At 39.0% G+C, this 1,048,299-nt stretch overlaps 10 protein-coding genes, 6 long non-coding RNA genes, 3 other non-coding genes and 4 pseudogenes across 67 annotated transcripts; 13 read left to right on the top strand and 10 right to left on the bottom strand.

Moving 5' to 3' along the window:
* Positions 1-83,231: 83,231 nt before the first annotated feature.
* On the top strand, positions 83,232-172,288 carry STAT4 (signal transducer and activator of transcription 4). Its single transcript, XM_078071120.1, has 24 exons — positions 83,232-83,402; positions 85,904-86,032; positions 87,571-87,715; positions 136,263-136,361; positions 138,450-138,542; positions 139,422-139,500; positions 142,692-142,777; positions 144,283-144,434; positions 146,420-146,578; positions 147,287-147,379; positions 150,280-150,339; positions 150,651-150,668; positions 150,756-150,849; positions 152,898-152,942; positions 160,515-160,598; positions 162,157-162,255; positions 164,626-164,761; positions 166,286-166,335; positions 166,801-166,895; positions 167,181-167,317; positions 167,650-167,841; positions 169,192-169,258; positions 169,630-169,738; positions 171,252-172,288. Exons 1-24 carry the CDS (start codon positions 83,368-83,370, stop codon positions 171,276-171,278), a joined length of 2,283 nt encoding a protein of 760 aa, XP_077927246.1. The 5' UTR covers positions 83,232-83,367; the 3' UTR covers positions 171,279-172,288.
* LOC118518612 (uncharacterized) lies at positions 103,370-177,652 on the bottom strand. Its single transcript, XR_013447300.1, has 5 exons — positions 177,349-177,652; positions 166,811-168,159; positions 158,423-158,544; positions 152,674-152,788; positions 103,370-103,773 (listed from the first exon to the last, which is right to left on the bottom strand). It is a non-coding gene; the product is annotated as an uncharacterized LOC118518612 (long non-coding RNA).
* Positions 177,653-182,600: 4,948 nt separating this feature from the next.
* STAT1 (signal transducer and activator of transcription 1) lies at positions 182,601-225,329 on the top strand. Of its 5 annotated transcripts, none has more exons than XR_013447283.1 (26): positions 182,602-182,760; positions 183,051-183,203; positions 186,424-186,552; positions 187,458-187,602; positions 188,872-188,970; positions 192,155-192,244; positions 193,133-193,211; positions 194,168-194,259; positions 194,468-194,619; positions 196,849-197,007; positions 198,684-198,776; positions 200,811-200,870; positions 203,517-203,546; positions 203,637-203,730; positions 204,801-204,842; positions 206,119-206,202; positions 206,622-206,720; positions 208,012-208,147; positions 209,547-209,596; positions 210,312-210,406; positions 211,170-211,315; positions 212,768-212,953; positions 213,914-213,989; positions 214,920-215,022; positions 218,966-219,183; positions 223,979-225,329. XR_013447283.1 is itself a non-coding variant. In XM_036065516.2 (25 exons), the coding sequence occupies exons 3-25, from the start codon at positions 186,425-186,427 to the stop codon at positions 218,978-218,980; spliced, it is 2,253 nt and encodes a 750-aa protein (XP_035921409.1). In that variant the 5' UTR covers positions 182,602-182,760; positions 183,051-183,203; position 186,424; the 3' UTR covers positions 218,981-220,135. The 5 variants fall into 5 exon arrangements, 2 of the variants coding, with proteins under 2 accessions (XP_077927243.1, XP_035921409.1); XR_013447282.1 differs by having other exon boundaries at positions 223,963-225,329; XR_013447281.1 differs by lacking the exon at positions 223,979-225,329 and adding an exon at positions 220,157-220,436.
* Positions 225,330-226,511: 1,182 nt separating this feature from the next.
* GLS (glutaminase) lies at positions 226,512-306,508 on the bottom strand. Of its 3 annotated transcripts, XM_036065517.2 has the most exons (18): positions 305,886-306,508; positions 290,762-290,858; positions 290,297-290,418; positions 285,696-285,825; positions 284,532-284,611; positions 281,814-281,977; positions 276,167-276,225; positions 268,096-268,128; positions 267,943-268,001; positions 264,568-264,634; positions 263,968-264,018; positions 261,261-261,437; positions 259,241-259,372; positions 255,407-255,499; positions 230,998-231,059; positions 229,789-229,865; positions 229,639-229,702; positions 226,512-226,885 (listed from the first exon to the last, which is right to left on the bottom strand). In XM_036065517.2, exons 1-18 carry the CDS (start codon positions 306,281-306,283, stop codon positions 226,729-226,731), a joined length of 2,022 nt encoding a protein of 673 aa, XP_035921410.1. In that variant the 5' UTR covers positions 306,284-306,508; the 3' UTR covers positions 226,512-226,728. The 3 variants fall into 3 exon arrangements, with proteins under 3 accessions (XP_035921410.1, XP_035921415.1, XP_035921422.1); XM_036065522.2 differs by lacking the exons at positions 226,512-226,885; positions 229,639-229,702; positions 229,789-229,865; positions 230,998-231,059 and adding an exon at positions 251,717-254,359; XM_036065529.2 differs by lacking the exons at positions 226,512-226,885; positions 229,639-229,702; positions 229,789-229,865; positions 230,998-231,059 and adding an exon at positions 254,279-254,418.
* LOC144381642 (uncharacterized) lies at positions 305,297-506,660 on the top strand. Of its 14 annotated transcripts, none has more exons than XR_013447287.1 (5): positions 306,704-307,004; positions 310,327-310,436; positions 393,004-393,106; positions 472,320-472,401; positions 506,122-506,660. It is a non-coding gene; the product is annotated as an uncharacterized LOC144381642 (long non-coding RNA). The 14 variants fall into 14 exon arrangements; XR_013447286.1 differs by lacking the exon at positions 506,122-506,660 and adding an exon at positions 484,813-484,972; XR_013447290.1 differs by lacking the exons at positions 306,704-307,004; positions 472,320-472,401; positions 506,122-506,660 and adding exons at positions 305,297-305,450; positions 484,813-484,972.
* On the top strand, positions 424,805-424,912 carry LOC118554057 (U6 spliceosomal RNA). Its single transcript, XR_004926348.1, has one exon. It is a non-coding gene; the product is annotated as a U6 spliceosomal RNA (small nuclear RNA).
* Positions 477,564-478,223, top strand: LOC118554050 (ras-related protein Rab-3B pseudogene; annotated as a pseudogene).
* NAB1 (NGFI-A binding protein 1) lies at positions 492,823-541,280 on the bottom strand. Of its 4 annotated transcripts, none has more exons than XM_036121327.2 (8): positions 540,926-541,279; positions 529,550-530,387; positions 515,406-515,539; positions 512,092-512,143; positions 500,852-500,941; positions 499,011-499,173; positions 497,149-497,262; positions 492,823-495,344 (listed from the first exon to the last, which is right to left on the bottom strand). In XM_036121327.2, exons 2-8 carry the CDS (start codon positions 530,366-530,368, stop codon positions 495,256-495,258), a joined length of 1,461 nt encoding a protein of 486 aa, XP_035977220.1. In that variant the 5' UTR covers positions 530,369-530,387; positions 540,926-541,279; the 3' UTR covers positions 492,823-495,255. The 4 variants fall into 4 exon arrangements, 3 of the variants coding, with proteins under 3 accessions (XP_035977220.1, XP_077927245.1, XP_035977222.1); XM_078071119.1 differs by having other exon boundaries at positions 497,149-497,259; XM_036121329.2 differs by having other exon boundaries at positions 499,011-499,170; positions 540,926-541,278.
* On the top strand, positions 540,295-609,603 carry LOC144381643 (uncharacterized). Its single transcript, XR_013447298.1, has 2 exons — positions 540,295-540,917; positions 607,435-609,603. It is a non-coding gene; the product is annotated as an uncharacterized LOC144381643 (long non-coding RNA).
* On the bottom strand, positions 542,589-575,882 carry LOC118554052 (uncharacterized). 2 transcript variants are annotated; one of them, XR_013446781.1, is made up of 4 exons: positions 575,720-575,882; positions 558,135-558,221; positions 556,759-556,855; positions 542,589-542,881 (listed from the first exon to the last, which is right to left on the bottom strand). It is a non-coding gene; the product is annotated as an uncharacterized LOC118554052 (long non-coding RNA). The 2 variants fall into 2 exon arrangements; XR_004926344.2 differs by lacking the exon at positions 542,589-542,881 and adding an exon at positions 552,356-552,664.
* Positions 576,703-576,806, top strand: LOC118554059 (small nucleolar RNA U13). Its single transcript, XR_004926350.1, has one exon. It is a non-coding gene; the product is annotated as a small nucleolar RNA U13 (small nucleolar RNA).
* A 316-nt stretch (positions 609,604-609,919) lies between the features above and the next one.
* On the top strand, positions 609,920-616,672 carry LOC144381644 (uncharacterized). The gene is made up of 4 exons (XR_013447299.1): positions 609,920-609,962; positions 615,113-615,180; positions 615,521-615,605; positions 615,786-616,672. It is a non-coding gene; the product is annotated as an uncharacterized LOC144381644 (long non-coding RNA).
* A 20,719-nt stretch (positions 616,673-637,391) lies between these two features.
* Positions 637,392-662,466, top strand: NEMP2 (nuclear envelope integral membrane protein 2). 4 transcript variants are annotated; one of them, XR_013447280.1, is made up of 10 exons: positions 637,392-637,791; positions 647,033-647,148; positions 651,788-652,019; positions 652,146-652,218; positions 653,328-653,421; positions 654,236-654,350; positions 656,185-656,410; positions 659,388-659,564; positions 660,231-660,521; positions 661,504-662,466. XR_013447280.1 is itself a non-coding variant. In XM_078071114.1 (10 exons), exons 2-10 carry the CDS (start codon positions 646,177-646,179, stop codon positions 660,352-660,354), a joined length of 1,224 nt encoding a protein of 407 aa, XP_077927240.1. In that variant the 5' UTR covers positions 637,728-637,791; positions 646,057-646,176; the 3' UTR covers positions 660,355-662,466. The 4 variants fall into 4 exon arrangements, 3 of the variants coding, with proteins under 3 accessions (XP_035977223.1, XP_077927242.1, XP_077927240.1); XM_078071114.1 differs by adding an exon at positions 646,057-646,243 and having other exon boundaries at positions 637,728-637,791; positions 660,231-662,466; XM_036121330.2 differs by having other exon boundaries at positions 660,231-662,466.
* On the bottom strand, positions 645,253-645,356 carry LOC118554058 (small Cajal body-specific RNA 20). The gene has a single exon (XR_004926349.1).
* A 6,293-nt stretch (positions 662,467-668,759) lies between the features above and the next one.
* MFSD6 (major facilitator superfamily domain containing 6) lies at positions 668,760-737,523 on the bottom strand. 4 transcript variants are annotated; one of them, XM_036121325.2, is made up of 8 exons: positions 735,811-736,006; positions 711,550-713,149; positions 686,410-686,507; positions 674,098-674,259; positions 673,096-673,194; positions 671,471-671,751; positions 669,688-669,712; positions 669,312-669,528 (listed from the first exon to the last, which is right to left on the bottom strand). In XM_036121325.2, exons 2-8 carry the CDS (start codon positions 713,094-713,096, stop codon positions 669,518-669,520), a joined length of 2,223 nt encoding a protein of 740 aa, XP_035977218.1. In that variant the 5' UTR covers positions 713,097-713,149; positions 735,811-736,006; the 3' UTR covers positions 669,312-669,517. The 4 variants fall into 4 exon arrangements, with proteins under 4 accessions (XP_035977217.1, XP_035977216.1, XP_035977215.1 ...); XM_036121324.2 differs by lacking the exons at positions 669,688-669,712; positions 735,811-736,006 and adding an exon at positions 737,168-737,523 and having other exon boundaries at positions 668,760-669,528; XM_036121323.2 differs by lacking the exons at positions 669,688-669,712; positions 735,811-736,006 and adding an exon at positions 736,422-736,642 and having other exon boundaries at positions 668,760-669,528.
* LOC118554056 (U2 spliceosomal RNA) lies at positions 716,639-716,768 on the bottom strand (annotated as a pseudogene).
* Positions 736,659-739,702, top strand: LOC118554051 (uncharacterized). The gene is made up of 3 exons (XR_004926341.2): positions 736,659-737,246; positions 738,649-738,879; positions 739,517-739,702. It is a non-coding gene; the product is annotated as an uncharacterized LOC118554051 (long non-coding RNA).
* Positions 739,703-759,884: 20,182 nt separating this feature from the next.
* LOC118554044 (putative elongation factor 1-alpha-like 3 pseudogene) lies at positions 759,885-762,807 on the bottom strand (annotated as a pseudogene).
* Positions 762,808-770,788: 7,981 nt separating this feature from the next.
* On the bottom strand, positions 770,789-780,638 carry INPP1 (inositol polyphosphate-1-phosphatase). Its single transcript, XM_078071111.1, has 5 exons — positions 780,435-780,638; positions 778,044-778,104; positions 775,477-775,677; positions 773,306-773,480; positions 770,789-771,547 (listed from the first exon to the last, which is right to left on the bottom strand). The coding sequence occupies exons 1-5, from the start codon at positions 780,636-780,638 to the stop codon at positions 770,980-770,982; spliced, it is 1,209 nt and encodes a 402-aa protein (XP_077927237.1). The 3' UTR covers positions 770,789-770,979.
* A 47-nt stretch (positions 780,639-780,685) lies between these two features.
* Positions 780,686-1,036,749, top strand: HIBCH (3-hydroxyisobutyryl-CoA hydrolase). 20 transcript variants are annotated; one of them, XR_013447264.1, is made up of 19 exons: positions 795,993-796,207; positions 820,796-820,838; positions 838,648-838,785; positions 840,453-840,537; positions 843,015-843,095; positions 847,783-847,835; positions 873,955-874,033; positions 885,643-885,788; positions 888,591-888,677; positions 893,398-893,456; positions 894,168-894,249; positions 907,772-907,891; positions 912,373-912,406; positions 915,529-915,645; positions 916,559-920,615; positions 981,727-981,832; positions 1,012,848-1,013,203; positions 1,018,182-1,018,295; positions 1,036,266-1,036,749. XR_013447264.1 is itself a non-coding variant. In XM_078071110.1 (14 exons), exons 1-14 carry the CDS (start codon positions 796,008-796,010, stop codon positions 915,642-915,644), a joined length of 1,323 nt encoding a protein of 440 aa, XP_077927236.1. In that variant the 5' UTR covers positions 795,993-796,007; the 3' UTR covers positions 915,645-915,883. The 20 variants fall into 20 exon arrangements, 1 of the variants encoding a protein (XP_077927236.1); XR_013447263.1 differs by lacking the exon at positions 1,036,266-1,036,749 and adding an exon at positions 1,028,556-1,029,345; XR_013447266.1 differs by lacking the exon at positions 1,012,848-1,013,203.
* Positions 819,736-820,745, top strand: LOC118524992 (protein SET-like; annotated as a pseudogene).
* Positions 920,325-920,721, bottom strand: AKAP19 (A-kinase anchoring protein 19). The gene has a single exon (XM_078071113.1). It carries the CDS (start codon positions 920,719-920,721, stop codon positions 920,434-920,436), a length of 288 nt encoding a protein of 95 aa, XP_077927239.1. The 3' UTR covers positions 920,325-920,433.
* Positions 1,036,750-1,041,264: 4,515 nt separating the features above from the next.
* Positions 1,041,265-1,048,096, top strand: MSTN (myostatin). Its single transcript, XM_036075506.2, has 3 exons — positions 1,041,265-1,041,964; positions 1,043,780-1,044,153; positions 1,046,191-1,048,096. Exons 1-3 carry the CDS (start codon positions 1,041,592-1,041,594, stop codon positions 1,046,569-1,046,571), a joined length of 1,128 nt encoding a protein of 375 aa, XP_035931399.1. The 5' UTR covers positions 1,041,265-1,041,591; the 3' UTR covers positions 1,046,572-1,048,096.
* Positions 1,048,097-1,048,299: the final 203 nt, after the last annotated feature.

The raw sequence follows: 1,048,299 nt of genomic DNA, 5'->3' as shown, positions 1-1,048,299 counted from the left end.
GGCCAAAAGAATGAGCAAAATTATCCACCCTGGAACCCACATGGGATAGCAGGGACCGAATAGGCAGCATCTGTCGTGACTTATTACAGCCTACATGTTACACTAGGCCCCAGATCAATCCCCAAACGGAAGTCTTGTGTTATGGGTCTTTCACCACAGGAAAGCAGCATAAACATACATTCAACAATAACACTCCGTAAATCTCTGCCCCAATTATAGAACTTTATCTCATGTGGTGCCAATAAGAAAGACAGATATCTCAAAACAGCAGGAAATTACTGTTTCATGTGCAGAAACATTGAATACCACTGTAGAGAAATCTTTTAACATAAGTAAGACATGGAACTTTCTGCCTCAGGATAAATCCAAAATAAGGAAGACTCTCTCCAAATAGTGTCTAATAGATTTTTGTATTTTTAAAAAATGGGTGAAAGGGAAGAAAATAAATTCTTTCTAAAACTACATCCATAGGCCATACCCAGGGCATCTTGATTATGGATAGAAGAGTAATATGTGACCAAGAACTGTGTGGCAGGTTGGGGGAATGAGAGATTCTTAATCCGGGATCAATAATCCTACTGGGATTTACGTCAAAGTGTGTGTGTGTGTGCGTGTGTGTGTGTGTGTGTGTGTGTGTGTTTTGCATGTGAATGTGTGTGTGCACATGCTTGCTTACAATCGTGGCACTTAGGCGTATTTCTCTGGGGGGAGGATTCTGCCAGTCCTCAGATTCTCCCAAAAGGCTCTTGACTTCACCGAGGGCTACAGTCACTGTTGTATAGCAAATATTTCCCAGACTCATCAACAGAGATATGTTACTGTCAGGGGAGGTTCAAGATGACTGACCAAAACCCTATCACTGGAGTCAGAGGCAGCCGTGCCGGCAACCGGACGTGCCCACTCAGACGGGAATGAGAATCCTACTAACACATTCGTCTAAACACGTTTACCCGCTGATTGAGTTCTACACAAGGAAGATTCCATTACCGCTGTAAATCTGATAATCTCATCAGTCCAAAAATCAATTAAAATTTGCATACGTATTATATGATTATTATTTATATAAGTTACACTTTCAAGATTTAAGCTGTTGCTTAAGTATTATCTCTTCTCCAAGGATCGCTCACATTCTCCTCTGGTAGAGTGAAATAAGCAGTTGTAACAAATAACCATCCAAATATACAGTGGCATGAAAGCAATAATTGTTTCTTTCTTGTGCGTGTGTCAGTTTGAGGTTCCTGTTCAGTAGACTGCGCCCCGCCACGTGGTCATTTAGGATTCACTCCATCTTAAGGCTCTGCTACTCTCTGACTTCTTGTCATCTGCATTCAGCTTATGAGGACTTCGTAAGACTTGAGATCTGAGAGATTCAGAGAAGGTTATAATCTTCTTAAATTGATTTTAAATTACTGGTTTATTGTAAAAGGATATAACTCAGGAGCAGCCAGATGGAAGAGACACGTGGGATCAAATATGTGGAAAGGGGTGCAGAACTTCCATGCTCTCTCCAAGCACACCTCTCTCCCAGCACCTCCACGTGTGCCCCAAGGTGGAAGCTCCCGCTGTTTATTATTGCTATAATCTGGAGCCCCCCGTTCGGTCAGGACCCAGATGAGAAAACAGAAACTTCTAGAGGTGTTTCAAACGAAGGGATTTTAATTCAGGAACTTGTTATACATGTGATGGAAGAAGCAGAACCCAAGGGTTGAGTAGAGATGGTGAGGCTAACCTAAAGATTAACAAAAGTCAGAAGCCATCGACCCCCTCAGGCTGGAGGAACCCAGGGAGAGGGTGGTGTTATCAGAGCCTGGAAGAAAGAATCCTCACAGAGAAGTTAGGAGCACAGAGGGAGGCTTCCTGGCAGATGCTGAGACCACGAAGGGAGGGGCTATCTGACAGCAGCTGGAATCATGAAGACGCAGCCACTGCCAGAGAAACCACTCCAAACAGAAAGAAAGAAAGAGAAACTCCCAGCTCTCCCCTCAACCTTCTACCCATTCCTCCCATTGGCTCAGCCTATGTGGAAGCCAGAAAGCAAAAAAGCTGGAAAAGGTAGTCCTCTATGATGGAGAATAGAGCAAGGGAAATGCCAGAGCAACCAGGCGAATGACCAGCACATTCTTCTTTATGAAGACAGTGCTGAGATGAGTCTGAAGAGAAAAGCCACATGGCTATGGAGTTCTTCGTTGATGGACAGAAGGGAAGGAAGGGAGGTCAAAGGAAGAAAAGGAGGAAAGGAAGAGGAGGGGGCAAAGATTGGAAGTCAAGAAGAGATAGAAAGGGAGGGTCTCTCTCCAAGTCTGCTAGAGCAATAGCTCATCAGAGGCTCCATTCATGCCCACTGTACAGTGGTTTCTAGAACAGGCCAATAGGAGAATTACAGTCCTAAAAACCAGGAGAGTACTAAAATCCATACTTTGATGTAACTGAAGTTCGTTTGGACTCAATACATAATGGATTGAAATTAACGTGAATTTAATTCTTTCCTGTCAAAATGGAATTTAAATGTCTTTCAAGAGACTTATAAAGAGATTTCAGAAAGTCAAACCGCTGCAGGTCCTCGTGTTGAGCACAAAGGCAAAAAGAACTGAGAACAAACAAAGCAGCAGAAAAAAATGTGTGTGGGGGGATAGGGTGTGGGAGAAGGGAGCCCAAGGGATTTCTTTAGTAATGTTTGTTTATTGCTGCTTCAAATTAGGGAACTAATTTTGGACTGGAGCATAAATAAAGTAGTTCCCTGAGAAATAGAAGACTCTGGCTAAGAACACCGCACTGCCTGTAGTTAAGTGGGGGAAAGTCTATGTACACTCACACCTGGCTTGTTGATTTTGTGATGTTAATGCGCCTTTTTCTTTTACAGATTTCATGTATTTGAGAGAGAGGGGGAGAGAGAGAGTTTGTGTGCAAGTAGGGGGAGGGGCAGAGGGAGAGAATCTCAAGCAGGCGCCCGGCTGAGCACAGGGCCTGACAGGAGGCTCCATCTCACGATCGATGAGGTCAGGACCTGAGCCGAAACCAACAGTCTGACAAACCACTGAGCCACCCAGGCACCCCTTGCATTATTTTTCTTAATGTTTTCTGTTTATCTTCTATGCAGATAAATAACTGGTACCTCTGTCTTTCTTCACTCAGGTCCTTGTTGAGACCATCTTTTTAGAAGAAACAGGAGAAATGGGCATGATTAATTTACCTTTCACTTAGAGCTTCTGTGAGGACTAAATGAAGTAAACACTTCAGGCTTATAGGAGGCACTTGAGAACTTGTAGGTATAATGATTACCTTTTTAAGAAGCTTTAGGGGTGGAGAAGAGAAGAGAACCACTGAGCTCATAACTCAGGTTGGTGATTTAGCTGATCGTCATGTTCCATACCCCTGGAACGTGTATCAATTTTGGGGGGCACCATTCAGTAGCACTTGAAGGCCCAGTACTGGATTTCTGGTCCTGTAGACTGTACCTCATGGGCTGGTGTATGTGATTTTTGCCAAATGCGCAAAGACGTCTGGGCCCAACAGTATACTGTGGTTCAGAGCCTAGTGGAAGGTGTACATGGAACACTTGACGGGGTTTTGAATGAGGCCGGGTGTCTGGTGCGACGCAGCACCTCGCAGCAGGCTAGCTGGAGCACCGGGAAGGGCGCATCTCGGCTGTGGGCGTGCGGTTGCACAGATTCCACCCCACTGTGCACTGGGCCACGCTCAGCTGCCTAAGAAAGGAAGCAGAGAACCTGCCGGAAGCTCTACAGTGTATCACAAACTAATTTTGCCAAGATGAAGACCTCACCCAGGAATAGTTTTAGTTTTGGCGTTTGGTTTTTGAGTCACTCAAAGAGACTATTGCTATGGGAAGTTCCCAGTTAATATTCAGCCTCATCAAGTGAGTTTATTAATAGAAAGTAGTTCATGGCAACCATTTCTAAGGTACTGATAAATGCCTCATGTTAAAACAGCCAATGAGAGACACTGATCTTCTTATATGGATTTTCTTAAAATAGCAGCTTTGGTTCGACCTTTTACAATGTTGAAACCAGCCATTTCTGAAACACATCGCCTTGGCCATTCTTGTTGTAGTTTACAGGACACATTTTTCGAACTCATGAACGTATGGGTTCACGCTAGGGAAAAGCGATGTTGGTAGCACAGAGAGCATGAGATGCTATTCCTACCTTAAGGAGTTTATGACGATCAGCTAAATCACCAACCTGAGTTATGAGCTCAGTGGTTCTTTTCTCTTCTCCACCCCTAAAGCTTCTTAAAAAGGTAATCATTATACCCACAAGTTCTCAAGTGCCTCCTATAAGCCCGAAGTATTTACTTCATTTAGTCCTCACAGAAACTCTAAGTGAAAGGTAAATTAATCATGCCCATTTTAGAAAAATGGACTCTCAAATTCACAGATATTAAGTAATTTTCCCAAGAGGCACACAATTACGAAGCAGTGAGGCTGGGATTCAAACTCTTGATTTCAAAGCCCGTGCTCTTCACCACTATACTCAGGACGACCTTCCCCATTTGTGCACAGGGCCTGATACCTAGAAGGGGACCATGCTTGGTTTAATGCTCTGCTGTCAACTGTCTTGAAATTCTTAATGATTCTTAAGTGGTCCTTCATGTTTATTTCGCACTGGGTCTCACAAATCCTGCAACTGGCCCTGAGCATACTACATTTTCTGACATACTAGATGAATACTATATGTAGGAGTTTAAAATTCTTCAACAGTTCCTTCTCTAAAAGGTAGATCCAAATTCCCACTCCCCACTTGACTGTGGACTGGTCTTAATCACTCACTTCTAACGAACAGAAGATGGCAGAAGTGATGGTATGTGTCTTCGTGATCAATTTTAAATAAAAGTAATTGTGGCTCCTGCCTTGTTCTTGGGTCACCGGCTCTGGGAAAAGACAGCTGCCATGTACATGAGGACATTTGAGCAGCCCTTGGAGAGGCCTGTGTGGTGAGGACTGAGGCCTCCTGTCAGCAGCCATGTGAGTGAGCCATCTTGGAAGCATTCAGACAAGCATTCAGATGTCTACACCCCCTGGCCCAGAGCTCACCAGCAGCCTTGTGAGAAGGGCCGTGAGGTAGAGCCATCCAGAGAAGCCACTCCTTGATTCCTGACCCTCAGCAACTGTGTGAGATACGTCAGTTGTGTTAAGCTAGGATAACTTTTCATGCAGCGATAGATAACAAATACACCACATAATCTTGGAACCCAAGAAAAGAGAGGAAACTTTGATTAAAAGGTGAATACATGCATCAATATTTGGTGCAACATTCAAATTAATGTTATTGTCTCTCTTGTTTTATTCTAGGGGACATAATAGCCATGTTCTCCAGTGACTGTCAGAGGCTTCCTTCCACATGATCATTGTGTGAAGGTCTTCCTTTAATTTGGGGGCACAGCTTTTGATCATAACTCTTGACACTCTGTCCTGATTTTTAATCCACAGACTACCACACACCTTTTTTCCACAAGGACCACTTCCCTCCTGATGAAGAAGTCTCTTGATCTTGGTGCTCCTAATCCTGCCACACCTATGCCACATGGCCCGGAGTTGTCAGGGGGTCTGACTGCATTTCTTCCACCTGCCTAGCACGGAATGGGGCCCCCTGGGCTTGCCCCCCTACAGCTGCCTGGCTTTCCTGCTGCCACCCAACTCTGTGTGGTCCTGCCGAGGGCAGTAAGAAGGGGGTAAGCAGTCCCTACATGCTGCTGGACTGGCTCTGTTCCACACCCTTGTTCTTCAGGATCCAGTCCCGCAGGTTCATGGGAAAGGTAACAATGGCTCACACGTGACAACAGTCGACTCACTTGGAAAATAAATTCAACACCGTCTGTGCAATCACATCCAAACATGGCGTCATACATGTGAGTTCTAATTCAACAGCCTGGACGTTTAAAGTCTGATGCTGGAAGTCAAGCAATCCAGTTAGGGACTTCCCCCACGCGGCAAAACTTGAAGGGCTTGCCTGAACTAGAACCATTGGCAACAAATGAAACCAGACTTTGGCTCCCTCCTTCTGCATGGTAGAAAACTTTTATACATAAAAGGCAAATTATGACAACTTTCACATGGGAAGTTAGAGGAACGTAGCACCTTTTTTACAGAGCCACAAATGACTTAAATGACGTGAAAACTGTCTTGCATCAGAGGATGATGTGGCCTAGCCTTGTTGAAAATGTAGACTCCAGACCCTGATTCTTACTTGATTATAGTATATAAAGCAAAACGAGGGAGGATTGTGGTGATAAAAGTGGGGAGGAGGGGCAGTGAGGGAAGATATCTGTAGAACCAATCAGATACTCATTGTCACTTTAAAATGACTGCTTTTTCAAATAAATAAATAAATAAATAAATAAATAAATAAATAAATAAATAAATAAAATGACTGCCTTTTCTGATGGTAGATGCAGCCAAGTAAACTCAAGCCTAAAATGCCTAAATGAGCATTTTTTTGAGAAGAAGACATACGAGATTCGTTTGTTATCCTGACAATTTTGGTTTTTTCCAGTGCAGTGCCCTCTTCTGATTTCAGTTTTTTAATTGAGAGTTTCAGATGATGAGGATTGAGCCAGTCGATTCCCTAGGAAAGGTCCAGAGCCAGGAGCTCCCAAGAGAGGCCATCTCTGCTGCTCTCATTTTGGGCATGTCCTAACTTCCACGCAGACGGGATCAGAGCCACGAACACTTGTAAGGCCTAAGGTTATTGACTAAGGTTTTCTTTCTTTGTTTTGCTCTCTATCTCTTAGGATGTCAGTCTATAAGAGCAATATCTGTGATGTTCATAGCTGTGTTTTCAGTTCCAAGGACAGATCCTGGCACAGGGCAGGCATCAACCGATGAATGAAGGAAAAAAGGAAGAACCTTTTGGGGAAGGGAAAAACCCAAAACTAATGGGAGTAAATGAGACACATTGCTTCTGGATGTCCCCAGTGGCAACTCTAATACCCCAAACAGCCAGTAGCATTCTCCATCATTTATCCATCAACCAGTTAATGAGTACCTTGAGGGAAGACAGTATCTGCCACTCTTAGTACACTATGCTTCTTATTTCATCCATTCAGAATATTACCTCCCTCCAAGAGCTGAAGCCAGAAGCAATCCCAGGCTCAATTCCAGGACAAAGTCCCACGATTATAGTATTTTTCGAAGTATTTTTCCAAGGAAGGGCTACCTGTTTCACTGTAGAAAATACTGCTGAGCAGACACCAGCTACCTTTATGATTAAACCGATTCTGAATCTCAGTGCATATTTCCCAGGTGAATTCTTAGTAGTACATCAGAATATAGTTTCAGTAGATGGCATTCCTTTTCCTACTTATGTGTTCGAGCTTATTAGTAGTAGTAGTAGTAGTAGTATGGGAATGTTAGCAAAAATAAGGCAAAATTCCTATTTCAGGGACCTGGCTGGTTTTTTCCCCTGTTCCTTTTAATTTATTTACTTCCTGAGAGAAGAATAACAATTGATCTCTATCTAATGTTGTGGCCTCTGCTATTTCTCTAATTCTGGAAGCAAACTAAGGCCAATTTTTGAAAGAATAAATATGCCAGGCACCATGCAGTTGTTCTCTTAAAAGTGACCTTTTTTTTTTTTTTGCATCTCTTACTATGTATGTGAAAGGAAAAATCATATAATGCTCTCCAGAACCACATTTTATCTATCATATGGCAGATGTTAGTATGAATGAAGAAAGTATGCATAGAATGTTTGAAAAGTTTATTCTGAGGCATCTTCATCCTCTTCCTGAGGGGCCCCTTGCGGCTTACAACTCCACTATATTTGTCAGGCAAATGGAGGACTCCTTTGGGACTCTGAAAATGGTTCCCATCCTAACGCAGGTCTTTGTAGGACATTGAGGAAAGGGGGAGAGAATTAAAAATATTTTCCCAAGTCAGAAGACTTCTGGTCAATAGGAACAAATGTGGAATCTGGACAGATTCCAATCTTTCTTGAAATAAAATAATTTCAAGGTTTTCCTTATTTCTAAAACATCTTTCACTCCTGTAGGCAACATGAACAAACAATTGATAAATTTCCTTAACACAACAGCACAATCATGTGGGATAAAATAATCTCTTTGAGAGCAAGTTGCTTTTTGAAAAGTTCTTAATACCCTCCACTCTCAATTTTATTTAGCTTATTGATAGTTTTATGATCGCACAGGTGATTTGATTGTTTTTATACATATAGATGGGATGTGAATTATTATTATTATTTTAATGTACTAAGTCTATTTCAAACCCGTCTTAAAAAAATAATTACTGCTTGGGGTACTCAATGGAGCTCTGTAACCTCCATTAGTGTCCCTACAGGGCTCTGCAGGGAAGAAATCCTGCCCCGGACCTCCGCAGGGGTAAAATCATGAATGAAGCAAGAATTTCTTTTGTTTGTTTTTCCAGAAGAGATAAGGGACTGCAAAATAAATAAAATGTTTTACTAAAGCGAAAGAAAAATATATGGTTGCTTCTTTTCCTCACTGCCTTCCCAGGTATTCAAATGAAAAGAGAGAGAGCCAGGACATTCCTGAGGACCCTAACAAAATCTCAGAAATCACAGAGTTCCCAGCACCCTTTCTGGGCCTAACAGTTTCCTCATCTGTTAAAGAAGAACTAACATCTACTTCATAGAATAGCTTAAATACAGTGTAAACCACCGGGACAAACCTGCCACATAGTAAGTGCTCATTAAATGTTAGCTTCTGTTAAACATTGGAAATGACCCTGTATAATAGTGATTATAAGAGTCAAAGGTTTGTAGTTAGAATTGGTTCTAAAAAATCTCAGTAAGGATACAGAACTTTTGAGGATAAAGCATTTGGTCTGGCACTTTCCATGGCTATTTTATCTTCCAGCAAGCACATATGGATTGCTTATAATATGAGCTACTCTGCTGGGAGGGAGAAAGGTCAGAACCCAGGGCCTGTTGCCGAAATATTCACAGTCAAGGGACAAAAACATTCCTAAACCGGTTATTGCAATGCAACATGGCAAGTTCTGTAATAAAAATAATTATACCTATTATTTATTGACTGTGTTTTGGGGTGGGTCAGCATGTTGCAAATACTTGTTCTCACAACAATCCTATGAAGTAAGTGCTATTATTCCCATTTTACAGATGGGGACACAGGTTCAGAGAGGCTAAGTAGCTTGTCCAAGGTCACATACCTAGCAAATGATAAGGCGAGACTTTGAACTTGGTCTGTTTAAATCCAAAATCTATATTCTCGGGGCGCCTGGATGGCTCAGTCGTTAAGCATCTGCCTTCGGCTCAGGTCGTGGTCCCAGGGTCCTGGGATCGAGCGCCGCATCGGGCTCCCTGCTCCGCAGGAAGCCTGCTTCTCCCTCTCCCATTCCCCCTGCTTGTGTTTCCTCTCTCACTGTGTCTCTTTCTGTCAAATAAATAAATGAAATCTTTAAAAATAAATAAATAAATCCAAAATCTATATTCTTTTTTTTTTTAAGATTTTATTTATTTATTTGACAGAGAGAGACACCACAGGAAGAGAGGGAACACAAGCAGGGGGAGTGGGAGAGGGAGAAGCAGTCTTCCTGCCGAGCAGTGAGCCGGATGCGGGGCTCCATCCCAGGACCCTGGGATCATGACCTGAGCCGAAGGCAGACGCTTAATGACTGAGCCACCCAGGCGCCCCGAAAATCTATATTCTTAATCACATATTCTTAATCACTATATTTCTTCCCTAAAATATAATATAGAAATAGCAGTATTTATTATTTGTATTAAAATAATGAATCTATTGTTAAACATAGATTGTAACAATATTTGGGAGCACAGAGGGACTAGTTGGCTGACTCTGTTAGAGGGAAGATGGGAGAGCCTCAGGGAGGAGGTGACATTTAAGTTAAACCATCAGAGCTATTTTCATGGATGCATCATAGATTAGATTCAAATATATGTTTTATTTGATATCCCACCATGCAGCCACCAGAAATCTAATTTTTAACTTTTTCTCATCAGCAATACATTTTCAAATTTCTTTCATTGATGCGCTGTGTCTGGTCACTAAATACATTTTGTCATTGAAACTCTCAAATACCATCAACCCCTTTTTTAGGAGAAAGTATAAATCACACACACACCCTAATGTATCAGGGATTTCTTAAACATACTCCAATAGGTAATGATACATTTTTACAATGCATACTTAATGATATACACCAAAATGTTAACTACTCCTTTTTTTTTTTTTTTGACTACTTCTAATTTTACAGGTTCTGGGTTATTGGGCACAATTTGTTTACTTCCAAAATTTTGCAAATTTTCTCAGATAAACATTGTCAGTTTTACAATCAGATTATACATGTATTTAAAATAACGGGCAACAAAACCTCCCAGGTGTTGTCCTAAAGTCAATGCATGTTCAATCCATTCAACTACATCATGTCTGCACCTCCAATAACGAGCTACTTAATAACCAGGACTGCGCCCCATGAAGGGGTATGTATGTATGTGTGTGGTAGGGGCTTGACAAATATTTGTGATCTCTTTTTTTTCTTCCAAGATTTTATTTAAATTCAAGTTAGTTAACATATAGTGTAGTATTAGTTTCAGAAATAGATTTTAGTGACTCATCACTTACATATGACACCCAGTGTTCATTACAACAAGTACCCTCCTTAATGCCCCTCATCAATTTAGCCCATCCCTGCCCACCTCCCTCCATTAACCCTCAGTTTGTTTTCTATAGTTATGAATCTCTTATGGTTTGCCTCCCTCTGTTTTTATCTTATTTTATTTTTCTTTCCCTTCTCCCATGTTCATCTGTTCTGTTTCTTAAATTCCACATATGAGTAAAATCATTGTCTTTCTCTGACTGGCTTATTTCACTTAGGATAATACGCTCTAGTTGCATCCATGTCGTGGCAAATGGCAAGATTTCATTATTTTTGATGGCCGAGTAATATTCCACTGTATATATATACCACACCTTCTTTATCCATTCATCAGGTGATGGGCATTTGGGCTCTTCCAAAATTTGGCTATTGTTGATAGTGCTGCTATAAACATTGGGATGCATGTGTCCCTTCAAATCAGCATCTCTTAATATGACAAATGAATACTTGGGAGAACTTACAAATGAAGTCAGAGCTGAGAGACTCTTGAACTGATACTCTGGCAAATGATGTATAAACAGAAGGGCCATGCACATCCTATTCCATAGATGTTCTCACAAAACTGGGGCCTGTTGTGCATACGGTGCTGAACAGGAAGAAAAGAAGGCAGGAAGGGGCTACTTTCCAGCCTCGAGTATCTTGCGGTCCAGCTGTGGAGACCAGACATGAGTGCAAGAAAAGATAACTGGCAATATGTGTGCAGAGAATGCATCTCTTTTCACAAACTCAAGTGTGTAAGAAATGTAAGTTTTATTTCTCAGTAATAATGAAAAGGTACATTTCTTCAATTGACATCAGGTTCAGATTCTTCCAAGAGCAGAAATGTAAATCTTAGACAATTCAAAGACCTTCTTTCTCTTTGTCTGTGGTACCAGCTCTAAGTTTGAGGGAGCCAAGATGGTGGAGGAAGAATGGGGGAATAGGCAGGTGCCCAGGGTGGCATCCGCTGAGGTCTGTTGTCTCATCTGGTCATTGGGGATTGGCTACCCCGAGGGCTGCTTGGCCACACCTTGTTCCTATCCAAAGGGCCCCTCATGGTTGGTGACTGTCCTTGCTACCAGAGCTCTTCCTGAGGCCCCTGCATGTCAGGGGGTGTGGCCTGGAGGCAGCTGGAGGGCCTCTAGCAATTCTGTGCGCTTTATGAGCAAACTGGAATCATTTCCCAAAGCCACACCAAGTTTGGGCTGGGAGTGCTCTAAATTGAGACAGACTTCATCGGCAAAATGCACAGCCATTTGTAACCTGACATCTTGAAGCTTCCTCAAGCTCTCTCTGTAACTCGGGGCAGTTACCTCTATTTACCTGGGATTTCTGCTGTCTCTCTCCCAACAGTGAGGGCAGGGGAGATGTCTTTTTTTTTTCTAGGAACAAACTAGCAGCTCGTGTACTTTGTTTCCCCTCTGACACTCAGGGAAACATCATTCTTGACTCATCAAACAATCCTTTGGGGCGGAAAATCCTGTTCCTGCGTCATTGTGTAGTCTCTCAAATTCATTAACTTCACCCGAGAATGCCTTAGTCTCTGTAGGGTTTACACATTTGAACTCAAGTCAGGAAAATACTTACTTTTTCTCTGAGTCTGTGGATAGACTGCGCTCTAACTACACAATGAAGGAAGGGCTGTAGGGTTACAGGAAAATACATGAATCAGATTCTTAGGTAACAGGTCAGAGTATCTTGCTATTAATTGTTTAAATGAATGCTCTAGATAGTAGGGGAAGAGATAGGCAGGTCTAGACCTCAGGCAGGCCTGGGGCCCACTGGGACATACTCTTGAGAGCCTGACCTTCTCTTTGCTCAGTCTGGCAACCAAGACTCAAGCATGTGCTGTGGTTGTAGTTGTCTACTTTCTCCTGGTGGGTAGGCATGGGGGTAGCTAGAATTTCCACAATGGTTACGCAGGAAGAGAGATCAGAATAGAACAAAGCCTCCTGTGATTATAGAAAAGGGACCATTTTGCCCCATTGCAACTGTCATTCTGCAGGAGAAACCCTGGGGGAGACTCCTGGGTATCAAACCTCCACGCTGTGTTACCTCTCATCTTATATCACAATCTCTAAGCTTTTGAATTCTTTACCATCAGTCGTTCCTGTTGGTGTCGTTCATCCATTGTGCCACACATGTAAATGTCATAAGATATAAATCTAGTGAGCACATTTTATAAATATTAGTATTGTTATTCTTAGCAAGTCCAATCAATGACTTTGGATAAGTCAACCTCTTTATCCAACTAAATCTTACTAAATAAGAAAAATTCAGTAAGTACCTATTATGTACTAGGCACAGGACTCATGGCTGGCATACAATGAGAAGCAAAGCATGCATGGTTGCTACTTTCATAGGGCTTATGATCTGGTGGAGAAGACACAAAAATAATTTTTTAAAGATCACACAAAGGGGCACCTGGGTGGCTCAGTCGGTTAAGCCTCTGCCTTCAGCTCAGGTCATGATCCCGGTGGGGGGCCTACTTCTCCCTCTCCCTCTGCCCCTCCCCATGCTCACTCTCTCTCCTGCTCTCTCTCTCTCAAATAAATAAATAAAATCTTTTTAAAAAATAAAGATCACACAAATTCATGATAACTTAGAATAATTGCTATGAAGGAAAGTTCACAGAACTAGTCTGAAGGCAATGTTTTGAAGCAGTGAAGCAGTGACATTAAGCTGATACCTAAATATTAAAGGTTGAGTAGGGGTAGAGGGGCCTGGCTGGCTCAGTCTGTGGATAGAGTGACTCTTGGTCTCTGAGTCATGAGTTCGAGCCCCACCTTGGGTGTAGAGATTACTTAAAAATAAAATCTTAAAAAAAAAAAAAAAAGCTGAGTGGGGTTAACTTGATAGAACTTTTGAGGGCTAGGTGAGAGTGGGAGTTCAGGTCAAAGAAACAGCATTTTTCTTTTTTTTAAGATTTTATTTATTTGTTTGAGTAAGAGAGAGCATGAGCTTTGGTGTATTGATTATTTTGAGAAGGCACTTAAGAAACAGCATGTGCCCCCCCCCCAGGTAAAAGTAGGACATAAATTTCCCACAAGAGAGATGCCCTCTGTACCAGGAAAAGGAGAACATTCTTATCCCTGGAAACAAGATGAATCTGTATAAACAGACCCACTAAAAAACCCCTTATCTTTCATTAATTTCCCCCACATATTTAGCCATCACCATCCCACAGTTTACTGCCCCTGGCCCCAAACCCGTGTTTCTTTTAGCACATCTCCACGGTGTATGGTTCTTTGTTGAAGGGACATATAAGCTTCAGAAGTCTCAGCTTCTTTGGGTCTAGACTTCTTTTCTCTGAAGCCTCCCGTGCCACACGACACTATTAACACCTTGCAAAACCCGCCTGTTCTTCTGTTCATCTGTCTTTTGTCAGTTTAGTTCTCAGGCCCAGGCTCGGAACCTAAGGGGCCAGAGGACGTGTCCTCCCCCACACAGCTAAGATTCTGGGGGCCCTGATTTACGTCAGTCTTTTATTAACACCCCAAATGACCTTGCCCTCGTCTTCCTTGCTGCCATGTGCCCGGCAGCACCCAGCACCCAGGAGAGGGGCGGGCACGGAGCAGATGCTCAGCCACATGGGTGAGGGGATGCATCCAACACTTCGCCATCTCTGGCTAACCTCTACGGCAGAAGATCACGCACCTTCTATCTGTGTCATTGTACGTCAGGGGTCACCGACCTCAGCCGGGTGCTCATCTTGCTTAGTTTGCGCTGTGACCAATTCAAATCTTCCCTCCGCTCCCACCTCCCCTCGCTGACTGTCCACTGATGAAACGCTTTGTGTTTACGAGACAATCACAAGCACTATGTAGACACCAAACCAACTTCCAGCTACCAATGCTCCGAACATTCTTGAGTTTACTTCCTTCTTGTGCTTCTCAGGAGGAAGCGGTCCTTCCTCCCAGGTCCTGGATCCAATCCCCTGCTGCTTTCTGAGGGATCTTTCTCTTGCCTCTATTTTCAACATCTCTTTCTACTGGCTTTGCTGGATCCGCATTAAAATGGCTCATGTTTCTCCCATGGAAAAAAGCCCTCCTTCCAATTCATCTTCCCAGCCAAATTTCTAGAAGATGTTTTTCGCATATATCATCACCACTTCTTCACCTCACATTTAACTTCTCAGCTCACTGCATTCTGGCTTCAGCCTTCAACATGCCATAGAAACTGATCCCACCAACGTCACCAGTGACCTCCTTGTCCCCAAATCCAAAGAACACATTTTAGTTCTTAGCTTCCCTGACTTTCAATAGCTTTGAATACCATCGACCTCTTCCTCTTTCATAATCCTTTTTGGGGGAGGGGAACCGGGCCATCCAGTTTTCCTCCTACACCTCTGAGCTCAATCTCTGTTTTTGTTACTGGTTATTGATTCGTAATCTCTACCAACTTAGAAAATGGTAGAATTCGCTTGAGTGCTATCCCAGGACATCTTCCCTTCTTATCCTTGACTTTCTCCTTAGAAGGTCTCATTGGGGGCGCCTGGGTGGCTCAGTCAGTTAAGTGTCCGACTCTTGATTCTGGTTCAGGTCATGATCTCAGAGTCTTGGGATCGAGCCCCACATCAGGCTCTGCACTCAGTGTGGAGTCTGCTTGGGATTCTCTCTCTCCCTCTGCCCTTCCCCTGCTCACACTCTCTAAACAAACAAACAAACGAATGAATAAATAAAATCTTAAGGAAAAAAAGGTCTCATTTTCCATTAGAGTTTCCATTATATCTATATGCTGGTAAGCCCTAAATCTGGATGAATAATCACAGTATTTCCTGTGAGCTCCACACATACCTGTACTTTTTTAACAGCTCCTCTTGAATTTGGTAAGTGTCTCAGACTCAAAATATCCTGAAATGAACACAAGAACTTTCCTCCAAAATTGTTACATCTCCTCCAATGATTTCAAACTTGGGAAATGGCAAGATCATCAATCATCTTGTTGAAGCCACAAACCTCGACTCCCCCATCTCACTTCCTGCCATGCTGCTTCCGGCTGCCATCATCATTTGGCTAAAGTAATACAAAAGTTTTTGCCCTGGTCTCTCCCTAACCCATTTTACCTCCTCAATCCAGCCTCCCCAAGTCAGTCATAACAACCTTTTAAAACAATGCACATGATCATGTCTAAAATCCTTTAATACTTCTTTTTCCCCAACAGGCAACCTCTCCAGCTTCCAGCCTCTCTGTCCCACTTTTTCTCCCTTTTAGCCAGATGTACTGGAATGGTCTCAGGCTACTTCCCGCTTAGGGGCCTATGCAAATGCCATTTCTTTTGCCTGGACTGCTTGTCCCTCTTTTCGGCTACTTCCCTGGTTACCTTGTACTATCACTTCCTCTTTGAAGCTTTCCCTGAGCTGAAGACTAGGTTAGGTTCGTCTGTTTTACATTCCTGGAAGACTTTGCACATTTATAATGCTTACTTTTGTGTGATTATTTGTTTAACACGTATCTTCCCTGCTAGGTTAGAAGCTTCACGGGGGCGAGGGTAATACCTGCCCTGCTCATCTTTGCAGCAGAAGCACCTAGAGAAGTGAATCCCTCATTGCAGAGGCTAAATCCGTATTTCCTCTTCCAAGGACCATCTTACATCTAGTAACTAGTCACAGCTTCACATTAGCATTTAAGACTGAAACTCATCTTCTTGGTGGTATATTCTGAGCCAAGTAAAATGTTGATTACATTTAAGGGCTCAGTTACTGAAAGGTCATATTATTAATTCCATCTCATAGAACAGGCAGTTGGACCTTCCATGAGCAGAGCAGTTAGAACAGGTGATGCGGAAAGAGGTAGGTACCACGATTGTCCTCATTTCACAGATAAGGATCTTGGAACACAGAACGGTTAAGTAACTTGCCCAAGGTCATACAATAGTAGCTAGCAGGGCTGGGATTTGAAGAAACCGGCACTTGAATTTGGATTTGAAACAGACCTGCATCTGTGGACTACACCACGGTGACTATGCACCTGAGAACTTCCTCCTCTGACAGCAAAATAGGCAGAGTGCACTGACGTCTGGCTGCTCCTCAGTTAGCCCTGGATACAAAGCTGTGGGCCTGGGAAACCTGAGTCTTTCTGCCCAGGGCGCTGACAGAACGATAGGAAGTGTGCCCACACCTCGCAAGCCCCGCATTTAGAGGCGCGAGTGCCACCTGGTGGACACAGTTGTGCTCTCTTGGATCCTCTTTTTTTTTTTTTTGGAGATCCTCCACTTAACAGCTGTCTCTAACACAGCTCCACATTCATGTGGATTTTAGGGACTTAATATGTTAATAGATTGTTCTACAATGATATACTTAGGCACTATCCTAGGCTTCCTAGGGATGAATTCCTCTGTCTGTCTTTTTGTATCATATTTAATTTTTTTGAGTCCACACTAAAGTTTGACAAAAACAAATAGAAGAAAGTTCTTTGGGGGACACCTGGGTGGCTCAGTTGGTTAAGCGTCTGCTTTCAGTTCAGGTCATGATCTCAGGGTTCTGGGATGGAGCCCCGCTTAGGGCTCCCTGCTCAGTGGGGAGTCCGCTTCTCTCTCTCCCTCTGCCTACAGCTCCCCCTGCTTGTGCTCTCTCTCTCTCTCTCTCAAGTAAGTAAATAAAATCTCTAAAAAAAAAGAGAAAGTTCTTTGTCATTCAGCACTTTTTTCTTTTATCATACTAAGAAAGGCAGAATTTGTTTACAATGAGACTTAAATTTTGTGACTTTTTTAATTTTTAAAATGGTGATCATAGTAGCACTTACCTCAGAGAGCTGTGGTGAGAACGAAATAAATTAATCTGTAGAAAGTGAGAAGACAGTGTCCAGCACTCGATCAGCACTCAGTAAGTGTTGTCTGTTATTTGTATTATCCCACAGGGAAATTGGATACTTATCTTTTCTAGAGGATTAAGACAAGGAAACATTTCAAAATCTGGAATGCTCCAGAGTTACTCCCTTTGAAAACGAAGATGGCATAAGAGAGAAGTTTAGCCATTACATTTAGGCATACAATTGTGGATTCAAGTTTTCATTCATGCTGTAAATATTTCCTGAATGTCTACTGTATGCTGAGGAGGGCAGAAAAGCTATGGTGAGGGATGAGAGTCCCTACCTGCGAAGAACTTAGTCTAGGAACAGAGCGTATCTGTGGGCTGACCAAGCAAATAACCCGAGGATGATGGGTGCTCTGTCCCGAAGCAGATAGCAGAGGCACCTGATACAGTTTGCCCCTGGAGAGATGGACTTTGTCTCTGGTAGCCCCAGTGAGTGCTCCCTCCCCTCCTGGAGCATCCTCCTCCTCTAGCTAACTTTCTTTATCACCTTGGAACTCCCTCTCTCTCTCTCTCTTTCCAGTCACTGCCAAGTACTACGAGCTAATGTGAACAACCACATCTTCAGCTGTTGCCTAGTAACATCGTCCTTCCAAGGGGTATTTGCATTTCAAGGAAGAACTTTGGATCTATTCACAGTCCAAGCCCTAGACCAAAATGTCACCAAATGTCCTTTTTGACCCGAAGATTCTTTTTTTTTTTAAAGATATTATTTATTTGACAGAGAGAGACACAGCATGAGAGGGAACACAAGCAAGGGGAGTGGGAGAGGGAGAGGGAGAAGCAGGCTTCCCGCCTAGCAGGGAGCCCGATGCGGGGCTCAATCTCAGGACCCCGGGATCATGACCTGAGCTGAAGGCAGATGCTTAACGACTGAGCCACCCAGGCGCCCCAGACCCGAAGATTCTTAAACATAGTTCAGCAACACAGTCTATGGAATGGTGGACCAAGTGACCATCAGGGAAAAAATATTAGCAACGAATTTCAGGAAGCAACACACTTTCATGTTCTAATAGATGTGACTGTGCTTTGAACGCGGCACAAAGCACGACACACATACGCGATACTGTGCTCCCTGTGCTTGCGTGCTTACTCCTCATGCCGTGGGTATGGAGAGCTTCAATTTGGGAACGTATTTCCGGCTCCTGGGTCCAGACGTCCTGGTTATAACAGCTGTCACATAAACGAGCTCCATAAACGAGAGCCTCTTTTATGAGATAAACACTATCTGACTTTCTGAAAAGATCTCTCTGGATAAAACATTGAGTTGAAAGACTTAATTACATCCGTGTTACTCTTCAGGACCAAACAATATCACAACTCATAAACAGCTGTTTGTTCTTCTGACTGAAACATTAAAATCGTATTTTGTCATTTTTGTCAGCTTGTCTATCTGCTTCCTGTCTCATCCTTCCCCTCCCCACCATCAGTCATCAGGATGTAAAAAATAAAAACAAAGCTAAACTCTCTGATTCGGAGAGGAAAACTCCAGACTAGAAGTATATACTCTCATAAAACTAATGGTTGGGTGAACGGGGGTGTGAAAGAATTGTACTGTCAACCCATCAAGGTGGCCACAAAATCCTGACTGTATCATAGTTTGTTAGAATTAGCTCTCACGTCTTGATCTAGCATCAAATAGTAGATCCTAAGAGCCTACCTCCCCAAATCCCCAAACCTACCTCCCCAAATTCCTTTCCGCACTAGGCTTCCTGCTTGGCGTTTGCCAGAATTTCCATTGGGGAGCATGAAACAACAGAGCTGCTCTCCTCAACTTCTCCATTCACCATGACCCACACCCTCCCTCCTTCCCTAATCTGTCCAATTTTTGTTTTGAGATGAATAATATCACTTCCTCAGAATGAGATAGGGGATCCTATTATATAACTTGTTTGAGATCTTCCCAAGTTGCCCAGTTCCGTTAGAAAAATAATACAGCCTTAGCAAGGCACCAGGAACAGAACTTGTACACAATAGGTACTAAATAACCATTAGTGTAATTGAATTGAGTAGTCTAGGAGGGCACAGCCAAGTGGAGGCACAAGGAACCACTGGAGACTATCCAAATTCCACCACTGATGAACATGGCTAATTTATCCAAGATGTTTTTCTCCCAATAACTGACTTTCCTTGTCTAAGCATTTGTTGAAAAACCAGTCTGGCTCAAACTAAGAAGTTGCTTGATTAAATGACTAGGGATGTGGGAGGCGGCATGGACTCTCAAAAGATGACTTAAATTAACCTTACAATTACTGTATTCTGCCTGTATTTTCACAAGTGATCACTTTGTATTTTTTACACTCTCGCTGTGTAGTTTTTCCAGCGAGTCGAACCAGTTTCCAAGTCTAATTGGTATAGCATGAGTGTCCTCCTGGCTGGAAATGCTTCTTCTGAGCCACTCTGCTCTGTTCAAATTGCCCAATGCAGGTCAGGGTGAGGACTTGGGGGAGTACCTAGACTCCCCTTCCAGTGAGTGGTTGTTTCGAGCCAACCACAAGTTATAAGTTAATTGCTCTAGTCTCAGTAAAACTGGCTAATTCAACTTCTTATTTTAAAGTAAAAAATCTCCCGTAGTGTAGACAGCCTTAAATTAGCTACAGTTTGCAAATACTGCCCAAACTGTTGGGTCTTTCCAAAGTTACTCTGAAAACAATAGCGATGCTATATGGACAAATTACAAAAAGATGGTGAGATTTTTGTTTAAAAACAAATATAGGGAAGTCTGGTTGTGGTGAATTACAAAGCAAATTGAAGACATTATGGCCTAGAGGGAAGAACTTGTTGTGGAGTTAAAAAACAAAGATCTGAGGATGGGTTTAGCTGCCTCGTAGTATCATAAAGTGCCACACTTAAACACCACTCAAAGGCACTTGCTTTTATTTAATGATCTTGAAAGGTCACAAAGCAGACCTTCTAGGAAGGAGACATGTGGGTTTGCTTTTCCCTGTTCCCTGGAAACCACAGGAAACCACCAGCACACCAAGGATCAAATACAAACTATTTCTATCAATAACTTAAACAAAGAATTTTGTATTTCTAGTATGAGAACTATCACAAAGGGCAGATTTCTAAAGAAGCTAATACTATATATTTCTTTATATGATCCCTTGGTTTCAGCAATCTTGTCTTTGACATAGTTCGTGTTGACCTTTCCCCCCCTGCTGCCCTAATCCAGGTTCGCATCACCTCTTTTCCAGATGATCACAATTACCTCTAAATGGGCTCCCCACCTCCAAACTCGCTCCTGTCCAATCTTGCTTCCACAAGGCTGTCACAAATCAGAAGCTAAAGCTCAAAACCAAACAAAGCTAAACAATATGCTGTTAATGAATCTATACATAGGAGATAAAATTCTTTAAAAAGCAAGAGAATAATGAGCACAAAATACAGAGTAGTGGTAATCTCTTGGGGGAGGCAAGGATGGAAGAAGCAGATAAATAGAGCAATGGAACTGGAAATGTTTTAGTTCTTAAGTTGGATAGTAACGCTTACTTCTTACATTGCATAATGAGTTCACGAGTATCCACTCTACTATTCTGATTCAGAATTTATATATGTGATATATATTCTTTTCTAAGTGATCAAATACTACATAATATACTATTTTAAGTAAGGAGAGTGAAATTTGATTTAAAGGAAAGTATTAAGTGAACATGGGTACAGGTTATTATACATTATACATGGTGATAACATGAAAGTGATGGGAAAATGACTAATATATAGGAAACAGGGGCCTATGGAAACAAATCCATATTTCTTAGCAGATCATAAAAAGTACAGGTGGGGTCATGTTTACTTTTCCAACAATTTCCTCTCACTGCCTCCCTCCCAGACCTACCAAACAAACCATAATCTTTCATGTTTCACGCCCTTGCACGTGCTAGTCCATCCTGCTGAACTCTCTTCCTACTGTCTCTGCTTGATGAATTCTTACTCATTCTAGAAGACCCAGCTGAGATGTTGCCTTCCCAAGGATACTGAGCTACCATACTCTTTCCTTAGGCCGAGTTATTCCCTCTTTACATTTCCAGAGCATCCCATCTGTTCCCTACCCCCTGCTATCACACTCATGCACTGCATATTTTTAATCCATCTTTCTATCTAAATGATAAATTTCATGAGACTAAAACTTACTCAAATTTGCACCTCCAGTACCCAGGGCATTACATGGCATCAAGAAATAACTGAGAGACTGCTCACAACAAATATCCAAAAGCACATGAATAAACCTTTCTCCGCTTGAGATGCACTGTGACCTCCAGCTCACTTAGACTCCCAAAGAATACAGCAATTTGAAGACTAATTCTGTAATCACTGGGTGATTAAAGACAAATAGGCCAACACACTAAAGAGAGGAAAAGTTACAGAGGCAAAAATCCCAATGTTGCATACTGCATCAGAGAGGGACTGAGAAACTATCATTTAAACACATACGTATCTCCTCTCCATGGGTAAGTATGCATATGGAAACTACTGTTATCCTTAGCTCACAGAAGTTTCCAGAGCTTCAGTGACTGAGAGAGGCTGACAATGGGGTAGGGGAATGGCAGAGGAATACAGCAGATGAAAAGGAAAAGAAACATGAAGTCTTACTGGCAGTTCCATTGAACATGCGGTCTCCATGGCAACTCCGGGTGAGGAGAGGTTGGCATGAGCTATAACCACATCAGGATCACTGACCTTTGAAGCACATGGCCAGAGAACGGTGATGCCTGCATTAAGAGACTGCAATGAACAGCGCTGGATTTAGGTAAGAAAGTGGATCAAGGGCAACTCGTCTTGGAGGCCCTTCCATTTTCCTTCATCTTTCATTCAGTGATGATTTGCTTGGCACTACTATTTGACAGGCATGGTCCAAGGTGCTAGGAGATCACAATGGTTATTACAAGTTAGTCCTTCCTTTAATGACCTCACAACCTACTGGGTGGGGGGCAAATGGGACACATGTGTGAACACAATACAAACTAGAATTGATAATTATCCTATGTGAAGTATAAATCAAGAGATGTGGAAACACAGAGGAGAGAAAGTGAAGTCTCAATTTAAATGTATTGACAAGGAAAGAGTAAATAAAGGAGGTGATTTATCATCTGAGTATTGAGGAAGGACAGGAATGAGTTATGCAACAAAAAAGGAATAATGTGAGCAGGGAGTGAATTCTGGAAATCTAGGGCATAGTACACCCTTTCTGGAAGAATTCTGGAAGAATTCATTGGAAATCTGGAAGAATTCATTGGAAATCTTTGATTCCTGTCCAAATAACAAATACTCCTATGGCATCTCATACGTCTTTATAATACTTAGGAGAATTAGGCTACATCAGAGAAAACTAGAAGTCAGATGCCAGCACCAGAACCCTGTATTGTAGCAACAATGGTGCATTGCTACAAGACGTGGGCTGTCAGCACTGAGGGCAATAACAGACACTACAGGTGTGGGATTGTTTTGTTTTGTTTTTCAATTTATTTTGCAAAGGGCCTCAAGGTTGTGGGACTGGACTAATCATAATTCATGGTTCATGATACACTCTTCCTTGGTGAATGCATGGAAACCTTTACTTAATTTACTTGTTGATTGGATAGTTATTTTTATAATGTTACAAAATTTCTGCTTTTGGCAAAAAATGACAGAGTAACTGGTACTGGACTCGTGCCTTCTCTGTAAACAAGAAAATTGCATGAAGTGTAGAGAAAAAAACAAGCTTTCAGATATTGGAAAACAAGTAGTGCAGGGAACTGATCCCTGAGGAAAGGGACTCAAAGTCGTCCTATGATCACTCTGGCTCTCTATACGCAGGCACTTGCTAGACTGTGGGGCAAGCAGGGGAACCCAAGCAGAGTACAGAGGACTCACCGAGGTGAGGAGACAGAAAGACAGAATTCAGGAGAATGACAAAATCCAGACACACAACAATGTAAAATGACAATGTCCAGGATCTAATCAAAAAATACTAAAAAGAGATCATCTTTTTGATAATACAGATAATAACAGATAATACAATTCTAAAAACAGAAGAGGCAGGGAAATGCGACTTTTAATCAGGAGAAAAGTAAGTAACTAGGAGCAAAATAATTGTTAATTTCTTGTCAAAATTAACATGAGCCAGCAGATAACTAGCACACTGAAAAGCAAAACATGCTCCAGCATGCTGGAATTCTATACCTAGCAAAAATATCTTTATAAAATGAAGGGCATGGCCATTATGGACTTGATGAGCAATAGGGACGTGATGAGCACTGAGTGACATATAGGACTGTTGAATCACTTGTACACCTGAAACTAATACAACTAATGATATGTTAATTATACATACTTCAATAAAAAAGGAACAAAAGTATGATTTAGACCTTGCAGTCTTATAAGATTTCTTAAGAATCTTAAGATTTCTTATATAAGTTTTTTTAAAAAGCATCTTCTATAAACATTGATAAATTATATTGAAATTAATATATTTTGTTTATCAAAAGATATCTTAAAAGGAAAATGAAAGAGAAATGTGAAATTGAAAGAAAATATTTGCAATACACACATGATTAGTATCAAAATGACTAGTATCAGGAATAGTTTCTACCTATTAATAAGAAAAATACCTAAAATTAGGATAAAGAACAAAGGAAAATAATACATACAGCAGAAGCACATAAAGCCAATAAACATACGAAGAAACGGTCAATATTATTACTGATTGGAGAAATACAAATAAGGAACCCGATCATATACCATTTTATACCGATTTGATTGGCAAAAATACAACAGAAATGTTAAAATTTCTTTTTTTTTTTAAAGATTTTATTTATTTGTTTGACAGAGACATAGCGAGAGAGGGAACACAAGCAGGGGGAGTGGGAGAGGGAGAAGCAGGCTTCCCGCAGAGCAGGGAGCCCGACGCGGGGCTCCATCCCAGGACCCCGGGATCATGACCTGAGCCGAAGGCAGATGCTTAACGACTGAGCCACCCAGGCGCCCCAGAAATGTTAAAATTTCAAACGATAAGAGTCAAAAGTATTCGAGTTTGGCTGAAGGGTAGATTGTGTATTGCATAATAATCTTACAAAGGCACTTTGAAACTAAGCCCTGGAGGGTATTAAATACTAGTCGAAGTAGTTTAATTTGCGGTATCCAGGGCTGTAAGGTTAACTGCTGGCTACTAAGACCCTCTCAGTGGAGTGAGCAATACTTTGCCCAGAGCGGTGATCTGTGACTCAGCCTTCTTACCCACCTTCCCTGTTCTCTTCACAAACTGCTGGCCACAGGTTTTATGCCACAGAATGTAAAGCATGAAAGAAATTTTCTCCTTTTCAAATAATTTCTTATTTTGGCATGACACTTTCAGTACTTCATCCCAAAGGTAGGAAGAAGGTGGGGATTTCAGATAGTTGGGTAAGTGAGAGAAATTTTTATTTCTTCTTTCAGTAAAATGGACACCTTTATTGACAGACTGAAGCTTTTAGCCTCTCTCTCACATGCCTGGAAAGCCCCACAGGAAATAGTGCATTAGATGTAATCGTTTTAGATGAAAAAAAAAACTGTTTGTCTAAAAACTCAAGTTAGAGAAAGGAAAACTGTGATTAAACAATATGATTGAATAACAATAATGCTGTCTTTTATTCCAAAATACAATACTTTCCCAAAACACCCTTGTGTACTGTTTTATAGTCACGATTCTGAGAGGCAGGGTAAATACTATTAGTCTTTTTGATGAGACTAATAACTGAGACACAAACATGAAATGACTTGGCCTAAAATGGTCGGCCTCTTGAATGGTAATGCTAGGACCCAGACTCAGCTGTCCTGATCTCGAGCCCCTGTGGGCATTCTCTCTCTTCCCTCTACCCTGTCCTCTTTCTTCCTTCTTCCCCGCCACTCTCTCTCCTTTTTCCTAAATATTAACTTCAGTAACTTGTTGAAGTACATATTGATTGTGGAGAAGTTAGAAAAGCATAAAAAAGAAATTAAAATCACACACAATCCAACCATTCAGATAACAACTATTAAAATATTAGTCTGTGCTTTTTAGTCTTTTTCTTTGTGCCTCTGTATTTTTTTAAATAGGGAGCACACTTACATATAACTTTTGTCACATGCTTCTTCACTTGATGGGATAGTGTAAATATTTTCCCAAATTGTTAAATATTTTTCAAAAACAAAAATTTTATTGGCATACTATAATTTATTTGACCAATCCACTCTACTGTTATAGATTCCTTTCTCTTTTTTTTACGATTTATTTATTAATTTATTTAACAGATAGCGAGAGAGAGAGAAAAAGGGAAAGAGAGAGTGTGCATAAGCAGGGGGAGTGGGAAAGGGAGAAGCAGACTTCCCGCAGAGCAGGGAGCCCGATGCAGGACTCGATCCCAGGACCCTGGGACCATGACCTGAGCCGAAGGCAAATGCTTAACCAACTGAGCCACCTAGGTGCCACTGTTGTAGATTATTTTCAATGCTTCACCATTAACTATACATATATATAAATAAATCTTTGTGTACATCTCTGATCTTTTAATCATGACAAATTCTTAGGAATGGAATTTCTGGGGCACTTTTTTGTACTCTGAAACATGGCCATGGAGTACCAGCAACTTGATGTACATTGGAATTTTGGATTTCAGAAATGAAGTGGTTTTGGATTGTCTAGAGCATGACCATGGAGGTAGGTAAATAAACTGGAAAGCAGATTTTTACAAAATAGGATGATAGCATTCTATACATTGCTTGTGAGGGTATACACTGGGCTTTATGAGGAGGCACTTGGGCAAACTTTAAAAATTAAAAATATGCATGCCATTAGATTTAGCAATTCCTCTTGTATTTATTCGATAGATTTCCTTCTGCATGTGTGAAATGATGCACAGAGTTATTCACTGCAGCATTATTTATAAAACACTGGAAACAACCTACAGATTTATCAATAGGCATCTGGTTAAAAAGAATGTTACAGTTATTAAAATACAGAGTTAAGTTTTTTTTTAAAAAAAGCAAGGAAAAAACAGCAAAATAAAATACTACCGTTTGTGTGAAAAGATAGTGGTGGGGAGAACATACACAACCAACACAAATACATAAAATATTTAGTTCCGTTTACATAAGGTGGTTATAGTAGTTGCCTCTAAAGAGAACTGGTTGGTTGAGAGAAAGGGGAGGGGAAAAGCCTACTTTTCCTTGTCTGTCTCTCACTGTGGTCTGAGAGGTTTTTTTTGTTTTGTTTTGTTTTTAGTATGTGTGAGGAGAAGGGGCTCCTTGTGGGAGGAGGGGAGGATGGTCTCTCAGATCACACCACATATACCAGTCCCCATTTATGCTTCCCTGCAACTTTAGCTCTAGATTTTAGGAAAACAAGAACCAAAGGGGAGAAATAATGAAGAATGAACCATCTGCACTGAAGCTCTGGTTTGCTTCTCCTAGCTTTGGGAGTTTTGCAAACAACGAGAATGGGAAGAATAATATTCTTACCTCTCAGGGTTGTTTTGAGGAGCCGGTGAAATCACGAAATGCTTCATAATGGCAAAACAATATTAAAAAGTAAAGTGTTTATTCAACAAAGATTTCTGGAACATTACTATGTTCCAGGCACTGGGTTAAAATGGTAATTACTTTAGTATTTTATTAATCATTTTTCTTGCCTCTTAAAAATGTATGCTTATCATTGTTCATTTCTGTGGTTGTTTCTTGCTAAAAATCAGTTTGTCCATCTGTCTGTGTCCCTAATTTGTCCCCAGGTCCCCACCCACACCTGTCTTTTGTTTATATTCCATTAACTAGGACAGAGATCATCAGGAAGCCCAGGACCTGATTCAACCTCTAAACATGTTTTGTTTGCCCACAGAATGTTTCAATATTTTTGAGATGGTTGACTATTTTTTTTTTCATCAAGAGCTTTCAAAAGTCAGATATTTTACTTTTTTAGAAAAATCAGAAGACCTGGCAACAATTTGGGAAACGCTATGGGGTTTCCTCAAAAAAATTAAAATTAGAACTACTATAGGACCCAGCAATTCCACTTCTGGGTATTTATCCAAAGAAAATTAAAATACTAACTCAAAAAGATATACACACCCCCATGTTCATTTGCAGCATTATTTACAATAATCAAGATATGGAAACAACCTAAGTGCCCATCAATGAATGAATGGATAAAGACAATATGATATACATATCACATTATATATACATAATATTCCATATAGAATGGTGTATATATGAAACATATATATGAAATATTACTCAGCCATAAACAAGAACGAAATCTTGCCATTTGCAACAACATGGATGGACCTTGAGGACATTATACTAAGTGAAATAAGTCAGACAGAGAAAGACAAATACCATATGATTTCACTCATATGTGGAATCTAAAAAACAACACCCCCAAAACCAAGCTCATAGATTCCGAGAACAGATTGGTGGTTGCCAGAGGCAGGGAATAGCCGTGGGTGAAATGGGTGAAGGGGGTCGAAAGGTACAAGCTTCCACTTAAAAAGAAGTCAGTCACGGGGATGTACTGTACAGCATGGTGACTCTGGTTAATAATACTGTATTGCATGTTTGAAAGTTGCTAAGAGAGTAGATCACGAAAGTCCTCATCACAAGGAAAAACATGTTGGTAACTGTATGGTGACAGATGGTAACTAGACTTATTGCAGTGATCATTTTGCAATGGATGCAAATAACGAATCATGTCGTACACCCGCCATTCATATAACGTTATACATCAATTATATCTCAATAAAAAAATAGTAATAATGCAGTAAATAAAAAAAAAAAAAAAAAAAGAAGGAGGAGGAGGCCTGGCAGCAATGGGCCTCGGAGCAAGAGGCTGCTGAAGCCGAGCTGGGCTGCCCACCGGGGCTGGGCTCATCCCATCCTTTCCGGCCCCACGACATCCCCGCCTGGCCCTGTGGACAGCAGTTCTCTACACCTAGAGCAGGCAAGGACTGCTAACTCCTTTCTTGGCTTCCAAGCGCCTGTGGAAACAGAGGGGCTTTCCTATTCCCGTCAGCGATGGCCAGGTCGCCATCCGTGGCCCCACTCCAGCCCGCAGAGAAGCAGGGAGCATGGTCACAGCCCACCAAGGCGAGCGTGATTCAAGGGTTGGAAGACAGAGCCTCTGAGGCCAGTTTTAAGGAACTGGACTTTTCCCCTGGAACAGAAAAGAACAGAGGATGACTCCGTTGTCATCTTCAAGGGTCTGAGGGGTAATTATGATGGGAGTGATACCCAGCTGCCCTCCCCCCATGTTTATCCTGGGGCAGGAGGAATGCAGCCAAGCGGTAAGGAGATTTTAACTTTTTACTTGAGGCTGATAGAAGCCTCCCTCTGCCTCAGGCCAGGCTAGACTTTTCTGTCTGAAACAAAAAAATCAACTGGGTGACTCCTTGAATTCTTTCCCAACTTCAGTTCTTAATGTTTTCCTCTACCATATTCTCTTTTATTTCCAGAGGCTTACCAGAAGAAAGTAAGGATGGGCTTTCTTGAATAAGGAAACACAGTATGAATCACTGTAAAATTCTCTTTGGCAGCATCTAGCTTTGATGTTACCCCAGTAAAAAATGCATGGATACTCTTCCTAAACATACAATTAGGACACAGCTGGGAAAGTATTTAAGATTATTTTCCCAAGTTAACTTTTTACCAGTTAGATTGCTATGGGTATAGTTTGCTCAATAGCCTCAGAGAGAATGGGTTTGGAGGACTTCATCAAGTGCAAGTCTTATAAAAAAAAATTCCCTAGACTATCTATTCATAGTTGCTTTTATTTAGTTTTAAAGATAATAAGTTCTCATGTCTCTGCTCATTGTGAATTCTGTGAGTCTATGCAGAGGAGCTGGAGGGATTTCTCAAGATGTCAAAACTGCTGGACAGCATCTGGTATACTAAATTAGAAGCCAGACTCCAACAGATAAATGGTTCGCAGATTAACAATAGCTACCCTTTGTTGTGAGGCTAGTGGGTGCCAAGTGCTTCTCACGTTAATCTTCATAATGACCCTATGAAGGAGGTATCAATTTCCTCATTTGACAGATCAGAACACAGAGTCAGAGAGATGAGGAACTTGCCCAAGGTCACATAGCGAGCAAGTGATGACCTCCAGATTCAAATCCAGGTCTGCTTGACTCCAGAGTCTTGGTTTTCATGCCAAGGCCCTGCTCCCGGTTTGAGTATTCACTTTGTTAGGCTGTGCTAGCCCCCAGCACAGGTCCGTGCAACCTAACGGGTTCTTTGGGTCAGTCTCCTGATGTCATTGCTTTGCTCACGAGGAGAGCTCATTAGCTCTCCAGGTCAGTAAAAGCAATGGTTGACAGGGACACCATAATTAAACCGCCTTGCCACCTGCCTGCGGTTCCATTCCCCGTCCTCTCCATGTACTCATTTGTTGAATTCTTTTAGCCTGTAGCTTTAAAAAAAAAAAAAAAAAAGATTTTATTTATTTATTTGAGAGAGAGAGAGAGAGAGAGCATGAGTGGGTGGAGAGGCAAAGGGGCAAGCGTACTCCCCGCTGAGCTCGGAGCCCAACTCAGGGACATGGGGCTTGACTGGGGTGGGGCGGCTGCTCCATTCCGGGACCCAGAGATCATGACCTGAGCCAAGGTCAGACACTTAACCAACTGAGCCACCCAGGCGTCCCTAGCCTGCAACTTTAAATGCTCAGACCTCTGGCTTCTTCATTCCTGCCTGTCAGTGCCACCCTCCCTCAAGATTCTTTCAGCAATCCTGGCCCTAAGGTAGTGTTCCTTAAGGAGTGGTCCTTGGATCTTTTGCAACAACGTCACCTGGACTACTGGCTAAAACTGTAAGTGCTGGGCCTCACCATCGATCCACCAATTCGAAATCTCTGGGCGTGAATCTTCGTATGTAATCAGTACTCCAGGTCATGTTTATACACCCTACAATGTGAGAAGTACCGCTCCTAAAGCAGTCAATGGTTCTTAACCTCGGATGGATCGTGTAACCATCTGAGGAACTCATGCCTGAGATCCCCTTCTAGAGATTCGGATGTGTCTGGGGTGTCGCCTGCGAATCAGACTTTTTTAAGAGCTCCCCAGGGGATTCTTACGTCTAGCCAAGGCTGAGGATCGCTTTCCTAGACCCGGAACACAGCTTCTCACACGTGAGCTTGCATCATACTCACCTGGAGGGCTTGCTAAAGCACAGAGTTCTGGCTCAGTAGGTCTGGAGTAGGACCGGGTTCTTTGCATTTCTAACAAATTGCCCAGTGATGTTGCTCCAGGGACCATATTTTGAGAACCACTGATTTAGAAATTCTTGAATATTAACATGCATCACTGCTAGATTTTAAATAATTAAGGAAAAATCTTTTTGCTGCTTTGAAAGCTTCAGAGACACCTTTCCAGTCCTAATTTAAATAACTTTGCATATGTTAGGTTTGCCACAGACCAGATCAAGTCAGCCTTGTAAATAGAAGAATTATTAACCTATTTCTGCCCCCCCCCACAGGAGATTTAGATATTCAAGGGAGTGAGGGGTAGGGATCTTGCATTGGTGATTCCTTAGTATATGACTAGGAAGATCTATCTAATCCTTACGAGGGGAGATATTCAAAATATCTAACATGAGGTAGAACAGTTGTAAACAACAAGTGCCGCTGTATTAGTGCATACAGCCGCTACTCATTAGCCCAGGAGTGAGCTAATTGCTGCTTCCAAGGTCCACATCCAGGAAGTATCCCAAAAAGGTGAGACCCAGCCCTCTGCCTTCCTGCCTCCAGTCAGCTGGCTGGGACCCTGATATGATGGCTTTAGGAACCAGCTGGAACTGTGACAGTAAGACATATGCCCTGAGGATGTTGTGGTGGAGAGTTGGAAGGAGCCTGAATCCCTAAGAAATTCAAGATGTACCATACTCATCTTGGACGGCCCATCTCTGGAATTCTTACACATGAGAATCTATCTTGCTTTAACGCTGTTAGTTTTGTTCTAAATGTTAAATGCATCAAAATTTATCCTAATAGCTATGCTCAAAATAAACAAAAAATAATAAATTTTTAGTTTTGTGGTTACTAGAGACAGATACGTTTTGCCTGGGAGAAGGAACTTCTGACACCCCTAACAATGGAGACACCAAAAACAAACCAAAACAAAACCAGATAACAAATTAAAAAATCAATCAAATCTATAATATGTTTTCATGTAAATAGTTTTACATACCTATTGAGATAAATTGTCCTAGACCTTTTAGGTAAGCCCCAAGGGCATCAATATGCTACAGAAAATTGGGATCATCTGAATTAATAATTATGCTTGGAGTCATCAAGAAAAGAATAAATTATATTTAGTTTAAGAAATAGGAAATACCATAGGAATATTTTAATTCAAAATAGCTTAGTTGTTTTTTTTTTTTAATTTTGTTCACAAAAGAGAAAGCAAAAGAGATAGCAAGTTTTCTGGAAATTCTGTAATATGGAATAGCACATTTTTCCAGTTTGCAAAATAAGTGAGTTGCCACTGTGTACGATTCTGTCAGTTTGAACATGTGCTGATTTTATGTTAAGAATCATTTTCTTAAAATACCTTTACATTTAAGTATTGTATTCATTTCATTTGGTCGGCGTTCCAACCAGATCTACATTTCCCCCACAAAATAAAAATAAAAAAAAATTAAAGCAAAAAAAACACTACAAGATGATAGAGAACACAAAATCTCAATCTTGAGCCTTGACATCCACAAAATAAAGAAGTTATGCCTTTCCTGCTCCCTTTATTTCCTGGAAAGTTTTTGTGCTTCTATCCAAATTGTGTGAATTCTCACCTGAGGAATGCTGTACACAGATGGGTGGGGAAAGAGCCCGCTCTTTCTGGCAAGGAGCTGGAGCAGCCCTAAAGGCAATTTGATCTTTAAGCCAAACCCAGATAAATGAGAAACCTATTACAAATGGGAAATCTTCTGAGAATTTGCTGGCTATTTGTCGTTCTCCAAACAGAGCAAAAGATAGCAGTGGTATAAACAATGGAAGCAAAAGATTAAAGAAAAAAATGTTTAAATAAAATCCCTTGATAGTGCTCCCACCTGTGCAAAATAAGTGGAACTCTCCCCTCCTGTTGCTTTACCTTCCAGGAGACAGATGCTCCTTTACCATCCCCAACTTCCAGATTTCTTCCGGTCTCTCATCAATTATCACAATTTTTTTTTTCACTGATGTCTTCAGCTGCATGAAGGCAAGGACTGTGTCTCTCTTAGTCACCGTTATAGCCCCATTATGTGCCTAGCACATAGCCTGGCAGACAGTTAGGTACCCATTCAGATACTGGATGGGTAGATCAATGGATGAGAGCAAGAAATTTGGAGGAAGGTATGATCAGGCACATAGGCGAGGGGAATTTAACCAAAAAGTTATCTTTAACTCCCACACCCTCCAATCTAACTTTGACTCTACAAAAACATCAGGGCTCATTAAGAAAAAGGGAAGAGGAAATGTAAAGAGGAAAGAGAGGAAAACAAGATGGTAATGAGATGTAAATTAACCCATGGAAAAAGTTGACCAAATTGGTTCTTTAATATTCATCCTACACACACACACACACACACACACACACACATCTAATACACACAGCTGTCCAACACAAGGCAGATATTGCCACAAAGAATGGTTACTTTGAATATATTGTGTAAATTCGAAAATAATCAACAATATGCAAATATCTGCACCCCTGAGCCTGATAAGAGCCCCAGAAGAAACTTTCCTAGGTGGTGGTGTAAGACCCAGAAACCACCTTTGAGGTGGATGCATTTGCATTTTATACATCACTTTCCCTCCGGCTCTTTAGTGCTCTGGTTGCTGAGTAATAACAAGCCTAGAGGCTAGACAAGAAAAGCAGGAAAAAGAGGAAAAGAGGCCTAGTTTATCCAGAAACTGAGTAATACACCTGTAAGAGCATAAATGAAACCATAGCTTTATAACTGATTTCCTTAACTAGGAACGCACAGCTCAGCAAAATTAGAGCCACAGAGAGAGATGAATGGAAGAATGATGTAATACATGGTAGACATCACTGCTCCTAGTCAGTGTCTGGGATCCTCCTCTCCTAGATGTGTCACCATCTCTGTCTGCTGAACTTCAATGTGGCCATGTGATCCTCTCTAGTCAATAAAATGTGCGTGCAAGTGACACTGCTCACATCTGGGTGAGGCATTTAAGAGCTGGCGCATGACTCTCCATGGTCTTTTCTCCTCCTGCCAACTTGGTGGGTGGCACTCCAAATGATGGGAGTCTCCCCCAGGCTGGGTGCTGGAGTGAAGGTGACGTAGAGCATGGATCCACAAACTACAGCCCCTGGGTTGGCTGCCTGCTTTTATAAATAAAGTTTTATGGGAATACAGCCATACCTTTTAGTCTATGTATGCTTTCAAGTGACAATGGCAGAACTGAGTTGTTGGAACAGAGACTATATAGCCTGAAAACCTAGAATGTTTACTGAATGGCCCTCTAAGAAAAAATACGCCAACTCCTGATATAAAGCACTGCTCTCCCACCCCTGTTTATTTGAGGAGGACATGTAAGTTGAAGGGAGATACAAGTCTCTGTTATTTTAAAACAACAATTGGGGGCTTATTTGTTACTCATATATAACCCAGGTTATTCTGACTGATACAAAACTCTCAAAAAAGAAAATCACTCAATTTGTGTGTGTGTCATTAATAGAAATAGATTGTTCAAGCAACGTACCTGGCACTGAGTGAGCACTTGGAGGGTGTAGTTTCTCTTTTCTTCGTTGAGCATTCTCCTTTGAAAAGGGAGCTAGAACATTGATATAATCATGAATGGACTACATGTCAGCTCCCTCAGAACACATTGTCTGAAAGTGGTGGTTTTTCAACAGTTTTTAAGGGAAAGATGTTGACAAGACTGTTATTAAGATGGTTTAAAAAAACACATTAGAAGAGGCAGAGTGAAAGCAAAGGTGAGTCTGTTCAACACAGGGTGGAACCATCAGCTGTCAGAACACGAGGCGTCTAGAGGAAGAGGCAGGGTGGCCTCCCTCTGTCTTTGCGCCTGGGCTGCTGGAGCCTGGCTACACGTTTGAAGCAGAGGTGAAAAAGTTGAACCGGACTCACTGGCTTCAGTAATGAAAATGATTTCAGGTTTTGAATGGTTAAAAGGAAGTTTCTTTTTTTAACTCTGGAAGAAAGAAAGGTAAGGGAATGTTTGCTGAGTTTCTGATAAGAATACCAACAATGAACACGGTTCTAGCTCTTGTAATGACCCAGGCACTGTTCTCAGCACCTGACACATTTTAGCTCTTATAATTTTCACAATCTTATAAGTTGGGTGTTACCATTATCTTTAGTTTATTGATAAAATGGTGAAGCACAGGGAAATTAAGTAGCTTACCTGAAGTCAGCTCTTAGAAAGAGGTGAAGCTGAATTGCAATGCAGATGCTCTGGGCCCAGGGCAATGGCTCTCAGCCACCTTTTTTTGTTGCATGTCCAAAGACCTTGCCACTGGACTTGGGACAGGGTGTGAAGGCAAAGACACCTTGCTAGGCTGCTGTGTTTACTAGGGTATTTTTGGCTCTCTACATCAGAATGCCCAACTCAAACTGACTTAAACAATGAAGAAATTTATTATTTCATGTAATAGAAGTCAGGAGGAGGGGCAGTTACAGAATTGGTCAAGCCACTAGCTCATTGATGTCTCTTGCCTTCTGATTCTGTTGCCCACAGAGTTGACTTCACCTGAAGTCGGTTGCCATTGTCGTCCCTGATGGCCACCAGTAGGAAAGGGTGCATATGTGCTCCTTTGTTGCCACCCAGCTAGAAACAAATCCAGCCACCGTCTTCCATTCTTTCTGGGCCAAACTAGGTCACATGTTATGTCTGGGGGTGGCAGGGAAGGCTGACCAGGACAATGCCATCCACTCTTCAACTTAGAAAAATCAGGGTTCTTGGAGTGGGAGAAGGGGTCAATTCCCCTGAGGCCATCTGGCTGCATGGCGAAAAGACTTAATACCTGGGTTTGTTTAGGAAGGAGGATGGGGCTTCGATGGGTCAAACAACCAGCAGGGTCCACCAGCGGGTATCAGCTGAAGTACAACCAGATTTGGCAACTTGGCTCTCTCTGCCACCCTTTTCTTGGGGATCCTTCTACAGAGACAGTATATTGAAGTGGTAAAATTCATGCTCTCATTCTTATTGAATTTTAATTCTGCTATCTGTCCATCGACAAATTGCTTAAACTCTTGAAAGGTTGACTATACAGATGAGCAATGGCCAGATGATATATAAAAATAGAACTCTGATCAACAGCCTGCAGCAACCAGCCCAGAAAGCCAACCTGTTACCTATAGTAACCAGTCCGGGAAGTCAGACCATTGAATCTAGCAACCAGTGAATGAAACCAAATAACACCTCTGAAACATTGGTCTCAAATGGTCAGGACTTGGTTGACGACTGACAACCTCCATAATTTTTGCCTCCACTTCCAATTTAGGACTGACCAGAGAAAGCCACCTATGCTCCCATAACCAGTGACACAGGATGCCCTGCTTCTACTTAGCTTACCCACAGCTTCCCTGTGCCAACAGCGTCCAAGCAGGGCAGACTTGAAGCCTTCCCTTTTTTCCACTAAAAAGTTTTCCCACTCGTCTGCTTAGTCTCTGCCAAATACAAGTGATGGGGGCTGACTCCTTTGCTATAGCAAGCTCTGTGCTTGTTCTCATTTGGGTGACCTTCATTTGTTTCTACATGTTCTATGCTTCCGTTTCCTCCTCTATAAAGTGGGGATAATACCACTAATCCTGACTTCAAGGGCTGTGAAGATTAACTTAGATTGTGTATCAAAGCTCTTAGCATGTTCATTATTATGGACTGGAAATGAGTTCTGGAGAAATAATTGTTCATTTGACTATTTGATGGATAGGTTTATAGAGGGTGAAGAATCAGCAAAGATCACCAGAGGGCATGATTCAGTAAAGCCAAATACCATGCAGTCTAAGCAGAAAAGGCCCAGGGTTACCAGGTTGTTTCCCTATGAGGAGCTTTTGCCATACACTTCACATGAAGTGTCCCATGAGTGAGTGTGTCTGTGTGTCTTCGCCGACATCCATATGGGCTTCTCAGGGCAATGAGACTGGCCTGGATTGGGATGAACCAAAGGTGCCCAGTAGACTGCACTGTGGATAGCTTCCACTGTAAGCACTATTCCTTCCGCATAGTGGGTTGAGAGCAAATAGTTGTTAACTGACCGATCAAATAACAAGTGCCATTTACCACTGCTAAAAGTTTGAGAATTAATTTGAACTGCATGTGAAACTATTTTCATGTAGTCTAAAAAGCTAGAATTTCAAGGGTCTATGATGGAAACACTTCATTCCTCATAAATATTTCACACCACAGAAGTTACAATTCACTACCCCTACTGAAAGGAAGACAAGAAGAAATACAATGAAAATATAATGAGGAAGAGGAAGACACAAAGGGAGAGAAAGCAAGGCGCACACACACACACACTGAGGATGAGATTTTTTCCCATTTATGTTATGAGACACATGAACAGGGAAGCAAGGCGCTCCCATGGGAAAATGTCAAAGAACAGGACGGTATAAATGGCTTACAGAGAAGGAGGAGAGATAGGTGATTTATTCCCTTAATATTAATTAAGAAAATTTCTAAGCATTTGTTGTATGCACCATCCATGTTGTAGGTTGTTCTGATTAAAAGGAGTTAAGTGCCTGAAGGAAAGGTGGAGAGAGTACAGGTAGAAGTAACCATGCATATTCAAGATCACAGATACCTTATCCCTCAAACACCTCTCCAAATGATCAAAGAAGGTGAACAATTTTAAGGCAAAGTCGTGTTTAGCATCCTGACGCAGAGAAAATACAGAGACACCGGCATGAGGTAAATGGGTCAAGACTAGGTTTCTTTTAACGTGATTCATGGGGTCCCCCAGATTCATGGTGACCTCTTAGCATGAGAAAATCTGAGAGGCATCCCGCTCACTCAGCCATAGTCTGGACACTCACAAATGCATAAGCAGCACGGGATTGAGGGGGAAAACCACTACTCTGAAGGTGATAATTGTAGCCTCTGGCAAACTCTGGAGCTCAAAGAGATATCCTAAAAATTGGGCTTTGATCATCTGTAACAGAAAATAGTGAAGAATCAAAAGAGCCCCATTTCCTTTAAGTGATAAAACAGTGAGAAACAATAGGAGGGCAGAGAACTCACTGTGCTCTTCTGCTGTCTGCCTCGAGCAAGAGTGGTTTTTTTTAAAAGCTCAGACCTGATGTTTCAACAATTGCTGGGCAGATGTTTCCTCTGTGGGCTAGGTTCTGTGCTCACTCACTGATTCTCCATTTGGTTCTGTTACACTAATAACCCCACAGAGACCCCTCTCCTTTCATGCACAGTGAAGCAGTAACTCCTCATTCTCCATCTCTCCAGGTGAAGTGGCTGTTGTGTCAAAATGCTCTTGACACCCAGGAAGAGACCCACACAAATATACCCAACTGATTTTTGACAAAGGGGCAAAAGCAATTCAATGGAGACCAGATAGCTTCTCAACAAATGGCACTGGAGCAATTGGACATCAGAGGCGAAAAAAAGAAAGAAAGGAAGGAAGGAAGGAAGGAAGGAAGGAAGGAAGGAAGGAAGGAAGAAAGGAAGGAAGGAAGGAGAAAGAAAGAAAGAAAGAAAGAAAGAAAGAAAGAAAGAAAGAAAGAAAGAAAGAAATTAATTGAGCCTTGACCTAAACCTTACATTCCATACAAAAATTAACTCAAAAGGGATGATAGACTTAATGTAAAACATAAAACTATAGAACTTTTAGAAAAAACGTAGTAGAGAGTGCTTGGGACCTAAGACTAGGTAAAGAATTCTTAGACTCTTCACCCAAAACATAATCCATAAAAGGAAATATCAACAAATTGGACATGATAAAATTTGAAACTTGCGTTCTGTGAGAGCCCATGTGAAAGGATAAAAAGAAAAGCTACAGACCGGGGGAAAATATTTGCAAATCACATACATAGCAAAGGACTACTACCCATAATATGTAAAGGATCCTCAAAACTCAAGAGTTAAAAAAACAAGCAATCCAATTAGAAAAGGGGCAAAAAACATCGATAGACATTTCACCAAAGAAGATGTACAGAAAGCAAATAAGCTCATGAAGATGTTCCACATCATTGGCCATTCCAGAAGTGCACACTGAAACCACAATGAGATATCGCACACCTATCAGAATGCCCAACATAAAAAAGTGGTAATACCAAATGCTGGGGAGAGTGTGGGGAAACTGGACAACTCATACATTGCTGTTGGGAATATAAAATGATACAGCCACTTTGGAACACAGTTTGAAGGTTTCTTATAAAACTAAACATGCAACCATCTTTTGATCTAACAATTGTGCTCCTTAAGTATTTATTTCAGAAAAATGAAAACATATGGTCACATGGAAACCTATACACAAATGTTCATAGCTTTACTTGTAGTAGCCCACTCTAGGAATCAACCCAGATGTCCCTCCACAGGTGAATGCTTAAACAGTGGTCCATACACAACATGGAACCCTACTCAGCAATCAGAGGGGGTAGACTGCTATGATGGCTGCACCAACTGGGGCCAGTGTCTAGGGATTTCTGCTGAGTGAAAACAGCGGTCCCCGGAAGTTACATAGTGTCTGTTTATATAACATTTTTGAAATGACAAAACTTTAGAAATGGGAACAGATGAGTGGTTGCCAGAGATGAGAGACTGGGGAGATGGCACAAGGGAGGTGAGTGTGCTGCTAAAAGGAACAACAAAAGGGACACTTTGGGTGTTGGAACTGTTCCGTCTCTTAGCTGTGGTAGCCACACACCTACACAGGTGATCAGATTGTATAGAACTTAATACACACACACACACACATACACACACACACACACAAATGAGCACAAGTAAAACTGGGAAAATCTGAATAAGACTGGTATTTTGCATCAATGTGAATATTCTGGTTGTGATATAATATTATTTTATAATATTATTTATAGTTTAGCAAAATGTTACCACTGGGGGAAACTGGGTAAAGTGTACAAGGGATCTTTCTGCCTTATAATGGTATGTGAGTTTATAATTATCATACTTGAAAATACTTATATGTACATACATACATCATTGATGGAGAACAACCAAACTAACAACACATACTAGCAAACTAAACCAGGCCATTTTAAAGGTAATTCTGACCATTCTAGATATTTGTATGTTCACTTGCAGGCTGTGCTCCTATCAGACCCGAAGGAAAATTTTCTTTTCTTCTTTTAAATGGTTTGTATTTTTATCATAAGGGTAATATTTAATTGTAGAAAAGACGAAAAAATATAGAAAAAAAGCAAGGAAAAGAAAATAAAAATCACTTCTAATACCACCACCTGACAATAACTTGAATAGTATGCCTTTAAGAGATATGCTATAATATCATTTATTTTTGTTTTTTGCTATTTTTGAATTATAATTAATGCTTCCACACATATACTCTCATAACTATCAGAGGCTTTATTTCTTAGAATATACTCTTTTTTAAAGAATTTATATTTTATGGCTAATACCATTGTTATACATATGAATAAGATCAGGAGACTATATCAAAGTCAATATCCTGGTTATGATGTACTCAATTTTGTATCTGTGCGTACATGTAAAAGACAGTTCATCTATTCTAGTGCATAGCACTCATGAGCATTCCTGCTCCTCGTTTTTGTTATAACTCTGCATCCATGATCATATAGGAGGCCGGGCCCCCCAACATCTCTTCTAATCTCAGAGGCACCCGGGAATATCTCTAGTGCTGTTACTTAGATGGCTCTACTAAGGGTGTATATTCAAGGAGAGGCAGAAAATCCTTCAATATCTATTTAAGACTTGGAGATTGTCCCTCCTGGACTTCTGTGGGCTTTACCACACCTCTCAGGCCTGAGAAACACGTGCATTCAACAAACTTCCTTAGTATAAAAGGAAGGGGAGAAAAAGCCAAAAACGCACGCTGGCAGAAGTTCCAATTCAACAGCCCTTGCTCTGTCTCCATGAACTGGTAAAGTCTTCTTTTTTGGCCCCACTTGTGCAAGTCTGTAATGGATTTTCCTGGGCAGGAGGTAATAGACTTGACATTTCAGAAAGCCTCCAAAGGAGAATTCACTGGAAAGAACACCCTGCATAATTCAGAAAACAACAAAAGAAGTGCATGATTATATATTTCTCAGTCTGCAGCATCATGGTGCCCCAGAAGGGCAAGGGTCTTTCTCAGTCTAAAAGGGTGAAATGGGAGGCTCTGCATGCACGAGAGTAAGTGTGCTATTACTTCCATTCCGGGAGAGGTTTTTAGCAGCGAGCGTAGCACCTGGCAGGCCTCGGAGGTGAGCATCTTTTCGGTGGGAACACTAGTTGAAATGCTTTCCCTGCACTGCTGATGTGGCAGCCTTGCCTGGAAACTACCTACGATTTTTTTTTTCACACTTCACCGAATTGCATTTCATCTGTATTTTCCCTGCTGCATATCAATGGATCCTCCCATGGTGGAGAGGGATCGAAGGAGAAGCGCTGACAGACTGAAGAGATGCTGTTTTGCCTCCTGTCTATGGCTGTCTTCCCGCTCATGGTTTGATTCGCTATGAAATCAGAAGTGAAACTCTGCCCTTGGCAAGAAGCATCCGAAACGAGTGCCAGGACACACCGTGGTTGGCATCCAATCGTGGAAATTCAAGGCCAGCTCATCAGTTTCCTCCCACAGAGCTGGGGCAGATATTCCAACAAATTGGTGCCAGGCTAATTTAAGACATGATAGGAAACAGATTTTAGCAAGCCAGAATTATTTCTTAAATTTTCTCAGACCAGAAGTAAAAACAAAGAGCTAGGATGTTATTGGGAACATAAAATGCAAGGAGATCAGAACATCCAGTGCAGCTTCAGTAGCCTCAGAAACAAGGCTGTCGGAGGGTGGAACTCAGGTCTTCCTACTGTCAGGAGGGCAAGACTCTCCAGATGCCACTGAAGTCAATGTGTCCACCAAGGGTAAAGCAACTAGAGTTGCTAGAAATGGGGCCATTTTCAAGGAGCAATGGGTTTCTGGTCTATTGTCCTTCATGCATATTTTCCTTTATGACGGCTATGAACGCTGCCTCCGTAGCGGTGCTGAAAAGGGCAGTGAACATAAGATCCCAGGAAGAAGACCTCTGAGCCAACCCTGCAGAGTTGTTTAACACAAAAGATTTATAGACGGTCCCCGACGTATGATGGTTTGACTGAGATTTTTCTGGCACAAAAGCAAGACACATTCAGTAGAAACCATAGCTGGAATTTTGAATTTGATCTTTTCCCAGGCTGGTGATGTGACCTTGGGCAGCGCCTTGAGCCACAGCTCCTGGTCAGCCCCACGAGCCCGAGGGTAACAGCCGATGGGCTTATGGCCCTTCTGTACCCAGGCAGCCCAGACAGTTCTGCTTTTCACTTTCAGTTTGGTACTCAATACATTACATGAGATATTCCACGCCATATCATAAAATAGGCTCTGTGTGAGGTGATTTTGCCCAACGGTAGGCTAATGCAAGTGTTCTGAGCACCTTTAAGGTGGGCCAGGCTAAGCTACGACACTCGGTAGGTTAGGTGTATTAAATGCATTTTCGACTTAACAGTATTTTCAACCTATGACAGGTTTCTGGAGATGTAACCCCATTGTGAGTCGAGGAACATCTATAGAATTAAAGAAAGGCAATTAACTCTGTCTGGCACACTCACCTTTGTTTACTGCACTTCCCCTCTGTATTATATTCTATTTCATTTCCACAGATGAGGTCTTGCCTCTGGAAATGTAGATTCTCATAAAATTCACTTTGATCCAACAACAACACAGGCCAGTATTGTTTAAAAAAATTTTGCTCCGAAACCAACAATATTGCTTCAAAATTACATAACATCTTTTCTTGAATGTTCTTAAAATAGCTTCTAGACATGACCTCGCGAAACCAACACCATCAAAAATCTTTGATAAAGGCAAAAGTGGGGGGTACCAACTACTCTCCCCCTTCACCTGCCTTACCTATTGTATTGTGGAATAAAGCTTGAGCTGGAGGTGGGCAGTCTCTCTTTTCTGTTCACTGTTTGACTTGAGAGTGTCACCTCAGCTTTCTAACACTCATGCTTCTCATCTGAAAAATATGGAGGCTGAGCCAAATGATTTGCACAGAACTTTCCAGTCCTGTGTGTCTATAAGATTTTGAAGTGAGGAAAGGTTCTCATTAAGAGAAGTACAACACCAACTTGCTACACCTCTAAGAAGTGGGTTTAACTTTAAAATCAAGCTTTATGTCCTTGAAGGGAAAATGAATATACTAGGCCCAGTTTATATGCCACCCAGGTCCACTCATTCTTGCCTATTTTCCAAAGCCTGACTTTGGCCATCAGCCTTCTTCCCCGACCAGGAAGGTTCCAGCAGCCCATCCATTCTTGCAGTCTTAAGTCCTGCAGTCCTGCAGTCTCAAGACTTAAGTCTTAAGTCTCTCACCGCAAACTGAGAAGCTTCAACAGACACAACCAACTAAGGAAAACAGGCACTGCGGCCACATGCTGCCTGGATGGGACCTTCAGAAGCTCCAGCGGCTTCCTGGAGGTGGTACTGGAGCAACTTGGCTTGGGGGGAAAGTGACACAATGGCTCAACTCTGACCCGTTGGGGAGACAAGAAATGAGAGACCCTTGGCACATAATTGTCTGCGCCCCCTCCTGCCGCCAATAGACTGTTCCAAAATGCAGTACTTTCATTTGGTCCTTCTGAAGATGTCTGCTCAAGACCGAGCAACTAATCTGTGGTGAAGCTCTCTGGCTACCTTGGTCCTGAACCATCTTGTGATGGCTCTTCCTCATTCCCTGCTGTCGGAGGGCGGAGCTCAGGTCTTCCTATATACAGAAGGAAGGGCCGGTGTCCCTGTGGCCCAGAGGAGGAAGGGATCGATAGCAAGTCCAGGTTGCAGGGAAAACTGACCTGCCACTCAGGCCATATGACTAATCTGGTTGGAAGGTTCTAAAGGTGTCTGTGGGTAAGAATATTGTGTAGAACCTCTTAAAAGTCTCATTAGAAGAATCATAATACAGATCCTTAAGATTCTGGAGTAAAGCCATAGCTTTTGTGGGAGAGAACAAGTCCCTACTTAGAAAAATAGCATGATGCTGGTTACAAATAAACATTTAGTCCTCGTCATGGAACACCAAGTGACCATGAGACAGAGCTGCTCATCATGAGCTGAGTGGTGTCAGATCCAAGTCGAAGGCCACATGGGTATGACAACAATCCATTCAAAAACGGAAGGGAGGCATTCAGGATTAGACTGAAGTCAGCCCAGAACACCTGAGTAAATTACATGGACAAGTGGCTCCGGTTGGCTTCCCCTAACTCTGTTGTACCAGCACCTTTCTTTTAACCTGCATCTATGGCATCACTGGGGATTCCCCATGGCCAATTGACAGAGGTAGAAAGGACTTGGGTGTGGTTCACAAAAGGGTTGGTGTGATATGTTGGTCCTAGCCAGGAACAAACTGCTATTGTACTTATGAAAGCCCTCATTCAAGGCTGACCCTGACGCCAAGTGGTAAAAGACATCCTCCTGTCAGGCAGATTTAAGAACAATACGCTAATTGCTAATGAAGGAGACGTGGCCTGAGGAAAGGATAGATAATGATTCCTGAGCAGTGGAAAATGATTTGACAAGATGGTCAGTACTTATGAGGAGCAAGGTGCAAAGACATGAGGCAAGAATGGCTAGCAGAAATGTCTGTACATAGACTAGTGGGAGTGGACACAGTGCATACACATCTTTTATCGCATATTAAAACCTATTAGAGATCAACTATCTCTTTTTTTTCTTTTTTTCTAGAAATCAACTATCTCATACAAAGCTTTCAACAACCAAGTAGACAATGAATGGTGGTCAGCTTCTTACTGAGTCATCCAGTGTTTGTGCCATGGGGCCATGAAGCCATGGTGGCAAGGATGGAAACTAAGCATGGATCAAAACCCATGGGTTCCCTCTCACTAAGGCTGATCTAGCTGCTGCTGCTACTGAATTCCCTACTTCCAGGATCGGAGAATGATGAGCTTTGGATATGGCCTCAATCTTGGGAAGACCTGCCAGCCAGCTGGTAGCAGGTAAGTTACATCAGCTCCCTTCTACCTTAGTAAAAGCAGCTATTCTTACTTACCTAAAATGATACTCTGGAAACAGGTTTGCCTCCTGCCCACAGGACCTCTGCCAACACTACTATTTAAAGGACCTACAGAATGTCTGATCTACTCACACACAGATGACATTGCCTCAGAATAAGAGACTTATTTTACGGCAAAGGAAGTATAATAACAGGCTCGTGACTATATAGTTCACTAGTTTTAGAATGTATTCTATCACTCAGAAGCAACTAGCTTGATAGAATAGTGGAATGGCCTATAGAAGTCTCAGCTAAGGTACCTGCAAAGGGACAACAACCTGTGGACTTGGGGTACTGCCCTTCATGGTGTAATTGATTAGATAGATAGATAGATAGATAGATAGATAGATAGATAGATATCCCATATGATATAGGATTAACCCTGTTCTTCCATAAATCCAAGTGACCCACAAATAGAATTGTAGAATTTGAGTTTCTCATCCCCACAAACTTAATCTCTGCTGGTGTAGAGGTCTTAGGTCTCAGGGCCACAAGTTTCACTGAACTGGGGGCTACAACTGCCACCTGGCCCCTTTTGGCTCCATATGTCAGTGTACCTACAGGGGATAAGAGAACGGCTTTTAAGGAATTGACTCATGCAACTGTGGAGATACAAGTTCAAAATCTGCAGGAGGGTAGGCTGGCAGGGTGGAGACCCAAGGAAAAATTGCAGTTGAGTCCAAAGGCAGTCTGTTGGCAAAATTCCTTTTTTATCAGAGGGTATCTGTCATTTTTCTTTTAAGACCTTCAACTGATTGGATGAGGCCCACCCCCCACTATGGAGGGTAGTATGTTTTACTCAAAGCCTACTCATTAAATGTTAATCTCATCTAAAAAATACCTTCCTGAAAATACCTAGAATAATGTTTGACCAAATATTTGGGTACCATGACCTAGCCAAATGGAATAGAATTAACAATCACAAGCAGTAAGTAAATATTCAAGCACATGTAATTGGATTATAAAGTTGTCTCTTTGCATTGAGACAGTGAATTTATTTATTGAGTGTGCAACATAAATGCTTTGACTTGGTTTGTTTAAGGCTACATTTAATATACATAAGAGTGATTTGTCCTCTGTGAACCCCAAAGCAGGATCTGGCCCTAAGTATGGTCGATGAACACCTTAAAGTTTTGTGATACGTTGGGTTTTGAAGGTGGCCAATTTGTCTTGATTTTCCTAGGACTTTCTCAGTTTTGGTGCTAAAACTATACTTCCTCAGAGACTCCCCAGGACACCAGTCCCCATAGCGTGCTCGGCTTAAAATTCCCTTACTTCCCAAAAGGAAGAAGGATTTAGGGGTGGCTTGTGCTGGGAATAAAATAATTTACATTTGAACATGTGTGAATTATTTTACAATGCTTCCCACTTTCTCCTTGGAAAGAATCCTAAAACAAGCAAAGAGGACCAGCAATGCGACGTTGCCTCTGGGTGACTTAATCATTTGGCGTGGCTAACTGGGGACTTCACGAAGGACAGTCTCTCATCCAAAGAGAGCTTGGCAAGCTCTCATCCGAAACAAGGTTTAAGCTCACTTGTTTGTTTCTGTGGCTCTGAGGACAAAAGTCAGGACCTCTCTAAAGAGGTGGCTGCCCTGGTAGTGGACATTAAACCAGGCCTGTGATTGGTCCTGCCCTCCTCTAGGTCATAGGAGCCCCAGTGACAACACAGGAGTGGGTCCACCAGGTGGCCAGAGCCCTCCTGCGCAGACACATCATTCCACCTTGGCAAAGATACACTCTGTCATCCACATATGACATGTGACTGCTTCCCGGATCTATGGACTGGAATGGTGTGTAGAACAAAGTTCAGGATTCTAAAAATTATTGTGAGCCCTAGAGTTCCTGAATTTGGGGAAAATAGTTGAGAGGAGATGGGAGGATCCCACCTCCAAGTGCCCTGAGCCCAACTGCCCTTTTATTTACTTTACATTCTGGCTGCCCACACCTGGTTTTGTTTAATGACAATAGTCTCTGTATTGCTAAGCTGTTTGAGAAGAACAAAAATATGAGATACAGAATATTTGTAACATTTACCCATACAGATATGATTATGAATATTTTAAACCATTTGAGTGATCAAATGATCCTATGATGCAATATCTTAAACCACATCAATATTTGTGTCTTTTTCTCTCATTTCCAAATATAGCATTCCTCCACCTCCCCCCCTGCCTTTTTTACATTTTAGGGTTGAGAATTTGAATGGTTAGGTTCCCATTCCAGCTCTGCTCTTTTCTAGCTTTGGGACTGTGACGAGTAGATTGGAGTTACTAAAGCCTCTGTTTCCAAGGGTCTAACATGAGTGTACTAATACTGACCTTCTGGGCGCCGTGAGGAGTAGAGGAGGCAATGCACATAAAGTGCCCAGCATCTAGTTGCTTCATAAATGGTAACTAGCGTTCTAATAAACTGACCTCAAACCTTCACGATCGAGCCCTTGCATACCTCTGCAGTCTACTCTCTCACCACCCCCTGACAGTGCCCCCCCCATTCTGGCTTGAACAGCCCTCCAAGTCCTGGCAGGGCCTTAACTGACTTCCAGGATAAAGAAATTAAGGAGTTTTCTGAGGTTTTGCTATGCGTTTGGGAAGGATGGCCAAGGATGCTCAAAGTATGAATCTATCACACCAGTCTGTGCTTCAGATGCATGATTCTCATCTGCCTGTGTCTCATCTTCTTCAGCAGACTCCCCCAGGCTTCAGTGCTCCCCCACGCTTCAACTTAAGAGTCACCTCCTTACCTCTTACTTCTCCCATCTAGGTTAAGGGCCCCTCCTCTGCATCTTACCACAGAACCTATGAGCAGCACTATAAATGCGTGCTTTAACATTTGACCCCTCACAAGTCCATTGTAGCAAACACATTTCCTTCATGGTGTCTGTATGACCACAGCCTATTCCACATGCCTATTCCTACTCACAACATCTGGATGGCCATGTCTGTACAGTGTGACCCTCCAATCCACCAATCTACCCCTCCCCAGTCGAAACTGGAATAGTTACGAGCCCCTGACCCAAGGTCTCTGCTATGAATTATAATCTATGACTTGTCACCTATGGTGGTGGGTACAGTCCTATTGGTGCATCAGCATCACCCCTGAAACTCTAAAACAAATGCGTATGCTATGCTTTTCATTCCCAAAGATTCTGACTCAGTGGGTCTAGGGTGGCCCCATGTACTGGTACTCTTTTTTAGGCCCTTCTGGTGATTCTGATAAGCATCCAGGAAAAATGGCCCTCTAAGCTAGTAGCATAGAAAGAAGAGCTGGTCTAAATAGAGTCTATCGCAAATTTGAATGACAAAAAATGGAACGAACTTTACAATGAGCAGTGCAATGGAAAGTGACAGAATTTTGTGGGATTGAACAAGGGTTATGGAATGGCAAAGGCCCTTGTCATGTGAAGTTACTGGGGAGCAGAGCCCATGTGGATGGTGAAGAAGTTGGTCATTAGAGAGGAGAACAGAGCTGATGGGTAGAGAGAAGCCGGCACCACAAGAGACGAGAGACAAAGACAGAGATGGAGAGTCACAGAGAACAACAGGGCTAGGCAGAGAGATGGGGCAGAGGCGGAGAAAGGGAGAGATTGAGAGAGACCAACAGGCAGAGAGACAGAGAGCCCAAGCAAGAGAGAACCCTCCTTCAGCACAGCTGTCATCAGCCTACTCCCCCAAACTAGAAACCTCTGTGGAGTTCCCACTCATCATTGACATCCAGTCAATTCCACCTCAAAAACAGTCTCTGAAATGGCTTTTCCCCAATAATCCTGTGGCCACTGCCTTAGTCCCAGCTTTCATCAGCACTTGCTGAGAGCTCAGCAAAGCCCTCCATCTGGCCTCTTTCCCTCTCAAACCCGCCAGCCCAGGTCTATCCCCAACACTGTCGCTAATCACACCACCTCCTCCTCTCTGTATGAAACCACAAGCCTTCCCCGATTTGGCCAACCTGCCTTACTGTGTCTACAAGGTCCACCCTCCTACAAATCTTACACCCCTTCTAAGCAAATCAGGCCCTTGCCTTTGTAAATGCAGTTCCTTCTTTATTTGTAGCAATCATCCACTTGATCTTCAAAACCTAGCTCAAAAATCACCTCAGTGATGCCTTTTCACTCCTTCAGAAACTGTGAGCTTATTACAAAGCTCCTACCTTCCCCATTAGACCGTGAGCTCTTTAAAGAGAAGGACTCTTTTCTTTTTCTTTTTTTTTTTTAAGATTATTTATTTATTTATTTGAGAGAGAGGGAGCAGAGTGAGCGAGAACATGAGTGGGGCGGGGGGAGGCAGAGGGAGAAGCAGGCTCCCCACTGAGCAGGGAGCCGGTCATGGGACTCCATCCCAGGACCCTGGGATCATGATCTGAGCCAAAGGCAGACACCTAACCAAGGTGCCCCGAGAAGGACTCTTTTCCACTGATCTCTGACTTCCCAGGGCACGGGAGGCACTCTGTGACTGTGTTGTCAGGGACTGAATTTGAGGAATTGCAGGTAATGAGAGAACGAGAGTTACAGAGCCAGCCTTGTGTAGCACTCTGCATCCCTGGACTCTGCTCCTGGATTGTCAGTGTCTTATCTTCATCCATGTTTACATCCACAGAGCCTCTGGAAGCTCCCATCAGGTTTCCCCCAAAGCTCCATGGAAACCTCAGCAGAGGTTTCTCTGGAGGTGATAGTTCTGGGATGCAAAGAAGAGCAGATGGGGTGAAGCAGCCATTTGTCCATATAGGTATTTGGACTGCCTAGATGCATATAAGAACAATTTCCTTCTTTTTTACTTGGAATCCTAAGAAAATGCCTAAAGGAAATATGACAGCTTAATTTTGAGAAGGGAGAAGACAGAAATGTGAATGAACTTATTCTCCATGACCTGAGCCACTTATAGCCTCCAATAAAGCTTCTGGGAGGGGGAGGGGGAGGAAATCTGAGTACATTCAATGTTGAAAACAATCCTCCTGATGCAGAAATGCACATACAAAGAGTGATTTCTGACCAGCAAATTTTGTATAATTATATAAAATTTACTTTGCATATTTTGTCCCCTTTGACAGTGATGACAGATGAAACAAGGTTTTTGCTCACTACAGGAAGCTCAGTGGCATGCATCAGGGTGATTAACTTGGAAGTTTCTAGTGGATAAGCATGATTCTGGGGCTTATTGAATGTCACTTCAAGGACTCTCATGAATCCTAGTTCTTCCATTGGCTGAAAAAAATACTTGAAAGTTTTGAATTATGTGCTAAACGTTTTCATTTTGCTCATGACTCCCACTTGAGTCACTTGGCATTTGATGGAAAAGGAGTAGGGGCAGATCTCTGCCGGCTGAAACGAGAAAGGCTAGTCTGGGCAGAGCGTTTTGTAGGGTGCAGATCTGAGTGTAAGCCAACTATTTTTAAAATCCTCATTCTTGTAAGCTAGCTCATGGCCTCTCCATAAAGGGTGAGGAGATTCCAGAGGTACATATTTGCCATCTGGAGTGGACTGAGCAATTCATCTAGAAACCTGCATCACCGTGAACTTGAAATTAATCACAGTGATGAACAAGGAGAACATGCTGGGACAGAGAGGTCAGTTTCATTTGATAAGAATGGAACGCATGGTCTAGCTGGGAATGTGCTGACATTCATTACTTTCCGGAAAATTCTACACAGCCTTTCCCTCTGGAGTGGATTCCTGGGAAAGAAAAGAGCTCCCTGTGAGGCTATAACAATGAGAACCCCCTCAAAGCCATGGCTTTTGATGGTGTCCAGAATCACAATGATCCTAACACCATCAGATGCTGCTCTTTTTCATCCCGCGAGGGGAGACACCTCTCCATCCACGCCTATGAGGTTTCCTGTGTTTGCTCAAATCATGTCAGAAATAGAATGTCTAGTTTGTAATCAAGCACCAAAGTTGGAGCTGTTTACTACCAAACACATGGTTTTAATTTTGAAGCTCTCTGCTCCATTGTTCTCTAGCACCGTGAAGGGCTTGTAACTCTGCTAACTGGGTCTCCCACTTTGGCTTGGGAAACCTAGAGCAGATCTGGCTTAAACGCCAAGCAGGCTAGAGCCAATTTTGTTGGATTTTGGTTGCTGCTATTATTTGTTTTTGAAAGAGGCATGGACAGAAAAGAGTGCAGTGGGGATGGTATTTGAAGTTTGCTTTTGGTGTGTTAGGGAAATAGGCACCTATCCCTATAAAAGACAGTTCCTTCAAAATGTGAAAGAATTCCCCACTGTGTCAACTTAGCTCTTGAAACTGAAATGTTGGGGAAGCAGTAGAAATCTGTTAAGCAATCATAGACTGCAGGGGGTAAGAGAAGATTTGAAGTCATCAGATCGAATTCCTTGCTTCAGTAAGACCACAATCCATAGTTTTCTTTTGCATTGATGCAGCCTGGAAGTAGGTATTGTGGATGAGTCTAAGTCCTTATACTTCTCTGCTTCTGTTTCTTAGAACCCTCATTCACAGATTCTATTCTGTCTCTGAAGATGGCTTTTGAATCTGTATGTGCCGAGGAATTGACATCAAACAGGACTGGGTTAAATTCACAACTTTGCCCCTTAACTGCTGTTTGACTTTGTATAAGTTACTTGAACCCTCTGACCCTCAGTCTCTTCATCCATAATTATGGGGATAGTAATAACTATCTTGCAGAGATTATTTTAAGACTAAATGAGATTATGCTATTTTCCCTATTTGGATAATATGCACAACTCTTTTAAAATAAAATAATTATGGGGTGCCTGGGTGGCTCAGTTGGTTAAGCGTCCAACTCTTGGCTTCGGCTCAGGTCATGAGCTCAGGGTCATGAGATCGAGCCTCAAGTTGGGCTTTCTACTTAGCACAGAGTCTGCTTGGGATTCTCTCCCTCTCCTTCCCTCTCTGCCCCTCACCCTGCTCATGCTCACGCTTGCTCTCTCTCTCTCAAATAAATAAATAAAATCTTAAAGTAAATTAATTACGTGAAATGCACTGTTTACTAAAATTACTTTTATCATAGTGTTACTTCAGTAGGTACATATAAAATTAGGTAAAAATTCCTTAGGATATATACCCATCCCTACTTTCCACCAGGTACAACACAAATTTTTAAAATTAAATTTAAATGAAAATATAATCTATAAAATTCAAATTAACAACACAAATATAATATAAAGGATGCTTTGCTGAAATTAAATGCATTTACAATGTGAATTTGACCCAGTTAAGCAAAGGTCCATTTGAGTTCCGTGAGGCTGTAACATCAAGTTCCATGGCATTAAGTGTCCCAGGAATTCAGTTCGTCCCCAGAGAGTTCTCTCAGCCTCTTTGCCATGACATGATGTGTTGCAAGGCATTTCTCCATCCCTGTCCAAGACTATTGCTTGGGCTAAAGAGGGATCTTATTTACCCAGCTCCCTACAAGCCCAGCCAGGGCCACTGGGGACCCTACCAGGCCAAGCTCAGCCAGAGGGAAATTTCATTTTGGTGTTCAGTTGTGAAGAGTCTCACAGACACCCATTCTTGAGCGGGCCAGGGGACTCACACCCTTTAAAATACACCGAGAAATCTTCAACAGAGGAGCTATATGTTAGCTTTATCTTTTAGGAGATTGACTTTGGTGGAAGTTTTGAGGATGGGTTGGAGTGGCTGAGAATGAAGTTAGAGGAAGACAGTTGGGCCATCGAAACACTCCAAACTCATGAGCTTGACATTCAAAACACCACAACACTCACTGTTCACTGGCTTTATCCACTTCTATTTGCCAATCTGAAGCTTTTGCTCCTGCCAATACACCTCAAGTTACCTGCCTGAACACAGTGTTTTTCTGTCTATTTGGCTTGTACTCACACCTTTCTCTTCACTTATCATGTATTTTCCCAGTCCTTATCACAAATCCCAACCCCACCACTTAGAGTCCATCTTCTCCGCCAGTCTTCCCTGGTTTGTTCAAATTACCTGATAGGAACCATAAATTACCTGTATGGAGGTATTTTTGTTCAATATTAACATTTGTCTCTTCAGCAATTGGGAACAAATTTGATGGACGGGAGGTATCTTGCACAAGCTGACATCTCACCTGGTTTTAACTTATTACAGCTCATCGTTTACTGTTGGTTCTCAGTGATTTACTGAATTAACAGAGGTATAAATAAACCACCCGCTGATTTATCTTATGGACACCTGCCTACGGTTATAAGGAAATTATTTAGTAACTGCTTAAAATGTTTTACATCAAGTTCATAATGAAAAGTGAGAGTTCACTTAAGCTTGTCAGAGATCTTTAAATAAATTTTTAATGAGTTATTATGCAGGAGAACATAGACAACGAAAAGCCACAGAAAGTGAGAGAGATATAGAAACAGGGTTGCAAGAATAACAGTTTACTGATTTATAAGAAAAGTAAAAATAGAAGTGAACAGTGAAAAGTCTGAAATAATCTTTTCTCCGTATGTTTTTTTCATGTTTGTTTTGCCCCTGACTGTGAAAAAAACAAAATTGTGGGTAAAAGACAGCACTTTTGGTTGGTAGAAGCAGGGCACTGGTTAGCAACATATTGAAACTGTATAAAGCAATGCGTTTTAAAAAGTCAGAAATCTGGGATCTACAGACAAGGCTGGAATGATACTTTCAACTGTAAGTTAAAAATAAGTAAAAAATGAGCCAAATTGTGATTTAAAAAGCTGTTTAAGACATTAATTTTTCTTTGAATTTTTGTCCTAGCTTGTATCAGATCTTCCAAGCAATGGAAAAAGTAATCAAGACTTAGTTACATCCTAACTGTTATTCTTTGGATAATTTTTAACGTAGAATAGCCAGTACTGATGAGATCATAATCAAAATGCAAAACCTTCACCAACTGTTCATCATTTTTATTTTCTTTACACATATTAAGATGCCTTGCAAAAAGGAGGCATTTAATAAGTGATTGGTGAGTGAGTGAATGAGTGAGTGACAAATGAGTAAATAATAACGTGCAAAGCAGTCATCTAGTGAGAGCCCTTTGTCTTAATGGAACTAAACAATCTTCACAGGCCCATGCTTGAAAATTCAATTTTTTAAGGACAGAACTGGCATAGCATCTTCGACTGTCTTAATGCCCTTGGTTTTAGACCCCTAGCACAAGCGTGGCCCCAGTTCTGGTCTCTACCTTCATTACTCTACATTTGAGAGCGCAGTCTTGTCCCGGGTCCTCTGGCTTTTGGCTGTTTGATCTGCACCACCAGCCCCAGCTCTGATACTCAGCTGTAGTTCGCCCATCGTTTGTCAATGGATTCAAATATTAGACTGGTCTGGGGGAAAATGTAGTTCACGTAAAGTCAATACCTCGTTCTAGTCACATTATTCACTGTGGCAATTTTTCCCCTTGCTATACAAGTTGAGCTTACAGGTCTTTAATTTTCAGAACGAAACCTTCTTCCCTTTTATTATACAACCATTTTATGTTGGCTCTTTTCCCAGTGTGCTGGCACTTCCTCAGTCTGCCACGAAATGTTAAAGAATAACAGATGTAACCCTGCAAAACTTCAACCAATTCAGCAAGTTCACTGTGAAGTAAGTCATACTCCTTGTAGCTTTGAATACAGCTCCTTTATAAACAATCTACTGTCGGTTTCTGGTTCTCTTTCTGGGGCCCTCTGTCCTTATTTCTTCTCCATAGTGTGGTACTATATTGATACTCTATCAGTCAGGCAATAACTGGTTGCTTCTGATAGAAATTCATCCACAAGTTGCTTAAGGGGAGAAAAAAAGGAACTAGTTCCCTAGGTTAAGTGGGGCGTCCAGGGGTCCAGGGTTTTGGATACAAATAGATCAATGGACACATGTTGTCCTTATTCAGTAACATCTTCCGTAGATAAAAGAGGCCACTGAAAATTTCAGGTATCCATGGTCCTTACCACTCAGCATTCCAGAGAGAGAGTCAGACCCCCCCGCCATGGGTCCAAGAGCCTAGGTCGCTATGAGGAATAAAACATTGCCGGATGGAGACTTCTCTGTTCCTCACAACAAAGCCCAAAGTGAAGTGGGAATCTAGCAGCCAGTCTGGATAATTCTAGTCTGCCATCCCCGAATATTATAAAATCCACTTTGAGAATTTGAATTAGCTATGTATTTGAACTTAAAATATACCCAGGAACAAGGTAGACTCTCCAGGTGGTATAAAGACCAAAGCCTCAGGGTGAGAGACCAAGCATTTCAGCTGTGCTATTGAATAAACTCAGTCAGGTGAATAAGCAAGGCTGAACAATAGCCCTTTCTGAGCCAGAGTCTACACAATGCACTACACAGCAAAGGTGACAAACCCCCCAGACAGGAGGACTCTCTAGGACTTTTCTCTGTGTTGGCCTTGTCTTGTCAAGGTGTTCTCGGTAGTAACCTGACCTTGAGTTTTGCGCAGGCATAATTTACAAGAGTTAATTACCTTCCACCAGACAACATTTACTCTATTGGGTATCTCCAAAGAGAAGAGCAGCACTGTATTGGAAGCTCCCATTGAAGGGAATTAAGTAGGGCATGAGTGCAGCCAACTAAAACACGTTCGGTGCTTGGTCAGTATTGCTAGAGGAGACAACGAAGTCAGTGTAGTTCTTACTACTTGGCCATTTGCCTTAAATAGAGTGTTAGATTCCCTATCTGGGGATTCTGCCCTTTGCTGGAAAGAGGAGGTGACTGGATGATCTCATTGTTTTTTTTTTCCTTTGCCAACCTCTGTATGAAATCCATTGTTATCATTATTAAGCAATATCCGGTGGCTTTCTCTGGGAATGGCACAGGAAGTTAGGAATATACAGGGAATATAGGCTTCTGCTATGATGTCAGCATTATTTTAGTTTAAACATTTTTAGAGGAAAGCCCAGGTAAGCCAGACATCTTATTGACAATGGGGCAGTATTGCAGAGTGTGGGCAAGAGGACAAGACCCTTACGGTACACATTACCACCGCGCAATCATGTCAGAGTTTCATGTTCCATCTGATACGGCCACGCACAACAAGCTCTCCTCCCTGCATCTGCAGACTGAATGCCATTGAAAAGGGAGTTCGGAAGACAGTTCTTCAGTACATTACCATGGATCTCTGTATTTATGAGAATGAATGCTATTTTATGTAATAAATGATTATTAATCATTTTCATCATAACAGCACTTGTTAAAGATTACTCCTTCTCTTATAATTTCCTTGTGAATTTTTCTACCCCTTGTCGCAAATAAGGAAGGGAATGCAGAGGCCTTGCCTTTATGTAAGAAATGAGTTGGATTTTTAGAGAAACTTCTCTGGAAAAACCAGCCAGCCAGCCAACCAATAAGCAGTAATGGCTCCAGAATTTCCCAAAAGAGAGAACTTAAAAGTGGCAGCTTATTTGGAAGGGACCACCAGAGGACTTGTCTTGAAGGTGCATTTGCATACGGAGTACACCGTCTTTACTTAGATGACACATTTTGGTGGGTTATATAGCGAATGTTGTAGAGAGCAAGAGATGCTGGATATCTTGGCATTACTACTGTGTGCAAAGTGGACAAACCTAAATAAATAAAGTGCAAAGAAAGGTTTTATCTCAATTGACCAAATTCCTGGCTCAGATCTCACCTAGATATGAATCTAACAATGTCACCATTCAGGTATTCAGGTTAAGCAAAGCCCAGAATAAATCCCTGTAATCTTTTGACCTAAGTATTATTGTTCACATTCCCCTCTCCTTCCCCCTACATCCATCCTGGTGTGAAGTACTATCTAATACCTGGGCCAGAGCCCTTTCTGAGCCAGAGCCACAACTAGATCCATGGACACATGTTGTCCTTATTCAGTAACATCTTCCGTGATAAAAGGGTCTAGTTTATTAATTCTGTAAACCCTGTGATAGCTCAGGGACAAGACCATTATACAATCACAAATGACATAAGCCTAGAGAATAACACTCCTCCGGTTTAAATGTGAAAGGAGCTCAGAAGCCTGCATTTTTAGTCTCCTTGTGAGTTGGCTTCCCTGTGAGAAGAGTGCCCTCTGGTGTTTGGTTAATGTTCTAGCCTCCAAACCAAGGAAAAAATCTTTGCAACTTGACCAACAGAGAAAGATGTATGTAATAGGACCGGCTGTCCTTACAATAGCACTTTTCCATTAAAAACTGTGCTGTTTCTTGTGTGTTAGACTTTCCCCCTTTGCTCTAATCGAACATAAAACTAAGCAGGAACTTGGTAGTACACACAAAGATCAAGGCAGGCAGTAACCCAACAGGAAAGACATACATTTCTTGCTCCTCATTAACAACGACTTGAGAAGTCAAACAATTCTTAAGAGAAAGAAGATGACAACCCTTCATTTTTAAGATTTAGTTCTTTATTTTCACTCAGTGGAACTACATACATAGGTTCGCCTTCCGTGGGTCTGTGGAGGCATCTAATTTTGTTTAGTTTACTTTAGATGGTTTTTGGGCTGCACAGTCCTCAATAATTTCTATATATGTAAGAAAGAAGGATTTACCCTTCTCATGTCAGTTTTTTCACAAATTGTTTGTTACCGGTGGGTATTTGCTTTGGGTTTTTTTTTTTTTTTTTCTTGTAGCAAGGAATTCCAAGCTGGGGAAGTTCTGCTAGACGCTTTTTCTGTAAAGAGGAGTCATAACAGCCCTCCCAGTTTCCAGATAAGGATGCTAGTATGAAATGTTGGTGATAAAACTAAACATGAAGCTGAAGTTCCAACCAATTAAGTCTGCATCTGGTTGCCCCATTCTTTTAAGATCAAACTGATGAATGAGAAGAGGAGAGAAAGTAGCTGTTTTCGTTCACATCTTCCAGAATACTTGCATTCATCCTCTCTTGCTGTATAGAATAATGTTTGCCTTAATTCTCCTCTGTCTCCCCCTTCTCTTTCTCTCCTTTTTTGGGGGACCCTGAGAGATAATGTAGCTAGCATGTACCAGGGTTAGGTCTAGGAAATAGACCTTTAGAATGAGAAGACACGCGAGGAGTTGTCACATTTACAGATGTGCATTATTTGCTTAGAACAGTGTAAGTCGACACTGTGTTTTGTGGGATGTATGTGGGGGTGTGGGTTAAATTTTTTAAACTATGCCAACAATTGAGATTCAGTTTTTCATTAAAAATCTTGATTTGCAGCTTCTCCTGAAAGATTTTCCAGAGAAAAAAAGATTTTCGGGTACCTGTTAGCAAAGTTCTCCACAAGCCCCTTATCGGCCTGTTCCAGGAGGCCTCTGAGTTCCCAGCGCTGGCTTAGGGCCGTCCTTCATCGGAGGGCATCTGTTAACAACAAGATGACTTGCTGAGATGTTGAACTTCAGAGGGGTTCTATCCAAAGCCCTATCAGCTCCAGGTTGCTCACCTACTTTGCTCCTTCAAACCATAACATTAAATTTCATTCTGTCCCTCCCCAGTCTTTTCTTCCACAGCAGTCCAGTACAGCAATGTCTGTGGTTCACAGATGTTGCACCTTCTAACATCTCCCCCCAGCTTTTCCCTATAGTGACTCCAACACTAAAGAATCTGAGTCAGAGGTATAGAAGTAACTCAGAAGGGAGATACTGAAGCTCCCACCCAGGGACCTCAGTGTCCTCAAATGTCCCACAAAGCAAGTTAAAATTAGATGAAAGCATCACTTCCTCCAATTGGATGAGGCCCTGCACAGAGGCTCATGTCCTGGGAACTGGAGCAGTTTAAACTTCAGTCCTCACTCATCCTCCCAACCAGGTACCTTTTTGTGCAGTGAACAAACTGAACAACTGTTCCCAGATGTCCTGGTACCAAATAACCTCATCTATCATGACTCGCCCAAGGCATCTTTTCTTTTGTTCAGGTTATTTTCCTCCCTGCCTGGGAGGATGCTAGGCTTAGTTCTGCATCAGTTTCTTAGCTTTGTTAGGCAGGTAGAACATCCTTGCCCTTCGCCTTACCGAATCACCCTTCAGTCTTTCTGTGAACCATATCTCCTGTATTTTGTGACTTCTTCAATTCATTTTGGCCTTTAACTCTTCTGAATTCCTGTGACATTTATGCTTATTATTGTAGGTCAACTGAGCACTTATAGTTTCATATGTTTATTTTGTCTTCTCTGCCAATTTGATATATCCTCAAGAAGCTTCCTCTCTAAATCATTCTCATTGTGATCAGCACACTGTAGGAGCTCAGTAAATATTTCATACTGAATTGAGTGGATTTCCAAACAAATATATAGCTCTAGCACTTAAAAGAGTGTCTGGGGACTTCTGCTTTGAACATGATGGATTTAACAGGGATTAGAGTTGCCAGATACAATCCAAGAAGCCCCATTAAATTTGAATTTCAGACATACTTATGCTCTAAGTATTGACCATCCATATACTAACAAATACTTGCTGTTGGTTTGACATTCAGATTTAACTGAGAGTCTTGTTTTCTTTCACAAAAACTGGTGGCCCTTCCAGGGGTGGATTTACCCTCCTACCTTAAACAACTTAAAAAAGAAAAAAAGAAAAAAAACAGAAAAATAAATGAAACAATGGTTTTCAGGCATTGGCAAACAGAGGCAGTGTAAGAGAATGATTTCTGAGAGAAGTAAAGAAATGAGGCCGTCTTTCTGCTCCATCTTACTTTCTGGAGAAAGTTTCCACACTGCAGCGCAGAAAGAGAGAACTCAAGCAGAGCCTGGCAGTCTCCCAAGATGAAAAGACAGAGTTGAGAGTTTGGGGAGGCCACGTTGGTTAAAAAGGCAGACAGGGCACAGGGCAGAGCACCAGAGAGGAGACGGAGGAACACTCCCTTCAATTCTTCTGCTCAGTATTGATTAGTGCATGTGTGTGAGGGGACTACGCAGAGTTAGGGGGATAAAAACTAGAAAGGAGTGGGTAGAACAACGTCTAGAGCTCATGCAGAGCTAAGTATAGTACATATTTTCAACAACCAGAGTGGAGGAAGCTTATTATACACAAGGAAGGCAGAAATCATCAAATTGGGTAAAAAAGTAAGACCCAATTATATGCTACCTATGGGAAGCCCACGTCAAATAAAAAATAAATAAAGTTAAAAGTAAAATACTGGGAAAATGATATACCATTCTAACATGAATCAAAGAAAGCTAAAGTGGATATATAAATATAAAACAAAGTTGACTTCAGAGCAAAAAATATTATCACAGTTAAAAAGGGTCATTTCATAATCACACCAGGAAAAATCATCAATTGGACAAAAGAATCCTAAATGTTTATGCACCTAAACATAAAGCCTCAAAATACATGAAACAAAAAGTGATGCAAGTGGAGAAAAATTCAGAATTATAGCTGAAGATTTCAATACCCCTCCTAATAATAATAATTGAATAAATAAGCTAAAAATCTGGAGTGAAACAAAAAACATGAATAACACTATCAACCAACTCTACCTAATTACTATTGACAGAACACTCAACAGCCAGAGAGAACACATTCTTTTAGGTGCACCCTAAACATTGACCACGATAGGCCATATTCTGTGCCATAAAAAAAGACTCAATAAATGTAAAGTAATTCACATACTAAAAAATATATTTTCCAATCACAATGGAATTAAGTTAAAATAAATAATAAAAAGATATCTAAAAAAATCTCCAAATATTTGAACACTAAGTGACACACTTCTAAAACCAAACCAAACCCATACATCATAGAAGGAATCACAAGGGAAATCAGAAAAGATTTTGAAGAAAATGAATGAAAATTAAACTCTAATATATCAAAATTTGTGGGATAGAGCTAAAGCTATGCCAAAGAGGAACTATATACATGCTTATATTAGAATAATCAGTTACCTAAGCTTCTATCTTAAGACACATGAGAAAGAAAAGCAAATTGAAACCAAAGTTAGCAGAAAGAAATAATAAATGCAAGAGCAGAAATCAATGACATAGAAAGCAGAAAAACAATAGAGAAAATCAATGAAACCAAAAGCTTGTTCTTTCAGAAGATCAATAAAATTGATAAACTTCTAGTCAGATTGTCCTGGAAAAAAGAAAGCCACAAATTACCAGTATCAGGACTGAGAAGACTGACATTATTATAGATTAAAATTAAAAGAATAAAAAGAGAATATTATTAACAAATTTATGTCTACAAATATAACTACCTAGATGAAGTGGATAAATTCTTTGAATGATACAAACTATCAAGCTCACTCAAGGGGAAATAGGTAACCAGAATAATTTTCTCTCTAATAAAGAAAAAGAGTAGATCCTAATAGTCCTCATTGTAAGAAAAAAAATTGTAACTATGCATGGGGATGGATGTTAACTAGACTTATTGTGAAGATCATTTTAGCAATATATACAAATATCAAATCATTATGTTGTACACCTGAAACTAATATAATGTTATATGTCAATTATACCTCAATAAGAAAAAAAGAAATTTGAATTTCTAAGGTAAAAATTTCCCACTAAGAAAATTCCAGGCAGAGATAGCTTTATTGGTGAATTCTTTAAAATTTAAGGGAGAAATAATACCAATTCTACACAATCTCTTCTAGAAAACTGAAGAGGAAGAAACACTTCTCAACATATCCTGAGACTAACAACAAAATAAAACAGACATTACAGGAAAAGAAAGCTACAGACCAATATCTCTCATAAAAATAGAGCTAAAAATCCTTTTAAAATAATAGCAAATTAAATCTGGCAATATATACAAAGGAATATACGTCACAACAAAATGGGGTTTATTCCAAGGAATCTAAGACTAGTTTAACATTTGAAAATCAATGTAATTCATCATATTACCAGACTAAACAAGAAAAAACATATGGTCATATCAACAGATGTAAGAAAAAAAACACCTATATTTCCATATTTGTTCATGATAAAAATTCTCAAAAAAAACCCCACAAACAAACAAAAAACAAGGAATAGAAGTGAACTTCTGATCCTTGAGGAGAAAGATGGCGGAGGAGTAGGAGACCTGGATTTCGTCTGGTCCCAGGAATTCACTAGATAGGGATCAAACCATTCTGAACACCTACGAACTCAACAGGAGATCGAAGAAAAGAATAGCAGCAACTCTCTGAACAGAAAAGCGACCACTTTCTGGAAGGTAGGACGTGTGGAGAAATGAATCCGAGGTGATATTCAGGAAGATAGATGGCGGGGGAGGGAGGGGGCCTCCGTCAGCTGCTACCAGCAAGTGATAGAGCAGCGGAGCACAAAATCAGAAATTTTACAAGTCTGCTCCGCTGAGGGACATTGCTCCAGTGGCTAAGCGGGGGGTGGAACCCTTGCTGGGACAGTGTGGTCTCAGGACCCCAGGGTCACAGAAAGACCGGGGGTGCCTGAGTGCGGCAGAGCTCCCAGGTATCGGAGCGGGAAGCCAGCTGCAGAGAGGGAGCGGAGGAGCGGGTTCTCAGCTCGGGGTTGCCATAAACCGTGGTCCGCGGCACAGTCGGGCCACTGCTCCTCCAGCAGGGACCCAACAAGCGGCAGATACGGAGAGACTCCCCTTCCTCCCCCGGGAGGAGCGGCGCAGAAGCACACTGCAGGGATCTGCTGGGTTTGGAGACTCCACACCCAGTCGGGTGCCAGAGATAGAAACGTTCGGTCACAGGCCGGGTGAGCACAGGGTGCGGCCGGAGACCAGGGAGATGGGAGTGATTGATTGCTTTTCTCTGGGGGCTCACTGAGGAGTGGGGCCCTGAGTTCTCGGCTCCTCTAGGGTGGAGATTGGGAGGCCACCATTTTCACTCTCGTCCTCCAACCCTGTACAGAAAGCTTGCAGGGAACAAAAGCTCCCGAGAGCAAACCTGAGCAGATTCCTTAGCCCGGACCGGGCAAGGGCGGGGCAATTCCGGCTAGGGCAAAGACATTGGGGAACCAGGGCAACAGGCCCCTCCCCCAGAACATCAGCAAGAACAGCCAGCCAAGACCAAGTTTACCGATCAATGAGAATGGCAGAACTCCAGAGCTAGGGGAATACTGCACATAGGATTCATGGCTTTTTTACCATGATTTTTTAGTCTTTCAAGGTTAATTTTTCTAAATTTTCTGTATTTTTTTCTTTTTCTATTTTTTTAGTCGAATTGTTCTTCTTCCCTTTTTCAGCCAACATCTTATCAATTCCTTTTTTAAAATCGTTTTTATTTTTCATCCTTACACTCATATTCCACCCCTTCATTGTATTTACACTTATTTTTGTGTATATATATATATGTAAGTTTCTCATTCTTTAAAATTTTGGGAGGCAATTTCTTCTAACAGACCAAAATACACCCAAAATCTAGTGTGTGGCTCTGATATATTTACCAGCCTGATCATATTCTTTTCTTCATTTTCTGTTTTTTCCCCTTTCTTCCCCCCCCCCCCCCCCCCCAGTTTCAGGTCTCTTCTGATTTGTTTAGTGTATATTTTTCTGGGATCGTTGTTACCCTTTTAGCATTTTTTTAGCATTTTGTTCACTCATTCATTTATTCTCCTATGGACAAAATGACAAGATGGAAAAACGCACCTCAAAAAAAAAGAAAAAAAGGCAGTACCAACTGCCAGGGACCTAATCAATACAGACATTAGTAAGATGTTGGAACTAGAGTTCAGAATGATGATTATAAAGATACTAGCTGGGCTTGAAAAAAGTATACAAGATACTAGAGAATCCCTTTCTGGAGAAATAAAAGAACTAAAATCTAACCAAGTCAAAATCAAAAAGGCTATTAATGAGGTGCAATCAAAAATGGAGGCTCTAACTGCAGGATAAATTAGACAGAAGAGAGAATTGGTGATATAGAAGACCAAATGATGGAACATAAAGAAGCTGAGAAAGAGAGAGATAAACAACTACTGGATCACGAGAGGAGAATTCGAGAGATAAGTGATAACATAAAGCAAAACAACATTAAAATAATTGGGATCCCAGAAGAAGAAGAAAGAGAGTGAGGGGGCAGAAGGTATATTGGAGCAAATTATAGCAGAGAACTTCCCTAATTTGGGGAAGGAAACAGGCATCAAAATCCAGGAGGCACAGAGAAGCCCTCTCAAAATCAATAAAAATAAGTCAATGCCCCGACATCTAATATTAAAACTTACAAGTCCCAGAGACAAAGAGAAAATCCTGACAGCAGCTCAGGAAAAGAGGTCTGTAACCTACAATGGTAGAAACATTAGATTGGCAACAGACCTATCCACAGAGACCTGGCAGGCCAGAAAGGACTGGCATGATATATTCAGAGCACTAAATGAGAAAATATGCAGCCAAGAATACTATATCCAGCTAGGCTGTCATTGAAAATAGAAGGAGAGATAAAAAACTTCCAGGACACACAACAACAGCCCTACAAGAAATATTGAAAAGGGTCCTCTAAGCAAAGAGAGAGCCTAAAAGTAACATAGACCAGAAAAGAACAGAGACAATATACAGTAACAGTCACCTGACAGGCAATACAATGGCACTAAATTCATATCTTTCAACAGTTACCCTGAATGAAAATGGGCTAAATGCTCCAATCAAAAGACACAGGGTATCAGATTGGATTAAAAAAAAAAAAAAAAAAAAGACCCATCGATATGCTGTCTGCAAGAGACTCATTTTAGACACAAAGACACCTCCAGATTTAAAGTGAGGGGGTGGAAAACCATTACCATGCTAATGGACATCAAAAGAAAGCTGGGGTGGTAATCCTTATACCAGACAAATTTGATTTTAAACCAAAGACTGTAATAAGAGATGAGGAAGGACGCTACCTCATACTTAAAGTGTCTCTCCAACAAGAAGATTGAACAATTGTAAATATTTATGCCCTTAACATGGGAACAGCCAATTATGTAAGCCAATTAATAACAAAATCAAAGAAACACATCAACAATAATACAGTAATAGTAGGGGACTTTAACACCCCCATCACTGAAATGGACAGATCATCTAAGCAAAAGATTAACAAGGAAATAAAGGCTTTAAATGACACACTGGACCAGATGGACTTCACAGATATATTCAGAACATTCCATCCCAAAACAACAGAATACACATTCTTCTCTAGTGCACATGGAACATTCTCCAGAACAGATCACACCCTGGGTCACAAATCAGGTCTCAACTGGTACCAAAAGATTGGGATCATTCCCTGCATATTTTTGGATCACAGTGCTTTGAAACTAGAACTCAATCACAAGAGGAAAGTTGTAAAGAACTCAAACACATGGAAGCTAAAGAGCATCCTACTAAAGAATGAATGGGTCAACCAGGAAATTAAAGAAGAATTAAACAAATTCATGGAAACAAATGAAAATGAAAACACAACCGTTCAAAATCTTTGGGATGCAGCAAAAGCAGCCCTAAGAGGGAAGTATATAGCAATACAAGCCTTTCTCAAGAAACAAGAAAGGTCTTAAATACACAACCTAACCCTACACCTAAAGGAATTGGAGAAAGAACAGCAAATAAAGCCTAAACCCAGCAGGAGAAGAGAAATAATAAAGATCAGAGCAGAAATCAATGAAATAGAAACCAAAAGAACAGTAGAATGGATCAACAAAGCTAGGAGCTGGTTCTTTGAAAGAATTAACAAGATTGATAAACCCCTGGCCAGACTTATCAAAAAGAAAGGAGAAAGGACCCAAATCAACAAAATCATGAATGAAAGAGGAGAGATCACAACCAACACCAAAGAAATACAAACAATTATAAGAACATATTATGAGCAACTGTATGCCAGCAAATTAGATAATGTGGAAGAAATGGATGCATTTCTAGAGATGTATCAACTACCAAAACTGAACAGGAAGAAATAGAAAACCTGAACAGACCCATAACCAGTAAGGAAATTGAAGCAGTCATCAAAAATCTCCCAACAAACAAGAGCCCAGGGCCAGATGGCTTCCCAGGGGAATTCTACCAAACATTTCAAGAAGAATTAATACCTATTCTCCTGAAACTGTTCCAAAAAAAATAGAAATGGAAGGAAAACTTCCAAACTCAATTTATGAGGCCAGCATTACCTCAATCCCAAAACCAAAGACCCCATCAAAAAGAATTATAGACCAATATCTCTGATGAACATGGATGCAAAAATTCTCACGAAAATACTAGCCAGTAGGATCCAACAGTACATTAAAAGGATTATTCACCACGACCAAGTGGGATTTATTCCTGGGCTGCAAGGTTGGTTCAACGTATGCAAATCAATCAATGTGATAAAATACATTAACAAAAGAAAGAACAAGAACCATATGATCCTCTCAATAGATGCAGAAAAAGCATTTGACAAAGTACAGCATCCTTTCTTGATTAAAACTCTTCACAGTGTAGGGATAGAGGGTACATACCTCAATATCATAAAAGCCATCTATGAAAAACCCACAGCGAATATCATACTCAATGGGGAAAAACAGAGCTTCTCCCCAAAGGTTAGGAACACAGCAAAGATGTCCACTATCACCACCGCTATTCAACATAGTACTGAAGTCCTAGCCTCAGCAATCAGACAACAAAAAGAAATAAAAAGCATCCGAATTGGCAAAGAGGAAGCGAAACTCTCACTTTTTGCAGATATGATACTTTATGTGGAAAACCCAAAAGACTCCACCCCAAAACTGCTAGAACTCATACAGGAATTCAGTAAAGGGGTGGGTTATAAAATAAATGCACAGAAATCAGTTGCATTTCTATACACCAACAAGACAGAAGAAAGAGAAATTAAGGAGTCGATCCCATTTACAAATGCACCCAAAACCATAAGACCTAGGAATAAATCTAACCAAAGAGGCAAAGAATCTGTACTCAGAAAACTATAGAATACTCATGAAAGAATTTGAGGAAGACACAAAGAAATGGAAAACCGTTCCATGCTCATGGATTGGAAGAACAAATATTGTGAAGATGTCAATGCTACCTAGAGCAATCTATACATTCAATGCAATCCCCATCAAAATACCATCCACTTTTTTCAAAGAAATGGAACAAATAATCCTAAAATTTATATGGAACCAGAAAAGACCCCGAATAGCCAGAGGAAGGTTGAAAAAGAAAAGCAAAGCTGGCGGCATCACAATTCCGGACTTCCAGCTCTATTACAAAGCTGTCATCATCAAGACAGTATGGTACTGGCATAAAAACAGACACATAGATCAGTGGAACAGAATAGAGAGCCCAGAAATGGACCCTCAACTCTATGGTCAACTACTCTTTGACAAAGCAGGAAAGAATGTCCAATGGAAAAAAGACAGTCTCTTCAACAAATCGTGTTGGGAAAATTGGACAGCCACATGCAGAAGAATGAAACTGGACCATTTCCTTACACCACACACAAAAATAGACTCAAAATGGATGAAAGACCAAATGTGAGACAGGAATCCATCAAAATCCTTGAGGAGAACACAAACAGCAGCTCTTCGACCTCAGCTACAGCAACTTCTTCCTAGAAACATCGCCAAAGGCAAGGGAAGCAAGGGCAAAAATGAACTATTGGGACTTCATCAAGATAAAAAGTTTTTGCACAGCAAAGAACACAGTCAACAAAATCAAAAGACAACCGACAGAATGGGAGAAGATATTTGCAAATGACATATCAGATAAAGGGCTAGTAGCCAAAATCTATAAAGCACTTATCAAACTCAACACCCAAAGAACAAAGAATCCAATAAAGAAATGGGCAGAAGACATGAACAGACATTTCTGCAAAGAAGACATCCAAATGGCCAACAGACACATGAAAAAGTACTCACCATCACTAGGCATCAGGGAAATACAAATCAAAACCTCAATGAGATACCACCTCACACCAGTCAGAACGGCTAGAATTAACAAGTCAGGAAAAACAGATGTTGGCGGGGATGTGGAGAAAGGGGAACCCTCCTACACTGTTGGTGGGAATGCAAGCTGATGCAGCCACTCTGGAAAACAGTATGGAGGTTCCTCAAAAAGTTGAAAATAGAGCTACCTTATGATCCAGCAATTGCACTACTGGGTATTTACCCCAAAGATACAAATATAGTGATCCAAAGGGGTACATGCACCCCAATGTTTATAGCAGCAATGTCCACAATAGCCAAAGTATGGAAAGAGCCTAGATGTCCATCAACAGATGAATGGATAAAGAAGATGTAGTATATATATACAATGGAATATTATGCAACAATCAAAAAATGAAATCTTGCCATTTGCAATGACGTGGATGGAACTAGGGGGTTTTATGCTAAGCGAAATAAGTCAATCAGAGAAAGATAAGTATCATATGATCTCACTGATATGAGGATTTTGAGAAACAAGACAGAGGATCCCAGGAGAAGGGAGGGAAAATGAAACAAGATGAAACCAGAGAGGGAGATAAACCATAAGAGACTCTTAATCTCAGGAAACAAACTGGTTTGCTGGAGTGGAGAGGGGTGGGAGGGATGGGGTGGCTGAATGACAGACATTGGGGAAGGTATGTACTATGGTGAGCACTGTGAATTGTGTAAGACTGATGAATCACAGACCTGTATCCCTGAAACAAATAATACATTATATGTTAATAAAAAAAATTTTTTAAAGGCTTAAAAAAAAAGTGAACTTCCTTAACCTAATAAAAGGTATATTCGAAAAAATTACAGTTAACATACTTAATGGTGAGAGACTGAATGCCTTCCTCCCAAGATCAAGAACAAGGCAAGGATGTCTTCTCTCATCACTCCTATTCAACCTTGCACTGGAAGACCTAGCTAGTGTAATAAGACAAGAAAAAGAAATAAAGGGCAACAGATTGGAAAGGAAGAAATAAAAGAAATAAAACAGTTTCACAGAAGTAAAACGTATTCACAGATGTATGCTGACAATCCCAAAGAATCTACAAAACCCCTCTGGAACTAAGAGGGGAGTTTAGCAAGGTCACAGGATACACTGTCAATATACAAAAGTTAATTGTAATAAACAACTGGAATTTGAAATTTTTAAAAACCATGAAAAGTAATTTGATATAAATCTAACAAAAATGTTTAGGATTTATATACAAAGCATTAATGAAAGAAACCAAAGAAGGCCCAAGTAAATGGAAAGATATACCACACCTCTTTTTGATATTCCTTTCTTTTATTTCCTTCAGTATGACAACAATAAAAACCATACCTGTCATTCTGAAGCCTGAGGAGAAAGAGGAGGTATGCAACAGAAACAAAACATAATTTGATATAGATCATTAAACATGGGTCACTAGAGTCCACCAATAGAAATTTTTACTGAGCCCCTTTATTCTGTGCAAGTTTTGGGCCATGTTTTCTTCTCTCTCCCATTATCTCCCCCTCTTTAGCTCCCTTTGTATCTTTCTCTTTCCCTTCCTTTCTTCTTTTCTCTGCTCTCTGCTCCACATTCCTGGTTTCTATTTATGTCTTTAAATGGAGCCCTTAGATGTCTTTTTTTGCTTTCTTTTACTATCTCATACAGCTTAACCAAGGTTTTTTCCTAAGCAAAGATAGTTCTGTACCTAAAATATTTGAGAGAGAGAGAGATACGGAAATATAATCTCCTCTACCCTCTTCAACTTGGTGTTCAGATAGAATTGATGTACATTAAACCATTATATCGACTTTATATAACCACTTAAAAACATATAAATGTGAGCCATTATAATTATCAAGGGTAGTGACAACCTTGGTGAGAATGAAATGCCTCCTCAGGATGGACTAAGGTACTGAGGCACTCCGTCAGCCCTCTGTCGGTTCCGTAAACATTTCTTGAATAGGTGCTCCATGCCAGGTACTGTAATACAAAGAAAAATAACATGTAGTTCTTTTTCTAAAATTTTTTATTGTTATGTTAATCACCATACATTACATCATTAGTTTTTGATGTAGTGTTCCATGATTCATTGTGCACAACACCCAGTGCTCCATGCAGAACGTGCCCTCCCTAATACCCATCACCAGGCTAACCCATCCTCCCACCCCCCTCCCCTCTAGAACCCTCAGTTTGTTTTTCAGAGTCCATTCTCTCTCATGGTTTGTCTCCCCCTCCGATTTCCCCCCCTTCATTCTTCCCCTCCTGCTATCTTCTTCTTCTTTTTTTTCTTAACATATAATGTATTATTTGTTTCAGAGGTACAGATCTGTGATTCAACAGTCTTGCACAATTCACAGAGCTCACCATAGCACATACCCTCCCCAGTGTCTATCACCCAGCATTCCCATCCCTCCCACCCCAACCCCCACTCCAGCAACCCTCAGTTTGTTTCCTGAGATTAAGAATTCCTCATATCAGTGAGGTCATATGATACATGTCTTTCTCTGACTTATTTTGCTCAGCATAACACACTCCAGTTCCATCCACATCGTTGCAAATGGCAAGATCTCATTCCTTTTGATGGCTGCATAATATTCCATTGTATATATATACCACCTCTTCTTTATCCATTCATCTGTCGATGGACTTCTTGGCTTTTTCCACAGTTTGGCTATTGTGGACATTGCTGCTATAAACATCGGGGTGCACGTATCCCTTCAGATCCCTACATTTGTGTCTTTGGGGTAAATACCCAGTAGTGCAATTGCTGGATCATAGGGTAGCTCTATCTTCAACTTTTTGAGGAACCTCCATACTGTTTTCCAGAGTGGTTGCACCGCTTGCATTCCCACCAACAGTGTAGGAGGGTTCCCTTTCTCCGCATCCCCGCCAGTATCTGTCCTTTCCTGACTTGTTAATTTTAGCCATTCTGACTGGTGTGAGGTGGTATCTCATTGAGGTTTTGATTTGGATTTCCCTAATGCCGAGCGATGTTGAGCACTTTTTCATGTGTTTGTTGGCCATTTGGATGTCTTCTTTGCAGAAATGTCTGTTCATGTCTTCTGCCCATTTCTTTATTGGATTCTTTGTTCTTTGGGTGTTGAGTTTGATAAGTTCTTTATAGATTTTGGCTACGAGCCCTTTATCTGATATGTCATTTGCAAATATCTTCTCCCATTCTGTCGGTTGTCTTTTGGTTTTGTGGACTGTTTCTTTTGCTGTGCAAAAGCTTTTTATCTTGATGAAGTCCCAATAGTTCATTTTTGCCCTTGCTTCCCTTGCCTTTGGCGATGTTTCTAGGAAGAAGTTGCTGCAGCTGAGGTCTAACAGGTTGCTGCCTGTGTTCTCCTTTAGGATTTTGATGGATTCCTGTCTCACATTTGGTCTTTCAACCATTTTGAGTCTATTTTTGTGTGTGGTGTAAGGAAATGGTCCAGTTTCATTCTTCTGCATGTGGCTGTCCAATTTTCCCAACACGATTTGTTGAAGAGACTGTCTTTTTTCCATTGGACATTCTTTCCTGCTTTGTCAAAGAGTAGTTGACCATAGAGTTGAGGGTCCATTTCTGGGCTCTCTATTCTGTTCCATTGATCTATGTGTCTGTTTTTATGTCAGTACCATACTGTCTTGATGATGACAGCTTTGTAATAGAGCTGGAAGTCCGGAATTGTGATGCCGCCAGCTTTGCTTTTCTTTTTCAACCTTCCTCTGGCTATTCGGGGTCTTTTCTGGTTCCATATAAATTTTAGGATTATTTGTTCCATTTCTTTGAAAAAAGTGGATGGTATTTTGATGGGGATTGCATTGAATGTATAGATTGCTCTAGGTAGCATTGACATCTTCACAATATTTGTTCTTCCAATCCATGAGCATGGAACGTTTTTCCATTTCTTTGTGTCTTCCTCAATTTCTTTCATGAGTATTTTATAGTTTTCTGAGTACAGATCCTTTGCCTCTTTGGTTATATTTATTCCCAGGTATCTTATGGTTTTGGATGCAATTGTAAATGGGATCGACTCCTTAATTTCTCTTTCTTCTGTCTTGTTGTTGGTGTATAGGAATGCCACTGATTTCTGTGCATTGATTTTATATCTTGCCACTTTACTGAATTCCTGTATGAATTCTAGCAGTTTTGGGGTGGAGTCTTTTGGGTTTTCCACATAAAGTATCATATCATCTGCAAAGAGTGAGAGTTTGACTTCTTCTTTGCCGATTAGGATGCCTTTTATTTCTTTTTGTTGTCTGATTGCTGTGGCTAGGACTTCTAATACTATGTTGAATAGCAGTGGTGATAGTGGACATCCCTGCCACGTTCCTGACCTTAGGGGGAAAGCTCTTAGTTCTTCCCCATTGAGAATGATATTCGCTGTGGGTTTTTCATAGATGGCTTTTATGATATTGAGGTATGTACCCTCGATGCCTATACTCTGAAGAGTTTTGATCAAGAAAGGATGCTGTACTTTGTCAAATGCTTTTTCTGCATCTATTGAGAGGATCATATGATTCTTATTCTTTCTTTTGTTAATGTATTGTATCACGTTGATTGATTTGCGGATGTTGAACCAACCTTGCAGCCCAGGGATAAACCCCATTTGGTCATGGTGAATAATCCTTTTAATGTACTGTTGGATCCTATTGGCTAGTATTTTGGTGAGAATTTTTGCATCCATGTTCATCAAGGATATTGGTCTGTAATTCTCCTTTTTGAGGGGGTCTTTGTCTGGTTTGGGGATCAAGGTAATGGTGGCCTCATAAATTGAGTTTGGAAGTTTTCCTTCCATTTCTATTTTTTGGAACAGTTTCAGAAGAATAGGTATTAATTCTTCTTTAAATGTTTGGTAGAATTCCCCTGGGAAGCCATCTGACCCTGGGCTTTTGTTTGTTGAGAGATTTTTGATGACTGCTTCAATTTCCTTGGTGGTTATAGGTCTGTTCAGGTTTTCTATTTCTTCCTGGTTCAGTTTTGGTAGTTGATACATCTCTAGAAATGCATCCATTTCTTCCACATTACCTAATTTGCTGGCATATAGTTGCTCATAATATGTTCTTATGATTCTTTGTATTTCTTTGGTGTTGGTTGTGATCTCTCTTCTTTCATTCATGATTTTGTTGATTTGGGTCCTTTCTCTTTTCTTTTTGATAAGTCTGGCCAGGGGCTTATCAATCTTGTTAATTCTTTCAAAGAACCAGCTCCTAGTTTTGTTGATTTGTTCTACTGTTCTTTTGGTTTCTATTTCATTGATTTCTGCTCTGATCTTTATTATTTCTCTTCTCCTGCTGGGTTTAGGCTTTATTTGCTGTTCTTTCTACAGCTCCTTTAGGTGTAGGGTTAGGTTGTGTACTTGAGACCTTTCTTGTTTCTTGAGAAAGGCTTGTATTGCTATATACTTCCCTCTTAGGGCTGCTTTTGCTGCATCCCAAAGATTTTGAACGGTTGTGTTTTCATTTTCATTTGTTTCCATGAATTTGTTTAATTCTTCTTTAATTTCCTGGTTGACCCATTCATTCTTTAGTAGGATGCTCTTTAGCCTCCATGTGTTTGAGTTCTTTACAACTTTCCTCTTGTGATTGAGTTCTAGTTTCAAAGCATTGTGGTCTGAAAATAGGCAGGGAATGATCCCAGTCTTTTGGTACCGGTTGAGACCTGATTTATGACCTAGGATGTGATCGATTCTGGAGAATGTTCCATGGGTGCTAGAGAAGAATGTGTATTCCATTGCTTTGGGATGGAATGTTCTGAATATGTCTGTGAAGTCCATTTGGTCTAGTGTGTCATTTAAAGTCTTTATTTCCTTGTTGATATTTTGCTTAGATGATCTGTCCATTTCAGTGAGGGGGGTGTTAAAGTCCCCCACTATTATTGTATAGTTGTCAATGTGTTTCTTTGCTTTTGTTATTAATTGCCTTATATAATTGGCTGCTCCCATGTTAGGGGCATAGATATTTACAATTGTTAGATCTTCTTGTTGGATAGACCCTTTAAGTAGGATATAGTGTCCTTCCTCATCTCTTATTACAGTCTTTGGTTTAAAATCTAATTTGTCTCATATAAGGGTTTCCACCCCAGCTTTCTTTTGGTGTCCATTCGCATGGTAAATGGTTTTCCACCCCCTTACTTTCAATCTGGGGGTGTCTTTGGGTCTAAAATGAGTGTCTTGCAGACAGCATATCGATGGGTCTTGTTTTTTTTATTGAATCTGATAGCCTGTGTCTTTTGACTGGGGCATTTAGCCCGTTTACATTCAGGATAACTATTGAAAGATATGAATTTAGTGCCATTGTATTGCCTGTAAGGTGACTGTTACTGTATATTGTCTGTGTTCCTTTCTGGTCTATGTTGCTTTTAGGCTCTCTCTTTGCTTAGAGGACCCCTTTCGATATTTCTTGTATGGCTGGTTTCGTGTTTGCAAATTCCTTTAGTTTTTGTTTGTCCTGGAAGATTTTTATCTCTCCTTCTATTTTCAATGACAGCCTAGCTGGATATAGTATTCTCGGCTGCATATTTTTCTCGTTTAGTGCTCTGAATATATCATGCCAGTCCTTTCTGGCCTGCCAGGTCTCTGTGGATAGGTCTGTTGCCAATCTAATGTTTCTACCATTGTAGGTTACAGATCTCTTCTCCTGAGCTGCTTTCAGGATTTTCTCTTTGTCTCTGAGACTTGTAAGTTTTACTATTAGATGTCGGGGTGTTGACCTATTTTTATTGATTTTGAGAGGGGTTCTCTGTGCCTCCTGGATTTTGATGCCTGTTTCCTTCCCCAAATTAGGGAAGTTCTCTGCTATAATATGCTCCAATATACCTTCTGCACCTCTCTCTCTCTTCTTCTTCTTCTGGGATCCCAATTATTCTTTTTTTTTTTTTTAATTTTTTTATTGTTATGTTAATCCCCATACATTACATCATTAGTTTTAGATATAGTGTTCCATGATTCATTGTTTGTGCATAACACCCAGTACTCCATGCAGAACGTGCCCTCCTCAATACCCATCACCAGGCTAACCCATCCTCCCACCCCCCAATCCCAATTATTCTAATGTTGTTTCGTCTTATGGTATCTCTTAGCTCTCATATTCTGCCCTCGTGATCCAGTAGTTGTTTATCTCTCTTTTTCTCAGCTTCTTTATGTTCCATCATTTGGTCTTCTATATCACTGATTCTCTCTTCTGCCTCATTTATCTGAGCAGTTAGCGCCCCCATTTTTGATTGCACCTCATTAATAGCCTTTTTGATTTCGACTTGGTTAGATTTTAGTTCTTTTATTTCTCCAGAAAGCGTTTCTCTAATAACTTCCATGCTTTTTTCAAGCCCAGCTAGTATCTTTAAAGTGATGATTCTGAACTCTAGATCCGACATCGTACTAATGTCTGTATTGAGTAGGTCCCTGGCCGTCGGTACTACCTCTTGTTCTTTTTGTTGAGGTGATTTTTTCTGTCTTGTCATTTTGTCCAGAGGAGAATAGATGAATGAGAGAACAAAATGCTAACAGGGTAACAACGTCCCCAGAAAATATACTCTAAACAAATCAGAAAAGACCTGAAGCCGGGGGAAAAAGAAAAGGAAAGAAAGAAAAAAGAAAAAGCAAAAAAAAAAAAGAAAAAGATTAAAAAAAAGAACAAAACAAAAAAAAACAGAATATGATCAAATATGATCAGGCTCGTGCATAGATCAGTGCCACACACTAGATTTTGGGTGTATTTTGGTCTGTTAGAAGATAGTGCCTCCCAAAATTTTAAAGAAGAAAAACTTATATATCTACAAAAATAAGGGTTGATATGATGAAGGGATGGAATATGACTGTAAAGATGAAAATTATAAAAAAATTTATAAAAGGAATTGATAAGAAGTTTTTTGAAAAAAGAAAAGAGGATTTAAAAAAAAAGAAAGAAAAAAAGGGAGAGAATGTGATCAGGCAGGAGAGTAGAACAAAACCATACACTAGAGATTTAGGGTATATTTTGATCTGTTAGAAGAAACTATCTCAAAATTTTAAAGAGAGAACAACTTATATATATATGCCAAAAATAAGGGTAACTACTATGAAGGGATAGAATATGACTCTAAAAATGAAAAATAAAAATGTTTTTTAAAAAAGGGATTGATAAGATGTTGGTTGAAAAAGGGAAAAAGAAAAATTCAAAAAAAAAAACAGTTAAAAAAAATTAACTTTGAAAGACTAAAGAATCATGGTAAAAAAGCCATGGATTCTATGTGCATTATTCCCCTAGCGCTGGAGTTCTGCCGCTCTCATTGATCGGTAAACTTGGTCTTGGCTGGCTGTTCTCGCTGATCTTCTGGGGGAGGGGCCTGTTGCCGTGGTTCCCAAATGTCTTTGCCGAAGGCGGAACTGCTCCGCCCTTGCCCGGTCCGGGCTAAGTAATCTGCTCGGGGTTGTTCTCGGGAGCTTCTGTTCCCTGCAAGCTTTCCGTTCAGCTTTGGAGGCGGAGAGTGAAAATGGCGGTCTCCCAATCTCCGCCCCGGAGGAGCCGAGAACTCGGGGTCCCACTCCTCAGTGAGCCCCCAGAGAAAAGCAGTCAGTCACTCCCGTCTCCCCGGTCTCCGGCCTTGCTCCGTGCTCACCCAGGCTGTGACCGAGCGTTTCTATCTCTGGCACCCGACCCCGTCTGGAGTCTCCAAACCCAGCCGATCCCTACGGTGCGCTCCTGCGCCGCTCCTCCCGGGGAAGGAAGGTTAGTCTCCCTGGATCTGCCATTTGTTGGGTCCCTGCTGGAGGAGCAGTGGCCCGACTGTGCCGCGGATCACGGTTTATGGCAACCCTGAGCTGAGAGCCCGCGCCTGGGCTCCATCTCTGCAGCTGGCTTCCCTGCTCCGATTCCTGGGAGCTCTGCCGCACTCAGGCACCCCCGGACTTTCTGTGACCCCGAGGGTCCTGAGACCACACTGTCCTGCGAGGGTTTCACCCCCCGCTTAGCCACCGGAGTGACGTCCCTCAGCGGAGCCGACTTCTAAAAGTTCCGATTTTGTGCTCCACGGCTCTATCACTTGCCGGTAGCGGCTGACAGAGGCCCCCTCCCCCGCCATGTATCCTCCCGAATATCGCCTCAGATTCACTTCTCCACATCTCCTACCTTCCAGAAAGTGGTCACTTTTCTGTTCAGAGAGTTGCTGCTATTCTTTTCTTCGATCTCCTGCGGAGTTCGTAGGTGTTCAGAATGGTTTAATCCCTATCCAGCTGAATTCCTGAGACCAGACGAAATCCAGGTCTCCTACTCCTCCGCCATCTTGCTCCTCCCCCAACATGTAGTTCTGATCCACTCAATATTCAATTCTGAGAGAGACCAACATATGAAAAATACATTAAATGGAATAAGGTGGTTAACTGACCAGAAAAGTGGAATTTTGGGGGAAGAGTCTACAATTCAAATATCCTAGCCTGCTGTTGAAACTCATTTTCCAATTTGTGGCTCAGCAGAAGCACTCACCTTATACACAGTATAAGCAAGATGCTATAGAACCACATAATTTGCTAAATGGTTTGGAACTCTCTTGGCAATGTGGCCACCATCATGACACATGCAGGACTTTTAAATGCATGGCTAACTGTCCATATGTCCCAAGGGAAAGCTGGAGAATCAGAGTATACGCATCATCTTTAATTAATAGACTATACAATGAGCCTCTCTATTTTGGGATTCGTGTTTAGGTCCTTAAACTTACTTCTCCCATAGCTCTCTGAGACATTTATTTCTTTTCTTATATAAGCAGATAAAATTTTTAGTAAAGCCAAAAGATTACAAGTGTTTCTGGAGCCAGACGGTCCTGAATTTGACTCTGGAAACTGCCCCTTACCATCAGCTTACTGTTTACCAGTCCCTCTAGTCTCATGAAGCCTCATCTCTTTGTCAGTTAGAAATAAGAATGATACTTAATGCTGTGGAGCATGGTGAGGATTAGGTAAAACGATGCATGTAAATCTCAGTACTTTGTCTGGCATGGAGTTAGAGCTGCTGAAGTGCTATGATTGTTGGAAAGAGCGATGGGTCTTGTAACTTGCAATTATCCTGACGTGGCAGTAGAGGGAGTACCGTTGTTGGAAACTGGACTTGAGTATACTAACAAGATGGAGATTTAAAGCCATTTGTAAAAGGCGTTGTCTCTGTTCTGCTGGAGCTGGAGGGGCCTGCGTTCAGATGAGCTAAGACCCACGCCAGACCGTCTTGTCCCAATTATCCTTGCTGTCCTGCTCGTTTGATACTAACATGCGCTCCCGTCGAATTCAGTATGTCTTTCTGTATGTACACGTTCCCTTGTCCAACTTCAAACTCTAACTCCCCCTGGTTTCCTTAGGACACATTAGAGAGGAAGCTTGGATGGGACAGGTAAGGTGCTTCCACAAAAATGAAAACGAACAAATGTTTATATTCTTTGTACAAGCCTTGGGAGAAGGCGGAGCTGGCTTACAACCAGCATCAGGGAAAGTGATAGCCCCTTCTCTTCCCTCGCTGACTCCCACCCAAGCAGCTCTGCCTAGACATGATAGAAAAAGCAGTCAAGAAGGACTGACTGAATCCTCTCTGCCTCTGATCTACAGATGTGAACCTGCCTATCTCAGCTGACCTCTCTTCATCTCCACTTGAAACCCCATCTGTAGAATGAGGAAAGAAGGGAGGAGGGTTAACCGAGTCACTTTCTTTTTTTTTTTTTTAAGATTTTTATTTATTTATTTGACAGAGAGAGACACAGCGAGAGAGGGGAACACAAGCAGGGGGAGCAGGAGAGGGAGAAGCAGGCTTCCCACTGAGCAGGGAGCCCGATGTGGGGCTCGATCCCAGGACCCTGGGATCATGACCTGAGCTGAAGGCAGACGCTTAACGACTGAGCCACCCAGGCGCCCAACCGAGTCACTTTCAAAGTTCCTCACGACCTGGTTATTATTATTCTATTCATAGCAGCTATTACTGAATGTTTTCCCTTATCTCAGTCCTTACATTAGATCTTTGAATCTTCCCAGCAATTTCATGTGGGATGTAATGTCCCCATTTTTACAGAGTTTGAGGCTCAGAGACATTCAGTAGCTAATCTGACTTTGTACACCTAGAAAGTGGCACAATCAGAACAAGAATCTGTTTTTCTGCAAGTCTATAATCTGATATTTCCACGTTAAGATGAGACAGAAAAAAAAATTAGAAATAGGGATTTAACTAGGGCAAATTGGGCATCAGTTATAGGGGGAGAAGAATCTGTTGTGATCTTTGAGTTTGGTAAACTCAAAGGGATTTCACTTTAACGTGCTTTTCTTTGGTTTTCTTCCTCTTCTCCTTCTTCTCCTTCCTCCTCTTTCTTCTCCACCCCCCACCCCCCCCTTCCTTCTTCTTTGTTTTTGACTCTAAGGGACTGATGAAGCCAGGGTCAATGTAGGGCCAAGAAATTGGGACCTGGCTATTTAGACTTGATTCTAAGAAAGAAAAGTGGGCATAGAGATACCTGTTCTTAGAAGCCTGGCTCAGTTCATGAAATAGGAAGGTAGAGGTTTAAGGCAGATGCTTTAACCAAGGAAAAAAGTATTCATTTGAGCACAGATTCCCTCATGATATACCACTGGATAAACTGACTGTGGTGGATAAGATATGGTAGACAAAACAGAGGTTTCATAAATGTCTGTGGAATCTGGGAGGTAGTCCCCAAGACCTTTTTTAGGAAAAGCCACCTGTCTGTGAAAATAAAACTTTTTTTTAATTTTTTTAAAGATTTTATTTATTTGAGAGAGAGAAAGAGAGAGAACACAAGCAGGGCCAGGGGCAGAGGGAGAAACAGACTCCCCACTGAGCGGGGAGTCAGACATGGGGCTTGGTCCCAGGATGCTGGGATCATGACCTGAGCTGAAGGCAGACACTTAACTGACTGAGCCACCCAGGTGCCTCAAAACTATTTTTATAATAATAATGTTTTGCCTTTTCACTCTGTTGACATTTGCACTGATGGTACCAAAGCAATGGTGGGTAATGTTGGTGCCTCAGCATGAACAAAGGCAGCGATGCCAAATTATTCTAGAAGTCATTGTACTCTTTACCACCACACATTTAAAACTGTTTAAATGCCAGTTTAACTCAATAACGTTCTCAATGAAGCAGGAAAATTAATTTTGTTAAATTTTAAATTAATGTCTCGTAATATTCTGTCATAAAATGAGAAGTATACACATTGAGGTATGATGATTGTCTCAAAAAAAAGCACTTGTGTGATTGTCACAAATCATCATTCTTACTTGGAACAATGACTTGACAAACTATGGTTATTCAAACTTGGGTATCTGGAAGACACTTTCCTGAAAACGAACAGGGTGCAACTGTCACTTCAGGAAAAACACTTGGCAATGTCTGTTTCCAATAATAAAATTGGAGTTTTCAAGCAAAAATTAGAATTTGGAAAACTTGCATCCTCCCTCTGAGCTTAACAATTTCCCGATACTTAAAAACACTTTTTTTTAAAAGATTTTTTATTTTATTATTTGACACAGAGACAGAGATAGTGAGAGAGAGAGCACAAGTAGGCAGAGTGGCAGGCAGAGGGAGAGGGAGAAGCAGGCTTCCTGCGGAGCAAGGAGCCCACAAGGATGTGGGGCTCGATCCCAGGACCCTGGGATCATGACCTGAGCTGAAGGCAGTCACTTAACCAACTGAGCCACCCAGGCGCCCCTAAAAATACTTTTCTAATGAGATCCGTGGTGATATTAGCTAATACGATTTTCTGATTTGTATGATAAAGTGTGTCAGCATTTAGAAGACCTGTGTAATTTAGTGGATTCATAGTTTTCCAAAAAACCAATATGTGATACTACAAAATCATGTGTGGGTAAAATTTCCATTTAAAATACAAGATATGCCAACAGATTTTAATGTAACAGTATATTTAAAGCTTGCTGATGGAGTTTAACATTCCACAGTGCGCCAACCCTTAAAAAACTACCACTTATTGAGTTTTGTTGTCGCATCAAAGAAGGATAGCCACATTATCTGCAAAGGCTATTAAAATGCTCTTCCTTTTCCAGTTACGTATCTGTGCGAGTCCAGATTTTCTTCAAATACTTCAACCAAAACAATTGCAAAAGATAAAATGCAGAAGCAGATATAAGAATCCAGCCGTCTTTTCCCAACCTATACATTAGAGGTTTTTAAAAATGTAAATCTATGCCACTCATTCTCACTAATTTTTTTAATTTTTTAAAAAATGTAACAAAAACTTTTTTTAAAGATTTTATTTACTTAAGTAATCTCTATATCCAACGTGGGGCTCGAACTCACAACCCTGAGATCAAGAGTCACATGCTCCACCAACTGAGCCAGCCAGGTGCCCCCTCACTAATTTTTTTATATAAGAAATATACTGTTTTTCATTAAAAAATGTTTATTTTAACACATAATGGGTTTATTCTTATATTTTTTAATGAGTATTTTAATTTTTTTCCTCAGATTTAGTTTTAATACTGTAAATATGAATTTAATACAGAATAGTAGTACACAAAAATTCTTTGGAGCTGTCAACAATTTTTAAGAGGATAAAGGTGTCATGAGATCAGTTTGAAAACTGCCGAGGGAGTCCCGAGGTGAGGTCCTTAAAAGGAAGAAGAGAAAGAAGTCTCTGCTTTGTATAGCAGGCACTCAACAGTTGAGTATAACGATGATAAAGACAGGCAAAACCAGTATGACTAACACTGGAAGGCAGGAAGTGAAAAGTGCTAAATGAGTGGTCTAGATATGTGCTAATAGGGTAGCCACCAGCCACATGAGGCTATTAAACTCTTGAAATGTGGCTAGTCCAAATGGCGATTTCCTGAAAGTGCCAATTACACTCCAGACTTCAGAGATTTGGTATGAAATAAGGAATGCAAAGCATCTCATTAAAAATTTTTATATTGATTATATGCTGACATGTTAATATTCTCTATTATTGGATTATTTATAGCATTGAAATTAATTTTGCCTGTTCTTTTACCTTTTTTAATGTGGCTACTAGAAAATTTAAGCATGTGGCTTGCATTTTATTTTTCTTGGACAGCACTCATTTGGATGGGAAGTGTGATGAGAATTCAGAGCAGGAAAACGTTGCTGTGGGTTGGAGTCATCAGTGAAATCTTCACCAAGGATAAGGATTTCAAAAAAATTAAAAAAGACAAACCAAAAAACAGACTCTTAACTATAGAGAACCAACAGAGGGTTACCAGAGGGGAGGTGGGTGGGGAGATGGGTGAAATAGAGGAAGGGGATTAAGAATACACTTATCTTAATGAGCACTGAGTAACATATGGACTTGTTGTCTTGTTGAATCACTATATTGTACATCTGAAACTAATGTAACGCTGTATGTTAACTACATTGGAATTAAAATTAAATTTAGAAACAAGAGGGATAGGATTTCAGTAAGTAGACAAATGGGGGGAGGAAGCTGCAGTTGAAGGGAGCATCAATACTGAAATAGGAGAGTTCATCTAGGGAGCAGAACAGATTGGTCTGCCTCAGATCTTGGGCTCCTGGGTAGGGAGTGTGTGTGGGGGGGGGGGGGGATGAGGGGAGATTCCAGGATAGGTTGGGGCCAGATTGTACAGAATTTTGAGTGCCAAGAATTTGTGGACTTTTTCAGGACAGATTGCTTCCCCAGAGAAAACCAGACTCTGCCCCATAGCTTATGGGATAACCCAAATTAGGCATTTTCTTCAGGTGGGGACAGAGTAGCAGAAGCTCCTGGAAACTGCCCAGTGAGCAAGCAGCCAAGACTAGGCCTGCCTGACCAGGGAATAGAGTGATGCAGAGTGTGACTTTGGAGTGGACCGACTTATTTTTGTGTGTGCGGGAGGGACAGGGGTGGTGAATTTAAGCACGTGATCGTGCTAATAATGTCAGGAGGGAGAGGGAACCCCGGGTAAGTGTACCCGCTTGATGACTGATCTGAGAGTGGGAAAGCAGACCTTTACCTTGGTGAATTGCTGAAGACTCATGCATAAACAAATTGAGTCATTCTTTCTGCCTCATTCAGTCTATCTTCCTTTATTTTTATCTTTATTTTCCTGAATATTTAGTAGAACTTGTGTGTCGAGGGTTAACATCTAGCTTGGAAGAGATGAAGTCAAAAACCACCAGGGAGGGTGTGCAAACCCCTGGCCTCTTATCCAGGGTCAGAAGCTAACTCATTGAGTGACTCTGGTCACCTCTCTGGGCCTCAGTCTCTTCAGATACGAAAGAGGCATTAGAATCAGATGAGACCAAGGCTCCCTCCAGCTCTGTGATTCTAGAATAGGCCCATGTCACAAAGGGAGAAAAGCATCCCATAGCAACCAGGTACAGGGCTACTGGGCAGGTGGGAAGGAGGATGCTGGGCTAGTAAGGGCAGGCGTGAGTAGCCCGCACAGGAGCTGGCCCGAACCTTTGGGTGAGGCTGTCCTCCTCCTAGTGAGCAGACCCTGCTGGAATTGGAGCACGGTGAGATCTAAGAGTTTGATATTTTGGTCCTGGCACCCCTATCCCTCCCAGGGGCTGGCTCACCAGGGTGAGTGGAGCCTGAAAGGAGGAAGCCAGGAATTTACCTCTAGGCAAGTAAGTCTCTGGGGGGCGAAGGGGGGGGGGGGTTGTCTCAGATTATCTGGGAAACCACTGAAGAAAAGTGTGTGTAGCCCCCACCTACCCACCCACCTCCTGACGCCCCTGGGCCCCCGGCAGTTACAGGAGTGATTGGTGGGGATGAGGAGAGGGCGCCCTGCAAAGGGGCTTCGGCCTGATTGTTTCTGCTCTTTAGCATTTCTAGAATAGAGAGTGGGTGGGACCCGACTCAAGTAAAGTCCCAGAGACGCTAACACTGACGCACAGGAAAGCCTCAAGTGGGAGGAGAGATGCAAATCCCCTACTGACAATGGCGTCAGCGGCTTTGTCCTGGGGACTGTGAAGGGCGATTCTGACTCTGGACTTGACACCAACCTGGGACCTGGGCTGAGAGAGCCAGGTAAGTAGGCAGAGCACACCTTCGTGTTGCTTCTCCGGAGGAGCACGGGCCAGGAAGTGCTTATGCAGGATGCTGCTGAGGCTGTGCTCTTCACTCGGTGCTGTGACAGTCGCTTCACTTTAGCTGGTGTGAGGATGGGTGATTCGACACAGCGTCCGACTTCATGATCCAGAGACGCGCTCGGGCACAGGTCTCTCGGTGAGACTCGGGGGCTCAGCCCCCACATCTGCCCGGTGGGAGGGACACTTGTGGCTGATGCGGAGGTGTGTCCTCGGGAAGTGCTGAAAGTGAGCCCCTCTTCACTTTCTTAGCTTCTCTGAGCTACAGTGCCTGACGTTAGATTGAGTACCTGGCTTTCAGAAACAAGTCCGGAGCTGGGGTAGCCAGTGGCTGTGGCTTTGATGAGAGGGAGTGGTATTTTAGGGCATATCATCTCCATTGCAAGCTGCGTGTCCCAGAGCCACCGTGGCACTCTCAGCTCCCAGACAGCGTGACAAAATGCCCCTTTATTTAGGGGCATTATTTAGGGGCATTATATTAGGACATTCAAAGAGAATAGACAGGCACTCAATTTTCAGAAGAAATATTCCATAGTTTTCTTGTGATGGGAGAATGAGCCCTTAGAGAGTGAGAGCCAAGAAGGGAGCTAAGGATGACTAAAGGCATTTCTAGAGGCTTCAACAGAGAAGAAGGTCCTTGGACTCTACACCTTATCCTTCCCATCTTCAGCCTTAAGTTCAGCTCTCTGGAAGGTGGACCCAGGTCCTAGGAGTAATTTATCTAACTTTGGGACAAGTTAAGCCCAGTTAATTCTTAGTTAGAAAACAGATTTTCACCCAAATCATAGCAAGGATTTAAGAAAAGTAGTAATGACGATCGTAATGGCATTTTCAGCTCATGTTCTCTCACCATTATCTAGAATAAGTTGACAGGGATATAGCAGGACAATGTCATTATAGCATGGGAACAAATGTTCCAAGTCTGTGATATATATATCTATATATATCTCCAGCATCTGCAAAGACAACTGTGTCTGGTTTCAGGAGACCTCAGATCGGTCCTTAGGAGCTGTGCATCTTGGGTAGGAGTCATTTTGCTTACTTGTCACGCAGATTTTTTTTTTTTCATTTTTAAAGTTGGAGTAAAACTTACTCTCCACCTGCCCTATTCACAACCACATCAGAATTGCCACTCATTTAACAAGCACTTACTGAGACACTCACAATATACCTAGAATGGTGCGTGTAAAGGTCTTCAAGATATTAAGTGATATGAAAATAAAACATTATTTCTTTTCCTGGTTCCTTTCTTTTAGCAAAACATCCCCCTATTGATTTAGATCAGGGAAAAGGTGCCCCAGAATGGTTCCATTTGAAACCTGAGGAATCCATATATGAAATATATGAAATCTGTTATCATGACCTTCTGTAGGCAAAAGGAAATCTTAACTTACCTACAAGATAGGCTGAGATATTATGGTGATTAATCATGTAAAAGTTTTGTTCCTTTATCTAAAATTGCTGATAAAACTCTCAGAACTTTGACTTTGGAAAAAGTAAAATACTGTAACTTCAAGATGTTGTACTGATCTCCCTGAGTTAGGAAATGTTTAAAGCTTCTAAATTGGTGAGAATAGGATAACGTGGGGGAAACACATATTTTTGTTTTGTGAGAGGCTGCCAAATACATATCTAGTGTGGTTTCTTCCTCAATTAACCTGAGGGTTTAACCACTGTCAGTTGCATACCAGAGACTAATTAAAAGTTGACTTTAAAAGCTCTGCCCAGTCATAGTGAATCATCATACGGAGAAATATAAATATGTATTGATTCAGAGATATTTTGAACTGAAAGAATTAGAGCCCACAAAAATGCATACATGAAACTCTTCATAAAGCTAAGACCAAATTTGACCAGAGGTCTAGGAATATAAGTATGACTCTGGAAGCCAGACAAATCTGAAATAAAGAAAAAAGGATTGGGCAGTTAGACATACAAGAAGCTTTTATTGGGTGCTCCTCATACAGAAAGTCTAAAGAGGTCTGAGAAGGTGCAGTTGAGTATGTTTGCCTTCAGGTTGCTCAAAGTCAAGAGTGCAGATGGAGCAAGGGATAGGAAAGGAATTTGTTGAGAACACAGATTTGTGTGATAGATTGGAGCTGTTGAGGGGGAATGAAAGCTTTCTGGAGAAAGTTCTGGAGTTCCTATTAGAGCAAAGCAGGACATGGTTTGGGGATAGAGAACTTTTTTTTCTTTATAAGGGATGACTTAGGAAAAAGCTCAGAATTTTTATCTTTGGATTGAAAGCATTTCTCTTTACTGTTTTCTTATATAAGGTGACTATAAAAGAAAAATTTTTTCAGTTACTTAACTAATGGACAACATTGTCTTTGAAACCTAAGAGAGGGGTGTGGCTCAGTCAGTTAAGTGTCTGCCTTCGGCTCAGGTCATGATCCCAAGGCCCTGGGATCAAGCCCCACATCAGGCTCCCTGCTCAGTGGGAAATCTGCTTCTCCCTCTTCCTCTGCCTCTCTCCTGCTTGTGCTCACTCATGCTCTCTCTCTCGCTCTTGCTCACTCTCTCTCAAATAAATAAATAAATAAATAAATAAAATCTTTAAAAAAAAATCTAAGGGAAAAAAACATGTACCACAGTTATTAACATTATTTTTAAACTCTAATTTTACCTCTTCATTTATAGCATGTCTCAGTGGAATCAAGTCCAACAATTAGAAATCAAATTTTTGGAGCAAGTAGATCAATTCTACGATGACAACTTTCCTATGGAAATTCGACATCTGTTGGCTCAGTGGATTGAAAATCAAGACTGGTAGGATCAAACATTATTGTATTTTCCCTAGAGGTTGATGTACAAATGCGTTATGCTCTATCCCTGTGGATTTATTCTGTGATCTGCTTTTGACTGAGTAGGTGACTTCTTGCCGATAAAGAATTTTCTTCAAGGATTTGGAAAGCTTCTTCGAAGGAAGAGAATCTTTGTTCTTTCTGGTTTCATCGGTTGTAGATGAAAACTTAAGGCTTCTAGTGCCTTGGTTTTTTTGTAAGCCCAAATCCCAGTAATTTCTAAATATTAAAAAGCCAAGAAGTAAACCTGTTGTTTATCTCAATTTTCAGTTTACAGATGCAGTGTAAATAATTATTTTTTCTTATTATGTTTTATAATCATTCTTTAAAGCTCTATTTATCATGCACAATAATTTTTTTGCTTTGAATAATCCTCTTTTTATTGTGATAAAATATATGTAACATAACATATGCCATTTTAACCATTTGTAGATATATGGTTTAGTGGCATCAAGTATATTTACACTGCTGTGCAATCACCACTGTCCATCTCCAGAATTTTTTCATCTTCCCATAATGAAACTCTGTCCTCATTAACCAATAGCTCTTCACTCTCTGTACCCCAGACCTGGCAACCACCATTCTATTTTCTGTCTCTCTGAATATGACTCTAGGTACTTCATGTAAATGGAATCACACAGTATTTGTGCTTTTGCGGCTGATGTATTTCCCTTACCATATTTTTTTCAAGGTTCATTCATGTAGCATGTATCAGAATTTCCTTCTCTTTTTAAGGCTGAATGATATTCTATTGTAGATGTGTGCCACATTTTGTTTATTCATCTGCCAGTTAACACTGGAGTTGTTTCTACCTTTTGGTTATTGTGAACAAAGCTAATATGAACATTGATGTGCAAATATCCATTCAAGGTCCTGCTTTCAATTCTTTTGAGTATCTACCCAGAAGTGGAATTGCTGTGTGTAATTCTCTGCTTATATTTTGAAAAATCTCCATCCTGTTTTCCACAGCAGCTGTACCATTTTCCATTCCCACCAGCAGTGCACAAGGGTCCCAGTCTCTCCATATCCTCACCAACACTTATTATTTGGGGTTTTCAGTAATAGCCATCCTAATAGGTATGAAGTGGTAGCTCATGTTTTGATTTGCATTTCCCTAATGATTAGCGTCTACTTTGATGTGTACGGTTTAATTTGTAAAAGCCTTTAAATGCTTGTCACTGTGGAATAGATTGATCTCTTTTAAAATTAGTATGGTAAAAGGGCGCCTGGGTGGCTCAGTTGGTTAAGCAACTGCCTTCGGCTCAGGTCATGATCCTGGAGTCCCGGGATCGAGTCCCGCATCGGGCTCCCTGCTCGGCAGGGAGTCTGCTTCTCCCTCTGACCCTCCTCCCTCTCATGCTCTCTGTCTCTCATTCTCTCTCTCAAATAAATAAATAAAATCTTTAATAAAAAAAAAATAAAAAAAAATAAAATTAGTATGGTAAAAAAGTAGACATTCTACTAAGTTGTTTCCTGCTGTGTAATAACAGTTTTGTTTTTTAGGGAGGCGGCTTCCAACAATGAAACCATGGCAACAATTCTTCTTCAAAACTTGTTAATACAACTGGATGAACAGTTAGGTCGTGTTTCCAAAGAGAAAAACCTGCTCTTGATACACAATCTAAAAAGAATCAGGAAAGTCCTTCAGGTGAGAATGCATTCTACTTTTTCAAAAATGTTTGGATTTATGTGTCTTAAATTCAGCGAAGAAATCAAATCTGTACCCTTAATATTATTTTCAGTTCAGATTTAAGAGGGGAAATTTGAATTCTCTTATCATTTTAAATTTTATGCTCTATTTTATTTTATTAATTAATGTTTGTTTTTCGTGAAATTTTGAATCTGAAGTACACTGTAAGTGGGAGGGTGTGTGTGATTTGCATGTGACTATTTACTAGTTATGTTCAAAGTTGACAATGCTAGAACAGGGATTTCAAAGATAATAGGTTCATGGCTATCCCCCAGTCCTCTCTTGCCTCTCTCTCATGTAACAATTTAGTATTGTTTTCCCATTTGTAGATAGAGGCATCATGGTTGTATGTATCCTTCCAGAGTTGGTTCACAACTTACCTCCTCCAAAAGCGTTCTTGGTACGCACTAGCCCCTCGCTCTAGGTCTCTAGCCTCTAGCTCTCCAAAGTTTCGCCCAGGCAAAGCTCTTCCGTCTGTGGTCTGGGTTCTCACGACACCTGCAACACATCTGTACCATGGCACTTAGTATATTCTTCATCAGTGGGATTTCTGTGTGTTTGTCTTCTCCCCAAAACTGTGGACTTTAGTATTCAGCTTTGAATTCCCAGTGCCTACCATAAGACTGGATATAGTAGATATGTAATATTCATTGATTACAGGGATGAATGAATAAATGTAGTGAAACAAGTATCTAAAGAATTAAGGGCAGGCTAATACTGAGTTAAACTCAGAGGTGCTAACATACATAACGAACTCTGAACGTGAGCTGCTGTAATATTTCCTGAGTGTCTATACAATGTATTAGACAACATGAAAAATGCATGTGCCATTTCTCAGTGAGGCATTCTTAAAATCCCAAAGTTACAATGAATACATTTTTAGAAAATTTTACCTAGACTATAATAGAAATGTGCTGGAAGTAACTAACATTTGTGGGAGGGGCATGTATGTTGTTTTTCCTATTGTATGGATTGCACTGAGCCATCTTTGCCCTTGTAATCCCCTACAGGTTTGCAAAACACGTGGCCCAGGTAGGAAAATAGCTTGTTGCCAACAAAACAGGATTTTTCACAGCATAAAGCAAGCAGTATCTACAGAGATAAGACATTTAACCTTGGCTTTATTAGCTTAGGGCTCCAATCAATAAACCTAAAACAGGGGTGGGCATATTGCTACTCACAAGTCAAATGTGAGTAAGTCCCTGCCTGTTTTGAGGGCCCTTGACTAAGAATGGTTGTTACAGTTTTAGGTGGTTGAAAAAGCATAAAAATAAAATAAATACGTTTGTGACATGAAAATTCCATGAAATTCAAATTTTTGTATTTTTAGTGAACACAGCCATGCCCATTCATTTACATACTGACTCACTGCAATGACAGAGATTGGCCCCCAAAACGTAAAATAAAAATTTGTGTATGTGTATTGTGTATGTATCAATCATATTTATCTGGCCTAGAAGCAAAGGTCCTACAGGTCACTTGGCTAAAGAGACACAGATGGATAAAATGAATGATGCACGGTATGTGGAAATTCTGAAATTTGAAATTCTCAAAATGTGACCTTGGGCAATCACTTAATCTTTCTGAATGCTCACATCTTTTCATGTAAATGAGGATAATCCTTATTTACTTTTGGGGATTGTAAAGAAGACTGGAGTTTTTGTTCTGGCAAAAAAATAGGCTTCCAATAAATGGTTTTTGTTGTTGGTGGGGAAAAGAACAGGATTTTCTTAGGAGAAATCAAGGGTGAATTTACAGCCCATTTGGGGGGAGGTGGAGATAAGATTTTGAGGGAGTTCAAGAACCTGCAGTAACTCTCATTCACATTTCAACTCAAGCAAAAACTCTTCTGTATTTGTCACTGGCGCTCCAACATCTTATCTCTGTAGACCCCTCCCAACAAACTGCCCCAAGCTCCTCGACATCCCTGCCCCAGAAAAATAGATCTTCTTATTCCCAAACATACCAAACTCACTCTTCAAAGACTCTGAGCCTCTTTCCATGGCTAAGAATGCAATGCCATCCCTCTCACTCCAGCCCAGTTCCCAGTCATTCCTGGAGGACCTGTGGATGTCCCAGTGCGTCAAGGAAATCTTCACCCTCATCCTTCATGGAGCACAGGTTGCAAGATAACCAGCATCTCCTCTGTGCTGAATGTGTCTAAGCAGGTCACAAGCTCTTTGAAGTAAAAGCCTGACCTCCTTTTTTGACCTCCCTGCTCCCTCCGGTACCCACTGTGGTTCTCCTACAAACTAGGAACTCAAAAAACAGTTTGGTTGGTTAAGATATTTTGAACTGACAAAACACTTGCTCTTTCCTTCATTTTATAAGCTATACTTTTTGAGTATTTGTATTAATTCAGAGTTCAGTAAAAAATAGTAATAGAGAACATTGTCAACTATGGTTATAGACCTAAACAAACCTGCATTTTATGTTTCTTTTTAATATATCATATTCCCATTATTGTTTATTTTATTTTATTTTTTTTTGACAAGTCTTTTTGATAAAACAACACCCCCCGCTTCCCCAAGAATTAAAAGAGGAAAAGAACCTCCTATCAAAAGACTGTTGACATCGTGCTTATCCTGTTTGAACGTTTTCATCCTGAGATTTTAAATGCAATCCATGTTAACTATTATAGCAAAAAAGAGCAAATGATACAGTTCCAGGGGAATTAAACCGGTGTAAGGCAGATTTATTTTAGTTCTTTACAGAGCAGCTGAGTTCTCCAGTTTCAATATTGTAATTTACTCTGAGGTGGGAAGCAGTTGAACACTGATGTCCAGCTCACCTTTGCCCCTTTACGGGGAGGCAGCTTCAGGTCAAGGCCAGGAGTAAGGACTGCCTCAGGCTGAATCCTGGCTCTGGGATGCACTTGCTGTATAGCCCAGGGCAAGATATTTACACCCTCTGGCCTCAGTTTCCTCAGCAGTGGGAGCAGAATCACACTCGTTCGTACCCCAGGGGTGTTAGAAGCATTAAAAAATTCTGAAGAATGTGGTAAGCTTAGGATTTGCTAAAAAGAAATACCTGCCCTAGATATTTCAAGAATGCTTTGCCCTGTTCCTGGGCCTTTTTTTTTTTTTTTTTTTTTAACCAATAGACTATATTTTAGAGCAGTTTTGGATTTATAGAAAAGTTGAGCGGAAGGTACAGAAAGTTCCCTTATACTCCCTCTCTACCTGCCCCTCCCCAGTGTCCCCTATTAGAAACATCTTGCATTGCTGTAGTACATCTTTTACAATTGATGAACCTGTTGTGATAACGCTATTATTAACTTATGGTCCAAGGTTATATGAGGGTTTACTCTCTGTGCTGTCCAAATCATATATCCACCATTTCAGTTTCATTGCCCTAAAATCTCCTCTGCTCTACTAGTTCATCCTTCCTTTCCTTACCCCAAACTTCTGGCAACCACTGATCTTTTTACTTTTTCTTTGTCCTGCATTTTCCAGACTGTCATATGGAATCATATAGTCTGGAGACTTTTCAGATGGCTTTCACTTAGTAATATGCTTTTAAGCATGTCTTTTTGTAACTTGAGAGCTCATTTCTCATTATTGCTGAACAATATTCCCTTGTATGGATGTACTATAGTTTGTTGATCAATTTTTGGCAATTATGAATAAAACTGATATTAACATTCATGTGGAAATTTTTGGGTGGGCAGGAGTTTTCAACCCATTTGGGTAAATACCCAGGAGCTTGATTGCTGGATCTTTGTTCTTGGGCTTTCTATCACAAGCCTCTTTTCCTACTTATTCATCTTCCTCACTGTATCTTTGCCTGCTCAGGCTGCTATAACTGAAATATAATTGATTGAGTGGATTTGAAATAACAGACATTTATTTCTCACAGTTCTGGAATCAAGGAAGTTCAAGGTGCTGGCAGATTAGGTGTCTGATTCAGCTTCCTGGTTCAGAGACAGCTGCCTTTTCACTGGACCTCACATGGCCCAGTGGGGAGGGAACTCTCTAGGTTTTCTTTTCTTTTTTTTTTTTTAGTTTTATTTTATTATGTTTGTTAGTCACCATAAAATACATCATTAGTTTTTGATGTAGTGATCCACGATTCATTGTTTTTGCATAACACCCAGTGCTCCATGCAGTTTGTGCCCTTCTTAATACCCATCACGGGGCTAACCCATCCCCCCACCCCCACCCCCCTAAAACCTTCAGTTTGTTTCTCGGAGTCCATAGTCTCTCATGGTTCATCTCTCCCTCCGACTTCCCCCCCTTCATTTTTCCCTTCCTTCTCCTAATCTCTAGGTTTTCTTCTATAAAGATGCTAATCCCATTCATGAGGGCTCTACCCTTATGACTTAATCACCTCCCAGAGGCTCCACCTCTTAATAGCATCACATTAGGGGTTAGGACTTCAACATATGAATTAAGGAGACACAAATATGCAGTCCGTAAGAAATTTCCTCTCTATCTTTCTCCCTCAGAATGACATTTAAAAAATTAAAGTGGGGGCACCTTGGTGGCTCAGTCGGTTAAGCGTCCGACTCTTGATTTTGGCTCAGGTCATGGGCTCAAGCTCCATGTTGTGGAGCCTGCTTAAGATTTTCTCTCTCTCTGTCCCTCCCTCCCCATGTGTGTATGTGTGTATTCTCTCTCTCTAAAAAAAAAAATTAGAATGGTGCTTATTCATAATAAAAAAATAAAGTAATACAGAAAAAAATGCAAAAAAAATGTGAGATAATCCAAAATCTACTCCTACATATAACCACATTAATATTTGATGAGTGTCATTCCAGACATCTATACATACGTATGTGGATAGAAGGCTGCCTGTTGACACTTTGTACGCAGTGGTTACCAGAATTTTAGAAGTCTCCTGTGCCCCCTCTCCAGCTCCACTCTGCTTTCTTCCCAACCAGAGTAACCACTAATCTAAATTTTGCATTTATCAGTCTCTTCCTTTTTGTTACAGTTTTACCAAATATGTCGGCATCCCTAGAAAACATAGTGTATAAGTTTGCAAGTTACTGAATCTTACATAAATGGGATCAAAGTATATTATTCCTGACAATTTTCTTTCTTCACTTAATCTTGTTCCTAAGATGGATCCGTGTTGATGTGTGCAGCAGCAGTGTATTCATTTTCATTGCTACATAGTATTCCATTGTGTGAATATATCACGGCTTATCCATCTTACTGTTGACATGCATGTGGGTTACTTCTAGTATTCATTCACTATTTCAAACGATGTTGGGCTAAACTTGTGTGCTCCTTGGTGCATGAAATGTGCATGAAATTCTCTAGGATAGATACCTAGGAGTGGAATTGCTGAATCATGGAGTATGTACATCTTTAATTGCACTAAATAATGCCAAAATTGTTTTCCAAAATGGCGATACCAGTTTACACTCTCCTAATAGAGTAAGAGTCCTGGCTCCATATCCTTGTACATGCTCGTAGTGGTCATATATCACATATCAATCTGGTGGTATATCCATCTTACTTCTTCAGTTTAATTTTTTGTTCTTCTTCTAACTTCCTTATTCAAGTGCTTTATTTATTTTGAGCCTTTCTCTTTTTTTCTTATAAATGAATTTAACTCTGTATATTTTTGAGAAGTACTTTATATATTTTAATATGTAGTGCTTTCACTGTTCATTTTGAAATAGTCCATAATTTCAGTATTGACTTATAATTTCTAGATAAATTTAAAAACTGTCCCACTAAAAATACATAGAAATGCTAGATAAAATAGAACAGATTTTTAATTGCATAGGTAAGCTCCTCACATTAGAAGAAATTATAGAACCAAAAATGATTTTTTAACTGTAAGTAGGAGCTGCACTGGGGACTGTCATATATTCTTGGATTCTAGAAATACAGATCTCAAGCATAAAAGACATCAGAAAGAAAGAAAAGATCCCAAAAGTAGCAAGAGAGAACAAATATATTACCTACACAGAAATGAGAGACAAACTGAAAGCTAAATTTAAAACAGAAACAAGAAAGAGAAGAGTAGAATAATTTCTTCACAGAGCTGGAATACAATATCCATCAACTTAAAATTCTTTTTTTTTTTTTAAAGATTTTATTTATTTATTTGACAGAGCGAGAGAGCACAAGCAGGGAGAACAGTAGAGGGAGAGAGAGAAGCAGGCCCCCCGCCAAGCAAGGAGCCCGATGCGGGGCTCAATCCCAGGACCCCGAGATCATGACCTGAGCCGAAGGCAGACGCTTAACCCTCTGAGCCACCCAGGTGCCCCCATCAACTTAAAATTCTATACCCAGCTAAATTATTATGCAAAATTGAAAATTCACCACACAGATACTACTGAAGGAAATTGAACACAGGTGTTAAGCATGCATGGTAAAATTTCAAAAGTACCACTACAAGTGAAAATAGAGTGCAGAAGAAATTAAAAGAATAAAAAAAAAAAAGATTTAGAATCTGTAAAAAAAAAAAATTGAAATCCAAATAATGTCTATTAAATGGACAAAACTCAGCAGTTATTAGACAAATTGTGGATTGCCTCTAAAATACGAAATAACAAAAGATGATGAGATCAAAGAGGTGTGTGAAAGCTGTCTTGTAGAGAAGCTTATTCTGAGAGTAATGGGAAGCCATTGACAGGTTTGAGCAGGGGTGTAACATGAACTGCTCTGTGTTTTAAAAAGCTCACTCTGGCTGTTAAACAGACTGTTGTGAGTCAAGAGGAAATTGGAGAGACCTATTAGAAAATTCTGTTGATTTTTTTTTTCAATTAACATATTGAAAGGGTGCCTGGGTGGCTCAGTCGGTTAAGTGTCTGCCTTTGGCTCAGGTCATGATCCCAGGGTCTTGGGATGGAGACCTGTGTTGGGCTCCTTGCTCAGCAGGGAGCCTGCTTCTCCCTCTCCCTCTGTGTCCCCGCCCCTGTTCCTGCTGTCTCTGTCTCTCAAATAAATGAAATCTTAAAAAAAAAAAAAGAAATTAACATATTGAAGTCTTTTCCTGTTTTTATGGATTTATCACCACTTCCAAACTTCAACTTCAGAAGCTTTGGCTTTCTATACCTGTTACTGTGCTGTGGGGAGCGTAGATACAAGACAATGTTGGTGAATTAAACTTAAAAAAATGATTTAAAATATCCTTCTTTGATCCACTTACTGTTTTTCATCTTGAAATTTATGGCGTGGTTTTCTTTTTGTTACCATTTGCCAACCAATAAATGAATTCATCTCTTCATTTTCATACTTTCTGTGTCACTTCATGCTGGGCTTGTATTTTATAAATATTATATAGCAATCTTATTGTTTGGTCAACAAATATTGAATGAGTCCTTACTGTGTTACCAGTCACATTTTAAGCACTAGAGATGCTATTGGAGGAAGTCATGAAGTTCACAGTCTAAACAAGTCACACCTCCTATGTTTTGTTTTGTTTTTTTAAAGATTTTATTTATTTATTTGACACAGAGAAAGAGACAGCGAGAGAGGGAACACAAGCAGGGGGAGTGGGAGAGAGAGAAGCAGACTCCCCGCTGAGCAGAGAGCCCGATATGGGGCTCGATCCCAGGACCCTGGGATCATGACCTGAGCCGAAGGCGGCCGCTTTACTGGCTGAGCCACCCAGGCACCCCGATGTTTTGGTTTTTAACTTAGAGGAACTTCTATGGCCATTCCTCAAAACTTAGTGTTCAGGAAGTAAGGGGAAGCAGGCTGATAGAAAAAAATTCTCCATCAATTAGAAAGGTGTGTTCAGGGTTTTGGTGTTAACTCTGTGGTTAGCGATCCCACCACCCACCAGGTATTTTTCACCGACCAGGGTAACGATTCTGTTAATGAGAGTTTTAGACCCCACAGGTGAGGAGACACAAGTGTAACCCACATCTCACAAATTCTGCTCTCTGCATCACCGTGGCCTCCTCCTCAGAGGGTTTCTCATTTGGGTTTGCCTGAACAAAAATATGGGCTGGAGCTGAAAACTCCTCGAAAGTTGAGCAGATGGTGGATTCCTTCTCACCCAGGCTGCAAAAATCCTATTGTTGGTCCCGAGTATCAGGTGAAGTGAGATTTTTAACATGACAGGGTGGAGGATTAGAAATATTTTTGCAATAGGAAGGGAGAAAAAAAAAAAGCTGCTTTAACTGCTGATCTACTCTGAATTTGCCAGATCTTACCCTTTAACTCCTGCTACTTTCTCAGTTCACTCCTCTTCCTTCCCCTCTGTATACCACACGTAAAGAGAAGTGAAGGGGTGACTTCAACTTATGACCTGAAAACAACCCGATACCGCCACTCTGTGTTAACTCTGAAAGAGCTGAGTGGAGGGTTCAATTGTTCACCTCTCCTGCTGCTCATGAGCTGGAGCCAGTTTGTCTCACTCCACGGTTATTTCCCCAAGTCCCCTGCACGCACACCTCGAATCTGTTTTCATCTGAGATAATTACCGGGTGCTTATTTCTCAGAGGCTTAAAGACCTGCATATTGTGCTGTTGAAGATGGAATGTGAATTACTTGTCGAGATTTTGTTTGCTGCATAATTGGGATAGTCAACAGGAGGCAGATGGTGGGCATTGCATTCCTTGTCCTGTGCACATCACGCTGGAATGGAATCCAGCATGATCAACTCAAGATCCTACCCACCTGAAATTTCATTCATGAATCATTTTGTGTATATTCCTCCAAGCCTTTCTCTTATCGTATCCAAGGCTGCCTGGATTGTCCTCCTTCCTTATTGTCTTCTCTACCAGTTTATTACTTGAGTCCACAGTGATTTGTCCTTTCTCTGAATTCTGATTCTCTTTGACATGTATGCCAGAGCTTCTTTATGCTATAATGACTTTGTGTATAGTGCACATGTTTTTTTATTCCAAATGACAGTTTGGATATTTGAGAGTAGGCTCATATAGTTTGCTTTGGGGTATACTGTATCTACTCCATAGATATTTGTTGACTGAATATCGGTTCCATCATATGAATTTTAACATCAGGCTCTATTGATTGCTGAACATACAAGGTGACGAGGACATAGATAAAACCCTGATGTTCAAAAAGCTTGCAATTTAGGATGGAGACAAAAGTGCAAATAAATATTTATGATGCAGTGGGGTAAGGACCATGGGAGAATTATCTACAATCATAACTGGCAGAGTTGGGAACATCTGAGCTGATTCTAGAAGGATGATTCAGGACTGTGAAGAGAAGGGAAGAAAGGGAATCATATACAGAGAAGAAAAAAAACAAGAGTAGGAACATAATGAGAGAATGCCTATCCTCAAACAAGCTAAGCACTCAAAGCATTAAAAGGAGGTTATAAGAGGATCTTGAGTGCATGCTGAGCTGTTGGGACTTCAGCAATGGGGAGCGATCAAAGGTTTTTAAGCCAAAGTGTGGTGTAAATATATGTTTTTACTGAAAACATATCCAGAGCTAGTTTTCTCTCTAGGACGACCTGCCCCTTATCTACTATGGGTAAAGAAATATTAGAAAAGTCTCCTAAGGTTGAAAGTATTTTCTTTTCTCATTCCTACCCCTATATTTCCTTTCTTCAAATTATTTGAATTTAGAGAACTGAGCCAGAGACTGAATACATTTCATTTTTCTTAACACAAAAACTAGCTGTCGTGTGCTAAAGGAAAACAAAAACTAAACTATTCAGATGATGAGAAGTCAAGTCCAACCCTTGGTTTGGGAAACAGGAAACCCACAAAATCTGTCCAGGAGCTGAATGGGAACTCCACACACACTGATGTGGCCTGTGAATCCACTGGCCTGATGGACGGTAGCAGAGGTTTAGAGAGGAGCTGCCAACCCCAGAGCGAGCAGCTGCAACCAGGAAGAAAAATGGATTCCTACAGCCCATAGTGTGATGACTAACCATGCCATTGGGAAAGTGGGTCGAGACACAGATGTTAGCTGAGAAAGAGGATATGAGGATGTTTAGAGTCACAAGTTGACTTTTATTATCCCGTGGTTTCATTTGCTAGGAGTGTCGTGGTGGGTGTGAAGAAAAAATTGGGCAGATACTCATTTTAAAAGTAGGAGAATTTTGTCATTCTGCCAACAGTTTATTTTTTTTGAAGTTTTCTATTTTAGTTAGTTGTCCCTATCACATGAAGATGAAGACCCATAAGGAAGCTGTCTATACTGGTCTGAATCCATTATGATCTGGAGGCTTTCCAAAAAGATACTTAACCAAAACCAAGATAGTTCATAAAACTTGTTACCTTAAACATTTGCTTTTTGAAACACTTTTATGTACATTGTGCAGAAGATGGTTTAATAAACAAAAGCATACAAATTGGAGCAAAAACAAATCCCCTTGTCAACAAGTTAGAAACCAATTGTCAGTTTGAAGCCAATTTATGTTTATATGTAAAATTGTGGTTTGACTGAGTAATGATCAAGTAGATATCTGAACTTAGTAGATAACTCATTTTAGTTCATAGACATTGAGTGATTCCCTTTAACTGATCCAAACCACTTTAAAGGCTTCCATTTTAACTTATCAATGAGATGTTCATAATTGGAAAAGAAGTTGGTTTTCACACTAAGCCCACCACGCACCCTCCAGGCTTGCATTACTGCCTTTTCCAGAGATGACCGAAAGACAAAAGATTTGCCCAATTGATACCTATCTCTCCCTCTACCTTTTCCCAAAAATGAGGATCCAAATCCAAGTACTTGGCACATGGTTGATCTTCAGCACTCTATTACCATAATCCTCTGATTGGCTACTTTCATCGAGAACATAGGTCTTACTCTCCCAGCCACTGAGTGGGCTCCTAAGTGTGCATTGAGGTGCTAATGTGGTACGGATAGCCAAGAAGTATGTTGGTGGCTAAAAAATGAGAAGACCCTTTGTCTGTTTTCAAGAAGGTTCCTATTTTCTATCATCCAATCTGTGATCTCTGCCTCAGTGGAAAGATATGGGAGTGAGAAACAGAAATGGCTAGCAGCCTTTCATACTTAACAGGTTCTCATAACTTACCTCACATCTGTCAGAATTTACTTTGGAAAATAATTAATATCTCATTGATTCTCTGTAGCTCAACACACCATCAGCTCATCATATCTTCTCCTTTAGATTCTTGTATTTCTTTCCCTGAACAATAAAAAGTCTTCCCAGAGAAAGAGGTAGAGATAGAGGCAGAGACTGAGAGGGAGATAGAGACTTGATGGGAACGATGTGGAGGATAGAGTGGCAGAGGTGGAAACAGGGGCATGGAGACATTTGGACATTATTGCAATAGTTAAAAGGAAAGGAAACAGGATGCTGGGCAGTGACAGTGGGGACAGAAAAAAATGGGCTGGAGTTGTAAGTAATTTGGTCAAAGAATTGGCATGTAATGAGTGAACAGATGTGAAACATATGAAATGAGTGAGAAATAAGAGATGACCGAGGGTTTTAGTTTGGGTTATTATGTGGATATTGATGCGTAATGAAGATTGGGTTTGGGGAAGGAAGTGGGAAAGCTAGATGAGTTTGGTCAATTCTAAGTGGAGTGCAGTAGGAAGTTAATGGGAAGTGACTAGAAGTAATGTGTCTACGTACTTAACTGTCTCTTCCACAAGACTGAGAGCTCCTTGAGCACATTCATTTTTGCATCGCTAGTGCTTAACACAGAGCCCAGCACATAGTAGGGCTCAGTGTCTTGTTTAATAAATGAAGGGTTGAGCTGACATTGAAAAATGATTATTGCCGGGGCGCCTGGGTGGCTCAGTCGTTAAGCGTCTGCCTTCAGCTCAGGTCATGATCCCAGGGTCCTGGGATCGAGTCCCACATCGGGCTCCCTCCTCGGGGGGAAGCCTGCTTCTCCCTCTCCCACTCCCGCTGCTTGTGTTCCTGCTCTCACTATCTCTGTCTCTGTCAAATAAATAAATAAAATCTTAAAAAAAAAAAAAAAGAAAAGAAAAATGATTATTGCCTTATTGCAATGAGTATCCCTAACACAATGGAGCAAATGTCATGTCATTATTGAAAATGTAATTTAGAGCCCATAAGTGAAATTTAGATGATAAGATTTTCTTGTTGAAATCAACACTTTCTAAAAATACTTTATCTTAATTTTTCAGATACTTTTAAGCTATATGGTTCATCTGTGAGTTTTTTCAAATTGCTGCAAATCTCCAAAAAGTTTTCCAATATATTTATTGAAAAAAAAACTTCATGTAAGTGGGCCTATGCAGCTCAAACTCATGTTGTTCAAGGGTCAACAATACATTTATTCGGGTCTTCCGTGTTCTTCAATGCTCCTTTTAAACTTCCCATAAAATTACAGCATATCTTTCCTTAAATTTATCCCTGGAGATATATGCACCTCTATGTTTATTGCAGCATTATTTACAATAGCCTAACGATGGAAGCAGCCCCAGTGTCCATTGATAGATGAATGAATAAAGAAGATGTGGCACATATATATATATATATATATATATACACATATATATATATACACATATATAGTATATTAACATATATACTATATACATACAAAAAAATATTATTCAGCCATAAAAAAGAATGAAATTTTGACATTTACAACACCATAGATGAAGCTAGAGAGTATAATGCTAAGCAAAATAAGCCAGTCAGAGAAAGACAAATACCCCATATAATTTTCACTTGTATGTGGAATTTAAGAAACAAAACAAAGGGGGAAAAAAGGGAAAGACAAACCAAAAAAACACACTCTTAACTATAGAGAACAAACAGATGGTTACCAGAGAGGAGGTGAGGGGGGATAGGTGAAATAGGGGATTAGGAGTGCACTTGTGATGAGCACTGGGTAATGTATGGAACTGTTGAATCACTATATTGTACACCTGAAACTAATATAGCACTGTACGTTAACTATACTGGAATTTTAAAAAAAATTAGTAATGGGGGTCAAAAGGTAGAAACTTCCTATAAAATAAATGAATAAATGTGAATTTTTATAAAATAAGCCATGGTAATGTAAAAAAACTAGGGATTTTATTGATATTTTGAGGGATATTTTTTCTATTACATTTTCGATATGATTATTGCTAGTCAATAGGAATACTACTGATGTTTGAATACAAATCTTCCTGAACTCTCTTATTAATTCCAGCTTTATGCAGACTCTCTTTTATTTTCTCCAGACTATCATATCTGCAATAAGGAGAGATTTATTCTCTTCCAAGTTTCATGTTTATTTCTTTTTCTTCTCTTATTGATTAAGAATTCCATTACAATATTGAAGTGAAGCAGTCGTAACAGTTGAAATGTTTTATTAAGGTAATGCTTGCTGTAGGTTTGTGATGTTAAGGAAATTCCCTTATAATCCTGGTTTACAGAGATTTTTAGAAATTTTGATGAATATCACATTTTATCCAATGATTTTTCTGCATCTATTAAGATAATTATATACTTATCTCTATTAATCTACACTTAGTGTGTATGACATAGATTTTCTTATATTGAACCATTGTTATGTTCCTGAGATAAACTCTTTGGTTTTTATATACTGCCGAATGACTTGCTAATATTTTATATAGGATTCACATCTAATTGCAGATATATCCTTTTTTTTTTTTAGTCCTCGTCTGGTTTTGCTTTCAAGGTTATACTAACCTTATAAAATGAGTTGGAAGTATTACCTCTTCTTTTGTTCTCCAAAGCCGAGTTACCAGATGGGATACAAAACACAACCTAGTTTTTTCTTTATATATTATAAAGAAATATAGATATATTTTAAATTGTGTATATTTAAGGTGTACAGCATGATGATTTGATATACCTGCACATAATGAAATGAGATGAAATGAAATGAAGTACTACAGCCAAGCTAATTAATATATCATTCCCTTACATAGTTACCACTTTTGCGTGTGTGTTAAGAATACCTGAAATCTGCTCTCTCAGCATATTTCCAATATTCAGTACAGTATTATTAACTATAGTCCTCATGCTGCCCATTAGATGTCTAGGCTTATTCATCCTCCATAACTGCAACTTTGCACCCTTTGACCCGCAATCTTGCGTGCCCCTTTAGCCCTGTCCCAGTCTCTGGTAACTACATGAAACATCCATTTATTAGGTCTGTAATTTCTCTCAGCAATGTTTTACAATGTTTTATGTAGATCTTTCACGTCTTATGGACATACCATAATTTAATCAGTCCTCTAGACCTGGGTCTTTAGTTTCCAATTCTTACTCCACTTCACCTTTATAAGCGCAACGAAATCTAAAACCCTACATCTAACTTTTGTTTGTCATGTTTAAGTGCTATAATTGGAATCTAACACCCCTCATTCTCCCCTCCTACATTCTCATCTACAAACGAGAAATCAAAGAGCAGAGAAGGGCCCCCAGAGTGTCCCATCTTTTGGGTTTTAAAACCACAGCTGAACCACCTCAATCTGTTTCCTGTTATTCAAAATCTCTAGGGAAGGGTATTACATGCACAGACTTCAGAGCCTTTCCAAAGCCTTAACGACCTGGTCATCAGGAAAGGGCTCCTTTTGTCACTCTGCTCTTAATTGCACCCATCTTCCCATCGTTCACTTATCAGTCAATGGAAGAACTCCTCAATGAATGGAAGAATATTTGGTTCTCATTTTTAAAAACTAGTTCTTCATGCATTAGAAGACAGAAACTGTATTTGGGGACTATTAATGTCTTAGGTCTGTAGCTGTTTATAACTCTTTTTAGCTCTACGTACAGGTCCTAATCTCCAACCTTGTCAGTCAATTAATGAGCATGTGCTGGTTGGTAAACTGCTCTTTATAAGGCCTTGTAATAAGCATTGGTTTCAGGTCTCCTCTCAGAGAGAGCCAACTTTTATAAGCTATTGAGCCTCAGACGACATGAATCCAGAGCCATGTAGATAGTTTATCTCTGAGTTCCTTAGGTTATATCTTTTTGCTAATGTAGGTTAATAACATACCAACAAATTTTTTGAAAGATTTATTTATTTATTGGAGAGAGAGAAAGTGCAAGTGGGGAGAGGGGCAGAGGGAGAAGAGAATCTCAGGCAGATGCCCCCCTGAGGGTGGAGACTGACTCTGGGGCTGGATCTCGTGACCCTGAGATCACAACCCATGAGATCATGACCTGAGCCAAAACCAAGAGTTAGACGCTCAACCGACTGAGCCACCCATGTGCCCCATACCAACCAATTTTTAAAGAACTTTATTTCTTATTACAAAGGTGATCCAATAAAGTTTAGAAAATAAAAGATAAGTAAAAAAGGAAAAAAATTCATCTGTAATCCCATCTTTAACTGCTAACCACTGTTAACATTATAGTATATTTCCTGCTGATATTTCTACTTACATATATTTTAACTTATTTTAAAAATTAATATTGTTTTACCTCCTTCTGAAGCTTAATGCATTCACTTAAATGATTCAAACCACCATGGAATGGCATTCTATGCCATTAAATATTCTTTTACAGTGTCATTTGTATTCACCTATTAGTTGGACATTTATTACTTTTTTTCCAGTTTTTCACCAATATAAACAAGTGAAGCACACATACTTATTGTCAAAAGCCCATTCATATTTATGATTATTCTGTTAAGACAATGAGTCTTTTTTTTTTTAGGACAGTGGGTCTCAACTCCATGCATCAAAATCACCTGTAGAGTTGTTTTTATTTTTTTAAAAGATTTTATTTATTTATTTGAGAGAGAGAGAGAGAAAGCACAAACAGGGGGAGGGGCAGAGGAAGAAGCAGACTCCCCGCTGAATGCGGAGCCCAACACGGGACTCCACCTGGGGCTGGATCCCAGGACTCTGAGATCATGACCTGAGCTGAAGTCAGACGCTTAACTTACTCAGCCACCCAGGTGCCCCTGTAGAGTTGTTTTTAATACTGATATCCACTGTTGATATGAGTGTAAACTGATACATTAATGAGGATAACAATAGTTACTGTATTAAAGAACAGACAATAGGATGTTATTTATCATGCACATGACAGTCCAATGTTTGGTTATTGTGTGGATAAGAATACCTTATTCTTTTCCTTTTCATTGCGATTCAAGGATCCAAGTTCCTTCCATTGTGTGTCTTGGCTGCTCCAAATGGGACGGGATGTCTCTATAGATAGACAGGAGATAAAGAGAAAGAGTGTGAAGTCAACCATATCTTGGATTTCTTGGCCTAGAAATGACACGCCCTCTGCTTTCCGTTAGGAAGAGCTAGATGTGTGCCTCCTGCATCATGCAAGGAAGGCTAAGAAATGAAATTTCTGAACGGGCTGCCATTTCCCACTTCCAAGGGCCTACTGCATCCTGTCAGAGAGGAAGAAGGAGGTTTAGTGGACAGTTAGGTTTGTCTGCTACATTTGGTAAAACCATTTTGGAAAACAATTTGTCAGTCTCAAAGTTTGATGGGACTCAACAGTTCCATTTCTGAATGTTTATCTTACAGAAATTCTCACACAGGCAAAGAGAAGGATATCCATAGATATCCAAGAATGTTTATGTTTTTGTTATTTATAACAACAAAAATGTGAAAATGATCTCAAATGTCCATCTTGAAATGTCCACAACGGTGAAATGCATTGAATTATTTCAGTGCATGCAATAACTATTAAAATATTAGATCTGTATATCCTGAAATGGAAGGATGACAATAATATATGTTTTTGAGCAGAAAACCAAAAAAATATGTCCAGTGTGATTGCCCACAGGGAGTGAGGGGAGAAAGTGGAGGATGGGAGCTCTCACCGATTTTTTTAAACTTTTTTTATTACTTGAGGTTAAAAAAATAAACCCAAATTACATCAGCATTTTAAAACCCAGATTCCCAGACCTCACCCAAATCTACAGAATCAGAATCTCCAAGGAATAGGACCCAGAAATTTGTAGTTCATAAAAGCCTCACAAGCAATTCTGATAAATTGCCAAGGTTGAGACTACAGCCTTAGGATAAATTTCTAAAAGTGGAATTACTATGTCAAAGGATATGAAAAATGTTAAGGCTTTGATAAGAATTGCCAAATTGTCCTTTAGTAATGTACCAATTCACATTCCCACCAGCAGTGTGTAAAAGCTCATTCCATCATCAACACTGAGTAGTACAAAGTGTTTTAATCTTTCCCAGTTTGATAAATGAAAAATGGTATATCTGATTTATTTAGACATAAGCACTAGTTTGTTGCATTTGGTTCTCTTTGGGGAACATTCTGTCCTATCTGTCTTCTTGAATTATGTAGATTCATCCCCCTAAGTTAATGTTTCATTATAAAAATCACTTAGGGAACTTTTAAAAATGTAGGTTTTGAGCTCCCCACTTTCAGTTCTGATTGAGCAGGTCAAGGATAGGGTTTGGGAATATGGACAGGAGAGATTAGATCGGAGAGTTTACAAAGGAGAGATGTATCCCAAGCAGGAGCATCAGAAGAAAAGGGAGCAATGGTGGACTTAGAATATGGGTATTTCATATCCCTAGAATAGACCCTTTGCTCGTAACTTGCCCTGCCCTCTGCCCAGGACTAGGCTCCACTGACTTCCCAACATTCACCAAGCTCCAGCCCTAGTCGTCTCTATGTGTCATTAAAATTCACATCGATTTCTCTCCCTCTACACCCCCACAGCCCTTGGCGTCCAAACAGCTCATCCTGCCACTTAATCACACACTGCAATTACTTTAGATAGATGAGAATCGACTTACAGTAATAAAGATATAGTCTAATGAAATCTAGAGAAATATTATTTCAGGACAAAAAGAAATGCTCCAGGATAGCCTAGAAAATAATCCTGCAATAAATTACTTTTGTGTTGACACTAAATTAGAAGCAATGGCAACTCTATAGAAGGTGAAATTTGAAGTTGCACAGCCTTAAAGAATTAGAAACGAGTGCTTCTCTGTCAAACAAAGCAGAGGTCACTTTTTATCTTCCAAACTGGCAGAGATTAAAAACCCTTGATACCACTCAGGGATGATTGTGGTTTGAGCAACCCAGGTGATTCTTATGATCAGACCAGTTTGGGAAAGAGTGCCCCTCTGCTGGTGTTCTCAACATTGTCTGCTTATTAGAATCATGAGACACATTGAAAAATCAGCCATGCTCAGCCCTACCCCAGAGATTCTGTTTTAATTGAGATTTTTTTTTTTTAAAGTTCCTCTGGTGATTATAATGTATAGCTAAAACTGAGTCTCATTGTCCGAAGTAATACAAAAAAAAAAAAAAAATCTTGTGTAGATCTCACATAGAGCTAATTATTCTTTGCCACTTTAAGAGGAGGGGATATAGGAGTTGCTTTTCTAGAGGAAGTAATGGATTCCCAAAGATTTATTTACTATCTCCCTCAAATCTCTTGTCACTTGTGAAAAGTTTGTCTGAGTACATTTATTTTCATTTATTCAGTCATTCAGTCACTCAACAAGTATGCACTGAGGGGGTTCTCTGCCTGGAACACTGCTGATGTTGGGGATGCTGCCCTCATGATGTGTGTGATCTACCCAAGTGGAAATTCAATAATTGCAAGTAATTACACTGGAACCGAGTTTGTGAGTCAGCTCCTATGGTGTCCTGCTTTCACAATGAAAGTTAACCATCATGGACCATTTCTAAAACATGCCGCCTTTGTCTAAATTGATTACAATGTGCTTTAAAAAAAACTTTCCTATGAGGTCATTCCTTCTAATTTAGTGTAAATCTGCAATCATTTTATTAGAAGATAATTTTCCAGGCTACTCAGGGGTATTTCTTTCGAACCTGAAGTAATATTTCTGAAATTTTATTGGGCTATTTTTTATTATGACTGAGCTGATTCTTCTTTATGTAAACTTCAGATTGCAAAGTAATTGTACAGCAACAAGACATGAGGGGCATGTGAGTCCAGTTTGGAATGTAATGGGTGCTATGATCCTGTAGAGAAGGGTGGTACCAGGTCATAGGTCGAAAAGCATTGCATCATCAAACTGTTTCCTTCTTGTCAGCACCAGTGGACAAAGGGCACCTGTGATTTTCACTTCACCTTGGGAATGACAACAGTGAAAGGAAACCATAAAGATTTCCATTCTGCCAGTTATGGCCCTTACCACAAAGGGTTTCATGTTAGGAGCAGAGTACATTCCAAGCAAATGAAGTTTTTCTGATGATCCAAGAACATTCAAAGTTTTTTCCGTGACCATACTGTTCATTTGAACCACAGGTTTCATGAACACAGGTTCATTAGTCCATTTGACTAATCCCTTACTCCAGTGAGTATTAAGCAGCACAATAGAATGGACGCAATCTTATCTGACCTTTTCACATAGCCCTGCTTGACTCGGCAACAAAGGACCTAGTATGTAAAATCAGAGGACATTTTTAGATCCGCCCCCCCCACCCCCCGGCCAAGAACTGGTGTATATTGATTACTATATTTCTGATGTAACATATATAAGAAGACACCTAATTTATCAAGGGCTTCTTCACTATCTGTGGATTGGTAGGAAGTTATTTCTGAGGACTGAGGTCATGTGCTAACCCAGACTCCAAAATACTAAATGCAGGCTAAGAGTCTTATTGGAAACATGGAGCTGGAAGCTATTGAAACTGCTCCACTGGGAGCAGCAGTCTGTGCACAGATGAGGAAGCACCAAATGAGACACAATAGAAATGGCCCATAGGCTTTTGGGGAGTCCGGTAAAGTGGCATCAAGCACAAAATCAAAGCAGATGTTTGCAAAACAGTAGAACTTTCAAGGTGTTGAAGCAGGATGGACAGGTTACAGCGGAGGGACCAAGCGGAGGGACTTGTGGGGGACCCCTCTTAGAAAGCTGTGTGTCCTGGTGCTAGACTGCCTAGGTTGCTTTACTGGGAGTCACATTAAGTCATTATATGGACTAATAGCTGTCTTGGTTTTTTTAAATTTCCTATCTGCCTGTGAGCCCAAGCCTTTCCTCAGCTGAGATACATCCAGTTTCTTGACCCCTTGGGTCAGGATTGTTTATAAACCTGACTGCCATCGTGAGGCACAACATGGCCACCAGCTAGGAGGGCACCATTTGGAAGAAGGGAGAGCCCAGAGGCCACTGAAGTGCATCACTGAGGTCAGAACTTGTAAGCCCATCCAACTTCAGGCCTGTGTATGCATCTCTTGGAAATGGCTTCACCAGCAGACCGGAAGCTGGAAGAATGGAGATGCTCTTTTTGCCCCAGTGAGTCCTGTGTGGAGGAGGAGCTGTGTTCCAATACTTTTAGGAATTCTTATAAGCACTAGGTGAAAGCACATAATTGAAAGGAAGACCTCCTTTGTGCTTAGTTTGGCAGGAAATCTAGAGTTCAAACTGGCCTTTAAAAAAAAATACACTATCTGTCATCCTGCTTGAAGTCGTGAAAAACAAAACAAAACAAAACAAACTAAGGACACAACACAGATTAAATCCAACTCCTCCTTCAGAGCCCAGATCAAATCATACTTTCTCATTGAATCAATTCCTAACCTCGAAGAAGAATCATTTTCTTCCCTGGGCTTTGAACAAAGGCTTTGTTCACACCACTAATAAAGCAGACATCTCATGGCTGCTTACACATCTACCTTTTGTATTAGACTGCGAGTTTTTGAGAGCCAACAGCCAGGAATCACTTTGACAAACGGGCTCTTCGTGAACCGATTTTTGATGAATTCACCTGCAGGTAGAATTATATTTCATTCAACTTCGGTTCTCCAATACCTAGCATAACCTCTGGTATATAGCAGGGGCTCCGTAAGTGTTGGTGAAATTGAAAAACAGATAAATATTTTTCTCTTTATAGAAATAATGCATTTCCGCGCTTGTTGTCAAAAAATAAAATCAAAGTATGGAATATAGAGGGGAAAAATCAATAAATTTACTTTTTCAAGCACCCAGACTAATGTACATCAACACATCAGTTCTGAGAACAAAAAAGTAACAATAGATGACAACACAGAAAGTAAGACACATGACATTTTGCCAGTGAGGGTGGGAACCTACCTTTCACCCACCCAACAAAAGAGTGTGTCTGCCCAACTGAATTGGAAATAGAATTGCATCCTCTTCCATTTTCATATTTGCTGTCTCCCCACTCCCAAGGAATCCCCTAATCTCTGTACCCCTTAAGGCCAGTGACCCTATGGCAGGTGAAAGATTGTGGCGGGAGAGTCCTGGGGCTTTGATTGCAAACGGAAGTGGCGTCACAGGTGATGAGGTATGTCGTGATGGCGTTCTCACTAGAACTGACTTCATATTTCTAATAAATGTTCAGCTGAAAAATATACAGAGAATGGAAAACACGAATTATGCAACTGAGAGTTGTGATTTCCTGTTCAACTTTATGGAGGAGGTGAGAAAAAACAGTAAGAAACTATTCTTAAATACTTCTTTTTTGATGTATTGTTTCTTCTTTTAGTCTCCCCACTCTCTCTACTGTCCACAGAGTGTACTACATGATCTGTTTATTACATTGTGTGTTTAAGCATCTTAGAGAAACAACACTTTAGATATGGAAAGGACCTTAGGCATAATGAATATGTATGCAACAAGTAACCAGCAAAACGTGTGTGTGTGTGTATGTGTGTGTGTGTGTGTGTGTGTGTGTGTGTGTTTAGGGAAAGGAACATCTTGGTATATGGTCTCATTACCGTGACTTTGATAAAACTTCAAGCTTTACATTTTTCTAAGTTTTATGTCTTATTCAGCTTTAAAAATTGTATTAGTAGCTTAACATTGAGCACAACACCACTTAAGGCTTGAGGTTTTCATGACTTCCATTGATAATTATTCCCCCATCTCTATTGTAATTCCGTTGGATAAACTAAGTCTGAAGAGCTACCTAAGTTGTAAAACAATTGTGGCCCAGACTAAATTATAACAGCAGCTTCCTGTATGTATGTCACACCTTTGCTCAGACCACAGCTTTCTTAAGAAATGATGTATTTTAAACATCAGATTCGATAACTAGACTCTCTAGGGGAACCTCCTCCTGTCTATGGTAGTTTTGAGCAGAAGGGAGAAGCATGTCAAAAATCATATGCCTGACAGCATTTTCTCTGTATAAATCACTTTCTCTATTTTAAAAACCTGTAACATTCTCTGCTGCTTTTGAGTAAACTTCCTCTGTGGAAAAGTTACTTTCTAAAAAATTAAAAATTTCCACAGATTTTCATGATACAGGTTTCTGTAATTATTTTTCTCTATACTATTTCTCTGGTCATTTTGCTGAAACTCCCAATTTGGAGCACTCTGTAATTTTATCTGTAACTTAGTCGATCTCTTTTCAAACGACAACAAAAGGCAAAAGGTGGCCCCTCTTGCCTTCCTCCATCTCCCTGCGAGGCCAAAAGTTTCCTAGGTTTTTTTAAACCAATTCAGCCTTACTCAGATCTGGCTACCTTGTGTAAGCTTCTGAGCATTATTTATATATTAAAAAAACTTCTTTATTGTACAAATTCAACACTTTCCCTTCTCTTAAGTTCAATACATTTTGAATAAGTTTTTGTCTCCCATGCCTCCAGCCCTGCTCTGTGCCCCTACCATAGTTCTCAAGGGTAAAGGAACAACTACAATATAGGTACTCCAAAAGAAGCTCAGATTCAAAAAAGGGGAAGATGGAGGAGACGGTACTTGTTGGTTTCTAAGCACCCAGATCAGGGCCTGGCAATAATTGCTGTGCAGGGTAAACTGATGGAAGCAGCAAACGAATGAATGAGTGGCACCAGTAATGTCTGAGAGCAGTGGTCGTAAGGGTTTGGGGAGGATCTTCAGAAGCAGAGTGGGCAGGTGTTACACGTGGGCAAAACCGTGTAGGCAAAGGCACAGAGATAGGAAAGCAGTCCAGGGAGACAGAAAAGTCTGGGTCAGGCAATTTGTGGGCCTCCTTGGCCCACTCCCTAGAGTCGTGGGAAGATGGGCCAGAGCAACCGAGAACCATGGGAATGCCCTGCATGGGAGGGAGCACGGTGAACCGGCGGTGGGGTGTAGGGCAAAAGATTCTTTTCCTTACTCTTTGTTCTGCTATGGGACTAGAAGTTCTATGTTTAATCTGAGTCACAGAATAATTGTTAAATACTCTTCAGAAATGACCTTAAATTTTCCTCCGATGGTCTGTGCAAACAGCCCTAGGTCTGAAGCCAAGTGTCTTTTATTCCAGTTCCAATGCCACCCCTCAGTAGCTGGTTGACCTTACCCTCCCTTTGCTTCAGGTTTCTTAGCTGGAGAATGGGAGTAATAATAAGACTTACCTCACCTAGTTGATAAAAATAGGATGGAAAAATGACAACAGTAATAACTGTTTCATTTTTCATAGATTGATTCATTGCTTCTTTTGGGTTCATCATTATCCTACACTGTACATACGTTGCGCCACATGATCCATTTATATAAAAAATAGACACGCATACATATTTCACACACACGCATGTGTACGTCTCAGAATAATGGTGAGCTCTCAGTGTATGCTGGGTATACTGTGCTAACTACTTTCATTAGGTCATTTAATCCTCACAACTCTGTGAGGTCATTACCGCTGTTAACTCCATTTTATAGATGAGAAAACTGAGGCTTACAAAGGTCACATAGCTAAGAGGTGAGAGAACTAAGATACAATCTCAGTTTTTCTGAATCTAGACTCTGTGCCCCAAGAATTATACACAGGTAGATAATTTATCTCCAAATTTTGTCTTTATATTTCTCTGAAAAAATAGTCTATGATCATTTTAACAACTTTATCAAGATATAATGATCTACAATAAACACTTATTTGAAGTGTACAACTTGACAAGTTTTGACGTAAGTATCCACCCATGAAACCATTATTACAATCAAGATAATGAACTTATCCATCACCCCTAAAAGTTTCCTTGGGCCCCTTTGTAATCTGTCCCTCCCATCCCTCCCTGCCCTGGGTCCCATTCCAGGCAACCACTGATCTGCTTTTGCTCATTAAAGATGTTTGCGTTTTCTAGAATTTTAATATAAATAGAATCACACATTTTGGGCCCCTTTACAACTGGCTCCTTCACTCATAGTTATTTGGATATTTATCTATATTTCTTCATGTATCAACAGTTCATTCCTTTTTGTTAGTAGTATTCCATTGTATGGATGTACTGAAACTTGTTTATTTATGATAATTTTTATTCTCTATGCTCTAGAATATGCAAGAAGTAAAAACACCAGTTACATTCTTAAATTTGGTAGTATTCTGTTACTTAATTCATATTTATTTTAATACTTATTGTATACGTTTTCCTGAAATATTAAGTAGGTATCTAAATGGAAATGGAATGAGATAGGGAGTTAAGATAGGAGAGAGGAGAGGATGGATAAGAAGTATATCCCGGATGTAATATCACTGCAGTTTTTAATTTATTTTTATTTTTTATTTATTTTTTAAAAGATTTTATTTGTATGACAGAGAGAAAGAGAGAGCACAAGCAGGGGAAGCGGCAGGCAGAGGGAGAGGGAGAAGCAGGTTCCCAGCTGAGCAGGGGGCCCAACACGGGGCTTGATCCCAGGACCCCAGGATCATGACCTGAGCCGAAGGCAGACGCTTAACCGACTGAGCCACCCAGGCACCCTGCACTGCAGCTTTTTAAAACCATAAGTTAATTTTGAAATTTTCCCCTTATATGAATGCATATAAAATCTATACTTTTGCATTCTGTGCATAAAGTTCTACAATTGAAATATTATGTTTAAAATTAAAGTAATCCAATCTAGTGCTATAAACTATAGAAACTCACTCGGTGATACAGGTCTTCAGAACTGTGTCCATTGAAATTCATACGTCTTTTCTTCAGTGGTATCATTTTAAGTGGTCAGTAAACTCTTCCAGCTTAGGTACATGTATACCATGAAAAAATACTTTAAAGAAAGACAGATGACTCTCTTTTCAGATTTGCAAATTGCAAATCCATATGACACTCGGCTCCAGATGGTGTTGCAGAAAGACCTATGGTTGCCGGAAGGGCTGGGATCTGGCTCCCCAGAGCCTCAGATGCCCTGTTTGTCAAATAAGAACAAGGAGGAGGGCTGTGTTGGGCTTTTAAGTAAGAAGGCATTTGAGAGCACATGGTACATAGAAGATTTTATAAATGGTATTTCCTCTCCCTGCCCCTTCCAAGTTCTTTTTCCTGAATACTTCTTTAGGCTTCCAGGAAGTATAAGGGCTTTTACCCATTCCTGTTTTAACACTTTCCTTTTTTTCTGGTTTTGTGTGTGTGTGTGGTTTTTGTTTGTTTACTTTAGCACTTTTCATACACTTTCTTCCCAGCATCTATCACAGAGCCAGGCACATAGCTGGCCCTGGGATATTTGTTGAATAAATGCCCAAAGGAGACTTTTTCTTCCTAGCAATGGCATCAAACCAAATCCATGGTTGTGCAGACTGAGGAATAGGAGGGATTGTTTCATGGCCTTGTTCCCATGAGAAGCATGAAGGAGTGTCTGCCTGGGGAGCCCAGGCTGTGGTGTGGCTGGTGTTGGCTACTGGGCTTTGTTAGATGGTGCCGTGGTTAGATACTTTGGTGACAGGACAGATTGGAAACCAAGGGTTTGATGATTGTGGCCTTTGTGAATGGGACCCCTTGGGGAACATAACATGTTATTAAGGACCATTTGCATAGCTAGAATGTTGGCACACCCTCAGTTAGTAAACCAAATACCTTGCTATTGTGAGAAGCCCAAGTAAGTTTCCAGGGAGTCCATCAAGAGCCCTTTGTGAGACTTTAAATGCAAAGAAACTTGACCATGTTGAGTGAGAAAGAGAAAATGGCAAAATTGTTTCCAACATCAGTAGGTTCGCTTCGGCACCGTTCCTGGGTCTGCATGGGGGCCATTTTCCACCAGGGGTTTGTTCTGTGAGAAGTATACATGCGCTATGCCCTGGGCCTCCATCATCTGTACTCTCCCCGCTCCTCTTCCCCTCACAGAGGTGGGGGCCCAAAACGAAAGCCAGAGTGGGAACTCTAAGTGACCCCATAAAGCCAACGGTGGGGTTGTTTTTGAGAGATGGAGTGAGACATGGGAAAGAACAAGATGGAAACATTTTAAGAAGCACTGGAAGAAGAGGAATCCAATGCAATTTAAAAATTAAAGAACAGTGAATGTGTTTCAACGTGTCCCTCTACTATTACAGAAAGACTTCTGGAGGGGCACGGAAACCTGGTTTGAGTTCCAGGTCGGCCTCTGACAAGCTAAATGACCCAGGGAGGCCCCCTCCCTTCAAGAATGCGCAGTTCTCCTATCTGTGAGCTAGCCCTTCACAGTACCTGTCTTACCGAACTACTTGGAAGAGAACTAAATGGGATCAGAGTGAGGACAGACACATCCAACACAGAACTCACACAAAGACAGTTTTCAGTAGATCTTTGGGGCGTGAACGCCTGAAGGAGGCCTCTTCCTCTTTGACATGCAAAGGGAAAACATTCTGGCTTCCCTCCTCCTCTTTCAAAAAATATTTAACCATATTTCATGTTTCTATGAAAAGCTCCAAGAATTTTCATCCAAATTACTAGAATTCCCTTTCAGCCTCTGTTCGTTACTGGTAAAATGGGGACAATTCCACCTGCCTCCCAGGAACGCCTCCCAGGAACGCCTCCCCGGGATGAAAACCACAGGAAATCAGTGAAAGTACTCAGCGCACACCAGGTGTTCCATTGCTCAACTAAAGACGCTCCTTTTCTCAGCAACAGAAACACCCTATCACATTGCTAATACTTGTCAGTGTGTGAATAATTCAGATAAGTAGAGTCTCTTTGATAAATAGGAAAGTAAACAAAGCTAATATTTTTGTGATTTTCCATTTGAAACCAAGAGGTTTCTGTTTTTGCCAAATGGAAAAAGACGTGGCACGCATGCACTTTTATTTTTCCACATAGTTTAGTAGACGTGGAAAATTCAATTAAGAAAAATGATTTTGTTAGCCAATCTCTATCAAATTTTTAAGGGTAACTATGCTGTGTTTTAGAATTTTAGGGGAGTTTCCATCAGTGAATCGCGCGTATTTTGGCTGTGACCTTTTGGCTGGTTCAAACCAGGTCTGACCACAGAATCATGGTCCCAGGGCACATGTTTTCTCCCTCTAACCTATTCATCGCCCGTATTTTGCTGATGCTGCCCAAAAGATTGCCTTTTTTTTTTTTTAAGTGAGAAAAATTCATCCGCTTAGCTTTAAAGAACTTGCACGCATGAATTGAAGTGAAATAAGCAAGAGTTCACCCGTCCCCCCTCTTTCTTCCCCCACCACCTCCTGCTCTTTCTTCCATATTGGACTGACCTGTCCTAACACTCCAAAATCAGTTTCTGCACCCATCTCTTTGTATCACTGTAAGTGAAAAACATACGTTTCCAAAAGGATATTATTCATCTAGAATAATACTCTACCATTACATTTATAGTTATGTGTTCTGCTTCTTTCCAAATAAGTTCCCTGATGCCTGGTTGTGTCTCTATAAGTTCAACAGTGAACAATCTCTTTATTTCATCCTGGGTATGCTTCGTAAATTGCAAGAATACTTTTCAGGGAACATGGAAACTACCTCTTTTTTGTAAATTTATGGTCATTAACAAAGAAACATTCTGTAGAAATTGGGGCTCTTCAGCCTTTAGAAATTTTGGGGACTTCCCCACATAATAAACACTTGCTGAAAAACCAGAGCTGTCGTTGTGATTCTCTTCCTGTGACCATACAGTAGTAGAACAGCAGGAAGGGATGGTAATAACCTGGATTGAAACACTAAAAACACAAAGAAATCATGTTTTGAATACTTCCACTTAGCCTGGGTAAACTGAAGCCACACACAGTGACCTTAAGAAAAAATACCACATCAAAACCACAATGTGGAAAAAGAATTTAAAAGTTATAGCATACTCTCGCTGTGTCTCTCTCTGTCAAATAAATAAATAAATAATCTTTAAAAAAAAAAAAGTAATAGTATAATGTTTATGTGCACATGCGTTCATGAGTGAGACTACCTAGGGTTGCCTCCTGGCTCTGGCTTACCAGCTAAGTGACTTTGGGCAAGTGACTTAATCCCTCTGCTCCTTGCTGTCCTTATCTTCCCCATCAAATAAGGAGAGTGATAGCGCTGTGCCCTTATCACTGGGCTGTTAGAGAGCTGGATGACAAAATGCCTATAGAGCATGGTACCTAGCAGAAAGCCCTCAGTAAACATTCCTTAATATATGGCATCTAGAACTGACGATAAGTGACATGTTTCTTTAAGATTGGTAGCAGGATGGGTTGCCTGGGTGGCTCAGTCAGTTAAGCATCTACCTTCGGCCCAGGTCATGATCCCAGGGTCCTGGGATTGAGCCCCGCATCAGGCTCCTTGCTCAGCAGGGAGCCTGCTTCTCTCTCTGCCTGCCACTCTCCCTGCTTGTTCTTTCTTTCTCTCTCTCTCTGACAAATAAATAAAATCTTTAATTAAAAAAAAAAGATTGGTAGCAGGCAGAAAAATTATAAAGGAAAAATAAGGATGATTTGGTGGGTTTCAGCCCATAAACATGTTTTCAGCACATACTGAGGCCAACACACCAGGTTTAACCCTGGGGATAAAAGGATGACCATCACACCAAAGAGCTCAAAAGAACAAGAAGGTGAATCTCTGAAGCTTTTAAACATTTTTCATCTTACTGACCTCCCTGGACACTACATAAAAAAACACCTATATTTATTTTGTCCAATCACAAGTTTCTACTGATGAGGTTAAATGTATAGAAGTATTTGAATTCAGTAAATACACTGATCAATATCAACTCCAGTATCACTTCACCAACATCCTGGGTATATCACCAAGCACCGAACACGTCACCTTTTCAGACAGCAACATTCTTGTGCGATTCTCTTTATCTTTCTCACCTAGAGGGTTCCAGGAATGCTCCCACATAAAAATGAGATTTTTTCCACATACTGTACTATTCTTAACAGGATCTGGCCTAATTCGAATGCTGGGCACAGGCGCACTGTCACGGGGACACAGTCTTGCTCTGGCCCTGGAGCATGTATGTTTGCTTTGCCTAAAATGATTTGTTGACTCACGCGCACTTTTTTCAGAAAGCTCCTTGAATTGGACACATTTTAATTTTTTTTTCTAAGCAGCCACTAAACCATGAAACTTAAACAGAATTAGGCATGTGTTTTGATTTGTCTTCTGCTCTGCCAGGTTGGAAGAGTTCCCAGTACCAAGTGATTTATTTGGCAACACAACCGCAAAAGCACAAATGAGACCCCAGAGGTTACGAGCTCTTTTGTAAGATCTGTGTTCTGATGGATGGTTGATTATTTTTGACTTGAGACAGGTTGATAGCAAAACAAAAATTAAGAGAGCTAGCATTCTAACGCCATTTAATCCAACTCCTAATGTTACCGATGATTCAATTGAGGCCACAGTGACCTGACCGAAATGCCTCTCTCAGTAACAGAAAGCCGATTGACCGGTCATCTTCCTCCTGCTTTTGCTTCTGCAATTTTCACAGGAAACCCCAGTTACACACCCACCATCTCAGACCATCCCAAGCCCCCCTATGCTGATGCCAACACTATCCCACTCCAGAAGTTAGCGGTGATTTATTGTCAGCTCATCTCTACTAGCAGGGATCATTAAATACTATATTTAGAAACGAGGAGCAACCTAAATGTCCATAAGAGGGAAATGGTTCCACAGATTGTGCCTAGGGAGATAATTTAGTAGCTTAACCTTATTTAACACCATGTTTTTTAAGATTATTTAATGACATGGAAAAATAATCCTGGTGTGTTATTTACTAACTGTGGAATACAAACTTACATCTCAATTTTATATCATACTATATATATTTAAAAAATAATTTTAAAAATCTGGAAGGAGAAACATAAAAATGTTAATGATGCTTATCTTTAGTGGGTAAAATCAGGGATGATTTTTATATTTCTATGTATACTTTTCCTGTGTTTCATATATTTTATTCATTGATATGGTTATATTTATAATCTGGAAGACAAAGAGTGTTATTTCAAGCAATCCCCCATGTATTCATAATCAACTGGAAGAGGGGAGTTGGTAACTGTACAAACTATCCTTTTTTCCTTTTAATGAATATGTCAGCATGAATATGATGCATAATGTATGTGCCATCCACTCATGACTTTGGCTTGGGTAGGAAACTGTAAAGACTTTGGCATTTCTTTTGAAATGAGAACCACTGGACGGCTTTGGTAGAAGAGTGGCTTGACCCAACTTAGATTTTAACAAGATTGCTCTGGCTGCCATGTTTAGCCAGGTTAAACAAGGATGGTAGTGGTAGAGGAGGTGGTGAGAGAAGTTGGATTTCAGCTAGTTACACAACATGACGTTAGATTTTAAAAAGTATTTTCCCACAACCTATTCTTTATTATGTGGCAATTTAAATATGTCTTTTATATATATTTTATCAACCAAGTCTGCTTTTACCTTTCCTTTTCCAACACCTGCTCCTATACTAACAGTTGTTCCATCTCCATGGAGAGTAACCAAGGTTTGAGACTATGACTTTCAAAGACTCATAGAGGCAAACAGATTGAAATTAAAACTTCAAAAGCATAATATGAAAAGAAGAGATGGTACGTAAGATCGGGAATGTTTCTCAGGAGGGAAAAAGAGAAACTGGGGTAGAATTAAATTTGTGTTGGACCCAGGAAAGGATAGATTTGATACCACAAATAATAAATGGGCAATGTGGGAGGCACACTTGAAGCACACAGTGTAGGGAAGTGGAGGAAAATAGATTATGAAAAACAGAGACAGAAAGGCCAACACACACATAATTAAAGAGACCAAAACAAATGGAATAAAAATAACAGTCAAAAATATATTCTTAGAGGCACCTGGCTGGCTCAGCCAGTAGAGCGTGCAACTCTTGATCTCTTGATCGCAGGGCTGTGAATTCGAGCCCCACATTGGGTAGAGAGATTACTTAAAAGCAAAACAAAACAAAATGAATATAAATATAGATAGAAGAATACTTTTTCGGGTTGCCAAAAAAAAAAAAAAATTTGGAGGTAGAGTTGGGAGATTTAATGAAGGTATCCTACATTCCTTATTCTGACATGGAATTTCAAAAGCTTACCTTTTACTCCAGACACTATAAATGAGGTTTCGATCACAATGTCATGCAACCGTGGTGTGTTGTGATGAGTGCAAGTGAAAACGGCCGAATTAGAGTTGGAGCCACTGGGAATTGTGCATAGCCCAGCCCATGCTTTCAACCCCGCAGTGCATAGGGAGAGAAGCAGGTACGAACGTGAAACCACCCACCAGGTGGCTACAGTGGAAACACAGTGGAGAACCACTAGGTGCAAAAATAACTTCTGATAAAATCAAAGGTTAAAGCTAGAAGCCTGTCAAACTATCTGGATAAATTCCAAAAATAGTGGAGAAGGTGAAAGAAAAGAAGTATGGACTGTATAGCACAAGACAGGCAAAGAAATAGGAAACCAGGTGACAAAGTAAAACAAAATCTATTAAAAGCAGCAATGAATCCCAAGGGGGTTAAGCTCTCTTTAAAAACAAGAAGATTTTCACTTAGAATCAACACAGAAAATTCAATAACATGCTATTTACAAGCAACCCCTAAAATGAGGCTCCAGAAGAGTTAAAAGTAAAAAACAAGGCAAAGATCCATCAGGCAAATGCAGACAAAAAGAAAGCACGGTCAATATGTATGATGTGATTATAACATCATAAAATAGAAATGAGATGTAATAGCTGACATTTCTTTAGTACTAAGGACATGTAACATCTCGTTTAATGCTCAAGATGGTTCGGAGGTTGTTAGGTAATGTCAAATTCCAGTCCAAAAGCAATCATCAGGACAAATACGATATGGCTGTAAGAGACAATTTCAAATAAGCAGCTACCATTCACAGATCAGTAAGCAACAAAGCATTTTGAATCAACACGTAAAGCAAAAGTTATAATAAACACAAGATATAAGTCAAGTAGTAGTGGGACACTTTAACACACTTTTCTGTTTCTGACCTACCAAGCAGGCAAAAACAAATGAACAAGATCTAACTGCCATCATTTGATGAAGTTGGTTTAACAATATATCACAGCATTTTAATGGTGAAAATTGCAAATAATCTAAATGCCAACAGTGGAGAATTTATTAAACAAATCAGACTAGGGCTAGGATAACCTTTTAACAGCTATTAAAATGATATTGTAGATGGTTATTACACAGTTAAAATGTTAAAAATGATATTGTAGAGGTTTTAATGACATTATGATTATCAGTTAAATGGAAAAGCAGATACATAATGACATATAGGATGTGCTCTGAATTTTATTTTTTAAAGTGTGTATAAACATATGTAAATATATACACAGAGAAAATAACCTAAATGGGTACATCAAAATACTAACATCAGTTATCTCCAGATGTTGTGATTATGGGTAATTGTATTTTCTCACTGATTTTTCTACTTTAAAATTCTCTTCAAAGGGTATTTTACCTCTGCAATCAGAGAAAAACATAAATGACCTTTGTTTAATGATTGAGTGGGATCTTACAGACATCCCACTGATTCTCACAACCTAGGAGAGAAAGGGTACAGATTTCATAGGGGAGGAAATCAAGGCTCAGTGAGGTAATGTAGCTGCTTTTTTTTTTTTTTTTTTTTTATGTCATAGTTAATGGCAGGACTGGGGTAAAACCCTGACTTCTGATCTCAAATCCTGAGGACTTTCCAGGGCATCCTTCTGGGTAAACTGTGTCTCCACAAAGGCCTTGTACAAATGCTGCTGGTTCAGCATGTCAAGTGACCGAGGTCCTGAGGTAATAAAATAGAGAAACCCATACAGCTTAATAGGATTTTGCATCCAAGCTGATAGGAGAAGGTGACTATATTTAATTAGCTGTAAGTGAGCAAGAAACTAAGGCAATGAGATCAAACATTTTGATGGAAGCTGGAAGTGGAAACAGTCATGGAAGCTGGAGCCAGTCAGCTTCAAAGTCTCTGTCACCGAGGGACAAATTTTACCTGGTTAGCATCTTTTCTAGAGGTGCCCTGAAAGAAAAAGATACTTTAAGCATAAAGATGTTAGCGTGGCTTGCATTTTAGTCCTGTCTAAAGACCACTTTGAAGTGTCACCTTGGGCATCTGGAAACCAACAGTAGGATTCATTGTGTTAGAACTGGGTCTGTGACCTGGCTTCCTGTTCACAGTTGAGTGATAGGTCATTTGGGCACTCACTTTCCATTATTTATGAACGAAATTAGCAATTTTTCAGTTTCCCTTTCTCTCAGTTGCTAGATAGGTTGTATTAATATCTCCGCTGCAGTTCAAAATAGATTGCAGATTTTTGTTCAATGCACATTTACAGGGACACTTTGAGGGTTGCTTTGTAAATGTCAACAATCTTCAGAGAATGTTTATATTTCTTCAGATTGGAATGATTTTTCCACTTTTGCGTTGGGAGTTCTAATTTTCTAATTTTTGCCCAATATGTAAACTAATAAAAGTTTTTACTAATGGAATTTTTGTTGTGAAAATAGTTTTTAAATTTTTTTTTCCGACTGCTTAATAATACAAATCTTTGTAAGTATTCAAACAATGAAAAGTCTAAGAAGAAAATAAAAATCCTCTGAAATTCCACCAAAATAAGATAACCACTATGAAAATTTTGGTCACTGTCTTCTCATGCTTTTACTGAATACACACTCATAGAATTTACCATAAATTAGGGATTATACATGCTGCTTTTTGATTACAAACTTTTTTCTTTTTTCCCCTTATCTCCATCCATGCCATCACCCCCAAAGATATCATTGTTAACCAATGTGTGCTCCTCTATACCTATACCTGATTACTTAAATAAAATAGGAAAATGTACAATTTATGTGTATGTTTATGGAATTTTGTAAGTGGGGAAGTCAAGATTTTGTCATTTACAAAAATGAAGTTTTATTACTCGTTTCTCTGCTTTCCAAAATTTACATCACAGAAATCTCTAGATTTTAATGGTAGCAAATGGTCCATGGAGTGGATGTGCCCTGGTTATTGAGCCATTCCTGTTAGATGAGCAAGCATTTTACCTTCAGGTTTTCTCAATCATAAACAGTGTTGTAACAAACAACCTTGTGCATGCATTCTTATGGGCTAGTGCTCTTCTTTTTATGGGATAGATTCCTAGAAATGCACTTACTAGTCAAAGGCATAAGTATTTTAAATTTCAGGAGATAGTGTCAGATTGCTTTCCAAATAGGTTGTAAAATCTACATTTCCGTCAGTAAAGTGTATGAGGACCCTCTGCCCCATATCTCCATTAGCAATAGGTATTTTCATTCTTTTTCATTTTTGCCTGCCTGATGGTTGAGAAATAATACCTCTCTTTTCCATCTTAAATTTGCTTTTCTCTGACTGAGGCTGGGCATCCTTTCTCACAAATTATTGGTTATTTGGATGTGCTTTTTATCATTCTATTTACTTTCTTCTCTTGGGCTTTCTCATCAATTTCAAAGGATTCTTGATATATTAGAAATAAACCCATGCTTATATGGTCAATTCTTCTATGACAAAGGAGGCAAAAATATGCAGTGGAGAAAAGACAGTCTCTTCAGTAAATGTTGGGAAAACTGGACAGCTACATACAAAAGAATGAAACTGGACCACTTTCTTATACCATACACAAAAATACAAAATGTATTAAAGACCTAAATGTGAGACCTGAAACTATAAAATTCTGAGAAGAGAACATAGGCAGTAATTTCTTTGACATCAGCTGTAGAAACATTTTTCTAGACATGTCTCCTGAGGCAAGGGAAACAAAAGCAAAAGTTATAATTTTATATTGGGACTACATCACAATAAAAAGCTTTTGCACAGCAAAGGAAACCATCAACAAGGCAACTTCTTCCTGAATGGAAGAAGAAACTTGCAAATGATAAATCTGATAAGGGGTTCGTATCCCAAATATATAAAGAACTTAGAGAACTCACACCAAAAAACAAATAAATCCAATTTAAAAATGGGCAGAGGACCCGAGTAGACATGTTTCTAAAGAAGACATATAGATGGCCAACAGACACATGAAAAGATGTTCAACATCACTAATTATCAGGGAAATATGAATCAAAACCACGATGAGATATCACCTCACACCTGTCAAGAAACAAGTGTTGGGGAGGATGTGGAGAAAAAGGAACCCTTGTGCAGTGTTGGCGGGAATGTGATTTGGTACAGCCACAATGGAAAACAATGTGGAAGTTCCTCAAAAAATTAAAATGAGAAGTACAATATAATCCAGTAATTTCACTAGTGGGTATTTACCCAAAGAGAATGAAAACACTAATTCAAAAAGATGTATGCACCCCCATGTTTATTGCAGCATTATTTATAAAAGCCAAGATATGGAAGAAACCCAAATATCCATCCACAGATGAATGGATAAAGAAGATGTGATATAAATATACAATGAAATATTATTCAGCCATAAAAAAAGAATGAGATCTTGCCATTTGCAACAACATGGATGGACCTAGAGGGTATAATGTTAAGCGAAATAAGTCAGATAAAGACATTTCTCTCATTTCACTTGTGTGTGGAATTTAAGAAACAAAACAAATGAACAAATTAAAAAGAGACCAAAAAAAACCAGACTTAAATACAGATAATAAACTGGTGGTTGCCAAAGGGGAAGTGGGGGGGGGGTTGAAATAGATAGATAGATGATAGATAGAGTACAGTTATTGTAATGAGTGCTGAAAAATGTACAGAATCGTTGAAACATACTGTACCTTTGAAACTAATATAACATTATGTTAATTATACTTCAATAAAAAATGCTTAGTATTTTTAAAAATATATTTCATGGTAAATAACTCTTTGATATGAGTTATTAATATTTTCCTCAGTCTATCATATGTCTTTTGGCTTTATGACATCTTTTTCCATACAAAAAGCATTCAAGTGTAGTGAAAAATGCATCTTTTTTTTTAATATAGTTTCTGGGGCTCCTACTATGGCTACAAGTCTCCAAACTCTTCAATTATACGTGTTTTCCTAAATTTTTTTCTAACATTTAAAAAAAAATAAGTCTCAATCTAAATAGAATTCTTCTCAGAGAGAGCCAATGTTCTCTTCTGGATTGATATAGGTAAGTATACCAGACAGATTTTTAAAATAATCATTTTTTCCCCCACTGAACCTATGTTACTTTTCTCATGATAATTTTCTACTACTCTCTGGTATGTTCTACTAATTAGTTATATGTCAGTACTATTGATTATAATGTATATTTATGAATTAGAAATATACTTCATAGTATATGGGCAGTCCTCCTCCCCCCAACTTGGAGACAATGACCTGGTGGGTAATTGGAAGCACACACTCTGGTGTCAAATTGAATCCTGGCTTCAAGTTACTTAACATCTCTTTATCTTAGTTTACCTATCTGTAAATTGGGACGATAATATTTATCACAAACAGTTGTTTTGAGGATTAAATGAAGCAAAATAAAAAACACGTAGAAAATTTCCTGACATATTTTAAGCGCTAAAAAATTAGCCTTTACAATTTCTTAATTGCTGTGCAACATTTCTTTCGTATGAACGTTATTGACTCTTCCCTTTAACCCAAACCCTCTGAAAGCAACTCTTGTGAGTCTAACTTCAATTGCATTAAATATATTTTGGGACATTTAACATTTTGGGACAGTTAACAGTTTTATGATACTATGTATCACATCCTAGAATTCTGGTATGTTTATCCTATGCTATGTTTTTAATTTATGCCCTCTTAGATCTTGTTTAGTTTTTAAAGATTTTATTTATTACACAGCGAGAGCAGGGGGAGCTGCAGGCAGAGGGAAAGGGAAAAGCAGGCTCTCCGCTGAGCAGGGAGCCGGATCTGGGTCTCAATTCCAGGGCCCTGGGATCATGACCTGAGTCAAAGGCAGACACTTAACCAACATAGCCACCCAGGTGCCCCCTTAGATCTCGTTTAAAGTCTTCAATATGATGCAGTTTAAATCATATGACTTGAACTTTTCTTGTTAAATGTATTCCTAAGTTTTAAAAATTATTTTTTCTTATTATTCTGATTGTAACAATTTTCCCATTTCCAGTTCTAGATGGTTATTGCCAGTGTAAGAAGAAAAAAAAACATGTCATCATTCTGGAATATTAGAGCTCTTGTTTTTGCTGTACATACAATTATATCATCAGCAAGAGAGATGTGTGTATACCTTCTTTACCAAGATTGACATTTAATATTCCATTTTCCTGTCTTTATAGTCTTGTCTAAATACTCTGTAATTATGATAATGATGTATCCTTGTTATCACAAGAATAGAGGTGAAAGGGTGACCAAAGGATCTCACCAGACATAAGCCCAGGACACCAATTCCTTTACTATCAATAAAAGATGTGTCTTACCATACAGAAAGCAGGAGATTCAGCTTGGGTATGAACCCACTCGTGGGAGAACCCTCATGGTTCAAGTCTCCTCAAGGCAGCCTCACTACCAATGATACTGGTCAATCAGGGTGAGGATCCCATCAGGCCTTTGAGAAGCAAAGTTGCCATCTCCAGAACTATTTCCTACCTGCTGTCCTCTTCCAAATACTCTCAAGACTCTAGTTTCATCTTCCTGGCTACTAGGGACCCCATGAGTAATAAAAACTCTGGAAGTATTTAAAGACAGAGGCCTAGGGGCACCTGGGTGGCTCAGTCAGTTAAGTGTCCAACTCTTGATTTCAGCTCAGGTCATGATCTCATGTGCTGGGCATGGAGCCTGCTTAAGATTCTCTCCCTCCCTCTGCCTCTGCCCCTCTCACCCCCTCTAAAAAAAAAAAAAAAAAGGCCTTTACCAACACAGAGATTGAATAATATGCTTTTTCTATTATTTCAGTTAGGAGGAGATTATTGTAATTTATTCACCTCGTCATTTGATCATTCAACATGCATTTATGAAGTTCCTATAAGGGGATAGCTATTTCAAGATTAGTCTTGAAGAAGCCCAATCCCTGCTTTTGAAAGATGCAGAGTCTACATGGGGAATCAGATATAGAAATAAATAATGGAACTGCTGTGTGAGAAGTTTTACAACACAAGTAGGTATCAAGATGTGTGCAGGGCCTGGGATTTTATTCTCCTTTCAAGCTAACAAGTGAGCTTGTTATTGTTTTCATGGGTGCTAGAAAAAGACATGGCTCTGGATCAGAGAAAATAACTTTATTATATGCAGCAAAAGCAGTAGTGTGAGCTTCATGCTCATTTGCATTGGTTCCCCCACGTGCGCCAAGTCCTGGGGTGATGCCCTGGGCCCATCATAGCTGTCTGCACACTCAGCGGATTGTGTTACAGGAGAAGGACACTAAACTTGAGGAATTCACTGTTTTTATAGGTAGGGAAAGCAAGCCTGCTCTTTACCTGGCGGGGAGACTTTTTACCTCACTTAAGTTTGCTTGCAGCAAATACAACCCTGAAAAATGAGTAAAGAATGGTCAGGGCCTTGCACTCTTGCCATATCCAGCAAGTTCATGCAGGGACACCCAGGGTCCATGGCCGATTGCCTCTATCAAAAGTAAGTATAAGTGCCGGAGGAATTAAGACCTCAGTTGTCTCAGGAAGTGATTTAATCATTTTGTAATCAAACCCATGCTCATTTTCTGTTGGTTTGTCTATTTTTACCACTGCGGCTAGCTATCTTGAGGTTCCAATAGAGAATGGTTAGTCGTTGAACAGATTTATCATAGAAACTATTATAATGTCCAGGGAAAATAAAATTAAATGCAGCTGTGGCTCAAAGGGTTTGGTTAAATAAAAAAGGAATGCATTTTTTTAAAGGCAGTAATGAATTGGAAAGGTCATCGTTTATAGAATAAAATACACCTAGATTTGAAGGGTTTCTTCTTCTTAACTCCCCAGTTCTTTTTTGTTTGTTTGTTTGGGTTTTTTCTGTTTGGTTGTTTATTTTGTTTGGTTTGGGTTGGTTTGGTCACAGAGAGAGAGAGAGAGCGGGCGCACGGGTGTGCACGAGCAGGGAGAACCTTAGGCAGAGAGGGAAGCAGGCTCCCTGCTGAGCAAGGAGCCCAGTGTGGGACTCGATCCCAGGACCCTGGGATCATGACCTGCACCAAAGGCAGACGCTTAAGCGACTGAGCCACCCAGGTGTCCCCCTAACTTCCCAGTTCTATGACTTTCCACAAATGACATAACCCCTGGGCTTCCTAATATGTACCTTGCAGGTTACTGTCAGCATTAAAAACAAAGCCTATAAAGCCCCCTGCATATAATAGGTATTCAGTACATGGCAGGTTCTATTATAGTTATGTTCAAACATAAAAATGATAAGTAGAGTTTGTTAACATCTACCTTGTATTCTTCCTGTCATTTTGAATTAAGCAGTTCATTCATCTCTTAATTACAAGGCTGCGAATTCCCGAGGAGCACTAAATTTTAGTGAGCATAATGATCTAACTAGGCTCCAAACTCTCTTTTTTCCTCTTTTCAAAGCCAACAGTCATGTTTTACAAAAACCTTTGCCTAAATCAAGCAAAGAGAAAGATCTGATATGAAGTATATACATGTAATTTATCACTTCTTGTTTAGTTTTAATCATAAAAGTAACACATGCTCAATTATTTAAAAAAATTCTAATAATGCCAAAGAATTGAGGTAAAAGTGAAAATTTCCATTCCCCCCAACCCCATTTCCCCAAGGATAATCATCAATGAGAGTTTGATGTGTTCCTTCCAGGTTTTTTCCTATGCCTAGAGAGTGTAGTGTTAATTATTTTCTCCCAAAGATTGTATGAATTATGCTCAAGTGAAAGCACTATACTATTATTATTTCTAATTGCTAGCTTGTGGGTTAATTTTTTCTATTCAAAGCAGCTTTTAGTGTATTTATGTGCATGCACAAGTTAGTCCTAAAGAAATGACAAGAAAGTCCTTACTGTCTAATGTTCTGAAAGCCCCAAATACATACTCTTCCTTTTTCTGGAGTTTTACATTCGTGTAAATATATTTCCTCAGTCTTCATTGTCTTTATAATCAGTATCTTCATTCATTTCTGTGAAACCAATAGGAAGATTTTTATCTCCTATTTGACTTGCCATTTGTGAGCTTTAAACTCTCCTAACACCCCCAAGAGGCAACAAAGAAAACTCCTTATGTCTATAGAGCGCTTTACAAGTTACAAAGCTCTTTCTCAAACGTCTGCCATGTTGACTGTGACTCTATGATGGGCAAGCATTATTATCCCAACTGACTAATAGGACAATTAAAGCAATGAAGGTTAAAAAGTGACTTGCCTCAGGTCACACAGCTGGTACCAGCCACAAACCCAGGTCCCCTCAGTTGATTAGAGAGCTCTCTGGCTGCATCTCAGAGCAACTGTCCAGAATGAGTTGAGCCTTCACAGATGTAGAACATGGCTCAGGAAACATACTCAGAATTTACAGAAGACGTCTTGATTCCTTTAAGAAGTGTTTTCTTTTCATTGAAAAAATAAGCTAAGACAAGCTATATATACCTGCAGCTAATTTTTAGCTAGTTTATTTTAAGATGGATGTATTATTATCAGCATAAACAGAAATAAGGCATTAATCATTTCTATCCATGGAGACTCTATACCTCACTTCCTTTTTATCAAGAAAATCTTCGTGGTGACGAGACGATTTAAAACTAACTAAGCAAGAAAGGCAGGCAACTCTATTCATTTGAATTTGTTCATTCCTGCCAAGAGAAATAGCATAAGGATATGTGAGAACTGTGACTTCAATAAGATGACTTAAGAAATAAGCTTGATTTTTTAGAGCGGTCTTAAGTTTACAGAAAAACTGAGTGGAAAGTACAGAGAGTTCCCATCTACTCCCTTAGCCTCCCCTCACCCCTGCCAGAGAGTTTCCCCCATCATTAATATCTTGCATTCAGGTTGGTGCATTTATTACCACTGATGAATCAATAATACATCATTATTAAAGTCTATACTTTACGTCAGGATTCACTCTTTGTGTTACACAGTTCTATGGGTCTTATTTGCAGTCATATATCCACCATTACAGTCTCATATAGAAAAGTTTCTCTGCCCTAAAATCCCCTGTGCTCCACCTATTCATCCTTCCCTCCCTCTCTGCCCCCCAACTCCTGGCAACCATTGATCCTTTTACTGTCTCCATAGTTTTGCCATAAAGTACATAGCCTTTTTATGTTGGCTTATTTCATTTAGCAATGGTTTTAAGTTTCCTCTTTGTGTAGCATGATAGCTCATTTCATTTTATCACTGAATAATATTCTATCATATAGATGTACCAGTTTGTTTATCCATTCACCCATTGAAGGATATCTTGGTTGCTTCTAAGTTTTGATAGTTATGAATAAATTTGATATAAACATTTGGGTGCTGGTTTTGGTGTGAGCATAAGTTTTTAATTCACTTGGGTAAATACCTAGGAGCATGATTGCTGGATTGTATGGTAGGAGTATGTTTAACTTTGTCAGAAACTGCCAAACTATCTTCCAAAGTGGCTATACCATTTCAAAGTTCCTGTTGCACCATATCCTCATCTGTATTTGGTGTAGTGTGTTTTGGATTTAACCTTTCCAACAGATGTGTTGTGGTATCTCATAGTGGTTTTAATTATCATGAAAGATAATTGCTTTTTAAATCTATTAGAGTGATCCTTCTACAGCTAGGTCAGCCTTAAGACAACTAGATCAGCTCTTGTTCAAATTAGTGCGGTTTTTTCCACCATAGACATGTTCTTATGATTCTAGTGAGGAGATACTAGGTAGAAGCCATTTGGAAAAATCATGTGCTCAGAATAAAGGGAAGGAAATAGTAAAAGGCTGGAGCTGAGAGCATATTGTCAAGTAGAAATTGGCCAGTGTGTTTGGCGCTGGTATGGGGCAAGGATAAAAATGATTTAACAGCAGTATTTGGGATGATAAAAGGGAAGAGAGCTAATTGGCAACCAGAAATGTGCAGTAGATCGCAGATTGCCAATAAAAATGTGAATGAAAACATTTTACTCTGTAATTGGAGACAACTGCTTCATATCCCAGAGATACCATAACAGACCTGTACCTCTGAAACAAATAATACATTATATGTTAAAATAAAAAAAAAAAGAAGATAGCAGAGGCGAAGAATGAAGGGGGGGAAATCGGAGGGGGAGACAAACCATGAGAGACTGTGGACTCTGAAAAACAAACTGAGGGTTCTAGAGGGGAGGGGGGTGGGCGGATGAGTTAGCCTGGTAATGGGTATTAAGGAGGGCACGTTCTGCATAGAGCACTGGGTGTTATATGCAAACAATCATGGAACACTACATCAAAAACTAATGATGTAATGTATGGTGATTAACATAACAACAAAAAAAGAAATGTCAACGTTTGAGCATAATGTGGTTGTAGGTAGTTAAAAACAATGAGAAGTCAAAATGTCTCCCATTGAGATTGGAAGAGCTGGTATCGCAGAGGCGGGCGGTGCCCTGCCCATATCCCCTCGGGCCTCATCATTTTAGTTCAATGTGGTGGAGTCCCAGCATCTACCTTTCTTTTGCTTCAGGGCTAATGAAGACAGGAGTTGGTGTAAAAATACCCCATATCCCCGCAACCCTTGTGTAGATAGCTCTGTCACATGTTCTTCACTGGCTCCCAGCCCATCTTAGCCAATGACTTGATAACACCCCCTTTTCCGATGCCTTATTTTCTTTGTCTCAGTTACCCTCCCTCCCATAATTGTGTTTTTTGGACTGGAATTCATATTTCAGGATCAGCTTCTAGAGGAACCCAAGCTCAGACAGTTGTTGGTTACATGTTTCTGCAGAATCCCACATCCCCATTGATTACTACTGCCTCCCTCATTCAGGGCTCCCCCGAAACTTCTCCCTGTATTTGTCCTGGGACCCACTGCTTTCATCCTGCAGTTGCCAAGTCACTGCAGCCAGAAAACAATATCCGATCATTCTTGCACAATGCAGAGGAAATTAACTAAATATAGTGTTAACTCTTCCTCCTGTGTTTGCATTTTAAAGGGGATCCTTGGAGAAAGAACTCAAAGGAGTGAATGTCTAGTTGTGAAATCTGATTCTGTGCCACCTGAATGAAGGAGATTATTTTAAGCAAGACTTCTCATATCCTTTACCTCTGATTCTGGTACTCCTTGGACCTTTTGGGAGAAAAAAAGCAGATGAACTAGTCCCTCTTTAGTGATGAGTCAAAATTAGAAATTAGATGGAAGGGCAAGAGAAGAGGAATTTGAAGGAAAGCCAAAGAATTTAGTATAAAGCAGGAACAAGAATAAAACAGCATATTTATTAATTCTAAGACTACTTTTTTTCAGCATTTTAATCTCTGAAATGAAAATGCATCTTATAATCAATAGCATCTCTTACTTATTGTTGTCAGGTGGCAAACACAATGTCATTGTCATTGCCAGTGATGTGAAATTGGGTCACAGCTCTTCGTGTTGTTGTCACTTCAGTTGAATGATGTGCACTGTTGGCGTAGCATATGTTGAGTTTAATTGCTGTTTAAAGTGTCATCAGTAGAATACTGCTTTAGGATTGAAACAAATAGCTATCATGTATGCAGAATGGGGTGGGAACAAATCAGCAGGGTATAAATTTGATATTTGTTAAGCAAATTATTTGTCACTGGATGGATGATCCTAAATTCCATATTTTCATGGAAAGTAACAGTAAAGTGCTTTATAGGATGCAAGAAAGGAAGAAAGATACACATAGGCAGAAGAAGTCATGTTATATTTTATTATTGAGATTCACGCAAAAGGATTGCCTATCATACACAAAGCAACAGTGTCAAGAGAAATTGCCAAATTCCTCACAATAGGTGAATGCAATCTCAGTGTGATAGGAAGCCAGAGTAAATGAATCATGCATTGCAAGGAACTATCTTGAAGATGTATGATATCCGTTTATCAGAAACTTCCTGCTGATTTGGAACAGAATGCACTTAACTTCCAGCATGATGCCATTGAGGAAAAAGTTCAATATGTGTTTAATCAAATAGGTAATGCCTGGTGTGAGAATTTGTTTTCTTTGAGGAGACTTAAAATTACACTGTCAATGCAAAATGATCTTTAAAGGGATCAAGGATATGAGTTTGAGTTATGACAAGCAGTGTGTCACTGTAATCTTATACCTGCCAATTGCTGAAGTTACTGCCATATTTAATTTAATTTAAACAATGTCTAAGAAGAAGTTCTTTTAAAATATTATTGGGAGTGGACCCAAAGAGTATGGTTAATGGTTGAGCTGATAAAGGGCTGGTTAGAAGTCCTCTGGAATAGACATCCAGGAACCTACTATGTTTTCTAGTCTTCAGTGATTTTATGGACGTGTTTCTGAGCAGTTAAATAATAATTTCATCTAAAAGCATAGAGATATGGTTGTTAATCACGATGGCATGACTAGGCCACTACAATCCCTCAATGTTTCTGTCAACAAACCATTAAGGACCACTTGCAGAAGGAGTGTGAGTCCTGGTTCTTGTCTGAAGATTTTCTATTAAGAACTTCTGGTAAGATCAGGAAAGTGTCAGCATCAAAACTTACAGGATGGAGACAGTAGTTGTGAACACTTTAAGGAAATGCTGCCTCACGGATATTTTTGATGTCCCAGAGGACATTATTTTATGGAAAAATATGAATTCCAATGAGTCTAAGTTGAAAAGAGATTCAGAAAATTTGAATTCTAAGTATATGAAGAAGTTTTAGGAATACATTAACCAATTTACTTCACATGTATTTACCCTTTTTATATATGCACAGTACTGCTATGTGATTTTAAATATTTATATCTCCAGAGAAATAAATCCAGTCCTTTCAGTAAGGATAAAATAAAAATTCCAAGTGATAAAAAGCATTATGTCATAGTTTATATTTTTGCTTCAAAGCTAAAAGCATCATTAAAGTTCAGGTCACAGAAATGGGAGCCTTGACTCACTAGTAATGTGTAAGTTTGAGTGTATGTGACAGCACCACCAGGACAAAAAGCCACAGGATAGATTTTAACATACCTCTTTCAATAATTGATCAAATTAACCAGGAAACAAAATCCACAAGGATGCAGAAATTTGAACAAAACAATGAACAAACCTGGGTTAATGAGCCTGGATAAGACATTTGCAGTGAACAACTGCAGACTTGGCAATCTCCACAAGCTTATGAGAGGTGCATCTGCTGGGCCACAGAGCAAGTCTCAGCAAATTTTAAGTGGTTGAAGTCACTCAGAACATCTACTCTGATTAGAATTTTTTAAATCTATTAAAAAAATCAGTTAAGGAGCGTCTGGGTGGCTCAGTTGGTTAAGCATCTGACTCTTGGTTTTGTCTCAGGTCACGATCTCAGGATTGGCACGGAGCCTGCTTAAGATTCTCTCTCTCTCCCTTTCCCTCCACCCCTAGGGCCCCACTCGAGAGCTCACTCTCTCTCTCTAAAATAAATAAATAAAATCCTTTTAAAAAATCAGTTAAAAAACCAGAGAAGTTAAAAAACCAAACCCTATGTTTGGAAATTAACCAGTACATTTCTAAGTAAGACTTAGGATGAAGGTAAAATTCTGATGGAAGTTAGATGTTAGAAAAGGGAAAAAATGTTATCAATATTCACACAAGATACAATTTATGTATGTGGAAAATCCAAGAGAGTCTACAGATAAATTGTTAGAATTGTTGAGATATTAAAAACACATTATTAGAGTCAATAAGAGTTTAGCAAAGTTGCTAGCTTCAAAATCAATATATGGAAGTCAAATATATTTCTACATGCCAGCAAAAACAATTAGGAAAGCAAGATACTATTTATTTTGTTATCAAAATACCAATTATATGGAAATAAACCTCACAAAAAATGTGTAAGATCCCCATAGATAATTATAATGCTTAATAGAGAAACATTAAAGAAGACCCCAATAAATGGATTAGAATACAATTATAAAGATGCCAAGTCTCCCAAATGTATCTAAAGATATAGTACCATTCAAATTCTCAACATGGTTATATGTATGGGCGCAGGTTGACGAGCTGGTTCTAAAATTTATATGGAAATGCAAAGAAACCTACTTGACATCAAAATTTATTATAAAGCTCTTGTAATTAAAATAGGCTGTTGACAAAACAGAGATAGAATTCTAAGATGGAATAGAGTTCAGAAGCAAACCCATCCACATGTGGATCTTGACTTATGAAAGTGTTGGCCCAGCAGAGCATGGTGAAAAAACAGAATGTTCAACAAATACAGTCAGAACTGAGTATCCATATGAAAAATGTGAAAAAGACCTCTCATTATTAGCAAGCTCCAACTGAATTACAATGAAAGACAACACTATAAAGACTTAACAGAGGGAAAAAACCTCCATGACTGGAGGTTAGGGAAACATTTCATAAGTCATAAAAAGCACTAACCATAAAGAGAAGAATTAATAAGTTTGACTTCACTAAAATAGAAACTTCTATTCATTGCCACTTGGGAAAAGACAAGATACAGAGCAGAAGATATATGCACTATACATGCATGAGACAAGAGAGACACACAACAGAAAATGTGCAGTTTTTTTCTCTCTGGTGTTCTCTTCCTCCCACCAACATACGCTCAGGGGTGTTTTTTTGTTTTGTTTTGGTTTGGTTTGGTTTTGGTTTTGGTTGCTTTTTTTTTTTTTTTTTTTTGAGGTCCATATACGTGGTAACTGAAAGGTGAACATGACTACATCTTTGATATTTACAAAAATAAAAAGCACTAATTTGGTTTTGAATCTATAATGATCAATTTTCCGTAAGAAGTTTTTGTCTCATACATTTAAGGGAGGGACTAAGTTAGGAAAAATGCAAAAGGAAAGTGAAAAGATAGCCTAGATGGACACGATGGTGATCTTGTGCTCTGAACAAGGGAGAAAAATGAATAGTTTAACCTTCTAAGACATGAGGGGAAACTGAATCTGAAAGGGAAGGTAAACAGTACAAGTAGGAAAGGAAAAGGAAAATGTGCACAATGGAGCTGACAAATGTAGAAAGATAATATCTGAATGATCATGGAAAAGCTCCTATAATGGTGAGAAAAACAAGGACAAATAAGGGTGATTCTCAGGGTCTTAGAGGAACTCCAGATCTTGGACGGGAAGAGGAGTTTTCAAATTTACATAAGTAACAGAGCCTCCAAAGGAGCCCCAGAAGAAGCCCTTTATTTTTAACAATGGAATATTTGCAAAATAAAGGCAAAATGAGAAACCATTGTTTTTTCCTGGGAAGTTGAATGGAAGGTATATGGAAAACATCAGTAGATAGGAAAATTAACAACCAACAGGAACAAATTCTAACTAGAGAGAATCTGAAATTGTCAGCATGCAGAAATGGGAAATTTGGTATCTCTGCTTAATAAAAAGGATCATTTTAATTTCTTTACCTTATGAGCTTCTGTCAATTCATTTTTATTTTTTTCTTTGGAGCTTTCTGATTTAAAAGGGAAAAAAGAGTTTTGAAGCCTGTAGAATATGGAAGAGCAGGAACTCAGAAACTTGTTTACCCTCGTTTTACAAATAGATGTCCTAATTAATGTGCATCATCTAATAAAACTGTGGCAGCAGTGAAGGTCATAAAAATGTTTACAACCTCATTTCGTCCCTTGAAAGACCCTTTGGTTTGTCAATCTGTATAATCTGTGTAATCTTCCTTTTGATTAATTGTTAATTTCCCACTTTATGGATTGTTATTTTATTTTTTTTCTCTTATTGACCCGTTTGACCATTTCGTAGATAATTAGCACGTCCTTCAGAGAGGAGGGTAGAGGGAAACTAAATAAATGTATTTGTCTACATTTATGAAGCTTCCTGTTAACCCTGGCTTGGAAAAGGTCTATTAACAAAGACGTTTAACAGTATTGACTAAAATGATGGTGTTGTTGGGATTAGTCCTATAAACCAAGACAACTGAAACTCCTACAGGGTCTTGGCAGGTAAGGTAAATTATTAGTGCCTGGGTTTCTCAGTGGTGGATACAATGGCAGCTGTGGGTTGGGTAGTACATGCTCCTCCTGAAGGGATTATAATATTTAACTCACATGGTGTACCGACCGGCTGAATTAAGCCCATAGGCTGCCAGTTCCAAGTTCTGCACCATTAGCCCGGGTAGTAAAAAATGTATATGCTTAGGTGTGATAAAAATATTGTTGCTGAAATGTGTGATAGTCTCCCTCTAGTAAATTCGTATAGTTATAAGCTAGTCAACATGAACAACGGCAAATGGGGACCAAAGAATGCTTTAAGCTTACCACGGAGCACAGAGTGAACGGGCGAACGGCTGGGACCACCCCGGTGCATAATCATTTACAAAGAAGTAATTCTTTTACCTAGAACCTATCCTAAGCCTAAAATAAACGGATCCTCCCGAGTGTGTGTTCAGGGCCTTTCCTAAGGGGTGTTCAAGAATTATTTTTAATTATTAAAAATGATTTTTGAAGAGAGAGCAATATGCTCCATAGGAGTTTCACAATACAAGTTTCTGTGGCTTTAGAATAGATTGTTGAAACAAATCCCAAATAGTTTCGTATATTTATTGAGAGATTATTTTTGATTTACAAGTAGCGATGTTTTCATATGATGTATATATTTAAGCTTTTATGTTTGTTTTTGCTCACTTTTTTTCCAGGGAAAATTTCATGGAAATCCAATGCACGTAGCTGTGGTTATTTCGAATTGTTTAAGGGAAGAGAGGAGAATATTGGCTGCAGCCAATATGCCCGTTCAGGTAATATTTTCTGAACTTGTGGTCTTGTTATCACTTGGAACTCCATTTTTCTGAAACAGAAATTCTTACCTTCTTCCCTATCAGCTCCTTCTACCTGTGTTAATGGTGCCACCATCCTTCCAGTCACTTGGAATCAAGATCTTAGGATCATCTTCGAGTAATTCCTTTTCTCTGCCTTCATACTGAGATAATTACCAAGACTTTCTAGAGTTTGTTTCTGGACTCCTCTCTATACATTCTTTTCTGTTTCCATTGGTCACACTCTGGTCCATGGTCTTACAATATCAGTTGAGGAATATAGTTAACTGCCTCCCAGCTGAATTCCTAACTACCGTTTGGACTTTGCTTCCCTCAGCATGATTATCCTCAGGGATTGATCTTTGTCAAAACCTTCTATGGCTTCCGATTTCCTACCCTCCACCAGTCCAAAACTACACACAAAATTTTATCTTATGGAAACTCCATAAATACTTGCTTGTTGATTGTTTCAATGTACTTTGCCCTGCCGTATTTTAGATTATATTTTATCACACTATTCTCAGTGAATTCAGAGCCCCCATCAAAGACAAGTAGAGGGATCAATGAAGTCCTTGGGAATACTTTTTCAGTTAATCCTTATAAAAAGGAAAGAGTATGTAAGTAATCAATTTCCAGATGATGTCCTCCATAATTTAGTAAATCACACCACTATACGTATTTCTAAAGGTCCCAGGAAAGTATCTTTTTTTGAGCTGTTAAAAATGTTTAGACTTATTGTCGTGTTATGGTTGTTTTTGGAAAAATATGAAATTTTAACAATTTGCTCTTCTTTTTTAGATAAAGGATAATATTTTTATTTAATTTAAAATCTAAAGTATAGTGCTTCTAAAGTAAATATAGTTTGATTCAGTGCATTTTAGGTAAAAATTAAGATGCTGTTACTACTAATATATGATATTCTCACATATATTCTCAGCTATCCTTTTCTATATCCCTCTTATCTCCAGTCATTTTAGTATGTGTGTGTGTGGGGGGGGTGGGTGTGGGTGTTGTCTTCAAATGTCAGGTATCAGGCAAATTAGAAACTACAAACAGTCTGCCAGTACCACATACTACCACAAAAATTTCAAACCTTCAAACCAATATACAAATATATGGAAGCATATATATATGGAAGCATATATATATATATATATATATATATAGAGAGAGAGAGAGAGAGAGAGAGAGAGAGAGAGGGATTTTATAACTATTTTTCCAATCTGAAGAATGTGGTTTGGTTGAAAGAACACTTGATTTGTAGCCAACCACATTAGTTCTACTTGAGGTTCCACCACTGATTTGCTTAGTCAAGTCATCAGCCTTTCTAACCGTAGCTCTTCGCCCAACTCTAAGGCAAAGGTTGCTGACATTCTAACTGGGTATCTATGTGGCTTGATATCTAAGGAACACATTCAGTGTCTTTATATCTAAGGAACACTCAATGTTAGATTATTTGAATGACCAAGAAATGGTGCATGGAAAGGTTGGTTAGCCTTTCTATTTAACTAGGCTAACATTTTTAGATATTCTTTAGTGAACTCCCTTTGTTCCAGTGTAAAAGTAAATCTCATCCTAGCAGAGTCAACATCCCTAATTCTGAATTTAAGTCCAATTTAATGTAGTTTTGCTATACTCATTTTTAAATTACATGTATTCATTTTAGAGAATTTCAAAAGCAACGTAAGTCTGTTATAGAAAATTAGGAAAAAAAGTTTAAGCCACAAAATCATCTGTAATTCCACTTACATATTGATAATGTTTTGGTGTGTGTGTTCTTCCAATCATATGTACTTGAGTTTACATGTCTATACATATACCCATATATTTATACATACATATATATAAGGAAGAGGGATCATAAATACATGGTGTTTTTATAATTTGCTCTATTTCTTAACAACTTAATGCTACTTTAAATGTCATTAAATAAAGTATGCTTTTTAATGGCTGTGTAGTATTCCATATCCTATAAATTCAAACCTCATTTCAAAGTATACTACATATACTACACTTATCATAAACTTGTTTTATTCATATCATTGAAATTTCAAGACATTCTTTTTCCAGGGACCTCTGGAGAAATCCTTACAAAGTTCTTCAGTCTCAGAAAGGCAGAGGAATGTGGAGCACAAAGTGGCTGCCATTAAAAATAGTGTGCAGGTGAGTAAGCTCATAGAAACCAAGCAAGGCTAGCTATTGCCCCCAAACATCTAACTGTGCCCAAAGTTAGTCCTTACAGAAATCACAGGGCAATTTGATAATAAAATAACTATCTCTCACATACTATGTTCATATTAGAAAAGATTTCTTGGGGGGGAAACTTTTCAGCTTCAATTTACTGGAGACTGGGCCTACCCCACCAAACTCCATGCCTCTAAACCTTCACATTGTAAATCTCTGCATTTATCTATAAAAGTGAGGATGACCACCATCACAGGATTGCTGTGAAGGACTATGTGAGATAATGTAAGAAAGGCCTTTAGCCCAGATCTTGGCACTTAATACCTATTATGAGCAGACAGACATCACCAGGTTTGGAGAAGAGCAAAGTGAAATCTCAAAACAGAAACAGGACACATGGATATTTTTCTAAGAAGTAGAGAGGGGGAAAAAATGTAGACTGAATTGCCATAAACTACAGCAGATTAGAATGGAGACTTTAAGTGAAAAGATAATTGGTACGTTAATGCAGAGTTATATGGAACTAAAAGGGAAAAGGTATCCATATTCTCCAGCAAAAAAAAAAAAAAAGACATTAGTAGAATCATTTGGAACTAAATGAGAAATAAGAGGCAAGATGCTGAAAGATTTCCAAATGATCAGGAAGTGCAAATGGAAAAGCAGATTTAGTCTGGTTCTTCCAGTGCTATTCAACCTTCATGGGTATTGCTCTTTAGAAATGTAGGTTCTATACACTTAGTCCAGGACGTGACTGGAGGCTGGAAGCACCAAACAGCATACTTTGAAATACTGATGATGATGTTTCACTGACATGCTTAATTAAAACAACAGAGTGAGTATGTTTTCTTTTGTAAAAAGATGACAGAACAAGACACCAAATATTTAGAAGACCTGCAAGATGAATTTGACTACAGGTATAAAACAATTCAGACAATGGGTAAGTTTTTATTTTGTCTATAATTCTACTTAGGGACATAAAGACAACATGACTAGGATTTCCTCTTTATACTGACAAAATTGACAAACTGATCTACCTCCCTAAGGGAAGTGCTTTTGTTTTTGTTTTGAAGAGATAGTACAGGAGAGGAGTATTTTGCTTCCTCCTTTTCTTTCCATATAAATATATTTTTTTTACCAACCAATTCAAAATAAATTATAAAGCTCATGAGAAATCACTCCTACTTTAAGCACATATCTCCAAAAACTAAAAACATTCTCCTATAGAATCAAAACATCATTATCATGACTAAGAAAAGTAATGATAGTTGCCTCGTATGATCAGGAAATTACTAATGTCATCCCTAGGTGAGTTTTTTAATATGTTTTTTAAGATTGTAAGTAGAAACATAAGGCATCTGGCAGGCTCAGTCAGTAAAGCCCACGACTCTTGATCTCAGGTTCATGAGTTCAAGCTCCACACTGGTGTGGAGCCTGCTTTAAAAAAATTTTTTTTTAATTATAGGTAGAATGTGATTCACTGTAGGAAATTTGGAAAATAGACAAAAGCATTAAAAAATAAAAAATCACACAAAATTCCACTATCTGTAGATAAACACTGTCAAAATGTTAGTATGTCTCCTTCCAACATTTTCCCTATACGTTCAAATGCACACATATCTATTTATTTGCAACAAACTTGAGATAATCCTTTACATAGGTTTGTGTATTGCATTCTGAAGTTTTAAGTATTTTCCCATATCATAAAAATCTTCAAAAACATAATTTCAATAACTGTATAAATGTCAAAATGTAAGGACACTGCAATTGTTTGACTAGATCTTTGTGATTAAACATTGAGTTTGTTTACAATTTGATGTTTTTTTAAAAAATAGGAAGAATGAGAATATTTACAGTGTCTAAAATTTACAAGTAACAGGATTGATCGTTTGAAGTGTGTTCCCATTAGTGGAAGGATCAGAGAAATTCCAATTAGATTGAGATTAACAGGATTGTTAAAAGGATTGTACCAATGTTAATTTGCTGGCTTCGATAACTGTACTATGCTGATGTAAGATATTAGAGGAAGCTGGATAAAGGGCAGATGGGACCTCTACTATTTTTGCAACTCTTTTGTAATTCTAAAATTATTTTAAAATAATTCTTAAAAACAAATTGGATAGAAATCTTTTATTTACAGAAGCATCTTTAACTATTGAAATGTTAACTTAAAATTTATCTGGAAGGAAGTATGGATGATTGTGACCAAGCGCTTCACTTTCATCTCAGATTTAAAAGTGAGGATATTAGGATAGGAATCTTGTTCGGCATAGGTGAGGAGTGATGTGTTATCCTGGCATCTTCAGGATGTATTGACTCCCAGGAAATAATATTTAAAATGTTCGTAGTTGTGGGACACATGAGTGGCTCAGTCAGTTAAGCGACCGACTCCTGATTTTAGCTCAGATCATGATCTCAGGGTCGTGGGATCGAGCCCCGCATTGGGCTCTGCACTTAGAGCGGAGTCTGCTTGTCCCTCTCCCTTCCCCTGCTCGCTCACTCTCTTAAATAAATAAATAATCTTTAAAATGTTCATAGTTGCTTATATGTACAGTTTTTCCCTTCAGAAGAAATGGCACAAACCTGGGGATTATCAGAGCTTATCAGAGGGATCATGATCCTAAAAATGTTTACAACTGCCAATTTCACCAAGCGTTCCAGTCCACTGAAAGCAGTCTCACCCAGGGTGCCTGGGTGGCTCAGTTGTTAAGCGTTTGCCTTCGGCTCGGGTCATGATCTCAGGGTCCTGGGATTGAGTGCCGCATCGGGCTCCCTGCTCCACGGGAAGCCTGCTTCTCCCTCTCCCTCTCCCACTCCTCCTGCTTGTATTTCCTCTCTCGCTGTGTCTCTCTCTGTCAAATAAATAAATAGAATCTTTAAAAAAAAAAAAAAAGAAAGAAAAGGAAGCAGTCTCATCCGAAATCTCATATGTGAACCACCAATTTAAGAAGTAGGATGTAACAAAATACATTAAACAATAAAATTATTTTGGACTTAATATATGACAATTACTATAATTAGTGCTTCATGAGCATTACGAAGAATAAAAAATGCTCATTCTGTCACTAACATCAACTTTAAGTATTCATTTTGTTGGTTATAAGTGAAATGAAATGTTTTAAGTGAAATGAAAGACGCACAGGAAACAAGTTGTATCTTGCTGGTGAAGACTGAAAAGTATTAAAAAATGAAGTTTTGAGTTTATGAAAGACTATATATGAGCAAGATTTTGCTACACGTGGGATCTAGGAATTAGAAAGTTTGTGAATTAATACAACCAGGAATGATTTCCCGGATTTCAGTGCTGTTTTGTGGAGAAATTTGGCACAATGTTGTTTTGCGGTCTCTTTTTCACAATTACTCAAGTCAGACGGGCATTTCCAACCTTCACTCTGCATAAACAAGAGGGTTGGTATAAACAATCACTTGCTGTAGACCAATAAAGTTAAAGGTTCAAGTTAAAGAGTATAAATGTTTATTCCATGTCTCCCATTTAAGAGGATAAGCCATTTGGGGTTTTTTCAGTCAGAGATTTTTCTTACTTTGTAATTCTTTCCTACTTCTAGTTTTACTGTGAGGCAAGCCCATTTTGCAAAGGAAAAAAAAGGTGGGGGGGAAGCAAAGGATTTAGTCTTTATTAGTTCATGAGACTAAGTGGATAAAACTGCAACCCTTCCAGGCAGTTTTCTGTAATTCCTGGATAAAAAGTAGAGCGGGAACAGGTGGGTAAAGGGATCAGGAAGAATCAAATATGATTTAATAATGGGCACAAAGATGGCCCCTTTCCTACTTATGCCAGCTAGCTAGGGTTATTGTCAGTGTAGAGGTATCTAAAAAGGAATGCATTTCAAAAACCTTTTTAACCCTCTCCCCACCCCAAAAAGGAGAATGGTGTGAGGAATGGTCTTCTGTCAAGGTCTGTAAGATAGAGAGCTCCTCCCTGGCTTGCTTGGAGGTGATCCTTCTTGGCAAATGAACAGATAGGGACTTACTTTCAAGCTCTTCTGCAATGCCCGCATTTAGTCTCTTGTATCTTAGGACTTAAGGATGGGGACTGCATCAGACTTGGCTTTCGGGACAGAGAGCTTTGCCTTGGAGAGGACTCTAAATCTCATCTCTTTTCCTTCACAGATCAGGGGGACAAGAACAATGCCCTAATGAATCAGGAAATTTTGACTCTTCAAGAAATGCTTAACAGTCTCGACTTCAAGAGAAAGGTTAGTGGAGAACGTTAATTTGGCCTTTTGCCTATTTTTCTCCTTTTCCTATATTCTGCTCCCACTGAAAAGAATCAAGCTCTTGGATTCATTCAGTTTTATTTAAGCTGAATGAATAAACGGCAGTGTTTCTAGGAAGAGTGCCATACTGTTTGCCATGCTTCTCTTCCTAAGTTTACAAAGCTGGCCCTCTCTAGAGTTTATTTATCTTGTTTATGCAGTACATTTACTGTAGCTACCATTAATTTCAAGGCGAACATTTTACCCAGTTTTTATTTGCCACTATTTCAGACATGACCATTTTAGTTTCTGTACTTAATATGCTGATATGGGTTCTACTACATGTGTAATTAAAATATTACTTGATGGCCGCTAAAATTTTATTAGAAAAATCAACATTCCAGTTTCCACTCTGAAAAATGACCTCATGCTAAGTAATTGAATAGATTTCAGGATAGTTCACTGATAACTGAACGTATTCAATCTAACCTCCTTTCAAGGAGAGGAGAAAGCTTTTTCTGGCTCAATGAAATATTTTAAAAGAGGGGAAACATCTCTATTTCAACTTTCTATCTCTCCTTGAAAATAAATGCAATTGAAATTTGAGCAGTCACTGATAAATCAAGAGTTTATTTCTAAAAGTTCAGCTTCATTTTTTGTGCAGGAATTTGTGTGAGCACAAATAAATGTAAAATTTATTTTCACCCTACATTATAAACTTCAACAGTTAGAAATCAGATTTTAAACATGCAAATATTTAATCCAAGATAAGCTTAATGCATTTATGCATAATAGATCTATGCTATATGTTTTATGCGTGCTATCTTATTCTGCTTTAGAAATAAGATTTTAAGACAGAAGGAACCTTGGAAATAATTTGTTCCAATCACCTCATTGTATAGGTCAGAAGACCAAGTTCCAGCAAAGTTAAGTGGTTTTTCCAGATTCACGTGGCTTGTCACAAAACCAGGATAGGAATTCACACCTTCTAATCCTTAGGCCTTTGAAAGTTAAACTTCTCCACTATGCCTCCCTCAACCCAGATAAAGTCCTAAAAACACTAACACAGAAAGGCTCAAATTTTAGTCACCACATTTTAGAATAAATGCATATATTTATAAGAATACAAATTTAATTTATGTCTTTTTAAAAAGCAGAGATATGGCTGTATGACTAGAAGATTCAATATTGTCACAGGAGTTACAAATTCAATGGATTTGAATTTGTACTAGATGATATTCAATGATATTATGAGATAGTATGAGATTGTTAACTGCGATCATGCTTTTTCCTTTAATAACATTACTTAATTATAAGAATTTAATATGGGAAGTTGGAAAAGGCAGTGCTGTGATAAATAGAAGGTAGTATTTGATAAAATATTTGGTGAGAATTTTAACCAAGCCTTTATCCCCCAGGTCAGACAAATCATTTCACGGGTTGAATTATGAGTGACTTTGGTTGTATCTCACGAAAATCTTTTCAGTAGTCACCTTTGTTTTTAGGAAGCCCTCAGTAAGATGACCCAAATAGTAAATGAAACGGACTTGTTAATGAACAGCATGCTGATGGAAGAGCTGCAGGACTGGAAGAGGAGACAGCAGATCGCCTGCATCGGCGGGCCGCTCCACAATGGGCTCGACCAGCTTCAAAACTGGTAAAACGAATTGACTTTAGTTTCTAGTGAAAACCACAGGAAGTACAAAACTTCAGTTTCGCTCAGCCAGAGAAGGCAGGCTCAGACCAAAACATAAATTCATTGAGGTTATTGATGGTTTATTAGCCGCTGGGAACTCCACAGTTGAGAAAAAATAGATGCATACCATACGTATTTTTACTCTTATTCCCTTGGGGCCAAAAATAAAGCATCTGTAGAAATCTGTAGAATGCATAAGAATTGCTTAATTCTCTCCCATAATATATTAACCTTAAAAGACTCCAATGAATTTTTGAAACCAGCAATGAATACAACTTTCTATAGGGACGTAAGAAGCACTAGCTTCAAAAGCTTGGGAAAAGATATCTCAGTTTTTAAAGGTGTATCTTAAGAAGTCGGAATTAAACACTGGTTTTGTGTTTTGTGTTTTCAACAGAGTGATTTATTTTTGTATTTAAATGAAAAATCTCAAATGGCTCCTACGTACGACCTGACATCCCCAATGCATGTACATAGGCAATCATATGCAGATACTACCCTTTGTATTACAAGAACAAATGTTGATAGGGTTTTCCTCATCCATGCAACATAAAAATATTTGATTGAAAGAACACTTAGAAAAAAATAATGAAAAAGAAGGAAAACATTCAGTTGAAATCTATAATTGCTTTCAAAGGGTACAATTCAGTTCAGTGGAAATATGTCATAACTGGGGCCATTTGCACTGAAACCTCTGCCCTGCCGGGCCTTCTTCTCCAGAACAGTAAGGAATTGGGCTCTTTCTAAAACATACTGAGTGTGCTCGCTTCGGCCCCACATATACTAAAACGTACTGAGTGTCCTTGGGGAGATGCTTCTATTCTCTAACCTCACTGTAATAATAAACAGTAAATACATAATAAAAATAAAATATAATAATAAAAATAATAAACAACAAAGGAAGCAATCAAGAACTTAGCAGATAACAGTGCTTATACCAAAATCGGCGGGGGGTGGACAGATGTTTTTATAGCACTATGTGGGGAGTAAATTTCTAAGTAGAAAGAGCTGCTGTCGGGGCCAGATGGACTTACCAAGTCTCTCCAGACATCCCACCTCTTCTCTAGTTGACAGTCCCTTGGGTGTCCGTTTCAGGCTGTCTCTTCCCTAGACTTCGGGCCCAAGTTCCCACCTTCATTTCCAAGGTGAGATCACCACATAGTGAGTCAAACTCTAAGCCCGTACCTTTCTCCAGACAGATCATTTTTGGCCAATACTTAGGATTTGTAAAAAACATATGTTTTGTGAAAAACATAAAAAATTTCATATTGTTTTTTTTTCTTTAGTATTCTTGCATATAACATTCTTCATATCATGTATCTTTAAAGTTTTAAATTTGCTCTTTCTTTACCCATTAATGAGTACCATATCCTTAACATCTATATGTTTAACAGACTTTTAAACAAACATTAAAAGGGATTTGGTTCCTGATGTTGACAAAATTTTATAAATGATTTCTATAACTACAGGTATAAATGACAAAACATTGAAAACATTTTCCATCTGTCATGCATCTTAGAGGAAAAAAAGGATTGGGGAAATAAACATAAAGAACTGCCACTAACCTTTAATGGAATTAAGTGAATGATTTTGTTAATTGAATAATTATTTAATAATTTATTGCTTGCTAATGTGGTTAACAGTTAAAATGGTAGATTTTTTTTTAATGGAAAGGCCCCTTGCTTTTTTTTTTTTTTAATTTTATTTATTTATTTGACAGAGAGAGACACAGCGAGAGAGGGAACACAAGCAGGGGGAGTGGGTGAGGGAGAAGCAGGCTTCCCGCAGAGCAGGGAGCCCGATGCGGGGCTCGATCCCAGGACCCTGGGATCATGACCTGAGCCGAAGGCAGACAGACGCTTAATGACTGAGCCATCCAGGTGCCCCGGAATGGTAGATTGTTAAGTGGGAAAACTAGCTGCTGATTTTCATTTGCTGTTTGATAGCTTTACACTGTTGGCAGAAAGTCTGTTTCAACTCAGAAGGCAATTGGAGAAATTAGAGGAACAGTCTACTAAAATGACATATGAAGGAGACCCCATCCCCATGCAAAGAGCACATCTGCTAGAAAGAGTCACCTTCTTGATCTACAACCTTTTTAAGAAGTAAGTAAATTTAAATGTCTCATGGCAGCCTCAGTCCTGTGGAGTTGTAAGGACACCCTGGCTGGGGTTTTGGTGTTAAGGTGAAGGAAGGTAGGGAAGTGTTAAACAGTGAGCCTCAGGGTAAAGTGAATAAAGCTCCAGAGAGTTCCAGAAACATTTCTGCTCTTCACTATTTATTCAACACTTCTCCCAAAAGCTGACTCAGTTTTCTATGAGCCAAGCACAACATCCAGCTGAAGTTCATTTTTCACATTTTAGAAAAGGATTTCAGCAATTTCTTCTTAAGTATATATCCAAGAAATGAAGGGTAGAGGCCATGTTTAGGTGTATAAGTTCATCCAAAGGGGGAAAAAAAACCACTACTATGTACCAGGATTTCTAATATCCAGTTAAAAGATGGCATGAAATTAACATTTTACTTTATGATAAAATAGTATGATAAAAATAGGCTTTTATTCTCGACTCAAGGGTAACAAGAATTATTTACTGTTATTATTTAAAGGACAATCTTTAGGCATTTTTTCCATCTCCTGGTAATTATCTATGAGCAGTCTTTAGAAAGATTTGAGCTTAACGGAGGTTTGAATGTCTTGTAAATGTAGAAAATTTGGATTTTTTAAGAGGACAGCATCCTGTTTCTCTGTGGTTTTCAGCCTGTCGATATTTTCAATGCTTTCAAATGACGTGCTTTATTTCCTTTTAATCTAGCTCATTTGTGGTTGAGCGACAGCCATGCATGCCAACCCACCCCCAGAGACCGATGGTACTTAAAACTCTTATTCAGTTCACTGTAAAGCTAAGGTAGGCAGAATGTGCTCTATCTTTTCCTCTGTTTGTGGAGCCACAGCCACTGTTTAAATAAGACCAATTTCTCTCCTAGGGCCTTTCATTCAACTCTTCTGTATTAAGTGCCTCCTGCATGCCCAGCACTGAGCTATGGTAGATACCCTCAGAAATGTTAATATGAGGGCCCTGCTTATAAAGAATAGGACAGTAAAGATGAAGACACGAGGGATATTAGCATGAAAGGATGGAATCACAGTATCGGGCATCATGGGATCAATTGCTGAAAAGATTAACTTGGGAGAAGACTAGAGAGTCTGGAGAAGTCTTGTGGTCCTTTTGAGGAAGGACCTTGAGGGAGGAGCAGAGAAGGGAGGGAAAGTGGGATTGTAGGAGAGCGAGACTACAGAAATAATGACTTCCTGGGTCTGTTTTGCAAGTAAGTGAAGCAGGGAGAGGTAGAATTGAATAGATTGGGGACAGAATATGGAAGGCTTTGAATATCTTACCCAGGAAATAACAGTGGCACATTCATCCCCTATGATTGCCGAGCAAATAGCTTATAGGATTTTCCATGAAAACTCTCAACACTGTAATTTTCAATATATCCTTACTATGTACCGGATTTAAAGACATATGGCTTTTGAATTGTTGCTTTGTCTATGCATTTGATCCTTTCCATTAGCATGAGTAACCAAAATGTATCATTTTCCCTAATGACACTTAAAATCATGAATTTGAGCTTGAGATTTCAAAGATTTTCATCATGCATCAATCTCCAAGGCCCCCGAGCTTTAAATTCCTAATTAAGTTACCTCTGACCAGGACAAGAGGTGAAGATGCCACATAGTGATTTAGGGCCCCATGATAGGTTTTCTGATCCCATATCACTAGCAGAATTGTATTTTTATTTTATTTTATTCATTTCCATTTTATTGAGATGTAATTGACATACAGCATATAACATATAAACTTCTATAGTTTAAGCTGTACAGCATAATGACTTGGCTTACATAACTGCAAAATGATTACTACAAAAAGTTAACATCCTCAGAACTCCATTTTTAAAGAGGTGGCATTTTCTTCAGTGTGCATTTTAAATACTTTACATGAAATTCTTAATTGTTTCCTTTGCGTGAATTTTGCAGCAAGACTTAGGAACCAAGAACAAAAGCCAGAGACCAGGTTCTCTTTTAGAATTTCATGATTTTCAAGAGTTGTTCATTCTTCATCCCCACATCTCTATATAACCCAGAAGATAGTAACACTAAAGGGTAGAGGGGTGATGGGCATCCTACTTTTCCTTGAGGCACCCCCATAGATGATATGATAAGTCTAAGATGCTTTTTGGGACAAAAAGAGAGATGGGTAGAGATTGCTTAGCCAAGAGTTCCGAGTAGAAGAGGCCCCCAAATGGGCATCACCTTGCATGTTGTTTGAACCGATGACTGGGACATTGACCATTAGTCCCTGATTTGAGTGTTCCTGCTTTTCTCTTCCACCTGTTGGTTGGGTCCCTGTCCTTCTTCTCTGTGCCCTGATCTCCACTGTCTTGATAGATGATCATTTACTTAGTATTCAAGATTTTCCCTAAAACCCCTCCCTACCATAGCATCTCCTGTTTCAAAGGAAGGGGTGATATGGAACTCCCTTTAGTCATCAGCATCTTCCCGTGAATCAGATCCTGATCTATGATCCTTCCTACCCTATTTCACGTGACCTCCTCACCCCTCACTGCTAACAACTACACACATCACATTCTGAACCCTAAAACCAATCCAGTGCTTCATACAGAATTTATAAGGAACCTCCGTCACATTCTACCCACACTTTTGTTTGGGCTATCATCTATGATTATATTTCTCTAATGCCCATCAGTTGCTTATCACCATTCTCCATATTCCATCTACTATATTTAGCTGGACTTCTTCCTTTTACATGTAGCCATGTCCACACTTCTCCCTTCCCTACACTTCACTACACCAGCTCCCTAGTACCTAGGGCTGTACTGGGTGGAGATGAAGAGTTCAGTACATGCTGAGTGAATGAATGAGGTTTGGGATGAGTGCATGATTGGGATGAGTGAGTGAGTGATTGAATTAATATTTCTGAAACTGGACTGAACCCACAGAGAGGGTATATCAGAGGTTCCAACTTGAAGGAGTTGGGGAAAGCAAAAGAATAAAGGAGGAGCTGACACCAGAAGAAGAAATTAAAGGAATTGTTACTCTGATCTTTAATCACTTGTTTGTTTGAAGTTAGATCTTTTCTAGTTATGAACATTTTTGCTGTTACTTTCATAGTGTATTTAAAGATTGCAAATGCACTTGAATTGGAATTTTTCACATTCCATCAGAGGCCTGGTCTTTCTCAGTATTTTTAACCATAAAACAGTGATCATCAAGACATTTAGTTTTTCTAAGCTTACAATTTTTGTTATGGTATGAGAATAAAATGGGGCCATATGAATAAACTTGCAAAGAATTTTTCTTGTATTTATACATTTAACCCAAATGTGGGCTTTAGCCAAAATATATAGCTATTTTTCTGACCTAGCCAATGTATTATCTAATGCACGTCAGCTGAAAATACTTTCCAAATGTTTGTCAATACGATATTAAGTGGCTGGTGTCAACATCAGTAACATGACAAACTAAAGAAGAGTTGGACATTTTTATTTTTAATTATTTTTATTTTAATTCCAGTATAGTTAGTATATAGTGTTATATTAGTTTCAGGTGTGCAGTATAGTGATTCAACAATGAATTGGATATTTTTAAAATACAGTAACATGTAACTAGAGATAACCTGAATTTGATTTATATATATGACATAAATATATTTAAATATTTAAATATAAAAAGGCTCTTGGCACTTTTCATTTTTGCCTCTGATTCTTTATTTATGTGTCTTTCCAGACTACTAACAAAATTGCCAGAACTAAACTATCAGGTAAAGGTGAAAGCATCAATTGACAAGTAAGTTTCTAATTTCATTTTGAAACATGAAAATGTGAGACTTTTTAAAAAGAATTTTCCTCATTTTATAGAATAATTTCAAACTTTTAAATGTATTTCTCTAACATTACATATCAACGTACTTCAAATATTTGACTTTGAAGTTCAAACATTTAATAGAACTCCCAATGAAGACTTACTTTAAAAAATTTTACTATTAAGTCTTGAAATGAAAATTTATGACTATATTATACTATCCTCTAAAGTATCAAAGAAAGTTTTTACTAGATCTATAAAATAGCTCATTTTAAGGAATCTTCTTGGTTTTACAGGAACGTTTCAACTCTAAGGTAAGAAATTTATTTTAGAATTTTTTTGCTGTTCTCATAAATATATTTTATCTGAGACCATGTAAATAGCTAAGATATTCCCTCTAGCAATCGAAGATTTGTCCTTTGTGGAACTCATGTCAAAGCCATGTCCATTGAAGAATCTTCTAACGGGAGTCTCTCGGTAGAATTTCGACATTTGGTGAGTTCAATTACACAAACTTCTCCCCCTCCCCTAATCAGATACATATTCACAAATAGGCCTTATAAGTCAATGTATTTTGGGTTTGGGGGGTTTCTTGTATGAGATTAAGGGCCATATTGAGAAATAAAACATGCCGTCATTGAAGAATTAAAAATGTCAGAAAGAACACGGAACCTTAACTCAGAAGTCTGAGTTCTCAACAATGGTGATATGGTACCTAAATATAGACAGCAATTGGTCAGTATATTTTGATAATGATGACAGAGATAATTGGTCTTATAATGGATAGGCATTCCTGATTTTATTTTTTAAATCTCCCCGAGAAATGATATCCAGCAACATGTCTGGCCAAAGGTGCTTTCATTTTAGGAGTGGCTTGAGGAAGTAGGATGTTCCTGGGTATGGCAGTTGCATACAGTTTGCTTTGGCATGTCTAGAAAGCTTCTGACCCAGCCTCACCCTGTTGCTTCTTGTTTTTACCACTTCCTCTTAACCTAGAGTTCTCTTCCTGCTTTCTTTCTAATTCTTTGTATAGTTCTTAGATTCCCAAAGACTCTACCACTTTCTTGCCAGACGCAGGTTACTTATGGTTTATTAACACTTAGGAAGTACCTCACCTGAGTGTTGGGGCACCACCGAATCAACCTCAAACAGTCTTTTTAAAAGATAAAATTTAGGGGCGCCTGGGTGGCTCAGTTGGTTAAGCGACTGCCTTCGGCTCAGGTCATGATCCTGGAGTCCCTGGATCGAGTCCCGCATCCGGCTCCCTGCTCGGCAGGGAGCCTGCTTCTCCCTCTGACCCTCCCCCCCTCATGTGCTCTCTCTCTCTCATTCTCTCTGTCTCAAATAAATAAATGAAAAAAAAAATCTTTAAAAAAAAAAATAAAAGATAAAATTTAGGTTAATAGATATCTGCCCATACAAATTTATGCTGGTTTTTGGTTTTGATTTTGTTTTTGTTTGATCTTTAGTATTGAAGAGTAAATTTCTTTTTAACTGAATCCCTCCAGTGTGAGACTGATAAATAAATAAAGTGTAATGATGAGTCATATATTATACATCCTTATAACTAGCGCTCTTTTTGCTTACGTTCAATTTCTATCCTTAAGAAATTTTCAGTAATGGACAATGTTTGCTAATAAGTAAAGCTGTAAGAGAGGGCTTAACTTAAGAGATGTCTGTCTCTCAAAAAAGTCATGTGAAAAAGAACAAGGAACATACCAAAAAGTGGTTAGGTCTTTCTTCCAGCAGGTATAATATATAAATTAACAAAACCTTACTTTTTTACAGTCCACTTCTAGTTGCAAAGCATTTTTAAATATATTATCTTTTGCATAATAACTTTAATTGCTTTTTAATACAAAATTAAATGTAGAAAATCAGAGAGGCAAAAATTTAAAAATGAAAAATCACCTGTATCTCACTACCTTGTAACACTTTTAACTACTTTGATTTTCCTTCTTTTACACATAGATGTATATGTACTTTTTAAGTGGGATCAGATTGTACACACTATATAAATTGTTGTCTGCCTTTTTTTAAATTAAGTAATCTAGATCCTGACCATTTTTGTGTCCATCTCTACTGCCATTTAGTAGCTTCCTGTGCCATAGGGCACACTATCCCATCGTCTGTTTTCCCAGGCTTCTGTGTTGGACTTGGTTTCACAGGGATTGAGAATCATCACAGCTCAGCTCAGATCCTACTTTCCAGGTACAAAGGAGTGCTGAGTAGATTTTAAGACATCCCAGCATGATTTCCTCTTTCCAAAATGTCGGCTAAAAAACATAGTCTTAATAGTATGCCAACTTGTTCACTTACCTCAGTGAAAGTTTCTAAAGTGGCATCCCATGAGATGAAACAGAGAGCTTCTTTCTGTCGAATCCAGGCAAGTACCTTAGGTTTCCACGAATTAGAAGACATCTGGGTTACTGTTCTAAAAGGCAAAATTGTGGCCAAGAAAATCACTACAATAGGTATGACCAACTTGATATTTAATTGATAATGCTTCTCCATCTAAACGCTGTTATTCTTTTTTTGCAAAGCAACCAAAGGAAATGAAGTCCAGTGCTGGAGGCAAAGGAAATGAGGTACAAAATGTTTTCTATAAGATAATTTTTTAGGGAAATAACCTTATAATCTCTTGTTTTTACAAAGCTTTTAAACTGCCCTTTATAGTTTTATAGAAAGTCAAATTTGTGTTTCTCTGGTTACAAATTAAAGCTTGATAATTGCAGACAGTGTAAGAAATTTTGTCTTAAAAAGGAAAAAACAGAAATTGCATATAATAACAGCCTCTTTTTTTAAAGATCTTCTTTATTTATTCATGAGAGACAGAGAGATAGAGAGAGGCAGGCAGAGGGAGAGGGAGAAGCAGGCTCCCCCTCACACACACCCAGCACGGAGCTCAATGCGGGGCTCGATCCCAGGACCCCGGAATCACAACCAGAGCTGAAGGCAGATGCTCAACCGACTGAGCCACCCAGATGCCATAATAACACCCTCATAAAAGAATAACTATTAACATTTTGGTTCACATCATTCTAGACCTTTATCTATGTATATATTACTTTAAAATATATATATACACATTGTTTTATAACCTGCTTTCTTCCCCACATAACAATGTAAGGTGGACAGCTTTCCATAACCTTAATACTCTTGGAGAACACTGAAAGTGGTTGCGCTGTATTGCATTTTACAGGTGTGCCATAATGTCTTTAGTCAGTCCTCCGCTATTACAAGACACCTGAAAATCACTCATTTTCTGCAGAGAAGAGGCAAGTCTCAAACTTCATGACATATGATGTGAAAATCACACGGGAAAAACAGTCCTATTAATTTATGGTATCAATTACCTTGCCCTGACATGTAAGGTTTGCATTCCACTGGATGAACTGATTAACAGCACACACTGATGTGATCCAAGTGTTTGCATTTGAGTCAGTAAATGATAGAGCAGTCAAATCCTGGATTGCAAGTGGCCTTGGGGATCACCTGTTTAGCTGGCCTAGATGCTAGGGCGTATGCCTATGCCTTACATATTTGGAATTAGAAAACCTGGGTTTGAGTCCATTCTGACAGTGACTGAAAATGTGATCCTTCGCAGATGGAGAAATACTGCATATTTTTCCTCTAACAGATCAGGGTAGTAACGCCCAACGCTCTCCACTTGGAGATGTTATATGTGCAAGATCACCTACATAATGCTGTTGTAAAGCAGTGAGACTTATTTCTGGCGTGGCTGGTATGGGTTCAGTCTCCTAGCTTTAGAGTCACAGCTTCTAAGAGAAATTGCTTTGAATTATTTGGAAGGAAAAAGCACCTTATAAATCCAGCATTCAACTGCAATCAGGCTAGCCCTCCCCATAAAACCACAGAGATTGACCACAGCAGGTTTAATGCTCCACATTTTCCCTTCCAAGAATTCTTCATTCCCTTAATTGTGTCTTAAAGAGCATTTGCCCACCATCACAGCCCCAGGGAAGATGAGCTAAACCTTCCTCCCAGGGTAGGACCTTGGCGTAGGGCAGAGCGGCAAACGGAAGCAGAGCGGCAAACGGAAGCAGAGCTTTTGAGTTTAACGAGATTCTGGTAAACCAGATAAGTAGGAGTTATTGTTCCCACCTCAGAGAAATCCATAAAGATTTTCCAAACTTCCTAATTGAAACATTAGCACATTATAAATAAAAAGTCATTTCATGCATCTCACTGGAATTTTGGCCAGAGTTGCAAACATTTCATGCAGCGTCACATCCCTGAGCAGTATTTGCTAAGTCTGGATAGACTAAATACAATGCTTCTGAACGTTTCTTAAGTAAAACAGATCAACGGGAATAAATCTAAATAGCTCAACTCTCCAATACATTGTCATCTTTATAAATGTAAAATCAAAGTCTTGGGTTTCCCTAGAGAAGAAATCTACGTAAAATCATCTTCTACTATATAATAACCAAGCACTGTCTTATTAACACTGTCTACGTGTATTACTTTGAATGTATTTCCTCTTATTTCCTGATTAATAACAAAATGGTGCAGTCATGTCAGAATGATTTTATTCTTCCTTTTTTTCCCCAAGTTTGCTAGCTCAGTTTTATTTTAAGCTATTCCTTGAGCTCCCCCTGTTGATAGAATTGTAATATGACACCTAGGTACATTTAAAACACACCAGACCGAAAAGTTGGTTCACGTGCTACAGGAACTACTGAAAAGTCACAAAACATATGAAGTGGGCTCAGAAAGATGAGCAAAGGAATCAGGGGTTTGGCCAGGCAGTAGGAGCGATCAAACAAAATCAGGAAAAAGCTTGGGGAAGATCTAGCAATAAAGCGGAGTTCATAAAGTCATAGGGTCAGAGATGGTAGTAACCAAAGTGTCAGGAAAACAGGAGGCTAGGAGGGATGCCTGGGTGGCTTAGTCGTTAAACATCTGCCTTCCGCTCAGGTCATGATCCCAGGGTCCTGGGATCGAGTCCCGCATCGGGCTCCTTGCTCAACAGGAAGCCTGCTTCTCCCTCTGCCTGCCCTCCCCCTACTTGTGCTCACTCTCTCTCTCTCTCTCTGACAAATAAATAAATAAAATCTTTAAAAAAAAAAAACAAAACCAGAAGGCTAGGATATGATACCTCATTCTCAGATTTCAAATAGTAGTTGTTGCTTATCTGTGAGCATCCACGGCGGGAGTTCACAGCCTGATAAGAATGTATTTAACAAATCCTCCTGTGGCATTTACTGGGCCCTGAGAGCTTCAATGACCTTGATTTATATAATTCTTGTGACAATGCTATGAAGTAGTTACTATTAGTGTACTTATTTTAGGTAGGGAAACTGAGGCACAGAGTGGTCAGGCCAAGATTCAAACCATGGTAGTCTGGCTCCCCTGTCCATGCTCTTGGCCACTACGCCATGCTGTGTCTGGGATCATAAAACCTGCACTGGGAGAAGCGGCGCTGACCTCCTCCTGCCCGTCACCTCAGCGCACTCCCTCCATTTGTTGGGATTCCTAGAAGGGAGGTCTTTGCGACCGTGCGAGTAGCATCTCATCCTTTCCCCTGTACTCCGGCTGCTGTTCTTACTGTTCTCATTTTGCCCGCCCACTCAGAGATCCCATAGCTATCTCGCACCAGAAGCCTTATAAAGTTTAGAAGAAATTTAAAATAATGCTTTCTCAGGAAATTTTGTTGACCTCTCCCTTACTCCTCCACGCATCAGTTGGGGATTGGAAATAGCACCATGCTGGGGGCTGCCTCTTACAGGCAGCTGACCTTGTGCAAGCCACTTACCCTCACTAACTTCCAATTTCCTTATCTGTGAAATGGGGATCAGGTTGACCTGCACTCACAGGGTTGTTAATAGGACCAAATGAGATGGTATGTGGTGCGGTTCTTCCTGATCTGCCCTCCAGAGCTGCCCCTTTATAAAGAGTACCTATTTACATGGGTGGAGAAATATCTGTAAAGATGGTACCTGACTTAGGACAAACCGCTGCTCCTTCTCCTTCTCTACCCACCTGCCAAAGTGCTGGGCTGGGGCTGGTCCCTCTCAAGGGCCCCTGAGCACATCCTTCTCTGGCTCCAGGTCCCTGAGACCTCAAAACACCATACATGTATGCCCTTTTTATAGGATCACATGTCCTGGGTTCCTACTATCACCCCACCTGCCCCCCCATCTGATACACACACACACACACACACACACACACACATTGGGCCCCTCCTGTCTGCTTTTGTGGTTGTCAGAACTTACTAAATGATTGAGAACAAACCAAGATAGCATGAATGATAGTTCCCTAGGGGCGCCATTCTAAACCTCCCTAGCACCCCATGGCTGTTTGACTCACATTATCCACAAAGAGGTGGTCGGTCAAGATGTGCAGAGGTTCCTGGCTGTAGGACTGGATGAAGGGAGGAAGTTGCATTAGACCCATACTGTCCCAGAACAACCAAAGAGGTGCCTTGGGAGCCATCTCTGGATTTGGGAGGGGGGGCGTTGGTGAGAGGTGGAGCTCTGGGTCCCCCACCCCTGTTTCAGTCAAGATGGCTCTATTTTATATATTTTACAGATTGGAACCCAGATGGTGAATTTCTTTTCAAGAATTTGTTTCAAGGTTAAAAAACATTTGAAAACCATTGGATTTAGACAGTTTCTAAAGCTTTTTTGACTAAGGTTCTGTAATCTGCAAAAGTGCAACGTAGAGCATGGTCTTTACTTTTTTGTAAAAAAAAAAGGGATTTAATTCTAATGATTTGCTTTGCAATTTTGCAAACCCCCCCCCCCGCCCCCCCTCGGGAAATCAGTCAACACGCTGTCACAAAACCAAGATTAGCCACTGCTGCCTGCTTCTCCCGCCTTCGATCTTTCCTTGCAGAAGCCACCGCGAAGCCACAGTCCCTTCCCCTAGCAAACGGCCAGACTGGGGAGGCATCCGGTGGCCCCCGTAAAACAGACATTCCCAGGAAGCAGGCTTTCCCAGATGTCCTTCTCTGGCAAAAAGCTGGCTAGAGAGTCATTGTGGAAATGTGGTCACTGTTTGAACGGGCAAGCTAGTATCGCAGCCGCTCGAGTTTGCTCTTGGTCAGTGGGCTTTAACTGATAAATGACAGTTCTCGCCACAGACCGAGGTGTTGAGTAATTTTGTTTATGTGGTGGAAAGTCATGAAGCACAAAGAAGCTGTTAGTAAAGCCTGGGCGATTTGAGTTTCATTGAACAAAATAGCCAAACAGATGTTCTTTCAAGGGTCACTGTTCTCAAACACAGATACACTACTCACGGGCCAACTAGCCCAGGCATTTTTACAGAAAGTTTATTTCCTTCTGAACAATTCAAGTAGTAGCAACACTTTCCAAAAGAGACGTCAATACAAGAATAACACTAAAAATGTCGACTTTTTATGGGACACCCTCCATGCAGTCCCCGCCATAAACTGGGCTGAGAATAGTTGTTATTCTCCATTTATTTCCTATGATTCTGTGATTAAGGTCTATGTCTCATGTGATTGTACCGTTATTTTCCCCTTTATCATTGTTTCCCAGCATCTAAGCCAGATCCCAGCATCTAACCTAGCACATGATAGGTATTCAACAAATATTCATTAAGTGAATGGATTATTGTTAATTATTTTCTATTCCACATAGTCCTCCCCGTGCTACATTATCATAGATTACGGCTTGTTAAGAGATGAGCAAGGAGGGGCGCCTGGGTGGCTCAGTAGCTTAAGCAACCGGCTCTTGACTTCAGCTCAGGTCATGATCTCGGGGTCCTGGGATCCAGCCCTGCTCAGGGCTCCGTGTTCAGTGGCAAGTCTGCTTGTTCCTCTCCCTCTGCTCCTCCCCCACGCTTGCGCACTCTCTCTCTCTCTTTCTCAAATAAATAAATAAAATCTTTTTTAAAAAAAAGAGGTGAGAAAGGAATTTAGATGAAAATTAGCCTTATCCCAGTCATATCTCCTCAACAGAGGTTTCTTTTGAAGTCAAAAGCCATAACTATTTGTTAACATATTCTAGATTTCTAGGGTGTATTATTAGGCATTGAGCAGAGGAAAGAAAAAGAATATGGTGACATCTATACCTACCTTTCATAAGGTTGTGTATCTTTTTTCCAGGAGCCTGGTCAAGTAGTTCTGCCAGTTTTCCAGTTTCTTAGCAGATTATCCAATGTGTGCTTTTCTTTACAAGTACGACGAAGTCAATCCGTCTACATTATTCAGTGCCATATAATAAAAATATCATAAATATGAATATTTTAAATCCATAATCATTTCAGATGATGGCTTTTAAACACAGCCATTAATGGTGCATCTTATCTATGATGTTTTGCCCCGTCGACAAAGAATGGATCCTGGGAATGGGAAATTAAATAGTGTCCCTGGCTGGGACTACACTGATAAAGTAATAAAGACCGTGACCGATGGCCATGTGAGCTTTGAAAGTTAATAATGCTTCCTTTTGTCAGAGCTGCTTTTCTCCAGGCATGTGTATTATATGTCAGCTTCCTTGCTGGATCTCATTCTAAATGTGCCTCACAACTGCATCAGGGGTTTTAAGTAATCATTAGATATTAGTTTGAGGGGCGCCTGGGTGGTTCAGTTGGTTAAGTGTCCAACTTCGACTTAGGTCATGATCTTAGGGTCCTGGGATTGAGCCCCACGTTGGGCTCCGCACTCAGTGGGGAGTCTGCTTGAAGATTCTCTCCCTCTGCCCCTTCCCTGCTCTCTCTCTCAAATAAATAAATAAATAAATAATCTTAAAAATAAAAAAGAAATTAGTTTGAATCACTGAGGAAACTTCTCACCATCCACATACTAGTATTTCTTGATTTTTAAAAAAGTTTATACATTTAACTCCTGAATTTTTTTTTTTTAAAGATTTTATTTATTTGACACAGAGAGAGGGAGAGCACAAGCAGGGGGAGCAGCAGAAGGAGAGGGAGAAGCAGGCTTCCTGCCGAGCAGGGAGCCCGATGCGGGGCTCGATCCCAGGACCCTGGGATCATGACCTGAGCCGAAGGCAGACACTTAATGACGGAGCCACCCAGGCACCCCCTGAATTCTTTTTATAAGAGATTAAACTGTGGCTCTTTTATACCAGTTCTCTATACATATAAATTTCTCCCATCTTCACAGTATCATTACAGAACATATTTTGGTTTAGTCAGTATATTCAGTGTTAACATTAGTATGAATATATGAAAATTATTAACAGCTGAACCATATATCATAGTATAATTGTATTTCCATTCTTGTATTACTTCCAATTTACCCTGGATTTATAAGTTGCCTTAATTTCATTTTATTCGATCAGTTTATTTTATGTACTTATCACTAATGTAGCCCAAAACTTTTCTTCAAAACTTGAAAATTTCTTCTTTCTTTTTAATAAGATTTTTTTAAGAGATTTATTTATTCATTTATTTGAGAGAGAGAGAGAGAGAGAGTGCACGGCAAAGACAGGAACAGAGGGAGAGGGACAAGCAGACGCTGCTGAGCATGGAGCCTGATGTGGGGCTTGAACTCACAACTCCAAGATCATGACCTGAGCAGAAACTAAGAGTCAGGCGCTTAACTGACTGTGCCACCCAGGCGCCCTGAAACTTGAAAACATCTTGCAATATGGTCAAACAGGTCAATCTGAGTTTTTTGTTTTTTTTTTCTTTTTTCTTGGCAACATCCCCCTAGGAACTCTCCATCTCTTTCTCTAATTTGGACTGATTGCCCTCTGATTCTGTTGCACAATTTTTTTTTTTGGTTCTTAAAAAAACTTCCTTTCACTTTTTAAACAAATTCATTATGACACTGACTTGTTTCTGTTATATCTATACACATATGCATTGCTTTTATTAATAGTTTGTAAGCCAGAAGGACTAATTTTTTTTAAATTAAAAATAAAGAATTATTTGTCTGCATTAAACTGATGAAAATATGCTGGAATTTTTAAAAAGTGAAAAATTACATTGTTAGGGAGACTTAAAATCATTCTGTTTGTGGAAATAAGATTTCTCACTCTGTATATACGCTAAATAACTTTTTTTAAATAATAAGAGGGAAAGTTCCATAATAGGGAATGTTTGGGGCATTTACTTTAAGACTTTATTAATTTTTATAGAAGCAGGCCTAATAGGTAGTAGGAGTGCATTCGTAAGATAACAATTGATTTCTTTCTTCCTAGGGCTGTCACATGGTAACTGAAGAGCTTCATTCTATAACCTTTGAAACACAGATCTGCCTCTATGGCCTGACCATAGATTTGGAGGTAGGCGTCAATCAACTATTTACTAATAATATACTCAGTCATTGGCTGGCATTTATAGATGAAAGCTGAGTCTTTTCTAGGTTTTAGTACATTCCCTATTTTTTATTTTTGTTTAGAGTTTTGTTTAGAAGATTTAGTTTAGAAAACCATTATGTCAGATAGTTACTAATTAGTCAACATTCTATTATTAGAATGTATACTATTCTGGTTAAATATAAATGATAAGATCTCATGGGCAAAAAAAAAAAAGATCTCATGGGCATTATCAATTGGATATCTATTGAATAATTGCTTGCCCAGATTGCATGTTTGTTGGTTCATTTTCTGAGATCTTCTGAGTCACGAATAGTTAGTGGAAAGCCTAAAGAGAAATAAGTATCCTTAAACCATGTCACATAACGATATATTTTCAAAAATTTAACTTGTACATAAAATCCCTCAGAAGGAAAGCTTTTCTAATGTAATGAGTAAAGACAAATGATAGGAACATTAACGATACATTGTTTTGATTCTCTTATAACAGTCACTATTGTACTCAAAGAAGGAATAGAGCAATCTTGAGGATTAAATTGAACATGAGTGACTATGAGCTCCTTGAAGGCAGGGCATCATGACTTTGTCACTCCATTACCAGTGACTCAGTGCCTGGCCCATAATAGATGCTCAACATAGGTTAAATAAATGAATGAATGGGTGCATGAAGGAACAAACACAGTTTTACACACCCCGAATATGATCTTATTTGTGGGATGTATTGTTTTAGAGTTCTGCTTTTCCTTTTTTATCTTAATAAGTGTAAATATGTAAAAATTTTCCATAAATGCCTTCCTCGTCTCTTTTTCCTATACCTCTGTTTCCATGAGCTATTAAGCTGGGTATTTCACTGTCTGTAGAAATCTAACCACTGTTATTGAGAAGGGACTAATGTAAATTGATTGGTTTTGCACACTAGTCTGTGAAAGCCTGTTTAATCCATGAGGTTGAGAATGACAGTACGAATATTGCTAAGCTGAGTTCCACAGCAGACCAGGCAGCTCTGTTTCTCATAAAGCTTTGTACTCCAACATTGCTTACCTCTCCATCTTCTGCAGTGAAAATGCCCATGTCTAGTACTGACATTAATTAGATGTCAGATCATAAATTGAATATATTGATCCATTTCAAGATAAATTTAAAATTAAATTCTTTATAGTAACTTAGTAAGAGAACAGTGGCAAAATCAATGCAAGCTCTAATTTGTTGCATTTTGGGCTATATATGATGTAAGTATCAATATTTGTATAATGTCAAGGGAAGATACTGGAGAAGCTAACTGACCAAGCACTCTGAAAGGGTTCCTGTTTTTATGGCTTCTTTCATCCCTATACCTTGATTCATAGATGCTCAGAAAGTTCCCTTTCCTTCACAAGTCATTTTAGTAACCAGGGCAGTGTCAACACCAGGATTAAAGGAGTAGAGCTGGCTTGAGATAGCCCTGTAGGGGACAGGATCAAGTATCAAATCAGTGCAAGGTGCAACTACCTGTAATAACTGTGCTTTTTTTTCTCTTTTAAACCAGACCAGCTCATTACCTGTGGTGATGATTTCCAATGTCAGTCAGTTACCTAATGCTTGGGCATCCATCATTTGGTACAATGTGTCAACCAATGATTCCCAGGTAGGGTCTCTATTCCTATTTCTCCTCCTTTAATTCTATTTGATTTGTTTTATTGTCAAAACACCCATCTGCATCAAAAGATATATGTATGAATTTTGACTATATATTCGTATATCTATATATATGAAATTTGGCATGTCTTTGTGGGTTGTTTTCTTCCAGAACTCCAATATATTTAGTTGCATGAATCCTCTCTCATGTTATATTTAAAATGATATGTTTTGATGTACTTGGACGCTGGGAGAGTTCTGGCTAGCAAAACTGACGGACAGGTATTTGTTACTTCTGAGGGTCTGATCAGCTCCCAACTATGTGGATCACAGAGAGTTCTAGGCCCATCCTGTGGCTCTGTTAATTGGGCTGTGGGGAAACTTCTTGGTCTAGAATTTAACGTCTAACTGCTGTGTTTACCTCCGCAACTACTTCTGGTCACACCTCCACACAGACTTTTCTACAAAGGTAGAAAATTCGTTTCCAAATAAGTGACCTAGAATATCAACCAATCTTGCCTAACTGCCCTCTGACTCTACAAATTTTCCAGTTGATTATAGATTTAATCCATTCTAGGCTCAAGTTGGGTTTTAATGCCATCTGCTGGTTATTTGAAACATTGATCAAAAATTGGCCTCAAGTTACAAAGCTAGCAGAAAACAGATGCTCTTCTTAAAAGACAACCACGGAAGGGAGTGGCAAAAAAGATGAGTCAGCCCTTCGCCTTGTTCCCTCTTACAAAATCTCATTGTGTTGTCCTGGAAACCACCGAGGTCTAGAAAAAATAGGTCAAATATAAATAACATTTCTTCTTAATTCAAAGCAAATATTCACTCTTAAGATTTTTTTTTTTTTTTTTTACCTTAGGTTCTAGCAATAAGAACAGACATGATGAGTTAGCTCCAAGTGTTCTTTCCCTTTTTAAAAAATGTGCCCAATAAGGAAACAATATGGTAAATGACTCAGCCTGATGCCTTCTCATCCTCCGGTGCCCTGGCCTCTGAAACAGATTAACTCTAGAGAGGAGGCTGCAGAGGGTGCGTGGTGTGTCGCTTCCTCTCAGGCTGCACTGAGAGCAGGACCCACTAGAGAACTTATCTGGTCTTTAAAGCCAAGAAGTGCCTACACCCCTGGAATTACATGTCATGCCCCATTAGGAGCTACAAATATTCAGAGCTTTTCGTTCAACTTCAGGATGGAGGAAGAAAGATGGGTCACTTCTCTGTCCTCTGAGTACAGCACTGTTGCACTTAGCTTTCTTCAGCATCCTTCTTCTATAAGAAAGCCACCAAAGTTGTCCCACTAACCATCCCAGACTCTGCTCTGCTCCTGGATGAGGAATGTGGGAGTGCAGATCATACATAGCTTACAATGCAGATGCACAGCCTACTTACAGAGTCCAGCATAACAACGAACTCTGGTTTCTCTTCTTCACTCTCTTCTGCTTCAAAACCCAAGCCCCCAGACCTCGATTAGGTTCTATGCCTTTTGGTCATTTATCCAGACACAGTTCTCTGGTTCAGGGGAAACTGCCTCTCTAGAAATTCTTTCTCTCCATTCCCCCCCCCCCCCATCTCCCACTCCTTGTTGGATGCTGTATCCTCTTTTATTCCCACCTTCTGAAGTTTCTTGGATTGGTTCCTTTTCTTGCTGCCCAGCGTAGTTCATGCTTCTCCCTGTACTGCACTACATTACTCAGTTATTTCCCTCTTTAGGACATCTTTCTTGGCTTTCACACCTTCTGCTTTCCAGTAATCCGAGATGAAGTCTTCTTTTTCACTATTGTTGACGCAGTTTCTGGTACAAGCAATCTTGTTTGCAGTTAGTCATACAGAAGATTCTCTTGTCCAGATCAAAAGAAAAAGACTACTATACTGTTCATAAAACAGGACTCAGGGTAATTATGAATTCACATTATAGGGTCACCTACTTTAGCCTGAGACTTATCTGTTTTTGTGCTTTGGGATTCTTTGTTTGGTCAAGGTATAACTTATACCAAGCCATGATAAACTAATTAAATAACTTGATATAGATTTGCTTAAGATTAATATTATTTCAGAAAAGAATATTTGCCCAATGATTTGTTGGACAGTATTAAGTACTTGTATGAGTTGATTGATAGCCCATAGTCCAGGGAAAGTTAAGAGGTGCCCAATGATTCTTTCAAGGATAAGATGGAGCCGTATATTCTATTGGACTCAAGGATTAAGGAACTCTTTAGGAAAAGACAAAATCAGTGTCAATTAAAATGCACAACAGAGATGAGACAATATTCTGTATTAACTTAGATTGGCCTAAAGAGTTTGGAATTTTATATACTGAATTATAGTGTGTTCAATGTGATTAATGAATATCATCATCATTACAACTCTATTTCAGAACTTAGTTTTCTTTAATAATCCTCCATCTGCCACTTTGAGTCAACTCCTGGAAGTGATGAGCTGGCAGTTTTCATCCTATGTCGGCCGTGGCCTTAACTCAGATCAACTCAATATGTTAGCAGAGAAGCTTACAGGTGAGAGGGGGTAGATGTGGAAGACTTGCCTCTGTTTGGGGTACTCAAGCGTTTTAAAGAACCAGGTAATATTACTACTATTAATAATAATAATGATAGTCACAATTTATTGAGTGCCCACTGTATTGCCAGGCACAGAGCTAAATGTTCTGTTATCTTTCTTAGGAAAGGATAACTCCTTACTCTATCCACTTTATAGATGAGGATACTTAAGTTCAGAGGTTAAGTGACTTGCCATGGCTGCGTGGCTAGTACACAGCAGAGCCAAGACACCGGCCTCGCCTGTCCAGTTCCAAAGCCCCTTCTTTCCATTCCGCTCTTTGGTCTCCAGGGTGTTTTATGCCATTCCCACTGAGTGTAATGCAAAGCCTTAATGGTGCTTTGACTTTCATATTAATATCACAATGGTCATTAACCAACTCGACAGTAGCTGATTCCAGGACCAGGGAATTTAATAGAAATTAAAAGCCACCCAGGCAATACTTGATTGTCCATATCAAGAAAATTTCAGTTTTGACTAATATTTTTAAAGTTTGCAAAACAGACTCATTGGTACTTCCCGTAGTGACTATAGTGTAAGATTTTTCTAAAAGAATTTCAAAAGATATCTATATTTTGACAAGTCTAGGGTGAACATGCTTAGCACCAAAAAAGAGTTAAGATGGAGTTTGTGTACAGTTCTAATTAAAGTAGGGCCACAGATGCATCTGAGCATCAGTAGTGAAATCATGTGTGATTTGGCAAGTGATGCTGGGTTGCCACTTGGACCTACTATCTGATCAATAGGTATTTAAATAAATCAGATCTTTGGGGAATATTAAAACATTTAGTTAATGTAAATATGGTTTTTGAACTTATTTAGTTTATAAACTGCAATGGTAGGCATATTTGTTGAGTGAATAAAGTTTTTAAATGTGTAGTATAGATAGCAGCCATATCCTTTCAGATCTTTATCAGATTATCCTTATGAGTATAATTTCCTCAAAAATTTAGATAGAAACTCTTGTACCCTTTCATCACCCTGGGTCAAAGTAGTCAGTGCCTCCTTATTGCCTAATAGATCTCGAGTTCATTCTTTTCATAGTAATAATTAGGACTCCTCGTAATCTGGCCATATCTAACTTAAATTTATTTTATGTTTATTTACCAACATTAGACAGCTCTTGCTGTCTCCTATATAAGCCGGGTTCATGTCCACTATGCTTCATCTTACATTATTCTTACTAGAGTTTAGTTTCCTCCTCCTTCTCCTCTGATAATTTATATCCTATCTATCCATGGGGGCCTGGCCCTAGACACTCACCCTCTTTCTAAAGTTATCTTAGTTCCATTGAAAAGAACTTTTTCTTAGAAAATAGATTTCATGATATCTTACATTTTTATTGTTTCTAGCATTAAGTACACTACAAACCTATAACAGGTGCTTAAGGAATTTTTGAAAGGGGCTGGGTAAAATCTAAATTGAGCACCAAATTGAAAAGTCTAATTGTTTCATAAAAATCTCATTCTTTTCTTTTATTTTAGTCCAGTCTAGCTACAGTGATGGTCATCTCACCTGGGCCAAGTTCTGCAAGGTACAAATAGGGGAGCAAGAATATCATTTAGATAATTTTTTTAAGTAGTGCTTCTTTTTAAGCCTCCATATCATAATCTGGGATTTTGAGGATTTCCTGGATGCAGTTATTTTTTTTTAAACTCTAAACTATTGTCTTGTTTAAAGGAAATATTTTGGGGCGCCCTGGTGGCTCAGTCAGTTGGGCAGCCAACTCTTGGTTTCTGCTCAGGTCATGATCTCAGGGTCCTGGGATAGAGCCCTGCATCACATGTATCAGGCTCCCTGCTCAGTGGAGAGAGTCTGCTTCAGGATTTTCTCTCTCCCTTTGCCCCTCCCCCTTGCTTGCTTTCTCTCTCTCTAAAATAAATAATTTTTTAAAAAAAGTTTAAAGGAAGTATTTCATTGAAAAATGGAACTTGAATTATTGTATCAACATTAACTATTAAAATAATCATTGTCCTGACATGTTTGTTTATTACAATAGGAACACTTACCTGGTAAATCATTTACCTTTTGGACTTGGCTTGAAGCAATATTGGATCTAATTAAGAAACACATTCTTCCTCTTTGGATAGATGGGTGAGTTACAGGCTATATTTTCCATATGAGTTCATTAGGTTCTTATTTTTAAGCTGTTGGTTTTTTTCCTTTCAAGCGTGTTTAGTGATAGAGGGGTGGGGAATAGTTCAGTTTCTTACATTCTTCATAGAGTACTGATATTTACTTTAATCTTAGAGGAGTATTTCATTGACTTTTTATTATACTCAGAACAAATTTAGGTCTGTTCTTTGTGAATGAAATAAATACAAATGTAATAAATTACAGTGTTTGATCAGGTAAAACTATGCATTGTTCTATTTTTAGGTATGTCATGGGCTTTGTTAGCAAAGAGAAGGAGCGCCTCTTGCTAAAGGATAAAATGCCTGGAACCTTTTTGTTAAGATTCAGTGAAAGCCACCTTGGAGGAATAACTTTCACCTGGGTAGACCATTCTGAAAATGGTACATGATTTATACTTGTGAAAGTAGTACTGAGTTTGGTTATTGGTCTTTCAGTTTTCAGAAGTGTGTAGCATGGTGTTCTGTTTTTCATGTGTCCAGGGGTTTGAATATAGTTGTTACAGTTGTCCCAGAAGAGAGGCTCATGACTTTCTCACAGCCTGTGTGGGTGTCCTCAGTCACAAGGCACTCTGTGCCGTCCACACTGCAGAAAAGGGCTGGCATTGCTTGATAGCCAGTGACGTGAAGATGACGTGGGCAGGAAGAATGGCCCCCAAGAATGCCTGCAGGAACCTGAATGTACCTCCCTCCACCCACCCTTTCTGTTTTTCCAGGAGAAGTGAGATTCCACTCTGTAGAACCCTACAATAAAGGTCGGTTGTCTGCTCTGCCGTTCGCCGACATCCTTCGAGACTACAAGGTTATTATGGCTGAAAACATTCCCGAAAACCCTCTGAAGTACCTTTATCCTGACATTCCCAAAGACAAAGCCTTCGGTAAACACTACAGCTCCCAGCCCTGCGAAGGTTAGGTCCTTTCTGTTTGCTTGTTTTCCTCAGCTTTTGGCAAATAACCTCATATTGGAGTAAACGAAGTTCCTCTTTTTATGTTTACTTTGATTGTCATAAGACGTAGGGGGTATGTGAAGGTCAAAGCCTTAGAAAGCAAGTAGTGCGTCAACAGTTCCTGAAGAGGAACAGCTGGGCTGTCCAACTCCAGCAGAGTAGTTAGTAATCGGTGGCTGTGACCAGACTTCACACGGCTATGCGCCTTCTCCCAGCCGCCTGGAGAGCTTTGGCTTTCTCCTTCCTAAAACAGAAGTGGTGCTGACTTCACGTCTATGACTGGGAGAGAGGAAAAGAAAGAGGAGGTAATGATTAGAAAGCTGTTAAGGGTTAGGGAAGTCTGTTTTCTGCAAAAGAAGCCTGAGGTTTATAAGCTTTATATTTTTTACCTTACTGTAGTCTCACAACTCAGCTTGGGTAGTTTACTTGCCAGGGAGGGGCTAAGGGGTCAGTGCTTCATTCCCCACCTGCTGGCCTTCCAATAACTAGTCTTGACATGCCTGCCTTTCCTGGTTGTATCCTAAGGGGCTAAAATCACACCTGGCCAAAAGAAGCATTTGGTAAATATTTGTTAAATACACGAAAGAATATAAATAAAATTAGCTCTATAATTGTAATCTAAGTTAACAATTCTGTGTCTCTGATGAAAGTGTATACAATCCATTAAAATGTTCATCTATAGCAACTAAATCTATGAGCACCATCTTTTGGAATAGCCTACAATTGTCACCCACAGACGCTGACTTGCTGCTACCCTGCTGAGTTACTAGAAATCCCGCAATACACAAATCAATCAAATATAATCAAACTTGAACATAACTTTGAAGACAGGTAATATAGTTGCCTCCCACTTTTTCTCATGCATTTTGGAGACAATAATATGTAAAGTCAGATTAGGCCTGCCAAGAGATCTGTTTTTCTCTTCTTGCACATTTTATGTTCACCTAAAATACTGTTTCATCTATTCAACTAAAAATCTTTCTGAGTCACTAAACAATCATAATACCGCTCTTTTTTTTTTTTTAAGATTTTTATTTATTTGAGAGATAGAGACAGAATGAGAGACAGAGAGAGCATGAGAGGGGGGAGGGTCAGAGGGAGAAGCAGGCTCCCCACCGAGCAGGGAGCCCGATGCAGGACTCGATCCCGGGACTCCAGGATCATGACCCGAGCCGAAGGCAGACGCCCAACCAACTGAGCCACCCAGGCGCCCAATACCGCTCTTCTTTTTAACATTACTTATATTTGTCTAGACTTTAAAAAAATTTATCAATAATATTGATAACATTTTTTCCTGCCTTTCTTTTCCAGTTTCAAGACCAACAGAAAGGGGGGACAAAGGTTATGTTCCATCTGTTTTTATACCCATTTCAACAATGTAAGTAACCTTAGCCACATGTAAAATATCTCTTACTGAATTTATCTTTTTTTTAAAAAAAGCATTTCTACTCGGATAGAGCCGAGTACATATACCTGACAATAAAGCATTTTAATGCTCAATGTCCCATTTGCTTTAATACATAAAGCTAGTCTTCAGGAAGCACCATAGTCTACCATGACTGGAATTATAAAGTTGCCTTTTTATATGCCGTATATTCCAGAGTACGCTGAATGCTCTGATTTCAAACAATGAATTAGGCATCTCAGTGAAACAAATAGAGGAAGCCCTAGAAATGAGTTCCTGACACAGTGTCACCAGAAGCTATTATTTTTAATCCTTTTCAACATGCACCTTGTTATCTCTTTAAGCCGAAGTGATTCAACGGAGCCACATTCTCCATCAGATCTTCTTCCCATGTCTCCAAGCGTATATGCGGTGCTGAGAGAAAACCTGAGTCCCACAACAATTGAAACTGCAGTATGTTCCCTTTCTTTTCCATTGCTGGTCAAGGGCACTCCTAATGAAGCAAATGTGGCACCTGTTAATCAAAGGGGCTGAAGTTCTGCCTGAGAAGTGAGAAAACACTTTTGTTGGACCAAATCCATGAGCATCACACTGGGTGTGTCTGTATGTTCCTGTGGGTCACTGATAGGGGCACTGAAAACAGACACCTTCACTCATTTGAACTGCTTTAAGTTCTTTCCATCAAAAGCCATCAAAGGGCAAAGTATTCCTCTTCCTCACTCATGTACACTTTGTCCCTACTTCTGCCATTGGCCGCACCACTCTCCACCACTCTCCCACCTTAGTAGACAACATATATTAGTCACTATTTATAAACCTAGTTCAATATTTATTTTAGTTCAAGAACCACAAATTCCAATTTTTCTTAATTTTTACTTGCATTATTAGTCCTGTCCCAGGAGCTTCTTCAAGTAGTACATGAATTATAGTCAGTAGCAGCATAATAATACTCCTCTGAGAACTTAATCACAATCTTAAATGCAATAATGTGATTTAGGATGCATCCTATCTATTATTATTCCTCAATACCATCAAGTTAATCCAGTTTACATTCAGATGAACAGATGAGAATAATAGAATCTTAGAGGGACCCTGAGCCCCAAGAAATTTGATGTTGGGTGTTGGGGAGGAAAATTTTTACTTTACCCTTAAAGGTTCCTTTGGCTATCAAAGAATTAAATTGACATGAGATGGATTAATAAAAGAAAATCAAATAATTACTAATAAAGTACTAACAGGGGGGCCATAAGAATATGAGGCCCACAGACAAGCACTTGAGGCTTATATGCTATTCTGAGCTAAGGAGAAGGGGCTGGGACCTGGGACTTCAAAGGGATTGAAGACAATTCACAGGAAGATGAAAAGAGTAAATATTTCAAAAGCAAATGTTTGCTGGGGCATACAGAAACAATGGGGCACAGAGAAGAATTTTAACAAAAATTTTGTTAAGTTCCTCCCTGTCTACCACACCTAATTCATATTATACTGTAGTTATCTATGGTGATAACTCCCTTCCTGTAGCCAGTTTCTCTAACTAAATTCTTTTAGACAGTTAAGGGGAAGGTCAAAGTTTCTTCCTGAGCTTTTTGTTTCTTAAAACTACTCAGCCTAAAATAATCCACATGCTAAAAAGACACATTTTAGGGTGGCAAATTTTGCTCCTCTACGCGGGTTATAAACCAAGTGAGTTTTAGTCCTCTCAAAGATTTCCAGGGATGGGAAAACCCATAGTCTTGATCCAATGTTAGTTGTCTTAAATCATTTAGTTATAAGAGAACTTTTGCTACATTTTGCACTCATTTCCTCATTACATTTTTGTGGGATGAATTTTGTGAATGCTTACTAGTTAATTGGTAGAAAGATTGTGAAGTATTTAGTAGACAAAAGGGTGTTTACCTTAAAAATGATGACTTATTTGCAAAAACCAATAGTTTCCTCAAAAGTCATTTTCATTTTCCAATTTTAGATGAAGTCTCCATATTCTGCTGAATGACAAGATAAATTCTTGGCACTCAAAAGAAGGAAGCAAATGAAAAAGCTTAAAGACTGATCTTTGCCAACAATCCTATCTTATTTCTTCAGCTTTGTATATACCAGTTTCCAGGAAATGGTTGAAGTCTGAAGCTCTCCTCTCACTCGCCTGATACCACCAATTGGGAATGTCCTGACTGAAATGCTAAAAACCAAAGCTTCAGATAAACTTGCAAGATAAGACACTTTAAGAAACCAGTGTTAATATAACATTAACAAAAGACTCTTTTGTCTTTGTTTCATTTTTTATTTTGTTTCTCACATGTTACTTATGATTTTGGCTCTAGAAGGATTAAGTGTTAAGATTTCAGAATAGGTTACGAATGACATAGTCACACCTACATCACTCAAAGCCCAGCAAGAAGACCTTAGAGAAAAGCCAAATAAGCTTATGTCCTGAGTTCTAGAAGGTAAAAGCCATCACCCTAGATACCAGATAGATCCCTCTGGAGGACCCCTCTCTAACTTCTTCCACCCCTCTTCTGTCCCTGAGGCAAGCCATACAGAGAGAAGTTAATGTTTAATGGAAAAGATTTCAAAGAGAAAAAGGTTTTAATATAACCTTCTTTCTCAGAGACATTCCATCTTACCAATCGCATCCTTTATACCCATTCACATGTGCCCAACTGGATCCTATATTGTTCTTCTAACTCTGTACCTATACCAAGGCCAGTTCACTTACTCCTTTGCAAGCTCCTGATAGTACTCTTTTTTTCAGATTTTATTTATTTGAGAGAGAGAGCAAGACGGAGAGGGAGAAGCAGACCCCCCACTGAGCCCAGAGCCCGACGTGGGGCTCAATGTCAGGACCCTGAGATCATGACCTGAGCCGAAGGCAAGCACTTCACCGACTGAGTCACCCAGGCACCCCTTCCCGTGTCTGTTGGATGGAGGACCACCAGGCTAACTTGAGGGGCAGTCTCCCAATCTCTCTTCCACATGCCCAATTTTCTGCAATTCAAATATATCAATTGGCAACAAAAGTAGAAGAAATAATCGTAAACCTGGTTTAAAGTTATATCTTGATTGATATTTTGAATTATAAAATTATTATTATTGTTTTATCTTTAAAGAGGTAATCTACTATCAGGAAATAAACAATTGGATTTAGAAGCCAAAGAAGGTTGCAGAAGCTTTTCACTCCCTGGAATGTATTAAAAGTATGATGCACTCTTACTCAGCAAAATGTTTAAAAACATCTCAATATGGAGCCTGGTAGCAGAATGCCGAGGTTTCATATGTGATCTCAACCATCATCGTTATTTGAGGGCAGACGATACAAGGACATATGTAGTTTGCTCTCTCTAACAGACACAGAGGCCATATAGTAAGAAGAAGAGTTCAGTAAGTGGCTATTTGCACTTAGATTCAGAAAATCAAAACCAAGTTCTTGATCACAGTATAGAGTTACTTCCCAAGAGTGTGAGTCTTGCATTCTAGAAATCATCTTTGTAAGAGTAATGGGATTTTGTCAGAGGATTCCTGGAGATACCTGTTTAGTTGAGGCTAAGGTGTGCCACATGAGATGAAGTACAGTGAATGGGAAGGGCATTTAGATCACCGAATTTCCACCGAATCCTCCCCCGGAATATTTTTTTTTCTTACAACTGGCAGCAAATAAGTAGCATTTAACGAAATAAAATGTAGATTTATTTTTAAAATATTAATCACATTTTCACTCCTCCCCTCACCCATCCCAGACCAATCACAGATGTCCATTTTACTAATCCCTTGTCAAATTCTTTTTCACAATGACTCACTTTGACCCAACTGTACTGAGTATCAGTGCCTTTATCTGGAATAAATGTTGAAAGAAGGCAGCTTCCAGTGGACTTCCCCAAATCTTAAGGCAGCAAGGAAGGCCCCCCCAAACCCATAAGGAATGAGTATGCTTCTGGCAAATCCAAGGGATTTTTCTGTACCTCACATGTTCAGGAGGCCCAAGAGCTCCCTGCAGAAGAAGGAACAGAATTAGAGGTCAAACCAATTACTGCTATACTCCAGTAGATAACTGTAGTCCAGACTTAGTAAAGTGCCTGTGCACACACTCCAAATTCTGACAATTTTCTTCTTTTTTCAAATTGACCATGAGCATTGATTGATTTGACGGCTTGCATTTTTTAAAGATTTATTTATTTGAGAGAGAGAGAGAGTGTGTGCATGAATGGAGGAGGGGCAGAGAGAGAGAAGCGTCAAGCAGACTCCCACTGAGTATGGCTCCATCCCAGGACCCGGGAGATCATGACCCGAACCGAAACCAAAAGTCGGCCGCTTAACTGACTGAACCACCCAGGTGCCCTGACTGCTTACATTTTTTAAAGTCTGGCTAAAGGAAGTATAATATACACATAATAAAATTCACCCTTTTCTGACAGACCTATACAGTTGTGTAACCACCACTGTAAGCCATAGAACACTTCCACCAGAGTCCTCAAAGAGGACACTATAAAAACATGATGAAGGACATGCTCTGTGACATTCCTAGAGTAAATACAACAAACAATTCTATGCGGCTTCTTACGTACACAGAGGGTTCTATTTTAAATAAATCACATCATTTTACCCCCTGCTTATAATTTTCATATGGCTTCTGGTGCTCTGGATTAGCAGTTCTTACCTGGCGTGTATGGATAGAAATCTGGAGGTTCATGAGTTTGGATGGCAAACATCAGTCTATTTTCACAGACTTGTAATTGAAACTTAGAATTTCTTTCAATTAGGAATAAAGGCAACAAACCATGACCCACACATTTTTGTCACGTTACAGTTGTTACAATTACCTCAAACTATTGCTTATGCTAAGCACAATTTTGAAATCGCATTCGTCAGACTTGCTGCTAGATCTTATTTAATGCCAATAACAAAGAAGCACTTACATCACTATGTCACAAAGTTGCTTTCAATATTTTGATATCTGCATTTCAGTGTAGTTGGTTTTCTATTTAATCTCATGTATTTTATTTTATTCAACTAAAAGCATTACTCTTTGGAGTTAATAGGTTTCATCAGATTGACAAAGGGGCCCATGGCACAAAATTTAAGAATCCTAGCACTGGATGATGACCATAATTCTCAACAGATCTTTCTGAAGTCATACATTATTTAGTCCCTTCCTAGTCTTCAACTCATATCTCATCATCTCCCCCAACAATGGCTTTTCACCCTGCAAAACATACACACACAAGACTGAACTACTTTCAGTTTCTTTGATGGCCCGGGTTCCCTCCCCCTTCCCTCCACTGCATCCTCTCAATTCTCCAACCCCATCCCATCCACCCTGCCACCTGGATAACGTTCACACATCCTTCAGGTTCTAGAAAACCTTCTGCCGCCCCCCCACCCCGTGCACACCTGTATGACTCAGGTCACTTCACACCTCCTCCAGATGCTCTAGATGCCCCAGCACCATTCCTACCACCTTTGTTGTAAAGGAATATCAGCTGTCTTCTTCATTAGACTCTAAGAGAGCTCTGTACGTACAGGGACCAAGAAGACTTCGTTCAGAGTTCTAGCCCTAAAATCTAGCACAGTCTGCCCCTTAGTAATTTAATATTTGAGCACATAGAAGACAGTAATTAGTTCCTTTCTGCCTGCAAGACTAAGCTAGAATTCTCTTTACAATCCTCCAAATTCTAAAATTATGGAATAGTCACTAATATTACATGCAAATTGATTAACCCAAACATGCCCGTTACTGCTTCCCTCTACTTCACCCTACTCATAATTTCCAGACTCTGTAGAAATGCTCTGGATTAGATTGTCTGATTGTTAGCTCATTCTAACTTCTCTTTTATTTAGATATCTTCTATGTGCCCAACATCCCAAACATCTGCCCGTGCACAGATAAACCAAGTGCTCTTGAAATTTCCCTTTGCCTTTATTAAACTCACCGCCTTTATACTCCTACCCCGGGTAAAAGCCCTACACAACACTCTCTTACATGAGGCTTGAAAGTCATTCACTTAGATGCTTCACAGAACGCTGCTAATGGGAAGAAGCCTGGAAGCTGTCTAGACAGGGTGGAGATGGGGGAGAAGTTGGAAAGGGTGCGGAGGAGGGTGCTCTCATTCAAATCCTTTGGGGAATTTTTCAGAATACACATGCTCTTTATTCTCCTCCCCTCAATTCTAGCTCAATAGGTCTAGAGCCAGTGTTGAGGTCTGAATGGTTGAATTCACCTGTGATTCCTGATTCCAGCATTGGTCAATGGTGTGATGTGCTCATTAAAAAAATATTGAGATTGTGTATCAGGGACAGCCTTTCTCAACTCGGGTTTCCCATCTGAACCATAAGACACAGTGATTTGCTTGACTATTTTCTTAGTTGTCCCAAGGATGGTACCTAGTGCCATTCTAGGTATATAAGAGAGACAGTAATTCATACAGATGCCTCAGGGCACTAGCCTAATTCTTTCATGTCACAGCACAAAGTCCCTCCTGTTGTGAGAAGAGATGAAAACAGACAAATAATAAATGACAACTTTAATAAGTACTATGAAGACTATATAGAGTAGCGGGAAGAAGTGGTCAGTGAAGGTCTCTCTGGAGAGATATTTGATCTGAGGCCTAAAGAATGAGAAGGAGTAAGTCCATGGACACAGCCAGGAACACAGCATACTAAAAGAACAGTACATACATGAGACCCCGGCCGACAGAATCTTGAGTCCTTGAGGAACAGGAGGAAGCCACAGGGAGGGGAACATGGTGAGGCATGGAGGGACTGAGACAACATGGGTAGGAGAGAGGGGCAAGACCAGATCATGTAGGACTCTATAGGGAAAGCTGAAGGCTCTGGATTTTATTGCAAGTGCTATAGGAAAGAGTGGTGTCATTATTTTTGTTCCTTCATTATCTAAGTTTTCATTTGTTTTAAGTAAATATGAAACAAGGTTTCTATGGGAGAACTCTCCTTTCCTTCAATTTCACACTAACTTCATTAGTGTGCAACCTGAGCAGTTGCCCAGGGCCAGCACTCACAAGGACTCCATGCTTGGTTTAACGCTCTACTATTGCCTTCTTGAAATTCTTATAAGTTTTGAATAAGGGACTCCATATTTTCATTTTGCACTGGGCCCTGCAAATTATAGAGCCTGTCCTGTCCTTCAAACAGGGGGAAATAAACATCCATTTGCATTGTGGAAATTATGTAAAGAGCACTTGCTGGGGTGTTTGTAGCAGCCACGGGGATGGGCGCTCACTCTCACCTGAGACTGGAGGCTGTGGTATAGTAAGATGGATCCCTTCACACACTGGAAGTCCTAGGTTGGTGACTATGTCACCCTAAGTAGCTAGTATCCTTCGCTAGTGATGGAGCTGACCCCAAGAAACTCAGTCTGTGCCTCCCGGTTTCGTTCAGTAAGTCAGATAGCAGCCAGGACCCAAACTATTTCTCCTGGGCCTGTCAAACCTCTGAAATCATGGTGCAGTGACAAAACTATTCTCCTCCATTATTCTCCTCCCCAACTCCCTCTGCTATAATCGCCCTATGGGAGAAAGCAGGGGGCAAGAAGATCCCAGGAGGAAAAGAAGAGACCTTTTTGCAGATATAGCAGAAGGATTCCTGAAGAACCAGCCAGCCCTCCACCTTCACCTTCACACCAGCTGGGGGAGGGTCAGAGCTTGAAAGACAGAAGGATCTGAGTTAGCATGCGTACAGATTGTAGGATGGAGAAGAGGGAGGGAAAAGGGTGGCCTCCAGGCCAAGAGAAGGAAGAAAAGGTGGGAGTGGGATGGTTAAGGTTTCCAGCACCTTAAGGAGTTAGAAAACATTCCCCTCCCTCCTTCCAAAGTTAATGGGCACCCGCCTCCCCGCCTTTCATCTTGTCCTGGGCCACTACTCTCAGACTTAGCCAGCTAGAAGGACGCAGAGCAGGTGTCCACCGTCCCCGGGTAGCGTGCGCATCCTGCCTCCCGGCTCCAACCCCCCCACCCCATCCCCGGGAGGCTTGCGGGGCGGGCGCCGCTGAGCTGGCGGCTAGTCAGTGGGAAAATCCCCGGGCCCGCGCCTGCGTACTGCTCCCCGAGTCAACTTACTTTCGCTTTTCGGTTTCCTCCCAATTCTGCTCCTTCTCGCTCCAGGGCCGTTTCCCCGAAAGCACGTGGGACGGCTCTTCCGAGCATTCGCGTCCCTCCCGCCGCACGCCGGCGGGGCTGCTTTGGAACCGTTTCAAAACAGCCGACGACCTGCGCCTCCCAGCGTTCCGCATCCTGGGCCGGCAGGGGCTGCTGTGCAGAAAGCACGGGACTTCCAACAGGTCTTCGCAAGGGTGTTTGGACTCTGAATTGAAGTGTGCTCAGTATAGACATTTGTGAAAAAAAAGAAAAAAAATTATATAGCAACCCACCACCCTGAAACTTTAACATTTTCAAATATTTTCCCTCCGTCCCTCCCTCTTTCCCTTTTTGAGTGTTCCATGTATTTACATTTCTATATATTCTTACAGTAATAGGATAATGTTTTCTTTCCTGCATTTTAATTTAATTTTATACGTGGATATTTTCCAATAACTAGTCTTCGAAAGCATAACGTTCATATTCTAGGCATATGAATATAAAAAATCCAGAGAACTACAGAGAATTTTAGAAATCCTTAATTTTAATCCCGTCGTATTAACAGATAGCAAACATGGCTTACACTGATTAGGTGTAATTCCTACTATTGGATATAAGTTACCAACATTGCTACAATATTGGAAAAATTTGTAGCTGCCATTTTGAAACAGACCAAGGCCATCAAGACAGAACACAGAGGGAGTAAGTTTTTCCTGGGTGTGTGCCTAAGAACACAGCAGAGTGTACTGCGGGGGACTGAGAGACCCCAAGGAAAATATTCGTGGTGGGGGCAGGGCAATGGTACTGCACCACGCGAGAAATTCCATTTTACAATTCAGTAGCAGGACGCTTTGCTTTCCTCCATGAGGTCTGCGTCAGTGATCTGTTGCTACACAATAAACCAAACTCTCCTCAAAATTCAGTGGGGATAAAACAACAAGCATTTATCATTGCCTGTGAGTCTATGGTAGACTGAGCAGTTCTGCTCATCTGGGTCAGGTCTCTGATCTTGCTGTCTCACAGGTCTGAGGCCTAAGCCCTGAGAGCGGCACTATTCAGTTGTGTTCTGTGTGTTGTCTTATGCTGCGGCAGGCTAGGCTGACTTGCCTCGGAGGCAGGGCAGGGTTTGTGGAGGGGAGTATTACAAGGCCCCTTGAGGCCTAGGCTCAGAATGGCAGGACATCACATCTGCTGCATAATGTTGGTCAAAGCAAGTCTCAAGCCAGCCCAGATTGAAGGGGTGGGAAAATAGTCCCCACCTGTTGCTAAAAGGAGCTACAGAGTCACATTGCAAAAGTGAGTAAATAAAAGGAAGGAATAATGTGGCCGTTGTTAAAAACAATCTACTAGGAGATCCCGATTTCTTCTAATGAGAATTATAGAACTGATAATATCTATCTTTTTGCCTTGGTTTGTAAGCTGCGTTATATTCTTCATATGTATATTTGTAGCTATTGTATATATAATTAAATAAATACAAGCGAGTGGAAATCAAAGAAAGGATGAATGAAGAATAGGAATGATACTGTCTTCTCAATGACTTCTCCAAAATAAATAAATAAATAAATAAATTTGCTTCAAATAGGAGATGTGGGATGGCTTCTAAGAATCTTTCCACTATAACATCATGTGTATTTATGAGTTACTCCAGTGCTCTTAATCACTCACCATAAAATGTGGTTTCTAGACTCCTCACCATCCTTGACTCTCCTTTAAATAAACACCAGATGGGGGGTGCCAAGTAGTAAGTTTCATCTTACCTGCCATTTCTAATTGATTGCTAGTGAGTTACCAGATACAGTGTTGAAAAGTATTCCCAAGCTGGGCACTGGCAGCAAAGAGTACCCTGTCATTCGTTGCCTTTTAAAAACAAAAACAAAAACAAAAAACCCAAATACAGGTCTTTGCATTTACTGTGTTAAGTTTTATCTAGTTGGTTTCAGCACAGCAACATTCTATATACTAACATACTTTAGACTTTTGATTCTGTCATCTGTGAATTGGTCAGCTATTTCAGCAGGGGGGAAAAAACAATCTCAGGGCCTTCCAACATTGACCACAAACAAACACCTCTTACTCATGGGTGTGTGGGTAGGCTGCAGCAGTTCTGCCCCGGGTGGTAGGTTTGGAGGGGGGGCTCCACATGTCTCTGCCTCTAGGACTCAGGCTGGAGGAGCCGGGGCTGCTTGAGTCTGCCATCTCCTAGTGTGGAGAAGGAACACATGAGGACAAGTGGATCATACAGAACGTTCAAAGTCTCAGGTTGGTTATACCTGAGTGTACCTCATGTCTGTTCTATTCCATGTTGAGCCAGAGTGAACCAGGGCAAGGAGTGGGAAGGGAAAGAAACAAATGGAAAAATAATACAATCTATCAAACATGGTATCAGCTATTTTTTCCGGATTTGTGTCTTTTGCCATGCTGACATTGTTTGTATAGAGACACAGGTCCCTCGGCTGGCTGTTCTAAGGGGGGCTTCACACGGTTGGGCTTTTCACTTCTGGATCTCTTTTGTTCAGTTTTGGTTTTTTATTGGGTTGCTTTTTCAGCAGTCAGTATGTTAGTCACACTTATAAAATACATAAGCTTGCCCTCCTGGAACTTAGAATCTCGGAGGGAATAGGCTTAGACACTTCACAAACCATCATATAGGGAGTGTGTGGTGCTTGTTGACATAAATGGAGACACTCGTGCATCATATTATTTCAGAGACAAGATTAATCACCACAGGATGAGGTGGTTCCAGAAGGAGAATATAGAATTTGGACTTAGTTTTACAAGTTGGGTCAAGATTTGATAAGTAAAGTGAGTAAGGGGCAGGACATGCCATTTAGTATGTGCAGTACTTGCCAATGGTATGAGCGAAGGGACAGAAACAGGAGAATTAAAAGCCTGGGGATGGGAGCGGAATTAAAGATAGCGTTTAGTTGGGTAATGGGACAATGGGAGACAAGGCTGGGAAGAAAGGTGATGACATTCTGTGGAGGATCCAGACTAGCAGACAGAGTTTGTTTTTGTCATAAATGCAATGAGCGTTGTCAAGGCTCTTGAGCAGGGACTGAGTGTATCAATGTGGTTAAAGTTTTAGAGAAATTAATTTGGCAAATACAGTGGAGAGGAAAGGGATGGAAGAAGGCAGTCTATCTGGTCTCTGTTGTAGCATTCCAGTTCTGAAGTGATGAGAGCTACAGTAGAGTATGGTCAATGATGGTAAAATGAAGGAGGATAAAGACAGGGAAGGAGGCATCCATGGAACTTGATAACAAGTTCTGACTCTTCTTAGAGTCAGATTTTCTCAAACATTGTCTGGGCCCTTAATGCAGGTGAGTGGGAGGGGAAAGGTATTTTATAGTGGCCTGGTATCTCTTCTTACAGAAGGCAGCTACTTTGGTACCAAGGGTCATTCCTATCACAGATCAGTACTGGCTTTGTAAGGGTGAATATGTGAGAAGAAGGAGCGTATAGATGTGGGAAGAGAAAATTGTAATAGAAACACATATAAGCATATCTGTGGGAAATTATTTAGATCCCTTTCCTACCGAAGTTTGCCTTATTATTCAAGGCTTGATTCAAGTTCCATCTACTTGAAGGAGCCAATTTATCTTACGGGCAGACATTCCAATAAGATCGAATCTAGGCTGGCCTCTGGGATGTCTACCTGGGGGAGTGCCACTTAAGCTGAGTTTTTAGCTAAGACATAAAAGATGAGTTAGCCAGAAAAGAGGTTGGGGAAAGGGGATGTTGCTCCAAGGGGCTTTCCAAATGGAGAACTGCTGGTAAGAAGGTCCTGAGTTTGGGGAAAGAGCTTGGCATATTCAAAAACCAAAAATGCTGAAGTATGGAAAGGAAAGAGTGGCACAAGATAGGATTAGAGAAAGAGATAGGGGAACCAAGGCTTTGTAAGCTATATTAAGAAATCTGAATTCTGTAAAAGCCATCATGGGATTTTCAAGTTGGCAAACACATGATCTGCTTTGAAATTAAAAAAAAAAAATCACTCAAACTGTTGCATGGAGAATGGATTAAAAGGGAATTAAAGGCAGGGTACCTGGCTGCCTCAGTTGGTAGGGCATGCAACTCTTGATCTCAGGACTGTGAGTTCAAGCCCCACTTTGGGTGTAGAGATTAGTTAAAAAAATAAACTTTTTTTAAAAGGGGGCAATGAAGAGCTTAAGTGAGGCAGCCATTTGGGACTCTACTGCAATAATCCAAATGAGAAAAAAGTGGGGATGGTATAAGAGATGGAGAGAAGTTGATGAGACTTGAGGAATATTTAGCAAGAAGAATCAACAAGGCTTGAGGACCAGATGTGGGGGTTGAGGGAGAAGGCAATATCAAAAATGACTCCTAGCTCTCTGACATATGCCAATTCTAGGGAAAAAGGGCAGGTTTGAGGAGGAAGATGATGAGTTCGTTCTGAATGGAACTAGTTTGCAGAACTTATCAGACATCCAAGTGGAATGTCAAGTGACGACTATACACTTGCAGGTGTACAACATAGAGGAGAGGTGTGGACAGGATCCACAGGTGTGGACAGGACACACGTGTAGAAGCCCTTCACATCTAGAAAGAAACTGAAGCTCTGGGTGAGGTCATCACAGGACAGCGTGAGAAATGTGGGTAAAACTGACCAACATCTGGACGCTGACAACCTTTAACGTTGAACAGTTTGGTCGTGGAGTGAAGCAGAGATAAAGAAAGAGTGCCGTAGAGGTGGGAAGAAACAAGCAGGATGTTGTTTCATGGACAAGGAAGAAGTATTGAGAAAGGGAGGTGTCAACTGTGCCAAACGTTTCTGAGTGGTCAAGTAAGGTGAGCGCAGAAAAAACGGTCCCCTGGGTTTAGCAACAAGCAGATGAGCTGCTGAATTTAGCTTAGAGTTTAATGCCCACCTCTGTCTTCTGCCTTGGGTTCACAGATAGGGGTTTAATGCAAGGTTCTCCAAGTTTGGGCCTCTGCAAACACAGACTTCCTTTTAGTTGTTGTCTATGTCTAGAGGTAACCGCCAACCGACCAAGTTGCAACACAGAGCCGAGCTTCATGTCACCCCCCGCGGGGCCCTGCTCAAAGCCCAAGGAAGGACTCAGCGGGTTGGCAGTGCAGCGTGCCCCCGGAGGGGGGGAGGCAGCGGCCCTGCGGAACAGCCACGTCCGATTGGCCGCGCGCGGCAGCCGCCCGGTGATTGGCGGAGGCGGAAGGAGGCGGGGCGCCGGGAGCTGTCTTTTCTCCCAGCTGGTACTTTCGTTTTTCTGCACAGAGTCTGCGGAAGGTTCCGCCGCACCGGGGACGACGTCCGTCAGGCCCCAGACCCAGCAGAGGCCGACCGGGTGCGGGAACCCGGGAAAGGCAGCACCGCTGCGCCTCCGCACGCCGCTGTCCGACCCCGCGCGCAGAGTGAGTGGGCCTGAGTTTCCGGGTGCCGGTGGTGTGGGGTGTGCCAGGACCGCGCCGTCGGGGCCTGGCGAGGGCGGGCTTTGCAGGCGAATCGGTCATCCTGGAAAGAATGCGTCCCGAATACTCTCAGTGTCCTTCTTGGTGATGACTCGATTGCCCCTGCTCTAGCAGTAAAGAAGTCTTGTGAAATAGAATTTTCGCCCATAAAACACTACGTCTCCCCTTTTACCCCCCACTTTTCCTTCCTTCCCACCCACTTTCACCACAGTCACCTTTTCTTCTTTTCACAGAAAAGTTTTCATTTGCTTTGTGCCATCCTTGGAGAGCTGTCTAGGTTAGACGCTCACACCCTGTGCATGCAAACTCAGCAGTCTTGGCACCTCACGTGTATAGCTGCGGCTTGGGTTGGATCCTTAGCCCCTCGGTGGGACACAAGGTGACAGGTCAGTACTTGTTCATGAAAACGAATGAATGAGTGCATAATTTTGGAATCTTAATTCTGCATCTATGTTTAAAGATGAAGGAGCTTGATGTCTTCCTGGAATATAAAAGTTCCTGCAAACCCCCAAATGCTATTAGTCTTTTAAAAAAAAATTGTGACTAATACTGAGGAGTTTGGGTGATGTGTGTGTGTGTGTGTGTGTGTGTGTGTGTGTGTTTGACTGTGCTTTGAGTGTTGTAGGTATAGGTTGGAGAGGTTATTTTGTTATTTTTATGGGACAGAAATAAGACTTGAGCCTCCAGCACAATCCAGTATGCAACTGCTGCTTAATGAGGATGCAGAACCCAAACTTGGTGGAGCACAAAGGGTTTGCCCTTTACTTTCTAATTCAATATGAAATATACTAGATTTCAATTCAAAAACTTAACTGAGTACATACTATGTGCAGGACACTGTGTAATATACCGAAGATGTTTTGTTTTGTTCTGTTTAAAAAAAAAAAAGAAGACATGGTCCTGGCAGCTCTGAAACTTACATCCTGCAGGGGAGAAATCCTAGAGCTTTATAAGGAACTGATGCTGTCATAGAGGTACAGAATGCCGTGAGGCACAAGTCAAAGAAAGCTTAATTGTCTCTGGGTAAGTGCTAGACAGCTTTATGGAAGAAGGGCATTTGTATCTACCTTTGAATTACGGTAGGATTTAGAGGGGTGGAAATTCGTAGGGAGGCTGTTTTCAAGGGTGAGTGATAGCTGGAGCGGAGCAGAAATGTTGGGCATGGCCAAGACACTGTAGGTAATTTGGTGACTGGTTTGCTTTGTTAATGGATGAAGATAGGGTCAGGGTGCAAAGAACCTAGGAATGGGCAAACTGTAGCAATTTTGGGCAAGACAGTGATGTGGTCCAACTGCGTACAGCAGGAGGCTAGACTGGGAAGTAGTGTTGGAAGCAGAGGCAGGAGGTCTTGGGACTGCAGGAAGGAGTCCGCATAACATTGGAATTTGAGCCCGGTGATTGGGGGATTATCATGTCCCTCCTTGCGTTGGTTACGGGTTTTGTGAGAAGATGATATGGATTCTGGATTTGTTAGCATGAATTTATTAATCGCCTGCTCCGTGCTCTGTACTAGTTCATCCAGTCTTAACAACCACACTGTTGATAGGGAAGTGAGTTGCCTGAGGTCCTGCATCTAATAAGAGGTGTCATACCCCCTCTGGCTGACCCCCTGGCCAGCATATTTGCTTTAGGCACATCCTTATTAAACACCTACCAGGGTGGGGAGAGAGCCACAGATTTGGAGTCACCCACCCAGGTAAAATAATTTGAAGTGCAAAATCAAATTCCTATAGAAGGTGTGCCAAAGGGTGGGTTTGTGTCCATTTCTACTGGTATTTGTGAGCTTCAGCAGCTTGACTCCAAATTCCTGGAGCAGGTTCACCAGCTCTATGATGACAGTTTTCCCATGGATGTAGGTAACTAGCTTTATAGTCCCACTATATCCTTGCTTTTCTTTGGAAGGAAATTCGTGAAGTAGACATGACTTCATGCCTGCACGTACATGCTTGACCGCAAGCATGCATAGCTTTTCCATACCCTGCTTGAAAATCCAGACCCCTTCCTCAGAGGCCTGGTAGGACAAGATTCCCATATACCCACTCTGCATATTGTTGGCTGTGCACTGGTGTAAATCTTAAGTTATGCTGTGGTAATGGGAGGCTCTTCATTTTCCTCATAGATGTTAGGACTTCCTTAAATCAGGGTTTTGTTTTCATTTCCTTAGAACTGCTATGTAAAAATTGACTTACAGTTATCCAAAGAGGTAGCATTATTTTATCTTTTGAAATTATATTTAACAATGTTGTTTCAATCTTTATTTTTTTTTTTAAGAAAGAAAGAAAAAGGAATGCTTTTTCTTTTTTTTTTTTTCTTGTGTATTTCTTGTTGATTTCTTGACTTTAAATTGTTTTTTATTAACATATAATGTATTTTTTGTTTCAGGGGTACGTTGTTTCAATCTTTAAATTATTACTGAGATTTAAGAGTTTTTGTACTAGTTTTATTGTTCATAGTAGGCCAAGAAGAAAATCTGTTTTAAAAAGTATAGGACAAAAATAATTCATTTTAGCATATGAATCACAAAATGTAAAATACCAGTTTAAAATTCTTTGAGTTAAATCACAAATGTACTGTATTTCTTTTTTTTTTTTTTTTAAGATTTATTTACTGGGGCGCCTGGGTGGCTCAGTGGTTCAGTGTCTGCCTTCGGCTCAGGGCATGATCCCAGGGTCCCGGGATCGGGCCCCGCCTTGGGCTCCCTGCTCGGCAGGGAAGCCTGCTTCTCCCTCTCCCACTCCCCCTGCTTGTGTTCCCTCTCTCGCTGTCTCTCTCTGTGAAATAAATAAATAAAATCTTAAAAAAAAAAAAAAAAAGATTATTTATTTTAGAGTGAGAGGACCTGAGAGCAGTGGGAGGGTTAGCAGGAGAGGGAGAGACTCTCAAGCAGGCTCCCCACTGAGCTCAGAGTCCAATGTGGGGCTCAACCTCATGACCCTGAGATCATGACCTGAGCAAAAATCAAGAGTCAGACGCCCAACCTACTGAGCCGCCCAGGCACCCCAAAAGTACTGTATTTCTAAGAGAGCAACTTTTGGAGGGTTCTTGGGATTTGTCTGAAAGCAAATCTAATGACGTAATGTTTTCCATTTTTTATTCGATAAAAGTGCAGATTCATCTCAAAGTCATATTATGTGCCTGGCACTGTTCTGGAGATACAGCCGTGAACAGTCTGCCCACCCTCCAAATTCTTCCCTTCACGTGGGGAAAACAGACAGTAATCAAAATAAAAGAAAATATATGGTGGGTTAGCCGGTGGTAAGTGCTATGGAGGAGAACACATCAGGGGGTAGGGATAGTGTTTTATGAGGTGAGAAGTGATGTCAGTTTAAGTAAGGTGTCCAAAAAGGCTTCCCTGATATGTTGTTGACATTTGAGCAAAAGGCCTGAAGATGTGTTTTCTGGAGAAGAGAAAAAAACAAAACAAAACAAAACCTTAATAAAAACACAGACTTCCGAATATAAATACCATTTAAATAATATATTTCAGAGACAAATTATGTTTTAGATTAAGTAAGATATTTAAAAGAAGCATAATGCTAGATATGCCTTCTTTGTAACTGTGGTCTTCCATTCCTGACCTTGGTTTTGTGCTCTGTTTCCTTGTAGGATGTCCCAGTGGTATGAGCTTCAGCAGCTTGACTCCAAATTCCTGGAGCAGGTTCACCAGCTCTATGATGACAGTTTTCCCATGGAAATCAGACAGTACCTGGCACAGTGGCTAGAAAAACAAGACTGGTAAGGGAAGCTCACTTGAAGATCTTCTATGCTTTTAAAGTGATTAAGTGACTTGGAGCCACATTGGCTAAGAGATGAATCTCACTGTAGCCATTTGGATTATCTGTTGCAAAAGAATGTGTTGGTCTGAAAACTGGTGTTTTATCTCTACAAAGCTAACTGTGTTAGTCATTAAGTACTTTTATGTAGTTTTACCCATTTAATTATGATGTAGACTCCTAAATGCTTTGGACAAGTTAGGTAATGCTGGCGCCAATTATTTTCCACATTAGGATCCAGGTTAGAGAAGGAAGTAAGTTAAAAGAAGTAATGATAGCCGAATTATGGTAAAACGTTGATTAGAAATAGGAAGAAGGTAATAAAATTAGGGGGATATCTCTAAAAACTGATATGTATTCTACTTTAAAATTTACTATTTGCTGATTGCAAAAATTTTAAATGACATACAAAGTAAAGGTCCCTATTTTTTTCCCCTCCAGAGATAATTACCATTTACAGTTTCATGCAGAATCTGAGTTCTGGAATTTTTCATGATTATACAAACTGCTGTTAAAAGCTAAGTCAGTCTGAAAAGAAGAAAAAAAACCTAAGAGAACGCTTAAAATTTGGTTTCTTAAATAGTTTTCATTAGGAAAGCGATGTTTATTTTGTCTGTTTAAAGTAGTATCTAAAATAAAATGTATAAGGGGCGCCTGGGTGGCTCAGATGGTGGGGCATCTGCCTTCGGCTCAGGTCATGATCTCAGGGTCGTGGGATCGAGCCCCGCATCGCAGGGAGCCTGCTTCTCCCTCTCCCTCTACTGTTCCCCCTGCTTGTGCTCTCTCGCTCTCTCTGTCAAATAAATGGATAAAATCTTTAAAAAAATAAATGAATAAAATAAAATGTGTAAATTTTAAATCTCCCAGGGAGCATGCTGCTAATGACGTTTCATTTGCCACCATCCGTTTTCATGACCTCCTGTCACAGCTGGATGATCAGTATAGTCGTTTTTCTTTGGAGAATAATTTTTTGTTGCAGCATAACATAAGGAAAAGCAAACGTAATCTTCAGGTATGACCTGGTTTTTGCATTTTAGTCAAAATGTTCCCAAGCCTATATAAGAGTATTTTTTTCATTGAGCAAATACTATTGAGTTGAGCGTGCATTCTTTGGTATTTTTAAAAGTTTCAGAGATGGCAAATAAACTCTTTGTATAGCTAATATTTTATAGCATGAGCAAAGTAAAATATCAATTTATTTTGTAAACACATAAAGAATTCTCAGATTTAAGTGTATCACCTGTTAGGTGTCAGTAATTCTGAGAGAAATGTGATGCTATCACCTTGTCTTACTAACAGTTGTCGAAATTGAAACCCAAGGAAAAGGGTTACATTTTAAAAGCCGTGAGCTGTATTAACATGTAGAAACTCAAAGGAACATTAGTGATGAGTCCAGTCTAAGCCCTTGGTATACAGATGAAGAATAAATCCGGAAAGGTTTGATGTCCCTGAGGCCTGATACAGTCAGTGAATTGGAACTAGGCTCCACCTTTCCTTGCTTTTGGAGGAGTTGCCCTCCCATGGAAGAGAAAGTCAGAAGGAGTCAGGCAGGAGAGAATGGGCTACAGAGTTTCGGGAGTTTTTGAAAAGTACTCCCTTCAGCCTGGTTACCATATTTACCTGTGTAGTAACAGAACTTTTCTGTCTCCATGGAGGTGAGAGCGATCATTTTCTTGTTTCATACAACACAACCAAACTGTTCAACTTAGGTAGTTAGAAGCTTTTTCTTCCTTTGTGAACATATCTATGATTTTATAATACCAGTGACAGGGGAAGTCAGATGAAATACAGGAATTTGCTCTCCTACAGACTTTGCTTGAACATACCTGTTACAGAGGGCTGCGATTGCCAGTATTTTGACCCTGCTTTGACAAGGAAATAGAAAAACCGAAAATATCTTTGATCTAATTCAAAACAGAGACCAACAGATAAATTAATTGAGAAAGATCATAGGTAGTTTCTGTATCATTTGCATTGTCTCAGGATCCTAATGGAACATAAACGGCTTCAAGAACAACAGAAATTAAAGTAAAACTATTAGAGGAACCGTGTATGAAGATACGTGGTTTTTTAATCAAGAAATAATTTAGGTACCTGCACTTATTGGAAAGCTTTTGTCATAACTTATTAAAAGAATATTTTGATTTTACCAAAAATAGCTTGTATAGAATTTAATTAATACAAGGTGAGGCTTTTCAGTGGATAGGAAGAAATACAATTTATAATATACAATGGCTTAATCATTCTGAAATTTGTATTTATTTTAACAACCCACATCTAGGATAACTTTCAGGAAGACCCAATACAGATGTCTATGATCATCTGTAACTGTCTGAAGGAGGAAAGGAAGATCCTGGAAAATGCCCAGAGATTCAATCAGGTACTTTTTTTCTAATGGAAAACTGAAGATCATAGTAAAATAAAAATTCATTCATTTATCCAACTAATATTAACAACATCCTGTGCAAGGCAGCAGTGAATAGCCCTCTGATTTTATAGCCCCAGGAAATGGCAAAAATCAGATATGGAGATTTTGTAGACCCAGGCTTTAAGAAAGGACTATAATCTAATGGAAATCATTCTGATGATGGAGAGAGTTAATATGTAAACAAAATATTTTCAGATAGTGATGATTCCTATGCAGATACCAAAGCAGGATACTGTGATACAGTAACGGAGTATCGGGGATGGGGCTATGTCTTTAGATCAGGGTGAGGAACCTTCTCTGAGGCATGGGGCAGGGAAGGAACCAGGCAGGCCGAGGGAGAGGAAGTGGAAATGTACTCAGGAAAGGTGCAGTTGGTAGAGGTAAGAAGAAGTAGGCAGATTATGTTTGGGACATGGTACCAATGGGGCTTATATTGAAGGATCAGATGTGGGAGTGAGGGAAAGTGAAAAACGAGAGATGACTTGATGGTTTGCAACTTGAATCACTTGGAGATACTGTCCATCGAGCTGGGGAGGAAAGAAAAGACAGGAGGAGGGCTTTTGCAAGACATAGTACATTTTAGAGGGAAGAACAAGTTGATGGGAAAATCAAGACCTTTGTTTTGAGTAGGATCAAGTTACCTCTTAAATATATAAGACATCCAAACAGGGCATGAGTCAGATTTGTTTTAGCACCAAGATTTCTGATCATGGTTTTACTAATACTCATACAAACCTTCCTGGCGATCAGGGTTCAGATTTTTCAAATTGCCATGGCATCTGTTTACTCCCTTTTTGAGTGATGGGGTGCTGGGAACCACCCAGAAGGCAGTGAGACTATAGTTATGAAACCCCTGTGTGGGTTGTTCAGCTAAGACCCTTCCAATATGAGGGGGAGAATGCCAGAGTGTTAGAATTTAAGTAGCAGGGGTGAATGCCATTCTCTGTGCACTTTCTGGGCATTTGATCCAGTCCTTGTGAATCTGCTGCTTCCCTGGGCATTTAGTTCCTAGCACACGGGAAGCACCTTGCTGCACTAAGCATTTAGAGAGACGCATTATTTGTTCTCAACTCAAGCTAGTTCATCTGGTACCTGGCCTAGTGAACAGAAGTGCATATCAGTGCTGGCTGCCTGGTCTCCTCTGCAGGAGGTATGCTTGTCTTCAACATGCATTCTGCACCTGGGAGATTTTCAGCAGGACATTTTGATTGTGTGGGATTTTCATCTTAACAACACTATGCAGTGGGCTGGCCACGCCTGTATCTCAACCTGGAGAGGACCGCCAAGAGCAGAGACGGGCAGAAGAACAAACTGTGCACCTTGGCACCCAAGCATTTCTCTCCTCACATTTGGCCCTGATGCCCAGAGTTGGCATTGGGAGGCAGAGTAGGGGAATTCTCCTCTCCCAGATCAGCCTACTCTCCTGAGTATGCTTTGGGTCTTGAAGGCTTGCCAGCATTTTTCTCCCCTTTAAAAAATGTAGGTAATCTGGAGAGAGGATCATTTTAAGCCTCTCAGAAGACACCTGAGTTATCAGTGAACACCTGTAAGGAGGTTTAGTTGATTGTCCAGCTAAGAACAAGAGAAGCAAGACCTTCTTCACCAATACAGTTAGACAAGAGAGAAGCATGAGAGGCATAGGAATCAAAGGCAACATCATAGAGATATCGGCTCTCCCTGAGATATTCATAATTTTAACATGATCCCAATAGAAGTAACAAGTTTCTTTCTGAAGCTGTGAAAGTCATCAGGAAAATAAATGTGCAAGAATAGCAAAGAAACTCGTGAAAAAGCACAGCAATAAGATGGGCCCCACCCTATTAGATATATCCCAAACCCTCCACGGTCAAACGCTGTTCAGGGTTCGGGTTTAGGAAGAGAAAGACCCATGGGAAATCAGAGAAAATCTAGAACTTAAACCCAGGTATGTAAGGAACTTTGTGTGATAAAAGCGGCAAGTCAAATCTCTGGGGAAAACATGAACTTTTCACTAAATGTTGAGACAAGTGGACAGCCAGTTGGAAAAAAGTTAAAATGGTACCCACACTTCTTCACAGTAAACACAAGAATAAACTTCAAGTGGATTAGAGATCTAAAGGTAGAAAAAAAGAAAAAAAAAAGAAACCACCTAAGTGCTAGGTTAAAAATGGGTGAACTCCTCTCTAATCTCTCAATACGGAAAGGCTTTCTAATAGGGAAAATCCAGATATAAAAGAAGAAAATACCGGTAAGTTTGAATATGTAAAAATACCCACATAGAATCTGTGCTTGTAGGACTCCGTAAGAAAGGTCAATGGGCACAGTTTTTGCCATGGGAGGGGCTTTAAATCTAAACAAAATAGCATTTTCTAGAATCTAATCCATGTGAAAACAGTCTCATGTTTACCACTCTACCACCTGGGTCTAGGACGTTGTCTGACCTTGACTTAATACCTAGTAAGTCATGCTATGTGAATAAACCATGGAACACCTTAAATAAGGAACAAACACAGAGAGGCTGCTACATCTGAGTCTTCAGAAAGGATGAGGACTGCATATTCTGTGTCTGGGTTGAGAGTCATTATTACTTTCGAGTAGCACATATTCATTGAAGTCCTTAACGGCAGTGCTGTCCAATTCCGATAGGCCTCTGGATCGCCTGGGATCTTGTCAAAATGGGGCTTCTGCTTCAGTAATCAGATTAGGCACTGAGACTCTGCATTTCCGGCAAGCTCCCAGGTGGTGAGGTGCTGCTGGTCTGGGGACCACACCGGGAATCGCACGGCTTTACGACAAGTAAATACAGGGTTAATAGGAATAATCTTGTCTACAAAATTTGAGAAACCCTGAAGTAAACTTCTTATGTGGTACCACGCAACTGTATGAATTAATGGAAAATTCCAGAAATATTCTGTTTATAGTAGGCACGAACTGAGCCTAGTCTTTCTGTAGCCTTTTTAATAGTTTGCCAGCATTTTCCAGAGCCTCGAGAACCGAGCTATTTCTTGTCAACACTCATGTGGGAAGCTTGTAGGAAGTTTTAGAAGGTCTGGGAGGTAGGTGGTGCACAGGGTATGGACTCGACTTTGGAGAGTAACCATCCAGTAACTCTGCCAGAGGAAATCATAGTTGTTAACCCCTGCCCCTCCCATTCCAGGCGCAGTCGGGGAATATTCAGAGCACGGTGATGTTAGACAAACAGAAGGAGCTTGACAGCAAAGTCAGAAACGTGAAGGATAAAGTTATGGTGAGTACTGAGTCAATATATATGTTTAGCCTCTAACTTTTTTTGTAAGACGGAAAGGGTTTCAATGGCTCAAGCGTAAAGGTGGTTAACTGATTTCAGCTTTTAAGTAGTTGAGAAGAAGAGTTTTGCTGAAATTCCAAACCATACGTAAACAAATTAGTTAAACCAACGAGCAGATAGACCTTTATGGCCCCTGTTACAGCTTCAAACATTGAGCTTATCTCTTTCTTCCTTGCCAAGATTGTGCAGTAACTGTTGACTTTGCCCCATCACCCAATAAACTAGATGTTGCGACTCAAAATAGTCTTTGATGTCTGTGCTTCTCAAATTGGGGTGTTCCTGGGTTACACAGAGCCCCAGGACAAACATGGCCCATCTTTCTCAAGCACCTGTTTTATTCTTTTTTTTTTTTTTTTTTTTTAAGATTTTATTTATTTATTTGAGAGAGAGAGAATGAGAGAGAGCACATGAGAGGGGGGAGGGTCAGAGGGAGAAGCAGACTCCCTGCCGAGCAGGGAGCCCGATGCGGGACTCGATCCAGGGACTCCAGGATCATGACCTGAGCCGAAGGCAGTCGCTTAACCAACTGAGCCACCCAGGCGCCCCAAGCACCTGTTTTATTCTAAGACTGGGAAGGGGAACATTAAAGTAGAAATCAAGTGAGCCCTGTCTGAAAATAACCATCTTTTCCTCTTAAAAAAATTATTATATACTTATTAAGGAAATAGAGATTATTATGTATGTGATTAGAATTTTGCAGATGGAATCCATCTTTGAGGAAGCAGGATTGTTACCCTGGTTTTCTGAGTCCTATAGAAACAATAATCTATTTCCCAAAGTCTTTGGAAGCTGATCAGTGGGAAAACCTGTTTATGTCTTTATTTGTAGTGTATAGAGCATGAAATCAAGACCCTAGAAGATTTACAAGATGAGTATGATTTTAAGTGCAAAACCTTGCAGAACAGAGGTAAGAATTAACGTTTAAAGCAGTGCCCATTGGCTGTCCTTTTTTCTGTTGACACTAGATGAAGAAGGCAAGTATGTCTTCATATTTGCCAAATGCTTTATGGCTCTGAATTGATAGTCTTGGCTTCTTGATGATGCAAGCCAGGGTCTTAACCTCTGTACTGTTGACATTTTGAGCCAGATAATTTTTTGTTGTGAGGGGCTGTCCTGTGCCTTATAGGATGTTTAGCAGCATCCCTGACTTTTAGCCACCAGATGGCAGTAGAACTATTCCCTCATCCCCAGCGGTGACAGACAAAACTGTCTCCAGACACAGGGCTGGGGTGGGGGGGTAGGACGCGGCGGTGGCCAGTATCACCCCCCTGTCGACCACCACTGGTTATGTGTTACTCACTTTACTTGCTGTACCTAGCCCACTGACTGACACAGACCGGCAGGTGTGTGGAGTTTCCCTGCTTGAGGCCCCTGCAAACGTCTCCGCTCCATATGATTGCTGTAACCCGAGTGATCACTTGGAGGATACCAAGGTTAATCTGGAGAGATTATTAGGATAATTTAGGGAATAGTATGAGAGAAAGGGACCCCAACTACTCCTTCCTAATTGTGTACTTTTCTTACAAAGCTGCACATACACTTTGTATAAATTTTTTACCTGGGATTTTGAATTTTGTCACTTATATTCATTCAGGTAATATTCTGACAATGATTTAAGAGCCAGATGGTACTGTTTCCAGTTCACATGGGTCATTGAAAACAAGTACTTTGTTTCAGTTTATCCAGTTTTTAAACTTAAGACATTATTTTTTGTTTTGTTCAGTAAAAATTAAAGACCAAACTTTGATCTGTCACCAGATAGCATTTGGATTATATTTCTTCTAAGTGTATGTGAATCTTGGATTCAGTTGGTTTTGGTTTTTTTTACATTTATATTTTTCTGCCATCTCTCCCAATTCACAGAGCATGAAACCAATGGCGTGGCAAAGAATGATCAGAAACAAGAACAGATGTTAATCCAGAAGATGTATTTAATGCTTGACAATAAGAGAAAGGTAGTGATTCACTTTCCAGAATAACGTGTTGCTTTTATCACAGACTATAAATAATGGACTTGAAGTTTAGGATAGAGGAAAAATTATTTTTATAACCACTTGGCTTAGAGCCCCAGTTGAGATATTTGCTTTGCTTTAAAAAAATATATTTTTAAATTCAGTGATTAAAGATGAATTGACTTCACTTTGTCTCTTCCTCTCCCTTTAGGAAGTAGTTCACAAAATAATAGAGTTGTTGAATGTCACAGAACTTACCCAGAAAGCCCTGATTAATGATGAGCTGGTGGAATGGAAGCGGAGACAGCAGAGTGCCTGTATTGGGGGGCCCCCCAATGCTTGTCTTGATCAGCTGCAGAACTGGTAAGATTCTCCAAATCTGACTGGCCGACCCCATGAACTCATGAAGTGCACATTCGAGTTGTTGTTAGTTGAAAGGACCCCATCCAAACTTTGGATTGGACTTTAATGTAGTCCAGCCTCTTCTTGCTCTGGAAACACTTGAAAAGCACATGTTTTTCATGCCTGTGGCCAAGTTCAGCCAGGTTCTGCTTGGTTTGGAGCACTCCTCTCCCTACTGTGCCTGTCCCGTGGGATGCGTCATTTGTGCCAAAACACTGGTGACATAGTCGTCACATAACACATTTAACAGCGTGAACCCTAATGTTTTATTAAAAACAAAATAGCATGAGACAGTTTCCAGGCTTCCATGGAATAATAGTTTGGACCATTCATTCACTCATCCATCTAGTGAACCCTTATTAAATGCTGTATGCCAGGCACCGGGCTAGGACCTGGGAACACAGGATGGGTGATTCTTGGTCCTCACCAGCAAGGAGCTCTCCGTGTGGAGGCGGAAGGTAGATGCCCTCATTCTGTGTGGTAAAAGGTTGCCAGTGCTCTAATGAAGGGCTGCCCAGAGTTCTGTGGGGGACGAGGGAAAGAGTTACCAGGAGAGGTTTCTGAGAGGAAGTCATCTTGCACTGACTTGAGACTGAAGAGGAGTCCTTCCTGGAGACCAGGGAGGATACCAGCAGGGACAGAGGAGAGGAGAGGCTGGGCGTGAGAGGGGGCCTGCAGTACCCCATACTGTATGGCTGCAGAAGGGGGTGCCCGCAAGGGCAGGAAGAAGGGTGGAGGTGGCGGGAAGCTGGAGCCTGGTTGAGGAGGCTCTCACATGGTGCGAGGAACGGGACTTTATCCAGTGGGTGCCGATGAGCCAGGCGGGCTTTTTATTTAAGTGGAGGCTCACTTCTCAGGTTTTTTTTTTTTGCTTAGGTCACTCTGGCAGCGATCTGGAGGATAGACTAGAGACAGAAAGGCCAGCTGGGTGACTGTGAGCATACTAGTGTCGTCCGGGGGAGGGCCGACAGACCAGAGTGGATGGCAGAGGTGGATCAGAGTGGAGGTGAGGGGATGGTAGCCTGGAAGAGTTCCCAAGCGCCCAAGGACCAGAGATCTCAGGAGGTTCTCTGAATTGCTATTCTTAAAAATATTCACAATTAATACTTAGCCATTCATTTTTATTCTGTGAATCGTCTGCTCGTATTCCAAGTTTCTTGTTGGTTAGAGCAGAGCTTCCCAGCCCAGTGTGCCCCCATGGGCCTTGAGAGGCCCTGACCCCCCCCCAAGCCCTCCCGCTGCCTAGGCAGGCCCTGGGCTGTCTGGAGCCCCCTCATGGTCATTTAGGCCACAGCGAGCCTCTTCCAGAGCCACAAATGCCATCCGGGGGCCCCCCACTGTGCTGTCCACAGATTGTCTTGTTCAAGTGTGTGCCATGCCCTGAACAAAGTTGGGAAGCACTGGCTTAGGATACCTTTGGAGCTCGCCCACCTGCCATCAGCCTGCCTCTCCTTTCACGGCCAAGGGCTGCGCCTTGGGTGCTTTGAACTGGATTCGGGAAATGAAACCATGAAGCAAGGGAGATGTGTTTCATTGGAAGAAGGTTTTCCTCTGTCACTACTCCAGGGAGTTAAGCCACAGTCCCACAGCCTGACTTGGCGCAGAGGCCCTTTACTGGCAGGAAGGAGGAACCTGAAAGCAATCGCTAATTTCCTCCTTGGTTTATATTTTGAGCATCTAGACTGAGCGTCTTGCCGCCTTCTTTCGGTTCAGTAAAACGGTAACCTTTGTTCTCTCTTCTCCTACCTGGGGCCTGTCATTCCCTCACCGTGTGGCTTCCGCAGCTTGCAAGCTGCTCTCTTGCTCCTCTGTGTCCTGATACAGCACCTGCCTGGGCTCCTCGCTGCCTCCGGCATCACCCCTGACGGCGTTTCCTTTGCTGTGTCCCCTGCCTCTGCCTTCCTCTTTGCCCGGTCCCTTTAAATCCCAGTCGTCATGCAGGTCAGTAGAAATCACGGATCCCCAGCAGGCCCCATCTCCGTAGGTCTGGGCTGTAATCTGTTGGTTTCTTCTCCCCAGATAACACTCTTTAACGGCAAGGTGAACCTTGTTCTCTGTGTAGAGTGTGGCCGCACAGATAAGGGCAGGTGTTGCCTGGGGAGACCACCTGTGGGTTTCCGCGATTCCCTGTAACCCAGGCAGCTTTGAGACTGCTTCTGATCGAGGCCCCTGTGTCTTGTACCTTCCCAGGTTCACCATAGTTGCAGAGAGTCTGCAGCAGGTTCGTCAGCAGCTTAAAAAGCTCGAGGAATTGGAACAGAAATACACCTATGAACACGACCCTATCACAAAAAACAAGCAAGGGCTATGGGACCGCACTTTCAACCTTTTCCAGCAGCTCATTCAGAGGTAACTTGAGGGAGACTCATTTGCATCTTCTGCAACTGTTTTACCCAGGTGAAAATTTCATGGTGATTCAGATCGTTTAAAAGTTTAATAGGTTATGGACATGTTTTCAGGGCAGCCACCTCTTCCTAAATTCCTTGTCCCTACCATTGGCTCTTCATTCTTGGGGCCACCTAGCCTGATAACTTGTCCATTTTACTCCTCCTTCGCCTGGGGCCAGTATGTGCGGAGACCTGTCAAGTCTGTCCTGGTGCTGTTTGTCCCCTCCTTCCCACTCCAAGGCCTCATCATCCTCCTTCAGGCTCTCAGATCCTCTTGCTGAACTCGTGCATAGTCGCCTCCCAAGTGGTTCCCTCCTCAGCTCCTGCCTCCCTAGTCCCTGTGACGCTGTGCTTCCCGGAGCAGAGTCCAGCCTGGCTCTTTGTCACCAGCTTGCCCAGGTGGAGCCCCTCAGCTGGACACTTGTGCCCCACCTCCCCAGCCTGGCCCCAGCTGGCTGCTCCAGGGTGAGCTTCCACACACGCCTCATTTCCAGGCAGACCGCGTCCGCACCGAATCCAGTCACTTCACCCTGCCTCTCCTTGGTCCCCCGCCCCACAGCCGCCTTCTTTGAACCTCATCTCGACATTGTTTCCTCTTGAAAGTTTCAGCTTATATCTTGTCATGAAATCTTCCCAGAGTTCCCAAACATGTTACCTCCCTTCTAGATCCTCATGGCTCAGTTTTTATTCTTCTCCCATTCTGGATTCATTATGTAGTTGTGTATGTATTTCTGTCGTCTGTGACATAAATTGGAAGTTCTTGGAAGACAGAGATGTGCCTTTGTCATCTTTTTTCCCCCACAAGGACCTGGCGCAGTGCCTTGTCCATGGGCAGGTGTTCCAAATATGCTTAGTAGATAAATAAATGGCGCTGGGTAGAAGAATAGGGTTTATATTGCAATTTTTTTTTGTGCTAACGTGACATAATAAAAAAATATCTTTGGTTCCCTGTGGCTAATGTCCAAACAGGGATACCTCAGTGCTGTATTTGAAATAGTCAAGGATACTTATTTACTTGGGTTTTGGAATGCAAATGTGATCCTTTTTTAAATGAAAATTCATAGTTGGAAATGTTTATTAGATAATAAGTATTACTAAACAATTTTACTAGAAGGACAGTTTTCCAAAGGGTCCCGAAATATCCATGTCAAATTATGGTAGTAAGCAATGTGTTACATGGTTCGTTTTCAACTGTAGTGAAATTTCTTTTTATTTTTTGTTTTTGGTTATTTTTATTTTTAAGTTGAGATATGAGTGGCATACAACATTACATTAGGTTCAGGTGTACAACATAACGATTTGATATTTGTATATGTTGCAAAGTGATTGCCACAGTTAAATCCAGCTAGGAAATCTGGTTCTTCATGCAAATTCGTAAATGAACATAACCCAACTCAAGGTTTTCATTGTCGAAGGTGCCACGGGTCACCACAACTACTCTGATCTCACGTTGAGTGAAATGTGGTGTGGAGATTTCTGTGCTGACTAGCAAACCTCACTTTATTCGCAACTTGTTCGAATCTTCCAAACCGAGTTTTAGCTTGTGCCCTCGAACCCCCTCTCCTGTTTCAGGAAGACAGTTTGTACTGCCTCAGCCTTAATGGAAATGCTAATCTGCACTTTGCTTGGAATTTATAGCTCATTTGTGGTGGAAAGACAACCTTGCATGCCAACTCATCCTCAGAGGCCGCTGGTCTTGAAGACTGGGGTCCAGTTCACCGTGAAGTTGAGGTAACCAAGCAAAGATGGAAACGCTGCGCCTTGTGCCATGAAGTTAGCACCCCTCACTTCCTTCACAACAGTCACAGAGGGTGCTTTAGAGGAACAGTTTTGCAGTAGGCATTTCAGTGTGAATTCTTATTCGGAATATCTTATTTAGAATATTAAAAGAAATAGGAATATATCGTGTATTTATGTATACACACGCACACGCGATCCTCCCCCTGTAAATGTAAAGCACATTCACTGTAAAAAGGAATGCAAAAAGGCAGAACTGCCCCTAGTAGACGTGAAAGTTCCCAGCAGTCGTGTGCCTTCCTGAGTAGAAGCTTGTAACCTGGGCTTTACGTAGCCCCGAGACCATGTGCAGTGTGTGAACATGGACTCATGACACGTCTCTTTTTCTGGTGAATGGGTTCATAGCTTTCATCAGTGTTTCAAAGTTGTCCGTGATCTAAATATCTGTAGACCACTGTGGTAAATAGCCTAGTGTCAGTCCTCCCTCGCAGAATTCTGTCCATGTCTACACAAATACAGAAAGTTGCGTGTGTGTGTATATATATACATATATTTTCATACATAGATACATATGCACACACATACATAATATCATGTACAGGATTTTATTTTTAAAAAACTAGGGTTCTGGCCTGTTTTTCTCCTTGATCATAAATTGCAGAAGTGTTTCCACATGAGAACATAGGGCTGTCCTTTATTGAATGGCAAATTTCTTTAGCTGTTCTGCTGATGAGCACCTGGACTTGCCTTCAGAGTTGGCCTTAGTCCTTTCTCCTGGGGTGCTGCTGAGTTAGGTCCCGGCTGAGGCCCCCTGGCTGCTGGTGTTACGGCACCACACCCACGCACCCGCAGGGACCGGGAACTCACAGCTGGAAGGGGCATGAGAAGCCCGGTCCCAGCCACCTGCCCCATTAAGCGGAGCAGACCAGCGAGGGGCTCCTGCCCGAGGTCTCCCGCTCATCAGGGAAGATACACACACGTCTTAGTCCAGCATTCCTTCCTTCCATCTTTCCATACCACCCTGGAATGACTATAGATGTTAACCTCTTTTTCCTGATTATGGGTCAGAGTTCTTAGTTTTTCCCAACGGAACAAACATTAGATAAAAGTTTTAATAAAAAATATACATTTGCTATTTTTTGCCCATAGAACTGTCCCAAAGTAGAAATTTTGATAAAACCCAGTGTTGGCCAGGCTGCACGGGGAAGCAGGTGCCCTCGCTCACACTTGGTGGGAATGGAAGAGCTGCTGCTTTCTATCAGAATTTAGTGTGACAGCATTGCCCCAGCAATTCCACAGTTAGGAATTTATGCTGCGAATACACTTAAAAGAAATCCAAGTAGACATACATGGATGTCGATTCCATTGTTTGTCATAACTGGAGGGAGCGGAGGTTATTGAAATGTTCACCAATAGGGAATTGGCATAATAAATAAACTGTAATAGATAATTTTATTTTTAGGATTGGCTTCATTTTATTTTTTTATTTTTTTAAATTTTATTATGTTAATCAGCATACAGTACATCATTAGTTTTTGATGTAGTGTTCCATGATTCATTGTTTGCGTATAACACCCAGTGCTCCATTCAGTACGTGCCCTCTTTAATACCCATCACCAGGCTAACCCATCCCCCCTCCCCCCTCCCCTCTAGAACCCTAGTTTGTTTCTCAGAGTCCATAGTCTCTCATGGCTTTTCTCCCCCTCCGATTTCCCCCACTTCATTTTTCCCTTCCTACTATCTTCTTTTTTTTTTTTAACATATAATGTATTATTTGTTTCAGAGGTACAGGTCTGTGATTCAACAGTCTTACACAATTCACAGCGCTCACCGTAGCACATACCCTCCCCAATGTCTATCACCCAGCCACCCCATGCCTCCCACCTGCCACCACTCCAGCAACCCTCAGTTTGTTTCCTGAGATTAAGAATTCCTCATATCAGTGAGATCATGTGATACTTGTCTTTCTCTGATTGACTTATAATAGATAATAATTAAAGTAATAATGACTTTTATTTTTCTTTCCAGACTGCTGGTGAAATTGCAAGAGCTGAATTATAATTTGAAAGTCAAAGTCTTATTTGATAAGTAAGATATCTTTAATATTATCTAAGATACATACACTATTGAAATGCTGGTTCTGTTAACCAAACAAGGACTGATGCACCGGGGTTATTTATAAGTGATCCCAAGAGGGTTACATTGATAGTTCCCATTCTGGGCACTGGGAGCGTCCCCTAGAGCTGATAGCAACATGCTGGTGCCTTTTTAGACTATAAACGAACGAAAGCATGAGTGTGTTTTATGCATATGAGCTTGTAATGATCAAGTCTGAAAGCAACCGGGCCTGGCCTACTGGCCCTCCTTCCTCCTAGGGCAGCCCCAGAGGAGGAGGGGCCCTTGGTCAACCACAAGGCTGAAGACCGTGATTCTGCAGCCATTGTGGGGTTGTTTCTGGAATGCAGTTGACAGCATTTTACAGGGACTGTGTGGGGCCTGCTGGATCCACCCCTGTCTCTTCTGGACGGTAGGGACCCAGGAATGGGCAGGATCTCTCACAGGGTCTAAGTGGAGCCGTCCTACCCCATCTTACCCTGAGACCCTGGACCTGGACTAGCCCCGACCTAGCCACTGGCTCCTCTCCCTGCCCCCACCCTTGATATTTTTTAATGCTTTTGTGTGTAACATACTGGTTTAGCAAGTTTCAAAACCATTTATGATAATCCAAGTCCTTTTCCTCTGGTGTTTGTCTCTCCGCTCTGTCACAACATTCTTCCCTGTACCTCTGTCTTTCCTGCCATCAGCTATGGTGTCTCTGTGTATCGGCTTTTGCTGCTTAACAAATCACCCCAAGACTTAGGGGCTTAAAAACCCAAAAGCTTATGATTTCTCTTACTCTGTGAGCTGTAGGTGGTCTTTCTGGTCTGGGTCAGCTTGGTTGTTGCTGGGTGGTCCAGCGTGGGCTTGCTACATGTCTGAGGTCCTGGCTGGGATAACTGGGCCCTTGTCCGTGGGGCTCTCAGGGGCTAGCCTGGGCTTTTTCGCATGGTGATGGCATTGCAGGTGGGTACGGATAGCAGGGTGCGAGGCCTGCTGGGGCAAGGCTTGGAGCTCGTACAGCATCCCTCCCATCCATTCTGTTGGCAGAACCCAGTCAGAGTTACCTGAGGTTCAAGGGACAGGGAAATACACTCGTATTTCTTGAAAGGAAGAGTGGCAGAGATTTTATGGCCGTTAGGCCATGCTCTATCTGTCTTCTCTTTTGGTTTGTTATGGCTCTTTTGTCTTTTCTCTCTGTTCCAGCTCTGGGTTTTCTTCTTAGCTCTGGCAAGGTGGCTTTGTGTCACGCTGTTCCTTTTACTTTAAGTTCTTCCTCGCCCCCCAGCCGCCCCCGGAACTGGGGAAAGTTGGTCACTCGCATAGCTAATGGTGATTGTCACTCACAGAAATGTTGAACTTCTAGTTGAGATCGGAAAGGCAGCTGACCCAGGTCCCTGTGAGTGTGCTAATGATTTCCGGGCTGTGCCTCGGCCTGATGGGTACATGTGAGTCCAGGACATGACAGAGTCATCACAGCATTGATGTTAAGAGGCCAGGTTGCTCAAGATTTAACCTCAGATTTAAAGCTTAAACTTGACAGTTTCCCCAAATAATTGACTATTCTGGTACCTTCATAAAAGCATTAAAGATAATAGAGAATAAAAAGAAGGCTTTAGCCGTCACACTGGAAGTTCCCTAATCTCACAGCAGAGACAGCTCTCCGCTGCCCCGTGCTTAGCTCAGTGCCTCACGCAGGGCAGGTAATTGCTCAGGAAACAGCCAGAAGCATAGTGTACTTACGTTTATGGAGGGTGTGCTCTGTGCTCTTTCAGCCATGAACTAGCTTACCACTCAGTCTCCCTGAACTAGCTTACCACTCACAGTCTCCCTGAACTAGCTTACCACTCACAGTCTCCCTGAACTAGCTTACCACTCCCAGTCTCCCTGAACTAGCTTACCACTCCCAGTCTCCCTGAACTAGCTTACCACTCACAGTCTCCCTGAACTAGCTTACCACTCACAGTCTCCCTGAACTAGCTTACCACTCACAGTCTCCCTGAACTAGCTTACCACTCACAGTCTCCCTGAACTAGCTTACCACTCACAGTCCCCCTGAACTAGCTTACCACTCACAGTCCCCCTGAACTAGCTTACCACTCACAGTCCCCCTGAACTAGCTTACCACTCACAGTCCCCCTGAACTAGCTTACCACTCACAGTCCCCCTGAACTAGCTTACCACTCACAGTCCCCCTGAACTAGCTTACCACTCACAGTCCCCCTGAACTAGCTTACCACTCACAGTCCCCCTGAACTAGCTTACCACTCACAGTCCCCCTGAACTAGCTTACCACTCACAGTCCCCCTGAACTAGCTTACCACTCACAGTCTCCCTGAACTAGCTTACCACTCAGTCTCCCGTAAGGTTGGCGCTGGTAGCACCACATTGCACAAGTGCGAAACGTGAGGGCCGATGGATTATTTGCCCAGGGTCACTCAGCAATCCTCCGCAGAGCTCGTGTTGGTCGACCCCGGGTGGGGGGTGGGGAGGGAGGGAATGAAAGGACAGAAAACCCACAGGTATAGATTTTGTATTGGTTTTTTACTTATACATACACTTTTGTATTTTTGTTAAAGCTTGTTTCAAAATTTAAATACACATATATGATTTTACATATGTATATTTCTTTTTCAGAGATGTGAATGAGAGAAATACAGTAAAAGGGTACGTCAGACACTTTGTACTATATCTTGCTGTTTTTGTTTGTTTAAAAAGTTCCGAGCCTTTTAAGTATTTCTGCTCTGTATTGTCTAGATTTAGAAAGTTCAACATTTTGGGCACACATACGAAAGTGATGAACATGGAGGAGTCCACCAATGGAAGTCTGGCCGCAGAATTCCGACACCTGGTAGGGAGACCAGTTTTCCCCCTTTTTGGGTTCTGTCTGGCTTAGTAGGACTTCATTTTCAACACATGGCACCTGGTTCGCTGTGTGATGTGGATGGCACCCCCTGGGGAAGGCTTTCTCGAGTGTGGCTGTTGACTTCACTAGCTCTTGAGGAATCTTTGTTCCTCCTCCCTATCCCAGGCCTGTTCTGTTGCTGTTTTCTGCCAGTCTCTTCTCCAGAGATACTTTTTAGGAGCGTAGCAATCTCGGCAAAATATTCCATAAACCAGTGAGCACCTCAGTGATCTGTTCCTGGTGCCTCTGCGACCTCAGTGATCACTCACTCTAGCCTCTCATAGATTCCTCAGAATTGATAGTTGCCCCCACATCCTGACCATTCCTTCTCCCCACTCCAATTGTGGCAGGTCCCAGGAGTCTCTCCTCAGCCCATTACTCACATTTTCCTTTCTGGTGGTCTTGCCCACGACCGCTGCCCCTACCGCTTTATCTCCAGAGGAGTAGGCCCATTCTACCAAGGTGGTTCTGACGTGTTGCCACTGACCCTTGTGTTCTCCCTGGGCTGGAACCTGCAGGGAGGTTCACTGGCAACAGTTCTGTAAGCCAGCAAATTCACAGTTAGTGAAGCTAGACCTTATATGAGAGCCTCAGTCCAGACGTGGGAGTCTGATGGTACCCAGAGCTGCTCTCAGGGCTCCAGAATGCTTCCTTAAAACCTCAGGGATTGAAGTCTTTTTGAGGGCAGGCTTAGCTGTGCCCTGAGCCTGGGGAGCATGAAACAGCTAATAAAGCTTAAGGGGGATCATTCGGAAAAGTTTGCATATGGGGTTGGGGGGAGGGAGCAGGATGTGAATCCCTAGGATCCTTCCATGTTTGCATGGTGTCAGGCTGCTGGAAAAGGGCACTTAGGCTCATGAGCCCACACAGGGGTCACTTCATGTCTTGTTTTGCACTCTGAAAATCATTTCACATCCTTATTCTTTCTAAACCCTGACTTCAGTTTGATTTATAGATGAAAATAGCAACTGTGAGCATTATCATGCTGTTTACTAAGGTGGTTTCTTGTTCTATAGCAATTGAAGGAACAGAAAAATGCTGGCACCAGAACTAATGAGGTGAGTCCTTCTCTGTTTTGAATAGTCTCTAATCGGCAGGTGTGTGTCCAGGCAGGTTGGCTCAGTGCTCCTGAAGGCCGGGGGCACGTTGAAGAGGGGTTCAGACGCAGCAGGGAAGAGGATGAGCTTTGGGACACGGTGTATCTGTGATAACAGTAAAAACCCACGGCTTTCATGCTTTGTGCTTGTCAGATGATTTTGCACTCGAAGTCACTGGCCCCTCCCTGAAGCCACAGTGGAGTAGGTACAATGGGCCCATGTGCTACTCACATTTCACAGGCGAAGAAAGTGGATCACAGGAAGTTTGTAGGATGTAGCTGAGGGTACACGGGAATTACTGTGTGAGCTGGAACCAGAGGCCGGTTCGGGGCCTGCCGTGCTGAAAATGAAGTGTGGCAAGAGGGTTTTCTCACCCCTGCGTTCCCTACCCAGTGGCAGCATCTTTCTGTCCCTTTCCTTTTTACAGCCGGATCCTTGAGGAGGAGTGATGTTTGTAATGCATTAAAAAGTGAACTATGGACAGAGGACAGAATGTCTGGAGTTGCTTTGGTTTGGAACGATTTCAGCCTTGTGCCCCCATAGCAGGCGGTCCTTGCAACCACACCCAGCAGAGGTTGCGAGGAAGAGTGGGACAGGCACCGCCCGCCCCTGGCAGTGTCCCTGGCAGTGCAGCCCTGGTTTTGACCTTTACGCTCACCGTGACCTCCCCGGGGGCTTAGTTTCCTCTCCCGGGAGCAGAGAGAGCGGCCGCGCCTCTCCGGTTCTAAGTTGCTGGGAGGCTCACATGAGATAATGTGTATGAAGGCACTTAGAAAACTATTACATTTCTCCCTAAACCAGGGACTTTCTGACCCGACAGGCTTATGCAGATCAGTCCTTCCAGTAACTCATCCCTCTTGGAACGCGTGCGCTGTCCACCCGTCCGCCTGGGGTTGGAGCGGGGCGGCCAGGCAGCGGGCAGAGGGGCTGAGAGCCACGAAGCCTCACATCACCAAGAAACCCATTAGAAGCTGCTGTTTCCCTACTGACATTTCTTTCTGTCAATTTATAACCCTGGCCAGGCTTTCAGAAATCTAATCCTTGAGAGAACACGGAGATACAGTAATTAAACCTGGGATACATTATTGAAAACGGGAATTTTTTTTCTGAATTGCACTTGGTTGGGGGTTAGGCTTTCTGAAGCCTGTTGCAGTGCCTATGAGGCCCCCGAAAGTTGCAGGATGTGTGAATGAATCACTGTACTCCTTTCTTTTTTTTTTTCCTTTTCTCTTTTAAGGGCCCTCTTATCGTTACTGAAGAGCTTCACTCCCTTAGTTTTGAGACCCAGTTGTGCCAGCCTGGTTTGGTCATTGACCTCGAGGTGAGACTTACATGGTTCAGACATGGAAAATTTTATTTTTATTTCTCGGTTTTTGTTTTAGACATATTTACTTAATTGCTAAAAATGATGGTCTTTTTCAGCTAATACTATCTTGATGTTAATTGAATGGTTCGGGAAGCTAGAGAACCCAATTCAGCTTTAAATGCTACAAACTAAATGTTCTAGTTGAGGTGTCCTATGTTAATTTGTTATATGAAGCAGGGAGACTTATTTTTTAACTGAATGATATAACAAAAATAAGCTATGGACAAAAGAACTTAGCTTTACATTTTTAGTGTTCAAATATAAAATACGTGTAAATTTACAAACCATCCCTTGCTTAGTTTTGAGGCTACACAGTGGTCTGCAGGTGATATTTCTGTGATTCTGATGATATTAAGGTCTTTGTCATCTTTTAGACGATCTCTCTGCCTGTTGTGGTGATCTCCAACGTCAGCCAGCTCCCAAGTGGTTGGGCCTCCATCCTGTGGTACAACATGCTGGTGACAGAACCCCGGGTATGGAAAACACATCTGCTTTTGCATAGGTGTTAACTAGAGACCCCATCGTCTGGCTTCTGTGCATCTCACAGAGCTCCTCAGGGCCAGATGTTGAGAGAAATGTGACAACTCGAGTGGCTTTGTTAAGGATCTTTAGTAATTCTGGAAAAGGGAAGCATATGTATGTATCAGAAGTGAGAATTATGATTTTCCTTCTATGTGAATAAGCTCAGGCAATAGACTTCCTATAACTTTTACTGTGGAAGAATTCATTTATTGCTTTTCTTTAAAAAAAAGTGTATATATCTGCTCAACAAGCATGCTCCATTCTTTTTTTTTTTTTCTTAAAGATTTTTTATTTATTTATTTGAGACAGAGAGAATGAGAGAGAGAGAGAGCACATGAGAGGGGGGAGGGTCAGAGGGAGAAGCAGGCTCCCTGCCGAGCAGGGAGCCCGATGCGGGACTCGATCCAGGGACTCCAGGATCATGACCTGAGCCGAAGGCAGTCGCTTAACCAACTGAGCCACCCAGGCGCCCCAAGCATGCTCCATTCTTAAGTGTGGGTACTCACTGTTAATTAATTACGGCTGATTCTCGTTATTCCCTGCACGTACATTCTTGAAGGTCACTGTGAACACTGAATTAGCAAATGCTGAATGACTGCTACTGAACCTATCGATATGTGGCCTTGTTTATGTGGGCTTCTGTTTAAAGACACCTTATCTAATATATCTGTTGGTGTAGTGACATTGAGCTCATGGCCAACAGCACTGTAGCTCATGCCTGAACGAAGCGCATCTGAGTACAAGTATTTGCTCCGTAAGGCGCCCCGAGGCCATCTTGCACTTAGCAACACCAGACAGCCCTTCAGCGCTATCCTTGCAACCATTTTTTAAAAATGAAATTTTTAAAAAACAAACCCACAAAAAGGCAAAAAATGTGGCACTAAATAGACCTCGAAAAGGACACTCGCTTGTGGTACGAGAGCTGAAACAAGAAGGCAGCTGCTTCGTTTGACTCTCCTGGAAGCATCCATGTCAGGCGACTCCAGTCTTCACCACTCTATTCATGGCGTCCACAAATGACTCCAGAAGTGCCACGAGGAGCCGTTTGGGGGTTAAAGTGACTTTGCATGAGTAGGTTGAATTCACGAATGTGAACCTGCACATAACGAGAATCAACTGTGTTTCTCTTCTGTGAAAACTTGTGTGTGTCACAGAAACTAGAACTGAACTATGGGACAGATCCAGGGTTGAGTGCCTTGCTTGGGACCGAGGGTCTGAGCTTCCGGGTGTTTTTTTCTCTAGAACCTGTCCTTCTTCCTGAACCCACCATGTGCACGATGGTCCCAGCTCTCGGAAGTGCTCAGTTGGCAGTTTTCTTCTGTCACCAAAAGAGGTCTCAATGTGGACCAGCTCAGCATGCTGGGAGAGAAACTACTTGGTAGGAACTTTTTCCGTATATGAAAATTGAAACTCATAAAAATAGCTCGACTTGTTCCTTTCCCCTCTTTGCTCTCTATTTTGATCAAGGTAGAAGAGTGTTAAAAAAAAAAAAAAAAAAATCTCTTGGCTTTTCCAGCTGCAGCTTGTTGCAGCTAAATGAGAATTATAGCTCAACCTCGGAAGTAGGTATAGACCTGATAAAAAACTTAAATGAATCATTTCCCAATTATCTCATGTTAACATTACTGAGCAGGTTTCCTAAGGGAAATATTTTTGAATTATGTAAAATATGTTAGTTGTGGCTAAAAGAAGTTCCTTGATGAGAAAGATGAAGTCTTATTAACCTTGGGGAGAAAAAAGTAAGTCCCCAGTAAGTCTCCCCCGGGGAGAATAAGTAAGGTCCTGGGGCTACCCGCTGCATGGCATACACTCAGTGGTCAAAGCACATGGAGACCCTGCCCACAGCAGGATGACATCCTTGGCCAGCAGTTTTGATTGGTTTTGGCAGGGTCCAGGCCATGATAGAGAATTCCCGTTCAGTAGCTAATGTCATAGATTTATTAGTCTTCCACATAAGGAAATCAAAGACCTACTAGCCTCAAGGTCAAATCTTCAATGAATGGGAGTATCTGAACTATTTCTTTAAAAATCCACAGGCAACTTTTTTTTTTCCAGATTTGCTTTCTATACAAAGAATTGTGTATATTGCAAACACCAGTAGACTCTTCCTAACCAAGTGGCTCTCAATATGCCTTCTCGTGGCCACTTAGCTGTCACAGTAGGGGTCTTATGCCATTTAATAAGATGTAAGAAATCACCTCATTCCATTTCCTTATTTGGTGAGAATTAAGACAGATACCTTTTCTGCCTATAATGGCTTATTTGTGGTTCTCTCCAAAGAGAGATGACAGGCTCACCGCCTTGTACGGCCTGGGCTGCTTTAATTTGTGTAGCTGATAACCCCTAGGTTTCCTTCCCCTCTCTCATTTCTCTCACTTGGCTTTTGATCTGCATCAACCTCCCTGAGCCCATGTCCTATTTGGAGGAGGGCTGAGGAAAATGCCCAAATAAGCTTGAAAAGTCAAGGGTCAGTGAAATAGATCACCTAGGGGTGATCTTGGTCTTAGTTTAAAGCTTGAGAAAGCTCTGAAGGACCAGTGGGAGAGGAGCCTGCTGAGGAAGGAGGAAGAGGCAACTGGAGATGATACTGCATAGACAGGGACCAGATGAAGGCTTCTCCAGAAAGCACAATTAATTAGCATCAGTGTGTCTGAGAATATCAACCATGTACATACAGTCTTCCTCTTTTGGGTGTTGGCTCTTTGAGAGGAAATACAAGAGCCATCAGTCTAACCAAAGCTTCAGAGTCAATTTCTGTTTCTGTTTCATTTGGTTAGGTCCTAATGCTGGCCCTGATGGCCTCATTCCGTGGACAAGATTCTGTAAAGTGAGTACTGTCTGGGTTTTCTACGCTCTGAGTTCTCGCTCTCTGTTGAGGTTTTCATATTTTTTGCTGTGGTAGTTACTTATCTTTGTGCTTATTTTGGCATGTTTGTCCCTGGCCCGTGGAAACCCTAGGGCAGGTTGTTTACTTTCCTTCAGTGCAGAAGGTCAGTCTCCAAGTGTGAGTCTGACAGGAAGCGCCTGAGTGTGTGATAACATTCTTTCTATCTGAAATGAGTCTTCCATTTACCCACACCGGTCCCTTGCCTGGGAGCATTTTTGCCCCGTCCATGAGAATTGTGTGCTCTGTGCTGGCCTGGACGGCCCGATGGGCCTGATGAGTTTCCCCAAGCCTGCTCAAGCAGAGGGACCAGTTGGAGGGAATAATCAGACCCCCTGGGGTCACCAGACAGTGCTGACAAGCTCACACTACTGGATTTTACTAGTAGGAGGGCAGCTTTTGTTCTGTGATTCACCCTGGAGGTCATTCCCTGGCTGGTTCACTACAGTTTAGAGAAGGAAGCAGAGCCTGGCCCAGGAAAGAGAGAGCGTGGTGTCTGCATGCCCATAAGGGGAGGGGCGGCTCTGTAGGGGACAGACAGTGTTAGTTTTGGCAGCTGGGCAGGCTTTGCAAATTAAAATCCGACGGTGGGAAGAGGCATGGTAAGTCACTATTTTGAATTTCTTTGTTCCTAATGTGTGCATTTATACACTTGCAGGAAAACATAAATGATAAAAATTTTCCTTTCTGGCTTTGGATTGAAAGCATCCTTGAACTCATTAAAAAACACCTGCTCTCTCTCTGGAATGATGGGTAAGGATCATTGATAGATTTATTTTTGAAACATAATTTTAGGACACACCCCCTTACTGCAAGGCTGAGACCGGCCTGACCTGGACAGACCGCCTTATTTGACAAGACTTGTGTGCATCTCACAGGAACGGATGCTTCCAGGCTTTCTGGCTGGTCCCGTTGGGGCTTCATGATAGTGGAACCTCGTAAGATTAAACTTGCGCTCTCATAGTATATGGATATTCAACACTTAAGATTTTTTGAGCGCCATTCATGCATTCACTCCTTCAACAAAAATTTCTTAAGCACTGACTTGCTGTATTGCCCCTAGGAAAGAAGAAAAACCTTTGTAACTCAGTAAATTGTTTTTATCTAAATTATTCCCAGGGTCAGTTGATATTTCAGCAAAGGCTTTAACTTGTCAGAGGTGCTAGAACATGAAAATATATTGTCTGAGACATTTCCATGGCCTTTAAAAATCAAGTGGAAATAAAAAAGGTCATCAAATAAATATAAAAGGCTCATTAATCCAGCAAGTATTTACTGATCATCTATAGCATCCTATTGGCCCCGTGTTAATGATTGGTTTGCACTTAAGCAGACACGTGTATAAGCGAAATGCTACCTGAAGTGTCAATTAAATAGATGTTAAAGCACCCTAAAGGGTCTCTACATTTTTATCCTGTGTTCCTTTGTCAAGTTTCGGTAATCGACTTGGTCTGTAAGCTAACATGAAAACACGGCTGAAGCTCAGAGTGCCTCTCGGATCGCTTTCCGCCCGCAGGTGTATCGTGGGCTTTATCAGCAAGGAGCGGGAGCGCGCGCTGCTCAAGGACCAGCAGCCGGGGACGTTCCTGCTGCGCTTCAGCGAGAGCTGCCGGGAAGGGGCCATCACGTTCACGTGGGTGGAGCGCTCCCAGAACGGAGGCGGTAAGCCCTTCTCCCTCGCCGAGCGCCTGGGGCGGCCGGGGCGCCGGCGACGGAAAGCTTAGCCGCGCCCGAGCCTCGCAGAGAGGATTGAATACATTGCCAGGGAGAGCTGTGTGAGTCACGGCCTGGAGCGCGCGGTGGGCATGACGGTTTTTTTAAAAGACGAGGCCACATTCTTCTCTTTCTGTCAGGTTTGTCATCTGGAGAGGGAGGATGTGAGTCAGCGAGGCTGACAGGCAGTTTTGGGGAGGCCTGTGCGTGCAGGCGCACTGCGGGGAGCCCCACGTGGAGGCGCGCACGGGCGGGCTCCCCGAGAGGGGGCCTGCCTCCCACCCCGCCAGCAAACTTGGTTCTCGCTTGGGTTTCTGTTTCGCCAGATGAATTTGTGGCGGAAAGGCTCCGAGCACCTCCGCACCCCGAAGCCGGTTTCGGGGGAGGAGGCTGAACGGCAGAGATGAGAAAAGGACAGACACGTTTCTTTTCGCAGTTGCTTCTAGTTTGCGCTCTTTGAGGGGCTGAAGGAATCCAGCGACTTTCCTGCTTTCGGGGGAAAGAGGCAAAAAACAGGGCCTACTTTTCTTGTTGTATTTTTTTTTTTTTTTTTTTCTCCTAACGAAAATGCAGGAACGCTGGGATCAGGGCCCAGGGTGGGCAGAAGATGTTAGAAACGGCCTTTCATCCTCTCCCCGGGGAAGGGGGGGGGAGCCCCTACGGAGCTGAGAGATGGAGCGAGCCAAGCAGGAGGCAGAGCCGAGGAGAGCCTTGGCAACCCGAAAGCTTAGGCGGGGCGGCACGGGCTGCAGAGCTCTGGGACGCCCCGCAGAGGCTGCGGTTGCAGGGCAGGGTCCCCAGAGCGCCCAACAGCAGCCTCTGGAATGTGTGCGCCCAGACTGAGCTTCGGGATCAGTCAGGACGCAGGGTTCAAATGAAGTCTGGGAATAGGACCACGAGTAAATAAACGGGTTTATCGCATTAAAGATTAGAAGAAAAAGCAAATAGGATCCTTTTTTGTTTACAAATTTTTTCCGTGTATTGTCATTTATTTTAATAAAAAATTACATTCTTCAATCCGAAAAGAAAAGCAACCGGAGAATGAGCTTATTTTTTATTAATCTGTGACTTGAGCCAAGATGATCCAGTTAGTATTTCTTTGGGTGGGGACATCGTTAAAGATGCAGGCTACTGAAGATGTTTAATAAACCTTGCCAGGTTTACCAATCTCAGCAAATAATGATAAGTGCAGTGTTGTTGCATTGCCTTTATTTCTCCTGTTTCTCAGAAAGGATTATGATTTATTTAGAAATGAAGCAGCATGCTGTGTTATAAATCCTATATTGTGATTAGTTCTTACCGGGGGTCACTCAAATCCATAAAGTCTTGCAATGTTCTGTTTCTCTCCTCTGTTGTTTTGGGATAGTCCATGGGACTCACTTAGATCTTCCTCTTTTTTAGAACCTTACTTCCATGCCGTTGAACCTTACACGAAAAAAGAACTTTCTGCGGTTACTTTCCCTGATATTATTCGCAATTACAAAGTCATGGCTGCTGAAAATATTCCAGAGAATCCCCTGAAGTATCTGTATCCGAATATTGATAAAGACCATGCCTTCGGGAAATATTACTCCAGGCCAAAGGAAGGTAGGTGGGGGAAGTGAATGATCGGCGCCCTGATGAGTAATAGCACAGGTGTGATGAGGTTCCCGTTTCATCACTGTCCAAAGGTTTGCTGGAGCCCGGGTTTAGTCACACACACTGGCCTGGCCTTCCTGTAAGTGCCTGGTGCCGGCACAAGCTTCACCCCGGCTGTGTCCTCCTCCCGCCACTTTCTTTTGAATTGCTGTAAGCAGGCTTTCCAAAGATGGTAAAACCCAAAGTATAGTTGAAATATAACATGCTATTTGGCGTGATATAAACAGTAAGAAATGAACAAAGAATTTCTTATTTTAGGAGTGTCAAAAAAGTCCATTTCTGGTCTTGTGTATTTGTTACATTATTTTTTCCAATATTTTGGCCAACTGATTTATACCAGCCTGTTCCTGTTGAAATTGAGAGATCGAAGGCCCGGGAGAAGCAAAATGGTTCATTCAGGGTGATATGATGAATCTATGAGATGATACTATTTCTAGTGATTGTCATTAAGAGCGCTTCTCCATCTTTGCCGAATTGCATTTGAGATTCGGCTGCTCTGGTTTGGAACACGCCAACAAAGTTAACTATTTTCCAGAACCAGAAATGTCAATATTCACATAGTTGCTTTGGGCGGAAGATGTGTATATCGTAGCAGCCAGGCTGGGACCGCTAACCCAGATACACTTGGCACATTTTGTGCTCTGGCTTCTGTAGGATTTTAAGCCTGGGAAGGAGAGAGCTCACAGCTTGACTTCTGTCCTGGGCTCTTCGCCCTTCCCTCTGAGTTGTTTCTGCATTCCCACTGGAATGTGAGGTGACCCAAGCAGGGAAGTCACTTAAAGCTTAAAGCTCCAGGACCCACCCGACTGTCAGGGCAAACAGTAAAATTTTGATGAACGAGAACGTTGATCGTCTGTTCTTGGGTAAGGTCTGCTAACCGAAGGTTGTACCCGATGTGTTTGCTTCTAGCCCCAGAACCAATGGAACTCGATGGCCCAAAAGGAACTGGATACATCAAGACTGAGTTGATTTCTGTGTCTGAAGTGTAAGTGAACACAGAAGAGAGCCATGTTTAAAACCCGCAGGCCAGCCCCGCTCCTGGCTGGGGCCTGTTGAAGATGCTTGTCCTTTGCTTTCTCACTGTAGTCGCTGCTGCTGCCACCACAGTCGGACTTGTTGGAAAGATCCTGACTAGAGATCCTGGTGTCACTGCCTATCAGAATTTTACTGCCTTTATACAAAACAAACAAACAAACAAAAACAAAACAAAAAACCCAAACACCACCGCCACCACCACCACCCAAGGTTGTATTTAAGTCCCCCCCAAACTGATACTTTGAAAAAGTATAAATAAAATGAACAAAAATGGATCAGAGTGGGAAAGTAGTTCTTTTCAATGGAGGAAAAGGCCAAAGTGATGATTGAGATACATTTTTTTTTCGCTTGCTTTTATTTTGTTGTTTCATTTTATAAAAGGTAGACAAAAATTTGGAAAAATCATTGTCAGTTATTTGGCCTGCAGCACTGTCTTGGGGTGAATGGATGTAGCCTTCATGTAAAAACACTCTGGAGCAGCTTTATCTGCATACAAACCTCAAGGTAGGGACGAGGGACTCCCCAGACACGTCTCTGGAGCTTCTCGGGCCACACTCAGCCCCGAGGCGCCGGCCCCTCGGTGACGCGCTGCCCGCGCCGCCCGCACCTTTAACCAGGCAGGAGCGGCGCGGGTCCCAGGCCTGGCTACCTCTCGCTCACATCTCCAGAGTCCTGGACGTTTCCCAAGGGGCCGGGCTGGGGACAGGAGCCTCCCGCCATCTGTACTTTTCCAGATGTACTGCACAAGCGGGTGCACTGAGCCGAAATAAAGATCTCAAGGGATCATTCCATCGTAGGCCAAAGACGGAATGTCGAAGTTGGCACCACCGCTTTCACGATCTTGGTGTTAACATTTCCTTTTCCTTTCTCCCCATTTTAGTCACCCCTCTCGACTTCAGACCACAGACAACCTTCTCCCCATGTCTCCTGAGGAGTTTGACGAGGTGTCGCGGATAGTGGGTTCTGTGGAGTTTGACAGTATGGTGAGTACCCCGCGCGGATGTGTCGCCGCTCGCCGAGCAGGTGCTCTCTGGGGCGGGGAGGGCGCCCGGCAGCCGCTCGGCTCAGCTGCACGATGTCGGAAGGTGCCTCTGGCAGAGCCAGCGAGGCTGTTTTAGATCAGCCCTGCTAAGTCGGAGCCTGCTGTGCTTAAACAAGCTCCATCATCACCAGGATGCTTTATTCCTGGCACTCTGCACCTTCCAGAAACTAAATGGCATTTCAAATATTGAAAAATTCCGCCTCTGCCCTTTGAAGTTGTCCTTGTAGAAATTTCATATATTAAGGAACTCCCGTTTCTCTGATAAGAAAATGTTTTCCTTCGGCCTGTTATTTCAGCACTGTGTCTGGGTGCAGGAGTGTTATTTTTAGGAAGAGAGAGGACTGATGCTTGGCAGTTAACAGCCCTTACAGAGGCTTCAGCAGCGACAGCGGTACAGTTCCACCTGCTTCGTATTTGAGGACTGATTTGGGCTGCTCGCACCTGGGGTGGTCGGGCACTTGCCAGGAGTAGAAAGTTCTAGGAGTGAAAGAGTTATGAGTGTCATGACCAGAATAGGAACAGGGTTGTCCACAGAAGAGAGAATCTAGTCCCTCTGGGAAAATGTTTTTTCAGTAAATCAAATGGTATTGTTTGCCTGTCGGGCCGAAATCCTTCCTCTTAAAGACTTTTTTTGGTTGGCTGGAATTTTGCTGACACTGTTTAATTTTAAGCTCTTTTCCACGTGAAGCTATTCCAGTCTATTTGTTAAAATGTGTTTACTCCTTTAAAAAAAGTCCTCCCTGAGTTACTACCGTCCTTTCTTCGTCAGTTTCTTGTAACTGGTGCCTGGCACAGACCATTTGCTCAGGGGCGAGGAGGAGGGCAGGGCAGGGGAGGGAAAGGTGGAGAGGGTGCCGTCCTTCAGACACCCGGGGTTGTGTGGCCGTGTGTGCACGTGACATCAGTAACACCTGTTGAGAGTCAAGTTTCTGGTATGTAAGTTCTTTCTTAGTCCCTTTTTCTCACCTGAAGAAGCCCAGGCTCAACTCTTTAGAGACCGTAATTTCTTACACATTCCTGATTGTTGAGAATGAAAAAAGTCACTTCTGTTCCTGTTGGCAAGTGTAAAATGGACCTTTTCCATGGGCAAGGACGCATCCTCTGTTGGAATGTAGCCCCTGAGTCTGCTATAAAGTGCTTTCTAAGCCCGACTCAAAAATGGAACAAATATAAAGCCCTGTTCCAAGAGTGTAAGAGCTGTCGATGGAACCACAAAATGGCTGCCCTTCTTTATTGTGCTTTAGCAAGTTGCATTATCATCACAGTCAGCAGCACCATTAATAGGTGAGATTTACCGTGTACCGGGCACTCCGCCAGTAGTGACTTCATCAGTCTTCACAACCCCCTTCTGAGTTAGCGGTTATTGTTGTTCTCAGTTTTACAGTGTGGAAAAGGAGCGCCCCCCCCCAATCCCAAATTGTATAACTTGACTAAGATCAAACAGCTAGTAAATGGTGGAATGAGTATTTGAACCCACCCGGTGAGTCTCCAGCGTGCATACTGTCCGCTGTCCTGGAATGCCTCCCAGAAAAAGCAGAGCTTCATCGCGTTCAAAACATCCACCGCACAGAAACTGTTTGCACAGGACTCACTAGGTCTCACCCCAGTTCATTAGGACAAAGGCAGCATGGCCTTTGGATGAGAAGCCCGTGTTTGGGATTCAGAAGTCAGAGTTCCAGCTCTGTCATCACCGTTATTCCCCTCGGCTTTAAGAAAATGAGATGGATTAGTTGTCTCCATCTGTCAGACGGTGTGACTGACTTTCTCTGTGTTCTTGGGATGCTACTGGGAGAGTGATTTAAATTCTCTAAATACAGGCCAGGAAATGGACACCCCCCCCATAGCCATTCCATTCCAGATGACTTCATTCATGTCATGTGTAGGGCAGAAGAAGTCTGTTTTACACACAGGGCAGAAGTCTGTTTTACACACACACACAAAGTCTGTTTTACACACACACACAGAAGTCTGTTTTACACACCACACACAGAAATCTGTTTTACACACACACACACACGTAGGGCAGAAGAAGTCTGTTTTACACACACACACACACACACACACACACACACACACACACTCTCTCTCTCTCTCTCTCTCTCTCTCTCTCTCTCTCTCTCTCTCTCCAGGTTAAACCTTTAGAAGACTGAAGGAGCTAGGAGAGGTGATAATCTGGATAAGGCGCTGGCTGGACAAAATAGAAATTGGATTAGTACCCAAATTGGGTGGACTCTACTTTGTCTCAGATGATCTGTCCTTAACCTTGGCCATGATTTCCAGTCAGCATCTACCCCTGGCAGGAGAGCATATGCTCTGAAACAGAGCAGCCTCTCTCGGAGCTGGCTATTTCAGCCACGTCTGCAGCTTGCAGCTCTGGATTAGGGTCAGGAACAGGAGGACCGCAGGCCCCTGAGGAAACTGTCCAAGAGACACAGAGCACCAGTGTTTTGTGCAGGATGACTTGAGTGTTTGTTTAGTCTGGATTTCCTGTACAATAAACTTCTTCCTCAGGGACTACGTGAGAACTAGTCTACTCTCCTGCCGGCCTTTGGGCAAAGCTGATGATAACAGCAGGAACATTTATTAGCCATCCTCTCTTTCCATCTGCTACACTAGGCATTGTACATGGTATCTCATTTAATCCTTCCAGTACGTTCTTCTGCTTTGGAAGGACAAAGACCTTGAGATTTAAAGGGGTTGGGTCACACATGCCAGTAAGAGACGGTGACAGGATTTGGATCCAGGCTTTCTCTCCTTCTGTCTCTCTCTCTTTACCTCTCTCCAAAAGTCCACTCTCTTAACTATACATTTCAGCCACACACTGAAACATAGGGGCAAAACCTTCATTGTGCTTTTAATCCAAAATAATGTTCGTCAGAGCCCACTGTGTCCTACCCACCATTGACCACTTAGGATTAAAAATAATGGACTCATAGAAACAACTATAAATTCTTACAAATTCCGACTCCCTTGTTTTGGTCACTCTGTGGCTTCCTAAGTAGGTATTAAAGGAATTCCCCAAAACCTTAAAATAAAGGGCAGTTCCCAAGAGGCTTACAGTCTAGTCCTGTGTTTTTATTGGTATTCCGGGACGCAAGGAATTTTCTGTTTCAGAGGGCTGTTCTCTGCACTGTAGAATATTTAGCAGCGGCCCTGGCCTCTGCCCACTAGATGCCACGAGCACACCCGCACCCAAACCCAGGCACGACAATCAAACCTGTCTCTAGACATTGCTGCAGGACAGACTCAGCCCTGATGAAAAGCACCTGGCCCGAGGGGACAGCCCGGCAGGGACGTGAGCTGGGAAGTCGGTGGCAGGCTGGGATTGTTTGGACGCTCAATTTACTGCCCACAAGGTGCCCTGCTCCGGGCAGCTGGGCAGGAGGCACTGCGGGGGGAGGGGAAGGGCTTCCTCGTAATTCTCTGTCTCTAGTCTGTACCTGAAAGACATTCATTTATTATTCCTACTGCGTGGCCTTTAAGGAACATTCATCATCTCCCGCCCGCCCCCATCCCATCCTCCAGCTGGCACACAGCTCAGCACTGCCTCGTCCTTGTTTTGTGGGAGCAGATTTGCCACGTTGCTCTGCCCCCAGACTTGCATAACAGCAAAAAGCTTTGTGCGGCCTGGATGAATTGGCAGAATGAAGCCGGCAGGCTGCAGAGGAATAATCCATCAGCTTAGATGATATAAAAGGTCTCGATTAGTCCGGGAAAAAGGATAAACAGCACATGCTGAAGGCTCTCTAATTCCATGGTGGTTATTTGCTGTGGAAGTGTCTTCCTGCTACCCCATTGTAGAACTGACAGGCCGAGTTAGAGATGTGGATCTGCATTTCACAAGAGCTGTGTAATAAACTTAACCACATTTTATCTTTTTACAGATGAATGCAGTATAGAGCATGAATTTTTCTCATCTTCTCTGGCGACATTTTTCCTTCCCATCTGTGATTCCCTCCTGCTACTCTGTTCCTTCACATCCTGTGTTTCTAGGGAAATGAAACAAAGACGAACAAATTTGCTGCAACCTGTTGATAGCAAGTGGATTTTTCCCTAATTCAGAAACGTGTTACTCTGAAGGGCTTCATGCATCTTATGAAAGGTAAAATTGAAAGGCCCTCTCCGTAGAGTGGGTTTTACAAATGAACAATATCCGGATACACTGAAAACATCAGGGCTAAAATGAGAATCCTTGGGGACAGGTGAGGAGTCGAGCAGCACTTAAAATGCTGTGCACAAAGTCAGCGCCCAACTGTTACAGGCTGTTGGATAGATCACACAGTTACTTAGGGAACTTCTTGATGTAGGGTTGACAGATTTCTATTCTGGAGAATTCTTATTTGTTCCCTCTGCTTTAAATATGGCCGGAGGTTTTCCATTGGTTTACCTATGAAATCGTTCAAAGCTAAGTCATGCAGAATTACGTCAACTGTTTATCAAAGGTAGCCATCCTGTATCTGGGCAGGGGGTCAAAGTTGTGTACTTTATTTTATTACATTCTCCACACTGGCCATTTAAAGCTAAAGGCAAATTCTCTCCCTTGGGAGAGTTAGCTTTTCTGTTTGTTACGGCTTTATGATACTGGCTGGTATCAGGAGAAGGAAATACGTTTTCCAGACCCTTGAGTATTTTTCTGTTTAAAGCTTAATATCCAAAGCTGAATATATTCCACCTTTATCACGGTCACTAGTAAATGAAATTATCTTCACATCTCTGTCAAGGGAACCAGGCTATTAACAACTGCTCTCTCAAGACAAAAATCCTGTTACTCTTCAAAAAGTTGTAGTTAATCGTAGATCTAGACCAAATCTAGAAATTTAATTCGTGTTTCTTAAATGGGTTAATGTGTCTTTATTGTTATTAGCTGGTAGGTAGTCTTAGTCATAAAATTTTCAAATTGAGAAGAAAAAATAGGGACTGACAAGTAATTAACCAGAGATCATATGAGAATCAAACAATTTGAAAACTCGTCCTGTGTAACTGCATTGAGAATTGCATGTTTTTCACTGATAAATGTGTGTCTCGGACAAATACATTTGCAAATGGTTCCATTATCTCTCCTGTGCTTTTTCTAGACTGCTTTCTGGTGTTTCGTGAAGCGTGTTCTGTTACTCCCCGTCCTCCTTCACTAGCACTGACACCACCCACGTGGCTTAGCGGGGCGGGTTCGCAGGGTCCTTCCACAGAACGTTCGCAGGCTGCCGTCTCTGTAGCTGCGCCTTCATTTCCCCGCCGTCGCCACCTCAGTTCTATTAGTACGGAAATGCCATGTTTTTCGGGTGGGGATAAACTTTTCTCAAAGTCTATTTTAAAATTTAAACTATATGTATTGCATTAAATATAATCTGCACGTGGTGCTCTCCTCCTCTCAGTTTTTACGTAAGACCACTTGAACCTGACTGGCTTTGCATTGACTTTTTAAATTGAAATGAGGAAGAAACAAAGAAGAGAACATTAAAAAAAACATAGTGTTTCTAATTGTCGGCATTTAACTGCTAGTGTGTTTTGGCCCTTTGAGAACAACCTGGCGTGGTTTCGTTTTACCATGCCAGCCAAGAGATTTTGGTTACTTTTGAGAAGTACTGAAACTCTAACGTTAGTCTCTTACAAACAACTTTGGCGTAAAGATTTTAAAAGTTCCTGGCATTATGTGTAGGTTTGATGTTTTTTCTCATGTTTTTCTTACCTATGCTTAGACATACAAACATGTGAGTCCTTATTTTTGAGTAAGGCTGATAACACCACGTTCCTGAGCACTGCCCTTTCTTAACCCGCTTGCAGTCTGAACTGCTGTGGCCGATGGGGTCGGTGGAAGACAGGCAGGAAGCAGTATTGGAATGAGCTGCAGTGAGAGCCATGAAAAGCAAACAAAGTGCTTTGGTCTTGCTGACCACAGCTGCCTCCAAATGCACAAATAATTTGGCAGTTAGTGTGAAATGGATTTTGGTACTGCTAATATAAGTTTCTAACTTAAAAACACATGGCAAGTGGGACTCTGACTGGTCTCCAAAGCCACATCTCAGACCCACATCCCAAGATTAGAGGAGCTCTTTCCGAGGAGTCACTGCGCCCACGTCTAAAGGGGCCATTTTTCTCCAAAGATGTTGTAAGCTAGAAAGCCATGGCCTTCTGAAAGTAAAAGGCACCGTGTGCTGGAAAAAAAATAGTGTAATGAAAGACATAATCACCATTTAGACATAAATCTGGCAGGCTAGACTTAACTATTGTTTGAAGAGTTGTCAGGGAATAGTGGTATAGGCTTGAATGCTGGCATCCTAACAAATAGGACCTCTCTCATCTCTGTATCTGCAGTATTTACATCTAGGCAATATAAAGTTTCTTTATAATAAACATGGAGAACTGTATTTCTCCAGTAGGTAAGGCCCTCCCTAGCCATAAGTTTGTATTCATGTATAATTGATCATTATCATGAGTCACCACGTAGATCCTGGCTTACGGATGTTTGTGAGTTTTAAGAGTACTTCTGGTGTGGTGTTTGTCGAGGGTTTGATAAGCATAGAGCTGTTATGTACCACCTGAGAAGAATTTCTCCTTATTAAGGAAGGAGATTTCTGAGATGGCAATAAATGATTGAGCTATTTATTCAGCATTAAATGACTGAAAGCTATTTATTGCCTGTAAGCTAAAATGGAATATTAAGTCTCAATAAACAAAGGACTCCTTTCACTTCTGACTATCCCAGGGAAAACAAGAAAAAAAAAAACCTAGAAATTGTTTTGAAAACTGTGGTACCTACTGTTTGAACTGGGATGCTGTTCCCAAAGCAGGGGCTATTTACTTGAGTGGCTTCTTTTGGTTAGTTAAGACTCATTCACTATACTAGTTTGTCAAATATATATTGAGCACCTGCCATGAGCCAGGCACTATTCTAGATGTTTGGGAAACATTGGTAAACAAAAACAAAGATCCCTGCTTTTGGAGCCTAAGACGTTTTGAGATACTGGATCATGTATTCTAATTGCCTTACTTATGAAAACGTAAGATTTTGTGAAACATAGCCAGAAGCTACAGATAACTTAAATTGCTATATAAAACTTTGCACAATTTCAAGGAAATGGCATTTAAAACAGTTTTAGGAAGGCTAAAGATAATATGGTTTTTAGAACCTACTAAGATGAATTTATATAGCCCTTAAAAGATACTGACAATCACACTCAGCTTCCAAGTTTTGGTAAACTAACTTCAGGTTACATGCGTATGCTATACTGAGAAATTAAACCTCTTACTTGGCCAATTGAAAAAACTACCACACTTAAGCAGTTTTAAACGTATTAAATTTATATTGGGCATACAAAGATAGAGGTTCCTCAATGGTACCTTTGACAGGAAGCTAATAAAAGGTATTGTATTCTCATACTATGTAAATTCTGTGTTTCTGAGTGCCATCACACCACTTTAATGCCCTAGTGTTGGTGTGTTGGCAGCCTTTCCCCATTTTTTGTACAAGTATGAAGCAGTTTCTTTTTGTTATTATGAGTGCGTTTCGACTCAATTCTAGTAGGCTCTTTAAAAGACGTGGAGAGGGGCGCCTGGATGGCTCAGCCAGTTAAGCGTCTGCCTTCGGCTCAGGTCATGATCCCGGGTTCCTGGGATCGAGCCCCACATCGGGCTCCCTGCTCAGCGAGGATTCTGCTTCTCCCTCTGCCTCTTCCCCTGCTTGTGCTCGCTCTGTCTCTCTGTCTCTCTCTCAAATAAAATCTTAAAAAAAAAAAACATGTGGAGAGGCAGCTAGGGGCAGGGCTGGGGTGCATGGAGGCCTGGGATCAGGTTCAGGCTCCAGAATAAGAAATAAAATGTCCAGTCTTTGCCCCTTTGTAATAACTGATTTAATTTTCTAATCCTTCCCATCCCCAAACACACCCTTCCCAGATCTTCTAGTAATCACATCCTTTCTTTATATAACTATAAAATACCCCGTCCCCAAAAAGCCCCTTTTTAAAGTGCCACCTAACACATTCATGGGCTGCTTCCCTGTGCTATCTGGTCTGTGATTCATGAATTTACTCATTTTACTATGAAGGTTAGTAAGTGAAATTAGGAAGATTACCCAGCCCTTGTAAACAATCCCGCAAAACTAAGACGCTCATGTTGTATCAAGGATAAGCATAATTTAATGCTTCCATATCTGGTGTCACTCATCTATCTCTCTCCCCTGCACTGTGTGCTGCCTCTCTGTGGGGGTGTATATACCATAGCTCCTGGTGAGCTAGGCAAGGCTGAACACTGTAGCACTTACACTTGTCTTTAAAACTCCACAGACAGGTTTTTAGCTAACTTGCAACTAGCCCAGTTTTCTGTCCATAGTGGGCACAGTGTGGTAGGATGCAAAGAACATGAGACTAAGAGTTCTGTATCACAGCCCACTCTTGGGTCTCAGCTTCATCTATGAGAGTGGGATTAGATTAGAGATGTCTGATGTCTCTTTCAGTCCTAAAATGTCAGTAACGCAGACAATTCACACCGTCTGACTACTATGGCCAAGCAAATTACTTTGTGACAAACAACTTCGATAGTTGAAAATGGCAGTCATGGTATTCTCATACCATCTCTATGGTTAGAAAACCACACACTGAGCCTAACCGTGTAGACCAGGGGTTTCTGGCCTTGGAAGCGAATGCCATTCCATATACCCAGCTCATCCAACTCAGACCCTAGTGTGGCGGTACTAGATTCGGCTCCCTAAATAGATGTCAGGGCTTTGTGAAAACCACCTCTCTTCTCAAAGGAGGTTAGAACCCCTCCTAGTGAAGGACATGTTTAATGACTGAATTCTGTAGATACTGAGTGTGTCCTAACTGCAAAATGATAGTGTTCGCTTCTAGAGCACTGGAAACATGCCTGTCCCCCTCCCACCCTCAAGGATGAACTCCTTACAGGATCGTCCTCTCCATCATGGTGATAACTCCAGCTGCCGCCCTGCATAGTACCTGGCTCACAGGAGGCGTGAGAAATTGATCTGAGCCAACTAGATACAGTCTTGGATGCTCAGCAGAGTTCCCAACCCAGTGATGTAAGAAAACCTTAGTGGTTTTAAAAAATTCATTTTTTACAGGTTTTTTTTTTTTTGGATACATGTATTTATTACGCTGTAAAAAGCAACACTACCTGATTTCATTTAAAATAAATATTTCCCAATTTCAGAATACTTACAACTTATAGTTTTAAGATTAGATTCAACTTTGGGAGGTTCTGGAAGCAAATACATTCATAGCTGTACAATCCCCAGGAAGAATCTAAATCCAGCATCGGGTCATTCAGTCCCCACCCGACAGAGAACAGCATCAAATGGTCAACGGCAAATCCAGCTCTGCAGCTAAAGGGCAGTGTGGGGCAGTAGTGGGACACAGCACATTGCACCCCAAATGAGATCATTAGAATTGAGACCACCAAAAACAGCAATGTACACGAAGCTTTAAATAAACATGATCACAGAGAGCTCTCATGGTACAGAAAAAGCACTTAATGATCCTAAAGCCAAAACAAAAAGATCTTTGGAGTGTACTGATGGCGGCAGTTAAGAGCACAGTCAAAAGCACTGAAACCAAGAGTACTTGTTATTACCAGCCGACAGCAAACAGCCAGAGCAGGAACCAGCACAGTCATAAATAACCTCATGGGTAAATAAGGGCACATTTGACTAAACCACAAAGATTTTACAAAATAGTTTTGATCTGACAAAAAAGATGAAAACTCTGTTTCCAAACAACAGTTAGAACCTCTTTTCATTAAAGCCTCAAAATTGTTGGTAACCTTTAAGCCACACAATGGAATCATCTTAATGTTTCATTTTCATCACACAAAGCAAGCTGCTGTGTGAGCGAAGTTATTTCAGTTGCTTTCCGCTAAAGAACATCTACCGCATATATCTGCGGGGATAGTGCGGTTCCTCTACAGCATTTTGCAAATACTACCTGTCTGCATAGCTAGAGAGATCCGTGGGGCAGGAGCACAGCGGCAGGGACAGGTGCCCACCCACTGTATTCCCCACAGAAGCGCACACGTGGGCATGGCTTTGTGCCTGATGCGGCTTAGTTAAGGAATACTGGCCACGGTTCCTCCAAAGGAGGTGCTGTCTAGGAAACAGGGCAATGGCTGAAGCCACTGACTTCGACTGGAAGCAAAAATCAAAACATTTGGAGGCTGCTAGAGGGAGAAAGGGGCCCTTAGGCATGATAAAGGTTGGAAACAGCAGTATGTGCTGATAGAAAAGGAAAAAAAAAAAAAGAACTTGCTGAATTTGCTACATTATAACAGCTAGCATTCCTATAGTTGAGGATTTTGTTCATTTCGCTAAAAAGGACTTCGGAAAAGCCCACTTTTATGTGTATGTGCCTGTGTGTGTGCTTAATATCAGAAAGCCTCATTAGCAAACCCCTTTACCTCTGAGGTATGATAGGATAAAGCATAGGTGCAGTTCCTCCCCAAGACAGACAGTGGGTCTCAATTTAAAATGAGATGGCCTTTTCTTATTATTAAACTATAGAGTCCACCAACAATTACACAGTAGAGAATCAGGAGAAAACTGGAATGATCTCGTGGTCCCCCAAATAGAACAAATATCTTGATGCCTTTAATTACAGGCTTAAAAATAAATGTTAAGTGTAACAGTTCCCATACCATCATAATAACTTTGGTAGCTTAGAGCGCTGATCTGAATTTATCCTCAACTTTATCCTGGAAACTGAAACATATCTTAAAGAGCTGCGGCAGCACATCCCTTCCTTTTTTAGGTTGATGAATTTGACTGATGTGTACTTAGCTTAGTAATTTGTCTCTGGTTCATCGCCTGTAGACAAATGGCATAGTTGTAGTTCGGATGCCAGATATGTGAGGCATTTTCTGACTTTCGGTGGAAAACGTGAAGACTGCATAGTGTGCCAGCACCCACATTCCCAGCTAAAGCAAAGAGGCAAATAGCTAAATGTCTGGGAAGAGAGGCTGGACTAAGGGGCATATAGAAAAAGGAATTTTTTTTTCAAAAGTATTATAGAACTACATTCACATATATATTTTGGTCACCAAACATATCTTAAACAGATTCCCTGATAAAGTCTAATCAGAATTGGTCTATGCTACTAACAGTTGTTAACTATTTTAATTTTTAAAGAGTCACGCCATGAAGCTAGGGTGATGGGAGACATTTAAAACACATAACCCTAAGTGCATATAGTTGTTCGGACACTCAAACTAAATCTACATTTGAAGTCCTGAAAATCACACTCTTTTTGCTTCTGAAGGCAGCCTTGACCCATCTGGACAGACTGTACAACAGAACTTAATTTATAAATGCCTAAGTTCATCATACAAATTGAAAATTCACAGAACACACAAAAATAAATCCTGAAGACCACACAGTTAAGCTAGCATTGGTAACTATTTCTTTTACATCAAATTATACAATGCACGAGGTAAATATTGCTCACATTATGGAGGGAGATTGTTTTATTTCTATTTTTTCCCAAAGAGATCAGATTTGTCCTGTGTGTACAATGAAGAAAACTCCAGTAACACTGAAATGACAAATGTTGTAAAATATACATCACTACCAGATAGAAATACACATGTTCTTCATAATCATTTTCCACAATTAAATAGGTAAGTGATTTATATTTGGGGCTTAAGACCGTTATAACAATCCATCAAGATTCTTATGGACCGTTTGATTTTCTTTTCCGTTGTCGGAATCTCCTTGAGGCGTATACTGGACTTGGTATTCTTGGAGGATTTTAAATACATCGTGGTGTCCAAAGTGCAGCGCTTCATCCATGGGGGTGTTATTCCACCTAAATGGGTAGCACAACATGGCCTGGGTCGTTAGATAATCTCCATACAAAGATGATAATCCAGCGTTCCTAGATGCTAAATGCAGGCTTAAGGGCCATTCAAATTTGGCCATTTCATCAATGTTACAAGTAAAAATTGAGATACAGAAACGGATTCATAATTCAAAAAGTGGTCTCATGGGCCACTTGAGATATGGGGAGGAAGGGAAAGCGATCTTCTACAAATGGATCTTGTTCACGTATCTAAGTGCATATGGAGGGGAAGTTCTAGTGTGGACAGATACAATGGACTCCTCCGGGATGCCGGAAGTTTAATTTCATGAAAAGCCCACAGGATCGCTCCCTAAATAAAACGTCCAAGGAAAAGTCAGGTATATAACACCCATCACCCTATCCTTGGATTGAAAATTTGTGTTCCTGTCAATTCAAAATCACAACAAATCTCGGAAGTCTGGAGATGACTGTGACCTCATTAGAGCCCAGACACACACTGGAGGAGCAGCATCGGCCCCAGAGGGATTGACATTGTCCTCATCTCTGGTAAGGATGGGAACCCAGGGGCTCAAATGGACCACTGCACCACCAGAACAGTAACGACGCTTTCCATTGTTAAGTGTGTTTCTGGGGTGTGCTCCTCAGTGAGAGAGGTGAAGACTGAAGATAAGAGAAAGAGCTGCCAGCAGCGATTAACCAGCTCAACAGCCTTTGGAAAGAAGAGACAATGCTGTGAAACTCAACGCAAGTAAATGAGAGTGTGAGAATCGGTCCCCTAATTCTTGACAAACTCTTGAGCCTCTCTTCCTCTCTCCACTGAACTTCTCCATGGCTGCCAGGTGCTCAGCCTCCCACTTTGTCATGTGCTACTCTCCCAACCTTCTGGTTTTCCTTCTTGCCATTTCTTCTTTCCTTTCCAGCTCTGTCTTCAACCTTTTACCTCCTTAATGGGGTCACAGTATGGAACCAAAATGTTTTCTGAATAATCTCAAAAAAATATTTTTGGATAAAATTTTGTAATCTTCATTTTTAAAATCAGGTAAGTAACATTTTACATGTATCTTCATGTTTCTCCAAAAACAGCTCCTTTTCCACACTGGCCTTCATTAATTTAGGGAGTTGGCCTTAAACTGGGAGGTGGGGGAGGGGGACTGTTCAGGCATCTATAGCAAATACTTATCTGTCTTTCTGGAACAATTGAATGTTAATTGCAAGTTACATTTTTGACAACTCTTCCTCCATGAAATAATACAGACTGTCAACTTTGAAGAATACACTACATTCACTCAAGCCTATTTTACAATTTGAGGGGACACTGACTCTATGAAATGGAGAAAAGAGTTGTCTTGGTTTAGCTTATATTCTAGAGTAGTTGAATACCCAGTTACCAAGTTAGTTATTTAGCTAACTCCTGCCTATCAGATGGGTACGTCTACCACATTCCTAGAGGCCAATGTAGGGCAAAAAACAAAACACTTCATGATCCTTAGATATAAAGGATAAAATATAAAGCACAGTAAATGTTTCCAGCTTGTGTTAAATAGTGTTTTAGTTGGCATTATAAACACAGGGCACAAGATTGGGTGGGGGAAACACTCTCGTCAGTTTCTTGCTCTAGAAAGAGCTGGTGTGAACATTACATTTGGGGATACAAGGGAGGATTGTCCCTCTTAATATGAGATTTTAAAATATTGCCAGTAAAGGTCATGATGAAATAACCAAAGTGTTACCATACTTACAACACTAACAATTTTCAGACACTGACATCATAACTTTTCTGCATTTCTTGCAAGGAGCCTGAACTAATAAAACCCAAACTTCTCATTTAAAAAACAGTGAAACCAAGATCTAATAGCTAGAGAATAATCAACTTGCCCCAAATTTATTAATACAGTCCCCAAATATCCAATCCAAAACTCCTAATCATACTTCTCAAACCTCTCTATCAAGCATTTTCTCCTTCAATTCTTAGCCTTTATTCTCATTACTGACTCATCCTGTTACGTAACTCCAGTTACATGATGTGCAAGTGTGTGAGCAGAGAGTTGACTTTATATATTTATGTATGTAGTACAGCTGCACTCTCAAGCTTCCCATGACTGGCCACTTTGTGGAAAGCATTTACTTCAAGAGGAAAGGTGGTTTGCCAGGTGGACCAGGAAAGAGAGAGGAGAGAAGCAAAATATATTCCGAGCAGATTTCTCCCACTGCAGACAGAGCACCCTTCTCTCCTTTCCGTACCTTCAAATCTCATCTCTTCCCCAAAGCACTGATTTAAATTCAACTCCACAGAGCCTTCTAAAACTGACACCAGCCAAATCTAGGAATTTCAAGAAAGTCTAATATATTCATTTCAGCGTTCTGTGACAGTAATTTTCTTACACAATTTTAATATGCTCCTATAAATGTTTATCTTGTCTACCCTATGAAGTTAAAAGCCCCACAAGGACAAAATTCCTATTCTTTTCCAACACAAAGCACTGTTTTCTTTATACAGTGTATTGACTAACACACTAACCCGAAAAATTCTGAATAAGAGACCATCCTTAGATGAGAGATAGGATATGGGAGAGAGAATGATAAACCTAGCAGAAACAAGGTTTTTGTTTGTTGCCTTTGTAAGGTACCATAGCAAGTTGAAGAATGTCTCCAATATATACATGGTGGATTTAAATATATCATCAACTTAAATATTATAGCCCTGTATAATAAAACACGGACTCACCAATTACATGGTAGAAGGTAACATAAATGCTCACCTGTCCTTGGGGAAAGGGTTTACTTTGCACGCTTCCAGCAAAAATTTAACAACTTCAACATGACCTGTATCCAAAACAAAACAGGCAGATTTTAGTATTAAGTAGAAGTTACGTCTGGAAAAAAAAAAAGATGAATGGTTCATATGTTACCCTCTGCAGCAGCTACATGGAGTGCTGTTCTAGAGTCATAGTCTCGCTGTTCCATGTCCATGGCTGACAAAGCAAATCTGAAAATGTGTAAGAATAAGCTATTCGTGATCTATAAAATGTCATTCACCCTTGTAACATTTATCCCATCACTCTAAGGTCTTGTGAGACAAGTAAGTGCCATCCTTTATCGGGCTCACTAATGGGAACTTGAGAGCATGTTCAACTAGTACACAGGCCTCCTGGGTAAATGCCACCTCCCCTCTTTTCCTTAGCTTTGTTCTTTTTGGGTAAAAGGAAATGTTCACCAACTCTCATAGAATTCAGCTTCATTACATTATTGTTCAAAACTCAAGGATAGTGGCATACCAAAGTTTGTGCCTCAGAAGGGCAAGAAACTAACACCTACTACTAAAGTTAAATGTTTTTACTAAGGCTCCCATTCTGTAACATTTTATAGTGTACAGTTTACAAGTATAATCAGGAAACTTTAAAACAATTTTTTAAGGTGCACATTGTTCTATTGAGCTAAAACTGCCATAGAACATAACGGAAGTTTGAGGTGTACATGCTGGATCTGATACATTTATATACTGCAGTACGACTGCCACAGTAGTTTTAGCTAACCTTACTTCTATCCCATCATGTAATTATTCCTTTTTTCTGGTGAGAACAATTAAGATCTAGTCTCCTAGCAACTTTGAAGTTTATAATACAATACTGTTGATATAAATACTAATCAGACTGGAAGACAAAGGTAGAAATTAAGCATAAATATTTTTCCATGTTACAATTCAGTTGCTACTCTGTACAAGAGATCTTATGTTATGTGTGCAGTGCTATACAACCTTTCTAACCCTGGTGATCTACGAACACTAAATGCCCATTTTCACTCCCTCTTCACCCCCAAATGTGGGAAGGGGCGGGGAGAAGGGGACTGAGAAAGCATCATTCAACTCCAATAAAACACTAATTATTAGCCAGATTAGTTGAACGGTTACATTTGGGAGAACAGAGATCTGGGCTTTTTAGGAGGTAGAAAAGGACAAGACTGCACAGGGAGCGTAAGGCACTGGAAGTGGGGGGATTTAATATAAATTTGTTTGGGTCATTTTTATTAGATCAGCCTTCAAAAATGGCCATCTGCGCAGAAGCAACTTCATAAACTTGTGTAAACCGTATGCCGAGCCATACGCCACCGTGTTAACACACCTTCGAAGTGCAGACACGTCTCCAGTATACGCGGCAAACAGAAGGTTTATCACTGACTTCACCTGCGGAGAAAAGAGAGTTCAGGCATCCACGGGGGGAAATAAATAGACAGAATGTGCCACCATCACCGGCAAGTGCGCTCCATGTGCTCCGAACTCTTCAGCTGCGTCACACGCACAGTTACCACAAGTACACTTCTATCACCAAAAAGAACACACACGCGTGACTTTTTTTTTTTTTTAAATAGAGGGTTAGGAGAGAAAATTCATCAATAAAGATAAGCTACATGAAGGAGGGAGTGGAATGATACTGGCGCAAAAGTGGAAATTTGGGACCTGTGAAACATAGTTGGGGCAAATGAAAATTGTTTAGAACCTTTCTAATTTGGTTTGCCTCAGTACCGTGAGTGGACTTTTATACTCATAAATCATGCTCTATAAATGTCTAATCCCTGCCAGCAATCACTGTCTTCACCAATCACCAATCACCGGCTTCTCTGGAAATCCTAGGAGACAACATTCAGTATTAATCACCTTAAACTTAAGGACTATACTCCCCTGGAAAAACAGTCTTCAAGTCAATGCCCAGGTAGTATAAACTGGAGCATTCTCAGAGCCTAGGACACTGCCTCTGCTCAAAAGGTGGGTAAACTCCCCAGATTTTAAGTCACTGCTAATGAGTGCTTCAAGACTTCAAAGTGTATCTTCTTTTGACAGTTACCCACTTGCTTGTCCTTACAATTAAGGAAAAGGCTAGTTATCCTAAAAGGTCATTAGATTTTGGCTTGCTTTCATAGAGACTTTCTCCAACCCTGTTTTTGAGAAACTGTTGAACACACAATGTAAATACTTCATAAATTCCCACTTCCGTCTTTTGCAACTTCAGTATTCATATTGATGATCCAACTGACACTGGACTCAATGGTAGAAAACAGGAGTTGAATTGGAGGGATGGAAAGTAACCCAGCTATCCACCAACAAAGCCGTGGGCCTGGGAGCTGCGCTTTCAAGAGCTTAACCTGGACCTCTCCCCTTTCTACAATGGCTTCCCTTTCCCTGTGGCTTTCCTTTTAAATCAAGCTGGAACTAGCCATTGCTGGACTTCTCTAGGTCAGCATTTTCACAGTGTGTTCTGTAGAAACTGCACAAAGGATCTGTGGGGTAAAAAGGGTCCTATAGTCAGGCATTTTCTTAAAATATTAAATCCCCTTCTTGGAGATTCATGGGCCCATGAAAGGCTCTGTAAAGTTCTGCAATATAGGAACCTGTCTAGTTTAACACCCCCCGCCAAATTTTACTATTACTGTTGACGTTACTCCAGAAAACCTTCCTCTTACTCCTTCAGGCCATTAGCTTGCCTTCCAAGCCACCCTTACTGCTCCCACCCAGCCTGTGCCCTGTTGTCAGTCTCCTGCTAATCCTAAGTCCAGAACAGTGTTCTCCCTGGAGGTGGAGGGAGAAGCATCACGGAATCAAAGAGAATGTTCTAAAAGTATACAGAAGCATCTCTCCTCCCGTTTCTAATTGTCCTAATCCCACACCTCAGTCTGACACATTTTAGGAAAAACAGCCTTTTGACAAATGTCTCCAGGTGATTTTGATAGGCACTCTTCTGGGTTATAAACCACTGTTTCAAGTGCCCCCCCTTTTTTAATTGGATCCAATTGGAATCCCCAATTCCCCTTGTGCTCTTGGGCCCACAGAAAAAATACTGATGGGCTATTACAAATCATTCTTCATATTTCCAGCTGGTCTCTCATCATTGCTTGACAATTTTTTTTTTCTTATTGATTCCCTCTCGTTCTGTCTTCAGGCCTTCAATACCAGTGGTGCCCCCAAAGCAGATGACCCTGACCACAGCTGTACTTAGATAACTGTTCTCACTTCTCCCTCCTGTTACACAAAACATCTACTTCTAATACCTATTCTCCCTTCTTTCTCTCCAAACCTCGAAGCAAAACACATCTATCCTTTTTCACTTCTGAGACTAACTTCTTTACTGATTCCTTTAAACATATATCCTCCCAATCACCTAAACTTGCTCCTTGTTTCCAGCACCTTCAACCTTTCCCTCCTTCACTGGAACCCTTATTTCTCCCTTAATACATTAGGACACAACTTCAACCTGTTTTGAAAAACCAACATATAACCCTACTGCTACCCTCTCTCGGTGCATATTTTCTGAAAGTAGCTTGTATTGCCTCCTCACCCACTATTACCTCTACTCTCAAAAGCTCCAGCAGCCTTCCCAAGTCCTGCTTCTTGATGACCTCCCCACCAAGTCCTGCCCTCTAACTCCTTGTCTTCCACAGTGCTGATTACCCAGATCTTCCTCTAGTTTGCTGTGCAGAATCATCCCCCACTTCCCATTGCTTAAGAATACACCAAAGGCAGTCTCCATCCTTTTAGAGGATAATTTTCCTCAAAGGTCTCATACATTCCTTTCGCCAGAATGATTTTCCCAATCTACATCTTTAATCCAAATCTTTGTTCCTAAGCCTCAACTCAACAGCTCCACTTGCTCATCATGCTGCCATTTCAAACTCAAAAATAGCAAGCCTCTCTGCAGCTCTGATGGCTCCGCACCAGAAGTCCGTATCCATCTGCCTACTTGACACTGCCTCTAGAATGCTCAATAGGCACCTCAGACTTACACACAAAATAGAACTTGATTTCCACCGCCCAACCCCAGTTAGTTCCTCTTCTGGTCTCCCCCATTTGGGGATGACCCTACAATTCACCCAGTTGCTCGGGCCAAAAGCTAATTTATCATCCAGCGCTGCCACACTTGACTGCACCGGTTGAGCCCTCCTCAAGGATGCCTGGCCACATAGGGGTACCCAACCCACGCTCTTCTCACCCCGCTGTGGCGTCCAGTGCCCAAGTATATCTGATGCGAGGAAGGGAGACTTCCTCATACCAACGTGCTGACAGGGTCTGCTTATGCCAAGGCAGAACTAGCTTTTTTCTAATTCACACAAACCTACCAAATAGAGCCTGGTGATATTCCTTGATTCTGTTTCTCACAACCCACGTCTAGCTCATCAACACATTTGCTCTACTTCCAAAACGTATTTGGAATCCCACCACTTCTCACCACCTCCAGTAATATCACCCTAGGCTCACCTTATCTCACCTGGAGGACTGCCATCGCCTCCTAACTATTCATTCCTCTCAACCAACTCTGCTGCCACAGGGATCTTTTGAAAACATAGGTCATAGCACTCCCAGTGACTTCCCGTCATACTAGAATAAAATTAAGACTCTTTACCATGGCTTTCAGAACACTAAATGCCTTACTCCCCGGTTACATCGTGCATCTCATTCCCTATCACTCTGCCCCTTGCAGGTCTCCACCAGCTGGGTGGGCTCCTTGCCGTCTTCGGACCTACCCTTGCTGTGCTGGCTGGGGATGCGCTTTCCGCAGATAGTGAGGCTCCTGCCCTCATTTCATTCAGGTCTCTACTCAAATGTTATCTCACAGATTCTAAAATACTGACCTCTTTTTCATCATTCCGTATCCCTTACCTTGCTTTTTCTCTTCAGAGCACTTATTATCTGACATCATATATATGATATTTCACATTATATATTTTATATATATATTTAAATTTGTTTCTTGTCTCTTTCCCCCATTAAATGTAAGCTCCATGTGGGGCAGAAACCTTATTTTTACCCCATTATAACCCCAGTACCTACCACACGTAACAGTTGCTCATTAAATATGTGCTGACTCCAATCAACACAGTGTACACCTTAGACACACTCGATGTTAGACTTCAATTATACTGAAATTAAAAGAATATGTTTACTGACTAAATCAATATTCTCTCCCAAAGCATCAAATATTCAAATTGTTACCACCACCATTTGGGGGACTAAACTGTAATCATTATTAATTCTTCTACCTCCTTTAGCTTTTACTTCAAGTATCATTACCAAATATGTTCAGTTCACCCTAACTGGTGCCTCTACTTCTGGTTCTTCCACCCACCAAAACTTTCCCATATATTTCTACTCATCTTCTCAAAATATTGCTCTGATCATTAAAGGTTTCTCAGCATGGGAGTGTCAAAAAAAATCCCCAAATCATTTTTGATAAAATTTAAATTCTTTAACCTGGCACTCAAGATTCTTCACTCTGGCTAACTCTCTTTGCTCTCTCAACCTCCACAGAACAAAACTGTTTTTACTTACTGCTCTTGTTTTTATCTTTGTGTCAATGCTCCTTTTTCTCCTACCTCTAGATCCCTAATCAAACCCTTCCGTTCCTTCAAGGGCCAGCCGGAAAACCTCTGGAAGCCCCTTCTTTGCTACCACACTTCCTCAGGCATCTCATCCAGCAGTCACTCTCCATGTAACTTGTTGCCAGTTGCCTGCATGGTGTTCTGTGACAGCACGTGCCAAGGAGTCATCAATCAGACCCTGTATCTCCCACTACAACCCTGAATGTACCTTTTGCTCCTACTAAGCCATAGTACACACTTTCTATTGCCTGAAAGCATCTTTTCTCCACCCGTTTTCCACTGCAGTGTTATTCATAGCCCCTGTCTATGAGCTCTACTCCAACCTCTTCAATCAGGACTCATCTCTTTCTCCGACATTTCCCTCACCACGGCCCTATCACCTATGGCAGATTTACTTACGTATCTTATCTCCTCTACCACTCAAGAGAAATCAAGAGTTCCGAGATGGATACCACTAATACATTAACCCCATAGTTTTTATTCTTTAAAGTATATTAGTCCTTTTGAGCAATAAACCCTTGATGATTTTCAGTGACTGCATGCATAAACTCCCCTTTTTAAAATTCTGAATTTAGACCAAGCTGGTTTGAAGAGATTTTTTATATATTGTATGTGTCACTTAATTATTCAATATTTCCAAAGTTCTAAAACTCCTTATTAAATAAGGCCCAAGAGTGGCTGGTTTTAGAATATAATCAGTTCACTGAGAGTATAATAATACTTTATTCACAAGCATGTTTCAGCTCAGAGAGAGAAACACAAAATGAGGAAAAAAAAAATCAGAAAACTGTAATGTACAAAAGCTCTGTGATTTATCAGGGGAAAAAAATACTAGCTTGCCTTAAAAAAAAAAAAATTATTAGGGGGTAACATGGAAGCTTAGAATTCTTCCCATGAAAACAAGCTAGCTGCAGGGCTGAATTTAGTCCAAGTCATAGATCAAGACAAGAAGGAGCTTGATCACAAAATGAGTGCCATTCACTTCTAGACAGAAAAACACTAGGGGGGCGCACAAGCACTGGCAGCACTTAAAATTAAAACCACATTTACTCCAGCAAATAGCCACCTGTATTTTTAAGGTTTGCATAAATCATGAAATGAGCTATGAGTAGAATGCCAAGAAAGAAAATGGAACAGTTTAACAGTTTTGAGACAGCAGATGGAGGGTTATTTCATTTAGGGACAGTCTACTTCCTGGTCTTGTTAAAAGAGTTCCACAAGTATTCCCAGCTAAATTGGCACACCCTCTGGAATGATGAGCATCGTAAACCAAACTGAAGGATGAGGACACCCTCTGAGATGATTCGTGCAACTCCACAAATTTCTCAGTGAATAGATTAACCTGAAATAATCTAGTTTGACATAAGGATGTGGGTGTGCTAACCATTGATCAAGGCTCAATCCCCTAACTCCCCAATGGATACTTGGGTTATGTTACTTTTAAAATACATGTCAAGAAGGCCAGTGTAGAAAACAGTGAGTCAACAGTAACTGTCGAGATAGATTCATCTGCTGTGATGAATCACTCCTCGGTATAAAGCAGTGGAACATAACATAGTTCCACAGTAGCCCATATAAATGAAGGGCTCTGATGTTTAATGTATGTTTCTCCATAGTAAAGAGAAACTTCACTTGGGCAGGTAGCCACTAAAAATTTATAAATTAAATGTTAACCAGCTTTCCCTTTATGCTGCACATTTTCCAGTACTACTACATTTTCCCTATCAAATCTCTGTGTCAGAACCTGCCAGAACCAGACAACCTGATCTTAGTTTATTTATACAAAGTCATGACAACAGTAGGACAAAAATGTTACAGTTCACATGAGTTCATTTCACACTAGCATACTTGGCATATCGAAATTGTACTTTTTTCTCCAAAACAGCTAGAAGCAGTTGGAGAGTCTATCAATTTTACAATTCTAAAATAAGACATTCCTAACTCTCCAATCGTATCATTCTATTCATTTTAAGCCTGTTTAAAAGTTGAACTGTGTGACTTTTGTCTCCTTCTCCCAAATGCCTTAATTCTGTACAAGTAGCAATTAGAATTACATAATATCATTTTACATTTATATAGTGAACAACCTTGAAAAATACAACATTTTAAAAAGTTGTAATTGTTTTTGAACATTTCTGATAGGCTGGTTGTAAAATAAAATTATAGGTATATTTTATTTATTACTACCACTGAGGTTAAGGGCCTTGGCGCAAGGTCATATAGCATATGAATTAGTAATGTAGCTGGGCTACATTCTCAATTCTGTACAACTAGACCATGATGATGTGAGTCCTTAATAGACCTCAGACTGTTATCCAAAGGACAGAAGAAAAAGGATGAAATGGCAATTTAGCTCTAATCCATAAAGGTCCTTTGCTAAATATCAAAAGGAAGGAGGGGAGGCTGGGAAGGAAAGGTCGGAGAAGAGAGACAAAGAGGGAAGAAGGAAGGGAGGATTGATTCATTAGCTTTACTCCAAGTATTCTATTTCCAACTCTGTTACCAATTGCAACACTGTGGCTACCCTTGTTTTTCCTCATTAGTTTCTGTCTTCATACAAAGACTAATAATGCAGCCTTTTTGGAACGGCTTTAATGAAAAAAAAAAAAAGGCAGGTAACTGAAAAACCGTCCTTCCCTTCGTACCACTTCTAGTTTGACGTAAACCACTCTCTCATTTCCAGCTCACTACAGTATCTGTTGCCATGGGACAGATACTCTTCATCTGTTAAATAAACCATCATCACTCCAGATCCAGTTTTGTTTTAAAAGCTTCACGCCAACTTGGCCTTTTTGAGCCTTTAAATGAAAATAAGTTTTCAGCCTTCTTTCATAAATATTTTTCTTAAGGTCAGATTAAGAAATACAAAACTATTATAGTATAGTGAAAGAAAAATTTTAAGTTGTCATCAAATGTAAATTAATCTCTTACCAACAAGGGTAGAAATATAAACCTGCACAATGCGTATGTGAGCAAAGATACTTCCTCTTTTCCTTATTTAATACTCATATAAATATCATATGGACATGTAAAAACAAAATTATAGTACTTTTGTGATTAAAAAGTAGAAGGTGAGTATGAGGCTACATGCTCCTAAGCTTTTCCATTGACTTATTCAGACACAATTATTAATCTGCTATATATAGACAAAATTAATCCAAACTGACATGATCAGAGGATTAGAGAAAATCCTTTAAAGGAATAACAGTCCAGAAATTTCATGACATTTCCAAATTTTTAATGCAGGTGTTCATATAATAATTTTAATAGAGAGGAATAAATTGAATAGTAAATTTTACTCTAAAGAGGAGCATAGAAATTTCACTTACAAAATATAACCTCAAAATGGCAGCTCCAAACACTGCATTCTGCTTGATTAAAGAATAAACTCTCCTAAGCATACCATTTTCAAAATTTCTCAGTGAATAGATTAACCTGAAACAATTTTACTTATTCTTAAATTAAGAAGTCATGATTATATCAAAGAAATCTGACAACCCATAAAGACAAACATTCAGATTATATATTCTTTAGAAAAAAATAGCTAATATGAAGCACCTACTCTCTCTGGACTAAGTGCTTTAAGTATTACTATCTGTTATTATTCAAAGGACAAGAAACTGAAGGCTAATGAATTTAAATTAACTTGAGCAAAGTAATAATGCTGGTAAGTGACAGAGGGAGAGCTCATGCTCAGTATGACTGATGCTCGGGTCAGCGCTCTCGACCACTACGCAGTATCTATTGGGCCAAGAGATTTCCTAACAAAACCTGAGATGAGATTTCTGCACCAATACAATACCAAGACTAAAATCAGAAGACAGCAACTAAGAAACAGTTCCTAGGGAAATCAGAAATACTAATTTTCTATTGAGGTGCTAGCCAAAGGTATTTTGTTTTTAATTGAAAAGAAAATAGACGAACAAAACAAATCATTCAACTTGGCATATCAATGCCACAAAAGGAAAAAAGTTAAAGATATCTTCAGTCTCTGCATTTAAGTCTTTAAAAGTGAAATATGAGTTTTGGGTCAATGTCAAGAGAGCAAATATGATTGCTACACCATTAGCAGCAAATAAACAACTTATCTCAGTGGCTCATGTTATTCCGGTAAATGCCAGTGAATGGCCTAAAAAAATACCAGTGGGCCCATTAGCAACCCTCCTTTTAGATCCAAGCATAAAAGTAGCTAACATCGTATCTTTGTGTGGCATGACAAACAGCATTTCTACTTAAGAAGTCAGCAACAAATAGGAGGAAAATCGAAATAAGCAAGGGCAAAGGCAGCTATTTCCCTGAAGAACAGAAGTGCATTTTCCATGTGGCAAACCTAAGAGTATTTATATGGCACGGACAACTATCAAAGTTTCATACTCACTATCTTCCCGGCTCTCTTTCTCCCTTATACAAATATTTGTAAAACTCCATGAAGATTAGCTAACATTAGTGTGTTCAGATAGAGGGCAAGGTGCCACACTTCTGGCATGATAAAGTGTCATGTTCATTTATAATTATTATTAACTAAAAAAACAAGTAGGTAAAACCCCAAAGAGTCAAAGAAACTAAAAGCAAAGAATAAGACAGAAAGAGAAGAAAACAGTCACCAAATGCTTGTACATAATACTTTAAAACAAACAAACAAACAAACAAACAAACAAACAAAACAGGGTCAGGGCAAATAGAATCAAAAGATTCTCACACTGTCTGGTAGAAATTAAAAATAAATATACACAAGGTCCCTGAAAAGAGATGGGGTTCTCTTTCTGCCAAGAAACAAAACAAAGACTTGGCAGCAGTAGAGACAGAATTGTGTCTTCAGTTTAAAGGACCGATCTCTCCTTTGCATGCCCTAAATGTTGCTACAACAAAGCAAGGCACAGGGACATGAATATTCTGTAGTTATTCCAACCACAGTACATTCTTACTGACTGCTTTGATTTTAGAAAGAAATCTCTCATCTCCAGAGAGCCATACTTAATTCTCTACATTCTTTAATGTTTATTTTACAGTTCTACTGTGGGAAGTCTGACATGCCGACTTTACAGACAACACACAGAACAGGCACAATGACTGTCTATTTTTCTAGTGCTGTACACTTTTCAAAGCACTTTCATTGACATTGTAATATCATCAAATTATGCTAACAGGTTCCTCCAGCACATAACACAAGAAGCTGCTGGAGAATAGGATATTTTAAAGACCCTTAAAAATAATGCAATGTTTAACACTGTATAAGATATATATATATATATATATATATATATATATATATATATAGGCCAAAAAAAAAAAAAAATCACTCCAGCACCATTCTCAGGGCCTTATCATGAGACTGCTTAGCATGTATCTGTATTTTAACATTTATAATTCTTATCAGCAATATTTTATGTGAAGCAAGGCGGTTGGGCATGGCAAAATCATACACAGAACTCAGCTATTAGTGTAATCTATATTAGTTGAAAATTCTTTAAGTAGAATCAAATTCTAAAAGAAAAAAGCCTAAATGTAGGTCTTCTATGTAGGGAGGGTCTAAAGTAGATTCCAAAGCCTACCGTTAAAATCACTATCTGGTAAATGCTCTAAAATCCCTTGCCTGATCTTCTGCAGCTTCTGAACCTAAATTTGGAATGCAGCAATAGGATAATAGGGGGAGGGAGGCGGGTGGCAACAGAGCAGATTAGCATCACAGCAAATCCAGGGTTACCAACCTCAATACTATTCTGACAATGTTGCCATATTTTCTTCAGCTCTGCCCCACTCTTCAAGAATCAACATTTCCTATCTTCTTTATGCCCGGAAACCGCACAGCCTCCCTCCAACTCCACAACTCATTCTCAGCAGAAAGCCTGCTTTCATACTCTTCACGAAAATGGAAGCCAATGGGCAGAAACTTCAACTTCTCCCTACCATCTCTGCAAACCTACCTGCCTGCCTCTCAATGTCCTCTTTTATTGGAAGAGATGCTTTTCCTCCCACCAAACCTAATCCTCCACTTGTGCTGAGAGCTCCATTTCTTTCCAGAGACATCACTTTATTGGCCATTTCTGCTCTCCTGTATCTACCTCAAGTTCTCCTTCTTTACTGGGTCTTTTCTATCAGCAGCCAAACCTGCTCTACTCCAATAGTTCTCCGACCTTTAAATCTCAAAGCCAAGAAAATTTTCTTAACTGTGGGGAGAAGGTTACCAATATGGGCTGCTGATTTTTTATTTTCTGAGCACATACAATAAAAACAACCCTACCATCTACTGATATCATTTACTAAGTAAAAGGGCATTTTAACACCAAAAGAAAATTAGGAAAGATGTCTGCTTTGGTACAGTTGACTGTTCCAAATTTCTTACAATACTCTTTCCTTGACTTCTACTATGTTATGCTGGATTTTCTCCTAATGGGACATTTTTCCCTAGTGGGAGACTTGTGTACTGTTCTTTTAAAATGGGAGTTCCTTAAGGTTCCTTCGCATTCTGCACTGTCTTCCGGAGCAATCTCACACAGCTTGAGTTTCAAATCTACTCTCTTCATGCTAACAACTCACATAATTATATCTCCAACTCAGACCACTCTCCTAAGTTTTAAGCCTACATGTGATACTCAGCATCACTACTTGGGTATCTCACAAATATAAATACGTCAAATGGAAGTTAGTTTTCTCACACTGCCAATTGCCTACCTATGATCTATTCCCTACCCCATCCATGCTAAGAGAATCTCTATTAGTTAGGGATAGCAATGTGCCAACTAAAAATTCTTCCCTAGATTCCCTTGTAGCTAGTCTGGTCAGTAAGTGTCAGATGGGTTTCTGGGAACTTATCTGATTTAGGTATCCCTCTTTCTTTTCTTCTTCCACTTTGACCATACAAGTGAGGCTAAAGGTGGAACAGTTATCTTGCAACTAAAAGGTGACAGGCAGGAAATCTAAAGCCAACACACTAAGGTTGGTTGGAGTATATCTTACAGATGGCACACATCCCGGGTTTTCTACCCCCAGACTTGTTATGTTAGAAAAACAACCCCATTCATTTAAACCCCTACTAATCACACTCTTGATATCTAGCCAAACAGACCTTTAATTGTTACAATAACCAAAATTCATTTCTCCCTGTACTCTCAAGGTTGGCTTCTCCAGTGTTCTCCATCTTAGTAACGCAGCGCCATCTGCCCTATCACTTATACTAAAACCTAGTTGTCCACTTGACATCTCATTCTTTTCATCCACCAGATACTATCACCAAGTGCTGCCAACCTTCATCTGTTAAACACATCTCATATCCGTGTACCTTCTCACATCTATTTCCCCATTCTATCACATCTCATCTCAGGCCCAGAACTTCAACTAGTTCTGGGTTCAGTTCAATGCAGTATTCCCCCTGCATTCATTCCTGTCCTTCCCAGAGGTTAAGTTTTAGTGAAGACTGGTGTGCATGTTCTTATACTTTAACTACCTTGTACATTTATCTCATAAAGTCTTTTGTATAGGTGTATAAAAAGTGTCATTTGGTATATGCCATTTCACCTCCTTAATAAGTTAAAATGTCCTAGATCTACATGTATCAGTATGAACAAATCACTTATCACCATTTTAACTATTTTATTAATTATTCATTCAATATCTGCATCCTCTTCTAGACTGCAAACAAGCAAGGGTTTGATCATACTCATTAACTATCACATATCCTAAGTACTCTGTAGTATCTAGCATGTATCATGCAAGAGACAAATATTGGTTGAATGAAGAAGCAATTAGTGAACGAACAATAGGATAATGCTAAAGCTAATTTATATAAAATCTGAACTACTCCATCAAATTAAATTGGCTAAATATCTTAAACTGTGTGCTGCTTAAACAAAAACTAGTGAAATACTGAGATATAACTGGTTCTTAATAGGAAAAAAGGAAAAAAAAATTTGAAAAGTTACACATTTGCATTTATATAGCTGGATCTAATCTTAGACATTGGTAGAGGATCTATGTGTAATGCCAGAAATGAAGAGGAAAATACTCACACAAGAGGAAAACAAAATTCTTGGTATATAGAATAAATGAAAAGTTGTTTGATAACTATGTAAACAGGGACAAATAATACTGAATTGGAGACCTAAAAACCAAGAAATCAGAAGAGTCCTGGCCACTTTCTTAGAGCCACTTTAGTGGAAAAGCAACTCCATAAAAAGAATGAACTATTTGACCACTCTTATACCCTACTACATTATTATAAAAGCAATACTGGAAGAACAATTTAATTGGAAAATGGGTACATTTACCACCAGCTTCCCTAAGGGCATTGAGATAGGTAGAAGTTATTTTTTAGATATAATTTAATAGCAGAATTGTGTTTCTTCACAGTCCAGTACACATGGCATGTTTTTGTGATTTTGTTTATCTAACATTATCATTAAAACACATATACAAGAACTATAAATGACTATAGATGAGAATACAAATTTGTTTTTTTATCACTGAATCATTCTAGTTTGTGTACAAAAATAAATTTTATTCTAAAAATAAGTGCAGATGTGAACAATGAATTCATTTTTGGATATTAAGGTTTCAGATCATAGAACTCTTATATATAAGATTAATGAAAACCCCTACAATTGAGCTCTATGAAGTTTTATGGAGTCAGGGTTTATAAAGGTTTTAAAAAATTGAGGTTAGCTGACAGACATTTAAAGGAGACCCACAAAAAGATTTAAAATGATTTAAAAATGAATCTTCTAAGTTTTAAGGAGTTAAAATGAACATCAGCTCTTAATGCTAATATACTAATTTATATTTAATGCTGTAGGAATATACAATAAGGAAACTTTTTAAGTAATGAAAAACATAAGAAAGCTAAGCTAAAAAATTATTTCAGTGTAATAGTTGGGGCTGACTTGTTATCTACTATGGTCAATTATATTGGAATTAACTTTCCCACTTAGATAAACATTTTGGAACATAAATGTGCTGTCTGCTGAAAGTCCCCCAATAATTTCCCATCACATTTAATTTTAGTACAAGTATCTCTGGAGATAGGAACCTCTTTTCTATGAGTGAAATAAATACATGCACATTTGAAAATCAATTATAGGATACTGGTGACATGTGATGGAGACACTGCCTGCATTATATATGTTATAGTGAAAACTGAAATTATCACAAGATAACCTTGTTCAATATGAAATTTCCCTTTTTGTTCTGTCAAGGCACTCTGAAATTGTTACTGTCCTTAAATTTTCATGGAATATCCCAGTTTTATTAACAAGGAGACATAAGTTGCTCCACTTACATTTTGCAATGGGAAATAATATAGTCCATGGTCAAAACAATGGGCTCTGGAACCAAAACTGCCTGGGTGCAAATCCTGGTTCTATAGATCTAAGAGTTCTGTGACTTTAGGGAACTTACAAGATCTATATAAATCTATAGAGGTAATAATAGTACCTACTTTACAGACTTTAGAAGGATTAAAAAAATCTCAAAACATTGCACTGGTCACCGTAAGTGCTAAAAGTCATGCTATTCAAATTTTGATGTTACCAGGTTTCTGCTGATGGTGCACTGGGCAGGCACTGTTGCTAGAGTTGACTGAAATTACTGACACTGAAAGCAAAATAGGAAGTCTACAGAAAACTGCAAGATCCCCAGGTTAGCAAACTGGACTGCCTGAGCAAACTGAGATTACCTAAAATTTGGCCCACACCTTTGAGTACTGCTCACTGTATATTCAGTTCTAGTCTGCACACTGCTAAGCTTCTTGTGATCAGGGACTGGGAAAGGAACTCTAGGCTTCCAAGATCTTTGGGTACAGGCAGCAGGCATAAATGAGACATTCTTTTTAAAATCACTGCCAGTTTTAGGTACAAACGGTAACTTCAAACCTGTGATTAAGACTGTTTACAGATTAACCATTACCTATGTCAGAATGAATGAGAATGGTACATCTTCCTGAAGCCAATTTTACTCCAATTCTGGAGAAAAGGTTAGTCACAGAACTTGTAGTAAATACTATGTTTTAAAAAATATTAAAACAGGTAAAAAAGAATAAAATTTATGTAAATTTTTAAGGTAGAAAACAAGACTCAGAAGTTCATGCCAAAAAAAAAAAAAAAGTTCATGCCTTATATCACATTAGGTTACCTACCCAGATCCTATGCTCAACTTCCCAGCATTCACTGATCCTATTTAAGTCCAGAAAGCACTAGGTAAACCACAAGTTTCAACCTATTGAGAACTTCTGCGGAAGATCCTAAATCCTTAACTAAAACAAAATTCTAAAATTCACAATAGCACTGAATGGGGATTTTTGCAAAGCAAAAACTATAAAACTGAGTGCTAACATAGCAACAGCCCTCTATCCAGAGTCCCCAAATATGAGGTAAATGCACTAAATGAGACCATTACATGACAAAGCCCAACAATTAAGGGATATCAAATCAAGAGCAGCGCAGATTCTGTGGCAGACATATATGGTGGATGTAAAATAAAAGTGCACACAGAGACAAAATAAAAATTAAAGCTTCTCAAGTTTTTATTACTTGGCTAAAAACACAGCAGATTAGTTTTCTTTTTCCTTTGTTTCTCCTTCAGGTGAAAAAAAAATCATACGTACTCTAAGTTTTGTTGTAATACCATGTTTTAGTTGAAACACTTCACAAACACATAAGGAGAAAGTTAAGCTCTACTTCCCCACCTCCTTAAAACCATTCTCTAAAGTTTCTCTTTCAGGTAAAAAGAAGAGACATTAAGGCAGGAATATTTTATTGGTATGATTTAAAAGGATTAATAGTATTAGTCACCGTAGAATTTTAACAAAATCACTTGTTCTATAATTTCATCAAATGTTAATAAAGTTTCATTGTGCAAAAAATGTAACATTCACTTCAATCCAAAGTAGAAACAATATTATTTAGTTGATTTCTTTATTTATATTGTAAATCTTGTGCAGAGACCTGGACCCACAGATTTTGTATTCAAACTTGAAAGTAAAATAATAAATTATCAACCATAAACTTTATTATAATGAAAAAAAGCATGAATTTTAACACTCATGTTTTTAACTTTTTAAAGAAAATAACTCTTGAATGGCAAATGTCAACAATATTAAAAGATTTGGAAATGAACATATCAGCAATATGAAGGCTTGAAAATGAAAACCCATTTTATGAGTAACTTTGATATTTTTATGTTACCTCATTTTCAGCCAAAAATGAGTTATGAGAGGAAAAAGTTTAAAAAGAAAGAATACTTGAAATTAATTTATTTTGAATTTTTCAATTAGGATCTTTGTGAGTGACTGTGAGAAAGAAAGAACAAAACAACAAAACGTGGATGGAGTCCAATGAATAATTTATACCATGGTTTTATACAACATAATTAATCTCATTTAATGGAATTAAATGAATCCCCTCGAAGGATAATTGTAATTGCCTCTTAGTGATGATTTGTGAAAGGCACATACAAAATAATGAAAACTAGTAATTAGAAAAGTTTAACAAGAAGCTAAAGATCATAATTTCAATTTGAATTTTACAATGGAATGGTCCAAATATGAACAGTTAACTAGTATAACTGATGGGAGTACTTCAAGACCATTCTAATTTTAGTAAGTATAACGTGAAAACAAGCGGAGTTTATACTGATTAAGAGCCAGTCTCCTAAAAGGTGAGGTTCTCATCTATATAAACTTGTGGAGAAAAGAGCTACCCATCAGGCAAGTTTAAATTTTGAAAAGAAACCCATACTTTTTTTAAGAATAACATGATTTTAGGTTGTAACATTTCTAAGTCAACAAAGGCTTTTAAAAAGTAATGCTTTTCAAGAACAGCAATATAAATTTCCTTCATAAATAAAAAATAAAAATCCCAGAGCTATTAAATGGAGATTGGTGCTAAGGACAGTATACATGATAGAATAATATACTGACAAATGAGGTGCCTTGTTCTCAAGCCACCCAGAGATCCAAAAATGTAAAATAAAAACAAAGGAAATAAACTAGATATTTTGCATAGTATGTGCTGGGAAAAGCTAACTTGCAAAGAAAAAGAATTTTTCTTCTAGAAAACATTTATTTAGAACTCCAATAACCTTTTGCTAATTTAAACTTTTTACTTATATATTTAACCTAACCCCAAGGGAACTTATTTTAAAAAGCAAATGGTTCAACATTTATTTTTAGAGTCACATTTTTGCTACATTTACTTTCTTTCAAAGGTTCCAGGGTAATGTTTTATTTTTAGAACTACTGTATAATTGTAACATTCACTTCTAACTTTACTAGTCTTTATAAACTGTGGCATAAGACTGTTTACTAGAAAAATACAATTAAGTAGTTATAATATAAACACTGATGGGACAATCAGTTTGCCAAATAACTTAAAGTCATATTAACTATTGTCAATTATGCTTTTCATTACAAATAACCAATAAACAAAAGGCTGTCATAACAAAACACAAAACAGACCAACTCCATCAAAACAGAGAAAAAAATATTGTACATATGTTAACTGAGAAAGCAAGGTGCTAAGAAACCTGGAAAAGGGGGTTGGTTGAAGTGGGAGTTTGCACCAGATAAACTTTAAGATTACTTTCAAGTGCAATTATAGGATTCTTATCTATTTTATTTTTTTAGAGAGAGAGAGAGCATTTGTGCATGCAACTGGGGGAGGGAGAGAGAATCTTGGGCAGGCTCTACGCCCAGTGCAGAGCCCAACTTGGGGCTCAATCTCACAACCCTGAGATCATGACCTCAGCTGAAATCAAGAGCCAGATGCGTAACTGACTGAGCCCCCTGGCGCCCCTCAATTATGAAATTCTAATAAATTACAAGATTATGGTAAATGAAAGAACATCAAAGAACTAGAAAGTTTGAACTACGTTTTAAAAATAAAATAAATGCTTCAGCTGTTTATAGAATATGAACTAAAACATAACTCAGGGCTTCAAGTGGAATTACTGGACAGAGGAGATTTTTATTATATAAACAAAAATCACCAGTCATGTTAATATGGAAACAAATCTAAAACTATTTCAGGTAAGAACTTTTCCTTTTAAAAGCTAAGCCTTCCAGATAGATAATTTCAATCATCTGAGGTATTAGCATTGGAAGTATTTCAGCAAGGTAAATAACTTAATGAAAAAAATCATTATTTTTAATAATACTATGTCCAGAAAAATCAAATCCTCAGATATTAAAATTTGGCTTAAAAATAGATATACCAAGTTGTTCTTTATCACTGAGATTTAATTAAGTATTTCTGAGTTAGTAAATGAGATTTAGAGTTGAAAGTCTAATAATGGTGTTATGAGATCAATTGCCAAAATCTGTCACTTGATTACTCTTTCTTGTGAGCCTCCATACTGAACTGTATGGAGTTCATCACAGCATTTGGCACCAAGAATCATAATTTGTTCTTTCCTGTTTTTTTTAATCCCATACATAACAGTTCTCCGTAACAAGTAATTTATGCAAAAAAATACCACAGATACCACCAAAAAAACCAACACACGCAAGTGCTAATTTATGTCATTCATTTTAGTTAAAGGTTAATGTAATTCATTAGAAAGCCATTATAAAAGTTTAATCAACACAGGCTTTACACATTTTGCATATCTTAAAAATCTCTACAGCTACAGATTCTAAAAATCACTATAGTGGATCTACAATATACAAAATAAATGGTAAAGTCAACCTTAAAATTAATGACCTTTCATATTTCAAAATATAAATAAAAAAGAACATTTTAAAACTATAGTATAATATAATCACTTCATTAAATACAAAGATTTATGCTCAGTCTCCTTAACATCATCTATTTAAAAAGTAAGTACCTTTTCTATTACTATTTAAAAAATTAAGGACTCCTTAACATCAAGTTTTGCCAGCTCTGTTTTATGTTGGATAGATTTTGCTCTAGATGCCTTTATAGCAGTTTTAAAAACTCAACTAAAACAGACTAAGTGTAACTCTAAATTTCTTCAAGTCTGTATGGAATTCACTTTGATAAACTACTTGAGCAGGGGAAGAGAGAAGGAGAAAAGAACCTCTCCCAGTCCAATTAAATTCCTTCTATTTCTATGCAGTGTAAGAAACAAATGTTTTAAACTATGTTACAACTTGAAATAAAAGTGGTTGAACTTAATTTATTTGAATATATTTTCTTTTTTTTTTTTTTTTTAAAGATTTTATTTATTTGACAGAGAGAGACACAGCAAGAGAGGGAACACAAGCAGGGGGAGAGGGAGAGGAAGAAGCAGGCTTCCCGAGGAGCAGGGAGCCTGATATGCAGGGCTTGATCCCAGGACCCTGGGACCATGACCTGAGCCGAAGGCAGATGCTTAACAACTGAGCCACCCAGGCGCCCCTTGAATATATTTTCCTGTTTAATTTTGCCTTTGAACTCCATGACAGAGAATGGACTAAGGTGAAGTCTATCCTGAAAAAATCTAAGTGAAAATCTGAAGGATGGGCCATGATACTTCATAACAGCTGTATTCTCCAACATCCGGTTTTGGTTTTATTACACAGTGTAAATATTACATTTAATATAAAATAGTAAAGGAATGGAAGAGAAATCATGTTATTTTGAAAAAATTGCATTCTAGCATTTTCAAGATTGGTTAGGAGAAACACCCAAATTTTCACAAATGAAAAGTAAAGCACATTCTTAAAATAAAAATTGTGCACAATTTTTGGAATAAAACTATTCCATAAGCTGTTCAAAATGAGAAGTACATTATTTTTTTTAAGTGAATATAATCCTTCCATATAATAATTTTGGAAACTGCCATAAAGTCAACTTTCCACATGAAATTTGATGTTCTTGCTTTCCCTTTTATGGAGTTCCCCAATACTGTTACTCCTACTCTGACAGTGCAGGTAGTGAAAGGGCACAGAAAAAGAAAGCACAATCTTTAGAGTTAAAATGAACAAGTAAAATACCTTATATTTTATAAATCCTGGGGCAGCAAAAATGTTAAGAGTTATTCTATGATAAAACTTGGAATAGGAATAAAGCAAAGAACCATTTACACATAACATACTATGTGGAAAGGACTGCTGCTGATTTTCAGAAGATGGATGGATGGATGGATGGGTGAATGGATAGATGGACAGATAAACAGACACAGATAGATATACTCACAAACACATACATATAAACATGCACACATTATATATAAATTATCAGGATACAGACTGGCATATCAGTATGTATCAGTGTTTCTTTCCACATACATACATACATGCCTATAAAACTCTACACTGTCAGACCAAGACCACCAAGTTCTTTGAGTCACCTCTCTCTGACCTTTAAATGGATTAAAACAACAACAAAAAAATTCCAAATGTATCTTTAAAAGTAAACAATCATAAACATTACATTTTGAATATATCATGACACTTGAACTCCATATTTACTAGTCCCCAAAGAACTTTATCAAAAATCCCACAAATACCAATTCTTATAAACAATGGTATTTCCCTTTCAAATAGTTCTAAAATTCTACAGTATATTTGGGACATCTTCTCTGGATACAAATTATAGATATGGTCAAACAGAATAAAGTACAGTTGACCTTAAACAATGTTGGGTGGAGGTAAGGGACACTGACCCCTATGTAGTTGAAAATCTGCACATAACTTTTGACTCTCCAAAAACTTAACTACTAATAGCCTACGCTGACCAGAAGCCTTACGAAGAACATAAACAGTTGATTAAAACACATTTTGTATGTTTTAGTAAGCTGGAGAAAAAAAATTTAGAAAATCATAAGGAAGATAAAATACATTACAGTACTGTACTACAAATTAAATTATATAAGTGGACCCATGCAGTTCAATCCTGTGTTGAGAGTCAACTGTACTGTATTTAACCAATAATGCACGAAGCCTCATTATAATTTGGACTATGCTGTGTAAATATACAGAAAGAAGTAAGTTCCTTCTGAAAACTAAATTCCTTAAAAAGTAGTTAAGATGAATTTCTGTATTATAGTTATTCCACTCTAATACAAATTCTACTGTGAATGACAATTCTAAAGTAGTATTATGATACTCTTCATCTGATTTAGCAATATGATTTTCCTAAACTAGACAACAGATAAAACAACAGTGACACAGTGAATAACATCAGTGATACTCTTCCTCAGAAAGCAGAAACAGCATATAGGGTAGACTTTTGGAAGGTAGACAAATGGAAAAACAACAAAAAAAAAAATTGGGAGAAAAGTCTTTATTCAAATACTTCTAGTACAACCAATAGGAAATGTCCTCTCCCTCAAAAAACCCCACTAACTCTATACTTTGCTTAAAGATAAAAAAAATCAAACAAAGCCCTTTTGAGTATTTCTAGTATCTCTTCACAACAGCCTCAGAATTAAAAATATAAAACATTTTAATAGTATCTTGATAAAGGAAATTTTTTGTTAAAATTCAACTACTTGTACTTAAAATGCTAGAGTTGCTTTCATCAAAAAAAAAAAACAATAAAATCAGCTTAAAATAAATTTATTGTACAATACAAAAAGTAGGCATACTGGAAAATAAAAGGTACATTATTAAATATACAAAGCAAATGAAAGAAAGCTAAGTAACACAAATGTTTTAATCCAAACACTAAGATAAAATGCACAACATTTATGCTAAAAATAAAGTATTTCAGGAAGGATATGCATTTCAAACGAAATGTTAATAATAAAAAAAAGGAAAAACAAATGTGCTAATTTCTAAATGCTTGAATATCAAGAATCAGTAATGGCATGAAACATTAAATCCACAATACTGGGTACTTTTCAAGAACTTTATTTGAAAAGGTATTAAAAATACTGAAGGAATCAATTTAAAGAATGTCCTTAAATCTGGCAAAGATTTTCCTTCTTTTTTTTTTTCTTAAGGTAAATGGGGGCCTATTCACAGTATCTTCCCTCTTCTTCCATTTGGATACCTTCCTACAAAAACTTCTGGATGCTCATCCTTAACAAGATTTTTAAAACACAGTTAGCTTAGATAATGCTACTTCACTGGTAAGTGTGCACTTACCAACATAAGTGCCATAAATTAACAACATAATTTTTAAATCTATACATATGGACACAATAGGAAACATTAAATTTTCATTTTATAAAGTAAAACCAATCTCCAAATGAAATAGTAAAACGTAACAATTTAGAGCATAGGGGAAAAAATAAAACTTTTTCCCCAGTCTATCAATTAAGACATTCCCCAAACTGTAAATGGCTTTGGTGGAACTCATAGTACAAATGATACTGTTTAAAGGTGTTGCAGAGGCGAGGACTTCAAAAAAACCACTCCCGTCAATGGCCAACCCAGAAGTATCCAGTGAGATATGCATTTATACATTAGAGAAATATTCAAGTAACCATAAAATCCTTTAAAACTTAACATGTAATTATTTAAATATTTAAGTTTAATACTTAAGTTAGCCCAAAAAGCTTCTGACCAATCAATACCTTTGGAAGGGAACTTCTTTTTCTATTATCATAGTTCCCAAGCTCCAGACATCATATGATCAGGTTTTCTGTATTTATTTTGCACCAGTATCTAAATTACTCAGTGAAACCTTTTTTACTACACTATTATTTATTTTCATAGACGTTATCTACCACATTTATGCCATGACACTAAAAAAAAACAAACTATCAAGTTCTCCTTCTAGACCCCAGACCTCATCACTGCCCCTCCAAAATCTACAAGTTTAAGAATGGATAAAACAAAAACCAAGAACACCTTGTAGGTATGGGAAACTGTGGGGAAAACCGAAGAGCTATTTGGAAGAAGGAAGAAGTGTGAATAGGTCCTACAGAATCTTACAATCACTTTGCCAAGACAGACTTTAAACATTTTAAATTATTCAAAACAGTCCTTCTCTTAAAAACAAGTTTTGATTCTCAATATTGCATTTTATAACCAAACAAAAGGATTCAGATCTAACATTTTAGTAGCATACTTACTACCATCAGACTGAATTCATTTCCTAAGTACTCCAAAAGAGTTCAAATAAAACAAACTTCATGAGATGTTATTATAATTTATCATAAAAGATTCATTAGCATTTGTGAAATTATTAGGATAATAAAAATATTAAAAGCTAAAACCCAAGACTTCACCATTCATACTTAAATATAACACAGAAAAAGTAACGTGGATACGAAAATAAAATTGTTTAGGTAAACATTTCACTTGAAGACACCCACTGTTGCTCCTTCTGAGTAACCATTATAGCTTTTTAACAGTGAAATGTCATTATCTTACTTCTGAAATTCTTTGGCTGGAATGTTTTAGTAACATAAGACACTCCTGTACATGACAATTTTGACAGAACATAGAGGAATTGCAAAATAAAAAAAGCAAAGACATGATTTATGTTTTAAAGTGTTTGATAAAATTTAAAATGAAGTTTTAAAAATTTAAAGCCAATCTATCACTAAAAATGGCATAAAATGTAAACTTAAGCTAATTTTATAATCTACTGCTATATTAAATAATTTGGGATTCATTAATTTTGCCTTTTTAGTTTTGTATTTAGCATAGAAATAACTTTCTACTGCCCCTACAGACATCATGTAAGTTTTAAAACTGGGAAAGAAAAAACAAAATGTAATGAAATTTATGAGTTCAATGTGTGGGTTTTAGAACCAAAAAATTAAATATTTGTTACTATTTTAAAATAAGGATTAAGTTAAAATTTTAATTATACCATCGAAAAATTGAAAGGAATTTTTCCTTTTTGCATCTTCAAAAATAAAGCAAATTTGCTTTACTTATTTATAAATACTTTTTTAAAGACCAACAAATCCACTTTTTAATCTCTTATCTTTATACAAAGATTAAAAGGAAAAAAAGCTTTATGGCTCCAGCACCCAAGGTTGAGAACACAAAAAACTCAAATAAATATTTATAGTATGCAAAAAAGCTAAAGATGTTCGAGAGGTTAAATGAAGAACATTCTGAAACTAGAACCCATTTCTTTAGCTTTTCTCTCCCAGACTTTCCATTCTATATACTACAGTTGTAGAGATGTCCTCATTTGACTCAGGTGACACTTTTTTCCATACTGTCTCTTTTAAAGCAAGTTCTTGTTGGAGACTTTCATAGTCCAATGGTCCAAAGGAATGCTAGTTGTTCAAGCAACATACATAATTTATTAGTGCACTTGAGTGAAGAAAGGTCCAAGCTATAAAACGGTATTTTTCAATGAATGTTATTAAAATCTGTTAACATTTTCACCCACCACCATTTGATGTTTTGTTCCATGTTACTCATGTTGACTCTCATGGAAGTTTCTATTCTGTTGGCTTTGTATAATTCTCATATTATTAGAAGTTACTTTGATTGGAACAATAGGAAAATTTTCTTACTATGCGTAAAAATAATTTCTACTTATATAAGTGCTTCATATTAGCTTCAAGTCTAATTAGTTATTTACTATAAACATCCAGATGGGATGTAAAAGAATTTAATTAAAACTCAAAGCAAGTCCTTGTTCCAGTGAATAACTATGAAGACAAAAAAATCCTGTTCCTGAAATTTAAGTCCTGACTCTTAAATATTAGCTCTAAAAAAGTATATATATGCAATAATATGAAGCCAAACACACTGATAAATAAATATTACTTTAAGAGTGTCAAGAATTCTATATTAAACACTTTTTAAAGTAAAGTATTTCATTGGTAGTGGCCACTAAAACTTACTATGAGGCTTTGAAAGGTCTTTCACTAATACTATAATCCCTTTCCCATTTATATATCCATCCACATCAAAATAAACTTCAAGACTATAACTGACAAATATTAAGAGTAAAAACAAGGCTTTCTTTTATAGCATGTAGCTAGCACTCTCCAATGTTGCTTTCTTGGAACAGAATCAATTCTTTTTTCTTTTTAACAGAATCAATTCTTAAAAATATTGCTTAAAATAGCAGGAAAATGGGTGGTAGGGAAACTCTGCTGCTAGGCTAACCAGTTTAAATTTAAATAAAACAGCAATATCTATATACTACCATGTCCAGGGTAAAAATGTCAACAACTTGTGTATACTCATTTGTGATTAGCAAATATATGAGGCCACTAACAATTAAACTAAGTTCTATTCAAACAGGTGAATCTCATTTTCTTTCTCTGAGAAAAATATTACATAATAATCTAAATAAGAATTTTGCTTACCCTTTGATCACCACCTTCTCTTCGAGGATCAAGTTTTTTTGCAAAGTGTCTCAGATTATCATAGTTATGGAAATTACAGAGGGAAACAAGATCCTGTAAATAAACAGAACAGGTGTAAGAAACTGGCTATTCACTGGCCATTGTTTTTTCATATTTTAACAAATCACACTAATATTGTCCAACTTAACTACTATCTCATGGAAAATACCACTGCATGCTAATAAAGCGGCATGATGCATCAAGAAGAGAACTGAAATGAGAATGAAAAGACATGGATAAAAATTTTGAGAACACTGCTTACGAGCATGACCCTAGGGCTCAACCATCAAATTGTTTAACTTTCATTTCCTATAAAATGGGTACTATAGTAACAAGCCATATGAAAGAACTATTCTATCGAATACCCATAAAGCAACACAAAAATATAAATCAATATTCTGGTTATAATCTATTATAATCTATAAGCAATCCAACGTCATCCTCTAGTTTTTGTAAAATATAAAAAATTGAAAAATAAATCAGAATTTTAACTGAGAAAGTTTGCAGAAAAATTATGGCACTCAATAGAGATTCCATGAAGTAGTAAATGTACATAAAACCAGAAGCTGAAATATTAGCAAACTTGGGTAACAACATAAAATACTGAACTAATCAACAGTAGTAACAATTTTATTTTGCAGTGCTTATGTCCTCAAAAAAGAGACTCTTCAAGGTAGTTTATGGATAAAGATATTCAAACATGCAGATTAAATGATGATACAATAAACTATAATAATCTTAATTTATGTTGGGCTTTAAATTTAAACCTTTCCAAGTTTAATAACTTTAGCTGAGCTTTCAGAAACTGAAAACTATTTAAAACCATGACAATTAAAACATCAGTTTCAAATGTAATTTTCTATGGGAATGAGTATATGGGAGCTGTCTGATAGAAGCAATTTAAAGCTCCTCTATGAGTACTTCCACGGCTAACCCAGTAACTGGCAGACAGGCAGGCAGAATGCCAACAATCAATAAACTACTGAAATGAGTAAAAAAAATAGAATCACTGGATGGTTCCACTTACATGATCATTATCATATAACATCCATTCATGATAAAAACCTTCAACAAAGTGGGTTTAGAGGGAACATACCTCAACACAATAAAGAGCCTTATATGAAAAACCCACAGCTAACACCATACTCAATAGGGAAAAAAACATGAGAGCTTTTCCCCTAAGGTCAAGAACAAGATGTCCACTTTTATTCAACATAATACTAGAAGTCCTAGCCACAGCAATCAGACAACAAAAGAAATAAAAGGCATCCAAATTGGTAATGAAGAAGTAAAACTTTCACTATTTGCAGATGAAATGATACTCTATATAGAAAACCCTAAAGACTCCACCAAAAACTACTGGAACTGATAAATGAATCCAGTAAAGTCACAGGATACAAAATCAATATACAGAAATCCAATGCATTTTTACACCCTAATAATGAAACCACAGAAAGTAAGAAAAACAATCCCATTTATAATTGCACCAAAAATAGTAAAATACCTAGGAATAAACTTAACCAAAGAGGTGAAAGACCTGTACTCTGAACTATAAAACACTGATGAAAGAAACTGAAGACAACACAAAGCAACAGAAAAGACATTCCATGCTCATGGACTGGAAGAACAAATATTGTTAAAATGTCTACACTACGCAAAGCAATCTACAGATTTAATGCAATCTCTATCAAAACACCAAAAGCATTTTTCACAGAGCTAGAACAAAGAATTCTCAAATTTGTATGGGAACCACAAAAGACTCCAAATAGCCAAAACAATCTTGAAAAAGAAAAACAAAACTGGAGGCATCACAATTCCAGACTTCAAGTTATATTACAAAGCTGTAGTAATCAAAACAGTATGTTACAGGCACAAAGACACATAGATCAATGGAACAGAACAGAAAATCCAGAAATAAACCCATAATTATATGGTCAATTAATCTCTGATGAAGTACGAAAGAATACGCAATGGTTTAAAAAGACAGACTCTTCGGAGTGCCTGGGTGGCTCAGTCGTTAAGCATCTGTCTTTGGCTCAGGTCATGATCCCAGAGACCTGGGATCAAGCCCCGCACTGGGCTCCCTGCTTACTTGGGAAGTCTGCTTCTCCCTCTCCCACTCCCCCTGCCTGTGTTCCCTCTCTCGTTGTGTCTCTCTCTGTCAAATAAATAAAATAAAATCTTAAAAAAAAAAAAAGTTTAAAAAAATAAATAAAAAGACAGACTCTTCGGGACGCCTGGGTGGCTCAGTCGTTGAGCATCTGCCTTCAGCTCAGGTCATGATCCCAGGGTCCTGGGATCAAGCCCCGCATCGGGCTCCCTGCTCCACGGGAAGCCTGCTTCTCCCTCTCCCACTCCCCCTGCTTGTGTTCCCTCTCTGGCTGTCTTTCTCTCTGTCAAATAAATAAAACCTTTAAAAAGAAAAAAAAAAGAAAAAAGACAGACTCTTCAATAAGTGGTGTTGGGAAAACTAGACAGCTACATGCAAAATAATGAAAGTGGACCATTTTTTTAAACCATACACAAAAATCAACTCAAAATGGATTAAGGAACTAAATGTTAGACCTGAAACGATAAAAATCCCAGAAGAGATCACAGGCAATAATTTCTCTGATGTTGGCTGTAGCCAACATCTTTCTAGATATGTCTCCCGAAGCAAGGAAAACAAAAGCAAAAGTAAAGTATTGGGACTGCATCAAAATAAAGAGCTTCTGCACAGTAAAGGAAAACAATCAACCAAACTAAAAAACAACCTACCGAATGGGAGAAGATATTTGCAAATGACAGATCTGATAAAGGGTTAGTAACCAAAATATATGAGGAACTGATACAACTCAATACCCAGAAAAACAAATTATCCAATTAATAAATGGGCAGAAGATATGAAAAGACATTTCTCCAAAGACATGCAGATGGTCAACAGACACATGAAAAGATGTTCAACATCACTCATCATCAGGGTAATGCAAATCAAAACCACAATGAGATATCACTTCACACTTGTCAGAATGGCTAAAATCAGAAACTCAAGAAAAAACAAGTGTTGGTGAGGATGTGGAGAAAAAGGAACCTTTGTGCACTGTTGATGGGAATGCAAACTGGTGCAGCCACTGTGGAAAACAGTATGAAGGTTCCTTAAAAAGTCTAAAAAAAAAATGTTAAAAAAGAACTACTCTATATCCAGAAATCACACTATTTAGCATTTACCCAAAGAATATAAAAACACTAATTTGAAGGGATATATGCACCCCTATGTTTATTGGAGTCTTATTTATAATAGCCAAACTATGTAAACAGCCCAAATGTCCATCGATAGATGAGTGGATAAGGAAGAAGTGGTGTATACATATACACAATGGAATATTATTCGGCCATAAAGAAGAATGAAATCTTGCCATTTGCTACAACATGGATGAATCTAGAGACTATAATGCTAAGTGAAGTAAGCCAGTCAGAGAAAGACAAATACCACATCATTTCACTTGCATGTAGAATTTAAGAAACAAAACAAAGGGGGGGGGGGGAAGAGATAAACCAAAAACCGACTCAACTACAGAGAACTGCTGGTTACCAGAGAGGTGGGTAGGGGAATGGGTGAAACAGGTGAAGGGGATTAAGAGTACACTTATCACGATGAACACTGGGTAATGTATAGAATTGTTGAACCACTATATTGTACGCCTGAAACTAATACATCATTGTATGTTAACTATATCGGAATTAAAATGGAAAAAACTGAATCATTGGATGGTTCCACTTATATGACCATTATTTTCAGTAAGAAAATACACTTACATGACAGAAATGAATTCCCTTAACACTGTTGCCCATCTTGTCCAGAGGAGGAGACCAGCACATCATGCCCATGACATTGGGGACAACTAAAAGAATGCCCCCAGCAACTCCGGATTTTGCAGGAAGACCAACCTGAAAATAATTTGAAAAAAAGGATATTCATGTTAACATTTTAAAAAAAGAAAAGTTATGTCCAACAATAAGGGAATTGGTTTAAAAATTATGGTTTACATACACACAGGAGAATTCTAACATTACAAATGTAGAAAAGTATTTTTCAACATGTTTAAAATACAATAAATGAGAAAACACTATTAAACAGTTGAGATATATTTGAATATAGAAAAATTCGAAAAGATATACTCTAAGGATTAAAGTAAATTACATCTAAATTGTGGGGCTACGCATGTTTTTATTTTAGTCTTTTGGTCTATATTTTTTAATTCTATAATAAACATGTATCAAAGTATAAAAAATTACTTGGAAAAAATATTCTATGACTAGAGAACAATGAGAAATTATATCTTCTTAAAAGATTCTCTGTGGTATACTGTCAGAATTGTCTGAGGAATAGAAATAAGATGGTAATTCAAATTAATCCTCTTCAAAACTTAAGTTTGCATTATGCAACACTTGACAATAACTGTGATAAAAGACAATATTAATATCATCAGGGCAGTATTCATTAATGGCTTACTAACATTCCAATATTGACTACCTATCCTAGAAATAATCTTGCACAAAACCCAAGAGGAAAAAAAAAAATCACCTGAATGGGATATACCAATTTACCAGGAATACAAGATACAAGGGACAATGGTATGGATGCAATAAACAAAATCTATACCATGAGAAACTATACAGGATAAATGACCCAGTTTTATCAACTAAAAATAACAAGAAAAAAGAGAGGTCAAGGGGAAGAACACAGATTTTGAAAATAATAATAAAGGGAGATAAAACCAATCACAGTGTATGGCCTTTATTTGCATCCCAAGTCTATTATTATAGAAAATAATAATTTATAAGACAATCCAGATCATCTGAACACTAAATATTTTGATGCTATTAAAGATCAAGATGTTTTTATCTTTTTAAATGCAATAATGCTGCTACGGTTTTTTAAAGACGTCCTTATCATTTAGAATTACATATTAAACTACAGCAAGGGTGGGGAATAAAGATAAACAATATTGATCATGTATTGATAATTACTGAAGTTGAGTAGTGGGTAACATTAAATGCATTTCTCTATTTTTCTGTTTTAAAATTTTCAAATAAAAATTTTTTTAGGGCATTATGTCTTCACATAAGCAGAATGAGTTAGAAAGCCTATACATTTCACAAGTGTACAAAGATGCTCACAAGTGCACAACAGAGCTTAAAGCAGTATATTTTTGTTAAATATACTTTAAGTACTTTAAAATATCTATGACAATAACCATAGATGTTAAACATCACAATTATGTGCTCCTTCTGAACTTAAGGAATTCTTGAGGTACATAATCACCATAATGCTAAATATTAACAAGGAAAAGCAGAGAGGTCTATACTAACCTTGTACTTTGGAATGCCTTATAAGTAGAAGTGATGAGGTTCTATAAATTAAACTTCAAGTTCTTAAGAATATCTGGTAGAGGGGCGCCTGGGTGGCTCAGTCAGTTAAGCGGCTGCCTTCGGCTCGGGTCATGATCTCAGGGTCCCGGGATCAAGCCCCGTTTCAGGCTCCCTGCTCCTCGGAGAGTCTGCTTCTCCCTCTTCCTCTGCCCCTCCCCCTGCTCATGCTCCCTGTCTCTCTCTCAAATAAATAAATAAAATCTTAAAAAAAAAAAAAAGAGAATATCTGGTAGACTGCTTAACTCTATTCCTTACCAAGTCTGTAACAAATTAACCTTGAAAACAAGTCTCTCTCTCAAAAATTAATGTGCAGCTTTAGAACCAAAGTTCAAACTGTATTTTTAAAAGAACTAGTCCAGACTAGTTCCTTGCAGTAGAAAATTAAGATTAAACAATTACTTACATGGAAAGCAAACTGCCCTGAGAAATCATACATGCCACAGGAATGCATCAAACTCAGTGTATTTCGAACTGCTTCAGGGCTCAGTACTCTCTCACCAGTAATTGGACAGAAACCACCATTAGCCAGTGTTGCAGCCATCACACTGGCTGATTCACAAGTTACTTCAATGGAGCATAGCTAAAAGGAAGAAAAAAACTGTCTGAAAATCTGGGTTCACATTAATTTTTGTACTGCAGTTGACTTCTAAGGAAATCTGTTTCATCTAGTATTTCATACAGATCTGAAATCTTTCTTCCAAGGGGATTATTTTAATATAACTTGATAATATTCCAAAGATTTTAATTTGAACAAAGTTCAAGCCCCTTTACGGTTTATCCTGATTTGCCCAGTCACCTAGTCTTCTAATGGCAAAACTAGGATAGGAAGAGCCAGCCCCTAAGCACTAAGATTTGTAATTGCCCCAAGTGATATTAAAAGTTGTTTAAATATTAATACTTTCTGTTGGATACACTAACAATTATTTTTAAATCAAAAGAAAAAGGAGCCATGATATAGTTTTAAGATAAAGCAACAGACATCAGTATGATAAATAGCATCTACATGAGAAATTGCCACTTAAGGAAAAAAATGCTAAAATGCCTAACATTTCACTATAGCAAAGCTCAGCATCCCTATGTAGCAACATGCAAAAAATTAAGGGAAGAAAACTCTAAGATTGCTCTAGCCTGGATATTCTGTGTGCCTAAATCAAAATGCACTTATTAATATTCAAATACTTATTTGATACTGATTATGGCTGCTCAATAAATTATGATCAATAAAGAAGGCAAAGTCCAAGTACAATATAGTTTGAAATTTTTGCATTTAAATATAATCAAAATAATGGAAATACCTTATCATAGCAAACCCAAAATTACTCATAAAACTGAAACAATAAATATGCTCCATTTTATTTTTCCTTAACAGCAACCAAAACTGTGGGGGGTAGGGGAGAAAGGAGGGGAGAAGGAGGATGGGAAGAGGGAGCAGGAGGAGAAGACTAGGTTCTCAACTTGCAAGCTTTCCTTATTCATACTTCAAGACTGTACAAGAGGCACAAAAGGGGTCTGGAACAGTAAGAAGGAAAACTAATTAGCTATAGTGTATTAGGAAACTCACTGAGAACCACTTTTTGACTGACATTTACTTTTGTTTATTTATATTAAAATCTCTTCCCTATTTCTTCAAAACTACAAAACCTACTTACTATACTGACCCCAGACAGCAAAGACTTATAGTAGATTTAATCATGAAAGTCTTTCTAAAATAGATTTAAATTCCAATGATCATTTCCCAATTTAATCCTTAGTATTAACTGGAATTTTGTTTGTCATAAGATGATATACTACTAATTTTACAAATCCCAATTTGAGAGTACTTTCCTGATACCCTGATGGATGTTCAATTACATACAGCCCTCCTCCAAAAAAGTAAGGCTTCTATGGCCTTCTCTTGATTTTTGCCCAAAAGTGCAGACATTTCACAGTAGATTAGTAGCACCTAGGCTGTAACAGCCAAACTCAAGTATGTATACCAAAGGAAAAGAAGCATTAATGTATGGAAGAAATTCATATGGGCAGGGGGAAAATAGGGCTACTGGATAAAAGTAACTATGATGCTGTATTTTATGTTAACACCTTATAGCTTCAAAGGAATTTCACACACATCATCTCATATTATCTTCAAGGTAACGCAGAAAGTTAGGGCAAGCATGTGCTACACATAATGAAACTAGGTCTAAGTAACTGAAATTAGGTCACATGGCTAAAAAGTGGCCAGATTAGACCTTGATTTTATATTGATAGTCTGGATTCTCAATTCACAGTTCTTCACATTGGCAGATGACAAACTGCCATCAAAATCTACTTCATTATCAACCTCCCTTACATATTCTTGAAGATTACTACAAATTTGAAATTCAAGCACTTCTTCAAAAGTAAAGACAGACAAATGTAAGGTTAACTAGAAACCAATAACAATTAATTTGTTATTATGTGGCTTGACATTATATCCCATCAGAGGCACCAATGTTATTATATCTGTAGGAATGAATTGAAATGAAAACACAGGGAGAAAAAAGGGATGTCCAGGAAGGCTATTTAAAACTGAGTTCTAACTACATCAAAAACTAATGATGTAATGTATGGTGATTAACATAACATAATAAAATAAAATAAATAAATAAAATTGCATTCTATAACCACAGCAGATTATATGAATGACCCACTTCCCTCATGAATGTGGAGAGCTACTTTAAGTTAGAAAAAACCCACCATATGACACTGCAAAAATGAATTAAACCAACCGAGAAACTGCCTCTTTAAGATGCTGAGTATGAACCGTCTGATAAAGAAACAAATAAATCCTCCAAACAAAATTGAAAAGCTAAGAAATCGCTTAGTTTATAATAAGGACAAGCCTGGAGTTATACATCATTTTTGACACTTCTTAAATATGTTTTTACAGAAAAAAACTCTCTATTACATTCTGAGGCATGGCATTTTAGGAGAAAAAGACATGAAATTATCTTTCATGAAGGCTTTTTTTGGAAGGTCAATGGTAAATGTATTTTATCTTAGCCAGGAACCATGGTTTCACAGATATCTATATTCTGCAAAATGTGACATGCCCATTTATATATAAAATTCATAGAGTTAAAGTAAATTACCTGGAAATAGAAGTCTAATATACCAACCATGTCTGTGCCTTCTGGAAAACACTGAAAAAACAGAAAGGCAATTAAAAACAAGAATATATGCACATATGTAAAAGACACATAAAGATTAAATTTAAAATGTACACAAATGTTTCATCTTGAGAAAATAGCACATAACCTATAAACAGTATAAACATGAAATAATGAAGAACAATAAAGTAAAAGTACATCACATACAGATTTCTAAATACTAGTTTAACAATGATAAACTGATTCATAATTCATAAACTAAGTTACTGGACCACCCTCTTAAAATTTAAAAATCAAATGTAATCAACAATAGTCTGGCATTACACTTTTGGAAAAATGGGCTAATCCTTAAGCAAAACTTGCATTAATAAAACTAGTCAAATATTTGAATACTGCCAGATACTAAATCGATTTAATAATATTAACATTTTGATACCATTAACTCAAGAGTGTTTTGCGAAAACTTCTGCACCTTAACTAGTAATAGGTAGTTGCTTAAAATCTGTTGCTGAGTTCTTAACATACATCTTAATGTAATTTATTAAATAAAATAATTTGAAATAGAAATAAAAATTCAAAAACCTTTTTTTCTTTTAGGTAATATCCTATTGCAAAATTTCGATCTCCGCTTTCTCTTTCAGACTGAAACCTAGGAAGAAAAGAAAATTGCTCTATTTACTTATTTTCTGTAAGAGTATGATTGTTCTGTAGTTTAATTTGTATAGCAAAGTATAGTATAAAGAACACATTGACCTAAGAGTCAAGACTGCTAGGTTCCAATCCCAGTTCTGTCAATAGGCTAGCTATGTGTCTTGGGGAAGTTATTTAAGTGACAATTCTTTTAGCCTTAACTTCCTCAGCTATAAAAGGACTGAAATGAGCTAGGCCCTTTCTAATCTTCATATTTTATGAATAAAGAAGCTAATTTTAAAATTATCAAATATTCCACCATTAAAAAATATACTAAGAAGTCGCAGAATCTCTGGATCCTCCAAAAGTACAATAATCAATTCCAACTGAGGGAATCCATGGAAATTTCACTGAGAGAGGGACACATGAAATGGGCCTTTCAGCATTTGTTAGATTAACAGATTTCAGGGGGAAGCCTAGACAATGGAAAATTCCATGTAGCAAGAACAAAGTTAAAAAGTATAAAAGACAGGACTTCATTGAAGAATGGCACATATTCTGATGTATCTGGGAAATAGGGTTCATGGAGAAGAGTGGAGAAACATCAAACTAACAAGGGAGACTAGGACCACATTATCAAGACTGATAAATGCTAAAAATGGCTTCTGATTGCCAACAAAATGAAAGCTTCAAGGCTTTCAATCAAATTACCTTGTCAGATCTACATTTTAGAAGGATAACTCTGACATCAGTTTGGGAAAGGGAAAAAAGAAAGGATGACTGATGCTATTAGGAGACCAGAGTAGTAAGAGCCACCGAAAGCCTGAACTTAGGTAGTGGTGATAGGAATGGAAGGACAGGTATGATCAAACATGAGAGCAATTCAGCAAATCTTCCAACTTGATGGGAAAGAGGAGAAACAGGGTGAATGAAGTCTGGTACAAAACTCTAGATTTCTAATGCAGTCTACTGAAAGGATCGTGATACCAACTGATGGGAACCCTGGAGCAAAGAGCAGTTTGAGAAGAAAGAGAATGAGTTTTAATTTAGACAGATTTAATTTGCAGTACATTTGAGAAATCAACCTACAAGAGTCCAGAAGGCTGCTGACAAAAGAGGAACTGTAGGTGACACACTGTATTATCGATCATGGAGTGGGGGGTGGCAGTCCCCCCTACCTATACATTTTAATGTTCTTATGGTCAGAAAAACAATGCTGAATGTGGAAAAGCTCTTGAAAATAAACTCATCAACTTGCCATACCTTAAAAAAAAAAAAAATCAACATAGTGTACTAACTACTCAGCAATTATCACAATGCCTAGCATATAGCTCTGTGCAACAAACACTACATCAAGTGCCTATTATCTACCAGGTAACAGGAATACAAAAATGAATTGGAAGATATTCTATCCAGGTCTAAAGGAGATCAGAGTCTAATAGCGGTGATGGGGCAGAGAGACATAGAGTAAGCTCAATTAAATATGGTAATATGAGACCACAGAAGAGAGGTGAGATGAGATTCATGAAAAACTTCCTGGAAAAGATACTTAAGCTGATGAATAAAAGTTGGTACAACAACCTGAAAATTTTTGCCTCCTGAAACATGTAGTACAAAGTGTCACTTAGTTAGTAGTCATGTCAAAACTGTTTCAGCTTTATCTAACCACAGGAAACAACCAGACCTATTCAAAATGGAGAATATCCACTATAGCCAGATGCAGCCTACTGCCTGTTTTTAGAAATAAAGTTTCTTGGAAGATCACCTCATGTTGTCTATGGCTGCTTTCCTACCAAAATAGTAGAGATGAGTAGTTGCAACAGAGTCTATATGGCCCACAAGTCTGAAATATTTACTATCTGGTCCTTCACAGAGAAAATTAGTTAATTCCTACTTTGTAAAACAAGTGATTGACACTCCCAAAAAAAGCCATTTAATAAAACTTTATAAAGCAAGGGTATAGAGCAGGGGGACTCTTCTATTTTAATAAAGCAAAAGAGACTCATATAAATGTATTGTATGAACCTTGATTAATTCCTGGGGAAAAAGGCTGTAATAAGCATTTAAGGGACAGTTGGGGACATTTACATATTAATGATATTTTTAAATTAATGTTAATGATCTTAAATGTGTTGATGGTATTGTGGTTATGTAGGAGAATGTCCTTATAACATACTGTGTGACATATAAAAGTCACACAGTAATCAATCCTTATGAATACACATGTTGAGTTATTTAAGGGTGAAATGTTGAGTTATTTAAGGGTGAAATGTTGTGATATCTATAACTTTATTTCTATTAGTTCAGGGAAAAAATCCCAACATATACATGTATATTTACATATATGTACATATATAGAGAGATACACATGTTTTTAAACACTTCTATTTAAAGAAAGAGGTTGAGGAAAAGCAAATGAGACAAAATATTAATCAGAAAATATAGGTGAAAGATACCCAGATATTCACTGTTTATTATTTCGACTTTTCTGTAGACTGGCCAATTTCAAAATAAAAAATTGGGGTGAAAGTCAACTTAGCCAGGCAGAGAAATTAAGAGAGGTAAGACAGGGGCATCTGAGTGGCTCAGGCAGTTAAGCGTCTGACTCTTAGTTTCTGCTCAAGTCATGATCTCAGGGTTGTGGGGATTGACCCTGTAATGGGCTCCTCATTCAGCCTGGAGTCAGCTTGTCCCTCTCCCTCTGCTCCCCACCCCCCACCCCGGCTCACACACGCTCTCTCTCTCTCAAAATATATAAATAAATAAAATCTTAAAAAAAAAAAAAGAGGTAAAACATGTATTACAGGCAAAGAGAAAACTGAATAACTGTATCAGTAATTTTTTTTTTTTGAAGATTTTATTTATTTATCAGAGAGAGAAAGAACACAAGCAGGGGGAGTGGCAGGCAGAGGGAGAAGCAGGTTCCCTGCTGAGCAAGGAGCCCAATGCTGGACTCAATCCCAGGACCCTGGGATCATGACCTGAGCCCAAGGCAGACACTTAACAGACTGAGCCACCCAGGCATCCTTAACTATTAGTAATTTAAGGTAAAGTTGGATTCCCTTCAAATTCTATAATTACCCACAAGAAGTTTATCAAAACTGTTTAAAGCATTTATTTATTCACTGAAGTAAGCCCTAGAATCAATAAGGGAAAACAGATTAATTCTAAGTACACTGTGTATTATAATATAGAGAAAGCGGGGAGAGGGAGGTAGAGGGGAGGGACAAGACAGTATTTAAAACAGAATTCTATAATCTAGTTATTTTTGTTAATTTAAAGAGGCCTGGCCTATTATAAAAAACTTAAGTCATAAATCAGACTCACGTCGCATTACTGAATCCAACATATTCATTGCCAGCCATCTTATTCAAAAACTGCATCACCTATAAACCAAAATTAGAAAGTATTAGTAGTCAAAAAACAAATATATAAGGAATATAAATATAACATGAAAACTGAATTCCATATTGCACTTACATAGTCAAATTTTTCAGCATTATTCACTCCTTGCTGCAAAGAAATGAGACATAAATGTTAATATAAGCATCACTCTACAGTTAAGTTTTAAGTGAATATAATATCAAAATTCCAAACTGCTATCATTACAATTAATATATTGTACATTAGTACTTTTAAGACTAGGAAATACTCTAAAATAATTTAATATTTACATAAACTTTTTACATGTTTTTTTTAATACCAGTATGTTGAGAATGGATCTGAATTACAAAGGGAATGCTTTATTTTAAGTATATCTTTACCCAACCCAAAGTTACAGAATTTTAGTTACCCCAAATCCCCTTATCTTTCATGACAACACATAATATTCTAGAACATATGTTATTTAATTTCATATTTTAAAAAAACTTAAAATAAAGTTTCACCCTTAGAAAAGAATTGAGTATTTATAAATTATGGTTTTTAATTAAGAACAATCTACTTATATTTTTAAAATAACCTTAAACCAGCATTAGAGTTAGAAAAATGAGTTATGTTGCAGAACTAACTAATCTTTTATAATTCTAGTATATGCAAACATTCTGAATACATTTTGCTAGTGTAAAGAAAGCTCTACCTTTAACATCTCATTTGTTTTAACAATTCTTGAACTAAAAAAATATATATTCCATAGTCTCTAAAAAATTAGCTACATTTGAATTTAGCATTATGCCAATTCAGAGCATGGAAGATGTATTGTTTCATGACTTCTATTTCTGATATGTTAGCTACTGCAAATGTCAGTAGGAAAAACCTATGTAACGTAGATCAGTTCAAGTAGCCAAATGGTTTCATTTTACCTCGGCGAAGTTTACAAAGCAGTAAGATGTAGATCTGAAATCAAACGTATTAATTGGTGATGTGCACCCAATAGAAACAATACATCTCTAATTTTTAAAACAGGTTTAAAATAATTTGACAACTAAAAATTTAAAAACAAATTTCTTAACTTTACCCTCAAAAATTCCAAAACATTACACTTTAAAATTTTATTATGAGGGGAAAACCTGTACCAGAGAATTATTTAACTGAATAAAGCCAGGTTCATTCTCCACTTTACAAGTAGACTAGGATGTGGCTGATAATCTGTAAAACCTTACAAATCAACTTATTTAAAGAAAGGATGTCAATCACATATACAATCAGTAGCTGAAAAGAACACACTATTTCATCAAAATTAGGCATTAACAAAGCTTAAACAAGATAAGAATAATTTAGCTACAGCCATATTGTAATCACTATCTATGTATTTTCCCTAAAGTGCCTTTTGACATATTTTAAGTTTTCTTTCCTTATAATACACCAGAATTCAAAATGTAGAAATGTAACTCCAAAGCTGTTCAATGAAAAATAATTAAAAGAAGAAATTACCAACTTCATTGAACTGTTGCAGTTGTCAAAATATTCCATAGATCCTAATGCTGTAAAATATGTAACAACATTTAAACCACAAAAACCTTTTTAACCTTTGAGAAAGCACAAAAAAAAAAAAAAAAAAAAGAACAACTCTTTTGGAAAAGGATGTCAGCATTTGCATTGGGATGTTACATGTATAATTACCATTATACAATTAATCAATGTAAAATAGACAAGTTATACTGAACTTTCATTCTCTGACCTAAACTGTGCCCTACAGAACAAATACAATTTTCTTTATTTAGCTGTCATGTTTAATAAAAAGAAAAAAAAAAACCTTCCAACTCTAGACTATGGTCACATGCTTGGTCTACTTTGTAGCTTACTAAATTAAAGCACAATTGAGTTTTGCTTCTATGCTGTTTTTAAAAAACTGATATTTACCAATGTCAATCATTATATAACATTTTGGATAAGCTACTTGAAACGTCCTAGGCAGATTATATAAACAAGCAAAATAAAGTATCTCACTGATTTTTGTTGACCCAAGAAAGTTTTTCCCCAAAACTTCCCCATTTAAAAGTAAAAGCACTTGATTAATGTTTATTCTTAATATCTACCCTGGAAATAGTATTATTTAAGTCAATAAAATATATTTGCCCCTATATCTCTTGGGAAGATTCTGTGCACTCCAGGGATATATGGGCTCTAATAATCATCACAAAATGCTGTTATTTTAATTTCTAAAAAAATAACTGTATAAAGTTTATTTGCAAAGACGTGAGGGAAAAAGCACACATACACATACAAAATAGAGTAAACCCCCCAAAAGCAAAAATGTAAACTGTAAAAAAAAATCCATCATCATTATCTAGTAGTGGGGTACAGAGGGGTGGAAGAAGAGATGTTATGAATATCAGAAGCCAGGAATGGGTACATGGGAGCTAGTTACACTATCATGTTTATTTTGTATATGTTTGAAATTTTTCATAAAAAGTTAAAGAAAAAAGTGTTTGTTAATAATGTCCTATGTTAATTTACAACTGTTACTTTAGAATATTCTTTTCTTTTTGAAATAGTAATTGATTTTTAATTAGTTCATGTATAAGTAGATTATTTTCTACTCTTCCTATTTAAAATTTTTACAGATGTATGAGTTGAGAAATCTTGCTGACAATAGAGTAGTTAGAAATAGAAAAGGTTTTGTTATAGCAATACCACTCAGTTCTTTACATATAAAAGTCACACAGTAATCAATCCATCCTTAAAAATTCTACTTAATGCTCTTACTAACAACTTGATTAGATCCTCTGTCCATTTTGTTTAACCAAAGACCTAGAAACAACCTAGAATACAGAGGGCTGTTCCCACTCTTTACAATGATTCATACCCTCAATACCACTGACTCTAATATTTCAAAATGTTCTCTTTTGTTGGTGCCCAAGAGGCTTTTATAACCTGAAGCAGTGTACCATAGTAAAATTTGGGACGCATGAGAAGTATGCCTTCTTATGAAAACTGGGAGGAAATCTGGACCAAAGGCAGACTAATTTTAAGCAAGACATATATGAAAACTGAGATTTGCAAACTGATAGTCTTAAAACTATTAATGTCCCTTTGTCTCCTGGAAAAAAATTCCCATAACCAGGGATATGTTTATCCCAGTTTTTTTTTTTTTTTTTTTTTAAAGATTTTTTTTATTTATTTATTTGAGACAGAGAGAATGAGAGAGAGCGAGCACATGAGAGGGGAGAGGGTCAGAGGGAGAAGCAGGCTCCTTGCTGAGCAGGGAGCCCGATGCGGGACTCGATCCAGGGACTCCAGGATCATGACCTGAGCCGAAGGCAGTCGCTTAACCAACTGAGCCACCCAGGCGCCCCTATGTTTATCCCAGTTTTAAGTCACTGTACAACCATTATTAGATATGTTATTTTAATTTTAGAAAAAGTTACAGTGATATTTAGTAAGTACAGTAGGAAAACTTAAAAAAATAAATTGGAGAAAATATATTTACCAAATCCATTCACCAATTTTTTTTTTTTTTTTTTGGTGTGAAAAAGTGTTTTTATTAAGGGAAGGGGACAGGACCCATGGGCAGAATGAGCTGCATTGTGATTGTGAGGAGTGACTGATTATATACATTTAAGTTGTAGGGGGGTAGAGATAAAGGAAGTTTCTAAAGGGATTTTCATATGTTAAAGAAGACTTACAGGATCCTGGAGATTAAATGACTTTTAAAAAGCAAACCATGTTTTGTTTGAAAAGGGTAGTAATCAGATCGAGAGACTAGAAAAGTATACAAATTAATTTCTCTGTAAACATTCCTACACTAAGTTAAAGAATTTCCATTTCATTGAAGAAAATTTTATGAATGAAAATGTGATAAATAGGCACAGAGTTTTAAACATTGGCTATTAAAAGAATTAATATAACTATGTTGGAGTGTTTTTATAGCCTGTTTTTACAACATACTCCTGAACTCAATTATATATTATACATTAAAACACAGGTGAAAATATTAGTTAACAGGGACATATGCTAATAAATTTAATATAAAAATGATTCATTTGAAGTCCATGCATTAATCAGTTATTTTGTAAGCAAATCACTTGATTCCATTCATAAAGTATGGAGGTGTAAAAGCCAATTGAAAATTAGAGATCACAGAGGAAAGAGGCATAAAAGAGGCAAAAAGAAGTAACTGAAAATGATTTTATAGAATACTCTTTAATCTTGCCACAGAAAATGCTTTAAAGCTAAATAATACTTGGAGGATTTAAAATAGATATTACAGGTAAAAAATAATGTTCTAAATCTAGTATTATCTAGATTAACCTAAATATAAAGAGAAAAATTCTGTTGGCAACAAATTATCTGCCTTTCATTAAAAAAAAAACCTCAAAGAATTCAGCTGATATAAACATGGAGTGAATAAAACAATTAACACGATAAAGTCACCAAATCCAAGACATCATCCAGTGCTCCCCAGAGCCACAAATCACCTTAAAAGTGTGGCTCACAGGCACATTCAACAGGTTGCTGCTAACATAACCAAACTGAGCACTATATACATACTAACTAAATTCATCTTATTTTCATGGAGTATGACTGAATTGTCTTTTAAAAAGAAAAAATCTGATGTTTTAAATTTAAAAATACTTCTGATTTTTAAAAAAATCAGATTTCTTCAAATGACAAAAACTGGAAAATACTGTTAGAATAAAGAGAGACAAACACAGAAGACAATGTAACTTACTCTTTACCTTTAAAATAAAAAAGCAGAAGTATGGCAATTATCTTGAAATATGTTATCCTCATTTTCCCACCCTAACCCTCAAGTTATCCAAAGACCTTAACTTTTAAACTAAAACTAGGTGAAGTTTTTACCACTGCAAAGAAAAAAATTACATACGTAACTGCTATTTCATCCAGAGTTAACCGTGCTCCTTTCAAATTTATTTTTACTCTTCCTTTTAAATCAAGCAACCATATTATCATCATCAGATAAAACAAACTGCATCAAAAAGTATTCTTTTAAACTTAGTAGTTACCACAAAGAAAAAGAAAGGATATTAATTTTATAGTTTTTTAAAATTATGTGCATTTTAAGTACAAAATGACATTTGTGTTTTTTTTTTTGAAGGTATTTACCTATATAAGCTTTGTTTAAAATTTTAAATATTGGAGTTTTCCTATAAGTTTAGTAGTTAAGAATTTATGCAACAGGTTCCTTCTGTCCAAATCCTCCTTTTTTCCACAATCTGCTAATCCTTTTGAATACTTGCTCTGCCTCGTTCCCCCATTTCCTGAGGCTCATCTCCAATCCTACAAGGAAAAAATATCAATACTACAAAATTAAGAAATAAAGAGTCTTACTAAAGACTCTACTTAATTTTTTGGGGCGGGGTGAGAGAAGACTAACATGAGGAGAATGTTTTAATAGCACCAAATAAAGTTGAAGTTCGAAAGAAAAAATAGCCTTAAGGTCATCAACTAAAAGAGCTAAAAAACAAAATTTACATCTAGTAGCCATGGTAAAATATCCACGCTTTGGGTACTCAAATGCAAGCTCCTTGAGAAAAGGGTTATTAGTTCCTTACAGATAGCAGGTACTGACTAACGTCCAAAGAATGACCATATTACACCCACTAAAAATTAGATGTGACTTTTAAGCCAATAAACTGTTATCTTTTGTACAAGTTAAAATTAAAAAAATAAAACTTCTGCTTTTTGGACAATATAACTATGCTAGGTAAAGACAAAGATGTCATCAAGAGAAACAGCAAACACCTACATTAAATATGGCAGAATGAATTCTAATGAAGAGCAAACACATCAGATTTAGCTCAAGCCTGACTCTACTGCTGTCAGTCCCTGTCTAGTCTCAGTTTCTTCACCTCATCTATATAAAGTAAGAAGGCTGGACTTGAAGACCCTTCCGGCAATAGTTTTGTTACCTCAATTTCAATTACTAATTCATAAATATGTGATCATACAACCTTCACAGATAACACACCGATTTTTAGAGGAGTTCTGAATTCTTTAAAAAAAAAAAAAAGTCTAAAGAAGTATTACATTACATTACATACCCCTCCAAGACTTAGATGAACTTCATTAAAGAAAAAGAAAGAAATTTGTGAAACACTTCTAAAAACAAAACAAAAATGCCAAGAAAGTGACCTTAAATATGAACTATATCCCAAAGCCTCATTTTCAACTTTGCCGGTAAATTAAAAATGTTTATATATTTAAAATCACTGATCAAATTTATAAATACAAGATGACTCAGTTAAATTTTTGCACTGTTGGACACTGAACCACACTTATGTTGTGTATACGTGTTTTTTTCACTGTTTCATATAATGTGACTTTTATGGCTCATGACTGAACATGAGAAATGAAACTGATGAAGTGATGGTGTGATATGACCAGACATGCATTTCTCACATGCAGCATTTCAGTATAGTATATGAAACCCATGAATCATTAAACAAAAGATGTTTAAGTGCATGCAGTTAAGGAAGGCTTCTTTTTATCATTTACGTATGCCCTTTCCTGAAAATACTATTGGTGTGCTATGTTATTCTTTCTCCAATGTAAGAATTCTTCAACTTGGATTCACAGATCAGCTTTCAAAGGGTCTGTAAACTCCTTAAAGTTTTATAATCACCGTATGTGAACATTTTTCTGGGAAGACCCAAAAAAGGTTTGGAACCATTCTAGTGGTTTTCTCATCAAGCACTAATACATAGGTTATATTATCATAACTTTCCTTACCTCTAATTTGTTACTTGTTCAAATCTAAACAATTATTAAAGAGACTTTTCTCTCATCGCAACGTTTACTGAATTTCACTGTAAGGACCCATTCATACTTGTGTCCACCTCACACTACAAGGTAAGCAAGCTACCTGAAGGAAGGACTGTGCCTAGCACAGATTTGTATTATAATTTTCTACAACAAATATTCTCTCACCTCAAACTGACAACTTTTACCTTATGTAAAACAGTCATGAATAGCTAGATGTTATAATGGGCAAATAAAAATTTCCAGTCTATTAAAATTAGTTACATTAAAGAATAATACTTGGCTATAATACCTACCTCACTAGAGTTAAAAAGATTAAGTGGGCCAATGCTTACAAAGTATTTACGCTAAAATAACAACTAAACATACAGAATTCTTATCATAGTAGTCTTCTATTTTAAAGCCTTTTCTCATGAACATATAAAATTCATGAAAGAGGATTTCTAGTATACAAATTAGGTTAAGTTTTTATTAATTGGGCCAAAGGCATAATTTATATCCAAACATTCTTTGTGTAACCAGGGTATCCTGTCCTCACTAATGCATCTACAAAGCCATGTAGTTATATTTTTTTATGCTTGGAAAAGATAAGCACGGATTTACTGAAGAAAGTATATAAATATTCCAAACATAAATGAGATTTATTTGAATATAAATGAAATTTATAATTAGAAATTAAAAATCTAAACAATATCACACACTCATATCATTTTCAAATACTTATTCCAAACAACATTAGAGCTTCCAATTATTAAGGCAAACCAGACACTAAAACAATCAAAATCAAAACATACAATGTAAAACAAAGCATAGGAAAAATAATATAACTTAATAATTGGAATAAGTCTTACTTAGTTATGATAATAAGCAAAAGAAATGAAAGAAGTTCAAATGAAAATTGTGAATGTAGCTCCTGAGAGTAGAAAGGACTTCAGAATGTTCAAGGGTAAATGTACTTTGTCTTAACACAAAGTACCAGAACATTTGTTCCTACATATGCTGATGACAGTTAACAGTAAAATGCTTTTAATTGTGTTTACATCTGTTCATTTTCAAAGAGCCAAAAGGAAAGGGAAGAAAAAAATATCAAAACTTTAGGAAGAAAAACCTCTGTGCCTATTGTTCAGCAGAGACTTCTTTTTGAATTTTTGCCAGATCTTCAGGTCAAGAGTAACTGAGTAACTCTTACAATGAGTCATCTGTTTTTAATTTCATCCTTGAAATTACATTATTTATTTTTAAATAAGAATTTTAGCTTTATACCATAAGATTAATTTTTTTAACACCAAAACTTTTCATAAGTCTACATAATTAATCCAAGATTCATCTTTATGCCTTAGTTATTTTTAAAAACTTACTAGGTTAAAAGGAATTGTCAACATTTTACCTTTATTAATGAAGTCACAACAATTGCTCCAGCATTTACCATAGGATTGTGTGGCTTATCTATAAAATATAAAACAATAGCATTATTTCAAATACTTGATATCATTTTCTATGATGCATAGGTATTTCCCATGAACATACATCTATTTTCTTTATGTAAGATATTGTTACAGTTCTTTTATGGCAGGGGGAAAAGAGGGTGAAAGAATGCATTTAAGTCATTTACTTATCAAACCAATAATATACTTCTATAGTAACTATATAGGGAAACAAAGATTCATGTATCAAAAGACAGTGAATAGTAGTATTAAAGTACATCGAAATTTCCTAACTACCATTTACTAGCTATTTGACCTTGGGCAAGTAACTGAACTTCACTATGCCTCAATTTTCCCACTGTATATTGGGAGTAATAAATAGCATCAACACCTCAGTGAGTCATAATTCTTGAATGAATTAAAACACATGAAATGCTTAAATGTACATGGCACACTATTAAAAAATAACCTTGAAAAAAGCACATCTAGTATGAAACCACTCTTGCTTTTTAAAGTGCTTTATTTTGGGGGTGCCTGGGTGGCTCAGTTGGTTAAGTGTCTGCCTTTGGCTCAGGTCATGATCCCAGGGTCCTGCTCAGTGGGGACTCTGCCTACTTGTGTTCTGTCAAATAAATAAAATCTTTTTTAAAAAGTGCTTTATTTTTGTTTTTATGAATATACACATACACATGTAGAAAAAGAAAACAAACACTATAAAGGGATATACCTATGATAAAAATATTACAGGGGATTTAAATTATATTCTGTATTCTTTCTATATTTCCTGACAATAAAGATTTAAAAAATTATTTAAAATTTAAGTTCATCCAAAATCCTCTCTCTTAATTCTTACAACAAATAGAATTTCAAATATCAACTGATTACACTGATATCTGGGAAATCATGGCTCCTGGCTAAGATAAAATACATTTACCATTGACCTTCCAAAAAAGCCTTCATGAAAGATAATTTCATGTCTTTTTCTCCTAAAATGTCATGCCTCAGAATGTAATAGAGAGTTTTTTTCTGTAAAAACGTATTTAAGAAGTGTCAAAAATGATGTATAACTCCAGGCTTGTCCTTATTATAAACTAAGCAATTTCTTAGCTTTTCAATTTTGTTTGGAGGAGAGTTCATTGGCTTTTAGTATATTCATAGAGTTGTGCAACCATTACCACAATCCATTTTGGGATACTTTTGTCACCCCAAAAAGATACCCTGTACCCATTAGCGGTGAGTATCCATTTCTCTCCTACCCCTGGCAACTAGTAATCTACTTTCTGTCTCTATAGATTTGCCTGTTCTGGGGGTGCCTGGGTGGCTCAGTCAGTTAAGCATCCGACTCTTTCAGCTCAGGTCATGATCTCAGGGTCCTGAGATCCAGCCCTGCATGCTTAAGATTCTTTTCTCTCCTTCTACCCCACCCCCCCCCCAACACACACTCTAAATGGGTGAATTATATGGCATGTGAAGTATCTCCCAATAACATTGTTAAATTTTTCTTTATTTTAAAAAATAAAGACAAAAAATTAGGTAATTGACAGTTTACCAGTTTCCCCTCAATATAAGATCAACAATGTGATTTAGTAGCTATGGTTTAAACACTGTACATTTTGGGTTACCCATAATGATGATTAGTTCCAAACTGTAAATACTCTGATATTATATTAAATTTTAACATTTGGAGTATAGTATCAGAGTATTTACAATCAAGAGTTCGCCTATTCCAAATCTCACTAAGAGAAGTTTGCCTTCTCTGAGATCACACAAAATGAGAGCAATTACTGTCAAAGAAAAGTACTACATGGCAAAAGGGAGCTAAGAAACAAAAAATTTCCAATATTATTCACCTGAAAAAAATAAGATACAGACAGAAAACAATACGGAAATCAAGCTGTGCTAAATTAGTTTATATTTGTGTTTGTGCAGATGTTTATGCGTCTGTCCTTTTGCGGTTTTTTGACATCATGTTTAGGCTCTAGGGCCTTTACAAGGCAGCTAATGTGTGTATTCCAAATGGTACCACATAAATGTGTGCATTTAATATTTTCTAAATCATAAATATTCTGCAAATACATCAGCTGCATTCAAGATCTTTCAAAGAACACTAAAGCATTTCACGGTATGACAGTGCAACTTTCAGATGTAAGCAACTGCTCTCTCTGCCTTTGGCTCAAAAGCCAGACACCTCAGTGTTTGGAAACACACCAGATATTATAACACCAGCATTACTGCAGTCTAAAACCTCAGTCTAAAACCTATGACTGAAAAATCTACTTGCTTCCTGCTCCACTGTAGGTAGGGAGAATTGAAAGGTTCCATTTAGAATTTTTAATTAAAAAGTACTCATGACAGCAGAAATAACACTTAAGGCTAATTAATAAAAGCTACCATCTGAAGTAATGACATATATTAGCTTGGTATAATGACAAAATGGACTTGGGCAACATCTGAAATTTGTGGGTACTTTTAACTAAAATGCACAAAACTGTTTAATTTTAGCAAGTATTTGTTCTTTTCAAAGGAACAAGACATGGAGAAAGTTCTTTCATATTATACAAGCAAAAGCTTCTCAAACTGCTAAGCATATGAACCTTAAAAAGATATGGTTCATAACTGAGGCTAAGTCAAAGGTTGCTAATGCATATACTAAAGAACTAACAAGTATTAATTTCAGTTTAATATGGATATTTATATTTTAAGTATTATACTGGAATTTTAAAGGGCTATATAAAAATTAAGTATATTCTATATAGAGTTTAATCCTGCAGTGCCCACTTATCCAACCACCCAAACTTTGTTCTTTCTATATACAATTCAGTCCCTTTCTCAAATCCGTCACAATATAAACCAACATATATATTTTGGTTTCTGTCAATTACACACTTATAAGAGTTTGTATTTTTTCCTCCATGTATTAGAGTGGAAGAAGGCAATGTAAGTATTTGTTAATTAATCTAATTTCTACTGTAAGGTAGAAAAAGACTTCACTAGGAGACGGTTGTTTCCAAAATTGATTATCTCCATCAAGTAACTTATTTCCTCATTTATAATGACAGAAAGTGTCAGGCCAACTCTCCACCACAGGACTAAAATGTTTTTATGCTGTAAAAGCACTGTAAAACTACTGATATTAAAAAAGTACTGTAATTTCTTTATCTATTATATCCATATTAATCTCAACTTACCACAATCTTAGAAAGCTAGAATATAAATACATTTTTTTTTTCAATTTTGTAATGCTAGATGCACAGACACATGCACATACACAAAGTGTACAGTTTCACTATAAATCTACCTTTGAAGTTTTAAATATGAAGAAGACCTATAAATTGTTTTTATCTGGGGCTAGTTTAAAACCAAAACTTTGGAGCATAGACTCTATGCAGAACTTGGGAAGTAGTGGTACAGTGAGGCCTTCATTTTCCCATTACTTCTAAGACTCATGGTATTGCTTAGGTGGAGGGACTGGCTTGGAAAAAGTCAAAGAATATCAAGGTAAAACCTCTTGTTGAACTTTATGTTTCAGTTATTATAAACCAGTGCTAAATCCCTGAGTTCTTATGATTTTTTTCTTATAGACTACTGTGTCAGTAAATTATAATTTCTAACCTCATAAATCTACAAAACAAAAAAATGTATTACTTGCAATGTTAAGTTCATTTTCTCCATGCTCATTTTATTTATTTTTGTTTCTCAAATATTTCTTCACATTTGAATTCCTGTATTTGTTCATTTCTATTCTTTAAATACCTCTCTCAAAATAAATCACAATTCACCAGAACCATCTATATTATTCTATTTTGACTTATATGGGAAAATATTTTTTCTTGTAAAATGTTCAATCTTGATAGAACAAAAATATTAATTATTTCCATATTAAATCTGGATATCACTGGGTTTAATAAATAAGGTACTTCTGCATATGATGTGTCCTTATTGAAATTGTTAGTTTGTGATAATGTCCATAAAATCAAATGCAGCATCAGGACAGAAAGATTATGGTAAAATAGGTAAGAAAACATAACTGCTCTCAAAACAAATAGAGAAGCACAAGAAAATACCATTCTTTTTTTTTTTAAGATTTATTTATTTTAGAGAAATAAACAGGGCGCAGTGGGGAGGGGCAGAGGGACAAGCAGAGAGAGAATCTCAAGCAGACTCCCTGCTGAGCTCGGAGCCCCATGAGGGGCTCAATCCCAGGACCCTGAGATCATGACTTGAACTGAAATCAAGAGTTGAATGCTTAACCAACTGAGCCACACCCAGGCGCCCCAAGAAAATACCATTCTTATAACTTCATTAAAAAAATTAAATAAAACAATAATAAGTATAAGGCACATTTCATTTTTCATCCAGCACAAACAAAAAATGCAAAAGTATATTTCTCACAACCATTATTGCAACCACTAAATTCCTTCACTTTCTTTCTTTCTTTGATTCTATCTTAACTCATCACAAAATGAGAAAGACAGCATATGTAGGAAATACTGAAATATAGAAACCAATACATAGGTTGGTGTTTAGATTTAAAACCTCTATCACGGAAAACAAACAAACAAACAAAAAACCACCTCTATCAGGGGTGCCTGGGTGGCTCAGTTGGTTAAGCATCTGCCTTCAGCTCAGGTCATGATCTCAGGTCCTGGGATCAAGTACTGCATGGGGCTCCCTGCTCAGTGGGGAGTCTGCTTCTCCCTCTCCCTCTGCCCCTCCCCCTACTCATGCTCTCCCTCTCTCTCTCTAAATAAAGATTTATTTATCTCAAAGACAAATAAAATCTTTAAAAATAAATAAATAAATAAAATAAAACCTCTATCAGATCAAAAGTACTAACTACCTTTGTCCTCCCCCTTTGCTTTTGAATTCCTATTAAGCAGTGATACTTATCCAACTATTTAATACAAGATGTTTCTTTCAAATATTAAATGTTATGAAAAAGAAAAAGCAAAAATACTCATTATTTCAACCACAGCCACCATAAAAACATGTTATGTTGGAAGTTTTCAAATATATATAAAATACAAAAGTAGAAAGAATAAAACACCCATGTAGCTATCTAAGTTAGCCTCAGTAATTACTAACATGTAGTAATAATCACACCCAGCACTCCCAGCTATACTCACTTAATTATTTTACAGCAAATCCCAGACACTGTGAGATTTTACTACAAGATATTCTCCTATATGTGTTTAGGAAGTGAAAAGAAAATCTTACTCCCTGCCCCATCTTCTCCCTAGTCCATTTTCCAATGGTATGAGAGGCCTAAAAAAAAAAAAATTTTTTTTAAGTAGGTGATTAAACAAACTATGTCTGTGGGTTTAACAGAAACTCCATGAGAAATGAAAAAAAAGTATGAATGTTTTTAATTTTCTTCAAAAAAATTAAAAAATAACTTCTTATTTTTTTTAAGATTTGATTTATTTGTCAGAGAGAGAGAGCACAAGCAGGGGGAGCGGTAGGCAGGGAGCCTGATGCAGGGCTTGATCCCAGGACCCCGGGATCATGACCTGAGCCGAAGGCAGATGCTCAACCGACTGAGCCACCCAGGCATTAGATTTAAATAGGAAAATGGGGTATTTCTTTTTCTAACTTTTATGTAATTCTTACCATCTTCATTTAAAAACAGTTTGTTGAATCTTAATCCACTTGGCTCTTTCCCAACATATCGATGCACATATTCTGTTCCAAGATCATTAACAGCAATGGCATATTTCAAAGGTTTTACACAGGACTGAAGACAAAATGGAACTTTGGTATCTCCAATAGAATGCCTATTTAAAAGTAGATTTAAAAAATAATTAAAATCAACTGGAAAAAAATGTTTGAATAATTGGAGTTATTTTTACACGTTAATTCTAATTTACAAAGGTTTTCCCATAATTCAACCACAAGTTTACTTGGATATTAAAGAATAAATATAAATTTTAAGAAGAATACTGCAAATAAGGCAAAAACTTAAAAGTACGCAGGTAATAATATGGTTCAGAATTAGATAATAAATAAGTAATGTGAAAATTTTCCTCTGAGGCCAAGAGGGTATGGCCCTCCTTACTCCTACCTGTATTCAAGCATTAAAATGAACTAGCCCTTTTAGAAATCAGTCACCACTTTTTCACTCATAGGTTTAATCATGGCTATACCGTGGTGGTTAGTTTTTAAACAGAGCTCAGTCTGGGATTCAATACCATTCTCTGAGACCTTGACTATAAACGCCTCATCCTATGAACCATATCTACTCACAATTCCAGCCCTGTTAAAATAAACAGCACCCAGTTTTATAAACTGTATTAGAGCTGGCATTAATGGCACCATTATTACCATGTATCTAAACAATAGAACAAAAAGAAAGCTTTATATGTTTCCAAACTGGGATGTACATGAACTACAAGATAGGTTTAAAAATGGGAAAACTGTGACTGACCCCATCATAATGTAAGCTTCACAAGGGCAGAGATTTTTATTTTATTCAATGGTATCCCAGGTGCCCTGAACTATGCCCCAACACAGAGCACTCACTCATTCATTCAGAGTGAAACTCATTCATAGTGCAACTCGGTAATATTAACAACCACCCCTGGGCAAAATGGGGTTAGAGGAGACATCAAAGGGCAAGGAAACATCAGAGAGCCGGCCACCTTACTTCCAACTATATTATGGAATATAATACATATGTATAGATAGTAAAAATATATAATATTCTTCCTATCATGTTTATGAATAATTTCTAATTCAGACTATAACTTCAACTTGACAATGATTCTAAAACCTGACAAGAGCCTGTCTTATTACCTTTATTTAAAAATACATATGTTCTAATCCAAAGTCAACTTTTAAAATTCTCTAGATGAGACAACTAACCTAAAAGAATCATCACCACACACAGAGAATGTTTAAGAGAAAAATCATGTGCAAGCCTTGCATTATAATCATTTCCTCCAAATATAAAAATTTCCATTACCTGATAAACCATTTCCTCCAAATACAAAAACAGAGCTATCACTCCATACTAGAATTTGGTCCATAAGAATAAAGCCACGTCTTCTCGTGTACTTGTATCCTTTTATAGCACCCAACATTTAATTCAACACACAATTAATGGTTAGTACATTTTACAGGCCCAGATGAGAACAAAAGCCTGTCATAATGGAGAGAACAACAAACTAGAAGTTAAGAGACCCAGGTATTTGTTTTACCTCTGCCAGTATTAGAGGAATTTTCGGCCTCAGATACCTTAAGAATGAATGGGCTAAACCATATGTCTTTTTACTGTAAATACTTGAGGAAGATTATTGGTAAAAAATAAAAAGATCACTTAGAAGGTATTTAAGACTGAAAATTATGAGGCTAAATGACTTGTAGTTTTAACAAAATTTAGGATAAAATTAATCACTGGTATAAATTCATAAAGCTGTATACACTTAGGAGTTGTACACCATACTTTATGTAAGTTACATTTTAATTTAAAAAGAAATACTTTAGTAAAAAACAAAGGAACACAAAGATTATAACTCTGAGCTAAGCTTTCAAATGAATAAAAAAATTGATTTTTCTTTTTTGGCATAATTTTTCTGACTTGACAAAACCAAATTATAACATGATTAATAAATCCTTATATCTGGCTCACAGCATAATAAAAAGTCATTCTTGAAAAAATATTCCAGAACTTTATCAATTTTTCAAGGGCCTCACATAATTTATTGTTTTTAAAACCAAATCATTCTCTTTGAAGTGCCTTCACATCATTATCCTTTTTATAATTCTGCTAGAACGTCATTTGTCAATGGCTCTGCCTATAGCTTGAGCACTTCCCAAAGATCACTTTCATGGACTTACGAGATCCTGCAAGTTTGCAAATGACTTTTCACTTTGCAAATGACAGACGGAAAGACTATTATCATACTGTACTGTCTTAACTATCACACCGCTCATATCATGAGCATAAGCAACAATGACAGTGAGAGGCTGTTAATGTTAAACTAAGAAATGGGAACCAATTTGATTAGTGGTCAGTTCATTAGTGAATAATTTCATGTTTTGACAAGTCTGCTTCTCCTAAGAAAAACTGTAATTGCAGGTACTTGAAAAATAAATACTCAAATAACAAGACTACAACTGTGAATGAGATGAAATGCCTCATGAAATTTAGTGTAAGACTACTTCAGTTGAGTTTTTAAAAATTAAATTAAAATCTAAACTTATTTTCCTTCTTGAATTCCTATCATGTTATGGCTAATTTCCAACACAGAAAATGGTCCTCTCTACCTCATGCTGTTACGTAAAATTGAAAGCTTACAGTTGGTTTTCATGAATATTAAATAAACTCACCTCTGTCCATCTACTGTACACACAGACACACCCCACAAATCAGGACTGAACTTGGCTAGCTGAGGAATATAATCTGCAACCTATACAAAATATTGGGAAAAAATTAACAGAATACAAGCAAATAATATTTCTTCTATCAAAAAATTTATCTTAATTTAGCTTCCACTAATGAAGAGTTATTTTATAGCTCTCAATGGTTTTGTGGTCTATCTTTTATAATATTCATAAAAACTAAGGGCAGAAGAGATTTAAGGATTACAGGTAAGATCTAACTGACTTTTCTCAGTCTCCCTCATCCCGTATGTTTTCCAATGCATCCTCAATTCCTAGAAAAGCAGTCTAAAAGAGGAACTAAGACTTGATTTTTACATTGGGGAGGGTATGTGCTATGGTGAGCACTGTGAACTGTGTAAGACTGTTGAATCACAGATCTGTACCCCTGAAACAAATAACACATTATATGTTAAAAAAAAAAAGAAGATAGTAGGAAGGGAGAAATGAAGGGGGGGAAATCGGTAGGGGAGACGAACCATGAGAGACTATGGACTCTGAGAAACAAATTGAGGGTTCTAGAGGGGAGGGGAGTGAGGGGATGGGTTAGCCTGGTGATGGGTATTAAAGAGGGCAAATACTGAATGGAGCACTGGGTGTTATATGCAAACAATGAATCATGGAACACTACATCAAAAACTAACGATGTAATGAATGGTGATTAACATAACATAATAAAATAAAAAAAAGGTAAAGAAATAGAACTTCTTTAATCGAAGTCATGGTAGCAGGGTTTCATTTCTAAAAACTTTCAATACAGAGAAAAAATAAAACAGCCCTTGTTATTTTATTTAGAGAATTTTTTAAATTTAATGTTCAAGGATATCACATTTACAGAAATTCTTAATAAAGTTACTGTTTTTTTAATGAGTTAAAAGCCATTTCCATCATCTGAAAATAAAAAAGAATTCTTAAACTTAATATTTCTTTGTAGCCCAAATAACAAAATTGAATATTTAAAATATTTTAAAAGCATTTAATCCAGTAGCTTCACTTAGCTTAAATTTCTTAACTAGCAAAGCACAAGAAAACTCCACAACTTGAATTTCTATACCTCAACTTGAGCTGAATTAAGTGACTGGTTTAGGAAAATATTCACATCAAAAATGTTACCTTTCCTCCAGACTGCTTTTTAGCACTTTCAAATAACTCATCAATGTGAGAGGTAAAAGACATAAAGTCAGGAATGACAAACTTTCTTCTAAAGGCTTGTGTCAACAAAACAATGTTGCTTTGAACACATCTGTGGAATGTGAAAAAAAAATTAATTTACTGGGTGCCTTTCAAATATTAGTACTTGGTAATAACAATATTAATTAGGAGAATATTTAAACAATAGAGAAATTCATCATTTTATACAATAAACTAGAATCTATAAATTATACTTTCTGTATTATTTTCTTTCCTTCAAGCAGTCTTTCATGCAGTTTCTTGTAAGCTGTTGAACAAGTTAAAGAAATAAATGAGATTGCCTAAAAATTGTGTCAAAGATAAAATAGCAGAGCATTCTACCAGGTTAAATATCAAGAGCATCTAAAGACAAGTTTCTTAAGCCCACCAAGGTTAAGAATATATGTCAGCATGACATTTGGTGAACAAAAATTGGATTTTAATATGTCATAGCTGAGATCCTGTTTATTGATCCATTAAGTAACTTCAGACATATCCCTTAGTTCCTATATAACTATTAGTAGTATTTCACAAAAAACTAAACTTTATATTTTAACATTTTTGCTAAATTACAGTTTGAAAAATCTGTATTTCCAAGCTAACAAATAGAAATAAAATCAACTTTATTTAGTCAGATTAGAATAAAATACTTATTAAAATGCTTGTAACAATAATGTATAGTTTTAAAAAAATTATTTATAAAGAAGAGTAATTAACTTTACATTATATGAATCACCAAAAATATGAAATCATATTATTCTATTCACTATAAGATATGTAATACATTACAGAATAAAAAGGTCTCATTGTTAAAAACTATTTAAAAAGATAACGGTAAACCATGTGGATGGGAGAGCATGAAATCTAACGATTTGAACCAATATTCTGCTTTGTTCTAAAAGGACTTAAGCCAGAAAATCAATATATTAATGTAACCTTAAAGAAGAGCTTTTCAAATAGGTTACAGCAAACCATCTTCTAAGCTCATCTTCTTAAGAGTCTCAGTAACTCAGTAAGAGAAAGTCAAGCCACTAACTATGGAAAGTTATGTAACTGGATTCCTCACAGGTAAATGATGTGGTACTATATTACCTTCTTTGGGAAGAAAAAAAAAAATCCAAATTAGCATTTTTTTTTTAGTAAAAAGTAAGTTTCAAATACTATTCATCTGTTCAACCATGAAAATTTTGAGAAAGATGATTTTGAGAAAGAGGATTTCCTTACTTTATAGGTAAGAAAACTGTACCTATAAGTAAATAACTTGCATTAACTATAGAGAAATGAAGAACTAAACACTCAGTATTTCTTTTTTAGTTTTTATATCTCAGCATTTTAATTAAAATTGATCTAAATGAAACATCGAATTAAAATTAAGTCAGATTTCACTTTTAACTATTAATTAAAAATTCAGAGAATATACTCATTTGGTCAGTATAAAATTAAAATATTGATTTAAAATAATACAGGTTATTTCCAATGATAAAGATGTGTCCCAATTACAACATGAAAAATTATAGTCCTAATTTCCATTATTAACCAACATAGAAATAATTGACATCTCAGAGATAACAGATATTTACTTCAATAAACTTCGATAAATTATTTTCTCATAGTTTCAATGTTAATCTAAAAATTATTAAGCATGCCACTGATTTAATATTTAACGTTTTAAATAGCAATTCAATTTGCACATATGAGAGTTGTAAAGAAATTATACTAAAGAAAACATTTCTCAGCAGGAAAAAGTTAAAACAATTCCTGATCTTAAATCACTGTATCTGTATCAAAACTAAATCCTAATTTTTCAAAAAGTTATACATGAAAAAATATGAGGGCTGCCAAACTTAAATTATTAACCTACTACTATTTAACTATTTAAAATTAATCAGCACTTTTAAAAGGAAGCTTTATAATTAACAAACTGTACAGTCAGTGAAACTGGTTTGTTGTTTTCTCCTCTGCTAGAAGGTGCTGGTAAAGTTGTGGTAACTGACTTCACTGGTGAATTACTGTGGCCAACACAAGCAATCTTACCACTCAAAAAAGTGTCTACTGCAAACTGATGAAAATTACAGGTAGTAAATGTTTTCATTGGGAGTTATTTGAATACAGATGTCATGAAAGGAACTAGAAAATTAGAAGTCCTATATAAAAATGAATTCTGAGAAGGAAGGGTTCATACTTTTCAGCAAGTCATATCTTTCTCATGCTTTGTTTAGTTTCCTCATCTGTAAAGCGGGAATAATAATCTTTCTTCTTAAATATTTATGATTAACAACTATAATGCACATGCTTTAGAAAGTATCTCAGAATTTTTCATCAGTGAGATAATATAATGGATATGAATTAAAAAAAAAATCAATATACAAATGCAAGACTGCCATTCATTTCCCTCCAAAACAGAGAAGACCAAAAAATTATGATCACACATAAAAATAGCTCTAATATCTGTATGGTTAAAAATGCATAAATAAGGCATTCATTTTCAACATAATTTTCTACTTCTATCAGTTAAAGGATTATTAGCATTAAAAACAATTAATTATCTAGATGGGTACAGGCAGTCTCCAACTTTCAAACAGATTATGCTCCAAAGAGCATGCTTAGAACACACTTTCCCTTAAAAAACAAATCATATGTAATAGTTGTTTCTCAGATTACCCTCAAAGGCTAAATATATTAACCAACAATGTTTTTTAGGTAAAATCAACACACTGACTTCAACCAAACCTATCCACCTTTATAAATTATTTCTCTGAGAAAATGGAATTCCACTGTAACATCTCCTTCCCACCTGCATTGGAGAGGAGATAGTTTATTTAAGGCAACACTAAACTAGAAAACTTCTTATTTGGAAAAAATTCTCTGGAGCAATCACCTTTCTAGGTGACCCCAAAAGGTTAATAGTCAAAGGTTTTGAATTACTTCATTCTAGAGATGAAAAGAGAAATCATTATGCGTATAGATGGAGACTTTTCCATTGCCTGCTCATACAAAACACTAAGCATTTGTCAAGTTGGGAACTGCCTATATTACAATTCATCAATTTTTTTAAAAAATTGGATTAGTGTTTAAAATATGGTAATTGCTATTATTTTATAATTATAGGCAGAAAATTGTATGATTATGTTTCCTGGCTTCATAATCAGTATATTTGTTACTTTTAATTTCATATTTAAACATAGCAACATGTTGATAAAGCACAAAAAAATTTTAAACAGACTAAAAAGGTATAAAATACTTTCATTTAAAATTCCAAAGCAATTCCTCATACCTATTATCAACATATCCACCTACCATCTCTTTGACAACTTCATTCTCAGATACATCAAAATAACTCTTCAGAAGGCACCATAATCAAGAGTACTTTGCTCCGACAGTTCATGAATACTAAAAATAATCCTTATTGCAAAGGCACAGCTAACAAGAAATTATTTCCTCCCCTCCACAAAGAAACATATTTTGAGGATTCAAAATTCCTAACACCAATTCTAACATCTGAGTTAACAGAATCAAGAACCTTGTGGTAAAAAGACAAGAATCTAAAACTGTCAGCAGTGCTTCATAGCATGCCAGGAAACTCTGAAGAACCTCAGTTAAACACACCTTCAAATGACTTAATACTCTAGGATATTCCCAGGAGTTACCTAGGACAAATCATCCAGTCCCCAAAAGAAAATAAAAGAAAAAATAAATAAAAATACATACATACATAAAAATAAATTTTCAAGGGAAATGCTAGAATTCTTTGGATCTATCTCAACTTACCCTATGGTCTAGAAAAAGCCAATGTCTTACAGTAGTGTTTACAGTTTTATACTGGTTTTTACCTAACTCTTAGTAGTTTAAAATACCATTTACCTCTTTGGGATCCATTATAAACATGCTATCTTTTAAACCATTAAGAAATCAGACAAGTAGGAACACATTAATGAAGATAAATACTAAACAAATAGGCAAATATAGGAAAATCAAAATAAGTATGCTCATTCAACCAAATCAAGGCATTAATCTCTAAAGTGTCTTCAGTTTTTAAATATTCTGAGGGAAATAGAAGTAGTCAAAAGCCTATGTATTAATATGTCTGAAGAAAGAAGCAGACAATGGAGATATGTAAATCTAAGGAATACATGCTTTCTGAAGCCTTCTCATTTTATGATGTCATCTAAATCACCTTGTAGGAAAGAAACAGAGACCATATGGAAAAACCCTGTAAGACATGCAGATGAATTGGAGATCAATTTAAGCTGTGACAAGACAGAGTATGCTCTATTCAAACACACTGCAATTTCAAGATACTGTAAATTGGAAACATCCATGCCTACATTTCCTTAGAGCAGTTTCAAAGAAAGTCTACTCTTAGCCCCTGTGTGTTATAGAACTTTATGTGCACCACGTTCTTCAAACAATTGATGTTTATAAATCCCCCCTTTTTTTTCAGTTACACAGGAAGCACTGGCCTTCAAAGATGCAATTTTGTTTTAAAAGAAAAATCACCATATAGCATAGCAAATCACCATTAAAGGTTTGGCAGAAATTTTTACTTTTTAAAAAGATCTTTGTCTAGCATGACACCATCTGATGTTGTTTGAAGAGTTAATCTTAACATATCCATACACTCTTTCAACCTGGGATCAGACGTTCGCAATCCTGTAGATTTGAGTGCCTGTTTTTAAAAAAATAAGAGTTTGTAAATACATAGTGCAAATAATGTATATGCTTATTCCAACTACAAGTTTTTATTCCTGTATATAAAAACTTCTACCCAGGACCTGAATACGTATATGGGCATTTTAGTATCACTATTACCCACTTTCTGGACAAGTTTCTCATTGTTTCTTTCATTTTCTTTCACTGATTACCTTGAAATGAGCATGATGAAAATTTGAAAACATAATAACAGAAACAGCGTCAGATGACCTTTAAGACTACATTTCAATATTACTGTATTATTGATTCAGGATTACTGATTTTTAAAAAGTTTAAGATAGAAAAATATAAAAACGTACTGTAATAAATTTATGAACAGGTATTTTCTCTTGTCCTTCTGCAATTGTATAGAACAGCAAATCTTCCAAGCTAGGTAACAGACCCTGTTTTATTTTACTAAAGGGGAAAAAAGAAAACAAAATTAATCCTTGTGAAACATTCTAATGGATTTTAGGTATATCATTATTAAATAATCATTGAATCAGACTACAGCTGAGCTGATCTACTCATCAAGATTACTGTCATGATAAAGGCTAATTTACCAAAATCAAACCAGTTATAACTAAAATCACACCAAAAAAGTAGAAAATGACTTATTAATGAATATATTTTTTTAATCCCAGGTTTTAAAATCTTGATTACCATTTCTAGTGGTACTAATACCTAGTCATCTATTACGGTGATACCCTCTTCTACAGCCTAATACAACACCCAATACTAATTAAAGAGCTCAGCAAATGTTCAGGTAAGAGTCAATACTTTGTTTTTTGTTTTTTTTAATATGATGACTATATTTATATATTATTAAAATAGTTAACCTGATTGTAAAATCTGGGGGAGACAGCAATTACATACCGGACAATAAAGATTAGTGTACCAGTTTTGAATCCTAGCTATAATACTTACTAGCTGAGTCACCTTGGATAAGCTAAAGAACCTTTCCATGGTTCAGTTTCCTCATCTGAGAGGAGATAATAGTGCCTACCTCACTGGGCTGTTTGTTGTGAGGATCAGTTGACTGGAAACATTCAATACATTTAGAATGATGACTGGCAGAGAGTTAAGTACTCAATTGATGGTAATTGCAGTTAATATTTCTAAAGTGCTCTAGGCTTACATATATAGACCAAATGCCACAAATCACAAAGAAGACTGTTAGAATAAAATTTTTTACCGTAAAAAAATACATTAAAATCTTAATTAACTAATTAACTAGTATAAGATGCTATAATTAACCAAACATTTAAACAAAAAAGGAATTTTTTCCTATCCTATCCACTGAAAAATTTTCAAGTAAACAAACTATAATGAACTTATTATGTCTTTTATTTTTAGCTCTGAAACTATAACACATTTCAATATTCTGAACATCAATGACTATATTACAGTGATGTTACAAGAATTACAGATCCAAGGTAAAACAGATCTCCCCACCTATTAAAACGGGAGGGAGAAGTACATACATGTGTGTGGGGGGTGTATAAAATATTCTGGAAAAGACTTTATCTGTATTTCAAGAAAGAGAGAAAAGTAAAGAAAAAGGAAGGATGGAATACTCATTTTCTTAATTTTAGAACTTAATCCAGAACAATTCTGGACTAGCCATACTATAATGGCAAGTTTCATGGGAAAACTGTATACATTACTTTTGTAAAATAAACTGTCACAGAACTCAAGTCTGTTTAAAATTGTTTGTATACTGTTAAAAAGAGCTTTCTAGGTATCTAAATATTTCCTGGATTACCCAAAGATTACTTAATAGTTCCATACTTCAGTAAGACCATATGTACTTAATTATTTCCTAATATAATTACTTCCTTATTATTAGTGGCCCATATATTTCTATCTTAAAAGACAACAGAATACAGAGTTGGTTCACAGAACATGGACAGTTATACATGCACATATAAAATTTCTCCTAAAAGAAACATTAATGTTGGTATTAATATCATTTAAACTTGCTTTCAAAGCTGTTACACCAACTTTTAGATTTTAAAGTCAACCTTAAAATGTATCAATTTCATGCCAAAGTTTTTAAAAACTAACAAATAGGATTACCATAATTTAATGACATATCCTGGAAATATGAATTTCTATATATATAATGAAACAGGAGTTCAGATAGGTCAAGAAGCTTCCCAAAACTGCACAGTGGCAAAAATGTATTTAGAACCCATTTCTCCAAATCCAGAGCCCAAATTATTCACCACTACAGTATACTGGCTCTCAAACTTACTAGCTAGTTATTATTTTCATAAGGTATAATTTTTCTAGGTCTTACCCTGATCCAAACCATTAACAGCATTCAACAATACTGAAGACTTAATATTTAAAGAAAAATTGAACTAGCCATCAAAACAGCAGTGGAAAATAACAGACCAATTATTTACAGAAAATGGTTTGTCAAATAAACTTCAGATACTGGCAGTTTGTCACTAAAAAACTGCAGAATAAGCTTTCTATATATTTACCACACCAGTAAATGGTATTTGCTTTGCCTAAAAGCTAAGTAAATAACATAAAATATACACTTCTTTAGCTTATGGTACAGAGCACAAAAATTTAAATGACCATGTTATTGTCACAGCTAGCAAAAAAAAAGGTAAATATTTACTTGCTTTTGGATGAGACTAATTTTTATCCATAGAAGAGAGATTTAAGTCATCTCTAAAAAATGTGCTCACAAAATAAATAGGTCAAAATTGATAAAAAGAATGTACTACCTATCTCAGCATTTAAAAGCTCAGACTCTGATCTGAGAATGAGTTAGCTTCAACTCTCTGGTAAACAAATAAATGACAAGATTCTCCCCAAACTTTCAAGAGGAAGAAAGTACTCCAAAGATCTTTCTTGATATTACCCCCCTTTTCTCTCTCCAAATTTAATACAGCTTTGTGGCAACACTTCACAGTAATGTAGTTTGCTATTAAAATTCAAAAGGTAAAAACTATAGTTTTAAGCATATAGTAACTAAAAAATCCTTCAGGAGTATTTAAGTTTTAATGACAAAAAAAATAGATTATAGGAGACTTTCAAATCATTACATTAGCAACTACTGATAAACCTGAGTGAGCCATCCAGATTCCCTAGGGAAAAATATAAAATGGTTATGACATTCAGCAACTAAAATAAGATATACAGGGGCACCTGGGTGGCTCAGTCATTAAGCGTCTGCCTTCGGCTCAGGTCACGATCCCAGGGTCCTGGGATCGAGCCCCACATCGGGCTTCCTGCTTGGCGGGAAGCCTGCTTCTCCCTCTCCCACTCCCCCTGCTTGTGTTCCCTCTCTCGCTGTGTCTCTCTGTCAAATAAATAAAATCTTAAAAAAATTAAAATAAAATAAGATATACATAGAAGATCAGTATACCCAAAGAAAAAATCCTTGTTACATACCTTTTTATTCCTTCCCTTTTATTACCCCTCACTTCCTTTCTAATCTCTGCCCTTACGAGCCTTTTACCATCATTTTGTGCCTTCATTTATCCATTCCTTCCTCTACTTTACCCTTACAAAATACTTGCTTAGAATATAAGAATCATTCTTTAAGAAAATGAAAAAAAAAAATACCATGTATTTAACTGGCATCTATGACACGTACAGCTTTATGTTAGTTGTTGCTTACAGTCTAAATTGAAAATAGAAAACGCACATAATGAGGAATTATGAGAATGAGACTATGGGATCCACTCTGAAAAATTACTTCACTGTGGACTAATAAGGTAAAGTTTTTTTAGAAGACACCGAATTTCAGCTGGACTTGAAAGGTGGGGTAGGAGTTGAAAACACGGCAACAGAAAGGGATTTTCCAGCAAAGAAAACAGAACGACCAAAGCAATGAAGGTATGCATTCACTGGGTGTTTACAAAGAACAAGGAATGACTTAGGTGCCTGTTTCTACCTATGAGCTGTGAAAACACCTAATTTTCAGGGTTGAGAGAGATTTATATAAATTAAACAATAAATGAGGAGACTACCTCCCCAAAATTTACACGTGGAGTTTAAATTCAGGGCCAATACCTGCAACATGCAAAGAGGTACTGTCTTTGTTTACTGATCAATCAAATCAGTTACCCAATACCAAAGGACAATTTCAGCTTCTCAGTTTGGTATTCAGTTCTCTATATTTGGCTTTGTACTATCTATTCTTAAACTTTTAATTAATTAGACTCACCAACCTGTAAATAAATCCTGCTATTGTGCCTTTAATTTTTTATCTATATAAGCCTTCTGTTTATGACCTTCCTTTTCCTAACCCTTTAAGGCATCAATGATCATTTCAATTGTTTTAGAGGGCTTTCCCCAACGAGATTTTCTATACTCTTTTTAGCCTGCACTGGGTTGCATCACTAAGTTTTGTACATCTCTTATACAGCCTATTATGTGCTAAGCATTGGAAATATAAAGATGAATAAAGTAAGGATGCTATCTAGGAGAGCCAAGACTACAGCAACGTGGCAAGTACTATGACAGAAGTGTAAGAAAAGTATTAGGAAGTACAAAGTAAGCATTCAATTTTGCCTTGATGGGTGGGGGAAATCAAGTAAGTATAATTTGTAATTAGGAGCAATACTGCAAACTCTCCCTCATCAGTTCAAAATTTTATTAATTAAAAAACTCTAGTATCAAATGAAAGGAGGAAAATGAAAAGCAAGCCTTTACTAAGAACTGCAAAATGAGAAGAAAAAAATTGAAATCAACTATATTGTCCTATCTTTGTTAAATAAGATTTCATATTACCTGACTTCTCTAAACTATAAACCTTCAAGACTGGTGTATTACCTTCCTCAATTTTTTTTTCTTTTTTTTGCAGGGGGCAACTCCATGTAACTCGAATGCATAGTATAGTACAGTAAACCTATCAGGTAATCAGAAACTTTTTTCCCCAACTAGGTTTAAAAAAAAAAAAGTCCACTAACAATACAAAAGAAAGCTTTGGTATTTTTACTTACGTTGTCATTTTAAAGCAATGATCTTTAAAAAAAAAATGGAGTTGTTTTTAAATCAGTTTATCATTTTGAATTTAAAGTAATCTGATTGATAGTAATAGTTGTCCACCAACACCAGCAAATTAGCAGATTAAACCAGCTGAGACTCACAGATACAGAGAACAGCAGTGGTTCCCAGAGGGGAAAGGGGTTGGGCAGTGGGGACCAAATTGGGTGAAAGGGATCAAGAGGTACAAAATTACTTATTTTATAAAATAAGCTATGAGGATGTAACTTACAGCATGGGGAACACCATCAATAATATTGCATCAACTTTGTATGGTGACAGATGGTAACTAGACTGATTGTGATTAGTTCCCAATTCATACAAATGTGGAATCTCTATGTTGTACACATGGAACCCATATAATATGGTATGTCAATTATACTTCAATAAAAATTAATTAATTAAATAAACCTATGGGGTTGAGAGTTGAACTGATGGGGGCTGACCACGTATCATTATAAGTCTGACAGTCTGACAAGGTGATGAATTCTGCTTATTCTCCAAATCATTTTGCCCCAAGGCTAATTATTGGTGGAATTTAAAAACAAAACCTTACATATTTTAAGGCTTTACTGTTAAGAAAGGATCTCCTGCTATCTTAAAACCCCTATGTGCTAAAGTAAGGTTTACAGATAAAGACTCTGGTCTCAAAGCCAAGCAACATGTCTAATGTCACACAATTCTTAAGTGGATGGACCAGACTAGTCCTGGAAAGCTGGTCTTTGGTTTCTAGTCCTGGATACTTCCCAGTATACCACACCAACTACGCTCAGTTATTAGCCCTTCATTTTAGAAGGAATACCTGGAGTTTATTCAGAATAATGAAAAATACGACTCCTTACATACTGAAGAATTTCTAACCAAAATGTTAATAGGGGAATTACTTACGTTAGATACTTAAACTGTTGTTCAACCTTGTTAAAAATGCATCCTGTACAAAGTGAGGATGAGATTGTATTAAAATAGGGCTGCTATTCTGATTGGACTTTACTGAAACTTACTCAAGAGCATGCCAAAGTAAGCAGCACCAAAGTCATCTTTATGTGAGGAAGTGGCCAGGCTGTCCATATCAGCTGATGGCAATTTGTCCACATGTACAACTTTAGAAGTCTTAACAGGGCGGGGTGGGGGGCAGTCTCCTGGTCTCTGAGGGGAGGACAAGGACCTGGGCAGATCAAGTCCCTGATGTCCAACTCTATTAGTCCTTCCAACCACCTATTTCTTCAGTCAAGTATCTTTAATAAATCACTCTAGTTGTAAAAATACAGATATTATGTGAATTGTTATTTTAATCACTTTAATACCATTCTAGAAATGATGTCTTTGAAATAACTAAAATATGTAAGTAGAAGTTAATGTAAGGCAGACTTCAGCTCTGAAATGGAAGGTGCTATATTCTAAGGGAATGAACTCCAGTCAAGGAAGTATTCAAGCAGACATGAGTAACAATTTTCAGGGAGTATAACAGAAGAGGAAAAAACATCAGCTGGGGAGATTTTTTTTTTTTTAAGATTTTTTTTTTAATTTATTCATTGGGGGGCGGGGAGGGATAGCGAGAGGGAGAAGCAGACTCCCCGCCGAACAGGGATCCCAGAACCCTGGGATCATGACCTGAGCCGAAGGCAGATGTTTAACCGACTGAGCCACCCAGGCGCCCCGGGAGATGGGTTTTTAAGGTCTCCTCCAATCCTGTACCTAAGAAAGTAATCAATTCGGTACAGTATTTTATTAATCTAATAGTGGATAAAAAAACAAAGTAAGTCCTAATATTGTATGAACTTTAGTCATTTAGTTAGGCCATTTAGTATATGTGGCGAACTTATAAAATATATAAAATGAGGTAGAATTAGATGTTTTTAAAGTCACTTCCAAATCTAATTCTCAATTTTTAAGCTGCTAACATAGATGTCCTCCTAAATTCCTATACTAAAGACTATAAACTCACTCAGGAGATATAAATACACATACACACACACACGATCTATATTCACACATTTTATACAAAAGCCTAATTATCTGAATTCTTTTAAAAAAGAGAGAGTACTTTATGTCACTAAAGTGTAAACTTAAAAATGGTTAAGATAAAAAATTTTTATGTTATATGCATTTTATTGGAAAAATTTTTTTAAAAGCTAAAGTGAATTAGGTATGGAAGGTGAGAATAAGAGAAAATAGCCAAAGTGGAGACATAAAGAACAGGAACAAGATGTAGCAGCTGACACAAGATACAAAAATCCACAAAGGAACAAACTCATTCAAAGTAGAACCAGTCAGAATATGAGAGAACACATTACACAACTAAATACAGTTTAGTGCTGGGGCCACCAACAGCAAACTATAGCAGTGCCCCCTGTTTTTGTACGTAGTTTTATTGCAAGATAGCCATGCCTATTCATTTACCTACTGTTCATGACAGTTTTGCTAATAACAGCTAATTTGAATAGTATTAACACAGACCAGATAGCATGCAAAGCCAAAAATATGTACTATTTGGCCCTTTAGAGGAAAAGTTTGCCAACACTTGCCTGAGAGTATCACTATAGCCATGCTACCTCCCTTATGGTAAAACCTAAGTTGGAACAAGAAATGTTAAACTCTACTCATTATAACTTTTTACTGTAGCAAAACATATGCAACATTTTCTAAGGAGACTTACACCAAGAATAGTTTAGAAATAAAAAAAAGCTTGATGTTTGCGAATAGTGAATACAATTGGATAATGCTGATAAGTAAGAGCTGTACAAATCCACTCATGATCTTTTTTATTAACTTTTTAATGTAATGTAGGTACTTCCTGTTATATGTACCAGAAACAGGATATTAGGTTAGCTAATACAGCAAGTAGAGATTCACAATTTTAAAATTTAACAGATGTGGTTCTTCTAATTACAGAAGTTATATATGCAGTTGACGCTTGAACAACATGGGTTTTAACTATGTGGATCCACTTATATGTGGATTTTTTTAATAAATACAGTACAGTACTGTAAATATATTTTCTTCTCCTTATGATTTTAATAAGTCTTTTCTCTTGCTTACTTTAAGAATATAGCATATAATACATAAAACATAATAAAATATGTATTAAATTGACTGTTTATGTTATTGGTAAGGCTTCCAGTCCACAGTAGGCTATTAGTGGTTAAGTTCTGGGAGAAATCAGGGGATTTTTGACTGCGAGGGGAGGCTGGCACCCCTAACCTTTACATTATTCAAGGGTCAACTGTACTCATAATGAGCAATCTTAGTAACTCTAAAGAGGGAGGAAAAACATACCCATTCTCACAAACTACCACTGCTGATACCATTTCAGTTTATTTTCCTCAGATACTTTTTCTAAGCTTTTATTTTTAAAGCTTAAGGATCACTTAAGATAATACTGCGTAGAAAATTTTGTATTCTAACTTCTGGCTTACCATTTTCTTATACCCCAAAAGTAACTGTATACATTTTAAATGACTGAATAAGAGACTCTAATAGGGATGTATATATCGTCATTTACTTAACCATTCCACTAATGTTGAACACAAGTTTTTCTCCATTCTTCTCTAGTATGCATAATACTATGTCAAAAATATTAGTGAATACATCTTTCTACAACTCAGCCTAGATTCCTAAAAATGTATGAATATATTTAAAGTGTCATACAGTTTAAAAACTGTTCTTAAAAAGTTTGTACTCTTAAGAACTCCCACCAAGAATCCTAAGTGCCTATGTCACTCAGAATACCCTCATGAAGATAACAATTTAAAAATCTTTTTTAGGGGTGCCTGGGTGGCTCAGTTGGTTAACCATCTGCCTTCAGCTCAGGTCAGGATCCCAGAGTCCTGGGATAGAGGCCCGCATTGGGCTCCCTGCTCAGTGGGGAGTCTGCTTCTCCCTCTCCCTCTGCCCCACCCCCTGCTTGTGCTCTCTCAAATAAATAAATAAAATCTTTTTTTAAAAAAATATTTTTAGGGGCACCTGAGTGGCTCAGTAGGTTGAGCATCTGCCTTCAGCTCAGGTCATGATTTCCGGGTCCTGGGATCGAGCCCCACAGAGGGCTCCCTGCTCAGCAGGGAGTCTGCTTCTCCCTCTCCCCCATCCCTCCCCCCAGGTTGTTCTCTTTCTCTCTCAAAGGAATAAATAAAATCTTTTTTAGGGGCACCATGGTGCGCACTTGGTTAAGTATTTCGGCTCTTCGTTTTCACTCAGGTCGTGATGTCAGGGCCATTAGATCAAGCCCCGCGTGGAGCCCTCATTGGGATCCACACTCAGTGCAGAATCTGCTTGAGATTCTCTCTTCCCCTCCCCCCTCTATAATAAATAAATCTAAAAAAAAAAAAACTTTAGAGGTCTGTAATGGAAATTAGAAGGCAAAAATATATATGCAAATCCTGAAAGTTATCAACTTATTGTCCATTATGCAATATCAATAGCTCCATGTTTTAAAATTAGTACTTTCACTATAAATGTTTCTTTAGAAATCAGTAAGCAGTGTTACATACCAACCAGAGAATACTTCCCAAAGGAAGCCAAAATGACACATTAACACGCTCGTACTACATTGTAGGTGGCCAGAAAAATCACCAAGTACAATAATTAGTCATATGTACCATGTCTCATAACCAAAAAATTTTTATTTTATTTTTTTAAAGATTTTATTTATTTATTTGACAGAGAGAGAGAGAGCGCGCACAAGCAGGGGGAGAGGTAGAGGGAGAAGCAGACTCCCCATTGAGCAGGGAGCCCGAGGCAGGGCTCGATCCCTGGACTCTGGGATCACGACCCGAGCCAAAGGCAGACGCTCAACCGACTGAGCCACCCAGGCACTCCCCCCAAAATTTTATACCTGAGTAGATCCCAGGATAAAATCATAGTGTCTACCTAAAAGCTCTCACTTAGAGATATCAACAATTAGTAACTATTTTTACAAATATATCTGTTCACTCAACTTTCTTAAGCATTCCTCTTACTAGCAAATGACTTAAAAGGTGAAAAGGCAGACAGACAACTCCTTGATTTATACAGGATTTAAAGACTGAGCTCCTCAAAGAATGCAAAACCTACAATCAGACTTTTAGTTTCTACAGCCATAATTTTTCTTCACTTCATAATCACAAGGAAGTAGTATATCTTTTTTACTTATTTCAAATCTTTTAAAACTCAAACTCACAAATGTTTTCAACAAAGTTCTCTTCAAGATGACACTTAGCTTTTTCAGACTAAAATAGTGTCCCTCTTACCCATTACTTTTCCCTACCTACTGCCTCATAAAAAAAATTGAATTCAATTTGGTAGTCATTTCCTGAGTTAGTTGATTTTGAGTAGGCAGACTTCTTTGTAAACAGTAAAGCCTGAAAAGAAGCTAAAACTCAAAGAAACTAAAGTTCGAGATCTAATTCATGCTCTTTCAGTGAACTTCATCTAAAAATTAATAAGCAGTATGTAGTTTGTTAATTACAAATTACCACAGTTATATCCATGACTAAATAGATGCATGTGGTTTAATATAAATATCAGACAGCAAATAATGTTATGGTGTATGTTATGACTTGTCATTAAAAGAATGACTAAAACTCACGGATTAACTGTAATCTAGAAAAACATTTTTAATAGAGAAAATCACAAATAAAATCAGAGGGGTTCACCGAAATCCCCCAATTAAATATACTTTCAATCTTGATTTTAAGTGAATTGTTAACATGTTCACTTTTACAAATTAAAAGCAAATGCATTATTAAAGGATGACAGAATTTGTCACCTATTTCAGAGAGGTTTTTCACTTTAAAATGATCTGTATCTGCCAAATACTGTCTCAACTTCATTATCAATACTGTTGTATAGGCCCAATTCAGCGTTTGCTGAAATGCATAGGCATTTGATCTTACTTTGAGATTTAATTCTTACAGCATTATGATTCAATGATTCTTTGCCCCTCACTTTCCATTTAATAAATATTAACTACCAAAATAAGTTACACAATCCGAAGCTAGCTGAAAATATTTGTTTGCTCTTTCACTTTATATATATATGCGTATATATATATATATATATATATGTGTGTATATATATATATATATATATATATTTATTTATTTATTTATTTTTTAAGATTTTATTTACTTTGAGAGAGAAGTCGCATTCATGGGAGGTGGGGGAGGAGAGCCTTGATCCCAGGACCCTGAGATCATGACCTGAGCCGGAAGACAGACACTTACCAACTGAGCCACCCAAGTGCCCCTTAATATATATATACATATATATATATATTTTTTTTTTTTTTTTTAAGATTTTTTATTGATTTATTTGACAGAGAGAGACAGCGAGAGAGGGAACACAAGCAGGGGGAGTGGGAGAGGAAGAAGCAGGCTTCCTGCCAAGCAGGGAGCCCGATGCGGGGCTCGATCCCAGGACCCTGGGATCATGACCTGAGCCGAAGGCAGACGCTTAACGACTGAGCCACCCAGGCACCCCGATATATTTTTAACTATATGCACATTTAATTTAAAATATATTTTTAAATGCCATGACTTCATGCAGATGAGCAAACATTCAATTACTAAGTGCATCACGAGTATGCAGTTTTTGACAGATACTACCAAACCACCCTCCAAAATAGCTGAACTAATTTATACTTCCACTAGCAGTGTAAGAGTTCCTATTCCCCTAACCCTCTACATCACTTGATTTAACTTAACATCTGCCGATCTGATAGGGGAAAAATGATCTCCTTGTTTTAATGGAATACTGTTTCCTGTATTGTCAATATTGTACCCTGTATGAATTACCTGCTTATTAAAGAACATACATGTGCTGATATGTTCCCAGCCTAGTCCTTCTCTGTTATACCTTTTTCCTTCCTAATTAAACAATAAAATGTCCAAACAAAAGGTTAACAAAAATGTGCCTCATCCCCACCTGTTAGCCTTTTTCAGGGACTCTTCATTAAGACAGGATGCCCACTTCTGAGCTTTACAGAAATGAAGCATGGCATGCTTGATGGAGAACAGTGTGATAAAATGTCCATGCTGGGCAAGCATTTGGCATTAAGGTTGATCAAGAATACTGAATGCTGCAGCATGGTCTGTGATTTTGATATAATGCTCACTCCCAGCCTGTACTGGTATTCTGGAAGGAGAGTGGTAGTTTGAAATTAAAACTCTATAATTAATCTCAGAACAGTATGCAAAATAGATTGAAATGGGACAGAAGAATGAATATGGGGGCACAGATTTTAAATTTGGGTCATCAAATATGTAGAGATAAATGTGAGGAAAGAGTGTGGATGAGAGATGAAATATTACCATGAGAGTCAAAGCTGAGAGAAGACATATGCTGTTGAGAAGGCAGACAAGTGGGAAAGAAGCAAAGGCTTTAGCCTCAGGGTTTACTCAATGAGCAAATCCAAAAATGAGCCAGGAAAGCAAAGAGAACAATTTAAAAAACGAAGAGAGCCAAGCCAAGTGGTTTTCAAAATGATGAAATGATAGCAACAAAAATTAAGTGCACTACAGTCAAAACTGGGCAAAGATCATTACATTTTCTATAAGATATTTAAGATAGTAATAAAATCTTAAGCTAAATCAGGAATCTAGACCAGACTGAAGTTGGTTGAAGGAGATGGCATAGCCTAGGGTGACACTAGTTCAAAGAACTTGACTACGGAAATAAGATAAGTAGGTTAACTTGCTTATATCCCACCTCTTTCCAGAAAATAATACGGTAAGGTTAATAAAATATAGTCAGACCAAGTAAAGGAGGAAAAGGAAATATCTCAGCCCTGTTAATTAATAAAATTGCTATGGTTATTAAATTCACTCTGAGCTTACTGGTAAACAGGCCAAAAAGATAAACAGTGCAAATTAAATAGTTTCATATAAAAAGTACAATAATTTCTCAAGAGAAATTTTTTCTGGAAACTAAGAAACCAAAAGAAAATTCTCATGTGCGAGCCTAAAATTCAAAGGCCAATGTCCTTGTCATGTTTTACAATAAATGAAGCAATTTCCTTATTTAATAAAGTTATGTAGTATTTAACACATATCAAATATTGTCCTAAGCCTTTTACAAAATGTCAACTCATTTAATTTTCACATGGTTATTTCTTTTAATAATCCCCCATAAAACCTGGCAGAGTCCTGAGTGTTGGCATCCAGATGGCTTGCTGACTGAGGGATGAACTATGCTTTGGAAGCTGAGCATTAGAAAGGGATAACAGGATCAACTGGAAGCTTACCCTCCAGAATGAGAGAAATGTTTATCACATAAAGGCAAAATGGAAGGAGTCAAAGGAGGAAAGCTACATTTGGAAACCAGATCATTCAGGAATTCGAATCTTTAGTATGATTTAAAAATTTTTTGGCAATCTTGAGGCCAGTGCTCTTCAACTTTATATTTGGATTGGAGGCAGCTGGGGTTCACTCTTTAAATCCTTGATTGAAAGTTCTCAGGATGATCATATACTTGGATTGCTCCTGAGCCAGTCTAGCTATTACTCCAAACTTCGGTGGCAGAAAAATAAACTCCTTTGAACTAAGGTAAACAAGATTATCTTATTGGTCATTCAAACTCCCGGGGCATCTGAGCAAATATTCTTGAAGGATTCCCTCTCTAGACCGGTTTTCTTTGGTGGTTAGGATATAGTACAGGACAATTTTTATGTATCGTTGTCAGTAAGTATTAACTAAAGTGTTTCAAAGTTAAGGCTAAGAGATAATTTCTTATTCTGAACGCAAAGAAGCTAGAAACTTCTGAGCTCAATTTCCTATCTGACAAAAAGGAAAAAAAGAGGGACACTAAAGCCACTGAAGAGACACAGACTGGAAGACATTTTCAATAGAAAGCTGCTCCCATCCTATAGCCTTTAAGGACAACTTTTAAATGCTAGCAATTGCATTTTGCAATTCTGTAACTCTGGGCTCAGGTATTTAAATTAGTTCCAGGCCTGGTAAACCAGATGATAAGGTACAAGAGAGTACCAGATGAGATTAAGCACACACATGCTAGTCCTTAAAAAACATGAGAGAGGTAGAAATTTAACAGAAGTCTAGCTTTTTAGACCCTGAAGGGATTTAAATCATCTAACTAAAGATGTTAAATGACCTGCCTATGGTCCTAACTCTACTTTGCGGCACAAAACCATTATCACAGAATACCACAAATTTTGCCCATCACCAAGTGTGTTTTTTTTTAGTATATGTGCTGCCGAAGCAAGCACCCAAGTGTGTTTTTTTTTAAGTAACATTTTTCAGTCTGGGAAAACTTCAGCTTGGAATGTTTTAGGAAGGTGCCAACTTCAATTACAGGAAACGTTAAGCGGGCCTGAGATTGAAAATATAAAAATCAAACGACACTTTCAGTTTGACTTAAGGTGATCTGAGGCTGGAGACAGTAACATAAGCCACGGGGAAGCAAAAGAGGTCGCATAATGTCAGTAAAATGTCAGCAAAGTAGTAAAGTATAAAGAAAGCATACAGAAATATTTTTACCCACATTGGGAAAACCAAGTTTGGGTCCATTTATATTACACAAAATATCTAAGAAACTGCTTCACATATTGTGTAAGAAAAAACGATTTCGTTTTAAGTCAAAACTGTGTGGCATAGATGACTTAACATTCTATCACTATTTAAGTCACAAAAGCTACATAACTCGGATTTTTCATAGTGTTTTACCAGTCACATTTCATCTTGGCTATTTTTATTTTTAAAAATTCGCCCATCTCATGAAAGACATCAGACAGGCCAAAGCTGGTCCCCACTGCAAACAGGTAGTCTTGTACTGCGTGGCCCATCTCGGCCACATGACTCTTTTCCTCCTAATCTCGTTTCGAAAACATTATTTCCGGTGCCCCAGATGGCTTCACACCACGCCTGAAAGAGCCACTCCAGAAATACTAAGAATATTCCGCCACGCTAGGTTTCTAAAGAGATGGTGGCAGAGATCGAAGGAGGGCTGGCTTAGAGAGGAAACCGAGCCTGAAAAGCGACGAGTCAGGAGTCGGGAAGGCACAGGGTATGCTCAACACCCGACTCCTAAATGTCACTCGGTGGAGATGTTCGTGTGGCATCACCCACGGAGAGCTGGGCAGGCGGCCAGGTGCTGCAGCCGGGGAGCGGAGCACACGGCGCGGGCCAGGCAGCCGCAGTTCCCGGGCGGGGGACCAGGCCGGCCCCTCCGGCCCCTCCGGCCCCTCCGCGGCTCCTCCCGGGCGGTCCGCGCCGGGGGCGGGGAAGGGAAGTGGGGGCCTAGCGGAGGGGCGCCGGCAGGGAAAAGGCGCGGGCGGGGCCGGACCTAATCACATGGCGCAGACTGCGCAGGCCGCCCGGCATCTCTTTCTTTCTCTTTCTCGAACCTCCGCTCCCATCCCGCCCCACCGCAGGCCCCTCCCGGGCCCGCGCTAGGGCCCCACGCAGGGGGAGGGCTCCTCCGCCTAGCGGAGACACTCACTTTTCGCCTGAGGCCACCAGCTCCTTGCCCTCACTGTTGCCGAACGCGTCAGTCTCCCCGGAGCCGTCCTTGGGGCCGGGAGCCGACGGGGCCGCGGGCGGCGACGCCCCGGGTTGCTGCTGCTGCTGCTGCTGCGGACCCCCCTTGCCCAGCTCCTGCAGAATCTCCGAAGGGGAGCTAGACAGTCCCCGCGCGAGGGGCCCCGCCGGCCGGCCGCCCCCGCCCCACCACGGGTAGAGTCGCGCGGCGGCCGCTGGGCCCGCGGCCCCCTGTCCCCCGCCTTGGGGACGCCGGCACTGTGTGGCGAGGGGCTGTGCCCGCCTCAGAGCCGCGCAGGTGGCGGCGGGAGGCCGCAGGAGCAGGTCCCGCAGCATCGCCGAGCCTAGCAGTCGCATCATGCCGCTGGGTCTGTCAGCACCCGCTCGACAGGGGAGGATGCTCGGGGAGTGGGCTGCTGCTCTCCTCCGGTAACGCGGTCTCCGGTGGGACGCCGAGAGGGCAAAGGAGGACAGGAGCAGCGACGTGGGTGTGGTTTCGGTTCCGGCTCCCGCAGCTTCTGCCGCGCCACCGAGGCTACCCGGACCGCTTCTCCTCACGCCGCCGAGGACTCCGCACTGAGACTGAGGCGCAGGGGAGGGCCGGAGACATTCCGCGCTCACCCTCTCGGGGGCGGGAGGACGCTCGCGTCCTACCCCTTTTCCCCACTCCGATTGGCTCATATCCTCGACCTCTCTTCTGATTGGTGACTGGAGCAGTCAAATTTCTCTCCGCGCCGGGTGCGCGAAGAGTCGGGCGGGGGAGTGGCGGGCAGGCGGGTGGGGAGGGGAACCAAACTGACGTGTGAGGCGTGGGAGCCAGGCCGAGCTCTAGCTTAGTCCCTTCCCTCTCGCTTTGCCAACCGCGAGGCTGCGCTAGTTGGAAACTGGGGACTCAGGGGTCTCGACATTTACGAAACGGATTGGCTCCTGGACTCTGGGGCTTCGAACCCGTTGGGGAGACTGACGGGCAAGAGCCCCTGCAGCCGAGTGGCCAGCAGTCGGCGGGGTTGGCCGGAGCTGGCGTCTGGCTGGGCCGTCGGAGGTCGGCTGGTCCAAGCTTGCAGTTGGCCCCGGCTATCCGGTAAGGGCGTGAGGCGACACCTCTGGTAGCCGCGGTCCAGAGAAGCAGCCCCAGACGAGCCTCGTCTCCCTCCCAAATGTTACATTTACTTGAAACTTTCCATGGTTGGCCACTACCCAGATGTGAAGTGTTTTGGAAAAAATGAGCAAAATCCTTTCAGCTATGCGACTTAGCCATTTGGAGGGTTGGAGATCTGGCTCGGGTGAAGAGAGGGAGAAATTCCAGAATACGACTGCTTTCCTTTTAAAAAATTATTTTTTTAATGTACACTGATATCTCAAAAATATTTTTGGACAGCAGTGATTCCCTTAACACTAGTTTGCTGGAAAGCAAAATTTTGGATACTTTTCTATTTTAAAAGCTGCTTCATCATTTTAAAATAGGTGCATCCGAATACTGGTTCTTTAAATGGTTTCAGCTTAGTATCACTCTATCCATTTATCCTTTGGACCTGTGGAAAAAGAGCCAAGATTCTGATAAACTCTTGAGTTTTTCTCTGAGACTACCTATGCACTGCACAACATGACAAAAGGGTTTTAGAAGATTTCTCGAAAGAATTACGTTTAAATGCATAGATCCACAAAAGTTAATGGGATAATTTTTAAGAAACAGTATGTATGTCAGGTACATCATTAACTGATCACCAGATTTAGTAATCTAATGGGTCTTAAAATATAGTACTAGATTAATAGGAAATCTGGCTGTACCTAAAGGTTATGTGACCTTTGACATGTCAGTCTTGCCATGTTTAAATTTTTTCTGTCTGCTATTTCACAGGAAGAACCTGGAAAAAGCTATCATGTATAAATCACTTAATTGCCTTAAAAAAAAGTTAAGACAATTGCAAATTATTTATAGGGCTTTTATTACTACTTAAATGTTACCTGTCACTAAAATTTGAAGAGTCAAAATAATAATATATTCAGGAAAAGGAATATCAACTTTTGGAGGAAAGGTAACAAATACCAGCTCTGCCTAACCTTTCCAGTCTGATTTACCAATGGCATAAACCTGAATACTGTATGACCTCTTAGGTATAACTGGTTATCAGTTTTGACTGTCTCCTTTCTCCCAACCACATCCAGGCTATTGACAAATCCAGTTATTATTTTCCTCCTGGTTTTTCTCTTAGTTTCTCTAATTTTCAAGTGAAAATTCTTTCTAATGTTTAAAGGTTTAAATACTTTATAGTATACTTAACAAATATGGAAAGCAAACCTAGTAATGGATTGTTTTCTAGAGTTTCTACTTTCAGGGATGAGCTTATAAAAATGGACACATGTTACTCCTAACATTTAGAAGAACTTAGAGTCTGATGAAATTTAATCCCTTTGTGAAAACCACAAAAAAGTTATAGACAGCAAATTAAAACTACTATAAATAAAATTCATATTCTCATTTGATTCCTTTATGTTATATAATATTTTTAATCTTCAGTTGTTTTTAAATCAAAGACAACTGGGTAACCATGAATTGGAGTTAATTACTATTTCCATTAATTATTTACCTGTTATATTATATCATCATATAAAACAAAATCTATCCCTATAAAAACATTTTATACGCGTACAATAGTCCACCAACATATCTACAAATAGAAAATGGGTCTCCAGATTAACAGATGGCTAGATTGTCAGAGTTACTCATAGACTTCCTCTTTGCTACTATATTAAGTGCAGTCATCCCACAATAGGTTGTGGTCCCATAGCCATTGAGAAGGTAATGAACCATCCGAAGGAAAATTGGAATTTATGCACTTTGTTTCTGTTCTAACTAGAAAAACAATTCCTGAGTTCCTGAGTTCCTTTGAAGATTAAAAAAAGCTAATGTTTCAAGATCATAATGTAACCTATGTATAAGTTCCAGATTTTGCCTTTCACAAGAACTAAAAGGTTATGATTTGTTGACCTAAAGCTAGTAGAAAATAATTTGCTTAACAGCTTAAAAGAATTGACTTAAGTTGTTTGTTTGAAATTCTTCTATTAAGAGAATAGAGTAAGATTCAGGAAACCTCTAAACAGCTTCTGCTACTACTTCCCTTTCTTCTGTTGGTTTCCTGCTTTAACTAGCCAACTTCCTAGTCTTGCTGATAAATCCTGTCAACCATGACTTATTATTCCAAAGCTGAATTTAGATCTGTATTAAAGTAGGTATTATAGATCCTTCATCTATGCAATGGGGATAATATTAATATTTATCTCACAGGGTTGTGAGGACTAGATGAATCAATATATGTAAACCACTTAGAACAATACCAGTAGCATTTTATAAGTGCTAGCTATAAATAATATTATTATTATTCCATGAGTGAATAAAATTTGTTGTGCAGTGTGATTTTGTTGTCACATCTGTTATCGAAAAGCCAGAGTTGTTTTAAACCATCTAATCATAAAACATCATTTAAGAAGAAGTTAGCTCCCCAAAATGAGATCATTTACTCCATTTTTAGAAAACAAACCAATAATTACCAAAGTATCTTAAAATAGAAATAGACTGCTGCAAAGACAGTAAGATTAAGCAAAGCGGGGCTCAGTGCCCAAGATACCAACTATTTACAAATAACTGTTAAAAATTACTACAGAAAGAAGAATTGCTAGATTAAAAAGAAAATGTGCATGTCATATATAATTAAATCTAAAAATCTGTTAATTGCCACCTATGTAAATTAAACCTCTCTTCCTTGTAACATCACACAAAAATAGAGAGATTTTCATCAGATTTGAAGAGACTACTTGAATGGTCTCATCCAGAATATTAACTACATGAAATTATTTTTGTGGGTCTCCTGATGGCTGGAACAGGAGTGGGGTGGTAATCAGTTATTTTCCTTCATTTGGCATGGTATGGTAAAGATTTCAATTAGTTCAGTTTATAAAGTTAATGTTGGTTATACTTAGATCACAATTATATGCATGAGTTCTCTAGATATTTATTGATTTTTCAAAGTAATTTTAATTCTTATTTTTGGTAGTGTAATAGAAAATATTAAATTGGACTAAACCCCGTCTCAAAGATAAGAAAATCTTGCTTGTATGATTAGTAAAAACCTAAAAAAATGATTTTATAAATATTCTAAAAGTCAATCAAAAGGATACCTCCTTGAGAATAAAAATAACCTCTGTGGTAAATCAAATTACCGTTCCCAAATATTTATGTCCCTTCCAATGGGAGGACTTTACCTCTCACCTTGTTGAATGGCAGGCTTGGCCTTTTGCCTTAATTTGTTCAATGAAATATGAAAGGAAGGATGAGTGCCACATTGAGCAGGAACTTTAATAGTCATTACTTAGTTCTAACATCTCTCTCTTCCTTGTATGACAAGAATGGCATGTCCCAAAGAGGCGATGCCCCTTCACCTGGGTCCCAGTATGATGGAACAAAGTTGAAGATGACTGCAATTGATAAATAACATGAAGAGAAAGAAACCTTCCTGTAAGTAATTTCGATTTAGGGGTTATTACCATAGAATAACTTAATTTAGGTTAACTGATGTATCAGCCAACTTAAATGAAGACAACTTGGTCACCATGAGACTAATATGGATTACAAAGAGTATTTGAGGACTCTAAAAGATAGACAGTCAACCTCCAGAGCAATTGAAACTGAGTATCACTGGGGCGCCTGGGTGGCTCAGATGGTTAAGCGTCTGCCTTGGGCTCAGGTCATGATCCCAGGGTCCTGGGATCGAGTCCCACATCGGGCTCCCTGCTCCTTGGGAGCCTGCTTCTCCCTCTGCCTCTCTCTCTCTCTCTCTGTCTCTCATGAATAAATAAATAAAAAATCTTTAAAAAAAAAAAAAAAAGAAACTGAGTATCACTGAAGGGACAGTCAGAATAGGCATTCTCTTTCAGGGATGATTAAAACCAAAGTTCAGGTAGGAGGTGTTTGAGTGGTATTTCAATATATCATATATATTTAGATTTAATTAGGGAAAATTAGTGGTTTGAAGTATGAGCTTTATATCCATTATGCTATGTTAGTTTTATGCTATGAAATCTAATGTTGGTTCAGCATCTGAAATTTGTCACATTTTCTAAGTTCTGAAAAAGAAAAATGAGCCTGGTTTTTTGTATATTTATGCTCATCCAATGGTAAAATCATATTACCAATCCAGAAACCAATTACTGAACTCCACTGAAATTATGGAGCTAAATCCAAAATTCAGACATTTTTGAAAAACTATCCGAGTCCACAGTAATGTATTTTGACATTCTGGGGTAAAAAGAAATCAGTATTTATCCTTAATAGAGTATGGGTTCCTTCAAATACCTCTATACTTTTTAAGCATCTGACATTTATAATTACTGTGATTCCCTCTGTCCAATTATAAGTCACAAGAAGCTAACTCAACAAAAGAAAGTTTGGTTTGTGATTGAGCTGCTTCTCACAGTAACAATACCATGTGGTATGTTCTGAGGCAGAGCTTTATTCATATGCACCCCCAATAGTACAACAAACTGATACATAAAAAAACTCTCTTTATCAGTAGGAGAATGAATTAAAATAATGTGATATTTGCATATAACCTTAACATACATTATTTAAGATTAATACAGTATCATGTATTAAAGTAGGTAAGTCTCAAAAACAATGTTGAGAAAAAGCAAGTTTCAGCTGAATATGTATATTATGATGCCATGGTTATAAAATTGTATAACATGCAAAACAATATATTATTTATAGATTTATATGTGTGGTTTAAAAGTTTCAAATGTGTATAGGAATGATAAACATCAAATTCATTGTAGTGGCTATTATTTCTGGGTATTTATAATGAGAAATGGGATTGAAGAGATGTACACAGAGAACTTCAACTGTATCTGTAATGATTGATTTTTAAAAAAAATAATTTTTAAAATTTGAAGCAAATATGGTGCCTGGGGAGTTGATACATACGTGTTTGTTATATTCTCTCTCTTTTTCTATATTTGAAATATTTTATAATTAAAGAAGCTTTATTATAATGTTGAAAGCTGTTTCTTTTCTCTAACAATTATAACTGTAGAAAATATTACAAATCCAATTTTCACTTTTTAATGATTCCTTTTAAACTTTATCTAATTTTGCCTAATCAATGATGGCTACATCATTGGATGGATACAACTAGTAAGTAATATAGCTACTCTGTAAACATACTTCAAGAGTACAACCAACAGACAATATCCTTGAACTAAATTAGGTTTTACAAAAGGTAAGAGTGACTAATATTTAACTGAAAACCTTATAGAAAAAATTATTTGGTTCTTGGCTCTCTCAAACATAAATATGGAAGGAATACTTTCATTAATAAAATATGAATAAAACATATCCTTCCTTCCTTTGAAGCTAAGCTATTTATCTTTGTAACGTTCCTATTGGGGACAGGTGTCAATTGCTAAATTATATGTTATGAAAATTTTAAGTTAATAAAGTCACTCAACTAATACAGTGGAGTTGGCAAAGACTCACTCTCCAGCTAGATGTGGTCCTTGCCTTCTATTCTTTTGAGCCTTTGGACAAATGCCTACAGGAGACACGTTTATGGATACAAAAGAGCACAGAGCTCTTAAAAATCTTTGGGAATAATTTCCCCAGTGAAAGGCTCAGTAGGTAACTTGAGTAAAGCAGACTAGGTTATAATGCATTAGGGAATGATGAGGTTCTAGTAAATTAGAATTGGAATGCTCTTCTAAAGGGGAAGTAACTGATGTACTCTACCCAGCATTAGCTAAGTGGAACGCAGGCACAGTTAGCTAGACCTTTGGATTCTTTAAGATAATGCAGAAATATGATTTTTAAAAATAAAGTCTTCTGATTTATAAAAGTAAACAACTCATTCAATTTTTTTAACACCATACTAGTCAAACAAAACATCCACAAGAATAACTTGGGCCATGGTCCACCACATTTCCAACCCTGTCCTGAGCAATCAGATGATGATAGCAATGTAACTTTCTTTAAGCTTTGTTCCCCAGCACATATTCTACTCCAGATGATTGGTCCTAGCCATCCATGGAAATTCCATTCCCCATGAAACTGCTGCAGCTATATTGCTACCAAAGAGAGGAACTAACATAAGACAAACCCAACACACCAAGGCCAACAGAGTGGAGAGAGAGTCTAGAATCTCCATGACATTCATGAGCTACTGACATTCATGAGCAACCAGTTCTGATGCCTGCCCTCCTTTGTTATATGTGATACATTTCCTTATTACTTAAATCATTTTGAATCTGGGTTTCCATTAAGACATCCTGATTGATTCAAAATCACACTGTAGAAAATTCTTTCTGTGTCTCTCTCTTTGCCTTGAGTTACAATTTATCACATCCCCTTTCTCTCTCATTTTTTAACACCGCTAAATTATATATCTACGTTTAACCTATATGCATATTGTTTGAGGGCCACATGTGATAGCCTTGCACGATTTAAAGGGTAGAGTTGGAGTACACTGAGCATTAAGAAGCTTGCCCCAGTTTGGACTCTGAATCATTTCTGTAACTCTAGATTTGCTTCCCTTCTCTCCCAACAAAAAAATATTGAGCCATATTAAGTCAACCAGCTTTGTTTTTCTGCTAAACTAGACTTCTATACTTGCACCTTATTGGTTAGTGTTTGAATTTTAACTTGCTATCCTCCACTCTTGCCAAAATTATCAGTTTTCCTTCACCTAACTGACTTTTCTCCTTGGAGTCTGCTTACACCATTCTTATCATCTTGTATGTCCTAAGCCCCTTTCCCTCTACCCATCCCAATTCCACTGACCCTTCAAGGTCTCCATCTTACATCTTCATGATGCTCTCCAATTTCTTATATAACCTCACATTTACCCTCATAACAGTTGTTACCCTTATAACAGCCATTTGAGTTTGGCAGATAGGTACAATCTTATTTTGCAAATGTGAAAATTGACACAGAAATGTTAAATAATCTGTTCAGTATTTCAGTGACTTGCCTTAAAAGTAGCACATATTTCTTGATGCTGTGGCTTTTACCCCTACCATTGCCCCTTACTAATCTCATCTGGATATCCCTTATCTTTTCTAAGAACTCAGCTCAAATGGCATCTCCTCTGGGAAGCTTTCCCCGACCTCTCTAGGCAGAGTTAAAGGATTCTTCCTCTCCATATCAGGGCTTACTTGATAATATCTTCATTTATTGCATTACTCTATTTGTGTGCATCTCTCTTCCAGCTAGACAGGAGGATGTAGATCTTTTTGCTTTCAACATATCCACCATCATTTTATTTTTTTATTTTTATTTTTTATTTTTATTTTTTAAAAGATTTTATTTATTTATTTGAGAAAGAGTGAGAGTGACAGTGAGAGAGCACAAGCAGGGGTAGAGGCAGAGAGAGAGGGAAAAGCAGGTTCCCCGCTGAGCAGGAAGCCCGATGTAGGGCTCTATCCCAGGACCCTGGGATCATGACCCGAGCCGAAGGCGGACACTTAACCAGCTGAGCCACCCAGGCATCCCTCCACCATCATTTTAAATAACATCATTTTCAATAACTGAATTGAGGCTTAATTAACATAACATAGGACTTTATTAACTAGAAAATAAAGGAAATATATTTAAAAAATGAACCTTTCACAATTTTTTTTGAATCTTGAGTAAATTCCTCCTCTATCATATTTCACAAAGAAGAAGAAATTTATTAAAAATTCAAACTGCAAAAGGACCTTTATGGACACCTTGTTTTTAGTGACTACTGGCACCAACCACCATGGTGGGAGCTAAGATTATTTAGATGAGTAAGGAAGACATCATCTTTTGGTTTGAAGAGGTAGATGAAAGTCAGATAAATGTAAACTCTTAATTAAAATATATTAGTCTGGATGCTATAAACATTACATATATGTGTATATTCAATGGATAAAGATGATCTAGAAATGAATCTAGATCAAGCAAATCTAGAGTTACATAACATAGGTTATGAAATATTCTAGAAAGGTGGTAGCATTTACTGGTAGAAATCCAGATACATAAGGATTGACAAGGGCATTCTTTCAAGAACAAAAAAGAAATAAGTTAAATGGTAGGTTCAGGGAATTATAAGTAATCTGAAGTGGTATTAGCACTCTCTACTAAATATTTCCAGTATCCACCTGTGTTGGATTGCACATCTCTGCTTTCTTAAAGTTGAATGTATCCATGCAACTTGCTTTGACCAGGGAAATGTTATAAGCTTAAAAATCCAATGCATAATTTTCTACCGTCTCTTTCCCTATGTCCCTATAACTGTTAATACTTAAAGCTGGTGTCTGCTCTGTCTAGCTTGGTCTCTGAGGTCAGAGAAAGAAACTTTGTCATTTTAAGTTTCTGTGATTTGTGGGCTATTTTTTTAAGGTTTTTTTTTTTTTAATTAATTTGAGAGAATGGGAAGGGAGAGCACAGAGGGAGAGGGAGAGGGAGAAACAGACTCCCCACTGAGCAGAGAGTCTGACATGGGGCTCGATCCCAGGACCCTGAGCCAGGACCCCAGCTAAAGGCAGATGCTCAATCAACTGAGACACCCAGGTGCCCCGATCTGTGGGCTATTTTTACCACAGCAAAACATTCTCTCCTAATTATTCCATCTAATCTGAGAGGAAGGTGGGAGAAAGAGCACTGGATCGTAGAGAAGCCAGTCATATTGGCTGCGCATATAAAGGTCAGCCTATAAAATGACCATTTACCCAAAAGTATATGTCCAAAATATTTGACTCCATGAATTCAAATAAGCATATTTTATGCTTTTTCAATTGAATGCCATTTCTGACCAGCAGTTCTTATTTCCACAACTAATTCCAAAGTTGATAAATGTAATCTGAGTCAAAAAAATAAAAAACATGTCTTCATAATCCATCCTTAAGTTAATCTTATAGTTACATAGTCATTGACCTATGTGTTCCAGATGGGGAAAAAAAAAATCCAGAGTCACCTACAGCCTCGGTATTTATTAGCTACACTTGTATTGAGCACCAGATGCTATTACATTTCTGCATTTGCTATTTCATTTCTACGTACCAGGAGGCATAGTACAAATGAAAATGCTTACGACTTGGGGAGAGACAGGCTTAGATTTTAGTTCTAGCAGGATGTATTGGTTTCACACAGTACTGCCTTCATGGATTTTACCTCCCAGCTAACGTTCTTTACATTTTAATAGAGGTTTCTAGAAATAGTATCTTATCCAAGAGAGTGACTGAGGTAGTGATAACTTGACATTTCATGATAGGCAAAGACAGGAGCACATGTATGTTGATTATGAGCTTTGCTAACATCATACCTGAGAGGAGAAACTAAGAGGATAGTATATACTGTATAAGTAAGTTTATGTAGACAGAGGAGGAAATGAGGTAGGAAAAGGTCTAGACATAAAAGGTTATCCTAAATGGTAAGCATGGAAGGCTAAAGACCAATGAATAGGTTGGGATACAGATCTTAAGATACCAGCAAGACTGAAAGGAATACCAAAGAAAGAAGAGAGAAGAGAGGATGGGAAACAAAGGTGGACATTCTAAAGATAAACTTATTCTCCTTCATAACTGTGGTTTGTTCTCAATAATTTGTGACATGGGCCAAGGGAAGTGTCTTAAGTGTGTATACTCCCTAGTATCTGCCCAAATGTTGAGAGGAAAATCAAGTCCTTGTACAGTAAGAGATCCAATAAATAAATTTTAAGTCCAATTCTGAGGATTAAATTTATGTTTATATATTAAAGAGTTTAATAATGGATATAGATCTCTAAAGACTTTCTGAAGCGAGAGTGCGGCTGCTGGAATTCTAGCTCCAGCCTGGCCGTTACCCTGCTGGTTGACCTGGGTAAATCCCTTGACCTGTCAGTGCCTCAGTTCCCACATCTATTAAATGGAAGCTTGGCCTAAGTGACCGCAAAGGTGCCACGTGGATCTGAACTGTGATTCTGAGCATGTGATTCTGATTATATGCAGTTGTAACTTTTATCTGGAGATTATTAGACACTTACTGATGGGATCTCATGTATATTTGTTTCCAACAGATACTGTCAGAATTGCAGGTGACACATTGTAAATATCAAACAATGTTAAACAATGTTTTAAGTTCAGTGCCTGGACAAAAGCTCTAAGCAGCCTAGCACATGGCAGTTTTGCAAGAGCAAAAAGCTACACACACTCTTAGGTTAATAATCAAAGATACCGTTAAGGGGTGATATGAGAAGGGGCAAAAGAATACCCAGCCAAGAACCTCAGGGCTGGGTGGGAACCGGTCCCAGATGTGGAACAATGTCTCTGTAACCTGGTTGGTACAACTTCACTCTCAGTGGGGTTTCCCCCAGTGGTAAGCATTATCAGACAATAAAGGCAACTATATTCAAGGGTAATTCATGCATTGTGCAGCCGGCTGGCACTCAGGCTCATGGCAGGGGGCTCTGTAGTCACTCAGCATGCACGTGCTCACTGTTATTAGAAGCAGCTGTTGTCTCTGAAGAGCCCTGGCAATCAGACTCCAACTGTCTCCAGGACAGTGTTTTGGAGCAAACCTTAGTGTGTGCTTTCAGAGAACCATTAGCAAAAAGAGATAACCACAAGTAAATAAAAAGCAGGTGGACTGGTATGAATGGTGTTGCAGAAAAAATTTTCAAGTCAATTACCATAGGGTTTTCTTTTTTTTTTTCTTTTTTCTTTCTTTTTCTTTTCTTTCTTTCTTTTTTTCTTTCTTTCTTTCTTTTTTTTTTTTTTTTGTACTTTCTAAGGGGATGGGATATCTAGGCTCCACTTAGCTCTAAATAATAAACTCTTTCACTCCTAGCAACCACTGCCTGGAAAACAACCTGACAAAGAGATTAAAACAGTGAAAAGAGGTCTTCTGCACATTTAACAATGTTAAGAAAGGTTTTAAGAGAAAATCCTATAGTAGCTTTAATCATACATGGCTGTATCCAATATCTCTTGGATGAGCGGCCAGGGTCAGGAACTTCCTTGCTGCAAAAACACGTATAAACCCTTTTGTGATCACTGCATTTCTGGATATGACCATCACCTACCTACAGAATTTTATGACAAAACAATCATTGAGATATTATTGGTATGCCCCATGCATTAACTGCACAATAATAAAACGAATTGTACACAATTTTTTGCTTTTCCTACTGTTATCTGGGCAATTTATATAACCTTGAAGGGCCTCAGTTCCCCCACTTTGGGGGGCTGTTGTAAGAATTAAATGAGTAACGCATATGTATTGCTCAGTGGCAGGTCCATACAGAAACTCAACAGTTGTTAGCTCCTTGTCCCTTCCAATTCATTTCTATCAAGCTAGAATGATCTTAAACTATAAAATCAGATCATGTTACTCTCCTGCTTAAAACCCTTAATGGCTTCCCACTACATTTAGGATAAAATTAACAAGTTGTAACCTTCCCAACAAGGCTCCTTGGCTCTACCTAAATTATAGCTTCGTCTTCGGCCTGTCTCCCACTGAGGTTTATGCCCGGGCCACAACTGCCTTCTTTTGGGTCTTTAAATAGGCCTGACCTATCTCACGGCTCCTGCATAGTAGTAGCACAAAAGGAGATTTGGGGTGCTTTATCTCTTACAGTATGCATTGAGCCCATCTTTCCTTTGAGATGCACAACTGATATTTTATAAATCTTATGCAAAATTCTATGTCAAAGTAGCTTCTAGCCCACCACTCAAATTGCTGCCTCTAAGGCCCTCCTTTATTGTAATTTGGAAACTGTTACTGCTTCTGCACATGCGGCCCCCTCTGCCTGAAATCCTCACCTTTTCTCTTTGTTACTAACAAAATCTTACTCTTCGGGTCTCAGCTTAAATTGTCACCTCCTCAAATATGTTCCCTTGTTAAGAACTCTCATAGCACCCTGTTCTTTTCTTTCAAGCAAATGAGTAATCCTGTGTGACTATTTCTCCCCTACCAGACGGTAAGTTTCTAAGGGCCAGGTAGTATGGGTACTTCTCTAATGGCCACTGTCTGGCACAGAGAAAGCATGCAGGAAATGCTTGCTGCTAGAGTTCAAGATTTACTAACCAATAAAGTCCACCCAAAGATATAGTGAAAGATCTGTACCCCCTCCCCACCACCATGGAAAATTGGAGAACATGACTCCGGCCAAACTGATGTCAAATTTGGGTGTCCCCCTTGAGCCACATGCAGGAACCAAGAGAAAGAAAATGCTTCCATCAAAAGACCTTTGTATCCTGGCCTCTTCCTACTTCCTCTTTAATTCACTTCCTCTCTTTCACCCTGTTCACTGCATTTCAACATTCACAAATGGTTCTGGAGCAAAATTAAACTTTATGTAGAAAGAGGGATTTGAGAAAGAGGAAGTGCAGGGGCCACCACTATGAAAGTACAGATAAACTACAAGTACTGCCTCAAGGCACTCCCTCTCCTGAGCTCTCAGCAGAAATGTCCCTGCCAGGCACATCTTTGTACCTTGTTTCTAGCTAGCCTGTGTCACTTTGTCTTTGGATCATTTACCGATGGGCTAAGCCACCTGCTTTAGTTTCCTGAGTTGTGCTCCTGCATAGGTCTCTGAAAGGAAGTACTAGTACCCTTTTCTGTTTGGATTCTATTTTTAAACCATTACCTTTTAGTAATGAAAGCACACTTCATAGCCCACCACCTCTTCCAATAACTTAGGAAGCTTTTACTAGGAAACTGTGTCTTCTCTCCCTTCCTTCCATGACAATTTATGAAACGTCCCTAAGTGCCAAGCACTGTGCTAGGTACCATCTCTACTGCATTATCTGACCTTTGTAGCCTGTCTATATTGGCAGTCTGTCCTGAAGTTTCTTGTCCACTTTGAGTCTTCCTTCCTATCTGGCTTTGATTTTTCTTTAAGATTCCTCTCTCCATCCTGGTCTGACATCCTCCTACACACTCTCCCTGTTTGGAAACCGCCAATGTGGAAGGCAGCTCTTAGGGAAGTTCTTGGAGAGATTTCCATGTTGGTGTTTAAATGTATATTTACTATTTAATAGCCAGACCTGAGGCTGCCTCTGAGTGAGAACCCAAGGCCCTCCCTCTAAAGTATGAGAACACAGTGGCATTTGCTTTGTCAGGGCCCTCTGTGCTTTAACTTTACACAAAATTTCTATTCTTTCATTAGCTGAGGTTGCCACATAGTCAGGTATTTTTCTCCAGGATTTTATGGTATGTCTTGCCTATTAAATAAGATAAACGGAATAAGAACAGTCATGGTGCCAACTATTTTTACGCTATCTACCTCATTTGCATTATTTTCTTCCCTCACTCCAACTTTCTTTTTTAAAGATTTATTTATTTACTTATTTATTTGAGATAGAGGGCAAGCATGGGGGAGGGAAGGGGCAGAGGGAGAGGGAAAGAGAAACTCAGAGTCCTTGCTCAGTGTGGAGCCCGATATGGGGCTCGATCTCCCAACTCTGAGATCATGACCTGAGCCAAAACACTTAACTGACTGCGCCACCCAGATGCCCCTCACTCCAACTTTCTATGGCAGTTTTCCCCCTCCATGTTAAAACAAGTTTCTGGAAACATTCATGGAAATCCTTTATATATAATAGAGTGAATTTAAGAAATCATCTTCCAGGTATATCATTAAGTTTTATCTTTACAGAGTGTGAGGCTTTGGCAGTCCTCCTGGGCACCGTGACCCCACTAAAGCAATTTGCCCTTGTCTCCTCTAAAGTCACATCACAGGTCTGTCTGCTCCACCCATAAGTGAGCCCTGCTGTGTCCTGATGTTCCAAGCCCTCCCCTTCAGGTTCTAAGGCTTACCTCAATTCTCAGGGCACATTCCTCTTTTGCTCCTATTTACAGAAACTAAACCACTTCAGTCCTAATCTTGTAAAACCAAGCAAACTGTGCCCAGAAGGTATGAATGTCCATAGACTATGGACTGTGGTTTTATTTAGTTAGCAAAGAATAACTCCAGAAAGTTACCAAAGCTTCTACACACATATTTTCTACATTTTAGCATAACCTTTCATTTTGCAGGATCTTCAGTAGGGAGAAAAAGATGCCAAGAAATCCCTCTGTACTGAGCCTAAATTCCATGGATTCAGATGTATTATATATAATCCAAAAAAAATGCAGAATCATAGAATCAGAGGTCAGAAGGAAGGGAATTCAGAAATCTGGCCTGCTCCCCTGTTTGTTAATCCCCTCTATATAGCATTTCTCAAAACTGGCCATCCAGCTACAATTTTAAGAAAAAGATTTTTTAAAGAAATGGACCTAATTCGGGGCACCTGGGTGGCTCAGTCGTTAAGCATCTGCCTTCAGCTCAGGTCATGATCCTGGGGTCCTGGGATTGAGCCCCACATCGGGCTCCCTGCTCAGCGGGAGGCCTGCTTCTCCCTCTCCCACTCCCCCTGCTTGTGTTCCCTCTCTCGCTTTCTCTCTCTCAGTCAAATAAATAAGTAAAATCTTAAATAAAAAAAAAAAAAAAGAAAGAAAGAAAGAAATGGACCTAATTCTAAAACCCAAAGAATGTTCTGCAGACAGCCTGCATTGGAATCACCAGGATATTGCTAAAGGGTCCTTGGCCCTACCCTAGATGGACAGAATCCTAGGGTCTGGGGGTACATTCCAGCAATCTGCACCTGCAGGTGTTTCTTATGCATACTAGAGTCTGCATAAGTCTGGGACCCTGCATTCTGACAGAGATCAGCCAAGGCAGATTTACCAGGGCTGAAGGTCTTTTTATGGCTGTGCCTGCAGGCATTTTCACAGGAATGTGGTAAAACAGCTGCTACAAACTCACTCCCAACATTTTTTTTTTCCACATCACACTTAGAGAAGCCAAAAGCATTATGAATGTGGCAGATGCATAGGTTTTTACTTTCTGATGAAGATGAAGAAAAGGAGCTATTCCTTGGACCAGGGAGAGGGCGTCAGAACAGAAATATTAATACTACACCTGGTCCTGGTGAAATATGTTCCAGGCCCCCTGGCAGTATATCGAGGCAACCACACTAAGGGAAAATGTTTGAACATTAATGACAATCAGAGAAACGAATTTATTAAGGAACATAAGTAACTGATTCTAGGCAATGTGGAGCATATCATGATCAGCTTGTTCAAAAGATAAAAACATAAAGGTGGAGAGGTAGATTATAAGACAAGAATTTGAAAAGGAAAACAGTGAAAGGAATGTAGGCACAATTCAAGCCATAATAAAATAAGCGTTAGTAATTTAACCATTTCAACCAAAACAGCATATTTTTAGAATGAGGAGTGCTGCACAAGTCTCCCTTTGGAGGAGGCTCATGTTGAGCATTCCATAAAACCACGGAGGCTCAGAGCTCAGTATACAAGAGTCAGCTCTGTTGAAAATGCAAGAGCCAGAAATGACACATACCTAGCAGATGACCAAAAACTGACCAAAAACTAGCTGAGGGAGAACAGAGAAATCCATTCTTCTTTCTCCCAGAGAGGAAAAAGTATCAAACTATACCTCTCTTAACCTCCTCCTCCCTCCCTCCCCATAGAAAGAGCATTGGACTGGGAATTGAAAAACCTAAATTCTAACCCTGGCTCTGCTATTACCTGTATGTTTTTAACCACCAAATAGTCTTCTTGACTCTCGATTTCTTCACCTATATGTAATAGGGTGTCTTGGCTGAGATTTAACTTTAAAATTTGTGAAATTTTGTGTGTTTTTTGGTATCTACAAGTAAATATTCATTCATATTTAATATAGACTGTTACTTCTTTTTAGGGGGAAAAACCCCAGAGTGGTTTCTTTTAACTACACAAATATAAGGCAAGTACCCTTAATCTGAACAGGGTATTAAGCGTTCCAGTTTGGTAAGAGAAATGGCCGATTGTATAGCTTTGGGCTAGATATCTATCTCCAAGTTCTCTGTGTGAGTGTGTGTGTATGTGTGTTTACCTGTATTTCAGTAGTAGGGAAAGAAAACATTTTTTTGGAAGTATTTAAACAGCATTCCCTATGCTGTTTAATGCACAGAAAACTGCTGCTTCTTATTCTGTTGAGATAAGTTTTTGCTTAAAGGCGATAAAGAGGGGAAGAAATTCTACTGTGAGAGACAGTGGGTGCTAGCAGTGGGGCCTTGGAGGACAGTGGACTGTAGAGGGGGCATCCTCCCACCTACCGTGGTTTTGCTGGGTAAAGGCAGAATTAGGAGTGGGTCATGGACTGCTTAATAGTGCTTAGCAGAGATGGCAGCAGGTTTCTTAAGGAAGCTTAAGCTGCAGTGGACATTGGCAAGAAGGAGAAGAAGGACTTGGTTTGTCTCACATGTGAGGCACCCCTTCGGTGACTCTCAGAGAAGAAGGACTCGGTTTGTCTCACGTGTGAGGCACCCCTTCGGTGACTCTCACAGGGAGATACTTTTCATGTTGATGCAAGTGGTGTGGGCTGTAAGAATTGCCCTGGGGCGTTTGAAGTAAGCATTGTATAGGTAACGCAGCACTGTTCCATATACAGGGGCTGACCCACTGTGCAGGGCTGCCTGAAGAGAAGTAGGACCTGGGGACAGGATTGTTTGACATCCAGATGTGATATTTTCGCTCATCTTACATAACTTGCTTGCCTCCTGGAATCGGAGAGCCAACATCTAAATCCTGTCATTCTATCATTATATGATTAGCAACATCTTTAAATTCAGGTAATTACTTTTTCCTTAAATTTTACTAGTTGTTGCCTTATACCTTTCTCTATTTTAGCCCTTTTAATAGTAAATGGAATAACTTGTTTACATGACCCTCTTTCTCACCAGAGGGCAGAGGCTTATCTCATGAAATCTATCTCCTACCAGTGTCTCACTCACAACAGGGACTCAATAAATAGACCCAGGTCTTGGAGACCTGCATTTGCATTTTGGTGCCATATAATCCTGAGCAAATTACTGCTCCTTTATCTGAAAATGTTGACAATAATGCTTATGCCATGAAATCGATTTAATAATTAAATGAAATAATGGTCATTGTTGCTGGGCACACAATAAATGCATACAGATGACAGTTGCTATTAGCAGTCAGAGGTTATATTCAGAATGGCTCAGGGAGAGAATCATCTAGGGTGTTTCTGTTACATTAGAAAAAAGGAGTGAATGTTTTTCAGCTCATCCACTCCTTTGAGGGATTTCTATGTGCTAGGCACTCTGCCCAGGCACTGGAGATAGAGCAGTGTTAACATGGCCCCTGTATTCCTGGAACTCGAAGCAGTGACCATTTTCCGCACTGACATCTAACCAACACATAGACCATTAGGGAAGAAATATAATTGGCTTTCCTATCAACGTAACCAATAATTTAACCACCTATATAACTCCAAGTCAGCATCATTTTGTACCAAATGTTCAATATTTAAAATAGAAGCCCATCTTAACCCTTACTTTGGGGATAACCATTAATACTGCAAGAACATACTAATATTTTCAAAAGTCATGTTCCCAGGGACACCTGGGTGGCTCAGTTGGTTAAGCGTCTGCCTTCGCCTCAGGTCATGGTCTCAGGGTCCTGGGATCAAGTCCTGCATCTGGCTTGCTCAGCAGGGAGCCTGCTTCTCCCTCTCTCTGCTGCTCCCCCTGCTTGTACTCACTCTCTCTCTGACAAATAAATAAATAAATTCTTAAAAAAAAAGTCATGTTCCCTACCTTCCATCCTCTTAAAGTTACCACAGACTTTTAAACAAATTGTTTCACAATTTATTTCCCACATAATTTTCTTTTAAATAAATTGTTTTAAAATTTATTTTCACATGATTTTCTTGTCAGTCATGTTCTTTGAGCATTATTTAATAAAACAGCACTTTTATGAGCCTTTCATATGTATGTCTTTTCTAAAGGAAAACAAAAGGACTTTACTCCCCTGATGAAACTCTTTATAGCCCCTGAAACTTTGATCTACTTACCATAAACTAGAAATCTGTTTTGCTATGATGTTATCTAGTTTTTATTCTTACCTATATCTTTAAACCCTTTAATCCTAAGGCTATGAAATATTAATAAAATTAATACAAATTGACTTACTAGAAATTGTGTCAAGTGAGCAATTGTTAAAAAATCAATATTTTAGTGTGTTACCATGGCATTTGAGACATGGGACTTCTGTTCTCATTTTTCCTTATGTACTGATTCTTTAAAAAACGATTTTTGAATGAGACCAAATGTGACTCCAAAAATAGATGAAATTCTGAAGTTATGTTACCCCCAAAGGGAATAGTTTCTTTCAGGGATACTGTCATAATATTATAAAGATCAATGTCAAACCACCAAATGATTCCTTATTAAGCTGCCATCTGAAGAAAGCCTTTACTTTCAGAAAAATTTCCCATCTTTAGTCTGAATTCCTGACTTATGGTAAGGCAGTTGACTGGAATTAGTTTGAGAATGCTGAGGGGAAAGTTTACGTCTGCCTTTTCCCATTCATACAGTGTATTCCTGAACAGAGATTTGGTCGCTAGAGGTTCAAGGCTACTCACCTCCTGTGAGGCTGTGGTTAATAGAGTATGTTGTGCTTTCTGTAGAGGTGGTTCTAACTGGCTCTAAAAGGGTTGGCTAATAGTCATCACCAGTGTTATTCCACACATTTGGAAATGTGTGGGAGGCATGTTGGTTGTCACAGTGACTGGGCAGGTGGGGTAGCAGGGGAGATGCTAGTGGATTGAGATCAGGGATGCTAAAATTGCTTGCCACATACAATACCATTCTAAAATACAAAGAATTGTCCTGACCAGAATGCCACTTGCACCCTTATTTTGAGAAACATATTTTCTTCCAGTAGGAATTGTGGAAAACTGGGCTGAGCTTATTGAAACAGAGGATCCTACAAGGTAGGGAAGAAACCACCTGCCCCTTATGGGTTTTGGTAAGCATGTAATTAGGAACTCTTCCAAGCAATGCAAAGACTTAGCCCATTTTTGGGGTGCCTGGGTGGCTCAGTTGGTTAAGCAGCTGCCTTCAGCTCAGGTCATGATCTCAGGGTCCTGGGATGGAGCCCCATGTCAGGCTCCCTGCTCAGCAGGAAGTTTGCTTCTCCCTCTCCCTCTGCCCCTCCCCCCCCACTCATGCTCTCTTTCTATTTCTCTTTTCTCTCTCTCTCAAATAAATAAAATTTAAAAAAAGATTTAGCCCATTTTTTTTTATTCTCCACCCTCAGGACAGGAAAACAATGTTGGCAGCTCCTTAAATGATTTATTTGAGGGACACCAAATGACCCATCATGCATGTAGAAATCCCCACTGTAGAGTCACTTTTATGCATTAAGGTATTATCTCTAAAAAGAGAGTAAAACATAAGTATGTTACTCAAAGGGATAAAACTAGAACATACCTTAGCGTGGATTAGTTTTTCAGATTAGCTAGCCGTCACTGTGGCAACTAATCCCTAAGAAAATAGATCATAAGCAAGTAATATTGATAAGGACAGAATAAAAGAAGAGATTGGAAAGGGAAGAATTTCCAGAGGTGAGGCACAAGGAACTCTGAGAGACCAGGAGAGCAACTGGGTGCCTCAAAGAGATCAAAACAGGAGATATCACCTACACATTTTTGCCCATATTTGACCCATATTGCTGCTGCTATCAGTGTTCTGAAAAGAAATATTTCAATACCAAAATAAGCTTATCCCTTTGAAGGCAGAAACAATATCTTTTCTGTTATCTGCTTAATTCCACAAGGCTTTGCACAGTGAAGTCTTAATAATTTTTGACATGTAAGGAATCAAAAACACTACGTCTTAGATTGGCTTGCCAAAAAGCTATTAGATTCTAGGTTCAATAAAATACACAGCCACACAATGTTTTGTTTTGTGTTTTAGGCTCATGGTACAATTTTTAAGAGCATGAGTGCATAAGCTATTTTTTTAAGCATGAGGAATTCTTCCAGGTGTTTCAGAGGAAATCGAAATTGGATAAAAATGGACTTTAAAATCCACGTCAACATTCTATAGTTAAAAAGATTAGGCCACTTCCTCTTGTTTTATATAGAACCACAAATTTTAAGATTTGAAGCAATGTAAATGAAAACAACTTGTTCAAATAATACATGACCATGGTTTACACTGAAACTTGGTATTTTTCTCGAGTCATATAACAATAGTAGTAACAACAAGATGATTCTTAAAATGTTATAATACAAAGGTAAACAAGACATGAGTATTTTGTTTTAACATATTACATCTCAAATATTCTTAAAGTATACTCTTAAATTAGATGAAGAACTTAAGCTTCATGTTAAGAAATCTATCGCCACAGCTTATTATAAGCCCAAGATGTACACCTAGAAGTCTTGAAAATATACTCTTGAATCCTGTACATGTGAGAAAATTACTAAGAAGACCCTTGATTGAGTACAGACTATCAGCACCACCAACTGTCACTCTTTTTAATATTTTTAGTTTTAAAGGCACAACTTTGGATCTAAAGACATAGATAGCCTATGTAGTGTCTTTTTATGAATTGGAAAAAGTTGCCTGTTTTTAGGGGCAGATCAAGCCCTCCCCCTGCCTCCCTGAGCATGAGGTTTGGCAAGTCAACCTGAGTGTGGATTTCAGTTCGCCTGACTCCTCCATCGAGTGTCTGCATCATGCTCAGACTAAAGAGCTGTCTGTGGCAAGCCCTACTTACGTCTCATAGTTCAAGTCTTCTCACCTCTGAGGTCCATCTTCATTTTCTGTTAATTCTCATATTTGCCTTGACTCTTTGTTGACACTTTAGTATTCTTTTTCTGTCCCCCTTTTATCCTTTCCTACACTTACCTCCACCTGCTTCCTTAGAGAGATACTTCCTTAGAGCCGGAGGAGACTGAGGACAGTCGATGGCAGGAACTGTGGTGTTCACCCAGGGATTCCCAGTCTCTGGCATGTAGCTGGTATGGAGAGGAGCTCTGCTAATGTCTGATGAATGAACGAATGAATACATTTTAGAACTAAATATTATCTCACTAGTTAAGCAATTCAAGTTCACTTGATTTGTAGTGGCAAATCAATATTAAAACTCTGGACATAAGTAATTTCTCTGCTATTCTTACAGATTACGTGTAGAGAATTCAAATTCCAGATTGACTCTTCCTGACTCCTCTTCCAGAAAACCTCCTCCATCAAACTAGTTCTAATACTAACCTGTGTAAAAATTAACTAGTTAATCAAACTTGCTGGTGGAAAAATTCCATTTACTATATTTAAACTTAAGAAATTATGTTGGGAGTAATTGAACTGTATCATGGCAATAATGCATTAGTGCCTCACAGAATTAGTGTCAGTAATGAAATGTTGACTCTGCATTTTCCTCTCCAATTCTCTGGGTCCATTTGAAAATGTTATACACATTTAAAATTAGCTTTCTTGCAATTTCAAAATGTTTCTCATATCTCAAACACATATCATCAATTTATTTCCTTTTTGGTTTAATGTTAATAGCAAAATAGCTTAAAATGTCTGTGGATTAGAAGGTCCAATGATAGTAACAACAGAATAATTCAGGGACACTTTTACACTTGCACTGAAAGAGGAAAAATGAATATTTCAGAATTTCTTTTTTTCTGATAGTGGTAAATTCCAGTATTCAGAGCTTTTGAGCTCCACACACTTTCTGTGTTTGGGGACCGTACTAACGGGGTTGATTCTAAAGTATATCAAGACCACTAAAATATTTTTCTGAATCTACTTCACTGTTAACACAAATCTCCCTTCATATGATCCAGTGTCAAGAAGTTGTTGATTATGACTAATGCTATATAATAAATATTGAAGGAATGATAGAAAAAGATAATTACCATTTTATACTTTTCGCTGTAATAAGTTATTTAGAGGCGTGTGTGTGTGTGTGTGTGTGTGTGTGGAGAAAGGGAGAGATTGCAAATGTGGCAGGATGTTAAAAAGTATTGAGTCTAGATGAAGAGTATATGGATGCTTTTTGTATTTTTCTTTCAAGTATTTTATAGGTTCATAAATAATAAATTGGAAGAGGACATAGTTGATTAGAAATATTATATGGAGGCTGGGACTATAAATGAGAGATTTGGATATAAATATATGGGATTTGGTAAAATATGTGCTTTGATATAAAACACTTTTTTTTTTACCCCCTAACTCAAGAATAGCAGAACAAGATAACAAATCAGTCATTGGGTGTTTAAGTTTTGGATGAAATTGAGAGATAGTACATTTTGAAAACAAAATCAAATTTTGTTTTCATGGGGCTCCTGGATGGCTCCGTCAGTTGGGCCTCTGATTCTTGGTTTCAGCTCAGGTTATGATCCCAGGGTCCTGAGATGGAGCCTTGTCAGGCTCTGCGCTCAGCATGGAGTCTGTTTGAGATTCTCTCTCTCCATCTCCCTTTGCCCCTCCCCTGCTTGCTTGCACATGCTCTCTCGCTCTCTCTCTCAAATTAAAAAAAAAATTGTTTTCATTTATTCATTCAGCAAATAATTTTCTTGATCCCTATCATATGCCATTATGTTCTATGTGGTACAGAAACAGCTGTCAGGAAAACAGAAATATCCCACTCTTACAGAGCTTACAGTGTATGGAGTTGGTAACATCAATAAATACATAAAGAAATGAACAAAGTAATCATACAATGTCTGTCCTTTTATGACTGGCTTATTTCACTTAGTATAATGTCCCCAAGTTTCATCCGTGTTGTAGCATGTGTCAGAGTTTTTTTTAAGGCTGGTTAATAAGGGACTTACTTGTGTCATTTTGCTACTTGCTTTCTATATACTTTATAGCTTTTTTTGTGCCTCGTTTCCTGCATTACTGTCTTCTTTTGTGTTTGGTTGATTTTTTGTAATGAAATATTTAAATTCCTTCCTCATTTCCTTTTGAGTATATTCTGCATCATTTTATTTGTAGTTACCATAGGGATTACATTTAATATTCTAAAGTTATAACACTCTAACTTGGATTTATGCCAGCTTAACTTCAATAACATACAATAACTCTTCTCCTTTACATCTCCATCCTTACTCCTTTCAGTTGTTGACGTCACAACATTATATCTTTATACACTGTGTTTTTAAAACATAAGTTAATAATTTTTAAAAGTATAGTTCTAGAAGGGAGGGGGGTAAGGCGATGGGTTAGCCTGGTGATGGATATTACGGAGGGCACGTACTGCATGGAGCCCTGGGTGTTATATGCAAACAATGAATCATGGAACACTACATCAAAAACTAATGATGTAATGTATGGTGATTAACAACATAATAAAAAACAAAACAAAACAAAAAAAGTATATTCGTCTCTTAAATAACGTAGAAAAAAGTGGAGTTACAAATCATTGCAACAATAGCAATAGGTTTTATAATTGTCCATGTGTTTACCTTTATTGAAACCTTTATTTCCCCATATGGCTTCAAGTTGCCATCTAGTGTTCATTCATTTCAATATGCAGGATTCCATAGAGCATTTCTTGCAAGATAAGTCTAGTGGTCATGAACTCCTTCAGCTTTTTTTAATCTAGGAATGTCCTAATTTCTCCTTCGCTTTTGAAGGAATTTTGCCAAATATATTCTTGGTTGACAGGTTTTTTTTTTTTTCTTTTAGCACTTTGAATACATCAGCCCACTGTCTTCTGGTCTCCAAAGTTTCTGATCAGTTGCTTCTTTCTTGCTGCTTTCAAGAATCTCTGATTATAATGTGTCTCAGTGTGCATCTCTTTGAATTCATCCTACTTGGCTCTTGGAGCTTCTTGGATGTTTATGTTCATGTCTTTCATCAAATTGGGGGAGTTCAGGGGCATTATTTCTTCAAGTATTCTCTCTGCCCTTTTATCTCTCTCTACTCCTTCTGGGACTCCCACTATCTGTATGTTGGTCTGCTTGATGGTAAATCACAGGTCCTTTATACTCTGTTCACTTTTCTTCAATTTTTTTTCTTTATGTACCTCAGGCTCAATCATATCCATTGTCCTATTTTCAAGTTTGCTGATTCTTCTGCCTGCTCAAAAATGCCTTTAAATCCCTCTAGTGAATTTTCCATTTCAGTTACTGTACTTTTCAGCTCCAGAGTTTCTTTTTTGTTTCTTTTAGGTTTTCTATCTCTTTATTAATATTTCCATTTTATCATACCTCATTTTCTTAACCTTCTCTGCATCTTCCTTTAGTTCCTTAAGCATCTTTAAGACAGTTGTTTCAATGTCTTTGTCTAGTAGATCCACCATCACTTCTTTTCCAAGGACAGTTTCTGTTGGTTTAATTTTTCCTTTGAATGGGCCATACTTTCCTGTTTCTTTGTATACTTTGTGATTCTTTTTTTTGTTGAAAAGGGACATTTGAATCTAACAATTTGGTAACTCTGGAAAGGAAGATTCTCTCTCTCCCCCCCCCCCACAAGGTTTGCTATTTTGGTTTGTTGTAGGTTGTCTCTATGCTGGGAAATCAGTCTGAAATGTAAATTTAAGGTCCTTTCAGGTCTTTTCTGAAGTTGTGCCTTTGTCTGGGTATGTGTGGTGACTTTCTAATTTATCCTATATACATATGTGGTTGCTTTTGAATATCCTAGTCTTTAGTGTATGGCTCCCAAAGGGGGAAAAGAGAAAAATGAAGGGGGAAAAAAAAGGGTGCCAGTTCTTTAAATCCCCAGAAGTCCCTTCAACTGATGTGAGAGAGGCTTGCAAGAATGGCGGAGGTATAACAACAATGATCCCTGCCTCTTTGCCTGTGCCTCTGTGGTCAGAAACAACAATCAGCAATCAGAGAACAGATCCCACATATTCGGAGGACATGTTTTTTCCCCCCACCCTAGCTCTGGCAGACTGCGTGCAAGCTATTCTAGAACATGTGTGCAGCTGCCTGCCACAGGTCTGAGGGGTGGAGGATGGGAAGCTGCTACTGTGCTAAGAGCTGAAACCGTCTGAGATTAACCACAATTTACCATCCAATCCTTCCCCTGGAAGTTGTAAGCCTTCAATAGACTTTAGAATTTCAAAATAGTGACATCAGACATATTCTGCAAGTGCAATTGTTTTCTAGGTGGGGAGACAGATTTCTGTGCTTTATACTATGCCGTCTTCCCCAATGACTCTTGCCTAAAACCCTCAGGGTTATAAAAATAGCCATCTTTGGTCAGTTTGCCTCCCAGGCATTTTCGAAATTGTAATACCTTGTATTATATAGTGTTCTACACTTTGTTTTCATCACATGGATTATTTTGGTTCTTTACAACAACATGAGGGAAGTTGTAAGGTCAAATAGTATTATCCCACTCTTATAGTCAAGAAAATTGTGCCTTGGACTACAGTAAATAGTAATGGATACTCAGTGCGTGATAGAGTCATAACTCAAATCAAGCATTTCTCACCCCAAACTGCCTCTAGAGAGCAATAATAATTTCTCTACAATACCAGAAAGTTTGGCCCTGAACAATGAGAACAGTCTAGGAGTCTGGAATGAGAAATATCATCACAGTCAAAGCCATCCTTGACTTTGGAGACCATCAGTTGCTCTCTCTGCCTGTTCTGATTGTGAATGAACTCACAAAAAAATGAGAAGGCAAAAAAGGAAGAAGATGCTGTCTTTCTTATCCCTTCCAGCAGTTTCTTCCCCCCTGCTAGAGAGAGAACAAGGTAAGTATGAAGTTGGGAAACTCCCTCTAAGCAAGTTCCTCATGGCAGCTGTACAATTCTTGTTTTTACCTGCAACTAAGAGTGAGCAGATGCCAAATTTGTTTCAAGTAACAAAATATATAGCCTCTCTAGGAAGGACCTGATTCCTTCAGGATGTGGATTTAGGATGAATATTCAAATTTCTGTTTCAGCTAGAGGATAAGAACTGAGTTAGAATAAGCTAATTTAAAGTAGTTAAAGATTAATTTAAAATATATCAAATTATACCTAAAATTTTGTCATTTAAAATTATGTTGATCTCTATATTGGTGCTCAATTATTGTATTCCTTGATGGTGCAATGTCATTTTAACAAAATATGGCTGCTGGTTCTGACCATGTGATAAGATATTTATTGCCTCCTGGTGGTAGCTTTCTCAATTCTAGCTTTAATTTTAAGGGATGAGGTGACAATGAATTTCAGTGTTTGGCTCATTTGTGTGAGGAGCATAGTTCCGCTGGGTGGGCAAATTGCCCACTTCCAATATTTATGCCAATGCTTCCTTATATTGGCACAAATGGCCAAGGTGAAAATCAGTACTGAAATGGGAGTTGGTGATAAATACTAAAAATAAGTATTCATTAACACAGATATTTGAATGATAATCAGTACAATATGGAGTTATTTTTTAAGCACATATTATCAAATATTCAGGGTGTGTGCTGGGCACAGCTAAAGCAAGGAGTGCCAAAAACACTGGGTAATTGCCTTCGGCCCTCATGGTTGTAGGATTGAGCATCTGGACCATGACTCACTTGGGCAGTTAGCCAATTCCCCAACTGGTGCTAAAAATGACCTGAAAGATAGTTTTCTCATCTGTAAAATATGGGGATAATAATACTACCTGCCTTATAGGGCTATAAAAACTCAATGTTCTCAACACACTTTAGAGGGGGTATTTCTTACACATGAATATAGTGTCCAACCTACTGCCATACCCTTAGTCAGCAAGGCTGGCAGGTAAGACTGGCTTATCTTCTATTTACACCCTCTCCCCAGACTGGGTGTGGCTTTTCTGGGGCTTCCTCATTCTTTCTTTTAAGGTTAGTTTCTTTTAACCTGTTCCCATATAAAAATGTTTGGATCAGAAAGTGGAAGAGTACAATGTGATTTGGGCTGGTTTCCATTCCTACCCCAAAGTCAACCGTGTATTAGAGCACGTCAGTGTTGTGTCTGCTTGAAAGGAACTTGAATACTAATTTGTGATGGAAAATTACAGGAGTCCATGAGCAAAGTATTATTATAAAGTACTACCTTTCACAGGGGAATTGAGAGTGCCTTCGTATGGACTTTGCTTACTTCTTCTTTTTTTTTTTTTAATTGGGAGATTGAAACAGTAGAAAAGTCCCTAAGGTTCCAAACAAATAATTTAAAACTGTGAATTACTGGGCCCAAGAGTTTTTTGGCAAACAAATATAATACAAGAAATTCCCTTAATTAAAAAAAAAATCTTTTAGACATTCACTTTCATGTCTTTCATATTTAAATGTGAGAATGTATTAAAAAAAAAAAAGCACTACTAAAAATTAAAATCTACCCGCTTATGTTATGAGAGCTATTAACATGAATATTAAAGCAAGAAAATATTTTACTCCAAAGAGAATACACAGTATAGCATTATTAGTACCAAATACAAAGTGAAAGTATAAACAGTGTGAATGACTTTATAAATAAATATTGCAGCACTTATATATTCAAAGGACTCAGCAGAAAAAAATTATGTGCCTATTCAATGCTAAGATTTGTGGAGTTCCTCTTAATGAACTATTTTCAAATCCTGTTCACTTTGAAAATTATTCACATTGGTTTATGGTCATGCTTCATACTGAAATCATTTAGGGGATGATAGGCTTTGTATGTGATCATTACATAAAGGCAATAATATTTTGAACATGACCTTTGTGGGCCAGCGAGCAGGATTAAATAGGAAGTTATACAGGGATTGAAGAAGGCCTGTTAGGGAGGTAGAGAAACCAGATGGAATCTGAGACAATCTAAAATCAATCAAGACATTTAAGAAGATACCTAAGTATTTATGTAGCCATAGAGATGTCATGAAATCTTTCTTTGTGACAAAATATTTTCTCTATCCTAAGATAATACTGTAAGCAATAGAGCAAGGTAATGATTTTTCAAATAAATGTGTATTTTAATAAAACAGGAAAATGAGAAAAATATTTGATCTCATGCAGAAACTCCAAAGTCCTGTTTAAGAAATATGGAGCAGAGCAAGTTAAGCTATTAGAGAGAACAGATGGAAGCTTCCCCCTGAGATAATCCTGAGCAGAATCTTCAGTACCTTCCTGGAGAATTTTGAATCCATCCATCTTCTCGATTATTTATTTTTTTTTGGAAGAGAGAAATATTTATGCAATGAGTTTGTGTGAAACTGGCTGCTGTTCAGCTCTTGCAGAAACAAGCTGCTTACCTAGTTCCTGTCTGAAGGGCATTTATTTTTAATAGTGGAAATTGTACCAGCTACTCAATGCCTCACCTTCTCAGTGGAGGAAAAAAAAAAAGATCTTGAGACAGTCTCCTAAAGACTTTTAATTACACCTCAAGTAATTACATATTTGTATTACCAAATGTATACACACGTACGCAGAATAGAAAATACGTGGAGAAAGATACACAAACACATCTTCATAGACAAAAATAATTTATTAGCACATTCATAATAAAGATCTACATAGTTCTATGTGAAGAAGAATAAATTTAGGTTTCAAAGCCTCATATTAATTATAAATATATATGGAAATATAGACTGAAGTAAATCCCTGCTATAAAATGCAGTCTGAAATTCAATTTCAAAATTCAAGCACTTGTGTTTCACTGAAAAGAAGAATGACTTTAATGAAAAAAAAAAAAAAACTTAGTTCAAACATGCAAAAGATTCCAGTAACTTAAAAACTGTAAATACGAACCTCATTTTGTGTGTAGGCTTATACTTTTCTGAAGGCCATCCTTCCAGAGGGTCATGGCTGATACTCTGGAGACCACCTGAAAATGGTGTTTGGATTATTTGTCCTGAAAACATCTTCTGTCTTATCCTTGAACATCCATCTGCCACTTCTCTGCGCACTCGTCCAGTCTGGTGTCATCTTCCTGTAGGTTATCCTGCACTTGGCATTTTACTAACTGGAAGTTACATGTCATATGCCACTTCGGAGATTTCACACATATGCTCACCTCTGAATCATTTACCAAACCATTTCATAATGCCTTAGAGCCAATCCCTGGTGTTACCCCACTGTTTAAATCTCTTCATTCAGCGGGAATGGAATGTTAAGTGAAGTTTCAGCTGATGTCCTAAGGTATCAGGTATCTAAGTTAATTGTAAACTTATTAATTTTAGAGTTACAATGCTTAGGGCCCTTATGCACATCAGGGGCATAAGGGTGGTTTTATTGAGCATTTGAAAAATTGATTTTCTTTATGTCTTCTTTCCTTTTTTCTTTCTTTCTTTCTTCCTTCCTTCCTTCCTTCCTTCCTTCCTTCCTTCCTTCCTTCCTTCCTTCCTTCCTTCCTTTCTTTCTTTCTTTCTTTTTCTTTCTCTCTCTCTCTTTTTCTTTCTTTCTTTCTTTCATGAATTATGAAGTATCAACCCCACTTTCTTTAACTCAAGTCAAGAGTGAATCTTAAAGTAAGCCAGCAAAGTAAACTCTTCTTATGTAAGGGTAAGAAGAAAAGCTAAGTTTCTACAGAGATGCAGGGGAAAGGCCAGACCTATTGAATAAATATAAGTGGGCAATGAAAGAGAAAAAGTTGTTTTTCTGAGGACGTCCTATAAGGCAGGGCTTGTTCAATGCACTAATTATACATGCAAGTGCCCATTTATCTTTATCTTTTATTTAGTGCTTTTAGAGCAGTTCTTTATCCATAAAATTTTTTCTATGATGATTTTTGTTAAGTGTTTTTAGTATAGAATCTTATCAAAGACTAATACAAACATCACATTTATTGGTGTGCTCTCATTAAGATATTTAATCTTATTCTCAAAGAAGCCTAATATGTTACTTAGATATGATTTCCCCTTAATAAAATATGTTTTCTATCAATATGTCAAGTTTGTGCAAGTTTTCAGTGATCTTACACTCCATGGTAAATTCATCTTTAAAGCTTAGATAGAGGTGAGACATGCTGCTCCCCCTGGCTTTTTTTAAACCAATAAAAGTCAGAATAATAAACTAAGAAATAGAACTCAGAGAGGTAGTGGTCTCAAAGAAGCCAGTGGAGGAGAAAGTTTATAGAAAGAAGATCAATAGAGTCAAATGATGCAAAGACTTCAAGAAAGATAAAAAAGAGAAATTATGGTTATCTGGGGAGTCCAGGGTGATGTTTTCTTTTTCTTTCTTTTTTTAAGATTTTCTTTATTTATTTGAGAGAGAGAAAGAGAGAGGGAGAACATGAGTGGGGGGTGGGCAGAGGGAGAAGCAGACCCCACTGAGCAGGGAGCCCAATGTGGGACTCGATCCCAGGACCCTGAGATCATGGCCTGAACAGAAGACAGATGCTTAACTGACTGAGCCACCTAGACACCCCTGGAGTGACCTTTTCGAATGTCTTTGGATGGAGTGGTACTTTCTTATATTTTTTATCTCTTTGTTGAAGTTCTCACTGTGTTCAGCCATTCTTCTCCTAAGTTCAGTGAACATCTTTATGACCTTTACTTGAAACTCTTTTTCAGGTAAATTAGTTATCTCCACTTCATTAAGGTTTTTTTCTGAAGTTTTATCTTGTTCTTTCATTTGGAATATATTCCTCTGTTTCTTCATTTTGCCTGACTCTCTGTGTTGGTTTCTATGCATTAGATGAAACAGATACCTCTCCCAATCTTGAAGGGTTGGTCTTGTGCGGGAAATGAGCCATATCATTCAACCCTGCCCTAGTTCTTGGTTGTCTTTTAAGCCTTGTGATTATCCAAGCAGCCTATATTATTTTTAATAGCTCCCAGTAGTTGAGGATGTGCCAAGACCCATCAGTGTCCCAACGGAGAAGATCTTACTTAGCACTTACACCCATTCAGGCTGCCTGGAAACCAGACCCTCAGGCAGCAGCTTTTAAAGTATGCAAATTTATACAGTCCTGTGGAACTGCAAGTGTAAGCCCTGATGGCTACCAGAGTCAGGTGATCTGGAGGTGTCTCCTGGGCAGCAATCACAAAAATCAGGACTCCAGACAAGTGCATAAGCTCTTTTCCGGGAGATACCACCCAGCTGTAGCAAGGCAGAAGGAGAGCCCAAAGATGGCATCCTCAGCCTATATTCCCCAAGAACAACTCAGTAGACCCCTAGGTGTGCACCAGACTGAAAGCCTGTCCCTCAGGCCACAACTCCTGCACATGCAAATAGGCCTCTTTCACAGAAAGACGGGCATGTGCTTCAGTCCACTCTCTTTGCAGTGCCGTGGGGGTGGTAGCCTGCTAAGAATTATTTTTCCCATTATAGTAATGTAGGATCCAGAACACAGCCCCACCTAGCCACCGGAGCCAAGTAGTCAAGGAGCATTCCCTAGGAAGCAGCTGCAAAAGTTAGGACACCAGACAAAAAAAAAACAAAAAACAACAACAACAAAACAAAACAGGGCACCAGATACATGTAAGAACTTCCACCTGCGAGATACTGGCATCCTGGAGCACTGCAGAGGGACAGCACAAAAAGGTCCACTGGCTGTAGCAAAGAAGAGAGGGGCATAAAGATGGCACCCAATGGAAAATTTGTTTTTTAAAAAGAGCGAAAGATGGCAGCTTTTGGTTAGAACAAGGCAGAAGGAGAGCATGAAGATGGTGCCTACCAATCTCTGCCCCCAGAGAGTGTTCCTGCAGGCTCTTAGATGTGTGTGTTAAATTATATACCTGCACCTCAGGCCAACACTTTAATATACACAAATGAGCATCTTTCACTTAAAGTCTGAGCAGGATGCTGCCTCTGAGCTGGGCCCTGGGACAGGTGAGTCCCAGCACAGGAGCCCTTTAAGAACCATTTCTCAGATGGCTACAGTCTTGTAGGTCTCATGGATATAAGCCTTGTTGGTTTTCAAAGCTAGATGTTTTGGAGGCTCATCTCTCAGGTGCAGGTCTTAAAAGCGGGGGTGCCTGATGTGGGGTTCAAACTCCTCACTCCTCTGGCAAAAGCTCTGGGTTTTGAGTTCTCATCCAACATGGGTCACTGTGCTGGGACTGGGATTTATGGTGAGATTATATTCCAGCCTCTCCTACCCATTTGGATGTGGTTTTCTTCTCATTTGCCTGAAGTGTACTAGTTGCTCAGCCAGACTTTAGGTTTTTTTTCAGAGGAAGTTGTCCCATATGTAGCTGTAGACTTATTGTGTCTGTGGGAGGAGGTGAGTTGAGGCTCATTCCTATGTCACCATCTTAAACTGGAATCTGAATGGAGAGGTAGGTTGAGAAACAATAGTGAGAAGGTTGAGGAGCAAATACTAGGTGAAGAAGTGAGGATAAGGATGTTTAGTGCTTTTTCAGGAACTTTGACTTTGGAGGACAGAATGAAGAGGAAGTTTTTGTGTTTTTTAGGTCAGGAGACTTGAGCCTACATGGAGACTGAGGAAAGCACAGGAGTAAAGATGTGAGGGGTTAAATGAGTGTAACTGAGCCTGGAAGGGAGAGGAGGAAACACCCAGGAGGATGGGGCAAGTCTGGAAAGAATGTGTCCCCTTAGACAAGGGGGAATGTGCAAATATATAGTTAAATCTGAGGTGGGGAAGCTGGAAGTTGAAGGAGTTCACAGCTCTTGGTCTCAATTTTCTTTGTGATGTAGGCGATAAGTTCATCTGCTGAGTGGGTACATAAGTAGAATAAAGTTATGCCCTTCACAAGGGAAAGTGGAAGCTGAAATTCCAAGGGGGACACCTTTTTCTAACTCTTACGAAGGTATCAAAAAGACTAGCTACAGCCTTTGGTCAGAGCTTTAATAAGAGTGGTGAAACTTGGAAAAATATCAGATTCTAAGGAGGCATCCTACAAATGGTTGGCTAATTAGTTGAAGAAGATCTGAGCATTATCACAATTTGATCTAATCACTCTAACTTGGTTGTTGAGGGAAAAACAACCCTGTTGGGGCTTAAAAATCCACTGATCCCTTCTAAAGGAAATACTAATTAAATCTGTCCTTATTATACTTTAACTGAACTGTCATTTAGCAATTTTAAAGAGTGTCTTAGTTTTGGTCTTTGAGTCACTCAAGGCATTTGAGTGTTCTTGAGTTCTTTTTTGACAATGTCTAAATTTTAGTTGATATATTTAATACCCATTCTTCTGTGATATCTTAGTGAAGGCAAATTTCCCACTATTGGGGGCTGGCCTTGTAAATTCCCAAATTAGACCAGGCTTTTCTGGTGTTGTTCTGAAATAACTGAACTCTGGAAATGCCCATTATTGAGTCTTGATTAATTTTAATGAAAGCCATTTATGTAATCCTCTAATTAAAGTCTACAATGCCAAAGCACTGTTTCAGACATTGATATATATATATATATATATATATATATATATATATATCAGTAATGACACAGACTAAAAAATCCCTGCCCTTTGTAGCTTATGTCCTGTCTCTTGGATGTCTTATCCCTGGAAAAGGAATCTTGGAGTAGGAAAAAGGACAAGGAGAAAACGTTTGCTTTCTCTTGGTCTTGGGCATTAGGGCCTCAGCTCTGGAAAAGAAAAACATCCTCAAGAAAAATCTCAGTGTGGGGAGTAAGCCAACCCTACAACATGTAGGCAAGCCAGGGACCAAAGTAAGAGATGTCCAGTTCACTCTTATGGACTCTGAGGATGACTACATCTGGCATACGGTTTTAAGCTGTCATGGAAGTTCTTTCTATTACTCACCAACCCATCAGGCAAGTCTTGTCACGGATTATAGCCTGGTCTTAGATAGCACTGTGGAGATTTGAATGAAGGGCCTGGGGTCTCTGTGGTGGTGAAGTGGTACAAGAGGAGTCAGTGGCTGACAGTAATGAACTTTGGCTTGCAGAAGAACAGAGCAGCAGTCCAGCAATGGGCCTGGGTGGCAAGTCAGAGTGTATTTGTGAGACAAGAAAGCCCTTCCTGGGATCTTTCAGGAATATTTGGGAAGCGGAAGCTGGTAAAAGTCAGACTTCCTGCTATACGTATTTAATTAATAATTGATACATATGTTACCTAGTATTTCTGTTGTCTTTCTTTTGAAATTTTGTGGTAAAGGCACCCAACATTTCAGATCATCTTAAGAGTAATACAGAATGAGGAGCGCCTGGGTGGCTCAGTCGTTAAGCATCTGCCTTCGGCTCAGGTCATGATCCCAGGGTCCTGGGATCGAGCCCCGCATTGGGCACCCTGCTCAGCAGGAAGCCTGCTTCTCCCTCTCCTACTCCTCTCGCTTGTGTTCCCTCTCCGCTGTCTCTCTCTCTCCATGTTAAATAAATAAATAAAATCTTTAAAAAAAAAAAAAAGTAATACGGAATGAAATATATCCCCCAGAAATAGTCCATGTAACTAATTTCCCTGAAGAAACACACTGACCTTAAGAGAAATTTCCGAGTATGTAAAAAGTGAGAAATGCTAAGTTATACAGTGTTCAACCCTCATCTGTTCTTCCCTCTCAGATATTTGTGAAAATACTGACAAATCCACACATGTATTACCATAAAACAAATACTCCAAACACTTAGTCACATACACTTATGTGATAGAAGGAGGAAACTCACAGAACTACCTAAGACATATTATTAATTATCTATCATTTGCTGTTCACATTATTTAAGTTTGGTGCTTCCATAATGTAGAATGTAGGAGAGACTACACTGGGGGCTGTACAGATCAATAAGCACTGCCAATTGCTAAAGGTGATACAACTATAGAAATTTTTTGTACGAAGTTTGTAATGCTATGATCTCAAATATTAGAAAGCCTAAAGAGACCTCAGCTCTGTTTCTGTTGCTCTTATTATAACTCATATATATGGTTTTGGATGTAAGAGTCTTTCAAAAAGGTCACATACGATTCTGAGGTTGGATCAGGCCAACTAAGCAATATTATAATGGTCACAAGAATAGTGAAATTTGGTCAAAATTTGGAAAAATGTAAGAAGGGGGTGAAGAGGAGCAGTAATCTTTCTCCCTCCCTCCTTGTAGTTGATTACAAAAATGGCTTTAGTACTTTGCAGCTCCTACATCAAGAGGTGGAGTCTGTTTCCCCACCCAAAGATCAGGTGGGCAGCTCTTATAATTTGCTTTAGGCAAGAATGTGATGGAAGTGATATTTTGTGAGTTTCGAACCTGGCCTCAAGAAGCTGGGAGGCCAGCTTCTTCTTTTCTGCCCTTGAGACTCTTGTCCAGCATAGCTTGAGCATCCTGAGAGACCATGTGGAGCAGAAGCCTTTTCTATTTGAATCATCTTAGACCAGCCAACCTCAGCTGACCCACCAGCTGCCCACAGACACATGAGCAAGCCCAGCTGCACTATCAGCTGAGCCTGGTCAAGGCCAGAACCACTAAGCTGAGCCCTGTCCAAATTGCCAAACTGCAATTTAAGTCACAAAGTTTTGGGGTTATTTTATTAACTAGCAAAACTAACTGGTAGTTATGCATATCTCTATGAACCACACAGTTCAAAAATGTTACAAAGTAAATACTTCCTCGAAGTAAGTTAAAGTTTTATAGAGTCACCTAAGCCACTGCCACTAACTATGCTCATCTACAGAGAATTGCACCAGAATGTAAATCTATACACTACTTCCTTCATTAAGAAAGTCTTGCTGCAAAAAGTACATCAGCTAAATTCAATAGTGTGCATAATGACATATTTGGTTTCTAGTTGCAGTCTGTGAACCAAACTTTTGGTAACAGTGAACTAAGGCTTAGTGGTCAACAAATCTTTTATGATGTAAAGGACCAGATAATAAAAATTTTAGGGCCATAAAGTTTCTGTCAACTTTGTCATTATAGCAAGGAAGCCACCATAGATGATCTATAAGTGAATGGGCATGGTTACGTTCCAATAAAACTATTTGTAAGATAGGCAGCCAGCTAATTTGGTTTGTGGGCCATAGCATGCTAATCCCGGAATCCTAGGCCATTTCTGAGGTTCGTCCCCTCAAAGGTCATTATCATGTACGTTGTTGTTTTTTTTTTTATGTTAAAAGAATGTAGGCAAAGGCAAAAGAAAATCGGAGATACCCTTCTTTAGAGAGGAAAAACAAATGCCTGAAATAGTTATTTCAGTTGTCCAACACAGAGCCACCCAAAAGGATAAAATGAAACATGGAAATATGTACATAATTATTGAGAAATATATGGGAAATGAAGTAAGCAAGTACTGCTAATCAAGGCCCTTGTTAGCTAAATCTTGGGAAGAAAAATAAATATTCCAAGAAGCTTTCATTTCAAAATGTTGACATCTCAGGCACCTGGGTGTCTCAGTCGGTTAAGCATCTGCCTTCAGCTCAGGTCATGATCCCAGGGTCCTAGGCTGGAGCCCCAGAGTTGGGCTTTCTGCTCAGCAGAGGAATCTGCTTCTCCCTCTCCCTCGCCCCTGCTTGTGTGCTCTCTCTCTGACTCACTCTCTCTCTCTCAAATAAATACATAAAATCTTTTTTAAAAATGTTGACATCTCAAAGATACAGAACTGTTCATCAGTAAAGAGCTGGGGCATTCTTTCCCTCATTTTCTCCCTCCTTTTCTTCCTCTCTTCCTCTTTCTTTCCTTTTTTTTTTTTTTTTTTTTTCTCTTTTGCTCTTAACACAGAGGAAAGAATTTTTAGGCACAAATAAAAGCAACCAGTATTCTTGAAGAACAGGTTGATAAGAGCAGCTGTTAATAATTTATGGTTGCCTCATTTGATTCTCCTTCAGTGTAGTTTGGAGACAACACATTTCTGTGTCATTAAAGTATTAGACAACACCGTCTTCAGATTCACCCCAAGAATGGTCAGGGTGTGCCCCTATGTGGGAGTGTCAGGAAGAGGCACAAAAAAGAGATGTCAACCATTGCCATCCATTTCTCAAAAAGCATACTGGGCAGATTTCCAAATTCCTGTTACATTCTGTTGTGTTTTTTTTAAGGACAAGATGATTAGCTGCTTTGACAAATATACTCCTCCCTTATTAACAACAGCTGCTATCAAAAATCACTAGCATGAAATGAAAGTCTGAAGTACTGTGTGTCCTGTTTATTTCAATGAAATATGAAATCTATTTCTTAAGGATCTCAAGATCCTTAAGGATGAGACCTTCATTTTAAGGCATAGTGTGGGCTAGCGTTTTAAATGGTTTCCTTTATTTAGTATTTAATATTTACTCTACCTTTTGATTAAACCACTAAAAATCTCTAGCAGAATGCATGTGTGGGAAGAGTAACACATTGGGAATCAAAGTCAATCAATTGTCAGTCATTAACAATTTAGCTCAGACTGGTCACGTGGTTTTGCCAGAGAGAATGGACATGGTGCCATGGCCACCATGGAGAGTTAAGGGAGAATAAACCCAGAGAATGGGATAACTGGGATGCCTTGATGGAGTGTCACAGATAGGAGAGAGGGCTGGGTAAGTACATGAAATTGAGAGGCCATGTGGGAAATTAGAGAAAACTGGAGATAATGGCAGGGGCAAAAAAAAGGAAGGAGTCGCTGTAAAAAGAGAATGGATGTTAAATTTTGTTTACTTCCCAAATTTCCCTCAGGCTGGTCCTAGCCAAGAGAACCAACAATCACCTCTTGTGGTACAGGGGGAAAGGGACTCTGCTTATGCCACAGGGAAGAAAAGCCTTCACATCAGGAGTTTGAACATCCTTCTTCTTTTCTTTTTTTTTTTTTAAGATTTTATTTATTTATTTATTTGACAGAGAGAGCACAAGCAGGAGGAGCAGCAGGGAGAGGGAGAGGGAGAAACTGACTCCCCACTGAGCAGGGAGCCCAATGCTGGGCTCCATCCCAGAACCATGGGATCATGACCTGAGCCGAAGGCAGACGCTTAACCGACTAAGCCACCCAGGCACCCTTTGAACATTTTTCTTTAGCACACATCTCTAGGCTTATCTTCATTTGCCTTCCTAAACCTTCCCAGGAGCGGTGTTGTACCCCATTCTGCTCTATTCTTGACCACAGATTGAGGATTTCCAGGATCTTCCAAGCATCATTTTCTAACTGGAGTGTCACAAATGGCACTGATATATGTAATCCAAAGCTGTGGTTCATTCACTGTCCTCTGATGTTTACATTTTCCTGCCCGTGTATGTTCTTTCTGCTTTCCCTTTTTTCTTCCTTTCCTTTCCTTTTCTTCATTTCCTTTCCTTTTCCTTTCTTCCTTTATACCTCCTGATTTCTCCTCTTCCCCATCAATGTTAATTAACCCTTCAGGTGGGGTGTTGTCAGAGCCAAAAGCTCATGGCAGTAACTTTTCACTTTTCTCTTCACTGTTGTAGTCAATGCTTCCCTTTAGTCATTTGTAGCAAAATTCACTCCTTCAGAAGAAAAGGATGAGGAACATAAAAAATTTAAAGTTGAGAGGTACTACTTCAGATATAAAAATACTGGCCTTAGTTATCAAACATTCCATTTTCATTCTTAAAGTTGTCATATGAGTATAAGAACTTTTAACAGAAATATGGAATCCCAATGATTAATTCATTGATTTATTTACTCACTAAATATTTGTTGAGCAACTTCTATGGGAAATACTCTTTCAAGTGCTGGTAATACAAAGATAAGGCATGATCTTTGCCCTGGTGGAGGTTATCATTTAGTAGGGGAGCCAGATGTGTAAACATAAAATTGTAATACAGAATGATAAGTGCATAATGGCAGTATGTGTAAACTACTGTTTTGTTAAATGGAGGTAGTCAAGGACTCTCCTAGGCTGGGGCAGAAAGGGCTCCCTTGGGAAGAGATTTTGAGCAGAGTGATGAGAAATAATGGAATTCACAACCAAGAGGGAGGCATGAGCACTGACTCTAGTAAAGTTTGCCTTGAGCATGGAGTTCATGTAAAGGTTTAGTAGGAGATTTTAGCCCCAGTGGTAGCAGAGCTAAAAATGGAAATATGAGAGATGTTGAGGAACTGAAATGACAGAGCTCAATAATGTGGAAAAAGACAACAAAGATGATTCCCAGGTCTCTTCGTATGGAAAGAGGCTTAGATATTTAGTCCCACTTTTGACTAAATGCAAGAATCTTGTTCACAGTATTTCCAAATGATGGCTCACTTGCCTCTGTTGGGACCCTTCCAGGCATGGAAGCTGTCTGACTCACAGGCAGCAGCCTGCTTCAATCTGGACAGCTTGGATTTTAGAGAGAGCTTTACATTGACCTGGTATCTGTCTGCCCTTAAATTCCATCCATTGCTCTTAATTCTGCAAAGACTAGGTCTGTTTTCTTTGTTCTAGGTCTGGGCCTCTAGATTCTTAGAACAGCTATTTTATCTCTCCATAGTCTTCTCCATTCTTCTTCCTTCAAAACATTCCTAAGGCTCCAGGAAAATCCTGACAAAATCTCTATCGGTCATAATGCTGACATTCCAAAGAGGCAGCTTTTCACATTTTTCCAGAGATTGGATGTAGTGCCACAAGTGTTTAGTGCCATGACCTTAAAATATGAAACTCTCTGACTGAGTGGTCATTTGAAGTGGTCTGAATAGTCATTTGAAGTAACAGTCTTGTTTTATTACTGCAGAAGAAAAGAAGATACGGCTTTACTGTTGGAATGGCCATCATCAAAAAACAAGTGATAACAAATGCTGGCATGGATGTGGGAAAAAGAGAACCCTTGTGCACTTTTGTTGGGATTGTAAATTGGTATAGCCAGTATAGAAAACAGTATGGAAGTGCCTCAAAAATTTAAAAATAGAACTGCTAAATGATCCATAAATACCACTTCTGGGAATATATTCAAAGGAAATGAAAACAGTAACTGGAAATGCTTTTTCTGCATCCTGATGTTTATAGCAGCATTATTTATAATAACCAAAACATGGAAACAACCTAAGTGTCCACTGATAAATGAATAGATAAAGAAGCTGTGATATATATAAACAATGGAATACTATTCAGCGATAAAAAAATGAGAAAAATTCTTCCATTTGCTGCAACATGGGTGGAACTTGAAGGCAGTATGCTGAATAAAATGTCAGACAGAAGAAGACAGATACTGTATGACCTCATTTATATGTAGAATCAAAACAAAAACAAAAAACAAAAAAATTAGACAAAGAGACAAATTTGTGGTTGAGGAGATTGGAAGAAGGGGGTCAAAAGGCACAGACATCCAGTTATAAGACAAAAATCAGTACTAGGGATGTAATGTACAATATGATAACTATAGTTCACATTGCTGTATGATATAGAGGGAAGTTAGGAGAGTTAATCCTAAGAGGTCTCATCATCAGTTTTTTTTAACTTTTCTTTTTATTGTATCTGTATGAGATGATGGATGTTAATCATTTCACAATATATGTAAATCAAACCATCATGCTTTATACCTTAAACTTACACAGCAGTCTATGTATGTCAATTATTTCTCAATAAAACTGGAAAAAGAGTATGGCTTGATTCAAATAAAGTCAACATTTTAGACTAAGAGAATAAAATAACATTCAAGCTTAAAGTGATCTTTAAGATGATGTTATCTAAGCCTATTTTATAGACCAGGCAACATATGACTGCTTGATGATGATGAGTAAAATTATTTGTTAATAGGATTAGAAGACTAGTTGATGGGTGACTAGACATTCCTGTATTGCCAGATTAACACCAAACAGATTATTTTCTTTTTTTTAACTTTAATTCCAATATAGTTAACATACAGTGTTATATTAGTTTTAGGTGTACAATACAGTGATTCAACAATCCCATACATCGCCCAGTGTTCAACACAACAAGGGCAACTCCTTAATCCCCATTTCCTATTTCACCCACTCCCTCACCCATTTACCCTCTGGTAACCATCCATTTGTTCTCTATAGTTAAGAGTCTGTTTCTTGGTTTCTCTCCCCCTCTCTTTTTTTACCCTTTGCTTGATTGTTTAGTTTCTTAAATTCCACATATGGGTGAAATCATATGGTATTTGTCTTTCTCTGACTGACTTATTTCGCTTTACATACTCTCTAGCTCTATCCATGTCATTGTAAATGGCAAGATTTCATTCTTTGTTATGGCTGAATAATATTGCATTATATATATACACCACTACTTCTTTATTCATTCATCTATCAATGGACATTTAACTGTTTTCATAATTTGGCTATTGTAAATAATGCTGCTATAAACATCAGAGTACATATATCCCTTTGAATTAGTGTTTTTGTATTTTTTGGGTAGATACCCAGTAGTGTGATTACTGGACTGTAGGGTAATTCTATTTTTAACTTTTTGAGGAACCTTCATACTGTTTTCCATAGTGGCTGCATCAATTTGCATTCCCACTAATAGCACACATGAGGGTTCTTTTTCTCCACATCCTCGCCAACACTTGTTTCTTGAGTTTTTTATTTTAACCATTATGACAGGTGTGAAGTGATATCTCATTGTTGTTTTAATTTGCCTTTTCCTAATGATGAGTGATTGTTGAGCATCTTTTCATATGTCTGTTGACCATCTGGATGTCTTCTTTGGAGAAATGTCTGTTCATGTTTTCTGTCCATTTTTTAATTGGATTATTTGTTTTTTGGGGTATTGAATTGTATCAGTTCTTTATATATTTTGGATACTAACCCTTTATTGGATATGTCATTTGCAAATATCTTCTCCCAAACAAATATCTTGTTTCCTTCCCTGTGCAGAAACTTTTTATTTTGATATAGTCCTGATAGTTTATTTTTGCTTTTATTTCCCTTGCCTCAGGAGACATATCAGAAAAATATTTCTATGGCCAATGTCAGAGACATTACTGCCTGTGCTATTTTCTAGGAATTTTATGGTTTTAGGTCTCACATTTAGGTCCTCAATTCATTTTGAATTGATTTCTCTGTGTGGTGTAAGAAAGTGGTCTAGTTTCATTCTTTTGCATGTAGCTCTCCAGTTTTCCCAACACTACTTGTTCAAGAGACTTTTTCCCATTGCATATCCTTTCCTGCTTTGTGGAAGTTTAATGGACCATATAATTGTGGGTTTATTTCTGGATTTTCTGTTCTATTTATCTATGTGTCTATGTGCCAGTACCATACTACAGCTTTGTAATATAACTTGAAGTCTGGAATTGTGATGCCTCCAGCTTTGTTTCTCCTTTTCACGATTGCTTTGACTATTCGAGGTCTTTTGTGGTTCCATACAAATTTTAGGATTGTTTGTTCTAGTTCTGTGAAAGATGCTCTTGGTATTTTGATAGGGATTGCATTAAATCTGTAGACTGCTTTGGGTAGTATAGACATTTTAACAAAATTTGTTCTTCCAGTCCTTGAGCATGGAATGTCTTTCCATTTCTTTGTGTTGTCTTCAATTTCTTTCATCAGGGTTTTATAGTTTTCAGAGTACAGGTTTTTCGCCTCTTTAGTTAGGTTTATTCCTAGATACTTTATTATTTTTGGTGCAATTGTAAATGGGATTGTTTTCTTAATTTCTCTTTCTGCTGCCTCATTATTAGTGTATAGAAATGAAACAGATTCCTGCACATTGATTTTGTATCCTGTGACTTTACTGAATTCATTTATCAGTTCCAGTAGTTTTTTGGTGGAATCTTTAGGGTTTTCTATATAGACTATCATGTCATCTGCAAATAGTGAAAGTTTTACTTCTTCCTTGCCAATTTAGATGCCTTTTATTTCCTTATGTTGTCTAATTGCTGTGGCTAGGACTTCCAGTAATATGTTGAATAAAAGTGGTGAGAGTGGACATCGTTGTCTTGTTCCTGTCCTTAGGGGAAAAGCTCTCAGTTTTTCACCATTGAGTATGATGTTGGCTGTGGGTTTTTCATATATGACCTTTATTATGTTGAGGTATGTTCCCTCTAAACCTACTTTGTTGAGGGCTTTTATCAAATGGAAGTTGTACTTTCTCAAATGCTTTTTCTGCATCTATTGAAATGATCATATGGTTTTTATCCTTTCGCTTAATGATGTGATATATCATGTTGATTGATTTGTGAATAATAAGCCACACTTGCATCCCAGGAATAAATCCCACTTGATCGTGGTGAGTGATTTTTTTAATGTGTTGTTGGATTCAGCTTGTGAGTATTTTGTTGTGGATTTTTGCATCTGTGTTCATCAGAGGTATTTGCCTATAGTTCTCTTTTTTGTAGTGTCTTTATCTGATTTTGGTATCAGGGTGATACTCACCTCATAGAATGAATTTGGAAGTTTTCCTTCATCTTGTATTTTATGGAATAGTTTGAGAATAGGTATTAACTCTTCTTTAATTGTTTAGTAAAATTTGCCTGTGAAGCCATCTAGCCCATTTGGGAGTTTTTTTATTATTGATTCAATCTCCTTGCTGGTAATCGGTCTATTCAAATTTCCTGTTTCTTCCTGCTTCAGTTTCGGTAGGCTATATATTTCTAGGAATTTAACTATTTCTTTTAGATTGTCTAATTTGTTGGCATATAGTTTTTCATAATGTTCTCTTATAATTGTTTGTATTTCTGTGGTGTTGGTTGTTATTTCTCCTCTTTCATTTGTGATTTTGTTTGAGTCCTTTCTCTCTTTCTCTTTTTTTTAATGTGTCAGCTAGATCAATTTTATTGATCTCTTTAAAGAACCAGCTCCTGGTTTCATAGATCTGCTTTATTGTATTTTTAGTTTTTATATCATTTATTTCTGCTCTAGTCTTCATTATTTTTTTCCTTCTGCCATTTTAGGGTTCTGTTTGTTGTTCTTTTCCTAGCTCCTTTAACTATAAGGTTAGGTTGTTTATTTGAGATTTTTCTTGCTTCTTGAGGTAGGCCTGTATTGCTATAAAATTCCCTCTTAGAACTGCTTTTGCAATGTCCCAAAGGTTTTGAACCATTGTATTTTCATTTTCATTTGTTTCCATGTACTTTTTGATTTCTTTGATTTCTTGGTTGACCCATTCATTATTTAGTAGCATACTATTTAACCTCCATGTATCTGTGGTCTTTTCAGATTTTTTTCTTGTGGTTGATTTCTAGTTTCATAGCATTGTGATAAGAAAAGATGCATGGTATGATGTTGATCTTTTGAAGTTTGTTGAGATATGTTTTGTGACCTAATGTGTGATGTATTCTGGAGAGTGTTCCGTGTGCACTTGAAAAGAATGTGTATTCTGCTGTTTTAGGATGGAATGTTCTAAATATATATCTGTTAAATCCACTTGGTCCAGTGTGTCTTTCAAAGCTACTGTTTCCTTGTTAATTTTCTGTTTGGATTATCTGTCCAATGGTGTAAGTGGGGTGTTAAAGTTTCCACTATTACGGTATTATTATCAATTATTTCCTTTCTTTGTTATTAACTCTTTTATGTATTCGGGTGCATAAATATTTACAGTTGGTATATCCTCTTGTTGGATTGTCCCCTTTGTATATTTATATAGTGTCCTTCTTTGTCTCTTGTTACAGTCTTTGTTTTAAAGTCTATTTTGTCCAATGTAAGTATTGCTACCCTGGCTTTCTTTTAACATCCATTTGCATAATAAATGTTTCTCTATCCCCTCACTTTCAATCTGCAGGTGTCTGTAGGTCTGAAATGAGTCTCTTATAGGCAGCATCTAGATGGGTCTTGTTTGGGGCACCTGGGTGGCTCAGTCGGTTAAGCGTCTGCCTTCGGCTCAGGTCATGATCCCGGGGTCCTGGGATCAAGCCCCATGTCAGGCTCTCTGCTCAGTGGGAAGCCTGCTTCTCCCTCTCCCACTCCCTCTGCTTGTGTTCCCTCTCTCGCTGTCTCTCTCTGTCAAATAAATAAATAAAATCTTTTAAAAAAAAGAAAAAGGTGGGTCTTGTTTTTTTTACCCACTCTGTCATCCTATGTCTTTTGATTGGAGCATTTAGTTCATTCACATTCAAAGTAATTATTGATAGAAATATATTTATTGCCATTTTGTTATTTGTTTTGTGATAGTTTTTGTCATTTTTTTTTCTGATCTTTTCTTCTCTTCTTTCATGGTTTGCTGGTTTTCTTTAGTGATATACTTGGATTCCTGTTTCTTTATTCTTTGCATATCTATTAGTGGGTTTTGATTTGTGGTTACCTTCAGGCTTTTATATGACATCTTCTGTATATAGCAGTCTATATTAAGTTGATGGCTGCTTAAGTTTAAATTCATTCTTTAAAGGCTCCTCTCCCCCCACCCATCTTTTAGGTGTATGGTGTCATATTTTACATCCTTTTATTTTGTGAGTCCCTTGACTGATCGTTTGCAGAAGTACTTACTTTTCCTGCTTTTGTGTTTCCGAATTTTCATACTCTCACCTATGCTCCCTTCTGGCCTGCAAAGTTCCTGCTGAAAAATCTTCTGATAGCCTTATGGGATTTCCATTTTACGTAACTGTCTTCTTTTCTCTTGCAACTTTTAAAGTTTTTTTATCTCTATGTTTTGTCGTTTTGATTACTATGTGTCTTGGTGTGGACCTCCTTTAGTTGATTTTGTTGGGGGATTTCTGTGCTTCCTGGATCTGTTTCCTTCCCCAGATTAGGGAATTTTTCAGTTATTACTTCTTTTTTTTTTTTAAAGATTTTATTTATTTGTTTGACAGAGAGAGACACAGCGAGAGAGGGAACACAAGCAGGGGGAGTGGGAGAGGGAGAAGCAGGCTTCCCGCGGAACAGGGAGCCCGATGCAGGGCTCGATCCCAGGACCCTGGGATCATGACCTGAGCTGAAAGCAGACGCTTAACGACTGAGCCACCCAGGCGCCCCCAGTTATTACTTCTTTAAATAAATTTTCTGCCCCCCTTTCTCTCTCTTCCCTTTCTGGGATCCCTATAATGTGAATGTTATTATGCTTGATGGAGTCACTGACTTCCCTAAATCTATTCTCATTTTGCATAATTCTTTTTTCTCTCATTTGTTCGGCTTGATTACTTTCCAATACTTTTTCTTCTAGTTCATTAATTTGTTCCATTGCTTCTTCTAGCCTGTTATTTATTCCATCAAGTATATTTTTTATTTCATTTATTATATTCTTCATCTCTGATTGGTTCTTTTTTATGTTTTCTATCTCTTTCTTAAAGGTTTCACTGATGTCCTCCACTCTTTTCTCAGGTCCAGTGAGTACCTTTATGATCGTTACTTTAAATTCTCTATCAAGGCATATTTCTTCTTTTTTAAAAAAATATTTTATTTATTTATTTGAGAGCGAGCGAGTGAGTGAGAGAGCACAAGTAGGGGGGAGCAACAGAGGGAGAGGGAGAAGCAGGCTCCCCACCAAGCGGGGAACCTGATGCAGTGCTTGATCCCAGGACCCTGGGATCACCTGAGCCGAAAGCAGATGCTTAACCCACTGAGCCACCCAGGCGACCCAAGGCATATTTTTTATATCCATTTTGCTTAGGTCTCTTGCTGTGGTTTTGTCCTGTTCTTTCATTTGTGACATATTCCTCTGTCTCGTTTTGCCTAACTCTCTATGTCTATTTCTGTGTGTTAGCAAAGTCAGATATGTCCTTGTTCTTGAAAGTAGTGGGTGGGATGTGCGCTTTTAAGTAGGTAGTGCTTGTCCTCCACAGGGTATGTGCAGCTGCTGCAGAGACCAGGGTGGGCTGCACTCTGCAAAGCATGCACAAGTAGGGGAGGGGTGCAGTTTTAATAGGGTGCACCTGTCCTCTTGGGGTCAGTGTTGGCAAGGTTTGTGTGGGTCTTCTGGGGGAGGGGATCCACAGCGTGGAGCCTGAGGCAGGCCTGGCTGGAAGGGTAGGGGCATGGTATAAGTAAGTTAGGTAGTGAAGGCTGGTGCTGCACTGGTTCCCACAGGTGGCTGTGTGTTTATGATGAGGGGAAGAGGAGGGAAATGGCGTCTGCCAGTTCCTTTGTTCCTGGAGAAGTCCCTCAGTGAACTCTCAGATTAAGAACTAACTCTCCCTCCCATATGCTCCATGCACCTTTAAAACTGCTGCTTCCAAGCTATATCTCCGTGGGCTATTTGCTGTGCTGTCTCCTTAAGGACAGGTGCTCAGCTTCCTCTTGCCCTCTGGGTTCTCTCAGAGCTAAGCCCATTGATTTTTAAAGTTCCAGGCTTTAAGTCCCACTTATTGTAAGCACTCATGAAATTCAGTCCATCTGATTTTCAAAGCCAAATACTATGGGGATTTCTCTTCCCCTTGCAGCCTCCCCATTGTGATAGTCTGTTTCTTGCCCCCTCAGCAGCTCCCTCCCTTCGCCAGTCAGATCTTTGGGGTTTAGAAGTCCTCACCCTTCCTACCCTCTTTGACGTAGCTTCTTCTCTACAATTAATTATGGAGTTTGTTTGGCCAGTCTTTAGGTCCTTTTCTGGATTGTTTGCTCTGATGCAAGTGTTATCTAGTTACGTCTGTGGCACAAGGTGAGTTTAGGGCCCTCCTACTCTGCCATCTTCCCCGGAAGTCCAAACAGATTATTTTCTAGTCACAAAGGAAAATAACACTGTACACTGGGGGTATCCAGTGGTCATCACAATAAATGAACAATTAAGTTTCTAATGATGGTTCATCCATATAATATCTTCTGATGAGAGTCAACATGGAATACTTAACATCACCTATGATGTAATTTGGGCAAAAATGTCTAATTAGAATATACGAAGTTCAACAAATAGTACTGGGACAACTGAATATCCACATACAAAGGAATGAATTTGGAATCTTTCCTCACAACATATACAAAAATAATTCAAAATGGTCCAAAGACCTAAATATAAGCACTAGAATGGTAAAACTCTAAAAGGAAGCATATGTGTAAATCCTTGTGACTTTGGATTAAGCAATGGATTCTTAAATATAACATCAAAAGCACAAGCAATTTTTTAAAAAATTATTAATTAAACTTTGTCAAAATTAAAACCTTTTTTGTATCAAAGATCACTATGAAGAAAGTAAAAAGACAACATGTAGAATGAGAGAAAATGTTTGTAAATCATATATCTGTTAAGGGTCTAATATCCAAAATATATAAAGAAACAACCCAATTTTAAAAATGGGCAAAGGACTCAAATAGACAACCCTCTAAAGAAGATAGGCAAATGACCAATAGACGCCTGAGAAAGCGTTCCATATTATTATTAGGGAAATGCAAATCACAATGAAATACCACTTCACACCACTAAGATGAATATAATTTTTTAAAATGGAAAATAACAAGTGTTAGTGGGGATGTGGAAAAATTGGAAACCTCATACATTGATGATGGGAATGTAAAGTAGTACAGCTACTGTGGCAAACAATTTGGCAGTTTCTCAAAAAGTTAAAGATAGAGTTACCATATGAACCACCAATTCCACTTCTAGATATATACTCTAGATAATTGAAAACCTTTGTTCATTTAAAAAAATGTGTACAGGAATGTACGTGTCAGCATTACTCATAATAGCCAAAAAGTGAAAACCACTTAAATGTCCATCAGCTGATAAATGGATAAACACAATGTGGTACAATGGAATATTATTCAATGATAAAATGTAACAAGCACTGACACATGCTACAACATGAATGAACTTGAAAACATTATGCTGTGTGAAAGAAGACAGATACAAAAACAAAAGATTACATATTGTATGATTCCATTTATATTATGTGTCCAGAATAGATAAATTCATAGAAACAGAAAGTAGATTATGTTGCCAAAGGATGGGGGGAGAAAGATATTGGAAGTTATTGGGCTTCTTTTTGGGGTGATGAAAGTATTGGAATTAGGTAATGGTGTTGATTGCACAATATTGTGAATACTAAAAGTCACTGAATCCAACACTTAAAAATTGTTAAAATGGTGACTTTTATATTAAGTGAATTTTATCTTAATCAATTTTTTTAAAAACAGAATACACAGAGGGCGCCTGGGTGGCTCAGTCGGTTAAGCGACTGCCTTCGGCTCAGGTCATGATCCTGGAGTCCCGGGATCGAGTCCCGCATCGAGCTCCCTCCTCAGCGGGGAGTCTGCTTCTCCCTCTGACCCTCCTCCCTCTCGTGCTCTCTGTCCCTCATTCTCTCTCTTGCAAATAAATAAATAAAATCTTTAAAAAAAAAAAAAAAAAAAACAAAAAAAAAAAACAGAATACACAGAGTTTTAATGTGACTTCCATTTCACAGTAGATTCAGACAATAGGGAAACAAGCTAAATGATATCAGGTGGAAACAACAGGACAAACCCCGGACAATTGGACTGATCTTTAAAAGATAATAACAACAACATAAAAAGGTGACTGTGCTAGCATTTGAAATATATAGCAGAATACCCTAAGAAGTGTGTGCTTTAAGAGTAAGAATATAATGTTTTCACTGTTTTGTCTGTCCATGTTTTATTATTTTCCGACAAGCCCATATACTACTTCTATAATAAGTATATTTAAATTTCTTACTTGAGGTCATATAGCTAACTGGGAGAACTAAAACAATTCAGAAAAGTCTGAAAACTACAGGATAGGACTCACCCTTAAATATTGGCTCCAAGGAATAAGTTCCAAATGTCTGGGTTTGGAAATGGTCATAATATCCATATGTTGGTGTTAACATGAAGATTTTCCTATTTGTCCCTATATTTGTGTTTCTTTAAATATTCTCTCTCTCTCTCTCTCTCTCTATCTTTTGCTCCCTTTTCCTCCCATCCTTCATTTTTCCCCTTTTCTATCTTAATGTGTCCTACCCATCTCCTTTTTGTTTTCTTGGTTTCTTTCTTTGGCCTTTCTCTAAGGGTCTGCATCTTCCCTTATCCATTCCCTTGGAAGATGTTCTTTACTCAAGGAGAAAGCAATAGTTCTTAGGATCAGACCTTGGTTGCTTTGACAGTTAGCGGAGGAAGTTACTCTTTTCTAAGCACAGTCAGGGGATGTCAGTGTTGCCCTTCCAAACATAAAGACATCAAAGTTTGTAAGGGACTGTACTATAGGAGATAGTGGGTGAAACTCCTGGCTCCATCCATAGTTTGGATAATGGAACCTTAAACATAGGGAGAGGAGATTGGGGAAATTGGATGAAGTGGATCCTTTCTGCTTGTTGTTTATTTCAAAGGACAGATGTTTGTAGCCCTATAGGTAGAAGCTGATTAGATTTAGGGTTAGCTCCTGGCATTGTTTGATATCATAATTTATCTACAAACTGACCCAGCCTTTGAGAGCCTATGTGCCAGGTCAGGAGTCAAAGGTGGAAGTTAGAAAGACATGAAAGAACTCAGGAAGATTGATAACTTTGATAATTTTTTATATTTGATAAATAACAATGTATTTTATGAATTACAAGGTAAAAGGAAATTGTTTTATTATGAATATGTTGACTGGTGCATAGATTTTTAAAAATTTATTTATTTAACTACATAGTCATCTATAACTTGATTTTCCCCAGGCCTTGCCAGCCTGTAGTGTATACAAAGGGAGTTAAATTAAAAGTACATTTTGCATTGTTTCAAGTATATTACCCAATATTTACCCTACTTGCTCATGTAGGACCTCATATTCCTAAAAGATTTGCCCTAAAGTATTTCTGAGAATCTACACAGCATCCAATCAGCTATAATAAGGTGTTCTGCTGGGTTCCTCCCCTGGGCAGGATGGCTTTTTCCATCAGTGTTGCCTCATTCTCTGCCATGCACTGCCAATTTCCACCACTGCTTATCCATCGCACTACTACTTCCTGGACAGTACCTGAGAATCTGTGATGATTAATTTGTGTCAACTTGATTGAGCTAAAGGATACCCAAAGAACGGGTAAAACATTATTTCTGGTTGTGTCTCTGAGGGTGTATATGGAAGAGATTTGCATTTGAATTAGTAGACTGAGTAAAAAGCATCCACCCTCACCAAAGTGGGGCATCATGCGATCCATTGAGAGCTCCAATAGAACAGAAAGGCAGAGGAAGGGCAAATTCATGCTCTCTCTTCTTGAGCTGGGTATCCATCCTCTACTGCCCTTGGACACCTGAGTTCCTGGTTCTCACATCTTCAGACTCAGACTCAGACTAAAGTATAAATTGGCTTTCCTGGTTCTGCAGCTTACAGATGGCAGACTGTGGGACTTCTCAGCCTCCATGACTGCATGAGCCAGTTCCTACAATAAATCTCCTCTTAATATCTGTGTATATCCTATTGGTTCTGTTTCTCTGGAGAACACTAACTAATTCAGTTTTCTTCCCACAAGAGGCCAGATTTACACTATGATCTGGGACAAAGCAGGGAAGGACACTTTTCTCTATCTTACCTTACCCTCTTTTATGAGAAGGAGCTGCCTGTGCCTGAATGTCATACTGTAGTTAGTGAAAACTTTCAGCTTTAATAGACAGAAATCTGAGTGTGTTGGCCAGGGATAAGTGGCTCAGAACCACCTCTTCCCTCATTACTCTTTTTTGCTGATTATATGTGAACATAGAAAAAATTAAAATTAAAAATTAAAATAATACAGTGAAAATGGACTAATAATTTGGCACACATTTAAATGTCTATATAAACATATAATTTTTATATAAATGGAATCATTTTTATAAACTTATTTCAAAATAAAGATCTACTTATTATTTTTTGCATAGTCATGTAGTATTCTGTTGTTGAATGTGCCATAACTTATTTAGCCAGATGCTTTTTAATAGACTTCTATGTTGCTTATAGTTGCCTAATATAAACAATGCTGTTGCAAACATCTTGTACATGCATCTACTAGTTCCTTAGGAGAAATTCTTAGAATTGGTGAATCAATGGTGAATAAAAATGATTTTGATGGATACAAGAGAGAATTATCTAGAGTTTGTATCAGTGTGGAGGATAGGTTAGGAAGGTCTGAGACCCTCTGTCAGATGTAAATGAGGCTAGCTATTTTCCCTCACTTTCACTAGATAATGTCCATATTACCACTTTTTTTTATCTTTGCCAGTCTGAAAGGTTTAAAAAATGATTCTTCATTCTTTCTTTAATTTGAATTTTTAAAAAAATTTTAGTGAACATTCCAAATTTGTTAATTCTGTAATTTGCCTGTTCATATATTTTGACCATTTAGATTGGGGTGTTCAATTTTTAATTGATTTTCAAGGTATATTTATATATCAAATACTAACAAATATGTCAATATTTAATATGTAAATTTACCCCATAATTTCCTTGCTGAGGGTAGGCTCTCTCCAAGAAGCTCTTATTCCCCTTGAACAGACTTCATTTAGACCATCCTCACCAAATTTTTTTATTGAAGTATAGTTGACATACAATATTACATTTGTTTAGGTGTACAACATATAAATTTGACAAGTTTATACATTATGCTATGCTCACTACAAGTTTAACTACCATCTGTCACCATACAACACTATTACTGTATCATTGACTATATTCCCTATGCTGTGCCTTTTATTCCCATGACTTATTCAGTCCATAGCTGGAAGTCTATATCTCACATTTCCCTTCACCTATTTTTCCCATCCCTCTGCTCCCTTCCCTTCTGGCAACCATCAGTTCATTCTCTGTATTACAGGTCTAATTCTGCTTTTTGTTTGCTCATTTTGTTTTTTAGATTCCACATATATGTGAAATCATACAGTGTTTTGCTTTCTCTGTCTGACTTACTTGACTTAGCATAATGCCCTCTAGGCCCATTCCTGTTGTCACAAATGGTAAGATCTCATTCTTTTTTATTGTCGAGTAACATTCCACTGTATATATAGCACATATTCTTTATCCATTCTTTTATCAGTGGACACTTGTGTTGCTTCCATGTCTCAGTTATTGTAAATAATGCTGCAATAAGCATAGGTTTGCATATATCTTTTCTAATTAGTGTTTTCATTTTCTTTGGGTAAATACCCAGTAGTGGAATACTGGATCATAGAGTATTTCTATTTTTAATTTTTTGAGGAAACTCCATACTGAGGAACCTCCACAGTGGCTGCACCAATTTACATTCCCACCAATATTTCCTGAAGGGTTCCTTTGTCTCCACATCCTCACCAACACTTATTTCTTGTCTTTTTTATTCTAGCCATTCTGACAGGTGTAAGGTGATATCTCATTATGGTTTTGATTCGCATTTCCCTGATGATTAGTGATATTGAGTATCTTTTCATGTATCTGTTTGCCATGTCTTCTTTAGAAAAATGTCTATTTAGGTCATCTGCCCATTTTTAATTGTGTTTGTTTTGTTTGTTTGTTTTGGTTTTGGTTTTGGTGTTTTGGTGTTGAATATAAGTAAGTCCTTTATGTATTTTGGTTATTAACCCCTTTAATTTGTGTAGTTCTGATAGTTTATTTTTGCTTTTGTTTCCCTTGCCTGAGGAGTCATAGCTAGAAAAATGTTGCTAAGGCCAATATCAGAGAAATGACTGCCTAAGTTTTCTTCTAGGAGTTTTATGGTTTCAAGTCTCATGTGTAGATGTTTAATCCGTTTTGAATTTATTTTTGTGTGTGGTGTAAGAAAGTGCTTTGGTTTCATTCTTTTGCATATAGCTGTTTAGTTTTCTCAGCAGCATTTATTGAAGAGATTGTCTTTTTTGCCTTATATATTCTTGACTCATTTATTGTATATTAAATAACCATATAATCGTGGGTTTATTTCTGAGTTTCTATTCTGCGCTATTGATCTATGTGTCTGTTTTTGTGCCAGTACCATACTGTTTTGATTACTACAGCTTTATAGTGTATCTTAAATCTGGAATTGTGATTCCTTTAGCTTTCTTCTTTCTCAAGTTTGCTTTGGTATTCATGGTCTTCTGTGGTTCCATACAAATTTTAGTATTATTTGTTCTAGTTCTGTGAAATATGCTATTGTTATTTTGATAGTGATTGCATTAAATCTGTAGATTGCTTCAGATATGGACATTTTAACAATATTAATTCTTCCAATCCATGAGCATGGTACATCTTTCCACCTGTGTATGTTCTCTTTAATTTCTTTCATCACTATTTTATAGTTTTCAAAGTACAAGCCCCTTATTTTTTGGCTAAGTTTATTCCTAGGTATTTCATTATTTTTGGTGCAACTGTAAATGGAATTGTTTTCCTAATTTCTCTTTCTGCCACTTTGTTATTAGTGTACAGAAATGCAACAAATTTCTGCAAATTAATTTTGTATCCTGCAACTTTACTGAAGTCATTTATTACTTCTATTAGGTTTTATGTGGAGTTTTTAGGATTTTCTATGTATAGTATCATGGCATCTGTAAATACTGACAGTTTAACTTCTTTCTTACTAATATGGATGCCTTTTTTTTTTTTCTTGTCTGATCGCCATAGCTAGGACTTCTAGTACTATAATGAATAAAAGTGATAGTGGACATCCTTGTCTTGTTCCTATATTAGAGGAAAGACTCAGTTTTTCACCATTGAATATGATGCTGTGGGTTTCAAATATGGACTTTATTATGTTGAAATCTGTTCCCTCTAGCTTCACTTTGTTGAGAGTTTTTATCATGAATGGATGTTGAATTTGTCAAATGTTTTTTCTTCATCTATTTAGATGATCATATGATTTTTACCCTTTGTTTTGTTAATGTGGTGTATCACATTGATTTGCAAATATTGAACCACCCTTGCATCCCTGGAATAAATCCCATTTGATCGTGGTGAATGATCCTTTTAATGTATTGTTGAATATGGTTTGCTAATATTTTGTTGAGGATTTTTAATCTATGTTTATCAGGGATTTTGGCTTGTAGATTTTGTGTGTGTGGTGTCTTTGTCTGGTTTTTGTATCAAGGTAATGCTGGCCTTATATAATGTATTTAGAAAATTTCCTTCCTTTTCTATTTTTTGGAATAGTTTGAAGAGAATAAGTATTAACTCCTCTTTAAATGTTTGCTGAAATTCACCTGTCAATCCATCTAGTACTGGACTTTTGTTTGTTGGTAGTTTTTTGATTACCAGTTCAATTTTGTTATTAGTAATTAGTCTGTTCAGATTTTCTATTTCTTCCTGATTCAGTTTGGGGAGATTGTATATTTCTAGAAATTTATCCATTTCTTCTAGGTTGTCCAATTTGTTGGCATAGGCCATCCTCACCAATTTAATAGCCATTTCCGTATATGCCTAAATTTCTTCTGGAATTCTTGCTGTATAGCTACATGGTAGGGTATATCAATAAAATATGTACATAATAAAGTCACATTTATTTGAAATGAAAATTACAATATAGTTTGTGGTCTAATGGAAAAGTAAACATTCAAAATAAGCAGAGTGTGAGATGTAAGGTAACAGCACAATCAATTTAGAAGGCTTGCACACGTATATAGAAATTTATTAATCTAAGGCAGGAAGTGCAGACAATCCTTGGTGAGATTTAAAAAAAAAAATACAACCTGCCTGTCTCCCTCCCATTCTAACACTCCTTTGACTGCAGCTGAACTCCCTACCCACCCACATATCATAGTAGTTCTTAAAATGGCTGTACATTGAAATGATCTGGGGCACTTTAAAAACTAATCATTCCTGAGCCCTATTCCAGAAGTTCTGAAGTAATTGGTTTGTGATTGCCATGTTTTTAAAGCTCCCCAGGTGATTCTAGTGTACAGCCAGGGACTAAGCACTGTACCTGGCTTTGGGAGTAATTTAAGCTTAGACTGGAGAACTAAAATGACTTGTGGTGCAGAGCATACTGACTTTGCTGGTTCTTACCTCATTCTTCAATTCCAAAAATTGGACTTCTGCCTTTTCCCAACACAAAGTTCCCCATATTATTCATCCTTCCTTCCTCCCTTCCTCCCTTCCTTCCTTCCTTCCTTCCTCCCTCTTTTTATCCTTCTTTCCTTCTTTCTTTCTTACAAAATCCTGCCTCCTTGTGTCTGTGGGTACTGCTGCTACATAATATTTTCTTTTCTGGATTTTCACAAATTACTTATTCTTAAATCGTTTCACAGATGTACTTCTTGGGAGTACTCTGATATTAAACCCTAATTTGGTTTACCTCCTGTTGCTTTTCACTATACTCTGTACATCATGTTCTACCCAGATAGTTATTCATTTGTTTGCAGCTGGATTCTTTCTCATGATGTTTGACCTGTTGTCCCTAGGGGAAATGGCCTACCCCAGACCTTAGCCAGTTCTCCCTCTCCTAATGTGCAGATAATTTTTCTCTGCTTGATGGTGTCATTTTATAAGATTTGTAGTTAATGTTGTCAGAGGAGTATAGGAGAAACTTCCCAGGGCAACGGAGGTTATGAAAGTACCTCTTTGGGGGGGGGTGCCTGGATGGCTAAGTAGGTTGAGCGGCAGACTCTTGATTTTGGCTCAGTGAGGAGTTTGTTTGAGGAGTTTCTCTCTCCCTCTCTCTCTTCCCCTCCCCCCACTCACGTGCACTCTCTCTCTCAGATGAATAAATAAATCTTAAAAAAAAAAAAAAAAGCAAATTGGGAATTGGGACTTCCAGAATGAGGAGCTCTGCAAACTCTCTCCCCAGCAAAACAACTATATAACTAGTGAAAATTATTTTTAAAAATCATCTAATATCTCCTGAAATTTTCCTAAAGGCAGAATGTTTAACCTAGGCTTGGTAAGCCCAAATACTGGGGCCTTGCTTCCTCCTGCCCCAGCTACTTGAACCACTCCTAGAGAGGTTCCACATTGGCAAGGGTAAGCTGATAAGATCAGGGGCTACCATCCCTCACTTCCAGCATATGCACATATTGCTGGGTGTCATTCTGGGAGAATCAGGCTACTGTCCCTGCTCCCAGCTCCTATACAGTGGTTCAGAGATTCTGTTCATGGGGAGAGAACCAGAAGGCCAGAAGGACAAAGAGCCCCACACCTCTGCCTGAGGGGACTGAGTTTATTTGCAACAGAATATGGAAATTCCATGCTTAAGGGTGTTGTCAAAAAAAAAAAAAGAAGATTTTTGTGGAGAACAATTGAGAGGGTGCTGTTAGCCCCATGATACTGGTACTAACAAGCAAACACAATAGCTATAAATAATAGCACCACAAAGGGTGGGGCATGAAGCTATATAGTAGTAATGACAGCACATTTCCATATTAACTAGAATTGGTTTAGTAAAAATCTGAAGTAGATTTTAAGAAATATATTGTAATCTGTAGAATAACAATTAAGAAAATAACCCAAAAATATAATTTAAAAAATCATTAAAGGTATTAAAATGTTACATTATAAGAATATCCACTTAATACAAAAGAAAACAATAAAGAGGAAGAGAGGAATAGAAAGACATACGAAATTTAGAAAAAGAAAGCACAATGGTAGATGTGAATCTAAATATATCTAACACAAAATATAAGCATACAGATCATGAATGTGAATGAGCCTATAGAACATTCTACCCAACAACAGAATTTTTTTTCCTTAAGTGCACTTGGGACATTTTCTAGGATAGACTATATGGTAGGTCATAAACTAAGGCTCAGCAAACTTAAAAGAATTGAAATCATACAAAGTATATTCTCCAACCAAAATGGAATGAAACTAGAAATTAGGAATCAATAGCAAGGAAATTTGGGAAATTCACAAATATGTGGAAACTAAACAACACACTCCTAAATAACGAATGGGTCAAGAAAGAAATCACAAGGGTAGTTAGAAAATATTTTGAGAACAATGAAAATGAAACTTTGAATAAACATATGCCAACAAATTAGGTAGCTTAGATGAAATGAAAAGACACAAACTACTAAGTCTGTCTCAAATAGAAATTGAAAATCTGAATAGATCTATAAGAAGAGATTGCATTAGTTATCAAAAAACTTGCCACAAAGAAAAGTTCAGAACCAGGGCGCCTGGGTGGCTCAGTTGGTTAAGCAACTGCCTTCAGCTCAGGTCATGATCCTGGAGTCCCGGGATCGAGTCCCGCATCGGGCTCCCTGCTCAGTGGGGAGTCTGCTTCTCCCTCTGATCCTCTTCCCTCTCGTGCTCTCTGTCTCTCATTCTCTCTCTCTCAAATAAATAAATAAAATCTTTAAAAAAAAGAAAAAAAAGAAAAGTTCAGAACCAGATAGCTTTGCTGGTAAGTACTACCAAACATTTATAGAAGAATTAATGCCAATCCCTCATATACACTTCCAAAAAAGAAAGATGAGGCAATATGTCCCAAATAATTCTATGAAACCAGTTTTAGCCTGTTGTAGATGAAGACACTACACAAAAAGAAAACTGCTTATCAATATTCCTTTTGAATGTAATCACTAAATTCCTCAACAAAATATCAGCAAACCAAACCCAGTGACATATAAAAATAATTACACCCCACAACCAAGTGGGACTTATTTTAGGTATGGTTGGTTTAACATCTGAGTGTCAATTAGTGTAATACATGATAGCAATAGAATGAAGGACAAAAATCGATCATCTCAGTAGATGCAGAAAAGGCATTTTACAAAACCAGCATGTATTAATGATAAAGTTGGAATAGAAGGGAATGTCCTCTATCTGATGAAGGGCTTCCACAAAAACCCTACAGCTAGCATCATACTAAGATTTGGAAAAAGACAAGGATGTTCACTCTTGCCACTTACATTGAACATTGTACTGGAGGTTCTATATAAAGCAATTAGGCAGGAAAAAGAAATTAAAGACATCCAGATTGGAAAGGAGGAAGTAAAACTATATCTGCAAATCACATGATCTTAAGTGTAGAAAATCCAATGGAATCCATTAAAAGACTATGAGAATTAAGTTTAATAGATACATTCTTCCAGTAATAATTCCCTGACATGAACAGAGTGTCCAACAATTTAATTCAATACTGACACTAACTACCCAGAGTTAGTGCAAATCTGACAAGTTAACAGCTACTCCCACAGGACTGGCCCCACTTTAGACACCAGCTCCACGTGGGGGCTTCAGGCTACCCACACTTCTGCCCAACAGACTAAAATTTGGGGGTTACCATGACCCCCACTCAGGTTTCATAATTTGCTAGAACAACTCACAGAACTCAGGAAAGCATTATCCTTATAATTATACTTTTATTACAAAGGATATAACTCAGGAACAGACAAATGGAAAAGATGCATTAGACAAAATATGGAAGTGGGGACAGAGAGCTTCCATGCTCTCTCCAGGAGCACCACCTGCCCAGCACATCAATGTTTTTATGAATCCAGAGCCTTCCTAGATCTCATTATTCAAGAATTTTTATTGAGGTTTCATCATGTAGGCATGATTAATGAAATCATTGGCCACATGATTGAACTCAATGACCAGCCCCCCTCCTATCCCCAAAGATTGGGGGGTGGGGCTGAAAGTTCCAACCTTCTAATTATGTGTGTGGCCAACTCCTTCCTTGAAACTATCTATCTGAGGGCCCACCATGAGTCACCTTGTTATCATAAACTCAGATGTTATTATGAATAACAAAAGACACTCCTATCACTCAGGAAATTCCAAGAGGTTTTGAGCTCTGTACCAGGAACCAGGGGCAAAGACCAAATACATAACATATATTTTTATTACATCCACGTAAGCAATCCATTAAAAGACCATTAGAATTTAATAAGTTTGGTACAGTTGTAGGATACAAGATTAATATTAAAAAATAAATTTAATTTCTATATAGTAGGAATAAATAATCTGAAAATGAAATTAAGAGAACAATTCCACTTACAGTAGCATCAATAACAATAAAATAGGTATAAATTTAACAAAGTTAAGTGCAAGGCTTGTACACTGAAAACTGCAAAATTAGATATCACAAGTAAAAGAAAGAGGTTGGACTCCTACCTCACACCATATATAAAAATTGACTCAAAATTAAAACTAAAATTAAATGCAAAGACTATAAAACTCTTAGAATAAAACACAGGAAAAATCTTAGGACCTTTGGATTTATATATAGATTTCTTATAAATTGCTCCAAAAGCACAAGCAACAAAAGATAAACTGAATTTCATTGAAATTAAAATCTTTTCTACATGAATGGATACTATCAAGAAAGTGAAAAGACCTACAGAATGGGAGAAATCTTTGCAAATCATATACCTAATAAATCTTTGCAAATCCTATACCAGTCTTATATCTAGAATTTATAAGAACTCCTAAAACTCAACAATAAGAAGATAAATAATCCAGTTTTTTAAATGAACAAAGGATTTGAGCAGACATTTCTCCAAGGACGATACACAAATGGCAAATAAGCACATAGAAAGATGTTCAATATTATTAGTCATAGAAAAATGCAAATCAAAACCACAATTAAACATCCTTTTAGACCTATGAGTATGGTGTTATGGGTTGAATTGTGTCCCCCTAAAATTCTATGTTTAAGTCCTAACCCCGGAATATGACCTGTTTGGAAGTAGGGTCAATGTAGATGTAGTTTAGATGAGATCTAGAATAGGGTGGCTCCAAATCCAATATGGCTAATGTCTTTATAGAAAGTGGAATTTAGACACAGACATGTAAACTGGGAAAACGCCATGTGAAAATTAGATATATACTTCCACTAGCCAAAGAACTACCAGAAGCTAGAAGAAAAGTCTGGAACAGATAATTCCCTAAGATCTTCAGAAGGAGCGTGATCCTGCGGACAGCTTGATCTTGAAATTCTAGCCTCCAGAACTGTGGGAGAATTTCTGTTTTAGCCAATCAGTTTGTGGTACTTTGTTACAGCAACCCAAACAAAAGATTACTTCTGGGTATGATAAAAACATGAACAATTATAAATGTTGGTGAGAATGTGGAATGTGAAGTGCAGTCCCTCAAAATGTTAAACATACAGTTACCATCTGATTTGGCAATTCCTCTGTTAGACATATACCCAAGAGAACTGAAAAAGAGTGTTTGTTTATTTTTTTGAGGGGAGGAGGGACAGAGGGAGAGAGAGAGAATCTCAAGCAGGCTCCACACCCAGCGCAAGCCTGATGTTGAGCTCCATCTCACAACCCTGAGATCATGACCTGAGCGAAAATCAAGAGTTGGACAATTAACTAACTGAGCCACCCAGATGTCCCTGAAAATGTATGTATAAACAAATACTTGTACTTGAGTGTTCATAGCAGCATTGTTCAAAATAGCCAAAAGACGGTAATAAGCCAAGTGTTCATCAAATGATGGGTGAATAAACAAAATGTGGTATATCCATACAATGGGATGTTATTCAACTATAGAAATGAAGTACTGATGCATGCTACAACATGGATAAACCTTGAAAATGTTATGCCAAGTGAAAGAAGCCAGTTACAAAGGCCACATACTGTATGATTCTATGTGACATGCCCAGAATAGACAAATCTATAGAAACAGAAAGTAAATTAGTAGTTTCCTACGATGTGGTAATGGGTGGTAGGATTGGGGGCATGGGATAGTTTGGAGAGGAATGGGGTGTGACTTAATGGATATAGGATTTCCTTTTGAGATGTTGAGAATGTTGTAAACTCAGATTGTGGTGATTCTTACACAATTTTGTGGATACACTAGAAACCATTGAATTGTACTTTAAATGGCTGAATTTTATGATATGTGAATTATATTTCAATAAAGACATTTTTAAAAAGATAGACCTGATTCTGAATTATCACTTGAGCCCTCCCTGCAATCCTGACAGAAACCAAAAGAGAGTATAAAATTATGTTGATTAAAAAAAAGAAAGAAAAGAAAAGAAAGCTAATTAGAAAACTCCCAAGACATACTAGTTATGGGAGGTCTGAATTATGTAGATATATGCATGGCAGTGGCAGTCTGTTAAAATAACATTATTGTTCTTGATATTTTGGGAAATGCTATGTGTGTTAGCAAAACAAATAATCTGCACTTCAATCAGGTTTTGTGAGTACACAACTCTGTAGTTCTTGGAACCCTTCAGAAGTGCTAACAGTATTCAATCTGAATGACCCTGGACCAGGCCTTTGACTTCTATGGACCTCCTTGTTCTGTATGAAGGGGAGGTACCCTGGATAATCTCTAAGACCTCCTCTTATCCCAAATGTCTGTGTCCTATTCATCACTCTGAGAAATGAGGCAGTAGCAGGAGAACTCGGGGGCACTAGAATCCCCTGGAAGGAACATGTTATAAAAGGAGATGCTAGGTACTACCACCAGGAACCTCTTTGCATGAGTGAGCCCTAGAAATCAACCTTTTACAGAAGCATGCCAAGCAATTGAGAAACACTGGCAGGCTCTGGAAACTAGTCACCCACAAGAAATCGGGGGCCCTTTTCCCTCCTGTGCCTATGAGCTAAGATAGACACCTCAGTTGCCATCTGTTACTTCTATCTCTAAACCTCTTTATTTAATCTTTTTAAAGTTAGTTGATATCATCATTAATTTGCTTCTTTTTATTTGCCAAACATATGGAGTGGATGGTTGGGATATTAAAATATCCTGCTAATTCCACTTACGCCCTGTGAGTATTACTGATCAAGAAATAGCTACAATTTTATTTTTCACCTGTGAATGGGAGTCACAGGAGACCAGGGAGGTGGTATGTTAGTTACATAGGTTTATAGTCTGTTATGTGACACTGTAGTTCTCCTTCCTCTGGACAGAAATTTATGCTCTCTAGGGGGGCACAGCATTTTAAACAGAGATGTCATAGAAAAGGTTAAAAGGAAGTGGGGAGAGATACCAGTGATAAGACTTCCATTGGCTGAAATAACTTTCAGGCCTTAGGAATAGCTTTGCTCAGATGCCAGAAAAAGGATAAAGCCTTACCAAGAGCCACTGACCTACCTTAAAATGAGATTCAGCTTCATCTGAATCATCCCTCCAATTCAAAGAGAAGGGATTCAAGTTCTTACTGTCTACCTTTAGACCCTTAAACAATAACTTACATGGTGTTTACTGTTCTCAAGCACTGTTCCAAAGCTTTAGCTACATAAACTCACTTATTCTTCAACACAGATTGACAGACAATTATTTCTATTTTAAACATGAAGAGATCGAGACAGAGAGGCTAACTAGATTATAAAGAATACAAAACTGGAAGACTGGAGAGAGGGATATGAATCCAAGCAACAAAGCTCCAGAGTCTGAGGCTTAAACAGTAAACTTCAGCCTTGTTCACCAGAGTTAACTATGCAGCAGAATACAATGTGCTTCCCGTTCCTGGATTAGCAAAATCTTTAGCAACAGGATAATATTGTGCAAATTTGTCTTTAATGAAAAGAGCTTAAGGTTTAAATGGTAATGCATAATGCTAAGTTTGATCTATTAACTGAAACATTGTTCTCTGAAGAATAAAGGGATAACTAGAATTCTATTAGGAGTGAGTGACTTTGAAGAACTTCTTATAATCAAATATTTGTCTCATCATTATGTGTCAGGAAATGACCCTTAGTTAAGTATTGATTTTTAGAAGAATATATTTACACTAACCTGAACACTCCAAGTTGGAATTCTGCACCTCTCCATTCCTGTTCAGGAGCTCAAGAGCTTCATAATTGACCCAATTCCAGAAAGTGAATCCAAAGTGTTAGACTTTTGTTGGCATTGAAATTACTACACACCAATAGTAAGAGACCTTTTTTACCTGGTGCTTTTCATTCAAGGACTTCTAGGAATGAGCAAATTGTTGGACAAAAGATGTAGTCTATCAAAAAAAATTATATGTTGCCTTTCAATACTTAATTTTTGGATGGACCCAGTCATTCAGTAGGTATTCTCTAGGCATCTACCATGCAGAAAGCAATATAATAGCCATTGGGAGGATATGAAGATGAATCTTGTCCCCTAGGAGCTCATTGTTAAGTATGGGAGACAAGATTAAAAACTGCAAAACAAGATGATGGTACAAAGTAATACAACTAGTGACCATCATTGTTCCAAGGGGGACTTAGGTGGGGAAGAAAAACTTTCAGCTTTTTGCTCAACTTGAAAGGACAATGAAGGTAGTGTAGGATTGGGATATATGGAGTTGGGGAGAAAGCCTGGTAGTGGATTGGAAGCTCTAACAATAAGTGATTATAAAGCAGGAACTTTGTGTCTTACATGATCACATATCCCCATGCCAGGCACAAACTGAAATGAGAGATGGAGGAAGGATGGAAGGAGGAGAGAAGCCAGTCATTCCAATCTATAGGGGAAAAGGACATAAGTGCCAACTGACCTCTGATTGATCACTCTGGTGACCTCATAGGATTACAAGCTCTCAAGTTCTGCACTTCAGTTAGGATGGAATATGGTCACATCTAATGCATGACAAAAGAATGCATGCAAATGATTAACAAATTACCTTTCCATTGTGAATTGACACTACATCCTCAACTAGGAGAATAGTGTCAAATATATGCTGGTGTAAAATTAAACAATAAGATTGTTGAAATGACAAAACTATTATCTTGAAAACATTAAAGTGTTGAATAATATTCAAATGATGAGGGGTTGAAAAGTAATGGGGTCAATGATGGAAACAGAGCATACTTAGATTCATTAAATATAGCCACGTTCCTTCAAAATGTCTTCCTTTTGCTCTTCTTAGAAGACCATAGCATGTTGCATTCTCAGATCTGTCCTAGGAACCCATAAAACCCAATATCCAAATCTAATATGGCCACCCAAACAACCAAGAACTGCCTCTTATTCTCCCCCCACATAGCCAAAAGGGCAAATCCCTTGATTGAAAGCACTGCAGTGAATTAAAAACTCATCTTTTTTCTTTAACGAAGGCATTGCTTTTTAAAAAAATTTTATTGGAAATGGTGAGTACTTTCTCTGAAATTGGATATCAGTCTTCAGTAATTTTTTTTAAACTACAGAAAACAGTCATTTCTATATTTTCTCACTTTTGTTGCTTGTTTTTGCCAAATTCTTTCTCTTGGCCATGTGTGACAAATGTGTCCCCAATCCTCTGTACAGACATTTTTCAGCTCTCTGCAAGCTGAGACAAGATCAGTCCTTGACTTCTCCCTCCCTTGGCAAATAGAACCAGAAAAGCATCTTTCACATGCCATTCTGGTCTCAGCATTTCCAGTGTTAGCATAGAAGCAAAGGGGGTAAGAGGTTGGCTAATGAAAATATGGATTTTTTGGATGGTTTACCACAGATTAGAATATCTTTACACACTGAGTGCCACCCTGGAGGCAATCAGGCATTTATTTGTTGACCTGTGCTTTAACCTGCACATTTTTCTGGGTGAGAAGTTGTCTCTTAGCCAGCATGGACACCTCTGAGTAAAAATGCATGGCAATTTAACTGGTGTGATTTGAGAAACTATGAGATGTTTCCTACACCTAAAATTATTTTCCTTGCCCACCTCTTATACTGCCTGAGACTGCATCTTTATAGACTTATTCTATGAATTAACAAGCATCTGGACCAATCCCCATAAGAGTTATGGCACATTGTAAGGGTGTCTGTACTCTTTGGCTTCACTTTAGCTTATCAGTTCTTAGTTCTTCCCTGGTAACTTTCCAAGGTACAGGCACTTTGGAAATTAGAGTTTTTATGAATGGGTACTTGAGACACTGCCCATTCCTGCAAGTTTGGATGGGGTACCTTAGAGAATACAAGGGCACTGGGTGACTAGGAAAAGAGGAAGAGAGCCTACAGAAGTTGGATTATTCACAAACTGGGTGGCTTAGAACAAAAAGATATTAGTCTCACAGTTCTGGAAAACAGAGTTCACAGTCAAGGTGTTGACAAGACCATGCAGTCTTCAGAAGGTGCTGGGGGTGCATCTGTTCCAGGCCTCTCTTTTAGCTTCTGGTATCCTCAGGTGTTCCTTGGATTATAGGACACCTATGTTTCTCCATATTATCTTCCCTTTGTATCTCTGTGTCCAAATTTACAATTTTTATAAGGATGCCAGTCATATTGGATTAGGGTCTAACTTAGTGACCTCATTTTACTTGATTACTTCTATAAAGCTCCTGTCTTCACAAATTAGGTCACATTCTGAGGTACTGGGGGTTAAGACTCCACCATATGAATGAATCTGGGGGAGGACACAATTCAATCTATAACAGAGGTGTGTGTATGTGTTGGGCAGGGGTCTGAGGAAGAAAGTATGTAAGGCACTTGAAAATGAAACTCAGCTAATTCACATTATGCCCTGGGCTGGCCCTGCCTATTTAGTGACTTTGTGCAATAAGAGGTCTTGTCTAGTTCAGGTGTGACTCCTAGAATCAAAAAAGTTGGCTGATAAGGAGAATCAGCTGAATTTCATAACTAAGAGAGTCAGGCAACAGTAATGTTCAGAGCAAGGGGGAAGTCAAGAATCTAGGCAGGTAAGTAAGACAAGGGTAGAGAAACAGGCCATGACTAGGTATGAGATGAGATACCTAAAGAAGCATTTTTTTTTCCTCAACTTTTATTATGAAAATGTTCAGGTATACTGAGAACTTGAAAGAATTACACAAGGAACACCCATATACCCAACACCGAGATTCTATGATTAACATTTTGGTATATTTATTTTATCACATATCTTTCTAATCATGCCTTTTATTTTCTGTATTCCTGATGTTTTGGCCTCTGGGGTCTTGCTTTGCTGACCCTGGAGAGACTGCCACTCTCAGGGTTACCCAGTTCCTAGAGATAGTAAGTGACTTGCCTGCAAAAGTGCCTTTCATTTGCTAAATACTCAATCCAGAGCCCACATCCCCACTGCCCCCCTCTAAGGGAGGCTTTCACAGTTAGGGCCACTATTTGTTGTAATCACCCCAGGGCCATGTATCGGACAATTTGAGAGAGCTCTATACCTCAGAGCCTGCTGAAATTACTCAAACTAGCCAGTCCTAAACCTGCTTAGCCTGCCTTGCCCTTCCTTCTTCCCATGGAAGCCACAATAAAAGCTCTTGCCCACATTTCCCCCTGGCTCTCTCTGCCTTCTAATCAGCCCAGGTACTTCTCCATGGTCCCTCTGTGGCATGGATGTCCCTCCCTCTTGGGAACTGTGAGGAACAAGCTATCTTTTTAATGACAGCCATTTCTTGACCCATTGACCTCACCATTCCTGGCTAATAATAAAAGAAAACTAAATTTTAAGACACTATCCATTAATCTTATTTGTTGCATTTTGTTTTTTTAAAATCATCTTTATTGAAATATAATTTACCTTCAATAAAATTCACCAATTTTAAGCATATAATTGAGTTTTGTAAAAAACAAACAAAAACCTGTTAAAAACTACCACCACAATAACAATACGGAACATTTAAGTTACCTAAAAAAATTTCTTCATATCCATCTACAGCCAATCCCATTCTCCCCATCTGTCCCTGGAAACCGCTGATCAACTTTCCATCACTATAGTTTTGCCTTTTCTAGAATTTCATATACATTGTATGTGATCTTTTCTGTCTGGCTTTTTGCAATGAGCATAATTATACTTTTGAGATTAACTGATTTTGTTGCTTGTATCAACAGTTCATTCCTCTTTATTGCTGTGTAGTATACCATTGTATGGCTATGCCACAATTTATTTATACATTCACCAGTTAATGAGGATTTGGATTGTTTCTAGTTTGGGACTATTCTGAATAAGGCAAATATGAGCATCGAAGTACAAATCTTTGTATGGAACATAATTTTTTTCTTTTATCTTGAGTAGATACCTAAGAGTAAGATTTCCAGCTCATGTATTAAGTGCATGTTTAATCTTACATGAAATTGCCAAACTGTTTTCCAAAGTAATTGTACCATTTTGCATTTCCACAGCAATGTATGAGAGTTCCAAAGACTCTGCATCATTGACAAGACTTGGTATTGTCTTTTTTTTTTTATTATGTTATGTTAATCACCATACATTACATCATTAGTTTTTGATGTAGTGTTCCATGATTAATTGTTTGCGTATAACACCCAGTGCTCCATGCAGAATATGCCCTCTTTAATACCCATCACCAGGCTAACCCATCCCCCCACCCCCCTCCCCTCTAGAACCCTCAGTTTGTTTTTCAGAGTCCGTAGTCTCTCATGGTTCGTATTGTCTTTTAACTTATGCATTCTGATGCATGTGTAGTAGTGCCCCATTGTGGTTTTAATTTGCATTTTCCTAATGACTAATGAAGTTGAGCATCTTTTTTATGTACTTATTTTACATTTGAATATCTTCTTTTGTGAAATCTGGGGGTTTTTTGTCCTTTTTTTAAAATTTTTTATTTAAATTCAATTTAGTTAACATATACTGTTTTAGGGGTAGAATTCAGTTGTTTATCAGTTGCATATAACACCCAGTGCTCATTAGATCAAGTGCCCTCCTTAATGCCCATCACCCAATTATCCCACCCCCCTACCCCCTCCCCTCCAGCAACCCTCAGTTTATTTCCTAGAGTTAAGCATCTCTTACAGTTTGCCTCCCTTTCTGTTTTCATCTTATTTTATTTTTCCTTCCCTTCCCCTATGTTCATCTGTTTTGTTTCTTAAATTCCACGTGAGTGAAATCATATGGTATTTGTCTTTCTCTGACTGACTTATTTCACTTAGCATAAGACCCTCTAGTTCCATCCACATCTTTGCAAATGATAAGATTTCATTCTTTTTGTTGGCTGAGTAATATTCCATTGTATATGTATACCACATCTTCTTTATCCATTCATCTATCAATGGACATCTGGACTCTTGTCCATTTCTTAATTGGGTTGTTTGCCTTTATTAAGCTCTGAGTTCTTTAAATATCCTGGATAGAAGTCCTTTATCAGATATGTATTTTGCAAATCTTTTTTTCCCAGTAAAGAAGCAGTTCTTAAGTAGGAAATACCTGAGTTCAGGGGAGACAAGGGGTCCCAAATCCAGGCAACTGAGTAACTTAGAGCAACATGTCAGCAATGAGAATGCTGAATTATGAACCCCATTCTGGACAAAAAACTCTGGCCCAGCCATGGTTCTTTTATATATGTCTGGTTAGGGAAGAACCACTTGCAGTGCATGAATAGCCCACTGTGCATAATGTGGGGTGACTCAGTCTGGCCCACCAGCAGGAAGTACAATACCCTTTTATGGCATTTGTGGCAGGGCATTTGGGGAGCAAGGAGGAAGAGGGCTTAGTAAGATATTAATAGGAACTTGAGCCAGGTGGGAATGGTGGCTTCAGTATTCATGGAGAAGGTTAGCTTTCCAAGAGCAAGTCCTAATAAGAGAGTAGCAAATTCAGACTCATTCTGGGCAAACAAGGAAAGGCTAAGTCCAAGAATAATAGAATGGTAAGATGGGGGTACATATTCAGAAGTCTAGAGAAGAGAAGGTAGCAAATCCATGAGAGCTTGATATCATGGAGGAATGGGGCCTGAGGGGTCATGACTATGTGACTAGCACTCATATATTACTTGCAAGTTTGATTCTTCTTCCAGAAATGTTTTAATAGAAAATGTAGTGAGTTTTGTAGACAGAGCTTTAGTCAATATCTTACTCTGCAGTGTCTTAGTACTGACTTTGTACATCTGGAAGTCAGCCAGATCTTGTGGGTGGATCATTAAACTAGAATTATTTTGTTAGAACACCAGTACCTTAATGTGTGACCTTGACCTAAGGCTAGCCATCAACTTGTGAAGAGGAATGACCCCAAGAGAAAGGCCCTGCTGCCTCCACTTAAAGGACTGTTCTTACAAAAAACAAAAAACAAAACAAAAACCAATACAAAAAAGAATGCAATCCTCTCTGGTTTCTAGTTGTTTAAAGAGTATATTATGAGGATTCTAAAGATAATATCTGTGGAGGACTTTGAGCTCCTGCAATAAAAATGTATAAATATAACCAAAGGAATTCTGGTAGACAAACATTGCAAGATTGTGTATCAGTCTCTGTATCTATATTCAGATTTTTTTTTAACTTGGCTTGTGTCCAGAAGTATGCCTGGTATAGAGAGAAAATGCTTAGTACTAGATATTTAGCTCAATCCCTTCCTTTAAAACAAGGTCATGGAGTAGATTTTCATCAGAGCTCAGGAACCTGACCTGTAAACCTCCCTCACAATGAGAAGTAAAGCTAAGTATAGATCAGTCCTGTGTGACAAATATTTTGATGAGAACTTTATATATAATTTGAATTATTTATATCATGTATCTTTCAATGAAATGATTGTCGATCAAATTTATTTCAAGTGTTATTCCCATGTTACTCAAGTTCTATAGGTTTTACGTAATTATAAAAGGCTTAACATTTTTATGAAACATTGTAAGATATGATTTTGGTTCTAACAGTTTATCCTTGACACTAGTATTTAATTCAGAGAATGAGATCAAGACACTAAAATGAGGATGCTCGTGGGGCACCTGGGTGGCTCAGTCGGTTAAACATCGACTCTTGATTTCGACTCAAGTCGTGATCTCAGGGTTGTGGGAATGAGCTGCATCAGGCTCCATGCTATACATAGAGGCTGCTTAAGATTCTCTCTCTCCCTCCACCTCTCCTCCTGCCCCTCCCCCATCCATCTCTAAAAATAAAATAGAAATAAAATAAAATGAGGATGCTCATGAACTTTGAAGGATAAAAGATCATTTGGATTTAGCGTCTATGTGTGTATTTTTCTCTATGTTTTATGAGGTGGTTATATAAAAGGGACTTCTAAAATAGAAAGGGATGACAAAAATGGGCTGAACATTTCAAACAAAGTTCAATGTGAAATCAGAAGTATATTCAGTAGAGGTGACAGGGAACAAAGTTGTGGAGGAGAAAGAAGAAAAAGAAAATCAGCAAGCAGTAAAAATAATGATTGGGGTCAGGCAGTAACAGTAAAATCAAGAAACTTGAATATGATGGAAAAAACCATGGGTAGCTATAAAAGAGGCATTTGAAATAGGAAATGATGTGAGAGGAGAAGATAATTTTAGTACAGTTAAAGGAAATAGCAGCTATGGGTGCTAAGAGAGAGGATTAATTTTAAATGTGTCCCAGAAGTAAGAGAAATATTTTTTAAGGGGTGGGGAAAGAATGATGAGAAAAGCCTAGTTGAGTGTTATATGGCTATTTCAAGCAAGATTCTACATAGAGTATTGTGTCCATTTTTGGACACCATACTTTCACTGGAGCATTGATGAACCAGAGGTCATTCAAGACACCAGGGTGGTGAGAATGGGCAGCTCTCCTCAGATATCTGTAGGTCTGCCATAAGGAAGAAAGATCACATTCGGCTCTATATTGTTCAAAAGAAAGAAATAGACCCAAGGAAAGTTAAAGGGATGCAGATTTTGCTTAATATAATGTTCTAACAATTAGACATGCCCCCGTAATACGATGGGCTATTGTACAGTAATGCTTCCCACCTTTGCAAGTATTCAAGCAGAAAATATTCAATAACCTGACTAGCTAATCGAATGGTTTCTTTTACCTTATAAGGTCCTTTCTGCCTGGAGGAACATGTGATTTGCAGACAGTGAACGCAGGGCCTCACAGCTCTGATGCTGCACTTTGATCTTTTACTGGGGGTGCTGCTTTCCCAACACCCCCACCTGCCAGGAGGAAGGGAAGGCAGACATACTTGCTATGACCATCCTTTTGGCACAATCTATTTATTGGCTGGTACGTTCAGTGTCAGTTACTGCTTTTTACTTCGCCTTATTATTAATTCTGGGCCCCCAAGGAAACATTTTTGAAGGCCTTTTCCCTCTTTGTTAATTATAATATGAAATCAGTCAGGGTCCAAGGAGAAAACAGATAAGCATTCAAACTGAGTAATTTGAGGAGAGTTTAATAAAGGAACTGTTCACAAAGGTGTGGACAGTGTTTACAGAAACCAACAAGGGATGGCACCGTCCCCCAGGACTTGTGATGGGGGAGACATTACCTACCCCCAGCCTGAAGATGGAAGATATGGAGCTGTTTCCAGACCCTGGAGAGAGTGATTGTGTGAGAGGACTGCCTGAAAGGAGAGTTTGTAGCCAACACGCAGCAAGAGAGCCAGGGAAATAAATAACCTAACCTCACTTTTCTTCTGCTGGTGCCTCTCGGTGCCAAACCTGACCATGAGCTGGGCATGAAGGGAGCCAGCTGACATCTATGTGGGTCAGCCTCCTGGGGCACAGAGCAGGACAGAACTGAGGAGAGGAGTCTGGAGAGGTTAATGGAAGAAACCACGAGAAGCAAATTCCTCCCTAAGGTACAGCTGGTGCTTAAGCAGTATTTGTATCGTTGGGAATGTGGCAGTGTATCTTGGAAGAGCTTAGAGCCTCAACCCTCTGCTAGCCTCCCTGAGGTCATGCCTGCTCAGGGTTACGGCTCTCTGCAGGGTTTTTCCTAATGGCCATGTTTAGTACCTCCACCATCAAAGAAAGCACACAGAGTAACTTTATTAAAAAGAGGACAGGGGCACCTGGGTGGCTCAGTTGTTAAGCATCTGCCTTCGGCTCAGGTCATGATCCCAGGGTCCTGGGATCGAGCCCCGCGTCGGGCTCCCTGCTCCGCAGGAAGCCTGCTTCTCCCTCTCCCACTCCCCCTGCTTGTGTTCCCTCTCTCGCTGTGTCTCTCTCTAAATAAATAAATAAAATCTTTAAAAAAAAAAAAAAAAAAGAGGACACGTAGAAGTCCTTCGTTTTAGTTAGGTATTAGAGTTACCCTACCTTGGAGCAGAGGAGAAACATCTAGACTGAAAGGCAGTTTCACTGGGAAGTAATTGAAGCTTAAGCTTTGGTGCCCCTTCCTTGCTGGGATCTCTGTGAATGTTGGGAGTTTCTGGGGGTTGTAGAGTTTTCTAAGTGGGGAGGGAAGTCAGATTGTACTTCTATGTAAGCATTTCTAGTACATTGCCTAGGGAAGTGTCACAAGAGAGAGATCTGGCCTTACAAAGCGCCAAGGTAGTTTGTCATGAATCCTCTTCTTCTCCTTAATAAATATGCATTTTTGATACCTAACATTGTATTTTATATTTTATATTCTTTTTCTTAAGAAGGATCAACCAAGTAATACAAGCTTTAGCCCTCACAAAACCTGGATCCCCCCTACCTACATGGAATTTTCATTGTACTCAAACTAGGTCAGCAGTCAGTTTATAATGTAGGCATGTGAACGGCTTTGGTGCGGCGAGTCAAAGGGATTTTGTATGTTAACGGTGGAAAGTTTACACATGAGAGAGAATGAGCACATGCGCAGGTTGTATCTGTGGATAAAAGAATGGCTCCTGTATACCGGCAAACAGGCATCACGGGATCAAAGTTCACGCTTTGCCCCCGTTTGGTTGCTGCTTCATCTCTCTGCTTCACATTAGTGTTCCTTGAACACACACTTTATACGAGATGTATCCACCTCCTAACTACATCTAGGGCTCTGACTCTCAACTTTGTTCCCCTTCCTCCTGCACCCCTCACATCCCTAGAAGCTGACCCTCAGCTAGGATATTGCAACTTCATGGAAAAGTCAAAATACAATTTCCGATGTTGTCATTGCAATTTCTGACTTGATGCCTCACCGATGCACCAGTTTTCCCTTCAGCTCTGACTAGCATGACTTCTTCAAAAGCTTGGCCACTGAACTCTGGCTTCTATGGGATCGTTAGCTTTGAGGATTGTATTGTACCACTTTCTGTGTCTATTGAAGCTCCTTAGTCTTTTTTCTCCTGGGTATAATCTAGGCTAGAAATCATTGCCCTCCTATTAGATTAGGCTCTGCCCATACTGAGGTTACACAGATTTATCTTCCATCTTTTCTCCTCAGTTTTCATGTTGCCAACCTCTTTTGCTGTTTCTTTCTGTTTTCTCCTCTCTCTGATCCATTTCTCTGTTCAGTCCATACAATAGGATCTTCTTTTATCCAGAGTACTGTTAGGTCTCTCGGTCAGGTTCTCCCCTCCAAATCTAACCTTCTTTAATCACTGCTCAGAGTGACTGTAAACATGGGCATCTCAAACCACTCATCAGACATCACTCCACTCCTTAAGGCTCTGTAGTGGCCTTCCATAACCCCACAAAGCGCATCCAAACTGTTTTCCAGGTGTCACATCACTTCCTTATTTAAGATTCACTTGCTCAAAAAAAAAGAAAAAAAAAAAAAGATTCACTTGCTCAAATCTCAATTTGTCTAATTCTATCCCTACTTTTTCTAAAACTGCATGATGCATCTATAGCCGCTCCTTTGTGCCCCTTACTATGTGCCAGATTCCATGCTATGTACTTAATTTGACCTGAGTAAGTGGCCCAAAGTTACAGACGTGGTGTAAGGGTCTCAGTAGTGTTTGAACTAGGTATCTCTGTTCTCAGATTCCATACTGTCAACCATTGTCCCAGTGTTTCTCAGAATTTGGGCCATTGACCATCTGCATCAGAGTCACCTAGGGTGCCATTTAAAGTAGACATTCCTGGGTCTCACCACATATCTATGTAAATGATGAAAAGGAATCAGTTATATGAAGATCTAATGAAAGACTCTTCTAGACAATGAGAACAGAAAATCCTGAGTTGGCAATAAGCAAGGATCAGAATAAAGGCCTGGGAGCTGGAGCACAGTGAGACCAGCGAGGTAGAAGGGGTCAGATCATGAGGATCTGGAAGCTTCGGATATGGTTAGACAGGAAGCTTTAGGACAGTTGTAAGCAGACGAATAAGCTCTGCCTTACCTTTTAATAGATGGCAGCTGCCCACTTAAGAGTTGTAGAGCAGTGGAGTTGTTTTAGGGGAGCAGCTGCCCAGCCAGGGCATCTCCTTGCATCAAGAGAAGCCATGGATGAATTCTTGCAATTGGAATGTGAGCAGGAGTGACTTATGTGTCTCTCTTGGGCAAAAGTATCAGAGGAACAGATGTGTCTGCCTCACTTCTTCTTTCCACTTCTATCAGCTAGATGGATGTTAACTTCATGTATTGAAGATAACTAGTTTTGACCTGTGCTAGCCTGGCCCTGACAAAGAATCCCCTACATGGGACTATGGGGCAAGTGAGAAGTAAAATCCACATTACTCAAATATGGGGGTTTCTTTATTATAGTAGCTACTGTTACCTTAAATGATGCAAGTCATATGACTTATGCTTTGCTGAGATCATGTTGGCTACTGTGTGGACAATAGTCTGGAGGTGCTGGGGGTGGCAGCAAGGGTGGGAGCCGGGAGACCAGTTAGGTGGTTCTAATGGGAATGATGTTGGCTTAGATTAGGTTGGTGGCACTGGAGTGGTATGAAGTAGACATACTAGATATACTTGGGAAAAAAATTTTTTTATGAAACTCGCAAGATGTATGAATGCACTGGATGTTGAGTAAGACAGGAGAGAGAAACCAAGGACTACAAGATGTTTGGCTTGAACTCACTGAAAAAACAGTGATGCTATTTTCTGAGATGGAGACCAGAACTCTCAAAATCCTCCCTTAATTGCAGTTCTCCCAGTTAGCTCCATTTGTCCTCAATGATCTCTTAGCTGTGGCCCTTAGACCACATTATTCACTACCTGTGGCCTCATCCATATGCTACAGATCCTACATGTACTTCACATGTTAATGCTCAGAAAAAAAACTTGGCCTACACTCTCTCAGCCTGAACGTCTGATAAAATGAAACTCGTAAACATGAAAAATAACAATTTTAACCTCAAATGGGTTTAAGTTGCTTTTCTCATTCTTACCAAGTTGGAGGACAGATAGAGAAGGATTTTATATTTTATGCAAGTAATTAGGAAGTAAAGGTGATGACATTAATCACAAGTTTTTGTAGTTCTGGGCTGACCTTGATTTGGAGTATGGTTACAACACACTTTATAACCATATAATTCTGGTGAGATTATGTCTATTGCTTCCTTTTCTCTCTGTGTCCTCTGAACGTGGGTCAACTCAGAGTCACAGTGGCTCCAGGGCAGTGCTCTCTAAGTGCTATCGGGGCTGGAGATGAACCTGCTCTGTCAGGCTAGAGTGGTCAGCCATTGATGATTCTCCCCTTGGGTCTCAGGAGAGGTGGTTATCTCCTTTTGAACATGGTCATAGGAGGAGCCCTAGTGTCTATTTGGGGCAAGTAAAAGAGAACCCCCAGAAAGGTTAGGTAGCTGGAGCTGGACTCAAGAGATAGGCTTTGCCTATGAATATGCATTATGGTTTAGGGCAAGTACTTTTTCCTTCACTTCAATCCGAGCTGTCACTATTAGCACTTGAGTTTTCTGTGACTCTCACTGCTACCCATAAGCATGCATCAGTGGAACTAAGCCAAGTCCCCAGCTGTGAGATGTCTCTTCAGTTTTTTGTCTCTTCAGTCTTAGGGGAGAAGGGGACTGAGGGTGAAAGGAGAAGGTACAGAAAGGAGAAGTTCATTACATATCCCTTGAAAAGCTATTCCTGCTGATCCATCAGTTCCTACTCTCCCACCCATGCCTTCACACATACTCCATAATTCTCCATCTGTTTCCAGCCCATTCACTGGGAATTGAATATGAGTGGCTTCTGCAACCGAGTGAGAGAAATGAGCAGTAGTGATGACTCTACACATCCATCCATCCATCCATCCATCCATACATTCATTCATTGAAAGATGGGTAAGATTTCATCATGCGGAGAAGGGGGAGGGGCTGAAGAGAGGAAACAGGAAACAGCATGTGAAAAGACATTATATTCTATTTACAACTAGGAACTGTGTCCTGAGGATATTCTTGGCTGAATAAATCAGTATGTGTCATCATACCATAATATAATGATTTAACAACAGCAGTAATGGCCTATATTTTAACCATGGAATCTCTCATTGGTGTCGATAGTGATGTGAGCTGGACACTTGAGCATATTCTATCATAAAGTTATTTGTAACATAAGGCAGGGTCTACACTCTGCTTTATCTGCTTTAGTTTCATTTTCAACCTATAATTTAACATGTATCATTTACTAGGTATAATGTGGTTGATTTGCTACAAATTAAAAGTTGAAAGAAATGATGGTAAATAATCTACACAAAACTCAAATAAAACCATTTGAATCTCCCACTAGATGGCATAGGAAGAACCTAGAATAATATAATACCTAATTCTCATTGCTAGACTCAACAAAAAGGAGTTTCTATTTCTATGGTTTCCTGATTCTGAGTATTTTCTATTAAAAGCAAATACTCTATAAGTAATATCTTTGTAATTGTTTCTTCTTTAACAATGATCTATCTTAAAGCAGTCATAAATGCATGTGGTTTAAAATTCATAGTAAATAGGAGAATACGGTGAGAGTTTATTAAACTCATTTTAAACAGATTAAAATCATTCTTTTTTCATCAAGCTATTTTTCTGTTCCTTTTTCATTTTTCCAGGCTTTTTCCATTTGGGTTCTTAGAAAGCTCAATTCAGGGTTTCTCTTAGTGATATCAGTCTCAGACATTCCTGACTTGGGGAAGAAAATAAAAGTTAATAATTCTCTCTTATTGTGACCCTGGTAGACAAGGCACTGTCATCTACCAGTTACAGATTTTACAGAGCAATCAAAAGTGAAGGAATCCATATTTACTGATTAGAAGTAAGAGGGAACTATCATGTGACCTGTGTAAGTAAAGCCACATTACTTTAAGAACATTAACAAGTATTACCCAGGGTTAAAAGAAATCCTACTTATTTGTCTAACACTTGACCTTTAATAATAGAACCTGTCTAATCCCCATATAATTATTCAAAACACTGAGTCCCAATTAATTTCCTCTTCATGTGAACTTCATACAAGCCCTAGTCTAAGTCTATTTTAAAAATGTTGAAGGAAGGCGCGCCTGGGTGGCTCAGTCATTAAGCGTCTGCCTTCGGCTCAGGTCATGATCCCAGGGTGCTGGGATCGAGCCCCGCATCGGGCTCCCTGCTCAGCGGGGAGCCTGCTTCTCCTTCTCCCTCTGTCTACCACTCTGCCTACTTGTGCTCTCTCTCTGTCAAATAAATAAATAAAATCTTTAAAAAAAAAAAATGTTGAAGGAATGTGATTTTTGATAAGTGCCATAAGTGAATGATGGGGAGCTAGAGCCATCTTATGTAGCTAGTCTTTTCTGGGCACACCAGGACTCAAACTTCCCAAATCCCTGAGTTATCTGGAGTAAAGCTACATTGGAAAGGCACTCAAAGCTTGGAAAGACTGCTTGATCTTGAATACTGAGCCGAGTAAATATATCTTCCAAATAAACCCCAATCTTTGATGTAACTGGTACTATGGCACCACAGGGATTCATTCAACACGTATTTCCTGAATGCCTTCTTTGTACCACACTCTGTGCTGGACCTTCAGCTGGCTTAAACAATCTGACTCTAGTATTGGGGCAGCAGGTAAGGAGGCAGGAATAGTATCACTTCCAATAATTGTCTTTTACTGCAACAAGGGCCTCATAAATCATGGTAGTTTGCAACACTAGAATCAAAAGGACACTTAACTTGAACCACAGTGCCCCCTGGTAATCATAACTGATATTCTACCTAGCTAATGAAAGTTCTTATTGAATGTAGAAGTACTGCTTGATTCTATTCCAATAATTACAGCAAGCAGGAGCAGAAAACCAACTCTTGCTGGTTCCTAGGACAATGCTCCCAATGTAGGATTTCTTTCTACATTGTATAACCTCTGGATACCTTTCATCAGAATCTCCTGGATCACTTGTTTTAATAAACATTCTGGAGCCCTACTGTAGGTCACCAAATCATATCTCCAGATTTCTTGACCAGGAGGCTACAGCAGAAAATATGCATGGACCAATTCCCAAGCACACATGAGATCACCATGGACACTCTATGAATCAAAAGGGAGATGTGGGGGCTCAAAATGTGGTGAGTTCCTAAGCACAACTAGGATCTGGAGGCATCACATTTTGGGCCTTGACATCAATGTGATGTCATTTCCTACTGCTTATCTTAGGTAAGGAGCAGCTTACAAATGTCCTCCCCTAGGGAAAACATCAAAGAATTAATTGACTGAAGGCACTGAGTATGGATTCTACTTAACTAACATTTCCGGGGCGCCTGGGTGGCTCAGTCGTTAAGCGTCTGCCGTCGGCTCAGGTCATGATCCCAGGGTCCTGGGATCGAGCCCCACATCGGGCTCCCTGTTCCGCAGGAAGCCTGCTTCTCCCTCTCCCACTCCCCCTGCTGTGTTCCCTCTCTCGCTGTGCCTCTCTCTGTCAAATAAATAAATAAGATCTTAAAAAAAAATAACTTATTTACAGGAAATTATTTATCTGAAATGCTTCACTTCATTATTAAGTTTTAATACCAGTAAAAATAATGTGACTTTACCAGGGCCTAGTCTTCCCTAATTCATTAATGCATAGAACTGTCAGAAATCAAAATGCAGAGGAGTACTAACGTGGAGTCCCCACATGTTCTGGTAAATGTTGTTGCTTTGAAGCAGAATTAAATTTGGGGATCTTACACAGAAAAATTAGAAAGTGATTTTTAAAAAATCTTTTCTGTTTGGTGATATATATGTGCACATGTATACATGGATCTGTATAAAGGTCATAGGTTCCAAAACAAGTCCAGCATTGTACTGGGAATTTAAATGTTTTATTCCACTGATTTGTACAACTGTTCTGCTGTGGTAGTTATTATGTTAACCCTGTTATACAGAGTAGGAACCTAAAGCTTGAGTAACTTGCTCAAGGTGACATAACATAGCAAAGAAGCTCACAAAGCAAAAGAAGATCTTGAACCCTCCAAAGTTCATGACATTTCCATTATACCATGCTTATAAAGAAACATAAAAAGAAATTATTACATAAAAAAAGATATTAAATGCTAAAACTTTCATGACAATTTTTTCCTTTGCAATATCAAAAACATCCAGTAGGCTGTACTCCTGAATCAGTTTTCTAATTGAAACCCACCCAAAGCCATTAAACAGTGACTTTCTTAAGAGTTTCAGGTGGTTTTTTGATGTATTGCTTTATTTTATTTTATTTTTTTACATTTTTAGAAAATTCTAGGTTTTTTTTTAATTTTTTTTATTTTCCAAGTTTTCTTATTATGTTCAGTTAGCAAATATATAGTACATCGTTTGTTTTTGATGTAATGTTCAACGATTCATTAGTTGCATATAACACCCAGTGCTCATCAGAACATGTGCCCTCCTTAATGTATTATTTTAAATGAAATCTACAACAATAATTTTAAAATTTCTATATGCACACCTGAACATCAAAAGAAAATATTATTTTGCAGGCATTGGTTTTTGGTCCTTAACTGATTTTTTATATTAAAATAGTACCCTATTAAAATTGTTTGTGAAACGTATTGATGCTTCCCAGCTAGGGACAGAGCTTTATCTTATTCCATCATTGTGAAAGTCATGCTATGTTATCAAAGGCTGCCACACAGCTTAGCCTGATTTACAGAAGTGTGATTAGTTTATCAATATGTCTCCAGGTGTGCCAAGGCACAGTTATTTTAGAATCATCAAAGACAGTGGTTCACAAAAGATGGTCCCCAACCTGCAGCACGAACATCACCTGGGGTCTTGTTAGGTAAATTCTCAGGCGCCACTCCAGACCTACTAAATCAAAACCTCTGGGAATAGGGTCCAGAAATCTGTGTTTTAACAAGCCCTAAATCTATCACAAGTATAGATTTCTGGGACGTCTGGGTGGCTCAGTTGGTTGAGTGAGCATCCAACACTTGGTTTCGACTCAGGTCATGATCTCAGGGTCATGAGATCAAGCACAGCCTTGGGCTCCCTGCTCTGTGGGAAGTCTGCTTGAAATTCTCCCTCTCCCTCTGCCCCTCCCCCTGCTTGTGCACACGCTCTCTCAAATAAATAAATAAATAAATCTTAAAAAAAGAGAGTGTAGATTTCTGATCCTTACTCAGATTGGATCGGAATCCCTGGGGCCTAGGAATTTATATTTTTTACAAATATCCCAGTGATTCTTGGACACATAGAAGTTTGAGGACCACACTGGTATGTGGTATGATTTGAGGGGACTAAGAAAGATCTTTCTCTTAATATTTTTCTCTACTTCTTGCTCAAAAGGCAATTAATTTTATAGAATTAAGTTTATCTTTGTGTATGGTGTAAGAGAATGGTCTAGTTTCATTCTTCTGTATGTAGCTGTCCAATTTTCCCAGCACCGTTTATTGAACATATATACAATGGAATATTACTCAGCCATCAGAAAGGATGAATACCCACCATTTGCATCGACATGGTTGGAACTGGAGGGGATTATGCTAAGTGAAATAAGACAAGCAGAGAAAGACAATTATCATATGGTTTCACTCATATGTGGAACATAAGGAATAGCGTGGAGGACCATAGGGAAAGAGAGGGAAAGCTGAAGGGGGGGGAAATCAGAGAAGGAGGCAAACCATGAGAGACTATGGACTCCAGGAAACAAACTGAGGGTTTCAGAGGGGAGGGGGATGGAGGGATGGGCTAGCTGGGTGATGGGTATTAAGGAGGCCACGTGTTGTGATGAGCACTGGGTGTTATATGCAACTAATGAATCATTGAACACTACATCAAAAACTAATGATATACTATATGGTGTCTAACTGAACATAATAAAAAAATTTATAGAATTAAGCAAGTATGTCTCCATTAGTTTCTAAGTTCATTAAGTCATAAATATTTTAGAGTAAATATTTTTTTATTAACTAGATACTTCACCTTTGTAGGAGACCTAGAAAAGGAAACAATTAAACAGAAGGGATGTTACAAAGAGAGACTACAAAAGCCTAATTTGAATGCTTTGCCTCTGAGATGTGATTTATAGATACATACCTCACATTATTCATTAGGGAGATGTCATAGTTCCAGTATAACATCTTCAGTGTAACATTCTTTAGCCAAACCCTGCCTCCTGCAAAGAGAACCTTGTAAAAGTCTACTTGACAATAATCAAGCAAGACTTATACTCTGAGTATAGGTAATAATGTATTGTTATGTTTACTCAGTTGTGTGTATTTTTTTAGTGTAGCTAGAACCTATATACTCAAAGGCATAAAAACAAAACATGAGACACATAGGAAAATTAATATCATTACTTTGTAATATCACTTAAACTTTTTTCAAATAATATATATCTATCTTATTAAACAGATTAGGTTCCATATGACTTCCTGTTGCTTCAAAATAGATACAGATACAACATGGATGATCCTGGAAAGCATTGTAAGTGAAAGAAGTCAGACACAAAAAGACACATATTGTATGGTTCCATTTATATGAAATATCCAGAATAGGTAAATCCATAGAGATAGAAAGCAGATTACTGGTTGTCAAGGGCCGGAGGAGGGGGTAATGTAGAGTGACTATTTAATGAGTCGGGGCTTTTCTTTTAGAATGATGAAAATGTTGGGCGGGGGATGGGCTAAATGGGTGAGGAGTATTAAGGAGGGCACTTGTTGTGATGAGCACTGGGTGGTATATGTAAATGATGAATCACTAAATTCTACTCCTGAAACCAATATTACACTACATCTTAACTCGAATTTAAATAAAAATTTGAAAGCAAAACAAAACAAAACCAAAAATTTCAATATGAAAATGCAAAAAAAAAAAACCATAGAATGATGAAAATTTTCTTGGACTAGATTGTCGTGATCATTGTACAACATTGTGAATGTACTAAATGCCACTGAATTGTACACTTTAAAATGGTAAATTTTATGTGTATAACAAATACATAACACATACATAAAATTAAATAGAATAAAATAAAATCTTCCCTCGAAGGATGAAGACAGATAGTACTCAGGATATAGAAAAGAATGTGCTGCTGGGGTTGGAGGGAAGTCTAAAAGATACACCCCAAAATGGTTTAAGGGGGACACTAAATTTGGGAAAATATCAAGTTACAATGTTGAAAGCCAACTTTGACTTAGATATATGCTTTGGCTTGCCAACAAAACAACAACAACCGCTCCCCACCCCCAAACAAAAGCACACAAAGCCACTGATCACCTATAATCCCCTGATAAACAGCTACAGTGCTGCATTCACAGTTAGGCCACAGTCCCAGTGGGTCAGCTCACAGGGTGAGGCTTCCTACGCAGCAGTCCCCAGCTGGCTTCTCACATATCTCCACAGAAACACAGGGAGTGGGATTCATCATTTACTCCCACCCGAACTCCCCTCCCCAATCCTGGTAATCACGCCCCCAGGCAAATATGAGTCCCTCCTATGAAGTAATCTAAGAATGGATGTTTATTTTTCATGCTGGCTTTAATTTAATGATTATCAGTGTCCATGTGACTGTACATAAAGGCTATTCTCACTTTACTCCTTCAGAGAATTCAGATATATTTACAAGCCGTGACCTCAGTTCTTGTACCTTTCTATTCCCTCTCCTACTGTCTAGAAATCAAATTGCCCTCCTAAAAATTCATCATACTATATCAGGTTTAGATAAAAAACTGTATCTGAAACCTTCAGTTGAAAAACTGGAGAACTCGACTGTGAACTGTTTTGGAATGAGACAAAATGGCGTCTGCTGTGCTTTCTGAAGAAGGGCTGCTCTTTGTGTAGGCGCTTCTGTGAAATTCTGTCACCCACGCTATCCATTACAATGCTCATAACATTCACATATCTGATCTGGAGGAAATGTAGCTGGCACTGTGTTTATTCCTGTTACCTCCTGTCTTGAAGCAAAATGCCAGTGCTTCATGCAGCCTGGAGTGGTAAACATCAGCTGGGGAGAAGCTTTTATTTAGGAATTTATCGCAAAATGAATTTCTGAAGACCAATAAAAGAAGGTGGAAGCACTGCTTACAAAGTATAGCAGTAGTGCAAATAGATAAGTCCAATAATTAATTTCTGATGTACCCATGAACCTCATCTCTTTTGTGGTTTCCTGTTTTGTGGTTTTTATATGATACACAGATTTCACTTCGTATGCCCATCAGTTGTGTGCATTCATAAAACAGATCTTTGTGCTATTAATATAGGAGACCTAATATAGGCTGAGGATTTGATACAGTGCTAATAAAATTAAATTATTTTTTTAAAACCTGCCAAATGGGTAAGATGTTTGCCCTGTATTAGTGACTATCATTTTGAAGTGAAACCTACTTTAATGAATACCTGACAAAGAAACCTTTTAAAGGAATGATTATCTTTGACATGAATATATTCAGCTACTGTTTATACAATGAAATCTTAACTAGTTGGTAAAAATGGCACAATATTACGACGGGCATAGAAAATATTCCATAAAGAAAATGTAAAGACTGCCTGAAGAGTTAATGACTAATTCTGTTATCTGAGTTGGTGCTTCAATGACAGTTTGCTCTGAGAAAAGCTTATGTTTATGGCATTCTGAGTGCAATCTGTACATTTGAATTATACCCGGAGCCTTATTAATGCTATGTGTAAATTATAGACATTACCAAAGGAAGAAAGCATTATGTTTGCATTCTGCTTTCAGATACAAGGCAAGGTAATTATGATTCATGACCTGGTGACTATATTTTGTGTCTTAAAACTGAAAAATAAGGGGAAAAATGGAAAGTACTGGGGTATGAATGTAATAATACTTAAAATGATGACCTCATTGCTAGGGGCACCTGGGTGGCTCAGTGGGTTAAGCATCGGACTCTTGGTTTCGGCTCAGGTCATGATCTCATGGGTCATGAAATTGAGCCCCCCACCTGTCAGGCTCCAAGCTCAGGGGGGAGTCTTCTTGAGATTCTCACCCTCTTCCCCTCCCCCCCACTCATATACTCACTCTCTCTCTCTCTTTCTCAAATAAATAAATCTTTTTAAAAATGATGGCCTCATTGCATTTTTCATCTTCAAATGATATGTTAAAGCACAGATAAATACTTTATCATACAGTGGTCTGATTATGTTCAGAGAAGAGGAATGAAAAATTTAAATGGTTGAAAAATTTAGGCCATAATGACAGGATAAGTTATTTATTATTAGCCTGAAGGGAAAAAGGCTAAGTTGTGAATTCATGAGTCCGCAACTAAACAAAAGATAAGTAAACAGGCAATCTATTCACTGTTCTTCATTGCCACTGAAGACAGCAGCTAAAATTGGTTAAATAAAAAACATTCTTAACAGTGTGTCTAAGAATGGTGAAGGAAAATATGGGATACTTCTCCTTGAAGAGTTTTAACAAAGAGGACATATATCTATAGGTAAAGATTTCCCTGGTGGCTGAAATATGAATTATATGTTTCTTGCTGGTCATGATTCTATGGAAGCCTATTCTCTAAAATAATGCAATACTCTGTTGTCCCACACAAGTGGTGATGTCTTTTGTGTTTAATGTAAAATTAAATATTTTTTGCATTGAACTTCACTAATTTAGGAAGTTCCCACCAGTCAGTAGTGAAACCCAAAATGAGGGTTCGGCATTCTGTGTCTCCTAGTTATTTATAGAGTGGGGCATGAGGGAGAAATTGGGAGAGGTGGACAAAAGGATTGGAAAATGGATAAGGACATTGAATAAAAGTATTTTAGGGCAATGATTTTTAATATGAGCTGCAATTAGAATCATTTGGGCAATTAAAAAAAAAAATACCAATGCTTAAGTCCTGCTAGCTTAGGGTGGGACCCCAGCATAGGTCTTTTTGCAGACTTTTAAGGATCTGCAATGCTCCTAAAATTAAGCAAAGTACGATGGTAAAAAAAAATCTCTATACCAACCATTGTTTCAGAGTAACATGAACCTATGAATGGTGGGATTTAGTAGAAGCATATGATGTAGTACTAAGAAGAGTAATGAATCAGAACAGGTACATTCTAGCCCTTACTCCATAATTTGTGAGGTGTGTGACATTGGGCAAGTTACTTTATTACTTGAGGCTTTGATTTCCTCATGCGTAAAGTGAAGGAAGTACATGGCCTTCAGGTCACCTCTGATTTCCTGATTATCTGGCGGTATGATTGCACAGATTTTTTTGCAGGAATCTGTGCTTAAAACATATTTTCCAACTTGAAAGTTATAGCAATAGCCTTAAAATAAAGAGGATCGAGGCATCTTACTAATTTTATTTCAATGTGTTTCTTATAACCAGTTTTAAATAAGACTATTGACTTAAGTCAGATCATCAAGTTGAAGACCATGTTGTGAAAGACTTTATCCATGTGTAACTCAGCAGACATTTTTGAGCAACTGTTGTGTTCTAGACACTGTTCTAGAAACTGTGATGATGCAAAGATAAAGAAGACACAGTCCTTATTATCAACAAGCTGATGGTTTTGTAGAAAAGACAAAGTGAATTTGGAAATGGAATCCAAATTCTTTTAACCTTTAAAAGGCACGTGCTTATGCATCAATACTCCCCAAAACAATAGCAATAGACCTCAGAATTATGAGAAATCTGTTCTTTTACTGGATTTGCTTCCTGAATAATTTCTATAAATCCCTGAGGAACACTTCCATGTCCTACAATCTGTCCAGGTAGTCGCTGATCAATTGACCAGCCATCCTGATCTAGATGTTATAGCTCCAGATCCTACAACTTATTTTTTGAAGTCCTGTAAATGTCTTTCCATGCTGCTGTTTCTCTTTTTCATTTCACAGTAGATGTATACAGAGTTCTCCCTTAATTCCTAGAGCACAGCCATACCCACCATTACACTTAAGACTTAACTGAGGGCTTAGGGATAACTCAAGCACCATACAGAAAGTACCTTGTAACTCAGCTGCCCCTAAAAGTTACTTGCTACTCTTAGGATCTTCCATTAATATTAAATATAAATAAATTAATATTGTGTGTTGGAGACGTGGCAGGTCCCCCAGGCATCTTCGTGTTGTGGCATTCTTAAACCTCTCCTTTGTCTATAACTAGGAAGAAGTCTGCCCTCTTCCAGTCCATTTCCAGGCCTGCATCATCTTCCACCCTAGAATGATTGACCATGGAAACATCCAATTCCTTCATCCTCATCCACCAGGTACTCTTTAGCCTTAGGAGATTAGGCAAGGTGATAGTAACAGTTTAAAAGACATACTTCAAAGTCTGGGTTATTTATATTAAAAAAACCCCATGGGTGGGTTGCCGACAGTTCAGCCATTGTCAAACTGTTAGAAGGCCATTCTGAGTATTTACTGCAGTGTGATGTTAAGAGAAGGTAAGACCTGGCTCCTGATATAGACTGTTCTAAACCAATCTGTGAGAAAATTTTTGTATAAAGGACATTCATATCTCCCAACAGGAGGGGCCAATTTTCAGGCATAAGACTAAGTCCATATTTAGGAAAAAAAAATCTATCTGTCTCTGTCTCTGCAAGGGTGTATTTATGCTAAAGATAGCAAAATGTACATTGATCAATGGCACATTTAACATGTTTGTTTGAAGTACTAGCTTTCAGATGCATGGTGACTTAACATTTTTCTCTAAGAACAATAGGTGGTTATTATGTTTATAAAAGTATTCTGGTGATTCTCCTAAAGCAAAAGAATTTGCTCCATAGGTGAATTAATGTTTCCACTAACACATTTGAGATGATGTCTTTCCAGTAAAGAAAAAAAACCAAACTTGATTTCATTAAATACCCTACCCTAAGGGTGAGAAAGGCACCTATCCAGACTGGGGGCAGGAGGGAGTGAGGATGGAAAAGCTGTTCAGGGTGGGGAATGACTGAACAGAGTGCCAAATGTTAGATTAGGAGCCAAGTGAGCTGGGGCAGGGAGGCCAGGAGACAGTGATCCAGACAGATGGAAAAGCATTTGTGAAGTCCTAGAGACCAGAGAGAAAGAGGGTGCCTTCAAGAGGAGGTGACATTTTGTTTGTGAAGCCATGGAGGGGATGACATTTTGGTTGTGAGGTCATGGAGGGGAAGACATTTTGGTTGTGAGGTCATGAAGGGGGTAACATTTTGGTTGGGTAGTTTTGACATTCGCATCTATTTCATGACTCTAAAAAAAACCAAACCATTAAACTTTGATTTTTGAAAATCACTAGGCAATTTGTAAAACAAACACTCTCACCTCCTCTCTTATTCTCAAAGATGGAAGGGCCCCACGGAGAGATGGTTAGGTTGAAAGTATAATAAATTGTAGGCTATATCAAAGACTACATAGTTTGTAGACTATGTCAAAATGGACATAAAACATCTTATTTCCTGAAGCTTTATCACAAAAGTTTCTCTGTACCTAATACCATGCCTGTAGTAGTCTGTATCTATTTGATGAATGAATGATTATGGGAATATTATAAAGGATTTTTTTTTAAGATTTTATTTATTTATTTGACAGAGAGAGAGGCACAGCGAGAGAGGGCACACAAGCAGGGGGAGTGGGAGAGGGAGAAGCAGGCTTCCCGCCGAGCAGGGAGCCTGATGTGGGGCTTGATCCCAGGACCCTGGGACCGCGACCTGAGCCGAAGGCAGACGCTTAACGACTGAGCCACCCAGGTGCCCCTAAAGGATTTTAATACAGTTCCTCAAATAGGTGTCTCATTTCTAATTCTCCCATACCCAAATAAGAGATTTAACTACCTTAATGAGATGATCTTACTATATTATCTCATTTGATCATCCTAAGAACTCCATAAAGTATATATAGCATATAAGTTTCATTTTATGGCTGTAGAAACCTAAGCTCAAGGTAAGTGATCCAAGGTCACAGATTAGAAATGAAAAAAAATGTGAGTTTTGAATCCAGGTTTATTGCTTCTAGTTCATTCATTAATTTATGCATGCAATAAACATCTACTGAAGTATGTCTGCAATCTCTATTGAAACCTCAGCTTAAATAACCCATAGTTGAAACACTGAGTCACACAAGGACAATAACTTAGAAATAGGCTATTGTTGACTAGAACCATTTTATGAACTGAATTAAAAGTTTCCAATATTTTCACAAATAAAGACTTTTGGGGGGATTCTGCCTAATCAATTGTATATTATGTCAAATCGTTCTATTTTGAGATATAAAGGGTTGATTGCCTTTAGTGACCCCAACCACCAAAAAGATTATGATGCCTTCCCCACCCTTCAACCTCTCATATATGTATTTCAAAAAAAATTTTTTTAATTTTATTTATTAATTTGAGAGAGAGAGAGAGAGAGAGCATGAGCAGGGTGAGGGGCAGAGGGAGAGGGAGAGGGAAAAGCAGACTCCCTGCTGAGCAGGGAGCCTGATGCAGAGCTCAATCCCAGGACTCCAGGATTGCGACCTGAGCCAAAGGCAGGCACTTAACTGACTGAGCCACCCAGGTGCCCCCCCCCAATTTTTTTTAATATGATTCATTAATTAGTGTAACGTAGTTCACTAAAGTCTACTTTCATCCCCTAATAACTACTTATAACCTCTTTTGGCATTTTTGGTACCCTAAGCACATACTTAAGTTTGCTCTTTGCTCTTTGCTTATTCCAATCTGGGATACCAGATGTCCATTTGTACATTTTCTTTTAAGATTTATTTATTTCTTTGAGAGAGAGAGCACGCATGAGCACGGGGAGGGGCAGAGGGAGAGAGAGAGAATCCCCGAGGAGACTCCTGAGCATGGGGCCAGACATGGGGCTCAATCCTAGGACCCTGAGATCATGACCTGAGCCAAAATCGAGAGTTGGCCACTTAACTGACTGACCCACCCTGGTGCCCCTGTACATTTTCTTTAGCATTGTGCCCTACTTGTATACCTGTTGGTTAATTTGGAAACCAGGGATCAGTTGACAAACTAACTTTCTGGTTGAAGACTATAATTCTGTTCTCAAGTGGACAGGAATTATGTCCTCCTGGGCTTCAAAGGAAGTAATACAAGCTACAGAAAGTTCCTTGCTCCTATTCCAGGTGGATAGAATGGTTGATACGATGTGGTATATAACTCACTGTGTCACTAGAATGCCATAAAAATCTTTTTCAAAAATTGTGGTCTTATGTATTTTGGTATAGGAAATTTTGACACTTTTGAAGATAAATATTTGACGAGGTTCTTGCTACTCCCAATGAGCTAGAAATTAACATTTTTGAAATAAGGTTCCTGCCATTTTGAAACTTGAGCCTTCATTAATTACTTTTAAATTAGTTGTGGGAACTGTATAATCTTATAATTGTAACCTACCAATAAAGCTCTCTACTCTTTTTAAAGAAACATATTACAAGTAATTTGAAATGTGTAAGTAATTAGGAATTAAATGGAAAAGCTTCGAGACAACTAATACTCTTGTGTAGGTAAAGGCAGATAAATCTTGAGTTACAAATTAAGTCTTGTGTTAAATTTCTTTTCTTTCTTAAGGGTAAGGGAAAATCAGAACATAGAAATATTTTTAAACATCAGTCATATATCGTGGAGGCAAGGAACACAGATATTTTCTTGACACTGAGCAAAATTTAGTTTGAAATACCCTGATATCTGTGGATATACTATTTGAAGATTGTGTTCTATGTTGTGTGTTTAATGTCTTTTGGCTTGCTTTGTCAAAAATTCCAGTGATAGAGAAATAAGGAAATCATTTGACTTTTACAAATCTCAGTTTCTTCATTTATAAAATAGAATTCACACACACACACACACACACACACACACACACACACACACACACACGGGTGGGGGAAGACAGAGATATGCATTTCATAGTAGTTAAATCAAATCTTGAGCTCTGGAGTCAGACAGGTGTAGACTGGTATCCTAGCTCTGTCATTCTCTAACTGTATGACCTTCGGTAAGTTGATTCTCTGAGCTTCAGTTTCTTTATTTGTAAAACAAGATCATAACAGTACCTACTTCTAGGCCTCTTTTAAGGGTAAAATGAGGAATGCAGTTGAGTGCATAGCATAGTGCTGGTATCTTGGACTTTGTATATATTCGATAAATTAAATAATTTTATTAGTGTTTTTTAAAGCATTTTACAAATTCATAGTGCTAGATATTTTAATCAGAACCATTTATCAAAAGTGAGATTCAAGTGAGATCTGTATCTTCCTCCACAATATCAGAGGTAATGGCCCCCTCCTCAGATTCCCCATGCAGCACTTTCCTCATTTTATAGATTAGCATCTAACTTCTACAGTCAGAAATGATTATAGCTAGCTAGCTATAGTCTGAGCCTATCTTTCTCACTGGTTTATAATTCTGGAGGATAGGGACCATATATTTTGAGTTGAATTTTAATTGCATCCCTGGCTGCAATTACACTGTCTGCACATAGTTAAATTATAAGCAAAGATAGAATTTCAGTCAACAATTTATCCCTGCAATCTTGAGTCGTACAATAGAACCACTGAGAGGGAACCTCTACCTGACTTGTCTCTAGTCAGGGGCCCAGTTCTTCTAGGATGTATGCTAGTGGGGGTCCCATAAGGAGCTTTAGGGTGAGAGCCTTCAAGGGGTGGGAAGAGTACTTTGGCTTTGCTGGTCTCCAGGAGGAAAGTAGCACTTTTGATGTTAACATGGTTGCTTGTGCCCTGTGTCTCCTTAGAGCCATCCATCAGGCCCTGCTTTGCCCCAGTCACTGTCTGCTCTTTGCAAAGAATATTTGTGATGGGATTATGAGACCTGAAGTTCTATTTCTGCTAATAAATCTGCTTTCCTTCTAAACATACCCACACATGCACACACACATACACAACTATATGTAACCATATGCAGAATCCTCATTCAATGTTAGTCCTGACCTGAACTGCAATACCACTTTAATGGTGTGAAACTCCATGGAAATAAAATTAGACAAGTCTGTCATGCGGTGTGTTTATTGTAATGCATCAGTGTATCCATTTTAGAAGTGGGTGGTATTTTACATGGCTATTTTGTATTACTTGAGGATAATTATTTCAGATATTTTTGCTGATTTCTCTATAGTGTTCTGGAGAAAAAATTTTAGACATAAGTGATTTAAAGATCTAATCATAATTATGTCAATTTAATTCAGTTCATTAAATCGCTTTTGAGCTTCTATTACATACAAAGCACTGAACTAGGCAATATCAGAGATACACAAATGAATAATAGTGCATGGTCCCTGGTCTCTAGAGAGGTCATCATTTAACATCATTGCCATTGTCAAAGTGTATTTCTTAATGATGATTCTATCCATATATGGTATGCCTAATGGGGTATGAAACTGGTTAAGCAAACATCAAAGCCTACTCAAATTTTTTGTTGAAAAAGATAATGTATATATATAAATAATAATATGCTAGTTCCCAAGACTTACTCTTGACAAGCAACACAAACACCAATAAATATGAAATACATTCAATTAAAAATTATAGTAAAGCCTAATTTATCCGTACTATGAAAGAATGAAAATGTTTATTATTTTAATTTTCCTGATAATGGAAACTTACATTCCCTTTAAAGCACCAAAGCATTTTAAATATTAACCAATTTGGGGTATATCTTCTAAAATGTGTGGTCTATTTCTCTTCCTTTCTAAAGATATGTATTCTGAAACCAAATTCAACATTTTTCTTAATGAGACTGGAATATTATTGTGAACATCAAATCGTATGCTATATTATAAATAGGGAACTTTTCAGGAACAGTATTGAGGTATACAATATAGTGATTCAACAATTCCATACATCTATTGTAAGTATTTTTTCAAAAATCTTGTTCCCTTAGTGGTTTAGTTGTCTGAGTCAGTTATTATTGCTATGTAATAAGTCACCCCAAACTTAGCAGCATGAAAAAACTCGTTTTATTATGCTCTTAGATTCTGTGGATCAGTAATTCACTATAAGCAAGGAGGGACAGCTCTTCTTTGCTCTATGATGTCTGGCTCCTCAGCTAGGAAGACTCAGATGAGTAGGAGTGACTTTAATAGATGATGTCTGGAATAGCTGGGACTAGAGGATGTAGTTTCAAAATGGCATCTCACTCACCTGTCTGGCACCTGGGCTGGAACAGCTAACAGCTGGGTTTAGCTGGGACCATTGACCAGAACACCTACACAGGGCCTCTTCACAAGGCTTGGCTGTTCAGAGCCTGGTGATTGGGTTCTGAGAGGGAAGGCCCCAAAGAAGGGCTTCCAGAAGGCGAGTGTTCCAAGAGAAACAAGTGCAAATTTCATGGCCTTTTCTCGTAGCCTCAGAAATCATGCAGTGCCATTGTATTAGTAACAAGTGAGTCATAAGGTCAGCCCCAGACTCAAGGGGATGAGATTGAGACTCCACTTGTTAATGGGGCAGTGGTAAGGTTACACTGGAAGAGAGCATGAGGGATGGGAGAGATTGCTGCAGCCATCTTTGGAAAATACAGTCTGTCAGCAACCATTTGTTATCGCTATCAACAGTATCTTCTCCCTCTAGGATTCCCACGTACTTAGTGTCCAGTTTCAGTTCTAAAATGGCAAAACAAATAAACTCTCTTTTAAAAATTAAATGTAAAATCAGAATATGCAGTCATTTGGGTGAGGCCTAAGGGTTTTCTTATGAATGGAGTGACTGAGTTTTAATACACTGACCTGATGGTAGCTAGTCTGGCTGCTGTGAGGCTATAAGGGGGTGCAGCAAGAAGGTGGCTGTCTGCAAGCCAGCGAGAAAGACCTGGGAAGAAACCAGACCTGTCGACACCTTGATCTTGGACTTCCAGCCTCCAGAACTGTGAGAAAATAAATTTTTGTTATTTAAGCCCCTCAGTCTGTAGTATTTTGTATGGCAGCCCTAGATTACTGATATACTGGATAACTGACTTCTCAGAGGATATGGTCTTAGTCCTACTGCCCCACCACGTATGCTCATCTATGCTCTCTTTGCTCTACCCAGATATTCCCATGTTTCTATGTCGTCACTCAAGCTATCCCTCCTATCTAGAAGGTTCTTTGCTTCTTGTCTGGACCTATTAACTCATTTCTCAAGGCTCAACTCAGATGCCATCTTCTCTGTGTTTTACTTAACCAACCATCTAGACAGAATTAGCCACTCAATCCCTGTGCACATACCTTAATTTATCATTTTTAATATTGAGTGATAATTAGTCATCTCTGATCCCCTCTCCCCTGCCATAGAATAAGTGGTTGAGGGGAGGGACTGCATCCCAGTTCCCCCGATTTCTGGTACAGTGCCTGACATTTAGTAGGTGCTCAATACATGTTTGTTGATTTAATACGTTACCCTAGAAACACATAAAATTTAAGACCTGGAAGACACCTTAATGATGATCTAATCTAGACTTTCATTTTATAATTGAATAAAAGGTTGTTTCAGACAGATATTCCAAAGGAAATCACAACCACACTTCCAGTTAGTACAAAAAACATCCTGAAAGTTGATAATTTTAGGGAGGATTAAACAATTGAAAAGGCATGAGCTCATAGAGCTGAGAAGGGGAATGTGTTCCAGACATTGGGTGGGGCATCAGGAAGGTTTGGAGACAGAGGAGGATGACTGAATAAAGTGAGTACCAAGTTAATGCGTGCACATTTAAAATGCATTATTGTGATTTGGAAGGTCTGTTCACAAATCTTCAAAGAAACTACACATTATATTTTATTATTTTTATTATCTGTATCTCCTAATTTTCCCTATTTCGTTTTTGATGCATAGGTTGTTAGTGACACAAGTCAGAACTTTATTTAAATTGTAGATTCCTTTATTTACTGAGTAAAGCAGTTAGAATTGTGCTGTGTGTAACTGCAGATAAATTAAAATAATAAAAGCACATTTTCCCCTCATCTCAGTTTTCCCACCCAATCAAACCTAAGGTAAGAGCAAAGATCTTAAGCACCTCCTTTCAGTTCATTTTCCCCCTGGTAAACTTCCAAGGATAGGCAGGGCTGCCATCTTTCATCCCTCATCCATCTTCCCTCAGAAATACTTTCTATTCATTGTGGTGCCTGGGTCGCTCAGTTGGTTACACGGCTGACTCTTGATTTCGGCTCAGGTCATGATCTCAGCGTCGTGAGATTGAGCCCCATGTTGGGTCCCATGCTGAGAGTGGAGTCTGCTTGAGGATTCGCTCTCTCCCCCTGCCCCTCCCCCCTCTCTCTCTCTAAAATAAATAAATAAATCTTTAAAAAAAAAAAAGAAAAGAAATACTTTCCATTAAGTCCTCAGGGGAAAATGCTAAGGGTTGTGAGGGTATGATTACTTTCTTGTCTGCTAAAACATACTGGCAGTTTGGACTCCAAGCAATAACATATGAAAGGGCCTGTTTGCATCTGTTTCTTAAAATGGTCTTTGTGTCTAAAGAGACAAGACAATAACAACAATAACAAAATAGCAGAAAAGGCACAAAAGAAGCCTAAAATCCCATGCTTTCATTATGGAGATAAAGATGATACGTTACCAACACATAAACAACAACGCAGGGATTGTTGTGAGACATCAGTCAGATGATATTCTAAAGAGCTCAGTTCACTGCCTGGCACTTCCTGTGTGAGTGCGCACAAAGCTGTGAACCGTTAGCTGTGAATAACGGCAAGAAGTTCCATGTGGCAGCATCACTTGCCCAGTGTGCATGTGAACTTGGGATAATTACTTACCTTCATGACCCTCGGTTTTTTCTCTGTCAAATGGGGATAATGATGCCTTTCTGTGGGGTTATTGTGAGAATTTGGTGAAATGATAAAAGGGAAAGGCACAGTGCCAGGCACTCAGAAAGACAGATTTCCTTTTGTCACTGGCAATACTTGGGTTCTTTTTTTTTTTTTTTTTAAAGATTTATTTATTTTAGAGAAAGAGAGTGAAAGCATGAGCGGGGAACAGGGGCAGAGGGAGAGGGAGAAGCAGACTCCCTGCTAAGCAGGGAGCCCGATGTGGGACTTGATCCCAGGACCCTGAGATCATGAGCTGAGTGAAGGCAGAGACGCTTAACAGACTGAGCCACCCAGATGCCCCAATACTTGGGTTCTAATTTTTTTAAACTAATTCTCTAATGACTTTGGACAAGTCGGGCCTTAGAAGCTCATTTTTCTCATATAAAATGAGGAGTTGGGCCAAGGATATTTCTTTTAACTATAAACTTCTTAATGAAAAGAGACCCCCCTCAATGGGGCCATCACTGACCATTTGACCTTGGCTTCCTCTTTTCTCCCTTTGCTTGTTGAGGTCACTGCAAGACCTGTGTTAGGAATCTTTGTGAGATAATAACAAATGATTTGTCCTGTACATGCCCAGGATTTATCTTCATGCATGGATACCTCCTGAAAATGTTGAGATTACTAAGTAAATAATGCATACAGATGAACCATTTAATTGTGCTTTCATGTTCTGGGCTAGTATTAGCACAAAGTTTCTGTTAGCTGGTCAGAGCTTGGATACCTTCAGGTATCAAATCCTTGTGCCTCCAGGCTCCCACACTTTGTAGGAGCCATTCAGTCAGCATTTATGCCTAAGAAAAACTGGAGACTTGAGAGTTAATGATTTGAAAGAACTTTATTGTAGAGTTAAAAAAAAAAAATCAGTGAGAGAATCCCGAAATTAGGAATGTCAAACTGTAGGTTGACTATTTAAATTGCTCAGGCCTAGGATTTCCTTTGTCTCTGCCAAGGTAGAAACTTAAAAAATGACTCTGTTTTATCTTTTGCATGTTAGAGTGAAGGTAGTTTCTCAAAATCCTACTTTTCCCTAAAGTACACAAGAATTAATGAGTCGCTAAAAGCACAGATTTTATGATGTATTAAGCATGATTTGTCTTCAGTAATGGGAAGAAAATTCCCTTAGAATTGTGGTTTTCTAGAATATAAAGGGGACATAACACAGAATGAAGAAAAAAAGCTTTGGAAAAGCAAGAGTGTCCCTCTGAAAAGAGCACTGAAGTGAGAAAGGAAATGGCAGTGGGAAAGGACGTGGGTGGAAGAAGATGATTCAGCCAGAGAGGGCTGGGGTGAGTACTGTGGGCTGGCCTGACTGAGTGTGAAGTAGGCGGGCAGTTATGACTAGCATTGAATGGGAGATAATTAAGAGCAAGTTGGTACCAGTAAGTGCCAGCAAAGGGAAGAGAATATGTCCAGAAAAAGCAGTTCTTTATTTTAATGCTGAATTAAAACACCTACCCATTTGGGTCTTGAGAATTTCATTTTGAAATGAAAAAGTATTTGCTGGAAACAGAATGCAGATGATTGTGAAATTTTACATGCTTTCTTCTAGTTGTCGTGGTGAAAAAGTTTCAAAATGATATAGCTGTGCTGGGTACTCTTTCGTGGAAAGAAACATATATTTTAAAATATCAGCCATTCTATAAAGGAAAAAGCATTGCTGTTCAAAGTCATGCACAACACAAGTATCAAGTTTCAATTTGGGATCAGCTACACACACATTTCTGACTCGTTTTTAAGAGAAAGGACTGAAAATGCACAGCTTCCATCGCCCTTTAAATAGCCTTCTGGATTGAAGAGCATTATAATTAAACTGCACCAAGTGTCACTGTAGAGAAGCTTCTAAATTATGGGTCTGAATGGGGGCGAGAAATGCTATTTGATTGCTTGACAATCAAAACCAGAAAATGTTCACATATGCACACCCCAGACTTACTGTAATTATATCGGATGGAGAAGTGGGAGGATAGGTGTAGCCTTGAATTCAATAATTACTTGTTTATCTCTCTTTCAAAAATTTAAAAGAAAAACTATTCATAAATTACTCAGGAATACATATTCACAGAGTAGTCTTGTATAAGAAAAAAACATATTAGCAAGTAATCAGTCCTTTCAGTGTGTCCCAGAAATTGGTTGTGAAAACATGGCCATGTATGTCCTCAAAGTACTCTCAAAATTTGGAAACTAGTACATTGAACTCTTCAATAAGTACTTTATTTCAAACAGAATGTCAGGAGGGATGTTCATCAGGGCTCTGAAATCTACTTATTGTACTGGTTTGCACTCCATTTCGCCCAGCTCTTTGCTTTCCGGAAGCTCTCCTTTTGCTCTTAGGATGGGAAGGAATAGGGAGATGCTATCAGGACATTGCTCAGACAATTCAGAACCTTTCTTGCCTTTTAAAGAGGCCCAAAAGATGCCTCTTGGAAGGAAGGTGAGAATTTAATGCCATACCAGCACCTTTACAAAGTGTTTGATGCCCATTTAGGTACTGCATATAGGGACAAACATTAAACATTTGACTGGGAAACAAACTTTGGTGCCTGAAAACTGTCAGGCTGAAAATGAAGACATAGCACATTTTTCCTGATGCTTTCCCAAATGAAAAACTAAGACCATAAATTATACACATCATCCTTTAAATGTATTATCTATGTAAAAAAATGATGTCATGTTCTCCAGTCTTCTGGATTGACCCTTCCTTTAACATTTAACTATGGATCTGGTTTCCATCTCAAGTGATGAGGAAAGTCCATTATCCTCTTCCAACCTTCCCTCTCCTGGGCATTTTTCACTCCAGATTCTCACTACTGGTTTTGTATACGAATTAACAATTTTTCTTTCATAGATAAATAAGTGAAATGTAGAACATATTCAAGAATAATTCAACAATTTAAGAATTGGGTTGAATGGTTCTTCCTAAAGAGGGATATTTCTAGACAATAGTATCTAGTCCCATAGAGTGAACCATTAGCTAGTCATAGAAAGACAGTTTCACTTTAGTAAGGGTAAGATATTTCTGTGGGTCAGAGATTTCCCAAGATAGCCTCAAGGGTCTGAGAATGCAGAATCCCTCATCTCTGGAGGTGTTCGGAGTATTCACTGGCTGCATTAACTTGAGAATTCCTCACAGAAGTAGACCCAGAGATGAGGATCCACACGCAAGTATAGCTTATCTGGCAGGTGATCCAAGGAAAGAGTGGTAGGAAAAACAGAAGTAAGACAAGAAAAGGAAGCTGGAAGTGAATATATATATACTGTTCACACAAGAGTCCAATGGTAGAAATAGGAACTCTAATCCCACTTGGAAATTCTGGAGGCCAGTGTAAAATACTCACCTCAGTTATCCTCCCAACAAAATGAGAGAGCTGGGATGCTCATACACAAATTTCCATCAGCTGAGGTTGAAAACTACTCCAGGAAACCATTAGTCCTCTGCCATTTTCTGCCTGCCTGGTGCTATGCTGGCAGTTGAAAGACAGGCTGGCACACAATGAACTGCTAAGAATGAAAAGGGTATAAGTCAGGGTCTCAGTAGTATCTGTTACACTAGCTAAAAACTTGAGAAGGCTATTGTAGAAAAGAGATTGTAATATGATAACCCAAGGACTGACTCAAGAGATGTACCCAGAGATGTATATTTATTGGTTTTTCACAGTGTTGATTTTTTAAATTGAATTTGAATGACCATAGGTACTACCATATCCTCTTCAGTGTGCCTCAAGCCGTATTAATCTCTACTGCTAGTTTCACACGTTTGCATTGTTTGTCTGCTCTTGGAATTTGCTGTCCAGGAGGAAATTCAAATCTGAGATGATGGGTGGGTCTGGGAAATCTTGCAGGTCACCGCCAACTGTGAAATTCTGTGATGCTACAACTAGACGATCCCTAAAATTCGTTTCAGCAATAAAGTTCTATAGATTTAATTATATGCTATCTTTTTAATTATCTTTGCAAGTTCCTTGAGGCCAATAGTATAGGCCCATAAGTGCTCTTGACTGATTAAAATGCAATTATGCATTTCTAAATGCTAATAAATAGAGCCACATTCATATATAAATTCACTGCTACTACAGTGTTTGCACCGTACAAGTGTAGCTTGACACGCATCCAAACAGATAACAAAGAGAAACAGCTCAGTATTCAGCAGGCTTGATTTAGGGTCTACAGTCATACTCCAGTATATTTGTTAAGGCAAGCATGTACATTGATGCTCACCCACTTAGTCTTAGATCACAAGGAAAGATGACCTTGGCAAACATTAGAGCTTTTGAAAATTGGCCTTGCATTATGCTAAGTGCAAGAAGCCAGACATACAAGGCTATATACTATATGATTCCATTTATATGACATCTGGAAAAGACAAAAATATATGGATGGAAATTAAGTCCCTAGTTGCAGGGTTGGAGGTTATGGTAGGGGGAACTGACTATAAAGGGGCAAGAGGGAGGTTTATGGGGTGATGGAAATGTCCTCTGTCTTCTTCCTGGTGGATTACACTATGGTACACATTTTGTCAAATATCATCAAACTGTACATGGAAAAAAGGGTGAATTTTACTATATTATATATTATACTATTTTTATTTTATAGTATAGTAATATATATAATATATATACTTTATATATATATATATATTAAACCTCAGTAAATCTGACATTTTAAAAAATTGAAGAAAAAAAACAAACCTCTAGGTCCCAGCCAAACTCCTTACCTGCTGCCACACAGGAAGCTTCCCCAGCATCCCTGGAAAACCAGGGGAGGCTGGACTGGATGACCTCTCAGATAAAAACACATAGTTCCCCCAGTCCCTGAGTTACCTCTTATTTTTAGCATTCCAAATCATCTTTGTTCCTCCAACATGATGAAAACAGGTCAATGGATGAAATAAGGTTTGTTTTGTTCTTGTTCTCAACTTCCTGCAACAGTATCTGCCTTAAGTCTTTTTACCTCCAGTGTTTTTCTCTAGGCCCAATTTCAGAATTCACATTTTAGTATTTTGACATATTTGTTCCTTTACTTATTTAAAGGAGATTTAAAGGGGCTGTCTAACTTCCAAGCAAAATCCTAGGCTGTAAGACCCGTTAAGTTGAGAGGAGAAATGATGTGGTTTGACTAAGCCTGAATGCCTCCAAGATTCTACTTCAGAAGCTGAAGGGCTTGTCTTCCCTGTCAAATCCATTTCTATTTTCTTGAATTCCCTGTGCACACCACATTCCTAAAGAAACTTGTCCTAGATTCTTCCATGGGTAAGCTGTTCTCTGGGTGTTGTTCCATCTGGGGCAGCTGTCAAATGCACTAATCTGGGGAGCAGGCAGCAGGATGGAGTGTCAGGTGTCATTTCCATTTTCCTAGACAAGGGAGAGTACTCATGCAGCTCCATCAGGGAATGAGGGATGATTATAAGAACCTGGGGCAGGCACCATGTACTCTATGTCTCTATTAGCCTAGAGCATCTGGCACATTCCCCAGCCTCACACTGGGTGCTTGGTAACTGTCAATTATTTGACTGACTGACCTCTCCTCCTCTCTGTGGCAGGATTTCCTTCCTGAGAGACTTGTACTCACCCCTCATAGTTCTGCTCCACATCCTGAACCTCCAGATCCAGTCCTTCCCTCCCAGCCAGCCCTAAAGTCTGTTCTAGGTATCCCTTCTTTGAGCTTTCCTAAGACCTTCTTATACCTATCATAGCCTATATCACTCTATATTTTAATTGTATCCTGATTTCTCTGCCCACCCCCTCCTGCTGTTCCTCACCAGCTCCTCCTCCAACACTAGGCTATGAGCCTGTTGAGGGCAAAGATTTTTTTTTTTTATTCTTGGAGTGTGTGTGTGTGTGTGTGTGTGTGTGTGTGTGTGTTCTATCTGGAACATTATAGATTGCCAATGAACCAATAAAAACTTGCTCATGCTACTTTCAGAAGTTTGCCGTATTAGTTGGAAATGATTTCAAATGCAAGTAAAAGAAAAGCTTGCTAACTTGTATTGGCTTATACAAATAGACATTTCTTTTTCTGATGTAAAAAAAGATTTGGAGAAAAGCAGCTGCTGACCATGGTTTAGACACGCAAGAGGTCAAGGCCAGAGATTCTGTGATTTATTTGACCTTCCCTTATGATAACAAGATGGTTTTTTAAGTGCTCAGCTTTTGAGATTAAGTGAAAAGGAACTATATTAATTTTCCACTATTGTGTTACAAATTGCCACAAACATAGGAACTTAACACAACACAAATTTGTTATCTCACAGTTTCTATGGGCCAGGAGTCTGGTCAGTGGTTAATTGAGTTCTCCACTCAAAGAATCACCAGACTGCAATCAAGGTGTCCGCTGACACTGCATGTCCTCTGAGGCTCAGGGTCCTCTTTGAAGCTTACTGATAGTTGGTAGAATTCAGTTCCTAGGGCTGAGGCTCTCACCTCCTAGAGGCTGCTCCAAAGCAGGTCACAATATGGCTGTTTGCTTTCCTTTAAGAGGCCAGCAGGAAATGATCTCTTTTGAAAAGCTTGCCTGATTATGTGAGGCCCACTCAGGATAATCTTCCTTTTGATTGACTCAAAGTCAACCAATTGGTAATATAATCATGGGGGTGATATCCCATGGTTCTACATACTCAAAGGGAGGGGATTCTACAGGGCATGTACACCAAGAGGCCATCTGAGAATTCTGCCTACCACAGGAGTGATGTCATGTCTTTCATTTGAAAAGCAAATTGCTTCTTAGAGTTCCTCTTAATAGAGTTCTGCTTATATCTCATTGGCCAGAACTACATTACATAGCCATTGCTAACTGCAAGGAAGCCTGGTAAAGAGGATATCTAGCTTTTCCAACTTCTACAGAGAAGACAAGAAAAGGGGAGGGGCGGGGAATAGATGTTGGATTAGTCCATCAACAGACTATGTACAGTCAAATACCCTCAAAACCTTAATTATAGAATATTAGATCTGGAAGAGCACTAAAAATTATTTAGTACAGCTTTTCAATTTTCTAGATAATGAAACTGAGGTCCAGAGAACTCATGTGACTTTCTTGAAGTCACACATTATTTCCTTTGAAGCACTGGACAAAATCACCCTACCATATTCTGCTTCTCTAATAGTTTAGTTTATCAAATCTCCAAAAAAAAAGAGGATATTATACAAATAAACTAATGGTAGAATGATCTCTCTTGAAGTTGATCACTGATATACCTTCCTATCACAATAAAACAGGTTTCTACCTTCTAATCATAATTTGTGAAGCAAGCAGCTCAGACAAGAGGGATGGTTGGTAAGGCATCAGTGCAGAGGGCAAGTCTGCATGAGTTCAGAGAAAGATACACTCCTGGCTCAGGAAGTCAGGGAAAGCATCAAAGAGGGCCTGGAATTTGAGATGAGCTTTAAAGAACAGATAAGGTGTAACATGGAGAGATCAAGGAGGGCATTCCATCTAGAGGGAAACATCAAAACAGGAATAGATATGTTAAACTAGAAAAATGTACAAGGAATACAGAGATCAACTCAACTCGACCAAGCTAGTTTCAGAGGTTGATTTATTAGTCTAGGAAAGAGGTAATGCTGACTTGAACTCGGAGGGTGACAATGGAGGTGAAAAGGATGACAGTGAGGATGGAAGGAAAGTTATATGTGCCGATTGGACAGGTTTTCACCGAGTCTGTAAGCACATATGTAGAAAGTGGGTTTATTCACTTCCTATCCCCAGTCCCATAACCAGTCCCTGCACATACTATATATTCAGTGTTTTTAGTTGAATTTTTGAATGATTTGGTACAGAAGATAAAGGAAAGGATGATATTAAGAAGCACTTGAGGCTGGATTGGAGATTATGAGGAGGTGAAGAATGGCACAGAGTATGAAATTCAGTTTCAGACATGTTGAGCTCCAGGTTTAGTAGGTCACTTGGGAGAGGCACCCAAGAAACTGATGAGCCTGGAGATGTTTATTTGCAATTTGTAGCTGTGAGGGCAGAAAAAGAAGGTAGTGGAGAACTTTAGGCAATGCTTACATTTAAGAGGGAGAAGATAAGTCAGAAAAGGAGAACAACTAGTTGTAGAATTGCTCAGAGAAAGAAGATTGTAGATCCAAGAAGAAAGGGAATAAGAGTGTCTAAAAATCATAACCAACAGTTATTGAACAAGACAGCTTTCAGAGAGAAAGGGGGAAGAAAGAGAGAGCAAGAGTTTTAGGAGTGAGTAGGGAAGAAGAGCTGACAGCTAGTATAGTTCACTTTCAGAAGTTTTAAAGATTTTATTTTTACTTATTTGAGAGAAAGAGAGTGTATGTGTGAGTGCGTGCATGCGTGAGCAGGGGGAGGGGCAGAGGGAGAGAGAGAGAGAGAATCTCAAGTAGACTGAGATGAGCACAGAGGACAATGCAGAGCTCAATCCCACAACCCTGAGATCAATGACCTGAGCCAAAATCAAGAGTTGGATGCTTAACCAACTGAGCCACCCAGGCATTCCCAGAAGTTTTAATAATAAGAGGAAAATCAGGGATGACAGAATCAAGGGAAGATGGTTTTTGGTTTTTGGTTTTTTGGGGTTTTTTTGTTTTGTTTTGTTTTTGTTTTTGTTTTTTGCTCTTGAGAATGGGAATGACTTAGGCACTTAGCTTCTGTTTTGGGGAATGGGTTAGAGGAAAGGGGAAAGTGAATATAAAAGAGAGATCCTGCTAAGGGAGGAGGTCAGAGCATCTGGAGGGTGTTGGAAGGTGGATTCAGAGAGGAGGAAGTACTCCTTGTCTTCTGAAGCAAGAGGAAGAAAAGAGGAAAGAGAAGGAAAGGAAGGTTTTTTCCATTGCCCTGCACTAACTGGCTTTGGGCCACTTTGAAAACCTCCCTGAATCTCAGTCTTTTCATCCATAAAGTCAAACCTGGGCCTAGGCGGGCACTAGAGTATGATAAACTCTATAATTTTGCTCTAGACATATTTCTTAGGAGTCCCTCCCCTCCCCTGCTGTCCTCAAACAATCAATTGCCAATAATGGTGATAATAGCAATAATAGCAGACACAATTTATTGCATGTCTCAAAGGACATACCCAACTAGGATGAATTCTGAAAAGCTACACAGTGGAAAAATCATTTGAATGTACCTTGAAGGATGGCAGGTGTATGTATGTATGTATATAAAATGTCTTAGTACAAATATCTCAAATCTTATAGGTAATGCAGTGTAATGTTTATTCTATTTCTTTCCTGAGTTCAGTCAACCCTCATCTCGTTTCTTCCTGGCTTTTTGTCTGTTTCTGTGCTTAGTTTTTGAATTTATGATTCAAAATGTTTCTCATATTCCCAAATGCTTGTTTGAGGATATATAATTCAGTTTGGAGAGTTGTGTTACTGTTGGTGAGTTTTCTCCCACTTTGCCAGTATTTGGGGGAGGAGTTTTATGAGTTGAATTGTTTGGATTCTTTCTGTTTTTTATTTTTTAGATTCTTTTCATTTTTATTTTAATGATTTTGCTTGGATGAAGACTGATCTGCATTTCTGTGGACGGGCTGAATGGTGGGGTGGTTGCAAGATTTCTGGATCAAGAGTGCCCTCTTCTGTCAGTGTAGCAAAGTATGATTTTTTTTCTTTTTTTTTAATTTGTTAATTATTATTTTATAGAAGATGAATGATAGGAAAAGAGATTATGCTTCCTTCTATTTTTTTAAGATTTTATTTATTTATTTTGAGAGATAGAGAGTGAGAGCAAGAGTGAGAGAGAGCAAGAGAGAGAGCATGAGCAGGGAAGAGAGATAGAGGGAGAAGCAGACTCCCTGCTGAGCAGGGAGCCCGATGCAGGACTTGATCCCAGGACCCTGGTATCATGACCTGAGCTGAAGGCAGATGCTTAACTGACTGAGCTACCCAGGTGCCTGCTTCCTTCCATTTTAGAGGGAGAGAGAATCTGACAGGTTCTTAAATTTGCCCCTCAAGTCTTTTCCCTGTACCCTGCATAATTTCTGAAAGTCACCTCTACCTTCTTTTGACCCCTCTGCCTAAAACTCTGTCTTTCCAAGACTGCCTCCTTGCACCTTACCCACTTGGCTAAGTACCTTCCCTGTAGTATGTGCTCTGATCTACCAGCATTGTTTTTCAGTATTTTCAAAATTAGGGTGGACTTTCTCTTTTGGGTGGTGGCTTTAGATCAATCTTAAATCTAGCTCCCCTTTTTTATACTCTGTACGGTTTTTCTCAAACTGACTTTGTTTTCCTGAGAGGGGCTTTTATCAGGACTGTGGGGGCAGCTTGCTGGATTCCATGTTTATTTTTCTATTTACAGTTAATTTGAAATTTGGACATTCTCTGTTTTCTAGTTATTGTGAAGACATGGGCATTATGTCGCATTATTTGATCTTCCTGTTCTTTGTGGTTTTTTGTGGCGGGGTGGAAGGTGGGAGATTCAGATTTATTCCACCACTGTTATGTTGGCTACCTAGAATTCCTCCATACTGTTTACTCTAAATATAATTTACCAAAAAGATATATAGGAATCCATTGACTCAAATTATCTCATCTTTCTCTTAAAGCTTCTGTATCAGTTAATTCAGTTGGGCTACTGGTTGAAGAGACTCCAAAGCCAATGGTTTAAACAAATTAAGGGTTTTTCTTGTGTAAAAAGAGGTAGGTGGCAGTGGGCATTGGTTCAGCAGGACAGTGATGTCAGTGTTTATATATCTGTGACATCTTAACCTTTCTCTCATGGTTGCCACAATTATAAGAGGGCTGCTCCACTTCTAGCATTAACTCTAGAATCTAGCCTGAAAGAAGGACAGAGTACACAGGGCAAAAGGTATTTGTTAGCTATCAGCTCCATTTTAAAGATCTTTACTGAAAGCCCCATCAAAAAACTTTTGCTTATGCCTAATTGTCCAGAGCTGGGTTAATGACAACTTCTAGCTGCAAGGAAAAATGGGAAATATAGTTTTTGTTCATTTGGGGTTTTTTTGGTTTATTTTTCCTAAGTACCTTATTGCCCACAACAAAATTGGGGAGCTATTAATAAGGAAAAGGATATTGAGTAGGCAACTAACAATTCTCCTCTACAGCTCCCAAATTCCAGAGTCAGAGAGTTGCTGGTCTTGCACCATTGACCCAGAGACAATTCCCAAACCCATGACTATTGACCATCTTTGGGAGGTCCTAGGAGAAACCTATATCAGGAGAGGTAAGAGAATGACAGACGGACTGACCAACTATGGAAAAGAGCCAGAATAAAGCAAGACTAAACATTGTCCCAGGCTGATTGACCCTTAATCTCAGGAGAGGGCCAAAGAGCTAATAAGTGGTTCTTTTTTAAGAAAAAAAAAAAAATTAAGGAATACCTTAGCTTATAAACAAGGACATAGTTCTTGTCATATCTTTTCTCTTTTCTCCATTCTTTCTCTAAATGGACATAATTCTATGATGAGAAAGCTTCTTTACGAGATAAAGTCTAGTAGAAGATCATCTGTTCTCAGCATGGAAAGCTCTAATGGGCTAAAATTCATTTCCAGAATGAAACTCAGCCACCTCATCTAACACACACACACACACACACATACACTCATAGAGACTTTCATGTATGATGCCCTCATAGATACATACCTCCAGGTAATCATTAACTGAGCTACATATCCATTTGAATAACCTCATTTGCTGAAATATGTATACTACTCATTATTCTTTGGTCTTAAATGCAAGCTACTTTTGTAGGTACCCCAATTAAGATTCATTTCAGAGAATAGGGAACTAGATAGTGAAAAATCTCCAAACCCAAAAACAAGCATCCAAGTTTATAAACACACCCATTTATTTACTCCGGCAGACAGAATCTTGGCATATAATAATTACATTTTGATCCACAGAAAACTCTCAGGAGATATGAACTTCTGGTTCTACCACTAGCTAACTGTGCTATTTAGAGCAATTCACTTAGCCTCTCTGAACATCATTCCTTGTTTTTAGAAGAGTGAAGTTGGCATTAGTGTTTGTTTCCTCTAAGATCCAATATCCTATTTTGGAGATTCTAATATTCAGTTAGCAATTGTTCGATGTCTACTATGTGTTAAGCACTGTCCTATGCACTATGGACACATTATAATCTAGTAATTACAATGGGGGAGGATTTTAAGTCAATTAAAAGGAGAGGGTAAATAAAATATCTAGAAATAAATTTAAACACAAGGTGAAAGACCTATACACTGAAAACTACAAAACATTGCTGAAAGAAATTAAAGACTTGAATGGAAAGACATCCCATATTCATGGGTAGCAAGACTTAATATTGTTAAAATGGCAATAGTACTCAAAACAATCTACAGATTCAATACAGTCTCTATCAAAACTCCAACCACCCTTTTTGCAGAAATGGAAAAGCCAATATTCAAATTTATATAGAATTGCAAGGGGCCTTGAATAGCCAAAACAGTCTTCTTTTTTTTTTAAGATTTTATTTATTTATTTGACAGAGAGAGAGATATCAAGAGCAGGAACACAAGCAGGGGGAGTGGGAGAGGGAGAAGCAGGCTTCCTGCCAAGCAGGGAGCCCGATGTGGGGCTTGATTCCAGGACTCTGTGATCATGACCTGAGCTGAAGGCAGATGCTTACCGGCTGAGCCACCCAGGCGCCCCTAGCCAGAGCAGTCTTAAAAAGAATAGTAAGAGGACTCACATTTCCTGATTTCAAAACTTAAAGCTACCACAATCAAAATGGTATGGTAGTGGTATAAAGAAAGACATATGGACCAATAGGGTAGAATTGAGAGTTCAGAAATAAACCCATGCATCTATGGTCAATTGATTTTTGACAAGGGTGCCAAGTCCATTTAATGGTAAAAGACCAGTTTCTTCAACAAAAAGTGCTGGGACAATTGGATTTCCACATGTAAAAAGAATGAAGTTGGACCCCTACTTCACAAAATATATAAAAATTAACTCAAAATGGGTCAGGAACTAAATATAAGTGCTGAAACTTAGAAGGAAATAGGAGCAAATCTTTATGATCTTGGATTTGGCAATGGATTCTTAAGACCAAGAGTGAGTAATAAAAGAAAAAATAGATAAACTGATTTCATCAAAATGAAAAACTTTTGTGCATTAAAGGACATTATCAAGAAAGTGAAAAAACAACCTACAGAATGGGAGAATATATTTGCAAATCACATATCTGATGAGGAATTAATATCCAAAATATATAAAGAATTCCTACAACTCAATAATTAAAAAAAAGCCCAGTTAAAAAATGGGCAAAGAACTTGAATAGAAAATTATCAGAAGAAGAAATACAGATGGCCAATAAACACATGAAAGAATGCTCAACATCACTGATCATTAAGGAAATGCAAATGAAAACCACAATGAGATATCACTCTTCACACCCATTAATATGGCCATTGTCAAAAAGGAAAATAACAAATGTTGGCAAGGATGTGGAGAAATTGGAAACTTCATCCATTGCTTGTAGTAATATAAAATGATGCAGTCTCTATGGAAACAGTTTGGTGGTTCCTCAAAAAGCAAAACAAAATTACTATATGACTCAGCTGTTCTATTTGTAGGTATATACCATAAAGAATTAAAAAGAAGGGGGTGCCTGGGTGGCTCAGTCATTAAGCGTCTGCCTTCGGCTCAGGTCATGATCCCAGCGTCCTGGGATCGAGCCCCGCATTGGGCTCCCTGCTCTGCGGGAAGCCTACTTCTCCCTCTCCCACTCCCCCTGCTTGTGTTCCCTCTCTCGCTGTGTCTCTCTCTGTCAAATAAATAAATAAATCTTTAAAAAAAAAAAAAGAATTAAAAAGAGGGACTTGAATAAATATTTGTATACCAATGTTCATTGCAACATTATCACAATAGCTAAAAAGTAGAAACAATTTAAGTGTCCATCAACAAATGAATGGAAAAATAAAAGGTGGCATATATACATAATGGAATACTATTCAGCCATAAAAAAGGAATGAGGTTCTGATACATGCTCCAACATGGATGAACCTTGGAAACATTATGCTAAGTAACATAAGCCAGGCACAAAAAGGACAATTATATAATTGTCCACTTATATGAAATATCTTCTATGAAATATCTAGAATAGACAAATTCATAGAGACAGAAGGTAGATTAGATGTTATCAGGGGTTAGGAGAAGGGAGTTATTGATTAATAGTCACAGTTTCTGTTTGGGTGTTGGGAATAGGAAGTGGTGATTATTTGTCTAATGTTGTGAATGTAATTAATGCCACTGAATTGTACACTTAAAATGGACTAAAATGGTAAATTTTATGTTACATATATTTTAACTACAATAAAATCCGCCCCCCCCGCCCCCACCCTGAGAAGGTAACATAGCTAGATAGGAAGATTTGGAGATAGCTTCCTTTGCAGAAAGCCATTGACTATGCCTTGAGACATGCATGCAGATGTATACAGATGCAGACTTATAGGTGCATAAACCCAACCCAGGTACCTAAACACAGATACCCAGATAAACACAAGAATTACATACCTCTTGTACATACCTACATACCTACAATCTGCACTTTGTATATACAGATGGTTGATTTTAAACCACCATCAGAATTCAACCATTCACACAGGAGAGGTGCATACATCTACACATTACATGATGTAATAATATGGCTACACAAGTTAACCAAAGAACCTGTTCACCTACTGAAAAGCATGTTCTACATGCTTATACACACACAAAAAGACACCCCACAGAAATCATGATGCGTGACGTAACAGCAAACGGGTTCAAGGGCATGTAGATGGGTTCACTGATTGATAGTGGGAGAATCAGGTAGTGAGCAAAAAGATAAGTGTTGGAAGCTAAGAGTTGTATGGAAGGGAGGGGATTGGAGGATAGGTGAAATGAGTGAGTGGGAAGATGAGTGGCTGTCATAAGAAAACATCATACAGCTTCTTTGTCAAAGAGGTTCAAATCAGAAAAAGCTTGAGTTGCCAAATTTTCCTCTTTTCTCTCACCTGTTACTATATGATCTCTGGTTATCAGAGAACAAGCTATACACTTGATTACCTTTGTAATTGCACTAGCCCTTCTGACTGGCCCCAATTCTAGAATTCTCCGGTGAGTTCAGTGAGCTTCTTTCTGTGTCTTCTTTCTGCCCAAATACAGTGAACCCTCCTCACACACTGTCTGAATTCTGCAGTGGGAAGGTACATGCCCACTGGCACTGAGCTGGGGACTGAGGTTGAGGAGGGAAGCCCCAGACTGACCTCAAGGTCTTTTTACGGATGGTCAAGCTGAGGAAGTGAGATGCTGGGAATGGTGAGTCAGGAGCCAATGATCAGCATTTAGAGCTGGTTCTCAAAGGGAGTAGCCTGTGATAAGAAGACAGACAAGATCTTCAAGAGGAGCAGTAACATTGAGGCCTGAGTGCAAGGCTTCACCCGGGACATACCTTTTGTGTTGGTCCTGGTGTCCTTTGTGGTGGCAAAAGCTATACCTTAGCAGAGAGTTGCTTATGGCAGCACTTAGCTAGAGTCTACCAGGGAGCTCCCGACGGAGGCAGAAGGGCCCCGTCTCTAGTCTCTTTCCCGGGCCCTTCCACCCCAGCACTGGCACTCTATTTTCTTCCCCCCAGGGGCTAATTCCCTTCTACCTCCAATGAAAATCCTGAATGACTGTGAGAGTTGACATCTTATCCTTCTCTGTTAGGAAAAAGAATTCTCACTGCTAACCAGTAAAATCAGAATGAGGTACATGCAATTATCGATACTTCCTCTTTTTCGTCCTGTTTTGAAAAACCAAAAAATAGCCTAGGCTAGTATAAGCTGTTAAAATTTAGCAAACTGACATCTTGGTGGGTTCTGTTTTTTTTCTGAGTTCCATAATACAGTAGTTTTCTGAAGAGAGTATACTGATTGGATAAAAGTTGGTCTTTAATGGAAAACCAAGATTGGCTTTGATATTTGAGTATAGGTATTATCTTTTAAAAAGTACACTACTTTCAGTTAATTTTTAAATAAGTATAACTGTTATAATTTTAACAGATATTAATAAGATTTGGGATGTGTGTTTGTGTGTATGTGACAGAGATACATGATTTTGCTGAGCAAAGTCTACAGTTCATAAAATCACTATTCTTAATACCTCACGCAATTAAAAATGTTTTTGTCATTCGACTGTTGTAAGTCCATATTACATTATTTGAATATAAAGAATGTTGATTCTTAGATGAAATTATCATGTTCTGGCTCTTCACTTACTTTGAATTCAATTGTGGTAGAAAAATTATTCTATCTTTGAAAATAATTTAATTTTTGTAAGCATGCATGCATGCATGCATGGATAACTCCAAAATGAATAGTGAACTTAAAAAGCTGAAACCTCTTCTGACAGCAGCTTGACTTAATTCTGGAAGAAATTAAGTAAGCAAAATCTCAGAAGTATGTGCCCTATTTTAGGTATAATACAGACTCAGGACAAATAGACAAATATTCTTGGACCATCTGAGAAAAGATTCTGACTGTCTTTCCATGTGATTTGCATATAACTCACATGCCCACACAAAATATCACAAGCCAGCTGCCTCTGCAGGTTTCCTACTCAGAAGAAAGAAAGCAGACTATTGTCAGAATGAGGGAGGTGAGGAATGAAGAGCAGCAGCTATGCATGGACTCCACAGTTTGTCTAAGCCAGGCACTGAGACAAGGGCCTCCCAAGATCTTGGTTCCCCAACCCCCATCCCACCCACCTGCCCCCACCCTGAAGGCTAGGACTGCTCCAGGTGCTCAGGCATGGAGGCCTGGAAGATAGAGCCAGTCTGGGTAATCAGTTGGTATTTTGTTTTGTTTTTTTTTCTTTGAGATGTGTATGGATTAAAACTCTGTTTCTGTTTTAAATGTAGGGGTTTTCGTTTTTTGCTTCAAAATAAAAACTAGGGGTGCCTGGATGACTCAGTCGGTTAAGTGTCTGCCTTTGGCTCAGGTCATGATCCCGGGATCCTGGGATCAGCCCTGCAGAGGGCTCCCTGCTCAACAGAGAATCTGCTTCTCCTTCTCCCTCTTCCCCTCCCCCTGCTCCTGCATGGCGCTCTCCTCAAATAAATAAATAAAATCTTTTAAAATATAAATAAAATAAATAAAATAAAAACTAAATTTCTTTTTTAGAAAAATATCACTTGTTAATGTCAGAAAATTAAAAAACACAGATAAGCAAAAATTTTACATATATATCAGTTTATAAACCTATGTCTAGCATATTTCCATTTTGATTTTGATTTGATATATATTGTGTGTTATATATAATCATTTTTAAAAAAATCAAAATGGAAATATTCCAGACATAGAGATTTGTAAACATATTTTTATAGAATGTATAAGGAACATTGTTTGATCTCACTATACAGACATTTATGGTCATTCATGGCCACATGATATTTTATTAGAAGTAGCATTAATTTACCTTCAATTGCTGGACACTTAGGTCATAAAAGTATTTCGCAATACTTTTAATACATAAAAGTATTATTAGCAATACTATGCTAAATATACTTGTACATGCATCTGTTTATATTACCTGTTTATTTCCCCTGGATAAAATTCTAGAAATAGAATTGTTAACTATACCCTTTTTTTAGGTTTTTGATTCATATAGATAAATTTCCCTTCAGTAAGATTATCAGCTTACATTCCAACCAGCGGAGTGTCATGTTCATTTCTGTACACTCTCAACAAAGCAGAATATTAAAATTCTTAAAAACTGGTTTAAAAAAATAAAATGAAGAACTTGTGGAGAAGCAACATAGAGCTATAAATGAAGGAAATAAGGATAAAGCAAGAGAAATACTGTTCTTTCTCCCAGACAGCTCCAACTCTAATCAGATTCCTTAGTTTTTCTTCTCCTTATTTATTTATTTAGGTCATGTGAGGGACATTGTAGTAGATACTCACCAAACTGATTTCTTTCCTTTCTATGCACACAGCCAGACTACATATCCCAGGCTCCCTGAGGCTAAGTTTGATCGTGATTTCTGGCTAACACAATGTGGGTGGGAATGATAATATTCTGTGAAGCCTGGTCCCCATCCTCTTCATGGTTCTCTTCCTTTTTCTGCTTGATGGAGAGGCTTTGGAAACCTTGGAGGATGGCAAAGTCTCAGGAAGGAGGAACCCAGGTCCCTAAATCACCTCACAGAAGGCCCATTTGTCAAATCCCCACACTAAATTGTTAACGTATGCAATTAATAAATTCTGTTTTCTTAAACAGAAAATTCTGTTTTCTTAAGCCACGGAGATTATAGAAAAACTATAAAATTCAGATAAACAAAAGAAAAAATTACCCAGAATTCTAAAGACCAGAGGTTAACTAATTGTTACAGAAAGTAGTCTAGCCTGACAAATCCAGGCATGTTGCTGCTTTTAGTCAACCCACATTGGAATTAGTGGTAAAAAATGAGGGCTTGGTAGTATTTTCTCTTTCACAATATCGTCCTCCTTTTTGGATACCTATTGTGGAAAATAATAAGCTATTACGTATACAGTAATTACATATAGAAAACTGTCCTCATGTGTAAGGTGTATTCTTCTCTACATACATCTCACACTCAAATATTCATGCTAATGGAGTAGAAAATTGACATAAGTAAATAATTAATATCACTTCTTTGATTTTGGATGATGTCAGCCTGTGGTCAGAAATGCACACTTAGGTTTAAGAGAGAGACCGTTTTAACCAATCATTCCATCTATTCCCCAAATTCCTAGCTCCTTTGAAGTTAGGAAGACCATGTGGCCAATGAAATGTGAGCAGAAGCCCCAGGTATTTCTTCTGGGTGGGAGTAGTGAAAAGCCCACCTGAGATTCTCTTGTCTCTATTTCCCTGGGGCAGTGACCCGGGAGCTGGTGCAGCCACAAGATGGCAGAGCCTCCATCATCCTCATCCTTGCTTAAGACTGCCTCCCCATCTGTAATGCATATGCGGCACAAGCAAGAATTAAACCTTTCTTGTGTTAAGCACTGGGGTTTCAGATTAATTGGATAACTGCAACATAAACCTATCTTGTCCCAAAGCAAGGTTCACACAATTCTCTGTATCTTGCACCCTCCACATCAGCAGCTCAAAGCCACCATTAATCATCCTCAGACTCGTTACATGAGATCTGACTTCCCAGCTATGAAGGAAAAGGTGAGATAACAAATAGGACTTTAGAATGCAGAGAAGTAAGAGTTCCCTTATTGGGAGTGCAGGAGTGATCTTACCAACATGAATAAGAGGCAGATGTAGTTTTTTGGATTTTTCTAGCCCCCAAGTAGCTTATGAAATAAATTTAAATTACACTTACACTATGTGAGAACCAATAATGGCGTATAGACATAAAGGTGGTAAAGAGAAAGAATGAGTCGGGTTTCTTGCCCTGCTAGGAAGTACATTGTATCACTTATTTTCCACCAGTTAATAATGAAAAGTGATACATGGCAAGGAGTGGAGAAGTTAGTTTACAAGGAGAGAATATAAAATGAAGCACAGACCCTTTGCTCCTTTAGTGTTTAATAGCTTTAAATGAATTCTCTTAAATCAATGAATGATACTTTTCTATCATATCTGAATTCTCTTATAATGAACTTGTATTATTTTTATAATTAGAAAAATGTATATCTATTTTGGAAAGAAAATCACTGTTAGTGAACGAAGAATTAATAATTGTTTCCTCCATTGACCTGTATTGTAATAGCACCTAACACAAACAATGCTTATCAGCTTCTTTAACTGTTTAATTCAAGGGCTGAACTCCTGGAGGGCAGATGCAGGGTTGTTAATTTCAGCGAGGAAGCACATCATAGAGGCTCAAATATGTGAGTTGCTCTTTCATTCTGGAATTATTTGCTTTATTTAGTTTCAAGTGATATTCCAAATAGCTTTATGGGCTCTGGACTTGCCCATAACTTCACACTTAGCAGGATCCACAGATATAATAATGGAATTGCCAAAAACAGAATCTGAATTTGTTAAATGGAGTCTCTGTGCGTAGACTCCACTTCACTGGCATCATTACTCTCCCAGATAAAACCAGGCAACCAATTATAACACCAATTCCCTATCTTTTCATACTTTTGTATTGCCCAATTATTGCATGTAGTTAACTATATCAGAAATCATCTTGTTATAGCTATAGATAAAATTTTTGTTATCCTATTACCCATTTTAGCTTCTTTTTCCTTTGCAACTTATTTGCTGTCATGCCTTATGCTATGAACAGCCAAAGGTCATTTTCTAGATAAGCAATTCAGCCAATTTATTTCAATTTTCCCATTTTTAAAAAGTTTTGGCTACCAGGAGTATAAGATTTCACTTGTGATAATTACCAAATTTCAAGTAAGTGGTAAATGAAAATTGCCTGTTGCTGTGTAAGGTAATTTAAACTCTTTGTGGGAAGCGATTGGTATTTTAAATAAACCTTCTGTTGACATTGTTTAGCTAAAACTATTTTAAAGGCTCCATGAAGGTCTGTATCTTTAAATTTACTTTACTATTATAGTCATTTTACTAGCTACAAAACTACAGCCATCTATCTCTGGCTGTCTCTTTCTGACACCCACAGATGTATCCACCCACACACTCACCCACGCAAACCCACACTCTGACTCACATTCAGAACAATTGTCAAAAAATCCCCACTCCCTGTCTAACTAAAATGTTCCTTTCAAACACATGCTACTTGTTTGATCTATTTCCATGTATCTGTGAGTCAGCTGAGTCTTGTCTGATCTACCCAGTAGACGAGAGCCTACATGTATGTTTTTTTTTATATGGATTTGGCAAACCGGACACATATTCAAGCATTTGAGATCATAAAAGCCTGGTGAGCAGTTTTTCACTCAAAAACACTTTTGACATCAAATGTGTAGGTTTTTTTCCTTACACCAGCCAATTTTCCAACTCTCCAGGTACCTACTGTGTGTCCTACAATTCAATTCTGGCACTAACTACAAGAGTTAGTAGACATGTTAAGGCTCATTCCCACAAAACTGCCCCCACTTCAGACACTAATCACAAATCCCAGGCCAACCATATTTCTGATGGACAGGCTATAAATTAGGGGTTCCCATGACCCCCTTCTCAGGTTCCATAATTTGTTAGAATGGCTCACAGAACTCAGAAACAGTTTACTTGCTATTTACTGGTTTATTACAAAGGATACAATTCAGGAACAGCCAAAAGCCTGCTTGGGCAAAATATAAGGTGGGGTGGGGGCAAAAAGCTTGCATGCCCTCTTCGGGCATATCACCTTCTCAACACCTCTATATGTTTACCCAGCAGGAAGCTCTCTGAACCCAATCATTCAGTGGTTTTTATGGAGGTTGCCTTACATAGGCATGATTGGGTAGATTATTGTCCATTGGTGATTAAGTCAATCTCCAGCTTCTCTCCCTTCCCTGGATGTCAGCAGGATGGGGCTGGAAGTTCTAAAACACTAACAAGGTTGGCTCCTCTGGCAACCAGCCCCCATCCTAAAGCTACCTAGGAGCCCACCAAGAGTCGTCCCATTAACATATACAACTCTGCTGTGGTTGAAAGAGTCTTATGAATGACAAAAGATCCCCCTACACTCTTTCAGGAAATTCTAAGGGTAGAAGCTCTGTGTCAGGAACCAAGGACAAAGGCCAAATATGCATTTATCACATTTGAAAACATTTACTATAAATGAATTCTTATCCAAATGCTGGCAATTATTTCTAATTTAAATATTATTCTAGAACTGGCAACATGTTTAGGGCTATCATTTCAATTAGCCTAAAGAATGAGAATAACTACAATTTAATATCACATGCAATCTACCTGGACTGTTATTAAGCAATTTCACAAGGGAAAAAAAAGGATGCAACTCATTTCATTACATGACAGCAGGACATCATTTCACTTATATATAACTCTTTTATCCAGTGTCATCTAGTATCTGAATCACAGCTATAATCCAAATAGAAAGGATAAGACTGAAATCTCCAAATAAATGTACTAAAACTTTAAAGGGTACATTGCTCATAGGAGTGACCCTTGGGCATACACTCTATGCTCATTTAATTTAATTTTACATGGACTATTAACAAGTTTGTTTATGTGACTTACCAACCAGTCAGCCAGTTAGGGAGCATCAAATTAAAGCAACAGATTCAGAAGAGAGGCTGCCAAAGGTAGGTGGAATTCTGTCAGGATGAAATGACAGCTGACAATCTCACAGCAAAACAGACAGCAAAAAAATTTGTGAGAAATAAATTAAAAGTCTGAAGACATTTAGTGTGAGAATAAACCATTCAGTACACTCCAGGACTACTTGAGGGTATCATTGCTTTGTGGTACAGAGAAGAATTGAGTTTTATAATGATGATAATCCTCAAAAGAAAACTCAGTTTGGCTCTGTTTGAGAGGTCAGAAATACATAACCCATTTATTTGTGTGAAAATAGTTCCAAGTAAATTTTTAAAAATAATAAAATAATATGTATTAATTTTATTTTAAAATTTATTCTTTATAGGGGCGCCTGGGTGGCTCAGTCATTAAGCGTCTGCCTTCGGCTCAGGTCATGATCCCAGGGTCCTGGGATTGAGCCCCGCATCGGGCTCCCTGCTCCTCGGAAAGCCTGCTTCTCCCTCTCCCACTCCCCCTTCTTGTGCTCCCTCTCTCGCTGGGTCTCTCTCTGTCAAAATAAAATAAAATCTTTAAAATAAATAAATAAATAAATAAAAATTAAAAAAATTTATTCTTTATAGAAGAGCATAAGGGGAGAACTAAAAACTTTCACTTAACTGACCCTACCCCTTCAATCATACTCCACAGAGGTCCTTCCATTTTCTGTAGTTAATTTTTTTTTTTTTTTTAATTTTGGTACTTACTGGGGGAAACTCCAGAAATCTAGGAAATTCACTTATCTAGAGAACCCGTTTTCTCATGATCTTGGCTAAAGGAAGCAGGGCTATATCTATAACTCAGTCCCTATACACTAATCTGGTCAGGATGTTTTTGCTACAGAAGAAGATAACACCAGTCCCAAATATGGAGATCAAAGATGATATTATCTCTCCTTGATACTAGCCTCTGTATTCATATCTCTTTATAGCCACTAGTCTAACCACTTCTCATTGGTTTTTTGGATATAAGACAAAATTCCAAAAGAGTACCACTGCTTAGTTCAATGAGCTCAATCATCGATGCCTGGTAGCTCAATGTCCTTTTTAAAATATGCCAACAAGTGCACCCTTTGGCAGCACATATACTAAAATTGAAATGATAACAGGAAAGATTAGCATGGACCCTAAGCAAGGATGACACACAAATTTGTGAGGTGTTCCATATTTTAAAATAAAATAAAATAAAATAAAATAAAATAAATAAGCCAACAAACCTAAGAACTCTTGTAGGGGGTCACACAAAAAGGGTAGGCACCTTGGTTTAGCAGGAAGGCTGGCCTCTTGGCCTGACCACTTCCTGTCCCCCTGGTTCCTTTTCAAATCTGGACCAGATGGAAAAAACACCAAACTTCCACCACCATCATCACCTCATCTTCAGAGGTAGCTTCTAACAGGAGCTGACTTCCCATAGACCCTGAATAGTCTCAGTCATGGGCTCTAAGGTCTCAAGCAAAGGCTTTATAAGTCTAAGCAGGAACCTGATGTGTGCCAAAAATATCTGTCAGAATGAAAACAACCATTTCTTATTTGCTTGAGGGGTAGAGAAAGGTGTTTAAAACAATAGACAAGGGGCGCCTGGATGGCTCAGTAGTTAAGCATCTGCCTTCGGCTCAGGTCGTGGTCCCAGGGTCCTGGGATCGAGTCCCACATCGGGCTCCCTGCTCAGCGAGAAGCCTGCTTCTCCCTCTCCCACTCCCCCTGCTTGTGTTCCCTCTCTCGCTGTGTCTCTCTCTGTCAAATAAATAAATAAAATATTTATAAATAAATAAATAATAAAAAAATAAAACAATAGACAACATTAAGGTACAGAATTTAAATATATGCTTATACCATTTGAGGTCAAAGTTTGCTCAGAAAGAAACAAATTTCCATTTGTAACCACTCTTTTCTTATGAACTCTGTATAGATTGCAATTGAGACATATCTATAGGAAACTTAAAACTTTCACAAGTAGCACATGAATTTTTGATGCATTCAAAATACAGATTGGGCTGAAGTTATCAAAATAGAATCATATTTCAAAATAAATACTGCGAGTCAGGACAGTCCTACCAATTATAGCAACCTTGTTTCTGAAAGGCTTACAGCCTGGGTCAGCACAATGGTAGCAAAGCAATGTTTTATCAAAATGGTGTAATTAGGAATGGGTGGCGATATTTTAACCCCTCCTCCCAAGAGTTCCAAAATGCTTTTTTAACATGTTTATAAATATTTGCTTTTGTGCCATTTTAGGGGGAGCTTTCCATACAAACATTTGGCTTTCAGTGAGTCATCCCCAGTCTGGTTCACACCCAAAAGCTTCCTGCTTGGCTATCAGTGAATATTGGGCTCAATAACAGCCTTATTTTTATAACTGGCTTGAATGAAGATGGGAAAGGTGGTAGAGGGAGAGAGACATATTAAGATAAATATGAGAATACTCTTGTTTCCTTATGAGATTTTGACAAATATGCACCACTACCCTACCATTTAAGCTTAGTTTAATGCTGGGTTGGTGATGGATTTGTCTTTGACCTTTTAAGAAACATCCAGATGATTATCCCTGATGTAGTTACCTTTTTTAGTCATCATGTGTATTTGCTAGCTAAGGACACCCCAGAATTCAAATTACAATATGCAATTTTACTTTCACTGTTGTAATTGCAGTTATTGGATCCTAAAACCATCAACTAAAAGTAACTGGAAGAATAAATTACCCTTCCCCATACTGAAATTGAAGAGAATGAGGGTCCTTAGTTAAGATTTTAATTAAATTGTTCTTCAGCTAGAATTACAAAACTTTTATGTAAATAAGGAAGCAACAGTGATGAAGCATATGAATTAGAAATGAGTCTTTATTTCCATTTCTAAAGGGAAAAACTTGGGAGTTGAAGTAGCACATTATATATCTTGGGGGTAAGATGTCAATATGAAAAAAAAAAACACTAAAATTGCCATGCATGATAATGTGAACTACAGATTTAAAAAAAAAAAAGTACCTTGCAAATTATACAGTAGGTAAAATATACTATGTATTCCTCTTTATTGGATTAGAGGAAGGGTTTCAAACTCAGGTCCTTATATCTTGAACTGCACTCTATGTATATAGTCATACTTTGTTTGCATATTACATATTAAATGCTTAGGAATGATCTTTGTTCTCTCTTACCTCCCCAAAACCCTATTCCCATTTTTCTTGAAATGTGTATTTCTCTCTGTTTACATTGTGTTCTTCCCAGTTTTTGTATGGACTTGGTTATATAAACAATATCACTTTTTCTTCACTTTAAGAAAAAAATGGTCTGATTCATACATTGGTGACTGATAACTGTCACTTAGCCTTCATGTGAAAAAGGCAATGAAGAGTGGTGAGGACTGTGATAAAATAGAAAAGCACATGCCTCCTTTGAAATGAGGATTCACTTTTAAGCACCAGTAAATATGGCAATAGCCATATCTTTCAATTTTTAAAGAGAAAGCCTGAAAGTATTTAAGTATTTTATTGCTCAATGCTTTAAAAACAAGAAATTCCATTTTACGAGGCTAAAAAAAAACAATAATTACCACTAAAAAAATGTGAGAGATTAAATATATGTACTTCAATTCACATTAGGGGAGGAGAGAGGATGGAAAGTGCCAAGGACCCTGGAGTGGTTCCCCTCATGGTCTGCCTTCCATCTCTCAGACAAACACCAACACATATACTGTTCCATGGGACACTTGAGGTGCCATCAGTCATCTCTGATCCTCTTATAGAAACCTTTCCCTAATTTGTTCCAGAGTGAATGTTTCACACTTGAATTCATACTTGCTGGGAGAGATGGGAAAATCTTAGGGCAATTATAACAATAACAATAATGAACTCATGTTGAGAGTCAGGCACTATTTATTCTTTCACTGAACAAGTATTTACTGAATGCCTGCTATGTGCTAGAGCTATATTTCTGGGATGTGTAAGGCAATTTGTAGGCATTGGAAATATATCAGTTTCAAAAAAAAGAAAAAAATGCCTGTCCTTATGGAAATTAGATTCACTGGGGAGACAGATAATAAAATGAATAAATATAGTAAGTATATTAAAATGAATTAAGTATATTAAGTTGTACTTAATAAGTACTATTAAGAGATGGTGATAAATGCTATGGAGAAAACTAAAGTAAGAAAGAGTAATTTCTCTGGTACCCCAATGTGTAATTGGAATGGATATACTTGGTAACTGGCGGAATCTCCACACTGATCTCTTGTACTGTGGGATAAAAGCTGTATTAGTGGGGAAGACAAAGTGAAATATCTAAAATTGATTTGCCCCTTCACATGATAGTAAATTAAAAACAGTATCATGTCCTGGGGGAAATGGCAGAGTTTAGTGCTACCATTTAAGACCTAAAGAATACAGGGTGATGGCCCTCATTTATCCCCATTTAATTCACCAGTCTGGCCCTTACAAAAATGTCTGATCCTGGGAAATAATAAAGTCAACCAAACAGTTGCTGTGATTGCAGTTGCTATGCCAGATGTAGTATCTCTGTTGGAACAGATTAATATGGCCTCAGGTACCTTACATTGATTAGCAAATGCATTCATTTCTATTCCTATCAAGGGAAGGGAACAGAAGTATGTGAATGACACAAACATTTACAGTCTTGACCAGTTAATTCTTTTGCTCTCTGTCATAATATAACCCAAAGGAACCTAGACTGCCTAGACATTCTGCATATCATCACAATATTGAAGATACCATATGTGGTTGTTCTTAAGTATGCCCACAAATTATTTGATATTTCCTCCTTCAAAAGACAGAGCTTAATTCCTGTCCCCTTGAGTGTGGGCTGGCCTTAGTTACTTACTTCTAACAAATAGAATATTGCAGAAGTGATGATATGTGACTTTTAAAACATTACAACTTCATTCCTTGCTCTCTCGGATCTTACTGTGAGGGAGGTTGGGTACCATATGATAAGGACACTGAAGCAGCCCTTTCAGAGAGATTTATGTGAAAAGGAACTGAGGCCTTCTGCCAAAAGCCATGTGAATGAGCCTCAGTCAAGCCTTCAGATGACTGTGGCCCTGGAGAGCATCTTGCCTATAACCTCATGAGAGACCTTAGCCATACTGCCTGGCAGACCTATGCTGTTAGAGGTATCTGTGATGGGAAAAGACATTTTATGGAGTTCCCAGCAAGCCCTAGTAAGAGAATCATGATGTAGATGTTAGAGTTCTGGAACAATGTTATACCATCTACAGCAAACACCATTCAAAATATAGTTCCTGATGTGCTACTAGGCCCTGGTAGAGACAGAACACCTGATCTTGGGACATTCAGTGGCTATGCAGCCAGAACTGTTTGTTACAAGGTGTGTCTGTCAGATCCACTAAGTCATAAGGTCATGTGAGCTCAACAGAAGTCCATAGTGAGATAGAAGTGGTACATCAGGGGCGCCTGGGTGGCTCAGTCGTTAAGCGTCTGCCTTCAGCTCAGGTCGTGGTCCCAGGGTCCTGGGATCAAGCCCTGCATCGTGCTCCTTGCTCAACAGGAAGCCTGCTTCTCCCTCTCCCACTCCCCCTGCTTGTGTTCCCTCTCTCATTGTCTCTCTCTGTCAAATAAATAAATAAAATCTTAAAAAAAAAAGAAGAAGAAGAAGAAGTGGTACATCAAAGGACAAGTAAGGTGCATGTGTAGATCCACCACTATGGCACCATTGCTTCTCTCTCAGCTTACATTTGTGGGTTTTTTTGGGGGGGGGGGCAGGCAAGTTCCCTTATGATCAGCTCATGGAAAAGAAAAAAAAAAACATGTCTTGATACACAAATGGATTAGCTTGGTATGTGGTGAAGCCAGAAATTAACCACTATATTATAATCCCCATCCAAAGATGGCCCTAGAAGACACAATGATGGGAAGAGCTTTGGTGGTATATCTGGTCATCTACATTGTGTGGAAAGAAAAGTAGCCTGAAATAAAAATATAAGACTCAAATGATGAATAGTGTAGCTGCTTAGTCAGGGGTTTGGAAGGAGAAAGATTCAAAAATAGGGAGCAAGCAGGTCTAGAAGTCCATTCCTCCAGCTACAGGAAGTATTGCAGAACTCCTTTCAGAATATATTAAAAGCCCTTCCCATCTCAATTATAAAGAATGAAACAACTCAATTTAAAAATGGGCAAAAGACTTGAACAGACACTTTATCAAAGAAGATATATGGATGGCAAATACACACATGAAAAGATATTCAACATCATTAATCATAGAGAAATGCAAATTAAAACCAAACTGAAACACTATTTCACAGTTAGGAGAATAGCTGACATGAAAAAGACTGAACACACTGCACACCTAAAATTAATACAATGTTATATGTCAACTATATGTCAAATTTAAAAAGTTTCTGAAAGACTGAGCACACCAAGTATTGGTGAAGATATAGAGGAACTGGAACTCTTACACTTCTGGTGAGAATGTAAGAAAAAAAGAAAAGATTTATTTATTCACTTTAGAGAGAGAGAGAGTGGGGAAGGGCAGAGGGAGAGGGAGAGAGAAATTTTAGCAGACTCCTTGCTGAGCTCGGAGCCCAATGAGGGGCTGGATGTCACAACCCTGAGATCATGACTTGAGCCAAAACCAAGAGTTGGAAGCTCAACCAACTGTGCCACCCAGGGGCCCCAAGAATGTAAAATACTTTGGAAAACAATTTGGCAGTTTCTTTAAAAGTTAAACGTACACTTACTATATAGGATCCAGCCATTTCATCTTTAGTTATTTACCCAAGAGAAAAGGAAGCATATGTTTACATAAAGACATATATACACATATGCACCTACATAAAGACCCACATATATAAAGCATTCACAGAAGCTCTATTTGTATAATCCCAAACTGCAAACAGCCCAAATATCCATCAATAGATAAACAAAAATTTTGGTATATCAATACAATAGAATACTACTCAGCAGTGAAAATAAATGAACTCCAGGGTCACACAACAATATGTATGAATCCAAATTAATTATGCTGAGTGAAAGTAGCCAGACCAAAAAAGAAAACTTACTGTAATGACTCTATTTATTTAATATTCTAGAAAATACAAATTAATCTATAATGATAGAAAGAGATTAGTGGCTGCCTAGTGATAGGGTGGTAGGTTGGAGGGAAAGAGGAGGAATTACAAAGGGGCATAAGGAATCTTTTGGGAATATGCTCATTAATTTACCAAATTGTACATTTTAAATATGTGCAATTTATTGTATGTCATTATATTTCAATTAAGCTTTTAAAAAAAAGGAAAAGATTAAATCTCATGCCAGTGATGTCTAATACATGATCCTTGGAATCAAAGACCATAATCTTGAAATGCTATTCCCATTAACTCACAAGGAAGTGACCTGAGGCAAGCCAGGGAGCTTACATTATCTGGAGGTCAGATCAGTGTGGCAGGTTGTTGGGAGTTTTAAGTCAGGAGATAGATGGTATTCACTCATTCATCCAAAAAATGTATGTGTATGCATGAGTGTGTGTGTATAAAACCTGCTATGCAGGGACGCCTGGGTGGCTCAGTCAATTAAGCATCTGCCTTTGGCTCAGGTCATGATCCCAGGGTCCTGGGATGGAGTCCCCACATCAGGCTCCCTGCTCAGTGGGGAGCCTGCTTCTCCCTCTGCCCCTACTTGTGCTCTCTTTCTGACAAATAAATAAATAAAATCTTTTTTAAAAAAAATCTACTATGCAGTGCTAGGTGTTATTTTAGGATCTGGAGACACAGAGTTGAGTCAGATACAAATCCTGCTCTTAAGTCAAGGTCATGAACCAAGTAAATGGAGCTTCTTAAGTCTGAGACCATCCAGAAGCATGTGGGTGTCTGATAGGATGAGCTATGAATGTGGAGGTGTCACACCCAGGTCAGGCAGAACTGGGTTTGGGCATTGAAGTAGAGCTACATTGATCCAGGAAGTGTCTCTGAGGATCCAGATTCTGGCCCTTTGACATCCAAGCTTGAGTCATTTAGCAAGGGTTATGGGCAGGAGCAGACTCCCTGATAAGGGGTGAGGTAGGGTAGATGCCCCCAATTATGTCTATACAGTAAGCCAAAGAATGAAAGGAAGCATGTAGAGAAATGGTCTATGTGAAGAATACCAAAGAAACTAGCTGACCCAGAGTGAAAATTCTATAGTAGAGAAAAGAGAAAAATAATGCACCAGGGAATAGTTTGGTGGGAGGGACAGTGGACACAAATGGAATCTGAGGGGCTCTTAAAACCCAGTCTGAACAAGTGGAGCTCAGTGGGTGCCAGACAAGAATTAGCACAGATAGCGAGCAGAGAAAGGTCTTACTCCTCAGTATAGTGAGAGGTATAGTCAAATCAGAGGTTGGATGGGAATCCTTTCTTGTGTGAACCCAGGAAGGTTCACACAAGCCAAGGACTCACAGCCAATCAGAAGAATATATTCAAAACAGGCCACTGTTTGACAAATGACAGAGGGAGAAGCCAGTCCTTTCTCACCAGTAGGGAAACAGATGACCGTAGAAGAATGAAAGTCATGGGATTTTTGACAAGGATCCAAAGAGAAGATATCCAGGTCAGAGCAGAAATTGGTGCCTATGGGGTGCTGATGGGAGATGTCCAGGTGGGGCCAAGCTAAGAGGGCTAAAAGCCAAAGATTACAGCGAATTTTAAAAGTCGTTAGGACACACAGGGACTAGAGTTGGTCAGAGAGAGATAAGAAGTTCACCAACAGATCTTTCAAGGACACAGGCTGCTTTTGAGATTGCCCAGGAACTCTGACTCTGCCCATTATGTCATATTCCTACAGAGTCACATGTTAGTACCAGATTATTGAGGGCCTTGGCAGCTAAGCAGAGGAGTTTAGACATGAAGTAATGGGCACTAGGAACAACTGCAAGCTTTTAAGCAAGAGCACAACAAATTAAAAAAAAAAAAATCAATCTGGCAAAATTGGATAGAGAAAGAGATAGCTTGTCAAAGAAGGCCAGTTTGAAAGCTATCACAACAACTCAGGGGCTATATGGTGAGGGTGGCAGCTGTGAGAAAAGGAGTTGCTATCAGAGAGGTGGGAGAGGAAGCCAGATTGTAGGAGATTAAGCTGGTTGCCTCTGTGTGGTAGATTGTAACGAAATCACAACTATAGATTGATAGCTATGTAATAACACAAATATAGCAAAGTGTTAATTGAAGAAAAGAGGTGGTGGGCATGGCAGTATTCACAGTACAGTGTTTTTAAATTTTTTCTATGTTTGAAAATTTACACAATAAAATGGCAAGAAAAAAAGGCCAAAAACTATGCCCCTTCTTCTATCTGTGCCCTTATAATATGATTTTACACATTCTCCCATCAGGTAGTGGACTCTTTTCTACCTGTGAATCTGAGTTGGCCATGCAACTTGATTTGGCCAATGGGACATTAACAAATATGACATAAGTAAAGGCTTGAAGATTTGGGCATTGGGATTTACCATTTTTCTGATCTTGGGAACTTTGCAACTACCATCATATAAATGATCTTGGACTAGCCTGTTGGATGATGATAGACACATGGCCTAGTTATCCTCATCACTCTAGCTGACAACAAGCCAAACACTGGACATGTTTGTGGGACCATTGACTGCCAGCTGATCTCAGATGCATCAATGAGCCCTGCTGAGACCATCCCAAATGGGCAACCTACAGAATTATGACCAAATAATTGACTACCATTTTAAACCACTAAGTTTTGAGGAAATTTGCCAGCAAAAGCCAACTGATACATTCTACTTGTTATCTCTTTGACTCCATTCTGAGTGAACTCCATGCTGAGCCCTTTCTGTCTCTACGTGGCTCTGCAAAGTTTCAGGGAGAGGTCAGTGGTATCTGGGGGTTAGAGGGAAGATGACATGGTATGGGGACTGTGACATGAAAGGATGCCATGGGGTGGAGCCAGTGTGACATTAGGGCAAGAGTCAGTGTGACATGGGGAAAGGCTCAATTTGTTAGGTGAGGTGTGTAGCTCACAGAGGAGGGAGTTTATTTTGAACTTGAGAGCTAGTAAATGTCACACAGAGTGGTGAAGATCAGCCACAGTAAGTGAAGACAGGTGAGTAAATGTAAGGGAACCGGCAACTGAAGTATTACTGGAGACAGTGGAATAAGGCAGACACAACTGGCCAGTTGAGATTTATCTTTGCTGATAAAGCTCTTGGCTTACAGGATATCCCTCTATGGTCAGGCATTTCACCTTAGAAAAATTTCCCAGACTACAATGGGAGGGCAGACACTCTAGAGAAATAAGGTCTGGCTGTCCTTCTTCCCTTTGATGCCATCCTCCCTTGGTTTAGAGCACTTTGCTCCCTTGAATATCCCCACCCCACCTTGATATTTCTCCCTTTGCAAAGCTTCTAGGCGATCAGGCTTGTTAGTAGTTCACTCCCTTCCCAGGTCTTCTTACTGCAAGAGGGCATGGAGATCACAGACATGAAACATCTCTTTCTAGTCTTCAGTGTTCTGACAGTGACTGGTGAGTGCAGGTTCCTATTTTGGCTTAAAACTTTGAAAAGTTCATATTGGAAGAAAGTGTAGGAAATGGGTCTAGCTAAGATGGGTGGAGAGTACATTAGTTAGAAAGATAAGAATTTGGGATCCTGGTGATTGGAAGTTTCCTAGCCCACTCAGAGATATCTAGAGCCCACTGATTTTCCTCTGGCTTCATGGGTGCAAGAGAAGATTCAGACTGAGATAATAAGACTTGGCATAATGGATAGTGGGTGTTGTCAAAAGAATGTGATTTTGCTATATAGCTAGCAAGGAAGCTTAAGGAAAAGAAATATCAAGCTGAAGGAAGGAGAAGAGGAGTAAAAAGAAGGAGGATACAAATACAGAGGGAAGTCTAAGGGGAAATTAACAGAAGGACCGTGAAATTGTTCAGTAACACCTCAAATGTCAATAACACATTGACCATTTCAAAGCACTTCCACATAAAGTGTTTCAGACTCCTATCTTCTGGAATATCTGCCTGTCTCTAAAATTCTGTCTTCCTTTCCCCTATCTGACAGTAGTAACAACAATAACTGTAAAACCAACACCAATACAAGTAAAATTAGCCCAGCAGTTCAATCAGATGGACATCAAAACTGTACCAACCTTTTTGGTTTTCCTGAACTCAGAATATGAGTCTTGTTTGGGGACCCTGATCCACAAACAGTGGGTTCTCACTGCAGCCCACTGCTTCTTGCCGTGAGTAATGGGAGTCCTAGAGGGAGAGGTAGTCCCCCTTAGTCACTGAGATTGCTAAGGGGGTACTGAGGCTCAGCCCTGAAGAAACTTGCCCAGGAGCTCTCAAGCCTGAGAAGTGATTGGAAGGAGGCAGAAAATAGATCTAGGTGGTTATGAGCTAGATTTTTGGGTGGGATGATGTAGACAGAAGGAACTGGGGAAGCTGAGGACTAAGGGATGAATCAATAGGGAAGAAAAGCCTATATACAATGTGGTACAGATCAAAGAGTTATAGAAGTGCAGTAGAAATTGCTCATTTGCCAGACAAGGAAATGGAGGTCTTGGCAAGTTATGGAAGGAATTCATACAAAGTCACAAAGCAAGTTGGGGGAGAAAGGATACAAGGTGAACAATAGAATAATATCTAATCCTTCATGGCCTGTTCCAGATTTCTTGAGATAAACATTGCTGCTTCAAAAGAAAGTTTCCAAAACAAGATTGGAAACTTAAGACCTATGCTTACTGTCCAACACCCAGATTTTATCCGGGATTCTGCTGAGCATGACCTCATGCTTATCAAGGTGAATCATCCCCAAAAGCTCAACGATCAGGTGAAGCTGGTGGTTCTGCCCAATACCACAGATGACAGAAGAGGGGAAAAGTGCACAGTCTCTGGCTGGGGCTGGGAATGGAAGAATTCCAGTGAGTGGCCCTCAAGACAGACCCTTAGTGCTCCTTAAGTATCTACTCAAAGAGGATTATCATGTAATTTTTATTATAGGTCATGAGAATTGGAAGAAACCTAAGAACTTATAATATCTTAACCTCTAGTTTTATTTATTTGGAAATTGAGGCCCAAGCTGGTAACATGACTGTTTATGGCTGGAGGTCTCTGGAGTCCAGTGTTCTTGACTCATTCATCCCCCAGGTGAGGGCAAAAATGTGTCTGGGTAAGGAAGGGGTTGGCCAGTAATCCCACTGGTGATGCTAAGTGTGACTTATTCATTAGAAACTTAGAGACAAGCATTCACAAAAAAAAAGCATGCACACACAAGCCCAAGGTATGCAGTTTACAACAGATCATGGTTTTCTCATTTCATTATGTTTCCTTCTTCTCTGGTTCCTTTTCATTTTGGCTTTTTCTTTCACTGAATGATGGAGAGGTTAATAACAGAAAAGAGGGAGAGAAGGGGAGAAGAAAGGGAGATGATCATGTTAAGGATCAAAGAGAAACAAAGCCTTTTCTCTCTTTCTCTCTTTCTGTGTGTGTGTGTGTGCGTGTGTGTGCGCGCACGCTCATGTTCATAGACACAGAGCCTGATATCCAGCTAAACCAGACTGTCTTTTGGTTCTCTAATGATGACTGCCAAGAGTCTCCTGTAGGACAAATTCCTGTTAAAATCACAGAGAACATGTTCTGTGCAGGATCATCTCTGGAGAACACACACACATGTAAGGTAACTCTTTTCCCTCTGCCCCATTTGAGTTTGGTCTAGGACACTGTTTTGGGGTCCCCATATCTCCCTCAGCCAATCTAATTTCCTGTCTCTACATTCAAGAAGAGATAAAGGTAAATGGGATCCAGGAAAGAATGTGTCTTTTCAATAATGAATGAACTTAGATGCCAGGGCAGATACATCTCAGAGTGTTCTTATTTCTTCATGGCTAACTCTGATGTGGCCTAGAATGAGTGCTGGGATGGGCCCAAGATGTCCACCAGACATTTCTCCCAGTCCTTATCACCTAAGTCTTTCTATTCTGGACCCCTCAGATAGGGACTTGGCTCTAGCTACTAGGTCATCTTTGTTTTGGCTATCCTGCCTGACCCATCTGTCCTTTTCCTAACAGGAATTAGCCGCTGCCCCAGTCCTGTGCCAGAATCAGCTCCATGGGATCCTATCTTGGTCAGCAGGATGTATTCTGAGAGGTGATATTGGCTACTACACCAGGGTTTCCCACTATACAGACTGGATCCACAAAGTCATCCACAATAACTGAGCTCTCTATTCCCTCTCCCAGTGGCCTCAGAACTGGGTCTACCATCTTGACCCTTCCTTTCCCTTGAGCCTCAGAACAAGATGGGAATAGAGTCTTTGGCTATCAGAAATTTTCTGTTCCTTCTGTTCTCTTGACTTCCCTTCTCCTTTCTCAGTCCTAGCCTGAATGATCATCAAAGGATTTGAGCTGGATAGCATTCTCCTAAATAAGCTAACTTCTCACCACTCCCTTCCTCTCCTCCAACTTCCTACCCACTTGCCATGGTTTCATCAGACTTGTATGGAACAGTTCTCCTCCAACCTCTACCCTCCAGAGGACATATGGGCCTCAGGAATGTGATGGTAAGACTGTTGCACCTCTAGGGTCTGACAGGCCTCTGAGTCAGGCCTGTGCCCTCTCACTCCATCATATCTAATAAGGCTCAGTAAATGCTGCAATGTTATTAGGCTGCTGGCAGATAATTCTTAGAGATAGGGGCTAGAGTTTTATGATAACAAGAACTATAAGGGTTTCAAAAATGGTTAGGAGATGAAGCAGAAGTGGGTGCAGAGAGGAGTTAAATGGGTCAAACCACCAATGGGAGGAGGGATGATCTCCTGAGAGATCTTTTCTAATGCTAAGCACAGAAAAAATCTAAGATAGGTGGCTGGAAAGAGAATGGTAGAAGGATAATAGGGAAATATTGAAACCTAGGTGAGTATAATTGTGTTTGTGTGTGTCTGTGAGTGTGCATATGCATGTGTGTGTATAGATTGGTGGAGATGTGTGCAAAGAATGATCTCACTGAACCAACCAAAATCTATCCTACACCAATTGCCAATTCAGCTGATTTTCTCCAAATCCTGAATTCACCTGCTCTTATCCTACCTTTCTCAATTATTAAATTTAAAAAAAAACTAAAATAGGTCCTATTTTTTATTATAATATTTTATTTTGAAATTGGTTAAGACAAGAAATTGTAAAAAAATATTACAGAGAGTTTCTGTGTACCCAGTCTTGCCCCATTGATAATATTTCCTATAACCATAGTAAAATGTCAAAACCGGGAAATTCACAGTGGTACAATGCTGTTCATTCAGGTACAGATTTTATTTGGATTTCACCAGTCTTTCTTTATATACACTCTTTTTAAGGGTAAAATTTGAAATCTTATCACATGTATGGATTCCTATGACCATTACCACAAGCAGAATCCAAAACTGTTCTATCACCATATGATCAGAAAGAAACTTCTTCGTGTTATACTTTAATAATCACACCTTTTCCTGGCCCTAACCCTTGCAACCATTGATCTATTCTCCACCACTACAATTTTGTCACTTCAGGAATGTTTTATAGTATGCAATCTACATAAATCCACTACTCTTTTTTTCATTCATCATGTTCCAAGAGTCCTTTCATTGTCATTTCCTTTCTATCTGAATAGCTTTTTTAGCCATTCTTTTTTTTGTTTTTTTAAAGATTTTATTTATTTATTTGACAGAGAGAGACAGAGTGAGAGAGGGAACACAAGCAGGGGGAGGGGAGAGGGAGAAGCAGGCTTCCCGCAGAGCAGGGAGCCCGATGCAGGGCTCGATCTCAGGACACTGGGATCATGACGTGAGCCGAAGGCAGTCGCTTAACGACTGAGCCACCCAGGCGCTCCTTTTTTAGCCATTCTTTTAGAGCAAGTCTGCTGGTGATAAATCCTCTTAATGTTTCTTCACCTTATTTCTTGAAGGATATATTTTTTTAAGATTTTATTTATTTATTTATTTATTTATTTATTTATTTGACACAGAGAGAGAGGGAGCCCAAGCAGGGGGAGTGGGAGAGGGAGAAGCAGGCTCCCCGCTGAGCAGGGAGCCCGATGCGGGATCCCAGGACCCTGGGATCATGACCTGAGCTGAAGGCAGACGCTTAACCCATCTGAGCCACCCAGGCGCCCTTGAAGGATATTTTTTGCTGGATAAAGAATACCGGGGGGCGCCTGGGTGGCTCAGTCCGTTAAGCATCTTCCTTCTAGGCCTGTGTTGGGCTCCCTGCTCAGCAGGGAGTCTGCTTCTCCCTCTTCCCCTCCCCCTGCTTGTGCTTACGCTCTATCATAAATAAATAAAATCTTTAAAAAAAAAAGAATTCTGGGTTGACAGTGATTTTCTTTCAGGACTTGGAAAATGTTTGCCTCTTTCTTCTGTCCTTCAAGTTTCTGAGGATAAATCTGTTATCATTTGACTCATTGCTCCCCAATCGGTAATGCATGGCTTCTCTCTGGCTCTGGCAGCTTTCGAAAGTTTTTCTTCATCTTCCTTCATCTTCCCTTTTCAGAGATTTAATTGTGACATGTCTGGGTGTGAATTTTTTAAAAGTTTATTCTGTTTGGGGGTACATTCAGTTTCTTGAATCTGTAGGTTTATGTCTCTCACCAAATTTGAGAAGTTTGAGCCATTATTTCTTCAAGTATTTTTCAGCTGTGTGTTCTTTTTCTTCTGAAACTTTGATAACATGAATGTTAAATCTTCTGTTATTATCCCACAGGTCCCAGGGGATCCATTCATTTTTTTAAAAATCCCTTTTTCATCTGTCGTTCATATTGATAATTTCTACTGCTCTATCTTCAAGTTCACTGAATTTTCTGGCCTGCCAATTTTGCTATTGAACTCATTATTTTAATTATGTTTTTATTTTCTATATTTATGATGCTTTCACATCTTGGGAGCCTTGCTGGCTAGGGAAAAAGTGCCCCTCCCAGAGCTAACTAATTCCTGGAGGTAGTAAATGACTCTGTCTACCACATGCTTTTTATATGCAAACCTACCAATCCAGAGCTCTACCCCAACCACCTCCTTTATCCAACTTTCACACACCAAGCCAATATTTCCCCTGCTCTAAATCACACGGGGCCAGATATTGAACAACTAAAGATCACCACCATAGCTCAGAGCCTGCTGAAATTACTCAAACTATTCAATCCTAAACTTGTTCAAACTTGACTACTCTGCCTCACCCGTTCCTTCTATTGGTTTCCAAATAAAGGCTTGTGCCTGTGCTTTCCTCTCACTCCTCCTGCCTCCTGACTGACTCTAGTACTTCTTCATGTAGACTTGCATGGCAGCATACCTCTTAAACTCTTCTTTCAATGGCACTGACCTGTCAGTGTTATCATTTAGTCACTTTTAGAAATTAAATCCTAGGTTCAATTAAAACACCCATCTAATGAATTTTTTAGTTCAGTTATTATGTTTTTAAATTCTAAAATTTCCATTTGGTTTATCTTTATATCTTCTATAAAATTTGCTAAGATTTTTTGTTTCTTCTTCATTTGACTCGAGTATTTGCAATTGCTTATTAGAATGTTTTTATAATAGCTGCTTTAAAATCCTTGTCTGATAATTCCAACGTCTTCATCATCTTGATGTTGACATCTGTTGATTATATTTTCTTACTGGAGTTGAAATTTGCCTAATATGGTGAGCAGTTTTGTACTATATCCTGGACAGTTGGATATCATAAGAGTCTGATTCCTATTTAGATATCCTAACTGAGGGGAGCCTGAGTGGTTCAGGCAGTTAGGTGTCTAACTCTTGATTTCAGCTCAGGTTGTGATCTCAGGGTTGTGGGATCAAGCCCCATGTTGGCCTCTGCACTGGGCGTGGAGCTCACTTGGGATTCTCTCTCTCCCTCACCCTCTGCCCCTCCCCCACCCCATTCACTCTTTCTCTCCTCTAAAAAAAAGATATCCTAATTGAGCATGTACTTAACCTATTTATGTTCAGAATGTATGGCCTAGCCCACTTTTGTGGGCTATGATTCAAATGTCAATTTGGTTTATAAAGCCTCTAGAGTGTTACTCTGTAGGGAGTTGTGGTGACAGAACAATGATACACACACACACACAAATTGTCTACATCCTAATCCTTAGAACCTATGAATATGTTACCTTACATGGTAAAAGAGACTTTGCAAATATGATTAAGTTAAGGATCTTGATATGGGAAGATTAGCTCGGATTTCAAGGTGGGCCCAATGTAATCACAAGTGTCTTTATAAAAAGAAGGCAAAAGGATCAAAAAAAGAGGGGAGATGTGATCACAGAAGTAGAGGTTGGAGTGATGTGCTTTAAAGATAGAGGAAGGGGCCATGAGCCAAGGCATGCAGGCAGCCTCTAAAAGCTGGAAAGGCAAGGAAATTGATTCTCCCCAAAGCCTCCAGAAAGGCTTCCAGAAAGAAGGCTGTTCTATGGACACCTTGATTTTAGCCCAGTAAGACCCACTTTGGCTTTCTGATCTCTGGAACTGTAAGATAATAAATTTGCATTGTTTTAAGCCACTAATTTTTGGTAATTTTTTATAACAGCAGTAGGAAACTAATACATGGTAGAAGTTAGTTAAAGTTCTGCCAACCAGCCCCACTACTGGAGCACCATAGGGATGAGGGAGTACATGGCTTTTTCATAAGTTTTATCTCAAGATCAAGGAAATTAACAATAACTTATTGGTTTAAAACAACAAAAATTTATTATCTCATGGTTTCCTTAGTTAAGAATCCCATAGCTCGATGTCTCATAAGGCTAAAATCAAGATGTGGTCCAGCCACATCCCCACCTGGAGCTTCAACTAGGGAAAGATCCACTTCCACCTCTTTCACATTGCTGGCAGAGTTCATTTCCTTTCAGTTGTTAAGGCTAAGATCCCCGAGTCTTGCTACCTGTCAGCAGGGGCCACATTCAGCTCCTAGAGGCCATTCTCAGATCTTTGCCATGTGGATTCCTCCATCTTAGCAACAGGAAACCACCCTCATGTCAAATGTTTCTCATGCTCTGAATTTCTCTGACTTCCCCTTCTACTACCAGGCAAAGAAAACTCTTAACTTTTAAAGGGCTCATGCGATTAGGCCAGGATCACCTGGATAATCTCCTTATCTTAATGTCCACCATGCCATATAACATAGCCTAACCACAGAGGTCATGTCCATCAAATTCACAGTTCCAGGTCAGGGCATCTACTCAATGGTAGGAAACTTGGGGGTACATCTTAGAATTCTGCCTACCACGTATAGGTAAGAAGTTCCTGTTCTATTGGGCTTCTCCTTTCCCAGTCTTTTGGCTAGAGAAATAAGATTTTCTTATTTTTGTGGTCATTGCTGTTTTTGTTTGTTTTTCTGTTGTTGTTGTTTGCTTTTTTGTCTCTGCCCCCTGTTGTTTCAAGGTTACAAATATTTTTAGCATACAGACCTGGATATATTGAGAGCAAGAAAAGAGCCCAGGAAACTCACTACCAGGCCATTCCTCAAGTCTCAAGATGTCTAGCTAATTCACTTTTTCCACTTTTCTGATCTTCTGGTAAATGACTTATATATTTCATTCAGGATTTTTTGGTATTGTTATTGTTATTAGCAGGAGGTATAAAATGAGATGCACCTACTCCATCTTGTCTAGAACAAAACTTTAGTTACATGGAACATTAAAAAGATGAAAGGCAATGCAGTTAAGAGGAAAGACCACTTAACTGTAAGTCAGGAGACCTGGGTTCTAGTCTAGCCTCTATTATTGACTAGGCAATGATTTTCATGTTATGTGTGCATGAGCCCTAAGAGGATGTAAGAAATGAGTATTAAAACTTCTATTTGCAATTAGTTTAGCTCATCCTTTAAAAATTTCTTTTTGGGGGGTCCCTGGGTGGCTCAGTCGGTTAAATGTCCGACTCTTGGTTTTGGCTCTGGTTGTGATCTCAGGGTCATGAGATTGAGCCCCACATCAGGCTCCATGTTCAGTGCAAAGTCTGCTTGAGATTCTTTCCCTTTCCCTTTGCCCCTCCCCCTGCTCAAGTGCTCTCTCTCTCTCTCCCTCCCTCTGTCTAAAATATATACATACAGGGCGCCTGGGTGGCTCAGTTGGTTAAGCAACTGCCTTTGGCTCAGGTCATGATCCTGGAGTCCCAGGATCGAGTCCCGCATCAGGCTCCCTGCTCAGCGGGGAGTCTGTTTCTCCCTCTGACCCTCCCCCCTCTCATACTCTATCTCATTCTCTCTCTCTCTCAAATAAATAAATAAATAAAATCTTAAAAAAAAATAAATAAATAAAATATATACATACATACATAAAATCTTTTAAAATTTTTTCTTTTTTGTTGTATGTTTTATAATGTGCACAACATGTCAGTTCATACATATATATTAGTACATAGATATATCAATAAATACACATATATTGGTGATACATGCTCAAAAATGTTTTATAGGATTGGTAACAACACCAGATATCTAAAATTAGACTGCCCCAGATTTTCTGGGACATCTAATTGCCTAAATATGTCATATTTGATTTAGGGCAGCTCTCTTCAACATGGAACAGACTGTAATTAAGATTCTTTTATATATCTTTAGTTGAAAATATAATTCTTAGCTCAAATAATGCTTCCTACATTCCTTAGAACTTTCATATGAAGAAATGATCAAATGAGGGTGAATCATTCTTAGAAAAGTAACCCTTTAACAATAAATAAATTCTAAGTTTATACTTCCAACCTAATAAACTTAGGTGAGCTGAGTTAAAAGAAATAAGTGCTTTCTAGAATTCATTTAAGATTATACTTAGTTGAGGCACCTGCATGGCTCAGTCGGTTGTGTCTGCCTTCAGCTCAGGTCATGATCCCAGGGTCCTGGGATCAAGCCCCACATTGGGCTCCTTGCTCAGCAGGGAGCCTGCTTCTCCTTCTCCCCACCCCCCTCCCCCCTGCTCATGCTCTCTGTTCCTCTTTCTGTCTCTCTCTCTCTCAAATAAATAAATAAAAATAAAAATCTTTAAAAAAAAGATTATACTTAGTCAATTTGCTAAGCATAAAATTCCATTAGTTTAACTTCCATCTTTAGCCTTAACACAGAGAGGCACATTTACATCTAACACTCTGAAACTATGACCCACAGTTCTTTCCAAGTAGCATTTCCTTTGCTTTTTCATTGCCAGTGACATTGTGAGAAAACTGGTACCCACTGCTCCAGTGTCTCTGACCTTCACGTGGCTGCATGTGACAGAGACCACACATTGATCTCCTATCTCCTCATCTTTTTTCATAATGGATACTCCATAGCTGACTTATGACTGCCTTGCTAGAAGCTATCTTCCTCAACATTCTTTGTAGCTCATTGTAGCCACATGACTAATGTCTGAGAGGATGTGAGTAGAAGAGATGTGTACAATATTTGTATCACATTCTTAAAAGTAAGCTATTTGCCCATTATATCTTCTTCCCACTTCCCGTGGGCTGGACCACAGTTGTGATGATGGTCAGCATGCTTCAACCTTGCCCACAAAGAAAACAAGGGAAAGGTGGAATAAGATAGAAGGCTGCATGATCTATGGGAGAGTTGCCTTCCTACCAAAAACTGCGCAAAACTCCAGACTGCTCTATGAGAGAAAAATAAACATCTATCTTGTTTGATCCATTATATAGCGTGGTCTCTGTTACAGTAGCCTATCCTATAATCTAACTAATACACCTATTTAGTTTTTCAGCACACATTAAGTTTTTACTATACTAAGCTACTGTCTTAGGTTCTGGAGATTTAAAAAAATGAGTCAGGCATACTTCCTATTTTGAATAACTCCAAACCTAAGAAAGGAAAATTTGAGTCAAAGGAAAATGGGAAGACAAATGACCTTTATTAACCACCTATGTTTTCACATGCATTGGCTTATTAATCCTCACCAAAAAAATGAGTTGTAAGTGGTATAATTGTCATTGTACAGCCATGGAAACTGATGATCCAGTGGCACACCTGCCTTATAAATAGTGGATTCACTATACATTTTTATCATCACCTTTGATGTAGGACCATTTTTTAATTGGTACTAACAGAGCCAGCAAAACTATATCTCCATGGCCACAATTGAGATTCCTCATAAAATAGGCATGTGTGACTTGTATTCCAGAATCCCATCCATTCCATCTTCCAGCAACAGATCCCAATTTTCATATTAAGTTTTATTCTTTCCTCACTCTCCCTCTCTTCAGTCCACGTGCTTGAGCAAGGCTACGCCTCTGTCCTTAGAGGTGAAACATACTCCTTAGGCTTAAGCTAGTCAGTGCATCATGTTCCCTTAGCCACAATGATTGGTTCAGGGATGAGAACGAGACTCAAGTCAGTAACTTTGAGTTCTTGGGAAAGCGAACTTGCTCTGTTTTTTCATCTTGAACCTAAGAGGCTAGAAGGACTGGAGCACTACTGTGTGAAACCTGATACTGAAGCCACGCAGAAAGCAGAATGAATGGTTGGAGCACTAATGGATTGTTTTGGTTGAATCCAGCTATACTTGAAGCCTTGGGACTTACACTTGGGCTTTCTAGTTAGACAAGACAATAAATTTCCTTTTAGGCCAGATGGGGTCAGTTTTCCTGCCACTAGTAACCAAAAGAATCCCACTCATTCTTTAGAGTCTTAGCCTGTGCTGAAGGTGAGCTACATCCACTCATTAATAAAGAAAGTATTCATCTTTCTATCCTGTTGTTCATAATTTTATTGCTTGATAGAACCTCCAAGATTCTTGATAAACAAAAATTTATCATGTAAAATACAAATGCTTTGTCAGTAACAGTCAATGGACATCACTTTCAGAGAGATTTATAACATCTATTTTACTAATTTTGGATTTGCCATGGTTTTTGGCTTGTGTATTTTTGGCATTGATGGTTTACCGTATTCATATGCTTTAAAAATCTAATATTTGATCTAATTATATCTTCCTAAATCTAAATATAGTACACAATTCAGAAAAAGTTCAGGCTGTAGGGAAAACCAGTAGGGAGTTAAATTTAGAGTTTTCCTGCACCATCAGGACCTCTTCTTCATAAGGCTATTATCATTAAAAGTAAGAGAAGTAGCTGACTTTCTTAACACAGAGAAACAGATGAAGAAAGTCAGACAAAATGAGAGAAAGATAAATATCTCCCAAATGAAAGAACAGAACCAAACCACTGCAAGAGACCAAGGCAAAATGGATATAAGTAACATGCCTGATAGAGAATTTAAAGTAATGATCATAAAGATACTGGGCTTGAGAAAAGAGTGGAAGACATCAGTGAAACCCTTAACACAGAGATAAAAAAGAACCAATAAGAGATTAAGAGCACAATAAATGAAATTTAAAATACATTTGATGTAATAAATAGCAGACTAGATGAAGCAGAAGAATGAATTAACAACCTGGAAGACAGAGTAATGGAAAGTAATCAAGTTGAACAAATGAGAGGAAAGGAAATTATGCAAATTGAGAATAGTCTTAGGGAACTCAGTAACTCCATCAAGCATAATAACATTTGCATTATAGGGATCTCAGAAGAAGAGAGAGAAAAGGGGACAGAAAATTTGTTTGAAGAAGTAATAGCTGAAAACTTCCCTAATTTGGGGAAGGAAACAGATATCCAGATCCAGGAGGCACAGAGATGCCCCCAAAAACAACCCAAGGAGGTCCACACCAAGACACATAGTAATCAAAATGGCAAAAAAGTAGTGATAAAGAAAAAAAAATTGTAAGAAGCAAGAGAAAAGACAGTTACATACAAGGGAAACACATAAGGCTATCAGTAGATTTTTCAGCAGAAACTTTGCAGGCCAGAGGTGAGTGGCATGATATATTCAAAGTGCTGAAATCTGCAGCCAAGAATACTCTATCTAGCAAGGCTATCATTCAGAATAGAGGGAGAGATAACGAGTTTCTCAAACAAACAAAAAAACTAAATGATTTCATTACCACCAAACCAGCCCTACAATATTAAAGGGGACACTTTGAGAGGGAAGGAAAGACCATAAGTGAAAGTATGAAAAGAAAAAACACACAAAAGCAGTAAAAATCAGTATCTCTTAAAAATCAGTCAAGGGATTCACAAAATAAAAGGATGTAAAATGTGACACCATATACCTAAAACATGGTAGAGAGAGGAGTAAAGAATGGGTTTAAATTTAAGCTTCCATCAACTTAATATAGACTGCTATATGCAGAAGATGTTATATACAAACCTACTGGTAGCCACAAATTAAAAACCAGTCATAGATATGCAAAAAATAAAGAGAAAGGAATCCAAGTTTATCACTACAAAAAGCCAACTAACTGTGAAAGAAGAGAGAAAGAGAAGGAAAGAGAAGAACTACAAAACAGCCACAAAATGAGTAACAAAATGGCAATAAGTACATACTTATTAGTAATTACTTTGAATATAAATGACTAAATGCTCCAATCAAAAGACATAGGGTGACAGGGGTGCTTGGGTGGCTCAGTCAGTTAAGAGTCAGGGTCTTGATTTCAGCTCAGGTCATGATCTCAGGGTCATGAAATTGAGCCCCTCATCATGCCCAAACTGAGTATGGAGCCTGCCTAAGATTCTCTCTGTCCCTCTGCCTCTCACCCCTGCTCATGCTGTCTCTCAAAAAAAGAAAGAAAGAAAAAGACATAAGGTGACAGAGTAGATAAAAAAATAAGACCCACCTATATGCTGCCTACAGGAGACTCATTTCAGACCAAAAGACATCTTCAGATTGAAAGTGAGGGGATAGAAAAATATTTATCATGCAAATGGATGTCAAAAGAAAGGCAGGGTAGCAATACTTTTATTGGACAAAATAGACCTTAAAACAAAGACTGTAACAAGAGACAAAGAAGGACACTATATAATAATAAAAGGGACAATCCAACAAGAGGATATAACAATTGTAAATATGTACCCAACATGGCAGCACCCAAATTCACAAAACATTCATAACAAACATAAACAAAATAATAGTAATACAATAATAGTAGGGGACCTTAACACCTCATTCACATTGATAGATCATCCAAACAGAAAATTAACAAGGAAACAGTGGCTTAAATGACACATTGGACCAGATAGTTTTAACAGACGTATTCTGAACATTCCATCCTAAAACAGCAGAATACATATTCTTTTCAAGTGCACATGGAATACTTTCCAGAATACATCACATATTAGGTCAAAGAACAAGTTTCAACAAATCTTTAAAAATCAAAGTCATACTATGCATCTTTTCTGATCACAATGTTATGAAAGTAGAAATCAACAACAAGAAAAAATCTGGAAAGACCACAAATAAATGGAGGTTAAATAACATGTTGGGTCAACCAAGAAGTCAAAGAAGAAATAAAAAATTACATGGAAACAAATGAAAGTGAAAACACAATAGCCCCAAGGGATGCAGCAAAAGTGGTTCTAAGAGGGAAGTTTATAGCAATACAGGCCTACCTCAAAAAGCAAAAAAAAATCTCAAATAAACAACCTAACTTTACACCTAAAGGAGCTAGAAAAGGAACAACAACAACAACAAAAAAAAACCCAAAACCAACAGAAGGAAGGAAATAATAAAGATTAGAAGCAGAAATAAATGCTATAGAAACTAAAAAAAAGAAAAAAATAGATCAATGAAACCAGGAGCTGGTCCTTTGAAAAGATAAACAAAATTGATAAACCTATAGCCAGACTCAACAAAAATAAAAGAGAGAGACAAAGAGAGAGAGAACCTGAATAAACAAAATAAACAAATAAAAGAGGAGAAATAACAAAATAAATAAAAGAGGAGAAATAACAAAATAAATAAAAGAGGAGAAATAACAAAATAAACAAATAAAAGAGGAGAAATAACAAAATAAACAAAAGAGGAGAAATAACAACCAACACCACAGAAATACAAACAATTATAATAGAATCATGAAAACCAATATGCTAACATATTAGACAACTTAGAAGTGGATAAATTTCTAGAAACATATAAACTACCAAAACTAAAGCAGGAAGAAAAAAAAAATTTGAACAGACCAATTACCAGCAGTGCAATTGAATCAGTAATCAAAAACCTCCCCAAAAACAAAAGTTCAGGACCAGATAGCTTCATAGATGAATTCAACCAAACATTTAAAGAAGAGTTAATATCTATTCTTCTCAAACTATTCCAAAAAATACAAGAGTCAGGAAAACTTCCAAGTTCATTGTATGAGGCCAGTATCACACTGATACCAAAGCCAGATAAAGATACCACCAAAAAAAAGAGAAATATATGCCAATATCTCTCATGATTATAGATGCAGAAATTTTCAAAATTAGCAAATGGAATACAATACATTTAAAAAATCATATACCATGATCTTTATTTATTCCTGGGATATTTATTCCTGGGATGCAACAGTGGTTCAATATTCACAAAACAATCAACGTGATATGTCACATCAATAAGAGAAAGGATAAAAACCATATGGTCATTTCAATAGATGCAGAAAAAGCATTTGACAAAATATAACATCCATTCATGATAAAAACACTAAGCAAAGTAGGTTTATCTCAACATAATAAAGGCCTTATAGAAAAACGCAAAGCCAACATCATACTCAATGGTGAAAAACTGAGAGCTTTTCCCCTAAGGACAGGAACAAGACAAGGATGTCCACTCTCACCACTTTTATTCAACATATTACTGGAAGTCCTAGCCACAGCAATTAGACAACATAAAGAAATAAAAGGCATCCAAATTCATAAGGAAGAAGTAAAACTCTATTTGCAGATGACATGATACTGCATAGAAAACTCTAAAGACTAGACCAAAAAGCTACTAAAACTGATAAATGAATTCAGTAAAGTCTCAGGATACAAAATTAAGGTGCAGAAATCTGTTGCATTCCTATACATTAATAATGAAGCAGCAGAAAGTGAAATTAAAGGGCGCCTTGGTGGCTCAGTCGTTAAGTGTCTGCCTTCGGCTCAGGTCATGATCCCAGGGTCCTGGGATCGAGCCCTACATCGGGCTCCCTGCTCAGCAGGAAGCCAGCTTCTCCCTCTCCCACTCCCCCTGCTTGCATTCCTTCTCTCACTGTGTCTCTCTCTGTCAAATAAATAAATAAATCTTAAGGAAAAAAAAAAGAAAGTGAAATTAAGAAAACAATTCCATTTACAATTGCACCAAATACTATAAAATATCTGGAATAAACTTAATCCAAAAGGTGAAAGACTTGTACTCTGAAAACTATAAAACACTGATGAAAAAAAATCAAGACAATGTGAAGAAATGGAAAGACATTCCATGGGTTGAAGAAGAAATATTGTTGAAGTGTCTGTACTACCTAAAGCAATCTACAGATTTAATGCAATCCCTATCAAAATACCAACAGCATCTTTCACAGAACTAGAACTAAACAATCCTAAAATTTGTAAGGAACCACAAAAGACCCCAAATAGCCAAAGCAATCTTGAAAAAGAAAAAACTGGAAGAATCACAATTCCAGATTTCAGGTTATATTACAAAGTAGTAGTAATGAAAACAGTATGGTACCGACATAAAAATAGACACATAGATCAACAGAATAGAACAGAAAATCCAGAAATAAATCTACAACTGTATGGTCAATTAATCTTCAACAAAGGAAGAATGAATATAGAATGGGAAAAAGACAGTCTCTTGAACAAGTGGTGTTGGGAAAACTGGACAGCTACAATGCAAAAGAACGAAACTGGACCACTTTCTTTCACCATACACAAAAATAAACTAAAAATGGACTAAATACCAAAATGTGAGACCTGAAACCATAAAAATCCTTGTAGATAGCACAAGCAGTAACCTCTGACATGTCTGTAGCAACATTTTTCTAGCTATGTCTCCTGAGACAAAGGAAATAAAAGCAAAAATAAACTATTGGGACTATATCAAAATAAAAAGCTTCTGCACAGCAAAGGAAACAATCAACAAAACTAAAAGACCTACTGAATGGGAGAAGATATTTGCAAATGATATATCCAAAAAAAGGTTTGTATCCAAAATATATAAATAACTGATACAACTCAATACTCAAAAAACAAATAATCCAATTTGAAAATGAGCAGAAGACATGAACAGGCATTTCTCCATAGAAGATCTAAAGATGACCAACAGACACATGAAAAGATGCTCAACATCACTCATCATCAGGGAAATGCAAATCAAAACTATAATAAGATATCACCTCATAACCTGTCAGAATGGCTAAAATCAAAAACTCAAGAAACAGCAAGTGTTGGCAAGGATGTGGAGAAAAAGGAACCCTGGTGCACTATTGGTGGGAATGCAAACTGGTGCAGCCACTGTGGAAAATAGTATGGAGTTTCCTCAAAAAGTTAAAAATAGAACTACTACTGGGTATTTATCCCAAAAATACAAAAACATTAATTCAAAGGGATACATGCACCCTTATGTTTATAGCAGCATTCTTTATAATAGCCAAATTATGGAAATAGACCAAGTGTCCATCAACTGATGAATGGATAAAAAAGATGCGACATATATATCCTTTATATATACATATAAAGGAATATTACTTGGCCATAAAAAAGAATGAAATCTTGCCATTTGCAACAACAGGGATGGAGCTAAAGAGTATTACACTAAGCGAAATACGTCAGTCAGAGAAAGACAAATATAATATGATTTCACTCATATGTGGAATTTAAGAAACAAAACAAATGAGCAAAGGAAAGAAAAGAGAGAGAGAAAGGGGCAAACAAGGAAACAGATTCTTAAACTATAAAGAACAAACTGATGGTTACCAGAGGGGAGGTGGGGGGGAATAGGGGATGGGGATTAAAGAGTACACTTATGATGAAAAAAAAAAGAAAAGAAGATATAAGCAAAACCCAAAAACCTCAAAAAAAGAAAGAAAACTATTTTTTTCTTCTTTTTAGGACTATTAGAACTAATTTAATAGTACTGTTTTAAGCCCTTTTCCTCAGGAAATTATCAATGTGTTGTACTTGTTTAAATATATTGTTATCAAAAATGGATTGGATTAAACTCTGATCTTGCTTTCTAGTCTCATGAATTTAAGCTGGAGGAGCTGGCTATATTTTCACTGATTTTACCAAAGTTAATTTTTCTGAAATAAATTTTTGCTATTTCATTCAAAGCTTTTTTCCATAGGCTTTGCATAATACACACATTTGTACATCATGCATCTGTGCTCCTGACTTTCATTTCTCCTTCACGCTATCTCCCATGGATGAAGGAAATGGAGCTGATGTGTCAGAACTGTGTATGAGGGGCAGGTGAGGGGCTGAATGTTGTAGGTGTGAATGTGGGGGCCTGTGTTTAGACTGCATCTGTTGGTATGTGAGAGCAAAGGTTCAAAGAGCAAGGATCTGTGTTAGAGTTCAGTGCTTGCTAAAAACTGTGCATGATGGCATTATTTTTATATCAGTTTTCAGTTAAAACACTGATTTTCAGGTTTTTGAGTGTGTGTGTGTGCACTATCACAGATCTCAAATTAACGTAAAGAAGATCTCTAATGGAATCCATAAAGTTTTAGGAAAGGACTGTGTAGACCTTGTTGTGATATGTCATCTGTCACGCTTACAATGTAACTTGACGTTTTACAACTCTATATTACCATTCTCCAATATGTTTATATTCAAATTATTTATATCTTTTTCCCCCCACATATTGGAATTAGAAAATGTCCTTAACACTATCACACACACACCAACATATCCCTATTCTTGTAATACTTTTTTTTACCTGAATTTTAATGCTATAATTCTTAGAAAGGATGATTTTATAAACATAACTAAATTATATTTTTCAGTGTGATACTTTTTCACAAAATGCAGCACATCAAAGGAATCTGTATAAGAATCAATATTCTTGGATTCTACTTCTAGCCCTGGCGTTAACTTGGCACATAATCCTGAGCAAATAAAATCTTGTGATTCAATACTCAGACTTCTCATCTGAACTGAAGTGGTTTAATTAAATAATCCTCAAGGTCCTTCCAAGGTCCGTGACTCCCTAAAAGAGATGATTTGTAAACCATAAATATTACCTTTGTGATTAATAGGAAAGAATATGAAGTACTTTTGAAGCCTTATCCAGTGATTTTATCTTAGTCCTGGATAATAGATTTATACATTTAGTTGGGAATAAAAATGCTTGAAGTTTGAATATTGCCCTTCTTCTCTCAATTTGAGACAGCCTTAGAGTACAAAAGATACTAAATAATTATGATGCAATAAGCTTTGCAAAGGAAAGGACTTTGTTTTGGTCACTGCTAAATCCCCAGTTCCCAGAATAATGCCTAACATATGGAGGGAATTAAAACTTGCTAAATGAATAACAAGAAAGTGTCAAGATGGAAGGATTTATAAAACCCAGTAAGAAAACAGAGAGAAGGCTTTGCAGGAAGGATGATAATTGAGCTAAATCTATAGGGATGAACTAGAGTTTGCTAAGCAGAGAAGGAAATAAAAACATTGCAGACAGAGCCAAGTGTGTTGTGGCAAAAACAGTAAGTTATCTTCAAGATCCATTCTTCTTCCTTCCCTAGAAACAGAACTTCTAAGCCCATGACCACTGGAATGAAGACTATATCAAAACCTAACAAATCCAAACCCACTTTAATCACAATTTTTTTTAGATTTTTTTTATTTTTTATTTATTTGAGAGAGAGAGAGCAAGAGAGAGCATGAGTGAGGGGAGAGGTGGATGGAGAGGGAGAGCCCACTTTATCAATTTTAACTCAAATTTTTAAAAGGGAATTAGCAGTAGTTGCTGTCACAATCAAGTAAAAACAATTGTCCAATACAAAACATTTTATAGGCAACTAATAGTCACTCAAGTTCCAAACTAGTCTACCCTGACCCCCTCCTAAATTTCCTAAAATGGTGCAGGAATTGGGAAGTCAAGGGCTTGGTTGAAGGCCTAGAGATATCAGCACCGTGACTTTGGGCAAATCTCTGGATCTTTTTCATCCTCCGTTTTCCCACTTGTAAAATGACAGTCATCAATGATAATCAGTCTCAATCCAGGAATCATTACCTACCTTTGCAATACAGCTTGAAGTATCATTTCAAGATGAAAAATTTTAAAGCTGCCTTTAGTGAGTGGCTTCATAAATATGCCTATATATTAACATTTTCATGGCTAAAATCAATATCACTCTCTCATTGATGTTTTTCAGTTCAGTGAATTGGATGATGTAAGTTCTAAGATTTTACATTTCTCCATGAGACCTAAAAAAACTTTTCCTTTTGGAGGGGGGGGGGAACTGAAACCTATAAACTTTTTTACATTCCTTGAATTCACAAGTAAATATTGCTCGCTTCTGAGATGCTCTCTCAATGATGCCTTTGAATTTTAATACTGTGTGGCTAATCCCAACTTTGGCTTGAGACTGGGACACCCTTCTTCAGTCTCATGCTTCAGGAGCCATTCCTGCTTCACCTGAACAGTCACCTGATGCTTACATAGCTTTCTGTGCCTCTTAAATGTACCCTTAGTGTCAGAATGTACCTGGACAATATGACTCACCTAGTGGCTGGGTCAGGTTATCACAGTTGAACTAACCTGGCAAACTCAATGGATCTAAGCCAATAGTTAAGGAGTTCAAGGATGGATAGGGCCACTGCTAGTAAGGCAACCTCTCCCCATTTCTATCTTTCACTGCCTAGCACACATAAGGACACATATTACATAAAATGCAAAAAAAAAAAAAAAGTGCTCTTAACTCAAAGGACTACCATGCAAATTACTATTGGCTTTCAGGAATTTTTAACCCTTTTAAAGAAATCTCTGGCATATAGGTATACAATAGAAATTGATGGCTTTCTAAAGTGGTAGATGAAGACAGGTTAAACGCAGAGGGGTATATCGTAATGTGCCTTTAACTTATGCAAATTTAGCTATATGAGAGAGGGCAGGGGCAAAGAAAGAAAAGTTTACTTAGAATGATTCTGCTTTCCATTCTACTCCCTATGTTTAAGCACAGGAGTGATTATGATATGAGAAATGACTTTCATGCCATTCTTACAATGAGACACTCATCTGTATGCTCTGAGATGGTTTCCAGTACTCCAACCATCAGGTTTGCTTACTTTTCACCCAAGAGCAAGAGAAAAGGCAAAGAGAAAGTACACTCACAAACTGATTATGCCCTTTCCCACAAAAAGATGCTCTCCTACATATCTTTCCCAACTACTCTGCTGAGGAACAAATTAGCCCCAAATTTAGCAATTTAAAGTAACAAATATTATCTCACAATTTCTATGGCCAAGAATCTGGGTACAGCTTAGCTCAGGTCTCCTGGCTCAAGATTTCTTACAAAGCTTTGGGTGCCTGAGTGGCTCAGTCAGTTAAGCGGCTGCCTTCAGCTGAGGTCATGATCCTGGGGTCCTGGGATCAAGTCCCACATTGGGCTCCTTGCTCAGTGGGAGTATGCTTCTCCCTCTCCCTCTGCCTGCCGCTCTGCCTACCTGTGCTCTATCTATCTCACTGTCAAATAAAATCTTAAAAAAAAAAAAAAAAGATTTCTTACAAAGCTTCAATCAAATAATCAACTAGGACTGCAGTCATTTCAAGGTTCAAATGGGGAAGATCTGCTTCCAAATTCACTCACATGATTGTTGGCAAGATTCAGTTCTTCCAGGCTAAGAGGACTAAGGGTCTCAGTTCTTCTCTGGCTGTTGACTGAAGATCTCTCTTGGTTTCTTGCCAGGAGGGCCTCCCCTAGGGCAGTTCATAACATAGCAACTGGCTTCAATCAGAGCGAGCAAGTGAGAGACCAAAAGAAAGTAAACAAGATGCAAGCAAGTGTCACATTGGTGCCTAATCCTGGTGGTGACATCCCATCACTGTTTGCTATATTCTGTTCATTAGAAGCAAACCACTAGGTCCAACCCACACTCACAGGCATGAAGACCGGGAGAAGGATCACTGGGAGCCAACTTAGAACTGCCAACCCCACCAACCAACGGATAGTTTTCCAGCATTCTTATTTCAAAGCTGCAATGCAAAAATCTGCTACAAAGATATAGAAATCTGTTCAGAATTTTTGTCAACGTATGTCTCTGTATATTTTGAATAAGTGCAGGTTTGTAGAAATCAGTGAAAGGAGTTTCAAGCAGAACTAGACTCAAATAAACTTTTGAAACCCACAGTAGGTAAAACCATGTGTTTCTTCCTGGTCTTGAGGGTATAGCTGCCCAATTTGTGCCCTGTGAATGGATCTAATTGTATTCTAGACACTGATTCCTTAGTGGAGTTGAGTGTGTGGGATAGTGTGCCCCAAGATTCCTACAGATGGCAAGCAGAACAATATCTTTTTCCCCCATTCTGCCAAGATGCAGGGATTGCAGTCAAGGCCGTGCTTTACCACCTGGCACCTCCTTCCGCAGGCCACTGAGAGCACACCAACATGGACTTAACATGAATGAGGAGCTCTGGTCCTGCTGGGGGAGTCTGTGCTGTGGGTACCCAAGAGGCAGAAAAAGTGGATTTGGTCAGCTTGGGCAGGGGCTTCTGACCAGTGTAGCTCCCGACCCAGCATTTGCCCTAAGTCTCTATTTTCACATTTATTCAGTGCTCCTGTCTATTTGCAACCGATGTGTCATTTTAGGGACATCCAAGTTACCTGCAGAGTAACCATACTGACAATGCATGTGTGATAGAAACACATTAAGTGAATTTGAAAATTTTTTATAGAATTCAAAAACCATGTCATCACAAGAAATGTCAACATTATGTTTGCCAGTGAAGAAAAGGAAAAGCTATTGGTTTTTATGTTTTCAAAAGTAGTGAATTTCTGAATGGAAATGAAAATGTTATTTTAAGTTTTTTTTATTTCTTTCTGTCACCCATTTGTGAACAATTTCTTATTAATAGTGACTATCAACAATTTGAAGAGCTTTTTATTGAAGAGCATTGATAAGAATTACGTGTAGCCATTTCAAGGATAATTCACACATAAAATGTCATGTTTAAGGAGGCAAACTCATGTTTATCAAATTAAACTTAAACATTTTATTTGGAAATTTCAGACTAATTCAGTATCTAATATCTTCCCTTATACTTTATATTGTATTTATTCATCGTAATTATAATATAAATAAAATGTAATAGATGCTTTTACCAAGTCCTACGTAGAAGTCCTCAAATCTCCTCCAGTTTATCCCAATTTCTGTATATACTATGAACTAAAAGAAAGTTTAGGAAGCTTTGGTTTAGAGCAAGTTGCCTGACTGTGTTGATTATTTATCTGTTGTTTTTCAGCTTTATACTTAACCTTTGTAATCTGTTCTGTATTCCTCGGGGCCTGAGGTCTGCACATTATGTTTCTCAGACTCCCTGCCAGTGGCCTCCTGTTGGCATCTGCCAATGGCAGGCATTGGGAAAGATCAGAGGAAGGGAGAAGTGTTGTACTTCTACATTCGGTAACAACAGACGGGGCAGTAGGGCTGCAGGCTCCAGCTGCCCAGGCAGCAACAGAATCTCTTTACCGTTTATAACCCTAGCCACGGAGGGAAATTTCTGACAATTCCAGTCCCTGAAGTGACCACATCCATAGCTGCCCAGGGACAGGAACAGGCTCGTGGGTACAAGCTTAGAAGCATCGGGAGTTTTCCTAACTCTGCGTATCTCCCCTTCTTCCTTTTGCTCTTTCAGCCCTTCCAACACTTTGTAAACAACTTCCTGTATTAAATCCCTCATGTTTGAAATACTGACCATGGTTTCTGTTTTCCTGACTGAATCCAGAATAGTAAAATGAGTTTTGTGTGAGGAGGAATTACTTTTCTTTTCTCAAAGGCCCTAACAGCCTCTGGGAAAAGAGATGTGGAGGTTGAGTTTGGTCAGTCTAGGTCCATGCAGAGTATTTGACTCTAAGTTGTCTTCTCTTTCCTAAAGCATGGAGAGAGGGTGTTGAGGATGGACAGTGAATGAAGAAAGAAGCACAGTAACAACAAATGGCTTACAGTTTTACCGAGTAGACCTTAAAAGCCACTGGCAAATTCTGACTGGCTGGATGAGGTCTCCTGCTTCAAAATTCAGCTTGGTGTCAGAAAAAAATATTCCCATATTGCTGATCTCTCTTAGTTGCCATCTCACCATTTAGTTACAATCTATACTTCTGTCTGGTGTTTCCTTACTTGGTATTATTAATGACTTTGCATCCTATTAGAAAATTGAATGTTGAACCATTTATCCAGGCAGCCTGAATTACAAATATCAAATATTACTATTTTCCTAGAATTAAGGAAAAACTTATAAATCTTGGTGTACCCCTTCTCTTGGTTTACCAGCTACTGAATAAATGAGGTGCTTTTTTCATTCCTGATTTGATCTAAGATCAACAGAACAGAAGATCTTAAAATACACACTATAACTCCACTCCAGAGAGGCATAAAAATCATTTCTTTTTTAGACTTTTTCTATATTAACTGACTAGTTGCATTCCAAGATATCTGTAGCTTTTCCAGAAACATCAACTATTGTATAAACTATTGTATGAGTTATATTTCACTCTTAAACTCCTCAAATACTTACAGAAAAGGCAGATACATCTCTATTAATTACCTGTACAACTTGATATACATTTGTTTTTGTGTACCCAAGCTTTGCTATGGAAGAACACGATGACCTAGTAGCCTCTAACTGCACCTTGTAGTCTGCATCTACTTCATCATGCACTGAAGTGATTGTTAGAGAGTCTGACAGGCTTTTCTCCACTTCCTCTCTGCTTCTGCTTTCCCTGGAGCAATGTGAGAATGGAGTGGTGTACAAGGCAAAGTGTAATGCCTGGGGAACCCGGGTAGACAGAGAATATACCAGCACAGCTGAGGAGAAGAAAGCAATTAATTATATTCCCTTTCTGCTTCACTTCTTTTAACTGAAATGAAATTTCCCCAGGGAAAGGTGCATTTGCTATAAACCCCAAACTGTCCATTCCTAGTGGTGGGCTGGTGATTGGATCAGACTCAGAGCTAGAATGTGAACTGCAGCCCATCTTTACCTCTGTTGTGTGGGGTGTGTGGGATGTGTGTGAAATGGCAATTAATGATGGCTCAGCTTGGCTTTTGGAGTCATTGTGGTATGTTTTAATGACTTTCAATGTAGTGGTTTCCAGTAAGCCTTGTTTGTAGAAGTAGAAAGAGAGTCCATTTGTAACTACAAAAGCCTCAGATGATGTCAATATTAATGCAATCACTTTAGAGTTATGCAGAGAAAGTGTTCCAGAATACCAGCCCAAAGATTTATCATACAACAGCAAGTTTCTGTCTTTTTGGGTTCTCTTTCCTTATTAATTCAAGTTCAAAGATATTTAATCCAAAGTTGTGTAAATGTTCTTTTGTAACATACTTGTTTTTTGAACTTCCTTCTGTGTCATATTCTCAAGTTTATGCTTGATGCTAATATGCATTTGACCACATTTTCCAAAAATTTTCTATGGTTATTTTTATGCCACACACCCCCTTTACATATTTCTTGCACTTGCATTTTTTTTCTGCTTGGATTGCTCAAAAGTCTGTTGTGACAGCAAAGTGAGCTGAGAGCTTCACATTTTTAAGGTCACTGCCGCAACTTAAAGTTGTACATTATCAAACTGGATCTGCCATTACTAAGAGAAAAACATTTTGCCTCAACCTGCCTGCAGCCCAACCCAGACTTTAAAAAGTCTTTCTTATCATACAGCATATCAGAGGTGTGGTTGGAACACACAACCACCCAACAACACCACCAAAAGTCTTCAGGGACTGTCTGAATAGCTGTCTTCTTTAATAAAAATAAGACTAAGATGTCCTTTGGATAATTTCTGGCTACAAAGGGCAGCTAAACCACCAGGACCTTCACTGCTGGTGAAATTCATCTTTCCCTTGAGAAAGATAAACGTTTTGCACCTGAGCCACAGAGAAATTATATTTCCTAGCTTTGCTTGTAACACAACTGAAAAAAAAAAAAAAGTATTTTGATTCAAGGCAGAGGTCACAAAGGGGAAACTAAGCACATAGTCCTGGTAGTGGGAAGCAGCGTTCTCCAAAAAAGAGTGCACACACCTCAATGTACAGGGAGTCACTGGGGCATGGCTTGGAAATATTAGAACTTTCTACACCTACTTTTCATCTCATCTTTTGAACATCACTATTTATGTCTGTTCTATGATGTATGGAAAATGTTGGTACAATATAACATATACACAAGTACATATGAAATTGAAGATACGTGTTCACATTTGTTTGGGGGTACATAAACCAGAACATTTGAAGACCACTGGCCCAGAGCATACAGTTTATAAATTATGAATGATTCTCTATCTGCCATAAGGATTAAGAACTCTTGCTCAATAATTTTCTCTTGCTCTTGTTTAGCCAAATCTATTGATTCAGCTCAAAGGAGAAAGGAGAGGAAGCCTTGTTATTATTTTCAGAGACTCGCATCCAAAGGGGTAGAGACACAGTAATCTATTTTTGCTGTCAAAGAGCTGAGGATGAGACTTGAATTCTGCCTTAAGGCAGACTGGCAAGGTTCTACGGAGGAAGCTTCTCAAAAGAAGTTTGGCATTTAAAATCTTGAAGAGAAGATGGGTAAGGGCCCTTTTGAGAGGGAATGAATAGCATAAACAAAGGAAAAAGGAGACAAAAATACAAAGATTGTTTAGTAAACAGTGAGAGGTTTAGCCCAATGAGAGGGAAAGAATAAGACTGGCTTAGTGACTGAGGCCAGTTTCTCAGGGGCTTTAATGCCTTGCTAAGAAGTTTAACATTGTTCTGAAATCAATGAGAAAAAACTGAAGTTATTTTGTTTTAGTTTGGCTTCAATGGGACGCCTGGGTGGCTCAGTCAGTGGTGTCGGACTCTCGGTTTCAGCTCAGGGTCCTGACATCAATTGAGCAGCATCCCACTCTGTGTTCAGCGGGGAGTCTGCTTCCCCCCTCTCTCTCTCCCTCTGCCCGTCCCCCTGCTCATGCACATACACACACTCTCTTTCTAAAATAAATAAATAAATAAATAAACCTTTTTAAAAAACAAAAAACAGTGGCGCCTGGATGGCTCAGTCGGTAAAGCATCTGCCTTCCGCTGGGGTCATGATCCTGTGGTCCTGGATCCTCCCTGCTCAGTGGGGAGTCTCCTTCTCCCTCTGCCCTCCCCAGCTCCTGCACTCTCCCTCTCTCTCTCTCTCTCAAATAAATAAATAAAATCTTAAAAGAAAAAAAAGTTAAAAACACACTTATTCCAAGATTTATATTAGAAAGATTAACTTGTGTATCAGTGTGATTGGGAAGAGAACAATTAGGGAACTGATGTGATTATCTAGATGGAAAGTATCATGGCCTAAATTATGGCCATGATGGCAGTGAAAATGTAGAGGACATATTTAGGCACCTAAATATACCTAAATATATCTCCTAAATATGATCTAGAGATATCTTTGGATAATAAGATACAGAGATATCTTTGGATAATAGAGATATATTTGGAAGGGCTATCAGGTAGTTGGATGGGAGAATTTTGATTCTGAGATTATAAGATTAAAAGACTGGAAGAACAGTGGTACAATTAACTGAAATAAAGCTGCAGGGAAAAATAGGTCTTGGGGAGCCATGAAGAAGTGGGTCACTTAGGCCAAGTTTTCTGAGATAATGAAGATTTGCATGCAGAAAGTTTTTTGAGGAGTTTGGTGATTCACTAGGAGGACTAACAGGACTTGGCACATAGCCATACTTGCAGATATAAGTTATTACAGCAAAAGGATATAAAGAAGAACCAGCAAGGGGGAAAAGGTGCATGGGATGAAGTCCTGAGGAAACCAAGCACAAGCTTCTGCCTCTCTCCCCATGGAGTCACACAGAACTTGTGTGGCAGCACATGCGAAATGGTGTCCACTAGGGAAGCTCATTAGAGATTCAGTGCCCAGGTTTTTTACTGGACGCTGGTCACATAGGTATCTTTGGCCTCGCACATACCGAAATCCAGACTCCCAGAAGGAAAGGAGGTATTTAGCATACATCACGTTGTTTCTACAACAATTTAGGCACAGCGAGCTGCTCTTATCAGTTCTGGGAATGGCATAAACCCTACTGAAACCCAAGTTCCCAGGCCAGCCAAGGGCCAAAGTTATAAGCAGGTGTTTCAGAGGATAATAGTCTCGGGCGGCTAAGTTAACTCTTTTCTGCATAGGCAGAACATGACCTGTACGGAAGGAAAGGGAGCAGGACTGGGCAGAGGGGAAAGTTGAACCATGAAGCAGTTGTGGCAAAGGCCTCAGTCAATCCCACAGAGAGCTCTGCAACTGGATGGTCCTTCAGAAATGTCCTAAATGGAGCCCAGGGGGCCAGACCTCCCTACTCCCACATTGACTAGGCATTGTGAGCCCCTTTCAGCTGAGAGCAATTCCTAGGCAGGGAAGGAATTGAGCCCTCCATAGGCAACCCCCAGAAAGCTGGTTCAACGAGTGTTTTTCCTGTGGTTGGCACACCCCAGCATCTCAGAAGGCATGATGAATTGAGTTGGTTGCATAAATGACACCATTGCTCCTTTGTTAATTTGATCCAACCACTTTGAAGATGTTGGGAATTCTAATAGAAATTCAAGTTCAGGGTGTCTAAATTCAAGCAATAAGGATGTATAGGTATATATGACAAGCTATAAGAGTATATAGGACACATAGGACAGACTATTTCTAAAGCATCTTGGCACCTGAGGGCCCTCAGTACAGCCAGACTTTTCTCTTTGCACTAACATCTGCCTAAATACGATTACCAACACCACCAACTACTTAGAGGAATTCTTCATTGGAATGCTTTGCCCAGGACCCTGGAATCTGCTCCATGGGCAGACAGAGGTAGCATCCTAGCCCTTAATTGAGAAGGTGTCCAGTTTCCAAGTACTCAAAATAATATTCAAACATCATTTTGCTTGATATCTTGGTTTTCACATCTCTTTTACAAATATTAAGTCTTCTGATCTTATGTAAACTTCAGCAGGCAACGTGACGATTCTTATAATTGAGGAAATTGAGGCTTAGGGGTTACAGGATGAACCTAGAGTTCCACTGCCAGTAAGTAACAGATGCAGGCCCGAGATCTGATGAGTCTGATCTCTGGTGTTCTTTCCACTACCCCACACATGTCTCCTCTGCATCATAAAATCCCTCTCCTAGAAAACAGAACCAGAACCTGGATGTGCTGCAGGGAGACTGGAGATTTTTTTTTTTTTAATTAAAAAAACGAACCTTTAAAAGATATAGTCTTCATTTTATTTGGCGCTGAAGAGCCAGAATCACTAGTGCATAAGAGACCAACAGGCATGAACGTAATGAATGAGGAGGCTGTGGAGGTCTGCAAAGAGCAATTCCTGCTTTGGGAATTCAAATATTCTGCTGTGTGAGAGAGATTCTGTTGGTTTTGGAAATACCGTGAATCATTTCCTGAAAGAGAAAAATAATGGAAGCTTTTCAATCCAAGTTTCCAAGAAATGTTCTTTAAAGGCAGAAGACACTTGGGAACACCAGGCCATGTGTAGAGGCCTTTGCTGTTTGCTGGACTTATACACTGGGTACCCACCGAGAAGCTCCTACATACTAGCAGCGGCTTCTTCCTCCTTGGTGGTCACGTGGTTAAAGGAGATTTGTTTCTCTCTGTTCTCACAAGTTACACTGGTCAGGGATGCATTACTTTGATGGTCAGTGAGAGTATCAGAGCCTGGAGACCCACTTTTCAGAATATTAGCAAGGGTCTTTTCACCCGGGAATTTCCAGTGAAGTCAGTACATGTGCTGTCTCTCTCACCAATAACCCCACAAGAAACTCGTGTTTGCATCTGTGAGATTTAAGTGGAGTAGACGCTTGTCAGCATCAGTAAGGTCAGAACGCAGTCAGTATTTCCATTCCAAACCTCCCATGCTCCCCCTCAGTCTTTAGCCCTTTGTAAGTCAACCATAAAAATTCAAAAGTTGAAATTTGAGGCCATTTTTTTTTTTTTAAGGTTGGGAATGTTTTTCTCAAATGATAGAATTGAGATCAATGTGATCTTTCGCAGTGAGCGGCAGGGGAAGAGTGTGGCAGTGAGACGCACACACAATACACACACAATCCTGTCTCCAAGACTGAGATTGAGTAGGGATTATGTCCCATAGGAACCATCTTTTTGAGTTTCACCCAGAAGATACAGAAACTTATGAGGATTCTGAGCCCAGAACAATCTTTTCCCCAGAAGCCTTGCAGCTATGAAGAAACAGGTAGCAGTTGACAAAGTCAATCTTTAATTTAGTTGTCAAAGACGATCTCCCATTTCTGCCGCATTGCCCCTTCTGATGATCAAAATTAGTCTTCTCAGTTTGACTCAAATGATGTGTTTGTGTTTCTATGCTTTCTTCTTATTGGGGAGAAGTGAAAAGTCAAGCTTTAATAATTATAGTTGGCAGTGAACACATTTAATCCAGCTTCTTAGACATGGTTGGGATCTGTGTTGCTTTTCTGAATAGAAGAATAGCAGGGTGTGATAGGGGTTCATGTGACAAGAAATCATGACCTCCACAAGGTCAGTTCTTCAGAGGTAAAAACATACCAAAGTGCTCAGAGGTGCTCTGTTTGTGTAACCGTGTTCAGATGCGACTTTTTATACTGATAGTTATCACCTGTGCCTCACACACCAGGAAGGTGTCTAAGAAGAGGATGTATGGGACTGGAGGAAGCTCCTCAAGATTTCTACAAACACCAAAGATGCCTTTAGTGGCTAAGACTTTCGCAGCCCTCTAGCTAAACTGTGTGTTCTATCCTTAAACCTATGTTGACAATTTGATAGTAAAACATTGTACAAACTCATTCATTTCAAGAAAAGCCAGGTAATTAATAGAATTATTGATTCCCAATGTTGTAAGGAATCCCCCTAGCTACGAAATGTTGGAATATTCTTCAAACTCCAATGGCCTTTACCACCTGTTTATTTCAGACAACCCTGCCACGGTGACCCCATGCATCTTCTCATCATCTCAAAGTGCTCCACCTCAAAAATCTTAGATTCCAAAATCTACTCTTGGAAAGCAACCTCCAAACATACCTGCTGCCCCCAGAGCTGCTTTTTTTTTTTTTTTCTCCCCAATCTAGCTCATGGCCTTCCGGGATATCTGCAGCCTCACTGACATTACCCACCTTGCCCTTTGCATTTCTTGCTGACGTGCTTGGAATGCCCCCACCCCTGTCCCCTCAAAGCTATGTTGTGTCTTGACTTGTCCATACTGTTATTCAGCTACTCAACCAATATTTATTGAACTAGCCTTGTGTGAGAATCATTTCACTTGGCTCCTCTGTCTGGAATGTCAGCTTCCTCTCATCCTCTCACATGGTGCTCCCTTCCTCTTCTAACTCCTACACATCATTTAAGACACAGTCTTGGAGACACATCCTCTAAGAAGCCACTCCTGACCATCCCCTCCATTCCCTCTTCTTCTTGCCCCATAATAATTTGTGCATAACTGCATCAGTGAATCAGTCTGTCATTGTTTCAGCTTCCCTCACTAGACGGTGTACTCTAGCATACTCACCTTTGGAGCGAGTGCAAGGTAATGGTTAGAGCTCAACAACCTGTTGTCACACCCTATCTCTACTGCTCAATAGCTGTTACGATCTTAAACAACTTATATAACTTTTAAGCTTCAGTTTCCTCAGTTTCCACAGTTACTACTAGAGACTGTGGGTAAGCTTAGCACAATGCTTGATATACGGTAAATGCAAAATAAATACATGTTGAATAAATAAATGTCACAGGAACACCCTCAGAGGATTCCCTAAAAGGAAGATATTTATCTTTCAAACACTTGTAGTACCAAGGAGCTCATTCCATTGTTGGATAACTCCAATTATAGTGTAACTCAAATGATATGGTTTAACTCACACTAGTTTCATTGACATAAATTAGTCCTCCACCCTCAGTGTCTCCTGCTGTGCTTAAGAATCTTGAGAACCTCTCCGGGTCCCCTGTCATGTGTATCAGCAACCCATCTCCCTCAAGTACCCCTATTTTGGCCACTACCTCCGACGTAATTGGCTGCTGTGTGATGATTACTTTTGGGGCAAAGCTCTTGGCAGCTAGTGCCCAAGGCTGCCACCACCACTGTGGCCTCAGCGCAGGAGTCACAATCCTCGTCTGTGCTACTTTGCCCCAAGTGTGGTTGAGGAGCTTTTCCCTTCATTCTCCTCAGGACATCAAAAGCCAAAACATGCAAGAAGTTGATCAAAGCTTAATGAAAGTCAGGGACAATGAATGGGAAAGGGAAAACAGAGAATGAGTCAATGCTCCATCCCCTCCATGAGGAAGCATGTCATTCCTAGCAGCCCACGTGCCTGGGGAGCTCCGCAGGGCCTCAGAAGGTGCCCTTCCTGGAAGATCCAGGCAGTTGGGCTCCAGGTCCCAGAGTTCTGATTTCTTGCCCCACCGCTGACCTCTGCTGAGGACCACTGGTGGGCGAGCAGTTCCTGTGCCTTCAGGGGAAACCCACCCGCATCATCACACAGTGACTCATCCCCAGGGCATTTCCCCAAAGCTCTATCATTTAGTCTTTCCTCTTGCCACTTTGTTGTTAATGAAAATATTAGCTACTGCATCTGGTTTCTCAAACAATCCTAGTTCATAAGAAGGTGAAATATGAAATGATTTTGTTTTTCTACAATCACTGCCTTCAACTCTGCACTGTTCACAATCTCCCTATTGTGCCCCCTGACAGTATCTCTGGCAGACCTCTAGAGTTCTCTTCACTTTCAGGGATAAAAAGCCCAATCCAGTTTAGTCCAATTTAAATCTTCAATCTTGCTTCAATACAATGACCACGTTCCCTCTCCCAGCCCTGGCCAGCTCCCTTACCCCGGAGGGGCTTACCTGCCCCTGGGCCACGCCCCTCTGCGGCCCACACTCCTCCTCTTCATGTGGAGACAGGGAAGAGGGACAGGAGGGACAGACAAGTGTTTCTCACCTGCCTGGGGTGTTGAAGGCCTCTGTGGAAGTGCCAGCTGTTGGCTCCCTTTCTGTGGCAGACATCCAAATCTGGTTCCCTCATTGGTGCTTATGTGAATTTTCCAAAGGCCCAATAGGAGGGCTCCCACTTCACCCATTTCTACCATCTGCTCCTATTCTTGGTGATTCACCCCACTGTTTCTTGTGGCCAGGGTCGACTTTCCTGGCAGCCACCTCTCTTGGGTGGGATGTTAGTGAGACAACCTCCACCTGGCTTCCTTCCATGGCATCCCTTTGATCCAGGGTAAAACCACATATCCATTACCAAATGCTAAATGTTGGTCATGGAAGATTCTGCACTCTACCCCTTCTCTCTGCTCTGCCTCTCCTTCCAATTCTCTTTTCCATTTACCAAATTGCACAGAGCTGGACCAGCCCATATATGGTACGAGCAGACCCTCAATTGGTAAGTGAGGAGAGAGCAGGAAAAACATCTGAAACATTTTACCTGCTCAAAACTAGATATTATATTTGGGCCTTTATATATATGATCACATATGAGCCTCAAAACTGTATTATTGCCTGTATTTTATTGGTGAGGAAATAGTAACTCAGAGAGCTTAAGTACATTTCTCAGGATTGCACAGCTAATAGTGGTAGATCTAGGACTTAGACTCAGTGCATCAGATTAAAGCCATTTTACCTTTATACAATGTCCCTCATATAGAAAGTTCTTGTGGTTGAACTGAATTCTGCATCCTTGGAACTTTAAACCGCTCAATCCTAATTCTGCTTTTAGAGCCACACTAACAAAGTCTAACCCTCTCTTTATGCCAAGAGTTTCAGATTTTGCTTACTCTAGAATTTGGCACATGGCTGGCTTTATCAGATCAGGCAGTTATGACTTTTCATTTAAACACTTAAAGACAGTTATGGTCCCTGTTGCTTCTTTCCTCTAAGCTAAGTGTCTCCATCTCCTTCACCTGATTTTCTCATGCATCCAGACCCTGAGTAGTATTTTACAAACATAATTAAAGACTGGGAGAACTTTTGGCTTCCTTGTTGTTTCTCCATGTTTCTCTTTGGCTTTTTCCTATCCTACTTCCAGATCCTACTTTCTGCTCACCATCTCCTTTCAGTTCCAGACTTGGTAGAGAAGGTACTGAATGAAGTCCTCCCTTTAGGCTTCAAAACTTCCAGATATAGCTCAAGATGGAGTTCAGTGAGCTACTAGTTGGTAGTAAGGATGGAGGCCTTCTCAAATTCTTTCACCATGATCCATTCTTGATCCTTCTTTTCCACAATAGGCTTTCAGATCCTTCTCATTAATTGGGAATACCAGTATACTCGTTCTTCTTCCTTTAGGCCAGTGGCCCACAATATTCTAGGAAGCTTTTAAGCTAAAATAGCAGGGCTCACCCCCCTTACTTATCTTCTCTAAGGTGGATCAGAGGCAGAGGTATAATTGTAAAAGTCCCTAGGTAAATCTGAGATGCAGTCAGCATTGAGAACTACTGCTTTAGGTGAAGTTCAACTTCTCAGCCTCATCCCACGCCCAGCTGTGTGGCACTAATGGTGGGTATCTATTCTGCAAGCTTGTTTGCTCTTACAAATCACCAGAGTGGGCCTCAGGCATTTCCTGTTTCAGCCCCCTCTTGAACTGCCCCCTAATTTCCAACTGGATAGAGAGCCTAGTTCTTCATATTTATAGGGCATTAGTGATTGGCTTACTCTGAATCCATGGAATAATCAAGTTCTTCCTGACTCAGGTCACCAGCTTTGGTTCCTCTCTCAGATTCTCTTTGGCAATCCTTTCGGGCAACTTTCCCTCTCTGCCTCAGCCTCTCTGGAAGGATCTCCCTGAATGGCCTCATTAGTAGTAACACTAACATGCCTAAAACCCCGGAAGGCCAAATTACATTATGCACACCTACATCCTTCCTTCCCACAGTCATTCTGGACAGTACTAATCAATCAGGCTGTAGATTCCTCTCAGCCAAGGCATGGCCTCTGCATTCTCTTCAATGCAGTGCTCAGGTGGCCATCACTAACTAATTAGAACTGGCGTTGAAAATGGAACCTATCAGCCTTAAACACACAGTTTAAAATGGCTGAAATAATATCCAGCAAGGGAAGACGAGGGGCATCATCTTTATTAGCTCAGAACCTATTGTTATACAATAGGATTATATAAGAGGTCCTTCAAAACCAGAGAGATAACATGCCCCGTGATAACTCAAGTTCAGATGTGATGTAACTAGTGACAGTTTCCCATCACCCAGGTCGTTCACTCCCCTCACAATAACACTGGCCCCATTTTCCTTGGTTGAACTTTTTGAACTCTGCTTACAGCACAATCATGGCCTTTACTCTGTGTTAAACTATAGTTTTCTTGTTATTTTGGGCTGAATATTCGTGTCCTCCCACAATTCATATGTCGAAGCCCTACCTCCCAAGTGACAATATTTGGAGATGAGGCCTTTAAAAGGTAATTAGGTTTAGATGAGGTCATGAAGGTAGGACCCCATGATGAGATTAGTGCCCTTTATAAGAAGAGGAAGACAGAGAGCTCTCTCTCTCCATGTGCATGCATCAAGGAAAAGCCATGCAAGCACACAGTGAGAGGTCATGGTCTGCAACCCGGAAAGCAGGTCCTCACTAGACACAGAATAATCTGCCAACACCTTGATCTTAGACTTCCCATCTCCAGAACTCTGAGAAATAAATGTCTACTGTTTAAGCCATTCGGTCTATGGTATTTTGTTGTAGCTGCCTGAGCTTATAACTAAGATATTTATACCCACTTACATATTGGGGATGGGATGAGGCCTTCAGAAAAAATTAGAATTTAACATATTAAGGGCTGAAGGAAGCTTTTATCCATTCTTTTTGTTCTTTTTCTTTCTACCCACTCTTTCTAGTCTTATTTGCGTTAACCAAAGAGTCAAGATTAAATTACCAATTCTTTTTTTTTTTAAGATTTTTTTTTTTATTAATTTATTTGAGAGAGAGAATGAGATAGAGAGAGAGAGAGCATGAGACGGGCGAGGGTCAGAGGGAGAAGCAGACTCCCCGCTGAGCAGGGAGCCCGATGCGGGACTCGATCCTGGGACTCCAGGATCATGACCTGAGCCGAAGGCAGCCGCTTAACCAACTGAGCCACCCAGGCGCCCCTAAATTACCAATTCTTATATGTTAAGGTTAACAGGTGAAAAGGGGACAGTCTGAATTCATAATATATTAAAAATATGCATAAGAAAAAAACTATGAAATGTACAAATCACAACAGCATGCAAGCATTTGCCTTTTTTTTTTTTTTTTTTTTAAAGATTTTATTTATTCATTTGAGAGAGAATGAGATAGAGAGAGCATGAGAGGGGGGAGGGTCAGAGGGAGAAGCAGACTCCCTGCCGAGCAGGGAGCCCGATGCGGGACTCGATCCCGGGACTCCAGGATCATGACCTGAGCCGAAGGCAGTTGCTTAACCAACTGAGCCACCCAGGCGCCCAAGCATTTGCCTTTTTAGTCTAACGGAGTTAGAATTGGTTTCTTTCATCTCTAATTGCTATATTTTTAAAATATGATGTGAGTATATTATTTTATGATAAAAATGATTCATGTTTTGAAATGTCAGAAGATTAAATTAATAAAATTAGTGTTATCTTTTTAAAGAAGACAGATTAAATTTCTTTTTTTGTAGATGTTCTATTTTTGTAGGGTTTTATAAAAGATACTCCCCAGGTGATATTGAGACAACAGGAATATTGAGTTTCAATTTATAAGAAATGATTAGGTTAGTTTACCAGGGTTTCATTACGAGGATCCTGAAGACTCTGCTGAAGAGCTTAAAAAATACGTAAATAAAAAGATTTTCTCTTAAAATGAGTATAAAAGTTGAAGAAACAACTATTTCTCCCATAATTTTTTTCCTGACTTTGCAGTAGATCAGACCCTGTTTAAATCCTTACTTGGCTGATACCTGCTGTGTTTTACCACAGGCAGGTTACACCCACTGTGGACTTTCCTGTCTTCATCTCTACAGTAATCTCTATCTTGCAAGCCTGTTGCACTCATTGAAAAGAAATATATAAAAAGCACAAACTGCCTCACAGAAAAAAATGCCTGAATATAGTTCATTACAGTTGAAATTCTGAGATCAAAATCTAATGTTCTTTTAATTTTCTAGCACAGTTTACTGATCTAAATCCCTTTTAGTATGTACCATGCAGGGCTGTACACTGTGCTGCCTCATCAAATATTGAAGCCATCAGAATTTTAGTGACACATTTCTCAAAAGAACATACAATAATTTGCATTGCAAAAACACATCATAAAAGAAATGGCATTTAAAAAAAGAAAAAGAAAAGAAAAGAAAGAAAGAAATGGCATTTACTCATGAAGTTGGCAAATACATTTTTTCTGAGAATTCTAACTTCAGTACGATTAAATCTTCAGTGCAGTAAAGATTGGCTTCTCCATAGCACTAGATAAAGCAAGCAAGGAGAGGGCGCCTGGGTGGCTCAGTCGTTAAGCGTCTGCCTTCGGCTCAGGTCATGATCCCAGGGTCCTGGGATCGAGTCCCACATCGGGCTCCCTGCTCCGCGGGAGGCCTGCTTCTCCCTCTCCCACTCCCCCTGCTTGTGTTCCCTCTCTCGCTCTCTCTCTGTCAAATAAATAAATAAAATATTTAAAAAAAAAAAAAAGGCAAGCAAGGAGTCTCTTCCCCCATCCTGACTCCACCTCTGAACTGCCAAGTGGGAGATCCTGGCCCAAATCTTGCCCAGTATTGGCAGTACCTGCCCACCCTCTCTGTGGCCTCAGCACTTCCTTTACTCATGATTTCTCATATTTCACACCTGAGAAGATAGTTGGAACCAGATGATAGATTCTGACTTTGTTTTCATCTCTAAGACTTGATAGTTCTAAAAACATAATTTAAAAGAGTTTTTTGTGGTTTTTTTTGTGTGTGTGTGTGTTTTTTTTTTTTTTTTTTGAGGAAAGCATGGCTGATTGAATAGCTGGAGAAATGAGCAGGTCTTATCTACACTGGATTGTAAAGTCCTTGAGGGTGTGTCTTTCCAGATATACTTCTTGCCATTTTCTGTATTTTTGAAATGAATAATATTAAATTTAAAGCAAAGAAATGTAAATGAAATATCTATTCTGCCATACATAGTGCATAAATTGTACTCCTATGGAAAGCTCACGTTATCAAAAAATTTGTTATAAACATAACTATTTGCATGGGAGAGGGATTAGGATCTAGAGTTTTTTATACACAATTATTATCACTTTCGTTGTTATTACAAACAAAACACAGAATTAGTGTAACAAAAGAAAGCAGAGTTAAATGAGCAGCCAGCCACACAAAGCAGCAATGTATTCCTAGCCTGTGTGAGCCATAGCATTTTCATTTTTCTTATTTTGGTGCTAGTTCTTGATTATAATTGTAGGAAATTTGTGTTATGCAAAACATGTTCTTTAATTAGTCAATTGTCTTTCAAGCAGTTCATGTTAAGAAAACTTGCTCTGAGGAAATAGTATCTCTACTTAATACCCAGGAATGGAAGTGTGGTCCACCTCATTCCAGATCTTTTAAAGGGACCCAGCCCATCTACCCCAACCCCTTTAGAATCCCTGATTTTGAATTTTTGTCCTATTTTGGTTCCATATCTTGGCTCTTGGTCTCCCCACAGACCTCCAGACTGGTATCCTGATTTCAGATTTAGTATCTCAGAAGCCTCTTCAGGACAGAGTTCTCAACCAAGCCAACCGGGGGTAAGAAGAGATCCTCTGTCCCTGAGCATTGGCACAGCGTGTGACATCTGCTGGCCTCTGCCCAGTTCTCACCTCTTCAGAGAGGAATACTGTATAGGTGTGACCAGTAAGTAAGAAACACCCGTTAGCACTCTCAATTCTTTTTCAGCCTCATCTGTGGATGCTCACTGATATGGCTGATGAGAGCAAGACAGATTCTTATGACTTCGGGAGGTTTGATCCAATCTAGTTTGGAAGAAAAGACTAGGATTTCTTCCCATCTGGAGATTCCATAGCCTATTCTTATCAGTGCTTGCAACTATAGAACAAAGTTATTTTGAGCAAGGATTTGTAGTTTACAGCTCGATTCTTTCAGTGTGAATAAGCAGTGCTATTTATAGTTATCTCATTTTATTGCTTTAATTTATGTATCTGCAAGAATCTGTTCTAATTGTGGGTGATTATCAGGAGGGAAATGTGCTCTCATGCACCTCAGGGGATTTGTTTGTGAGCTTCTCGTTTTAAATAGCCCATTTATCCCCCAGTGTGTAGAAAATCAATTTTATGGATCTTCAAACATACATAATAACCATCATGAATAATAAGGTAAATATTAAAGTGATATTAGCACATTACTTGCTTTAATGGTTTTTCTTTTCTAACTGTAAAGTTACCTATGTTTCTACTATGTACTTTCAAGGGTATTTCTAGTGTAATACAATACAAAGAGAGACTTTGACCCTCTCTATGTATTACTAGGAGAATTCAAAATTGGTTAAAAGCACCGATGGGGAGATACAAGGCCTCAAACAACAGAGAAGATCCTCTAAGGCATAGAAATGACAGGACTGGATTTCTGCTAGCTATAGATGACCTTAAGGAAGCATGATATGTCCAAGCAGAGCTCACCAACCCTAACAAGTATTTGATATGTGTCTTTCCAATCCAGCCTTCTCGGTAACATAGAGTTACATTTCTCAACCAAAATTTAGATGAGAAGATTCTTTTTTTTTTTTTTTTTTAAGATTTTATATATTTATTTGACAGAGAGAGACACAGTGAGAGAGGGAACACAAGCAGGGGGAGTGGGAGAGGGAGAAGCAGGCTCCCCGCCGAGCAGGGAGCCCGATACAAGGCTCGATCCCAGGACTCTGCGATCACGACCCGAGCCGAAGGCAGACGCTTAACGACTGAGCCACCCAGGCGCCCCAGATGAGAAGATTCTTTTTCTCAAAACTGGAAATACATTTTTGTTGCTTTACTTATACTGTTCCCCGCAACAGTACCATATTCTCTAATACTCTAGGCCTTTGTATGTTATTTCATCTGACCTTAATGCCATTGTTCACCTATCAAAATCCTACTCCTATTGAAGGATATTAAATGATACCACATCCAAAAAATCTTTTCTGATCAAAATCAACCCTCCCCAGTTAAAATCAACTCCCCTCCATCCTCATTTGCAACTTACTAGTTATTTCATTTTTTTATATCATGACTAGTTGCTATATCAACTTGTTCATTTCTACACTCCTAGAATTCAGATTGTCTCATTTATCTATGCATATCCCACAAAGTCCCTATGTATCTCCTCACATAAGTTGTAAAGGAGAAGTTATATAATTGCTATATGAGCACAATAGAGAGAGATGGGATGAACTAGAATATCCCCCTCATTGTCAGTCCTATCAATGGGAAACTTGGAATCCAAAGAATCTGAGTGAAGCCTGAGCCACCTTCTTGGACAGCTGGTGTGGTGACTCAAATCTTCAAGTTGGGCCCAGTAAAGAAACAAGTGTTTCTTGCCCTCAAAAACAGTGGGTTCCATTTTTCTGAAAAGAGTAAGAAAAAAGCCATGCTAATAGGAGAAATATCCTTTCTTCGATGTGAGTTTAGATTGTGTTGTCTTGCACAAAAAGTAATGCTTACATTGGTGAGGTGTGATTACTTCTAGGTTACCAGCAAGGGAAACCAATTGCAGTTCTCATGGTGGGGAGATGAAACTGGGATTAGAACATCCAATTTCACCCTCATTCAGGGGCCTAGAGTCTGTCCCTCCCCTCCAGAGCTGACTGAACCAGCATCAGTGCCCCGAAGAACACCTTGTCAAAGCCTCTTCCTCCTATGGAAGAGATTTCCCAAGAGAGAGGATGAGCCCCTTAATGAGGAGTAGGGGAAGATGGAGGTGGGGAAAGGACAGTAGGATGTATCTACAGAAGACATCTTTCCTTTAAAGCCCAAGTTGGGAAGGGGCTTTCCTAAGATGGGACAAGGAAATACCTTGGATAGAAACACAACCAGGGTTTCTCTCACACTGCCCTGCTATCCTGGGATTTGACACTCCCATGGAGAAAAACAATAACAACAACAAACCATTTCATGGAGGCTCTATTTATTTCATCAAATAGGGAATGGCAAGCCAAGGGATCGGCAGAGACAGAGCTGGAGGGTACTCTGCCCTCAAGCGGATTACTAGAACTGGTCATACCTGGTTAATGGCAGTAATGAGGAGACCTACTGTCTACAGAAACAAAGAACATGATGAGGTGTAGAGATGGTCACACTGGATTCCCAGACTGTATCCATATGTTAGTAGAAAACATCCTAAAAACAGATAGGAGGGGACAGCAACTCTTTCTGCCCACGGGTCTTGTCCCCGTGCTTTAATAAAATCACCTTTTTGCACCAAAGACGTCTCAAAAATTCTTTCTTGGCCATCGGCTTCAAACCCTAACATCTTTCCTACATCATTAAAGGGCTGTTAATAATCCTACATATTTGTCTGACCTTTCTTCAAGAGAGCTTTAAACTTTTCTACATTTGTCAGTTCCTTGTCCTTACAGCCCTCACCTGAGAGGTGTATAGAGCTAAATCCACCAGTCAAAATCTCTTTCTTTTCCTTTGGGGAACAAAAAAAGGAATTTCTTTTATTTATTAAAATTTTTTTAATTTAAATTCAATTAATTAGCATATAATGTATTATCAGGTTCAGAGGTAGAGGTCAGTGATTAATCAGTTGCATGTAATACCCAGTGCTCCTTACATCACGTGCCCTCCTTAGTGTCCTTCATTCAGTTACCCCATCCCACCCTTCTCCCCTCCAGCAGCCTTCAGTTTGTTTCCTATGCTTAAGAGTCTGGTTTGTCTCCCTCTCTGATTTCGTCTTGTTTTATTTTTTTCCTCTCTTCCCCTATGATCCTCTATTTTGTTTCTTAAATTCCACATATCAGCGAGATCATATGATAATTATCTTCTCTGATTGGCTTATTTTGCTTAGTATAACACCCTCTATTTCCATCCTCGTCATTGCAAATGGCAAGATTTCATTTTTTGATGGCTGAGTAGTATTCCACTACGTATATATACCACATCTTCTTTATCCATTCATGTTGATGGACATCTGGGCTTTTTCCATAGTTTGGCTATTGTGGACATTACTGCTATAAACATTGGGGTGCAGGTGCCCCTTCAGATCACTACATTTGTATCTTTGGGGTAAATACCCAGTAATGCAATTGCTGGGTTGTAGAATAGCTCTATTTTCAACTTTTTGAGGAACCTCCATAATGTTTTCCAGAGTGACTGTACCAGCTTGCATTCCCACCAACAGTGTAAGAGGGTTCCCCTTTCTCTGCATCCTCGCCAACATCTGTCATTTCCTGACTTGTTAATTTTAGCCATTCTGACTGATGCGAGGTGGTATCTCATTGTGATGAGTGATGTTGAGCATTTTTTTCATGTGTCTGTTGGCCATTTGTATGTCTTCTTTGGAGAAATGTCTGTTCATATCTTCTGCCCATTTCTTGATCGGATTATTTGTTCTTTGGGTGTTGAGTTTGATAAGTTCTTTATAGATTTTTGGATACTAGCTCTTTATCTGATATGTCCAAGAACCCAGTGCTGAGCATAAGGAGAGATTGCAGGTGGAGAAGTAGGGCACCTGCTACTCAAATAGGACTATGGGACCAAGTGCTAGATTATGGGGTTCAGATCCAAAGTGTTCTAGGAAAGGTGGCAGGTTTGAGAGAGCTGGGATCTCAGGGAAGGCCTGGCACATAAGTAAATACTTGCTGAATGGATGAGTGAGCAAATAAATAAAGGATCAAGGCTTTAAGGGATTTGGAACAATAATGACTTATGTTCACAGCTGTGTGGGACTTACCAGTTTATTAAGGTCTTACTTATTTTTATCTCATTTGAGTCCTATAACAGCCCTGTAAGAAAAGCAGGGCAGAAATTGTCCTTTCCATTTTCCAGATAATGAGATTGAGTCCCAGAGGGATGATGTAACTTTTATTAATCCAGCACACATTTACTGAGTGCTGATTATGTACTAGGACTTGCGCTAGAGGCTAGAGATGCAGAAATGAAGTACATTAGGTCCAAGATGCTTGGTCTGACGGAGGAGCTGGAAGAGTAAACAGTTGTGAAATGATACCAGTGCTGTTAGTGTGCTCAGGGGGTGTAGAGGCAGGAGGGCATGTATACCTCTGCCATGCACAGGGAAGGTGAGACTGCATTTGGGTCTATAAGGGTGAAGAGGAGTTTATTAGAAGAGTGTTGTGAACAGAAAGAATACATGTCTAAAGGGACAAAGCAAGAAATAACATGGCATATTTAAAGTGTAATTTGGTATAAAAGTGGCACAGGTTGGTAAGGAGAAGGCTTAGGGGAGGATAAAGTTTAGAGAGTTTATTCTTTGGTTAGTTGGTTCTTTGTCAAGTTAAACAGTTTGGGCTTGATCATTAGAGCCATGGGGAGCCATGAACATTTTTGAAACAGGAATGATAGCCCTGTGCTGAGCCTTTCCTGGAGTATTCATGTGTTTACTGTTTTGGCTTTTTCTTTTCAAAATTCAGCTCAGGAGCTGCCTCCTATGGTAGACTCTCTTGACCATCATGCCTTCAAATTGGGTTAGATATCAGATGTTTCTTGTGGGCTTCCTGGGCCAAGGCTTCCCTCCATCTTATGACTTGTCTACTGACTTGTTACCCCGTGTTTACATGCTTTTTCACTCTAATCTGTGGCCACTCAGAGGTCATACACCATTTCTGATTCATATTTGTAGTCCCTATACCCAGCACAGGGCTTGACCCAGAGCAACGTGCTCAGTAAGTATTTGCAGAAGGAATGAATGGGAAGAACTGGGTTCCACCCCAATCCTGAGACAACATTTGGAGCAGATGGCTTCAGTGACTGATAGTAAAGCTGGAGTCAAAGATGCTTCCGACCAGAATTTTGACTGCATGTTCAAACTGCTCATCATCGGCAACAGCAGCATTGGCAAAACTTCCTTCCTCTTCCGCTATGCTGATGACACCTTTACCCCAGCCTTCGTCAGCACTGTGGGCATTGACTTCAAGGTGAAGACAGTCTACAGCCATGAAAAACGAGTGGAGCTGCAGATCTGGGACACAGCTGGACAAGAGCGGTACCAGACCATCACCACAGCCTATTACCATGGGGCCATGGGCTTCATTCTGATGTATGACATTACCAATGAGGATTCCTTCAATGCTGTCCAAGATTGGGCTACTCAGATCAAGACCTACTCCTGGGACAATGCACAGGTTATCCTGGTTGGGCACAAGTGTGACATGGAGGAAGAGAGGGCTGTTCCCGCCGAGAAGGGCTGGCTCCTTGCAGAGCAGCTTGGGTTTGACTTCTTTAAAGCCAGCGCCAAGGAGAACATCAGTGTGAGGCAGGCCTTCGAGTGGCTGGTAGATGCCATTAGTGACAAGATGTCTGATTCGCTGGACACGGACCCCTCCATGCTGGGCACCTCCAAGAACACCCGTCTCTCAGACACCCCACCGCTGCTGCAGCGGAACTGCTCGTGTTAGATTTTGCATCTCTACTAAGTTATCCCTGATTACCTGCCATGACTGGAGGATCAGCCTGTGCCTGGGATTGCATGCAAGAGACAGGCCCATGAGATACGAATACTGTTAAGTGATGTTTTTGAAGGCCTTCATCCCTTATATGAAGTAGGCAAAACTCAAATTTATTCATTCATATTTACTCATTCAATAAATGTCTAGTATGTGTCAGGAAAAAAAAAGATAGGAGGGGCCTCATCATTCTCTGGTGATGAATAATAGGGATTCTGATATGAAATTTCCCTTTAGACTTTCATAGCTGGAGGCTCAGGGTAGATGAGTAGAGATTTAGGGTACCATAAGTGGAATCTTTGCTGAAATAAATCATTTACATAGAGAAAGAAGGCAAAAAATATACTCATGTATCTTCTCACTATATAGGGAAGATAATATAAGCATAACCTAACAAAGATATCACAAATTCAAGCCAATATTCTTTAAATATTGTTCCATATGTGTTTAATAGGGTTGGGGATAAACTGATATTTTATTAACAAAAGCTGTATACTTCTTTATGTTCAAAAGAATTTATTTATTACATAACCTGAATGTAGCACATTTTCACTTTTCAGTTTTTCCATCACTGCTGTCACTAATATCAATCCAACTTTATTTTGCTGAACCCATTGGAATTTGCTTCATTTGGAAAAGAATACTGTTCCAGTTTCAATTAGCTTTCAGTTATAGAATCTTAAAGTAATTATCTGACCCAGCAGTAATTATCTGACCCAGCAGACAGCCAAAACTGTTCTATTGAATATTTTCAAATCACAATCAGAAAATGAAATGTATTCTGTGCAAAATACTTAAAAAAAACAAGAGAAAGACACCTTCTTCAGGGATTTAGTCCTATAGCCCAAAGTCAAGACTAAAATAATTTGGCCAAAAGATCCAACTTACCTATACTATAGTTCTCTCTCTGTCCCTCTGTCTTTCTCTTCTTCCAGTTTTATTCTGCAGTTTTTTGAAGTAGGAAACTTCCTATTAAGTGCTCAAAATGTAGGTAATAAAACAAATCACTTGTTTCCAGTAGACAGCATCATGCCTTGCCATATTTGGTGTCATAATTTTATTTTATTTATTTTTTAAAGATTATCAATTTAAGAGAGAGAGAGGGAGGGAGAATGCGCACAGGGGGAAGGGCAAAGGAGAGAGAGTCTTAACCAGACTCCATGCTGAGCCCAGAACCCCACACAGGGCCTGATCCCACCACCTTGAGATCATGACCTGAACCAAAACCAAGAGTTGGACGCTTAACCGTCTGCACCACCCAAGCACCCCTGGTGACATAATTTTAGCTGGTTGAGACTTCAGGAAACCATCCGCTGATCTCATGTTTGGTATCCAACTTAAAATTGCAGTATACAATAGGCATTTGTATGTTGCAAGATACTCACTAGAGATTGTTTGATATTTCTACTCAAGAACACCAAAGGAGCAGAACAACTTACATTTAACCTGTTAAGCAATTAATCATCACCATATTCCCAATTTGTTCCAGTGTGTCTATGTGAATTCCTATAGACTAGAGTCCCAGGACAATCAATAGGCTAGTTACCTTTTAAACCAGGTCTGAGTTTAAAAGAATTCCTTTTGTGGGAAATCCTGTAGGACTCAATAATTAAACAGTTCGTTGGTTTCTTTCAGAGAACATTGCTATGAAATTATTTGAAACTGGCCGTTTCACTATTTGTGATGTCATCAGTCACTAGTTGGGCTGAAGGTCTAGCTTTTTTTTTGTTCTGTAGTGACATGTTTAGTTTACATGGATACTATTAATGTCTTCTCCCTGTTCCTAGAAAAAAAGATAGTTATAATTCAATGAGTCTTTTAGTCTGTTTTATTAGGAAGTTTGTAAAATTCAGAAAACAAGAAATTTCCTCTGGAAAACAATGTTAGTTTTCTAGGGCTGCTGTAACAAAGTACCACAAACCCAGTGGCTTAGCCAACAGAAATTAATTTTCTTACAATTCTAGAGGCTAAAAGTCCAAGATCAAAGTGTCAGCAGAGCTGGTTCCCTCTGAGGGCTGTGAAGGAAGGATCTGTTCCAGCCTCCCTCCCCATCATCTTGTAGTTGGCCACCTTCTCTGTCTCCTGCCCTCTGTGTGTGTCCGTGCCTCAATTTCCTCTTTCTATAAGGGCAGCAATCGTATTAGATTAGGGCCCACTCATCACCCCATTTCAATTTAATTAGCTCTTTAAAGACCCTGTCTCCAAATATGGTTACATTCTGAAGTACCGGGGAGTTAAAACTTCAACCTATGAATTTTTAGGGGGATAGAATTCACCCTGTAACATCTGGAAATGAACTTTTGAGTCAGGGCTGCACATGGGCTCTCCAGCAAAGTGAGTCCCAAGTAAGTGGTATTCCCAAACCATGCCAGCACCCGGCTTGACATGCACCCCGGGCTTGCTTTCTTCTTCTCCTCTTCAGCTTCAGCTTCATGACATCTGCTCCCCAGAAGGCTGCAGGGAGAAGGCTCACGGTATAGCCACCAGCCTATGAGATCTCCAGAGTCTTTGTCCAGGGGGTAGGGTCTGCTCCCACAGCTGCCGGTCTCTGGGGTGTCTTGGCCATGCTCCAACCACACTTGTCAGCTGGGATCCTGAAGCAGCTCTGGCCGTACTCCAAATCTCACAAATTCTTCTTGACTAACTCACTCAGCTCCAGCCTCCAGCTCCTCACTGCACAGAGGACCTCAAATCAGGCCAAGGGATTTAGAAGAGAGACTTCACTCTGCCCTTTCCAGCGTTCTCCTCCCTCCACCTCAGCCCATCTATCCTACAAAATGTCCTCTCTCCTATCACAGTTTCAGGACAAGGACTTTAACCCAGAAGAATGGAAACAAGCAACCTCTGGTATATGAATGTCCGTGTGCATGGTGAGAGTGAGCAGGATGGGTGGGTGGTGACACACTGGGCCAGTGGTGAGGAGGTACATCATGTATGTATTGGTGATTTTAGCACCGGATTTAATTTTTTTTTTTTTATAACTTTTTTTTTTTTTTTAAGATTTTATTTATTTATTTGAGAGAGAGAGAGCACATGAGAGGGGGGAGGGTCAGAGGGAGAAGCAGACTCCCTGCTGAGCAGGGAGCCCGATGCGGGACTTGATCCCGGGACTCCAAGATCATGACCTGAGCCGAAGGCAGTCGCTTAACCAACTGAGCCACCCAGGAGCCCCGGATTTAATTTTTTAATACTGGCTCTTTGAATGATCAGCCTGTAGCCATCTACAGATATGGTGAGATAAAGAGAATCATAGAATCTTAAATAGAGAGTTATAAGAAATATTCAAGATACTTCTACCAGTGTCTTTATAGTTTAAGTGAAAAAAATTGGGGCACAGAAATACTGCATCCAAGATTATATAATAGTTCATTAACTTTTATAAGTCTGAGAGCTAACATATATGTAATAATCTGATGCTATGAATTATAACTGTGTAAAGAGTTTCATATGAAAGCACTTTGGAATATATGCCCAGTCTAGGACATTCCCCTAAAATATCCCCACCACCTAGAGTAGATGAATCTCCACTCCTCTTTCCACAGTTGGTTGAACTGGTGTATACACTTGACTCAGGCTAAGCCAATTAGAATCCCTTCCGTGGCAATTTGGAATTGGACTTGGAGATAGCAGCAATCTATGTGACCCTGTGACAAGGTCAAGTTCTCCACTATCCATCCAGTAATAGCCAAGTACTGGGCCAGTGGCATCCTTTGCCCACTACCACTACCTGCCCCTGAGGTCAGGGCCCACCTTCTGTGGTGGAAAGCTTAGGGATGTCCTGCTCTGTTGGAAAGGCCAATTATGAATGTGGAGAGATCAGATGGATGTCCTCAAATTCCTGAGCCCAGGAGGGCCCCTTCTGCTGGATGGGCTGAGGTGAGGTGATGTGCTCACTGCCATCAGCGGAAGGGCCTCTAAAGGTAGCACAGCAACTACGCCCAGCTAATTGTGGCTCCTTGGCACAAAGGACCATGGCGAGCGTGGGCTTACTCCAGTAGTGACCCATGACCTGCAGGCCAGCTGGGTTCCCCCAGCTGGCTCCCAACCCTGGTGTAAGGTACTCATGGCCTCTCTAGACCAACTCTGCCTCCATCCACATGGCTCCCCCAAGGTCCTGCTCCCTTCTCCCTGGCTCCACTGATCTCACCTCCTTTCTTCCCGGGAAGGGGGTAATTACAGTCATGGTTTTCTTCCAGTCTCTTTCCTATGTATTATTATTAGAACATAAATTCTATGCCCTACTTCCTTAAAGGCCTTTCCTTCCAATTCTCACAATGCTTTTCTCCCCTCAACAAAAACTCACCTCATTCAGATCAAGGCTTTGGCTTCTATGCATGTGTGAGGGCAGGGAATATATGGGAAATCTCTGTAAGTTCCCTTTGATTTGGCTGTGAACCTTAAATGGCTCTTAAAAAAAAAAAAAAAAGCTTGGCTTCCAGAACTATTGTTTCTGATAGACTCTTATAAAAGAACCTCTTTTTTAAATAAGAAAAAAAAAAAAAAAGCACTGACTGTTTCTTTATATTTGCATACTGGCTGGAACCTCCCTAATTCTCCTTAGTCAATGTGGATGGCTCTGGGGGAGCAGAAGGAAATACAAAACAGAAACAAACTCACAGATTCATATTTCAAGAAATCACCTCACTAAGTAGGTAAACTCACTATTTTTGGCAGTCCTATTCCACCTTGTGAATTAGAAGCAGGTAAAAGCCAGTTGTCAGGGACAATACTGAAAGATAGTGAGGAGAGGATGATGGGGGTTCCCGACACTTTTTAGCTTCCCAGTTTCTGCCCAACTAGAACCCTTTTATCCTCATATCCTTAAACATCACTGTATTTCTAAAATAAATTTCTAATTTTTCTTCAGCTAGCTCAAGTGAGCTTATATATTTAGCAACCAAAATGGTGCTAATGAATACAGTTTTATAGTTTCAAAGCTAATCTACATTTTCCTGTCTTGAAAAAAAAAACACTATAGACAATAATGGTGGTTAAATGGCCCAAAACTTTTAATTATGAAAATCTGTATTATTTATTGCAACTCTGTAGTTAATATTTTCTTGATAAGGATATCAGAATGTGGTTGCAACATACAATCTTATGTGTTGGTATGCATCTGGAAAAAGATGTGGACAAGATAATATACTAGCTCCCGTATGCCAACTGGTAGTTGCTGGCCTCGGATGTCTTCTCCTGCTAAGGGCTTCCTCTGAGCATTGAGGATTAGCAAGAAGAGACTGGACCTTGGGAGCAAGAGGCAGTGTTCCATCCTCAGTCACTACAGGATGCTCTGATGTTGTTGACTACCTTGCCTTGCTTTGAGGTCTGCCATATCCTAGGGATGCAAGTTGTTTCCTTTCCGTATTGTGTTCTCACTGTCTGTCCCTTTCCTTTTAGGGAAACTGTGCACGCCCCCTTCTTGGGAATTTTGGTCCCATGGCTCCTTCTAAGCAAACAGTGATGTGACCCAACTTCTCACAGCTCGCTGGAAGGTGTCCCTGCCTTAAGCTGGAGCGATCACATTCTCTCAGTAGGGAATTTGGAACTGGGCTTTCCAGACTCTCATCCGTCCTGGTTGAAGTCTGGACAGAAAGTCATTGTCAGGCTGAGCCAGGCAGCCATGAGCAGCCTGAAGCAGCCGCTGCTGGTCTGACAGACATGCAGAGGGAAGGGCAGAGTGGGAAGCCTTCAGCTTCAGTGATACAGGAAGAGAGAATAACTTTCGCTTCTAAATCCCCAGCTTCTTGGGCTCCAGTTCTTCCCAAAGCTGCACTGACCTCCTGTCCTGGGTTCCTTGAGACATCCTTGTATCCTCCCAAAAAAACTTTCTGTGTACTTAAACTGATTTGAATGAGCTCAATAAAGAGCTCACTGTAGGGGCCAGTCATCGTATAAGATAGAGTATGTAGCCTGCCACCCATTCACCTGATTCTCAAAACAGGGAATAGCAAATAAAAAGAAGATAATCCAAGTTTGTTTTTTCCCTTCCCATGTATTTTTTCAAGCAGAGAGATGTATTTCAATTTCTTGAATTTGCTTTTCAATATGAAGAGAGATTTAAGAACTTGTTTTACCAAGTGCCATTTTATTTTCATTGTAGGCCTAGATGTGAGAGCCAAAAGATATGAGATGATAGATTCAGGAGTTCTCATTTTAAATAATATTGAGGCCATCAGATCCTTTTCCTCACAAATTTCAACTATTTGTGGGGTGACCTAGTACCAGAAATCTCCTACCATTTGTAGGATTCAGGTTGAACTCTAATGAATAAAAAAGCTACCTGGAAATGAAATGCCATCCTTGTCCAAAATAGATGCGGACAGCTTGACTGTAGCCTTCTAGATGATTAAATCTAGAAGAGATCAAGGAGGTTAGGGCTTCTTAACCTGGAGTCCATTATATATTGGGTGAGGCTATGAGTCCACTGAAATGTATGCAAAAGGTCTGTATATATTATGAGGAGGGGATCAATAGACTTCATCAGATTATCAAAGGGCACATGTTACTGGAAACCTGTGAAAGTCCAACCTTTTTTTTACAGATGAGGAATGACAGCATCGCAAAGACGTGACCCAGTAAGCCACATCTAAAGACAATGGCAGAGCCCAGGACTGGAATCCTGACGTCCTGAACCTCAGTCAATGTTCTTTTGCTGCGGACAGCAGCTCCTCAATGCTCAAATAAAAAAGCCCCTTCATTAATTTCTTTAAAGCCCTTTATTTTTTTAAGTAGGATTGTAACAAGTAAAGCATGTCCTTTAATGGAAAGAAGAGTTGCAGATTCCAAGAATTTCTTTCCTCAGTAACTATTAGCAATAACAGACATTGTAAGATAGCATCATAGATTCTCGGGATACTCATGGAATCAGGTAAGGCAGCATCTGTTCCTCGTAAATAAGACTGACAATTTTAGAGCACCTTTGTGTTTTTTTACATGCCATAATCCCACAACAACCTTGGAATTTGGAGAATATCTCTTATGATTTACATTTTACAAATGAGCAGACTGAAGGTCAAAAAGCTTTAATGACTCGCTTAAACGTCTCATCGCCTGAAGATAAAACCAGTTATAAAACGGAGGCTTTTTGACGCCCAGTCCTTTGATCTGTAGCACTTGGCTTTGAACTGCCAAAGTGTACCGCTCTGGATGAGGGAAATGTAGCTTTAGATCTGAGATATAAAGTGATGTGTTGGTGGCGGTCAAATAAATGGTAGATGCACCAGGACTCAAGTTAATGTTTTTTGAATTGTCTCTAACCACTAATAAGAAGTAAGAAGCTTTTTGTTTGGGGAAGTAACACAAGTCTTCCCTAGTGGAGAAGCAAAGTGGTACAGGAGAAAGAGCGCTAGACCAGGGAGGGTCTTGTCCCAGCTCTGTCACTTAGAGGCTGGGAGACTGTTAACAAGTCACTTAACAGGGAGACCTGGGTTCATTTGGAGAACAGGACATGTGCTCTCAACATTCTATACTCTTTCAATAGGAAAGGTTCCTTAGACTCTTCCATCTGTGTGTATCACCACCCATATGGTAGCATTTACCTTATTAGAATTCTGGTGCCCCACTTGCAGTCAAACAAACATAAAATGGACATCTTGTGAGAGGTTTTGAGAGAATCAAGTGAATTTTTAAAGCTACTTTTGTTAAGTTAAAGACAGCAAATTTCAAAGAATGAGGCTAATTTCCTTAACTCAGAGGTTTTTTAATAAAAGTTAATGACTTTGTAGACTACTAAAATTTGAATTTTTATAGGTCTTTACTCTTGATTCTCATGTTCTTTGAGTTGGGGCAGGCCTGTCTTCCCAAACTGCCAGGATGTGGTGGGGCACATACACCTTGTTAGCTCTGCTGTGCACGCATCCACTCCCTTTGGTGGCAGAAGCAAAGAGCAGATGTATCAAGTTGCCTGTCATGGAATTAAAGTCATCAGAGTTCATCATTTCTGTGAGATCAGGGAGAGTATGAACTTCAGCTACTAGAGTGTTCTAATCCTACCTCAAAGCCGCCTTTAGCATGAGGAAAACAAGTACATTCTAGAGGTTGAAACATATTTCAAATCTTTAAAGATATATTCATTGGTGAATTGTTACTGTCTTCTTCTAAACATTCTCTTCATTCTTGATTTTTGCTGTTTCTGAAGGCTTAAAAACTGTACATAAGCAGTGATAAAATAAAAGTAGTGTTTTAAAACAAACACAAGATTATTATAAATAGCCAAATGATTGTGATGGTGGCCTGGCATCATGGGTTGAGAATCATCAGTATTTTACTATTAAAAGGTAATTTTACTGAAACACATAGAAAACCAAAGAAAACAGAACAAATGTTGTCTTTTACACAAATCTGTTCTGCTGTAAAGTTTGGTGTTCCCAATGAGATGTTATAGGATCCTACTTTAGTCTTTTGAGATGCAGACTATTGACAGGAGCTGGGATGAGGAGCTTAAGGATTCTAGGTGCACTGAGTTCTGGAGCACTTGACCTGAGCTCCAGACTTTTCAATGGCTAGACTTTTGTTTCCAAGTAAATCCTAAATAGCTCTACTAAGACCAACTGAGGCCTTCAAACTCAACACATCTAACAGAGCTCCCTGTGGAAGGCAGCTCCCACAATGGCCCGCAGTGATATCCGTTTTTTGGTATTCATGCTCTTGAGTGAAGACAGAGAATGGATCTGGGTGGTGGGCAGTTTGTGGTTCTTACTCTTTGCATTTGTTCAGAATAATGCTGTTTAGGTCATGAATGTTTGGAGTTCAGGAATCGTACCTTAATTTGTTCTTATGTTCTTAGATGTGCCTTAAAAATGTCAGTGATGATCATTTTTGTTGTATTTAGAAAACCCATGAGTTTCAAAAAAACATTTTAACAAAACATGATTTCTCTATCTTAAAAAAAGACCTTCAATTTAAGAAATAAAGTACAATACTCATATATTTGATTTTGAATTTATCTTAAGCCATCAAGGCCCATGCTGCTGCTTCTTCAACCCTTCCATGTTTGTCTCATTAGAAGCCGGCACATCGGCTCACATAAAGGAGCCGGAGGCAACCTGTGTTTTTTAAATGTACAGTCTAATTTCCTTCCTCCTTAGGGACAGAAACCAAAGCAGAAGCAATTATCACCTGTAAACTAATTCCTTCTCTAGGTATCAGTGAGTTCCTAAATCTCTTGGAGCAGTTTTTCCTTTCATAAAACAAGGAAAATAATGCCAAACTTGCAGGGTGTGAAAAGGACTAATTAGGTCACAACTGCAAGCTTTAAGTGAAAGTACTATTTCCAGAATTTTTGCACTCAGTTCAGGAAAGGAGAATGGGCTAGATTTCACAATTGTAAAATTAGCTTTTTCTCTTTGTAATTAATAATTTGTGGGTGAAATTTGGAGATGTAAATGGAGTTAAATGAACCCTGGTTCCAAATCTAGCAAATTTGTTTTTCTCTGAATCCCTGTCTCTCCTCCCTCTGAACACATTGAAAACACACCTTAACCTTTCATCATGGTGTTAAGATTTATTTGTGGATTATCAGCTTATCTATATAACAAACTTTGCTCTTGGTGGAGTCTCTCTAGGAAAATGATTTCAAATTCTCAAAAGTCCTTAACTCTAGCTTGGACTTTTTATATTATCTTTTTTTTGCTATTTCTTGCTGCCTACATGGCAGCCCTACTCACATGTACCTACAACTCCAAAACAGAACGTGTGTGAAACAAAGTATTATCGAACACTGAACTCTTTTCTTTCCTAAGTTTGCTACTCCTTTTCTTTTCCCAGGGTCAGAGGCATTGGATAATCTCCATCCAACTGGTATGTTCCTTTCTGATGAGCCATTTAGTCTGTTATCAAGTCCTGCTGCTTTATCATCAATGATCTTGATCGCTGTCTTCCTCTATTATGTCCCTCAAGGGAAGGGACAATGTCTTAAGATCTTTGTGTTCCCAGTTCCTAACATTGTGCCTGGATATTTTCAAGCAGATGGTTTAACAAGTGTTTGCTGAGTGAATGAATTATTGCACGATTGGGTAGCCATCATTCTTGTTCCCCTTGGTCCTTATTCTCACTGCTCCCTTTGGCCACCTGAGTGTTGGACACTGCAGCAATATCCTAGTCACTACTTCCCTACCTCAGTGCCAGATTCCAGCCCTCAACACCTTATTTTAAAGATCCAATTTGTATTACTTTGCTCTTGTGTTCCAAACATTTTTGGACTTTCACTACCCTCCTGAAAAGCTTCTAATTACATCCCAAATAAAGGAGAACTTCATAGAAGTTTCAAAAGATTTCATTTAATGGACATTCTCTTTTCTAGATGTTTCATCTCTAATGAAATTTTTGCTTGAATTCTTTGCTCTAGTCCATTACATTTCCCAATGGTACTTGAATGTGACGTTCCTGCTCCCCAACCCGGGCCTGGCCCAGGCAATGCAATGTCCTTTTACTTCTCTGCTTAAATACCCGCCTTCAGAATGGCTTGATATTTACTTCCTTTAGGAAGCTTCTGCTGGAATCTGGACCACTAACAAGTAACCAGCTGATCAGTACTCATAGCCTAGTTGTCTCTATGTGTTTAGTTAAGCTTCATCTGCACTTTAAAGTGTTTACTGTGCTAGAATGCAAAACGCTTACAAAAGTGAAGGCCAGACACCTGGCTCAAAGGAAATTTGACAGGATAGGGTGCATGTGGACTTTGCAATCAAACAGACTGGCCCACGTTACTAGGAGCTCCTAACAGTGTAATCTGCAAAATGGGTTAATAATTACCTCCTGGAGTTGCAGAGGATTAAATGTATAGCAGTTGGCCCAGGGCTGGGAAATGGTAAATTTGACATACGGCAGTAACACAATAACCACTGGAGTAAGACTATAAGCCTCAATTTGAGATCTTTTGCTTTCCAAAGCAGAACTAGTTGTCTTTTTAATAAGGGAACACAGGAGAAAGTGATTTATTTGTTTAAAGTCTTGGGAAATGAGATCTTTCTTCTCACCTTTAAATATTACAACATATTAATTTTTGATTCTCTGAATAAATTAGGTAACCTCAAATTTATCTCACATTGAAATGCTAATTTTTAAAATACGTGCAAATTGCCTTTTTAATACCCTAAAAATTGAAGTACCTGGCTATCTCTGTGGTTATCTTTTTCATTATACAAACTGTCTTTTGTCTTCTCATAAAAAATCAAAGATGTGGTCCAATCTGAGAGTTAAGCCAATGCATGCAAAAAAATTCAATCAATATATGGACACGTTCTCATGACAGAAAAACTGGCTGAATTCGGAAAGGAAAAGGACGACCTAGTCCGTTTTAACTGTTGATGGAAAACATCCTTATATTATGTCGTTGGGGACCTGAAGGTGGAAAGAGTGTGCTTTTTAAAAAACATTAACTAAAATGATGAGGCTCTGAAGGGCCCTACAGTATAATATGCTACCAAAGAAATCACAGTCTTCTGGGAAGGACGATAAATAGCAGGGGGTGGGGCTAGACCACAGGTGTCTGGTTTAACAGTTCACAGTTGAGGGTGGTAGGGAGTCTCAGAAAATTATAAAATGCTTCTGCTGAGCCAGTTCCCGGTAAGATTCCACCTACATATGCACTACTTAAATATCTTCCTACGTACTTGAGCCTAAGTGACCTGTCAGCAGAGGGTATCTGTGACAGTTGTTGACAATGGCCTTGCTTGCTTAGGATTGCGTGTGGGTGTCGAACATGGCACTTTAAACATAAATTTATGAGGTGCAAACTTTTAATGCAAAGATGACTCATAAAGTTTCAGAATGTGTAAATATGAAGCACAATCTAACTTACACCATCATTGGTGCTCACCCACAGTAAAACCAGGCTGTTTACCAAATTGTTTGGATTACCAGGACATTCATAAAATTTGCCACTCTTCATAAGTTGATGAGGAAAATTCTTGGGCTGATGTCAACATTTGTATAGCACTACCATCTTATCTTGAACAAGTGTTATATTTATTTCATCTGCATTTTGGAACATGTTTGATGGCAGCATTCAATTAACTCTGAGTTTGTGAAGAAGTCATTTTTTTTGGAGAAGTTACACTGGAAAACTTAAATAGACAGCAGTTGTCTAATAAAGTAAAAAAATTAAATAGGCAATTTCTCACTGAAGTGTCTGGAATCAGGCAATAAGAATAAAATGGGAAAAAAAGAATACGATGGAAAAAGGATCATAACTAAACATTTCATGTTATGTTGAAAAAAACCCCCTAAGATTAGTATTTTATGTGATTCATTTCTGATGTTCCTTGTTTGAGGGTTTTATCCAATTGCTATAAACATTTCCTTTAATTGAAGATGAACTTATAAAGACTAAACCTTTAACATTATTGGAGTAATATGTTGGAAGTAGATATTTAGTGGTCAGAAGAATAACCTTGGAAACTGTGACCAAATAGATACAACCAGGAGACCCAAAATTCAATAGGATGCTGTTTTAATACTTAAAAAATTTGTGGCCTTTAAAAGACAGGGAGAATATGAAAGAATAAAGAAATAAAAGAGCTTAGTTAACCAATTCTGTAAATAGAACCAATCATTGTTCATAGTTCCCTTAAAAGTGATTAAAATTTGCTAAACTGATAAAGATTTGCAAGTTCAACTTAAAAAATAAATTTCTGATTAGCTTTTTCTGCATACAAAAAATAAAAAGACCTTCAAGGTATTTTTTTTTAAATATTCATAGGTCAGTAGAAACGAAGTCAGAGGTTTTAAAGCTTTAAACCACTGCACACTCAAAAAGTAAAAAAAAATCCTAGCCTTAGCATTTAGTTTTTGATCACTTCTATGTAAAATAAGAATGATCTTACAGAGTCACTAAGGAAATAGTTAACAGTAAGTTGTTGTTTTTTTTTTTTAAAGATTAAACATATTTACAATAAAAACAAATTTCTGGACATTGGATCATTCTTTTATTAATTTTGGAGGCCCATTTGAGAATCTCATTTATGAGGACACCCACAGATAATAATGAATAAATAAGCTTGGCTTCCCTGAAACAACACCCATGCACACAACTGGACCATAAGGTGGTTTTTAGTTGAATAGCAGCTACCATATTTGGTTATATGCTTTAAGCTGTTACAAACATAAAACATTTACTCAATTCTAACTTAGATGTTTACTACCAAATTCATTTCCTATAAGAGACAGATCTCCTAGTTTCATTAGGTTAATACCTTGATTTTCTTTTGAAGACTCAGTGCAGTATTAAGTGAAGTTACAAGCAAAAGAGGTATTGTGTCAGTAACTTTAACATTCGAGTAACCAAGTGAGCAGACTACAGGTGAGAAAATTCCTTGCATGCTTATTTAGGTTTTAAGTCTTAAATACCATCAACTATAATTGTAAACACACATTAGGTGCCAGTAGCCCCATAATCACCAAATCCTAAGCTTTTACCCAAGTGGTCTTACTAATTAAAGACAATGAAAAAGCACATTCCCCCCTCTGCCTTTTGACAGGTTCAGTGGGACATCAAAAAGAATTCTTATCCTGGCAAGCAGATGTAACTGGCTAAAACTAATAATTTTTAAGTGGCCTCAAAGTGAAAGAAATGCACTACCACTATGTTTTTCTAGCACATCTCACTTCTTTCTGTTAACTATTCTAGTTCTGGCTGATCTCTTCTGCATCTCAGGATAATGTTTGCTTTCACCTGTAAAGTGCCTACTACCACAGTGCCTACTGAACACAGAATACACTTAAAATGTCAGCTCCTTATTCATTCCAAGTCTGTAACATTGAAATTTGTATTTTATCTGAGTGGTATTAGTTCCCATTCAACTAGGTATTGGATTCACAAAGGGCAAGGATCACACCTTACGTTTCCTCTGTGGCCTCCACCCTCACCCTACCATCTAGCACCGTGTTGGGACCCCATGAAGCGCTTCACTAATCTACCAAATGCATCAATTAAAACCTCACTGCAGGGGCGCCTGGGTGGCTCAGTCAGTTAAGCATCCGACTCTTGATTTCAGCTCAGGTCATGATCTCAGGGTCGTGAGATCGAGCCCCAGGTCAGGCTCCTCACTGGCCACAAGGCCTAATTAAATTCTCTCCCTCTCTCCCCCCAGCTCTCGATCTCACTCTCTCAAAAAACAAAAAAAAAAACTTCATTGCAAAGCTTTTGCTCATTCTCTACCATAGGTTAGCTCAATATCATATAATTAGCTGTAATACTGAGGCCACATCACATTAACACTTTACAAATATTAATATAAATGTTAAATCCTAATGTTCCTTTTATTAATTTAGTTGGTTAGATATGGTGGATAGCTTTTACAATGTCTTTGTAAACCTCTTTTAAGTGAGAATATAAACCAAACCCCATCCCCCGACAGACCAGAGTCAACTGAGTACCTGTTTGCCAAATAACTTTCTAGAAATGAAGGTAGCTGATAGTAATATTTTGTCCTAAGACTTAAGTCCTGGGCCCGGCCCCTTACACCCGAGCCCAGCCCAAATAATCAGAGAGGGGAGGCTAATATCACCTACTGTGAAAAGTGCTTTGCAGAAAGTTATATACACATAAATGTGTGAGGCACAGAAAATCTTTATTGCCACAGGAAGCAAGTGCACTCGTCCCACCTCACCAACAGATTTAAGAGTCACAGAAACGCAGACTTCACATAATAAAGTACAACACAGACTTGGGGAAAAATGGTCCCTTGGACTATATTGGCTGTAATACTGAGGTAACCAATTGACCTTGTTCAGTGAAAATACCTCTAACACAATGAAAAAATCAACTAGTTATAACATCCAATTCATATATACAATTCAAATAAAAATATATATTATTTGCTTCAATGTATAGCAAATTTAATACATTAGTGTTTACAAAATAAAAACTGTATTCTACTGAAATTTTTCTTGTGCTTCCCCCTTATCATTAAGCTTGAAAGACCAGGAAAGTGTGATACTTAAGGAAACTTATTTATGGATTTAAAGATGCAGTTTGTGGGGCCATGAAAGATGGATAAATATTAACTGGAAGATTACCACATCTTTAAAAATTGTTGCTTATTAAAATCTACAAACTTGAACTGTAAGACACAATTAAAAAAAAAACCCACAAAATTTCTCAAAATAGATTAGAATACAGGAAACGTTTCATGAAACTACTGAGATACTAACCAGTTCTATGGCTAATATTAAAAACTGAACAATCTATTTAAATCGTACTCATACTATTTCTACACACAGTGAACAATACAACCACAATAATCAACCTTAAGCTAGCAACAAAGTTGCAAGGTCCATAAAAAGCTTCTTCAGTGGGCAAAACACTATGGTACAATTAAAACATTTAGGTAGGGAAAAGAGCCTTTCAATAGTATAAAAGTTGTTTACTGGTGTTTCTACTATAAAGCTATTCTACAAATCAAAATAAAAAAGCAATTATATATGTGACAGTGATCAGAGACTACAGTCCAGACGTTTCATCTAACATTTGGCTGATGAATTTTAGTATAACAGATTATGACTTAATATTTTTTACAGTTATGACCTAGAGCAGAACTAAAAACAAAAAAACACCACATATTCCAACTCAGGACGCTGTTCTCAGCAAAGCTGGGTTTAGATGAATCTGGAGGAAGTAGGTAAAGTTGTCAAATCTCTTCTCTTAACCAAAAAGAAAAAATGTAAATTGGTAGAAACGGTATTTTTTTTTAACTATGGATTCCAATGTGAAATTCTCGTAAGTATGCAAGGACATTATTAACATTTAAGTACACCCCCATAAATATGCACGGAGCCCATTTATTAAATAGGGGGAAGGAATTAAAATATACTTTCAAGCTAAAATGAATTTTAAGAAAAAACTGCATACACAAATATGAAAGGTATACAAAACTGTAAAATAAATAATGAATCCAGGTGTCAACTAGACCTCCACAGAATTATGCCTGCAAATGTGGAAGTAGTGATTGTCCACACTTGGATGGTCTGGATGGGAAGACATTCCCCAAGGGAGAGCCGCCTACTTTCTCTGACTCCATCCAGGACATCAAGAATTTCTAGATATAAAATGGTTCTTACTTTACTATATAATTATAGCCTTTTTAACAGTCACCATCCTTATCACATTTGGGGTTAACTTACTATGTCTTAATCTATTTAACACATTCTTAAACAGCAATGTTTAAGTCACGGCTTTTACACATCAGTTCACTTGTTTCAAGTTCTCTGTCCAAGGAATAGCTTCCTATTTTTATTATGAGATAATGATATGATGCAATCCTCATCAACTAAGAGAGATTTTCTACTCTATTGCTCATTTTTTTAACTTTACTTTAGTATTTATTAATTGCATAAATGCGCCTGAGCCAGCAAAAGTGACATTTTACTACTAAAAATGACACATTTCCTGTTAAACAAAATCAGTTTTATCCAACATTAAATCCACAATATTTTCCTTGGTTTAAATTGAGCATTTGCTTTCCATTTTTTTCAAAGTCACTGCAACCTTGCCAATAACTACATCACTTAAACTTTCTTTACAACTGCAAAGATTCTAAACTCTAACATATAATAATATTTATGCTAAACACACTTAAAGTAGACAGTGAAGTTTCAAGTAAAATAAACTGTATCCACATTTATTGGACCAAACATGTCTCCACATCTAGATTTTACTTCTATAAATTACACAAATACATCGTACATTCTTAAATAATGAATGCTTACAATATTAATTTGTAAGCTTTTCCACATAAAACAACTTACACAGGAATGTGAATGGATCAGTCTTTCTGTTACAGACTGCAACATTCTCTCAATTTTCTCTTTTGTGGCTGTTGTTTTGTCTTCCTGGTTTCCGCAGACTACGAATCAGTCCTTATGCTTTGGCTATGAAATCTGTTTGAGCTGAATGAGGCAACGTTGGTTATTAAGGCTTATTTCTATGATGGAGCATTATCCTTAAATTGAGTGCCATTTCCAGAGAACAGTGGGAGAATCACAGCTATCTTGAATCTTCAGGCTCTGTTTTGATGACTTTCTTTTCTAAAGTAAAAGCTGAGTGAGGGTAGTCTTTTAAAATCCCAAGATTCTCTGCATAAAAATGGAAACACAAAGTGTGTTGATACTTTAAATCAATGGATCACAAAAAACAAATTCCAACTCATGAAACAAACTCGCAAACTCCATAGCAAACAGTATCAACTATTCATAATTCTGTAATTCCATACAAAAATTTTATGTTTATAGAGTTGCGGTTACGAGCTTAGATTCTGGATTTAAATTCCATCTCTGCCAATTACTAGCTGTGTACATCTCCAGGCAACTTACATACCTCTCTAGGCCTTAATGTCTTTCTTCTTCTATAAAATGGGGATAGTATCTATATAGGCTGGCATGAGAGTTAAATCATGAAAGGCACAAAAAAACACTTAGCATATAGACCATGTTTTTCTTTAATGCTTGGTTCAGCATGATAAAAAAATATGTAAAATAAAACTGGTCATGCATCGACAACAAAGTTACTAGCTAAAATATTTAATTACTATCAGTAAAAAATGACACAGAAAACATCTTCAATGTTCAAACATGGAACTCTTATTAAAAGTTCTAGCCACAAAACATTAGGGCGGGAGAAACGGGGATCAAAGAATGAAGACTACTTTCATAAGGATTCATTTCTTGGAGTTATGTGAGTATAGTTATTTCAACCTCACAAAAACACTGCAGAATGACAATAAAATGTAATATTTATGTAAAGTACTAATACTGGAAGATACATTATCCACACACACGTCTGCATACACACGTACACTTTGAAAAGGATTCTAAAAGTGTAACCAAAACTAATAGCTTATCTGAAATTAGGCAGTTCAATTTATGAATTTACTCTCGGCAAAATTTAGCAAGAGTATAAAAATAGTAGCTACCATTTACTGAATTCCTATCAGCTAGGCAATTCATATGTGCTACCTTGTTTAATACTCGTAACTATTCTACGCAGTAGAAATTATGTCTGTTTTACAGATGAAGCAACAGTGTTCAAGTGACTCCTAAAGCTACTTTAACTCAAAGATGGAATGATACCAGATACTTTTTTTTTTAAGACTTTTATTTATTTGACAGAGAGAGACACAGCGAGAGAGGGAACACAAGCAGGGGCAGTGGGAGAGGGAGAAGCAGGCTTCCCGCCGAGCAGGGAGCCCGATGCGGGGCTCGATCCCAGGACCCTGGGATCATGACCTGAGCCGAAGGCAGATGCCTAACGACTGAGCCACCCAGGCGCCCCGATACCAGATACTTCCAAACGGTGCTGCTCTCTACAGTGCTGCTCTCTAATACTTTGTCTAACTCACTTTTTCTTGGGGAAAAATACTCAAATATCGAACTATAATAAGGAACAGCTTATCCTTTTATGGAGTTCAGTTTACTTCTGAAATATAAATATCATCCCCAAAATGCATCTGCAAGAAAAGTTTAGATTTTGGTATACAAGGTTGTCTTAGTGTGAGAGCAAACATGTAATCTATCAATTTCACAGTATGAAAGGCTGGTAAAAGGCAATTACATGACTCAAATCAGCCATGTATTATTTGGTTTAAAATTTTATATGAAAGGCACCATTTGTGTAATAGCTAATCAAAACAGTATCATCCTTCATGAGTTTTTTCCCTGTCAATTCTTTGGAATACCATGTTCTAAAAAAGACTGGCCATTATTATGGCAATCTATTATTTCCAAGGGGAGAAAAACTGACTAGTAACATTGTTAGTAATGACCCTTTTTTTTGGCTGGGAGTGGGGGGAAGGAGGAGTGGAGATAGTGGGAGGTCGGAAAATAGAATTTAAAGATGTCTTATTCAAGTGTCACTCTCTCTAATCACATCCCATATTCTTACCCGACTGGGACTTCGCCTCACTGGAGTAAAGTCTACTCAGCTCTCCATCCACCACAAAATGATGGGGCTGTCTGTTCTGTAAATTAGGCATTCGGAGATTCAAAGGTCTTTCTGCTAAAGAAAAGGGAAAAAAAAGCAATCTGATTAATATTAAAAACACACTTATGATTTTTCTTAAAAATAAGTTTTCACAAATTGCCTGAACACTCCTTAGGAAAGGAGTAAGGAAAAGCCAACAGGCAGTGAAGAATTTAAATAATAGCTAGAGAAATATTTTAAATAATAATTTAGGAAGGAAATGGCAATTCATGCTAGTTCCAAGGTTTACAATTCTCCCAGGACATTTTTCAGAGTGAAACATGAACTAAACAAAAGACTGAGATTTCCAGTTAGTACTCCAACTCTGGCATAGAATACATCCCCTCTGTAAGGCATTTTCTTACCAGTGCACAGCTTACCAAGACATTAACACATAATAACAAGTACTAGAGAGACAGAGTTGGCTTCAAGCAATTGCCTATTACTAAACAACAAAACCTATGGCAAATCCATGAAGACAGAAATAGCACAGATATGGTAAAAACACTTTATATGCCAAATCACCTTCTCTGTCATAAACCTAAATCCACACACTTAGCACACTGCCACCCCACATGACATTATGCTGGTTTCACAAATTAGAGTCATCTAGTCTTTCATTAATTTTACTTTTGCTTCTTAACTGTCAACGATGACTAGAGAAGTTAAGCAAGACCTCAACTAAACAGTTTCTGTAATATTTTTAAAAAGGAAGAATGCGCTTCTCCTCCAGCACTCTGATCTGCTGACATATTTTACCCTACACTTGGAGAATGCTTGTAAAGATAGTATTCTCACTTAGAAAGAAATGTGTTTTTTTTTTTTTGACAATGATAGCCACTCTCTAGAAAAGTATAACAGTAATATGTAAAACAAGAAAGTCCTACACAAAATTGTTTTTCTTCAAACACACATCACTACTTGAAACTGGAGGATATATTTCTATATTATATACTGTGCATCTTCCTCTACTAGAGTGTAAGCTCCAAGCCAGCAGGGACTTAACGTCCCTGATCCATCTGTGGTGCCTAGAAGCATGCCTGGCACACTGGAAGAGACTATGAGTAAATGACAATGACTTGAGATTTTCTTCATTTGTCAATACAAAAAAATGAAAATAATTTTTTAAATGATAAAAATATTCATGAATCACAGCTTTCTAAACTTAAGAGTTTAAACAGTTTCCAACGTACCACACCAAATACAGTTTCATAGGGACCGTAGGCCAACCTAAAGCCTGAAAGAACACAAAATTTCTGCAAGTCTCTCCATTCTTATACCATCTCTACAAACCTCTGTACTCTTGTCACAGTACTTTAGAAGCGGTTGCTGTATTCTCGTAGGGACCAAATGTTATAAACTTCATAGACAAATTTGTTTTTGAAATCAAAGAAAATATGAAGCTGTGATCTTTTAAAAACTGATAAACGTCTCCCATGGCATCAGTTTCTTCGGGGAAAAGGATCTATACTGTTTACATGTCCCATTCCCACTCACCCTGTACAAAATACGGGTCAACTGCACGTGTCAACTAGTTTAAGCATAATAAGGTAAAAAAACAAACAAACGTACAAACAAAAAAACCCCAAAACTTTTTCTAGTTGAATCTGCAGGATGAATCCTTTCCTTTTTTTCAAAAAGAGACAATTTAAAAACGACTTTTTATAGGGAATGTATAACATAATCTCTATAAAATATCAGGATTTAAAAATAAGCCAACTTTTGTTTCTCTGTACAGTGCACAGAGTCACTGGCTCACAAAGCGCAGGCCATCTAAGATCCACCTTGCCCCTCGGAGTTGTCAGAAGCCACGCCGTTCGGGCTGTGCTCTTCTGAGGCCTGCCTGTAGAGTCCTGCTGAGAGCCTCCTCTCAGCATGCTGCAGTCTCTCATAGCCAGCTGGGGTGCAAAGGAACTCCATCTGCTTTGCCATCACCTTTTCAGGCTGCTAGTAAGTAAAGCAAAAATAAAATCAGGAACTAAAACATTCTACAGTTTTTTTAATGGTTTAAAGATGCCAATTTCAGACTCCAGCAAATATATTTAGTATTCATTAAATTAGTTCACACTTCATGTGGTATACACGTTCCATAAATATGCTTAGATGTCTATATCATCATGTTAAAACATAAAATGTTGGATTCTGTGCAAGAGGAAAAAAAAAAAAATCCTCCTGCTCATCCTTTAAAGAGAATTCCATTTCAGCTCAAAGGCAAAATAACCTTAGCTTTGTTTCCCGAAGTACTGAGTCCTTTAAAATATTTTTTTTAAAAAGAACCTCAGAGCAACAGCAACATCTGCCACAAACTGCTTCTAACACACAGGGTGAGATCTTGGCATTTTTATTTTAGGATTTGGCACTACACATACTCTGATAGGATGACAGTATGTTGGGGGAGAAAAGGTGTAAAATGGCTGTCTAGAGGGACAAGTCAAACACCCCTCCCACCAAAATCAAACAATGCAAATTACGAAGGAAAAACACCAGTGCCAACGAGACTCTTCCCCTTCATCATGGAATGAAACTGCAGTATTTCCCAACCAATCATAGAAAGACACGTTTAAAATACACAAGTAAATAGAAATTCATTTTTGCATGTGTTTTGTAAGTTCCTTCTTTATGTACTGCTCTAAATCACTTATCTGTGATATTCAAATCAGTGCATTTGTGATATTTTGCCAAGGAGGTTAATAGTCAAAATGCAGATATGAATCACTGCATGCCATATAAAATAGTACAAGGAAGGTGCTCTATAAAATTAGTTACAAAAAATCCTGATTCACAATAGTAAAAATCAATAAGTGAAAAATACTAATTCATGGAATAGGATAAAAGCTTACACTATTTTTCTGAATGCACATAAACCAGATCAAAAGGAGTTGTAATTTCAATTCATTTGAACTTAAATAATTCATTTGAACTTAAATAATTGAATCAGAAGCATCTAAGCAATTCATCTGAACTTACATAAAATGTCAGTAAGATTTCTAAGGAGGAAGTATATTTTTCATCCTCTTAAGAAGAAAAAAACAAAACTTGGCACTACTGAATTTGACCAAGAGCAGTCGCCAGGCAGAAGATCAAGAGGAATAAAACTTACAGTGCTAAAAGGTGGTATTTGTAGAAATGACTTTTTAAAAGTTAATTTCAGGATACAACAATTAAATAATAGCAAAAGCCCCTGAAGATACATATTAAGGTAAGAATTTTTTCTCATACATGAATCAAAATGACTTAACGATAGCTACAATGCCAATGAATAACGTTTTATTGAGAACTAGTACTATTTTATCTCAGAGTTGTATTACACACAGCCATTGTCAACATGGCTTTCTTCCTGGTATCAAATTGCTTCTTTTAAGTTTTCTTAAGTAGAGAATCTGTCTTTCTTCCTACAAAACTACAAAGAATAAATAAGTATACTATATCAGATTCTGCTCATAACCAAATCAAACTATGTTGTTACTGCTATCTTGTTGATACAGCTGTGGATCAGATGACATTTCAAAAACAACCAGAAATAAACCCCGTCCTCAGATGCTTAAAACTGAAGCTAGCTGAAGCACCCATTTATTTTTCAATCTACAGATATTATTATGAAATGTTAACTGGTGGTTTATGTCACCTGTGAACTGAGAGCAGTGAGTTCTTCACTCTTAGCCTTAGCCTGCTGGAAGAGCGTTTGCACGGAGTCCTGGAAATCTGGAAATCCATCCTATGCGTCAAAGAATAAGTCCTTTTTACTTAGAGTTTGTAAATAAAATATCAACAACTCAGAAAACAGGGCAAAAAAACCCGCTTTAATCCTCCTGCCCAAGTAATCATGATCAAGATTTTAATGTACAATACTTCCTTTCAGTCTTTAATGGTACAATTACCTTATTTCTACAGTTGTAACCGCACCAAAAATATGAAAAAGATAATAAGACTCACACATCTACATGAGAATGCAGACTTCATGAGCATTAATAGTGGTTATATAACGTTTCATACAGCATTTCATCTAGTGGTTCAACTAATAATAATCACTATTTTCACATCGGACATTTAGATTCTTTTTCTTATTTTTGGGTTGAAAAACACTGCAAAAATATTTTCATAGAAATAGCATTTTCCATAGCTTAGATTACCTAGTACAGTAGATTCCTAGTACAATTACTGCAAAGGGATGAACATTTTTATGAATATTCACTACTTCCCCTAAGGGCCTTTACTGGTTAATCAGACCATAAGTTTTTCTTGCCAGCACTGGGTGCTGTTTTCTTCTTAATTGAAATGCTATTCAAAAATTTTTTAATTTTGTATATTGTAGTTGTATATACTCCTATTTTGTAAATTCTTCTATCACTACAAGCTTCAGAAAGGCATTCTGCTTTAGAGATTTGATAAATGCTCAAATCTACCCTCTAGTATTTTAAAGCTTTACCTTGTCTGCTTTGTTTTTTAAATTTAACTCTCTAACCCATCAGGAATTTATTTTGTTATATGTAATGTGATAAAGAACCAATGTAAATTTTCTTCAAAGTGCTACCCAATAATCCCAACCTGAATTTCTGAAGAATTCTTCCACGCTGACTTGTCATTTCTCCTTCAACATTTCATATGACAGGCAATGGGGATCTGAATTAGAATGACCTGCACTCGGGGAACCTGGGTGGCTCAGTTGGTTAAGCAGCCAACTCTTCACTTCAGCTCAGGTCATGATCTCAGGGTCACAGGATCGAGCCCTGCGTCAGGCTCCCTGCTCAGCAGGGAGTCTGCTTCAGGACTCTCTCTCTCTCCCTCCCTCTCCCTGTCCCTGTCCCCCCACCGCTTGCTCATACACACACACACACTCTCTCTCTCTCAAATAAATAAATAAATCTAAAAAAAAAAAAAAGAGGAAGAAGAAGAAAGGAAGAAAGACCTGCACTCATGTTCCAATTCTACCACTTACTAGTTAACACTGGAGAAGTAACTCAACCTTTCAGAACGTTAGTCTCCTCATATGAGAAATACAGAGAAGAGCACCTATCTGTTAGGGTTGTTGTGAGAAGCAGATGAGAGACGGCCTTTAGCATGTACTCACTGCTAAGTAAGTGTATCAATACATACTAAATTCTTACATTAAACAGAGCTTACTTGGGGCACTCTCCTCCTGGACAATACATCAACTTAAATGATTTTCATTCTATACTTTATATATATAAGAGCCACTCCATCTACTACTTTTTACAGGTTGTTATGTGGTTTTTTTGCTCATTTATTGCTTCACACGAAATTTATATCGACAAATATCACAACAGCGTTGTTTTAGCAACTTTACTAAAAACCATTAAAGGACTCCTCACAGAAATGGTCACTGACCTCCAAAATATTTCTCCCCTAGTTTCATGAGCTATATATTTGTAGCAAAGGGTAAATCACTAAAAACCAAAGCTCTTATACTAACATAGCAGAAAGAGATGTAATAATAACAAAATATTTTATCTTATTTGAAATAAGAGATACTGATTCAAGAGTTTCTCCCCCATCAGGGTCTTATTTCTCCACTGTGGATCTCTTGTTTTCAAAGATTTCCTCTACCAAAATTCATTTCTTAAGTAATAATTTGCCATTTTTAAATTCAAAGGCATGAAATGAAATAGAGTCAGGGCAAATAAATTTGACACCTTGAGATAGTCTTATGTAGCTTTATGGTGGGCCAACATACAATCAGCATTTACTTATTTATTTATTTGAGAGAGCGTGTGTGTGCGTGCACTAGAGAGAGAGCAAGCACGAGCAGGGGGAGGGGCAGAAGGAGAAGCAGACCCCCCGCTGAGCAGGGAGCCCAACGTGGGGATCCCAGGACCCCGGGATCACAACCCCAGTCAAAGGCAGACACCCAACCAACTGAGCCACCCAAGCACCCCAAACAGCATTTTTAAAGTATCGAAAATAGTTACCTTTCTAGGCCCCCACAAGACCAAGGACCTTTGACTCAGAGGAATGTATGGAATATAATCATTAACTGAGCTAGTATGAACTTTATACACGTGGATACAATCTAAATCTAAGTGAAAAGGACACTTGTTTAGTCATTCCATTTTTCTCTAAGAACTTATTTAGACCTACAAATCTAACTTTCCCTTTAGCAATCTCTCCTTTAAGTGAAGAGCACCTATCTGTTAGGGTTGTTCAATGAGGGAAGCTAGAACACTTGGAAAAGCAGAGAAGCTATCATTTTCTGGGTGACTACCATGTACCCCCAGTTCCCAACTATGTTCTGTGTTTTACATTTATCATCTAATTTAATCCCCACCATAGACAACCGTAGGTTCCTCCCATTTTACTGCTATGGACACTGGCTTCAAAGCCTCTGCTCAAACTATAAAATCCCAGAGTTACCGAATTTATAAAACTCACAGCAGGAAACAGAGGCACACCTCTTACAGCTTGATTTTTCATAAGCTGAACTGGTTTAACTCTATGATTTACACTAAGCTCAAAACCCAATTCTACTACTTATTTACTGTGATACTGGACAGACTATTTCATCTTTCTGTGTCTACTCAACTAACTTTAGAACCATTTTAAGGAACCAAAAAATTCATGAAGAACACTTAGCACAATGCTTGGCACATAGATATTACCCAATAAATGTTTGCTACTGATATTTATTAAGTTCCCCTTTAAAGCCACCAGATTTAGGGGCGCCTGGGTGGCTCAGTCATTAGGCGTCTGCCTTCGGCTCAGGTCATGATCCCAGGGTCCTGGTCAGTGGGGAGCCTGCTTCTCCCTCTCCCACTCCCCCTGCTCGTGTTCCCTCTCTCGCTGTGTCTCTGTCAAATAAATAAAATCTAAAAAATAATAATAATAAAGCTACCAGATTTAATCATAGTAAAATAGATAGCATGCTATAAGTGACCTACTGCATCTCTATAATACAGGGGGAATAAGATAAATTTCGGGGATATTTACGTAGTATAGCTATCTTAGAGATTACTTACATAGTATAAGACATCTTGGGTATTTAACACTAAAACGAGCAAGAAAATTTTGACCATACTGGTAAGGAACAGTTCTACTGGAAAGAACAACGGAAATCTGGAAATACTTGTTTATTCACTCATCAAAAATCTCTCATTTGCCTAATAGGTTCTAGATTCTGTACTCAATGCTGGGGAGTCAATGACTCCTGCCCTCCTGACAAATAGTCACTCCTGCCCTCCTGACCAACAATCTAGAGAGAGAAAAGGACAAGGAGATCCAGAGCATAGTGGAGAACAGTGTGTCAGGAAGTCTTCTAAGAGGGCAAGATGTCTAGGCTGAGACTTGAAAGAAGAGGATTCTCTAGGGAAAGAGAGCAGCTTATATAAAAGCTAGAGGCAAAAAGAACAGGACAACACACCTGAGAAGCTAGAGAATATTTAATATAGCTAACATAGGGAATATACTGAGAAAGAGGGAGCGGTGAGAGAAGTTGGATATGCGGGGCCAAATTCTGAGAGACCTTGTAAGCCATGTTAAGAATTGTCGATTTTTATCTTAAATTCAAAGAGAAGCCACTGCACGTCTCAGGGAAGAAACAAACCAGATCTGCGTTTCTGAAAACCCAATCTGAATGTGCGGGGGACAATATATAGTTCCAGCTTTTCAACGAGCCCTGGGTGAAGTGTGCCCAGGCCAGAACCTCCAATATTCCAGGGCTATTTTCAAAGGAACTTACAGAAGAAAGAGCGATCTAGTCTTCTGTGTCAAGAACTAGATGTGTGATCCCAGGCAGGAAAGTTAACCTCATTATTTCCAGTGTTCCCAATTTTTAAATAGAGATTAAACCATCTGCTTTATCCACCCATTGGAGATTTGTGGGGATTAAATGCAGTAATGCAAATGGTAACTCTTGGAAAAGTGCACATTGCTATACAAACATATGGTGGCACCACTGTCAGGATTATTTAACCATGAGAATATGGAAAAGCTGGAAGGGGGAACTTCAAACTCTACATGTGAAAGTTTTTGGGAAACGGACACTGCTCCTCATTAATAAAGAGAAGTAAAAACATGCAAAGAGCAATAAACTACCATATCCAACTAATCGGTGATCTCTCTGAAACCGAGTACATGAGTCATTCTGATTTGCTCCCACAGTCTTTGATGGTTCATTACGGGCAAACTACAGGACTGAGTAGCTATCACTTCATGACCTACGTTTTCAGGTACCCAAAACATATGGCTTAGAAAGAAGAGTGAGAACATTCCCAAGAAACTGGTCTCTTTCACATGATGTTTGGTGTAGGACTTTTGTTATATGTCTCTCAAGCTTTTTTCCCAAGAACCAGCTGTACCATGCTATGAGCAATTTATCTTCATGTCATATTCTTGGCTACTGCCATTAATCACAGTGTTCCCTTACTGGTGAGATCCTGATTCTGAGCACTGAGAAAATGAAAGACACAGGGTGGGATGCTGTTCATGACCTAATTACTCTCATTGGTCTCCACCCCCATTCCTCCTCAACCTTGCCCCCAAATACCAGCAAGCTGCTTTAAGCCACTGCTTAGCTGTCTTTAAAATGGCTTGTTCCAGCAGATGTTCTCAGCCTCACACGTGCATTTTCTTTTTTCTTTTTTTTTACTCACACTTTCTATATGAATAGCAGATTGTAATGCTTCTGTTTTTCTGATCCAGAGGGGAAGAGTCTACATCAAATTAGAGCAGCTTTCTTTCAACAAGCTTGGTAACAGCGTAGGTGGATGTTCTGACCCTTTTCCCTCCCCCTGCCTCCCTCTCCCACCCCCACCCCACTGGAACTGCTAGCAGATGTTTCCTCTAAGTCTGTCTTCTACAAGCCCCAATTCTCTGACTTTCTGGTCTCTATTAACAAACTGCATTTCTTTCATCCAGTTATCTCTGATTGCTTTGCACTCCCAGCCCACACAGAATCAAGAATGCTGTCACCTTCCATCTCTCTGCCTAGTCTCCAGCAATTTCAGTGAACGAAGAAAACCTACAGATGAGATCTGAACAGCAACAGCCCATTTAGTCAACTCCGTGGCCAGTCCCAAGACGGGTTCTCTGACATATTCTTCCTCTCTTCCAAGATATTACTATAAACACGGAAGGTAATGACAGGATTTGTTCATAGAACACATTATGTTCTTAATGAAAAATAAAGGCTGTCAACTGAATCCATTTTTAATTAATATTTTTAAAAGGCATGAGTGCCAGGGACTTTGGGTGCTGGTTTTTATCTCCTTTAACTAATTGTCAAGCTGTCTTAAATATATTCTCTCATAGGTATAATATAAATAAATCAAACTAATTTTTCTTGATTTACTGTTTATCTTCCCAACACCATGCTTTTCCTCATTCTAAACAATCAGTCTGTCAAATGGCAATGTCTTATATTTAAATATATTTTGTATATGGTTAAACTTCCCACTCAAAACTTAACAATTGCTTGGATATGCCTCCTTGAAACAGAAATTGCTAACTGCCCCTCTTTCCCCCTTCCTAAAGACTATCATTTCTGCACATACCTGGCCTTCCACACCCTGCTAGCAGGATAAAAGGTATTATCCTAATAGCGTTTCTTACACCGAAGGTGCTCTGTGAATGCTCATCAGGAAGGGGGAAGGTGGTACTGCTTTGCAGTTTAGGAGTCAGACCTAGATTTGAAGGCCTGGCTCTGCCACCAGAGAGCAATGTGGCAGTTTGAGCGAGTCACTGAGACTCTCTGGGTGTCTCTTTGGCTATAAATGGAAATCCTAAAGCCTCCATATAAGGATAAACAAGGTTTGTGATAATGAGTTTCAAACGCCTAGCAGGGACAGGCATTAACAGATTCAATAAAAAAGTTATTTTTGCAAGTGTCCCCGAGCTAGATTTGAGGTCTCTGATGAAAAAGAAAACAACAAACATAATTCATTTTCATTTTAGCTGAAAGTGGATCCACACAAAGGGTTGTATTCCAGGTGGACAAGCTATTCATCCGGCCCGGACAGGAGAAATATTCCCAAACCTCGCTTACTAACATACAGGGCTGAAGAGGCGCCTTCCCTCTAGAGGCTTCGTTCCAAGTGATGGGTTACCCTACGGCCTTCCCAAGCTAGCAGGCTTTTTCCTCTGTGTCTACTTCATTATTCTCAGAATTATAGAAAGGTCAAAATCTCTCTGTTTCCTAATGTCTAACATTCGCTGTAGGAAGGGGCATTATTTAAGGACAACAGATTATCCTGAGTACTTCACTACAATACGTATCCTATATTAAACAATAACAACAAAAACAAAAGCAATCAAATACATAGCTAACTATCCTTTAAGGGGAACAACCTGCTACATAATAAGAGGAAAAAAATTAGACAAGGATTTTAAAACTTCTACCCAACCCTTCAAAAACAGACCAGGAAATTACAGCCTTTGGCAACAAGAACACACCTTACTGAGCCTGAACAAAGTGCTAGTTTTGTCAGTGTGTCCTAATGCACTGGTAATGGCAGGAAAGAAAAGGTTCCTTTCCCTTACAAGTCTATTTCTGATGTCATTTCCATTGTATCTACTGGACATTACATTTGTTTTTGTTCACTGCAAAAATTATCTTTTTTTTTTTTTTTTAAAGATTTTATTTATTCATTTGAGAGAGAGAATGAGAGACAGCACAAGAGGGAAGAGGGTCAGAGGGAGAAGCAGACCCCCCGCTGAGCAGGGAGCCCGATGCAGGACTCGATCCCGGGACTCCAGGATCATGACCTGGGCCGAAGGCAGTCGCTTAACCAACTGAGCCACCCAGGCGCCCAAAAATTATCTTTTTAAGATGAAAAAAAGTCAGCAATTTGGCACGTATGCTAATTGGTTATTGTCAAGGATTTTAGAAAAATGAAAATGAAAGAAAAAATTCTCATTAACTTGGGCCTAGTAATTAGTAATGTGCTATAATTCATAATGTGCTAAGCTTATCTTTATAAGCATTTTCTTTTAATAGAGAATTAGTAATTCAAATGAAATAAGAAATAGTATGTTCAAAGAATTCTAAAATCTTTCTAGTTTTACTTATGAAGCCCTTGGTGTCAGTCATAAATTCTGAACAAATTGGTCTCATTGTTCTCTAAACATGCACAGTATTTTCTTTCCTCTGTCTTTGCCCATGCCAGTCCATCTTTGTAATGCCCCTCCACCCCACATCTTTACCTTCTGAAACCCTACCTTTCTTTTAAAACCCAGCTCAAACAATATCTCCTCAATGGAGCCTCCCTTAATCTCTTCTTGTGCCAGGAATTCTCGCCCTCGCTGGTAGCCACATAGAAAGTAGGTATAAACAACACACTAATACTTGATGAAATGTCGTTAAGGGAGTAACAATCCTACACAACACCAACTACCTCAGTGTCAGCTTCCGGAATCAAATGAGTAGCTCTGGTATCTCAGATCTGAATTACAGTACACAGAGAATTTAGACAAGGATTGATGCCACTACTGTATATTTTGCAAAGGATTACACCGGATCCATGTGTAGGTATACACATGCATAACACACACACACTCTGGAGAGATACTGTTGTCCTACAATGCATCAGTGCTTTTGAAAAACAAAACAAAATTTAAAACAAACCAGCAAAAAAAAGTAAACTACTGTCCTAAATTAAAAGCTCAAGTCCCTATTTATTTTTGGGAAACAAAATCAAGACTTCAGAGTCTATAAAGAGCATTTAAAGTAGCCTGGGTTGATGAGTCACTTGTCTTATTTAGGAAGGGTTAGAACTGTTATTCACAGAAAAAGGAAACACCAATTATCTTAATTCTAAGTCCAGAACTGTTCAAGTGGCTTTGTGAATGCTAGTAAAACAATAAACTAACCAAACAGAACTATCAATTATCTCTAGTCTAAATTATTCCTATTTAAAGGAATAGAAGGGTCACACCTAATGCTATAACCCAACACTCTGAGCTACTAAAAGGAAACTCAAAACATTGCGCTGGATACAAAAACACTTTGCTTAAATTTCAGGTAAGGGCCACCGAGGAGGTCAGAAAGACTTATCAATACAGCCTAACAAGAAAAAATGACAGCTCAAACAGATCTCAAACTTAAACGTACAAACTTAAATGTGATCTCTGAACACAGACACAAAAGGAAACCAGGGCTTAAATGTGAGAAGAGGCCGAGTCAGAATTACATAGAGGGCCAACGGTGAGAAAGAGGCGGACAGAATTTCTAGCCCAGCAGCTGACTACTCTTCCTGGTCCCTGGGCAGGTTTTGTACCTTCTTTCCTCTAAATCCTCGGACGGCACATGCCTTCTTAGCAGTCTCTATGTTCATCTGCCTTCCCTTTCAGTGGCAGAGTCACTGAATCTACAGGGATCCTCTCTTGTTCATTATCTTGGGATGCAGTAGGATAAAACTATGTCATCACTAGTTAGATTATCTTCTAATGGCCTTTTAGATAATTTCAGCAATTTTTTTGCATGGTATCTGATGCTAACGAATCTTAAACATTACTCGAGAGCTAACAGTGACCACTGATTACAAATACAAGCACAATTTTTTAAAGTGTGGCCTTTAAGAGATTAAGAGAAATTCTTCTCTTCTTTGAGAACCACTGCTTTAGGGTAAAGTTTTTAAGAAGTCAAAGATGCTTAACCATAGCCATTCACTCTTTCACCTGATCTTATTAAGTGCCTATTAACTGCAAGGTGCTATTATCAAATCTGAATATAAAGTAGTAGACAGACAGATAAGAGCTGTATGCTCATCCAATGGGGTAGACTGATAATAAAAACAAATACATAACAGTTTCAGATACCAGTAAGTGCTATGAAAACAAACAAAACAAACCAGGAGAATGAGCCTAAATGTGATTTTGAGGTAAGGGTGCCCTTTTAGAAAGGGAGGCAGGGAAGTCAGAGGAAACTCTCAGCTATGAGCTGAAGCCATGTGAAGAGCTACAGAAAGATCTAGGTAGGGGAACAGTGAGTGCTGAGGCAAAAAGAGTTTGGCATGTTCCAGCAACAGAAAGTGGGTCAGTGTAGCTGGGACACAGTAAGAATGGGGAAGTGTGGTAGCAGATGAGGTTAGACATACAAAGTCAGAGTCAGATCATGTAGGGTCTTAGACGTCTCTACAAGTGTAGACTTTATCCTAGGTACAGTAGAAAGCCACTGGAAAGATTTAAGTGAGAAAGTGAGAAAGGGATTTACATTTTTACAAGATAATTGTGGGGACACCTGGGTGGCTCAGTTGGTTAGGTGTCTGCCTTCGGCTTGGGTCATGAACCCACAGTCCCGGGATTGAGTCCTGCGTGGGGCTCCCTGCTCAGCGGGGAGTCTGCTTCTCCCTCCGCCCCGCCCCCCACCCCACCTGTGTGTGTGTGTGTGTGTGTGTGTGTGTGTGCACGCACATATATGCGTACTCTCTCTCAAAAATAAAATCTTTTTAAAAAAAAAAAGGTATTTGTAGCTTTGGTGTGACTGAAAGACTATATGCAAACAGATACTTAGTTAAAATAATGAGAAGAATTTAGGGTAGTCAAACACAGCTTATCTGCTTTAACTTGAAATTAAATAATGGATGTCTAAGAGAGTACAGAACCTCATCCCCTGCCCAAGAAAAAAAACGAAGGAGCTCTCAGACTTCAAATTTCTACTCTGTTGCAGACTGGCCTTTAAAACAGACATTCAATCCAAATTAAGGAACAGTAGTTTTGAAACCATTCTATAGTTCTGACAACCCTAAGAAAAGTGTATTTTTTTTCTTCCTCAACTCCCACCTTACATCTTGCAGGCCTAAAATCAGAAGGACAATCTCGGGACACCTGGGTGGCGCAGTCGGTTAAACCATCAGACTCTTGATTTTGGCTCAGGTCATAATCTCAGGGTCCTGGGACTGAGCCCTGTGTCAGGCTCCCAGCTCAGTGGGGAGTCCACTTGTCTCCCTCTCAATCTGCCCCTCCCCCTGCTCATTCTCTCTCTCTCAAATAAATAAATAAATCTTAAAAAAAAAAAGGTTCAGCCTCAACCATGATCCTCTAAAAGAAGCTTGATTATAGGAAAGTCTCCATTACTTGGAGCTACTAAATTGTCATTTCCCTCAGATTGTGAATATAAATAACCTTTAGCTCCTCTAAATGTATTTGATAATCGGAGGGGGAGATGAACCATGAGAGACTATGGACTCTGAGAAACAAACTGAGGGTTCTGGGGCGCATGGGTGGCTCAGTCGTTAGGCGTCTGCCTTCGGCTCAGGTCATGATCCCAGGGTCCTGGGATCGAGCCCCAAATCGGGCTCCCTGCTCCGCGGGAAGCCTGCTTCTCCCTCCCACTCCCCCTGCTTGTGTTCCCTCTCTCGCTGTGTCTCTGTCAAATAAATAAAATCTTTAAAAAACAAAACAAAAACAAAAAAAACCCTGAGGGTTCTAGAGAGGAGGGGGGTGGGGGGATGGGTGAACCCAGTGATGGGTATTAAGGAGGGCACGTATTGAATGGAGCACTGGGTGTTATACGCAAACAATGAATCATGGAACACTACATCAAAAACTAATGATGTAATGTATGGTGATTAACATAATAATATAAATTAAAAAAAAATATATTTGATAAGATGACTAATGATATACATAAGATTATAAAAAAAATCATTTAACCAGGAGAGTTTTAAATCTGTAAGAAACACCTATTGACAAATCAACCTGTGATAAACTGACCGGACATCAAGTTCATTATTGTTGTTTCCTTCTAAGAATTTCTTTAGTATTCTAGTTCAAATTAGATACTTCAAAGCAACAAAATTCTATATTGTCTTAAAGATTCCACAATTCATTCACATTTTTCATTTGTTTATGGAACATCCTTTTTTTCAGTTTGAACTAGGAAATATTATTAGCATAAGAAAACATGCATAATCTTACCTCCACTTTAATTCTCTTCGGGGATAATTCATCTCTTTCTCCACATTTTGACCTGAATGGAATGGGAGAGAGAAAAACTTGAGAAGGTAACAAATTTTATTCTAAAGACATCTCAATCTATAAACTTCCACCAAAACATATACCCTTGAAACCCTTACACCAGAAATAAGACATTCATAAAGAACACTGACATAACAAAAAAGACTTTTCATCATTTCTAAATTAACATTAGGGAAATATGCAGACACCATTATATTACACATTTTAAAAGGCCACTACCTAAGAACTTCCCCACAAAATAAGTACTCAATAAACATGTAATGATCATCACATAATGAAAAAGGAAAAAAAAAAATCAAGGAGGATTGTATTGCATGGTATCTTTTTATGGATCAGTAGGAACACTTCAGGATAAAATGACCAAAGTGGCCATTTAAGATGAATGCTTAAGGCTACGTAAGATTCAAATGCATGTTGTCTATCTATTGAAACTACAGATGTATTTTCCCTTGACCTACGGATCCCTCTGCTGGGACTCTATCCCAGAGGTACCTACAGATATATGAAATACTACTGCCAATTAAACTGTAATAAGCCATCAATTATAAATTATCCCTCAAAGTAAAAGATGTTAAAATGTAAAAAAAAGTACATTTCAGAATCAACAAAGTATGTATGACATTATTTATTATGATGCTATTTATAATGATAAAAGACTAGAAACAACTCAAGTATCCATCAATAGGGGACTGGTTAGATAAATCATGGTGGGGCGCCTGGGTGGCTCAGTCTGCCTTTAGCTCAGGTCACGATCCTGGGATCATGGAATTGAGCCCAGTGGGGAATCTGCTTCTTCTGCCCCACCCCCTGTTTGCGCACGTGTGCTCTCTCTCTTTCACAATAATCTTTTAAAAATAATCTTTAAAAAAAAAATTCATACTAAAAAAAAAAAACATAGTACATCCACACAATGCAATACCATGGCGCTGTAAAAAATAATGAAGATGTGTACATACTACCATGACGAGATCTCCAAGACATGTTAAAAGCAAAATATAGAATAATGCAGACACATACTACCAATTTTTTTTTTTTTGGAAAAAAGGTAAAAAATGAGAAAATATATATCTGTTTGCAAGTGCATTAACACACATTGGAAAGATGAAAAAGAAACTAATAGGGCGCCTGGGTGGCTCAGATGGTTAAGCGTCTGCCTTCGGCTCAGGTCATGATCTCAGAATCCTGGGATCGAGTCCCGCATCGGGCTCCCTGCTCAGCGGGGAGCCTGCTTCTCCCTCTGCCTCTCTCTCTCTCTCTGTCTGTCTCTTACGAATAAATAAATAAAATCTTAAAAAAAAAAAAAAAAAAAAAAGAAACTAATAAAACTACTTCTATTGAGGAGGAAGAAGTTAAAAGAGACCAGAACAGGAGTGCAACTTTTTATATTACGTATTCACATAGTTTTGGCTTCTAAATTATGTAAACGTGTTATATATTTAAAAAAAAATACATATTTTTTTTAATATTTTTTATTCATTTATTTGACAGAGAGAGTGAGAAAACACAAACGGGGAGCAGCAGAGGGAGAGGGAGAGGGAGAAGCAGAAGGAGAGGGAGAAGCAGACTCCCCGTCGAGCAGGGAGCCTGACTCGGGACTCGATCTCAGGACCCTGAGATCATGACCTGAGCCGAAGGCAGACGCTTAACCGACTGAGCCACCATTTTATCCTGAAGCCACCATATTAACTTTTTAAGTTAAATGTATTTTTAACTTTTTAAAGGCACCCCTATTTAGGGGCGCCTGGGTGGCTCAGTTGTTAAGTGTCTGCCTTCAGCTCAGGTCATGATCCCAGGGTCCTGGGATCGAGCCCCGTGTCGGGCTCCCTGCTACGCGGGAAGCCTGCTTCTCCCTCTCCCACTCCCCCTGCTTGTGTTCCCTCTCTCGCTGTGTCTGTCTCTGTCAAATAAATATATAAAATCTTTAAAAAAAAAAGCACCCCTATTTAAAAATATATTTAACTTAAGTATATAAATGTAAATACTACAAGAAACAGCTAAAAAATGTTGAAAGCAGTTGCCTCTGGGGTGTGGTATTCAGAAGGGGGCAGGGGTGGGGCAGGGAAACTGTTGAGTTTTCAGTAAAGCTCTGTGCACTATAGGATTCCTTAAATCATGTACATGTATTACTTTGATTAAATTACTTAAATAAAGCAGGCCGAAAATTTTGTGTAATACAGTGAAAAAAATAAAAAAAAATCACTACATCAACTCTCGATTATCCAACTTAAAAAAAATCTTATAAATAATTCTATAATATTCTTAGCCTGTTCATTTAGTCTGCATAATTTTACTTTGTGTCAGTTTGTAAATATGTGGGCTCTTAAGGCAAGGTAGCAAAGGAAGCTGCTATGAGTTAGGGGACATAATGACAGTAAATGCCTCAACAGTGGCTTTTCAAACCTGAATAGGCACAAGAATAATCTGGGCCACTTGTGAAAATTTGGATTCCAAGACTCCATCCCCTGAAACTGTACTTATTAGGGCCAGGGAGGGTGCTCAGGATGTGGTTTTTCAACACACATTCAATTACTCTAACGCCAGGGGTCATGCGCATCTACTCAGAGAAGAAGCGGGACACAACTGATGGTGAACTAGAAATCGGGGTCCACGGGGAACAAGTGACTAAAACTGAAATGGTACTATGCCATCTTGCTTAGGATTTAAGTGAAGATGAGATGAAGAATAGTAAGATGTGTTTATATTAAATTTTAAAACCACCACTGCTTTTCAACATGTGTTTTACTTCAAATATTCCATATTCTACTTTCATATTTCAAACACATGTCCATATTCCATATAGTCTGGCATCTTCCAATTCTCCCTTAAATACTGGCCAATGGAGTCTTTTCATCTAGTCAACTAATCTCATTAGACTGCAAACACCTTGCAAGAGGAACCACTTTATTTCCTCCAAGAGTTCAACAAGTTCATATAGTTAGTGGGTATACAAATAACTAAATCTCATCATCACACTCAAAACCAAAGCATCTGTGTGAGAAGAATGTCTAAAACCACTACCAGAACAATGCTACGGTGCTATGGAACTGCCTTTCAAAAGAAAGACAAAAGAATTAAAACAACAAAAACCACATTAGCAATGTTTTGAAAAGTCACCTCACTCTTTAATTTTATAGAACCACAATCACATCACACTTCTACTTTTTGAAAAATGCTTATATTCTATCAGTGGGTAGTGTTTTAAGTTCCACTTCTATCAAGCCATGCAAAATCCTGTCAATTAGTTAGACACTTACTTGGTGGTTCTGTAGGTGTATTTGTAGGTGACTTCTCGAGAAATCTGCCTAGCCAGGGCAAACAGTTCATCTCTTCTTGTCAGCAGGGCATTATCCTTCACACAGAGCTGAGCAGCCGCTTCATTAACAGTGAGCTGTGTATCCAAAACAAAGTTTAAAAATTATAAACATCTTTATTTCATCAATAAGAAAAATGTTTCACTTACGGATATAAAAATGTCACATCACTATATAATGAGATCATAGTTTATAAAAATCAGGATGGGTCTTTGTTTATTCCTTATTAGTCCTAAGGCCTAATTTCAGAAGAAAATCACTTCACCTGCCATCTCTCAGAACTCAAATTAATCAAAAGTCACCCTGGTTTTATGTATTTATATGCTTAATTTATTTTTGTTTAGGCATGAGTTTATAGAAAATAAGCAAAATAAAGTAAAAAATGTTCTGTATCTTATTTTTATGAAAAGCCAAGAATTTGGTATGATTTGTTGATAATATTTCCCTAACTAAAAGTGAGTATACATGATCTGAAAGATTTTTTTTAATGTGAACGGATATGAAAATTCTTAGGAAGGAATAAAAATTTGATGATTTGAGTTAAATATTTATCAAATTACTTAGTAAAAAAACAGAGTATCACAGATTAGGGCCATAAAGGAAATAACTAATTGGAATTGGAATCACTAATTCTCTAAAATTCACCTAATTCCACTCTGTTATCTAAGTGTTAAATAATGCCAATACAGAGTTGCTACTTGACAAAACACCTTGTACTGAAATTTAAAATAGCAAACGTTATCCTAAATTCAAAATCTGTAATTGTTTAATAAATCAGAAAAGGTTTTTTCACATAATTTTGCCAATTTAAACAGATGTAGGGAATTGCCAAGTGGTACATCAAATTTTTTTTAAAAAGCAAGAAACACTCATTGCAGACATGACTGACAGCAAAGAGAATGGTGTGATGGCAGACAGATCTGAGGTGAGGCCTGCTCCATCACTTACCATCTGTGTGACTCTGGGCTTCTCAGAGCCTCAGTGTTCTCAGAGGCAAAAATAGGATAATCAAAATGGGAACTACCTCAAGGGACTAACAAGAAGTAAATGAGACTCACCTGGCACAAAGTTGGTCTTAATATTAGTTCTTGTTTTCCTTTCATAAAAAAGCAGGTATTTATTTCCTCCCTACCCAGGCATCCCATTTTGTTCACAAAAATGTTACGTATTTAGAATTTTCAAAAATACAGAGAAGCAATAGAAGAAATTCAACCTTCTGTCTATTAATGCAATGCAGAATGGTTGTAATGCAGAATGCAAACCTTCCATCTATTAATATTTTATTTATTTATTTTTTAAGATTTTATTTATTTATTCATGAGAGACGGGGGGGGGGGTGGGGGGGTGGGCAGAGGCAGAAGGAAAAGCACAGAGCAGGGAGCCCAATGCGGGGCTAGATCCCAGGACCCTGGGATCATAACCTGAGCTGAAGGCAGATGCTTAACCAACTGAGTCACCCAGGAGCCCCACCTATTAATATTTTAATAATATATATTACTCTAATATCTGTGTACATACAAACATGTACGTGAATATAGATTTTAATCACCTTTTTTCACTTATGTATGCTGTATTTTTTGCTTTTATCATGTGTTAAGGCAGAAACTTGGCTTGTTTACATCAGCATCTGGCATGGGTTGGATATTCAATAAATATTTGTTGACTGATAAATGAATTTAAATATTCTTTACCGTATCATTTTTACTACCTAGACATGTAATATTCCATTGTAGGAAAGAGCAATGTATTATTTAAATCAACCTCACTCTGAACATTAAACTACCCCCACTTTTTCATGTATTACAAGGTAAGCTGCAAGGAACATTCTTAACTGTGTATCTTTGCACATGTATTTAATTATTTTCTTGGAATAAACTCCTAAGAATAAACTTGTTAGGTCACAGAATATACTAAGTTTTAAAAGATTTATGTATTTCACCAAATTACTCTCCAGGAAAATTGCTCCAAATCATAACACTACCAACAATTATATGAAAATCCATTATCCACAATCAACCAACACTGGGTTATTTTATTTGAAAAGCTTTACCAATTTGATGTATTTTCCATATCATTTGGTTATAATTTACATTTCTTTGACTATAAAACTGAACCTTTTTCTTGTACTTTTAAATTATTTTAAAATTTGCTTGCTCATGGCAGTTGCCTGTTTCTTCTATTGCACTATTTTGTTTCTTATGGACTTTAGGAATTCTTTATGGGTTAAGAGCATTAACTCTTCATATGCAGTGGCTTTTCTTTTTCATGGTTTATCATTAGCCTTATGGTTTTTGTCTTGGGTGCAGAGAAACTCCCTTTCTCACCCTAATAATACACGAATGTTTTCCTGCAATTTAGCCTAATAATTTTATTTTTTCCACTTAACTACTGAAACCATTTAGAATGTGTTATGGTGTATGATATAAATCATATATCTAACATCCCCCTCCCCAGATTTCTACCTGTAATTTACATTGTCTAATTCTCAAATAATTTTGCTACGGACAAGGTTATAATAAACCCAGGCCATGAAAGCATAATAGGAACAATGTATTTTCAGTCTTCTCCCCTTTTCAGCAAAGCAGTAGCTACAATGACCTTGAAGACCTTCTCAAACCCCTCTTTATGTAGCCCTTTCTTTCTTGTACTCATACCCTTAATTTGTACGGAGAACTTGTGATTGTCGGTAAGGTATTTTAAATGACAACATTTCAGAGGTACCACCTTATGCACAACCACAGAAAATAACCTTTCAACATAAACTGAGAACAGTGTTCTAGTATCCCATCATCCTACCAGAAACCAAAAACACAAACATAACACATATTGTTACTGAATTCAGGCTTCAAGAGATCAAAAAGTAGACTGAGCTCTCCAAGCCCTTAGGGAGACTTCGGGTATTAAAACTGAGGCTGCAGGGGCGCCCATGGCTCAGTCAGTTAAGCGTCTGCCTGGAGCCCGGGGCATGATCCCAGGGTCCTGGGATCGAGCCCCATGTTGGGCTCCCTGCTCAGCGGGGAGCCTGCTTCTCCCTCTCCTCCCCACCTGTGCTCTCTCTCGCTATGTCTGTCTCTGTCTCTCTCAAATAAATAAATAAAATCTTTAAAAAATAACATAAAAATAAAACTGAGGCTGCAGAAATAACTATAGCTTACCCCAAGTTGTAATAAGAAGCTGACTCTTAAGGGTTCCCTCTCAAAAATGTATTTTCTGTTGGTGTTTTCTGTATTTTACACCCCAAATTGTTAATAATTAAATAAGTATTATGATGTATTTTTTTAAATTATACAAATACTCTAATATAGTAGTCACTGCAGTACCATACTAGCTTTTTAAAAATTTTAAGTTTCTAGGGGCACCTGGCTGGCTCAGTTGGTGGAGCATGTGACTCTTGATCCCAGGGTCATGAGTCCCACACTGGGTGTGGGAGCCTACTTAAAGTTTAAAAAAAAAAAAAAGAAGTAAAAATTCTAAGTTTCTAGTTTTTTTAAGTAGGCATCATGCCCAGTGTGGAGCTCAAGGTGGGGCTTGAACTCAGGACCCTGAGATCAAGACCTGAGCTGAGATCAAGAGTCAGATATTTAACCAACTGAGCCATCCAGGTACCCCTAAGTTTCTAGTTTTGTTAAAAATGTAAAATAGATATTCTAATTGGTTTACTTCCTCCAATTCCTCTTTTTTATGGCTAAAAATACCAAAATTCGATTCATATTTTTATGTTAAATATTTCTTAAAGTTAGCTTTCTATCATTTATAACTAAAAAGTTTTCTTTACTGGTAGTTAAAATTATAGCCTTTAACAATCAAATGACTGTGACTTTCCATTTGGTATTGTTAGCATAAAAATACCATGAGAATGCTGTGTGATAGGGAGGCTCAAAAGGCAATCAAGGCTTTCATTTCCAGCACAGGGAGGGAATGATTGTCCTCCTCATAGAAAACAACTAAAAATGTTGGATAAAAATGGGAGGAGAAAAATATCTTAAATGCATCAATAAACCAGCAAGACAACTGTAAGGACTATTCTGTTCGGGCTAAAATAAATGAAGACAGTATCTCAAAGGGAGCAAGTTGAGGACAGTTGCTAAACCAAATGACCCTAAGCTTCACAACCTCATAGGGTTGATTAGTGTGGGAAGAGAATAGGAGGAAAAACCCAGGATCCACCCCTCCCTCCACAAAGCTGAAATCCCAAACCACTACACACCCACTGGTAGCCTGAATTAGCAATACACCTGTACTCCCAGGAGAATGCAAGGGAAATTACCTGTCTTGAACTCCGTTACTGAATAGGAGAAAACAGAAGATACTCCCTTGAGATTTCATAAACCCCCCCCCCCCAAATGAGCCCTCACATGATTTTCAGCCCCAATTCACACAATGTGGGCTGAGAATTTTTTTCACAGGGTTCTAGAGTTGTGTTGTGCAGAAAACAGGTGCCTGGTAGAAGCAAAAGCAAATAACCTCTAGAATAATCAATTTTCTTCCTAGGCCTCAAAACATTCCCACAGTTCCAAGAATTAGGAGTTATAGACAGAAATCATAAAACATCCAAAGAAATAATATCAAAAGTAAAAACCAGCAGGAATGACAGCAGAATAAGACCCTCAAAGACTTGAGAAAAATAAAAAGAGTTGAAAATATGACTAAAGAATAATACAGTAAAAAAACACCAAGAACTGAGAAATCAGAAGGAGAGAAAAAACTGGGGCAGAGGCAAACAGATTTCAAAAAAACAACTATTGACTTGTAAACACAACAATAAAAACCAAAAGCCAAGGAAATATCTTCAATTACTAAGGGAAGTTAACTGACAATATAGAATTTGATAGCCAGAATAAACAGCAATTAAGAATGAGGGCAAAATAAAGAGGTTTTCCAGTGGGTTGCGGTAGGACAGAATCTGCCATCAGTAGGCCTCCGTTAAGAAAATTCTACATGATGTACTTCAGGCTAAAGGAAACTAAGTCCAGATAGTAAATCAGATCTAAAGAGAGGGAGGGACAGAAATACAAAATAAAATAAGGGAAATAAATTCAAAATATTGGTCATTTTAAAAAATGTAAATAGGCCAAATGTTCCAGTTAAAAGACAAAATTTGCCTAGGTTTTTTTTTTTAATTCAACTATTGGTATTTATAAGAGATGTATGTAAAACATGGATTCAGAAAAACTGAAAGTAAAAGAATGGTAAAAAGATGTAACAAGCAATTACTAACAAAAAAAAACACATGTACTTATATTATTATCAAACAAAATAGGCTTTTAAAGCAAAATGGGTTATTAAAGATTAATAGTTACTGCAAAATACAAAGAGAAACAGACAACTCCACAATCACAGTAGTTGATTTTCACACACACAAAAGCTTTAGAATAAGCTTGTTAAAATAGACACATACAGACCGCTCTACCTGCAGAAACACATAAAAAACAGTGACCACATACTGAGCCGTAACTAAAATCTCAACAAATTTTAATATATGCAAACCATGTGCTCTGACCACAATGTAATTCACTTAAAAATCATTAGAAAAATAATTAAGGGGGCGCCTGGGTGGCTCAGTGGTTAAGTGTCTGCCTTCAGCTCAGGTCATGACCCCAGGGTCCTGGGATCGAGCCCCCCATCGGGCTCCCTGCTCGGCGGGGAGTCTGCTTCTCCCTCTCCCACTGCCCCTGCTTATGTTCCCTCTCTCGCTGTCTCTCTGTCAAATAAATAAATAAAATCTTAAAAAAAAAAAAAGAAAAAATTAAGGAACAGCCCTCATATTTGGAAATGATAATTCATGGGTAAGAAATCATAAATAAAAAGAGAAGTAATGGGGGGGGGGACTTCATACCAAAACTTTGGGAATTACACCAAATCAGTATATAGTGAGAATTTATAGCCTTAATTGCTTACATTAGAAAAGAAGAACAGCTAAACATCAATGAACTAATAGGTACCCAATTTAAGTTAGAAAGGAACAATAAAGAACCGTAAGAAAGTGTAAGTGAACACACACATAGACACAGCACAACTAAGATATCAACTAAGAATATCAACTAAGCCAAAAGTTCCTCCTTCAAAAAGATCAGGAGTTAGAAAGCTTTTTCTGTAAAAGATCAGATGGTAAAGATTTTAGGCTTAACAGGCCAAATAGTCTTTGTTACAACTACTCAACTCTGAGGTTGTAGCTCAAAAGCAGCCACAGACAACACATACACAAATTGGCCTGGCTGTGTTCTAATAACAATTTATTGCAAAACCAGGAGGTGGGCCACATTTGGCCCACAGGCTGTAGTTTGCACACCCCGGAAAAGAGGAATAAAAACAGACAAACCTCTGGCAAAATTGATCAGGGAAAAAAAAGAGACAACTGGGGGCGCCTGGGTGGCTCAGTTGGTTAAGCTTTGGACTCTTGGTTTTGGCTCAGATCATGATCTCACAGGTTGTGGGAAGGAGTCCCACTTGAACATTCTCTCCCTCTGCCCCTCCCCCCACTCATGCGTACACACACTCTCAAATAAACAAATCTTAAAAAAAAAGATAAATGGACAAACAATATTAGGTCTTAAAAAGTAAAAACAACTTTATGATAATAAGTTTGAAAACTTAAGATGAAATGGACATATTTAGAAAAATGTAACTTACCAAGATGACTCAAAAACAGACTACCCTGATAGTCCTATAATCCATTTTTTAAAATGATAAAAAAAAAAAACCCACATTTCTTTTCAAGTATTTGATGCTGAAATCTACGCATTCTAAGAGTTTAGAATAAAGCATCATAACTTACTATTAATGTGTTCAGGTCTATGGGGTTCCCAGATTCAGGAGTCCTCCCCTCTCAAAACTAAGAAGGCTTGACTCCTCTGAAAGCTTCAGCCTTGACTTCTCAACCCTACAAGGAAAACTGACCTAAATGTGGCATTTTCTACGGGCCTAGTAACACACGCACTTCAGTTCCTGTAGAATTTCCAGGAGGTCTACAACTTACCCACTGACTCTACATCCTCCTCTTCCCATCTTTGAGTTCCAGAACTCTTTGATTAGAAGTTGCTATTGGACAAATATTCTATAATGCCAAGCTGCCTACTTGCTTGTATTTCTGAATATTACAAGTTCCTACATTCTCCACTGCCTTGCTATTCTCAACTTTCAGTTTCTCTCTCATCCATTCACTGATTAAAGACCTGACACACACTCTGCTTGTCTAGCTTACCACATAACACATCTCTGGAGAGATGATACATTCTGCCTGCCTGGACATCTTTCTAATACTTTGGGGGTTTGTCCCTTAGCACCTGCCTCACATCAACAATGAGTATGGTTCTAGGCCCAGCCACTCACACTATCTTCATGGTCTGACTCCTATAAACCAGGCCATACCTAGCCAGGTACTAAGACCATAGCTGATTCTTTAGCTTTAAGAAAAAAAACAGTGTTTATTATAACAATGATTAATTTCATAATTCTTTACTGCCTGATATACAGTACATTTGGAAACAAGTATAAAAATGCATACAAGAAAAAGAATTTTATATACTTTTAGAGTTGAAAAAATGTTTTCAGGTGTAGATAACTTTTTGATTTTCATCCACTTATGACCTACGTATTACAGCTGTAGGCCTTGAAAGATGAAAGAACAGTGTCCACAGGGTGTAATAGGAAGAAAACTCTCAAATACTAACAGTGACTTAACAATGAGTCATATATTTCCTTATTTGGAAACTGAAGACAAACCAGTATTGTTCTTTAATGTTAGGAATTTAGAAAAACTCAAATAATCTTTCACTCATTTTAAATAATCAAGTGAGAAAATGTGAAATTATCATACCTAGAAGTACACTTAATGTAATACCTCCTTTCTTTTAATTCTCTCAAGATTTCATAATTTCCACCAAGCTGCTGAATGGTTACTAGTTTGAAGGAAGCGTCCTGATTCATAAACATCTATCTTAAACTGTATTTTTGGATCAGATTCACATACTTGAGTTACAAATAACAAGTGGTCTAAGTTTCAAAAATACAAGCCACATATTCTAAAGCCCCCACCCCCACATCTCAGCCTACTAGCATTCATTTTGAGTGTTCTCTTATTTTGGGAAACTCATGATAATCTCATTACCTAAATACCATCTGTACCTATTTATCCAAAGAAGCAAAGAACCCTTTAGCAAAAGCCAAGTGTGAAATAATTTTTCTATTTTTTAAAAGTAGGTTAGGACTTAAAAAAGAAAAAAAAGTGAGGTTGATTTGGTTTATTAAAGTCATCTCTTTAACATACTTTCACTTTGATAAAAATACTGACTCAACTTTGTGTGCCATTTAAAAAATTATATTAAAACTAGATTAAAGCATGAAACTGAAATTGGCAACATGTTTTGCCCCTTGTTTTCTATTAATGACAACCATAATAGCCTTTTGGTAGATTCCTCCATTAATTCATGGGTAATGAAGTATCAAAGTGTGTCTGAATTATAATGCTAAGTGTGTTTTCTAGATGGATTCCTAAGTTCTTGTGAGTCAGTTACTGTATGGCAACAATACATATGACAATTGCAAAAGGATATGCCCAAAATAGATCAAATCACAGATTCTCTGTTACTTAAAACATTTTGCTAACCAATTTCCTTATTTTAAGCTCCAGTATGCATTCACATCTAAAAGCATTTATTTAAAAATATGATAGTGAAATTGCTGAAAACAAGATTAATATACAAAAATCAGCCAGGGGCAGTAATTTTTTAAAAAGTGGAAAAAAATTTCATTTACAATTATATCCCTTTTAAATCTTATATATTTGCATATTCTCTATTAAACAAAATAAAAGCTTAAATATCTAGAACAGACATTTAATATGTATATATACACTACAGTTTTTTTTTTTGTTTAATAAAGATTTTTATTTATTTATTTGACACACAGACAGCGAGAGAGGGAACACAAGCAGGGGGAGTGGGAGAGGGAGAAGCAGGCTTCCCGCGGAGCAGGGAGCCCGATGTGGGGCTCAATCCCAGGACCCTGGGATCATGACCTGAGTAGAAGGCAGACGCTTAAGGACTGAGCCACCCAGGCACCCCTACACTACGTAGTTTTTGACCTAACAAGAAATGTGCAAAACCTATGTGATATGTGAATAAAGAACTATAAAATTACTGAGAAATATAAAAGATCTAAATATGTAAATATATATACTATACTACTGTATGGGAGTTTTCGTTATTATAAATGTCAGTTTTTCCCAAATTAATCCATACCTTTAAGGAATTTGTAATAAAAATACCAGTAAAAATTTTTGGGAAATTTAATAAATGCATTACAAATTTCATTTGGGGGCGCCTGGGTGGCTCTGTAGGTTGCGCGTCTGACTTTGGCTCAGGTCATGATCTTTGGCTCCTGGGATCAAGGTCCGCGGCCGGTTCCCCACTCAGTGGGGAGTCTCCTTTACCCTCTTCTGCCCCTCCCCTTGCTCATGCTCTCTCTCTCTCTAATAAATAAACATCTTTTAATAAAATAAAAATAAAAGTTTCATTTGGAAGGAGAAATGCATGACCACCTAAAAAAATAGAAGCTACAAACTTCTTGACTACTGAAGGAACACTTGCCTTTCCAGATATCAAAATATATTACTTAGCTACAGTAATTAATGGGACTCTATACTGGTAGGGGAATAATTAGACTAATGAAATCATACAGGATAAGATCAATAAATATTACTACATAAAATTAAACTTCCACATGGCAAATGAGTCTGAAAGGTCAAAGGACAAATGATAATCTGGGAAAATGTTCACAACATAAGACAAAAGGTTAATATCCTTAAAATATAAAAAGTTCCAACCAATCAAATTTTTTAGAGGTAAGAAAAACAAATCCAAACATTAAACAATTAAACATTAAACAAATTAAACATTAAACAAATTAAAACATTAAACAATTAAAACATTAAAACAAATGATAAGAACATAAAATTGGATGTCTGTTATAAAAAGATATTCATCCTCACTAAATAAAGTAAATTTGAGCAATGAAAATTTTTCACCTGTTAAGACTGACAAAGATTAAAAAGAATGATAAATGCAGTATTAGCAAGAGTGTGGAGAAATGGACACTTGCATGTGATAATGGAATTATAGACGTTGCAGTTTTAGAAGGCAATTAACAGTATCTACTAAAATATTAAATCTATATTCTTTGATCCCATAATTTTACATGTTGGAATCTATTTTATAGAAAAACATGCCCAAGTCTGTCTATCAAGGAGTATGTATTCATATACCACCATATGTAGTATCAAAAAAATAGAACCATCCTAAATGACACCAAATAAATGGTTCAGATAAATAAATAATGGTACATTCACATTATGGAATACAACGAAACCTCAAAATAAAAAAGGTAACTCTAGGTGTATTCACTTAGAAAGATACCTAATAATATACTGTACGGTGAGTATAGTGTTATAAGTTTTTTTTTTTAAAGGGGAATTCAGAGGATAGTGTGCCAAATATCCCTTATTTGCATACATAAAGAAAACTATCTGAAAGTTTACAGGTTCAATTACTTTACATCCTTTTGTAATAACTGAGTATTTTTGCAATAAGTATATAGTCTTTTCTGTGTTAAAGTAAAAGTCTGAGGGGGAAAATCTAATGTTTCCTACATGGAATACTACATTCAAATGAACATTTTATTTCTTCTACAGGATTTATTTCTTCTACGGGATAAATGCTATAAAAAATTTAGCAATAAAATAGCCTTTTTAGGCATCCGAATCGGCAAAGAAGTAGTCAAACTCTCACTCTTCGCAGATGATAGGATACTTTATGTGGAAAACCCAAAAGACTCCACCCCAAAACTGTTAGAACTCATACAGGAATTCAGTAAAGTGGCAGGATATAAAATCAATGCACAGAAATCAGTTGCATTTCTATAGACCAACAACAAGACAAGAAATTAAGGAGTCAATCCCATTTACAATTGCACCCAAAACCTTAAGATACCTAGGAATAAATCTAACCAAAGAGGCAAAGAATCTGTACTCAGAAAACTGTAAAATACTCATGAAAGAAATTGAGGAAGACACAAAAGAAATGGAAAAACGTTCTATGCTCATGGATTGGAAGAACAAATATCGTGAAGATGTCAATGCTACCTAGAGCAATCTACACATTCAATGCAATCCCTATCAAAATACCATCAACTTTTTTCAAAGAAATGGAACAAATAATCCTAAAATTTGTATGGAACCAGAAAAGACCCTGAATAGCCAGAGAAATGTTGAAAAAGAAAAGCAAAGCTGGTGGCATAACAATTCCAGACTTCAAGCTCTATTACAAAGCTATAATCATCAAGACAGCATGGTACTGGCACAAAAACAGACACATAGATCAATGGAACAGAACAGAGAGCCCAGAAATGGACCCTCAACTCTATGGTCAACTAATCTTCGACAAAGCAGGAAAGAATGTCCAATGGAAAAAAGACAGTCTCTTCAACAAATGGTGTGGGGAAAATTGGACAGCCACATGCAGAAGAATGAAACTGGACCATTTCCTTACACCAAACACAAAAATAGACTCAAAATGGATGAAAGACCTAAATGTGAGACAGGAATCCATCAAAATCCTAGAGGAGAACACAGGCAGCAACCTCTTCGACCTCAGCCGCAGCAACTTCTTCCTAGGAACATCGCCAAAGGAAGGGAAGCAAGGGCAAAAATGAACTATTGGGACTTCATCAAGATAAAAAGCTTTTGCACAGCAAAGGACACAGTCAACAAAACCAAAAGACAACCGACAGAATGGGAGAAGATATTTGCAAATGACATATCAGATAAAGGGCTAGTATCCAAAATCTATGAAGAACTTATCAAACTCAACACCCAAAGAACAAAGAATCCAATCAACAAATGGGCAGAAGACATGAACAGACATTTTTCCAAAGAAGACATCCAAATGGCTAACAGACACATGAAAAAGTGCTCAACATCGCTCAGCATCAGGGAAATCCAAATCAAAACCTCAATATGATACCACCTCACACCAGTCAGAATGGCTAAAATCAACAAGTCAGGAAATGACAGATGTTGGTGAGGATGCAGAGAAAGGGGAACCCTCCTACACTGTTGGTGGGAATGCAAGCTGGTGCAGTCACCCTGGAAAACAGTAGAGAGGTTCCTCAAAAAGTTGAAAATAGAGCTACCCTACGACCCAGCAATTACACTACTGGGTATTTACCCCAAAGATACAAATATAGTGATCCGAAGGGGTACGTGCACCCCAATGTTTATAGCAGCAATGTCCACAGTAGCCAAACTATGGAAAGAGCCTAGATGTCCAACAGATGAATGGATAAAGACGATGTGGTGTATACACACACACACAGACACACACACACACAGGAATATTATGCAACCATCAAAAAAAACCCAAAACAACGAAATCTTGCCATTTGCAACAATGTCGATGGAACTAGAGGGTATTATGCTAAGCGAAATAAGTCAATCAGAGAAAGACAAGTATCATATGATCTCACTGATACGAGGAATTCTTAATCTCAGGAAACAAACTGAGGGTTGCTGGAGGGGTGGGGCGGTGCGGGAGATGGGGTGGCTGGGTGATAGACATTGGGGAAGGTACGTGCTATGGTGAGCACTGTGAATTGTGTAAGACTGATGAATCACAGACCTTTACCTCTGAAACAAATAATACATTATATGTTTAAAAAAAAAAGAGAGATAGTAGGAAGGGAAAAATGAAGGGGGGTAAATCAGAGAGGGAGACAAACCATGAGAGACTCTGGACTCCGGGAAACAAACTGAGGGTTACAGAAGGGAGGGGGGTGGGGGGATGGGTTAGCCTGGTGATGGGTATTAAAGAGGGCATGTATTGCATGGAGCACTGGATGTTATATGCAAACAATGAATCATGGAACACTACATCAAAAACTAATGATGTAATGTATGGTGACTAACATAACATAATAAAATTTTAAAAAATAAATTAATTAAAATAAAATAGCCTTTTTAACTTTGAAAATGCATTTATTTGCCAAACATGTATAGTGGTGTTAGACTCTGAGGATATAAAAATGAATGAGACATTATCTCTGCCTTGAAGAAAACCAAAGTATACTGTGAGGAACAGACTAGTCTACAAATAAGTACAATAAAATGAAGTTACGGCAGTAGTGTATGTAGGGGTAAAAATGGAAAGGAAAGGGAAGGTCATTCTACTTGTGGGAAAACGTATCAGAACAGACTTAAGCTTATACTTGAGCTCCATCGTAAAAATGATGCACTGACCAGATGGACTAGAAGAAAAAGGGAATACATGCAAAAGAGATATGTATGCATTCTTCTACTCAAGGAGAATATTTCTGGATAGAGTGCTACAAATATACAATGATGAGAATTTTAATGCCAAATGTCAAACCAAAACAATTTTCAAACCCATAATAATACTTACAACATTCATCTAATATAATTTTATTGTCTATGCTAGCTGAAAATTACTTTTGAGTTCTGGTCATTTTCTTACACATTTTTTTTCTAAAATCTACAAAAATGCTATCTATTGATCTATCTACCTATTTATTTAAAAGACGGAGGGGAGGGGCAGAGACATCTTAAGCAGGCTCCAGGCCCAGTGTGGAGCCCTACGCAGGGCTCGATCTCATGACCCTGAGATCATGACCTGAGCCGAAATCAAGAGTCAGATGCTTAACTGACTGAGCCACGCAGGCGCCCCAAATGCCCTTTAAATGAATGGTTATAATTGAAAATCCTATTTTATTTCTTAATTAAAAAACAAACTGCCCTTAAGTGCAAAGACTTTATGCTTTCACTGCTTAAATTCTGACACTTTTCCAAAAGTCACCCTACACTGTAGCTCCAATGCTCAGCACGTTTGAGTTCAACACAAAAACACCCTAACACAATAAATATGGTCTATTTTCCTGAAAGAGTTAATATTTTGCTAACACCTAAAGGTGTTTAATACTGTTTTCAGGGAGCGCATCTCCTTTGCTGCAAAATATCTCCAAACTTACCTCTAAGAAGTAAAACACACCACATACGTACAAAGAAAAACGTGGACTTTTACCTCATGAAGCGTGAGATGTTTCCCATCCTTTCTCTTTGAGTCAAACCTGCCATATATTGCACTGTATTTTCGAATTTCCTCCTCTTTGTGTGGATCATCATCACTCATCTCAAAGATGTGACCAATCATTTTGGCCAACTTCTTGTTGGTTTTTAGCAGCTCTTTCACTTCATGCAAGTCACTTTTCGGCAGCGTGGGGGCCATCCGCTCCACACACTCGGCCACAGAGAGCGCGGCGGCGGCATCCAGCGCCTCGCTGCTTTCTCTCGGGGAAGCCGGGGAGCCCAGGTCGGCTGGGGAGAGGCTGTGCTCGCTCTCGGTGGCATGGTGGCCTTGCCAGAGTCTGGACTCAGCGACACCGTGCAGCACTAAGCTCCCCACCACGTCGGATTTCCCCTGTCCCAGGCTCTGCACACAGGTGGTGGCAGCGCACTTGGGGATTTTTAAATGAGGTTCCCGGGCATTGCTATTCCTTTCGTAACTGCTGCAGGATATTCCCAGCCACGTTGGTGACCCCTCTGGTAACTTATAGATGGGTATGCTACTGACAGGCAGGGAAGTCAGTGGCTGATTGAAAAGGCCGGGGTTTGTAACCCAGTCTCTCAAAGCCTTCTGTAGCCTTCGGACATGAAGGGGTTTGCTAGCCATGCCCACAAGTGCCATGATTTCCAAGAATTCCTCTTCTCCGGCTTCACAGAGTTGCTGCACATCATCGCCACCTTGTTGAATAAAGGCATCAAAGTAAGAAAGCAGATTGGCTTTTTGTAAGATTCTATACAGCTGCAACTCCCCCAGGGTCCTGGGTAAGGCCGCGGCCATTACTGTGGATGGACTTAACCTGCAAGAAGAAGAGAGGAAACACTCATCACACTTGCTCCGAAATTCTTACACCTCCTTGTCAGACACTACAGGATTCACAAATGCAGTATGGGAAGAACAAAAACAAGGCGCATCTGCAAAGCAGCTGTTAAGGAAGCATTCCCCCTCCACAAAAGTGATCTCATTTTCTTCTTCTACCAATCCTAGTGGTCAGTATAATTGTTTCCATTTTAAAGTGAAAAATATAAAGAATATAAGTAATTTGCCTGAAATCTCACAACTGCTTAAGCAGAAGTCTAAGGACTCAAACCAAAGCTCTCACAGGGCTCTACATCCCGTATTTTTGACTATTCACTTTACTGCTTGCTTCCATGGTATGGAAGGTGAAGCGAAGAATCATCAAATTCAGGAGGTAGTAAGTATTTTATGCTACCATTTGCTGAATACTTATTTTGCATCAGACAACACGATGAACACTTTACATCTACAGATGGCCCCCAACCTACAGGTTCGACTTAACGCTTTTTCAACTTTATGATGGTGTGAACGCCACACGCACTGAGTAGAAACCATACCATTTTGAATTGTGATCTTCTCCTGGGCTAGTGATACTCGTGATGCCAGGTAACAAGAGTGAGCCAAAGCTCCCAGTCAGCCTCACAATTGAGGATAACCACCGATGTGCTTACAATCATTCCGTACCCATACCAACCATTGTTTTTCACTTTCAGAACAGTATTCAATAAATTACATGGGATATTCAACACTTTACTATAAAATAGGCTTTGTGTTAGATGATTTTGCCCAACTGCAAGGTAAGGTAAGTGTTCTGAGCACATTTAAGGTGGGCTGGGCTAAGCTATGATGATCAGTAAGTTAGGTGCACTAAATGCAACTCATAACATTTTTCAACGTATGATAGGTTTACTGGAATGTAACCCCAACTGTAAGTCAAGACGATCTGCAATCCTGGGGCACCTGGGTGGCTCAGTCGTTAAGCATCTGCCTTTGGCTGAGATCATGATCCCAGGGTCCCGAGATCGAGCCCCACATCGGGCTCCCTGCTCAGCAGGAAGCCTGCTTCTCCCTCTCCCACTCCCCCTGCTTGTGTTCCCTCTCTTGCTGTCTCTCTGTCAAAAAATAAATAAAATCTTAAAAAAAAAAAAAAAAGATCTGTAATCCTTGCAGCAGCCCTGCGAGACTGGTATAGTAATTCCCATTTTATAAAGAAAAGTTAGCCAGATTAGTCTGGTAGGCAGAGGAAAATGGATTTCAGTGTGAATTGGAGGTGAGAAGATAGGTGGTATATTTAAGAACTGAGAAAAAAAGCAGGAAAAATTCGAAGAAATAAATGACAAGATTTGGTGATCACTTAGGTACAAGTGATGAAGGAAAGGAAATGGCTACCATTTTTTGACACTTTTTTGTGAGTCCATGAAGAAAAGAGTAATAGATTGACCATGGGATTACATCTGTGAGAGTCTAAGAACTGCGACAGGCATCGGGGTACAGAAAAAATCAGGATGATGGGATTCTCTTTTAAACATTGGCACTTGGGGGTGCCTGGGTGGCTCAGTCGTTAAGTGTCTGCCTTCGGCTCAGGTTGTGATCAGCGGGAAGCCTGCTTCCTCCCTCTCCCTCTCCCACTCCCCCTTGCTTGTGTTCCTGCTCTCGCTATAAAAAATAAACATTTGGCACCTGAAAATGGTGCAAGGTAGAATGCTTCAATAGATCTGCCCTGCATGCAAAGTAACAGACTGGAATCTCAGTGTGTATAAGGGTTAGAGATAAAGGATGGAGCAGAGGAGGGTGGAAGAGCCCTCCAAAGAAGCAACAGAGAGCCTAAGACAGAGTGAGGGAAGAAACATAATTTTAGGGCCCAATCAAGACCAAGAAGCCTGCTTTTAAAGAGACAGAACAAGACCCAGCAAAGTACTTCTTGACCTCTTAGCAGCCTTTAAAAGTTATTCACAGTTGCCTGGAGACCTCCCACATACGAAGAGGAGTTGGCCAAGTACTTCCATTTAAGAGACACAAACATGTTGTAATCAACTTGCACATTTAGGATTAAAAAGGACCCTGTGGCTCTCTATGTTGAAAATTACAGAAGGGCAAAAGAATATATATGTACATCAGAGGAAAATGGAAGCTCCACTCTTAATTCAAAACAGTACAGAGCAACAGTTAACTGGGAGATAAGGCAAGCAAAGGAATATCAGGAACATCTCTGAAGGCCAGGAGGTCACCAAATCTGGGACTTGTTCTTTATGCCATCAATCAGAATGCTATCAAAATTCTAGTCTGTCATCCCATTCAAGGAGAACGTATCTCCCTACAACCCTAAGGACTGACTTCTGGGAAGCCCCATCTTCAGGAACCTCTGTGTCATCCACAATCTGCTTTGATCAACTAGTGACCTCCTCAAATTTTATGGTCCTTATTTTACAAGGGTATTTCCAGGTGACTTGATGACTTCCCGAGAGATACAAAAAAAAGATTGAATTGGGGAGCAGCAGCTTTCTGCTAGCACCCAGGACCGTCACTTGGAGTGCTAATAAAAAATAAAATTTCCGGGATGCCTGGGTGGCTCAGTTGGTTAAGGGTCTGCCTTCTGCTCAGGTCATGATCCTCCTGGGATGGAGTCCCTTATCAGGTTCCTTGCTCAGCAGGGAGTCTCCTCTTCCTCTGCCTGCCAGAGCACTCCCCCTGCTTGTGCGCACTCTCTCTGACAAATAAATAAAATCTTTAAAAAATACAATTTCCCAGGTCACTGAGTTGTATCTTAGGAGACTCCCATGATTTGGCAAATCTGGCAAGCTATACTAGAAGATCCCTATTTAGTATACCTTCTGGGCACCACAAACTCCTACATGTTCCGTGATCATCCAGATTCTTTAAATCTACCTTTAGGTTCAGGCCACTTTACCCCTCTGGATAAAAACATTCTTGCATCTTCTAAATCACCCACAGAGGCTTACCGTCCCACTCCAGGGAGACTCTCCAGGGAGAGTGTGTATCATCCCACTGGACACTAACCCACAAAAAGACAACTCTTGGGAATTATAGACACAAGTTAAAGTCTATATTGAACTGTATTATACCAAATGGAAGGACTTCTAGAAAGTGTCTGAGGGAGGAGAAAGAAACTTCCTTTCCCATCATACACCTAATGCAAGAGCTTCAAAGGCTTTCAACTCGAGTATATAAAAAAAAAATACATATACACATATAACCACACATGTGCGCATGCACACAATCTTTTTTTAATTTAAATTCAATTAATTATCATATAATGTATTATTGGTTTCAGAGGTAGAGGTCAGTGATTCATCAGTCAAACCCCGTGTTCACACAATCTTTTTTTTTTAGGAGGGCTATAACCTTGCAAGGTTTATGGTGTCATCAATTATCTCATCATATGTGCTCCCCAAAATTATGGAACAGAGGAAAGACTATGTGAAAAAATCTTTAAGAATAGTTTTTGAATCTTTTTATTAGCAATAAGAAAAAAATATGTTAGATAAACATAAAAGAGAAACTTAAGGAGAATTAAAGACCCAAATTTAAGTTGTATTCTTCTAAAATGTCTCTAATTTTGGAAATAATTAATTTCAAATTTTTATCCTTTTCTCATCTTTACCCAGAAAGAAAGGAAACCCCATAGTTCCTAAGGGGGTAAGAAAGCAGTACCAATAAGAAGGTAGTAATTATTATACTATCTCTGTAATGACTGATAGGACCAAGTGTGCATTTCCAAAGTCAAGATACCAGATAAAAGACATAAGTGAGCTAGTCACAGTCCCAAGAGGCTTCTAAGGGCCCAGACTTACTGCTGGGAAAGGAGTTTTCTCCTTAAGCTTTTGCTTTAGGAAAATGTTTCAGTTTCGTACAAAAGCCTGTTGTGATCATTTAAACACCCACCACTTCATACATTAACTTGATTTGATTTAAAAGAAAATTCTTAAAAGATGAGATTTTCTGTTTTTACAAATGCTGTATCTATTCATGCTTCAACATGAAGGTCACATAAATCAAGAGCAAGCCTCTAGCTGCAGCTCTTCATTCTGAAGTAAATAGGAGAAGATGTAACAACAACACTATAAACAGGTAGCTAATAGTAGAGGTAAATACTCAGTTGAAAACTACTGTTACCTGGCCTTTTCAGGATGCTGTAACAACCATGCTGAGTCTGACCTTTTCATGAATTCCACAGTTAAGAGAAACCAGTTACTAATTTTTACTACATTCAAAATCCAAATCAAAGACCTGCTACCTATACACAGCAATCTCCACTTGCACCAGCTTAAACATTGCTCAGCCTGGTCAGTTCCAGAGGAAGAGGAATTAAGCAACAATGGATTCGTTTAAGGCCATTTGTTGTCATTTGTTATTCATTAATCTATTTTAAATGGTAATGGTTGTTCCAGAACCTTAAAAAATAAAACAGAACTGTGCCTCCTAACCGGGTAGGATCAGTCATCTGTCAGATTCAAACTTGCTCAATGAAATAAGGGGTTAGCTTGGCCCAGAAAACTTGACTGGTCAACTCCTATTTTGTCCTTAAACCACAAGGAAGCACTCAATATGCCTATGGGAAGTAAAACTTCTCTGACATTCTCCAAGCTGGGATGTGAGGATTCAGTGTAGGACAGAGGGCCTTCACTGCCTCAATCCATTCCAAGAAGCTTCAGTCTACCTTACGGTCCTAGGACTCGATCAAAGCTCTCAAGTAACTACTGACTTATCACCAGCCTCTCTGCAGCGTGACAATGCGCTCTACCTGACTTTGCTAATGGCACATTATGATCTCTTCCCTGCCTTAGAAACTCACTTAAAAGCATAACCTAATTCATAGTAGCTGTCATCATTACAGTATACGTATTCTCAGTCAACAAATACTAAAAGAAAAATTAGCAGTGAACATCTGTAATTTTTTAATTTTAAAGAGTGATCTTCATAATGGACAAGTTTGAGAACCATCAGCACAAATAATTTTTCTGATAATTTTGCATTTCGACTACCACCTGGAGATTGTCAAAATCTCAGATTTTTAAGTCCAAAAGCAAGTATCTATTTTCCTCCCTTCTTCTGGCATCCCAAATCTACTCTTCCCAATGCTCTTCTTTAGTCGCATCACTACTCTTTCATCTTTGTGCTTTCTTCTTCTTCCTCCTTCCTCAAATCTTCATCTCCTTAAGCCACATCGCCATCCTTTTTCTTTCTCTGCCTCAAAAGCACCTAATTCTAGTTTTCACTGCTTCTTGCTTCAACTTTGAAAACAGCTTCCTTACCTTCAATACACCCCCCACTGCAATACCAACTTTATCTTCCTAAAGTACAAGTGTGGCTCTTTACCCACCTGTGCAAATTTCCCCACTGCAAAGAGAAAGATACCCAAACTTCTCCTACAGGCATCCCAGACCCAAACCTATACCTTTCCAGCCTTCTGTCTGATCCCTAACATGGCCCTGTGCTTATGCCAAACAGATACACCAGGCATTCCTTGAATGTGCCTCCCACTTCCCGGCCCCTGTGCCAGGCATACTCCCTCCTGCCCACCTCCACTGGCCTCTTCCATAAAGCCTTTCCCACACCCCCTTGGTGTAGGTGTCCTGTCCCTTCTCTGAACCCTTCACTACTTTCTCTCTCATTTTTTTCCCCACTTATTCAAATGATCCTTCGTGGAGAATGAGTTAAGAGAGTGAAGGAAGACAAATAAGCAGACACTTAAACATTGTGATAAATGCTATGCTAAGTGTTATACATAAGGAGCCATGGAATAAAGACGCAACCTCACCAGGCTCTGCAGAACAGAGGATATAAGCTCCCTGAGGGTAGAAACTGGGTCTCATTCATCTTCTATCCCCCACTTCCAGCCAAGTGTTCAATGTAGAATAACATCTCTATAAAGGTTGTTGTTCAATGAAACCCAACTTTGAGACAGAATCTGATCAGCAGCCTCCTTTCATATTCCAAAAGGAATGCTCTCTGTGTAAACTGGTGCCCCAATGGTGTCCAAATGACCAATCTCTAGCTACTACTTTCCCTAAAAGCTTTTACATTCTCTCATCCTCAATACTTCTTTCTTATAAGGCTGTATTTGGACTTCCATAACATGGCTATTTTTCCAAAAGATCTAAGGATGTATTTCCAGAACAGGAACTACATGTGGTTACTACTGTAATATACTTCATGTGTTAGTCCAGTCCCAACACCAGCATTTTAAAAGATCATAAAGATTCTAGGTTTTTTCCTTCTTTGTTCCTATAAGTTAAAATGCAATATAAGTTATCCACAAATAACAAATATCAAATGGGGGCGCCTGGGTGGCTCAGTCGTTAAGCGTCTGCCTTGGGCTCAGGTCATGATCCCAGGGTCCTGGGATCGAACCCCGCATCAGGCTCCCTGCTCTGCGGGAAGCCTGCTTCTCCCTCTCCCCCACTCCCCCTGCTTGTGTTCCCTCTCTCGCTCTCTCTGACAAATAAATAAATAAAATCTTAAAAAAAAAAACAAATATCAAATGGATTCATAATCACTACTCTTGAATCCTTCTCTTCATTATGTAGGAAATACACACACACACACACAGTATACAAACACTTTTAGAAGTCTGTGGCATTCCAAAGAACAGAGACTCTTCAGGAGTGAGGAGAAAGCAAGGGCAGAATCCCAGTAAGATCTGAATTATTTTTTATGCAAAGGACTATAAATTCCTTCCTCCCAACACAGCCTGAAATTTTTACTTTAAAACTGTCTAAGTTAACAGCAGCCTCTTACAGATTTATAAAAAATGTGAAAAAAATTTGGGAAGAGTTAGCTCATGAGTCATTTACAGATTAAGGTGAATTAGTTCCACCAGACTGTTTTCCTTTTAACATCTAGATAGAGATCCAGTGCACGCTAAAGGAATGAAAGACAGGGACTGGAAATGGTACGGAAGGAATAAGGAAACTTGAGGGCAGAGCCGCATTTAAAGCCCTGGAAGTACCACCAAGTTTGAAGAAAGGGGCCTGGTGAGAAGGGCGTAGCAGGTACACTACAGGTTGAACCGGAAAAGGTTTATGACAAGCCAGAGGTTGGCTTAGGGAAGGATAAGTCTTAAGCCTAGGAAATGAATTCTTCCAAACTTCTGTCCTAGTGCTAGAACTCAAGCTAAAATAATTAAATATAAAATTCAGTTACATCATGGGTTACTTCAGATTGTAAGAGTTTGTGTTTATATGTTCCAAGTACCAAATAATTTACCTAGACAAATTTATTAGTAAGCATTCAGTGATCTTAAAATATTCAGGATCTTATTACTATCATAGCTATGAGTTAAACATAAAGCTCCTAATGAATTAATGGTAATTTGCAGAACTTAAAATGTACCCTCCATTGACTTTTTTCTGAATTCTGAATAAACCTGGAGGAAAAAATGTCTTACAGATCCCTTCATAGGATATGGCTGGAAATTCTTCAGTCAACCATCAGACAAGTCATTCAACAAACATTAATGTCCTCTGAGCATGTGGAAGGTGTACTTTTTCCAGAAATTTCTCCTTAAAATTAAATTAACATACTGTGCAAATTAACTGTGCAGCCCTCTAAATACAAGGTATTAGAGAAATGACAAACTATTTGAAAGCTTAATGCCATGTTTTAGCTGTGAGAATTCTGACAAGATGAGGATTACTATTTTTTCCAGCACCAACTTCTCAGATTTCCCACTTGTTTCATTAAGTTTAAGAGAGTATATTCTACTATTGTACTAGTTTTTGAACATGTCAGATCAAAAAGAAAATTTGCATTTAATATCATAACTACTATTCTTCATTCCACTAAAAAGAATGAAAGAAGCAGATAAGATAAAATTAAATCCAAAACAAAGGGGCTAAGAATCTTATATTATGCTTGAAAGGGTATTATTTATTCTTTAATATATTTAATAAACTCCACGATGAAATATGCATATGCAAGACAATTATACATTAGCAGGATCTTAGATTGTTCAAAACATATTATAAAATGCTCGTTTCCGGAGCGCCTGGGTAGCTCAGTCGTTAAGCATCTGCCTTTGGCTCAGGTCATTGGTCCCAGGGTCCTTGGATAGAGTCCCACATCGGGCTCCCTGCTCACTGCGAAGTCTGCTTCTCCCTCTACCCTTCCCCCCTGCTCGTGATCAATAGATGTCTCAATCTCTCTCAAATAAATAAAATCTTAAAAAAAGAAAGCTCATTCCCATGAAAGTAACATAAAACCATATTCATGATGCACATGAACAGCACCAACAAAACAAAAAGACTTCTAATGGGATAGAGGAGGCCCAAGTCTTAGAACAGAGTTTCGGTCAAGAGACACAAAAACCTGACATATTTCTGTTTCCATCCAACTACCTACCTTTTACTTTAAATATTTAAAGTTCAAGCAACAGATTCTTCAAAGGTCTCTCCCACTTTGTAATACATTTAATTTGTTCTTTCAAAGCATCCACAGTGCAAACCCCCAAAATCTTGAACAATAAACCATTATGTCCTTAAAGTGTGATTAAAATACCAAATACTTTAACTGATTCTCTAACCAGGGGGATGAAAATATATTAACTTCCCTATAGGACGATGGGTGTTATTTACTAGTCACAAAAAGGGAGAATTTTAAATTAATTTAGTTGAGATAATTGATTTAATAATTCTCTAAAAGAAGATGCAAATTACTTATTAAATGTATCAAATTATTTATTAGACATACAAACTCACTAAATTTCCTTTTATCAGCTATAGTATTCCTAAGGATTTCTGTCATTTTAATTACATCCACAATTAGCAGGCAAAATGAAATAAAATAAAAAAATCTACAATGCCTCAATGTTTTTATTATTGATTCATTCACATATAACAGGGAATCACCAGAGCCAAGGAATATGAAGCGTTTCCAATACCAGGACAGCATATTAACTTTCGTACAAGATACTAAACTAATAAAATTAAAACAAGAAACTTTCCAATGGTTCCTTAAAATTATTTTCTTTCAAGACCTAATTGTCCAGCATCCAACACCCAAACAAGAATAAAGAAGGCTGACCTTGCCAGACAGCCATGTATTCCTAAGAGAACCTTTATATGCATATTAATACCCGTAAGGAAAACATAATTTTTAAATTTAAAGGACAATATTAAGATGTCTCAATACTGAAAAATGGAGGAAAATGGATACCCTTGAATCTAAGAGCCACTTTTACTGGCACTAGATTGAAAGCAGTTCTTTTAAATCTTCAGGAAAATATCAACCTCCACCCCAAAATAAATCCTAAGCTTCCCTTTTCTAGTATTTCGTCTTGAAACCCACATATAAATTATGACGTGTCATAATTTGGTATGTCTTACAAGGGAAAATTTTCAAAAAAATGAGAATCTAAGAAGGTAATTCACTGTGTGCACACTTTTCTAACAAAACAGCCTAGCATTTCCTACGTGACTAATCTATTTTAAATTCCGTTCCTCTGTTCCTATGCAATCTAATATTATCTATTAAAACTGCCAAAATATTTTTAAACAAGATCTGAGAATTTCCCTCTCAGCTTCTGATCTTTGCACTCCTTAAGTTTGCAGACAGTCACTGGCAAACCAACTGGTAGTGACAGGTTACTCCAAATCAACTCTTTCTCAAGAAATTTTATATTGACAGCTACCCCCCAATTTTCCATGCCCGCCGGAACTCAAGGAGTGGGATAAACCTATACGCAAGTCAAAGATTCCTTCTGATCACCTGCTGCAAAGTTGGTATGCAGAACCTATTCGTGCATATTCCAACTCAGTTTTCCTTTTCCGATCTTAGAACATTTAGGCTTACTTGGAAGTATCGTTTCACATCTGAATTTTGTGAACACTGAGGTTGAAAATCATAAATCTGATTGCACTTTATTTCTCCATGAATACGGTCACACAACTCTGCATCAAGGCTTGTATGTCCCACATGTGTTTGCAAATTCCACACTCGGCCTTAGCGAGCACGAGTCTCTCGCTTCCCTGCACCTTGGTGCCAAGTTTCTGTAAGCCACTTCCAAGCAAAACTCTCCTTCCGCTTTTATAAAACTATATTCAGAAGGAGAGGATACCCAAGACAAAAACTAAGACTGTAAGTGCAACATTTTAATAAAGTAAACAAACCAACAAAAAGATTCTGGCCTTGGGGAAGATAGCTGCAAAACTCGGGGGCCGGCGCGCGCACCCACCACGCACAATACACCACGCAACCCCCGCGCCCCGCGCGACGACCCCAGTTGCGTTAGGAGAACGGACTCGCACCCCCCGGCTTTTTCGGGAGGGAAGACGCGCAACTCAGGCCCGCTGCCCTGCTCGCCCTCTTCTCGCTGCCCCGGCGCACCGAATTACTCTGGGAATCGCCCACACGATCCAGATGCCGCCCTCTCCTTCCGGTGGCGGCCGCGCGGGGCCCGTTCCCCTGGACGCCGGCCCCCGAGTGCCCGCGCGGCCCGGCGTTTCTGCCGCCCCAAGTTCGCCCGCGGCCGCACGAGCGCCAACGCGTCTCGTACTTGGCGTACAGCGAGCAGGTACGTACTCGGCCAGCGGCTGCAGCGGTCTTGGCACGCTCTCCCGCGAGGACGGCTCAGCCCCAACTCCGAAGTGACGGCCCCCAGCTCTCCCTCCTCAGGCGGCTGCGGCGGCCGGGACGCCCCCGCTCCCATCGAGGGGGGAAGGGAAGGTGGTGGGCGCGCTCTCCTTGCTCCCCCCCCAGCTCGGACCCGCCGCTTCTTCCTGCCCGCCAGCCCCGACGGCGCTCCGCTCGGCCGCGTTGGCGGCGGCGGCGGCTCCTCCGGGCTCAGGCGCGCGGGCGGTGGCAGCGGCACCTCCCCCGCCGCGTCCTCCCTCTTCCTCCCTTCCCTTCTCCTCCCGGCGCGCGCTGTATCCTCCCCCTCCCCCGCCCGCCTCCGCCGCCTCCACCCCCCGCGCGCTGTCACATTGGGAGATTCCGCTCTTGCTACATTCGCCGCTCTGGCTCCCGCCCACGCGCGGCCGAGTGACGCAGATCCCGGCGTGGGCCGCCGCGGGGCGGGGGCGGGGGCGGCGGCCGCCGGGGCCCGGGCTCGGCCTCTTCCCACCGCCCCCTCCGCGGAATCCGGAGGGCGGCCCATTCACACGGCAGCTGGGAGGAACCAAGTGGGCGCTCGGGAGGGGGCGGCTCCCGCGAGTCCCGCTCCGGGCGGGGGGAGGGGGCGGGAAGGAGGGGAGCGGGGGTGGAGGGCGGGAGGGGACACCAACTCGGGCCTGCTCTCCAGCTGCCTAGTGAACCGGGAAGATTTGCAATTTAAAAAAAAGAAAAATTCTTTTTTAATGTGTGAGGTTCCCAATATAGTATTTCAAAGAGCACACCCCGCCAAATCCAACATCCTCCGGGAGGCTGACTTGAAAAAAAATAGAAAGCGCCCTCGGCCCACTAATCTGAGCGCCGAGCTCGCCCCCGCAGGGGAGGCTGGTGCGCCAGGTGCGCCCCTTGCCCTTCGGTCCCAGGCGTCCTGCGGGAAGTTGGTTGCGACCGCACGGAGTGGGGGCGGCAGGTGCGCAGCGCTGGAGGAAAAACGGGGGATTCTAGAGAATCTCTGCCTCGCCCATCTTGCCCCTCCACGGCTCTGTCTCGGCGTTGGGAGTGGGGGAGGAGGGGAAGAGTGGGAACCGACAAACCCGAAGTGCAGCTTTGACGATTGTCTTGCTTGCCGGGTAACTTCATTCCACCCTTCTCAGCCCTCCTGAAAAACTGCCTGTTATTTTACTGGTTAATATTTTCTATTTCCATGGTGAAGAAATCCGATGGCGCTTAGAACAGTCCTGGGGTGTATTAAAATAGAGTTCCCGAGGCACTCTATAGAATTTTTGAGTTTGGTTTGCATAAACTTTTCTAACCAAAGAAAGTATTGAAACACCTCCATAAATGTACTTAAACTATTGCCAAAAAAAAAGGAAATTTTAGAATCTATCTTCTCTTTGCAAAAATGAGAAAATGAAAGAATTCCCCGAATTTTAGCAATGTGCTCTTGAAGGATAGAACACATTTAGAAAATCTACAACTACTGCAAATACAGGTAGAATCCCGTTTTAACATACATATAAAAATCCAGTTTTATAGGAAGCCATTCCCACATCCTGGCTGGCCTCCCAGAGTGTGCCTACTTTGCTGGTGGGGATACAAGGCATTCTTTGAGATGGGAAATTCTTCATACCACATCTTTATGTTGCAGCAACGGATGGGATGATAACATTGAAAGAAAAAGACCTTATTAGTGAACTTTTTTTTCTTCTTTTCAAAAACATGTTGAAAGAATGAGTAATACCACAATGGGATATATATAATTAAGCCTCTTTTTCCAGTGTGAGTGAAAGGTTCTGTATGAAGTAGTTGTGTTGATATATCAAATGAATAAGCATGCTTGCTTCCTCAAATTCTTCAACTGAAGAAATCACCGGTGGAGGTTTGTCTTAGCCTGATTGTCATGGTTTTGCTGCTGTGGACCTTGTTCTGCTAAAGAGACAGTTAACAGGTTATAAAATAAAGACAATTTCGTGGAAAGATACAGTTAAGAAATTTTCAAGCAATGAAATCTGCAAAATTCTAGTTTCTCTCTGGAATCTTGATGTTTTGCAAACATCGTTGGTTCTGAATAGCTAGGAAAAAAATAACTTTCTTCCGTAAATTTGTACAATTAATAATTCACAAGTCACGAAATGACCAGTCTTAACCTGGACTATTGAGCCTCCCAGTAGAATTGTTTCCAGAGTTGGCGGAAACGACATTAAATTCTCTTCCTGAGCCTGTATGTGTTTGGCCAGTATTGAACATGATGCTGAAAAGGAAATATGTTAAGGCAGATATTTTTTCTTTTGCCTTGTGACTAGTTACAATAGCTCCCCCTTAACCATGGGGGAGAGGTTTCAAGGCACCCAGTGAATGTCTGAGGCCACAAATAGTACCAAATCCTATATATATTTTTTCCTGTAACTATGATAAATTTATAAATTAGGCAAGTAAGAGATTAACAACCGTAACTAATGATACGATAGAACAATTATAATAATATACTGTAATAAAAGTTACATAAATGTCTCTTGTTCTCAAAATATCTTATTGTGCTATACTAACCCTTCTTGTGGTGGTGAGATGAAGTGAGGTGAATGACTAGGCATGTGACATAGTTTCAGCCTACTATTGGCCTTCTGATGTTATGTCGGAAGGAGGGTCATCTACTTCTGGACTATGGGTTACGGAAACCATGGAAAGTGAAATCTGGGGCTACTGTATTTCTACAGTTAAACACTAAAATCCCCTCTTGTTTGTTTTCTGGGCACGTTTAGATAGTATATTCTTCCCACATTAAGAATGGTATTTTTGGCCCACTTTGCATTGCCTTAAACACTCTCTGGTGCTGGGGGAAGTGGTGGGAGGAAGGAAAATGAAGAAAAGATAAATTTTTAAGCTTTTAGGCATCCAGTTCTCTATGTCTACAGTGTCTGTATGACAACAGTGTAGTCAGTATGGCTGTTCACAAAGAGAATGGAGGCATTCATCTGCATCTGAGACAACTCAGATAAAGAAGCATGGTTCTTACTGACCTCCTCACCACTTCTGTCACCCATGCCACCCTAAACACCACCTCTGGTTCCACCCCCACCCCACGCCCTGGACACACACAGTTATCTCCCATTGCCAGGCCCTGGTGGTTTGTTAGGGAAAGGCACTCCATCCCATAAGGTAGCAATTGTAGATTCTGATTGTTCCATATCCCATTCTATCCTGTAAGTGTGTCTTATACTTCTCTTGAATTCAATAACATATGTGTTTAACAGGATTTTTTTTTAAGATTTTATTTATTTATTTGACCGAGAAAGAGAGCGAGAGAGGGAACACAAGCAGGGGGGAGTGGGAGAGGGAGAAGCAGGCTCCCCACCGAGCAGGAAGCCTGATGCAGGGCTGGATCCCAGGACCCTGGGACCACGACCCAAGCCGAAGGCAGACGCTTAACCATTTGAGCCACCCAGGCGGTGCCAGGATTTTTAAAATATTATTATTAAAAGTACTTCAGGAGTGCCTGGGGTGGCTCAGTTGGTTGAGCGTCTGCCTTCAGTTCCAGTCATGATCTCAGGGTCCTGGGATTGAGGCCTACTTTGGGCTCCCTGCTCAGCAGAGAGTCTGCTTCTCCCTCTCCCTCTACCCTTCCCCACCTCCTCCTCCCCTGGTGCGCTCTCTCTCACTCTCTATCTCAAATAAATAACATCTTTAAAAAAAATACTTAAGTGATTGGTACATTTGCAAAAATAAGGAGTTCTTTGGACAAAACCTTTTCCACATTGTGAAACTAAAAAAGTTTTTAGTAAAAAAAAAGTACAAATTTGGTAGTGGTTCTGACATTTGAGTGAAAATTTCACTGAAAGAGCATTAATTTATTACTTTCAGAAAGATTTCCTACTTTAAAATGCCTCAGTGATTCAAAACAAAAGAATTCATAATAGATTTAAAATGTTCTTAGGGGAGAGAAAGAATAATATTATGGCTTATGACCTACAAGAATATAATGGTATCCTCCGGTTCTCCTATTACCGCCTCAGAACAATTCTATACTTAACGAATTTTCCACTCTATGTGGTGGTGGCCCTCAATTAACTGAGTCATGTATAATATTCATATTACCAGAAATATAATTAAAATTACCCTTATTTTGCAATATGAAATTTAAAGCTTTGGATGTCTGTTGTAGATTAAGTAGATTTTTAAACGTATGGAGATTTGAATACTTTAAAATACTGAAATTATAAACTAGTTTCTTAAAGGTAAGCTGGTAAGAATATATTTAATACTGATCATTTCAAGAGCCATGACTCTAAAAATACTTGCTTTTCTAAAAAAAAAAAATGCATATCTTCAGACATTGCATTTTAAGACACTGTAGAATTTTAAGATGTAAGGATTATGATGTTCACCTAATTCAGCCTCTTGTGTATATTCGTAATAGTTCAAATACTTTGCAGAAATTCAACATACAACTAGTTTAGTTCTAATAGCTTATTTATAAGTTGGTTATTTTTAACTTGTATTGCCATCCCTATTGGGGTGACAAAAAGGAATGAGATAGATTCCCAGCATGGGCTACAAATGCTTGTAAAATGCTAGTGAAAATACAGAATTACAGACTTTGCGGTGACCAGGTAGGATCTTAGAAGTCATCTAACACAGTTGGTTGACTTCTGCAGATAAAGACATTTACACTATACATTGCTAATACGAACAGCAAAAAAACACTGATATAATATTGAACAGTAAATACAGCCAAACGTTTAATTGAATGAGGAGTAATTTTGGTTTTATTTTAAAAATTTGTGTTTAAGATAGAAGAGCACGTAAGGAAAATTTTGCAAAGACAATTTCTGGACACTTTTTAAGGAATTGGGCCTGGTTTTTCTTCCTCCTTTGTCCTCTCTAGCAGCAGTGGTTACAGCTCAGCTACTGTCGCTTCTCCCACCTTTTCCCTTCTCTGGCATCCACTGTGCAGGACTTGTATAGTTAACTGTTCCGTAACGCTGTTTCAGGTCTCAACAACACTGACTACTGTCCACTTGTTCCTGGTTGTGATGAACTAAATGTCTGTGGCCCCCGCCCACCAAAGTCATTTGTTGAAATGCTAATCCCCACTATTAGGAAGTGGGTCATGAGGGTAAGACCCTTATCAATCAGAGTGTCCTTTTTTTTTAATCTGACTCTTTTTTTTTTAAGATGTTATTTATTTATTTGAGAGAGAGAGCAGGAGAAGTGAGGGGCAGAGGGAGAAGCAGACTCCCTGCCGAGCAGGGAGCACGTTACAGGGCTTGATCTTGGGATCCTGAGATCATGACCTGAGCCGAAGGCAGACTCTTAACCGACTGAGCCATTCAGGCGCCCCAGAGAGTGTCCTTATTAAGGAGATCCCAAAGAGTTCTCTTGCCCCTTCTAACACCTGAGGACATAACAAAAAGATAGCATCTATGAACTAGAAAGTGGCTCCTTACAAGACCCCAAATCATCTGCCAGTACCTTGATCTTGTACCTCCAGATAGTGAAGAAATAAATGTTTGTTGTTCAAGCCACTCAGTCTGTGGTATTTGTGTTGTGGCAGCCTGAATGAACTAAGACACTGGTCACTAATAATTCCCAGCCAACTACACAAAGCAGGGGGTGGAGAGTAGGTGAAAAATATTCTGCTCACAGTCTCTGGAATTTATCCAAATCATCTTTCATTTGCACACCTTATTCTGGGCTTTCTTGTTCCTCACAGTCCCATGTTTGGCTTTTGTTCTCCACCCAGTTGGTTGAGATTCTAGCAAGTCTATACTCTCTCTTCCACCTTTCTCCTAGCTTCTCTCTTTCTTCAGGCCTACACTCTGCAGGCAGAGGACCCACCAGCTAGAGCACCTCTTTTAAGCATTACACATGAGGGTGGATGAAAGATTTTGGTTTTTTCCTTGCCAAAAGTGTGTGACGTGGCAGCCAAGATGCAGGGCTTTTTCCAGCTCATGAAAGGAGGAAGGGAATAGGAATAGCATGTGAAGGTAGAGAGCCTTCCTTGAAGTAAGCGGGCAAGAGATGGAAGAAAGTAGAGGGAGAGGAAGAGACAGAAAGTAACTGTGCACTTGGGAGAAGCTGACTAGAGTGGACATAACTATGCTGAAAGAAGTGGAAGCAAAAAACAAAGGAAAACCATCCAAGTACCTGACTCTCCTGAGGAAGAACAAAGAAGAGACAGAGATCATCTGCACATAAATTCCACAAAAGTGTGCTCTTGACCTGAGACAAATGGCAGTGATGGGATGGAGCGTTTGGGATGGGTCCTCAGGAAGTAGGGGCAGAGAAACAGTGGTGATCCTGCTCTCTCTTCACTTGTACATTCACCTGTATGTTATCTTTTAGTTGCATTGGGAGAGGGGGCGTATATATCAGGTACATGTATATATCTGAAAAAGGAAAGAAAAGCAGAACAGGTTCAAAAAATACCCACCATGCGCTAGTTTAGATATAAAGAAATTGAGTGTGTTAATGAGTTGGGCTACTTGTCACAACAAGGTACTCAACACTAACTGCCTTCTAGGAGCAGACACAGTGAAGGAGCAATGCCTGTACTGAACAATAAGAGATTTAAAACTATTGAAATAAAAGTAAATCAGACATCATTCTGTTCACATGTAATTTCCAAATTACACCTTTATGGTTTGAATTATATTGTTGTGCGCACCCAGATTTATACAGTGTAAGCATCGCTTTGCCCGGAACTGGCAATAATTTATGGAAGTCAAAAAATATAAGGACCTTGATTTCTTCGTTTTCTATCTATTGCTATATTTTTTCATTTCCTACTGAAACAACATCTCTAATAGTGACAGAGTGAGAGTTGTTTCCAGCTATAAAATATATTCCTTAAATAAAATTTTCCAAATCATCCTGCTCTTGGTAAGGTTAGGGGCTCTTATGCACATTTCTGGTAAAAAGGGAAACAACCTTTTAGAAGGGCAATTTAGCAAATTGAACCAATAGTTTCAAAGTATTCATTTTATTTGATCCAACAGATTCACTTCTAGGATATTATCCTAAGTTTATAAACACTTAAGAAGAGGATATTAATCACAGCATTATTTATAAATTTGAAAACCAAAACATCCAAAATAATGGATTACTTAAGTTACATCACATCAATATGATGGAAAATATTCAATTAATATTGAATAATATTGGGAAATGCTCATGATATAATGTTACTAGTCAAAACAGAACAGCAAAGCAATCCGTAATCTCTCTACCTAAATAAATAAGGGAAGACGTTTACCAAATGTTAGCATAATTATCTCTGGGTGATGGTATTATAGGTCATTTTAATTTTTTATGCTTTTTTAATTTTCAAAAATTTCAGCAACAAACATGCATTACTTTGAAAATCGGGGAAAATTTAAGAGTTATTTTTAACAAAGATTCTGCTTCAAAAGCAGTTTACAATGAAATAAAAATTAAAATGAAATTGAAGAGGGCAACAAAAATCAAGAACTTATTTAGCAAATATGTGTTGAGCTCTTTGTATGTAATCCATCCTGTATAATTATGTCTTGAGAGTCTTCCATGTGTCCGATGGATGTAGAGATAGAGGTTTAGCTTGCTTGAACTGCTTTAATCTCATATTACAAATACAGTCATATCTCTTTGTTTTTTTTTTCTGATTAATCCTTCAAGCATGTATCTACTTGTGGTTGCCCCTACTACCGAGACTCATACGGTCCCAGGGCTTTTGCACAGTAATTCAAAGAGTGGTATTCATTTCTTTCATCTGGGCTTCCACATCCAGAGAATGACAGAACTGGTGCCTGAGCAGCCTCTGATGTCACTGTTTCTCACTGCCCCTGTTCTGCTGCAGAAAGCTGGGCCCACCATGTACAGTGCTGGTCCAGTGCTGCTCGAGACCCTTCTGTAGGCAACTGTGGTTCTTTAGGGGAGGACAGAGGGGCCCACTCTCTGCAAGAGTGCAGTGGGCAGGGCCCCAGCCTTCCTGCATTTCACAAACACAGCTATCTCCCAGGAAGGCCAGCTCTGTGCTGGCCTTGATCATCTCCAAACTGAAAGCCACCCCTACCCGCATCCCAGGGATCCAGCCATGGCAGTGGCTCTTTTTCAGACTACTTTTTGATAGATTTTAAAATTTTATTTTACAGTGTCTTTTCTGGATTATGTAAAATTTGAGTCATTCTTCTCATTCCTGTTCTTGCGACCTCTCAGCGTGCCTAACAGTTGAGGCTCATTTGTGTAAGGACTATTTCCATCGCTGTGAGGATTCCCATGGCAGGCTGCCTGGTGCTTCCGATCCAGATCCTCCGAGCACCAGGGCAGTTCCACAAGGCCCCTCTGTGTGTCTCGTTTTCACCCTACACTCCTACTCACACATACTGTGGATGGGAGGAGTTTTGAAGAACTGAATGCTCTACCTTCCTTGTATGCTAAGGTCAAGAAAAGGCAGGTTACTCATGAGGGGCATTTCTCAAGCAAGAGTCAACATTCAGCAGCCGGTGGACGGTCTGGGGACAATTCAGAGGCAGGAAAAGGTGTGAAGAAGCCTGGACAATCTAGGCTTCCCACACAGCACAACAGTCTAACAACTAGAAGTCCTGTCGGAGAAAAAAGGGGTGGGGGGAACTCAGGCAAGGAAGGAGACCTCCCCCCTCACCCCTCTGCCACCACCCACCCCCGCCCTCAGGCTGCCTGGAGTGGTCTGACTGCTCCTTACTCTCAGGGCTCTGCAGGCAACCTCACTCTAGCTTCCCGCCTCTCTCTTTGCATTTCATCCCACTGGTTTCGCCCTCCTCTCTGGCACCCAGTATTCTCCTGACGCCGGAGGTTACTTCCTGAAGGAAGAACATCATCCGATCCAGACAGACCTGGACGTGTTAGTGTTGCGGTGTGCTCCTTTTCCACAGGTGTTCATACCTGGAGATTATTCATTTGTTCAACAATTAAGCACCTACTGAGGCACACACACTAAGCCTACATGCTCCAGCGGATTGAAAAAAAATTCTCTGCCCTAATTCCCAGTCCAGGAAGGCGACCCGACACGTAAAAGAATAGTTGCTCCACATAGAAGATCTTCCTAGTCACGATGGAAAGACTCATGGTTCTGCCTTGGGTGGGACAGAGGGACAAACATCATGAGGCTTATAAGAAAGTGACAACTGGACAGGTCTTGAAGGACGAATTTGCTAGAAAGACTCAGGAAGTACAGGCACTCCCCAGCAAGTCTGGAGGCAGTGAAACCGCATGAAGCGTGAGCACTGACTGAGGGCAGTAATTGTAAACTGAAACATAACTGGTTCCAAAAGACTTGGGAAGGACATGTGAAGAGGGCAGAGGCAGAAGATGAGGTTGCAAGACCAAGTCCTGCACACGAAGCAGTGTGGATTGTATCCTGTCACTGTAGTTCTCGCTTCAGTGCGTGCAGAAATCAAGCTGCTAGTGCTAGACAGCAAGTTAGTAGTTATAGTTGGGAAGAGGGGCAGGATTGAAAGGGGAATGAGGGGGGCTTTTTTTTTTTTTTTTAAGATTTACTCATGAGAGAGAGAGAGAGAGCAGGAATGTGTGCGTGAGTAGGGGGAGGGGCAGAGGGAGAAGGGGAGAGAGAATCTCAAGCCGACTCCCCACTGAGCATGGAACCCAATGCAGGGCTCGGTCCCACAACCTTGAGATCATGACCTCAGCTGAAACCAAGAGTTGGATGCTTAACCAACTGAGCCACCCAGGTGCCCCGAAGTGGGGGCTGGGGGGGTGTCTTCTGAAGTGCTGGCTGGGCATTTATATGGGTGTTCACTTTGTAATCATTTATTGAACTGCATATTTCTGATTTTAGTACTTAATGTGTGTTATATTTCTCAATCGCAAAAAAGAAAAAAATCAAGCTGGGTAATTTATAGAAAACGCAATTCCAGGGCTCAGACATTCTGATTGAGTAGGCCTGGGCTGGGACTAATGAATTTGCATTTTTTAAACAATTATAATTGTTAGAGGATCAAAGGCAAAAGAGACCCCTAGACCACGTTTGAGAACGTTAGGGCTGTTGGGGAGTGATCCAAAAGGCTTAAGCAAGAAATTAACAAAGATTTGCCTGTCTGGAAGTGCTAGTTTAGGGAGAGGAAGATGTTGGGGGTGGTCTCCATCTTAAATCCGATAGAACTTACAGGTCCTGTGTCCCATCCATCCGTGCTTTTGAAAGAGATGTGACAAATAAAGGTGCTAGCGATTTCTAAGTACTAAATGTATTTTTTGAGATATAGTTTCTTTGGGAGGTTTCTTAAGTATGAAAATTTTGACTCCCAGTACATTATAATAGTCTAATTTAAAGCATGGAAGAAGCCCTTATGATAGGTATTGTGGGGCAAGGAGCAACTTTCTAGAATTTTTTAAGTGAATGCATTCTCAGCCTATGAGTAATAGTTGTTCAGCTACTGACCCACTATCATTGTGGCATATGCTTAATGATGGCTGATTTGCATGGATACAGCTAAGTTCTTGTTCTTGTGCCCCTTTATAATCAGAGGGATACTTTTGTGACATAAAGCAACCGACATGGTATTCTTCCCAACCCTACTCCCTACAGGAAAAAAATGGCAAATTTTGTTGCAAAGTTGTTTTTTCTTTGGTGTTCATGGAGTTGGAAAGAAAAAGGGGAAACTTTACTTGGCCTTAAACAGAGAATGGGAAAGTTCAAAAATAGACAAAATTTGCACATATTTTTTCCTCATAATTGAAGTACTGAAAGAATACCATGAGGTTTTTTAACTGTCACAGTTATTACTTCTTTGTAACCAGAGTGCCTCCATTCGTTGGATTAGCCAAAATTTTAAAGTATGACAACACAAACTGTTGGCTAGGATTAAGAACATAGGGACTCATATACTTCTGATAAGAGTATAAATTGAAGCAGTCGCTTTGTTGAGCAATTGACAATATTTAGTCACGTTAAAGATATGCATACTCTTTGACCCAGAAATTTGCACTCTTGGTTATATTCTGAGATCATCCTAAGGAGTTATGTGCCTAAGGAGATATGTACAAGAATATTCACAGCAGCCTTGATTGCAATAGTAAAAAATTGGAAGCAGCCTACATTAGATGAACAGAAGAATTCATGAACAAATTGTGACATATTCATGTAGTGGATATAGTGTGAAAATAAATGAAATAGATCTATATATGTCTCTGGAAGATTCTCACAAATATGATAGTGAGTAAAAAAGCACATTGCAGATGAATATGTACAATATGATGCCATTTATATCCAGATTAAAACTTGTAAATACTGTTGTTGTGTGGGAAACTACCTTTGCACAATGGAAGTCTTTAAGTACAGTAACAAGCAAGCTATCCAAGAGATTGCAAAACAGAAAGGCTTACGGACCAAAATAAGATGTTTAAATCACCTGGTTTATTAAATCAATTGAAAACACACAGCAAGAGGCAAGGTGAAAAGATAGGTTAGGTTAACACATTTAAAACATGTTGTAGGCAGGGTAGAAGGATGACACTACCCGGTCCTCAGTCCCTTCTGTCTTCCTTGCTAAGGGTATGTTTGCAAGGACCAGAATTGAGAGTTGAACACTCAGTAGGTGTTTGAAGTCAAAACACACAGTAGCTCTGTAGGCTTGGAATCACGTGCTTCTGGCTGATAGCTGTAGTTCACATATAAGCCTGATGGATGGCTATGGATTCTATTTTGCATTCCTTGCACAGAGGACATGAGGAGCCAATGGTTGCCTGAAATAAGACCTTGATAATAACAAATGCCTCATATTCCTCATGTATCTTCAGTGTGTCATGAATATTTGATGATTCATGGCCTCATATATATTTATGTATCATGACTATTTGGAGTCTCTTATTCTTTCCATCCTTTTCTAATTATGTTCATTACGCAAATGCTCTACTTTATCTATGTCTAGCCTATCTCATAGGTTACTAACTTCTTCTTGTTTAACATATATTACAAATTTTGCTTGCCTCTTAAGCTATTTGCTTTGATTCTTAGTTTCATTCTTCTTCCTGTGTATTTGCTTCTCTTATTTTCTACATCAGAATCTAATATTCTTAAATAATGCAGCAAACACACATTATAAGTAATGTGTAATATGGTTAAAACAAAAAGACCTGGAAAGAGTAACCCCCAATGTTCTTCCTTAATATGGATGGCGGATATGTGGGTATTTATTGTTACTCTTTATAATTTTTCACATCTGCACTTTTTCCGAGTAGATTTTAAGAAAAGTTTGAAGTTGTAAATACCTGGTGTCTTACATGTAATAGGTACTTGACACTTATCATTTTGATTTTAATAAAGTTAAAGAATTTGGGCTAAGTAAATTGATATGTCATCTTTCTATAGCTTGTGCATCCATATATTTTCCAACAAGTATTTGTCAAGTATGCACTATTTGCAAGGAAAACACTGCCGCAGTTGACATGGAGGATAAAAAGTTGAGTAAAACGAAATTCTTACTTAAGAGCAAAAATAAGAACAATACAGGGCATAACATAAGTGACTTTAGACAGGTACAGATTGGGGTGGGTCGGAGTAGGTGGAGCTTCCACCAGAGGATGAGATCAGAGAGAAGTGACATTCAATCTGTGCCTTGAATGAAGTAAATGTTGGGATGCTTGGGTGGCTCAGTTGGTTAAGCGTCTGACTTTGGCTCTAGTCATGATCCCAGGGTCCTGGGATTGAGCCCCGCATTGGGATCCTTGCTCAGCCAGAAGCCTGCTTCTCCCTCTGCCAGCCGCTCTCTTTTTATTTTTTTTTTCCTTGTAATCTATATAGTCAACTTACTCTGTGGTGACCACCTATTGCCACACATTACAATGACCATAAAATTGATTCCTGATGAAATAGCTGGACAATTTGAGTATGGAGCTTTGACTGTCTGGGAAGACAGAGACAGATACTCACCCGTACTTTTTGAGATTTATCAGGGTAGTCCGGCTAAAGCTCGTTATCAGAGAAGAATAATGAAGCCCTGAAAGAAAATTATCTTTAGAAATGGGCAGACCTAAGTTGGTGTTCTGACTTAAACTAAGGGCCTAGGCACTATTGGAGGAAGCCTAGCACACAGCTAAGTTGGAACCTCCTTGGGACACAGCCATCCTGGCCCAATGTATGAGTATGTGAGGGACTCTTAAGAGAGCTGTAACTGCAGAGCCCCAGGTCAGACCCCACCAACGTCTGCACAGTGGCCATGACCATCATGGGCATTCCCATACCATGGACTGTGCACTGGTGAAAGGGTCTAGACCAATTCCTTCTCAACCCTGCACTGGACATATGACTCAGCCTTATTCACCTTTGGACTAAGCCCCTGGAGCCTTTAGACAATTTGGGGAGAATCTATGTTAGACTTCCTGCTGATAGAGCAAGGAAGGAGCTAAAAAATTTAAAATATAAAAGTTATAACTATGGCAATAAAATGGTTTTGTGGATTAAGTGACACCATACTAGTCTATTATCTAAATATTCTGCAATAAATATGTGTTAATTTAATCAGATGAAAGTTACTTTTATGAGCCTTTCTGAATACCATATTAACTTAAAAACAGCATATGATCTTTGATGCATAATCAATATAAAAGTAGTAAAATATTAATATAAAGATTTAATTTTTTAAAGTCAGTTGACATTAAAACTGATTTCTGACAGTATCTAAGTAAGGCTTGTTTCCTTGACAATAAGGACTTTGCTATACTGTCAACATAGATAACCTGGTCAAAAATTCAACATGATCCTATCACACTTGGTGGGGTACTGTATGACCCATTCCACACAACCAGTAGAAGGAAGTTAAATTGTGTGTAATCTATTTCATTGGGTTAGATATGTAAGCATCTTGAAAGACATAGTTTCTTCTTCATCTAGAACCCTGCAACATTCATCCAAAATCTTCAAAAGAATTTAAGTTAGTCATACCTTCAAAATGTTTGAGATTTTTGTAGCTAACGCTTATGCTTGGCTTCTTGAAATACTAAACAAATAGCATCTGCATAGTATTATTATTTCCTTTTCAACACTGAGGTTTTCACTGAGAGTGATGTTACAGAAGACTGAAGTCTTTCACCAGCGTACGTCAGGGGAATGCAGGACACTCTACTTACCCAACTTCTCCATTAGATTGAAAGCTCCTAGGAGGCAGGGGCTCTGTCTCAATGGCTTTCAAACCTTCAGCATTTGGCCTGATATAGAATATGTAGCTGCTGCCCAATAGATATTTGGTGAATGACTGTTTTTTGAGGAGGGGATAGTTAGGAGTGTCAGGCACAGCTAGGAGTGGTACTCTGCACCCCTCTGGACCAAAAACACAGCTTGTAGTACTTGGATATGTGGTATGATTACTTCTGGGATCTTCATTGTAGTTCAGATTCTAGAGAGTTCAGATAATTGAACTTGATAAAAGGATTATGATTGTGCTTTGTTGTCAAAACACTCATGAAGTCAATGTTTTAGGAGACTTTTTGTTGCATATAAGAGAGGTGAACTTCAGGCCAAATGTTGGAGGCAGCCCAGTATCCTGAGGGACTAGACCCAAGAGCCAGGAAACCTGTAGGAAGCCAGGAAGCACGCTCTTTTCTCGTTCTCCTCTCTGCTTCTCTCTCTGTAAATTTATTTTTATTTCCCTCTCTCTTTCTGCAGATGTTTTCACTGCCTCAGAGCACATGGCCCCAAACACTGCTAATCCACGGCTCCCCAGTGCACAGACAGCTGAGCATTTCTGTCTCAATTCCAGACTCCAGTGAGAGTGACTCTGATCTGCCCAGCTCAGGCCACGGGGACACTCTTCACCCAGTATTTTGTGTGATAGCAGGGCTGGGGGGAAAGGCATTACAAAACTGATTTTATATTTTCTTAGGAAACATGTATACTGCATATACTATTAGCCCAAACCATGTTATAGTGGTGGGTTCTATACTTTGAGGAATCTCTGAGACTTCCTTCCTTGAAGGGGAAAGAGCCATAGCAGACAGGCCTTCCCCATCAACCCCGTCTCTCTGGGCACCCAGAACCTTCTCAGGAGACCGACCGCAAGATACTGCAGCAGGGTCTGCTGGTCCCGGTACCTTCTGCAAGCCCTTTTGGATGGTGAAATGTGAAGAATCTGAAATGGAGTCAATAATCAGCAGGCGTTCAGTGGTGTAAAAGGAACCGGCCCAAAGTCCCTGAGCTCTGACACGCAGTGAGGCTGTGATTTCCATGACACCCAGCACCACCAGGCAGCATGACAGCTGCGGGGACAAGAGCGAGGCTGGCAGGGGAGCGGCGCGTGGGGCTGCAGGCAGCTTGGCCCCGCGGAGGAGGAAAAGCACTGCGGGGTGGGGGTGGGGGGGCGGGCGCGGGAGCCCTCCTCCCTGCAGTCTGTTTCCCTCCACTTACTAGGTTGGCACACAGATCGAAAAATGTACGTCTAAATCTATTTCTGGCTTCTAAATGTGTGAAGGAAACACATAACTTTATTCTTTTATTTTTGTCAAGTTAGAGACAGATGCCCCTAAAGCGTATGCATTCTATAAGAAGTTCCTCTTCTTCAGTAGCGCATCTTTGGAAGCAAAAATCAAAGACAAACAGGACATCTCCTCTAAGTTTTCTGGACAAATACCGGCAATCAAAAGAAGAGAGTCACCGCTGGTAACTAATGGCAATGAGGGAAATAAAGCCAGGAAAGATTGTTGAAAAAAGTCTTTTTTAAAGAACTTTTGAAGGAAAAACAATGAAGTGTTGATGTAATATAAATATGTTGTTATTTGTTAAATACCAAAAATACTGCAAGTATAAATCAACTTTTCAAATTAAAGAGAAACACGTGAACACTTACAGAAATGCCCTCGCCAGAGGTGTTTGGAAATCTTCAAAGCTTAATAATATCCTTTTGTTGAAGGATAGTCAGTCAGTAAATTAGGAATGAAAGCCATCTGGAAAAATAAAAACACGTTGTCAATACAAGAGATAAATTCCTGGGAAAGGTTGTTATGATGACTTTAATTTCAACTGTAGTGCCTCACAGTCAAAGAAAATCTTCTGAAACAGAATACTGTAGACATTTGCTTACTCAAAAAATATTTTTGAGCACATACTATGTACCAAGAACTGTGCTAAGCATGGGGAATATACTGGTAAATAAGATGGATACTGTCCCGACATGCAGGTCCCTGTCCAAGCTTTGAGATGACCAGGGAAAATATAATCAGCAAATCAAATAGCTGCATGGAACCCTAAGAGATCAGTTTGTCCAAATGAGGAAATTGAGGCCCAAAATGTTAAGTAGAACTGTCTGTGCTCTTGACTTCTCAATTTTTGCCATCCAAAAAAACCATTTTTGTTTCATAGAGCCTTCTAAAATTCCCAGATTGTGTGACATATAACAAATGTAGATATTAATCCATGTCAAAATACTCTTTATAGATTTTGAATATTCCTGTGCTTTTCTGGAAATAAAACAGGAAACCTAACAAACAAAAACCCCGAGGTCCAATTTTCAATATCCAATCCAGTTTTGTTTTGTTTTTTTTTTAGGAAGTGTTAGCCATGTGATTCTTATTAACATCCAAAACAGTCATATCATGTGATAGTGGCCATCTGTTTAGGATGTGGCTGACACACTTGTAATATCCAGAATAACGGGGACTCAGAAACATCACTGGTTAGAAAGGTTATCAGTCCAGGGAGATGCCACTTGGGTCAGATGTAGGTGAGGCATTATGAGATGGACCATCTGGATTTCACGCCTCCCTGGGCTCTAGCCCTCATGCGATGACTACGGACCCTTTGGTTGTCTGACCTGCTCTTGTACCGCTCTTGTTAGCACAACGCTTGCCACCCCCAAGGATGTTGTGACAATTGCTGAAGTAAATGCTATAAAGCATTCTGAACAATTCAAAGGAAGGGTGCTGCATAACTACGCAAAATCATTATACACCCACAGGTACAGCTCTTTTTTTAAAAAATATATCCTTAATATGGTAATATAAAAGGGCATTCCTCAGGGTACATTTGAATGTGTGTTTCATTACATTTGTTATTCATTCTAACTTTTAAATTGATTATTATTTTCAGATATTAACCTGGCACTAAAAGGGACCTATCATTAATTTAATAATTTTATGTCACCATGTTTGAAAAAGAGAAGTGTTTGGGTCTCTAGAGGCCCCCTGTCAATCTGTGACTAAAATGAATTTGGTCATAATTACCTACCTGAATCTGGATCCCTTGGCCATGGACTTAGATATGTTGGAAACACGTGTTTGAGAATCCATTTGGCTGGATGACTTGGATTGAAGCCTCAAAATTAAAAAGAAGAGAAGAGAGAAAGAGAAGGAAACACAACTAAACACAAGCTAATAAATGCAAATACCTGATAGCATTGAAGTTGTCAGGGATGATGGTGACCTAAATAAACCATCACAGATTAGTTTCTGTACAGCTCATTTTCTTTTCTTCCTTCCTTCCTTCCTTCCTTCCTTCCTTCCTTCCTTCCTTCCTTCCTTCCTTCCACAGGTTTATTGAAATATAATTCACATGCCAAAAAATTTACCCTTTCAAAGTGTGCAATTCAGTGTTCTTAGTATATTCACCAAGTTGCACAATGATCACAGATTCCACATTTTCAACACCCCAAAAAGAAACCCTGGATCCATTAACAGTCACTCCCCATTCCTCCTCCCCCCAACCCCTGGCAACTACCAATCTACTTTCTGTCTCTGTGGAGTTGCCATAGATTCTCTATGTCCCTATGGATTCTGGACATTTTATATAAAAGGAATCGTACAATATGTGGCCTTTCGTGTCTGCCTTCTTGCCCTCGGAATAATGCTTTCAGGTTTCATCCATTGTTATTCCTTTTTATGGCCAAATATTTCATTGTATGGATATACTGCATTTTGTTTACCCATTCATCAGTTGATGGACATTTGGGTTGTTTCCCCTTTTTAGCTATCATGAATAATGCTGGTATGGATATTAGTGTACAAGTTTTTGTGTGGAGTTATGTTTTCAATTCTCTTGGACGTATACCTAAAACTAGAATTACTAGGTCAATGGTACTCTGTTTAACTTTTTGAGGAACTGAAACTGTCCTCCAAAGTGACTGTCATTATACATTCCTACCAAAAAAGAATTAGGGTTCAAATTTCTCCATATCCTTACCAACACTTATTATTGTCAAAATATTTGATGACAGCCATCCTGGTAGGTGTGAAGTAGTATCTCGCTATGGTTTCGATTTGCATTTCCCTAATGGCTAATAATGATGAGCATTTTTTCCATCTGATTGTTGGTCATTTGTATATCTTCTTTGATGAAATATCTGTTCAAGCCTGTTGCCTATTTTTAATTGGGCTATTTCTCTTTTTATTGTTGAATTTTAAGAATTCTTTATATATTCTGGTATAAGTCCCTTATCAGATGTTTGATTTACAAGTATTTTGTCCAATTCTATGGGTTGTCTTTCTATTTTCTTAAAGTTCAGCTCAGAAGTTTTTAATTTTGATGCTGTCCGATTATCTTCTCTTGTTGATGCTTGTGTTTTGGTGTCTTGAAACTTAATTCAAGATCAAAAAATTTTATTCCTATGTTTTCTTCTAAGACTTTTGTAATTTTAACTTCTACATTTAGGTCTTTGATCCATTTTGAGGTAATTATTCTATACAATTCAGGGTCAGCATCCAGTTTCATTCTTTTGCATGTAGATACCTAGTGGTCCCCTTGAATTGTCTTGGCTGGCTTTCTTGTAGAAATCAACTGGCCATAAATGTGAGGGTTTATTTTTGGACTCAATTATATTCCACTGATCTGTATGTTTATCTTTATGCCACTATTACACTTGTTTACTGAAGCTTTGCAGTAAATTTTGAAACAGAGAAGTGTGAGACAATTTCTGCAAAAAGAGCCAGCTGGAATTCTGATATGTACTATATCAAATCTGCTGACCAATTTGGGGAGTATCACCGTTTTAACAATAATCAAGTCTTCCAATCTATGGACCTGGAGTATATTCCCATTTATTTAGATCTTCTTTACTTTCTTTCAATGTTGTTTTAGAGGTTTCCGTGTACAAATGTTATACATATTTTGCTAAATTTGTTTCTATTTTATTCTTTTTGATGCTACTTTAAATGTAATTGTTTTCTTAGTTTCACTTTCACATTATTAATTGCTAGTATATTGAAATATATTGATATTTGTATATTGATCTTGTGTCCTACAACCTTTAACATTGTTTATTAGTTATAATATTTTTTAGTGGATTCCTTAGGATTTTCTATATACATGATCATGTCATCCACAAATAGAGATAGTTTTACTTTTTTGTTACCAATATGATGCCTTCTGGTTTTGTTTTGTTTTTTCCTTGCCTAAGTGCTCTGTCTAGTTCCTCCAGTATAGTGTTGAACGGGAGTGGCAAGAGTGGATATTCTTATCTTTGTGCTAATCTAAGGGGGAAAGCATCCAGTCTTTCATCATCATGTAGGATGTTAGCTCTGAGTTTTTTGTAGATGACCTTTATCAGGTTCAGAAAGTTCCCTGTATAGCTCTCTTTAGGTTCCATTGATGGGCAGGGCTGAATTGCTAACACTAATGAGATCTAGAAGTTCTTTTGGGACTTCTTGTCCTTTTCAGTATTGTAATAAGATGTGGAAACAATGCCTACTAGAGATAGGTTATATATTTTTTTCTGGAAAAGACTGAATATTGCAAAAGGAAATTTTGTGTATCTCTCTTTTTCCGTCCTCCAACCATTCCTTCTTGTCTCCCACCACAAGAGAGCAAACAAATGGTTGTGGTAGGTAAATATAATAGCTTCTTTCCATACTATCCTTATGTTGTAAGGATACGGTACATTTGTGCACAAATTTCAATAGCACATATGCCATGGATGTTATATAAAATAAGCTGTAGGAAGTCAGTAAAGGTGTCAACTTCCGAAAACCTTCTCAAAAAACTTCTGAGAAGAAAAGACATTATCAAATCCAGCTAAGAGTTTAGTTCTTAGGGGATCTGGCAAATTAAGAATTGCTCTGCATCCTGGAGAAAGAAGTGCCAGATGCCAAGTGGTACCCTTAAGAAGGTGAGGCCCAAGAGCCAAAGCAGGACTGGCCACCCAGGCAAAAACAGTCTCAGCCAGGGAAGACAGGGAAGGACAGAATGAATTGAATGACTTTGGTTCTATTTTCCTAACTTCTGTTCTCTGTTTCCCAACTTCCTATTGCCTATTAGCTTGCCATTTTCCCCAGTGGCCATTATTTATCTCTCACTCTCAACTTTTAGTACTTGTTCGTAGTTCTGTGTAATGCCTAGGGACCAATATGTTGTGCCCTTGGCTGCCTCCTGAACCTCTCCCTTAGATGGCAGAATAGAAACACCACCTGTCTTATGTTTCTGGAACTGACCCTGCACACACCCCAGGTTTAACTCTGCTCAGCCTTGCATTATTTGTGTATGACAATTACAATCTGAAAAGTAAATGATAACATTAAAAATTTTTTTAAAGTCTACTTCATGTGCTTTCAGAGCCAAGCAACAAATGGGTTGCTATTGGTCTCAATGGCAAGACCAGTTCTGCTCTTTAAATTGAGAACCAGCTTTGCTACCTCTGAGAGAAGAGAGATTATTCTTTGCTTATTTTCATTCCACCAACTCCCAACATTTTAGGCAAGAATTGTGGGGATAGGGGCGCCTGGGTGGTCAGTCATTATGCGTCTGCCTTCGGCTCAGGTCATGGTCCCAGGGTCCTGGGATCGAGCCCCACATGGGGCTCCCTGCTCAGCGGGAAGCCTGCTTCTCCCTCTCCCACTCCCCCGGCTTGTGTTCCCTCTCTTGCTGTCTTTCTCTCTCTGCCAAATAAATGAAATCTTGAAGAAAAAAAAATTGTGGGGATAATAAGAATTTTAAAAGAACAAAGAACAAAGAATATTCCTCTGTTTTCAGATAACACTATAACCCAATCATAGAGGAAGTTAGAAGTTAGTAATTGGGAAGTGTCTCTTTTTGTCAAAGATGAGATCATTATTCCTATCTAAGAACTTTTGCTTGGTGGAAGGGAGGAAAGGAGTGATGGTGGAAGAAGGAATTAGGATACCCCAAAACTCACAGTGGTACTATACCTTTTATGGGTCTCAGTGGGAGAGTTTGGGTGTTTCTCATGAGGTGCCATTGATGCCTAAGAGGTATATTTGTAGTGTGCTCCATTCTGGCCTGGGGAGTCCAAGAACTGCTAGAAACTGACAATAAGAACTAAGGAACTGCCTAGAACACCTGGCAAAGAGTGAAGAACGGATAGACAAAAGGAGATAAGACTGGATTTGTAATTTGAGCCACACTAAGCAAACAGTGGGGACAAAGCAGCAGAAAGGCAGGATGATTTTGCTAAAGCCTTGATGAGTTATCACACTGATAAAGTTGTGAGCAGAGTGGAGAACATGCTCAGGTCTCGGGTTTTCTGACCTAGTTCTAGGATCCTGAGCCTATAACCTAGCTCTATGATGAGACAGCATATCCTGGGAAGCTTCTCATGTGGCCTCCCTAAGAATCCCAGGAGAGGGATTTTCCATTTAGCTACTTGATAATAAAATTTAAATTCTGATTTTCAGGCAATTTAAAGAAAGGACAATAGCTAATGTCATAGTAAAGCCTGAAAAACGGAAACAATTAAGGAAATGATCATGAAACTCTAAAAACCATTTCCAAGATTGAATCATAAAAATGTAGGCTCAAAACTTAATAGCAATAATCATGGTGATGAGGATAAAACTGTAATGCAGCTAAAGAAATCATTCAATTCCCACGTGGCTGTCCTAAGAGAAATGAGGCTCTAGTACAAAGGAAATATGACAACTTGTTTTTAAAGGATGTATACTCATGTTATTTTCTGGAGAATTTGCATTTGGGGGTTTTTTCAGAGTAAATTTCCCCAGAGAAATGTTATATTCTCTTAGTCTGAGGATGTAGACTGGAGTACAAATAGGGTCAGAGCAAGTATTAGAAATGACACTCAGAAATTAAATAGGAATCAAGTGGAAATTCTATGCAGGTGAAAACGTTTTCAATCAGTGTATATTCCTTCTCTCTCTGATAGGGGTAATTTAGTTTTGGGTGAGAGTGGGGGTGGGATGTGGTAGGGTGAGTGTGGGAGGAAATTCTGGTATCCTTAGAGCCCTACAACTAGAAAAGGAAAAGAAGAATATAAAATCTACATTTTGTTTCTCCATCTGGATTGCCCTAAACCCTTTCCAAATAGATAATACTTACTCAGGAATACTTAGTAAAAAAGATTACTGAACCTCCAAATGGAGCCTGACTTCAGATGACATAAAGGCCTTGGGTAGTGTGGATTTCAATGAAAACTGAAGTGGAGTGGGTTACCTAGGGGCTAGGAATCGAAATGTTCATAAACCTAATTATTCAAATATTCTAAGCATTTGTTTTTTGAAAAAGTCACAAAACATAGTTGCAGTACACAGATAAGGTTGCTGAGGAGAAATTTTTATGAGAAGCAAGTCTCAGCATTTAGGATTAGGAACTCAGCACATGGATTTTGTATCTGTGAGAGCTAACGGGCTGCAGGAGGGATCCAGAAGTACCGTTTCCTGCAGTCCAAAAGAGGATGCACTGCAGTGAGCATTCCCTCTGATGTTTTGGGCTTGTGAGCAGATCTCCATACAGTGTGAACCACAATTTATGAAGCCCCATATTTGTAGTTAAGAGTTTACTCTTCTAATCAAATACAACTTGAGATAGGATTTTAACACATGAGTTTTAACACATTTTATTATATATTGAATTATTGTACTGCATAACAATTAGACATAAATATTAACTTTGTATTTTTTTTCTTCCCATTTTGCCATTTTTTCAGCATCTAAAACTAAGGTCAATGTTTATTGTGTCCCTAACGTCACGTGCTATTTAACTATCATCCTTTTTCTTCTTAATTTTCTCATCATGTACTTGCTTACTTGATTCAGTATCCACCCCCTCAGTACCTGAGCTCCCATCCTGGGATTCTCTGTGCCTAAGTATTTTATCCCAGCATTTCTCTGCTATTCCCTCATCCCATCCACCCATACTCCAGGATTTAAGCAACCACTTTCTGCTTCCATTTCTGCTCAGTATGTCTTGAGTAATGAAAGGCTTGAGGTGGCAAGAACTCTGGGCCATGACATTCAACTGCAGTCTTCAGCAGAAGTGCAGGTGGGGAAGAGAGAGACCAGGGATTGAAAAATGAAGAGTGAAGAAGGGAAGGGAAAGGATGGGCCTAGCAAGAATAGGCTGGGGGTTCCTGGTGACCTTAGATGCCTCCCTAAATTATAGTAAAATGCCAGTGGGCCAGGAGCATCAAAGCAAGCAAGAGGATACCTCTTTGGGACTGTAGTGGGTGGTGACATGTCATCCAGATCCCCTTTACAGGAGGAGACCAAAGCAGGCAAGAGGAGACCTCTTTGGGAATGTATTGCATGATAGATCACTCAGATCCCCTTCTAATAATAAAGGCCTCTTTCCCCAGATGCTGGGAGTGCTCATGGCCAGTAGTCCTCAGCTATCAGCCTTCTTTGGAATTGCCTGGGCTCAAGAGAACTACCTCACTCTCGGTTATAGCCCCTTCTAGTAGTACCCCATATCCAGTGACTGGTCAAATATAAAGGCTATCCCCATCACACGAATGAAGGACATCTGTGAAGGTCCTCCTCAGCTTCGGAATTCACTGTGGTGATCAGTTGAGGCTTTCCTTGAGATGTCGTCACAGCCCAATTTCTCCCTCTGCCCATGCTCCTTTCCCTTCCCTTCCACAAGTGGTGATGCCAAGAGCACTGCCTAGTATACTCTATATACCAGCCTCCATCTCAGTCTTCTCTGTGGGGAGCCCAACCTGCAGGACTTGGCGCAAGCATCTGTAAAGCACAGGGGTCATGACACTAAAAGTACAAGCAACAAAAGAAAAAAATAGATACATTGAACTTCATCAGAATTAAAGATTTTGTTCATGAAAGGATACTATCAACAGAGTGAAAAGGCAACCAATGAAATGGGAGAAAGTATTTGCAAATCAAATATCTGATAAAAGATTGGTATCTATAATATATAAAGAACTTCTACAAAAAACAAACAACCCAATTAAAAAAATGGGAAAATACTTTGACATTTTTCCAAAGACGATATTACAGATGGCTTATAAGCACATAAAAAATGTTCAACATTACTGATCATTAGGGAAATGCAAATCAAAACCACAATGAGATACTACTTCACACCCATTGGGATGGCTATTATAAAAAAAAAAAACCCACAAAATAAACAGAAAATATTGGTAAAGAATTGGAGGAATTGGAACCCTTGTGCATTGCTGGGAATGTAATATGGTGCAGCCACTGTGGAAACAGTATGGAAGTTCCTCAAAGAAATTAAAATAGAGTTACCATATGATCTGGCAATTCCACTTCTGGGTATTTACCCCAAAAAATTTGAAAACGGGGACTCAAACAGATACTTGTACACCCATGTTCATAGGAGAATTATTTATGATAGCCAAAAGGTAGAAACAACCTAAGTTTCTGTCAATGGATGAATGGATCAAAATGTGGTATATACATGCAATGGATTATTATTCAACCTTAAAAAGAAAGGAAATTTTGACACATTCTACCACATGGGTGAACCTAGAGGACATTATGCTAAATGAAATAAGCCAGTCACAGAAGGACGGGTACTATATGGTGGCACTTACATGAGGTACCTAGTATAGTCAAATTTATAGAGACAGAAAGTAGAATGGCGGCTCCCAGAGGCTGTGGGAGGGAGGAATGGGGAACTAGTGTTTAGTGGGCACAGAGTTTCATTTTGGGATAACAAAAAAGTTCTGGAAATGGATAGTGATGGTTGCACAACAATGTGAGTGTACTTAGTGGTACTGAACTATACACTTGAAAATGGTTAAAATGATCAACTTTATGTGTATTTTACCACAATAAAAAATTAAATAATTTTAAAAATACAGCCCCTTAACCCCTCCCACCCCATTCTAAAGGTCAATGATTATTATATTGTTACCTTCACAGCCGAATTTGGATTGGTGTGATTTTGAGGACTAGATTATATAGCAGTTCTCAAATTCAGCTGCGTATTAGAACCATTTGGGGAATTTTAAAAAAACAAATGATGCTTCAGTTCCACCCATAGTGATTTCTATGTAATTGTCTAGGGACCTAGGCTTCAGTACTTTTAAAAGCTCCCAGTGACTGCAGTATGCAAACATAGCTGAGATTTCCTGGGATAGAAGAACCCCAACCCACACCTTTCCCACCTACTTGCTATTGCCCCTGAGGATTTGGCCATCTGCTTATCTTTTCTAGCCTCATCTTTCCAGCTCCCCTAACCCCTCCTACGCACACCCAAGCTACAGCTAACCAAATGACTTGTCATTTGTCCTCTCCTGTCAAACCTTGTCTGGCTTCTGTCCCTTTGTTCATGTTTCCTCTGACAAGATTGCCCTCCTCTGACTGATTTCAGCCCTAGTGGAACCCTTCTTTGGGAAACTTGCCCTCAGCACCTCTCACTAGGCTGTGCCACACACCTTACTCTGAACACTGGAAAGGTTCGTGTGTAAGTCCCCATACTGCTGACCTTATCACAAAGGTGGGAAATTCCACTTCCCAGTTTCCCAGTGCTGGGATCTGCTCTTCTTTCCTCTGTTCCCAGATCAGAAGCAAGGCACTGGGGAAGTTTCAGTAGATACTAGCTGAACAAATAGGTTTCTTTAATAAGAGATAATACGTTCCACAATTAAATAGTATTTTTTTTAAGTAAATGCATTGGGAAGAATTAGCATATTGGTATAAATAAGGCAGTCTTCTTTTAACATTAATTGGGCCATTATTATGTGCTTAGGATCATGCTAATGTTTTACTTAGAGTTGTGTGTGGTTTTTTGGTTTTTTTTTTGAATCTCCATGGCAACTCTAGGAGGCAGGTATTTTCATATCTATGTTATAAATGAGGAAACAATTTCAAATAGGTTAAGAACTTGCCCAGGATCCCAGCTAGTGTGCGTAGAGCTGGGAGTTTCAGTTGTGATACAAGTGATGATTCTAGATCCTTCCTAATTTGGGGAAAGGGACAGAGCAAAGTATAAAAGGTCACTGAGGATCTTAAAGGAGAGGGGCTGTTACTGGTAGGAAAAAGGAACTGAAAAAGAGGTCACTGACATAAAAGACAAAATTTGAAATCTCACCTATTTTGCTCAGGCCTCAGCTTAATTGTAGGGAGGTATTTAAATCACTATGAGACCCTTGTTCCTTGGATACACTCCAATTAAATTCAGCCCAACAGTATTCATTGAGGATCTACCGTGTACCAGAAACAGTGCAAGATGCTTTGAGTTCCAACCACAGGCAATAGGAGATCTTTGCCAATATAGAGTTCTCTCTGGTGGGGGTGACATGTCCTCTATCAATAGACATTCCAGGTACAGTGGTATGTGTTCTTATAATCAAGGTATGTATCGACAGCAGCGGAAATGCAGAGGGAACAAGTTTTCCAGAGAAATCAAGGAGGATTTTATGGCAGAATACGTGTACTTGTATTTGTATGTGAGAGAAAGAATCGATAGGACTTGGTGACCACTTTTTTTAACAAAAGAGAATGACAGAAAGGGGAAAGTCGGGGGTCCCGGGTTTCTAGAGCCAATAGCTAACCTGATTGAGTTAAAGACGTAGAACAATAGGAACAGTTTTGCGTTCAGTTTTGATCATATGGAATGTGAAGTACCCAACAGACATTTGGGTAGAGGTAGAAGTAATATGTGGAGGCATGAGGATGTGATCCAAGATCTCAGGTTAGAGGCAACAGAATGAAAGTGTCCTTTTTTTTTTTTTTTTTAAGATTTTATTTATTCATTCGAGACACAGAGATACAGAGAGAGAGCATGAGCAGTGGGAGAGGCAGAGGGAGAGAGAGAAGCAGGCTCCCCGCTGAGCCAGGAGCCCGACGTGGGGCTCGATCCCAGGACCCTGGGATCATGACCTGAGCCGAAGGCAGATGCTTAACCATCTGAGCCACCTAGGCCCCCGAAAGTGTCCATTTTTTAACAGATGAATGCCAGACTGCCAGTCAGCATTAAAACCCATCTGGGAATAGACATGGGCTTTACTGCTGAAGAGACCCAGTCTTCCTGACTTGGCCACTTAATGCTTTGACCTTGGGGATGTCACGTGGCCTCTCTGAATGGCACAGTGGAAATGGGAAATGTTAGCCTGTCTTGCAGGGCTGTACTCAGATGAGCAGTAATGTCTGCAAACTCCTTTCAGTGCACTGAGTTGGCACCTGGTAGTTTCTGTTAAAGCTCATGGATGGAAAGCGTTGAGTTAAAGCTGGGGGCGGGGACTGGCCTGTGTTCAGAAGAAAGAAAGAGAGATTGTTTGCCTGAGTGGCTGGGGTAAGGCAAAGTGGACTTGCCATCCATAGAGAAATGGATCTTCAAGATCTATAGCCCTGTTCAGGTCCCAGAAGGAGGTGTTTGGAGTAGAAGAAAGCATGACCATCTTTTATATTTGACCCCTTCTAGTCACCCTCAATGGATTCAAATCACTGTACTGCTAGGGGAGCTCTTCAGGGTGACCCTGTCTGTGCCTCTTTCCCAGCCACTCCCCAAGAAGGAAAGCAGAAGTGGAAAGAAAGGAGGCCCCTATAGATGAACAGAAGAACCATCCCCATCTACCTATGCATACCTGGATTTCCTTTCAGAATGTGTAACACATTCTTTCATTTTATCATAAAGAAAAGAGAAATGAAAAAAAAGGGAAGCTCGAAAAAGGTGAATAGTGGGGATATAGGAAAAATACTTCAGATTTTGCCTAGTGGGTTTTCATTATTTGACAGACATTAGCTGCAAGTAAGATTTTTGTGTAAGCAGCTACCAGGAGCGGCAACTGTGCGTTTAGAAACTTGCAAAGCTGTTGTTGTTCTAACGTTGTCAAATTTGTTCTAAAGGAACTTTGCTGAGAATTTACAGAACTGTCCTAGCATTCTCTGTCTTCCTAAATGCCCAGGATCCCCAGCTAACAAAGTTCAGCGCAACTGGACACACACTGATGCACTGGGGTGATCTGTCAGAGACCACACCAGGGAGGGCGTGAGTGAAAGGTAGTCTCTATCCCTGTGGAGCTTCCGGTGGGAGAGGAGTGGAGGGGCCGCCATGGGGATGGAAGCAGAAGATGAGAGCGGGAAGGCAGATAAACAATGGCCATGTAAACAAATCCATTTCTTAATTCCCTGACATGACCGGGGCCTTGACCCATTTGTAACCATTCTGTAATCGCCGAAATAAGTCCAGTTAAATTATTCAAAAATCTCCAAATGCCAATTCCATTTAATTTTAAATAACAAGCATCCCTGAGAGGGGTGATATTTGTAACGATGACTAAGGGAAAATATTTTTCTAGCAGGGTTTCTGTACAGGAAAAAATTCATTGCTTCCATCCCCACATCCCACACCCCACATTCCACACCGGTTGGTGTAAAAATATTTGTATTTAAATAATTTTAAATGTCATGCATTTATAATTAAAAGCAATTCTGTGTTCAGAGGAACAGAAATTACTGACTTTAAATCAATGAGAAAAAATAGATTTTCCTCAAAGAAATATCTCATGAGATTCAAGTAGTTTAAACCAAGCTAATGTGATATAAGCCCATCAGTTGCATATGGTATCTGGTGTGACCACTGGAATATCTGCCCACCTCCAGCTGCGGGAGCCTATAGGACATTCCAGCAAGAGCCCTTCATTTCTCCCAAAGGGTCTCTCCTTTCTCCCTTCTGCTTCCCACCTTTACTCACCTTTAAGTACCTTTAAGGACTGGATATGCACAAAATGTTCTCTTTCCTTTCAAAATGACACTCACTTATCTCTTCCTCCTGGTTGCTGAGATCCCTCTCACTGAACAGCTCCTGATGCCTGCTCAACATCCCTTCTATAACACAACCACCCCTACCCCTGTTCTCAGCCCCCACCAAGGAATTGCATTCCCTTAGCCACAGTGATTATTCACCAGAGCATGGACTGGAAGATGGGTCACTTCAAGCCTTCACCGAGGAAGCCAGGGAGGGGTGGATTTCTGATGATTTGGGAGCACTCTCTGGATTCCACACTGCTTGTGGTGGTTAACTTTATGTGTCACCTTGGCTAGGCTATGGTGCCCAGTGGTTTGGTCAAACACTAATCTAGATGTTTATGTAAGGGTATTCTTTTGATGAGATTAACATTTAAATCAGAGTTTGGGTAAAGCAGGTACCCTCCATAATGTGGGCAGCCTCATGGAATCATATGAAGACCTTAAGAGCAAAGACAGGTCTCCCAAGAAGGAAATCTCAGGATTGCAATATAGAGACACTGCCTGAGTTTCCAGCCTGCTGCCCTGCAGAATTCAGACTCAAGACTGCAATGTCAACTCGTACCTAAATTTCTAGCCTGCCAGTCTGCCCTACACATTGTACCACAATTCTGTGAGCAAATTCCTTAAATAAATCTCTTTTGTCTCTTTTCTGTCTCTATTTCTATCTGGGTTTTTTTTTTTTTTTTTGCCTCCCCTTCTCCCTCTGTCCCCTACCTTCTCTCCTTCCTTCTGTCTCTCCCATGGATTCTGTTTCCCTGGAGAACCTTGACTAATACACTACCTAAGTCATACTTGCACCCTTGAATTGCTCAGGGTTTTATTTGTGTGTTGGTTTAAGCCAGCTTGAGTTGTGTTTCTATCACCTGTGACTAAGAGTCTTGAGCATTCCTGGGTGTAAGTGGACAGAATCCCATATAGGTTAATAAATGAAAGATTCTTGAAGAATTCTGCCTAATATTATTAATTACTAAATAACAAGACTACTTAAGGGCCAGAATTGTATCTGATGCTTTATTCTACTGCATTGCTTAGAATTCTTGGCACACAGGTTAGTAAATGTTGGTTGAGTTGAATTGTAGAAGGAGGTTGGTCTAGAGGGCTCAGCTCCTGGAATTACCCTAGTAGCTGGAGATACAGATCCTCTGACATTTAGGAAACCCAAGAGTGATTAAGTAATGTAACAGGTAGATTCAGCATTTACTATATTCATGGAATTGCTTAGAAATGGTTGCAGTGTGTTTTTATTTATGTCCTTACATGTGTATGTCTATTATCGATACACACAGGTTTCCTTCTAGGTATTTGGATTAGACCATGCTTAGCTTCTTAGCTTCATCAAACCAGCACTTCTTCAGGGAGATTCTAGTCAAGATCAGGACAATTCCATCATTGCTACATTATTATATTAGTTTGCTTTGCCTATTTTAACAAATTACCACAGACTGAGTGGCTTAAACAACAGGAATCTATTGTTTCATAGTTCTGGAAACTGGAAGTCTGAGATCAAGATGTTGGTAGGACTTTAACCCCTCTGAAGGCACTAAGAATCTTTCCAGGCTTCTCTTCTAGCTTCTGGTGGTCCCTTGGCTCGTGGCAGCATAACTCCAATCTTCACATGGATTCTTATATGCTTCTGTATCCAAATTTCCCCTTTTTATAAGGACCTTCTTCATGTTGTATTACCCACCTACAGCAGAATGACCTCATCTTAACTATAATTATGTCTGCAATGACCGTATTTCCAAATAAAGTCATATGCTGAGATACTGGGAGTTAGGACTTCAGCATATATGGATGTTGGGGGGTGGGGCACACAATTCAACCCATAACAGTTGTTTGTACTCCCTCAGCTCATTCCTGAGCAGCCTTCACAGGAGGACTCCAGAGCTGTGAGCAGCAGGAGGGCAGGAGAGCTGGCTGCATTGCCGAGCTAGGCACACATTGCCAAGGTCCTAGCCACTTGGTTCCATGACTGCCGCCATACATTCCTACACCAAGCAAGAGGTTCTATTCCAGCAGCACCAGTATTGCCCTGAAACGAATGCTGATAATATTCCCCAGGCACCCTCCACTAGCGAGTCTCTTTTCCTTCTCCAGTATCTTCTGGTTGCTTCTCCCTCTTTGAAAAGAATAATCAAGGAACAAGAATTAGAAACCACATATAGAAAAAAGAGGAAGAGCAAGAGAGAATGTTTTTAAAATAACACTTTTTGTTAAAGATGGCAAATGTATTGTCTTCTGTGACATCTAGAGCTGAGGTTAGAAACCTTTGAAAAATAATTTTCTAAAGTTCTAGGTCCTCTGTACCATTCTGTTTGGCTAGAGGTGTAGAGGTGTAAAGATGGAGCTCAGCCATGGGAGAGGGTGGAGGCCATTGTGCTGCTGCGAACTTCCTTGTCAGTACAGGCAGGCGCCATGGATCTGACTGTTGCCAAAGACCGTTCTCCCAAGTGACTGGGGGAAAGAGACTGGGATTAGGGAGGCAGGGAACCAGCAAGGAGGTCAGGGAGTCTGAGGGGACAACTTTCCAAGGGACACTGGAAGAACGTCCGTGTGCCATCTTTGTCATGCTTGCTATATAGGTCACAGACACCTGCTCTTGGATAGCTTCCAGTGTAGTCCCTGATGCATAAAGAGCTGTGCACACCTGGCTTACATCGGTTGGATAATTTTACATAACTCCCACACAGCCAGGTAAATCAACACCAAATTAGAGACCCAGCACCTAACATAAAAGATACAGAATCTAAAAGCAAGTAAGAATTAAAGTCCTTAAATTCAGTGGTGATATTTATGCTGATCCTATTTACTGATACTTAACACATTATAATAAATCAGTAGCAAATATGGAAAACTATGGTGGACAGTTTATAGGCCAGAAAGTATGTATTTTTCTGAGAACTCATCTGAAATTACAGACGTTTCAAGAATTTAACCTGTGATCTTCTGGGCCTGCCATCCATCCAGATGAAAATAAAAGTTTAGTCTGAGAGTGTCTGTTGTTTGTCCACTTGATGCCAAATAGTAAAGTGATAAACAGAATGCTTACTAACTATTTTAATCTTATAATATTAAATGTTTGGCTTTTCATTTTTATTTTTATTTAAGAAGTTATTTTTTTTTAAAGATTTTATTTATTTATTTAATTGACAGAGACAGAGACACAGAGAGAGAGAGAGAGAGAGAGAGAACACCAGCAGGGGGAGTTGGAGAGGGAGAAGCAGGCTTCCCGCCGAGCAGGGAGCCCGATGTGGGGCTCGATGTGGGGCTCGATCCCAGGACCCTGGGACCACGACCTGAGCAGAAGGCAGACGCTTAACCAACTGAGCCGCCCAGGTGCCCCATGTTTGGCTTTTTAAAAACCTCGCCTACCTTTTGTAGATTCCCTGTCCTCTATTCCTTGATTTTAGTCTCGCATTTATAGATGGAGAAAACATTAACTTTTGTGGTAATCTTCACTGACATCAAAATGATAGAGAAAAGATTCATTACAGCACAATTTTAAAAGAAATACATCTGATTTTACTGCAAAAATAAAATCTGCTAAGAATTGGCATAAATCCTTGCTCACAGTCAGTGTTCCATAAATGATGTTGAAATAAATTGTAGAAGGAAAGTCCTGGAGTGCCACCACCAAAAAACAAACGCACACACAAAAAAAACCCTCACCATTTGTACTGTTTTCCTCTTCTTTGGGAGTAAAATACAAGTCAAGATAAGGTGTAAACACAAGGGGCGCCTGGGGTGGCTCAGTCCGTTGAGCGTCCAACTCTTGATTTTGGCTCGGGTCATGATCTCAGGGTTGTGATCTCAGGGCGTAAGATCGAGCCCTGCGTCAGGCTCTGCTCTTAGCAGGGAGTCTGCTTGAGATTCTCTCTCCCTCTGCCCTTCCCCACCCCACCCCCCATTTGCCCGCTCTCTCTCTCAAATAAATAAATCTTAAAAAAAAAAAAAAGATGTAAACACTGAATAAGGGCATATCCTTAAACTTCAAATTAAGGTGTATTAATTCCTAGTCACTCTTCAGATATGAGGTTCGGTCATAAAGTTACCTGGTAAGCTCAGTGTTGTATGCAAACTGCATACTTTGCTACCAGCAAAATAATTTAAGCCTGTGTGGTAACATGGTAAAATGGATCTAGGTAACTATGCCTCAGTTACATTCAGATTACAAATAATTGCTCTCCTAGCAAGTAGACAATGTGGGTTCTTTGAGAATTGTGGTAAAAAAAATTAAGTTATTCTGCGAACATGTATTTTCAGCAGTATATCAAAGTAGTTTGCCAAAGTTTTGGGGAAAAAGGCAAAACAGCACATGATGCTATTCCAAGTGGATGGCCAGCAATGCCACAAGTTAGGAAAACAACGAATGACTCAATAGCATTCTTCAAGGCAAATGCTTGACTCCATTAAGACGTTCTGTAGAAAAGCAGTTATAAGTTACAGTTTAAAATGATATTTGTAATATTTGGCTTGCTTGGAATGAAATCAGCTTCCTAAAAACACTTGTAAGCATCCTTGAGTAATTTCCATAAATAGAAATAACCTTGAGAATAAATCTCTGCATCCTAGAGAAAAGCCTCGGGTTCCTCACTCTCTGTCCCCTTTCCCCTCACTAAATCTCCCCATCTCAGCCGCAGGCAGTGATTTTTAGCCAAGGGAGATTTTGTCCCCCAGGAGACATTTGGCAACATTTGGAAACATTTGGGGCTGTCATGGGAAGCTGGGGGTGTAGGTAAGAGGAGAGGAGAAATGGTACCGGCTTCTGGTAGGTAAGGCCAGGGATGCTGCTAAACATCTTACAATACACAGGACAACCCCAGAATAAAGAATTCACTGACCCAAAATATCAATAGTTCAGAGATTGAGAAACCCTGGCCTGGAGATACAAACGGGGCGGGTACGTGTGTGTATGTGCACGGTATTGGCACACAAACAGAACACATCCATACTTGAACTCTAAGAGCCCTTTGAAACCCACATAAACTGTTGCCCTAACAGATCAGCAGTTCCAGTAAAGAAATTCTACTTTCAAACTAGATGTGAGGCAGGCTCAGAAAGGATTTTTTTATTCTTTGCTCCACCCCAACTCCTCAAGTAAAATTTCTAAAGGAAGCATTGTGATAAACAATTGGAGGGATTGTTGATTTTATTCTTAGGTTTTAGAATTGTGGCTGAGCCTTAGCCTGCGATTCTTGACTACTGTATGGGTCACCTCTATGCGGTCTTTCCTTCTGTCATGAAAGGTTTTAACTGTATTTTAACAGTGACTAACAATGGGCATTCTTTATGTTATTCATTTCGGTTAGGTGTCGGTTTTTCCTTCTCGTCTTCCAAGCCCTTGTCCAAGACAGCAGGACATTTTCAGGTAGCGTATTTCCTTTCTCAAGAGTCATTCTGTGGGTAGTAATGAATTCTTTAGTATTCACAAGATTTCGAGGACTTCAGCATAATTTAATTTTCACATACCACCGATCACTTATGCCAAGTACCTTTTCTCTCTTGAACACCATACTGCACACTACTGTTTCCTCATCTGGTCCCCTGTCTCATTGGCCACAGGTCTGAAGTGACTGTGTTCTTCACCACAGTCTTCTTGAGGCAAGTCACCAACCACCCCCTTTTGTGAACAGTGACCACCCATAGTAAACCCACTTGAGGAGGGTTTTGGCTCAACTAAAACTTCCACCAGCATCAGAGGCTTTCAGATACAACTGGTAGCTTCTAGAAGTGTCAGTCATGTTGGTAGAGATCTCACAAGAAATTTAAGCAAGTAAAGCACCATTTAGCAAAACTACCTACCAACACCCTTCAAACAAACAAACAAACAGGCAAGAGAAACAATAGCAATAACCCATATAATTAATCTGTGCGAAATAACACAATGAACATACTCACAGTAACGATCATAAAATGCTGGGCTGGATGGGACTCTCAGTACTGCTTAGGGGAGCTGCATCCTCTGCTAGTGCCAGCTTCTTGCCTCTTTCTCCTCTTCTGTTTTATTTTGGTGATAAAGAAAGAAAGGCTCAAGGAGGGGAAGTGACTTGGCCAAACTCATACTGGTTGCTGGGCTAAGTCAGATCTGGAAACACAATGCGCACCTTCTTCCATATATGTAAAAGGCCAGAAGCACAAAAGACTGTGATGTTAATATGCATGTGTTTCCAATTTTTTTCTACTACTTTCCTTCCCCCACTCTTATCTTTTCACCCAAATTTCCCATCTTCTTACACAGACTATTTTGGAAATTAGAAAACATATTTTTAATGCAAATATGCCTTTTTAAAAAAAGTTGTAGACACCCACAACATTTTTTATGCTTAGTGACTTGATGCCAACTATATATACTTATAGGTGGATGGGTATCTCCGGATCTATAAATGTCATTTGTATATTCATATACTTTCGTATACCAGATTTCCAAATCTAGTTGTTTTCCCTCACCTCCCAGAAAGACAGCATCCCTGACATTTTGGTAGCATAGCCATAGCTATACAGTTCCATCATGGGAGCTTGCATTATATACTTGTTCGTGACGAAAGTAAAAATAAATCTTGATAGTTTTCTTCCGGTGATACTTCCCATCTTTTGATAGGAAAGATGAAAAGAAAAGCAATCAATGCTCTTCTTTGGAAAGGAAGAAGAGTTAGATCTAAATAAAAATAAGCAGCATCTCAGGCTTGACAAACTTTTCTAGAGAATTCTTTCCCCCCCCACTCTGCAAAGAGCCCCTAGCATGGAGCATGGGTCTGCCAGCTAATAGATGTGTCCATGCAAAACTTATTCTGTGCTTTCTCTAGTCACCACCTGAAACGTAACTAAAGCACTCCATCTAATTTACCTTAATGTTCATCCTCGTCCTTCAGGCAGTATTTTGAGACCTTTTGTAGTTCATAAATGTTATGATTGGCTGTCCAGGGCATTCTGTGACATGTGACTCCCTCAAACCTTGTTACAACCTGGGCACATTACCCATCTAATGTAAAAAAAACAAATAAATAAAAGAAGCATTATTTCTTGTGAGTATACTTGGCAAGTTTTCTATTTAAACTGCATGTAAGCAGAGACAAAACAAAACAAAACAAAAAACCTAGACTCAAATGCAAAGAACAAATTGGTGATTGTCAGAGGGGAGGTAGGTGGGAGGATGGGTGAAATAGATGAAGGGGATTGACAGTACACTTACCTTGATGAGCACTGAGAAATGTGTAGAATTGTTGAATCGTTGTATCATACATCTGAAACTAATATAACACTGTTAACTATACTTAAATAAAAAAATTAAAATAAATACATCTCATAGCTAAAAATAAACAAACTGCATATAGGCAAACATTGGAGATATTGTGAGTTGGGTTCCAGATCACCTCAATAAAGCAACTATGGCAATAAAGCAAGTCAAATGAATTTTTTGATTTCCCAGTGTATATACAAGTTATATTTACACTATACTGTAGTCTCTTAAGTGTGCAATAGCATTATGTCTTAAAAAACAGTGTGTGTACTTTAATTAAAACATACTTTATTGCATGGCACCCGGGTGGCTTAGTCAGGTAAGCATCTGACTCTTGATTTGGGCTCAGGTCATGATCTCGGGGACGTGGGATCCAGCCCCACCTAGGCTCTGTGCTCTGCGGGGAGTCTGCTTCTCTCCCTCTCCCTCTGCCCCACCCCCACCCCCCGCTCATGATCACTCTCAAATAAATAAATAAATCTTTAAAAAATATACTTTATTGCTAGAAAATGCTAACCATCCCATCATCTGTGCTTTCAGGGAGTCACAATCTTTTTTGCTCTTGGAGGGTCTTGCCTCGAGGTTGGTGGTTGCTGACTGATCGAGGTGGTGGTTGCTGAAGGTTGGGATAACTGTGGAAATTTCTTAAAATAAGACCACAGTGAAGTTTAATGCATTGATTGACTCTTCCTTTCATGAACGATTTCTTTGTAGCCTGTGATGCTGTTTGACAGCATCTTACCCGAGGTAGAACTTTCTTCCAAATTGGAGTTATTCCTCTCAAACCCTACTGCTGCTTTATCAACTAAGTTTATGGAGTATTCTAAATCTTTTGTTGTCATTTCAACAGTCTTGATAGCATCTTCACCAGGAGTAGATTCCATCTCAAGAAACTACTTTCTTTGCTCATCCATAAGAAGCAACTCCTCATCCATTCAAGTTTGATCATGAGATTGCCAGCAATTCAGTCCCATCTTCAGGCTCTGCTTCTAATTCTAGTTCTCTTGGTATTTCCACATCTGCAGCTACTCCCTCAACTCAAGTCTTGAGCCCCTCAAAGTCATCCATGAGGGTTGGAATCAACTTCTTCTAAACTCCTGTTAATATTGATATTTTGACCTTTGCCCATGAATCATGAATTCTGCTTACTGGCATCTAGAATGGTGAACCCTTTCCAGAAAATTTTCAATTTACTTTGCCCAGATCCATCAGAGGAATCACTATCTATGGTAGCTATAACCTTATGAAATGTATTTCTTAAATAATAAGACTTGAAATTCAAAATTACTCCTTGATCCATGGGCTGCAGAATGAGTGTTGTGTTAACAGGTATGAAAACAACATTAATCTCATGGTACATCTCCATGTAAGCTCTTGGGTGAGCAGGTACGTTGTCAATGAGCAGGATCATTTGGAAAGGAATCTTCTTTTCTGAGCTGTGCTTAAAATATTCAGTAGATTATGTCGTAAACAGATGTACCCTCATCCAGGCTCTGTTGTTCCATTTGTAGAGCACAGGCAGAGTAGATTTACCATAATTCTTAAGGGCCCTGGGATTTTCAGAATGGTCAATGAGCATTGGTTTCAACTTAAAGTCACCCAGCTGCATTAGTCCTTAACAAGAGAGTCAGCCTGTCCTTTGTCCTTTGAAGGCAGGCATTGACTTCTCTCTAGCTGTGCAAGTCCTAGATGGCATCTTCCTTCATTGTAAGGCTGTTTCATTTACATATAAAATCTATCGCTTAGTGTAACCACCTTCATCAGTTCTCTTAGCTGGATCTTCTGGAGAACTTGCTGCAGCTTCTACATCAGCACTTGCTGCTTCACCTTGCACTTTTAGGTTATGGAGACGGCTTCTTTCCTCCAACCTCAGGGACCAACCTGCGCTAGCTTCAGACTTTTCTTCTGCAGCTTCTTCACCTCTCTCAGCCTTTCTAGAATTGAAGAGGGTGAGGGTCTTGCTCTGGATTAGACGTTGGCTCAAGGGAATGTTGTGGCTGATCTTCTATCCAGACCACTAAAACTTTCTCCAGAGGAGCAATCAGGCTGTTTCACTTTCTTATTCATGTGTTCACAGGAGTAGCACTTTTAATTTCCTTCCAGAACTTTTCCTTTGCATTCACAACTTGGCGAACTGGCGCAAGAGGCCTCGCTTTCAGCCTATCTCAGCTTTTGGCATGACTTCCTCATTAAGATAAATCATTTCTAGCTTTTGATTTAAAGTGAGAAATGTGCAACTCTTCCTTTCAATTAAAGACTTAGAAACCATTATAGGGTTATTGATTGGCCTAATTTCAATATTGTTGTGCCTCAGGGAGTAGGGAGGCCTGAGGAGAGGGAGAGAGATGGTGGAACGGCTGGTCCGTGGAGCAGTCAGAATACACACAAAATTCAGCAATTAAGTTCACTATTACATGGGCACGGTTGGTGGTGCTCCAAAAGAATTATAATAGTAACATACGATCACTGATCACAGATCACCGTGACATCTATTTGTTATATTTAATGGAAAAGTTTGAGATATTCCAAGAGTTGCCAAGATGTGACAAGGACACGAAGTGAACAAATGCTATTGGAAAAATGGTGCCAATAGGTTTGCTCAGTACAGAGTTGCCACAGACCTTCAGTTTGTGGAAAATGCAGTATCTGAGAAGTGCAGTAAAGTGAAAAACAAGGTATGCCGGTATATGGTACGATACCAATTTTTAAAAATTGTGTGTGTGCACGCACACAGGGAAAAAATCTATATAGGTATTTACCAAGGTGTTAACAATGATTTTATTTCAGTGGTAAGACTTCCCTTTATACTTATCTGTATATTTTACAAAGCTTATTGAATTCTTTAATATTTAGAAAAGTGTTCACTAAAAACAAAATATTTATGTAAAGCCTTTTCAAATGACACTCCTGTCTCTGATTCACTGGATTTGTAGCTAGGCCTATTCATTTAATAAAAATTTACAGGATACCTACAATGTGCAAGGACCTATACTAATAGCTGCTAGAGAAATAGTTTTACTCTTTTACAGAGATCAAACCTGTCAGCTAACAGATATTCACAGGCTGCCTGCTATGTGTCCACAGCCACCTGCTAGGAGTTCTGGATACAGTGGTGAACAGTGTCCCATCCCCAGGAGCTTATATACTATAAACATGTAAATAAATAATTAATAGCGGCTATGATGCATGTTATGAAGGTGTTTTTGGGCAATGGCAGACTCCACTGGGAGTGGAGGGCTTCAGCTGGAATGCTCACGGAGGACGTCACCAAAGCGGTCACATTTGGGTTGAAGCCTGAATATTAGGAAACAACTTTGTGAAGATACGGCCTCAAGCAGAAGGAACAGCAAGAAGGGAGGAACCAAGATGAGAACAAGTTTAGCATATTCAAGGAACAACAACAACAAGACAGTGGCAGAGTACAGAGAAGGAAAAGAAGTGAGCAGAGGCCAGGAGGGCAGTCTTCCAGCCCACAGTACTGAGTTTAGATTTGATTCTCATTGCAAGGAGAGGTTTTTGGTGAGTTCTAAGTAAAGAAGTGATATTGTCTAGTTGACATCTGATAGAGGTTCTGCTGATCTGTGTTAACAGTGCATTTGCAGGAGGCAAGGGGAGAGCCAGGGAGGCCAGTCAGGGTGCTTGCTGTTGAGGATGAGTCTAGAAGCTGCTGCATAGGGCTGGTAGTGGGGGAGAGGTACTGGAAGCTTCGAAACAGAAATACTTCCTGATGGGGGACCAAAAAAAGGGAAGGGGGGGAGTTTCTGCTCTTCTATTACACAGCTACTCATCTCTTCCCACTTTGGTCTTACGGAGTGTGCCTGAGATTGCTATCTCAGTATCCTTTCTCCGCTGTTTTTGTACTAGAACTCCTTGAGTTCTAGCTAGACACATGGCCATTAGGTTATAAACTACATTTCTCAGGTTCCGTTGCTACTAGGAGTGGCCTTGTGACTAAATTCAGCCGTTGGGAAATGAACTAATGTATGCACTGTCTAGATGATGTCCTTGAGGACACAGCCACCTGGTAAGACTTTCTATACACTCCCCTCCAGCTGAAACTCAGATGTGGATCAACCCAGCTTTGACCCCGGGGCATGAGAACATAACCCCAGGGCACGGTGGAGCAACAAGATGGAGAGACAGACTTCCTTAAATGACCTCATGGGACAGCCCTCTGGCTGGCCTCAGTGTTCCCCTTTAGTCTATAGCACGAGAAAAAGAAACTTTCTTTTTAGAACTATGCTGTATTTTAGAATCTTTTGGTTAGAACTGCTTATTCCATACCCTAGGTAATATGAGGAGCTTTGGAAAAGCCAAAAAGAAGCATTGACAGCAGAGAAACTAGGGCATAGTCTTTGGGGTTGATCGGGAATTTTTAAAAAGATAAGCTAGTGTCTTCTCCTCAGTGCCCTCCTGGCTGATACAGGAAGAAAGCATAGCCAACGGAAAGAAAAATTATTTTGATACTGTAAATCTACTCCAAATCCCTAGGGCCATACCTGACCCTTGGGAGAGTTCTGACCTCCAGCTAAGATTCAGGGTAAGAGATTAGGAACATTCCAGGGGCGCCTGGGTGGCTCAGTTGGTTAAGCCACTGCCTTCAGCTCAGGCCATGACCCCAGGGTCCTGGGATCGAGCCCCTTGTCCCGACTCTCTGCTCAGCGGGAAGCCTGCTTCTCCCTCTCCCTCTGCCCCTCCTCCAGCTTGTACTCTTTCTCTCACTCACTCTCTGTCTCTCAAAAAAAAAAAAAAAGGAACATTCCAATCAGGAACTCTGGATAACATTAAGTTTGTAATATGCTGATAAAAAAGAAGCCAAAATGTAACCTAGACTTGTTTTCTTTACCTGTTATTTTACAGAAACTTTCATTTTGATGTAAATTAATCATTAATTACTCTTAATGAAGAAGTATGTATGTATATACTCCACATGTCTAGAAAATACAGCAAACTCTCAGTTAGTCGAGCACATGTATACAGGAGACCTCGTTGCACGTGTCCTGGGTGGCTAGTCAGCTCTTCTCATCTGCTTGCACTGTACCTGAATTCAGCACCCTCACTAATTAAAAAAAAAAAAGCCCTTCTCAAGGGTATGAAGGGTAACACATACACAAAACAAAATGAATTAAGTAATACAAAATATTACAGTAGGCCAGAAAATAGTGTCCAATACAGGGGAAACATGACCTCCCTTACAGCGTTTTTTTGAGGATTATAACAGAGAATTATGTAAAGTAACCCATAAAAAGTGGTGTTGTTGTTATTGTTTCTCCTCTTCTCATACTCACTCAGTTATTTGGCTTTCAAACCAAAATACTCTGGAATCTGCCACAAGTCCCTGAAAGAATGACCAAGTGATCACCCCCAGTAAACCGGTCATTTGGCTTTTCTACATTGCTTAATACAGGGATAAGGATTGAAAGGTCAGAGGGAAGGGAGACTAACGTGTAGGGAGCACTTACTATATGAACACTTTAGATTGGTTCTTTCCTTTGATCCTCATCCTCATAATCCAGTATGGTGACACTGATGAGAGAGCAGAAGGCAAGCTGAGGACAGAGTACAAGCTGACGACGAGCAACCCACTCCCGACTCCCGACCCCCCGGTGGGATACACGTGACATTCCTCCAGGAAACTCCCAACTGTCTTAAGGTTAATGCCTTACTAGAAGGAAAAACAACCTTAGCTTGACAATAGCAAGGCCTCCTGTATCCTGAGAGTCTTCTTTAGCATATGAAAGTTCTTTTGGACACCTCCCTTTTTCCTTACCTCCCCAACTCCCAAGTATATAATCAGCCACCCCTCACAACCCCAGGGCAGCAGCTCTTTCTGTCCACGGGTCCTGTCCCCAAGCTTAAATCAAACCACCTTTTTTGTACCAAAGACATCTGAGGAATTTTTTCTTGACCGTTGGCTCCGGACCTCACCACCCCCAATAACACTTGAAAAACGACATCAATACCATCATTCCTATTTTAACAATAAAGAAACCAGATTTAACAAGGTTAAATTTCTTACTCCGTCACATAACTAATAAGAGGTTGTTAATGGTTGAGCTGAAATTCCATAAAAATTCCAACACTCCCGAATACAGCAGTGGACCTCAAAACCACTTTCCACTGTCAATTTTCTTTCTTTATTTTATTTTTTCTTTTAAAGATTTCATTTGACAGAGAGAGCGAGAGAGGGAACACAAGCAGGGGGAGTAGGACAGGGAGAAGCAGGCTTCCTGCAGAGCAGGGAGCCCGATGCGGGGCTCAATCCCAGGACCCTGGGATCATGACCTGAGCCGAAGGCAGACGCTTAACGACTGAGCCACCCAGGCACCCCTCAATTTTCTTTTTTAATCCCACGTAGGATTAATAATTTCCTCCTTTGTATTCCCATTTAAAATCTTGTATATACATTCACACGTAGAGTAACTATTGGTTTAGAAGCCTTTTCGTGGCGCCTCCACTAGACTGACAGCTTTCATGGGCAAACACTTTAGCCTCTGTGTGATGGGGTTTTGGAATTTAGGTGAGAGGTTCGGTGGGTGAGGTCGGAGCCAACGACCAATTCTTGAGACGACTTTGGTGCAAAATGGTGGCTTTATTAAAGCACAGGGACAGGACCTGTGGGCAGAAAGAGCTGCGGCACCAGGGGTCTTGAAGAGTGGTGATTATATACTCAACTCAGGAGTTGGGGGAAAAATCCTTTTCCTTACTTGAAAAGGATTTTCATATGTTAAAGAGGACTCTCGGGATACTGCTAAAGAGGAACAACAAGATAATGCTAAAGAGGACCTACAAGATATCGGAGACCTCGTGGTTGTCAAGTTAGGGTTGTTTTCCCCTCTAGCAAGGTATTAACATGAAGATAGTTGGGAGACTCCTGGAAGAATGTCACACCTGCCCCACCCAGGAGTGGGGGGTGGGGGAGGTTGCAGGGTGTCGGCTTATGCTTTGTCTTCAGCTAGCCTTCTGCTCCCTCATCATGTGTATTCTTTTTTTTTTTTTAAGATTTTATTTATTTATTTGACAGAAAGAGAGATAGCAAGAGAGGGAACACAAGTGGGGGAGTGGGAATGGGAGAAGCAGGCTTCCCGCTGAGCAGGGAGCCTGATGCGGGACTCGATCCCAGGACCCTGGGATCATGACCTGAGCCGAAGACACATGCTTAACGACTGAGCCACCCAGGCTTCCCTCATCATGTGTATTCTTAGTGTCTAGCACAACACCTGCAGATAGTAGGCAATCAATAAATGTTTATTGAATCATGCACAAATTCCCTAACCGCAGTCATGTACCATAGTCCAGTTGCCCGTGAGCATTTCCAGGGTTATCTTTGCGCATCTTCAGTCTCCAGACCCCTCAGCTTCATGAAGTTCCTGCAAACAACAACCATCACACATCTGAAAACGTGAAGCACTATGTGTGGAAACTGTCACACGCTAACATAAAGACCTTTTGAGGTTGTGCTTTATGGTAATTGCAGAAACCTTTCTTAGTAAATGAGAAAACAGCTCTTTCCCTTTTCCTGGGGTTGAGTGCATTAAAGTGTTCTGAAGGGCAACACGCGCGCGTGCACGCACACTCACACAGGCGCACAGCGCGAGCTCGCACTATTCTTGCTGTATCGGGAGCCTCCTGAACCGCACTCTCACTGCGTGGAGCCTGAATCACAATAATAAACTGAAGAGGAGCTTCCACAACAAATTCTTTAAACATATTCATGGCTATCAACACCGATATTAAAGATTCAATTAGGCCACCCTGACTTGAGCTGCATACAATCTTTACTGTAATTAGATTCTTTGTTGTACACATTGTGTCACCACGGAGGAAAGGTCATTAAGACACACACTCTCATACAGATCATCACACCCTGGACTCTATAAGTGTGATGGCAACTGGCAAAGAAAATACAGTTTCTTCCCCTGCGTGGTAATATAAAGGAAACACATAGTCCCTGAATCCTACTCATTTTCATTTTTTTTTTGTCAAAATGTTCTTAGCATAATCTTGCTGAGTCCGTAAGAGCAGGTAACAGAGTTAACACTATCAGTTTGACAACGCTAGGCAGAAAGGTAAAAAAGCAAGCATTAGTTCTTTAGAGCTCTATGCTGTGAGTGTTATTTCACAATCCAGACTGCTGTTCAGTGTAGGGATAGAGTCAAGAACTATGCAGAGTCTGGTACTGTACCCTACTTGCAAGCTAACAGGTTTGCCCACTATAATTTCATTTATTCTAGTAGAAAAAGTAAGAAATCAGAGACAAAGGACAGTTTATTATTTACAGCAATAGTAGGTGAACCAACCAGGCTGGCCTGGGGTTGCCATTAGGAGAAAAGTAAAAGTATCTTAACTGGGAATGGCCAGAATAGAGTCCTAAATTTTCTAATTGGGATATATAACTTTCAACCCCTTGCATCCTAATCATTACCCAGGCAGCAGCTGAGAGAAAATGATCTCCTTCCGGGGAGAGTTGTGTTCAGTGATCAAACTGTCATCCTAATGTGTGGGGACCAGGAAGAGATGAAGGAGGTTGAGTGGGAGGCATCATTGAGGCCATTCCAATGCTCAACAATGGCAGATGCAGGATGGCAGGGAGCATGAAAGGTCCATCAAATGCCTTGACTATCAGCTCACTGTTGAGTGGCTTGTGATATAAGGCACACCACAGTCAGACTGCAGATGGTGCAGACAGCCAAAAACTTGACGTAGATTGGTTTCAAGGGTCACAGCAGTGTGGCCAGAATTGGCTGACCAGACTAGAACAGAAACACCACCGCCTGCAAAAGTATCCATAGAAGCAGGGTCCTGTGGGTAGGTCTGAGAGGGAATGAAGGGTCACATGTAGTCAGTCTGCCAGGAGTGGGTGGGGTTGATGCCCCAGGTGATGTGTCCTCCCTCATTACAAGACAAATGAGTCAACTTTCGGCAGGAGTTCCAAGTCTGGCAGGCAGCTGTAGCCTCTGCATCAGAAACATAGAGGCCTTTAATTTCTGCCCGCTTTGTGCAGGTCGATGTGTTTCCATGTGTAGTGTGGTGATGGATCCAGGCAGGGACGGTAGAAATCTGGGCAGTGCAGGCTGAGCAACTTGAATCCCGTCAGTCTCAGCAGAGAACAGAATCTTGGCCTGGGCTTAATCCAGACAGTTCTATCAGCAGCCACAGTTTATTCCCACAGTTTGCAGGCCCGAAAAGGGGTATCTTTAATCTGCCAGTCTTTAGTTTCTAACTGGCAGATCAAATGGCTAAACCATTGACAATGGCCCAAGAACCAGTAAAAAATAAAACAGAGTTCTTCAAGGATAGTATTGTCCAGAGCTATAAGAACAGCCTTGAGGTTAGCCCGATGCGTAGAGCAACTTCATATATTTTGGGTCTGCATCACTGGCACTGAAATTGAACAAGCACAGCAGTCCTGTGAACAACACCAGGTTACACCTAATGGAATAATCAGACCCAGGCATTTAGGGGAAGTGCTGTGAATTAAGGGCCCTGTAGAACCACTGACTTTTCTTCAGTTGCCACAATAGGGGACAGTTTCCCCCAAAAGAGTAGGTACCACTTTTACATGTAAAGCCTAGAAGCTGCTGAGGCCAAGCTGGTTGTGTTCTTGAATATACCATTTTCACTTGACAAGTGAAGCTCTTTGGGCCTGTCCCCCTTTGTTAGTCATTGAATCTGAGTTGACTCACCCAAAAATAGGACTATCACGTCAGAGAATTGCAAGGTTTCCATGGGTCAGGCATTCGGTTTTGATAAGAGCACAGTAGCAAGCTAATAGGCTTTGTCAAAAGGAGTTATCCTGATCGTTGTATCATAAAGATAATGAATCCAAAACTCCCGAAGGAGCATCTCTGGGTGGGGGCTGCCTCCCTTTGCTAGAGGCTCCAGTCAACGAAATCATCAGTCACAGAGACTTGTAACTCAGAGGGGTCATTAGAGTTATGGGTTCCCAAGTGAGAGGATGTGTTATAGCTTTCCAGACAGCTTCCAATGCAGCCTGTTCATTGGGCTCCCCCCCATCAAAGGATGTTGATTTACAAGTTGGCCCATATGAAGAACCAAATAGATTCCCCGAATGAGGCACACACTGTCTCCAATTACTCAAAGTCTCCAATATGAGCGTCCTTCTGGTGGTAGGTCGTCAAAGAGATGGCAGTTTTTCCTTGACTGACAGAAAAATTGAGTGTTGTGAATCCACCCACAGAGTTTCAAGAAACTTCTTGGTCAACGGGCCCCTGAATTTTGTCAGGGTTTACCAGTCACCTCTGATAATAGAGGTATGATAATACTGGAGTCCCAGTGGTTGAACTGAGCCTTCTGACTTGCCGCTTGACAGGACATTACATAACGAACGCTTTGGACATTAGAGGGTGGAGGTGCTCACTAAATGCTGACGCACACATACCGGCCACTGAATTCAGTTGTTGCTCACATTACACCAGCTGTGCCAGACTTTGTAACTGCAGCTGATCCGTGTTGCAGACTGATGGCGCATCTTACCCCTGGCACTTGAAGACCAGGACCAGTCTCATTCGCATGACAAGGCCTCTGGTATGGTTTTCATGCTCCTCCAAGGGTACCTAAATTCCCGGGGCATTACTAAAAATGTTTGTCACATTAACAGTCTCTACATGCAATTCTTCTCAGTTGGGGAGAATCCTCTCTGGTACTTACAGAACAGAGAAGCATAAGCATCAGTTCTTACTGACATTAAGATGTTGCTGCTGCAACATCTTGAATTGGCTCAAAGGGCCGCACCCACAAAGTCAGGCTAGCTTCCTTTCCCCACTCTGAGCGCTGCCCAAACTCCATAGGTGAATCTGCATGCCTTTTCCTTCCACACATGCAGATAGGATAGTGACTTGGGCTCCCGTATCCCACAGAGCCATGAAAGTTTTAATTCACTCCAAGATTCGTCAGCTTACTGAAATGGATGTGTGTGACCTTTATTCCTCCTTGGAGATAAAAATGTCAGCCCCCACCTCTCATGGTTTCTCCTTAATGTGGCTGAGGTCAGAGAGGATAGAGATCATTTTCTCATTCTCATTCATCAATATTATAAACCCAATCCAGAACAGTAAGAGCCTGGATCCTAGTCAATGCTTCATAAATGGTTTTCCGCAAGAGTTTTTCTGTCTCAGAAAAATCTCCCAAAGAAGGCCAGTGCTCCCTCATAGTAGCTAGGATTCACTGCAAAAAAATTCTGAGACCTTTTGCTGTATCTCCACATGGATCTAGAGTTGGCATTATAGATTGCAGGAGGGTTTGAGCTCTAGGAAAGCGCCGCTGTCACATTCTTCCTTGATAACCACTACAGACCCCACCCCCTCATCTCCCAGGTGGCCAGTCATAGCTCTGATGACTTGTCTGGGTTTTGCCCATGGTGGTAGCAGATTCCCTTCCTTTCATGCTCTGTGCGGATGTACGTCTATGTAACTCATCTGAACGGGGGTGGAACCTTCCACCCATCCAGGGTAAATGTTAGTGCCAGCTGTTACAGTGGGGCAGATTTGAGGTTAACCCCTCCGTTGGTGAGGAAGTTCCCCCATCCAGAGGAGAGGTAGCCAACAAGCAAGGCACTAGTCAGGCAACTGTCTCTGAAACCACTTCCTGATATTCAGCCTGCAACCACCTTTCTAATTCCTTGTCATTATCAGGCAACCAAGTAAAACAAACAGACAAACATCTGTTTCCTAGTTGGCCATATAATGTAGTCCATTCACTACCGATTCCCATGGACTTCCCTCAAATCCTGTTAGTTGGCCTGTGAGGCACTCATCTGTTCTTTTCCAGAAAGCCTTGTTTTTGTCAGCACCCCACCATCATTGCCAAAACTGTCAAGAACTGGGAAGGGTCTGACAATTGCCCTACTTGCAAACCAGTAAGTTAGTATGCCATTGTTTCATGGCTGCTAGGAGAAAACCCCGAGATTCCTAGATCAGAGATGAAGGAGGTTATTACTCACAGTAATGGCAACAGCTAGAGCATTGGCATTTTTGCATCAATTCCTCAAGTACCAATTCCCACAGGGTGATGAGAATGGGCCAGGTGACATCAGCCCATGCAGTAGGCTGTGTTACGGGAGATGAATCCTGAGCTCAGGGAACCGGAATCTTTCCATAATGGTCAATGAGTATGCCTGTTACCTCTCACTTTCAAGGCTTTTTGCTATATAAACATCCTTTAAAGCAACAAAGGGCAAGTCAGTGCTTTGCTCACAAGGTGTGCAGGTAGAGAAATATCCAGCAATAAACAATATGGGAATGGCACGCAAGCATCGCGGGACTAGGAAGTCCACAGCTTATGTCATTCTGTGGATGATGTATGTGGAGATGTTGGGAGCTTATGATTACATAAATAAATATTCAGTCTGCCACAAGAGGTTAAAATAAAAATCCCCACAAGAGGAGGAAGAACCTAAGAATTTCAGGAGTAGAAGGGACAATAGAGGTCAAGACGTGTTAAAAACAAACACATGGGGCGCCTGGGTGGCTCAGTCAGTCGTTAAGTGTCTGCCTTCGGCTCAGGTCATGATCGCAGGGCCCTGGGTCCCTCCTCGGCATGAAACCTGCTTCTCCCACTCCCCCTGCTTGTGTTCCCTCTCTCGTTCTGTCTCTCTCTGTCAAATAAATAAAATCTTTAAAAACAAACACACACACAAACCCAGGTTAAATTCAAAAGCCGCTAAAAACTGTTAAAGCAGGATGATGGGTATATGATGGGGTACCTTTTGCTTTTGATTCTTACGTGTTTAAAATTTTTTATGTTAATTTTTAAATATTTTAATTAAATAATTTGAGAATAGCAGACTTCTCCATTGAAGAGAAAAGTGCTTAGGATAAAAATCTTTATTAGCTGAGGTTTGTATAGAACGTTTCTTCCCAGAAAACCCCTTCTATAGTAGAAGTAGGAAAAATATGTAAGCATTTAATCTATAGATATAATTGAAATGGAAATGTTAGTTTTAGAAATACTTTATGTATTCTAAATATGGGAACAAAGACCTGGGATAAACGAAAGCTGAACAATTAAATTTCACTGGATGACTAAGGGCTGTAGCCAACATACTAGAAGGATCTAATTACATAATTCATGCATCACTAAAGTTCCAACATTCGCTGAGTAGAACAAGGAGAATGAGGGCCTTGCAAATGTGTACAACAGAGGCTGCTTCTATACAACAACACATGAAACCAAAACAAAGCTGACTTTAAGGGGAATCTAGTCATTCATTCTTTCATTGAATATCAATCAAGTGTCAGGCAGGCACTGGGCTAGATGAGTAGAGAACTGGCCTAAAGATTTTTTTTTTTAAAGGAGAGGGTAAATAAACTCATGATCTTCAGTATTTTTTTTTAAGTTGTATTATCCTTATTGCTAGTTCTTGTATTACTTAGGATTTGAATATGTTTTTGGAAAGGAAATAGAGATGAAATCTGAAAAATGACAGGTACAGGTGGTACATCTGGGCTGATAGAGATAAAATGAACAGAGACCTCATCAAGCTTGAAAAAATGGATAGAAAAGTATCTGGGAACTCTCTTTGTGGGCAACACGCAGACAGGGAGTTTAGGGCAAATTCATCTGAACTGTGATTATAAGATGATCATCTCTACATTATCCATTTGAGACCTTGGAAATGACATTTGTTATTGACTTGTTCCTCTGGCCTCTGTTTTGTAGCTGCCCCAAAGCCCAGGGGCATGCTGCGGACCCTCACTGGCTCCGGAGGGTCCCGAGGAGAAGGCAGAAAGTGCCCGAGCTGCTCCTCAGCCTGAGCCCCATGTCCCAAGAAAGGCAGAGAGGGGTCAATAGCTCTGACTTGGAAACCAACGGGAAGACTAAGATATGGCAGGAAGGTAATACCTGAGAGAGTTTGTTACCAAAATCTGTGAAATCTTTAAAGGACGGCTGTGGCGAGGCCCAGGGCTGTTGAACACCATTGTACCAGTTAGATGTATGCGGCAAGGGCACCCAGCCAAGGGCATGGTGAGGAGGGGGCGGGCAGAGCCGGGGCCACGCTGGGCCTGAAATCCTGCCATGTTCCGCTCAGTGAACCATGAACCTGGAACAAGGCCACATCTGCCTGGAAGACGGAGCACCCATTCCAACACTGAGTGCCAGAGGGGGTGCTTTTTTTCTTATCTGCATAAAGCCCTGTCTGTGCTAGGTTGGGCCCTGGAGTGAGACCATCCTCAAATCCTGGAATGCTAAAACTCAAGGGCACCCATTGAAATTCTATGAAAGTAGTTTAAAGATAAATAAAAGATGGCATTACTTTATACAGTGGGTAGTAAACATATGGAACTCATTATCCTCAAGATGTTGCGAAGTCCACAAATATAAATAGGATAAAGAAAGATTTAGATAAATTCATGCTTGTTAGATTCATATGAGCTGTTAGAGCATTGTTAGAAACACACAGGGAACGTCTCCAAATGCTTTCCGGGAAAATACTGAAATGTCCCAAAGTGCCAGTGCCATGAATTGAATAAGCAACTCTCTGACTGTCCGGGTCTCTCAGGGAAATCAACACCCATAATACCCAAGTTTTCCAAATATCTGAGAGTTAAGCTACCATATCCTAGGTATAGTCCTTATATTAACACATTGTATAAAAATCTCTCTCCATGGTGGTATGAACTTTACTTAACCTTGTAAATTTGAGTGCTTGGAGTTTTCATGATGAATACACAGTATTGTCCTGGGCTGTAAGAGACAGGTATCTTAGGGGCCAGAGTGTCAAATGAGATGGGTCGGCACTGTATTACTCCAACCTGGTCCCATGGAGCTATTGTGTTTATTCGTTGTCATTTCTTTGAGTATTTGTGCTTTATTTTTATTTTTTTTTAAGATTTTATTTATTTATTTGAGAGAGCGAGAGCATGAGCAGGGAGCCCAATACGGGGCTTGATCCCAGGACCCTGCGATCGTGACCTGAGCCGAAGGCAGACGCTTAACAGACTGAGCCACCCAGGCGCCCCTCATGCTTACCCGAAAGAAAAATTTTGATCTTCTTCCGTGCACTTCAGGCTTCTGTTCTCACTATCATGAGTGGGCTTCCAGGAAAAACCTTTTCCTTCCTAATATGCTGCTCTCACCTCTTTGACTTCAGAGGAAAGTGCCCCACTCTCTTCTGTGTCACGTCATCTCAGCTGTGAGACAGACCTGCCCTTATTTCGCTGTTGCCCCCAGAGACCAGGCTGCGCCATCAACAAGCTGAACAGAAGGTTGGGGAATAACAGAGGAGAAGGACGCTGTAGTATGGCTGCTAGATTTGACTGCCAGCTAAGCTTACCCTGAACTCAGGGAGGCTCAGACCCATTCCGAGTTTTTGCCTATTTTGTTCCCAACCCTGCCCAGCTCACTCCAACCGCAGAGGCAGGCCAGAGGTATCCACAACTCCAAACACAAACCCACAGCCAAGCTCCAGAGATGGGAAGGAGATGTTCCTCCCTTCAGTTCAAGGCCAACTTCTCCAGTCTTCACTTGTTGGTACCAGTATCTTACTACTTTTCCTAAGATGACAGACCAGCAGAATCGTGAACTTGTCCCATGGTTCCCAGTAGGGTAATGCATCAAAACACAATAGTCCAACATCAGTACATTCTAGATTATTCAACCTTATATCGCCCACAGATGTTGATAGTCCAGGCCTGGCCGAGCTCCTTCATGTGGTCTGTCTGCTCGCATGAGGTCTTGCGTGCTTATCCTTCGTGCAGTCTCCAGATTTTGCTTCTGAACAAGAATGCACACAAACCTCTAAGTGAATAAGGGGTACTTCTCAGGCACAGTATATTCTAAATTCACACTTTAAAGAAAAATGTTTATCTCTGGGAAATACAATGTGCGGAGATGCGATTCTTCAGATCACAAAACAGGCAGTCATTGTTGAATTATAATATAGAGATGTTTAGCAACTCAGAGTCACCAATTTAAAACAAGGCCTTTGCTTAAGTTGGAACACCTAAACGACTCATTCGGATTATTTTCCCCGAATAAAAGAAATTTCTGCCCTGAAGGTGAATTCCGGCTGCCATCTCTTGAGAGGATAAAACTGCTTATAGCTTTGAAGTCACTGTGCTTTTCTCCTTCCTCATCCAGTTTTCAAAAATCTTTAAGGCTGAGTTTTAGTCCAAGCTCCCCCTTAGTTAAGTATGATATTTAATAGATTCTAAAACGCACTTATTTTATTTATCTTATTGTTTATATTTCAACCTCTCTGAAATCAGGACACATCTTACAACCAGTGGCTTCTCACAATCACACTCAGCCAAGCAGCATTCGTGACACAATTGCCCACATCCATGAGAAATTGGTCAACCAAAACCAAGCTTGCTGAAAGTATAGTGACTCGGTTGTTTCTGTCAAGGTTGGACTGGACAACTGCACAGCTCTAGACAACAAGTCATTTGAGGATATTTGAGGTAGGAGTATAAACCTGTTGTCTGGAAAACTTCCATGAACAACTTCCAGTAGGATCTATCAAGTTCCAGAATTAAAACTTGCATAATTGGTGACAGTGGTTTGGAAACAAGTATTAGAGACTGTAATGGAGCACTCTTTAAGAAATGCCACCTCACTCATGCTCTTCGTGACACAATGTCTATACTCTGTAGAGATACCAGTGACTCTGAATCCAAAGTGATTCAGAAGAACCAGCTTCTAAATGTGCAGAAGTTTTAGGGGCGCCTGGGTGGCTTAGTCGGTTATGCATCTGCCTTCAGCTCAGGTTACGATCTCAGGGTCCTGGGATCGAGTCCTGCATCGGGCTCCCTGCTCAGCAGGGAGTCTGCTTCTCCCTCTTCTTCTGTCCCTCCTCCTCCCCCTGCTTGTACTCTCTTTCTCAAATAAGTAAAATCTTTAAATAAAGAAATAAATGTGCAGAAGTTTTAGAGAATAACCAATTTGTTTTGAATAATTTACCCTTTGGTATGCATGATAAAAGATTGTTTAAAGTATGGTGATTAACATAACATAATAAAATCATATTTAAAAAAAATAAAGTAGGTTGTGGCATGTGACTAGTACTGGCCAGAGGGATATTGGTAGAAAGTGACTTGTGTTATTTCTGGATCAAAGCATATAAAAACCAGGTCTTGACTTTTAAATGACTTTTCTCTCAGCACAATAAACCCCAAAGCCTTTTAAAGAGGTGATGGAGACTTTATCAGCATATGAGTGACCTCATCGTAGCATGAAATAAACTTTCATTGTGTAAGCCAGTGAGGTTTGGGGATTATTTTTACTATGACATAAGCCTAGCAAACCCTTACTATAATACTATAATCCACTCGACAACCAATGATATCTTACATTTGATGAAATACCGTATAGGAATACTCAGTGGTAACTCAGCTGGTAAATGCTTAGCAACCTGCTCTCCTGAGGGTGGGAGGAGTCCCTGATTTGTATCATTTGCCTACTTTTGTGGTATAAATACTCCCACCATGGCCAATTTCAAGTTACCAATGTGATATCAGTCAGCTGGCTAAATTCCCGAAAATTTAACAATTGGTTCTTATGAACCACTATAAGCAGACTCCAGCATACCACTAGCCATATGCCACAAACATCTCCCCAGTTAACATTTTTCTCATAGAATTATCTCTTGGTTTCTGATATCCAACTTCATAGTGTGATTTATGTATATATATATATGTATATATATATACACACACACACACATATATACTCACATATATGTATATATAGATACACACACATATATATGCCCATATATAAATAATTACATATATGTCATATATTATATATAATATGTATTGTATGTTATATATTATATATAGATTACAAATATATATATAATTTTTTGGATGACGTTTTATGGGGGAAATGTATATTTACATGCTCAAAACTCAATAGAACATTTTTAAAAAGCAGTATGTGGGAAAAGAAATATAATTGATAGAAAGAGTCACGCGCATGCGCTTTAAAAAGTGTGTATTGTCAACAAAGGTAATTTTTTCTGTCACTGGTACAGTGAGAGGCATGTCAGCATACAAAGCAGCTGTTAAAAATGGTGTCAATTCTTTGATGATCAGCAAGCATTGTTTAGTCATTTTATATCATAACATGTACTATACACATTTTACTATGTTTTCATTACCTTTTAAGAAATTTGTTGGTGGTTTAGGGATGATATGTAACAGGTTATAATTTTTCCCATTTAAAATAATGAGAAATAGGCTTCCAGTCAGCTTTGTTTATATAGAACATCTGATTTTCAGTAATGAATTACTGACATTAAGTGGGAATGTTGATTATATGAACACTAAGACCTTTAGCTCTCATGAGCTTTCACATATGAATTTAATGACATCCGTTTTGCCTGCTCAGAGAACTTTTTGCATGATTCTCGGTTTGTAATTGTGTCCTGGATGGACAGTATTTCTGGAGAGCTAAGCTGTGAATGGTTGACGCAAAGAATTCTTACATTTCTGGTATAGATCAAATATATGGTATAACATTAGTTACTATCTCTTCTGAGGTGAGAAACAGGGTGGAATTCAATTATTTCTGATTCATCGATGCAAGATAAATAAGTAACCATTCAGAGAATGGTTAACCGTCTTAGCTGATTCATGTCCTCAAATGTTTTTCCTTTGGACCAAGACTTTCACCCTATGACCTTCTCAATCCTGGTAGTTAAAATGGGACTGTTCTCAGGACTCTTCCCAATTCTGCCACTTCTCCCCACTCCCTTTTATCCTGAGTAAGGTCAGCTTGTGGAGGAAGCAGAGGGCTACTTCAGTCAATCCTCTCTCAAAATATACTTTTATACCTGCCGTAGGGTCTGACATATTGCTGATAGAGTTTATCTTTTTGTGTCTTGAAATTCTGGAGTTTCCTGGGAAAGGTCACACCTTAAATTCTTTACCATCTGATTCCTTAAAGGAGATTAAGAAAATTAGTTGAGGTCAAAGTCCTGAGAAAAAAGGTCAAAGTTCTCTCTTAGGGCAAGGCATGTTCTAAGAACAGAGAGACAAATGGGTAAGAGGGAACTATAACAAACTTCATCTACTTGACAGTGTGGTCTGGAATTCCCAAGGAGTCCCTGACGTTTATCCTAATAGATCTTATATTATCACCACCTTAAGTAGACCCCACAGATCTCATACTCCCTCACATAATAAATTTTTGGCCAATAAAAAGAGCCTAAGTATGTTTTGTGGAGAGCATCTCAAGGCTTCACTCCTTTTATCCTACTAATTTAGTGATTCTGTGGATGGGATAGAATTAAGTCTTATCCCCCTGATGCACTATGTACCCTTGCACAAGAAAATATGTGAGTACCTAGAATTCCCTGACAGCCTTCTTCTGCAGCCTTGCTTCTTTGAGGGGCCTGTGGACAAATGTCATCAGCATCTCCTAGAAACAGAGAATCTTCGGACCCACCCCAGACCTGCTGAATTAATCTGCACTTTAGTAGGTCCTCAGGTGATTAAAATGCACATGAACATTTGGGAAACCTTATCAACAGTGCTTGGAAGCTACGGAGGCTCCAAAGACTTCGTACCATCTCTCAAACAAGCACCTAGTGTGTATCTGAACTGGGTGGTCAGCAAACATCTGAGAGTTTTTATCACTGAAGAGAAAACTAGCATTCTCTCAGTACTATGGGAAGTTGGACTGGATCGCTCTTAGAAACAGAGGCTATTCAGGAATGGTTGATAAGAGTTCTAGCCTGTTTTGAGGCGACTGGGTGGCTCAGTAGGGGGGGCATCTGACTCATGGTTTCGGCTCAGGTCGTGATCTCTGGGTCATGGGATCGAGCCGCAGGTCAGCTCCGCGCTCGGTGTGGAGTCTGCTTGGGATTCTCTCTCCTTCTGCTTCTCCCACCAGGTTGTACGCGCTTGCTCATTCTCTCTCTCAAAAAAAAAAAAAAAAAAGAGTTCTAGCCTGTTTTTATTGAGCACTTCTCCTTGATATATAGCATAGCTTTCTCTGTATTTTAATTTGTTTGGGGGCTACTGTGAAAGACTTGGGCCTCTAGGTCTCTCTGCCTTTAGGCCTCACATACAGCCTGTCTAATAACAGTGCTAAACACAGGGACAGTCTTTGTTAGTTGATCATTTAATGCCTTGGTTATTTCATATCTAAAGCACCTTAATATTTGAAATAATTCTGTGTTGTTTAAAGTACTGTATAATTCTAGAATTACAATGTCTCAGAGTTTTGCATAACTCTTCAGAGTATCTTAAGTACACCTCTTATTTGCTGCTGGAGTTCCCCCTAAATACCCAACAGCAGGTCATCTTCCCTCTGGATACTTCTAATGACATGGTACCTCCTTCTATGGCAGTATCTTCTAGTTTTGAACGATTCTAAGGAGTTCAAGTTCTTTCTCATACTGGATTAAAATTTGTCACCCATTGGTCTTTATAATTATTTAGTCATTGCAATTATTAATTCTGCACCACATTTCCCTCAGCCGGTTGATATACTCTTCCTTGTTACTAGGAAAATTTGGAAGCAAGCACAGAAATAATATGGTAGGGTTCCAAAGGCCATCAAAAAGCACATGATGAAATCAAGACTAGAAAGTATTTCTTTCTAATTTGCTCTTCCATTCACCAGACTGTCTGCCAAGAAAGGCTGTTCTGTGACCAACACTGTGATAATACCCAAGCAACAACATCAGTCCCTGGGAAAGATCATGGATCAGGGTGTGGTAAAAACCCAGAAACTGTGTTCCTCCCTTCATGGGTCAAATATCTGGCAAACATCCCGGGGCAGGACCTGTGGCCAAAATCCACTGTGGGGAGCTGATCCCTTCCCATAAAGGAGATTTGACTCGCCGGCAGCTGGCAGTTTTCCCTTGTGGGATGGGTGTTCCTGGCACTCCATAAAAGTCCTTCCTTGCTCCTCACTCTTCTCTGTCCACCCCCGCCCTCCACACCCTACCGCACACACCCTCCCACGCCTACATCAATAAAACCCCTCCCTGATGTACAGTGTGCACACACACATGTCCCCACGGCTTCCTCTGCAAACACACCCACATCCCTCTCAGACACACGCCCAGGCAGCACAGGCTGGCTGTCTCAGGCCCTCACCCTTTCTTCTACGAGCCTTTACCCACACCTGAGCCCCGTATCTCCCACCCGACTTCCTCTTCGTCTCCTCGCTTTCCTGACTTTCCTTCACCTCCTCCCAGCGCACCCGGCTCCGCTGCCTGGGCCTGGGAATGCCGGTGCTGTGATCTTGGGGTGTGCGTTTGTAATCTGGGGCTGCCACAAGCGGGAGAGGCAGCCTGCGTGTGCCTGCCTGTTCTCCCACAGCCAGGCCAAGACGGAGGATGGAAAGAAGCCAGCAGCTCGTCTATTTCTGGAAACTACGAAGACTCTTGTTTTCCCCCTTCCCATAAACCCTGAGGAGCCAGTGCGGGCTCTCCAGTGGTCACCACCCTTCGTCCCTGCCTCTAACTCTGGGGCAAGTTCTGCCGTCCTTTCTGTAGAGGCTCTTCCAGCACAGTGCCTGCGGCGGCTCCCTCGCATCCTGTGCGGGAGGGCAAGTTGCTTGGGGCCGGGGACCCCACAGACCCACAGATGATATAGAGGACAATAAAAGAGGGGAATAAGATTGATTCCATTTCACCAGAACCTGCGATAATTGAAATATATGTTAATCACCTGGAATCTACCTACAGAGACAACATTGAAAAAAATGCTGAATCAATGAAATAATAGAACACATGAATTTATAGTGTTTCCATGCTGCGTAGTACCTGAGAGCTTCCGTAGGACTTAAAAATGTTCTTCCTGGGCAAATGATGTGCCGTGTTGCCTGAGTTTCTTATTTTTCCTTGGGGAGGTGAATTTTCCTCTAGTTTAGCTAAATAAATGTTGTGAACAATGAGGGTCCTTTATTCCTTCCATTCTAAGAACACATGAATTCTTAACAACAGCTGCTGTTTACATGAACTAAATAGTAAGCATAGCCTACCACATTGCTTTGGACATTAAACAAGCAAGTGAGATAGATACTGTTTTTGTCCACTGGAAATGTATCATCTCAGGAAAGATTATATCAGTGGGACAGAAACAAAATATGTGAATAAATAGCCAGAAACAGCTCTGATCACTTTTTTTCCCACGTTAAAAACAAAACAAAACAAGAAAATCAGTGAGTCCCTGCTTTCCAAAGAATAAAGTCCTTAACATGTAAATTTGGCGTTCAAGAGGCTACCGATTTGAGTGCTATGCTCCTTTTCATCTCTGTCTCCCATTTTCCCCACCAATGTAGTGGTCTACACTCTGGACTCGCTGACTCCCAGACACACTGTGTACTTTCCCTCATGGCCACGCAGCCAGGACTCCTGTCATTTCCATATTGTATCCCTCACAGTTCCTAGTCCAGGTCCTAGCCATAATTTTGCAGTTGGTGAATAAACAGTTGCTGAAGGTAAGCTTCCTGAAAGCAGGGCAGTTATAATTAGGGCAGAATTAGAATTTGCAAAGCTCACTGAATAGAGAATACCCTCTTTGCCCATAAAGTGCCTGTTTTTTCTTTATCATAAGCCATCACTCTTTACGTGTTCTTGTTCATCAACACTGTTCTTTGCGTCGCTGTTCTTTGTGTCGCTGTTCCTGCCCAACGATGTTAATATAGTTCATGTCTCTGGGATGTGCTTATTCAGACTCGCATGTCCTGGCTTCACATTTATCTTTGGAGTGGGTTTTACCAGAGACTAAGAGGTTGCTAACACCAATTGTATCCAAAACACAAAAAACAAGTCAGCACAGCACAAGTAGAGACTAGAATCAGACACCCCCCCCATAAACTAGGTAATTCACCCTCATTTCAGTATGTTGAAGAAATACCGTCTTCAGGGGTGTATAAGCATTCACACGTTTCGTTTATTTCTTCCCTCCTAGGGAATAACTCCCATCTCCCATCCTCTTAATGTTTAGCTGCCTTTTGTTGCTTCCTGTTTTATTTAACATCAGTAAAACGTGTTAGCATCAGGACTGCTTTCCATCAGCAAACCTTGGAGGTTGGTGCTAGTTCTAGAAATCATTGTTTTCAGCCTTTTGATTTAAATAATTTAAGAGTCTCATGATAAGGACAACCTGATTCAACAAGCTGTCAATAATTTTCCATGGCAGTGAGCATTATAAAATGTAAATCACATATTCCCTATAGTAATTGTGAATATAAATCACTAAAATTCACAGATGATCCTTAATACTTTTTTAACCATTGATTTCAAATTTTGCCTTTCTCCTAACCAACCCTTTTTAAAAACCAGTGTCATATAAGAGAGCAATTTTAATTTAATCTTATTTGACCATTTTATATAAAGAGTTAGAGGTACTAACAAACTGTGAAATGACTCATAAAGGAACGATGAGAGAGAAGAAAAGATTTTGAAAGCTCCACAAACTGGATAATAAAGTCATGAACAGATGAAAGCTTTTAAAAAAAAGTACCTTTTTTTTTTTTTAACCTTGAGTATAACATTGCAAGGAAATTCTTAGTAGAGTAAAGCAAAAAAGTTTTTAGAAAAAAATTAAGTTTATTAGACCAGATACTTCAGAATTTGAGCTTTGAATTAAAAATAATTGAGCAAAGATTTGCTGAGTTGGGAGTGGGGCTGGGGTGGGTGGGTGGGTGGGGAGAGGACTATTTGTTGGGGGCTGGTGGGAAACTACATTTGGGGAGCCATTGTAAAAAGATGCAGAGCCCAGAAAGTAAATTAGTAGTTGCCTAGGGCTGGAGGGCGGGGGTGGGGGGGTGGGGGGTGGGGTTGGGAGTGACGGCTAAGGAGTGTGGGATTTCTTTTTGAAGTAATGAAAATATTCCAAAATTGATTGGGGCAGTGGATACACGTATCTGTGAATATACTAAAAGCCATTGAATTGTAACTTTACATGGTCGAACTGTGTGGTATGTGAATTATATTTTAAGCTGTTGAAAGAAAGAGAGTCCGTAAATGTTGGATTCATCTAATCTAACTCATTCTAATCTGACTCATTCCATTCCAGTTTTAAAGCCATTTTTTCCTTTCATAAACACATAAATTGTAACTGCTCTCAGGTATATTCAAGCCAAGAAAAATGTAAAAGGTACTGGGGTTCATGAGGATTCTTTTGGGGAGCAAGCAGGGGCTTGAATAGCAAGCTACTGAACCTTTGACTCAATTTCTGTTTCTCTTGCAACAAGTTTAAGAAAATAGAGGTTTTATTGCAGGAATAAATGCAAAGTTCATAAACAAAGATTGTAGAGGAACACAGAGCTGTAAATAATAATAGTAATAATAATAATAATAATAATAAAATAATGCCAAAAAATTCCAGAGACAAGGAAAAAAGATAAAAATGGGAAGAAATACACCAGGTTTGAATCCCAGCTCTGCAACTTTCTGGCTGGATGATGGTAGGTAAAACACTAGCCATTCCGAGCTTTGTTTTTCTCCTTTTATAATAGGCAAGGTTGTTCTGAAGGTCAGAGAGAGTGTATACACATGCCTGGCATATAGATGGCACTGAATGAATGGGAGTAATTACTATTGTAAAGGACATGTATTGAGGATCTTCCATAGGCCCAACATCTTAAGCTTATTATTTTATTAATCCTGAGTAAATCTGCAATAGTCAGAATAGGCTACATTATGTGGCAATAACAGAATCCTAAAGTCTCAGTGGCTTAAAAAAAACAACAAAGATTTATTTTTTACTCATTTTATGTATCCATCACAGGTTGGCTTGGGGCCCCTCTCTGTGCCGTGCTTATTCTAGGACTCATTTAAAGAGCTAGTATGGTCCAAAATACTTCTGATCACATGGCAAAAGGAAAAAACAATGTGGCAAACCACAGACGGCCTTAAAATGCATACCTGGTAGGGCGCCTGGGTGGTGTAGTCGATTAAGTGTCCGACTCTTGGTTTCTGCCCAGGTCATGATCTCAAGGTTGTGAGACTGAGCCCCACATCAGGCTCAGCACTCAGCTCCAAGTCTGCTTGAGATTCTCTCTCCTTCTCCCTGTCCCTCCTACTTGTGCTTGCACTCTCTCTCCCTCTCTCTCTCAAATAAATAAATAAACCTTTTAAAAAAATGTATGCCTGGAGATGGCACATGTGACTTTTGCTTCCATATCACTGACTAAAGAAAGTCATATAGCCATTATCTTTTTTTTAAAGATTTTATTTATTTATATTTGACAGAGAGAGAGAGACAGTGAGAGAGGGAACACAAGCAGGGGGAATGGGAGAGGGAGAAGCAGGCCTCCTGCCAAGCAGGGAGCCCAATGTGGGGCTCCATCCCAGGACCCCGGGATCATGACCTGAGCTGAAGGCAGACACTTAACGACTGAGCCACCCAGGCGCCCCTAGCCATATCTATCTTCAAGGGAGCAGGGAATTACATTATTAACATGTACATAGAAGATGATAAGACAGAGTATTTGTCAATAGCCTTAATGATTACCACACAGTCTTATAAGGGAAGTATTTTTATCCTCAATTTTAAAATAAGGAATCTGAGGCACAGGGAAAGTAAGTACTTGCCTACAGTTAAATAGCTAGGAAACCACAGAGTAAGACATTCAAACCCAAGTCTTGTGTCTCCTGATCATTCCAGCCAGACCCTGAAAACTGAAAATATTCTACCTACAAGATATGATATGTGAATATGTCTCTCTCCCCACAGTCATAGAAAAAAAAGTGTGCACATTTCCTTTGGGAACAAATTGGTACTGCCTTCTCAGAAACCAGTTTGGAATGAAAACATTAAGAATCATAAACTGTTCACACACTCTTTTGACCTGGTAATCCTAGTTCTGGGAATTTATCCTAAGGGAATCATCTCAAGAAGATGAAAAAATTATAGTCATGGAAACATCTATTGTGACATTGTTTAGAACAGTGAGGAACTAGAAAGAATCACATTTTCAATAATAGGAAGAGTTAAAGAATTTATTGATTATACATTCAATAAATTATTATAAAGCTATTTGTTTTATAACTATGAAGATCGCATCATCACGTTAAAAAAAAGCTTTTGATATAATGTTAAGTAAAAAGCAAAATAAAATAGCTTTTACTATATTGCAACTATGTGATACATTTGTGTGGCAAAGACTGCTAACACGCTCCATCTTTGTTCTCTCCTTCCTTCTTTCAGTAATAGAACCCCACCTCTAGTTTTAGCCTACCAGAGGGACACCCAGCTATGGACCACATTTCCCAGCCTCTCTTGAATCCAGGTGTTGCCATATGAGTAGGTTCTTGCCAATAGAATAGAAGCAGGAGGAGTGTATGCAGTTTCCCACTTTTTGCCCAGAAAAGTGCTGAGGTGCATATTCTCCATGCATTGTTTATTTATTTATTTTTAAAGTAGGCTCACACCCAACACAGAGCCCAGTGTAGAGCCCAACATGGGGCTTGAACTCACAATCCTGAGATCAAGAGTCAGACGCTTAACCAACTGACCCAGGCACTCCCTCCATGCCTTATCCCCTCCCACTAGAAAGGAAATGGCAACCACTGAAGCAGTTGTCTTAGGACTAAAGATTAAAGCCATATGCTGGGCGCCTGGGTGGCTCAGTTGGTTGGGCGACTGCGTTCAGCTCAGGTCATGATCCTGGAGTCCCTGGATCGAGTCCTGCATCGGGCTCCCTGCTCAGCGGGGAGTCTGCTTCTCCCTCTGACCCTCCCCCCTCTCATGTACTCGCTCTCTCTCATTCTCTCTCTCTCAAATAAATAAATAAAATCTTTAAAAAAAAAAAAAGATTAAAGCCATATGTTAATGGAAATATGAATTTTTTTCCTAGAACTTCCTTAATATATTTTTTATTATTAAAAAAAGATGAAAAAGTGTTTTAGCATAGTTTTAGTGCAACTAATCATCAAAATTTCACTTAAATATTGTTTGTCTAAAAGGAAAATAGATCCTCTCCTATTTGTGGAAATGTCTGAGGAAAATCTGTGGGAAAAAAAAAAAAACAGAAAATAATAGGAATACACAGGTAAATGACATTTTTGCCCCAATCTGGGTAATTAAAATTTTAAGCAGCCAGAAATTACTAGGGAGCATGACTTGGATGTACTGTAGTAGGCAAGGCTTGCTGCAGTGCTGGGAATAAGAATAGCAAGAATCTGTACAGGCCTGTGGCAATAGGAGACCAGCTGACTGTGGGGCAGGTGGGATGGGCTGTCATCAGTACAGTCCACAAAAAGAAAGAAGTGGGAGAGGGGGAGGAGAAAAAAGACAAACCAGTTATGGTTCAATTTGATCAATACCTAACTCCTTTCTCTTAACTTTTTTTTTTTTTTACGATTTATTTATTTATTTGAGAGAGAAAGAGAGCACAAGCAGGAGGGGCAGAATCTCCAGCAGACCCCATGCTCTGCATGGAGCCTGACACAGGGCTCCATCTCAGTATCCCGAGAGCATGACCTGAGCTGAAACCAAGAGTCAGATGCTCAACCAGCTGACTTACAGAGGCTCCCCTCCTTTCTCTTTCTTAACATTACTATGGAACATAACATTTATTAGCTCAAGTAAAGCCCTATGGTTTCACTCCAGGGATCACCATTTTTAAGTATCTACAAATGCAAGATCAGGAAAATATTGCATACCTAGAAATTCTTAATAGAGAATCAGATTGTCATAGCTATGTAAGATTTTAAAGAAAAAGATTTTAATTTAAGTAAAAGATTTATTAATAGCTAACATTTGCTGAGTACTCACTATATGCCAGACACTACTCTAAGTACATCACATGCATTAACTCATTTAATCCTCCAAAGTTCTGTTAGATAGGTACTATTATTTTTATCTCCACCTTATGGAAAAGAAAACTAAGGAACAGAGCACTTCAGCAATTTTCTCAAGGTTACACAACTAATAAATGGAAACCAGGCAGTCTACCTCAGAATCTGTGCTTTTATCCCCAGCTACACTGTCTTAATCATGAATTATTAAACCCAGAAAAAATAAGTAATCAGGACTTCAAATAATGAATTTGCTAATTGGTCTTCCTTAATGCTTATGTCAGCCTTTCTTACAGTCTATATTAAATAACTACTCGACAGATGGTTTTGTTTGAGATTAATTACATAGCAGTTACTAAAACATGTGAAGGCTACTGTTTGCCTATCAAATAATCATTCTTCTCTAACTCATAAAACTCCTATTTTAAGCTTGACATATTGCTGACTGGCTAAAAGACAAGAGTTTGCAGCCATGCTTGCAGCTATGTGGTCATGTGACTAAGCTCCTCACGGTGAGACCCAAATGGAAATAGGATGGTAACTTCTGGGAAGTCTTCATAAAAGGAAAAGGGCACACCCTTCTCCTTCTCCATCCTACTTTTTGGGGTGTGGATGTGCTCGTTTGCAATCCCTGAGCTGAGACTCATGCCTTACCAGTGTAAGGCCAAAAGCTGAAAGCAGCCAGATCTTTGATGATGATGAAACCACCATGCAAGCCTTGGGCTAACTTTCTCCAGAATTCTTTTTACAGGACAGAGTAATGATCTAATTGTTGAAACGACTATCTTGGGGTCTCGATTAAATTACTTGTAGCTAAACTTACTAATCCAAACTTATACATGAACCTAATGTTAAGTAATTTCCATTCAGATTTGGGGGGCATAAAAAAATCATTTAAAGGCATGTGAATTTAACTACTTCTCTTATAAACTTAATATGGAAGCAACTGAAAAAGACTTTACCTAAATGATTATCCATCCTTATAATGGATTTTTGTGCCACCTGTTTAAGGCAGTGCTTCCCAACATTTTTCATGACATGGCACTCAAAGAAAAATCATAATTGTACAGTACTATATGAAACAGTTAGGCTGCTCTTGGCCAGAGGTTACTGATCCAGGGGGCCTGCCTACCCCCAAGAAATGTGAGGATCAGTTTCTCAATCCCTCACTCCTAATCTGTTCACCACAGCCCAGCTTTAATGTCATTCCACAATGGACAGATTGGTTCTGTTTACTATTAGATAAAATTTGAATCTGGAACCCATTCAAAAATCATTAAGGCATGAGAAAAGTCAAGTGAGTAAACTATATATTGCATTTTATTGTTGAAATAATGGATAGATCGTAAGGTTAGTTAGATTACACAAAGGGCATTTCTTATTTCACCTAGGATTTTTTACCTTTTTTTTTTTTTATAGAAAGTGCATGCAGGGGGGCGAGGAGGGGGAGCAGAGGGAGAGGGAGAGAGAGAATCTTAACATGGGGCTCCATCTCACAACCCTGAGATCATGACCTGAGGCAGCAAATCAAGAGTCAGAGGCTTAACCAACTAAGCCACCCAGGTGCCCCTTTGCCTAGGATTTTTAAAAAATGACTTCCCGAGTATTTCTTTCACATCCAAGGTGTAATGGAAGGGACCTTGTGAGTCCAGGAAAGAGAGGGGTTTCAAAGAATGAACTGATACTACTGAAAACTAGTGCCCTGGTTTTATCTGTAAGAGGAGAAGAGGAAATGTTTATTGATCATTTTCAATCTACCAGGAGCTTCCAACTCCTTACCCTTTGTAAGGAAGACATTGAAGATTTTAAAAATTAGGAACCTAATCAAGCAAGTAGCAGAGCTAAAATTCAATACTCTTCCTAAGTGTCTACATGCCTGGATTCATTCTTGCAAGTTAATTGTTATTATTTAAAATTGTTCTCCAATGTAACCTCCTCACAAGTTTACAAAATCAAATAGGGTTTACAGTGAAGATCAAATCCAGTCCCACTTCTCCAAAGGAAACCACGCTCAAGCCTTTCCCTTTAGCTTTTAAGATGGTTGCCTCCATATCTCAAAAATAATATGCCTGTATTGTCATTTTTCTTTCTAAAGTTGTGTATATTTTCATCTAAGTTATAAAGTACAGAGTTTTAATAGCTAAATATCTCTTCAAAGTCTAAAGGAAAAAAAGCAGCCTCTTTCCCTGTCTAACCTGCAGGATCTGGTTCTATTTCCATTCCTAAAAGCAACCACACTCAACTCTTTCAGCCATTTCATCTGGTATTTATCTCTAAATTTCTACTGCTATTTCTTGATTTTTCAAAGTTCCATATGTTATCTGTGACTCCCTTCTAGGGAAAATATGGATTTAGTCCCTTATAGCTTCCTCTAATTCTCCTAATATAGTTATATCACAATGTTTTTCTCAAGTCACTGATCAGCTTTTACATGATTAAGATGATGTATTATTTAAGGCTGAGGCATGTAATATACTATAATTATATTGCTTCTCTGCGTACAAATTTGGATTCCTAGAATTGATGATTATCTCATTTTATTTGTATGCTTACTTTTCTATGTACCTGTCAAAAGTAATTCTTTAAGAAAACAAAAATACTAATTCAAAAGGATAATATGCACCCCTGTATTTTTCATTGCAGCCTTGTTCAATAGCCAAATTATAGAAGTAGCCAGAATGTCCATCAATACATGAATGGATAAAGAAGATACGGTACACACTTTTATTCAACATAGTACTGGAAGTCCTAGCCACAGCAATCAGACAACAAAAAGAAGTAAAAGGGATTCAAATCAGTAAAGAAGAACTAAAACTTTCACAATTTGCAGATGATGTGGTACTGTATGTAGAAAACCCTAAAGACTCCACCAAAAGACTATCAGAACTGATAAATGAATTCAGTAAAGTCACAGGATACAAAATCAATGTACAGAAATCTGTTGCATTCCTATACACTAATAATGAAGCAGCAGAAAGAGAAATTAAGAAACCAATCCCATTTACAGTTGCACCCAAAATAATAAAATACCCAGAAATAAACCAAGGATATGAAAGTACTGTACTCAGAAAACTATAAAACATTGATGAAAGAAGTTGAAGATGACACAAAGAAATGGAAAGACATTCCATGCTCATGGATTGGAAGAACAAATACTGTTAAAATGTTTATACTACCCAAAGCAGTCTACACATTTAATGCATTCCCTATCGAAATATGAACAGCAGTTTTCACAGAACTAGAACTAACAATCTTAAAAGACCCTGAATAGCCAAAGAAATCTTGAAAAAGGAGAAGAAAACTGGAGGTATCACAATTCCGTACTTCAAGTTATATTACAAAGCTATAGTAACTGAAACAGTATGGTCCTGGCATAAAAATACACACATAGATCAATGGAACAGAATAGAAAATCCAAAAATAAAACCATAATTTTATGGTCGGTTAGTCTTCAACAGAGGAGGAAAGAATATGCAATGGGAACAAGTGGTGTTGGGAACACTGGACAGCAACATGCAAAAGAATGAAACTGGACCATTTTCTTGCACCACACACAAAAATAAATTCAAAATGTATTAAAGACCTACCTGTGAAACCTGAAACCATAACAATCCTAGAAGGGAGCACAGGCAGTAATGTCTCTGATGTCAACTGTAGCAACATTTTTCTAGACATGTCTCCTGAGGCAAGGGAAATAAAAGCAAAAATAAACTACTGGGACTACATCAAAATAAAAAGATCTGCCCAGTGAAGGAAACAATCAACAAAACAAAAAAGCAACCTACTGAATGGGAAAAGATATTCGCCAATGACATAGCTGATAAAGGGTTAGTATCCAAAATATATAAAGAACTTCTACAACTTAACACCCAAAAAACAAATAATCTAATTTAAAAATGGGCAGAAGACATGAACAGACATTTCTCCAAAGAAGACATCCAGATGGCCAACAGACACATGAAAAGTTGCACAATATCACTCATCATCAGGGAAATGCAAATCAAAACTACAAGATATCACCTCACACCTATCAAAATGACTAAAATCAACAACACCAGAATCAACAGGTGTTGGCAAGGATGTGGAGAAAAAGAAATTCTCATGCACTGTTGGTGGGAAAGCAAACTGGTGCAGCCAATGTGGAAAACAGTATGGAGTTTCCTCAAAAAGTTAAAAATAGAACTACCTTACATTCCAATAATTACACTACTGGGTATTTACCCAAAAATACAAAAACACTAATTCAAAGAGATATATACACCCTTGTGTTTATAGCAGCATTATTTACAACAGCCAAATTATGGAAGCAGCCCAAGTGTCCATTGATAGATGAATGGATAAAGAAGAGGTGTATATATATATATATATATATATATATATATATATACACACACACACACACACACACTGGAATATTATTGAGCCATAAGAAAGAATGAAACCTTGCCATTTACAGCAACATGGATGGAGCTAGAGTATTATGCTAAGCAAAATAAGTCAGTCAGAGAAAGACAAATCCCATATGATTTCACTCATGTGGAATTTAAGAAACAAAACAAGCAAAGGGCAGAAAAAGAGGGAGAGACAAAGAAACAGGCTCTTAATTATAGAGAACAAACTGATGGTTACCAGAGGGGAGGTGGGGGAGATGGGTGAAATAGGTGATGGGGATTAAAGAGTACATTTATCATGGTGAGCACTGTGTAATGAATAGAATTGTTGAACCACTGTATTGCACACCTGAAACTAATATAACACTGTATGTTAACTACACTGGAATTAAAATAAAAAACTTTTATATGTGTTGGCTAATTGAATTTAAGTTAAAAAAAAAAAAACTTTAAAAAAACCTAATTCCCTGTTCTTCTCCAGAAATGTAAATCTCTTAATACATTCATGTTTATGAAAATTATATATATTTCTTCATTTTCTTGGTGACATCCTGCTGCAGCCCTTTGTCCTCTTGCATCAATCTGAACTTGTTGCTCTTTAGGCTTCTTGAAGAGCTGCTGCACCAAGTCACCTTCACAATGACCATGTGGGTTCTCTTTTCATCTCAACTGTGATGGATCCCCTATTTCTTAGATCTGATGTCTTTCTTTTTCTTGTTTTTTCCCCTTATTTTTCTAGATCATCCCCTGTAGTAGCTTCCTACAAAAGATACACAAGGGGTAAGTTTCCTGAATTCTTCTGTATCTGAAAATGTGTTTATTCTGCCCTCACACTTTGATAGTTTGGCTGGGTATTACATTATAGATTTAAAAAAATGATCCCTCATAATTCTTAAGGCATTGCTCCATTGCTTTTTCCAGTCCAACATTGTAGTTGAGAAGTCTCATGCGTACTGATTCCTACTTTATTTTTTTTAAGATTTTATTTATTTGACAGAGAGAGACACAGTGAGAGAGGGAACACAAGCAGAGGGAGTGGAGAGGGAGAAGCAGACTTCCCACCCAGAGGGAGCCCAATGTGGGGCTCGATCCCAGCACCCTGGGATCATGACCTGAGCCGAAGGCAGCCGCTTAACAACTGAGCCACCCAGGAGCCCCCTGATTCCTATTTTACAGTCATTTGTTTTTCTTTTTCTAGAAGCTTTTTTTTTTTTAAGATTTTATTTATTTATTTGACAGAGAGACACAGTGAGAGAGGGAACACAAGCAGGGGGAGTGGGAGAGGGAGAAGCAGGCTTCCCACAGAGCAGGGAGCCTGATGTGGGGCTTGATCCCAGGACCCCAGGACCTTGACCTGAGCTGAAGGCAGACACTTAACGACTGAGCCACCCAGGTGCCCCATTCCGAAGATTTGAGATTCTTGCTTTATTCCCAGTGGCTGACACTTCTCAATGATGTGCCTTTTTTCATTTGTTGTGCTGAATACTTGTAGGCACTTTCAATTTTGAGACTTATGCCTTGCAGTTCTGGGAACTTTCTTGTATAATTTTTTCTCCATTTCTTCTTTTTCTGGAGCTACTTCTAGTCAGATATTGTACCTACTGGACTGAATCTCTAAATCTCATATCTTTTCTTTCTCATTGCTCATCTACTCATGTTTTGGTTCTGTTTTCAACGGATTTCCTTGACTTTATCTTCTGATTCTTCTATGGAATTTTTTTTTTTAGTTAATTTCTAAGAACCCTCTCCTTTTTTTTTTTCTTAATAGTTCTCTTATCATAGCATTCTGCTTTTATTTTACGTATAAAATCTTCTCATAATTTTTGAGGTTATAAATTAGCATATAAAGAGTGATGTTTCTATTCTCTACCTTTTCCTCTTGTACTCTCTGTTTTTCATATTGAGTTCTCTCTTTTAGGTTAGAGGTTACTTTACATACCTGGTGGTCTTTTTTTTTTTTTTTTTTTTTGTCCATTTATATTTAAGAATAGGGTGCTAAAAAGCTGATGAGGGACTCTGTGTGGGTGGATGGGGTTACAGAGTGATGGGCTTCACTTTTGGATTGTGGAGAAAACATTTTGTTTCTTTTCTGAGTCAGTTTAGCTTCTCAGAAAACACTCCTCTAATTTCTTGCCAAGGGAAGTGACTTGTAAACATTTTTGACAGTAAGAAGTGATTTTCCATCACACCCCAGTCCTCACACACATACATAAACATAAAGATAAAAAAATTTTCATAAAAAAAAATCTTTCCTTTTTCTACATGTAATGCAGTCTGATCTTTTTTACTGTGTCTATTGCACGTTCTTGTCTTTAATGTTTGCGACAAACCTTGTGATGTACCATTCAGATCCCCCACAATGAAGGACTGGTTGCCCAGCCGCTGGGAGTGCTGCTGAGGGGCCGTCTTCAGCTGTCAGTCCTCTCAGGGATTGCCTAAGTGCAGAGAGCTGCCATGCCCAAGGTCATACTCCCTGGGATGGCCACATCCCATGTGGGGGGATGTAATAATTTGCTAGGGCTGTCATAATAAAATACCACACCCTGGGTGATTTAAACAACAGAAGTTTATTTTTTCACAGTCCTGGGGGCTAGAAGTCCAAGGTTAAGGGATCAGCAGATTGTTTCCTCCTGAGGTCTCTCTGCTTGCAGGTGGCCACCTTCTCATTGTGTCCTCATACAGCCTTTTCTCTACGTGCCTACCCTTGGTGTTTCTTCCTCTTCTTCTAAGAACACTAGTCACATTGGATTAGGGGTTGACCCTGAGGGCCTCATTTTAACTTGATCACCCCTTTAAAGACCTTATCTCCAAATAAAGGAGAAAGGGGATGAAGGCCAGCCATCTTGGCCTGACTTGGGACAACTCTGAAGAGCCATTCTAGCTTTAGTACTTCCCATGGGCTTGGCTGAAGATGTCACTGGTTTGATTCACAGTTCCACTCTTCCCTCTGTCTGATTCTGTTTCCTTCTTCAGGTGTTGATACCAAGGGCATGCCCTAATAAATATTCTGAATCCATAACTTAGTTTTAGAGTCTGTTTCCTGGGGAACTCAATCCATGGCAATGTTGGTTATGACCCATTAAACTGATTTCATAGTCCACTAATCATAACCGATTTCATAACCCACAGTTTGAAAAACATTGGTTTAGGGGCTGGTTGCTTGATTAACAGTTCTTTGATTGTGTGGCAAGGGAGAGAACACAGATAATCCAGCCATTCCCAGTATAGGCTTCTAATTCAGTTCACTGTTTAATCTCCATGCCATATCCATGTCTTCTATCAGGCCTGGTTTCTCTGATGCCCAGGCCTTTGCTACCAAGGTCTCCAGGAAACAAACCTTCTATCTCCTCCTGGGAGATAGCTTGGTACGAGTAGCCTGGGTGCTGATTTTCTGTGCCTGAGGGTACAAAGTAGTTGACTGTTCCTTTTCAAGCTTTTAACTTATCTCCTGCTTTACAGGGCACACCTCACTCCCACTCTACCAAATCTGCTGATCCCAAGTCCTGAGCCTCTTTCTAGTTCTTCAAGGCAAAATATCTTGCTTATCTTCAGTATGCCCCACTTTGCACACTTTAGATTGTAGCTTCCTCTCCCATTGGGCCAGTTAACCCTTCATCATTCTCTTTCCATCAAGTATCTGTTGAAATCTCTCATCTATTCCTATCTCCTCTTCTGGCCTCTACTGAGAGGAGATAAATGCCTAGGTTCATTTACCATCTGTAGCTAGAAGCCAGCAACTAGACACTTAGTGGCAGTTGTTATCACCGCTGTGGCTGCAGGATGGACAGGGAGGTATCTGTTTCTTGCTTTTTGCACCTTGCTTGCATCTTTTTTTTTTTTTTAAGATTTTTTATTTATTTGACAGAGAGAGACACAACGAGAGAGAGAACACAAGCAGGGGCAATGGGAGAGGGAGAAGCAGGCCTCCTGCAGAGCAGGGAGCCCGATGCGGGGCTCGATCTCAGGACCCTGGGATCATGGCCTGAGCCGAAGGCAGATGCTTAACGACTGAGCCACCCAGGTGCCCCTGCTTGCATCTTTTTATGCAAGGAGCTTTTTTTTTTTTTTTTAAAGATTTTTCACCTATTTATTTGAGAGAGAGAATGAGAGAGAGCATGAGAAGGGGGAGGGTCAGAGGGAGAAGCAGACTCCCTGCCAAGCAGGGAGCCCAATGCGGGACTTGATCGGGGGACTCCAGGATCATGACCTGAGTGGAAGGCAGTTACTCAACCAAGCCACCCAGGCTCCCAAGGCAAGGAGCTTTTTATGCAAGGAGACTCGCTTTATGTGAGGATATAAAGTTAAATCCTATAGAGCTGTAATGTAAAAGTTCTTATGAGTCATGAAGAGCTCTAAGATTAAAAAGAGTATAAGAGAGAAAGTGATGAATGCATAAAAGAACAGATGCAGTGTTGTGAATATTTAAAGGAAAGTGTTATATTCAAAATAAAGAGTAAATTAATAGTGTATATAAAGTAGAATAAAATTGCCCCTAGGTCTTAGTGATGACAAGAGAAATTACCAGGGACAGGAAGCAATTTTCCAGTCATGGACTGAGTGCCTCTATACGTCAGATATGGTGCTACACCTCAGAGAGATTAATGAAAAGGAGAAAAGATCCCAGCCTTTCTTTAAGGCATTCACATCAATTATAATACTGAAAAAGCCAAACGACAAAACAAACCATACCAACACAAATTCAATTGCATGCTCCTTATTAAAACCCGCTATTATGTTCATTTTTCCTACTAAAGAGTGCATTTGTGATATTGTGGAATACATTCTGTTCACAGCATGTAGTATATTAACTGAACTCTATGGAAAGATGAAAATAGTTGTCATGAATGGAAGAAAATCCGGCATCTTTCTAATTCTTCATACTGGAAGGTTCAGGAATGACTCTTTAATGCTGGAATTTAAGGCATAGCAACATAATGGTGAGGATGATTTGGGGAAAGCTTTTCTGGAGGCCTTAAAAACACGTAAGTAGGGGCACCTGCATGGTGCAGTCAGCTGAGAGTCTGACTCTAGGTTTTGGCTCTGGTCATGATCTGAGGGTCATGAGATCGAGCCCTGCATTGGGCTCTGTGCTGAACATGGAGTCTGCTTGAGTTTCTCTCTGCCCCTCCCACTCGCGCTCTCTCTCCTTCCCTCTAAAATAAATAAATACATCTTTAAACAACACACACACACACACACACACATAAGTAGCAGAGCCTGGCCTTTCTGCCTCCCCTAGGGCTGGCTAGTCCCACAGAGTGGGGGGTCCTTAGCAGAGTTTTGATGAGTGGGCTGGCCCTTATTTCTGGTATTGGTTCTGGAAGAGCTCAGGCATGATTCACATTCAATTAATCTTGTCAGGGTGCCTATTGGTTTCAGCTAAAGCTCAGACACTGTCACTGCAAATAACCATCCCAGGGAGCCACTGTCTCCTTGGTACACTCATTCACTTCAAAATGGGAGTAAAACATTTTTTTTTTTTTTTTAGATTTTTTATTTTTTTTATTTGAGAGAGAGAGAATGAGAGAGAGAGCACATGAGAGGGGGGAGGGTCAGAGGGAGAAGCAGACTCCCCACCAAGCAGGGAGCCCGATGCGGGACTCGATCCAGGGACTCCAGGATCATGACCTGAGCCGAAGGCAGTCGTCTAACCAACTGAGCCACCCAGGCGCCCGGAGTAAAACATTTTAATTTGGACAAAAGAGCATCTGTTTCCACTGAAAAAAGTTACAACACTCAAAGTGCACGTACATTTTGGTAGAGTTTTCAAAAATAGAAAATCCAATTATTGTATATGAGGGAGTTTTGAAAAAATAATCTAAGAATAAAAGAATTGTTTCTCAACTACTCATTTGTGGATAGAGCTTATTAATTAAAAAAACAAACCATAATGGTCATTAGAAAAAGCATTCTTCTTCCCCCACCCCCAGGCCATTATTGTGGTTTGGCTGCTGAGCAGTGGGAGTATGAAAATGTCTACCTGGATGAAGGAGAGAAGGTGAGGGGGTGGATTTGTGGGAGAACAAAGGAGAGGGTGGGTGGTGGGCCCCAGGTCACTGAGCACTTGTGTGGGAAGAGGCTGGGCCCCTGAGTTAGCAAGGAGTAGGAGACCAGGTTTGTGTGGGTGATGAGGGGGCCCTGAGGAGAAAACAAAGCCATTTTACAAATGTGAATGTCTTAGGAAAATATCCATAAGATGGTGAAAAGAGCATTGGAAAACAATTCATTAGCAATTCTAATTTTAAAAAAGCAAAGCTTGCTGATAATGCCATCTTACCGGTAGTCATTTTGAATTTTAAAAATTATCCTTTTCGAAGAATGTTTCCGTTTATATGTAGCTTTCAGAGTGATCTCGGAATTGCCTCCATAAACAAGAGTGGCCCAAAGCAGAGCAGAGGAACCAGTTGAAGGTTCGTGGTTGAGGTGAGCTTATATTTTCCATCTAAATCAAGGCTGAAAACCCTAGGAAAAAAGGGACACTTTTCTTTCCTTATTTGTTAGCCAAAAGCATTTATATTAAGTTTCTTTTAAAAACTATACTTGGGATTTTCTCAACATCTACTTTAAAGTCTGAAACTGAAGCACAGACTCATATAACATTAGGGTGAAGATGGATCATAGAACTCATCTTAATGACCAGCCAAGCCACGTTTATGGAATGAGCTAAACAGACTCAGCTGCACCGGACTTGGCGGAGAAGCGGACGGAAGGCCGGTAACCAATCAATCAATCAGCAAACAAGATGGGCTGAAAGGGCACTGGCCTCACCCGTAGCAGCCTCCAGAAATAAATGTGGAGTGTTCGTGACTCCACATGGATTGGCAGCGTGGAACACAGAGTAGCGAGCGCCCACTCTGGTGCTGCAGTGCATTTCTGTGGGCATCTGGGAGGAGGGCTGGAGACCCCTACTCCTTGGTAGAACAATGTCAGCTTCCTGGCCTGGAAGTAGCCTTATCAGAACAGAGCCTCGCCAACGAGTTTGCATCATTTCTACTGGTCTTTGCCTTTGTTTTCCCTTTGAGCTAATTTAGGTCTGCTGGGCTTGCTTCTTGCCGAACTTCCCAAAGTGCAAAAGGACTGTTTGAATTTTCTCTTTTCAGTCAGCTCAGTGAATCCCAATTCAGAGATTTCTTGTCTTTCTCAGCTGTTTTACTGATATCCTTTAATTACCCTTTAAAAACTAGCTTTTCATGCAAAATGTTTCTATGTGTTGAGGACATCCAGTCAAGGGCAAGATGAAAGAGTTGAGCAGCAATAACTACACAGTAAAATAAAGACTAAGATCCTCTTATTTTTTAAAAAATATAGTTAGTAGCCTCCAAGACTAGGGGCCACTAAAATAGAAAATCTATCTACAATATAATTAAGAAACTGAACTCATTATATTATGAGAACAGCTGTGATGTTATTTGTAATTGTGACATTTATTTGGTAGAATATTTAAATGCCTGTATTTGATTTTTAAGAAATAGAGCCACTTGGGTGTCTCAGTTGGTTAAGTGTCTGCCTTCGGCTCAGGTCTCAGGATTCTGGGATCGAGCCCTGCATCTGGCTTCCTGCTCAGCAGAGAGCCTGCTTCTCTCCCACTGCCCTTCCCCCCCAGCTCGTTCTCTCACTCTCGCTCTCTCTCACTCTCTCTCAAATAAATAAAATCTTTTTTAAAAAAACTGGAGGGTGTTATGCTGAGCAAAATAAGTCAATCAGAGAAAGACATGTATCATATGACCTCACTGATATGAGGAATTCTTAATCTCAGGAAACAAACTGAGGGTTGCTGGAGTGGGGGGTGGGGTGGGAGGGGTGGGGTGGCTGGGTGATAGACACTGGGGAGGGTATGTGCTATGGTGAGCTCTGTGATTTGTGCAAGACTGTTGAATCACAGATTTGTACCTCTGAAACAAATAATGCAATATATGTTAAGAAAAAAAAGAAGAAGAAGATAGCAGGAGGGGAAGAATGAAGGGGGGGAAATCGGAGGGGGAGATGAATCATGAGAGACGATGGACTCTGAAAAACAAACTGAGGGTTCTAGAGAGGAGGGGGTGGGAGGATGGGTTAGCCAGGTGATTGGTATTAAAGAGGGCACGTTCTGCATGGAGCACTGGGTGTTATGCACAAACAATGAATCATGGAACACTACATCAAAAACTAATGATGTAATGTATGGTGATTAACATAACAATAAAAAATTAAAAAATAAATTTAAAAAAGGAAGAAAGAAAGAAACATATTTGGCGATATGGGCTGAATTGTGTCCCATCCCACCTCTCCCGCCTCCACCCAAATTCATACATTGAAGTCCTAACCCTTAGTACCTCAAAATGTGACTGTATTTGGAGATAGGACCTTTAAAGGGTTAATTAAGTTACAGTGAGGTCTTATGGGTGGGCCCTAATTCAATCTTATTAGTCTCCTCAAAAGAGATTAGGACCCAGACACATACAGAAGGAAGACTATGTGTAGACACAGGGAGAATTTGGCCATCTAAAAGTCAAGGAGATTTCTCCAAAGAAGACATCCAAATGGCCAACAGACACACGAAAAAATGCTCAACATCACTCGGCATCAGGGAAATACAAATCAAAACCACAATGAAATACTACCTCATACCAGTCAGAATGGCTAAAATTAATAAGTCAGGAAACGACAGATGTTGGTGAGGATTCGGAGAAAGGGGAGCCCTCCTATACTGTTGGTGGAAATGCAAGCTGGTGCAGCCACTCTGGAAAACAGTATGGAGGTTCCTCAAAAAGTTGAAAATAGAGCTACCTTATGACCCAGCAATTGCACTACTGGGTATTTACTCCAAAGATACAAATGTAGGGCTCTGAAGGGGCACCTGCACCCCAATGTTTATAGCAGCAATGCCCACAATAGCCAAACTATGGAAAGAGCCCAGATGTCCATTGACAGATGAATGGATAAAGAAGAAGTGGTGCTTTTATATATATATATATAATATATATATATTATATTATATATATATATATTATATATAATATATATATAGTGGAATATTACTCAGCCATCAAAAAATGAAATCTTGCCATTTGCAACAATGTGGATGGAACTAGAGGGTGTTATGCTAAGCTAAATAAGTCAATCAGAGAAAGACAATTATCATATGATCTCACTGATACGTGATAACTGAGAGTTGCTAGAGGGGAGAGGGGTGGAGGCATGCGGTAACTGGGTGATGGACATTAAGGAGGGCATGTGATGTAGTGAGCACTGGGTATTATATAAGACTGATGAATCACAGACCTGTACCTCTGAAATCAATAACACATTATATGTTAATTAATTGAATTTGAATTTTAAAAAAAGAAAAAAAAAGTCAAGGAGAGAGGCCTCAGAGAAACCAACTCTGTTGACATTTGATCTTGCACTTCTAGCTTCTAGAACTGTGAGAAAATAAATTTCTGTGGTTTAAACCACCCAATCTATGGCAGCCCTAGCAATCTAGTACATATGGTCTTCATTCTGTGTTACACGTCGCTTTCAAGGGTTCTTTGAGAGAAGAAGGCGGTTCATGGCGGAGATCACCCTCTTTTACATCTGGAGTCTTCTCACATAGGGTGATTGGAGAAGGGGACAGGCTGCAAAAGAACGAATAATACTGAGTGGGGCAGAGAGGATCCAGACCCTGGGAAAATGGTGGTAATGGGGTCTGGGTATATCCCCTCCTCTTCCTGCCCAGTAGCAACTTCTAATCCTCCTGGAAAAAGCATTAAAATGTTCTTAATGAGTATAGCTCTGTTCCATTTGCAATATTAATGCAATGTATAAATTCTCTGGATACCTGTCACATAAATGATTAAGATTTCAAATTTTTAAAAAAATACTAATGATAACAAACAAATATAGTATTTCAGTACTTAAAAATCACTTGGAATATGAAAAGTGATATTTAGATCCCTAACTCTACCCAGAACTCTGTCCATTCAATTTATAGTTGACAGGATTAAGTCAACTTAATAGCTGGACCTCCTACATACCTTAACAATGAGCTACGTGAATGAACTGAATTCACAATAAATCCATGGCACTATAAAACAATAGCCAAATTTAACCTTTTTTTTGGTTGGAAGTTAATAAATATAAACTCCTTGCCCAAAGTAGGCTCTCAACAAATATGCGTTGAATTAAAATAGATGATATCACCTAAAATCATGGTATCACCAACACGTGGCATATTTGTCCAGAAGTTCAAACATTTAATGCAGATGTCCAATTTGTTTTTGAAAGAAGGTGATCAGTAATGGAGAGCAAATGCCATATTTTCTTTAATTTTGAATTATGTGTACTGTTAGGGTATAATTCTCAAAAAGAGAAAATGACTAACACGCAAATAGTAAATGAATATGTAGAAGGATTTGATTCAACATGTTAAGAAGGAGAGAGCAGCAAGATGCTCAAACCGGTTCAATGAGCACTTGAGGAGGGCGGTATATGTAGGCAGTTGGGTAAAGGAGGGACAAGTATGGTGTGATGGTGGCCACTAGCCCGCAGCCACTGCATTCCTTACCTGCCTCTGCCCACTTCTCCCAACCCTCTAAAGCATTCCTGTCCCAACGGCAGGGACTGCTTGACTCCTACCTCAATTCACTGTTCCTTCCAGGCTGAAAAAATGGCAGCAGTTCTTGTCTGAACACTCTTAGGACTCAGTAGTTAAGTCACCTGCCTTCTCATTTGGCTCTGAACCTTCTGCCCTGTGTCCTGAGTCAGGCCCACACAGTGTCCACCAGAGTCAGCAGCTGCCTACATCTCTGTGCCTCAGCCACAGTTGGACACCTGGCTACGAGGTCACCCCCTTAGGGTGCAGTTCCTGCCTCATTGGCACCAGCCTCCTTTTCAGAAACTGGTGACGGGCCCCTGAGTCCCTGAGCAGACAATCCTGCAACTTGTTTTCAACTTTTCTGGGTGCCAACTACCTCCCTGAAGCAACCAAACCTCACCTACTCCCAGACCTTCTATCAGGGATCAGGGTACCCTTCTCCACCCACTTCCCAGGACTACCTATAATTTTTTAGGATGCTTCCCTGCTAAGCATTTATGACTGCTTGCCTAACCTACTACCCCATTTTGTTGCTATCTCTCAAGGTGTAATTATTATACCTCTCAAGGTATAATGCCCAATTTAGGTATAATTGCTAAATTATATCTTATTAGACCTTCCTCTGGCATTGGACACTGCTGACCACTCCCTCCTTGAAAATTCTCTTCCCCTGGCTCAGGTGACCCTCTACTCTCCCCTCTGCTTCACAGTTTCTGTTGCAGGCTCTTCTTTTTCTGCCCTCCATTTGCTTGCTTGCTTGTTTGTTTGTTTGGAGAGCCAGAGAGAGTGTGCGTGTGGGAGCAGGGTGGGAGGGGCAGAGAGAGAGGGAGGGAGAATCTTAAGCAGGCTCCACACCCAGCACAGAGTCCCACACAGAGCCCAATGTGGGGCTCGATCTCATGACCCTGAGATCATGGACCTGAGCCAAAGATCAACCGACTGAGCCACCCAGGTGCCCCACTGCCCTCCTTTTAAATGAAGGTGCTCTCTTCAGGGTTCTGTCTTTGGCCCTCTTCTCATTTGACTCTTTCCACTCATCCTGGCAATCTTGTCCCCATTCCCCTGCCTTCAGTTAAGACCTCTATGCTCAAGAGTCCCAGATCTTTCTCTCCTACTCACATCTCCTTCCTGAGTTCCAACTCTCCTACCCAACTACCTACTAGTGTTGCATGTACTTCAGAATCACTTCCAAATGGAATTTATTCTTTTTCTTTCTAAACTTGTATTTTTTGTTTTCCTAGTCTCAGTAAGTAGGATGGATATTCACTCAAACCAGAAACCCCAAATCACTTTCATGGGCAATTAGTAACCAATTTCTGTGGATTCTAGCTCTATCCCCACAGCCACTGCCTTGCTTTATATCCTGATTATCTTGACCTATTTGCACTTTGAGTGGTTTTGCTGTCTCCCTTCCTCCATATTGCCACCAAAATATTTTTTTTTTTAAATTGTGAGGTGCAATCTACGAGGGGTTGTGAAACCAATTTAGTGAATTGTTTCATATATATACCTTCACATAAATATACACATATGTATATATATTATATATTACACATATATATACTGTGCATATGAATCACCATGTAAAATGTATTTCTTACTATAGATGATGATCATAAAAGGTCAAAGCCATTCCTCTAAAACACAAAATTGACCAGGTCAGTTTCTTTCTTGCTTCATTGGCTTCTCAGTGTCTAGAGAATAAAGTTCAAATATTTAGCAAAATCTTCAAACTCCCATGATAGAGCTGCAGCCTACTTCTTCCACTTCCTATCAAGCTTTTGAACTGGGGAACTTTAGGAGGACATGATTATATGCCAGGAGGTACTAAGAGAGCCACTGGAGAAATAGCAATAATTTTACTTGTTGGCAAATAGTATGGAAAATACTCTTTGTATTCAAATAGCACAGATGTATTGCCAAGTAAAATTTAAAAGTTGCATGAATTTTAAGGTAAAATATTAGGATGTAATGAAGACTCCCCAAAGGTTTGGAACAGGGTTCTCCCGTAAATATCAGAGAAGCACGGCTGCAAGCACGAGAAATGCTCTGGCACTGTCCTTTCACGTCTACCACGAACCCAAGTTACTCCTGTCCAACAACACGCAGGTATATACATGATGCCACATGGAGGTACTCAATGTGCCACAGGTCACACAAAGCACACTGCTGAAACTGATGTTAGCTAGCAGGAAAAAAAGCAAACCAAGGGGTCTAGAGTCCTAGGTTCAGGTGCCACTTTGTCACTTACAGGCTCTAAGGTGCTAGACATGGCTCTTAACCAGATTGTGAGAGAGAACCAGACTGTGAGAGAGATCCAGCTGCAGCATCTGTCACCGCATGGGTCCTCAAGAAATATGTGATTGGTATGGGGCTCTTGGGTGGCTCAGTTGGTTAAGCATCAATCTCTTGCATGTACTTCAGAATCACTTCCAAATGGAATTTATTCTTTTTCTTTTTTCTTTCATCAGACTCTTGGTTTTGGCTTAGGTCATGATCTCATGGGTCAAGAGATCGAGCCCTGCACCGGTCTCCCCACTCAGCACGGAGTCTGTTTTAAGGATTCTCTCCCTCTGCCCCCCTCCCACTTTCTCTCTCTCTCTCAAATAAATAAATAAATAAATAAATCTTTATATATATATATATATATATATATATATATATATATATATATATATATATAAAACCTCGGCAGCTTCCATTGCCTGCAGCAGGCTACTCAGGGATCTCTCCAAAGCTGAGCCCTCAGTGGAAGAGTAAGCCTTTTACCTGTAGAGTCCTGCCTGCTCAAATCTTAAATCAAGTCATGTAAGTCCTCTAAGTTCAATTTCTTCTGAAGAGTAGGACTCATAATAACAATACCTCCCTAAGGTTATTTTGAGGATGAAATGAGATAATATATGTGAAAACACTGTGTAAACACACCTCCTCTTACACAGCAATAAGAATTTTACTTTTATTATTTTCAGCTTATAACCTGCTTTGCACCAAAGTTTTATATGAAGTTGGTTTTTCCATTAATACCTGGAACACTTAATATTTTAAACTGGTTTGAGGACACAGAAATTTTCTCTCTTTAATTGCACCAAAAGTAGACTGAAAAATACATACCTCTAAAGCTCTCAGAGGATTTTATAAAGTTGAGAAAACAATCCCTAAACTTTGCTGAAATTATAATAAAATTATCACAGCTTAGGAAGTTATTAGCAATTTACCATTTCTAATTCTTGTGAAAATGTGGATTCTACTTAAAGAAGAGAGTATTTTATTTTATTTTAAAAATTTTATTTATTTATGTGACAGAGAGATAGTGAGAGCAGGAACACAAGCAGGGGGAGTGGGAGAGGGAGAAGCAGGCTTCCTGCCCAGCAGGGAGCCCGATGTGGGACTCGATCCCAGGACCCTGAGATCATGACCTGAGCTGAAGGCAGATGCTTAACGACTGAGCCACCCAGGCATCCCAAGAAGATAGTATTTTAAATCTATCTGGTGGGTTCTAGGAAGATGACTACAGTGGCAATGTAATTTTGAATCCAAATCTCAACATAAAAATACACAGAACTACTCAATAAAATAAAAAACCATGGACAACATTTACACTGACACTAGGTAATGAGGCATCCACAAAGACTTCAAAATGCATGTGAGTAAGGACAAATCACGAACAGCCACAGACCTGAATCATATCAGCATCTGAGCAGGAAATGCAGAGAGAAGCAGTGAAGCTTAACAGACTTTGACAGACTGGAGAAGGGGAGAGGCCCAAAATAGCAACAACTATTTCCTGGAAAATGTAGGTAGGTTTTACCCAATCCATTAGATGGTGAGCACACCAAGTCTATTACAAAGCCTGAAGGTGTTTAAGCAGTGTCGGCCCTATGAACTCTCTCTAGACACTGAACTGCCATAGCTTTCTTCATACGACAGAGTGTCCCATGGAAGAGAAATGCTGAGAGTGGAATCAAAATTGAGCTGGATAGAGACAACAGAATAAAGATAGGAGACCCAAATAAAAATGTGTTGGGGAGAGGCAACAGGACCAGGAAATCTCATAAAGCAAGCTGACCCTTCTTAACTACATGAAAATAGCAGAAGAGGGAATTTATGAAGTTAGAGAAGCTTACTTAAAACCACACCTCCTACTAAAAGTTCTAGAGGACCATTTTCACATAAAAATGAGAAACAAAAAAGTACTGAGGCCAAATCCTTTGCAAAGTTATTTCTAAGAAAAATAATGAGTAGGATAATATCCCTATGCCAGAAAGAGATACACAGAACAAATCAAAACTATAACTTTCTATCTCAAGAGAAGCTAAAATACATTAAGAAAATGATACAAGACATGAAATGAAAACATTAATCAAAATTGTTAAAACTTGGAAAATTTAAAAACACTGCAACTGAGGTGATAGAACTCAGGAGACAATTAGAAGTTAAAAAAAAATTCAGAAGCAATGCTAAATTAGAAGGAACACAAGAGCAAATATAATTAAACAGATTATGCCTTAAGAGAAATAAAATATAAAAAGGACCAAAGGTTTAAAAAAATATAAGTTAAAAAACATTTGAGAGAAAGTGACAAGTAGTGAAGATGGACAAAAAAGATTCAAACACAAGTAACCAGAATCTTTGAAGAAGAGACGCAAAACAGGGGACAAAACAAATAATTAAAGAGAATTTTCCTTAAATAAGAAACAATGTGAAATTACGTATTGAAAAAGCACACTATGTAGCTGGGAATATTGACCCAGAACAATCAATACCAAGACTTATTTCTAGTAAAATGAATGAACTTTAAAAAAAGAAAATATTCCATTGAGTATGCAGTCAAAACCACCAAGTAACTTACAGGGCAAAAAATTAGATTATCATCAGTTTTTATCTTGACAGCCATACTTTATGCCAGAAGGAAATGAAATAACATATTTAAAAGACACAAGAAATAAAATGTGAACTGAGGATTTTATATCCTGCAAAACTGACTTTCAACCATAAAAGGCATGGAACAACAGTTACCAATATGCAAGAACTTGGAGAATATTGTTTTCATTAGCCCTTCCTAAAGAATCTAGTAGAGGATGAGTTTTAGACAAAATGATTAGAGGTATATAGTAAAACCCAGTTATCTGAAGATAATATTAAATGAGAATTAAAAGAGAATAAATATGTAAAAGCTATATTCTTGCATAATGTAGAAATAGTGCAACTATAAAAAACTGAGCGAGAGTGGGGAGAACATATAAAAAATATTTTAAGCTGTTCTTTGTAATTATATTGTGGTAGTAATATGTGTGTTGTTATTCTGAGCCTGTCATGTGTACAATGTGGATGAGTAATTATGAGATATTCTAATTCCGTCATCTACTGTATCCTTGGGAACCAGAAATCTTGTTACGGAGGAAAAGAGATACAGATGTAGTAAAAGCATAAAAAAGGCAAATTATAAAACCCCATAGTTTCTGAACTTTAATTGGAAATATCAGTATGGTAGGTATATTTATCTGTAAAATTATGTCTATAGGTACAATTATCAATAGACAGATAGATTCCCTAGCTTTGCTACTGAAAAGGCCCTGAAACAAGAACCATCCCTGGAGCAATAGGGCATTAGCACCTAGATTGTGATCTTGAAACTGTAAAAGAAATCAGGACTTACAGAAACATGACTGATTCCATGTCTGGGGCAAGACAAGTATAGGACGAACCTGGACAGCTGATACCAAATACCAAAGAAGTTATCAAAAATTAGTATGGTATGTCAAAAGGGCTCAGAAGCCAACCTGAAAAGAATCCTATTGGCCAAAGATAGGACAATTTGAGCTTCAAAAGAGAAGAAGTAATTGCTATTGATTGAAACCTTATCAAATATGTTGAAATCGTGAGTTCATGATAAGATTTTTTTAAAGAGTCACCTTCAGGGCTGCCTGCGTGGCTCACTCGTTAAGTGGCTGCCTTTGACTCAGGTCATGATCCCAGGGTCCTGGGATCGAGCCCCGCATCGGGCTCCCTGCTCAGCGGGAAGCCTGCTTCTCCCTCTCTCCATGCTTGTGTTCCCTCTCTAGCTGTCTCTCTGTCAAATAAATAAAATCTTTAAAAAAAAAGTCACCTTCAGAGGAGAATAAAAAACCAGTTTATTCTCTTAAAAACTAGTAAATAGAAGGAAAGAACCAAGTACTTTGTCCTACCTTTTCTTTATGAACTGTGTATCACTGAGTAATCAAATAGTAGATAAGGACGTGTATCTCCTTATAAAAGTATTCCAACCAATAAGTGAAAAAGAAGTAATGGAATTTGAATATCACCATTTTGCAACCTCCAAGGGAGTTAATGGATTCAGACATCAACAGTTAATAATATCACAAAAAAGAGAATCAACCAGACATCATATGCCTCCTTATGAAAGAACACAACACAACCTATCATCTTGCCCAAAGAGATAAAACCCAAGTTCAGTGATGCTTCTGAATCTAGCTGCCAGTTTTCAGGAAATACCCAGGACAGAGGAACATGCCACACTGCTCCGTGAGTATGAAAACACCTCCACATGGTGGAAGGATGAACATGTAGAATGAGATTTAAAAGATAATATTAAGGGGTGCCTGGGTGGCTCAGTCGATGAGCATCTGCCTTCGGCTCAGGTCATGATCTCAGGGTCCTGGGGTCAAGCTGTGCATCGGGCTCCCTGCTCCCCAGGAAGCCTGCTTCTTCCTCTCCCACTCCCCTTGCTTGTGTTTGCTCTCTCGCTGTGTCTCTCTCTGTCAAATAAATAAATAAATAAAATCTTAAAAAATAAAAAAATAAAAGATATATTAAAAATATTTAATGGGCAGAAATATAATATTTATGGAGGTGCACTTCCGCCGTATAACTATAAAGGAACACACGGAAATAAATACTATAAGGATTAGGATGGTGGGTATTTCGGGGAGAGGTAGATGGTTTGAAATTGGTGAAGGACGTGGAGGCCTTCTGAAATAGCTGGAAAATTCTATTTCTTAATTTGGGGGTTGGCTGCAAGAATGTTTGCCTTATGATAAATAACTCATTAGGGTATACATTCATTTTGTATTGCTTTCTATACTTTGATTTTACAATAGATGTAAGGATTAAAACAATAAAAACCTATTTAACATAAAGGATACCTATCATAACAAAGGGAGAATTTCAACAAGATTCTCTCTGGTATTATTCAAGATTGATAAAGTGTTAAAAAGAACCTATAATATTTCTGGTGATTATAGTATCTGGCAAAGAGTAGAAAGGGGGAAAACTAGGAAAAGGCAATAAAGAACCAGGTGAAATGGGAAAATGGAAAGCAGGAAGTGTAACCTCTCAATCCTAAAACAAATCCAAGAAATATTAGTGGGTTTAGCTTTAATTATTGTTAAAACAAGTTAAGAGCCTTAAATATTTAGATGAATGATTTTAAGCATCATTGTTAGGCAAAATATCTTTAAGTGAAAAGAAGAAAGAAAAAGGAATGCCAACCTATATAAACATGCATTTCCAGGGAAACACCTGCAATGTGGTTAGGACAGACAAATTCTAACTTGCAGAATGCATGCCTGAAAAAGGAGTTAACTCCCTCCTCCTTTCCTTCTATTTCCTCCAGAGTCTTAAAGGCTTACCCTGCCCATCATTTCAAGTGGCAAATGACCTAGTTAACTGAACTCTCTCACGTTATACCATCCAGAACAGTCACTGCTCAGTCTACTTTACCTTTCCTTTTTTTCCTTACCTTTTTCTTTTCCTACCATTCCTATTACTGTCTCCTTACTTTCCCTATTATAACCCATTTGTCTAATTTTATTCTCTATCATTATTAGAATAGGAAATATTTGTTATTTAGGAAATCCAGTGCTTTAGAATAAAGATGTTATGTAAATCTCCTAAACAAGAGCAATAGTAGGAAAAATACTTACTTGATATAGAAGCAACTCCCATTTTGAGTCAATGAGTAAATTTCTAAAGGAAAATACATTTATCAAAGTTTAGGATAAGGAATAAAACTCATTTATTAAGTCAGCATAAATTTCAGCTACCATTTTCAGAAGCCTCCAAAGGCTTTTGGGAACTGTCAGAAATATCACCATAGCGATTTTTTTCCCTGTCTATTGCTATTCCAGTCTTTGTCTTCTATGATACCCTTTCCACCATGGAGGCTGAAAATGCCAGACATTCACTCCACCCCATTTAGCAAGGGCATGGGCTAGTCACTTCTTCTTCTCCTTTTCTCTTTTTTCTAAAAAGAGTTTATTTATTTGAGAGAGATCGAGCAAGCACAAGTAGGGAACAGAGGGAGAGGGAGAAGCAGGCTCCCCACTGAGCAGGGAGCCAGATGCAGGATCCTGGGATCATGACCTGAGCTGAAGGCAGACGCTTGACTGAGCCACCCAGGCGCCCTGGGCTAGTCACTTCTAATAGGACCAGCAAGGAGTCTGTCGAGAGGGTGGAGGGAAGGGCTTCTAAGAATGGCTTCACTTCCCTATTCAAGAGATGAAAGAGGAGTTGGTGCCCCCTGCCTTGGGTCACAGTTGTGTGAGGACCCAGGATCAGAGACAGTGGCAAGCCCTTTTCAGTTATGAGGAGAAAAGTTACGGACAAAGTCCAACAAGCTAAGAGTGGTGAAGTAGAAAGCTGAAAACAGTCTGAGACCTTGATAGCATGCTCAAGCTGCTGAATTAACCTGCCTTGGGACTTACTTTCATGTGACATAATAAATGTCTTCATTGTTTAAGACATAGATGGAGTTTTGACCCTGTCAGTAAGGACAGGGCCTATAAATCACAGCAAAGAAATATAAATGAGTGTGGGGGAAAGTTACTGAAATGTACTAAATAATAATAATTTTTTTCATCTAGCTTTATAGACTTTGATTAATGTAAGCAAAATATATCTAATGTTAGGTAGATAGACTTTACAGGTAAAATAGGATTAATAACATTAGCAAAAATTAGAGGTATATTAATTGAATTATTTCCACTTTCCATAATCTCTACTGACACATGACTAATCTAGAAATTATGATTGTGTTATAGAAACCATTCAGACCAGGTAGACTCTCATGTCAATTTTTTTAGATAAATAAAATATTATTTATATTTCATAAATAAAATATATGTTTATTATAAATAAAACATTATAAATTTCTTCCCAACAGTTGCTTACACTTTCTTTCCACTCCCATGATCAACAATAACATCCTGGAAAAATAAGGAAAGTCAAAAATCTTTATAACAACTCCATAATATACTTGGATCTAGCCAGATGTATATATTCTAGATATAGAATGCAAAGAGACAGCAATATTGGAAATATAGATAGGCTATTTAGATCTGATTTGGAGAGCGAGAGAGAGACAGAGAGACAACATACAAGCAGAAGAACAAAATCTGAGACTGTTGTATTTATCTTCATCTCTCAGCCCCTACATGCCCTTTTTAAAAAATATTTGAGTTCTTTCCAAAAACACATGAAATAGATTGAAGAATTTTCCGAATAGACTGTGACCACCAGGGGCATTCTGAAGTAAGTGCGTGATCAAGAACTGAAAGCAAGAAGAGAAAATCCCTGTTTTAACTGAATTGAAGGGCTCCTGAATCATATACAAATCTTTTTCATTGTCAATAAATGATCGATGAAGACAATTAAGGAATTTAAACTAAAAGGATATCTGCAGTTTACAGCTTTCCATGAAAGAAAAATAGATTTTGAAATATAATTATTTCACTATAATCGTTTTAATAGAAATTACTCCAGTTGGGGGAGGGGAAGACCTAGATTAATTGTAGAGAACAGCTGATTAAAATGCTTCCCAAGGGTGTGTCGGCAGCAAAGAAAACTTTAATAGCATTTGTTTAGGAATCAGGTGATGTGGAATGGTAGGACTGGACCGTGTCCAGGTGAAAGATTGCTCTTGTCTTTGAAAACATAATAACTGGTTACCAGTTTTCTGTATCCTAGTTCCTTAAATTAACTCTTAGAAAGCTGTAACTCTTCAATCTTCTTTTTTTCAGATTAACCAAATATGTCAATTTTTTCCCCTTAGATACTATTTTCTAGCCATCATCAACTAACCATCAATCACTTTTGAATATTTTTTCTACCACTAATACAGTATAGTCAAAACTATTTGTCTCAGAATTACCAATGTAGATTCCCAGGCCATACACTGGACCTACTGAATAAGAATGTTTGGAGATGGGACTCTTACCCACACCAAAATTTGACAACCACTACTTTAAAGAATTCTGCATCTCTCTATTTGAATTGAAAGATTTGAATTGAATTTGACCAATTATTTTTTACAACGAGCTTTACTAATTTAGTATAGAGGACATACTATCTTTCTTACAAATTGTATTTATTTTAATCCTTCCCAACATCGTTTATTCATACTGAAAAGCTATCTCTCTTTTAGTTTTGACATGACTTATTACTAAAATTATCGAACTAGTATATGGCAAGTCAATTTCAAAATATTTCCTAAATGAAATATGCTAAGAAAAACATGATCCAATGAGTCAATTTTTATTATTTTTACTTTTTTCCTTTATGGAGAGGTCTTGAACAGCCTGCTGTTGTTCGTTGTTTTTTTTTTTTCCCCTCTCTCTTTATGTGAAATTCAAAAATGGGAATTTTTTAAAAAAAGACATATGACATATAGCTTCTGTAATCTTTATGGCATTGGCAGGTATCATTGCAGTAACAGACTAATTCTTTCTTTATGAAGGAACACAAAGTAGTAGAACTTTATTTTATTCTAATTCATTTAATTAAATGTTCTACCTACCTAGAAACCAAGTGAAAGTTCCTAAATAATTTCTGACATGAGCTAAATTTTACATCTGATTCATAATGACTGATTATAACCCTATGACAGCTACAGAAAATTAATTAGTTATGAAGAACAAGAACTCTAGAAATAAAAATGAAGAGGCTGAAAATTGAATTATAATCTTTTTCACACCATGTGGAAATAGTCAAATGGAATTAAAAAACTCAGGTCACTAAAATAATATTAAGGAAGCTCTTTATTAAACATTTTTTTCAAAAATATATCATATTCTAGCAATATGAATTACATAAGGTACATACACACAATATTTTAGCTGTGGTTACAAACTTGCTGAAAAAGCTACTTCCTGTCAAGCATGAAACTTGTAAAACTCAAAGTTTATTTCTAATGATTTTTGAATCACTTGGGGTACATATTAAGAAGGTACATTTTGGGCTTTCCCCAGAAGAACTGGACTAGTCTCCAGAGGGTTTGTCTTGGGAATCTGCATTCACAATGCTAAACATTTACTTATTACCCACACCAATAGCATTCTGGCAAAAGTGCCAACTTCTTCATTATCTAGGAGATCCAGATCCCACAAGCTATGGTGCTTCATTCCATCTTAGATGTGGACATGGGCTGTTTACCAAAAGTCCACAGCTAAGATCTGTGGCACAATTGGGCAACCGCTTCAAGAGGCAATGAATTTTGTCCTTTTTCAATCACCCATTTTGGTGTGGAAATTTCTGTGCTGGTGTTACAGTCTAGTGATAATTGTTTTTGCATCCTCTTGGCAAGTTTAATGGCAATTCCAACTACAACTCTCTCACTTCACCGACTCACTGATGGACAAACTTTTTCTCTATTTTCTAATGGAAAGATAGAAAGCAAGCCTGCATAATATCCCAGGAAGCTTTGAACAGAAGATTCTGCTGGTGTCCTGTTTATAGGGGGTTTTGTTTTGGATTGGTTTGGTTTGGTTTGGTTTGATTAATGAGTATATTTCATCTCCTAGAAGGATGCACACAAATGCTGGTGTAACTTAAAAATAATACACTGCAATAATCACAGTTTGTTAAACCCATCTGCTTCTCATGAGAAGGAAGCAATGTTCCATGATGATGTCAAAGAACCTATGAGTCTGACCACACTCTCAATTCTGTTTTTCTCCTTTTCCTTCTCCTTGGTGTTTTGTTTTGTTTTTGTTTTTTTGTTTTTTTGTTTTTTGTGGTTTTTTGGCTCGTTCCATTATGGCCAGAAAGCTTAGGTGTGGTGCTCACCTCTAAAGCTCTTTATACAGCTAAAGCTTGACTTTGAAATAAGACTTTACAAAAGATTAAGTGTAGTGTTTTCTAAACTGTGTATGCATGGGATATTAATGGATTTTATTTGAGAAAAATTATCAGGCTTAAATTTTGGTGTAGTGTATGTGTAAACCAAATGTTTCACCCAGAATTCCTCAATCCAAAAGAGATCATGATGGAAACAACACAGTATTAGTAGGATAAAAACTTACTTAGCATAATTTACTATATCATAGTTTTTGAGGGTCAGGAATATAGGAGCAGCTTAACTAGGTGGTTCTGATTCAGGGTCTCTCAAGAGCTACAATCAAGGCATTGGCCAGCACTACAAACATCTCAAAGTTCTGTTGGGGAAGATCTGCTCATTCACATGGTCTCTCCACAGTGCTGCCTCACAACATGGTAACTGGCTTCCCTAGTGAGAGTGATCCCAGAGAAAGTGAGAGAGAACACTCAAGATAGAAGCTGCAGTCTTTTTATAACCTAATCTTGGAAATGACATACCATGTCTGCCATACACTCTTCATTAGAAACAATCAGTATTTCTAGCCCACACTCAAGAACAGGAGCTTATACAAGGGCATGAATACCAAGAAATAAAGGGGATCATTGGGGGCCATCCTAAAGGCTGCCTACTGCAAATTTCTTTACTACAGGAATTTTTAAGTCTTTTTTAAAATTTTTTTTTATTTATTTTTTAAAAGATTTTATTCATTTATTTGACAGAGAGAGAGAGAGAGCATAAGTAGGCAGAGCGGCAGGCAGAGGGAGAGGGAGAAGCAGGCTCCTCACTGAGCAGAGAGCCCGATGCAGGGCTCGATCCCAGGACCCTGGGATCATGATCTGAGCCGAAGGCAGATGCTTAACCAACTGAGCCACCCAGACACCCCAGGAATTTTTAAGTCTTTTTTTTTTTTTTTTTTAAAGATTTTATTTATTTATTTGACAGAGAGAGAGACACAGCGAGAGAGGGAACACAAGCAGGGGGAGTGGGAGAGGGAGAAGCAGGCTTCCCACCAAGCAGGGAGCCCGATGTGGGGCTCGATCCCAGGATCCTGAGATCATGACCTGAGCCGAAGGCAGACGCTTAATGGCTGAGCCACCCAGGCGCCCCTGGGAATTTTTAAGTCTTTAATATGCTATTTGTCATTGTGAATGTCTATGAGGGATAATACAGTAAGCTGTATTTTCCAAACTATTTGAACTTGGATTCCTTCCATCTGCCCTCATTCTGTCAATTTTCTATGAGCCTAGTGTTCTAAGAACTTGCTGTTTAAGATGTCCTCAGACCACTAGTGAGTTTGTTAGAAATGCAAAATCTCAGGCCCTATCCTAGACCTACTGAATTACTGGTAGTATTACTTATTCTTGAGTCTACTTCATCTGATATTAATATAGTGACTCAACTTTCTTTTGATTGGTGTTTTGTTTTTTTTTAAGATTTTATTTATTTATTTGACACAGAGAGAGAGAGAGATAGCAAGAGCAGGAACACAAGCAGGGGGAATGGGAGAGGGAGAAGCAGGCTTCCAGTGGAGCAGGGAGCCCAATGTGGGGCTTGATCCCAGGACCCTGGGATCATGACCTGAGCTGAAGGCAGACGCTTAACGACTGAGCCACCCAGGTGCCCCTTGATCGGTGTTTTTTTTTTTTTTTTTTTATGGCATATCATTTCCCATCCTTTTCTTTTTAACCTATTTAAGTATATCTCTAAACTTAAGGTATATTTCTAGTAAATAGCATGTAAATAAGCTTTTGCTTATTTATCCAATCTGACATCTGCCTTTTAATTAGATGTTGAGCCATTTATATTTAATGTTATTATTGATATGGTTGGATTTAGACCTACCATTTTTTAAGTTGTTTTATATTTGTCAATTTGTTCTTTATCCCTTTTCCCCCTATATACTTACCTTCTTTTGGAATACTTTATTGTTCTATTTTATTTCCACTGTTGGATTTTTAGTTATACCTCTTTTTAAAAGATTTTAGTGGTTGATCTAAGGTTTACAACACACATCTTTAGTTTATCACAGTCTAATTTCAAGGATTACTATATCACCTTAGGTATAGTGAAAGAACTTTATGATAGTATACTTCCATTTCTTTCCTTTCATCCTCTGTTGTACTGTCATTCATTTTAATTCTACATATAAGTCCCACAGTGCATTGCAACTATTTTTGCTTTAGACACATCTTTTAAAGTGATTACAATAATAAAAAGTTTTATATTTACTTTCACTTTAATCATTTCTAGAGCTATTTATTTCTTTGTGTAGATCCAAATTTCCATCTGCTATAATACTCTTCCTGCCTGAAGAACTTCTTTTAACATTTCTTATAGTGAAAGTCTATTGGAAATGAAAAAAAGCTTCATTTGCCTTCAATTTTTTGAAAGATATTATAACTGGGTATAGAATTCTGGATTGATGGTATTCTTTCTTCTACTACTTCAAAAATGTCACTTAATGCAGTTTCTAACAAGAAATCTGCTGTAAGTTTTAGCCCTCTGCAGTGTATCATTTTTCTCTGGCTGTCTTTAAGATTTTCTTATCTTCTGTTTTCATTAATTTTGGAAAATTCTCAGCTTTGTATCATAAAATATTTCCCCTGTCTCATTCTTCCTCTCCCCTCCTTTTGGGATTCCAACCTATGTTTATCAAACCACTTGATATTATTTCACAGATCTTGGTTGTTCTGTTTTTTCTTTCTTTTTTAAAAATTCTTTCCTTGTATTTCAGTATGGATAATTTCTATTTACCTATATTCAAGTTCACTGTTTTTTTCTCAGCTATGTCCAGTGTTCTGCTAAGCCCACTGAAGGAATTATTCATCTCTAATAATGTGCTTTTAATTTCTAGCATTTCCATTTCACATTTTTAATATTTTCCATCTCTCTGCTGAAATTTTCTATATATTCACACACGTTATCTACCTTTTCCACTAGATCCTTTAACATATTAATCATAGCCCAACATGTGGATCATTTTTGAATCTAGCTTTGTTGATTGCTTTAAGCTCTTTAATAATGGATTTTTTTTCTTTGCTGTTTTGGGTGTCTTGTAATTTTTAATTGAATGATGGATATCTTGTAGAGGAACTGAGGTAAAAAATATTTATACCCAGAAACAAGTATGCCTCTTCTTCTGTCAGATTAGAAATGTAGGTGATTAAATCAATCTAGTCAAGAGGTGAGCTAAGTTTGGATTTTATTTTTATTATAACAATAAATCCTTTGGTGTACCGCAGGATTTTTAAAAAAGATTTATTTATTTATTTGACAGAGAGAGAGTGTGTGTGTGCACAAGCAGTGGGGAGGGGCAGAGGGAGAGGGAGAAGCAGACTCCCGGCTAAGCAGGGAGCTGGGGCTCAATCCCAGGACCCCGGGATCATGACCTGAGCTGAAGGCAGACGCTTAATCAACTGAGCCACCCAGCCGCCCTGTACCATAGGATTTTAATTTTTGTGCTATTACCTTGTTCTTAGTGTGGAAACTGGAGTGCTGAGAGTTTTTCTTAGTGTCCCTTAGCTTTCAGCAGTTCTTGCATGTCTGTGTTAAAGAGGGATCTCTCCCCACATTCTTTTTCCTCCTCAGTACAGGGTAGGGTTGCTTGTTGCTAGTGCTTGGCTTGTGGTGGGGCAAGAGGGGTTCTCCTTTCTCCTGGTCAGCTTTGGTCTTAGGCAAGTCCTGTGTACCTGAGCCTTAGAGGTGGGGCTTTCTCAGTATTTCTTCCCCCTTTACCCATCGCTGACAAGTCCTGCCTTGTTTCTGTGGTATGTCTTCAATAAAAGAGGTTTCCCAGAAGTTGCCAACCTCTACTCTGTCATTTCAGTTCAGGACCCTAAACCCCAGTGTTTCCTGCTTCTCCCCCAGGGACAGAGAGTTTGCACTTCTAACTCTCCACCAGAAATAAGAGTCTTTGCCATGGCCCTGTGGTAATAGTGTTTTATGCTCCTTCCCAACAGCTTAAGGTTTTCACATCAGAGAAAGTTTTTGGGAAGTTAGGTGAGGTCTCATGATTGTCCCACAGTGACAACTACCACCTTCCAAGATTCTTATTATCTCTGGAAAAATACTACTATTCTATAGAGAGGAATGTGGTATTTTGACTTAGCTTCTTTACAGATATTTACTAAAGATATGCTACATGAATAGCAATTTAAATATTAATTTATTATATTGCTGCCTGCTCTTTACCAGATACTGCTGCAGGAAAACACATTTATCTTTCAAGAAGCTTCCTGTTTCTTTTAGCTACTTTTCATCATGCCATTCAAAATTAAGCTAAATCAAAATGAATGTGGTTAGGAAAAAAAGCTGTTGTGCAAGAGGCAAGTGCACACCTCACACTTGGATCAAGAGCTCTGCTGTTTCTCTGGAGACAGTCTTCAGGGCAGACAAGGTGGAAGTTTAATAGTTTATTTGTAAAACTCATCCCCTTGAAGAGTTCCTTATAAGGAGATTTCTGAACTTCCAGAACCATCTATGGGTGTACACATGGTGCCAGGGATTTGAGGACAACTGGTTAAACCTTACTTTGAAGTCAGGGAAAGTCTAGTTAGTGAGTCCTACTCATACCTTTGGGGAAAATGAAGCTGAATTATTTTTAGAGGATGATTTCTGTCACAATTGGCTTCTCTGAGGTACCTAAGCAGAAGACCAGAATTAGAAAAGAGGAAAGAACTTTTGTTCTAGTAAATGTTTAGTATGAAATATTGAATCACATTAATGGGTTTTCAGGGCCTGAGGAAGATCTGTTCTTTAAAAAAAAAAAAAAGCAATATAATTTACTTAAGTCTGCAAGTTCTATACTAATTATCAATATAAAGGCCACCAAGATTTTTTTTTCCAGTTTTATTGAGATAATAACTGACATATAACATTGTGTTCGTTTTAGATGTACAACATATGTATATATTGCAAAATAATCATTACAATAAATTAAGATCCATCACCTCACATAATTACAAAATTTTTTGTGTATGAGAACTTTTGCTACTCTTAGCAACTTTTCAAATATACATTACAGTATTGTTAACTTTAGTCATCATACTGTACATTACATCACCAGAACTTATTTATAATTGTAAGTGTACTTTTTGACCCCCTTTGCCATTTTGCCCACCTTCCCCCACCCCCTCTGGCAACCACCAGTTTCCTGTAGTTTTCTTTTCTTTAATGCAAGCTAATTTTAAGACATGCAATATTGGTGATGTAACGTTTTACAGCCTCCTTATACTGAAATGTGTGTTTAGGAGCTTAGACATACAAGTCAGTATTACTTAAGCAACTAAATTGCCAGTTTGTTATTGTTACAAACAAAAAGGAAAATGAAAAAAAGGAAAAATAAACTTTTATTTGTAAAAAAGGGGGTTCCTGAAAGGTCTTCCCCTTCATAGAGCATCACTCAAGAGACCTCTGAGAACTGAGCCCTAAAACCCCGCAGGTCACACACGGGTCAAGGAAGTTTTAGGCAAATTCACGGAAGAGTGGCCCCTACCTCCCACAATTTCCACCCTGGCCCAGAGACTGACGGGACTGGGCGGCCCAACCGCCTCAGGGAAAGACGAGACCCGGAAGCCCTGAGGCCCGGAGGGGCCGGGAGAGGCCGCGAGAGGGCTACCGGGAGCCCCACGGGCCTCGGCCAGCCGTGCCCTACAGCCAACGGCTAACGCAGAAGCTTCGTGCCGACTCTTCCTCCGCGCCGGGAAGGCGGGGCCTCCGCCTTTCCCTCGTGCGGATCTCGCCGCCCCCTTATCCTCCTCGTAGGCCCCGCGCCATTTCTGCTACTAACAGCCGAACGGGCCCCCAAAGGCTCGGGCCGCGGCTGAGCGGCGCGGGGCTGGTCTCGGGCGGGATGCGGCCGCCCCCGGGGCGGTGGTGGCTGCTGCTGTGGCTGCCGCCATTGTCCACACTGCCCGCAGGCGCTGTGCGCGGAGAGGAGGAGGAGGCGGCGGCGTTGTCAGGTAACCGTGGGCTCCGGCGGCGGGCGCGCGCCCGCGCGCACCCGCTCCCGGCTCCCTGCGCTCACCCGCTTCCCCGGCGCCCCGCCGACGCTCTCCCTGCGCCCCGGTGGCGGCGAGAAGCAGGGAGCCGGCTGGGCGCTGCCTCGTTCCCTCAGGCTTACCCCGCGGGCGCGGCCGGCACCCACGGCAGGCCCAACCTCCCTTTCCGCCTACTTGGGCTTGCTGGTCTCTTTGGTGGCACTTGGACATTTTTATGATTTTAGTAGAAGCAACCGCGAAGTTCAGAGTCTAGCCCGGTTCCCTCGTTTACAGAAGCAGCAACCAAAGCCCACACGTGGTTTGATTTGTCTGAGGTCACACAGCTAGTCACTGACCCTAGTCTCCCGACTTTCAACACAGGACTTTTGTATGGTACATCAATTTATGTTGAAAACCTCACTATTTCTCCCTATAGCTATTACTTTGGACTCAAGACAAGAGAGGGTATGAGCTTTGGCTTTAGAGTTAGACCGAAATCCCCGGGCCCCTGACCAAGTCACTCTACTGGTCACATATAAAACAGATAATATCTGACAGGACTGTTGCAATGTTTAACGTGTGCACAGTGTTGCACAGGAAACAAGAAATGGTAGCTGCTCATAGTGTTGTTATGGCCTATACGTGGAGTGCTCTCAAGATCCTGGCACAGAAGGAGGAGTCAGGAGTTCTAACTCCAGAACTGCTACTAATATGCTAAGACGTTAACGTTTCTGCAACAACCCCCCTCCTCCCCCCCCCGCCGCATGAAATCCTTTAAAAGATTTCCTGGAATTTTTGTCCACCAACTTCTCTTCATCTCATTGGCCACCTCTGTTTGCAAGGGAGGCAAGCAAGTGTGGTCTTTTATGCTGGGCATAGCACCTCCTCCAGTGAAATCAGGGTTCTTTGTCTAAGGATGAAGACAACGATCAGATTCGGCCAGAGCTGCCAACTCATGGGAATCTTGCAGTGAGTTACACTTTGGAGAACTGTTCTGTACCAGTTTTCATTGAACAGACATTTGTTGGGTGTTTACTAAGTGCTAGGCAGTGTTAAAAGTGCTTTAAATTATTTATTTAATACCTATAATAGCCCTCTGAGGGTAAGTACCATTAACACACCCATTTTATAGACGAGGAAAGGCAAGCTTAATAGGGAGAAATGTAACCAGTCTATACTGATGAGAAAATAAATTACAGATGGGTCTAAGAAGGAGGGTTTCTGAGCATGGCAGCAGCCAGAAAATTTTAAGTAGCCCTGGACCAACAACACCCAGAACCTTGACTTCTAGACATTCATTACATGCCCCCACCCACTTGTAGAATTACCTTGGTCCGGGTACATAATCTTTATGGACCATGGTTTTCTGGTCAGTAAAATAAAGTTGTTCTGTTGCGGAATGGTTTCCAGTATTTTCCTCACCTTTTTATTTCCTTCTGTTAACCCAATATTTCTCATGTTTGTGTTACAACATTTGGTGTTAACTATGACTTCTTCTATTTTGTTAACCAGAGAGCTACATAAATGCTTATCAGAACTACTGTTCTGCCCAAGACATGCAGGATGTACACTGAATTGATAAAATTCTAGCCCAGAGCCAAGAAAAATGGCAACTTATGTAGCCTTATAGCAACTCTTGCCATTCCAGATATGCTTTATGGGACAGGCTGTGGAGATCCTGTGGTGTCCCAGTGACACCACATTGGAACCTCTGGACTAGACTAGGTCTAAGGAACACTGCTGCTCTAAAAGTGGTTTTATGAACTGAGATCAAACAGCTGGTACTTCCTTTCATAATAGGGCCCATTTATAACATGAGAAGCTTGGATTAGATGATACTTAACTGTTGTAAAATTCTGTCTTGAATGCACACACCCTTCCATAAAATAGAGAACATCCAGAGCCAGGCCAGCTTTCTGTCATCCTATTTGGAGGAAAGTCAGAGGCAAGTGACACAGGAGAGGCAGGTAGTTGGCTGGCTAAAAGGAAGAGTTATTATTCATAGTTTGCAGCCAAGGGGAGAGGACCCTAGAAACCATGTGTTGTCTTAGGATGTAGTTGAGGCCACTGCATTGAATTCCCAGGCTTGAACTATGTAGCGATAGGCCATTTGAAAACCACAGCTTTCACATTCATCTATGGAGAAGAAAAATCAGTCCTTGAAGTTAAAATCAGTCTGAATGTGCATCAGCATGTGCTAATTTCAGATTCATTCTCTGTGCACATTCTTGGAGAAACAAAAATCAAGATTTATATTTAAGTCTGGCTAAAAAAACTAGCGTTAATAGAAAAGTTACCATCTAACTTTGGTGCTCCATGCTAACTCCTTTGAAAATGCAAATTTACAAATAATACCTAGAAAAATCCTTCCTTTGCACTTTCAGGAGCTAAGTTTTGTTGGTTTTTGCTTTCTGTTTTTATTTTTTTCCCTCTCCTTGTCCCAAAAGAAAAGCAGTAATAGGCCAAATGGAGAAAATGGCAGTCTAATTTAATAAGTCATTTTATTATTCTATTATAGTTTCATCTGAAGATATTTTCTTCCCATATGAAGGCCATGTAAAGGTTAAATTTTTAGAAGGAACATTGCTGAAATATTTTTGTTAGAGGTTGTTTAAGATCTGCTAAGATTTGAGGAGTGTTTGTGCTTTTTATTTTTAGCATATTCTGTAAGTAGGTTTAAGTATTACCTGCCCTTTTCTGAAGTTTTGACTGAATATTTTTACCTTATGTATGACTAAATTCTTTAACTTAAATATATCCTTTTACATTTAGGAAAGCTAATAAATGACAAAAGCGGTACAAAGGAGTAATTTTAAATGTAATTTATTAGTTAAAGCAGGTGATAACCCATGTGTCCCTTTTTTATATAAGCTATGTAGTCTTAAAATTCGATTAATTGAATATTTATAAATTGAGTGCTATTTAAAATGAACTAAAGAATCTCATTGGGTAAGGTAACCCTGACTAATCCTTTGGTAATATAAATAATTGGGCTTTGTCTTAGCAGTTTGGGCATAATTGTCCAGAAAGTCAAAAGTCAGGTTTATTGCAGAATCAAGAGAACCTTCTGAGGACTGCAGGGAGTTACAGAAGGTGATGATCCTTTCATGGCTTAGAGATGCAGCCTTGTCAGGACTGGTCCTGCAGATATACCTAGGTGCTTAGGAGATGAGGCAGAGCTGGGATAGCCTACACTTCCAGATCTTTCTGGGATCAGGTTTGAGGAAGTGAATACCTAGGTTATGGGGCACCTTCTAGGGTGGAAACATATCCGACGTCACATGGAAGCAGTAGCTGTCCCTAGGCAGGTATTGTTTTCTTCTGATCAGATGAATGATTATTAGTACATTTTTCTGAATCCCTAGAAATTCCCTTCTGTTTTCTAGATTGCACTGTGAGGGGATTTTGTTGATATCATTGTGATATCTTTGGGTTTGCCTACATCTACCTCCAGGAAGTTCCATCTTAGCAGGATGAACCAGCGAAGACTGAGGTCATGTGAGTAAATGACCCCTGCAGAGATGCAGGCAGCTTCCCAGACTTCAGGGCTTGAACAGCTGATAGAGTTCAGATAAGCAGTCCAGCTGGCTACATCTTCTATTTCCCACCCGTAGGTTGGGATGGAGGAAGTAGAAACTGAATAATAAAATGTCTCTAGAAGAAGCCTAGATAACAATCTTGATTGTCGCAGTCACTGTCTTGTGCTTAGCCCAACTAGCCCATGGCTTAAGGTTTATATGAACTCACATGAAGCTAGATCTGTAGTTTCTTGTGGCTGTGAATTTCTAGTTCCTTGGATATTTAGGAGTTCTTATGTGGATTGAATGAAATTCATCTCTGAAGAAAGTTAATAACAATGAGGGTAACCAGAGGACACCATGAAATGCTAATACCTTGTCTGTTATGTCTCATGTATTGTGTAAATCTGACAACAACTTCACCTCAAAAGCCAGAGGCCACTCTGGAGAATTCCAGGGGGAACACTTTACAACATGCCTTTAGTAGTGTTTCCATAGGTATCAATATCAGAGCAGCCTACCTCCATCTGTACTTTACTTAATCCTGTAGAGGACCGAGGAGAAATTCAGAGCAAGTTCCTTTCTTCTAACTGAGAGGTCCCTTATGCAGAATACACTGATGTACCATATATGAGTAAAACAAAAACAAGCTTCTTGTCTCTTGCTTCTCTCTGCCCTTCTGTGTCCGGGGAGGATAAAGAAGAAGGTCCCTAGCCCAAGGGATCTTCAGGATTACAGCTTTCAACCCTGTAGTTAAGGTATATTGATGATGGAGTAGGGTGAGGGGGAGATGTAGCCTGTGGGCTCTGTAGGTGGGATGTGACACAGGCTGGATAGGGTATCTGATTACATCAGGTTGCTTCAAGGGGGAGGGCCAGAGTGCACCTCCTTTTATGATGCTGACTGGTACTGAGCAGCCTTTTACAAAAGGCGAAAGATTTATAGATCTGAAGAGAAACCAGAGTATGAGCAGCCTTTTACAAAGATTGGCTAGGCTTTCATTGTCTCGGTTATGCATGCCCAAATAACCCACTAACCCTCTCAACTTATAACACACATACAAAAGACAGATATTTAAAGGCTGGGGATACGGTAATGAACATGCTGTCCCTAATTTTATGGAGAGACAGAATATAAAATAATAATAATATGAGGAAAAAATAAAGCAGAGTGAGAAGAAAGTGGGTGAAAGGGGTTGGAGTGTGCCATTTTAGACAGTAGGGTCAGAGAAGGCCTTCCTGAGAAGGTGACATTTGGGCAAACCTAAATTATCAGAAGGAGCAAACTCTGCCAAAATCTGGAGAGAGCAGATTGCAGGTCAAGGAATCAGCAAGTAGGAAAACTTGAGGCAGGAATGTCTCAGCATCTTGAGGATGGGAGGGCTGGTGTGGCCTGAGAGAGAAGGAAGAGTAGAGGAGAGAATGTCAGAGGTACTAGGTACTTGGAAGGGAGGAAGGATTTTATTATGGGTGCAGTGTGAAGTAATCAGTTTTGAGCAGGTAAATGATGTGCTCTGATTGATGTTTTTAAAAGATCTGTATGCTGATTGGAGAATGGGTTGCAGGGGAACATTGTAGGGGCAATTCTGGAAGCAGAGAAACCAGCTAAAAGGCTATTACAGTAATCCAAGTGCAAGGAGACTGGCTTGGATCACAGAGAAGCATTTACTTCTAAATTCAAATTATTGCGCTATACTTAAAGTACACCATCTTGCTCTTAGGAGTTACAGATATCAAATGACTTAGGAGATAGTCTTAGGACCAAGTGGAAAAAAAACTCATTGGAAGGCAGCATTTGTTTGCAAAGTTCAGGTCCCAGAAAGAGGATATTCCGTCACACCACAAGAGGAGTAGTTCACTGTTCTTATGGGGATTGATTTCTCGAAGTAGAGGAGCCCACTAGGAGAGGCGACGCGGGGAGTAGCCCTGCGGCCACCCTTAAAAAAAGTGCCCAGCATTGAGCACAAGTGTGGTATTAGGAGTAAACCTGAAGAGAGAACTGGCTGGAAGTTAATGTTCTTACAGTGGTCTGAGGCTGCTGGGGTCTGTGGACGTGAGGCCTCCCCCCTTTCCCTGTCCTGTTGGAATGCATTCCCTTTCCAACAATAGGAATTCCTCTCTTTTATTGAGGACCCCCAGTGTAAAGTTGTCAACTCTCGCCACCTGGTGTAGCCCTGTTCCTCCTCGGAGACACCACAGGAGACTCTGCAGAGGCAGAACATGGGATACCAGAAGACTGGTCCACAGCCCTCCTTCCAGTCCTACCTCTGCTCTCACTAGCTGAAGGCTTTTAATGTGCTTTAGTTGCTCAGGTGCTCCCAGGTTCTACACTGCCTTTGACATGGTCTTTTCTACAACTAGCTGCCAGCCCTTGGATGTCCAGGAGTGCCCTCTCCCCTGTGTAGGCTGTGGCCAGGAGTCATTTGCATCTCAGATATACCCAAGAATTCGCCTCAGCATTGGTTGCTTTGTGTGGTCACACTGGTTCTGCATTCTCCTTTTGGTCTTGTATATAAACAGGCCATGCGGGGGGATGCATTTTTAATTTTTAGTATCCTGTATCTAGCAGAGCGCCTCTAGACCTTCCTTCACATGCCTTTTTGAGACCTGTCTCTTAGAATCTTGTATTTGCATCTCAGTCTCTCAGACTCAGCAAATTTGTTGGTATATTAAAAAAATACATGCATTTCCTCACAATTTAAGAGTAAAGATTAAATGATCTGACAGTGTCACGATGGAAATTACTGGATTCTCATGTGACTTTCCTGCTTTGTGTAGCTTCGTGACTTTTATGCAGTTACATCGGTGGGTATTCTCTGCTGTCTTCTCCCCAAGTCTGTCTTCACTTTCTCCAGTTGAATGCTTAGGATGCTTCTAGCTAGGACACGGACCTCTGTGGGCTTATTCAATATTATTCCCTAAATGGATGTAATTGTTGACTAGTTACTAGTTAGTTACTCAGTCTTTCCCCAACTTTGGTGTAGCAGGTTGTTCTAGCTTCATTGCGGGTTTTTCTGGAGCAGCTGACCATACTTTCCTTGGAGGAGATGGGGGATGGGCATAAGGCCCATTTCTCTGTGTGCCCATAGCATTCTCTGTGCCTGTTTCCTATTGACAGATGTAGTGGTGACACCCGATCCTGGATCCAGAAGAATTTATGACTTTCATCTCAGTTCACTTTATTTTTTTTTTTTCCTCACAGAAAGTGATTTAAAAGCAATAAATTGCTTTTAGAACAAAATAAGATGCTTTCAGAACTTTTGTTAGTGAAGAAAAACAGCACTTGAAAACTTTTCTAAAACATTATTTTGTGAGCTGATGGAAGTAAGCACTTCAACATAGAACACTTGCCCCTTGCAACTGTGTGGAGCCGGAGCTGTCGGTTCGATAAAGCTAACCCCTTAGGAGCGGGGCTCGTGCTTGTGGCGGCTGTACCAAGTGTCGGGTCTGACCTCCTCGCCCTGACGCCTGCGGAGCTCTGCTCCCTCCGGCACCCACTCACGGCTCTTCCTCACCACCCCGCACCTCACAGTCCTGTAGGGGATCCTATGTGGGAGACACGCCTCTGACGAGATGGATCGAGCGGCCTGGCTGGTACCCGAACGAATCCAGGCAGGGAGCAATGAGTTAGGTGGCCTCGGATGCCCCTTCCGCCACAGAATTCCCCACTTTTGGACACCCTCTCCTCCTCCAATGATATGCCCAGGGGCCAAAGCCATTGTTTAGTAGGAGGGCAGGAGGTGAGAGACCGCACTCCCTCACAGGCCTCTTTGTGGTAGATGACTCTGTGTTTAGGTGTGTTTGTTAGGCGTTGCCTGTGGGGCAGGCTGGGGGCCAAGCTACCTGTGGGGCAACGCAGGCCAGGATCAGCTCCTGAGAGCCTGGCACTATCCAAGGAGAGCTAGAGGCAGGAAACTTGCAACTACAGATGTCTGAGGCAGGAAAACAAGCCTGCCGGCGTGTGGCAGCCCTGACAGCCATCCTCAAGGGCAGATCTTGGCCTTCAGCACTGACTGAGGAGAAAAGGGCATCTCACTTCATTTTAAATTCAGATACAGAGGCAGCCACAGAATAAAATCAATCCCATTACTTTACAATTTTCTTATGCTATTTACCCTCTAATGAAGCACCTGTCTCTCCTCCTCTGTATATTATATGTAGGTATATGTATATTATATGTATGTATAATATATATTATATATGTGTCATGTTGTGTTATATATTACTTTTATGTTACATATAACACACAAATGCACATATATTTATACACACAGACACAGATACACATATGTATCTACTTCTGTCTCCAAATTTCTCCTGTGCTGCAGACCTATCCATCTTCACTTAGTCCCACAACCAAAACTCAGTTATGTCCCAAATTGAACTCATCCCCCTCTCCCTGCATAAGCTTGCATCTTCTCCAATGTTCCTTATCTGGGTGAAGGGCCTCACCATCTCTCCACTTACCGGAACTTTCATGTCATCTTCTTGCTCTCCCTCATCTAATGAATCTCCAAAGTCTGTTGATCCCAGTCGTAAGTGGTCTTTAATCCCTCCTACCTAGTTCATTTCTTGCTAAGATTGCTTCAGTAGCCTCCTCAGTGGTTCTTCTACTTTCAGTGTTCTTCACCTCTAAAATTGCACGTTGCTTATAGAATGCTTTTTCTAAAACACAACTGTGTACCTATTGTTTCCCTATTAAACTGGTTATTCTCTGTTTGTTCCCACAGATCCCCATTCTCTGTCCTTCCTTCCCCGGCTCGGTGCCTGGAAGCTGGCATCTGTGGACTGTATCACCTGGGCTTGTTTGCCCTTTGGTTCCCATTGGGTTTAGCCAGTGAGAGGCCCTGATGGGAGGGCAGGAGAGAGAGGTTGAAGTAGTCATACCTTCATCCCACCATCCTACATTTTGGCAAGGTTTGCATCCCATTAGACTGTCCCCCGGGCTTCAGTAGCTCCAATAACATCGAGTCCTACCTTTGCCGTTTCAGGCCTAGGGATGTTAAAGGCTTCCGGCTGTTGTTGATGTCTAGGAAGTTCATGGTGCCTTAGTTTACAGTGTTAATGCCTTAACTCTGTCCACATCCTCACTGAACTCTTCAGTGAAACCCTCTGGAGTGTCAGCAGTTTCCTGCTGAGACTTTGATACCTAAAATGCTTCAGTGCTCTGCTTTCAGTGTGAAGTCCATACTCCTTAAAGTGGTAACCACTGCTTACCTCTCTACTGCAGATGTTGAAAGGTCCTCATGTATTCCCCACACTCTATCCCCACACTCCATCCTCAGTGAATGACTGAACAACTTCTGAGATTTCCCTCATCTCTGTGGTTTTGTACATACTCGCCACCCTCTAACCTGTCTTCTCTGTCTCATTGCCTCCGACTTATCCTTCAGTACTCAACTCACATTTCCTCTTTTCTAGGAAGCTGCCCCCAATTCTTGCCCTTTACTTCAAGATTGAAGTACCTGTTCTCTGTGTTCTTACAGTGCCTTCCATATATCATAAGAGTATTGACACTAGACTGTACTTTTTTGTCTGTCTTCTGTGGGTTGGAAAGACTGAGGGACTATAATTACCATGTAGAAGAATTCATTGGTTAGAGAATGTAAAAATAGCCTTATTTTTGTGCATAAAAAAGAAAAAAAAAGATAAGATTCTGGGAACTTAAATATTCTTAGGAAATATATTCTCTTTTCCATCTCTCAGTTCCAAGGTGTAAAGCTCTAAAGGAAATGGATTTTATTAAAACTTCTAACTCAGACTGTTATTGCTACAATCAAAATTCCCAAGTGGAGTGGAAATACATGTGGTCAACTATACAGGTAAGAGCCTACATTTAAATCATGTCTTAGGAACTGAGAATTAAAATGTACTATTTCAAGAATAAAAAATAGCTTTTATATGACACAGAGCAGTGTATCAGTATGAAAGCTGATTTGGGAATCACATAGAGTGGAAGGGAAAGGGACGTGTGGAAGGGAACATTAACTCTTCATACTTTCTGTCAGCCCTTCTCCAAACCACTCCAAATAAATATGGTATCTAAGTGAGCACAGTGTGCTTGCTGTTCAGACACAACTCAAGACAACACCCTCTCTCCTACTTTCTAAAATAATTGCTGTCCCAACTGCTCTCTGATCCCAGGTATGGCCAAGGTAATAGTTAATCTCAGTAGCCTAGTACCTTCCTTCATTCAGCACTTAATATATTTACTAAGCACTTGCTAAGTGCCAGGAACTACTATTATAGGCTCTTAGGATACATCCATATCTTAGGATCCTAAAACAGATCCCAGCTCCTGTGATGTTTATACTCCTAGGGGTAGGGGATAGGCCATAAATGTAATAGAGAAGAAAATTATAAAACAAGTAAGTGCTATGAAAAAAAATGTAAAGTAGGTGGAATGCGGGAGGTGGGGAGCAAGTTACAGTATAAAAAGAGTGGTCAGGGTAGTTCTTGTTGAGAAGGTGATAGTTGAGAAAGATTTTAATGAAGTTAGTGAGTTACCAAGATAATATACCAAGAGAGTGTATTCTAGGCTGAAGGAAAAGATAGGACAGCATATCAGAAAGCACATGATGTTGATATGTACTATTACTGATAATATACACCACTTTGATCACCTGGTTAAGGTGGTATCTGGCAGTTTACAATTTTACCACTGTAAAGTGACCATTTTGCCCTTTGTAATAAGTATTTTGAGGAGGTAATTTGAAACTATGTAGATATCCTTTTCCTCATCAAACTTTCACTCCCTAGTTTTATCATCCATTGAGGATGCTTGCATGAATCAATTATCATCATGATGTTTATCAAATGGTCATTTTCTAATTCCATTATTCTTTCGACATTCATCAGCACTCTTCAATAAGGAGGAGTTTTTCCTCCTCCAGTTTATTTATATCCACATAGTATTACAGATTGCAAATTGATTCAGTGGATTATAATCCATTACCTCATTATTTATTTTGACATTCAAATTGTCCTAGATTTGGCCAGTAGGAGCACCTTCAGAGTAGCTCATGTGTCCTTTTAATTTGTACCTATCATTTGAGCATCTTCTGGCAAACAAGATGTTCCAGGCTTATCTCATAATTTCTTAAACCCAGCTCTGGAATCATACATTTTTTCAAGGAGCATTCAGAGTTAGGTGTGTTTATTAGTGCTGGGATACCATTGTCATATGTGTAGACACAGAAACATATACACCCATACACCTGTGCACATATCTATTTCTGTCTCTCCATCTGTTGAGAAACATGAGTTCTGATATCTTCCATACTACTGGGTTCATTCTAATCTCTCTCCTTGCCATATTTGTAACTTTTTTCTCTGATGGGGGAAACTGGTTTTCATTATTCTCAATATATTGATTTATTTGTCTAATGCTAGAATAATAATTTGTTTATTATTTATTTGTCAATATTTGTTTAGAGTGTGTTTTACCTCTAGTTTAAGAGTATATAGTCTAAATACTGTGCTCCAGAATTAGGTTAATTTATTCCCACACACCCTCCTTTAATATGGTTATATTATTCATTTGAAATATATTGGGTTTTATTTGTTTCCATTTCCATTTGAAATATATTTGTTTTTATTTGTTTTCCCAGGGTTTTTCCCTATCTTAGTTGATCTTATTATCATTTATTAGTAGGTACGGTATTAATATGGTTTTAAATCACAACTCTGTGCAGAAGTATTCTCAGAGAAGTGTCACGCCCCCTCATTCCTCTACCCATTCCTACCAAGCCCTTGTGGGTAGTCAGTCTTACTAGATTCTATGTCTTTCCTGTGTTTCTGTCTGCAAAATGAAGCAGCGATGCATGTTTATAGACAGTGCTAAGGAGTGAGTTTAGGTGGAGGACCAATAGATGAGCCTTGGGTCAGTCTTATATATAGGGAGGAGGAAGGAGCCAGCAGAGGAGAGAGAGAAGGAGCACAAGTGAAGATGTCCAGGAAGCTGCAGGAAGAAGGTGTTACAAGGAGAAGGGAATGATCAGCAGTGCTAAATGCTGTTGATGGATCAAATACAATGACTGAGAATGAATTGGCCATTTGATTTAGCAACATGGAGGCCACTGGTGACCTTGTCAGGGACAGCCTGTTGGGAATGAAACACTCCATGATTGAAGAGGGTTAAAGAGAGAATGGGAGGAAAAGAACTGAAGATTGCAGGTATGGGCAACTTTTTAAAAGAATTTGTTTGCAATGGGAAGCAAGGGGATAGTTGGAGGGGAAAGTAAAGTCAAAAGAAGGCTTCCCCCCCCAATGGGAAAAGTATCAACATGTTTGTATGCTGATAGTGATGTAGGAAAGATGTTAAGGTTTGAAGTTAACAGCCAAGAAAGAATTCTTGAGACATCTTTGGTGCAAAAGGTGAGTTCATTAAAGTATGGCGACAGGACCATGGGCAGAAAGAGCTGCACTGAGATCATGAGCAGTGGCTCATTATATACTCTCAAGTTGGGAGGGGGTTAGGGACAGCGTAAGTCTCTCAGGAATTTTGGAAGCAAGGTTTCCAGGACCTTGAGAGGGCTAGCTATTGTTGGGAAAAGGTCATTTATTACTGACTAATAAAACCTGAGTCATGAGACCCTTCAGATGTATATTGGTGGGTCATATGCTTGGGGGATGATTGCCGACATGTATCTTGGGCGGTAGAGATAAAGGAAGTTTCCAAAGGAATTTTTATATGTTAAAATAGACTTACAGGATCCTGGGGGTTGGGCTAAGATTGCCTTTTGCCCTTAGCAAAGTATTAACATTGAGGCAGCTGAGTTTCTAGAGGAATGTCACTCTCCCTGTTTCAAGGACTTATCAGTGGGCTATAGGTAGAAAGGAAACTTAATTTTTCTTTTGATTTGTTTCCCACATCAATAGGATGGTCCAATAGAGAGGGAAGAAGTATTAGGATGTCCTTGAGTAGACAAAGGTGGATCTGATTCAGTGCCTTTAGAATCTCCTTTAAATCTCCTGTGTGGCAGAAAATTCCTCCCCACAGGCAGGAAGCAGAGCACGTGCCTGCAGGTGCCCACCGGTGGTTGGGTAATGGGATAGGAGCCTGTTGACATTGTCTTCTTCCATTTTCAGCCAAGAGTGAGGATGAGGAGGAGGTGTTGGTATTAAGGAAAGAAAAGCTGTGAAATCTTTGTTGAAGAGAGTGGAGAGTAGATAGGAATGTGTGGTATGATCGCCTGTAGCTTCAGGTCCCATTTCAGTTTCACACTCAGGGGCGTGTAGTCAGACAGCTGTGTGTCTATCTAGCACCATTTGGTGGTGAAAATGCAAGAGTGGAATGGGTGGAGAGTTGGATTTTGCAGGTGGGTGTGACAAAGTAAGAATAGCGCAAAGGAGCCAGGGGTACATGCAAGGGAATGATTTATAATCATTGATCATGGAATTTAGCTGGATAAGAAGGGCCTAAGGACGTCAAAGGGGTGAGGAGCAGGGGAAAAATGCTTGATCCATGGTGGGGTCAAAGGCTTCCTGGGTTCAGGGTCCTATAAGGGGCATGCTGGAAAGGTAGGTGTTGGTGGTCAGCCAGTGGGATGCATGAAACAACCTGTAGAGGGCCTGTAGTTTGGTAATGACAAGGTCCAGGGTGTGGCCATGGGAGTGATTAGCTGAGGTCAGGCAGAGGACAAGACTACAAGAGGAGAGGAGTTCAAGATGCTGAGAGTCAGAGAATAGGAAGGAGTTTGGTGTATATATTGTGCATATTGAATCCCTGAGAAGTATGACAGGAAAGAGAGAGAGAGCAATAGTGAGCCAGGAGCTAACATCCAAGAGAAATGAGGGTAGGTAGTGGGTTATATCACCTGATGCTCGAGATTCAGAGCTGGTGATCTCACTCCCCTTTTCTGGCTCACCTTACTCTTGAACAAAGAAGAGTATGAATAGAGAGGGACAGACAAAGGCAGCAGCACAATTGTCATTTAATGATCACTGACTGGATTGTCACTGTCTGCTTGGTACTGTAGCCAGTACTTTGTTGTGAGACTTGAATAGGACCCGTGGTTGGATTCTTCTTCAGAGGGCATGGGGAGAGAAGCCTGAATTACATATGCGCAGCTGATCCAGAGGAAGTGCTTTTTCTCAAACACAGTAGACAATGGTAGAGATAATAAACCCCATTATAAACCAAGTAGTTTGCCACCTATTACTTTCTGCCATCCTTTTTCCCATGTCCCTTGGCCATATGACTTGCTAGAAGAGGGAGTTAAATCACCTACAACTCGAGGGAAGAAACATCCACTTTGCAAAGTCTCTGTGCTGCTCCAGTGTGTTCAAACTAAACACAGATCTGTAGGTCCATCACTGGGATCCCTGGAATTGTGTACATCTGACTGTCTGTTCTTTACTCCATTATCTCGGGCTTTCTTTACTCCTCTGCTCATGATTTTAAGGAGCTTATGAGAAGTAGCTTATGTGTTTATAGATTTGTTTGTTCTTATTTTATAGGTGAAAATTACCAGTTCAGGCCTGCTCAATATTGTATATATCACAGAAAGACATAATTGTCAGTATCCAGAAACCGTTATATCTTTTATCAAATGTATGATTCATAATTTTTGGACACCAAAGGAGTCTAATGAAATAACCATAATCATCAATCCATATGGAGAGACCATGTGCTTTTCTGTGAAGCCTGTCAGGAAGATATTTTTCTATACAATTAGTGTGAATCGAAACAGTAAGTCTTTTTCTGATTTTCTGGATTTAGTTTTTCTGGAGTGACATTTCAATAAATTGACTTTTCTCTTTTTTCACTAACTACATTGACACAAAATCTTTGTTGTGTGTGTCTTTTTTACTCCAGTTGTAGATTTCAAACTCTTCCTTGTGTTTGTGGCAGGCATTTTCCTCTTCTTTTATGCAAAGACGTTGAGTCAGTAAGTATCCATTTTTACTTTCTTAATTTTGTGAATTATCATTTATCCTTTTAAAAAGAGGATAGGACAATTTTGACCCTATGTTAAATATTTCCGTACTAGCTTGTAGTTCTTGCTTTAGGTTTTACAAACAATAGGTCTAAAGATAGTGCTTGAAAGGCCTTTAAAAACTAGTAACAGTACACATGATATGTATGTATATATTACAAAGTACTTTTACATGCATTATTTTGTGTTATGTATTAATATGCATTTTTAAAATCTGATCCTCTTAACAATTATGTAAGCTCTGTATTATTGTTCTCATTTTATAGATGAGAAAACCAACATTCATCATCACATGACTAGTTCTTGCTAGGGCTGAGATTTATACTCAGGTTTTCTGATGCCAGATGCCTTGCTCTCTCTATTAGATTCAAGCTGTCTCCAAGATTCGTGGCTCTGATACAGAAGGTTGAATTTAACAAGTATCTGACTCTTGGATAAACATATTATCCTGATATTTTGTGTATTACAACTTCTCTCATGAAAAAGGAGTCTTTTTCCAGTAATATTTTACTTCTTAGCTTGCTATTCTTAATATTGTTCATCTTTCTCGTAGTATAATTAAGCGTGTTTAATGTAATCCGTGGCCTTTAGAAACCCAATGTTAGTTACATAGCCTGAAGAGTAACGCTTGGATTCAGAGGAACTAGGCTGCAAGCCTGAATCCTCCAGTTGGCAGATACTCACTTGGGGATGGTCTTTAACTTTTTGGTGCCTTTGTTTTCTCCTCTGTGAAACTTAGACATGGATAGCCGGTTCACAGGGCTGTTGTGAATGCATGCAGACCAGCATCTGCTACATGTTAGGTGCTCACTAATTCCTCTTGCATCAGATTCTAAACATAGAAGGTAACTCAGACATTTTGTTTTGAGTTAGTGGCAAGCTATTTACCATAAACTTCAAGTACAGGCTTCATTTTTTAACAGTATAGGATGTAATTAAAGCTATCTTCTGAGTTTTTCTCCTTAGTATTCTTTATGGCTACTGTCGTCAGGTCAAACATGGTTTTAATACTGAAAGTGCTGCTTAGCATTTAAATGGCTTTTATCTGCTTGTCTTGACAGAAGTCCTATTTTCTTTTACTCTTCTGGGACCGTGCTAGGTGTTCTAATGACCTTAGTCTTTGTCCTGCTGCTGGTGAAAAGGTTTATTCCTAAGGTAGGCATACTGTGTATAAATGAATAAAAGAGGGAAACCATGATCTCATAGAACTGAAAAATTGATCAAAGTTAATTCACATTGATTGTGACAGTTCCTAATTCAGACTGTATTTCTGCGTTGTATAAACTGACTTTAAAATGTATCTTTTTCTAGAGATTCCATTTTTATTTGTTATTATATATACCCTAAAGTAAGTATTAAGTTTTGATGATAATTTTTTTGAGACCCTTTTACTTTTGGGTAATACAGTTTTCTTATGAGTGGCAGGGGACTGACCTATGCTGAGTAGAAATTTGTCTTGTCTTAGCAGAGCTGAGGAATGTTGTGATGCTGAACCATCAAGGCCTTGAATACCTACATTGCTACACATGGGGATTTCTTCATTATTATTAGTTCCCAAAACACCTTTAATGAAAGAGAGCTCTGCACTTAGTTGAGGATAAATATTAGTTCATGATGATAATGTTGCAGATACTCTGATTAAAGCTTGCAACACTGGCATTATTTTGAGATAAATTTCTTCTTTGAAACAGTGCTTTTCCAACTTTAATGTACTGAGGATCCTATTGAAATGCAGATTCTGACTCAGAGTCTGCCATGGGGCCTGAGAGTCTGCATTCCAGCAAGCTCCCAGGTGATGCTGATGCTGCTGGTTCATGGACCATAACTTTAACAAGACTCTAGAGAGTATCTTGAATTGACTTCAATGCAATTTGATGTAGAAGTTTCTAATACCAGGGGTTTATTTGCTTACTCCTATTTTTGTGAGTGAATGAACCAAAAACTGTCATTTATTTTCTTCCACACACAGTATAGCACCTTTTGGGCTCTAATGGTTGGTTGTTGGTTTGCTTCAGTTTATGTTGTGTGCCGATTGATGGAGGATCTGAAGTGGCAATGGCATGAAAACAGAATATATATATTAGGTAGGTAATTTTTTAAAAATATGTCCTATTATTGGTAAAGCTGAAAAGTACAACTGGAGATCGTCTTTGGAAATGTTTCTCTCTGGCATCTAAATTTTCCTTTTGAACTAAGGAGAAGTGCTGTTAAAAATATTTTATTTTATTCCCACAGTTGATGATTTCAGTTCATTAGATCTCATTTTAGACTGTTTTCCCTATGACATCTTTCTTTTTCTGTACTAATGATCAAAAGAGCACAAAAGTATTTGTCTCTTTTGACTGCTTTTATGCTATTGAATTGTGGTTAAGCTCTAACCAGATCTAACTTGTAATGAAAAAATTTCTCTGAAATGTGGCTCTTTCTTTTTCTTAATGTACTCAGCATGAAAGGTGAGAAGTTCTAAATATAAATGACTAATGAAAACTTGAATTTTCAGAAACAGGCTATTAAGAAACCACTTGTTCTTATTTCATGTAACCAAAAACAACTTTTTAAAATTATTTATTTGTTTTAATTGGGAAATAATGGAGAATGGGAGGATCAGTTTTCTCCTAACCCCTTAGCACCAAATTTTTCACATAAGTCCACCCACCCAAAACAAAAGCAATCAATTTTTTGTTTTCCTTGAAGATTTTGTCTTTAGCTCACTCTCCTTTTTTTGATTAAAAAAATGTTTTTTAAAGATTTATTTATTTATTTATTTGAGAGAGAAAGAGTACATGCACAGGCAGGGGGAGGGGCAGAGGCAGGAGAGAAATCCTTAAGCAGACTCTCTTTGAGCACGCAGCTGGACAGGGGACTCAACTGCGGAGCTCCATCTCAGGACCCCGAGATCATGACCTGAGCCGAAATCAAGAGTTGCCCGCTTAACCAACTGAGCCACCCAGGCGCCCCTATGATAAAGTATTTTTAAAGTAAATTATAGATATCATGGTATGTTCCCTTAACTACTTCAGTAAGCATCTCTAAAAAACAAGAGCATTTTCCTCTATAGTTAAATAACTGTTAAATCTAAAAAAATAATAATTACATAAATTACTCAGGTCATGTTTAGATTTAATAGGCGTCCTTGATGGTTGGTCTGTATAAGGGTAGATATAGTCCGGAACCATATTTTGCATCTACTATGTCTTGTAAGTCTTTTATAATCCATAACAATTCCTTTTTTCATCATAGCGATATGCTGAAAAGACCAATCTAGTTGTCTTATAGAGTGTCCCACTTTCTGGATTTCTCTAATTACTCCTTTGCGGTATAATTTAACTTGCTCCTCTCTCCCCTGTATTTTCTGAACTGGAAATTAGACCTTGAGGCTTGCTTAGATATGAATGAAACACTTTCGGTGGAATACATAAGAGGAGATGTGCATTTCACATTGGATCCCAGCAGGAGATGCAGAATATCTCATTACCCCACTGTTGTTAGTGCAGAAACTGAGCACTGCACTAGCGGGTGCAGCCTGATCCCTCCACTATAAAACTGTATTTTCCTTTTTTAACTAGAAAGTAAAGATAAAAAATAGAGTTTGTAGCCAACTGTGACATATGCTGAGGCTTAAATTCTGACCAAAGCAACCATGATAACATTTGTCCATCTAGGACTCTGGACTAAAAAACAGATATATATCATAATAATTTATTATTAAATATCCTTAATTATTACGGAAGGCAGTGTAGTATCTCACATGGAAGGAATAACTATCCCTCTATGTGTTTTTCAATCTTACTTCTTCGGAAAAATAAGTCCTAAATATGAAGGCTTTCTGATACGTTCTTAGCTTAAGTCAAGGCTGTGCCAGGATTTTTCATACAACTTTTCAAGTTCAAATTTTCAAGTTCTTCTGCTTTTTTACAGGCTATGTCCTAATGGTGGGATTTCTCAGCTTTGCTGTTTGTTACAAACACGGGCCCCTTGTTGACGAAAGGAATGTAAATCTTCTGACGTGGACACTGCGGTTCCTCGCCCTGCTCCTGATCTATTGTGGGGTCACCGTGCCCCAGTACTCATATGCACTTATGATCCTCATCCTGTCCTCCAGGAGTCTGCGCTACCCATTGAAAGCATTCAGTTATATGAGGTGGTGCGTATCTTTTTTGCCTTGTAAATTGGACATTTTGATCTCTGATTTTATTTACTGTTTTGGTAAGTTTCTTGCACGTGTCATATTTTGTCTCATAATTAACTACATTTCATCTGGAGATTTGAGAGAGGAGGAGGAAAGAGAACGTAAGCATCGAATCCCATCTCCATTTCTAGTCTTCGTTAATCTTTCAGAAGACTTCCCCCAATTACTAGGTAATTACAGGTCACCCAGAATTCACTGAAATTAGTGGCGCACTCTGGGTTGCCTAAAATTTCTACTTTCATTCTACATTTCCTTTCATTAGGGCCCAAGATTGCTTTAAAGGTATTTGTTGTGCTTATGAAATAGAGCTAGAAAAATAATTGAAAGGTATTATTTATTATATTTATTATATAGCATACATTTCTGTATCTTTGAAGATGTACCTGTTCAGGGACTGTGGCACACAGAGTTCAGGAGAGTTCCTGAAGAAGAAATTACTAGGCTGAATCTCCGTGAATTAAAACAGCCAGGTGAATAAATGTGGAAAGGACTTTCCTGACAGGGAGAAGGCCCAGTCTGGTAGCATCATGAGGCTGGTGAGCAAGGTGGGCATCGGCAAGGTTGTGGAGGCATCACAGGCTGTGTTAAGGAATCTAGTCTGATCCTGTACATAGTGGAGGCCAGAAGCCATTATGCATTTCAGTCAGCATTCTCTGCCTGCTGCTTAGACTGGAGTTATAAATCCAGTTGCTTGGGGCTGGTACTGAGTGGGTGATGCTGAGCAGGGGTAAGGCAGTGGGGCCATCATGAGGACTGTGGGAAATTCTATAGCGCAGCCTCATCAGAAAGGGGGCAGTTACTACTCAGCTTGAGCTGATTGTTGCCATGTAGGAATATGGGCCCTGCCTTGCCAGATCTTCTGTTTTTTGTTTGTTTTTTAGAAAAGCTAGGAATATGGATTTGAATGTGAATTGTTATTATCTTTAAATATTGGTAACTAATCTGAAAGTAAAAATACATTCAACAGTCAAGATCAAAGCAGAGACCATGAACCTCCCTGGGTGGCAGGATGTGGCCCAACTGCCTTCTGGCACAGAGGGTGTATATAACCGGGAGGCCCCGAGGGTGCAGGAAAGAGGTGATGCAGGCAAGAGGTGATGAGGGCCTAGAGTCAGGCAGTGAGACAGTGAGGCAGTGAGGGAGTTAATAAATATTTATGAGGCAAACCTAGCTGAGAGGAAGGAGACTCTGGTAAGTGGTAGTTTATGGATCTGGGACTGCATATGTAACCGTGCCACAGTGTTAAAAACGTACCAGTGACAGGACAGGGCCCTTGTGCAGAGAATGTTGGCAAGGCTGAAAGGCAGCAGGGCTGGGTCAGAGGGGCTGCTGTGACCAAAGAGCTCTCTGCCCTGAGAGGCCAACGGTGACTGGGATTACCAGAGGTCCCTCTGCTAGGAGGAGACTGGCCAGTCCACATCTCCCAGGCCTCCGGCCCTTCGCCAAGCTTGTGGCTTGAGGAACCCAAGATAGAATTTGGGCCTCTTTGCCTTTAAACATCCAGCTGCCCTGCCAAATGTAAAGTGTGTTCTGTTATCTGCATGATGGTCCTTCTGGGCACTTGCTGTGCATTCTGTTAACATGAACTTAATACAATGTTTTGTAACTTCCTTAGCTTTTCATTTTGCTAGTGAATAATTACGCGAAGAACAACAGGAAAAAAACAGGAACATGTAGGTTAAATAACAAACCAGAGAAATAATACCTTGATTTGTATAGTATTTTAGTTTTACAAAGAGCTGTTTGAATATATCCTAGTATATGGTAGCTACTCTCTTAATTGTCCTTGTTGAACTCTCACTATAGGCCACTAACTGTGCTAAACACTTTACATAAAATATCTCATTTAATCCCTACAATGACCTCATGAGGTAGATGTTATTGCTTTCACTTTGTTCATATGAGCAAAGTGAGGCTCAGAACCATTAAGGAAATGCCTCAGTTGACAAGTCAGTGGATAAACCTCAAAGCCAGGACTGTGTCCCAGTCTTCTGTGCAGAGACCAGAGGTTTTCCTCTAGGGAGACCAGGCTAGGTATTCAGAAAAGGAGAAGGAAATAATGTCAGTGGTACCCCAATCTGACTCCTTACCACCACACAATCTTTAAAAGTTTAAAGGTTTTTCAGGTCCCAACCCTCAAGAGAATATATGTTTAAACCACCTCCTGGTAATTCTTATACTCATGTAGATTTGGGAATCTCTGGTTAAATTAAATTTTAAACCACCCAAGAATATTTTTAAAAACTCATTGATAAATGTAACATATGTGTTAATACCTTATCATCATTGCCATTTTTATGAGATTCTTCCCTTTAGGACTTTTCCTGATTGGAAAAAAAAATTCCAGTATGAGCCCCTTAGCATGTAGCAAAGGAGGAGTTATAATAAATTATTGTACATAAACCATCCTTGTACAATAATTACTCCTCCTCTCTAGGATTAGTCAGAATCTCCACCACTAGGTGGAGGCGATATCCCACAAATCCTCCCTTCTTTTTTTTTTTTTTTTTGGGCTAGCGACTAAGTGGTAATTGATTCTCCCAGGTCTCCGCATCTCAAAGAATTGCTTCCATTAGTGCCCAAGATAATGAGCAGACCAAGCATAAAAGAGCCAGACTTTTAATGGTCTGATTGTGCAATTAAAAATCACTGAGAAGAGAAATACAATTAATATGTCTATCAGAAATTGAGCCTCAAATTCCTAGGAACATAATTTAGGATGGTCCAGGAAGAAAGGAAATGTACTGTTCGGTCCAGACAGTGCATGTTCTCTATACCTCAGTCGCGCTAAGAACCATGAGAGTACGGTGTGATATCAAGGAAGTTAAGTATTACTGTTCCTTTCTAAGAAATGATTTTTTATAAATCTTAAGGTTTGAATTGAGCAGTCAAATATGACCAGGAATCTAGCAAACCATGCCACATGTTTTAGGAAAATGAAGAAATGGTTTACATCAGAAAAGCTGGTGGTTAAGTACCTTACTGAAGACGAGTACAGGGAACAGGCGGATGTGGAAACGAACAGTGCCCTGGAGGGGCTGCGCCGCGCCTGCCGCAGGCCTGACTTCCCCGCGTGGTTGGTCGTCTCCAGACTCCAGGCTCCCAACAAGTAAGCCCTGCTCAGCTGCTTGGACCAAACGTGCGTTAGAATGAGTGTGAAAATACTGTGGTAGTTTGTTACACGTACTTCAGACTAGGAACAATGTGGAGGCTGTTGGAGGGTCTGCTTTTTCTTCAGTGCTCTGACTTGGAGGGAACTGCTAATGTCAGGACAGATACTTACCTGATGTGTTTGATAGGGAAGGTCAGAAAGATCACTTACAGGTGGGAAGTTACTGCTATGGAAGATCTTTTCAAAGTTTATCAAGAAAGACATCTTTGCCCCAACATCTTTTTCCTTACTTCTTTGCCTTCGTCATAGCTTTATCCAAATAACAGTGCCCTCAAATTAAACATTGAAGGGGGAAAGTATTGACATACTGAAATGACAAATGAATAATGAATCAAATAAAGAAGAGAGAAGGAATTAGAAAACAGGAATGGGTATGTTTGGCAGCACTCGGTGCTTGTAGGTCTGCCTGCTTCTCTGTTCTTTCCCTGAATATCTCTAGAAGGATCACATAAGCCGTTGCATTTTTACATCCAGTGTATAAATGCTGTTCTCTATTGCCATAAGTCAAATTTAATTAAAGAGGATAAATAGCAAGAGAACGTGTTATCTTCCAAATAAACCTTTCTGTGATAACATTATTTAAAACAAAAAAATACTTATTAGATTTGCAGACTTTGTTCTTGGAGGAAGCCACTTGTCACCTGAAGAAATTAGTCTTCATGAAGAGCAATATGGCTTTGGGGGTGCCTTCTTGGAAGAGCAGCTGTTTAACCTGAGGACTGCCTGATGACCACCTGTGCATTGACTTCATTCTGGACAAGGAAATGGGTTAAGGGCGAGGGTCCTATTAACGTTGGCCAGAACTGTTCTAGGAACAGTGGCAAAAGCATTTATGGGAAGGAGTCATACTGGAAAGGAAAACTAAACTATATTGAAGATAACTTTTCATTCTTTGTGAGTTCTGCTACTTACTGTACTATAGGTAGCCATCAAGGTTCTGTGAGAGTCATTACCACTTTCCTTGAATGAAGATTTTCGTTAGGAACGGGGGAATCATGTTGATCTTCAAGGAGCCAGTTAACACAAACATCTGCCTTGTCAACACCAGGACATTAAATCTTCTCTTAACCCTCAGAACTTGTGTCAAAAGACTATATTGCTCTTCCTACATGTTATCAGTATAAGTGCTGGAAGAGATCTGAGATACGCTGGACCAGTGTATCCAAAGTATAATCCCCAGGATGCTAATAAGTGCTAGTCAGTAAAGGGATTCTGAGGTCATCTAAGATTGAGACAAAGTTAAACAAATGTACTGTAGGACTTCTCAGAGCCGTTAATAATACTAATGCACATTGTGAATCTCCTAAAGAGAAATTGTATGCAGCAGTTTCTGACTTAATTTGACCACAGAACCCTTTTTCATGAGATTAATACTCTTTAGAACAATTTGGAAAATACTAATGATGGCAGAATTGAGGTTTGGGGAGGTTAAATAACTTGTCCATAACTACGAAGCTATTAGAGGCAGCACTGGGACTAGAACTCCAATCCTAGTGTTTCCTACAACTCAGGGTTGTAGGAAACAACCTTCAGAGGTGAGCCTAGAGGCCATCTCCCGACAGCCTTGGGTTTCACCATATTGGTGACTTATTTTTAAATAATGGACAATTAGCTATTTGATAACTATGATAGAGAAGCATTTCCTAAGGTTATATTTTAAAGCTTGATAAGATTTTTATAGACATGTATAAAAGTTAGAAATGAGAATTCTGTAGTTTTTTGTATGTTGAAATTGAAGACATTTAACTTTTTGTGACATTTTGAGTTGACTCGTCCATTTTTTAAAATTGAGTTATATATATTTGTAACAGTTTCCTACAAAACAGATTTGTGATCTTTCTTCAGAGAACATATCCTTTTTTTCTTGATTCTCCAGAGTGAAATGAGGGACTGACTATGAACACTGACCCTGGGGAAAGAAGGCCAAACATAAAAGCTGAGAAAAGATGTGAACACAGCAAAACAATCCAAGGGTTAAGATGTGCTAAATTGATTCACTTTAAGAAACATAAACATAAAGAAAAAATAGTCTTTTTTTGCTGTGGTGGGTTTTTTATGCCTCTATTCTTTAAGAATGAGGACTCTCCTTTTACTAGAAGAAAGGATAAGGAGGAAGGACACATAGAGAACTTAGGAGCTGCTTTCCTGAGCCAAGTTCAGTAGAGTGTTTCTGAATTGTTGAATAAGAGCATGGTTACCGTTTGGAACTTTCTATGTTGATTTTCACATGATATTTCCTCTTTGAAACGGTGTGTCAGTGTTTTACAAGTTTCTCTTTTGGCCAGGTACCTTTTAATATTAGGAGCTTTGCAATTTTTTGTGAAATGCATGAAATTCAATCTGTGCTTTCACATAGACTGATTTCAAATACCAAAGAATCTTCCATTCACATTTATGATGATTGTGATGATGATGTTTTATAAGTATAAATGGTTCTAATGTCACTTTTGTTACAGTTTAATCTGATTTTTTTATAATTAAATTTATTGCTGATATAAATGTATCAGATGTATTAATGCTTGTGCTCACCACATTCACCTCCCAGGAGGCGGTTTTTGACAGAATGTGTGAATAACATGTGAACAGTCAGCTGGAGTTCCCAGGGGCTGTCCCAGCCAGACCCCCTAGGGCTTACCTATGCCAGGTTGAAGACGTGCTGACTACAGAAGGAAGCAGCACCTCATGGGTCAAGCTAACCATCACAATGAAAGGAAAAGAACAAGATTGTTCCGGGATACTGTTTTTCATGTTTATTTTTAGAGGAAATCATGGATTTGTCAGTTTCTGTTATGTGAGAACTGTGAGAAGCTGAACAATTACAAGCATTACTTGTGATACATTTGGTGTGTTTCTGTTGTGTTCATTTGATTTGGGGTTTATTATAGTGCTTTATTACAGTTCTAATCCCCATGATGACTCCCATAGGAGATCTTTTTTCTCTTCTTCCCCCCCTTCCTTTATCTCTCTTTTTCTCCCCCTTCCCCCCCGTTATTTATTTAAAGGCCTTTAAACTGTGTAAATGATCATTCAGTAAAATGGCTCTGCCCTTCACAGGTGGTTGAAAGTTGGCCTCGTGCTTCCTATCGCCATAGGTGTGCAATTATAGAGCACAGCTGAACCCTTTGTGTTATTGCCTATGCAAGATGCCTCATAAAAGCTCACTGTTGTTAGCAAGTTGGGACTATTTGACACCAAAATGTGTGGGTGAGATTTAGCGTAGGTGGCCATGCTTAATTGTATCATTCAAATGTTATTTTTAAAGGTTTTAAAACACATTTTACATATCACAAAAAATGCTTTGTGAATTGGTTGTACAATTTGCCAATAATACTAAGGGCTGAATTAGAGGGGAGTGTCCATCTGATGTTTAGGATAATATTTGAATTTATGACCTTTTTTTTTTAATCTAGAAATTTAAGAAATTTCAGATTTTAAGGGGCTTGGAATAGATGATGGATGATCGATATATCTAAACATGTGGGTGAATTAAGACCCCTGCAGTTGTGTCAAGAAAAGAAAAAGGATTATTCTGTGTGTGATTATTTCCCAGTTAGAGAAGTAGAATTTTCTAAATCAGCTTTTTTTGTCCAGCTGTTATGCATAGATAATGGATGTAGAATTTTAAAGAAGCCTGCCGTAAGACAGAGGTGTTTGTAGGTGACCCCAGGAGTAAGCTGCCTTTGAGAGACCCCCCAGTAGGTGATAGGACATTGATGAATTAACCACGTGGGTGTGAATCTTGACCTTATTGATTCAGAACCCTGATTTTTGTCATTGCAATTAGCCAATTCATATAGTCTATTTAGTGATTCACAGCCAAAAATAAAACCAGCATAAGGATTAAAAACACTTGAATTGCTAAAACCAGCAGATTCTCTCCCAGAAGACCCCTATGAGGGGTCAAATGGTGGTAAGAAGGTTGCTTGAGCAGAAAGAGAACAAAGGAAGTTTGTTATATAATTCACATGTTTAATGTCACCAGACCAAAGTCTAATGCAACCCCCTCAGTGGGGCTACCGTTGCTAATGTGATGAGAGATACTCATCTATTGGCAAAGACCACCCTTCCTTTATGCAGGCCCTACCAGCTTTTCCTTTCTGGGATTGTTTTTGTAATTTTTTTGTCATTAACCAGCCATTCAGATATGTTGTTAAAATCTGCAGTCTTTCTCTGGCCTACGAGTCTAGTTACCTTTTTCAGGTAACTATGCTTATTTTTGCTATGACCCCTGAATGTGATACCTTAATAGGTCACCGGAGATTTGGGTTGAGTGTATATCTACTACGATAAATCTTGGAAAACACATTCAGTCGGGTAGCTGCTTTTTGTTTCTTGTTTAAGTTGTTTGGGGGAATCTGTTTACTTTTTAGATTTGGTCCATTTTCCAGCAAGGCAATAATCAAAAGGAGAAAGGGGAGGAGTACCAGGATTTATTAGCCATCTATCAAGTGCTATACTAGGCCCTTTCTATGCCTCTTCATTTGGACTTCTAATCACTGTTTAGCACTGTTTCCATTTTTCAACTGAGGACAGATTCAGAGAAGGTTGCTAAAGGACATAGTAGCTAAAGTGGTAGAATCAGAATGTGAGCCTTAGTGTGTCAGGGCCTGGGCCTTTGTGTTGCCTTTACTGCCATCTTTAAAAAACAGAGTTAGTCGAGTAAGTGACTCCATGGCTAATCAGCTGAAGAGATGACTACATCTGATGTTAGGCGCGTGCCAGCTCTGGGGCAATGGACCGATTCTCCTGCCTTCCAACAACCACAAACCAGTACTTTTGTACACTAAAAATAAATGAGAATTAAGTTGAGTAGCACTGATCTACATGTTATTTTTCGAGACCCCCATTGATCTTTTCAGGGAACAAAAAGTTCCTGACCTTTTCAAAATACAAGTTTACAGTTGAAGAGAATAATATCCTCAGCTGACTATTTGGCAAAGAACAGGGTATGTAACTTGTTAAATGCTTATAAAATTCTTGCTTACATTTTTTGACACCCCTTAGAAGAAAAAGAAATACTGAAACTGTGGAACAAATGTCTTATAACCCGTCCTATCTATGGCTCTTGCACACTATAGAATTGCCTTTGTTACTTGTTATTTTTCCCAGCTCTTCAATTTATATTTTGCTTAATTTTGTCTCTTAACTAAGATCTGCAAGCAACTTAATGATTATAATGCATGCTGGAACTGAATGCTTGCTGGGTGTAGGCAAACATTTGAACATAGCACTGTAGTTTGGGAGAATGTAGTATTACAGATTTAAATGTTAACAAACTAGTAAGAGAGCTAGGCCCTAGTTGGGGAAATGAGACCGCACTCCTCTTGCCATGGGCTGTGTGTCACACAATGATGGCAGTATTTATAGTGTGCGCTGTGTGTCAAGTACCTTATTTAAACCTCAGAACCACCTGTAAGGTAGATATTGTAATCACTGTAATTTTACAGAGGAGGGCTCTGAGGCGCAGAGAAGTTATGTATATAAGTTCTCAATGGCAAAGCGGAGACTCAAATCCAGACTTGGGACTCCAGAACCTGAACTTCACTCCCAGCACTGTAAGGGTCCTGGGTTGCCATCTAAAATCTTCCTGGAGCCGCAGTGGGGCAGGCGGTCCTGCATTAGCAACTGGAAGCAGATGCGAGCTGAGTGAGAGTTAGGCACCCCCTGGACTGGCTCATTTCTCCCCCAGTCTAGACATCAACATGTTTCCAGTTACTCTCGTAAGCCATAGTTTGTCCTGGCGTAAGGCCAATTACTTCCTGATTTGAGAGACCACTCCCCCTTTCTCTCACCCCTTTATTCTGTCCCCGTCTCTCCACATCTGCTTGGTGGTTTGGAATGCTTGAGCCAGGTATTCCTAGAGCTTTGCTGAAATGGCACAGGAGTGTTTTCGGGCTTCAGAAGTAGCTTCATCTTGTCCTCATGTATCAGAGGACAGAAGACCTTCTGAAAGGAAACTCACCTTTTACTTTCCTACAGTCAGCTCTCTTACAACATACCTCTTCTTCACAGAATAAGACAATGTTAGGGTCCAGTCTCTCACACTGAGATGAGAAAACTGAGGCCCAGAGATCTCCCCAAACTGATCTCTTCCTCTGTAACTACACTGTCCAGTCCACGAGCCTCATGTGGCTGTTTAAATTTCAGTATGATGAGAAATCTAATTTCTTCAGGTGCACTGGCCACATTACAAGTGCTTAACAGCCGTCTCTGGCTAACGGCTACCATACCCGACAGTGCTCCTGGGTCCTGAATAGATCTGTCTTGTCTCTCCTGACTCCTGTGACACTGGCCTTCAGAGACCCTGCCAACCTCCCAAGTTTTCTCCACAAGGGTGCCAAACCATGCAGATCATCTCCAGAGTGTAAGGGATCTGACACTCACAACTAACAGAACACCAGGAGTTTGAAGGTACTGGATTTCTAGGCATCTGGGAATATCTAGAAATCCTAATGGAAATACAACCACACACACATGTATCAGACACACCTTCAGGCCAGGGCTGCTTTCTCACTTGTTCTACCACAACAGAAGCATGGAGTGGCCTCCCCACCTCCTGGGGTGGGGGAAGGTGCTGGTGGACCTGAGCTTTGGCCATCGGGTAGGTCTGAATTTGTGTCATTTGTATCCTGGCTTTGTGATGTTGGTCCCATGAGGTAAGCTCTGTTAGCTGCAGACTCCACCTATTCTAGGAGCTACTCCTATATTTTAAAATGGGGAAAGTGGGGGCACCTGGGTAGCTCAGTCATCACGCGTCTACCTTCAGCTTAGGTCATGATCCCGGGGTCCTGGGATCGAGCCCCGCATCAGGCTCCCTGCTAAGCAGGAAGCCTCCTTCTCCATCTCCCACTCCCCCTGCTTGTGTTCCTGCTCTCGCTGTGTCTCTCTGTGAAATAAATAAAATCTTAAAAAATAAAATGGGGAAAGTGCTCTGTATATACCACACTGGGTTTATTGTAAGGACAAAAAGAATCTCCTCAGCACACAGCCACCACTCAGTAACTGTGGATGTGGTTCTCCTTTTCCAAGATTCACTGCTTAACTCCAGATTGGCTTAGAGGAATACTGCTTAAGTAATGGTCCCCATAGCACCAGCAGCCCCCGCCCTGCAGTAATGGATAAATGCAAATCAGGGAGGTGCTTAGCCAACCACTTCTGCGGCCCATGGCAAGATTAATAAGCCAGTAAAGCAGCATGTTCTTTCCTATGAATAACTTAGGCTTTTCGTGAGGTTTACTAGCTGGTGGATCTATGTGTATTCTAATCATCTAATATTCTACTTAAGGTTTTGAGTAATAGTTTAATAATTAGCAACTAACCTCTTTGGATCCATACAAGCTCAGCACTCAGCTAATTCACTTTTTCTACAGTCAGAGAGAATATGAAATAAGACATGAAGACAGTGATTACATCAGCCCAGGCTTTGTGACAACTCGGGATTTCCAGGGAGTCAAGTGGGGTTATGAAATTCTCAAAATTTAATTTGAATCCATATTTTTTAAAGGGCGCCTGGCTGGCTCAGTCAGTAGAGCATGTGACTCTTGATCTCAGGCTCATGAGTTAAAGCCCCATGTTGGGCATGGAGCCTTCTTAAAAAGGAAATAAATAAATAGAAAATTAAAAATATAAAATGTCAAATGGTGCTTTGGCGACAGTAAGAAAAAGTCAGGAAGTCCACAAACCCACGAAGGTGTCTGCCCTAAAAGTCTAGAAAGTACTGCATTACTGAATCAGCTTTCATAGTAAATGTTCCATAACAAAGGCCTGTTGAATTTGGTCACAGTTATTACAGAGTAAAGGGCTTTTATTTGTTTGGTCACATCTTTATCATTTAAGAAATTTTTAAAAATGATATTTATTTTTATTTCAACATGTCAACTGTGCATTTCCAAAACAGCAGGCTTTTCAAAGGAATAAATCAGAACTGTAAACACAAGACACAGTATAAGTTTTTGACTTCCTAGAGTCAGTTTCACAAATCCACATACTGTACATTCATAGGTGAGGTTCAGCCTGTCATCCATTTCTTTATTTCTATAATTACATAAGCATAATAAATACATCTGATTTTAAAGGTCACTTAAAATGAGTCATGATAATTTACAGTACAGTACGTTTTCAGTTCAAGTGCAAAAATAACTATTTGCTTAATTCTATTTCTTTCTGTTATTTTATTTTTAAGCTGTGTTTTGTGGCAAAGCTAGACATCCAAGTATAGAATTTCTTCCCCCAGATGCAGTATTGGGCAGAAGTATGGTGTCATGGAGAAGCCCTCAGTTTACAACTCATCCTGTCTAATCAGGGTCAGAGGTAAGGTGAGTTGCTCATTTTTAACTCTGTTCTTTCCTTTCCTCTCTCCTGTGCTCACTCACAGTTACTACACATACCATAATTGACCTTCATTCAGCTAAAGCAGCATTCCCTTTTCCACAGCCCTCCCCCAAGGCTTCCTCATATCCTCAGTTTTTCATTTTTAGCAGCAGGCCTTATGCATGAATCACTCAGCCACGGTTCTGACTGCAGCTATGATATTTACAGTAGCATACCCCTATCTGATCTGTCCAGCGTCTGACAGTATCTTCATGAAAAAGAATATACTGAGATTTGTTTTTTTAGTCATTGGAAAATATAGTTCTCATCCTTTCCATTCCTGGCTTCCTATTCACCACCTTTTCCCCTCACCAAAAACAAAACAAAAACTTACCCATTGTGTAATTTTTAAAAATTGTATCCCTCTCCCAGGCACTTAAATCTTATACTGTTATTTGTAAATAGTACTGCTTAATTAAAGAAACCCTTAGGAATTCAGTAATTTTTTTTAAAATTCCATCAGCTACTTAGAGCCCAAATCACTATAAAATTGTTAAACAGTGATCGAGGCTATTTACAGTATTGATTAATATTTAGTAAACCCTTGTCTGTCAAGCCATAGGATACTGAATTGGTTGGTTTATTTGAAATATTCCCTCCTCTGGTCTTAAAGCCCATTTAAAACAAAAGGCGTTTTAAAGCTCAGGTTAGTTTGCAGTAGTCAATACGGCTTTTGCTGCTCAAAGAATTGACTATTTTCATTATATACCATATACATATAAAAATATATTTGCTAGAGATATGCCAAGTTTCTGATGAAACTTTTTCCTTTTTTTTTTTTTTTAAACAAAAGCATATAAGCTAGTAACTTATCTGGCTACTTTTTTAAATATGTCATGTAATTTTTTAAATAGTTCTCTTCAAGAGAAACAAAATTATAGATATATTTTATTTCTTCCCAGTTTGTGTTAAGAACCAAGTAATTAGAATAAATAATCAGAAGAGGGAAATTGTGTCAGCATTCACCTTGAAACACTTTCTTTTCCCTCCACTTACTTAGTGTAACTGCTGCTTTCAACCCTTACTGCACTGGCAAAGAAGTCCTATAGTCCTTAACCTAACCAACCGAAGAACTGGAAGTCTTCACCGAACTCCCATTCCCCTTCTGTGATTCCAGTGGGATTATGGAAAGTTTATCTGTTTCTGCCAATATGTACTGTAGCTCCTGTGTATGTGTGTGTGTTTCCATGTTGATGAGTTCAGGTATTTAGAAGCGTATATAGTGCTATGCTTCTCAAGGTGAGGCATGTTTAGGTTCAGGGAGCCTCTCCCTCTGTCCTGGCAGAGGAGCCTGGTTCCATGCAGGGTGTGAGATGAGTGGGAGCCCTCAGTGTTCCCCAGTGGCAGGCTGAGCCTGTTGGTCCTCACTCTCCTCCACACGCTGGTCCACACTGGGGTGAGTGGGGCTGCTCTGCGTCTGAGATGCTGCTGCTTGAGGGGATGGCTGGTTTCTAGATGGGTCAGAGTGAGTCTCACATGGGACAGGCCGGGCTCCACCAGCTAGAGAATTTTCCCGATTCTCACTGGTCCCCTGGAAGGAAAAAAAGAGAAGATGTTCAAGTCAGGGCTGCTTGCAAATATATCCAACATTTTTCATATGCCTTCAAGTAAGATATAAGAAACATGGGGAGAGCATCCTGAAGTAACTTCAGGGAACAAATAATAGAGGAATAAAGATAGAATGTCTTACCTTTCATCTCCTTTCCTATGTGCAACTGCCAAAGCCGCATGAAAAACACAAACACTTTAAGCAGATGTATCTTGTGGATAAAGGAACATCACTACCAAAATGCCTGGTACTACTAAGAAAACAATTTACATCAGCAAATATTTACTGAGCCACCACCATTGTGACAAGTCACTGAGCAAGCAGCATGGAATTGAACAGAATTCAAGAGCTGGAAGCACCTGTCTGACAGAAAGTAAGGAAGGCATTCTTAGCCTCAGAGAAAAGCCAACAAAAGAATGTCCTGAAATTAAGGGTCCTGATGAATACTTGGGATTTAAAGTATACACTACAAGTTAAGACAGAACATCTGTGTAAAAAAGGGGAATGGAAACAAGCACTTAGGTCACCAATAGTAAGGAACTGTGAGTCCACACATACTCCAGCGTATCACCCCCGCCCCCAGGATGTCTGTAAAATGCTACATCGCCAGAGTCCTGATTGATACAAATCAGGAAACATGTTTTTTTTAAAAACAGATTTTCCTCTGAATTAGTATACATCACTTCAAATAGCTGACCACCAAAGAAAAAGTTTTATTTCTGTGATCAATTCTAAAATGTAAAGAAATCTTAATATGATGACTTCTTATTTGTAAGAATAACTAAGCCATACCAGCCAGTTTTTATTAATCCTAACATGCCAGAAAAAAAAATGCAATGATAATATGTAGGCCTAATAGGCTTCTGTGAAAATGAGGATGAGTACCCAAAGTAATGAAAACACTGCTATTCAAGCAGAAGATCTTATCCTTTCTTCTGCTTCACCTCACTGCTTCGCATCCTTCATATGCTCCTTCCACCCCAAGACTCTTTTTTTTTGACTGAGCAGGACATTCATGTGAGTTTATAATCTTGATAAATGAGTAAGATCATGCATAGACCAGGATGCATTATGAGTATGGGAAGACTCAGATTTGGTTTAAATTATAGAAATATTACATGTTAGTTTACAAAGTCATGATAAATTTAATTAAGGAAGTTCGTATTTTCTAAAAAGGAAATTATCCAAATTACTCTTTATTTTTGTCTTATGTGTTCTCTGAAGCTACTCTAGATATAGAGCTGACATGACTCATCAAGTAAAAGGATATGATTAATATAAACAGGGAAGTAGACTCATTACTTTAGCTGAACTATTCATAGAAGTCACACTTGATCGTTTCCAAAGTCAGTAGATAGCTTTAGTTAACAATTACCCATACTGTTTTATCAACATGATCTGACTTTACTCAGGAGAGACTATATCTCTAGGGACGAGAAAAAAAACACAATTTTTCATGTGAGGCCACCAGCAAAACAACACTTCCACTAATTTGAGTATTCCATTAGACTCATACAGTGGCTCAGGGTATTAATTCATCAGATATCTATTGAAGTCCTATTATATATAAGGTCCTCACTAGAATTTCAGAATTACAGAGATTAATAAATAATGGTCTCCCGTGGCAAGAACCATATATTCTCACTGGAACTGGTATCTGTCAACACTGAAATTTTAAAGAAAAGTACAATTTCTTGGATTTATTTTCTTTCTTTCAAGAAATATCTTCTCTGTGAAGCCTTACTGAGCTCCATAAGGCAGAATTTTCCCTCTGTAGAACCTTGTATATACCTCTATAATTTAGCACTTGTCACAGAATACTGAAATTATTTGTCCGCATGTTTGTTTTGCCCACCAGACCTTCCATAAATCTCGCTGAGTGAATAATTCACACAGCTGAGCCCACTTAAGGGCGTACCTTTACCTGCAAAGGCTGTATCTCGGGAGCACGGCTATCTCTTGTTAGCTGCATCATCTCTTTAATTTGGTAGAGTGCATAGACAAAAGTCACCCAGGGAGAGGAGCTGACCCCCCAAGCTGGCTTGTTCACATCCTCCTGTTCTTCCTGGTGCTTGGTTTTCCTGGGCGGAAGTCTGGGCTCCATGCGTGGCATGACGTCCTCTGTCTGCTGCTGTACCAGGTCAATGGTCGCTATGGGAACAGGACTAGAGGGAACAGGAATCCTTTCTGCCAGCATTGTCTTGTCTGGAGAGAAAATCATGTTTAAATCATTTTTCAGAGTTTTCTACATATTTAAACAAACATAAAAATAAATAAGCAGACAATCCCATAAGCCCATTCTAGTGTACTTGGCCACATTAGTAAATTACTGTGTATTGAGGGCCTCTTGGTGCAAGTACTGAACAACAGATGTGATGTTTATCTTCCAGGATCTCTTTATAGGTATTAATAGATATTAACTTATATTTATTTATGAAATGTATTCTTCATTACACTTAGATATAATTTAATCTATGGGTATGGGTTATCGTGAATGTTGTCTTAGGCCCACTTACAGGACTGAGTTTTTAAAGATAAGCATAAAAACAGTAATAGCTGTTTTTATTGGCCTTTTACTGAAGGCATGGACTAACACTCTATAATCCATTTAAGATTTTTTTAAAAAGTGAGAAAAAAAAGCATTGGTCTTTCTTTCTGTATAACTTGTTAGCATTAAAATCTGCCTCTGGGGTTTTCTGTAACAAGCTAGTTTTTCCCTAAACAGAAAAAGGTGCTTGAGGCAAATGCTCCTTAAAGACTAGGACACCAGGGGCACCTGGGTGGCTCAGTTGGTTAAGGTTAAGGTTAAGTGTCTGCCTTCGGTTCAGGTCATGATCCCAGGGTTCCCGCATCAGGCTCCCTGCTCAGCCGGGAGTTTGCTTCTCCCTCTTCCTCTACCCCTTTCCCCTGCTCATGCGTGCTCTCTCTCTGTCTCTCTCAAATAAATAAATAAAATCTTTAAAAAGAAAAAAGAATAGGACACCAAAGAAGATGAGCCTTGTTCTGGGACCCAAGAGCTAAGCAAGACTGGTTGGTTTTCTTCATTAAAAAGAAAAAAGTTGATTCAACTTGTACATTATATTTGATATGACCTCCTTTCTATATGACAATTTTAATGAGGGTCATGCCTGGTTAAGGGAAAACTTCAAATTTAAGTTTTTAGATATTCCAAATGAATGTAAAAGTATAACAATTATTACCACTCCCTATCCCTAGGAGTAAAATTGCTGTATAGGTTAAATGTATGTGATTTAAATTTGAAATCCCTTTAGAGTACCAGAGAAATTTAAAACCAGTTCTTCCCATACTACCTTGTACTACAAAACAAAACAAAAACATGAAAACCCCAAGCTACTTAAAATGACCAGCATTCGTTTCAACATAGGAGACAGCTTCTCTCTAGCAGTGGTACACATAAATTCATTGATACACACCACTGAGAAAATCTCGCCAGGCAGGTCTGTTACCACCTCTGGGTTCCTGAGGGGTACGTATAGAATTCTCCATGGCTTCAACCTTAGGAACCAGTAAGAGAATGGACAGGTTTACCTTCTTCCTCATCTGGCACTGCCAGCCACTGGATCAGGGCAAAAAGCAGGAGGATCACCAGGCAGGCCATGCCGATTCCTCGAAAGGTCGCAGCAGCCCCTGTGGAAACAAACAGAGCACTATACAGAGTAATTCCAGGAAATGCAGATAGCCTTCACCCCAAACTGTCAATGTGCCGAAGTTCAGGGCAAAGGCAGCAGGGCTTGGGATGAACCAGGGAATGATGACTAGTCAGTGGCTTCATACAGTGGACAACAGGCCTGGTAAGTGCCAGGAGCCCCCAGTGCTGGTACTGGATTGGTCATGCATCAGATTTTAAAACTACATTTACAAAGGATTGTCTCTGAGTGCCTCTTACCATAAAACTCAGTGGTGCTCTCTTCTTCCTAAAGACCATTTACCTGTTAAACAGCCCTATTAATCAGTAGTTGGAACGGCAGAACTCAAATAGTGCTATAAATTCAGATACCCTGGGCCCACCTTGCATAGATGACTGAGCAGTCCAGATTCCTTGAGCAGGATAATCTCATCTCCACGCCACCCCCTGTATTTCCGACAAGGGAGGCTGGACCGGGCAGACAGATTGTGTCATCAGAGATGCAGCGACATTACCAAAGGCAGCAAATTGCTACATTTTTCTGAAATAATGATGAATTTTCTTTCCTCTAGCACTATTATCAGCAGGTTTAGGGTACCTTGCTTCAAACCAAAAGCACAGGTGCTTCTTCATTTGTTTGGCTCCTTTGAGGTATCTGTGTAGCATCCCATCAGGCTGTTTGTCATAGAAGTGTGCACAGTTACGGGCTGGCTCTAATCATCGTAATGACTTAAGCACACTGCTTTACAATTACGACTACCATGAAAGGGAGAAAGATAATATGAATACTGGAGTTTAGCTTCTGGCAATCTTCAGTAATAATTTGAGTGTTTACTGAGGTGCTGCTGAAAAATTGTATAAGTTCTCAACAAAGAAGAAAGGGAAAAGGAGAAAGCCATTCTTACCAAAATAATTGACTAATACGCCTCCGATCATGGCACCACAACCTCTCCCCAGACCCAGGTGAAGGCCCTGCAGGATGCCCTGAGCAGAGGTCCTCAGCTCAGGGGGAACAGCTGCACTGAGGTAAGAAATGCATGCTGCCCAGATGGCTGCGTGCGTCACTCCTGGAGAGGAAGAAGAGTGGGAATGTCTGATGAGCGTTCCTTAGTTTACTCTTTTTTGGAGTGCGAAATATTTACTTAATTACACACACATACATACTAAGGACATATACTTGATTTCTAGTAAAATATGCATAACAAAATTTACCATCTTAACCATTTTTAAGTGTATGGTTCAGTAGCATTAGGTACATTCAAAGTGGTATGCAACCATCCATCTCCAGAATTTTTTTTTTTTATCGTCCCAAACTGAAACTCTGTACCCATTTAACAATAACTCTGCTTAGGCCCTGGAAACTGCCATTCCACTTTCTCTGAACCTGACTACTCTGGGTACCTCCTATAAGTGGAACCATTTATCAGTGGAATTGGTACTTGTCCTTTTGTGTCTGGCTTATTCACTTAGCATAATGTCCTCAGAGTTCATCCAAGTTGTAGCATGGGTCAGAATTTCCCTCTTTTTTAATATTCTCTTGCATGGAGATAACACATTTTATTCATTCATCTGTTGATGGACATTCCAGTTGTTTCCTCCTTTTGGCTATTGTGAATCCTGCTGCTACGTGTATGGATGTTCAAGGATCTGCTTGAGTCCCTGCTGTCAGTTGTTCGGTGTGTACACCAAAAGTGGAATTACTAGGTCATAGGGTGATACTATGTTCCACACTTTGAGGAGCTGCCTGCTTCCCACAGTTGCTTACATTCCCCTGAGAAATGCAAAAGAGGCAGTTCCAATTTCTCCACACCCTTCCCAGCACTTGTCATTTTTCATGTTTTTTTATAATAGCATTCCTAACAGGTATGAAGTGCTATCTCATTGTGGTTTTGATTTGCGTTCCCTAATGGCTAGTGATGCTGAAAATCTTTTTATATGTTTACTGGCTATTTGTGTAACTTCTTTGGAGAAATGTCTGTTCAAGTCCTTTGCCCATTTTTGAACTGGGTTGTTTGGGGGTTTTTGCTGTTGAGTTGTAGGAGTTCTTTATATATTTTGGGTTTTTAACCCCTTACTGGACACCTATTATGACTTAAGATTATTTCCAATTTTTTCCATTATAATTAGCACCATGATTAAAATTTCTAGAGATACAGCTTTTTACATATCTGAGATTATTTATTTGGCTATAATTCTACAAATAAGGTTACTGATTCAAAGGATATAATAATTTTTATGCCTTTTAATATATGGTTCCAATTTGTTTTCCAAAAGAGTGTAGAGACCATTTACAGTGCCTCAATACCCATTTTGTTATATTTTCACCATTTGTTGGGAGGGAGGGAAGGATAAAGGTAACAGATGAAAAATAATTTTGGTATAGCAACTGTGCACTGTCTGAATTTAAATCTTTTATTAGAGCACTGCTTTAAATGTAATAAAAAGATCCTGCCACAACAGGTTTTCTAGCTAGAAGGGGTTAAGAAATCATCTGGTTCTGCCTAGATTAAGTCATGAGCTTGCTCCCTGAAAAATAATCTCATTTTGAGATAATAGCATCTCATTACCTATATTTTGAAAAATTAAACTAGAAGATTAATATTCATTTAAGATTTAATCTGACATTAGTCTGCTTCTGACTGAAATGGAATAATGGACTGGATTTGCCCTCCTTCTGAAACAATCAAAAACTGGACACAATATATGAAACAGTAGTTCCCAAGACACTGGACATCAAAACAAGGACAGTGATCTCTGATTGATGGGGAACAAATGAGGAGCCCTAGTACTGCCTGGTTAGAGTTTAAAAGCTGCAAGGCATAGAGGGGGAGCCACTGAGTTGAGGAGCAAAAGCCGACAGTCTGGAGAGACCACAGCTGCTAGAGTTCCAGAGAGGGCAGAGTACCAGGGAGGAGAGAGCTTTACAGAGAGATACCACGGGCGTCGGCAGGTGGTCTCCCTCAAGTGCTCAGCAGAGTGCTGCAGCAAAAGCATGGGTACAGACTGTCCACAACCAGGGAAAGAACCATCCAAAAGCATTACAGAGAACAGTACTCAGAACCCATACAGGGCCAGGAAAAGTACCTGTTTCCACCAAACTGGAAAACTCATGATTCCTGGGATTGGGAGAGTACTCAAAAGGGCCTTGTGTTAGTATTATGAAAGAATGAGAATTAGTCTGAACACTGCTTTGGTCCCACCTAAGTAATCTTCACAAGCAAAACCCTAAAGGATCATACTATTTCCAAGTAATTTATCTGTATCCTAGTACAAAGCTCAAGAATATTTATAGAAATACAAAAATATCCAGCACCCAACAAAGTAAAATTCACAATGTCTAGCATACAATTAAATTACCAGGGATGATCTTAAGTGGACCCAATAATGGAATAAACACTGTTTTTACTGGATACCTTAGGTTATATGCCCTATAGTTAAATAATAAAAATAATTTTTATGAGGTTTATATGTTTCAGTAATCATTTCAACTAGGTTATTTTTTAACTAGAAAAATGGACTAGATGATTAGAAACAGTATGCATATTTAATTTCCACAGAAGTCAAATAAAGAATTTGCTTTATCTGACTAAACAATTGCAATACCTTAGATAATACCAGCTTTCTCAGAAGTGAGAAAGCTGGGTAGTTTTTTTTTTTTTAAAAAGATTTATTTATTTTAGAGAGAGAGAGCAAGCAGAGAGAAAGGGAGAGGGAGAGAGAGAATCTCAAGCAGATTCCCCCTTGAGCATGGAGCCTGACGCGGGGCTTGATCCTTGGACCCTGAGATCATGACCTGAGCAGAAATCAAGAGTTGGAAGCTCAACCAACTGAGCCACCCAGGCGCCCCCTAGAGTCTTAATTATAAATGTTGACACAGTAGTACACAGTGGAAATATTCTTAAATATTTCCCTTTATATTATTAAAGATGCTGCTAATTCCATTTCTTTTCAGATACGCATATTTCTTCATTAACAACACTAAGGAAAAAACTTAAATATTCTAAGAAATAAGATGAATGTATTCAAAATTAGATTAGTAAAATCCAACATAGATGTGGAAATCATTTCTTAAAGATGAATCATCAAAGATGTAAAACTACATTAAATGATTATAAATTAACGTTAATAGTGAAGCCAAATTGATCCTTATATCTGTGTGTGAGCAGTCAATTGCTGGATTTACAAGTAGACAAAGATGGGCCTATGTATTCATGTGACCAAAACAGTAACATATTTTTGTTATAATTCCAGGTCAAATATAATTCCAACAGTAAAGAGAGTTTCTTTTTCTTCAAAATTCTAAGGATTTTCTAAAACATTGAGTCTTCTAAGATAATTAAAGCATCTTCCAGAAGGATGACTTAAGTCAGGATTCTTATTAAAGATTCTTAACTATTCTTAGAATTTGGGGGCTAGTATTATGTGGCAGTTGTAAAAGATTCTCTGTAGTCAGATTTCTAGAGTTTCCTTACTGCTTTTTGGGACTAATTAGATAATTGGGAACTATATTCCTTAAAGCAACTCAGAGCATTGGCTGAAGGAAAATATAGTAAAGCATACACTAAAAAATTTTCTTTGGTACCAAAAGCAAAAGAATGAAAGCCACTCTGCCTCTATGCTCCAATATTCTCCAGGGCAGATGTAGAATTAAAAATTGGTTTCTCTGAGATCCCTTATTTCAAAATATGTAAATACAAGAATCCATACTACTTCCTAGAAAAGAAACTAGCAAAACTGAAAAATCCCATGAAACTTCTAGTAATATTAGTTATCTGAAACTCTTGCCAGTGTTTTTACTACGGTTCTGGTCCTCTAATTTTAAAACAATAAAAAAGCAATTTCCACGGGGCGCCTGGGTGGCTCAGTCGTTAAGCGTCTGCCTTCGGCTCAGGTCATGATCCCAGGGTTCTGGGATTGAGCCCCGCATCGGGCTCTCTGCTCAGCGGGAAGCCTGTTTCTCCCTCTCCCACTCCCCCTGCTTGTGTTCCCTCTCTCGCTGTGTCTCTCTCTGTCAAATAAATAAATAAAATCTTAAAAAAAAAAAAAAAAAGCAATTTCCAAACCTAAAAACTCCCCACCATTTTTCATATTCGTAAGGCAAGAAAGAAAGTCTTAACAGTTGTGCTACCTGAAACAACTTTCCTGTAAGATTTGGGAGGTAAAAGATATAAGCTGAGAAAAGAAAATGCTTCTGTCTACTTTATTTTTTATTAAGAACTGTGAAAAAGTAGATGATTACTCTCTATATGATGAAATAAATAAGCAAATTTATTCAGTGGCATGGGTAAAAGTGTTTTCACACTAGAGCTACAACTTTTTAAACCTTTTAGTATGAGATAACTAGGTTGGGTGGAGCAGTCTAAGAATAAAAAGATGCTACCCCCTGACTGATCATAGTAACAAAGGTACTTGAACTGACTCTCCTTGCAATATGTGTTAACCCTTCCTTGGCTACTTGTCAGAAAACTATTGATATTTGTGAATGGCAATTCAAACACCAACTCACATAATAGGTGTTTAATGTGTATGTTTGAGTGGCAATTCAACACCATATGTTAACTGATGATGAATGACTCTCAAAGACCACATAGGTCATAGAAACTTAGCTTCTCAGTCTTTCCTTACCTTTACTGGGGCCCCTCAGGATTACCTAGAAGGCCTAACAGAAACACAGAGATAGCTTCACAGCACCTACAGCCAAGACCTTAACTATCTTCTTTTTTTTTTTCTTAGCATATATTGCATTATTTGTTTCAGAGGTACAGATCTGTGATTCAACAGTCTTGCACAATTCACAGCGCTCACCATAGCACATACCCTCCCCACTGTCTATCACCCAGCCACCCCATCCCTCCCACCCACCAAGCCCTTAACTATTTGGGAATACACTCCATATGAATAACCAAGAACCATGAGAAATAATTACAACTAACATTAAATTTTTTTCATTAATGATATTATAGCAGTTTACTGGGAATTGTGCTAAGTGTTTTATATAGCTTATCTCGCTTATTCCTCCCAGTAGTATTATTTTTTTCTTCCTTTTCCAAAAAAAGGAAACTAGGCACAGAGAGATTGAAGTGCCTTGTCCAAAGTCACACAGACAACAGGGCAGTAGAACAGCATTTGAACCTAAGGTATGTAAGTTCAGCACTTCAGTGCTTAAGTACTATACTATACACCCTCATAACAACTATTAATTAAAAGTATTACACAGGTAATATAACAATCTACTTTGAGAGGTTTTTTGATAATATCAAACATGTCCAACCATCTGTCAGTTTAAAAAAATGTATATTCAGGGTGCCTGGGTGGCTCAGTTGGTTATGCGTCCCATCTTGACTTCAGCTCAGGTCATGATCTCAGGGTCGTGAGATCAAGCCCCACACCGGGATCTGCACTGAGCATGGAGCCTGCTTGGGATGCCTTCTTTCCTTCTCCCTCTGCCCCTCCCAGCTCCTGCTATCTCTACAAAAAAAGAAAAAAGAAAAAGGAAAAAAAAAAGTATATTCTTACTACCTACTTTTCCTCCTCCTTTAAAGAGCTCACATCATACATATTACCAAGTTTTTTATATGCTCCAAATAACTCTTTACCTTATAATATTCAACATTGGTATCTGATCCTGTAACATGAACTTCAAGATTGTTCCGTCTTGGCCCAGAAGAATGCAGGGATAAGCAAGAAAAAAAATCCTTTCTTCCCAAACAGATAGCTGCTCTTTGTAAAATGCTGCCTGGCTTGAGGAAATCACATCATAATGGCTGGGAGGGGTAAGAACTGACAAAGTACTGGAGAACTAGGATTTTTTGTTTTGTTTTTCTTGCTCTGCCACTGACTCGTGCTCACTAAACAAAACATAAATATCCGCATAGCACCGACACACTGAATCAGTTGTGACAAACCTTAGGCATTGATGGACCAAAGCACACATTTCAGTTACTTCAGGGTACCTCCCAAATGCTAGGATAAAAAAAGCTTCTGAAAGATCAACCTAGTGAAAAGAGACTGTTCTTTCTTAAAAAAAAAAAAAAAAAAACGAAAGAAATAGCTCCATTGGGCTCACAATAAGCAGAGTCTGTGTTGGTTAAGGTAATGATAGCTGTTGTAACAGATCAACCTTGGACTCTCAGTGGTTTCATACATCATATGAAGTCCAGTGGGCATGGGTCATCATTCAGGGATCCAGGCTGCAGAGACTCTGCCATCTTCAGCACCTGGCTACCTTGGGTACCAATATCCAGCTGGCACAGTGGGGAGGAGAGGATGGCACATGGAAAATTTTACGGTCTGCGTTTAGAAGTGACACACATCATTTCTGCTCACATTCCACTGAAAAGAATTAGCCAAATGGTCATACCTAACTGCAAGGGAGACTGGGAAATAGAGTCCAACTATGTGTCCATGAAGAAAAGGAAACCTCAGATAAACAGCAAGCCCAGTGTCTCTGCCAGAGTCAGGGCCACCAACAGCAATAGACCTTCCAAAAACAGCAGAGAACCCTACAAAGAACAGTGGACCTAGCAGCCACCTGCATGAAGCATCTGTGTGTTGCATGAAAGAAACTTTATATAAGGCATGCAACAATTATTGTTAAAAACCAAAGCTCCCATATCCACCAACGTATAGCACTGCAAGAATCACCATGCATTCATTCAGTGGGACTTAATGAGCACCTAAACTGTGTCAGAGCCCCTGCTCTGCTTTGAGGATACGATAATGCACAAAACACATCTTAAACCACCATGGAGTTTACAGTCTAGTGGGTGAAAAGGGCCAGGATTTATCTGAAAGAGAAACTGAGCTCCTTGAGAACAAACATATCCAGCGCCTTGACACACATTGGCAGCTGAGCAAAAGAATGTCGAACTAAGCAGGCAGTGGTCCACACGTTGGGGTATGAGGAAGAAGGCATTTGGAGATGAAAGGTGCTCTGGGAAAGGTTGGAGAGAAGTTCCAAATCCTATGTATGAGGAAAAATGAACAGAGGAAATGAAGCTTCTGTAAGTTTCTTAACTTCACTTTACAAGTTAAAAAAAAAAAAAGGTATGTAGCTGATACAACAGTGTTTTACAGGCCCTTGTGAATTTTACATGCTGGCATCGTGCCCCCAGCATACCTTAAGAGAAGTTCTAGGAGACTACCACTCAAGCTGACTGTGTTTAATGTCAAGACTTGCCAACAATGTATGCTACGTGCTCAGTGTTTCCCCATATCAAGCCTCACATGAGAACTGCTGTCATATCAGACAGTAAAAATTTCACTTCCCAAAGATAACTTTAAGAACAGTGTGCACTGACTAGTCATTTATGGCCAGGTTTTAATGCATAACTGCAATTTAATCTTGTAGAGTCGAATCTTTTAAATTACATTTCCCTTGGTCCTTTTATTTATTTATAATTTTAAATTTTACTTTCATTGCTATATTATCTAACATTTATTGAAGGCTAACTATGTGCCAGCTAATATTCGAAATACTTTGCATGGATTATTTAATACTCATATTAGTCTATTCTATAGCATAAGAATCTAAGGCTTAGCGAGACTAAGTATCTTGCCCCAAAACACTCAGTTTATAGGTGGGGAAGTCAGAATACAAGACAGTCTAATTCAAGCCTAAGCGCTTAATAGTTTGTAGATTATTGTATATTTCGGTAAGTTGTCTTAAATAATTTATAGAATGAGGTGGGAACATAAGTAAATGATTAAGAACACACTGATGTTTTATAGATGTGCAGTGGAGAAAGGATGGTATCCTAGGAAGAAAGTTAATGTTGAAGGTTCAGCTTTCAAATTTAGTTTTCAATTTTTCTTTACATATTTATAAATTTTTGAGATAGAACTTTCTGTATTATTCAAGAGCTTTAAAATTTAGAAAATATAATTACAGTACATTTTGCAGGAGACTATAAAATGAAATAATAAGCAATTAAAGTATCTCTTCCTATATGCATATTTCTTTGGAGCATTCAAAAAGCATAAGCATGGTCTTTGCATTTAAGAGTTAAAACTAAGGAAGTAAAACTAGTATTTGTAAAATATTTGGGTAGCAGTTAAGTGCTAAACTGTGTAACAGTCCATAACTCTGAGAAGAGTTCAGAAAAGGAAGAGCTAAGGTGAGACGCCACTGCCAGAACAGGATTCTGGAAGCAGAGACATTTAAAGTGAATTTTAAATGGACAAAATAATGCCTATTTTGAAGAAAACGTTATGTAAGAATCTTTAGTAACTAACTGTAAAGAAACCAAGGGAGTGACAAAGAATAAAACTGCTCTATTACAATTTATAACACTATTCTGATTAAAACATGATCTTAACAGTAGCACCAGTAACTTTTATACACCAGTTTATCAACTGAAATGCTAAACCTAGAGCATTTGTCTATCCTGCGTATTCATGTGGCAAGCTACTTGTGTTTCAAGGGTTAAGCCAGACGGAAAATTTCCAATATGGATACTAACAGATTGGAATCATGTCTAAGATTTCCACTGTCAGAAGAGGACTGCATAGTAACCCTTTCATAATGTCTTTATGATCTTCCAGAACACAAGGAGAAGGAAAACATGGTTCTTACTTGCTGAATAGGCATACTAAATAAAAAGCAAAGCTTCATAAATACCAGTTCAAGCCCTCCTACTGGTGACACTTAAAAAACCATCTTTCATCAAAATCTTAACCCAGCTCCCACTGATTGAGCTTTCTGCAGAGAAGGACCTGACAGACCTCATCTTCACCCTTCAGTGCTCGGACCATTCAGCCAAGTACCTTAGAAGGACCTCTTTAGTTACAGCAGCCCTGGGCTGGGCCTAATTTCCTTAAATGCATTTTAATAGCAAAAATAATTTTGATCACATTCATCTCAAAGTTTCTAAGTATTCACAACCAATACCTGCATAGGAAGGAGCATAACAAATCTGGGTTTGATTTGTTATATATACAGTAAAGTATATATACGTCATCACAATCACGAATGTTTAAATGCTTCTTGTACAAAAGCAAGAGAGAAAATTCCTATGGTTTTTAAAAACAGATCTTGAGAAATAAATATAAACTCACACCCCCTCTACTCCACCTAGCAATGCTTTTGGGACTTAGACTCACTGTCTCTTTTTAAAATAAATTGCAGGCTCCTTATGGGCAGGAAATATGTCCTGCTTCTGTATACGGTGCTGCCAGGTGCCTACAGAACAACGTGTTTGCTGCAGATGGTAGCCAAGACTGCTAACAGGATAAGCTTGCAAGAATACTGGCCACTAGATATGAGAAAGATCACGGGAAAGAAACATCCTCACAATTCCCAACAGTATCCAGTAGTCTTACCTCGATCCCCAAATGGATACCTGCAGGGCCTCCTTACTAGGGGCCTAGAGAGGAGGAAATTTACTTCATCCCCGTCTCATCTGCTAGTTATTACCAACATGACTTAAGGAGACAAATGCTGAGATGATGATCAAAAGCTCCAAGGAATGAAGGATAACAAGGAATCCTCCTTTGTTAGTTACATATAACCCAAAAGAGGAAGAGATGGGCAGTGGAAGATAGGGAGTAAAGTGCATCCCTTGTCTCCTCCCCTTCAGTTGCCCACCAGGTGATACTAGTTCTTGTGGTGTTTTGGGGAAGAGGCAAGGGGTAACAGGATGAAGAGACAGACTCACCTCTATTTTTTTAAGAAGACTTGGTGTGGCACTGTTTGGGAATCAAAGAATGGAAGTGCAGACTATTCAGTGTCAAGATCATCAATGAAGAGAGCCAAAATCCGACTTCCTAGCCACCACCCCATTGAGACAAGGTCTTTGGTAATCATCAGTAACAATTCCAGTCAAGGAATTAAGGAGCATCTATATCATGACAATGGGATCGTCCCATAATTAAATCAGTGTTTTGTCATCATTGTTCCTTGTTTTTACCATATCCTAAGTAGAGCTGCCTTAAGCACAAAGACTTTAAAGTCATTTGGACAATATGTGTAAAGGTAGAAGAATCCAGACTGGCAAAACAAACCTCTTCAGTCAGAAGTGTATTTCTGTGATGCAGGATTTATTCGACGTGGGTGATCCACTATTTTCTGTGGGGTGGGTATGGGTCTAACAAAGGCAAGGGGTTTTGTTTTTGTTGTACAACCAAAACATACTAAGCACTCACTTCTGCCAGGGAATGAGACTGTCTCCTCCAGTCTTAGACACAAAGAGCTCTTAGAAGTGTTCACAGAGTCCTCTATGAGACAAGGAGTCTCTATGTATTTACAGATACCCTTTCTTACTTGCTTCAGATCAGTAACTAGGTTTCTACTGGCACAGGGGAAAATAAAATGAACCACAGAGGTATAAATTGTAGCCTGCCACGGGAAGCAGAACGCCTGTTTGGATTTCAAACATGGCCAGCTCCCTAAATGCTGGGATAATCGCCCTGAGGTATCCATAAATATTTAACTAATGCCACGGCACACACTTTGTTTCCCTGAAGTTGCCACTCTGCTTTCTACTTCTTAGCTTGGGCACATGGCTTTCTGGCATTTTCTGTATGCCATAGTGGATTCCTATGCACCCTTCAAAATCCAGCTCATATGTGATTTTCTGGGGGGCATCTTTCAATAATATCTTTATCATTCCATCCCCTACTCCTTCCAAGGAGCTTCTTCTGTGTTACCTGGCACATTTTTCTGATTCCATCTAACACACTGTAGTAATTATGTGTTTACACATCCAGCTTCCACAACAGATGGTGGGGCCTTGGGGCCTAAATTAATATATTATTTTTTATTACATTTTATTGCATTTATGACATTCCCAGCATGCTGCCTGACTCTTGTAGCTATTTAATTTATCTTGGATAAATTAACGGGAAAAAAGTTTTTTGATTCATAACAGCATTTATTTTTTTTTCCTCTTATAAAATTCCTTTGTTGTTCCTTTAACCATTTCATGTAAAAAGCTTCTCTCTTGCTCTCTTGAGTCATTTATGTCCTTTTCCATCTAATTCATATTAAATTAAAAGGAGAAAAATATATATATGCATATATTATTATAATGTCCTTCTAATTATTATAAACAACCATTTATTATAAGACCAAATTTCCATTTTCTATTTTAAACAAAATCTCCTTTCATCAATTATACCATTACATCAGGCCTGAGAAGAGCACCTTTAGAGTATGTATATATTTTAACTTTATAATGTGAATAAAAATTATCTCCTTTCAAGAGGGATGGGTTTTTTTTTTCTCATTGCCACAATGGGATTTGATGAATGAGCTTGCATTTTGTACATTTTGTTTAGATGTACAATAATGAGTCTTTCATCTTAGATATCATGATGAGAAATTATGTTCATTGTTTTGTTTCTTCAGTTTCTATCCTCAGGTTTAGGGAAAATGATAATGGCAGTCTATAAAGCTAATGAAATTGTATATAATCACAGACTATTTAGTACAATTACTGATTTAGGAGCCTGGGCCATCCCAGAAGACCTCAACTCTGATAATGTTGTCCTAAACCTTTATTTTAATCATCATGCCAACCACCAAATGGTTCAACCAAGCAGTTAACAAGGGTCTTCAGTATATAGTCTAGATTATATGAGCTAATATGGCAATGAGCTTTGTATAGAAATCCAAGTTTTTATTGCTCCTAAGCCACATGGCAAGAGCTTCCTAGAAATTTTTTTTCAAAGTTATCTGTTGAAGGGAAACAGTCCAGTGAAGCAAAGAGAACTCTGGTCAGGATATTTGAGCAAAGATTTAAAACATTCATGGGAAAATAATAGCTTGACTATAAAGCTTTAGTTGTAAATCACTAGATGTGATAAAAGAAACTGAAGAAACAAAATAATTACGACAACCTTTTTTTTCAATATGTACAGTTAACCTACAAACACCAAAACACTAAAGTCTTTAAAAGATAAATCCTTTTATACTTAAAACTACCTTTGGATGTATACACTTAACAATTGTACATAGAGTTTATTCCAGAGTTCCTTTTTTGTTAAATCACAAGGGTGTAAGACAAATTCAGCATTGTTTGGCTCAACAAACACAGAAGACTCAGAGTAACTGACGAACCAACCCCCTGATGTCACCTCTTCCCTAACAACCACTTCAAAATCATATAAAACAATAGGTCTGCCCTTCCTTTCAGAGTCAGATGCTCAAGGCCACTGAACTTTTACATAGTCATAGCTTAGTCAGGTAGAAAAATAATTCATTCCAGCTGTTAACTTACCTTGAAGAACTTCCATGGGGAGAACAGTCCAGGCATTTTCCAGGTAGGAAATATAAATATAGCGAGCTGTATTGCAGGCCAGACCAATGTAAAGAACCCTTAAAAAAACAAACAAAGGGAAATAATTTGAGGCCCTGTATGAGACATAAAACGTGCAAATACTAAGTACATTTTCCCCTGTCCAAACCATCCATTACCCAGCAGTGTTCAAAATTAGGAGTCGGGAAGCTAAAGGACAACTAAATTTAACCATGAACTCTTAGGAATAAGAAAACTGCTTCTAACATATCTGTCCTCAGTCTTTTCAAAACACTTGTTAATATAAAAGCGAACATCACCCTTCCTGAAACTTAATTAGCACAGCTAATGCTTTTTTAAGACAGTCTGGGCACACTGCCATCTGTAATGACATTACAGGCTTCCTTCCAGGTGGCTGTAGGGTAAATACGCCTGGGATTATAGCTACTTCGCTATGACGGGGGAAGGACAGGATAAAGATGAGAACATGATTATGAACGTGCTCTCGCATGCAATACCCAAGACACGAACGAGTTTTATAAGGAGACTCTCAAGGTCATCAAAAACTATCATCCAATGATGAATAATAAACTATTTGGAAATCAAATACTTTTTCCTATCAGTTCAACTGATACATCTTCATTATTTAAAAAATAAATCCATGATATCATATGCTGACCAAACTAATAAATATATATCAACATCGCTTTCCCCCTCACAAACACCACCACCAAAATTATGAGAAAAAAATAAAAGACCTTAAGTGGTGCATCCAAGCATAGGGTTACATTCTCTCATTCTGAACCGGATGAGCTGGTTTGGAAGCAAATGGTGGCTGCTTCTTTATACAAAACACAACAGGATGGTAGCGATTTCTCTTTCTAGTTTGTTTTCCATTTTCTGTTAATCTTCCTAAGCATAATGCTTTTCTTTTTTTTTTTTTTTTTCTCAATTCAAGTGGATGAAAACTCAAAGGTAAAAGAAATAAGCCAATAGGACAGTCAGTGGTATTTTCCTAATCTTGCTCAACTGCATTTTTATATTAAAATCATTCCAGTAAACACTGTTCTCTTTTCCCAACCTTGAATCAAGGAAAGGAAAGCTTTGAGGCATCCAGCTGGTATTAACTGCAAATATGGAATAGAAGGATGGGAGAAAGACAAAAAAGGCTTGAGGGGCAGAGATGGGATAGGAAATGGATATTAAAAGGGATTTAGGAGATCTTCAGTATTGAAAAGTTCTGGGTTATCATATTCTGTGGACATTATGTTCTTTGTACTGGTATGTTTTGAGGAAAAAAGTATATGTTCCAATCCTGTCGGTAAAAAATTTCCTGAACAAACTAGTTACAGATCCATCAACCAGGGTCCCTCTGCTAGAAAACAACAGCAACAAAAAAAGCCCATAGGAAATTAAAGTGCAAAATATACTACACAAACATACAAGTTACACAAACCTATGCCTTCTTTTTAAATTCTAATCTAGCTCTGTTAATGACCTTGACATAGCCTAACTCAGGGGTCAGTAAACATTTCCTATAAAGGGCCACACCATAAGTAGTTTAGGCTTTGTATGTCTCTTGCACCTCCTCAACCTTGCCATTATCGTATGAAAGCAACCACAGACAATATGTATATGAATGAGCATGGATGGCTGTGTGCCAATAAAATTTGAATTATGAACAGTGAAATTTAAATTTCATAGACAGTTGACCTCTGAACAATGCAGGGGTTAGGGGTGCTGGCCCCCTGCACAGTAGAAAATCCACATATAACTTTTGACTCCCCGCAGAACTTAACTACAAGTAGTCTACTATTGACTTACCAATAACATAAACAGTCAATTAACACATATTTTATATGTTATATGTATTATATACTGTATTATTAAAATAAGATAGAGAAAAAATGTTATTAAGAAAAACATAAAGGGGGCGCCTTGGTGGCTCAGTTGATTGAATGGCTGCCTTCGGCTCAGGTCATGATCCCAGGGATAGAGCCGACCCCCCGCATTGGGGGCTCAGTGGGGAGTCTGTGGGGAGCCTGTTTCTCCCTCTCCCTCTGCCTGCCACTCTGCCTACTTGTGCTCTCTCTCTCTAATAAATGAATAAATGAAATCTTTAAAAAAAAAGAAAAACATAAGGAAAATACATTTGCAGTACTGTACTGTATTTATTGAAAAAAAAATCTATTAGTGGACCCTCATAGTTCAAACCCATGTTGTTCAAGGGTCAACTGTAATTTTTATGCATCACAAAATATTATTATTATTTGATTTTTTTCCAACCCCCTAAAAGTATAGACACCATTCTTAGTTCTGGGACATATAAAAACAGGTAGCAGGCCAGATTTGGCCCATGGGCCGTAGGTTGCTAACCCCTGATCTAGCTCATTAGTTCTTGTTAACTTTGGCTATATGTCAGATTTACTCAGGTAGCTATTAAAAACAACAGATGTCCAGGCCCATGCTAGTCTCGATAAAGATCTCTATGGTTTATTCAGATACTAAGCCAGGGTGAAAAACCACTGGTCTAGCTCACTCTAAGCAGCTCCCACTAATACTTTCCCGTAATTCCATTACAAAAAATTTTGATAATACCTCTTCCTTGTGTTCATATTGCATATCCTGAACCTTTCTTTTGAGACCACCTCTGAATCAGTTATCCTGACAGCTGTTGTTCAATGCAGACCATAATCCACAGGTCCTAGCCTAAAAGTAACCCAAAGACAATCAGCCCAGTTTAATAGGTCGATTGTGCTTTGCCTTGAAACCTCTACCATGTGGAATTCAGTCACTGGAGTCTATAACTTCTGGGACCCTTAGGTCTCAGATTGCCACCAAGAAGCCAGGTGGCTATCAGCTTGGTATCTTTCGCTTCTGTCCCACATTTCTCATCTCACAATTGATAGGACCAAACAGATGCCTTACAAGAGAAAAGGGAAACAAGAGGTATTCAGGGCAAGTTACTTCATCTGTCTGAGCCTCAGTTTCTTCCTGTATCAAGCGGAGATAATAACATGTATGGTGCCGGCTTGTTGTGATAAATGCAATACAGCGAATCACCCAAATAGCACTCAGAAAATCGCATCATCATCATCATCATCATCATCTTAAAGAAAAGTATCCGAGTACCCTTTTGTTTTCTGACAAAAGAGAAAGGAGCACTAGCATTTCTTCCTCACCAACCATTCTGGGGCAGCCAGTGGCTTCAAGAAATCAGCAAGGGTAAAATTGGGAGCAGAAAGGAAGGCAACATTTTGATCTATGAAAACGGAAAGAAGTAGGTATGTATTTATTAAAATAGTCACTTAAAAGTATTTCAGCAACCTAAGAATCTCTTTAATACCTGAATGCGATATTTAAACTGAGATACTATTCACCGTTACGGGCTGAATTGTGTCCCTGTGAAACTCCTACGTTGAAGTCCTAAGTCCTAACCCCCAGTACCCTGGAGTGTGACTATGTATAGAGATCGGGCCTGTAAAGAGGTAATTAAGGTAAAATGATGTCGGATGGGCGGGTCCTAATCCAGTATGACTGGTGTCCTGGCAAGAAGAAAGGGAACAGGTCAGAGACAAACACAGAGAGAAGACCAGGTAAAGACACTGGCAGAAGACAAGCCAAGGAGGAGAGTCCTTCAGAAGAAATACAACCTGCTGACACCTTGATCTTGGACTTTTGGCTTCCAGAACTGTAAGGAAGTAAGTTTCTGGTTTTTTAAGCCATCCAGTTTGTGGTGCTTTGTTATTGCAGCCCTAGCAAATGAATTCATGCACACTCATGAAATTAGGGATTTGCTAATAAAAAGAAATTTAGAACGTTTTACTAATCATCTTCTGGACAATCGAATTGTTTATACTGAATATAGAGCACATGTTCAGAGGCCTAGAGTATTCTTGAGCACGGAGAGGTCTGGAAATACAGAACAATAGGGTTCTCAGTGAGCTACAGATACCTATTGAACACCTAAAATAAAGAAGTTCGGAGACAACATCATCGCTTTCCTATATCACAACAGGAAGTAAGTATAAAATTAGGCAAGAAATAAAGGCAATTTTAGAATAGGTTGTTGGTATAAGTGAACTTGCCTATAAAGAGGAGGAACACAATTGGTAAGAAGCAAATGATTTAGCAGAAAAGAACTACACCATGGAAAACCCAAATCACCTGTCAAATACCTTGATTCTGTATTTGAGCAAAATATAAAAGGAGAAGAAAAAGTGCTTATGACATTCTAATTTCTTATGTAACCACAATTCATGGTATTGGCAGGACAAATTGGTGGTTATCTTATAATAAAACTGGTACTTTTTTTTTTCAGACACAGTATTCAAGATATAGTTATAACTGTGATCCATTCTGCAATTCCTTACAAAGTGTAGATTAGTTATGATGCCCTACTTTCCAGTTTTAACCCATCTATAATGTGGCTGAATACCCCCTGAAAGTCTCTCTAAACCACAATGAACATGAATTTTGCTCAGTAAACATTATTAAGATACCATGTATGTTAACCATAAACCCCAAGTGTTTGTAGACAGGGTGTCTGAAAGATATAAGGAGAATCAAAGTCTAAGGATTTATGAAGAGATGAGTAAACTTCTCCAGTCCAGATCCAATCTGGAAATTAGTCTTTATTCCAGAGACAACACAGGCTATGAGCCTCAAAGAAACGACCCACCGCAGGATTATCAAACAATGCTCAGATCTGAGAGACAAAAAAGCAATACCACACAAAGGGATCCCATTCTCAGCCAAATGAATTGGCAGCAAGCATTTACAAAGCCTCTACTGGAGAGACCTAAAACCTCCTCAAAAAGGAAAAACCACTAAATAAAAACAAAATACCCTGGATGAGGATTGTTTTTAGCAATCAGAAGTGGAGTATTTGCAGATAGACTGAAAATTCTATGCCACCTGTGTTACAAGCCTGCACACAAAGATGCACGCATTCCAATGCACAGAAAGTGTTGCTCAAGGGCCCAGTGGGAGATGAAGATAGACTAGCAACAAACTAAGATTCAGAAAACATTTTGAACAGGTTACAAACCACTTGGACAATTTCCTCAGCTACATCTGGCTGGAGTTTTTAGCAGTTCCTAATGAGACAGAATTGGTCATTTATACCAGATACTTGGAGCAGAGTCTATAGTCTGCCTCATGTATGATAAACAGTATATTTTCTGTTTGGTAAACAGTATATGGTCTCACCCCTAAATTGGGTTCCATTATTCCTAGATCATCCTTTTATAGTCTATATAAACTTGTGAGTAAAAAAGACTCCTTCAGATATTGTTACAGATGTCTTTCTAAACCAGGCAGACATCAGCTGCTAATAAGTCAAGATTTTGGAGAGCTTAATGTAAGCGTTTGAATGTAAGCAGTGCCCTCCTCCCCAAGAATGAAGCTTATTTCAGGCATAACCACCAATTTATACTGATGACCTTAAGAAGATGAGGTTTCCTATAGTCATTAATTTTAAAAAAGGTAGGAAAAAATATATCCAAACTCTCTAGAAAATAATTAAAATATAAGGTTTAAGCCTTCAAAGAGTTAAATGTCAGTCTAGAAAACCCATGTTTTCTCATATCCATCTCCCTCTTCCCAACCAACCTCCATTAACGTTACAGTGGATGTCCTGCCAGGATTTCTCTGCCCCTGTCTAGCAGAGTAGGTTTTTATCATCACTATCTGCAATCTCCTGTCCTCTCTCCCTCTTCTTGTTCTCTCCGTGTCCTTTCCTGCCATCCTGTGTTCCATTCCCATGGCTCACTGGTTTGAAAGGATCATCGCTGGCATTTTTTAGAATTCCCACTCTAAGGAAGTGACCCAAGCCACCATCATGGTATGCTCTTCTCATGCCCCAGTGGTAGCAAAAGCAACCAGATAGAGGGAAGGAGATGTGGCCACAGTCAGTGACCTGAACAACATGTGGCAGGAGCTCCCACACCTCATGCTCAGACCAAGTACTTACCTAGAAGTGCCAGAGCTGATAACATACCTGTCCTGGACACAACTTTGGGCACTGGCATCTGTGACTGTAAGAGTCCATTCTTGAAAGGGATCATCCCTTCCAAGAAATGTCTCCAAATGTCTCTAGGAACAATTGGTCCTATCTCTTCCTGTTCTTCCGTTATACTATTAGCCTATTTGTTTCCATTAGACTACTTGTCACAGTCTACGCCTTGCACACAGAAGATTGTGAGTTCCTGGGAAACTAGGAAGATGTCTTTATCTCTGTACTCAAAAGGAGCCTGCCTTGCTCAAGTGCTCAATGAACCTATAGTAACACAATTTAATGTAATCTTATGTAAATAAAATAGGACAGCAAAAAGAAGCACTGTTTCTCTTGCGGGATTGTAGGGTAGTTCTATTTTTAACTTTTTGAGGAAACTCCATACTATTTTCCACAGTGGCTGCACCAGTTTGCATTCCCACCAACAGTACGCAAGGGTTCCTTTTTCCCCACATCCTTACCAACATTTGTTGTTTCTTGAGCTTTTGATTTTAGCCATTCTGACAAGTGTGAGGTGATATCTCACTGTGGTTTTGATTTGCATTACTCTGATGATGAGTGATGTTGAGCATCTTTTCATGTGTCTGTTGGCCATCTGTATGTCTTCCTTGGACAAGTGTCTGATCATGTCTTCTGCCCGTTTCTTGATTGGATTATGTGATTTTTTGGTATGGGACTGTATAAGTTCTTTATATATTTTGGATACTAACCCTTTATTGGATATGTCGTTTACAAATATCTTCTCCCATTCAGTATGTTGTCTTTTAGTTTTGTTGGTTGCTTCCTTTGCTGAGCAGTTATGTATTTTTTGATAGTCATATGACAATGGAGATATAAAAGGTGAAAAAACTGTCAAATTAGACATAGGAATGACAACCATAAAAAATCTGGGTTAAAACAATGAAAAATTAAAAGAATTCAGCTCTGAGGTTGTTTTGAAAGTATCTTTAAGTTCGTGTTCCACATTAAGGAAACCAAAACTGATAGAAATCATAGATTATACATTTGGTTTAACACCAATCAGCAAAATTGTTTTCAAAGAAAAAAGTCTGACCCTATATCAGAAGTTTATCAAATGCTTTTATATTTTTGTTTTAAAATATTTAAATTTTGAATATGTTACGTTTTATCATCAATCTACCAATCACTAACTCCTTGATGCTGCCATCTAAAGCAAGCCAAAAATCACTACAGAATAGTGAGTATAGCATTCTAATATTTATGTCAGAGAAGGAGAGTTGCACATATGTGTATGCACTTACATGTGAACAGAATATCTCTGGAAAGATACACTAAAACCTCATGACACTGACTGTCTCTAGGGAGGAGGACTGGGAAACTGTGTCTCAGGGGTGGGAGAGAGACTTTACTGGATATCTTTTATGAATTGAATTTTTTGCATTTTTGAATTTTTTCCCATGCATATATCTACTTTCTTAAAGAATGAATAGAGATCAGTCACTATGTTTCACGTAGCTATAAATAAGCACAGTAAATGATGTATGATGTTTGACCAATAGTTCTCCAACCTGAAGGGATCATTATCTGGTTCTCTATTTTGGCTTAAAAATAATATGACATCCTAGCTAGTATTCAATATTATTTCTATCTTTTGAACTTATTGTGAGATCAGGTGTGAATAAACCATATAGACATACAAATAGTTAAGAAAAGGGGCTCCTGGGTGGCTCAGTTGTTAAGCGTCTGCCTTCGGCTCAGGTCATGATCCCAGGGTCCTGGGATCGAGCCCCGCATCGGGCTCCCTGCTCGGCGGGGTCCTGCTTCTCCCTCTCCCTCTGTCCCTGCTTGTGTTCCCTCTCTCACTGTGTCTCTGTCAAATAAATAAATAAAATCTTAAAAAAAAAAAAAAAAGTTAAGAAAAGCACATGAAATAATCAGCACTGCCATTATTGTATTCTTTCTAAACAAAGGAAATGGCAGTCTGTAGAGACAGTCTTAAGAAAAGTGCTTACTTGCTTCAAGGACCACTTGGTTCATCAGAAAGTATATGTAACACAATGGGAACCTTTGAATCAAAGCTTCTAATAGAAACAAGATTCCATTATAAAACATCCTTCCTGTAGCCTATTTGGCACAGTGCACCGCCCAGCTCTCTGTCCTCCGGTCTTGTATGCTCCGTGTAGGGTAAGGTCAGTTTCATGTAATGTTGGCTGGATTGTATCCCCAGTGCTTGGCACACAGCAGGCACCCAGTCAATATTCATCAACTAGAGGGAAAATATGAATACTTTAAATAGAACATCACTCAACAAATATTTATTGAATACACTTGTGCTAAGTGCCAAGGCTATGGTGGTGAACAAGATATGAACTATGCATGTATTATGCTTATAATTGTGTGTGTGTATACGTATACATATATATATATGTATGTATACGTATACACACACTTGGTTCATCAGAATATGTGTTATATATATATATATATATATATATATATAAGGGATAGGTATGTGAAAGAATGAATTAGCCTATAAAAAAGACCTAGAATTAGGATGATTAAGAAAATGGATGCCCATATTTGGCACCATTTGTGATTAATGTTAATAGGCTATGGTTGAAGATACATATTTAGTCATTTATATGAACAAGCAATAGTTCCAATGAACAGCTGTCTGTGGTTTATTTGGGGCATCCTGAGGCATCAGGCAGTGGATCTTCAACACACGTGCACAAGCCGTAACAGGGTTCTTGGGTACCCACAGGCCTATCTCACTAGAAGGGTAAGAGGTGGCATCCATGCCACGAAGCTCAAAGAGTCAGTGGCACTCCCATATCAACCACAGCACAGCCAAGGGGATCACCAATAGAGACACCAGGCTGCTAAGCTTCTACCATTAAGCAAGTGTAGCTGGCTTATGCTCTGTCCTTGTACAACAGAGCATAAGAACCGTATTGTATGTCAGAAGAGTGAATGGAGGAAAAAGACTATTCACTTACCTATGGGTTTTTTTTTTATGTTAGAAAAAGAAAAGGTGAAAGTGAAGTCTGAGCCTCTGTTGGTCTTAAGTCATTCTTTATTTTGTTGCCTTCAAATACTTCCTATCCCAATGATTGTTAAGCTAAGAGTCTAATTATGAAAGCCATCAGTCGGGTCACTGTGCTGGTTCCTGGCCATATTTACATCTCTGTATTGTTCCTTTAGTTATTCTGTCTACTTTTTCTTAGGTTGTGTATATCTCCAGGTAGAAAAATAAGGATGTTCAAAACAAAATAGAACCTTCATTAATGGAACCCAACTACTTGGAAAGCACAATATGCTGTTTTATTATAGTTTCCATTTGAGTAACAATCAAATGACCAAACACACACATATGCACACACCCCATATAAATTTTTGTTTAAAAATTTTCCATGAGATGACCTGATGTATATATAAAATACAAATTCTGTCATTTCCAGACAACAGCCACTGACATTTGGTATAGTCATTAATTTGAAAAAGGCCTCAAGAGTTTTAGTTGACCTTAAGCTAAATTTGAGAGAATTAAACAAGTTCATCAAAATTCAGGCTGAAGGAGTATCATGACCAAACCAAAAGGAGATAATAGTCTCACTGTTCTTGGCTTTGGCCAGACCACAGCAGGAAGTGGTAACAATTAAGAGATCACTGGCAAAAAAGAAAGGAGTCAGAATCAGGAGGGGAAAGAACAATAGGGAGTCTGGGATAAGATGCTCTGTGGAAAATGCATGAGAGAACTGGAGAGGCAAAGCTATAGGACGGGACATTCAAACGTATAAAGGCCGTTTCTGTTGAAGAGGGAATGGGCTGTGTTAACCACTTGCGAGCAGTCAGTACAACAAAAATTGTTTTAGCTGCAAGCAGAAACTAAGAGAATGCAGCATTCTCTCTTTTCATCTAGACTTGATCCTGGACCTGCCTGGGACCTCCAGCTCAGGCCTGAGAAGCCTACCCTATAGGAGACAGAGCTGGGAGATGAAGAAACTCAGGTTCTGATTGCATCATTGGAGCCCTCGTTAAAGCTACACCTACAGCCATTTGCTAGACTTCTCAGTTAGACAATACATTCCCTGTTTAGCTTAAGCCACTCTGAGTTTTCTGCCTCCTCAAGTGAAAGAGTCCTAAGTGACACAAGATCTTGGCTACCCTGGAAGGTAGCAAGTTCCACATCACTAGAAGCGGCCAAAGGCTAAGTAACCATCTGCCAAGATTAGGGGGAAAGAAACCTAAACTGGGATCAAGGTAGGCCTATGTGACAGTATTAGTTTGCTAGTTCTACCATAACAAATACCTCAGACTGGGGAACTTAAATAGCAGGATTGATTTTCTCACAATTCTGGAGTCTAGAAGTCTGAGATCAAAGTATCAGCGGGATTCGTTTCTCCTGAGGCCCCTCTCCTTGCCTTGTAGACGGCCATCTTTTCCCTGTGTCCTCCTCACCTGGTCTTTCCTGTGTGTGTGTCTGTGGCCCAGTCTCCTTGTCTCATAAGGACCCCAGTCTACCCTAACGACTTCAGCCTAACTTAACTACTTCTTTAAAGATCCTATCTCCAAATGCAGTCACATTCTGAGGTGCTGGGGGTTAGGACTTCAACATATGCATTTTGGGGGGACACAATTCAGGCCACAATAATGACCTCCAAGGATACCGACAATTCCAACAAAATTCAGTGAAGAATGCCAGTGTTTTACTCAAGAGCTCTCTAGTCCATGGACCAGAAATAAAATGTGTGACAGCAGTCGTAGTTTCCCTGGGCTTCTAAAGTCAGAGTGAGGCTGCACCCTTAGAGAAGCATTGTTCGCAGTTTGTACAGCCCCATCTGACTATATTTATTCATTTATGTTATCTAGGCGATTGCTCTTTACTTTTCCAGCGGTTGAGGTAAAGTGCAGGGCTTGGCCGTACAGTGCTAGTTAGCGCGTCCGTACAGCGGGCAGCGCGGTGGGGCGTCGGCTGCGCCCCGGCTGAGGCGGTGGAGTCCGCGGCACGGACATCCTGCAGGAAGACTTTTCTCAGGAATGCTCAGAACGGGCCTGCTTATACTGTAGGGGTTCTGAAAAGATCAAATAAACATGTAGAGAAAAACTGCACAATACTGTGCAGATGTGTCAACTACCATTGAATAAAATGCAAGTATTTCAGCAAGGGCAGCCAAGTCTTTTACGGATTCTTTCTGAGCCAGTCCATGAAGAAATGTCAAGGTTTAGGATTCTAACTTCCATTCAAGTCAACTGGCTTTCCAGAAAGAAAATCCTCTCTGTGGTTCCCAGCGACTGCTATCATAAATCATATCGCCTACCTCTGACTAGACGGTCTGTCGGTCTGTCGTCAGGACATGGCCTGGATGAATTTGCATGAATGGCTTTGTGCACATTTCTGACTTATCAGCAAAAGCCATTTGGATTCGGAATCTGCAGGGGTGGGGGGTGGGGAGGGAGCACTGAGGTTTGCTCTGTGGTTTTTCACATACTAAAACCAACCACAGTAGAAAGTTAGATCATAGAGTCCGATCTCAAAGAAGCCACGGCATCAAGTCTAACCCTCTTATAGAGACAAGGAAACAGAGATCCAGAGAGGCAGAACAGGGCCACAAAATCGGTCGGCCAGTGCAAGGCCAAAGTCCCTGCCCCCTTGCCTGACGTCTCTTTTGGTAGATAAGAACAGCGTGCTGTGTTCCTGCATGAAGTCAGGCCTGGACAAGGGCCTGAGAAGTGCCTCTGCATTGGCCGGGCAGCAACAGGGCCTGGTGGTGTCAGCACGGCCATGCGTCTGCTAACAGCTGTACGCTTGGATCAGGGAAGTTGGATGTATGTTTGAGTTGGCTTTAGAAGACGGTTAACATTTTAAACTTTGATGAATCATTGGGAGGAATGGCATGAGAGGAAAGCAGTAAAGCAAATGCCAGTCAACAGCTGTCCTGTAATATCCTGGATCACAAAAGAAAAGTTGACTGAGAAGCAAAATTTTGTTCCGACATAAAATGGGCCAAAAGCCCATTTCTGCCAAGGTAGCCTGAGAAAACTCAAGTATCAGTGTTGAGGGAGGACACAAGTTGAGCCAGGATTTCTGCCCCCAAGCAGGCAGACTTTGAAGTCAAATAACCAGAAACTGGCTATCTGGCTTGGGCTGGGTAAGGAACAGAAACTAGGGAGGGGCACCCCCCCCACACACACACCCCTAACAGGTTTGTGAGAGGAGAGCAAAGACAGGGGCTGTCTTAAGAGTCTCCATCTTGGGTCGGTCTCACCACAGACACAAGCTGCGTTCATCAACACTGTGGGTCTCTAGAGGGGCCTGGGAAATCTCTGAGACGGGCTCAGCCCACCAGGGGGTTGAAAGGAGCCCTGATCTTTTCCATTCCTTGATCCCTGAAGTAGCTCCACAGAAGCCACTGTGAGGAGTCAACTACCCTAGCAACACTGGTTTTGAGTCATCACCCACTCTTTCTCTCTTTCTGGAACTTTCACTGGCTTTCAGACTTAATTCAATATAATCCCAACTCACAATGCTAAACACCTTCCCTGAAGGGAAAATTAGGTTATGGGTTTTTTAAGAAAGGAAAAAATGTTGCAAAAACAATTACAGTATACTCCTATCCCAAACTTATTAATACATTTTTATGACTAGAAATTTTGTTCTATTCTTTTATAAAATAGGGAACTCTAACTGAATATTAGATTTTGTTCAAACCCACTCATTTCTGTGACATTAAGGAAAAAAGGAGCATCAACCTCAGTGGCCTTGAGACCTCTGCTTGCTGCAGGCCCCTCACCATGCCTAAGACCTCATACTAATATTTCTATAATGTTCTCCAGTTCTTTAGCACTTGCCCCACTTAGTATCTCATTTATTCCTGCCAGTAATCTTCTGAAATAGAAAGGGCAAGAGTTATCATGAGTCCTACTTTATAGCTGAAGAAATCAAGGCCCTGAAAGGTTAGCCAAGTTGCCAGGATCACAAAGCTAAACAAATCGCAGAACCAAGACTCAAACTCGAGGTCTTCTGTCAAATCCCACACCCTTCCCACAGTCAGCAGAGCTCCTCCACCCTGATCATAAGCCTTTGAGGCAAAGTGAAGGAAATCTGAAAGGTGTTCTTTTTCATACACACACAAAAATTAATGACCATTCTACCTTAAAAATCTTGTTTCACAAAAATTTGCTGTGATATTCTACCCGTATTGGAAACATATTAGATTCCTAACAAAATCTCATCGATAGAACTAAGAATAACTTAATATTAATAACTTAGTAGTAATGAAAGAGTATTAGTAATTAATAGTAACTTGATTAAGAGTAATGAAGTAATAATGAAACCAGTCTTCATCTACTTTGATGGATGCCAACATTATTATCTGATACACTGAAAAGTGTTTGGGATCTATAAGCCAGAGACCCTGGCTAGATCTTACTCTACCACTCAGCAGGGTAAACCTTGGGCAAATCATAGCAAATCTGTTCCTTCCTAGGCATGCACAGTGGTTCTGCCCACCCAACCAACATATATGCTACCAGGAATGAGTACCCATGCAAAACGTAAGTCTGTCACTGCCTGACTCACTCCCACAATCACCCCAATGTTAAGCCACAGGGCCCTCCTCCTACTCTAGTCTCCTCTGACTCTTAGAATCTTTGGGAATCCCAGCCCTCTATACGCACCTAAGGCTCTCCTTGCTCTATCTGTTAGGATACATGTCTTAGTCACCACAGGCTACCATAACAAAATACTACAAAATGGGTGGCTTAAACAACAGAAATTTATTTTCTAACAGTTCTGGAAGCTGGAAGTCTGAGAACAGGGTGCCAGCACTGTCGGATTCTGGTGAGGACTCTTCCTGGCTTACAGAAGGCCACCTTCTCACTGTGTCTTGCCATGGCTGAGAGAAAAAGCCAGAGCAAGCTCGCTGGTGTCTCTTTTTATAAGGGCACTCACCCTCATGATTTCATATAACCTTAGTCACTTCCTAAAGGCCCCATCTCCAAATACCATCACACTGGGGGTTAGGGCTCCAACACATGGATTTCAGGGGGACATAATTCAGTCCACAGCAACAGGCTTCTTGTTCTTAATACCAACGCTCTCTGACACAATTAGGAACATAGCCTGGGGCTCCATGAACCCCGGCTGCAGGTTTTCAGGTGCTCCACCCCAGACCCCCAGGGAGTCAACATGGTCTTTCCACCAATGGAGGATATCCGGCTCTCATCAAGCCACTGTAAAATGAATATAACAAAACTTAACTGTTTTGTAAGGTGGATGTAACAATAAAAATATTTATGAAAACTATAAGTTGTGAAGCCTATAATATTATTTCCCTTTATTTTTATTGGTGATCTAGAAATTAGAAATGGAAAGAGTGATTTTCTGATTTAACCTAATTAGGAAATAGAATAAAATGGTTCCCTTTAAAAGATACAAGAATCTTCTCTGTGGAATAATGTATATTCCAGCTATCAGCATTCTTGAGGGAAGGCAATAAAAAAATAATCCTACACTCAGACATGTATATTAAAAAATAATAATTGATTTGTTTGCCAGTCTTGGTTTGCTTCCTTAGTTTACATTGCACTTATCAATCAACTTAATCAATTTTCTGTGCAACTTATCAATTGCACAGAAAATCACACCGAAGCCATTAGGCTATTTTGGGCATGAAATTCCCTCCAGTAGTGTGTTTCTCCAGTCCCATAGAAATGCAGGGGCCACCATGCCTAAGGGTGAATGGAGGTTCATCCTAGGATGAAGGTCTTGAATTATGAGTGATTAACATCAAGAGAACATTAGGGATATATTTATCAAGACTTCGTGTTCTGACTTTAGGATATAATTTTCATCCCCATCTTAGAAGCACTGAACTTGTCTCTTTTCAATAGTCCTGTTCTGTGTCACTGCTTCCAGAGGTAACAACGAACATAACATGTTCCATGTTTGGGGTGGATGATTTTCTAAAATGGATTTACTAGCTGGAGGGAAGGGAGGGAAGTAGAGGAGGAAGATGGTTACAGAAAACTTCAAATCATGGGATGGAGCTAGCTTTCCTACATATATGTCAATGTTTCCCAAAAGACATCTCCAGCCTCATCCTCTCCTCCAAGATCTAGACTTATAAATACAACTTCCCAATGGGCATCTCCACTGTCTCATAAGATTTCTGTAAGTTCCATACTCCAGAATCCTCTTCCCCCTCCCCGAGATCCTTCCCTTGGTGAGTGGCACCACCACCTATCTGGTATCCAGTTCATAAAATAACTTTTCCCTTGCTGCATCTATACAAAGTCCTGCCCCAAAGAACTCTCACTTTTATTTGCTTTACTCTTTTCCCATTTCCAGTGTCTTAGGTGCCTATGTTAACATTTCTGTATCACCCAATATTTTTGTTTGTTTTATGGTCTTCCATGCTATGTGAACCCCATGAGAGAGGTGCCTTGTTTATCTTGCTCAACGCTGTATCTTAGAAGAGAACCTGGTCTTTAATAAAGACTTCCTTTAAGAAAACACTGAGTGAACATAATATTTAACTGTGAATTAACTCCATATGATACACAGTCATCATTAGAAACATTAGTTTTTGCCACTTATATTCAGTGTGAGTTTTATATTACTCTCATCCTCACACTACTTGAAGGCAGCTAATCTGGAGAAATAAGAATTTTATTGGGGGGGGGATGAAAGGAATAATTTGAGAGAATGGGGCATTTTAGAGGAATGGAGATCTTACCAGGAAGATATGGGAGATTGCTTGAGACAGGCGAAAAAGCTGTACTGGACACTGGTCATTCAGAATAGAAAAAGGGAAGACTAAGAGGTGAGATCGGGTTGCATCAAGGGACAAAATACTTGCCGCCCTACACCTGTGCCCATGAATCTATAAAGTAGCTAAGATAAAAAATAATTAAATAAATAAAGTAGCTGAGATCATGCGCTTTGGAGTCTGAATGGCTTGGGTTTGAATCTTACCTCTGCTATTTACTAGCTGTGTCACCATGGGCAATTTGTGTAACCACTCTGAACCCCTCCTCTCTACTCAGAAGGCCGTTAAAAGGGTTAAATGAGGGCTTGGAGGTAAAGCATTTAGTACAAGCCTTTATAAGCACTCTTCTGGAGTAAGCCCTCAAATGACAGCATACCAGCTATTATTTTTTTATATCATCCTGTAGTTATATTTTTTGTTAAGGTTGGAGATTTTTAAATTTTAAATTTTTATTTTTTGTTTATCCTCTAGATTGTATGGCTATTCTGAAATTTTGAAGTTGCTAAAAAAAACAAACAAAAACAAAACCAAAACCCGAACCCTTCATCTGGATTGGTGGAAAGCACTAAATCAACAAAGGTAGTGTATAATTACCAGCTTATGACTCAGGAAGAAAATGACTCAATTTCTCTATAATTCAGAGAATGAAGTAAAATGGGCCCCTGCTAAACTAGAGCAAGGTAAATAATGATGATAAATTCACCACCCATGTGGGCATTTAAAAACAAAACAAAACAAAACATAAAAGCAGAAATCTGTTCACATCACCCCTTGCTCAGGCTCACCAATGGCTCCCACTTCTCTTAGACGTGTAACATGCTCTCTCTTAATGTGGCCCTCAAGGCCCGCAGTATCTGCCCACCTGGCTGACTTCCTGTTATTCCTCATTCTCACCTCATGCCCTTCATACTTGTGGTTTCCTCTGTGCCACAAGTCTTCACTGGGTGGCTTCTATTCAGGACTCTGCTCAAATGTCACTTCTTCAGAGAAAGCCTCGCAGCCTGCCCAAGCTAAAACAGTCACCTCTCCTCAGTCACTCTGTGAATCCTCATCCTGCATTATTTTTGCCAAATGTCACTCATCATTATTGGAAATAAAATAATCTGTTTACTGCTTATTGTCTACCCCAACAGCTTATTAGTCCCATGGAGAGCCTCTGTTATATCCCCAGGGTCTAGAAAAAGCGCCTGGCACCTAGTGTGTGCCTAACAAATACTTATTGAAGGAGTCAATTAAAATTCTATAAACATTCTTCAACATAAGGATAATTATATTGGATTCACTATAAGTAGACAAGCTTTCAGCTATTTTCCAATAGAAAATCCAAAAAAAAAAAATTCTGCAATACATATATCCAGCACCAAGAATGGAAAATTATGAATATTTTTCCATATTTCCTTAAAAAAATAAAGTATTACAGATAAAGTGGAGGTTCTCCTTGTCCTCTTTGTCCCCCCTTCCAGTCCTCTCTTTTCTACATCCTGTCCAGAAAACAAGGGCTAATATGGATTTGAAATGTATTTTTTCCTCTCCAAATGTAAACGTCTTTCTATACATATAGGTGTACCCATAAAAATGTGTTATAAGTTTTTTTTTTTTTTAAGATTTTACTTATTTATTTGAGAGAGAGCACATGAGAGAGGTTAGGGTCAGAGGGACAAGCAGACTCCCTGCTGAGCAGGGAGCCCGATGCGGGACTCGATCCAGGGACTCCAGGATCATGACCTGAGCCGAAGGCAGTCGCTTTTAATATGCATTGTTAAAATGTGCATAAATGTACCAAGCTATGTCTCATTCTGAAACTTGCTTTTTTGTCCATTCAACATATTTTTAAGAGCTTTCCATGTTGACATATTGATCTAGTCCATTCCTTTTAACTTCTGCATAATCTTCCATCTTATGACTATACTATATTGAACATAGTCATTCTCCAATTGATGGATATTTAGACTGTTTCTCTTTTCCACTGTTAGAAAGCTGCATAGGCAAGTAAACATCCATGTACATGTCTTTCTGCATGTGTGTAAGTTTTTCCAGATAGGTGTATACCTTACAATGCAATTTTCAGGCCATGGGAAATGTCTGACTTGAGCGTACCCTGCACTGCAGCATCGTCTCCATGGTGTTGGCTAGGTAATGAGTTTGTAGGAGCTGTCTTTACTCTTGCTGGCGCACGCCCTGACAATCATCACATCAGCCTGAAGGTGAAGGGGACTGGCTGTAACCACACGTTACAGCTTATATGGAGTGAGTTCTGCTCTTTCACTCAGTGCCTCAGTCAACCAAAGGTAAAAGAGAAAACAAACCAAATATGACATCAATAAATAAAAGCCCTGGATTCACTTATACTACCTTGCAATAATGGTCTTTTGTTCTGAACTATGAATGGCTCAATTAACAGTAATGCTGTTATTAACAAGTCAGCTTGGTAGCTATAATATGGTCACATATTTCTTTCCAATTAGATTCTCAAAAGTAGAAGAATTTATGATCAAGAGTTGAAAGGGAGTAATTTGGTTTTTATAGTCCCTTGAAAAGAACAACTTTGTAAAGAATTACTCCCAGATTACTCCCTTTCAACTCTTGATCATAAATTCTTCTAACTTTTGAGAATCTACAGCTTACAGTTTTTTAAATAATGAGAATCTATATTTGCTTGAAATAGCTCTAAAAGGCTTTTCCTATAAAAATGGATATCAATGTCTTTGAAGGTAAAGTGGGAAAGGAATAGAAAAAATAGAAATCTATCACATATAAATAATGACAGCAACAATTATAACCATTCTGTATGCCAGCTATTTACAGCTCTAAAAAATGGCACTAAGGAGTCTATAAATAATCTACAGTCATCATAAAGTAGGGGAAGAAAAACTCAATTTGACCAAGATGTTTTTGAGAAGAATGTTAGTTTTGAAAATCACAAACATTTACACTTTGCAACCTTAATGATATGTACATTTATGATACTGTATTAAGCTCCTCTGTTTTTATCACCTTCAGTGGCCCTTGTAGCGACATAATACATCCAAAGATTTACAAAGTAGTAATAATTTTTAAAAATCAACTGAACTCCTAACATACACCATTCACTGTGCTAAGCAGCTGCCATGTTTTAGCTCATTTGTCTTCATTTAAAACCCCCAAAACTAAGAGGTAGGTACTAATAGTATTCCTATTTGCAGATGACAAAACAGAGATGCAAAAACTTATATAACTTGTCCAAGGCCACACAGTTCCAAATGGCAAAGCCAGGCTCTGAACCAGGCAATGTGACTCCAAGCCCGTGCTCGTAACCGCTATGGAGCACTGCCTTTCATGAATAAGGGCAGGAAGAAACCTTCCCCTTGAGAAAGCAGCATTTCCTTTCTCTACTTTTCTTTCTTTCCCTTTCTGCTCCTTACATTCCTTCTCCCTTTATTTTTCTCTTTCCCCTGTTTATGTCTTAGGTCCACTTTATAAACACTCATAGAGGGTGTCTGGCTCAGGTGATGACATTGGAGGGGAGCTCAGGAAGTCATTTCCTCCTCAAGTAAGATGTGGAAAAAGGTTACAGTAAATACCATACCACACACTTCCCCCAACACAAAACATTCTTGAGCCTGAGAATACCTACTTTAAGCAATAAAGCATAGACCAACATTTCAATAAGATCAGAAATTTGGAATACAATCTTGGAGACAACCATAATTGATTTTCCTCGGCCCATTTCTCTTCTTTGATTTCCTTGTTGATCTTATCCGTGTTCACAGTTTGAACTGTCCCAGATCGGTATCCCTTGGGAATACAGTTTAAGCTTCAAGCTTGTAGTAGTCAACTATCTGTTACACATTCACATCCAGATATTCCAATTTCAAACTAAATAAACCCAATACTGAATTCAGATCACACTCCCCCAAATCTGTATCTCCCCTTCCTGAATTTCCTATTGGTTTTAGTGGAACACCCAAACTGGAAACATGGAACTGGAAACTGGAACTGGAAACACATCCAAACCATTCTGTCAATTTTACCTCCCAAATCCATCCCTTCCCTCCATTTCTGTTGGTGCTGCTATAGCTCAGGCCTTATATCACTTCTCCCTGTATTACCTCTTCCTGTATCACCTCTCCCTTGGACTATTTTAAGAACCTTCTCAGTGGGTTCCCTACTTCAAAGTTACCCACTGCATTGCAAGTAAGTGCAAATCTATGGTCCTCCCCTGCTCTGAGCCTTGCAAAGGTTCCCTAATGCCTCCAGGGTGAAGTTCATGTTCCTGATCCCAGCACCCACCTGGCACTCAAACTGCCAGTTCTCTTAGCGCTAGTCCCTGCATCCCATGAACCGGGCATTCTCTAAGCCTAAATAATTGTTCAGCTAAACTGAACAAACATGCAGGGATTTGATCTTTATTGACTGATTTTTAGAGAGAGAGCACACTAGTGCATGGGGGTGCGGGAGGAGCAGAGGGAGAGGGACAGATTGATCTTTAAATAAGAGTTAACATTTGCTTCTTTAGAGAATGTATTACATAATTTCAAATTTACTGTGAAAATTAAGTCTTCAAAAATTTTATTATGGTAAAAGTCGTTTTTTTAAAAAAGAAATAAGACTCTTTGCAGTGCCCGGGTGGCTCAATCAGTTAAGCATCTGACCCTTGATTTCGGCTCAGGTCATGATCTCGGGGTTGTATGATCGAGCCCCATGTCCGGCTCCGCGCTGGGTGTGAAGCCTGTTTAGGATTCTCTCTCTCCCTCTGCCCCTCCCTCCTCCCCTGAAAAAAAAAAGAAAAAAGACTACTCCTTTAAGAAATGAGAAGAGAAAAAAACTGCTTCAGGTCCACGTTCTTTTTGTATTTTCATCCCGAGCTGCGGGAGGAGCTGAGGAGTCCAGTCCGGTGAGAGAACTGAGGCAGCCTCTGCAGGTCCCGGGGGGAGGCTGTCGGGAACGGGCCCGTCGGCAGGGCTCAGGGCCACCACAGCGGTGGGCCACAGGACGTAGGGCAGCTCTCGGGTGCTGCCTGACAGGCGCGAGGTCTCCAGAGCCTGAGAGGCTGGGGAGCGGGGTGGAGACTGGAGAGGAGCGGGCTGCACAGAGAGAGCCTCAGTGGCTGAGCACGGATCTGCCTCTGAGAAAGGGCCCGAGGCTGGGAAAGATTAGAGGGAAGGTCACCAAAACTCACAGGAGACACTGCCTGAGCTAAAAAAAAAAAAAAGAGAGAGAGAGAGAGAAGGAAATGCCCTGAATGTTTTCCCTTCCTCCGTCCCTCAGGTCCTCCCCTTGTGCCTCTCACCAGCTTGGTGGTTATCAACCTTGGTCGCACAGTGCAATCAGCTGGGGAACTTTCAAAAAGGTGAATGCCTCGGTCAGCCCTGGAGAGTCCTCCGCGGGAGGTCTGAGCGCAGCCTGAGCAGCAGGAGTCCTACCAGCGGGCCTGCTCAGTCCGCCGGCTGAGAACTACTGCAGGGCCCGGGCCCAGGCAGCAGCCCGGAGAGCAGGTCCAGGGGAAAGCTGCCTGCAGAAATCAGCACCCTGCCATGCCCGGTGCGTACAGGATCTGAGGGCCGGCAGATCTAGGATCAGCTGATATGGCACGAAGCCATGGTAAGAGCAAGGGAGAGGAGAAGCAGCAAAATGTAGGTAAAGGAACAAGATTTCTCCAAATCCTTCCTTCAGTGGCAGGCTCAAATTCCCCCTTCTCTGTGAAGCCTTCCCTGAACATCCCAACAGCAGAGTTTCTTCCTTCTTATAATGCTGATTGCCGTTCCTCCAGTGGCAAAATGTCACGTCCCACCTCCCGCGTGTCCTCAGCGGGTAGCCCAGTGTCTTGTCCTGGGCTCTTGGTCTTCCCACACCAGGAAAACCTGTTTTCCTCCTCTTGCTATTTGGGTCACATATTTCCTTCTTTCCCAAGCTGATAGCTAGCTCACTGGGATATCTCACTACTATTAAGTAGAAATTAATGGCTAAAAATGGTTAATCTATTACCCCTTCCAGATAACATTTGCATAGCAAAACTGGCCTTGAGTTCAAGATGGTGATGGGTATTAAAGAGGGCACCACGTACTGAATGGAGCCCTGGGTGTTATACGCAAACAATGAATCATGGAACACTACATCAAAAACTAATGATGTAATGTGTGGTGATTAACATAATAAAATTAAAAAAAAAAAGAATTTTAGGGCAAAGTCAAGTTGATTGAGTAGATTTTTGTGTCCCTTAAAATAAATAAATTTCAATCAAATAACATAGGTGATGGCCTAATATTGGACAATAATGATTTACAAATTTACAAATGATTAATTGTAATGCATTTTGATCACAACTCTACTCATAGCTGTTAAAACATTCAGCAGGATAAATATACCCTTAAGATACATTTACATTTCTAGTTAAAGAAGTCTAGTTATCATCTCTACATAAATTAGCCTATATATTTGCTATAAATTCCAAAGTCTTGTGATTCCACATCAAAAGAAATTTACCTTTCTGAGTGGAAATATTAAGAATTATCCTACTTGCCTGAGAAAGCTACTTTCCAGAGAAGGACAAAATCCAAGATCAAAACCAGAAATCATTTACTGTGTGTGTGTGTGTGTTTAGACTGATAGCTTATTTCCTGAAAAACTGGGCCCCAACTGTCTAACTATTAAAATAATAAGTACTTCAAAATTGGACATGCTGTTTTAAAAAACTGTTTTCTGGTATGAATTTTTCTTCATTATGAATCCATATAGAAAAGTTGTGGCAAACCCACTTCTGACCACATTAAGATATTCACAATTTTTATGGCAGTACTAACTCCTGAAAACAAACTCCCAATAAGACAGTCACAGAATACTGAAAAAACATACATGCATACATAAGAGCCACAGACAGATCCCTCCTTATGATCCTATAAGGAAAACATAAAAGACTATCAATCATGGAAAGAAAATTTCTCTTTGTCAGCTATTTAATGTATGATAGTCTTCTAGTGAGAGGTTTAGAGCTGTCATCAGCACGCTTTCAAACCCCCAAATCTCAACCACCACCACCTGACTGGGCTCCCAAATTCTTACCAAAAGAAACATCTGTTTTGCTTGAATAGTGGGCATAATCACAATCCAGCTAATAGAATCTTTTAAAAGTAGTTAAGATAATATGTTTAATGGACAGAATTAAAATCCAGAAGAGATAAATGACCACAAACTGATGGAATCCCAGTAGACTCTTGGGACAGCAGTGTGACCACAAGTGCCTTTTTCTTCCATCACATCATTAAATAAGAAAAGGAAGATGTTTTCTGTACATAAAACCAGAAAATTAGAGTGAGCTGTAGGTTTTTTTTTTTTTTTTTTTAAGATTTAATTTATTTGAGAGAGAGATCACGAGCAAGGGGAAGGGGTACAGGGAGAGGAAGAAGCAGCCTCCCTTGCTGAGCTGGCAGCCCAACGAGGGGCCTTGATCCCAGGACCCTGAGATCATGACCTGAGCCAAAGGCAGATGCCTAACCGACTGAGCCACCCAGGGGCCCCTGAGCTATAGGTTTTTAAGTAATGAGTAACTAATAATGCTCAGGGAAAACAAACGAACAAAACAAGTATAAGCTTCATGTACTTAACAAAATTAATAGTAAAACTGCTAGGATTCTATATGAAAACATACACCTCAGACAAAAGGCAAAGACAGAAAAGGAACTTCTTAGCACGTGAGAAGAGCCTAACAATTTCTTTGAAAATAGAACGCATACTCACACTCTGTACAGAGTCAATATTCAATTAATGCTAGTGACCGATTAAACCATGACATCTAGGAACTCTGCTCACTTGTAAGACCTAACTGAGTACCTTTCTGGGAATAAATGACTGTGTTTAAGGATGTTTATTTGAGGGGCACCTGGGTGGCTCAGTCGGTTAAGCATCTGCCTTCAGTTCAGGTCATGATCCCGGGGTCCTGGGACCAAGTCCCGTTCTCCCTCTGCCTGCCGCTCCCCCTGCTTGTGCGCGCTCTCTCTCCCTCTCTGACGAATAAATAAAATATTAAAAAAAAAAGATGCTTAGTTGAGGAGAGAAGCCCCTCATACACTCAAGCTTAAGAGAAGTGTCTAAATGCATCATGGTCAATCCACAAACCTCGGAGAATGTAAACATGACCTGGACAAAGTTAAAGGACATTCCAAGTCCTTAATATTACAAGACTCTTTTCAAACTGGTCCCACTGAATGTGCCTTGGGGACCCTGTGGGTCTGGGAACCATCTACACAATGCTTGACTTTGTTTAGTGACAACAAAGGGGTCAAAGATTTGAGAAACAAAAGCAGCAGGACACAGCCTCCCAAAGCAAAACCAACCAAACAAGAAAAAAATATTCACAATTGTTTGGAGAAAAGAATGATTCTAGGCTGAAGCTTTAAATTAAATCAAATTATTTAAGTTATTAATTAATTAAAATCTTCAGTTAAGAGGAAAGGAAAAAAGATCACTGTTTCTTAAATCTTGTCAGTATCTATTTCTCCTTTTTAATTTCTCAGAGACAGACTTAACAATTACCACATACAAACACAACATGGTTGCTTTTTTTCAGTTACAGCAATTTCAAATTTTAGGGAGAGATATGCCATGCTTTTCTCTGAGGTAAGAATGCTTAAGTGTAGCTGGCTCTACATTTTAGAGCCAACAACAGAGCAGGAAGCCTTATAAAAAGCAAGGTACTGTTCAGTCAACTTCAGACAAACATTAATGGTGAGAAACATTATATAAGAAACACTAGGCATTTATATATATTTTTTGACTAAAAAGATTTCATGGGAAATTTAGGTAAAAGGAAGATTTTTAAATGTCTCATGTCTTCATGGCAGACAAAGATGCAGAGATGGATGTAATAATCAGGAAAAAATCATATAAGAATCTCCTCCATGTAATATCATGGATCAGTGATTATGGTGGGTTACAGCCTCATTAAATATAATGGACATCCTCATCAACCATATATTCAAGCTCCATCTGTGTCAACGAGTGGCTGAGAATAACTGAAGGCTGAAAGAACCTAATCCACTTTATCCACTTAAACCCTCCCTCACAAATGCCTGGGACCAGTGGACCCTTTAAAGTCCACAGAATAATCTAGTCACTAAATTTGTGCTCCTGGTACCTGAAAACATTTACTGCAAGAGCCTCTTAGCATACAGACAGGAAGCAGCATTTTTTGTTTGTTTTAGATAATCCAAGTAGGTTCATTACTTCCTTCCTTTTGTTCCTATTTTAAGGAGGAAGAGCAACAGAAAGCCCCATTCCCATTCCAACCCCACCCCCAGTACAAATTACAATTTCCTTATATGTGCTAAAAGGAGCTGTAAATTATAAAAAGATGAGACTCACTTGCTGAGGGGGCAGCAAAAGTAAGCATGTTCTTACCTGATGTGGCCAATCAATTCAATAAGCTTGTGACTGAAAAAATAAGCTGTCAGCTCAGACACATGACTCAGGACTGAACAGACCCCAAAGAGGGTTGTAGTTCCATTCAGGTCTTCCAAATGCCAGTAGAGAAAGGTGAACACAAAGCCGTATCCAAAACCCATAAACCACGCTACGAACAACACGGAGCCGTACTGCACACTGCAGAGCAGCCTGATTAAGTCCCAAAAGCTGAAAGCCTGTGAGTGGCTCGTGGTGGTTGGTGTCTCCTCAGAGGACTCCGTGGAGCTGTTCCTCTCCACTTGAGGGATCTCCACCTCTTTTCCTTTATCTTCATTGTTTTTGAAATGGTTGTAGCGGAACCGGAACTGAGTGGCGACAATCAAAGCCATGGTCATGAGAACTCCGAAGACGATGAAGACGATCTGGTAATTCCGATACTCAGGGGGTTTACACCCCTTTCCATCGATGAGCACTTCTATGTGAGTGTAGTCAATTCCGATGCCCACAGACAGCATCGCCAGGCCCCAGCCCAGGGAGCCCCACATGCGCTGCAATCCATAGCGATCTCTGTGTTTTCCCAGATACTGGAGTGTTACTGTGTCCACAATGGTGACAGAAGAGGCACTGAAAAATTCTCCTATTATGACGACTACCAAGATCACCAAGAATATAGCCTCCACTTCTTGTTGATCGTAAACAAGAGTGACTTGATCAGAAGGTAAAGATTTGGTGGTAGTGACAATAGCAGTGGTTGTCTCTCTGGTTACGTTTCCCGGGAAGGCAGGGGTTGCTGTGCTTGGACTCAAGGTAAAGTCCATAATATGGTCAGTAATTTCGTCTGTCTGCGGTTGCAGAGTGGGCATACTGGTCTTGTTTGGAGCTGTCGAAAAGATGACAGTTTCTGTGACATTGGGCCCCGTTTCTACAATCACCGGCCAGGTGGAAGGGAGCAGGCTCCTTTTCTCACGCATTCTTGGTGATGTGGTAATGGAAGAGTTGGTTGGCAGGACAGTTAACAGGTGACTTGAATTAGTGGGACGAGATGTTGGGGGAATCTTTGGTACACATCTCAAGGTAGCAGGTTTGACAAATCCGATGCCCAGGTTGAATAAAACCCAACACAAAAGAGAAAAGAGGAGGACGATTTTGCCTTTTTTAAAGCGATCTGCAACTACACCCCAAAAGGGGGCACTGCAGAATTCAATGAAGTATCGGATACCTACTAGCAATCCACTCTGGCTGGGTGACATTCCCAGCTGTTTATAATACACAGGCAAAAGTGGGTAAAGAGAGCCATATGCAGAGTAGAAGAAAAAATAGAAGACCTTGGATATCAGAAGATCATTGTTTATTTTGACACAATGTTTCTCTATCCAGTCTATTTCCTCCTCAGGAATAGCTGTTGTTTCTGTGGAGGTGGGCGTTTCATTGGAAGGTGGTTCGGGTTCCCTGGAAATACCATTAAAGGGATCAGCAAGCACATACTTTCTCTTCTGTTCCTCTTCATCATCAGTTAAGATGGCGACTTTATCATCTGACGCCATGGCTTACCACCACCATCAGAAAGTTTATGACCTTCAGAATCTTGATTGTTGATCTGTAAAGTAAAATTTAAAAGGTGGCTTAGTATGAAAATAACATTTAAACCTAGAGTTTCATCTTGCAAGAAGCTGAGGAGTTTCAAACAAAAATAGTAATGAGAGAGAATGAGAGAATTCTCCCGTTTATCACTTGCAGCCATACAATACTAAAAAAGGAAAACAGCTTTCAAAGAATCAAATACTCTTTATGGCCACTGACTGACTAATTACATGTTCTAATGGCAGGGTTATATAGCTCAGGTTCATTCTCAAATCTTTTCATTGATTCCTGGTGAAAATTTACAAATGATAGGGATTATGTCTAAACCAAATATAGAGAATTGAAAATAGTATTTACACTTTCTTGGTTTTACTTTTCAAACAAATCCACTGCATGTTTGAAGTGTAGAATTTTTAGAAAATAAAGGTAGCTAAAACTTCAGTTTCTATAGAAAAACAGAAATAAGCTTTTAACCACAACCACGGATGTGATGAGAAAGAGGGAGTCAACTGCACATTTGCAACTGGAGTTGGTCACTACAGCCACGACAAAGATAGCCCGGTAAGGAAATAGCCTTTATGTTGTATATATTCCATACATTTCTCTAGGTGTGCTTTTATGGATTAAAGTTTAAGAAAACGTCAGGAAAAAAAAAAAAAACCCAGATACCATTTATTGAGTGCTTACTCTGTGCCAGGCAAACTTAAACATCTTTAAAAGTGTTAATTCATATTTATCACAATATCCCTATTATCTTTTCTGTGTTACAGAAAAGAAAAATGAGGCATGCTGAGCTTCAATAACTCAGAAGTGTCAGAGTGAGAGTCCAAACCCTAATATCATGGCTTTAAGCCGTACACTCTAACTGCCAAATGCTACATTCTGGATAATAAAATGTGATTAAACCTTTTTATGAGACAGGATGTTTCATATGAAAGATAAACAATATGTCAATGGCATAAATTTATAGGAACTACCACATTCCATCAGAATTTCCCTTTCTTCCATTATACAGATAATTAAAGAGTCCAAAGGTCTTGCTTACATCAAGATTTCTCAAGCTGCAATCAATATATTCTGATGTAGGAGGTATATACATTAAATACATAGTAATTCTTTTCACCTTCTATACCAGAGAGGAATAACTTCACTTGCTACCCCTTGGAATAGATCTTGCTCTCCCCTTTTCCCAAAATGAAGACTAAGTTGCTGAAAATCTTCCAGAATCAGGCTTGCAAACATTTAAAAAAGAGCTGCTAGGCAGAGAGTGGAAACACAATGTAATGAGACCTGTGTAATAAGTCAGTTGATCTTCTACCCTCATCCCCAAGCCAGGTGTCAATGTAGCTGTAAGTTTTTACAATGTTCATGTATTTCTTATTTTTAGGTTTAAGCAATTTTTTTATTTGAGGTAAAATTCACACAACATAAAATTAACCATTTTAAGTAAACAATTCAGTGGAATTTAGTGCATTCACAATGTTGTGCAACCCCCAACTCTATCTAGTTCCCAAGTATGTTTTCCTTAGCGTGAAAGGAAAATCTGTTTTCCCCACAAAACTTCAAGGAAAAGCAAAATCCTATCTTTTGCTGTCCAGCTGATTTTTCTCAATGTTCCATACTTATGTTTCTTTCATCATTAGTGCCTTCACCTAGCCAAATCAGCAGCTCCAATTCCATCTCATCACCTAAAGAGAACAATAATTCTCCTTTGGACTTATTTTCTAAATTAATTTCATTTCTGAGCTCAAATTTATTTATTTATTTTTTTAAAAGATTTTATTTATTTATTTGACAGAGAGAGAGATAGCAAGAGCAGAAACACAAGCAGGGGGAGCGGGAGAGGGAGAAGCAGGCTTCCTGCCGAGCAGGGAGCCCGATGTGGGACTCGATCCCAGGACCCTGGGATCATGACCTGAGCTGAAGGCAGACGCTTAACGACTGAGCCACCCAGGTGCCCTCTGAGCTCAAATTTAAAAGAAATATTTGTTTTTAAAGGGTATAAAAGTTGTATGACACTTCTGGGTGAAGATGGCAGATTGAGCACATCTGACTTCCATCCCTGTGCTCTACTAAAATGATCACACGCGTGTGCGCACACACACACACACATTTTTAAAGTCATAATCCAAGCTAGGAGAATTAAAAAGCCCATAAATGGAGCAATAAAATGAGATTCTGGAAGCCAGAATATAATTAGACAATTGGTAAATAACTTAGTAGATCTTAGAAAACTGAAACCTTGGTTGACAGTGAGGAAAGCCAGTAATAGAATTTATTACTCAGAATCCTTCAAAGAAGTCTCACGAGTTGGCCATATTAGGTTGAAGTGCAAATAAGTGTGTGTGTGTGTGTGTGTGTGTGTGTGTGTGTGTAGAGGTGGGGAGGGGAGGCTGCTGCTAATGGAGTTGACTGAAAGTCTGAACTCCAACGAAAAACACTCAATCCCCTTCTCTACTCCACATAGCTAACCAGACAGCTAGAGGTTTTTCCCCTGTGGAGAGAATAAAACAGAGGTTCTGCTGTCGTACAGAAACAGCTGGAGCTGAGAGTAGGGGTACCAGACTGAAAACAGGGCATTAAGTGCACATATACATACTGATTCCAAGCCTTAGCCCTAACCCCAAACCCCCATCCAACTTCCCTCACAAGGTTTCCAGAGGCTGGCAAGGTTATCATCCTCCAGGCAGGGAACTGGAAGGTTCTTCTCTGAGGATCCTGACACTGAAGCCTCCCCCACTAAACAACCCACCAAATCACTCTACATGGAAGTTCGGAGTCATCAAGCCCTGCCACTAAATATGAGCAGTCATCCAGAATTGTAAGACATTTGAAGAAAGTACCTTACATGAAAGAACCAAAACAAACAGAAAAAAAAATCAACATGGAGAAAATAGAAGCTATGTGAGGAGGAAAATATTTCCTAAATATATTAATTTCAGAAATAGGAAAAGAAATGCAACTATGAAACAAAAATAATACATATTTTTCAAGAAGGAGGAGGATGAAGGGGAATAAAAGGAATGCTTGAATGAAAAAGTTATGGAAATTTTTTGTGGAAAAAAGAGCATAAATGATAAGGGATGATGTAAAAAAAATTTAAGGCAACTACTTAGAAAAAAGAACAACAACAACAATAAACAGATCCTCTACTTCACATGATACACAAAAATCAATTCCAGATGGATTGTAAACACAGAAAAAGATCTTGAAGATCTTAGGATAGAAAACTATTAAATAGGATATAAAAGTGCTAAGCATTAAGGAAGAAAAAATAAATTGGACTACATTAAAATTAAAAACTTCTTTTCATAAAAAGGCAACATTAAAGATGGAAATGTCAAGCCAAAGAGTAAAATAAGGTATTCTGGTGAGGATGAATATTATATATATATCTGACAAAAGAATGTATCCAGATATATAGAGAATTCTTAAAAATCTATAGAAAGATGTCAGGTAATCTAATAGGAAAAATGAGTAAAAGACTTGAACAGTCACTTCACAAAAGAGCTTAGGCAAGTGGCAAATAAATATATAAAAAGATGCTCAACTTGATTCAAGTGAGCAGTAAAAGCAAATTAAACTGATAAGAACAGATACTACACTTGATCTTAGCCAAAAGGCCGAGAAGCGATAGTAAAAGCAAATTAAAACAATGCAATAATACAACATATTCCCAAAATGGCTAAAATAAATAGGACAGATAATACCAAGTGTTGATGAGGATGTAGAGCAACTGGACCTCACAGAGGTTGCTGATAGGAATGTAAATTGATACACTACTTTGATAAGTGTTTGGGAATAGCTATCAAACCTGAAGGTTTACCTGATGACAACTCCTCGATATGTATTAAATAGTAATGTATTCACCAAATGACATCTACAAAAATGTTCACAGCAGAACAATTTTAATAGCTCAAAACTGGGAACAACCTCTCTATAGAAGAATATATAAACTATGTTATATTCATATCATGAAATACTGTACAGCAGTAAAAATGAACAATTACAATTTCTTGCAATGACATGGATGAATCTCACAAACATAATATGGACTGAGAAAAGCAAGAAGCAGAAGAGCACATACCATATGATTCCATTTATATAGAGTTACAAAAGCAAGCAAAACTAATTTATGGTATTAAAAGTCAGGGTAGATTTTGCTTCCAAAGAGATTAAGTAGACACAATTTTTCCTACTGCTCTGCTAAGTACAACTAAAAATCTTGGGGATTATATATAAAGCAAATACAGAAGACTCTGAAAGGTAGACAGAAGAAGGCAGACCAGCTAGGGACCTTGGTACCCAAAGAACAACATAGGGATGAATGGGGCTAAAGAACTTGGAAATACCAATGAGTGCAAACCAAAAAACAAACAAACAAACAACAACAAAAAAAGCAAAACAAAAAACCCACAAAGCCCTCTCTGGCTAAAGGATGAGGAAAAATGCAGCCTAGAAAAACAGAAAACTTTAGATAATAACAGCTGTACTCCAGCCAAATACCACAGAGTGGGATTTGGTGTTGGGGGGTAATGTGTCTTGACTCCCACCCCCACCAGCAAAGGCTACAGGGGAAGCCTAGACTTCCACACTCACCAGGCTATAACAGGGCACCCCAACCCCTAAGCTGAGGTGGTATCAGAGAACACCAAGTAGGGAGCTGGGACTTCCGTCACTGCTAGGTGGTAATGAGGCCATGTTGTCAAGACATCATTAGTGAGGAACACCGGGGGATCCTGGACTTAAATCTCCACCTGTTAGTAACAAGACATCCCTACCTTTCCACCCCAGGGTGGTGTCAGAAGTGGCCCAGTAGAGACTCATGACTTTTGCCACCACCCAGCAGTAACAAGATTCCTCTCCTCACCACTACTGTGGTATCAGTGGAAAACACATAGGGAGCAGTAATGAGGTACTCCTATTTCTTCCATCCAGGGAAGTATCAGTGGATAGCTAATGGTGAGCCAGAAGACCCATTGCTACTTCGCAGTAACAAGGAGCTCCTTCACCCTCAGGTGTCAAGAGGGGCTGAGTGGGGAACCTGGACTTCAACCTCCATCTAGCTGTAATGAGGCAATATCTCCAATTCCCCTGCTAGAGCATGTCAGAAGAATCCAGCTAGAACAGGAGGCTTAAATACGATCCAGAGTTTCATAACATAATACCCCAAATGTCCAAGTTTCAATAAAAATAATGCATACCAAGAACAAGTGAGACTTCAAAAAATTCTTCAAAAAGCAAAATGAAAAAAAGAAAAGAAAAGAAAAGACAGATGAAAGTTGAAGCACAGAAATAGAATGTCCCAGCAAGAGGGCGCCTGGGTGGCTCAGTCGTTAAGCGTCTGCCTTCGGCTCAGGTCATGGTCCCAGGGTCCTGGGATTGAGTCCCACATCGGGCTCTCTGCTCCGCGGGAAGCCTGCTTCTCCCTCTCCCACTCCCCCTGCTTGTGTTCCTGCTCTCGCGATGTCTTCCTCTGTCAAATAAATAAATAAAATCTTAAAAAAAAAAAGAAATATAATACATAAAGAGATATAATACATAAAGAGAAACAGCAAGAAATATAATACATAAAGAGAAACAAAATGGAAAGTTTAGAACTGGAAAAGATAATAGCCAAAATATAAAAAACTCAATGGATGGACTCTACAGCAGAAGGGGGGAGAGAGGGAAAAATGAGCAAACTGAAAGACAGAATATGGAAATTATACAATGTGAACAACAGAGAAAATAGACTGGAAAAAAAAATTAACAGAGCCTCAAGGACCTATGGGACTATAACTAAAGATTGAACATTCATGTCATCAGAGTCCTGGAAGGAGAAGAAAAGGGCAAGGCTGAAGTACTCAAAGAAATAAAAGCTGAAAACTTCTCAAATTGGCAAAAGATCTACAGATTCAAGAAACTGAATGCACTCCAAACAAGAGAAACTCACACCAAGACACATCATAGTCAAACTTGAAACCAAAGACAAAAGAAAAAAATCTTGAAAGCAGTGAGACAGGACTTACAACCTACCAATACAGGAAAAACAATTCAAATGATAGCAGATATATCATCAGAAACCACGTACACCAGAAGAAAGTGGCATAATATAAGAATTGTCAAACCAGAATCTTATATCCATAAGAAAGTCCAAACACCAGAAAGCTACAGAACAATATCCCTTATAAACATAGACACAAAAATCCTTAACAAAATATTAGAAAACAAAATTTAGAAATATATAAGAACAGTACACTCTGACCAAGTGAGATCTATTCCAAGGATACAAGGCTGGTACAGTATTTGAAAACCAATCAGTGTAAATCCACCATATTACAAGCTAACGAGAAAAAGTGTCATAATCCTATTAACTTATGCAGAAAAAGATTCTGACAAAATTAAACACTCATTTCATGAAAAGTCTCAGAAAAACAGGAATAGAGAGAAACTTCCTCCATTAGATAAAGATCATCTATAAAAACCTACAGGTAACATTACACTTAGTGGTGAAAGACTGAATGCTTTCTCTCTAAGATAGGGAACAAAGCAAGACCATCGGTCTTACCACTCTTATGCAACGTAGTGTTGGATGCTCTAGCCATTTTAGTAAGGACAAAAAAGAAAACAAAGGTGTACAGATCAAAAAGAAAGAAATGGTGTCTATTTGCAGATGACATGATTGTGTAGGAAATCCCAAGAAATCTACAAAATCTCCTGGAAAGAAGAAATATTTAAATATAAATTAATGCAAAGGACTATATGCTGAAAACTACAAGATGCTGATGAAAGAAAGAAAAATCTAAATAAATGGAGAGGGGCACCTGGTTGGCTCAGTTGGTTAAGCATCCGACACTTCATCTCAGCTCAGGTCTTGATCTCAGGGTCATGAGTTCAAGCCCTGCACTGGACCCAGCATAGAGCCCACTTAAAAGAAAAAAAAGAAGAGACATACCATATTCATGAATTGGAACATTCAACACAGCAAAGATTTCAATTTTCCTCAAATTTATACACAGGTTTAACACAATCCCTACCGAAATCTGAGCAAGATTTTTTTTGTAGATATAGAGAACATTATTCCCTAGGAATAATCTATGAAAGAAAAGGGAACAGGAATAGCTAAAGCAATTTTGAAAAAGAAGATTTATTTCGGCTACAGGATAATCATGACTAAGTGGCACTGGCAGAAGAAAAGACACACTGATCAAAGGAACAGAGCACAGAGCCCAGGAATAAAGCTATACAAATATGCCAAACTGATATTTCACAAAGATGCAAAAACAATTTAATGGAGGCAAGATAACCTTTTCAACAAATGGTGCTGGAGCAATTAGCTATCAATAGGCAAAAAATGAACATCAACCTAAGTTTCACACCTTATATGAATATTAACTCAAAATGGGCATGGATCTAAATGTAAAATGTAAAACTACATAACTTTCAGAAAAAAAACCTAGGAGAAAATCCTCAGACTCTAGTGCTAGGCAAAGAGTTCTTAGACTTAACACCAAATGCATATTTCATAAAAGGAAAAACTGATAAATCAGACTTCATCAAAATTAAAAAATCTTATTCTGCAAAAATCTCTACTAAGAGGATGAAAAGACAAATTATAATAGGAGGAAATATTTGCAAGACACATTCAACAAATGACTAGTATCTAGAATATATAAAGAACTCTCAAAACTCAACAGTAAAAAAGAAAAAAAAAGTCCAAACAATCCAATTAGAAAGTGGACCCAAGACATGAAAAGACATTTTATCAAAGAGGAGATACAGGATATATAGATGCAAATAAACATAGGAAAAGATGTTCCTTGTCATTAACCATTAGAGAAATGTAAATTTAATTAAAAACATACCACTACACGTGTGTAACAATGGCTAAAGTAAAAATAGTGACAACACCAAATTCTGATAAGGATAAGAAGAAACTAGATCACTCATACATTGCTGGTGGGGATATAAAATGGTACAGCCACTCTGGAAAGCAGTTTGGCAGTTTCTTAACAATCGAAACACGTGACTACCATATGACCCAGCAATCGCATTTCTGGGCATTTATCTCAGAGAAATGAAAAAAATTTCACACAAAACCAACACAAATATTTATAGCAGCTTTATTTGTAGTATCCCCAAACTGGAAAGAACCAGATGTCCTTCAGGGGACAAATGGTTCTACAAATTGTGGCACATCCATACCATGGAATATTACACAGCAATAAAAGGGGACGAATAGGATCTCCAGAGAACTGTAAAGAGTGAAAAAAGGCCAATCTTAAAAGATTATATACATATGATTCCATTCATGTATCATTCTTGGAATGACAAAATTACTGAAATGGAGAACACATAAGGGATTGGGAGGGGTTCCATACGGAGCAAAGGCAGGAGGAAAGCGGTGGTAGCCACAGAAGGGAGACGTGAGAAATTCAGGTGGTGATAAAATGTTCTATATCTTGACCATATCTGTGTCAGTATCCTGGTTGTGCTGTTGTACTCAAGTTTTGCAAGATGTTACCACTGGGGAAAAGTGCGCACAGGATACACGGGCTATCTGTATTATTTCTTACAACTGTATGTGAATCTACAGTTATCTCAAAACAGAAAGCTTAATTTTTAAAAGTAGTTCCCCTTGGGGAAGGTAGTGACTAGATGGGGTTCTAGGGTGCTGAGAATTTTAGGATTTTTTGATCTGGGTCTTTATCGCATGGATGCATTCAATGTGTAAAAGCGTCACAGATTTATATATTTTTTTCAACAAAAATGAACTTAAGAACTTAAAATACAAAGAAGAAAAAAAGAAAAGAGGTGAAAGTAGGAAAGAAAGGACAAGGCAAATACTGGATCATCCAGCAAGTCAAGTATCTAAAAAATTGGAACTCCAAGAAGAGAAAATAAAGAATATTAAGAAAAGGAAATTTTTTAATCCAAAAAAATTTCTTAGAACTGAAAGCTATGAATTATCTGACTGAAATGACCCACTGAGTGCCCAACACAGAGAATAAAACAGACCCAAGCCAGAGCACATCATGAAGATTTCGGAACACTTGGACACACAGATGACGCCACAAATTTTCAGAGAAGAAAATGTGTCACATGCTAGGGATCAGGAACCAGAGATGACTTCAGATTTCTCAGTGGGAGCTATGGTGAGCCAAATCATTATTCAAGTTTATAGGTGAAATAAAGACATTTTACCTACGTAATTTCTCAAAAAAACATACCTCTTGTGTACCCTTTCTCAGGTTGTGTGCCACCAAAACAAGGGACTAAATCAAGAGAGAATAAGACAGAGGATACAGGACATAAAAGACCTGACGTGGGAGAGACGCAAAGGGACACAGGCACGCTGGTGACTGGAGGTCCCGGCGTGACAGCTACGTGCCAGACACACAGGGCGGCGGGTCTAGCAGGGGGCAGGTCTGAAGGCCCCCAGACAGCCTTTAACAGCAAAATGACACTGACAGAGTAACAGTACATCTGAATGTCCCAAGAGGAAATTTAGATAATTGGTGAAGAGTTTAGGGCTGAATTAGTGGTCAGTACAGAGAAAGTTAAGTAAGCAAAACATTACAAGAAAACGAAAAGTTGCACAGGAAAAGAAAAATAAGCATAGTTTACTGCATGTCTCAGCTGTAAGTACACAGTCATACTAATGCAAATAAATAGTGACTACTGAACTCCAAAATTGCCACATCACCACATTGAGAAGATATGAAATGAGAAGGTTGAATAGGTATAGAGAGCTGGGGCAGGAAAGAAGAGTTAAATCCGTATCTTCCATAGTGAGAAGACAGTAGATAATGCCTACACTTAAAAATCAAGAGTTAAGAATACAAGCATTTTATTTAAAAATACACAGGTGAATATCAAAATGGTAGCCTAAAATGCAGAGGAAGGAGTTGCCTCTGATGGGAAATGAGCGATGGGGTAGAATCTGGTTGTTGTTTTACTTTTAAACGAGCTCTATAAAATTGTTCATCTTTAAAAAAAAAAACTTTGTACGTGCCTATCTCTGCTTTAAAAAATAAAAATCAAAACTGAAAAAGAAATATGCAGTCATGTGAGCTTTATCTCTATAAAAGATAATAACTGAAACAGCTACCAGTACCCTTCTATCCCAGACTGAAAATAGTTTTCAGAATTGTACAGAATGAATTCTGACTATGAATTCCAATCAGGTGGGCTTTAATTAATTATCCTCCATAAATCAACCACTGAGTCTTTAACAAGTAGGTCACAGAAGGACACCAAGTCCTTTTAAAAAGGCGTAAGTCTCTGATTTGTCCAAGTGATGCTGAGAACTGATGCCCAAATGCTAATTCAAAGCTGCAAAATACCTTACATTTGAATGTTGATTTAAACCTTGTTGAGTGACTTTCTCCCAAACCATTCTTTCCTCACCATCTTATTCAAATGATTTTTGATTATCATAAGTTCATGCAAGGTTTCTCTTGCTCCATGAGTCCAGATGTTAAGTAGTTCTCTAAGTATCAACAAATGCAAAGTAGTTACTGGAATGTTCTTCTCCTATAATATTCAGTACCTTTGTATGAATGTCATATCCATAAGAATATGAATTCATAAGAATTTCAATTCTAAAAATATAAACAAAAACTTTTAGTTTCAATTCAGGACACTAATGTTTAGACTTAATATTTTCAGGTTATATTTAGATTTTGAGGAAAAGGAACCAAAACAATCACATTTAAAACACAGTGACAAAATACAGTTCAACTACAGTCATCTGTACGATCACAGGATCAGGGACAAAAAGAAGTAAATGAACCAAAACAAACTCTGTATTTTAATAAATTAAAATATGCCCCAAAGTACGGCATGCTTTGGCTGACTTAGATTACATTTAATTTGCCATAAGGATTGATAGAGCAAGTATAAAGAGCAGTAAAAATATTTATATGCTGGATGAAGTACTTAGTCTGTTTACAAACCAAGGAGAGGTATTGTTTATTAAGTAGTCTAACAACATGAACCCATTAAGCTAACATTTTGTTTAAACCTCTTTTTTTTTAAAGATTTTTTTTTAAAGTCTTTTTTTTAAGAGTCTTTTTTTTTCAAAGATTTTTTTAAAAGAAACTTTTAAAAAGGAGAGAAGACATTACAAATCATACACAGAATTAAATTTATGAACTTCTCTGGGAAATCTCTACTATAGGTTTGCAGTTAATCCTACTTGGATAAGAAGGACTTTTATTTATTAGAAAAGCAGAAAACTTTTCTCACCTAGCACTCTCTAATGATAGTAATCAACACCATTACGGTGAAAATATAACACAGCCTTTTAAAACCTGGAAAAACATTCTACCAGTACTTCTACTGAGTCAATCAACTAGCAGGTATTTCTGAATTATTGATGACAGGTGATGAAATAATTCTTGTTAAAATTGATAGCTATCTTCATTATGCATTTAAATGGAAACTGCTCAAACATGTATTGAGGTATCCACAAATATATGAGTATGGAAATGGATTCAGCTTTTCAGGGGGAAAAAAAACCCCTTAAACCTGAATATATCGTTTGGAATAATAATTGCCAAAGGTCAGATTTACAAACATAAAGTAGCAGCAACATAACTCTCAGTGATGGAGAGGAAACACAGAAAGGACAGTCCCCTCTTGGCACCATTTCTATCATAACTCGATATTGCCCAGAGACCAGTACTGAGGCTGAAAAATGGGAAAATCCACATTTTGAACCCTCAGAGCTAGCTCTACGTTGTCAACTGTTACTGACCATTCTCTGTGCCTTTAAGCAATATGAGTCTCAGGGCAGGTCTCTACTGCTGCAATTTATTATCAGCAGACATAGAGAAACCCCTCTAAACAAGACTTAGAGTCCTGGTATTCAGCCACTACATTCTGGAACATTGAGTTCAACCCCCAGAATTTTCCAGAAAGAGCTTTCCTCAGAGCCTTAGCATTCAATGTCAATTCCAACAGATCTTTTTCCCGTAAGGATTGCCTTAGGATCTGCTAGACCTTTAGCCAATGTCATGAAAAAGAAACATAAGGTTGGTTTTATAACAGTTATACAAGCTACAAGGGCATTAAGGTCTATAGAGGTGAATGACTATTTTGGAATCTTCCTCCTCCTTTTGGAGCATTTTGACATGGCTCCTCTATGGCTAAACCAAATTGTAAAAGAGTCAAAACTGGTTCTAGTCCTGTCAGCCCAGCTCGATCCTCCAAGGTCCAGCCTGAGCCCTCCAGACACTCACTGCTTCCCACAGCTGCTACCAACATCATTCCACTTGACGGAAACTCCTCCCACAACCTGCCATCCCTCTTATTCTTGGTGGACCTTTCCCAGGCTCATAGCAAAACCTGTCTGCTGGGTGACAAACTGATTCATACAGTGGCGAATACATACCTCGTGGTTGGCCATCTTGACAACATATTTATTTTCATAAGGGTTCAGTGGGGCTATATTATTATCACAGTTATTACCAACTACAACACAACAACACTTGAGTAGTATCTGCTACAGGTTTAAAATGTATTAACTCACTTAATCATCACAATAGTCCTCTGGGGTAAGATTACTTTCCCAACTTTACAATGAGGAAAATGAGCCACAGAGAAGGTAAATGATTAGCCCAAGGTCAGCAGGGAGCAGGAGGCTGAGCTGGTGGTGTTCAAATCCAGACAGTCTGTGCAGAGCCTGTGTCTCAAGGCATTGTGTAGCTACTAGACAGGGATGGCCAAAACGTGGTCTTGGGCCTCAAAGGCTTGCTTTATAGTTGACAAGATAAACCCAAAACACAAGGAAGATTTCAATGACAAGTGACAAGAATAATGAAAGCTACGAAGCCCCGCATAATTAACAGGAAATGTTACAGACAATGGGGTGCATCTGGAGCTCAGAGCAGAGAGCCCAAACTTCAGATAGACGTTATTAAGAGAATGAGGGACTTAACTTGAACCCCGAAAGATGTACAGGATTTGTCTTGGGCAAAGATGAATGGGAAAACTATTCCAGGATAGTGGAAAAGAAGGGATAACAGGAGATCCTTAAAGTGTTCATGTGGGGGCTGAGGGGCATCTGAGGCTAGCACACAGCAACAGATCACAGAGGGCCCTACAAATCAAACTGAGGGGTCACAGGAGAGAACACAGAATACCACATTAGAGACTTCTATTGAAAATTAAAGACGTTCTTTAATCCAACAAATATAAATGTAGCACCAATCATTGGATGGGATGCGTGTTTGCTGATCCATAATTCCAATGGTGAAGACCCAGTCCTTGCTATCAAGCTCAGTGGTGAGAGAGAGAGAGGTAAACACAGTCACAATGCACTGTGCTATATGTTAAAACAGGAGCAAGCATAGTTGACACAGGAATCTCTGGGGTGGGGCCTCAAGGAAGTCTTCAAGGACGAGAGAGTAACCCACAAGAGGAGGAGCAGGGGAGGGCCTGATCAAGAAGGGCCTTCTACACGCTACGAAGGGGTCGCTGAGTAGGGGATGTGAGACTGGCAGAGATTAGAATCCTGGCTCTGTCACTGACTAGTTCTGTGGCCTTGAGGAAGCTCCTTCTTTTAGTCTCCGCATCTACAAAATGAAGAATATAATAATACTTTTCCGTTAGGGTAGCTGGGGGGATGAAAAAGCATAATGCATATTGAACTCTTAGCACAGCACCTGATATATAGTAAGAACTTGTTGGTATTCATTTTGAGCACAATAGAGAGCCATTGAAGAGAATTAAACAGGAGAATACAATGGCCACATTTGTATTTTACGAAGATTATAGCTTCAGTGTGGAAAACAGAATGGCAATATTTTGCTACTGCAACCCCTAAGGATTTCCTAACATTTGATCTTTTATTTTAGTGTACTGGTCTCAACACTGATTATAAATACTAACATCCTGTGATAGAATTACTTTTTTTTTCAAGATTTTATTATTTATTTGAGAGAAAGAGAAAGCACAAGTGGGGAGAGGGGCAAAGGGAGAGGAAGAGGCAGACTCCCCGCTGAGCAAGGAGCCTGAGAGGAGGGACTCAATCCCAGGACCCTGAGATCATGACATGAGCCAAAGTCAGATGCTTAACTGACTGAGCCCAGGATCCAGGTGACCCTAGAATTACTTTAGATAGTACTCTATGAATTGCATTTAATGCAATCTTCTATAACATCTGGAAATGGAATCAACTTACAATATTCTCCTGACTCCTTTGATTACTCTCATACCTGAGCTGTGGTAAGACTTGTGGATAATTTTATTGCTTTTTTTTTATAGGCATTTCTTGTCTTCCCAACTAGATTATAAACTCCTTGAATGGGGAATCTAGTACTTAGCATATTGCCCTTTACTCTTGTAAACTCACAATAAAGATTATTTTTGACAAGCACCTGATAGCAACATATATATATATATACACACACGTATACATATACATATCTATATATATATAGTATTTTCCTAAAGTTTAATGTGACAGATTAATTTTAGGAAGTGCAGAGATGCTCTCCTGGCTTTGACAAATCAGTGCCTCTTTGAGCCTCCCTTTATTCATTGTGAAATGGGGATCAAAACACAAACCCAAGTCAACTAACCTACAGAGGGATTCTAAGGCTTAAATGAAATAATGTATGAAATAACATTTTTCTTTTTTTTCTTAAAGATTGATTTATTTACTTTAGAGAGAGCAAAAGCAAGACTAAATTTATGTTCACATCCATTTCCACGTCCTCAGCCTAATTTTTTCTGGGGGGGGGCAGGGGTGTGGGGCGGGGAGAAGAAGCACACTGGCTCACTAGAGAACATTGTTCATTAGGGACTGGAATGATAATTAGGTATCTCCAGGCCAGAAATACCTATTCATTTAAAATAGAGCCACCTGTAGGAACATTTTAATTATATTTGTAACATAATAAATGTGAAAGATAGGAGCCGAAATCCTACCGTATTTCCCTTCATACTGCTAAGAGAGTGAAAGGAACAAGTTATTCTCATCTCTTAAGGGTGTGGTTGTGAGGGAGGAAATAGTCTTTAATCCTAAATGTGGCTTTAGCAAAAAGCCAAGTGGATTTTCACTTTCACTTTGCGGAAGACACAACTAAATATAATTCAAAAATCGGTCGTTTAGATCCTTAGACTTTATCAATCATCATGGAAGCAAATTCCTATTTATTTGTTTTAGGTTTCTGATTAAGTGTTGTGCCAGGAGCTTACAGCATAAATGTGAAGCAGGCCCCAGAACCTTGTTTCCTTCTACGCCTTTATTTAACTTCCTGCCTTAAAACAAGCCCAGTGTGAGGAGTAAGTAACAGTTCAAATTACAACATGAACAGAATGTTTTTTTTTTTAAAAGATTTTTTGATCATGTGAGCTTCTCCAACAACAACGAAATCCAGTGGATGTTTGAGATGGGGTGAGAGTCACTGGACAAGCTGCTGCTCACACTCTGCGTTTATTTGTCAGAAAGGAGACTGGAGGGCTTGAAGGGGCTGGCCGGGCCACAGGACCTTTGTACATACAGACCCGAAGCGCAGTCAACGAGCAATAGCCAGAAAGGGCAAGGAAATTGTCGGTTGAGGATAACCGAACTGATGAATAGGCTGTGTTTCCAATATTCATTGTACTTCGACTGCGGAAGCTTAGAAACCAGTTCCCTCTGAACTAATACCTAAGCGGTGGAAATGCCCAGATTACTGAAGCAGAGTGCTGGAAGAACCAAAAGTTAGAGCGCCTAACTTTTATTTATTTATTTATTTAAAGATTTTATTTTTAAGTAATCTCTACACCCAATGTAGGCCTCAACAGAGATCAAGAGTCGCACGCTCCACCGACTGAACCAGCCAGGCACCCCCAGAGTGCATAACTTTTAAATGAGAGGAAATGCTCTTTTTCAGTCTGGAATGTCAGCAACATGTCTCCCAAGACAGGCCCATCCAGAGCATTCCTACTCACTCCCCTCTAGGCACAGCAGCGGGCATGGGAGCCCAGCCACTTGCGTCCTCCCGAGCAATAGTTCCAACCTGTGGGAGCCATGGAGTCTTTGCCAGAAGTCTTTGAAAGCACTAAATACATGTGTCGCACATAAGTGGTCCACTCATTTTCAAATGTTAATGTAATTCTTTGAGCTTTCTGTCCTGTGTTTTCTCAGATAGCGGGCCCTATGAGCACAACTCTTTTCATGTGAAAGCCTGGAAAATCTATTCGCATTGAAATGGTGTCTTCAGACCCCTTCCAGGTAATAGAAGAGGTGCAGGGTTAGAGGAGAGAGAAAGAGGGCAGGCTGCAGCCCCGTCAGCGCCAGCCGGGCCCCAGGGGACCTGGCTATTGCAGCAAGTCAACACTTACCTTTTGAAGACTCTATGGTCAAATGATTTACTGTTTTAATGAATATAAATGCAATCTTTATTTCTCTGGCAAGAAGGCAACATGGAAAATCTTAGACTTATCTTTTCAAAGCATGAAACAAAAGGTTTTTAAAAGGTTGATACTGAAAGAAGCGACTTGCTTAAGGTTTTAGAGAAAGATTTTCCCCAATAAATTTTTGCTTGGTCTACTTGAGCAGCAATTTATAGAGAAGATACATCAGTAAAAACAAAAAAAGACTAATTACAATTCTATTAAAGTGCTTTTTGGTTTATTTTTAAACCTTGTTATGTGAATCTGTTTTATACATAGAGACACATTTTTTTTTTCCCAAATCTTTTCAGAAAAGGGCTGACTCAGGTAAATATATTAGTATGGGACTATGGGTTCAAGATCTAAAAATACTAGGAACACAGGAAAAGCAGACTATGGAAAAGTAAGAATTATAAGGAGAAATAAAAACACAATTCCAGGTATTAGTAATAAGAGATTATGTTAGAGCGCTTACGTGCATACGGGCATACATTTGTAAAATAATGTGATATTTATAATGTGTTGTTGATGAAAGCTTATTCAGTAAAAGACTGGTGTTATTACCTGGATGTTCTGACCTCTTTTAAGACACTGAGGAAGTTAAGAGGGTTAAAGAAAGTACAATCTACCCATAAGACAAGGCATTTTAAACAGAAATTTATAGGTGCTCAGACACATCTTTTGTGAATTTATAATTTAGATCAAAATATAGACCTCAAGATTTAAAGTACATTTTTCTACAGACATGCAGCCACCATCTCTGATTTTTATTTACATCCCCTAAATGCTATCATCTAAAAAAATAATTTAAATCCTAAGCACATTCCAGTGTATGTAATCTAAAATTCTTATACTGTTAGAACTCTGATAAATTGAGAGTTAACATGAGCTATCAATTTCTTTCAGAAAAAAACTGATTACCTAGCCCATTAAAGTAAAAATACATACATGCCATACCAATACTTTTGAAAATGAAAATATTCATTCATTACCAGGATGAAGACTGATAGGGACTCTCATTAACTGAGAAAAGTATAACCTTTCTAGAATGCAATGATTTAAGTGTAAGGATGTTCATTTCAGTACTTTTCATAATAATCAAAACTGGAACATATGAAGCAATCAGTAATAGGAGCAGTTCAATAAATTATGGTATGTCCAATGAGAGCAAAATAGAACTTAATAGAGTAGAATTAATAGAATATGGAGAAATGCTTATGATCTATGTATGCATCCCATTAAGTGAAAAAAAGCAGGACACAAACACTTATGTATTGTAAAAGTTTATACTCATAAGTTTATGTACTTCATATAAAATATGTTTTAGAAAAAAACTTGAAGAAAACAGTAACAAAATGTTAGTAGGGCTATCTCTGAGAAGTTAGGAGTTACTTAAATTTTTTTTCCTTATACTTTGCTGGATTTTCCTTCAGTGAGCATTTATCACTTTTAAAATACAAAAGAGGCATTATTTTAAAAACAAGGAATTTGATGGGGTGCCTGGGTTGCTCAGTCGGTTAAACGGTTAAGAGGCTGCCTTCGGCTCAGGTCATGATCCCAGGGTCCTGGGATCCAGCCCCAGCGTTGTGTCAGGCTCCCTCCTCAGTGGGGAGCCTGCTTCTCCCTCTCCCTCTGCTGTTCCCCCTGCTCATGCTCACTCTCTCTCTCAAATAAATAAATAAATAAAATCTTAAAAAAATTAAAAAACAAGGCATTTGAGTTTCAATCAGGACACCCTTGATCCTGGAGTTCCTGAAAAGTCACAGGGAGTTGCTAAATTGAAGTCTGCTTCTACTTGGGCTGATCCCACTTACTGGTAGAGACAACTGAAAAGGCCTGCAACAAGGGCTTTGAGATACCCTTAAAAGATTTTGTATCTTCAGGATAGCAAGATGGAGATTCCTCAAAAAATTAAAAATGGAATTACCACAGGATCCAGTAATTCCATTGCTGGATGTTTATCCAAAGAAAATGAAAAAACAAATTCGAAAAGATATATGCATCTCTGTGTTTACTGCAGCATTACAATAGCCAATTTATAGAAGCAACCCCCGTGTCCCCTGACAGATGAATGGATAAGGAAGAGGTGGTGTATACACATGCAATAGAATACTACTCAGCCGTTAAAAAGAATGATATTTTGCCAATCGCAACAACATGGAGGGACCTAGAGGGTATTATGTTAAGTGAAGTAAGTAAGACAAGAAGACAAATACCATATGATTTCACTTACATGTGGAATCTAAAAAACAAAATGAATGAACAAACAAAAAAGTAGAATCAGACTCATAAATACAGAGAACTGGTGGTTGCCATGGTGAAGTTGAGGGGATGGACAAAATAGGTAAAGGGGATTAAGAGGTACAAACTTCCAGTTAATTCATGGTGATGAAAAGTACAGCATAGGGAATATAGTCAATAATATTGCAACAACTTTGTCGGGTAACACATGGTAACTAACACTGCAGTAACCACTGCATAATTTATAAATTGTTGAATCACTATGTTATATACCTGAAACTAATGTGACATTGTATGTCAACTATACTTTAATAAAAAATAATTTTTAAAAAGATGTCATACCTTCAAAATATAGGGAATCTGATTATACAGCGAATAAAATTAAAATGTGTGTCATTTTTACCCTCTGAGAGTATAACAATAAAATCTTTTATTCAAACTCCCTCATATAGGTGAATTTGGGTTTCATTTGTTCATTCAACACAGTTCCACAGAACTTATTTTGAAAGAGAATTAAGAAGGTACTCCATATTAGGCGCAAAAGTTTGACCACGCTGGACCAGATCAGTGTATTTCATTAAATCATAGATGGCGTGCCTGTCACTTTGTATGGTTCTGCTTTATGTTTAGTGTAGGGGCTTCAGACTTCGCTGTTAAGAGAGGCCTCGTTTACCTTGGGCCCAAGTGTGTTCTCTCTTAATCTTGTCCCTAAAAGTACCCAGCGCAGTTATGAGACAAGAATTTGCCACATGGCTCACAGGGACCCGCTCCTCCACTGTTCCGGGGTTGCAGAGTTCCTCTGCTGCTCGGCACCCCATGGGCAGCAGGGCCCACGCTGAAGCAGCTTGGGGAAGGCAGAGGGCACCTGTTTGTGCAGTGGAGGTCTCTCTACATAGCCACTCAGGCAGCTTACTACCACACCAGGCTCCTTACGCCCTTCCCCTTGGCACAATTAACCTATAAATCAGGCTTGTTGAGACAACATCAGTTCCTCTTTCCAGTTCTCCTTTTATCCTCAACAAAGCCACACCACAGCTCCCTCTGGCCACTGCTGACTCATGAGGGCCAGACTCCCACTCTCCCCCGGTTCCACTCCTGGTCTCGGATCAAAACGTTTCCTCAGAGTTATTCAAAATTGGACTTCCCTGTTTTCTATTTGCAACATGTTCCCTAGATTTGTCTTCCCTTCTCAAACACATGTGAGAACAAATGTCAAAAAAAGGTGTCTCAGCCCTCCTTTACTCAATCCTCTTTCATCCCTCTGGAATATGGGTTTTTCTCAGAGCCTAGATTTCATTCCATCTGCTCCACCCCTCCCCCCGAGCCTAAAATGCAGCAGGACCACCAGGGCATGAGGTAATACAGCGTTCTCACTCACATCTCCAAGCCTCAAAAATCCCTTCAACACAATCTGCACATCCCCTGCTCAGCCGCATTTACATTACATTGGACCAAGGCAGATGGAGGCTACTTTTAATACAACACTCTGGGTAGTTTTTGTTGGTGCTGAGGTGGGGGTGTGGGCGTGCTTGGGAGCTACTTAGACCCACAAACTAGCAAGATGAGTTGCAATATCTATAGCAAATACATACTGATATATAGGCTCAAGGTTTAGGTGTTTCACATTTAGCTTATTTAGTTTTGGCTTGGTTTTCTCTTTGGGGCTCTGCCCCAGTAAATCATTGTGTTGTTTTTTTTTTTTTTAAAGATTTTATTTATTTATTTGACAGAGAGAGACACAGCGAGATAGGGAACGCAAGCAGGGGGAGTGGGAGAGGGAGAAGCAGGCTTCCCGCCGAGCAGGGAGCCCGACGCGGGGCTCGACGCGGGGCTCGACGCGGGGCTCGACGCGGGGCTCGACGCGGGGCTCGATCCCAGGACCCTGGGACCATGACCTGAGCCGAAGGCAGACGCTTAACGACTGAGCCACCGAGGCGCCCCCAGTAAATCATTGTTTTAACAAATGACTCTGATAGTTTCCAAAAGCTTCCTGGCCAACTAAATTAAGATAGTGCCATTTTACAAAACAGTAAATAAGTGTCTTCTAAATATGGAGAAGGAAAACCGGCTAGGAAAGAAATGTTACTGAAATCAACAGGGCTAAGTACTACATAATGTGTCATCTGGGATTTAGGGAAACAAATCAGGCTGACACAGACCCTTAAAAAACAAGACCAAACATAACTTCGTAAGGAAAAAAGTAAAAGCACCCTCTTATCACCCCACCCCATCCTACTTCCTTCACGTAGCCAATGTCAACTGTTTGGGGACGATGAGGTGTATGTGTACCGGCACACGTGTTTAGGTATATGCATGTAAATCTCTTTTTCAATTTCCTCTTTTCACTTACTATATCTTGACTTTTCCCAAGACAAGGTACCAAAGCGGCTAACAGACATATTTACATTTATTGCATATCTCCCTTTCCCTACAATGTGATCGCTAAATCAAGATTTCCTGAATATCGAAAAAAGGAAAGCCAAAAAAACCTGTCGGTCTAATACTAAATATGTCTTTGGTTATTTTCATTTTTCTTACACTTGCCTTCAGCCTAAAAATGGTGAGAACAAATGAGTATATATGCATTAATATGCATGCAATATAAATGTACAGATTATCTTACATAGATAAATGTTAACATATGTAATATATGTACACTGAAATGTAGTTAATTTTCAAAGTCAAAAAGCAAGGGAGGGCACTTGCGTAGTGGTACGGCCCAATGGATCCCCAATAAAGAGGAACATCATGTGGAAATTTCCTAGGCTTTGCAGCCAGAAACATGGGGTCAAATCTAACTCCACTTCTCACTGATTATGTGGTTTGTGTAAATTCCTTAACTCTTCTCAGCTTCCTTTTCATCATCCACAATGCTGGGGAAAAGACTTCTCTCACAGAGACTTAGAAATTAAGTGTGTAAGATGGTGTTTTGAACATAGTACTCAAAAAGTGCCTTATTACCGTCAACAATCCAGACAGACTTGGTGATCCAATACCTCATACCACCAAACAATCAAACCTTGCTGTTTTATCTTTATGTTTTAGTTTGCCTCATCTGTACACAAACAGAAAGGGCCTTAGAAATAAATTACTGCAAACATGCTTAGTAGCTTTAACACATTATTGAAATGTGATCCTCTCTCCTACTCACCCAGTGTCTTACACCGGGCTCAACAGCAATGTCCCAGCCTCCTCCTAAGCAATCCTAAATTTTACTTGCAACTTGCGATAAACACAAGCCATCTGGCTACCTAAATAAATGAAAATATCCTGCATGTCTGCTAATGGCCAGCTGCTTAAAGTGTCAAAAGCCAATCTTACCATTGACTAGGGTTCCTATCCTCTCCCTTTACTTAGCAAGGCCATCCATATGCCTTTAGCTGGCTAGTTCCTCATGTCTTGGGGAAGGGATGCTCTGCAGACACCAGGAATCTACTAAATACACATCTGTTGTTGGTCAACTGTCCACCCACTCCCTTATATTTCTCTACATTGAAGAGGTTAGATTTTCACAAAATCCTGAACTTCTAGAACAAATAAGGGGAAACCTGGCTACCACACTATCCAACCATCTCCTTTTACATGTGAGAGGACTAAGGTTGAGGAAGGTGTGACATGCCCAAGGACACGCAACTATTTGGACACCAACTGTTATTAGAACCTCAACTTTTTAAGGTTCTTTCCTACAACTATTAGGCAAGGTTTTATCTGTTCCAGGAGCTTTGTAAGGTGTTTATTGAATATTTTTGGATGAAAAGGAAATGCCTGTGGTTGTGAATGTGTGTGGGAGAGGTAAAATGCACCGTGTGCCTGCCTTACGGGTAATTAATCCACCTGTCTGCGAGGCGAAGAGAGAAATGAGGGGATAAGCTGCATTTGAAATTTTTCACCTTCCTACTTAAAATTACAGGGGGTTGGGGAATAAATAGGACCCAGAAAGGCTAGTAACCCCCATTAGTATCTCAAAAAAGCTCTAGGGACATGTTAGACCATGTTAGGCTTCAGTTAAGAAGCATAAGGCGGTAGCAGGCATGGGGGTAAAGGTAATTCTTCGCATTTATTCACCTGGGGAATCAGACGCTGTCAATTTCCTTCTCTTGGCACACAAGTGGTCCTGTTCTTGTCACTGGGGCCGTCTGCAGGTTCTCGCTTCCCCCTTTCCCTCCCCGAGGATGTTTATGGCAAGGGCGCCAGGCAAGCTGGGCAGAGAAGGGCCTGGACGTGGGGGCCTAGCCCTCTCCCGGCACCGGCACCGGCACCCCCACCCCCACCCCCTGCAGCTGCCAGAGCCGGGCGAGGGCTCCCTCGGGCAGCGCCTTTGTTTTCCCTACCCCAGTTACGTTTGCGGAAGTGCTGCCCGCGTCGGGCGCGCCGGGGGTGCCGGCTGCAGCCTCCCCAGCGCCCCATAAAGATGACAACCGACACAGAAGCCGAGGGGAGGGAGGGAGGAAGGGAGGGAGCGGCGGAAGAGCCGGGCTGGGAGCAGAGACACCCACACCTGCTCGCCCCGGGAGCCGCGCCTCTGAAACCACCCCCCCCCCCCGACAGCAGGTGTGCGCGCCGGAGGGGAGCTCCCCGCCCTCTGGGCCGGCCGCCCCCGCAGGGGAAGCTCGGGCGGGGCTGCCGCGCCGCCCCCCGCCGAGCGCCCCCTCCCCGCGCGCCAGGCCCGGACTCACCTGCTGCGGGCGGCGCTGGCGCTCAGCTGCGCGGGGCGCGGGGAGCCTTCTCCCCCCGGCGCGGGGCGGCGGCTCGGGGCGCCGGGGCGGCGGCTGTCGGGGCGGCGCGCACCATCTCCGGCGGGTCGCTGGCTCCTCGGGGGCTGCGGCGGGCGGGGCGCGGCCGAGGGATGCGTGCCGACTGGGGCGACCCGCAGCGGCGAACCGAGCGCACCCGCCGGCGCGACCTTCTCTCCTCTTTCCCCGCGGCCCGGTGGCCTCCGCCGCTCGCTACCGGCTGGACCCGTTTCAGGGCTGAGCGCCGAGGACCCGCCGCCAGGTGCAGCGCTCCGCCTCCTGCGGCGGCGGCGGATGCGTCGGCGGCCGCCTCCCGGCCTCCCGCCCGCGCCGGCGACCCCGGGGGACCCCCGGAACCGGCCCTGCGGGCGAAGCGCGCGGAGGAGGGGAAAGCGGACCGTGGTTGTGTCCCCGCACCCGAGCCGACCCCACCCCACCCCGGCTCCCTCCGCAGGCTAGTGATGCAGGCCTAGCTCCCGGGGGAGGGTGCGGGGAGTAGATGGCCGCCTGCTTGGGAATCATCACCATCGTCATTTATTGAGCGCTTATTAAGTGCAAACACAATGCTGACGCTCTTAACGAATTATCTCAGCGCCTCTAGCCCTGACCTTGGCCGACTGTCCTCAGTTGACCAGGGAGAGAGGAAGGGGCCAGTGGACCGAGGCAAACAGTGGGGTTTCAGGACTCACCGGGGAAGGATACACCGAAGCTAAATCAGCCTTTCAAATTGGGAAGGTGCTACTGAGTATCTGGCGCGTCGCTGAAGAGGTAACCGTCTGTGTCGCACTAAGAACGTAATGAAAGTTGTATTTCTGGTTAGACGCGATGAGAAGGTGGGGAGAGTGCAGTTGGTTGTAAAAGGTAGCATTCCCTCAGTGATTGTGCGCCTGTGATGGGCTCTGGGGGTGCAGGATACTGTTCTCAGGGAGCTTATGGTCCTGTTCAGGCAATAACAACAACAATAATGATTACAGTTAACATTTAGGAACATATCTTATATATGAAACACTGTTTAAGGGCCATTTAACGTTACCATAATCCTAAAGGTACAGTAATATTATTCCTATTTTATAACTGATAAAACCGAGGCTGAAAATTAATGGGACCTCTCCAAAATTACTAAATAATAAAAGGAAGAGAAGTCTTTTTTTATATCCAGGATTTAAGCTCTTAACCCCGAAATCATATTGATGAGAATTTTATAGGCCCTGAAGCTTTAGGATTTGAGGTTCCCTCTTTAGGAAAAATAAAACAAAATTATGAACACAAAGTCACTATCGGCCCCCTCTCCCCCCAAAGGCCAGGAAGGGTCCCAGAAGCTTAAACTACATTAGCCTCATGCTAAATCCAGTTGCAATACTTTTGCAGAAAAGTAAAAACAAAGGCAGTGAACGCTAAAATTTCAAATGAAAGAGATTAGGTGGATTGTTAGAGATTTTGGTCTAGCGTGGCTTCCTACTGCATTATTGGAACTGACTGCTCACAAGTACCAAGTTGGTAGCTGTCGTAATAGAATCATCATTCTTTTCTGTCCAGCTATTAAAGAAGCAACCTTAAAAAAAAAAAAAAAAAAAAAAGGTCTAACATAGCTCAAATCCTCTCCTGCATATAGAAGGAAAGGAAGGAGAGCAGGAAGAAATTGGAGGAAAAAAGGGTAGCTCTTAGACTACAGAAGCTCAAAGGTGGCTCCATGTTGAATAGTGAAGCCAAATCACCCTAGAGATTTAAGCTGGTGTTTCTCTTTCAGATAGGACAGGGTAGCTTCAAGGGTTAGCATAGCACAAAATGTTTTCACTGGCCTCTTTAGGGCAGGAATTTTTTCCTGGCAGCCCCTTCCCTTTTCAGTAGAACTAAGAAGATGCACACATGCACCAAAGAAAAGAGATCTGCCACTCCTGCATCTCCCTACCCCCATGAGGTAATTTGGGGGTGTGGTGGTTAGCTCCCCAACATAATGCCAGGCTGGCTATCCCAGAGGTCACCCCACAGAGAGGCGCAAAAACAAAATTAAGATGTTGAGATCTTATGCTTTTTGAATCAATGTACAATACAGGGGAAGAAGAGAGGGTAGATGAACACACTTGGGAGAGGGTACAAGTGGGTGGTATATGTTATGAAATATGAATAGAACCTGGGCCTTTCTCTCCCTCTCCCTCTCTCTTTGATTCAGCCTTCCTTGTGTCGTCGGTGTGGGGACAAGGACCAGAAGTGAGGTGGAACCAGGGGACTTGACAGATAGGCGATGCCGGGGACCAGAGCCAACACATGCTTTCTCTGCTGAGACGTGGGAACCAGGATGCCTGGCTCTAGTTCTAGCTCACCAGTTAGGCTGATGAGTAGCTATGGATTTTATCTGCGTTTCTCAGGCAAAGAACTAATGGAGGCTGTGTAGATGTCACCAGTGAGTAGCCAGTTTAACCTTTTAACCATTTTATTATTCCTAATACTGAGTGTCTCACGTTCTTCATGAATATTTACACATCAGCATATTCGGTGCATACTCAGACCTTTCAGCCCTTCCTCTATGTTCGGCTCACATACAGACTACTTTTCTCCCCAGCTACCGGCTTCTACTTTAATTTTATATTTCCTCCTTATGATGTTTGTTTCTCTTATTTCCTTTGGCAGACTTTATTATTCTAAAATAACGAAACAAACACATTACAGTATGTAATAATGATAATAACAGCAATAGCTAACACTTAAGAGGACTTATCCTGGGCAGGGCACTTTCCATATGTGTATTTATTCATTTAATTCTCTCAACAATCAGATGCAAGTAGGTACTGTTCCTACCCCGTTTTACAAGTGAGAAACCTGGTGCTCATCAAAGTTAAGTAACTTGACTGGGATCACACCACTAAGTGGTAGAATCCACATTCAAGCCAAGGTAGTCTAGCATCAGGGCTCTGGCTCTGAACCAGTCCTTCTTCCTCGATCTTAGAAATACTTAGAAACATCTATATTCCCACACGGAGGGGTGGGGATTTTACTTTTATGCAAATGGTGTCATCTGCTTTTCTCTGTCTACCCGTTAGCGACATTGGACGCAACAGTAGTCCCCCCTTAGCAGTGGTGTTGCTCTCCTGAGTTTCCATTACCGGAGGTCAACCGAGGTCTGGAAGCGGATGATCCCCCTTAACAGGTATGTCACAGTGCCTACGTTGTTCACCTCACTTCATCTCATCACTGAGACATTTCATCATCTCCCCTCATCAGAAGGAGAAGGGTGAGTACTATACAATAAGCTATTTTGAAAGAGAGACCACGTTCAGATAACTTTATTACAGTATGTTGTTATAATTATTTTAGTACTAGTTAATGTTGTTGATCTCTTAGCTGTGCCTAATGTATGAATTAAACTTTATCATAAATTTGTATGTATGGGGTTTGGAACTTTCTGCGGTTTCAAGCATCCTCTCAGGGGCTCAAAATGTCTCTCCCATGGATAAGGGAGGACTGCTATATTGACTGTCTCTTCCTTGAAACTCTCCTTTCCTCTGACTTATGTGACCCACAAGCCCTGGGTTTTTCTTTTCCTCTTTGGCCCTTGTATGCTCCACTTGGCTTTTGTTCTAGGCCTTTCTCTCTTCTAACTCTGTTTTTTCTGTGCTTGCTCTCACCTACTCCCTTCACTTCAGTCACAGAATGCTTGAGGAAACCCCCAAATCCCTCTCTCAGGGACACTTTCTCTTGAGTGCCAGATCCATAGGTCAATTGTCCAGTTGATTGTTTCATAGGCCCTGAGTCCCACATGAGCCCCTCATTAGCTTCTGCCCCTCCCCCACTCAGTCTTACTTCTGGGTTCCCAAGTGGTCATCCGCCCAGTTGGTGCCCCCTTCGCCCTTACCCACACACCCAGTGTATTAGTTCCTTGTTGCTGCTGTACCAAATTACTGTAGACGTAGCAGATCAAAACAACACAAATTTACTACCTAGAAGTCTGAAGTCCAAAATGGGTGTTATTGGACTAAAATCAAGGTGTCTTCAAGTGTCTTCCATCTGTGGGCTTTAGAGGAGAATCCACTTCCTTAATCTTTCCAGCTTTTGGAGGCTGCTCACATTCCTGGGCTCGTGGCCCCTTCCTCCATCTTCAGAGCACACCACTGTCCCTTTGCTTTAGTTGTCAGCGTGCCTTCCTGGCTCTGAGCTCTTCTGCTTCCCTCTTATAAGGACCCTTGTGATTACATTGGGTTCATCCTGATAATCCAGGATAATCTTCTCCTCTCAAGAGCCTTAACTTAATCACATCTGCAAAGTCCTTTTGGCCATGTAAGGTAACATTTCACAGGGTTCCGGAAGGAGGACATGGGCATCTCTAGGAGGCAATGATTTTGCCTACCACACCCAGTCAACACCAAGCTCCCTGGAGACCACCTTTCAAAATATCCCTGGGATTGGTCTTCTGCTCTCTGTCCCTGTGTTAGGCTCATCCATAAGGTTCTCTCTCCTCTGCCTTATAACAACCATTTCTCTGATCTCTCTGCCTCAGTGTGTTCTCTCATCCAATCAATTTTCCCTATTGTAACCAAAGTCCTTTTTAAGAATATCTGACCATGTCACTTCTTTGGAGTCCCACAGTGCTACACAATACCGTGGGGGCACCATCCACATTGTGGCACGCCTCCTGGATGTGCTACCTGCCGACCTTACTCCTCTACTTGAAACCCGGCCAAGGCCCCTGGGCTATGATGAAGAGATTCAAAATTCTGGTAGTTAAATATGATTAAAATCTGTTTTTCTCATATAACCATCCATAAGTAGGCAGGCCAAGTTTGTGAGTGTGGTCCCACCATCCATACAACACATGGATTCCAACCCTGGTCCCAGGTGACTGCTTCAGATCCCACCATTCCCAGTACATGGGATGGGGAAGTGTAAGCCCAGTCACCCAAAGAGAAGTCCTAGTGTTTGTACATGTCACATCCATTCATATGCCCTTGGCTGAAACGGTCACACATCTACATCTGGGTGCAAAGGAGGGAAACATAGTTTAGCTGAGCAGCCATATGCCGAGCTAAATAAATTCTATTACTACAAAAGAAGGGGTGAGTGGATTTGGGGAGTCAACTGGCAGTCTTCCACAGGGAGAAAAACAAAGAGCTATGTAAGGGAAGAATGGAGGGGTGTAACTTAGATTGGAGGATGCAGAAGGCCTCTGAGGAAGTAGTAAACTAAGACCGAGACATAAGTAGGAAAAGGGTTCGGGGCACACCTTTCCCCACAACAGGGGCAGCTATGAGGTGGCAAAGGGCTAAGCTATGGTGAGGAGCAGAATGAGTGGGGGGCGGAGGGGAAATGTCCAGAGATAAAGTGGGATAAGCTGGCAGGAGGCAGCCGCCCGTGGCTCATATGAAGCATTTTGGATTTCACCTTACATTCAGTGCAGTCCATTGAAGGACATGTAAGGGGTCTGATATGTACCCTAAAAAGATCGCTGTAGCTGCTGTGTGGAGAACGGCATGGAGGGGGCAGAGGTGGAAGTGAGACTCACTTAGAAAATACCCATCGGGGAGGAGGGAGATTAGCAGGCGCTTGGAGCTTAGTGGAACTGTGGGGCTGGAGAGAGGCGGATGGATTTGCCAGAGAGTTTTTGGAAATGTATCTGCACACTTGGTGATATAGTGGGTGTGGGAGGCAAGGGAAAGGAGGTGGTAAGAATGACTCACAGGTTTCTGGCTCGCACAAACTGGGTGGATGGTGATAACCTTTACTGAGAGGGAGAAGCCTGTGGGAGGAGCAGGTTGGAGGGAAGAAAGGAAGAGTTCACATTTTGGCATAATACGTTTGAGATGCCTGTAAGACTTGCAGGTGGAGCTGTGAAGTAGGCAGTTAAATATGAGTCCAAAGCTCAGAAGAGAGAGCTGGAGTTGGCAGTCATCAGCACTGAGGGGCTCCGTACTATCTATCGTGGGAACGAAGGGAATCACCTGGAGAGAGAATATACGATAGAGCCCCGGGAAAGGTCAACATTTACCAGTTGGTATGGGAGGGCGGATTAGCCACAGAAGAAGGAGGAATTTCAGGAGGGTGTTGTCATTGAAGCCTAGAGAAGAACTTTTTTTTTTTTCAAGATTTTATTTATTTATTTGACAGAGAGAGACACAGCGAGAGAGGGAACACAAGCAGGGGGAGTGGGAGAGGGAGAAGCAGGCTTCCCGCTGAGCAGGGAGCCCGATGTGAGGCTCGATCCCAGGACCCTGGGACCATGACCTGAGCCGAAGGCAGATGTTTAATGACTGAGCCACCCAGGTGCCCCGAACTTTTTTTTTTTTTTTGAGATTTTATTTATTTATTTGAGAGAGAGATTGATCGATCACAAGAAGGGGGGGAAGGGTAGAGGGAGAAGCAGACTCCCCAGTGAGCAGGGAGCCCAATGCGGGGCTCGATCCCAGGACCCTGGGATCATGACCTGAGCCGAAGGCAGATGCTTAACTGACTGAGCCACCCAGGCGCCTGAGAACTTTTTTAAAGCAGGATTGAGTAGATAACACATCACCTTCCTTCCTTCCCATGCCAGATAAAACATGATATCCCTGTAGACTAGGTTTCCTGTCCCTCAAGGGCTTCATGCACCACTCACCGGCTCTCCTGTGCCGCTCATCAAATAGCATTTTAATGCTGGGCTCTGAGCTCCTTAAAGACAGGGAACAACTTGTCTTGTTCAAGATTTGTATTATTTGTATTCGTTAGCATATAACAGTTCTCCCCCATATAAAAGTTCCTGTAAATAGGGAGCTCAGTGGTGTTGGGAACCAGGAGATTTATGATTCTTTGGATCTTTTTGTTTTGTCACTTTCAACATAAAGCTTCCATCTCAAAATCCAACCTGGCTTCTCCAACTTTTCCTGTAGCGTTCACATTCCTGTCATTGGGAAAGAGAAAAAGGAAAAGAGGAAGGCATGTTCCTTTCTTTTAAGAACATGACCAGGAGTTGTACATATTAATTATACTTAGATTCTAGGAGCAGAACGAAGGGTATGGCCTCACCTAGCTGTGAGGAAGGCTGACAAATCCAGTCTTGAGTAGCATGTGCACAGATACAAATTCTATTACTGTGAAAGGAAGAGAGAACAGATACTAGATGCAACTTGCAGCCCTCCCATACCATTCATTGTCACTCATCACAGAACCTGGCTGTTGCAATTGGCTTGTATGAACCTAGAGAAAGGTGGGGAAGATTAACCCCAAGCTCTTGAGATTGATTGCCTCATATGGGAGGAAATGGAAGGGGCATGGAGGGAGAGGTGATAAATATTTGTTGAATAAATGGATGATAATAAGTGGACAAATTCCAGGGTGACAAGAGTAATGACGAGTAATGACAAGAGTAACGTTCCTTTTAGCTCCCTCTACCATCATGCCTTTTTTCCTTGGCATCAGCTTCATGGAGAAAGTGCAACTTATACTAAACTCAAAAGATGGCTTAAAATGTAAATAAGAGGAAAGAAGGCTAACTTAGAGAAATCCTTTAGTATCTTTTTGTTTACTTCTCTGGAGTTTTCCAGGTGGATGATCATATCAACCTATAGATAATACTGTAGTCTCCTTTCCAGTCTTTATCTCTATTTTTGAAAATATGATTACATTGATAAAACAATTATAAATATTCATGATCAATAGTTCCCTTGTGTTACGACTTTCTTTTTTTTTTTTACTATGAGTGTCCCTCTTGCTTCACCACTGAGAATAAGACTAGCTAGCGCTGTGAGGTAGATAATTCTTCATTAGGTTACTAAAATATCCCTCTATATATTTCTCAAGTTTAAATGAGAGTTTATGATGTAATAAGAGTTTTAAAAATTAAAAGTAGGTGTTTTAATGTGATTTCTTCATGTACTTTCTAAAATGTCTTCTTGTCCATTCACAATCCAGTACCACATCATCATATGTTTCTTTTTTTTTTTTTTCAAAGATTTTATTCATTTATTTGACAGAGAGACACAGCGAGAGAGGGAACACAAGCAGGGGGAGTGGGAGAGGGAGAAGCAGGCTTCCCGCTGAGCAGGGAGCCCGATGTGGGGCTTGATCCCAGGACCCTTGGGATCATGACCTGAGCCAAAGGCAGACGCTTAACGACTGAACCACCCAGGCGCCCCTCATATGTTGTTTCTTACATGACAATAAATCCATGGAAGTGTGGCATAAAGTTAAGCCCCTGATATATAGGGAAGTATAGAATCAGGACCCTTCCATCAAAAGGCTTGTGATTTACTTACTAGCAGAGACATGGTTATAAATAGGTTGATTATAATAGAAGGTAGCATATGCTGTGAGTGGCCCACAGATTAACTTTTCAGAAATATCACTTCTATCATGTTCCCCCACCATTTAGAAAAACTCATGGATGCCTGAGTGGCTCAGTCAGTTAGGCGTCTGCTTTCTGCTCAGGTCATGATCCTGGAGTCCCGGGATTGAGCCCCACATCAGGCACCCTGCTCAGCGGGAAGTCTGCTTCTCCCTCTGACCCTCCGCTCTCTCATGCTCTCTCTCTCTCTATCTCTCAAATACATAAATAAAATCTTTTTAAAAAAAGAAAAATTCATTAGATTTTTGTGGCTTAATGCCTAAATCTCCAAATTTTTCACCACTTTCAATCAAATACTAAGTCTTGCCAATTTTATCTCCTTGGCATTTCTGTAAGATGTTTCATCTTACCCATTCCTACACATGCTACCCTAAGGTCTTCGCGAAAAGGTGTCCAAATTGGCTTCCCTGTCTCCAGCCTTGCAAATCTCTTCAATACAAACCAAGGCACTTAATAGGGATCACAGTTATGTAATTTTTAAAAATACTTGCTTCTTAATCTTTAAAACTTTTTCTTAGAGTATGATATGTAGAACAGTATACAAATCATAAGGGTAAAATTAAATAAGTTATAATAAACTTAATAAAAAGTCTGTGTAGGGCGCCTGGGTGGTTCAGCCAGTTAAGCGACTGCCTTCGTCTCAGGTCATGATCCCGGGGTCCTGGGATCGAGTGCCACATCAGGGTCCCTTGCTCTGCGGGGAGGCTGCTTCTCCCTCTGCCTCTGCCTGCCAGTCCCCCTGCTTCTGCTCTCTCTCTCTGTCAAATAAATAAATAAAATCTTTAAAAACAAAAAAACTCTGTGTAATCACAATAGTAAAAAATTGAGTATTACCAACCCCCAAAAGCTTCCCTTATGACCCTTACAAATTACTCCTCCTCCCTTCTTCCCAAAGGTAACCATCATTCTGATTTATAACCTCTTTAGTTTTAGAGTTAGAGTTTTAGTTTAGATTAGTTTTGCCTGTTTTTAAACTTTATATAAAAGGAATTAAAAGTATATAGTCTTTTATACTTGATTTCTTTTGCTCAAAATTACATTGCTGTGTATAGTTATTTCCAACATACAAAGATGCAGCATTATTTTTTTTATTCTTCTGTTGATGGGCATTTGTATTATTTATATTCCTTGACAATTACCAATAATGCTGCTATGACCATTCCTGCACTTGTCTTTTGCTTCACATATATATGAATTTCTATCATATATACCTAGGAGTATAATTGCTAAATCATAGGATATACAAGATTTCATCTTTATTAGTTAGTACCAAACAAATTCCCAAGGGGATTACAAGTATTTATATTCCTTTCTTGTTTCATATCCTTGCCCTCACTTGGCATTTTCAGTCTTCTTTTTTTTAAAAAAAAAATATTTTATTTTAAGGTAAATTATTACTTACAGAGAAGTTGCAAAGATAGAACACAGAGCTACCCTGCTTCCTCCACTGTTACATCCTACATAGCCATAGTACAATGATCAAAACTGACATTGCCATTGCTAAACCCTGATACAGATCCTATTTGGATCTCACCAGTCTTCCATCAATATCCTTTTTCTGTTCCAGGATCTAATTCAGGATTTCACATAACACTCGTGTCTCCCTAGTCTCTCCTTCAATCTGTGACTGCTCAGTCTTTCCTGTCCCTTCCTTTACCTTGCTACTAGTCCTAGGGTCCTAGTCAGATAGTTTATAGAATGACTCTCAATTTAGTTTTACTGATACTTTCTCATTGTTAGAGTGAGGCCATATCTTTGGGGGAAGAATGTCACTGAGGTATGTGTCCTTCTCACATCCTACCAGGTAGCGCACACATCCTATGTCCTATTACCTGGGATGTTAATCTTGAGCCCTTGAGAAAGGTGATGTCTACTAGATTTCTCCACTGTCAAGTCACTATCTTTCCCTTTCTGATTAACAATATTTGGAAGGAGACACTGATGCTTTATGCAAATATGCCATTTCCCTTTAAACATTTATTCATTAATTTTAGCATTCATTGGTGGTTCTTGCTGTCAGCTATTATGACTGTGATACTCTAATGGAGATTTCATACTGTCCTGATTACTTATACATTTATTAACTGGAATTCTTTTGTAGAGAAATGTTTTTCCTTCTCCACTTATTTACTTATTTAATCAAGTATTTATATCAGTATTGCCTCATGAATATTTATTCTATTCTTTGACTTTATTTATTTGAGAGAGAGAGAGAGAGAGAGAGAGAGAGAGCATGAGTAGGGGGAGGGGCGGGGGGGAAGGAGAAGCAGACTCCCCACTGAGCAGGGAGCTTTAACCGACTGAGCCACCCAGGCACCCTTCTTCTCCACTTATTCACTTATTTAATCAATTATTTATATCAGTATTGACTCATGGATATTTATTCTATTCTTTGACTTAAAATTCAATCTCTTTCTTTCTCAAATAAGTCTTTTTAGAAAATGGGACACCTGGGTGGCTCAGTCAGTTAAGTGTCTGACTTTTGAACGGCTCAGATCATGATCTCGGGGTCCTGAGATTGAGCCCTGCATCGAGCTCCACACTGGGCCTGGAGCCCACTTGGGAATCTCTCTCTGCCCCTCCCCACACTCACACACTCTCTCTCTCTCAAATAAATAAATCTTTAAAAAAATAAAATGAAATTCAATATTTTCATTATTTGTTTTCTTTCTCAAATTGTTCCATATTTAGCCATTGGGTATTCTTTTCAAGTTGACTTCTGTGTCCTTTTTTTCAGGGTGGAATTTGAGTATAATTTATTATTTTTAGCAGAATTTTAAATATATAACCAGGATAATTTTGGCATGAACTTTACCAAAATATTTTCTATTTTTTTTTAAGATTTTATTTATTTATTTGACAGAAAGAGACACAGTGAGAGAGGGAACACAGCAGGGGGAGTGGAAGAGGGAGAAGCAGGCTTCACTCGGAGCAGGGAACCCAATGCGGGGCTTGATCCCAGGACCCTGGGATCACGACCTGAGCTGAAGGCAGACGCTTAATGACTGAGCCACTCAGGCGCTCCTACCAAAATATTTTCTAAAATCACTCCTCACATTAGTGGCTTCATAAACTCATTTTTTAAAATTGTGTTAATACATAACATAAAATTTACCATTGTAACCATTTTTTTAAAAAGATTTTATTTATTTGAGAGAGAGGGAGAGAGAGAGAGAAAGAGTGCATAAGCAGGTGGAGGGACAGAGGGAGAGGGAAAAACAGACTGCTGAGCAGGGAGCTGGATGCGGGGCTCTATCCCAGGACCCTGGGATCATGACCTGAGCCGAAGGCAGACACTTATCCGACTGAGCCACACAGGCGTCCCATACCATTGTAACCATTTTTAAGTGGCTAGTTCAGTAGCATTAAGTACATCAACATTGTTGTGCAACCATCATTTTCGTCAGTCTTTATAACTATTTCATCTTCCCAAACTGAAACTACATACACATGAAACAGTAAGTCCCACCCTCCCCTCCCCAGAGGCCATGAAAACCATCATTCTGCTTTCTCTATGAATTTGACTACTCTAGATACCTCATATAAGTGAAATCATACAGTATTTGTCCTTTTGTGTCTGGCTTGGTTCACTTAGCATGATGTTCTCAGGGTTCATCCATGTTGTAGTGCGTGTCAAAATTTCTTTCCTTTATGACGTTGAATAATATTCCATTGTGGGGATATACCATATTGTGTTTATTTCTGTGCCTATTTATTTATTTATTTTTAGGAGCTTCGGCATCACAAGGTGCTCTAGGCCCATTTTACATATCCCAACACTAGAATCAACTCCTTCTCCAAAGAGCTATGCTTCTTTTCATTTGAGGATGTATTTAGGAACCAACTGATTGTGCTTATTATAACTGGGATGTCACTGCTTCTAGGCCTTATCAGTGGACAGAGTAGGAAATGTATGCATGTTTACTAACCCATTTATCCATACATATCTATATTTATTTCTGTACCTATCTGATTATATAATGAAAAACAAAACAAAACATGAGTTCATACTGATATTTTCAACTCCAATCCAGCATTATAGGGTTCCTTCTAGCATTCCCCCCTTTGCTTATTTATAACTTTTCTCTACCAGTGAGAAACCTGGCCTGCTTTATCTATAAGATACTTATTTGTTCAAAGCCAGGATGCATGTCAAGTAGTTTAAGTAGTTTCACTAATACCCCAGAGAAATAAGTTTACCAACTAGAGTACAGTGTTTGGGAAACTTTTTTTGTTTAGCCTTACAATATCCAGTCAAAACACTGTTTTCCAAATAGTTATCATATGATCTCACAGATATATGGAATTTAAGAAACAAACAAGAGGATCATAGGGGAAGAGAGGAAAAATGAAACAAGACGAAACCGGAGAGGGAGATAAACCATAAGAGACTCTTAATCATAGGAAACAAGTTGAGGGTTGCTGGAGGGGAGAGGGGTGGGGTAACTGGGTGAGGGACATTAAGGAGAGCACGTGATGTAATGAGCATTGGGTATTACATAAGACTGATGAATCACTGACCTGTACCTCTGAAACCAGTAATACATTATAGATTAATTAATTGAATTTATTTATTTATTTTTAAGATTTTATTTATTTATTTGACAGAGAGAGACACAGTGAGAGAGGGAACACAAGCAGGGGGAGCAGGAGAGGGAGAAGCAGGCTCTCTGCTGAGCAGGGAGCCCGATGCGGGGCTCGATCCCAGGGCCCTGGGATCATGACCTGAGCCGAAGGCAGATGCTTAACGACTGAGCCACCCAGGCGCCCCAATTAATTGAATTTAAGTTAAAAATAAATTAAGCCCCCCCCAAAATAAAGACTTGCAAATTGAAAATATCATTTAAAAAAAAAATTTAAAAACCCATCTTAAAACACTGTTTTCCAAAGCTGCTTGGGTCAGCTCCTGTCTCATCCAACCCTTCAATGTGGTCACTCACGTGTAACGTGATTAGATTAATTCGTGCTGCAATTTGAATCACCTACCAACATTTTGCATTTTATCTTGAGTCGCCTTCCCACATACAATAGAATTCACTGATTTTGGTGTATTGTTCTGTCGGTTTTTAGAAGATGCATAGAACCATGTTCCTATTAGTTCAGTAACATAAAGAATAGTTCCATCACCTTAAAAATTCCTTTGTGCTGCGTCACTTTATAATTAACCTCCAGCTCCTGCCAACCACTCATCACATCAGAGCCTATAGTTTGCCTTTTCCAGAATGTCATAGAAAGGGAATCATGCAAAATGTAACCTTTTAGGTCTGACTTTTTTCACTTAGTAATATCTGTTTAAGATCTACTGATATTGTATGACTCAACGGTTTATTCCTGTTACTGTTGAGTAGTATTTCATGATAGGGGCATAGCACAGTTTTTTATCCACTCACTGATTGAAGGGTCTCTGGGCTGTTTCCAGTTATTGGTTATTATTAATAAAACTTCTATAAATATTTATATACAAATTTTGTGTAAAGAAAAGTTTTCAGTTCATTTGAGTAAATACCTAAGAGTGGGATTGCTGGGGCACAGCGTTTAAATGTATTTTGAACTTTATAAGAAAGGGCCAAACTCTTCTCAGCACAGCTGTAAGGCTGCATTCTCACCAGCCAGACAGGGCAACTTCGCCAGCCCTTGTTATTTACACCGTTTTCATTTTAACCCTTCTCATCGGTGGGCAGTGGCATATCATTATGGTTTTCATTTGCCTTTCCCTAAGACTAAAAATACTGAGCATCTTTACATATGCTTATGCATCTCTTCTTTGGTGAAGTGTCTGTCAGATATTTCACCCATTTTTTTTTTTTTTTGAGTAAGTTTAGGCAACTTTTATTGAAATGGAAAAAAAAACTTTCTAAGTACAAGGCACTGTGCCATACTTAGTAAATTTGGAATGGAGATAAGGATACGGAAATGAATTCAAAGGCATGGTATCTAACTTTAAGGAGCCAATTGTCTAATGAGGGAGGCGTATAGATAAAGCAATCACTGTAATTATACGCATAAAAAGCTATTGATGGCTACCACTGATTGAATACTTACGATGAACTTGGACCTATGGCAGGGACATAACATATAGTAGTGCTAATTAATATGCACAAACTAATTTTTACAACATTCCAGGGTAGTTATTAGTATTCCTATTTTGCAGAAGAAAAAAATGACATCACAGATCTTAAACTCACTAAGGGCACGTAGCTAAATTGATGAGACTGTACTATCCATTATGCTTAGGTTTCTTTCGAGGCTTAGAAACATTTCTGTTGGAAAGTTTATTTAAAAGGAATGAGTGTTTCTTTTTTTAATTGAAGTACAATTTACATACAATATCCTATTAGTTTTAGGTGTATATCATACTGATTCTATATTTTTATACATTATAAAATGATCCCTATGATAAGTTTAGTTACCATACAAAGTTATTACAATATTGTAACTATATTCTCTATGCTGTAAATTACATCCCATGGCTTAACTTATTTTATAACTGGAAGTTTGTACCTCTTAATCCCCTTTACTATTTCACTCCTTTCCCCTCTGGTAACCAACAGTATCTATGTTTCTGTATCTATGAGTCTATTTCTGTTTTGTTTTGTTTGTTCCTTTGTTTTTTAGATTCCACATATAAATGAAGTCATATAGTATTTGTCTTTCTCTGTCTGACTTAATTCATAACATAGTACCCTCTACGTCCATCCTTGTTATCACAAATGGCAAGATTTCATTTTTATTTATTTTTCATTTTTTATTTTTTTGGAGCCCCATGCAGGGCTTGAACTTAAAACTCTGAGATCAAGACCTGAGCTGAAATCAAGAGTCAGATGCTTAAACAGCTGAGGCACCCAGGAGCCCCAAGATTTCATCTTTTTTATGACTAATATTTTATTATATATATAATATATATTATATTACATATATATGTATATCACATCTTTATCCATTCATCTATTGGGGGACACTTTCTTTTGCCCATTTTTATTGGTTTGTTTATATTCTTATTATTGAGTTTTGAGAGTTCCTTATATATTCTGGATATAAGTCCTCTACCAGTTATGTGATTTGCAAATATTACTCCCAAGTCCATAGCTTGTCTTTTCATTCTCATAACAGTGTCTTCTGTGGGGCAAAGTTTTAATTTTTATAAAATCCAACTTACCAACTTTTTAATTTTGTGGATTATACTTTTGGTGTCATATCTAGTATTTGTGCTGCCGAAGTGAGCGCTTGGTGTCATATCTAAAAGGTCTTTGCCAAATCAATAAAATTAAAGATTGGTTCTTTGAAAAGATCAATGAAATTGATAAATTTCAAGCCAGATTGAACAGGAAATAAAAAGAGAAAATATAAGTTACCAGTACAAAAAAAAAAAAATGAGAGAGAGGATATCATTACCAATCCTATTGAAAGGATAATAATATTATGAACAATTACATGCTAATAAATTTGTCAACTTAGATGAAATACACAAATTTCTTCAAAGACAAACTATCAAAGCTACTTGAACAAGAAATAGATAACATGAATAGGCATATATCTATTAAAGAAATTGAATTTGTACTTTAATACTTTTCCACAAAGGGAATTCTAGGCCTTCATGGCATCACTGGTTAAGTCCTACCAAATGTATAACTAAGAAATAAGACCACGTCTATAAATTTGCTTCCAGAAACCAAAGAGGAGAGAACTCTTCCCAGCTCAACTTATGAGGCCAGCGTTACCCTGATCCCAAAACCAGACAAAAATATTATAAGAAAATAAAACTACAAGCCAACATCCCTAACGTAGATGCAAAAATTGTTAATGAAATTTTAACAAACTGCATCCAGCAATATATTAAACATCATAACACGCCATGACCCACTGGGGTTTATTCCAGGAATGCAGGTTGGATCAATATTTAAAATCCAATCAATGTAATATACTGTGTTAACAGAATAAAAAGGAAACATGATTATCTCAAGAGAACAAACTGACAAAATCCAACCTCTATTCAACACTGCACTAGAGGTTCTATGTAATATAGTAAGTCAAGAAAAATAAAATCATCAATATTGAAAAGAGAAAAAAGTCAAACTGTCTTTATTCATAGATGACATGTTTGTCTATGTGGAAAATCCTAAACAATCTACAATGAAAGAACTGATAGAACTAGTAAGTGAGAATATCCATTTTGCAGGACACAAAAATCAATTAAAAATTAATCGTATTTCCGTGTATGGGCAGTGACAAGAAATTTACGAGTAAGTTGCATTTGTAAGGTATTACCACTTACATGGCATCAAAAATATAAAATACTTATTTTTCACCTGTTAAAAAAACTTTTTGTTAAAAAACCTTTTAGGGGTGCCTGACTGGCTCAATCGATAGAGCATGTGACTCTTGATCTCAGAGTCGTGAGTTCAAGCCCTGTGTTGGGTGAGCCTACTTAAAAAAATAAGAATAAAAATAATAAAAAAAATAAAAAGAGGATCTCTACCTTACTTCATACCACATACAAAATTAACTCAAAATTAATCATATACCCAAATATAATAGATAAAACCATAAAACTTCCAGGGGAAAATTTTATTTACATTTAATCTGGCAATTTTTCTTAAATAGAATATTAAAAATGCAAACTATAAAAGAAAATAATAAATTAGACATTGTCAAAATTAAGTAGTTAAGTTTGTTCATCTGGAAAATTCAGGGGAATCAAACTGAAGAATTATTAGAACTAAAATTAGGTTGGGGCGCCTGGTTGGTACAGTTGGTTAAGCCTCCGACTCTTGGTTTCAGCTCAGGTCATGATCTCAGGGTCATGAGATCAAGTCCCACATTGGGCTCTGTGCTCCGCTCAGAGTCTACTTAGACTTCCTCTCCCTCTGCCCCTCACCCCCACTCTCACTCTCTCGCTATCTCTCTTCTCTCTCAAATAAATAAGTCTTAAAAAAAGAACTAAAAATTGGTTTATGTAATATGGCAAGGTACAAAATTAATATACAGAATTCAGTATTTCCTAAATATCATGCAAAAAACAAAGACTGTAGGATGGAAAAAAAAAATGATACCATTCAGAACAACAAGAAAATTCTCACTACTTGGTCACTTCTTCTGAACACTTTCTACTTCTGTATCCTTCTCAAAGTGTAATCTTGGGAATCAACTGGAATGTATTTATGATCATAAAGCCTTTCTGGAAAAGCTGTCACTTTGGTGTCCAAAGTGTCATCTTCTCCTCTCGATTCGGTGTAATGCCTCGGTTTCTATTTCATTCAGCAGATCAGTTGAAAACAAGGTTCTTCGTGCCACAGGCCATAGCCTGATCCATCCTACCATTTGGTTGTCTAGGAATTTACTAATGAGTTAATTTATGTAAAGTGATCCTTCTTCATATTGGATATTTTTCTATATGATGATGAACTCATATAATTCAGGAGAGCTGTGTAGGTAAAACAGTATGTTTGTAATTACGGATTTAAATTAAAAAGACAACAAGGAAATAAATATTTGTGTACTCACCAACTTGTGTAAATAGAATTTAAAACTTTTGCTGTATGGTATTTTAGAATAGATGTTAAAACAAAACTATGAAACAAACTTCTTTTTTTTTTTTTAAACAAACTGTTCTTGATTATTTAAAGTCAAATAGTATTTTTTTGTTCCTGTTAATTTTTGCTTTTGTTTGTTAAGTTTTTATTTAAAGTTCAATTAGTTAACATACAGTGTAATATTAGTTTCAGGTGTACAATATAGTGATTCAACACTTCCATACATCACCCAGGGCTCATCACAAGTGCACTCCTTAATCTCCATCACCTGTTTCATCACCCCCCTACACTCACTCCCCCTGGTAACCATCAGTTTGTTCTCTGTAGTTAAAGAGTCTGTTTCTTGGGGTGCCTGGGTGGCTCAGTTGGTTGAGCATCTGACTCTTGGTTTTGGCCCAGGTTGTGATCTCAGGGTCTTGAGATCAAGCTTCATGGTGGGCTCCCCACTCAGTGGGAGTCGGCTTCCCCTTTCCCTCTCCCTTTGCCCCTCCTGTCACTTGCTCTCTCTCTCTAAAAAATAAATGAAATAAAGTCTTTTTTTAAAAAGTCTGTTTTTTGGTTTGCCTCTCTCTCTTTTCCCCCCTTTGCTTGTTTTTTAAATTCCACATGTGAGTGAAATCATATGGTATTTGTCTTTCTCTGACTGACTGACTTTGCTTAGCATAATACTCTCTAGCTCCATCCATGTCATTGCAAATGGCAAGACTTTTTTATGGCTGAGTAATAGTCCATTGTGTATATATACCACATCTTCTTTATCCATTCATCTATCAATGGACACTTGGGCTGTTTCCATAGTTTGGCTATTGTAGAAAATGCTGCTATAAACAGCAGGGTGCATGTATCCCTTTGAATCAGTATTTTTGTATTCTTTGGGTAAATACCTAGTAGTGCAATTGCTGGATTGTAGGGTAGCTCTGTTTTTAACTTTTTGAGGAACCTCCATACTGTTTCCCACAGTGGATGCACCAGTTTGCATTCCCACCAACAGTGCAAGAGGAGGGTTCCCCTTTCTCCACTTCCTCACCAACACATGTTGTTTCTTGTGTTTTTTGAATTTAGTTATTCTGAGGGGTGAGGTGATATCTCATTATACTTTTGATTTGTATCTCCCTGATGATCAGTGAGTTTGAGCATTTTTTCATGTATCTGTTAACCATCTGTATGTGTTCTTTGGAAAAATGTCTATTAATGTCTTCTGCCCATTTTTTAAATTGGGTTATTCATTTTTGGGGTATTGAGTTTTATAAGTTTTTTATATATTTTGGATTCTAACCCTTTATAAGATATGTCATTTGCAAATTTCTTCTTTTTCAGTTTTGTTGAATCAAATAGTATTTATTATTAAAAACATCCCAACTGTTTACTCTGGGACCATAAGGCCTGAGGGCACTGAATTCCCTCACTGTATGCAGATAACTAAACCTTTATAGTTATGAGAGTCTCTTATATAAAATGAACTTGGAATTGGTCATCTTTAAGGTCTCTTCTTGTAAACGTTTCTGTGATTCTCTGTAATCTGTACCTGTCAAGTATTTTCATCTCTGCTTTAAAAAAATTATCCAGTAGGGGTGCCTGGGTGGCTCAGTCAGTTAAGCATCTGCCTTCGGCTCAGGTCATGATCCCAGGGTCCTGGGATCGAGCCCCGCATGGGGCTCCCTGCTCAGTGGGGAGCCTGCTTCTCCCTCTCTCTCTGCCTGCCGCTCTGCCTACTTGTGTCCTCTCTCTCTTTCAAATAAATAAATAAAATCTTTAAAAAAAAAATTATCCAGGAAACAATGTTTCCGTTTAAAACAAAAAGTCCTGTGGGGTAAACATAAGTTTCGCATTGCTATTGTTGAAAAGTTGATTGTAATATCACTGGTCTTCTATGTATCCTATATTGAAGATATTATGACATGACATATAGGAAATGTAAGAGGAACCCGAATTCCATCTATCTTCATTTAACTAGATTGTAATTCGACTTTCTACTACATTTAATATTGCTAAAATAAAATAGGAATAAAGTTTACATCCTTAAATACCAGTGATAAATCATTTTTATCACCGATAATAAGTAATAAATTATCAATTACTGAGCAATTATTCAGTTAATATTTATTAGGTGCTCAAAGTTCTGGTACAGTCCTTATTGAAGTGGAGTAATACAGAGCACACACCAAACAACAGGCCATGCTATTAAGGAGCTTACAGTCTTAGCAGAAAAAGAAATATACTTAAAGTGTATTTTAGGAATGTTTGTTATTTGAGGAAAAGTACATGTCTGTATTTAAGTGATCCCCCTTAAAATATATTTTCCATAATACCATGTGTATTACTCCTTAGAGATTACTAAATATATTAGGAAACTAGCTCTACTGTCCTAACATTCACATCAAAGACTTGGACATACTCATTCATTTGACTACTATTTACTACTAAGTGCCCACTTTGTGACTCACTGTTCTGGGAGCACAGCCACATGGATCTAAAAGTCCCTACTCTCATCAAGTTTACCTTCCAGAGGGTATATATAACCTGTAGCCCAAATGTTACTTTTTTTTTTTTTTTAAGATTTTATTTATTTATTTCAGAGAGAGAGAGAGACAGAGAGGGAGGAGGAACAGAGGGAGAGAGACAAACAGACTCTGCTGAGCACGGAGCCCGACATGGGGCTCGATCCCACAACCTTGAGATCATGACCTGATCTGAAATCAAGAGTTCAGACATTTAACCAACTGAGCCACCCAGGCACCCCCAAATGTTCCTTTTTTCTTAAAGAAATGTTGTATCAACTTTATTTCACTCTTTTCCCTAGTTGTAAAAGTAATTCTTGTGTATATATGGATACAAACTACAAGGATACAGAAAATGAAGATTCTCTTGTAATCCTAGCCATTGGCATAATTACCATGAATAGTTTGGTGTATATACTTACAGGCTTTAAAAAAATTTTTTTTTTTATTTACAAACTAAATCACTCTTTTGTACATTGTTTTTTTCACTTGGCAACACAATACACAATACACCATCACCCTGTACCCGGAGTGAATTTTCATAACAAGGCATCTAGACCTAACTCTTTCTGTTCATTGGTTGCATAACATACCATTATATATAGACTGCAAGTTATTTTGACCATTCTTTTATTGATGATCATTGAGGTTATCTCCAGTTTTCCCACTATGATTAGTGTTTTGCTCAAGAAATCTTTGCTTACCCCAAGGTATTCTCAAATTCACATTGCGAGACCTAAAGACAGAGACAGCTCCGGCTCGCAGCTGTCTCACTGGACTAGGGAGACAGAAATTGGAATTTAGAGATTGGGCAGCCAAGATCTAAGGGTTTAACATCCCAGAGAAAAGAATATAGAGCAGTGAGCCTGGTGCTTTGTATGCAATTTCCCTTGAAGGCTTTTTTTGCAGTTCCTAAGTTGTACATGCTGAGGGTAAAAGGATGAGAAGCCCAGTAAAAAGCAGCTAGGTGATAAGAGTCTCAAAATCTTTTCTTAGAGTCTCACCTATTTTTCTTTCTTCATTTCCTTGGGCTGGGGGGCAGGCAGCGGGAGGCAGGAGGAAGGCCTTGTATGCCGACCTACCCTAGGAGTAATAGAAAGTCACCGGAGCGTTTTAAGGGAAATGAGAACCTGACTTAGAATCAGTTGTACAACCCTATGACGCAGCAATTGCACTCCTGGGTATTTACCCCAGAGACACAGATGTAGCGAAAAGAAGGGGCACATGCACCCCAATGTTCATAGCAGCAATGTCCGCGATAGCCAAACTGTGGAAGGAGCCGAGATGCCCTTCAACAGATGAATGGATAAAGAAGATGTGGTCCGTATACACAACGGAATATTATTCAGCCATCGGAAACAATGAATACCCACCATTTGCATCGACATGGATAGAACTGGAGGGGATTATGTTAAGAGAAAGACAATTACATGGTTTCATATGTGGAACATAGGCAATAGCACAGAGGACCATAAAGGCAGGGAGGGAAATCCAAAGGGGAAGAAATCAGAGAGGGAGATGAACCATGAGAAACTGTGGACCCTGAGAAACAATCTGGGGGTTTCAGAGGAGAGAGGGTGGGGGGAGGGGGTAACAGGGTGATGGATTGAGGAGGGCACGTGCTGTGATGAACACTGGGTGTTATGCTTAACTAATGAATCGCTGAACACTACATCAAGGACTAATTATGTACTACACAGTGGCTAACTGAACATAATAAAAAAGATAGCAAAAAAAAAAGAATCAGTTGTACAGTATTGGCATCGAAAGGGCCCCTTGTGACTGTCCTGCCAATGAAGAGACCGTAGCACAGGGAGTTGTCCCCATCCACAGTCACATATCACTCACAGCAGCAGATTTCACTCTGACCCCTAGTCTAGGTTTTCTTCCAACTATGCAGGTTCCTCAGAGCCCTGTCGCAGTACGTGTGTAGGGGGGGAGTCAGAGGCAAGGGAGGTCTGGCCAAAAGTGGTGACCAGGGAGTTTGAAGGATGAAAGGATGTTGGAGGCCAGGAAATGGGGAGAGAGTGGGGAGAAAGAGCTCAAGGAAGAGAACAGGACCCCAGAGTTTTCCCTCAGGGCAGGATATGGAAGAGGAGATCTAGAATCAGAAAATTAGAGTGTGAGAGGAGTCTAATAGAGGAGGGAAGGGCAGGATGGGACAGGTGACTACTTTGGGAGCTGTTGAGTCCCGTGGACTGGCAAGACTTGGAGGTGGAAATGGCGGGCAGGCAATTAGAAATATAGGTCTGGGGTTTGAAAGAGAGATTAGGGCTTTTCCTTATTCCAATCCGTGCCCTCCTTTTTTCCATTTTTCCTTTTATAAATTTGGGAATCAAATACAAGCTTCTTGTATTGAGTTCAAACTTGCCTCTCTATAATGTCTGCATATTGGTTTTTTAAATATAAATATTTAAGCTTTTATCTACTTTGCATGATAAAATGGTATAATTCAAGGAATACAGTAGAGTTCACTAATTACTTAAAATTGGCTGACTAATCATCAGCATGTAATTAGTTTTTTTTTTTTAAAGATTTTATTTATTTATTTGAGAGAGAGAGAATGAGAGAGAGCACATGAGAAGGGTTAGGGTCAGAGGGAGAAGCAGACTCCCTGCCGAGCAGGGAGCCCGAAGCGGGACTTGATCCAGGGACTCCAGGATCATGACCTGAGCCGAAGGCAGTCGCTTAACCAACTGAGCCACCTAGGCGCCCAGCATGTAATTAGTTTTAAGAAGAGCAATAGAATATTAAAACAACCTGATCTACTTGTTTCAATTGATGCTATCTGGTGTTGGCAAGAATGTGGAGAATGAACATTCTCATCCTCTGATGATAAGGTATCAGTTGGTAAATCTTTTCTGGAGGACCCTTTGTCAATAGACACCTAAATTTAGAATGTCCATTTCTGATCTAGCAATTCCACTTTTAGGAATTTATCTTGATGGAATAATTAGAAAAATGTTCAAATATAGACATTCTTCCAAGTATATTCATTGGCTTTTTTTAATTGAAGTATAACATACATATAGTAAAATATACAAAATTTATATAGCTCAATGAATTTTTACAAAGTAAACACTCATGTGTAGCTGCCATCAAGGTATAGAACATTACTGACACCCCAAAAAGCTCTCTCTTGCCCTTCTCCAGTCATTGCCGCCCCAAAGGTAACTACTACTCTCACTTAGATTAGGTTCCCAGGGAAGCAGACTCAGATTACTGTGTGGCTGGGACCAATCATTGTGGGAGGGAAGAGAAGGGGAAGGAAAGAAGCACGATTGAGCAGAGGTAGGAGTTGAATTGCAATGTCAACAAAGCCTTCAACTAACTGTACAGAAACTCTGAAGCTCAGAAGGCACTAAAGAGTTATCCCAAATTTCAGTGAAGGCCTTCATCCCCAGGGTTGGGATTGTGATCTTGGGTCAGCTGAGGCATTTCCGAAGAAGACCATTCCTGAACAGGGACCTTGATGGTGCTTTCCATTAGTTCTGCTTGGTTTTGAACATCATATGAATGATGAATGGTATCATATAGTACATGCTTTTTCTGTGTTCTTCCATTAGGCATAATGTACATTGATTGGTCCACAGTGTTTCATTCTATTTTGGTATACTATGATATATTTACTCTTTCTACTGCAGTTGAGCATTTGCTTGATTTTCTCCACTCGGCACACAGGGACAGTACCAATACCACCAATTTTGTAGACGTCCTGGAGAGGCAGACGCAAGGGCTTGTCAGTTGGACGAGTTGGTGGCAGAATGCCATCCAGAGCTTCAAGCAGTGTGGTTCCACTGGCATGGCCATCTTTACGGGTGACTTTCCATCCCTTGAACCGAGGCATGTTAGCACTTGGCTCCAGCATGTTGCCACCATTCCAACCAGAAATTGGCACAAATGCTACTGTGTCGGGGTTGTAGCCAATTTGCTCAATGTAGGTGCTGACTTCCTTAACGATTTCCTCGCATCTCTTCTGGCTGTAGGGTGGCTCGGTGGAATCCATTTTGTTAATGCCGACAATTAGTTGTTTCACACCCAGTGTGTAAGCCAGAAGGGCACGCTCACGGGTCTGCCAGTTCTTGGAGCTACCTGCTTCAAACTCACCAACACCAGCAGCAACAATCAGGGCCCTCAGAACAGTCAGCCTGACATGTGCCTGCAATCATGTTTTTGAGAAGTCTCTGTGTCCTGGGGCATTAATGATGGTCACGTAATACTTGCTGGTCTCGAATTTTCACAAGGAGTTATCAATGGTGATAGCACATTCACGTTCAGCTTTCAGTTGATCTAAGACCCAGGCATCCTTGAAGGAGCCCTTCGCCATCTCAGCAGCCGCCTTCTCAAAGTTTTCAATAGTTCTTTTGTCCATGCCACCACACTTGGAGATCAGATGAGCAGCAGTGGTAGACCTCTGCCCCGGTCTACGTGTCCAGGGATGACGACGTTGATAGGAGTTTTCCCCTTCCCGTTTTGGTTTAGGTTTCGTGGTGGTTTGCACGGCACCCGTGTTCTGGCGGCAAAGCCGTTGTGAAAAAGCACGTGGCCATTTTTAAACTGGGCCTTATTTTTCTGGTTGATCTGTAGGAGGCCTTTATCTCTTCGGGGTACAGGTCCTTGACCAGATATATATTACAGAGATCTTCTCCCACTCTGTGGCTCATGGTTTCACTCTCTTCTGCACAGAAGGAAAACAACTCTAGGGAAGCGGACTAAAATGTCAGCAGTCGTTGTGTCTGGGTGATGGATTTTCCTCCTTGTTTCCACTTCCTCCTATGTTCTAGTTCTTTAAGCATGGAACGAAAAGAATACTTAAAACACAATAAAAGGAATGAGTTGTTTAAAGAAAGCAGCATATTTAACACATAATAATGTAGTTTAAAAGCAACCTATTGGAAGAGGTTAGCCAAGACAAGAACCTCGCTATCATTTGCCTTTAATATCACAGAAGGGCCTGCACAGATCTGCTGGAGACACCTGGTGGAGGGTGTTAATAAGTTTCCAGCAAATGTGCTTGAAATGCCACAGAATAAAGGGCCAGCTTACTTACCAGGTGAGAAGTGTATACAAAACAGTTTGGTTCCCTTATCACCTCAGGTTTTGGATAACGGAAAACACCCTTCTGCTCTCAGTTGGGGGAGACCTTACTCACAAGGAGGCTCGCTTTGAGCCTGACCAGCAAATATGACAACAATTCAAAGTAAAAGACAATGAGGTTGGAAGTGAAAATGAGATCGATACAGGGCCAGCTACATAATTTGTGGCACCCAGTGCAAAATGAAAATATGGGGCCTTTGTTCAAAAAGCAGGGGGAAAGTACTAAAGTATTTAAATACTTAAAGGTACTAAAGTATTTTAGTACCTTTCTTTAGTATCGTTTCTTCCATGGTCTCTCTCTCAACCTGTCATGATATTGTTTATTTGCTATTTAATGTCATTGTAGGTAAAGAAAATTAAAAAATTTAACTTATTAGCATGGATTTTATTCATCTTTATATTGTGTAATGCCAGTTTTAAATGCAGATATAAAAGGCATTTAAATCATATGTGGAATTGCCACAATTACATGATCCATTTTCCATAGTTCCTATATGAATACATATTTAATTCTTACCGGAACAGTGAGAACAGTCCACGAAACCAACTCGACTGTTTTTCTTTCTTTTCTTGATACTCACACCTTCTGCCAGCCCTCTCCACCTTCAGCTTACTGGCAGACAAGGACGAGAACGGGAAGGAATTATAGGTGACTCTGGCTTTCCCTTTCCTTCCACGCCATGGTTTTCAGTCGATGCGATTTGCTAATACAGAAAAATAACACAGATAAGAAAGGGTGTGGTAGGTTCACCTGGTTGTTCACTCAGGTTTCTCAGAGTGCCATTGCCTTCTTTTTGTATTGGAAGCAAGTTCTGGTTCTCCGGGGCTGTCAGTGACCCACTTAATCATAAATGTAATGTACTTACCTTGTACTCACTTTGAGTCTCATCGGACATCACGGGCCCATGGGAATTCCATGCTCACTGCGCACCGTGAGAAGTAGGTGAATGGGATGGGGGCAGCCGGGGTGGGGGGGGACATACTGTACGTTGTACCCCCGATCATGCGTATGCTCCACTGTCCTTTTGACTTAACTCACAAGTCAAAGATAAATTTTTTTTCTAAGAAGAAGATTTTATTTTACTCTCCAAATTTTTATTTAAATTCAGTTAGTTAACATGCAGTGTAATATTGGTTTCAGGTGTAGAATTTAGTGATTCATTACTTCCATACAACACCCAGTGCTCATCACAAGTTCCTTCCTTAATCACCATCACCTATTTTGCCCGTCTCCCGGCCCACCTCCTTAAAGATAAAAGTTTTAAGAATTTTGAGATGGCAATAGCAGAACCAAGTACAGTGCCTTTCTGAGTGAGGAGCCTCTTACAGCTGCATGAGTCCTCTCCTCTCCCTTTCCCTCTCCCCCTCTCTTTCCTTCCTTCCTTCCTTCCTTCCTTCCTTCCTTCCTTCCTTCCTTCCTTCCCTCCCTCCTTTCTAACGGGTAAAGAAAGAAAGCTCTTAATCCTGCACAGTCCTGGCTCCTTCAGGAACAGGAACATTGAAAATATAGCCTGAAAAAGAAAAATCATATTAAGATTATAGGCATTTTGTTACAGAGCCAGAATTCTGGCTAGTCTGATTATCAGATAGAAATAGTAAACAAAACCTTTTAAGAAATGTCAGTGCTCAAAACAGCTCCATCCCCTGGATCGGTTTCAGACATTTACTTGTGCACATACCGGGCTTGCATTGCGTCCCGGCCACTCTAAGAGGATATTTGCAGTTACTTAGGCTTGCTTTATGGACATGTGTTTCAACCAGTTTGTACCGAGCTGGAAACGATTAGAGGTGTTAACTATGGGTGTGAAAGGCTACAATGGACTTTTTACTCTCTCTTTGCACTTAGAGGAAAAAATGAAAACAAAACTGGGGGACAAGAAGGCAACTGTAACCTTTTGCTTGCTTTTTTCCCCTTTGGGGAAAACAGCAAATGTTTGTAGGTATGTTTGACTTTTTCTGCCATGGGATGGGCAGTGCTGTTTCTGGGTAGTAGCTGTTTAAGGCCGGTTGCAGCAACACACTCTGGACTGTGGATGCGGGACAAGGAGTTACATCCGGCTTCTGTGGCCTGGGCTGAGCAGACTCCGACGTGGAATGGCTAAGCATGGTATAGACTCGACACAGGCTTGTCTGCATGCTGAGCACTGGACAGACAGGCAGAGGGTGTGGTTGGATGAGAGGGGGCGGCAAGGGAGTTGGCAGGGTCAAGAAGCCCAGATATTTATCATAGATCTTGGGAGAGAAATAACTGCTTTTGTTCATCTTGTATTTTCATCTGTGCTTTTACTGGCAGGAAGCTCCCTTTCTTTATCATTTTGATAAATGTATATATTTATGGCACTTTGAATTCTTTGGGGGATGAAGTAGATAAGTGAGTGTGGCTAAGGGTTGGAGTAATCTGGCTATAAAGGTCATGAGACATGAGTGATAAGAACAAGGGATGTGTGATCAGAGGTCAGACCAAGGCCCAAGCCTGCACAGCTCAGTGGGACTGAGTGATAGAGATTGCTGGTGGTTCTCCAGTGCCTCTTTGCTATCTTCAAGGGTGATAAAATGCCTGGTTTGGGCTGGGTACATGGCTGCTGGCTACATGGCTGGGTACGTTTTCCAGCCTTCTGTAAATAAGCATAGTCATATGACTAGGTTCTGGTCAGTGAGCTGAAAAATCACCTACTTTTTCCTTTTCTGTCTTTTCCTCTCTCTTGCTGCCTAAAATGCAGAGCCTGGGATGCCTCGGTGGCTCAGTCGGTTAAACATCTGCCTTCGGCTCAGGTCATGATCCCAGGTCCTGGGATCGAGCCCCACATTGGGCTCCCTGCTCAGCGGGGAGTCTGCTTCTTCCTCTCCCTGCCTGTGCTCGCTCGCTCTCTCTGACAAATAAATACATAAAATATTTGAAAAAGTAAAATAAAATGCAGCCTTAGACCATGAGATGAAGGGCCAAGGTCTGGGGAGGGAAGGAGCCTGAGTCCCTGAGGATGTTATGGTAGAGCCACCTTTCAGCTTACCAGACCACTTTTATCTTATTTAAGCTGTTGTTATTTTGCCATTTTGCTCCTCATAGTTAAGGCTAATGTTTGCTGACATAAAGCATTACTGCAGGCTTAGCCTGGCTGGACTTCTTCCGGACAGAAGGGCTGTCTTACAGACTTTAAGCATAGGTGAAAAGGTCTGCTTTTTATATTCCCATCATTAGAACACAGCAGAAAGCCCTTTATAGAATACCCATCTCTTGGCAGTTCAGAAGTCCATGCAGGGAGCCTATAACTAAGGGGTCAGAAGCCAGGGCAGAAGACTGGCAACATATAAAGTGCATTAAAGGGCAGTGGTCTTTAGGACCGTACTCAACGTGGGAGCCAGTCCTTAAGAACAGCTGGACTGAGTTAGGGGTGATGATAGGAGCAAGCAAGCGGCTGGTATAGAGTAACAGGTGAAAGGAATCTGTAGAAAATGTTTTAAAAAGAAGATCTCGAAAAGTTATTAATTAATTTAGTTCTTTTTTTTTTAAAGATTTTATTTATTTGAGGGAAAGAAAGCACGAGAAGAGGGAGGGTCAGAGGCAGAGGGAGAAGCAGACTCCCTGCTGGCATCAGAAGCCTGATGTGGGACTCGATCTTGGGACTCCGGGATCATGACCCGAGCCGAAGGCAGATGCTCAACTGACTGAGCCACCCAGGTGCCCTAGTTTAGTTCTTTAATGTAAGCCAAATATCTAGTTAGGAGGAAAAGACAGTGTTATGCCATGGCATCTAGGGATATACAGATTTGCTTGTTATTGTAAATAAAAGAATGTAAGTAAATGTCTACCACAGCACTTGGAGTATAGCGATCAATATGTGTTAACTGCTAATATAATATTATGTTATTATATTACAACAAAAGAATTAAGCTTCCCAGAGACCACCCTTACCACCGGGCAGGGAAGCTCTCTCATTACCACCCTCCATCTAAGTGACCTGGCAGATAAGTCCGTATCCATTAATAAACCGAATTGCTGACTAGATAAAGTGAGGTCTCTCCTTTAACTTACCTTTTCACTTTTAACTTACGTTTTTGTTTCCTGATAATTTTTAGGTTGACTGCATTCTATAGGAATAATAAAAATATTCGCAGCTATGTTTTATTGAGCATCTATCTACGGTGTTAGAAATGTACATACATTTTTCATTTGCTTCTTACGATATTCCTGAGAGATGGCATCCATCATTTTACTGGATGAAGAAACTGGAATTCAAACAGGTTACATGGCTTAGTATCCAACTTAAGATCACATTGTGAGTGGCAGTGAACCCAGGTCTGTTTATTCTAAGACCCATGTTCTTTCCCTTGTACCAATTGTTATTCTTTCTTTGGTAACAAGGTATATGTCAAGTTTTGTTTGTGGTTCACTTTGGCCTATTGAAACAAAATGATGGACAAGAATTTTCTCATAGTCATGTTAATTTTAATAGAATTTAAATCAGTTATTGAAGATACAGTAGCATATGATTATATGAAAGAAGGAATAAATCAGTAGTTACCACATAGGAAATGTGAGAAATAAAACAACAAAATGTAAATGAATAACTTACAGATAGGGCCTAGAAAATAAAACGACTATTAAATATTTACTAACGGCTTTTAATAGTGAACTTAATGCCTTACTGAACTGTTGCTTTGTTATTATATTCATCAAGTTGCAAGTTAAGATATTTTATTCTAAAATTTAAAACTATTGTCCCATTGCAAAAATTGTGTTATAGAGATGTCTGTAACAAATTATGAGTATTTTACCATTTTCATAAAATCCGGTTTGTATTTCCATTTATAGCATATCTCAATTCAGAGTAGACACATTTCAAGGGCTCAATAGCCACCTGAAGCTAGTGGATATCATTTGGAAAGTGCAAGACTGGATTACCTGTAGATTGGATTACGATTCTAAAAATAATGTGGTTAATGAAATCATAATACTTAGAATTTATTTAAAAAAAAAAAACTTCTTGAGGGCGCTTGGGTGGCTCAGATGGTTAAGCGTCTGCCTTCAGCTCAGGTCATGATCCCGGGGTCCTGATATCAAGTCCCACGTTGCGCTCCCAGATCAGCGGGGATTCTGCTTCTCCTTTTCCCTCTCCCCCTGCTTATGCTCTGTCTCTGTCTCTCTCTCAAATGAATAAATAAAATCTTAAAAAACAAACAAAAAACAATTTCTCACATGTATGACCTTGCTTAGATTAGTGTGATAAATTGATAGAAATATCTATCCTGGGGGTAAAATAATATCAAAGCTACCAATTTCTCACCGTAATGGCGCTCCTCCCTGTATCCTAAGGATAAAAATATATTAACTCTCTCTGGCTTGTCATTCTTTTGCCTACTTCTATACTCTAAGGCTTGACATATCAAGTTAACTGTATGATGAGTTTGCCCCTGCAGCAAGCTGTCTTAATACACTAAGGGCATAGCTGGGCTCATTTGAAAGTGAGGTTGGTAAGCCAGCCTGGCATGGAACTCTGGGCTTATGGAAATACTTGGCCTAAGGTAGATGCATTTACACAGCATTGTATCTCAAGCTACTGATGGCCAAACCCAGTTGAAAAGGCTTAGCTTTTACTGTAAAGAGGTGGCCAGTTTTCCTCAAACTGCAGCTACTGCAAGCTCTCTCGTTCCTGCCCCACTATCGAAAAGACACTGGAGTGGGGGGAAAGTGACTTGGCTTCCCAGAGGCTGCCCTTACTACTGTGCAGTGGAAGCTGTCTTTTTATCACCCTCTGTCTAAGTGACTGGCAGATTCGTGTCTCTCTCCAGTCTCCTGTAAACCACACTGATGCAACCGACACCTGACCTTCATGGCCAACAGGCTACTCAGGCACATTCCCTCCATCACTACCCCCAACTCCCATTCCCATCAAGTGAGTTGTATGTTCGCCAGGAGTTGTTGACTACTTTCCAAAAGTATGTATTCTGATTGTACTTTTAATAGATTAATTACATATGAAATGATGGAACATGATTTTGAAAACAAAGAATTAAAGGCTTTGGAAAAGGTTGATAAAGGTGAGGTTTTTTTTTTTTTAAGACTATTTTTTTAAGTAATCTCTACACCTGACATGGGGCTCAAACTCACAGTCCCAAGATCAAGAGTCACATCCCCCCACCAACCAAGCCAGCCAGACACCCTGATAAAGGTGAGTCTTAAGAAAACAGAGTATGATGGGGCGCCTGGGTGGCTCAGTTCGTTAAGCGACTGCCTTCGGCTCAGGTCATGATCCTGGAGTCCCTGGATCGAGTCCCGCATCGGGCTCCCTGCTCGGCAGGGAGTCTGCTTCTCCCTCTGACCCTAACCCCTCTCATGTGCTCTCTCTCATTCTCTCTCAAATAAATAAATAAAATCTTAAAAAAAAATAAAAATAAATAAAAGTACCAAGCCAAAGAACTTTGAAAAAAAAAAAGAAAACAGAGTATGAGACAATTGTAAAAATAGAGGGAAAAATTTTAAATCCAGAAGACGTCCTCACATCACTTTGCAAGTATTTTTAAGTTTTGTTCCCTAAAGAAATCAATACTAGAGATCATACTCCCATGGGTGTAGTTTATGCAAGAAAAACTGCAGACCTGTCCTCAGACATATGCTTAAAGAAGGGCCTTGGCTTTCCTGCAGATTGGCAGGGAGTGTGCCTAATGGATGTTAACAGAATAGACATGATTTCCTGTCTTATCTAGCTTTTCTTCTCTCATAAATCGATAAACTGCTTGTTCAGATCACATTGAAGAGGATGGTTTTCACTGCATTTTGATAATTTACATGCTCTAAAAATGTTCATGTGGACAATAAATGCTTTTTCTTTTTTTAATTAATTTTATTTTATTATGTTATGTTAGTCACCATACAGTACATCATTAGTTTTTGATGTAGTGTTCCATGATTCATTGTTTGTGCATAACACCCAGTGCTCCATGCAGTTCATGCCCTCTTTAATACCCATCACCAGGCTGACCCATCCTCCCACCCACCTCCCCTCTAGAACCCTCAGTTTGTTTTTCAGAGTCCATAGTCTCTCATGGTTTGTCTCCCCCTCCGATTCCCCCCCTTCATTTTTCCTTCCTACTATCTTCTTTTTTTTTTTTTTTTTTAACATATATTACTTGTTTCAGAGGTACAGGTCTGTGATTCAGCAGTCTTACACAATTCACAGTGCTCACCATAGCACATACCCTCCCCAATGTCCATCACCCAGCCACCCCATCCCTCCCACTCCCCTCAACTCCAGCAACCCTCAGTTTGTTTCCTGAGATTAAGAATTCCTCATATCAGTGAGGTCATATGATACCTGTCTTTCTCTGATTGACTTATTTCACTTAGCATAATAACCTCTAGTTCCATCCACATCATTGCAAATGGCAAGATTTCATTTTTTTGATGGCTTAGTAATATTCCATTGTATATATATACACCACATCTTCTGTATCCATTCATCTGTCGATGGACATCTTGGCTCTTTCCACAGTTTGGCTATTGTGGACATTGCTGCTATAAACATTGGGGTGCACGTACCCCTTCGGATCACTACATTTGTATCTTTGGGGTAAATACCCAGTAGTGCAATTGCTGGATCATAGGGTAGCTCTATTTTCAACTTTTTGAGGAACCTCCATACTGTTTTCCAGAGTGGCTGCACCAGCTTGCATTCCCACCAACAGTGTAGGAGGGTTCCCCTTCCTCTGCATCCTCGCCAACATCTGTCATTTCCTAAGCGGTTAATTTTAGCCATTCTGACTGGTGTGAGGTGGTATCTCATTGAGGTTTTGATTTGTATTTCCCTGATGCCGAGTGATGTTGAGCACTTTTTCATGTGTCTTTTGGCCAATATAAATGCTTTTCCTTGAACCATATTCTATTTCTCCTTTCTGGCACATTTCAGGGAGCAGGACTATTTTCTGGGCTTTCGTTTTTAATGTGGTTTGTGAAGAATGAACTCACTTTTATTTAAAATCAGTCGTTAAGATGACACTGTAAGTGGTAAGAATATATAGTTTGAGAGGCAACAGTCCATCACAAAATACAACGATGGCTTTAAGTGCGATAACTCGATTGCCAATAATGAAATTATTGAATCTGCTGTACGCAACACAATACTATGAAAAGGAGTTTGTCATTTTCATTCGTTTGTAATTATAGAAAAATAGAAGATGCTGCAGAAATATCCTTTGGCCCCCAGAGGGCGCAAGGCAGAAAGAAATCAGAGCTGAGAGCTGGATCCCTCCAGATGGGGGACTGGGTCCTTACCAAGGCTGCTAAAGAGTATAGGAAAAGAGGTCCACGTTCACCTCAGAGGACATTCAATATGGGATTCTAGTAGACACAAGGACTCTATATTTAGCTCTACCCCTGGTTTTTGAAGTGTAAAAATTGAAAGAATTGCAGAAACCTCTTTATCCCCTTCTGCCATAGATAGAAATGGAGTATGTCTGTGACGATATTAGAGAATTAGAGAATATTAGAGTGTGTGTGTGAGAGAGAGAGAGAGCACCCATGTGAAAGTCAGACTGTGAGAGAGAGAGAAGGAGGGGACACACAGTGCTCCAGGCTTTCTTTTAAGGAACATAAGAATACTGTTCAAAGTACATGAACTTGGCTAAGTTATGCATCAAATTCATAGTTCTAAGTGTTCTGCCAAAGGCTAAAGCTGCAGATTATCCCTTCAGGACAGGAAACAAAACCCAAGCACAGCTTTTTCTTGTGCGCTCCCTAATATTTCAGTGACATTTTACTTATGACTTAGATGCTTAGAGGAGTGTTACTAACTGAGCAGGAATTTTTCCTCTTCAATATTTTATTGGAGTGTTTCAAGCAACACTAATAGCACAATATCCACTATTAAGAATTTCACACATCTGTTTAACTGCTGCACAAATATCATTCATTTATTGAAATTAACATTCTTAAGAACACATAATGGAAAAATGCTCCTCAGAAGAGGAAGGAGAATGTTGACCATCAATAGGACAAAGCTATCTTCAAAAGATAAGAGATGTGGGGAATTGTTTCACAGTTGGGTGTTGAACAAGCACACGAGGACGGAGTTCGTCTATGTGCGTGTATCCCCAGGCGCGAGGTTTGGGATGAGGAGGCTCAGGAATGTCTCCAGCTGCTTCCTTGATCTGTATGCAATCAGTCCTCCCTTGTTGGCCCACCGATCCACGCCAGCCGCACCTTCGTTTTCCACGTGGTACAGCAACTGTGGCCAGTCAAGCGCCGTTTCGGAACTTCTTTGCAGGCATTGTCTTAAATCTGCCATTCCCCCACCCAGGGCCCTGAGTATGGCGTGAGCAGCACAAGAGTCCCACTTGAACGTGGTATCCTCTGAGAAGATGTAAATGTCAACAAGGCCTTGGACAACACAGAGGCTCTTGTAACCAGCCCCAGCTGCCGGGAACATGCGCTCGCCACATACACGTGACAAAGCGGCTTTGACAGTGTCCTTTTCGCTTGTACTAATGACAGCTGAAAACCTGTGGGAGCATTCCGCCTCAGAGTTGGTGTCTTCAGTCACGTGGCTCCGTGTGTCCCTGCTCTTTCTTTCCGAGTCGGGAAGCTGAAGTGAATGGATGTTGGTCCCCAAGTAAGAAAGGCCCCAGTAGCACTGTCCTTTCCACCTGCGGAAGAGAGCTTTTCAGTTCGGGGAGGTAGGCTATCACGTTGTTTTTATTACTCATGTTGTTTTCCAACTTAATGATATGAAAATATATAATGCAGTGAGTCTCGATGCCCTGAAGCCTAGAAATAGCAAGCAGCTCATTCGTTTGTAAAAGTTACTGTTATGCTTGCAGGTGCCGGGTTGCTGCAGATTAGGAATGCTGGGTTTGTTTGTTTGTTTTTAAGATTTTATTTATTTATTTGAGAGAGCAAGCGAGAGCAGGGGGGAGGGGCAGAGAGAGAGGGAGAAGCAGACTCCCCGCTGAGCAGGGAGCCTGGTGGAAGGGGGGTGGGGTTGATCCCAGGTGCCCAAGATCATGACCTTAGCCGAAGGCAGATGCTTAATCAACTGAGCCACACAGGCGCCCCTGCTGTGGGTTTTAGATGTGATCTAGGACAATGTGAAAATATCTCTGGGATTTCTGGCCTCCAGGAACACAGCAGAATTTCATTTGCCACTTTTGGCATTTAACACTAAAAAGGGAAAAAAATGAACAGATAAACCATCTCTCTTTTCAACCTGCGAATCTTTGACCATCTTTACCAGTTTTTCTTCATTTGGTGACCCCTTCTCATTCTCTTATTCACTAGCTCCACTTTGGCTTTAACACCAAGAAAGATGGACTCATTATTTGTGGCCACAACAACACCAAACACTTATTTCTCCATGTTTAACTTATTCTGTCGTGTTGGGTCGTTACTCTCTTTACAGAGGGGAGAACGGGGCCTTAGAGAATCTCACTGTGTGGTAGTCAGTGTTGGCATCTGCATGTAAGCCAGGAAGCCTCACTCCGCAATCGGCACCACTGACTACTTTGCCAGTCGTTCCTAGGCCACGATTATGTCTGCATCCAGTCCCAGTTCTTTTTAATTTCTTAATAACCCTTTAAAGATAACAGACACATTTTTCAGTTTGAAAGAAGGCAGGGTAGAGGAAAAAAAAAATGTCAAAATTGCAGAGGTGTCGTTTATGTTCATTAAAGAACAAATCTTCGTTGTGGGAAGCAACTCAAAGTTCAATAAAAATGTGTAGTCATATAGACATGGAAGAATAGGGCCTGTTTCAAAACTGGAGCCACAGGAGAAAAGCTGCTGGCTTCCACCTGGACTCTGCCATGCGCTGGAGTCAACCCAAGTACAGGCCCTGGGGCAGAGGCAGTGGGCAGCCTGGCCACCTCCATGCTCTGTGCTGGAGGCCATGCAAGGTGGGGGGAGAGGCAGTATTTATAGGGAGAGTACCCCATAGTCAGGGTCCAGTCCTGGCCATATCTACTCATCTTTTCACTGCACACTTACTCATATTTGTTTTGAAAATTTTCTAAAATTGCATGAATGTTTGACGTGGCTGTATTGATAGCACCTACCCTGTTCCGAATGTAGTAGAAGACAGTGTTACCACTGTTCTCCCAGTCTGCTTTTGAATGGATTCTAGAAAACAGGGAATGGGACTGATACCTTCCAAATGCAAAACTAGGATTTCTCCAAGATAGACTTTCTTTTAAAAGTTTCTGTCTGCATGCACCTAGCCCCCACTAAAATTATATTTAACCCGAGACTGAAAAGAGAAAGAATTTTAATTCAAACCTGCAGACTTTAGTAGGAGCACCTCAGTGTATCAAGTCACGATAACGTCATGTCAAGTGATCATCTCGACAATAAGCAAAGCTGAGGTGGTGAATTCCCCAAACCACAATATACCGGAAATGTTCCCCTTTTACCTGAGGGTGTTTAGGTCTTGTGATACAAAAGGTTGGTTGATGACTCCCATTAGGGGCACCCCTGTGTGTAGGTCATAGACACCAATTAAAATGGTGACACACTGAAGTCCGCTAGGGAAGATTCCTTGGTTGGATTTAATGTCAGCAGAACCTCTTATATACTGATAAGTGGAATCTGAAAAAAATGAAGCAAATTTGTTTGGATTCAGGCAGTGATTATTTAAAAGATAATGACGGAAACATCTATAAACTCGGCCCTGTGTCATTTCTGTCTTCTACTAATCTGGTAACTGCTATGGTCTGAATGTGTCCTCCCCAAATTCTAACTCCCCAAAGGGGATGCTATTAGTCAGTGAGGCCTTTGGGAGGCACCTAAGTCATGAGGGTGGAACCCTCATTAATGCAATTAGGGCTTTATGAAAGAGGCTCCAGAGACATCCTTCGTCCCTTGTGCTATGCAAGGACATGGTGAGAAGTGGCCAGCTACGAAGCGGGAAGAGGGCCCTCATCTTACCCTGCCAGCACCTTGATCTTGGACTTCCCAGCCTTCAGAACTTGGAGAAAGAAGTTTCTGTTGTTTCTAAGCTACCTAGTCCACGGTATTTGGCTACAGCAGCCTGAACAGACTAAGAGAGCAATCAATCAAGTTTTACCTTTGGGTGTCACTGGTATGGAATTGTTATTTGATCTCTTGTACTTTATTTTTAAGATGACTGTGTTCCATTTTCCCCAACTCTATGGGAACTCTTGAGGGGGGACGACGCGTCTATAGTTCCTATGGCATCTAGCATAGCACCTTGCATACGATAAGCACTCAGATATTCATTGCATGTCAAAAGCATTTAAAAGCTAATGACTCAGGATAACTGGTGGGATTCTTTAGAGCTCTTACTAATCAGAGGGATGGATGGGAAAATCTCTTTCCAGAAGGCTCTCGGGGTTGGAATTAACTTTTTTTTTTGGTCCCTCAAAGTAGAAGAAGGAAAGAGACCATGATGGTGGCACAAAAGGAAGAAACTTATGGTGCTCCTGTGAAAAAAAGCCAAGGAACCAGGTTTCCCCTTAAGAGACCTATATGCCAGTAGCCGACTGCCAACATCTGGTGAGTTCACAGCCGGCTAAGGGGGTGTGGGGCAGAAAAATCCCCATAGCTGGCTAACAGAGTCAACTCAGAATAGAACCAAGAAATAGGAGATCCCTGTCCCTCAAAACCTCAGCTAATGCTAATTTACCATGAAGTGATAAAAGATTTTGGGAAAGATTCTTAGTCTGCATATGTAATCCATTGAATGAATGTTCTGTAATTCCCTAATGATTAAAGGCATTTTGATAATGTTATACTAGTATGCTTGCAAGATGGGAGGATGGGGGCATTTGCCTGGGAATGGTCCCAGTTGGGTTGGGTGGAATATGCCAGGCAAGTAGGCACGAAAAAAGGGAGGAACTCCGCAAATCAACAGCCAGGGCATTGTATTAATAGCATCATTGAAATAGACCTACACTTTTTTAAAATTCAGAGCTTCGATTAGGGTTCTACCACAACCATGACCAAAAAAATAATAGATAAGATTTACACAAGGCTCACAAACTGACTGCGAGTGAGTCCCATTCAGCTGTGTTTTGCTTGATCTATACAGTGGTTTTGACTATTTGCTTAATTGAATTAGTAGTCAGTGGTTAAAAATTGGGAGGTGTCACTTAAAAACCTGGATTTTCGTTTCTCTTTAAAACCTTGATGATCTGGACTGTACTCCTATGTGGCAACAATCTGCTGGGGCTGAGTGTTCTTTAAATGGCAGGTGTGTTCAATTAGTTATAGCTACTATCACTTCATTATTCTGTTTTCTTTACCAGTCTGGTCCCCGAACTCTTTCAAAGATGAGTTAATTCAAGCTTTATATATATGCATGTGTGTGTACACACACACACACACCCACACCCACAGATGCACACAAATACATATCTGTTCTAGAAATGTTACAAATATACATGTAGCTATAACAACACATCATCACACATGTACCTCAACCTTCATTATTCATTTTACAACCTTAAAATGTTAAAGATTTCTAGGAGAATTCAACTACATGCTCAATTTTTATTCTTCCAAACCTCCCCCGACCAAGTGATTACTAATAAGAACCAATAAAAGCAAACACTCCTCTACTTACCTATGGGATCCACCCAAATTCCCAAAATGTCCTGTGGAATGTTGATCTCTACCGAATCCAGAGCCGGGTCAGTAAAGGTGACATCCTGATGAACAACCTTGGCTAATGCTTCGGACGCCAACTTGTTCCCACTCAGGACTTTGCTAAGGAGCTCTACTGTTTCTTCCTCGGTCGGACACAGTCTCAGGATAATCTTCTCCCCTAGGATAAAGACAAACTAAAAGCCATTACATCTCAAGAGTTTCCGGGAAGAAAAACAACAGAAGGGCGGGGAGGAGCAGAAGCCGTGCACTTAAGATTGGGTGAGGGCAGCATGTTCATATGCGTGGTTCCTAACCTGGCTGACTGCCAGAATCACCCAGGGGGCTTCACGAGGTCCCAGCTGCCCAGGAGTCACGGATATACCTAATATGAAGTGAGGGATGGATTCCCAGCATCAAAGAAATGTCTTCCCAGAAAAATGTCCACGTGGGCAAATGCACACAATTCTGTATCCAGTCTAAGGGGGCTCGTGAACCAGTTAAGAACCCCTGAACCCTGAGTCTTTGATGATATTTATGTTTTTTTGCCTTTTGCCTCTTAATATACATAGGTCAACCTGTTAATGTTTGAATATGTTACTGAAAAGAAGAGAGGTCTTACCAGCACACAGAAGTGCTTCTATCTCCCTCTAGGATACTGCTTTTAACTAAAAAGTGTTTCTGCTCAGTAAAGTACTATAAGATGAGTATAACTAATCTTCACATGTGGTAAACTGTGTGACGTGACGTGACATGACATGACATACACAGAAACAGCTCTCTTCTCTGAACCCCACTGGAAAGCAAAGCTCCTCCCAGTGACACCACAAGTTACCAAATGTGGGCGCTCCAACCATCACCTTAAACATGCTTCTTAGACTAACCTTGTTTCCACCTCCCAACAAAAGTGAGGAACGAGGCTGGCAAAAATAGGCAAATTAATAGCAACAAAAAGTGACAGCAGTGGTGAATATAGACTTATAACAAGCAGAAGACATGGCACTTTGGGGGTTTTGAGGTACAGAGACAAGTACTCCTAGCTACCTGGCCAGGATCTGCATCATCACCTGAGAGCTTGTTAGACATTCAGAACTTCAGGCTCCATCCCACAGCTGAGTGCTAAAGATCCCCAGGTGATTCCCGTGATCATTAAAGTGTGGGAAACACAGTATGAATCTATTACAATGATAGATTGTAATAGATCACAATCTGATTGAATCAGCAAGAAACATTCCATTGCATTTAGTGAAGTTAAATTCAAATTAAACTGTTGAAGTTAGGGAATAATAAGGCTAATCGCTGCCATTTAACCAAGCACCAACACTGGGCTCAGGAAAAGTCATGGGATCAATCCAAGGAGCAAATCATCTCACATCATTCCTGTGCTTAAAATTCTCCAGTGAATTCCCATCATACTTGGAGGAAAATGCAAACTCTTTCTGCAAACTTCATGTTCTGCTCCTGCCTGCACTCACCTCCTCCATGCCATGCTCCACACTTCTCTGCCCGCGCCCCCCCCCCCCAGGCATGCTAACTTCATTCTCCCCTTCGGTTCTCAGGAACATGCTCGTGGAATGTCTTTTTGCCCCTATAATTCTAGATAAATGAAATATTAAAATAACTGTTTTTGAGGTAGCCAGACACAGGATTTCAAGCATAGGAGTTATTAGTTAGTCACAGGTGTTTTTTATCCTTAAGTTTAAATGAGATTTCCCTGAGTGTCATAGAACTAATTGCATTGTAATACATAGCCCATGAAGGAGACAATCTTCCAGCATTAATCCAGAAATTAGTTTTTTTCCTTTGCAGCTGTGCCTCTGGATGTTTCACTACTGGTCACATGATCAATGATAAAGTTCACTATTTTAATCTTCTACCATTAAACAAAACACCCAGACAAACTTAAAATAATTTGTTTCACTGTAAAGGATCAGAAATTTTGATATTTTTCTCTACCATCCGGGAAATGTGGAGGTACATCAATGGAGAATCTGGCCCACAGGAAACTAATTAAAGAAGACTTAAAATGTGGTACTAAAAGGAACCTTTTATTTAATTCAGCTCCTTTTACAGAGGTTCTGAGACCAGAGAACTGATGAGGTGAACAAGTTTTCGTTGCTCAAGAACACACAGTATTTCAGAGATGGGGCCTCTCTCTTCTCAGGCAAGGTCTATGGACTCCCCAGGAGGTCTATGAATGGGCTTAAAACTTGGACCTAAAATTGTCCATACAACTGTGTAACGTGCATCTGTAACTTCCGTTAGATTCTCAAAGGACCACGCAACTTCCCCAAAGATTGTCCTATATTATCTTAAGTGCTACAGACTTATAGCTAAAAGAATACATATGGACTTGCTAAATAATTCCAAGATACCACCTCTAACTTAAATGGCATGATATTCTGAGATACTGAATGAAGCTTAACATTCAAATATGTTATTTACATGAAAGGCTTCCAAATATTCATTTATTTCATGACGTTGTTGAACGTTAGAATACCATATGATGATTAAGTTACAAAAATACATTCAAATTCTTATACTTACCCAAATCATTAGTAAACTCATTCGATTCTTCTCCCAAAATTTTTTTTCCCAAGCCTGGAAACTGAATGATTCAGAGTATGACAAAGAAACCAAAAAACAAAGACAAAACAAAAACAAAACCCAAATTCCACATACATGTTCAATTCTGATATTTTCATTTTGTGCTTCAAATTAAATAGCACAACTAGATCTGAAATTCAGAAATTTACAATTCCAGAAATCAATCCCAGTATAAAAAGTGAAGTCAGCTTGGTTCAGTACTTAGTTTTCTAACATTCTCCTGCTCCTCTGCCCCTCTAGGAAGTTCAAATCATGGTAGAAGTCTGCTTTCCTTATGTTCTGTTGAGTTTGCAGTACTTTAGAAACTTTATCCTTCCATCTAAGGGCCATAGAACTAGAATATTTACAAAGGAGATATTTTAACTGTTGCTCTTCGATAGCACCCTAGTAGCTTATGTGAGTTAACAGCATTGCCCAAGAACCTAAGATGACTACTAATTAAGTTTAGAGGATAACATTAGAGTTTGCTTTCATTTTCAGGTGTTTCCTGCACCTGTTGAAGGTATCATTGGACTTCCGGCAAGGAAGGCAACATAGCAAAAAAAAAAGGAAATATTTTATTGACTGATAATTAACACATCAATGTAGAATGAAAAAAAAAAAGTGGAGCTAAGTAAGAATCTTCTCTCATCTCTGTATGACCAGGAAGCTTTCAGATACATTTTGCTTCTGATCCTCTCTGTAGTAAAGATAATTTTTCTCAAGCTATGTGCTGAATTATGATATGCGTGATGTTCTCAGGGAACAAAAGCAAGGAAATGCTTCAACTATTTGAACTCAGTCATTTGCAGATGGCCAATAATTTTAATACTGCCCACAACCACTTGTTTTTTCCTCTTCTGAAGGACAGTGCAAGTCAACAGGGGCTGCCCATGAGCCCATTCACCAAGGGCTGCAGCTCCATGTCCCAAGCCTGCTTCAAGACTGGCTTCTGAGCTTACAGGATGTAAGCGTCATGAAACAAAGACATCTTATCTAGCCAAAAGTCAATATCATTTCTTTGTTCATAAGTCCTATCATATACTTTACGAATGAACAAGTGCTGAACTTGTTACAATGCTTTGGGGCAAATATTAACTAATACAAGTTAATATTGACACATTTCTAATTCAATTGCTCAACCATCCCTCGTACTCAACTACCTTGATAAATAAAATAAATTTATTTCATTTATTGGAGCCGGATACTACAGGGCATGAAATAGCAGAGTTTGTAGAGATTTCAAGGGGCCATTTATGCTCTTTCTGCCTGTGGTCAAGAATTCACTTAAATGATTCCATTTGATTCCCAATATTTTGAGAATTTCAATAGAAACTATTTCAATATTTTGTAGTGCTTTCTGTCATAAAATTCTATCCTCCCGAATCTTAAAAAAATGTGTTATTATTAGATTATAATATAAAGGCAACATAGTATTGCAAAGAACACAAACTCTGGAGCCAGTCAGCGTGTGTTCAAAAGCCAGCCCTGCCATTCACTTGCTGTGCAACCTTGGGCAAGTTACTTAACCTCTCTGTGCTTCCCTTTTCTCATCCATTACATTGGAATAATAATTCTTACCTCATAAAATTCTTATAATTGTTAAATAATTTAATATATTTAAAGCCTTAGAAGTGCCTGACACACAGTAAGGACTCATAAATATCTGCTGGTCTTACATTATGTTATTACTACTTATGAGTAGTTTCTTTTCCCAGCCAGTTTAAGATACCTAGAATTACAATCATTGTTAGTTATAAACAATGATTTTCTATTAGAATAAAAGGGGATTTTCAGTCTTCAGGACTGTACCAGCCCAAAACTGAGGCAACCATTAGATAAAAGATTACATCAAAAGGTGGGACAGGATATGTCAAGTTAAAAAAACAAATCAATAAAACAGTATGTTCTCATTTCTACTGAGATAAATTCTATGTGCCATGCACACAAATACACAATGTCCTTACAATATTTAGTAAAACATAGCTGTGGTTTTCTCTAGTGGTAGGATTAAGGATTCTTATTTTTGCTTATTTTCTGGAGAACAGGTATTATTTATTAAAAAGAAACTCATTAATAAATAAAAGCTCCATATCCAAATGTTTCTCTTCAGCTGTCAGAACTGTGATTTTTTTTCCATATTTGCTTTTCTGTATTTTTAATTTTTTCTGCAGTGAACATTTTAGTAATTTTGTAGTCAAAACAAGGCGGGGGGGGAACCCAGGTTATTTATTAGAATCCTAGGTGCCAGTATTCTGAGGTGGGGAGGGAAAAGGAAAAGGCATGCTATTCTACTGGGGAAAACCCACAAGGCAAGTATTTTGCAATTACCTTGGCTGTGACCTTTCTTACCTTGTTCTCCATATTCTGTTTTATAACTTCCTGTACGAGTACATCAGCCAGCGTCTTGAAGTCAACTGCAAACTTCTTGTTCTTTTCTCCCTCTTTCTTTTCTTCGATCAACAGCTGGAAGAGGGCTTCCTGCTGCCTGCATGCCCGGGCAATGTTGGCAGCTTTCTCAGACACACAGAGCAGCTCCCGGAGGATAGCTGACATTTCTGAACCTTCCAGTTGCAGCTGCTGGTGGAATTGGCACCCACCCTCTGGGCCGTCAGCTGGAAAAGTACAAGAATGTGAAAGAGAAAGCGGTTCGGGGAATGATGTCAGGGTACATCTGGCACTATTAGACAGCCCATCCAGAGGTCAACCTGGTCAGCAGGGCTGAATAGCCCGTGCATGTTGGAGTCACATCCTCAGTGGGGAAGACCAGGTAGGATCTAAAATTTGAAACTTATTTTTTAAATGCTTCAAAAAAATACATTTAGTCTCAAAAGCCCATTATGCAAAGAACTGAAATCTCAGTGAAAGAAAGTCTTTGAGAATCTACGTCAGAAATCCCTAGAATGACAGGCAGGTAGATACAAGCACAATGTTAAAAGGAAAGCCCAAGTCTTGGAATGACCTTAGAATGATCACACAGGCTTAGTGGCACTTGAAGGAGCGCTTTCTTTCACCATATTGGGGAAGAAGAGAGAAGTGCAAGAGGATTTATCCTATCAGTTTGGGGCCAACTGTCTAAAGTACTAGGCACCATACCAGCAAGTACTGCTGTGTCCTGTAAGACTCTGAGGCCACTCTTGGGCTAGCAGCCAACCTATCTCCCAGCCACCTTTTTTTTTAATGGGGAAAGAAAAAAGTCCCACTCTCTGTGCTGCTGCAAAAGTTTAAAGAATAAAACATGCAGCTTGTTGGGACTTTAAAAGTTCTGGCTTCTAAGAGGTATGCTGTCATACCTTGACAAAGCTATTGGGTAATTAGGAGAGAGACGTTTCTCATTTTTCGGTAGTAGCTACATTTGACTGAAAGTTTCAACAGGCTTAACATGCAATGTCATTGTGAGAATTACTGTGAGGGCTGTCAGCCTTGTTTTCAGTCAAGGAAACCAAAGCCTGGAGAGATTGGGTAACTTCTTCAGGGTTACACAAGACTAAACGGCAGGGCTCTGAGTCAGTCCTACACACAAGCCCAGGCTCTCTATTCTCATAATCAACACTCTCCTTTAAAAAAAAAAAAAAAATTCCCTTAATGGACGCTAGGAGGCTGAGAATTCCTATAACAAAGATGCCAGTGCAATGGAGTTAATTGTGATGGTCATAGTTGCTTTGTCCTAAGTTTGCCCAAAAAATGCTATTTTCTTAAGATTACAGGTCAACCACCATGAGAAAATATATCCAACCTCAACGGTAAGAAAAGGACAGTGAATAAAAACGAGACATCCCCCTTTACTATTAGGTAGACAAGGCTGTCGTAAGTTAGCGTTCATTCTTGCACCTGTCAGCGAAGTGGGTGCTGATACTCTGCTCTTAGGCATGCAAACAAGTGGGCTTCTAGAGGGTGTCTGAGGAAAAAAATGTATCAAGATCCCTAGAAATGTCACTGCCTTTAACCAGTAATTCCATTTTGCCTTGATTTGTGTTTAAAAAAAAAAGTCAGAGTTGGGTTAAAATATTTCTTCAAAAGAAGGATTAATATTATTTACAGTAGCAAAAAGAAATAATGGCACCTGTATGCTATAAATTAGAAGTTATAAACATAAATTATAAGTAATACACATAAAATGTATACACACACGGATACATACATATCTTGGAATACATACGCTCCAAGAGTATAAATTCAGTAACTTAGATAATTTTGGTTTCTTAGTAAATGTTCTGATTATAAGTGAAGAGAAAATAATCTGGTGAACCAATAGTATCCAAATAGCTTATCTGAAAAGCAGCATGAAGATTTCAAGGGGTCTAATTTGAAAGCTTTCTAGATAAACAGTATCAGTATTGTCTATTTTCCTCAACTTTGTTAAACCTTTTTTTTTTTTTAAAGAAACACTATACCACTGCACTGTTGCATAACCAAGAAACTTTCCCCATGATGCCCTCAGAACACTCAGGTGAGCTCCTCACGGAGCCTACAAACTCCAGGAACCAACACTCCCCCTTCCCTCACACAGAAAGCTCTAAGTTTCTGCATAGCTGCCCCAGGGATCCCAAGTTTCTCCCCTTTGAACTTCACCTCTATTTCCTCAATAATGACCATCCTCCCACAACTTGGGCACAGCAACTTGACCAGTAGGAAAGAAGTATCAGCTACAAACTTCAGTCCTGCAGCTAACAGGCGTACAGATTTTAGGAACTCATCATAACACAATAATCAGGTTTTTCAGTTCCAAAGTTATCCTAGAGTCCAACCTTAATCACTCTTTATTCTGACCCTGGGAAGCACTATCATATTTTGTCAAGCTCCAGGTTGAATGACCAGTTTCAACTTGGGATTAAGCTTTCTCCAGCCATCCTAGAGGGCCCAGCACTATTTGCCTTTCTTCAGGGTCCTGGCTCCCTAAAAAAGTCTCTCACAGATATCATTATCTACATGCAGAACTTTCTGATTAATTCGTACAACTAACCTGCTACTTTCTGGCTGAATGAAACATTTCCTCCAGATGAACCTAACCACCATTTTCCCTGCTTCTCCCTAACAAGCTGCTTTCATATATCTCTCCCCATCTGTCCTCAACTCAGTTCATTAAAACCATAACCCTGAGGGGAGCGCTGGGCAATTTATCCTCACCTGGAATGATTCAAATGGAGTAACAAATTATCTGTGGAGAAACTGAGGTCTGCATTCGATGCTAAATTTCTTCAGGTTTATCCATAACTCTTAGTAACACTTGCAGAAACTATTTTTCAGATGATTTTTTTAAAAAGATTTGTTTATTTTAGAGAGAGAAAAAGAGGGAGAGTGTGCCCAGAGGTGGAGAGGGAGAGAGAGAATCTCAAGGAGACTCCATGCTGAGTGCAGAGCCCAACGCAGGGCTTGATCTCAGGACCCTGAGATCATGACCCTGAGATCACAACCTGACCCAAAATCAAGAGCCGGACGCTTAACTGACTGAGCCACCCAGGCGCCCCACTTTCAGATGATTTTTTAAAAGCAAGTTTACATATTCATTTTTTACCTAAGTTAGTTTTATTTAAACATTTCAAATATTTTAAATGAACTGTATTATGGACTCGTGATTAGTAAGTTATGACATTTACAATAACTTAATAGCTTAGAATACAGAAGAAGTTGTTTTTGATTAGTATTTCTTAATAATGGATCTGAGAACCACTTGTATCAGAATTAACCAAGGTGCCCACTAAAGAGACAGATTCCTGGGCTTTGTCCCAACTTGGTGAATCAGAATCTCTGGGGACAGGGCCCAGGAATCTGCATTTTGTCAGCCTCCTAGATGATGCTAAACACTGAGATTTAATAGCTGCTGTTCTTCAGGCCCGCTTATTCTTCTTCGACACCACGCTGGCAAGTCCACGGGGGCTGGCGCCTGCTGGCAAATACCTTGGTGGAACCGTGGAGGCCCAATGGTTCTGCTACCCGTTATCCATGTGCGGAAAGAGGCCCCAGTTAAAATAATAGCTAACGTGTTCAGTGCTTACTGTATGCCAGGGATCCTTCTAAGCACTTTATATATATTACTCATTTACTTCTCACACAACCTTATGAGGAAGGTACTATTATCTCTATTTTACAGATGAAGAAACCAAGGCATGGGACATTTAAGTAGTTTGCCCAAAATCACACAGCTAGGAAGTGGCTGGGACAAGATTCAAGTCCCAGGAAACTGGCAGATGCCCTCACTCTAGCCAGTAAAATTCTTCCATAAATTCTTCCATAAATTCTTAGCTGTTAACTCAGGGGAGGAGTAATTATTGGGTAAATAATCATAAGCATATTATTATTAAAAGGTACACTATGTAGCAAAAAAGTAAAGAAACACACCTAGCTGATAGCAGTCACTAGTTTAACTATTAAAATCACTATCTGAGGGACGCCTGGGTGGCTCAGTCGGTTAAGCGTTTACACCTTCGGCTCAGGTCATGATCCCAGGGTCCTGGGATCGAGTCCTACATCGGGCTCCCTGCTCGGCAGGAAGCCTGCTTCTCCCTCTCCCTCTGCCTGCAGCTCCCCCTGCTTGTGCTTGCTCTCTCTCTCTTCTCTCTTTCTGACAAATAAAGTCCTAAAAAAAAATCACTATCTGACATTTGACTTCCTTTCTACTCTTAGAAAATCCTTTTTCCCAGCTGATCCTCAATGTAAACCATCTTTGCTGGATGATAAAATCTCATCCATCATATTCTACTGATGTCTCTCTTAACTGGCTGCCTTGGCATCAGGGGGAAGGGCTTAGCTCATGCCAAATATCTAATTCCTCTTGTATTAGTTTGCTAGGGCTGCCATAACAAAATACCACAGACTGGGTGGTTTAAACAACAGAAATTATTTTTCTCACAGTTCTGAAGTTCCTAGAGCAAGGTGTCAGCAGGTTTGGTTTCTCCGGAAGCCTCTCTCCGTGACGTGCAGATGGCCACCCCTTTGCTGTGTCCTCATATAGCCTTTCCTCTGTGCATGAGCATCCCTGGTGTCTCCCTCTCTTTTTTATAAAGACACAGATTGGATTAGGGCTCACCTATATGACCTCACTAAACTTAATCACCTTTTGAAGGCCCTGTCTCCAAATACAGTCACATTATGAGGTACTAGGGGTTAGGGCTTCAACATACAAATTTGGGGGGGGCTACAACTTATCCCCTAACACCTCTCCTGAAAGAGAGACCTTGATAATCTTAGCAAATGTCAACAAAATCTATCCCTTTGTCTTTTGTTTTCTGGCCAAACAGAAATGGAGTAGGGTTGTCTTCATTTATATGGTCAATAAATTTAATTCTGTGAGTCAGTCTTTTCTACTAGGAGCCATTCATTTTAATAGCCAAATCATTAATGATGTAGTGAACACTGAAATAACCTCTCATAAGCCTTACTTTGTGACAACCTATTTCAAGGCATATTTGATCAGAACAGGTTTATTTTATCTCTCTCTTTTTTTTATTATGTTATGTTAATCACCATACATTACATCATTAGTTTTTGATGTAGTGTTCCATGATTCATTGTTTGCGTATAACACCCAGTGCTCCATGCAGAATGTGCCCTCCTTAACACCCATCACCAGGCTAACCCATCCCCCCACCCCCTCCCCTCTAGAATCCTCAGTTTGTTTCTCAGAGTCCATAGTCTCTCATGGTTCGTCTCCCCCTCCGATTTCCCCCCCTTCATTTTTCCCTTCCTACTATCTTTTTTTTTTTTTAACATATAATGTATTATTTGTTTCAGAGGTACAGGTCTGTGATTCAGGTCTTTTACACAATTCACAGCGCTCACCATAGCACAAACCCACCCCAGTGTTTATTTTAAAGATTTTATTTATTTTTCAGAAAAAGAGAGAGAGCACAGAAGCAGTGGGAGTGGCAGGCAGAGGGAGAAGCAGACTCCCTGCTGAGCAAGGAGCCCAGTGTGGGACTCGATCCATGACCTGAACTAAAGGCAGATGCTTAACCAACTGAGCCACCCAGGTATCCCTGATCAGGTTTAAAGTAGTTACATTCCTCACCATCTCAGACCAAATGTATGTTAACATAAGTGTATCACAATGTCAGATAGAAATAGTCTCTTTAGCTTTTGTGGGGTTTTTCATCTCCAGTTGGAGAAATGTTGAATAAATTGAAGTTGGCAAAAAATGCTCTTAAGACTTTTCCTGGAAGCCTAAATCTCTCTACACAGACAAAACTCAATTTTAATTCCTAACCATTCTGTCATTTCATCAAAACACCAGTGTTTTAAAAATCACATTTGAGGGGCGCCTGGGTGGTTCAGTCAGTTAAGCGTCTGCCTTCGGCTCAGGTCATGATCTCAGGGTCCTGGGACAGAGCCCCACATCGGGCTCCTTGCTCAGCAGGAAGTCTGCTTCTCCTTCCTCCCTCTCCCTCTCCCCCCAGCTTGTGCTCTCTCTCAAATAAATAAAATCTAAAAAACAAATCACATTTGAATAATATGCACATATTTCAGATGTGATAAATAGTATAGTGGGAAAGACATCGGCTTTTGGAGACAAACCTGGGCTCAGAGCCTTGCTTGGCCATTAACTAGCTGTGTGGCATCAGGTAATTTCCTTACCCTATCTGAGCCTCTCTCCTCATTTGCAATATGAGTATAATACTTAAATTGCCAGAACATTGTGAAGATCAAGTGAGATATTTCTGGAAAAGTACCCAGCCCAAGCTTTGCATATAGTGGATCACAAATGACAGCTGTGGCTTTTAAACACAACCTCCCAGGAACCACAGTCACGTGTCCTTACTTGAGAAAATAAGAGGCTGGCAACTTTATATGGGTCACCAAAATCTTTTCTGAAAATTTACTAGTCCATTAAACCCCAAAGGCTGGGAACTACTTGTAATTCTCTGAGTGACTCAGAATAAGGTTCCTGTATGTGGGCCAGATCTGATTGCTTCGGTTTCTGGGCGTCTGGCTGAAACTTGGTTCCTGGAGGCTGCACGACTACTCTGGCGTCATGGTAGACAGTCTACGGGTGGCTTGGCAGGATCATCATAATGTCAGGGGGGCACATTTTGTCAGGATATTTTGTGGGCATTCGAGGGCCAAGTGTGTCCATTCTTTTGCGAAGAGCCTGGCTGTACCAGAAGCTGGCCATGCCCTTTTGCTGTTCACAGTGACAGAAGTGTGACCACATGGATAAAGGCCCTCAAGAAAACAGAACTGCTCTCTCATGAATAAGCAAGTAGGTCAGAGCATTTCCGTGGACGTTCATTTCTTCCTGCAGATAATCCACGCCTTGTACAGAGCCTACATCTTTGCCCAGTATCCAGTGACTCCACCCCACCCCCACCATTCATATCCTGAATTCCATTTTTCACTGGTCCTCTGAAGGTGGACGGTTTGAAGCTATTGTGTGGGGGCCCTGCCTGACAGGTATTGCCATTGGGGGGCGGGGGGAGGCCAGACTTCCAGGGGATACCCGGGTGTTTACAAGAAGGTGTTTGTGGTGGCCTCTTTCAGGGGGGTGCAGATGTCCAGGAGTCTCCCTAGGTGGGCACGTGCCGAGCGGCTGGCCAAGGTTCCATTTAGCGCACATTGCTCTTGTAGGGGAAACAGACTTCGCCCCCCTCCAGTTCCTGCTCCGTACTCAGCGCTGCTTTAGGTACTAGTGTAAAGAGTGGCAGCTGCCCTGGCTGAAAGGAAAGGGGACAGAAGTAGGCTCACACAAACTATGTCGGGGGTCTCCATCGGCTCAGCTGGAGCAACCAGAGAGGGCTAACATGCAACTTGCTAAAAATAGCCTCTCCTGAGACCACTGTGGATCTTTCATCTGCCCATCTGGTTACCTAGGCTGGAAGGGACCTGTATCATAAGCATTACTAGGTATTTAAATTCCACCTTTAAGCTCTCTGGAAACTAAATTATCTTTCCAGTGGATAAGCCATGTTCAACCTTCAGGTATTCGACTGTCAAACATTTCTCAGAATCCATTAAGTAGTACAGAATGGGACCGTCTGTACTCTTTTGGTGTTATTTTACTTTGATATGTATGATATTGCTGTCATCGATTCGTAGGTTCTAAGTTTAGCATTTAATAATTGATTTCCCACTATCTGTCCATTTACTCCTTTGCTCTGGACAGATTCTTAATTTGTAAATGCTATTCCCTCTGGGTGATGATGCCCGTCCACCTGCCTTCTATGCCTGATGTTTAACTTGCCTTCTCATAATGAGTTCATGGGCAAGAAACTTGAACAGATAACTTTATAAAAGAGGATATTCAGATGGCCAACAAACATATGAAAAGATACTCTACCTCATCGGTAATCAGGAAAATGCAACTTAAAATCACAACAGGATCCCACTGCATATCCAGCTCAAATGTGAAGACTAAAAATCTCAAGTTTTGGTGAGGATGTGGAGCAATGAGACTCCTACACTGCGGTGTGAATGAAATTGGTAAAGCCAATGTTGGAAATTATTCGGAAGTTGTTGAATATAAGCATAACCATTTTCCTTGTAGACATATACTTAACCGAAATTCAGGCGTGTATATATTAAAAGACATGCACAAGAATATTTATGAGTAGCATAATTTGTAATGACCTAACACTAGAAATAATGCAATCATCAATAAGAAGATGGAATAACCTGTGGCACATTCACATAAGATAATGCTATACAGCAGTGAGAATGAATGAATGAATTACTGCTACAGGCAACAATGTAGATGCATCTCACAGAAACAAACAGTTGCGTGAAAGAAGTCAGCCACAAAATAAATACATACTGTGCAACTGAATTTATTTGAAGTTTGAAAATAGGCAAAACTAACTTATGATGTTAGAAGTCACAATGGTGGTTCCCCTTGGAGAAGAAGGAGGAATTATTGATGGGGGGATAGGAAGGGGCTTTTAGGCACTGGTAATTCTGGATCTGAGTGATAGTTGCCTGAGAAGGCTGACTTTGTGTAAATTCATCAAGCTGTGCACTTAGAACCTGCATACTTTTCTGTATTTCTAATTTGATAAGAAGTATTTTTAAAAGTATGTGTGTGTGGAGAGAGACAGAGACAGACAGACGACAGTCCGTTCAACGGTCGGCTCCTCCGGGAACCATTCCCGACTTTCCTTCATCTTGTGCACCTGGGCCATGGGAGCAGAGAGGCAGGCCAGATCTCTATCCCAAGTTGCCAACACTTGTACATTGGTTTGCTTCTCTGTGCTCTGTCTGGCAGGAGATTTAAAGGTGTATGTGGTTTTTTAAAACTCTTAGTGTGTGGTTTCTTAAAACTCTTAGCATATACTTGAGAGGTGTTCAATAAATGTTGGCTGATGAACTTCCTCTTAGCTTTGTAAACACAGAATTCATCCTCGTAACATTGTTTATTATACTTGGATTTTACTAGCATTACCCAGGGCCATTAGGTATGTGGGCCCATATTTATTTATATAAAAGTCTACATGTATTCTGTATTCATTTACAAAAATGAACCAAAGCTGTATCTGGATGACTAGCAACTGAACCACATTTTGTGCCACGTCAGAATCTGAGGTTATGCTTTGTCATCTAGAGGCGACCTACCTTGACAAGATTAATTTAGTTGATTAAAAGACCAAAATAGTAAGTTTAATTTGGTTTTGTTAGAAAAGACGTTAAGTATGGGATATGTAAACCCATCTATGTAACCCTCACATTTCTCCCTCCCTCCTTCCTAACCTTCAGCTGGCGTTGACATACATGCTACTTCTAAGCCGATCAGTCGGCTTCACCGTAGCTGTCAAGGCTGCTGCTGGACCACAGCAGTCCATGTTTTTGCTCACTGATGCTGCTTAAAGCAACAGATCACAAAAATGTCCTCTGTCTCCAATGTTCTGGTAGCTTATAAGTGGGATCTTGTGCTGAAGCAGTGTTTTCCAAATTAGGAAGATCAAGAACTAACTGGGACACTTGTTAAGAATATAGATATTTAGACTTTTCCCCTGGATATATTGATTCAGGAGATCTAGACTGAGGACAGAAAACATCACTCAGCTGATTTTTATCTGACAATTTAGGGAAACAGGAGGTGCACCAGTCAGCTCTGTGTCTCATTGGTTACTTAGAAGCAGAACAGGGAATCCTATAGCTACTGCAATCAAGAATGATGGGCCTTGGTCAGCTAAAGGGTCAACTTAACATTGCCTTCTTTGTAACAAAAATTAAATGCTGGGAAAAAAAACCCCATGCAAGTTGATCTACCTAATTAGTATTCCACATTAGCATGATACTTGCATAAAGTATCCATTCAAAGATTCCCCAGAATTCATTTGAAAACTATGAAAAAGTATTCCATTCAGAAATACTTTTAAATTTGATAGTGACCCTTTTTTAGCCTTTTCTCCATAGTTAGGAATATTTTCACTAAATAGAAACTTCATTCACTTGGATAGTTTTCTTTCTGCTGCATTTCAACTATATGTTTAAGCTTTTATATATATGGTCAAGGATGTGTTTAGAACAAACGTGGTGTCACAAATGTAGCCTGAAATCCCACAGAAAATGAAAAATAGAAGCAGATTCGGTGTAACTCTCTTAACTGTAGGAAAGAATACATATTTTTAAGAATACAAATGTAATATATAATTAAGGCAGAAAGAAAAGACACAAGATGTATGGCTTGTATAAAGAATCTTTTCCAGTAGTATATAATTTATAGTTGTGATAATTGTTTATCAGAATCTAGGCTTACTACTCTTCAAATCTGTTTCAATGTTTCCTTTCAAAGGTAACATTTTTCAATCATTTTATCTTTTTTTCTGAACATCTGCAACACTTACTTTTGACACCAATCCATTTAACACTTGCCTTTTATTGTCTGCCTGGGCTTCCTGGTAGAAAGAGCTTGTTTAGGCCATAAGAGAGCTGGTTCTTGAGCTCTGCTTTGCCTTGAACCAACCAGGTTTTCCAAGTCCCCCAACAAGGGACTTGTGTTCCTTATTTTTGTAAACATAAAAAAGGAAGGAAAGGAGGGACATAGAGCTTCAAAGAGATGATTTCTATGGTCTGTTCTAGTTCAAAACGTCCCTGTTTTTTATTTTTTTTTATTTTTTTATTTTTTTAAAGATTATTTACTTATTTATTTATTTGAGAGAGAGAGAGAGAGAGAGAGAAACAGCATGAGAGGGGATAGGGTCAGAGGGAGAAGCAGGCTCCCCGCTGAGCCGGGAGCCCAATGTGGGACTCGATCCCAGGACTCCGGGATCATGACCTGAGCTGAAGGCAGTCGCTTAACCAACTGAGCCACCCAGGCGCCCCAAAACGTCCCTGTTTTTTATATTTATTTTCCAAATAAAAGAGGTTGGGGAATATTATCCAGCCTTAAAAAGGAATGAAATTCTGGTCCATTCTACAATGCAGGTGAACCTTGGAAACATTATGCTAGGTGAAATAAGCCAGACTCAAAAGAACAATTATTGTATGATTCCACTTATGTGAGGTACCCAGAGTAGTCAAATCTGTAGAGACAGAAAGTAGAATGGTGGTTAGTGAGGTTGGAGGGAGAGGAGAGTGGGGAGTTATTGTTTAATGGATCCAGAGTATCAGTTTGAGATGAGGAATAAGTTCTGGAGATGGATAGTGGTGATGGTTGCATAGCAAAGGGAATGTACTTAATGCTCGTGAATTATACACTTGAAAATGGTTAAAATAGTAAATTTTATGTTATATGTATTTTACTACAATTTTTAAAGAGTAAAAAATAAAATTATAGGTTTGAAAAATGCACATTTTATCTTTTAAAATTTTATTTCAGAGAGCGTGCATGTGCGTGCAAGAGAAAGCAGAGAGAGCATGAGCTGGGGTGGGGGAAGGGCAGAGGGAGAGGGAGAAGCGGATTCCCCACTGAGCAGGGAGCCTGAAGCAGGGCTTGAACCCAGGACCCTGGGATCATGACCTGAGCTGAAGGCAGACGCTTAACCGATTGAGCCACCCAGGTGTCCCAAAAATGCACATTTTAAAAACTGTTGATATTTATCATCTACTTAATGAGGGCATAATAAATATTTGTTGATTGAATGGAAAAAATGAGGTTGGGGGAAGGGCATGAAAAAGTAGGTTGAAAGAAGGGCACAAGCTATTTGTCTTGAAGTTGATTTTTTACAGGAATCACACTGGGTTTTAATACTTAGATTGTATGTTCATATGCAGTAGTTTGGGTGTGGGGGGAGGGGCTAATGAACATTATGAGGGCCTAAGGCCCCCATCTAAGCCAGCCCTTGGCCGTCATTATTCTCTAATAGACTATAAATTCCTTGAGAGCAGGATACACATTTTTTTCCCATCTCCTCATGACACACAGTGGGAGTTCTGTTGGTTAATTGATTGATATTCATTCCAATGGAGATAAACATGTTTAAAAGGATTTTCTTCCACCCAAATTCATCTGTAAGGGATTACTCATTTTACAAGTTTTCAGATTATAACTGTTAGAAAATGTGATTCAGAGGAGTTCTTTACAGATTTTTTGGAAGATGGCTATTATTTTTTTTTTTACTGTAATGATAAAAATAACACGACCAAAATACATTTTCTGAATATTATAGTAGGAAAGCAAAGGTCATAGATCACATTATGTATCATTTTTTTGCAGACTGGGTTTAGCAGGATACCTCCTGTCATTCTACTTCTACTTTGTAGAGGCAAAAGTTGATTTTTAACAGATATTTACTAGTGTTGAATAAATCAATACCCAATATTGAACGTAACATTTACCTTTAAAGGAACACAAACTAATAAGATAATATAGTCCTTTTACTTGAAAAGTTCAAAATAGTAAAAAGACATAAATGTTTTGTTAGAGCCAATATGTAAATCTACTAAATTCTCTTGCATTCTTGCTAATCCTGCACCATGGATAACTGTCTAAGCTGGGTAATATTTACCTTCTTGATCTGATTTTTTATTTCTATCTCCCCCATTCTTTGCTATTAATGATGCTTACCATCAGCCAATTTTTTTTTTAAAGATTTTATTTATTCCTTTGAGAGAGAGAGAGCACAAGCAGGAGGAGAGGCAGAGGGAGAGGGAGAAGCAGGCTCCCCACTGAGCTGGGAGCTAGCCATGGGACTTGATCCCAGGACCTGGAGATCATGACCTGAGCCGAAGGCAGACGCTCAACCATCTGAGCCACCCAGGCACCCCAACCATCAGCCATATTTTTAAAACAGACCTGTTATTCCCAGATCAAATTGGGATTATATGTGATTCTTACAGACTCCCAGAAAAAAAAATAAGTGCTCTAGAATTTGGAAGATCAGATCCTATTTAAAAAGCAACTGATACTGAAAAATTATGAGATCACTGTAACTAAATTAAGTTCTCCTTAAGCAATATTAAAAGACCGGTTTCCTTTGCTCATTTGAATTTAACTCTTTTGTTATTAATTATAACTCTCATTAGCATTTTGGGAAATCTACCATCATCACTCTGTAAAGAAAAGGACAAGTATCTATTGATATAGTTAGCAAACACTTACAGTAACTTAAACTTGGATAATTAAGTTAGGAGATTTTAAATATTTAGTTGATTAAAAATAAAAACAAGCCAGCAAACAACCCTCTTCACCCCTCAAAAGAAGTAAAGAAAAGGAATGGAGAGAGAAGAAAAGGAAAGAAAACTCTGACCTTTTCCATTGTGGTAATTCATCTTAACAAATTCTTTTATAGATGTTTAATATTCTATTTTGCTAATTTGTTCTTATATATAATTGACCATATTTTATGCCCAAGGAAAGCATTTTTTTTCTTTTTTTGGATGGGGTTAGGTCATTTTAATAAAAGCTATAAATAAGTTATTAAAATTTGCATGCTTGTCTTCTCTAGTTAGGAGAACAAAAGGGGTAGAAAATAAATCTGTTATATGAATGAGAAACGATCAAGCACAGTATTTTGCTGTGGTTTACTAGTCACAGAAATCTGCATTATAGCCCATTAATAAGAGGTTCTTATAACATTAGAGGACTTGAATTAACATTGCATACCACATAAAAAATCACCAGGAGGCTTGACTACAAAAGGATATAAAAGTTTCAGATTTCCTATATGGGTGACATCATTATATTAGTAAAACCATAGCTTCCAGTTAAGAACATTTTATGTCCAGGAATGAGAAGAGGTTATATCAGCTATTCATTCCAGCAACAGTTATTTCCCATCTGTGCTTCCCAACCTTGCCTTTTTAAAAAATTTTATCATTTTGACCTATTTGAAGTATCATCTCCTAACCTTAGAGATTCTGATTCAGGAAGTCCCAGGCTGCAACATGGGAATCTTTTTAAACCACTTTTGTGGCCCCCTCCCCGATGTGTCCACCACCTGAAGTAATTTTTTAAATTAAGCAAATTTGGGAAACACTACTACGCTAATCACAAGAGATGGGAAGCAAAATGCTATCAACTCTGCTTTGTTTCTAAACTCTAAACCAAACGAAAACATCAATGTACATAGTTTTATTAGCTTCATTACAAGATTCAAAATACTTTAACAAGGATATTTATGAAGGACACACATCCAGAAAAAGTTCTCATATATATCATCCTCACCTTTAATAAATGAAGAAAACACTTGTTTTTATTAATCACTTTATATAACATAATTATCTTTTACACAATTTATCTACAAGACAAAGTAGAATAAGACATTTCCTAATTGTTATCAGAGACAGAAATCAAAGAAGAGATACATATATAATGAGAAATTTTATAATATTCATTTGACAGTCCTTGTATGTCCAAAGAAGACATTTTTTTTTTCCAGGACTACCACAAGTATAGTTATAATTTAAATCTGTAATGAGATATTTCACATCAAATGGCAGGTCCAGGCTGCAATCTCCAAGCACGTGGTGATTTAGTCCAAAAGCATGAAAAGAAATGGTATCTTATTCTATGCAAAAAGTGTAACTTATGCATCTTATGTAATCCTCTTTATGACCAAGAACTACCTTCAAGAGTAGTAGAAAAATCCACAAAAGCTTAAAAACAAAGTGGCGTCTAAATAAGAATTCAAACAAATAGGTGTTGAAAAATGAACTCTTCCATTGCCTTTATGTTTTTTTCTTTATATTCCCTATTTTTAAAGTTAAAAATGAGGTTACTTAGCTAATTCATCAGTCAATAGTAATTCAGTGGATTATTTTCATCATTAGACTATTATAGGGCTGAGAGGGCTGATCCTTATCAACTTGTTTGGTTTCAAAGTTAGGAATCACAGGAAAAGGGCCCCCCCAAAAATGTTTTATTCAACACGTGGGATCCACTTAAGTGGTCCGTCCATATAGCCTTAAGGCACTGTTCTTTTGAAGTGAATTCGATTCACACAGTGGGCAAACTTAATGCTTATTCAAAGCCTTAAAATTAGCTTTAGAACTGGGAATCTCCAAAATATACACCTTAGTTGTTTACATGTATTCTTCATGGATGGACTAAATAATCTAGGGATTTTTTTTTTTTCATGCTCTTTGTGTCTAACAGCGTTCCTGATTTGGCCAAAGCCCTGTTAAAATTTTTCCCACCTACTATCCTGGCCACACCAACTATGAATGCACATCTCACAAAGCCGCCCTTCAAAATGCAGAGAATTAAAAGCAAGGAAGTAAAGACTTTTCTAAATATAGTCCCATCATGTTTATTTTACTCTCATCTAGTAGGTCACTAGCGGCAGCCAGCAGCTACGGACACTTAGAAGCATCTCCCAAAGCAAAACCAAGGGGCGCTTGACAGCTACGCCATCTACCTGTTGAACCTGGGCCACAGCTCTCGACAACTGTCAGCTTCTTCGACCTAGAAATGCTAATAATGATCGATTTTTTTTTTTTTAAACAAAGTTGTTTGCTAACCTTTCTTCCCACCCTCTGTTTCTTTCGGGTCATTTCTGCCGGGCGGGGGGAGCCGCGGGATTCGCGAGCTCCTCGGCCCGGCTGGCTGCAGCAGCGATGCGGGGCGGGCCGGGCCGGGTGGCCGCCTGGCCGCCGCGGGCAGAGCTCGTCACAGGCCGGGGCGCAGAAGCACGGAGCCTCCCGGCCCCGATTTTACTCACCTACCTTCCGCAGGGGCGATGGGGCGCGTGCCGGTCGCCCAGCCCGGAGACCCAGATCCGAGGAGTAGGGAAGCAGCGGCGGGACGCGAGGGGCACGTAAGAAGGAGAATGTATTACCTAAGCCGGGGATGCGGAGCGAAGGAGGCTGCAGCCTTTCCCTCCAGAAACGGAAGAGGCGGGGGAGGAGGAGGAGGAAAATGCGGCGGCGGCGGAGGTGGCCGGCGCGGAGGCGAGCGGAGGGGCTGTGGGCGTCTGGCCGCGGGCTTAGCGCGACGGCGAGGGGTCGGGAGCTCGGCGGAGGCCGCCCGAGGGGGAGTCGAAGCCGACCGTCGCGTTCGCTGCCTGGCTTGGCGGTGGCTCGCAGACCTCAGCATCCGCGGGGCCGCCGCCCCCTCGGCTCCCCGGGGACCGCGGCGTGGCAACGCGGTGACGCCTCGAGGCTCCCGGGGCGGGCGAGGGCATCCCACGCCCGCCGGGGCCAGGCCTCTGCGACGTCACAGATGGAGCGTGATGATTCAGGCTGGGGGTGCTAGGAAGCAAAGGGCTCCCGGGTCACCTCATCCACTGTTTCTGTTCTTTCTTTGTAGCCGCCCACGAATTCGCTTGTAAAATCTTCCTCCTCCATTTTCCCGTCCACTTCTTTGGAGATTAAGGGTTTGGCAGACGGGTCGGCAGCTGGGAAGATAAGACTTCCTGCCCGTGGCATTCAGGTCCCATTATTCTGATAGAAATGTCAAGTGTGCTGGTTGTTCAAACCACAGCAGTGTCTCCTGGGCGCTTGCCTTATAAGGTGTGGGCCTAGGGCACCTTGACAGAAGCACATCATGGGTAGGGAACTTCTCTCTCTTCAGCCCTTTAAACTGTGGCATTCAGTATACCTTAAAAATGGTTTGGAATCGGGGGGAGGAGTCCAAGTTTTGAAAAAGCAACATAAGATTTTGAGTAGAAGGGGCCTGACAGCTGGCCCAGCAAGTTGAATGTTGTTTGTGGGTGCATTGGGCTTTCTGCACATCCTTTCCCTTCCTGGCACGCCTAGGAAGTGATCAAGTCTGCAAGGCCCCAAATAGGGTAAAGGAAAGAGGCTGCTGCTGCGGGAGTAACTGGAGGGCCAGGGAGACCAGTATCTATATACCTGTAACTCATTCCATGGCAAGAAATTGGGAAAATGTTGGAAAAGTTCCAGCTGGCAGGTTTTCTTATCTGTATTTTCCCCAACTGCCCAAGACTCCCTTGAGTTACCAAGACTTGGTTGTTGAGGAACAGTGAGGAACTACCAAGACAGGAGACTGGGGCAATACCCGACTTGTCAGACTCCAGGAAATGGTGCTTGAAACTTCACATCGCCCAGACTGAATTCATCTTTCTGCTCCCACCCTGCTTCTGTGGTCTCTAGCTTGAGAGAACTCAAGTTCTTTTGCCTGGAGGATTCTCTAGCTGCTATAATAATAGCTAGCGGCACCATGCTAGACGCTTTTTGTGTTTTATAGCTGTTCATTCTTAGGTGAATCTCGTGGTAGGAATTACTGTTATCTCCACTTAATAAAGAATAGAACTGACTTTGAGAAGTTAGATAATTTATTTAAACATGTATATGTTGTGAGGCCAAGTTTGAACCCAGCAATATGACTCCAGGATTCACATTTTATGACTTATTCATGCTTTAAAAACCTTTCTCCGACACTAAATTTGAGAAGGATTAAAAGATTTAAATTTTTTAGAAGTTTTCAAAGTTTGGGGCGCCTGGGTGGCTCAGTCGGTTAAGCGTCGGTCTGCCTTCGGCTCAGGTCATGATCCCAGGTTCCTGGGATGGAGCCCCACCAGGGGCTCCCTGCTCAGCAGGAGAGTCTGCGTCTCTCTCTGCCCCTCCCCCTGCTCTTGCACATTTTCTCTCTTTCTCTCTCAAATAAATAAATAAAATCTTAAAAAAAAAAGAAGTCTTAAAAGTTCAAGGAGAAAATATAACTGAATTGCTTTTAATCTGAAAGTAAGCTTGGAACAAAGGGCAAAATTACAAAGGAAAAATGACAGACTTGACTATAGAATTTTTAATTTCTTTCATAAAAAAAACCCCCATTAAATTAAAAGACAAGTAAAAACTACCAAAAATTTGCAATATATTTGAGATAAGAGAGTAACATTTTTTTAAATAGAGGTCTGACAAATAAAGTATAAATATCCTGTTAAAAAATGGACAAAAATGTAAATTAGTGAAGTCATGAAAGAAAAATGTAAATGGCCAAACACATTTTTAAGGGAGGCGAAAACTTAAAACGCTAATGCACCATCAAGTTGACTGAGAATAAAAGCTAGTGATTTAGGCCAGGGACCCTTGAGGCAGGATGCGTGGCAAATGACCAAACTCAGTACTGAGAAGGACATAAATTACTTCAGTGTTTCTGGAGGGCAATTTGGCCAAATGCAGTAAAAGCTTCAAAAATGTTCACACCCTTTGACTCAAAAACTGCATTTCTGGGAATTCATAATACAGGAATTGACAACTGTTTTCTGTAAAAGCCCAGATAGTAAATACTTTAGGCTTTGCAAGCCACATATGTCTCTGTTGTTTTTCTTCTTTGTGTATGTGCTTTTGTTTTTAAAACCTTTTAAAAATAGGAGAGCTATTAGCTTGAGGGCTGTAGAAAAACAGGCTGTGGCCTGAAATTGGCGTGAGGGCAGTGATGTGTGCAAAGAGTAGACTACAAGAAAGTTCATCACAGTGTATTTGGTAATAGCCAAAAGAGAAAGCACACTTAATGTCTGAGGATAGAAATTAGTTATGGGGGTGCCTAGGTGGCTCAGTCATTAAGCGTCTGCCTTCGGCTCAGGTCATGATCCCAGGGTCCTGGGATCGAGCCCGCATCGGGCTCCCTGCTCGGCGGGAAGCCTGCTTCTCCCTCTCCCACTCCCCTTGCTTGTGTTTCCTCTCTCGCTGTGTCTCTCTCTGTCAAATAAATAAATAAATAAAATCTTTAAAAACAAAACAACACAAAAAAGTTGCCAAATGATATTTATTGCATGAGATAGTATTCATGACTTATTACATGGAAAAATACAGTTAAGAAAACCGTATCTATGTTACATCCCAAATACAACATAATCCTGTGTATGTATGCAGAGAAAAAGATATGGAAAGATGTAAACACACTAAGATGTTGATAGTGGTCTTGGGTAGGGGTGAGATTGTAGATATTTGGTTTTCTCTTACGTGTGTTCTTCCTATAATGGATATGTATTCTTTTGTAATAAGCAAAAATATAAGAAAATTCACTTAGGCAACAACAACAACTTAGGTTGTCAATTTGAGAAGATCTGCCCTGAATTCACTCTCCCAGATGGAGCTGTTTGCTGTCTCTTCTGTGCTCCTCAAATGCATAATGGTTTTTTTGAGTACCATTATTTACTTCATTAGAGAATGGTTAATACCATCATTTAGTTAAGCATTGCTCTTTTATTGGATCAGGGTTCCTGATATTTCACTATTGTAAGTATGCTGGTTATTTTCAGCTAGCTCTGTGCCAGATCCATTTTCCATCCTTCTCTGCTAGATTCTTGTCTTTCTGAAGGCAGAACTTTCATCAGCTATTTTCTCTGGGCTCTCTTGCCAGGTGGCTTCCAGGTAAGGTTCACCAATGGGCGATACCGACAATAGGTTGGAGGGTGGAAAAGGAGAAAAGTTGGGGTATTTATTCCTACCTCTTTTCCCAGTTTGGACTTCTAAGTCAAGGTGGCTCTCCCTTCACTGCTCTGTTGATTTGATCTCCTCCCCTTATCCCTTCAGTCCTAGCGATGGTCACAGCCTCTTAGGTTGCAAGAGCCTGGGTACCTTCACGTCTCTTATCATCTCCATGTCATGTTATATCCCTTCACCCTACTGTAAACCTAATCCAGAACTTCTGTAAATAGTCCCTTCAATAAAATCTCTTCTGCTGAGACATCTGAGTAGAGGTTGGTTCTTGTTAGGACAGACTGATCATATTAAAGAACACTGGTGAACCTCATAGAACACGAATCTTTTATTTCTTAAGTTACAGGCCTGGATATGCTCAGATTTTATATCTGAGATTTGGACTATTTGCAAGGTAATTATAGAAAGATTTACAAGTTTCCTAAAGCAGGAATTTAAAATTACTGTGAGGCCAGTGTTGGGGAATGTAACGCTTTGACTATTGTTCCCACTTCTCTAGTAGTTTTTGAGAAGTAACAGTCCATTGCATTTTATTGAAATCAAATAGTACAATATAGTGGTGTTCAAACTTTTATGTTTTCAGTGGAATCTTTTTTAAATGTTTCGTTTTTTAAAAGATTTTATTTATTTATTTGATAGAGACACAGCAAGAGAGGGAACACAAGCAGGGAGAGTGGGAGAAAGAGAAGCAGGCTTCCCGCTGAGCAGGGAGCCTGATGTGGGGCTTGATCCCAGGACCCTGGGATCATGACCTGAGCCGAAGGCAGATGCTTAACTGACTGAGCCGCCCAGATGCCCCTCAGTGGAATCTTTAAGAAAATATTCTTATATTGCCTCTAACAAATAAATAAAAGTCAGATGCAGAGTTAAAGGAAACTTCCTCATTTTAAGGCATACTCTGGGACCTCCCTGCAGAACCCCAGAGCTCTTCGGAACACGGTTTGGAAACACAGATTTAAAGAGTCCAAGAGTTCTAGAAGATTTATCCTTCCAGTGTCTATTGTACTTCTTTAGGTTAGACTCCTAGAATTACATAGTCTACAATATGACTTTATCAATTGCTCTTCAAAACACTCCTCGCTGTGAGTGATGTTGCCTATCTCATTACTGCATCTATTATCAAATACACACAAAAAACCCTTCCTAATTTTTCATCATAGTCTTAATTCCATTTTTATTATTGCTGAGAGAATTTTTTCCATGTCTATTTGCCATTCGTGTTTCCTTTTCTCTTCTGCCTTCCCCCCCCTTCTTTAGCCACCTTTGCATGTTTGGCCATTTCTCTATTCATGCAATATGGATTAATTCCTTGTAATGTATCTGGGCACAGTGCTAACGGGTATAAGCAGTAAACAGTATAGTTATGCTTCTGCACTCCGGGAGCTCAAAACTAGCAATATTTTAGTCTTAGTATTTATCTTGTTCAAGTCCATTGGCAATATGTTAAGAATGGCAACCCTTTGGGGTGTGGCTCAGTCATTGGGCATCTGCCTTTAGCTCAGGTCATGATCCCAGGGTCCTGGTCAGTGGGGAGCCTGCTTCTCCCTCTCCCACTCCCCCTGCTTGTATTTCCCTCTCTCGCTGTCTCTCTCTCTGTCAAATAAATGAATAAAATCTTTAAAAAAAAAATGGCAACCCTTTGTCACATTTGTTATGAATAATTTTCATAGTTCGCCTTTTCATTGTATTGTAGGGTTTTTATTATTTACAAAATCAAAATTTTTTATGGAGTTGTCTCTGTATCTTTGTTTTTGTGCCTAGAAAATCCTTTTTAAAAGATCGGACCAATATTCACTTATATTTCTCCTAATACCTTTTACTATTTGATTTTGAGGATTTAAGTTTTTAGTAATCTGGAAATTATTTTGAGAAGCTCTAAGTTGATTCCTCGCCCCACCCCCCAAATATCTAGTCAATTTTCCTGACATTGTTCTTGAGCAAACATCCTTTTCCCACGAATGTGTGATGGCCAATGTATACATTAAGCTGTTTTGTGCACTAGGCCATATTTCTGAGCCTTCTATTTTCTTTCTTTCATCCTCTTCTGGATTACTGTGCCAATGGTATAGCTTTTTTTTTTTTTTTTTTAAGATTTTATTTATTTATTTATTTGACAGAGAGAGAGAGAGAGACAGTGAGAGAGGGAACACAAGCAGGGGGAGTGGGAGAGGGAGAAGCAGGCTTCCCGCAGAGCAGGGAGCCCGATGTGGGGCTCGATCCCAGGACCCCGGGATCATGACCTGAGCTAAAGGCAGACACTTAACGACTAAGCCACCCAGGCGCCCCGGCATAGCTTCTTAATATCAATAGAGTAACTCTGCCAAAATTCACCTTTTCAAAATATTCAAAATATTCTAAATAAGTGCTTTCAGAGGAAATTATTGACTTTTTTTCTGGTTATAAAATCAATGCATTATGAAGAAAAGTTTGTGGAAACTCAAAAAATATGAAAAAATGTAAAGAAGGAAACAAAACCCACCCCCAATACTATAACCATTAGCATTTTAGAGTATAATGTTCCATCTTCTCTCTGCATGTATATTTATTTTTACAAATATTACTAAACATGTTGTTTCATGAACTGTTGTTTAATCATCACATATGAGCATTTCACCATATCGTTAAATATGCTTTATAGAGTTTTTGAAATATGATTTTTAATGGCACATTAGCCAAGGCCTCTCGGGTAAGGGTCAGCAGTAGCGCGGGCCGCGGGCAGCTCTCACTGCCTTTCCGGACTCGGTCATGCCCTTCCTCAGGCATACCGAACTAGATCGAAAGTCACCAGTTGCTCTCGCATAGGTCAACGCCGCATGCCTGCCACTGCCACAGCTCACAACCTGAAATCGGCTGCTGGACACTTGGTTTTGACTAGCTCACTGGATTTTAATGAGTCACGCAGCATTTGCCATCCACGGATCTTCCGTCAGGCGTATGTAAAGATGACTTAACTGTAGGATAGCATGTAGTTAACAAAGAGGGAAAATGGAGGTTACCCACACAAGGAATAAATTTGAATTGATTTAGTTGTAAGAGATTCCTAGCACTGTATTGCACAATCTTATTTTTGTGTTCCTTTTAAATCATTAACTAGTATGAGTTGTTTATACTTGTCTTAGAAAAGATTGAACAACCCTCGTGAAAACAAAGCATATCTATGACTTTTTTTTTTAGATCTGAGGTAGAAATCCTTAACATTTGTGATAGAATGTTACAACTTTGTGAGTTTTCCTTCAGTTACAGTGCAAACTTACTGAACTATATAAACTAGTGAGAACTGGATAGCTATTGAGGCTACAAGTGGCTGAGGTATCAAAAGCAAAGGATAACTTTTTAGAACAAGTCATGCAGGTATATTTATAGGCATTTTCCAGTGCATGGGCATATAGGCTTCTGCCTAACAAAATTTTTGGGCTTAAGTATTTATCTTCATTCTATCACTACACACACACACACACACACACACAGAGTGTATATATGTTCATAAAATGGGAATTACATGCATTCCCACTTATTTTTCCACAGACATGTTGCTAGATGTAAAATATAGTAATTGTCAAAGTCTTGAAGTATATGGATCCTTAGGGTCTCAGCTCCCCTCTATCTCAATTAACGCTGGATTAAATTAAATTAAATTAAATGCTGGAATCTGAGAGCCAAAAGTTCAGGGAAGGGACACTGGATTGCCTTCTCCTGGGCTTCATTTGAACATTCCTTACTGAACTGCCCAGCCCAGCCCCTGCTTATTAGGTGTACAGTGTTCTGCTGTTCAGCACAAAGGTTACCCGCTGGAGCATGCATATTATCAATGAGTCATTTCCTCCAATTCTTAAACTTTCCTGGATATTGTTTTCTTTAGCTATCCAGAGAAAACCTAAAATCAACTTACTGTTGGATCCTCCATGATACTCTTTAGTTTATAAGATCATTTTATTGCATACTTTGTTATCTCAGAATATTTACATCCTGATTGCTTATTCCTTTTGTGTACTTTGCTTTGGAATAAGTTTGCCTAGCTTTATTTTTAGAACTGTTAACAATTTCATAATTATATTTTGGATATTACATGACAAGGATGATTATGACATTCATTTCATAGGGAATAGGACATTAAACATCTTTTAATTTTTTAGGCATTCCGTAATAGAACTTTAAGAGGCTTCTTTAAAATGTCCAGCACCCAGAATCAAGTTCTTTTCCTAAGCCACACCCATATTATCTGCTCCATACATCATATTACCAAATCATTCTGGTAAAAACTTAAGCCAACATGAGACTGGAAAAACAAGAGGAGACAAGAAGTGGATCTCTCATATGCTGATTATACTGGGTTTTTAATTTGTTAAATAACTTCTTTCTCTGATATTTAAGTGCCTCATTATTTAGGTAATATCTGGAGACCTATATTTGGGCGCATGGGACTGTGCTATGACTCCTAATACCTTACAACTTAAAAATAATCCTAGCTTTTAAAATGTCTTCACAAATACTAAAATCTGACCCTAAATGATTTTCACAAGTGTTTTTATAGAATGTGCTGACACTGAAATGTTTGCTTACTGTGACTAATCTCAAGTTTCCACAAAAGAAATGTTATAAATGGAAAGAAAACCTTGGAAAATTAGAAAGAACATACATTTGTCTCCTTTTTTTTTTTTTTTTTTAATTTATTTCACAGTTTCTTTCTTCATGCAGATTTTCCCCCTCTTTTTCCACAAGAAAAGTTAAATATATTACCTGGCAAATACAGTTACATTTTATCTTGGAAATAATAGTAAATGCAGTTCCACAGATGCCTCTGTGAGGACCAGTGAGTTAAGTGAAAGGGGCAGATCATTGCTTGACACCAAGATGAGGAAAAGGAAGTGAATTCCCAGCCACCACGCACTTCTCCACGCCATTTCTGGCCTCCTGGCTCTCCAACACCTTTCAAGTGAGTGTGGACGTTCTGTCCTTAACACACTCCAGAGTCTGCGAGCAGGTCAGCATACTGCAGCAGCTGTCTCTAAGTTGTTGTCCTTAGTCACAAGTTAAAACTTGACAAAAAAAAAAAAGAAATCTTTGATGTTACCATTTACCATCAATCTTTGATCAGCTGCAAATTATTTCCTATTTCATCCACTCTGAATCTTAAAAACACATACCAAACATTGCTGTCTTGCCTTCCACCATCTGTTTGCTCTAAGCAACTCTCTTGCTCCTAAATATAGGCAGAAATTTCACAAATTTCCGTTGATTTTACCACTAATATCATGGGATGAGTTATTTTTGTTTTTTTGATTTAGGATTTGGAGGAAAGAGGCTCGAAGGAGGGATTTTGAGCATTGTAGCTGCAAGAATACTGATAATTACAACTTTCTTTCCTTAGCTCTTAGGGAAAGTGAATATAGTATTAAGAACATAGAAGTCTCACCAGCTGAGCATCAGAACAATATAAAAGTGACCCTGAAAAGGACTCAGAGCGTTCCTGTATGAGTGGAAAACCGTATTATTTTGACATTCATTTGATTTATTTCTCCTCCCCAAAAGAGATACCAGATATTAGGGAATCTAATGTTCATCAGAGGAAAGTCTATGCATACTTTAACACAAATTTTAATCTACTTACATTTTTGTAATTATTATTGCTATGTATGCATACATACAAACAGTTTTAGGGAAACCCAGGAGAGTTTAAAGGCCATAATTGTTACAAAAGATCTTCCTGATTACACAGTTCCCTGTGGGACTTGCTAACATCACAGAATTTGTAACCCAACTTACCAAACTTAGGACAGATCAGTTTACTCATTTACTCATTTCAGGAGGTAATTTTAAATATATATTGCTAAACTGAGGTCCTCAAGACTGTACCTATATAATACACATATTTTTAAATAATGAAGTTAATTTGACATTGTGTATTAGGAATATGCCAGTTATTAGAAAGATGCAAATAGACACTGTGCTATTACTGTGTATCAAGGCCTATGTTTTTTGCATTCTTTACAATGTTAGTGTTACATCTTATGTTGTGTATGTGTTAGGTATGTATTCTTAATGAGAGATATAATTTGATATGAAATATATCAGAATCAAGAGAAGTATTAAAACTTTTTCTTCTTTTTAAAATTTTCTTATTTTTTAAGTCAAATGTAGTAGTGAGATGGGGAAAGAGTAGAACAAGGAGTTTGATTTGTAACTTGACTATAAACAATTGAGATAACTCACTAGCTTCAGACCAGCCATATTAAAGCTTTTCTAACAATTTTATTTGGAGAGACTATTTTATGGAAAAAACATAAGCCTTTCAGTCTTTTTTTTTTTTTTTTTTTTAAGTCTTTTAGTCTTCTTTGATACGGTACATTCACAACCTGGTGGCAACTCCCTAGAAATCCAGTGCATGTAGTAAAGAGAAAACTTGTCCAAAAAATATTTTGAGAATTACTTATAAAGAAAAGTATGGTAGGTTTTATGAGTATTTGTTATTTCCTTAAAACTACTTTTAAAAAATAAAACAACTGTTCTCATGAGAAACAATAGAAAATATAAATAATTATAGAAAAGTACTGAGTCACCCGTATTTTCACTACCACCTAAGGTTAACTGCTGTTAACATTTGGGGTAGATATCCTTCTAGAATGTTTCTGTGCACATTTTTTTTTCTTACAGGAACCATTTTTGTTTTTAAATATTTCTATTTTATTAATGCTCCTATCTTTATCGGCTGCTCTTTGAATCATTACTCTGGGCATGGAGACTGGTTGATGATCTGAGAAATAAGCCATCCTTCCTTGCCAAACCCACATAATCTTGGAAGCCATGAACATCCCCAGTATTCAAATAGATGATTAAACCCTCCCCCCCCCCAGTCCCTTATCCAAGGTGGCACATTCACAGCTCAGAAAAGTTAAGGTAGGCTAATCAGATTGCTCTGCTGAGTTCAGAAAATGAGAAATAGATTGGCTAGTTAGCAAATGTGACAAAAGCAGAAGGAATATGTAAATAAATAGCTATTAAAAGCTGTATTGTGAGATGATGTCATGAAATACAGTTGGGATCAGACAAGCCAGGGCAAATCAAAACTTCTTGCAAGACAAGTAAGTATGAAGGTGCAGAAAAGATATAGGGAGGGGTGTGGGGAGCCAGACATGTTTTCTCTGATCCACTGGCTGTACTTCAAAGTGATACTGATAGAACTAAAATCTGATTATGTCATATTTCTGCTTAAATACCCTTTAAAGGTGGCTTCATGAGCCCTTCGTGATCTGATCCCACCCTACCTCTCTAGTGCCACTATCAGAATCCTGGAGTTGCATGCTCTGTTCTATCTATGCAGAGTTTTCCTATGTCTAAAACAGTCACTTCTGAGAAGCCTTCTCTGATTTCTAGATTATAACAGGTGGCCTTAATAGGTGCTTCCATAGCACCATGTAATCTCCAAGGCTGCAGGGCCCAACACCTAACATAGTACCTGGATTATAATATGCCCTCAATGACTAGACAAAGCACCAGGAGAGAAGCAGGCATTTCGCAAGTCTGCATGAGATTGCATGTGGCCAAGAAAAGGGAGATAGAGAAGAAAGGGCACCCAGATGTGGTTCAACCTCTGAGATTTTTCTGATCCAGATTTGGTGTATGTGGTCCTTGCAGTAACTGCACTATGATGGGCATAGTCCAGTCCTGTTTGTTGGGTGGCACGCAATGAGTAGCACAAACGTACAAAAGGGCAAGGGTACTGGTCAAGATATGGCAGAGCTATGGTGCACTGCAGCGCTGTGAGGGCAGCTCTGGGGTTACCCTGCAGCAGGCGGTCTCAGCCAAGGGACGGGCAGCCTGATGGCCACCAGGCACATGCCTTCTGGTACACAAGCACGATTATCTTCCCGAAAAGGACTTGGCTCACTATGAACACATGGCAGTGTGGTCTAGCGTGGACAGCTGTGGTCTGCTGGCTGGCACGTGCCAGGTTGGTTTTCTCAGTGGCGCCCACCTGGGGTTCTTGGGGCCAGATTGACCAGATTTGCTGACATGGACAGTGGGTGTTTATTGATTGGTTTAGAAGTGTTTCAATGTCTTAACAATCATGTGGCCATACTGATGCTTATTTACTGAATATTAACCTTGCAGAAGGGCTTATTTAACTTACACTGGGCACTGAGCAAGAAGAAAGGGAAGGGACCCAGATTTCATTATTCAACCTTGGGCATCTCCAGAACTCTGAGGGTCAATGAGGCCACTCATCCTGCCTATAGTACAAGGGAGAAAATGGTTAACCACCTTAAGAGAAGTGATCTTGGGTCACAGGCTCTACCGTATCTCATACTGTTCACCTTGTTACGTATAAGAGAGAATGTTGATACCCTTTGGGATCACTAAGTTGAGATCAGCATTATCAATGGATCAAGATCTGTTTTCTGCCCTGCTTGTTAGTAATAGTTGAGCAATGCCTTGCTTCTTGGCCTCCAGTTGTATGACTCAATTCCTGTTGTTTGGGAAGACAGCTGAGACTCTGTGCAGGTGGCCTATGCGCTATGCCTCCTGTGGTCGGTGCTGGCCAAAGGGGTACACTGAGACCACTACACTTATACAGCCTTGGGTTGGGATCAGTGAGATCGTTCTAGGTCAGGCTTTTTCCCTGGGGCTTGGCACAAAACAAAAACAAAAACAGCGTTGGCTCAAAACACTCTTCCCACAAAAGGCCACTTTTCAAAATTTTCGAAGTTCAGGAATGAAAAGAAGGTGAAACGAGTGGGTTTCAGTACTCTTCCAAGAGGTCTGATAGAAAGGGGTGGAGGGTTGCGCCTTAAGACTTCCTGCGTGGCTCTCGGGTAACGGAGCAGGGTAGATCTGACCAGTCGGCACAGCCCCAGGCTGGTTAGAGTTAAGAAAAGGTACAGCTGCAGAGGCTCTCCTAGAAGTGGGCTATTGGGACAGTCAGAGTAAGCAGCTCATCTCTGGCATTGGAAGAGATCTTTGTCTAGTGTCAGGAGTGAGGGGTGGGGGCTTGGCGTGCTGAGGGACCTCAACCCAACAGTAGTGACCTTTTGGCAAGCTTTTCAGAGCCTTTCATTGATTACCAGTCATTGTTTCTGACAGGAAAAAGCAGGAGGAGTCACTTCCTTGTCATTCAGTGCTGGTGTTGGCTTCTGGATAATTGCTCACATGTTGCGGGTACTTAATTTGTCTGCGAGGAGCATCTGTGTTTTGACAAATAAATTTTACAACCTTATTTTTCCATACCAATGCCAGGTTTACACTGATCAAAATACACACAGAGTTATTTGTATACAAAATCTCTTTCCTAATTAGTTAATTAGTATATCAAATTTGTATGGCTGTTTATCATGTTTCCAACACTAGGTTTTTGAAAAATTCAGACAACATATAAGATACAGTTTCTATCCTCAAGGAATGTATAATTCGAGAGAGAAAATTAGCATTCAACAAATAAGCAAGAAATGAGTGATGAAATATGATGCTGATTGGAAGTATAACTCAAATTCAGGGAAAAAAAAAAAAGAAAGGAGCCCAGTACAGGTTAGAATAAGAGGCTATTGCAGGAAGATAAGACTCAAGATAGGTCTTCAGGATGGAAAAATTTTAGAAGAGGATAAAAGAAGAACAGCTTTCCTGGCCTGAGGAATCACATGAGCCAAGGCACAGAGGCAGGAAATCAACACTATGTCCTTGGGGACATCCGGGAGAGACTGTGACAGGAACGAGGAGGGCAGGTTACATGGGAAATAAATTTGGGTAGTTAAGGCAGAGCCCTGTTTCTGTTGCCTCAAAGGTCAGTCAGTTTGAACTCAATATTACAGACCACCGCTGTTCAATAATAATGCCACATATGTAATTTAAAACTTTCTATGCCACACTAAAAAAATAAAAAGAAATGGGTGAAGTTCATTTTAATAATATATTTTCCCTAACCCAATATGTCTAAAATATTACCATTTTGACATGTAATCAATATTAAAAATGTTTTATACTGCACCAGTTGTTAAATTTAAATTAAGGAAAAATTTAGTTCCTCCATTGCATGGACCACAATTCAAGTGTTCAATAGCCACATGTGTCTAGTATTGGACAACATAGCTTTGGACAATTGTGAGATGATTTAGCAGCTGAATAATAAGCCAAAGATACATGGTATCTTAGGGAGGATTTGTCGTCAGTGAATTGAAGGGTGTGATGATTGTGGGAGAAGAGAGAAGTTAGATCTGGAATGAGTTTCATGTGGGTACTAGAATGGTAGTAGTGGGGCGTTAAGAGGATGGGGCAAATCTGAGAGATGCTTCAAGAAATAATTGGCGTGCCTTGATGACTGTTTGGTAATGAGAAAGGAAAAAAAATTCGAGAGTAGTAGCCAGCTTCCAAACAGTTCTCAATGATCCCAGCCGCCTATTCATACCCTGGTGTAGTCCCCTCCCACGCTGTACCGGGTGTGGTACGCGTGACCAATAGAATGAGGCGGTGGTGATGCTCCATCACTTCCAAGATTAGGTTATAAAAGATACTATGGCTTCTGTTTTGGTGGTTCTCTCTCTTGGATCACGCACCCTGGAGAAATGGAGCTGCTACACTGTGAGCAGCCCTCTTGAGAGGACCATGTGGCGAGGAACTGAAGCTTGCCAACGAGCCCATGAGTGAGTTTGGAAGGGGGTCCTCCTGCCTTGGTTGAGCATTCAGATGACTATAGTCCCAGTGAACACCATGACTGCAACCTCAGGAGAGACTCTGAGCCAGAACCACTTCTCAGCCTCTCTCTGATTCCTGAGTCTCAGAATCTGAGAGAGATAATAAATGTTTATTATTTTAAGTTGCTGAATCTTGGGGCAATTTGTAACAGCATTAGATAATGACTACATCAAACAACAATAAAAAGATGACCTAATTTAAAATGGGCAAAAGAATTGAATAGCCACTTTACCAAAGAAGATAATAAGCATACAAAAAAGTGTTCAATATCATTAGACACCAGGGAAATGCAAATTAAAACCACAGTGAGACACACATCAACAGGCTAAAATTAAAGATAGACAGCACAAAATGTTGATGAGGATGTGGAGCCCAAGATTTGAATCTTGGGCTGTTTAACAGGAAAGCTCAGCGTACAGACCTATCTTGAGTCTTATCTTCCTGCAATAGCCTCTTATTCTAACCTGTACTGGGCTCCTTTCTTTTTTTTTTTTCCCTGAATTTGAGTTATACTTCCAATCAGCATCATATTTCATCACTCATTTCTTGCTTATTTGTTGAATGCTAATTTTCTCTCTCGAATTATACATTCCTTGAGGATAGAAACTGTATCTTATATGTTGTCTGAATTTTTCAAAAACCTAGTGTTGGAAACATGATAAACAGCCATACAAATTTGATATACTAATTAACTAATTAGGAAAGAGATTTTGTATACAAATAACTCTGTGTGTATTTTGATCAGTGTAAATTATAATTGAGATCTAGTTCACATACCATACAGTTCACCCATTTAAAGTATACAATTCAATGGCAATCATCACCACAGTACATTTAAAAATATTTTTATTACTCCAGAAAGAAACCCAGTACCTCTTAGCTGATACCCTCCAATTATTCTACCAACCCTTCTGACCCCTAGGCTACTTTCTGTCTCTATATATTAGCTCATATTAATGAAGTTAGCATGTGGTCTTTTGTGCTTGGTTTCTTTCACTTACCATAGCGTTTTCAAGGTTCATCTATGTTGTAGCATGTTTAGTTTTTGTTCATTTTTTCATTGTCTAATATTTCATTATATGGATATATCACTTTTTTTTAAAAAAAGATCTTATTTATTTATTTGAGAGAGAGAGAGAGAGAGAGAGAGAGAGAGCACAAGCAGGGGGAGGGGCAGAGGAAGAGGGAGAAGCAGACTCCCCACTAAGCAGGGAGCCCGATACGGGACTCAATCCCAGGACCCTGGGATCATGACCTGAGCTGAAGGAATATGCTTCACCGCCTGAGCCACCCAGGCACCCTGGATATATCACTTTTTAAATTATTTTTTTATTTTTTAAAAAAATATTTATTTGAGAGAGAGAGTGCGTGCAGGAGCAGGGTGAGGGGCAAAGGGAGAAGCAGGCTCTCCGCTGAGCAGGGAGCCAGACGTGGGGCTGGATCCTGGGACTCCAGGACCATGACCTGAGCCGAAGGCAGATGTTAACCAACTGAGCCATCTAGACACCCCAGATATATCACTTTTTAAAAATTCATCAGTTGATACACATTTGAGTTGTTTCCACTTTTTGGTTATTATGAGTAGCTATAAACATTTGTGTGGACTACTTTCATTTCTTTTGGGTATATACATAGGAGTGGAATTATTAGGTCCTATGGTAACTCTATATTTAACCAATTGAGGGATTGCTAGATTTTTTCCAAAATGGCCATAAAATTTTACATTCCCACCAGCAGTGTATGAAGATTCCTATTTCTCTACATCTTCACCAACACTTCCTATTTTCTGCCTTTTTGATTATAACCATCTTAGTGGGTATGAAGTCATATCTCATTATGGTTTTGATTTTCACTTCCTTGATGGCTAATCATGTTGGGGATTTTTTCACATGATTATTGATGATTTGTAGATCTTCTTTGGAGAATTGTCTATTCAGATCCATTGCCCACTTTGAAATGGAATGATTTTTTAAAATTATTATTGAGTTGTAATAGTTCTAGGTACAAAATCCTTATTAAATATATCATTTGCAAATTTTTTTCCTATTCCGTGGGTTGTCTGCAACTAGAATTCTTAGTCCAAAATGATATGAACACTTTTGAAAAACATCTTGGGTTATGTAATTTGCCCAAGGTCACTAAACTATTAGCATGCTAGGGACAGGACAGGACCGACTACATAATTTGTAGACCTGTCTATAGCAAAAAGAAAATGTGGGACACCTTGTTAAAAAATTGTTAAAAGTAGAACAGGGCCCTTGTAAGCATGGGGCCCTGTGAGTCGCAGGTTCCATGCACATGAAGCTACGGGAACAGGGAAGATTTGAATCTTGGGCTGTTTAACAGGAAAGCTCATGCTTTCCAATAAACCATGCTGGGTTGAATGATCCGTTCATTTTTTGGGCACGCTGAATGAGACATGATGGCAATGTCAGATGCTGATGTCAGATATTGATGTTCCAGAGCTGGTTAAAAACTGAATTATAGGTCAGTAGTTCCTTCTCTGATGCCTGTTTGTCTTCTGTTTAGTGGGCATTTGGTAATTATATTTGACCTAAGTTAGAAAAGTAATTTTTCATCAAAGTCTTGATAGTATCTTCTTAAATGTTAACTTGCTAAGACTAATTCCTTTTACTTCCCTCCCTCTGAAATTCTTCACTGAATTCCTTTTTTCTGACAAATGTGTCAATACTTTAGTGGTGATGGAATGTTTGCTGCTGGACATCTGGGTGTATCTGGATACAGAGAAACATTCTTCTGAATCGACTCCTCATGGATAAGATAAATCTTGATTTAAGAGTAAGCTACGTTTGGAATATAATTATGCTTTCACTGATAACAGTAACTTTCAGTTTTGTTGGTAAAGATTTATTTATTTATTTGAGAGAGGGGGAGGGGCAGAGGGAGAATCTCAAGCGGACTCCCTACTGAGAGGGGAGCCCAAGATAAGGCTCGATCGACCATCCTGATCCCAGCCAAAACCAAGAGTCTGATGCTTAATCTACTGAGCCACGCAGGAAACCCCCTAGAGAACAATTTCTTTTCTCCTCTTCAGCCGGCTTCGGCTCCCTACCGCTCCATCAGCCCTGCCCCACCTCGCCCTCCGCCTTCGCCTCAGCCCCGCCCCCCAGCCAAGCCCCAGCCCATCCTCTCCACTCGCCCTCAATCCATTTCCTCCCGCAGCGGTTCTCGCCCCGCCCCTCAGCGTCGCGCCGCTGAAAAACATCCCGTCTAGGGCCTCTCTGGCCGCCTGGAGGACTTGTCATCAGTGTCCGGCGGCGCTGGGAGGAGCAGGGCGGCTGTGGGTGGGTCTGACGTGAGGCTACACGAGATTCTCCTGCGCGCCGCTTTCTACTACTTTCGGCTCGCGGGTGTCTTTGCCATGGGGCTGCAGCAGATGTGGAGGCTCGTGTGGAGGTGAGTGAGCGAGCTGTCTAGCGCAGGCTCCTGGGCTGCCCTCGCCGAGGTTGCAGAGGGTCGTGCGCCGGTGGGGACGGTCTGGCCTCGAAGTTTCTAGTGACGCTTGGAGACGCCCCTCTTAGAGCTGAGCCCGGCCCCTCTCTGTGTCTCGCTCTGTGTTTAGCACCTTTGCAGCATCCCCTTCGTTTTCTGCCCCTCTGGCTCTTATTTAGCCTTGACCCCCCCCCCCCCACTACTTTATGTACTTTTGAGCCCCATTTCCTTTCTTCAAAGCTGAGTATAGTTTGGGGGACAGGCAGGGTTTCAACGTGGAGGAATTTTTGTTGTTGTTGTTAAAGATTTTTTATTTATTTGAGAGAAAGAGAGCACAAGAGGGGGGAGGGTCAGAGGGAGAAGCCGACTCCCCGCTGAACGGGCAGCCCGATTCGGGGCTCGATCCAGGGACTCCAGGATCATGACCTGAGCCGAAGGCAGTTGCTTAACCAACTGAGCCACCCAGGCGCCCTCAACATGGAGGAATTTTGTGGCATGTTTTGTGCAGCTAACAAATGCTCCTACTTTGGCAGTTGTTGCACCTGCGCTCGTGGTGTGACTTTATTGTTCAGTTCTGTCGGATGGCTCCAGCCTTAGTCCAGGTGTGTGGAACTTTCAGGCTAGTGTTGTGGACACATAACGTGGCTTGGTGGAGTATGTGTGCAAACATCGTGTTTAACTTTTGAAAGTGCTGCTGAATGCTGCTTGAGCTCTGCAAAGGACATCTGGTAGTAATGAGTTTAGGAAGTTAGGCTGCGTTAGTCTTGAGGCCTACTGCCTGCCCATGTGTATTCAGGTGGCAGCTGTGACCACTTGAAGGGAGAACCATGTTATTTACTCCATAACTTCAGTTGCTGAGTTCTTTAGCCTTTAAGTTTGTCTTGGGGGAAAAGGATGGAAATGTTTCTTTGGTTTAAGAAGAATAGTCATTTCTCTAGAGATAAGCTCTGGTTGTTTAACATTGTATCCACAGACCTGGGTCTCAGTCAATGAAGAAAAATGGAAGAGTTGCTTTCCTTCATTTTTTTAATACCTCGAAATTAGCTGTCCCTGTGTCTCTGAACAGCTCAGGGAGAGACGGCAAATACTAAGAAAATCAGCACATGTCATTACTGCTGCTGCTTTTTGAAGTTGTGAGCAAATACCAAGTTATTTGAGAAACAAATTGGGAAGACCTGCTAACAAAATTAACTGACTTGGGAAAAAATGTGTCATCCCCAGAATTCAGGCTGGCTTTATTCCACCCCTCATCTCATGGTGCAGACTGATTAGGCGAGTCCTGGACCAGTTTAGGGGTTTGATGAGGGATGCCTTTTCCAGGGCTTTGGAGTGGGTATTGCCCTAGCAAAGGAGAGACCTGAGGCCAGTGTCACCTAGTCTACAATAGCCTAACCCACAAGTGTATTAAGGAATAGGGTGCCACAGAGTGTTTTGGGGAGGAAATAAGGCCTCTGTGCTGTGGTTGACACTGTTGGGCAGTTCCTCTTGAACTCTGGTCTCCCTTGGCTCTCTGGCACTGTCTTTCCCATGTACCTCTCCACTAATTCTTGTCTTGTCATGGTGCCAGTACAGACCCTGGGCATTTTGGGGGGGAGTTCCCAAATAAAGTACCTCTCTGAAGAGAACTCTCAAATTTGTATGTCTAACCTTGATTTATCATAAATGCTAGTGCAAGTCACAACCACCTGAATGTCTCGTTTGCACCTCGAGTGTTAATTTGCACATAAGTGTAACCCATACTCATCTGCACTTTCAACTTCTTGGAACTATTATTCTTCTAGATTTTTAAAGTTATCTAAGTTCTTCCGTACTCCCAATCCTTATCTCTTCGTGCTGATTCGAATTTGAACAATCCTCTCAAATTTTTCAGTTGTTCATTTTGCAGAAACTTGATGGTGGACTTCTTCCCAATTTGAATAGCTTCTGCATGCGACTGCCAGGTTAATCTTGTTAAAGTTCACTTCAGGGCCTGCCATTCTTCTGCTAAGAAGTTCTTAGAGGTGTCTTCCTACTTATGGAATTAAATAAAAATTTCCCAGCCTGATTTCAAAGATTTGGCCCTAATTTACTTAATGAATTCTATAATACTTAGTGTTATATTCTAGCTTCTGGGAGTTCTAGGCCCTTTTGTTACCTTGTAGCCAACCTGGACTACTCGCTCTTCTTTCTTATTAAGGCCCTTGAAGTCCCAAAAGAAAGACAAGAAACAAATATTTAAACAAAAGTAATACTTAGTTACAAACTCTGATAAGTGTCTTAAAGGAAAAGGACAAGTAGGAGAGATTTAGAAATGAAAGAGAGGGGTCGGGAGGCTCTTCAAAGAGGTTGATCTTATAAGTTGTTAATAGTACTCCTTGCTTTCTCCATCTGCTCTATAGTGGGCTGAACTACACTGTTTTGGTTCTTCTTGAGCTGCCTCTTTTTCTTCTACACAGTTGTCTCCGAAGGCTCAATATTTGATTTCTCTGTTATATTTTTTCTGTGTTAGGAGTCACAGCCCCAAATGCAGAGGCTAAGAAGGAAGCATCTGGTAATGCTGGCTAGACAACAGCAGTGGGGACTGGTAGGAAACTTGTGAGCTAGAGAAGGGGGGCTCTGTGTAAAGGAGCCAGTTTCTCAGCCCCAGGCAGGCGTTGTTGCCATTATAGAATGTAGACCCAAGGTTTCTATGACTACTAATTTTTCTGGGAAACTGAATTTTTTGGTGAAGTCTTTTGATTTTAAATGTCTGGTTTTAAAACACTGCTGACCAGACAAAACACATTAGTAGACCCAGGCAGCATTCAGGCCACTAATTTTCAGCTGCAGCTTTTTCATTCCTCAAGGACAGCTGAGACTTTCTTATGCCTCAGTGATTATCTGTGCATGTAACTGTGACATAGCTTCAGTTCTGACTTTTCTTTCAAACTCCAGTCTCTCTACTTGCTGTTGAATGTTTCCACTTATGTCAATACAGGCTCAAGAAACTGAAAATGGACTTTATATTTCATTCTACAAACCAGCTAGTTTCCTGGCCAGCTTTTTCAGTACCTATAGTGTCTTAGCTACCCTAGCTTGAACTCTTAGAATTGTTATTAACAAAGTTCTTTTCCTTTTCATTGAGTTTTAACTTCATAATATCTCCTAAAAATCATTCCTTTGTTTCTGCAGCTGCTGTTCATCAGTTCATGCCTGAATTGCTTGGCCTTGGGTTTGATTTTTCTGTTCTGTTCACCTTCTATCTTGCCTACTTCTGCTGTAATCTTCATTAAGCACCATTTTCATTATTTCGTCTTAAACAGTTCCATGAAAAGTTGTTTAATTTTGTAAACTCGTGTGTGATTTATTGGAGAATTGCAGAAATCTCCTAAATGATAATGTTCTCATCCTTCCAAGACAGTTGTTTTTAACTTCAGCATGTATCAGACTCACCTGGAGGGTTTGTTAAACACAGATTTTTGGGCTCACCCCACAGTTTCTAATTCAGTACGTCTGGGGTGGGGCCAACAATTTGCATTTCTGACATGTGCCCCTGGGATGCTGGTGGTGCTGGTCCAGGAGCCACACTTTGAGAACAGCTGCCCCCAAGCAGATAAGTTGACCCTCACCTGAAGGAAGTAAGTCTAAGAAAGTGATTTAGTAAATTAGCAGTAGGTGGAAGGTGCATGTCCTCTTCCCCTCCACCAGATGGCAGTCCTGGAGCCAACAGGAAGGAAAGGGAAGACCTTCAATTCAGAATTATTTGGGGACTCTGAATACTCAAATACATTTTTGAGATGTAAAAGTTAACAGCAGATTTTAAATAACAGTTGAGTAGAAATTGGAACAAATAAAGTTAATATGATTATAGAGAGTCTGGTAAGGAACTTAGTTGTACTTAGGTTTTTCTGTTTTTTAGCAATTGGTCCAGAGCTTTGGGATCTTTAAAATGCTGTGCACGGTGCTGTGCACTTGCATTTGGTAGGTTTACATGAACTTTCTTTGAATGAGCTAAAATTCTATCTCACGAATGAAAGTAGGACTTGAAGCCAGGTCCGTATGTCTCTATGCCATAGGTGGTGCTTGAGCTGTTGGAAAAGACTTGCCAGTCTGGTAGCACTGTCTTTAACCTTGAACTGGCGTTTGGGTACTGGTCTCATTAGGGAATTCTGGGTTATTCTGGATCTAAAGAAATTAGTGCTTAAATTTTTCATTCTTAATTCAATTTTATTTTTGGAAGTTTTTAAGTTCAAAAAAATTTTTAAAAAATGGTGCTTCAGGATAAATATAGCTCAGATTTTAAAAGTCTATATGAAATCCCTATTTAGAAAATACCCCAAATAAGCTAGTATCTGTCACTTCAGTTTAATTTTTATAAAATATTGATTTTAATGACAGCTTGTTTGTGCTTTGGAATCATTTGGGGGAGCTTCAAACAAAATACTTATGCCTGTGTCCCACCTCCAGAGTTTGGGTTAACTGGTCTTGGGTGTGACCTGGGCTTTGGAATGTTTATTAGAGTTTCCAGGTGATTCTAATGTGCAGACAAGTTATGGAATTACTGGGCTAGAATAAGAATATTTTACTTGTGGTAAGACAAATTCAAAATATGCTAGTCTAGAAATGTGAAGTGTGGCTGATTTAAACAAATCAGCGATTTCCCTTTTTTGGGGGGGTAGTAGTAATCAATTTAAATGAAATATAAGAGGAAAGTAAGACTCCTGGAAAGATGTATTATAAATATTTTTATAAATTCAATCACTTAAAATGTAGCTACAATGGTGACAATGGGCATATTACTTTTTTTTCATGGCTCAGCTAAACAGTTGTCCCTCAACTCTCAAAGTATCCTTGAAAAATTAGTAAATTGGTGATTTATGAGTTCCCTTTGATAGTATATGTATCTATACATGTGCACGGTCCTTAATCAGCCTGCTGCTGCTACAGATTCCACCTTTGACTTGACTTCATACATCTCAACTTTCACTTGTTTAGCATGCATCCCAGTATATCTTAATAACACTATTTTATATGCATCTCTCTTCACTATACTTTGAGTTGCTTGAAGGCAAGAGCAATATCTTTTGGGGGACTTTTTAAAAAGGCCTGAATCGTAGGGGCACCTGGGTGGCTTAGTTAAGCGTCTGCCTTTGGCTCAGGTCATTATCCCAGGGTCCTGGGATCAAGCCCTGCAATGGGCTCCCTGCTCAGTGGGGAGCCTGCTTCTCCCTCTCTTACTCCCTCTGCTTGTGCTCACGCTCTTTCTCTCTGTCAAATAAAATCTTAAAAAAAAGCCCGGAGCATAAAAATACAATTTGATGAATTTTCACAAACCGAACGTATCCATTTCACTGGCACCTGGATCAAGAAAAAAATGATAGTACCAGCATCTCAGAGGCCCTCCTCATGCCCCTTCTAGTCACTGCCCACCCTCATGCTGCTTTTACTTATTTAATTGTAATGTACATGAAGTACTGAAATGTACTATTCTGAAGTCTGTAGCTCAGTTAACTTTTGCATATGTATACAGTCCTGTAACCATCATCTGGATAGAGATAATTTCTGCCACTCCAGATTTCCTCCTGCCCGCCCCCCCAACTTCCCCCATCCTCCACCATTTTGACTTCTATTATTACCGATCACTTTTGCCAAACTGTGTCTTAAGCTTTGTATGCCTAGCCTAACAAAACTTAGAAGTGTGTTATGTTTATTTTATAGCTTGCTTTCTTTTTGTAATTTCTATCATGACTACTTTCCATATCATAAGTATTATTTATATATTTTTAAATAAATATTTTTATTGGCTTTGTATTGGTTTTGTATAGATGACCGTTTATAAAATATTACTAGAGGCGACTGGACCAAGTTGCTGCCTGCACCCTTTGCCTCCCCCATCCCCAACCCCACCAAGGTCAATAAAAAGGAACTCAACTTCAACGACAGTGGAGCCCATGAGACCTCAGAAAAATAACAGCAAGGAGCAGTTGAATACATTAATGAAGTACAGAAGGCAGTAGACTTGAACAAGCCAATGAGATTTTGCAAGTAGAATAGACACTGCTGACCACTTTTTTCAGAAGAGGTTGGAATTGATTGTCCAAATCCTACATTTTTGGGTTAACATTTGTCACTCATCCACAAGTGTCTGCACTGCATTATTTGACAAGAGTTGAAGTGACAGAATTTGAAGGTATTAAATCAGGTTACAGAATAGATCTTTATTTTGATGGAAAACCTTACTTTGAAAATAAAGTTCTTTCCAAAGAATTTCATCCAAGTGAGAGTGGTGATCCATCTTCAAAGTCCACTGAAATCAAATGGAAATCTAGAAAGCACCTGACAAAATGTTCAAGTTAAATGCAGAATAAAGCCAGCAGGAAGAGAGAGCATGAGAGACCCAGAGAGCTCTTTCTCTGGTTTACTGATGATTCTGATGGAGGTGCAGATGAGTTCAGGAGAGGTCATCAAAGATGATACTTGGCCAAATCCATTATAGTGCTACTTGGTTCTTGACATGATGATGAAGGAGATGAACATGATGATGAGTGGGAGGAAGGAGAGGAGGATGAAGGAGAAAGGAATAATGGAACTCTAATGGATTCTAACCTTTTTAAATTTTCTCCAGGCCCCTGGAGCAAGTTACAGTCTTCCCAACTCCCCCACCTCTTGTGTTCGGTTGCTCTGTTTTTTTTGAGGTCCCTTCTCCTACCTTGGTTTTCAATTTATTTTTTGGGGAAATACCTTGAACAGAATACAGTGGGAAAAGAATCTCTACCCTTTTTTGTTCCAAATTCATTTTTTTTGTAATACCTTTTAGAAGAGGCTAGAACAAAAGGAAATATGGTATTTATACATTGAGACATGACTACCAACATTACTGTGTTCATTGTATTCTACATTTATTTCAGGTTTAATTCATTCAAAAGAACTGATATCATACTGCAACATTTGGTAAGTTTGGATTTTGTTTTGTTGGCATTGTTAGATTATGATGTGCAAGGTAAAATGTCATTGTTAGGGAAGTAGAGGAATACTGGCAGATTTTGTTGCCCTTCATGCACCATGGTTCCCAATTTTATAGGTCAAGACTTGACACATAACTAGGAGATGGTATAAGGTTATGAATAAGAGTGTGGACCTTCAAGTCAGAATGCTTGGGTTTAAATAATGGGTCCACTACTTAATCTTGGGTAGATTACCTCATCTCTCTCAGCTTCCTTTTAGACATGATAAGATGGGGATAATAGTATCTATCTTAGAATGCTTGTGAATAATACATATTTCATTTAAAAATCTAGCACCAGTGCTTGGCATGTAATCATTTTATACTTCCTAGCTACTATTGTACTTATAATATTCTTCCAAAGCTTAGATGCCTTTAGTACCCTTTCAGAGCTTAGATGTTTTTAGTTTACCATTTTGAGAGGAAGAAATAATTTTTATTCATTTTTGTATCTCTGTGCTATGGACTGAATCTTTGTATCACCCCAGAATTCATATGTTGAAATCTAATTCCCAATGTGATGGTATTTGGAGGTGGGGGCCTTTAGGAGATGATTAGGTCAGGAGGGTGCTGTTCTGATGAAAGGGATCAGTGACCCCATATATAAGAGAGACTCCAGAGAGCTTTCTCACCTGTTTTGCCTTGTGAGGGAGGACACAGTGAGAAGACAGCCTTCTGTGAACCAGGAAGAGGGACTTCATGAGGCACTGAATTAGCAGGTGCCCTGGACTTCCCAGCCTCTAGAATTGTGAAAAGTGTTGTATAAGCCACCCAGTCTGTGATATTTTTCTTATAGCAGCCTAGATGGACTAAAATACTCTTGTGAGGCCTGACAGGTACCTTGCACATAAAAATAAGTTACTCTGATTTGCGCTTACTGTACGCCAGGTGCTCTTCCAAGTACTTGGTATGTATTAGCTCGGTTGATTCTCATTATGGTCCTATAGAGTAGATGCTACAGATCTTTTTTCTACAGTTCTGAAATCTCAAACTCAAAAGTTTGTGGTTAGTTTGTGATAAATGCATTTTGTGACAAAAATCTGACTTGAACGTACTTGAAGCTCTTTTTTCTTCATCCTAACAAGTGCATATGTTCATAGTTTGATGCAGAAGTGTTAAAGCGTTTTATTGTAGTGTGCTGACTAGATTCCACTGGGGATTTTTTTTTTAATAGTATTAATATGTATTGTGTTACCTTTCCAAAATCTAGAAAATTTTCTGGATTTCAAACCACATCTTGACCCAAGGGTTTTTGGTAAGGGATTATGGCCTTACCCCTATTTAATGGGTCAGAAGTTGAGGGTCAGCGAGGCTATGAAATATGCCTCAATGTCATGCAGCTGGTAAATAGGACGTGGGATTTGAATCCAGTCCGGCTCCATAGACTTTCCTGCCGTGCTGTATAGCCTGAGGCAGAGTGGGTGTTAAGTAGCTATTGCAGAATGTGTCTCAAGCCTAAGTGCAGATGAGCAAATGAAGACTGCAATCACCCTTCCTACCCTTAATTATTTTAGTACATTCACATGGGATCTGAGGAGTTTCCTGGAGAAAGAACATGAAACAATGTTGCCGATTCATGTTTACACATATGTCCACAGGTAGAATAGAAAGATAAGACAGAATCCAGTTCACCTGGACTATGGTTACCTAAGGCATCAACTATATTGAGGGAAGGAAGGTAAGCTGAACTTTCATCAGGGTCTGAGGGCTGAATCGTCTTGTTCCCAGTGTTGGCTTTTAGATGCACTTGAGATAGGCTGTTTCCCAAGCAGTCCTTCTGTGACCCTGATGTCTGCGTCTCTATGACTCTAAAATCTGTTTTCTGTTGTATAATATGCTTATTCTAGGTGGCAAGAATGGTGACACAGGAGAATGGCGGTTACATTCAGGGCTTGCTGAGTATCCATTATAAGGAGTGCTATGCAATGGTGGGCCTGGAGAGTTGACCCAGGATTGGATGTGGAGAGACTTGAAGCCCGTGCCAAATAACTTGGATGTTTTTGAAGTTGATAGCGAGTCGTAGACCATTTTTGAATGACAGGGACAAGATTAAAATTGTGTTATAGCAAAATTTCTCTGATGGCAATGTGAAGGATAGACCATTGGCAGAGGTTCTGGAAATCTGCCAGGAAGGAAAATTGTAATAATCCTGCATGGCTACAATATAGGACTAGAATGGAATGGATAGATAAGAGAGTCATTTTAGAAATAGATTCTCTGGTACTTGGTAACTGCCTCAAATTGTTGGCAGAGAGGGGAGGAGAACAAGTAGGAATCAGATAGCACCAACATTTTGAGTTTGATTGAGAAAATGGTGATGCCGTAACCTTTTATAGGGAACAGAGGACGAGAGACAGATTTGTTGGGGAGAAATTTGTTGGTAAATTGGTTTTTACCAAATTGAGCATGGGGCACATGTAGTTACTCCTGTAATTCTAGTAGGCAGTTGGAAATAGGGGCCTGGGCTTCTGGAGAAGTAAAGATAGAGATGAAGGTTTGAGCCAGCAGCTTAGAGGTAATAATTGAAGATACAAAGTAGAAGGTATCACAAAAGTTGAAAGAATAGAGCACAGCTCTCTAAAGTATTGCCATGTGGAGGAATTTACTGACCCAGTTTGAAGTCAGGAAGGATTGAGTGAAGCTTGAGTAATCAGCATTTATTAAATGTTGTTTGACACTAAGAATCTTGTGCTTTGGTGTCCTATTTGGGTTACAGTGATTTAAATTTAATGGCATTCAACATTAGCTGGAAATTCATGTAAATCTTAGGAGTGGGAAGGATATGTGATTGGATAAAGAGGAAAGTCACAGGTCAAAAGAAATCATGTTCTGCTTAAGGTAGGATTTTTTGGGGGTCTGTCTTTGGGTTGCAACCTTGTTTGATGGCAGCGGATGTTACAGATAACGAAAGGTGTATACTTAAGATTGGGATTTGGGTATCGACAATGTGCAGCTTGCTTTAGGCTTATGTTATAGCAGGACTGCATCACTAGAATGATGGATTGTTCATTCAGCTTATTAAACATTTTTGGGATACCTGCTGTGTACCAGGTATTGGATTTTCCTCAAAGGAAAGGTTCATTTCTCACAATGTTTATGAAGGCTCTAAAGTGTTTTCCAAAATGCAGCCTGCTAAATACAAATCCCAAGAGGTAAATATTCCATGAAAAAAAAAAAGTTTAATCAAATAAGAAAACTGCTCATTGTATTTTAAAAGTTTACGTTTAATATTTGCATGTTAAATACAAAAAAAATGTCTTACAGGAAAGAAACTTATTTACGTTGGTTTAAGTTTTTTCCCCAAGCTGATTTGACCATGAGTCATTTTATCCTTCTACATAGCAGCGGTAATCATCCTTTTTCACACTTTGGGAAATGTTGCTACTATGGATTTTGCCAGAATAGTTCCATGTTCTAGCAGAGTAGTTACTCTAAAGTTGTGTGTGTTTTAGGGATTTTATTTTGGCAGACTTCATGTATTCAGTTCAGCAGAGCTGTGTGTTGATGGTGTTCATTCATTTTAGCAAGTTTCCTTCATTTCTCTTTTGAATAGATGTAAATAATGGGTCACTCAGGCCTTAGAGGAGTGGAAAAAGTTCTGTGGAGTGGGTTAAAGTGGGTGAGATGATATCATTTGAAGAAGATAATTGGGAGAATCAGTTTAGGGGCTATAATGGTTAGAGCATTAGTTCTAGAATGAGATAAACCTAGGTTTGAATCTTGGTCCTGCCCCAAAGCTGTGTGATTCCAGGCAAGTGATCTAACTTCTGTGGGCCTCAATTTCCTTATCTGTGGAAGGGAGTTCCTGGTATATAACTCATTAGGGGGGTTTTGAGGATTAAGTGAAGAGTTTAGTCAAGTGATTAGCATAATGTCCATGGAAAACTTAAATAGCAAGTTGAAAATAAGGAACAGCTTTTGCTGATTGCCTAAGAAAATATTTGAAAATAAAAGTAAATGTGAACCTGTTGTCTTTTCTGGATGAACAATAAAGATTTAAGGAAGTTCTAATTCCCACCTTAAATTGCTTTTCCTCCTTTAAAATAGCTCTGGCAAGAAGCATTTCTTCTTTCCCTTCTCCGTTCCCCTTTATCCCTTCTGTCTCCCCCTTCTCCCTGCCCCCCAACTTTGGGTTATACGAGAATTTCATTTCTGACTCTAGTCTCTGTAATCTTCCCTAATATGATAAATTTTTCTCCATAGGAACCTTTTCTAGGTTTTAGTTAAAAATCTGCGATATTTTTGGAAAAGGGATTTAATTTTTTTCTGCAGAATTAACATAAATTATGCTAATACTGGAAAGTTCATTTTTTTTTCTTCTATCCTTTTGTTTGAATGATTTTGATTAATGCATTAATAGTTGTTTTCAGGTTTTGAGAAGGCCATGAATTTTTTCAGGTAGGAAAAAAAATCCTTTTATTTGTTCATTTACATCATTCCAGTGGCATTACCAGGAGATTCTGGAATGTTCTTTGCTCAAAGTCTGACCCTCTGTAAATGTCCTGCAAAAACACTTGGAGATCCATGCTTAAAAATATTCCTGCATCATTGTAATAGTAAAAATTGAAAATTACTCAATGTTTATCAGTAGGGGGACTGATTAAATTGATACGTAAGAATGCACAGCTGTAAAAAATAGGTAGCATGCATGTGCAATCAGCAAAATCCTGGGAAATTTTATAGGTTAAGTGGCCTGTTGTTTTCAACAAATTGTAAGGAAAAGAGAGGGGTGAAGGGAGAACTTGTAGATTAAAAGACTTGAAAAACAGGGATTCTTGGGTGGCTCAGTTGGTTAAGTGTCTGACTCTTGATTTTTGTCTCAGGGCACGATCTCAGGGTTATTGAGCTCAAGCCCTGCATTTGGCTCAATGCTGGGCATGGAGCCTGCTTAAGATTCTCTCTCTCCCTCTCCCCCTCACCCATTTCCCTCTCTTAAAAAAAAAAAAGAAAAGTTGAAAAATATATCCGTTAAAAAAACAGATGGTATGTTTTTGCATGTACACTTTGTGTTTACTGTAAAAACCAGGATAGTTATATTTTTATAGAGAGGGAGAGGGCTGTGGCTGGGATGGGGCAGGTGGAGGGCCAAGGGCTTTTGGGGCTGGCTGGACAACATTGGGTTTGGGATTTGATTTTTTTACCCCAATTACAAACTAATAGTTAGCCTTTCACTATTTTATGGATGCTGGCAGAAGATGTAAAACTCTTGAGTTAGAGACCAAGGATTTTGTTATTAGTGGCACATGGGGCAGCGTTGAGCATCATGTTTGTATTGGTTTTCCCTTGCTCCCCACATTCCACCGGGGGTGACAACATGGAAGGCCCAGATGAATGCTTGCATATGCAGCGGATTGCATTACAGGACAGCAATATTGAATATGGGGAACCTGCTGGTTTGTAGCAGTCTGTAAGCAAGCCTGCTCTCCTGTCCCAGAGGGAGACATCATCTTTTCTTTAAAGTTGCGGCAAATACAACCCTGAAAATGACCCAGGCAAAGAGAGAGGTCAGGCCCTTGGGTTCATGACATATATAGCATTAAAGTACAAGGAAACCTCAGGGCCCATGGCAGATAGCTTCTTCTAACAGCCAAGTTAGAAATAGGGTCATTGCAGACATAAATAGTAAAATGAGGTCATACTGGAGTAGGGATTACTGGACTAATCCAATATGACCATTGTCCTTATATAAAGGGAAAATTTGGAGATTGGTATACTGGGAGAATGCCATGTGAAGAGTGGAATTAGGCTGCTACAAGTCCAGGAACTATCAGAAGCTAGGAGACCAGCCTGGAACAGATCCTTCCCCTAACCATCTTTAGAGGAAATATGGTCCTGCTGATGCCTTGATCTCAGACTTGTAGTCTCCAGACTGTGAGACAGTAACTCTGTTGTTGAAGTCACTTAGTTTGTGGTACTTTGTTACAACAGCTCTAGCAAATGAATACAATTCCCATGGTATGTTTGTCAAAATTAAGAACACTGTTATATTATTATTAACTTTAAACTTTATTTGGATTTCACCAATTTTTCCCTTAATTTTCTGTTCCAGGATCCAATCCAGAATACCATATTGAATTTCTTTGTCATGTCTCCTTAGTCTTTTCTGGTCTGTGACAGTTTCTGAGTCTTACTTTTTATGACCTTGAATGTTTGGGGGGGGGGGGTAGTATTAGCCAGCTAGCCTATAGAATATCCTCTAATCTGGGCTGTGTCTGGTGTTTTTGTTTTGTTTTTAATAATTAGACTGCAGTTAAAAGTTTTTTTGGAGAGCATATCACAAAGGAAAAGCCCCTGTCTCATCACAGTGTAACAGACAGTATCTGTGGGTTTTGATGAATGTATCTGGGATGCATGACAGTCACATAACATAGCTGGTGATGCTGACCTTTATCACTTGGTTAAAGATGTGTTTGTTGGGTTTCTCCTCACTAAAGTTATTTTCCCCTTTTCACATTTTGTTCTTTGGAAGCAAGTTCAGCCCACACTCAGAGGGTGAGAGGAGTAAGCTCTGCCTACTGGAAGGGGGATTTCTACATATATTATTTAGAAATCTTCTGTAAAGAAGATCATTCTCCATTTATTCAGTTATTTATATCAGAGTGGACTCATTGATATTTTATTCTTTGGGTTATACCCTAGTATCACATTATGTTGTTACTCAGATTCTTCTAGCTTTGGCCATTAGGAATTCCTTCATTTTGGCTCTTGTGTCCTTTTGATACGATCCTATCCTTTTAATATATATGTTTTTAACACCTCCTTCCTTTTTGGTGCTAGAAGGTGTGCTCTGGGCTCCTCATGTTTTTCTTATCTGGAGTCAGCCATTTCTCCAAGGAGCCCTGGTTGTCTTTATTGGAGAAAAGCATTTAGAAATCAAGATCTGAGCTCTGGGAGTGCTCTTTGATACTGGGGGAGAGAGCTAGGATTATGTATGCACAGCAGAATATATAAACACTGTATACTAACCCATGTATCTATCCATATCTATGGTTGTTTCCCTATTCTGCGTATATATAGATGAGCTAAGCATGAGTTCATGCTGATGACATCCCCAGTCCCACAGGGCAGAGTTCATTATAGCTTCCCTTCTTCCCTTCTTGCCTATCTGTAACTTGCCTCTTACTTGTTTCACCTCAGTGTACATGCAAGGCAGTTTCAGAATTGTTAACCACCCCCCATGAAAAAACGAATCTACCAACTAGAGCACAGTATTGATGGCAGTTCCTTTTGTGTTCAGATGACTGTTTTCCAAAGTCACTTAGGCCAGCTCCCCTGCAGCTACCACCACGATTGCTCAGTGAGGTCATGTCATACATGTGTAATTCAATTAGATTTGTCACAGTCTGCGTTCCGTGTTGGAATCCCCAACATCTTAGCTGTCTTCAGTGTATATAGGCTATACAAAAGAAAAAGGTTTACCTTTTGTGACGTACATGTCTGTGGGTTTTGACAGATGCATAAATCATGCCTCCACCACCCCAAGACCATATAAGCAGTTCCATCACCCTAAAACTTCCCCTGTGCTTCCCCGTAGTCAGCTTCTCCTACCCCCAACCACTGACCTGTGTTATCCCTCTATAGTTTTGTCCTTTATAGAATGTCTTATGAATGGAATCATACAATATATAGATTTTGGGGTTTGGATCCTTTCACTTGACAAAATGTATTTAAGATTCATCTATGTTGTGTGAATTGATAACTTGGTCCTTTTTATCACTGAATGGTATTCCATTTTGGGATAAATTGTCCATTTCTGTGTTGAGGAGCATTTTGGTTGCTTTCAGTTTTTATCAATTATGAGTGAAGCTGCTAAACATTTTTGTACAGGTTTTTGTGTGAACATAAATTTTTAATTCACTTGGGTAAATACGTATGGTGCAACAGCTGGGTTTTATGGTAAAATTTATAAAAATTTGCCAAATTTTCTCCCAAAGTGGTCGTATGATTTTACATTTTCACCAACAAAGAATGAACGTGTCTGTTGTTCTCTATCTTTGGCAGCATGTTATTGCCTGTTTTGGGATTTTAACCATTTTAATGTGTGTAGTGGTATCTCATTGTGGTTTTATTTTGCATTTTGCTAATGATCCTATAATTTTTGAGCATTTCCTGTGTTTGTCATCCTTCTATGTTTGGTGAAGATCCTCAGATTTTTTTTGCCCATTTTAATATTGGGTTGTTTTTCCTACTGGGGCGTGTGTTTTTTTGTTTTGTTTTGTTTTTCAAGAGAGCGGGGGGGGGGGGGGAAGAGTGTGTGAGTCAGTGGTGGGGAGGGACAGAGGGAGAGGAAGAGAGAGAATCTTAAGCAGGCTCCGTGCCCTGCATGGATCCTCACACGGAGCTCAGTCTCCTGACCCTGAGATCACGACTTAGCCAAAATCAAGAGTCGGACGCCTAACTGACTGAGCCACCCAGGTGCCCCCTTTTTACAAAGTTTTAAGAGTTGTTTATATATTCTGGATGCAAGTCCTTTATGAGATACGTGAAAGGCAAGTATTTTCTTCCAATTTCTGGCTTGTCTTTTATTCTCTTAATAGTATCTTTTGCAGAATGGAAGTTTTTAATGTTGATGAAATTCAGTTTATCAGTGTTTTCCTTTTATGGATCATGCTTTTGTTGTTGTATTCCATTAAGCCTTAATGTTTGGAAGGCACTGTGAACCAGAGTTTCAGGGATGTGGCCCTCACAAGTGTTCCTGTCTCTCCTCCAGAGATAGGCTGCTTTTTTCCTCCTTTTCCTTTGCTCCCTGTTTCTTTTCCCCAGTTGTGGTTGGTAAACACTGAAGTCATTGGCAATGTTTTTAAGGTGCTTCTCCCTTGAGATTAAGGCTTTTATTTTGTAGGCTTCCATATCCTTCCCCCACTTAGTGAGGCTCCACCAGAACCCTGGGCTACAGGCTTTGAAGTCCTTCCTCACTCCCCTGTAAATTTAGCCTTTTGTATGGAAGATGAGGGGAAAAGATTTAGCTGTACCTGTTGTTTCTCTACCCCATCCAACACCACACAGAGGTGCCTTCTCCAGTCTTCCCTGGGAGAGCCTGGTTGGGTTCCAGGAGGAAAAGCCAGCCAGAGTGGAAATCCCTGCATGACTGTAACCCCTAGGAGCTTCATACTATTACATTTGCCCACACTTGGCCTCTAGCAAGTCATCAAAAATTCTAATTAATCTTCCTGAAAGCTTTTGCCTTCTCCCTGAAGGCACCTGTCACTCTCCAGATTTTATTGCAGCCATTTGCCCTGTCACCTCAGTTCTCTGATTGAGCTTACCAGAAACCATTACTTTGCAGTCTGTTCAGCTTTTTTCTTGTTACAAGGTCAGGATGAGCATCTTTTCAGCTCTCAACATCTCTGAGCTATCTTTTCAGCTCTTAACATTGCTGAGCTGAAACCAAATAATAAAGTTTTAAAGGATTGCCTCTGGCATTGCGTGATAATTTATATAAACTGTTCAGTGAAAATGATCCTGAAACATTTTTTTTTTTCTTTTTGGGCAGGGGGCTGGTAAATCTGACTTGGTTCAAACAGAAATTTAATTAGTATGGAGAGAAAGTTTATTAATACTTGTATTTAACATGTTTATATGATATGAAAACTTTCATCTGTATTTTAAGATTTAGAATGATGTGGGTATCTAAAGTGCAGCTTTTATAGTGTATCATCTGTCTTTTCATATGAGTAAGGGTTAATCCAGGAAATAGAACCACTGTGGGTATTGAAGGAAAGCAGTTGCCTCTTCCTTTGAACACAGCTAGGTATCAAATCATTCCAAACACCCAGGAAGTCCATCTGAAGACTGAAAGAACAAACTGCACAACCAGAGGGAAAAGAGAGGCCACGTAGTGGAAGATAGGAGGTGTGGAGACCTGATTTGGGGGAGAAAAGAATCATGGGTGCTTTGGAGGCGAGGGGGCCCTGATTAGGGAGAGAGGAAAGAGACTGAGTGCGAGTGCAAGTGTGCACACAGGGCACAGGGCATTGCACAAGAAGAGCACTTCCCCAAAACAGAGGGGCTGAAAATCGCAAGTTTTTTTACAAGCAGCAGAGCTCAAAGTCTGAAGTTGTAGAAGTTCGTGCCATCACTGGGGTGGAGCCTGGGGGGTATAGAGGTGCTACGTGGAGAAGGAGGGCAGAGGCGCAGGAGAGGACAGCGTGGTCTGAGGATCCCCTGGGTTGCACTGGGAGACAGTTCCCCTTCTTAGGGTGTATTTGGGAGACATGGCACTGCCTCTCCAGGGACAAACGAGCAGTAGGCGCCATTGAGCTGCCCTGTTCATTAGCATAGGAGTAGAGACAGCTGCTGAGGGCAGCTAACCTGGAGGTCGGCTTTTTGCTGCATTTAACCATAAACTCCAAGCCCCTGTGCATTCATGCAACTGTTCTTCTGGGACAAACTGGCACCAGCCACAGCCCAGTGAGAACCTCACCCAGAGGATCAGCGCACATTGGCGCCATGCTGTGTCCCTAAAACGTGGAGTTTTGAAACCCAGCCAGCATGCTTGAGATAAAACGGAGCACTGGGCCACCGGGTGGGCAGACAGCTTGGACAAAGACAGGGTGAAGGCAGGGATCTGAGGGAAGCCTGGGACAAATGAGGGGAGACTGTTCAGCAGACACTCACAAAAGAGAAAACAGAGGCAGGCATGAGCTCCCTTCTCTGGGGACAAGAGAGCTGGCTGATGTCATTTTTACCCCCCACCCATCAGCACAGACGGGCTTCAGTGAGCAGCACAGTGCCCACAGTGGAGGCTTGAGCCGCATACACCAAGCCTCGCCTCCCTGCGCTGTGCTTTTTTCACTAGGGCAAGTGTGCCTGAGAGAGCAGCAGTGAGCCCCTCACCCAAAAGACCCCCCCCCCTCCCCGCTGCCTCTCACCTGCCAGTCTATTGACCATAGAGTGCTGCAAAGCTTCAGCTCTAGGGGAAATAGGATCTAGCTGCTTTTAAGAAGCAGACCAAAACACATCGAGTTAAAACTTGCCACACAGTGGACTAAGTCCAAATATTCCCCACTGTAGGCAAGGAGAAACTCTGCAGAGGACTGACCTGAAGAAAAGAGCAGTGAAAACACAACAGCAGAGTGCACACAGCATATACCAGAAACCCTTTCTGAAGTGTCAGGCCCTGGGCAGTATATGACCTCTTCTTAATAAAGCCATTACTCTCAGGAGCAGGAAGCGTAACAGGCTTTCCTAACACATACACAGTTACCTAGACAAAATGCCAAGATGGAGGAATTCATCCCAAAAGAAAGAACAAGAAGAGGTCATGGCCAGGGATCTAATAACAGATAAAAGTAATATGCCTGAACCAGAATTTAAAACAACAATCATAAGGATACTAACTGGGTTTGAGAAAACCATAGAAGACTCCAGGGAGTCTCTTACTAAAGAGATAAAAGACCTAAAAACTAGTCAGGCCAATATAAAAAATGCTATAGCCAAGGTGCAAAACTGGATGTAATGACCACAGGATAGAAGAAGCAGAGGAATGAATAAGTGATATAGAAGATAAAATTATGGGAAATAATGAAGCTAAGGGGTGTCTGGGTGGCTCATTTGGTTAAGTGGCTGCCTTTGGCTCAGGTCATGATCTCGGTCCTGGGATCGAGTCCTGTGTTGGGCTCCCTGCTCTGTGGAGAGTCTGCTCCCTCTCCCTCTGCCCTTCCTCTTGCTCGTGTGCACACGTGTTTGTGTGCTCTCTCAAATCTTTAAAAAAAAAAAATGAAGCTTAAGGAAAGAAAAATATTGGATCATGAATGTAGACTTAGGAAACTCAGCGACTCAATAAAGCTTAATAACATTCGTATCATAGGAGTCCCAGAAGAAGAAGAAGAGGGGAAAAAGAGAAGGTTTATTTGAGCAAATTATAGCTGAAAACTTCCCTAATCTGGGGAAGGAAACATATCCAAATCCAGGAGGTACAGAGAACCATCAAAATCAACAAAAGCAGGCCAACACCAAGACATATCGTAGCAAATTTGCAAAATACAGAGATAAGGAAAGAATCCTGAAAACAGCAAGGGAAAAGAAATCCTTAACCTACAGGGGAAGATAGATAATGTGAGCAGCAGATCCCTCCACAGAAATTTGTCAGGCTAGAGGGGAGTAGCATGATATATTCATTGTGCTGAATGGGAAAAATATGCAGCCAAGAATACTTTATTCATCAGGGCTGTCATTCAGAATAGAAGGAGAGGTAGAGTTTCCCAGAAAACAAAAACTAAAAGCATTTGTGACCGCTAAACCAGCCCTGCAAGAAATATTAGAGGGGACTCTCTGAGTGGGAAAGAAAGACCAAAAGCAACAAAGACTAGAAAGGAACAGAGAAAATCTCCAGAAACACCAACTTCACAGGTAATACAATGGCACTAAATTCACATCTATCAATAATCACTCTGAATATAACTGGACTAAATGTTCCAATCAGACATAGGGTATCAGAATGGATAAAAAAATAAGACCCATCTATATGCTGCATACAAGAGACTCATTTTAGACCTAAAGACACCTGCAGATTGAAAGTGAGGGGATGGAAAACCATCTGTCCTGCTAATGGACATCAAAAGAAAGCCAGAGTAGTCATACTTATATCAGACAAACTAGATTTTAAACCAAAGACTATAACAAGAGATGAAGAGCACTGTATCATAATAAAAGGGTGTATCCAACAAGAAGATCTAACGATTGTAAATATTTATGCACCCAACCTGGGAGCAGCCAAATATATAAATCAATTAATTATAAGCATAAGGAAACTCATTGATAATAATGCAATAATAGGGGACTTTAACACCCCACTTACAGCAATGGGTAGATCATCTAAGCAGAAAATCAGCAAGGAAGCAATGGCTTTGGATGACACACTGGACCAGTTGTACCTTACAGATATATTCAGAACATTTCATCCTGAAACAGCAGAATACACATGCTTTTTGCATGCACATGGAACATTCCCTAGAATAGATCACATACTGGGTCACAAATCAGGCCTCAACAAGTTCAAAAAGTGAGATCATATCATGCATACTTTCCAATCACAACACTATGAAACTTGAAGACAACCACAAGAAAAAATTTGGAAGGACCACAAGTACATGAAGGTTAAAGAACATCCTACTAAATAATGAATGGGTTAACCAGAAAATTAAAGAAGAAATAAAAAAAATACATGGAAACAAATGAAAATGAAAACATGATGGTCCAAAATCTTTGGGATGCAGCAAAAGTGATCATAAGAGAGAAGTATATAGCAATACAGGCCCACCTCAAGAAGCAAGAAAAGTCTCAAAGGGGAGCAGAATATACCACCCTTAAAATCTGTCACTTTGGCATGTGAATTATTTTGAGTTGAAGGCAATCAAGATCCAGCAGACTCAGGAAACACTTTTTCCCTCCCTCTCAACTGCCTGAAAGAAATTAGAAAGGAGGATTGTACCAGGAGGATAGCAGGGATACACATAGTATAACTTTTTTATATTTGAGACTTATCTGCATGGCAGAGCAAATATTAAACAAATATTAAACTAAACATTTGCTCTTTTTACCTCCTGGTGAATTGCTTTCCTACCCCTTTGAAGCCTCAGACCCTGTTTCTTTCCTTAGCTCAGGATGGTTTATGAGCCTCAGTTGCTTGGCTGCCTTTGGGTCTCACATCTTTGTGGGGCCCCCTTAAGAAATGAAAATTTTCTACTGTTAATCTGTCTTTATTACAGGGGGGCTCTTAGCTAAGAACCTGGAAGGGTAGAGGGAAAATTATTTTTTCTCCCCTACAGTTTTATGGAATAAAAGGTAATGGGAATAAGATCTTCCACAATACTGACAGAAGGTATGAAAGGGTCTAGAGGAGGAGTTGGAGGGTCAGACCACAAGTGGGTCAGTAGGAACTTGGAAAAAAATCTGAGAAGCCAGGCACTTCCAACTGGTAGAGTCGGACTGGGAAAGAGAAGGTGATAGTGAAGTCTGGGGAAGGCTTTGTCTGCTTGTGGACTTGGTATCCCTTTTGGTCTGGTTTCTTTTGTGATTTTTGTGTATAGTTTTCTTTTACCACTTTCTTTTTTTTTTTTTGGTACCAATAAGGTAAGAAAACAAGTTATATAGCTTAGTACTTTTTTTTTTAACAGATTAAAAAATAGACTTATTGTTATTTCTAAAAGTCAGAACTTAGAGGATGAATAAACACAACAACAGATGTATAAGAACATAAGTAGAAACACTGTTTTACAACAGTGTGTACTGAAACACATTTATGTACTGGAAACTATGAAAAATAGCTCTCTTTAAATGATTTAACATTTGCTCTTCCTTATATACAGTTGAATTTCCAGTGGGAGAACAAAGATGCTCGTGGCTCTCTGGGCCTTCCTTCATGAAAACCCTTCCTTAAAACCTCTGGAGTGCTCCATGAAGCCAGTGTATGGTTTAGCAGGAAATAGGGGCTGCTGTCAGTGCACACGTATATGCATGTTGTCCTGTCTTCCCAACTCCCCCACGCATGTGGGATCATTACAGGGGTTCAGGGGACCCTATAGTCAAACAAGGAAGTCCTCTGGAATAAAGCCTATTAATGAAATTCCCTTCTGGAAATGGCTTGGTACCTTTTAAATCTAATTTATTACTCCTATTTTTTAAAAAAAATATTTAAAATATTGGTTTGAATAGGTAGTAAATATATGTGGTACAAAATTCAAAAAGTTCAAAGGGGCCATACAGCAAAAAGTCTTCCCACCCCTCTCTCATATGTCTGATTTTCATTTCTGGAGGCAACCATTTTAGCAGTGTCTTATGTATCTATCTAGAGATACATTCTATATGTAAATATGTATGTGTCCATGAACAGAGTGAGTGGGTAGCATTGTAAACACACTGTCTTGATTATTCATAGTCCAAGTAGTTCTAGGACTAGGTTCTATTATAAATCAGTTGACTCCATTCATTCAAAAATTAAAAGATTTAATTACTATGTGTATACTTTGTATATACAGTGTATATACTTTTGGTATGTATATTTTGCTTATCTACAGAATCTAAATAATTTTAGAAATCTTTGTTGGAAGTACCTAGTAATCCATTTGATGAGTTACCATTGTGTGAAAGATTTGCATCGATGTACAGGCATATATCATATTATTGTGTTTTGCAGATACTGTGTTTTTTACAAATTGAAGGTTTGTGGCAGCCCTGCATCAGTAGAGCAAATCTATTGATGCTATTTTTCCAACAGCATTTGCTCACTCTGTGTCTCTGTGTCACATTTTGGTAGTTCTCACAGTATTTCACATTTTTTCACTATTGTTTTGGTGAACAATGATCAGTGATCTTTGATGTTACTGTTGTAATTGTTTTGGAGGCACCATGAACCGTGCCCGTATAAGATAGTGAACTTAATCGATAAATGTGTCTGTTCTGACTGCTCCATTGATCTCCTGTTCTTTCATCTCCCCCTCCGTAGGCCTTCCTATTCCCTGAGATACAACAGCATTGAAATTAGGTCAATTAATAATCCCACTGTGGCCTCCAAGTGAAAGGAAGAGTCACATGCCTCACACTTTAAATCAAAAGCTAGACACGATTAAGCTTAGTGAGGAAGGCATGGCAAAAGCCAAGATAGGTCAAAAGCTGGGCCTCTTGCACCAGTTAGTCAAGTTGTGAATGCAAAGGAAAAGTTCTTGAAGGAAATTAAAAGTGCTACTCCAGTGAACACATGAGTAAGAAAGTGAAATAGTCTTTCGCTGATACGGAGAAAGTTTTAGTTGGGATAGATCAAACCAGCTACAATATTTTTTTAATCCAAGCCTAATCCAGAATAAGGCCCTCTCTTCAATTCTATGAAGGCTGAGAGAAGTGAGGAACCTGCAGAAGAAAAGTTTGAAGCTAGCAGAAGTTAGTAACATGAGGTTTAAAGAAAGGAGCCATCTCCATAATGTAGAAATGCAAGGTGAAGCAGCAAATGCTGATGTCTAAGATGCAGCTAGTTATCCAGAAGGTCTAGCTAAGATAATGAAGGTGACTACACTAAACAAGATCTTCAGTATAGTTGAAACAGGCTTCTATTGGAAGAAGATGCCATCTAGGCTTGCATAGCTAGAGAGGAGAAGTCAGTGGCTGGCTTCAGAGCTTCAAAGGACAGGCTGACTTTCTTGATAGGGGTTAATGCAGCTACTGACTTTAAGTTAAAGCCAATGCTCATTGACCATTCTGAAAATCCTAGGGCCCTTAAGAATTATGCTAGATCTGCTTTGCTTTAAAAATGGAACAACAAAGCCTGGATGACAGCGTATCTGTTTACAACATGATTTACTGAAAATTTTAAGCCTATTGTTGAAGCCTACTGCTCAGAAAGGAAGATGCCTTTCAAAGTACTGCTAGTTGACAATGCACCTGGTCAGCCAAGAGCTCTCGTGGAGCTTGCTCACACAGCATCTGTTCTGCAGCCCTGGATCAAGGAGCAATTTTGATTTTCAGTCTTATTATTTAAGAAATGTATCTCATAAGGCTATAGCTGCTATAGAGAGTGATTTCTTTGATGGATCTAGGCAAAGTAAATTGAAAACCTTCTGGAGAGGATTCATCATTCTAGATGCCATTAAGAACATTCATGATTCATGGGAAGAGGTCAAAATATCAGCCTTCACAGGAGTTTGGAAGAAGTTGATTCCAATCCTCATGGATGACTGAGGGGTTCAAGACTTTAGTGGAGGAAATAACTGCAGAAATGGTGGAAATAGCAAGAGAACTGAAATTAGAAGTAGACCTGAAGATGTGACTGAATTTCTGGCAACTTCATGATAATTTCATTTAATGAATGAGAAGTTGCTTCTTAGGGATGAACAAGGAAAGGGGTTTCTTGAGATGGAATCTACTTATGAAGATGCTGTGAAAATTGTTGGAATGACAACAAAGGATCTAGACTGTTACATAAACCTAGTAGATAAAGGAGCAGCAGGGTTTGAGAGGATTTTGGAAGTTCTACTGTGGGTGCAATGCTATCAGACAGCATTGCATGCTACAGAGAAGTTGTGAAAGGAAGAGTCAACCAATACAGCAAACTTGACTGTTGTCTTATTTTAAGAAATTACCACAGCCACCCCAACCTTCAGTACCTTCCACCCTGATCAGTCAGCAAACACCAACATTGAGGCAAGACTCTCCACCAGCGAAAAGAATCTGACTCACTTAAAGTGCAGATGATGGTTAGCATTTATTAGCAATAAATTACTTTTTTTCTTTTCAGAATGTCAGCTTTATTCAGTCATAAAGCAAGGTTAACATAATTATCAAGCAGGTTCTGACTTCCAAAATTGATGATATTTTACTGCGTATTTAACTTGGCTGCTTCTTCAATGTGGCCTCTTCTCTCCTTTTAGTTGTGGAGTTTGTTCTGTCAGTCTTCAGGTTGATTTCTGGGGTATTTAGAATGATTTGGTTATTATCTAGTTGTGTTTGTGGGACAAGATGAGCCTAGGGATCCTCCTACTCCATCATCTTCCTCTCAATAAGTTACTTTTTAATTAATATATGTACATTGTTTTTTCAGACATAATGCTATTCCATACTTAATAGACTACAGTATAGCATAAAAGTAACTATGTGCATTGGGAAAACAAAACAAAAATCATTTGACTTTATTGCAACATTTCCTTTATTGTGGTTGTCTGGAACTGAACCCACAGTATCTCTGAGGTGTACCTGTATGTGGTTTGATGTTGGCTTGTGACAAAACCTTAATGCATTTTATCCTAAAGTTTTTCTTTTTTTACACAGAGAATGTCTAAGCACACGGAGGCAGCAGAAGTACTATTGGAAAGAAAAGGTTGTGCAGGAGTGATAACACTAAACAGACCAAAGTTCCTAAATGCACTGAATGTTAGTATGATTCGGCACATTTATCCACAGCTGAAGGTTTGTAATTTCCCTAAAGAAATTATATGGATCCTTTTAGAAGTGTATCTCAATAGAACATTTCTGGTATTCTCTTCCATAGAATATCTGGGATCAGCACCCAAGCCCTGTTGATTTCTTGTCTTCCGTGCTTTCCCTGTGTGATTATCCTGGAGCCTCCCTAGTGACAGGGAGTTCATGGCTTCCTGAGATAGCCCCTTCCACTTTTACATAGCTCCACGTTTCTTTTCTGTGTTTTGCCACTGTACTTCTCTGACCTTTTAACCAGTGGTACTAGTTCTGCCTCTTGGGATATGAGTATACAATCCAATCTCCTTACATGTGACAGCTTTTTTTTTTTTAAGATTTTATTTGAGACAGAGTAGGAGAGCGCTCACAAGCAGTGGGGAGAGGGAGAAGGAGAAGCAGACTCCTCGTTGAGCAAGGAATCCGTTGTGGGATTCGATCCCAGGACCCTGAGATCAGGACCTGAGCCAAACACAGATGCTTAACTGACTGAGCCACCCAGGCGTCCTCATCGTCCCCATGTGATAGCTTTTTGACAGCTGTTTTTGAACTGCTTGGCCAGCCTATCTTAGAGAAGGCTATAAGCTTTTCTATTCTAAGTGAACTACATGGTGCAGTGGAAAAGCATGACTTACAGTCCGACTACTTTATTTAAAACTTGGATTTCTTTTTATTAACTGTGTAGTTTGGCAGTGTTAATCTCTCTGTTCGTCATTTTCCTCAGCTGTGAAATGGGGATGATTCTATCGAACAGGACTGTTGTGGAGATGAAGTGAAATAGTATACCTCACATGGTCAGCCACAAAGACTAACTCTCCCCTGGTTACCAGTTCCTTAATTTTCATTTGATGAGTCTCTCTTCCATACTGTTGTGTCTGTTTGGGACACCGTATAATATGTCTTTAAATGTAATAAAGAGAAATAAGCCAAGTGTTTCAGATTGGAATTAGACCGTATAGTGGAGGAAAGTAGAAACTTCCATGTTAGAATGCCATATTTCTGTTAATGTAGTCCAATATTGCATTAGCCTTTTGGACAGCCATATCTGTCCAGCTACATCTCTTCCAAGTAGGTTTATATTTCTATTTGCAAGTGTAGAATTTATAGAGCTCCTGTTGATTTTTTAGGCTGTTGTTGTCTTTTGAATTTCCATTGGGTCTCTTGACTCTTTCATCCTACTTATTTATTAGCTGTCCTTAACCAACCTCAAATCACTTCAAGATTTGATCAGTATAAGTGGTTTCACTCGATTGCTTATAAATTTGTCAGTAGGACAGAGCCCTGTATCACCGCAATAGAAAGGTTCTTGCTCTGTTTTTTCACCAGATATATAAGCTTCTGTAACATATTTTTAAGCCCATATTTTTTTCATTTTGGTCTCAAAGTTGTCATGGCAAAGATTTCAGATGCCATCATGCAATTTGGATCACAAAATGTATTCATCTAGCAACTTGTTGAGATAGTCTCTAATTTATGTCAGAAAAGAAAATGAAGTTGGGATCCATTCTTCTGGATGTACTTTATAAAGCTGGTACTTTATATGTATTGATACATATCTATCTATATAGATGTATATATATACATATGTATGCATATAGATTTTTTTTGTAGTTAGTATTTATAATATGCTTTTACCATCTTTTACTTTTTCTTTTGGATAGAATTGGGAACAAGATCCTGAAACTTTCCTGATCATTATAAAAGGAGCTGGTGGGAAGGCTTTCTGTGCTGGGGGTGATATCAGAGGTAAAAACTACCCCCCCAACCTAAATGTTTCCGTCTCTCCAATAGACTGATAAAACTAATAGGAAATTTTTGTAATACTTTGTAATTTGCTTTACATCTAAGAATTTTTTTTTGTTATAATGACTTAGCCATTGTAGTTAAATATTAGAAAAATGAGAATAGCTTTTTTTTTTTAAACTACATATGTGCCCTTCATATATCCTGTCTTTCTCCCTGAATCATCCTAAACAAAATGTCCTGTTATGTGAGTCCACTTTTTATTTTAGGTTAGCTGATGTTCAGCAGTTTAATTTGTCCTATAACCTGACAATCTGGCCATGTTGAGTGACTTGTCATTCTCCAGATATGACATTCCTTCACATGTTTCCTCGACTGTGCCTGTGCTTTCCCCCAGTGCATGATCCCAAAGCAAGAATGTACTTAATTATAGAATTCATCCTGTTAATATATTTTTACAGGTGTTTAAGTAAACATGCCAAGATGGGATAAAAATATTTTCTTTTCTAGTTCTTTAGGTCAATCTGTATACATTTAACTATTAAAGACAAAAGAGAGAAGAAATGTTTGGTCTCAGGATCAAAGTCATGTACCTCTCACCACTGGTTGTCAGTATTTTATATATACTGAAAACTGTTTTTGCATTTTGTATTTTGTTTGTTATGGAACTGATTAGAGTCCAGGGATGGTTTTTTCTTTGTTTTTGTTTTTGTTTTTGTATTTGTATGTGTGTATATATGTGTATGTGTATATCTATATATCTCTATACACGTATATATAAATATATATATATTTTTGTATTGTGTTAAAGGCAGTATGGTTTGGATTGATCTATTTTCCAAATTTACAAGTTTACATAAACCATTATATTTGGAATGGGAAGAAACAAGCTTGATTTAGGACATAATTTCAGATACCTATTAAATTTAAAGTAACTGAATTTTAATGTTTTAATTCTATCAATTTTTATTCTATTTTTAATTCTTAAATTTTTTAATTGCTTAGATAGATTTGTTAACCGAATTGTGTTTGGATTTGTTTTGCCCACAACATGAATATTTTTAAAATATTGTTTTCCAGCATGAAGCTAACCTTTCTTCTGGAGTTGGGTCTGTGATCTTGTCAGTTTACAGATGGGCAGAGCCTTATGTATTGTTTTTAGCTGCTTCTGTGAGCTATTTTTGCATATAGGTGTAACTTTATATTGATGTTTGGAAATACAGTTACAAATTACAGATTTATTTTAGTTAATGTGTATAAAGCAGTGGTCTTCAATTCCAGGAAATTTAGTTGCTTTAAAGATCATAGTCCAAGATGATAAACGGGCACTCAGAAAAAATTTTTTTAAATGTGATTATGAATGTAATTTATTTTAACTTCTGTGGAATTAATTGATTAGAATAAAAGAGTAAATCAAAGAAGATTTTTGAGGTAAAAGAGCTTCATTCTATAGGCAATATAATTTGCACTCTTGTCCTTTTAGAATTGCTAAGTAGTGGTAAGGACTGAATAAGAAACAATAGATGAGGGTTTGGGGGTGTACATATATCAGTGAAATCCCCAGAAGGACAAAAATAGACACCAAATCTTTCTTTTAAAATCCAGGAAAAGAAGTGAACATTTGGAACATTTTGAAGGCGGACATATCAGACTTCTAAAATCAGTCTAAAAATCTGTAGTCAATAATTTTTATGTAACTATTTCCCATAGAAGAAGAAATATGTTTATATTTTAATTTGTATTTTAATAGATAATTCTCCTAAGATTTAAAGACAGGAAGGATATGAGCTTGCAGTGTATGGAAGAGAATGGTTTGATAGTAGTCATACCATTGGCTGGAATAGGAATACAGTAGATGCTCAATAAATGTTTTATGGTGAAATGAATGTGGCAGAAATACTTGACTAGATGGAATATATTGTAGAGCTGGGAGTGTATGTACACACATGCACACATGTACTTATATTTTTCTGTATGTATAATGTGCTTTGTGTTAAGCCATATTACCATTGAAATGTATATCCAGCAAATGTTTATTCAAGTGCTACAGAAAAGAGTCAAAATGAATTTTGTAGCAATATATAAGTTCTAAATGAGGTATAACACTTTTTAAGAAGTCCTTAAGAATTTTTGTCTTGAAGTTTTGACAATGGACCATGGATCTAGGGCTAACTGTGTCTGTGGCATGGACACTTCAAAACTTTAACAAACCATTCTAGAGTTTCCCCAGGACTTAATATCACAATATTTTAAATTTATTCTCTTTGACTGTATTAACTAGAAAGCACTTTTTTTAAAAAAGATTTTATTTTTAAGTAATCTGTATACCCATCATGGAGCTTGAACTCACAACTCTGAGATCAAGAGTTGGCATGCTCTACCAACTGAGCCAGTTAGGCGCCCCACTAGAAAGCACTTTTTAAAAAATTTGTAATCTTTCCTTTTTCCCCTTCCTTCCTTCCTTTTTTTTTTTCTTGTAGCGATCTCCGAAGCTGGAAAGGCAAACCAGAAGATAGCTCAAGATTTCTTTAGAGAAGAATATATGCTGAACAATGCCATTGGTACGTGTGTTCCACTGAGAGCTTTGAAAATGGAATCAAGAGGGGCGCCTGGGTGGCTCAGTCGTTAAGTGTCTGCCTTCGGCTCAGGTCATGATCCCAGGGTCCTGGGATCGAGCCCCACATCAGGCTCCCTGCTGGGCGGGAAGCCTGCTTCTCCCTCTCCCACTCCCCCTGCTTGTGTTCCCTCTCTCTCTGTCAAATAAATAAAATATTTAAAAAAAAAAAAAAAAGAAAATGGAATCAAGAAATAAGCTGCACAATATTAATTGTTAAAAATATCAGACACTCTTATTTACTCTTTTATGTACTATATGTCAGGCATAAGTAAAGCTGATTATTCGGCTCATTCCAGGACAATTCACACTTTAATATTAGTAAGCTGTACTTAATCACTATTTGTCCTACAATCAATATGAAAACATGGATTCTGATCATACAACTGGCTTTCTTGGAAAACAGAAAACTTGGGTCTCAGTTTTCTATGTAAAATGAAATACCATTTCTTAATTCTTGAGGAACTCTGGCATGAAAGTGTCTTCATAGTTGATGTTCCAGATTTCACTGGAAGTGAAGCAGTACTTTTTATCAAACGTGTTTCAAATGTTAAATTGCAGGGAATAAGATAATAAATAGTTATGTTCCCACCAGCCAGAATGAACAGACATTAGTATTTCATTTTTGCTTGATGTTTTAAGATTTATTTGAAAGAAATATAATACTACAGGTTTTAAACTTCAGTACACTTTGTTGCTTTCCTCAGTGCCATTTTTTTTCTCTCCCCAGAAGCAACCATTATCTCTCCTTAAGAAGTAACCATTGTCATTAATTTTTAGTGTATCCTACTAGACCATACTTAGTATTTTTGCTACATATTTAGATTTTCTTCTCATCCTTTGTTCATCTTTCTGTGGGATTGTTTGTCTTTTTCTTACTGATGGTATAGGTCTTTATATATCCTGGATTCCTCACTTTTGTAGATTATATGTACTATAAGAACACTTCTCTTTGCTACTTTAAGTTATCTTTTGGTATATACACGTTCTTATTTGATGAGTTGAAATGTATCCATTGTTTTCCTATATGATTTCTGCATTTTTGCATTTAAAAAAACCCACTTAGTAACACTGAGGTTATTAAGATGTTCTCATATTTTCTTTTAATAGCTTCAATATTTTGCTTCTTTATACTCTAAGTCTTTAATGTACTTGGAATTGTTTTTTGCGTGTGACATCATTTAACTTTTATTTTTCAGCTAGAAAGCCAGATGTTGTAATGCCTTTTATTATAACGTTCATGCCTTTTTCACTGATTTTAATGATACCTCTGTCATATATCAAGTTCTTATATGCGACTTGGTCTGTTTCTGGGCTACTTTGTTCACTGGTCTGTTTGTACTTAATGATGAAACTACAATGTCTCCCTTATTACAGCTTTAAGATATGTTTCTATCTGGCAGTATAAGTTGCTCTTGTTTTCTTTTGGAACTATCTTGGCTGCTCTTGGGCTTTTGATCTTCCGTATGAGTTTTAGAATTATTTTTTCAGGCTCCACAGAAGATTCCATTGAGGTTTTGATTGGAATGACAATTATAGATTAATTTAGGGTGAATTGACATCTTTCATATTGAGTCTTCCTATCTATGCATGTGGCATATCTCTTTATTTATGCAGACCTAAAAACTTGCAGAATCATAATTTACATACCATAAAACTCACCCATTTCAAATATATAATTCAATAACTTTTAGTAAACTTGTGTAACTATCACCCTAAACCAGTTTGGAACTTTTAATCAGATTTGAGTTTTTATGTCCTTTAATAATGTTTTGTAACTTTATCCATAAAGATGTTGCTGCCTTTTTTTTTAAGTTTTATTCTAAGGTAGCTTACTTTTTTTATTAGTACATTTAATGGTAATTTTACTGTTACATTTTGTAATTTACTGTTTTTGGCATATTGAAGTGCTTTGGATTTTAGAGTTTGTTCTTATATCCTGCAACCCTGCTGAAATTTGTTATTCTAATGATATTTCTGTAGATTCTCTTGGCTTTTCTACATAGGCAATTACACCATCTGCACATAATTTTTTTCACTTCTGTCTCTCCAGTCTTTATATTATGACTTTTCTTATATTTTGGCTGGGACCTCCATTGTAATGTTGAATGATTATATTTTGTCTTATTTCTGATGTCCATAGGAAAGCTTTTAAACTTTCAATTTTTAGTATCATTTTGTAGGCACATTTTTACCAAGTTACAGATATTACTTCTATTACAAATTTGTTAGGGGAGTTTTTTTGTTCTGTGGTAGTGGTGGTGCTTATTATCTGCTTGAGCATCCACTTTCTTTGGCTTTTTCTCTCCCTTTCTTGGAAGGAATTTATTCACTTCCTGGCTCAGCAGATGGTTTTTCTAATCATGTTTTGTGAATCTAATAGTTCCCTAGGATGAACTTTTATGCAGGTAGTCCATTTCGCAAGTTATGTGGGCCAGAATTTATTTCTGACTCAAATCAAATACACGTTCACTCACAGTCACTGGCTGTAGCTTCACTCAGCTATTGATTTTGAGTTTATTCTGGCACTGGTGGATTTCCTTTGTTTGGCTTTGAACTTGGATGTACATTAAAAAAAATTTTTTTTTCATAGAATTACTATGTATTTGAAGTAGGAGTGGGAAAAAAGGCTACTTCTTGATTTAGCTCAGTGAGCCAGATTGAATGGATATCTCTCACTTCTTTAAGTCTAAAATTCTACATATCAGGTTTACTTAGAGTGGCTTATTCATGTGGCTAATGAGAACTTGAAATGGGGCTAGTGTGAGCAAGAAATTTGATTTCAATAGCTACATTTGTCTAGTGGCTACTATATTAGTGCAGTTCTATACTAAATAAAAGGAGATGGGAGAAAACCTCTAAGAAGTTTAAAGAGTTTGGTTAAATATTAATATACAGAGAGAAAGCCTTCAAGGTTTAATTTCTATACATTGTAATGATATATTGTGTTTAATAAGGAATTTGACAGATTCTGGCTTTATTCCCTGCATCAGTTAGCTTCTAATATTTTATATCTGAAATATATATATATATGTATATATATATAGCTGAAATGGGGTGTGTGTATGTATCTCCATCCCAATCAATAGAGAAATTTCTTTCCATAGTTTCTAGGGAATTATAGTTTCCTAGGGAATTACAGTTCAAGATTGAAGGGAATTATAGTTCAAGATTGAAGGCTATAGATGTGGCAAACTGGCAAATATGAGTGAAACTCATTCTAGAATTGTGACTTGATGGCTCATTTGGCAAGCTGGAAATACAGAACTGCTAGATGGATTGAAACTGCAGTTTTATCCTTCCACATTGCATGGAATATTACTCAACCATAAAAAAGATTGAGATCTTGCCATTTGTGACAACACGGGATGTATCTAGAGGGTATTATGCTAAGTGAAATGAGTCAGAGAAAGACATACCATATGATTTCACTTATATGTGGAATCTAAAAAACAAATGAATAAACAGCAGAAAACAGACCTGTAAATACAGAGAACAAACTGATGGTTGCCGGAGGGGACGGAAGTGGAGGGATAGGTAAAATGGATGAAGAGGGGAGTGAGCAATACAGTCTTCCAGTTATGGAATGAGTAAGTCACAGGAATAAAAGGTACAGCATGGGGAATATAGTCAATGGTATTATAATGGCATTGCATGGTGACAAATGGTAGCTACACTTGTGTGAGCATAACATAATGTATATAAACTTGTTGAATCACTATGTTGTACACCTGAAACTAATGTAACATTGTGTGTCTACTACAATCAAAAAAAAAAGTCCAAAACAGAAACCCAAAAAACTGAATTTTTATATTGGTCTTCAGTAAGGAAGTAATATTGGCAACAAGCAGTAACAGAAGCTCAGTGATTTACATTTTTGTTACGTTATAAGCAACTCCCCGTCTCAGAGGAAAAAGAAAAAAGGAAAAGGAACACAGTAAAATTTTACAGAATTTTTGAGCTGAAAGGCACTTCTGAGGCCATATGTTTAATCTCATTATTTAATAGATGAGGAAACTTACCTATAAATCATATACATACATATGATATGCACATATACAATACATTAACGTGTGTGTATAAATGTGTATATACCTAATGCTAGTATATATATTGAATTGCCAGTATTTGCGTGTGTGTGTTTGTGTGTGTGTGTATATCTCATGCCAGTATATATATTGAATATAGTTGATTTGCCAGTTAATGACAAAGATGAGACTGGAATCTGGGTCTTCTAACTCCCAGTCCTTGCTTTTTACTGTATGCTGCACTTCTCTTTGTATTGAAAACAAATTAGGTTCCTTAAAATACAACTGTGTACATAACATCCATGGCTTATAAGGTAAATCTTAATTATATTTTTCAATAGCTGAGTTATAAAAGGCTCTCATTTAAGTTGAAGTGTTGAGTTGTTAAATGATAATAGGCAATCAGGATTGTGTAGGGATTGACATTTTAAAAAGAACATATTTTAGAAGCCATATATTTAGCCACTTTGGTATTTCTTGCAAAAATTTCCTAAAGAAATTATTCAGATTTTATGTAACATGAGATTTTTGGAAAAGTGAATGTATTTTAAACATTGTAATTAATTCTAGCTCTGTTTTTTTTTGTTGTTGTTGTTTTTTTTTTAGGTTCTTGCCAGAAACCATATGTTGCACTTATTCATGGAATTACAATGGGTGGGGTAAGTAGGCTACCTTACTCTCATCATTGATATGTGAGTTTACTAAAAATAATCATTATTGATCAGAAGTGAGGCGATGAATGTAATATGGTAGAACTCATTGAAACAAAATCCTGTTTGGATTTTGGATCCTTGCAGGTTTAGGATCTAGTATTTGCTTATAGCACTTTTAGACGATCTCCACCCAAAAGAATATGTTCTTAATTATGTTATATACTATTTTAGCTTCTTGAATTAGCAAGGTTTTTTAACCAACAGAATGGATTGAATTTTCTGTTGCAGTTGTTACATAGAGCCCTTTTTCTACTTAAAAGTAAACTGATTGCTTCCAAAAGCTTCAGAAAAGAAACTGGAATGTTAAGGGATTCTTAGACTGAGTCTTGGGGATGTGTTTGCCTAAATTGTATCTATTACACAAAATCTCACCTTAGTGAAAGTGTCTGGATACTTTATGAAGTTCTCTGAAAATGCATTTCTTATCAATTGACAAAGTATTTCTTTTATTTCTGTGTAATTTCAAAGAAGTCTTAAATGTTTCTGGCCTTGAATAACTTGATGTAGAGTTGGAAAAACATGAAATAATAACAGAAAAGGGGAAAATTATATGACACTAGCTATACCAAAGACAAGCCTTTAAAGAAGTGAGAGGTCAGAATGGGTCTTCATGGCAGGAAAAGGTAGGATTTAGGTAGGTAGTAGGAGGCTGAAGGGAAGAATTTCAAAGATACAATGTTCAGGGTTTCAGAGATTTAGTCATTGGGAGTACAAGAAGCCCCCCTCTTTTTCTGATAGAACCAAACTAGATAAAGCCTCTTAGGCACTGGGAGTTGCTTAGATCTTGCATGTCATTTTGGGAAGGGATTCCACTAGCAGCTGTGGTTAGAAAGCAGGATGAAGGGGCAACGTGTACCTCTTGGCTCGTTAACATTTACTGAACATGAGTTGATTATGCTTTCTTTGTCAAGGAAGTGTTACCATGAGGAAAATACTGAAAAAAAAAAAATCTGAAAAAATACTGCAGAATAAGGGGAAGGAAAATAATTGAAATGTTGAAGGAAGAGCTGCCCTGTGAATGTGAAAGGAAGCAGGAAAAATGAAGATAAAAACAACATTGGGCATATTTAATAACACTTAAAAAGATGTAGCTCCCATGAAATAGGAAAGACAGCCCATCAGGAGACAATAAGCTCAGATGAAAGGGCAACAGGCAACATAAGGAAGGGTGAGGGGAATAGCAAAACTGACATTCCCCTTAGGGCAATAGATTAGAAGGAGTTGAATTTAATATTACAGATAATGAAGCTGTATCTGTGGAGGACAAACTTGAAAAGCACTAATCGTAAAAGGACAAGAATGAAAATGATGAGAAGAAACTTTTGAGGTAATTAAGGCGAAAGAAGGATACTGGGAACCCAACAAAGGAATGATATTTCATGGAAAGTAAATCTAGCACTTGGAATAAAAATAATGGCCCGATATAAAGATGACTTTCTTTAATTAAAAACAAAAAACTCTCAAACTTGTGGTATGTATAATTAAGGGAAACACACTCTTTCAGATAAAATCATTGAAAAGAGATCCACATCTAGATAAAAGCTTAGGTGAGTTTTTCTAAATTACAGGCTTTGAGGAAAAAACTAAGTGTTCAGGCTAGGGAGTAGGGTTTCGTCCTCATTTCAGTTTCGTCCATTTGAAGTTAGTGAATACAAGTTACATACCAAGGAATGTAAATCAGTTCTGGTTTCAGAGTTTAAGTGCCAGAAGTCAATGGATTGAGAAAGTTGTGAAATCAAGTCGTTAAAGAGTTTCCTACCCAACCAAGTTGTCATTTAGTATAATTGTAAAAGAAAAATATTCTCAGAAATGAAAGGGCTTAGAAAATATGTTGCTGACACACCATTATTGAAAATATTTCAATAAATACTTGGTCTAGTTGACCAAGAGATCACTCAAGTTTAATAACACAAGACTAATTTTGATATGAAAGGATTGGTGAACTGCCCTTTTTTACTATCAGTGAGCAGAAATTCCACTTTTTCATAGGAGCCTGAGAAGAATTATTGCTCTAGCATACTACATCTGAGTGAATTGACTGTGCCTTTTGGCCTCCATGACATGTATCAGTTGGTATGGTGTTTGCATACATTCCTATGTATGTTTCAGTCAAGAATACTCCATTTATTTCTTCAGAGAAGAGTGCAGTAAAACATACCAAGATAATGTTGCCTTGAATGGAGGGAGTAAGGGTGATGCTGCTGCTTTCTACTGGTCTGTTTTCTGTATTTAATGAGTATGAATGACTTTCGAAATAAAAATGAAAATATACTTTATATCAGCCTTAATGAGAATACCACCAGAGAATTAAGTCTTAGTGCCCTAAGGCAATGGTTTTCAAGGTGTTATTTTTGCACTAGCAGTATCAGCAGCATTTAAGGATTTGTTAGAAATACACAATCTGGGGCCTTACCTCAGAGTCAGACTCTGAGGGTGGGGCCCAGCAGTCTGTTTTAACAAGCCCTCCAAGTGATTCTGGGTCATGTTAAGTGTGAAAACCATGCCACAAGGCATCCATTGTATGTAATGAATTAACTTCTCTTATATATGTCTTGTGTTTCTAGAATGGTACCAGTTATGTACCATCCTTGGGAAAATTGACAAAATAGTCAAGTCATGAGAAATCCCTCAGTGAGCAAGGTTCTTTTATGTTACATTATTATCAGCCTCCTCCCCCCCCAAAAAAAATCCAGCAACCCCCTATGTGTCTTTTCTCCCATCAGGTCTGCCCACCTACGTGCCTCACAAATACTCTTTATGTAATTCATTCTTTTTTTTTTTTTTTAAAGATTTTATTTGACAGAGAGACACACACAGAGAGGGAACACAAGCGGGGGGAGTGGGAGAGGGAGAAGCAGGCTCTCCGCCAAGCAGGGAGCCCGACGTTGGGCTCGATCCCAGGACCCTGGGATCATGACCTGAGCCGAAGGCAGACGCTTAACGACTGAGCCACCCAGGCGCCCCTATGTAATTCATTCTTAAAGACTGAAGTTCTAATCTATTTTTTGACAGTCTTAAATACTACTATGATTAGATGTGATTTCTTCTTCCATTGACTTCTGCATTCAATCTGTACCCCAAATTTGGCATTTATACTTTGTTACTTATTATGAAATAAGCCCAGATATATTAGATGGTCTATAAGGGCAAAGGCTATCATGTCCTCTTTTTTTTTTAACCCTCTCAACAACCAGAAATGTACAGTATGTATTTTCTTATGTAGCCTTTGAAAATGTAAAATTTACAGACTTGAAGTGAACCAGTTCTTTTTTTTTTTTTTTTTGGAACGATATTTTGAACGTATCTTGGTTTTGAAGGCTAGCTTTTCATGTCTCATTTCAAACTCTGCTTAACTAAGACTCTTAGTGAACTCTTCCTTTTGAAAATACAATCCTCTAGATACTGGCTTTCAACCTTGGCTGCATTTTAGAATCCCTTGCGAGACTTACAGGTTCCATTGTCCAGGCTTTACTCACCTCACAGAACTATTAAATCAGGTACTGGAGTGGGACCAAAGTATTTTTAAAGCTCTTTGGTGATCCCACTGTGTAGCTAAGATTATGAACTGCTGATCTGCTAGTGATTCTTAACTATTACCTGTGGACCTTTTTCAAAATCCCGTGGGACATTGTTTTTCACGGGTTAGCTTGTATCAGAATCACTTTGAGGGCTTGTTGAAATGCAGACTCCTCCCACCCTCATTTCAGTTTCGTCCATTTGAAGTGTGGTCCAAGAATTTGCATTTGTTTTTTTTTTAATGTTAGCCACTGTGTAGTACATCATTAGTTTCTGATGTAGTGTTCAGTGATTCATTAGTTAAGTATAACACCCAGTGCTCATCACAGCACGTGCCCTCCTCAATACCCATCACCCGAATTTGCATTTCTAACAAGTTCCCAGATGATGATGCTGGTGATAGTGGGGGTGACTCACTTTAGGAACCACTACCACAAGGTGTTGAGAACATGTAGTGTGTTACTCAAAAAGACTTTATTTTCAGAATTGTTAGTAGAATTTTAATATTACATAAAATTATTCAATATAAATATATCTTAAATCCTAATACAGAAGTTTAGAATAAGATAGAGCAAATATGGCTTAAGGTGTACAAATAGTAATTGTTTGTTTTTATCTTGATACTGATCCATAAATTGTTTCTTATAATGTAAGAAGGAATTTTGTTAAAAAACTTGAACGGTCCAAAAGATGGCACCATAGAGCTTGTTTTTGTTTTTGTATTTTTTTTTCTTTTTACTATAGAAAAAGTTTTTTTCCATCAAGGACAAGAACAGCTTTACCATCTTTTGTTATCTATCGTGAGGAGTAAGTAGCACAGCACTTTGTAGAAGGTATGGCTGGATTCCATTATGTTTCAGATTTCAGATTCGACCATTTACTCAATATTTTGGTCTTTGGTAAAATAAAAATGAATGTTTCTGAGTGTTTCTTCACTTGGCTGATCAAAATTACTTGAGATTATGTCATTCCAGTGTTTCTGTAAGAGATAAACAATTTTTTAATGAATAAAAATGTGAAAGAATAGTTCATTGTGTTTCTCAGAAAGACAGATTTTTCATTCCTTTCCCCTTTATTTTAAATATCTGAATTCATATTTTCTCAAGTTAATATATATAGAAAGACAAATGATTAAAAATCAATATTAATTTTTAGTAGATACAGAACAGAACAGTCTTTAAATTTTTACTCTGTATGTGTGGTACCACCCATATTTCCCTCTCAACTGAATTGGGTTTAAAGATATTTCAAATTTCTTTCTTCCTTCCTTTCTTCTTTTCTCCATTTCTTCTTTTCTCTTCTCCTCCAAAATGCATTTTACAACAGAGATGAGGTTAGCTCCCCCAAGCCAACTCAAAATATGAGTGTAATATGGCATTGTTGTGTGTCTCAAAGTAGTAAGATGCTGCTAGCAAAAGGTTTTGTAATCAAAATAATGGAAAATTTAAAGTTGTAAGGCGTACTTTAGAAAGGGGTATGTTCTAATGAATAGAGAAGTGGGCATTGGAATGGGAAGAGTGAGTGTAGACAATACCCACGTGACTTTGTGGGACACAAGCTAGCCACATGGAAAATTGACTAGTGCTCAATTACTGAATCAGATTAAGTTTAACCACTCATAAATGTCATTGAGACATGTCCTTTTTTAATGAGAAGAATTAACAGCCCTCAAAGATTGAATTATATTAATGTACAACAGAGGTCTGTGAGATAATAGTTGTATCTTCACTTTTAAAAAGTATTGTTTTAGTGATAATTGAATAGATGACATTTTAAGAAACCATTTTTTTATTATAAAATACTGGGTTTTTTGTAATACTCCTTAGTTACGTAAGAACCTGAGACTTTATGAAAGAAGAGATGCAATGATTTTATTAGCTAAGTTAAAGAAGTTTTTTTTTTTTTTTTTTTAAAGATTTTATTTATTTGACAGAGACACAGCGAGAGAGGGCACACAAGCAGGGGGAGTGGGAGAGGGAGAAGCAGGCTTCCCGCTGAGCAGGGAGCCTGACGCGGGGCTCGATCTCAGGACTCTGGGATCATGACCTGAGCCGAAGGCAGATGCTTAACGACTGAGCCACCCAGGTGCCCCAGTTAAAGAAGATTTTTAAAGAAACTTTTGAGTTCAGCTTACTCCCCCCACCACATCATTTAAATCTCTTGATTTTAAAAAAAGTTAATTACAGTATTCTTTAATGTGTTTACATTGTTTAATGAAAACACAGAGACAAGCATAGGCCATGCCTTTTTCTTTTTTCTTTTCTTTCTCTTTTCTTTTCTTTCTCTTTTCTTTCTTTCCACACTTAGGGAGGGGCAGGGCAGAGGGAGAAAGAGAACCTTAAGTGCGCTCCATGCCCAGCTCAGAGCCTGACATGGGGTTCAGTCTCACGACCCTGAGATCATGACCTGAGTGAAATCAAGAGTCGCATGCTTAACCAACTGAGCCATCCAGGCACCCTTGGGCCGTGCCATTTTTATTTATTTAATTTGTATATTAATTTTTTAAGATTTTATTTATTCGAGAGAGAGTGAGAGCTAGAGAGAGAGCGAGCTAGAGAGCATACACACAGAGGGAGAGGGAGAAGCAGACTCCCTGCTGAGCAGGGAGCCCAATGTAGGGCTTGATCTCAGGACCCTGGGATCATGATCTGAGCCAAAGGCAGATGCTTAACTGACTGAGCCACCCAGGCACCCCAGGGACAATCCATTTTTTTATTTTTATTTATTTTTATTTTTTAAAATTTTATTATGTTAGTCACCATATAATACATCATTAGTTTTTGATGTAGTATTCCATGATTCATTGTTTTCGTATAGTACCCAGTGCTCCATGTAGTACATGCCCTCCTTAATACCCATCACTGGGCTAACCCATCCCCCCACCCCCCTCCCCTCTAAAACCCTCAGTTTGTTTCTCAGAGTCCATAGTTTCTCATGGTTCATCTCTCCCTCCGATTTCCCCCCCTTCATTTTTCCCTTCCTTCTCCTAATGTCCTCCATGTTATTCCTTATGTTCCACAAATAAGTGAAACCATATGATAATTGACTTTCTCTGCTTGACTTATTTCACTTAGCATAATCTCCTCCAGTCCCATCCATGTTGATGTAAAAGTTGGGTATTCATCCTTTCTGGTGGCTGAGTAATATTCCATTGTATATATGGACCACATCTTCTTTATCCATTCATCTGCTGAAGGGCATCTCGGCTCTTTCCACAGTTTGGCTATTGTGGACATTGCTGCTGTGAACATTGGGGTGCATATGGCCCTTCTTTTCACTGCATCTGTGTCTTTGGGGTAAATACCCAGGAGTGCAATTGCTGGGTCATAGGGTAGCTCTATTTTTAATTTTTTGAGGCACCTCTACACTGTGTTTTCCAAAGTGGCTGTACCAACTTGCATTCCCACCAACAGTGTAAGAGTGTCCCCTTTCTCCACAACCTCTCTAACATTTGTTGTTTCTTGCCCTGTCCATTTTTGCCATTCTAACTGGTGTAAGGTGGTATCTCAATGTGGTTTTGATTTGAATTTCCCTGATGGCTAATGATGATGAACATTTTTTCACGTGTCTGTTAGCCATTTGTCTGTCTTCTTTGGAGAAGTGTCTGTTCATATCTTCTGCCCATTTTTTGACTTGATTATTTGTTTTTTTGGGTGTTGAGTTTGAGAAGTTCTTTATAGATCTTGGATACCAGCCCTTTATCTGTAGTGTCATTTGCAAATATCTTCTCCCATTCTGTGGGTTGCTTCTTTGTTTTGTTGACTGTTTCCTTTGCTATGCAGAAGCTTTTTATCTTGATGAAGTCCCAAAAGTTCATTTTTGCTTTTGTTTCACTAGCTTTTGGAGATGTATCTTGAAAGAAGTTGCTGTGGCCGATGTCAAAGAGGTTACTGCCTATGTTCTCCTCTAGGATTTTGATGGATTCCTGTCTCACATTGAGGTCTTTCATCCACTTTGAGTTTATCTTTGTGAATGGTGTTAGAGAATGGTCGAGTTTCATTCTTCTGCATGTGGCTGTCCAATTTTCCCAGCACCATTTATTGAAGAGACTGTCTTTTTTCCATTGCATGTTTTTTGCTGCTTTGTCAAAGATTATTTGACCATAGAGTTGAGGGTCCATATCTGGGCTCTCTATTCTGTTCCATTGGTCTATATGTCTGTTTTTGTGCCAGTACCATGCTGTCTTGGTGATCACTGCTTTGTAATGTAGCTTGAAATTGGGCAACGTGATGCCCCCAGCTTTGTTTTTCTTTTTCAGCATTTCCTTGGTGATTCGGGGTCTTTTCTGATTCCATACAAATTTTAGGATTGTTTGTTCCAGCACTTTGAAAAATGTCATTGGAATTTTGATCGGGATGGCATTGAAGGTATAGTTTGCTCTGGGTAGCATAGACATTTTAACAATGTTTATTCTTCTGATCCATGAGCATGGAATATTTTTCCATCTTTTTGTGTCTTCTTCAATTTCTTTCATGAGTGTTTTGTAGTTCCTAGAGTATAGATCCTTTACCTCTTTGGTTAGGTTTATTCCGAGGTGTCTTATGGTTTTTGGTGCTATTGTAAATGGAATCATTTCTCCAATTTCTCTTTCTACAGTTGCGTTGTTAGTGTATAAGAAAGCAACTGATTTCTGTGCATTGATTTTGTATCCTGCCACATTACTGAATTGCTGGATGAGTTCTAGTAATTTGGGGGTGGAGTCTTTTGGGTTTTCCACATAAAGTATCATGTCGTCTGCGAAAAGAGAGAGTTTGACTTCTTCTTTGCCAATTTGAATACCTTTTATTTCTTTTTGTTGTCTGATTGCTGTTGCTAGGACTTCTAGTACTATGTTGAACAACAGTGGTGAGAGTGGGCACCCTTGACGTTTTCCTAATCTTAAGGGAAAGGCTCTCAGCTTTTCCCCATTGAGGATGATATTCGCTGTGGGTTTTTCATAGATGGATTTTATGAGCTTGAGGAATGTTCCCTCTTTCCCTATACTCTGGAGAGTTTTAATCAGGAAAGGATGTTGTATTTTGTCAAATGCTTTTTCTGCATCAATTGAGAGGACCATATGGTTCTTCTCCCTCCTCTTATTAATGTGTTCTATCACAATAATTGATTTGCGAATGTTGAACCACCCTTGCATCCCGGGGATAAATCCCACTTGGTCGTGGTGGATGATCCTTTTAATGTATTGTTGGATCCTATTAGCTAGGATTTTGTTGAGGATTTTGGAATCCATATTCATCAGGGATATTGGTCTGAAATTCTCCTTTTTGATGGAATCTTTACCTGGTTTGGGGATTAAGGTAATGCCTCATAAAATGAGTCTGGAAGCTTTCCTTCTCTTTCTATTTTTTGAAACAGCTTCAGGAGAATAGTATTATTTCTTCTTTGAATGTTTGGTAGAATTCCCCAGGGAATCCATCAGGCCCTGGGCTCTTGTTTTTTGGGAGGTTTTTGATCACTGCTTCAATCTTGTTACTGGTTATTGGCCTATTCAGGTTGTCAGTTTCTTCCTGTTTCAGTCTTGGCAGTTTATAGGTTTCCAGGAAGGCATCCATTTCATCCAGACTGCTCAGTTTATTGGCATATAGTTGTTGATAATAATTTCTAAAAATTGTTTCTATTTCCTTGGTGTTAGTGGTGATCACTCCCCTTTCATTCATAATTTTATTAATTTGGGTCCTTTCTCTTTTCTTTTGGATAAGTCTGGCCAGTGGTTTATCGATCTTATTAATTCTTTCAAAGAACCAGCTTCTCGTTTTGTTGATCTGATCTACTGTGTTTCTGGTTTCTAATTCATTGATCTCTGCTCTAATCTTAGTTTTTTCTCTTCTAATGCATGGCTTAGGCATCGTTTGTTGCTTTTTCTCTAGTTCTTTAAGGTGTAGGTAGAGTTAGTTGGTGAATTCGGGATTTTTCTGTTTTTTTTGAGTGAGGCTTGGATGGCTATGTATTTCCCCCTTAGGACCGCCTTTGCAGTATCCCACAGGTTTTGGACCGATGTGTTTTCATTCTCATTGATTTCCATGAATTGTTTAAGTTCTTCTTTGATTTCCTGGTTGACCCAAACATTCTTGAGTAGAGTGGTCTTTAGCTTCCAAGTGTTTGACTTTCTGCCACATTTTTTCTTGTGATTGAGTTCCAGTTTTAAAGCATTATGGTCTGAGAATATGCAGGGAATAATCTCAATCTTTTGGTATCGGTTGAGACCTGATTTGTGACCCAGAATGTGGTCTGTTCTGGAGAAAGTTCCATGTGCGCTCGAGAAGAATGAGTATTCTGTTGTTTTAGGGTGGAATGTTTTGTATATATCTATGAGGTCCATCTGGTTCAGTGTGTCATTCAAAGCTCTTGTTTCTTTGTTGATTTTCTGCTTAGATGATCTGTCTGTTGCTGAGAGTGGAGTATTGAGGTCTCCTACAATTAACATATTGTTATCAATATTACTCTTTATTTTGGTTAACAGTTGGCTTATGTAGATGGCTGCTCCCATGTTGGGGGCGTAGATATTTACAATTGTTAGATCTTCTTGTTGGATAGACCCTTTAAGAATGATATCCTGTCCTTCTGTGTCTCTAACTGCAGTCTTTAGTTTACAATCTAATTTGTCTGATGTAAGAATTGCTACCCCAGCTTTCTTTTGTGGTCCGCTGGCATGGAAGATGGATCTCCATCCCTTCACTTTCAGTCTGGATGTATCTTTAGGTTCAAAATGAGCCTTTGGTAGACAGCATATGGATGGGTCCTGTCTTTTTATCCAATCTGCATTCCTGTGCCGTTTTATGGGAGCATTTAGGCTGTTCACGTTGAGAGTGATTATTGAAAGATATGAATTAATTGTCATCATGTTGCCTGTGAAGACCTTGTTTTTATAGATTGTCCCGGTAAATTTTTGTTCTATATCACTCTTTGGGTCTTTCTCCTTTTATAGAAACCCCTCCCCCCCCTTAATATTTCTTGCAGGGCCGGCTTAGTGGTCACATGTTCTTTCAGTTTCTGCCAGTCTTGGAAGCTCTGCATCTCTCCATCCATTCTAAATGACACCCTTGCCGGATAAAGTATTCCTGGCTGCATGTTCTCGTTTAGTACTCTGAATGTGTCTTGCTAGGCCTTTCTGGCTTGCCAGGCCTCTGTGGATAGGTCTGATGTTATTCTGATTTTCCTCCCTCTGTACGTAAGGAGTCTCTCCCGCCAACTGCCCTTTAGATGGTTTCCTTGGTTCTAAGGTTTGCAAGTTTTTACTATTACATGCCGGGGTGTTGGCCTGTTTTCCTTGATCTTGGGAGGGGTCCTCTCTGCCTCTAGGACATGAATGTTTGTTTCATTCTCCAGATTAGGGAAGTTCTCAGCTACGATTTGCTCAAATATATCTTCTAGTCCTCTCTCTCTCCCCCCTCAGGGATTTCAATAATTCTGACATTGGAACGTTTCATGGTGTCACTTATTTCTCTGATTCTATTTTCATGGATTCTGAGTTGTTTTTCCCTGGCCTCCTCTTTTCCCTTTTTATCTATTAAATGGTCTCTCCGGTCACTAATTTGTTCTTCTGCCTCGCTTACCCTAGCTGTTAGATTATCTAGATTAGATTGGATCTCATTGATAGCATTTTTAAGTTCTGCCAATTCAGCTTTCATTTCTGCCCTTAGAGACTCTATGTTGCCATTAATTGATTTCTCCATTCTAGCTATTGTCTTCACAATTGCTAGCCTGAATTCCATCTCCAACATCTTGGTTATATCTGAATCCATTTGTAAATCTGTGGCATAAATCATAATCTCTGAGTCTTTCCTATTTTGGGGGTTCCTCCTAGTCATTCTGTTGATGGGTGCTTGAGGGAATATATAGAGTCCAAATTATTGACCACAACCCAAGCAAGATGCACCTGTTTTCTAGGGACCTTAGGGTTGCTGGCCTCTTGTTTTCCCAGCCTGTCTTCTGGGGGAGGGGCCTGCCACACTGTTGCTCAGGCAATCCTGTTTGGGCAGAGTTGCCCTGCCCCCCTGTGGCGGGGGATGGGCTCAGTGGAAACCGTCTTTTGGGGGCTTTTTTCTCTGGCGGCTTTCCAGGTCTCTTCCGAGAGTCAGAGCAGAAGAGACTGTTTCCAACCCTCTGCCTCGGAGCAGAGAGATTGCAGTCTGTCCTTCAGTGAGCTCTCCAGGCCACACTATCTCTGTTTCTGTCTGTGCTGCTATAACCTGCAGCGTCCTGGGTTGTGTGCCCCTCAGCAGCGCTCCCAGCCTTCACCTCCAGGTCGGAGCATATCTCTGCCCTTAGTGCTTCTAAAACCACCAGCCTCCCCCAGTTCACGCACATGGCCCCGCTGCTCCAGGTTTCCGTCTGAGGTGCTGCCCTAAAGTCCTTTCCCCGCCGCTACCGGTCTGCGAGTCTGTGCCCCCGTCCCCAGCGTGGGAGGCTATCACTCATGGGCGGTGTAGGATCCCCACGACCAGGCTCCCTCCTGCTGCCATTTATCCTCTGATATCTTCCCAGGGAATCACGGCTCCCCGCTTCGTACCTCGGAACCAACTGCCTGCGATAATTCTGTTTATAGAGATCCAGCTCTATCTTCTTACATCTCAGGCTGATTTCGTGGGTGTTCAGAATGGTCTGGTAGATATCCAGCTCAATTCTGGGACTGGTTGGAATAGGGTCCCCTACTCCTCCGCCATCTTTCCCCCACTCTGGGATAAGCCATTTTTAATGGAATATCCAAGAAGCTTTCAAAAGATCAAAATGAAGTTATTAACAAAGCCTGATAATAGGCTTATATGTATGCTAAGCTACTCTCTCTCTAAAAGAATGATTTTAGAATGACCAGCCTTTCTTTGTCCAGTGAGTTGGAATATTTTTATGAGAGACATAAGAATCATAATTATGATTAGACATAATGTTTAATGTTCTTTTTCTTCAGGTTTTTATTGAGGTATAGCTGACAAGTAAAGTTGTAATATACTTAAAGTGTACAATGTGATGATTTGACATACGAGTACATTGTGAAAGGATCCCCACCTCAGACCTTACTCATCTTGTAACTGAAAGTTTGTACCCTTTAACCAGTCTCTTCCTACTTCCCCCATCCCTCCAGTCCCTGGCAATCACCGTTTTACTCTCTTTCTATGAGTTAGACTTTACACACATACACACACACACACACTCACACATATATACACACACACATATATAAATATATATATATTGGATATATATATTGGATATATATATAGATATTTATATATCATCACATTTTCTTTATCCATTCATCTGTGGGTAGACAGTTATTTTCATCACTTGACTATGGAGAATAATGCTGCAGTGAGCATGGGAGTACAGATAACTCTTGGAGATGATGATTTTTTTTTCATTTGGATATATGTCCAGAAGTGGAATTGCTGGATCATATGGTAGTTATATTTATCCGCTGATGGACATCTGGGCTCTTTCCATATTTTGGCTATTGTGACATTGCTTCTATAAACATTGGGGTGCATGTGCCCTTTAGAATCACTCAGACCTCAGAGGTTTAATACTAACTAAGGTTCATTATGATTTTAGCTATTATTTGAGATTGTTCTCAACTATTTCACCCAACCATTAAAACTTATTGGATATGTGCTATGTGCTAGACACTGGTTAGGCTCTGGGGGTAAAATAGTGAGCAAGGCAGATATGTTTCTTTCCTCATGGGGCCTCTTGTATAGAGAGGAAGGTACAGGGTATTCTGGAAATACACAAAAGAGTACCAGTCTCAGCTGTGTGAGTAGGTGTGAGTATTTTATTGAAAGGGATAGTGTAGGGGAAGCATCTTGGAGGAAGTTATATAAGCAGCCAGGAAAGAACAAGTTGGGAATAGTGGAGAAATGTGATATGGTTGCTGTTCATGTGCAAGGGGTTCATGCAGTATGGAAGGACACTGTGCAAATGAGAAGATAGCAGCCTGTGTGAAAATGAGTTGAGAAAATGAATGTATGTTTGGGTAAAGTTCAGTATGCCTGGATTTTGGAATATGAAGGAGATAGTGGTTGAAGTCTAAGGCCAGAAAGGTAAACAAGAAACCAGATCAGTCCTCTTATATAAGATATGTTGAGTAGTTTATCCTGAAATCAGTAGGGAGAGCCTTTTAAGTGCTTTTAGGTAGGGAGATGGCTTGAACAGACTTGCATTTTAGAATGATAAGTCTTTTGTGGGAAGAACAGATTGGAAGGGGTTAGAATTGAAAGTAAAGAGATTGTTTAGGAAGTTATTGCAGAGATCCAGATGAAAGATTGTGGTGATTTTGAAGTAGGGTAGAGATAATGAAGTAACCAAATATTAGATTTATGGGAGATATTTAGGAGGAGACTTGGGATTTGATGAGGGATTGGACATGGGGGGATAAAGAGGAGAAGGAAGCAAGCATGACTTCCAGGTCTAGACTGGGCACTGGAATCAGTGGTGGACTGTTCACTAAGATTTTGAAGGAAGAATGGCGGGGGTATGGGCTGGGAAGGGTAAAGGGAGATGAGTTTAATTTTGGGCTTGTTAAATGTGAAATGCCTGTGAACTCTCCACGTGGGTGTGTTTTGTCTGAATAAAAGTGTTGGTTATGCAAGTCTGAAACTCAGGGTGTTGCCTGGGCAAGAAGTGTAAGTTTGGGACTCGTGTAGGCACGGTGTGCTTGACAGTGTAGGCTTCTGTAACATGAATTAGCTCATAAGGGATTGGTAAATGGTGAAATAATGTTAGGATACTGTAAAGGTGTTGGATCATATGCAGTTTTTTTTTTTCTAGGCAAGGGGAGATAGGATAAGTGGCAATAAATATATAATCAACTGGGCAGAAAAAAGTGCTTAGCTCTGTTGATGTACAGTGAATAGGAATTCTCTTGTCTGTATTTTAAGAAAATTAAATACCTCTTCTTTGGGCAAGTCTAAGATGAACGAACTCCCTACACCTGACACTTGGATGTTTAAGGGCAGAACCCTGCAGACTTATAGCTGCACTTCTACCTGCTTTGTCTCTGCACGTGTTGGTCCTGCCCTGATTAAAGTATTGCCCTTCTTTCCACTTTATTTTTATGCCTTTTAAATATCTGCTGTGTCATTCTTTGTTCATAATGAGATGCCTGCCTAGGTTGTCTAAATCAGGTCCCTGGGACCATTTATAGTTTTTATTATCACTCAAATTACAAAGTTACATAGGTTTTGAACAGACTGCCCAAACTCTATTTTTCCTATAAGCTCTGTGCAGTTTTGCAGAACCTGAGGATTTTTTCATGAATTCGTTATCTTATAGCAGAGATGCCTTGTATTGAAAATTAGTCAGTAGAAAAGATTATGCAAGGAAATGTGACAGAAATAGAGTAACAACCAAAATAAGTCCAGAATGGAATCCTAAAAACAAAACAAAACAAAACAGGGACACTTGGGTGGCTCAGTCACTTAGGTGTCTGCCTTTGGCTCAGGTCCTGATTCCAGGGTCCTGGGATTGAGTCCCAATCAGGCTCCTTGCTCAGCGGGGGAGCCTGCTTCTCCCTCTACCTGCCACTCCCATGCTTGTGCTTGTGCGCTCTCTCTCTCTCTCTCACAAATAAATAAAATCTTTTTTTAAGATTTTATTTATTTATTTGACAGAGAGAGACACAGCGAGAAAGGGAACACAAGTAGGGAGAGTGGGAGAGGGAGAAGCAGGCTCCCCGCCAAGCAGGAGCCCGATACGGGGCTCGATCCAGGACCCTGGGATCATGACCTGAGCTGAAGGCAGACACTTAACGACTGAGCCACCCAAGCACCCCAATAAATAAAATCTTAAAAACAAAACAACAACAAAAAACCCCACCCAATGTCTATTGGTCAGTGGCAGAACAAGGAGCCTATAGGAGACCCTGAAAAAAAAAAAAGGAGAAGAGGCAAATCAGAAGAGTGGGAACCTTCAAGTTGGTTTCTGTGCCCCAGAAGTCTTTGACAGTTACTTTGCTGTGTGGTAAAGAACATATCCTAGGTTCTTCTTGTATGTTGTGTTCCCCAGACCTACAAGTCAGCTGTTTTTCCAAGACAGCCGTGATTACTTTTAGTAGAAAATGGTAGTTAGCAATCACAGTGTGGGCACTAGTTAAGTTGGTAATTGTTTCTACACCTTTTCAGTGAACAAAGCTAAGAGTATAGATCTTGTTTTTAAGAAAAGATAGATCCTGAGTTTAATACATCCTATTCAAATTTAAATTTTTACTTCTTTAATATTTGTATCTTTTTATGTTGAAAAGTTTGTTTTTTTAAAAATAACATTAATATTGTTTCAGATTTGCTTTGTCCTAATAAATATAATAGTTTTAGGATAACAATACCACTGTTTTTACTAAAGATAAAGCCACTGAAATAGTTGCTGTCTTTGCCCTATACCAATTTTTTTAGTGACTTGTCTTTTTCATATTTTTTTTTCTTTTTCATATTTTTCTATTCAATCTGGTTCTCACTGAAGCAACTCTATTTTTTATACTCCTATCAGTTTATGATGAATAATATTTAAAGTACATACATACCATAACAAGTACAACTGAAACAGATTGGAAATACCTCTAACATTTGGTAAACTCTAAACTCAGCAGATCAGAAAAATATACAGTTGTATCAAAAAGTAGCCAGAGAGTAGCTTTCAGGATGCTAGTTAATACGGACATTAGTTAACATATTTTACAGAATTAATGAAAATCTTTGGTAAGTCAGAGGTGGATTAAGAGTGTTCCTATTATAATAATCCTTTTTGTTTGAGTATATGATATAAAGCAATGGCTTCTTAGAACTCCTTTTTAAACTTAGAACTCCTATATTTAAACTATAAATATATATAAATATAATAGGTGATATGTATGTTATAGTTGGACACATGTACATATATAATTGTAAATATGCTTATATTGGGGGTTGTGCTCATTGAGGTAAAAAACCTTGAGTGTGAATCTAGGAGATGTGTATTTTTAAGTTATTTCGAATTTATGCTTTAATGTATGACATACTAGAATTTTTCTATTCCCTGGATTTTAAAAAATTGAAATATAATTGACCTATAACATTGTATTAGTTTTAGGTATGCAACATAATTATTTGGTATGTGTATATACTGCAGAATGATTACCACAATAAGTTAACATCCATCACCACACATGGTTAACAAAAATCTTTTTTTTTTGTGATGAGAGCTTTTAAGATTTATTCTTTTAACAACTTTCAAGTGTCCCCCTGGCTTTTTTATTTAAAACTATACCTGAAGAATGGTAAACTGTTAATATATAAATAAATATTTCTACCTCAGTTATTTGTTTCTGCTGAATATCATTTTCATCCAAAAATAATATGAATTATGCATCAAAAGCAGGGGGAAATTTTTGTTTAGTGCTGATCTCTGCAGTCTATTAAAATACATTAACATTATATAATCAGTGTATTAGTATCATTAATATGCAATACTAGCCTATTAATATTAATGTGAGAAGCATAATAAAGTCTTTGTTTTTACTGTGGAGACTGCTGATCAGACTGCTAATCTAATGCATGTGGTCCCACAGAGACATTATGAAACTTTATAGTTATGATATTAACTTTTATACTGTAGTGAAATAATGTATGATGAAAACCTATTTGAATTTCTAACAAAAATGTGTACCTATTTCAAAGCACTGTTTATAATCCTGAATGATGATGAGCGAGGACTCTCATATAACTCTGATACTGTGATGCAGTGTTCATTCTGGGCAGGAGCTTACTCATTCTCCCTGATTAGAATTTAAATCCATGACTCTCTGTGTAAACATTAGTCACATCTCCCTGTTGTATGCCTTTCTGAATTAGTTGCTTTCTTAACTGTGGTTGTTGGCTCTGTTTACTTTGTAACATTTATTTTTAATTTTTATTTTTTTAATTAAAAAACCTTTTTGTGAAACAACTTCAAATTTTACAGAAAAGATGCAATGATAGTACAGAGAACTTTTATATATTCTTCACATTCCCTGTTATTTCCACCTTTGTTTTATCATTCTTTCTTCCTCTCTCCTACATCTATGAAGAATTTCTTTTTCACGATTTGAGAGAAAGTTGAAGACGTGATAACTACTGTTAAATTGTTCAGTGTGTATTGTCTAAGAATAAGGACACCAAAATCAAGAAATTTAACACTGATCCAATACTGTTATCTGGAACATTTCTTTTTCAAGTACCAAATTGTTCCACAGGTGTCCTTGTTTGCTTATTGGGGGATTAATCTTGCCATTAATATAAATCTTGGCGTGGTTGACTATATCTTAAGTTAACTTTAAATATCCTTAAAATTATCAGGGCGCCTCGGTTGCTCAGTCGGTTAAGCATCTGACTCTTGATTTCGGCTCAGGTCATGACCTCAGGGTCATGGGATCAAGCCTGTCCACGGGCTCATTGGGGAGTCTGCTTGAGATTCTCTCCCTCTGCTCCTCCCCCCGGCCCACCCCCCCAAATTCCCCCCACACATGGGAGCACGCCCGTGAGCTCGCTGGCTCTCTCTCTGTCTCTAAAATAAGTAAATCTTTAAAAAATCTTTATAATTATCCATTTTTTTAAAATGTTGCTTTTTGTTTCAAATAGTATATTATCTGGAAATATAGAAATGCTTATTTCTAGTGGGTAATTAACATATTTTCATTTTGAAGGATTTAACTGTGCTTTTAAAGTAATTATAATAAGATCTTTTTTAAAGTCTTAAATAAAGCTACACCAGCCTTTTCCCTTTACTGAATAGTCTAAAAACTCATCTGTGTCTCTTAACCAAAAAACAGTCTTAGATTGCCTAAATTTTACCTTTAAGGGTTATAAAATTAAGTACATTGTCATTCTTGTGACAGTGTGAGTTTGACTACATTCATATATTTTAGTTATTTTTTGTTTATCCATATTAGAATTTTTATACTAGATTATAAAAATGGATCAAATTAATTTTACTTTATCAGTTCATTGTTAGCTCAGTCCTGCAGTGGTGATTGTTTACTATAATACAAGTAAAGAATGTCCCAAAAAAAAAAAAAAAAAGAATGTCAGTGCTTGGGACACCATAAATAAAAGGAACAGAAGAGTTAAATGTAAAATAGAATGATACCATACCAGCAGTAAACTGAAAGAAAGCTGATATATTTTAATAACAAATAAGGTAAATTTTATGACAGACTTTAATATAGAAGAACATTCCATAGTTATAAAATGGTTAGCTCTAATAAATCTAAATTTGTATGCCCTATGAATCTGTTGTGTATTGTTTCTCTTTGGTGTTAGCCCTGTGGTATATGTTGGATTATTTCGAGTCAGGTGCTAGTTATTTCTGATTGGCTATTATTTGAACCCTAGGATGGCATTATCTTCCTCCAAGGAAGTACCTTTGTTTCTAGTAGGTGTCTAGGCGGAGGGCAGTAGTAATTCTGGATCATCTAGATCCAGTTGGGAATGGAGGGATTTGTAGCTGAGCTTCACTCCAAGTGAGGCCTGGTCTGAATTCAGGGCATTCTAACTCCTAGGGTGTAGCATTTGGCGGCCCAGTTTGGCAAGCCCTAAATTCCATTATTTGTTCCCTTAGCAGGGAGGGTTTAATTCAGTCTGTTAAACTCTGTTCAGATCTTCACCCTCTTAAGATCACTGAGGTCAGGGGCACCTGGGTGGCTCAGTTGGTTAAGCATCCGACTCTTGATTTGAGCTCAGGTCACGATCTCAGGGTGGTGGGATAGAGCTCTGAGTCGGGCTGCCACTGGGTGTGGAGCCTGCTTAAGATTCTCTCCCCCTGCCGCTATGCTCTCTCAAAAAAAAAAAGTCAAAAAGATCACTGAGGTCAGATTCTGAAAATTTTATTGACCTCAATCGACTGTAGAAAGATAGTTTATAAATATTTGTTTGAAACTCTCGGTTTATAACTGAACATGAAGCTAGCTGAACTGAATTAATGAGTTCCAAAGCATGCAATGTGACAGTAGTGCTAAAACTGAGAAACTGTGGGAACAAACCTCTATCTGAAATAACTCTACTGGTGTGATATTGTCAAACATTTAAAAATGTTTGGATCTATGCAAAAAAGTAGAAAGTCCTAAAAGGGGAAATAGACAAAACCACAATCCCAGGAGAAGAGTTAACATGCTTCTTTCAATAATGGAGCAGACAACTGCTCAGTGTAAGTACATATATATGTACGTGTGTGTGTGTGTGTGTGTGTATATACACACACACACACATATTTTTCATGCGTACACATAATTTGAACATTGTCCAATAAACTTGATCCAATTAACATGTACTCAGTAATTGCAGATATGTTCATTTCATGTGTGTATGGTACATTTACCAAAATTGGCCACAGAATTAGTCTCAACATAAAAGGATTAATCATACAGACTGTTCTCTGGCCCCAATGGAATTAAGCTAGCAATCAATAATAGTAATTACAAAATTCTGAATGTTTGGAACATATACTTATTGGCTGTGCCTTGAGGGTAGGGAAGGATTACTTTAAATAGTACAGGGGCGCCTGGGTGGCTCAGTCGTTAAGCGTCTGCCTTCGGCTCAGGTCATGATCCCAGGGTCCTGGGATCGAGCCCCGCATCGGGCTCCCTGCTCCGCGGGAAGCCTGCTTCTCCCTCTCCCACTCCCCCTGCTTGTGTTCCCTCTCCCTCACTGTGTTTCTCTCTTTGTCAAATAAATAAATAAAATCTTAAAAAAAAAAAGTACATAAATGCACCATAAACTAAAATGACAAATTAGACTTAAAAACTAAGAACTTCTGTGCATTCTTGACATCCTTGAGAATGAAAAGGCAAACCATGGACTGGAAAATAAGTCTTGGAATGCATATATCTGAGAAAGGAATCCTATCCAGAATGTATAAAGAATTTCTATAGTCCATACAAAAACCCAGTGGAAAAATGAACAGTAGATGAGAGTAGACATATTACAGAGATATCCAGATAACAAATATAACAAAACAATCAACTGCATTAGTCAAGGAAATGGAAATTGAAATCACAATGAAATACTAACATATACTCATTAAAATGGCTAAAATTATGAAAGACAAGTTCAAGTATTGGTGAAGATGGGGAGTAACAAACTCATATAATGCTGGTGGAGTAGAAAATTGGTACTACTGCTTTGGAAGATTGTTATTTTTAAAAGTTAACTGAATTAGTTTCCTTTGACCCAGTAGTTTTACTCCCTGGTATATACCCAAACAAAATATGTGCACTTATGCACCAAAAGACATGCGTGAGAATGGTCATTGAATCATTATTTGCAGTAGCCCCAAGCCAGAAAACCTAACTAGCTATTTACTGTAGAATAGATCAGTAAGTTATTTGTACAAAGGAATGCTGTATGATGGAAAAAAATTGCACACAACGTGAATGAATCTCCCATAGAGTTGACTGAAAGATAAGTAGTATATACTCAGTGATTCTAATTATATCAAGATAAAATCAGAAAGCATAAATCTTATTTTGTTGGAAGTCAGGATAGTGGTTGCCTGAAGGATGGAGGGAATGATGACTGACAGGCACATAAAATAATTTCTGATAATTTTTATCTAGATTTTGGTTACATGAGTGTGTTAACTTTGGGGTAATTCATTGGACCTGTATACTTACCATTTGTAACTATTTGTATATTTTTGAATGTGTATTATATGTCAATTAAAATTTTTTAAAAAGCCAAGAAGATGTCCATATATACAATGGAGTATTACTCAGCCACCAGAAAGGATGAATACCCAACTTTTGCATCAACATGGATGGGACTGGAGGAGATTATGCTAAGTGAAATAAGTCAAGCAGAGAAAGTCAATTATCATATGGTTTCACTTATTTGTGGAACATAAGGAATAGCACGGACGACATTAGGAGAAGGAAGGGAAAAATGAAGGGGGGAAATCGGAGGGGGAGACGAACCATGAGAGACTATGGACTCTGAGAAACAATCTGAGGGTTTTAGAGGGGAGGGGGGAGGGGGATGGGTTAGCCCGGTGATGGGTATTAAAGAGGGCGCGTGTTGCTTTGAGCACTGGGTGTTACACGCAAACAATGAATCATGGAACACTACATCAAAAACAAATGATGTGTACTGTATGGTGACTAACATAATAAAAAAAAAAAAAAGCCAATGTGGCGGACCTGAGTGCAAGTGAGGAAGGTGGAGAATGGTAAACTCCAAGATCAGGGAGCTAGAAAGAGACCAGATCATGGCCTTATCAGCCACGAGGAGGAATTTTGGTAATATTTTAATGTAATGGGAAGTCACTGGAGAATTTTGGGCAGGACAAAACCTTAACCGAGTGACACTTAATAAGCTTACTTGGCTGCTGGGTAGAGAACAGATTGTGGCAAGGACAGAAGCAAGAAGGACTAGCCTAGGCAGGAGATACTTGTGACTTCAACTAGGGTTGTAAAGTGGAGATGTGAACAGTGGCCCGATCCAAAGTATATTTTGAGGTTAGAGCTGTAAAGACCGGTTCATAGATTGGGAGATCAGAAAGAAAGATGATGCTGCTGAGGTTTTTGTCCTGAGAAGCTGGGTGAATGGTGGTGCTGTTTACTGAGGGAGCAGCACATTTAAGGAGATATCAAGAGATCTACATCTGATGTATGAACATTGAGAAAGATATTAGATATTTAAGTGGAGACATTAAGTAGGCAGGTAGATATAAAATTCTAGAGAAATCAGGGTGGGGAAATGATTTAAATCATTAATGTTATGGTGCTTAAGTTCCTGGACTCCTGGAAGACGTCACCTAGGAGGCGAATGTAGAACGAACAGAGTGCAGGTGAAGTGGAGTAGAGGGATGACACCTGATCATTGGTGGGGGCAGATCAACATTTGGATGTCAGGGAGAAAAGAAAGAGCAACTACTAAGATAGAAGGAAAACCAGGAGGGTATGGTGTCTCAAAGTCAGGAGAAGTGTTTCCTGAAGTAGGGACTAAGCAACTCTGCCAAATGTTCCTGAGATATCCAGTTAGAGGAAATGAGATTTGAATAGTGGGTTCGGTAGGATGCAGGGAGAGTATCTGAGAATTAGGAATTAGAATGACATCTTACATTTGGGAAATAAATCTATATAGTATAACCATTAATACAATAAAACTTGAAGACTTTGAAGCTGTTTTAGTCTAGCAAAGGGTACCAGCTCAGGTTAATGGTTAAAAAGTATGTAACATTAAATTTTGAAAGTTTCAAGGGGGATTTATTGTAAACAACCTGTAATGGATTCTTTTATATAAGATACAAAAATTATATCTGAATCTGCCATGAAGGCGCTACATCCTTTTCAGTGCTGATCAGCATTTATATTCTTAGTACTTCCAAGTGCAGTGGCTTGCATTTTTTCCAGCCTTCCTCTTAATTAAGAGGTTTTTAAAATTGGCTCTTAATGGTACTTGTGTCAAGCATCTCTTATTCTGAAAGCTTATTATTAATAAATTCTTCCTAAAATCTTGAAGTCTTTGATTTCATTCATTTTATCAGCTATGGGTGAAACAAAATGTATTATGTAATACAAGATAACTGAATCAGTGAATATAGGATCTGTAGTTTCTATGTCAAAGAATATGGGGCTCATAAATTTCTCTTTTGATTTCAGGAGGTAGATAAAGGCCTTCTATAGAGACGTTGGGCTGTTAAGTGGTTCTCTTGTCAAATAAGGAGGATTTCAGAAGATGTAATGGAGTGACTTGTCTGGGATGAGCAGTGTTAGCAGGAAAAGGCGTACAAGGCAGCTTATATTGTGTGATGCTGAAGCATGACAGGATGTAGATCTGGTTCTAATTGAAAATGTAGCAAGAGACTTTTTTAATTGAAAAGAACATGGACTCAAACAGATCCAGAAAAGAGAATGGAGCAGTTATTAGACAAGTGTGGGGATCAAATGGGAATCCATAGACAAAAACTGGCAGCATTGCTTGTCTTCCTGAATATTGAACTGCAAGCTATCTCTGCTGTTTTTTGTAGGTTTGCTTTTTTCTCTGTGCTGTATATGGGCTGCATGCAGCCTTCTCAGTTTATTCATCATCACCCTGTATATTTCTGCTTTAACTTGGCTGTCATGTCTTCTTTGGCTCAAATTTCAAATGACCTTTAAGCTTTGGCTGTCATCGACTCACAGCAGCCCACCATGTTTTAGTTTAAATACCTGAGAGTAAGAATCTTGTCTAACGTGCTTTTCTTTCTCTCCCTTTGCTCCCTGGGCCTTACAGCTCTGGTTAGCCTCGATTGGCTACCCTTGGGTGCCTATCCCTAGTTCAGCCACTGCTCAAGGAAGGGCAACGTCTTTGGGTAGAGAAAGGGCAGTGATGGGGCAGACTGTGGCCTTCTCTCAGTGTGTCTTCCTCACTTTAAAATTGTATGATTAATTGAAATTGTAAAGTCTTGGGATTTTGGAGAAATGGCATGAAGGCACTATGGTTGTTGGAATAAGCATGGCAAGAGTAGTGGTAGAGGTAGAATAGAGGTAGGCTGGGCCAGAATATGTAGAGCCTTGCATGCTATGAATAGAGTTTGAAGTGTGTGTTTGTGTCTCATAAATATCCACGTTTGTTCAAATATGTGTTAGAGATACATAGGGAAAAATCTGAAGTGTTACATACCAAATTAATAATAACTGTTTCTCTGGAAAGAGGGAGGAGACTAGGATTGGGGTTGTGGTCCGATTTTACCTTATATATAAATATTTGGTAAAGGGGGATATAGTCATTGCTGTTTGTGGAATTCAGAGTTAATTAAAAGAGGTAGGAGGCAATGACCAGAGGAGTATGGTTTGAAGCGGGGTCAGTCTGTGAGGCCTGGAGATCTACCTACTATGCAGCCCTAGGGAGGCAGTTCTGAGCCCTAGGACTCTAAAGAACAAAGTCGGAAAACTGGGAATCCAGTCCAACTCTAAGTTCTTAGCAAGACATTCCTGAACATTAATAACTTTGAGCTACAATGTGACAAACTAAAAGTTAGAATATGAATCAAGGACCTCTAAAATAATGTAATAAATTAATACTAAAACTAGTAATGCTCTCTTCATTAAAATTTCTAAGATTTCATAATCTTGAAGTATATACAGTCGAATTTGGGTCAGTATTGTCAGTTGAATGTGTCATAATAGAATACCTATAACATGATATTTGCCTGTATGAAGAATATCCCAAACATTGTGGTTTTAACTTATAAGTGTTGACACCAAAAGATGTATGTAGTGGCTGAAGAATTTTATTCATTTTCATGTTTATTTACATGGTCTTCTAAAATTTAAGCTTAGCATATAGTATATAAAATTTATAAGAAATTGCATATGTGTTTTAGTGTTTCTTAAGAGGGTTTTCAAGTTTTAAGAACTTTTTTTTAATTATTATTCTTAAATATTTTTAAGTAGTCTCTACACCCAACATGGGACTCGAACCCACAACCCCAAGATCAAGAGTCACATGCTCCACTGACTGAGCCAGCCAGGTGCTTCCCCACCCCCATCTTTTTTTTTTTTTTTTTACAGATTTTATTTTTTATGTAATCTCTATGCCCAATGTGGGAAAAGTTTAAGAACTTTTAAATGGCTGACCTGAGTATGAAAACACTTGAAAGAGTTGAAGAAATTGTAATGAAAGATTAGAAGAACCAGATACAAATGAGGCCCTTTCTATTTAGTTAATGCTTACAGAACTCTGAAGTGCCTGATACTGCCCCAAACACTTTATACGTTTTTAACTCATTTAATACTATGCTGAAAAAGATAGACTACACTGGTTAAAAAGGATCAAGAATGAGAAGAACTAAAACAGTCTAACAGAAGTTCTGAATAATGTGAAAAGAACATAACATAGGAAATGCATGTTAGAGTGTGAGCATTGGTGTTAACTGGATACTTTGTCATCACATGTATACCTCTTATTTCATTTTATTCAAATATGTTTTTTTCAAATATGTTTATTCAAAGATGACTATTAAGTTTTCCCTTTTCAGTGACATGCAACAAATTAGAGATAGAGACTTTCAGCCAAATCTTATTTTCTAAAACTTATGTTTAGTAATCAGTTTTTAAGAGGTGTACAGTTGGCCCTGTTAAATGTTGTATCTGAGAAAAATGATGTTACTAATGTTATGAACTGTGTAATAAATGATGAAATGTGTGAATAAATGTGTTAATATTGCTATTCAAAGCCACTGAAATTAGCTAGAATGGCTTGGTTGTGCTCTTTTGATGACTGGTTCCACTGATGACAACACTCAGTGGTTCTGGGAACAGTCACTATTCTATAATGCTGTACTGGACTTGAAATGAGAGGGAATGGGGGAAGAGGACATTAAGCATAACACAAAATACTGATTGAAAACATCTTAGCTAAAACAAATCTATTCCAGATACCAGGGATATGCATATATTTTTTGTCCAGTACTCCTGAAATTATGTGTTTTAGGGTTTTTCTCCAGTGTGTCTCCTAAAAGAAATTCTTGTAGAATATAAAGATAACTTACTTGGTTTAAAATGTTTGTGTGTGTATGAGTTTGCTTATATTTTTTTTACAGTATTTTTAAACAACTTTTTGCCTTATTTTCCTAGGGAGTTGGTCTCTCAGTTCATGGGCAATTCCGAGTGGCTACTGAAAAGTCTCTCTTTGCGATGCCAGAAACAGCAATAGGTAAAAACCCTCAATTTTTCATAATCACATCTAGAATTATCTTTGGATGCATTTCAGATTACACTGTTGTTAAAGAAATTGATGGAATCTTGCTGAGATACAGCAATGAAAGAATTCTTAAAAAGAAATTAGGAAGATACCTGAAAGTTATATTAGCTCAGTAATTGTATCTGAAAACACAAAAGAATATTTAACTGGCAACACTAACACACTGGTCATTAATTTTAGATAAAATATTATTAGGAGAAAATAGTCTTGTTTCGGGCACCTGGGTGGCTCAGTCGTTAAGCGTCTGCCTTCGGCTCAGGTCATGATCCCGGGGTCCTGGGATTGAGCCCCACATCGGGCTCCCTGCTCCGTGGGAAGCCTGCTTCTCCCTCTCCCACTCCCCCTGCTTGTGTTCCTGCTCTCGCTATGTCTCTCTCTGTCAAATAAATAAATAAAATCTTTAAAAAAAAAAAAAAGAAAATAGTCTTGTTTTCAGATCTATGATCCATTTTGATTTTTTTTTTTTTTTTTATTTGAGAGAGAAAGTTTGCCTGAGTTGGGTGGGGAGGTGCAGAGGGAGAGAAAATCCCAAGCAGGCTCCCTGCTCAGCTTGATCTCACGACCGTGAGATCATGACCTGAGCCGAAATCAATAGTTGGCCACTTAACCAACTGAGCCACCCAGGTGTCCCCATTTTGAAATTTTTGTACATGGTGTGAAATATGGATCAAAGGTATAGATCAGATTTTATTATTTTTCACATGGAGATATAGTCATTCACACACTACATTTTGAAAAAGCTGTTGTTTCTCCACTGATGGCTTTTGTACCTTTATATGTGTTATATTGGTGCCAGCACTACAGTCTTGATTATTGTTGCTTTATTGTAGAAATCAGGTAGCAATAATCCTCTCATTTTGTTGTTTTCCCTAACTTGTTTTGGCTATAAAGATCCTTTGTATTTCTATATGAATTTTAGAGTCAGTTTGTCAATTTGAACTAAAAAATCTGCTAGGATTTTGATTAGGATTGTCTAAAATTTAAGGAGAATTGACAACAATGTAGAATCTTCAGACCTGAGAGCAAGGTATATCTCTCCATTTATTTAGGTCATCTTTAGTTTCTCTAAGCCAAGTTATGTAGTTTTCAGTTTATAGGTCTTACATATCCTTTGTTAGATTTTTCCTTAACTGTTTCATATTGTTTGTTACTATTTTAAAAATAAAGTTCTGACTTTTAGTTACCAGTATATAGAAATACCTTTGATTCTTATTTTTTTAATGAAGCATAATTGACATACAGTTTTTAGTTTCAGGTGTACATCATAGTGATTTGATATTTTTATACATCACAAAATGATTCCCACGAGAATCTAGTAGCCATCTGTCACCATACAAAGTTATTATATTGACTATATTTCCTACACTGTAGATTTTATCTCCGTGACTTACTTATTTTATAAGCGGAAGTTTGTACTCTTAATCCCCTTCATCTATTTTGCTTGCCCCCAACCACTCCAAAAGTTTGTTTCCTATATGTATGAGTCTGTTTCTGTTTTGTTTTCTTTTTTAGATTCCACACATAAGTAAAATCATATTGTATTTGTCCTCTGATTTATTTCACTTAGCATAATACCCCTAGGTCTATCCATACTGTTACAAATGGCAAGATTTTATTCCTTTTTTGTCGCAAAGTAATATTCCATTGTATATGTAGGTATACCACATCTTTTTTATCCATTCCTCTATTGATGGACACTTCAGTTGCTTCTGTATCTTGGCTATTGTAAATAATGCTGCAGTGAACATAGGGGTGCATATATCCCCTTGAATTGGTATTTTTATATTTTCTCAGATATATACCCAGAAGTGGAATAGCTGGATTATGTGGTAGTTCTATTTTGAATTTTTTGAAGAACCCCCATACTTTCCACAGTGACTGCACCAATTTATATTCCCACCAGCAGTACATGAGGGTTCCCTTTTGTCCACATCCTTACCAACACTAGTTTTTGGCTTTTTGATGATAGCCAATCTGACAGGTGTGAGGTAATATCTCATTGTGGTTTTCTTTTAAAATTTTATTTTTTAAATTAAGTTTTTTATTTTAATTCCAGTATAGTTAACATACAATGTTATATTAATTTCAGGTGTACAATATATTGATTTAACACTTCCATACATCACCCAGTACTTCAGTACTTAGCACAAATATCCTCCTTAATCCCCATCAGTTATTTCACCCATCCCCCCATCCACCTCCTCTCTGGTAACCACCAGTTTGTTCTCGGTAGTTAAGAGTCTGTTTCTTGGTTTTGTTTCTCTCTCTCTCTTTTTTCCTTTGCCGATTTGTTTCTTAAATTCCACATATGAGAGAAATCATATAGTATTTGTCTTTCTGTGACTGACTTGTTGCGCTTAGCATTATACTCTCTAGCTCCATCCATGTCATTGCAAATGGCAAGATTTCATTCTTTTTTATGGCTGAATAATATTTCTGTGTGTGCATGCACGCACACGTGTGTGTGTATGCTTCTACAATTTGGCTATTGTAAATAACACTGCTATAAACATAGGGGTGCATATATCCCATCAAATTAGTGTTTTTGTATTTTGGAGGGTAAATACCCAGTAGTTCAAATACTGGATTGTAGGATAATTCTATTTTTAACTTTTTGAGGAACCTCCATACTGTTTTCCACAGTGGCTGTACCAGTTTGCATTCCCACCAACAGTGAAAGAGGGTTCTTTTTTCTCCACATCCTTGCTAGCACTTGTTTCTTTTATTTTTGATTTTAGCCATTCTGATAGGTGTGAGGTGATATCTCATTGTAGTTTTGATTTGTTTCCCTGATGATGAGTAATGTCAAGTATCTTTAATGTGTTTGTTGGCCATCTCGATGTCTTCTTTGGAGAAATGTCTGTTCATGTCTTCCCATTTTTAATTGGATTATTTGTTTTTTTGGGGTGTTGAGTTGTATGAGTTCTTCATATATTTTGGATACTCATCCCTTATCAGATATGTCATTTGCAAATATCCTCTCTCATTCAGTAGGTTGCCTATTAGTTTTGTTGGTTATTTAAATATCTTCTCCCATTCTGTAGTTCTCTTTTAGTTTTGTTGATTGTTTCCTTCACTGTGCAGAAACTTTTTATTTTGATGTAGTCCCAATAGTTTATTTTTGCTTTTATTTCCCCTGCCTCAGGAGACATATCTAGAACAATGTTGTTATGGCTGATGTCAGAGAATTACTGCCTGTGCTCTCCTAGGATTTTTATGGTTTCAGGTCTCACGTTTAGGTCCTTAATCCATTTTGAATTTACTTTTGTGTGTGGCGTAAGAAAGTGGCCCTGTTTCATTCTTTTGTGTGTTGCTGTCCAGTTTTCCTAATACCACTTATTGAAGAGACTACATTTTCCCCACTGTGTTTTTTCCTCCATTGTCGTAAATTGACCATGTATGTGTGGTTTTATTTCTGAGCTCTCTGTTCCATTGATCTATGTGTCTGTTGCTGTGTCAGTACCGTACTGTTTTAATTTGTATAGTTTCATAGTACAATTTGAAATCAAGGAGCATGATACCTCTAGCTTTGTTCTTTATCAAGACTATGCTGGCTATTTATCGGGGTCTCTTGTGGTTCCACTGATATTTTAGGATTATTTGTTCTAATTCTGTGAAAATATATTGAAATTTTGATAAGGATCACATTGGATCTGTAGATTGCTTTTGGTAGTATGGACATTTTAACAATATTAATTCTTCCAGTCCATGAGCATGGAATGTTTTTCTATTTATTTGAGTTGTCTTCAGTTTTTCTCATCAATGTTGTGCAGTTTTCAGTCTTTTACCTCCTTGGTTAAATTTATTCCTAGGTATTTTATTTATTTTTTTATGCAGTTATAAATGGAGTTTTTTTATTGATTTCTTAATTTCTCTTTCTGATAGCTCATTTAATAGGGTATAGAAACACAACTGATTTCTGTATATTAATTTTGCATCCTGGGACTTTACTGAATTCACTTATTCTAACAGTTTTTGGTGGACTCTTCGTGGTTTTCTCTATAGTATGTTATCTGCAAATGGTGACAGTTTTATTTCTTCCCTTCCAATTTGAATGCCTTTTATTTCATTTTCTTACTGATTGCCATGGATAGGAGTTCCAGTACAATGTTGAATAAAAGCATCAAGAGTGGACATCCTTGTCTTGTTCCTGATTTTAGAGGAAACGCTTTCAGCTTTTCACCATTGAATATGATGTTAGCTGTGGATTTGTAATACATGGCCTTTATGACTTTGGTGCCATACATTGTATATTCCTTCTATACCCACTTTGTTGAGAGTTTTTATCATAAACGGATGTTGAATTTTGTCAAATGATTTTTCTGCATCTTTTGGATCAATCATATGATTTTATCCTTGTGTATTGACTGATATGTGGATTTTTTAAAAGATTTTTTTATTTATTAGAACGGGTGCAGAGGAGAGGGAGAAGCAGGCTCCCCACAATCAGGAAACCTGACATGGGCTCAATCCCAGGACCCCGGGATCATGACCCAAGCTGAAGGCAGATGCTTAACTGACTGAGTCATGCAGGCTCCCCTGATATGTGCATGTTAAATAGTCCTTGCATTTCAAGAATAAATCCCACTTGGTTGTGGTGTATGATTCTTTTACCGTATTGTTGAGTTTGGTTTGCTAATACTTTGTTAAGGATTTTTGCATCTATATTCATCAGGGATATTGGTATGTAATTTTTGTTTGTTTTAGTGGTGTCTTTGGTTTCAATATCAAGGTAATGCTAACCTCATTAAATGAGTTTGGAAGCATTTCTTCCTCTTCTATTTTTTTGGAATAATTTGAGAAGGATAGGTATTAACTTTTCTTTAAATATATGGTAGAATTCACCTGTGAGGCCTTCTGGTTCTGGACTCTTGTTTTGGGGGAGTGTTTAAATGCTGAATCAGTTTCATTTCTTGTAATTGGTCTGTTTAGATTTTCTTTGAGATTAATCTTGGAGGGTTGTGTGTTTCTAGGAATTTATTTCTTCTAGGTTTTCCAATTTGTTGGCATATGATAATTGTTCATGGTAATCTGTTATGTATACACAGTAATCTTTATTTCTGTGGTGTCAGTTGTAAACTTCTTTCGTTTCTGATTTTATTTATTTGGGCCCTCTTTCTTTCTTTATGGGTGTGGCCATGGGTTTATCGATTTTATTTGTTCAAGGAACCAGATTCTAGTCTCCCTGAGCTCCCCGAGCAGGGAGCCCAATGCGGGGCTCGATCCCAGGACCCTGGGAGCATGACCCGAGCTGAAGGCAGTCGTTTAACCTACTGAGCCACCCAGGCGCCCCATAGCCTTTATTTTATTTTTTTTTTTTTTTCCAATCTAGTTCCTTTAGATATAAAGTTAGACTATTTGCGGATTTTTTTCTTGTTTTTTTTTGAGGTAGGCCTATTTCCCTATGAACATCCCTCTTAGTATTCCTTTTGCTGCATCCCATAGATTTTGTAAAGTTGAATTTCCTTTTTATTTGTCTCAAAGAATTTTTTAAAATTTCCTTTCTGATTTCTTCATTGTCCCATTGGTTATTTAGTACCATGTTACTTAGTCTTCATGTGTCTGTGTTTTGTTTTCTTTTTCCAGTTTTCTTCTTGTAATTGATTTCTAGTTTCATACAGTTAAGGCTTGATATGACTGTAATTGCCTTGAATTTATTGAGACTTGTTTTGTGGCCTAACTTGTGATCTATCATGAAAAATATTCCATGTGCATTTTTAAAGAAATGTTCTATTTATATCTACTAAGTCCATGTGGTCTAATATGTTGATTTTCGGTGTGGATGATCTACTCATTGATGCAAGTGGGGTATTAATGTCCTGTATTATTATTGTATTACTCCATTTAGGTCTGTTAATATTTACTTTATATATTTAGGGGATTCTGTGTTAGGTGCATAAATATTTATAAATGTTATATCCTCTTTTTGGATTGACCTCTTCATCGTCATGTAATGTTTTTCTTTGTCTTTTGTTAAAGTCTTCGTTTTAAAGTCTGTTTTGTCTTACATGAGTATTACTACACCAGCCTTTTCTTTTCCATTTGCATGGAATATCATTTTCAGTCCGTGTGTGCCTTTAGATCTGAAGTGAGTCTTTTCTAGGCAGCATATAGATTGATCTTTTTTTTTTTAATCCCTTCAGCCACCTCTGTCTTGATTGTAGCATTTAATACATTTACATTAAAAGTAGTTATTAATAGGTATGTATTTATTGTCATTTTGTTAATTGTTTTCTGGTTGTTTTTGTAATTCTTCTTTGTTCCTTTCTTATTGGTGTATTCCCTTGTGGTTTGATGGTTTTCTTTAGTGTTATGTTTGGGTTTCTTTCTCTTCATTTTTTGTATTTTGGTTTGACGTTACCATGAGGTTCACATATATCAACCTGTATATGTGTGTGTGTGTGTGTGTGTATATATATATATATATATATATATATATAGCAGTCTTTGTCTTTTATGTATATATATAAAATATATATATGATATGATATATATATATCAATCTATTTTAAGTTGATAGTCACTTAAGTTCAAACACATTCTAAAAGCCCTACATTTTTACTCCTCCCCCTCCTTTTGATGTCCTATTTTACATCTTTTTATTTTGTGTATCCTTTTTTTTTTTTAAAGATTTTATTTATTTGACAGAGAGAGACACAGCGAGAGAGGGAACACAAGCAGGGGGAGTGGGAGAGGGAGAAGCAGGCTTCCCGCTGAGCAGCGAGCCCGATGCGGGGCTCGATCCCAGGACTCTGGGATCACAACCTGAGCTGAAGGCAGACGCTTAACGACTGAGCCACCCAGACGCCCCTTGTGTATCCCTTGACTACTTATTGTAGTTACAGTTGATTTACTATTTTTTTCTTTTAATCTTCATATTAGCTTTTTAAATGGCTGATCCCCCTGCCTTACTATATATTTGCCTTTACCAATGAGATTTTTTTCTTTCATATGTTTTCTTATTTGTAGTTATGGCCTTTTTTTTTTTTTTCCTGCTAAAGAAGACCCTTGAGGCGCCTGGGTAGCTCAGTCAGTTAAGCATCTGCCTTCGCCTCAGGTCATGATCTCAGGGTCCTGGGATCAAGCCCCGCATCGGGCTCTCCACTCAGCGGCAAATCTGCTTCTCCCTCTCCCTCTATGATATCTCTTGCTTTTGCTGTCCCTCAAATAAATAAATCTTAAAAAAAAAAAAAAAAAAGAAGACCACCCTTTAACATTTCTTGTAAAGCCAGTTTAGTGGTGGTGAACTCCTTTAATTTGTGTGGGAAACTCTTATCTCCTCTTCAATTCTGAATGATAGCCTTGCTGGGTAGAGTATTCTTAGTTGTAAGTTTTTTCCTTTCAACACTTTAAATATATCCTGCCACTCTCTTTTGGCCTGTAAAATTTCTGGGGAAAAATCAGCTGATTGTCTTATGGAGTTTCCCTCTTATGTGACTATTTGTCTTTCTCTTGCTGCCTTTAAGATTCTTTATTTTTAAGTTTTGCTACTTTTAATTATTATGTCTTGGTGTGGGTCTCTTTGGGTTCATCTTGTTTGGGACTTTCTTGGATTCTTGGACCTGGATGTCTGTTTCCTTCCATGGGTTCGGGAAGTTTTCAGCCATTATTTCCTCAAATAAGTTTTCTGCCCCTTTCTTCTCCTAGGGCCCCTATAACATGAAATATGTACACTTGATGTTGTCCTAGAGATCTCTAAAGCTACCCTCATTTTTTAAAATTCTTTTTTCTTTCTGCTGTTCTGATTAGGTAATTTCTACTATTCTGTCTGCTAAATGCTGATTTGTCCTTCTGTATCATTTCAGTGATTCTTCAGCTCTGGTTCTTATATTTTCTAACTCTTTGTTGAAGTTCCTTCATTCTTAAGTGCAGTGAGCATCTTTATGACTCTTACTCTGAACTCTTTATCAGGTGGTTTACCTGATAAATTACTTATCTCTGTTTCATTAAGGTTTTTTTTTTCCCTCCCTAGGGTTTTATCTTCTTTTGTTTGGAACATATTCCTCTGTCTCCTCATTTTGTTTGACTTTCTGTGTTTGTTTCTGTGAATTAGAATAGCTATCTACCTCTCTTAGTCTTGAAGGAGTGGCCTTGAGCAGGAGCATCCTCTGTATAGACTCGTATGCCTGGCAGCTTTGGTTGGTTGAGCTGGAGCAGAGATGGGCCACGAGTATGCTGCTCTGGGGTTACCTTGACAGGACAGGTGGGGGGATGGGGTGGGCACCTTCAGCAGATAGCTAGAATTCATGTGGGCTAGGGATCTGGGACTTGCTAGGGCAGCCCTATAGATTGACTAGAGTGCCTGGACCCTGCTCCTGTCTGCACTGTGAAGGTGGATTGGGTTGGGGGGAGGGGAGGTGCAATGTAAAATGTGATGCTTGTTGGCACCTCTGACCCTAGAGAGTTCCAGCAGTCCCTTGCCCATTTGGTGGATGCTGCAGGGTTAGTAAGTGGATTTTCCTCACATTCTAATTGCTCTTTAAACAGCTGTGTTTGTTCTGTTTTTTTCCGCTGTGCCCAGAGTCGGTGAGTCTGTGCAGGGGCCCCTCAGTGATATCCCTCCTTACTGTAAGGCATCACATTGGGAGTGGTGTTTCCGTGGTTACTGCCTGTATCTCTGTCTCTCCTGCTGTTGTGTATGTGGTTCCCCCCATCACTTTATGTGCAGAAGCTGTTCAATTGGTTCTCAGTTCTTTTTCAGCAGGAATTGCTCTATATGTAGATGTAGATGTGGTGTATCTGTGGAAGAAGGTGAATTCAGGGTCTTCCTAAGCCACCATCGTGGACTGCCACCTGAAGTACAATTGATTCTGTATTGACTTTGTGTCCTGCAAACTTCCTAAACTCATTTATTAGTTCTAGTGGATTTTTTTTTTTTTTTTTTTTTTTTGTAGATTGTACTAGGGTTTTTTTGGTATAAATAATTACATTATTTACAGATAAAGTCACTTTTACATTTTCCTTTCCAATCTGGATACTCTCTATTTTTCTTGCCTTATTCCACTGGGTTAGAACCCCCAATACAATGTTGAATAGAAGTATTGAGAGTGGGCATTCTTGCCTTGTTCTTGATCTGAGGGAAAACATTCAGTCCTTCAATTAAGTGGGAGGCTGGGTGTAAGTTTTTCATAGGTGCCCTTTATCAGGGTGAAGATGTTTTCCTCTATTTCTAAATTGCTGAGGGTTTTTATTAGGAATGAATTTTGAATCTAAAAAGCCAAAACCTTTTCTGCATCAGTTGAGGTGATTATTGGTTTTTCTTTTTTAGTTTGTTAACATGGTAAATTGCTTTGCTTGATTTTTTTAACATTAAACTAGCCTTGCATTACTAGGATAAATCTCACTCTGGCATGAGGTGTTATACTTTTTATATGTTGTTAGGTTTGATATACTAAAATTTTATTTGGAATTTTTGCATCTGTGTGTTCATGAAAGACATTGGTCTGTGGTTTTCTTGTAATGTCCTTGCTTCCTTCTGGTATGGGGGTAATGCTGGCCTCATTTTCTGGAGGAGTTTCTGTAGAATTGGTATAATTTTTTTCTGTGTTTGGTAGAATTCATCAATGAAGCCATCTAGACCTGAAGTTTTCTTTGGGGGAAGGTTTTCAACTACAAATTCAAAGTCTTTAATATATGTAGGGCTATTCAAATTATCTCTTTCTTGCACAAACTTTGGTAGGGTGGATCTTTTAAGAAATTTGTCCAATTTATTAGCATCAAGTTTTTCATAAAGTGAAAACTTTTGTGGGGGACACAATTCAGTCCATAACAGGGACTTATCAGCATATAGATGTTATCTAGAGCCATAAGTGCTAAGGAAATGTGTGTGTAGGGATAGCCTAAGATCAAGCCTAGGCACAGCAGCATGTAGAGGTCAGGCGAAGGAAGCAGACCCAGCAAGGGGGAATGGAAAGAAGCAGCCATTGAGACAGGGGCAAAAAAAAGAGAATGTAGTACCCTGGAACAGAGGAACATATTTCAGGACAGACTGCGTTTTGACTTGGGCAGAGTGCTGCTGAGGCTGTGGGGCAGGTAGTATATAGCGTAGAATGCATGTAGAGTGTAGAATGTTGGGGAACTGAAAGAAGAACAGAGGGGCTGGAATGTAGTAAATGAGTAGTAAGAGATGTACTTGAAAAAGTGATTGGGGGCCTTGAAGACTTTGATAAAATGTTGGTTTTAATCTAATAGAAATAGTTATGGCATAGTTTGAAGCAGTAGAAGGCAACACTCTTATCAAGATTTGTGTTATTAAAAAGATCACTCTGGCTATTGTATGGAGAACTTTCAGGAAAAAGAATCAATAGGTCATAGTCACTGGTGGGTGTTAAAAGGGTGGTATGAGAAGAGGATGTTAAGACTGGATGATTGTGCACTTTTTGAGGTAAGTGATACTAGAAGACAGACGATAGGAGTCGGGGGAAGTCATTAGTTCAATTTTAGACCTATCTTGTTTGAGGTGCTTAGAAATATTTACAGTAGAATGCTGCTAATTCTTTCAAGTCTAGGAACTTTTTGTCAAGTAGAACTGGAAAGAATTTGAACGCTTGTGTTTTTATCTCAATTTCATTAAATGAAGCAATCTTAGAATAGATATCTGGATTATAAAACTAGAGGGTCACAATTGTTTAAGGAGCTCTTAAACACCAAAAAGTAATGTACTGGCAAGTGTTTGCATATATGCTATTTTCAGTTGTTACCACTAGAGAGAATAAGGGAATTTTTTTAAAAAAAAAAAGATGGCTAAGAAAAGAGTAAATGCAAGTGATTTTATTAGGTATAAACATTCTTGGTGTAAGGTTATTGCATCACTTTAAATATCTTGAATATTAGATAATTGATTAACAGAATAGACTATGATTTGAATGGTAATAATGAATTTTCACATAATACAGCTTTAGATTATGCATATGCTTATCATTTGAAAGAAAACATTTTTTTTTTGTTTTGTTTTGTTTTTAAAGATTTTATTTATTTATTTGACAGAGACAGACACAGTGAGTGAGGGAACACAAGCAGTGGGAGTGAGAGAGGGAGAAGCAGGCTTCCTGCGGAGCATGGAGCCCGATGTGGGGCTCGATCCCAGGACCCTGGGATCATGACCTGAGCCGAAGGCAGACGCTTAACGACTGAGCCACCCAGGCGCCCCAGAAAACATTTTTTTTATTTAAATTCAATTAGCCAACATATAGTGCATCATTAGTGTTTGATGTAGTGTTCAATGATTCATTTTCATTGTTTACTATTTCAGAGATTATTAAAAATAGTGATAAGGAAATTTTAGGTAATATTTAATGGGTACAACTTATATATAAAAAGTTATGCCATCAAATACTTTATTGACTTCTATAGAAATGAGACATGAAAATTTTGAAAAATACTCAAGTCAGAACAATTTAATAGCAAGTCTTTTGTGATACTGATTGCATTGGAAAGTACTTAGTAATATTTTTAGTATAGATTCAAATAATAGAGAGAAATGGCCATTTGATCTCAAGTAAAGAGTTATATTCATCTTTTTAATTTGAATCATTATTATCTCTTTTCATTATTTAATACAGGACTATTCCCTGATGTGGGTGGAGGTTATTTCTTGCCACGACTTCGAGGAAAACTTGGTTATTTCCTTGCATTAACAGGATTCAGGCTGAAAGGAAGAGATGTGTATGCAGCAGGAATTGCTACACATTTTGTAGATTCTGAAAAGGTAATTACTTGGATTATTGCATTTTGTGTTATTGGAATAACTCCTGTTGCACGGGAAGGCAGTATAAGTGGTTGGGATCCCAGGCTTTTGGTTAGATGTGGGTCTGAATCCGGGATCTACTGTTTAAAGTTGTGTGACCTTTGGAAAGATAGTTAAGCTCTCCAATCATGTTTCCTCATGTGCAAAATGGAGATAATTATGTCTGGATTCAGGACTGTTTTGCCTGGCACCTTCAGTGAATATTTTTTCATGAATAATTACACTTTGGTTAAAAAAATACCTACTTTAAGAAAATCTAATCTATAAGAATCTAAATTTATATATAAAAAGATAGGCTTTTATTTTACAAAAACATTTTTGAAAGGTCCTCTTGGTTGTGAGTTTCCCTACTAGTGCATTTAAGAGTTACATTTGTAAAATATGGTCCTAAAAACTTTTCTAAAGGCTGTTGCAAGGGACACATATTACTTAGCTTTGTCTTTTTTTTTTTTTTTAACAGAAAATTTAACAGTTTTCTTAGCACAGAATAGCACAGTGGCAAAGAACGTACAACAGACAGCTTAGGTTTAAATACTAGCTTGAATTTAGCCTCTTTATCCCCTAGTTTGCCCATTTCTATATGGGGATGGCAGTTCCTACCATAGTAGTTGAATATTTTTGTGGTCAATGTAACAGAAAATCCAGTTCAAGGTGGTTTTGCCTCAGAATTTCCAGCAAGAAACTTGGGATTTATTCTGCTTCAACTGGGAGCTCACCCTCCTTGAACTGGCTTATATTACCCTTGAACCCATGAGCCAGTTAACCTACATCAACTAACCCACCTTGCTAATGTGTTCCATATCTGGAAGTATGGGGTGAACTTAGCTTTCTAGGAGGAAGCACATAGATCCAGATGGATATCTGATCTTGAGAGAGGGATGTTTTGGGATAGGAGGAGGAATGTTACAAAAAAGTATGAGAACCTTCTATCACATTGCTTGAAGTTTCAGATCTTTCTCCATGTTATGGGCATCCACAGTCACACTGAGTAGGTGTCTGTCCCATCCTCCCGTGAGCTGTAAGAGGAAGCAAACATGGGACTCCATCATGTACTCTTGAGGGACACCCTTTGTTAGAGTGGAATTTAGTTAAGAATGGGAGAGAGCGCTGATCCACAACTTAATTCCCTTCTTTGTCAGCCTGCTCAGTAATAATTTCTACAATGTGTAGGCTGCCATTCACAGGGCCTGCACAGGATAACAGAAATGAGTAGTGAATGTTGGGGTTGAGACTAGAGGTGGGTGCAAAAGATAAAAGATAAATAACCATCTGTCTCATCTGACAAAGTAGAATATGAGAAGTGTAACAAAGAATATAGAGAAGGTACTCAATGGATTGAAAGGAGGGAAAACTTAAAAGGCTGGAAGTTTTCTCATAGAGGTTGCAGTTCAGCTGGGCCTTAAGATGAGTACTGTCAGGAAAAAGCATTCTAGATAGAGGAAACATGTAATGAGCAAACCAGCGGGCAGGAAAGCTTAGCTATGTTTTGGAAACAATAAAAAGTCCCATTTGGCTGAGCATAGAATAGTATGTGAGGGATATAGATGGAGATTAAGTGTGGTTATATTATAGAGCTGTGCACTGACCATAGTAACCATTAGTCACATGTGGCAATCTTAAAGTTAATTGAAATAAAATTTATAATTCAGATCTTTGTTGCAGTACTGCATTTCAAGTATTTAATAGAGAGAAACAAAGATGAATGTGTCTCCTCTTTAGTTTCTTCCATCTTTATCTAATTCCTTGCAAGGCAACATTTGCTGTGTGGGAATGTGTGTGCATTCAACTTCAGAGAAAATTTCCTTCACTGATTAGCTGAAGAGAGCACATCATAATTTTAAGACAAGTATTTTTAAAAGAGTATAAAGTTTCTTTAAAAGAAAGTCCTGGTGCAGCCATTCTGGAAAACAGTTTGGAGTTTCCTCAAAAAGTTGAAAATAGAGCTACCCTATGACCCAGCGATTGCACTACTGGGTATTTACCCCAAAGATACAAATGTGGTGATCCGAAGGGCTATGTGCACCCCAATGTTTATAGCAGCAATGTCCACAGTAGCTAAACTATGGAAAGAGCCAAGGTGTCCATCAACAGATGAATGGATAAAGAAGATGTGGTATATATATACAATGGAATATTATGCAGCCATCAAAAAACCCGAAATCTTGCTATTTGTGATGACATGGATGGAACTAGAGGGTATTATGCTAAGCGAAATAAGTCAATCAGAGAAAGATGTGTATCATATGATCTCGCTGATATGAGGAATTCTTAATCTCAGGAAACAAACTGAGGGTTGCTGGAGTGGTGGGGGTGGGAGGGATGGGGTGGCTGGGTGATGGACACTGGGGAGGGTATGTGCTGTGGTGAGTGCTGTGAATTGTGTAAGACTGATGAATCACAGACCTGTACCTCTGAAACAAATAATACATTATATGTTAATAAAAGAAAAAAAGAAGATAGTAGGAAGGGAAAAATGAAGGGGGGAGAATTAGAGGGGGAGACGAACCATGAGAGACTATGGACTCTGAGAAACAAACTGAGGGTTCTAGAGGGGAGGGGGGGGGGGAGATGGGTTAGCCTGGTGATGGGTATTAAAGAGGGCACATATTGAATGGAGCACTCGGTGTTATACACAAACAATGAATCATGGAACACTACATCAAAAACTAATGATGTAATGTATGGTGATTAACGTAATAAAATTAAAAAAGTCCATGTTTGTATTGGGGTTCAGATCTGTTTTCTTTTTTTTTCCTCTTTTAGTTGGACATGTTAGAAGAAGATTTGTTAGCCTTAAAATCTCCCTCAAAAGAAAATATTGCAGATGTCTTAGATGCTTACCATGCAAAGGTAATCTTGTCAGTATTCTCACTTCAGATTTTAATTTGTGGGGAAGGGGAAGTGATTGAAAAATTAGCAGTTGGTAAATGTTATAGTTTGTGGATATAAAGATGCTGGGATTTATTAACTTGAAAGCTTGATGGAAGGTCAGAGCTTCAGAATTGTTAGGATAGCCATCTAAGAAGATGACTTCTTTGCCGCACAAGAACACAGCTTATCTTCTCATTGCTGGTGAATTTCAGCGTGTAGCTTTGTGATTGGCCCTTGCAACAGCTTTTTGCAATGCACCATGACATTTCTGTAATGGATGGTTCAATGTTGACGCTGTTGAGCTGCTAAAGTGAAACTCTGATGCATATCTAAGTATAATGATAAAGTATATTGCATAATGATAAATTATATATATTTATATAAGATAAAGTATATATTGTTCACTTTTAATTCCTGACTTGTGTAACTTAAATTTTCTTTTAAGAGCCAAAAATCTATAAAAATGTTACATGACGGGACGCCTGGGTGGCTCAGTTGGTTAAGCAGCTGCCTTCAGCTCAGGTCATGATCCCAGGATCCTGGGATCAAGTCCCGCATCAGGCTGCCCGCTTAGCAGGGAGCCTGCTTCTCCCTCTGCCTGCCACTCCTCCTGCTTGTGCTCTCTCTCTCTCTGACAAATAAAAAAATAAAATCTTAAAAAAAAAAAAAGTTATATGACTTCTGGTAGAACATGATGGGTTCAATATATGCTCCCTTCTAAAACTGTAATAAAGGAATAAAAAAGGCACAAATCCACAAATAGAACAGAAGAGGAGACAGCGGCAGGTATGAGATGTCAATATTTTGGAAGCTTGAAAACAGAAGGACGAGGGCAGCTACTTTAGATTTGAGAACGCTGAAATATCTTACCCTTTAGTAGGGGAAGCCAGGAAGAAGCAAACCAGTGTTTGCTCTGTGCCCTCTGTAAGGTGCCAGAGTCCCCTGAAGACTGGGATGTGCAGGTGGGCGGAAAAACAAAAGATCCCTGCAAAGTTTTATAAGGTGCAGTGAGGCCTCCCGAAGTCTCTCCTGTGCCACCAGCCATCCTTCCATAGTTCGGCTGAGAGTAGACATTTACTACTTAGGTCAAATCAGACAGACCTAGCTGATCATGGGGGAGGGCGAAGTGAAGTGCTCTACTAAAAAGAGTCAGAACATACTAAATAGGAAGACCTCTAGCCTCTTTTCCTAGTTAGCTTCCGGGCTATTAAATATCCTCTATCTTAGTTTGGGCAACTATAACAAAAATACCACAGGCTGGGTGGCTTAAACAATAGAAACTTATTTCTCACAGTTCTAGAGGCTGGGAACTCCAAGATCAGGTGTCAGAAAATTAGATTCTTGGTGAGGACCTGTTCCTGGTTTGCAGATGGACAGACGCCTTCTTTCTATATCCTCACACAGCAAAGTGAGCTCTCTCAGGTCTCTTTACAAGGGCACTAATCCCATCACAAGGGCTCCACCCTCTTGACCTAATTCCCTCTCAAAGGCCCCACCTCCAAGTACCATCACTTTGGGGATTAGAGTTTCAACATGAATTTTGGGGTGACGCCAACATTCAGTCAATAGCACCATCCCACTCCTAAGCAGTACCTTCGAAGAAAAAGGAAAAAACCTGTATTTGAGGACATCCCAGGTCTTTGCTTAATCTTTGCTTAATTTATAACTCATCAGACAATTGACAGTCCTATAACTGTGATCGACTTTACACATAAAGCTACTTAATTTTAGTACTTCATGCTAAAATTTTTTTATGCCAAGTATAAAAACAAATTGGTCAGAACAAAAAAAGCACTTGAAGCAAGCTGTGCAGGGAAAGGAAACTTGAGAAAAGAAAGAAAAACTATAATTGTTAAAACTGTAATTGTTCAGGTCAGAGGAAAATATTTCATCTGTGAAATAACAGATGTAATATAGTAGTCAAAGAATAAAAAAGAATGTGATAACAAAAGGGAGAAAACCCGCAACAAATTAGATTAAAATTGAAGGTTGAGGAAAACTATAAGAGGACAAAAAGGATAATAAGATGGAAAATGGAGAGAAAGGACATTAGAGGTCTATATCTAATTATTAGGAATTCGTAACAGAAGAGAAAGGGGAGGAAATATTTAGAAAATAGTATAAAAATTTATTCAGGACTGAAGAATATGAATATGGATGACAGAGCCTCTGAATACTCAGTGCAGTGAATATGAACACAGCACATGAGGATTTCATCAGATTTTGTCAAAGCATTTGACAGTCTCTCATGTTGGGTAAATATAGCATGGATTAGAGTGGGTGGGAGTTGAAGGGCCTTACCAGAGAGTTCTGCTAAACGTGTGGGTATTAGTCTATAGATAAAGTCATCTTGGCCTTTTTCAGCTTTTTTTCTCAGTGATTTGGGTGAGAATGTTGACAGCATTTTGATCAAATTGATTTGAAACTAAGAAAAAAAATTAGGTAAAAGAATATGGATTAAAAAACCCCTTCAAGTTTATAGAGTGATCTGTTTGATAATATCAGTGTGAAAGGTAATAAATGTATGGGAAAAACACTCCCTGTGTTTTCTCATACTACCACATTCACAACACTTCTGACACCAGATGTGTGGGTTTTCTACACATCAAGCAATTCAATGCAACCCACCTGGGTGTCCTATAATTCATTTCGGTAGTGACACTATCTACCTGGATAGATATCTGCATCAGATCCCACAACCTAAGAGCTCAGTCCCACAAGACTGACCCCACTTCAGATGCCAGTCACAAGTCCTAGCTTGTCACCTGTACTTCTGATTGACCATAAATTGGGGTTCTCATGACCCCTTCCTTGGGTTCGATAATTTGCTAGAATTTCTCACAGAACTCGGAAATACTTAATGTTTGTTGGTTTATTACAAAGGATACAATAAAGGATATGAATGAATAGTCCAGTAAAAGGTACACAGGGCAAGGTCTGGAAGGGTCTCGAGCCCAGGAGCTTCTGTCCCAATGAAGTTGGGATGTACTACTTTCCCTGCTTGTGGATGTGTTCGTTAACCTGGAGCTCTCCAAACTCCATCCTTTTGGATTTTTATGGAAGCTTTATTACATAGTCACTATTGGTTAAGTTATTAGCTATTGGCGATTGAACTTAATCTCCAACCCCTTTTTCCTCACTGGAGGTAGAAGGAGGGAGGCGGGAGATAGTGGCAGTGTTGGGGCAGGGCTTGATTAGAAGGTGGGACTGAAAGTTCTAATTTTCTAATCACAGGTTGGTTCCCCTGGAGACCAGCCCCATTCTTAGGAGCTTTCCAAGAGTCCCTTCTGTTAACATAACCGTGATGGGAAGGGGCTTGTTATGAATAACAAAAGGCCCATTTCACCTTAATTTTGGGACAAAAGACCAAATACAACATACAACAAAAGATGCTCTTCTTAAAGAAATTTCAAGGTTTGGGGGAGCTGTGAGCCAGGAACAAAGAACAAATATATGGGCAAAGACCAAATATGTATTATTTTATTTTATTTTTTAAGATTTTATTTTTAAGTAATCTCTATACCCAATGTGGAGCTCAAACCTACACCCCCAAGATCAAGAGTCGCATGCTCTACCAACTGAGCCAGCCAGCATTCCCTGTATTTCTTATTTTTTATTTTTTTAAACTTTTTATATCTGAGGTTTTTTTTGTTTTTTTTTTTTTTAAGATTTTATCTGAGAGAGAGAGAAAGAGATAGAGAGCTTGAGCGGGGAGGAGAGGGAGAAGCAGACTCCCTGCTGAGCAGAGAGCCCGACATGGGGCTTGATCCCAGGACCCGGGGATTATGACCTGAGCCGAAGGCAGATGCTTAACCAACTGAGCCACCCAGGCGCCCCTGTATTTCTTATTTTAAATCACAGGATCACAATAGAGATAAGTGAAAATTTTGGATTTCAGTCCAAAGTACCAAATTTTTAAAGTACAGCACGGGGAGAAATGTAGCCTACAACAGCACCGGTTTAAAAAAAAAACAAAAAAAAAAACACATAATAGTACTGCCCCCAAACTAACTCAGACTTAGTCCTATTAGTAAAAGGGTTATATCCAAACAAACAAGGATATGTGGAGTCCTGATGCACTTTGCTATGATTCGGTCATACCTATAGCTAACGTGTACATTCCACACTTGATAAACTGGAACTTGTGCATAAGAAGGACCTGATTGTGAGGGGACACAAAACTGCACTCTGTGAGAAAAGAGGTGGAAGCAGGATTCACTAGAACTATAAACGTGAGAGGACTGACCTGGCCCAGAATTAAAAAAAAAAAAAAATCCTAATTACACTTATTCAAGCACTGTGAGTTCCTTCTCAAGCTACTGTTTTCTCTCTCTGGAGGTCAGTGCTACACAGATATCAGGGATGTGGTAGGAGTTTTATGTATCAAATGGAAATTTGGGCAGGATGACTTCTCAGGTCCCTTATAATCCTTAATTCATTACCATACTTTAATGATGTAGCATATATAATAATATATAAATAAAAATAAAAGAACATATTTTGCCTTTGGCACTTTTAAGAACTAGTCTGGAATAACACCATCTGAATTTTGAACATGTGGTAGCTATTTATAAGACTTGGATATAATTTGAAAGTGATAATCTGTCACAAAGTGTATCATTAAATAGGATGACATTTTAAAGGATTTTTAGATTTGGGTTACTTCAAGTGAATTATAAGATTTTTCTTTTTTAAATAGTCCAAGATTGATCAAGACAAGTCTTTTATACTTGAGGAACACATGGACAAAATAAACAGGTACTTAGAGGTCTCAGTACATCTATTCTTTTGGAAGGACTATATTAAATTGAATTTGCTAACATTGTAATTACATTGTGTTTAATGCACTGAATTTGAGATCAGATAGCAGAGTGCTTTTATTTTTTCTTTTTAAAGTAGCTTCTCGCCTACTCTTTCAGGGGAGAAATAAATCCATTATACTGAAATAATCTATCGTGCTGATTCACTTTAGTGTAAAACTTTTTTTTTTTTTTTAATGGGAAAGAGAGGCTAGAAAATAACAATTGAATTATCTTTTATCTTCGTAAAGTCTTTTTTTTTTATGAACGTCTTATGAAGCTGATCAGCAAAAGATTTTTTGTGCAGTGATTTGAGAGATTGATAGACTGGCTTAAGGAACAGAAGAGGAGGATAGAAACTATTGGAAAATAAGACAATTATCTCTACATTTTAGAAGCATCAGTTTTTCACAGTTAAGATATTTATTTATATGTAATATATACAAAAAAGCATAAGAGAAAATTTAGGCTTTATTTTGCATTAATAAAAGTAGACTGCAAACACTTACCCAGAGAAGCAAGGTTTTATTTCATCATCCTGTAAAATAGCTTGGAAAATTTTTCATTATTGAAATGGAGTTTGGGGAAAGCCTGTGTTTAGATTCATTGCTATTTTGGAAAGAAGAAATCGCTTGCAGATTGGTGAAATCATGTGTTTCCTTTTTTATAGTTGGTTCTCGGCCAATACCTTGGAAAAGATAATTGAAAATTTACAGCAAGATGGTTCATCTTTTGCCCTAGAACAGTTGAAGGTAATATATGGATCATTTCTGTCCTGAGCGTGGTGAATCCTTGTGGTAAGGAAGCCTCTTGTGTCAGAACTCTGTGGTGGTGACATAGACCACTGCACAGGTTTGTTTGTTTTTTTTTTTCCTGAACTCAATTGAGCCTCAGAAAGCATTTTCACAAAACCTTTATCTAAACCCAAGTGCCTTGTCTACCTGCTGGATGTTGACAACAAAGCTGAGCTGTTTTTAGGTCCTGTGACTGTAACAGAGAAAGACTTAAGGAGGCATGCCTCATCTCTTGGGAGTCCTCCTTGTCCTGGGGAGAAGCATTTAAGAACATTTTTATTAGAAGGGTTGGGTTACTGGAGTATAGTCTTTTTTTTTTTTTTTTAAAGGTTTTATTTATTTATTTGACAGAGACACAGTGAGAGAGGGAACACAAGCAGGGGGAGTAGGAGAGGGAGAAGCAGGCTTCCTGTGGAGCATGGAGCCCGATGCAGGGCTCGATCCCAGGACCTCGGGATCATGACCTGAGCCAAAGGCAGACACTTAACGACTGAGCCACCCAGGCGCCCTGGAATATAGTCTTTTTATAATATATTGCAATTCAATTCTGCCATTAATCTATAAATTCAGTTGAATATGCAACAGATCAGTATATGGTCTTTCTAAGCAGTAGGTTTAATTAAAAAAAAAAAAAAATGATCCTTTTTAACCTGGGCAGAGGCCCCATCTATCCCCATAGCTGAGGTTTAAGCAGTGTTTCTCAGTGTTAGGCACACTTTGTTTCTATGATGTCACTCAACTGGTAACAGCAAAACAAAGCTGTTTTTGTATAAAGGCGTGCACGAGTACTGACATGCTTGGAACTCTAAGTATGAGACTTGGAATATTTCAGACTTCTACACAAAGGAGAGAAAAAATTGTGTTTCCTTTTACTTTATAGAAAAGGTGTTAATAGCTTGTCCTTATCTGATAGTATTTTTTAGTTTATAGGTATAATTGTCACATTTCAGTTGTCAGAAAACTTAGAAAAATTTAAAGTTTCACCTGTGAAGATGAAAACACTTCCCCATTGTTACTGTATTGTCTCTTTCTCTCTCTTTTTTGAAAGATTATATTTATTTGAGAGCTGCTCTTGCACATCAGGGTGGGGGGGAGGGGCAGAGGAAGAGGGATAAGCAGACTCCCCACTGAGCAGAGAGCCTGACAGCCCAACGGGTGGGGAGGCTCCATCCTAGGAACCCCTGACCTGAGCAGAAGGCAGACTTAACCAGTAACTGACTGAGCTACCCAGGCACCCCTCCCATTGTTAACTATATTCTTAAGGTGGAAATCCCAAATTAGTCTCTTAGGGCCTTATTTAGTAATTAGAATTCTATTAACTTTTTTTTTTTTTAAGATTTATTTATTTTGACAGAGACACAGCGAGAGAGGGAACACAAGGGGAGTAGGAGAGGGAGAAGCAGGCTCCCTGCTGAGCAGGGAGCCTGATGCGGGGCTCGATCCTAGGACCCCAGGATCATGACCTGAGCCGAAGGCAGTTGCTTAATGACTGAGCCATCCAGGCGCCCTGAATTCTATTAACTTTCAAGGATAGGCATAAATTAGAGTAGATAGACCAGTCATATGTTTTCTTAACTCACAATAGTAAATTAATGTGAGTCTTAACAGCTTTTAGGAATGCTCACATAAATCTAGATAATCATTTTATATTTCAAGGATTCTGATGTTAAACTGGTAAACTTGTTCTCTTGTTTCCAGAGCAGTATAGAAACTAGTATTCCTGTTTTTTCTCCCCTGAGCAATAGGCCCAGTTAAGTATGAACTTAGTAATTTCATTTGAGAATAGTCATGCAGCACATTATTACCTCATACCTATATGGTGTCCCTTTAAAGCAGTACAGATATGCAAGATGACATACTATTTTAAAACCACTGGCCTACCCCAGAACTGAGGGATAGAACTCAGTTTTCTTTCAATATTCTTTCTATTCCTCTGGCACTACGATTATTCTGCATCCAGAAGAGGGTACCTGGCAAGCCACCCATCACAGCTAGGATCACGGTAGGCTAGGATCACTGTAGGCACGCTCTTCAGAAGGACAGGTTTTGATTTTTATTCAGTTGATCTGTAGCTCAATTGTGGCTCCAAAATATTAGTATCTGCTGGGAACAACATGATGTGAGGATCAAAAAATCCCCACTGAGGCTTCCCTGATAGAGCTTAGATACAGGGTTCATTTTAATTATCTCAACCAGAAACATACATCAAAAAACAGCCCTGAAGGAGAAAATAGCTTTTGGTGCCTCAGTGAAAGGTTTGCAGATCAAATGTTTGGACAAATTTTTGAAAAGATTCTAATACTGTGTCAGTAAGCTTCTAGGATTGCTCCTAACCCTTATTGGCCTTTCAGGGACTCCACTCTTCCTTCTGTAGGTCCCAAGGATCCAGTCTTTTTATGGTCAAGTTGCAACCATCTACTCTATGTATAAGGATTCCTTTCCTCAGTTGCCCATGGGGAAGGACATAATCTTTTCAACATATTTGCTTATCATTAAATAAAAACATACTTTTTTTTAATCCCTTCTTTAGATTTCTAAAGTTTTCACTGCTAATAACTGTAGGATAGCATGGGTTAAAAAAATAACAAATATGAGTAACTCATATTTGAGTTACTTTACAACTCAATGCAATTTTCAACTGATGCAATTTTCATAGTACCTTAGTTTATGGCTTCTCATGTCCTTTCTTAGATTTTCTTTCAAAGTTCAATACTTTTTTTAATGCTTGTGGTTGAAATTCCTCTAATCTGCTTTTAATCCCCCTTTTGGTGTAGGTTGTTCATGATGCCAAACAATCCATGTAAGCTATTTGGGCAATTTAGGTGTCGCAATGCGTAGCTCCCATTAGGGAAAACTTAACCAGAGTCTCCATTTGCAGGTGCTCTTGTGTGCGTGTATGCACGTTTTAAATTGTGGTGAAATACATATAAAATATACCATCTTAACCATTTTTAAATATATAATTCAGTTTTGTTGAGTATATTCACCTGGTTGTACAACCAATCTCCAGAACATTTTCATCTTACAAAGCTGAGTGAAACACTATACCTATTAAATAACAACTCCCCATTTCTCCCTTACTCCAGTTCCTGGCAACCACTGTTCTACTTTCTGTTGCTATAAATTTGACTACTCTGGATACCTCACATAAGTGGAATCATACAGCATTTGTCCTATTGTGGTTGGCTTATATCACCTAGCATAATGTTTCAAGGTTCATACATGTTGTATCATGTACCAGAATTTCATTCTCTTTTAAGGCTGAATATTCCATTTTGTGTATATACCACATTTTGGTCATCCATCCTTGATGGGCATTTAATTTGGGTTGCTTCTACCTTTTTGCTTTTGTGAACAGTTCTGCTATAAACATGGGTATACAAATATCTCTTCAAGACCCTGCTTTTAGAGCCAAGATGTCCATCAGCAAATGAATGGATAAAAAAGATGTGGTATAAATATACAATGGAATATTATGCAGCCATCAAAAGACGAAATCTTGCCATTTGCAATGACGTGGCTGGAACTAGAGGGTATTATGCTAAGCCAAATAAGTCAATCAGAGAAAGACAAGTATCATATGATCTCACTGATATGAGGAATTCTTGATCTCAGGAAACAAACTGAGGGTTTGGTGGGGGGTGGGAAGGATGGGGTGGCTGGGTGATAGACATTGGGGAGGGTATATGCTATGGTGAGCGCTGCGAATTGTGTAAGACTGTTGAATCACAGACCTGTACCTCTGAAACAAATAATACATTATATGTTAATAAAAGAAAAAAAGAAGATAGTAGGAAGGGAAAAATGAAGGGGGGAGAATTAGAGGGGGAGACGAACCATGAAAGACTATGGACTCTGAGAAACAAACTGAGGGTTTTAGAGGGGAGGGTGGGGGGATGGGTTAGCTTGGTGATGGGTATTAAGGAGGGCATGTATTGAACAGAGCACTGGGTGTTATACGTAAACAATGATTCATGAAACACTACATCAAAAACTAATGATGTAATGTATGGTGACTAACATAACATAATAAAATAAAAAAAAATCCTGCTTTTAATTCTTTTGGATATATACCCAGAAGCAGAATTTCTGCATTATATGGTAATTCTGTTTTTAATTGTTTGAGGAAGCTCCATATTGTTTTCCATAGCAGTTGCACCATTTTATATTCCCACCAACAACAGTGCATAAAGTTTGCCAACTCGTTATTTTCTGTCTTTTTTCTACTATCCTAATGGCTATGAGGGGGATAGCTCATTGTGGTTTCGATTTACATTTCCCTAATGATTATTGATACTGAACATCTTTTCATATGGTTGTTGGACATTTGTATCTTTGGGAAATGTCTAGTTCAAGTCCTTTGCCCATTTTTTAGTTGGGACTTTTTTTTTTTTTTAACATGATTGAGCTGTAGGAAATGCTATCCTGTTTCATCTTCCTTTTCTGGTAATAAGACTAGCAGGCTTGCCAAAGTAAAGAAGGTTCTTCAGGACCAATGAGGGAAGTGTTTATTTTTTAGAATTGCAAGTGATATCAATAATCAAAGAAATGTGAGTAGAAGAGATTGAGACCCCCCCCCCCAAACTGTGTCAGCAAGGACACTAAGCCAAGGAAAGGTATTTCAGTAGGATCACTAATCCTTAGGAGTGCTGGAGTATGAAGTCCATGGCCAGAGAGACAGAGAAATAAGAATAAGGAACAGTGGGTCCAATTAATATCCAGGAAGGTGTTCCTGAGCAAATGGCCAGGGAAACCAGTGTTGCTTTTGACTTGTCTTTTAGGTGTTTATACTAATTGATAAAATATAATATGACATTTGATATAATATAATAGGATAGGCTATTGTGTTAAAGGCTTAAAGGGCATATAAGTTCTTTTTTTTTAATATTAGAAGACTTTTTAAATTCTTTGGAATTTCTTCTTTCTAATTACCAGTGTGGGATTTGATTTTGAATGCTCATTTTATGAAGAATAAAAGAAACTCAGTTTTATACTTGAAGTTAATATATAAGAATATGACAAGCTCCTATAAAGAAATCATACACGTGAAAAATTTGGGAAAAAGAACTAAGAATAATTAGGCATAGCTTTTAAGAAAGAAGAACAGCAAAATAATAGAGAAATTAAGTTTAAAAGATTACTAATCTTTCTGTAAGCATTGAGAATTAGCCATATACTGTATTATTTAAAAATAAAGTGACAAAAAATAAAGTGACAGGTGTTCCTGAAGAATTAAGTGCTACAGAAATTGCTCTTCTGTTGTAAACAACTAGAAAACTGGACAAAATATGTGAAACAAATGTTTGTTAACATTGGACAATGCAGGCAGCACAGGACTGTGATTCCTGAGAGGAAGGAAACAAACAGGAAAGCCCTAAGATTGACTTGGCTTCCTTCCTGCAGGAATTTTCAGAATATTGATCTATACGTATTTTAGGTAAAACTCCACAAGACCAGGGAAAGAAGCAGAGGAAAGCAGTAGTTTGAACAGTTAACAAGACTCACACAGGTCTGGGAAGAGTTTGTGTTGCCATCAGCCAGAAGGTTTACATTTTACTAGTGGGGGTAAATTAAGACTAAAGTAAAGGCTGCCGAGAACTCCTAAGATAATTCAGTAGGGAAAAGATAGTCTTTTCAACAAATGGTCCTGGAACAATTGGATATCCATATGCAAGAGGAAAAAAGTACTTGACTCTTTGTAGGGGAGGAGAAAATTCTCCTCTGTCTTCTTAGGGTCTCCAGCCCAGCCTAAGAATTAAATCGACATAAGCCAGATAGATTAACCGGAGAAAAACATACAAATTTTATTAAAAATTTACATGTACATGGGAGCCTGCACAAGAGAATGAAGATCTGAACAAATAACCAGAGCAGGAAGCTTTTGTAACTTCTAGACAAATTTGTGAAGAATTGACAAGAGAAAGGAGTTTGGTCTAGTGGTAGTAAATGGTGAAGAAGTAACTGGGAAGATAAGGGTTAGTTTAACAAGGTTTATTTGTATAGATGTCTTGGCCCCATGTTCCCTGTCTCTGGTGATAAGAATGTCTTCCTGCTGCTACACAGAGGGCATTTTCACATGGGAGTTTTATTTTCTGGAAAAGAAGGTCATATTGTTTCTCCAGTGCCTTTAACTCAAAATAATCTATATGCCAAAGTGTCATACCTTGAGGTAACATGCTCTGAACTCCTTCCCACCATATGCAATTCAGAGTGGATTATGCATCTAAATGTAGGAGCTAAAGCTGTACCACTTCAAAAAGAAAACAGAAAATCTTTGTGACTTTGGGTTAGCCAAGATTTTTAATGCAAAAAGCAAGAACTGCAAAATAAAAAAATTGATAAATTGATCTTTATTATAATTAAATACTTTCTTCTTTGAAAGTCATTATGAAGAAAATAAACCACAGTTTGGGAAGAAACATATTTGCAAACCTTGTATCTGATAACAGGACTTTATTGTATATAAAGAACACTTACAAGTTAATGAGAATACAAACAGTGCACCTAGAAAATGGGAATCTAGACACTTCACCAAAGAACATGTGTGAATGGCCTTACAGTAAGCACATGTAAAAATGCTCAAGATCTTTAATCATTAGGAAAATGCAAATTAAAACCACAGTGAGATGTCACTGTGCATCTGTTAGAGTGGCTAGAATTTACAGTACCAACACCAAATGTTGGTAAGGATATGGGACATCTACAACACACATTGCTGGCAGGAAAGCAGTTCGGCAGTCTCTTATAAGTTAGATGTACATTCACTGCAAGACCCAACAGTCCCACCCCAAGGGATTTACCCAAGAAAAATGTAAACATACAGCCACACAGATGCTTGTACTCACACGTTCATAGTAACTTTATTATAATGGCCAAAAACTGGAATACTGCTCAACTGTAAGAAGGGATGAGTTAGCGCTACATGAAACAACATGGATGAATCTCAGAAGCGTTGTGCCAAGTGAAAGAAAGCAGACACAACACACAGGACTACTTACTTATGATTTTATTTTTATGAAATTCTAGAGAACACAAAATTTTAGGGAGAAAACAGATCAGTTACCTGTGGGCAGAGTTGAGGGAAGGAGAACTCTGCAGGGTGATGGAAATGTTCCAATCTTGATTGTGGAGGTAGTTGCACAACTATATATATTTATCAAAAGTTACAGAACTCTGCACTTAAAGTGAGTGGATTTTATATCTAAGTTACACCTGAGTAAAGCTAATTATTTAAAAAAATCAAAATGACATACCTACTTATATTAAAAAAAAAAACCAGTTTGACCTATAGAAGTAGGTATTATGTTTGCTGAAGGTACCCATTACACTGTGCTGTTTACTGCTATCAGTAAGAGTAATTTAATGGCAGTGTTGATGGGTATATATTGTGTCTTTGGGGAAGGAGTACAATAAACCTTAAGGGGAAAATACATCAATTTATGTAAACAGGAAAACAGCTTTCCAGTCCACTGATGGATTATCAGTGACCCTAAAACACTATCAGGAGCATTTGGGATATCATGAAAGAGCAGTACTTGATTCTTTAGACATTATCTTTGAATTTTATTTAAATTGTTAAGGCTTTTAAGAAATTACTGGAAAAGTCTTAAGATTGCAAAAAGCACTCTTGTTGGACTGGCTCTAAGCCTTTGCTATAGATAAAAGAAATACCAGTGCCCATTTCTTTAAAGTGCTCTTTGGCCTTTATATAATATTATGACCCTTCAGAATGATAAAGAATATATTTAAAAATAAAAATATTTCTGTGAAACTGCAGTATACCATGAGTTAGACTGACTTGCTCTAGTTCAGTTATTTTGTATTTCTGTTCGTTTATTGTCAATCTGAACAATTCTGGAAAAGATTTATAGATATAAGTACAAAATATGTAAGATTATTTAGAAAAGTAACCACAGTTCATAGTATAGTAAATATAAATGATCTAAATATATATGAATTCCTAATTGTTGGGGTTCCTTCTTTTGGAGTTAAATCTGACAGAACCTAGATTTTTAGAGAATGTCATAAATTACATCCTTTTTTTATATAGAAAAAAAAAAAGACTCTAAAGCTCATTTTCTAAGATCACCTAAATCAGAGAAGGAGTTGGAGCTTATATGTCTGTATTAGCCCTTCAGTCAACCCTGAGGCCTACTTGGTAGAATTATTCTAATTGTATCATTATAGGCTTGTTGAATACTGTTTTTTTAATTGTATCAATATAGACTTGTTGGATAATGCATGTTAAACTGTATGTTATTGAGTATTCAGGAAGATGCTGAGGGGAGGGGCAGAGGGAGTATCCTGAATTTTTCTTTTGTTGGAAATTCCCTAGGATTTGATAACAAAAGAAGGGTTCCTAGGAGTCTTACCAAAAAGGCAATGATTATAATGCTGATAACACTCTGAATGCAAGGACCATGTCCTGTTCACTGTTGTCTCCTCTGAAGTGTCTAATGCATAGTAGATGCTCACTAATATTGAATTGAGATGAGAATGTGAATTATTTGATACAAATAAAGGAAAAAAGAAGTTGGCTCTTTGGCATACATGAGACAGCTAATTTTTAAAGGGTCAGATAATTTAGTTACAACACTTACCAGTGTTTTACCAGGAAGTAGAAATATGTTCACCAGGTTGTGTGGTTGCAGGATCGTATCCATACACATTTCTGACATAGCTGAAGATCCAAGTCCTAATCATTTATTCAGTTTTCTGGAAGAGTCTCTGTGTTCCCTTTTTAATGAATGAGGCTATAATACATGAGCTCCTTTAACTTTCTTCCATCATCCGTTTGATTCCTCTAACATGTGTCTCACTTTCTTGCCGAGGGAAACATCCCCATCTGTGCTTTCATTCCATCCTTTCCTGCCTCATTTAGGAACTACTTGCCATCAGTCCTCTCGCTCTTTCAGTTATCTTCAAAATTTTACCTTCTTGGATGAATGCACATTTCCTTCTGCCCTTATTTTCAAAAGCTTTCCTACTCTTACAAAAAGCCTTCTCTTAACAGTTTTTCCTCAAGCTACCATCCTGACTTTGTCTTTCCCCCCTTGCCATCAAAATTACACAAGTAAGTTTTTATTAACTTCTTTCTACCACCTGACATAATGTTTTCTCCATCTTTGTTATTTTTGACGTTTCATCAGCCTTTGGTATTGATTACCTTTATAGCTTTGCATGTAGAGAGAAGTAGGCTTTGGAGTTGTCAGGCTTGGGTTTAGATTCCGCTCTGTGTGACCTTGGATACATTCTTATCAGGCTGGTTTCCTCATTTGTACAGCGTGCATACATGTGAACATCTTTAACTGAGAACTAAGGGAAATGTGCTCCATACATATGCCATCCCTTCCCTTCCCTATTTGGCTTGGTTTCTGACACCTTGCCCTATCCATTTTTGAGGTGGGTAGTATTACAATCTCCATTTTACACATGAGGAAACTAAGATCAATCATGTAGGAAGTGGTAGAGCTGGAATTCTACCACTGAGTTGTTGGACTCTAGAGTTCAAACCCTGAGTCTCTGTGCTAAATTGCCAGTATATCTAAGAATTTTTGGCAACTAGTTTTCCTTGGGTTGTCAATGCACTATTTTTTTAATATGGTGTCTGTTAACAGGAAATCTCTTTAATTACTAATTCGTGAAATGTCTGAACCAGTGGAGCTTTTTTTTTTCTATTATTTTATTTTTTAATTTAATTTTATTATGTTAGTCACCATACATTACATCATTAGTTTTTGATGTAGTGTTCCATGAATCATTGTTTGCGTATAACACCCAGTGCTCCATTCAGTATGTGCCCTCTTTAATACCCATCACCAGGCTAACCCATCCCCCACCCCCTCCCCTCTAGAACTCTCAGTTTGTTTCTCAGAGTCCATAGTCTTTCATGGTTCGTCTCCCCCTCTGATTCCCCCACCCTTCATTTTTCCCTTCCTTTTCAAATGAAATTTTCTTCCCTTTCTTCCCCTAGTGTATTTATGTGTGTGTGACACAAGCACAAACAACTGGAGCCCTTACATGGCCATTTTTTCCTGTCTGTTTCATCCATTCCTCCACCCACCCCTGCCCCCCCCCCGACAACCACCAGTTCTCTGTGTTTAAGTCTCTTTTTTTGTTTCTCTTTTTCTCTTTGTTCATTTGTTTTCTTTCTTAAATACCACATGAGTGAAATCATATGGTATTTCCTTTTCTCAGACTTATTTCACTTAGTGTTATATGCACGAGGTCCATCCATGTTGTTGCAAAAGTCAAGATCTCATTTTTTTTTTTTATGGCTGGGTAATACTCCTTTGTATATACATACCACATCTTCTTTATTCATTCAGCTATTGATGGACACTTGGGTTGCTTCCGTATCTTGGCTATGGTAAATAATGTTGCAATAAACAGGGGTGCATGTATCTTTTCAAATTAGTGTTTTTGTTTTCTTTGGGTAAGTACCTAGTAGTGGGATTACTGGATCATAAGGCAATTCTATTTTTAATTTTTTGAGGAATCTCCATGTTTTCCACAGTGGCTGCACCAGTTTGCATTCCTGCCAGCAGTGCATGAGGGTTCCTTTTTCTTCACATCCTCGCCAACACTTGTTTCTTATCTTTTTGACACTGGCCATTCTGACAGGTGTACAGTGATATCTCATGGTGGTTTTGATTCACTGCTGATTAGTGATGTTGAATATCTTTTCATGTGTTTGTTAGCCATGTGTATGTGTTCTTTGGAAAAATGTCTGTTCATGTCTTTTGCCTGTTTAATTGGATTGTTTGTTTTTGTGTTGAGTTGTATAAATTCTTTATATATTTTGGATATTAATCCCTTATTGGATATATTATTTGCAGTTATCTTCCCACATTCAGTAGGTTGCCTTGTCATTTTGTTGATGGTCTCCTTCACTGTGCAAAAGCTTTTTATTTTGGTGTAGTCCTGCTAATTTATTTTTGCTATTGTTTCCCTTGCCTTAGGAGACATATCTAGAAAAATGTTTCTCCTGTCAGTGTCAGAATTACTGCCTATGTTTTCTTTTAGGAGTTTTATGGTTTCAGGTATCACATTTAGGTCTTTGGTCCGTTTTGAGCTTATTTTTTATATGCTGTAAGAAAGTGGTCCAGTTTCTTTCTTTTGCATGTAGCTGTCCAGTTTTCCCAACACCATTTATTAAAGAGCCCGTCTTTTCCCCATCGTATATTCTTGCCTCATTTCTTGTAGGTTAATTGACCATATAAGTGTGGGTTTATTTCTGGAGTCTCTTTCTGTTCCATCGATATGTTTATTTTTGTGCCAGTACCATACTGTTTTGATTACTACAGCTTTGTAGTATTATCTTAAAATCTGGGATTGTAATACCTCCAGCTTCAATCTTTTTTCTCAAGATTGCTTTGGCTATTTGAGGTCTTTTGTGGGTCCATAAGAATTTTAACATTATTCTAGTTCTTTGGAAAATGCTGTTGGTATTTTGATAGGGATTGCATTAAATCTGTACATTGCTTTGGGTAGTATGGACATTTTAACAATATTGGTTTTTCTAATCCATGAGCATGGAATCTCTTTCCATTTGTGTCATCTTCAGTTTCTTTCATCAGTGTTTTATAGTTTTCAGCATGCAGGTCTTTCACCTCCTTGGTTAAGTTTATTCCTAGGTATTTTATTATTTTTGGTGCAATTTTAAGTGGGATGGTTTTCTTATTAAGTGGTCTTTTTTTTTTTTTAAAGACTATTTATTTATTTACTTGACAGAGAGAGACACAGCGAGAAAGGGAACACAAGCAGGGGGAGTGGGAGAGGGAGAAGCAGGCTCCCCGTGGAGCAGGGAGCCCAACGCGGAGCTCGACCCCAGGACCCTGGGATCATGACCTGAGCCGAAGGCAGACGCTTAACGACTGAGCCACCCAGGCGCCCCTAAGTGACCTTTTTAATGAAATTAACTGGTAGCCAACTGAGGAAGTATAGCAAAGACAGAGTTTGTGTTTTGAGAATTCTAGATTATATATAAAGTGCCAAACCAAGAAAGAGGACACAGGCAACTAGCCATAATGGTAGTTCTGAGGTACATGATTGTGGGTTATATACTACAGCCTTTTGGAAAGGGAATCATAGCTTCATTGACTTTGTAGACTAGAAAAGATAGAAGGTGGCTATGTCAATCCTTTAAGTACACCTTTCAGCATTGTGAATGAAGTTCTTCCAGCTGTTGACCTGTGATCATGTGGGCACTGCTCTTGCTAGAGAAAACTAGTGGTTTTGTCAGCAAAATGGACCCCTTGTCTACTTGCCTGTGGAAAGGAGGGGCCTCCTAGCACAGCATGCAGACTGCCGTACAGGTGCCATCATCCTCATGGTCTGGAACCAGAAAGGCGAGACCGTGGAGTGGGGTTGCTCCAGGGGCATTAAATGAGATCGTGTGCATACAGTACTCAGGGCAGAAGGGTGAGTTCCTACGAAGATGAATCAGATGCATAAAAAGCCTTAATTGCTTTTCTCTCTTTCTCACCTTTTCTTTGGCTTTGTGACTGTAGGTAGGAAACTGATCTTCCTTGAACTTTTCCTGTACAGTTGTCATCTATTTAAGTTTTAGCAGCTGCTAGGTAAGATAATGCCCTGTCCATTCAGTCTGTTCTCTGAATCTGCATGCCACACTTGAGGATGCTACAAGGAACCTGGAATCTTGATGTGGGGAATTCTTTGAACTCAGTAAAATTTCTACCTTTGAGGCAATCACTCAACAACAGGCCTGAAAACTGTATATAGCAATGATAAAGAAGAGGGCAAGCATCAGATTTACATAGCATATAATGGGAGCTCTTGCAGCAGCTGTTGGTCGCAGTCATACACGTGTGTCAGAACACTAGTAATAGCATCTTTAAATTCAAAAGGAAGGGGCGCATGGCACTGTGGCCAAGGAGTCAGGCCTGTTATTCTTACTTTATTAAATATTTAAATACTATAGAACACCACCTCATGGTATCGTGAATTGTTTTCTCTCCTTACTTTTAAGGTAAGTAGATTTATTTATAAAGTCTACAGTTCAGTTCAAACACTTCTCTGTAGTCACAAAATGGGAAGGAAAGAGCTATATTTCTACTCTACCTTCTTTATAAGGTAAAATGTTCTCTGATATCTTAGTTGTTTGTAAGATGTGTATTAATTTTACTTAAGCATAATCACTGTTTGCTTACCTAGTTGGGATCATAATTTATGTCAGGCAGCTACAAAGTATAGATTTCTTTTATTAATTTATGGGTACAGCATTTATTCCACTGGTGGAATGATCTGTTTTGTTATTAAAAGAGATTAGAAAACCATTGGTGCTTTGACAGGATGAGGCTACAGCATAATCTCACTTTTATGAAACTGTCATGTGAAAGTACTGTTTAAGGAGCAAATTTTAATTAAGATTTATATCAAAACTCAGCTAGTTTGTTATAGACAATAAAGGAACTCTTGGGCTAAAGCTAGTAAAAAAAATTTTTTTTTTCTCTCATAGGTAATTAGTAAAATGTCTCCAACATCCCTAAAGATCACACTAAGGCAACTCATAGAGGGGTCTTCAAAGACCTTGCAAGAAGTATTAACTATGGAATATCGGCTGAGTCAAGCTTGTATGGTAAGAATTTTAAAAATATATACTTATTTTCTATTTATGAAAGTAATAGATGTTCATTGTAGAGCATGTAAAATACAGAAAACTATAAACAAAAACCTTAAAACTACTTGTAAATATACTCTGTGGACACACAACAGGCCAATTAGCTTAAGGTATGTGGAACTACTGCTCTCGCATTGTTCTTAAGCCCTTACAAAACAGCAACTATATTTGTGTGTAAGTGTAAGAAAGCTTCTAATCTCGGGTGGAATTCAAAATAGAAATTAACCATTTTTCAGGCATGGTCTCTGACCTTGAGGCAAGAAGCATAAACTCTGTAAATCTGAATTCCCTCATTGGTAAAACGAGGAATATATGTATATATAAACTGTATGAATGGGTGTTGCTAGTTTGTTACATATATTAATTAGTAGTTTAGCATTGAAAATACCATTGTAAATACACTTAAGATAGACTAATCACATAGAATATTAATTTTATGAAACATTTCAGAGTCTTAGAGATTTCTTCTTCTAGGTGAGAAACTCTGAAAGCAGAATCATCGCTTTTGTGTTATATGTAGAGGACCCTTAATTTATGGCATAAAGGAAATATTTTGTTTAATAACTAGAAAGTAGGTCTCCCTAATGGACTTTCATGTCTTGAAATAGTTATTAAGGTATTCAAAGTAGTTCATCTAACTATAAATAAAACTCTATTAGTCACTTGAATCTTAAAGTCACTCCTAGTAGGATGTAAGTAGCAGCTGAGGGCTATTGTTAAGAGAAGTACTGTGACAGGCATTTTATATGTATCCTCTCCATTAAATTTTACACTATTTCTAGAATGATAGGTACTATTCTTGTCTCCACTTTACAGATGAGGAAACTGGCATAGAGAAGTAACCTGCCTCAGGGGGTATAGCTATTAAGTGGCAGACACATGGTGTGTGAAACCAGGTGGGCTCGCTCCAGGGCCTGTACTCTTGACCACTACCCAGTATACCTCACAGTCTGTGTTTTCTGCTGTACATTTATTGCACTGCCTGGATTGATCAGTTCCTTCCTTCCTTCAGCAAATACGTTAGCTATGTTGCCAGGCACTGTGCTAGGTGTTACGTTGTGGAAAGAATCACCAGTCCTTGTTCTCATGGAATTTATACTCTACTGAGACTATGAAGAACAAGTAAACAAAATAAGTAAAATAAGTACAATTGTGGTTAGTGCTCCAAAGGAAACATACAGGTTGATGATAGAAGAGAATGATGCAGGGACAGGAGGGAGTAGGAGAGACAAAGGGAAGACATCTTTGAGTTGTCAGCTCCTCTGTGACCTAAAGCGTAAGAAGTGAGTATGTTGAGAAGTCTTGTGGGTTACAGCAGTGGATGATTTGGTTCCATTTGCTTTAAGAAGGTAATTATTGCTGCTGGATGGAGATGGGGTTGGAAGGGTTCAAGAGTGAATGTAGAGACCAGATATGAGCTTATTGCAGTAATCCAGCTGCAGAGTAGTGGGGCTTAGACAAGGGTGGTGGCCCTAGAGAGAAGTGAATGGTTTCGAGGACCAGTGTAGGAGATAGAACTGATAGGCCTTGATGATGAATGCGAGGGAAGGAAAGAGTGCATTTAGGAGTGGGAGCTTGGAGGTGTGGATTAGAGATTTAAGTCTGAAAGACATTAGGACCACTTTTTAAAAAAAGAAACTTTGGAGGGGCACCTAGGTGGCTTATTCGGTTAAGCATCCGCCTCTTGATTTCAGCTCAGGTCATCATGGGTCATGAGATCCAGCCCTGAGTCCCCGACTTGGGCTCCGTCCTCAGTGGTCTGCTTGAGATTCTCTCTCTCTCCCCCTCTGCCCCCCCCCACGTCCATGCTCGCTCTCTCTTTCTCTCTCTCTATGAATACATAAAATCTTTTTTAAAAAACCTTTGGAGATTTATTTACTTAATAAATTTACTTACCACATGCTAGGCACTGTTAGAGGCACCAAGAATGCTTAGGTAAACAAAATAGACAAAATTCCTGCCCTCGTGGAACTTACCTTCTAGTGGGAGGGATAGATTGTAAACAGGTAAAATTGTAGAATATACAGCATATGATTATAAGTACTAAGGAGCAAAAGTAAAGTGGGCAGGAGGATATGGCATAAAGGGGTGGGGTGGGGGGATGTGGTTGAACTTAAAGATAGGATTTACCAGAGAAGACCTGACTGAGAAGATGTTGTGTGAGTGAAAACCTGAAGGAAGTGAGGGAATGAGCTGTGCAAGGCTCTGGGGAGGAGCATCCAGACAGAGGCCGGTACAAAGCTCTGAGGCAGGAGTGTGCCTGCCTGTCCTTGGAGCTGCAGAGAGCTGTGGATGGAGTGGGCAGAGAAGGGGGGTTGGTGAGTGAGAGAGATGAGGTCAGAGTTAACAGGGTAGAGAAGGGCTGTGCAGAGCACCTATAGCCTGGAAGGTCTTCGTAAAACTTTGGCTTTTGTTCTGAGTCAAACGGGAAGCCACTGGATATTTTTGAGTAGAGGAGTGACATGATCTTATAACAGAATGGATAAGATCATATAGAGGGAAAATGAGAGAGCTGGATCTGAGCCCCAAGAAATCCAGCATTTTGAGTGGGTTAGAGGAGAAAGAGCAGTGGAAGAGAAAAAGGACAGAGGTGGGAAAACCAGGAGAGTGTGGGGTCGTGAAAGGAAGAAAGGAGTGTTTCAAGGAGGAGGGAGTATTGTGCCAAAGTGTCTAGTAGGGTAGGATAAAGACATCTTTAGCATATGGCAACACTGAAATTACAGGGGATTTTGGCAAGCCATTTCAGAGGAGTGTTGGGGCAGAAGTTAGAGTGTGGCGAGTTGGAGAGTAAATGAGTAAATGGGATATGGACAAGTGGAGGCTATATGTACACAACTTTTTCTTCTTGAAACAAATAGGTAGAAGCTGGGACTGTGGAATCAAGTGAGATTCCGTGTTATTTTATAAGGTGGAAGATACTAGAACATGTTAGGGAATGACCCAGTAGAGAAAAATGGTGATGATGATGTTGGTACCAATAGTAGTTAACATTTACTGAACACTTACTATGTGTCAGACGCTGTGCTGGGATGTGCAGTAAGATAATCCTCCAGTGGATGTATTGATACTGCCATTTCATATAAGGAAACTTGGCATTAGGGAAGTTACTAGGCCAGGGTCACGTTGTTACTGTGTAGTAGAGGCAGTGGGTGAGCCCAGACATTTGCTGTTTTTTTTTAAATTGACATATAATGTATTATTAGTTTCAGAGGTACAGGTCTGTGATTCATCAGTTGCATATAACACACAGTGCTCATTACATCATGTGCCCTCCTTAGTGTCTGTCACCCAGTTACTCCATCCCTCCACCCACCTCCCCTCCAGCAACCCTCAGTATGTTTCCTGTGATTAAGAGTCTCTTAAGGTTTGTCTCCCTCTTTAGTTTCATCTTGTTTTATTTTTCCCTCCCTTCCCCTATGATCCTCTTTTTTGTTTCTTAAATTCCACGTATCAGTGAGATCATATGATAATTGTCTTTTCTTGACTGATTTCGCTTAGCATAATATCCTCTAGTTCCATCCATGTTGTTGCAAATGGGAAGATTTTTTTTTTTGATGGTTGAGTAGTATTCCATTGTGTATATATACCACATCTTCTTTATCCATTCATCTGAGCCCAGACATTTGAACTGCAGTCAGTCATTGAGTTATGCTGCCTACATTGATGATGCCAGGGGAAAAAATAGAGATAGATAACCTTCTCAAGCACAGTCCTTGAGAAGAGGAGATGTGAGTGGGAATGAGGGGGGGAACAGGCCTTTGAAAGAGGGATGGTCCCTTCCTCTGTAGTCAGGAGAGGGAAAGCATGGTACAGATGGGTGTGGTTGGGCTGCAGGTATTTTAGGGGTGGGAAGAAGAGAATGTTCATGGCTTAGAGCTTCTCTTTTTGTAATGAAATAGAAGGTTAAGTCATTAGCTGAGAATACGGTGAGAGTAAAATTTGCGAGGGGTAGAGGTTGAGAAGGCAGAAGACAGTTAAAATCATTATATTGGGAAGTGGAGAAGAAAACATGGATCGTTGGGCAGTTTTCCATGCCCGTTTGAGATGTGTGGTCATGAATTTTAAATGAAACCAATCACAGATTTTTCTGCAGCAAGATTTAGCCCCTCGAAAGCAGGCAGAGGCAAATGGTAGGGGCAGCTGGTGCTGGGATTTTGCCAGGACGACTGAAGGGGAGAAAAAGCCTCGAGGGAGATGAGGGCATTTTCAAGGGAAAGTGACCACAATAAAGTAAGTGGTGAAAAAATTGTAGGATCAGTGGCAGAACAGTGAATGTACTTGAGCAGATGAGAATCGGAGGTGGTGATCAAGAGAGTGGGTCATAAAAGTGGTCCAGTCTCTGTTTATTTCAGGCTGTGGCTGTGGGAGTGGAGGAGACAGATCATCACTGGGCTTAAAGATGCCTAGAAATCCACCATTTAATCTCAATTTTCTTTCAGGGAGGCCATGACTTTTATGAAGGTGTTAGGGCAGGTAAGTGATGATTGTTTTCTTCCTGGCTATTATGGAAATAGGATTTGTAAGCATATACTGTTAATCAAAGATGATAGTTGTTTTATTAGTGAAAATTCCACTTTGATAAAGTTTGCAAAGTTGTTGCTTTTTTATATTACCAACTGGCACATAAGGGGATATCAGTCTTTGAAACCAATATTGTTTGAAAAATTCACCTAACCTGTGTCACTGCTCCCTAATTTATATGTAAGAGGTAATCCTGCTTCTCCAATCCCATGGACTGCCTCTGCTAAGTATAGCTGGGCTTGAAAACTCATTCTGCTGCTGGAGCCTTGGAAAAGTGCATTTATTCCCTTGGAAGAAGCCCTCCAGTGCCCTACCCCTCCTCTCTCTAGTACTGGCCTGGCCGTTCCCAGCAGCGTTGAACCCTACTGTAACCTCTTTCCCTGTACCCAAGCGGTTAAACATTGACATTGAGAAAAAACATAGGACATAATTAGTAACATCTGCTAATGTTCTTATTAATTTGTTTTTATCATCTCCAAAGTCAGCATAGTTAGAAAAGGTAAAATAGTTTATTTTTTGTTCTTAGCAAATTTGCAAAACAGTTTACGTGTAAAGCCCATATCCTCATAAATAATAGCCATTATTTATGTTGCATAAAATGAGTTTTCCCCTTTGCATGTGTTTTGCATATCTAATGTTTTAATGTTTTTATTGTTCGCTTTAATGTAGAGATTCTGTATATACTTTATCTGAATAAAAGATTATATTCTCTGAGCTGTAAGCTTTGATAAAGACTGGTCACTGTTGTAGAATGCTCTTAACTTACGGCATGATATAATATCAGAAATAAGCAGGGGTTCAAATCCTTTTAGACAACCCAGGGAATTGAGTCAGAGGAGATGGCTGTATGTTTTATAAAAACAAGTAAAATATGCATTTTTCACGCTAATTCCCTGCAAATTCTTGCTGCATGTGGATCAGAGCCTAGACCTCTGATATTAGGAGGACCTGTGTGCTACTTGGGTTTCAATGCATCATCTTATGTTGTAGCAGCCCTCTTAAAAAACAAAGATATTGTTTTCATATATACTGTCAGTTATTTAATGGAAATAGTTGGGACCAAGCAGCATCAAAGTTATGATTCATAACACAGGAGCTTATCAAGCTACTTTTTAATGAAGAGAAAGTATACTGCCTCATCTTTTAGCATAACCTCCCTATTTTGCAAGCAGCATCTATTCTGGGTAAAACTGTTTGGTGTTCTTGCATAATAACCAAATGTTTGCTACAGTTTGCTAATTATAAAATATGTTAGCAAATTAGATAAAATAAACTAGCAAATTAGGGGAATGGTTGTCAAAAATTCTTACTCTTAACAGCTAGAATAAGCTACTTCCTGGTTATAGAAGAAAATAAATATAGATTTCAGCAGAACTAGAGAGTTACCAAAAGGAATTTGAGTGGGTGCCTCATGAGACTTGAAAAAACCTGAGCTGTCTACATGGCAGGAACTTGTTATTATCTGTGCTAAGTAAAAAATTATGTCTGTGTGAAAAGAACATATAGATTTTATTAATATTCTTTCCTTTTGCCCCTCAGCAGACTGTCAAGGAGGTAGATAACATGACAGCATTGGCCAGAGGGCTTAAAAGGGAAGAGATTCTTGAAGAAAGAATGTTCCAGAATTGTTTTTATTTATGCTGTTCGGGGAATGTAAAACTGTCAAATTGGCAGGGATCATAATATCAGTGTTACCACTGATCTGATACTAGCCAGAATCCTGTAGCTAGGCGGCCCAGCCTTAAAAACCTCCAGTGTGGGGCACCTGAGTGGTGCAGGCAGTTAAAGTATTCGACTCTTGGTTTGGGTCAGGTCAGATCTCAAGGGTCGTGAGATCGAGCCCTGCATCAGGCTCCACCCTCAACGGGAGTCTGCTTGAGATTCTCTCTTCCTCTCCCTTGGCCCCTCCTCCCCCCTCGTTTGCTCACTCTCTCAAATAAATAAATCTTAAAAAACAAAAAAAAAACCCTCCAGTATCCACAAGAATTATGCACATTTTAAGCATGGTTAAAATTCTCTACCATAACCATACTAAGTATAGTCCCCTTCTCTTTTTTTAAAATTTGAGATAATTGTAGATTAACATACAGTTGTAAGAAATATAGAAAGCTCCTGTGTACCTTTCACCAAGTTTTCCCAAACAGTAACGTTTATATAACAGTAGTATACTGTCACAACCAGGAAACTGACAGCCCCTTCCCTTTTTATTTTTTTATTTTTTAAAGATTTTATTTATTTATTTGACAGAGACACAGTGAGAGAGGGAACACAAGCAGGGGGAGTGGGAGAGGGAGAAGCAGGCTTCCCGCTGAGCAGGGAGCCCGATGTAGGGCTCAATCCCAGGACCCTGGGATCATGACCTGAGCCGAAGGCAGACGCTCATCGACTGAGCCACCCAGGCGCCCGTCCCCTTCCCTTTTTAAAGGAGAGGTTTGCCAATTGCCTCATACTTACGATCCAATGGGGATGCTATGTGGCCACACTAAATGATGACTACACCGAAATAAGAGAAGTAGTTTCTTAGGATAACCCAAAGGTGGTCTGCTATTTTAATTCAGAGCTGTGTGAACTAGAGGATTCAGCAGAATAGCAGTATCCACATTTAATTATGCATAAAGTCATCCCCCATTCCCTCTACTTCAAGTAATTTTCCTTTCAATTCAATGTGGAGGAGTTTAGAAGGCAGATCTGGGCCCTCCACCCTCCCCTGCCTTCCCTTTAAACCACATCAACTCTGGTTTTAGCTGTTTTATAATAGGAAGATTTCATTTACGATTTTGTTTGAAGAAGGCTAAGGCTTAAGCCACATTAGTAGGCTGTATTCAAGCTACGGGCATTAGACTTAGCAGGTTGGGAAATAACCCCATGGATCATCATCAGTACATTACTATCCATCCATATCCTATGGGGCTTTAACTTAAAAATGGAACACATGCAAAAATTTTTAACTTTGCAGAAAAAAATGGGCTATAGAAAATATGCCTTGTGTAAGGTAGTTTCTGTCAATTCAGTAATTAAAATCTGGTAATACCTGAAAGAAATGTACTAACATTTCTTATGTCTTCACTTGACAGTTTTAATAGATAAAGACCAGAGTCCAAAGTGGAAACCGGCTGATTTAAAAGAAGTTACTGATGAAGATTTGAATGATTACTTTAAATCTCTGGGAAGTAACGATTTGAAATTTTAAGGTGACTAGATTTTTAAGGGATTATTTTGGAGCAAGTGTCGGCAAACCATAGTACATGGGCCAGATCTGGCCTGCTGCCTGTTGTTCAGTTTTCCACAAGCTAAGAATGGTTTCTGCATTTTTAAATGGCTGAGGGAAAAAAAAAAAAAAAATCAAAGACTAATATGTCATGACGTGTGAAAATTACATGAAATTCAAATATCAGTGTTCATAAATAAAGCTTTATTGGAACATCACTATACTCAGCTGTTTACATATTGTCTATGGCTGCTTTGAGTAGTTGCAACAGAGACTGCAAAGCCTAAAATACTTACTCTCTGATCCTTTTCGGAAAATGTTTGCCAACCCGTTTTATAGAAATGGGAAAATTTGAAGGTCTTAAATATCTAATTGAAATGAGAGCCTTATGTTTTGGCTTTGGGTAGTAGTTTTTATGTTGATTAAATAAACTTATGTATAGATTATTAAAAAAATAACCCTGAAATTTTTTGGCTATGTGTTAATGCTTCAGAGAATTTCCTGCATATATAAACCTGTTTTAAAGTAATTATAAGTTACTATAGAAGTGTTCCTTTTATAATATTAGAAATCTCAGGCAAAACGAAAAGGTTTTTATGAGGTCGTCTCTCTAGTATTATTAACTCAGCTTTGGTCTTCTCTAAAGTTAACCAGGATCCCTTCCTATGGTGAAAGTGATGGTTGTTTTGTAGGATTTGTTAATCTGAAAGAATGAGGAATTAGGAAACTCCAGTCTCTAAAATAGAGACACATTGCTTTCTGCAATTTACATTAAACTTGTGTGTGATAAGTTATAGGCTGTTACATAGAATAATTCAGGAGGAAAATAAAAAGGGCTTTTTGTTCAAAATAGAAATATGTTAAAAAAACTGTTGACAAAATAAGTTTTTCTTAAGGTACACAAGAAACTGCAGGGTGTTCCAGACTTGGGACATTAAAGTCAAGGTAAGAATAATCTTTAAAGGTCAGTTTATCATTTATTTTATGACTTATTATAGTTTTCCCTTCATCCAGACCATTCAGAAACTAAGAGAATTTCTGGTTTTTAAGAACAGAAAGTGGCAGAACTGAAAAAGACGTCAAAGATCATATCCAGCACCCTTCTTATAGATGAGGAAATTGAAATCTAGGAGTTGCTTTAAATTTTTTAAATATTTAACATGAAGCATTTTTCCCCAAAAAAAGTCAAGAATGGATTTAGAATACAGATGGCATGATAATGGACATGTTTATATTTATTTTCTTAAAGTTCTCAAATTGGACCTAAATGATCCAAGAAATTATTTGTATCAGTGGATTTTTATCCACTTTGTATTCATTAGAAATGCAGAAAAAATATTAAGTTCTTTATATCAAAAAAATTGACAGTACACAATATTGAAAGGCATTTGCTTTAATCAGAACTTGTAACTGGTTAATGGCAACTAGACTTTTATTGTATGGTTAGGAAAAATGTTTTCACAAAAATATTTGGAAAAATACCATTTCATAGCTAAGTCTTACAGGGAAGAGAATTAATAAAACTTGAGTTTTGCAAAGTAAGATATAGGGAGTACATCTGAGCTTGTGCCCACTGCTCCAAGGAAGATATGGTGTTTGGCCACACAAATACAGGATGAGGGCATTATGATCAAGCAAACAATATATTTATTGGAACTTTGTTTTTAACTTACTATTCCTTGACATTATTTATCATGTGTCTTTGATTTCTAAAACTATATAATACAAAAAGTATAGTTCCCTCTTCTCATAAAATGCCAGTGATATTAAGTAGGATATGAGTGTCATGCTGTCTCCTTCATTCAATGTGTCTGTTTTTAATACTAATAAGGCAATTTGACACAAATTATTCCTTTGAAACTAAGATCATTTTTATCCCCTTAAATTGTGCTTTGAGTACTAATGACCACAGGTCGTTTGCAAAGAACAGATAAGGCAACTGAAAATTGAGAACTCTGGGATCAGAGGCTTTGCAACTGAAAGGTAAGAGCACACAAGGCACCTTTACCTGGTGAAGGGAGCAGTGAAGCACGGTTGTGGGGTTCAGTGAGGGACTGGCACACTTCTCTGATAATCCGCTGCGTTTACAGTTGCCATCTGAGGTTCCTTGTCACATGGGTGGTGGCTCATCTGCCTCTATCCTGGATGTTCTCAAGGGAGAAGATTCAGGGGTTGGGCACATGTCCGTGTGGTAAAGAAAGGAACTTGCTACTGTGCCCCTTCCCTTAGTCGAGAACACTGGAGACTTGTTTTTGCAGTGTGTCCTCTGATGGAGCCTGACGTGAGTGCTGTTTCTTGGGCCCTTTTTTCCCCGGTTTCCTTTCCCTTATAATTTGGCCACTATTATTTCATCTGTGTTTGTGATGTGTAAGTTGGAACAAATGTTTCCCTTTCTGGTAGCTAATAATTCTTTGTCTTCTGTTTTATATATTCCTTCCTTCTCAAATAGATCTTCCATTCTTTTACTGTTTGTGAAAGTTCAAAATGAAGTAAATCCAATATTTAGATATGAAGGTATGAAAGAAGTTATCCTATCAAAGATGTTCTCATCTGTTTTGTCATCAAGGCCAAACTATATCTTGATGATTAGCACATGCAGCACAAATTTGTTTATCCGCTGCTTTTTCCTGCCTGCCTCCAACTTGGATTATTGACTAACTCACTGATTTGGTTTGACGTAATACAGCGTATATTTCCAAGATAATTCTGTTGTAAGATCTTATACTCTGTTAAAATGATTCAGGAGCGAGGCGTTGATGCTTGGTGACAAAACCATACTGTCAGAGTGGCAACAGAGGTGAGAATTCTAGTGAGATATGGATCTGGCAGGCATCCCTGCTCCAGCCCTGGGAAATAGGGGCCCAGGCACAGAACCTGAGGTTAAATATTTATAAGAAAACTCAACAGTCTACATCCCTGTGTATGCTGAAAAATTGAGTGTGGCTATGGCTTTTGTGTTCTCACCATAATATATCTTTTAAATAGTAAATGACTTTGCAGCAAAAGTGGCCTGATGTGAGATACAAAATGAATGAAAAATGGCAACGTCTAGGCTTTTGTCTGAGTCATTAGTATACTCAAAAACCTAAATTTTTCTTCATGAGCTCGAAAGATATTTTGCATTTTCAGAAGACTTTTGTTCCTTAGCCTTAGAACTTCAGATCCTTATATAAACAGGGGTGGTGGTTTTTCTACTTTTAAGTTTCTAGATTGCAAGTACAACAGGACAGTTCAAATCTTGGGACTAGGTGAAATGAAAGTTCAGGTGTCCAAAGGCAACTGAAAGATGGCACATGACTCACTTCAAAGTATTCTCTTTGTCCATGCAATTGGGAGAATTCACTCTATTTGCGGGTTTCAAAGTATAGTCGTTAAAATTAGAGGTAGCATTTCTGCCTGCTTACAAGGCCAAATATATATTTATCTCATTAAAGAGGTCACAAGTCTTTCTGCCTTCCTTTAATTGTCAGTGACAAGGGTCTGTTGAATCTTAATAATAGAATTTAATGCACATAGACTTAAATAATTCCCTTTCCAACTAAGTGTGTAGCAAATCTGGACGGAAAGACCATTCTAGAGACTGAGTCCCAATTTTTCTACAGGTTATGTTTTCTCAGTATCTTCTTCCACTCCCAAATTCTCTGTTACCATTGATTTTAAACAGTACTTAATTCTTGGGGGGAAAAAAAAAAACTTCCCCAAAATGGTAGCCAAATTTAAGAAAATACGGCTATAAATGCCTTATGTGCATTGTTACCATAAAAAAAAAAAAATACACGAGTACTCTCTTTGGAGGAGTGTTTGATCTTCTGTTTTGTAATGCAACTGGATAGCCTCATGCATAGACTGGTCCCACAGTAATCTGAAGAGGGACTGCCCCACTAGTCAATAATAAAAATGGGAATGAGTGCCCATTATACCAACCCTCTACATCTGAGACAGTAAAATGTCATATACATGCAGCACTGCAAACAGGTTCTGCTTTCTACCTTGACTAGAGCTTCTGTTATTTTAAAATTTACTGGATTGCTGTTTGTAAAAATTCTTGTTTTATCACTGGGCTGCTTAATTCAGTGCCATAAACATTAATGTCATGACTTCTGTAAATTTAATGTCATGACTTCTGTAAATTGTATCCTGTTCGGATGCCTTATGTGCAAAATCTTGAGTCAGCCAATAACAGCTGTGGTTAGTTAGGGCCCTGAGGTTCAAGGTGGTAGTTAAGGACAGGTTTCAAGATGGACTACTTCTACAAGGGGTGCTTTCTGCTGCTTGATCATTTGTGTTAAGTACGGATCCTTGACACAAATGGTTTTGACAAACGACCCACTATTAATTACTGTGGCTTAAGTGCCATTTCCTTGCCAAGGCATCTGAAAAATCCTTTTCAATAACTTGTGTGTGTAAATTAACAAATGGTTATTTTAAAGACACTCCTTTTAAAATAACTATTTGATTTCTTTGGTGATACTATTAGTGCCTCAGGAAGAAAGTGGTGTGACATACAGCTGATTACTGTGGTGCAGGACCTATGTTTAGCCCTTTAAATGACTCAAATCCGAGACCAAGCAGATAGAAATTGCTATCAACATAAAAGTGCTTAACGTATTTCATTTTAGATATTCCTATACTCTTATCATAGACATTTTTTTTACATCCAGATGGAGTTATTTGTATTTATTCACACCAGTTTTTGCTATTATTTCATGTGTTTAAACTAGCACCAACTTTATCCACAATTCAAGAAAGTTACCATCATCATCCTATGGCATCAAGGCCCCTCGCTCTCAATGTATGGGATGTCATAGTACTTGATGTTATTGCCTGCCCACTGCTGCAAGGCATCACTCAAGATTTCCTGGGATAGGCGGTGTGCAAATTCGAAGACTACCATTTCGGGCCCTGGTGGTTCCTTCACTTCCTCTTCGACATTAACTGGAGAAGGCATCCTAGGTAGAAATCTCTCTTCAGACATAAAGCTTTCTTCACTTGCATGCTGCTTCTCACTCTCAAATGTGGTAGGAAATGGGAAAGTTTGCTTTGATTTCATGCAGCCCATGTTATGAAGAGCTTTGAGTGAAGAAAAGCAGTAGCAAAGACTACTTCAACAGCATCTTTGGAAAACACTGAGCTTGTCCACGTGATACTGACCAGTGCTTTTCCTTTCCAGGCACTTCAGAAATCAATGTTTCTTTTTACCAGTCTTCACCTGTAGTGTTTATCTGTGAAAAGAAAAGTTTCATTTTGATCAGGTAGCCTGTAGTAGCAATCCTCTTTACCACTTTGGTCACTTGTGAGGTAACAACAGCTTTATCTTATCAATAGAGAGAAAACCACTCAGTAAAACTGGCAATTTACAAAATAGGAAAATCTGTTTAACTTTTGCTGCTTAGATTTATTTATGTACACCAGGATTCAGCAAACTCTAGCTTTTGGGTCAAATTCTAGCTGCCTATTTTTGTAAATTAAAGATTTTATTTATTTGACAGAGACAGAGGGAACACAAGCAGGGGGAGAGGGAGAAGCAGGCTTCCCACTGAGCAGAGAGCCCAACATGGGGCTCGATCCCAGGACCCTGGGATCATGACCTGAGCCGAAGGCAGACGCTTAATGCCTGAGCCACCTAGGTGCCCCATAAATTAAGTTTATTAGAACACAGCTATGCTATTTGTGTGTGTGTGTGTGGGCTATGGCTACTTTCATGCTACCATGGCAGAGATGAGTGGTTTTGACAGAGACCATGTGGCCTGAAATTACTATCTGGCCCTTTATAGAAAATGTTTGCCAACCCCTGATCTGTACTGTTGAGGGAAATAAGCAAATAAAACATTTGTCCTGCCTCAAATCTCATGAGCCTACACATCTTGGACTCTTAGGGTCAGGCTCTGGCCCCTGGTTAGATGTTTACAATTAAAGAGACAGACTGACAGCCTTTAGGCAACACAAATTAGAGGTGGCAAAGCCACCTCTTTTTTCTTCTGAATTAGATGCTCCCTATGAAACTATATGAAAAGCTCAGATTAAAATAAGGTTAGAGGTTTCCTCCCTTAAATGTCTCTTGTCTGATGTGTGGTCAGTAAGTAGGCTGCAGTGCTCATGATGTACCTTCTAAGCTTCGCAACTGGATGCTGTCACTGAATGACCTTCTCTTAGGACTTAAGGGTAGCTAAATACAAAGCAACTTCACTGGAGGGAGTCCAGCCATAAGAAAGCACAGGTGAAGTCTCTATAACACTATGATCCCAGATTATAGCATAGTTTTTGGACCAAAAAGTCATAGCTCTAGAAAAATTCATAAAATCAAACTCAGTTGACTTATTTCTGAAATTACTGATCTTAAGATAAAAATGAATTTAAATGCATGGTAGTTTTTAAGTAGTAAAAGTCCAGAAAAGGTGACCTTTGCCATTTGACAATATTTAGATTTCTATGAAGTCTACCCAATTTCTCCCATACTACCCCTAATAAGGATTATATGGTCGGGGAGTGGAGGAAATCTAGCCTTTTGCTTTTAATTACCCTTAGTTCCGTATGTCTTGCTAAAGATGTATTTCAAAAACGAAGATGTTTGGTTTACGAGACAACTCCTTGAAGACAGGAACTGCCCTGGTTGTATATCACCAACATGTTATCTATTTGTACATGAGGCATGGTTAAGGGAATTGTACATAGTTAGCCTGAAAATGATTATTCAATGAGTGTCAATAAAAGGCAATGAGTAGGCTACCTGGGTGGCTCAATTGGTTAGGTGTCTGTCTGCCTTCCAGAGTCCTGGGATCAAGTCCCACATAGGGCTCCCTGCTTCATGGGAAGTCTGCTTTTCCCTCAGCCCTTCCCCCCCCACCCCCGACTTGTTTTTTCTCTCTCTCAAAATATTAAAAAAAAAAAAAAAAGGCAATGAGGAGAATCATCATAATCCGTTTTCTAGGATCTTTGGTTTTGCAAAAGCAGCTTTCAAAGTAGTGCCAGATTTACTGTCACCAAAAACTTTAAACCTGGACAAAATATATGTGAAAAACAGCACAGGACTATGATCCTCAAGAGAAGGGAAACACAGAACGTTAAACTCCACAATTGAGCATCCTGCCTGGGAACATCTTCCAGCATTATCTCGGGGAGGTTGGGCCCAAGCAGAGTGGCAGCCCTGCTGAGTTGAAGACATTGGAATCCTGAAGGTAGGTGAAATTTCAAGAGGCAAGGGAGCTGTGGGGAAATGCAGAAATGGGGTCTCCCATTTGATAGGGTCTCATCAAGACCACCTGTCTGAGGACTTAAGATGTTTATGTACAGGAAAAGGATTTGTAAGACTTAGCATTGAACGATTATACCATAAGTTAGTGCTATGGAATCCTTGGAGTTCCAAGACCAGCCTCCGTGGAGAAACCTCACAGAAACCTTAGGAGTCAGGTGTGAATCCTAGGGCAGGGGTTGGCAAACTTTCTTAAAGGGCTAGATAGCATAGAATTTAGGTATGTGAGCCATATGGTCTATGTCACAACTATGCAGTTCTGCTGTTATAGTGCAGAAGTAGCCATAGAGGGGCACCTGGGTGGCTCAGTCGGTTAAGTGTCTGACTCTTGATTTTGGCTAAGGTCATGATCTCAGGGTTGTGAGATCAAGCCCTGGGTTGGCTCCACACTGGGCGTGGAGCCTGCTTAAGAGATTCTCTTTCTCCCTCTGCCCCTCCCCCTGCTTGTCCACACACACTCAAAAAAAAAAAAAAAAGTGGGCAGTGGCTATGTTACAATAAAACTTCACAAAAACAGGCTAACCAGCCATAGACCATATTGGACTAAGTTCAAACAATACCATTTAAAAAGGAAGATGACATAATCCAGACTCCTTCAAGGGTATTATCCACAATATCTATCCTAGAATATAAAATTACTTGCTGTGCAAAGCAGGAAAGTGTGCCCCACGTCCAAGAAAAAAGTTATTAGAAATAGACTCCCAAATGACCCAGCATTTGGTAATTAACACAACTTACTTAATAGAACCGTAAAGCTGTTTATGTACATAAAGGAAGGGGTGCCTGGGTGGCTCAGTCATTAAGCGTCTGCCTTTGGCTCAGGTCACAGTCCCGGGGTCCTGGGATCGAACCCCGCATCGGGCTCCTTGCTTGGCAGGAAGCCTGCTTCTCCCTCTCCCCCTGCTTGTGTTCTCTCTCTCACTGTGTCTCTGTCAAATAAAATCTTTAAAAAAAAAAAGGAAAAGTGATTGATAAAGACTGAAAAAGTAGAGAATCTCATCAGAGCAATGAAAATTGTAAAGAAAAAAGTAAACTCAAGAACTAAAATGAAAAACTCATTGGATGAGCTACTGGATACTTAAGGATTAATGAACTTGAATATACATCTATAGATCTGTCCAATCTGAAAAATGGGGGAAAAGATAAAGTATGTCTTAAAAACAATAAGGAGTTTGACACATTGAACCCATAGAACAGCAGGAAAGGAAGAATATAGGAAGAAAAAAGCAAATGGGACAATTAGAAAACAGTGAAGTGGCTGGCTTAAACCCTTACATATAAAAAATTTGGAAGGAAATGGACTAAAATTTTCAGCTTAAAAGGCAGGCTAGCTAAAAAGTAAGATTCATGCCACACAAACATAGTCAACAGATCTTTGACAAAGGAGCAAAGGTAATACAGTGAAGCAAAGATAGTCTTTTCAGCATGTGCTGGAACAACCATATAGCCACATGTTAAAAAAAAAAAATCTAGACACAGACCTTCTATCCTTCACAAAAATTAACTCAAAATGGATCACAGACCTAAGTGTAAAACATGAAATTATAAGACTCCTAGAAGATAGCATTTAGGAGTTACAGATAAATCTAGATGACCTTGGGTTTGGCCATCACCTTTGAGATACAACACCAAAGGCATGATCCGTGAAATAAATAATTGAGAATTTGAACTTCATCATGTTAAAAACTTCTGCTCTGTGGAAGACACTGTCAAGACAACGAGAAGCCACAGACTTGGAGAAAATATTTGCAAAACTATATCTGATAAAGGATTATCTATAATGTACAAAGAACTTTTTTTTTTTTAAAAGATTTTATTCATTAATTTGACAGAACAAGTAGGCAGAGAGGCAGGGAGAGGGAGAAGCAGGCTCCCCGCTGAGCAGGGAGCCAGATGCGGGGCTCGATCCCAGGACCCTGGGATCATGACCTGAGCCGAAGGCAGCGGCTTAACCGACTGAGCCACCCAGGCACTCCAATGTACAAAGAACTTTTAAAACTCAACAAGTAAACAACCTGATTTAAAAATGGGCAGCAGATCTGAATAGATACCTCATGAAAGAAGACCTACAGATGGCAAATAAGCATATGAAAAGATGTTCAACATTCTACCTTAGGGAACTGCAAATTAAAACAGAGAACACTTGGTGAAAATCCAAACACTGATGACATCAAATGCTGACAAGGATGGGGAACAATAGGAACTCATTCATTGCTGGTGAGAATGCAAAACAGGGGCGCCTGGGTGGCTCAGTTGGTTAAGCGTCTGCCTTCGGCTCAGGTCATGATCCTGGAGTCCCAGGATCGAGTCCCACATCGGGCTCCCTGCTCAGCGGGGGGTCTGCTTCTCCCTCTGACCCTCTTCCCTCTCGTGCTCTCTATCTCTCATTCTCTCTCTCAAATAAATAAAATCTTTAAAAAAAAAAAAAAAAGAATGCAAAACAGTACAGCCACTTTGGAAGACAGGGTGGCAGTTTCTTACAAAACTAAACCTAAAAAACAAAAAAACTACCCAAATGAACTGAAAAATTGTGTCCACACAAAACTCAACATATGGATGTTCATAGTAGTGTTCTTAATTGCCAAAAGTTGGAAGCATCCAAAATGCTCTTCAGGTGAATGGATAAACAGTGATATATCCAGACAATGGAATATGATTAAGTGCTAAAAAGAAGTGAGTTATCAAGCCATAGAAAAGAAGGAAACTTAAATGCTTATTACTAAGTTAAAGAAGCCAGTCTTTCCAACTATCTAATATTCTGGAAAGGGTAAAACAATAGTGATAGTTAAAAAATCCAGTGGTTGTTGCCAGGGGTTAGAGAGGAGGGAGGGTTGAATAGCGGGAACATAGAGCATATGTAGGGCAGTGAACTACTCTGTATGATACTAAAATGGTGGATACATGCCATTATACATTTGTCAAAATCCATAGAATGTACAACAAAGAGTGAACCCTAATGTAACTATGGGCTTTGTGTAATGATGGTATGTTAATGTAACAAGTGTACCACTCTGGAGTGGGATATTGATAGTAGGTGAGGCTCTATGTTCGGGTGCAGGGGCTATCTTTACTGCCTGCTCAATTTTGCTGTGACCCTAAAACTGCTGTAAAAAATAAAGTCTTTTTAAAAAATCCAACTATATGCTACCTACGAGAGAGGTACTTTAAATATAAAGGTTGCAAGCAAGAGGGTTAGAACGGATACACCAAGCAAATAGGAAGCATAAAAAATCCTGCTGACCTTCAGACAAAGTAGACTTCAAGACCAGGGGGATTACCAGATATAAAGAGGGATACTGTGTCAATGAGGAAGACATGACAATCATAAATGTATATGTAACTATTAACAGAGTTCAAAAATATATGAAGGAAAAGCTGACAGAACTAAAGGGAGAAATGAACACTGCTCTCTCAGTAACTGATAGAATATCCAAAGGAAAAAATAAGGAATTCAAGTTTTGAACACTACGATTCAACTTGAGCTGACATTTATAAAAGGCTATACCCAACAGCTGTCGGATACATATTCTTAAAATAGACTACATGGTGGTCTCAAAAGATTTCAAAAGCTTGAAACCTTAAAGTGTATTTTCCAAACACTAGATTTAAATTAGAAATAAATGGCAATAAAAAATCCAGAAAACCCCCAAATACCTGGGCACAGAAGAAATCATAAGGAAATTAAAATGTTTTCAACTAAATAGAAACCATAAAATACCAAAATTTTTTTTTCATAACATACCAAAATTTTTTAAATGCACCACGAAAACTTAGAGGGAAATTAATGATTTAAATGCTTGTAGCAAAAAAGGTTTAGTTTAAATCAGTGATCTAAGCTTTTACAAAAAGAAGCTAGAAAAAGAAAAACCCAAAGTAAGTAGAAGGAAATAATAAGAGCAGAAATCAATGAAGCAAAAAGGGCAAACAATAGAGAAAAGTAATGGAACCAATGCTGGTTTTTAAAAAAGATTTAGTAAAATAGATAAGTCTCTAGTCTGATCAAGAAAAATGACAGGACACACATTGCCAAGATGTATGTAAGAAGAGAGACATTAATACAGATGCTATATACATTACCAGACCAACAAGGGAATATTATGAACTTTATATCAATACCAAATGACCAAAACTAGCATAAGAGAAAATAGTCTGATAGCTCTTTATCAATTAAAGAAATTGGATTTGTAACTTAAATCTTTACAAAAAAAAAAAACCTCCAGGCCTAAATGACTAGCTAGAGCTCTAAATTCTTTCAAATACTCCAGGAAAAAATACCAATCTTACTCAAGCTCTTCAGAAAACAGAGAAAACACTTCTAAATTGTAGCTAAAGGGAGTGGAGTGAGGAGAGGGATATATAACTTTACCCAAAAGAACTAGATTAAAGAGTGTTGTAAGGGATGGAGTATTACTAGTTTGAGCACATCTCTCAAGTGTCTATAGGACCTCAAAGTACCTAGACAGTAAGATATTTATGTCATAACTTTCAGCTTGTTTAGCTGTAGTGCTTCTATCAAGGATAGAAGACTACTGTTCCATAGTTGCTTATCACTTCAATTTACTAATTATGTTTACCATCTCCTTCTTCCCGACTAATAGATGAAATAGCAAACAGGTGTTATTTCCCCTTGCAGAGGAAACAGAGAGGTTACATGGCAAGTAATCATGGAACTTCCATCCCTAATTCAAGCTCTTCTTGGAGTAACAGTTGCTCCAGCAATACCTTATCCAATCATAGCTTATGTTTTTAAGTATTAAACATCCTCTTGAATTTATAGAACTTCACTGAATTGAATTATATTCAAAACTTGAATTACAGAACTAGTTTTGAAGTTGATTCTTGCCAATAAAGACCAACATGGTTCCTTTCCAGGGTCTTGTTACTTTGCTCATTGCCCCAGTCCTTGGCCTGGTCTCCATCAGTAGGGACATTATGGCCCAGAGCTTCCCAGTCTTCTAAACAGACCACCACCATAGGACTAGCTGTCAACTCTGGCCTTCAGGTCTTGTCTTGGGTAAAATGGCACTGATATATTCATGTCATTAGGTAATCAGCCGATCCAATAACTAATGGAATTGCTCATCACATCCTCAGAGAAGATGCAGTTGCCCTGATAGAATGGGTTTGGTAAACTGCACCACACTTTGCTTAATCAGATTTTAGTTCTGCAGTTTCTATCCCACAGAAGTCTCTTGAGGTTTATCATGAATAAGGAAGTGTGATCCTTAAAGGAAAGTCAGCCAAAACCAAAAAGTTTATGCTACTACTGTTTATAGTAGCTATTCAAATACTTGATGGATATCTTAAAAAGCAATTACAATTAAAGAATAAGCTTTGTATAATTTTAATCTCTAATAAGTTAGTTGATTCACAACAAAGAAAGAAAATTTCAACAGTGTTAGTTATTAATACAAGTCAGTAGTTTAGCAGATCATCCAATTAGCTTTCTTAGGATAACATATGGGATCAGCTGTCCTAAGTTAATTTTAAGGCTATGTTACTCATTTGTCAGGTTAGGAAGTTACTACGGCTAACAGTTGAAGGCATAATACAATAAATGCTGGATATTAGCCAAGAAAAGTATTTTAGCTCTTGTCATTTTAACTGGCTGGCTACAGAAATATAAAATGTCTTAAAAATACAATTTTCAAAATTGAGCCCAGAAATAAACCCATACTATATGGCCAATTAATCTTTGACAAAGGAGGCAAGAATATACAATGGGGAAACTGAACAGCTACATGCAAAAGAATGAAAGTGGACCACTTTCTCACACCCATATACAGAAATAAACTCAAAATAGACTAAAAACCTAAAACTCCTAGAAGAAAACATAGGCAGTAATCTTAAAAAAAAAAAAAAAAAAAAAATTTTTTTTTTTTTTTGAGAGAGGAGCAGGGAGGGGCAGAGGGAGAGGGAGAGTGAGTCTGAAGACTCTGTGCTGAGCACAGAGCCCAATGTAGGGCTTGATTGGACACTTAACCACTGCACCACCCAGGCGTCCTGGCAGTAATCTCTTTGACATCAGCTATAGAAACATTTTTTTTAGATGGGTTTCCAGAGACAAGAAAAACAAAAGCAAAAGTAAACTGTTGGGACTATATCAGAATAAAAAGCTTTTGCACAGCAAAGGAAATCATCAACAAAATGCAAAGGCAACCTACTGAATGGAAGAAGATTTTGCAAATGATATATCTGAAAAGGGGTTAACAACCAAAATATATAAAGAACTTCTATGACCCAACACAGTCTGATTAAAAAACCTGAATAGACATTTTTCCAAAGAAGACACACATGGCCAACAGACACATGAAAAGATCCTCAACATCATTAATCATCAAGGAAATGCAAATCAAAACCACAATAAGATATTCACCATATACCTGTCAGAATGGCTAGAATCAAAAAATAAGTGTCGATGACGATGTGGAGAAAAAGGAACCCCTGTGCACCGTTGGGAATGCAAACTGGTGCAGCCACCGTGGAAAACAACATGGCAGTTCCTAAAAAAGTTAGAAATACCACAAGATCCAGTAATTCCACGACTGGGTATTTACCAAAAGAATACAAAAACGCTAATTCGAAAAGATATATGCACCCCTATGTTATTACAGTATTATTTACAATAGCCAAGATACGGAAGCAACCCAAGTCTATCAACAGATGAATGGGTAAAGAAGATGTGATTTATGTTTACACACACACACACACACACGCAGGAATACTATTCAGCCATACAGAGAAATGAGATCTTGGCATCTGCAACAACATGGATGGACCTAAAGGATATAATGTTAAGTGAAATAAGAGTAGGACAGTACCATATGATGTCACTTATATGTGGAACCTAAAAACAAATGAACAAAGAAACAAACAAAAAACAGACCCTTAAATACAAAGAACAAATTGGTGGTTGCCAGAGGGGAAGTGAGGGGGAGGATGGGTGAAATAAGGGCATTAAAAGGTACAAACTCCCAGTAATAAATAAGTCATGGAGATGAAAAGTACAGCACAGGGAATATAGTCATTAATACAACAGCACTGTGTGGTGACAGTAACAACACTTATAATGGTAAGGACTGAGTGATGTATAGAATTGTTGAATGTTGTACAGCTGAAACTAATAACATTGTATGTTAATCATACTTCAATAAAAATATTGAAAATCTTCTTTTATACTTTAGTTTATAATCTTAAGATACACAGAGTGGGGCGCCTGGGTGGCTCAGTCAGTTAAGTGTCTGCCTTTGGCTTGGGTCATGATCTCAGGGTCCTGAGATCGAATCTGCCTTGGACTCCCTGCTCAGCGAGGAGTCTGCTTCTCCCTCTCTCTCTGCCCCTCTCCCTGCTTGCGCATGTGCACGCGCGCGCGCACGCACACACACACTCTCTCTCTCTCTCTCCCCCCCCAAATAAATAAAATCTTAAAAAAAAAAAAAGATACACAAAGAGCTGTCAATAAGGGACGCCTGGGTGGCTCAGTCTGTTAAGCATCTGACTCTTGATTTCTACTTAGGCTATGATCTCAGGGTCATAAGATCCAGCCCCACGTCCTTGCTCAGTGTGGAGCCTGCTTGAGATTCTCTCTCCCTCTGCCTCTCCCCCAGCTTGTGCACACGCTCTCTAAATACATAAAATCTTAAAAAAAAAAAAAAAAAAAAAAATTGTCAGTGAGAACATTCCTTAACCATCCAGCCAGTCTTTAATGAGTCTCTATTATGTGTTCAGGACCAATGTCTATAAGTGATTTCAAACTTACTGAACAAAACAGAGAGTAAGAACAAGATGGCAACTTACTCAGGCTCTAAGTAGTATAGATTTCCAGAGAAGGTCCTTAATTTATCTTTGCCTTAATAGGTGATGTGGCCTTTTTTTGTTCATGCCACTGGCAGCTAAATAAAATATGAGAATGCCTTTCCTCCCACCACACCCTCCCCTTTACCCCCCAAATCCCGACACACACACACACACACACACACACACACACACACACACATGCATACATAAACAAAAGAAAGCTCTTTTTACTTCTTTCCCTCAATGTTACTTAGGAGCCTCAAAGCACTAAGTATATAGAGTGAGTCAGGCCATAGCTCCGGCACTTCCCTTAGGAATAGGTCTGGCAGCTACTGGGTCTTCTATTGGATCCTTCAAACAGAAGATTTAAATTACTGCAGCCCATCATTCTGTGTCGTTCACTTTAGAGGGGTGCTCCATCCTGAATGCAATGTCATCAAATTGAGCCTGGTGAGTAAGCTCCTTGGGAATATGCCAGGGAAGGTGTCAAAAAAAGTCATAACGTGAATATGAGTTAGGCCCTAACATAAAGCTCTAGCCAAAAACTAAGTAACTTCTAAAATATGCTCTGGAAATGAACAGGCCTCTAAGTCCCTGAAAGTCCATCGTAAATACTAGATTAACAGAAATGGTTATTACTGTTATCCTGCTTTATATCATATTCTGAGCCTCTAAGCAGATTTTTAAGATGTTTTATATCTCAAGTTATGATTTTAAAATGAGCCCTAGCCTTGAATTAATACAAATCTCTATATAATTAAAAAAATAGACTTTAAAAAGAAGTCTTATGCATATATATACTATTTTTCAAATTTCAATGTAGGTGCAATTAATAAATGCTAATTAATTAAAAATATAAGAATTCATTAAAAAATAATGGCGTTCCTAATAACATTTGTCATTATTTGTTCTCTAGTAACGGGTACTAAGAGTATATTTTCTTTCCTGTAAGGGGTCCATGAAAATTGGACTTTGAGCAGAGATCTTTGTCCTGGTAATACTGAGAATCACTGACTTAAACTTTAAATTCATAACAGGATCAAATGATACCAGTTAAATTGGCAAACAGAAATAAACTCTACTACTCACATGAAGAAGTAAAAGCTGGAAAATACAGTAAATATGATTTTGGCCAGTTTGAAGATTGCCTAAAGAGCACTACTGTATGGTCTTTGGAAACTGACTAGCTGGTGTCATCCTCAGGCACGCAGAACATACGCAGCGTGCAGCTCCTCACTGGCAGGGTGGTCTCAGGAGGACTCTTCACGAGGTCACATTTAGGGGCAAATTTTCTCAATGGAGAGGCAGGGAAAACAATACTGTTAAGTGAAAGGATGATGTTTGAGATTCTAATAAACCTGAGTAGAGCTGTGTGGTAGGACTTCATCTGTGAACTGAGATCTACCCCAGAATTCATCATAAAAATTGAGCTTCTATATGTAAACCATCTAGAGTTGCCTTGGAACATGCAAGGTGTTCAGTGTTATTTCCTTTCCTTCTTTCTCTTAGATTGTTGCCTAAAACTAATAGCATCAGATTATTTTCAATGTTTTAGTTACTATACTTTATAATTAAGGAAAGAGAATATAATCTAAGAATGCTGATAGTGATTTTGAATCACTACAATCACATGATAGATGTAAGGCACATATCAATGCTTCATCTCATTTACCAAGTCCTGCAGGTGGAGAAGAGAAAGAGGCATTTCTCCTGGCTGTCTGAGCTTTACTCTGGGTGCATGTCTGGCTTCACCTAACCAACCCTACTTATGGCTAGGAATATTGAACTTCACTTTGCAGTAATTCTTCCAGTACTATAAGTCTGAATCCTTGCAGGAAAATGGAGAGTAGCTTCTGACCAATTAGTTGAGAAAAAACTAGTTGAAGAAAAAAATGTGATCTAGATCACCACTAAGAATGTAAAACATATAAACTTTATATTCTATACACATTTCTTAGTCATGTCATGCCCTCGCTAAATGACACAGCTGCACTTGTGATGCATGAATTAAGCTCTGTAAAATTCTGAAGCCAGTTCCTTGAGCCACTGTTGGTAAATGGAGGTGGGGGGGGGGGGTATGAAGAACCAGGTAACAATGTCAAAATATGGTCTTTGGTTTGTTACAGCTGGACTATTCTTTAGATCCTGTAGCTGAAACTAGGAATCTGAGCTTGAATCAGAACATGAAACCAAAAATGAATGTTCAGTCCTAAACTCACTGCAGTCTGAAAATCATGATCCAATCATCCTTATATGCTAAGCCAATTATTCCGTAGACTCCTACCTCGCATTTGTAAAATGCTTTCTTTTTTAAAAGGGCTTTCTTATCATCTCCCCTCTTCTCCCTAGTATTACTACACACAGATTTCTTCTTTTTAAAGCTTAGCCTTTCCTGAGTGTCCATCTCAAGTACACTTTCTGTATAAAGACCATCTTACTACCTAATATTACTCTGTCATGCTCTTGGGTTTCCATGATATATTTATCTCCATCACTGTACTTTCCCATTCTGCCTTATTTACAAGTCTGTGCCCATACCAGATGGACTCTTGAAGGCAGGAACATGGCCAGAGCACTTAAATGCTTTCTAAAAGGAGACAGGTAATAAGTCATTGTTATTCATCTTTGCATCTCACTTCTATATGCATAGCATAACGAAGGGCCTCAGTAAATGTTAATTGATTTAAATAATTTAACTCTAGATGTTTGAAAGAAATTCCTATAGAGGCCTACCTCAGAGGTACTGCGGGTTCAGTTCCAGACCACTGTTAAAGCAAATATCATAGTAAAGCAAGTGCAAAGAATGTTTTGGTTTCCCAGTACATGTAAGTTATGTTTACAGTATAATACAGTCTACTAAGTGTGCAATTGCTTTATGTCTAAAAAAACCCCCAAAAAACCAATGTACATAACTTAAATAAAAAATACTTTGTTAAAAACTGCTAACCACCATCTGAGCTTTCAGCAGGTTGTAATCACTGAGCACAGATCACCATAACCAATAATAATGAAAAGTTTGAAATATTGTGAGAATTACCAAAATGTGACACAGAGACATGAAGTGAACAAATGCTGTTGGAAAGATGGTGCAGATAGACTAGCTCAACACAGGGTTGCCACAAACCTTCAATTTGTAAAAAAGGCAGTATCTACAAAATGTAATAAAGCAAAGCACAATAAAACAAGGTATGCCTGTACTCCTATAAAAAGAGCAACAGAGTACATGTAACTGTAAGTTACAAATGATAACCAAGTATCTGGAGCTTTTCAGAGTAAATTATCAATCTATCTTTTTTTAAAATTATTTTATTTTAGATCATAGGGGAGGGGCAAAAGGAGAGAGGGGGGAGGGAGGAAGAGAGAGGCAGACTCCCTGCTGAGCAGAGAACCTCATGCAGGGCCCCATCCCAAGACCCTAAGATCACCCCTGAGCCAAAATCAAGATCTGGACACAACTGAGTGAACCACCAGGCATCCCTATCTATCTCTGTTTCTGTTGAGCAGATCACATTTCCAATTTTCCCTTTACTCTTTTATGCAACAGAAAGGAATTATTTTTCCACATTTTACAAAGTACACTGATGTAGAACTGTATGTAAGCAAGTTAAATATCTTGCCTGGGGAAGCATGTGGCCTTGATGAGAACGCAGGAGAAAAAACTGCACTGCCTGTTCTGGAACTCAAATCTTTTGAATATGGCTTCAGGGATCTCACTGCTGTATCACACTGCCTTTCAGATTTCATGGTCTGTGCTAAATCAGATAAACTGTGTATTTATGGAACAATTTATTTTACAAACCCATTCTTCAAAAGAATGGTCTTAAAGGGGATAGGTTACAATGAACACTCTCAAACACAGATAGTGTAAACCGGTTCAATAGAAGCATAACAATTCATGATAGAAGCTCTAACCCAAATATGCCACTTTCAGAAATCTAAAAGAAATGATCAAAGTTGCCAACCAAAATTTATATATAAAATTTTTCATGGTAGTCTTTTTATAATTAGAATTGAAAATAACCTACATGTACAATGATATGAGATTTGTTTTCATAGGTCTATGTCCTGGAATATTAGGTAACTATTAAATAACTGTGGTAGATAGCCTCTAAAATGGCCCCCAGTAATCTCTGCCTCCTGGAATTCCTATCCTTTGTTTAATTCCCTATCTTCTTAGGACTAATGATTCACTTCTAACACTAGAGTATAGCAAAAGTGATGTGAGGAGGGCCATATCTCCTCACACATTTGTGAGGAGATATGGTCATTTCCAAGATTAAATTTCAAAGAGACCATGGCTTCTGTCTTGCACTCCTTCTCTTACTGATAGAAGTCAACTTCTCTGTTGTGAGAAGCCCTATGGAGAGGCCCATGAAGCAAGGAAATGAGGGAAATCTCTGTACAGCAGTGTGTGTAGAACTGGACTGTTCGCCAATTAAGCCTTCAGATAAGATCACAGACCCAATTGACTACTGTGAGAGGCTCTGAGGGAGAGGCACTCAGTTAAGTTGCACCCAAATTCCAGATCCACAGAGACTGTGAAATTAATGTTTGTTATTTTAAGCCACCTAGTTTTAGGGTAGTCCATAATAAATAGATGATAACTTCTGGGGCACCCGGGTGGCTCAGTCAGTTAAGCGTCTGACTCTTGATTTCAGCTCAGGTCATGATCTCAAGGTTGTGAGATTGAGCCCCAACATCGGGCTCTGCACTAGGTATGGAGCCTGCTTAATATTCTCTCTCTCATTCTTCCTCTGCTGTACCCTGCCTCAGATAAATAAATACTTTTTAAAAGAATACTTAGTAACGTGAGGATACACTCATATGTTAAGCTTTTAAATTACTAGTCAAATGGCTTATTTATGGCAAAACAAAAAACTTAGACTTCTAATAACAAAAATACTGTTTAAAAACATGTATTTTGTACTCACATATTTGTTATTTGAACTAGTAATTTCCTACATTTCCATTCACTGCAAATATTTTCAAAACTGTTATAAAGCCTATCTTATAATCTCATATAATTTGTAAGTATAATTATTAGCTAAAAAAAGACACCAAACATGGAAAATACTATATTCTGCCTCCCAAAATACGGTAGAAAACTTTACAAAGATTAGAAGACTTATCCAAGTCTTCAGAATTGACAATTTTTTTTAAAGATTTTATTTATTTATTTGACAGACAGAGACATAGAGAGGGAACACAAGCAGGGGGAGTGGGAGAGGGAGAATCAGGCTTCCTGCAGAGCAGGGAGCCTGATGTGGGGCTCGATCCCAGGACCCTGCAACCATGACCTGAGCCGAAGGCAGACGCTTAATGACTGAGCCACCCAGGCACCCCAGAATTGATAATTTTTAAAGGCAGAAAAACATACATGTACGATTCTAATTTTTTTTAAATTTATATGCTTTTAAAAAATAGAGTTAAATATAGGAAAACATCAACAGAGTTGATCTTTGGATGGTGGGATATACATAATTTAAATTTCCTCTTAATGCTTTTCTCTCTTTCCCAATTTTTTTCAAATACACATATTATTTTTATCAGAAATGTCTTTTTAAAAAATCAAACTTTTAATTTGATGTAATACATTTAAGCTGCTTCAAACCCAGATTTAACACTAATAGGAGATTCACCACTTTGTGAAGAAAGAACAGCACTGGACCCACCAATCCAAGTGGTAGTACTTAATTAGCAAGTAAAAATAGTCAATAGGACTATAATACATCTAAATTAAAAAAAAAAAAAAAAGAAGCCACCAAGCTAAGTCAAAATGAGAGGGTTAAACGACTGCAAAATTGGTCAGAACCAAGCACACGTTTGTGAGGAGATATGGTAGATGCCTTCCATGGCACTGGTTCCAAAAGATCAAGGTTTACAAATTAGAATATTAAAAAGCTGAGCAACCCCTGTATCTCCCATAAATTCAATATTTATCATCTGTGGTTTACGTAAATATTCCTGAATCTTACATTCTACCCTACCTATATGAACTTTGGGGGGCAGCACAGTTCTATGTGCAGTGTAAAGTGTGCCTTTTATTAATCCAAACACTATATGTACATGAGGAAGGGAAAAGTTGTTTGAGATTTTAGGGTTGGTAAAATTATTTTTTTGTGAAACTATTCCTCATTTCTTCAGTGCAGACTGGTAGTTCATCCAAGATCCTGACCAAGTTTCTTAAAAAACAAAACAAAACAAAACAAAACAAAAACACCTTGAGGCTTTCAGGGGAGATGACAGAGTAGGAGGATCCTAAGCTCACCTCATCCCATGGATACACCTAAATAACACCCACATCAGTAAAAGTAATCCCCCCCCCCGCAAAAAAAAAAAAGACCCAAAGACTGGCAGAACAGACTCTTCACAAATACACATAGAGAAGAGGCCACATCAAAAATGGTTGACAGGGTAGAGATATGGTCAGGAACCAAACTGACCCACGAGATTGTCCACAGGAGAGAGGGACACCACTCCAGGCATGGAGAGGGAAGAGGAGAAGACCCCGCCCCAGGCATCTGAGGCATGGGGGCCCACACTGGGGAGACAAATCCCCACAATATTTCACTTTAAAAACCAGAGTGGCATAACTTCGCAAGTTCTTACAATCAGTGAGGCTTAACACCTAGAACTTTAAAAATCAGCTGGCTTGGCTCTGGGAGACCCAGAAGGATATAGGACACTGAGTCCTTACCCTTAAAGAGACAGCACCACAAACAGCCTTGACACACAGCACAGAAGCAGCAGTTTGAAAAACGCCTCAAATATATAGGAAGGAGATTTATTTACTAATCTCAGAACATGTGCTGGAGGGGCAGGGATCTTTAGGAGACTTCTCTAGGGACAGAAGAGCTGGCAGGCACCATTTTCCTCCCCTGTCCCCCAGATACACAGCCACCTGTGGGAACCAACAGGTTCTAACCTAGCTCTAACCTAGCTTCCTAATAGCATGCCCCAATCCTGCATTCTTCTGCAGTCCCACCCTCTTCAGCCCATTCTCCACAGGAGTTCTGCAGAGGGGCTCAGGTCTTCTCCCACAGCAGACCAGTATAAACCTTGCTAACACCACCCACCCCACTGCATACTCCTATGGACCTGTCCCACCCAACCTGCCCTGGACAGGAGTCCATCTAAAGCAGAGCCCAAGCATGGCATTGTGCAAGCAGCCCCAACAGGGGCCAGTGCCACTCCAAAGTGACTTATGCCCTGGGGAGAAGAGAAGATAACCACACACACCAGTCCAACTGGGGCACCAGCAGTGGGCTGGGGGCAGATGGCTGGTCTGACTTCAGGCCCCACCTACCAACAAAAACCCTGCAGTTTGGTGCTGCTGCAGTCCTGGCAAATGCCTGATCTGACCCAGCTCAAGTTCAAGGTGGCCCCAGACTGGCCCACTAATAACAGAGGGACCAAGCCCTGCGCACAAGAGGCAAAGAGAGCCATTGTGGATGACTGCACTGAAGGCAAATGTGGCTCAGCCACAATAGTAGGGTGCATGTGACACACATAGGAGACACCTCTGAAGTGCCAGGTTCGAGTGAAGAGGGGACACTGCACTGCAGGACACTACAGGACCTCTTCTTCATAAGGCCAGTACTTTCATGATCAGGAGACATAGCTGACTTTTCTAACACACAAAAACAGACATAGAGAATTAGAAGAAAAATGATACAGAGGAATAGGTCTCAGATGAAAGAAGACAAAATCACACCAAGACAGCTAAATGAAATGGAAATAAGTAATATGCCTGATATTCTTTATCTATTAAAGTAATGGTCATAAAGATACTCATTGGACTTGAGAAAAGAGAGGAAGATTTCAGTGAGATCTACAACAGAAAGCATAAAAAAGAATGAATAGAGATGAAGAACTCATTAACTGAAATTAAAAATACACTAGTAGGAATAAATAGTAGACTGGGGGAAGCAGAGGAATCGATCAGTGACCTGGAGGACAGAATAATGGAAAACAAGCTGAACAGGAGAGAGAAAGAAGAAAAGTAAGAATAGATTAAAGGAACTTAGCAACACCATCAAGTGTAACAACATTTGCATCATAGGGATTCCAGAAGGAGAAGACAGAAAAGGAGGCAGAAAATTTATTTGAAGAAATAATAGCTGAAGACTTCCTGAATCTGGGGAAGGAAACAGAAATCCAGATCCAGGAGGCACAGAGAGCACCCAACAAAAATCAACCCAAGGGGATCCACACCAAGACACATAGCAGTTAAAATGGCAAAAAGTAGTGATAAAGAGAGAATTTTAAAAGCAACAAGAGAAAAGAAAACAGTTGCATATAAGGGCAACCCCATAAGGCTATCTGTTGATTTTTTAGCAGAAACTTTACAGGCCAGAAGGGAGTGGCATGATATATTCCAAGTGCTAAAAGGAAAAAAACCCTGCAGCCAAGAATACTCTATCCAGCAAGGCTATCTATCATTCAGAATAGAAGGAGTTTCCCAGACAAACAAAAGTTAAAGGAATTCATGACCACTAAACCAGCCCTACAAGAAATGTTAAAGGGGACTGAGTGGAAAGGAAAGACCATAAGTAGGAATAAGAAAAGTAGGAAGCACAAAAGCAATAAAATTAAGTATATCTATTAAAAATCAGTCAAGGGAATCACAAAATAAAAGGTTATAAAGTATGACGCCATATACCTAAAATGTGGTAGGTGGGGGAAGAACTAAAGAATGGGTTCAGACTTAAGCAACCATCAACTTAGTATAGGCTACTATAAGCATAAGATGTTATATATAAACTGAATGGTAACCACAAATCAAGAACAAGTCATAAATATGCAAAACATAAAGAGAAAGGAATCTAAGTGTATCACTAAAGAAAGCCAACTAATCATGGTAGAAGAAAGCAAGGGAACAGAAGAACTACAAACACAACCATAAAACAAGTAACAAAATGGCAATAAGTACATACTTATCAATAATTACTTTGGAACAGTTAGTCTATTTACATCTAATCAAAAGACATAGGGTGACAGATGGATAAAAAAACAAGACCCATCCATATGCTGCCTACAGGAGACTCATTTCAGATCTAAAGACACATGCAGATTGAAAGTGAAGGGCTGGAAAAGCATTTATCATGAAAATGGATGTGAAAAGAAAGCCCGATAGCAATACTTGTATAGGTCAAAACAGACTTTAAAACAAAGACTGTAATTAGAGACAAAGCAGGACACTATATAATCATAACGAGAATAATCCAACATGAAGATGTAACAATTGTAAATATCTATGCACCCAACACTGGAGCACCCAAATATATAAAGCAGCTATTACCAAACATAAAGTAATCAATAGTAACAGAATAATAGTAGGGGACTTTCACACCCCACTTACATCAATGGATAGATCATCCAAACAGAAAGTCAACAAGGAAACAGTGGCTTTGAATGACACATTGGACCAGATGGATCTAACCGAACATTCCATCCTAAAACAGAATACACATTCTTATCAAGTGCACATGGAACATTCTCAAAAATAAGTGATATATTAGGCCATAAAACACGTCTTAACAAACTCAAAAGGATCAGTCATACCATGCATCTTTTCTGACCACAATGCTATGACATTAGAAATCAACCACAAGAAAAAAATCTGGAAAGAGCACAAATACATGGAAGTTAAGTAACATGCTACTAAACAATGAATAGGTCAAAGAGGAAATAAAAAAAAAATATGGAGACAAACGAGAATGAAAATACAACAGTCCAAAATCTTTGAGATACAGCACAAGCTGTTCTAAGAGGTAAGTTTATAGCAATACAGGCCTACCCCAAGAAGCAAGAGAAATCTCAAGTGAACAACCGGCCTTTACACCTAAAGGAGCTAGGAAAAGAAGAACAAACAAAACTCAAAACCAGTAGAAGGAAGGAAATTGTAAAGATTAGAACAGAAATAAATGAGATAGAAACTAAAAACCAAACCAAACCAAAACTCAATAGAACAGATCAATGAAACCAGGAGCTGTTTCTTTGAAAGGAACAACAGAATTGATAAACCTTCAGCCAAACTCATGAGACAGAGAATGAGAGAGGACTCAAACAAAATCAGAAATGAAAGAGGAATTGCAGGGTGGTTCAATATTCACAAGTCAATCAACATCAGTAAGACAAAGAGTAAAAACCATATGATGATTTCAATTGATGCAAAAAAAGCATTTGACAAAGGACAACATCCATTCATGATAAAAACTCTTAATAAAATAGTTTAGAGAGAACATACCTCAACATATTAAAGAACTTACATGAAAGCTCACAGCTAACATTATACTCAATGGTGAAAAACAGAACTTTCCCCCTAAGGTCAGGAACAAGACAAGGAAGTCCACTCTCACCACTTTTATTCAACATATTACTGGAAATCCTAGCCACAGCAATCAGACAACAGAAAGGAATAAAAGGCATCCAAATTGGTAAGGAAGAGGTAAACTTCAACTATTTGCTGTTGACATGATAGTGTACATAAAAAACCCTAAGAGGGCACCTGCGTGACTCAGTCCATTAAGCATTGGCCTTCAGCTCAGGTCATGATCTCAGAGTTCTGGGATCAAGCCCCGCATCGAGATCTCTGATCGGCGGGGAGTTTGCTTCTTCCTCACCCTCTGCTCCTCCCTGCCGTTCATGCACTCTCTCTCTCTCTCACACAAATAAATAAAATTAAGAAAAAACCCCTAAAGACTCCACCAAAAAACTATTAGAACTGATAAATGAATTCAGTGGGGTTGCAGGGTACAAAATCGACATACAGAAATCCATTGCATTTCTATACACTAATAATGAAGCAGTAGCAGGAAGAGAAATGAAGAAAACAATCCCATTTATAATTCCATCAAAAATAATAAAATACCTAGAAATAAACTTAACCAAAGAGGTGAAAGACCTGTACTCTGAAAACTATAAAACCCTAATGAAAGAAATTGAAGATGATACAAATGGAAAGACATTCCATGCTCATGGATTGGAAGAACAAATCATGTTAAAACATCTATACTACCCACAGCAATCTACAGATTTAATGTAATTCCCATCAAAATACCAACAGCATTTTTCACAGAACTAGAACAATCCTAAAATTTGTATGGAATCACAAAAGGCTCCAAGTAAGAACAGCAATCTTGAAAATGAAAAACGAAACTGGAGGTATCACAAGCCCAGATTTCAAGTTATACTACAAAGCTGTAGTAATCAAAACAGTACGGTACTGGCACAAAAACAGACACATAGATCATAGGACAATAGAAAACCCAGAAATAAACCCAGAAGTATGGTCAATTCATCTTTGACAAAGGAGGCAAAAATATTCAAAGAGAAAAAGACAGTCTCCTCAACAATGGGTACTGGGAACACTGGACAAGTACAAGCAAAAGAATGAAATTGGACCACTTTCTTACACTACACACAAAAATAAACTCAAAATGGATTAAGGATCTAAATGTGAGACCTGAAACCATAAAAATCCTAGAAAAGAGCACAGGTAGTAATTTGTAATTTGTCGGACATTGGCTGAATCATCGGTCATCACTAATCATCAGAGAAATGCAAATCAAAACTACAATGAGATATCACTTCACCCCCAACAGAATGGCTAAAATTAAAAACACAAGAAACAACAAAGTGTTGGCGAGGATGTGGAGTAAAAGGAACCCCTGTGCACCGCTGGTGGGAATGCAAACTGATGTAGCCACCATAGAGGTTCTTCAGTATGGAGGTTCCTTAAAAAATTAAAAATAGAACTACCATATGATCCAGTAATTTCACCACTGGGTATTTACCCAAAGAATACTAAAACACTAATTTGTAAAGATATATGCATTCCTATGTTTATTGCAGCATTTTTATAATTAGCTAAATTGTGGAATCAACCTAAGTGTCCATCAATAGATGATGGATAAAGGAGATGTGGTGTATATATGTACAATGGAGTATTACCCCACCATAAAGAGGAATGGAATCTCCATTTGCAACAACATAGATGGATGTAGAGAGTATAATGCTGAGATAAAGCATTCAGGGAAAGACAAATAACTAACATGATTTCACCTATATGGTATTTAAGAAACAAAACAAAGAAAAAAAGAGACAAAAACCCAGACTTTTAATTATAGAGAATTAATGGTTATCAGAGGTGAGGTAGAAGGGATGGGTAAAATAGGTAAGGGTATTAAGAGTATATGTATCATGATGAGCACTGAGTGATGTATAAAATTGGTTAGGAAAAACAGAAAGCATTATAGAAATGCAGCAGCTATTCTGCTACTATTAATATAAGATCATTATTGAATTGATAATGAGGTAAGAGGAAGGAAGAAAAAATTGAAAAGGAAGGAGAAGCTGGCATTTGAGTGGATTGTTTTGGATAACTCATGCTCCCATGTTATGAACAGCTTTCCCAATTCCATTCACAAAAGTCTAACCCACAAGAAACACACGAGATTCCCCAATCTCTAAATCTTCCTCAAAGGTGGAAGCCAAATACTCCAAAAACAATCCTAAAAATGTCAATCCTTGTGTAATTCTATTATAATATAAATGCATCTTTCCACTGGGATGGATGGTATATTTGTCCCTCTCACACGCCTATGAATTCATGGAAGGTAGAAACTCTGCCTTACTCAAGCCTGAACTTTAATAAGTAGTTTCTAATCAAAGTTGACCCAAAATACCTAAATCTTAGTCATTTTAATGGATCAAATTATCTTAACTGACATTTTTGAGTCATTAAATTTTATTTACCTCAAATGCCATTAAGGAATTTGAAGGTCAGAGTTTACCATCCCCAAATATCCCACAATGGTATAAGGGTTGTTTTGAGCCAAAGGCAATTAGCTCTCTACTCTGTTTTTGTAAAAAAAAGAAAAAAAAAAAATCCCCTTTGTAAAGCTGTCTCTACCTCCTTTACAAGGAGAACTTCTCCAGAGACAATTCTTATCACCTGAGACCTTTTATCTGCTTAACAAACCTTATGAAACAATCCTTATTTATCATACATTTCCTAGTCACTTTCCATAATTTACCTCCAACCCAGGAGCCCCAAACCCCTTTTCATTTGTCTAGCCTCTTTTCCACAATTTATCACCCTTTCTTAAGATGATATATGTCTCCAATTCTGTTTCCCTGAAGCACATTTCTTTGTGACCCCCATAGGTACATGGGTAATCATTTTTTTTTTTTTCTGTTAATCTATCATCAGTTTGATTTGCAGACCCAGCCAATGAACCCAAAAGGGTAGAGGAAGAGTTTTTCTCCTTCTCTACAGATTCAAGATTAGTCTTTATGTTACATAGTGAAACCAAATATTTTAGAACAAATAGGAGGCATAAATAATAAATTAAGTGTATTAAGTGCTATCACTGAATTAAATTCCAAACAGTAGTATATGTACTTCTGAATGCTTAAAAGAACTCATTCTTATGTGGAGACATAGGAAAACACAGAGTCCAATCCATTCAGACTCTAGGTCAAAAGATCATGAATTCAGAAAGTTTTGCTCTTTAAAGTTTCATCATTCTTTCATGATACATATACCACACTCCTAAGGAGTCATTATAGAGTTCCTATTTTCTGTAGCTGATGGTACACTATTTCAGGGTGGGGTTGGGGATGAGGTGGGGGCAGAGGTACATCTAATTTAAACATTCTTAAGAGCCCTCTTTTTACCTATTGGATTTCTCACTAATCCCAGGAAATTTTCCCTCCTATCAAGTTATTCTCCTTACTGTACACACCCATGCTCATTTTCTCCCTCTAGTTTCCCTTATGTTGCAGCACACCACCTCTCCCTTATCTCCACCCAACACTGCCTCTTCCCTGCTTAAATTAAATCTGTACTATCTTCATGGCTAGGGAAGCCCCATCTCCCTTGTGCAGACTTCCTGGAACTCCTCCAACCCTTACTCAGAATTCTTTTTGAACTGATGTCCAGTTCAATGGTCTAATTTTTAAGTGCTGTCTCCCCAAATGAGATTAAATATTCCTCAAAGGCAGTAGTCATTTCTCCTTTTGTTATTTTGCACAGAACAGTTCTTACGTGAGGCACTTAATAAATGCTAATTAAAGCTTGGTTATTTATTAAATATCCATGTGCTTCAAAGTGTGTTAGATTTTGGGAATAAAACTGAACTCTACAGAGTTCTATTTCTTTCAGGGCGCTTAAAAACAAAGTCCACAAACTCATGATAGTGTTGGGCTAGTGTTTTGCTTGGCCAGTGCAATGTTTAAACTGTTCTGAATTAGAATAGTTCTACGCGGGGCATTCAGTCCCCAGTTCACAGGGCTCTGTCACTCCCTTGTGTCTAGCACCTAGCCAGCTTCCCTAAGTTACGTTACCTTAAGCCCTTTGTGAAACATCTGAAAGGGAGCAGAACACAGGACCCCAAATTAGGCCACTTTTCTTGTAGATTATTTTGAGCTGTAGGCAATCAAGACCCAGCAGATTCAAGAAACACTTTGACCTCTCCTTTAACTACTCAAAAGAATTGAGATGGGAGCCTGGTTTAAGAGAGCTATTACCAGAGATAACTTTTATCTGAGTGACCTATCTATATGGCAGATAAACATCTAATTGCCAAATATCTGCTCTTCTTATCATCCTGTCAATTACCCTCCTTTCCTTTAACCTCAGGCCCCTACCCCATTCCTTAGCTCAGGATGGCACATAAGCTTCAATTGCCCAACCTATTATTGGGTCTCATACTCTTACGGGGCTCCTGTACAGTTGTAATTAAATTTGTTTTTCTCCCGTTAATCTGTCTTATATCAATTTATCAGCCAAAGAACCTAGAAGGTTGGAGGAAAAAATGTTCCTAACACATCCTTAATTTCACGACTCTTAATTTATAAGCAATAAATTAAGTCTTAAAGTACAGGATCGTCCTATATCAGACTCTGACTTCTAGGTAACTATACTACTTACTTTATATTATCTCATTTAATCCTCACGATAATTCTATAGGTAGCTAGAGTATATAATCATTCCCATTTTACAGACAAGGTAGCTGAAGCTCAGGGCTCTGAAAGGCTATCGGTAAGGGGGACAAGAGTCTTAACTCTGTACCACTTTAGACTTTTCATTTCTTAACTATTTTTTGGTCATAGACTCTTTTCAAATGGATGAAAGTTTTAGATCCTCTCTGCTGAAAAATTTTCCATATAATTTCCCATGTTGGAGGACTACTGGCAAAAGCAAGACTAGAGCTATTTATGACTGTCCAAATTTTCAACATTATAATTTCAACATGATTGGTTATATTTCTCCACCACTGAACTGCTGCATGCTGTTCATAAGTACACTCACGATGGGAGACAGGATCCAGTTAAAAAAATTCCCAAATCCAAGGGCAGATGGTATATTAATTAGAAAAAAAAGCAACAGAACTTCTCAGCAACTATTTTGCTTTCTTAAAAGCAAATGATTTTATGCAGGAAAGGACAGAAGAAACCTCATTAAGAGAGAACCAAGGTACAAGCAGAAGAGGTCACTTTATAAAGAATTCAGGTCTTCAAATTCTAGTGAATTATATTCCAGGGAGAGCCTGCAGATGTAAGCACAGAAATATTTTGACAAGTTTTGGAAAACATGAAGGAGGAGGGACATCTCATGAAGCTGGAGATTCAAACACTCTTTTTCCCCAATTTTTCAAAATCCAAAACAGAAGGAAATTAGAATTCCTAAGTATTACAACCCAGTTAGTTTAATACTAATTTCTGGCAAAATTCAAGATTTAATCAGTAAACAGGGAATATTTAGAGGGAAAAGACTGGGGATTTCTAGAAACTAGAACTTCACTAAGAATTAGTCATTTTTAAGCTAACATCATTTACTTTTGTGATCCATTAGGGATACTCAAGATGTTTATTTTTAGCAAAACATTTGATTAAAATTTTCCTCATGATATCTTATGAAAAAAACTGGCCTGTAGGCTAGAATAGTTTAAGGAGAGTGCTAATGGAGTTCAGCTGACCACTGACTGGTCTCAGCAGTATCTCCCAAAGGCCAACTACGTTCCCAACCAGGACTGCACCTGGTACTTTCAGTACATTACTTTGAATTCTAACAAGCACCCTGAAAAGTAGATGTTACTAACCTGATTTTATTGATATGGAAAATCAGTTTCTCAGGTCACAAAGCTAGTAAGGGTCATGGCCAAGCTCCAAAACCAGCCTCCAAAAGTTCAAGACCATTTTCCACCGTGCCACACGGGCTTCTATGTGAGCCTCCATGGCGAAAGGAAGTGTGTTTCATAGATTATTAATGACTTGAATGTCTGGTGAACAAACTCACCAAATGTGCAGGTGACATAAAACAAGAAGTTACAATTAACATGATGAATGCCACAGTCAAGATTAAAACAGATCTAGCAAACTGGAAATTGGAGAGAGGCTTAAAGTAACACAAAAGAAAAAAAATGTTCAAGAAATTTTTAGGGATATAATTAAAAAGTTAATAAAGCCTACCGTGATAGCAATGTGTGTGTGTGGTGGGGGAAGAGAGGCTGGTGGGGTGAGATTTTTAGTCAACTGTGGTGTACTTACTACATAAGGCAATTATGTGTTAGATGATTTAGTTTGAAGATAGGAACTCATTGCACTCTGCACTGTTCAGATTAAATTATGGAATTCATTTTGGGGCTAAGGATTTTTAGCACAGAGAAGGGTCTTAAGGAACGAAGGAAATATAAAAGCAATGGCTATTTAGTGAAGATAACTAATACTGACTTCTAGGTAACTATACTAAATACTTTATGTATATTATCTCATTTAATCCTCACAATAATTCTATAGGTAACTAGAGTATATAATCATTCCCATTTTACAGACAAGGTAGCTGAAGCTCAGGGCTCTGAAAGGCTATCGGTAAGGGGGACAAGAGTCTTAACTCTGTACCACTTTAGACTTTTCATTTCTTAACTATTTTTTGGTCACAGACTCTTTTCAAATGGATGAAAGTTTTAGATCCTCTCTGCTGAAAAATTTCCCATATAATTTCCCACGTTGGAGGACTACTGGCAAAAGCAAGACTATGGAGAAACAGGTCCAAGGAAACAGTGGTCACTTCAGTGTAAGCAAAGCCTTACTAACCGTAACAAAGAAGGGATACCTCAGAAGCGCTGAGCTCCCTGGCACTGAAGTGTTTGATGAAAATGTAGCCTGTCAGAAACGCTATAGAGGAGATATTAAAATGGGTTAGAGGTTGGCCTATGATTTTAAAGTACCCTTTTGCTATAAGATTGTGGGCCTAATAGGTAATTTTGGCAATTTTTGTTTGATGGCAAAACAAGAAAGTTAAAAACTGCAGATACTGTTTTTCCAGACCATTCTGCTGAACATGTCAAACAGAATACTTAAATGATGTTATTTCCCATCTATATATGTGTTAGTTATATCAGGTACTCGAAAACGACCTAATCCAAAGGAAAAAAAAAAAAGGTATATTCAACTGTTGATCATGACGTGATTTATACTTTGTCATAATAAAAGTAGATTCTTTTTTCCTCTGAATCCTTAAATACAACTTTGTCTAAGCTAAATACCATATATACCAGATCCTAAAAAGATGGAGTCTTTGATGGGAACATTTACTCGCTTATAATTTTATGTGAATTTATTTCCATAAAGGATAGGGAGAGAGCAGACAGGAAACAAGAGAAACAACTCCTATTGTTCTGCTTTGCTTCTCAGATCCCTTAGCTAATGGCTGAAGGATCTTACAGATCTACTCCGATTTTTTTCCCAATTACAGTATAATTCACCCCAAGATTCAGCCTCCCACAGCTCTAAAGAGCACAAGCCCGAATACTTTGCTCACCATAGGTCATTTGGAGCAGTAGCCTGACAGCTTGGCATACAAATTAAATATTCATAGGCAAATCTTTTACCTGAAAATCTTCGGTCTCTCTTCAGGTAGGAAGGAGGAAGAATGAAAACTGCGGCTCCTAAGGCAGTACCTTTAACTTGGGGCTCAGAACCAGGTGGAAGGGGCGGGGGCTAACTCTCCTCCATGAGGAGACAGACGTGAGGCTCTATCCGGGGCAGCTGGCCCCGAGAGGTCTGCGTGAATTCAAGCCGCCTGTGACTCCCAGGTTTCTGCCATTGAAAAACCCAAAGGGCAAAGCTGACGAGCCGAGACCGACGGACACACGCGCCGGCCGCCCACCTCCCAGGTGTACACTTACACAACACATCGCTGGGGCAGCTGCGCGCCCCTCGCCCGTCGGGACGGCCGCGGGGCCCGGGAGGCATCCGGCGCTGGGCGGTCCCCGAAGCTCCGGGGGGCGCCGGTCGGCGTCAGGGCGGCCGGGTGCGGAGCGAAGCGCAGTCCAGCTGCAAGGGCAGCGGCGCCGCCTTCTCGCCAGCGTGCTGCTCGCTCGAGTGGCAGCGTTTGGAGGACGGGGTGTCCTTTGGCCCAACTCCCGGCTCTGGGCCCCTCCTCCCGCCGCCGCCGCCGCGCCCGCCGCGCGCTCCTTGCGGGTTCGCGCCCCGCACCAGGCCGCCCGGGCCCCGCAGGTGGCAGCCGAAGGGCGCTCGGCTCTGGGGCGCGCCCTCTGCGGGCCGCGCGCGAATCCTGGGCGGCGAAGCCAGCCACGGTCACGTCGGCGGGCTCCCGGTACGAGGCAGGGGCGGGGCACCGCCGCCCTCACTCCCACCATCCAGAGTGCTGCTTCCTCCCCGGCAGGAAATTAGACCCCCAAAGTTCCAGGAAGACAAGAGCGAGCAACTCACTTCACCGCCTGGCGCCTTGCCCCTCCTCTGAGCCACCTGAGCTGCTGACTGTTCTGGGCTCTGCCCAGGTAAGAGGAGGGACTGGTCTCTGAGGTCCCTCCACGGCGGGCGAAGCTTGCTCGGGGAGAACAGGTGCTCGCGGCCGCCACGGTGAACTCGCGGCAGGCTCACCGCCCACTTCCCAGTTAGGGAGCTGGAGGTCAGGTCCAGGTGTAGCTGCCAAACCCGCTTTGACCTCAAACCCCACACTTCGCCGGGATAGGCCAGGGACTCTGCCCTTCCCAACTAGCTTGCACCGTGAGGATGCAGAGAAAAAGTGCTTCAAGCACTAAATCGTTTAAAAGTACACATCTATTTTGTAGTTCTCTATCCAGGAATACTCAAGAACATGTTTCAAGTTTGTTTCTCAAAACAAAACACCTGTAACCAAACACTATTTTCTCACTCTTCAAACCGTGAAAGTCACCATCTCAAAACATGGCCGTTATTCAGTTGTGTTTTCCTCCACGTTCCATGTGGTGCCTGCATCTGCCCGGTATGATTCCAAGCTGCAGTAAATGCCCGAGAGAACTACAAAAGAACCATTATTTTAGTTGTGCTCTACAATGGATTGGTCATGCAAAATTCATGCTCGAAGAGATCTTAGGAATAGCTTCACCTGACTCTGCCTTACAGATGAGGACACTGAGACTCACAGCTGCAAAACTGTGAAAAAGAGAGACGAACCGACTCCACAGTCTGTTGACTAACATGAGGCTTCGCTCTCTAAAGTATAACGTAGTAAAGAATACAAATACAGTAGCCCAGAAGTGTAATTTTTCTCCATGATAATATGATTAATGGAGTGGGTACATTCTGACATAGAATATGAATACACTTACCTTGATTTGTCTGGTAAGTGTCAATCTTTAATGTATACAAATTGATTATACTAATATCAGCAAATATTTAGTTCTACATATTTCAGACATATCATGCTAAATAATTATGATCAAAAGCAAGGAGCCACCTTTAGGCTTAATTCTCCACTTAAGGTATCTCATTGCTTGTCCTCTTTCTTGCCCAGCGTTAAGCCTTTACCAGCCTAATGCTGGAATAATCCATGAGACCTCTGGGTTCCATGCTGAGAGATCAGTGTCAGCCCTTCATATGCTCAAGGCAAGAAAAGAGAAACTCAGAAATTTGTTGTTTTACTACCCGGTTACCAGAGCAGAAGTGGGTGAGGAAAGAGTCTCTGGACTCCATGAGAAGAGAAATAACTTGCGTACACATACATTCCTTTCTTTCACTCAGTTCAAAGACACCCTGGATCATCTTTGCCAAGGGTTGGTTGTCCTCCGCCCCTTTGGTCTCAAGAGTGAATGAGTCCGGGGAGGCGGTTGTGCTGGGCCCTGCGGCTCCAGGTGGATGGCCCCCGTCCCACGGGCTGTTGCTCCGACGGCCCAGGGCTAGGCTCTCCCTCCCTCATCGTTGGCCTGGCCAAGACGCAGAAAGACCCCGAAGCAGCCTCTGCCGCCTCTCCGCGCGGCCTCCCCAGACGGGCCTCACACTCGGAACCCCAAGTCTGAGACAGTGCGGGCAGGCTGGGCGCAGACGGGCGGGCCTTCCCTGCGGCTCTGCCAGCAGGACTTGGTCTACTCGCGGCTAAGATGTCTGCAGGCCCTGCACCCACTCCGGCTGTAGGAGAAGCTGCTTCTCCAAATGCTTTTGAGAAGGAACGTGCTTCCAGCCTTAGGATGTCAAAAGAGTGGAGCCTTGGCCTCTCCTCAGGACTGCCGGCCGAGATGGTGCCATTGTGAGAGACAGGAAAGCTGGCTCGGAGGGACATGGCGCCCCCTGCTGCCGGGGCTCGGAAAGGCCGGCTTTTATTCAAAGCCAGCCCAGCCTGAAACCCGGAGCCAGAGCCTAGCGTTTCTGCTCTCCTGTCATCTCATCCTGGCTTCAACAAGATGGACGAGGCGGGAACCCCTGTCCTCAGACTGGTGGTGACAGACGCCGACTGTAGGATTTTGAAAGTGTGCTGAATACAGCTTTTAAAAGCTGGAGAACAGAGTGAGAGAGAAGAGGAAGGACCCCAAAGACAGCCGAACTTGAATGTGGTAGGGTGAGGGAGCCTGGGCTACAAGTGTTGAGTGGGTTTTCTTTTTGCCAGAAGGGCATGGAAAGTAAGTATAATAAAAACAGTAATGATAAAATACTACAGTTTGAGCACAAGCAATCTGACCCCAGAACCCATGCTGTTGACAGCAAAGAGGTATTGAGCTGGATTGAGGACTTGAAACAAGCAATCTGACCCCAGAACCCATGCTGTTGACAGCAAAGAGGTATTGAGCTGGATTGAGGACTTGAAACAAGCAATCTGACCCCAGAACCCATGCCGTTGACAGCAAAGAGGTATTGAGCTGGATTGAGGACTTGTATGCGGAGTAGTAAACTTGCAATTAGTAGAACTGAATCAAGGCATTCCCCCTGCCTTTTACCCTTGTATAGAAACCCCATTTCCAACCCCAGTCCCCCTAAAACTTCCACTCTAGACAGACAGGTCCGAGAGAGGTAGGTAGCTGACTCCCTCCACTGGTTTCTCCATTTAAACACCAAGCACCTCTAACTTCCATTTCTGCTTCAGGTGGACCAGTCAGAGCTTACATCTCTGGTAGAAGCAAGAGAGGGCATGCCAATGAGACAGAAGGAAACTTCTCTCTAAAAGAACTCTAACTAGTGAAGTGGCACGCCCCTGTCAAGAGGGATCTGATCACTGGGACTCACCTGCCACTGGGGCTCTTACTAGCGTACCAGAGAGTCAAACGTCTTCATTTGTTTTCTGATAACGAAGTGATGAGGACAGGATACATAGATGGAATAGTATGTGAATGTTCATATAGAGACTAGAGCATGCATGTCCATTAAAGAGTTATGAAAGTCACAGAAACCATATATAAAGGGTAAAAAGTGACTGAGGAGACAGAAAAAAATTTACCATTATGATATAGCATTATGGAATGTATCTTGTACATGCTAAAATATTTTAGATTTGGCTGAGAGACCCAGATAGCTCCTCTGAGTAGGCGACAGACACATTTTCATGTCAGACCCTAGACTAGGGTTTTAGGAGGCAAAGCTAAAAAAAAAAAAATCAGCAGCAGAAATGGCATATTGATTCTTTAACTCTTTGAAGCCCAAGATACATCAATACATTTCTTGATGAAGCACTAGCTGTAGGTATGAAAATGGTGTCTTCCTGTGCTCCTAAAACTTTTTTCTGCACCCTTTGTAATACTCCTGGTTGTTCCTATGCCACAGCAAGCTTCAGAATCTCATTACAAACCTTAATCACACTGTTGTGAACGACCTATGCTTGTTTAATATTTTCTCAGAATCAAAGAGCAAATTATCAGATTACCTGACCAGCCAAATAGGTGAAAATGTAAACCTAGTAAGTAATGTAAACCTAATAAGGAGAGTTTCTTGTTTTGATATTTTAATATGTATCAGAATATGTTTAAAAGTTCTTATACCCAAAATAAATTTTCAAAGCTGCATTTGAGGCTATTCTAGTCTTATTCATTATGTCACTGAAATGAGAAATGATTTATATTATCTTCCTCATATGAAAGACAAGAATCCAATCACTCCTCAGACTGTCTCTTTTCCTGAAGAAAAACGTTTAACTTTTTCTCACAGGATTTCTTTTACTCACGTTTCTCAGGCTTTTCTAGACCCATTCTTGTTCTCCAGATGTAATTAAATGTCTGCCAATGCAAACTAGGGAAAAGTTCCAAATAAGAGTTTAACTAATGCAGAACATTAGATAGAGTATTATGGAACAATGTTTCTCAACCATGTATTATATAATCCAGTTCTGTTCATTAACAGCTAGATAGGCTGTCAACTATGCCATCGACCTAGTCTCACTTGTCTCATTTCTCCTTAAAGTTCTACATTCTGAGTTTGGGTACTGTGAAAATTAATAAAAAGAAACTTCATTTACAATGGAGTTGGGAGGCCAGCAGGGGGAGCTCTCAGGCCCTACCAGTGCTGTCCGCTGCAGAGCCAATAGGAAGAGAGGGACTTCGCTTTGAAATACTATCCTCCCCCAGCGTCAGGAGGAAGAAAGGCTTTACTTCTCCCCTGGTAACTGCCCAGCCAACGAGAGACGTCGCTACTCAGCCAACGAAAAGCCACTATGCTTGGAACTCCCAGTTTACTCTAATGAACTTTGTGTTTATAACAACCTTCCCAACTAACCTCTTTCTTCTGTAAGAGTGGTCCTCTCCTTTGTTCTCTGGGCTTGCCTATGGCTTTGCTGTAGCTTGCTTGCGCCAGATTGCAATTGTCTGCTATTCCTGAATAAACACATTTTTTTGCTGGTTCACTGGCAGTTTTATTTTTAAGGTTAACAGTCTTTAAATTTGCTAATGTATATTTGTCAGTAAATAAGCCTCCTTGTACCTATATAGGATCTGTCTGAAGATCTTTATACTAAATTAAATATATTTTGGAGTCTCTAAATCTCCATCAGCACTCTTTCTCTTGCATAAGTAGATTTAGCACTCCCCCCCAAAAGGTAGAAATGTCTGGAAATAAATTAGCATCTTATTTTTTTAAATTACTGTTGCTGTCTTTAATGGTTACTTATATTTCTTCTCCCCCCTATATTCTAAGCCTCTTGAGGACAGGAACCATTATTCTAAGCCTCTTGAGGACAGGAACCATGTACTTTATGTATTCTATGTACTTATTTCTAGCGCCTGGCATATGGAAGGCATTAAATGTTTGCTGAGTTGAACATTCTTACTCTGCTGTGGTGCTTACTAGGATTTCATCCCATTTTAAACAGAGAAAAACATTACTGCTTAGATCCATGAGTCTGAGCTTCTTTAAGTCGTCAACCTATGTTTATTTGGACAACCATTTCTGGCATTGAGATGGGGCCAACTTCTTTTGCATATAATGTGGGTATAAGACATTTAAAACCAGGTAAATACCGCAATCATTGCTCCAAAATTTACTATTTCAAACATCGTATTATATTGTATGTTTTTTACTTAGGGTATATGTGCCTTCGAATATGATTCACCCATTGTCTGAATACCCTGATTGTTAAGAACAGTCTGTCCCAGTTTCATCAAAATAGCTCGGCTTCCCTCCTGGAATTCTGAATTTTCACATATCTATTAGTTCATAATTTTTATTACTCCTATTTTCAACGTATATTTAGCAAATATTTAGCTTTAATATAAAAATTATTAAACATTAGGATGTTTATTCAAGAAGTTAGGAGTATTAGAATAGATACCTGAGGGGTATTCACAGGGATGAGGGACTTAATCTACATTGCTCTGGTGAGAAGTACTAGAACCACCAAGAAGAAATCATGGGAGGCAGATCTGGATTTAATTAAGAAAGGACTTTCTATTGGTTAGAATTTACAACAGGATGGAATGGTTTGTGAGCTTCCTTTTAAACCAGAAGTTAGATAATCTATCTGGGACACTGTAATGAAGATTTTTAAAAAGAATAGCAAAATTCCATATCCTGTAAAATGAGTCCTCCAAAGCCAAGATTCTATAATCTTAGGAGTTGTTTTGCAATATGAAGACACGTGAGCTGGCCTTTGGATTGCATCCAACACTAAGGCATTATCTCGATGTCCTACCGTGTGTGCCTTCTACAAGGGCAGAGATAGCCCTGGTATGATTGTTGGCTAAGGAAGCAGTTTATCATCCTTTAAAGATTTTTCCTTAAAAAGCAAATCTACTGCCAAATGTTGTATAAATTGGTACTCAAGGAAAAATTCTAGCTAACTGAACATAAGCAACAATTCTATCCACATGGGGATATTTTATGGCTTGTGATATTTCACTTAACTGATAACCTTGTCTGATGGAGTAGGGAGCTACTGAAAATTAGAGCTATTAATGGTAATTACTATTTACTGAGCACCTACTATGTGCTGGGAACCATAATAGCCATCTCCATGCTATCTCATTTAATCCTTACAATAGCACCTTGAGGTATGTATAATTTCTGTTTGAAATATGAGAAAATGGAAAAGATAAGGTAACTGCTAATATGTGGTAGAACTTGAATTTGAACCCAGGCCTGAGTCCAAAGTCTCAGTTGTCCACACACACAATAGCCTATTAAATCTGGCCACAGTTCCAGGCAGCATTCCTCCTATCCAACTCCTAATCCATCAACTCTGATGGGCAGTACCCATTGCCAGAGGTATCTTCATTAAAATGTCTCCTAAAAATGTTCCCATGTGCCCCAACATCTTAAGAAAACTCCAGAGGGATCCTCTGATACATCTATCAGAACTTAAGTTTGTTTTTTTTATTTATTATTGATAAATCTTAAGCAAGGTTCTTAAATAGTCAGCTTGGTTATTTTCCTGATATTTTGTTAAGTGAACATGGGGATATTATCCTCCCAGTTTTACTGATGGGGAAACAAAAGGTATAAAGTTTTACTGCCTTACCTCAGTAGTCATAAATGTAATAGTAGAGACTGTAGTAGAATTTGTTTCTCTCAGATGTTGCCTTTGTGGCTCTATTAGCAATTCTATTGTTTTTTCCAAAGCTTCTTTTCATAGAGTTTTAATGACAAGTTTCTCTTTCATGTATGTTCCACATTTAGGGCTATTTCCTTCCAAAGATTTTTCACTCCATTTTTTCCCAACTACTTCATTGTCTAGAGTGGTTGAGGAGAATAATATTCTGCTTAAACAGAAAGTTATCATAAAACCAATACATGTATAACCAAATTTTAAGTTATTATATTAGAATAAACAACTTACTCATAATACTACTCAAATTTTCAAGGAGAATAACTTCTTTATTTCCTATGACCTATCCTAGTTAATTTCCACCCCACTGGGTGACAGGTGTACAGAAGGTGAAGGTGGGGTTTGGGGAAGGAACATGAGTGCTCAGTTAGACATCTTGATCCAGAGATATTCTCTGGATTTACTTGTGTCTTCTGCACCAGAAGGGAGCATCCTAGGCAGCAGTGAGTTTGAGGCAACTTGATTAATAGGGCTGTCAATTATGAACTAGGTAAGATGTCTACCAAAAATAAAGCTCTTGGTTTTGGAATACTTGAACTGAAATCATTTTCTTTTTTTCTGGCTGTGATTAGAGAGTAGAACTAATAGTCTTTTTTTTTTTTTTTTTAAGATTTTATTTATTTATTTGAGAGAGAGAGAGTGAGCAGGGGGAGGGGTAGAGAGAGAGGGGCAGAGAGGGAGGGAGAGGGACAAACAGACTCCATGCTGAGCCCCATGTAGGGCTTGATCTCAAGACCTTGAGATCATGACCTGAGATGAAATCAAGAGTTGGATGCTCAACCAACTGAGCTACTCAGGGGCCCCTAGAACTAATAGTCTTCTAAGGTCACTCCTGGTTCTGAATAATAAACTCATATCATCTGATTATAGACCTTTTCTTTTTGGCGGCTGAGTGAGGAAAAAAAAAAAAAAACCAACCACACAACCTGTTTATCCTAGAGTAAATCCAGAACCCATTCCTAATCAATATATTGGCAAATATTTTCTTATGTAACAAGAGAAGACTTCCACTGCTCAGTCCTGCTTCTGCATGAGCGTCTGTAAAGGGGTGGAGGGATTCTCTCTGTTGAACTGCTACATTTTATCTCATAACTGATTCCTGCCCCAGGAGTCAAAGGCTGATGAAAGGTCAAAAAAACCCCACACTAATATTCTGTTTTATAGTGAGTCTAACAGATCTATTAAAAGGACACGACAAAAGTAAAAAATGGAATGATTATGGCTGCTATTATCCACTTGCTATTTGTTTAGATTAGATTGTTTAGATTTAGATTAGATTAGACTGTAGCCTGGGAAGCCCAGATGTGTTGTTTATGAAAAATAAATCTAGCATAATGTTAGATGGAATGTCCATTAAGTTACTAGGTATGCCACTTGGAGAGAGCAAAGAGATGCCTTTTAGAGACTGGTACAAATGACATTCTGAGTTCAACCGTATTGGGCCACCCATGCGGGGCTGATAAAGGCAAGCGTGATGACAGGTTAATAGGAACTGATCATTTCTGGAGGTAAGGATTTCTCCATGTAAAGTCTTCCTCCAAGCACTGACAGCGGTACTGAAATTAGTGGAAGCTTCTTCTCGAGAGCAACTAAAATTTAGTTTCTTCTCTACGGTTGGCTGGCTCCCGGCACAGCTGTCCGTACTGACAGAGAACTCTGGCTATGTAGCTCTTCCCTCCATCACTTAAGCAAGAACGCGAAAAGCAGGATATGCGGCTTATTTTAGAATTATGCCCAACTGTAAAAAACAGCATGAGAAAATTACCCTCATAAAAACAGAAGAGGGTCTAGGAACTCAGAAAACCACTGACGATGGATTAAATTGTTTCCCCCACATATTTGCCTTCACTTTTCACCATGTATATTTTGAGGAAAAAAAGCTTAATTGAATTATAAATCTAATAATCAAGAGAACTGAACTAAAACCCTGGTTTTGTCCTTAAATAATTGGAAAGCTTTAACAATTTTCAAGTCTCTGAGAAACTATTTGCTTATCTATAAATCAAACCCAGCTATAAAGTTACATTTTAGCATTCTTCGTATGTCTGTATTTTATTAGATTTCACTGAAGACTAGAAGTGATTGACCAGAAGCTAAATTAATTCTAACTATTAGTTCTTTTAAGATTAAACAGAATAGAGGTGCCTGGCTGGCTCTGTCTGCAGAGTATGCGACGCTTGACCTCAGGGTGGTGAGTTCAAGCCCAACGTTGGATGTAGAGCTTACTTAAAAAAAAAAAAAAAAATTAAACAGAATAAAGAAATCAGTATGTCTTTCAAAGATAAAACTTCTTAATGTTTTTTATATATTTCCTTTCAATCTTTTATATATTCTGTAGTAAATATCCACTCATATTTTATGTAGCAGTTCTTATACGTATACTGTTCTATCATAGGACTTTGATTTCAGGTAACATTAAATAGTATTGACTTTTTCTATAATTACGGACTACAAATTTACAGAATTTAACCGAATGAAACCATGGTTTCATTTAGGGAAACAATCCGGAATATAACACATTTCTTTCTGATTGGAAGCAAGTCTGACTAGACTTTTATGTCACTGCAAATGTGTATGTGGCATCATTAGAAAATTTTACTGTTATATTAAGAATTAAAAGTTATTTATCCATGGAATTTATACACTTCATCTATCTTGGAATCAGACGATCTCATTCCTCATGCTAAAGTCCTTTAGTGGTTATTATTTAATATCTTTGCTTTGTCAAAACTTATTCCTCTTTTTAAAAATCCCCAATGAGGAAAGAGAGCTAATTACATAAAATATTTGCCTTAATGTCACTTTGCCCAGTCAGGGTAGCTCAAACACATATGTCTGGTCATACTTGCATCAAATGAGAGAGAACTTAGGTCCTAAAATCCAAATCTGCTTCCCGTTCCATAAGTCAGTTTTCTTTAATCATATTTTGTAAACATCACTGGAGAAAACAAATTTCCAAGTATGCTCTTTCAGCACAGGATATGGTAAGCTGTGTGATTTTCAAAGGAATTTTAAGTAAAAGACCAAGAAGCTAATATTTTGAGCTTTTGGCATTTTGAGGTAGAGGATCCTCCGTTAGTAACGTGGACTGACGTGCCTATGACTGTGGCCTGCAAAAAACCTTCTTCTAGAACTAGTGCCATCAAGGCAAATGGAAAAAGCTGGATAGGAATAGAGCATGGGCATGATGGAAGAATGGGTAAAGGCAGCTCATAAATGACCATACTGTTAACCTACTCTGAGGCCTTTGAATATGTAGGTGTTTGCAAAGCAACTGAATTTAAGAAACAGAAACCAAAAAGATCAAAGCAGCCTGAGACTGAAAGTCGCATCAAAACCAGATCCATGAAAAGATTAAGTATCTCATGACTGTCCTTAAAATGTTCGTAACTGTATCTTTAAAAACGAACAAGATGAAACCCCAAAATGAACTGCCAGTGTAGCTGTCTGCATCTAAAGAGAGGTCGCAACTCTAAACTGAATTAGACAGTAGAAGAAAGTGTTTGATGAAGTCTTATTTGCAGTGAAATTCAAAACTCATAAATGGCTTCCAGTTTGGCATTGACAAGTTTTCAGATAAAGGCAGCAGTTTCACAAGTTAAAGAACAGAAGTTCAGAAGGGGCCCAAAACAGCTCTTAAGAATGGCTTACTGCAACTTGAACCTTTTCGCATTTTCCTTCACCGGCTTCCTTGACATTTTCCCCTTCCACATATGCCAAGAGTCTGGTTTTGTGAGTCACTGAATTCGGCCTTTTTTCTGAAAGTGATCTCTCAATCTGAGATATTGAATGTTATTGGCAAGCTTTATTATTTTACGTCATGTTGGCCAGAGGAATGTGGTTACCAAGCACTCATCAGCCGAGGGCCTTGGGGAAAGACAGCTTGGAACACTGAGCTTCACAAAACAAAGGGACCTCAAAGAAATGAGTCCCACTCTCAGCCAAATATGACAGAACTGTGTCGCTCTAGCAGCCCTTGCTTCGCAGATTGAAATAGGGCACGTCCTGAATGTGATGAAAAGAATCAGAGATTCCAGAAATTGAGTCCAAACAGTTTAGCTCATGACCAAAGAGCAAATATTCTGTACTCACAAAAATACCATTTTTAGTAGTGATTTATAGAGAAGTGAGAATACAACAGCTCAGCACAACAGACTCATCTAGAACTTTATGAACCAACTAGGAGGAGGTCTTGCCCTTCAGCAAGGCCCATGTACACAAGTCCCCAAAACAGGTCAGACCACATGGGATCCTCAGGCAGTTACAGCACCAATAAAATTTGTACCAAATTGGGTGGAGGCCAATTACTGCTAATCATAACTTTCACTGCAGGAAGGAAGCCAGGTGCTTAACCCCAACTCAGACCCCCTCCCTTCTCTAGCTCCCTTACACCCCTCTGTCTCTCCACTCTGGTGAGTCCCACTATTATGCTCCATCTTGGCTCGCTTCACTGCAGCCTTGAGAATCCTCATCCCATCCTCCTCAAGCTCCTACACCCTCATCTTGTCCTAGAAGTCTCTCCACCTCCAGGCCCGATGGGAAACCTGGCCCTCCCCTGAGGATAGCCCTTCTCCTGCAGGCCTCCCTCCAAAAGGAACGTAAGATTCTCCAGCTCATTCCGGTTTCCAAATGTGAGCATTTCCCCTCCTTGTTAAGGCTTCTGCCTTGTGAGCATACTCTCTACAATGCTGCGGTCACTCTTTTATTTCGGCCTCTTACACACTTTTCCCTATTCAGTGGGAACTTCAGGGCCTGCGTCCACCCTCCCTTTCCACCCCAGTGTCTGCCTAATGCTGGAGGTGATCTTGTCCATGCAGAACAGAATCAAAAAGGTAAACTTCTTCAGTGATAAGACTGTGGATCACCTCAGGAATTTCTAATTTCATCAACAATGTTAAAAATAATGTGATTACAGTTTGTGTGTAATAAAACTCATCTAAAATATATAAATACTTATATAGAATTATAAAAACAAATGCTTACTGGTTTCCTGTTCAATAGTGAAACACAGTTTAATTTGCTTCAAATTAATTAGTGTAAAAAATAGTACGTCACCACATTTTTTAAATGAAACTGCTTGTTTGCAGGATCTGCACACATTCTAAAATGTAGATTAAATGTAACTTCTGCTAAAAAATTCTGCTTCCATGACCTGATACTTAGAGTCTTATGTATTAAGTCTTGTATATTATCACTATACTTTCTCCTGTTAGCATTAACTTTTTAAGTTCTAGAGATGTGGAGAAATAATCTTGAGGTGGATTTATAGATTTATTATTATTATATCTCCATTAACTAGATTTCCTCCCCCCCCCCCCATGGATATAGCTTTCTCTTCCCTCAATCATGCATGCTCATTCAAAAAATACAATTAAAAAATAAAAAACCAAGTTAAACAAAAATCATGTAGAATCCCCTCTTCCTCTCAGAAAGTCATTCTATCATAAATAGCTGTATGGGATTATATCCTACATAACTGTTTTACTATGAATAGTAAATTTGCCTCTTCTGTAAGGAATAATGTTAACAACCTCATGTGTAGCCCTCCATACTTTTCTGGTACACAACATTCTACATATATAGCATGCTATGGGGTGTGTGTGTGTGTGTGTGTGTGTGTGTGTGTGTACAAAATTTAGATGGTCCCTTGTTTTTATAATAATGAGATCTTATTATAGATACTTCTCTATATTAATATTTTCATACTAAACAGTACTATGAAAATCTCTCCAATTCAATGAGCATAAGGAAAAAATATAGTAATTTTGAATATAGTTGTGTAAGGTCTTGGGTAACTTAAAAAATTACATTTTAGTTTTCTTCCCTATAAAATTACCACCACCTACCTCATAAGGTTGTCATGAGGATCAAATGAGTGCCTAGCTCAGGGGATGTGCTTCTTAAGAACTTAATTTACTTCTTTCAATGGCTGCATAATACTACATGATGTGGGGGGGCATAATATACATAGTCATTTACCTACTGAGGGGCATTTGCTTTATTTTCAGTCTTTGACTAGTACAAACAATGCTACAGCACACATAATTATATGTATATCTCATTCAGCAGTGATTTTTATTTCCATGGGATGGATTTCTAAGAATGAAAAAGGAAAATATATTATTAATTTCAATGGATAATCCATATTTCTTTTCAAAAAGACTGAAACAGTTAACATTTCCACATGCACGAGAATATCCTTCTCCCCAAATCTCTTCAGTGAGAGCTATTTCCACTTTTCATTTTTGCTGATCTAATGGCTATGCAGTGAAATATCATTGTTATTTTATTTGCATTTCCCTAACTCCTAGCCAGGTTGAGCATGAGTTCATGTTTATTTGCCTCCTGGATTTGCTTTCTCCAAATCTCTTTTGCCAATTTTTTTCTTTTTCGCTATTTAGGTTTTTATCCATTTGTAAGCACTTTTTATATAGTTTAGATCTCTATCATATATTTCAGATCATTTCCCCTAAGTTATTACTTCCTTTTTTGAAGTTAAGCTTTTATTGAAGCACAATATCCATTTCCTTTAGGTTAACATTTGATCCTTTGCAAATGGATTAAAATTTTAAATTTTGTGTGTCTTTTTTTTTTTTTCATAGCTTCTCTGTCCTGTCTTGGTTAATCAACAACTTGAGGGATGTTTCTGTGCATATGAAACCTATTATTTCTTCCTTCTTTTCTTTAGTCAATCTGGAACTTACCTTGAAATACTCTTTTCCAGATGAATAGGCTGTTAGGTCAGCACCATTATAAAAATAACCCATCTTTCCCCTTTTAACTGAAATACCATTTTTGTTATGTATCAGATGTACTGGGATCCACATGTACTGGGATCTATTTCTGAGCTCTCTCTATTCTAGCCTCTGACTTGTCTCTTTCTAAGCCAAAACCAAAGCCATTATAAGGAGGTTGTGATATGCTTTAATCTTGTAAGGCAAGTCATTCCTCACTAGTCTTATTTACATTTATTATCTCATATAACCTTTAAGATCACTTTATCCAATTCCTTCCAAATATTAGTCAAATTTAAATTAGCATTGTATTACATTTGCTTAATTTTGGGAGAATTAATGTTTTTAGCATTATATCTATCTAAAAACATTGACGTCTTTATGTAACATTTTATTATTTTTTTTCAGGTGGTCCTTTGGGTTTTTTTTTTTTTTTCCTCTTTTATAACTTGTTGCTAGTAGAGAATAAAAGTAATTTATTTTTTATTTATCCACCTTAGGTCAATTTTGACATCAGTATTCCAATGAACATTCTAAATCTTCATTATTCAAGCCGTCCTCATTCTCATCAGACATCCTGACTCCCTACTTCATTAAGAAAATTGAGGTTATCAGCTTTCCAGACTCCTGTGTGAATAATCACCTGTGTTCATACCCATTCTTAAAAACTTTTCCTCCATTCTTGGGGGATGAAATTTGTTTCCTCCTGTTCAAGTTCAGGCTCTACTGACTCCAACTAGTTCAGCTTCCTTGAGAACCTGGCTCCATTAGTTATTTCACCTTCTCTCCTGCATCTTCCATCTCTGCTTCTTGTTTGTTTTCCTCCATCTCTTCTCTGTGCTCTGTTAAATTCCTCTTTTCTGTTGTGAAAAGGCTCCTTTAATGATCTTGGCTTGATTCTACGGCTATTCAGCCATTTCTAATGATCAGAAACACAAAATTCTGATTGATAGTTCTTCTCCTATCCTCCATTAACCTAGGCTAAAACTATGGCTCTGTCAGCTTTGAGTGAGGACAGACAAGGGTCTGGCTCCCAGATACCTCCTCATCCTCTTTCTAGCTCTTCTGTATTTGGGGCAAAATCAGGGGTCAGGGGAGAGAGAAAAATGTCTCTTTCTTTGTGGAAAATTGCAGTCCTCTGTGTTGGCTGTCCCTGCTTCTGGGGCTACCACTGAGTGGCCATCAATATACTATGGGGAGCGCATGTTCAAATGCTGGCTTTCTCTTCTAATACTTGTATGGATTCTTAAGTAAGCTTTGGAAAAGGGCCTGCAGGTGTATATCTCGTCTCCACTCCCCATCAGCTCCCACATAGGCTGTCCACCTCATTGCCTGGAGTGGACCTAGTCCCTGCCCAAATGGCCACAGTATTTTACACCTTCTCCCTGAGAGTGGAGTTTACTTCTCCACTCCTTGAATCTAGACTCAACTGTGTAACTTACTTTGGCCAGTGGAACATAAGAAAATATGACTTTGGGCGTTTGTGTGCACAATGCAGGTCATACTGCTATTGCAAAGCAAAACTCAGCCCTATGCTGAAACAAGAGATACTCCTAAGGCAATGCAATTCAGTAAAGATAAAAATGAAAGTATGAGCCAATATGAACATAAAGCATGGACCATGCAGAAGACATGAACAGACATTTTTCCAAAGAAGACATCCAAATGGCTAACAGACACATGAAAAAGTGCTCAACATCGCTCGGCATCAGGGAAATCCAAACCAAAACCTCAATGAGATATCACCTCACACCCGTCAGAATGGCTAAAATTAACAAGTCAGGAAATGACGAATGTTGGTGAGGATATGGAGAAAGGGGAACTCTCCTACACTATTGGTGGGAACGCAAGCTGGTGCAGCCACTCTGGAAAACAGTATGGAGGTTCCTCAAAAAGTTGAAAATAGAGCTACCCTACGACCCAGCAATTGCACTACTGGGTATTTCCCCCAAATATACAAATGTAGTGATCCCAAGGGCTACGTGCACCCCAATGTTTATAGCAGCAATGTCCACAATAGCCAAACTATGGAAAGAGCCATGATGTCCATCAACAGATGAGTAGATAAAGAAGATGTGGTATATATATACAATGGAATATTATGCAGCCATCAAAAAAATGGAATCCTGCCTTTGCAACAACATGGATGGAACTAGAGGGTATTATGCTGAGCAAAATAAGTCAATCAGAGAAAGACAAGTATCATATGATCTCACTGATATGAGGAATTCTTAATCTCAGGAAACAAACTGAGGGTTGCTGGAGTGGTGGGGGGTGGGAGGGATGGGGTGGCTGGGTGATAGACATTGGGGAGGGTATGTGCTATGTGAGCACTGTGAATTGTGTAAGGCTGTTGAATCACAGACCTGTACCTCTGAAACAAATAATACATTATATGTTAAAAAAAAAAAAAAGAGAGAGATAGTAGGAAGGGAAAAATGAAGGGGGGGAAATCGGAGGGGGAGATGAACCATGAGAGACTATGGACTCACTCTGAGAAACAAACTGAGGGCTCTAAAGGGGAGGGGGTGGGGGGATGGGTTAGCCTGGTGATGGGTATTAAAGAGGGCACATATTGAATGGAGCACTGGGTGTTATATGCAAACAGTGAATCATGGAACACTACATCAAAAACTAATGATGTAATGTATGATGATTAACATAACATAATAAAATAAAATTTTAAAAAACTAAAAAAGATGGTCAATTTTACTCTTGAATATCAACTGAGAAAGACAATAAAATATTAACAAACTACATTAAGATAATAATGAATCATAATCAAATGGGGTTCCTCCCCCACCACTTACATAAGAATGGCTCAATAGGACAAAATATATTAATATATTTTAGCATATTAATAAATCCATGGAGAAAAATTGTGTTCATGTACATGGTTGTCGGAAAGGAATTTGATAAAAATCAAATCAACCCTAGATTTTTTTAAAAAGGAACTCAAAATAAGAGTTGATGAAAACTTCTTTTATATGCTTATACATATTTTATATCAGCCCTAAGACTGGCATATTTCCTAATGGAGAAACACTGGAGATGTTCCTCCTAATGTCAGGAAATAAACAAAGATGCCTACAATCACCACCACTACTTCATATTGTCTAATTGATTGCCTAATAACCTCCAATACCACAGATAATTAAAGGTATAACAATTGGAAAAAAATAAAAACTATCTCTATATTTGTAGATGGTATGATTGTACACCTGGAAAATCCAAGAGATAGCAAATGAAAATGATGACAGAGACAATTCAGCAAGGTCGCAGTGAGACTGGGAACCTGAAGGATTCCATAAAAATCTGCTTTTTTGCTCCCTTTTCCTGCTTCTGTTCTTGCTAGGACCTGCACCCCCACCCCACTTTACACATGCTTTGTAAAGAGCTTATATCCTCCTTGTAAGGGACAAGGAGTTAATGATTCTGTAGGATAAATAACATCTAAAGAAGGACGAGGTGAGAATGACTGGAGGAAGCTATCATATGTGCATTCCCCAGACTAGTGGAGCTAGACATCTCAACGCCAAGAACCCTGGCTCCAAGGAATAACACCTGGACCCTTGTCTTTGTTCCAACTGGTTTCTGGATGCCTGAGAACATGTACATATTCATGTACATGAGAACTCCCCAGATCCCAAGCAAAGATGAGATTCCCTCCTTTCCTTTCTGAGTCTCTCAGACACTCGCTCTGTTATCTGCCTTCTTTATATCTTCAGTAAACTCTGCTTTCACCTCCTGCTGGCTCACATTTAATTTCCATCTTGTGTGAAGCCAAGGATCCTCTTGGCTGGTCCTGTGGGAACTCCTCCAGGTCCTCAGACCCAGCCTGCCAGCATCCAGCAGAATATGAACTTACTAATAAAGCAAAATTAATTAACATACAGAATTAATATACATATGTACAAAATTGACCTAGAAATAATCGACAAGTAAACCCCATTTTAATAACAACAAAATCCAAAATAATCAAGACTTACTAAGAAATATGCAGAACCTAGAGAATTGTTCTAATACAAAGGATATAAAAGTTAGTTTGGACAAATGTAAAGATATACTGTGTTCTTTGATAGGAAGACTCAATATCACAAAGCAGTGTGTTATACTTATAAATTACCAAGGAACAATTATAACAAAAATACAGATGCTTTTCTGGAACTAGATAAACCAATTTTAAAGTTCTCATGAAAAAAAAATTAGTGAACAAAAAATTAGTGAACAAATAGCCCAGAAAATTCTGATAAAAAACAATAAGGTTACTACCCTTACCAGATACTAAAACATGCTATAGTAATTAAAATTACTATGCATCAGTAAGTATAAGTGTAGACTTCTGGGGAAGATGGTTGACTAGGAGGACCCTAAGTTCACCTTGTCCTATGGATACAACTAGACAACATTCACATAAGAGTAAATACCCCAGAAAACAATCTGAGGACTGGCAGAACAAACTCTCCACAGCTAAATACAAGGAAGAGACTGTATTGAAGTGGGTAGGAAGGGCACAGATTTGGTCCAGAGCTAAACAGACTCAAGGGAGTATTTGCAGGAGGGAGGGAGCCATGGGCACAGAGAGGGGAAAGAAACAAATTCTCACACGAATCCCCACAACATTTGGCTTTGAACACCAGAGGGGCCGAATTTCTTGTGAGTTCTTACAATCAGCAGGACTTAAAGCCTGGAACTTTAAAAATTAATGGCTTGGCTCTAGAAGAGCCAGGAAGGAAAGAAAAAACTCAGTCCCCTCCTTTAAAGAGACAGTGCAACAAACAGCCCCACAGAGATACAACATAGAAGCAGCAGTTTGACAAAACCTAGGGTAGGAGGGAGATGTGTTTACTAATCTCAGAGAATGTGCTGGAGGGACAAGAATCTTTGGGAGACTTCTTCAGGAACAAAGGAGCTGGCAGGTGCCATTTCCCTCCCATGCAACCCAGCATAAACACCAACATAATAGACACTCACTACCTAAGTAGCTATCAATGTACCCTGCCCCGGAGTTCTCCCACAGACATGCCAGCTCCAGCCAGGCTTCAATTCTAGGTCCCCTCCCACAGCAGACCCTTGTGAACCTTGCTAATACCCCATGTCCCATGCCCTCAAACTTCTGCGAATCCACCCTTCTAATATGCTCTTGGCCACAGCCTGTCCAAAACAGTGCCACCAGCCTGTAGAGTGTAAGCAGCCCTGACAAGGGCCAGCATGATTCCAAAGTGACTCCTGCCCTGGAGAGAGGAAAAGATGACCACACACAACCATCAGATTGGCGGCCCAGCAGTGGGCTGGGGGCAGTTGGCTGGTCTGACTACAAGCCCTACCCACCAATGAAAGCTTCTCAGGACAACAGGGAATATGCCTGCAGTTTGATGCTACTGCATCTCTGGCAAATGCCTGGTCTGACTCAACTGAAGCCCAAGAAAGCCCCAGATTGGCCCACTAACAACACAGGGACCAAACCCTGCCCACAACAGGCAAAGAGAGCCATTGCTGATGACTGCACTGAAGGCAAATGCACATCACCCACAGTACTAGAGCACATGCAGCACACATAGGAGATACCCCTAAAGTGCCAGGTTCTGGTGAATAGGAGCCACTGCACTGCAGGGCACTACAGGACTCTTCTTCATAAGGCCACTACTTTCAAGACCAGGAGACATAGCTGACTTTCCTAACACAGAGAAACAGACACAGAGAATTAGACAACAAGAGGAGACAGAGGAATATATCCCAAATGAAAGAACAGAACAAAATCACAGCAAGATAGCTAAAGAAACAGAGATAAGTAATACACCTGATAGAGAATTTAAAGTAACAGTCATAAAGATACTCATGGGACTTGAGAAAAAAGTGGAGAACCTCAGTGAGACCCTTAACAAAGAGATAGAAAACAAAAAAGGATCATCAGAGATGAAGAACTCAATAACTGAAATTAAAAATACACTAGTAGCAACAAATAGTAGACTAGAGGAAGCAGAAGAATGGATCAGTGACCTGGAAGACAGAGTAATGGAAAGCAATCATACTGAACAGATGAGAGAAAAAAAAAGAAAATAGATTTAGGGAACTCAGTGACACCATCAAGGGTAACAACATTCAAATTATAGGTGTTCCGGAAGGAGAAGTGAGAAAAAAGGGGGCAGAAAATTTATTTGAAGAAATAATAGCTGAAAACTTCCTGAATACGGGGAAGCAGACAGAAACCCAGATCCAGGAGGCACAGAGAGCCCCCAACAAAATCAACACAAAGAGGTCCACACTAAGACACATAATAATTAAAATGGCAAAAGTAGTGGTAGAGAATTTTTTTGATACTTAAATGTTTAGTTTTTAATAATTTTTTATGTTCAGTTAGGCACTGAACATAATAATTTTTTATGTTCAGTTAGTTTTTGATGTAGTGTTCAATGATTCATTAGTTAATATAACACCCAGTGCAAGTGATAGAGAATTTTAAAAGCAACAAGAGAAAAGAAAACAGTTACATACAAGGGAAACCCCATAAGGCTATCAATTGATTTTTCAGTAGAAACTTTGGAGGCCAGAAGAGACTTGCATGATATATTCAAAGTGCTGAAAGGAAAATATCCTGCAGCCAAGAATACTCTATCCAACAAGGCTATCATTCAGAATAGAAGGAGAGATAGAGTTTCCCAGACAAACAAAAGTTAAGGGAACTCATGACCACCAAACCAGCCCTACAAGAAATGTTGAAGGGGACTCTTTAAATGAAAAGGAAAGACCATAAGCAGGAAAAAAACTTAGGAAGCTCTAAAGGAGTTTTTATATTTTTATACCTATAAAATCAGTCAAGGGAATCACAAAATAAGGGCTTATAAAGTATGACACTATATACCTAAAACATGGAGAGCAGAGGAGAAAAGAATGAGTTCAAACTTAAGTGACCATCAACTTAATACAGACTGCTATATGCAGAAGATGTTATATACAAACGAAATGGTAACCACAAATCAAAAACCAGTCATAGAAATGCAAAAAATAAAAAGAAAGGAATCCAAATATATCGCTACAGAAAGCCAACTAATTGTGACAGAAGAGAACAAGATAAGAAAGGAACAGAGAAGAACTATAAACACAGTCACAAAACAAGTAACAAAATGGCACTATGTACATTGTTATCAATAATTGCTTTGAGTGTAAATGAACTAAACACTCCAATCAAAAACATAGGGTGACTGATGGATAAAAAACCAACCCATCTATATGCTGCCTACAAGAGACTCATTTCAGACCTAAAGACACCTGAAGATTGAAAGTGAAGGGATAGAGAAGCATTTTTCCTACAAATGGATGTGAAAAGAAAGCTGGGGTAGCGATATTTATGTCAGACAAAATAGACTTTAAAACAAGGGGGAAAAATGAAGGTGGGGAAATCGGAGGGGGAGACAAAACATGAGAGACTATGGACTCTGAGAAACAAACTGAGGGTTCTGGAGGGGAGAGGGGTGGGGGGATGGGTTAACCTGGTGATGGGTATTAAAGAGGGCACGTACTGAATGGAGCATTGGGTGTTATACATAAACAATGAATCATGGAACACTACATCAAAAACTAATGATGTGATGTATGGTGATTAACATAACATAATAAAATAAAAAAAATAAAAATAAAAAGACAACAAGAGAGAAAAAAAATAAAACAAAGACTGTACCAAGACAAAAAGAAGGACACTATGTAGACTTTAAAACAAAGACTGTAACAAGAGACAATGACAGTATATAATCATAAAGGGAACAATCCAACAAGAATATTTAACAACTGTAAATGTTTATGCGCCCAACATGAGAGCACTCAAATGCATAAAACAGTTAATAACAAATATAAAGGAAGTAATCAATAGTAACACAATAATAGTAGGGGACTTTAACACCCCACTTATACCAATGGATAGATTATCCAAACAGAAAATCAACAAGGAAATAGTGGCTTTGAATGACACATTGGACCAAATGGATCTAACAGATATATTCAGGACACTCCATCCTAAAACAGCAGAATACACATTCTTTTCAAGAACACATGCAACAGTCTTCAGAATAGATCACATATTAGGCCACAAAATAAGTCTCAACAAATTCAAAAAGATCAAAGTGATACTGTACATCTTTTCTGACCATAATGCTATGAAACTAGAAGTCAACCATAATGAAAAATATAGAAAGAACACAAATACAAGGAGGTGAAATAATATGCTACAAACAATGAATGGGTCAACCAAGGAATCAAAGAGGAAATTAAAAAATACATGCACACAAATGAAAATGAAAACACAACAGCCCCAAATCTTTGGGGCATGGCAAAATCTGTTCTAAGAGGGAAGTTTATAGCAATACAGTCCTATCTGAAGAAGCAAGAAAAATCTCAAATGCACAACCTAACCTTACACCTAAAGGAGCTAGAAAAAGAAGAATGAACAAAACCCCAAACCAGCAGAAGGAAATAATAAAGATTAGAGTAGAAATAAATGACATAGAAACTAAAAAAATAATACAAGAGATCAATGAAACCAGGAGTTGGTTTGTAAAGATCAGCAAAATTGATAAACATTAAGTCAGATTCATTAAAAAAAGAAAGAGTGAGAGAGAGGACTCAAATAAACAAAATCAGAGATGGAAGAGGAGAAAGAACAACCAACACCACAGAAATACAAAGGATTATAAGAGAATATTTTAAAAAATTGTATGCCAACAAACTGGACAACCTAGAAGAAATGGATAAATTCCTAGAAACATATATCCTCTCACAAACTGAATCAGGAAGAAGTAGAAGGTTTGAACAGATCAATTACCAGCAATGAAATTGAATCAGCCATCAAAAAATTTGACAAACAGAAGTCCAGGACCAGACAGCTTCATGGGTGAATACTACCAAATATTTAAAGAAGACTTAGGGGTGCCTGGCTGGCTCAGTTGGTAGAGCATAATTTCAGGATTGTGAGTTCAAGCTCATGTTGGGCAAGGAGCCTACTTAAATTTTTTTTTTTAATTTTTCTTCTTAAACTATTCCAAAAAAAGAAGAGAAAAAAAAGCTTCAAAATTCATTCTATGAGGTCAGCATTACCCTGACACCAAAGCCAGATAAAGACACTACAAAAAGAGAATTTCAGGCCAATATCTCTGATGAACATAGATACAAAAATCCTCAACAAAATATTAGCAAACTGAATCCCACAAGACATTAAAAAAGTCATTCACCACAATCAAATGGGATTTATTCCCAGGATGCAAAAGTGGTTCAATATTCACAAATCAATCAACATGATACATCACATCAACAAGAGAAAGGATAAAAACCATATGATCATTTCAATAGATGCAGAAAAAGCATTTGACAAAGGACAACATCCATTCATGATGATAAAAACCCTCAACAAAGTAGGTTTAGAGGGAACATACCTCAACATAATAAAGGCCATACATGAAAAACCCACAGCTAACATACTTAGTGGTAAAAAACTGAGAACTTTTCCCCTAAGATCAGAAACAGGACAAGGATGTCCACTTTTTCAACATAGTATTGGAAATTCTAGCCACAGCAATCAGACAAGAGAAAGGAATAAAAAGCATCCGAATTGGTACAGAAGAAGTAAAATTTTCACTATTTGCAGATGATGTGATACTGTATATGGGAAACCCTAAACACTCCACTGAAAAACTACGAGAACTGATAAATGAATTCAGTAAGGTTGCAGGATATAAAATCAATGTACAGAAATCCATGGCATTTCTATACACTAATTATGAAGCAGCAGCAAGAGAAATTAAGAAAACAATCCCATTTGCAATTGCACCAAAAATAATAAAAAGCCTAGGAATAAACCTAGCCAAACAGGTGAAAGACCTGTACTCTGAAAACTATAAAACATTGATAAAAGAAATTGGAGATTACACACAAACAAATGGAAAGACATTCTATACTCATGGGTTAGAAGAACAAATATTGTTTTTTAAAAACTGATGATATATTGTATGGTGACTAACATAACATAATAAAATAAAATAAATTTTTTTAAAAAGAATTTATTTTTAAGTAATCTCTACACCCAGTGTGTGGCTCGAACCTACAACCCGAGATCAAGTGTTGCATGTTCTACTGACCGAGCCAGCCAGGTACCCCATGGAAGAACAAATATTGTTAAAATGTCCATTCTACCCAAAACAATCTATGGATCTAATACAATTCTTATCAAAAGACCAACAGCAGTTTTCACAGAACTAGAACAAACAATCGCCCCTAAAATTTGTATGGAATCACAAAAGACCCTGAATAGCCACAGTGATCTCGAAAAAAACAAAACAAAACCGGAGGTATCACATTCCCAGATTTCAGGTTATATTACAAATCTGTAGTAATCAAAGCAGTGTGGTACCAAAACAAAAATAGACATATAGATCAATAGAACAGAATAGAGGGCCCAGAAATAAATCCATAATTAGATGGTCAATTAATATTTGATAAAGGAAGCAAGAATATACAATGGGTAAAAGACAGTCTCTTCAATAAATGGTGTTGGGAAAACTGAACAGCTACATGCAAAAGTACCACTTTCTTACACCACACACAACAATAAACTCAAAATAGATTAAGGACCTAAATATAAGATCTGAAACCATAAAAATCCTAGAAGAGAGCACAGGCAGTATTTTCTCTGACATTGGCAATAGCAACATTTTTTCTAGATATGTCCCCTGAGGCAAGGCAAACAGAAGCAAATATAAACTATTGGGACTACATCAAAATAAAAAGCTTCTGCACAGTGAAGGAAACAATCAATGAAACTAAAGACAACCCACTGAATGGGAGAAAGTATTTGCAAATGACATATCTGATAAAGGGTTAGTCCCAAAACATATAAAGAAGGTATACAACTCAAACACACACATGCATGTGCGCACGTGTGTGCACACACACATGCACACACACAAATAATCCAATTAAAAATGGGCAGAAGACATGAACAGACATTTCTCCAAAGAAGACACACAGATGGCTGGCACATGATAAGATGCTCAACATTACTAATCATGAGGGAAATGCAAATCAAAACCACAATGAGATACCACTTTACACCTGTCAGAATAGCTAAAATCAAAAATACAAGAAAAAACAAGTGTTGGCAAGGATGTAGAAAAAAAGGAACCCTTTGCAGAGGGAATGTAAACTGGTACAGCCACTGTGGAGAACATTATGGCGGTCCCTCAAATGTTAAAATAGAGCTACCGTATGATCCAGTAACCACACTAGTAGGTATTTACCCAAAGAATACAAAAACACTAATTCAAAAAGATATATGTATCCTTGTGTTTATGGCAGCATTATTTATAGAAGTCAAAATATGGAAGCAACCCAAATGTCCACTGATAGGTGAATGGATAAAGGAGATGTTGTATATATACACAATGAACTATTACTAGGCCATAAAAAAAGAATGAAAGCTTGCCATTTGCAATGATATGTATGGAGCTAGAGAGTATAATGCTAGGTGAAATAAGTCAGAGAAAGACAAACACCATATGATTTCACTATGTGGAATTTAAGAAAGAAAACAAATGAACAACAAAAGAAGAGAGACAAACCAAAAACAGACTCTTAACTATAGAGAATAAACTGATGGTTACCAAACCATCAGAGGGGAGGTGGATGGGGGGAATGGGTGAAATAGGTTAAGGGAATTAAAGAGTACACTTATCATGATGAGCACTGTGTAATGTATAGAATTGTTGAATCACTATGTTGTACACCTGAAACTAATATAACACTGGATGTTAAGTTTAGTGGATTTAAAATAAAAATTATACAAACAAAATAAAAATGCAGGATTGGCTTATGAAAAGATAAACTAATGGAGCAGAATAGAAAGTCCAGAAATAGACTTGGAGACATGTGGGAATTTAGTGTGAAATGAAGCCTGCATGCCAAATCAAAAAGTAAAGATAGTCTTTTCAATAAATAGTGTTGAAAAAACTGGGGAGCAAGTTGGAAAAAATAAAGCATATTCCATACTCATGCTATGTTTCAGAATGAGCAGACAGATCCAAATGGATCAAAGATTTAAATGTAGAAAAATGAAACAGTAGAGCTATTAGAAAACAGTAGGTGATTTTTATTTTAACCTTGGGAATACCTTTCTAATTATGATTCAGAATCTAGAAAGGGTGACAGTTAAAAGTAAATACACAAAAAATAAACACTTCTGCAGGTCAGAAATATGCCATCAACAAAGTCAAAACACAAATGACAAAAAGGAAAGACATTTGTGACTCGTAGCACAGATTGAATACTTACATTCTCTCTCTCTCTTTATATATAAAAGAAAAAGACAAACCTTATATGGATGTGGGCAAAGGATATGAATGGATAGGTCACAGGAAAAAAATACAAATAATCACTAAACATATGAAACAGTGCCAAACTTCACTAGTAAAAATGCAATTAATATTACATTTCCTCAACTATCAGATTCGCAAAACTGAAAAGTCCTATAACACACTGCTGGAGAGGCTATGGGGAAACAGACACTTTCAATTACTGCTGATAGGAGTAGGGAATGGAATAACCATTAGGAAGGCATTTCTGGAAACATCTATCAGAATTTCAGATGCATTTAGTCTTGACCCAATGATCTCATTTCCAGGAATCCCAACATAGATATAGATAGATACAGATACCACATATAACATATATATGTATACATTATTTGTGCTAATATGAAATGAGAGTTGTGCAAGGATATCCCTTGCAAGATTGTTTATAAAATTAAAAGATTGTAACGCAAGTATCCAGCAATAGGGGACTGGTTGAATAAATCATGTGATATTTATACAATAGAAAACTATGCATCTGCAAGAAAGAACAAGGAACATCTCTATCAATTACTGACTCAGAAACAACTCTAGGATAAATTTTCATGTTAAAAAAAGTAAAGGATAAAACAATATATATTTTAGGTTCTTCTATGTAAGATGGCCACACAAACAGTGCACTCATACTTGCACACGTGCATAAGGAAACACTGGGAGGACAAAACACAAGCTAATAGACATAATAATCCATGGCAGCTGGAGGGAAAGGGTGAAAAGGCATGGGTAGGAATGAGACTTCGATGTAATCTTTTTATTTTGATAAATTTAATGAATATTTTGATATTTGGATCAAAAAATTAAAACTAACAAAAATAGAATGTTTTCTTAGAATTTGGTGCCAATTTTTAGAGCAAAGGTATGTGGATAAACTTTAGCAAAGTAACATGGTGTTAAATGAGGAAATTACCAATCTTTGACTTTCAATTTGCCAATTTTTTATTAGGGTACTTTATTTTTTAGTGGAACTTGAAAACTCAAGAAATGATGAAGTCCTTTGCATCTGGTACCGAGGAAATAATAATACAAGTTCTTGCTCTCAAAGAGTTCCGACTTAGAAGGGAGACCAAAAATCAGCATGTGGTTCCATAACATAAGAACACCAAGAGTTATACACAATATGTAATGTGATTAGCTACATTCTACTGCCAAGGAAGGCTTCCTAGAAGAGATGAGAGACTGCTAGACTCCACAGGATGACTAGAAGCTCGAAGGTGATCCCAAGAAGAGAGGGCATTTCAAGCATGGGGAACAGCAAGTGTCATGGCATGTTTAGGAAACTATAAATGTTCAGTGTGGCGTTTCCTTTCTTATAGGATAAATTTCAAATTCCTTAGCCTCAAAGCAACCCTGCACAACATGGCCCTAGCCTGAAGAGCCTTTCCATCCTCATCTCCTACCACTCCGGAGCCCTAGACCTAGACAGGTGTGGCAGGAACTAGGAGGTTATTAAATTGTGGTCAGAGGAGTTTACTGACATATAAGATTTCACAAGCAGGGTGGCCCCTGCTCTTGAGAAGCTCAAAAGAGTTGCCTGGGAGTTGTGGATGTCGGGAGATCTGAAGTAGGAGTGATGGCTGAGCTCATTGAAGGGGGGCAGCAGAAGTTTGGGGTAGAGAGAAAAACTGTGACCCAGGTATACTATACTCAATCAATACTGGAGAGCGAGGCCCACGTGAATATAATTTCATTTACCACATAAATCCTATGTTCCAAATGCCATCCTCAGAGAGGTCTTTTTTATTTTTTTAACTGAAGTATAGTTGATGCACCATGTTACATTGGCCTCAGGCGTACAACATAGTGATTCGACAAGTCTCTATGTTCCGCTATGCTCACTGCAAGTGTAGCTCCCATCTGGCACTATACAATCTATTACAATACCACTGACTATATTCCCTATGCTATGCCTTTTATTCCTGTGACTCATTCATCCATAAGTGTATCTCCCGCTCCCTTCACCCTTGTGCCCATCCCCCAACCCCTTGTCCTCCTCAAAGAGACCTTTTAAATGCATACATCATGTTACACCCCTGCTTAAAATCACTGCTTCTCATGGCATTCAAAATGAAATTAAAACTCCTTCATCTAGCCTTCATACTCAGGTCCCACAAATTCTGTCCCCAGCCTATATCTCTAACCACACTCTGTGACATGCTCCTGCTCACAATGTCCTTTTTCATCTCTGGGATGTATCAAGTTGCTCCTCTGCCATCTTGCCATCCCTTGCTCCACTGCCTAAAGCTTACTCACCCCGCCATTCTCCCTCTACAGGCTACCTCCTTGGGTCTTCCCTCCATACCTCTCTCCACCATCTGAGTCATACTTCCAGTGAAACCTGCCATAGCGACCCTCTGATTCCTTTCATATGAGATTTTGTAATCGATATATATTTACTTGTTTAAGGACTTATTGCCTCATGAGACTACAAGCTTCCTGAGGGCAGGAATTGTTTTTTTCAGTACTTAGAAAAATGCCTGGCACGTGGTAGTCAGTAAAGGTTTGTGAGAACCTTCCAAATGAGATTCTGATGCTCTTTCTCCAGATGTAGAAGAAGAGGGTCAGAAAGGTTGGGTAATCTACCCAACATCCCAAAACACAGTCCAGATCTAAATCCCATGTTCTCAAATGCTGCATTGTCTCTCGAATGTAGAGGGGCTTCTCTCATGAAAATAAATAAGAAAGGCCTGGAAATGGTGTAGGCAGCTAAAGAGGAGGACAGCCTGGTTCTGGTTAATGAGGTTCTGGTTGCAGACAAAGAGCAGCCTCTGTGAGAGGGGACTGGAAATGAAGTAAGGTCCTTGGGGTTTCCACCTCACATCATAAAATAAGGATTGAGGGAAGTGGGTTTGCAAAGGGAAAGGGCTCTCAGAGGATCCTGTGGAATGGAGGGAAGAGACTGGAGAGCAGGAAGAACATGAGCAAGGAAAGGGGGTGAGGCTTCCCAGCAGCCATGGGGATAAAAGAATGAATGTGTGGTTGACCGAACGCAAGTATCTACTTTGGGAAATATTTGCAGACTCTGAGAATGAGCAGCTTGGACAGAATCAGAGGAGCTGAACTTCCCAGGTGTGTCAGGAAGTACTCAACCAGGATGAATCTATGGTACTTATTATATTCCTCTGAGTTTTCTGAGTACTCTTCTCCCTGGAGAGACTTCTACTCTCTAGTATAACTTGTTTGCCCCTCATCAAGTTCTGGCATAACCCCCAGTTCCTCTGGAAACTCCCACTTCACTGCTATTAGCGGAGCTACATCCTGCTGCAAAGGTCAGGGGCAAGAACATAAATCATGATCAGCAGTGGAAGGAGAGGAATGCCTGCGCACGAAGACCACAGATGGATTTTCCAGGAGGAGAGTTAAAAGTTTAAAGATTCTGGGGTATGTTTAATACCACATCTTATGCTCTCAGAAATGGATGTAAATCTGGGTATAGTCTTAGACCACTTAAGAATGTGGCAGGCCTAAAAGACACAAACGGTGGGAGGGATGGAGTAGCTGGGTGATGGACACTGGGGAGGGTATGTGCTATGGTGAGTGCTGTGAATTGTGTAAGTCTGATGAATCACAGACCTGTACCCCTGAAACAAATAATACATTATATGTTAATAAAAAAATAAAGAACATAAGAATAAATATAGCAAGAGATCTTCATGAGAAAAAAATTATAAACTTTACTAGACATTAATTATAAAGACATATATCATGTTAACATATAACAAAATTATTATAAAGATGTCAGTTCTCCCCAACTTAATGTATAGATTCAAGTCAATTTCAATTTAAAAAAACCTCCAAAAAATAAAAAATAAAAATAAAAAAGTACAGAAGCTCCTGACTTCAGACATATTCCTTTATGGTTAAACCTCTGTGTAGTTATATTTAGCAAGGGACAAAAAGTAGTAATATTAGGTTTATTGTGTCAGTCACTAAAAAGCAAAATATTTAGTATTAAGAGTTTGCTAAGGAAAACTATACCTTAAAACTAGAATCCAAATAATCCAAAACAGGTATCTTATGAAGTGTGTAGAAACAGGCTGATGGCTCCTGGAAGGCAACCACAGCTGGCTCCCAGGTCCCCTCTACCTAGAGACAGTTGCTAGGCAGTACTAGATTTGCTCACAAATGCACTTTTCACCCAATGATCAGTATTATGATAACATACAAGCCCCCTCCCAATCAATTTCTCTGCTCCTGTTTCACTAAAGGCAAGAGACTCTGGTCAACATTATTGATGACCACTGGTAGTCTCATGGACACTGAATTGTGCCAGTCTATTTCCTGAACAAAAAGATGAAGATCTTTGCCTTCTAGGTCTAGGAGTGTCTAGAAAATTCTGAGAGCTACATAGTTCATTTGTTCTTAATTCCTTTGAGGCCAGCGTAAATGTTGTCCAGGGATCAGCATAATGGATAATGGATCTGAGACTCATTATCTTCTAAGTTTTCGTATTGATTTACAAAAAACCAATACTGCAATTCATTTAACTTAAACTTACCTAAAAAATATTTAGTAGACAGATTCTGAGAATTTGAAATGTATAAAGAAAACAAAAATATCATTCTAGACTTCTAAGATTTTACTTTTGTATTGATGGTATTAATGTGCTCAGTAATACAAAAATAAAAGGTAGAAGTATGATTGTCCCTTTTTCCAAATGGAGCTCTTTCCACTACATCTGCCCAATCATTTATGGGCTGTGTTCCCATCACTTGTACTCAACACTTCCGAAAACAAACCCATCTTTTCCTCAAAGCAGCATGCTACTAATATTCTCATTTTTCTTAAAAGTGCCTTCACCTTCCTGGTCCTTTAGACTTAAAATTCCAGAGCTATAATTGCCTCCTCCCCTATATTTTCTCCATGTCTAATAACCAATCTTGCTTCTTATTTCTTTTGTTCTCTCTCCCTCTGAGCCTTCCTATTAATGTTTTCCTGCATCACTTTATTCTATTTGCCAGTTCTCTCTCTTCTCTCTCTCTCTCCCAATTTTCAGTCTGGAATTAAGAAGATCCAATCTTAGCCCCTCAACTGCCTAACAAGCCTTCTGCTCTAGTCACCCCGTGCCGCCTTCAAAATTCCTGGCACCCAGTAGGCATGATTCCCTGCTTTCCTCTGTCCGTCTCTAAATATTTACTCCTGCCTCTAAGCCTGTTTCACCTGGAATGCCCTTAATGGTTTTTGTCTCTAATCATCTCAGATTTAGTCATCCCCTAAAACTATTCTAAATCCCCACTTCCTCCATGGAGCTTTCCTCACTTCTTCAAACTTACACTAATAGAAAGCTCTCACTAGTATCTTTCAAAAACTAGTCAATTGGCATCTCCATTGTTCTAGAATAGGAGTTAATCAAGAATCTTAAGTCATAATAAGAACTGATACTTGTATCATGCTTACTCTGTACTAAGCACTAATCTAAATACTTCCATTTGTTAAGTGCAATTATTCACAACAACTTCATGAAGTAGATATGATTATAATCCCTGTTTTATCAATGAGGAAACTGGGGCACAGGGAAGCTATATAACTTGCCCAAGGTCACACAGTAAGTGGCAGACTTGGGAATCAAACTCAGACACACTAGCTCCAAAATTCATGCTTTAAGCCACTAATCCTTATAATAGGTTCCTTCCAGTTTTAAATTTTCTACACAGTTGACTGAAGCGAAACGAAGAAGGGGAGAGATTCATTCAGTAACCAGCCCAAAGTTACATAAAGTAGTGTTTCCCAAAACGTAGTATGCTGTGAATTACCCAGGGGTCTTTTAAAATGCAGATTCTAATTTAGTAGGTATAGGATGAAGACTAAGAGTCTACATTTTTAACAAGTCCCCACATGAGACTAATTTTACTGGTCCACATACCACACTTTGAATAGCAAGTACAAACAGAAATGCTAGCTGTGACTGGAACTCATTTCTGACTTATTCCATCCAGTGTTATCCCAAACATTATAATAGGTAAGGCGGGAGAAAATGTGACTGAGAGAATTTGCTAGGAAATAGTTTACCCCATTTTGAATCACCTTCTTGCAGATCATAAGGGGCGAATACATTTTATAGTGCTTTTTTTCCACCTGAATTTTTACTCTGTAGTAGTATCAGGGCTACATTTAGATAGCTCTAAGATTTACCACCCCTCTCAAATCTGTGCAAGTATGGAGCTTGTCCAAGATTTCTTGTCTATAAATTCATTATTCACGTCTCTATATCCCATCACTTTATTGCTCTGGGTAGTGATCTGGGGATATGGGGGTTGAAGGAGGAAAGAGTATTTAGGGGGGAAACAGACTTTCTGAAACCCCAGAAAGCTGGAGTCAGGACACCACTCATGGGTATCTGGGCATTCATTCTGCTTTTTCTTCTCAATGAGCTTGCTGCTGAGTTAGGCTAGAGAACCAGAGAGTCCTAGATATCTTAATTGTTTTTTCCAATAAAGGCAAATATTGTCCAAGTTCTTCCTAAATAGTGATGTATGTCCCTGGTGTTAAAAAATACAGGACAAAATAAAGCTTCCCAGACCTAAAAGGCTTACCTTTTGCATCTAGTATTAACAGTTGTATATCTCTCTTTTGGGGGTTCTGGTAGCCAGGGGAAGCTGCTCTGAGACTTGCTGAACTATGTGGACAGCTGGCTTCCACCACGCCTGGATGTCCTTGGCAAAATACGCAAATACATCGGAAACTTCAGGACCGTGAGTGGGTATATTCTCTTTCTAGCCATCTATCATCTATTTAAGCCTATAAAGTTTTTTTTTTTTAAGAGCATGACAGTTCTTTTCATGTCATTTATTTCTGTCTATCATTTAAGTTAAAACCACCTCCTATCCCCCCGCCCCGCCCCGCTTTTTCCTACCACTCCTGCCCTCTCCAAATCTGTCAATTTGTGGGCCAAATTCTGTTTGCTTTGTCTTCCCTCACCTAAAGTCCTAGTTTTGTAACTTACTCTATTGTGCTATGCCCTTAAACAAGTCTGTATCCAGGAGCTTTTATTATGGACTCTAAATAATATTAATCACCAACTAAAGATTTTTTTTTGTTAGAGAAGGACATAAAATAAAACAGTATTCCTTACATTTCTTTTAGATGTATTTAGGATTCCAGACAAAATAGTTCTTTGAGATCTGAAAAATAAACCTTGTGGGTTTCTCTCATATATGAGAGGCAAGGAATTATTCAAGGATTAAGCTTTTTCTTAAAGGAAACTGCAAAGATGCTTTCAGTTTACTATAGTATTTTTATACATATTTATACAACATGATTTTCCATTAATAAAATTTTAACTATATAATGATACTTTCCAGTATACAATGTACCCTCATTTTCAATACATTACTTCTGGAGTAATTAATAAATCTGAATTATTAACGACATTATTGTTTTTAAAAAGATTTTGAGGGTCTTCAAAAATATCTCCTCATATATATTTCATAGCTTTATAGAAGTAATTTGTTGAAAATCTATAGCTCTGAGACATGCCATGTTGTTTCATTATTTTACCTCCTCCTTCCAAAATATAACTAAGTGTATGGGGGAGGAGGGATTTATTTTAGTTCCCTCAGTATTCTGCTCAGTGATTTACAGAAAAGCATTTTGTTCCACAAACGTTTATTTTAGTAGAAATTGCCTTTAGAGTGCCATGTCAACCACCATGATCTTGTGTCACAGATTTCCCAGGACACATCCCAAATGAGTGCTAGGAAAAGAGGAAGCTCTCTCAGATAATTCACTATTACAGCATTGATTTCTGTATTGATTACAGAGTAGCTGATTTCTTGGTTCATCGCATTTAAATCAAGTCCAAATTTGTACTTTGTAGAAAGCTGTTTTAAAGAGCACAAGAAAATCCAAAACTGTTTCATTAGGGCGACACTGGAGGACAAACAACAAATCCTCTGAATTATGTAGAGGCCATTATTTTACTGACAGAGATGGGCTTCCTATAGTCAGCTTACTACAGTGAGTCTTGTAATCATGGGTTATCTGCATTTGGCAATGCTATGGATTCATGTACTCCCAACACTTAGGAGCATATAAACTTGAAAGAATTAAGACATTTTTCTGGAAAATGTATTTGAATTAAATGCGGAAGACCTGAGGTGGAGAAAGAATTTGAAAGCTAATAGTATTATATTTTGATAACCTTCATGAAAGCACAAGACTGACTTTATTACCTACAGAATAACCAGTCTTCATACCCAAATACCAAGCTTTGTCAGAGAAAAAAGATTTGGGAGGAGCAAACAAAGAAAAAAAAAATCACAGGTGAAGTTTGGCAGGTAAAATAAAACTCCGTAAAAAGAAAGGTAATATAAGCTAACTAAAAATTAAAGTACTAGGGGACAAGGATGATTTGACGATGAAGATAAAAAAAATACATTAATTTTTAAGTATATGCTTTAAAAAGATTGATGAGAAATGAGGAAACTTAAGATACAAGTAGACTTTAAAAATGAAATGAAGATACACAATAATTAAAAGACTCAAATTCTTATACAGAGATATCTCCTGGATATTCTATATTTTGTGTAGGCGAAGTGATCATCTTAATAAGAGCAAAGCCTGAGTGCGGCTCTGTCAATACATTTTTCCATGTTAATACAATATAATATGAAATAGCTGTCAATACAGTAGTAATAAGCATTTCTAAGAAATGAAAGCTACATCAAACTGTAAAAAACTGAACATTATTGTTGAGTCAAAGACTAATGAGAATGATACTTAGAATCATGTTACATGAAAAATTTACTTGGAGTAAGAAATAGTATGATTTGAATCGCTTCAAACACAAAAACAAAAGCAAGTAAAAGTCACCCTAAGATGGAACTGATTAAACAAGTAAATAAAAGAAATGAGTCCAACTGGTGTGAGCAGATAAGCTAGAGCAGGTTTGGCAAGGTTTTACTTCATCTGTAAAGAGACAGAGAAGTGAGCAGAAGCTTCAGAGAACATAGGAAAATGCTACATACGATGAACGGCATCAGAGGGCCGATTCCAGTCACCCTTTCTCCATGTTCAGCCCACGTACAACAGGATTTGGAGATCAATCTTCCCGTAAGGGGCACAAGCACACTTCTCCTTTGAGGTCATTCTCACTTTGAATTCCAATGCCGTCTTTCTCAATGGCCCACAATGAACACAGCCACTTTTTCCCAATCACAAACTCACCACTAGGTTGCAGTCTTAGCTCAACTGCTTCTTTAAGAACATCTGTTCACAAGCAGTTAACCATTTCAACGGTTGAACACGTATTACTTCTCCCTTGCGACGAGAGGTGATGCAAGCCACACTTAATTTGTCAATCAGTTCAGCAGCCCACCTAGATTCTCTAGCACATGTCTTGTTTTTCAAGAGCATCAAAACTCACAAATTGCTCCCCCACCCAAAAAAACCCTCACAAGTTGCCCCTCCAAAAATGCTCACTCAGCCAGGCAGTATCTTAAAAGCTTTCCTCCACTACAAGGCACATGATCATGTAACCAATAAAAATCATTCCTTGGGTATTTTCAGCCTCTATTTTTAATATGTGACCAACAGTTAAATAACAGGTACATAATTACTTCCTCTTTGTTTACGGGGCTTTTCTTGGGTCCCAAGACCCCCATCTAAGACCCCCATCAGCCTTGTGCTGATGCCTTTGAAAAGTCCCCCTTTCTGTAATCATTGTAGGCACTTCCACGAGTAATTCCCCAAAAGAGCTTCAGAGAATATTCATTCATAAGAATGCATCTAAAGGCATCTTTTAAAGGAATTTGACACTTTTTATTTTTAAAGGGAAAACTCAGGGAGAGGCAAAAACAAAATAAGGAAATGAAACAGTACGTCTTATTTGTAAAGGATTTGAATCCTTTTGAAACTTTTTCTAATGAAAGTGCTCATAAATGTCTTGTTTCCCTTCCATGAATAACTCCTAAGTTTTGTGGATGTTTTGGAAGAGAGAATAGCTATCACAAATTCTTCTGGAGAAAATGCTTAGGTATTTAGTTTGGAATATATTTTAAAAAACATCTCCAACAATAATAAAGCATCCACGTATAATTTAAAAACAAGTCATACATAACTATAAGTCCTCAAAATTCCTACAAGATAAAGAATCATCTCATAAAATAGACAACATTCATTTAGAGCCTAATGCAGACCAGACCACATAGGTAGTGCTTGCCATGCAGTGTTTCATGTAATCTGCCCCCGAACCCTATAAGGTACATTCTTTTATTATGCAGGCAGTCTTTCCTTTGCATGGTAGCTAATACAGGGCTATAAAAATGACTGTGCAGGCTGAAACTGTCCAGAGATTCTAATAGTCAACCGGAAAAATGACAATGGTCCATGACTTTAAAAAGGTTTTGTCAAAACTTTAAAAATTCTCCTACTGTTAGATTCTAAATATATAGGGAAATCTAAAAATCATAAAATTAGTAAATCAGCATACTGTAATTTAAAACATTAGAAACGCACAGAACTGAAGTGTTTTATTTCTTATTGAGACTGAGTTATAAACACGAAGTTATAAACACTCATCAAGAGAAGTCTGAACAGCTCCAGCCTCCTTCCTCCCATCATGTATCTTACAGTAGAGAGCCAGCATCTTTTCTATTCTTTGGCAAATGACATATTCCTTTCTCAGTCTGGATCAGCTTATCATATTTTATCCTTTATCAACGTCATGCAATATCTTTGAGACTTCCTGTAGTGGGAAGTTTCTTGCCAGCCTCACTTCTGGGACATCTTGCTCTCTCTCTTCATAATTACTTTCCTCATTTGTTGCTAAGGCAGCCTTCACTAAGTGTCTCTGGTTTCAGGTCTAAGGTCTCTCCAGTGGCAGCAATGGCCACAGTCCCACAGTCATTCCATTTATGTTTGGTTTCAATTTCATTTCCAGCATCACTGCTTTTCATTTCTTTGCCACATTTCATCTTTTTGGCCAATTCCTTCTTTTGGTTAGCGATTTTTATAAAATGTCACATGTGTTTATCACTGGGAGCCAAGGAGGCAACACAGCTCGAGGCCTGCGGTCTGTGCGTGAGCTGAAGAACAGTGCCCATCACGGGCAGACTTTGGAAACAGTGATGGGATTGGTTATTGACCGGGATGTGCATCTATTATTTACACAGCGATTTGAAACTGAAATGCTAGGAACAAAGTGTGTATTTTATGCAATTACTCACAGTTACTGTGTATGGTAACTGATGTTTGAACTGTGTTTTGGGAAACTGGTGTTATTTAACTAAACCATGCTAACAGAAATATGTACATGTTGGAACTGTGCAAAGTGAGGACTGCCTATACTCATTTTAGAGACTAGAAAGGCTAATTTTCCCAGTGTCACATAGCAAGTAAGGGGCCAAACTAAGTTTCAACCCTAGTTTTTTCTAGCTCTGAGACTCAGGTCTTAATATTTTTCAACCTCTTAATCCCCTTCACCTATTTCACCCATCCTCTCCACCCTTCTCCCCTCTGGCAACCACTAGTTTGTTCTCTGTATTTAAGTATCTGTTTGTTTGTTCGCTCATTTGTTTTGTTTTTTAGATCCTGCATATAAGTGAAATCATAAGGTATTTGTCTTTCTCTGACTGACTTATTTCACTTAGCATAATACCCTCCAGGTCCATCCATTTTGTTGCAAATGACAAGAGTTCGTTCTTTTTTATGGCTGAATAATATTCCATTGTTTATGCAAACCACATCTTCTTTATTCATTCATCTATCAATACATGCTCAGGTTGCTTCCATATCTTGGCTATTGTAAATAATACTGCAATAAGCATAAAGGTGCATATGTATCTTTTTTGAATTAATCTTTTCGTATCCTTTTGTATCCTTAAATACCCAGAAGTGGAATTACTGAATCATACGGTATTTTTTTTTAACTTTTTGAGGAAACTCCACACTGTTTCCCACAGTGTCTCCACCAGTTTACATTCCCACCAACAGTGCACAAGGGTTCCTCTTCCTCTACATCCTCACCAACACTTGTTTCTTGTGTTTTTGATTTCAGCCATTTTGACAGTGAGATGGTGTCTCCTTGTGGTTGAGGTCTTAACAGTTTCAAATTGCTTTGATGACAGTGCCTTTACTCTTACAAGTACTTGGCTTCTGCTTAAGAAACTTAGTTTTTTTTTATAGGCACTCAAAAATTTTATTTCTTTTTATAACATATGCATGTGAAATGAGATTGTATACAATAGACCAAAGCCTACCCAGATACCAGGACTCATATAAAAATGTTTTGAGGCAAATTTTATTGATTTATTTCTAAATAAGGCAAGTGAAATGTAGATTCAGAATTAAACAAGATTTTCAATAACTTCTGGTCATTGTATGGTGAGAGAATATGAATATCAAATTTTTTAGAATTATTGTACAAAACTGAAAACAAATCCTTTCCAAATTGTAGCAAAATGAACTCCCCCAATATAATACCATTAAGTCTACAAAGACACTAGCAAGTTATTTGATGACATCCAAATTCTATAATGCTTTCTCAATGTAAATTTTGGAACATTCTGAATACTTTTATAAGCCCACTTTTCAAAAATGTCATTGGAAAAATATTGAAATCCAAAGAACTTCTGTTACTTTAAGTGGTTAACATAACAAAACAAATGTACTTTTCTAGGTTCATGTAATTTCAAGTACAGTGGTGCTAAAGATAACACAAAATTTTAATGAAACCTAATCTTTTTGAGAAAAAGCAAGTCATCAAGTTAAACAGTTAAAAGTACTTGAGTCTTTTACTTTTCAGTTTAACAAAGTGACAGTATCTCATTATATTTTGAGGAACATTTAACTACTCCCTAGACTGTTTCCCAAACTGTGTTCCCAAGATATTGTTAATAGGTGTGGCAAAGATCCTGGGGCATTGTCCCTGGGGCTCAAGGGGCATTAAAGAAGCCAGAGTAAGTGCAGGAGTAGACAGGAGAAGAGCTAGAGCTGTGGGATCAGAGAGGAACCAAGAAGCCAGGCCATGTAGGATCTTCTGAGCCTGCATCAGGATTTGGGCTTTTATTCTGAGAGAGATGGGAAACTGCTGAAGGACTTTGAGGAGAGGATTATGGTGTAAGAGAAGTGAATGAGCATCCTTCTCCTTTCTCAGACCTGGTAATTAATGGGAAGGAGATGCAGGGGAGAGAGGCAGACAGCGAGAAAAGCAGACACGAGAACCACTCTGCTCTCCTGGCTTTGACCTGGCGATGGGGAGGAGTGTTTAGTATGTCAGGAAAATACCAAAGGTAAAGGAGCAGCGCTTGCCCCACACTGGAAGAAAGTTCTCTCAGGCCGCCCCCCCACCCCACCCCACCCCACCCCACCCCACCATTGCAACATGTTGACAGCATGATCATCAGACAGAGGGAGACTAAGAGGTTAAATTTTCTGGCTGAGAATCTTTTCAATCTTCACCATGCAGGCAAAGTGGCCATAGCCAGAAGGTGGCTCTAGGGTAGACTTCTCGGGCAGAGCTCTGTTACAGTCACAGATTTCAGAAGGGAGCCTTGCTAACTCAAAGTGTGCTCCCTCGATGGGCTGTGTCAGCACCATCACCACCTAGGAGCTTTTCGCAAATTTAAATTCTCAGGCTGTACCTAAAACCTACTTAATCAGAATCTCTGGGGGTGAGGTCCAGGAATTTGTGATTTAACAAGCTGTCCTGGTGATTCTTGTTCCTGTTAAAGTTTGAGAAGCACTGGTCCCTAGCACCATCAGGAGCTGAATGTGAGGTTGAGTCCATCAGTGAGTCCCACAAGTGTCTTGGCCTAAGCCTAAAAGGAACAACAACCTCCTTCAGCCACCAGGCACAGAGGTTGCCCAGCATGCTAAGGAGGCGGCGAAGGTAGAGCACTGGGAATGCCAGGAGCCTATCTTGCCCCCATTCCTTCAGGTCTTATGAGCCACATACCTCTCAATATAATAATGATATATCTCATTTCAGACATCTGACCTTCTTGGAGGAGGCAAGAGGATAGATAAGAGACTGGGTATTTTATGCAAGAGAACCCAAGTACTTTCCAAAAGAACTACAGTTGACCCTTGAACAACATGAGGCTTAGGGGCACCAAACCCCTACACAGTTGAAATTCCACATGTAACTTTTGACTCCCCCAAAACTTAACTACTAATAGCCTACTGTTGACCAGAAGCCTTACTAACAACATAATCAATTAATACATATTTTGTATGTTATATGTATTATATACTGTATTCTTACAATAAAGTAAGCTAGAGAAAATAAAATGTTATTAAGAAAATCGTAAGGAAGAGCAAATACACTTATACTACTGTATTGTAAAGAAAACAAAACAAAACCTGTGTATAAGTGGACCCATGCAGTTCAAACCTGTGTTGTTCAAAGGTCAACTATGTTTAAAATATTGGATGGAACTTTAAACTAGATTGGACTTTTTAAAAAATTTTTTATTTTCATTTTTCTAAGCAGCAGGTGGTTAGCATGGGTGGAAGACCAGATCAGCTGCAAAGTGTTGAAGCCTCAAGTTATCTGTACATCTGGGTTATTATACTACAATTACAGTAGGTTAATATGTATTATCAATTTCCAAGAGTGAAAGACTGTGTAGTGTTTTCACACTTATTTCAACACAGGACCCTGTCTTTTCCTCCAAGAATAATAAAATATAACCTTGATTGCATGCTTTCTATCTGCTAGGGACTATATTAAGTAAACATATGCCCCAATAATAGTATAGAATAACACAAAAGTAGTTTCTGTACCATTCCCACCGTGGCAGAGGAAATTTGCAGTAAAGCTAATGGATCTCAGGGGTCCTTTTCACTTGCATAGGCCTCTTCTGAGGCCCTATATCTAATTTTGTATTTATAATTTTGTGTTTTTCTTTTAAAGGGCCACTATATTTCAGCTCCACTATCCCTTGCCACCTGACTGCCACCTACAAGAAATGCAAGGTCCATAACAGAGTTTACTTACCTGGTAAAGAAAAATAATGGGAGAACAGATCTGCATTAGCCACTTGCATCTTAGAGATTAGGAAACGGAGACAGAATTATACAGAGCTTTAGTAAGTTATTCAGTCATACCATTAGTGTCCCTCAAGAGCTGGGATTTGAGCCCAGTTGTCTGACCCCACATCCCACACACTTAATCACTAGGCGGTACTGCCTCTCTCCAGCTTGAGGCATTATTTCCATTATAAACTAGTTTTGGAATTTGTTTATAGTAGACTAGGTCAGGTGTCTTGGGGGAAAAAATCAATCCACCTACTTACACCCATACGGAATTAAGTAACCACATGAGAATTTAAGGATAAAGCAAACCTAATTCTGCCAGATGGGAAACTAAGTCTGGGCTGCTGGCTCCCAGCTCACCTTCAACTCTGGGCCATAAAGGACTAGAAGAGGCCAGAAGAAGGAGTAAGAAACTTATGAAACGGAGAGCCATGCTCAGCAATGGAAGCCAACATTGTGAGTGCTCCTTAGGAATCAGAAGGTAGTGTAAGCCCAACATAGAGTGAAATGCTGGTGAGGATGGAGGGGAGGCTCAGAGGGCCACAACTGAGATGTGAACTGAGGCAGATAGTGCTGAGGGCAAATTGCTTCCCACCCCCCCCCCCACTCTCCTATGGGAACCTAAAATGGCGTGGCAATCATAGTCAGTCAGCCAAACTGGGGTCAGAGCTAGAATATAACTCTTCTTTTTAAAGTTGGAAGTTTGACCAACATTGAAGGCTTGCAGGTGTGTACAGAAATCAGAACTCTGCAATGGGACGTTTGCTGTACATGAACACATACACACACGTACACACACACATGCTGCATGAGCATAAACCTCCCAGACCCAGAACGTTGCCCATTACATTGATCTCATGGAGGTAGAAGGCAAGAGTATTCGCTGGGAGCAACCACATGAAAATAGGAACAGAGCCTGGATCTAGCTGCAGTGGAAAATCAGGGGAGGTAGTGCCTTACTGTGCATTTCCTATATTCCTCACTCCCTGACCAGGATAGGAAATAAAAAATAAAGCCATTTGCTCTGAGACATGAACAGTGCCTCCAGTGGAGGGATTAAGAATATCCCAAGGGAGGAGTGGACCCCTGAAAAGGAAAATAGGAATAATGGCACCCAGACTAAGGTATACATGCATTGGCTAACTGAACATGAAAAAAAAAAAAGGTATACATGCATTTCTTCTCTCCTCCCTTGTCTTCTCATCCCCTCTCCACTCATTTTTTTCTTCTCTTCTCTCTCTGTCTCATGCACACATGCATGTGTGCGCGCACACACACACACACACACACACACACATACACACATACCCTATGAGAAACATAAACCAGGGCTTAGGCTTTTGTTCAAGGTAAATGTCACTAACCAAGGCAATCCACTGGTACAAAAAATAAAGATGAGCTTAAAGGGAAAATTAATTAGATCTCTAAGGAATATGAGCATTTTGAAATAAAGATAACAAACTCAAATTACAACAAAATTTAACAATTTCAAAGACAGAGAAAATTCCAAAGGCTTCCAGAAGCAAAAAGAAAAAATAAAAATAGAAAAAGGCAAATAGAAATAATCACCTCCAAAATCAAGAATCAAAGAGGGACTAGACTTTTTAACAGCAATACTAGCTAGAAGACATTGGAGCTATATCTTCAAAGTTCAGAAGGAAAATACATTTAAACGTAGAATCTTATTTCCAGCTAAACTATAGTTTAAATGTGAGGAGAAATAAATATTACAGAAAGTTTACCATATATCCTCTTTGAAATAGCTATTATAGGTCAAACTCCAGGAAAAAAAAAAAGAAATAAATTCAGGAGCAGGCAGTGAGATATGTGTGAAAGAGTAAAGAATTGTGTACTTTACTGTATGGTGACTAACATAACATAATAAAAAAAAGAATTGTGTACTTTAATTGTTTAAATGAGCAATTACTACAAATAAACCCATCTGACCAATATGAATCTGGAATGAAATTCTAAATCATACAAATAGGAGCTTGGAGTATATAGATGTAGGATATAGATGAAAGTGTGTTAAGAACCAGTTAAGTTTATTTGTTTGGAAAAAAGACTGGATATTGATAAACTTAGATAGTTCCCCTAGTTTAGTAATTTAGAAGTAACTGCCAGAAGAACAAAAGTAGAATGGGTAACTTTCAAAATAGCTGAAGCAAATATGATATCCAATAAATGAAAGGAAAGGAGAAAAAGACACAAAACTCAGGAAGAAAGCATGATGTTTTTTCCTAGCTTCTCTCAAGGTTTTGTATTTAGGTAGTTACTTTGGAAAGAATCCCAAAGAACAGGAGTAGGGGACTGGCAAGAGTGACACTGACTAGGAGGGAAAGCCAATTTAATGGAATCAATTTAAGACTGCATTATTAAGTCAATCAGAATGGTGGGCAACTAGGGCTCAATCCACTAGGGTCTTCTGAGGAGCCATGCAGAATGCACCTTAGAGGGGTGCCTTGGGGGCTAAGTTGGTTAAGCATCTGCCTTCTGCTCAGGTCATGATCCCAGGGTCCTGGGATTGAGTCTCTCATCGGGCTCCCTGCTCATTGGGGAGTCTGCTTCTTCCTCTCCCTCTACTGCTCTCTCTCTCTCTGTGTCAAATAAATAAATAAAATCTTTAAAAAAAGAATGCACCTTAGAATTATCTACTCAAAGGATAGAAGAGAAGGATATTTATCTTTCAGCTCCTATGCACCGTTGATCAAGGGTTGCCCATGGTTGTTAATTTGCCTGCACTTCTTGGTTCATCCATGTGTCACAATGGTGAGAGGTTCTTACAGGTGTCCCAGGCCGTGGTGGTAAAGAAGCCTTGGAGTAGAAAGCAAGAGATCCACAGTGCAGCTGAGACAATGTGTTGTCAGGTTATACCTGTACACAGGGGGTAGCTTCAACAAAGGCTGGAGTAAAACGAAAAGCCAAAAGATGGCAGCAATAATTGTAACGATAATCCTTATACAGAGGTTCAACTCATTAGGTTAAAGAAATGTAGTACTATGTTATTTAAACTTCAAGGGATACATACAAAAATATTAATATACTGCTCCTTCGAAGACTTGGCACATAATCTATATTCCCTGACTTTAATAAAATAAAATTAGAACTGAGAAACAAGGTTCTTAGGGGGAACTTCCTCCTTTTATTTCTTCCTCCTCCTCCTTCTTCTTTTTCTTTTTGTTAAGTAAATTTGGTTATCTGAATGAGTCCTGTTGAAAATAACTAAATATACTGGATAAGTAATTTTAAAAACTCTTCTTTAAAAAGTCTTCTTAGAATTAACAAAGAGCCAACAAGATTGTAAGGTTACCAGGTAAAGCCTGAAGGGAACAGAGGAACCTAAAGGGGTAAGCCAATGCAGAGCCCGCTTTTTGCTTGAAAATAGTTGCCAATCCCAGTAAATTTGAATGTCCATTTTGCTAACTTCATTTGAGTGAGGAAATGAGAAAAAAAAGCCCAGGGTCATACAAGGTGAGCAATCTAATACTAGACACTTCCCACAATAAGCTGGACTCTCAAAAAGTTACATTCTGAGACTAAGGGTTAACTAGAAATGAACCAGCACTTATGGGGTATTATAGTATACATTTCCATCATTGAGGTAGCCCCAGGGACCTTAAGGCTTGAACATGGATTAAGGTGGACTTGATATGGTAATATAATTAAAGTAATATCTTTAGGGATCTGGCAGAAACCAATTTGAAACTTCTCTGGGAAAAGATCTCAGAATATCTTGTAATAGTTTTTGAAGTACAATGGCCACAAGGCAGCCCAAAATAACCAAGTTAATAAACAAAACTCTACCAATGAGAACTGGGAAAAGTAATAGACAAAAGAAACAGATGTGCAAACCTTTAGATACCAGAATTATCAGCCAAAGACTATAAGACCAAACTATGTTTAAATAAATAAAGACAAATTTGGAGGAAAAGTTTGTGGGGAAGGAGAAACTATAAAGACTGAGATCACATTTAAAAGGGAACAAACAAAACCTCTAGAACTGAAAAATACAGTGTTCCAAATTAAGAAATCTGTGGGTAGGTTAAACAGTAGATTACGTACAGCTAAAGAAAGAATTAGTACACTAGAAGATAAGAGAAAATATCCAGAATGCAGCATTGGGAGGTAATAAAATAGAATATATGAAAGAGGGTTATATGTTTAAAGGATAGAATAAGAAGGGTTAATATAACTAATTGGAGTCTCAGAAAGAAAGAAAAGAGAGACCGATACTTTAAAATATAATAGCTGAAATTGCACTACTAGATATTTATCTAAAGGATACAAAAATGCTGATTTAAAGGGGCACATGCACCCCAGTGTTTATAGCAGCACTATCACCAGTAGCCAAACTATGGAAAGAGCCCAAATGCCCATCAACTGATGAATGGATAAAGAAGATGTGACATATATATATATATATATATATATATATATATATATATATACACACACAATGGAATATTACTCAGTGATCAAAAATAATGAAATCTGGGGCGACTGGGTGGCTCAGTCGTTAAGCCTCTACCTTCGGCTCAGGTCGTGGTGCCAGGGTCCTGGGATCGAGCCCCGCATCAGGCTCCCTGCTCTGCAGGAAGCCTGCTTCTCCCTCTCCCTCTGCCCCTGCTTGTGTTCCCTTTCTCACTGTGTTTCACTCTCTGTCAAATAAATAAATAAAATCTTAAAAAAAAAAAAAAGAATGAAATCTTGCCATTTGCAACAACGTGGATGGGACTAGTGTGTATTACGCCAAGTGAAATATGTAGGTAACCTATATAAACAATGGGTGATATAAAACAATAGTAATTATGCCTTGCAAGTTTTAAAAAAGTAATATATTTTCTGCAATGGTGAACATGGTAATTCCAAACAATGCAATTGCTGAGAACAACTAGAAGAGCTAGCATCAGCGAGCCTAAGAATTATAGGGCCAAGTTTCAGGAAAAGGAAAAAATACAGATGGGAAGCCTAATATTTGGGACATCTATTGATTCCCGAAGAATCAGCTAATAGGCTAACAGCTGAACTAGGCTTTTCACAGACTCATAGGGTTAGCAGGACAAAAACTGGAGGGCAGGACCAATTAAGTAGTAATGTGGTACTTGTAACACTCCCAGCCTCAGGTGGCATTCCCAAATGCTACACTCTAGGAGTAAGTGTGAACTAAAATAGAACAGCCAGCTTCAAGTCACCTCAGGAACTGGATTAAACTAAAACAATCTGGGGTCACTAATGTACCTAGACAAGAGTAAAACCTTTTTGGAGGAAAAATAGCATCATTCTAGTCCTCAAAATATTTCTACTATATATATATATATATATATATATATATATATATATATATATATATATTTATTTATTTATCTATCTATCTATCTATCTATCTATCTATCTATCTATCTATCAGAGAGAGAGAGCGCACAAGCAGGGGGAGCGGCAGGCAGAGGGAGAAGGAGGCTCCCCACTGAGCAAGGAGCCTGATGCGGGGTTCGATCCCAGGACCCTGGGATCATGACCTGAGCCGAAGGCAGACACTTAACTGACTGAGCCACCCAGGTGTCCCTCTACAATTTTTCATATTCAATTCCAGTATCAAGCTAAAGAAAACCCATACTAGTAAACATCCCCAAATAGTAAGAGAAATAATAGATAATAGAAAGAGATATACAAGGATACAGGTATTATCAGATATGGGTACTTAAAATAACAATATTTTCAAGGAACTATAAGCAAAATTCAGAATTTCGACAGGGAACTAAAAACTATACAAAAGAGATGAAAAGAAATTCCAGAACTAACAAGTACAATAACTGAAATTAATAATGGAATTAATTGTTTTCAAGGCAGATTACACACAGCTCAAGAGAGAATTAATGAACCAGAAAACAGATCACAAAAAAATGTCAACTGAAGGAGAAAGAGAAGAAAGTTTAGAAAATAGAGAAAACAGTGTAAAGAGAATAAAGAGTAAACAACAAAATAAATGTATGGATAAATTAAATTATAAATAAAATTGCATACAACATAATAACTTGAGTAAATATGTGTGCATACACATACAAATGTATGTATATGTATGTATGTATACATCCATGCATGTTTCTGTATTTTTATGCATATATACACGTACATTAATACCATATATATGCATGCGTGTATATGTTGAGTGTCTTTTGTGAGACTCTTACCCATTCTATTGCGTTGTCTCTGAACAAATTAAGGAAAACATCATGAGGAAAATTTCAAAATATTTAGAACTGAATGAAAAAGCTTATTAAGAGAAAAAAGGAGGAAGATGTAATTAAATATACTGAACAAAAAAAGTGAAAAGAGCCAAAAGAGTAACAGATTTAAAAGAATTAACAAAAGCACACCATAAACTACTACAAGTTAGTAACTATGAAAACTTGAAGAAATGAAAACAAATATTGAAGAAAGAGAAAATTTTGAGATTTCCCAAGATGAAAGAAAACTTAAATAGGTCAATAGGTACTAAGGAAATCTAATCAATTATTTTTAAAAAACCATTTAAAATTGGCTAAGTCTAGACTGTTTTACAAATAAGGTCCACAAAAAACCCATATTCTCTAATTAGTGGGAAAGCTACCCAATTAATTTTATAGTACTAGCACAATCTTCATAACAAAACTGAAAAGGATAAGAGAAGAAAAGGAAATTATGGGCCAATTTCATATATAAACATAGCTGCAAAAATACTAAACAAAAAAGTAATTAAATCCAACATGCTATAAATAACAACAATAACAACAGTAACAACAGAACATCATGATCAAGTAAGGTTTATACCAGAAAGGGAAAGCCTAAAGAGGGAAGGCATTTAAATATAAAAATAAATGCAAAAAAAGAACTTGATAAAATCCAACAACTATATATGATAAAAAGCTCTTAAGAAAACTAGGGATGGAAGGGAATTCCCTTACTTTGATAAGGGAAAACTATAGCAAGCATCATATTAATTGAAAAACTTTAGCACCATTCCTTTTACATTTAGGAATAAGATAAAGATCCTCATTATTGACCCAGAACACAGTAGGTCCTGGCCAATAGAAGACAAGCCCCGAACCAAATAAATTAAATAAATAAAAGAGAAATAAATAGAATATGAGATTAACATACAAAAATTTGCAGTGTTCCTCTTTCCAACAATTAGAAAATAAGATATCACAACAGTAACAAAAATATTAATAAGTCCCACTACATTAATCAACAATGAACGAATGCATAAGGAAAATTTTTTGGTTAAAGTTCTTTAAACGTTCCAAAAAGGTTATAAAATTCTATTAAAGGTTACAAATAATGGAGGGATATACCATGTTTATGATTGGAATGACTCATGCGGAAGTGGGAAGGAAATAAGTTTTTCTAAATATAAGAGCATGGAATCTAAAAACATAATAGGAGTAAAAAATAAACAGTTGTAAATTTATACAATTATGTAAAATTTATAAACAAACACTATACTATGTATTTTAAGGTATATATGTGTGTGCCTACATACACATATTCCTGGTATGAATTCTATTTCTTGATCATGAAGTGTTTTTACATATATCCATATATTTTATTTTAAGGACAAACATTAAAGACCCAGGGAGGCTTATTATTGCTTTCACAAGTGCCTTAAGTGTAACCTAGGCTGGTCCTGAAAGACTTAGTATCTCTGAATACTTAGCTTCGTTTACCCAGGGTTACAAGAGATGGTGCTGGCACACTCAGTAAGTTAGAATGAGAATAAAAATGCTCCAAATGCATTTACAGTGTAATATCATACCTCTACTTGGGTTTATTAATGCAATATCACTTGATGGCTAATGGACACTGGGCACTCTGAGGCTCAGTCTTCTATTTGAGATGGTGTACTACTCAGGAATTCGATTACCAGTAATGGGACTCAGCCATGAGAAGGAATCTGATTTCATTCCTGAGGTGGAAAGAAGCAAGCAACAGACCGACTCCAACTCAGGCTGTGTTTTGTTTTGTTTTCAAAGTAGACATTTTGATGAGGTATCTAGGTCACCTGGCAGCTCCCATTCATCACTCAGTTTCTAATCTCCTTGCTGTGCCCATGCACAGCACAAATCAGACTGTTCCCTATGCTCTAAGGGGTTCTCGGCTCCCCTAGAAGCCTAAATTACTTACCCCTGGCACAGAATTAGAGTCATTGCTTCCCACTACTTGACAATGATCTTTAGAAAGATTAGGAGTCACAAAGAAATTGTTCTGATTTTGCACCATCTTTGAGCTTCTAAGTGCTCTGAGAGCCCCTAGGGCAGAGCGGAAGGCCTCTGCCCCAATCTCTGTGGCCCACATTCTTAATCTTCTCCTTGGAGGTTTGTACCAGACTTCTTAGACTTCCACATATGTACCAGGGTAGGGACGCTCTCAGAGATGGTAAAAGCAGCCGATGTCCCAGCCTCCATCAACGGCTATAAGACATGGTCAGAAGTATTTCATTCCCCAACTTTGTGTTCTTAAACATTTCTGATTATAAGTTGTAGATCATTTTTGAGACCAGGTGAATCTATGATAAGAAATAGTGATGCTATTTAAGTTACATAGTCATCCTACATAAGAGAAAAAAATGTTATGATTTTTTAAAATTATTCTTTACATTATCCACTACTGCATTTGTTCACCTTATGTGATGTCATTATTGTTAATTCCTGTTATTGTAAATTTGATTTCAACTTACATCTGAGCAGGGTCTGGGCTAACTCTGGATTTAAGGGAATTGAAGGGCCTTAAAATCACTTAATTTATTATATCCCTGATGTCCAAGGAGAAACAGTGTTATAGCAAAATGTAAAGACCATTGTTTTATATGGGTCTGGAAAACAGTGCTCTTTATTTTCCGTGAGAATTTAAAGACAGTGATACCATGGGGATGTTTGGCAGTTTTCTAGGTGATTTGTCCTCTCAAAAGGTGATATTTTATCCAAACGTTGTCAATTTTCAAGATAAAGGTAATTTTCATCTTATTAAAATAGCTTAACATTCTTTGGTCAAATATACCCTCACTATGTGATACTTATGGAAGTAGCATGTTTTCTACATTCTGATTTTGGGCTACTCTATTTTGTTGTGATTTTCTCTAGATCTCATCACACACTAAGTCAGTGGTTTTCAAAGTGTGGTTCCTTGGGCCAGAGGCATTGGTAGCATATGAGAACTTGTAAAAATGCAAATTCTCAGGGCTTACACCAGAACTATTGGATTAGAAACTCTGGAATTGGGGATCCAGCAATCTCTGTTGTGAGGGAAATGCCAGGTGATCCTGATGCATGCTAGTTTGAAAGCCTTTGCCCTAGATCATTTATACCCTCCACATATAGCATTCAGGGTAGCACCATGGATGTCTAAATTAACCCAATTTTCTGATGCTGGAATGTCGGATTTTGTTGTAATATTCCCTGGAGGCTCATGGGGCAAGTTCACAGCTTGAAGTTACAATTCCTTCAGAAGAAAATGGACAGTTCTTTGCCAAGAACTCTAGAAAGAGGCAGATCCTGGGATAGGCAATGGGGACTGAGGAAGACACCTTACCTTGCGGGTGAGTGGGGATTATTTTCTCCTCTCCAGGCCTGGTGATTATGGAGACTAGAGAGTGGAGGGAAAGGTCTGCTCCTCTTAGGATGGAGTGGCCCAACTGGAGAAGAGGATCTCTCCCAGCAGCTGGGTTATGTTGGAACAACATTCCAGCGGAGGATCTGCTGGAGTTCCAGAAACGAAACCATCTACCCCATGCAGAGGGATCTCGTGACACCAATGTCAGCAGAGGTGGTGGCATAGAGGCCCAATGAGAAAGGAGCCTGTATGACAGTGCTTGGGACACTATTAGGACAAACCTGAGAAAATAGGGGTCTAAGACAGGCTGGGTGCTGCGGGCACTGTAAGGCTGGCAATACAGATGAATGTTGTACCCGCAGGCTGGGGAAGCCTAGACGCGCCTTCACACCAGCTGGCCTGCCCAGTTATCACAACTTCCTTTACCCTTGCTTTGCTGACCTCTAATTCCAACAAACTGCCTGGTTTTCCTATACCTCACACTATACCTACGTTTTCCCTTGGCCATGGCATTATAATATATAAAAATCAATGAAATTTGAAAGGCAGGAAATACAATTTCACAGTTAAGTCAGGGATATTGCAAAAACACATCTTATTAATACTGATTCTGCCTCCATTTCTCCTACAATACTGTAAACCAGTACCTATGAAGCAATCAGGAACTGAAATAAGGAGAAATCCCACATAAGAATTTTGAGAGGGAAAGCTAGGCCTCACCCTTCTCTGGTAAGAATTTGGGAAAGTAAGTCAAATGTTAGTTAGAGTTCCCCTCAACCTATTTGGCCTCCTTGACTTTGAGAGTTATAATTTTATGTGTAAAGTTTTTAAAAAGAGAATAATTTTTTTTATCTTGAAATGAGGCCTTTATGGAATTTTATTAAGAATCCCAAAGAGTTCAGAAACAAAACAAAACAAACTGTAGATGAACTACATAGCTTCTAATATGTGTTTTATCACTAGCTTTTTATTTGAACTTCTTAATCACCCATTTCCTTTTGATCCCAATAGACCACTCCTAGACATTTCTCATGAGTTTCATATCCAGGCTGCCAAGATGAATATCTTATTTGAGACTTTCCCTGATTCAACTTCCCAAACCCAGTCATTTCAGTCATTTCAGCTTTCCTTATAGAGTGGAGTTCTTGGTGTAGAGGCACCAAGAATAATCCCAGCTAAATCAATGGGGAATGGCTTGTGGTCTTTCCAAATGTCTTCACAGAACATCTTTTATTATAACAAATTTAGCTTTCTTTATATAACTGGAAGCAATTACATTGGTTAACATGTCTTTTTGAGTTGTCCTTATGTACAATTTGGACATGTCCCTAAATTTCTACATGGAGCAGAGACAGTGTCACCAGAAGAGTTTAATGGCAAATGTATTGGATTATCAGTAAAGAAAGCTGGCTTTGTTAACTTGGGCAAGTTATTTAACTTCTCCAGGTCCCCACTTCTTCATCCATAAAATGAAGGAATTGGATTCTGATCTTAAATAATATTTAGTAGTCTTTAAAGTCTAGTCCAGACATAAATATTTTTGATGCTGTAAAATTCAATTTGATCTGTTCTTTTGCATTACCTCACATTGTCTAGTTGAGTTTCTTTCCACAGAATACTAATAAACATTACTGGATGACTCTTAGACCATGTTTCCAAAACTGTGTCCTGGCATTGCTTTCTCGAGACACCCATGCCTGACTTTGTATGACTCCACTCTTTCAGCAACGCACTTCTGGAACAAGCAGTACTCAGCTGGTGAAGGATGAGGCTGGACATCATCCTGAAATCAAATAGACTCATCTAAATAGCCAACTTCTATTGGCAAACCAGCCCAATTCCATAGTTCTCAAACTAAAATAAAAATCCATTTCACCTCCTTCTCCAGCTTGAAGTCCTAGGACCAAGTACATGTGGATAAATAAGACAAAACCAGGAAACAACAACTTTAATGAAAGCTTGTTTTAAATAATTGTTTATTTTATGCTAGATGTTTTGTCATATACTTGAAATATCTTTTTTATTATCTTAAAAACTCAGTGAAGTAAGTATTATCATTCCCATTTTACAGATGAAGACAAGTCTCAGAGAAATTTGGTGACTTGTCAAAGATCACACAACTAGTAAGTGAGAGAATCAATTAGAACCCAGGTCAGTTTGGATGCTCACTATATCACCCTGGTTCTCACATTTTAAATATTGACTCATAAACATCTGATATTAGAATACATAAGAATAATAGCATAGACATTTGAGTAAAAAGAACATTAATCCATATAAATATGGCCCTTCTCTTCAGTACACCTAGATGTGGCCCACACAGTTGCCAAAGATTACTTAGCAGTCTCTAATTTCAACCCTTCCCTCTCCAGCTTATGTTTCTTGCTGGCAGAATAGTAGGATCTAGGAATAGAATCTCCTCAGTTGGGTGAATTTAAGCTGTTCCTCAGTGATGGTCACCACTTAACATTACCACAACAAAAAACATACCTCTTGAGTTGCTAGACAATTGTTTACCCTAAATTCTAATAAAAAAAGAAAAGATGTTTTAGTGAACTATTAGTCCCTGGTTATTGTTTTTTTTTTTTTTTTTTTTTTTTAGACAGAGACAAAGGACATAGTTACTTAAGAGCATTTTGTTGAACTGGTTGCATTTCTTGGACATTTAGGATGATGATACTGATTGCTATAAGGTACCTCAGTTGGACTATAAATATGATTTGCTCAAACAAGAATTAATCTAGATCCAAGAGACAAAGACTTTATGGCTGCCAAATTCAGAATCATCGGGGAGGGGGGGGCGGTATAGAAAATAGGTGATAAGGAGAGAGACCAGAAACCTTTAAGATACCAATGTTCAGGAGCTGGACAAAAATTAAGAATAGAGAAGTCAGCAGAGGTAGGAGAGGGCAAACAGAGGTCAGACAATAAGAATTAGGATTAGGATGACTATTTCTCAAATAAATATACACACTCTCAAATAAATAAATAAAATCTCTCTCTATATATATATATAATATAAGGCCAGAATTTGATATATATATTGAGATTTTATTTATTTATTTGAGAGAGAGCGAGAGAGTGAGAGAGCTCGAGCAGAGGGGAGAGGGAGAAGCAGGCTCCCTCTGAGCAGGGAGCCCGACATGAGGCTCAATCCCAGGACCCCGAGATCATGACCTGAGCTGAAGGCAGACGCTTAGCCAACTGAGCCACCCAGGTGCCCCCAAACTGAATATATTTTATAAGGCAGTGAATTAGGCATTTTGGTTCAATAAATCAATCAGCCGATAATTAGGGTATATGTATAACTTATTACTCAAACTGGGTGAAGGGGAGCAAAAGAGATTATTAGTAATTACTCCAGGCAGCAGGTGTAAACTGGGATGACCCTAGGAGGCATGGCTGCCCTGTCAATAATCCACGTGCTCGACACTGTGCTAGGCACTGGGGATGCGGTGGAAAACAAGGCAGAAATGGGACCTGTGTTCATGGAGTTTACGTCCTACGGGAATGACAAACATTGAACAAAAAACTATAACTGTGTTTAGTGTCGCTAGAAAGAGAGGTGAAAGAGCCACAGGGTTTATTAGAGAGGAAATGACGTCCTCTCAGAAGCTGGCAAACGGTCCCCTCTGGAGAGGACATTGAAGCTAAGACTACAAAGATGAGTGGGAGTGTGAAGGGGAAGAAGTGAGTATGAGTGTCCAGGCAGAGGGAAGAACATTTACTGAAACCTTAGGATGGGAAAGAACATGACATTTGATTTCAAAATTCTGATATAAATTTTTTCAAATTCTTAGTCTTTTTTTCTCATTGCTTTCTTCCCTTATGGTTTATATTCCTTTGAACATTTTAAACATACTCTGTAAACCTTTCATTAAGGTTGTTCTACACTTTCAAACTGTGCCTCCTATTTCTTTCATCTGCTGACCCTCAGGCATAGTTATTTGTCATAGTACGGTTTAGAAATTTTGACCATAAGCTAGTCATTAGAAGAGAGTTCTCTGTGGGGAAGTGGTTTACAGGCTGCTTTTGTTTTTTCTCAACTTGAGCAAAAGAATCAGATGCCTTTTTAGGTTCATTTCTCTGCTTCAGGTTCCTCCACTCAGGCCATGTGATTTCAGCTTCTCCATCTGTGTGTGGCATGGACCTGGGTGTTTGATTTCTTGCAGGTGATGTCTTCTCTGTGATCCTGGGATACTATAAACCTTCTTGTTGTTTATTTGGGCTGATGGCCAGAGTTTCCGTAGTCTTCATTTCAAAGTCAGTACAACCTTTTGTGACTCACAGGTTTATCTAAATAGCTCAGTCATCTTTCCTCTTAGGTCCCAGAACCTGGAACCTTCTTCCAGGGTGGTTGTTAGAACCAATTCCAGCCTTTAAAGCCTATATCTGGTTGTAACAATTCTATGAGCTGTGTGGGGCATAAGATTCTGCTTAGCACCCTGACTTGGAGTTCCTCTTTAATTATGACACTTGGGACACTCTTTCTTGGTTTAGAGCCCAGCCATATAAAGAAGTTTTAAGTGATTTTTTTATTCCATGTTTAGAACAGAGGAATGAAGAATTCTTTTGTATTAGCTCATGTTATTACATGATAAATTTGGGAAACTGTTTTAAAAACATACTCATTCATTCAAAAAATATTTATGGAGCATCTGTGATGTTCTAAGTATTATAGGACTGAAGGATAGAAGGTAAAAGTAGAGGGGCATGAAATAAGGTTGAAGAGTGAGATGGAGTGTAAAAGTCACATTAAGAATCTGGATTCTTTTCTTCAGAGCAAATGGGCAGCTACTGATAAATTTTAAGATAAGTTTGCATTTTAAAAATGCAGAGTGGGGGGGGCGCCTGGGTGGCTCAGTCGTTAAGCATCTGCCTTTGGCTCAGGTCATGATCCCAGGGTCCTGGGATCGAGCCCCGCATCGGGCTCCTTGCTCCGCGGGAAGCCTGCTTCTCCCTCTCCCACTCCCCCTGCTTGTGTTCCCTCTCTCACTGTGTCTCTCTCTGTCAAAAAATAAATAAAATCTTAAAAAAAAAAGAAAAAAAAGTGCAGAGTGGGGGCACCTGGGTGGCTCAGTCATTAAGCGTCTGCCTTTGGCTCAGGTCATGATCCCAGGGTCCTGGGATCGAGCCCCTCATTGGGCTCCTTGCTCAGTGGGAAGCCTGCTTCTCCCTCTCGCACTCCCACTACTTGTGTTTCCTCTCTCGCTGTGTCTCTCTCTGTCAAATACATAAATAAAATCTTTAAAAAAAAAAATGCAGAGTGGAGAATGGGTTGGAGCCCAAAAACAGCAGATGTGGGGGGAAGTGTACAGTAGTCCAGCAGGTGATGATGGTGACTTGAACTAGACAGGGAGGATAGATAAAAGTGAATGGACTTAAGAGATATTCAGGTAATTAATTTAGTTAATACTTGTGTTCAGACTTAACTGGGGAAGGGATAGGAATGAATCAAAGATTACTCCCAGGTCGGAGCGCCTGGGTGGCTCAGTCGGTTAAGCGTCTGGATCTTGATTTTGGCCCAGGTCATGATCTCAGGGTTGTGAGATTGAGCCTTATGTCAGGCTGTGCACTAGGTGTGGAGTCTGCTTAAGATTCTCTCCCTCCCTCTCCTTTTGCCCCCCCCACCCCCCACCCCCCACTCACACTTGCTCTCTCTTAAAAAAAAAAAGAAAAGAAAAGAAAAAAGATTACTCCCAGGTGCTTGGCTTGAGTAGCTGAGTGGTTGTTAATACCATTTGATGAAATAATACAAGAAGGAGCAAACTTGATGGGAAATATCCCAAGTTCAGTTTGAGACATGTTGAGTTTAAGGCAGCAGACAGCCTAATGGAGATATCAAGTAAACCTCAGGCTATCTGGTTTGGGGCTTAGAGCATAAGTCTGAGCTGGAAATAAAAAAGAAAACTGAATTGTTTTGCGTAGTTGAGATTTTCTGAAGAGAGAGGGTAGAGTGGAAGAAAAAAAGGGTTTGTGATCCACCTTGAGGGATTCCCTCACTTGATGGTTGGGTAGAGGTAAAGAGGGGCCAAGAAAAGAATAACTAGAGGGAAGTGTTATATGAAGGATGACTTTTTTCCCTTTAAGGCAGGACAGACTTGAGAATATTTATTTGCTGATAGGAAGGACACCAAAGAGAAAGACCGATGTTATTATAGAGAGGAAGGACATTTGCCAACATAAAATTCCTGGAAAGTTGGAAGAGGATGGGGATTAAGAGCAGAGGTGAAGGGACAACATTGCAATAAGAGGGGAAAGGATAGGATAGATTCAGATGCAGATAGGTTTGTAAAGTTGATTTTTGAAAGGCTGTGGTAGTTCTTCTCTGACTGTGTGTTATTTTCTCTGTAAAGTAGAAGGTGAGTTCATCTGCTCAATATGATAGAGTAGGTAGAAGGAGAGAGGCTTGAGGAGACAGAATTTAAGATAGAATGGACCATAAAGGCACAATAGGATTTCCAGGCAACGTTGCCAGCTCAGAAGTCTACCATATCATATGATTTTTCTCTACTAGTGTTCTTCAGCCTGAGTACAAACATAGAAGTGGGTAGCTGGATTCATTCAGTTGGGCTTTGCCAGGCTTGGGGCTTTGCCAGACAGGTGCTACAAAAGGACAATGAATCAAGGTAAGTTAGAATATTGACAGGGAAGTGGCTAAGATGATGGATTGTGGAATATAGACTGGACAAGGGAGCAAACTAAATATAGGAAGGAGAAGATGAGAGGAAGATAGAATAGTGGTATGGGCTAAATGTTTGCATCACCCCAAAATTCATAAGTTAAAATCCTAACCCCCAAAGATGATGGTATTAGGAAGTAGGGCCATAGGGAGTGCTCTTGCTATGAGGGTGGAATCCTCATGAATGGAATTATTGCCATTATAAAACAGGCTCCAGACAGATCCGTAGGGCCCTTCTGTCATGTGAGGACACAGAGGGAAGGTGCCAGCTATGAACCCAGAAGACTGCTCTCATCCAACTATGTGGGCACCCTGAACTCAAACTTGTAGCTTCCAGAACTGTGAGAAGCAATTTTCTGTTGTTCATAAGCTACTCAATATGTAGTATTGTGTTATAGCAGCCCAATGGACTAAAACAAATGGTCAGTGGGCTGCAAGTTGCAAGTGAAGTAGTGATAGATCCCAGTGAGCCAACCAAAATGATCAGAGTCTATAAACCAAGATTATCAAGTTTGTAGAAGTGGTTTCAAAGGTGGAACACTTTCCAGGGATGACTTCCAGAGTCTGACTCTGGGAATGGTAGCTGTATCAGTCAGGATAATATAAACTATTCTGCATTAAAAGATTAATGCCAATCTCAGATAAAAATATCAAATAAAACAAAGCTATATTTATCACTCATGCTGTTCTTTTGAAATGCTGCCATTTCAACACATAGCTTCCAGGTTTCTATGTCAGGGGACAAGACTGCACCAAGCTCTTAAATGTCTTGGTCTGGAAGGAAAACATGTGACTTCAGTTCACAATCCTTTGTCCAGAAGTAGTCGTATGGTTTCATCATTTGTGAGGAGGCTGGGAAATTTGAAGGAGCACATGGATATCCAGTGAGCAATTAATGTCTCTCCACAGCAGCTGAGATGGGTGGAGGAGAAGGTGATCACAAATAAAACGATTATGGAAGGTCATCCTTGATGATTGCCAGAGTAGGAAGGAAAACTGAATGAGGTGCTATAGCCTTTAGTGAAGGGGAGGGGCCATTGCAAGTTGGTAGATGAGAGCAGTGAAAAGGAAGGGAGTTGGATGGTGAATCCAAACTTCTTAAACAAGAGCAGGATTTTGCCCTGGGTGGAGAAGCAAGTGTCCAGGAAAATTCATTTGGGAACAATAAAGAAATCTCTCACTTGGGCAATAGGAATCCAGCCTTTCCACTAGACATCATGGGAAACAGAACTGTTGCCCAATAAAGTCTTATGGGGAGAAAGAATGGCCATATAGCTGGTCCTCATAAACACATACTGTTGTTTTTGTGATAGGAAATTATTTTTGAATATTAATTGATATTCTTCCTGGTATTTCTTTCTTGTATTTTGTGTTCGCCCTGGTAAATAGCTAGTTTTTGCTCATTGCCTCAGGGTGAGGGTTGTGGCAAAGTGGAAAGCCACGGGCCTGAAACACTACTCCTAAATTCTTGTCTACAAATAGCCTAGGCCATGAAAAGGATGGAAAGGTGGGATGGGCAGAACAACAGCCCCCCAACAATGTCCGTGTCCTGACCCCTACAACTGTGAATATGTTAGGTTTTATGGTAACGGGAAATTAAGATTATAGATGGAAATGAGATTTAAATGTAATCACAGGGTCTTTAAATGTGGAAGAAGGAGGCAGAAGAGGCAGAAGATTATAGATGGAAATGAGATTTAAATGTAATCACAGGGTCTTTAAATGTGGAAGAAGGAGGCAGAAGAGTCAGTGTCAGAGTTAGACAACACGAAAACACTTGACCGGCCATTGCTGGCTTTGAAGATAAAAGAGGGCCATGCACCAAGAAAGGTGGGTCATCTTTAGAAATCTCAAAAAGGCAAAGAGATACATTCTCCCCTAGAGTCCTCAGAGGGAGTACAGCCCCACTAACACCCTGATTTCAGCCTAGTGAGACCCATTTCAGACTTTTGAACTCTAGAACTGTCAAATAAATTTGAATTATTTTAAGCCACTAAACTTATGGTGATATGTTAGAGCAGCAACAGGAGACTAATACAAAAGCAAAGAAAAAGTTTTCAGAATTGGAATTTGTTTTAAGTAGGCTCTACACCCAGCATGGAGCCCAACAGGGGGCTTGAACTCATGATGGGGAGATTGAGACCTGAGCCAAGATCAAGAGTCAGCATTTAACAAATTGAGCCACCTAGGCACCGCAAGAATTGGAAATTTAAGAAAGGAATTATGTGGGAAGAAGAAAGGGCGAACAATATCAGAGCAGAAGCAATGATAACATGAATATCTGTTAAGAGCCGAGAAAACAGCCTCTGCTGTCGGGGCCAATACAGGCAGGCAGCAAACTCCCTGAAATGGGGTCATATGATCTGTGCTTCTTACCTGGTAAAAGCGCAGGGAGACAGCAAGAGCCCTAAGCTGAATGGCTGTGTGCTGTGTTAGTCTGAAGGCATCTTAAATTGGCCTCATCAAGAGCTCATTTTATTTTGGCCAGTAGTGCTCTGCCCCCTTTTCTCCAGCACTATATCCTAGTTTAGTGTGGTAATTTTGTCAACCTGTCTAGACTGAACTAACCTTTTCCTTTCCTGTAGGTCAGGGTGGGCCACAAGAGCCATTCTGGTGGGAGAGAGGGAGGGCGGAAGCCAAGGGGCAGCTACGTTGTAGCTCAACCATACTGTCACTTATCTACTGGCTCTCCTCATTGGTGAGCCAGGGCCACAGCTGAAACCGGGTCACCATCCCCTAGATCCTCCTTCAGCCTCTCTGAAGCCCGAGGTGGGTGTTTAACTCCATGAAGAGAGATGTGGCTTCTGTAGACCACCCACACCACCAAGGTCAGAAGCAACAAGAGCAGACAAAGGTTTCAGACCAACCTGTGGGCTCCATCTCAAGAGATCGTTTCTAGCTGGTTCTTGCTTTTTCCTACATCATATCCATCCTCTCTTCCCAAATGCTTACCTTGTGGACCTCAAGCTCCAACATCAGATATGAAGATGGTGGCCTTATAGAAACTGCTTAACTAATTCCCCAATTCCATTAGGTCAAATCCCTGTAATAAATCCCTTTGAATATGGTATAAGATAATGTATGTGTATATATACACCCTGTTCCTCTGAACCCTTGAGTTTCCATATTTGTTTCGGATGTTGCCAAAAATTCTTTTCGGTTTCTGTGATTTGTAGGAATTCTATTTAGTGCCTCTCGTGGATTATTATCCTGGTCATTTACTCTTTTGACTTTCCCTTACTTTCGTTGAATACTCTTTTTCTTGGACCAGCAGAATCTAAATGATTCATATTCAGGTAAAGTAATCATTTGTTTCTTACTTAAAGCTATCTATAAAATGCCTCTCCCTACCATTCCTTCAACACCCTCCCAAAAGCCTTGAAAGGATCATTCAAAATACAGAACTCAGATATAATGCTAATAAGGAACGAGTCAGGGATCCATGAATAAATTATGAATAGCGACAGAAGGCAAGGCGATGTTTGTGATTCAGCTCAACAGATTTCGCTGGCAAGAAAACATCCTGTAATCAATCCTTTGATTTCTGGAAAACATAGTTCAAAATAAAAAATGAAGTAATCCTGCAAATACAGCCAGAAACATAAGAACAAATACTTGCAAACTTAGAATTCCACGCTTCTGACCCCTTTTTAAAAAAAGACTTAAGCTACATGGAAAGAGCAGGGGATCTGAGAGTCACACGGGCCTGGGTGTCAGTCATGATTCCGGCATTCCATAGCTCTGTGGCTTTGAGCCAACAATTTAACTTTTCAGAAACTCAGTTTTCTTATCTACAAAATGGCAGTAATAGTACCAGCCTCATAGGATTGCTGAAAAGATTCGAAATAATACGTAAAACTTCTGGCACGTGAAAGGCACTAGGGGAGTGCTACCTCTTATTCTTAAGCAGCTCAAACAGCACATGTATCCCTCTGTTAATACCTTTAAAAATAAGTATCTCTGAAAATGAGGTCCTGGAAAATCCCTACAAATGGACGCATATATACTTTCCACTTGCTTAAGCCCACTCGCCTCACTTTCCAGCCACAAGATCCGCATCCACCAAAGCTTCTCCTGCAGAGTCTGAGGTCAAATTAAAGGTTGTAGGAGCTCACCCCCTTCATAGCTGGGGGAGGATGGGAGCTCTTGGCAGGAGCACTGCAGAGGAGCATCAGAGAAAGCATGCCCTGGTCCTTCAGCAGACAGCTGCGGCTTTAGTAGAGCACCAAGTGCTCTGTCACAAGACAGGGGAGGACAGAGAGAGGCCAGGCCCTTCCTGGCCCAGTTTGGAGGTGAGTGGGTGGGTAGATGGCTTTCCTCTCGGACTGCCTCTGACCGGTTTCCCACCTTCTTCTGTAGGTTCCCACAGTCAGGCTACCCAGCCCAGGAATTCCCAGAGTGAAAATACACTGACAGCTGTGTTTAGAATCTGTTTAACAGCATTTTAACAACCATACACAGGGCCAAATTTGACCTTTAAATTACAGGAAACTTATCCCCAAAAGACTGAATGAAAATGAAGAGTTCATATAAATAAAAATGTCCCCAGAATGAAATGAAATTATGGATGACGAAAGGAAAACATGCAAATAAAACATTATCCTATTACAGGCAGTAGTTTAAAAAATTCTGGGGCCAAGAGTACAAATCTTTATTCTATAACCTTAAACAGAATGCTCTTGTCACCTACTTACACTATAAGGCATCCAAGATGATTTAATTTCTGATTCTTGCCACATGTATTATTATTATTATTTTAGCTTAATAACTTTTTTTAAAAAACAGTAAACATTCATCTATTGCTCTGATAAGCATACCTATACCCTCTAAACACTTTCTACCTATTGTCTGAAGTTTCTGTAGACGTGTGGTGCAGAAGAACACCATCTTTATGAATATTATGAATTATTATAGTCCTGAAAATGAAAAACTGACAACATAGCATTTCTAATACTTTTCTTTTGCCTCTAGCAATAAACCCAATATAAGTGAAATTTTATTCACAGAAGTTAGAATTAGACAAAGAATTTGGTTTTAATAGCCAGTCCTCGTCTCTGATGAAATGTAAAACTATGCCCAGATTAGATGGACAGTGTTCTTAAAAGGCTGTTACTCTGGGTTGGCAAGGATTTGGGGGAAACAGGCACTTCTTAATACCCCTGCTACACATCTAAATCAATACATCTTTCTGAAGGATAATTTGGAAAAATGATTCAAATTCTTAAAGATGTATTTATTAAATATGTGTCTCTTTTAAAAAGACATCTATATGTATTTACAAAAAGATTTACCATCAAGGATATGTTTTGAAATGTTATGATGACAGAAATTTGAAATAACCTAAATGTCCTACAATAGAATATGAACTAAATTGTCAAATATTAATATGACATAATACTATATAATCATTAAGCAAATATGTATAAAAATATTTAGTGATGGGAAGATATTCACATTGTAGTCAGTTACTTTGTTTACTTACTGAGTATATAAGCCAAAATGTTAACAGTAATTATTCCTAAATGAAGAGATGATGAGTGATTTTTTATTTTAACTCTGTGCTTTCTATATTTTATAAATTTTCCATGATGAATATGTGTTACTTTGTATTCAAATTCTGTTAGGTATTAAAAACTATCTTAGAAACTCAGAATTTTAAGCATATTTATATTTATGTTTACGAAATTTATTTCAAAGCTTATGAAAAATTATAAAAACAAATTTATGGAACTTATTTATAATTATATTTGCATTTGTTATTAGAATCATGAAATTTCATATTTGTAAGGGACCACGGGGATATTCTGGTACAAACTCTAGATCCAAAGTTTGGCCTCTAGAAGTTAAGAAACATAACTTACATCATTGGATAGTCTTTTTAAATCACTTATATGAATTATGACCTCTTTAGTCCTTAAAATGGTTCCACTTGGGCCACTTGTGATTTTTTTTTTTAAATAAAAGAGGATAAACTCTACTAGTTTGGTAAAAATAAATTATCTTTTCCTTTAAGAAACACAGGAAACAGTTTTTACCTTTAAAAGTAGGTCACTTGTAACATATTTCAGTACAGGTTAAAATTCCTTTGAATTACTTTCAAAATATCATGGTGTTAGGAAGACTTTCTGAAGTAAATTCATATATAAGATGTCAAACTGGAAATTCTGGTAATATTTTCTTTGGTCTTTCAGAGTTAAACTTAAAATGAATTTCTGTTTCCGTCCCCGAATGCAAACATGTACCACTGATAGACTGATTTACATAGCATTTAAAAAATTTCTTTTTAAATACATCGTTGAACTTTCATAGGCATTTCCCATTCTTGGGAATACTAAGCAAAAATTCATTTCTCAAATTGTGTAGGTGGTTCATCTATTAATGTGGTAGCAACTAAGCAGTAAAAATGCCAAAGTCTTTTTATAAAGGATACACCTTCAACTTCTTTTTTTTGACTACCCTGCTAGGAGCCGGTTACTGTGCTAGGCTGGGGGTACATCTGTAATAGGCCAGAGTTCCTGCCCTCAAGGAGCCTACAGAATAGAGTGAATACCTGACAAGCAGGCAATTAGATTACAGCTTGCTAAATACCATTCCAAGAGAAGTGCTCACATGAGGGGAGAAGGAGGATGGGACACTGGGAGAAGCCACCTGCAGGACCCGTTCAGCTCACACACCTTTCCCCGAAGGCTGCCTTCTATCTTTGCATCGCAGCCCTGTTTGTACTACGTACCTCCAACTCCAAACACAGAGGAGGTATTCCTGGGCTAAGGGATGCATACCTGACCCAGGCTGGAATGCATCTCAAGAGAACTTTGATCAGGTAGGTGTGGCAGTTGAGTAAGTCTGGTTATGTAAAATCAGAACTGAGGGGGTCGATGGAGGCTATACCAAGTAGAGTAAAGAAGGCTGCCCTGCAGAAGTTAGGAGAGGGGAGGGGACTCAACCCACTTGGGAAGAATCTGCTTCCAAGGTGCTCACCGCTGTGGCTGGCAAGTTGGTGCTGGCTATTGTTAGGGGGCCTTTGTCCCTGGCCACAGGACTCGTGGAGGAATGACAGCTCGCTCCCCCAACAGCAAGCAATCCAAGAGGCCAAGGCAGAAGCTGTCATGCTTTTCATGACCTTGTCTCTGGAGCCACATACCATTGCTTTCCCTGTATCTGTCAGCAGCCCATCCTGATTAGCTGTGGAAGGAGACCATGCAAGGTCCAATTACCTGCCTAGACTAGGACTTTAAAACGGTCATATTGGAAATGGCAGCAGCAGCCAGTGTTGCCTTTGAGAGGGGCAATATCACTCTTTCTCAAAGGGACAGGTGGGTACGTATTAGGGGGAAAAGGGGAGAATGAGATTAAACGGGCCACCGTATACCTGTTAAGCACTACTTTGGGCTAAGTAGTGTCATGTTAGGGATGCCACATGCATTGGGCCAAAGGACCAGAGACACTGCTCTACATGGTATAAATAGTTAACTTTATTTGGTTCCTGATATACTGTTAGGTTTTGCATAAACATATGGAGTTTGGGGAGAGGTTTAAGGCAGACTGAACCCCTTTGGAGTAGTCCTAAATAGAACCAGAGTTCTAAAAAAGTCCTAAGATTTAGGGTTTAAGACTAAGGAATTAATCCTAAAACTTAGGATTCTGGGGAATCCTATGACTTTCTGGGAGGAACCTTGACTTTTTTGGATAGCTACCTTCCAGCATCATGGACACAGTGATCCTCAACTCTTCACATCATATGTATAGTCATTAGGTTGTATTTGACAATAGGATGTTTGAAAGTAGAGCTGTCATCAAAATCCTTACCCTTCTCTTGGATATATAAACTAGTCCTTTCATGGTTTCATATACACAGCAAAACAGCTATGGGGGCGTAGAAGCAATTAATAGAATTTTAGAGTTCTCAGGGATGGGTGGGTTCTAAAGAAGCTAAACACATTTTTGAGGTGTTCATAGATCAAATAAACCCCCAAACAAACCCCAAAACAAAAAACAACCCTTCAGGATAGGGTTGAATTTTGTGTTTTGTTTTCATATCATATATTTAAAGAAATAGACAATATTTTACATTCATCACAATTCTCAGAGGTGAAAAAATCTAATGTAGTTAATTAGATAAAATAAATTCTCCTAACGCACCCCAGAGTCAATGGAGATAAATGATCTCCAAGGACAGGAAAAATAAAGAAAGAAAATAAAGAAAAAAAAACAGAACAAGAGGATATTTGCAGTGGTTTTTTTACATACATTTGGAAATCAATTCAGATAACACCTGGGTACCGAGAGGCACTATGTAGTCTCAAAGAGAAAATCAAAACAAAGGGCGGATGTAACCTTAAACGACAACAAAAAAGAGAATTGGATTTAGGGCACAATGTGACAATAGTGACCCCTGCTGGAGCCTTTTTTTTTTAAACTCAAAAAGCCAGATCAGGTAGAAGGATAAAAACAGGTTTCATAGAATAATTGTATTTAAATCTAGGAGAGGCTTAGAGAATATGCAGCATTATCTCTTTAATTCATAATTGATGAAACAGCCTTTGGTCCAGAGAGGTTAAATGACTCGCTTTAGGTCACAGAACAGGGATTACCAGGAAATAAAGACATCTGCCCAGTTCTTGGGCCTGTTTACACAGATGGAGTTTTATGTCACAACAAATAAAAGTGTCTATAACCCACACAATGAGGAGGGCAAGCAAAACCTTAGGAACTTACACTGATTTTAAAATAAACTGTTAATATGATTCGGTCAGTGAGGACTCAATTTTGCTGAAAAGAAAAATGTCTAATTCACACTAACATGACAAATTTTTCTTTCCTCTCTGGCTTTTTTTTTTTTTTAAGTTTAAATAACTTCATCAGACATAAGTTTATTTTTGGAATGTTAAGTTGTCTGCCTTCACTAGGTTACCTGTGTTCCCCATCTCTGCTATTTTGATCTTTTTGAAATATTTCTTTGGGTTTGAGTATACTTTTTATGTCCTTCCTTATTCTTTATCTCTAAAAAACTCTTGATAATGTACTAAGAAAAAGGACAAAACAAAAATAACACAGTGGCAATGGTTATTATACCAGCATTTTCTGGAAAGCCTGACTGGTTCCTACCCTCGGTGCACTGGGTCACCCATTCCTGAGTGCCCTTTGCAGCTTTATCTTTCTTCCATCAATCAACATCTCTCTTTCTCTACTCCATAAATCAGAGTTCCCCCAGAATATCATGACCATGGGGTTTGTGCATTCATTCTCCTGTCACTGTACTAGAAGGCAAAACCCTGGTCCCCTGGTTATATTCTTAGGCAGTTATGGAACTTTTGGCAAAGCACTTTACTCCTTCTACACTTCAGTTGTGTCATCTTTAAAGTGTATATAATAGTATTAGCTATTACTTCACAGTGTTTCAGTGAGGAGCAAATAAAATATTCAAAAGAGCTTTGGAAAACAAAGAATTATGTGCAGGATAGTTTTTAAGATATTATTTTTATGATTTCTTTGTAATTTTTTTTCCTCTCCAACTATTCAAGCAGGTAGCCAGATTATTTCCTATTTCTGTGCTTCTGGAATTTAATTAATTAATTAACTAATTTATGAGATAGAGTGTGTGTGAGTGGGGGGAGTGGTAGGGGGAGATGGAGAGGCAGATAGTCTTAAGCAGACTCCATGCTGAGCACAGAGCACAACACGGGGCTCAATCTAACGACCCTGAGATCAAGACCTGAGCTGAAACCAAGAGTCAGATGTTTAACCTACTGAACCACCCACACGCCCTGCTTCTGGAATTTTTTTTGCATGGGGAAATCTTTAGCTATCTGCGGATTCAAAAATTCTCCTTATCTTTTATAGAAAAGATTATGTTAGGAGTCCTAGAGAAGGAAAGATGAGGAGAGCTTCAAGGAAAGAGAACAAGATAGAAGAATAGAAGTTTGAAGATAGAACAAGATAGAAGTTTGTCCCAATAAGATGAGAAAGATTATAGAGGTTTATCTGTTTCATGACCAGTGGGGACATGGGAGAGCCCTACTCTGCACGTATGGAAGATGCAAGACCTCAGGGTGGAAGACTTCATGATATATGTGTGAAAACCTGACTTTCCACTTTGCCTTGCAGAGAGAGAGACAGAAGTAGAGATCTACATTGATTCATGGGCAAGTGGCTGTTTGGACAAGGTGGCTTGAAAATACAGGGGCTTGAAAAAACAAGTCAGGGGCTTGAAAAAATAGGATTGCAGATTGATTAAAAGGAGATCTGAGAAAGAGTTATATGGATGGGCCTTTCAGAGTGAGTAGAGTGAGGATATTTGTATCCCATATAAATACTTAATAAAAACAGCTACTGAAAAGGATTCTCAGTAATCAAGTAAACAATATGACAAATCCTGTAGATGTCAGCTGTCTTCCCCAGCCACACTGGTGCTTATACAATGGGCTCAGGAACATAATGGCAATAGTGTGGGCTTAAGAACGTAGGCTTTCCTTCACCAGGGCTGATCTGGCTACTATTACTGATGAGTGCCCATCTCACCAACATCAGAGACTAAGTTCCTAAAATGGCACCAATCCCAGGACCTGCTGGCCCTGGTGGCAGGTGGATTACACTGAACCTCTATCATCATAGAAGCAAGACATTTAATTTGGATATGGATTTAACTTCTTTACCTATAATGGTTTTTCTAGCACCACTATCTGTGGACTTAGGGACTGCCTTGTTCACTGTCCTGGCATCCCATAAAATATTGCTTTTGACTAAGAAACTCCACTTAAAGAATTAGAGTTGGGGATGCCTGGGTGGCTTAGTCAGTTAAGTGTCTGGCTTGATTTTGGCTGGTCATGATCTCAGGGGCCTGGGATTAAGCCCTGTGTCAGGCTCCACACTCAGCAGGGAGTCTGCTAGAGGATTTCTCTCCCTCTTCCTCTTCTTCTTCTCCTGCTCATGCTCTCTCTCTCTCTCTCTCTCTAAAATAAATAAATAAATCTTTAAAAAAAGAATTAGAGTTAAAGACATAAGTCCTTATGAAGAAGTTGGTTTGATAAAATGGTAGAATGTTCTATTGACAACTCATTACATTGTGGGACTGGGAAGAAGTCACACCAGTTGGTGTTTCCTGAGCCAGCAACCAGTATATAATGCTATTTCTTCCATAGCCATCATACTTAGCTCTAAGGACCAAAATGTAGAAGTAGTGGTGGCTCCTTCATCATAATTCCTAATGATTTAACTCATGCAACTTTTGTTTCTATCTCACAATGTTGTGTTTTTAGTTTACAAGGGAAGAATATTTTCCCTAAGAAATACCAGAAGGACTCCATCGAATGGGATATGAGATGGCCACATTACTCACTTTGGGTTCTTTGTGTCACTGAACCAACAAGCAAAGAAGGGAGTTACTGTATTGGATGGGGCAACTGATCCTAATTATAAAATAGAAAAAGGGTTGGTACTGTACAGCAGAGAGGGAGGACTATGTCTGGAAGGCCAGGGATTCTCTGGGCAACTCTTAATACTCCCATGTCCATGGTAACAGTTATTAGAAGATTAGAGCAACCCAAGTCAAGCAAGAAACATTAATGGTTCAGATCTTTCAGGAATGAAAGTTCAGGTCACTCTACCTGACAAATAATCACAACTAGCGAAAGTGTTAGCTGACAGTGGAAACAGTGTAAGGGTAGTGAAAGAAGGGAGTTGCAAATACTGTATTGACTGGGGCAACTGATCCTAATTATAAAGTAGAATCAACTAAATAGAAATGAGGACTGTAATCATGCATATTGTTTAGTTTTTCTCTTTTCCTCTTCTTCCCTGAGGTATTCCAGGATTTGAATCTAATTATGAAATGGACCTGGGTCTGGATGCAATGAGAAACAGTGGGGATTGACCTTAAGGAGATTCATCAACCTCTGGGAAATACACAACCTCAGGTAATATTATAACAGGTTATCAGGCAACGAGAAAGATTATCAGACAGAGGAAGAAAGACTGCTTCTACTGACAGCTAAGACTGAGTGGGATTTGGGGACTCAAGGTAGCTGGATTAGAACTACCAGTAAGCACCATCAGAACCTACCCAAGTATTTCTATTTTGGCGATCCCATGCTTCCAACTGGTGCTTAGAAAGTCTGCATTGTAATGCATAAAGCTGCAAAAATCAAATGTAGGTTTGATTTTTGGTACCTCAGATCCATTGATACAAGAAATAAGGCCTTTTATTAAAGGTAGTCAAGGAAGCTTTCTGATTCTCTGACAGTGCCTTGAGCTAATAATATAAATCCCTGAGTTTGTCATTTTCTTTATGTAAGCTTTCCAGTGCAATCAGAACCACCACCAGGCTCTTAAACTCATAATTTCCACCATGATATTTTACTCTAACCGTCACTTAGTTTCCTAAAGTCTTGTCATTGAAAGGCACCTGATTCCAGGAAACAATAAGTAATGATTTGAGGAACATTTTGTCACTGCAGGGTATGACCCCCAGTGTCCTGTTTTTCCACCGACAGTGAGGTCATTACTGATTTCAGATCTAATCTATGAATATGTTAATGTCTACTATATGCTCATACTATATGATAGGTTGCTTGAGAAGACAGACACAAATGAAGGAAAGAATTAGTCCTCAACTTCAAGTATGTTGTGAACTTAAAATCAATAGGTAAAACAATTCTGCTGAACTCCAGAGAGCATACAGCATTCTTTGAGCTGCCTCATTCTCTTTTCATTAGATGAGCAGTGGTTGCTGTATTTGTTAAGCTGAGTCAGAGAGGAGAGAAGATATTTCTTAGAGTCCCAAGTAGTGACACCATAGTTCTCATAGAAACAATGTTATAAATGATGGTTATACTTCCATACTAATTCCTCAAAGCCTCTTTGACACAAAAGTTTACTGAAATACAGTCCTATTTGAATATAAAACACAGTACATTTCTGTATTATGAGTAGGCTTTACTTAAATAACCAAGAAACCTAATAATCATCCACACATTGTTTCTATTACAAAATATATTTCAAGTCTAGTCCGAGACATTAAAAATATCCTTCCCCTTATGTTTAAAGGGAACATACCTCAACATAATAAAGGCCATATATGAAAAACCCACAGCTAACATCATACTCAATGGTGAAAAGTTGAGAGCTTTTCTCCTAAGATCAGGAACAATATAAGGACAGTCACTCTCACCACTTTTATTCAACATATTACTGGAAGTCCTAGCCACAACTATCAGACAAGAAAAAGGAATAAAAGGCATCTAAATTGGCACAAAGTAAAACTTTCACTATTTGCAGATGCCATGATATATAGAAAACCCTAAAGACACCACCAAAAAACTATGAGAACTGATAAATGAATTCAGTAAAGTTGCAGGATAAAAAAATCAATACACAGGAATCTGGTGCATTTCTATACACTAATAATGAAGTAGCAGAAAGAGAATTATGAAAACAATCCCATTTACATTTGCACCAAAGATAATAAAATACTCAGGAATAAACTTAACCAAGGAGGTTAAAGACCTGTACTCTGAAAACTAAAAATGTTGATGAAAGAAATTAAAGATGACACAAACAAATGGAAAGATATTCTATGCTAATGGATTGAGAGAACAAATATTGTTAAAATGTCCATTGTACCTAAAGCAATTTACAGTCAGTGCAATCCCCATCAAAAATTCTAATAGGATTTTTTACAGAACCGGAATAATCCTAAAATTTGAATGAAACCACAAAGACCCCAAATTGCCAAAACAATCTTAAAAAAGTAGAACAAAACTGGAGGTATCACAATCCCAGATTTCAAGATATACCACAAAGCTGTAGTAATCAAAACAGTATGGTACTAGTCCAAAAATAGACACATAGATCAATGGAACAGAATAGACAGCCCAGAAATAAACCCACATTTACATGGTCAATTAATCTATGACAAAGGAGATGAGCATATGCAGTGGGACAATGCCTCTTCAACAAATGACATTGGGAAAACTGGACAGCTCCATGCAAAAGAATGAAAATGGATCACTTTCTTACACATATATAAAAATAAACTCAAAATGGGGTAAAGCTCAAAATGGATTAAAACTCAAAATGAGACCTGAAACCATAAAAATCCTAAAAGAGAGCACAGGCAGTAATTTCTCTGACATCAGCAACAGCAACATTTTTTCTAGATATGTCTCCTGAGGCCAGGGGAAAAAAAGCAAAAATAAACTATTGGGACCACGTCACAATATAAAGCTTCTGCACAGCCAAAGAATCAATAAAACTAAAAGGCAACCTATGGAATGGGAGAAGATATTTGCAAATGACATATCCAATAAACAGTATCCAACATATATAAATGACTTATACAACTCAACACCAAAAAACCAAATAATCCAATTAAAAATGGGCAGAAGACATGAACAGACATTTCTCCAAAGAAGACCTACAGATGGCTCACAGACCCCTGAAAAGATGCTCAACATCACTAATCATCAGAGAATTGCAAATCAAAACCACAATGAGATATCACCTCACATCTGTTATAATGGCTAAAATCAGAAACACAAGAAACAGTAAGTGTTGGTGAGGATGTGGAGAAAAAGGAACCCTTGTCAACCACATGGGTGGATCTAAAGGGTATAATGCAAAGTGAGAGAAATCAGTCAGAGAAAGACAGATACCATATGATTTCACTCGTATGTGGAATTTAAGAAACAAAACAAACAAAAAGAAAGAAACAAACAAACAAAAAACAAAAACCTCACCAGACTCTTAACTATAGAGAATAAACTGATGGTTACCAGAGGAGAGGTAGGTTGGAGGGGAGGGGAAGGGGAATGGGTGAAACAGGTGATGGGGATTAAGAGTACACTTATGGTGATGAGCCCTGAGTAAATGTATAGAATTGTTGGATACATTTGAAACTAATTATGACACTGTACATTAATTATATTGAAACTTAAAAAATAGACTAATTAGTTTAAAAAATAGATCTCCTTCCCCTTTCCCCCTTACCCACACTGGCATTGGCTAAAAGGGAATCATCCTCTCCCGGCCACCTCCCAGTGATGCCATGTGGCCTGGCAGTGAAGGCATCACTCCTGAGTAGTTGTAAGAGAGTCCTGGTGGTTTGGGGAATGTTGGGCATGGGGAGGCAGAAGATGGGCTTCCTGGGAATGGCCTAAGGACACATGCAGGGCCAATGCTAAGCAGTTCTGGACTGCTTTGGATGCCCTCAAGAGCAGTGCCACTTCTTGTGATGCTCTCTTGGGAGCCCCCAATCCCTTGCCCCAGCATTGAGAGTCCAGAGTTTGAGGCCTCCTTTGAGGAGTTAGGGGACTCCTCCTACAAAAGAAGAGATCGCTATTGTCACTCACCTCTGACGTTTTTTTTGAAATTCTCACTCTTGCACACGCGTCTCCCTTCTCTCTCCCCTGCCAGTTTCATGTTAACAACCCTCAGCTTTTCTGAATGGATTCCGGGCCCTTTCCCTCACCTCCACTCTTCCCTGGTCTGTTTTATAGCAATTTGGCTCCTTATATTGGCAGAACAGTCACTGTTGTTGTAAAATGTTAAGAATCAATAAAGTCAGTGGCCTTCAAAAAAAGAAAAGAGTCAGGTTGACTAGAAAAACTAAAGAGTTTTCCCAAAGCCTTTTCAATGCATTTTGTGCATAATGAGCTTCAGGAGGAGGGCACCAAGAGCAGCATTCATTTCATTTATTCCAAGACGAAAATCGTCTTCGCAAGGACACCTTTTACTTCTTTCACAATCAGTATTTTGCAGAATGCTGAGTAACTTGCCAAGGGTCACTCAGCAAGAGAGGGTGAAAGTTAAGGTTCAAAGTCAGGTCATTCTTACTGCAAAGCCCATGTTGCTTCCTCTATGTTCTTCAGAACTTTCTACAAAAATACAGTCACTTTAAAAATAATCTGTAAGTGGCATTTTACACCAATTTACCATATAAATGAAACTGTGCCTTACCTCAAGCTTCCTACTCCAACTTTTGAGAGCTGTGGTGTGAAACCAGACAGCAGGTTATAATCACCTAAAAGCTTTAAATCACCTGGGCTCTACTCCAGACCAATTAAATTAGACTCTCCGGGGGTAGGACTTTTTTTCAAAGTTCCCCATTTGATTCCAAGGTACTCTAGGGAGGAAAGTACTGTGTAGTATAATAGAAAGAAAGCAGGCATCCAAGTCTCAGACCCAGGCTTGATGTCGAGACCTCTAATTTGCTGGCTCTGACTGCTAGCAAGGTGCTCAATTGCTTTAAATGTTGCAAGAAAGAAAATTCATGAGGATTAGAAAATGTATTTGAGCATCTCACATTGTGTCTGGCATAGGGTGGGAAACACAGTAAATGGTGGGATTAAGACTGGACACTGCTATAGAGGAAAGACAGTGGGGTGGGAATTTGATAGACCTGGTTTCAAATTCTAGCGCTGCCATGTTTAGTTTTTGGTAAGTTTAGTGTTCTGTACCTTAGTTTCCTAATTTGTACAATAGTTAAAATAACTCCTATGATATAGAATTGTTGTGAGAATTAAATGAATTGTGGAATACTTGGCACATTCCTTCTATTATTCTAACTGGGCTATGCTAGTAAAACTGAAAGCAATCATAGGGGCACCTGGGTGGCTCAGTCGTTAAGCGTCTGCCTTCGGCTCAGGTCATGATCCCAGGGTCCTGGGATCGAGCCCCACCAGGGATCCCGCTTCTCCTTCTCCTTCTCCCTCTACCACTCTACCTACTTGTGCTCTCTCTCTGTCAAATAAATAAAGTCTTTTTTTTTTTTAAAAAAGAAAGCATAGAATATTCCTTACATTTAGAAATGTTCTCTTTTAGACACAAATGTATAGGCTCTGTGTTTAACAATAAATTCAGGTAACAGTATAGATTCTATTTATACTATTTCTTACTCTGCTATAGAATAAACATCAAGATTTGGTGGTTAGTTATGACAAAGGGGCTTATTGAAGAGAGGGCAAGTTGAATCTACTGGGTCATTGAGCTGGAACAGGAATGCAGGCATCTGGATCCTCCCATCCTTGCTATGGGGATGAGCTGTTGCTTGGACCTGACCCAAGTGCAAATCAAAGTGGCCCCAAACACAGGGGGAAGCCAGGCTAGACTGTCACCACTGCCTTCATGAAATTGAGTCTAGAACAGTCATTAGCTGCTTACACCTCAGTGCTGTCAATACCATAGTAGTAGGAGCTTGCAAACAAGACGAAATGTGTCAGCAGTGTAAAAACAAACATCCCTGCTCCATCTTGAGAGCAAAATCTATAAATAGTAGATCTGAACATGGCTCACATCAGACCCTTGTATAATTATCTGTCTTCACAGGATGTGCCTGGCACATAGGGCTGAAGAACCTGGAACAGTGCCTGACATATACAAGGTCCTCAATAAGTGTTCCTTGAATTGAACTGACCTGTGTCCTCTGCCTGGATACTTCCCCGACTGGAACTAGATGTTAACATTTATTGGGTCTTACCAAGTGCCTGGCCCTGTACTAGGCACTTTATATAGAGATCATCTCATTCACCTGGCAAACTCTTACCCATCCTTCAAGATCTAGCTCAAATGTCACCTATTCTGTTAAACCTTCTTGACTCCCTCAGGCAGAGTCTGATGTGCTTTTGCACTGACAGCTCTTTGCTCAATCCTCAGAAGAGCACTTACCACCTTCTACTTTAACATATCTGTTTACAAGTCTGTCTCCCCCACCGGAATGTAAGGTCATCAGGGGCATTGTGTTTTTATTAATTTCTTTGTTACTGGTACTTAGCACAGCACCAGATAAAATGAATTTTCAAAACCTTCTTGTGATTCTGCTAATAAGTTGCACTGAATGCATTTATTTAAAAAAAAACTACATCCTTCTAAACATAAAGACAGCTAATATTTTTACACAACAGAGAAAGAAATAAAATTTTTATATAACTGAGGAAGAATGGATTCTGTACATAGAATTTGAACTAGTGAAGAAGTGGGAATATAAGGATTTTTCTGCACATACCAGCTATGAGAATCAACACTTCACAGGAAGTACCCACTATGCTTCCACTGGCACCTACTTTGGGACCACACTGGTGTTCTTAGGATAGCTATATTACCTGGTAACCATATTCTGGCAGGACCTATACGCTGCAACAAATAAAGAGAAGCACAAGAGGATTTACACATAAACACGCACGCCACACACACACACACACACACACACACACACGGCTCATTTTTCACTAAAGCATTATCACCTGAAATTTTAAACTATAAAAAATGTTGAAATAACCCTTACCTTATAGAGTTTTGTGAGAGTTAAATGAGATAATATGTATACGAAGTTCCTGATATAGTGACTAATGTATTGCTAGTTTAAAAAATGGTAGCTATTTTATTGTCCCACAACCAAGAAATACTCAATTAAACTTCCAGCTTTCTGACTCCTTTATTCCTACTTGGATGGTGTGGAGTGAGGAGCTCAGTGAGCAAAATTCTTTGACTCCCAGGTGTTTGACATGAACAAGTGGTTGAACGGTGGTGCCGTTTACTGAAATGGGGAAGACCGTGTAGGGGAGAGAATTGGTATCTGCTTTGGCCATGTTAAGTTGGAAATTCCTATTAACTATCCAACAGGATGTAGACTGTTGAATATGAGTCTGGAGCAAACATCAGCAAATATTTGATATTAAAGGTCATGGGATTGGATGAAATATCTATGGAGAAAGCATACATATAATGAATATAACTTTATTTCATAGTTATAAAATCTATTCTGTTCTAAAATTTGCTTTTTCTATTTAGTATCTTATGTCATCTTTCTATGTCAGTATATATGTATAGATCTGCTTAGAGATACCATAATTTATTTATTTTTAATTATTAGACATGTACATTACTCCCAACTTCTCAACATTATAAGCCTTACAAATATTTTTGAGGTTGTGCAAGTTCATCTGAGGGCAAATCCTAGAAAATAGAATTGCCTGGTCAAAGCGAGATAGTGTATTTAAAATTTTGAAAGAGAGTGCCAAATTGTCCTGCAGAGTGGGTAAAAATTAAAATTTACACTCTCACCAAGAGGGAAGGAGGGGGCTGTTTTCCTGTGTTCATCCTAATACTTGAATGAGAAGTGGTATTTCACTGATATTTTAATTGTATTTTTACTTATAAGTGAGGTTGAATATCTTTTTATAGGTTTATTAGAAATTAGTATTTATTTTTGTCATTTTTCTATTGGGTTGTTAAATTTTTTCTTATTCTTAAGAGTTCTGGATTGAAGGTAACAAGAAATTTAGCCTTTTTCATCAAACAATGTCATCATTGTTTCATTTTTCCTTTGTTGTATTTGTCTTCTAAGGGGACTACTACCTCAGGCCACATTTGATTATCTGGTACTATACTTGCCTTCCTGTAGTAACAATGAGGTACATTTTGGATCACATTGCAGAGAAGGGAACGAGAGTACAATAATTTTGCTAAGTTGAGGAAACAGAAATTGGGGAGGCTGAGGACACTGGATATTGTGGGGCAGAGTGCCAGAGAGTGGGGAGCGATGCAAAGAAAGACTCCGGGGGTCTGCACAGGGTTCCCTTGAATCTAAAATAGACGATAAGTCAATAGAGTGACCCTTTAAGGGCCAGGCAAAGACTCTCTGAACATTCTTCAGGATCACAGAGGGCTCTAAGTTCTGAGCAGCCAGAGTGGAAAGACTGAATACTCAGGGCATTAAAAGACCTAAGTCATATCTTAGTCATTGGACTAAACTAGGCCTGGAATAGAGGCTACTGTAGACCCATACCAACAAAACTTGAAAGTCAGCCTCAAAAACATCAAGCTGATCTTCAAGTACCTTAACAGCTTGTTTAAGCCAACTTCAACGCTGTAAAAGAAGAAAACAAATTCAAAAATTCCGCAACAGAACATTTACAGTTCCCTACACCCAATAAAAAATTACCAGATATACAAATGAGCAAAAAAATGTGACTCATAACCAGGAGAAAAAACAGTCAACAGACATACACACAAAAAAGACATAGTAATGGAATCTGCAGACAAGGATTTTAAAATAGTCAAGACAAAAAGCATATGATTTCACTCATATGTGGAATTTAAGAAACAAAACAAATGGACAAAGAAAAAAAGAGACAAACCAAAAAACAAACTCTTAACTGTAGAGAATGGATGGTTACCTGAGGGGAGTTGGGTGGGAAGATGGGTGAAGTAGGTGAAGGGGATTAAGGGTACACTTACCATGATGAGCACTGAGTCATGTATAGAATTGTTGAATCACCATAATATACCCGTGAAACTAATACAACGTATGTTTACTGGAATTAAACATTTTTAAGACCAATAAAAATAGACAGGTTGAAAGTAAATGGATAGAAAAAGATGTACGGTGCAAACACTAATCCTAAGAAGGATGGAGTGGCTATATTAATATCAGGCAAAGCAGATTCCAAGAGAAGGAATATTACCAGAGATGAAGAGCAACACTGCATAATGATAAAAGAGTCCATTTAATTCATCACAAGAGCATTACAATTTTTAATATGTATGCATCCAATTACATAGCTTCACAATACATGAAGCAAAAACATACAGAAATGAAAGGAGAAATAGTCAAATCCATCATTATAACTGGAGGCTTCAATACTCCTCTCTTAGTAACTGATAGAACAAGTAGATAGGAATAAGTAAGGATATATAAAACTACTTGACCCAATAGACATTTATTGAATCCTATGGGCAACAACAAAAGGATAAACATTCTTTTCAAATGCTTGCGAAACATTCATCAAGTTAGACCATCTGCCAGGTCACAATACCAGCTTTAATGTATGCAAAAGGATTGAAATCATACAGAGTATGTTCTCTGATGAGAACAGAGTTAAACCAGGAGTTAGTAACAAAAATATATCTAGAAAAATCTCTAAATATTTGGAAACTAAACAACACACTTGTAAATAACCAATCGGTCACAGGAATAATCACAAGAAAAATTAGAAAATATTTTGTATTGTGCATGACCTTTTTCTGTGCATGACTTTTTTGGGGGGTTTTCTTTGCCATGCTGAAATTAAAAACTTTTACCGAGGCACATTTATCAAGCTCTACATAGAAAAGATTGATAAATGTGACCAGTTAATTTTAAATTTCCATCATGGCAAAGAAAACCTCAAACAAATTCAGCGTACGTACATGCTTTGATTGTATGACAACCACTCTAAAATCTACAGCATGGTATAAAAAAACCACTCACATTTTCTTCTCATGCTTTTCTGGTTTCATTTTTGAGATTTACATTTTTGATGTATACGAAATTTTCCCTGCTTTCATGGAACTTACAGTCCAGTGGCCGGGGGTCCACGTGACTTTTGTTCTGTCACAATGCTAATACATAACGCATCTCTTTAATGGCCTCACTTAAAAACGACACTCGTATCACTTAACATAGTTTTCTTACATGCTGGGGTCTATTTTTCACTCTTTTTTTTTTTTTTTCTATGTCGCTTCTCTACTTTTTTGTTTTCTAACATGCTATTTTAAATTAGCAGTCCTTAAAATGTTTTCATATCCATGAATGTCAGTCCCCTCTTGTTTCCCTACTTTATCAAAATTTACCTACTTATTCTGAAATATTTCTTATGTTTAAAAATTGATTGCTATTTTAGGTGGAAATTATATTGCATTTATGGACTAAAGAGAATGGCATTTATACAACATTGAGTCTTCCCCGTTCATGAATAGGATGTGTTTTTCCATTTATTATGAGTTTTAATATTTTCTTCATTTGGAGCAGTAGTTCTTTATCCTAGTATTTTACAATCACTTGGATGGAAAAAAAATACAGATGTCTAGGCCCTACACCAAAGGTTTAATTGGTTTGGTGTGGAACACAGGTGGTGCGTATTTGTTAAGAGCTTAGCCCTGGTCAGGGTTGAGAACTACTTTGACAGAGCCCACATACCTCTAGCTGAGTTCTCCTTTGGTGTTTGTATTCGGTTTGGTTTAGTTTTGGCTGTTATTTTGAATGACATCTTTTTTTTGTTCATTATATTTTCTAGTTGATTACTTTTGGCATAGAGAAAATCTGTGATTTCAGAGTGTGTTTTGTAACATGCCACCTTCCTAAATTTGATTCATATACTTCTTTTCAGTTGATTCTTTAGATTCTTTTTTTTTCTTTTTAGAGAGAAAGAGAGAGAGAACGAGTGGAGTGAGGGGCAGAGGGAGAGAATCTTAAGCAGGCTCCATGCCCAGTGTGGGGTCCAATGCAGGGCTCAATCTCATGACCCTGAGATCATCACCTGAGCTGAAATCAAGAGTTGGAGGCTTAACCGACTGAGCCACCCAAGTGCCCCGCTTCTTTAGATTTTTTTACAGGCATTAAATTACACCACCTGCAAAAATGAAAATTTGTCTTCTATTGTCCTATATTTATGGCTCTTTTTTTTCTTCCCTATATTTATGCCTCTTATACTATGATCTTGTCTTCTTGTCTTGGCTAATAATTCCATAAAAATAACAAGTAATATTTATGATTGAGGGTATCTTTAATATATTTCTGATTTTAATGAGGATATGTATAGTGTTTTATCATTAAACATAATGCTGGTTTATCACTTCAACAAAATATCCATCTACTCATATTTTACTGAAGGTTTTTAATAAAGAATGGTCCTAGTTAAAGGACTTCTATTTAAATTCTGTCATGTGCTTTATAGGAATCTATTAAGAAAATCGTGTTTTTCCTCTCCTTTTGCCAATTAATATGTTGAAAGATATTAATAGATTTCAGATATTGAACCATGTTTGCACTGCTGGAATGACTGGGCTTGGCCCCAGTATATTGTGTCAATATTCTTTTCTTGCTTTCCTTGCCAGGTGTCAGCATCAGTATTTTGGTAGCTTAGAAATTTTTGTAAGCTTTCTGTATTGATTTATTTTCACTCTTTAATTTATTAAAATTCTAGAACAGTGGCTTTCAGAGTGTTTTGATTGTGATTCACAGTAAGAAATGTAGCTTTCAACTGAGGGTTGCTGGAGTGGGGGGTGGGGTGGGAGGGATGGGGTGACTGGGTGATGGACACCGGGGAGGGTATGTGTTCTGGTAAGCGCTGTGAATTGTGCAAGACTGTTGAATCTCAGATCTGTACCTCTGAAACAATGCAATATATGTTAAGAAAGAAAAAAAGAAGAAGAATGTAGCAGGAGGGGAAGAATGAAGGGGGGGAAATCGGAGGGGGAGAAGAACTATGAGAGACAATGGACTCTGAAAAACAAACTGAGGGTTCTAGAGGGGAGGGGGTTGGGAGGATGGGTTAGCCTGGTGATGGGTATTGAGGAGGGCACTTTCTGCATGGAGCACTGGGTGTTATGCACAATGAATCATGGAACACTATATCTAAAACTAATGATGTAATGTATGGGGATTAACATAACAATTAAAAAAAAAAAAGAAATGTAGCTTTCAAAGGAGACCTGGTATAAATATATACATTGAACCAAGAGTTTCACAGAATAATACTTGCCCTTTACTATGAGAATATACTCATATTTCAGTAAAAAATGCTCACCTCAAAACATTATTTTGAAAAATACTATCTGTCCTTTGAAGATTTGGAAAGATCCTCTATAAACTGGCACTTTTCAGAGACTAGTTTTCTGGTGATTATTCCATTTTCTTCCTTTGTTATGTTTTCTCTAGAAAAATCTTTATCATCTCAATTTCACACAGGTCTTTACATTTATTTGAATAATACTTTTGCAATATACTCTTTTAATTCTTTAATTCTCTCACTGTGACTGTAATCTTTTTTTAAATTTTAAAATATTCATGCCTTATTTATGTTGATTAGCTTAGCTAGTGTATTATTATTATTTTTTCTCCTTAAGGAAACAGGCCATAGTATTAATTCTACTGCTTTGCTATTTCTGACTCAATTTCTGATTTACCTTTTTATTTTTCTTCTGCTTTTTTAAGGTTTAATTTATAATCTATTTTGTAGTTCATTTTCTAGTTTTTTGAGTTAAATAGTTTGCTATTTTCATGTTTTCTAGTTTAGTAATACATGTTTAAAGCTATGAATAACTGCTGAACACACTGGTAGTTCTATCCTATAGGTCTTGGTATATAATGTTTTAATTACTATTTTGTACATAGTGTTTTAATTATTATTTTGTACAGATTCTGCCGTATCAGTTTTACTTCAATTTGTACCAAAGGTTCTTTTAAATAATTTTTGTATTTCCAAGTAGTGGAGATGATGGTTTTTATTTTGGTTATTCATTTTTGCTTAATTACATTATTATCAGAGAACCTGGTCTGGATTATTTTTAATCTCTGCAACTTACTGAGAGATTTTTTTGGGGTGGGTGCCAAAATATTTAGTCAGTTGGTAAATGTCTCATGGGTTTTTAAAATAAGATTGATTTTCAGTTCACAGGATATTGATTCCATCGACTGCATCGATTCCATCCACCACATTTATTTTGCCAACCTTATTGGCTTCGTTGTTCAGGTATACCCTTACTAACTTTTGACAGCTTGATCCACGATGTGAATTAAAATGGGCTACTACTATTTCAAGTCTGATAATTTTTCCTTGTAATTCTGCAGTTCTTCTTTATGTATTTTTGTTATTATATTATGCAGTGCTTTAAGATTTATGAAAGGAATATCCTTTCTTTAAATCCTTTACCATCATAAAATTTCCATATTTGTCCTGTTTTAAACTTTCTGCCTTAAATTCAGTCTGTCTGTGATTAGTATCATGACCCCAGCTTTCTTTTTGTTAGCATTTACCTGGCATGTTTTTTCCTACTTTTTTCTTTCTAGTTTTTTAGTCATTTTGCTTTAGATCTTCCTCTTGTGTACATTATATACAGCTGATCTTTGAACAACCAGGTTTGAACTGTGCAAGTCCATTTATACAGATTTTTTTTTATAAAAACAGTGCAGTACTATAAATGTATTTTCTCTTTCTTAAGATTTTCTCCACATTTTCTTTTCTCTAGTTTCCTTTATTGAAGGAATACAGTATATAATACATTATTTGCATATAATAACATACAGAATATGTATTAATTAACTGTGTATGTTGTCAGCAAGGCTTCTGGTCAACAGTAGGCTATTAGCAGTTAAGTTTTGGGGGAGTCAAAAGTTATGTGCAGATTTTCAACTACACAGGGGTCGGTGCCTCTAGCCCTTGCATTGTTCAAGAGTCAACTGTATACCCATCTCTCACTTTACGAAATTTCATTTTATAAATTTTCATTTTTGCAAAGATTTCTAATACAAGTTAACATTAATGATATATATATACATATTGTTAGGTACTGCTGTTATTTTTGTTATTACATTTGACGGTAAGTTTAATATTTAATATTTATTAAGTACTTACTTGTCATCAGGCACTGTTCTTGGCACTTAACATTATTACCTCATTTTGTCCTCACAATGTAACCAATATTTCCATTTTGCAGATTATTAAGGAAATGAAGTTCCCCTAATTTGCCCAAAGTCAGAGAGCTTGTAGAGACTGTTTGGGCAAGAGTAGTTATTTATTCATAGGTTTTGGAGAGGGGGTGTTTTATAATCGTCTTTCTAGTCTCCCATTTGTCCACTACCTCCAAGCCTGTCTCCCATGTGCATAAATCATTCCGGCTACACCCAAGAAACCTGGTTTGTCCTACAGTCCATACTCCATTCCATGATTTCACACTTGCTGAGGTGCTGTTTTATAACTATTACCCAGTGGGATCAGGCAATGTTTTGTATAAATATACTCAGTGCCTACCCACAACCAAACACTGGGTGTTCCATAAATATTTGATGAAATGAAATTCTTTTTTAAAAATTTATTTTATTTTTTTTATTAACATATAATGTATTATTTGTTTCAGGGGTACAGGTCTGTGATTCATCTCTTACACAACTCACAGTGCTCACCATAGCACATACCCTCCCCAGTGTCCATTACCCAGCCACCCCAGGAATGAAATTCTAAGTAGAGTCTTTACCACACTTTTTCAAGTATTTAAATTTCACCTCTTCTCTCATCAGATTTCTCCTCTGAGTTTCAGTGTAGATGAAAAATATTAGATTTCTTCATATTTAAAACTAAGGTAGAAAATTTGAATTACAGTGGATTTAAATTCAATGTGTCATGTAAAAATGTCCAATATTTAACACAGATTTTGAGTTTCAATAATAGTAAAGCATTTGCTTTACTTATAGATTTTATTTAATACATTTCTGTATGTTCAAAAAAGAGAGAGGATATATAAAACTGAATTCAAGGTTTAAGTCCTTAGACCTTAGAAAAATTGGTAGTCCAAGTGATGTAGTTCTTAAGAGTTCCCAGCAGGGGCCAGAATGTTCATGTTAAATCTAATTAAATGAAAATGTTTTTCCTATAATTAAAGGAGGTATCTAATTTTTAAGCCAAAAAAAAAAAAAAAAATCAGCTAGAACTCTCTATGGTTAAAATTATTAAAAACTACTGACTTATTAGTTTGAAATTTCAAGAAGGAAGTATATAATTCAAAATATTGAAAATGAGTTTAACAGAAATAGTGACATCCTATAACAAAAGGTTGGCTTCCAGTATCTGAGCAAATGAGCATTCAAAGTATGTTTAGTTAGTAGACACTAAAACTCCTATACTAATTGCCAAATGCAGGTCATTGGGTCTTTCAGTTGCCAAGCCAGACTATGGACTGGTTCCAAGAACAAAGGGCACCACTGTGGCATTGACCCAGGAAATTGAGCACTGACCTTATTTGTTAATTTTAGAACATTAAAAAAAAATCTTAACTCAATATAAAAGACTTACTTGGTGCTTCAAAAGTAGTTCAATGCAAATTGCCTTTGTAAATCAAATAAGCTTTTTAAAATTTAATTCTACTTTAAGTCATGCAACCTTTCTCTGGGCCTCAGTTTCTCCATCTGTTCATAAATAGATTAGACATAATAATTTAAAATTTTTATGTTTCTAAAATTCAGAGTTTTATCCTTAGGCAAAAAGCATCATTTTTTTTTTCTTATTTCCAATTCCTGGCATAGTACCTATCATAAACCAGGTGCTAATAAGTGTTTAATGAACAAATAAATGACCAAATGAGGGCGCCTGGGTGGCTCAGTCATTAAGCGTCTGCCTTCGGCTCTGGTAATGATCCCAGGGTCCTGGGATCGAGCCCCACATCGGGCTCCCTGCTCAGCGGGAAGCCTGCTTCTCCCTCTCCCACTCCTCCTGCTTGTGTTCCTGCTCTTGCTGTGTCTCTGTCAAATAAATAAATAAAATCTTTTAAAAAAAATGACCAAATGAATACATTTGTTTGAAGAGTTCTTTCTAGGAATTTACAAAAGAATTTGGAAACAGAATGCTTCTGAAAGCCAATACTCCATGAATTATGAAAAACAATGCTTTAGGCAATTCCAAAAAAAATAAAAAAACATTTTCTGAATACTCTTGGAAGGAACTGAATTTTTCTAAGGCTATCACTACTTCCAAGACACTGATTGAGTAATAAGGGAGCTAAAATTCTTTTAAAGTGCTTTAAGACTTTACATTTTAAAATCTAAATCTAAAAAACTTAAAGAATTTATTTTTTTATTTCCAGAAACATACTCTTTATCAAATTTATTATGGTCTCCAAAGGTGCCCCAAAACAAAACCCTAAATATTTCAAGATTTTCTCTCAGGAAGTGGTTGTTTACTAGAAAGCTTAACTCAATAATAAGGGTAAGGATTTTAAAACTAAAGATATGTTTTTACCAGTTTAACCTATATTGTCATCGGCTCTGGAAACCATGTGCTTGTTCTAAAGTAAACCAAAACATTGTGAAGGAAAGCAGTTATCAAAAATAATGAAAATCAACTTTTTATATTTACTATATTTCTCATTTGTAAATTTTAAAAATTTGACTTCATTAAATTTTGCAGGCAGAAGTTTGTGCCTTTTTAATCCAGGGAGGTGGGCCATGTGTGGAAGTGGGAGGCTGAACATGAGAGTGTGGGTTGTAGCAAACTGGAGAGCCCCACTGAAGACTGGTGTAACTTTCATCAGGGGGTCTGAAACATTCCTACATGCTGTCTCACTGCATGTGCATTCAACATAAACAAAAAGAAACTCTAGCTCCAGTAAAAAAGGATAAATACGTGACTCACAGACTTTTTCCAAACTAAGCCACTGTCTCAGGCAAAGAACTTAAGTAGCTATGCTTATTTGCTGTTGATAAAATGAGGTAGTTATTTGAGCCAGGTTCTCAAGCCTGAATAATGTAAAGATACCTTTCAAAGAAAAAACAATTTTTTGAAAACTCCCATGAATAAAAGTTAACCCTTATCACATTAGATGGCACTTGAAGCCAACTTGATTATAGTAAAAAAACAAAACTCAACTGTATATACTGTATTTGCAGAATATAGAAAATGAAGACATTGAGATAGTACTCAGATATAAGGTGGTTATCTGGATGACCTAGAATACCACAGAGAACTGAGTTTTATGAAATTATTTATGGAATTCGCAGATGCCCCTGGGAGCTAAGGAACTTAATTTAAGAGAACATTCTGGGAAATAGGTTGACTTCTGGCCCACCGTGGCTGTCTTACTCAAAGAGCTATGCCCCACTAGGTAAACTGAGGTGATAAACTCTATCCTGGTTTTGGGGGAAAATTCCTTCCTGCTCAGATGAGAAGAAAGGAGGTAGAGAAGTATCACTGGGAAACTTAGTCCTTTACAGAGAAGAATGCAAAGGAGAAGGTGAAGACTATGGCACATGTAATCAGTTCACAGCTCTCCCCACTAGGTCAAGGCAAAAAAGATTGTTCTACCTTTGCCTTGCTTACACACACACACACACACACACACACACACACACACACACACTGCTCTTTTGAGATTTCTTTTCTCTTCTCTACCTTTGATGCTCCTGAAAATCAATCTGACCTAAATATGACCTGTGTTGGGTAAGGGTCCTGGTCTTAAGGTCTTCTTCTTCTTCTTTTTTTTTTTTTTCCGGTAGGCTCCATGCCCAGCCCAACACGGAGCTTGAATTCACAACCCTGAGATCAACACCTGAGCTGAGATCAGGAGTCAGACCCTTAACCAGCTGAGCCACCCAGGAGCCCCTGTTCCTAAGGTCTTAAATAGTGGTGTCAGAGCCAGCATGGCCACTCCCTAGCAAGGTCCTCGTTAAAGTGTCTACGGGTAGTCATAATCATCAAATGCAAAAGCTCCACTGGAATGTTCAAAATGCTCATTGCTCTACCAGAGAACCACTAGAGGTGGCAAAGACACAGGGACCTATAACACCAGTCTCCCCTACCAGTTTGTGTAAGAGGGATCCCAGGAGAAAAGCTACAAACCATAGTGAGAGCAAACTAAAATCACAACCAGAGTCACTTAGAAAGACTACACATAACTAATTATACCTTTTGGAAAATTATGAAGTTGAAGTTTTTTGTATTTAAGGAGACATTCATTCATTTATTACTTTAATTATTAAGGCAATACCCTTTTTCCAGTCTAATTATATGCTGGATGTTGGACCAAGAGCTAAAGACACAAAAATGAACAAAATAATTCCCTTCCTTTAAAGAGCTCATAGTCTGTTTGGGGGATGGAGGAGTAGAGGCAGAAAGACAAGTAAGGGGGAAAAAGCAAGCAACTGAGAATTGTAATAATAGACATGGGCACAACCTATACAAAGTTAGCACTAAGACTTTGAGTCAAGCATCTTTTTTTTAATGGAAAAATAAGGAAGCTAAATTATAACTATTTTTGATTCTCTGTATTTCAAATCTGTATAAAATAAACTGGAGTTCCTACTTTGGAAAGGAAAGCAGAAATTGCATTTTGAAGTTTTTCTTTTCTTTTTTTTTTTTTTAAAGATTTATTTATTCACTTGAGAGAGAGAAAGAGTGGGGGAGAGGCAGATGAAGAGGGAGAGAGAGACTCTTCAAGCAGACTCCTCGCTGAGTGTGGAGCACCATGCAGGGCGCGATCCCAGAACTCTGAGATTATGACCCAAGGCAGCCGAAATCAAGAGCCACTCAGGCACCCCACATTTTGAAGTTTTTCTGAGTTAATTCTACCTCTAAAGGACAGTAGAATGCAGAAACTTATTACCTGGGACATTATGATGAAGCATTGCCATAATATGAATATTATCATCTCAAGACTGACCTGAAGACCATCTACAAAACATCCTTCAAGACCACAGATTTCAGCCTATACCCTAGAACTGACAAATGTGAACATGTCCTCTTGATATCCTCAAGTTGGTAGTTGGTGATTATAATAGAGTAATATTTATATTTCTGCTCTTGGCTATAATTATGTGTCAAAAAATAAATACACAATGTTTAAAAATTACCATATTTGATTTCTCATTCAGAGCACAGATACAGGTATTAGGAGGAAGGGACTTCAAGTTATAGGGAAAAAATATTCGGTTAAAGTAGTATAAACATTATTACTTGGGGCATGGTTCTGAAAGTGTGGTCTGGGAAGTCCTGGAGTGGAGACCCTTTCAGAGAGTCTGTGAAGTAAAAACTATTTTCATAACAATGCTAAGATGTTTTTTGCTACTCTCGTTTTTTCTTTTGTGTACAGCGGGGTTTCCCAGAGGCTCCACAATGTGTGACAACATCATCACTCTCAGCAAATACAATATATGCTTGTGTATACCTATATTCTAAAATTTCTCATTTTAAATTTGTAATGTGTTAAATATTGATAAATATGACCAATACAAACAAAAGCTTTTGAGGATCCTATATAATATTTAAGAGTATAAAAGAATCTTGAGAACAAAAAATTTGAGAATTACTGCATTGGGGATAAATCTCCACTGAAAGGGCACAACTAATCAAATCTCATAGTTTACATAAAGAAACAAAACTATAGGTTTCATGAAGACAGTAACAATCTCAGTCTGGAGCATCGTTGTCTCCTCAGACTCTAGCACAGTATCAGGCACATGTAGGCATTAGAATATTTCATAAAATAATAAATGAATTAATACATACATATATACATATGTACATACATAGATTCATAAATGAAGGCTTTGCTAATCGACTTATTCAAGGTCACACAAAACTCAGCAGTAATGCCAGATTTCAGGTCTCCTATCTTCTATTCCTATACTGTTGGTCCCTAGCTCAAGAATACTTTTGTTTCTGTTAATTTTTGTTCCAATCTATTGAAAGCATGAGTAATCGGATATCAAAGTGGGACAATTACCTTCGCATGCTGCTGTGTGAGTTGAGCACTTATATGGTCTTTTTCTGGGCTTAAGCAAAATTAGCATGGAGTGACACCAAAGGGCTGTCATTAGGAAATGACAAGAACGATCACATAAAATATCTTTCTGGTTTTTTCCCCCACAATAGAGTTGAATTTTTCATGATCCATTCTAATTCCTAGTCTCCTCCTCCCTTCTGTGGCCACATCATTAAACTCTGGCAAGCCTTTATATTAGTGTACTCAGTAGTTCCCAGACTGTAAAGAGTAAAACCATAAACATTTTCGGGGAAATATGCTTTGTATTCTCAAAGTTGTTTTGCAACACCCCCTGGTATTTGTAACAGAGATGAGAGAAGTTTGCTTGCGATCTTACTCATGGTCACAGAAATGTAAGGCCCACCCAGTACAAAGAAGAACAGCAGAAAGAAAAACACAAGTCTTGTAAAGTACTGCATTAACCACCTAAATTTGGACTCCGTGAGAAACTGTTTTTAAAGATGGCCAACGTAAGAAAAAGCCAACAAGCTGGCGGACCAAGTTCTCCCAGTCAGCCAAAAGGAATTCTTCTCTACTCACTCATCCTAATTACACACTGTCCTGTCTCCTTCATGAAAGTGGCCAAAGCCAGGCCATCGGCAGTCAGAACACAGTGAAGGTTCCTACAGCTGGTGAACCTTCCTGCTCTGGGGCCTCGGGGAGGTTGCAATCACTGCCACTGGAGAAGCAATATATGTTCTCAAAATTTCTTCAGTACCTCTTAACTCACCCAATACTGATCTCTAGAGAGGTTGATTAGATACAGCTGGTTCTCATTCACAGCACTTATGTTCTATAAAGCCACGGCCAGCACTGAACCATTGCTCCTAGAGGAAATACAACGTTACATTCCTGTGAGCCTCTGGTCACAACATTGTTATCAATCAATCAATAGATAACCTTATCTGTTTAAAAATATCTTATCTAATATATATTGTGGATTCACTGACATTGAACTCGCAGCCAACAGACTAACTCAAGCCTGAGTAGAGCTCATCTAACACATATATTTTTCCATAAGGAAATTTTTTTCTAAGACATTGCAACTTTCTTAAAAAAAAAAAAAAACTCTAAAAAAAACCCCTAGTAAAATATATATAACATAAAATCGACCATTGAACCATTTTTAAGTGTATAGTTCAGTGGCATTAAGTACATTTACATTTTGTGCAGCCATCATCAACATCTATATCCAGAACATTTTTATCTTCCCAAATTGAAACTCTGTACCTATCAAATAGTAGCTCCCCCCCCTCAACTGCTCCTCGAAGTCCCTGGCAACCACCATTCTACTTTCCATCACAGCCTTCTTGTACTTAGGAGCAAAGCACTTTAGCACTATGCACTGGGGACCAATTTAAACAGAATTGGCCAAGAAAAGCCCACCGACCAAAAATGCAAAAAAACATGGTACTAAGTAGATTGTAAAAAGGGTACTTATTTACAGTATGAGAGCTGAAACAAGGCAGAGCTTTGCCTTGTCTGACCTCAGTTGGGAACCTGTGTGTCGGAAGATTCATATTTTTTACCATTCTGCCCATGTGCATGAGTGACCAGAAAATCATCCTGCATATTGATTTTGGGGGTTAAAAATAAATTTTAGCAAGTAGGCAAATTTGCAAATATGGAACCCATGAATGATGAGCATTGGCTATATGTGGAAATGATAACCTTTTTTACTTTATTCTAGGTAGTAAGAATAAAGAGCTGAAATATGCCAGTAATAGGGCTACCTTATGAAATTTTAGTCTCTGTGAATTGGTAACTGGCAGCTACAACCTAAAGCAGTTTTAGTTCATGGGGAGGATATATTTAAGCATGATCTCACACCTCTCTGCAGGAAACAAAGACTGAGCACTCAAGTAACACTTATCAATCACTTACTATATGACAGGCACTATATTCAGCAATTTACATGCATTATTAAATTACATCCCCCCAAAGCTCTATGAGGAATCTGAAGGTCAGAGAAGTTAAGGACCTCATCCATTATCAGTAGTTAGAAATGGCAACATTGAGACTTGAACTCAGGTCCACCTGATTCCAGAGCCCGAGTTCCCAACTGCTATGCAAATCTAATCAAGTTAAAAAAAAAAAAAGTTTGACTTACTCAGAAGTGTATAGGAGCATATGTTACAATATTTATAACATTGTCAGGATTTATACATAGAAAAATAAATTTACCAAATTAAACTTTATAAGCCTGATCTAATATTTTTCCACAATAAAGAGTATCTGAAATCCTTCAGGGCATTTGGTTTGTGTCTGGTTTTCCTTAATCTTTAATGATGGGCAAATCTAATGCATTATGTAAGGCCATTTTTTCTCAAGAGATGTAGATACCTCTTAAGAATTTGATGAAAATGCATTAACTTTTCAGGCTACTGAGTTGCATTTTAGTGCACTGAGGCAGTAAATTAGTGTACAATGTGCAAAAGTGGTAGTGACCTAAAAAATAAATATTTGATATGAGCCACTGCATTCTCTTGGGGGGGGGTGCGGCAGAATAATGGATTAACTCTCCTAGGAGTCCTTAGCTTCCCAAAAAGGAGTAGGAAGAAGAAATCTCCTGTGGCCTGGAAACAGCTTGTTTCTCACTGGTTATGTTTGCTTAGCTCTTTAACTGTTCAACTGATTAGATCTCCTGGCTCCCAAAGCTAAGGTTGAGAGTTTGATCCCTACACAGGCCACTTAAATTTGGAGAACAAAAAGCTCCATTCTCTGCTCCCAGACCTTACCCCAAATCCCTGCCAGGTGTCTGCCCTCTGGTCAAAATGAGAAACTGGCAAAGGGGTGCAAACCAATTATAGTATTGGGGGACAAAAAATGGACACCCCTTTATAATGGTGATCTTTTACTTGTATGTGCACACAGTATTTTGACATAATTTATGGAGAATAAATACTATGCTTTTTACTTTTATCAATGGAAATCTGAGGCAAACTGTAGTAAGTGCTGCATTGCCAGTCATAAAACCCATTATCTCCTTATTCTAAGTTCAGAGATTTTTCTACAGCTGACATTATCCTCTTGGTAATAAACAATGAAGAAACAGATCTTCTGAGTAATATTAATCTGCAACTTTAGAATAGGAAATAACAATAATAATCGGCCAAAAAGTGAGCACAATTTTTATATTAGTAAAAAACATTAAATTATTTCAAAATAATTCCACGTGTAATATAACATTATAATAAGTTGATTTTTAACATGACCTAAGAATTTAATCAGGAAAACAAGTTTCTCAAATTATAGCTGAAAATCTTTTACTAGTAGCACAATCTTACCTTTTCTTTTAATTCAGGTCTTCCTTATTTAAATTCATATTTCCCTAATTACACAGCACTAAACATAATTTAATAAAATAAATAAAATTCTTTTTACTTCAAATGCCTGCCTAAATAATAGATAATCATTTTAACTTTTGAGGAAGCAATATTTCAACTTTTTAAGTATGAAGTGTAAAACTAAGATTTACTTATTTAAATTACAACTTGAGTTTCACATATAAAGATTAATAAGATTTAAGTGTACTTTCTATTATTGTTAACATAGACTTTAATTCTTCAAATGTCACATATATCTTTCATTATTTGTAGATTTATTTTTTTTATGAAGTAGTCGAATGAATCAGCTCACCCTTGACTGTAACAAAATACTGTTTGGTGACTTGTGACAGACAGGGTTTTAACCTCTGACAGCGAGATTCATTGTGGAGCAAGAGCCAATCATAGATCCTGACGACACTTGTCTCATCAAAGTTGGAATATAAAAAGCCACTTGGAATACAGTATAAAAGATTCACTGGTGTGGCAAGTTGTCTCTCAGACTGTACAGGCATTAAAATTTTGCTTGGCATTACTCAAAAGCAAAACAAAAGTAAAAGGAAGAAATAAGAACAAGGAAAAAGATTGTACTGATTTTAAAATCATGCAGAAACTGCAAATCTATGTTTATATTTACCTGTTTATGCTGATTGTTGCTGGTCCAGTGGATCTAAATGAGAACAGTGAGCAAAAAGAAAATGTGGAAAAAGAGGGGCTGTGTAATGCATGTACTTGGAGACAAAACACTAAATCTTCGAGAATAGAAGCCATAAAAATTCAAATCCTCAGTAAACTTCGTCTGGAAACAGCTCCTAACATCAGCAAAGATGCTATAAGACAACTTTTGCCCAAAGCTCCTCCACTCCGGGAACTGATTGATCAGTACGATGTCCAGAGAGATGACAGCAGTGATGGCTCTTTGGAAGATGATGATTACCACGCTACGACCGAAACGATCATTACCATGCCCACCGAGTGTGAGTAGCCCTCTTAGTGTATATCAGCAATTCTGCTGACTGTGGTTCTAGTGTTTATGAGAAACAGATCTATTTTCAGGCTCTTTTAACAAGCTGTTGGCTTGTATGTAAGTAGGAAGGAAGAGTTTCTCTTTTTCAAGATTTCATGAGAAATATACTAATGAGACTGAAATCTGCTGCATTATTTGTTTTGTTGGAGAGCTAAAAAGCCAAAAGGAAATAAAAATTAAATGCTTGCATGGCACTCATGTTTAGTTTAATCTGACAAATATAACATGCTTATGATTTCACAGCTGAGTACCACCAAGGCAATGACTGGGAGATACTACAAGCAATGTTAAAACCTTACATGAATTTTCATAATTGCATTTAGTTGCCTGAAATATGCATTTGTAATAACAAGGTTTTTTTCCCTCTAATAATAGAGAAAGGTCTTCCTTTGAGCATTTGCAAAATGCCTAGAATGACTTCCGTTATTCAAAACTATTTCTCACAGTGTTTTTATGTTCTTCACAAATTATAATATTTAATCTTGAAAGCTATGACACTGGAGAATATAAAAAAATGTTTTAAAAAATTTAATATATTAGGAAGACCAATGATGAAGTAAACATAGCATAATGATAATCATGAGCTAATTATCAGGAAATGCCTGGGAAATAAACATTTTAATTAAATAGGTTATGGCTCACAGAGTCCCACTTATACCTTGACCATGGCACAATTGTTGAGAGTCCCCGGTGTGCCTATTTCCAGGCAGGCACATTGCTTAATAACCCTCTAAAATATTGTTTTAGTCTCATAAGAGGGAGGAAGCTATTACCTATAGTATCTACCTTGCTTCTGAAAGATAATAGATTTCATACCATTCCTGTTGCAGTCACTTCAAAACTATACGCAAGGAAAGGCAGAAAGGCACCTTAACAGAGAAGGCAAGACAAGAAAGATTTCATACTCTATGTCTGTGGTCTTGCTTTAAACAGTGCTTTTTACACTTTAAACCGGACTCGGAACAGCTTCAAATATTGTTTTCCTTATTAGGTAATCACGTTATAATGCAACAAATAATTTTCCTTTAAGACTCTACTATCAAACAGTCCTGGAGGAGATTTCCCTTATTTGTAAACAATCTTGGAAAAACAAAAGGAAAGAAACTGCTAGTGCTTCTGCTTACAATGACAACCTGTCTCTAAAGACAGTATTTTCTAACTTTTGAGATAGCTGGAATGTAACATTCACATTTTTGTGCTAATTACCTGATTTGTTTTGTTCCTTTAGGGTTATTCCAGAGCCAAAACATAACAGATGTGCTATATTTTCTACTAATTCCCCAGGCTCAGTTAGTTGCTCAGTGTGTCTTGTCCCCAGGTAATTCAGGCCTGGGGGAAGGGTTCCTTCTTCCAGACTGATTGGTACAGCTGCTCCGTAAGTGTAACTACTCAGATTCCCAAAGAATTCTAAGTGGATGTTCCTCCACGGTGTCTCTTGTTCTCTCTAATCATCATCATTTTAAAATTTCATCCACTGTTCATTCTTTCATAGAATTCTCCTTAGTCCACGGTTCTCTGGAGAGGGAGTAGATTCCTCATAAAGAGCTGAAAAAATATATATCTAAAAAATTCTGAAAAGCTGGAGTAATTATTTTCTTTGATATTTTTCTGAATTATGAATGAAATTCTGCATGGCTTTTCACTTTAAAATATGCATTTACTATTCCAGTGGAAAAAAATGCTTACCAATTAATATAAAGGGACTTGTTCATTTTTTATGAGAAATAATTTCAATAACTATTTTTCTTTTCTTATTCATTTATAGCTGATCTTCTCACGCAGGTGGAAGGAAACCCCAAATGTTGCTTCTTTAAATTTAGCTCTAAAATACAATATAATAAAGTAGTAAAGGCCCAACTGTGGATATATCTGAGACCCGTCAAGACTCCTACAACAGTGTTTGTGCAAATCCTGAGACTCATCAAACCCATGAAAGACGGTACAAGGTATACTGGAATCCGATCTCTGAAACTTGACATGAACCCAGGCACTGGTATTTGGCAGAGCATTGATGTGAAGACAGTGTTGCAAAATTGGCTCAAACAGCCTGAATCCAACTTAGGCATTGAAATCAAAGCTTTAGATGAGAATGGTCATGATCTTGCTGTAACCTTCCCGGGACCAGGAGAAGATGGGCTGGTAAGTGATAACTGAAAATAACATCTAACAACAAACATTGTTACGTTTTAATTCATCATGTGAATGAATAATAGTGGAAAAAATCACTACCCATTTCCTATGCTTATAAGCCAGACAAAGGTATCTTATCCCCATGGTAGCCCTGTACCCAATAAAAGTAGGTGTCTAATTTCATATCCTATGAAACACGCTCTTGATACTTTTATTTTGCATGAAGATTAAAAAAACAGTTATGCCATAGTCCTTAACTTCTGAGGGAGTTCTTTTGAATTGGAGATGAAATATAAAGTGCTTTTCACTGATATGCTACATGATTACATGAATAAAAACATGAAATCTTCATAGTGGATTCTACTACATATCCAACAAATTAAAACATTTTTTTCCTCAGAAGAATGCCAAATGTGTTGAAATTTTTTGGATTAAATAAGCAGAAAAAACAAACTTGAAAAATTATAATGAAAATAAAATGCTTTTATTTATAGCAGTTAACTAAGTATGATATGTTTAGGCTTACATCTTATTAAATATACAATACTTAAGGTCCCTCGTGATAAATATGTTTACTATTTTGCAGACTGTTTATGCACTAATGTATATGTAGATTACTTTGTGAATTACCCCTAATAAAATTTAAATTTCCAGCTTAGTTAACCTTTGTCACCTAGCTTATTTCTAAGCTGCCTTACCATTTTTGTGCAAGAGTTTACTTAGGTAATGCCAACTAATTTAATATCAGGCCAAGCAGATGACAATACTTTACATATTATAAAAATTTATAAAAACCATTTTAAATCCTAGTATAAATTTAGAGTTACTCTTCTGGCTTACCTGTGCTTTCCCAAACTTACTTAATATGACCATACATTTTGCTTCCATCTATTGACATAATTTAGAACAAAAGATTATACTTGCAAACAATAAATGTTATCCTTTTAGTTCTTAAAGGCTCTTGGTTATAAAGAGTCTATAATCAGTAAGTCAGTCTACTTTGAATAAAAACATATTCTTTAGAAGATTACATAATTTTCCAAATGATTAATTTTTCTTTGAATATGCTACATAAAATGTGATTGACTCACAAAATGATGCTATTTTTTATAATATTAAATAACAATAATTACCAGGTCTATTTTGATTTTGATATAGGATAAAAACTATTATTAATTATTTAAGAAAGTATTCTTTTTTTACAGATAGCATTTTAATGATCAAAGTTGGTAATGTGACAACTTTTAGGTATTATTAAACAGATTATTATTAAACAAATTAAACATAATTATTAATGACACATTCCTCAGATTTTTCCATATAAAAGGAAAAGTCTCAAATGTATTAAAAGACTGGGGCAAGGGAGGAACTAGCAAATTATTGTTTAAATACATGAACAGAAACATTTTTCAGTGAAAGACTAAAATGAAATAATATTCTATCTTCTGATTCTGTTCCTTGCTCCCTTAAGAGTTTTTCTTTCCAACTCAATATGCATACCACTACTTTCATTACCCTACCTTTCTTTTTCCTATTACAATCCATATAGTGTTGGGAGGTAACTATTTGCTCTGGTTTTAATAGCCAATTCTTCCCAAGTATAGATCTGGGGAACAGAGGATGGATGAGTATACCTATTCCTCCAGGAGTCATCAGACATGTTTAGCCAACATATTTCATCAGGAAGAGAGAGAACTAACCTCTTCCTTCCTCCATCCTGTCTTCCCTCCTCTTCCCCTCTCCTCGCTCCATCCCTTTATTCCCATAAATATTGTCAGAGCATCTATTACGTGCCAGGAAGCTGGGGAAAACAGAAATTAAAAAGACATAGGTCTGACCACAGGGAATTAGAATTGCTGCTATATTCTTATGAGCCATAAGGGAAGAATCAAGCCTAGTGCAAATTAAAATTCCTTAATGCTGTGTCTTTAAAAAATAAATGTGGCATAAGCAAAATGATTAGTTTCTTCAATAATGACTTCTTGAGGTAGGAAAGTGTTCCGGGACCTCTTCATATTATTGATTGTTCTTTTCCTTTTCACACAGAATCCATTTTTAGAAGTCAAGGTGACAGACACACCAAAAAGATCCAGAAGAGATTTTGGGCTTGATTGTGATGAGCACTCAACAGAATCTCGGTGCTGTCGTTACCCTCTAACTGTGGACTTTGAAGCTTTTGGATGGGATTGGATTATTGCACCCAAAAGATATAAGGCCAATTACTGCTCTGGAGAGTGTGAATTTGTGTTTTTACAAAAGTATCCTCATACTCATCTTGTACACCAAGCAAACCCCAGAGGTTCAGCAGGCCCCTGCTGTACTCCCACAAAGATGTCTCCAATTAATATGCTATATTTTAATGGCAAAGAACAAATAATATATGGGAAAATTCCAGCCATGGTAGTAGATCGCTGTGGGTGCTCATGAGATTTATATTTGGTTCATAACTTCCTAAAACATGGAAGGCCTTCCCCTCAACAATTTTGAAACTGTGAAATTATATACCACAGGCTATAAGCCTAGAGTATGCTACAGTCACTTAAGCATAAGCTCAGTATATGGACTAAAAGAGAGAAGATATGCAATGGTTGCCATTTAACCATCAAAATAAATCATACAATAAAAAGTCTTACTGATTTCCAGAGTTTTTGAACAAGGAGATCAAATTACATTTATGTTCATATATATTACAACATATCCAGGTAAATGAAAGCAATTCTCCTTGTGTTCTGGTGAATTAAAGGAGTATGCTTTAAAGCCTATTTCTTTACAGTATCATTTAATATCTACAGAAAAATCTATATGTAGTATTGGTAAAATGCAGGATTGTTACATACCATCATTTGAATCATCCTTAAACACTTGAATTTTTATTGTATAATAGCATACTTGGTAAGATGAAATTCCACAAAAATAGGGATGGTACACCATTTGCAAGTCCCCATCCCTATTATGATCTGTACAGTACATTAACAATCCATGCCAATGGTGCTAATACAATACGCTGAATGGCTGATATTACCAGGTTTATCAAATAAAAAAACATTCAGTAAAATAATAAGTTTCTCCTTTCTTAAGGTGCATTTTCATACACCTCCAAATGGGGAATGGATTTTCTTTAATGAAAGAAGAATCATTTTTCTAGAGGTCAGCATTCAATTCTGTAGCATACTTGAAGAAACTGCATTATCTTAAAAGGCAGCCAAAAAGTATTCATTTTTAATCAGGATTTCAAAATTACAGCCTGCCTTTGCAACACTGCAGTTTTTATGATAAAATAATGGAAATGACTGATTCTATCAATATTGTATAAAAAGACTTTGAAACAATTGCATTTATATAATATGTATACAATATTGTTTTGTAAATAAGTGTCTCCTTTTTTATTTACTTTGGTATATTTTTACGATAAGCACATTTCAAATTAAGTATTAAGGCACAAAGACATGTCATGTATCACAGAAAAGCAACTGCTTATATTTCAGAGCAAATTAGCAGATTAAATAGTGGTCTTAAAACTCCATATGCTAATGGTTAGATGGTTATATTGCAATTATTTTATATTTTTTTACATTATTAACATTCACTTATGGATTCATGATGGCTGTATCATGTGAATGTGAAATTTCAATGGTTTACTGTCATTGTATTCAAATCTCAACGTTCCATTATTTTAATACTTATAAATATTATTAAACATACCAAAATGATTTAACTCTATTATCTGAAATGCAAAATAATAAACTGATGATATCGTAACAAGAATTGTTAATTTTATTTTATAATTTGATAATGAATATATTTCTGCATATATTTACTTCTATTTTGTAAATCAGGATTTTGTTAATCAAATTCATTGTACTTATGACTAAGTGAAATTATTTCTTATGCCTAATGTGTAGAAACAATATAAATTATATTAAAGTGTTTTCACCTTTTTTGAAAGACACAACAGTTTTATGTTATAATGACTAATTCTGGATTTCTGACTTCACTTTACTATAAAAGTATAATGGTTTAGCATAAAAGTTTGGTTTGGGAATTTTAGCTCTGCTACTGGAGTTCTCATGAGTGAAATTCCTGTTAAATTGGTTCTGGTCAAGTTGTTTTAAATATACGAAAGCAAGGACTAGTTATATTTGTTTCATTTCTCTT

The sequence above is a fragment of the Halichoerus grypus genome, chromosome 4, assembly GCF_964656455.1.
Source record: "Halichoerus grypus chromosome 4, mHalGry1.hap1.1, whole genome shotgun sequence".
In the NCBI taxonomy this organism is placed as follows: Eukaryota; Metazoa; Chordata; class Mammalia; order Carnivora; family Phocidae; genus Halichoerus; species Halichoerus grypus.
The sequence above is the reverse complement of the archived record's forward strand: the minus strand, read 5'-3'. Positions and strand labels throughout refer to the sequence as shown.

Coding starts and splice junctions, on each gene's coding strand:
- STAT4 (XM_078071120.1), top strand. CDS start 83,368: ATGATCCAGAGACGCGCTCGGGCACAGGTCTCTCG. Junction 150,850..152,897: donor CGGTAGAATTTCGACATTTG/GTGAGTTCAATT, acceptor TTTTTTGCAAAG/CAACCAAAGGAAATGAAGTC. Junction 152,943..160,514: donor CTGGAGGCAAAGGAAATGAG/GTACAAAATGTT, acceptor CTTTCTTCCTAG/GGCTGTCACATGGTAACTGA.
- STAT1 (XM_036065516.2), top strand. CDS start 186,425: ATGTCCCAGTGGTATGAGCTTCAGCAGCTTGACTCCAAATTCCTGGAG. Junction 210,407..211,169: donor CTCTCTCTCTGGAATGATGG/GTAAGGATCATT, acceptor TTCCGCCCGCAG/GTGTATCGTGGGCTTTATCA. Junction 211,316..212,767: donor GCGCTCCCAGAACGGAGGCG/GTAAGCCCTTCT, acceptor CCTCTTTTTTAG/AACCTTACTTCCATGCCGTT.
- GLS (XM_036065517.2), bottom strand. CDS start 306,283: ATGATGCGACTGCTAGGCTCGGCGATGCTGCGGGACCTGCTCCTGCGG. Junction 285,826..290,296: donor GACAAAGATCTTTTTAAAAA/GTAAAAATTTCT, acceptor CACATTCCACAG/ATGTGTTCAAAGCAACATTG. Junction 284,612..285,695: donor AAAAGCAGTCTGGAGGAAAG/GTAACATTTTTG, acceptor TATTTTGTATAG/GTTGCAGATTATATTCCTCA.
- NAB1 (XM_036121327.2), bottom strand. CDS start 530,368: ATGGCCGCGGCCTTACCCAGGACCCTGGGGGAGTTGCAGCTGTATAGA. Junction 512,144..515,405: donor TACACCTACAGAACCACCAA/GTAAGTGTCTAA, acceptor CATTCCATTCAG/GTCAAAATGTGGAGAAAGAG. Junction 500,942..512,091: donor CGAAGAGAATTAAAGTGGAG/GTAAGATTATGC, acceptor TTTGACGCATAG/GATGGATTTCCAGATTTCCA.
- NEMP2 (XM_036121330.2), top strand. CDS start 637,683: ATGCGGCCGCCCCCGGGGCGGTGGTGGCTGCTGCTGTGGCTGCCGCCA. Junction 652,020..652,145: donor AATTAGTGTGAATCGAAACA/GTAAGTCTTTTT, acceptor TTTTTACTCCAG/TTGTAGATTTCAAACTCTTC. Junction 653,422..654,235: donor TGAAAAGGTTTATTCCTAAG/GTAGGCATACTG, acceptor TTCCACACACAG/TATAGCACCTTTTGGGCTCT.
- MFSD6 (XM_036121324.2), bottom strand. CDS start 713,096: ATGGCGTCAGATGATAAAGTCGCCATCTTAACTGATGATGAAGAGGAA. Junction 674,260..686,409: donor CCCCATGGAAGTTCTTCAAG/GTAAGTTAACAG, acceptor CTTCCTCTCCAG/GAGTGACGCACGCAGCCATC. Junction 669,529..671,470: donor CCGAGATACAGCCTTTGCAG/GTAAAGGTACGC, acceptor TTTTCCTTCCAG/GGGACCAGTGAGAATCGGGA.
- INPP1 (XM_078071111.1), bottom strand. CDS start 780,638: ATGTCAGCTATCCTCCGGGAGCTGCTCTGTGTGTCTGAGAAAGCTGCC. Junction 775,678..778,043: donor TGAGTTTACTAATGATTTGG/GTAAGTATAAGA, acceptor TCTTTATCCTAG/GGGAGAAGATTATCCTGAGA. Junction 773,481..775,476: donor AATTTGGGTGGATCCCATAG/GTAAGTAGAGGA, acceptor CATTTTTTTCAG/ATTCCACTTATCAGTATATA.
- HIBCH (XM_078071110.1), top strand. CDS start 796,008: ATGCGGGGCGGGCCGGGCCGGGTGGCCGCCTGGCCGCCGCGGGCAGAG. Junction 796,208..820,795: donor CGGCGGGACGCGAGGGGCAC/GTAAGAAGGAGA, acceptor CATTTATTTCAG/GTTTAATTCATTCAAAAGAA. Junction 843,096..847,782: donor TATGCTGAACAATGCCATTG/GTACGTGTGTTC, acceptor TTTTTTTTTTAG/GTTCTTGCCAGAAACCATAT.
- AKAP19 (XM_078071113.1), bottom strand. CDS start 920,721: ATGGGCTGCATGAAATCAAAGCAAACTTTCCCATTTCCTACCACATTT.
- MSTN (XM_036075506.2), top strand. CDS start 1,041,592: ATGCAGAAACTGCAAATCTATGTTTATATTTACCTGTTTATGCTGATT. Junction 1,041,965..1,043,779: donor CATTACCATGCCCACCGAGT/GTGAGTAGCCCT, acceptor ATTCATTTATAG/CTGATCTTCTCACGCAGGTG. Junction 1,044,154..1,046,190: donor GACCAGGAGAAGATGGGCTG/GTAAGTGATAAC, acceptor CTTTTCACACAG/AATCCATTTTTAGAAGTCAA.